General features: G+C 37.5%; 5 protein-coding genes, 3 long non-coding RNA genes, 1 other non-coding gene and 4 pseudogenes across 26 annotated transcripts; 9 read left to right on the forward strand and 4 right to left on the reverse strand.

Moving 5' to 3' along the window:
• The first annotated feature begins 58737 nt into the window (after positions 1-58737).
• Positions 58738-58947, forward strand: LOC111560730. Its single transcript, XR_002742710.2, has one exon. It is a non-coding gene; the product is annotated as a small nucleolar RNA U3 (small nucleolar RNA).
• Positions 58948-66519: 7572 nt separating this feature from the next.
• LOC101086395 lies at positions 66520-66726 on the forward strand (annotated as a pseudogene).
• Positions 66727-88704: 21978 nt separating this feature from the next.
• On the forward strand, positions 88705-209538 carry FAM135A (family with sequence similarity 135 member A). 9 transcript variants are annotated; one of them, XM_019830811.3, is made up of 24 exons: positions 88705-88843; positions 90432-90520; positions 104228-104317; positions 105746-105861; positions 108475-108554; positions 125143-125282; positions 125410-125480; positions 127163-127336; positions 131259-131385; positions 132066-132219; positions 135912-135989; positions 152578-152627; positions 157789-157944; positions 184297-184370; positions 185711-185865; positions 186083-186934; positions 187604-188441; positions 189897-190057; positions 192135-192226; positions 192734-192831; positions 194482-194633; positions 196436-196546; positions 205380-205493; positions 208121-209538. In XM_019830811.3, the coding sequence occupies exons 4-24, from the start codon at positions 105785-105787 to the stop codon at positions 208324-208326; spliced, it is 3960 nt and encodes a 1319-aa protein (XP_019686370.1). In that variant the 5' UTR covers positions 88705-88843; positions 90432-90520; positions 104228-104317; positions 105746-105784; the 3' UTR covers positions 208327-209538. The 9 variants fall into 9 exon arrangements, with proteins under 9 accessions (XP_019686370.1, XP_019686374.1, XP_011280698.2 ...); XM_019830815.3 differs by having other exon boundaries at positions 186671-186934; XM_011282396.4 differs by having other exon boundaries at positions 186083-188441.
• Positions 209539-215222: 5684 nt separating this feature from the next.
• On the forward strand, positions 215223-246467 carry SDHAF4 (succinate dehydrogenase complex assembly factor 4). The gene is made up of 3 exons (XM_006931837.4): positions 215223-215402; positions 229930-230079; positions 246305-246467. Exons 1-3 carry the CDS (start codon positions 215339-215341, stop codon positions 246412-246414), a joined length of 324 nt encoding a protein of 107 aa, XP_006931899.1. The 5' UTR covers positions 215223-215338; the 3' UTR covers positions 246415-246467.
• Positions 229972-509707, forward strand: SMAP1 (small ArfGAP 1). Of its 8 annotated transcripts, XM_045057719.1 has the most exons (16): positions 229972-230079; positions 257277-257566; positions 277786-277869; positions 279775-280060; positions 283108-283211; positions 285551-285663; positions 352942-353075; positions 377189-377274; positions 385324-385399; positions 397347-397427; positions 423929-424009; positions 477089-477179; positions 500520-500647; positions 505377-505548; positions 506383-506696; positions 508750-509707. In XM_045057719.1, exons 6-16 carry the CDS (start codon positions 285567-285569, stop codon positions 508882-508884), a joined length of 1395 nt encoding a protein of 464 aa, XP_044913654.1. In that variant the 5' UTR covers positions 229972-230079; positions 257277-257566; positions 277786-277869; positions 279775-280060; positions 283108-283211; positions 285551-285566; the 3' UTR covers positions 508885-509707. The 8 variants fall into 8 exon arrangements, with proteins under 8 accessions (XP_044913654.1, XP_044913655.1, XP_019686380.2 ...); XM_045057720.1 differs by lacking the exons at positions 229972-230079; positions 257277-257566 and adding an exon at positions 257992-258116; XM_011282395.4 differs by lacking the exons at positions 229972-230079; positions 257277-257566; positions 277786-277869; ... (1 more) ...; positions 283108-283211; positions 285551-285663 and adding an exon at positions 305720-306093.
• On the forward strand, positions 295534-299746 carry LOC123385424. Its single transcript, XR_006597892.1, has 2 exons — positions 295534-296956; positions 299276-299746. It is a non-coding gene; the product is annotated as an uncharacterized LOC123385424 (long non-coding RNA).
• Positions 337356-337690, reverse strand: LOC123385423 (annotated as a pseudogene).
• On the reverse strand, positions 505712-600949 carry B3GAT2 (beta-1,3-glucuronyltransferase 2). Its single transcript, XM_003986299.6, has 4 exons — positions 600217-600949; positions 536027-536171; positions 510363-510511; positions 505712-510277 (listed from the first exon to the last, which is right to left on the reverse strand). The coding sequence occupies exons 1-4, from the start codon at positions 600823-600825 to the stop codon at positions 510191-510193; spliced, it is 990 nt and encodes a 329-aa protein (XP_003986348.2). The 5' UTR covers positions 600826-600949; the 3' UTR covers positions 505712-510190.
• Positions 600950-665576: 64627 nt separating this feature from the next.
• Positions 665577-667550, forward strand: LOC101090359 (annotated as a pseudogene).
• Positions 667551-857680: 190130 nt separating this feature from the next.
• LOC101090866 lies at positions 857681-861427 on the forward strand (annotated as a pseudogene).
• Positions 861428-888266: 26839 nt separating this feature from the next.
• On the forward strand, positions 888267-908132 carry OGFRL1 (opioid growth factor receptor like 1). Of its 2 annotated transcripts, none has more exons than XM_023254091.2 (7): positions 888267-888831; positions 892924-893010; positions 893161-893242; positions 896516-896594; positions 896691-896757; positions 896864-897009; positions 901104-908132. In XM_023254091.2, the coding sequence occupies exons 1-7, from the start codon at positions 888592-888594 to the stop codon at positions 901762-901764; spliced, it is 1362 nt and encodes a 453-aa protein (XP_023109859.2). In that variant the 5' UTR covers positions 888267-888591; the 3' UTR covers positions 901765-908132. The 2 variants fall into 2 exon arrangements, with proteins under 2 accessions (XP_023109859.2, XP_023109860.2); XM_023254092.2 differs by having other exon boundaries at positions 893164-893242.
• A 19201-nt stretch (positions 908133-927333) lies between these two features.
• On the reverse strand, positions 927334-959283 carry LOC123385425. 2 transcript variants are annotated; one of them, XR_006597894.1, is made up of 3 exons: positions 958854-959283; positions 957650-957741; positions 927334-933330 (listed from the first exon to the last, which is right to left on the reverse strand). It is a non-coding gene; the product is annotated as an uncharacterized LOC123385425 (long non-coding RNA). The 2 variants fall into 2 exon arrangements; XR_006597893.1 differs by lacking the exon at positions 927334-933330 and having other exon boundaries at positions 944488-957741.
• A 28795-nt stretch (positions 959284-988078) lies between these two features.
• On the reverse strand, positions 988079-997332 carry LOC123385426. The gene is made up of 2 exons (XR_006597895.1): positions 995163-997332; positions 988079-991336 (listed from the first exon to the last, which is right to left on the reverse strand). It is a non-coding gene; the product is annotated as an uncharacterized LOC123385426 (long non-coding RNA).
• Between the last annotated feature and the right edge of the window lie 6934 nt (positions 997333-1004266).

A 1004266-nucleotide genomic window follows, 5' to 3' on the forward strand; every position in this document is an offset into this window, starting at 1 on the left:
AGCTAATTAGTTACCCGGTACATGCTAGCTCTCTGTACATCATGGCTGGAAATCTTGGTAAAATGTAACATCAAGCCCCCTAGTTTTTATTGCTTCTTAAACTCTGTAATTACCAGAGGTGAGCAGAATATACTTGGAAATACGCAACATATTATCCTCTATAAACAAGTTGAGAGCATGTTACAAGGAGCCTAGACCTAAAGAGAAAGGCTTTTATCAGCACCATGTCCCACATACCCACCCTCTCTCTAGAACCTGAGTGCTTCAAGAGAGAACCCTCGCCCCACCCACTTAGGATGGTCTGCTTCCGGGTGGCATCGGTGTCCAATCCAAAAACAGACTTTCAGGCTCCGATGATCCAATGATCTTAATAAGTTACAGAGTCTAGCATAAAGTAGTTTTATTTTCTTGAAGTTTCTTTAATTTTCAAATCAATTTAATTTTTTAATTGCAAAATAAATGGTGTTATTTTTAGTTTTTGTTGCTTCTTAAAAAAAATCCTTTCTTCTTCTTCCTTCCTCAGTTTGATAGAAATTTTGTTTGCCATGATGAGCTGAGAACCAAGTGTACTTGAACATCCACACCATTTGTCCCCCGTTCCTTTTCCACTCATGACCTGTTTCTCCGTTTGCATTGGGACATCCATCTCCTTACAATGTTTGGGGCTCTCCATAGGCCCCTGTCATTCTCCTTCCATCTATCACAATAATGATTCCCAAGGGTAGCCACTTTGGCTGAGTCATAGGATTATAAATGGCCCTAGCCTAGCTTCTTCTTGAAAGTTGACCAGGGCTTATTTAAATAGATCGGTTTACTAACCCCCAAAACCTCTAAACTTCTAATGGTAGGACTTCAGAAGAGAAAATGTGCAGCTGGGGACCTCCCTCAAATCACATGAAGTAAGGCAGCCCTAGATCCACAAGGAAAGGGGCATTTGCCAAAGGGACACTCTCCATCCACTTAGGTTCTTTATTTGTACTACAGATCCTCTAACATTATTTACTGTGGGAAACAAAAGAGGTAGATTTTCCTATGTAATTAAGTGTTTGAGAAATCCTTTTGTTAAGTGTTTTTAAGATCACACCACAGCTTTTGTCTCCTCCTCCTCCCACTTTGAAGAACCCTCTACAGCTAGAATAACAAGGCAAACGAAGGGGGGCTTCTAATAAAATATTTCTTAAATGAGAAGAAAATAGGCTTTCTTATAAGTGGTTTGGCTTTATTCCAGCTCGGCAGTTTTATTTAAGATGATGAAGAGCAAACAACTACTCTATTAAGAAAGAACATAAATCCAGAAAAAAAGATCTCTCTCTCTCTCTCTCTCTCTCTCTCTCTCTCTCTCTCTCTTTCTACACACACACACACACACACACACACACACACACACACACATTTAAGGATGCTTTTTTTTCCCACCTGTATTTTCTATTTTAATCATATTTCATAACGACGTGAGAGTCTCACAGAGAGAAGTACAAAGCCCACACTCTTCTGGCCTGGGTCAGGTTGCATCCTAAAATCACAGACACATAAACTTTTTCATCATTAACACTGTTCCCTCACTTTACCAAACAGTTATGTTCCTGAGAAACTATGTGGAAATTAAATCTGATCAACTATGTAAAATTGTAACTGCACTAAGACAGCTTGATATTTTTAAATGATCCACTTGTAAATAGAAGTATTTTGTACAGAATAATTATGCTTTCATCCATTTTTACTCTCTCCCTCCCTCCCCTTTACTGCTCTGTACAACAAACACACACACTAATCTTTCCCTTTCTATAAATCCAGGATTTTATTTACTTACAGTTTAAGTCAGGGAACATCATCACAAATAATCATCTTCCTTGATCATGTATTCTCTTTCATTTGTGTACCCAACTATTCAGCAAACACTTATTGAATGACTATACGTACTCAATATGCAACCACTCTTACCAAGCGCTAGGAGTTGGGGAGACAAAAAGCCTTGCCCTGAGGAAGCTCACAGTCTAATTGGGAAGTCCAATATGAAGATATCTGCAAAATAGTGAGGGAACAAGGCTGCGGTGTCACTGAGAACAAGTCAACTCAGTCCAGGAACATCAGGGAATTTTTCATAAAGGAAGTGAAATTTTAAAGGAAGACTAGAAGCCTACCAAGAAAACAAGTGGGTACAGTACATTCTGGGCAGAAGAAGTAGCAGGTACCATGACAAAAAAAAGTAGAAGAGAGTTTAAGAACCCCGAGTTTAGTTCAGGAACTCTTTCACTTGGTAAATATTTATTGGTGACTTTTCTACCATGAGCTCTGAACTGATCTCAACAAAGAGGCATAGCAAAGAAAGACCAAGTTCCTGCTCCATGAACCTTACAGCTGGTAGGGAGACAGATACTAAATACATTCACAAGAACAGACAAGATAATTTGAGTTGGAACTGTTATGAAAAATACACAAAAGTGGGCAATGTGTATTAGAGAATGGTAGGAGTAGGTGTAGAGACTGATCAGGATTGAGGGCTAAGGAAAGACTGATTCCTCTGAGAGGGCAAATTTTGACTCACACTAAATGAGAATCAAGAGGTAAGACTGATAGGGTAGACTGGAGAAGGAGAGGATGGTGGGTAGAACTACTTGGTTTTCAAGCTTGAACAACTGAGTAGATGGTGATGTCATTTTCTGAAATGATAAGTAGAAGGACCATGGGGGATGTGTTGAGTAGGGAGATCTTGAAAACCTTTGAAACAGTTTGGACTTTATTCTTGCTGTTAAGGGAGCTGGATGAAGAGTTTTATACTCTAACAATGACTTTTTAGAAGGTATGTCTTCAGAAAAATGGTTCTGGCATTGCTGAAGGATGGATTGAATGGATTTGACAAATCTACATGCATATACACAACTGAAACAAGTTTCAGAAGACACTATCTATCCATAGTGGGTGCACTCTATTTTCTGTTTTATTCTATTTCATTTTTTAGTGATGGTGACCAACTCAATAAATTGACTTCAGGACCAGCTAATGGGTTGCAGCCTATGGTTTTAAAAACATTATATTAGACTACAGTAGGCACCAGATATGTCAAAAGGTATCTTTCCTCTCGTTTCCTGGTATGGGGCCAATAGTTGGAACACCCCTAAAAATTCATAGGGTAGTAGGAAGGGTTCCTTAGTTTTAACACAACAATATTTTTTGAAAGTATTCTTTTGAAGTGAAGTTACCATAAACTTAGATTTTTTAAAGATGCCATGTGTCCCACACTCACTTTATAGATTAAAATAGTCACTTTTAAAACTAGCTTCCTAATAGTATACAGCTGTAAGCTTTCTTCTATATATCTTTTCTTTAAAAATAAAAAACTCAAGGGGCACCTGGGTGGCTCGGTTGGTAAAGCATCTGACTCTTTGTTTCAGCTCAGGTCATGACCTCAGGGTTTGTGAGTTCGAGCCCCACATCAGGCTCCATGCTGACAGTGTGGAGCCTGCTTGAGATTCTCTTTCCCTCTCTCTCTGCCCCTCCCCCCTCACTCTCTCTTTCTCTCTCTCAAAATTAAACTTAAAAAATTTTTAAAGTAATAATAAAAGAATAAAAGACTCAAATGCCTAGTGACACATAACAGTTGTGTGAGGAGGCTGCAAATTAGCCACAGCTAGAGCCTTGAAATTTATCAAAGAAATCTGGCTGAGAGGCTGATTAATAATCAGAGTTGCTAAAATGAGGACTCCCACAGTTTTGCATGGGGTGAAGTTTTACTGTAAAGAAATCTCACCACAATCAAAGCTCTATTTTTAATCTGCTTATTTTGGTTCTGTATTTGTAATTGTAGTCTAATAACATATATAGCAAGCGAATGGAGCCCCATGATGATAGCCATTTCTCTCTGAAATCACTCACAAATAAATGTGTTTTTGCCATGGACCATTAATACAAGAATGTGTTATTTAACATAAACTCCACCCTCACCTCTAATCTTCTTGGCGTATTACTTTTGCTTTCTCTAAAATATGAACATTTCCACTTCCCCAAGGAAGAGAGAAATCAGTGACCCTCCACCACACATGTGCCTCCAGCACAAGTTGATATATTTGCTGCCTTGTGGATCTTCAATTTGTAGCAGCTGATTCAAGTCCAAAGCTTCTTTCGCTTCTTCCAATAAACCTCACATACTGATCACTCGGCATGTTTTTCTACATACCGTAAACCCTCCTTTTCTAACAGGGGTTCCCAAAGTGACATCAGAATCACTTGAAGGGCCCCTTAAAAACATATCTCTGGGCTTCACCCCCCAGAACTTCTGAATCGGGAGATTTAACATGGATCTGAGAATTTATATTTCTTTTTTTTTCTTAAAGTTTCTTTATTTACTTTGAGAGAGTGAGCACAAGCGGGGGAGGGGCAGAGAGAGAGATAGAGAGAGAGAGAGAGAGAGAGAGAGAGAGAGAGAGAGAGAGAATCCCAAGCAGGCTCCACACTGTCAGCGCAGAGCCCGATGTGGGGCTCCAACTCACGAACCCTAAGATCATGACCTGAGCTGAAGTCGGACCTTAACTGACAGAGTCACCCAGGCGCCCCCGAGAATTTATATTCCTAACAAGCTCCTGAGTTGATGCTGGAGCTACTGGTCCAGTGAGAAAAGCTTCTCATGAAGGTAATGTTTTCAACTCCATTGAGCTACCCCTCCTTTTCATAACCGATAATGACTTGCAGACTGTAATTTTTTGTAGTTACTTGCAGAATAAATTTTTAAAAATAAATATCAGTTGCACCCATAAGACAGAGCTACTGGGAACTTGCATACTTACGAAAACATATTATACTCTTTACAGCGTATATATTAAGGAAATTTACTTGGCAGAACGTAGTACAGAAACCCAAGACTTTCCTTCTGCACTATTATCATTTATCAACCAAAAAATATAAAGTGTGTTCCTGAATCCATGTTACGCTTTATCAATAAAATATAGAAAGATCCTTCATTCTTAAAATCCTCTTTCTCTTTTACCAAAGAACACTTAAATAAACATTGCTTCCATGTTGCATCCTATGAAATTGTATATATATTCACTAGCTTTCACACCCTGGTAAAATATTTGTTTACACTAGGTGGCAGTGTAATCCTGCAATTTGAAACCTGAGCTAAGGCGTCAGACAAGAATTTGATTTCCAATCTTTAGGTAGATAACTTTGATTTTATGTAAATATTCCATTCTTGATTAGTTTTCCTATGTATATACTGAAGTATTGTAATTGATTCCACTTTAAGGCTGCTCTCAGAATAAATGTGCAAATACAATGCAATCTGTTCAGAAAATCTATTGAAGGAGAAAGACACTAAATGAACAATTAATTTTTTATTTTAATTCTAGCATAGTTAGCATACAGTGTTATATTAGTTTCAGGTGTACAATTTAGTGATTCAAGAGTTCCATATATTATTGAGGGGTCATAATGATAAGTGCACTCTTACTCCTCATCACCTATCTCACCCATCCCCCTGCCCACCTCTTCTCTCTAACCATCTGTTTGTTCTCCAAGAACAAACCATCTGTAACCATCTATTTGTTAAAGAGTCTGGTTTTTTTTTGTTTGTCTCTTTTTTTCCCTTTGTTCATTTGTGTTGTTTCTTAAATTCCACACATGAGAGAAACCATGTTTTGTTTTGTTTTTTCTTTCTCTGGCTTATTTCACTTAGCATTATATGCTCTAGATCCATCCTCTTTGTTGCAAATAGCAAGATTCCATTCTTTTTATGGCTGGATAATATTGTGTGTGTGTGTGTGTGTGTGTGTGTGTGTGTGTGTGTGTGTATACAACCCCCTCTTTATCTATTCATCAATCCATGGACACTTGGGCTGCTTCTATAGTTTGACTATTGTAAATAATGCTGCAGTTAACATAGGAGTCATATGTCCCTTTAAATTAGTGTTTTTGTATTCTTTGGGTAAATACCCAGTAGCGTTAAATCCTGGATCGTAGGGTTGTTCTATTTTTAATGTTTTGAGGAACCTCCATACTATCTTCCACGGTGGCTGCACCAGTTTGTACTCCCACCAACAGTGCAAGAGGGTTCCTTTTTCCCCACATCCTCGCCAAAATTTGTTGTTTTTTGAGTTTTTATTTTAGCCATTCTGACGGGTATGAAGTGATATCTCGTTGCGGTTTTGATTTGCATTTCCCTGATGATGAGTGATGTTGAGCATCTTTTCATGTGTCTGTCAGCCATCTATATGTCTTCTTTGGAAAATATCTGTGCATGTCTTCTATACATTTGTTTTCATTGGATTACTTGTGCTTTGGGTGTTGAGTTTTATGAGCTCTTTATACATTTTGGATACTAACCCTTTAACAGATATGTCACTTGTTGGGGCACGGGGCTGGCTCAGTCAGTGGAGCATGTGACTCTTGGTCTCGGGATCATGAGTTTGAGCCCCACATTGCATGTAGAAATTCCTAAAAAATAAATAAACTAAAAAGAAAAGATATGTTATTTGCAAGTATCATCTCCCATTCAGTAGGCTGTCTTTGAGTTTTTTGTTTCTTTGCTGAGCAGCAGCTTTTCATTTTGATGTCACCCCAATAGCTTACTTTTCCTTTTATTTCCCTTGCCCCAGGAGACCTGTCTAGAAAGATGTTGCTACAACCAATGCCAGAGAAATTAATTACTGTCTGCACTCTCCTCTAGGATTTTTATGGTTTGAAGTCTCACATTTAGGTCCTTAATCCATTTTGAGTTTATTTTTGTACATGGTGTAAGAAAGTGGTCCAATTTCATTCTTTTACATATAGCTGTCCAGGTTTCCCAACACAATTTGTTGAAGAGACTTTTTCCCATTGCATAGTCTTACCTTCTTTGTTGAAGATTAATTGACTATATAATCGTGGGTTGATTTCTGGGCTCTCTATTCCATTCTATTGATCTATCTGTCTAGTTTTGTGTCAGTACCATACTGTTTTGATTACTACAGCTTTGCAGTATATCTTGAAATCTAGGATTTTGATAACCTCAAGTTTTGTTATTTTTCAAGATTGCTTTGGCTAATTCAGGGTCTTTTGTGCTTCCATACAAATTTTAAGATTGTTTCTTCCAGCTTGGTATCTTGGTAGGGATTGCATTAAATATGTAAATTGCTTTGTGTAGTATAAACATTTGAATAATGTTCATTCTTCCAATCCATTAGTGTGGAATGTCTTTGTGTCATCTTCAATTTTTTTCATTGCTTTCAACATCTTTCATCATTTATATAGTTTTCAGTGTACAGGTCTCTCACCTCATGGATTAGGTTTATTCCTACGTGTCTTATTGTTTTGGGTACAATTTAATGAGAGTGATTTTTTCATTTCTCTTTCTGCTAATTCATTATTGGTGTATAGAAACACAACAGATTTCTGTACATTGCTTTTGTATCCTGCAACCTTACTGAAGTTGTGTATCCATTCTCGCAGTTTTCAGTGGAATCTTTCTGGTTTTCTATATATAGTTTTTATGTTATCTGCAAATAGTGAAAGTTTGACTTCTTCCTTGCTGATTTGGGTGCCTTTTATTTCTTTGTATTCTCTGATTGCTGTGGTTAGGAATTCCAGTACTATGTGAAATAAAAATGGTGAGGGTGGACATGATGTTAGCTGTGAGGTTTTTATATATGGCCTTTATTACATTGAGGTATGTTCCCTCTAAACATACTTTGTTGAGGGTTTTAATCATGAATGGATGTTGTACTTTGTTAAATGCTTTTTCTGCATATATTGAAATGATCATATGGTTCTTATCCTTTCTTTTATTAACGTGATATATCATGCTGACTGATTTGCAAATATCGAACCACCCTTGCATCCTGCGAATAATTCCTGCTTGATCGTGGTGAATGATTCTTTTAATGTATTGTTGGATTCAGTTTGCTAGCATTTTATTGAGAATTTTTGCATCCATGTTCATCAGGGATATTGGCCTGTAGTTCTCTTTTTTTGTGGCGTCTATCTGGTTTTGGTATCAGGTTAATGCTGGACTCCACTAATTAATTAGGAAGTTTTTCTTCCTCTTCTAGTTTTTGGAAAAGTTTGAGAAGATTAGGTATTAATTCTTCTTTAAATGTGTGGTAAAATTCACCTGTGAAGCTATTTGATCCTGGACTTCTGTTTGTTCGGGAGTTTTTTTTATTACTGATTCAATTTCATTGTTGGTAATTGGTCTGTTTAAATTTTCTATTTCTTCCCTGTTCGGTTTTGGGAGGTTATATGTTTCTAAGAATTTATCTGTTTCTTCCAGGTTGTCTAGCTGGTTGGCATATAACTTTACATAATATTCTCTTACAATCATTTGTATTTCTGTAGTGTTGGTTGTTATTTCTCCTCTTTCATTTGTGATTTTGAGCCCCTTTTTTAACTGAGTCTGACTAGAGGTTTATCAATTTTATTGATCTTTTCAGAGAAACAGCTCCTGGGTTCATTGTTCTATTCTCTGGTTTCTATATCATTGACTTCTGTTCTAATCTTTACTATTTCCTCCCTTCTTCTGGTTTTGGGTTTTGATTTTTCTTCTTTTTCACTCCTTTAGGTGTATGGTTAGTTTGTTTGAGATTTTTCTTGCTTCATGAGGTAGGCCTGTATTGTTATAAACTTTTCTCTTAGAACAGCTTTTGCTGCATCAAAAGATTTTGGACCATTGTGTTTTCCATTTTCATTTCTCTCCCTGTAATGTTTTATTTCTTCTTTGGCTTCTGGTTGACCCATTCATTGTTAGTAGCATGTTATTTAACATGCATGTATTTGTGCTCCTTCCAGTTTTTTTCTTGTAGGTGATTTCTAATTTCATAATGTTGTGGTCAGAAAAGATGCATGGTATGACTTTGATCTTTTTGAATTTGTTGAGACTTGTCTTATAGCTTAATATGTGATCTATTCTGGAGAATGTTCCATGTGCACTTGAAAAGAATGTATATTATGCTATTTTAGGATGGAATGTTCTGAATATATCTGTTAAATCTATTTGGTCCAGTGTGTCATTCAAAGCCAGTGTTTGCTTCTGGATTTTCTGTTTGGATGATCTTTCCATTGATATAAGTAAGGTGTTAAAGTCCCCTACTATTATTGTATTGTATTATTGATTAGTTCCTTTATATTTGTTATTAATTGTTTCCTGTATTTGGGTTATTTCATGTTGGGAGCATAAATATTTACAATTGTATCTTCTTGTTGGACTCCTTTATTATTATATAGTATCTTTTTTGTCTCTTGTCACAGTCTTTGTTTTAAAGTCTATCTGGTCACATGGCACCTGCGTGGCTCAGTCGGTTGAGCATCCGACTTTGACTCAGGTCATGATCTCACAGTTGACAAGTTCGAGCCCCACATCTGGCTCTGTGCTGCCAACTCAGAGCCTGGAGCCTGCTTCAGATTCTGTGTCTCCCTCTCTCCTGCCTCTTCCCCACTAATGCTCTGTCTCTCTGTCTCAAAAGTAAACATCAAAAAAAAAATTAAAGTCTGTTTTGTCTGATGTAAGTTTTGCTACCTCAGCTTCCATTTGACATCCATTTCCATGGTAAATGTTTCTCCATCCCCTTACTTTTAATCTGCATGTGTCTTTATGTCTGAAATGAGAATCTTGTCAGCAGCATATGGATGGGTCTTGTTTTTTATCCATTTCATCATCTTGTGTCTTTTGATTGGAGCATTTAGTCCATTTACACTCAAAGTAATTATTAATAGATATGTATTTATTGCTATATCTTTACAACTTTTGTGGCTGTTTTTCTAGTTCTTCTTTGATCCTTTCTTTCCTGCTCTCTTTCATGGTTTACTGGCTTTCTTTAGTGACATACTTGGGTTCCTTTCTCTTTATTTTCTGTGTATCTATTAGTAGTTTTTGATTTATGATTACTATTAGGTTTGTATACATCATCTACATTAATCAATCTATATTGTCTATATATATGCGTAAGTTTGAGGCCATTCTTTACTACACCCCCCACCACAGGTATAGGTACTTTACATCCTTTTATTTTGTTAATCCCTTAACTGATTTTTACAGATATACTTATTTTTACTGCTTTTGTGTTTCCTACTTTCCTTACCCTTACTTATGGTCTTTCTTTTCCCACTCAAAGAGTCCTTTTTACCATTTCTTGTAGGGCTTGTTTAGTGGTCATGAACTCCTTTAGCTTTTCTTTGTCTGAGAAACTCTTTATCACTCCTTCTATTCTGAATGATAGCCTTGCTAGATAAGGTATTCTTGGCTGAAGATTTTTTTTCTTTCAGCACCCTGAATATAGCATGCCACTCTCTGGCCTACAGAGTTTCTGCTTAAAAATCCACTGATAGCTCTCTTTGCTGCTGTGGGCATTGTTTGGTCCCCAGCCAGGGTGGGGTGTGCAGTTTTAATAAGGTGTGCACTAGTCTGTTTATGAAATGAGACCTACCACCACCACCTCCAGGACCAGGGCGGCCTGGGCAGATCCACAAAGTGTGCATGTGTGGGGCCTGTGATTTCAACAAAGTGTGTGTCAGGCTTCTGCAGGACCCACCACTGCCACTGCCACCACCACCACAGGACCGAGTTCCCATAAAACAGGTTGGGAGACACAGTGTTGGCGAGGTTTGTTCCAGTCTTCTGGGGGAGGGGACCTGTAGAGCTGGGACTGACGGAAACATAACTGGGAAGGGTGGATCTGCCAAAGCCCAGGAGGCGGGGCCTGGTGTAAGCAAGTTAGGTAGTGAATGTTGGCACCTCATTAGTTCCCTCAGGTGGCCATGTGTTTATACTGGGGAACTGGGAGGAAGATGGCCTGCTAGCTACTTTGTTCCTGGAGAAGTCTCTCAGTGAACTCTGCGCCTCTAGGACACGCTCTGAAATTAGTAAATAACTCTTCCTCCTGTATGTCCCAGGCATTTTTCAAACTGCTGCTTCTATGTTGTATCTCTGCAGGCTGTTTGTTATTATAACTGTTCTAACAAAACTGGACCATCTCCAAGGTTAGGAGTATGACTACTTAGGTCCGAATCAGTACCACCACTTTCTAGCTGGGAGACCCTGGAGAGGTAATTAATCTCCCTGTGACTTGGTTTAGCTCATCTGTAAATATGAATAATAAAAGTGCCCACCTTTTGGTATATTTTATAAGGATTAAACTAGAGCTTAGAATGATGTCTGTAACTCATAAAATTTAGCTACAAATTTTTTTGTTACTATAACTTGCTCTCATCTACTTAATTTTCCCATTTAACTCCACACCGCTGCAGTAAATCGTGGCTTATTTCTATCCCATTAGGAAGGATGTGGCTTATGCTAGAGGCTAAAAACCCCTAGACAGTATTCAACTACTGGAAAAAACCATCCATATGTGTGTGTATATATATATATATATATGTAAATCAGCCAAAAGCCCTCTCCTCCCTTCCATATTCACATCTTTTGTTTTTTTACTACACTTTTATGATTCTTTCTCCAAAAATACCCTTAATGAGCCCTTTAAGCTCACCTCAGCATCAAGAATACCTTCTCTCATTAAATATAACAGAGCATTATATATATGACTTCTAAAATTAAACAAAGCAATTATATATAACATAATATAATATAAAATTGGTCTTTTGTTTTAGAGGTAAAATGTAAACACTATAGAGAAGCAGAAAATATAGATATAGAAAAAAGAAGAAAAAAAATCTCAGTGAGATGACCCACTATTAACATTTTAGGATGTTTCTTTTCTATACACAGTTGTGGTCATACTCAATACAGCCTTACAACTTTCAAAAATGCACATCACTTGAGGCACTTACACATTTTCTTTCACAAAATTTAAATGCAATCATATAGCATATACAAAATAAATAGCAAAGCCCAGGTGTAAGAACTTTGCCTTGAAGTCAATATTACAGCTTTTAATTTTAACTGCTGTAACCTTAAAAGAGAAAACAACTATAGAGAAAGAAACATTTGAGTAACTGGAGGAGATTCTTGCAGCAACTTATGGCTTTTGAAAGGTGTTCTTTTTCTCACCCAAAGCCACTTGGGGCTGTAAACTCATAACCAACTGACTAACCACAAAGCAGCACAGGCATGCACAGACATTCCAGAGGCACCAAAGGGCAACCACAGAGGAGCCCTGCCTCCTGCCATTCCTGCATTTCAAATATCCCTGAAACCATTATTAACGACAGGAATAGCAATAGCAATTGACACGCGGACAGGTGATAAAGAGCCTTTGTTCTTGAAGACTGAACTTAGAGCCCTTACAAGCTGAAAGGGCTCTAACATTAGCACAGTCAGTGATTCCAGGCAGTTAGTCAGTCTAGGGTGGACCAGCAGGGATGAAGAAGCAGACAGGGAGTACCAGCTGGTGACAGAGGCTCAGAATTAGGGCTGCTGGCATTATCCCAGTCCGTCTTGGCCAAGGGTTTCCCCAGGACTTTTTCTAGAAGTGCAATATAGGAGAAAATGGAAGGAGGAATGCCTTAATGCCAGGAACTGTGCCTCATACCTAAAAGTAATCCCATTTAATCTACCCAGCTCATGATAATTGCTATGTTACAGGTGAGGTAAATGAGACTCCAAAATGCTTTGTCTTCATTCCCACTCTTCCTAGAAGCAACCTCTGTGACCAGTTTCTTATATGTATCCATGCAAAGATAACGTGTGCATACTTGAGCATGTGGTATGGTCAATAAGTGTACATTTACAGATAATACAAATGGTAACTCTGTACATACCATTTTGTAACAGGCTTGAGGCAACCTTTTCATATCTGTGCATATAGAATTCACATGACTTAATAAAACATTCTAATTTACCTTGAAGAAAAAAGCTAGGTAACTTTGTTAAGGGAAACTCCAGATCACAGGCCAAACTAACACTGGGTTTATGTGCCACCAAAGCCAATGTTCTTCCTATAGTTTGTTATTTCTGAGTACACACACACACACACACACACACACACACACAGAGAGCACAACGTGCTTAAGTACATTTTCCATTTCACTGTGCATCTAATCCTTCACAGTTATTTTCTTTTCTTCATAAACTTCCAAACTGAAGAACTTCTTCAAAAGTTGACAAAATGTGTCCATTGTGCCAGTCGCCAACTTGGTGCCCTAATTGAGGGTGCTGCATCCAAATGTTTGCCTTACTGTCGCTTTGCTAAAAGCTACAAAAAAGCAGTAGTAAAGATCTTTTCTATATTTTCCTATGGTTCTACACATATCACAATTTGTCTCATATTTTGAATTCTCCCAGGTTAGGGACCTTGATTATTTATAATCTTGCCCATATGTCCTTTATTACCACTAGTCATCATTTTGTATATTCAGCATCAAAATTTCAACCAACACCATATGAAAATCACAATGCGGGGTGCTAAGAAAACTTACAGGATCATGTAATGCCCATCTGCCTTCAAGGAAGAAGGAAACACACACACACACACACACACACACACACACACACACACACACACTGTGAAGCACACTTTAGCCAAAATAGACCCCCAAAAGAAAATAAGTAGAATCTTAAAGTGTTTTGGAGAAAGAAAGGCAAAAGTAACTGATGCTATTCAGAAGGATTCAAAAGCATCTCACAGAGGAAGTGACATTTTACCTTGACCTTGAGAAATGAATCATATTTTATAGGTAGAGAAAGGCAAAACGGGTTACAAGGCAACTGGAATAATGAGAGCAAAACCTCAGAGGCATGATAATGCATGGAGTGTATTTAATTATGTTAAAGGCATGACCTAACTTTTTGAAAATACTATTTGTGTGTCATTGTTAACCCAGAGGTCGGAAAAATTAGCATCATTTAACTGTAAAGAAGTAAATAATGAGTCGAATGATGTTTATGACTATCTTGTATTTAGCTGCCGGTCACAGTAATATTTTATCACTGAAACACAGTGATAAATCACACACAAATCAGCAATCCATTTCTATAAGAAACATAGAAATAAGAGTTTCAATTGCAGAGTGGCACCATTCTAGGAGAACCTTTTTGTTGTCTGCAAAGGATTCTCACTTTGAGGGTACTGCGAAGACATAAGGAATGCCAGGTACTCTGATGCCAGCAGCAAGAGTAACAGAGGCTAGGTGTCTGTACTAGGACACAAGTTATTTTCTACCACACAAATTACAATTCTTTTTTTTTATTATTAATGCTACTAATAGGCTACTAAAATTGCTTAAAGTCAGGTGTGGGGAAGGGTCAATGTCATAAGCAGCAATGCTTTCCTTTCCTCAGAGGAAATCTGATCAGTAAATAAAATGTATATTACTTTTAAAAACCAAAGGTCCAAGAGAATCCCGGGTACATACTAGGTGATAACTTTAGGCTGCAAGAATGAAGGCACAGAGCCAAGAATGGGAGATGTGTGGTGTGCAGGGAAAAGATTTGAAATTGAAGTTGCTCTGAACGGTGAAATGAGCTCTCAAGTGGAGCTCAGGAGGGAGAAAGGGGGAAATGTGAAGTGTAGCTGGAGCAAGTCAAATGGAAATCAGCATGCCCATGGTGTATGTCCTAAAACCTATTCAGTCAAGCAGAACAAAATAGTAAAGAAGCAATAAAAGAATAAATGACCTAGAATTATTGGCCTCACCAAGCATAACTTGCTACATAGGGTTGGTTTCGGAAGCAGATGTAGAGAAATTGCAGCCCCACAAGGCTTTCATCACTGTAGATGTTCTTTTAAGCTTTGTTATCTGACAGGACACTGTTGAAAGCCAAAAGAACGTGTAAAATGTTATTACCAGAATCACAGGAGTAACCAGTAGAAATCTGTCTCTTGGTGCAATATTGGGAAATGTCATTTGGCTACAGATTTGTACCATAATAAAGTTGTCCATAAATACACACTATAAACACAGAAGGCAAGAAATAAATAACTTCAATGTTATATCCAAAGGCTAAATGATAGACCCTTGGTGTGTTATTGTAAGCAGTTATTTAAGAGGGGGGAAGAATGCCAAGTTAGTTGACCTGCGTTGGACTATAAATAACCATAAAAAGACTTTTTAAAGAAAGCGAAAGATTATGAAAAGCCTCAGGGTTTTGCTGTGTTGCCTCCAGAGCCCCCCACATTCATTCCTGTTGCTGTGTCCAGAGTTACAATTCAACTATAATTTTAGCTGCAATTCACGCGTATCCTTCAAAAATAAATGCTTTCTGCAACCTAAGTTTTTTCAAGTATGAAATAGTGAAACTAGCTTTAATACAAAACTTTTCATGTACTATGTTTTCCAAAACATCATTCACCTTCTCTCTGCCTATCATCCTGTGTGTTCTTCCAAGGCACGCTTCCAAGCCCTTCTCAAGTAAGCCCCACCTCTTCCACAAAGCTTCCCTATTCCTCCAGCCAGACGTCCTCCATTCTGATCACTCCTGGGAAAAGCTATTTGCATGAAATGATGTTACATTCAGTTTCGTAGGCAGGAGAGTAGAGTAGAGAAAGCAGAGACCTCTAAATTCAGACAACTATAACTTGAGCCCTTGCTTGTTCCACCAGTATGTCTCCTTTTATTCATCTTCTGCCAAATGGGGACTTCCCTTAGAGGCTCACCAGGAGACTCAATGAGCTAATCCATGTGGAAAAACTTTGTAAAGTACAAAGTATTCTGCAAAGGTAATTATTTTTCAGAAATATTTAGGCAGCACCTCTTATTTGCAGGACACAGTTTTGAACACTCCATAGTAATCACCACTGAAGAAGACAGATTCCTACCTCACAAGGACCTTAAAATAAGAGACTGATGGCAAGTTAGCATTTCTGTAAGTCCACAGCAGAAACCTAATCACAGTGGGGAGAGAAGAGAGTAACATTAACAGAGGTCAGAGAGTCAAGGGATGGGAAAAGCAAAGACAGTGGTGAGAGGAGAATAGGATCTAGCAAAAAGTTTTCTCATTTACTTGTTTTAAAATAATTAAGGGGTGCCTGGGTGGGTCAGTCGGTTGAACATCTGACTCTTGATCTCAGCTCAGGTCTTGATCTCAAGGTCGTGGGTTTGAGCTCCACGTTAGGCTCGCTAGGGGTGGAGCCTACTAAAAAAAAAAAAAACAAAAACAAATGAAGTAACTTAAAAATAACAATTGTATGGTGTTTGCTTCATGCTGGGTACCATTCCAAGCATTTACCTAGATTACCTCATTTAATCACACAGCAATCATCAGTGGTAGGTGTAATGATCCCCATAGTAGTGATGAGGACACTGAAATGGAAGAAAGCTGACCACATTTGTGGGCTGAGAAAAAGGAGCCAATGCAGAGGGAGGGAGGGAGGGAGGGAGGGAGAGAGAGAGAGAGAGAGAGAGAGAGAGAGAGAGAGAGAGAAGAGGAAAGAAAAGACACTATCAGAACTCAGAATAGGAAAAGCTCAAGAATTAGGGGTGATCATTATTTTCCTATCAACATTTTTCTTGAACTCCTAACTTCTCTACAATAGGCATTATCACCTTTATAATAAAAAAGTAAACATTATAAAAATACGCTTCACTTTAATGATTTATATTGTCTAAATTATTCTTTATTTCTTCTATGTGAAAATAAGCCTTCCAGTAAGAGACTTAGCTCCCCAAGAGTGGGAATGGTGCCTTATTTTTCTTTTTTCCCCATCATCTAGCACCTGTTGTGTGTGTGTGTGTGTCTACATGTTACTTTTTTTTATTGTTTTTTTAATATATGAAATTTATTGTCAAATTAGTTTCCATACAACACCCAGTGCTCATCCCAAAAGATGCCCTCTTCAATGCCCATCACCTACCCTCCCTCCCTTCCCTCCCACCCCCCATCAACCCTCAGTTTGTTCTCAGTTTTTAAGAGTCTCTTATGCTTTGGCTCTCTCTCCCACTCTAACCTCTTTTTTTTTCCTTCCCCTCCCCCATGGGTTCCTGTTAAGTTTCTCAGGATCCACATAAGAGTGAAAACATATGGTATCTGTCTTTCTCTGTATGGCTTATTTCACTTAGCATCACACTCTCCAGTTCCATCCACATTGCTACAAAGGGCCATATTTCATTCTTTCTCATTTCTGCATGTTACTTTTAGAGGAAACAAACCCAACCAAATGCGGATCCTTGTTAATATGGCCCCCAAATTTAGCTTTTTTAAATACTAACTACCCTATATTACTGTCCTTAAGGACTTTTAGGATCTGCTTTTAATTATTTTTCCTTCCCTCTGCCTCTCTCCCATCATTTCCTACCACCACTGCTTACAGACCTTAGAAACTAGGGAAACTTCTGGGGCCAGCCAGGTGGCAGATTTGTTCTGTTGTTGGCTGTCAAGCCTCTCTCCTGTAATAAGACCTGGAGGCCCAAGTAGTAATTTGAGCATACTCTCATTTTTGTTTCCTTGTCATTTTCATTAGATGAGTTATAAATTAAATTGCAGTCTTTTACACTTAATCTTAAAGTAATGCAGCTTTCCTTCAAATTATTGATTTTTTTAGTGTTTTAAAGTTTATTTACTTAACGAGAGAGAGAGAGAGAAAGCACATATGTGCGAGTAGGGGAAGGGGAAAAGAGAGGAGAGAAGAGAAAGAGAAAGAGAGCAGGCTCCACGCTGTCAACACAGAGCCCGACATGGGGCTCAAACCCACAAACTATGAGACCATGCCCTGAGCCAAAATCAAGATTGAACATTTAACTGACTGAGCCACTCAGCCACCCCTAATTTGTTGATTTTTAAAATTGTTGTCACTGTTGTTGTTTATTGAGGGGAGGAGAAAGCAAAAATGGCTGTTTTCTCTATATTTTGATATGTATTTCTCCCCCTTCTCTCTTAGCAAACCCATCTCTGAAGTTCATGTTTCTCTTTATTCCTCTGAGAACTGTTTTCCTTACTTTCCTCACTACCTTACATTAAAAATTCAAGGAAAGAAGCCTGGATTCCCAGTTTCCATTCATGAGAATCACTTCCTCCCAAGTTTCAGTGCAAGTCCAATATGGCTTTGTCCAGGGGGAGGAAGACAGTTGTGAGAGGACAAAAGATAAGCATCTTGTTTGTCTCTGTACACAGGCCCTTGTGTGGACCTATGTTTAGCACACTCGCAAAAGGTAGGATGTTGTAAGTGCACACCTACTGTACACACGTGTGGGTGAGAGGGGTCCCAAGAGAGGAGTGAAAAGAGAACTCCTTAAAATAAAATGTAGGTTTTACTCTCAATATGATGATATTAAAGCTGTCACACAATGCCTGATATTCTGAAATGATTTGTCCTCTGAATTTTTTGATCCATAAGAGACATTATAGTTGTTAAAGAATGTAGAATTGCTTGGATCTACCCACAGAGATTTAGATTTAATTGGTCTGGGATGGGTGCCCACCTGGGCATCAGTATTTATTTTAAGTTATTTATTTATTTTGAGAGAGTGCGTGCACGTGCACGTGAGCAGGGGAGGGGCAGAGAGAGAGAGAGAGAGGGAGGGAGAGAGAATCCCAAGCCCAATGCAGGGCTCGAACCCATGAACTGTGAGATCATGACCTGAATCGATATCAAGAGTCAGACCCTTAACCAACTGCGCCACCCAGGCACCCCCAGGCATCGGTATTTCTTAAATACCTTCCTACATTTCCATCCATCCTGTACCCCCATCCCTAGTGATTCAAAAGTGTAGCCAGGTTGAAAATCACTGGTATAGAGCCAGTCCAAAATTTAAGGTTGGTGGAACGTATATGTATCCTCATTGGATCTTGGAATATATTCTAGATCTTGTTTCTTTTTAATGAAAATTAAGAATGTATCTGAGGTTAAAAGAGAGTCAAAGATTTTCAAATTATCTCTTCTTTTCCTACAAATATGCACACAAATATTAAGCTAAAATAGCACTCAAGGGCTGCTCAAGGGACTAACCAAGAAACCTGACCTAGTTATCTTTCTACCAGCTGCATGGTACATCACTAAACTTGTTAATGAGACAACAAAGTTGTTTAGGAAGAAAAATTCTCTTTACATGTTAATAAGACTCTGAGCCAAGAAAGCAAAAGAAGCATATTTTGTCAAAAGTCTCTAGGATAAGATATTGTACTTAAAAATCATAGTCAAAGAGATTATATAACTCTGGCCTTGAACACCAAGATATGGGGAGCTTTGGGATACAGAAAGCCATTATTTGCTTCAATTCCTAGTTTCCAATTATGTAACAGATATATGCTCAGGTGGTTCAAGTACAGTAAGTTAATATTTAAAATAACAAAATGGGCTTTTTTGCTATGAAAAGCTTTATTGTTTCCCTTTGGTCAGGCTTGGGAGAGGACTCCAAGGTAATTAAAAAGCAGGCAAAAGCCCTGACACCAAGGGGATGCCAGAGAGGTCTCTCAAATGCTGATGGGCTCCAGAGGTTCCTAATCATGTTTGAGGGTGAGCCTTTTAGAGAGATACTGGCCCAGCCCAGGCTGGGGGCCAGGCAACCTGTGGAAATGAGTCAGGTGGTCGCTATTTCCTTGATGAGTTCCACCGCCTCATCCGGCAAATGGTTCTCCAGGAATTCACAAAGATGGACGTCTGTGGGGGCAGAACCAAGGGCATGCAGATCCAAAAGGTCCTGGTTCAGGTTCTTCTCCAGAACCATGGCAGTTCCATGGCATCCAAGAATTTACCCCACCCATTTTGGGATGGCTCTTGCCCTTGCTGGAAGAGGGAGTGGCTGGTTTTGCATCCTCAAGAGACACTCAGCACCCTCCTGCTTCTCTGCCCACTCCAGGAAGAAGTGGCCCATGCCCTCCAAACCACAGGGTTGGTGTGGAAATAGAAGCCCAGAGAGAGGTAGGTGTGGGAGGCATGTTGGCATGCTGATGAGGTGGTTGATGGCAGCCTCCACCTTGGTGGAATAATTCTGACGAATACAGCCAATAATACTGTAATAATGGACGGTGGTTACACTTATCATGATTGAGCACTGAATAATGTATAAAATTGTTATATCAATATGTTATACAACTTAAACTAATATGACATTGTATGTTAATTATACTTCAATAAAAAAGTATGTCAAAATGTATGCCAAAAAATGAAATAACAAAACATTTCACTCTTCAATTACTAGTGAAAACTAAAACATTGCACCCCATCTTAGAGGGCATTAACTAAGAAAAATCATGCTTCAAAGTTTTAATTATGAGCCAACTGCACCAGTGGTTGCCACTCAATTCCTTGGCTTTGTTAGCAGCTACATTTCGTTCCTGGTTGGTTACGTCCTAAGGTTAGGCAACTAGATCAAGAGCCTTTCCTGAAGGTACAAGGACTTCTTTCCTGCAACAGACAGAGGGCAATGAAACACAATTCTCATGACACTCAGTTTGAGTGGCTCTTTGCTTATAAAGTCTCTAGGCTTAGGGTGATGTCGTAGACACACACACACACACACACACACACACGCACACACACACGTTGTCTTTACAAAGAATGCACATTACATCCTCACTAATACATAAACAAATATCTAGGGTGACCAACTGGTCCCAATTTGCCCAGGACTTTCCCAATTTGAGCACTAAAAGTCTGGTATCCTGGAAATCACCCACCCACCTTAGTCCCAAGCAAATTGGGATGGATGGTTACCCCAAAGACAACCAGACTCAGAATCCAGTCTGGGGCAGACTTTAAACTATCAGACTCATCCTTCAAACCAGGTGTTCTTTCCTGATACTGCTAACCAGTGCATGCCAAAGAGGGTCAGATTGATACCATAAGCCACCATGTACAAGCTACCACCATGCTTTATATATGTTATCTGGAATCCCCCCAACTATTGTGGAAGGTAGTTGTCATTGTCCTAATATTATAATATAAAGAAATTGAGGCTCTGGTGAATTAAGTGCTCTGCCCAAAACCTCACTGGCAGTAAGTGGTAGAGCTGAGATTCAGGCCTAGTTCTGTCCAACTTCAAAGTCACAGCTCAGTCTATATCATTCTCTGCCTCTTGCATTCGGAAATCTAACACCCACAAATTTTAAGAAGACCTACATAGAGGAGATTTTATAAGAAATAAAACAAAACAAAGTAATAAAATATCAAGAAAGAATGGAAATAATAAACAAAATATCAGAATCTATATGAATTCAATAAAATAGAGGGCATAAATAAGACAACCAGAAGCTAATTGATGGATTACAAATTGCCCAAAGTCAAATTCATAAGATTCTTTATAACAACCTTCCAAGTATTCAAATAAAATACTTGTTGCCTTAGGCAAAAAGAATTTTCTATTCATATGTATGAAATACTGTGTTCCTAATTATTTGTCCTCAGAGTAATAATGCCTAGTGTAAATATGATTTGTTGCCTAAATTTTTATATTTTGATTTATCCTATATGCTTACAAAGAAAAATAAGATTATGAAGCTGCTATTTAAGAACTGTCTAAAAGAGGCAAGAAATTTTGATTTATAATTTAAATCTTGACTATGCAGATTTGTTCTCAGCATATATTTAAGTTTGAGTTAAATCAGCACATATTCTTGGACCAACATAATTGCAAGGATATTCTTCAAGAAATTCATGTCTGCTACTTTTTGTTTGGCAAAAAGTATACTTGTATATTCCTAATTTCTCCCTATATATCAGTCCTATTATCTGCCCTCTTACACTGGATCTTAGGAAAAGTGCATACCAAAGGAGATTTCCTTCTAGTAGCCACATAGAAAAAAGGGAGTAGATGTCCATCACTGTTAATGAGAGTGAGTCTTGACAATGTATGACAGTAATGGTAAGGCCTTCATGTGAATTTCTCTACAGAGAAGCAGAGAGGCAGCTTTTTGAATTTTTTTTTTTTAACGTTTATTTATTTTTGAGACAGAGAGAGACAGAGCATGAACGGGGGAGGAGCAGAGAGAGAGGGAGACACAGAATCGGAAGCAGGCTCCAGGCTCTGGGCCATCAGCCCAGAGCCCGATGCGGGGCTCGAACTCACGGACCGTGAGATCGTGACCTGAGCTGAAGTCGGACACTCAACCGACTGAGCCACCCAGGCGCCCCGTGAGGCAGCTTTTTGATGCTGACCCTTAATTGACTTTTTAAAATGTGTGCTCTTACTTCACATCATCTTAGAATCAACAACCAAGCCTAAAATTGTGAGGGTCTCTAATATTGTGGTTTACCAAACACCACTGAAACCTGGAAGTTTACTGAAAGGTCTTTAGGATATCATTTCCTTCCATCTTTAGAATATCTTTTCTCAGAGAAGATCTGGTCATGGCACATTTCAGAACTTTTTATAAAAGTCTTTTTCTTTAAAAAAATTTTTTTAAACACTTATTTACTTTGAGAGAGAGAGCAAGCAGGGGTGGAGCAGAGAGAAAGGGAGAGAAAGAATCCCAAGCAGGCTCCACGCTGTCAACACAGAGCCCAGCGCAAGGCTTAATTTCACAAACCGTGAGATCATGACCTGAGCCGAGGTCAAGAGTCAGGCGGTCCACTGACTGAGCCACCCAGGTGCCCCATAAAGGTCTTTTTCTGAGGAAAACCTATATAATCTTTATGTTGCATGGCAATGGGAGACCACCAAAATGTTATATTTTATCAAAAATATTCATTTTTGGCAGCTGTTACCAACTGGCCATGATAAAGCAAAATGGATGTCATTTAGTCTCTATGGATTAGATATTCTCTAAGAAATGTGCATGACTCCCTGGTAGCAAAAATGACTTCCTTTGAACTTTATGTGTAAAATAAATGAACTCTGCCATGGACTGAATGTTTTTCAGACACAAAATTTATATTTTAAAATCTTAATCTGCAATGTGAGGGTATTTGGAGGTTGGGCCTTAGTGGTGATTAAATCCTGAAGCCACATGGGGCCCCATGGCTAGTATTAGCATCCTCATAAAAGAGGACCTTGGGAGCTCTCTTGTCTCTTCCACCATGTGAGGACACAGTGAAAAAACATTCTGTGAACTAGGAATCCAGCCCTCACCAGACACTGAATCTGCTAGCTGCTTGATCTTGGACTTCCAGAGAAATAGATTTCTGTTATTTATAAGCCACCCAGTCTATGGTAATTTGTTATAGCAACCCAAACTGACTAAGACAGACTCTTGCAACACCTTAAACTCATACTGGAGGGCATGAAGAATCAGGGCTATGAACTCTTCAACAAGCTGATGAAAAATACAGAAGAATCAAGAGTGAGTGAGAGCAAAAGTTCTTTTTATTTTAAATTATATACTGTATGACCTTAGTAAAATCTAATGCTATTGCCAGATTTTTAAAAGTTATTGTAACTGCTTCATCTATACTATCAGAAGAAAAAAATGGAAAAGAATAACCGGAAATAGAAGCAAATCAAATTTTATGATTCTAATATCTGTAAGCTGAAAATATTATATTGTACTTTTTATTTGGCTATTAAATATGTAGGTGTCTTCCTTCTTTGGCTAGATTTTGCTTCATTACTAATGGGGAAAAGATAACATGTAAATTTCACTATATTCCCAGAACTCCTGAAGAACAGATGAACACTCTGAATAGTGGTAAATACAAACTGATCCATAAAAACAGAAATACCTCTAAAATAATTAAATACTTCTTTGTACAAAAACTCAACTCAAAGGGTTAAAAGCTAAGCACTGTTTCTAAATACAAATTCAATGCAATCCAATACATATGTGTAATTATAAATTATGGGTCATGTTTCCTATTTACCTATGCTTTTTTCTTTTCTACAGGTCGTTATACATTAGCAAGACAAAATTGGGCACAAATGGACAAGTTAATTGCCAATGCCATTAGAATTCTCATATTTCTGTAATGTGAATGAAATTGCAAATTAAAACTATTAATTTGTAAATTTTTTAAAAGGTCACATTGTTACACAGGAGCCTGAATGTGAAGAGAACAGAAATAAATTTCAAGGTAGCTGTTGAGTGAGAAAGTTGGCTTTTATAGTTCCTATTTTGTTGAAACTTTTACATCTACCTTTTTTTTTTCTCCAGAAACTTAGACATTGTGTGAAGCTGTAACGGTGTGAGATGCGGAAGGTAATGGTCTGGAAAAATTCTGGATCAAGTGTTTTGGAATTCGTACCAATGGCAAAATGAGTCAAAACCAGGTTGAAAGATTCTCAAAAGCATCTTGTACCTGCTAGTAGCAAACTGTGAGTCATGTTATTTTTTTGATCCTCTGCAAGAGTACAAAACAGGAAATAATTTTAGAATCTAATAATATTTCTTTCCTGTTACTTAGACAGTTTTGACTTTATAATTAAAATTCTAATCTTTCTCAGTTGTTACACAAATATCTTCTCCATATCCTGAATATTAGTTGTGTCATGACAATCTCCTGGAAGGAGCTCATCGAACACAGGGTCACAGCAAGGCATGCCATATAATATGAATTGAATAGCAGTTCACAAAAGCCAAATCTAATGAAAAGGGAAAAACCCAAACCCAATTCAATGTAGGTGTTGGTATCCATGTGAGAATAGAGGCCACTGATGATCAAAACTAATCCATCTTTTAAAAATGACAAAATGATTTTATAGTGCTCCTGCATAAATGTATAAACACAATAAAAAATTTTAATATAGACACTATTACTAAATTCAAAAGCCAACACATAAGAATAATTAAATTATCTCTCTCCACTCTTTACAACAAAGATATTGGAAAACAGGCAGCAAGAGATACCAGAAATCTAGTCAAAAGTTTCAATGGCTCTACTCACCCCAGTACTTCCCCTAAGTAAGAACAGCATGAGGAAGCTGAAGCCCATGTTTGTTGGTACCTAGGTGACAATATTTTCTTTTATACTACTTCAGGGTTCAACTAAGAGAGATGAAAATCATTTCTAAACCATACTAACTGTTGAGAACCCTGAAGGTCTAAAATTTTACCCTAAGGCAAACTACTAAGATAGGCTACCATAGATTCATAGATGCTGACAAAAGGCCTAAGATTCCCGGGTCGGAGACAAAGGATCGTTTACTATTCATAGCTATACCCAGAGTATCAGCATTTGGGCTGGTTTGGCATTTGTGCTGAGCCCCAGTAACCACAGGGTGATGTGAAGAAGGCCAGGTGATACTGCATATGTAGTGTGGCATGATGCCAGAGAGCTTAGGAAATCCAAATCATTTATAATGGGAAGTAAGCCTGTCAGACCTTACCCTGGAGGGAAACGTATTTATTATACTGAAGAATAAACAAACTTGACCTTGCTCCAGATAGAGACACTATCTCAGTGGTCCAAGGCTGTTTACTATACCAACACCCTTGAAAAGGTAATCTGGAATAAAGACAGTCAGAGCCCTCTGCTCATGAGATGTACAGAAACTTAAGAACCTGTGGAGAATTATCTCTCAATGCTGACCGGCAGTGAAAATCTATACTAAGTTATAGCCTGTGGTTCTTTCTTTAAAATCTCCAGTTGCACTTAGTACACACAGCACCATCTTCCTCAGAAGCTCTATATGTGCCACCCTAGTCCCCAATTTTCCCATGTTTTTTCCTTTTGCTCCCCAGGGGTTTTTCCATATTGAGTCTACTCCTCTTCAGTAGAGTCTACTCCTTTTACTCAGGTACCTAGGCTTGCCTCTGACACACGTGTTTAGTTCATGCCCTCTGCCAAGATGCCCTCACTGATAACCTACCAGTAGACCTCCTCACCTAGCTTGTACTGGGACTCTGGTACTGGCCTGATAAGGAACCCTCACCCCTCAGAGAACACATCTGAGCTATGAAATTGATTATTTCTAAGGCTGGTGACTGGTGGTGACTAGATAGTCATTACAGGCAACTGGGATTAGGTTTGGTCTGCTCTAGCCTTTTTTTTCCTTTAATGAGTTTTCTAGGGAAGGAGGGGATTCATCCTGTGCATATGCAATTTTAGTTAATGCGGTTTACAATAGTCTTTCAGTCTGTAAACCCAATATGTTGCCATAGAAACAGATCTCCATCTGAAATGCATCCAATCAATTCTGAAATTGCCATTCAGAACACCTTCATAAATTGGAATGAATCCAACAGGTACCCAAAATGTCAGTGTGTAGGCAGTAAGTTACAGTTCTCCTTTTATTTAATTATTTTAAAAATAAGAAATGCAGAGAAGAACTCATCTTAGAAATACATAAAAACATAAAGATATTCATTCTAAGTAAGAACATCTCTTCTTAATTATTTTATTCTTGAAGCAGCACTAAACTAGAGCAACATATGCCATTCAGAAAAGGCAAGATATGTTTCAAGTGACTAAACAGAATGTGATGGTTCATTTAAACAGCATTATTCTTAGCAAAAACCCAACAAAACCCAAAAATCTGTACATTTATTTATTGAAAGAATTCAATTTTTAGAGTGTATCTTTTAATACTCTCTTGTCTCCTTGAAAATATTTTTGCCAATTTAATATGCCCAAATGGAATGTTATTGGGAGTTATGTAACCTGAGAAAAGGGAATCAAAATTTCCAAGTTTCAGGGACAAGTTCAGAAACTTTTCTCCTGGGGCGCCTGGGTGGCTCAGTCAGTTAAGCATCCAACTTCTGCTCAGATCATGATCTCATGGCTCTCAAGAGTTCAAGCCCTGTGTTGGGCTCTGTGCTGACAGCTCAGAGCCTGGAGCCTGCTTCAGATTCTGTGTGTCTCCCTCTCTCTCTGCCTCTCTCTCTCTCTCTCAAAAATAAATAGAAACATTTAAGAAATTTAAAAAAGAAACTTGTCGCCCATGGAATTTATGACAAGAAAAATAAAAATTAAATTAATTAGATGACCCATCAGAGAAATTAGTCTACCCCAAATGATGATTCGTTTATGCATTGGCAATAAAATTTAAGTGTTTCCCAAATCCCTTCCTGGGGTCCACATTATTTTACTAAAATTTCACCAGGGAAATATTAGTACAGAGTCTATCAGCACTGTTCAATAGAACTTTCTGCAATGATGAAAGTACTGTAATCTTCCTATCCAATATGGTAGTCACTAACTAGTGAGGACTTGAATATAGCTAATGTGACTAAAAAGCTGAACTTTTTTTTTCAAGATTTATTTATTTATTTTGAGAAGGGCAAGGAGGTCAGAGAGAGAGAGAGAGAGAGAGAGAGAGAGAGAGAATCAGCACAGAGCCCAACATGGGGTTTGATCTCACAAATCATGAGATCATGACCTAAGCTGAAATAAAGTGTCAGATGCTTAACCAACTGAGCCACCCAGAAGCTCCTAAAAAGTTGAACTTTTAAAAAATTGTTAACCAATTTAAATTTGAATTAGGACATGTGGCTAGTGGCCACCATATTGGACAACATACCTTTGTAACTTAATACTCATAGTTAATACTCAGAGTTGGAGTCAAACCGACAAGGTTCAAACTCTGGCTTCCCTACTTTTTCTCTATTACTCTTCTCTCCCCAGTCGTTGATAAGAAGATTCAATATGTTATATTACTTGTTATATAAATTTTAGCAATTATTATTATATCTCAGTTTCATAATTTACTAGCCATAAGGCCAAGTTATCTAATCTCACAGAACCTGAATAATTGCAAAATAGGGTTAATACTAGTGCTACATGGGATTGTTTGAGGATGAAATGAAATGATGCATTAAAGGGTTTAGCACATGCCTATCACATGGGAGTACTCAATACATATTAAATGCTCTGTTAAATTACTATTAAAGTAATATTTTAACATGAGAAATTTTTATAACTTGTGGGAAGTACTGGAGAAAACAGGGAGAGGTTATAACAAGCCAATTAATTAATAATTGGGTAAGCCAGTAATATTGAGCCAGCAAAATTTGTTCACCAGCAAAATTTAAGACTATAAACCCAGGGATTCCACAAAGATTCAAAAACCACATGAGATTCATCTTAACACAGTCTGTCAACTTTTCCTTTTTTTTAGTTACAGCCTCATTAGTAAATATATATATATATATTTTTTTTCTTTTTAATATGTATTCACCTTGTCTTTCTCAGTATGTATTACTCTTTCCTTGTTTGCAGCAGCTGGTCACACAGGAAAGTTAGGTAGAATAATTATATCACTGCAGGAAATCCTGTTTCAAATTATTCCAAGATGTGCAGTGCCCATCAATGACATACCCAGCTCTAAAAACAACATATTAATAGCCACAACTTTACACATCCCAAAAGATTTTTTAACGTGGTATTCAAATAAACCAATGACTCCCACATTACATATTAACTCCCTCTCTATTTATATCTTAAATGATAAAACATCTAAAACTTAAGAGTTTGAAGGAATTTTTAACACATTATTAAAATGTTTCTTCAAATGTTACAGCAAGACACGAAGTCTGGAAAAATCTGAATTGGAATGCTGCTAGCTGTGGCTTAAAACAGTTTCATTTTATAAATGGACCTGGTGTGCTCGTCTCATCATTTTTCTGGCATCTCAACAGCAGCCAAGGAAAGTTCTTGTCTGTCCAGCAGTGTCTCTTTGGTAGAGTTTAAGTAGGTCAGGGCAAGAAGCAAAAAGCTTTCCTTTCAGTGAGAAATTAGACTCAGAACTTCCTTTATATTTTAAACTACTTTCACTGTACAGTTGCCCAAAAACAAACATATAGCAGACCCCTTGTTCCCAGACGTGTGCTCACAGATCCTGAAGAGACAACACACCTTCAGTGTTGGAACTGCAGATTTCCTGGAATATTTTGGACTACGTTGACCACAGTTTGGGAAACTGCCCATGTGATATCAAAGACATGGTAATGTGTCCTTGTAGGTTACTAGTACTCCACCATGGCTGTCCAACCAACAGCCTCCACTTAATGAGCAGTTAGTTGTCATGACTAGTCCAGCCCTGTCAGAGAAGGTAGTTTGGCTTTGTGTAATTTTGAAGTACAGATTGGAGTAAGAGTAGGAAAGAAAGAAGTGGTATGAGGGTCAGAATTAGATTTAAAGATAGCAGGAAGATGACCCAAAGGTAATTTTTCTAAGACTCCCGGATTAGATTATAGCATCTAGTACTGTCTGTCAGGAGGGTAAAGATCACATTTAGAAAAATGCTTGTATTGATCTGAACTTTCAAATAGCACTGACATCCATGATAAAGGTTTTGATAGTAATATTTAAACACTTGATAGTGTTAACCCTCATACTGCAGATGGTAATTGGGGTCACCCCACCCCTTGAGTTTTAGATGAGATTGCCATGGTCTGTGTAAGTTGAAAGCCCTCCTAGGATTTTGCTGATTTGGGAGTGATTATATTCTTGAAGCCTCCTCTACTCTTGGATTCTTGCATCTGTGAATGTGCCTCTATTTCACTAGGCATCAATTTAGACAGAAAATACATACCTTTCATCAATTTCCACCATTCATGTTGTTAGTAAAACTGACTGGAGGGGCACCTGGATAGCTCAGTCAGTTGAGCATCCAACTCTTCATTTTAGCTCAGGTCATGATCCCAAGGTTGTGGGATTGAGCCCTGTATCAGGCTCTACTCTGAGCGTGGCATGGGATCCTGCTTGGGATTCTCTCTCTACCTCTGCCCCTCTTCTCCATTCACACACTCTCTCTCTCTCTAAAATAGGGGCACTCTAACTTAGGGGCACTTGGGTGGCTCGGTCGGTTAAGTGTCTGACTTCGGCTCAGGTCATGATCTCATGGCTCATGGGTTCAAGCCCTGCGTCAGGCTCTGTGCTGACAGCTCAGAGCCTGGAGCCTGCTTCAGATTCTGTGTCTCCTTCTCTATCTGCCCCTCCCCCATTCCCTCTCTCTCTCTCTCTCTCTCAAAAATAAATAAACATTAAAAAATGTTTTTAATAAAATAAAGTTTTAAAAATTGTTTAAAAAACTAGAGATTTTGGTGTCAGGGTTGGGGGGTAGGGGCACATATGAGAAAAGTTCTTTTCTCACATAATTTCACAAATAACTTTAAAAATCTATCATCACCCCTCTTGTTTTCTCAAAGTGTCTCTAGCTCCTGCCATTAGGCGATGCAAGCTGTGAGCCTGAGGTAACTCAGGGACAGCTGGAGAGGCGCCTGCTCCAGCTCAGTGGCACCAGGTGAGACTGTTTGACACCAACAAAATTCTAAGCAGTGGTCATGCTTCTTAAATCTCTGTAAAACATGAGCCTTAATTTCCTTCACCCTGGAGTAAAAGCAGATGTGGGGCCCAGACTATTTGTGACATAGAATAGAAAATGTAAGTATACCACTGTATGGGAATGATAAGAAGGAATAAAATTAAATAGCTATAAATCTAGGTAAGCCAAAAGACAAATTCTTCATCCCACACTGCCCCAGTTAATCATGGCATAATTAAGAGAAGTCACTTCCACATAGATCTAAATAGTGTTCTAGGGTGGAGTTCAAATGAAATACTCCAAGAAATAAGTACCAGCATACCAAGTATTAAGTACTACATGTTTAAGAAAGACATAAATGAGAAAAATGGCCAATACACAGAGTGGGGATGGGTACTTCATTACCAGACCACAGTCTTTATTTCACCACCAAAAAATTAAAAAGGATAGAAAAGAAAAGAAAAAAATGGAAGCCTTTCAGCTATAACTCTCACTTAAATCTAAATCCTTGATAATCAGAATAAAAATTTACCTTAAGATTTAGCTTCCCAATTAATCTTGTTGTGTGAACTATTTGATACTGGCTTGTTTCAAATTCTAAATCGCTTTTATTTCCCCCTGTTGAAGGGATTTGGAAAGAATCCCATTTAGAAAAGAAGCCATCAGGGCAGGGAAAGTAGTATTAACACACTAAAGTCACTACATATACTTAAAAGAGTCGTGTAACCTTGATTTAAGTGCTAAGCTAAATATGGTTTCTCATCATATTTCTGTACTTGTGAGCTAATGCCACAGAAAAGCAAACTGAAATGAATGAGGTTCTTTGATTAATTTTCTGGTACAAGACAGTTTAAACATCACATTGGTGATGTAATTTAAATTACAGCAGATGGAAATGGCAGAGTCCTTAAATAGATTCCTGCACACTCTTCCAGGACTCAGAAGTCTCTTATTTAAGTACCAGAGCCTATATTAATACGATTTACTTGTTGATATCTGCTACTCCTAATGAGCTGCCAGGTTAGAGGGAGTGTGACTCATATGATCCAGATGAATATTGCCACAAGAAACAACAAATATACAATTCCCATTCTGTTATTCTAGTAAGTGAAAATGGCTCTGGGTTATAACCAGGTGAAGGTCTATCTGACACCCTAACAGGAGTTCACCAAGTAAATAGTTTTAGGGATTTGATGTTATTGGTTTATTACCCATCCTGACTCTGATACTCATAATAATATCTGCTTTAGAGGCAAGCATGCTAGGACTCTTACCACTTCAGAACTAAATTAAAACACTTAACATAAACTATAGTTAGGTGTTGGTCTATAAATCCATCATATCTCTCTACTCTCACTCTGTCAAACTGGTTCATGATGACTGAAGATTGAGCCAATTCTTTTCCTACTTGAACTTCCTTGCTGCGTGAGTTTATCTCTCTGGTTCAAGCCAGAGAGGCCCTTCTGGGTCAGTCAGACTGCTATGCAATTGCTCAGTACTCCCAGCCACCAGCCTATGTACTTACTCTGAAACCGGAAAGCCATAAACAATGGAATGCTTTCCAATTTCCTTTCCCAGGAACTATTTTCTCTTTAGTTTACACCCCCCTCTTTTGTTCTTAACCATGCATCGATAGAGTTATATTCTATGATAGGCAGAATAATGGTTCCCCAAGGATTTCCACATACTAATCCCCAGAACCTGTGAATGTGTTATGTTACATGGCAAAAGAGACTGAAAATGTGATTCAGGTTATGGATCCTAAAATGGGGAGATTATCCTGGATTATGAAGGTACACCCAGTCCAGTCAGTGGAGCACCTAAAAGTAGAGAAATTTGTCCAGCTAGAGTCGTCAGAGAGATGCAGCAGAAGACAAAAGAGGCAGAGAGATGAGGCAGAAAGGAAGATCAGAGAGATTCAACATCTAAGAAGGGTTTGACCCACGATTGTTGGTTTTGAAGAGATCCACTTGACCGGAAGACATATTATAAAGAAAAGGTCAGGTGTGTCTGTAAAACCTTTTGCTAATATCTTAGGAAGTTCAAAAGGTCAGAATATTCAGTTGCAGAAAGTGCTATTTGAAGAGACTAAAGGTGTGATGCATAGATCCCTTCAGCCATATCAGCAGAAGCCCTAGAGATGAAATTATCTAAGAAAAACCTGTGTAGTGAATTCCCATGACATACATAGGAGACTCATGAAGTTCTTGAGAATATTATAACAATGGAAACACATTCAGGACTGAATGTGGCAGAGAGAGTACAAAATGATAAGAGGCTGTCAGGACCCTACAGTTCCACCAACAGAAAACAGGCTGGTAAAACTACTCATTGTAAACATGTGCTACCTTTCATGAAAGGGGAAGCATAACTCAGACGAAGGAACCAAGAGCCCAGAGGGTTTAGCTGAGAACCACAGGGGATTCTTTTCCTTGGACCTCAATATTTAATGGAGTTTGTATGTTTGGATTTCAAAATTACTTGGGACCAGTTGCTCCATTTATCTTTCCATTTTCTCTTTTTTTGAACTAGCATGTCTAGAATATAATGCCTGTCACATCATCATATGTTTGGAATAGATAATTTGTTTCTTTAGTTTCATAAGGCCAAAAATGGAGAGGAATTGTGCTCTGAGAATAATTATACCCACAATTTTACTCATACTTGATTTAGATGAATTGGGTCATTAGATCTGGGATTTTAGAGCTGATGAAATTTAGAATTTAAAATGATGCTGTAATGGATGAGATCTTTGGGGATCTTGGAATGAGATAAACATATTTTGTTTTATGAAAAGGACATGAATCTTTGAGAGCCAAAAGGTGGACTGTGGTAAGCAGAATAATGAGCTCCCAAAGATTTTGATGCCCTAATTCCCAGAACAGTGTTACTTTATATGGCAGAAGGGAAGGCACAATCACTGTGCTAATATGATTATGGTTATGGACATTAAAATAGTGATAGTATCCTGGATTATTCAGCGGGCCCAGTGTAATCACTTGAGTGTTAAAAGTGGAAGAGGAAAGCAAAAGACTTAATCCAAGAGATATTAGCAGGAAAGATGAGGCAAGTAGAGAGGTCAGAGAGACAAGTATGAGAAGGACTGGACCCACTGTTACTAGCTTTAAAGATAGAGAAAGAGGCCACAGGCCAGGGAGTGCAGCCAATGTCTAAAAACAGAGAACAATCAGGGCGTCTGGGTGGTTCAGTTGGTTAAGCATCCGACTTCAACTCAGGTCATGATCTCATGGTTCCTGCCTTCAAGCACAGAATCCACTTGGGATACTCTGTCCGCAACCTCTCCCCACCCCACCCCCACCTCTGTTTCTCTGCCCCTTTCCCTCCTCTGCTCATGTGCACATGCTCGTTCTCTCAAAAATAAAATAAACATTAAAAAAAAAGTAGAAATAGAGAACAGCTCCTAGCCAACAATCAACAAGGAAATAAGGACCTCAGTGCTATAACCACACAGAATTGAATTTTGCCAACAACCTGAATGATCCTGAAATTGGATTCTCCCTCAGAGCCTCCAAGTAAAATCCTAGGTTGGCCAACACTTGATTTCAGCCTTGTGGCACCCATAGCAGAGAAACCAACCGAGCCTATCAGACATCTGACTTACTTAAATGAGAAATATTTATGCTGTTTTAAGCTGCTGAGTTAGTGGTGGTTTGTCAGTAACAATAGGCAACTAATACATATTCCCTTACATGGTTAGATTAAGATTATTATAAGAATTTGATTCTCTCTGCATTTCTAGTAGTGTAGTAATAATGCCTCCATGCCCTCATTTTATTTATAATCAAAAGATTATTTTAAATAACCTTGTCTCTCACAGAAGGAATTTGAAAATTTTATTTTGTGCCTGTGCTTAAAGTTAGAATGTTCTCTTTTATTTTGCTGCTGCTTTTTAGAAGAATCAGTTTATAGATTTAACATCTAAAATGTCCCTCTCCAAAATTAGCCACATCACAAGATTGTAGTACTCTTATGAGTTTCTCCCTTGAGTTTTAAATGGTGAGTTTGAGTTCCAGAACTTGCTCAAAGTGGTGTGCTGAAAGAGAGTGATCAGCTAAATTGGAAAGTAGGAATTCTAGCCCTAGCTCTGATACCAAGTAGGTAGGCGGCTTCTCACAAATCAGTTTACCGCTCTGGATCTCATTTTCTTCCGCATAAGATTAAAAGGTGTGAGAAACCAGGGAGGCTTCCATGATGAGGTGCCACTTCATTGAAATCTGAAACACTGGTAGGCATTAAGAAGGCAGGTTGAGTGCAGGAAGGAGAACAGTCCAGAAGATTTAGCATATCCTGTTCTATGCTACAACATCATTCTCCTGATGAATTCAGTGGCCAAAAAACCAGAGCCCAAAATGGCCTATAAACTGGTTTAGAAGAATTCACACCACTTATGGGCAGCATCTCTGAGGAGGGTTCTGTGAAAAACAGTGAGGGTTTAGAGAAACTTTTATAGTGTAGTATTTATGGGCAGGGACTTTGTTCTCAAAATGCCCGATTCAGGTCCTGGTTCTGCCATTTATTCGCTGTGTGTTTTCTCTAGATGCCTCAGTTGCCTTATCTGTAAAATGTAAATATGTGTGCAAGCACTGCTTAGGAGATCTTGGCACATAATATGCATTATTTAAATTACCAGGCACTACACAGGTATTCATCAGTATTATTGCTATGGAATGAATTGTGTCCTACCAAAATTTAGATGCCAAAGCCCTGACTCCCAGTGTGGTAGTATTTGGATATGGGGCCTTTGGGGGTAATGAGGTTTAGAAGAGTTCATGATGGTGGTGCCATCATGATGGGATTAGTGCTTTTATAAGAAGACACACCAGGGAGCTTGCTCTCTCTGTCTGCCAGGTGAACACACAGTGAGAAGGCTGCTATCTGCAAGCCAGGAAGAAAGCTTTCATCAGAAACTAGCCATGCAGGCACCCTGATCTCAGACTTCTAGCTTCTAGAACTGTGAGAAAATAAATTATCTTATTAAAGCCACCAAATTCAGGCTGTAATGGCAGCGTGAGCAGACTAACACAATTATTAAAGAAGAATTTTAGGTTTTGTTCTGAAACTGCTATTTTATTGAACTTTTAAATGATAATACATTAATGTATCATTTATAATTTAAAATGAATAAAACCAAATCAAGGACAAAAGCCTATAATTCCTTTGTAGTGATACCTTCAGTTATCTCAGACTCCAGAATTGAACAAACAGTAGGTTGAATGAGCCATAAGTGAAAAACATCAATGGACAGTTTAATCAATATTCACTCTCAATTTGTAAGGTGTGTCATTGATCCACTTGTCAACTTTAAAGTGATGCAATTAACAAGCACCGCGGTAAAAAGATCCTTTAGGATGATATCAAAAACTCAAGACAGTACTAAAATGTGGCTTTTCTGATGACATTTAGAAATATATATAAAGTTCTGCAATTACTTCAAAGGAGTACTTTATGAAAAAGAAGTGTTCAAACATTTTTTTTTTAATTTAGAGCTTAGATATCATCTGTGAAACTGGTAATATAGTATTAGATAAAATACTTAAAGAGAAATTATAAGTTGCTAAATTAAATATCGCTTTTAAATTTTTTTTTCAACGTTTTTTATTTATTTGTGGGACAGAGAGAGACAGAGCATGAACAGGGGAGGGGCAGAGAGAGAGGGAGACACAGAATCGGAAACAGGCTCCAGGCTCCGAGCCATCAGCTCAGAGCCTGACATGGGGCTCGAACTCACAGACCGCGAGATTGTGACCTGGCTGAAGTCGGACGCTTAACCGACTGCGCCACCCAGGCGCCCCTAAATATCGTTTTTAAAAAAGACAACCATATGCCTGATATCAGAATATAACAAAATATAATTACTACTACCTTGGAACTTATAATTTAGTAGGTCAGACAGATATTAAACAATCAAATAAATTAGTGTATAATTACAAATAATAATTTGGATTTGTTTTAATTTTAATTCCAGTTAGTTAACATACGATGATATATTAGTTTCATAGTCAACATAGTGACTCAACAATTCCATACAACACCTACTGTTCATCACAGCACGTGTGTTTCTTAATACCTATCACCTATTTAACCTATCCCCCACCATCTTCCCACTAGTAACCATCTATTTGTTCTCTGTAGTTAAGAGTCTGTTTCTTGGTTTGCCTCTCTTTTTTTTCCCCTCTGCTCATTTGTTAAATTTGTTAAATTTCTTAAATTCCACATTTGGCTATTGTAGAGAATGCTTCTATAAACATTGGAGTACATGTATCCCTTTGAATTAGTATTTTTGTATTCCTTGGATAAATGCCTACTAGTGCAATTGCTAGATTATAGGGTAGTTTTATTTTTACCTTTTTGAGGGAACTCCACATTCCACATTGTTTTCCAGAGTGGCTGCACCAGTTTGCATCCCCACCAACAGTGCAAGAGGGTTCCCCTTTCTCCACATCCTCACCAACACATGTTGTTTCTTGTATTGTTGATTTTAACCATTCTGACAAGTATGAAGTGATATCTCATTGTCATTTTCATTTATATTTCCTTGATGATGAGTAATGTTGAACATCTTTTCATGTGTCTGACATTTGTATGTCTTCTTTGGAAAAAAGAATATTTTTTCCTATTCCTGTCTTCTGCCCATTTATTAATTGGATTATTCATTTTGGGGATGTTGAGTTTTATAAGTTCTTTATATATTTTGGGTACTAACCCTTTATTAGATATGTCATTTGCAAATATCTTGTCCCATTCCATTGGTTGCTTTTTAGTTTAGTTGTTTCCTTTGCTGTGCAGAACCTTTTTATTTTGATAAAGTCCTAATATTAGTTTACTTTTGCTCTTGTTTCCCTTGCCTCGGGAGACATATCTAGAAAGAAGTTTCTATGGCCAATATCAATGTCAATGCCTGTGTTCTTTTGTAGGATTTTGATAGTTTTCTGTCTCACATTTCTGTCTTTAATTCATTTTAAATTTATTTTTGTGGTTGGTGTAAGAAAGTGGTCCAGTTTCATTCTCCTGTATGCCGCCATCCAGTTTTCCCAACATCATTCATTGAAGAGACCATCTTTTTTCCCATTGGATATTCTTTCTTGTTCTGTCAAAGATCAATTGACCAGATAGTTCTGGGTTCATTTCCGTTTTTTTTATTCTGTTCCATTGATCTATGTGTCTGTTTTTGTGCCAGAACCATACTGTTTTGATCACCACAGCTTTGTAATGCAATCTGAAGTCTAGAATTGTGATGCCTCCAGCTTTGCTTTTCTTTTTCAAGGTTGCCTTTGTTTGTGTTGTGGTTCCATACAAATTTTAGAGTTGTTTGTTCTAGTTCTGTGAAAAATGCTGTTGATATTTTGATAGATATTGCATTAAATCTGTAGATTTCTTTGGGTTGTATAAACGATTTAATAATATTGGTTCTTCCAATCCATGCACGTGGAATGTCTTACCATTTCCTTGTGTCATCTTCAATTTCTTTCATCACTATTTTATAGTTTTCAGATTACAGGTCTTTCACCTCTTGGGTTAGATTTATTCCTAGGTATTTTGTTGTTTTTGGTGCAACTGTAATAAGATTGATTCCTTATGTCTCTTTTTCCCCATGAAGGGTGATATTTGCTGTGAGTTTTTTGTATATGTCCTTTATTATGTTGAGGTATGTCCCTCTAAACCTATTTTGTTGAGGGTTTTTATCATGAATAGATGTTATACTTTGTTGAATGCCTTTTCTGCATCTACTGAAATGATCATATGGTTCTTATCCTTTCTTTTGTTAATGCAGTGTATCATGTTGATTGATTTGTGAATATTGAACCACTCTTGCAACAAAGGAATAAGTCCCACTTGATAGTGGTGAATGATTCTTCTAAAGTATTGTTGGATTTTGTTGCCTAGTATTTTATTGAGAATTTTTGCATCCATCTTCATCAGGGATATTGGCCTGTAGTTCTCGTTTTTAATGGTGTCTTTATCTAGTTTTGGTATCAAGGTAATTCTGGCCTCATAGAATGACTTTTCCTTCCTTTTCTATTTTTTTGAATAGCTTAAGTATAATAGGTATTAACTCTTCTCTAAATGCTTGATAGAATTTGCCTGTGAAGCCATCTGGCCCTGTAGTTTGTTTGTTGTGACTGATTTGATTACCAATTCAATTTCTTTGCTAATTATCAGTCTGTTCAAGTTTTATATTCTTTTCCTGTTTCATTGTTGGTAGTTTATCCTTTTCTAGGAATTTATCCATCTCATACAGGTTGTCCAATTTGTTGACATGTAGTTTTTCATAATGTTCTCTTATAATTGCATTTCTGTGGTGTTGGCTTTTTATTTTTCCTTATTTATTTATTTATTTAGGTCATTTCTCTTTTCTTTTTGATAAGTATGGCTTGATATTTATCAATTTTATTAACTTTTTCAAAGAATCAGCTCTTGGTTTCACTGATCTATTATATTGGGATTTTTGTTTGTTTTAGTTTCTATATCATTTATTTCTAGTCTAATCTTTATTATTCCCTTCCTTCTGCTGGCTTTAGGCTTCATTTGTTGTTCTTTTTCTAGCTCCTTGCATGTAAGGTTAGGTTGTTTATTTGAGATATTCCTTGCCTTTTAAAAAAAAAATTGATTCGTTATTTTTTGAGGGTGGAGGGGCAGAGAGAGAGAGGGAGAGAGAGAATTCCAAGCAGGCTCCATGCTGTCAGCACAGAGCCCAACACAGGGCTTGGTCTCACAAACTATGAGATCATGACTTGAACTGAAATCAAGAATCAGACGCCTAACTGACTGAGCCACCCAGGTGCCCCGAGATTTTTCTTGCTTCTTGAGGTACACTTGTATTGCTACATACTTCCATCTTCAAACTGCTTTTGCTACATCCCAAAGATTTTGGACCATTGTGTTTTCATTTTCATTTGTTTCCATGTATTTTTCAATTTCTTCTATATCCTGGCTGACCCATTTAATGTTAGTGGCATGTTATTTAACATCCATGTGTTTGTGGTCTTTCCAAATTTTTTCTAATGGTTGACTTCTAGTTTCATAGCGTTTTGGTCAGAAAAGGTGCATGGTATGATCTCAATCCTTTTGTATTTGTTAAGACCTGTTTTATGACCTAATATGTGGTCTATTCTGGAGAATGTTCTGTGTGTATGTGAAAGAATATGTATTCTGTTGTTTTAGGATGAAATGTTCTGAGTATATCTGTTAAGTCCATCTGGTCCAGTGTGTCATTCAGAGCCATTGTTTCCTTGTTTATTTTCTCTTTAGATGATCTGTCCATTGACGTAAATAGGTTGTTAAAATCCCCTACTAATACTGTATTATTTTCAGTGAGTTCCTTTATGTTTATTATACATTTTTTATATATTTGGGTGCTCTAATTTGGATTTTATTTTGTCTATCCCCTCTAAATTTGTCCATAGTACTTTTTACTTATTGCTATTAATCTTGCTTGCTGAGACCCTAAATCAGCCTTTCCATCTAGTCTACGTAAAGAGGTATACACAATGAAGAAATTATTATATAAAGCACAGAGCACTGGCCTGAAAATCAGTTGAGTTCCAGCTCTGCCCCCAGTCAGTGAAATTGCAGAGTTCTTTGGGCTCTGTAAAATTAAGTGGTGCCATACATGTCCTGGTAGGGTCCTTCCAATTTTAAAATCATGGGATAAATATCTTTTCAATCCCAACATTATTTGGGATCCCAGCAATTTGCTATTTCATAACAAATAAAGGTTGTGTCTCCCAGCAGGGAAAATGGATTTAAAATTATTGATGTATAAACAATTCATACAAATAAGTAATAAGTAAGAAAACTTGTAAGATACAATAGTCTTGGCTTTAAGAAATATACAATAAAGAATGTTCAGTATAATCAATAATGCACAGGTTTGGTTGTGACTGGAAGGATGGTTAAGCTGTGCAATGTTGAAATCTTTTTCCCTACAGATCTTTAAAAACAAAGAAGATTTCAAATTGCAGTGGGATGGTTTAAGAAATAGTAAAGTTGAGATGACATATATAAAGCACATTCCAAACCTCTGAACATTTCTGAGACATTTTCTTCATACCTAATGTATTTTTTTCCATAAAAGAAGATTCTTTTTAATTATCCATGGACATACATTATTAATTAAACTCTATCTTTGAATCATAATTTACACTAATGTCTCCAAAAGTTAAAAATATGTATGAAAATTTGAAAACTCCACTCAAGAGGTCACTGCAAGGACATTAAAGGCACTTACTTTGTTTAGGTGTGATGTACCTTATGATTAGGGCTGAGTCACACTGCAATACTCTAGGGGAATTAAACACATTAATCTAATTATGAGAGTTTCACAGCACTCTTAGCAGAAAGACATTCACCAAATTTCAATTATTTTTAGAAGATCTATCTTTGATTTTAATTTAAAATGTGATTAAGTTCCCTTTTCTGTTACCTAAACTGAAGTAAAAGCAGTCTTTAAGTTTATTCAAAGACAAAAGAATAGCATTATTAGTGTTTGGCTCTTTCACATAGCTTACATTTAACAATAAAATGTCAGTTTTCTTTATATCTAAAGATATTATTTTCTCAAGTAAGTTTAATATTTTCTCAACTAGGTTTAATATTGGACAGTCTTGAACCCAATAAGGTGCAAACATTACACATTTTATTTTTTTCCCAATCACTGTCTTCAAATATATTTTGTCAAATCTCTTTTCCTGACCTTAACAGCATCTCAGGCAGATCCTCTAGCTTTTAGGTCACTATGAATATTTTAAAAATCTAGTCCAGTCTAGGCTAGTTTAAATTTCCAAATCTTATATTCAATTTAGTGTTTATAACCTTGCCTTCTAAAGCACTAGCCAATGCAGCCTGAAGGACATGGATGATGTCAAGTTCATGATATGCTCTTTCACTCCTTCAGAGAGGTGGGAACAGAAACATGATATGAAGAGATGGGAATGGGGTCAAGATCATTGGTGCTCATTGAATATCTATGTGCTCCTAGATATTTTGTATCCCTCGTGCATCAAATTGGGGCAATACGACCAGTTCGTAAAGTAGAACATAAAGGCAAATGAGAGATGTCTCTTCTGGTCTAGGCAGTTAAAATCAAGGATATCTTCTATATGTATACTCTTTCCCTTGGCTGTGTGGCTGAAAACAAAGGACTCAAGTCTAACACGGCAGTGTTGAACTAGATGTTGCCTGGGTCTCTGAGTTGCAACTAGGAGAAAAGTGGGCTGCCCAGCCTGCATCAGATTATGATGTAAAGGTATATACATTTCTGTTTCACTAAGCCATTGAGAATCTTTTACCACAATATAATCCACCATGCATCCTATTTAATGCAAAGATAGACTGGGAGGTGAGGCAAAATGAGTAGGCCACACTGGATCTGATCAAAGAAACAAAGGAGAAGGAGAGGATGGGTACATGAAATGACAGCAAACCCACTTGAGGTTGTTTGTACACTGGTGAGAAAGAGCCAATAAAGTAAGAAACTGGCAATGCTATGAAGACAGGAGACCATAAGTGGGTCAGTTTTCATGAAGAGAATTGAAAGACTAAGGTTAAGGACACAAGTGAAGAGACAAGTCTGGGAAGGAGTGGTTGCCCAAAGGCAAGAGAAAAGGAGAAAACAAATCAGCTGGAAAAATGATTAAAAGTTGCAGAAAATCTTATAAGAACAAAATGGACCACTTTTGCCTATCTTCTGATAGAGATGTAGTCAAAGGAATTTCTAAATGACTTGAGCTTGTATTAAGTTTCTCTCACATGCTTAAATTTATTAAGTTTTATCCCCACAGAGTTCACTTAATACCTATTCTTAAGGTATACTAAGCCTGATATCTTCTAAATCTTATGTGCTTTTAATGCATTTCTGGGCAGAGTTACTCATGCTCCTTGCACACTAGCAATATCATAAATTAGAATTGGGAATTACTGAGGTATGAGTTTACCAACCTGAACGTGATAAAAGTCCAACAGAATTAAGCACAGGTTTTACAGGAAGATAGTTTGTTTAAATTGAGCACCAAACAGAAGAAAAAGGTTATTTCATTTTTTTTAAGTTGGAAAAACATAATTTATAGAAAAGTATGATATGCTTTGTATTAAAAATACCAGAAGGGAGGAATAGAGGGAGAAAGGGAAAGGTGCCAGTGGTCAGTAGATAATTGGGCATGCAAATTTACTGTTCCCAATGAATGAGCTGATAGATTTGGAAATACTAACTTATTTTACATGTGCCAGTATCACTCTTTAAAATCAGGTGATGATTGTCATGTTTTGTCTCTTTAAGAGATCAATCTTTAAATTGTTCAAGGATTCTATTTCAAGAGCACAGAATAATTATTAGTTGGTTCTTCCGTACAACTGGTAATCAAGCCTTTTATTCTTCCTTTCCGATATCTCTTATGTCTGCCCACACTGTATCATATTTCAGCCCTTTGTCACCTTATACCAAGATCCTCTAGATCTTCAGAGTTCCCAGCCTTCCAGTCTATCCTGAATGCCTCCTAAAAGTGCTATTTTTATCATGTCATTCTCAGACTTGAAACTTCCAGTGCTTCCCCACTGTGTATAATAGAGAGGTTATTTGCCTGACATTCAGGAATGGCCTTCAAAGGGATTTTTTTGAGGGTACTGAAATTCTGTGCAAACTTTTTTATGCTGTATGTTATTTTGCTGGTAAAAATATCCAGTTTTCTCATATCCTGTGGGAAGCCCTAAAAAAGTTTGAAAATCACCAATCCATAGGTAAAAACCCAAACTCAATGACCAGCATACAAGAAGTGAGATCAAGCATGCATTTCACTAGTGGTCCCTAAGCAGATTTTCTGCTAGGTTAGTTCTTCTCATCCTATTCATTCATTTGTTCATTCACTCAACAAGAATTCCTTGAGCACTTTTATGGTCTATACATGAACTGTGGACACATAAATGAACAGAGAACACATAAATGAAAGAACAGTTTCATCCTTACAGTACTTCCGAGCTCTTATCAGAACACACCTCTCAGGCAGGTGGGGAATTAGGTCTGTGAGTAGGCCTGGGATTTCAGGAATTGAAACAAGGTATGAGAGTTAAAGGAAATGGCCCTTAGGGGTCAAGAACAAAAGGAGAATGAAAGTAATATCCAAAGAGCTCCTCTAACACATCAAATCCAAAGGGGAGTGGTAGGCAAAGAAGTGAAAGTCAAGCAGTAGCAGATGGAACAAATGAATTCAAGAAGATAAACAGAAGGGTGAGCCAGCAGAGAGACTCTGGAGTGGCCATGCATACAGTCGGATTCCTTGCCATGTAGCCTCCACATGTGCCAGTGGGAGAGGAGGACACTAAAGGGTGCCGAGAGAGTCCTAGAAGCTTTACAGTGCTGGTCACACATAGGCTGATCCTTCAAAGAGGAGCAGGATTTTGTCAGATGGACAGAGGGGAAGGTAGGACAATCCATAAAAGGGAATATTAAATGCAAAGGCCCAGAGACTTGACACATCACGTTTTGGGGAACAAAAAGTGGTTTAAAATAGAGATGTGGGGTAAATTATTTAGAGATGATGCCTAATAACCCTCCCTAAGTATATAGATACTTGGCAATCCAAAAGAAAATTAGACTTGTAATCCAGAATGTTAGAATAACCAGAGGTCACTAGACCAAGCCCCTTTATTTTACAGACCAAGAAACTCAGGTTTGGGGAGGACATTTGTCTCACCCAAGTTAACTAACAGCAAAGTCAACACTGCGTTTCTCATATGCTAGTGTAGGTTTTATTTGATGTATGCCCATAACCTGATCCAAACCATTTGGCATCCTACCAGAACTAGACATTTAGAAGAAAAACCATTTATGACTATAAAATCAGAAGGTAGGTGGGGAAATGGTAATTTTCCACTTTCGTAGTTTATAGTACTGAGCATCATTGGAGAGTCTAATAATTAAAAAGAAAAAGGTGAAAAGCATGAAAATGGTGAGGTAATCCTATCGTCTCTGTCCATTCCAGAATTAGGGCCTAGCCTTGTGCCTGGTACCTAGTCAGTGGTGTGCTGGAAAATGGTTAACAAGCAGCATTCAGGAAAGGAAGGGTGGAGACTCATTTGTAGGGTTTCCCCATTTCTGTGGTGTAAATATGTCCTTCATGGCCACTTTTAAGCTACCAATGTGATATAAATGAGATGCTAACAACTGGCACTTAGGAGTCAGTACAAGCTGGTTCAAATGTGTTACTACTAGTAGATGAGAATAAACACCTAATGAATCCATCAACAACTAACCACCACCTGTAGAACGTCCAGCCTCCTTCTGGTTTCAGTTAAAGTTGAGCCAAGCCTGTTCATTTGTGACAGACAAAATGAAATAGTTAATCTATCTATTGGTGCATTTACTAAATGAATATAGACACTAAACCCTACCTTCCTAGTACAATAGCACTAGCCTGATCCTCCCTACCTTGGTTCACTACCTTTAACTTGACCTTGCTCTTGGTGGTAGTGTTACCCATCACAGTTTCAGGAACAAGTGTGACACAAAAGCACTGTCCAGAACCATTGGAGAGATCCTTTTAGAGTACTTAAATCATCTGGATTTGATTCTGAAATTATGTTGAGATCAAGAAGATGGAAGTCATGTATAAATCAACTTCAAGTGTGACACCCAGAGATACCAAGTGACACCAAGTGATGAGAAAAGGCTATATGGAAACTTAGTGACATTCACAAGCACCTGATATAGAGGCAGAGGGTCACTCATCACTATTAATATCTCTACTGGTATTGCACCCTTAACATGGCTAAATGTGAATATTAGGCTCTGGATAAAGTACTACAGTTTGGTGTCTCTCCTAGGAGTTGAGGTATTCATTGCCCAGCCATGCTAAAGTGGGTATTTGAATGGTCCTTTAAGGAAAGGCATTCTAGGGCTAGAAAATCGTGCTGGGGCATCCTCTGCAGGATTTCACCACTTAATCAGCCTAGCTGGCACTTCTGTAACATTCATTGAGAGGGTTTCTTGTTCTCTTTCCAGCTTTTCCCTTGTACCCTCATCTCCCAAATGGACTTTGTCGGAACCAGGCCACACTGGCAGCTCTCTGCTGCCCTCTTCTGTCACCAAGTGGTAATGACTCTAGTGGCCCCATCCTTTGGACAAGAAACCAAGGTCATGCGGAATTTTCTTCAAAACCAGTTATTCTCTGTTCTTTACCTTCAAGCTTCTATATATTTCTGTGAACTGTTGACACCTATTCATGCTTTGTACGCTGGCATCAGAGACAACTACCTCTCCTGGATTCTTTCATAATTTCTCTGTTGACACGTGTGGGTCCTTTCCTGAATTTCTACTTCTTTCTTATTAACAATAGATATCTTCAAAGAGATAATTCAAGGACATCTGCTTCTTTTCCCCCACATTCACTCCTAAAAGAAAATCAGCCCCTTAAAAATCTTCGAACAGCTACAACTGAAGTTATATTTTTCTATTGCAAGACCTAACATTTCTACACTTCTATTACAAATGTAACACTGCTACATTGTTCACTTTTTCTTTTCACAATCCTTATGTATACAGATTTCTAGGATAGAGTTAATAGCTTAGCTAGATGTCTCACCCTGGCCTTCAAATGACAAGAGTATAAGATCCAGGTCTCTCAGGAACAAATTGTGTAGATCTTTCTTAAAAAATTAAAATATTACTTACCATGTGGATTTCCAGCGAACTTATGAAAATTCATCAACCCTAGAAAAATAATGGGTAATCACACCGTAAAATCAGGCAAATATGTACATAAACCAAGAGGATACAGGAAGTAAGATTATTGTCTCAGTGTGGGCATTAGCAAAGGGTTTGCTGTAACAGCTCCTGCCCAGTTCATGTAGCCATGAGTTGAGGTTTGCCAACAAGAAAAGATGGTTCTTACTTCCCAGAGGAAATTTATTTTCACTACCCTCTGCAACCCCTCTCCTGTGCAACCCTCTTAAGAATGTATAACTCTATAATTTACAGACACAGACACATGCTAATTATTCTATTTTCTAAGGAGATAGAAAAATTCAGTCTGCCAGTATCAGTTCCAAAACGGATGATCTATTGAGGATTAAGTTCTAAGCTTATATTCTCTACATTCATCCATAATAATAAGATTTTGGTTCATTTGAACATAAATGCTGCAGCTGGAGTATCTGAAAGCAGGATTTATTAAAATCTCCACCCAAGTTATTACTGAGTATGTTGTCCACATGTCTGACACGAGTTTTCCAAAAGTAAATTTATATTTACTGAGAAGGGAGGTAAAATGAGTCCACAATGTAAATGAATCACCTCATTTCTATTTTAAATAATTGTACTTTATATTACCTTTTAAACTAACATCAGGTATTTTCCATTTTTAATAAAGAAGTATCTTTCTGTCGTTGAGTAAAATCAGCTGATCCAAATCAAATATTATACTATCAAATTTAATAAAAGTAAGTCACTCTGAAGTAAGCATAGCTTATTATGAGTAATGTAGTGTACTTACTATAAAACAGCTTTTTAAATTGCTTTATTATAATGTTGTCAGTAGGTAAAGGCAGCACCAACAATGGATTTTACATATTCTAAGGAATGAGACATCAATATTCTTGATTTTTAACATGACAAACCTAATTTCATCCGTCATATAAATATCCCATGGCATAGAGAGTCATCACTCTGCACATGTGAGAAAATATATTCAATCAATTAAATCATAATGTAAAAGAATGAACATACCAACATTTAACATGTATATGTGTCAGAACTTAAGATTAAATATAGGTAATATTACTGACAAAAAAATTCTTCATTTACCTTTTGTATATACTGCAAACAGATATGCTTTTGTAGAATCTAGTCTGCCTCAATTATAAGTGGTTAGAATCTACTAATGAATTTGTATGTCTTGAATTTCCAGCCTTTATATCTCAGGCCATCAACACCAAGAATATAAAAGAATGATATAGTCATAAAGATTTTATGTAAACACATAGTTCAGTGCTTTGAATTAGAGTAAACATAAAGATTAGTCATTAATTTGCTGATGGTTCTTAACGTTTCTTGTCTATCTACCAACTTTTTTGTACATCTAAAGCTGTAGAAAACCAGTATTTCTTCAGTATGGCCACTAGATGGCAGAGACTTGGAACTGGGTCTTGGCCTAAAAGTCGTTTAAACAAAACAAAACACAAAACAAAATTGTTATGAATGGTAGGCATAGAGAAATAGAATTTATAATACTTTGGCTCAAGAAGAAAAGAATTAATAATGAGTTTTTCCTTATACCAAATTTAGGTGTCCCATATAAAGATTTTAGGACACAAGGAGTTTGCAGTTTGGCATACATGGCGGTAGGGAAGAAAATTGGTAATGAGAGACAAAAATATTTTCCCTGAAATTTATCCGTTTTTCACCATAATAAATATTACAACAGAATAGCAATAAAGGGAATCTATAGGGGTTAAAACCCGTGGTTCTCTCTCTTCACTTTGGAATGAACACAGATAAACATACGTATGCAACTACTAGGAACGTACTCTTACAGGTTAACAAATAAGTTGAAGTTTAAACTGAAGCCATCTAGTGGCATACTGAGCAATTTATTTATTTTTCAGAGATTTTTCAATGTTTGTTTATTTTTCAGAGAGCACAAGCAGGGGAGAGGCAGAGGGAGACAAAGGATCCAAAGTGGGTTCTGCGCTGTCAGCACAGAGTCCCATGCAGGGGTTCAAACTCAGGAACCGTGAGATCATGACGTGAACTGAAGTCGGAGACTTAACTGATTGAGCCATCCAGGCACCCCCACACTGAGCAATTTAGATGCCTTTGCATACAACTTCTTATTTATAAATCCCAATAGTAATTTTTACTCCAAATAACATTTTTAACACCTTTATTGAAATAAAATTCACATTCCATACAATTCAGTCACTCAAAGTGTACAATTCAGTATTTTTCAGTGTATTTACAAAGTTATACAACCATCACCACAATCTAATTTTGTAACATTCTGTCCTCTTTCAAAGAAACCCTGTACCAGTTGGCTGTCAGTACTCATCGCCTTTACTATCTACCTCACTAATCACTAATCTACTTTGTGTCTCTATGGATTTGCTTATTCTGGGTATTTCATATAGATAGAGTCACACAATATATGGTCCATTGTGACTGGCTTCATGCTCTTAGTGTAATGTTTTCAAGATTTATTCATGTTGTAGCATGTATCAGAACTTCATTCCTTTCTAAGGCTGAAAATACTCCATCATGTGGCTATAACACATTTTCTGTATCCATTTTCTTCATCAGTTGATGGACATCGAGATTGTTTCCATCTTTTAGGTATTATGAATAATGTTACTGTGAACACTGGCATACAGGTATCTATTTGAATCTCTGTTTTCAAGTTCTAGGTTATATACCTAGGAGTGGAATTACTTGGTCATATAATTCTATGTTTAACTTTTTGAGCAACTGTCAAACTATTTTCCACAGTGTCTGCATCATTCTGCATTCCCACTAGCAATGCACAAGTGTTCCACTGCCATTTTCTGGAGGTTGTTTATTTGTTTTTTATAGCCATCCTACAGTGTATGAAGTGGTATTTCTTTTTTTTTTAAGTTTATTTATTTATTTTGAGAGAGAGAGAGAGAGAGAGAGAGAGAGAGAGAGAGAAATCATGTGTGAGCAGGAGAGGGCCAGAGAGAGGGAGAGAGAGACAGAATCCCAAGCAGACTTCACCGTCAGTGCAGAGCAGGATGCAAGGCTCAAACTCACAACCGTGAGATCATGACCTGAACCAAAATCAAGAGTTGGACACTTAACCGATGGAGCCACCCACGCAACCCATGAAGTGGTATTCCATTGCGGCTTTCATTCGTTTTGTTTTTTTGTTTTCAAAAACCAATCTATCTATCTCCAACTTCATTTTGATTTTCTACATTCTACCTACGAATTATAAAATTCTCAAATTTTATAAGACATTACACTGTTAAATTCACTAAATTCTCATTTATATCTATTCATTTTGGCTCTTGATAAAAGCTACTATAAAGAAACTTGTTTAAAAGACTACCCATATTGAAATAGCATCTGACTAACTGGTCAAATTATCTGGAAAAAAATTTTTTTTCTCACAACTGCTGTTTTTCAATCTTGACCCCAATCTTTTAGTAACAATGGCAGATGACACACAAAAATGTTCCATGAATTCATTTATAAAAGTGATATACAGGGGTGCCTGGGTGGCTCAGTTGGTTAAGCGGCCAACTTCAGCTCGGGTCATGATCTCATGGTTTGTGAGTTCGAGCCTTGCATCAGGCACTGCGCTGACAGCTTGGACCCTGGAGCCTGTTTCAGATTCTGTCTCTCCCTTTCTCTCTGTTCCTCCCCCACTCATACTCTGTCTCTCTCTCAAAAATAAAGATTTTTTAAAAAGTGATATACATTGTGGTGAGGACAACAACTACAACCATTATTGCACATTGTATCAGGCATTTACATCTGATAAGCCACAGGCCTAAGGTGGCAAAGTTACTAAACTACTGAACTTGGATTCAAACCAAGATGTCTGGCTTCAAGGACAATTTTGCTGGCCTCTTTGTTGTGTCCTCTGGAGATGGGAGTATCATATTAAATTTCCCAGTGAAGATTTAATATATGTGTCTGTAGACATATAGACAGGATTTAGATTTGTGATGATAACACTGAGGAGGTCCAGGGACAATAAGACCTTGTATTTCAAAATTTGTGCCCACCCAATATCTTAATACAACTATGCATAAAACTGCAAGAAACATAACAGAATATGAAGCATGACAGTATTCATTCATTTGTTCTTTCCTTTATTCATTCATTCGTTCAAAAATATTTAGAGTGATGATCATATGTTAGATAATACCCTAGGCACTGACAATACATCAACGAACAATAAAAATTCCTGCACTTGGGGACCTTCCTTGCAGTAGATAGACACAGATAAGAAATACAGGAACCTAAAAATAAAATAAGCTCATTTTTGATGGTGAAAAAAAGCTAGAAGAGAATTCAAAAGGGTGATGAAATAAAGAGTTGTGGTGACGAGAGGCTACTTTGGCTCAGAGAGTCAAACAAAATCTCTCCGCAAGGGTGACATTTGCACTTATGCCAAAAAAAATGAGAAGGAGCCAACTATGTCACGATCTGAGGAAAGAGTGCCAGGCAGATGGAACAAACAAAGCAAGTGAGAACACATGGAGATGAGAACAAGCGTAGCTATTGCAGGAAGAGGCAGATGGCTACAGAGGTTGGGACATAGTAGATGGCAGTGAGACAGGTGGTGATAAAATCTGGGGAACAGGTAATGTCAGATCATGAAGGCTTCTTGGCCATGATAAGGAGTTTGGCATTAGTCTAATTGGGGGACTAGATGTTAGAGAATTTTAAGAAAACAAACAAACAAACAAAAAACCGTGGTCAACAAATATGGTAAAAGTGATTAGATTCAGGATGTATTTTAGAAGTAGAACCAGGATATCTTGCTGCAGTATCAGATATGGGCAACAGAAAGCAAAGAGTTACATTTATGAAATGGTCTTACATTGTAAAATATAATTTGTACTTGTATTTTTGGAAAACAGAAGAGCAAATGTAAATTTCCTAACAGGATTGAAATTAAAATAAGAGAAAAACTCTGTTTCTCATTTCTCCTCTGGAGAAAAATTAAAATTTTCCATCACTACATCAGACTGCATTCCAATAATTTTAATCACACCATGCCTCTACTGGAAATGACATGTACTTTATTGTATTTGTTGTGCTATATGCAGAGCATTTTTCTAAGAAAAAAATGAATAGACTACTTGGCCATAATCACCAAAAGGCTTCTCATTTAAATAGTTGCATGTGCTCCTAGTGGCAGACATATCTAGGGGTATCTGCCTCACAATCACAGCCTCTGTCTCTTCAAACTACCTTCACCTATAATCCCACCCAAGGAACCAACCAGACATCCATGTTTGTACCATGTCATTTCATTCCCTAACCCCAAGACACATGAGATCACACCAAGATTGCCCAGGACTGGCTAATTTATTGGCAGACGATTGATAGAACCAAGACAAAAGAGAACCCATTTGTGGTGTAAGTTCTGGAACTGAAAGAAAGCATGCAGACTCAGAATTCAGGAATCCTATAGTTTGGGTGGCTATCTTCCAACTAGAATTCCTGGCTGAGACACTCCCTTCCTCCACTTAAAATATGATGTTATTGACACATAGTTGGCTTTCACTTAACTTTTTTCAAGAATAAATCTAATGCAAGCCCTGGCTACAGGGTGGCCACTGGTGAGATATTGCTCACCAACTGATCTATCTTCTCCATTTCAGAGAAAGGATAATTCTGTCTCAGAGTATGAGTCTTCCAAAATCACTTCACTACCACGGTAACCCTCTATGTTTCTAGGAAAGTGAAGGTTAAAAATTACAGCTCCTTTTTCCAAAAACCCTTAACTGGTATTCTGTGCCACTTAAAACTTTCCTGATAGCCACCAAACCAAGAGTGAAAACTTTAAGAAAAGGCATTTTTTTCTGGCCAATTTTATTTGATGCAGCCCTAGTTTGCTAGCTGAGATTAGAATATGTTTGGTGATAAGATGCAGTGTATGAGAGTTACAAGTGTGTTATCACATTCTGCTATACCATGGGGCCAAAATAAAAAGAAAATATGTAGGGATATCACTAGAAATATGCAGGAACCTGATAAGGAAAAGGAAGTCTGCAATGTGACAAAGTCCACAGATAAATTTAATCAAGTGGAGCAAAATTCAAATAATAAATATTCTGGGCACCAAAAGACCTGAAATAGAAACAAGGACAATGTGATACATTTTTAACTGTATATTCCCACCCATACTATATTCCTGTGTATACCCTATACATATATGTATATAAATTCATAAAGAAAGGGCTGCAAGAAGGCACATCAACTGGTAATACCAGTGATTGCCTTTGGAGAGGCCATCAGGGACCAGGAGTGGTCAGAGGGAACTTGGGCTTAATCTAGAATGTCTGCTTTTTTTTTTTTTTTACAGCAAGAGTATATGCATAAATTGCTTCTGTAATTAAATGTGTTTTCTAATTATATAAGGAAAATATGAAGAAAGGCTTTAAAATGAAAAAAAGAAAAAAATAACATCATAAGAATTATGCTAATGTGAAAATAGTTGCCAAGGACAAGGTGTAATGTTGGCCAGTTTGCCACTGTGTGAATCTATGGAAATCGTGGCTAAAGACTTACGAATTCATGCTACCAAATTCTACATAAAGCTTTTTTATAAGTCCCTCTAATCAGTTTTTTCATTGAAGTGGGAAGGAATAAGATCTACTACCACTAAATGGGCACGCTGCGTCAGTTCTCAACTAAAGATGAACTGCTCTAAATTCATTCTCACCCAACCTTGATAAAATCTGAAAAGATGTCCCCATGAAAAAGCTGGAAAGAGATCCACTAAAGCAGCAGGACTACTTAAGGACCCTCACTTCAAACCCTTAATGCTTTATGCTTCTATTGAAATGAGTTAGTAGTGGACAAACAGAAAGCAATGGATGACAGGTAAGCTGTTCTAAGAATTGTTAAGAGCACAACCTAAAGTTGAAATATCAAATAATTATCCATCTTGTCATTTTTTAATCACCCTGTTCAAACCACCTTGTTATTCAACACGTAACTGAGATTTCTTACCACCAAACCAAAAATTTCCCCAATCCCTTGTCAGAATACTAATCACACTTTCAAAACATGATTTAAAAAAAGAAAAAAAAGAGAGACGATAAGGAAAGAAAATAGTGAGAAATTTACTTGCTTGGGTGCCAGATATCTCAAAGTATTCCAAAAGCATGACCTAATCTAAAGTGTTCTAGAAGCAAAAGATAAAGTCATATTTATTTTCATTAGCTTTACAAACATCTTACCTACCTCACTAAAGGTGTTTAAAAGGAAAATCTGAGAGATGAGATCATGATTTTCTGGCTAACATAAAACACCATCTGAAAAAGTACATGGGAAGTTTTCAGAATGGCTAGGAGGAGCATTAAAAAAATTTTCCCTTGGTAGTCTTTCCTTCTGTTTTTGAGGATGGAAAATGCAAATAAATAAAGGCAATTTTTTTTAAACACACACTCTCTGTCTCTCTCTCTCTCTCTCTCTCTCTTTCGGTGTGTTTTTGTGTACACCACTGAATCACAGTGAATAGGGTGATGGACTTTCAGTGGACTTCCCATTAATAACTACAGCTTTGCACACATCCGTCCATTCTCTTAGTGCCCGTAGGCCCAAACCACACATCTGCACAACAGCTGGGGGTGGCCCCAAAAGCTGTACTGCAGGCCCCAAAGCAAGTAGACATCACTAGATTCTGGGAGAATTGAACTCGTGATCCTGGCATCCACGAGGCTGTAATCAAAGGAGTTTACAACCAATAACTGCTTGGGTAAAAGTAGTTTTCAAGAATAATGATGGCATGAACAGTATTTCAGAAAATAAAAGTATATTATTGAAGACTAGAAAATAGTATAGAATAAATTTCTGATTTCAAATCATGTCCAAAATACCTTTTTGTTGTTTTTTTTAAACCTCAGGTAACTTTTGGTGAAATAACTTTGAGTGTATTTTTCAAACCTAAAAATTTGTTTTTGTGTATTTTAACAGTCTATCTTTTCAAAAAGTAATCTGTATCAAAATCCATTTAGAAGATTCTTTGAGTTATAAATTCATTACTAGGGGAACTATAATAAGCTATTGATCAGAAAAGACTGGATAAGCTAAGGTAGGAGCAAATTAGTAATAAACTAGTAAACTAACAAATTTTACGCTGATGTGGAAAAATAAAAGCAACCATGAGATTCAACACAAATTACCAGCAATATTTAGCTGCATAAACATGGCTCTCAGTAGATCCCAAGTGAATGCAGTAGCCAGAAAAACCACAAATGAGGAACTGTGATGGTTCATTTTATGTGCTTTTGTATGCTGTGGCATCCATATATTTGGTCAAGTCCCAGTCTGGATATTGCTATAAAGTTATTTTTTTAGATATTAACATTTATAGCAGAAGACTTAGAGTGAAGCAAATTATCCTCTATAATGTGGGTGGGCCTCATCCAATCATTTGAAGCCTTTAAGAGAAAACAGACTGAGGTTCATCAGAGGAAGAGGTAATTCTGCAGTCTACCTTGGAACTCAGGCTGCAGCATGAACTCTTACCTGGGTTTCTAGCCTGCTGGTCTATCCTGCAGATTTGGACTCCCCGGCCCCTACAATCATGTGATCCAATTCCTTCAAATCTTTCTCTGTCTCTTCCTCCGTTTCTGTCTCTCTGTCTCTCTCTCCATATATATATATATATATATATATATATATATATGTACATATACATATACATATATTTACACATCATATTTGTTCTGTTTCTCTAGAGAACTCTGATTAATACAGAAACCAAAAACAAATACTTTCTCTATTGCCTTAACAAGTTTTTCCTCCTGGAAAAAATAAGGGGGGAGGAACATAAAGACACATACCTATGATTACTTTTAAATAGCTGCATCTCCATGAAAAAAGTGAAGGGAAAGACTTTGGATTCATTTATTCCACAAATGCTCATGGGGCACCTACTCCATGGCAGGCCCTGCACTGCCCAGTTCTCCTGGGAAACACAGCAGAAAATGAAAGGGACAAAGCCTCAACCCTTGTGGAGTTTACCATCCAGTAGCAAGATGGAGATGACAGACAAACAAATACACAGTGGATTAAATGGTGTAAGAGCAATGAAGGAAAGGGAAATAGAGAAGAGGGTTTCTATTTTAAATGTAGTGAGCAGGGACGGCCAAGAAGCTATCAGCAGAAGAGAGAGCCGGGCTGAGGAAAGAGCAAATACAAGGTGCGAGGAGGGCAGGTACCTGGTCTATTCACAGAAGAGCGGGAAGGCCAGTGGGGCTGGAGGTGAGTCATCCAGGGAGAGAATAACGGAAGACAAAATCTTTCTCTGGGTGATATGTAAAGCTATTGGAAGGATTTGGACAAAGGAGTGACATGATCTGACATGATTTTGAACAATACTCAGCTATATGGAGGATAGATTATAGGAGGGCAAGCGTGGACTAAGGGAGACCTTTAAGATGCTATACTACAGGCAAGAAAGGATGATGACTGTAGTTATTAGGTGGTAGATATATAATCCCATCTGTACATGGAAAACAGAACTCCAAATTGGAGATGGCCCTTTTAGAAATACCAAGATTTAAAGGTTATACAGTTGGTTATGGCATAGAAGGATGATCAAGGCTTATGCATAAACCCAAGCAAGCATTCTTGGAAGTTCCTTGGCAGGGCACAGGCAGGAGAATCCATCAGAGACATCACAATTACAAGGGCTACATTTATAATCACAGATAAAAATGCTTGAGATGTTCAAGTTCCACAGCTATAGAGAAAGGCTGTGGGACCAAAAGGAACATAGTGTGCTCTGCAGTCTAAAAAAGGGAGCAATAGCTTTCCTAGTCTGTCTCTAGAATTATCCCAGATAGGCAAAACGTTGGCCATGTTTCCACATTCAGTCTGGCTTCTTGGCACATATATCCTTATAACACAGACAGATGCATCAGTCTGTCTTGGCAACAGCCTTTATGATCACCCACCTTAATCTTCTTGCACCAATTCAATGCTCAATAACAACCTGATTATAATGTAGCTTCCCATGGAGATTTTCCTATGAGAAGCAAGTTCTCATACTAGTGATTATGAAATTTAAGTTCTGATAGTTATGCTTTCAGTGTAAGTTAATAAACAGGCTCAGTGTTATATTTATGTGAATGTCATGAGTCTAACTGATATGAATCAATCTACTTGGATCTGAATGCTCAGAAAATTTAAGATTTCTGTCCTGCTAAACTGAGGAGCAGACTCCAAATCTATGATAATGATGCCCTCAGGTCTAGCATTAATAAGCCAGTCTCTGAGGTGATTTGAGTTGTCCTTTGACAAGAGAATAAGTTTCTTAGGTGAAGAATTCAGGAGGAATGTGAAAGGAATGAAATGTGCAAAACTACAGAGACAGGAAATGGAGGATTGTGTTCCCATCATCATTTAGCCTAAATGAAGCAGAGACTAAGTGTTTGAGCAATGTTGAGAGAGAAGCTTGGAAAAATTGTTTAAGGCCAAAATATCCCTTGAATGCCATAGTGGGAATTTTGGATTCTTTCCTAACACCAAGGAGAGTGGGAGCTATTTTTAATCAGAAGAGAACTATAGAGGTGTATAGATATGTTTTAGAAAAATATGGCTGATGACGGTGTGGAGGATTAGACTAAAGTAGAGAGAGACTGAATGGAATGGGGTGAGTTAGAAAGAGTCTCAGTGGAAAACTACATGGACCTGAATAAAGGCAGGGGCAATGGGGTACAGAGAAGATGAAGAACCAGCAAGACAAGACAAAATAAGCCACATGTGAATATTAATGGAGAAGCATGGATAGATTTAGCCTGGCCAAATAATTGGAAAGCAAACTTATTAACTGAGATAGGCAATGGAGATGGAAAGGCAGGCTTTGGAAGGGGTATATTGAGCTTAGTTTTAAACATGTTGATTTTGAAATGTTTATGGGTCATTCAAGTGGAGATGTCCAAAAGGCAATGGAACATAAGTCTGTAGTTTGGGAGAACCATGTGAACATAAGCTGTGACTCTGGGATTTGCCACAGACAATAAGCAAAGTTATAGAAGCCCATGAGTTAGAAGTTGGCAGTGGTGTGGATGGTTCACAAGTGAGATGTAAGAAGATTAAGAATGAAATTCCAGATGCTCACAATATATAAGGTGTTGACAGAGTAAAAGGAATCATTAAAAGATCCTTAAAAGTAATCAAAAGTATGAGGAGAGAGAAAAATGAACAATGTTATAAAAATCCAACAGAAAAACATTTAAGGATGAAGAGAGAAGTCAGCATTTCTAAACACTATAGAGTAGGTAAAAGAAAATAATGATGGAAAAGAGACCTTTCCATTTAGCAGTCAAGTCATTGGTAATCTTCATCAGAACCATTTCAGTGAGGTAATGAGTCAGAAATAAAATTGCAAAGACAGTAGGTGAACACAGCTCTTTCAAGAAGTTTCGAAGTTAAGAAAAACAAAATGGCAACTTGTGAAGGAGACATACTCATCTAGGATCTGCTTTCAATCCTCCTAACTACTCTCCCTGCTTCCGCTTGCTCTTCTCTCCAAGTCATACACTATCCTGCTGCCAGATGAATCTTCTAGAATGGCAGTTACTGAATGTGATTCTTTCCTTAAAATCTTCAATGGTTCCTCATTCTTTCTTATTCACACTTCAGCCTGACATTTGACATTTCACCAGGATTGGTCCTCCCTATACATCCCATACCCACCTCCTACTGTGCCTCAGCCAAGAAGGACTTCTCAGCTGCTCTTATGTACTAATCATTGAGCATACCCTTCCTTCTAATTGATATATTATCTGCCTTTTCTCAAGTAATCAATCTACCTGTTCTTCAGGGGTCAAGTTAATTTCCAAGTCTTTCATGAAAAACAAGGAAGAAAAGGAAGTGAGAACAATTACTAAGAAGTTTTATCTATTTTACCTTACTAGTGGGCTAGAAAGAAGGCAACGGTAAAAAGAGAAAGGGAAACAGCTTGAGAAAGTAAAAATGTCTATACCAATGTAGCGATCAATAACCATACTATTTTGAAAATAGTATCATTCTTGGCCAAGCGTTTATATACTTTTGGTAGTTACGTTCCCTGTTTACTCCCAGTTGTAATGTCTTGTTTTTACAGGACCATAACAAATACTGTATTTAAAGCTTTTTAGCCTCTTATGAATACATATATGAATAATTGCTATTTGACAGATTTGGGACCCAGATTTGGAACTCAAACACTAGAGAAAAATACCCTGGGAACTTTTCAAAATTACACATATTCCTGGAGACTCTGTTCTCATCTCACTTGGTTTACACCCCCTACCTACTGGTTTTTGAGTCCTCTCACTGATAAGTGAGGTGCTTGCCTCAGGTATGGGTTTGAGAACCACCGAAGAGTTTGTTGAGTGAGAAAAGTCAAAACTGCTACAGAATTTCAGTTTGGTTATTCCTCGTGAAACAGAAAACACAAAAAATGGAAGCAATTAGCTGGGTGACTTCAATTCCTCAGAATATAAAGAATATCCCCCAGGAAAATATTAAATGGTATCAGGAGATTTTTCCTCCTGAATAGTCACTTAAGAATTTGAAAAATATGCAAGGAGTGCCATATCAAAGTAAAAATAAATCAGCCAACAGACTGTATCCAATCTGTTGGGTGATATATTTGGCATATTTTATAATTAAATAAGCTGACTTTTAAGAGTCTAAACAACTACTTTGTTTTCTTAATAAGACTGCATGGAACTCTGTATTCCTTGTCAATCATATTGATCCTGCTGTGTCTTGTAGACAGGCGATGCTGCTTTTTCCTGCAACACTGTATTAATACCTCTTAATGATATGGATGCAATTCTATTGAGGCACTAATATTTTTATTCAGTGTATGAACACCAAATAGTCCCAAGCTGTTTTGATAACTAGTACCTTAGACTGTGTTATTGTTGTTTACTCCATGCAATGATAGTCAGTATTTACTTAGCATCTTAAATTTTAATGGCTTTATGTTTATTTTTATTAACAAAAGAAAACAGAACTCTTTGAAATAAGTATCTGATGAAAGATACTAAGGTACCAAAAGTTCAAATTCTATCCCAGGATTTTAAAATCAGACACTTGTCAAGACTATACCTTCAGGGATCATTTCTATCATTTGTTACTAGAGAAGTTTCTCTGAACGTGTAGAGTACCTGAAACTGTGAGGAGAGGGGGCAGTGTTCCTTCCTGTGAAGCTCACTCTGGGTGTTGTCTTTGCAGCTGTCCTTGGTCATTGATAATCGTTCTTCTCCTCCTTTGGGGGAGTAAGAGGGAAGAGACACTGTCTGAGTAGTTTCTGCAAAAATAAAATAAAATAAAACAAAGTAAAATTAAAAAAATAAAATAAAATAAGAAAATTGTCTCACTTGGCCCTCACTCATGGTGAGCATCAGAATCACTCAGGGAGCTTGTTAAACATACAGACTCTCACACTGGGAAATTTCCATGAGGCCTGAAAATCTGCATTTAAAATGAGAACTCAGGATGGTTCTTGAATTACAGTTTGAAAATTACTGACCCACTCCCTCACTTATACATGATGAAACTGAGCCTGAGAGGCTAAATAACTTACCCAAGGCCACATAGCTAGATAATGACAAGTGTAGAACTGAGATGGCTAACTCCCAGCTCTGTGCTCTTGCCGCCCTGTGACCCTGCCTATTTGGACTGCCCTCTCCCTGCATTCCTATAACAGGAGCTGTCATCTCTCTAGTCCTCCTATGAAAAGAAGTTCACAGACAGCAGTACCTACAGGTGCTATAGGCCAGAAGGAAGTTGTCAATGTAAAGTAATGAATTTTTGTAATGAATAGTAGAAGAAAGGCTGTTAACATAAGGGGAGTACAAACTATACAAGCACCAATGGAACATTAAGGCAAAATATCAAGAGCTTGGTGAAATAGACAAAGACTACTATGAAATGGCAAGTTTACTTATTTTACTCAATGTGACTAAAATCATCAATAAATTTTCTTTATTCAGCATTATATTTTTTATATTTGCCATCTCAATAAATGTATAATAAAAATATTTATAACTGATAATTAAGTGTAACTAAATCTGATAAGTGAATATCAGAGAGTCTATACCTTGAATTTAGCTTATCTTTCTAAATTTCAGTTTATTCTGTGAAAAGATGTACTATGCTAAACCTACCCACTATTCAGAATTATCCTGAGTACAGCAACATTACATGAATAGGGTTTCATGCTGTCCTAGCACATGGTAGATACTCAGTAAATGTTACAAAATTTTAAAAATATTGTATGGTGGAAGAATCAGAGAGATTACCATTACATACATACCAAAGTAGAATTGTTGATACTTCCCATCGCTAGAGTGCTGTAGAAATTACAAAACATGACAGATCAAAGATATAAGAAAGATTTAGGAGATTTAAGAGAACACTTATGTATAATAACAGGGATGGAACCAATGGAATACAATGTCAAACAAAAGAAGCCAGAGGCAGTAACATAAACGCTATGATTGTAAACATTAAAAACAAACAGGCATTGACTAAACTATATTTCAGGGAATGCATAGTTAGGAGGCAAAACTACAAAGCAAAGCAAGGAATTAATGAAAACACCAGGATAGTGCTTCCCTCTAAAAGGTGCAGAGGGAGTTGCCATGAGGAAAGATGCATGAGGGATTTCTAGAGTGATGGCCATGTTCTATTTTTTTGACTTAGGTGGCGTTTGCATTAGTATCCCCTTAAACATAATTATTTACTTTTGTGTTTTATGTATTTCTATGTATGTATGTTATATGTCACAATAAAAATTTTTTAAGGTTTTTAAAGAGGCAAATTTAGTAGGTAAAGCTAAAAGGAGACACTAGACATTCTTATTAGACATTTGAGTTGTCTCTCCACATGAACTACTAAAATAATAGAGTACAGCTGTGCAGCAGGTTCATGTAAATATTTATCTGTGTCCTGACCCAGAGGACTCACCCTGGAGGTGTTGTGATGTTTAACTGGAAGGCATTTGAACACAGGTTGCCAGGATCCATTCAACACTAAACATATAGCCAATCTAATTCCATATGACTTACTCATGAGTGCTGACTGTATTCAAAATCTTCATAGTCTTAAAAATAGTCATGTTTGCTTATTGCAACAATGCTTTCAGCCACAGTTTCTATGGTTCCCAACTCCACATGGAGAAATAATATATGTCCTAAAGGATAAGATGACTAATTTTCTGAGATTCACAAGGACAAAAGTTGTCATTTTGCGACTTTGGCTAAACACATCTACAGCAAAATAAATGCAGGATGTTTTCAGAAACTAAACTAAGACGTTAACCAGAACATTAGAAGATGAAAATATAGTCAATGGCCATGGTTTATCATTTCATTATTTAAATTGACTAATACTATCTGACATCTGGATAAAACTGTTTGGGATGAGATACCCATGTTTGTTTTATCATTTGTTTTAAGTTACATAATAGCTAGAAACTTGAAATAAAACCAACTCGGTCTCAGAGTTAGTGACAACTGCTTCCACGCAACTGAATTTAAATGTTTCTAATTTCCTGTGGTTTATTATTTGGAGCCAGAAAATGGACCCAACTTAATAATATGCTACTTCAAAATCAATTAACTGGATTTGCTTTAATGAAATTTGTCATACAAACAAAACAGTACAATTTATATGCACAACTTAAAGAATGATAATAAATACCCATGTGCCCACCACAAAACTTAAGAAATAGAATACAGCAAAATCCTTGTTTCCCTTTCTCCCCCATAAAAGATAAAAACTACTCTGAATTTTATGAATATCACTCCATGCTTCTCTCTGCAGTTTTTTTTTTTTTGCCACATGTATGCTGTATATACAATTATGCATACTGTTTAGCTATACATGTTTTAAGCATTATATAAATAGAATCATGTGGTAGGATGAAAACTCAATAAACTTTATTTATTCAGCATTATATTTTTTAGATTTACCATGTCAATAAATATATATGTACTTTATTTTCAATGTTTTATATTCAATTGTATGAATATATACCATAAAGTACCCATTCTTATATTCATACAGAAGGCATTTGGTTTGTTTCCAGTTTGAGTTTTTCTTTTTTTTCGTATTACAAAACAACAACAACAACAACAATGCTATAAACATTCTTAGACATGTTCTTGGTGCCCAGGTGCAAAAGTTTCTTATGAGTGACTATCTAGGAGTGGAATTCCTAGATCATAGGTATGCATATCTTTAAGTTCAGCAGATATACCAAAATGTTTTTCCAAAGTGGTTGTACAAGTTTACATTCTTGAGGGTTTGAGTTTACTTTTCATTAAATCTATTCATTTACAAACAAAGCAACAATATTAACTTTCCCTTGTAGATTCTTGTGGTTACAAGTATTAGAAGCAAACCCTAAAAGGAGAAATTAATTGGCTCACATAACCAAACTGTAAGAAGGGTAAAGGTAGAGTTAGCTTTGCATGTGATTGGAAGCAGAAATTTGGATTTCAACAGGACTCCTCTAACTCTCATTTCCACTTCTCAGTGAATATGTTATTCTCATTTCTGTCAGAACATTTCTCCACCAAGGAAGGGACATTGTTACTGATGCATGGGGACACTTGTACCCCAGTGTTTATAGCAGCACTCTCAACAATAGCCAAATTATGAAAAGACCCTAAATGTCCATCAACTGATGAATGGATAAAGAAATTGTGGTTTATATACACAATGGAGTACTACGTAGCAATGAGAAAGAATGAAATATGGCCTTTTGTAGCAACATGGATGGAACTGGAGAGTGTGATGCTAAGTGAAATAAGCCATACAGAGAAAGACAGATACCATATGGTTTCACTCTTAGGTGGATCCTGAGAAACTTAACAGAAACCCATGGGGGAGGGGAAGGAAAGGAAGGGACATTGTTTCTGTAGATCCAGATTCACTTCCTTCCAATTTCTTCTCAGCTCCAGGTTGAAAATCCTGACAAAAATCTCTGAGGATCAGCCTGAGTTACAAGCCCATACCTTAAATTAATAATCACTGTGACCAGTAGGTGATGCACTCTGATTAGGTCACATGACCATTTCTGTGTCCAGAGGATTAGGGACTTTGTTGCCAGATAAGAGGGAAGAGAAAAATGAGCAGATAACAAATATATGCACTAGTGTGGGCAAAACCAGTAAAGAACTATTATAACTGGGATTGTGGCTAAATGAAATAAACCTTCTACCTAAATCTCACATGAATAAAAATTATCCTTTTTACACCCTAGAAACCAGAAGACACAGAGAATATCACACCTGAGAACTTCGACTCTTCCACCATTAGAAGGTCAGGTAAGACACACTTCTCTTTCCACTCCCCTGTGGAGGAGCCACAGGTAGGAGATGTGAGAACAGAAGATACCTCAGAACTTGAGCATATCCTCCTTGAGACTGAACTTGACCCAAAAGGACTGTTGAGGCTATAGAGCTAGAGAAAGTTTTAAATGTCATAACATTTTTTTCTTAACAATTTTTTCTTAACAAATTTTTTCTACTAATCAGAAGTTAGAGAGGTGCTAGGGTGGCTCAGTCCATTAAGTGTCCGACTCTTGGTTTTGGCTTGGGCCATAATTTCAGAGGTCGTGGGTTCAAGCCCCCACACTGGGCTCTGTGCTGAGATTGTGAAGCCTGCTTGGGATTCTTTCTCTCCATCTCTCCCTGCCCCTCTCCAGCATGTGTGCTCTCTCTCTCTCTCTCAAAATAAATAAACTTTTTTTAAAAAGAGGCTGGAAGCTTTGGAAAGGGTCAGAATTGTTATAGACAGAAACAAATAACATATGTCCAACAATTGACCTGTGAAATAACACTGTGTGCCTTCTAAATTCCTACCTTGTTCTTCCGGCTTAGGCAGTGCCGACATAACCTCCTCTCAGCCCCTCCTGGCTGCAGGCTCCCATGTCTCCACTTGGTCCCCTCCCTGCCTCAGCTTTGGGGTCATAGAGCCTTGCCACCAGGATGCCATGTGGAGTCAGCATCCATGCCACCTGGAATGAAAAAACAGGTATATCTGATGCTGTCAGGCCCAGACAATATTCCCTCACACTTATCATTTCTGTGTACACCAGCCTGACTTTCATATCCCAATGCCTTCATTTCCCTGACTAAAGGTTTTCTGTGGCCAGCAGTGTGAACTCATACTATAGTTTACACATGCCGAGGAATTAATGCCCTTTGGAAGCAGCCCTCAACTAATGACCGTCTGGTAGACAGTAGATAGATACTTTAGCTCCTTAACCTTAGGTGTGGGATAACCTGAGGTATGAGCTCTAAATTATTCCCCAGTGTCCCCCAGCAGGATTAGACTCTGTCCACAGCAGGAACTTGTTTGATAGCACAACTGTGAGATAATAGAACAAAATGTGTACTGGCCTCTGCTCCCCAAATCCTGTCACAACACTCCCAAAACTTGTGTAATTTCCTAAGTGCTGAGAGCACTAGCAACATTTTTGTTCTAATATTTGGGCTTTGACTCCACTTCCTGAACAGAGCTCCTAAAAACCTTTGTAATTTCCTAGGTGATAGGGGTGCCTTTGTTCTAATGAGGTGACTCTGGGCTCCTGGATAGCTCCTAAATGAAGGCTGGTCACCGGAAAGAATAAGCCATGATTAGAAGCTTGGAATTTTCAGTCCCACCTCCTATTCTCTTGAGGAGAGAGAGGGACTAGAAATGGAGTTAATGATTGATCATGCCTATGTAGGGAATACCTATGTAGGGAAGCCTCCACAAAATCCCAATAGTGAGAGGTTCAGGGAGCTTCCCAGTGAGTGAACACATCTACACTGGGAGGGTAAAACACCACAACTCCCTGAAACAGAATCTCCTGTGCTCAGGACCCTCCCAGATCTCATCCTGTGCACCTCTCCCTCTTGCTGTTCATCTGTATCCTTTATCATATCCTTTAATAAACTGGCATATGTAAGCAAGTGTTTCCCTGAGCTCTGTGGGCCACTCTAGCAAATTAATTGAACCTGAGGAGGGGGTCATGGGAATCCCCAATTTGTATCCAAATCAGACAGACGTTGTGGGTAATCTGGGGATCTACGACTTGTAACTGGCATCTAAAGTAAAGTGACAGTAGTACTGTGGGACTGAACCCTTAACCTGTGGGCTCTGACACTGTCTCCAGGTAGAGAGTGTCAGAAATTAGCTAAATTGTAGGATACCCAGTTGATGCCATGGGGAATTGTTTGGTGCTTGGAAAACCTCCCACACATTTGGAGACCAGAAGTATCGTAAGTGAAGTGTTTTACATGAGTAGTAAAGAGATACACAGGAGAGGGGAGAATGGGGCTTTCCCGATAAAGGAAGAAGACTACTGAGTACTGCTCACACAACACTTTTATTGGCTTTCTTCTCTTTCGTTTAATTTCTCCAGTAACCTATTGGTGTTTCCTAGAAATACATCTCAAGTAAAGCCTCCTGTACCCAAATCCTTTCCTTGGGTCAGCCTCTGGAGGGTCACAAATTAAGTCAACAGGGAAACTAAACTTAAAAGCCTCTAAATACATGATCCCGTTGTGTTTAAGTTGATGGCGCAGATTGCCACAGGGGAGTCTGGAAGGTAAGCTTCTCTCATAATCCTAAGTAGGAGACAAAAGCAAGAGCCCATACCCCCTCACCCTTATTATTTCCCTCATGTAATTAATGCATGCAAAATTAGGACACATGTTTCACTAATCTCTTCCCTCCCGCCTCCCCTCTCTCCCCTTCTTTCCATGCTGGAAAACAGGCAATCTTTTTGATGTTCCCTATACCATATATTCCTTCTACTATCAGAAAGCAAGCTTCCTGCTTATAGATCATAAAAATTTTCACTATCATTGGCTAAGAGGTATCCTTTCTATACTACATGAGAAACCTATGTGCCAAATTATCCAGATTCAGCTCTTGGTATGTTAAAGGGGAAGATTAAGGAATTTACAAAATTCTCTCTCAACGCTTGTTATATACAATTATTTTTTTTAATTTTAGGAGCTATCACCTGTTTTTATCTTTCTTTCTTTCTGAAACATCCATTTCCCTGGTAGAAACATAGATACTGAAGAAAAAATACAGAGAAAAGAAACGAAAGTCAAATAAAGAACACAGAATTTCAGGACCTTGCCTAGGAAAAAAGGTCAATGTCAAACAAATAGTTCTCCCAAGATTCAAAGAATCTTGGAATATATATTTAGCTTATATTGTTCAAAGTTCTTAGATTTTCCCATCCGCAGTTCTTCAGTTTCCAGTGTGTTACTTCCTGTTATGATATTATTCAAAGTAGTTTATTTTTTATTGTTGTTTTTCAAAGAGAGGTAGGCTGACCAGTGGTGAGTTCCTAAAATTTGCCCTTCTAAAAAAAAAAAAAAAAGAGAGAGCCTGAAAGACTAACAAGAGATCAAAAAAGAGATGAAAAGAGAACAGAGCTGAGAAGTGTATTTATGGAGTTCAGGTCAGGGATGAATAAAAGAATAAAATGAAACTATTACAGAGGTGAACTTGTCGTTAGAATCAACAAAAGGTAAAATAGATATGGATAAAAATATAGTCAGGGACAAAGAAGACATGCTTGAGGAAATATCAAAATGAAATAGAAAAGAACAAAGACATAAAATTATAAGAAAGAAGATGGCAAATATGGACAACATACAAATAATCACTGTTCTGAAAGAGAACACATGGAATGCTAAAAAATTCAAATACATATGGGTATGCCTTGTTTCACTGAGCTTCACCTTAATATGTGCTTTGCAGATATTGCATTTTTTACAAATTAAAGGCCTCTGGCAACCCAGAGGCTGGGTCACCTTTAAAGGGCTAGGATAGAAGGGTTAGGCCTTGGCCACCATAATGCAATGTGGTTCCACATTCTGCCCAGATTGGCATCATGGCTGTGTGCTTGATCATCCCCAGCATAGCCACTGCGCATATCCAAGGCTCACTAAAGGGGACAAGGGAAAAAGCGTTGCCCATTATTCATATGAGTAGAGTTTAATGGAAAGAGGCTCATGTGTGGAGTTTATCATTACTATGTATCAAAGGGTTTGGAGAACATTGATTAAGGAAGCATTTTCCTGATTGAAGAAAAATAACTCAGTTATCTTCATCTACCCCTTCTAGAAGGTTATGCACTGAATTAATGTAGTGCATAGTAAAAACAACAAAAAAGTTAAAAAAAAAAAAAGTGTTCTGGCAACCCTGAGTTGAGCAAGTCTGTCAGTGCCATTTTCCCAACAGTATCTGCTCTCCTGCCTGCATCACATTTTGGTGATTCTCTAAATATATCAAACTTTTTCATTCTTATATTTGTTACAGTGACCCGTGATCACTAATTGCAACTTACTGAAACAGCTCAGAAGATGGTTGTCATTTTTCAGCAATAATGTATTTTTTAAGTTTATTTATTCATTTTGAGAGAGACATAAACAGCACAAGTGGGGAGGAACAGAGAGAGGGAACTCAGTGCACAGAGCCCGTCAAGGAGCTTGAACTCATGAAACCATGAGACCATGACCTAAGCCGAAACCAAGAGTTGGATGCTTAACTGACTGAGCCACCCAGGTGCCCCAACAATAAAGTATTTTTAATTAAGGTATGTGCACTGTTTGTTTAGTGCAATAATGCTATTGCACACTTAGTGGACTACAGTACAGTGTAAACACAACTTTTATGGCTTTATGTGATGGTCTGGAACTGAATGTGTAATTTCTCTGAGGTATGCCTGTAATTGAATAAATATCCCTGAAGTAAAGATTTGAATTTCTGTTTTACAAAGACTTGGCTTAGCCAATACCCCAGAAAATTTGATTAGGGTTTATTAATCAGACATATCCTAGAAAAGGGATCTGGGGTAGGGAGTTGTAGAAAGTTACACAGGCAAGAAATAAGAAGTGCATGAACCACATCAGCTAAAATAAGAAAGAAGAGAAGTAAATGAATTCAGGAGGTATTTAGGATCTTGACATGCTAGAGATCAGCATAGTATGGTTGTTAAAAGGCCAGCTCTATAATAAAACTTCCTGAGTTTAGATCCCAGCTTTATTTCTTGTATTATCCTGTGATCTCAGCAAGTTATTTTGCCTCTCTGTGCCTCAGTTTTCTGACCTTTAAAATGGAGATAATAGTAGCCACCTATAATAGGGTAACTCTGAAGATTAAATGAGAGGACACATTACAAAAATGTGAATTAGAAATTTTAAAAAAATAGAAAAAAGAGGACAGTCTTAGCAAAATGACTGGCCCATATTAAGTACTATTAATTATTATTAAATTCAATAGAGATTGGTAATTTTCTGAAGGTGGGAGAGTCAGAGAGAGAGAAGATAAAGATATGCCTAGGTTTCAAGATTAGACAATCATAGTACCATCCCAATCATCCACAAGGAGAAAACAGAAAAGATTATACAAATTTTCTTAGTTAGAAAGGATCCATTCTGAACATTTTAGTATTGAGGTGTCTTTTGGCATTTAGGTCAAGGTGTTCTGTGGATATCAAGAGCTCAGGAGAGCAGTCAGGGCTAAAGGCAGATGTTGATATCTTTAATGTGAGCTTGAAGACATGGATGTGGGTAAGATCTCCTTTCTGATGCACAAAATGAGAGAAGAAAAGTAGGAGAGCTGAACCTGTAGACTATCCTCATTATGGCAGAGCAGAGAACTGAGGTTCATGACAAGTGACCAGTGGAAAATAAAGAGGACGGGAAGGATAAACGATTGAGCAAAAGGCATGAGGACTTCGGAGAGCCTGTGGGCAGGAGCATGGATGAGCAGCCTAGCTTTCGTCAATAGGAGGATATTCTTTCTACTGTAAGAGAAAGAAAACTGTAATGATGTATGTGGAAGCAGATAAGTTTGTAGGTGGCAGTTAGTAAAGCTGAAGGGTTCCTCACCAGTGCTTTGGTTTTGTCTGTAAAGTAAGAGAAAGTCCATCTGTAGCCAAATACAGGAAGGTGGTGCAGAGCAAGGTTAAGAATAAGTGATGATAGGAGAGTGGCCAGAGATGCCCCTCCCCCTCCCTTAAGAGAAGACCACAGTGAGGACACAGCAGACACTGAATCAAAAGCATGAATTAGAGTATTGCATATTGAAAAAAAAATTCGCAGGATTTTTCCCCCTGAAGCTTTTCCAGTGTTCTGAACACAGAAACAAGATGGTTAGATAGATCCAGGATGGAGAATTTGAGATAAGATGTGGCCTGCAAAGTTTATAACATGGCTGCTTTTGCCATAAAACAAAGTAGGAAATGATTAAATTTGTTCCATTTCAAGATTCACCTGGCAGGATAGTGTTGGCTTATAGTATAGAATACCTGTACCCTGCTTCAAGAGCCTATTATCTATGGAAAGGACTTTAATCCTATAATAAAATCTCTCATAGCATACAATGAACAGTATTTCCTAGAATTTTTAAAAACTAATAAGAAGGAAGTTTGAATATGCTGAGTAACGTGCAAGCCGGTTATTGGAAAAGGAAAGCATAGTTGAAAGATTATTGTTTTAATACCCTTTCAGCTATCTGAAAGATTCCATTTTATATAACAAGTTCTATAAAGCACAAGGCTTAGTCAGAGAAACATCAGTCTCATACCTGACTTTTCATACTTAGTATAAAAGTCTGGGGAATTTTTTTATCCTCCATCCGATTATGGTTTGAAATTGTACCTCCAGAAAAACAGGCATTTTAGAATCAATTACTTCAAGCAGTTCATGTAGATAAATGCATTTTTAGTTCAATTTTAGCATTCAGTAGTTTGTAGCAAATTGTTTTGAGTGTAAATAGGCAATCCCTTCTTTGATCATTTCAAGATATAATTTATTAACTACCTCAAACTTTATTCACAAAACAGCATCATGGTGTAAGATTGTTAGGGAAGCTTGGCAACAAGTAGAATCTGTTCTTGCCTTTTTTCCAAAGGGTCAGTTGTCAATATAAAAAATATGTCGAAGAAAAGGTCAATCAATGAGGGACAAGGCAACGTATTGAAGGGTAATTAATCAAACTGAGGCAAACATAAAAAAGAGAATGCAGAATAGTGACAAGGAAAAAATTAATATAAAAATAGTAAGGTGCATGTTATGAACCAAAATTACAAGGCAAATTCTTCAGAATAAACAAACTCTAAACAATGAGTCTATGAGGAGCTGCCATAGGGCTTTAGTTTCTCAAGCACTTGCACTAACTCTGAAAAGGTAATGATAATTAGTAACCCACTTTCCCCCTTCTTTGACTTTCTATCTCAAAACAAAGCAGGTCAACGAACAAACGTTAAAAAGTTAAAGGCCATGTGAGAAAGAGCTCATGATAAGACAACAGAGGTGCTCTGTGTCTAAAGGAAGAAAAGGGAAATACAGTTCTTTTTTTTTTTTCAACGTTTTTTATTTATTTTTGGGACAGAGAGAGACAGAGCATGAACGGGGGAGGGGCAGAGAGAGAGGGAGACACAGAATCGGAAACAGGCTCCAGGCTCTGAGCCATCAATCAGCCCAGAGCCCGATGCGGGACTCGAACTCCCGGACCGTGAGATCGTGACCTGGCTGAAGTGAGACGCTTAACCGACTGCGCCACCCAGGCGCCCCAGAAATACAGTTCTTAAAATCAGATAGACTGTGAAGATAATAAAACAATTAGAACTGATAAAGAACTTTATTCCTTAACACTTTTCATTATGGTATTGTTTGTGTGGTATATGTGTGTATTATTACTTCCACTATCCTCTTTCCATAATCATCTAGGTCAGATGTGGATATAAATGATTTTCAGAAGTGTATTCTTGGTATATACCATATCACACACACACAAAAAACCAATGGCTCTCTAATAACTAGCCACATACATGGCATTTCTACCCATAATAGTAGAGTAAATAATAATAACTTTCTTTTTTTTTTAAGTTTATTTATTTATTTATTTATTTATTTTGAGAGAGATGGAGTCAGTGGGAGAGGAGCAGAAAGGGAGGGAGAGAGAGAATCCCAAGCAGGCTCCATGATGTCAACACAGAGCCCGATGTGAGGTTCGAACCCACAAAACTGTGAGATCATGACCTGAGCCAAGACCAAGAGTCAGACCCTTTAACCGAGGGAGCCACCCAAGCACCCCAATAATAGTAACAACTTTCTAACTGAACTAATGTAAAATATGACATAGATGCATTTTATATTCTACAATAACCCATTCATCTTTACTACTTAGATTTTTTTTCTAATTACCAATACTTTTGTTTTTCTGAAACCTATGCAATCAGTTCTTTGTCAATTCTTTACTAGTATCATTTGAATTTGAGAAAGTTGCATTGCAAAAAAGAATATAGTTTACAATTATATTTGAGGATGAGAGCACTAAAAATCTAATGATGCTTATGAAAACCTGGCAAATAGTTATTTGCTTTCATGACCTTATTAGATGCCTAGTAAACTAAGCTGATTCCTAAAGCTCCCTTCCTACTTATTCTCAACTTCCATTATACATGCTATTTTAATAAATTATTTAGTTTCTATTGTTCTGAGTTCTTAGAGTTTTCCACATCACAATTGTCTGGTTTCCAGTGTGTTATTTCCTGTCATGAGATTTTTTAAAGTAGTTTGTTTTTATTGTTGTTTTTCAAAAAGAGGCAGGCTGACCAAGGGTACTTAAGGATATTTCACAATGCTAGTTCTTTCCTGCATACACACACACACACACACACACACACATATACACATTCCCATACCCACAAGTAAGTACACACCCCCACATACATACACACACACACACGTACACACATGCACACACACACACCCCATATGTACACACACATACACTTCTATATACATACACTTTTCTTACAAAGAGCTGGACATCAGTCACAACTCCTCACACTGTTGAGTTACAGTGGCTTACTCTGTAGATACTGGGTAAAGAAGCAAAGAAAACAGGTAGACTTGCCCCTCAGCTTGATAGCCTCACTCCTCCTGGCACACCAGTCATCCTTCCTACAAGTTACATCCTGTCTATAGACAGACTGGCCCAACAACAAAGTTGTATCTGTTAAAGTGAAACATGCCCAAAAAGGTGTGTGTGTTGGAGCAGAGGGGCATGGGGAAGGGGAGTGAGTTGAAACAGGAAAGCGGATTCTAGAAAGAGATAATATCCAACCCATCAAAATTTTATATATACTAAGTCAGGCAAATCCTTGTGATTATTTTTATTTACATTTTGCTCTAGAAGATAGCAATATTAGCATATTCTAGAAAAGATCAACTTTAGTAAAACATCATTAAGTGAGAGACGTATAATTAAATGTTATTGATTGAGAAAAAAATTTTTTTGAGTCTATTTCATACATTTAAGTTTAATGAAGTCCCAAAAATATGCTACCTGCACACATTAAGTAAACACCAGCTGGGTAACTGGGTGGGGTTGAAAAAGAGGCACTCAATTATTTTAGATTGTTCATTCCTTATATATATTTTGTTTTATGTGTGAGAGTGTTTGTCACCCTGATTCAGAATGCAATGATTTTTAATAGTACTTGTGTCATCATTTTTTCTAAGCCTGCCGAATAATTTATTGTGGAAGAGCTAAAAAGGTGCTCTAATTTGCTAGTATTTCAAAGAATTTATTTCCTCAGGGAAAGAACTGGAAAGATTGGTTCCAAATTTAAAATATCAAATCTGGTAGTTTAGCACTCAAAAATGAGTAGTTACGTGGAGTTACCAGTGATACTTTAAAATTCATATTCTGGCTATATGTACAGGGTTTTTCTGGGCAAAATCATAGTAAGTATACCAAAGTGAGATAACAGTCTTCATTCCAAAATGTTCCCCCAAATAACTTCTGAACCATATGGTAGACATTTAAAACAGATGACTAAATTTGCTGTCATCTTTGATTATTGTCAATAATAAAACCAACAGAGAGAGCTAGACTTTAAACACTAATACCTTATAAATATGAACTTACATGAAACTATAGAAATACTCTCTCAAAATACTCTTTTTCAAAAAAAAAAAAAAAAGGCAAAACCAGAGATGAAGGGAAGAAACAAATATTGAGTAACACTAATTGCCAGCCAGACACTGGGATAGGTCTTTTACATACCTTAGATCATTTAACAGTGTAGTTAGGTAGGAAATGTTCTACAGCAGAGGTGTTTAGTTTTTTTCTAAGCTAGCGTAACTCTTGACTCACATGTTAATAATGCAAAGATTATTCATCCTTCCCTATGTTTCTCTTGCACAAGATTTTCTTTCTTTTAAAAGTTCTATTTTTTTGACTCATCATCTGCCCCAGGCTGTCTCCAAAAGATTGGTTTAATACCCTAATGAGTCATGTTCCTCTTCCCAGTCAACTGAGCAGGATATCAAAGCTTCTTTATCTGTCTGGGTGGATACAAAGTCATTAAGCATAAATATGTCCTTTGCCAATAAACTTGTGGGTTGGGTTCAGTTATTAACTTGGTGAGCCTCCACCCAGCAAACTATTCTAGGAAATAATTTGATGAGTGAGGTGTTTTATATTCATATTTCAGCAAACCAGTAATCTCCCTAAGTACTGCTGCTAAAGGCTGAATGCCCTGGAAAGTTTGCCATCCCATCCCCATTAGTGCACAACCACCGAGTTTGACAGATGAAAAGATGCGTTGTCAACAGAATCATTTTTTGTTTTCTTTTAAACGGCGTTGCCTTGCTTGTTATAAAGATCAGTAAATCTTTGTCCGTTTCAACTTTGATGAGGCTATGAGCTGTTGTAAAGCGCAGAGCTGCATCCTAACTTAGGGAGTATGGAAGTGGGAAATTGGAAGTGAGAGTCAATGATGATCAAATATGGCCCCAAACTGAGAAGTTCCTCCTCCACCTGGAAGAAAAACAGCACTGGGAGCATATACCCTTCTTTCCACTAAGAGAAGAGATTAGATTCACTGGTATGTTTTCGGTATAGCAGCCTGTGGTGTGACAATGGCAAATGATACAACTTCTGTGCCACTCCTCCCTCCAACCAGACATACACTTGATACAAAGGAGAGCCTGAAGGGGTGGAGGGTAGGTAGGTGAGGCCTTGAGGGGACATAGCAAGTTGGGCACCTCCATTTTCATGGGATCAAATACAATCAGTTCTAATCTACTTGGGAGCTGAGTACACTCTTAGTTCATAAAACACCATAAGCAATATTTCATTTCCTAAATGCAAGGACATAAAGGAAATTTAATTTTTTTAGGGAAAAACTCTCCTGAAATCAAATGAGTTAATTTTGTATTGAATTCTTACAATGCAGTTGGTGCTGAGCCAACCAAGCTCCTTACATGCTTTTTTTTTTTTTTGCTCACAAAAAGCTTACCATAAGTCCATAAAATAGCCATTATTTCATCATTTCAAAAATGAAAAACTTAAGACAATAACTTGCCCAGAAGTCCACAGCTGAGCCAAAAATTAAGCCAAAGTTTTGTTTGTTTCTTTTTAAGAGCCAGAATTACTTTTTTTAATTTTTAAAATATTTTTATTTATTTTTGAGAGAGAGACAGAGCGAGTGGGAGAGAGGCAGAGAGAGAGACACACAAAATATCTGAAGCAGGCTCCAGGCTCTGAGCTGTCAGCACAGAGCCTGATGAGAGGCTCAAACTCACAAGCTGTGAGATCATGACCTGAGCAGAAGTTGGACATTCAACCGACTGAGCCATCCAGGCGCCCCAAGAGCCAGAATTATTGACAAGTATATTATATTGCCCATATAGTAACCAAATAAAACTAATGTAACTAGCATGCAGTTATATTATAATTAGTTTATATTATGTTATAATTAGTCTTATAATTAGTTTGTATTATGCTTATAACTTGTTTTGATATAAAAATTTTACAATTTTTATTTTTAAAAATCACAAGATGATGAAGTTTTCAAAGTAAACATTGTACGACAATGAAAAATAACTCTATAAAAAATGGCTAAAATTCCTACTATAAACAGCATCAAGATTCACTTTCAAAAGCAGTGATCCCACTGAAAACCACAAAGGGGGAAAAAAAGGACAAAATAAACAGAGATTTGACACAGGTGGGTTGTAAGGGCTCAGGTATTCTTCTTTATACTTCTCTCTATATTTTTATGTATGTTTAAAATATTTTACATAGAAATATGTTCATAAAAACCAGATCATTACTTATGCAGAACTTCCTCATTCTGTATTCTGGCCATAATCCTTTCCTTGACTATTCCCCAGGTAACCTGTGCTCTGACTTTGTGTCTACATCACAGGCATAACCAAAAATAATTTAAAAAAAGAATATATATGAGGCAAAAACCTATCTTAAGTAATAAGAAAATATAAAAAGACGCTAGGGACAGATGATTTAATAAATTCTTTTGAAATCCCATGCAATATAACAACAAAAACAACAACAAAGCTTCCAAATTAATTTTACAAATTTAGTACAAACCTAATACCAACAGATGAAAAATACAAAGAGAAGGCAGGAAAGGGCATAGGGGAAGAAGGGAGACACTAAGAGAAATTTAAAAGAAAATAAATTAAGAACAATATATTTATGAATATAGATGGAGACAAATGTTAAATAAAATTATGGCAAATTTAATTAAAAAGTACATTGAAAAAATCAACCCCCACCAAAGAAATTTTACTCTCATGAAATGGAAGGAAAAGAGTACCTAATATATATAAATATACACATGCACACACACACATATACACACATGAATCTTTCTCAACCATAGAAAAGAATGAAATCTTTTCATTTGCAATGACATGGATGGAGCTAGAAAGTATTATGCTAAGCAAAATAAGTCATTCAGAGAAAGACAAATACCATATGATTTTGCTCATAGGTAGAATTTTTCTTTTTTAATGTTTATTTATTTATTTTGAGAGAGAGAGAGGGAGGGGTTGGGGCAGAGAGAGAGAGAGAGAGAGAGGCTCCCAAGCAGGCTCCATGCTTAGCATGAAGCCCGACATGGGGCTCAATCCCACAACCATGAGACCTTGACCTGAACTGAAATTGAGTTGAATGCTTAACTCAGGCACCCCTCATATGTGGAATTTAAGAAACAAAACAGATGAACATAGGGGGAAAAAAAGAGAGACAAGCCAGGAAACAAATTCTTAACTATAGAGAACAAACTGAGGGGTACTGGAGGGGAGGTGGGCAGGGGAATAGGGTAAATGGTTGATGGGTATTAAAGAGGGCACTTATTGTGATGATCACTGGGTGTTACATGTAAGTGTTGAATCACTAAATTCTACACTTAAACTAATATCACACTGTATGTTAATAAACTTGAAAAAGAAAAAAAGAGGTACCTAATAAATCTAAATAAAAACTTGAAAAAGAAAAAGAGGGGGGTAGCTAATAAATTTAACACTAATTCTTGATTTTTTTAAACATCCACAGTAAACTAGAAGTAGATGGATATTTCCCGAACATGATTTTAAAAATATTATCTGTTGTATTAGTTAAGGGAACACTAGCTGCTGCAAGAGATAAACCCTAAAATCTCTGTGGTTCAATAAAATGTTTATTTCTTATTCCTAAGATGTCCAAACACTGGCAATGTCAAAGCAGGTGAAGAAAGGTGGTTTTAGGAGGGTAGTGTGTAGATGTACTGTCCACGTGATCATTCAGAGATTTAGGCTAATGGAGCCCCTGCCAACTTCATAACATGACCTCAAAGGCCACCTTGAGAACTGACATCTAATCAGCAAACAGGGAGCAAGAGAAGATGATACATGAGATATTTGTGACATGCATTATGTCAAGAAGTGGCACCCATCACTTCCACTAGCATCCTGCTAATTAGGGCTGACTCACATGGTTGCTTCTAACTGCAAAGAAGTCTGGAATGTGATCTATTTGTCTGCCAGGAGAAGGGAGAAACAGGTTTGCATAGCTAGCCAGCCTCTGCCAAGTTTATCCTCCTGGTCATCATATAGCCTTTCACTCTTCTTCCAACACGGAGTTATGTATCTTCTTCCCAAGAGAAACAGTTCAAAAGCCCATACAGTCACTGAATCTGACCTAGAATCAATGATCTCCAAGAGATGTTCTTTCTCTATCTGGTAATGGTGTGGTCTGAGAGTCCAGCAACCTATAAACTAAAATGATAAATTACCTGCCCATTTCCCTCACACCCATATGTCACTCCATAAAAAGGGAGTCCTACTTTCCATATTCAACTCCTTTTTGTCTTTTATCCTCATCCTATTCTTGGTATTTGGAAATACTCTTGTCTAAGTAACAACCTCAATCTCTACTCGATAACAAGTTGCAGTTTTCATCTCTCACAAGCTGCCTCGAGCCACCCTATTTAAACGCTGTTTCTGATTCCATTTGCTCCACCTGCCCTTTTGCTCCTTCTGCTGCTGTTATTCCCATCCCCGATGCAGAGTTTATAAGCCTTTATAAGCCTTGCTAAGAAATCCGCACTTGACCCTAGATAGCTACCAAAGAATTTTAATCATAAGCATGATAACATAATAAAATTTGCATTTTAGGAAAATCACTCAGCAGTAGGGAGAATGGTTTGAATGGACATAAACTGAAGCAGAAGACATTCAGAGTAAGCTAGAAGAACAAAGAAGAAGAAGGAGGAGGAGGAGGGGGAAAAGGGGGAGGAGGAGGGGAAAGGGGAGAGGAAGAAGGAGGGAGAGGGGAAAGAAGAAGAAAAGAAGGAGGGCTAATTTGGGGCCTTGTTATTATCAGTGAAATAAACTACAATTTTAGAAAAATTACTGTATCTAAGAGACCTTGAACATATCAGCTCAGGAATATTAAAGCTCCTTCATTTGTCTTGTAGAAATAGAGAAAAAGATGAGCTATATAATATCTTCATTTAAAATTAAAAATCATTGGGGCGCCTGGGTGGCTCAGTTGGTTGGGTGACTGACTGTGCTCAGGTCATGATCTCACAGTTTGTGAGTTCGAGCCCTGCGTCGGGCTCTGTGCTGACAGCTCAGAGCCTGGAGCCTGTTTCAGATTCTGTGTCTCCTCCTCTCTCTACCCCTCCCCTGCTCATGCTCTGTGTCTCTCTGTCTCTCAATAATAAATAAACGTTAAAAAATTTAAAAAAATTAAATTAAAAATCATCTAACATTGAATTTTATACTCACCCTGAATGTAAGAAAGATAGACTATTAGTTTGTTTACAAAGTATTCATTAACTAATTTCAAGCAGGATTAATTTTATTACCCTATTATTTTACTGTGTCTAGCAAGTCTAAAAATAATGGATTAACTCTTTAAGGATTAACAAAAGGTAAGTGAGTTCTATTTGAATTTTTTTCTTAGAGGCCCAGAATTCTAAATTAAATATTATCTTACCATGCATTGTTAATAAATTGTTTCATTGAATAAGATAAGGTATGTGAAAGCATAAACATAAAGTACAACATTTATTGAAGTCTTCTTTGTACAAGGCACGATACCAAGGTAGAAAGAAGAGAAAAATATGTATTCTATCTTAAAGGAATGTTTATACTAACATATATACCAAAAAAGAACTCAATGTAAGATGAATATCTTCCTATGCCAGAAAAGTACATAGGAAGCATTTGTGATTGCCCTGTAAATACAATCACTTTGGCCAGAAAAAATAAATCAGATTCCAAACCGAGGATTTATAGGTAACTGAGCAGATCAAAATAGGCCCCAAATCTACCCTATCCCCTTTCTACTTAAAGAAATATCCTAAGAAAACATCAAAGCCTAATGAAAGGAATGAAAGCAGTAAGTGGAGTACAACTGACAATGTTATTGACACAGGAGAATCACGGATTTTGAAGCGTAGGACATTAGCATCTTGCTCACAGTACAGAAGTAGAAACTGAGGGCTAGGGTGGTTACATGGCTAGCCCAGATTCACACAGTTTTTCAAATCTGAAGATGTAATGTAGCAATAGTCTTTTTGTTTTACCAAATTGACAGGTAGAAGAATAGTCCTCCTGGACAAAACTCAATATTTATGCAGTAGGTATTTTCTGCATTTAGATGTAATCCAGTTCAAACCTTTTCCGGTTTATGAAAGTATCTTAAGAGAAAGGAGAGTTTCAGAAAGAATATCTTCAATATTTAATCTCTTCTACTTTCCTATCCCAATGCTGTAAGGACAATCTAAAGCAAAAATTATCTAGGAAACTGAAGACCCCCTTTATGCTAAGACACTAGAAAACCCTGTGGCATCAACATTCTTGTCTTAGTCTATTTGGGCTGTTACAAAATATACTATAGACTAGATGGCTTATAAACAACATAAATTTATTTCTCATAGTTCTAAAGGCTAGAAGTCCAAGATCAAGGTGCCAGCACATTCATTGCCTGGTGAGGACCTACATCTTCGTTCACAGATGGCACTTTTTCGCTACATCCTCCCATTGCAGAAAGAGAAAAGGAGGTTTTGGGGGCTACTTTTAAAAGGGCACCAATCCTATTCATGAGGGCAGAGCCCTCTATGATAAAACATCATAGAGTACTCATAAGGGCTGTGCCTCATATTGGGGAAAAATTAGTCATAAACTAAATTCTGCTCTTATATCCCCCGACAAAGCATAAAAGCAAAACTTGAAAGGATCAAACTGGTTTCAAATAACTTAGTTACACTCCAAGATAAGCTCAAGAATATTTACAGGAACACAAAACTATTTGAAGCTCAACAAAGTAAAATTTACAATGTTGGCAATCAAATAAAAAATTATCAGGAATTAAAACAATCAGAAAAACACAATCCATCATAAGGAGAAAAATCAATCCATTGAAATCGACCCAGAGATGATACAGATAACAAGACACAGATTATTAGGGCATTAAGCCATAACTGAATTCATATACTCAAGAAACTAGAGGAAATATTGAACATGTTAAATAAAGATATGAACAATATAAAAATTATGCCAAATAATTTTCCCTATCCTACATTAGAAAACCACAATGTGTGAAATGAAAAATACACTGGAAATGATTAACAGCAGAGTAGACATATAGAAGGAAATATTGCTGAACTTGAAGACATAGCAATAGGAACTATCCAAAATGAAACAAAGAGGGGAAAAAAACTGAAGAAAATTTTAAAAAGAACACAAATAAGCTGTGGGACTACCGTAAGACATCTAAAATATGTGTAATGATGGTTCCCTTCAGAAAGGAAAGAATGGTAGAGAAGACTATTTGAATAATGGTCAAAAGTACTCAAAAATTTGATGAAAAATGTAAATTCATAGATCCATGAACGCAACAAACCTGAAGCACAAAAAAAAAAAAAAATGAAGAAAATTACACCAAAACACGTCATGATCAAATTGCTTAAAATCAGGAATGAAGAAAGGATGGGAGCAGGGGAAGGCATATGACACAATCAGGAACACCAATAAGGATAACTGCAGATTTCTTGTTGGAAATAATGCAAGTGAGAAGACAGTATAGCAGCAACTTAAAACACTAAGAGGAAAAAAATGTCAGTCTACAATTCTATACGTATGAATAAACAAAATGAAGTGAAGACGTTTTCAGACATACAAAGCAGAAAGTATGCATCACCAGCATACCTGAATTAAAAGAAATGTTAGAAGAAGAACTAGGAATGATAACAGATGAAAATTTAGATCAACAGAAAAACTTGAAGAGCGCTAGAAATGACAACTATGTGGGTAAATACAAAAGATCTCTCTAATTATTTAAATTAAAAAATAATTGACTGTCTAAAACAAAATAATAATTCATTATAAGGTTTGTAACACATGTAGAAATACATGTAAAATGTAAAATGTATGACAATAACCCAAAGCCTGAGAGGCTTTGCAAAGTTTTTACACTACATGCAAAGTGGTATAATATCCCTTAAAAGTAAATGGTAATAACCTAAAAATGTATATGGTAACCCTTAAACTCTGAAATAGTATAATAAAGAGCAGTAGCTAATAAGCCAAAAAAAAGATAAAATGTAATCTTTTAAAAAAACTAATACAAAATAAGACAAAAAATAAGAAAAAAAGGACAAAGAACAGAAGGCACAAATAAAACACCAACAGCAAGATAGTAGATTTAAACCCAACCATGTCAGTAACTACACTAAATGCAAATGATCTAAACATTCCAATTAAAAGGCAGATTGTCAGTTTGGATTAAAAAAGCAAGGCCTATCTATATGATGCATGCCTTCAAGAAGCCCACGTTAAATATAAAGACACATATAGGTTAAAAGTAAAATGATGAAAAACGATTTACCATGATAACATGAGTTCAAAGAAAGAAAATTGGAATGTTGGTATTAATATGAGACAAAGTAGATTTCACAGCAAAAAAAAAAAAAAAAATCACCAGGATAAATGAGGGCCTTTTCATAATGATAAAGGGATAAATTTTCTTAAAAAGACGTAATGATCCTAAACATATATACACTTAATAAAAGGACTCAAAATACATGATAGTTTTTGAGTCCTTTTATTAAGTGTATATATGTTTATATATCAATACAGGATGAAATATCAAATCCATAATTATAATCAGAAATTTCAACACCCAACTCTCAATAATTGATAGAACACATAGAAATCAGTAAGGGTATAGAATACTTCAACAATACTACCAATCAACCTGACATAAGTGACATTTCTAGAATATTGCACTTAACAGCAGAGTACCTTTTGTTTTCAAATGTGCACAGAACATTTATGAAAATCACCCATATTCTGAACCATTTAAAAAATGCCAACAAATTTTAAAGGACTCAAGTAATACAAAATATATTCTCTGAGCACAAATACAATTATAAATCAATAAGGGAAATATCTCTAAAATATCCTCAAATATTTTAAAACTAAATATCATACTTTTAAATATGTCATGGGGCTCATGAAATTAGAAATTAGACAGTATTTTGAACAGAATGAAAATGAAAACAAACATGACAAGGTTTGTAGGATTTGGCTAAGGCAGTACTTAAAAAAAAATTTCAAATATACTACCAACACTTATATAGAAAAGAATAAATGCGTCAATCAACAGCCTGAGTTAAGAAATTAAAACAAGAACAACAAAACCCAAAGCAAGAAGAAGAAAGGAAATAATAAAGACCAGAGTGGAAATTAATGATGTAGAAAACAGAAGAACAATAGATAATATCAGTGAAAACAAAGCTGATTCTTGGTAAAGATTGATAAAATTGACAAACTTCAAGTCAAACTGATCAGGGAAAAAGAGAAGACAATTATAGCAGTATCAAGAACGAGAGGGGTAACATCACTAAGGTCTCTACATTTATCTAAAAAGATCATAAGGGAGTATTATAAAAAACATTATGCCAAAAAATGTGATAACTTAATGAAATGGACAAATTTTTCCTGAAAGACACAAACTATCAGAGCTCATTCAAGAAAAATAGTAACCACAATGCATTATATCTACAAAATAAATTTGTAATTAAAATTTCTTTCACAAAGAAAACCTCAAACCCAGACTGAGAGTAAAGTAAACCCGTGAGCATATATTTTCTTCAAGAAGTTTCTATAAATAGAATCACCCATAAGCTAACCATTTACTCAGCTCCCAGATCACTTTAGGTTGCATTTGTTTCTAAATACTTTGGGGGTGGTGGGGTGTGGGGAATGGTTTAGGTAGCTTTTAAAGACATAATGGAAATAATGAATGAGATTCATATTTCCAAATACAAAGCTTTCCTTTTTCTGTACCCAAGATAAATTTGGCAACTGCTACATATTTAAATAAATCTAAGGATAAATAAATTTGGTAGTTGACCATGAAAGAAATAAAGCATAATGATAACTTTAATATAGAAAAATGATTTATTATAGTCCCCCCTCCCCATCTGCTGCATTCCCATCAATATTCCCAATGTAAAAATCTAAGAAGTGGAGAGTTTTTCTGCTGAAGAGATTTTAAACATATGAGTTAATTTTGCATTCCCTGTGGAGGTCTGCAAATTGACATAGATTAGAGTTGTATATTTTGTTTATTAAGAGGGTTTAAGCACTGATTTTGGATGCTTCTTGTTATAAATTGATCTATCAATCTATCATTACTTCTCGTTACTCCTGCCAGTGACAGGGACAATCAGAAATGGGTACCTTTTTGTGTGTGTGTGTAAAAGATCTTTGTAATAATCAATTTCACAACATCCTCATGAAGCAGCTTTTTATTATGATACCTTACAGATCAGGAAGCTAGAAAAGGAAGTTATGCAAATGTATAAGGTAATTGATATTAGAAAGACATTTTGAAGTTTTGACTATGTGCTTAATCTGTGAAGTTACTGATATGGCTGTGAGGCCCTGGGCTTAAGTAAATGCAGTGAGGAGGAGGGTAACAGAAACTAGAAGGTTGGGAGAGCAATGGAGCTATGTGTGATTGGGGAAAGCGGAGCAGGGTGAGTCTAGTTTGAGATATGTTGAGTAAGAGAAGTCAGCAATATATGTGATGATGTCTGATATGTGACAAGGTCTGATATGAAGCAGAAGTTATCTGACTAGAGTTGGCTTAAAGATCAGTATTCAAGATAAGAATGCCTGAGTCATTAGAAGATTGAGATTCTTGCCCTAATATGTTTGCTATCACAGATCAAATAGTAACTAATATAAATATTATTTTTAAAGAAAACAAGGTAAGCTTCAAGAATATAAGGAGGAGAATGATTCAGAAATCGTTTCATTACTGTTACTTGATACTAGATAATTATGCTTCACAGGAATGATTCCTTGGGATGGTAGTGGGAGGAATGTCTTCTGTCTGACAGATTCTCTCTGAGTGATCCAAGCAGACACTCTGTCTGGAAATCCAGATAATCTGAGTTGCAACTCCAAAGTCCCTGCTTGACCGCTCCTTTCACACTGTATAACAAAAGCTTTTCTGCAGTATAATAGGTTATGTGGTTATCAGGTTTTTTTCTGTAATATCATTGTTAAAAACTACTGTATAAACATTTTAAAAACTATTTATAGACCCAAATATTTTTTCCTTGAATATATTCACTTCTAACTCAGAAGAATATACAATAAAAAGTCTTCTTTCCTCCATTCACCAAGCACTCCAGGCTCCAAGTTTCCCTCTCAGGAGCAACCAACATTATAAGTTAAAAAAAAAGGGGGGCACCTGGGTGGCTCACTCAGTTAAGCATTCAACTCTTGGTTTCCGCTCAGGTCATGATCTTGTGGTTTCATGGGTTGGAGCCCCACATTGGGTTCTGAGCCGGCTGTGCACCCGGCAGAGCCTGCTTGAGATTCCCTCTCCCCCTCTCTCTCTTCCCCTCCCCCACTCACACTGTCTCTGTCTCTCTCAAAAAAACTTTAAAAATAAAAAAAAAATATTTAAAAAGAGAAGAAGAAACTTTTTTTTTGATGGTTTGCTATTACATTACAGGAAGAAAAAATTGGTAATTGAGTTTTATATGGTGGTTCTTCCAGAAAGATCATGGCTATTAAGTTATGAAATAATGTTACAACATTAAGTCATGAACTAATACATTTGTCTTTCTAGTTTGTAGCTGTTCATAACCATGAAGGAAGCTCTGTAATAAAACTTTGTTTTGCCCCATTTCATATTGTTAAAATTCTATAACTTTAAAAAAAATTACCCTTGAGTACTGTTGCCACTCCCTCAAGTTGCACATGATTAAATCTATATACAGAGAAAAGACTGCCCCAAAAGGGGAGTTAGTATCTTATATTAGTTATTGTATATTGTATATTACATATATTTATATATATAATATGTTATATATATTTATATAATATATATTATATTTATATAATTATATATTAATATCTTATATTATAAATTTATATTTATATTATAAATTTATAATATATAATACTATATAATATTTATAATATATAATATTATAAATTATTTATATAATTATATATTAATATCTTATATTATAAATTTATATTTATATTATAAATTTATAATATATAATACTATATAATATTTATAATATATAATATTATAAATTATTTATATAATTATATATTAATATCTTATATTATAAATAGAATAATAAATATTCTATTTATTAGAGAATACTCAAATTCTTACCAAACATAAAAATATATATATATAAAGGAAGTTAGAATTCCCTGTATAAAATCCCCAAAAGAACCATATTCCTGGAAAAAGATGGAATAATTTTGACTATATTTTTTTAATTAAAATTTTTTAAGTTGATAGTGACCTACTGAAAGCAACAAGAATATTTTAAAGACCATAAATCCCAGGAAGGAAAAAGCAAGCTTACCTGCTTAATGAATTAATGTCTAGCAACAGACAAATACAGACATAGTTCCATGAGGCTATTTTCAAGTTAACAATATTCATTTCTTCTAATGTCTCAATCTTTACCTGAGCCGATATTGTGCAATTTTATAGGGGAGAGATAACCTGATCTTCGGTTAAAGAGAATACTCCAGTTAGAAAGGTTTACTGAAGATTCAAAGATGTTCTGTGCCAGGGGCGCCTGGGTGGCTCAGTGCTGACAACTCGGAGCCTGGAGCCTGCTTCAGATTCTGTGTCTCCTTCTCTCTCTGTCCCTTCCCTACTTGTGCTCTGTCTCTCTCTGTCTCTCAAAAAGACATAAATGTAAAAAAAAAAAAAATGTTCTGTGCCAAAGTTAAATTATATAAATCAACTATAGATGGAAAGTATTCCAAACCTTCCATTCTTTGAGTATTCATGACTTGTAAGACTCAGCTTAATGTACATTAAAAGTGACACAAAAAATGTTAATTAGCATAAATTCTGACTCAAAACCTGGGGAGATAAATGGGAAGTAAATTTAGAATCATAAGGTTTCTAAAGGACCTTAGACACTATAATCTGATTCTCTTATTATATGAGAAAACTGGGACCAAGATTACACAGTATGCTAAAGAATCTAGAACTTTAACCCAGGTAATCTGACAATTAGATCAATGCATTCTCTCATAGAGATAACATAATTTTTCTAATTGTCTTTAATAGATTATTTTATATTCTTCTATTGGTGAATAATTTCCATGAAGTCTTGTCTAAATTTCTAGATTAGTTAAGTGCTCTTCCTCTCTTGGGTTCCCAAACAACCTCTTTAGTACAGTTTATTGGCATCTGAGGAGCATGTCTGCCCATACCAGATTGTAAATTCCCTGAGCATTGGGACCGACTCGATCCTCATTGTACCCTATTAGCTAGTACAGTGCTTGACACACTCTGAATAGGTAATAAAAAATACCAGTTGAATAGACCTTTCCTTGAAATCCTTCAATGGCTCACAATGATCTGATCTTTGCCTGCTTCTCTAACCTCACATCCCCAAGTTGTAGCCATCAGATTATGCTTAGATTTAGTTCTGTGCAAAGATCAGTTTCTTATTACATAGTTCTATCTAAGCAATTTCTTTCTCTTTCTATCTCTCCACCTCCACACACATACACACGTATCCCACTTTATTAACTCCCTGGAATCATTTTCTCTTGGAAGTCTTTCCTGACTCATGACCTCTTCCAGCCTAAATTGGATTCATGCCCTTCCTCTGAGCTCCAGAGGAGCTCCTCCTTGTGCACCTATTTCTGCACTATACACATTACGTTGTAAAGTAATTATGCAAAACTCCAACCAAGTTCTCTTTTATTCACGTTGGTACCCTCCAAAATTAGTACACTGTCTGGCACATAGATGATTTAAAAATGTGATTTGAATAAAAAGAACACGTAACAGAGAAGGCATCTTAGCACAGGGTGTATTTTAGGGAGGGGATAGATGTGTAAATGCAAATAATGGAATATTTAATATATTTTTTCTAAGAGAGGAAGAACTAAAGGAATAAAAAAGCCTTTCAGTTTTGAGCCTATAAATTCAAATCACAAAGTAAACAATAAAGGCCCTTATGAGAAAGGATATTAAAATGGTATTTGGCTATTTAAAAAAAGAGATTAGGAACCAGGAAAGCAGACCATTCATGCAAATGCTAATAGACTGGTAATAATAGGATAACAGGGCACACAGAGTCATGTTAGAAATACATACTAAGATGAAGAAAAACCAGAAGATAAATTATATTCAAAACCTATCCCTCAAATGGCCTGGGCTACGGGGCATCATTACAGATGGTCCCTTACTTATGATGGCTTGACTTACCACTTACAACTTTACTATGGTGAGAAAGTGGTAAGAATTCAGTAGAAAACAAACTTCAAATTTTGAAAAAATAATTTTTTTTGGCAGAATGCAGTATACTGTCACAATACTGGGCAGTGGTAGTGAGCCAAAGCTCCCAGTCAACCATGCAATCCTGAAGATAAACCACCAATCCACTTAGAATCATTGTTTTTCAATTTCAGTACAGTATTCAAGAAATTATATGACATATTCAACATTTTAGTATAAAATAGGCTTTGTGTTACATGGTTTTGCCCAACTGCAGGCTAATGTAGGTATTCTGAGCACATTTAAGGGAGGCTAGGCTAGGCTGTGTATGCTTTGTAAGTTAGATGTATTTCATACATTTTCAACTCAGTATTTTTTAATTTTTTTTTTTTTTTTTTGAGAGAGAGAGAGAGAGGGAGAGAGAGAGAGAGAGAGCGCGCAAGTAGGGTTGGGGGAGAGAAAGGGACACACACAATCCCAAGCAGGCCCTAGGCTCTGAGCTGTCAGCACAGAGCCCAACAAGGGACTCAAACCCACAAACAGCAAGATCATGACCTGAGCCCATGACCTGAGTCGAGGTCAGATGCTTAACTGACTGAGCCACCTAGGCACCCCAATTTTTGTAAGTATTTCCAAAGAGAGAGTGCACTACCAGTGGGGTAGGGGCAGAGAGAGGGGGAGAGAATTCCGAACAGGCTCTGTGTTGTTGGAGCAGAACCTGACAGAGGGCCTCGTCAGACACCATTGAGATCATGACCTGAGCTAAGATGGAGAGTGGGATGCTTAATCAACTGAGGCACCCAGGCACCCCCAACTCACAATATTCTCAATATATGATGGGTTTATAAGGTCATAACTCTGTCATAACTCAAGGAAGATCTGTATTCCCAAATAAGTGCACAAACCCTTTTCTTTTGAATTCATTTTTATTAAAACATACCTACAAAATTTACCATTTTAACCTTTTTATAACTACAGTTCAGTGCCATTAAGTACGCTCATTGTTCTACACCCATCAACACTATTCATCCTCCAAATTCACTTTTAACACACACCACAGCCACAATTTCCTTTTTTTCATTAACTTTGCTTTAGTAACACAGCTACAAAAAAATTCGCCTGAATTACATTCAGAAACCGGGATGAGAAAGTAAATCACAAGATTATCCTTCACGGGCTAACCAAATCATAGGCTTCTTTTAATGGAATTTCAAAGCTAAAGACTTCACTTCATCGCCCCCTCTCCCCGCCTTTGTGGGCATCAGTAACCTAGCAGTAACCATAGCAGCATCCACGATCTCTCCAAAAATGCAAGAAGTCCCTAAAAGCCAGCAGTTTTGAGCCAGCGTGGATTTCCTGCAGCTTCCTTTCCTACTGCGCAAGGGGAGTAGCGCAGGGACTAGGCTCTTTATCCAGGACGGCAGCCAAAAGGTCAGGAAGAGCGAATAAAAATCAACGTGAGAAATAGAGCTGAAGTCTTAGTACTCCCTCCTTTTGCGATCCTCCTATACCCTCCTCTTCAGCATGAAACACAGACTCGCCGTGTTTCTTTAAACCCCTAGTCAGACACTTCTACGGGCGTTCGCGCATTTTATTGACGCAAAACTCCCGTTCTCGCGAGAGCTTGGGATAGCCGAATACAGTGGATAAATCCCGAAATCTGTTGGCACTGGCGCTTGAGAGGCTTGGAACGCGGGGGGAGGGGCGGGGCTAAGTGTCTGCAAGGGGCGGGGCCTAGCCTCAGAGAGGGGAGGGACCAGGGAGGAACGGGGAGGCGAGAGAAGGCCGGGGGCGGGGCCGCAGGGCCGGAGACCTGTTGATCGCAGGTAGCGCTGGCTGGCCGGGAATCCCTCGAGACTGGGGCGACTGCGCATGCTCACTGGCCGTGGTGGGCCGGTAGCCGAGCGGCGGTGACGAACCGGCTCCTCCGCTGCGGTGGTTGCGGTTGCTGCGATGGCGATGTGAGGGGGCCCGGGGCGGGATGGTGCTGACCCGGGTAGGGCCGTCTTTTTCCAGCAGGACAACGAGTTCCTCCGTCCGACAAGCAGCGGAGGAGGCCGAACCCGGCGAAAGGTAAGCAAGCCTCTGCCTCCACCGTCTCCCCGGGTTCCCTACACCCAGGACCCCTCCCTCCCTCCCTCTTTCCCACGGGCCCGGCAGGAAGCGGCCTCCTTCTCCTTGTCCCCGCTCGCCCGCTGCGGCCCCTCGTCCGGCGGCTGCCGGTCGGAGCGCAGCCCTGGGCCCGCTGAAGGTCGGTGGGGACGGCTGTGCAGAGCGCCCTCCGGGTGGCGAGGAGCCACGGCGCTCACCGGGTGCTCCCTGCCGCCCCTGCCCCTGCGGCATGTTCTTCGGCCGGCTCTTCCTGAACCTCACTCCAGTTCCCAGACCTCGCCTGCCCTTCGCCGTCTGCTCCATCCTCGCCGCTCTGTCCTCCCTTTACCCCTCTTTCGTAGTTCTGCTCTTTCATCCCCTCCTCCCACGTGCCCTTTCGCTCGGCTGGTCTCTCCGTTGAGGCAGTGTATCCTTTTGCTCCCCTCGATTGCTTCCATCTCGCTGTGCATCCCTAGTCTGGCTCTTCTTCCTGACTCTCCTTACCCTCACCGACCAAGTTTGCCTCTGTGATTTCTTCCTTGGCTCTCTTCTCATTTTTCTCCTGTCGGCACATCTTCGTTCTCTTTTGTGAGTTTACGATTGTGTGTTTGCTTTAATGTTTTGCGCTGGAGTTCCTTCGGTGCCCCACCTTACCTTCGCAGGCCCTTACTCCCATAATCTTTAGCTCTTTTTGGTACCCTGTTTCATTAGTTTCCGTCTGATGGCTCGCGTCCTCCCGTCCTTTTCCTTTATTCCTTTATTTCTGTTATCTAATCTTGGGTGTTTCTCCCTCTCTCTCTCAAACTGCTTTTGGTGTTTTGAGGTTTTGTTTTGTTTTTGTTTTTTGCTTTTTCATAGCCTCTTCAGTCTGTTTTACTTTTCATTATATCTCTGAAGAGTTGTCTCTTGTGCTTTCTACCTAAGCTAGGTATCCTCTTAGTATTCTTAATTCAGCTTCCAATTTAATAAAATCTCTTTTATCTCTTTTCTTCCCTTACTGGGAATATCATCAAAAGAGTGACAGTAGCAATAAACCTCTTATATTTACTGATTGAACCTTTAATTTCTAAGAATTACGTTTATATGTCAGAAGAAGTAAGTTGAATATAGACTTGATGAAAGTATAAAGGGTTAAGATTTGTTAAAGGCTGATCTACAAACATAAGGTTAAAATTTGGAAATTTTGTTGCCCTTCAGTAAATACAGTTGTCCAAGAGCTGACCTTAAATGAAATTTAACAAATTTTATTTTAGAGAATTCGTTAATTTGCTATTTTATATATTTACTATTGCAACTGATTGCATCATTTTCTTGAGGGTCTCTGTTCTCTTTAATAAATGCATATAATTTCTACTAATTTAAGAATAGGTGTAATGTACCTACTGAATGAAAAATATGTGAGAATAGAAGTATTAAATTTTTGAATTGGGCAAAAGACCTTTCTAACCAGTGTTGGAGCCCCCACCATTTAATTTACATAAAACCGCTCTGTTTAAATAATGGTGTAGTATTTTATTTTGAAGGCATCTGCTGAAGCAGTTACTTTCAGTGAAGTTTGCCTTTATTCTAGGGTTGAAGATCAACTGGATTATGTATTTCATTCTGGAATCTCAAAGCAGTCCACAAACAGTAAATTCTTCCTTACATTGTCTATGTCAGGTAGGACTTAAATTTTTCTGTTTCTGTTGTACAGAAGGGAGACACCAAGGCAAAAAAATGTAGTTTCCTTTTTTTTAATTTTTTTTTCAACGTTTTTTATTTATTTTTGGGACAGAGAGAGACAGAGCATGAACGGGGGAGGGGCAGAGAGAGAGGGAGGCACAGAATCAAAAACAGGCTCCAGGCTCTGAGCCATCAGCCCAGAGCCTGACGCGGGGCTCGAACTCCCGGACCGTGAGATGGTGACCTGGCTGAAGTCGGACGCTTAACCGACTGCGCCACCCAGGCGCCCCAAAAAATGTAGTTTCTTATTCAAAGTGATACTAGAAATAAAAGTGGAGGGAAATACAATTTAGGATCCAGTGTCATTAAGCCACACCTCTGTTGGAAGAACCAGCAATTACTGTGTGTGGTAAGAGGTGATGAACTCCTCAACTTTTAAGACTTTTTTAAAGTGATTTTTCCAATGCAAATAGAGATAACTCCTGCTTCTGAAGGAAGCTTTCCATCTTTCAAAGACAAATCTTTCTTATTTTTAGGTAGCAATTCATGAAAAAAGTAAATGCCTACAAATTCTTGTTGGGTTTTGTTTTTTTTTTTTTTAGTGTGTTGATTCTGTGCTCTTAGAAATTAAAAAAAAAATTATGGTGGACAACAGGCACAGGACTTGAAGTCAGAAGATCTAAACTAGGGGCATCTGGTGGCTCAGTCGGTTAAGTGCCTAACTTCGGCTCCGGTCATGATTTCACAGTTCATGAGTTCCAGCCCCAGGTCGGGCTCTGTGCTGACAGCTCAGAGCCTGGAGCGTGTTTCAGATTCAGTGTCTCCCTCTCTCTGTCTGTCCCCCAGTCGCGTGCTTGCTCGCTCTCTCTCTCTCTCTCTCTCTCTCTCTCTCTGTCTCTCTCAAAAGTAAATAAACATTAAGAAGATCTAAACTATTATGATGACTCATGACATTAATTTGTAGAAGCCATTTAACCTCTATAGGTAGGTGTTTCTACCTGTAATAAGTGGGTAAAAAAGGTGGCCACTCAGTGATCTTTCAGTGGCAAAGAAAGCCTTATTTGAAGATACTTAGGGCCACCACAGGCAAAACTTGCTATATAAATACTTTATTTCCATCTCTTTTAGACTGTGTAAGAGAATAATTGAATGCTTAAATTCCAGATCAAACTGGAACTTCAATTTTTTAATTTAATTTTAGACTTCTGTGAAAAATCTAGTAGAGTGCTGGTGAACTATATACTAGCTTATACTAATGTTCATATTACAATGAAACAGATAACTGTTGCATTCACTATATAGAATTAAAATGCCCTTTGTTAGGATTTGACACTGAAAAATGTAGGAGTTATTCATGTCACTTTGGTTACCTACATAATTTTCTGTTGTCTTATATTTTAGTTTTGTTTATTGTAGAAATACACCCTTGACAGTGGGGGTTCTTTAGGAATTAGAACGGGCAAGAATTTCCTTCACTTTGATTCTGGGTATTGAGGAAAAACTGCTTAAAAGTGAATGTTGTGGTTTGTATCTGTGTGTATTTAAGTGAATGGCTAGAGGTGGGTGCACATAGATTTGAAATGAGGAATGTGTTTTTTTTTTTTTTTATTTTTTAATGTCTTTATTTTTGAGAGAGAGAGAAAGACACACAGAGCATGATTTGGGGAGGGATAGAGAGAGAGGGAGACACAGAATCTGAAACAGGCTCCAGGCCCTGAGCTGTCAGCACAGAGCCTGATGCAGGGCTTGAACTCACGAACTGTGAGGTCATGACCTGAGCCGAAGTTGGATGCTTAACCGACCGAGCCGCCCAGGCACCTCGAGGAATGTGTTTTTTATTTTTCTTTTCCTTGAGTTGTTTGTCAAGAAGAAAGTCTGGAAATGAATAAGAATAAGCAGAATGGTGATACAAAAATAAAAGCTTAATGAACTCAATGATTTTTTTAGAAAAGTTACAAAGCACTGGTTGTTAGGTCTAGATTTTTCAGAAGGAAGAGTGAAACAGCTCCATAATGGGTTTCACCATTTTATTTTTAAAGATAAGCATTTTTTAATAAATGCATACTTAGTTATCAGTAATGTGCTAAATTTAATAAAAATTAGCCTCTTTTTTCTTAACAGGAATATAGAGGTGCCAGGCATATTATCCCAGATTATACCAGGTCTCTCCTGCTTGAATAACGCCTTCTTATTTTGATGAAATAATCCTTATGAGCTATCTCTCAACCAAAACAATATCCTGAGAAAATATAGCATATTTCCTTTTATGGGATTAAGTCTCTTTACACCATCCATAATACAGAAAGTATTTCTACATTATATTATCAATATAGAAGTCTATAATTAATAGTATTTTGGAACATTTCTGTCAAGTTTTATGAAATGTCCTTTTGCTACAGTTCTTAATATAATCAAAAATAGAAGTTTTCCTTTTTGAAATCCCCTTGAAGTTGTCTTGTGGGATGCAGCTGCTTCATTCAAGATTGTTTTTAGGTCATTGGTATCTCTGACATCTGCTGCTTGATGTCTTCAAGTTGCCAGTAAGTCATGGCCTGCAACTGGAAGTACTGCTCACTGTAAATGTCTAAACAGCAAGGTCAGGGCTTATTGACAGTCACAGTTTCAGACCTTAGAAGCCTATATTTCCTTTGCCATCACCTTTGTCTTCTGGAATTGAGGACCCCATATGTTAAAACCACCCTCATTTGTCCTCAGGCTTACTGAAAATTCATTCTTTTCCTCAGGAGGGTAAGATTAGAGTATAGGTGTCACTAGTCCTATTCTATAAAATTAGTAATTTTATTTCAAAGTATGATAATTATATAATATAATGCTTGCCAAGGGCCCCAGTTTTGTAGAAGAGTTCTGAAATAGCCCTCCAGTTAGGGGGAACCAAAGAAATGTCTTTAGGGAGTGAAATCAGTAGAAAAAATTTTTGAGTAGAGTTGTAATATTCACGTTTCCTTCTTTTTTCCCCTGGTTTTTCTCAACACCTAAGATCTTAGTGGAAGCCAACTCTTTTCCCTTTAAGGTCTGATGGCCTGTAAATGACAATATATATTTTTAAGTTTATTTATTTTGAGAGAGAGAGAGTGCAAGCACAAGCAGGGGAGGGGTAGAGAGAGAGGGAGAGAGGGAATCCCAAGCAGGCTGTACGCAGTCAGAGCAGAGCCCGACATGGGGCTCTATCTCACAAACTGCAAGATCGTACCTAAGCTGAAACCAAGAGCCGATCGCTTAACTTACTGAGCCACCTAGGCACCTCCTAAATCACAATATTTTTAAACCACGAAATTGAAACTGGTAATAAAAACCTATTTAGTTGAGTTACATTGTTTCTCTAAATGAAGTCTTATTTTAAAAATTGAGATAAGGGGCACCTTATCAGTTAAGCATCTGACTCTAGATCTCAGCACAAGTCTTGATCTCAGGGTCATGAATTCAAGTCCTGCATTTTGGGCTATGTGCTGGACATGAAGCCTACTTAAAAAAAATTAACATATTGAGATGTAAGGAATTGTTGAATCACTTTATTGTACACCTAAAGCTGATATAATACTGTATTTTAACTATACTGGAATTAAAATAAAAACCTAATAAAAAAAAGGAAAAAAAGTTGACATAAAATAAAATCATAGTATCAGCTATTTATTGAGTGAGCACCATGTACCAAGTACCATGCTTATGGCTTCATGTGTGTGTGTGTGTATAAAATCTTTTTAATTCTTACCTTTTGACCTAGAAGTTACAAATATTTCCCCATTTGAGAAAAGTAAGATTTAGTAAGTCTGGATTAGAAGCCACATCTCTCTGACATCAAAGTTACTGCTAGACTAAAGAAAGCAAGGTAGCATAGACTTTTATGAAAGCATTGTTTGTTTCTTAGAATATTTTTCAAAGAGGGGTTCCTGGGTGGCTCAGTAGGTTAAGCATCCAACTTCAGCTCAGGTCATGATCTCACCATTCATGAATTTGAGCCCTGTGTCAGGCTCTGTGCTAGGAGCCTGGAGCCTGCTTTGGATTCGGTGTCTCCCTGTCTCTCTTCCCCTCCCCCATTCACACTCTGTCTCTCTCAAAATAAATAAATATTTAAAAAAATTTTTTTAATTGTTTTTTTATAGTTATTCATTTTTGAGAGACAGAGACAGAGCACATGTGGGGGAGAAACAGAGAGGGAGGCACAGAATCTGAAGCAGGCTCCAGGCTCTGAGCTGTCAGCACAGAACCCAATGTGGGACTTGAACTCATGGACCGTGAGATCATGACCTAAGCCAAAGTCAAACACTTAACTGACTGAACCACCCAGGCGTCCCCAAAATTTTTTTTAAAAAATAATATTTTTCGAAGAGAGCATTATACTTATTTTTGTTCTGGTTCTGAGCTTTGTTGTCTGTTGAGATAACCAATATGATGAAATATTTTAAGGGATGCTGGGCAGCTCCCTGAACTAGGTAGTAGATATGGCTGTGGTTCTTTGTGAATTTCTCTTCATGTTAAAAGAGGTAACTAGTTTTTGGTCATTTGGGCTATTCTTGTTTTTTTTTAAGTAAATAATAACATACTACATTCAAAGGAATTCTGTATTAAGTTACTGGCAGATTTGTTTTATGTCATTGATGTGTCCCTGAAAAGTTTATGTGAGCTGGGTTTAATAAATTAAGTCTATTTTCTCATTGTTGATATAACGTCAGAGGTAGCTTTCATTAAGTGTCCCATAATGAGCAATAGAAGTTACTTGTCTGTTTATGTCACTCATTTAGTAAGCCAACCATGGGAATACTCTCAGAAGTTACCAACATTCTTTCAGCGTTTAAAAAAAATTCTTTGTATGGATTTTCTATCACATTAATACAGTTATCCAAAGTGAAGAATGTTTTTTTTTAATGCTTATTTATTTATTTTGATTGAGAGAGCATGTGCATGAGCTGGGGGAGGGGCAAAAAGAGAGAGAGAGAAAGAGAATCCTAGTGCCTGACATGGGGCTCAGTCTCACGAATGGTGATCATGACCTGAGCTGAAATTTAGACTCAGATACTTAACCTACTAAGCCACCCACGCACCGCCAAAGTGAACAGTATTTTGTTTTGAGAATGCTTTCTTCTTAATCTAAGTGCCAGTTCTAAGATTAGTAATCATGTATTTCTCTTTTATTAGATAATAACTGTTCAAAACCAAATTTTAAAGAAATTAGAAGATAACAGTGCCTTTACAATTTCAGATTTTGTGTTTCTAGGTGTGGGATGTGAGACATTTGAAGATTTCATAATTAGAGAAAAATGCTAATTACTTGGAAAATTAAATGTGGTTAATTTATCAAGGATTATTTTTTTCATTAATGCTGCATTCTGATTTCAGTTTTTCTTTTAGTGGGGGCATATTTATCTCATGGCTTGACAATTATTCAATCTATTTCCAAAACAGGTCAAGTGTGGACTTTACAATTATGTAAGTTTAAATTTAGGCCATGTAGTTTGGCACATTTGAAGGTTTTGTCGTTTTTCCATTATTTCTTAACTGTAATCTTGGATAAGTTGTATACACGTTTTGCTCTTTAGTTCCCTTACCTGTAAAGTGGAGTAATGATAGCTCTTTTCAGATTTTTATGAGAATTAAATGAAATCACATAGTTAAAGTTACTGGTATAATAGTAGGTACTCCAAAAAGTTCTGAATGTTTGTATTTGGTTTAAATTTGATAGTGCTGTTGGGTTTATATCTGATATCAGTAGAGAAACATACAGCTATTTCAAATATACTTTGTCTATCAAGCTGTTCTCATTATTTTCCCTTTGGAAGGTCTCCTCTTCCCCTGTCTCTAAAAGAGAAGAATTTAGTACTTTTTTCTCTTCTTAAATATTTCTGTAATTTGGGCAGTATAGCATATGGCTGACTCTCAGGAATTCATTGTGATGAGTAATCACTAGCAGCAAAAGTTTCTAGACCAGTGATCTTCCTTAATTTACATCTTCCTTAGTAGATAAGCTCATCTTCACTGTGAATCAGTTTTTGAAATGAGAGATGTTACTGATGAAAGTGTGTTGTGCATGTGAAATATTGTGAAGGCAAAAAGAGAGTTAAAAGCCATCTGAATGGTATGAACTTCAGAGTCAGGCAAGTGACAGGTGGCTTGGCCATTTTAGAGCAGGATATAATACAGTGACTTAGCATGTTTAGCCCCTGCAAGAGGGAGCTTACAAAGCTGAGAAGGGTGTCAGGGCTTCAGCCAAACAGAAAGAGAACTAAATGTAAATCAAGAAATAACATATTCAGATGTTTAGATATTTAGACTGATATTTAGACTGAACCAACCAATGTAGACTTAACCAATTTAGGTGGCCAGAATTATACCAGATGGCAGGGTTAGGGATGCACGACTAATCCAGATATCACTGGTTGATTGTTCTCAGTTTGCTGTTGTGTAGTCTGACTTGGTCAGGATTAGCTCAAAGACTGTAGGGGCCTGAGCCTATGTAGATTGGAGTTCTACAATGCTCTAGGTGAGTGGGATTTAGAAAAGGTGGCAGCTCAGCACACTCCCACACCCAAAGTACACATCTTCAGACTTTTCTCAGTTTGCTGTAGCACTTGACTGTTATAAGAGTACTTTTTTCACAAAGTTAGGAACAGCATTTTGAAGGCTTCTGAAGGTGCTCCTATTTTGAGCTTCCTGCTTATTCATTAGGAGAAGGCCCAAGAAAATGAATCCAAAGCTGACTAGCTAGTAACAAATGGATTGAGTTAACCTCCTTCTTTGTTCTCATCATATTCGTATTTAACATATTTGAATTGAACTGTACATATTAGATGCTTTCCTCTGTTGGTCCCAGATCCCAAATGTCAGTCTCAGGCCCCACATCTCTCTCAAAGTGTAAACGCCTCATCTATTTGGGCTTGAATGTGTTGTTCCTTCATTTGGTATCAGTTCCTATATGTCTGTCATATTTGGAGTTTCTTGCTATATTGAATATGAACATTTAAAGATGTGTTTATTTTTTGTACAATATGGCCCCTAAAAGCAAGGTTACTGTGTTTAGTGTTCAGCTGAAGAAACAGTGAATTTTTTCCTAAAGCTGGAAAACAAAGTGAAACGTGTTTTACTCACTGGTAAATGGTATATTGATTGTCAACGTGGAGCCTTTCTAGGGGAATTTTAAGATTAAGTTGGCCCATAATTGATTTTTGCCTTACGTTATGTCTTTAGTATCTTCTACATAAGATTAGGCATCATTATTCAGCCTGTCATCGCTGAACCCATTTGTGCCATGGCTGCTAACTTGGGGATAGAATCTAGAAGCTGGAGTTGTTGGCTCTGTAATTGATAGAAGTGATTCCTGTATTCCTTGCGTTGGCAAAGGGAGTGTCTCAGAGTTCTAATTTTTCAACTCCTTTACTCTCTTCCTTAGGAGAAAGAACATCCATCTTTAGGGCATATATTTTGGGTCTGCAGTTTGAGTCAAGGCTGTTAGTTTTTTTATTTCTGTGAGAGGATCTGGTCATCCCTTGTGGTCTCCAGTTCATCTTAAGGAACCTCTAAGCTGTGGCTCTTAGTTTCAGATATTTCCACATCCTTATAGACTTCTGATAACACTTATGAATTCAGACTGTGTTCAAAATGGTTAGTGGTTAGCTTTTGCTTTAGGATTAGTATAGATGATGTATGAGCATCTCCCACATTTTTCTAGATATCCGTATCTGGACTCCCCTTTGTGGATATTGGAGGTCTCTCAGCTGATCTGATGGGAGTGAACATCTCTATAGTCTTAGAAAATATGCATGGTTTTTATGCACCTAGTGCTATTTCTGGGGCAGTTACTACACATTCCATCAGTTAAAGAGATGGCTTGGTATTCCTAGACTAACATATTCAATAGACCTTTGTATATGTAATTTAAAACTTTCTAGTAGCTACATTTTAAAAAATAAAATAAGCTGGGAAAATTAATTTTTATAATATATTTTATTTAACCCAACATATCTAAAATATTATTTCAAGATGTGATAAATATATAAACATATTAATGAGATATTTATGTTCTTTTTCTGTACTAAGTCTTTGAAATCTAGTGTGTACTTTATGCTTAGAGCATATCTCAATTAGTGTACTACATTTTTAAAAGTTAAAATAGAACATAGTCCTATCAAAATGATAAAGTTATGTTCAGTGGAAAAATTTATACTGTGTTAGTGTTTGGATTAAAATTTAAATTACTAAAAAAAAATAAATAAAATTTAAATTACTTTAAAATTAAAAATTCAGTTCTTCGGTCACCGTAGTCACATTTTAATTGTTCAATAGCCAGGTGTGTCTAGGGGCCACTGTGTTGGACAGAGCAGCTCTAGAGGGCCAAGAACTTCTGTTGCAGGTTAACAGGTGACTTTGTTTCTTTGGAAGTAAGCTATATTTTCCTGAGGTATTATAAGGTAATTGTCAGATTGTTCTCCCTGTCAGTATAAGAGCCTTTCAGTATAAATTTCCCATTTAGTATCAGAGTCAGTTTCTGTTTGAGGTCCCCAGTGCCTTCTTTGGATTGGAGTTTGTAGTTTAGTCAGCTAAATTCTCTTAGGGACCTAGGTAATGGCCCAGGAAGGAATCCTACTTCAACAGACCTCTCAAATTATTCTGTTTAGCTACTTTGCCAGGTCCAGGAAACAGAAAGAACAATTTAGTCTCAGGTAAATCAGCTTATCCCCGTAGCTCCAAATGCTCAGATTAAAGTGACAGATTCTAAGCCAGCAAGCCGACTGTGGAGCAGAGTTCCCAGACATCATCTGGGTAAAAGGAAAGATGTTCTTTCTTCACCTTCTTTCATTCTTAAGAGAGGACAGACCAGGATTTTTCTGTTTCGTGAAAGATCCTTTTCCTGAGGAGCAGAATGCCTAAGAATCTGTGTTAGTGAGAGATTGCAAACTCTAAATGCATTTGCCCTGTAGATGAATTTGATTTGAACTACATAGGTATTGTTTGTTTGTTTTTGTTTATTTTTTAGCTGTGTGGCAACATCTGAAGTTTAGTAGATTTCATCTTTAGAAAAAAAAAATTTTCCAATTTCTCCTTGAAAACTTAGAACTGCTGACATCTCTGGGCCAGCAAGAATTGGCTATACCTATGTGGCAGTTGCTCCCTGTAATGGGAAAAGGGAAGTTTATGAGTTTATGAGAAGAGAATCACACAGATCCCCTTTGACTGTGAGAGTCCTCTGAGTTTTTCTTGACCTTCTCTTTTTGCCTGTTCTCCTTTTCCTTTAGTCCTTCTTTGAAATTTTTCTTCTACCAATACTTAAACATAAAAATAATTGTTTACTCCTTTTTTGAGGGGGAATGAAAATCAGATTTATCAGCATCACTCTGTCTATACGTGTACATGTATTATATATTTCTACTTAGAGAATAATCAATAAAAAGACATGGATTTGAGAAAAATGAGACAGTAACAATAGAACAAAAAACAGCAGAATACGAGAGGAAGAGTGAAAGAAGTTACAAACAGACCTAGAACATATGCTAGTAAAGGAATTTTATCATAAAAGTTTATTCATGCATGTCTCTTGTTTTCCTTATAACAGTGTAATAATTCCTTTCTTCAAGTTGGTTGGGTTTAAATAGAAAAATAGTTACATTTAATATTTATGGAAGAGTCCATGTTAATTTATTAAATCTTTGTTAAATATTAAATTGAGTGCCTACTGGGTGTCAGGCAGTGGGGAGACAGCTGTGAACAGAGTAGTCAGAAATCCTGCCTTTAAGGGTGTCTGGGTGGCTTAGGGACACCTGGGTAGCTCGGTCAGTAAAGCATCCAACTTTGGTTCAGGTCATGATCTCGTGGTTCATGAGTTTGGGCCCTGCATTGAGCTCTCTGCTGTCAGCGTGGAGCCAGCTTCAGATTCTCTGTCCCCTCTCTCTCTGCCTCTCCCCTAGTGGCAGGTTCTCTCTCTCTCAATCTCTCTCTCTCTCTGTCTCTGCCTTTTTCTCTCTCAAAAAAAATAAAGATTAAAAAAAAAAGAAGAAGAATTCCTGCCATTATAAAGCTTACATGTTAGTGGGGAAAAATAATAAAAACTAATAAATTAAAGCCTTTCATTTGTTAGATGGAGATAAGTTTGAGGGAAAACAAAAAAACATAAGGGAGGAAAAAGGATGTACCAGGAGAGTTACTATTTATTTTATTTTTTTTGAGAGTTACTATTTTAGATAGTGTGCCCAGGAAAGGGCTATTTGAGTTCAAGACTGGAAAGAGGTGGAAGAGTGATTCATTAAAATATTGGGAGGGAGGGGCGCCTGGGTGGCTCGGTAGGTTAAAGCGTCCGACTTCGGCTTAGGTCATGATCTCACGGTCCGTGGGTTCAAGCCCTGCGTCGGGCTCTGTGCTGACAGCTCAGAGCCTGGAGCCTGTTTCAGATTCTGTGTCTCCCTCTCTCTGTGACCCTCCCCCATTCATGCTCTGTCTCTCTCTGTCTCAAAAATAAATAAACGTTAAAAAAAATTTTTAAAAATAAATAAAATAAAATAAATAAAATAAAATAAAATAAAATAAAATAAAATAAAATAAAATAAAATATTGGGAGGGAAGAGTGTTCCAGAGAACAAATGGAAATGTCCTGGAGTAGGAATATATTTGGTGTGTTTGAGGAATAGCAAGGAAACTAGTGGGCGGAGTGGTAGGAGATAAGGTCAGAGAAGTTATAGAAGATACAGATTATATGAAGCCAACATATAGGCTGTCGTAAGGGAATTTTACTGAGTATTGTGGGAAACCACTGAAGGTTTGGAAGAGAGGAAAGAGATATAATTTAGGTTCTTTTCAAATAATATATATTATTATATAACATTAAAATATACTACAAATTATGTATAACTGTATAGTATTAAATATATATGTTATGCAGTATATAAAGGATCATCTGGCTGCTTCTTTTGCAAATAGCTTGCAGTGGGTGGCATATTAGAGTATAGGTTAGTTGTTGTTGCTGTAGCAAAGAGTTATAAGACATAAAAGGCTGAGCAGTCTAGATAGGTAGGACATCTGTGCTCTGTGAAGCTATTCAGGAGTCCAGAATCTTTCCATCTTTTTGTTTTACCATTCTTTGGGGTTTTGTCCTGATTTTCATGGTCAAAACTAGATCACTGTCAAGAAGATGCTCCCCCTTTGAAAAAGGGAAACAATTGCATCAAGAAGAATAAAATACTTAGGAATAAATTTAACCGAGGAGGTGAAAGACCTGTACTCTGAAAACTGTTAAGACATTGAAGAAAGAAATTGAAGATGACATAAATGGAAAGATATATCATGCTTATAGATTAGAAAAATTAATATTGTTAAAATGTCCATAGTACCCAAAGCAATCTACAGACTCAGTTCAATCCCTGTCAAAATACCATTGACATTTTTCACAGAACTAGAACAAATAATCCTAAAATTTGTATGCAACAACAAAAGACCTTAAATATCAAAGCAGTCTTGAGAAGAAAAAACAAAGCTGGAGGTATCGCTCCCTGATTTCAAATTATACTACAAAGCTATAGTAATCAAAACAGTATGGTACTAGCACAAAAACAGACATATAGATCTATGTAACAGAGTAGAGAGCCCAGAAATAAACCCAGCTTATAGGGTCAGTTAATCTGTGACAGGAGGCAGAAATACTATGGGGAAAAGACAATCTATTCAATAAATGGTGCTAAGAAAACTGGACAGAGACATGCAAAATAATGAAACTGGACCATTTTTTTATACCAGATTAAAAAAAAATCCAAAAGGATTAAAGACTTAAATGTAAAACCTACATCCAAAAAACTTCTAAAAGAAAACATAGGCAGTAAGCTTTTTGGCATTGAGCTTAGCAGTATTTTTTTTATATATATATGTCTCCTCAGGCAATGGCAACAACAGGAAAAATAAACAAATGAGATTATATCACACTGAGAGGCTTTTGCATAGTGAAGGATACCATCAACCAAACAAAAATGCAGCCTACTGAATGGGAAAAGATAGTTGCAAAGATGTATCTGATAAGGAGTTGATAGCCAAAATATATAAAGAACTCCTACAACTTGATAGCAATAAAACCCCCAAACAACCCAATTAAAAAATGGACAGAGGACCTGAATAGACATTTTTCCAAAGAAGACATACAGATGGCCAACAGACACATAAAAAGATGCTCAACATCACTAGTCATCAGGGAAGTGCAAATCAAAACCACAATGAGATACCACCTCACAACAGACAGAATGACTAGTATCAAAAAGATGAGAAATAACAAATATTGGTGAGGAAGTGGAGAAAAGGAAACCCTCATGCACTGTTGGTTGTAATGTAAATTGGTGCAGCCACCATAGAGGACAGTATGGATGTTTCTCAAAGTATTAAAAATAGAAATACCATACAATCCAGTAATTGATTCTACTTCTGGGTATTTATCCAAAGAAAATGAAAACACTAATGCCAAAAGATGTATGCACCCCTATATTCATTGTAGCATTATTTATAATAGTTAAGATATGGAAGGAATCTATATATCCATCAAGAGATGAATAAATAAGATGTGCTGTATTAATACAATGGAATATTACTTAACCATAAAAAAGAATGAAATCTTGCCATTTGTAGCAATATGATGGGACCTAGAAGGTGTTTTACAAAGTGAAAAAAAGGCAGACAAAGATAGATACCATGTGATTTCACTTATATGTGGTATCTAAAACAAAACAAATGAACACAACAGAAGCAGATTCATAGATACAGAGAACAAACTGGTAGTTGTCAGAGGGAATGGAGGTAGGGGAATGGGCAAAATAGGTGAGGGGAATTAAGAGGTATAAATTCCCAGTTATAAAATAAATAAATCACAGAGATGTAATGTACAACATAGGGAATTTAGCCAATAATAATGTAATAATTTATATAGTGACAGATGGTAACCAAAACTATTGAAGTGGTCATAAGGTATAAAAATAGCAAATCACTATGTTGTACACCTGAAACTAATATATTAATGTATGTTAGTTATAAATTACTAACAAATAAAATAGCAGTTATTGAAAGTGGTAAAGTCTATATGTTTATGATAAAGAAAAGAAATCTATGAAGAAGAGTGAATGTGATCTTTATTCTAATATTTTTAGTATCTAAGGTAATTTTACCAAGGGCAAGTGGTTTATTTTTTAGGCTGTAAATATTTGGGGTGTGAACAAAACTATCCATAGCATATCCAGGCATTCTTTTTTGTCAAAATGTTTAAAATAGTTCAAGTGTGTGTGTGTGTGTGTGTGTGTGTGTGTGTGTGTGTACATACGTACATATGCACACATGCACATTTCATATATTTATAATTTCAGAAATTACTCTACCCAAGGAGTTATTTTAAAATGGTAAGTTTTATATCTAAAAAATTAATAAGCTTATAATATTTTGAAGATTCATGAAGATTGTTTTTGAGCCACTGAACTAAGAAAGTATTCTTATGTATTATTGCCCTTTGAAGTATACACAGTGAATCCTTAACAAAGATATAATAGTTAATATTGATATCAGTGAAACTGTGAATGAAAAATCTCTAAAACTTATTTTTAAGCCTTATGCAAGATACAGATCTTTTAGATAAATTGAGATTGTTAAGTAATGAAACATATGTTTCCTTAAAATGGACTTCTTTATGTGTAAAATAGAACAAAATGTTTAAAATGTTATTTTCTTTCTTTCTCACAGGGGGAACAATATATTTTCAATAAGAATCAGTAACTGGAAGTACAAGTTTGGTTATTTAATAATGTTAAAATGAAGCTTTAACCAACAGAGGTAAGAATATGTTACTTTTCTATTTAAGAGATCAGAATATTTATCAAATTTCTCTGAAGAACTATTTCAAAAACTATGAAGGGTCTGAGATTTTATCCCATTTGCAAGCTAACAAGTTGGCCTGCCACAATGCCATGGATGTGAGCAGAAGACAGGAGACTACCCCTAGATCTAAGAAAAGGATGGGTTGTATTCACAGCAGTAGCAGTAGCAGTAGCTATAGTACCAGGCCACACCTGCATGTGAGTAGTTTGTATTATAGGAGAGGAACCCCAAGCTAAGGGGACCCAAATCTTTTATAATGGATAGTAAGTCTGTCTGACTTATGCCTCAGGGAGAGACTATCTCTACTAATGGAATAAACAGATTTGCTCTTTGTTCCAGTATGAGACACTATCTCTGACTTCTAAGACTGTTCGATAAACATATATCCCTGAAAAGTAGCATGGAACAGAGACAGTCAGTGTCTCCTTGCAAAACATGCAGAAACAGGAGACTGGAGAATTGTCTTTCAACACTTTCTTAACTCTGAATTGTGTTTTAAAGCATGTATTATTGATAAAGATGATTGTTACAGTACTTTTCTGAAATAGTGAAAAGATGGAAACCACTGAAATACCCAATAATAGGAGATGGTTTAAATTATAGTAAACAATTGAAAATAATATTATAAAACTATGTTTATTGACATAGGTGTTCATCAAAAAGTTAAATAAATAAACAGATTATAAAATATGCATGAGGTTTGATCCCATTTTTATAGAAATTTTACAAATGCACACACATATGAAGAATATATACCCAAGTATACATTTTAGTGGATAGAATCGTGAATGTTTTTATTTTTGCTTGTGTATATTTTTTTAAACCTCTTAAATGAATACTTCAGGCTTTTGTAATGAGGGAATTTTTTTTTTTTGAAATTTAAAAATGAATAGTAATTTAAGAACTTCATGTAACAGAAAAAAACCTTCATGAATTTTAATGGACATTAAAGAATGCTAATTCTCTTTTTGACTCTGGGGTTGCCTTTATGTGCAATGTGAATAATTAGATTGTTTACTTTTTTCTTTATTTTATCTGTAATAGATAAAGTCCAGAGTTTCTTTTAGCAGTTTGCTATATTATTTATTATCACATAGATGTCACAAAGGGAAACAAATCTTAGAAAATACATTCTGTTAGAACATACCTGAAATTATAGATTATTGTTATTTAGTACATAAATTATTAGTATATTTAGTTGATTCTGGTGCTCTTTAGTTGGGATAGACTAAGTTAGGTACACTGAACTAATTTGCTTCATTGCTTCATTTTTATTTTCTGCCTATATATCATACTCTGAAATATGTTTAAATATTAATGGTTTTCTTAAGTTGGCATTTTGTTGTGCTTCTCGTGATTTTTTTTCTGCCTTCTCTTACCAAGGTGCTGTCACCAGATTTGTCTTCTGAGTATAAATTGAAAATGACTGAAGTTCAAGCAATGGTAGAATTCTCTGTGGAGCTAAACAAGTTCTACAATGTGGATTTATTTCAGAGAGGGTGTGTATTTTAATCATGAAGATTATATATCTTGCATAGGAAAAGGTGTACAGTTTCCATTTAAATTTAATTACATACTTATATTCCAGTATATATAAGGAAAACAATGAACTGTATTCAAATAATTATTTTCTTAGAAAAATTTTATTTTAAAGTAGATGTTTGAGAGTTATTCATATGAATTTAATGATAATGCTGAATATATGTAATGTGCGTTTATGATTTTGTACTGAGCCTTGAAAGGACTTTTATGAAAATGTATAAGATCTCATTTTTGCTTGTAAAAGCTTATAGTGTATGGGAAAAATAAAATATATGCACAAAACAGCTAAGTGGAAACAAAATGATGATCTTTCAAGAAGTGTATATAGAAAGTGCTCTAGGAATCAGAACAGAAAGACATTTTTTCTGGGTTAATATGTTAGGAAAGTCATTATGGAGAGTGCGGTTCAAAGTAGGCCTAAGATAAAGTGAAAAACTCTTGGTAGGAGAGAGCAGCATGAATCAAGCCTTGGAAATAGGAATGAATATGCTATTTTAAAGAATATTTAGTAAATTAGATATTCTCTAGGAGAATTGCAGAAGAAAAGATAGTAAAGAAATGAAAGGTTATGTTTGTGAAGGGCTCTTAGTGTCTGGAGAAGAGTTGACAGTAGGGATTTGGGCAGCCATCAGTGGTTTCCAAGTAAGAATGAAATTATCACTATTATTACAATAAACACTAACATGATGAAGATTGTGATATATTAGATTGATTGTTGTAGAAGAAATAGAAGCATAAGGGACAGTTTAGAAGTGCTTGCAATAACTCAGGGAAAAAAACCTAAAGGAATGTACTAAGAGTGGTAGTAACGGAACTCTGACTAAAAGAAGTTGGGTGAGAGAGATTTTCTGTTAGTTTTTGTTGTTGTTTTGCTTTGTTTTGTTTTACTACTTTTGGCTGCTCTTGGCTTTGCCATCTTGTTGAAAAAATAAAAACAGCTGTCCTCTGCTTTACATGGTCTCTCACTTCTCAGCAGGACAGGCTGAACTTATTTTTATGGCAGAGACAGGAGTCAAAGAAGGAGAGCAGAGGATGCAGGACCCCTTGAATTGCCACTCTTGTTACTTCCACTCCATTCTGTTGACTAGGCAACTTATGAGACCAGGCCGGGAGTCTAAGCTGATAGTTCTTAGGCTAGTAAAAACTTACTTAAAAACTTTATGAGGCTTCTCTGTGACTGATACAGTTCATTCCAAGCTCTGGAACCCATACCCACAATTGTCTTTTGAGACGTGACTACTAGATGTAATCACTATTTGGGGATCAGAATTCTGTGGGATCATGCCCTTAAATTTCCTAAAAGTCCTTTTGTCAAATTGAATGTCTACTTAGACACTGTTTTAGTTTCTGTAGCAGTCTTAAGAAAGGGATTTATAGTCATATTCTTGGTATGATCTTTGTCCATGGCAGCATTTTATTTGGAAAATCTTTAAGGGGTTTTGTTTTCCAATCTAACAAGTTCTAGTCCATCTATATTCCCTCTAGGTCCTGTTTGTAAAGTGACTAGTTCTTTCTTTAGCTCATCTCTTTCTTGCAAAACCTTATGATACTTAGCAAGGAGCAACGAGTTGACATTTTCATCATTCTTCCTGGAAATTAGCCTGCTCAAGTCCTGAAGTTTCTTAGATACATTGTCCAACTTCTTCTAAGTTATTGCTGACAGTGTATTTTACAAAAGTTTCTGTGATATATTACATGGGTTACCATTTTTAAAACCTCTGTAGTTTACCCATTTTTCTTGCTTCTGTAATTGTAACTGTTACATTAGTCTCCAAATCAATGCCATATATTTGAAGTTTTCCTTATGGTACATAACTACTTCAAAGTTACCAATTTGTGTATTAATATGTATTGTGGCAATATGCAACTAATAATAAACACAAAGCTTCAAACACAAAGCTTGAATTGAAATGAAAATAAACATTTATTTTTGCTCACAAGTCTGTGGATTAGCTGAATGATTTTGATCATCTGGGCTGGCCTGGCTGACTTTGCTGGGCTCAGTTATGAGTTCACACTCAACTGGAAGGTTGGCTGGGTGCTAGCTGATACAGAATGGCCTTACTTGGGTGGACTCAGTTCTGTTTTATGATCTCTCATCCTCCAGCTTATTTTCACAGAGGAGGCAGGGTCCAAAGAGAGAATCTATGCAAGAAGACCTTTTAAGACCTAGGCTTGCAACTAGCATTCTTCATCTCTGCCAGATGGTATTGCCCAAAACAAGTTATAAGGCCAGTCCAGATTTATAAACCAAATTAAGCAGTGAAAGTCTTAGATGCCTTACTAACTCCTCTGGTTGCTATGACATTCTCTCATTTAAAGTAAGAAATGCTGTATATATTTATTTTGTTTCTCTCATTCATCTTTATATATGCTGGTTTCCCTTTGGGTTTTATTCATGCTGGTATTTGACCTGTGGATCTTGTTGTTTTTCACCAGTAATAAATATTATGGGAAACTGATATAAGTAGAACAATTTTATTGTTTAATGCATACAGATATATAGATATTGGGGCATTGCATACTTTAAAATATTTTTTGAAATCATTTTTTTGTCTATTTTTCTTCAGTTTTTACCAGATACGTGCATCTATGAAAATTCCACCAAGAGTTCCTCACAGAGTAGAAGCTAGTTTGTTACATGCAGCAGGTAAGCCAAGGAATACTTTTAACATTTAAGAAAATCTGAAGCATCATTATAATGGCTAATAATAACATTTAATAATTATTCTTATTTTGGAGGTGCCTGGGTGGCTCAGTTGGTTAAGCATCCAACTCTTGATTTTGGCTTAGGTCATGGTCTCGCAGTCTGTGGGATTGAGCACATTGGGCTCTGTGCACTGACCTGCTCAGAGCCTACCTGGGATTCTCCCTCTCTCCCTTTCTTTTTGTCCCTCCCCCACTCACACCTTGTCTGTCTCAAAATAAATAAATTTTTTAAAAAGTCTTCTTCCTTTAAAAAAATTACCATTTTTAATTACAAATATAAGATACTAAAGGGTATCATTATAATACCTTTTATAAGAAATATATTTAAGGCCTCAGTAAAACAAGCATGATTATAGGTTCCTTGTCTTTTGATTTCTTGTGAAGAACAAATGAAAGAATGTATGTGAAATTTCCATGAAAACAAACGTAAGTAGGGGTGATATCAATTACATCATGTAAGATGTAATTTTTAAAAATATACAGTGAATGTGTACATATAATTTGATATATGATTACAAAGGTGTTTTATGATAAAGTTTTATAGTATGCCTTTGAGAATATTTATTAGCTACGTTTTGGTCTGGATTAACTACAGTAAAAAACAAAACAAAACAAAAAACAAAACAAATGCCAGAAAGCAATATATAAGGTATAAGATGGATATATTACAGCAGTTCAGTAATTTACTGACATTCTGTGGAGAGACCAGCATTAAAATGTTTGAGCCCAAACTGGTGGTCCTGACATAATCAGTGGGCATTTTTTAGCTTTCCTGATACAGTATACTCTGTTTCATTCTATACATTTAGGAAATGAAATGGTTAATGAAACATTCTAGTGAGTTAACATATATGTCAAATATGAATAATGAATTTTGAAGGTATCATTAAAAATAAAATACACCTAACACTAAAGCTATGCTGACCATAATTCACTCTATTTTTTAAATTTAAGAAAATATTTTAGGAATTTGAAGTGTTTAGGATTATCTTTTTAGTATCCTATGTGTACTAAAATGCTAGATTATAAATTTTAATGAATTGTACAAAATGGAAAGTTTATTCTTTCTTTCTGAAGACTCTTCAAATGCTCAGGGAGACTTCTTGCTTATGACCAAAAATATGTACATTCTTTCTTTTAAAAAAAATCAATTTTTGTGTTGGCCTGGCATACGTATTAAAGTATATATTTATTGTCACTTGGACTTTTGTAAGTCTACTTTCTATGAAACACAGAGGTTAAAATCACTAATATTACAAGATAGATTTGGTCCTCCCTTTTTGAACTTCCTTAACCTAGTAAACTAAATGTCTTCCCTATTGTGTCATCTAAAGTTGCCAGTTGAAAAAAAGACCTTTTTATTTATTTTTTTCAGCTTTATTGAGAATTAATCAAATAGAATTTCATATATTTAAAGTATACAGTGTGATTTGTTATATGTACATTATGAAATAATTGACACAATCAAGATAATTAACACATCCATCACCTCACAGTTTACTCTTTTTTGTGTATTTGTGCGTGTGTGTGTACAGTGAAAACACAAGATCTACTCTTAGCGAATTTAAATATACAATACTTTATCATTAAAGGTAGTCGCCATGTTGTGCATTAAATAGAACTGAAAGTTTACACCATTGACCTCTCCATTTCTTTCTCTCATCCCTCAACCCCTAGCAAGTACAGTTCTGCGTCTGTTTCTAGGAAATTGACTGTTTTGTTTTGTTTCCATATGTGATTCCATGCAGTATTTATCTTTCTCTGTCTGACTTATCTCACTTAGCATAGTGCCCTCTGGGTTCATCCATAATGTTGCAAACGACAGGATTTCCATCTTTTTTATGGCTGAATAAGACCTCTCTCTCTCTCTCTCTCTCTTTCTCTTTCTCTTCCTCTTCCTCTTCCTCTTCCTCTCTCTCTCTCTCTCTCTCTCTCTCTCTCTCTCTCTCTCTCTCTCCCCCCTCTGTGTGTGTGTGTGTGTGTGTGTGTGTGTTTGTGTGTGTGTGTGTGTGATACCACATTTTCTTAATCCATTCATCCACTGACAGATACTTAGATTATTTTCATATCTTGGCTATTGTGAATAATGCTGCATTGAACATGGGTGTGCAGATTTGTCTTCAAGATACTGATTTCATTTCTTTCAAACATATACCCATGAGTGGGATGGCTGGATCATTATGGTAGCTGTAATTTTAATTTTTTGAGGAACCTCTATAAAGTTTTCTGCAGTGGCTGCACCAGTGTGCACTCCCACCAACAGTGCACAAAGGTTTCCTTTTCTCTGTGTCTTTGCTAACACTTGTTATATTTTGACATTTAGATAATAGCAATTCTAGTAGATGTGAGGTAATATCTCTTTCTGGTTTTGATTTACATTTTCCCTGATGATTAGTGATGTTGAGCAACTTTTTATATGTACCTGTTAGTCATCTGTATGTCTTCTTCAGAAAAATGTTCAGATCTTCTGCCCATTTTTTAATCAGATTGTTTTTGCTATTGAGCTATGTGAGCTCTTTTTTTGGATTTTAATCCCCTGAGATATATATGATTTTCAAATATTTTTCCACATTTTGTGGGTTCTCTTTTCATTTTGTGGATGGTTTCCTTTGCTCTGCAGAAGCTTTGTACTTTGATGTAATCCCACTTGTTTATTTTTGCCTTTGCTTTTGGGGTCAAATCCAAAGAACATTACCAAGATCAGTGTCAAGGGCTTTCTCTCTTATGCTTTCTTCTAGGGGTTTTTTGGTTTTAGGTCTTAAATGTAAGTCTTTAATACAATTGAGTTCATTTCTGTGAGTGATACAAGATAGGGGTATAGTTTCATTCTTTTCCATGTGGATATCCAGTTTTCTCAGCACCACTAGGACACTATCCTTTCCCTATTATATGTTGTTGGTACCTTATCAAAGATTAGTTGACCATGTGTGTGAGTTTATTTCTAGGCTCTGTTCTCTTCCCTTGGTCTGTGTACTTTTTTTTAAATGTCATTATCACACTGCTTTGATTACTATAGCCTCGTAATAGTAATACTATAGCCTTGCAATTAGGAAGTGTGATGCATCTAGCTTTGTTCATTTTTTCTTAAGATTGCTGTGGCTTTAAATGAATTTAGGATAGTTTTTTCCTGTGTCTGTGAAAAATGGCATGGAAATTTTGATAAAGATGTTATTGAATCTATAGATCCCTTGGGATAGTGTAGACATTTAACAGCATTAATTCTTCCAATCTAAGAACGCAGGATCTCTCTTCCTTCATTTGTGTCTTCTTCAGTTCCTTTCATCAGTGTCTTATAGTTTTCAGTGTACAGGTTTTTATCTCCTTGGTTAAATTTATTCCTAAGTATTTTATTATTTTCGATGCTATTATAAATGAATTTCTCTCCTTTTTAAATAATAGAGTGATTTTAAATTTATGAAATAAACATACTAGAAAAACTTACTTTTATTTTTTAATTGAAGTATAGTTGACACATAATATTATATTAGTTACAGGTGAGCAACACAGTGATGGGATTGCTTTCTTGATTTCTCTTTTGAATAGTTCATTGTTAGTGTATAGACAAGCAACTGATTTTTGTATGTTGATTTTATATCCTGCAACTTTAGTGAATTTATTGGTTAGTTCTAACAACTTTTTGGTGGAATCTTGATATCATGTTATCTGCACTAAGAGATAATTCTACTTCTTCCTTTCCTGTTTGGATGCATGTAATTTCTTCTTAGTGCCAAATTGCGGTGGCTGGGACTGCCAATAATAGAAGTGATAAGAGTGGGTACTCTTGTTTCTAACTTTAGAAGAAAGATTTTAACTTTTAACTGTTGGGTATGGTGTTAGCAATGGGCTTGTCCTGTATGGCCTTTATTATGTTGAGGTATATTTCGTCTATGCCTAATTTATTGAAATTTTTATCATGAAAGTATGTTGAATTTTGTCAAATGCTTTTTCTGCATCTGCTGAAACGATCATGATTTTTGTCCTTCATTCTGTTAATATGGTATATCATTTATTTGCATATGTCAAATCACCCTTGCATCCCAGGGATGAATCTCTTGGTCATAGTGTATGATCCTTTTAAAGTACTCTTGAAGGGGCACCTGGGTGGCTCAGTTGGTTAAGCTTCTGACTTCGGCTCAGGTCATGATCTTATGGTTCATAAATTTGAGTCCCATGTCGGGCTCTGTGCTGACAACTCAGAGCCTGGAGTCTGCTTCAGATTCTGTGTCTCCATCTCTCTCTGCCCCTCCCCCACTTGAGCGCTCTCTTGCGCGCTCTCTCTCTCTCTCTCTCTCTCTGTCTCTCAAAAATAAATAACACAGGTATTGAGGAGAATACCTTTTGGAATGAGCACTGGGTGTTGTATGGAAACCAATTTGACAATAAATTTCATATATTGAAATAAATAAATAAATAAATAAATAACACATTAAAAAATTTTTTTTAAATAAAATAGTCTTGAATTTGGATTGTTAGTATTTTCTTGAGGGTTTTTGCATTTGTGTTCATCAGGGTTATTGACCAGTAATTTTCTTTTCTTGTAGTGTCTTTGGTATTGCTAGCCTTTTGAAGTGAATTTGAAATGTTACTTCTTGGTCAATTATTGGAAAAATTTGAGAAGGATTGGTATTAATTCATCTTTAAATGTTTGATAGAGTTTGCCAGTGAAGACATCTGGTCCTGGGCTTTTATTTGCTGGGAGATTTCTGATTGCTGATTCAATGTTTCACATTTTGGTCTGTTCAGATTTTGTTTCTTTATGATTCAGTTTTGGTAAGGTGTATGTTTCCAGAAATTTACCCATTTCTTCTAGTTTATCTACTTTGTTGGCATATAATTGTTCATTGTAGTCTCTTACCCTTTGTATTTCTACAAAGGATAGTTATAATGTCTTCTCTTTCATTTGTAATTATTTGAGTCATCTTTTTTTCATAGTCTACCTAAAGGTTTGTTCATTTTATCTTTTCAAAAAACCAACTCTTAGTTTCATTGACCTTTTCTATTGTCTTTCTAGTCTCTATTTCATTTATTTCCACTCCAATCTTTGTTACTCCCTTCCTTCTGCTTACTTTGGGCTTAGTTTGTTCTTTTTCTAGTATCTTGAGGTAGAAGTTTAAGTTGTTTGAGATTTTTCTAGGTTATTTGTATGGCAGAAATTTACATGTAGTTAATATCATTTACAAAGTAAGGTTCTTTTGACATTTTGACAAATATTATTTCAGAAATACCCAATAGAGTACTTTCTTTTTTCTTTTTTTTATTTTTTTTAATGTTAATTTATTTTTGAGAGAGAGAGAAAGGGGGAGAGGGGCAGAGAGGGAGGGAGACACAGAATCCGAAGCAGGCTCCACCAGGCTCTGAGCTGTCAGCACAGAGCCTGACGCAGGGCTCGAACCCATGAACTGTGCAATCATGACCTGAGCCGAAGTCAGATGCTTAACTGACTGAGCCACCCAGGCGCCCCTAAGTACTTGCTTTTTAAGTGCCTTAAGTGTCTTTTCCTGGACACTGTCACTGTGATTTTGGTTTAGGTTTTTTGTTTGTTTATTTTTGGTTGGATTTTTGTTAGGTGTAAGTCCAGATTGAGTCATTGTCACTATCACCAGCTTCTGATACTAATAACTGTGTGTTATTGACTGTGAAATGTCAATTATCTGATAATTTACTAGTGTGTGGAAAGGAAGTATCTTTTAAAAATAGTTGATAGCAGACACCAGTCTTTAAAAGAGAAAGCTTGGGTTTGGAAAGCAATAGGATTTTATAATATATAATTTTAGTCTGTATGTGAAAATATTATTTATGTGTGCATTTTTTATAGCATTACACTAGAAAATTTTTAAGAGGTTACATCTTTTTTATTAAATTATAACAGCCAAAATCAAGAACATGAGAACTAGATTTTGAACATAAGAAGAAAGTGTTAATTTCTTTCATACTTTTTCAAAATAGCAAACTTTTGTCTCTCATGTCTAAAATGTAATACCTAATATAATTTTTCAAGATCGTTTTTTATCCTGGAGTGCCTTGGTGGCTCACTTGGTTAAGCAACTGACCCTTGATTTCGGCTCAGGTTGTGACCTCATGGTTGTGAAGATCAAGCCCTACGTTGGGCTCCATGCTGAATGTGGAGTCTGCGTGGGATTCTCTCTCTCTGTCTGTCTGTCTCTCTCTGCTCCTCTCCCACTTGTGCTTTCTCTGTCTCTCTCTATCAAAAAGTAAATGAATAAACACTTAAAAATATATCTTTTTTAATGTTATATCAGTATATTTTCTTTTTCTCTAGTTTAGAATATCTTTCCTGTTTATGGTACATGATCATATCTATGGATTTTTACAAATAAAATGACCTTTAACAAATTACGAGGTGTGCATCTTTCTTCATCCCAATACCATTCCCAGCATGACTATCTTTTATATGTGTGTAGTACCCCACAGGTTCTTGTTTCATCCTCTGAACACCTCTGTGATAATGTGAATCTGGTATTTCAGTTGTATTTTCTGCCATTGTACCCCAGGATAGCCTATCATGTTAATGTTTAAGTTCATATGAAAATTAGGTATAGTAGATCCAAAATAATGTTCTCATGTCCAGATGAATTTTTCCTTATCAGTGATCTGGAAGAACAAAAGAGAGGGAGAGAGAGCAAGCACAAAGAAAGCAACCAGTGTATTCTAGTCTTAGAGGTACTGATTTGGTTCTTTTTATGCCCCTTCTCTTCTAAGATGTGTTTCATTTTAAAATAGTATTTAAGAGTTCCTGGAGTTTGTATCTTTTTAATACTAGTAAATTTGTTAGGAAAAGGTATCCTTCCCAAAAGTTTCTCTAGAAATTATTCCTATGAATTTGGTCGACTTTGTTTTAATAAGTACAGATCTTTGATGTCTAGACTCATCCTTGATAACATAAACATATACAGATAGGGGTAATTTTTCTTTATCTGGTGTGTTTATTCTCTTTTTACCTCTCTTCCTTAAAAATTCACTTTTTCTTCTAAGGGCTTGGATTTTCTCTATACTTTTATTGCACACCCTATTTTTCTTGTTGGATTTGTACTATCATCTTAAGACCTTTCCTTTCCAGCACGGTATTTTACCATAATTCCTATACTTTGTGTATATTTCTGGAAAACTTTTAGAAGAAGAAAGAAAGTACTGATTTTGTCTGTGAGTTGCAGAAGGGCAAGTTAGATGTAGGAATTAGATGGTATCATACAGCTTATTGCAACACATTTAAATTATTTCCAGCATGAAATTGTGCTGACAGTGAGAGGTTTGAGTCAGGAAATAGCTGTCATCTGCAATAGCATCAGTCATAAAAGACAATGAGTATTTATAGAGCTGTTGAAAATTGATTAATAAGAAAATATTTACAGACTTCTACAACAAAGAAGTCATTCTTGATTCTAAGGAACTGTCCCCAGTTTGAAATGTTAGAGCACTATCTACTATTGTGATAAAAAGTGCAAATAACAACTCCCCGTTTCTAATAACGATAGCATTTTTTTAGAAAGAAACATACATTGTTTTATTTGCTTTTTTAATATCCACCCATCCCTTTTTTATGAAAAAAAAATAATTTTTTGCAAATAATACAAATAGTTAAAAAATCTATTAGTCTAGAAAGATTTGTAGTGAAAACATAGTTACTTCTCTAGATGCATCCACTTTTCACTATTTCTTTAGTTCTAATGGTTTCCTTTATAAAGGCTTTTTTACTTCCTGGTATGATAAATGACAACTGAAGATTACACTACTTCCTCCCTCTCTTCTCTGCTTTTTAGGAGATGCCATTATGCCCGTGTCATTCTTTGACTGTTTCTTTGACCTTGGCTGTAACTGTTAAATGATATATTGTTTAAACCTCCATTTTCGATTTTAGCAAATAAGACAAATCCTATTTTGTAATGCCTCTTTTTTCAAATTTTCTCTTTTCCTCCACCTTTCAACTTGTTAAATATATCCTTTGTTTTATGTTATCAAAGTTTCTAACATTCATATTCTGGTTTGTAACTGTAATTAAATCTTACTGTGCTTTGTCTATGGGTTTGTTCCAAATGTTGAAAACAAGTAAACAGCTTTTCATTTTTCATTTCATTTTCATGAGAGGGAGAGTACTTATAAAATTGAAACGACTATCCAACATAAAGAAAGGATCTTAAGTTTCTGGCAAGACAAGACAAATCTAGTTACCATTTTGGTATTGATCTGGGTCACCTGTTACAGAGAGGTAGCTATAGATATATCTTAGAAGCTGTAAATTCAAAGATGTGGCTCTGTTGTAGTTAATAAAGTAGTGATTTGGAATCAGAATACCAGCTTCCTTTTATGTTACCTTGCAAAACTCACTTAACCTCTGTGAGCCTCAGGTTCTCATCTGTGAAGTGTGTTACCTGCTTTACAGGGTTGTTATGTGTTTAAGTGAAAGTTCTTGGTAAACTGTAAAGGACTGTATATATGTAAAATATTATTATTTGACTTCTGGTACTATAAGAAAGAATGAGAAACAGTCACGTTTTGACTTACTGTGTATACTATTTGTGAACCATTTAATGCACAGAGCTAAAAATTATAATGAAGTTATTTTGATGATTTCCTGTGATATATATAATTGTGCAGCATAGTAAGTACATAGGATAACATCTCATGTTAATATGTAAATTACAATGTTTTTTAAATTAACAAAGCCATTTCTGGGATAAGAAGAATGAGGTAGAATGACCAAGGGCAAAAAGGGAAATCCGAGGGAAAGAAGAGATCTCACAAAAGACCCCTGAATTTATAACTTGTCAAGGAAATCTAAGTACCTACCCTTGCATTTCTATGCTTATAAAACTAACTTAATCTGCAGATAGTGTTTGAATTTGGATTTGTTCCAAATTCACTCGTAAGTGTTGTTCTGCCACTTACTAGCTTTTGGTCTTAAGCAAATTACTCTGTTTCTCTGAGACTTACCTAATCAGTGGAGGGAAATAATCCCTGTCTTACAGTGTGTTTGTGAAAATTAAATGAGAAAATTAGATACAGAGACCTGGTATAATGCTCAGTAAATATTGGTTCCCTTTGTCATGTCCTCTGTTTCTACCCTAAATTACCCCAGATGTTAAAAAACTGAAATAAGGTGGACTCTAGGATCTCAGAAACAACTTGATTGAAGGACAGTCATGAAGAAGGAGTTGCCCGTCAACCATATATGTGCCTTTTCTTCCTTAGTTTTCAAGAATTAGCCTTACTAATAACACAGGATAACTGAGTGGTATGGTTTAACCTTTCTATACCTCCTTTGGGTCTTTTCTTCCCTTATGAAACACCTACTTCTTACTAGTGTAAGGGTTCTGTGATATGTAAGAGTGTACTGCATACCTATGTTTAAACTAGTTTATCAGTGTGACATAGAAGACCGAGCACAGGCTTTGGGGCAAACAGCAGTGGCATTTGCTCCTAGATAAATTATTTAAATTATCGGAGCCTTGGTATCTCTAAAATAGATTAGTTCCTGCACTATAAAATTGCCTAAAGGATTAGTAATAATATACATAAAGCACAGTGCCTGGCACGTAAGTGCTCTGTAGATGGTAGCTAGTAGTAGTAAAATAAAACAACTACTTTCTTCTTCTTTTTTTATTGGATAAATTTGACATACAATATGTAAATTTAAGGTGTACCATGTGTTGCTTTGATACATTTGTTTATTATAATGTGATTGTTGTAATAATATTTATTGACATTATATAATTGTAGCACAATATTGTTGCCTATATTCATTATACTGTACAGTAGATATCTATGGCTTATTTACTACTCCTTACAGGTTTGTATTCTTAAATAACATCAAACTTATTTCCCCACCCCCTCATCCCCTGTTAACTACCATTTTACTCTGTTTTTTACGACTTTGAGTTTTTTAGATTCTACAAATAAGTGATAATGCATTATTTTTTTATTTTTCTGACCTATCTCACTTAGCATAATGTGCTCAGGGTTCATCCATCTTGTTGCAAATGGCAAGATAGTCTCCTTTCTAACAGCTGAATAAAATTCCATTGTGTATATATACTCCATCTTTTTTATCCATTCATTGTTTCTGTATCTTGGCTATTGTGAATAATGCTGCAGTAAACATAGGAGTGCATTTGTCTCCTTGAAATCTTTTCATTTCCTTTAGATATATACCAGAAATGAAATTGCTGGATGCTATGGCAGATCTTATTTTAATTTTTTAAGGACCCTCCATATTGTTTTCCATAGTGGTCAGGCCAATTTACATTCCCACCAGCAGTGGATAGGGTTTCCCTTTCACCACATTCTTGTTAGCACCTGTTGTCTGTTGTCTTCTTGATAATAGCCATTCCAATACATGTAAGGTGATAACTCATTGTGTTGTTGAGTAGCATTTCCCTGATGATTAGTGATGTTGAACATCTTGTCATGTACCTATTAGGCATTTTGATGTCATCTTTAGAAAAATTTCTATGTAGTTTTTCTATGAGACTGCTATTCATGAGGAGAAAGAAGGGAAATTGCATAAAACTTCAAACAATAATATGTGAGGAAGGTCTTATTACTATATATATATATTTTTTTCTCTACTTTGATAAAAATTTCACAGCTAGATAAGCATTTGGACTAATAAGAAATCAACCCTGCTTGAACAACAAAAACATTTTTCCAGTTATTTGTATTTGACCAGATTTTTTCAAAGTCATTTATTCTAGATAAAATTTTTTGCGTGTATATGTATTCCTATCTACCACCACCCAGTGCTTTTATACAGGTGATAGCAGTTAAGAACAAATTAATATCAAGAAAAAAGGAAGGTTGGGGCACCTGGGTGGCTCAGTCTGTTAAGCATACAACTCTTGATTTCAGCTCAGGTCATGATCTCACAGTTTGTGGGTTTCAGCCCTGCATCAGGCTCTGCACTGACAGTGCATAGCCTGCTTGGGATTCTGTCTCTCTCCCTCTCTCTCTCCCCCTCCCTCTCTCTCTCTATCTCAAAAATAAATAAATAAATAAATAAACAAACAAACAAACAAACGTTTTTAAAAAAAGAAAAAAGGGTGGAAATAAGGACTAGCTATCAAAGTAAGGAGGGGTTGTCCCAGTTATGTGCCTTGGCAGTGGTTAATTGGCCACTAGAAATAAAGCTTCAAATATTTTGACATGCTGGTAGATGAACCATCTGTTTCCTCCCTGTTAGTTGTCTCCTTAAGCTTTTCCCAGCTATCAACTTTTCCGGGCCTTCCTTTGAGAGCCATTGAAATATTTTGACAGTTTTGCTGAATTGTTAAGATTTTTCATGATTTGACCCTATCTTACATGTCTAACTTTATTTGCTACCATTTCCTTGTGGATTTCTCCCCATGGAACCACTTCCAGTTTCTCACATTGGAAGAGTTCTAACTTACTTCATATTTTGTGCATGTATTTTCCACTTCATTGTCTCCTTTGTCCTAGTTTAGAAATTTCCTCTGCTATGTTTCATAACACTTTTCTATAAACATCTTTTTAACATCTTATAATTTTTTGTTATTTATTTTATTATAATACAATCAAACATCAAGAATCATAAAAGGAGATTGCTTTTTTTAGAATGAGGAAGATTTGGGGTGCCTGGGTAGCTCAGTCGGTAAAGCGTCTGACTTCGGCTCAGGTCATGATCTCGTGGTCTGTGAGTTCAAGCCCCACGTCGGGCTCTGTGCTGATGGCTCAGAGCCTGGAGCCTGCTTGGGATCCTGTGTCTCCCTCTCTCTGCTCCTCCCCCGCTCATTCTCTGTCTGTCTCTCTCTCCTTCAAAAATAAATTTAAAAAATTAAAAAAATTTTTTTTTAAATGAGGAAGATTCTGGGGTGCCTAGATGACTCAGTTGGTTGAGCATCTGACTTCGGCCCCAGTCATGATCTCACGGTTTGTGGGTTCAAACCCCGCATCAGGCTCTGTGCTGACAGCATGGAGCCTGCTTTGGATTCCATGTCTCCCTCTCTGTCTGCACCTCCCCCACTCACTTTCTCTCCCTCTCAAAAATAAACAACATTAAGAAAATTTAAAAAATACAGTAAAATGAGGAAGGTTTAAATAAATAAATCTTCATTTTATGTCACTAATCCATTACTGTTAATAGTAACTGAATGAGCTCAACAATCATGAATGGAAAACTCAGTAGAGTTAGATCTTTCAATAAACTTGGCAGAGCTTATGAAACTTGAGTCCGTTTGGCATTATAGCCCTCCATTTTGCTTTCCCTAGATTGAACAGCTTCCTTCTGTCACAACCATTGTCTTTTTACCTGGCTTAAGAGATAGTGATAATTACATTGGCATTTGCTTTGGCCTCCAAAATAGGGAGTTAAGAGATTATCCCATTGTAGTCCAATTATTTGCTTGAATGTTTCTATTCAAACTAGATTGGGAACTCTGAAAACAAGGGCAGGGTTCTTATTTATGTTCATATCTCTTAGTTCCCGATACTTTAGAAGCTTAATAAATTATGGTTGAATGAATGCTCACTTGTTCACAAAATAAATAACAGATATCAGTACTAGCTGTTTAAGCAAAGGGAATATAAATGTGAAAGATAATGATAGGAATAAAATATAAAACATAAATTATCACAACTTAATGTAAGTATTCATAGGCCTCTATCACAGGTCTCTAAAAGTGTAGATCAAATGTTTGGGTTAGCAGATAACTGACAGGCAAAGTGACAATAGAGTTCTTTCAACAAGAAATTAGGGCACTAAATTAAGTTTGATGAAAGTTCAAGTATTGAATAAATACATGCTAAGCGCTTATTATGTGTAAGACATAGTGCTCACTCCTAAATTATAGCAATGAAAATGATATATGTGGTCTTGACCTCATTGATGGAAGTTATCATCTAGTAAAGATTAAAAAGCACAGAGTGTTTCACATTCCAGACAAGAAAAGAACTATACACATATGTTTGGGTCTTTTTGTTTCTAAGACTCTTCGGTAATAGCAATATAAAACACAAAAAAGGAATAGTAAAATATTTCAGTAAGTTTTTGCAGGCAGAAAACAGAAGTGAGAGCTGAACTGCTTTTTAAGGACACCTTCTCCCAGGGATTTCAGGAAGGTACAGCAGGTGAAGGGAAATAAGGGGTGGGCATGAAATCAGAGATGAATTAAAGGTCTGTAATCAGGTCAGCTGTTATAGTTGGCCACCCCAGACCCAACTGCAGTATGTCAGGAAGATTAGTGTTTACCTTAGGATAAAAACGTGGGGACTTTTCTCTAAGTAAATTGCCATGAGATATTAACATATTAATGCTTCAGAGTAAAGCACATTCTTTATTGCGTGTGTTAAAAATCTACTCTCAACAGACTTTACAGTATATAGTACAGTGTTGCTATAATTTAGGAGTGCACATTGTTGTACAGCAGAGTTCTAGAGCTTTTTAACTTTGCATGACTGAAACTCTGTACCACTGAATAGCAGTTCCTCATTTCTCCCTCCCCGCGGCCCCTAGCAATCACTATTCTACTTTCTTTGATGAGTTTGACTATTTTAGATAGCACATATAAATAGAATCATGCAGCGTTTGGCCTGTTTCACTTAGCTTAAGTTGTCATGGTCTATCCATACGTTGCTGCATATTATAGGATTTCCTTTTATTAAGGTTGAAAATATTCTGTTGTATAAATCATTTTCTTTACCCATTCACCTATTTACGGACAGGTTATTTCTACCACTTAGCTATTGTGAATCATGCGGCAGTGAATTATGGAAGTGCAGATATATCTTCAAGATCCTGTTTTCAATTCTTTGGGATAAATAGCAGATGTATAATTGCTGGATCATATAATAGTTCTATTTTTAATTTTTTGAGGAACCTTCATTCTGTTTCCAGTAGTGGCAACACCATTTTACATTCTCACCAATAGTGTACAAGTGTTCCAGTTTCTCCAGAAGTGCTGACCCTATACATAATACCACTATATGGAGTAAGAAGAATGTGAGACATGGACCTTGACTTCACGAAGTTTATATTCCTTCTCTTCAGATTCTCTCCCTTTCCATCTTCATTTGACTCTTTTTTATGGTATTGTCAAATACCATTGTCAATAGGGTCTTTCCTGAGATCCCAGATGAGGTTCACCCTCAGAAGATAACATAGCACTCTATTTCTGTCATACTCAGTACAGATGTAATTTACAGAATTGGAGGAGGGCAGGGAAAGTGGGGTTTTTTTTTCCTTTGGTTTGGTGTACTTAACTTGAAACAATGTATGTCACAGAGTAACTGTACAACACATATTTAGAATTTTTATGAAAAGTATCACATTTTTGAAGATCATATAAAACATTATTTTATTAAATAATAAAATGAATACCCAAATACTCATTCCTTCATTTAAGAAATAGAACATTGTTGGGGTGCCTGGGTAGCTCAGTCGGTTGAGTATCTGACTTCGGCTCAGGTCATGATCTCATGGTTTGTGAGTTTGAGCCCCACATCGGGCTCTGTGCTGACAGCTCAGAGCCTGGAGCCTGCTTCGCATCCTGTGTCTCCCCCTCTGTCTGCCCTCCACTGCTCATGCTTTCTCGCTCTCTCTCAAAAATAAATAAAAACATTAAGAAAGAAAAAAAGAAATAGAACATTACTACTACCATAAAAACCTCCTGTATACCCCACCTCATTTTTGTGTTAATCATTCTTTTTGCTTTCTGTATAGTTTTATCACCTGTGAATGTCATCCAAGTATATATCTGGTTGAGTTGGAGAAACTGAATAGTAAGCACAAGCCTAGTTGTGTAAGAAAGCTGTAGTATCACTACTGTTAAAAGAAGTCTCCCAGAGAAAAAGCTGAATGAAGTCTCTGGGTCATAGTACGCTTCTGTATACTAAAAAGTTTTAAGACCCCTTTTTGGGGGAAGTTAGCCGACAAGGTCAGGAGTGAATCATGTGAAATTTAGATCTCATCACAGTGCTTCTGGTAAGTTTGTAATATGATGAAGTATTAGATAACAAACACATTGAGTAGGCTGATTGGCCTCTAAACTTAACATTTAACTTTTCTTCCTCCAAGGGAATGGGTCAAAGCAGAAACCTTCTGTTCAGTGAAAAGACTGCCCTCTTATGATCTAGGCAATAGGGCAGAAACTTCCATCAGTGTGCCCTCAGATAAATTGAGCAGTGAAAAGAATCTGGTCAAGCTTTTAATCTGTTCTTAAGTTAAAAAATGATACCATGGCAGCAAGAATCTTTCATATGACAGACCTCAAAATATCTATTTGTTGAGGCACACTAATCCAATATTTATTAGCCACGTTCTAGAACTAAGGCAGAAGAAGGGCTCTTAGTACCTCACCCTAAGTCATCCCTTCACTAGGTTTGCCCTTTTCATCCTACACAGGTTCTGACCTCAGGCCACCACTCCATATGGATGCCTTCTTATTCCATTTGAACTCTGGTGTCCCACTCTAGGCTCCCTGCTGTGCAGAGATACCCACCTTGTTGAAATGTTTAGATTCCACCTTGTTGGAATGACCTGACACCAACAACCTGGACGGAGGTAGAACAAACTTGACATGTAAAGGGCATGGTCTTCCATGAGACTGATCTTACTTCAGACATAAGGTGCCACTTAAAGGGTCCACTGGCTACCCTCATTTCTGATTAGATAGCAACAAATTTGGGGTTCCCATTACACTTCAGGTGTGATAATTCACTGAAACAACGCACAGAACTCAGGAAAGCACTCTACTTATTATAGTTTTATTATAGCAAAGGGATACATATCAGAGCCAGCCAAAAGAAGAGGTGCATAGGGCAAGGTCTGAAAGGGTTCCAGATTTGTAAAGCTGCTTTGTTCTCTCTGCAAGGAGTCAGGACATATTACCCTCCCAGAAAGTTTGCATGTGACAATATGTAGAATATTGCCAATCAGGAAAGCTCACCTGATTGAATCATTGCTCAGTCTTCAGTCCCCTTCCCCTCACTGGAGGTTGAGCTTAAACCATGTGGGTCAGTCGCCAACTCTGTAGTCACGTAGTTGATCTTGTGTGGCCAGCCTCCATCCTGAGTCATCTCCTTACCATTATTTGGGCCTACCATGAATAACTCGTCACTGGGAAATTCTAAGGATTTAGAGGCCACTTACAAGGAATTGGGACAAAAGCCAAACTCTTTATTCCAAGGATTTAGAGGTTGCCACCCAGCAACCAGGACAATGGCCAATCAAATTGTTCACTATGCATCTATGGAAAACTAAATTGCTTCCTTCTGTGTGTACAGATCAATTGTTCCTTTTAAAAGAATCTACCTTGAGATTCCTCATTTACCTTCTCAGATTAAGATAAGTTGTAGAAAAATTTTATGATGGTTATAATGTACTTATTTATTCATTTTTTTACATAGAAAGTAGTAAACTTTCAGAAATGTTCTAATACTGCTATGTAAAATGGTAATGGTACTGGAGCAATACAATAAAACTTATGGTATTTTAAAGTATTAATTTATTTGTATTGTGTTTTTACTTTTTACCTGTCAGTTACATATCTTATCTGTTTTAGGTATGACTTTAGCCTTTCCAGCTTCAGTTCATGATTCTCTGATTTGCAGTAAAACATTTCAAATTCTATATAAAAATGAGGAGGTTGTTTTAAATGACGTCATGATCTTCAAAGTTAAAATGTTGTTGGATGAAAAAAAGGTAAACATCTCTTCATATATATTTAGATAAATATTTTTTATAGAGCCTCAAGGCTTATTTCTACACTTATTTCTACACTTATTTGTGTAAGTATTCAAAAATATCTTACATTGTAATTTCTCTTGAGATTGAAGAAACCCTTGAAGAAATGAATTTTCTGTTATCTTTGGATCTACACTTCACAGATGGAGATTATTCGTAAGTAGACTAATCAAACAATTAAAAATCTTTCGTTTCTCATAACTGGTATCTATTCTCCATTTTGTTAGAAATCTAGCCTGTCCCTTTCTTGTTTATTTAAACTACTTCTGTCTAGATACCATTTGTTTTCACTCATAGATGGATCTTGAGAAACTTAACAGAAGACCATGGGGGAATGCAAGGGGAAAAAAAACAGTTACAGAGAGGGAGGGAGGCAACTATAAGAGACTTTGGATACTGAGAACAAACTGAGGGTTGATGGAGGGTGGGGGGAGAGAGGAAAGTGGGTGATGAACATTGAGGAGGGCACTTGTTGGGATGAGCACTGGGTGTTATATGGAAACCAATTTGTCAATAAATTATATTAAAAAATAAAATTAAATAAACTACTTCTGTCTAACTGGAACAGTCTCATGAGAGTGGTTACACATACTCTTTTGTACCCATGTCAATTCTGTGTGCCCCAGGTAGCAAATCAGAGAAGTTGAAGAAATATGATACAATTTCCTAGACTCTAGAAACTCCACTGATAATACCACTACTATGAGACATTTAAATGTAACTGAACTCTCTTTCACTATATCACTGACCATCTTAGTGGCATGAGTGATGCCATGTTTAGGCGGGACTCTTGATATGTAGAGTGTTATCAAGACTGATGACTCTTATACTTTGCAGTTATTTCTAGTTCAGTAATTCCTAGAGCCCTTGAGGAAGTTTTAGGACTGGCTACTCTGAACTTGTTCACACATGTGGACATTCAGTCATATATGTTAGGGACACGTGCTTATATTCATTTAAAACAAGAATCAGAGATTTGTTTAGCAATTTTATCTTTTGCAGTCTTTTTTTCTCATTTCAAACATACTTGTAGAAATACTTTTTAAAAATTGTACATACATTTAGACTCTTGTGGGAAAAATGGCTAAGCAGTCACATCCTGAAAAGTCTACTTGAGATGTCCTCTTTACTGTCAGGGAGGAATAAGAATTTTTGATGTGGCCGCTACTGCTCCTCTATAATACTTGTTTATTACAAAGAATTCCTTAAGGGATTATTTTCAAACCAACTCAGAATTTTATAAATAAAGTAAAATGAAATGAGTAAGTAGTTTAACTATAGGTAGTTACAACATATGTATGGGTTAAAATACATACACACACACACACTCATTGGGAATCATTCTCATGGCATTGTTTTAATTTTTTATATGTAGAAATCCGACAGACTAAATATTTATAATAAAATATCTACCAGTTGCTTACTTTCAAGCATCACTTAATAACAAAATTTTGTATAATAAAAGTACTTTTAATTGTCTTTTGGGATTTATTATTATAGGATTTGACTTCTGTTATACTGCAACCTTATAATGAACAGTATACCCTAGGGAGTAAAATTTAGTGTAAGGTAAGAGTACTTCTTAGTCTGTCAAAAAGGATTCGTTTTATAGGAACATTAGTAAAACAACAACAACAACAACAAAAAAACCAGTCTATATCATGGACTGGTAGAAAACTAAAGGTAAGATCTGGTTATTATTACCAGATTTAACATTTCTGTCTAATGAGATGTGATGCTTCAAAAATTATTCTGAGTTTTTAAAAAGTAATTAATTAAATATATTAGCCTTTACTTTATTATGCCATACTTACATGCAAATGTGTTGCTTTTTATAGGGCAGACGACCTGAACGCCTTGCAGCTAATAAGTAGCCGAACATTGAAGCTGCACTTTAGCCTCCATAGAGGCCTTCATCATCATGTTAATGTTATGTTTGATTATTTCCACCTCTCTGTTGTGTCTGTTACAGTCCACGCATCATTGGTTGCACTGCACCAGCCACTAATAAGGTAAATTTAACCAATACCCTGGTCCTAATTAATGTAGTATCTTTTATTTTATAGTGAAAACATATACATTGATAAAGTTAATTAGGAATTTCTAAATTTATAATTATTAAGTACTTTCATTTTATACTAAAGTTATAAAATAATAATATTTAAGAGCATGGGAATATTAGATTGATAACTCTTTTAATGAAGAAGTATGAAACAATCTTTGTCAAATAAACTGATCAAGAAAACCAGTGCAGTCTGGACATGATCATACAGCATTGTTTAGTCTGTACCTGTGTTTTTGTTTTTTAAATGTTTCTTTATTTTTGAGAGAGAGAGAGAGTGTGTGGGAGGGGGGGAGAGAAAGGGAAAGAGTTGGGGAGAGAGGATGACAGCCTGATGCGTGGCTTGAACTCACCAATCATAAGATCGTGACCTGATCCAAAGTTGGATACTTAACCTGCTGAGCCACCCAGGTGCCCTTGTACCTGTGTTTTTTGTTTGTTTGTTTTTTTAACGTTTACTTATTTTTGAGACAGAGAGAGACAGAGCATGAACGGGGGAGGGTCAGAGAGAGAGGGAGACACAGAATCTGAAACAGGCTCCAGGCTCTGAGCTGTCAGCACAGAGCCTGACGCTGGGCTCGAACTCACGGACTGCGAGATCATGACCTGAGCCAAAGTCGGATGCTCAACTGACTGAGCCACCCAGGTGCCCTGTACCTGTGTTTTTATTTTATTTTATTTTATTTTATTTTATTTTATTTTATTTTATTTTATTTATTTTTTTTTCATATTTTTATTTTTGGGACAGAGAGAGACAGAGCATGAACGGGGGAGGGGCAGAGAGAGAGGGAGACACAGAATCGGAAACAGGCTCCAGGCTCCGAGCCATCAGCCCAGAGCCTGACGCGGGGCTCGAACTCACGGAGCGCGAGATCGTGACCTGGCTGAAGTCGGACGCTTAACCGACTGCGCCACCCAGGCGCCCCAGTACCTGTGTTTTTAAGCAGTGCTGTACTATATTCATTCTCTGGAAAAGTATATTCATTTTTTTCTTCTTTTTTTGGCCTCGTCTCTGGATCAGCTAATTCTTTCTTAAATCTGTTGCTATATAATAATTCTTGTTTTCCAAGTCATTAATCAATTTTATGGATCTTTACTAATAAGCTTTTAAACTGTATCATGTACCATTTTCTCCTAAAGGTACATGATATTCTGGATTATAATAAATGCATTGAGATAATTATTTATTTCTGCCCACTTCCATAGGGAGATGAATTGTTTTTCATTATGTAAGAATACATGTCAAGCTTTTCAGTTTTTTACAATAAAACATTGTCCTTTTGTGGTATGGGAAACAGATAGACACTTAAAATCAGTAACTTACATGAAAAAGACTCCAAATTGATTTGATTTCTGAACTGTCTACTTTACAATTTCTGTCACAAATCTGATCCCATCAACTGATACTTAGGATGGTGCTTCAGGAATGTGATGTTAAACTGATTTGTCAGAAAAACTAAGTAGGGGGCGGGGGCGCTTGTGTGGCTCAGTTGGTTAAGCATCTGACTCTTGGTTTCCACTCAAGTCATGATTTCATGGTTCGTGGGATTGAGCCCTGCATTAGGCTCTGTGCTGACAGCTCAGGAAGAAGTCTTTTTCCTAATGACTTGCTTTGCTTTCCTTATACCTGTAACTAGTTGTTTTATTATCTTTTTTTTTTTTTTAACTCTTAGGACTTTGAGAGCTTGTTCTCGGTTGCTATAATTTTTGTAAACAGGAAAGTGTTCCTATTATATAATTTTATTGTAAACTTTTTCAAAAAATTTTTAGATATTGATTGAATAAATTAGTATGTAATAACATGAAAGGTAAATGAAATTTCTTTGATAAGAAAGTGCTTCTTTTGAAATATGACTTTGAAATGAATAGTATACAGTATTTTTAATGAATTACATGTTAGGTTTTAATGCTAAAAGTTTAATTATAAAATATATTTCTGTAGTTTTCTGAATCTCTTGTTACTGTAATTTCAATAATCTCTAACTAAAATATTTCAGGCATTTTTTTTCTTTAGAATATTGGCTTAATTTCTCTTCTGAGAAATATACAATTTATAGAGGTTAGCTCATCTTATTGATGTTGCTTCCTAAGGCCCCAAATAAATAGAGTTAGTGATATTTACATCACTAATCCTAGTGAGTTAAATGTGTGCTTCCTCTTGCAATGCAGCAGTTTTTGCCACAGACTAGTAGGAGAAAGAGGCAGCTCATCTCCTAGAGACTGTCCAGTGTCTCCTAGAGACATTTTTGGCTCGGAATTAGAAGCCAAGAGGATTAGCTGTTGGCTCTGGTTAGTGACTGGAAAAGAAAATGAGATGCCACAACAGCTGAGGTTGCTGTTCTTTTATTTAGCTGCCGTGGGCCTTGATCTCCCCTCTGTTGTGGCTAGAACTTTGCCATGAAAGATGCAGCACCTTTTGCTGCCTTTTTCCTTTCCTGGAACTGAGAAGGGAAGCAAGGAAGGGGTAAAGAAAAGCTTTTTGCTGGTGCATGCCAGTAGAGGGGTCACGTTAAGGGTAACATTCCTCACTATGCTTTGACAAGTTTTTTCTGAGGTTTTATTAAATGGCTTTTTTCTCCTCTAAACAAAATGAAACAATATTTTACAAATATCATCTTTTTAAATGTTATTTTTATTTAAAATAATTTCTATGATCAACACAACTACAGACATTAAATCAATTACTTATAATAAGTGGGGTTAGATTTCTTTCTTTGCTTGTTTTTTACATAATCTGTTTTTAGATTTTTTTTTTTTAAGTTTATTCATTTTTGAGAGAGAGAGAGACAGAGCATGAGCAGGGGAGGGGCAGAGAGAGAGAGAGGGAGACACAAAATCCAAAACAGGCTCCAGGCTCTGAGCTGTCATCACAGAGCCCGATGTGGGGCTCAAACTCACGAACCATGAGATCATGACCTGAGCTGAAGTCCGACGCTTAACTGACTAAGCCACCTAGGTGCCCCTATGTACTGTTTTTATATGTGAACTTTTCTAAGTATTACTTCTATGACTCAATTCTGAAAAACACATTGTGGCAAATGTAAGTTACCATTGACTTGCAACTCCCTTCTTTGCTGGGATGTGGATATTTAATTTTTGCAAAGCAAATTGATTTTGCAAATGAAGACTGCTTTCTGCTTATGGCAAAATTGACTTTCATTCCTGTCTTTTCCGTTTTGCCAAACTGTCAAACAGTCCAAATGCTTTGGGCTACTTATAATTAACCAGTACTTTATCTCAAAAGTGTATATGACTTTAAACATTCAAATAGAATATGCCTTTTACTGTATAGAACTTATGGTATATTAAATGTAATGTTAATATTAACAATAGTTCATATATGATTGAGACAGTACCTTGAACTGCTTGAAGATTGTCTTAATAGAGTTCATAGGCTTATAGTAAAGAGAAAGAAAATACCTTGTTTTTGCTAAATAGAGGCAACAAATAGATTTAGTAGCTTTTCTTTTTCTATATTTAAGTGGGAAGCTATTTCTATAAGTAGAGTCCATATTTGATTAACTTTATGAACTTGGTACCAGTTCTGACAGATTAGTATTTCCAAATTAAAGCTTGATCCTCATTTGTCATTTAACTACTTGGATTCCACACTGTTTTTATTTTTAGAATCCTTTGAGACTTCCTAAAACCCAGTTATGGAGACGTTATCTCAGGCATCTAGTCTTGATTTTTTATATATTCTTTGTCTTTTCATAAATGATTTCAGTTATTAAAGGAAATTTTTCAGAATACTTTAGAAATTATAACTTTGCAAAACCCTTGCTCTTTATTTTTATAAGATTTTCTTTTGTAAGTATTCAACATTCAAATAGGCTATTAGGACAATAATAATGTAATAATTATTTCTCCAGCTTTCCTCGCCCTGTGAAGACAACTTGGCTAAATAGAAATGCACCAGCACAAAACAAAGATTCTGTGATTCCTACTCTTGAAAGTGTGGTCTTTGGTATAAACTACACAAAACAGTTATCACCAGACGTAAGAACTGAAATACTTATGCATCCTTTTTCCTCTTATTTTAAATGAAGTGTTTTTTAACTGTTGTATCTGTGAATGTGATGTTTATGTTATTAATTATTTGAATTCAGTAATTTACAGATCTAGTTGAATATGATCTTAACAAATTGGTTGGTTCCAGTTGTTTATTGTGAAAACTAACCTGATACTTAGCGATTAACCAGATTTAATGGATAAAGATTTTTGACAATGCCTTTTTTAACTTGTTACTATCACCTCTTGCTCCCTTAACAGAACTGGTAGAATCATTCCAAAGGAGCTTGTAAAGAACAGTTGCCAGAGTTGAGACTCAGCTTGCAATAGTATAAGTACAACCAATATTTCCTTAAAAGGAAAGGGACTTATACTATAGAAGCAGAGTATCTGTCCTGCAGTGCAAATGTAATTTGAATCTCCAATTTTCAAAAACCATAATTTAATCTGTTTGTTTTAAAAGCCCACTGTAATTGAAATTACTAGAGTCACATTTTATATGTTTCAATTACTTGTATGAACAGAAGCAATTCTCTAAAATATTACTGAATTTTTATGGTTTAGAATAGTTAGTAAATGTTTAGAATTTTTCCTTTATTATTCGAAGTTTTAAGTGTAGTATTTTTTGGTTACTAATACTGTATATCCCAAATCTATTCTTTGTTTAGGGTTGCAGCTTCATCATTGCAGACTCCTTCCTACATCATGCGTATCATTTCCATTATACACTTTGTGCCACTTTGCTGCTAGCCTTCAAAGGATTGCACAGCTACTTCATTACGGTAACAGAAGAGATTCCCTCTTGTCAGAAACTAGAACTGGGTATGTTAAAAGTAGCCAGACCTAATCTATAGTTGAAGTCTTCTCTTCATTCTCATTTTGCTAGTTATCAGCTTTGCCGTAGCTTTTCTTTACTAAAACTACAGTGTTTATATGCTTCACTTCTACTTCTTTCTCAATTCCATCTTTTTTGACCCTTGATATTACTTTCTGCAATTTAAAAATTCTTTTTATGCTATTGAGAAATAACTTCTTGGTTCTAAGTTTGAAATGAGTCTTTTGATAGATTTTTAAAAAATATATGTCAATATACCATTCCTATTAAAATATAACCAGAAAACATACTAGATAGCAAATGTTATAATTCTCTACAAAATCATGGGGAGATGAGCTAAATCTGTACTTCCAAATATTTAAGTCTAAGCAGATTGTAGGTGCTTGGATCATTTTTATATACATTTGGTTCTAAGTGATCTCAGATCTTACTTCTTTTAATTCAGAGAATAATAATGTTACTCAGTTTTAACATTCTGAAATTTATTTAAATCATTAAAATAATCAATCTTGGTTTTAGTCCAGCAGTAATATCTGCATGTATGTTACAGTACACAATAAAAAATGATCTTGTCTTGATTTTGCATACCATTTGTAGAATGGTATACAGAATGCTTTTGCACATATTTCACAGAAGATAAATTTTGGAGATTAGCAAAAATAGGTTTTTATTCAGACCTTTTATGTTAGCTTAATAAGCTTTTCTTTTCAAACATCAGCTAATAGTTCATCATAATAAGCACATTTTAAAATTCTCAGAATAAATTAATTTTATCATTATATACTTGAATAAATCAAGAATTACTTTCAAATTTTACTTAATCAGTTTTCTTTGTTTATTTGTTTCTCAAGGATCTCAGTCTTTTAACAGTATTGAGGCACTCTTAAAAATAGTCACTGTTATTGAAAATAATTCTTGGGTTTGAGACTAGTTAGCCTATTATTATAATTGCCTATTTGGGGATATAAAAGAATTGTAAGAACATGTAATGATTTGTATGTCACTTAAATTCAGCTGTGAGAAAATGCTGATATTGTGCCACTGCCTATCAGCAATTACTCCAGTGGATTTGATTAACAGATATCACTCAGTTGACTACTTAGAATACTTAATTCAAGGATCCCAATGTATATACAGATGTACAAACAATAGGAAAATTTATTCTTTTTTGTTCATGTATTCTTTCCCAAGACAAAAATGGTAGAAACATTTTGATTACTCTCTCTGAAATACTCTTTTTCCTTGCTATTTTGTGTATTTAGAATCCTTCTGTTTCTCTTAGGAAAATCTTGTAGGAAACCACTGCCTCAAAAGTCAACTTTTTTAAATGTTCTCTTTTGAACATGTAAGAAATGTTTGTAGAACTAATCTAGACTATCACTATCCTCAATTCATGGAACAATGATGCTCATATATTTTTTAATTTGATTTTTTTGGAACTCCAGCACATTTTCTTAGAATCACATTATAAATTTTGGTTAATGACCAAAGTACAAAATTATTAAATTACAACATTGATGAAGGACAATACCAAGTGCCTGAAAAATAGAATTCTAAAAAGAAACAGTGTGAAACTTAGAAGCCATGAATAATGGTATTTCTACAAGAAAAATCTGTTAGTAGTTTGGATGTTGAATGGTGTAGTAGAATTCATAGAGGCATTATCTTGTAGTGCTTAAGAGTGCATGTTTGGAGCCATTTCTGTCCCTTACTAGCTTTGGGACTGTATACACAAAGTGGTTTTCATTTGAAAGAGTGATTGAAGGGAACCAGATGTGCATAAGTAGGAAGGAAAAACGAGGACATCCAAAAGGCAGAGGGTGTAAAGGAGCTCTAGGAGTAAGACTTCTTAATGGTGTAGTTCCCTTGGGCTTTTATGGGCACCTACTGTGTCAGGTATTAAGCTAATTACTGAGGAAAGAATAGGGTCTCTCTTTAAAGAACCTTGACTTCTCTTCTTTTAATAAGTGATCAGTTCAACATTGGGATGGACAGGAGGAACTCACCCAGCAAGACAGGACTTCTTGGGGCTTTAATGTAGAGAGTTGTACCTGAGATGGGCATATAAATGTCTGTATAAGGAAGACATCTATCTGCATATAATTTTCAAATAGATTTAACATGTAATACTTGAGAACGAAAAAGCACGAGTCACATTTTAAGTTAGATAAAAATATTTCTAAAAGGAAGTAATATTTATTGGTAAACACATAATGATTAAAACAAGCATCTCTTCAAAGCCAAGATTTATTTCAAATATCTTACACAGTATTAGCACTTTATTACTAATTTATTAATATAATTCAGCATGATAATTCATTTATTTATCAGGTTATAAATTATCTTACGGGTAAGGGTGGCTTTTATATTATATATATTACTTTGGCCTTATACATGTAATATAGCAAAATCATAATTAAAAGAGCCCTTATATTTAATATCAGAAGTTAGGTACTAAACGCATACAAACTTTATTCCAAATTATTTGCTTAAAATATTTTATCACAAACCAACTTCTAAGGCAAACCTAGACTTTAGTCTTAAATAGTGGTAGAATAAAATTATTAGTACCTTACACATACTACCTACTCAAAATATATTTGTTGAATAATATATATGAATGAATGAATGAAATGGCACAATATAGTTTTTGTTGTTACTTATAAAGTATATAGGCATCAACACATAACTTATCATAGTTTACTAGAGATCTTTAAAATCAAGACTCATCTTCAATAAATATTTATTGGTAGCATTTGTTATTCTTAAACTTTTCATCTTTATATTTTCTATTTATTGTGAATTTTAATTTATTCTTCAATGCATCTTCTAAATATCTAAAAAAATACTATTAACTATTTAAAAAAATAATTACATATTCTGAATTATTAACATTATTTATTTTTATCCTAGCAAAATTATATTACAAGCACTAGAGAGTACTTCCATAAAGCACTGTTGACTATCATTATATTCACCAGTTTTAATAGGTGGATATAAAGTAGTTCTTAATTAAAGGGTGTTTATTGTGTTTCCTTCTACTATTTGATATTTTTCTTGAGTTTTCAAATAAGTATATATAAAAGTCTTAAACTCTACCATGCTTTGAAAAATAGATCTAAACCCTATTCCCTCTTTTAAAATAATACCTTGAATTCCTTTCTGCTTTTGCCATTTTCTTTTCTACTAGTTGAATGATGTACATTTTTTTTTTTTTTTTAAATAACGTGTAGTTAAATATGCATTTGGTGCAAGGAGCTCTTACTGGAAATGGGAGTCACAAGTTCAGGAATCTAGGCTTTGGCAAATGATGTAAACTTTCTGGGCCCTGGTATCTACACTTGTAAAAGCAGGGGTTGATCTAGCTCATTTCTCAGATCCCTGCCACCTCTAAAATTCTTAGTCTAAGAAATTAAAACATTAAAATAACATTGGATTATGAAATGTTGAGTAGTTCATACATTTAAATAGAAAAAAGAACAAAGTAATATAAACTTAAATGTACATCATTTGCAATTCTAATAAGCTAATTAACTAACTGAAAGACTCTGCTGTGGTGTTCTAATCTAACTGCACTGTCAGATCAATACTAAGTCTATTATCAGGTTGGAAAAATCTAGTAAACTTTATTGTAAAAGGAGTATTAGTAACTAGTGCTGTGTGCAATCCTTGTAACTAGCCAAGGCCAACATGCAGGTCCTTTATGAGCGCCTTCTCAGAAGAAAACAGCCACGAACCCAGAAAGACACCTGTCTAGGTATGTTTACAAATAGGTTAAGTAAATAATCCTTTTCTATTAGTATGAAATTTTGCTTTAAATTAGTGTCAAATTTCATAAATACGTATTTATTAATATAGTATGTTCCTACCACTATTATTTTAGAAATTCTAGAATCAGTTTTGTTTGTAAATAAGCTTCAGTTAATTTCTTAATTTATAATATTGACATTTTTAATTAAAACTTGAAAAGGTAAATACAAATATTTCTTTGGCTATTTTCCATCTTCTTTTTACAGTTCCTACAAAGAGCACTTTTTGGAAACCATGTTTATTGCCAGAATTTGTGTTTACTGATAATTACCTTAAATTTGTCCAAAGTCAGCTTATCTTTGGGTAGGCCCAATTATAATGAAATGTGGCTTAAAAACTGAAGCGAATTAATTTCATGCACTATTAGAAATAAAGAAGAGAAATATCTTCAGTATCTGGTTTTGCTTTCTAAGTCAATTTAGATTTATTTTTTACTGTTCTTAGCTTCAAAAGCAAAATAGTATCAAAACATTACTATCCAAATATTACATATTTTAACGGAAATAATCTGATTTCATTATTTTATTTATATGTTTCCCTGCATATTTTAGACTTTTGTTCTTGAATAGCAATAGTACTTAACTTACTGTACTTTCATAAGTATATTGAAGGTTTTTACTTGGTGTTGAATAGACCCATTACAATTACATTTTTGAAAAGTTATGAAAAACTATAGAAATAAAAAATAAAATCATAGTGCTTATTTCTTGGTTTTCAGAAATATGAACAAAATGAAATTAAGGAGCCAAAATCTTTCTCACTATTTCTCAGATGAAAATAGCTCAGAAAAAGTTAGGTCAATTTTCACTAAAACTGTTAATGGAGAAACTGATCTTATTGTCAGAAAAGAAAAAAGAAAGGTTAAAGATTTATTTGTGGTTATTATTTTAGAATATAATTTTATATTCTCATATAAAGTATAAAATTAAAGAATTCATAATACTAAATTGTGATCATTTCTGACATACTTTAGTGGATGAAAATATATTTCTTGTTTAAACTGTTATATTGCCAGCCTATCAGCTTACGTTTGAGCATGCTAAATTCGAAATAACTGTACAAAATGCTGTGTATATTAAGTTCTATATAAAGAAGGGCCCAGTTTTTGGTTAGATGGGAAAAGACCTGATTCAAACCATAATGAAGTTAAGTGATACTTTTATTGAGGTATTTTTTATCCTTAAAACCTGGTATTATATTGGCATTTTCTGAGCTATGTTATTACAGATATCAGTTGAATGAATGAATAGATGAATGGGTGGGTGGATTTAGAAAATAAATGTAAGATATATTTACCCTTTGACCTAGCATCCCCACTTTGGTTAACCTTTATCATAAAAATATGAGTACTAGTATGTAAAGATATATGTATAAACATGTTTATTATAGTATTTATCTTTATGATAAAACTCTGAAAATAAAGATAAATGCCCATTTTTCAAATGAAAAAGAGTAGAATATGAAGGAAATTTTCTTTTTTAATTTTAGTTAGTTAACACAGGACAATATTGGCTTTAGGAGTAGAATTCAGTGATTCATCACTTACATACAACACTCAGTGTTGTCACAAGTGCCCTCCTTAATACCCATCACCCATCTAGCCCATCTCTCACCAACCTCCCTCCATCAACCCTCAGTTTGTTCTCTATTATGAAGAGTCTCATGTGGTTTGTTTCCCTCTCTTTTTTTCCCTTTCCTTCTCCTGTGTTCATCTGTTTTGTTTCTTTAATTCCACATATGAGTGAAATCATATGGTATTTGTCTTTGACTTATTTTGCTTAGCATAATACATTCTAGCTCCATCCACATCATTACAAATGGCAAGATATCATTTTTTTTTATGGCTAATATTCCTGTGTGTGTATACCACACCCTCTTTATTCATTCATCAGTTGATGGACATTTGGGCTCTCTTCTTAGTTTGGCTATTGTTAATAATGCTGCTATAAACATTGGGGTACATGTACCCCTTTGAATCTGTATCTTTGTACCCTTTAGGTAAATACTTGAAATGTAATTCCTGGTTTAATTTTTTGAGGAACCTCCATACTGTTCTCCAGAGAGGCTGCAGCAGTTTGCATTCCCCCCCAACAGTGCAAGAGGGTTCACCTTTCTCCACATCTTCGCCAATACCTATTGTTTCTTGTGTTGTTAATTTTAACCATTCTGCAGGTGTGAGGTGATATCCCATTGTGGTTTTGATTTGTATTTCCCTGATGATGGGTGATATTGAGCATCTTTTCATTTGTCTATCAGCCATCTGGATGTCTTTGGAAAAAAATGTCTATTCATGTCTTCTGCCTGTTTCTTAACTGGGTTGTTTGTTTTTTGGGTGCTGAGTTTGGTAAGTTCTTCATAGAGATTGGATACTAAGCCTTTATTGGATATGTCATTTGCAAATATCTTCTGCCTGTGGAGTGGCAGTTTTCCACCATGTCACCATCTAGTTTTCCCAGCACCATTTGCTGAAGAGACTGTCTTTTTTCCATTGGATATTCTTTCTTGCTTTGTTGAAGGCATTTTAACAATGTTTGTTCTTCCAGGCAATGGGCATGGAATGCTTTTCCATTTCTTTGTGTTTTCTTCAGTTTCTTTCATGAGTGTTCTATAGTTTTCAGAGATCTTTAACCTCTTTAGTTGGGTTTATTCCTAAGTATCTTATTGGTTTTGGTGCCATTGTAAATGAGATCGATTCCTTGCTTTCATTTTCTGCTGTTTCATTATTAGTGTATAGAAATGCAACAGATTTCTACACATTTATTTTATGTCCTGCCTCTTTGCTGAATTCATATATTCTGGTAGATTTTTGGTGGAGTCTTTCGGGTGTTTTATATGTTTCGGGTTTCCTACATAGAATATCATGTCATCAGCAAATGGTGAAAGTTTGATTTCTTCCTCGCCAATTTGTATGTCCTTTATTTGTTTTTGTTGTGTGATTGCTGAGGCTAAGACTTCCAGTACTATGTTAAATACTAATGGTGAGAGTTGACATTCATGTCTTCTTCCTGACTGTAGGAGAAAGACTCAGTTTTTCCCCATTGAGGATGAGATTTGCTGTGGGTCTTTCATACATGCCCTTTATCATGTTGTAGTATGTTCATCTAAGCCTACTCTCTTGAGGGTTTTTATCAAGATTGGATGCTGTATTTCTTCAAATGCTTTTTCTGCCTCTATTGAGGGGATCATGTGGATCTTATCCTTTTTTTTTTATTAATGTGATGTATCACATTGATGGATTTGTGAATATTGAGCTAGCTGTGCAGCCCAGGAATAAATCCCACTTGATCATGGTGAATAATTCGTTTAATGTACTGTTGAATTCAATTTGCTAGTATCCTGTTGAGAATTTTTACGTCCATGTTCATAAGGGATATTGGCCTATAATTCTCCTTTTTGATGGGTTCTTTGGTTTTGGAATCAAGGTAATTCTGGCTTCATAGAATGAGTTTGAAAGTTTTCCTTCCATTTCTATTTTTGGAAAAGTTTGAGAAGAATAGGTATTAAGTCTTTTTTTAAATATCTGGTAGAATTCCCCTAGGATGCCATCTGGCCCTGACTCTTGTTTGTTGGGAGATTTTTGATTACTGATTAAATTCCTTAATGGTTATGGGTTCATTCAAATTTTCCATTTCTTCCTATTAAAGTTGTGGTAGTGTGTGAATTTCTAGGAATTTGTCCATTTCTTCCAGATTGTCCAGTTTGTTGGCATATAATTTTTCATAGTATTATACTTTTTTGTATTTCTATCATGTTGGTTGTGATCTCTTCTCTTCCATTTGTGATTTTATCTATTTGGGGACCTTCTGTTTTGTTTTTGGTAGGTCTGGCTAAGGGTTTATCAATTGTGTTTATTCTTTCAAAGAAACAGCTGTTTTGTCAATCTGTTCTGTTTTTTTTTTTTTAATTTCTATATCATTTATTTCTGATCTAATCTTTATTATTTCCCTTCTTCTGGCAAGAGGCTTTATTTGCTGTTCCTTTTATAGCTCCTTTAGCTGTAAGGTTAGGTTGTATATTTGGGACCTTTCTTGCTTCTTGAGGTAGGCCTGAATTGCAATATACTTCCCTCTTAGGACTGCCTTTGTTGCATTCCAAAGGTTTTGGCCTGTTGTGTTTTCATTTTCATTTGTTTCCATGTATTTTTTAAATTTTTTCTTTAATTTTCTGGTTAAACCATTCATTTCCTTAGTAGGTTATTCTTTAATCCTCCTTGTATTTGAGGGCTTTGCAAAATTTTTTCTTGTGGTTAACTAGAAGTGTCACAGAGTTGTGATCTGAAAATATGTATGGTATGATTTTGATCTTTTTGTACTTGTTGAGGGTTGTTTTGTGACCCAGCATGTGATCTATTCTGGAGAATGTTCCATGTGCACTCAAGAAGAATGTGTATTCTGCTACTTCCCGATGAAATGTTCTGAATATATCTGTTAAGTCCATCTGGTTCGTTGTAAAATTCAAAGCTGGTGTTTCATTGTTGACTTTCTGCTTACATGATCTTTCCATTGCTGTATGTAGGATGTTAAAATCCTCTACTATTACTGTATTTTTAACAATGGGTTTCTTTATATTTGTTATTAATTGATTTATATATTTGGATTCTTCCAAGTTGGGGGTATAATATTTACAGTTGTTAGATCTTATTGGTGAATACATCCTTAATTGTGATGTTATGCCCTTATTCATTTCTTATTACAGTCTTTGTTTTAAAATCTAGTTTGTCTGATATAAGTATGGCTACTGTGGCTTTCTTTTGACATCCATTAGTGTAATAGATGTTAGCTGCTATGTCACCTGTAGAATTGGTGTTTCTGGTGATGTTCTCTGGTCCTTTCTAGTCTTTGTTGCTTTGGGTTTTTTTTTAATTTTTTTTTTTCCTCCACTCAGAGAGTCCCCCTTAAAATTTCTTGCAGGGCTGGTTTAGTGGTCATGAACTCCTTTTGTTTTTGTTTGGGAAATTCTACATCTCTCCTTCTATTCTGAATGACAGCCTTGCTGGATAAAGAATTCTTGGCTACATATTTTTCCCTTTCAGCATGTTGAATATTTCCTGTCACTCCCTTCTGACCTGCCAAGTTTCAGTGGACCGGTCTGCTGCTAATCCTACTTGTCGAACCTTGTGGGTTAAGGTCCTATTGTCCCTAACTACTCTCAGAATTTTCTCTTTATCTTTGTATTTTGTAAGTTTCACTATGATATGTAGTGGCATTGACCTGTTTTGTTGATTTTGACAGGAGTTCTCTGTGCCTCTTGGACTTGAATGCCTGGTGTGTTTTTTTGGGTTTTTTTGTTTTGTTTTGTTTTTGTTTTGTTTGTTTGTTTTTTGCTAGATTAAGTAAGTTCTCAGCTATAATTTGTTCAAATAAACCTTCTGCCCCTTTTACCTGTTTTCTTCTGGGACTCCTATGATACAGATATTATTTCACTTAATGGAATCACTGAGTTCCCTAAGTCTACTTTCATGATCTAATAGTTTTCTTTCCCTCTTCTTTTCAGCATTGTTATTTTCCATAATTTTATCTTCTGTATCACCTTTTCTTTCCTCTTCTTCGTCATTCCTTGTTGTGACTATTTACCATCAGTTTTGCCTCTTAGTTACACCATTTTTTATTTCAGCCTGATCTGTTTTTAGGTCTTTTATCTCTGCAGCAAGAGTTTCTCTGGTGTGTTCAGTGCTTTCTTTCAAGCCAAGCTAGTAGTCTTATGACTGTTGTTCTAAATTCCTATTTAGATATTGCTTATATTCCATTATAAGATATTGCTTATATCTATTTTTAGCAAGTTCCTGACTGTGATTTCTTCTTGACCTTTCTTTTGGGGTGAATTCCTGTATCTTGTCATTTTAGCTAAGTTTCTGTCTTTTGCATGTTTTGAAAGCTTGTTATGTTTCCTGCGCCTGAGAGTAATGCTGTATTAAAAAGGGGTCATACACTGATCAGAGCCTGACACTTAAGGAAGTGTTTCTAGTGTATGCTGTGTGCACTCTGCTATTGGGTTTTGGCTGCTCTTCAAGACTGGTCAGCCCTCTGCAGAGTTCCTTGCTTGCAGTGGGGAGTGTTTGGACCTTTAACTAGGTGTGCTCTGATTTGTTTGTTAAAATAAGCCTGGAAAGAAAAGAACAAAAGAATAAAGAAGAGTGGGGGGGGAAAGAAACCTGATCCAAAAGAAAAGGAAAAGGAATGAAAAAAAACCAAACAATCAAAATATATAAGCCTTATTCCAAAGAAAAAGAAAAGAAGAAAGAGAAAGAAAATGAGAAAAGGAAATGAAAAAACAAAGGAAAAAAGCCATAAGGCTGATTCCAAAGGGAATAAAAAGAAGAAGAAAAAAAGTAAGCCTGATCCAGTTTCCACCAGAACTGCAGGTGACGCTTTGAAGTACTCTATGACATTAGCCTTGGTACATGCAGGGTGCTGCCTGTGCTGGTCTTCTGGAGGAGAGGACTGCTGGACTCACTCAGGGTCAGACCTGCCCCAGTAAATATGCAATTGCCAGGCACAGAGGGACGGGGCTTGGTGTGAGCAGGTCCCACCTCCACTGGGGTCAGTTGTGTTGCTCTCTGAAGTCCCACCATGTCAGTGGTAAGAGGGAAAATGGTGCCACCCCACTCTCTTATCCTTGGACAGGGGATCTCACACCCCAATTTGTTCAGGAAGCCCTCAAAGAATAGTGAGGGCAGTCAGCACGCCCTACGCCACAGCTCTGGTGTATGGCTAGGATTCAGAACTCAAAATCTTAAAGGACCAGGTACCACATGGACCCACTCTCCTCTTCTGGAGTAGAGCTTCTTTGTGCTATGTCTGATGTCTTTTGTGTCAGAAAAACAATCCCTTACCTGTGCAGAATCTATGGTTATCTGCCTCTGTGTGTGCGTGCTTCTGTCCGCCTTTCACGGGCACCTACAGGGTCTTTTGTCCTTGGAGAGGCAATATACTTCTTCCAAAAGTACTTCAAGAAGTGGAATGTTCTCTTCCAGTGCAACCCAGGAGATCCCATTACCACACTATCCTATCCACTCCAGGGCCAGTGCCCTCCTCCCCAGGGGCAAACACCACAGCTCCACTCTGGAGAAAGTCATACACTCCCAAAACCTCAGAGTTTGAGCTCCACAGACTATTTGCAAAAAACCTGGGACACTGAGTACCTCTCACTCCCCAGTCTATGGTCCAGAGAGGTTTTCCTCTTGTACGAATCCAACACTGCACTCTCAAACCCTTTCTCTTTCTCTCCCTTTTGTCTCTGCACAGAAAGGGTTCACTCCCCACCGTGGCACCACTGTTTTTCTCTCCCCCAATTCTCTTCCACACACCTCACACCTGCACACTGTCTCCCTCCAACTGTGGAGATCCTTCTGCCAGTCCTCATATCGATTTCCTGGGTATCCTGAGTGATCTGACTTCAGTACAGCTGTGTTTGAGGGAGGAGAAAAACCCAGGATCCCCATATTTCTGTCATTTTCTACTGACCATCAATCAAGGAAATTATAAGGCATGCACACCAAGGAATATTGTGCAGCCATTTAAAAAAAAAATTAGGGCTGCATACCAGATTTCCATGGAGTATTGCCGAGAGAAAAAAGCAAAGTGTAGAAAAGTGTGTAAAACACAATCATGTTGTTATTTAAAAAAAAAAGTGACTCCAAAACCCATATAAAGGCATACCTCGTTTTATTGTACTTTACAGATACTGCATTTCTTACAAATTGAAAATTTGTGGCAACCCTGTACTGAACGGGTTTGTTGGCACTACTTTTCCAACAGCATTTGCTCACTCCATATGTCTGTCACATTTTGGTAATTCTCACAGTCTTGAAAATTTTTACATTATTTTAATATTTGTTACAGTGATCTGTACTCAGCAATCTTTGATGTTACTATTGTAATTGTTTGGGGCACCATGAACCACACCCATGTAAGATGGTGAATTTATTAATAAATATGTGTTCTGACTGCTCCACTGACCAGCTTTTCCCTCATCTCTCTCCGTTTCCTTGAGCCTCTCTATTCCCTGAGACAAAACAATATTGAAATTAGGCCAATTAATAATAACCCTACAATGGCCTTTAAGTGTTTACGTGAAAGGAAGTGTTATACATCTCTCATTTTAAGTCAAAAGCTAAAGATGATTAAGCTTAGTGAGGAAAATACTTTGAAGGCCACAACAGGCCAAAAGCTGAACCTCTTTCTCCAACCAATTAACTGAATTGTGAATGCAAAGGAGAAGTTCTTGAAGAAAATTAAAAGTGCTACTCCATTGAACACATGATGATGAGAAAACAAAACAGCCTTATTGCTATTATGGAGAAAGCTTTAGTAGCAATTTCACTCATATGTGGTATTCAAGAAACAAAACAAAGAAGCATAGGGGACAAAAAAAAGAGAGGCAAACCAAGAAACAGATTTTTTTTTTCTTTTAATATGTAATTGGTTTGCATACAATATCCAGTGCTCATCCCACCAGGTGCCCTCCTCAGTGCCCATCATCCTCTTTTCTCTCCCCCCCTACCCCATCAATCCTGTTTGTTCTCAGTATTTAAGAGTTTCTTATGGTTTACCTCCTTCCCTCTGTGTAGCTTTTTCTTTTTTTCCCCCCTACCCCTTCCCCATGGACTTTTGTTAAGTTTCTCAGGATCCACATGAGAGTGAAAACATAGGGTATCTGCCTTTCTCTGCCTGACTTATTTCACTTAGCATAACACTCTCCAGTTCCACCCACAGTGCTACAAATGGCCAGATTTCATTCTTTCTCATTGCCAAGTAGTATTCCATTATATATATAAACCACATCTTTATCCATTTGTCAACTGATGGACAGTTAGGCTCTTTCCATAATTTGGCTATTGTTGAAAGTACGGCTATAAACATTGGGGTACAAGTGCTCCTATGCATCAGCATTCCTGTATCGTTTGGGTAAATTCCTGGCAGTGCTATTGCTGGGTCATAGGGTAGATCTATTTTTAATTTTTTGAGGAACCTCCACACTGTTTTCCAGAGTGGCTGCACCAGTTTGCATTCCCACCAACAGTGCAAGAGGGTTCCCGTTTCTCCACATCCTCTCCAGCATCTATAGTCTCCTGATTTGTTCATTTTAGCCACTCTGACTGGCATGAGGTGGTATCTGAGTGTGGTTTTGATTTGTATTTCCCTGATGAGGAGCGACGTTGAGCATCTTTTCATGTGCCTGTTGGCCATCTGGATGTCTTCTTTAGAGAAGTGTCTATTCATGTTTTCTGCCCATTTCTTCACTGGATTATTTGCTTTTTGGGTGTGGAGTTTGGTGAGTTCTTTATAGATTTTGGATACTAGCCCTTTGTCCGATATGTCATTTGCAAATACTTTTTCCCATTCCGTTGGTTGCATTTTAGTTTTGTTGATTGTTTCCTTTGCACTGCTGACCTTTTTATCTTCATGAGGTCCCAATAGTTCATTTTTGCTTTTAATTCCCTCGCCTTTGGGGATGTGTCAAGTAAGAAATTGCTGCGGCTGAGGTCAGAGAAGTTTTTTCCTGCTTTCTCCTCTAGGGTTTTGATGATTTCCTGTCTCACTTTCAGGTCCTTTATGCATTTAGAGTTTATTTTTGTGAATGGTGTAAGAAAGTGGTCTAGTTTCATCCTTCTGCACGTTGCTGTCCAGTTCTCCCAGCACCATTTGTTAAAGAGACTGTCTTTTTTCCATTGGATATTCTTTCCTGCTTTGTCAAAGTTGGTCATACTTTTGGGGGTCCAATTCTAGGGCCTCTACTCTATTCCTTTGGTCTGTGTGTCTGTTTTTATGCCAATACAATGCTGTCTTGATGATTAGAGCTTTGTAGTAGAGGCTAAAGTCTGGGATTGTGATGCCTTCTGCTTTGGTTTTCTTGTTCAATACTGCTTTGGGTATTCAGGGTCTTTTGTGGTTCCATACAAATTTTAGGATTGCTTGTTCTAGCTTCGAGAAGAATGCTGGTGCAATTTTGATTGGGATTGCCTTGAATGTGTAGATTGCTTTGGGTAGTATTGACACATTTTAACATTATTTCAGTCCATGAGCACGGAATGTTTTTCCATTTCTTTATATCTTCTTCAATTTCCTTCATAAGCTTTCTACAGTTTTCAGCATAGAGATCTTTTACATCTTTGGTTAGGTTTATTCCTAGGTATTTTATGATTCTTGGTGCAGTTGTGAATGGGATCAGTTTCTTTATTTGTCTTTCTGTTGCTTCATTATTAGTGGATAAGAATGCAACTGATTTCTGTACATTAATTTTCTGTCACGACTTTGCTAAATTCATGTATCAGTTCTAGCAGATATTTGGTGGAGTCTGTTGGGTTTTCCATGTATAATATCATGTCATCTGCAAAAAGTGAAAGCTTGACTTCATCTGTGCCAATTTTGATGCCTTTGGTTTCCTTTTGTTGTCTGATTGGTGATGCTAGAACTTCCAACACTGTGTTAAACAACAACTGTGAGAGTGGACATCCCTGTCGTGTTCCTGATCTCAGGGGGAAAGCCCTCAGTTTTTCCCCATTGAGGATGATATTAGCTGTGGACTTTTCACAAATGGCTTTTATGATGTTTAAGTATGTTCCTTCTATCCCGACTTTCTCGAGGGTTTTTATTAAGAAAGGATGCTGAGTTTTGTCAAATGCTTTTTCTGCATCGATTGACAGGATCATACGGTTCTCATCTTTTCTTTTATTAATGTAATGTATCACATTGATTTATTTGCAAATATTGAACCAGCCCTGCAGCCCAGGAATGAATGCCACTTGATCATGTGAATAATTCTTTTTATATGCTGTTGAATTCGATTTGCTAGTATGTTATTGAGCATTTTTGCATCCATATTCATCAGGGATATTGGCCTGTCGTTCTCTTTTTTTTGCTGGGTCTCTGTCAGGTTTGGGAATCAAAGTAATGCTGGCTTCATAGAATGAGTCTGGAAGTTTTCCTTCCCTTTCTACTTTTTGGAACAGCTTGAGGAGGATAGGTATTCTCTCTGCTTTAAATGTCTGGTAGAATTCTCCAGGGAACCCATCTGGTCCTGGATTCTTATTTGTTGGGAGATTTTTGGCAACTGATTCAATTTCGTTGCTGGTTATGGGTCTGTTCAAATTTTCTTTTTTTTACTGTTTGAGATTTGGAAGTGTGTGAGTGCTTAGGAATTTGTCCATTTCTCCCAGGTGGTCCAGTTTGTTGGCATATAATTTTTCATTGTATTCCCGGATAATTGCTTGTATTTCTGAGGCGTTGGTTGTTATAATTCCATTTTCATTCATGATTTTATCTATTTGGGTCATCTCCCTTTTCTTTTTGAGAAGCCTGGCTAGAGGCTTATCAATTTTGTTTGTTTTTTCAAAAAACCAACTCTTGGTTACATTGATCTGCTCTAGTTTTTTTAGATTCTATATTGTTTATTTCTGCTCTGATCTTTATTATTTCTCTTCTTCTGCTGGGTTTAGGGTGTCTTTGCTGTTCTGCTTCTATTTCCTTTAGGTGTGCTGTTAGATTTTGTATTTGGGATTTTTCTTGTTTCTTGAGATAGGCTTGGATGGCAATCTATTTTCCTCTCAGGACTGCCTTCGCTGCATCCGAAAGTGTTTGGATTGGTGTATTTTCATTTTCATTTGTTTCCATATATTTTTTAATTTCTCCTCTAAATGCCTGGTTGACCCACTCATTCTTTAGTAGGGTGTCCTTTACCTCCATGCTTTTGGAGGTTTTCCAGACTTTTTCCTGTGGTTGATTTCAAGCTTCATAGCAGTGTGGTCTGAAAGTATGCATGGTATGAGTTCAATTCTTGTATACTTATGATGGGCTGTTTTGTGACCCAGTATGTGATCTGTCTTGGAGAATGTTTCCTGTGCACTCGAGAAGAAAGTATATTCTGTTGCTTTGGGATGCAGAGTTCTAAATATATCTGTCAAGTCCATCTGATCCAACATATCATTCAGGGCCCTTGTTTCCTTATTTATTCTCTGCCTAGGTGTTCTATCCATTACTGTAAGTGGAGTATTAAAGTCCCCTGCAATTACCACATTCTTATCAATAAGGTTGCTTATGTTTGTGATTGTTTTATATATTTGGGGGCTCCCATATTTGGCGCATAGATATTTATAATTGTTAGCTCTTCCTGATGGATAGATCCTGTAATTATCATATAATGCCCTTCTTCATCTCTTGTTATAGCCTTTAATTTAAAGTCTAGTTTGTCTGATATAAGTATGGCTACTCCAGCTTTCTTTTGACTTCCAGTGGCATGATAAATAGTTCTCCATCCCCTCACTCTCAATCTGAAGGTGTCCTCAGGACTAAAATGAGTCTCTTGTAGACAGCAAATAGATGGGTCTTGTTTTTTTTATCCATTCTGATACCCTGTGTCTTTTGGTTGGTGCATTTAGTCCATTTACGTTCAGTTTTATTATAGAAAGATATGGGTTTAGAGTCATTGTGATGTCTGTAGGTTTCATGCTTGTAGTGATGTCTCTGGTACTTGGTCTCACAGGATCCCCCTTAGGATCTCTTGTAGGGCTGGTTTAGTGGTGATGAATTCCTTCAGTTTTTGTTTGTTAGGGAAGACCCTTATTTCCTTCTATTCTAAATGACGGGCTTGCTGGATAAAGGATTCCCGGCTACATATTTTTTCTGTTTATCACATTGAAGATTTCCTGCCATTCCTTTCTGGCCTGTCAAGTTTCAGTAGATAGGTCTGCTACTTCCCTTATGTGTCTCCCTTTGTATGTTAGGGCCCGTTTATCCCTAGCTACTTTCAGAATTCTCTCCTTATCCTTGTATTTTGCCAGTTTCACTATAATATGTCATGCAGGAGATCGATTCAAGTTACATATGAATGGAGTTCTCTGTGCCTCTTGGATTTCAATGCCTTTTTCCTTCCCCAGATCAGGGAAGTTCTCAGCTATGATTTGTTCAGGTACACCTTCAGCCCCTTTCTTTCTCTCTTCTTCTTCTGGAATTCCTGTGGTACGGATATTGTTCCATTTGATTGCATCACTTAGTTCTCTAAATCTCCCCTAGTACTCCTGAATTTATCTCTCTTTTTCTCAGCCTCCTCTTTTTCCATAATTTTATCTTCTAATTCACCTATTCTCTCCTCTGCCTCTTCAATGTGCACTCTGGCTGCCTCCATTTTATCTTGCACTTCAGTTATAGCATTTTTAATTCATCATGACTATTTTTCAGTCCCTTGATCTCTATAGCAATAGATTCTCTGCTGTCCTCTGCTTTTTTCAAGCCCAGTGATTAATTTTATGTCTATTATTCTAAATTCTTGTTCCGTTATATTCCTTACGTTGGTTTTGATCAATTCATTAGCTGTCGCGACTTCCTGGAGTTTCTTTTGAGAAGAATTCTTCTGTTTTGTCACTTTGGCTAGCTTTCTCTACCTTATGCATCTTAAAAGCTTGTGTGCTCTGCACCTGTGAGCACTGCTATATTAACGGCAGGCCATACACTGTCCAGGGCCTGGCCCTTCAGGAGGTGTTTTTTTCGGGGCTTGTTATTTGCTCTCTGTTGTTGTGACTTTGGTTATTTTATTACCCTGTCATAGTAATATTTCGGACCCTACACCAGGTGTGCTTTGATTTGTTCCTTGGAGTAGCCCTGCTGATGTGATTAAGCGAGTACCCCAGTCTGTGTGCCTCAGTACCTAGATCTAACACTTCTAAAAAACGATTCCCTGAGCATCTTAGCTTGAGGCCTCCCCACATTGTGCATGACAGGAAGGATCCAAGAAACAGATTCTTAACTGTAGAGAACAAACTGATAGTTATTAGAGAGGAGGTTGGTTGGGGCAGGGAATGGCTTAAATATGATGGAGATTAAGGAGTGCACTTGTTGGGATGAGCACTGGATGTTACATGTTAAGTGTTGAATCACTAAATTGTATACCTTAAACTAATATTATTCTGTACGTTAAGTGGAATTTAAATAGAAAGTTAAAGATCAATCCATCCAAACATTCCCTTCAGGCAAAGCCTAATCTCGAACAAGTCTCTACTCTTCAGTTTTATGAAGGCCAAGAGAGATGAGGAGTCTTCCAGAGGAAAGTTTGAAGCTAGCAGAGATTGGTTTATGAGGCTTAGGTAAAGAAGCTGTCTGTATAACAACAAAGTGCAAGATGACGCAGCAAACTGTTGATATAAAAGCTGCTGCAAGTTATCCAGAAGATCTAGCTAAGATAATTAATGAAGGTGGCTACATTAAACAATATATTTTCAATGTAGACAAAATAGCCTTTTATTGGAAAAAGATGCCATGTAGGACTTCCACAGCTAGGGAAGAGAAGTCAGTGCCTGGTCAAAGTTTCAAAGGATAGACCGACTCTCTTATTAGGGGCTAATATAGTTGGTGACTCTAAGTTGAAGCCAGTGTTCGTATACCATTCCATAAATTCTAGGGCATTTAAGAATTATGGTAAATCTACTCTGTCTGTGCCCCATAAATGGAACAACAAGGCCTAAATGACATCACATATGTTTTCAACATAGTTTACTGAATATTTTAAGCCTGCTGTTGAGACCTACTACTCAGAAAAAATATTCCTTTCAAAATATGACTGTTACTTGATAATGCACCTGACCCCACAAGAGCTCTGATGGAGATCAGAATGAGATTAATGTTGTTTTCATGTCTGCTACCACGGTATCCATTCTGCAGCCATGGATCAAGGAGTCATTTGGCTTTCAAGTCTTAATTTCATGTATTTCTTAAATAATAAGGCTTGAAAGCCATTTCATAAGGCTGTAGCTGCCATAGATGGTGAGTCCTCTAATGGATCTGGGCAAAGTAAATTGAAAACCTTCTGGAAATGATTCACCATCTGAGATGCCATTAAGAATATGTGTGATTTATGAGAAGAAGTCAAAATCAACCTTAAAAGCAGTTTGAAAATTTATTCCAACTCTTGTGGATGACTTTGAGGGGTTCCAGACTTTAGTGGAGGAAGTAAGTGTAGATGTGGAAAGTAAGTGCGGATCTAACAAGAGAACTAGAATTAAAAGTGGAGTCTGAAGATGTGCCTGAATTGCTGCAATCTTGTGATAAAACTTTAAAAGATGAGGAGTTGCTTCTCATAGATGAGCAGTATCTAACACAGTATCTAAATACAATTTTATTTATATATTATGTGACTCAAATATTTATGTGTTCTAATGATTTTAGTTATTAGTGGAATATTTGTTCACATCATAGGTTGTTTGTGTTTACCACATAAATGTAACTTTATTTTATCAAATTTAAATGTTTATTTTTCTTTTTATCAAATAGTATACGTTGAAGTCTATCTACCTTATGAGATAGCGAGCTGATGAATAAATTCAGGGATGTTCTAGAATGTATTCTTGCGTTTGTGTGAGAATGATCAGTTAACAAGGTTGTGGAGCAACAAGACAATGGAGTTTTGTGTGATCACAAAAACTTATAGTTCTTGTAGGAGAACTCATTTTAGTTTGATTTCTGATTAAAAATTAGGTGTATCTAAACATATTTCAGGCCTTAGTGAAATTTCTTCCTTGCAAAAAGCAGGGAACCGTTCTGTTCTATTAGTTTCTGTATTCCCTTCTAAATATTACCACTTTAAGTTAATCTGTACACCTCCTTGTAGAAGGTTGTAGCATACATTAAATAAATCAATTGTATGGACAAAATATACTTCAGTTTTAGACTGTCTTAGAGAAATCTGCATGTATTAAACTAAATTAGAAACTCAAAGATTTTTTCATTCATTACCATTATATAAACTTCTGATCCATGTATGTTTTAAGTGTTTTGGCGCTAAAGATTAATTTGACTTGAATTTTTTAGGAACAGCTTTTGTTAAAAAAACAAAAAACAAACAAGGCATGTACATACTTAAGACAAATGTTAAACTGTTTGAAATTTGCAATGTATACAGTGCAGTAAAACCTAATTATATGTTTTATCTTTTCTGTGATATAGTTGTGCAAGTTACTTTAGGTCCACAGTCAATATTTCCTTGACAGTGTTAACCTCTTATGAGAACTGGAACACTAATAATAAGAACATAGAATTTAATAGGTTTAACATTACCTACATGATTAATGTGTTTATGACAGTATATTACATTGAAATTTACTTCATTGAATATAGTGCAGATATTTCTCAACCTTCTGGTTTTTTAAAGGTAATTTACTCTTGACTCTCAAAAACCTGGGACTTGAACTGCACAGGTCCATTTAAACGAGTATCTTTTTTCAATATAGAATAGGACTAAATGTATTTTCATTTATGATTTTCTTAACATTTTTTTCTCTAGCTTATTTTTATAAAAATACAGTCTATAATACATACAACGTACAAAATATGTGTTCATCAACTGTTTATGTTATTTATAATTCTTCCTGGTCAGCAGTAGGCTATTTAGTATTTAAGTTTTAGGGGAGTCAGAAGTTAGACTGCATGGGGGGATTGATGCCCCTAACCCCTGTATTGTTCAGGGGCCAACTGTATTTAGATAATTTTAAAAATAGATTCAGATCTAATATTGAAATATTTCCTCTAATTACTCTTTACTCCTTTCAGAGGAAATGGATGTAGAAGCTCGACTTACTGAACTATGTGAAGAAGTTAAGGTACTTGGATTTTTTTAAATTAACATTATCAAGTTATTTGAGTGGATTCTGTTTCCTATTCTAAATATTTTATCCAAGAAAACTTAATGATTTATTCTTCCTCAAGTGGTTGATCATAGTAGAATAACAGCTTAGTTGATAAAAAGTTATTTGGCTTCAGCATGAAGTTAACTTATTTGTAAAATATACATTATTCTGCATATGAATGAGATAGCAAAGACAACTAATTGTCAGAAGTGTGCATTTTCTTCAATTAGTTTACTCAAAAGAAATTCTGGACAAATTTTTAAATCATCCTTAAAATTACATATATTTACAAAATGATAGTTCAGAAATGAAAATTGATTTATTTCAGCAGACCAGTTTGTCTCAGACCATTTTTCCAGTAGTTTATTCTTGAAATTAAATTAAATTGATTTTTCTTTTTCCTTTTTTTTTTTTTTTGTTTTTTTTTTTTTTTTGGCCGTGAAACTAAATGTTCTATTTTAAGTATTCTGTTTTAAGATTACTATATATTTCACTCTTGGTTAGCTACAAATCAGAGACATAAACAAAAATATATATTTGGCTTTGGAATGTATTTCTGTATGTAAATTTGAATAAGGACTAGACCACTTTGAAAAGGTATTTACCTTCTCCTTGTAAAATTATACATATGCATGATACACAAGTAATTTTGTATCCTCTTCTAGAGGTTTTCCCCACAGCTCAAATAAGAGTATTTTCTTTAAAAATCAACAATGTTGTCATAATAGTTGCTCACAAGAACATTAAACATTTAGAAGTAATCTTAATAAGATGTGTACAATTAATGTGAAAAAATCTTCAGTGTTTCACTGAGATATTTGAATAAGTAAACATGATACTTTTGAATGGAAAGAGAAACAGTCACTGAAAGATACCATTTTTTCTTAAGTTAATAATTGATACATTCATATCAAAATACCATTGGAAATGTTAAAATTTGACTCACTTTAAAGAGCACTTGGAGAAAGGTAAAAATGACTAAGAAAAACCTTAAAAAATACATTTTTGTAGAGGGACTTGCCCAAATGTATGTTAAAATGTATATAAAACTAATGGAAATAGAGAATGACTTCTCTAAAAGAATAGAAAAACAGCAGCTTCTTGGTGGGGACTCAGTTCAGCATCTGAGTCTGTTTCAGCTCAGGTTATGATCTCACTGTTTGTGAGATAGAGCCCCACGTTTGGCTCCGTACTGACCACCAACCCTGCTTGGGATTCTCTCTGTCCCTCTCTGTCTGCTCTTCCCCTACTTATATATACATGCAATACATATACTTTGTATCATATATATATACATACACATATGTATGTATTTCAAACTGTTAGCAATAATACAGACAAGAGTTGCATGAAGGATGGAATTGTAAAGGAAAATTTTTATTCTTTGCTCTATATCCATCTATGCTAGATTTTAAAAATACTGTATGTATTGATATATTACTAATAATTTTTTAGGTACACATTTAAATTTCAGTATGTAAATGGACATCATAAAATTTAAGATCAACAACATATGGTAAATTTTGACAGCAAATAGGCAAAAGATGTAATATTTGAAGAGCTCTTTCAAATCAATAAGAAAACCTATAACCATTTTTTTAGTATAGGATACTCATTTACAAAATAGGTTAATAATTGAAACATATTCAATCTCACAATCATGAAATAAACAAAATTTTAAGTATTCTCATACCTTTTTTAACCTATCAGGTTGGCTGTGATTTTCTAATAATGTAATGCTTGTTAAAATGTGATAAGATACAGATTCTTATATTTCTCATAGATCTTGGAGATCTTTTTCAGATATTAATTTGGCAGTATATATTCAAAGCCAGGGTATTACTTGTCAATCAGTACCAAATAAAAAATCAGAGATTCATATACATTGTAATTTATAATGTAAAAATATTAACCTAAGTAAATACCCAATGGTAGGAGAATGGTTAAACAAGTTATGGGACACTTACAGTCTAAAAAATGTTATACAGGGGTGCCTGGGTGGCTCAGTCAGTTAAGCATTCGACTTTGGCTCAGGTCATGATCTCACAGTTTTCGGGTTTGAGCCCTGCATCGGGCTCTGTGCTGACAGTTCAGAGCCTGGAGCCTACTTTGGATTCTGTGTCTCATTCTCTGCCCCTCCCCCACTTGTACTCTGTGTCTCTCTGTCTCTCAAAAATAAATAAATGTAAAAAAAATTTTTTTTTTAATAAAAAAGTTATACAACCTGAAAAACATGCTTTCAAAGGGCACCTGGTGGTTCAGTCAGTTAAGCATCCACTTAGGCTCAAGTCATGATCTCACAGTCCATGAGTTCAAGCCCCATGTCATTGGACTCTGTGCTGACAGGTCAGTGCCTAGAGCCTACCTGAGATTCTGTGTCTCCTTCTCTCTCTGCCCTTCCCCTGCTCACACGCTCTCTCTCTCAAAAATAAACGTTTAAAAAAATCCTCATTATTCAATGGAAATGGCATAATAGTATATATGATTCTAGAGTTTTCTCTATGTATATAACTGAAAAAAAATTGAAGACTCCACGCTAAAATGAACTTAATTTTCTTTTTTGTTCTTCACCTGTTTTCCAAGTCTAATATTTAAGTAAGCAGCATTTTGTAATCAAACAAGATCAATGACTGCTATGAAAAAGTACATATCCATAAAAGACAAGATGTTATTTGAAAAAATATTATACAAATGTAAGATCGTATTCCTACATTTATACATATAACACAATTTGTTAAAATTTTTTCTAATTTCCTTTTTAACATAAAAATATTTTATTATTATTTATATTTTGAGACATAGTGCAAAGATTTATGTAAACCAGAGGAGTAATTTATTTATGCTTGTAAGGATGCTTTCCTAATAATGAAAATACTAAAGTCCTCTAAGAACCTTGGTGCCGTGATTTCTGAAAAGGAAAATTAATAATTACAGGGTAGCTAGACAGCCTTGCTTTCAGGGGATTAAAAAAAAGTGTTGTGTACATTGTTCAACCTATGGTAAAACCAAGAGAATTATTTCTACATGTGTGGAGATTATACAAAGAATAGCATTGCTTGCCTTACACACTGCTGTTTAGTTACTGTCAAATGTTTATTCAAGTCCTCTTTTTCTAAACTCCCTTAACACTATTCTTGGAACAAGACTGCTTGTTTCAACTTATTTTAGAGTACACTTTAATCTTCTGTTTGTTCTTAAGAGAGACATGAAAAACTTGTTAGCATCATTTCTAATACGTTTATAAACTATTTCCTGGGACAAAATACATTTGTAGATTTATTATACATTGACGAATCAATATTTATTATATGTTGAGTCTCTTAGTTTCCATTCAGGAATTCTGGAATTTTTCAGCATTTTCTGAGTTTGTCCATAAATTTGGGGGACTTTTTCCTTATCTGAAGTCTGTAATTCCTTATTCATTCATTCATTTATTCATTCAATAAATGTTCATTGAGTGACTACTGTGTGTACTAGTAACCAAAGTCACAAAAGTGTATAAAACACAATCCCTTCCCTTCTTACTAATTTTGCTGAATTTTTGTTTTATGTCCTCTCTGAGCTAGGATAGAAAAGAAAAGCCTACTGAATTGCAAACTTCAAAAATAAGTAAAAATAGGGGTGCGTGGGTGGTTGGTTCAGTTAGGCCCCCAGCTCTTGATTTTGGCTCAGGTCATGATTTCATGGTTCCTAAGCTTGAGCCCCACGTTGGGCTCTGCCCTGACAGTGCACAATCTGCTTGGGATTCTCTCTCCCCCCCTCTCTCTCTGCCCCTCCTTTGCTCTCTCTCTCTTTCTCAAAATAAATAAATAAACTTAAAAAAAAAGAAGTAAAAATAAACTGAGTAAGATTAAGTGTGATAAGTAACATTTTTTTTTTTTAAGGGAGCATGAAGATATAATTAGTACTCTTTAGGATATGCTGAACTTGAACACGTTTCTTATCACATTCAAATATAGTCATCTAGTGAGTGATGGCTCTAGAGTTCAGGAGAGATGTGGTCCAGGTATAAAGATTCAGCAGTCATTAGTGTATGTGATAATTGAAACTATGAGAGTGTTTTTCAGTCTTAACCGGAATAGACTACTACCTTCTTTAGGATGGGGAAATGAAATCATCATCTATCTGTATATTTAAGGTAGATTTCCTGGTGTTACTAGCAATTGAAGACAAATTTTTCCAGCAAGATATAATCTGCCTGAACAGTGCTGCCTCAGTGAATGAAAGAAAGGCTTGGCTTCATAACAAAAATGCCTGTCCAAAAGAGAAGGAATTATTCTGATGTATAATGTAGTCTTATTTTTCTTTGCTCACAAATCCTTATTTTACTTACGCAAGAAATCCAATGGCTTGTAGAAGATTCTGCAGTTTGTGGTATAGTTCATTACTTTTAACTTTTATCATGAGTTTAGGGGAATATTTAAATAAATGGAACAATTTAATACCACTGTTAGAACCCTCATAACAGCATAGTAAAATTGGTTATCCACTTTTGTTTCCTTAGTAAACTGAGCTTCTCCTGTTAATCTTTGATGTAGATTGGAATGTGGGCCCTAGCATTTAAAATGTGCTCAATAAACAGTGGGTAAATGAATTGTTAGAAAAGAGAAAGAAGTGTTTGATGACTATAAAAGGACTACCGAGGGCAAAATAAAACTTAGAAACTTAGGATGAAGGAAAAGCAGTTAGTACTTCAGAAAGTATCTCTGTTCTTTCTGAGGAGTTACAGATTTTCTAAGTACTTCAGTTAGCAGATTGGAGGAAAAAATCTTAAGATTTCATTATCTTCTAACACTTCTATAACTTTCATCATGATTTGTACTTGTTTAAAATTGTCAAGATTTTAGTGTTTGAGTTGATCATGCTCTTTAGAATCCTATGTGTAATTTTAAACTATATTTGACATTATTTTGGTAACAAGATACCTCAGATATTGAAATATCAATTAAGTTGCTGTAGTAACTGTCAAATTTTTTTAAAAAGCCATTGTTCACTTGGTCTCTATACATATGAGCACGTGCACACACACACTTTTTAAAACTAAAAATTTGCCTTTGTATTGATGTTCCAATAACATTATATTTAGATATAGTAAGTCTCAGGAAGCAGTGAAGTTTTTTTCTTGTCATTTCAGAAAATAGAAAATCCTGATGAACTGGCAGAACTTATAAATATGAATCTTGCACAACTTTGTTCCCTTCTCATGGCTTTATGGGGTCAGTTTCTGGAAGTTATAACACTACATGAAGAACTAAGACTTTTATTAGCACAAGAGCACCATACTTTGAGGGTAAGTTAAAGAAAAGTGATGTTAGAACATTTTGATCAGTATTAATTATCTTTGAATTTCATTATGAATAAAAAACCTGATTTTTACCCTTATGTTGATAAATTAGAAAAGAGACATTTACTGTTGTGTTATTGTTTGATTTCTTAAGTTAATAATAAAACAATACAGTTAATCACATGATTTGTCTCAGTTGCAACTCTTGCCAATAAGAAAAATCATCTAAGTGTAACTAAAATAGAAAACTATATGATACAGGCTAGCCACTGGAACCCAAGAACAGGTATTAGTCAGGTCTCATTAGAAACAGAAATCAGGAATAAGAGAGCCATCTTAAACTAATCTAGACTCTTTCTCCGACTTTTCCTCCTTTTGCCTCATTTAGGAATGTGTATTATAAACTTGGAAAGTCAGGGGGTAGTAATCTAGACACACATGTTTGCTGTAGGCTTACTATGGACCTTGTGCAGAAATTTTTGTACAATTTTATTGTATAGCTTATCAAGAGGCTTTGATATATGAAACATCTGACTACTTTTCCAGTCTTATCTCTTTGTATGCTCTGTACACACATTAATTTTCCTGACCTACTTACTAGAAGGTCCTTGAAAACACCGTGTTTTCTTTTTTTCCTTTTTCTTTTCTTAATTATAAAACATATTATCAAAATTAGAAAAGTACATAAAACATGCACATTTTAACAATTAATTAAAGGCACATATCCTTTTAACTCTCACCCAGACCAAGAAATAGAAAATTGTGAATACCACAGCAGTGCCTTGTGTGTTTTTTCCAATTTCTCTTCTCTCCCTGACATTTAGAAGTAATCACCATCTTGTCTTTTCTGATAAGGAGTTCATCACTTCTTTTAGTTTTACCATCTGTGTATGCATTCTAAATAATACAAGTTGTTTCATCCTGTCATGTTATTCAGCCTATGTTATTGAATTCTATATAAATGAGATGATACAGTGTATATTCTTTTATATCTTCTTTCACTCAAGATTGTGTTTGTGAGATTAATCCATGTTTTTATCAGTAGCTATAACTGTTCATTTTCATTGGTGTGATGTATTTTATTTGCATATACCCACAGTATGTGTATCCATTCTGCTGATGGACATTTGGATTACTCCTAACTTGTAGCTATTACAAACCAAGCTACTATGAACATTCTTGTACATACTTCCTGGCGTGATAGTTTCTCTGAATTATTTACTTGTAAGGGAAATTGCTATGTCATAGGATCTGTATAACGTCAGTTATTTACAAGCAAGTGCCACACTATTTTCCAAAGTGGTGCCAGTTTCCACTGCCACCAACACTTGATGAGAGCTCTTGTTATTCCACATACACCCCACACCTCTTCATTTTTGGCAGACTTTAAATTTTGCCAGTCTGATACCATTGTAGTTTTAATTTGCATTTCTCTGATGACCTGTGAGGTTGAACACTATTTTGTATGACTATTGGCTATGTAGATTTCCTGTTTGTAAAGTACCTGTTCAAATTGTTTAATCATTTTTCTATAGGATTACCTTTCTTTTTCATCTTGATTTGGAATACTTTTCTATGTATTGGCCTTTGTTACATGTTTTGTAAATAAATCTTCTCTTGTGTCATTGTTTTTTTTCCCCATTATCTTTGTGCTGTCTTTTCATAAATTAGAGGTCTTAATTTTAGTGTAAATGGAACAGAAGAGAAAGGCCAGATATAGACGTATCCATACTTGGACATAATATATCCAGAGCAACATATAGAGAAACCTCAAGATTTCAAGAAAAGTTGAGATTTTCAATAAATGATGTTGGGACAATTAGGTATTCATGTGGAAAAAAAATACTATGTAAAATTCAGTTTAAGGTGGATTGAAGACAAATATGAAAAGCAAAGTCATAAAGATTATAAAATATAATAGAGAATTTACAGAAGAGTTACTAAAATAGTACAGAATAATCCTATATACTCTTCATCAGAATCACAAGTTACAATTTTGTCATGTTTATCATTCCTTCTTTTTATAGATAGGTTATACACACACACACACACACACACACACACACACACACACACGGATTTTTTTTTTCCTGGATCATTTGTTTTTTAGACGCATCATGTTCTTTTATCCATAAATATTTAAGGGCATATTGACTAAGAACAAAAATACTTTCTTACTTAACCATAGGACAGTGATCAACTTTATGAATTTAATATTGATACAATATTGATATCTAATGCAAAACTCATTTGATATTTTATTGTTTGTCTTAATAATGTCCTGCCTGACTTTTCCCCTTTTCCAGGATCAAACTCAGAATCACACATTGCATTCAGTTTTCATGACCATTTAAATTCTTTAGACTCATTTAATCTGGAATAGTTCCTTGTATTTTCTTTGTCTTTCATAAAGAGTATTGGCTAGTTTTGTAGACCATTGTTCAGTTTGGGTTTGTATTATGTGTATTATGTTTCCTTATGGTTAGATTCAGGTGATATAGTAATAGTGGAAATATACTATATTTTATTTCTTTGTCAATCAGTTTTGGTAAATTATGTTTTTTAAGGAGTTTGTTCTGTCTAAATTTATTAATTTATTGGCACCAAATAATTCATAGTATCCTTCAATTATTTTAACATCTTAAGTATCTGTAGTGTTTTTCTGTTTTATTTTTGCTGTCAGTTATTTGTGCCTTTATTCTTTTTTTCTTGACTGGTCCCATCAGAAGTGTCATTTTACTAGTTTTTTCAAAGAACTAACTTGATGTTAATTGTCTCGTGTGTTTTGTTTTGGGTTTTATTAGTTTTCCTTTTGACTTTAGTAGTTCCTCTTACTTTCTAAAGGTTTATTTTGCTTTTTAAAGCTTCTATAAGTAGATGTTTAGCTTATTGATTATAGCATTTCTTTTTTTCTGCTTTATACATTTAAGTTGATAAGTTTTTCCCTAAGTACTGCTTTAGTACAAGTTTTTAATATGTTCTTTTTATCCTTTGGTTCTCAGTATTTTCTAAATTTTGTGAGCAGTCTATTCTTTGATTCAGGGTTGTTTAGAAGTTTTTTTCTCATTAGTATATAAAATGGTTTATAAAAATAATAAATACATCTATTCCTTCTTTTTCTGGATATAAACATAAACAATTTACTAGTCAATGACAGGACTCCATAGGACTAGTCAATGATAGGACTTTATACACACACACTACCCCAAATGGGAAATTATGCAGCATACCAATAATAATTTGGTTGGGAAATCTTTGATTTAAAGCACTATAGGTAAACAAAACCATTTTAAAGAATACACTAGATATGTTGCCCTATATTTAGCAGTTGTTATTTTTGCCTTGCTCAGAAATCCAAGAAATTGAGTGCCTGCCCATAGTCTTCTGAAATAAGGGACCAGAGACCGTTCTTGTCCAAAAATTGCCATATTTTGTATCAAGTGACCCTGCAATTTGAATTAGAGGTTGGCACTTAGACCAAAGGTAGTCATCTACAGCGTGAACATAGAGAAGACTGGTAATTTTTGAAGGTGGCTGCTGCATTAACTCTGCTGATTTGGAGCATTTTCTATTAGAAGAATGACTGAATAAAGTATTCAGATCATTTGTCTTGAATAATTCAAACATGGGACACAAAAGAAGAGACCCAATTACTAAACAGTGGCAGAAACCAAGAGAAGGTCATAGACAAAAGTCATGAGACAATAGAAGCCATGAATAAACCATTTATTACAAGATAGGGATGAAAGTAAAAAGGATCAAAAGCAAAGCAGGGAGAGTGTCAGAGATAGAGAGGAACGTGAGAATGGAGAAATGACTAGAAAAGGAAAGAACAAACACTGGTTTCTGAACTGCTACTAGAGTGATACTAGGATATTAGTCTAGGTGTTATTTGCTAAATGGCAATGAACAGCATTTCAATTTCATAAGAACTGGCTGTTTGGCTACAGAGTCACTTCCTTGGATGTCCTTACTTTATATCCTTATAAAAATCCCACACAGCCTGAGGTTATCTGACCACATCTCCGTCTCTTGCTAACAAAAGAGCCTGTATTTCCAAGGCTGTGTTTCTTTGTTTCCAAATGTATTGATTTCCTGGTTGACTTTTTGTTGTTGATTTCTAGTTTATCTTCATTGTGGTTAGAAAAGCCTGTGATTTCAGTATTTCAGTATTCTTGGAGACTTGCTTTATACTAGGAATGTGTATTCATCAGATTGCTGGGTTAAGTGTAAAATATGCTGGGTTAAGTTTATAGATCATTTTGTTCAAATTTTTCATATTCTTCATGAATTTATGGCTGCTAGTGCTATCAACTACCAAGAAAAGTGTGGTAAAATCTCCCATTATGGTTATAAATGTGTCTTATTTGTTGTTACCAGGTAGTAAGTGGCAGAGATGGGATTCAGACCCAAGCAGTATGGTTCAATAGCCTGTGTTCCTTACCGTTTGACATACTGCCTCTCAAGATAGAGAAGGGAATTATAGCAAGGATCAGAGGCAACTTTGTAGCATAATATTTTATGAGGTTGGGGTTGTCCTGGGTAGAATAAGAACAAGAAGGTAAGCCAGTAGAGAAGCTGATGAACGCAACTTTGAAAAAAGGGAGCAAAGAAGGAAGGCCAAGATAAAATTGGGTTTATGGAAAACTAAAATGTCAAAGATAAACTGAAATTTTTCCTAGAGCTTCGTTTTTCTCACTCCATTCTAGATAATAAAAAATGGCCTATTTAACTCCTAAAAGAATCAAGGAAAAGTAATTAAGACACAGAGAGAAAGTGCCCTAATGTTACTTAACCAGGAATAATAATCCTTGCCCTGTCATGCCCTGCTCTGATGTATATCACAAAAACTGGAAATGGTGGTATATTATGTCCTTTGATTCCCATTTATGCAGTTAAATAGGAACTTTGTTCATAAAGTTTATCAGTATTCTGAGAATACATTGCTAAGCCTACAGTAACCGAAGTAGTCCAAAGGTCATTCATTGTTTGTACTGGGACAGAATTGGCTATAATAAAGTGTATAGGCTGTCTGATAATGTATTCAGAAACAGTGCAATTGAACTAAGTTACAGAAGTGAACGTATGATATGGAATCTCTTGTTGGAGTGAAAGCAAATAATGAGGCAAAGAAAGAGTTGGACTAAAAAGAGGAAATGTAATTCTATACTTGATAAGAACAATGTAATGAATTAGTTTAATGTTTGTTCTACCATGTTATGTGATATCAAGATTCAGAAAGGACAGATTTCCTGAATCTTGGAAAATTAAGTCAACCAGACTGGTAGAATTTTGTGGTTACATGCCATACACATTCACATTAAAGCATAGAGACTATTATGTATGAATGATTCCAGTACCCCATATTACATAAAAAGATGAAAGGCAGTAATATCAGCATCATGGCAGTGTAAAATGTCTTTTGTTTTTGTCCCACCCACAACAACAAAAATTTAGCATCTATCCATGAACAAAAGTGACTGTGGGAGCTGTGGGATCTAATACCATATACTAAGGAACCCTGGAGGCAGCTCACCCACCTGTGCATTGGATACTAAGCGGAAGGATTTCAGTCTTGACCCTGCAGTGGCCTGTTTACCAGCTCTTGATGCTCGTGGCTACAGTCTGGGAACCCCTGGGGAATTAGATTTAGATAGTTACCCAGGGTTGAGAGAACCTTTGCAGAAGTTCATATTTCCAGAAGAGAAGTTCCAGTATTCCATTGGCAAAAAAAAAAAAAAAAAAAGTACAAGTTTGGATGCATTAGAATTCTAGCAAGAGGAATAGCTTGTCTTTAAATATATCATCCCTCGCCCAAAATAGCACAGCTTAGGTCTAAGAGAACCCTTCTTGGCCTGTGATTTTTCATGCAGAGAAAAAGAAGAATGGATGAGTTGAGTACCCAGCTTCCCTAGCTGTGCAGGACATTGCCAAAATGGCTCCTCTCTCTCTCTCTCTCTCTCTCTCTCTCTCTCTCTCTCTCTTATCCCATCTAGAGTTCTAAATCAGGAGTTCCATGACTTGGGGGGTAAAGTGGAAAGAGACTGGGAGAGTGGCAGATGGGTCTCTCAGAAAGCATTAAAGGGACTCATACTTCTCACTACATCACAAACTCCGTTAAAAGTTTGCTCATGAGCTACTTGGACAGCCTCGGCTGTGGATCCCTCCAACTGGCCATGGGTACCTCCACCATTCCATATGCCTCACCCACACCCACCCTTCTACTCTGCATCTGGTTCCCTTTGTGCGCTGCTGAAGGCAGTGACAAAAGTAAACTTTGGCAGATCTGTAGCTGCAGGCCAGGAAGAGACCGTAAATGAGCTGTGGCATCACATTTGAGAAATAAAAGATAGGCAGTCGGCACTCAGCCTGATATGTTGCAGGAAGGAGAGAAGGAATACAATATTAAAAAGTTTGCCAAAGAGGGAGCAAGAAATATAGAGCAGGTATATCCATAGAAAATCTGAGAAAACCTCAGAATCCCTGTCAAGACTGAGGAAATATTTCTGCCCCGAAGACAGTAAATACTGGAGGAGGTGACTGCTACTTCAAATGTTAAGGTAGAAATGCAAAACTCCAAGGAACATGAAACAGGGGAAAATGACATCACCAAAGGATCATAATCCTCCAGTAACGGAACCCAAAAACAGGGAGATCAGAAATTTACCCAATAAAGAATTCAAAGTAGCCATTTTAAGGAAACTCAGCTACAAGAAAACACAGAAAGATAATTCAACAAGATTAAGAAAGCCGTGCACAAAATGAGAAGATTAACAAAGAGATAGAAATCATTAAAAAAAAAAATCAAAAGCAAATTCTGGAGCTGAAGAATTTGGTGAATGAAATGATAAATGCAATAGAGAGCATTCACGACAGAATGAGCCAAACAGAAAAAAAGAATCTGTGATAAAAGATAGGAACTTGAAATTCCAGTCAGAGGAGAGCAAAAAAAAAAAGAATGAAAAAGAGTGAAGAAAGGCTTCCTGATCTATGAGATACCAGCAAAAGTAATAATTTGTAATTATTCAAGCTCCAGAAGAAAAAGAGAGGGAGAAGGGAACAGAAAGCCTATTTGAAGAAATAATTACTGAGAGTGCTCCAAACATGGGAAGACATTTGGATATCCAAGTACATAAAGCTCATAGGTCACCACCAAACCAGCTAAATCTAGGGAGATCCCCTCCAACACACTATAATAAAACTGTCAAAAATCAAAATCAAAGAGATAATATTGAAAGTTGCAAGAAAAGAGAAGATTGTAATCTACAATCAGTGGATTTGTTAGGAAAAACAAAGACTGGAAGAAGAGAGCTACAAAACAGCCAGAAAACAACTAATGAAATGGCATTAATTAATCCTTACATATCAGTACTCTAAATGTAAATGGATTGAATTCTCCAATCAAAAGTCATAGAGTGGCTGAGTAGACAAAAAAAGAACCAACTATATGCTGCCTACGAGAGACTCACTTCAGCTTTAAGGACACACATGGACTCAAAGTGAAGCAATGGAGAAAGACATTCAATGCAAGCAGAAACCTAAGAATAAGGATAGCTATACTTGTTTTTTTAAGGTTAGTTGTACTTATATCACACAAAATAGACTTTAAGTCAAAATGATAATAAGAGACGGGCAACTAGGTGGCTCAGTCGATTGAGCATCCAACTTTGGCTCAGGTCATGATCTCCCGGTTCATGGGTTGGAGCTCCACGTCGGGCTCTGTGCTGACAGCTCAGAGCCTGGAGCCTGCTTCACATTCTGTGTCTCCCTCTTTCCCTGCCGCTGCCCTGCTCGCACTTGTCTCTGTCTCTGTCTCTCAAAAAGTGAATCAACGTTAATAATTTTTTTTAAAAAACAATGAAAATGAGATAAAGAAGGTCATTATATAATGATAAAGAGGTCAGTTCTTCAAGAAGATCTAACCATTTTAAGTATATATGCACGCAGCATTGGAGCACCTAAATATACTAAGCAGATACTAACAGATCTGAAGGGAGAAATAGAAAACAATACAGTAATAGTAGGGGACTTCATTACCCCACTTTCAACAATGGATAGATCATCCAGATAGAAAATCAATGAGGAAACATTGGGCTTGAACCATACTTCAGACCAAATGTACCTAACAAATATACATAAAATACTTGATCCAACAGCAGCAGAATACACTTTTTTCTCAGGTGTACATAGAAGATTCTTAGCAAATTTTAAAAGATTGAAATCATACCAAGTATCTTTAAATCACAACAGTGTGAAACTAGAAATCAATTAACAGAAGGAACTCTGGAAAAATCACAAATATGTGGATGTAAAACAGCACTCCTAAATAACCAATGGGCCAAAAATCTCAAATAAATAACCTAAATTTACATATCAGGGAACTAGAAAAAGAACAAACTTAAGCCCAAAGTTAGCAGAAGGAAAGAATTAACAAAGATTATAACAGAAATAAGACCAAAAAACAATAGGAAAAATCAACAAAACTAAGAACAAGTTTTGTTTGTTTGTTTGTTTGGAAAAGATAAGCTCAACACTTTTAGCTAGACTGAGAAAATAATTTATAATATAAAATGAAAGAAGATAGAGTGCAACTGATAACCACAGAAATACAAAGGATTATGAACAATTATAAACCAACAAATTGGATGAGTAAAGAGATTGAATCATTAACCAACAATTACTCATCAAAGAGAAGTCTAGGAAAAGATGGCTTCACTAGTGAATTCTACCAAATATGTAAAGGATTAAAGCTAATCTTTCTCAAATTCTTCCCAAAAAAATCAAAAAAGAACACTTCCAAACTTTTTTTACAATGCCAACATTAGCCTAATACTAAAGCCAGATAAAGAGAATACAAGAGAAGTAAACAACAATCCAATATCCTTGATGAATGTAGATGCAAAAATTCTTAACATAATATTAGCAAACTGAACTGAACAGATTAAAAGGATCATACACCATGATCACATGGGATTTATCCCTGGGATGCAAGGATGCTTCAGTACACACAAGTAAATAAATGTGATATACCACATTAATAGAATGAAAGATTAAAATTACATGATCCTCTCAATAGATGCAGAAAAAGTATGTGGCAAAATACAATATTCTTTTATGATAAAAACTCTCAACTAGATATAGAAGGAATGTACCTCAACATAATAGTAATATGACAAGCCCACAGCTAACATCATACCCAAGGGTAAAAAGTTGAAACCTTTTCCTTTACTATCATGAACAGGACAAGGGTGCACATTTTCATCACTGCTATTCAACAAAGTACTGGAAGTCCTCATTAAGCAATTAGACAATAAAAAGCAATAAAAGACATCCAAATCAGAATGGAAGAAGTAGGGGTGCTTCGGTGGCTTTGTCATTTCAGCTTCTGACTCTTGATTTTAGCTCAGGTCATGATCTCGTGGTTCGTGAGATTGAGCCCCACATCTGACTTTGCACTGACATCAATGTGGAGCCTGCTTGGGAGTCCCTCTCTCCTTCTCTCTCTCTTTCTGCCCCTCCCCCACTCACGCTCTCTCTCAAACATTTTTAAAAAAAGGAAGTAAAATTGCTTCTGGTTGCAGATGATATGATTTTATATATTAAAAAATGCTTATGACTTCATCAAAAAACTGTTGGTATTAATCAACAAATTCAGTAAAGTTTTGGGATACAAAATCAATATATAAAACTTAGTTACATTCTGTACACTAACAGTGAAATACTTGAAAAAGAAATAAAGAGAAGAGTCCCATTCACAATAGCATCAAAAATAAGAAAATACTTAGGAATAAATTTAACCAGAAGCTATAAGATCTGTTACTGAAAACTACAAGACTTTGATGAAAGAAAATGACAGAAACACAAATGGAAAGATATTCCATGTTCATTGATCAGAATTAATATGGTTAAATATCCATCTATAGTTTCAGTTCAATCCTTATCGAAATTCCAAGAGTATTTTTCACGGAAATAGAAAATCACAGTTCTAAAATTTATATGGAACCACAAAAGACCCTAAATAACCAAAGCAAGACTGTGAAAGAAGAGCAAAGCTGAAGGCTTCACATTTCCTGATTTCAGACTATATTACAAAGCTGTAATAATCAAAACAGCATGGTACTGGCATAAAAATAGGCAAATAGACAAATGGAACCAAATCAAGAGCTAGAAACAAACTTTTGCATATATGGCCAACTTATATTTGACAAAAGAGCCAGCTATACTCAATGGGGAATGGTGTCTTCAATAAGAGGTGCTGGGAAAAACGAGTAACCACATGTAGAAGAATGAAATTGGACCCCTACCTAAAACCATTCACAAAAATTAGCTCAAAATGGACTAAAGACTTCAGCCTAACACCTGAGACTATAAAACCCCTAGAGGAAAACAGGGAAAAAGCTCCCTGACATTGGTTTTGGCAGTGATATTTTGGATTTGACACCAAAAGCAAAGGCATAGGTAAATAAGTGGGACTACATCAAACTAAGAAGCTTCTACACAGCAATGGAAACCGTCAGTAAAATGAAAAGGCAACTTAGTTAATCGAGAAAATATTTGCAAGTCATGTATATGATGAGCTTAATATTTAAAATATATGAAGAACTCCCGCAACTCAATTAAAAAAGAAACTGATTAAAAAATGCACAGAGGCACTGAAGAGCCATTTATACAGACATGCAAATAACCAATGGGTACATGAAAAGATGCTGAGTGTCACTGATCATTAGGAAAGTGCAAATCAAAATCGCAATGAGTCATCACCTCATACTTGTTAGAATGGCTGTTATAAAAAGTCAAGAGATACAAGTGTTAGCAAGGATCTGATAAAAAGGGAACCCTTGTGCACTGTTGGTGTGTATGTAAATTGGTGCAGACACTATGGCAAAACAGTGTGGAAGTTTCTTAAAGTCTTAAAAATAGAACTACCATATGGACTAGCAATATCACTTCCAGGTACATATCCAACGGAAAAGAAAACAGGATCTCAAAGAGATACCTGCACTCCCATGTTTATTGCAGCATTATTCATAATAGCCAAGACATGGAAATAACCTAAGTGTCCGTAAATGGATGACTGGATAAAGAAGATGTGGTATATTTAGGTTTCCCATACTATCACTTTGCTTTTGTGAAAGACCTCCACTAGTTACCTGTTTTTGCTAACCAGAAGAAATACCAAGAAGATTGTTGGTTTTATGAAATGGTTTTATGACCATTTATGAAATTGTCATTGCTTTCTTACTTTATGCCAATTCAGCTTAAGAAAGGTTTCATAGTCGGGGGGTGCCTGGGTGGCTCAGTCGGTTAAGCATCTGACTTCACCTCAGGTCATGATCTTACGGTTTGTGAGAGTTCCAGCCCCACATCGGGCTCTGTGCTGACAGCTCAGAGCCTGGAACCTGCTTCAGATTCTGTGTCTCCCTCTTTCTCTGCCCCTCCCCCATATGTTATCATTCTCTCTCTCTCTCTCTCTCTCTCTCTCTCTCTCTCTCTCTCTCTCTCTCTCTCTTTGTCTCTGTCTCTGTCTCTCAAAAGTAAATGTTAAAAAAATTTTTTTAAAAACTCAAAGTTTTCACTGGAATCCTCTGTTTTTAGATAGTGGGAGAAACCTGTATATACAATGGAATATTATTCAATTATTAGAAAGGACATCCTTCCATTTGCAACAACACAGATGGACCTTGAGGGCATTACACTAAGAGAAACAAGTCAGGGAAAACCAAGTACTGTATGATATCACTTACATGTAGATTCTAAAAAAGCTGAACTCATAGAAACATAATAGAATGGTGATTACCAGCGGTGGAAGGGTGGTGTGAAATAGGGAGCTACTGTTCAAAGGGTGCAGACTTCCACTTATAAGATAAATAATTTCTGGGGATCTAATTTATATCATGGTGTTTTAGTTAACAGTACTGTACTGTATACCTGAAAGTTGGGAAGAGAATGGATCCTAAATGTTCTTACCACAAAAAAGATATGGTAATTATGTGACACGATGGATGTATTAGCTAAGGTGGTAATCATCTTGCAGTATATAAGTGCATCAAATCAATACCTTGTACTCCTTAAACATGTATGTTGCATGTGGTATGTCAGATATACCTGAGTCAGTATAGCTGAGAAAAAAGGTTAAAGGTATTTAATATCAAGTGAAAGATGTCTTTGTCATTTTAAACTGAGAAATGGAATTATCAAGGAAGATAACTTATAAAAAGCAAAAAAACAAATCGAAAATCAACAAATTATAATGAAGTTTCTATGTGTCAAGAACTATAAAGAATCTGAGATCTGTAAAGGACTTACAAGCACATAAGGTAACCTGTAACCTAGCATACATTTATTGATGCATAGGGGTCCCACATTTGCAGTACATGTCCCATTTTGTAATGGACATGGGCATGCATGCTATTTACTCCAAAGGGAATCTTTATCTACCAAGGCTGTGAGCAAATCTGCTCTTTGCTCCTGAGGAAGACGTATCTCTGTCTTCCTAGGCTATTCTCAATACAAACATCCTTGAAAAGATAGTCTGTAACAAGGACAGTCAATGTTTCTGCTCACAAGACTTAGAAATGTAAGAGACCCTGAAGAATTGTCTTTCAACAGTTTTTGGAGAACTTACTTTCACCAGTTTATTTCCTCAACAGTTTCACTGATCTTTATTGCTAGTGCTTCCAAAGATGCCTCTTGTGTTACAGTGCTTCCCATTATACCGTCAGAGATGCCATATTTAATGTGTATTGTAGCTTGTGCATAGAACTGTTAAGTCCAGTGTTGAGATCAACATATGCCATTTACAGGTTTGGAGAGCCATGTTGTGTGCTTTGTACTTTGTCCTAGCATTGCAGACTTGTATTCTGCCCTGAACAAGCTCTTGTTAGGGCTGCTGAAGTAAGACAGAATAACAGTTGATCTGGCATTCTTTCAGGGACAACTTGAATAAATCTTTACTTCTGTCCTACTAAATAGATACCTTGAGTTGACAGATAAAATACAGAGTACCTGATTAAATTTTAATTTAGGTAAGCAATGAATAACTTTTAGTATAACTTTTAGTATGCAGTGTTTGGGAAATACTTACACTAAAAAAATTATTTGTATTTCAATGTCCTGTTTTGTAGAATTGCCAGATATAGCAAATAAAAATGTAGGATGCCTAGTTACATCTGAATTTTGGGTAAGCAACAAATAATTTTTCAATTTAAGTATGTCTGGTGCAGCCCTATCAAATAGGATACCAAAGCGGATTTAACCTTGTTTTATATATTTTTGGATTAATGAAGTATGTCTTATGGAGGTTCAGAAAATGGGAAAGAATTCCTTGGTCAAGAAGAAAATAATTTTGAGCTTAGTAATCTTGTGTGGAAGCAGAACATGTGGTAAACATGGCTTTACTCAATATGCACTGATATTTATGATCCTAACCTAAAGCAAAGAAATCCAAGTTGATGTAATGTTTTTGCTGTTTGATTACTTAATATTCTTTGCTATTACTCATTTAAACTCTTCATTTTACGAGCCTTTCCTTAGACTGTAAATGAAAATAATTTGCTTTATAAGCCTTCGTAAAATAGTATTTCAAAGTATACAATTGTCAGAATTAGGGAAGTTTTAAGAATTTTCATTGATCTCTGTATATTTCTCTGAATTTGTTAAAGTTTATTTATTTTGGGAGAGAGGGAGAGAGCGTGCATACACATGTGAGCAAGCGTGAACAGGGGAGGATCAGAGAGAGAGAGAGGGAGAGAGAGAAGCCCAAGCAGGCTCCACTTTGGGCTCTCCACTGTAGAGCCCAAAGCAGGGCTTGATCTCAGGAACCATGAGGTCATGCATGACTTGAGCTGAAGTCAAGAGTTGGACACTTAACCAACATGAGCCACCCAGGCGCCCCTCCTGTCAATTTTAGTGTGAACCTAAAACTGCTCTAAAAAAGTAGTCTTTAAAATAATATTTTTTAAAGAAATCTTCATTGGACATCCTCATATGCAAATTTCTGTGCCCTGTTTGTCATCTATGTTTTATTCAGAGTTGTGCCCACCTTTGCTCCCATAACCCTATTTTCTTTGAGTAACATCTCTTCTACCTTGTAGTTGCATATTTAGTGATTCTCCCATAACCAATGACTAGAAGCCAAAGGATTCATCTTAAAATTGGAGAGAGAAAGAGCTATTCTTTCTTTCTGGTTAGATAGAATACATTGTTGTGCTCTTAGAAATGTAAAGTTTGGGTTGTTGTTTTTTTTTTTTTTTTTTTCTCCGTAGAATGTTCAGGACCATAATAATTTATTCATGTATTTTTACTTAACAAAGTATGTATAACAATTATTATCTTCCAGGCATGAGTTGCCTTACAAATGTTAACTAATTTAATCAAAATGCCATAAATACTTTATGATACTCATTTTACAAAAGAATTTAGAAAAATGAAATAACTTGGCCAAAGTCACACAGCTTGTACATGATAGAGAGGAGATGCAAACCCTTGCAGTAGATGCAGATCTGATATTTTTATGTTTCATCTGTTTCCCGTGCGCTTTTAAAATATCAAAAATGAGGTAAATTAAGACTTCAAACAAAATAGTCCAGACTTGTAACTTTGGAATACCATTCATTCTGATGCTGGTGTGCTATGCTATTCATATTTTAAAAATAAAAAGAAACACAGTCTCAAACATAATTTTCAGTGATCACTTTCTAATGCAAAATATGATTTTGTATTTTTTTCCCAGTTGATGTAAAGAGAAAGTGCCATTTGCATTTATTCCCTGGGATTATAAAAAATCCTGTGGAACACTAAACATACCACAGATGATATAATAGCTAGAAAATCAAAACATCATTTATTGACAGCACCACAAAAAGAGAATAGTCAAAAGCATAGGTTATACGTAATGTAATGGCTATAGGTAACTCTTGTCTGAGACGGAATTTTTGAAGAGATGGGTTTAGATTAGTTTAGTTTTCTTTTTTTACATAAAATTTACATAACCATGTCACATGTACAATTTAGTAGCATTTAATACATTCACAATATTGTACAACCATCACCTCTGCCTGATTACAATACAGTTTCAACACCCCAAAAGGAAACCCCATACCCATTAAACAGTCCCTCCGCATTTCCTCCTCCCCCCGTTCTCTAGCGAACACTAGTCTGATTTATTCATTCTGGATGTTTCATATAAAGGTAATCATGCAATATGAGACTTTTGTGTTTGGTTTCTTTCGCTTCATTCATTCATGTTGTAGCATATATCAGTCCTACATTCCCTTTGTTTTTTAATTTTATTTAAATCCAAGTTAGTTAATAGTGTAATAATGGTTTCAGGAGTAGAATTTAGTGATTCATCACTTACATAAAATACCCAGTGCTCATCCCAACAAGTGCCCTCCTTAATGTCCATCCCCCAACTAACCCATCTCCCCACCTAACACCCCTCCAGCAACCCTCAGTTTGTTCTCTGTGTTTAAGAGTCTCTTATGGTTTGCATTCCTCTCTGTTTTTCTCTTATTTTCCCTTCCCTTCCCCTATGTTCATCTGTTTTGTTTCTTAAATTCCACATATGAGTGAAATCATATGATATTTATCTTTCTCTGACTGACTTATTTCACTTAGCTTAATACCTTCCAGTTCCATCCACGTTGTTGCAAATGGCAAGATTTCCTTCTTTTTGAAAAGAGTAATATTATTTCTCCGAGTAATATTCCATTGTATATGTATACTAATCTTCGTTATTTATTCATCATTCAGTAAACATTTGGGCTCTTTTCATAATTGGGCTATTGTTGATAGTGCTGCTACCTTTGCTTTCCATGTCTGGGGCTCGGCTCTTTTAAATCTTGAGTAGGGCAAGATTTGTTATTTTTATTGTGGCCAACCTACTGGTTTGCACAGTGGTATTTCATTGTGGCTTTGATTGGCATTTCACTAATGACTAATGATACTGAGTATCTTTTTGTGTGCTTGTTGGCCATTTGTATATTTGAGAAATGTGTATTCAAAGAAGTGTGTATTCAAAGTCCTTTGCCCATTTTTTAATTGGTTGCCTTTTGTTAATTGAGTTTCAGGAGTTCTTTATATATTCTGGAAACTAGACCATTATCAGACATATTATTTTCAAATATTTTCTTCTATTCATGGATTGCCTTTTTTACTCTCTTGATAGTATCCCTTTATACACAGGGCATCAGGACAGGAAAAAAAGTCCTAAACTAATTTTTTTAATAAAAGGGTCTTATAAATTAAAGCCAATATATTCAGCAGTTATTTTCATAGTAAAATTTTTAAACAATATAACTTAACCCTTTTTTTAATTGAAAGAAAGTGTTATCGTTATGAGTCCTACCAATAAAATTTTCTTGGAATCATTCATTTATTACATACAGTTGGAGAAAATCCACATAGCAAGGGAAAAATGGGTTTTTTAATTTAAATTTCCTTAATGTATATATCTATGTTACAGTTAGATTTTCATGCCTAATATCTATGTATGTATGTCTGTGTATATATGTATGAATATATGTCTGTGTGTATGTATATATACATAACATATATAGTCCTCATAGTTCTGTGCTTATTAGCACAGAAACTTTACATTCAAGAGATCTAAATTTTATAAATACTAATACAAGCTTCTTGAATTATCATTGGTAACATATTTTTTAAAACCAGGCATAAAATATAATCTCTGCCTCTTCTGTTTAACCACTTAACTGGAGAAAAACATGAAAAGGAATTAATTTTATTATCTCTAATCAATATTGTCACATATGCTTTTAATGTAAGGTGAGGTTCCCCTCTCCCAAAGAAAGGTATCCTGTAAAAAAAGAAAGATTTACTTTCTATTTAAGCCCTTATAAACATGTTATTGAGTGCTCTCTCAACTTTATTTTGAACATAAAGTAAGAGAAAAAATTTATTGTCTTCAATATAAAAGGATATAAAGTCAGAGATTAAGGTTGTATGAAACATGGTGGCAAGTGAAAGATAGAGTTTCTTAAATGACTTTAAAGAGCATTCCAAAACAAAATGCTCAGGGAATAGATCACTAAAGTTCTTATCACTATTTAGAGACTGTTCAGAGAAGGCATGTTAGCTTAAAACACCTTAGGCCATGACAGTGTTTTAAATGATTTTACAGGCTACCTGATAAGATCAGTAAAAAAGGGAGTCAAAGATATGTACACATATTAGTCATTATTGCTGGGATTGAACTTTACCCTGGCAAGTGTTGAATATCAGTTTAAACAAACTTTGTAAAGATTTTCTAAAAACCAACACAAAATAATATTATAGTGATCACAAATTTATGAAACTATGAAACTAATGAAAAAAAATTTAGTATTACACAAATGACTTGGGATAAAATTTCCTATGAAGGCATTATTATACATTGATCCAAAAGGGGCTATATCTCAAAACACTTGGACAAAAGTGAGGATTATGATTGCGTTGAACTCAGTGTTCTTGAGAACTTAAAGGTTCTAGAGAGGTAAGAGTTATATGATCTAGGAGACTCAGCAACTCATGTTTGCCATTGATTGAAGTGACAGAGGCCAGTAGACCAACTCTCAGTGTCAGTGAAACACAATAGATTGTATAAACTACACATCCAACAGATAGATGAGGATATGAGAAGAGTAGAACATGGATTTTATTGTGACAGTCTACCACGTGTTAGAATATATGTATTACATCAAATAGTGAGGGTTTATTTTTATTTTATTGAAGTCAAGTTTAAACCAGTGAAATGCACAAATTTCAAGTGTATGATCAAATGAGTTTTGACAAATCTGTTCACCCCATGTCACTAACACACCAGTCAATATATAGGACATTTCTGTTACTTCAGGAAATTACCTTGTGCTGCTTTTCATTTTGTTCCCACATCCCATAAGCAATCCCTCTTCTGATTTCTATAACCACAGTTTAATTTTATCTACACTTAAAGACCTATAGATTCAGTAATACAATATGTACTCTTTCTGCATCTGACTTGCTTCACCCATTTTTAGATTGATTCATGCTGTGTGTATATCAGTAGTTCATTCTTTTTGTTGTTGTTGTTGCTGAGCAGTATTCAATATCTGTTGTCCTATTATTTGTTTTCATTTTTTGGCTATTATGAATAAAGAAACTAACAATTCTTTTTGTGAACGTAGGTTTTTATTTCAGTTATATAAATATATAGGAATGGAATTGTGTGATCTTAGAGTAGATTTATCTTTAACTTTATGAAAACTGCTAATCATTTTTTCCAAAACAGCCATACAGTTTTAAACTCCACCATCAATATATGAGAGTTCCAGTTGCTCATATCCTTGCATTATTTGGTATTTTCAGTCTTTGATTTTAGCCACAACAATAGGTGTGAAGTAGTATTTCAGTATGGTTTTATTTTGCATTTCTCTGATGACTAATAATAATGAGATTTTTTATTTTGAATTCAGTTTTGTATAGTGTTAAATTAGGTTGTTTTTTATTGTTTACCTATTTAGGAGTATTTATATATTCTTGTTATAAGTACATTGTCAAATATATGTATTAAAATTTTTTCTTTAGTCTGGGGCTTGTATTTTCATTTTGTTGATAGTGCATGTAGATGAAAATACTTGTTTAAACCCAGTCTCTCTCTTTTTTTTTTCTTTTGGTTTTGGTGATTTTTGTGCCCTAAGAAATTTTTGCCTATCCCAAGGTCATGAAAATACTATCCTTTGTTTGCCTCTAGGTGTATTAGAAATACATCTTTTACATTAAAGTCCATTGTCTGTCTTGAATTAACTTTTGAACGTGATTTAAGGTAGAGCTCAACATCCATTTTCTCTCTCTTTTTTTTTTTTTTTTAAGTAGGCTCCATGCCCCATGTGAGGCTTGAACTCAGAACGTCATGACTGAGAGTTGCATGCTCTACCAATTGATGCCCCAAGATCCATTTTTTTTTAGTCTATTCAGTTGTTCCAGCACCATTTAAAAAAATTTTATTCTGGAGGTGTAGTTGACATACAGTGTTATATTAGTTTCAGGTGTACAACATAGTGACTTGACAATTCTATACATTACTCACTGCTCAACATTGATCAGTGTAGTCGCCATCTGTCACCATATACTGTTATTACAATATTATTGACTACATTCCCTATGACATACTTTTCAACTCCATGTCTTAATTTATTTTATAACTGGAAGTTTGTGCCTCTTAATCCCCTTCACCTATTTAGTTCATCCCTTGAACCCCATCCTCTCTGGCCACTACCAATTCTCTGTATTGATGAGTCTGTTTATGTTTTTTTTTGTTTTGTTTTGTCTTTTAGATCCCACAGTAAGTGCAATCATATGGTATTTGTCTTTCTCTGACTTACTTCATGGCATAATACTCTCTAGGTCCATCCATGTTGTTGCAAGTGGCAAGGTTTCATTCTTTTTATGGCTAAGTAGTATTTCATTATATATATATATCCCACATCTTCTTTACTCATTTACCTGTGGATGGATGCTTTAACTGCTTCCATATCTTGGCTAATGTAAATAATGCTGCAATAAACATAGGGGTGAATATATATTTTTAAATTATTGTTTTCATTTTCTTTGGGTAAATTCCACTACCCAGTAGTGGTTATACTAATTTCCACAGTGGTTGTACCAACTTAAATTTCTACCATCAGTATACAAGGGTTATCTTTTCTTCATATCCTCTCCAATACTTGGCTTTTAGATACTAGCTATTTGGATTGGTGTGAGGTAGTAGTTCATTGTGGTTTTCATTGGCATTTCCCTAATGATTAGTGATGGTGAGTATCTTTTCATGTGTCTCTTGGCCATCTGTATATTTTCTTTGGAAAAATGTCTGTTCAGGTCCTCTGCACATTTTTAATTGCATTATTTGGGTTTTTGTGTGTTTTAAATTGTGTAGGTTCTTTGTATTTTTGGATATTAACCCTTTATTAGATATATTATTTGCAAATATCTTTTTCGATTTAATAGGTTGCCTTTTTGTTTCATTGATGGTTTCCTTCACTGTGCAAAAGTTTTTTAGTTTGATGTAGTCCCAAAAGTTTAATTTTGCTTTTGTTTCCCTTGCTTAAGGAGACATATCCATAAATGTGTTGCTAAGGCCAATGTCCCAAGAGATTACTGCCTGTATTTTTAAGAGTTTCATGGTTTCAGTTCTCACATTTAGGACTTTATTTTACCTTTGTGTTTGTTGTAAGCACATGGCCCAAATTTATCTTCTTGCATGTAGCTGTCCAGTTTTCCCAGCACCATTTATTAAAGAGAGTGTTTTTTTCCCATTGTATATTCTTGCCTCTTTTGTCATAGATTGGCAGTATAAGATTGGGTTTATTTCTGGGCTCTCTATCCTATTCTGTTGATCTGTGTGTCTATTTTTATACCAGTGCCATACAGTTTCAACTACTCTAGGTTTGTAGCATATCTTGAAATCTGGGATTGTGGTATCCGCAGTTTTGTTCTTTCTTAACATTGCTTTGGCTATTGGGGATCTGTTTTGGTTCCATACAAATTTAGGATGTTTGTTTTAGTTCTGTGGAAAAAACTGTTGCTATTTTAATAGGAATTGCATTGAATCTATCAATTGCTCTCAGTAGTATGGACATTTTAACAATATTACTTCTTCCCATCCATGAGCATGGAATAGCTTTCCATCTGTTTGTATTTTCTTCAGTTTCTTTCATCAGTTACTATAGTTTTCAGAGTACAAGTCTTTGATCTCTTGGTTAAATTTATTCCTAGGTATTTTATCCTTCTTGGCGCAATTGTACATTCTAACCTTATACCAAGAGGAACTAGAAAAAGAAATCCAGAGATAGTAAAAGTAGAAATAATAGAGTGAAAATAAATTGAGACTAAAAAGTAATAGAAAAGACCAATGAAATTGCGAGCTGGTTCTTTGAAAAAATAAAATTAATAAACCTTTAGCTAGACTCATAAAGAAAAAAGGACTCAAGTAAATAAAATCAGAAATGAAACAGGAGAAATAACAACCGATACCATAGAAATACAAAGGATTATAACAGAACTATGAAAAACTATATGCCAACAAATTGGACAACCTAAAAGAAATGGGTAAATTCTTAGAATTTTCCATAACTGAATCAAGAAGAAATAGAAAATTTGAACAGATCCATCAGTAGTAATGAAATTGAATCAGTAATTAAAAAACTCCCAACAAATAAAAGTCCAGGCTTCACAGGAATTCTACCACAAATCTAACACAGAGTTAATACCTAATTTTCTCCAACTATTCCAGAAAATAAAAGAACTTCCAGACTCCTTCTGTGAGGCCAGTATTAATCTGATACCAAAACCAAAGACACTATAAAGAAAGAAAACTAAAGGCCAGTATTCCTAAAGAACATACTTGCAAAAATCCTCAGCAAAATATTAGCAAACCAAATTTAACAATACACTAACAGTATCAGTCACTGCTGTCCCTGGGATTTATTCCAGGGATGCAAGAATGGTTCAATATTCATAAGTCAATCAGTGTGATATATCACTTTAACAAGACAGAGGATAAAAACCAAATAATCTTAACAGACATAGAAAAAGCATTTAACAAAATATAACATCCATGCATGATGAAAACTCTCAACAAAGTGGGTTAGAGAGAACATACCTTAACATAATAAAGGTGACATATTAAAAAAAAAACACAGCTAATATCATACTGAGTAGTGAAAAACTGAAAGCTTTTCCTCTATGATCAGGAACAAGACAAGGATATCAACTCTCCCCATTTTTATTAAACATCATACAGGAAGTCCTGGCCATAACTATCAGACAAGAAAAGGAAATAAAAGGCATTCAAAGTGGTAGTGAAGAAGTAAATCTGTCACTATTTGCCAATGACATAATAATATGTAAAGAAAACTCTAGGGTCCCCTCAGCGGCTCAGTCAGTTGAGCGTCCAACTTTGGCTCAGGTCGTGATCTCATGGTTTATGGGTTTGAGCCCCGCGTTGGGCTCTGTGCTGACAGCTCCGAGCCTGGAGTCTGCTTCGGATTCTGTGTCTTCCTCTCTCTGTCTCTCCCTCGCTCACACTCTGTCTCTCAGAAGTGAATAGATGTAAAAAAAAAAAAAAAAAAAAAAAAAATTTTTTTTAAAGAAAACTCTAAAGAGTTTTTCTACCAAAAACTATTATAAGTAATAAATGAATTCAGTAAAATCACAGGAGACAAAAATTAATATAGAGAAATCTATTGCATCTCCATACACTAATAGCAAAATAGCAGAAAGAGAAATTAAGAAAACAATTCCATTTACAATTCTAGCACCATTATTTGAAAAGCCCTTCTGTCTGTCTGTTTGTTTGTTTGTTTGTTTGTTTGGGGGAGAGCGCAAGCAGGGGAGGGGCAGAGAGAGGGAGACAGAGGATCTGAGGCCAGCTCTGCACTGACAGGCTGACAGCAGCCTCAATGCGAGGCTCCAACTCAGGAACCAAAAGATCATGACCTAAGCTGAAGTCAGTCACTCAACGAGCTGGTTCCCCGAAAAGACTTTCTTTTATTGAATTGCCTTAGCATCTTTGTTGAGACTCAGTTGACTGATAAGTTGAATCTATTTCTTGGCCTTCTTTTCTGTTTCATTGATCTCTTATATATCTTTATATGAATACCACCCTAACTTGATTGTCTTGTAGTTGTACATTCTCCAATTTTGTTTTTCTTCTCTTTCAGATTGTTCTCTTTCAGATCCCTTGCATTTTTATGTAAATTTAAAATCAGCTGGTAAATTTTTATTTACCTTGCTCAGATTTTGGTTTACATTGTGCTCAAGGGTTTAATACACCGGTGTTTCATGCTATTAAAAATGTCTAGAGGCGCCTGGGTGGCTCACGGTTAAGTGTCCGACTTCAACTCAGGTCATGATCTCACAGTTTGTGGGTTCGAGCCCCACATCTGGCTCTGTGCTGGAGCCTGCTTCTAATTCTGTGTCTCCCTGTCTCTCTGCCCCTCCCCCACTCACACTCCATCTCTCTCTCTCTCTGTCACTCTCTCTTTCAAAAAATAAACATTAAAAATGAATGAATGAATGAATGAATGAATACAATGAAAATGTTTGTATGTTAGATCCTCCATTAAAGGGTTCCAAATTATATTAATTTTAATTTATTTTGTCTGCTTTTTATGGGAATGTTGTAGGTTTATGTGTTATGCTTTTAAAGCAGGGCCTTTTTGTTTCAGTATCAAGCTCTCATAACTGCCTAGTATACTTATGTACATTTATGTATATTCTGTTCTCCTTTTTCCTTTGTCTCATTTGCTTTTTTCATATGCTGTGGATTGAAAAGTAAATAACTTGGGGCGCCTGGGTGGCTCAGCCAGTTAAGTGACTGACTCTTGGTTTCAGTTCAGGTCATGATATCATGGTTCATGGGTTCGAGCCCTGCATCAGGCTCTGCACTGACTGCACAGAGCCTGCTTGGGATTCATTCTCTCTCTCTCTCTCTCTCTCTCTCTCTCTCTCTCTCTCTCTCTCTCTCCCCCCCTCCCTGCCCCCCTTTACCTCTCCCCTGCTCGCTCTCTCTCAAAATAAATCAATATTTAAAAAAAAAAAAGTACATAAACCAGTTAAGTTATATCTGGTAGTGACCATAAATCAGCATTGTGCATAAAGGGATCTTTAAAGTATCCTACTATGAGTACAGTCTTAAGAATTTGGGGCACCTGGGTGGCTCAGTTGGTTGAGCATCTGACTTCAGCTCAGGTCATGATCTCACGTTTCATGGGTTTGGGCCCCGCATTGGGCTCTGTGCTGACAGCTTAGAGCCTGGAGCCTGCTTCGGATTCTGTGTCTCCCTCTCTCTCTGCCCCTCCCCACTTGTGCTCTATGTGTCTCTCAAAGGTGGATAAATGTTAAAAAAAAAAAAACAACAATTAAAGAATTTTTGTTTAGTAAACATGTGTGAGGTGACTGTTTTCTTCAAGGTAACATAGGTAATATGATCTATCTGATATTTAAATCCTGCAATCCTGCATTCAAGATTCAAATATTACCTGGATAGGCATGTATAAAATTATCATAAATATATTATTAATGTATTATAATTATGTTAATAATACATGTTATTTATTATAAGTACTATAATAAATACTATGATTTTATATGCTAGTCATTTTATACAAATGCTATTTGTAATATATTATTATACTATAATAAATTTGTTATAAATTTATGCTGTAATAAATATTACTTAGCAATTTAAGCAGCATGTTAGAGTGAACACCAATACATTAACACTTAGTTCTGTAAAACATTGATAAATACCCATTTTGAATGTTGAGAAGCTTTTTTTTTTAACATCCTAGCTGTTTGCTAAATTTTAAATAGTTGATATTGCCAACTAAGTGAATTTTTTTAAATTAGGGTACATACACAAAATTTGTGTTACAAGCATATATACCAAAGTAGTAAATATATATTACTTATCCTAGGTTTGAATTTGTAAATTTAATATTTTTCTATGTATGTCTTTTGCCCCAAATTAAGTAGTGCTGCCATCAGGTGGCAGTCATACCTTAGTTCTAGCCACACAGTACATTGAATAGGGTTATTTATTACACATTGCCATAGCACAAAGTTATGGCAGGGGAAAATTAGATAAAGAATTTTGTGTGGGTACATGGAGGGAAGGAAAGGCTTTCTCTTAATAGGGAGTCTTTGTGTAGAAGGGAAGAGATAAGTGGTTTGAAGCAAAGATCTGGAATTTCTTAAATCTTTATTTGAATCCCATATTTATCAATGAGTAGCTATGTTATCTTGGCCAAGTAATTCCCTCTTTGTCCCTGTTTCCTCACTTATTAAATGAAGACATACTCACTTCATAGGGTTTTTTATGGTTTAAATAACAGAATGAAAATGAAATGCGTAGCATGGAGCCTGGTAGGTAGAATGCTATCAAGAAATGAGTAATTATTGTCAGATCAGAGCAGATAAGGAGAGAAGGAAAACCAACCAGCCAGTTTTGTAGGCCCAGCAACAACTGCAGGAATCCAGATGGCTTCAAGCTGCATTTCTTCACATTTTACAACCCTCAGGGGAAAACATCTCTCATAGATAGACAGGCAGGCTGAACCCTTTCTTCATCTTTCCCTTAGTGTTGGAGAGAAAGAAGAGACAATTGGACAGTATCTGAAAGTAAAAACACAAACCACATTCTTCTTACAGATGCCTCACATCCATCTCTCCTTAACTCCCTCCCTGACTTCTTCCTCTAAAGACCCAGTCTCATCTACTTACGGAAGCAAGTTTAGTAAGTCAGAAATTTAGCTGGCTAAGTGTTGATGACAAGTAAAATATATCTCCATTTTACTTTATGTTGAAAACCAAAGAACCTTAAATCATATTCCCTTTTAGAAAAGAATCTTAGCTATAATATAATCTCAGGATGTATTGTAATTTGTCTCTCTTCCCTGTACCTTCCAAACAAAACATCTTTTCCATCTCTTTACTATTGCTTCATATTCCTCTGATAGCTGATAGAGCCTTTTCTTGAACAATTAGAAATGAAAGGGTCTAAATACAACAATGATGAAGGAAGTATTCAGCTAGATTCGACCAACATTTGCCAAGTACTTCTAAAACATACCAAGATAAATGTTTGGAGGTAACCAAGATCATCAAAAAAAAAAAAACAAAAAAACACACACAAAAAAGATCATCAAAACATAGTTCATACTCTAAAGAACACTACACATTGGTAGCAGAGACAATTCATGTATACTAAGTATTTTAAGGAAAAATATGATAAATGTTATAATGGCAGTTATAATAGCTTTTATTTATATACACTTACCAGACCACAAACTGCTGTCACATGTTACCTTGTTTATTCTTCACAATAACCTAAAATGTAGAACAGGGTATTAGGAGAAATTTGAAAATGAGTCATCTGAAGCTCAAAGGTGAAATGTCCTGGAGTCACAATGCCAGTAAGTTGGTCAGTTAGTTCAGCTGGCTATTGTTCAGCATATACTTGCATAATTGGCATATAGTATGGTGTAAGTGCTGGTTGATTCTTTGATTCTTTTTTCCATGTGTTGGACACTGTTCTTGGTACTGGGATCTAATGGTGAATAAGACAAACTAAATCTTTGTCTTCGAGGAGGATAGATCATGGATCCATAATGTAAACCTAAACTTCTCACTCTACATTTTATTGTTTCTCTTATTTCATGCAGTACCAAAATACGTATTTTAGCAACATTGAGGAGGGAAATTAATTCTTGTATAGGGGTGGTTATAGAAGGCCTAATGGAGGGAAGTTTCTTTTTCTACCATTGATTGACCTTGTAAATCATGCCATTTTATTCATATACCCTTTTGGATTTTTTTCAGGTACGCAGATTTTCTGAAGCGTTCTTCTGTTTTGAACATCCAAGAGAAGCAGCCATTGCATACCAGGAACTTCAGTGAGTAGCACAGACCCATAGTTTAAAGGATTATACCTCCTCTTGAGATCTCTGTCTCAAAGTTTTTCACACCAAATATATGGTATTTACAATAGAAGAAATTAGAATTTAAAGTTCAGAAATTCCCTATTTAAAGAAATTTGGTTTAATTCTATGAATAACTTTACCAAAGACCCATACCTTACATAAAGAAGCATATGCCCTATTCTCATCGCTCCCATATCAGACCTATTATAACCTTGGTAGTCCTAAACAGCTCTGGCTCCAGCCTTCCATTTTTCCATCTTATATCTTTATATTTGCAGGTAAGAATCTCTTAACATCTGTAATATATAAATTACAGATTTTCACAAGTGGTCTGACACTGCCTTTTTTTATGAAAATGATCTACAGCTAAAATATCCAGAATAGATGCCTTTCATTTTTCCTACTGAGTATGTTTAGATCTGATTTTCTTTGGCTTTAAAGAATATTTTGAGGACATTATGCTGAGTGAAGAAGTCAGACATAAAGAGTAAATATGGAACAAGCAAAAACTAAGGTGAAAAAAGTCGGAACAGTGGTTGTCTTGTTGACTTGGGCTAGGTGTTTGACTAGAAAGACATGAGAGAACTCTCAGAGTAGATGGAAATACTCTGTATTGTGTATCCCTTTGTCAAAATCATACAGCTAAGATTTGTATATTTCAAAGCGTGTGAGTTATACCTCATAAAAACTATAATAATGGAGTATGGGGGTGGGCAGTGAGTGCAGGTATATAGACAAGAAAAGCAAAATGTTAATTGCTGAAGTTGAGTGACAGGGTTTATTATACTACTCTATTTACTTTGATATGTTTGAAATTTTCCATAAGAAAAGGTTTTTAAAAAAGCATTTTGTATTAAAAATTAAACACCTTGTTTTTAATAGTTGTTAATTATATTCACAAACATATGTTAAGTATAGCAGTAACCGTGGAATACATTTTTTTCAATAGTATCATCAAGTTATTAGACATTTGAGCTTTTGACATTTCTCCTGTATGCTGTTCTCAGCAAATCAGTAAATTTGCACATCAAGCATAGATAAAATTTTGAAATAACATTTAAAAATATAGAAGAACATAATAGAAATTAAATAGTTTATCAACAAACCATAATTTTGTAAGTCCATAATTGTCAACAAACCATAATGTTCACTGTACCAGAGTTTCTATCTCTGACTACAGAGCTCTTTCATTAGGAGGTTATATCTTTAGGAAAGGGGCAGATGAGAATGGTGAGAGAAAGGGTGGTGTCTATAAAGTGGAATTGAGTATGATATTTTTTAATTACACTCTGACTTAAAGAAATATTTTTCAGTGCTCAGAGTCATCTACAGATGTGCACCGCTATCAAAAATACTTCCTTCTGCAGTTCTCTTCCACCTCTACCTATTGAATGTAGTGAACTAGATGGAGATCTCAATTCATTACCTATAATCTTTGAAGATAGGTATTTAGATTCAGTTATTGAAGGTAAGTATAATCTAAACTATCTAAGTTGTGTGTGTCATTTTCAGTATATTCTTCGTAAGATATATAATACCATTCCTTGGTGTGGGACCCTTTTTCCCCCTCTAGTTTTATTTATCTTTGAGGATATTAGAAGGTTATAGTCAGTAAACGTAGTCTTAAATCATGTGAGTTCGTACACGTTGTTTTAAATCTGAATCTTTTTTTCTTTGGATAAAAGACTTAGATGCACCCTGGATGGGAATTCAGAATCTTCAGAGATCAGAGTCCAATAGAATGGATAAATATGAGACTGAAGAAAGCTCTATAGCTGGACTTTCTAGCCCAGAGTTGAAAGTCAAACCTGCTGGTGCCTCCAGTTTTTGGTATACAGAAGGTGAAAAGCAGCTAACAAAATCTCTAAAAGGAAAGAACGAAGAATCGAATAAATCCAAGGTTAAGGTTACTAAGCTCATGAAAACAATGAAACCTGAAAACACAAAAAAATTAATAAAACAGAACTCTAAGGATTCTGTGGTTTTGGTAGGCTACAAATGCTTGAAAAGTACAGCATCAAATGATCTCTTTAAATGCTTTGAAGGCAATCCTTCACATAGTCAGAAGGAAGGTCTGGATCCCACAATATGTGGATATAATTTTGACCTAAAGACCTACATCAGACAGACAAGTCAAAAGGAAGCTAGCTTTTTGCCAACTAATACAGAGAGAACTGAACAAAAGTCTCCAGACATTGAAAATATGCAACCAGACCTGTTTGATCCTTTGAACTCTGGCAGCCTAAATCTTTGTGCAAATTTGTCCATTTCAGGTAAACTTGATATCTCCCAGGACGATAGTGAAATTACACAAGTGGAACACAATGTGACATCTAGAAGTTCATCTGACGATTGCCCTGATCATCAAACAGCCCCATCTTCAGGAGTCAGAACAATTGAAGTGAAGCCCTGTAATAAGGATCCTTTCAGTGGAGAGAAAATAACTGTTAAAATAGGACCTTGGACAGAGCTTCGACCAGATGAACTATTTGTGGATAATTTACACCTACCCAACTTTGAGTCCTTAGAATCTAATGGTAAATCTAAATCTATAGAAATAACACTTGAAAAGGAAGCTGTGCAGGATGCAAAGTGCCATTCTATTGGAGAATCATTAGCTAAGTTAAGAAGTAACCAACCTGCTTCTTCTACAAAAGAATACCATGTTGTAGTAAGTGGAGATACAATTAAGTTACCAGATATTAATGCCACATATGCCTCATCTAGATTTTCAGATTCAGGTGTTGAAAGTGAACCAAGTTCTTTTGCAACACATCCAAATCCTGAAGTATTTGAAACTGTGCAAGGGCAAGGTCCTTACAGTAACGAAAGATTATTTCCTCAAGTTTTGATGAAACCTGATTATAATGTAAAATTTTCATTAGGAAGTCATTGTACTGAGAGTACAAGTGCTTTAAGTGAAATACAGTCATCTTTGACATCCATAAACTCTCTACCTTCTGATGATGAACTGTCACCTGATGAAAATTCTAAGAAACCTGTTGTGCCTGAATGCCACCTAAGTGATAGCAAAAGTGTATTAAACGTAGGAACAGTTGACTTGCCAAAATGTGACGATAGTAAAAAGTCCAGTATTATTTTGCAACAGCAGAGTGTCATATTTTCAGGGCATTTGGACAATGAAACTATAGCAATACATTCCATAAATTCAAGCACTAAAGACCCTTTACAATTTGTTTTTTCAGATGAAGATACTTCCTGTGATGTGAAAAGTAGTTGCAGCTCCAAACCTAACTTGGACACTATGTGTAAAGACTCCCAGAGTCCTGATAAATCTAATAACTCTGCAGGGACAGCAATTACATTAAATTCAACACTGGTTTGTGTAGGTGCCCCTTGTGTCGTTTCAGGTTCCATTTCTACTAATACAGAAGTTAGAAAAGATGAAACTGTAAAAAGAAAAAATGATGATACCTTAAATCTCAAACAAATAAATTCAGAAGCCCAAACAGTTAAAAATGAAACTCACCTGGGTACAAGTGATCCTTTTTCAGCCAGTCCTGATATGGTTAAACAAGGGCTTGTGGAAAATTATTTTGGCTCTCACAGCAGTACGGATATTTCTGACACATGTGCTGTTAGCTATAGCGACTCAGTTAGCCCTCAGAAGAAAACTTCTGAAAAAGAAATTAGTAATCTTCATCAGGAACAGGGTAAAGAGGATGAGGAGGAAGAACAGGATCAGCAAATGGTTCAAAATGGGTATTATGAAGAAACAGATTATTCAGCTTTGGATGAAAAAGTAAATGCTCACTATACAAACAGAGATGCACTAGAAGAAGAAAGACTTATAAAATCTGAAAAACTAAACAGTGATTATCTAAAAGATGGTATAAATATGCCTGCTGTCTGTACTTCTGGTTGTTTGTCCTTCCCATCTGCACCACGAGAGTCTCCTTGTAGTGTTAAGTATTCTTCGAAAAGTAAATTTGATGCCATTACAAAACAGCCAAGCAGCACTTCTTACAACTTGACTTCATCAGTCTCCTGGTATGACAACTCACCAAAACCTCAAATACAAGCGTAAGTAATAGAGCACAATGGCACGTGCTACTAAATATACGTATAGAACATATATATGTATGTCTCTGATAACATATATATTTCATGTTCTCTGGTTTCTGTAATACAGAAAGTCCTTCTTTGATTAACTATCTAAAATGGAGACATGAACTCCGTATACTCTGTGACAGAAGACGTTGTTCTCCATATGATTGTCCTGCTCTATGGGCTAGACATTTTTGATACAGATTTTCCATTGGTAGTTATATGCCAGATGTATGGAATAATTGGGGTTAAAACTCTTTCTTTCATCAGTACCTCATTTCTCCCCCACTAACTTCCAGACAGCATAGATTTTATCAGTGCATCTAGCAAATAAGGGCGATGTTAGATAATGAACAAAAGGTTAATAGAAACTTCCTAAACCTACCAGACCCAGATTATCTCAGCTAAGTCCGTGGTTTCCAGACTTGAGATTTCGTGGAGCAGTAAAGTATTCAGAAAAATTTGAGGATATAAGTTTACTAACATGGCACTAGTTCTCAAAATACTCTGCTACCTTATTCCAGTTGGAATTATAATCCCTGGAGTAAAAGGTCTGGTCATGTCTACAATAGATTTTCCAAGTTCCCAGATTATTCAGATTTATATATATAATTAAGATACATAGTGCCTAAAGCTAGTGAAACAAGGGAGGTGGTATGATCTGTTAAAGAATTGTAACACTGAAGGTTATATCACCTTCTGGGTACCTCAAATTTTTCTGAGTCATTAATGAAAACAATTTATGTCTTCATCCAGTGTATCCTGCTCAGTTTAGTAGGGTTCATCAGCTTCTTCTCAGTCCAAATGATATAATGTTATTTTAACAATTAACTATTTTAGTTAATACTTTTTGATGTTTGCAGTTCCTAAGTTGATTAGATTTACCACTCATTCAAAATGAGTATATACCACTAATTATATTTAGTCACGTCCCCCTCTTGGTTCTGTTCCTTTTTATTGGTATTTTTAAAGGAAAAATATAAATAATCTAAGTGTTATAACTACCATTCTTCCTGTTAACTTGTAGAACAGCTCCTCAGTTTACATTTAAATAAAATTGAAAAGGAGCAAAGAGGATAAGCTTTGATTACAGAATAAGCATCAGATTGTCATCTTTCTGGTACTTCTCCCAGCTTTTCTACAGAATATAAAATTTGGTAGGAAGCATAACTTCACTCTTAATATTTTCTTAGTTGATTTCAAGTTTAAAGCATTCATTGTATCTTAGCAGAATATGTACTAAAAATAGCAAAGAAAATTACTCTCTGATTTCTAAATTATTTAGGCGATCCCAAATATTTTGATTATTTTAAACCCCAATATCTGCTGGGTTTCTTCTTATAGTTCCCTAAATTCAGCATGCTGTCTTTTTGGTTCTAAAAACTGAATATGATACTTAGTAAAGAGTATCTCTTATTATATTTTGTTCAGCTTCCTTCAGGCAAAAGAAGAATTGAAGCAACTTAAACTCCCTGGGTTCATGTACAGTGATATCCCTCTGTTGGCATCCTCAGTCCCTTATTTTAGCATGGAAGAAGAGGATGGTTCTGAAGATGGAGTACATCTTATTGTCTGTGTGCATGGGTTAGATGGTAGGTAATATCTATTTGATATAACCCATGGCAACTCAATATATTTTCCTAATAGATTTCATTTAGTTTTTATTTAATCTTTGAATTGGAAAATATTTTAAATTGCTTAAACTAATTGAATCTTAAATACATTCTAAGACAAATATGTTTAACTTTGCGTAGTATTAGATTAACTTTTAAATAAATTTTCCATGGAACTGTACCAACATTCTATCCATGTACCAACACTTATTTATTTTAACTTTGGATTTTTCTATCTTCTGTTGTTCGTTTTGTCAGCAGTCACCTCATGGCAGTCATTTTGTCTCCCTTTGATAGTCTTCCTAGTGCCCTTTTAGCCTGATGCTTTAAGCCTTATGAACTAGAAAAATCAATACCTAAGAATTAAAGATTCACTAACTAGGTGTAATTTAAATTCTAAATATAGTGCTACAGTTTTATGGCAGCTATTTTGGTTACTGAACAGACTTTTTCCCCTAGATTAGGAACTATGTTAGAAAATGCCAAATATTTCTAGACTAGCAGATTATTACTGTGCTATAATATTCTGTAAGAACAAATTGAGGAAAGATTTTGTAAATTATAAAAATACTAAACACAGGTCTAAGCTAGTAAATATTCACGAAATTGAAGATTTTTCTTTAAAAAAAAGCAAAACTTAACTCTCAAGAAATAAAGTATCTCCAATACTGACCTCTCCCCCCCCCCCCCCCCCCCCCCCAGCCCCCGGAATAAAATTTTCAAAGGATTATTGCCCAAGAAAGACTTCTTGGCCCAGTAGAATCTCTGGAAAATTCTTCTTTGAAATTTTTATGAAACACATTACCCCCTATTACATAAATTGTTCCAGAATAATAGGAAAAAAAAAAGGAATGCAGCTTATTTTATTCCTTGAAGTTAACCTACCCTTGTTGCTAAATCTGGAAAAGATGTCAAACCCACACCCCAAAGAGAAGCAGACCTATCTGACATAAATTTAATAATGATTTAATAACACTCTAGCAATGTTGTGGAAATAAACAGGTAAGTAAATGAGTAAAAAAAATTTTTATATGTCCCCCAAAATATCTAGTAAGTAGAATCAATACATTAAGTCACTACAACAACTAGGATTTAATTCCCAGAATGCAAAGATAAGTACATATAAGGAAATTTACTTAATAATAAAGGAAATTTATTAATAAAATATAACTACATCAGCAAATCAAGTAAGAAACTATTGATAAAATTCAATGTCCCTTCCCAGTTTTGACCACTAAGCACCAAACCTTAAGTTTTAAAAAGCATTAATCTGATTTATTAATATGATTAAGCATATATATTCTCAGCCAGTGGAAAACATATACTTTGTAGTGAAACACTAGTAGTATTCCTTGTAAAATCAGGAATAAAACAGTTATCTCTATCAATGCTTGAAATATCTAAAAGATAAAAATATTGGGAGGGTAAAGTAGAAATCCAATAATCGGGAACATCTTTACATTGCTAATTAAACCAAAGGAAGTAACCAAAAAGCCACTAATTTTTAAAAGCAATAATTATTTTTATGTTATGTATTATATCTAACAAGTATTCTATATTTATAGATATCTTTTAAGTTAGTAATTAAAATAAACTCTCTTAGATTATGTAAATGGAATTTTATTTCTACTTAACTGTTGCAATACCGCCAAAGGAAGTGAACAGATTAAATCTGAAACACATTCAAGGTTTGTTAAATGATCAACTATAATAGTGATGGAAGGAGTACTTCCGTCAGTCATTCACAGCAACCACATTCAGCAATCTCCAAAGCTAACAGTATAACAAATACACCGTCAGATAGGAAAGTGAAAGCATCAGTGTGACCAAAACTCCTAAGAAACCAGGTGTGAAAGACATTGTCTGGCTAATGGAAATCAGCTTTGAAATGAAAATTGAGGACTCTATTTCAGAGTGCTTTGTCTGTTCAAAACTGGCAGGCATCATATATTTAAAGACAGATATATATTGGTCTTCAAATATATGATGATATACTTTGTACCTTTTGCTTTATCTCATCCTTTAGACATAATTTTTCATTGTCTTCATTTTCTAGGTAACAGTGCAGATCTCCGATTAGTAAAAACTTACATTGAACTTGGACTGCCTGGGGGAAGAATTGATTTTCTTATGTCTGAGAGAAATCAGGTACAGTATTATAGCAGTGTTTCCAGTGGAAACAAAGATTTTTGTATTGCTTTCTACCTAAATATTTGCTTACTACAAAATGTCTGTTACTACTAGAAATAACTTTTCTGATTTGTATGAAATTTAACATTAATACGTATCACAAGGAAATTGAAATCACTTACAGTGTGACTTGTGAGCTCTTCACATGCACAAAATTTCTAGAATTTCACATTTCTATGCAAAAATTTTATTACTTAAACCATTGTAAATAACCTTACATTAAATGTGGATGGTGGGCTAAACAACCAACCTAATGAAGCAAGTGTTATTAAGAACACTGAATCTTTTCTTTTCCTAGAAATTTACTCTTTTGCTCATTTTAATATAATGAATATTATTCACCAGCTTCTCTAAAAAACATTGATCTTAACCATATTTTAATACCTAAATTAAAAATGTTTATATTCAGTTTTTCATGTGATTATTCATATTCAATATATAATATGTCTGTTTTCCTTTGTTTAGAATGATACTTTTGCTGATTTTGATAGCATGACTGATCGCCTTCTAGATGAAATAATACAGTATATTCAGATATATAGTCTAACAGTCTCAAAAATAAGGTAACTTTTATCATATTCTGTAATATTATACAACATTTTTATGTCTGTGAATTATAGAAAAATTACAGAATTTGTAGTAGTTTTGTTGCACTATTATGAAATATAGGAGACAATTCAGTTTATCCAATTTAAAGAGAAAAGAAAAAATTTTAAAACTTTAGGGAGAGACCATTATATGTTTCCATTTATATGAATTATCCAGAATTGGCAAACCAGAGACCAAAGTAGATTAATGATTACTTAGGGCTCGGGGAGATGGCAAATGGGGAGGTAATAGCTAAAGGGTATAGGATTTTTTTGAGGTGTTGAAAATGTTCTAAAAATCTCTTGTGGTGGTTGCACAACTCTGCTAATGCACTTAAAACTATTAAATTGTACATTTTAAATGAATGAATTTTATGTTACGTGAATTATATCTCACTCAATAAAGTAGTTACCAATAAGAAAGATTATAGAGCAATGGATATATACAAACGAAGCAACAGAAATACTTCCAAGATTTCATGACTGTACTTTGTAAGTCTGTTTTCCACAAGCAAGAGATGATGATCAGCCAATATAAGTCTCATAATTTAAGCAGATATTGTAGATAGACATGGGAGAGAGAAAAATGTTTGTTTGTTTGTTCTAGTATAGTAGGACTTAAAGAAAAAGTCAAAACTAATCATTCTGCCTCAAAAAGTTTAGTAAACCTTTTGTTTACTAAATTTAACACAGTGATCTTATATTCCTTTTATTCATTTGAAAATAATATTTTAGTTTTTTCATTCATCCACAAAAGTCTTACATCTTTTAGATTAGATTGTCAATTAAAATCAACCATTATTCAAAAGCCTTATGTGGTTAATTGAGGCTTGTTAGTTACCATCATAACTCTCACCCCACAGCTTCAGGAACTTCACCTTGGGAGGGGAGTTTATCCTGAGCTTCTCACTAGCTGTATCTATAAGCCAGTTTAAGATAGCTTTCAAACTCTCTTCTTTCCTTGCTTATTATTCCCAGGGATCAATATACCATCTATTATAAAATGATGGTAAGCAGAAAGGCTCTTTTGATTTAAACTATTCCTTAATAAAAGTGAGGTGCTTTATAAATATTAGTTATTCTTTTGGTATAATCTTAGATTTATAGTAAGATAATACACATATTTTATCTGTGCCTTGAAAGTACCCAAAGAACTCTCCCACTTTAGAGTGTAGACCAGAGAACAAATGAAAAAGTATGTAATTTCTCCTAAGTTATCCTTTATAGGTACAATTTCATTATTTTGTTTTAAATCGTGACTTAATGAGTAATAATTGCAATGTGTGGTTAAGGAGGCCCATTTATCATCCAGTCAAACTGTAGTTTACTTTTAAAATGTATTTGTTTCTAAGCACTTACAAACTATGAATATAAATTTTCTGATAAGCAATATCTTGTTTCTGCAGAATATACATTTAAATTATATAATAGGAATTTTCTACTACATTCTCACATTTTTATCTTCAAAACTTAAGTTACATAATTTCAAAGTATCAAACCATAATTTAAAACATTCTCGAAATTTCCAAATTCTTAGTATTTCACATCAGTGTATAGTGATATTAGCGTTAATATTTCTTTTTAAAATTAATACTATGGGAGAAATGTCTTTTTTTTTTCTTAAAGCTTTATTGGACATTCATTGGGCAATTTAATAATCCGTTCAGTGCTTACAAGGCCAAGGTTTAGATATTACCTCAACAAACTTCATACCTTTTTATCTCTTTCTGGACCTCATCTTGGTACACTCTACAATAGCAGTGCTCTTGTTAATACAGGTAAAAAGTTTTATTGTTCAATATAAAAAATACGGCATGGGGAGAAAATTTAAATACGGATTTAATGTTTTCTAGTGTTTATTTTAGAGCTGATATGTCACATACTTGGAATTGATGAAACAAAAGATACAGCTATTTTTCTACTTTGTCATGCACATGAAACAAGCTGATAAAAGTCATTTCAGAAAATGAATATTATATTGAGATGATATATGTCAGAAGTCACAAAAGCATTTTTAACTGTTTTTAGTTAAACTATCTAAATATTTTCAGTAAATGTTTATCTTATAAACAGGCTATTCTGTCGTTCCATTAATTGAGCAGATAAAAAGGAAACACCTGTATTTAAGGTATTATAAAGTTATAAAATATTAAATGTAGGATGTTAAATCTGACTTTGTAACAAAAAAAGGGATATTATGAAAAAATACATTATAAAATTTTTGAACAAATTAAATGAGAGTTAAGACCCCAATTTTGATTAGAATGAATATTTTCATTAAGAAAGAACTGATACTTGGGGCACGTGGGTGTCTCAGTCGGTTAAGCATCGGACTTCGGCTCAGGTTATGAGTTTGAGCCCCACATTGGGTGACCTCAAGCCCCACTTCGGGTGACCTCGAGCCCCACTTCGGGTGAGCCCTGTTTATCTCTCTTTTCTCTCTCTCCCCCTCTCTGCCCCTCCTGGGATTCTCTTTCTGCCCCTCGCTCACTTGTGCCTTCTCCCTCTCAAAAAAAAGAAAGAAAAGAAAAATCTGATACTTGGTTTGCCTTTTGTTTGGTTTGGTTCTTCCCTTGGATTTTTTAAGTAGTTTTTATAGTTTAGGCTATTGATTCCCATTGTGAGAATAAATTAGATTTCATTTGTCTCTTTGCATTGAGGCTTGAAACTCTTATTTCCATTTTCTCTTTTACTTTCATTGACAAAGAAACCATACTGTTTTCCTTGTGCTGCATTCCAAACTCTGGTATCCAGAATAGATTTGGATAGTGGTAGATTTTTATAATTTTAAAAAGAGGACATGAAAAAGATGAAATCAGTAAGTAACATAAACTAGAACCCAATGTGAATAGTATGCAGCATTTTGAATTTCTTCACTAAACTTTAGTTACAAATTTAATCAGTTAAAGAGTTTTTTTTCTCTTCTTCCCCTGTTCCCCTCTGTAATATCAGAAGTAACAAAAGTAGAAATTGATATTGCACAGTTTTGAAAACCCATTCCAGAGTGATTGGGGTTTCACTTAATTTAAGAGGAAGATGCATTTAAGTATGGGTTACTGATAAGTAACCATTGTAAAGAAATAGAATTAAATATGAAACTTCATTATAATCAGCTCTTACTAGAAAACATTAACCAATTGCTAATCCTAAGAGTTAGTCCTTATACAATTAGTCCTCCATAACTATATTTATCTCTAGACTAAAGATTCAGTGCTTAAGTATTTGGATCTACTACTGTGTTTGAAGTTTTTCCATCTCTGCTTCTTTATAATTTGAACAAATATATCTAAAGGTATAATTTTCCCAAATTTGTTCTTCTTAAACCATTATCTATTTCATTACTGAATAGGCTAGAAATAGCAAGCCCTCTGTCAACAACCATTAACTCATAGTTAAATGTATATGTTTATATTTGTTATCAGAAAAAGGAAGTATTTTGCAAATATATTTGTTATTAGCTAAGAAAATGCTAGTTTGGTAGATGTCATTTTTGAAGTGAAATGTATTTTAAAATTAATAATCTTGACATATGTTACCCTATATTTCCACTTTTACTCACATGTCATCTATAACTCTCTAGGTCTGTGGTTTATGCAGAAATGGAAAAAATCAGGTTCTCTTTTACAACTGACATGTCGAGATCATTCAGACCCCCGCCAAACTTTCTTATACAAGCTTAGTAATAAAGCAGGTAAGTATACGGTAAGAGTTTTGAAAATATTCACTTGAAAACCTATTTAAAATAAGCCTTTAGCAAATAAATTATCAACATGTCTTTCTGGTGATTAAAAAAGTATCAGTCAGGCGTGCTTGGGTGGCTCAGTCAGTTAAGTGTCTGACTTCGGCTCAGGTCATGATCTCATGGTTCATGAGTTCAAGCCCCATGTCGGGCTCTGTGCTGGCAGCTCAGAGCCTGAAGCCTGCTTCAGATTCTGTGTCTCCCTCTCTCTCTGCCCCTCTGCCACTCACACTCTGTCTCTCTCCCTTTCTCAAAAGTAAATAAATATTTAAAAAATTAAAATTAAAAAATTAAGTATCAGTCAACTGTAATTTTTTAACGTTAATTTATTTTTGAGAGAGAGAGGGAGGAGCAAAGAGAAAGGGAATCTAAAGCAGGCTCCAGGCTCTGATCTATCAGCACAGAGCCTGACGCGGGGCTCAAACTCACAAGCCATGAGATCATGACCTGAGCTGAAGTCAGACACTTAACCAACTGAGCCACCCAGGTGCCCCAGTCAACTATAATTTTTTAATAATGAAATAGACTCCTAATTAAAGCTAAGCAATTAATAACATAGTTGTTTGATTTTAATGGATTGTATTTGTGTTGTGTAAACACAGGTACTTCGAAATTATCCTTAACTTTTTGACATTTATAATTTAGTACTAATCATAAGTCAGTTTGGCAACTAGGCCTCTGCATATCCTGGCCCTCCTGCCCCCACCTCAGTCTTTAAGCCTTTTTATTAAATGCCATATATTTTTCTACCTTCCTATTCAATGGCTATAAAGCTCTTCTGGAAAATGTCGGAAACTAAACTATTAATAATTATATCCTCTATAGATTCTTACTACTGGATGAATCTTGTTACTCATCTCTTATTAACTGATTATCAAATATAGTCCCTATCTTGCGTTACATTCCAGGTTTTTACAACCTGAGGTCCTCAACTACTACTTTGCCACCCTCACTGTCTATAAATTACCTTACCTCTGACTTTACCATCTCTTCCTGTCTCACCCTCACACTCATGTCTCCCTACCATATTTTTTTCCACTGTGTCCTTTGAAATCTCCATTTGAGTGGAACAGACTCAAATGTTTATCTTCTTCAAAGAATGCTCTCTCCATTTCCTTTAGAAAATGGAGACATAAGTGAAAACTAGATACTTCCCCAGCCTACTCTCATTTCCCCACTCCATCTGGTTGTAGAGCAGATATTGGCAAAATTTTCTCTGAAGAGCCAGATAAATATTTTGGCTTTGCAGGCCATGTGATCTCCATTGCATTGTAGCACAAAAACAGACACAGACAATACATAAATGAGTGTGGCTGTGTTAAAAAAAAAAAAAAAAAAAAAAACAGTAACAACAACTTTATTTCAATTTTATTAACAACAATTTTATTTCAAATAAAAAGAAAAAGCAGCAGGCCAGATCCCACAGGCCATTCCTTGCTTACTCCTGCTACAGGAGAAGCTCAGTTTCTCATATACTGTGTACTACTGAGAGGGGAGGAAGCAGTCCTCTTGCTTTCCTTTTCAAACTGCAATGATTACTCCTCTATTGTCATAAAACTTTCCTTTGGATTTGTACCATCCAAGCTCTGCTACCTTCTAGTCATCTTCGTTTTTCTTTTTTTTTTTTTTTTTAACGTTTATTCATTTTTGAGAGCCAAAGACAGAGCGTGAGTGGGGGAGAGTCAGAGAGAGAGGGAGACACAGAATCCAAAGCAGACTCCAGGCTCTGAGCTGTTAGCACAGAGCCCGACACGGGGCTCGAACCATTTGCGAGATCATAACCTAGGCCGATGTCAGACGCTTAACCGATTGAGCCACCCAGGCACCCCTAGTCATCTTTAATATAATGATCTCCTGGTCACTCCTCACATATTCAGTGAGAACCCCAGTAAGAGTTCATTGACAAATACATAATTACACTTGGGAGAAGATATTCTTCTTGGATCTTAATATACCTAATCTTGGCATCATTTTTGGGAATTTGATTAAGTCAACCCTTTAGATGATCATCAAGCATAATAGAGGCTTTCTCAACTATAGTAACCTTCCATTCCGCTCCACTTGGAACCCTACTAATGGCTGCATTCCACTCCTGAAATTTCAATCAATTTTCCATTCTGAGACAACAGTATTCTATTCTCTTTCTCACTCATTCCCTTACTCTCATCTGCTTTTCAGACTATTTAAGATCCCTACTAAGTTTTCTTAAATTACCCTGTCCTTCATGGTTCTCTCCCTTCCTGTTCCATCCCAGACCCCATGATTTATCATTTTTATCATGCATACATTATTACCCCAGGTATTATCATCATGGCCATCTAGCAACCTGTGTTACCGTTTCTTTACCTGGCTTGTTGAGCTCTACCAAAGTGGATCATGCAGATTTGCAAGTCACTACCACGGTAGATCCATGGAGTTACCCTCTAGTTAACTCTAATAGCATCTTAACCATTCCCTAGAAGCTTTTGCAGGTTTTACCTCTTTTCATCAAACTTCTAACTACCACTGCTACCTTCACTTCAACAAATGACTTTGTTTTCCTACTTTATCTGCGAGTCAAGGCTATCAAGCAAGAATTTTCCTACTTCCTTTCTTTTTAGCTACAAACATGACCACACCTGTGCTTTCCTTATAGTTCAATAAAAGATATATATCTATGGTGCAAGAATAATTTCCCTTTCTGTTTTGGAACCCATTCCTTCTCTCTGTCTTTCAACATTCTCCTTTCAGTGACTAATTCCTTAACATATAAAGTTATTTTGTTTTCTCCCATCTTAAGTTTTAATAATAATAGATACCTCCTTTGATCACTGATTCTATTGTTCTATTTCTTTTTTTTTTAATTTGTTTTAATCTTTATTTTTAAGAGAGAGAGAGACAGAGTGCAAGCAGGGGAGGGGCAGAGAGAGAGGGAGACACAGAATCTGAAGCAGGCTTCAGGCTCTGAGCTATCAGCACAGAGCCCAAAGCAGGGCTCACACTCGTGAATGGCAAGATTATGACCTGAGCCAAAGTCAGACACCTAACCGATTGAGCCATCCAGGCACCCGTATTTCTCTTTTTTAATAAGAATTGAGCCTCATAAAAAAAGAAAACAATTACTTTCACTACTTCCTCACCTTTTATTTCACTCTTCAATCCATTATAATCTGATTTCTGTCCTCACCTCTCCATTGAAACTTGCCATATCCAAGTATCTCTTTTCTTTCTTTTAGTTGAACATGCTGTCATTTGTGACTATTGAAAATACCCTCCTTCTTGAAATACTTTCCTACCTCCCAGTCTTTATCAGCCTTTCCTGATTTTCTTCCATGTTGGCTCTTTGCTTCCGACGTAGATTCCTTTTCTCTCCTTGCCCCCTAAATATAGGTGTTCTTGGGCTCCAGCTTCTGTCATATGCTCTTCTCACTCTGTACATTCTTCTTTGACAACATCATTTCATATCCATCTTCACCATTGGTAACTCAAGTATGTATCTTTACTTTAGTCCTCTAGGCTGTATTCTAGACTTACATGTCCAGCTGCCTACTAAATAAATACATTTGCTTAGATGTCTCATGGTTGCCCCAAATGCAATATTTTTAGATACCTCATCTTTCCCCTCAGATTAACTTCTCTCAATTCTACATCTAACACAGTCTGCACAACCAAAAACCTGGAAGTTGTCTTCTAGACTCCTTCTCATTCTCCCCACACATCTGCTTAGTTACTAAGCCCTGAAACATTCAGCCTTCTTAGTAACTAATAGAGGCTTCTCTTTCTTTTCTTTGCTATTTTCTTAGTTCAACCTTCATCACTCTTGCTGAAGTTATTGCTATGGCCTCCAAACTGGTTACTCTGCCTCCTCTGTGCCCCTTTCTCCCCAGTCTTACTTCTTCTTTAGATAAAATTACCTTCTGAAAATTACATCAGGCCATATTACTCCTGTTTGAAAAATCTTTTCATGATGGCTTGTGGCTTTCAGGATGAGGTTTAAATTCCATGACTTACAGCATCAAATCCTTTATAATCTGGTTCCTGATTCTTTTACTGATTTCATATCCTGCTCTTCCCACAGATATATCCTTTGTTTTAGTCATGCCACACATATTTTATGCTACACTCACCCATGTTTTTTCTACCACCATTCCATGGTGGTAACACCATGTGTTTACTCATCTTTTTAGAACTGATTCTCTTCAGGGCGCCTGGGTGGCTCAGTCCAGTTGCGTGTTGGACTCTTGGTTTCAGCTTAGGTCATGCATGATCTCACGGTTTGTGAGTTTGAGCTCCATGTCGGACTCTGCACTAGCAGCATGGAGCCTGTTTGGGATTCTGTCTCTCTGCTCCTCCCCTGCTCATGCACACACACACTCTGCCTTTCTCAAAATAAATGGACAGACTTAAAAAAAAAAAAAACAAAAACAAATTCTCTTCATCTTCTAAAGTTAAACTCAAATACTACCTGCTATTAAAAGCTTTCTTGATGCCCTCTCTCATTTAATGCTCCTCTACTCTCAGAGTACCCACTAGATTGCCCAATATATACCTAGATTTTACACCTCCACACTGACCTCATCAATGAATTCCAGTCTTCATTTGCCCTCTAGACATCTCTACTTACATATCAAACTGAATATGTCTAAACCTGAACATATTGTTTTCTTTTGCTAACTCTTCTTTCATCATTTTAATCGTACTCTGTCTTCTAAATTACTTAGTTTTTTGAAATACCTCAAAAAACTTTGCATTTTGCAAAACTTTGACCTCACTTCTTTGCATTCTACCTCCCGAGATTGTTAAAATTGTAACTGAACTCTAATTAAACACAGAATCTGAAGCAGGCTTCAGGCTCTGAGCTGTCAGTGCAGAGTCCAACAGTAGGCTCAGACCCACAAACTGTGAGATCATGACCTGAGCTGAAGTCAGACACTTAACCGCCTGAGCCACCCAGGTACCCCCTGAGCCACAGTCTATTTAACTAACTTGGTTCTTGGCTAATAAAGTAAACCTGCCATGCAGAAGCACAATATTAGTATTAACGCATTGTTGTTGAAAAACTGTTATTAAAATTAGACTACTAACTTTTAAAATGCATTTTTAAAGTACAGTACTGTCAGACATCAGGGTGGCTCAGTCAGTTAAGCGTTCAACTCTTGATTTCAGCTCAAGTCGTGATATCACGGTCTGTGAGACTGAGCCCCATGTCAGGATCCACGCTGACAACACAGAGCCTGCTTGAGATTCTCTCTCCCCCTCTCTCTGCCCCTCCCTCACTTGCACTCCCTCTCTCCCTCTCTCTCTTAAAATAAATAAACATTGAAAAAAAAGTACAGTACTGTACTGTCATTTCCCTGTAGAAGCATGTCAGAATCTCTGCAAGGAGCTATTATTTTGAAAAATAGATGTTAATATAATGCCTATTCTTACAATATATGGTCTAGAAATAAAACAGTGCCAAGAAATAGGGTGGTCATTGGGAGTATAGAGTCTAAGGACAGGTTCATTGATTTTTTTTGTTTAATGGGAGATATTACAGTGTTTTATTAATAATAATGATTCATACAAAAGAGAAAATTGATGATACAAGAGAGGGACAAGACAGCTACTAGAGCCATGTCTTTAACTAGGAAGGAGGGAATGGCATCTCACATTCTAGTGAAAGGGCTGGCTTAAGGTGGGAACATACACAGCTCATCAGTAGAAGAGCAAAGACAGAACATGAAGTCACAGGTATGGTAGGTTAGTTTGGTTAAGATAGGAGTATGTGGAAGTTCTGTTCTGATTCTTCTATATTTTTCAGTGAAAGAGGAAGCAAGGTCATGAGGTAAGACTGAAGAGGGGATAGAAGGTGCTGGCAGTTTGAGGAAAAATAGTCATTTAGCAAAGCACACAAATGAATGTTACCTAGCAAGGCTGCCATAGGCTGTGCAATGCGCAGCCCCAAGAAGTGTCATTCTTGTGACACCTGAAGTTGCACAGTATGATAGGCCTTTATGGGGAACACGAATATATATCTTTCAGAAAAACGAAAAAGCCAGCTATGCTGTTACATAGGCTGGTTTCATGCGACTTGGGATAAATTTTAGTAAACAGCATCAACTTAGATTCAGAAAGCACAGTACCTAGAACAGCTTGGGTAGAAGTAAAGATGGTATACTACAGGACAATTTTTTTCACGGTTTGGGCTACCCCTTAAAAGAATTTTGAAGAAGTATGTACCCCTTGTATAATTTTAGGGTGACACCTAAAAAATATTTTCTATAATTTTTAAATAGTGGCAAAGGATATATTTTCTGGCATATAAGGTAGTACATACTTCCTGTAATTATATTTTCATAAAAATATAAATTCATTCAGTTGGAGTTATATATTCAGTTCATATAGTTTCTAGAACTTGTGTGCCATAAAATCTAATTGGCAGTGCTAATTCTTATTGTCATACAGTCAAGTCAAACTTATTTTTGTCAGAAAACGTATTTCATTCGTATTTTGCTTCATTCCCCCAGAGACTTTTATACCTCAGGCCATATGCCACAATAAAATCTGAAATAGATTGGAGAAATGCCTTTCTCTAATAAAGTGGGAGAAGGACAAATCATTTTTAGGAAAACCCTCATACAGAAGTTGAGATCTAGAATTCAGTTTCCTTAAAGCTATACATGCCCATCCTCACCATCTAGCGTTTTTTTTTTTAATTGAAGTATAATTAATATACAATGTGACATTGTATGTATAACTCTTGTGCATATATAACATACAGTTTCAAGTGCATGGAAAGTCTTAAATTACCCCTGAAGGTAGATGTATACCAGTTTGAAGACCTCTGCTCTAGGACACACAGGTGATTCCCAGAGTAACGCCAAGGTGTCAAATCATGCTAAAAGTAGAATTAGTTTGTCACACAAAATGTGAGAATGAAGGGAAAAAATAATTTTTGTTAATATTTTTCTCAAATATGATTTTAAATATGTGTAATTGAATTAATTCCTGTTACAGACATTTGATTATTTCATTTGTATCCCTAAGGTTTTATATATCCAGATTGCCACAGAGGGTTATCTTCTCATTGAGAAAAAGGGAGAATGACCTTATATTTGACATACAGGGTAAATACAGTCCCACCTGCCCGTTATGTGCGTCTAGAATCTCTCATTATTAGGATCATAAGTTCCAAGAGAGAAAGGAGTATCTACAAAGGTGCTCTGGATATTCTGGATCCACAGTAGTCCCCACAATTGGCCTGTCTCTAACCCTGAATTTCAGTAGGCAAAAAGTATCAAAATTTTACTCTGGAATGTTCCAGAACAAAATTATATGACCTAAACTAAGCACCCCAATCCTAATGTATTGTCATTATTGGCTTGTATCTTATTTAATAACCACATGGATTTCTTATTTTTTATTTATTAGTCTGAGCTACATAGCAAAATTAGTAATACATAGTAAAATTAGAACATTACTGGTAGTGGGGTGCCTGAGTGGCTCAATTGGTTAAGTCTCCTAAACTTCAGCTCAGGTCATGATCTCACGGTTTGTGGGTTCGCCCGCATCAGGGTCCCTGCTGTCAGTGCTGAGCCCTCTTCGGATCCTCTGTCCCCTTCTCTTTCTGCCTCTCCCCTGTTTGTGCATGTTCTCTCTCTTTCTCTTTCTCTCAAAAATAAACATTTTTTTAAAAAGGTGGGGAGCCAACTGTTGGGTAAGCCTCCGACTCTTGATTTCAGCTCAGATCATGATCTCATGGGTTTTGTGAATTCCAGCCTCTGCATCAGGCTCTGTGCTGACAGTGTGGAGCCTGCTTGGGATTCCGTCTCCCTCTGTCTCTGCCCCTCCCGTGCACCCCCCCCTTCAAAAATAAATAGATAAACACTTTTTTTTTTAAGGCTCCACTAGCAATCCAAGAGTATTTAAGAAAAAACATTACTGGTAGTAAAGTGGACAGGAACTTGGTTTTTCAGTGCTTAAATGAGTTAATTAGTTCAAAGTATCACAAGACCTAAATTCACGTAGTTTGCTGAAAAATAAAAATAGAAGAACCTGACTAAAATCCGTGGATGGGTCACAAACCTCCTATTTTTACTGAAAAATCTTAAGTATGTATTCTCTTGACATCATACTTCAATAAGGAGAAAATATTATTAATATTAGGCAAGAGTCAGATGAGAACTTAAAAATCAGCTTTAAATGATTTCATATAGGGTGTACTGTTTGTTCTTATGGAAAAGTATGATTTTGTTTCTTTAGGAAACAGCCCTAAATATTGAGGATTATCTTTTAGAAAGTAAGAAGGTCATAAAATACTTCCTTGTAGAATTCTATCCCACCCTATATAATCTCTCTCGTACCCACGCACTACCATGTCACAGTCCTTGCTCTCACTCAGCACAAACACACATTTCTCATACCAGCATGTAAACTACATAACAATGAAGGTAGGGGTTTTTTTGTAGATAATATATGGAAATTGGAGAACGAATTCATCAGATTTAAAAAGCCATAAACTTATTAGTACTACTGAGGAAATTTAAAAAATTGTGGTCACTTAATATATTAAATATAATATATTAATATAATATAATAGAATAGAATTAATTAATATAATATATTAAACACAATATATTTAATATAAAATTAAAAGTTAATTCAAATTAACTTTAATTTTTATTAAATTTATTATTTATTATTAAATTAAATTATTAAATATTAAATTTAACTTAATATATTAAATTAAAAGTTAATTTAAATTAACTTACTAATTTAAATCTGGTTACTTACTGCATTATAATTCCATATTTTTTCTTCATAGGGCTTCACTATTTCAAAAATGTTGTGCTAGTGGGATCTCTACAGGATCGCTACGTTCCTTATCACTCTGCTCGTATTGAAATGTGTAAAACAGCTTTAAAGGACAAACAGTCAGGTAACTAAGTAAATTAGAAGTATTTTATCTCCATTTGTTCCTCTGACAGTGCATCCCATTGTGATTTGTATTTGTATTTCACCAACTACAAATGAGATTAAAACTTTTTTCCTATGTTAATTGATCATATTATTCTTTGAAATGCCTGCCTATGACTTTGATTCATTATTTTACATTGAGTTATTTATCAGTTTCTCAGTAAAATCTCTATGTATTAAAAAAAAAAAAAAGAAGTATTTCAAACAGTTGTATCTACAACATGAGCTTTTTCCCAAATTTTTCTTGTAGTCCCTTTCTTTCTTCTTCCTCTCATCTCTCCCTTTATTTCCTTTTCCATCCACTGTTATTAACATCTATCCTTACTCTTTTTTTTCCTTTCTTTTCTCCTGGCATGTGGTGTTTTTGCCAATAAAACCATCATTCTTATGAAAGAGTTCTTTTATCTAATTACAAATGCTGCTTTTGCTGCCTCGAAGGTAATCTGTACTTTGATTTCCTCACAATTGTTGGGATTGGTGATTATGGTAACAATCATGCTGCGTGTTCTGCTGTATCTTGCTTTTCATCAAAGATGGCAGCAAAGACTTACCTCACTTTAATAAAGTAATAAAGATTTTATATATTCTTTTGCTAGTTTTGAATAATAAAAGAAATTTAAATCATAGCTATTTAGAGCCAGAAGGAGACTTGGGTCTTGTTGGCTCATTTTATAATTGAGGCCCAGAGATGCTAAGTGGCTGATCCAAAGTCACTGGTGATTAATTAATTACAGGCTTAGGGCAAAAACACAGGTGTCCTTCCTTCCCATATTTCCTCAGTGCCTTTTTTGGAATGAGGCTGATTTTTAAATGAACTCTTAATCCTTTGCATTTTCCACAGTTTAACAGTGAGCAGCCTGTTTAGGCAGGGACTCTCTCTTACATATATTTGTATTGGCATTGCCTGGCATGATGCCTAGCACACAATGGGTGCTCTGTTCATTTAACACATACTTTTTTAGCATTTTGTGACATCAAAATAACCTTTTTTTAATTATTATTATTAACTTCTGTTCTAGCAGGGATTTAAGGATAAATTAAGAAGAGATTTAACTTCCAGATGGGTCACAAAAACTAGAGAAATGCCCTTTGTTTTAACAGTGATCTTTGCCACTAGGGGGCAGGGGGAATCTAATAAAGACAGGTTTGGATTTCTTCCTATGTAAAAATACTTTTTAAATAGCATAGAACCAGAAATCCAGCTTGACAGTCATAATGAAAACTAAGAGAAGAGGTGAGAGAAAAAGTTTTGTATGAGTTTACGTGGTAATAATCTCTCATATATCTCTCTCTCCTTTCTCTAAATGTACTTCCATATTCTTTTCCTTTCTCATGATTCCTCAGGGATAAACTCTGCCTCTCAGAAATTTGATACTTGCCTCCCTAAAATCCACAGGTCCATGGATATATGTTTGCACTCGTCTATAGTAAGGTGGTGATACACAAGCATTAAAAACTGTTTGCCCCTCGTAAGGAACTTTGTGCTTTTATATATATATATATATATATTTATATACATATATATATATATATATACACATATATACACACACACACACACACACGTATATATACTTGTATATATACGTGTATATATACGTATATATATACATATATGTATATATACATACATATTTACATATATATATACATACATATATATACGTATATATACACATATATATACGAATATATATGTATATATATACGTGTGTATACACACACACACACACACACACACACACACACACAACCTTCATCTCTTATGCTTAGAATGAGCTCAATAAATTCATTGTAAGAATTAACCGAAGAGAGGGAGAAAGGAGCACAATTTTGGATTTAAAAGCAGGACCCAAGCATTAAATAAACCCTTGGATGAAAAAAAGAATTCTGTCTGACTTTTGAGCCAAACTCACATTGTCTTTCTGACTATAGGAAGTTGCTGTTTTTGCTCAGAATAATGTGGAAATATGTGGAATACAGTTGAATGCCACAAACACTTTTAAAGTACTTGCTGTAGGTTCAAGTTTTAAAAGTTATAAAAAGCAAAATGTCTTTTTTTTTTTTTAGTATAGTTGACACACAACGTTACATTAGTTTCATGTGAACAGTGTAGTAATTCAGCTTCTGTGTACATGATGCTTTGCTCACCACAAGTGTGGCTACCATCTGTCACCATACAATACCATTACAGTATTACTGACTATTCCCTATACTGTGTAAAAGGCAAAATGTCTTAGCATGGCTACCTTATTGTCACAATGGTTCAACAAGTCATAAGTGACTTAATGTTGAATAAAACTATTTGTTCTGTTATATTCATTGCTTTGAATTAAAGTATCAAATTGACAAGAATTTACAATAAATTTGCAATTTTTACTTGGCTAGATAAATAATGTGGTTATTTATATTTTTTATAAAATCATCTCAAAAATGATGGTCAAAGAAAAAGAAAACCTTTTAAAAGACATTTGTCTGCTTTAAATGGAAATAATAAAACTAAATTTTATAAATTACATAAAAGTTGGCATAGAATTTTTTTCAGTTACTTACATGAACTAATTTTCCTACTTTCTATTTGTTCCATAGGACAGATCTATTCAGAAATGATCCACAACTTGCTTCGCCCAGTTCTGCAAAGCAAGGACTGTAACTTGGTTCGATATAATGTCATCAATGCATTGCCCAATACAGCTGATTCACTCATTGGGAGAGCTGCACATATAGCTGTTCTTGATTCGGAAATATTTTTAGAGAAATTCTTTCTGGTTGCTGCCCTCAAATATTTCCAATAGGATAAAAACATTGTTAGAGACTTGATAATTACCTCATTCAACAATGATTCAAATAATGTATTATATTAAGCTGTAGATGCTGATAGTTCTAAGAATATTTATACCTTTTTGTATGGAAGATAATTTATATCATCCATGTTTAGAGCTTTTTAAACATCAACTTTACTTTCTAGGTAATGTGGCTGTGCAATATTTTTTTAATTTTATCTTTTTACTTTTCTATTACTTTTTCATATATTTTGCTACATAAGTATTTCAGTGAAACTTTAAGCCCATATGTATATCTGATTGTTTATTATTGGCTTTCCACAATTCTCACATCGGACACATCATATTAAAGGCCATTATCGCTAGAATAGCATGAGATTTTAAATTTTCTAGTATTGGGGTATTATTTAGTTAATTATAAATTTTACTTTTAACATTTTACTATGTTTTAACTGGAAATAAAACTATGGCTGCTAAAGTATATTTTTTGAAGAAATCAACTCTAGCCCAGTCAAACCAGGTAGTTCCTAGATGACATGTTAAAAAAGTTTTCTAGAAAAGTCATTATTACTATTGCTATTAAACATATGTCATGCCTATTAAAATATATTTTCTACTGGTGATTTCAGCATTATTTCTCATACTGACTTTTATTACTGGAACTTTTCATGTTCATGTTAGCAGCATCTAGAGATTTTTGAATGTTTGAATGCCCTCTGCATAGATTTGGTTGGAATTTTGCTAAATTTGGTAGTGTTGCTTGAACTTTCTGACGATATTTCTTTAACTTTTTTCATGGACTTTCTTGTATGTACATAGTAAGTGTTGAAATTTATGAAATACTTTTATGAATTTAGATAATTTTTAAATATTGTTAAAATTTGTTGAACTAAAAAGTAATGTAAATAAAATAACTCATGTTAAAAATGGAACAAAATAATTACATGTTTGGGGATACAGATGCAAATGTTTTTGATATATGGAGATGTTTAAGTCTTTTGACTTTACTAAAGGTGCTGAATAGCATTAAATTCACTATTTTCCTTTCCTGTTTTACTTGTGAAAATAATAATGCACTAAGGGTGGATAGAAGGTCTGTTTGCATCCACCAGTTGTGGTGGACAGAGGTTTTTGTAAGTATGTGTTGTATAATTGATGCATGTTTTATTTTTAGCATTGTGTTATTGCCTCTGATGTTAATAAATGAACAAATGACTATCTGGAGGAACAGCTAAAACACTTGCTTATTTTCAGAATACTAGAGTATATTTTTATTTAAAATTGGATAGACTATGTTAATTAATTGTATAGACCAGCATAATTATATAACTTACAGCCTTTGTATTTTTATAATTTATATCTTTTGCATATATTAAGTAGTTGAAAGGTACTTCATTGGCTCTCCATAATTCTTTACTTTGTAAAAGTGTTTGAAAATTCAGTGAATTGACTAAGCAATATATACCAAGTGCCTTATAACTGGAAAATATAAATATATGCATTAACCACCACATATTTTTGCCACACACATTTTTCATCTTGACATACTTGGCCCTGAGTTTGAAATATGCTTATTCTAAGTTTGAATAATCTTCCAGGTTTATCAAAGGACTCATTCTTACTCATAATCATTTTATTTGAAGATAAATTGCTCTTATAATCATGGTTGGTTGGTTGTTGGTTTTAAAACAACAGTTTTTTTTTTTTTTAATATGAAATTTATTGTCAAACTGGTTTCTATACAATACCCAGTGCTCATCCCAACAGGTGCCCTCCTCAATGCCCATCACCCACTTTCCCCTCCATCCCACCCCTCTTTAAAACAGTTTTAAAAGCACATCAATGATCATGGTTTAAAATCTAACAGATTTCACTTTTCATTTACCAGGGAAACTATCATATGTTATTTACCTCCAAATTCGGATTATAGGGGTGGGATGGGGTTCTGAGGGAGAGGGGAAGTGATTGTCTGAAACACTATAATTGACTTTTACAGAATGAATCTCACTGAAGTGTATACCCATAAGGATTCTTGTTGCAAACAACAAAAAGCAATTATGATTAAATTAAGCAGAAAAAGAATTTATTGGAAGAATATTAGGTAGCTCACAGAATTTCCGGAAAGGCTGGAGAATGAGCTTTGGAAAACAGATAGAAGCCAAAGGAAGCTGGATGACCAAAATTGTAGCCAAACTCTGACCTCAAAAAGAGCTGAAAGTTTGTGTATATGTCTACTGGTAGTGGTGCTTCTGAAAACAGGATTCCAAACACTCTGCTTATTTGAATCACTCCTTCCAGATTCAAAGTCTGATGGGAATGTCCAACTGACCAAGGTTAGTTTATGCCAGCACTCAGGCTGTCAGGCCTCAAAGACAGCAAGTATATCCAACCTTCTCAGCTTCTGCAGTAGAAGATGGCACCATTTCTCTCACCAAAGTCCACCAAGCATATGAAATAGGTTTGATGACTGAAAATCAAATATAGAAACATGAGAGATCAACTGTTGTCCATCTCTTTGTCTTTCTTTTTTTATTTATTTTTTTAATGTTTTATTTATTTTTGAGAGGGAGAGAGAGAGAGAGAGACAGAGCTCCAGCAAGGGAGGGGCAGAGAGGGAGAGGGAGACACATTCTGAAGCAGGCTCCAGGCTCTGAGCTGTCAGCACAGAGCCTGACGCGGTGCTCAAACTCACAGACCGCGAGATCGTGACCTAAGCCAAAGTAGGATGCTTAACTGACTGAACCACCCAGGCACCCCAATCTCTTTGTCTTTCTAACATCAACATATACCATTCTTCCCATATTTACACATTTACATATTACTAACAGTACAATTTTCCTAACATAATACTATTATCCCTCATCCACTTTCAAGTCCAGAATCTCCATGTAATGTCTATTCCTCCTCTAGTTCTGTAATGATCTTGTCTCAGTAGTATGCAGCCCATAGACAAAATTGTGACCTAACCACCACCACCCCATATACAAAAATAGTGTAAGATAGGAAAGAAAAGAGAAATTACTAAATATATAAGCACATGTGTGCACCAATGGGGAAGAAAATATAGTTAGAACAGGGCTTTGCAAGCTTCCTTGTTGAGAATTACCTGAATTACTTGTTCAAAATACAAGTTCCAGGGGCGCCTGCGTGGCTCAGTCTTTTAAGCATCCGACTTCGGCTCAGGTCATAATCTTGCATTTCCTGAATTTGAGCCCTTCATTGGGTTCTGTGCTGACAGCCTGGAGCCTGCTTCAGATTCTATCTCTCTCTCTGCCCCTCTCCTGCTCATGCTCTCTCTCTCAAAAATAAAACATTAAAAATTTAAAACAAATTCCAGAGCCCTATTACAGACAAATTGAAACAATCTCCAGGGTAGGATATGAGGAGCAGCATGTTTTGTCCCAAAGGTCTGATTTAAAAACAAAACCATACAGCTCTCAATTCTGCCACTGGCCGGCCATGAGGCTAAATTGTTACAATTTGTCACCACTGCCATTTATTCCGTTTCCTTTGTGTTCAACCAGTATCTCAGTGAATGAAATGTCTTTACCTAGTGGTTGATGCAAGGATCTGAGTCTTGAGTGGCCTTGCCTATATATGATTGCAGATCTTTGTTTAATTTTTATAATTCAACATGGGTATTGTGAGGAGGATCTTATCCAGGAGATAAGATCTCCCAAGTTCTAGTCAGACTCCTTTCCCTATTCCCTTTTCTTCCATGGTCTTCAGGGCCAATCACCCCAGTTAGCACCATGACCAATTTTTTAAGTCCTAACCTAGGGGAATGAGCTAAAAAATGACCAGTTTATAATCCCAACTTCCAATGCAGAGAATACATTCTATCCCCTTGTACCCCACTCTGTGTACAAAAATTGGTACGCCAACAGAACCTGGAATCATGGAGATGGATAGTGAGAACCATAAAGGGTCTAAGATTTTATCCTGCTTGCAGACTTGCTTGCTACAGTGAAATGGATGCCAACAGGAGACTCCTGGGTACCAAAGACTATTACAGCAAAATCATAGTCAAAGCATCAGCGTATTTGCACTAGTTCATGGAGCCCCAATTCCCACAGTGATGTAGAGGGCCAGATGACTCCTGTACACACTATGGGTTGCATCACAGGAGAAAAGTCCAGAGCCAAGGGCCAAGCAGTTCTGAGCAAGCAGCAAAGAAGCCAGTCTCTTTTCCCCAGGGGAGCAGCAGTTAAATGGTAGTAATACTCTATTAGATGCCTATATGACTAACTACGGAAATTGCTAAGTATCAGGAGATGGATGAGCCTTGCCGTTAGCATACTCAGCAATAATATGAAGGGAGGCCCAGGACCCATGGCAGATTGCCTCTCCTCACAATGGAAAGCAAAATATATGGACAGTATATTAAATATAACAAGATATTAGTCCCTCTACTACTCTTTGGATCCTGTTATTCTGTCAACAGAAGAAATACTACTGAAAACATTGTTAAGTCATTTGGAGCATATGCCAAGACCTTTAGGACAGCATCTCAAAGTATTTTCTGACCTTCTTCCAAAAGTAAGCCTTCAGTAGGGTTGTCCATTATTCTATAAGACCAGTTGGCTTCTGGTCTGATGGGGATATGTGATAAAGCTTGCTAATCCCAGAGGCATCAGTATTCTACAACTTTCATAGGAAAGTGAGTTCTTTGATTAGAAGCAATGTTGTGTGGGATGTTATATAAAGTATATGTAGTATAAGGTATTCAGTAAGTCCACAGAAGGAATGTATAAAAGAAGTATAAGTCAGAAGTATAACCAATCCAAATGCAGTATCATTGTTCCAATAGAACAAGTTGCTACCTCCTTCATCATCGTAAGATTCCATTGTAATCAAACCTGCCACCCAGGCTATATAGTGCTATATCAGGGAGACAGATTGTTCACTGCAAGTAGTGGTGCTAGCCAATCAGTCTTGGCAGGGGAAAAGACTATGTTAAAAGTATATGTATATCTCTATGCCACCATGGCTACCTGGTAGTGGGTCCAGCTGTGGTGAGAGAAGGAGGCGGATTGATGTCTACAAAATGGGTCACTATGGTAGGCAGCCTCTAAAATGGCCTTCGTTGATCACCATCTGCTGGTATTCATCCTTTGTGTAATCTCTTCCCCTTGGAGGGCTCTGGATATACTGACTCACTTCTAATGATAGACTACATCAAAAGTGATGGGATGTCATTCTGAGATGAGATCACAAAGACTGTGGTTTCCATCTTGAGCAGTTTTCTTGTTCTGTCATTCATTCTGTGGAAAACCAACTGCACATATTATGAAGTGACCTTTGCAGAAGCCCACATAGCAAGAGCTGAAGAAGGTTTCCAGTCCCAAAGCCCACAAGGCATTAAATCCTGCTAGTAAACTTGGAAGCAGATCCTCCCCTAGTTGTGCCTCCATCTGGGACTGGATCCCCAGCTAAGACCTTGACTGCAACCTCCCTTATAAGGCCTAGAGCCAGAGAGCCAGAGGTACACTGACTCCTGGATTCCTGACCCATAGAAACTGAGAATAAGTGTTTATTGTTTTAAGATATGAAATTTTGGTATATGTGATGGAGTGATAGGTAAGTAGCAGTAATCTTGTTCTGATTAAGAGACCTTCTGAAATGGGAGCCTTTTTTTTTTTTTTTTAATTGAGCAACAAGATCCAAATGTTCTTATGCTTTGGAGTGATTTTGAGAGGTCCTATTCCAAAGGACTATTCCAATACCTTTGTATTCCCAGTCCCTGCCCACTTGACTAAACCAGTGCCCATGAAGTGATGTAGATCTTTAGAGCTTTATCTCAAGCCATGTCTCCTTCCGGGAAGGCAAAGTGTACAAAATAAAGTTCTAGCCTCTTGAGAGGATCTCTCCCCCAGGCATCTCTCTCTGTCCTCCTCCACCCTGTTCCTTCAGGGCCTCTGTTAAATGGGGCTCTAAATGCCAAGGCAGTCCATTGACAGCTGAGTCAGTATATTTAGCAAAGCCATCTGTATAACAGCTTCGAATTTTTTCCTCAGTCAACTAGTCGCAAGCAACTTGTTGTTAAGCTATATATATAAACTAAGGGTCAAATGTATGTGTGGGAGCTACCTGCTAATAAAAATTGCTTGAGTTTTGTTTCCGGCCCTGATCTGTATATAATACTCTTAGTAAAAGGACTCCTTATCTAGGAGGATCAGATAACTCCCAGTTCTTGATGAGAAACTCAGATTGCATAGCCCCCTAATGTCACACTGTCAGACATTACCAGCGCCCAATAGTTAGCCAAAAAATTTTCTGAAAAATAAAAAATCTAGGGACCTGCACTGTGATTCTGTAAAGATTTCCATAAGTTACATAAAGCCTCCTGATCTGCCACATATGTTTCAAACACCACTGCAACTGTTGGAATTCAAGGGCCAATTGGCAGGGCTCCTTCCACTACAGCCTGGACCAGATGGCAAGCTTTCTCTTGCTCTGCACTTCACTCACAACTGTCATCTTTCAGGTCATCTAGTCAATGAGTCAGAAATCACGAATTAGTGCACTGAACAACTAGATGTTTAAAAAACAAAAGAGAATTGAGGGGAAAGAAAACTATTACACAGGCAAAAGAGTAAAAGGTACTTTTATCTTTGTATACTATAAAAGAGATCTTTCAAAAGACCTCTGCCTCAGATTAAGAGGAATACACGGAATTATTCCCTCATCCAACTTCAGCCATGATTTGGGATTTTAATCACCAGGAAGGTCAGGGTAGCTTGAGTCGCTCTTCGCGAAAAAGCTGACGATCTCCATCCGCCTTTTCCTGCACACAGCCCAGGATTGGAAGCACAGACTCTAGAAGAGCTCTGGAAGCCCCGCCCCGCCCGGCCACACGCACGCCCCGCCCCTCCTTACGCAGGCCCCACCCAATCTCAAGCACGCCCCGCCTCACGAGAGATCCGCCCCGCCTGTGGGTTGGGCTCCGAACTGGGCCGCTGGCTCCTTCTTCCTGCTCCTTCATCCTCTGCTGGGCCCAGAGGACGCTGCAGGAGTCGGCAACATGACTGTAACGAGGCTAGCTCGGTTGCTTGGCTACATCCCGGCCACCGCGTGGAGAGCGGCAAGTAAGGCGCCCGGCCCCGGGGCCAAGGTCGCGGGCGGGGTCGCGAAGGCCGAGCGCTGCGAGAAAAGCCTCCCTCGGGGAAGCCGCGTGTGTGTCGGGAGTCTGAAGGTGCTGGGTGTTGCAGAGCTTCTCTTCCTCGGCTCAGCCACCCACGTCTTGGTCCTGGGCAGGTCCCTTCACCGCCCGGCTCAGGGGTGGGACTAGGGCTAGAAGATCACCCCAGCCCTTCGAGAGCCTGGACACCTGCGTCCTTCCGGTCACTGCTCAGGTCTGGAAGGGCAGCAAACATTCTAGGTTGTTTACTTTGGAGCTCTCAGGGCGCACTACGCTTTGATGCTCGTGAAAAAAAAAATGGAAAAGACGGCCCTTGGGAACGAGAATCATTCATTTACTTTCATTTACTTTACATCAAAAAATGTAGCGGTTTACTGTATTAAAAAAAACTGGAAAAGTGCAGACGTCGCCCCACAGTAGCAAATTTGTATAATAAAAATTAGATGAAGTCGAATTGTTAACTACAAAGAAGTGTGTATGCTTTCAGTAAAAACTGACATTTTTAACCTATTTTTGTTGGAAGCTTTTTTCAATATTTTGAACTTAACCACAATTAGTTTAATTGAGGGCATCCTGGAGAAATTGGGTAAGTTGAAAACAGAATTACTGCTTCTCATATTAATGAACTCCAGATTTCTATGCAGTTTGTTTTCTGTATTCATTTCTCCCCAGATATATTACTTGTTAATTGTAAACATTTAAATGTTCCAGGAAAGAATAATACAGAAAGTGAAAGTCCCATTTTTATCTAGCCTTCAAGGTAACAACTGCACATTTTGTTATGTGTTCATTCACCATCCCTTTCGCACTTGTGTTAAAAACTTAAGGATGAGGTATTTGATACCCAAAACACGTATAACACGAGTAAGTTATGAAGCACAGCTTACATTTATGAACCTATTTTCCAATTTAAGAAACAGAATATTTCTGTTATTAAACAGCAACCTGTGTGCTTTTTCCTGATGCAGCCGTGTAACTTTACATGTTTTTGATCTTTATAGAAATGCCTTCTTACCATTTGTATTTTACTTGCTTTTTCCTACTAACACTGTATTTTAAGAATCATATATGTTGCTGTGTCAGGTTGTAGTTATTTTCAGTTGTGAGAATATATCGTACAGTTTTTCCATTCCTCTTCTCAGTGGACATTTGGGTAATTCTGGAAACACCAAGACTGGCTACTACACATTCTTGCATAAGTTATGGGTGCTCTCATGCAAGGAGTGGAATTCTGGAACCTATGGTATAGGCCTTTGCAGTATTACAATGTGATGCCAAGTTGTAAAGGCATTTTCTGTTCCTACTGGCAATTACGTTCCTACCAGCAGTGTATTAGAGTTCTTCTTGCTCCACATACTTGTCAATATTCGATAATCATCAGAAAATTTGATTTTTGCCTGTATAGGGTTTTGAAATGGTAGATCATTGTGATTTTGCTTTAGGCAAAATCTGGGTTTTATATCCAGTATCCTAGCTAAATTCCTTTTCTCTTTTAACTTATCCAATTAGAGAAGTTAAACATCTTTTCAAATATTTATATTAGCTTTTTTGGTGAAATCTCTTCATTTTCTTAATGGATTTTTTTTAATGTTTATTTTTGAGAGAGAGCACGAGCAGGGGAGGGGCAGAGAGAGAGGGAGACAGAAGATCTGAAGTGGGCTCTCTGCTGAAGGCAGTGAGCTCGATGCGGGGCTCAAACTCCTGAACCATGAGATCATGACTTGAGCCCAGGTCAGATGTTCAACCGACTGAGCCAACTGGCACCCCCATTTTTATCTTTCTTCTTGATATTCTTTACATATATTTGAATGCTAAACCTTTTTTGGTTATGTAAGTGGCAAACAGCCCAGTTTGGGGCTGTTTTTGTCACTCCATGGTGTCTTTTTAAAAAAAATTATGTACAGTGTAGCACAGTAAAATAATGGTTCTGCATGTACAATCACACATCTTCAAAAGAAAGTTGTCTTTTGATGAACAGATAATCATAATTATATTGTAATTTTGTCTTGATCTTTTGTTTATTGTCAGTGCTTTGTGATCTTGTTTAAGAAAGCCTTTTCTGCCCTAAAGTCAGAATTATTTTCCTATACTTTCGTCTCAAAGGACCATAGTTTTGCTTTTTATATTTAAGCCTTTATTCTACCAGGATTGATTTTTATATATGGTGTGAGGCAGGAAACCAATTTCATCTATTTTTCATGTCAATAATCAGTTGTCCCAGGTCCATATAGTAGACTTTTCCCCCACTGATACAATGCCAGCTGTCTTAAATCAAGTTCACATAAACATATATGCATGGGTTTATTTCTTGGTTTCCTTTTCAGTTGCATCGATTTGTCTTTTCCTTTGCTGATATTTATCAGCTATCTTAATAACCATACCATATCTTAATAACTATAACCATATTATAAGACTTATAATAAGTCTTAATATCTAATAGGGTAAATCCTCCCATTTGTTTTTCAGAAGTGCCTTGGCTCTTCTTACATATCTGCTTTGCATATCAAATTCTTTTAAAAAAAAAGTTCCTGTTGCGATTTGGTCGCTTCTCAATAATTTTTTAAATTATCATTTTCTGACTGCTGCTTATGTATAGATACATAGTTGAATTATTAATGCTTTTGTATCCTGCAGCCTAGCTAAATTACTTTATTAAATAATTTATTTGTAGCTATGTGGGGAGGGTATGTATGCTAGGTAGACACTTATATTATCTGCAAGTAATGAAAATCTAGTTTCTTGCTTTCTAATATTTATCTTTTTTTTCTCTTTCCTTGCTCAGATTTACAGTAACATGTTGATATCTTGTTTGTGATTGTAAAGGGAATGTGTTCATACTTTAAGTGTCATATTAGCTGTAGACGTGCCCTTTATCAGGTTAATGAAGTCGAATACTATGTCTAGAAGGGTTTTTGTTGTTGTTTATGTATTTGTCTGGTTTTTAAGACAATAAATCTTGAAATTTACTGAACTCATTTTTCTTCATCTTCTCAGTGATTATATCATTTTTCTCCTTTAAATCTGGTGAGTTGGTGAATTGTAGATTTTGCTAATGCTCTAGTATTCCTAGAAAATAATTCAAATTGATCATGATTATATATTTTTTTAAGTTTTATTTATTTATTTTTGAGAGAGAGCACAAGGGGAGAGGGGCGGGGGGGGCGGGTACCAGAGGATCCAAAGCCAGCTCTGTGCAGACATCAGAGAGTCCAATGTGGGGTTCAAACCTTAAACAACTGAGTCACCCAGGCATACCATAATGATTATATTTTTAATATGTTGGATTTGATATGTTTATATTTTGTTTAGAAATTGGCCTGTAATTTTGCTTTTTTGCAATTTCCTTTTCTGGTTTTGAAATTAAGTTATTCTAGCCTCTATTCGAGAATCAAATTCGAGAGTCTTCCACCCTTTTGCTGTCTTTGTTATATTTTGCTTAAAGAGGTTATTTATTCCTTGAGTGTTTGGTATAACTCGCTATAAAACTATCTGCTCCTTCAGGGAAGATTTTAAATTACTGATGTAATTTCTTCGGCAGTTATTGCATTGTTTATCAGGTTTTCTTTTAGTTTTGATAAGTTAAATTTTTCTAGAAAATTGTTCATTTTGTATACTTTGATTATATAGGCATAAAGTTCCCTTTTTAAAAAATTTCTGCTCTCATTATGTAATCTACTTTTTAAATTTTTTTCCTGTTTGTTTATTTTTGAGAGAGAGAAAGAGACAGCCAGCAACAGAGACAGTGTGAGCAGGGTAGGGGCAGAGAGGGAGGGAGACACAGAATCCAAAGCAGGTTCCAGGGTGTGAGCTGTCAGTACAGAGCCCAACACTGGGCTCGAACTCATGAACGGTGAGATCCGGACCTAAACCAAAGTCAGACGCTTAACTGAGTGAGCTATCTGGGCTCCCCCCATTATGGAATCTATTTTCTTCATGTTATTTATTTTGCCTTCTCTGTCTCTTTTTTTTTTTTTTTTCATATTTGCCTAACTAAATACTTTACAGTAGTTTTATCTCATCAGGGAACCAACTCTTGGTTTTGTTGATGCTCTCAGCTTTTTTTTTTTTTTTTAAGTTTATTTATTTATTTTGAGAGAGAGAGGGCACAAGCTAGAGAGGGGCAGAGAGAGGGGGAGAGTGAGAGAATCTCAAGCAGACTCCACCCTGTCAGCATAGAGCCCAATGCAGGGCTCCAGCTCACAAACTGTGAGATCATGACCTGAGCTAAAACCAGGACGCAGCCAGTGGCTTACTGACTGAGCCACCCAGACACCCAATCTCTTACTTTTTTATGTCTTTTGTTTGTGTTATCATTTTCTTCTCTAACTGTGGTTATTTTCTTTCCATTTTCTGTGTGTCTCTCTCTTTAAAACAAAACTAAACAAAACATGGAAACGGTGCATCTCCCATGGCGTAGTTGGGGCTGCAATAACAAGTTACCACAGTGTGGTTTAAACATCAGACATTTATTTCTCCCAGTTCTGGAGGCTAGGAAGATCAAGGTGCCAGGACATCTGGTCTTTGGTGAGAGCCTACTCCTGGTTTGCAGATGGCCGTCTTCTCATTGTCTCCTCACATGGCAGAGAGCAGAAGGCCACAGCAGGCTCTCATATCTCTTCTTATGAGGGCACTAATCCCATTCATGAGGGCTCCACTTCATGACCTAATTACCTCACAGAGGGGTCACCTCCTAATATCACTACATCAGGGGTTAGAATTTCAACATATGAATGAGGGTGGTGAGGGGAACTCAAACCTTCAGTCCATAAAATGGGTCTTCTTTTTTTGTTTGTTTTAGAAACATGGTGTGGTGCTTGTTACATAAACAGCATGTGGCTGGATTTTGTTTTGGAGTCTGACAAGTTTATACCTTTTTAACTGAAGAGTCCATTTATAACCATGATTATTGATATAATTGGCTCTATTTCTACCATCTTTTTTCACCTTCTGTTTGTCATACTTTGAGTTAAATATTTTCTTGTTCCATCTTTTTTCCTTCTGCTGGTTTGGGAGATATACATTGTCTTTTATTGGTTATCCTTGAAATTGAAATGCATACCTAAGGAAGTCTGAAGTTAACACCTTATCCTAAACATTACAAGGTGTAAAAATGCTTTGAATTCACTCACCCTCTACCTTTGTTGTTCACCTTTTAGGTGTGTATATGTGTGAGTTCTCATGTATATGTTGGAATGGGTTGTGGTTTTGATAATCCCACATCACAGTTGTTATGGTTTTATACAGTCAATGAATGAAACTTTTATTTTCTCTCTATTCCTATCTCACACTTCACCTTTGGGATCACTTTCTTAAAGTAAATTGCTTAGAAGTTCCTTTCATGACAGTCTTTTGTGATAAAGTTTCTTAGTGTTCTTTTTGATATATATCTTATTTTTAATCCAAAAATCTGGTTTCTTTTACTTTTTGTTTTTTAAAGGTGGTTTTAATGGGTGTATCATTTTCTCATAGCTCTATCTTCTGGCTTCTATTATGGCTATGGGGAAGTTATCTGTCCAATTTTTGTTCCTTTATTAGTAATCTTTTATCTGTCTTCTTAGATCTTCCTTTGATGTTGGGATTGTTCATTTTACTTTGTGTCTAGATGTACTTTTTTGCCCCTTTAATTTGGCATTTCTTTGTGCTTCCTACACCTGAAGATTCCTGTCTGCTTTATTTCTCATGGTCTTTCCATTATCTCTTTGTGGAATTATGATTAAACAAACATTTGTTAGACCTTCTCATTTTATCCTCCACATGTGTGAGCTTCTCTTTGGTTATTTTCATCTTTATCTCCATGCTTTTTCCTGCATAATCGCTTCAGAACTAACTTCTAGACCACAAATTCTCTTTTCAACTGTATCTGTTCTGCTATTTAGCCCTTCCTTTGAGCTTTAACTTTAAATTGTTATATTTCTTTAAATTGTTATATTTCTTAATTTCTGTGTTTTTAACATTGTAAGACTGTGGTCTTGCATAGTCTCTTACTCATTTCTCCTTTTTTTGGCTTTTTTTTTTCCTTGAACACATTAAATAGTTATTTTATATTCTGATGTCAGTGATTTCAGTATGTTGAATCTTTATGGTCTGGCCCTGTTTGTTGATTCTGCTGACTGTTGCTTGTGATGGCTTGTTTCCACACATATTTTCCTGAGATTCTCTCTGTGAGACTTACATGAGACATGGGTTGAGAGAGTATTTTTCAGAGGATTTGCTTCTGCTTTTGCCATGTGACCGGGGCACTTCAACTTTAGACTTGGGTCCACTTTATATAAGGTATTCCCCTCGGGGGGTTTTCGACCGTGCAGATAGCGTGCAATCAGGCATACATAAACATAGGTATGGTCAGCCAGTACTTTCAAAATCTCTAGAAGGCTTCTTTTACACATCCACTCAGAACCAAGGTTGAGATGGACACTTATCCTTCCTTCACAGTTCTCTTCATTAACTGGAAGTTTTTTTCTAGCTCCTTGTTCTTTAGACCAGCAGCATGAGCATCACCTGGAGATTGTTAAAATGCAGAATGCAGATGCCACTCAGACCTACTCAGAATCTGCTTTTTTAACAAAGATCCCCGGGTGTTTTATATGCACATTAAAATCTTCAGGCTCAATTACTTTTCTGAGTGCTGTGCCTCCTTGAGTCTTGGCCTCTGATAGGCTTTCTGTTTTGCTCAGGTTCAAAAGACTCCTCTCCCTGCTGTCCTGGGAGCTCTGTACCCTAAACTCTAGGTGAGAAAGGCACAGGATATATGGTGGTTTAAGTGTTTGGTTACCTCACTGGACTGCTTTGTTAGTTTCTCATTATTTACTTTCTTAAAGGTTCTTTGATTAAAAAATTTTTGTATATTTTTCAACCTTTTTAGATGTTTTATAGCTATAGGTTTTTGGCATCTCTAATTTATCAAACTGTCAGAAACAAGTTCTGAAAAGTTGTTTGTTTTAATTTTTTAACAGTAATTCAGTTTTTTTTCTGTTGCTTTTATTATTTCTTCTTTAATAATTAAAAAAAAATTTTAATATTATTTTTGAGACAGAGGGAGACAGCACGAGTGGGGGAGGGGCAGAGAGAGAGACACAGAATCTGAAACAGGCTCCAGGCTCTGAGCTGTCAGCACAGAGCCCGATGCGGGGCTCGAACCCATGAACTGTGACATCATGACCTGACCCAAAGTTGGACACTTAACTGACTGAGCCACCCAGGGGCCCCTATTATTTCTTCTTTTAGAAGGTCATCTTCGGAGCACTGGGGTGACTCAGTTGGTTAAGTGTCCAACTCTTGATTTCAGCTCAGGTCATGATCTCACAGTTGGGGAGTTTGAGCCCTGCGTTGGGCTCTGTGCTGTCAGCACAGAGCCTGCTTGGGATTCTCACTCTCCTCTCTACGCCCCTCCTCCACTTGCACCTAGTCTCTCTCTCTCTCAAAAAAAAAAAAAAAAAAAAAGTAATCTTGTTTCTTGTAATGTACTTGTAAACACAGTTCAGAGTAAGCTTTGGATAAGGCCAAATCACCCCTTGATGAAGAAGGCATGGGCTTTATGGTGGTGATTTTGTTTCTCAAAGGATAATTTTTGCTTTAAGTTTGTCAGCTATTGCCCATGTAGTTGATACAGTCAGAAGCTTGCTGATGGCCAAAATGTAATACTAACATTAATATACAGCTAACTTTTGAATAATTTGGGGGTTAGGGCCTGAACCCCTGTACCATAAAAAGTCCACATATGACTTTTGGGGTGCCTGGATGTCTCAGTTGGTTAAGTGTCTGACTCTTGATCTCAGCTCAGGTCTTGATCTCAGGGTTGCGAGTTCAAACCTCACGTTGGGCTCCATGCTGGGCGTGGAGCCTACTTAAAAAAAAAAAATCCACGTATAACTTTTGACTTCCCCAAAACTTAACTACTATTAAAGCCTACTGCTGAACGGAAGCCTTAGGATAATGTAAACAGTTGACTAACACGTATTTTGCATATTACACATATTATATATTCTTACACTAAAGCTAGAGAAGAGGTTATTAAGAAATCATAAGGAAGAGAAAATACATTTACAGTACTGCGCTGTAAAAAGTCCATGTGTATGCAGACCTGTGCAGTTCAAACTTGTTTGCTCAAGGGTCAGCTGTAATTACTGATGCTTAGTAATTACTGATGCTTACTGATTACTGTTGTTTGACAGGCAGAATCCATAGGAGTGGCTCTGGGGCTCACCTTCACCTCTTTGCTAATCCTTATCATCTGATAGACCCTTTTTTCTTGTTGTCTGCCCATCAAGCTACTCACATGTGTCTCACTGTCACCATGACTGCCAGGTTGCTGTGCATGGACTCGTTTCCAAAGCTATAAAGTCTGTGGGTGCCAAAGAGCACATGTCCCTATCTTCTCTTGTACTGTCCAGAAATGAGAGGAATTCTCCACATTCTGTCACCCTGTTGCCTGTCTGCAAAAATAGTTCTTGTTGGCCTCCCTGATCTCAGAGTCCCCTGAGAAAACTGGTTTTTTAGCTTTTCCTTGCAACTTTTTTTTCTACAGATAAAGTTCTACACTTTGCAACTCTTCTGTCTTTTCCAACAACACACCTACCTTCCTGTTCCTTACCAAAAACCCTTTTGTACGTTGACTCTTGTGTCCTAGAATTAGGCTCAAGTTATTATTACACTCAGTGTGCACACATAGAGACATATGCATTACTTAATTTCTCTGAACTAGCCTGCAAGATAAGTAGAAGTACCCCCATTCTGTAAATAGGGAAACAGATTCAGTGAGATACATACATTAACTTTGTCAGGGCCCCATTGCTAATAAGTGGTGTCGCTATCATTGGGACTCGTGTGATTCTAATGCCCTTGGTTTGCAAGTTTTTTTTTTTTTTTTTTTTTTTTTTTTAACTTCTTTGTTGTATTACTGAAGCAAGGGGCCAAGCTGCTATAATGGTTCTGCTGATGGGACAGGCAGGACACCTCTGCTTTGACAGGTAATTCGGGGATCCATGTTCTTTTCATCTCATTGCCCCACCATCTGTAGGGCAGTGCCGATGATCAGCCCCATATACAGTAGTAGAATTTTACTAGTTATTTACAACCTATGTTCTGAATGGTTGGACATATGTTCTGAATGGGCACTGTCTATACAAGTTATTAAATATTTTAAGTATCGCCTTGCTCTGGATTTTGTCCACATCTGCATGGTTGAAGCTGGGTCCCTGCCATGTCTATATTACAACCCAAGGAAATGGGAAAAGAAATCCAGGGCAGTTAGCTTGTTGCAAAATTAAGGCAACCTAAAATTTACGCATGTCATTTTCGGTCACAACCCATTGGTCACAACTTGCACACATGGATGCTTGGCTGCAGGGGAGGCTGGGAAATGTAATCTCTAAGTGAGTGGTCTGATGCTCAGCTTAATAGCAAACAAGGTGGGAGTGGGAATCCTAGAACTAAACGGAAGAAGGGAAAAGTGGCTACTTGAGACATTTAGCAGTCTCCACCACATTGACCTAATGCCACCTTTTCAGAAAATGATTTTGTTCATATTGAACAGAATTACTGCAAATTAAAGACAGTCACACCTGCCCCATCAGATAATTGTGAGGTCTAGTGACATGTCCTATTTTTAGCTTCTAGCACAGTGCCTGGCACATAGTAGGCATTTAACACATATTTATTACTTGTATTATTTACATTTAGTATATCTGTATCACTTAAGAGGAAAAAGATTTTTTTGTTTATTTATTTTGAGAGAGAGAGAGCAGGAGGGGCAGAGAGAGAGAGAGAGAGAGAGAGAGAGAGAGAGAGAGAGAGAATCTGAGCTGGCAGCGAAGAGCCCACCACAGGGCTTGATCTCACAAACCATGAGATCATGACCTGAGCTGAAACCAAGAGTCAGATGCTTTACCAACTGAACCACCCAGGTGCCCCAAGAGGAAAAATTTTTAGCTTCAGATTTTGTCTGCATTATAATTGGTAGCCAAGACTATATTTTGTGCCATTTTTATGATTTTGTATAAGTGCTTAGGAATTTCTACAGATTTGGAACATACCAAGATTAATTTTTACACTGAATATCATTTCAAGCTTTGAGTTAAGAGATTTTTTGATTTGCAAAAACAACCAAACCTAAACAAAAAGTGTTAATTTTATTGTACTGAGTTGAGCTTGAGTGCACAGGAGAAGATGGCTATTGGTATATGTTAAATACTTGCTGATTTTTAGGCTTCAAAGTGAGTTATTTGATGTACAGTAGCATAGACTTACTTAGTAACCCGATGCACAGTCTAGTCAGTCATTAGCCACAATTTAGATCTAATCTGTATTATCACTGAATTATCACAACTTACAGCCTTTCATGCTTTACAAATTTGTAACAGATTTGTAGATGGATAGATAGTTGGACATCAGATGATGGACTGAAGTTTCTATTGTGGAGGATGGCCAAACTTCCTAAATTGGGGTATTTTGATGTCAAATTCTAAAGAATCCTATATTTCAGACAAGAAGTGACTAATTAACAAAAAGCCCATGATTTGGAGTGGAAATATCTTTCAATTGAGCATTGTCCGTGTTCACCACAATTTTCAATATAATATTTTTCTAAATAGTTAATCACAATGAACCAAGATCAGATTGTTATATGAAGTATGTTAATATAATCAAAACTCAGATTTCTATATTTTCCATTTCTTAAATAAAAATAAATGCTGGGGTGCCTGGGTGGCTCAGTCGGTTGAGCGTCCGACTTCAGCTCGGGTCATGATCTTGTGGTCCATGGGTTTGGGCCCTGTGTCAGGCTCTGTGCTGACAGCTCATAGCCTGGAGCCTGCTTTGGATTCTGTGTCTCCCTCTCTCTCTCTGCCCCTCCCCCGTTCATGATCTGTCTCTCTCTGTCTCAAAAATAGATAAACATTAAAAAAAATTAAAATAAATGCTGCCTTATAAGATGTTATTACCAGTTTTTCTCTTTAGCCTTTTAGTATATGTTTAAGTATTATTATGAGAACATAAGAAAAAATGCAATATGTGCTTAGATACTGAAGTGAGAGTTTGAAGGCAAAATGATCTGTACTCTAAGTCAATAAATAAAAATTTTAAATAAATACATGTTTTCATTTTAATGTATATAGAAATTTTTATATAAATTCCAGGTTGGCTGTGGACTGAGCCACCCAAGCGCCCCTGTAATTTTTTAACTTTTTTATAATTTTGTTTATATAATTTTTAAAAATTTTTGTTAATGTTTTATTATTTACTTTTGAGAGGGAGAGGCAGAGCATGAGTGGGGGAGAGGCAGAGTTTTTCTCAGCCAATTAATATCATAAATATGAAGCATTTATATAAGTGAGCATGTAGATGGGAGAAAACTATATTAATCCTGTAGATCATTGTCATAGCTTTATTAAAACATCCAGTTATATATTTTTTTAATATTTGTGTTTTGTGGGCTCTTGGATTTGTGGGAGAATGCTAGTTTGTATTCCAGTTGGTCAAACTATAATTTCTTTACTCACTCATACAGTAGATAAATGAAGAGCCTGATGTACTATTTTGAAATTGCTAATACAGTTTGTATGTAATTTTAACTTTATCTAATCTTACAAACAAATCTTATATAAATTCCAAGTTGGCTGTGAACAGTGTATATGTATAAAAAGATACACACACACACATATATATAAATATGCGCATATGTGTGCATATATATATACACATTATACATATATATATATATATATATATATAAATACATAAAATTTTTCAAAGTAATTTCTGTGCCCAACATGGGGCTCAAACTCATGACTCCAAGGTTGCATGTTCTACTGACTGAACCAGCCAGGCTCCCCTATATATAATTTTTTTTAACTTTTTTTAATGTTTGTTTATTTTTGAGAGAGAGAGAGAGACACAGAATGTGAGCAGGGGAGGGGCAAAGAGAGGGAGACACAGAAACCAAAGCAGTCTCCAGTCTGTCAGCACAGAGACTGATGTGGGTCTCGAACTCACGAACTGTGAGATCATGACCTGAACCACTGAATCGACTGAGCCACCTAGGCACCCCTATAATTTTTTATTTTTTTTTATAATTTTGTTTATATAATTTTTAAAAATTTTTGTTAATGTTTTATTTATTTTTGAGAGAGAGGGCAGAGCATGAGTGGGGAAGGGGCAGAGAGAGAGGGAGACACAGAATCTGAAGCAGCTCCAGGCTCTGAGCTGTCAGCACAGAGCCCGGCACGGGGGTCGAATTCACGAACCGCGAGATCATGACCTGAGCCGAAGTCAGACGCTTAACTAACTGAGCCACCCAGGCGCCCATGTTTATATAACTTTTTAAAGCAGAGGGTAGGGTGATGTAGTGATAACTAGAATATGAATAAAATACATATAATGAAAGAAAATTCTAATTATATGTAATGCTACCAGGAGCTTCCAGATAATACTATGATGATAATAGATAAAATTTGTCACAGTTCTCAGTGCTATGCATGAATTGTCTTAATCTATTTAGCAACTCATGAGCTAGGTACTCTTACCTTCAATTTAGACAGGAGGAAACAGATTTAGAAAGGGTAAGTCACTTGGGGTGCCTTGGTGGTTCACTCAATTAAGTGTCAGACTTTGGCTCAGGTCACATACTCAGGGTTTGCTGAGGGTTTGTGAGTTCGAGCTCCGTATCAGGCTCTCTGCTGTTAGCGCAGAGCCTGCTTCAGATCCTCTGTCTCCCTCTCTCTCTGATCCTCCCCCGTGTACATTCTTCCTCCCTCTCTCTCTCTCTCTCTCTCTCTCTCTCTCAAAAATAAATAAACATTAAAAAAAAAGCGCAACTTTGTAAGTCGCTTGACAAAGGTCCAACAACTAGTAAGTGCTTGTATTAGTTTCCTACTGCAGCTGCAACAGATTGTCACAAACTTAGTGACTTAAAACATTTTCCAGTTCTGGAGGTGAGAAGTCTCTGTACTGAAATCAAAGTGTTAGGGCTATGTTCCTTCTGGAGGCTCTAGGGGGAGAATCTATTTCCTTCCTTTTCCACCTGCTAGAGGCTGCTACAGTTCCTGGACTCATTGCCCCTTTCCTCCATCTTCGAAGCCAGCAATATCCATCAAGGCTATTTCATACTGCTGTCTCTCTAGTTCTCTCTTCCAGTTGTCTCTTCCCCTTTTAAGGATTCTTGTGGTTACAGCAGACCCACACAGATAGTACAGGATAATCGCCCTGGTCCAAGGTCATCTGATGAGTAGCCTTAATTCAAACTGCTACCTAAATTCTCCTTTACCATGGAACCTAACTTATTCATAGATTCTGGGTATTAGGTTCTGATCTTCAGAAGCCATTATTCCACTTAACTACAGTGGTGGAACTGGAACTGGTCCCTACCTTGGTTTGCCTTGGAGCCATTCCTTTAGAAAGTTGAAAACCCAACCCTGAGGTCATTTTTTCAGGGTGGTTTAGCCTTTTGAACATTATCTTGACAAGGGTTGCATAACTTTCATAGTACTGAAAGTTGTTCAACTTTTCTCTTTATAACCTATAGTGAAAGTGATCTTACTTTTATATTGTAAATGCCTAATACATTTTTAAATGTTAATTGGCAGGAAAAGAAGACCATGATTAGGATTCAAATATATTTTAATTAGGATTAAGATATATTTATTTATTTATTTATTTTTCTTCAATATATGAAATTTATTGTCAAATTGGTTTCCATACAACACCCAGTGCTCATCCCAAAAGGTGCCCTCCTCAATACCCATCACCCACCCTCCCCTCCCTCTCACCCCCTATCAACCCTCAGTTTGTTCTCAGTTTTTAAGAGTCTCTTATGCTTTGGCTCTCTCCCTCTCTAACCTCTTTTTTTTTTTTCCTTCCCTTCCCCCATGGGTTTCTGTTAAGTTTCTCAAGATCCACATAAGAGTGAAACCATATGGTATCTGTCTTTCTCTGTATGGCTTATTTCACTTAGCATCACACTCTCCAGTTCCATCCACGTTGCTACAAAGGGCCATATTTCATTCTTTCTCATTGCCACGTAGTACTCCATTGTGTATATAAACCACAATTTCTTTATCCATTCATCAGTTGATGGACATTTAGGCTGGATTAAGATATATTTAAATCACAAGTCCCTTGTGATTTAAATAGTAAATCCTGTCATTAAACTTTGTACTATTTAGTTACTGTTAATGATCTCATTTCTGGTATTTTGGGCATTGCTTCAGACAGGAATCAGTATTTTATATTAGAAGTTTTTATGATTTTGATAATGGTTAATTTATTTCAGAGCTCTTCTTTTTAAACTGATAATATTAGTTGCCTCCAAGGAAGGGAAATGCCTGTCTGGAAGATAGAGGGAAGATTTTTAGCTATATGTCCTTTTGTACTTTTTGAACTTTGATCAAAGTGAGTGTATTAACTAAAAACAAATACATTGTTAATTTTTTAAAGTAGAATAAATAAGCAGCTCCTATTTTTTCACTGTCTCCACTCTCTAGGATCACCACTTGTGTGTTGTTCCGTGAGGAAAATGAGTTCTCAAGGAGAAAAATCCAAACCCATCAAACAGTCTCATAAGAAGCCAAAGTTACCAGAAGGTCGTTTTGATGCACCAGAAGATCCTAATTTAGAGAAAGAACCACTGACAAGTGAGTATAGGCACGTCTCACAGATATTACAGGTTTGGTTCCAGAATACTGCAATAGAGCAAATGGCAGTAAAGCAAGTCACATTATTGTTTTGATTTTCCAGTGCATATGAAAGTTATGTTTACACTCTATGGCAGTCTATAAAGTGTGCATTAGCATTGTGTCAAAAAAAAATATGTATACCTTAATTTAAAAATACTTTATTGCTGGGACATCTAGGTGGCTCCATCGTTGAGCATCTGACTTTGGCTCAGGTTGTGATCTCATGGTTCATGAGTTCAAGCACTGCATTGGGCTCTTTGCTGTCAGCACCGAGCCTGCTTGAAATCCTCTGTCCCCTCTCTCTTTATCCCTCCCCCCCCAAAATAAATAAATATTAAAAAATACTTCACTGCTAAAAAATCCTAACCATCATCTGAGTTTTTAGTAAGTTGTAATGCTTTTTCTGGTGGAGGGACTTGCCTTGATGTTTATGGCTGCTGACTAATCAGGGTGGTGGTTGCTGAAGGTGGGGGCTGTGGCAATTTCTTACAATAGGACAACAATGGAGTTTGCTGCATTGATTTATTCCTTTCATGAAAGATTTCTCTGTAGCAGAGATGCTGTTTGATAACCTACAGTAGAACTTCTTTCAAAATTGAAGTCAATCCTCTCAAGCTCTGTTACTGGTGTATCAACTATGTTTATGTAATATTCTGAATCCTTTGTTACCATTTCAACAATTTTTTTAATTTTATTTTTTAATATGAAATTTATTGTCAAATTGGTTTCCATATAACACCCAGTGCTCATCCCAACAGGTGCCCTTTTCAGTGCCCATCACCCACTTTCCCCTCCCTCCCACCCCCATCAACCTTCAGTTTATTCTCAGTTTTTAAGAGTCTCTTATGGTTTGCCTTCTTCCCTCTCTGTAACTTTTTTCTCCCCCTTCCCCTCCCCCCATGGTCTTCTGTTAAGTTTCTCAGGATCCACATAAGAGTGAAAACATATGGTATCTGTCTTTCTCTGTATGACTTATTTCACTTAGCTTAACACTCTCCAGTTCCATCCACATTGCTACAAAAAGCCATATTTCATTCTTTCTCATTGCCACGTAGTATTCCATTGTATATATACACCACAACTTCTTTATCCATTCATCAGTTGATGGACGTTTAGGCCCCTTCCATAATTTGGCTATTGTTGAAAGTGCTGCTATAAACATTGGGGTACAAGTGCCCCTATGCATCAGCATTCCTGTATCCTTTGGGTAGATTCCTAGCAGTGCTATTGCTGGCTTACAGGGTAGATCTATTTCTAATTTTTTGAGGAACCTCCATGCTGTTTTCCAGAGCAGCTGCACCAGTTTACATTCCCACCAACAGTGCAAGAGGGTTCCCGTTTCTCCACATCCTCGCCAGCATCTATAGTCTCCTGATTTGTTCATTTTAGCTACTCTGACTGGTGTGAGGTGGTATCTCAGTGTGGTTTTGATTTGTATTTCCTGATGAGGAGTGACGTTTAGCATCTTTTCATGTGCCTGTTGGCCATCTGGATGTCTTCTTTAGAGAAGAGTCTATTCATGTCTTCTGCCCATTTCGTCACTGGATTATTTGTTTTGCAGGTGTGGAGTCTGGTGAGTTCTTTATAGATTTTGGGTACTAGCCCTTTGTCTGATATGTCATTTGCAAATATCTTTTCCCATTCCATCGGTTGCCTTTTAGTTTTGTTGATTGTTTCCTTTGCAGTGCAGAAGCTTTTTATCTTGATGAGGCCCCAATAGTTCATTTTTGTTTCTAATTCCCTTGCCTTTGGAAGTGTGTTAAGTAAGAAATTGCTGTGGCTGAGGTCAGAGAGGTTTTTTCCTGCTTTCTCCTCTAGGGTTTTGATGGTTTCCTGTCTCACATTCAGGTTCTTCATCCATTTTGAGTTTATTTTTGTGAATGATGTAAAAAGAGTTTATTTTTGTGAAAGTGGTCTAGTTTCATTCTTCTGCATGTTGCTGTCCAGTTCTCCCAGCACAATTTGTTAAAGAGACTGTCTTTTTTCCATTTGATATTGTTTTCCTGCTTTGTCAAAGATTAGTTGGCTATACATTTGTGGGTCCAATTCTGGAGTCTCTACTCTATTCCATTGGTCTATGTGTCTGTTTTTTTTGCCAATACAATGCTGTCTTGATGATTACAGCTTTGTAGTAGAGACTAAAGTCTGGGATTGTGATGCCTTCCGCTTTGGTTTTCTTGTTCAATATTACTTTGGCTATTGGGGTCTTTTGTGGTTCCATACAAATTTTAGGATTGCTTGTTCTGGCTTTGAGAAGAATGCTGGTGCAATTTTGATTGGGATTGCCTTGAATGTGTAGATTACTTTGGGTAGTATTGACGTTCTAACAGTATGTATTCTTCCAGTCCATGAGCACGGAATATTTTTCCATTTCTTTCCTTGAATCTTCTTCAATTTCCTTCATAAGCTTTCTATAGCTTTCGGCACACAGATCTTTTACATCTTTGGTTAGGTTTATTCCTGGGTATTTTATGATTCATGGTGCAATTTGAATGGGATCAGTTTCTTTATTTATCTTTCTGTCGCTTCATTATTAATGTATAAGAATGCAACTGATTTCTGTACATTAATTTTCTATCGCAACTTTGCTGAATTCCTGTATCAGTTCTAGTAGACTTTTGGTGGAGTCTGTTGGGTTTTTCATATATAATATCATGTCATCTGCAAAAAATGAAAGCTTGACTTCATCTGTGCCAATTTTGATGCCTTTGATTTCCTTTTGTTGTCTGATTGCTGATGCTAGCACTTCCAACACTATGTTAAACAACAGCAGTGAGAGTGGACATCCCTGTCATGTTCCTGATCTCAGGGGGAAAGCTCTCAGTTTTTCCCCATTGAGGATGATATTAGCTGTGGGCTTTTCATAAATGGCTTTTATGATGTTTGAGTATGTTCCTTCTATCCCAACTTTCTCGAGGGTTTTTATTAAGAAAGAATGCTGAATTTTGTCAAATGCTTTTTCTTAATTGATTGACAGGATCATATGGTTCTTATCTTTTCTTTTATTGTGATGTATCACATTGATTGATTTGCAAATATTGAACCAGCCCTGCAGCCCATGAATGAATCCCACTTGATCATGGTGAATAATTCTTTTTATATACTGTTGAATTTGATTTGCTAGTATCTTGTTGAGAATTTTTGCATCCATATTCATCAGGGATATTGGCCTGTAGTTCTCTTTTTTTGCTGGGTCTTTGTTTTGGGAATCAAAGTAATGCTGGCTTCATAGAATGAGTCTGGAAGTTTTACTCCCCTTTCTACTTTTTGGAACAGCTTGAGAAGGTTAGGTATTATCTCTGTCTCTTATAGACAGCAAATAAATGTGTCTTGTTTTTTTATCCATTCTGATACCCTATGTCTTTTGGTTGGGGCATTTAGTCCATTTACATTCAGTGTTATTATTGAAAGATATGGGTTTAGAGGCATTTGTGATATCTGTAGGCTGCATGCTTGTAGTGGTGTCTCTGGTACTTTGTGGTCCTTGCAACATTTCACTCACAGAATCCCCCTGAGGATTTCTTGTAGGGCTGGTTTAGTGGTGATGAATTCCTTCAGTTTTTGTTTGTTTGAAAAACCTTTATCTCTCCTATTCTGAATGACAGACTTGCTGGATAAAGGATTCTTGGCTGCATATTTTTTCTGTTCATCACATTGAAGATTTCCTGCCATTCCTTTCTGGCCTGCCAACTTTAAGTAGATAGGTCTGCCACTAGTCTTATTGGTCTCCCTTTGTAAGTTAGAACCTGTTTATCCCAAGCTGCTTTCAGAATTTTCTCTTTATCCTTGTATTTTGCCAGTTTCACTATGATATGTCATGCAGAAGATCGATTCAAGTTACGTATGAAGGGAGTTCTCTGTGCCTCTTGGATTTCAATGCCTTTTTCCTTCCCCAGATCAGGGAAGTTCTCAGCTATGATTTGTTCAAGTACACCTTCAGCCCCTTTCTCTGTCTCTTCTTCTGGAATTCCTGTGATAGGGATATTGTTCCATTTGATTGCATCACTTAGGTCTCTAATTCTCCCCTCTTACTCCTGGATTTTTTTATCTCTCTTTTTCTCAGCTTCCTCTTTTTCCATAATTTTATCTTCCAATTCACCTAGTCTCTCCCCTGCCTCTTCAATCCATGCTATGGCTGCCTCTATTTTATTTTGCACCTCATTTATAGCATTTTTTAATTCATCATGACTATTTTTTAGTCCCTTGATCTCTATAGCAGTAGATTCTCTGCTGTCCTCTGCTTTTTTCAAGCCCAGCGATTACTTCTATGACTATTATTCTAAATTCTTGTTCCATTATATTGCTTAAGTTGGTTTTGATCAATTCATTAGCTGTCGCGACTTCCTGGCGTTTCTTTTGAGAAGAATTCCTCTATTTTGTCACTTTGGCTAGCTTTCTCTACCTTATGCGTTTAAAAGCTTGTGTGCTCTGCACCTGCAAGCACTGCTATATTAAAAGAGGGTCATACACTCCAGGGCCTGGCCCTTCTGGAGGTGTTTTTTTGGGGATTGTTACTTGCTCTCTGTTGTTGTGACTTTGGTTATTTTATTACCCTACTCGTAGTAATATTTTGTGCCCTCCACCAGATGTGCTTTGATTTGTTCCTTGGAGTAGCCCTGTAAAGGAAAAACTGATAGACAAACAGGAGATAAAAACACGCAAACACACAAACAAATAACACAAACAAATAAACAAAAACAAAAACCTAAACACTAAAAACAAAAAAACCCCAAAACACGGACTACAAGTAAAGAAGAAGGTGGAGGCAGTGCTGATGGAAGAGCACATACAAAGAGAGAAATGACAGGGGTCCGGGGGGGTGTGGGGGCGGCTGTGGGTGTGTGTGTGGAAATAAAAGTTAACTAGGCAGAGAAACTAAAAGGCTTAATCCAGAGGGAGAGAAAGGAAGATAAAGAAGGAAGCGGGAAAAACGAAACGAAGATAAAATTACCCAGACAGGGTAGATGGTATATGGCTAGATTATTCTAGAGAAAGAGAAAGGAGTGTAAAGAAGGAGGTGTAGAACATGTATCAAGACAATGGATTAAATATGCCTGTTTAGACAGACCAATAACCAGAGTAACCAGCCTAGGGGAGGGAAGAGATAAGGAGGAGAAATTGGTTGGGGGTGAGAATATATCTATATATCCAGAATTGACCTAGAGTTAATCCAGGCAATGCTGCATTGCTTGTCTCAAGTAGCTGTCTGCAGGGTCTGTGCCACTCTGGTGGATATGCAGTTACCCAGTGCAGAGGGTCGTGGTTTGGCATTATCTGGACCCACCTCCACTATGGACCCCCAGAGTGATCCCTGAGGCCCTTCCTTGGTGGTGGTGGGGGAGGGGGGAATGGTGATCTTCTAGTCTCTTCTCCACGGAGCCGGACCTGGTGGACTGTTGTTTGAGTCATCCTCACTGTGCTGCGGACGCAGATGGGGCGGTCCTTCTCGCTCCACCAACTGCCTTGACCCTGTGCTTGGCTAGAATTCAAAGTCCCGCTCTGTGCGCTCTGGTGCTGGGAAAGCGCCTCTCAGTGCCGCAATATGTGTTCCCGACTGGCTTTGTGCCATCGCACTTCAGGGAAGACTGACTTCTGTTGCAGACTTATTGCGACTGAGAGCTGCTGCTCTCGCCGCAAGCCCCTGGGGTGGCAGATGCAGGCAGGCTTTGTCTTTTCCCAGAGCACTCCAGGGAAACTGGAGCTGCCTTATCCTCCTGCAGACTGAGCCCTAGGCCCAGCCACTGTGCCCCAGGGTGGCAGATGCAGGCAGGTTCTGTCTCCAGGGAGGGAACCACTTTCTCCAGTTGCAGACTGAGCCTCTGACCTACCACCACACCCAGGCCTGGCTTCCTTCCTCCCCAGGCGCTCAAACAGGGAGCTGGCCCCAGTCTGAAGAAAGTCCCACAGTTAGAGATAAGATCCCTCTCAGTCTCAGTCCAAGGTCTTTCTCCTGTCCAGCTAGGTCCTGCACTTCCCTAGAGGCTCTTTCTCTTCCCTTTGTCTCTCCACAGAAGGGGGTCCCTCCCCAGAAGGGGGTCCCTCCCCTCTGTGCCCACATGGCCTTTTTTATTTCCCCCAGTTCGCAGTTACCCACCTATCTTTTTTCCAGCTTTCCCATTTTCTTCCTAGTAGATTCAGTCTCTTTTCCTCCCAGGCTCTGGTGTTCAAAGTCCTTTGGCTTCTATATTTCTTTGTTTGAGAGACGCGGGACATATGGATCCCCCTACTTCTCCGCCATGTTGGCCCTCTCACCATTTCAACAATCTTCACAGCATCTTCAGTAGGAGTAGATTCATCTCAAGAAACCACTTTCTTTGCTCATCCACAAGAAGCAACTCCTTACCCATTAAAGTTTTTTTTTTAAGTCTCTCTCTCTTTTTTTTCTTTTTTTTAGTGTTTATTTATTTTGAGAGAAAGAGAATACATGCATGAGCCAGGGGTGGGGGCAGAGAGAAAGGAAGAGAGAGAATTCCAAGCAGGCTCCTGAGCTGTCAACGTGGTGCTCAGTCCCACAAACCAGGAGTTCATGACCTGAGCCAAAATCAAGAGTTGATTGATTTAGAGATCAACAGTTAATGAGCTACCCAGACGCCCCATTGTCCATTAAAGTTTTATCACAAGATTGCAGCAATTCAGTCACATCTTCAGGCTCCACTTTTAGTTCTAGATTTCTTGCTATTTCTATCATCACATCTGCATTTTCCCCAATGAAGTCTTGAACCCTTTAGAATCATTTATGAGAGTTGGAATGAAATTCTTTTCAACTCCTTGTAATGTTGATATGTTGACCTTTTCCCATGAATCACATATGTTCTTAATGGCATCTAGAATGGTGAATCCTTTCCAGAAGGTTTTCAATGTAGTTTGCCCAGATCCATCAGAGCAATCACCATCTCTGGCAGCTGCAGCCTTATGAAATGTATTTCTTAAATAATATGACTTGAAAGTCAAATGACTCCTTGATCTTTGGGCTGAAGAATAGATGTTGTGTTAGGCATGAAAACAATATTAATCTCATTGTACATCTTCATCAGAGCTCTTGGGCACCAGGTGCATTGTCAGTGAGCAGTCATATTTTGAAAGGAATCTTTTTTTTTCTGAGCAGTAGGTCTCATCAGCAGGCTAAAATATTCAGTAAACCATGTTGTGAACAGATGTGCTGTCATCCAGGCTCTGTTGTTCCATTTATAGAGCATAGGAAGAATAGATTTAGCATAGTTTTTAAGTGCCGTAGGATTTGTGGAATGGTAAATGAACACTAGCTTCAGCTTAAAATCACCAGCTACATTAGCCCCCCTAACAAGAGAGTCAGCCTATTCTATGAAGCTTTGAAGGCAGGCATTGGCTTCTTTTCCCCAGCTATGAAAGTCCTTTTTCCCTAGAAGGCTGTTTTGTCCACATTGAAAATCTGTTGTTTAATGTAGCCACCTTCATTAATTATCTTAGCTAGATCTTCTGGATTGCTTGCTGCAGCTTCTATATCAGCGCTTGCCACTTTACCTTGCACTTAGATGGTATGGAGATGGCTTCTTTCCTTAAACCTCATGAACCAAGCTATGCTAGCTTTAAACTGTTCTGCAGCTTCTTTACCTATCTGTCTTTAAAGAACTGAAGAGAGTAGGCCCTTGCTCTGGAAGGCTTTATCTTAAGGGAATGTTGTGACTGGTTTGATCTTCTATCCAGACTACTATAATGTTCTCAATGAGCAATAAAGCTGTTTTGTTTTCTTATCATTTGTGTATTCACTGACGTAGCACTTTTAATTTCCTTCATGAACTTTTCCTTTGAGTGCACATTTTGGGTAACTGGTTATCACAAGAGGCCTAGCTTTTGGTCTGTCTCAGCTTTCAATGTGTACCTTCCCTGTTAAGCCTACTCATGTCTAGCTTTTGATTTAAAGTGAGAGACATGTGACTCTTCCTTTCATTTGAACACTTAGAAGCCATTGTAGGGTTATTAATTGGCCCAATTTTAGTCTTATTTTGCTCCCGGGAATAGGGAGGCCCAAAGAGGGGGAAAGACAAGGGAACAGCTGTTCATGGAGCATTCAGAGCATTCACAATGTCTATCAGTTAACTGTTTTATATGGATATGAGCCCTGATGCCCCAAAACAATTACAATAGTAATATCAAAGATCACTCATCACAGATCACAATAGCAAATATAATAATAATGACAAAATTTGAAATATTGTGAGAATTACTAAAATATGACACAGAAACACAAAGCGAGGAAATGCTGTGTGGAAAAACGGCACCAATAGACTTTGTTCACTGTAGGGATGCCACAATTTGTAAAACATGCAGTATCTCGGGCTCCTGGGTATTTCACTTGGTTAAGTGCCCAACTCTTGATTTCAGCTCAGGTCATGATCTTGTAGTTCATGGGTTTGAGTCCTGTGTCAGGCTTGTGCTGCTGACAGTGTGGAGCCTGCTTGGGATTCTCTCTGCCCCTCCCTCCCTCTCTCTCTTTCTCTCTCTCTCTCAAAATTAATAAACTTTTTTTCAAATGTAGTATGTGTGAAGCACAATAAAATGAAGTATGCCTTTATAGTAAAGCTCCTTCCTTAATTTTTGAAGTATCAAAATATTTTAGTTATTGAAGAGAAAGAATGAAAGAAATATGTTATTGTTTATAATTCTTTATTAACAATAATGAAGCATATTTCACAATGACTAAATTCCCATATTGACCATCAATATGTGTAGATTAAAAAGAAATAATTTCTAAGCCCCTGACATTGATTGATTGTGTTTGATTGTTTTATTCGTTATAAGCCATTATTCATATGACAAAGTATATGAACTGAGACCTGCTCTGATCTGAGTAACAGAAAACCACTTGAGTAGACTTAAACAAGAGGAAGTGTAGGTTGTTATTGGGCTACGAGGTACATAGGTGGGGTACTCAGGGCAGTGATGCTGCTGGACCTTGGAAAAAACAGACCTTAGGAGTAAACAGTATATGGAAACCAGGATATTCTCCCTCCTTCTCTTGTCCCCGGTCTCTTCTTTTTGTTGTTTTCTGTCATTAGACTCCCTTTTTTTAAAAAACAAAAAAAATTTTTTTAACATTTATTTATTTTTGTGACAGAGAGAGACAGAGCATGAACGGGGGAGGGTCAGAGAGAGACGGAGACACAGAATCTGAAACAGGCTCCAGGCTCTGAGCCATCAGCACAGAGCCTGACGCGGGGCTTGAACTCACGAACCGCGAGATCATGACCTGAGCCGAAGTCGGACGCTTAACCGACTGAGCCACCCAGGCGCCCCTAGACTCCCTTTTAAGTCCACTGGGCAGAAGGAACTGTTCCCAGCATCTACTCAGGTCAATAGAGCAACTAGCTGAAAATAACTAGTTGTTTAGTTATAATTCCAAAAGTATTTTATTTTATTTTTAGTAGACTCCACACCCAGCATGGGGCTTGAATTCATTACTCTGAGACCAAAAGTTGCCTGCTGTACCAACTGAGACAGCCAGATACCCCTCTAATTCAAAATTTCCTAAGAAAAGAGCTCATTGGCCAAGCTTGGATTGGGTGCCTATAGCTAAATCAAAGTGGGTGGCACTGGGGTGGGTCACAGGTGAAGGTGGTGGTTCTCACTGTAGCCATATAGTTGGAGAAAGAGAAGAGGAAGTTTGGAGAGGAAAGGGGTTTTTGAGGATGGTGGGATGATAGACTAAACATTGTTTTGTATTTAGTGTACACAAAATTCCACTCATGTTCTAAAGCTGTGTTTTTTTTTAAGTTTGTTTGTTTGTTTGTTTGTTTGTTTGTTTGTTTGTTTGTTTTGAGAAAGAGAAGGGCGAGCAAGCCGGGAAGGAACAGAGAAAAAGGGAGAGATAGAATCCCAAGCAGGCTCCATGCTATCAGCACAGAATCCATTGTGGGGCTTTGATCTCACAAATCGTGAGATCACGACCTGAGCCGAACAAGAGTGGGCTGCTTAACCAATTCATCCACCCAGGCACACCAAGCTCTGATTTTTAAAATGGTACTTTATTTTTATTCTGTACTCTTTTGTATCTTTGAATTGTGGAACATGTGCATGCATTTGCTATTCAAAAAATAACGTTGTAGACAGCATACATGCAAACATACCAGTTTGAAACTTTGGCAAGGCTGCCCTGCTTGTCTAATTTATCCAGTCTCCTGAGAGTTAACCCATCTATGCAGTGAAGCATCCTAGGTAAGAAGATAATCAACAGAGGATATAGGGACCTGTATCTGGAACTCTTCAGAATATGAAAACTTCTGTTTTTGTTCTTTCAGTTAAATATTTCAATTTATAGCATCTTTTCTAAGCCCAGTCTAATGACCAGATCAATCTGCCAAAATGATGGAGACCGTTAAAGAGTTGGTATAATCTAAAGGTAAAATTCTTTCCTGGTTTTAGCCAAGCACAAAAATCTGAGAGGAATATTTTCATTAAAGCATCATACACAAAAGCAGCAATCCCAGAAGTAAACCCCCACCTATTGCTCAGTTGGTTTTTGAGAAAGTCGCCATGTTCATTCGGTGGCAGAAAGGACAGTTTTTTCTATAAGTGGTTCTGGGAAAAGTGGATAATCACATGCAAAAGAAAAAAATTGTACCCTTACCTTATACCATATATAAAAATTAACTCTAAAAATGCCGAAAACCTAAAATTAAGAGGTAAGCCTATAAAATTCTTAGATGAAAACATTGGGGAAGATCTTCATGATACTGAATTTGACAACTGTTTAATTGCTATGACACCAAGAACATAGACGACAAACACAAAAAATAGATAAAATTGCACATTAGCAAAATTAATAAATTTTGTACATCAAAGGACATTATCAAAAAATTAAAAAGTAAAAAGATAACCTACATAATGGCAGAAATATTTGTAAATAATATAGCTGACAAAGAGAATATCCAGAGTATGTGAAAAGCTCCTACAACTCCACAAAAACAACCTAATTCAAAAATGGGCAAATGACTTGAACATACATTTCTCTAAAGAAGATATACAAATAACTAACAAGCACTTGAAATAGGGCTCAATACCACTAATTACAAATCAAAACTACAGTGAGATACCACTTCAACTGCAGTGGGTGTGTATGATGGCTACAATTTAAGGAAAACTGGAAAACAAGTGATGGCAACAATGTGGAACAACTTAGCAACTGTTCATAGCAACTTTATTCACAATAGCCGAAAGAAATGACTCAGATGTTCATCGATAGGTAAATGGGTAAACAAAATGTGGTAAGTACATATAGTGGAATACTATTCAGTCATTAAAAGGAATGGCATGTTATTTTATTTATTTTTTATTTTTTTTTAATGTTTATTTTTGAGACAGAGACAGAGCATGAACGGGGGAGGGTCAGAGAGAGAGAGAGAGACACAGAATCTGAAGCAGGCTCCAGGCTGTGAGCTGTCAGCACAGAGCCCAACACGGGGCTCGAACTCACAGACCGTGAGATCATGACCTGAGCTGAGGTCAGAAGCTTAACCGACTGAGCCACCCAGGTGCCCCAGGAATGGCATTTTAATAATGTGCTACAGGGGCGCCTGGGTGGCGCAGTCGGTTAAGCGTCCGACTTCAGCCAGGTCACGATCTCGCGGTCGGTGAGTTCGAGCCCCGCGTCAGGCTCTGGGCTGATGGCTCAGAGCCTGGAGCCTGTTTCCGATTCTGTGTCTCCCTCTCTCTCTGCCCCTCCCCCGTTCATGCTCTGTCTCTCTCTGTCCCAAAAATAAAAATAAAACGTTGAAAAAAAAATAATAATGTGCTACAATATGGATGGACCTTGAAAACATTATGCTTAGTGAAATAAGTTAGACACAGAGGGACAAATACATGATTCCACTTAAATTATGTACCTTGAGTAGGCAGATTCATAGAGACAAGGTAGAATAGAGGTTATCAAAGTCTAGAGGAAGGGAGAAAGGGAAAGTTTTTGCTTAATGGGTATAGAGTTTATATTGAGGATGATGAAAAACTTGTGGGTGTAGATAGTGTGATAGTTACCAATGAGAATATATATAGTCAGTGCCACTGAATTGTACACTTATAAGTGGTTAAAATGATAAACTATATCATAATGGGATTAATATGATAAATGTTATATATATTTCACATAGTAAAGAAAAAAGCACATTTCAAAAAGTAATCATCTGTTTGACACAGTGCCAGCTATTCATCTTAATTTTTGAGTCACTGCAATTTATGTTGAACCTACCATCTCTTAGAAGCTGGTCTGGTAAATATCACCAAACCCAGCAAATGCCTTTTAGTCCTCATTTTATATGAACTGTCTACAAGCTTCAACATTGTTAACCACTGCTGCTAGAAATCTGCCTGTCGTGGTTTTGGTTATGCTTTGCCCAGTTTCTCCTCCTATTTCTTCAACCAATTTTTCCTCACTTCTTTTTTAAGCTCTTCTACCTCTGCCCAAAAGTAGAGAGTCAGAAATCTGGGGATATCCTTCACTCCTGCTTCTCCTGTGTCCTGGATCCAATACCTTCTTAACATGTCAAACTCATTCATCCTGCCAATGAAGCCCAAATTCAAGCATCTGTGGTTTTGTTGGTCTCCTAACAAGTTTGTCTTCTTCCTTGTTTCCTTCTTTCTGGGCTTGTCTCCCTGCCTATGGTACGCATGTCATTCTAAGAAAAATATATAGGTGGTCCCTTTGCAGAGAGTAGACTTCATTAAGATAATAAAGGGGCGTGCTTGGGTGGCTCAGTCAGTTAAGTGTCCAACTTCAACTCAGGTCATGATCTCATGGTTCGTGAGTTTGAGCCTCGTGTCAGGCTCTGTGCTGACAGCTCAAAGCCTGGAACCTGCTTCAGATCCAAGTCTCCCTCTCTCTCTACCCCTCCCCCACTCACGCTCTGTCTCTCTAATAAACATTAAAAAAAATGTTAAGATAATAAAGGAAGATTGTTTGCATCTGAACACCCTGTTTGATGCAAAGATGAATAAGGAAAATGAGATACGAAAATAACTATCAACAGGACATCATGTGGTAACTGGCATAAGAGATAATGCAAAAAGTTCAGAAAAAAAGGAGAGAAAAGAGATTAACATTGAGCTTGGTTTAAAAGGCACAATAAAATCATAAGTAGTTAAGGAATGGTAGGGAGACATTTCAAAAAAGAGAAAGATGGGCACCTAGGTGGCTCATTCAGTTGAGCATCTGACTCCTTGATTTCGGCCCAGGTCATGATCCCAGAACATGGGATCAAGCCCTGTGTAGGGTTCTGCACTGAGCATGGAGCCTGCTTAAGATTCTCTCTCTCTCTCTCTCTCTCTCTCTCTCTCTCTCTCTCTCTGCCCTCTTCCCTGTTCATGTGCTCTCTCTAAAATAAAAAAAAGAAAGATGTGGTCAGAGAAAGAGAGGCCAGGGAGACACATGCAAGATACAGCCAATGTTCCTGTTTTGCTGCAGCATAGGGTGTATATAGTGGATTAATAGAATATAAAGCTAGAAAGGTAGATTTGGCTCAAGTCTGGGAGTGCCTGAAGTACCAGTTTATAGCGTATGGGCTTTATGCAGTAGACAGTGAAGAAAGCTCTCAAGTTTTTTGAATGGAGATTATTTTAATCAGCTTTACTGTAGTATAATCTGCATATAATAAAATCCCTCCATTTTAAGAAACAGTTTTATGAATCTTAACAATGTTTATAACCATATAACCAACAAAAAGTATAAAACAATTCAATCCCACAAAGAGCCCCTGGTGCCTCTTTATAATTAGTTTCATTCTCCCATCCCCCTGGCAACCATGAATCTGTTCTCTGTCACTATAATTTTGCCCTTCCTAGGATTTTATATAAATGAAATCGTACAGTACATAATCATTTGTGTCTGGCCTCTTTCACTTAATGTAATGTGGAGGAGGGATTCTGTTTTAGAAAGATTAGTTTATCCTTCTATGCAGGTTAGGCTGGAGTCATGAGAGTCAGAAAACAGAGATGAGTTAGAAAATGGTTGCATTAGTCTAGAATATGACTCCAAGCATGACTCAGGATGGAACTAATGAGAGTAAAGAATTTCAGAAAGCTATAGATTATAATGAGGGTGAAAATTGGGTTAAACAAACATGAGGGAAAAGCCTCCATAGGAGGCTGCAGTCAGAAAGAAGAAAGCTCAAGAGTGTGAGACTTGGAGAAGGAACACATTCAGGAGATAATGAAATCGAAATGGATAGCACAAGTGGATGTGAAGATCACTAGGAAAGAGGATTAAGGACCTCCATGTCCCCAGTATGTGAGGATACTAATGTGCATGTTGATATGAAGAACAATGGGGAGAGATCAAACTATGAATCAAATATTGATCCTATCCAAGAAGTTAGAAGAGTCTTTGACTTTATTACTGGACTACAGAAAAGCACTGGACAAGTAAATGGTGCAGAATTCAAAAGAGGAAAGGCTGTAAAGATTTGGTGGTAGAATGAGAGACTGGAAGTAGCAGTGAGGTGCAGGGACATCTTGACCCTTTCTTTCTTGCCTAGTGCTATGGACTGAGTTGTGTCTCCCTAAAATCCATATGTTGAATCCCTAACCCCCCAATGGGGGTGGTATTTGGAGATAGGGCCTTTAAGAGATAATTAGTTTTTTTTTTAATTTTTTTTAATGTTTATTTTTGAGAGACAGAGCATGAGCGGGGTAGGGGCAGAGAGAGAGGGAGAGACAGGCTCTGAAGCAGGCTCCAGGCTCTGAGCTGTCAGCACAGAGCCCGATGCAGGACTCGAACCCATGAGCTATGAGATCATGACCTGAGCCGAAGTCGGGCTCTCAACCAACTGAGCCACCCAGGCGCCCCTAGAGTTGGTTTTAAATGAGGTCATGAGAATTCCCTATGTCAGAATTCGTGTCCTTATAAGAAGAGACACTAGAGAGCGTGCCATCATTCTCTCCCTGCCATGTGAGGACACTGAGAAGGGGCTGTCTACAAGCCAGGAAGAGTCTTCACCAGAACCCAGCCATGCTGGCACCCTGCTTGCAGACTCCTAGCCTCGAGAGCTGTGAGAAAGTTAGTTTCTGTTGTTTAAGTCTACGGTAGTTTGTTTTGGCAACCCAAGCTGATGAAGATAGTCGGTGAGCCCCAGAAATATGGGAGATGGAAGAGTTTCCATTAGATGCTTTCAGAGGAAGTCCCAGCAAGTTCTTAGAAAATAGAATGACAGGGTAGGGAATACTTGATTCACAGTAGAGAAAGAATTTTAAAAACAGATACGTATTTGAAAATTTTCAGGGTTAATTGTCTTTTTTCCTAGACAGGGACTATGGGATTTTGGTGATGTTCATCTAGTTTTCTAAAGAGACACAGAGTAAGAATTGGGGTTCTTTCTAATAGCTGACTCCTCTTCTGTCCATCCCATATACAGAGCAGTAGTTTATGGGTTAAAAACAAGACTGCAACCAGACTGTCTGAATTCAAACTCTGTTTATCACTTGGTAGCTAGCTGTGTGATCAGGAGCACCTTTCTGAACCTCTTTGTGTCTCATGTTCCTCATCTATAAAATGGAGACAATAATTGTTCCTGTCCCATATGATTATTAGGAGGATTAAATGAGTTACTGTGAATAAAGTACTCAGAATTGGGCCAGACTCAAGATGAATAGTCCTTTATGAACACACAGTATTCAGAGTAATAGTTGTTATGTCCATGAATGGCAGTGTCAGCTAACCATTTCATGAAGCCAAAATCCTATGATGAAGAACAATAATACTCATGACTAAAATTAATTGGGCATTCTTAGGTACCCGGCAGTGAGCTGGATCCTTTACATGCATCTCTTTGTTTAATTTTCAACATAGCAAATCAGATATGGTTGTTATACCCATTTTACTGGTAAGAAAACTGAGGCAGTGAGCCAAAGTAACCTTGTTTCACAACCTTCCAAACCCTATGGATTTGTACTCTGTATTCCCTGCATTCCTTTCCCTCTCTTTTAATCCATCCATACAAATGCAGCCACTCCCCATATTGGGGCCTGAGAACACTCCAAGAATTCTAAGTAATTAATGTAGGTAATAAAGTTCGTTGGATATGACAATTGTGTCCAGAAGTGATTTCTCAACTCTGCAACTCGACCACTCTGTCTTCAGAATTGGTCTTCACACTTTTCTTGTCTCTATTGACTGTTTTTTTTTTTTTTTTTTTTTTTTTTTGTATCTTCTGTCTTTCTTTAGAATTTCCAGATGATATTAATCCCGTTACCAAAGAAAAAGGTGGACCCAGAGGCCCAGAACCTACCCGATATGGAGATTGGGAACGAAAAGGACGCTGTATTGACTTTTAAGCCATATATTATTAACTTCAGTATCTTTTTCTGAATATGTACATCTGAATTAATTTAGTTCTCATTATTTTCTCTCTGTATATCCTTTAAGTCATTTAATCTCTATAATGTGTTTAAAAACACAAATAGGGGTGCCTGGGTGGCTCAGTCAGTTAAGCTTCCAACGTCAGCTCAGGTCATGATCTCTCAGTTTGTGGGTTTGAGCCCCGCATCGGGCTCTGTGCTGACAGCTCGGAGCCTGCAGCTTGCAGCTTCAAATTCTGTGTCTCCCTCTCTCTCTGCCCCTCCCCTGCTCATACTCTGTCTCTCAAAAATAAATAAAAATGTTTTAAAAACCCACAAATAATGCCTTGAAAGGAAATATGCTGCTATAAATTAAGAAAGGGGAAATATTTCTACATTAGCACATTAATTTTAATTTAAATATATTGGAGTATATAAAAGATGATTAGAGCTGCATATTTCATCATATTGCATTTTAAATTAATCAGCTGCTTATAAAGTACAAATGTAAATAAAACAAGTTTTAGTGATTTTTATTGCTATATGCTAGGTAATAGTGCTTTTTGAATGTGAGTTAAATAACACGTTATAGTTTTATAAGGCCACAGTAACAACAGAAAGTCTAGCTCCAGAGACAGATTACTTAGGTTCAAATTTTGGCTCTGCTACTTACTAGCTGTGTGACCTGGGGTAAGTTATTCAACTTTTCCATACCTCAGTATCTTCATGTGTAAATTGGAGATAATACTGCCCTTTTTGGGCAGTTGAGAACTTTAAATGAGTAGGTACATGTACTTGGAACAGTGCATAGCACAAACCTCTCATTAAGTGTTAGCTATCTGTAAATCATAAATGTATTTTTCCAAGTCTCTAGGTTTTCTGGGGGGAAATATTTAGAAACTAAGTTTGAAATACTTTAATTGAAATTGTTTTAGGGGCGCCTGGGTGGCTCAGTCAGTTGAGCGGCCGACTTCAGCTCAGGTCATGATCTCGCGGCCCATGAGTTCGAGCCCCGCGTCAGGCTCTGTGCTGGCAGCTCAGAGCCTGGAGCCTGTTTCAGATTCTGTGTCTCCCTCTCTCTGACCCTCCCCCATTCATGCTCTGTCTCTCTCTGTCTCAAAAATAAATAAACGTTAAAAAAAAAAAAAGAAATTGTTTTATGAATATAACATTACAAAATCATTAGTAAGAAAATTAGTGATTTTTTGCACCGATGAACTGAGCAGAAATATGCACTAGTTTGTTAAAACAAAATTTAGGTACAGAGGACCAATTTGTGACAAAAGCAGGGGATGAAATGGGCCAGCTTAGTCAGTTTTGATGACTCAAAAGCTCTTGTCCTGTGGCCTTTGGATAACTGGGTCAGGAAAAGTCAAGGCCAGTTTATAGACATGGAATGGAAAGGAAGAATAGAAATTGCTGGGCTTGCCTGTGGCAACCCATGCTGGCCTCTGGCCTTACTCTGTCACAGGGATTGGGCCTTCAGCCCCCAGGCTACACTGAAATTACCTAGGAAGAAGGGGTTTGCACGGCCTGTAGAAGATAATGCAGTGGGCTGATGATTGTGTGACATGAATTATAAGTGTAGTATTATTTGAGAAGATTGTAGGAGATTTATTTACATAAATAAACTTTTTGTAATGTGTGTTCTCAGAAACAAACTAACTGGTGTGGTAATTGGGCCTAGTCATCAGTCTTTGTCAACATTTGTTCTTCTAATGGCAGTTACTATGTATGTTGCTAAGTAAGAACCACATTCCTTTAAAAACATTCTGTAATTTAGTCAACCTTCAATTAGCCCACATTAATGGAGGTTTTTATTATGTTACTCCAGAAATACTGTATCAAATTATTTTGTATTGCATATTCTTGCTTGTGTTTATGATGTGATAGAGGAAAGACAACTTTAGACACGTCAAACACTAATATAAAGGATGTTACAACCAAAGTGTTGTATTAAGATAACAGAATCCTTAACCTCTGTTAATAGTAACATGTTTCATGACAGCTGTCAAATATATAGGTAAGATTTGATGGCATGAAAACATTTATGGTCTTTATGTCCATCAAACATTAAATGGAAAAACCTGAAGTCTTCAAAAAATGATACAGCAGCAATGGATATGCATCACTCACATCTCCTATGAGAAGCAGAGTTGACTGAGAACCCCAGCTACTATCCCATGGAATCCAACACTGTGTTCCTGCTGAGGACACACTTTCCCCAGGCTGTTCTCAGCCAATGAATGAGTATGCTGGCCCACGCCCCTGGTGGGTGGCATTGACTCAAACACTCCCCATTAACCTGCCCAGTACTTTGTTCAGACCATGCTTTCTTCAGACCATCTGAGACTCTTCCTACCCAATCCTCCTTTCCTTCTCTCTCCCCTTCACAGGAGTCAGACTCTGCCTACTTTTCCCCTTTATAATTCAAAACATCTCCCCAATAAATCTCTCACATCTAATCCCATCTTATCATTTGTTTCTCAGAGAACCCAAACTAACATGGATGATTTTAAAAGAACAGCTTATAGAAGAGCAATTTATAGGCAGGATTTTTTTTCTAGTACAATCATAGTCTAATCACTTAAATTTTACATTGGAGATTTCTGGGAAATTATAGGTTGTACTTTTATATAGAAGGCACCATGGAGCCTTGTACCTATTAGGTGTTTTGGTAGAATTAAGTTATGCCCATCCTTTTTTCTTATTTTGATGTCAGTTGCTGTGACCTACTAGTCAAAATATAATATTGCCTATTATTAAACTTGAAGAACCAGGGGCACCTGGGTGGCTCAGTCAGTTAAGTGTCTGACGTTGGCTCGGGTCATGATCTCGTGGTCTGTGGGTTCCAGCCCCACATTGGGCTCTGTGCTGACAGCTCAGAGCCTGGAGCCTGCTTTGGATTCTGTGTCTCTCTCTCTGCCCCTCCCCTGCTAACACTCTTTCTCTCTCTCACAAAAATAAAATAACTTTTAAAATGTTTGGAAGCCATAAAAAAAAAAAAACAGACTGTAAACTGGGGGCTAATACTCAATTTCACAGAAAAATAAAACAAACTTTTAATAAAAAAATAAATAAAATAATTTTTTTTAAAATGAAAATAAAAAAATAAACTTGAAGAACCAGCCTAAAGCCATATTCTGCAAGTAAATAACAAATGTTCAGTAGATGGATAGAATAGTTTACAATGAGAGAACTTAGTAAAAGTAATTGTTAGTGTTGTATCAAGAATTTTAATGATAATTTCAGAACAGGACAGTAATTTTTATAAGTACAAGATAAGAATGGCAATGGAGTGTTAACCAATACGGATTGATCAATTTGGGAAGAAAAGCAAAATGAAGAATGCCCGAGTTCATTCCTTCATTCTGTTGATTGTCTCATTTAATCAGTGATTATTTGTCTACCATGTTCCAGATACTCTGCTAGGCTCTGTATATTTGGTGACGAATGAAACAGAGCCCTTGCCATCCTGGCATAAAATCTGATGGATTTGATCTGCACATGAGAACAGTTCCAAAAGACAACTGATTGAAGACAGTGCATTGCAAGTGACTGTATTTCACCCCAACAAAGCCAAAGGGAACTTCCTGTGTTTGATGAAGATACCACTTTCTGGATTTTGTTACTAGACGACTGTTTAGAGACCTAAGTTTTCACCTTTTTAACTCTAAACTGATTCTGTGAGCTATGAATCAAGTCAGATATCCATTCTGTGATCAGTTGTGCTCTGACCTTGCCAAATATCAGACATTGACGTAGACACTGACCAAGAAGATGTGGAGTGAACAGAGTGATATAATTAAAATTCCTGGACATGTAAAAATTCTTCAAGCCATTTCTGGCTCCAGAAAAGCATTTTTGGTAGGCATCCCTCTGCACAACCACTGGCACTAAAGCTGTCTCTGACTTCCCTAAGCTAGGACTGGCTGCTATGAATGAATTATAAAGATTATTGAATGATCCATACAAATGAGGGTATGTGTGAATATTAGGAAATATTTATGATTATTAGTATTCAGTGTTCTGTGTCCTCTGGGGACCGTGTTCTAAGTCTGTCTCCTTCAGAGCTTTCATTTCTAGAAATAGATAATTCTCTTCTGACCCTCCCATTGACTTTGGTCTTGGTCTAACGTATGCTGCTTTTCATCTCCCTCTCCTTAGTGGAAGCAGTACTGTGTATTCTCTCTAAACCACCTTTTCTCTTATGATCACCCAAATCTGGATGGAAAATTTAAAAGGCAGCCTTCTGGGGGTCAGTCAGTTAAGCGTCCGACTTCAGCTCACGTCATGATCTCAGAGTTCATGGGTTCGAGCCACAACTCAGGCTCTGTGCTGACAGCTCAGATCATGGAGCCCACTTCAGATTCTGTGTCTCCCTGTCTGCCACTCCCCCACTCACACTCTGTCTCTCTCTCATAAATAAATAAACATTAAAAAAATGTATAAAAGGCAGGCTTCTCTGTTATTCAAAGTTTTCAGATAACGTAAGAGAACCTACTGTGTTTCTGTGGCGGTTGAACTTGTTGTTCTTAGGGTCTTTGGAGGCCCCTAAGTTGTTTAGGACCCCAAGGAACTTTTGTTTATGTTTGTAACATATATTGATATTTACTATATTAGGAATGAAAACTGAGCAGTCCTTAAAATATTTAATTAGTTTTAAAATAACCCCACAATTGGGGCACCTGACTGGCTCAGTGGAGCATGTGACTCTTGATCTCAAAGTCATGAGTTCCAGCCCCACATGGGGTATAGAGATTACTTAAAAATAAAAAATAAATTTAAAAAAACATAATAAACTCATTACATGTTAGCATATAATAGCATTTTTTTTGGAAAAATAAAATTTTTCCAAAACCAAAAAAAATTAAGAAGGATGGTATTGTTTCCTATTTTTGTAATTCTCTTTAATGTCTAACAGTAGATGGCAGCTGTATTTTCATATCATCTTCTGCATTCAATCTGTTGGGGTATTGGTTTTTTATTTTGTTTTTTAATTTTAACATTTATTTATTATTGAGAAACAGAGAGACACAGAGCATGAGCAGGGGAGGGGTAGAGAGAGGGCAAGACACAGAATCTGAAGTAGGCTCCAGGCTCTGAGCTGTCAGCACAGAGCCCAGCCGACGCGGGGCTCAAACTCACAAACTGAGATCATGACCTGAGCCGAAAGCGGTCGCTTAACCGACTGAGCCACCCAGGTGCTCCTGGGGTATTGTTTTGATTGAGGTCTATCTAAGAAAAAAGCTGGCTTCACACAGATACATAGTTAGAAAAGGGAGGATCTCGCAGATCCCCTAAAAGGGTCTTGGGGACCCCTAGAGCCCTTGGACCACACACTTCGAAGAGCTGCTGAGCCAATTTAAGTAGAAAGAAGGTACTAAATGCAGACTCTTTGGAAGGACGAGCAGAATAGGCCGAGCCTCTAAAACCAATATCAGAACCACATAACAGCGCTGGCTGGAGAAAGGAACTGCTGTCTGAAATCCAGGTCAACTGCACATCTTGCAGGCAGCAACCTGCCACCACCACTGCTACGGACCTTGGAACCCCTGAGGCTGCTGCTGACCACACTGGCAAACCAAAGTCCCAGTAGAGTTTTTTCCCCCTCATCTAACCTATATCTGCATCACTGTCTTATGTGAGTGGACACTAAAGTCAGATGTTTACCCTAGTGGAGGATAGGACATGTACTTTTATCGAATTCTGTGTGGGTAAGGGAGGCTCCACATGGGGAACTATCAGGTGTAGAGATGATGTTCAAAAAATTTTGTACAGATGTTATTGTTGACCACTATCCTCTGAGAAAACTAGTTAGGAATCAGTTTTATTGGGGTATAGAAGTGTAAAATACTTAAAGTATAATGTAGATGTGTAAACATAAGGTTTGAGTAATCCCTAAAACATGCTGAATGGCTATTACTGTTCATTTGAAGAATGTTTCCACAAAGTTTGGTCATTTGAGCCTATTAATTTCTTTTTGTGCCACTTATATAGTCTTTGTTTAATGAAATGAACATTAGTTATGCGAAAGTTGCTTAAAATTCAGTAACAGCCCATATTCATTTAAAATACAGTCTAGGGGCACCTGAATGGCTCAGTCGGTTAAGCGTCCAGCTTCGGTTCAGGTCATGATCTCACGGTTCTTGGGTTCGAGCCCTGCGTTGGTTACAGTCCTGTGCTGTACAGCTCGAAGCCTGGAGCCTGCTTTGGATTCTGTGTCTCCCTCTCTTTCTACCCCTCCCCTGCTCACACTCGGTCTCTTTGTGTCTCTCAAAAATGAATAAACATGAAAGAAAGAAAGAAAGAGAGAAAGAAAGAAAGAAAGAGAGAGAGAGAGAGAGAGAGAGAAAGAAAGAGAAAGAAAGAAAGAAAGAAAGAAAGAAAGAAAGAAAGAAAGAAAGAGAAAGAAAGAAAGAAAGAAAGAAAGAAAGAAAGAAAGAAAGAAAGAAAGAAAGAAAAAGAAAGAAAGAGAAAGAAAGAAAATAGAGAATTTGGGGTGCGTGGGTGGCTCAGTCGGTTAAGCATCCAACTCTTGATTTCAGCTCAGGTCACAATCTCATGGTTCATGGGTTCAAACCTCACGTCGAGCTCTGTGCTGACAGTGAGGGGCCTGCTTGGGATTCTCTCTCTCTCTCCCTTTCTCTGCCCCTCCCCTCAAAATAAATAAATAAAAACTTAAAACACAGTCTAGATATATTTAGGCCCTGTATTTCTAACTTAGACGTGGAATGTGAATCTTGTCTACCTACAGCCTTGAAACTGCAAGTACTCCTAATTAGGTGTTGCCAGTACAAAGGAATCATGGACAGATTGAGAAGGGAATTTTTGTTATGCAGGTGTGAGAAGGGGATGAAAATCAAAGGAGCTTGTGGAAGCACCTTAGAATATTGGAAGCTGAAAACATACAATGGAGAAAACTAGGAGAGTGTCTGCAGGGTTGTCTGTCTTTGGACCCTTTGGAAAAATCTGAATTTATAAACTGAGATATTATCGACTGGACTGTAACCATTATCTTAAAACATTGCCTATTTCTAAGCACAGAAGATCAGTGTAGTTAAGTTGGCACCTACAACTTTACAGACAATTAAAAGTTTGGATTCTTTGGGTTTATCAGAAGAGCTCCTATTTTGTCTCTTCCCTAAGTCAATGACTCAGGTGGATCCCTTATTTTTAAAAAAGGTTATATAAGATTTTATTGTGATAGTATCCTCTCATTTTCTGCTGGTCAGAAATGTCAGAGCTTCTGAGTGGGTTGTCTCCCATCAAATCCGAACACTTGATTACATGACCCTCTGCCATTGTCCACACCCACACACTAAATGTTTCAACTGGGCAAAACAACCCTGATCTTTTTTTCTTCACAGTTTTATATAGATAGGTTAACGCTGATTAGAATGCCCCCTGCCTTTCTCTACAAACACATACCTTTTCTCTCTTCCTCTGGTCCTTTGCTGGAATGAGGCAAGGTATAAATTACATAAGTGAAATGACCTTCTCTACTTCAAAAAAAAAAAAAAAAGATTCCTGTCAGACCTTAATGTTTTTCCATGTGGTGAATCCCAACCACCTCTCATCAAGCCTGCCCCTGCAGCAGCTTCTCCTCCCTACTGTAGATGCCACTGGGGGCACACACAACACTGCCCTGCATGTATGGACTGTAGTGTTTGTGGTGACTTGGCCCTTGTCCTCCTTCCCAATCTGTGTTTTTCTGTTCTGAAGGTTCTGAGAGTAAGTTAAATTCTGCCAATTAGATGCACTTGATGAGATTTGAAAGGGCATGTGAGGCAGGGCTGTCATCCCGTCGCTAGCTTTTTAGATGGCAGGTTCAGCCACTCAGACTTCAGATTGTCCTGGAGTGCTGCTGCACTAGGCCCTAGCCTTGTAAGGTCAAGAGGCATCGCAACATCTGTGACTCCGGATTCCTGGGTCACTACTACGTTGGCGTATTGTACTGAACAGTTCCAGATAGAGACTTCTCATTCCCCACCTTCCCCACTGTGGCTGAGGTGATGGCCACCCCCTGCCATAAGCCATTTTGGCCACCTTTTTCTTAAAATTATTCCTAGAAATTCGTTCTGGAGTCTACCCACCTAGCCCTTCCACTGTCCTCACTTGAATACCTTCCCACTTAGAGTAACTAGAGAGGTTTCTGTTTCCTAAGTTGAATCCTGACTGTCAAGCTGTTTATCTGTGAATAGACCACTTATGTCCTGTTTTGTTCCTAGATTCTGTACTTCCTTTTCTCTATATATCTGAAGCTACTTGACCGCCACCCACATGGCAATCCCTACTGCAGCTGACTAATAGGAGTTCCAGAATGACAGAGAAACAGGGTAGGAATTATTAAAGAGGCAATACAAGACTATTTAGCAGAATCAAAGAATATATTACCAGACTAAAGACGCCCACCAATACTAATTCCAAGTCATAATGAAATTATAGACTACTAAGGATGGTCAAAAATCTTCCAAAGAAGAGGTGGGGCGGGGGTGGGGGGGAGTCCATAGAAAAGAACAAATGGTACCAAATTTTCCAGCAGGACACTGGAAAATAGTGAAGCAATCTGATCCAATTTTTTTGAGGGTAAAGTTTTTTCATTTAGAATTCAGTACAGAATTTCATTTAGAATTCAAATGTGAGCATAAAATATATACAATTAAGTATGAATAGACTAAAAATAGTTTCAGACAGCAAAGTCTAGGGAAAAAAAGCCTTACTCCCATATACCCCATCTTAGGAAACTGCTGGTGGATGTGTTTTAGCAAAAGATGGTATAAAAATTAAATAAAATAGATGGGATCCAGGAAGCAAGACATTCAACACAAGGGGTTCAGTAAAGGAAGATTCCAGGGCACAGCTGAGTAATAGCCCAGAGAACAACCAGCCTGGACAAGAGTAAGAGGTGGGAGGTGTGTGGAAGGAAGATATGGGAGAGAGAGGGAAGTGGAAAGATGTATTATTTAATGTGCTTGAGCGTTAGAAAACTCATTGATAAGCATTTGACAAATGTTGGAGAATTTAGGAAACATCAACAGGAACATAGGAAACTATGCAAACAAAAAAAAAATGAGATAATTTTTAAATTATCAACTCTAGGGAAAACAAAACTTTGTACAAGAAAAAATGCGTACCTGCAGTAGTACACTGCCTGTTTCAGAAGGTAGCTCAGAATGTATATGATTATTACATAATCACAACAGTTTTTAAAACATTATTTGTTGAATTTTTTCAAGTCATGACTTACCTGTAAGGAGAGGAGCAGGGAGAAGTGGGCAAAAGATGGTAGTGTTAGAGAACTCAATCTACAACTCTGTATTAAGAAGCCATTATCAAGAGGTAATGGCTAAAATCGATTACTCCAGAAATAACAGTGTATGTATATCATTTAGAAATATGGAGGTAAACACCAGGAGAACCAACTGAAAGAGCTGAAAGTGGTAGCCCCAGGAGGTGAATTGGCTAGGCAGGAACTGCTGTTTTTCATTAGAAGCTCTACTTCATTAGAAGCTCTATTTTGTAAAAGAAATGAATATATTAGTTATTATTCTAAGAATGTATATGGGTTTATTGGGAAAATTTAGAAAACAAAGTATGAAGAAGAAAACAAAATGATCTATGAAACCTCTCTATACCTGCTTAACCTTTGGTGAATTGTCTTTCAATTGTCTTAAGTATGTAGATATGTTTTTTATGTAGGCGTTATTCTAACAATTTCATAGCCAAAATTATATTTCACTATTTTAATCTTCACTCTCTTAGTCACAAGTGATATTAAACACTTCTCCCTATGTTTATCAGCCTTTTGCATTTCCTCTATTAATTGCTTTTACTTGTCTCTGGTTCATTTTCTTTTGGATATTGGTCTATTATCAATTTGTATGAGACTTTTGCTTTTCAATTCTGCTTGGTTAGGCTGAAATTTTTATTTTTATGGGGTCACTTAAAAATTTTTTTTTTGGTATAATTTGGCTTCTATGACCTTAACTTATTAATATCCCTTAACAAATTCCTTTGGCGGTTCTTGCCCATAATGAAGTTCCAAGTTCTGTGTCCTTCCTGGTCTGGCCTTTGACATCTGTTCAGGCCTGTCTTCCACAGGCCCCTTCCATTCCAGTCAAGACCTACCACTCAAAGCCTCTCAAACAGGCTTTTCAATATCTCCACACCTTGACAGATAAACATGCTTTCTGCCTGAAATGACTTTTCTTTCCTCAAAAACATCTTTTGAGTTATACCTCACCTTCTTGACTATCTTTTCTGCGTTATTTCCACATTCAACTATTACAGACATACTAACTTGTTTTAGAATTAATTTTCAATTCTGTCTCCTCCATTAGTCTGTGGGCTTCCTTACCTATCTTTGTTTAGCTTTGAACCCCAGTTGCAGTACAGTGCTAGGTATTTAATAAACAATAAATGTCGGCTCAGTGTTGAATAATTCATTATTTGTGGTAGGCAGAATTCCATAATGACCTCAAGATTCCCTCCCCGTGGTGTATGTGAACTGTATAATCCCCTCCCCTTCCAGTGCAGGTAGGACCTGTGAATATGATGAGATAGTCATTCTCTTTTTGTTTTTGTTTTGTTTTAGAACGAGAAAGAGAGAGCATGAGCCGGGGAGAGGGGCAGAGGGAGAAAGAATCTCAAGCAGGCTCCAAGCTCAGCACAGAGCCTGACACAGGGCTCAGTCCCAACCATGACCCTTGGATCATGACCTGAGCCAAAATGAAAAGTCAGACACTCAACCAACTGAGCCACTCAGGTGTCCCAAGATAGTCATTCTCTTGGTTAGTTTACATTATAGGACAAAGGTGTTGGAATAGTTGTTCTAGTGGTCGTGTTGCCTTTGTAAGACTCCACTGTAGCCAACTTGAGGAAGATTCTCCTGCTGGCTGTGAAGAAGATGCTCTGTTGTGAAAGTGCCATGAGCTAGAACCTGAAGGCAGCTTCTAGGAGCTGAGAGTGATCCCAGTTGACAGCCAGCAAGAAAACAAGGACCTGAGTTCTGCGACCATAGGCTCTGAATTCTGCCAACCACCTGAATGAGGATGGAAGAGGATTCTGAGACTCCGATAAGATCCCAGCCCCAGCAGACAACTTGATTTCAGTCCAAGAGACCCTGAGGACAGGGCCTAACTGACAGGTAGGTGCCCAGCCTAGTCCAAGGAAGCTGTAGATAAGTTTGTGCTGCTTTAAGTGACTAAATTTGTTGTAATTTCTTATGCACCAGTAGAAAACTGATAGAGCCTTCAAGCTGCTATTACCAGGGCATTGGCCTTGAATTGCAGGAGAAATGACTGAGTGGGCTTTAAGACCTTATAGTTTGGACAACCTGGATCCTTATTTTGATTGTTTGTACACAAAATCCTTCTGAAAGACCTGCCCTGCCAAACTCTCACCATTGCGTCTCTTAAGAGAAACAAAGCCCTATGACCAGCAGGCATTCTTCTCTGTGCCAACCTCCTATTGATCAACAACAAAATTTACTTACTGCTTTTGGGTTCCTTCTTGCCATGCTCTGTCTACATATAATATCATTCCTGTTATTTTGCGGTGAATCTCCCTTCCCTATGGAACCACATATGTGTGAACTACCACCTGCTGTTTTTTGTGACAACTTTTGTATGCTGCATTAAGCCCGCTTGACTGAATCCTCAGTAGCCCACAGCCTCGTCTTGTTCATGGCCCAGAAGGTAGATCTGCTTCTTTCACGGACTCCCCTCTAATAACAGTTAACCTGGCCCAGTATTCTAGATTTGGGCTGGGTGGGTCCCTCAGGTGTGATAAAATGATTAATCTAAGTCATTGAAAGAACATTTAAATACATAATGCTATTTGCTTTAATTTAGAAAATATAATGAGAAGCATTTTTATAACTTTGAATTGCTATAAAAAGTGTCCACAATTCTTTTAGGTATTGATTTATTAAATAAAAATGCACTTATGAAAGATGAAGTTAGGGCAGGCCAAGTTAATGTGCTGCTTGAGGGAAGACAGAAGGGCTGGAAGGGCTGGGAAGGGCCAAGTTGTGAGGAATTTAACCCAGTAACAGACTTGGTCTCAAAATATCTGAGACTGGGCCTGGTCTTAACATCATTTTTATAAGGATATAAGCTGAGCCACAAGGCAATTGCCCTCTGTTTTCTGTAAATGAACCAAGAACTTCAGGCTATGTAAGAGACCTCATTTACCTTTCAGAAACACCAAATTCACTTAAACTACCCATGTTATTTGTGTTTAATTTTTTAAGGAAATCTAAAAATAGTGTACTAGAAATGGGAATCTACAGGGGTGCCTGGGTGGCTCAGTCAATTAACAGATGACTCTTAATATCAGCTCAGGTCATACTGTCATGGTTCATGAGATGGAGTCCCATACAGAGCCTGCTTGGGATTCTCTCTCCCTCTCTCTGCCCCTCCCCCTGCTTAAATAAATAAACATTAAAAAAAGAAAAAAGATAGGAATCTATAAGTACAGCAAGTGCCAAAACAACGAATAAAGTTTCTTTACCATGTTCAGATGCTTTCCAAAATTTTAGAATAATTAAAATGTAAAAGGCAAAAATAGTTTTGGAAGAGAATAATGCTGACATTTTCAGATACCCTGCCAAAGCAAAGCTCCTCTTCTGGCGTGTAGCAGCCTGACTTCAGCGATCACCAGTGGGGGATTGAGCTCCTGCTGACTTCCTGCCAGGCCCCTCCACCCTCACATGCCATCCCCACTGCAGGCAACCGAGCAGGCCTTGTCACCACACCAGGGTCAAGTCACTAAAAAGATGCTTAGGCGAGAAATGTCATAGCTATTTCAGTAATTGAAATATGAAGTATTTCCTGTTTTCCCCTTCACAAGGTGAGTACTAGAGAAATTTTTCAGGACACATGCAGAACCAATTCAAGACCTACATATCATGATTTAATTTAAGCCCCCTTAGAGAACTTGCTTTTCTCCAAACTTTTTCATCCTACACTTAGTAACATTCCTACACTAGAATCACTCCCAAAAGGCTCTCTAAATACATACTTGTCACAGTTAAAGATAATAAGTGCACGTTAACATGTGTATAACTCATTAGAATGTGTTAATTACTTTTGGCATATTCATTGCCACTTGTCATTAAGCAATCTCCTGTGGAAAGATACCAGCTATCATCTTTATTATTGTGGCTTAAGCTTTTATTATGGAAATTTTAAAAATACACAAAAGTAGGAAGAATGATATAATGTGTCCCCCATGTATGTACCCATCACCCAAGTTTAACAATTATTAATATTTATCAACAGTTATTAATTTTGTTTCATTATCCCCTTATCCACACTTTTTCTCTCCTCTGAGATATTTTATGGCAAACAACTTTCGACTAGATGTGTAATATTTTGTAGAGTGAAGTTAAGCAAATTTCAGAGAATAAGTCCCTTACTGGACAGCCTGTCTAGCTGTTGGTGGGTGACATTAGCAGAGGTTGTTAGCAGGAAGGAGGTACTAACTAGTCGAGGAGTGAGGTACTGAAAGGTCAATGAGGTTTTTTAAATGGATATTTTCTGAGAAAGAAACAATTGATCTTGACTGCAAACCAAAAAAAGAAAGAAAGAAAGAAAGAAAGAAAGAAAGAAAGAAAGAAAAGAAAAGGTCTAATTTTAAGGCTTTGTTTCATCTTAAGTATAGGAATATTGTGTCTATATTTTCTTTTATTAGAAAATATTTATTTTAGACTTAAAATACTCATACTTACACTGAGTTTAAACATCCTGTTGTAGGCAGGCTGGCAACCCATTGGTTCTCACTTTCTCAGTTTCACAACCTATTCTTAAAGACCAAGGACAGTGATTTCACAAATTTTAGGAAATATATTAAAAAGTTTCACCATCTTTTACATTCAGGAAAATTATTATTATTGTTTCAGTTCTCTTTGGTTATATAGTATATTTCCATTTCTTTTCCTTTGGAGAAGTGGCAGTTAAACTCTTTGGGACTGTTAACTATTCCTTAAACAAATCTCTATTTCCAAATATTCACCATACAGTCAGTCCTTCAAGTAGTCCCTTGTCTATCTCTAAATGTAAATGCAACCCAAGTGACTAAGTCCTCCTTATACTAGCATGTTTGGGAAAGGGGGGCTATTCCAGGACATTGTGTTCCTAACTGCAGAGGTGACCTCCTTGCCACTTGGCCACTCAGTGCCTGTCTGTGGCTCATAGTCCTGCCCATACCTCCATTACCCATGCTTCCTCTCAGAGGGATGCTGATGTTGCCAGTCATGACATGACGCAGGGTGCAAGGAGAGGGCCATACTTCCCTGTACTTCTGACACAGAGGTACACGCTGTTTCTCACACCATCCTCTCAAGGTTTGAGGGGACTGAGATTGTGTTGCGGGCAGCACAAGACAGGGTACACTAACATGATAAGGTAAGCTATTATGGAAAAATCCACTGGGTTTTTTTTTTTTTGATGTTATTGGTTTCCTTCAATCCTTGTACCCTCAACAGAGAAGTATAAATTCTCTATCCCTTTCATCAATCCAGTAAGAAAAGGCCAGTCTTGTGTTTTAAGGCCCAAGTTCTTTTTACTCTCTGACTCCACAAGGGAATCTATTGTGATTCGGATTCTTTGAGGGAGGCTAAACTGGGCTGCCTCTGAAGGAAGGGGGAGGAGGGCTCAGGCTTTGGCCTAAGGAGGGAGTGTGGCCCATTTGTACCCTACCCCAAGCAGCACCCCTGCTGGAAACACCTTTGAGGGGATGGAGTGGGGATACTTGGGGACCAAATGCCAAGTGCCCCAGCCTGGAGAGCTGTATTCATTTCCTAGGGCTGCCACATCAAAGTATCACAAACTGCCTTGCCTGGCTTAAAACAGCAGGAATTTATGCTCTCACCATTGTGGAGGCCAGAAGTCTAAAAATCAAGGTGTCAGCAGAGTCATGCTCCCTCTGAAACCTGTAGAGGCGAATCCTTCCTTGCCTCTTTCTAGCTTCTGATGGAACGCGGACAGTCCATGGCATTCCTTGGTTTGCAGGCACACAACTGCAATCTCTGCTGTTGTAGTCACATGGCATTCTCATTGTGTGTCTCTGTTTTCACATGACCATCTTCTCATAAGGACAGCAGTCATATTGGAGTAGGGGCTCACCCTACTTCAGTATGACCTCATCTTAACAAATTACATCTGCAATGACCCTCTTTCCAAATAAGGTCATATTTTGAGGTATTGGTCTCAGGACCTCAACATATCTTTTTTGGGGAGAGACACAATTCAACCCATAACAAGAACCATGGTACAAGATACCTGTACCAAGCCTGCTATAGAGGAGGCAGCCACCAGCCCTTGAATAGGCCAAGCAAGCTTGAATAAAGAGTGTTTTCAGCATCGACCAACCAAAGACCAGAGGCCATCCCCACATTTTCTAAGTTGTGTAAGCATTTAGAGACTCTTACACAACCTGAAGAGGGTAAGGAAAACTCCCTCACTCCACCTCCACCATCCCAAATAATATGACTGCTTGTACTCCCTGGGAGGACAGATATACTGATTCTGCACTTGAGTGCATGGAAACATATTCAGATGATTGCACTTGACATCATGGTTCTTAATGCTCCCTGGGCCATCCCTACCTCCAGCCATTTCTCACTGGCTGCTTTTTCTCTCCTAATGCCTCACTCTTTCATTTTCTGTCCACAGTTGCTAGTGTTCTACCTTTAAATACTCTTTTAAATTTTCCATTTGAAACCTTTGTGGACCGTATACACATAAGCAAAAAAACAAAGGTCATTTCCTAGTCAAAAGGAACCATCTACTCCTAGTCGGCAGGCTTAATAATAAAACATTTTGCAGTGACAATTTCTCTTCAATACATCCTATATAAAATTTGTAAAAAGATCTTATTACCCTGGCCGACCCTATAAGCAGCAGGGAAGAGACAGAAAAACATGTTCCTCTCCTCATAGAGTCAGTCCCTAGGTGTTGAGAATATGAGAGGCTGGATTTTTTTCTTCCAGTTATATAAAAATCAAACAAATTTCTGCTCAAGTTCATTTGAGATATCACCACTCTGATTTTTCCTTAGTTTTAAAACTAGAATCTGTCTACAATTTTTTAAGTCCCATAAATAGCAACCTCCTACTCAGAGACAAAATGGAAACCTCTGTACACTGCTCTGTAATCAAAGCATCTTCACACAATTGCACATAGAAGTCCAAGAAATAAGGCAACGACAGGCAAACTATATTTATAAAAGCATTTAAATGTTATGTAAAAGCATTTTAGTTATATTTGATAATACAAGTAATTATCAATAAAATTGCCAAATCACTTTATTTATTGAATACTTTTTAAAAATTCCCCTTTAAAACAATGAAAAGATGGGGCTGTTGGAAACTGCCCTCACCTTCCCTTAATAGAATATCATTAAGACAGTTCTAACAGTCTGAATACAGGATCATTTTACAAAGAAGAATTAAATTTGTTTTTTTAAATACATATATGTAGGGCACCTGGGTGGTTCAGTCGATTGAGCTTCCAACTTTGTCTCAGTTCATGAATTCAAGCCCCACATCCAGCTCTCTGCTGTCCACACAGAGCCTGCTTCAGATCCTCTGTCTCCCTCTCTCTCTCTCTCTCTGCCCCGCTTGTGCTCTCTCTCAAAAAAAATATTTAAAATACATATATGTACATATAATTTTTCTTCATGGCTGTGCATATTTGTGATCCAATGCCTGAATATACCCACAGCCAGTCCAGGGAAAATTACTGCATTTCACTGACTTATTTACCTAAAGCTTTATTAGCCATAACCTATTAAAATGTAAAAGAGGAAAGGGGGGTGGTGGGGACCAGAGAATGCTGCCTGGATTCTATTGTTTAAAAACCGAGAGCAGTGCCTGGAGTGTACTGTTGCAGGGTAGAGCGGGAGTGGGGCAGATGCACTTGAGGAAGGGTGTTGGGATGAGGATAAGATGTTTATCTTAGAATCATGGCTTCTAGACCCTAACCACAGGTCTTAGATCTTGGAAGTACTTAGAGGTATCTAATGTTCAGCCGAGTAAACAGGTGCAGAGACTAATAAGTGACCTAGATGAGCTCACCCTCTCACTAGCTCTAGGGCCAGTACTTAGCTTTCTAGACCTCCAAGTCAGTGCTTGCAACCCTCCCTTCTACCCTCCTCCCATCCCACCCCTCCACTTCATTGCTTCCTTTAAAACTAAATTTAAAATGACTAACTTAGAAAAGGAAGTTTCCAGTTTGAATTCGTTTTGAGGTTTATATGTTAGATCACTAATGTATTTTCCTCTGTATTAAGCCATTTCAAAGTATGACGTATAATGTAGATGAAACTGATAGTCCAGTAAATATCTTTTTAACTTTAGAAACAGTTGCATTTGCAGAGATTCTCAGCAAGCCTGTTTGTCTCTTAACTGCTTCTAGAATTTAAAGGGGCACAGTCAAGAACAGCGTTATATGATTACTTGCCTAAATATGTTATCCTGGCCTCTGGCATCTGGGTAACACTATTAGTATTTCAACTCCCTCTTTGCCCCAGCAGCTATCAGCTTGAATTCATTTCCCCACACAATCCATTACCCTCTGAAAGACATTTAGCAATACATCATACTCTCACACCAAGAAATATGAGCATTGACAGTTTAATAGCCAGTTACAAATCATTTCCATAAAGTTTATGAGTTATTTCTTGGGTTTAAAAGTATTGATACAAACTAAATTACATACTGGTAATTTTTTTTTTTTTTTTTGTGAAACCATCCATTTTCCTTTATTTACTCCCAAGCAAAGCAAAACAAAGCAAAACAAAACAAAACAGCATACCTGTTACATTTTTCTTAAGTCAAACCAGGGTGTTAACAGGGTGAAGAGTCAATATACAAGGTATTCAATGAAAATTAATCGAGGCCACTCTAAAAAATATCACTTGTGCAAACCAAACCCATTTGTCATTCATATTCTTGAGAATAAGTAATGTGAAACTCAATGATCAACTATTTACCACCTGAAATTTTTATAGTGACTAGTGCAGTCATTTTGACTCCTCACTTTCATACTAAGTTTAGAATTATTCAGAACTGGCGGATGATCATGTGGTATGATAATATGGTTGGTTTTTAGAATGGCACATTCATCACCTTCCCCATAATGGCTGCTTTTCCTTGAAACTGTTCTCTCACCTGGGACAAGCCCGTCACCTGTATATAGAGAGCACCCTGATGTCTCCTGTCAACATCAAGGTGGTGATATTAAAGATGGACAAACCTCCCTCCAACTCACTCTCACAAAGGCCCTTGGCCATTGTATCGATTGTCCTTGTGAACCCGACATCATGTCTGTATCATGGGACAACACCCCTTGTACGCTGAGCCCAGGGCCTGGAGCAAAGCCAAAGCCAGACTGGGGTCCCCTTCAGCAGAGGTGTTTGGATGGTGGGAAGCTCCACACCTTCTCACAGAGCCTGTGGCTACCCTTCCACCTTTCCTGGAGCTACCACCAGCTCTAGTTAAATTGATCAGAAGTTAAAACTGGACACCGCCTATGTATTACAAATCCCAGATGTTATCCAGAGCAGAGGAGAATAATTAGGAAATTAAACAGTTTATGAACTAATTGCTTCAGAGGCTCTTGAGAAGTAGCTGTAGCTAAATAAGAACGTGGACAGTGCATGAATTCTCCATTCAGTTCCTGCAAGCCAGGAATTCAGGTTCATCAAGTCCTTTTGGAAGGTAAGATTTCTGGTCAAGGTGGAAAATCTTACTTAAGGAAATGAATAATCCCAATTATAGAAGAATCAAAGAACTTGGAATAAACCAAAGAATTACTGTCTCCAGTCCTCTTATCTCATGGATAAGAAAACTCAAGCTTAGAGCGAGTAAGTGTGGGAAACACAAGATCACATGGTCTCCTACCCTCTCATGTAAGACTAAAGTAACTCAACCAACCAAAGCAGCCTCTCTTGATTCAGCCTCCTTCATCAGGGTACCCATTGCCAAGGGCACCTGAGAGGTGGCAAATAGTTATCCACCAAGAAACTCTCTGGCCCATGTCCCAGGAATCTTTCAGAAATTGTACTGGGTTCTAGTTTACTGACTTTTTCCCTATTATGAAATAGCCCTTTCCATTTCTTTTTTATTTTTTTTTAAATAATTTATTGTCAAGTTAGCTAACATACAGTGTATACAGTGTAGTCTTGGCTTCAGGAGTAGATTCCCATGATTCATCACTTACATACAATACCCATTGCTCATCCCAACAAGTGCCCTGCTCAATTCCCATCACCCACTTTCCCTGCCTCCCCTCCTACCCACCCCCACTCCACTCCCCATCAACCCTCAGTTTGTTTTCTGTATTTAGGAGTCTCTTAGGGTTTGTCTCCCTCTCCTTAACTTATTGTTTCTTCCCTTCCCCTATGGTCTTCTGTTAGGTTTCCCAAATTCCACAGATGAGTAAAAACATATGATATCTGTCTTTCTCTGACTGACTTATTTCACTTAGCATAATACCGTCCAATTCCATCCATGTTGTTGCAAATGGCAAGATTTCATTCTTTTTCATCACTGAGGAGTATTCCATTGTATATATACATACCACATCTTCTTTATCCATTCATCAGTTGATGGACATTTGGTTTCTTTCCATAATTTGGCTATTGTTGATAGCACTGCTATAAACATTGGGGTACATGTGTCCCTAAGAATCAGCACTCCTGTACGCTTTGAATAAATTCCTAGTTGTGAGAAATAGCCATTTTCAAATGAAATATGGATATATATATTTATGTGCCAAACTATACATAGAATGGCTTACTGTTTCTGCACATAGCATTCTGCACAATGCTTTCACTGCCATTCATTAATATGTTTGGTAGGATCATATCAAATTTGAAAAGAAAATTACCAGTCTGAACCAACACCTTGATTAACTCCAAGCAGAATTAAATGTCAATTTGTGAGAGTGCTAACATTATCTTGAAAACAAAATACACTAAAATTATTATAAAAATAAAAATAGACCACTACTTTTACTTGGTTTGTACCCATTTTTGTTCTTAGAATTACAAAAATGAACACATTTGATAATTTCCCCCTAATAGGAGTATGTATATATATGCATATATAATACATTCAAACAGATAAATACACACATTTACACATATACACACATTAGGTAAAGAAAAGTTAGATTTTTTTTAATGTTTATTTTTGAGAGAGAGAGTATGAATGGGGAAGGGGCAGAGAGAGAGGGAGATACAGAATCCAAAGCTGTTTTCAGGCTTTGAGCTGTCAGCACAGAACCTGATGCAGGGCTCGAATTCAAGGACTGCAAGATCATGACCTGAGCCAAAGTTGGACACTCAACCAACTGAGCCACCCAGGCGTCCCCCAGAAAACTTAGATTCTTAAAGCTGAGCAGGGAATTACTCCTAGGAAATAGTACCCCCAACATTCCCACCCCACTCCCATGCATTGACTCCTATATCCATCAGCATACACTGGGATCTGCTGAGGTAATAAATAACCCTTGGGTTGGGGGCCCAAGGGTCTTTTTAAGATACGAACAATCACAAACATTTTTAGCCAGGATTATTATTTCTTTGATAGTATAACTGCCTCAAAAACTTAGTTGGTCCCTTCCCTCTTCCTTTGGTTGGGATAGGGACACTCAGCTGATGTGGTTCAAGTGCTCAGCAGGGTAAAGGAAACTTGGTCATTGTGGTCTGTGTGTTCAGAAGAGGTAGAGCCAAAGATCTTGCCTGAATGTTTGGAAAGCTGATTACATATGGAGGGATTGAGCAGATAAGTAAATATATTGAGGATAATAGGAGCCATGTTTCTTACTGTTAGAGAAAAGAGGTGCATATATGGTACAGGGGAAGACCAGAATAAATGCTAGAGTATCAAACTGGAATTGGAGATAGAGGTATCAGTATGAACATTTGATTTTCAAGGTAGGTGTGTAGATAGTTGATAGGTATTTGTGTACATGTTTTCTTGTGTGTATATATTCATACATATATCACTTAGCTTTTTCTGCTGAGAAGGCCTAGAAGTATTGATATTTCTGCAGAAATGAGCATATGAAACTCCCAGATTTTGGTTTCTCAATACTATTTTCAATTCAAGAAACTAGGGTTGTTAAATAAGTGACAGATAGGGCTGGAGCAAGGAAAGTACAAAATAAGCCTAGAATATCTAGTTTTGTCATAAAGTAAGTATGTGTTCAAAGAATAATAAGCAGAAGGCCATAGGAGCCAGCTTCAAAGATCTCCCACTGGTCAAATATGAAAGATTTTGAGGCTAAATGGTGATCCATTTATACTATGGCAATGTATACTACTGCCTCTAGTAATTTGGAAGGCAAATGATGTGCCTCTAGACTTGCAGTTTTAGGGGAGGGGATGAGTTAATATTTGCTGCATTTCACAAATTATTTCAAGATAGATGAGTTCAGACATAACTTTGTTAGTTTACAGGCAGGAACAAAAGGGAATAGAGAATCTAGAAATTTGGAACTTGCAGCATTGAAAGAGGCACCTGCAGCTTAACTCCAAGTAATAAAAGATGAAAACTAAGAAGTGGCTTGAGTTTGCAGCAAGGATCAAACCAAGAATATGGCTGTCAAATTCATGGTTTGCATCAATGAATGGATGAGGTACCCAGTAAGTCCTTTCAGTTGGAAAGAGAGCTCAGGGAAAACACTAGAGAATGTGTCACTCTAGAATTCTTCAGTCCTTATCAACCACATTGACCTTATTACATTCACCATCTCTCTGTTCTCTCTCACCACAACACACACACACACGCACACGCACGCACACACACACACACACACACACACCGTTACTTTTTCTGTACCCCTTGAGAAAGTAAATGGCAGACATGATGCCTGTTATCCCTAATACTTTGTTAATCTATGTGAATTCCACGGCTAACATCATACTTAATGGTGAAAGGCTGAATGCTTTCCCCCTAAGAACAGGAATAAGACAAGGATGTCTGCTCTTGCCACTTCTATTCAGCATTGCTCTGGAAGTTCCAGACAGAACAACTAAACAGGAAAAAAAAAAAAAAAAGATAAAGTAAAAAAAAAAAAAGTCATCCAAATTGGAAAGTAAGACATAAAATAATCTCTACTTGCTGATAATATGATCATGTACATAGAAAAGATGAAGGGATCTACTAAAAAGATATGAGAATTAATAAATAAGTTTGGCAAAGTTGAAGGATAAAAGATCAATATACAGAAATCAATTGTATTTTTATATATTAGCAATGAAAAAATCAAGATGACAATAAAAAACAACTTAATTTATAATATCATCAAAGAGAATGTGATACTTATGAAGAAATTTCTTAAAGGAGATGAAAACTGTATTCTGAGAACTACAAAACATTGTTGATAGAAATTAAGGAAGACCGAAATAAATGGAAAGACATTCCCTGTTTATGCATTGGAAGACTATGTTGTTAAAGTGGCAATACTCCCCAAATCGATCTATAAATTCAATACAAACTCTTCAAAACATCATCTTCCTTTTCTGAATAAATTGACAAGCTGATTCCAAAATTCCAATGGAAATGCAAGAGACCCAGACAAGCCAAAAAATTAAACAAAACAAACTTGGAGGATTCATGCTTCCCCTCCTGATTTTAAAACTGACTCAAGCTACAGGAATCAAGACTGTGGTAGTGGCATAAGAATAGACATATAGATCAAAGAAATAGCACTGAGAGTCCAAAAAAAAAACCCTTCACATGGTCAATTGATTTTTTGATAATGGTAGCAAGGCAATTCAACGGAGAAAGATAATCTTTTCAACAAATGCTGCTGGGAGAACTGGGTGTTCACATGCAAAGGAATAAAGTTGCACCTGTCCTGGGGCACCTGGGTAGCTCAGTCGGTTGAACGTTGGACTTCACCTCAGGTCCTGATCTGGCAGTTTGTGAGTTTGAGCCCTGTGTCAGGCTCTGTGCTGACAGCTCGGAGTCTGCAGCCTGCTTCAGATTCTGTGTCTCCCTCTCTCTCTTCCCCTCCCCTGCTCATGCTCTGTCTCTCTCTGTCTCTCAAAAATAAATAAATGTTAAAAAAAAAATTTTAAGTTGCGCCTGTCCCTTACACCATAAACAAAAAATTAACTAAAATTGATCATAGACCTAAATGTAAGAGCTAAAACCATAAGTCTCCTAGGAGAGAGCATAGGCATACATTTTCATGACCCAGAGTTAGGCAATGAATGTTTTCTTAGATATGATACCAAAAGCACATGTGATAAAAGAAAAAATAAACTGGTCTTCATCCAAATTAAAAATCCTTGTGTTTCCAAGGACAACACCATGAAAGTGAAAGACATCCCACAGAATGGGAGAAAATATTCACAATTCACATATCTGACAAGAGACTTATGTCTAGAATATATGAAGAACACATACTACTTAATAATAAAAGTGCAAATAGGTGCAAAGGATCTGAATCTATACAAATGATGAATGAGTATGTCAGAAGATGCTCAATGTTATTAGCCATTAAGGAAATGCACATCAAAACCACATGCAATGCTGCTTCACATACAGTCTGATAGCTATAATGAAAAAGAAAAAAGAAAAAAAGAGAAAAGACCATTGCAAGTGTCGGTGAGTATGTAGAGAAATCAGAGCCCTCATTCAGTGCTTTGGGAATAGATAGCCACTTTGAGAGAATGTTTGGCAGTTCCTCAAAATGTTGAACATAAAGGTACCGTATGACTGAGCAATTCCATTCCTAGGTACATAGCCAAGAGAAATGAAAACATGCCCACACAAAAACTTGTACATAAATAGCCATAGCAGCATTATTCATAAATTTGTTACGTTTGGGATTTCTGCTAATTAGACTAACATATGTGGTGCTTTGGTTTGCTTTAACTGATTTCCAGGTAGGTAGACTATTTCTGTATATGTTTACCACTTTTTTGGTTTGTTTTCTCATTTATGTCTTTGACCACTTTTCCATTTTATTTCTTTTGGAGGCTATTTTTCTTACTGACCTGTATGTAAAGCAAGTCTTACCAAAAACAAGTTGCATTTGACAGGAGGGGTGAGGAGGTCTGAGGTTTAGGGATCCACTGTAGAACTTGGCCCAGAGTGAATAGTGAACAATTAGGAACAAATAAAAATGTCTGCTCTCACCACTTGTATTTTACAATATAAATATTGGGAACAATGCTTCTTCTCAAAAGAGTGGGAACAACCCAAATTCCAATTTGATGAATGGATAAATTGTGGTATATGCACACAATGCAATATTATTACACAGCAATAAAAGGAATGAAATATTGATACTTGCTACAGTATGGGTGAACCCTGAAAACATTATAAACCCTACATGAAAGAAGCCGATAACATGAAAGAAGCTGATAACACAAGATCACATATTGTAGAGTTCCATTTATATGAAATGTCTAGAAAAAATGTACAGAGATAAAATGTGTATCAGTGTTTGCCTAAGGGCAGGAGGGAGAAAGGTGGATGGGGTGTGTTGTTAACACCTTGGGGCAATGAAAATGCTCTAAATTGATCATGTGATGGTTGCACAACTCTTAATATACTAAACACCGTTGAATTGCATACATTAAATGTGTAAATTGTGTGGTTGTAAATTACATCTTCATAAGCAGTTTTTTTAGTGTGCATGTATTACAGTGGAAGACTAAAAAACTGAAATTTCCAACCAATTAGGGTTTAAGATGTGGCATTTCTTTTCTGTTTTTACATTGAGGGTAGATGAAGTACTGTGTTCAGAATTACCTAGATTATTTTTTCTGTCTAAAGTTATGTTCATTTGAAATACAAATAGGTTCATTTGTTTCTGTTTATATTCAATTTTAGAGTTATACCTACATTTAATTTTATTTTTTAATAATTAAAACATTTATGTTTCCTAAATAAAAACTATACATGTTATGCTCAGACAAGCATTGATCCTTCCCTTATTCTTCCCATTTTGTTCCCACCCAAGCCCCATATATGACCAATTTCATTAGTTTCTTATTATCTTTCCTAAGGTTCTTTTTTTCTTTAAGATTTTATTATTTTTTAAAGATTTTTTTAGGTTTATTTGCCTATCTTGAGAGAGAGAGGGAGGGAGGGAGGGCCAGCGAGAAAGGGAGAGAGAATCCAAAGCAAGCTCCACCCCATCAGTGCAGAGCCCACCCTGGGGCTCGAATTCACCAACGCTGAGATCACAACCTGAGCTGAAGTCAAGAGTCAGATGCTCAACCAACTGAGCCACCCGGGTGCCCCAAAGATTTTATTTTTAAATAATCTCCACACCCAGATAAAGGGCTCAAATCCAGAATCCCAAGATGAAGAGTTGCACGCTCTACCGACTGAGCCAGCCAGGAGCCCCTAGCAGAAGATTTTTGAGAAAAACCAAGTAAAAAATGAAGCATTAAAAACTTAAAACATAACAGCATTAGGTGATATAACTAATGTAAAATGGATTGACTTGCTTATTAAAAGATAAAAATCTCAGTTTGGATTACAAAGCAAACCTAAATATAATCACCAAAAGGAGATACACATAAAAAAGTGACTCAGAGCTTTAAGGTAAAAGAATGGTGAGAGATATCTCAAATTCACACAAAAAGAAAATAGAAGCCCCACTATTAATATCAGACAAGGTTGAATTTTATAGGAAAAAGCATTTAAACTAGACAAGGAAGATCATTTTACAATAAATAAAAGGGTTCAATAGAAATGCACTATGGATTGGCCGAGGAATTTCACTTTTAGTTAAGATGTATGTGAAGGTTATGACTACAGTATTGTTTATAATAACAAAAGACAAGAATACAGCTCCCCCACACCGACAATTTCTATCATTAGGATTGGTTGAATAAATTATAGTATAGAATATTATCTAACCCTGGAAAATAGTGCATTTCTAAGGAACAGCATCAAAGATATATTGTTAAGTAAAAAAAAGCAAGATACAGAACAGTATGTACAACATGCTTTCATTTGAAGTTATATTGTGTATGCCTTGACAACTTCTGGGAGATCTATTTATTGCCTTTGGGGAGGACAATTAGGGAATTGGAGCTGTAGGTTGAGATTTAAATATATATAATATATATATAATATATATAATATATAAATATTTAAATATTCAAGTAGGGTAAGAAAATTCAAATAGTGTAAGAAGGTATGTAGGTACATCTATATATTAGAAGGTTTATACCTACATACCTTCTTACACTACTTGATTTTTCCTGTATGTATTATCTTTTTACTTAAAAAAAGAGCTAATTTTAAAAGTTTTAAGAGATGAAAATCATTTCCAGGCCCCAAATTCTATTGTATCATCATACTGCATAACACTGTTCAATAGAGAATCTCCAAGAATACAGTATAAATTGAAGTATTAACGGTAGAAAATGGTTGTTTATGTTATTTGGAACTTACATACTGCTGAATATTTTGTAAACCATGTGTTTAATTTTGTCACCAGAGGATTTTATGTCGTAGAATGTGCCATAGAATAAGTCTGGTTATTTCTTTCCACAATGAAATGAATAGTCTACAAAGTCCAGTTTCTTGAAATAAGTGGAAAAGTTTTAGGTGAATTCTACCTTCCCTAAGGTAGAGAAGGCATCATGGTAAAAAAGTACATTGCTGTTTTTTTTATTGGACTAAGGTTTGAATCCTTCTTACCACTTATTTTCTGTATGACCTTGAGTGAATCATGTTGTCTCTTGCAATCTAAGATTCCTCTTACATAAAAGGGGATCACTTCTCCGCTGATCTTATGAGGGATTGCAGGGATCCAGGAAGATAATGGATATGAGGAAATTAATCAAGCCTAAGGGATTATTAATAATTTCACTACTCAGCATACGTAGACCATGTATTGAAAACATCCTAAAAAGGGGTAGCCAGGTATTCAACTGTCAGTTTACTAGAGTTTTCTGAGAAGACAGATTAACTGAAACAGCCACAGTGTGCTGGCTCGGGACACAGGAGGCTACAGTGCTCACTGAAGTGTGAAACTGATACCATAATGAAACATGAGAGAGGAAGCTGTTGATCAGATACCTGATTTTTAGGACCATGGAGTGGTACAGAAATACTCAGGGTAAGATTTGAAGTACTTGAGTTACTGGGACCTCAGTGACTCACAGTTGCGGCGAATATACCACTACATCTTGCTTTAGGAAAATTGTTATTTCCAAGTGTGATACAAGAAGAGTAGGGAGAGATGGCCTAAATCAAAAGACAATTCTAGGGGTGCCTGGGAGGCTCAGTCGGTTGAGCATCTGACTTTGGCTCAGGTCATGATCTCAGGGTTTGTGAATTTCAGCCCTGCATCAGGCTTGTTGCTGTCAACCGGAGCCTGGGTTGGATCCTCTGGTCTCCTTTCTTTCGTCCCCTCCCCAGCTTGTGCACGCGCTCCTGCATGTGCGCTGTCACTCTCTCTCAAGAATAAATTAAAAAAACATTAAAAATTTTCAAAAGGTAACTTTAATAATTCAGATTAATGATTAGGAATGCTCTTTCCACATGTGATCCCACACAAAAGGAACAAAGGTCATTTTACTTTAATAAGGTCAAGGCTGCAGGTGGATCAGCTCTGGGCGGTTAGTGCAGGTGTCATTCAGAGGCAGGACGAGGAGCACAGTGTATGCATTCCCCTGCAATTTGCAGCTGTACACTCACACATAAACCTGTATCTCCAAAGATTAACTAAAATTCTTATGCATTAAAAAGGTATTAGTATGGCGAAAAGGTATTGCTTAATAATTCAGTGCATACATTAACCTAAGAAGGGTTTAAAAGTCATTTATTGGTATGAACAATTCACTGCCAGCCCATTTTCAACTGGCAATTTTATTACCATTTTATGTCAAAGGTTATCATTTCTCTCTTTCATATTTTCTTTTATATCTGCTTTAATATTTTTTATGGGACAGATTTAATAATAAATTGTGAGATATTTCTTAATTATGTCTTTACCTCTGAGTTTTTTCACTCTGCTGCTGCTCCTTGTCCCTGGAGCACATAACAGATTTCATCAACAACAAGAAATTAGAGGTCTTAAAATAAAAAGTACTTGTCTGATATAGGCATAGTGATACTACAACAGGAATGTATGTTAAATAGAAAGTGGGGACTGGATATTAGTAACCAATGAGCTTAAAATGCACAATAGATTGAGAGATGCTTTAAAAAAACCCAAGAGGCAAAATAGGTTTAGGTTCCATATGTGAAAATAAAGTTCTTGGAGCCCAGGAAAGTAGTAATTCTGTTTTCTGCTGATCAAACCACAGCTGAGATAAAGAGTTCAATTTGGGAAAACATAATCTAGAAGAAATATGGAGGAGGGCCACCGGAATAGAAGGAATCTGGAAATAGGCATGCGAGGAAGCACAGAAGGTATTTGGGAGGATTGGCCTGAGGAAGAGAACAAAAGAAGGACACAGGACAATGCTCTGAAAATAGACAAAGAGCTACTAAGTGAAAGAAAGTGTGAATTTATTATATTTATCCACAGAACTAGAATTCTTATGCAGAAATCAGAGGGAAGTACATTATGGGTTAAATTATTTAAAGTTATGTTTTAACAGACCTATTTAAAAATGGAATATGCTCTTAGGACATAGCTATTTCCCCACCATTCAAGTAGAAGATAAACAGGCACCAATTAGGGACACTATAGAGCAGTGCTATCCAATGGAACATTGTACAGGATTACAAATGTCCTAGATATGTCCTATCAAAACAGTAGTACTAGACCACATGGGCCAAAGAGCCCTTGAAATATGACTAGTGTGACCAAGGAACTGAATTATTTTAAGTAATTATATAACTCAAATTTAAACAGCCATATGGGCATAGTGGCTACCATATTGGAAGATACAGATATAGAGTCTAGAAGAAATTCCTGCATCAGGCTGAAATTTGGAATATACCACCTCTAAGAGTTCTAAACTTACCTCCTAATGCCTCCTCTCATCCTGCTTCCTTCCCCCCACTCCTCATACCCCACTCAAATAATACTAACTTGCTTATATTTCCTTGAATATATGGTGCTATTTCATGTTTGTGAATGGTATATTTTTATGGAATGCTCTCCTCCAACATAATCTACTTTTCCTTATTCTTCCTTACATTATCAGTTATTCTTCTTTTGTAGAATTTTCCTGATACCCCAAAACTTCTGTCCTCTGATATTGGCATGTATATCTTTTTAAGTGCATCAGACAATATTCCAATTGTATTTCTTTTTTTTTTTTTTTTTGAGATTTTATTTTTAAAATCCAACGTGGGCTCAAACTCATGACCCTGAGATCAAGAGTCACATGCTCTACCGGCTGAGCCAACCAGGTGCCCTGACTCTGAGTTTCTAAGGTTTAGGGCAATTTTGGGTCTCCAACATGTAGCATAACTGGCTTCCATTAGTAGTTCCACAGAAATGGAGGATGCGCATGCCTGATACTCCAACTGACACATGTATTTACAAAATGATACCTAAGAAATCTCCATACAACGGGAGATGTTACAACTTAAAATTTATAGCTAAGAATAAAGAAGTCAAGGTTTTAAGATAATTTGTCCAGTATAACACACAAAAAGTAGAACAAATTGGCAAATGATTGCATATTAAACTCACCTCACTGCTCCATTCCTGAATATCACTGTGTCAAGTTAAATTCAGTTACTTTGGAAGAATTTTAATTAAATCTCTTAGATTCGCAAGGGATCTCAAGATATATCCTGCCTTTTAGCAGGAGATCCAAAAAGGCTAAATAAATTTCCCAAATTTACTCAGCTAGGAAGTATCAGAGTTGGCTTTAAAACGAGTTCTCCTATTTATTAAGAATTTATATCTCTGAGATATAATACTAATTGTTATTTTAAAATTAAATATATGATCAAATTTTCCTGATTCCAAAATAATACTTGTTCTTCATAGAAACATTAGAGAGTACAGAAAAAAAAAATAGGAAAGTATGGAGACTAAAGATCATCCATAATCTCCAAATGCAAAGACTGATTCATTCATTCATTCTGTCAATGTTCACTACAAAAGACCACCAGGAACATAGCTGGAATTGAGTAAGTTGGACTTATTACTCATTGCAGTCAGGAAGAATACACATCATGGAGAATCATGGGGTCTCTCAGTAAGAGAGTGTCTCAGAGAGAAGATATTACAGGATTTGTGCCTTGGTTAAGTGATTCAGGGAAGGGTCTAAGGAATAAGAGAAGGAGTTTCCTTCTAAACTGGTTCATGTTAGAAAACAAGACAGTTCTGTGATTGGGTATGTCAAATTTTAGTTACAAGAAGGGTACACCCAAATGAGAATGAAATTTATAAAGAAGCAGTCACTTATTTTGTCCAAGAGAGAAAGCATCTGGGAGTAGAACATTGACCTTGTTTTTGTTTTGCCTGTTCTTAGACAAAATTATGAAGTGGCCTTACTTGTCTCATTTCATCATGGTTTCAGGATAAGCTTGAAATTGTTGATCTCTGAGATGGTTTATGTCTAATGGGAATATAATGTGCCCTACTGTGTCAAGGCCAGCTCTGAATGTCAGGGGCTGCCCCTTTTTGTCTTTCTTCTCTATGCATTTATTCAGTCAATAAATATTTATTGAGCACCTACTTAAAATGCAGGTAAAGAAGTTGGAATATAGTGGATAAAATATAGCCCACGTTTTCCTGGAGATTATATTCTAATGTGGGCATTTAACTAAGGAAACAAATAAGTATATAACACAAGGTCATGTAATGCTGACTGTCACAGTCAATGCTATGAAGAAACATAAAGCAAGGAGAAAATCTCGAGTGGCAGGGTTTCTGTTTTTTTTTTTAATTTTTTATTAAAAAAAATTTTTTTTAGGGGCGCCTGGGTGGCTCAATTGGTTAAGCGTCCAACTTTGGCCTAGGTCATGATCTCGCGATTTGTGAGTTCAAGCCCCGTGTTGGGCCCTGTGCTTAACCCACTGAGCCACCCAGCCACCTCAGGGGTCCTGTTTTAGATAGCGCGGGCAGAGCAGGCCACTTTTGAAGTGGTCTGATCAAAAGTCTAAACAAAGTGAGGGAATAAACCATGAGATGTCTGAGGGAAAAGAATTCCAAGTAGAAGGAATAGCAATTGAAAGTTCCTGGTGGGGAGGGGTATGTTTGCTATGTTTGAGGAGCAGCTGGGAAGCCAGTGGGGTGGTAAAGGAGTGACAATGGGGTCTCTGGGGAGGGGAAAGTTGGGGAAGGAAGTCAGATCCTGTAGGGCTTTGTAAGCAATGATGAAATATTTGGACTTTAAGTGTGATTGATCATTGGAGGATTTTGAGCAGGGAATAACATGATCTTGCCTATATTTGTAAAGGATCACTCTGGCTGTGGGAGGACAGCAGGCGAGAAGTGTGATATAAGGCAGGAGACCAACTAAAATACAACTTTATTAGTCCAGGTAAGAGATGATGCACTGTTCAATATGACAGCCACATGTTACATGTAACTACTGAGCACCTGAAATGTCCAGGGTCACCTGGGTGGCTCAGTCAGTTGAGCATTGGACTCTTGGTTTCAGTTCAGATCATGATCTCACGGTTCATGGATTTGAGCCCCAGAAATTCTCTCTCCCTCTCTCTCTCTCTCTCTGCCCCTCCCCTCACCAAATAAATAAATAAAACTTTAAAAAAATATGGCTAGTTCAGATTGGAGGTGCTATAAGTGTAAAATACACATGGGATTAGGAAGACAGCTGAAAAAACAATGTAATATCTCATAATTTTTGTTTATTACACACTGAAATAATAACATTTTGGATATATTTGGTTAGATAAAGTATATAATTAAAACTGATTTCACTTTATTCTTTTCACCCTTTTTTTAAAATAAATTTTTTTTTAATTTTTTTTTTCAACGTTTACTTATTTTTGGGACAGAGAGAGACAGAGCATGAACGGGGGAGGGGCAGAGAGAGAGGGAGACACAGAATCGGAAACAGGCTCCAGGCTCCGAGCCATCAGCCCAGAGCCTGACGCGGGGCTCGAACTCACGGACCGCGAGATTGTGACCTGGCTGAAGTCCGACGCTTAACCGACTGCGCCACCCAGGCACCCCTAAAATAAATTTTTTATGTGAACTCTACACTCAGTGTGGGGCTCAAACTCATGACCCCAAGACCAAGAGTTGCATGCTGTACCGACTGAGCCAGCCAGGTGCCCCTCTTTTTACCCTTTCTAATATAACTACTAGAAAATTCAGAATTATTCTTGTGGCTTCCACTATATTTCTATTAAATAGCACTGGTCTGGAGGTGAGGGTGAAGGTGATGTATTTCCAGGGTGATGTTGGCATTGCTTGCTGATAGATTGGAAGAGGGGTATGAGAGAAAGAAAGGAATCAAGGATGATTCTATGGCTTGAACTTGAGTATCTGGGTTAATGGAGATGCCATTTGCTGAGCTAGGGAACACTGGAGCAGAATCACGTTTGGGGGATAGGAGATTGAGAGTTCAATTTTGGATATGCTAAGTTTAGTGTGTCTATTAGGAATCCATGTGGAGGTATCTAGTTGGCAGTTCAAAGGAAAGGACAGGACTGAGGATATAAATATGGGAGACATAAGCGTTTGGATGCTATTTAGTCTTGGGACTGGATGAGATCACCTTAGAAATAAGAATGGTGGAGAAAAGAAGCAACCCAAGAACTGTGCCTAGGAGCACTAGGGGGAAAAAAAAGAATCTGTTGGGGAAAAAGTCCATGAGAGTGTAATATCTCAGAAGTCAAATTGTGGGGGGCCGGGCCCCGGTGCCAGGCTGAGACCGGGTCAAGCAATGTTCCCCGTTGACTCAAGTCAACCCAGTGGTTCCCCCTCCCATTCATGTGGGGGGCCGGGCCCTGGCACCAGGCTGAGACCGGGTCGAGCAACGTTCCCTGTTGACTCAAGCCAACCCGGTGGTTCCCCCTCCCATTCCCCCACTTTCAAGGGCATACGAAAGCCTTGTCAAGGCTGAGAGAGTTAATTCCTGAAGCCTGTGGTCTGCAGGTGTTGGCAGTAATGCTACCTCCCTTTTTCTACCCCGAGTCAGATAGAAACAAACATGGGAATTGTGTTTTGCTAGCAATCTTATCAACAAGGTCTTGTGACCCGTCTAGAAAATGCACAAGAAACACAGAACTAAATGTTTTGGTTGGCAGCGATTATGTGAAACCTGTTTATTCTTAGAATGACCTAACCCATAAGAGTCTGGTTATAAAAGACTGTGTACAGCAACAATAAAGCCATCACTTGGGCCATCAGCCCAGGGGGCCCTCCTGTTCCCAAACTTTCTCTTCTCTCTTTTTTTCTTGCATTCCCCTACCCTCAGGACCCTGACCTCGGTGTTTGTCGCGCCGGTCGCAACATCAAATGAAGAAAGTGTTTCAAGAATTTGGAAGTGATCGGTTCTATCAAATGCAGCTAAGAGATTCAATTTGTGAAGGACTCAGGATTGACCATTGGATTTTAAAATGTGGATCAGAACATTGTCAGTGCTGTGGTAGAGATGAGTCCTAATATGAATGAGTACATGAGAGATGGGAGTTGGAGAAGAAGACATAGTGATTCAAGTCCATCCTTGGGTTTTGCTGCAAAGAGGAACAAAGAAATTAGAGGTAACTGTAGGGCAATGTGGAGTCTAGTAGAGACAGGGATGGGATCTGGTAACAAGTGGAGAGGTTGCCTTAGGTAGGAACCCACACTGTACTTCCATTTCCAACAGAAGGGAAATCAAAGAACACAGCATGGAGGCAGGTGAGTTGAAAACAGTTTGGTGAGGGCATTTGGAAGTTCTCTTCTGATTGATTTAACTTTCTTAGTGAAGTAAGAAACAAGCTATCTTCTGACAAGGGCAGGGAGACTGTTGAAAGAATGAGGAAAGAAAATGTGTAAAATAGTCACCTTGAAGAGTTGGAGAGTGGATATTACTAAAGAAGATTATAGCTCTTGGGTCACTATGACTTTCCCAAACTTTCATAAAATGCAATGATTTCAGTATCCATGTGCATAATTCTTCCAATACTCTGGCCTTGCTCTGGCCTTGTTCCTTGCTCTTCTCTCTTCCAATGATCTTCTCCTCTAGCACTCTATCTTTTCCTCCACTTACTCCCATGATACCCTAGACCTTATCATTTACATGAAAGGGCCACCCTCCCATAATTTCAATTTCAAGCTCTCCACTTTCTGACCACCACTTTCCAACTTTCTAGCTTATTTCCTTTAGTACCCCAATCCCAGCAATCCTCCACTCCATCCCTACCTTTTCACTATCCTTCTTTTATCTATCCTTCACTGCCCTCCTATTCCAACTCCCTCATTTGGCTCAGGTACCTTTGTCAATCATACGCATCCCCTTGACTATTGCTTCCAGTCCCTTGCCCTGAATGTGCCTTGTCACTGCTCAGGAACAGCGCTCTAGCAATTCTCCCCACCTCCACACCCAGTTCCCTCAAATTGTCTTTCTCTTCTTTTCTTTTATTATACAATACATGCTGTGATTTCTCCCATCTTAAACAACACCATTTTTAAAATCCCACATTTTCCATTAACTACTATGCTTTCTCTCTTTCCTGTATAGAAAAAAAAAAAAAAGTTCTTAAAAGAGTTACCTCTATCACTGATTTCACATCGTTCCTTCCATTTTCTCTTAGAACCTGCCTGGCCTAACTTTACCACCACCCCACTAAAACTCTATTTTGCAAAGTCTAGTTATTTATTCTCAGTTCTTATTTTACTCTGTCAGAGATTTCATCTTCTTTCATCCTTTTCTTCACTTGGCTTCCAGGAGATCAGAGTTTTCTGATTTTTTTTTTTCTATATCACTGGCTAGCCCTTCTGAATACCAAAATGCTCAGACCTTGGACTTCTCTTTTCTATCTCCATTCACTCCATTCGTCATCTGATTCAGCCTCATGGCATTAAATGCCACACGTATGCTTATGACTCCCAGATCAATATTGTCTTTGGCCAAGATCTGTTTCTGAATTCTAAGCTTGTATATAACTGCCTACACAACATACCCACTTGAGTGTCTAACTGGCATCTCATATCTAGCATATCCCAAACTGACATTTTATCATCTCTGCTAAACTTAAACCACCCTGTCTTCTTCGTCTATGGTTAATGGCAACTCCACTTTTCCAGTTGTTCAGGCCAAAAGCCTTGAAGTGATCCTTGACTTTTCTCTGTCTTGCATCTCACAATCAATGTGTTAGAAAATGTGCCCATTTCTGGGGCGCCTGGGTGGCGCAGTCGGTTGAGCGTCCGACTTCAGCCAGGTCACGATCTCGCGGTCTGTGAGTTCGAGCCCCGCGTCGGGCTCTGGGCTGATGGCTCAGAGCCTGGAGCCTGTTTCCTATTCTGTGTCTCCCTCTCTCTCTGCCCCTCGCCCATTCATGCTCTGTCTCTCTCTGTCCCAAAAATAAATAAACGTTGAAAAAAAAAATTAAAAAAAAAAAAAAAGAAAATGTGCCCATTTCTTACCATCTTAGGCCACCCTAGGTCTCCCCTGACTGCTGCTAACTGAGTGGTTTCATATGTCGTTCACTTTTGGTCTGCAACACAGTATTTGCAAAGCTGTAAGTATGTGGAAGAGAATGGTGGATGTAAGAGGATAAGGAGAAGTTTCCTAAGCAAAAGAAAATAAAACCAGGGAAGAATAAAATGACTGCTAGCCATTTTTGAAGGACTACTGGTAGTAGTTCATCATAGCTAAAGCAAAGGATATAAGAGATAGGCCTGGAAAAATACACAGGGGCCAGATTATGAAAGGCCTTCTATTATTTACTAGGTAGTGTGGACCTTATTTTGCAGGCAATGAGGGGTCAATGAAAAGTCTTAAGTAGGAGGGAGCATAAGCTGATTTGTGTTGCAAAGATCACTATTACAGCAAAAGGGAAGAGAAGGTAGATAGGACATAGCTGGGGTAAGGGGTGGAGGGTAGACAGTCAAAAAGAAGAACTTTTGGAATAGCCTAGGAGAAAGATGACAAGGACCTGAAATAAGGTAGGTTTTGTGGAGATTGAGAAAGAGAAGACAAAGCTGAGAAAACTTAAACATATAGAATCTTTTAGATCTGGTATATGATTGAATATGGGAAATGGAGGGAATCAAAGGCCATGCCCAGTTTTCTGCCTTGAGTGTATTTGGATGGTGGTGCCATCATCTGAGAGGGGAGACCAGAGCAAAAAGTATAGAGGAAAAATGATGAATTTCTGTTGGACCAGGTGCTAGGTCCAGGGACATCTCACTGAAAACATTCAGGAAGTTGTAAGTTTTATAGGTCAGGAGCTCTGGAGAGAGGTTTGGGCAGTAGATGTGAATTTAGGAGTTATTTGAACACAGCACTTTGTTCTAGTCTGGGCATTGTGAATTGCTCAGTGATGGTACACTATGGGAGAAGAAAAATAATCTAAGGATAATATTAAGTATGTGCACAGAAAAAGAAGCCCCTGAACATTCAGAATGGTTGGAAGTAGATGAGAAACAAGAGGGGGTGGTGTCTCAGAAATTCAGGGAGAAAAAGAAAAAAAATCAGGGAGGGATTTCAAGAAGGGGAGTTATCATTAAGAAGTAAGATGAGGACTGTCTTAGTCAGTCCAGACTGCTAAAACAAAATACCACAGACTGGGCGTCTTTAACAACTGATTTTTATTTCTTACAGTTCTGGAGGCTGGGAAGTCCAAGATCAAGGTGCTGGCTGATTCAGTTCCTGATGAGGATGCTTTTACTTATTTGCTGTCTTCTTGCTGTGTTCTTATATTTGAGGTGGGTTGGGGGAGAGTGAGAGGGAGAGGGTGAATGAGTGACCTCTGGGCTCTCCTCTGCTTCTCATAAGAACACTAGTCCTATCATAGAGGACCCAACCTCATGACCTCATCTTAACCTAATTACCTCCCAAAGGCCCCACCTCTAAAAAACATCACATTGAGGGGTAGGGCTTAAACATATGAATTTGGGGGAGACACAAACATTAAGTCCATAACAAGAATTAAAGGAGTCCCTTAGAGCCAATACTATACTGTCTTAATGATTACAGTTTTGTAGTAGAGGCTAAAGTTTGGGATTGTGATGCCTCCCACTTTGGTTTTCTTTTTCAATATTACTTTGGCTATTCAGGGTCTTTTGTGGCTCCATACAAATTTTAGGATTGTTTGTTTAGCTTTGAGAAGAATGCTGGTGCAATTTTCATAGTGATTGCATTGAATATGTAGGTTGCTTTGGGTAGTATTGACATTTTAACAATATTTATTCTTCCAATCCATGAGCATGGAATGTTTTTCCATATCTTTGTGTCCTCTTCAATTTCCTTCATAAGTTTTCTATAGTTTTCAGCATACAGATCTCTTATATGTTTGGTTAGGTTTATTCCTAGGTATTTTATGATTCTTGCATGTCTGGCCTGGTGGAGGACAAATATCAGGAGGCCTGTGTGGCCGGAATGGAGCACATGTTGGGCACAGCAGCTTGTGAGGAGTTCAGAGAAGTAACAAAATTTGTACAGCAATAAAAGGAGAAATGGTGGTGGCAGAGACCAGCCTGACAACAGTAGAGATACTGACAATTGGCCAGAATCTGGACATATTTTTAAAGTACACTGATTGTTGATGGGAGTGATGTACGAGGAGTGTGTGAAGATGGGAGGTGGGAAAGAAAGAGAAGATCAGGAATGACTCCAAAGTTTTTGGCTTGAGAAACCAGAAGCATGAAGTTGCCACCAATGGACATGAGAAAAACTGCAGGAAGGGAAGGGGTGTGTTAGTGGGTATGTGGGTGGAGATCAGGGATCTGGCTTTGGACATGTCCACTTTGGGGACTCTACTAAACAATCCCACAGTGAAGCTGAGTAAACAACTGGATATGTGAGTCTGGGCACTGGGATGAAGATCTATATTTGGGAGTTTTCAGCATATAGATGGTATTTGAAGCCACAAAGCTAGCTTAAACCATCAAGGGAGTAAGTGTGGCCAGAGAAGAGAGGATGGCCAAGAACTAAGCCTTCTAATGTAAAGAAGTCAGAGAAAAAGGAGAAACCAGTTAAAGGATTCAGAAGGATAAAAACAAGGACTATCTGGTGTCCTACAGGTGAGGAAAGTACATCAAGGAAAAGCATGATTACCTGTGCCAGGTGGTGCTGCTGGATCAATAAAACGACTGGATTTACTTGTCATTTGCAATGACATGGTTGGAGCTAGAAAGTATTACGCTAAGCGAAAGAAGTCAGTCAGGGAAAGACAAATACCATATGATTTCACCCAAATGTGGAATTTAAGATATAAAACAAAAGAGCAAAGGGAAAAAGAGAGAGAGAGAGAGAGAGAGAGAGAGAGAGAGAGAGAGAGAGAGAGAGAGGAAAACCAAGGAACAGACTCTTAACTATAGAGAACAAGTTGATGGTTATAAGAGGGGAGGCAAGTGTGGGGATAGGTGAAATAGGTGATGAGGAGTAAGAGTGCACTTGTGATGGATATTGAGTAATGTATGGAATTGTTGAATCACTATGTTGTACACCTGAAACTAATATAACACTGTATGTTAACTAACTGGAATTTAAGTAAAAACTGAAAAAATTTAAAAAACATTAAGGAGTCCCTTAGAGAGGTGCCTGGGTGGCTCAGTCAATTGAGCGTCGATCCCAGGGTCATAGGATTGAGCCCCACCCACGTCAGGTGCTGCACTGAGCATGGAGCCTGCTTGGGATTTATTCTCTCTCTCTCTCTCTCTCTCTCTCTCTCCCTCTGCCCCCTATTCGTGTGCTCTCTCTCTCTCTCTAAAATAAAAAATAATTAAACTAAACTAAACTAAACTAAACTAAACCAAACTAAACTAAACTAAAAAGGAGTCCCTTAGATTTGACAGTCAAGAAGCACTTGCTGGCCTTCATCAGAACAAAAGTTGGTGAAGCTGTGAGTGTAGAAGTCTGAGAGCAGATAAAGGGAAAAGTCTGAAAGCCAAGACAATGATCTCATTCTAATTTCCCAGTAACTGACTTCAAAGGGAAGGAGAAAAAGAGGAATGTTTTTGGAGAGGGGTGCAGAACTGTTTTAACATGGAGAGATTTGAGCATGCTCAGTGAAGAGTAATTTGATACTTTTAAAATACTGCAGAGAAAGGAGATGACAAATGGAGCAAAGTCGTTCAGGGAATGGAAGAGGATTGCACCAAGAGAAAGAAGAGTTGGACAGGAAGCAAGACTTCTGCTGGGATTACAGAAGAGGAAGTAAGTTTGGGGGCAGATAAAGTAACATGCAAATGTTAGCAGGGTCAGCTTCCTGGGTGTGTGACCTGAGCAGTTGCCTAGAGCTCACTCTCAGAAGGAACCCTGTTCTTCATTTAATCTCTGCCTTGAGCACTTTGAAATTCTTAATAATGTTCTCTTTGAACTTGTATGTCATATGTGAAATTCAGTGGCACAAAGAAGCATGAGAAGATCTGCCTGGCGACCGTGTGCACACACTCAAGTTTAAGCCCACAGATGTGGGAGGCAGCAGGCAAGTCACAGGCATACCTGACACAGACCTGGAGAACTACTGAAGGGTGTCTGGGGCTGAGAACTGGGTCCAAATTCGGTGGTGATTGTGGCAGTAGCAGCAGAAGCAACTGTAGCCCAGGAAAAGAGGAGGGCATGGAGGCAGCATCCGTGCCTGCAGTAGGAAGCAGGCTTGCATCTGTCCCAGGACCCCAGCTCCACAGCATCTACACAAATATGAACTTTTTACATGAGCAGTGGGACAGGAGCTATTGGTGTGCAGGCAGCAAACTTGGTAAAATTATGTCAATTCAAAATGGAAGTTTACACATGGGCATTGCAATCATGCATGTCAGAGAGTTATTAGACTATTTCAGAGTTCAGAAATCCTGGTATTGAAAACTACTCAACACAGTCAAGCAAAGGCCTGTTAAATTGCCATTGTATAAATTTACATTTATAATTAAATTCAGACTTGACAGGAAACTGATTTGTATGAAGAGTTAAATCTTTTTAGAAAAGTTGTTTAGAACATCATGTAGCTGTACTAAAATTTATACTTCAGAATAATTTATCGGAAATTTATCTCAAATGTTGTCATAGCCTATAAAACACTCTTAAGAGCTCCAATAATAGTTGCTTCAGCAGAAAGATCCTTCTCAAAATTAAAAATTATCAAAAATTATTTTCAATCTTGCATTTGAAAAGAGCTACTGATGTTGCTTCCAGTTAATATCAATTGAAAATGAAGTTGTTAAAAGTAAAAAGTGTGCCAACCTAATAAATGAACTTGAAGAAAAGTGAGCCAGAATAGTCTTGTGATTAGGATGTCATGTTAATAAAATACTGTTATTTATTGTATTATATAAAAGTATGAAACCAAAAGTTTTTTTTTTCAATTTGAAAGTTTATGTTTTATTCATATATCACTATGGATAAAGCTTTATATTTTAGTACCCATAAGTGCACTTTTTTCTTTTTTTCTTGCTTTTTAAAATAAGGGGCCCCAGGGCACCTGGGTGTCTCAGTCTGTTACGCATCTGACTTCAGCTCAGGTCATGAGCTCACGGTTCACGAGTTCGAGCCCTGCATTGGGCTGTCTGCCATCAGTATGGAGCCCACTTTGGATCCTGTTTTCCCTTCTCTCTCTGACACTCCCTGGCTTGTGTGCTCCCTCTTTCTGTCTCAAAAGTACATAAACATTAAAAAAATAAAATAAAATAAAATAAAATAAAATAAAATAAAATAAAATAAGGGGCCCTGTTTTTCACTTGGCATTAAGCTCTGCAAAACATGTAGCTGAACCTGGGTGTAAGGATGGGATGTTGAGGAAGCCTAGGCCTGATATACTCAGTTTCTTTTTTTTTTTTTTTTTTTCCTTCTAGAAAGTTGGAGGCAAGAAAATGAAAACTGTAGGGAATAGGAAGTTGTGTTCTGAAGGTTGCCTTCAAGGAAGAGTTTTAAAGATCTAAAATGTGGGGTGCCTAGATAGCTCAGTCAGTTGAGCATTAAGCTCTTAATTTCAGCTCAGGTCATAATCTCACAGTTTGTGAGTTCAAGCTCTGCATCAGGCTCTGCGCTAACATTGTGGAGCCTGCTTGGGATTCTCTCTCTCTCCCTCACTCTTTTCCTCTCCCCCACTCTCTCTCTCTCAAAAAATAAATAAATAAATAAATAAATAAACAAACATTAAAGAATATAAAGATTTAAGATGTAATGGGGGAATCAGTAAGGGAATATAGCATATTGTCTGGGGGTTTTAAAATACTTTCAACATAATAACTTCTATAAGCTTTTGAAAATTACTACATCTATAATATGCATTTTATGACAAATCATAAAGAAAATTACGTTGGTGGATTATCCTATTTCTGCCAAAACATTTGTTAGGTTTAATATCATGTTGTGAAGAAAAGTCAAATACAGTTAGCCTAACTTGATATGAAATAAATGGTGTGCTAAGGTCTCAACTGCTGTAGATGATAGAGAATGAATGTAAAAATGTCATATAAACTGTAAAGCATTATAAGTACTATAGTTGTTAAATTTAGTTCTAGTAAATGATCTATAAAATGTGAATTTTTAAAAATGTAGTTTTGTTTATAAAAGTGTAATTTTCCATATTAGAAAACTGGCATATGGCCTCTGTGGAAAATGTGAAAACTTTGTTATATGGAGAAAAAAATTACGGGCCCTTCTTTCAAAGTCTATTACTGTTATCATTTTGATATTTTTTTTTCCAGATTTTTTTCTCAGCAATAATTAGAATCTAAGTGTGATCATATAGTTGCATGTTATATAAATTTTTCATAAAAATTGTTTTGATATTTGCATGATTGTCCATTATGTGGCTCTGTCATATGTGACTTATCCATTTACTTATTGTTGGACATTTAGGTAGTTTCCAATGTTTTTGTAATTTTATATAACTACATGAAGATTCTTCACTGAACTCCTTTCCAGTTAAAATATTTCTAAAATTAAATGAACATCTTCCATTTCTCTGCCTGTACCCCCCCCCCCTTCTTAACAAACACAAATATGTGAGTCATTGATGTATTTGAATCTTGTTACTAAGGCCATTGTGCATTAAGAAAGTATCCTGAGAAGGTGAAAAAACACTAAGCTTAACCCCGTAGGAAATTACCTTTATGAATTTATTCTCTGTTTTATGGCCACACAATAGCAATGCCTGAGAATTTCTTAGCAGGGAGGAAAGGCAAAAATTCAGATATTGTGTGATAGTTGGGTTAATCACTGCAGAAGAGAACACAGGCTGGAAACAGGATGAGGATCCCTGCCAGGTATAATTAGCTGTTTTCTATCACCTCTAAACTATTTAAATGGAAATGGGTCATTTGGAATCACATTTAGATTTTCTCCAAGATGACTATTCTAACTAGGAATATTTCACTTGTCCCTGTTCAGTTCAGTCTGTTTATTTTGTGGTCAGGAGACTTGAAGGAGTTAAAGCACTTTGCAAATGCCTTCCTGTGTTTGGGATTATTTTCCTCCCCCAACAGGATCTGGCTTATTAGAGCCTCAGATATGTCTAAAGAAAATTCTATGTTAGATGCATCACTGAAATGCTTGCTGTCTCACTAGGAGCCCACATGAAAATGGCATGGTGGAGTAAACTTATTTTTGTCTCTTCTCATGAGTTTTCCACAAAACAGCTGGCCTTTTCTAAAACGAGGTTGACAAACAATTTACGAGGTTTGAGAAGGGACTAATTAGTATTGTAGGTTGATTAGGGATCACATCTATTTTTATTTAAAAAGTCACACACAGAGAAGCATTTGTTAGGTGGCTTGCTATAAAATTACTTTTCATTAACCACAGCGTTACTGTGTGGCTATTGCATTGGAACAAAGCCCATGATTCTTGATCACTGTTTGAAATTGGGCTTATTCGTAATCGGTGTCCCTCAACTACATGATTTTACACAGCTTTACGGGTTGAAGCAAGAGGTAGCAGGAACCCTGACTTCAGTCTTAATTAATTTTCCAAGTAGAGACTAGGACTAATGTGCCTTTGCAGGCCTTTCCCATGGGGGTGAACAGAGATGACCGGTACAACACAAGAGTCCTGCATTTGAGGGAACAGTGACCAAAAGGGGCCCCTCCCCACCACCCTGTCCCATCCTGACCTCTGAAGAGGAGGCCCTTTCAATGCCAGGCCAACACTGGGCCAATCCGTACCTCACAAAACATGCATAATGAATAACACAAAAGAACGCCGAGAGATGGCCTTTTAGGGTTGAACTCTCTAACTTTAAATCTCATTACTATGCTTCTCTCACTGTCCTCCAGCTAGATTAAGTCTTCTGGTTAGTCTGAATTAACTTGGAATTCCTAAAGAATCAGGATCTCTCTTTTCTCTTTACACTTGTCAAACCTCAGACTCAGGCTACTTTTCCCTACACCACTCTCCTTTCTCTGGCTCTTTTCACCGCCCCCCCCAGGCCTCCCCCCCCCCCATGCGGTTTTGGTTTGGATGTCAGCTTCCCTGACCACACCTCGCCTCACTAGAACCCAACAAACAAACAAGCAAACAAACAGAAGACCACAAATATAATAGCAGCAATGACAAACAAATTTAGAGACTGTTGACTGTTTTCCCACAGCATTCTGCTCCTAAGCTTTAAATGATTCCTATACTTTGTTAGAATCACCTATTTACTGGGGAGTGTCTCCTCTGTTAACTGGTAGCATTCTTATTTGTTTATTTATTTATTTACTTACTTATTTAAATTCAAGTTAGTTAAAAATAAGTATAGTATTGGTTTGAGGAGTAGAACCAAGTGATTCATCACTTCCATATAACACCTAGTGCTCATCTCAACAAGTGCCCTCCTTAACGCCCATCACCCATTTTGCCCATCCCCCCACCCAACACTCTACCAGCAACCCTCAGTTTGTTCTCTGTATTTAAGAGTCTCTTATGGTTTGCCTCTCTCTCTGTCTTTATCTTATTTTCATTCCCTTCCCCTATGTTCATATGTTTTGTCTCTTAAATTCCACATATGAGTGAAATCATATGGTATTTGTCTTTCTGTGACTGACTTGTTTCGCTTAGTGTAATATACTCTAGCGCCATCCATGTTGTTGCAAATGGCAACATTTCATTAGTTTTGATTGCTGAGTAATATTCCATATATGTATACATACCACATCTTCTTTATCCATTCTTCAATCAAAGGACATTTGGGCTTTTCCCAAAATTTGGCAATTGTCGATAGCAGTACTATAAACATTGGGGTGCATGTGCCTCTTCAAATCAGCATTTTTGTATCCTTTGGATAAATACCTAGTAGTGTAATTTTTGGGTCATAGGGTAGCTCTATTTTTAATTTTTTGAGGAATGTACATACTGTTCTCCAGAGTGGCTCTACCAGTTTGCTCTCCCACCAACAGTGCAAAAGCATTACCCTTTCTCTGCATGCTTGCCAACATCTGTTTCTTCCTGAGTTGTTAATTTTAGCCATTCTGACAGGTGTGAGGTGGTATCTCATTGTGGTTTTGACTTGTATTTCCCTGTGATGAGTGATGTGAGCATCTTTTCATGTGTTTATTAGCCATCTGGATGTGTTCTTTGGAAAAGTGTCTGTTCATGTCTTTTGCCCATTTCTTCACTGGATTATTTGAGTTTTGGGTGTTGAGTTTGATAAGTTCTTTATAGATTTTGGACACTAACCCATTATCCTATATCCATTTGCAAATATCTTCTCCCATTCCATTGGTTGCCTTTTAGTTTTGTTGATTGTTTCCTTTGCTGTTCAGAAGATTTTTATCTTGATAAGGTCCCAATAGTTCATTCTGGCTTTTGTTTCCCTTGCCTCCAAAGACATGTCTAGTAAGAAGTTGCTGCAGCCAAGGTCAAAGAGGTTGTTGCCTGTGTTCTCCTGTAGGATTTTTATGGTTTCCTGTCTCACAGTTAGGTCTTTCATCCACTTTGAGTTTATTTTTGTGTATGGTGTAAGCAAGTGGTCCAGGTTCATTCTTCTGCATGTCACCCTCCATTTTTTCCATCACCATTTGCTGAAGAGACTGTCTTTTTTCCATTGGATAGTCTTTCCTGCTTTGTCAAAGATTAGTTGGCCCTACACTTATGGGTCCATTTCTGGGTTCTCTATTCTGTTCCATAGATCTATGTGTCTGTTTTTGTGCCAGTACCATACTGTCTTGATGATAACAGCTTTGTAACACAGCTTGAATCTAGAACTGTGATACCTCCAGCTTTGGTTTTCTTTTCCTACATTACTTTGGTTATTCAGGGTTTTTTCTGATTCCATACAAATTTTAGAATTGTTTTTTCTAGCTCTTTGAAGAATGGTGTTTGTTTGTTTGTTTTTGTTTTTTTGTTTTTTGTCTTTGACAGGGATTGCATTGAATGAGTAGATTGCTTTGGATAGTATAAACATTTTAACAATATTTGTTCTTCCAATCCATAAGCATGGGATGTTTTTTCATTTCTTTGTGTAGTCTTCAATTTCTTTCATAAGCTTTCTGTAGTTTTCAGCATACAGATATTTTACCATGTTTGTTAGGTTTATTCCTAGGTATCTTGTGGGTTTTGGTGCAATTGTAAATGTGATCAATTTCTTGATTTCTTCTTCTGTTGCTTCATTATTGGTGTATAGAAATTCAAGTGATTTCTGTACATTGATTCTGTATCTTGCAATTTTGCTAAATTCATGGGTCAGTTCTAGAAGTTTTTTGGTGGAGTCTCTCACATTTTCCACATAGTGTGTCATGTCCTCTGCAAAGAGTGAGAGTTTGACTTCTTCCTTGCTGATTTGGATGCCTTTTATTTCTTTTTGTTGTCTGATTGCTGAGACTAGGACTTCCATTACTATGTTGAACAATAGTGGTAAGAGTGGACATCCCTGCCGTGTTCCTGACTTTAGGAGGAAAGCTCTCAGGTTTTTCCCATTAAGGCTGATATTAGCTGTGGGTCTTTCATATATGGCTTTTATGATCTTGAGGTATGTTCTTTCTAGCCCTATCTTTCTTTTTATCAAGAAGGGATGTTGTATATTGTCAAATGTTTTTTCTGCATCTAATGAAGGGATCATGTGGTTCTTATCCTTCCTTTGTTAATGTGATGTATCATGTTGATTGATTTGCAAATATTGAACCAGCCATGCAGCCCAGGAATAAATCTGACTTGATCATGGTGAAATTATTTTTTCAGTGTATTGTTGGATTAAATTTGCTAGTATCTTCTTGAGAATTTTACATCCATGTTCTTCAGGAAAATTGGTCTGTAATTCTCTTTTATACTGGGGTCTTTGTCTGGTTTTGGAATCAGTGTAATTCTGGCTTCATAGAATGAATTTGGAAGTTTTCCTTCCATTTCTATTTTTTGGAAAATCTTCAATAGAATAGGTATTAACTCTTCCTTAAATGTTTGGCAGAATTCCTTTGGGAAGCCATCTGGCCCTGAAGATTTTTGATTACTTATTCAATTTCTTAACTGATTATGGGCCTGTTCAAGTTTTCTGTTTCTTCCTGTTTCAGTTTTGGTATTTTATATGTTTCTAGGGATTTATCCATTTCTTCCAGATTGCCCAATTTGTTGGCATATAATTGCTGATAATATTCTCTTATTATTTGTATTTCTTTGTTATTGGTTGTGATCTCTTCTCTTTCATTCCTGATTTTATTTATTTAGGTCCTTTCTTTTTTCCTTTTGCTAAATCTGATTAGGGGGTTATCAATTTCATTAATTCTTTCAAAGAACCAGCTACTGGTTTCATTGATCTGTTCTACTGTTTTTTTGGTTTTGATAGCGTTGATTTCTGCTCTAATCTTTATTATTTCCTGTCTTCTGCTGGTTTGGGCTTTATTTGCTGTTCTTTTTTCCAGCTCCTTTATTTTATTTATTTTTTTTTTTAATTTTTTTTAATGTTTATTTATTTTAAGAGAGATAAAGAGAGACTGAGTGCAAGTGAGGGAGGGGCAGAGAGAGGGGGAGACACAGAATCCAAAGCAGGCTCCAGGCTCCAAGCTGTCAGCACAGAGCCCGATGTGGGGCTTGAACTCACGAACCCATAAGATTATGACCTGAGCTGAAGTCGGATGCTCAACCGACCGAGCCACCCAGGTGCCCCTTTCCAGCTCCTTTAGATTTAAAGTTAGGATGTGTATTTGAGACATTTCTTCCTTTGTTAGGAAGGCCTGTGTTGCTATATTCTTCTCTCTTATGACCACTGTTGCTGTATCCCAAAGGTTTTAGATTGTCATATTTTCATTTTCATTGGGTTTCCATGTACTTTTTAATTTCCTCTTTAATTTCTTACTTAACTCATACATTCTTTAGTAAAGATGTTTTTTAATCTCCAAGTATTTGTGGTTTTTCCAAGTTTTTTCTTGTGGTTGATTTCAAGTTTCATTGCATTGTGGTCTGAAAATATGTATGGTACGATATCGATCTCTTTGTACTTGTTGAGGCCTGATACATGACCCAGTATGTGATCTATTCTGGAGAATGTTCCATGTGCACTGGAGAAGAATGTGTATTCTGTCGCTTTAGTATGAAATGTTCTGAGTATATCTGTTCGGCCCATCTGGTCCAGTGTGTCATTCAAAGCCATTGTTTCCTTGTTGATTTTCTGCTTAGATGACCTGTCCATTGTTGTAAGTGAGGTGTTAAAGTCCCCTACTATTATTGTATTATTATCAGGGTCTTTCTTTGTGTTTGTGATTGAGTTTTATATTTGGATTCTCTCAAGCTGGGGGCATAAATATTTACAATTCTTAGATCTTTGGTGGATAGACTGATTACTTATGATATAATACCCTTCTTCATCTCTTGTTACAGTCTTTGTTTTAAAATCTATATTGTCCGATATAAATATGGCTACTCCAGGCTTCTCTTGATGTCCATTAGATTGATAGATGGTTCTCCATCCCTTTACTTTCAATCTGGAAGTGAGTTTGAGTCTAAAATGAGTCTCTTTTAGGCACATAGAGATGGGTCTTGTTTTTATTTTTGTTTTTGTTTTTAATCCATTCTGATACCCTATATCTTTTTATTGGAGCATTTAGTCCATGATTGAAAGATATTTAGAGTGATTACTGAAAGATATGAATTTAGTTCCATTGTGCTGCCTGTAGAGTTGGTGTTTCTGGTGATGTTCTCTGATCCTTTCTAGTCTTTGTTGCTTTTGGTCTTTTTTGTTTTGTATTGTTTTCAATCTACTCAAAGAGTTCCCCTTAAAATTTCTTGCAAGTCTAGTTTAGTGGCCACTAACTCTTAGTTTTTGTTTATCTGGGAAACTCTTTATTTCCCTTTCTATTCTGAATGACAGCCTTGCTGGATAAAGAATTCTTGGCTACATATTTTTTCGATTCAGCACATTGAATATATCTTGTCGCTTCTTTCTGGCCTGCCAAATTTCCTCAGACAGATCTGCTACAAACCTGATCTATCTTCCCTTGTAGGTTAAGGATGTTTTTCCGTTGCTGCTTTCATGATTTCTTTCCTTGTCTGTCTATTTTGTGAATTTAACTATGATATGACTTGGTGATGGTTGGTTTTTGTTGAATATAATGAGAGTTCTCTGTGCTTCTTGGATTTTGATGTCTGTGTCCTTCCTCAGATTAGGAAAGTTTTCAGCTATAATTTGCTCACATAAACCTTCCACCCCTTTTTTCTCTCTTCATCTTCTGGGACTCCTTTATATGAATGTTATTCCTCTTTTATAAGTTGCTGAGTTCTCTAAGTCTTGTATCATGATCCTTTGCCTTTGTTTCCCTCCTTTTTTTCTGCTGCATTATTTTCCATAATTTTATCTTCTATCTCACTGATTTGCTGCTCTGCTTCCTCCATCCTTGCCATTATAGAGATTGCATCTCATTTATAGCATTTCTAATTTTGGCCTGACTAGATTTTAGTTCTTTTATGTCTGCAGAAAGGAATTCTCTGGTGTCTTCTATGCTTTTTTTCAACCCCAGCAGTCATACTTATCATTGTGGTTTTAATTTTTTTTTTTAACATTTATTCCTTTTTTGAGAGACAAAGAGAGACAGTGTGAGTGGAGGAAGGACAGAGAGAGGGAGATACAGAATCCATAGAAGGCTCCCAGGCTCCTAGCTGTCAGCATAGAGCCTGATGTAGGGCTTGAACTCACGAACTGTGAGATCATGACCTGAGCCCAAGTTGGATGCTTAACTAACTGAGTCACTCAGGCGCCCCTATAATCGTGGTTTTAAATTCTAGTTCAAACATCTTACTTCTGTCTATGTCAATTAAATCTCTGGCCATCATTTTGAAGATGCATATTTCTAAATGAAGCCAGCTTCTCCCAATGGAAATGGCCAGTGAGGCACTGGAGATATAGACTTGAAGCTGATGTGAGAGATCTGAAGTCCATTGGGTGTCTCCTCCTAGGGGCCTGACATGGCTGCTGAATCCCAGGGTCTTGGCAGTCTGGGTTCAGTGAACCTGCATGGGGAGGAAAATAGGCAGATAACCTGAGAGGCAAAGGACAAAAGGAAAGTGTTGCTTCAGAACCTCTAGGCCAAGGAGTTAGTGGAACTCCCAGTACAAAGTGTCAAGGCAGAGATGTGGAATCTCTGGGGAGCTGATTGAATGGAAAATGAGGCTCCAGGAGTTTTGAAGAGCATGACAGAAATTAGAACTTGGAAAAGATTCCCTGATCCAAGGGGAAAGCAGCTGTCAAGGCTGTCAAGGCTGTCAAGGCCTGTAGAGTGGCAGGCACAAGGATGGACCCTCCACAGTTCCTTGCAGTAGAAATGATAGTGAAGTTGTGAGATGCATAGCCCCTGACACAAACACATGTGCTTTAGGAGAGAACAGCAAGGGGCTGAGGACTCAACACTGCCAAAGAAGGAAAGGACCAAAGTGGAGTTTTCTTAAGGCTTAACAAGGAGAGTTTGGATGTAGTTATACAGAAGTGCCAAGAGTGATGTTTCCAGAAAGAAGGGGAGGTCCTCAGCAGAGAATGAGGAATAATGGGAACAAATGAAACCAAATTATGCTCAACTTTCCAGTGGACCTATATTATATAATGTTACCCAATTCCTTTTCTCCATCTTCTTTCTATTGAGGTATAATTTATTTACAATAAAATGCAGAGGTTTTAGGGACATAGTTCAATGAATTTTGACAACTGTATATATCTGTATAAAATCATCACCCCGGTTAAGATACCAAACATTTATATCACCCTAGAAAGTTCCCCTGTGCACCTTTTCAGTAAATCTCCACCCTACTCCCTTCCCAGACAATTATGGTCCTGTTTTCTATGATCATATATTGGTTTTGTGTCTCCTCTAGAACTTCATATAAATAGAATCATACAGTCTGTATTTTTTTGTATCAGGCTTCTTTTACTCCACATAATATTTTTAGATTTATCCAGTTTGTTTTGTAGATAGTAGTTTCTTTTAATTGCTGAGTAGTTTTCCACTATGTAAATACACAATTATTTGTCTATCCATTTTCTTGTTTATGGACAGTTGGGTTGATTCCAGGTTTTGGATATCATGAATTAAGCTGTTATGAACATTCTTAGGTGAGTTTTTTTGTGACTGTATTTTTTTTCATTTTTCCTGGAGTGGAACTGCTGGGTCATAGGAGAAGTGTATGTTTAACTTCATAGAACAAATAGTTTTGTAAAGATTATAACATTCCATATTCCCACCAGCAATAAAGTAATATTAAGTGTCAGTTGCTCTTTAATATTTGGTATTGGTATTGTTGATCTTTTTAATTTTAGTCATTCTAATGGGTGTGAAGTGGTATCTCATTGGTTTTTTTTTTACATTCCCCAATAACAAATGATAATGAGCACCTTTTTTTTATCTCATTGGTTATTTATGTATCTTCTTTTTGCCATTTTATTTTATTTTATTATTTAAAAAAATAAATGTTTTGGGGCGCCTAGGTGGCGCAGTCGGTTAAGCGTCCGACTTCAGCCAGGTCACGATCTCGCGGTCCGTGAGTTCGAGCCCCGCGTCAGGCTCTGGGCTGATGGCTCAGAGCCTGGAGCCTGTTTCCGATTCTGTGTCTCCCTCTCTCTCTGCCCCTCCCCTGTTCATGCTCTGTCTCTCTCTGTCCCAAAAATAAATAAACGTTGAAAAAAAAAATTAAAAAAAAAAAATAAATAAATGTTTTACTTTGGAGTGATTTTAGGTTTATAGAGAATTTGCAGAGGGTCTTTTGCCATTTTAAATGAGTTGTCTTTTTATCATTGATTTGTAGGAGTTCCTTATATATTCTCTAGGTCTTTTGTATTTATCATGTATTACAAATACTTTCTACAAATCTATAGTTTGCTTTTTATTTTCTTCTTAAAATATATTTTCTAAATTTTATATTTTCTCCAGGTTTTTGAGATATAATTGATATATAACATTGTGTAAGTTTAAAGTTTACAATGCTTTTTCGTATGGGTAGTGTATCTTGTGTCCTATGAAATCTCTGTCTACCCTAAGGTAGTAAAGGATAAATAATATTTTTAAATGATTTATAATAAATCTATGCTTATTTCCTTTCCCTTTTTTTCCTAAAATGATGCTACTTTTGGTTTAAAATTACTAAGATAATACACGCTGTTTTGGTAAGAAGGTCAAGAATGAGAACAGCAGAAAATTCCACATAAAAAGTGTCTCATCCCAGCAAAGTTACAAAACCTCAAAGGCCTAGAAGAAAAGGACTAAGTTCCTTTAAAGGGTAGCGAAGTTCTTTGAGAACATATCCCTTCCACTTCTATCAAATGGCACACGACTCATTATCAATAATTTTGGTGCTCTACATAAATCAGTTTTAGTTTGACTTTTTATATCTAACAAACAAAAGAGGAATGCGTTAGAAGACTTCCTGGTGGTTAAAGTATCTAAAAGGAAACTAAAGAGGCAGCTTCAGAAAGACAGCAGCTGAAGTAGCTGTGAGGATCAAGGGAGCAGGATCCAATAGATGAACAGATCTCAGTAGGGATGAACCATCTCCAACTGTTCTTGTCTTTGTGCCACTCAGTTCAAGCTCAACTTTCTAGGGGAAAGTATCTGAATGGCCTAATTTGGGCACATGCCCAGGGGACCTTGGCTAAAAGTCCCTCCTTCAAAACTGGATTCAATAGAGGAAGGAGATAGTTCCCCAGAGAAAAAATGGGGCACTGCTACTAAAGAAGGTGAATGGATTCTAGGAAGACAAAAACAATACATGCCCACAACATGCCTTAAAAAGGCAGAACATATATCTTTCAATTTGTGTTTGTGTCTTCTGCTTTAAGCAGGATGAAACTGCCTTTATTTGCTCATCTTTGAGTCTTCCCTCAAATAACTGGGCTTGGTTGAGTTAAAATATATTACTGCCAACGCCAAATTTGTGAAAGCAAAGCCCATCCCAGGTTAGTTTTGTTGTGGTGTTGTTTTAAATCTTGAAGTGCAATGTGTACTTCTGATGACTTAGAATTTTTCTTTCTAAATTGAGATGCAGAAACTCTGTGGACTCTAATATTAAGTGGGGGGAAAGGGATAACACTAAATAAAATATAACTTGGTCAAGATTGGAAGTGAGTTAGGATTGAAAGTGATACAAACAATTTTTATGCATCAGATTCCCTTTTTAAAAAATCACTTAAAAAGTTATGTTTCTTAATTTTGCTCTTAGACATTATATGTTTTTACAGACAAGTTCCTACATTCACTCTTTTTGCTCATTCATGCATTCCGCAAACATTAATTAAGGTCTTGCCGTGTGCATTAGCAGCAGAGGCTCTGGAGATCTGTGATGAGATTGTGAAAGAACCTGATTTATGAAGATACATGATAAACTATGATAGGATTGAGGGATGGGATTGGCTGTTTTGTTCACTAATTTTTATCTTTAGTACCTAGCGCAGTGCCTGAAAAATAGAAGGAACTTAAAAATATGCTGCTGAATGGAAGACTAAATGAATGGAGGGAACAGTCAACTGGTGGTGTTGGAAGTACAGAAGATAATAGGATGGTACAAGTTCAGGAAGATTTTCTTAGAGTTGTTTAACTCTGCTTCAACAAAATTCTGCTTCAACAAAACTCTTAGAAGAATGAAGGCTTGAGTTGCCAAAGCCCAAACTTGAGGACTGGCTATCCCTCTATGTTTCCATCAGGCTCTGCATTTAGTTACAGATGGAAGTTGGTTATCTTATCTCCAACAAAGACTGCAAGAGTGGGATGTGTCCTTCTGGCTCTTTGTAATCAGGCTTTTTGTGACTGGGGATGCTGGTTGCCCATATGACATTAAAATTTTTTCAGTCTCTGTACTGGGGGTAAAAATATGAGCAGAATTTGAATTTGAAAATTACTCCTTCCTACATTGAGTGGTGTGATGGTGTATGTTCTTCTATAATAGACACTCGCTCAACACTGTATATTTGAAATAACTCCCTTCTGGAGGAAGGTAGAGAAGAAGTGTGTGGAAGTTATATATCTTTGACAGAAACCACACTCTCCCTACACTGAGGAGAGTCCACTGGTACCTAAGCATTGATCACGAGTACTCCACACACCAGTTGGGCAGGGTTTTTAGGAACCACAAACCCATTAACATTCCCTGATCTAACTTTTGAAAACAAACGAAAATAAAATCTAGGTCTTTCCTGGGTTTCCTCTCTTTGCATGTTGTAAGTTGTATTTGTTTATATTTCTCCATGTTTGTGTATTCTCTTGCTTTAACATACTTGGTCTCTCTTTAACTCTCACCATTGTTGGATCTAACTTGTCCTACTCAGTTTTCCATCCCAGGGGGGTAGCATGGCTTATGAAAAGAGCAGGGCCTTAATGCCAAAAAGCAAAAAGACCTAGCCTCAAATGCCAGTTATGCTCTTTCATATCTAGGAAACTTTCAACAAAGGATTCAACATCTTTGAGCCACAGTTTCTGTGCTGTTCAGTTATATTTCCGTTTCCTCTTTCTGGGTGCATGGTAGGATTATACTTCTGGTTCCCTTAATATTAGCACATGTCATGTACTTGTCAGTGGATTGAGAATAGAAGTAGACACGTGTTATTCCTGGGGAGAAGGCTGTAAGAAACTAATCTTGTTGCCTTTCTGCTGAAACATGACAGAGATTCTATCAGTCTGATCCTTGAGTGAGGGCAACATGGAGCAGAACACCAACCCAATGGATACATAGCATGACCAAGAAATAAACTTCTATTGATTGAGGTCATTAAAATTTGGGGGTTGTTTGTTACTCAACATGAATTATCCCATCTGGCTGATGTCTCCTAATATGAGTAATGATTATAAGATTTACCTCAAAGAGAATTACCAACCCACATTAGAGGATTAAAATGCAGTGGCTTGGGGCGCCTGGGTGGCTCAGTCGTTTATGTGTCCAACTTTGGCTCAGGTTGTGATACAGCTTGGAGCCTGGAGCCTGCTTTGGATTGTGTGTCTCCCTCTCTCTGCCCCTCCTCCGCTTGTGCTTTGTCTCTCTCCCTCTCAAAAATAAACATTAAAAAAATTAAAATAAAAAAAGCAGTAGCTCTTATTACTATTACCCCCCCCTTCTGCCAGCTGTCTGTATCTACCATTCTTATCAGACATTCCACTTACACACTCATACATGGCTCACTCTTGTCCATTTCACTCCACCCCCATAATTCTCTTTCACTCTACCCATAATTGTCCTCCATTGCCCTCTGCCCACCCCCCTACCCCCCCACCCCCGCTTACCAACTCCTTCTCTTAGTCTTCTGTGGAATACCAGCTCCAATTTGGTCAAACTCTCTAAACCTGTTTCTTGTCTTTTTTTCTCCAAATGGGACAGATTTTTTAATTTAATTTTTTTAATTTTTTAATTTATTGTGTGAGAGAGAGAAATTGTGAGCAGGGGAGGGGCAGAGAAGGGGGGAAGAGAGAGAATTCCAAGCAGGCTCTGAACTGTCAGCACAGAGCCGACATGGCACTTGAACCCATGAACTGTGAGATCATGACCTGAGCCAAAACCAAGAGTCAGACGCTTAAAAGACTGAGCCATCCAGGCACCCCTGGAAACAGAATTTTAGAGTTAAAAGGGACTTCACTTCTCTAAGAATCTGTAGAAACAGACATTCAACCTCACTCTTCAGCCATCAAACATCCATAAACACCTTACCATCTGGAGTTCATTGATAGAAGTTACTTCTTCCCGAAGAGCTAGGTACTCTAGGTCACTAGGTACTCTGCCCCCCTCTTTTTTTTTTTTTTTTTTTTTTTAGCTCTTAGCATTCATTTCTTAAGGGCACCAAATTATCTTTGGCCTCAAAGGAACCTGTAGTCATTTAGCTGTTCTGACTTCACCTCTCCCACACACAGTTTGGACATTTACCTTACACTCTACAGTTAACTGTAGCCATGCTTTCTATCCCTGTACCTGTATTTTCTTCTCTCTGGCCTTTCTAACCATCCTCATCCCTCCCTCAACATTTTACTGAAACACCAGATAGTTGCAGTCCCTGGGAAGTATCACCAGCTGATTTCTCTTCTCTTGCTCCTGGGCTAAAGGAAAACAATGAACTGTACAGACCCATGACTGTGTGTTATCTAAAACTGAAATAATTGACTTTTCTGGACATTTGGCTTTAGTGCTCATGCTTACTTCTCAGAAACCTCTCCTACCATGGCCTCTGGTTCTCTTCCTGGCCACACTTTGCCTCTCTTTTCAAAGGTTCACCTTTCTCTGTCCACTCATCGTTTAGCTGGAAATCCCCAGAGTTTTGTCCTCGGGACTCTTTGTTTTTGTCTACATGTCTACATGTCTCTAGAGGAGTCTCATTTTTACCCTATGGCTTCTACGACCATTTAAATGTAGATGATTCTCAACTGACTTTCACTAGCACTAACTTCTCTCTAGAGCTTTAGAAGTAGATATGCAATGTCGTATTAGACATATGGAGGTGGATATCGCATGGACATGTCCTTAAGTAAACACCTTTCCCCCTCTAACCACAAAAGTGTACTATCCCTTCTGTCTTGGTCTGAGTTAATGGCATCACCATTTACCTGTCTCCCAACTTAGAAACCTTGGTGTTATTCTCACCTCCTTTCTCTCAACCCCCACATACAGTCAGCTGCCAAATCTTGCTGCTTCTAATTTTAAAACATCATTTGACTTTGTCTCTTCTAAACTCTATGCTACTGGCTTAAAATAGGCCTTTGGCATGTCTTCTTTGGACTTACTGCAACAGCCCTGTCTGTAATTTGTTTCCCTGATCCCTGACGGTATTTCTCCCCTCCCATATCCTCCAGCCTGCCATTATAGTTATAGAAAACAAAGCTAACCAAGTCTTTTCTCTGTGTAAAAGCTTCTTCTGGCTCCATATGCCCACAGGGTAAAGTTCAAACTAGATAGCCTGGCTGTAAATTTCTTAACCTCCTGACTCCATTCTACCTCTCCTCCTTGTTTCCTTTCCTGTCTTCATGTTCTCTGTGCACATCCTATTCTCACTGCTTCCAGCACAAAACCATGCTTTCAGAAGTCTATGTTTAAATGCATATATGTATTACATTTATGTAATATATGTGTACATATACACATACATATATGTAAGTATATTTAAATACATGTAATATATTTATATGTAAATGTATGTAATATTTATATGTAAATACATGTGATGTATATTACATATAGAAAATATATATTATATATATATATATATATTTCAAGATATTTCTTTTCTTCCTCTTCATCTGTATTCACTTGAAAAATTCCTACATGGGGCGCCTGGGTGGCACAGTCGGTTAAGCGTCCGACTTCAGCCTGGTCATGATCTCCTGGTCCAGGAGTTCGAGCCCCGCGTCAGGCTCTGGGCTGATGGCTCAGAGCCTGGAGCCTGTTTCCGATTCTGTGTCTCCCTCTCTCTCTGCCCCTCCCCCATTCATGCTCTGTCTCTCTCTGTCCCAAAAATAAATAAACGTTGAAAAAAAATTAAAAAAAAAATTCCTACATGTGTTAACATCTAGTTTAAGCATCATGTACTCTGTGAAGTCCTTCTCAGTTCTTCCAGGCTATTGGTGTTCTCTTCCTTTTGTTCCCAGAGCATTTTATATTTGCTGCAGACTTTACTGTGCAGCTTTTAATTTTTCTATTTATGTGTTTGCGTCTTACATTAGACTGTAAGCTTCTGATTGTCAGAGAACTTTACAGAAGTTGTTCAGTAAATATTGATGAATTAATGCAACATTGTTTTTCTCCCAAGGTGTTTTTGGTATCAGCGTCTTCTTTTTCATTCTTTCTATTACATATTTAATAAATAGTCAACTCAGATTTTTAATAGCCTCCAGGATGACCATCTAGACAAGCACTGTTCAGTGATGTAGCCACTAGCTACATGTGGTGATTGAGCACTTGAAATGTAGTTAGTTCAAGTTGAAGCAAACTGTAAGTGTAGGATACACATTGGATTTTGAAAACAGTAGGAAAACAAGAATGTAAAGTATCTCAGTAATAATTTTTAATTTTATTTTGACAATTACTCATATGTTGAAATGATAGTATTTTGGATATATTGGATTAAATAAAATATACCATTAAAGTAAAATTTTCCTGTTTCTTTTTTTTCTATTTTTAAATGTGGCTACTAGAAAACTTAAAAGTATATATATGTGGTGTGCATTATATTTCCATTAGACATTGCTGTGCCCCTTTAATCATGTGAATCATTTCTTGGTGATAAACCTGTGTCTGTTTTTTTTTTTTTGTTTTTGTTTTTTCCTTAATCCTTGCAGTGGTAAGCAGAATTTCCAGGGAGGAGAAAAATGGTGTCTGTTAACTGTTATTGTTGGACTAACCTTCCCCAAACATCCCTTTTTTTCATGCTACCATCCTAACTTGAAGAATCTGCAGGTTTTCTGTTGTCAGCGGCATCAAGGCCATATTGCTTTGTCTGGTTCCCCAAACAATTAATTCTGTTGCACCTCACTCACCCAGACTTCTCTCTCACTCATCTTAAGTAGTACCCTTGACCTTTAGTCTGTGTTCCAAGACCCTTGAAGTCTGTGCTTTTGTGCATGCTTCTCTTGCTCAGTATTTTCTTCCTTGGCCCCCATTTAAATCAAGCCAGACTTTAAGATATGACTTAAAAGTTCTACCTCCCACATAATGTTTTTTCTGTTTATTGGAACTGACTCTGATATCCTACTAGTTATTATTTGTCAGAGACACACAGTTTAAGTTCTAATTTGTTCAGTTACTCAGCATCTTCACTGATATCACCATTCAATTGAATTACACAAGAATTTTTGAGATCTTGTGCCAAGAACAGGGATAAGTGAGTATGAGAGTCACCTTTATGCAGGGCCTATGGTAGGAATTGGCCCTGCGGAAAACTATAGGACACAGGCCCCATCTCATTGCCTTTCTTAGCATCTGTTCCTCCATAGGCAAGAGCTACGTTTATTCTGATTGCAAAAGCTTCATATTAGAAATTGGTCATATGCCATGATATGCCAAAATAGTCAAATAGCCTCACACAGGGTTCAAATCCCATGAGTCCTGATTGGGGAGCTCCGGGTTCTAATTAAGTGTCTTCTTTCCCTAGTTTTTCACACATTAAAGAACACTGTTTATACAGCTTCTTGTTAAAGTAACATCGCCCAGTGTTTGCCTCCTTGTGAAAGGCCTTTACTTTCCTTATGAAAGGCCTTGTTTTCACGTGTTTTAGACTCTGGATCCAGACTGCTTTGGATTTGAATCTCAACTCCTCCACTGGGTAGCTCTGTAACCCGGGCAAGTTATTTAACTCTTCCATACCTCATTTTCCACATCTGTATAATGAGAATAACGTTATCACAGGGTTGTGATAAGGGTTAATGAGTTCATAGTTCTTGGCACAGAGTAACCACTCAATGTCAGCCCTTAACATATGTCACTACCAAACTATTTCTCTGGGACTGTTTTCACTATTTTATTCCACTAGTGTCTCCAATTTCTAGGATAGTGCCTGTTTCAAAACTGCAGGTGAATAAACATGGAATGAATAAATGAATGCACTCAATCACTTTTATTTATGCATTTCCAACGTTTCGCCAGCAAGCGCAAAGGCAAGAAAGCAAGTCAAAGTCACCTCTTTGTAAAGGTCTTCCTTCACTGGGTTTCACCTGAGGGCACTCTGGTACAGTGTGATCTTCAAGGTGGGGAAGCCCACAGCGGGCAGCACTAAATACCTTCCCGCAATCACCTTTGGCGAAGGGCCCAGCGCAGAGATCCCCTCCCGGCCGGTTTCCCCGGGAAGTTCGGCGCATGCGCAGCTCGCCCGGCGCCTGGGTTCCTTCCTGCGGCGCCACCCGGAAGCTTCAGCTCCGTCTCCCCCCTCCTCCTCCCCCTCCTTGTGCCTCGCCGGCTCTGGCTGTGCGTGCGGGGCTGGCCCGGCGAGGAGGCGGGACACGTCGGCGCTGCCACCCGCCGCCGCCGCTCCTCCTTCTGTTCCAGCTGCCGCTGCCGCCGCCGCTTCCTTGGCTGAGTCCGCCCGCGGTCCGGCGGCTCCAGGTGTGTTCACCCCGCCCAGCTGCCAGAGCCCGCCGCCGCCGTAGCTGCTCCGGGCTCCTCGCCCCGCTTCCGAGATGGCGACGCGCTCCTGCCGGGAGAAGGCTCAGAAGCTGAATGAGCAGCACCAGCTCATCTTGTCCAAGCTGCTGAGGGAGGAGGACAACAAGTACTGCGCCGACTGCGAGGCCAAAGGTAGCGCGGACGTCGCCGCCCCTAGTCGGGGCCTCCTGCGGCCGGTGACCTTCCCGTCGCCACGGCGCCCGGGGCCCGAGCGGACGCCGCGGCTGCGCCCGGCCGGCCCCGGCCCTGAAGGGAGGGCGGGCGCAGGCTGGAGTCGCCCCTCACCTCCGCCAGAGGCGGTGGCGAGGTCAGGCCCGTGGGCGCCGGCACTGGCCCCAGCCCCTTCTCCTCCCCGGCCCCGGGGCAGAGCCGTGCCCGCGTCGCGATGCCACCCCCCCCCCCCCTCCCAGAGGGCCGGGGCCAGAGCCGGGCCGGGAGCGCGGAACGGGGCGACGGCCCGGCCAGGGCTTAGGGTTAAAGGGTTGCCCTCCACCCACCCCAGCTCGCAGGTACATCCGTGGGTGGGGCCACCCTTAGTCTTGGTCTCCGCCTCGACCCTTCCCCCGTGACCACGTCGTGCCTCCCGGGGCTCCGAGGCTCGGTATCTCAGGTGGAGCCCTACCTGCCTGTCCACCTGACAGCTTTGTACCGGGCTTTTGCTTCTTCACGAGAAAGAGTATGGTGGTCCTTTTTTGCTGGTTTGGAGTTTTACTGAGTGAAACCATTGGGGAGGGGTCTTTAGTAGTAGTAGTAGTGATAACTGTTTTTTTAAATCTAGATATTAGCCAGAATGAAGAGGAATTTCATTACGTGAGTCCCGTGGACGGTGTGCTTATTATGTTCCTGAAGCTTTTAATAATTATATTGTGTCTGACCAGTTGCTTTGGGAGAACATGTGGACATTGGTTTGTGTGACCCATAGACGTTGAAGGTGCATTTTTTAAAGATCCAGAGGTGAAAAAAAACCCCTAATTTTAGTTTGTTCCGTTGGAGGGCTTCTGCCTCAGCTTTTGAAATAGATACACTATTTTTAGCCTATATGTTTGGGTTTGGCGATCTGATTTATATTTAATGTCTTCTAAGTAATCTCATGAGAAAAAGGTTTCAGATTTTTAAAAAGAAACCTGTCACGTGTTCAGGAAAAGATCTTGCTTATTTGTAAATTGGTTTATTTGGTGAGAAATAGGTAGTTCTCCAAAGCAGAAGTCAGACTTTGAGAATGTCATTTAAGATTTCTGTTATTTGACTTAGACTTTTCCTGAAGCTTTACTGTTCTTAATATTGTGTAAATGAGGCACGTTTCAGTGGGCTGATAATGTTTGATTAGACTAAGCCACATGGCATCAGGAAGTCACTTCACTACCATACTATCATAACAGGTACTGGATCCCTGGAAGGTCATGTGGGAATACTGTAACTGACCATGTGTTGAAGCACTTTTCATATAGTACCTTGACTCACCCAAGCTGATATTTATTCTGTGTAACTTTTCAGGTGATGAATTAAAAATGCCTGATTATTGTAGTAAAACTTGTTTACCTCATATTGATTATGTGTGTGGATTTTTGGGGAATACTCTTTTGTATTGAGGCTCAATTACTCATCACTGCACTAGTAAAACGCTGAAAAATGGGGCCTTTAAAAGGCCAGAAAAAGAAATGAGCTGCATTGTGGGTAATAAGTTACATGCTTAAAAAGAGATCCTAGTATATTTTAAAATCTATTCATTAAATATTAAATAGTAACAGTTTTAGTAAGTACCTTCATTAGGTATAGAAATAATTGAAAAATAATGTTTGTTTAAATTTTTGTCCCCCAAAAAGTACTTTATAAAATCAGATACTAATGCTTCCCAAAATAATTTATAGGTTTTTAAAAAGCCATTATTTGCCACATGGTAACATTTCCATTTCCATCTTTTGAAGTAAGGAGAGAAGAATCATGTACTTTTTTTTTTTTTTAATTTTTTTTCAACGTTTATTTTATTTTTGGGACAGAGAGAGACAGAGCATGAACGGGGGAGGGGCAGAGAGAGAGGGAGACACAGAATCGGAAACAGGCTCCAGGCTCTGAGCCATCAACCCAGAGCCCGACGCGGGGCTCGAACTCCCGGACCGCGAGATCGTGACCTGGCTGAAGTCGGACGCTTAACCGACTGCGCCACCCAGGCGCCCCGAGAATCATGTACTTTTAAAATTAGGGCAAAAATTTTATTTTAATCTGAGGAAAAGGGAGCATTAGTTTTGCTTGCTATTTGTATTGCCACTGAGGTCCATAGATATATATTGCATGAATGTTTTTATTTTGGTTTTGTTTGGTCTTCTGTTTCTGGGTTTGTTTTTGAGAAATGGAGAAGGTTGGAGAGAAGAGAATAGTATCAAGAGTTTGAGGATGCAATGTGAAGGGCATGAATTCCAGTCATGATTTAGAAAGACCATTACTCTTTCCATGTTGTTACTAAATCTTGAATGATACTAAATTGATCTCCTAAAAATTTATTTTATTTTATTTTAAATGTTTATTTATTTATGAGAGAGACAGACAGAGTGTGAGCGGGGGAGGGTCAGAGAGAGAGGGAGACACAGAATCCGAAGCAGGCTCCAGGCTCTGAGCTGTCAGCACAGAGCCCGAAGGGGAGCTTGAACTCACGAACCGTGAGATCATGACCTGAGCCAAAGTCAGACGCTTAACCGACTGAGCCACCCAGGCGCCCCAACTTATAAAAATTTTTTTAATGTTTATTCATTTTTGAGGGAGAGAGAGAGACAGAGCGAGACAGAGCGTGAGCAGTGGAGGGGCAGAGAGAGAGAGAGGGAGACACACAACTGAAAGCGGGCTGCAGGCTGTCAGCACAGAGCCTGACACGGGACTTGAACTCATGAACTGTGAGATCATGACCTGAGTGGAAGTTGGAGACTTATCCGACAGAGCCACCCAGACACCTCTTAAATTGATCTTCTGAATTATTTCACTGTTTTATCTTGATCTTCCAGGAAAAAACATCACAGTTAAGTTTAATTAGTTTAATTAGATTTGATCTCATAGTTGTATTACTTGAAAAATTTGACCTGATTGGACCACTGATAAATATATTTTGTACAAGTTTTGAGTCTTTGGTATGGTTGAACCCCATTATAGAGCTCTTTAGTAGAGTTCTTGGCTTGTTAAATGATTTTGGATTCATTATTATACATGCCAGACAACATAGTAAATGCAGATAGTGAAATTCTGGTTAAGTGTATTTTTAAAAGATATGCTAAGGGTCTTATTCTACACCTTAGCTATTATACAGAGTTCCATACTGTATGTGTATATATATGTGTGTGTGTGTGTGTATATGTGTATATATATATATATTAATGTTTTCCTCACTAATAAACTACATCAAGCTTTTCATGTATTTTGAAGCTATTTCCTAGTTAACTCAGTTTTCTTTCAAAAAATACTTCCTCCACTGCTCTTTGAGAACAAGTACCAAAGACTAAATTTAAAGTGTAGGGCTAAAGATTACCCCATTCTGTTGACTTGTAATAGTTGGCAGAGTTATATCAATTGGATTTTGACATTTTCTTATTGAGTCACCAGTGTGTGTTTCCTGAGTTGACATTATTTAAGAAGTAAGGAGGGAGAGAAGGATGGCATAGGTGCCAGTTTCCTGCTCTTGATTCTACACTTACTAGATCTGTTGAGCAACTAGAGAAAAAAAACAGGCAGATGGGGCTGGACTTCCTCTCCCTGGCCTCATTGGTGACTCTCTGGGAGTTTTAATACAGTTCTATTGGTTATTAGTTGGTGGCGATTTATGGAGCAGTGAGGATTTAGAGCCTCTTGCCAATCTAAAGTTTAGTTTTTAGTATTTAAAGTTTCATCCACGGTTAGTACTAGTTTTGATTCTGAACGTGTATCAATTGGCATGAATATGTTGCCTCTTGCCCAGTAAGTTTTGGGGTAGTAAGAAACAAGCTTTTTTGAACACTTAGAGATTGTTTTGTTTCATCTGTCTGGTATTAAGAGGTTAAGTTCCTTGCCCAGATCAAGCACTTATTTCTTCATTCCACAGATGGTGACTTGAGGGGACACTGCTAAACACTGTATTGGATTATGGAGCTAAAATATTTGTGAGACCTAAGGAGACCTAAGGAGTTTGTTCAGAGAGGACTGCATTTTTGCAAATGAGTAATTCCAAAACAGTGTACTAAGTGTTATAATAGTGGTTATAAGAGGTGCCTCCCTCTCTACTTATTTTGGGCTGCTGTCCCATCTCATGTGACTTTTGGTTGTCTTCACGGTTCCTAGAATGCTGCCTCAAGGCCCTTGCACATGCTGTTCTTTCTGCCTGTGAAGTTCTCTAACAGTTTTTTGCTTGATCAGTTTTACATATCATCCTCTTTCTGCTTAAATGTTTCTTGAAGGGAAGTGCTTCTCTCTGATTTTCTATATCAGATTAGACTTTCCTTTATACGTGTAAGACACATCCTGAATGTTTTATTACACTTAAGTACAGTTGTAATTAAACATTATTTGGGTATTTATTGGGTAATCTATATCCCTGTTGGATTATAGCTATAAGAGAGAAGAGACCTTGTTTATCTTGTTTAGGCTTGTATCCCCTGCCCTCTACACAATGGGTGACATGTGGTAGGTCTAGTGTAACTCAACAAGTATCTTTTGAATGAATGAATGTGAATGAGTACAGAGCCAAGGGCAGGCAGCAGGGTATGTGGAAATAGTTCACATATAGGCGGAGTGACCCTGTTGGAAAATATTTACAGGAGTCTTGTTTGAGCTAGGTTCAGAAGATGGAGTGGGATTTTAGCAGATGGAGAAGGAATTAAAGGAGACAGCTGCACACACAAGGTGCATAAGAGGTATTTAAAATAACATAAGAGGTTTCCATGTGGACTTTTTTGCATAAGCTTTCTTTAAGCATGGTCAGATTTGATGGTGGCGGGTCAGGAAGAACTGAAATGGTGAGAGATTCCAGGCATGTCACTTAATTATCACAGTAGTCCAAGCAAGAGTGTAAGGACCTGAACTCACTTAATGTTGGGGTATAGGGCAGGAAACAGAACAGCTGTAGCTATTTTAAGGAATAGGGTGTTTACATTGGAGAGGCTGAAGGAGCAAAAATTGGGAACCACTACTGGACTTCTGGCTTCAAGGCTACACACTATTACCACTTTTACTGTTACCACCACTGCCATGGCTTCTCACCCGTGGAGCTGGTGAGCCAGCAGATGGGGGAATAAGACTGTGGTTACTGCAACCCTTCAATGTCTTATTAGACATTTTTTCAGTTGCCCTTACTATAGGAAGATGGTCTTTGCTGAACTTGTGCCTTCCACGTGCAAATAACTGGCAGACTAATGTCCAACACTTTGCCTTCAAGGGAGTCTTCTAGCTTTCTAACCTTTTCAAAAAGTAGAAACATGAAGTGAAGGTTGTGAGACCCAGTCCAAGAGTCTACTACAGGCAGTGAGGATGGAGAACATTTTTCATTAAGTGTGTAATGTTTAAGAGTTCTTATGTAAACTTATTTTAAAGTAATTCATATTAAAAAGTAAAATTCACTTGAGAAACTGATGTTTATAATGATGTTGATGCTTATAGGATAAATTCATACAAACAAAATCTTTGATTGTAATTCACCTAAAGAGACCTGCAAATCTGAAAGTTCCCTCAAAATGCTAACCTTCAGGTTTGATTGGTCCGTTGTTGTCATAATTCTGCTGATCTTGAGATTTTCTCTGATGATTATGTGTAGAGCCTGGTGTCAGAGCCAGGATAGAAACCACTGGTCTCTCTCTGACTCATCAGAGCACAAGCAGGGGAGGAGCAGAGAGAGATGGAGACACAGAATCAGAAACAGGCTCCAGGCTCTGAGCTGTCAGCACAGAGCCTGATGCGGTCTCCAACTTGGAACTGGGAGATCATGACCTGAGCCGAAGTTGGACGTTTAACCGACTGAGCCACCCAGGTGCCCCTATCTTGGCGTTTTAAACCACAGAAACAACTTGATAGACTTGAAAGAGCACTGACCTGGATTAAGTTAGTAAAGCTAGGTTTGAGTCCAGCTTTTGCCTCTTGACTTACTTGGTGACCAGTTGTCCCTGTTCTCATTGAACCTTACTACAAAGATTTATTTCAGCTCTGATGTGATCTGTGTTCTTTTTTGAAACCTATGTTTCATATCACTTCTAAGTCAGTATTTACTATTGTTGATTTCAAAAAAATTGTTTTTTTTTAATTAATTAATAATTTAATTTTGGGTCTTACAGAACTTTGGATCTTGATCAAACCTGTATACTTTTAAAGCTTTTCACTGATGATTTAGGTCTTTCTGAGCCAATTACCTGGTATTATCTTTAATAATCTCAAGCTGTATCATATAACCCACAGGAATATTCCTCACAGATTGAGGAATCCTTTTGTTTGAAACTTTTTCCCTAATGCTTTCATGGATTAGAGTAAGATCAAAGAAACTATCACCTGTTCTAGTCATCTACTACAGCCATACTTTAGGACTGTATAGCCATACATAACCATACATTTAGTCATACATAGTACCATATGGAAATGATTTAAAAAATTTCAATAAAAAGAGCTTAGAGGCACGTGGGTAGCTCAGTTGATTGAGTGTCTGACTCTTGATTTCAGCTCCGGTCTTGATTCCAGGGTGGTGGGATTGAGCCCCACATTGGGCTCTGTGCTGTTGGAAATATGTACTAATTTCATGCTCGTGTCCATTTTGAGTGGTAAATATGAGGACTTTGAGAGTCTAAAGGGCAGAGAATTATAAGCCTTCCAGTAATTCTCCATTCTCTGTGCATCCTCCCCTTTCCCCCAATAATTTTTCTTTTTTTTTGCCTCCATTTCACAAGAGATCCAGGTGATTGCTTTTAGGAGTGATTGATGATAGACTTTCATATGTCTATCACTGATCTTTTGTAAAGAGTGCATTTCAAGGACCAATGATCAGCTAAACCCAAATCTTAAAAAGAAAATAAAGGGAATTTAAAACTTCTCTGGGAAATTATATTTAGGATAATTTTATCTTCCAATACAGGAACATTCATTAAAAATTATGGTTTAGGGGCGCCTGGGTGGCGCAGTCGGTTAAGCGTCCGACTTCAGCCAGGTCACGATCTTGCGGTCTGTGAGTTCGAGCCCCGCGTCGGGCTCTGGGCTGATGGCTCAGAGCCTGGAGCCTGTTTCCGATTCTGTGTCTCCCTCTCTCTCTGCCCCTCCCCTGTTCACGCTCTGTCTCTCTCTGTCCCAAAAATAAATAAATGTTGAAAAAAAAAATTAAAAAAAAAATATGGTTTAGTCTAGATGCTTTTTAATTGATGTATTTCTACTCTTGAAAGCTGCTTTTAATGTAGGGTGGTGATGGTGCATCGTGCCAAAAAACTGGCAGAAGTATGATTTTTGAAGTGAAATGATCATCACTAGTATATTAATTTCCTAATGCTGCTATCAAAAATTATCACAAACCTAGTGGCTTAAACAACACAAATTATCATCTTACAGTTCTGGAGGTTAGAATCCAAAATGAGTCTTCTTGAGCTAAGATCAAATGTGTTCCTTTTGAGACACTAGGGGAGAATCTGTTTCCTTATCTTTTCTAGCTTCTGGAAGTCACCTGTGATGTTTGCCTCATGGCCCCTTCTGCCATCTTCAGTGTGTCATCTTCAGATCTCTTTCTGCCTTTTTGTGTTTGCATCAATACATCTTCTCTGGCTTTTGTAAGGACCCTTATGATTACATTGGGTTTATCTGGATAATCTAGGATAATACTATCTCAGTGTCCTTAACTTAAACACACCTGCAAAGTCTGCTAGGCATTATGATAATTTATAAGGAGCAAATAAAATACAGTCTAAAGTTTGTGATATTATTAGCCAAAAGAATGCCCCATAAGTACTTTTAGCTCCAAGGAGCTGTACAACTTTTTGATTCTGTGACATTGGAATTTTTTGTTGTGAGACCTGTGGCTCACTTCCTAGGACTTGAAAATCATTGTTTGGGGGAAATCCCTGATTTTAATGGCTTCCTATTGTGCCAAAATGAGTTATTGCTCTATTAATATGCCCTTTATAAACAGAGAAGGGTTTTCTCGAGTTTATGTCTTCTCTCTTTTTTTTTTTTAATGTTTTTATTTTATTTTTGAGACAGAGAGAGACAGATTATGAACAGGGGAGGGGCAGAGAGAGAGAGGAAGACACAGAATCTGAAGCAGGCTCCAGGCTCTGAGCTGTCAGCACAGAGCCCGACGTGGGGCTCGAACTCACGGAGTGTGAGATCATGACCTGGGCCGAAGTCGGACGCCCAACCGACTGAGCCACCCAGGCGCCCCTATGTCTTCTCTTAATAATTCTTTTGTTTTTGACCTCAGGAGAGTGATCCTTTTACTGAGATTAGCTTGCTCCAATCTAGGGTTCATGATAGTAGGATATATATTTGAATAGCTAAATCAGAACAAAACTGTGGATTATTTTTAATGGCAAACAGTGGAGCATGAACTTGATCAGGAGCCTTCACCACTACACCATATCTTTGTCAAAAACCAAAACACTGCACACGGGGTAAAACAAAGCAGAAAGATGAGTTTATTATAAGGCTTTTTACCTGCAAGTCAGGAAACTCAAGGCTGTGGGAGCAGTGAGTTCGGAGTTGCTCACAGACTAAGGGATTTTTATGGGATAAATACAGAAGTTACTTGGTTGCCTAGTGGTCTTGTTTCTTATTTGGATTTGGGTAGCTTGGTTAGGAACAAGGAAGTTCATAGAAGGCCTGAACAGACTTGGTGTTTGATGATTGGCTGGTGTCCTTTACTTATTTCTGAGAGAAGAGCTGTAAGTTTCTGTAAGATTAGGTTAAGTTTCCTTTATGCATTGGTGTTGACTGTGTCCAATTTGTCCTTGACATAAGTGACTTCATTTTGGTTTGGTTCTACACCTTCTAGACTTAAGAGTATGAAATCACATCTTATATAGATAAAATTTAAAATCAGATTTGACTGGGCTTTAAAACCCCTTAATAGTTTATATGATTTTTATGTCTTCAACTGTGTATAATTATTCTTATGGAAACAGAATTTCATTACTTCAAAATAATTGGGCTTCATTAAAGAAAAGAAACAAAGGAAAGTTTCTGCATTTCAAACTGTTCTACTTAAAGTTAAATATTGTCCCTAGTGGTGAATGGCCATAGGTGAATACTCAGGTTATTTCTCCTTGACAGCATTCCTTTTTATAATTTTAATACTAAATTTGTGTAATCTTAATAAATGTTGATATATTTGTTCATAGAGCTATATATGATGACTGTTACATGATGATAATGTATATGAAGCATTTATAGAGTTTGATACATAGTAGGTAGTCAGTAAATGTTGCATTTGTATCTTAAGTCTTGTATAAGACCTATAAACATTTTTGTTTTCTTTTTTCCTCCAATTATTTTATTATTATTATTTTTTTAATGTAAGTATTTTTTTCTTTTTTCTAAGTGTTTTAGTTCTTGTTTAGTTAACATACAGTGTTATGTTAGTTTCAAGTGTACAGTGTAGTGATTCAGTAATTCTGTACTTTACTTGGTATTCACCATGATAAAGGTATTCTTTAATTCCCATCACCTATTTTCACCCTCCTGTAACCATCAGTTTGTTCTCTATAGTTAAGTGACTGTTTCTTAGTTTGTTCTTTTTCCATTTGTTTGTTTGTTTTGTTTCTTAAATTCCACATATGAGTGAAATCATATGCTGTTTTTCTTTCTCTGACTTATTTCCCTTAGCATTATAGCATGTATAGCATATATCTAGCTCCTCCAATTACTTTTTAAGAGAATTGTTCAAGGTTTCAGATGTAAGAAAACTCCTTCCTCCTCCATATTTTCCCTAAGTTTTATTATTGTGAAATTTTTCTGAATTTTGTGTTTTGTTTTTTTTTAAACTTAGAAGTTGTAATTGACTATGAGGGTTAACTTTTGGTTGTAATTATTGTAGGAAGTAAAAACAAACAAACAGCTATCCAAATATTTGATAGAGACACATTCTGTTCTTTGTAATGTGGTTTCCTTTTCTATTTGCATTAAATTGTTATTTTTTACAAGCAAAGGTTACTAGTCTCTTGTTGCAATTACTCTCTCCATATTATAAGATTACAAATGATTTTTTTCATTGTGGAAATTTTGCTCAGCTATTGTACAGAAGCAGCTTCCCTTCTATTGTTTATTTACTGAAAATTAGTTGTTACTTGGGATTTGTTTTTTAGCAGGGACAATGATTTTACTTCCGTAGATGAGACAAGGCTATCAGGTGATTGCCTTCTTTTTTGGCCTTTTATCACTTGTCCCAAATTTATGGCAATTATACTTTGACTGGTTTTAACTTAGTTGGTAAAATATGCCTGTAAACAACAGGAAACAATAGTTTTTGCCTAAAATAAATGTTTGTCTAGCTTTCAAAAAAATAGTTGAGGGGACTTCCAGTTTCTAGTCTGGCTTTAAGACTGGAAGGAGCTTCAAGTCTCCACTCCATCCTAACAAGTAAAAAGCTCAGCAAACTGCAAAATCAGCATCTCTTCTTAGATCTTAAGTGAAGTCACAGGGCAAACTGCTGTCCCCAAAGTAGGAGAGACAGGTGAATATAGAGAATCACAATTCAATTATAACTCTGTGGAAACCAGTACTGAGGTAGGAAAACTATTGACAAATTGCTGGAGGCTCACTGTGGACAAATATGAGTCAGAAACTCCAGGAGGACACAGTTACGGGTAAGGTCCCACACTTTGGTGAGTTTTACCACCAGGAGCTCAACACAGTGAATATGGGATAAAAACCTATGCTTCTGGCAGGGGAAGGAGAAAAGGAACCATCTTGAAATACACCAGAGCATTCTGTTCTTACTTAGCAAGGTCTGTCTTCTGGAGAAACTGTTTAACTAGAGCTTAACCGACTTGGGGAAGGGAAATATCTAACTCCAGCCACCTGTAGCCTTTCTCAGGAGAGAAGGGAAATGCCAGTTTCAGTCTACTCTAGCCATCCTGTCCCATGGGGGAAGGGGACAGCTGTGGTAGGGGGGCTGAGATTTGTGAAGCTCACAGTACAGACAGAGGCTCACTGAAAGAGTGAGATGTAATCATAGAACTATGGAATGCTTCCCACCACATTACTAAAACTGTCTACAGCAGTTAATTTTATCTAGCACATCATATCCAGCTGTCAAGAAAAAATTACAAGGCAGGGTGCCTGGATGGCTCAGTTGGTTGAGTGTCCGACTTTGGCCCAGGTCATGATCTCAAGGTTCATGAGTTTGAGCCCCATGTTGGGCTTTGTGCTGACAGCTCAGAGCCTGGAGCCTGCTTCAGATTCTGTGTCTCCCTCTTTGTGCCCCTCCCCAGCTTGTGCTCTGTCTCTTTATCTCTCAAAAATAAATAAAAACATGAAAAAAATAAAAAAAAATTACAAGGCGTACTAGGAGGCACAAAAAATAGTTGAGGTTCTTAAATTTCACAGTGAAATTGTTTCACATATCAGAAGTATGGTTACAGGCTACCAGGTCACCTTGTGACACCTAAATATAGTTGGAAAAACATGTAAAAATACTTTCATACATTAAATGAATGTGTAAAGCATATGTAAATGGCTAAAGTTACACTATGTTCAGTTTGAATAAACTTGTTCACATCAAATCTATTCCAACCTCTTCCAGTTCAAAAGGTTCTGAAGTTTTGTAGACGAGAGTATCAGTCCCAAATAATACTGTTACCCAGAGCTAAGGGACAGATCTGTAAACTTTTGCTGCTCAACTGAACTATAATCTTTATATTAGATCTCAAATACTCACATTCAAATTATTTTTAGAATTCACATGAAGTAAGGAGCATTGTACTCATCAGTGACATTTCATATATGTATGTGTCCCTTGAAAATAGTTTACATGGAGGTTGTAATTACTCTTTATATTAAACCTTGGCTTAATATTTCTTTACCAAATCAATGATTTGAAAAAGTTGGGAGGGGGATCCTTCTAAGTTAAAAGAAACAAGAGATACAGCTAATCACAGTCTATGGTCCTCGAGAGGATGTTTTTGGAAAAAGATATTTACAAGAAAATTTTGTGGTGAAGCACTGTTGTGGGAAATAGAACACATTATTAGATGGCATTGAAAACTTATTGTTAATTTGGTAGGTGTGATAATATTGTGGTTATGGGGAGAAAATTTACATTTTTTAGAGATTCATACTGAAAAAGTTAGAGGTGGTATCTTGATGTCTGAAATTACTTTCCTGTACCTCAACATAAAAAATGAAAATATGGCTAAAATGGCAAAATCTTAACAATTGTTGAATCTGGGCAGTGGATATGTGGGTGTTTGCCGTGCTATTCTTGTTTTCTGTTCTGTATTTGAAAATTTTTGATAATATTAAAACAAGATTTTAGTTTTTAAGAAATAAACTCAAGGTACCAAATAAGTACATAAAAAATGTTCAGCTCTCCTTGGTTGCAGGTTTTTCTTTTTTCCCATTTGGAAGGATAGCACTAATTAACCAGTCTTGACTGATAGTATGTTTCTAGATATTTATATAATTCTCTATCAAATGATATCAACATATATCAAGTATTCTGAACATGCTCAGAGTCTGCATAAACACACCAAGAGAATAAAATAAGTTAAAAAAAATCAAACTATGATTACAAAAACAGTGTGATTAAGGAATAATTACATAAACTTTTGGCTCTTCATGGTAGACCCTTAGTGATTTTAGGTTGCTGGTCAGAAAAAGGATTATCATGGAGCTGTTTTAGTGCTGTGTAGCTGTTAAAAAAGCATTTGAAAATGCAGTAGTGAATGCTCTAATTTTACTTCTCCATCATCCTGTTTTTTAAGAATATGTTAAAGAGAACTGCCACAAACCATCACAGTACACCAGAACCTCTAATGCTAATCACTATCTTGGATTTTATCCAGGGGTTACTTAAAGAAGTATTCATTTCACAGGTACTTTATGAACACCTATTATGTGTAAGGCACAACTGCTAATTGCTATATTAATTGAAGTAGTGTAAGGTATGTGAATCCTTACAAGGCTTCTGTTTAGGACTTTCCATTGTAGGACATAGAAACAGAAGTAGAATCAGGTGCTTATGAAAGCCCTAGAAGGGGTAGAAAAGTAGGCTCCATGCTGATGGAGCCTCTAGGACTGACTCCCAGATCACAGCAGAACTGACCTTCCAGGGAACCATTAACTCAGAGCCTGTCACTGAACTTTTGAGTCTAAGAAAACACCAAATTAGCTGTAGCCCAGGGATTAGAAAGCTACATCTGCCTTACAATACCGGTAAACTGGTAAGTAGGTACTGGAATGTGGGGTCTGTCATCATCTGTGTCAAAATTGCTTCACACCCACGAAGTGGGAGACTAGACATTCTATGATCTTGTCTTCCTGCAGAAAATAGCTAAAAAGGGCAGGAGAGTAGTTACCGCACTTTTGCTTTCAAATATTGCGTAAGTGCATCTAATTGATGGAAACGTTCTCAGTCAGAACTTTATAAAAGAATCTGAGAAATAGAGTTTTTTAGCTTTTCATCCTCTGAAACCAGGAAGGCACACCAGAAATAGGGTGGAATAGAGGTTGTGTGAGCAAATCAGCAATATCTACCATGGTTTCTGTCTTAGCTAGTTGCATCAGAATGAATAGAATGTATGTAGCTTGAGAAGGAAAGAACTAGAAAGTCCTCCAGCAGCCATTTATTTTTTCTTTGTCTTTGGCTCTGTCTCTGGGTCTATAACACATGATTCTTTTTGCCTGCTTCATTCTTTACTAACTGCTTTCCCTTATTCATATGCTTGCCTATACCTCATTAGTTCCTAAGTCTATATGACCTGTTATTTGGCTTCCTAGAGGCGGTTGTCTTTTTCTTTGGGTCATATACCATATTCCTGGGTGAGATGAACTGGCCCAGCCTGGGCCATGTGCCTACCTCTGATCATTGTAACATGGAGGTGATGTGGTTTGAAGTAGTGGGGTTCAGAGCTAATGGGCAAGAAAGAATTCTTGAGACATCTTTGGGAAAAGGTGGTTTTATTAAAGCATGGGGACAGGACCTATGGGCAGAAAGAGCAATACTGGGGTTGTGAGGAGTGACTAATTATACAAGATTTTCTATCCTGTGGACAGGAGGGTGATATTAGGGCTTTAGGAAATTGAGTCTATAGGTTTCTGGAGATGGCATTTTTTCTTTCAAATCATTAAGACAGTTGCAAACTGATGGAGACTCTGCCCTGCATGATCTTGATCTCTATCAGTTAACCATTTGTTTTTCCTTTTGTTCTTGGGCAGCCTGAGGAATGCCTGAGGAATGGGGGGTAGTGATTGTGGGGTGTTAGCTTGTGCTTTGCCCTCAGCTTGCCTTTTGCTCCCTCATCATTTCCCCCCTGAACAGTTTTGACCCTTAAATCTCTAAGGTTGTTGAAGGCAGAAGGTCTCATGTTCTGTGTAGCTTCTTTCTGCTGAGTAGGGGCGTAGAGATGTCCCTACTTTTGGCTTGACATTGATCATCTAGGGAGTTTATATATATGAGTTACCAAAGGCAGAGGCAGCTGAATCCATTGTGGACAGTAAGTATCTCTGTGGGTGGTAAGGATCATCGATGTGAAATCATTGTAGTGATGGAGTCTTGGCACCAAGTAGAGACATTGAAAAAGCCAACATACTAGGTAGGATTAATATGGCTATAAGGAATAAGTCCAACAGAGAGACCCCTAACAGTTGACCATAACCCCCCCTCCCCCCAAACCAGTAACTTAACCAATCATTTAAAGAGAGAGAAGGATTTTATAGAGCCTCAGTTTGGGTATTTGTATCTTTTAATAGGCCTGTGACATTTTTGTGATAATCTGGAGTATATATACATCACTCTCTTAATAATGGTATATGTACCACCTTGTGGTGCTGTTAAAACATCTAATGCCATTCTATTTTGTAGAACTGTTTCATGCATTTGAGTTTATTTTTGAGAGAGAGGGAGGGAGGGAAGGAACATGTGTGTGCATGTGAATAGGGAAGGGACAGAGGCAGAGGGAGAGAGAGAATCTTAAGCAGGCTCCATGCCCAGGTTGGAGCCCGATGCAGGGCTTGATCAAATGGCTGTGAGATCATGACCTGAGGCGAAATCAAGAGTCAGATGCTTAACCGACTGAGTGACCCAATTGCCCCTGCATTTATTTTAGTGTTTAATAATGTAATGCTGTTTTGAGAGTCATTTGAGGCCTTAATTGTGTAACAGGTGTTATTAGCCATCATATAGACTCTGTTTTGTCTATATGATGTAAGCGTCAGATAATTAATAAGAGGCACTTTTATAGAAACAAAAGAAAAATATACATTAATGGTTAGAGCAAATTATAAACCCAGTGTTTGAGTCTCGAATGCTGCCCATGAAAAGATTTTTGGGTGTCAGGCTTGAAGGATCCTCAGATGGAGTGGGAACAGGCAGCTGGAATCAGATGGGTTTTTCTGGTTTGTAATTCAAATGTATCTGGTGATCCTTTTGAAAGGCCCATTGTAAGAAGGAACTGTCAGTATAAATTGGGGAAAAAAGAATGAAAAAGTACTACCATCACTTTCCTTTGAAGAGAAATTTGAGGTCTTCCATAGGTTCACAGAACAAGAAGGGCTGTTAGTTTGCTTATTGGTTTCCTGTGAATGACTTGCAGGTTTTATTCTAGATATATGAGCCTGTGAAGAGTGTCCCTCTAATGTTATTGCAGTGGGTATACATAATATGACCTGGTAGAGGCCTTTCCTTTTGGAGTAAATCCCCTGCTGTATTAGACTTTCAATCCTTTAAATAAACCATGTCTTCAGGGTTTTTATAGGGTGGGTTGCCAGTAGCTGTCACATTAGGTATAGGGTGGATATGGTTTACATATTCATTTAGAGATTTATGAATTAACCCACCCTCAAGTTAATAATTTAATAAAGAACTGTAGTCTTTATTGATTGGTCTACAGTGAGAAAAGACATTTCATATACAGTTGTTGGGAATCCATCCCACTTTCCACTTATTCAAATAATCATATGCTGATGGGGTCTTATTATCCCCACAGAATAACAAGCAAGAAGATTGTCAGTACATGAGCTGTTTCTCTGAAGTTTACCTCAAGTTGTCCAGCATCAGTTTTTAGAGCTTCTAGGAAAAAGCAGTTTTAGTTTTTAATGACTTTAAAAGTTAAGAGAATGGAAGAAGATTGGAAACCTTAGTTGGAGAGCTATAGCCAAATACTTGAGGAAACGAGAAGAATTTAGGTTGTACTGTAGTTTATAATAAATAGTATTAAAATTTAGTATCTACAAAGATGTGTTATTGAAACATAGTTTTCCCCTATAATTACCCTCATTTCCAGAGATACCCAAATCAAGACTAATTTGTTTATAAAACAAGTCCAGTTTAATTGCTTAGATAAGCTCGGGAAGAATAGCGATTGACCATGTAGATCTTTTAAAATTTGTTTTGCTGCACCTTTTCATAAGGAATCTATATTGAACTTTAGTAGCCTATCTAGGCCAGAAGCCAAGCCAGATACTTGCCATCACACATGCCTACAGTACCTGTAGACTTGGGCAAATTTCTCTTCTTGAGGTCTCCCAAATATCCTGAGCTTCCTGCACTTGCCAGGAAGTGACATTCTTTACTCACCTGGGAACTCTGTAAGCAAGGTATTAGGCCAACATTTCCAAGGGGCTTTATGCTTTCATGTGTCATAAAGTCAGCTTCAGTTCCTTAAAGCTGTTTGGTCATATCCAAGTCTATGCATGTCTCTCAAAAATGGCATTCCAGTCAAAGCCTAGGTAAAATAACCAATGTTTCCAATGGTGTCCTGTTGCAAGGAGAACAGATTCTTCTTGAACTTCTGCAAATGACTATGATTGCCATAGAAGAAAGAATACTCACTGAGAGTTTTCTGAATTTCAGGGGGCTTAGGTAGACAGAAAAGTTAAATGCTTCAGTTTGTTTACAAATGAATACTTTATCACATTTCTGTAAATCATAGATATTTTAAGGGAAAATGTCCTTAATCCAGAAGAGCAAACATTAGAGAACCAGCAGTGTTTCAGACAAGAGTCACAGAAGTTATAATCATCTTCAGTTCATTTAATTTCATGTTAGTAATTCTTGTTCAGTTTGAACACAGCTTTTAATTAGTTCTGGAAATTATTACCCATTTCAGTTTTATGATTTTAAAAATATAAAAAACCTGTATTTGTTCAAAAAAAGACCTTTTTATGAGTTTCCTTGAAGATGAAACTTATTTTGAAATGACAAATGATAATTGATAAGGAAATTCATTTATTTCTGTGACACAGAAAATTTCAGTAATCAAAATATTAAGCGATGGTCTTACACCAGAACACATTAAAACTCAGGAATTTCATATGTATGTATGTATGTATGTATGTATCTATCTATCTATCTATTTATGTATCTATTTGTATAGTTATAGCATTTACCCAAGCAATACAACCTAGGGCTTATCATGATTTGTTTGATAGTTCTTTCCAAGTAACTTAACATACCAAATAAAAAGTCCTAATTGGTCAAAAAGATTTTATTTACAATTTAAATCTTGAGGAAATTTGTTGAAGAACCTGAGAAAGTTTAAAGCACTGCCTGAGTAGGATTATAGATCATTATCAAACTTTAAAAGTTCAAATTATTTAATCAAGTGACAATAAGAGATTCCAAAGGCAAATATGTAGGGTTATATAGTTGTTAGCAAAACTTAGCCCCTTTAATATTGAGAAGTTTAAACCTTAATAAATCAAAGACCTCATAAAAACAAAACATAGAAACTGGGTTTTTTTGTTTTTTATTTTTGGCAGATAAAGACGAAGAGAAAAAAAATCTTTGTTTACATTTTCTTATCAAGAGCAGACCAACAATCCAAGAAAAATGTCTTTTCAACCAAGAGAAAGCAAGCAGACTTTCGGTCTAATGCCAATACTTGTAAAATCCATTCATTTCAACCTTAGTCCATCCTTACCACACGTGAAATTCCTTTCCAAAGATTTCCCTTCACAAACCTTCTACAAATTTCCTTTACATTAGTTTTCATCCCAAGCCTTTTCTCTCCAAACAACCAGTCTCATTTGAGGACAAAATTATTTTCTTTTACCTTCAACAAAAATGTATTCCCGTTTCTTAGATCTTTCTTACACATACAGAGTTGCTTCCCTTATTTCCATCAGTCTTACATTTTGCAGAATTTTAAGTCTTAGAAACCTTAGTCTCCAGTGAAAACTAAGCAGTAACCAACCAGTTCTGAACTGTTATACTGTAATTCTTTAGATGGTAAATTTCTGAATCAGTTAAGCACAAAGCGTGTTTTTTCCAACTGATTTAAATATCTTTAGTTTCTCTGCAGTAAGAAGCCAAAAACACAAAACTATGTTCATTTAGTATTTTATCTTATTTAGAAAAGACCTAGATGTCCAATGAATTCAATCCAATTTATCATCTAAGCAAAACGTTAAAGTTTCAGGTTACCAAAGACTTTGATAGCTATCTTCATAATTATCCACAAAAACTTTGGGACAGACAAAATTAACCATCATTTTAAGTCATCCTTTTGCTAACAAATTGCAGCAGAGATATCACAAGCTTATTTGACATTCAGTAAACCTAGGTAGAATAAAAGTTTCAACTAGTTTAAATACCAAATTATATTCTACCTGGGTCTACTTAAAAGTCAATCCATTTTTTCCCCTTTCTTGATTTTTATCTGGAGTACTAGTGGGGAATTCTGAAGTGGGCGATGTTAAGTCCAAAAGTGTGCTCTTTGCTCCTTGACTTTGAGGGTGGGAGGAAGACCCAATGGTGCTGGAAGCACAAGGATGGTCAAGGAGCCATTTATGCAAGCTGCACCCAAGGTGGTTCAGAAACAGGAGGAGGAGGAGGGGAAGGCTGAAGGAGGTGAGGTGCTCCCATGAAGGCTGGAGGCCTATGAAAGTCCAGAGGGCAGAGAAAGGGGTTTCCCAGTCTTTCCAGGCAGATAAGCAGATGCAAGTTTTTTCCAGCAACAAATGGAATTTAGGGCAGACCATGTCAGGCCTGAGAAGACAGGGAACTTCCCTGAAACAAAAGGAGTTTCGGTAGCTGCTTGGGAATATTCCTTAAAGTCCCTGTCCCAAGGTAGACTAACCACAGTTGGCTCCAATTTTAGCTATTAGCCTCAGAAATGAATGAGGGAGAAGCCCCCCATATACCGCTAATTTAATCTGGGTCTATTCCGTGGAGCAGTGATAGTGTCCCCTTCCTTAGGGATGGCCTGTGTTTCCTGCAGCAACCTGGGTTTTATTAGGAGGAGGCCTGTTTAGACAATTGTAATCCAGTATGTCAGGATGGAGTTTATCAGCTTGGTTCTGCAAGAGTTCCTTAGGTCTGGGCCCTGATTTAGAACCCTAAAGCCCTGGACCTAGGGTACCTCTGTCTATTTGCCCTGTTTCCTGCAGGAGAGATATAATTGATAGATCCTACTGAGGCCATGCAGTGTTACAGGAGATCAGTCCTTTCTTAAATTTTGCAATCTGAATTGTTTCCAGTGGGTTAAAAGACATTCCAAGGGGGAGTCCTTAGGAACGGAAGAAGCCTAGAGAAGGTCTGTTACCAAAAATCCCCACTGACTCCCTGGTGGCGTCCCATGCAGGATATGTCAGAGGTTCCCGGTGTCACGAGCCACCGGAGGTGCCCCTTGAATAACAAATCATTATTGGTCACTGTTCTACTGTAACGGCCCTGTAGGGGGAATTACTGGTGTCCCTTCACTTCTCCATTGCATTGTAGAATACAAGTGGGTACTGGTGAATGGACCAAAATACCATGCTGTGCCGTACCATTCAGGCTGTGCCAGGAAGGCTGTGAAGAACCCATCGTTTTTAACCTATAGAAAACATTAGAAAAGTTTTACAAGGGGGAGTTACCTAATTTTATAATTTAAGTAGTTAGTAGGGGACATTCATGGAAAACAGTAAAGATAAGTAGTCTTTTACAGCTAACTTCTCTAGGAAATGGTGCCTGATTTGGCTTTAATTCAGTTGGGTACTAGTTTTGGCCATTTTCAAGTGGAGGTCTTGCAGCCAGAAGTGGCTAGACCAGGGATGTGGAAGGGATCACATTAGACCAATGAGGATGTAACCTCACACGGGAGTCTGAAGATTGCCAGTTGTTCTGGTGACTTAGGTGGCTGTCCTGTTCTCAAGACAGGAATAAGGACAGGAATAAAGAGAGGACATCAATGTTCTGGGTCTTATTTCCATTCTGGCCAGGGTACTAACTTCCAGCCAAAAAACAGACTTCCTCGTCCCTGTATAGTAGCCGTGGGCTAACAAGATTGCAGCCTGAATAATCGACATGAAATGTTCCAATAAGATGATACTCCTTGGCATGCCTGGATTGCTCAGTTGGTAAGTGGCCACTCTTGATTTTGGCTCAGCTCACGATCTCACAGGTCTTGATTTTGAACCCCACCCTGGGCTTTGCACTGACAGCACGGAGCCTGCTTGGGATTCTCTCTCTCTGCCCCTCCCCTGCTTGTGTTCTATCTTTCTGTCTGTCATAAATATATAAATAAATAAACAGTAAAAGAGAAAAAAAAAAAAAAAAAGGCCATACTCCTTGAAAAGCCCCTGAAATGAAAGTAAAGGGAGAGGAAGGGAAGTACTCACTAAGTTCGCACCGAGGCTCAGAGTCCAGATGAAAAGACTCAAAGCCTCACTTTGGGTGCCAAAATGATGTGGTTTGAAGTGTTGGGGTTTGGATCTAATGGTTAAGAAAGAATTGAGATGTCTTTGGTGCAGAAAGGTGGTTTTATTAAACAATGGCAACAACACCATGAACAGAAAGAGCTACACTGGGGTTGTGAGGAGTGACTGGTTATATAAGAATCTATCCCGTGGAGGGGAGGGTGATGTTAGGGCTCCAGGAAATTGAGTCTGTAGGTTTCTGGAGATTGCTTTTTTCTTTTAAATCATTAAGACAGTTGTAAACTGATGGAGTCTCTGGCCTGCATGATCTTGATCACTATCAGTTAACCATTTGTTTTTCCCTTTCCTTTGTTCTTGGCCATCCAGGAGTGCCTGAGGAATATCATAGATACCCACCTTGGTGGGTAGTGGTTGTAAAGTGTTAGCTTGTGCTTTGCCCTCAGTTTGCCTTTTGCTCCCTCATCAGAGGCAGGAGAGCTGCAGGAACAGCAAGTAGGAGTTCCTTTTCTGTGGCTAAGAGCAGAGAAGTTCTCTAAGAAGGAAGAGTAGTTTATATAGTTACAATATTAATGCACAATTTAGAGGAAATTTTGATTCAAAACACAGATGAAATGGTTAGTTTGGGACAGGAGAAAAAAATCAGGAAAAATACAGATCAGTTTATGTGGAAGGAGAGTAAGAGGGATCTGGAATCTAAGGGACAGTTAGGTGGTGAAGTCATTTGCTGAGAATAAGGATAGTGGGACTTTGTAGGGGGATTTAAATCTATTCTCTGCATAGAAAATTTGCTAATAGTATTAATTTTAAAATAATTTAAAAGTATTTTAAACTAATCTGTTCCCTTATTGATGGGCATTTGCTTTCTAACATGGTTATGAAGAGTCCTGTTGTCAAAACTTTGTGTACACAAAATTATTTCTTCACAATAAGATCTTCTGTGTAAAAAGTGTATGTTAGAGTATGCTGATAAAAGTGTGTTTGAGTTGTATTGCCAGGAATCTTGGGGCTAGTTTACCTTCCCACCAGTAGTGTACAAAGACTGGCTGACCCTGTGCACACAACTTGTCACTGGGTGTTCATGTTTTTGAAAAGTTTTCTTAACATGACTGCTGAAAATTTTATGACACTTTAATTTCTTAAAATTAATCATTTTAATGGGCTTATTGGTCATTTTTATTTTATGATTTGTCCCCTTCATTTTGGGAGCAGGGGTTGACTGCCTTTTCCAGATTTTTCTCTTGATCAGTCATTAGGCCACAACACAAAATTTGAGGCAACATTCATACCTGTGAGTATAGTGGTAGGCCACACCATTCACTTCTAGATTCTATAAGCAATGAATGAATCTTAAGATTCATTAAGTGATGGTGGAGTACTTTGGGAAGATTTTCAGGCCCGTATCTACGTTTTTTTTCTTTTTTCTTTTTGGTAACCATAAAATTATAGACAGTTTAGAGATAGAAGAGACCTGTCATATGCCTAGTCTGATCTCCTAGTAGAGCAATGAAACCTATCATGAGAGATTAGAGGACTTGCTCAAAACTTTGCAACAATGAAAGAACTTGGGAGTGAACCTGTTCCTGGGCAATTGCCTTCTGAATCCATAAATGAATGTGTTACTCTTCAGTTTTGTAAAAGGTAACTCTCAGCTTTTTAATTTTTTTCATTTTCTTTACATTCACAATCTATACAGTGAGAAGGGTTGTAAGTTATGCATTTTTATGCTTAACCAAACCCTATCTGTATAATAATAGGATGTTAAGAAAAAAATTTGGAAATCACAGGAACTGTTACATATTAATTATTTAGCCGTTTTTTTTAAACAGTGATTTGGCAATAAATACAAACATATTTCAAAACTTAGAATGTTGGTTGGTGTCTTCAGTGTTATCTAAAAGCAAATACTATCTTGTGAGATAAATCTGTAAATAGTGCTGAGAATAAGCTTAAAAAAGAGGGATTTTTGTAAATATTGGATATCTTTGTGCTTGAGAGGGAAATTTTGCAAATACAAAGTACTAGAATATTTGTGAAAGAGCAAACAAAATAAAGGAAAGCTGTAATATGCTTGCTCAAACTTTTGAATTTTTAAGCTCAATTTTTTAATGATGCCATATCACCTGAATAAAGTAAGAAATAGGTTTGACAAGGCTTAAACTTTAGTAGGACAGTCAGGTGAAGCATGGATTGTTCTTAAAATTAAGCTTCATTTCATTTTTCCCTTTTATTTTATACCATCCTGATGACTAGTGAATCCTTAAATTATTACCACCATTTAATTTCTTTGCCACAGTAAATTAACATTTGAAAAATGGCAGGGGAATGCTTTTTTGTTTTTGTAGTTTTTGTGGATTTTAAAGTTTTCCAGTGTCCTTGTAATAGTTTGAACTAATGTACATATTCTTTCTTCGAAAGTTTTAAGATAAAAACAGTTATATACTATATAATAACGTTTCCTCTACAGTATTCTTCCTCTAGTTGACTGTGGGTTGGCAGATTCCTTGCTCTGCTGTTATCCTTGAAAGGACATTACTTTGGTAGCTAAAAAGTATGGGCTTTGAAGGCTTAGTGCTTTGGGTTAAAATCTCAGCTCTCCCATTGCTGCCTCTGTGATTTCATTTTTTTCTTTATCTCCCTCCCTCTCCTCTCTTTCTCCCCTGTCTCCGTCTTTCCTTATAGTGGGAGTGTGGTATTTAAACTTTCTAAGCTTCAGTGTCATTATGTGTAAAATGGCCATACCTGTTGTCACAGGATTATGAGAGTTAACTGAATTTATGAAGTAACGTCTGGCCAAAATAAGGGTTGATAAATGATAAGGGTGTGATAATTATGTCAGGTCTTGTTTTTTTTTTAAAGCAGTTATAGTCATTTATTCATTTTATTACTTTGCAGGAAACATTTGTGAATTATATTTTGTTTGGTAAATAATGTAATTGAGCAGATTCTGAGCACAAGAGTACTTCATGGAAAGTTCAGGAAAAGAAGGTAGTTATCTTTATCTTTTTTAACCCTTTATGTGCTGGTCCACTAGAGTAGACATTAGAGGTATACAACAGAAGCCCAGCCCTGCCCTGCCATTTAGGAGTCTTTACTTTGAGGAGAAAGGCAGGCCATAAGCACAAATACTATAAACATAAATACATATGTAATGTGTATTTATACTATATATGTGTATATAGTCTGGATATCTGAGTGGAGGGGGTAGTGCAAACATTGAGTGTTATAGAGGTTCAGAGAAAGTAAAAATCACCAAGAGCAGGAATTGGGGAAGGCTTTTAACAAAAAAGGTAGTTCTTGAAAAGGATAAGCGTGGCTAAGTTATTCTAGGTAGGAAGAAGCTGGAAGCAGGCTTGTCCATATACTTACTTAGTGCACATGCTTTTTATGTTCCTAGAAGCAGGTATAGGTACCAGGCAGAAATGTAGGAGAGTGGATAGACAAGGGAGTGATTATTGTTTTGGGAGTCATTTGCCTGGAAATGTTTACCACAGCCATGAATGGATTAGACACAGATCAGAGGGTCAGTGACCAAGACATGGGGAGGCAGCAGTCAGAAGTGGAATCACTGAGGGAACTCAATAGTGGCCTGCAAGACTGCAAGGAAAACCAGAACAGAGAAGCTTCAGGACAAGGGGGCTTTCAGAAGTTGGTATGTAACAGGGAGAAAGGAAAAATTAATTGTAATAGGCATGTAAAGGGGCTAGAAAAGGTCTCTCTCTCTCTCTTTTTTGTTGTTTCTGGATATTTTCTTTGTTCTTAGAAAAGGGCATTTAATTTTGGTAGACATTAAAACTATTTCCGAAGCACTTTATGAAAGTGTGTGTTGTGAAACTCTTCAGGGCTTGTTTTCCACCCTTTGTACAGTAAGAGTCGAGAAAAGTGAATCTTCAGTATGTTGGCACCGTTTCTCAAGTTTTTCTAAGGAAACAGTTACCTTTTTTTTTTTTTTTTAAACATTGATGAGGGAGCAAAAGGCAAGCTGATGGCAGAGCATAAGCTAACCTCCCACTCCCGCAGGTGGGATATGTGTGACGTTCCTTAGGGACTCGTGGACGCCCAAGAACAAAGGAAAAGGAAAATCAAATGGTTAGAGATCACAATCATGCAGGACAGAGTCTCCATCACTTTGCAACTGTCTTAATGATATAAAAGAAAAAAGTAGTCTCCAGAAACCTAGACTCAATTTTCTGGAGCCCTAACATCACCTTTCCTTCCATAGGATAGAAAATCTTACATAATCAGTCACTTTTCACAACCCCAGTGCAGCTCTTTCTGCCCACGGGTCCTGTTCCCATTGTTTAATAAAACTATCTTTTTGTCCCGAAGAAGTCTCAAGAATTCTTAGCTGGTGACTCTGAACCCCACTACTTAAAAATTACATCAGCACCGTTGCCACATTTCATTGTTTGTTTTGGTTTTGGCATTTAGTTTACTTTTGAAACAAATGCTTTGTTTTTTTCATGGAATTTTGATAACTTTTATATTCTATGAAGAAAATTCTTTAGAATTTATTTTGTGGCCTAAGGAATATTGTAGTATATATGTAAATGGCCTTGAAAATGAGGCTTGACTGACATTTTGTCACGGTTATTTTGTTTTATTTGAAGGATTATAGTTAACTCTTGGATCAACTGATAAAATTGACAAAAACTTGTTTCTGGGGTGACCTCTCAGTTTCTTTTTGAAAAATATGTTTATTTTTAGCAGATTTTCTCCCTTACCTCCAAGAAGTACAATTCCTTTTGTGTAAGTTAATATACTAATGTCTTTTGATTCAGTGCTATTGGACTTTTGGAACATTTGAAATTGGTGTTGAGGTGTTTATTATGTATATCTGCCCTCTGCTGGTGAAAATGCATTATTGCTCTTAATAGCTTCAGTAATTTATTTGAATGAAGCAATACTCTATATCAACAGTGACCATAAAATTACATTTGGAAAAAAATACATTTATCATTTGAAAGGAATATTTTTTTTAGGATAGTCCTGTGTAATGAATTATTCTGCCTAAAAGGCCAGTAATGTCGTGGGTGAGAAATGCATACCCACTACACTAATGATTATTTTTACATCGTTTGTGTTTGTATTCTTTTTTGAAATTTTTTGAAAGTTCTAGACCTATTCTGTCTAATGTGGTAGCCAATAGCCATATTTGGCTATTTAACTGAGGTTACATTTTCAGTTCCTTATTCCCACTAGCCACATTCAAGGCTTAATAGCCACCTGTGGCTCGTAGCTACCATGTTGGACAGTGCAGATTAAAGAATGTTTCCATATCACAGTTCAATCAACAGTGTATTCTAATGTTTAAAATTTAAATAACAAGGATTATTATTTTAATGAAGTAGTTCTTACAGTTGCAATGAATTTCTTTCTTTGCCATGTACCTTTGGATGTGTAATGATAGTGATACTGGTTTTGATTTGCATTTCCCTCATAGCTAATGCTTTCAAACATCTTCTCACATGCTTGTTTTGCCATCTGTATGTTCTCTTCAGTGAAATAAATCTATGTTTTTTATTTCTAATAGAGTTTTTCTTTTTTTTTTTTACTGTTGAGTTTTTTTATACACTTAAGACTTTTTTTTTTTTTTTTAACGTTTATTTATTTTTGAGACAGAGACAGAGCATGAACGGGGGAGGGTCAGAGAGAGGGAGACACAGAATCTGAAACAGGCTCCAGGCTGTCAGCACAGAGCCCGACACGGGGCTCAAACCCACAGACCGCGAAATCATGACCTGAGCCGAAGTTGGCCGCTTAACCGACTGAGCCACCCAGGCGCCCCAAGACTTTTTTTTTTTAAGTTTATTTATTTTGAGAGAGATAGAGATAGCGCGAGCGGGGGAAGAGCAGAGAGGGAGGGAGAATCCCACACAGGCTTCAAGCTGGCAGCACAGAGCTGTACAGGGGGCTTGAACTCAGGAAACCCCAAAATGATGACTTGAGCTGAAACCCAAGAGTGGGATGCTTAACCTACTGAACCACCCACATGCCCTTCCTCCCCCATTGTCAAGATACTATTGAGTTTTGAAAGTTCTTTATATATTTTAGATACTACTTTATTGTTAGATATGCATATATTTTCTTATATTCTGTAGCATGTGTTTACATCCTTTTCACATGGTCTGTTACAGTTTTGATAAGGTCCAGTTTATTAATTTTCCCTTTTATGGATTATGTTTTATGGCAAGTCTGAGTACTGTTAACCCAAATTCTGAAGCTTTCCTCCTATGCTCTTTCCTAAAAATTTTACGATTTTATATTTATGGCCATGATTCATTTTGAGTTGTTTTTGTATATGATTCAAGTTATGAATCAAAATTAATTTTTTTGCAGATGGGTTTTCAGCTGTTCCAGCACCATTTCTTGAAAAGATTATCTTTGAATCTCCTTTGCACCTTTCTCAAAAAACCGTATGTCTCTGGGAGTAATTCTGGATTTTGTTATGCTCCATTGATTTGTTTACTTTTATGCTAATATTACAATATCCATGTTACTGTAACTTTATAATAAGTCTTGAAGTCAGATAGTGTAAGTCTCTAACTTTGTTATTCTTTTTCAAAGTTGTTGTTGCTATTCTAGGTTCCCTGAATTAACATATGAATTTTAAAATCAGTTTGTCAGTTTCTACAAAGTAATCATCTGGGCTTTTAATTGGAATTGCTTTGAATATGTAAATTCATTTGGGAGAAAATTGACATCTCTAACAGTATAGAGGCTTTCAGTCCATGAGCATATATATCTCTCCATTTATTTAGATTTTATTTCTTTCAGCAATATTTTGAAAATTTCAGGATACAGGTCTTTTCTCAGATTTATTTATTTATTTTTAGAAATTAAAAATTTTTTACTGTTTATTTAGTTTTTAGACAAAGAGACAGAGTGCCAGTGGTGGAGGAGCAGAGAGAGAGACAGAGACACAGAATCTGAAGCTGTCCACACAGAACACAACACAGGGCTCAAACTCACTAGCTGTGATATCATGACCTGAGCTGAAGTTGGACGCTTAACTAAGCCACCCAGGTGCCCCTTGTCAGATTTATTTTTAAGTAGTTTTTATTTTTAAATGTTATTGTAAATGGATTTTTTAACATTTCAATTTTTGATTATTGTTGGAATATAGAAATACAGTAGGTTTTTGCATTTTTATCTTGTATTCTGCAACCTTGCTAACCTCATGTATTTGTTTTAGTAACTTTAAAAAAAAATAGATTCAGATCTCCTACCTAGCTGATTTGTTATCCTCAAATAAAGACAATTTTTACTTCCTCTCCAATTTGGATGCCTTTACTTTTCTTTTTCCTACCTTATTTCACTAGCTAGAATTTTTAGTAAAGTAGGAGTGGTGACAGTGGACTGACTTCCTTGTCTTGTTCATGATGTTAAAGGAGAAAGCATGCGCACTTTCGCCCTTAAATATGTGTTGACCAAAGGTTTTTCACAGATTTTCTTTTGTGGAATTGAGGAAGTTCCCCTCTATTTTTAGTTGTCAAGACTTTTGAATATCAGAAAGGGATGTTGAATATTATCAATACTTTATCTGCATATATTGAGATCATAGTTTTTTTGTTGTTCTTTAGTATAGGGAATTACGTTTGATTTTGATTGAATGTTAAACTAACCTGCATTCCTGGGACAAACCACACTTGGTCATGATGTATTATCTTTTTCATATATTCCTGGATTTGGTTTGTTAAAACTTTATTAAGAATTTTTGCAAATATCTGTGAAGGGTATTGATCTTTAAGTTTCATTTCTTATGATGTCCTTGTCTGGTTTTGGTATCAGGGTTATGTTGGCCTCATAGAATGGATTGGGAATTACCTCCTACCATTTTATCCCCCCCCCCCCCCCCCCCCCCCCGCCCAGTTTCCTGAAGACTTGTGTAGAATTTGTATCATTCCTTAATTGTTTGGTAGATTTCCCTAGTGAAACCATCTGGGCCTAGAAGTTTTGCTGGAAGGTTTTTAACTATAGATTCAATTTCTTTAATAGATACTGGGTTATTCAGGTCTTTTCTTGTGGAAGGAGCTCATTTGTGTCTTTCAAAGAATTGGTGAATTTCTTAGCATAAAGTTGTTCATAATATTTACTTGTTATCTTTCTAATATCTGTAGAATCTGTAGTGATGCCACTTCTCTTATTCCTGTTATTGGTCATTTGTGTTTTGTCTCTTTTTCCTAATCATTTGGGTTAAAAGATTTATCAATTTTAATAATATTCTCAAGGAATCAACTTGTATTTTCATTGACCTTGGTTTCCTTGTTTTTTGTTTCATTGATTGCTGTTGTCTTTAAGTCACCTTTGCTTTTGAAAGGTATTTTAGCAGGTAAACAGTTCTCAGTGGACAATATTTTACTTTCAGTACTTTTAAGATATTGTTTCACTGTCTTCTAGCTAACATTATTTCTGATGAGAAAATTGTCATCATTGTATTTGTTCCTTTGTACAATATGCATTTCTTTCCCCCAGTTGCTTTTAAGATGTTTCTATTCATTTGTAGTTTTAAGCATTTGTTTTAATGTACCTTGGGTGATTTTCATGTTTATTGTCTTTATTTAGGTTTTTTTTGAGATTTATGGTTTTCAAATAATTTGGAAACATTTTTGCAACAAATTAAAAGAAAATTAAAACATTTGATTATAATTTTTCATGCTATAAAATATGTCATGTTTCAAAGATCATCTAATTCTGTTTTCTCTTGTTGAACACATGTTAATTATAGCTTTCTATTCTCAAAGTGATAAAGAATTTGGTTTAATATTTGCATTTTTTCTTTATGCTAAACATGCAACCAAGAATAATATATACCACAGTGTTATTTGTTAAAAATCTTAATATATCAATGTTTTATTGTTTTATTACTGATATCAAAGATAATGGGATTCCTGGGTGGCTCAGTTGGTTAAGCATCTGACTCGATTTCAGTTCAGGTTGTGATCTCAGGATCATGAGTTCAAGCCCTGCATTGGGCTCTGTGCTGGGTGTGGAGCCTACTTAAAAAAAACCAAAGAAATAGGGCGCCTGGGTGGCTCAGTCGGTTAAGCATCTGACTTTGGCTCAGATCATGATCTCACAGTTCGTGGGTTCAAGCCCCTTGTTGGGCTCTGTGCTGACATCTCAGAGCCTGGAGCCTGCTTCCGATTCTGTGTTTCCCACTTTCTCTGCATGCCCCCCCCCCCCCCCCCCGCTCTCACTCTCTTTCTCAAAAATAAATAAACATTACAAAATTAAAAAAAGACAAAAGAAACCAAATCACCTCCCCCCACAAAGATATTAAATGGGCTTATTTAGCCATCTTTATTATTTGTGAACTTGAAAGAAAGTAATTGAACTCTGTAGCTAATTCAGAATATCATTTTAGCCAATAGTTTCTGCCTTCACCATATCAAAGGCTTTTTAAAAGTAACAGTTCTGTATAGAGTCACTAGTTATTTAAATTATTTTTTCCACATTAAGCTGAAAATTGGTATTAATTGAGCCAGCATCTAAAGAAAGTGAAGAAGAAACAAGTTACTTTTCTTTTTTCTTCTTTCAAGTTTATTTATTTATTTTTGAGAGAAAGCACACATGCAGGGAAGGGACAGAGAGAGGGGGAGAGAGAGAATCCCAAACAGGCTCTGCACTATCAGTGTAGAACCCAAGGTGGGGCTCCAACTCACAAACTGTGAGATCATGACTTGAGTGGAAACCAAGAGTCGGATGCTTACCTGACTGAGTCACCCAGACGCCCCACAAGTTACTTATTTTTTTAATTATTTATTTATTTATTTTGAGAGGGAGAGAGAGAGTGTGCAAGGAGGTGAGAAACAGAGGGAGAGAGACACAATCCCAAACGGCCTCAGCACTGTCAGTGCAGAGCCTGACTCCTGGCTTGAACTCAGTATCCGTGAGATCATGACCTGAGCTGAAATCGAGTAGGATGCTTAACTGACTGAGCCACATGGGTTCCCCCAAATAACTTTTTTTTTTTTTATTTAAAAAAAAATTTTTTTTTTCAACGTTTATTTATTTTTGGGACAGAGAGAGACAGAGCATGAACGGGGGAGGGGCAGAGAGAGAGGGAGACACAGAATCGGAAACAGGCTCCAGGCTCTGAGCCATCAGCCCAGAGCCCGACGCGGGGCTCGAACTCACAGACCGCGAGATCGTGACCTGGCTGAAGTCGGACGCTTAGCCGACTGCGCCACCCAGGCGCCCCCAAATAACTTTTTGTACAAAAAGTAGTTTTGTGTAGTTAGCAATAAGCACAAACTCTGAATAAGTTGAGTATTGATTATGTTTTTTCTTAAGCTGTGATTTCATTCATTTCACTGGGCTGTTCAAAACTGTTTAGCGGCTCTTCTTGCTAATAGTATAAAATCAAATTTAGAAGTCAAGTCTCTCTGCAATGTCTTCAGGCTGTATTTTCACTTATGCTGTCCTCCCTTGTTTTCTGTTAGGTACTGTTGATCAAAGATACTGTGAGTTCCCACCTCTACATGTGTGCTTGGTTTTTGTTGTCAGGGCCTTTGCACTTACACAAAGAAAACTTTGCTGTTTTCTTTCTAACTTGCTCCTTGCTTTAGGAATTTGTTATTTACTTATCTATCTATGTATGTGTTTGTTAATTAATTATAACTTATTTAACAATTTGGGAGGTTCACAGCCATCAGCAGTTCCAGTAAAATTTCAGTTGGGAATTTTGGAATCTCCATGGAGTTGTCAGTGTAGTGAACCTTGTAGGTAAAATACATGCATACTTTTGATAGCACATGTGAAAGAATCTGTCTAAAATTGTCTTAATTACTTTTGTTCTCTGCAAACCGAGCTGGGTCACTCAACATGGCTTTACTGTTTCAGATGTTAGTGCATGCTCTCTTTTGACAATAAATTCATGACCACCTGAAGATACCAATTTGACACTCATGGCATCCGTCAGGCCTTCACAGCCACCATAGGTTTTCTCTTCTCCATCCATTATGTTCTTATGAAATTCTACTTTACTTCCACAGGAACCTGGTGAGGCGGGGATGCACAGTCTGTTGCCCGCTTTCGCCTATAGAAAGTGCCTAGGGCTCTGTTTAAATGCCACTTTATCAGTGTTGTCTTCCCTGACCACTGTACTTAAAATAGTATCCATTCTTTTTTTTAAGCACTTCTTATCCTCCTTACCCACTTAATTTTTTTCCTCCATAGACTTTATCTTAAAATCTGACATCTTATACATTTTATAACTTGTTTCTCTGTCTTGCTCCACTGGGATATATAGTTCTTGAAGGAAGAGACTAAATCTGCTTTAGTTCCCAGCTCGATCCCTAGCATCTAGAAAGTTCTTGGCACATAGTAAGCATTCAGCACGTATTTGATGGCAGTAACTCCGTGAATGAGTGAATGAACAATTAACCTTCTGAGTCTTTTCTGCTCATCCAAATCTCATCTATGTTTCCAGGCCCATTTCCAAGTTACACTTCATTCATGAAACTGTCTTTGAATGAAGCTGCCTCCCAACTACTTCAGCTCATCATGATATTTTCCTCCTTTAAACTCATGGCATTTTCATATCACTGTAAGAATTTTCTGATAGATATAGTTGCACATGATTGGAGTAGTCTCTAAAATTGGGACAATTTTATTACTTGAAATGTTTACAGAGTGACAGACTGGCCTTGTTGGTGGGGGGGACAGGAATTCATATATATAGTTCTCTTTGTGCTAAGTGCTTGTTTAATTTTGAGGGACCCTAAGAGATAGATGAATTCACCCTATTTTGTAGTTATGGAAACTGAAATTTAGAGACGTCATATGTTTTGTCTATAGTTCCATAGTCATAAATGTCTGATAGGTGTTTCAAAACCAGGTCTTTTTTTGTAAAAGAGCTTTTATGCTGCCTCATTGAGTAACTTCTTCATGAACTCAAGGCCTATTATAATTGTGTGAAGTTTGGTATTTTTATTATTGAATGAAGGCCTGAATGGCATAGAATTACAGCATTTGGTTAGGAAGAGAAAATGTTTGAATAATTGTATAATTAGAAACAGAGAAGGGAACCAAAAGGGAAACACAGGCACCAAACTTTATCATTCTGTTCATATCTTGGCTTGGTGATTGGTCAAGAATTTGACAACAAAGTTGGTTGATCTTATTTTGATTTAAAACTCATTTATTGCTATGGCTTATTCTTCGATTTTTGTTTTTAGATGATCTAAGTGATCTTACTTAAAAATTAAAATGAAAAATCTATTAAGCCAAAATCTAGAGGGTAATAACTACCATGTATAATTGGGAGGTATGTTAATTAAAGTTAATACTTATCAAGAACTTATCTGTGTCAGATACTGTTATTTTGTGTACATTACCTCATTTAATGTTTTCTGTGACCATTGTCAAATATCTGTTTTCTGCACCATTTCACGAATAAAGAAGCTAAAAGCTTAGGAAGTGTGTCCCAGCCCACAGTGAAATGGTAGAGTCAGCAGTGGCCTCAAACTTTTTGTCTCTGAGACACATTGAGGAAAAAACATTTTGCATGGTGCCTCAATATATATATACATACATACAACTGAAAGAAATGTTTCTTGAATAACATTTATTCTTACTATAGTATTGCACATTCTGTTTTGTTATGTTTACTTCAGAATAGCTGTAACATATATATGGTCATTATCTGCAGTCTGAAAATCTCTGCTATGTTCACTTCTTGACTGTACAATAGTAACCCACTTTTGGTTTCTTTACTTGCTTGTATCCTCTTTATTATAACTACCAACTTATATTTTGATAGCAGAAACAAAAAAAATTAAGTCTTGTAGTGAAAAAAGGTTACTTCCCCCCACTTAGGCTTTTCTTTTTTTTTTTTTTTTTTTAAGAATTTTGAACTTTCTTTTTTTTTTCCTTTTTCATTCTTTTTTTTTTTTTATTTTATACATGAAATTTATTGTCAAATTGGTTTCCATACAACACCCAGTGCTCATAGGCTTTTCATTTTAAGCTAAAACTGATGAACTAATTTCTTGTTTTTATTGGAGATCGTGTTTATTGATATTGCATTTTTTGAACTTGCCTTTTCTCACGGTTTCACGTGGACCAGATATATACCATAGTAAACTGTTTCTGAAAGAAACTTTTATCTAGCTGCACAGAGGGTGATTTGGTAAACTACTATAGGATCTGTGTAAAATAGAGATTAAAGTGGGTTCATATTATTGTTTAGATTGTACTGTCATTCCATTTATTTTCTGGACACTTGAAATATTCACATATTTTAAAAAAATTATGTAACCCTACTTGTATTTAATAAATGCTTTTGTATTAATGAACAAATGGAAATAAATTAAATCTTTCTCATACTGCCATATGGTACCCCCATTAATCAGAATTAAGATACCTATCCACGATTTTCTGAATTATTTTATGTGATGAGTATTTCTAGAATTTTGGCATGAATGTGTATCTAATAATAATGGGACCTAGAATTCAGGAATGAAAGAAAAAAATAGAATAATTGAGTTGCTAATAAATAGGCCTCGGGTATATTAAATAAACCAATGTTTAATATAGTTTCTAGAATTTAACATTGGGAATTAGAATAATATTAGAATAAAATATAGGATTAAGAATTATTGGGGAGGAAACATTTTCTTTACCCTTCAGAATTCTTCTGGCTGGTCTAAGGATTAAATTGACATGAGAGATAGATTAACAGGAGAAAATAAAATTTAATTCATATGTGTGGAAGCCATTGAGAGTATGGTCTTATTTTCTTCTTACTTTTGCCTTGACCAGAAGAAAATAAAACTTATTTTTTAAAAAAAAATTTTTTTTTTTCAACGTTTATTTATTTTTGGGACACAGAGAGACAGAGCATGAATGGGGGAGGGGCAGAGAGAGAGGGAGACACAGAATCGGAAACAGGCTCAAGGCTCTGAGCCATCAGCCCAGAGCCCGATGCGGGGCTCGAACTCACCGACCTCGAGATCGTGACCTGGCTGAATTCGGACGCTTAACCGACTGCGCCACCCAGGCGCCCCAAAACACTTATTTTTAAAAGTGAATTATTTTGGCATTTAAAAAGACTCGAAAACAGACATTTAAAACTTAGTATTAAAAATGCATAAATCTAACACATTTTCAAGTGGTACTTTTAAATTTGTTTCTAGTTACACTGTTTAATAGAACTATGGCATTTTTTTCTTTAATATATTGGGGAGACATATTTGGGTATTAATTCTCATTTTTCTTAGGTATTTTTACCTAAAGGTCTTTTTTTTTTCTTTGTTTTTAGAGAGTGCACACGTGCATGCACGTGTGCGTGCACATGCACACAAGTTGGGGAGGGGCAGAAGAAGAGGGAGAGAGAGAATTTAAACAGGTTCCATGCCCAGCATGGAGCCTGATGTAGGGTTCCATCTCACCACTGACCATGAAATCATGACTTGAGCCAAAATCAAGAGTCAGACAATTAACTGACTGGAGCCACCCAGGTGCTCCTACCTAAAGGTCTTAGAAGACTATAAATGCATGAGGATTCCAGAAAAAATATGTTAAATTTTAAGTTTAATGTATTATTTTTGTGCTGTTGATTGGGAAATAAAAAGTTATATGACTTGCTGATTTTTCTCAGAGCAGATTTTGTTAAATGACAAAAACAGAATATTTTATTAATTGTTCCCTTCTCCACACAAGCTGTGTTTCCTGTATTTTTATTTTTTCTTGGTCATTGGTACTAGGGTAAATATATATAAAGTTTTCTCCCATTTCAACTTAAAGACTTTCTTTGTTCAGTAGTCATTAGGCATATCATTATATACAGCCCTACTTCAGTCTTAACTTGTAAGGAAATTCTTGAGTATAAGTTGATTCCCTTTGCCGCATTTACTTTTTGCCCACAAGCCTAGACTAATCTTGTATTTCTGATAACCATGATCCATTTTTCTAGTGGCATTTTTCTCACAAGGCTCAGAATTAGAAAATTTCCTTTTTGTCTTGGCTGTGGAATATATGTGAAAATCTCTTTTTGAGATTTGCAAAAAATTATACTGCTAGAAACTTTAGAAAGAAACGGACAAATTAACAAAACAAGACAATAAAATCCAAAATGTAATAATTCTTCTTAAGTGGTTAGGAGAAATCTTAAAAAAAATTTCAGTATTACTAGAAGTTGGGCTAGGGAAGTAGGTGAAGCTGACTATGAAGGGCCTTGTTAAGTGATGCTTAGGGGAGTTAAACTTTATCTGATGGTTTGTAAGTCTGAAAAGCAGTGTTTATATCCAGGAGGTTATTTCAGAGGACAATGTAGTAGTCTAGGACTCTAGATGATGAGATCTTGAACTGGGGCAGAGGCCCAGCTGGAATGAGATTAGTCATGGATTTGAAAAAAATTAAAAAAATAAAATGATTAGGGTGTTTGCTTGATGGAATGGTTATGGATGATGCAAGAAAGAGGAGTTAAGAATGACTTCTTTATTTCTCCCCTTAAATCATTAGCTGGGTAGTGTTATTACCAGCTGAGTTGGAGGAATCAGGAAGAGCTGTGTGAAAAGGAGGGTAAGAAGGAAGAGTTAAGTGGAGAGGTGAATTTCATCTTGGGCATGTTTAATTGGTGATGGTGTGGTGTCCAGATTGGTTATTAAGAATTTGATGCTTAGCGGGGTGCCTGGGTGGCTTAGTTGGTTGAACACCTGACAATGTCAGCTCAGGTGATGATCTCACAGTTCGTGAGTTCAGTTTGTGAGTTCGAGCCATGCATCAGTCTCTGTGCTGACAGCTTGGAGCCTGTCTGCCTCTCTCTGCTCCTCCCCCACTCACGCTCCATGTCTCCCTCTCAAAAATGAATAAGCATTAAAAAAAAAAAATTAAAAGAATGTGATGTTTAGAGAAGAGATATGCCACATTTTCTCAATTATAAAAAATACTTTCTTGTATTTCTGATATTGAGAAGTCCCATAATCTATGTACCTTTAATGTGTTATTTCTCCTTAAAAATTATTATTTTATATCATATATAATCAGTGGAATGGGAAGTGCAGATTTTGGCCTTTTAATAATAGTAGGTGATATTAACAGGAAAAGTGTGGGATACAGGGAAAAGGCCATACTAGTCTTACAAAAATGATTTGTAAGTACAGAGTGCTTTCATGTGGATTTTGTCATTTGAGGTTCATAGTGGTCATTTGATTATGGAAGATGGTGGTATTTTCACTTTCAGATCAAGAACCTGACGTTTGAAGAAGTGTAAATACAGAGATAATTTTTTCTTAATTATTTTTATTGTTGTCTATGGAATGATAATTTATTATTCATTTCTACAAATGAAAGCATATAATAAGATGAAGGAAACTATTCATGCAGTACTCTCCCTCACCCTTTTTCCACTCTTCAAATGTTAACATTTTACCACATTTGTTTTCTTTTTCCTGTATGTATACTTTAATTTTTTTCCTGGACTCTTTGAGATATGCTCCTGTATTCCTAAATACATCAGTGTTTATCTTCTAAAAACAAGGACTTTCTTACATAATGACAGTACAGTTACCAAAATGGGAAATTACCTTGATACTATTATCTGATGTATAGATATTACTCTGATTTCACCAGTTGTCCCAATAATGCGAGGAATAACTTTTTGATTTGTCAGATTCAACAAATACGAATGAAAAGAGTGTTAGGAAAATAAGCAAGCTTTTAGATTGATGTTAGAGCATTTGTAAACAGTCTGCTTTCCTAAGATAATTAATGGACATAAGTCTTTGAGTATAGTTCCCTCCTCTGTATCCTGCAGTTAGACTTTGAAGTTTGGAGAGATTAGGGGGTAGACTACTTTTTGTTTTTGCCTTACAACCTCTTCCCATGCCTGATGGAATAGTAGCCCATGCTCCAAACTTTCTTTGGAGGAATCTTAGCAGTATTTTTCTTATTTAGCTTTATCTATTTCTCTCTTGTCTTTGTTTCATACTTACTAAGCATGTGCTGGGCACTGAATTAAAGTGCTGGAAGTCTGTAGATGTAGTGATTATGATGGTTTATTCTCAAATAGTTTGAGCAACAGCCATTTACAAATATTTCATAGTAAATGTTTTATTACTATATTTGATGTAGGGGTGTAAAAGTAGCCCTTCATAGACCCTAAAAAACAACACCTCATTGGTAATTCTTAAAAAAATTTTTTTTTAAATGTTTACTTATTTTTGAGGGGCACCTGAGTAGCTCAGTCAGTTAAGCAACCAACTCTTGATTTCAGCTCAGGTCAGGTCATGATCCCACAGTTAATGGGTTCCAGCACCGCATCGGTCTCTGTGCTGGCAGTGCAGAGCCTGCTTGGAATTCTCTCTTTTCTTCTTTCTCTTGCCTCTCCCCTGTTCTTCCATGCTCTCTTAAATAAACTAAATAAATAAATAAGAATAAATGTTTATTTATTTTTGAGAGAGAGACAGAGTGTGAGCAGGGGAGGGGCAGAGAGAGGGAGACACAGAATCTGAAACAAGCTCCAGGCTCTGAGCTGTCAGCACAGAGCCCAACGCGACTTGAACTCATGAACGGTGAGATCATGACCTGAGTCAAAGTGGGAAACTTAACATACTGAGCCACCCAGAAACCCTTCATTGGTAATTCTTAAACATGTCTTAAACATTTCTTAAGGTATGCCTAAACGTGAGGAAGGCATATCCACTTCCTCAGGTCCTTTGTGTTTATTGTTCCTATTGCCTTAATTCCTCTTGCCCAGATAGCTGCATGGTGTGTTCCCCTACTTTCTTCAGATCTGTGGTGAAATACAAATTTTCCTGACCAAATAACAATTACCTTTCCCTTCCTTCTTTCCATTTTTCCTTTATTTTTCTCCATAATACTCACTGCCATTGACATACTGTTACTTTTACATGTTTGTGTACAGCTTTCTGTTAGAATATAAGCTCCATGAGGGCAGGAGTTTATCGGTTTTATCACTGAATCTCCAGAGTCTTAAACAGTAGTGCCTTGAAATAGTAAGCATTCAGTAAATATTTGTTGGTTAAATACATGTGCTGCTATTCTGACTGTAACAGACTTAAGGAAAAAAAAACATTTCTGAGGGAATTAAATGTTATAACTTTAATGCTTTTTCTGAATAGAGAGGTTTTAAAATTCCTTTGTTCTAGAACTTTTCTTTTAAAGGTTTATATTCTATTCGGTTATTGGTTTGGTTGTACATAAGGTTCTTAGCAAATAAGATACTGAAGAGAAACAACTGTAGTGTGTTAAAAGCTGATTTTTTTTTTAATAAAACAAAAATATTCTTTTCTTACCATTTAATGTCAGTTTTGTTTCAGACGAATTGTAGAAGAAATTAATTACCTCTGTTGTTGCAGGTGATCTTTGCACTTACAGGGCTTTTTTGTTTGAGGTTGTTTTTTGTTTTGTTTCCGTTTTTGTTTTTGTTTTTGTTTTGTTTTTAAGATAGGAAATTTCTGTGAGCTCAGTTTTTAGTAATCATAATCGCTTGGCCTCTATCAATGCTTCATATTCCAGCCTCCAGGAAGTGATTGATTAAAACAGCATGATCCTTCTAATCAGCATTGTAGTGATTCTTTGAAGCTTGTAAAGCCACTTAGGAACTGTGATTATCAAATGTCATCCCTACATGTCATCTTTAACAGTACTGATGCTACTTTATAGGAAAACATGAATTTGAGGTAGGTTAACCATAGGTGACTAGGTCATACCAAAATATGTTACTTTCAGATTTTAATAAAAGGAATATTTTAAAGAACATTTTATTTCCTTCTTAGTAAAACATTGTATGTTAAATAGTTAATATTTAAAAAAAATTATTCTGTTGAGTGTATTTGCTGAAAGAAATGGTTTGACACTTGTTGAAATACTACTTATGGAACTTCTCTTTAAACTTTTTGGTTTTATGCTGAAACCTTTTTAATAGCACCTGCATCCATGACTTCTTGCCTGACATTTCTGTGTTTCTGCCAGGGCTCTATATCCTGAGATCATCAACTAGTATATTCTCAACTTCAACTTCTACTTCTACTACTGGCTGCCATTCTTTTTTTCTGGTAAAGTAAGGGAAAAGCAATAAAAATAATGTGTGATGTTCATGTCTACATTTAAAGAAATGTACACAGGATTTTTAAAAAAATTTTTTTAATGTTTATTTTTGAGAGAGAGAGACAGAGAGAGACAGAGAGATACAGAGCACAGGTGGCAGACGGGCAGAGAGGGAGACACAGAAACCAGAACCAAAGCAGTCTTCAGGTTTTGAGCTGTCAGCACAGAGCCTGTCGTGGGGTTCGAACTCATGAACTGTGAGATCATTACCTGAGCCAAAATCAGACATCCAACCGACTGAGTCATGCAGGCACCCCTACACAGGTTTTTTTTTTTTTTTTTTAAAACAGCCTTATTGTGATATGATTTGCATACTATAAAGTTCACTTATTTTAAGTGTCTAATTCAGTGATTTTTTTAATGTTTTAGCAGAGTTTTGCAACTATCACCATAATAAAATTTTAGAACATACCGTTATTCCCAAAAGACCCCTCTTCATGCTTATTTGTGGTGATTCCCCTCCCTGCAACATACATGTACAGGTTCTTTTGCAAGGTTGTAGTTCACCTGTTTACAAGGTAGAAAACATGTTTTCATGGGTTGTTGCTTGGTTTTCTTTCTGATCAGCAAGACCTAGCTGACCATGAACAATGAAAGGCTAATCAGAACTTTCGGGTAAAGAACAAAAGGCCTTGTGATAGCAAAAGAGAGAGCTTCTTCCTTGTTTCATCTTTGATTGTGGACAATATTTTGATGCAGGCTATTCTCTTTAGTATCTTTTTTCTTTTATTTTTTAAAGTTTTATTTATTTATTTTGAGAGAGAGAGAGAGAGCAAGCAAGCAGGGGAGGGGTAAAGAGAGGGAGAGAGAATCCCACGATGTGGTGCTGAAACTCAGGAACCATGAGATCATGACCTGAGCCGAAGTCAAGAATCAGGTGCTTAACCCTCTGAGCCACGTCACCCTGGAGCCTCTCCTTTTTTTTTTTTTTTTTTCCAGTTTATTTATTTATTTTGAGAGAGAGATACAGAGAGTGAGAGAGTGGGGGAGGAGAAGAGAGAGGGAGAGACAGAATCCCAAGCAGGCTCTGCCTTGTCAGGGCAGAGCCCAGCACGGGCGGGGCTCAAACTCAAAAACTATGAGATCCTGACCTGAGCTAAGATCAAGAGTCAGACTCTTAACCAACTGAGCCACCCAGGCATCCCATCTTTAGGATCCTTTTTTTTTTATTATTAAAAAAAAATTTTTTTTAATGTTTTACTTATTTTTGACAGAGAGACAGAGCATGAGCAGGGGAGGGGAGGGTCAGAGAGAGAGGGAGACACAGAATCTGAAGCAGGCTCCAGGCTCTGAGCTGTCAGCACAGAGGCCAATGCAGGGCTCAAACTCACAGACCGCGAGATCATGACCTGAGCCAAAGTCGGACGCTCAACTGACTGAGCCACCCAGGTGCCCCTAGGATCCTTTTATTGTGTGTCCCTTTCCCTAGGCATCCACTACTGTGATAGTGTGTTATGAAAATACTCTTTACAGCTCAGTTGATTTTTGCCCTCCCTCTCCCCTGTCTTCCCCCTTGATCAAAATTCTCTATCCTTTGCAATTTCCTTCTTCAACAGATCAAACCAAACCCAGTTCTACTGCCTGTAATCTTGGGGATCATGGGGAAAGAAATAAAGTTAATTATAATAATGTGGGAAGCATTGATACTTCTGGAGAGTTGAAAAGATTATTTGCATCTTTAGTCTATATTATTGGCCTCCACAGTAAGTGAGTTGGCATTTCAAAAAGTTGACACAATGAAGTAAAAGCAGTCTGCCAGTGTAAAGGAATTTTGTTTGGAAGGTTGGAAATATCATAGTAGGAGATGGAGAGTTTCCATAGTTGCACATTGAGATATGTCCGTGGCATCGTCTTGGCTCTTTCTCCCCCCTTTCTAGCATTTAAAACCCTAAATTTCTTACTTCTGAAAATGGTGTGGTAATATTTCCTACCTCACATTTATTAGGATTTCGTCAGACAGTATATTTGGAAATATGGTGAACGATGTCTTGAATATTCAGTATGGTGGTGGTTTCCTCTAAAAGAACCTAGCAATTTTGGCAGCAGTAACTCAGGTGGCTCAAGGCCTTAGCTATCATTTGTAAGCTAGAGGCTGCCTACATTTTTATACCAGATGTTGTGCTGCATCCAGAAATCAATAAAATGATCCTTTTCTTAAAGAGATCACGGTTTCTCAGAAAAGATAGCTAAAACAATTAACTGCAAAACATTGTGATAAATGTTAAAAAAATTTTGGGGGGGAATTGGAGAAGGCTTTATAGAAGAACCAGTCTTAGAAAGAAATTACATTTAGCAGTTAATGTTGTACTCTCCGTTCCTTATCTTGTTTTATTTTCTATTTATATAAAGAAAATTCAAAGTAGTTTTTCTGTTTGCTAGTCTATCATGGTAATCAGAAACTTAAGAGAAGTTCCTTCTCAGATGAGAATGCAGTTTCATCTTATTTCTCAAATGGTACAAAAGCTACAAGACAAGTTTATTCAGTATATTCACTGATGATGGATATGAGTTAAGGTGCTAATATTAGTGAGGCCAAATAACATCTTCTGTTTACTGGAGCTTTTAGTGTGATTGTGGTTATGAGATGAGTAATATTAGTTTAGTTGATGCTAGCTTATTTGTGTTGCTTTTAGTGAGATAGTGATATGGATAACTCAAAATAACCCAATATTTGAATTTTAAATAAACTTTTGATTTTTTTCTCAGCAGATTTGATTGCTAGTATGTTCAAATAAATTTTCACAATTTGAGTCATATACTCAGTAAGAGTAGTGAAAACAGATAAAGAAATATGCTGAATGCTTGAGTTAAAGCCTTGTCAAGAATATTCTAAAATCTTGCTATTCTAAATGTGCTTTGTGTATGGCAACATGGGCATCACTGGTTGTTTCTTAGGAATGCAGGATGTCAGATGCCATTCCAGGGCTACAGAATTAGATTCTGCATTTTCATAATATCCCTAGCTTTGTGTATGCACATTAGAGTCTGAGAGATACTGATCTAGAACTGACTTTGCCTTTCCTTAGCTTAGTTTGAGATACAGCTGCTACAATAATTAAACCTTCCAGGTAATTACCTATTTTTATTTCTCTATTTATCTTAGATTTTTGTGTAAACTTCAGAACAAATAGCTGGAAGTATTGTAAGTGATGGAGAATGGGGAGGCAACTCTAGCTAGAACAGTCATGAGAGTCCTCTGTAAGCAGGTAGTGTGTGAATTGAGGCCTGTACAACAAAGTGGGCCAGACATGTGAAGACCCAAGGAAGAAACATTTGGGCAGAAGCAGCAACAAATGCGCAAGCATGAAGGCCAGACAGGGCATGTATAAATAGTATGTGAGTGGGAGTGCTATGGTGAACTTGAAAGTGCTATTAGAAGCCTTCTTCAGAGTCAGGGTATACCACTGAGCCTGCCATATAAGGCCTCCTGCTATCATCTCCTGAAGCTGTCCCCAAATACTTTTAATACTCTAGCCTCCAAACATACCAAAGTCTTCTATCATACCTCACCTTTGTTAACCTTTGCCAAGAATGTGTCTTGGTATATTCTGTGCCTACTGCCTACTAGTCAGCGTTTAAATTTTTAGATCAGGCTTTGTCACCTATGTGAGACCTGCATGCCTTCCAGCAGACTTTGTCTCCTTAGTTGGAGACATTGCCCCTTATGTATATCGCCTTATGCTAAAATTGATACTCCATGTTATAATTAAGATTTATCCATGTTGATACATGCAGGTTATTCATTTTCAAATTGTATGGTGAGATAATCATACTAGTGAACATATAAGTTATTTCCAGTTATTTAGAAACCATGCTGCTATAAATTTTTTGGTACAAGCTTCTTAAATATACATGTATTAGTTTCTTTGTGTGTTTTTCAGACATATTCAGCCATGACCCAGAGAAACATTTTACAGCATGACTTGATTTATGTGTGTACGTGTGTCTGTATACACATATATGTAATCGATTTTTTAAAAAAGTTGAACAAAACTATATTTACCCTTTGTGTGATGAACTTAAATCTTTCTTCCTTCTCTTCTAAAAATAAGTACTTATTGACATTAATGAGTTGTGACGTGCCATATAAAATAGCTGCTGTAGGGTATGTTATATGTGAGTGTGTATGTGTACTAAATATGCCATATTACATATATAGCTTGGTAAACCTATGTGTATGTGTATCTAAGCATGTGTGAATAGATTGCCTTGTAGAAGGGTTTATTCATCTAGAACTTTTACTGGATTTCACCAAATTGTTTTTTAAGGGTTATACCTATTTATACTTGGCTTGTCCTCCTCACTCTGGGAACTTAGCTTTTTACCTTTGTGTCTATGGTCTTACAATAGCATTTACTTGGCAGAGTTGGTAAGTACTCATTGAATAGTTTGGTGAATGAAAATTAGGATTTCATACCAGTACTTGAATGACTGCCATGCTGAACAGTTATTATTTTATCAATTTTAGGTAAATTTTACAAGTCCAGTGTTATAGAGTGAATAACCCAATTGTAATTTTGGTTAGGCTTTTAAAAGTCTATTTTTGGTAGTCCCTGGGTGGCTCAGTCAGTTAAGCTTCTGACTTCAGCTCAAGTCATGATCTCACAGCTCAGAGTTCGAACCCCACGTTGGGCTCTGTGCTGATAGCTCAGAGCCTGGAGCCTGCTTTGGTTTCTGTGTCTCTCTCTTTTTCTGCCCCTCCCCCACCCACTGTTGCTCTCTCTCTCTCTCTCTCAAAAATTAATAAACATTAAAAAATTTTTAAAAAGTCTATTTTTGAAGGTCCCTGACTATATTAGTTAAAATCTGATAACTGTATTCCAAAGAAAGATGCATTGACAAAATTGCATTATTATTTCAATTGGTAAAAAATGATTGGGGCTAACATTTCCAGTAAGTGATAGCCATTTATTTTTTCCTTGCAGGAATCAATAAAATGGTTTTTTATAGTTGTATGAAGCTGTATAAAACCTGAACATCAGTTAACATTTAATTATATCTCGCTTTTTGTTCAATAGTAAATGGCCATTTTTTTCTATTACTGCTAGCATGATTCTTGTACAGTGCTTTTATACATTTGATCCCTTTGTCATCTTTGGTTATTGTAGAATGCACCACTCTGTTTGGTGCTACAACTTTTTACCTGTATGGACAGTTACTATCACATTGTGCAATTGATGCTTTCTAATTCATTCAGTCATAACATTTGCTGCATCAAAAAAAATTGTGCTATAGAGAAAAGTCTCCATTTGTATTTGGCTGTGAGTCTAACATATTCTGAGGGGAATCATTCTATTTTAAGAACAAAAATGAACGAAGCCACACTTGGAGAGTGTTGAAAATCTTTTCCCATCAGCTCTGGACTCACTGCAGTTTTGGGAGTTGTCTTTTTCTAGAGGAGGAAAGTATTGCATTTTGATTTTCAAAGTTTCTTAGTATGACAATAACTTGCACTTCAGTAGTGCTTTAAAACTTTCAAAGCATTTTCCATACAAGACTCACCTAAGAATGAGGCAGCCAATGTTGACTATACTTAACATATGAGAACCTTGTTGAGAACCTTGTTACTAGTCCAGGAAAGTTTATGCAGTTCACTGGTGGCAGAGTAGGTTGAATACGGGTCTTTGGTTTCTAATTCATTTCGATGCTGTTAGCCATTAAACATTTAAATAGAATATATCCTAGATGTTTCTCAGGTTGTAGGTATCATTTCTGAAATTTAAAAGCAGGATATTTTGGCATAAATTGTACATGCGTAAACTACCTCTTAAGGAATTTTCGAGAGGAATGTGTGTAGTTTTACTGCATTGTAATTACTGAGTTTGGTGTTATTTTGTAGATTTAACTCTCACCTTTAGATAAAAAGTATGCACTTAAAACAGAAGTGTAATGTTTTAAAAAGCTTGGTTTTTATTGATACCTCTTACTGTATATAGTTTTTTCATAATCAAGTGATTTATAAAAATCAATTAAGTATATGTTTCTGAATAGTTGACATAATTGCCAGATACTACTTTTATTTTTCCATTTTTACTTTAATTATATAAGCAATATATGAAAATAATCATAAGTATATTTAAAATTATTGAGAAAATACATTCAAAGATATAAAGAATAGTATAGCTAGGGCTTTGTATTCTTGTATCCTTAATGTAAATTTCTGTACAATTTTTTTCAGAATTTTTTAACCATGATCCAAAGAACTAATATTTCTTAACATACCTTAGTACATATATAACCTTTCTTAAATCAGGGTTATATTTGGGATTTATCCATTTTATAGACTTCTTGAGGCAGATGTTATTGTCCCTCATTCTTTCTAACAGTTGATTAAAAAGTTTTCCCAATGTGTTGAATGTAAAATGGGGGTTGTTGTAGTTTTAAAGGGCATTTTCCCTAACTGCTAGTGAGATCATGCATATTTTTATATGTTTATTGTCCATATATTTCTTCTTATGTGAATTACCCATTCATATCTTTTTGTATGTTTTTCTTTTATGTTGGTTGTCTATTTCTTACTAATTTCGACATTTCATTGAAAACTCCTTAATTTATATTTGTCGGCAGCCTTTTTTTTTTTTAGTGTGTGTGTGTGTGTGTGTGTGTGTGTGTGTGTGTGAGAGAGAGAGAGAGAGAGAGAGAGAGAGAGAGAGAGAGAACAAGCTGGGAGGGCCAGAGAGAGAGAGTAAAAACAAGCTGGGAGGGCCAGAGAGAGAGGGGGGCAAAGGATCTGAAGCAGGCTCTGTGCTGACAGCAGAGAGCCTAGTGTGGGCTTGAACTCACAAACTGTGAGATCATGACCCGAGCAATACTTTACACACTTAATAAAGAACTTACTTTATACTGTGGGACATTACTGGTCCTGGTTTAACTATGCTAGTGAAAACACTATTCACATAAATTAGTTTTAAATTCTTAGGTTTGGGAAAGTTTCTAGAAAAGCAAAGTTAGTAAACTCATTAAGGTTCTTGAAGGTTGATTTATAACCTTGCTGCCAGTGCCATTGTAAACTTTGAGCATGTAGAATTTTGTAAGGCTCCATTGTAATTGTATAAAAATCAGAGTGTCTCACTTAAATGCTGTCATAATATTTATTTTAGTTTTTAATATTTATCTTTGTTTTTTCTCCTTAATTAGGTCCTCGATGGGCTTCCTGGAATATTGGTGTGTTTATTTGCATCAGATGTGCTGGAATCCATAGAAATCTTGGGGTTCATATATCCAGGGTCAAGTCAGTCAACTTAGACCAATGGACACCAGAACAGATACAGGTAAACATTTCCTTCCTGAGAGATTATTTAAAATATTTAAAATGAGGGGTGCCTGAGTGACTCAGTTGGTTAAGTGTCAGACTTCGGCTCAGGTCATGATCTCCAGGTTCTGTGCTGACAGCTCAGAGCCTGGAGCCTGCTTCAGATTCTGTGTCTCCCTCTCTCTCTGCCCCTCCTCTGCTTGCACTGTCTCTCTCTCTCAAAAATAAATAAGCATTAAAATTTTTTAAAAAAAATATTTAAAATGAATTTAAAATCTTTAATCCTTCTTATATCCAAGGATTAACATTGCAAAGTAGTATGCGCCACATATACAATTTGGATGTTACTTGAATTGTCCACTCACAAATGTTTATTTCTTTTTGGGTATGTAGTGAACTCAGTTTTTAGTCTATTCTTACCTAAAATGTTGATTTTGAAGTCTTTAAAAAATGAATTCCTTTTCTTTGTGTTGATGAAATTAGCTGGTATAATTCCATACTCTGTTTTGTTATTCTGTCAGTAGAGGGAGCCTGGGTAAAGATAAAGAATAAACCACCTCTTGCCTAAGAACTGACTTGAAAGATTTCCCTTCTGTACAGAAATGTTCTTGATTTTCAAACAGGGCCCAATAGTTGGAAGATAGCCCAGTTAGCAAATGTTCTAATGACTGATTTGGATTGTTTTGAGTGGTTTAGCATTGTTAGAGATAAATCTGTAATTTGAAGGGCTTGCCATTTTTATAGTGTGACAGTCTTAAATTCTCAAAATCTTTCTAATACTTAAGGATAACTGTTAAAATAAAAATATTTATTTCTACTGGTTTTAATTTGTAATTCACAGTGAATTTATACTACTTTTTCTTATACCCTTTTTGAACTAGCCAAATATACAAATATATATTGTTGAACTTCAGTGATACTCCTACATGCCTCCAATCAGAAAACACCAAAAAGAACACAAAAATTGGCACGGATAGGGTGAGGTAAGGGTGAAAGAATAGAATACAATACTGAGGGGAGTAGATCATATAAAAAAATAAAGATTTGGTTAAAAAAAGTAAAACTTTTGTACTAAAGACCTGTTTATGCCAAAGTATATTCTAGATAGAACCAAGATTTAAATATTTAAAAGAAATTAAATCTTAGAAGTATTTGGAAAAAATAACAGATCTTTAGGCTGTAAAGTCAAACAATTCATTTAGTTCACTCTTAAGGTTTTGAGGTTTTTGCTGGCTAGGGCATAAAGGAAATATGACACTTTATGTATTTTCATGATCCTTGAGGAGAAAAATTATTTGTTCTATCAAGGAAGCATAGCTTTTTGAACATTGCATATAAGGCACTGTTCTTGATAGCATCTCTATAGTAACTTTGGTAACAGATTTCAAATGTTTTTTCTTAAGTTGTCTTCAAGAAAATGTGAAGTGTAGCTTGAAAATGCAACTTGGTGTTTGTATTGGTTTATGGAGGTACAAAACATTCAAGACCCAAGGTATATTGCCTTTTAATGGTTCATTTCACACTAAGGATAAAACATGAAATCCATGGACAATTCAGTTCTCCAGAAATAATATTTGTCTCAAGTAAGCTGCTAAAAGGGGTTGAATGGCAGTTTATTTGAGGTAGACAGCTGTTCTTTTCCTGTAGCTTAGAGCAGAACTTCCCAGTCAGAGGGCTACAGTTCACTCATTTTCTGTGGAATAAGTTACCGTTAACAACAGCAAGATACTGAATTATTAAAAATGGAAGGCTTTTGAAAACAATTATTAAGTAATACACAATTTTTGAAATTGTATTTGGACACAATTTGAATGGTTTTCAACTGTCAGTTTCTTGAAATAAGAATTATTCTTTTGGAATGCAAGACTTTCGTGGAGTATCACCAGAGAATGCTCTGTATGACTTCATATACCACACTGCTCCTCTTAAAGATCAGATCTTCTGTGATAAGAAATAAGGTTAGGATGCGCTCAATTAAAAATTAAATAAGTAGACAATGAAGTTTTAGTTTTAAAAAAAAGTATGGAGAAAAAAGTATAGAGAAGGTTAATCACACAGACAAATGAGCATGACATCTAATATTCTTGTGGTGGGCCTTGTAAGTACTTGTTCTTTAAAAATCATTCTGGGACTGCTGTTCTATAAAAATCCCCCAAGGTTCCATTCTGCAGAGCACAACCTTTATCTTAACCTAGAAAATTTTAAGGCAACTGATTCTAAAAAGGCAGTAGAACAAAGTGATTTAGAAAGTTGTCTCTAGATAGTTAGGTTGCCACAGTTAGACCTGGATGAGCTTGACAGGATACTTCACCTCAGGGTGCCTCAGTTTCTTCATTTATGAAATGGAATAGTGAGAGTATCTACTTCTGTAGGTTGTTGTGAGGATCAAATAAGTTAATATGAGGAAAACATTTAGAACAGCACTTGATACATTTTAAATACTCGATGTTAGCTTATCAGTTATTAGTAGTATTCATTCATTTGTTCATTAGGTAAAACCCTCAGTACTGCTGCCTTGAATATCTTTCTGATCCACGCAACATAGCTTCTTAGTAAATCCACTGTGATGAATTGGTTGTTAAATGTACTACTGAGTAAATAAATAAATTGACTCGTGTGGTATTATTGAGTATAAATTACTTTTTTGAGAATATTTGTGAAGTATAATTAATTCATTTTTAGTAATATTGCATGTTAAGGCATTTTGAGATGATTAGGTGATCATATTGGTTGTCTGTTGAGGTTGCTCCTATTCAAATATAAGTTTATCCTTTTGCCTGTAATGGTAGGTATGTTCCATTTAATCCACTTCTATTTATACCTATGCATTTTATTTTTTTACTTAAAAAATTGAAGTATAATTATAGAGACAATAATTTACAGATATAAGTGAGTTTTATGTGTCTTGGCAAATGTCTATACTGTGTCACCAACACCCCAATGAAGATATACAGAGCATTTCCATTATCCTAGAGAATTTACTTGTGCCAATTTAGGGGCAACTACTACATTGACGTCTGTACCTTTAGGTTGCTACACGCTGAGATTTTTATCTTTTGGATAAGGAAGAGTGAAGATCACAGTGTGTTTTAGTGTTCCTTATTCATATGACATTTTATAAGAATTTCTTTGATTTAAAAAAGAAACAAAACTTGGGAGATTATTATTTGTAGAGAGAATTACTCTACTGCATATAGTTCTACCCTGTGTCTTCCCTTACCACCCCCCTGCCCCGCCAACATTTCATGAAAATTATGCTTCTAGTTTTCAAAGATGGTACTTAGTTTTGGGTAGTTATATATATTTTTAGATCTTTAATAGTAAATGTGGAAACATGATTTAATCTCTGAGCCCAGTCAGACTATAAGTAAAAATGTTCTTTTTTGTATCTCTGTAAAATGTAACTACGTAATAAGTTTTGCTTCAAAGCTTCTTATCAACTGATATTATACGTATACCATATTTATGTCAGTTTTTTATATACATGTTGTGACTGTGTGAACCAAGTTTTAGGACATCTATCATATATCATAGCTGTGTTAAAATAGCTATATGCTTATTTTTGAAAGAAAATAATTTATCTACCAAAACTTATTTTGATTTTTATTAGCATGGAAATAGAGTTACTCACCTTACATTTTAATCAAAATTCTTTTTTGAAATGCGGTTCATGGTCAGATTAAATGTCTTTAATTTTGAGTTTATTTTCAGGCACTTTTCAAATTTTTGGAAAGGACTATGCACTTTTATAAATACCTTTTTTAAAAAAAAATTTTTAATGTTTATTTATTTTTGACAGAGAGAGAGAGAGACAGAACATGAGCAGGGGAGGGGCAGAGAGAGAGGGAGACACAGAATCCGAAGCAGGCTGTAGGCTCTGAGCTGTCAGCACAGAGCCCGACGCAGGGCTCGAACTCACAGACTATGAAATCATGACCTGAGCTGAAGTCGGATGCTCAACCAACTGAGCCACCCAGACACCCTTACAGCCTTTACTCTTTATTATGTACTGGTTAACCCCAAGTATTACCATTTTCCTACATTATTTAAATTTTTTAATTATTCATTTTTCAGTGCCTTATTGAAGGAGTTAAGAATACCTTATTTTTATTACAGAGGAACATTACTTGTGCTCTTGTTTCTTAGCTTACTTTGTGCAGAGTCTTGTAAATGGTACTAATGAAACATCTTAGTGAGATTTTGTCCCTATTGCAAAGTATACTCCATATATTTGGTATTTATCGTGATAACATTTGGACCACTTTTAATACTTTATCTGTAAATCTTTTAGTAATATTCTCTCTCAGGTTGTTTACTACTGACTAGTGTCATTTACTGGTATGGTACTTAGTATTTTCTTGGGAACACCAAGGCCACACAACTGAAATTTATCGTTTATAAAGTATATCATGGGGAACTTGACATTTGAAATTGCCAGTCTCCATAGATACATGATTTATCCTTAGTGAACTTGCCTTCGACATTTGTAGGCATTTTTACCCCATCTTAATATCTTTACCATTTTTACTTTAGCTTTGACTATATTTCGGCTGGAAGGAAAGGTCTTTATTTTTTAAATGTTTTATTTATTTTTGAGAGAGAGAGAGAGAGAGAGCGAGCAATTGCAGAATGTGAGGGGGGAAGGGCAGAGAGAGAGGGAAACACAGAATCTGTAGCAGGCTCCAGGCTCCGTGCTGTCAGCACAGAGCCTGACCCGGGGCTCGAACCCATGGACAGTGAGATCGTGACTTGGGCTGAAGTGGGAGGCTTAACCGATTAAGCCACTCACGGGCCCTGAAGGAAAGGTCTTTAAATCCAACTGTTTTCACATCGTTGTTTCCGATTGTAACAAAAGAATAGAAGCTTTCTTTCCTCTCATTCCATCCAACCCTAGTGTTTTTGCTTTGACTTGCAGCTTTTTGTTTTCTTGTTTTAGGGACAGAATAGTAGGGGGTTGGCTGCTAGTTTCTGCCTTTATTTTCATTTGCAGCTTTCCTTCCTGCTTTTCCACCTAAGAATTATACTTATTTGGAGGCATATTTAAATTCTTTCTTTTTCTTTGAAATGTATTACTCACACCCTTCTGCCATAAAAAAGTCTTCCTAAAATACCATCTTCCCCTCAACACACAGCTCTTGGCTTGTTCAGCCACTGAACATTTATTAAGTACTCACAGTGTGCCAGGCACTGTATTCTAGTGACTAGCTCTAATCTTCCTTTAGCAGTTGAATTTCTCAAGCAAGATCTTTACCCACTATTTCATTTCTTTACCTTACTTCTACTTCTTTTAACTCATTTCTAGTCCCATCATTCTGCTAAGTATGTACTCCTAGAGAATACTAGTTTACCCCTAATGGCCAAATCCAACTCTCCTCCCTACTCCTTGGTCTTCCTGCTTCACTTGATACTACCCCCTGCCTTCTTGAACCTTTTTCTTTGTAAAAGAAGTTGAAGTTCCTATTCTACATCTTTTATTTGGTTTATTTAGTCTCCTTTTTTTTTTTTTTATGTTGTTGTTGTTGTTGTTGTTGTTGTTGTTTTTTTTCTTACTATTTCTTTTTCTGTTTTTTTTCCCCCTTTTGGACATTTTCTACAGTTTTGTCTTTAGCCCTATTGTTCTTTAGTCTTTCTCCATAGGATAACCCATTTACTCTCACGGATTCACCTGTTATTTTTTTATGTAGATGGTTCTCCCCTGTCTTTCCAGTTAGTGACTTCTATAGTGAATGTCAGTTATTTTTTACATTGCCTGTTAGAGACCTTTGGTATTCATGGATTTATCATTCTTAAGAAGCCTTGGATATCTTTGATATGAAGTGATTGGTAACTTTCCCAGGCATCCATTTTAATTGTATTAATTGTATGTTCTATGAGGCTGGAGTTGGCCAATTCAGTTGATTCCATAGCACTGGAATTTCACATGGCTTTACATATCTGTTCATCTTTGTGTATTAAGTAATTCTTGTGACATAATTAACAATTTTGTTGCTTTATGAAAAATGCTTTGCTATGAAACAAAGGAAGCTGGCTATTAATGCGATGATAGAAATGAAGAGAAATGAATAGATATGACCAGGCATTTTTTTTTTTTGTCAGATAACATTATGTGTTTGAGTAGAATAAAGAACAGAATATCAAAATTAACTGTTGCTCTATAGCAGTATCAATAAAACCTCTATATGTTTCATATGGAAACAGGAAAAAAAGATTTATGAAATTGTTTCGGTGTTTCAATGTAGGAAATTTTGGCTACAGTCATAGTTATCAATGGGTAGCATTTATAAATGTTAAGATTGGAAGATGCCTACGAATCAGCAGCTTGACACATTTAAAATTTAAATAATAATCTGGTTGTTCAGACTGGTTTCTTACTGTCATTATTCTGATTAATCTTAAAAGCTTGTGGTGTCCTTTGGTTCTTCTCTCTTTTGTGTGCCTCTATGTTCCATCAGTTCTTAATTCTTTTGTTGCTTCTGTTGCTTTCCATTCTCATTTCTCCTGCAATGTCCACAGCTCTAGCTTATTCCTGATCTTCCTATTCACTGTCACCTCCCCATCACTTTTACCTACCACATTCAGAATAATCTTTCTGGAACATTGCTTTGGTCATTTGACTTCTCTTCTGAGAGATTTGTATTGGTTCTCCTCTGAGAATCATAAAAGTTTTATTTTCCTTAAATTGGTAATCATATACTTCTGCCATCTGGCTTCATTGTGTGTCTGTGACCTTACTCCAGATGCTCGACAGCAGATCTCTTTGGCTGTGTAGAGACAGCTGTTCCAGTTGAATTCTTCTGGTGGTGTGTATGTTTGTTTTTTGTTTTGGTTCTGCTGTTGTTGGAAATGTTTTTTGCATATTCCTTTTTTCAAACCAAATCTCCATTCTTTAAAACCCAATAAATCCCTACTGTAATAAAGCTTCTACTAAATATGACTTGTGCCTAATTATCTACTACCATATATTGTTATTTACCTTTGTGCATGTCTGTTGGGTTAATTGTAACCTTCCAGTAGTTAGAAACTGTATCGTATGTGTATTTGTAGTCCTTGTGATGGCCTCCAGAATGCTGGGAACACAGTATGTGCTTAATTTTTGTAATGGCACACTGAGAACAATCTTTGGTTTGATATAATTCTGTGAGATAATGTTTGCTATAGTTAGCACTGAATGGGGTAAATGGAGAAAATGAAAAAAAAATCAAGCATATGCTCTCAATTTGTCCTATATTATTTATACAGTCTCTCTCTTTTTTTTTTTTCATTACCTCTGTCCTTTTCTTCCCATGTTCCTATATACTTTTAAATTCTCCACATACAGTAGCTGTAGGGAGTATAACTTAAGCTAGTGTGTGGAAGTTCCAAGGTAATATATGCAGGTACTTGAAAGGCAGTACTTTCTAGTATTTCAGGCCATCCAAAACTGAAACTGATTGCCTTGAAAAGTAATGATTTTGCCATTACTGGAATGGTTTGTGCAGAGGCTGGGCAACCACTTGGAAATCTGTAGCTGGGATTCAAGCACTGAATGGGCAAATGAGAAATAATTTAGATGACGCTGAAGTCTCTTCCATTCTTGATCTTGAGATTCTTTGATTGTATGTTCAGTCTCTTTGGTTACCACAGAAATTGAAATAACACTTTAATTATTTGCGTTTGAATAAGAATGGTATATTACAGTTAGAGATGTGATTCAACTTTTTCCTAAAAGTCAAATTCTACCTTCGAGGATAAAAATTCCTGCACTCTGGGATAAATCATAAGAAGGTGGAATGATTCTCAGATTAAGTCAGAAAGAAAAGTTCCAGAAGTGTTTTGAACAAACAGTTTTGTTCTTTATGCTTTCATAAGGAAAAAAATCACTAGCTAAATGGATATAGATTTCTATTTTAACCTTGTTATTCTTAGAAATACCTGCTATCAGGTAACTTGGTAGCTTTTAGTTTAATTTAGTAATAGATGTGTGATAGTATTGACCTGCTTGTCTTAATTAATTAATTAATATTTTATTTTTTAATCTTTATTTTTTTTACATTGTAATATCATTTATTTTTTTTCAATATGAAATTTATTGTCAAATTGGTTTCCATACAACACCCAGTGCTCAGCCCAAAAGGTGCCCTCCTCAATACCCATCACCCGCTCTCTCCTACCTCCCACCCCCCATCAACCCTCAGTTTGTTTCAGTTTTTAAGAGTCTCTTAGGCTTTGGCTCTCTCCCTAACTTCTTTTTTTTTTTTCCTTCCCCTCGCCATAGACTTCTGTTAAGTTTCTCAGGATCCACATAAGAGTGAAAACATATGGTATCTGTCTTTCTCTGTATGACTTATTTCACTTACCATAACACTCTCCAGTTCCATCCACGTTGCTAAAAAGGGCCATATTTCATTCTTTCTCATTGCCACATAGTATTCCATTGTGTATATAAACCACAATTTTTTTTTAATATATGAAATTTATTGTCAAATTGGTTTCCATACAACACCCAGTGCTCATCCCAAAAGATGCCGTCTTCAATGTCCCTCACCTACCCTTCCCTCCCTCCCACCTCCCCCCCCCCCCCCACCCCCTGGTCAACCCTCAGTTTGTTCTCAGTTTTTTTAAGAGTATCTTATGCTTTGGCTCTCTCCCACTCTAACCTAATTTTTTTTTTTTTCCTTCCCCTCCCCCATGGGTTTCTGTTAAGTTTCTAAGGATCCACATAAGAGTGAAAACATGGTATCTGTCTTTCTCTGTATGGCTTATTTCACTTACCATACCACTCTCCAGTTTCATCCACGTTGCTACAAAGGGCCATGTTTCATTCCTTCTCATTGCCACGTAGTACTCCATTGTGTATATAAACCACAATTTCTTTATCCATTCATCAGTTGATGGACATATAGGCTTTTTCCACAATTTGGCTATTGTTGAGAGTGCTGCTATAAACATTGGGGTACAAGTGCCCCTATGCATCAGTACTCCTGTATCCCTTGGGTAAATTCCTAGCAGTGCTATTGCTGTGTCATAGGGTAGGTCTACTTTTAATTTTTTAAGGAACCTCCACACTGTTTTCCAGAGCGGCTGCACCAGTTTGCATTCCCACCAACAGTGCAAGAAGGTTCCCGTTTCTCCACATCCTCTCCAACATCTATAGTCTCCTGATTTGTTCATTTTGGCCACTCTGACTGGTGTGAGGTGATATCTGAGTGTGGTTTTGATTTGTATTTCCCTGATGAGGAGCGACATTGAGCATCTTTTCATGTGCCTGTTGGCCATCTGGCTGTCTTCTTTAGAGAAGTGTCTATTCATGTTTTCTGCCCATTTCTTCCCTGGATTACTTGTGTTTTGGGTGTGGAGTTTGGTGAGCTCTTTATAGATTTTGGATACTAGCCCTTTGTCTGATACGTCATTTGCAAATATCTTTTCCCATTCCGTCGGTTGCCCTTTAGTTTTGTTGGTTGTTTCCTTTGCTGTGCAGAAGGTTTTTATCTTCATGAGGTCCCAATAGTTCATTTTTTGCTTTTAATTCCCTTGCCTTTGGGGATGTGTCAAGTAAGAAATTGCTGCGGCTGAGGTCAGAGAGGTTTTTTCCTGCTTTCTCCTCTAGGGTTTTGATGGTTTCCTGTCTCACATTCAGGTCCTTTATCCATTTTGATATCCATTTTGTTTTTGTGAATGGTGTAAGAAAGTGGTCTAGTTTCATTCTTCTGCATGTTGCTGTCCAGTTCTCCCAGCAGCATTTGTTAAAGAGGCTGTCTTTTTTCCATTGGATACTCTTTCCTGCTTTGTCAAAGATTAGTTGGCCATACTTTTGTGGGTCTGGTTCTGGGGTTTCTATTCTATTCCATTAGTCTATGTGTCTGTTTTTGTGCCAATACCATGCTGTCTTGATGATTACAGCTTTGTAGTAGATGCTAAAGTCTGGGATTGTGATGCCTCCTGCTTTGGTCTTCTTCAAAATTACTTGGCTATTCGGGGCCTTTTGTGGTTCCATAAGAATTTTAGGATTGCTTGATCTAGCTTCGAGAAGAATGCTGGTGCAATTTTGATTGGGATTGCATTGAATGTGTAGATAGCTTTAAGTAGTATTGACATTTTAACAATATTTATTCTTCCAACCCATGAGCACAGAATGTTTTTCCATTTCTTTTTTTTATTTTAAAGTATTCTTTTTTTTTTTCAACGTTTATTTATTTTTGGGACAGAGAGAGACACAGCATGAATGGGGGAGGGGCAGAGAGAGAGGGAGACACAGAGTCGGAAACAGGCTCCAGGCTCTGAGCCATCAGCCCAGAGCCTGACGCGGGGCTGGAACTCACGGACCGCGAGATCGTGACCTGGCTGAAGTCGGACGCTTAACCGACTGCGCCACCCAGGCGCCCCATGTTTTTCCATTTCTTTATATCTTCTTCAATTTCCTTCATAAGCTTTCTATAGTTTTCATCATACAGATCTTTTACATCTTTGGTTAGGTTTATTCCTAGGTATTTTATGCTTCTTGGTGCAATTGTGAATGGAATCAGTTTTCTTTATTTGTCTTTCTGTTGCTTCATTGTTAGTGTATAAGAATGCAACTGATTTCTGTACATTGATTTTGTATCGTGCAACTTTGCTGAATTCATGTATCAGTTCTAGCAGACTTTTGGTGGAGTCTATTGGATTTTCCATGTATAATATCATGTCATATTTTATTTATTTTTGATAGAGGGAGACAGAGCACAAGTTGGGGAGGGGCAGAGAAGGAAGGAGACACAGAATCTGAAGCAGGCTCCAGGCTCTGAGCTGTCAGCACAGAGCCCCATGCAGGGCTCGAACTCACAACCTGGGAGATCATGACCTGATGAAGTGACTGAGCCACCCAGGCACCCTTGCTTGTGTTAATTTAAACTTTTGATCTTTCTTAGAAAAAAATTGTCCTTAGTAAGTTAAAATTATAGATTTTCCGTAATACTCATCAGTAAGCTGTATTGTGTTCTGTGGCCTCAGGTTGAATTCCTAATCAGTCTAAATACAGTGAGAATAGGTGAAAGAGAATTGGTAGGTATTTAAATATTTCTCTGTATGTAAAAAAGTAATTAAAATTACAGGTACTTCCTTTGTTTTGTTTTTTAAATTTATTTGTTTTGAGAGACATAATGAGCAGGGGAGGGGCAGAAGGAGAGGGAGAGAGAGAATCCCAAGCAGGCTCTGCACTTGATATGGAAAAATTATAAGATGGCCGACAGGACTGATGGGGGAATTCCAGTCCCCACCCAAAGACTCTCCTTCTTGGTTCTTTTCCTGCCCCTGCTTGCCTCGGGCACCAAAATGTGCCACTAATGCAGGAAGTAACAGACTATATATTAATTGCCCGCCATGCTTATGCTCTGGGCTCAGACCTCTGGAGAGTGATCTCCTCTCAGCCGGCCCCTGTGAAATAAACCTCCTGCCTTCCAAGATCAACGAGTGCCTTGGTTCTTCCGCGGGGTGATCCAGAGTAGGTTCCGTTAACACTCTGACAACACAAGTCCAACTTGAGGCTTGATTTCACCAACTGAACCTTGAGATCATAACCTGAGCTGAAATCAAGAGACGGATGCTTAACCAACTGAGCTACTAAGGCACACATAAAATTATAGGCACTTGTTATATTGGTCATATTGTGCTCATGTTCAACAGTAAAATTGGGATGTAAAGGATTATAAAGAGTAGGGGATGAAAGTGGCCAAATAGATTGAAGAAGTTTTCTCCTTTTTGACCCTCTGACACAGTATATTTCATTTAATGTTATGATACGTTTTATACTTTAAAAGCATGTTTGTGTAATAAGATTGCAGTTGATAGAAGTACAGCATTCCTGTGAGGTATCTCTGCCATCTTTAAAAAAGAAAACTGGAGCTAGAATATTGATAGGCAATTGAATATTGATAGGCAGCAAATTCAACTTGAATTGTGCAGTTGTGCAGGTTTGTTTTAATTTATAACACCATTTTTAAGTCATTAAAGGAAGGTGAGATAAGTTACTATGTTTTCCATGGGAATTCTGCAGAGGAGCAAGATGCATTACATAAAATACAATATTATTAATTTTACCTGTTTTTATTTTTGTTAATGAGACTAAATGAAAATTTAAAAGGATAAGACTTACTTGCTCAGATTATCTTTTTGTTGCACAGCGGTGGTATACATGTAAGATAGTTGTTATGCATTGGTGTGTAGCCACTGCAGCCTTCCTGTGCTTAATGTTTGCGTGGTATGTCTTCTTTTGTGCTTTTATGTTTAACTGATCTATATTGTTAAATATAAATAGGTTTCCTTTAGACAAGAAATGCCCTGGGGTATGCTCTTCCAGTATGCAGTTTCACCTTTTTTTTTTTTTTTTTTATTTCAATGACTTAAAAAAAATTTTTTTTTAACATTTATTTACTTTTGAGAGACAGAACACAATTGGGGGAGGGGCAGAGAGAGAATGAGACACAGAATCTGAAGCAGGCTGTAGGCTCTGAGCTGTCAGCACAGAGCCAGAAGAGGGGCTCAAACTCACAAACCATGAGATCATGACCTGAACCGAAGTTGGACACTTAACCCACTGAGCCACCCAGGGGCCCCTTACAGTGACTTTTTAAAATTAGTTTTTCAGTGTTCTGTCTCCTTGTTTGAGTATTTTTCTTCAGTGACTCTCTTACACGTATGTTGGATCAGGGTGCCTAGGTGGCTCAGTCGGTTGAGCGTCCGACTTTGGCTCCGGTCATGATCTCCAGGTTCTGTGCTGACAGCTCAGAGCCTGGAGCCTGCTTCAGATTCTGTCTCTCTTTCTCTCTGCCCCTCCCCCCACTCGTGGTCTGTCTGTCTCTCTCTCTCTCAAAAAATAAATAAAACATTTAAAAAAAAAGTTAACATGTGTGTCAGATCTTGATTGCTTAACTCCAGTATTCATCACTTTCTCTTGGATTCTTCTCATTACTTTTTTTTTTTTTTTATTAAACTTTTTTTCCTTTTTCCTCTCTAGTTTTTATCGGCCATTATTTGTTGTGTTTATTTGTTCTCATGTTCCATTTATTTCATATTCATTTCTGAAATATTTTCCTTTTATTTCTAATTCCTGTTTTTATTTTAATTCTGATATTTTGAATTTCTGATTTAGTTCTTTCATAACTTCACATGTCTTTTAACTCATTTTACATGTTCTTTCATATCCTGCATGTTTTTTGGCTTGTTTTGTGTTAGTAGGTGTACAGTGTTGATCTGTTTTCTGAGTGTATTTGTTCTAGTGTAGATTCGTTGTAGAGATGTTATTCTGCTTCTTATTCTCTTTTTCTTCTGATAACTGTATGAGATTTGACCTTGATTCTTTTCTGTTGATCATTTTTATGTAGTATTGGCTTTCTTTACTTTTAAAAGGAATTGAATTTTTTTTTTAATGTTTTTATTTTTGAGACAGAGCATGAGCACAGGAGGGGCAGAGAGAGAGGGAGACACAGAATCTGAAGCAGGCTTCAGGCTCTGACCTGTCAGCACAGAGCCCAATGTGGGGCTCGAACTCACGGACTGTGAGATCATGACCTGAGCTGAAGTTGGACGCTTAACCGACTGAGCCACTCAGGCGCTCCACTTTTAAAAGGAATTGAGATTCAAGATAGCTTTTCTAACTGCACAGACCTCTCTTCATTGGTTTTTGTGTAATGTTTAAAAATAAGGCTACTTGTTTTCTGAGATTTTTTTTTTTGCTCTGTTCCCTTTTCCCACTTTTATCTCAAGCTTTTCTTCTTTTATTTCCATTTTTTTAGTCCATTTCAATTTTGAATCCTTTCCCAGGACTTTCTCCTCAGGGTGGGGCTCTCTTCTAGAAGGGAAATTTGGTGGTTATGTCATGAGAATTCATAGGGGCTAGATTGTTTCCCCCCATTTCAAGCTTATTGTAGACCTTTTGCACATATTTGCTATTGGATTGGGTAAAACTCCTTTACAGTTTCATGTGCATTCTTCAGACTGGTTCACTGTAATTTCCAGTTTGTATGTCTTCACTGTTTTAGTGTTCTGTTTCCAGATCCACTCAGCTCCCCATTAGTGGCAGACATCTTGCAGGGCAGTGGTTGTTAGTGCCTTGTCTCTACCAGATAGTGTTATCGGGTTTGTGGTGATACTCTATCACCAGGTTTTGTTGTAAATATTTTCCATGGGTTTTTGGTTTTTCTGTCTAGTTATTCTTTTTTTGTTGTTTGTTTTTGGTGAGAAGCTTCTGGGAGCTTTAAAACTGTGAGAATTACAGAATTCCTATGACAAGCAATATTTTATAGAATAAAATTCCAGGTTAATAAAGCTAATTTGAAGAGCTCCATGATTTCACTACATCTGGCCTGCTATGTATTAGAACATTATTTAATCTCTCCACGTTTTGACCCATGGCCTCATGTGCATTCTTTTAAAGTTGATTGAGATTCACTTGTATTGATTCCCTGCCAGGATCATGAAATGTGTCCTCAAAGAAGAGCCGAGCAAGGGGGCAGCTTACAGTGTTCGGTTTATGTGTTGCCTGTATGTGCAAAGTGAGATGAAGAAAGAAATGTGATACTGTCTGCAACAAAATTTAATCTGTGAAGTTTAATAAGAGGTTTGCATTTTTAAACAATACATTTGAGAAAAAGTCACATGTATTCTGAATTTGTGCAAGATTATGCCCTGTATTTTCCTCTTGATTTTTAAATTGATTTTGAGGTTTTAAGGTTAAAAAGTCAGTAGTAGTTTTAGAATTATCTTCCTAGTAACTGTCTGTAGTTCTTTGGGTCGAAGCAGTGAACAAGATATTACTTAGATATTAGACATTACTAAGATATTACTTAGTGCAAGTCTTCATCAATTCAACTCTGTTCATTTTACAGTGCCTAGTCTAGATAGAACAGAGAGTAGAACTAAAGGAATACTAAACTATTTGAAGAAAAAGGCTTGTATCTCCATATAGAGTGCTATATTTGGTAGGAAATTGTTATGTGGCAGTGAATGAATATCTGTATGAATAGATCATTTTAAAACATTGTTATTATTCATTGCATATAATATTTTAGAGGTGTAGTCACTGCTCTTCCTTGCTTTGTGTGACTATAATAATGATAGAAGATGGCAGACATAAGTCAGGCTGGGACTCTGTAGACCTGGGTTCTAGTTTTGGCTTTGTTAACTAAATGGTGGGTAATCTTTAGAAAATCACTTAGTAGTGACTCCTTTCTCTTTAAAAAAAAAAAAAATCATCAGTATCCAGTGCTATGCTAAGTTCTAAACATATTTTAAGGATGTCTCATTGCTATTTTTATAGTGACCTTTATTTGTTTATGAATTTCTGGAAGCATATTACAGAGTACACAGGGTCTCCTGGGCAGAAAGATGGAGAAAGCATGTTGTATTTGAGAAAGTGAAGTAGTTTCCTGTGACCAGAGTATTGGGTACTGTTATATATGTCATAGGAGATGAAGGCAAAAGTTTCAGTGGGGAGTTAGTTGGTTTGGTCTTGATCTTATCACTGATAGGGGGAAGGGATAGGGATACATCAGGGAATTCTTAAAATATAAATTGAAGAGTGATGTTTAATGGTATGTTCCATTTAAGAACCTACATCTGATGGACTTGTTCCTGCAATGGCCAAGGCAGTGAGTGACTAGATCTTGAACTAAATTGGTGGTAATGGGGGAGGGAGGGGAAGGCTGTAACAAATAAAAAAGAGTTAGAGTCACTAAGGCTTCTGACAGAAGAGGGGAGAGTCCAGGATGATTCTTGAGCTGGGCCTTAAGTACCTAGGATGAAAGTAGTGGTTTATTCCTAGACTTCAAATGGTATGGATTTCATAGTAAGTACAGATTACTAAAGACTGTGATGTAAAGCTTTTCCAACTTTGTTATAATGGTGTTTAATTTTATTGCTTTAAAAAATACATTCTCTGAATTTGTAAGAACTAGCAAATGAAAATTGGTACTCTAATTCCACATCATCATTTAAAATTTTCAATTTTTAAATATGTGTGGTTTACTTACTTTGTACCTAGAAACAACAATTAAAACAGAAAGAGAACAATTCCCCTAAAACACAATTTTATGAAACCTGGAGGAATGGACTCTGTATTAAATATTTACAAAGAGTTCCTGAGACCAAAAATGGTGGCCCTTCTTTTCCAGCAGCTGGAATCCAAAAGATCTTGAAACCAGTCCTGAAAAGCTTGCTCCTATGCAAGAAATCCTGGTGGCTTTTGAGAGGAAGATAGAGAACTATTCTGGAAAATTTCAAGTGGTAGTAGAGGTGAGTCACTGACATGAAGAATTTATCCAGGGACTACAAATACTCATTTCCTCTTTTTTTATTAACGTTAAAAATATATATATACATTCAGATAAGGCAGTTTGAAAATCTTAGTCTTTGTGTTCTGAAAACTTTAATGAATAGAATATAGAACAAGTAGTATTCCCTTGCTCACATAAAATTATATATATGTTGAAATTTTAAGAAGCAAAAGCAGATACATTCAATGATTTAATCTTTAGCAACAGTTCTGTTTCTTTAAGAAGATGATACTGAGAAAAGGTATCATAAGTAAATCATAACCAAATCACAAGTATATTTATACTTAGAGCGTAGGATATACTTGCATGGGATTCTTAAAAATGTATTAATTTCATTTGGTTCATAACCTCTTTGATCACTAGAACACTTTGTTTTCCTAGTAGGAGTGGATGCTCTCATTCATGCTGCTTGGATACCCTAGCTAAGCTTCTCTGAATAATATTTTATTTAGAAACAATGCAGGATTAATGTAGCCCCCTTCAAATTATTCATTGTTTTGGGGAATGAGAATTATATGGACATGGCACAAACTTCAAAGGGTACAAAGTGTGTAAAAGTAGTTTTCCTCTCGTTTCTATTCCTCAGTCATCCAGTTTTCCTCTGTAGGAACAACCGTATTTATTAGTTTGTTGTGTAGTTTTCCTGAAGTATTTTATGCATCTATATAAACATCTAGGTAGTACACATTTTTAGCTGTTTTCATATCTTACACAATAACCTTTAATCTTGTAGGTGAGACTCTTCCCCACCCCTCAGAAAATTCAGAAGAGTTTTAATTTATATCGCTTTACCTTTCTTCCTCTAGATTTGGTGTAGACATGTAGCACCTTTCCATTACACACTAACTTGTAAGATTGTATTGATTATTTTAATATTTTGCATTTTTGCCACTGGGATTTTAGAAGATCCAGTTGACACATTGTAACCTTATCATTTGAAATAGAGCAATTAGCAATCTTAGTCCTTTGTTTTGTAGCTGCTGTTCTTTTCTCCACTTATTCCATTTTTTTTAAAGTAGCCAGTAAACTCCAAAAGGCCAGTCAGTACACACATAAATATTTATGAAAACTATGCAGGGAGCTTCCTGTATTAATACATTAGTGTGAATTCTAGCTTAACTATAAATGGCTTTTGACCTGGTAATTCTTAGTATCTGAGGGAGAAAGTGCAGGAAACATAGGGACAGATAGGAGGTAGGTTGAGAAAAGAGAAAGAATGCACAAGGTGAAAGAGAGGGGATGTTCAAAGAGCTATAGTTCTTAAACACAGCCAGTGAACCTGGACTTGACTGTTTTTGGCTTTAGGTGAGCTAACAACAGATAGAAGTCATACCCTGAAGTAGTTGTATCACTTAGTTGGATTCCAGAGTGCTCTGCTTTCCAATATTTTGGAAGACTGAAGAAAGGAAAAAAATTAGCAACTTTTATTCTTAGGAGAATGAATCATTAACTTGGAATTTTAGGTGGCCTGTCATTTATCTTGCCGTTTACTATTATTTCCTGATATTGATAAAGATGTGGAGGCACATTTTGTTTGTCTGTTCCTGTTACTTCTTACCTTCACACTTATTTATAATTTATTGTCAAGGTAGCTAAGATATAATTTATTGTCAAGGTAGCTAAGATACAATGTGTACAGTGTGCTCTTGGGTTTCAGTGATAGATTCTCATGATTCATCCCTTACAAGCAACACCCAGTGCTCATCCCAACAAGTGCCCTCCTCAGTGCCTATCACCCGTTTTCCCCTCTCCCCCACTTCTCCTCATCAACTGTCAGTTTGTTCTCTGTATTTAAGAGTCTCTTATGGTTTGTCTCCCTCTCTGTTTGAAACTATTTTTTCTCCTTCCCTTCCCCCATGATCTTCTGTTAAGTTTCTCAAGTTCCATGTATGAATGAAAACGTATGATATCTGTCTTTCTCTAACTTATGTCACTGAGTGTAATACCCTCCATTTCGATCCACCTTGTTGCAAATGGCAAGAGTTTATTCTTTCTTATTGCCAAGTGTGTGTGTGTATGTGTATACACACCACATCTTCTTTATTCATTCATCAGTTGATGGACATTTGGGCTCTTTCCATAATTTGGCTGTTGTTGATAGCGCTGCTATAAACATTGGGGTACATGTGCCCCTATGAATCAGCACCCTTGTATCCTTTGGATAAATTCCTATTGGTGCTATTGCCGGGTCATAGGGTAGGTCTATTTTTAATTTTTTGAGGAACCTCCACACTGTATCTAGAGTGGCTGCATCTGTTGTTTCCTGAGTTGTTAATTTTAGCCACTCTGATGGTGTGAGGTGGTATCTCAATGTGGTTCTGATTTGTAAGAAATAGTGATTTTTTTTTAAAAAACGTTTTTACAGTAGTGTTACATAAAAATAAAATTTCCTAGTACATTTGTTTGCCTACTCCTTGACTCTGCTTATTGTCCTTATATCTATTCCTGCTTGTTATATTTGTTAACTTTTCCAGTTATTTTTATTTTTTATCAAAGTACAGTTGACATATAGTGTTACATTAATTTCAGGGGTATAGCATAGTGATTTGACAGCTCTGTAAGTTATGCAGTGCTCACTGCAAACGGAGATACCATGTGTTACAAGTTTACTTTTTGTATGTTTTGTTTACTAAATTATACAAATCCCATAAGTAAATGCCAATTTAAACTTTAAATTGACAACCTCAGTTTACTTCAGTCTCTGTAAAACATAAAAAAACTTAGAACTCTTTTGGAATATAGATTTTTATTGTTTTTAGTGCAAAAACTAGGATTGGGTGAAATGTTTTCTACTTAGAAAGTTTCAGAAATAGAAAATTTTATCTATGTTAGATTGTGAAGAAGTATGTTAGCCTGTAGATGTTTTTCAGCATTCCAGTTCAAACAGTAATTTTTGAAATTGAATCTCAGATAACTTGTGAGTCTTTGGGTAGGTGGTGTTCTTTGTATTGGCTTATATGGAGAAACTGAAAACAAAGATTATAGATTGGCAAAGACAAAATACTTTTAATAGTAGGTTTTGAGTTTTATTTATTTTAGGGGGGGAGGGACAGAGAGAGAGGGAAAGAGAATCGCAACCAGGCTCTGCACTGTAAGTGCGGAGCCCGATGCGGGGTTTGAACTCATGAACTGTTAAGATCATGACCTGAGCTGAAATCAGGAGTTGGACACTTAACCAACTGAGCCACCCAGGAGCCCCTGAGATTCTTAAGTGGGATTTATTATACTATTTTCAGGTGAAACCTTCCTTTGCAATGATAATGGTAGTGATTTTGAATGAAGATTATTTAAGCAAAAAGTACAATATAAAATTCATCTTTCTAGAAACATACGGTGTATAAAATGAGGACATATTGAATTTCAAATGAATAGTAAATAACGTTAATTTTTAAATATATACTATCTAAATGGCGTTTATCATAACTGTGAAAAACACATTTAACTTACTCTTCAATATATATATTTTTGAAAGTAATAATGCATATTGACTTTTTGTTTAATATATTCTTATAATCATTTCTTTGTCAAGAATTTCAGTATATTTTCTGCCCCCTTGATATTTGACTTTTTTAAAAATCAATATTGAGGCAAAAATAGTTTATTAAGTAAATACCTACTTAAAAATATTTTTAAGGCACCTGAGTGGCTCAGTTGTTAAGCATCTGACATCAGCTCAGGTCATGATCTCACAGTTCATGGGTTCGAGTCCCATGTGAGCATCAGGTGAGCAGAGCCCCGCTTCTGCTGAGCTTGAGCCCTGCTTTGGATAAAACTTGAGCCCCGGGTAAGCTTCACTTCTCTCTGTCTCTGTTTCTGTCTCTGTCCTCCCTTTCCCCCCTCTCTCTCTCTCCCCCCTTTCCTCCCTCTCTCTCTCTCTCTCTCTCTCTCTCTCTCTCTCTCCCTTCTCCCCCCCTTCTCTCCCTCTCCTTCTCTCCCTCTCTCTTTCCCTCCCTTCCTCCCTCCCTCCCTCCCTCTTTCTCTCTCCCTCTCTCTGCCCCTTGCTCACTTGCTCCCTCTCTCTCTCTCTCTCTCTCTCTCTCAAAAAACTTTTTTAACCAAACTTGTAGAAAATTTGATTTAAATAATTAAGAGTCCTCTTCTTCCATTTTTCATGTTTGAAATGTGCAAGAGAGAGAGAAGGAATGACAGAATTACATGCTTTCTGTAAAGCCAAAGAATTTTCAAATTTGGTAAATTTAAAAATTTTTAATGGTCTATTTGGCATCCTTACAAGTATTCCTCCTTTTGGAGAAGTGAAAGTACATTTGGAAGTTTAAGTTTTTCAGGATGGTGTATAGTATTAGATCTGGCTTGATTGGAAACTACATGGTAGAAGTTAAGGTAGCTAGTTCATTAACCATAACTTAATTCTCATTGTAGTTAAATAATAAAATATTATTATTATTATTTATTATTTTTTTAAAGAAGTGTATGCCCTTTATCATCCCTCCTTTCCCCTTTTTTGCAACCAATCCACTCATTTCAGCTCTGGGATACTGAATCATAAATTGCCAAAGAATAAGCAACTAAAATTTTGCTTTCTACCAGTACATTTTGCTAAAGCTTTTTGGTTGAGAGAACCCAAAAGAAAAGCAGTAATGGGGCGCCTGGGTGGCGCAGTCGGTTAAGCATCCGACTTCAGCCAGGTCACGATCTCGCGGTCCGGGAGTTTGAGCCCCGCATCAGGCTCTGGGGCTGATGGCTCAGAGCCTGGAGCCTGTTTCTGATTCTGTGTCTCCCTCTCTCTCTGTGCCTCCCCCGTTCATGCTCTGTCTCTCTCTGTCCCAAAAATAAATAAACGTTGAAAAAAAAATTTTAAAAAAAAGCAGTAATATTTTAATAACAGGAATGATGTCTTAATAATGGAGGCAATACCTAAAGTATTTTTCTATCTTGTGGTGAAATTTCCTGGACACTTATTTCAGTTAGCTGGTGCCTGGTGGTAAGGATTTTCAGCCTTGTAACTGATTCATTGTATTACTCAGTAGAGAAATCATATAACCTCTTTGTGCCTCAGTTTCTTTATCTGTAAAATGAAAACTGAGCTCTAAAGCAAAGAGCTTGGTGTTTGTAAGTCTTGCAGGATGTAGTCCCCAGTTCCATTGGATATAGCCTGAGATATCAAAACTACTACTGATGGCTGATGTTTCTATCAGGAGTTGAATACTCGTGGCGACTAATAATCTTGGGTCTGTTACTTAACGTCTTGCCACTTCTGTTTCCTTTCCTGCCAAAGTAGGGTAATAATGTCTAAATCAGGGTTTTTGGAAATTTAAAATGGCGTATATATGTATATATATATGCAATTTCTATAATATGTATACAATTTATAATATATATAATTTATGTATAAAAATAAAGTATTGAGGCTAAAGCTCGTTATTGTAGTTCTTAGGCTATTTTCATTATTTTCTTCTGATTACTAGACACAGTTTGCTCTTTAGGACCAATAGAATAAATTTTCATAAGTCCTCTATATGGCCCTTAAATGTAGTGTTTTGAAACTGCAGACAGCTAGTTTGTACCATATTCGTATCAACTCCCCCAATGCCAGCTCCTGTTGTTTTTTCCCCTTGCTTTAACCATCTCCAAATTGCTTAACCTTTTCATTTTCACTGATCCTTTTGTTGCTGACCTTTCTTTCTCACTACTCTGTTCTACTTTTTAGAAACCTAGAAACTATCTGAGCCACTAATATCTTCTTACAAAATGATCTTTCTACATCTGTGATGTCATTGAATCCTTGTTTCTTCTAATCCCAACTAACATATACACCGCATGCACCTGTACCCTTTCACACTTTTGGCCGTGGTCTTCTATAGAAATGGCTCATTATTTCACATTACTTGTCCCTTTCAGATTTTTATATCTTGTTTTTTCTCACCTGCGTCCCTAGAACAACATTAAATAATTTGGTGTAATATACATATATGCCTTGTTCCTAATTACTTTTTATTTTGTCAAAATTTTAATAACCTATATTAAATAAAGAGAATATTTTATATAAAATGTGTACAATCATATTCACTGAAAGTAAGATATTTCTATAAAAAGCATCTCTATTTTATGGACTAATAAGAAAAAAACTATAATTTACAAGACACCATCAGTTTTAAGATGTATTTCATTTCATTAATGTTGAAATATGAAGAAAAATGTAACAGGATCAATGAGATACGACATATATAGTAGATACTGTTTTTAATCTTACTAAATTTTTTGTTAGAATTTCCATGTGTTCTTGTTTGCTTGATGGAAACTTTTAAATTTTCTTACTTTCATAGTTTCTGTGAGTTACTTTTTGCTTTATTGCAGATATTGTGAAAAGTATGAGACAATTTTTCTTGCTTTAGTTCTTCCTAAATGTTTAATGCCTTTATGATTACATAACTTGGATCACCTTTACTTAATAAATTCCCACCATGACACAAAGATGAAACATCATTTGAATACTTGAGAGGGCAAACATTTTTTCTTTCAAGAAGAGAGAGCTATACGAAAAGTTTCTAAGCTTTTCTCCCCCCACACAAATTTACATGTTAGCTCTCCTCATATTCATGCTAGTATATGTCATGATGTAATAGAGCCTCTGACCTTGTACTGTCAGTTCACTTTACACAGTTTTCCCCCTTACCTTATATACCTTTGTTTTTATTTTGTGTTAGCTATATAAAAAAAACTCATTTCTTTTTCAGTTTTTCTATCCATTATATTTCCCAGCCCCCTATTAATTACTTCACTTTCTTATGATCTCTCTTATTATCTTGTTTACTCTGAGAGAGTATGTTGAGGTGGGTGGGATAGGTATCCAGAAATGAGTGTATATTAGTATTTTGCATACCTTACAACTCAGTTGGGATAAAAAAAGTCACTGTATTTTTTTATTTGAAGGAAGATGGTTCTGTGTCCACTTGAGGGCTACAACTCAAGGTCGATGTCTGGAAATCTGTTAGACCTCGGCTGTCTTCTTGGAGATGTGGAGTGTGTCTAGGAGATCAGAAGGAAAAAGAAGGGATTATACAAACTGATCTTTCTACCAATTAAAACATTTTAAGGAACCCAAGCTCTATGTAAATGATGTAAAATAGTAATAGAATAATATTTTGTTTGTAAATGTTTAGTTTCTAATGTAATAGAATGTCCAGGAAGTATTGTTTGGCTAATCCTTACTCACAGAGGATACTGAAACTTAGTTAAACTGGTTGAAGTGATTGTCAGATTATTTTATGCCTCCTGAGTAGTTCTTATTTTTGGGGCTTGTAGATTTTAGGGAGACTTTGGGCCATCACGTGCAGGTTTTTTGTAGGGAGGGGATCCATAGCTTTCAGCAGAATCTTAAAGAGGTTAACCCCAAGGAAATAAACCCTCTTTAGAGTTTTAGGTTAGCACTATTTCTTTTTTATCTACTCTCCATTGTGATTCTGATTGTAAATCATGAAAACTCAGGAGTATTTTGAAACTCAAAACAAAGAAAATTTGGTCTTGAGCTGTTACCGTTGGAATTGGCAGTGTTGTTCAAGTGGTGTATTTAAAACAATAATAAAACTGCCCATGAACTACCAGGAAATTACTTTTAGGAAGATGGTATTATTTTCACAGAAAAAGACATTAGAAAACTATGGGTCCACATAAGTTGAGTAAATGTGAGGAATTAAACATATACTTTGAACTTTAGTAATTTCATAGTTGTGATTTAAATTATTTTCCTTAGAAAATATATCCTGCAAATAATAAATGTTACCTGGTATTTGTTTGTATATATGTGTGTAGGTATGTATATGTATGTGTATATGGGAATTACTTTTTTTATATGAGTAATGAAAATACTTGATTTTTCTTTTTATTTTAGTGCATGCAAGATATGGGAAATACTAAAGCAAGACTACTCTATGAAGCCAATCTTCCAGAGAATTTTCGAAGACCACAGACAGATCAGTATCCTTTAAACTTTATTTATTGTGGGTTTAAAAAAAAATTAACTCATTTTTATACTTCATATTTTAACTGTATTTAGAAAGTTGTGAACTTTACCATGATGTTATTTATTTATTTATTTATTTATTTATTTATTTATTTATTTATTTAAAATATTTTGTTATGTATTTTGAAAGAGAGAAAGAGTGTGCACGCATGAGTTGGGGAGAAGGCAGAGAGGGAGAGAATCCCAAGCAGGCTCTGTACTGTCAGATCTTGGAGATCAGAGAGACCATGTAGAATAATACTAGTATAGCCTTGAAATGAGCAATGATGAAGTTATAAATTAGTGCATTAAGAATGGACAAGAAGGAATTGGGAAGATTGCAAAGAAATTGGGAAAGCAGGAGCAATTGGATTAGATTAAAACTGGCTCTGTTTCTGAAGAAGATACTGGGATGACCCCAGATATTAAAGCTTGCCTGAGGTTCTATGGTGAAGTAAAACATATTCCCAGACAGAAAGTATTCAGTACCAGATGAAGGTTGAAGAGTCAGAAAGGAAAGGTGATAAGCCATGCTTCATGGCTTTGGACAGGTTGAGGTGTCTGTTGGACATATACATGGAGATCCCCATTTAGCTGGAAACATGGGTCTGGACCTTAGAAGAAAGCAGGAAATTCAGTGCAGATTATAGAGTAATTTAGCATGTAGGTAATACAAAAGTGTTGAGTGAAGTTGTGTTTACCCGGGACAGTGGTCCTGTATTCTTTTTTGTGTGTTTTATTAAAAATCTTGGGAATGCTGTTTTCTTTCTCCTCTGAAAAATGGAGGCCTAGGGCAGAACCTTGGAATAGAACATGGCAGAAGGAAATAGAGTAGAGCAAAGAAGTAATTCCTGGGTTTTTACCAGTTGCTTGCTAGTTGTATTTATTTCTCTTCTCTTTGGTTCTCACCCCACAGGCTGAGTTGACGCTCAAATGGAAGAATTTTCTTTCTGTGGAAGTTTGTTTGTGTGTGTGTTGGGGTCAGTTTGGTTTGAGTTGTTTTTTTTGGACTTCTCTTGAAGATTACAGGGTAAATTCTTGAAGTTCTTGAAGTTTTTGGTAGTATCCTTCATTTGGTATCTTGTGGGTGAAAGTGGCTTCCAAGTTATTTAATATATCATCATGATTCTGTATTTTCAAAGAAGTCTTGAAGGTATTTCAGAAAGGACTGGATGTAGTTTTTTGGTATTCTCTTACATTGAACGGTTTTTTGTTTTTTTTTTTTTAGTTTATTTATTTTGAGAGTGAGAGAGAGGAGGGTAGGGGCAGAAAGAGAGGAGAGAGATGTGCAGAACCCAGTGTGGGGCTCATTCTCACGAACTGTGAGATCGTGACCTGAACCAAAATCAAGAGTTGGATGCCAGCTCCTGAGCCACCCAGGCACACCTCACATTGAAATGTTCTATCCACTGTTTCATATATGTTGGTAGCAATACTATTTCTTCTCAAATAATTACCATCAATTTTATGATGAACCTTATAGAAATAAAGGATTAATGAGGTAGTGAGTTATTAATTCTGTTATTATTTTTGCTGATATATTTTTAAATGTTTGGTACTTACCTAAAAATTTCAGGAGAGATAAGATTTTTACAGTGAATTGATTGGTGTTTGGTATCATTACATCCTCGACCTTTGACACACTGAAGATACAATGTTGTGAACAGCAGCTGATGTAGCTTTACTGCTTAAAATAGGTTAGCGGTGTGGTAGGCACTAGCTTGGCATTTTATGTACATTATCTTTTTTTTAATTCTGAAAATAACTCAGTGAACAAGAGCATAGTATTTTCCCTTTTGAGGGTGTGGAAAGGTAGGATGTTCAAAGAGTTATTAAGAAATTTCTCAAAGCTTCCAGACTTTTCCTCCTGTAGACGGTACTTGAATATTTTTAAATGATGATAGTCTGAGTAAAATCAGTGTTGCCACTTTTGAGTCTTGATGGCCTTCAACAATAGATAGGCTTATGGTTTGGGACTCTTTGCAGCTAGATCATAAGATTTAGATATAGATTTTAGCTTCTAAGTAGCTGGTGTGATTCATTTCGAGCTTTTGTATTATGTATATTTTTGCTAACGTGTGCTCAAGCATGCTTATATGATTTTTCAAACTAAATTTACTTCTAAAGCATTTAAAAATTATGGTCATATTTATATGAGGTGTTGACTTACTGTTCACAAAAAGATAATCTAATGGTTGTCAGAAACTACTTAAAGAGGGATTTTGTTGAAACAGATTTGATGACACAAAGATGACCACTGCGAGTTTAAGATGACATGCCCTGGGCCATGAGACCAGTCCCTATATCCAGTATAATACTGTGGCCTTAAAATTGTTTTTACCTTAAATATTATAGCAACATCACTTTATTCCCTTTTTTAAATTATGAAACATTGTGATTTTATTAGGGAAACTAGTAACAAAACTAGTCCCTGTTCTTTATTTCACAAATCATTCTAAATTTCATTGTTCTTAGAAAAGCCTAAAATTGCTGCATTTTTATTGATTTAAACATTGTTGCCTTACCCCTAGAGGCAAATGGAACCAAACTGAGTAAAACTCACATAACATGGGCCTTACTGAATTCTTAACAAGATTTGTCACTTTTTAAAAGCTTTACAATTTACAAAGTTATGCAAAAGCTGCTGTGAAAGTACAATTTCTCATGTGGGATGTGGTTAATTATAGGCTGCATGTACCAGTGCATGACAAATGATAAAGCTTTACATTAAGCTTTTCATTATTAGGATATTTCATCTTATCTAAAAACTTTAATTACTTCAGTTCCATGAGGTCTATTGTGCACCAAAGCTAATCAGCAGTTCTTCCCCTTTGAGCATTTCAAGATTTTACTGCTGTCAGTGGGAATGTGTCTGGAATTGGAAGATTTTGTTCTTTGGAGTAAATATTAATTTAATTGTCTTTTAAAATGGTATCTTTAAGAAAAGGAAAACAATCTCCAATTACAAATAAATACATGTTAAAATACAAAGTAATGTTAAACTTCTGTGGGGCTTGTATAGTATCATTTGTTAGTTTCGAGGACAGGAGCAATTAAGGGTGCTGTACTGAATGTTTTGTAACTATAGGCATGGGGAAGACTCTGGGGTATTTGTTTTTGTTTGTTTATTAAATCCGAAATCAACCACTTAAACTTGAATTGTTAATATATTCCTTTCCCTGATTTCCTGAAAATATTGCTGTTCTATTTCTAATTTTTTTGGTTATATTATTGATCTGTCAGTATAACTAAATCCTTATGTCTCAAATGACACGTAGAGAATAGAAAATGAAGATGACTATTGATTGTTCTCCAAATTCATTTGTCCTTTTATTGTTTCTCAGTTCATCTATTTAAACTTGATGACGTGCAAATCATCTTAGCCCTGAATGTGGTAGTTGTTGTTCATTTCTTCCCTCAACTGTGATAATAAGAGCTAAAAATTAAATAACACTCACTATGTGCCATACACTGTGCTTAGTTCTCTATACACACTAGCTTGTTTAATTCTTATAATAATCCTGTGAGATGAGACTTTAGTGTTATCTCCAGTTTAAAGGTGAGGAAACTGAGATACAAAGTTATATAACAACAAAACCTAACTTCATTTATTGAATTCTTACTGTCTTTTAGGTACTGCAGAATGCTTTATATATATTATTCCCATAACTCTCAACAACTTTGTGAGTTGAGTATTACTATCTGGTTTTTTTTGTTTGTTTGTTTGTTTGTTTTTGTTTTTGTTTTTTTTTTTTTTTATTATACCTGGGTATGGGTTCAGCAGATTAGCTGACTTCAAGGTAACAATAACAAGTGCCTGCTGGTACCAGAAATGAGGGTGTATGTTGGAGACCATCTTCTTTGAGCCTTAGTACTAGAGTCCACATATAAGGCAAAACTATTGTCAAAATGTCCACTGAAAATTCCTTAAGATGTCTGTAATGATAATTTGTAGACACAGAGACTCTCTATAACTCCAGCTTGTTTTGCCCTCATGGGCAAAATTGGGATACAATTCAGGAATCAGTAACTGCAGGCTTAGGAGCCAACTCCTCTTTCTGTAAGTAAAGTTTTATTATCATGCCCATTAATCTATGTATCTTCAAGGCTGCTTTGGAGCTACAAAGGCAGAGTTGAATAATTGCAGCATAGACCAACTATCCTTCAAAGCCTAAAATGTTTACTGTCTGGCCCTCTAAGAAAAATTTTGCTGATCCTGGGAATAAATCATTGTTTCTTTAGGTGAATTAACAATGAAGAATTGGCATACATTTGGGACCTTGTACAAATATACATAAAGACCATATGATATGTTCTTTAAGAGGTACATAGGAATGGATAGCAACTGAGGACATAAAAATCATGTTTCTTTTTTTTTTTTTTTTTTTTTTTTTTTTTATTTTTGGGACAGAGAGAGACAGAGCATGAATGGGGGAGGGGCAGAGAGAGAGGGAGACACAGAATCGGAAACAGGCTCCAGGCTCCGAGCCATCAGCCCAGAGCCTGACGTGGGGCTCGAACTCACGGACCGCGAGATCGTGACCTGGCTGAAGTCGGACGCTTAACCGACTGCGCCACCCAGGCGCCCCTAAAAATCATGTTTCTTAAATCACGGTCCTTTCTCAGATGACTCCCAAGGAAGTTGAAAAATGCACTTTGTGGTGGGCTTTGATTGGTTTTTGAAAAGTAATATTTAAGGGGTGCCTGGGTGGCTCATTTGGTTGAGTATCCAACTTCAGGTCAGGTCATGATCTAGTGGTTTATGGGTTCGAGCCCTGCGTTGGGCTCTGTGCTGACAGCTCAGAGTCTGGAACTTGCTTCAGATTCCATGTCTCCATCTCTCTGCCCCTCCCCTGCTCATACTCTGTCTGTCTCTCTCTCAAAAATAAATAAATGTTAAAAAAAGTAATATTTAATAACAGGAAGACCCAAGTGAGTTCTTCTGCTCTAGTGATTACTTTAACTTAATTAATTTAATCTTAATATCCTTGGAAAACAACTCAACTTTCATCTCAGAATTTTAGGAATTGCTTACTTTTTAGATAATTTGTAAGAAGGTTTCTTATAAGCAGAACCAGATTCACCTAAATTTGCATTATTTATATAAAATATATTAAATATAAATTAAGATTTCACTTATATCTGTTATTTCTGCAAATTCACAGCAACATGTGTTTTCACTAGATGTATTGTTTTTCACTCCAAAAAATTGTAAACTTAAAATATTTGTCTTTTTCAAATTTAGTATTTATAAAACCATCATAGTTTTCAGTATTTTAGTTTTACTGTTGGTTAAACTATTTTATAAGCTCTGTTTCTAACCTTAATGAGTTTTCTCTCTAATAGTAATTTTTAAAAAAAAAATTTTTTTTTTTTAACGTTTATTTATTTTTGAGACAGAGAGAGACAGAGCATGAACAGGGGAGGGGCAGAGAGAGAGGGAGACACAGAATCTGAAACAGGCTCCAGGCTCTGAGCTGTCAGCACAGAGCCTGACGCGGGGCTCGAACTCATGGACTGTGAGATCGTGACCTGAGCTGAAGTCAGACGCTTAACCGACCAAGCCACCCAGGCGCCCCTCTAATAGTAATTTTTAAAATCATAAACAGTGATCTTTGTCACTGACATTTCATAGATAAGAGTGCTAAATCTTTTCAAGCTTTAAGGTGTAGTATACTCTAAACAATATCTAAAATGAGTGTTGTTTCTGTCTTTAAGAAGGAAAAATATTAGTATTATCCTCCTCTCTGATATTTAAATATAAACATTTTAATATAAGAATTTAGATTTCTAAAAATTTTCTGTAGTTAAAAGAATAGCTGTATATATATACTGTATTATATGCTATATAATACATATTTAACTGTAAATATAATTGCTGCTAAAATATTTATACAAATTTATAAATATATATATGAATAATAAATATATTCCATATCATCTGAAATGAAAATGACCTCAGTCTAAGTGAAGTCTATTTTCTCTTTTTGTGGAGGTAAGTAGTTGTCTCTAACAGTGAAAATTGCTCAGTATATCCATGTTCATACACCTAATCCAAAGGGCCAGATTTTTGATTGTTTCATTTTTTCCTGTTAGATAAACAGAAAAATGTAATATTGAACTTGTATTTACAGTCATGAGCTAACTTAACATTTAGCTGATTTACATGTGAAATAGTTGGAGTAAAATAACATTGCATTTTGTGAAAATCTTGGCATATTGGCTGCTAAAATTTTCACATAGCTAAATAAGCAGCCCCATCACATCTTTTACTTAAAAGGGTCTCCTAGGCTACTTTGAAAATACCATCAGGGCACCTGGGTGACTCAGTCGGCTGAGCGTCCTCGGCTCAGGTCATGATCTCGCAGTTCGTGAGTTTGAGCCCCACATCGGGCTCTGTGCTCTCAGCTCAGAGCCTGGAGCCTGTTTTGGATTCTGTGTCTCCCTCTCTCTCTGCTGCTCCCCTGCTCACGCTCTGTCTCTCCTTCTCTCTCAAAAATAAGTAAACATAAAAAAAGTTTAAAAGAAAATACCATCCAAATTTGACAGTCTCTAGATTTTAAAAGTATTTATTAGCATTAGCACAAACTAACTGAATGGTTCACAGATGAACTGGTGATGATCAGGAACATTCTGAAAGGTAAATGCCAGATATTCCTGGTTTTGAATCACAGCTCTCTCTTGTACTATAAGAATCCCAGAGAACTTTTTAAACTTTCTATGCCACACTTGTAGTTGTGGAATGGCACCTACCTTATAGGTTGCGAAGAGGAGAAGCGGAGATAAAGATCACATAAAGTGCCCTTCACAAACTATCTTTAAAAATGGCTTTCAGTCATTCAGTTTACTTAATAAATTAAATGTTTAGATTTCCTGTCTTGCCTTCCCTGGCCCTCTTTGAGTGCTTTCATAATGCCTCAACTTTTTAATATCCACTGTATATTGGTCTGTCATCTATTATCTGTTGCCTCAACTGGCGTTTATTAACTTCAAATAAGGAGTTATTGACTGAAAAGGTATTGTTTTACTGCTTCAGGTAACTTATCTTTTGAACAGAAGGATGTCTTACTGGGGATCTACAGAGAGATTGTATTTCAGTGTAATTCATTTCCTTTGTAATTCTGTGTATTTTATTTTATACAATTAAAAGCACCGTCCCAGAAAGAGTTCGCAGGCTTTGCCTGACGACCATAGGGGTTCGTGGTACTAAAAAGGTTATGAATCTCTGTCTGATGGAAGAATTCCCATTTTAGTGAAATTCAGTAAAGCAGTGATTGAGAGGTAAGAGAAGTCATCAATATCAGATAACTCAAAACTCTCAAATCCCACTAGAAGTGTATCACTCTGTCTATGTATAAGGCTAGTCCAGCCAACTTCAGAAAATTAAATAGTACTAACTTTGGTTGTAGTTTCTTGACTTCCCCATTCCTCAGCTTTGAAAGAAAAAAAAATGGCCCCCATTCTTCTAATATACAGGGAATCCTCTATAATGCAACTAGGAGAAGCCTGTGGGAAAGAACAGAAGTATTGAAATCACAGTTGTTTAGTTTTTCCCAGTTGCTAATTACTCATCTGTGATGCAGAAATAATGTACACACGACTGGCTTATGGAAGGATTAAAGGAAACAAAGTAGGGACAATACATAGCACAGTGTCTGGTATGTTATGGGCACCACATGGCTATTAGTTTCCTTATACTGAGAGTTTAAAATGAACTTTAATTGAGTTTGGTTGAAGGTGGAGGTTTGGGGAGTGTGGTGGTATTGAGAAATGTAGTTACTTTTTTCCTTAGAATTGGGTTGGGTGGTTTTGTTGAATGGAGAAAACTTCCTGAAAGGGATAGACTTTGGTTGGCAGAAAGAAAAGTAGGTTACAGAGTTTAGTTGCAGAAACAGTGTGAGAGGAAGGCATGGACTGGGGAGGAGGAAAATTGAATTTAGTGTGTAGGCTTTGTGGAAAGGAATGAATAAGGGGATTGTACGTGCCACTGAACTCATGCTTTTCCTTAAGTTATCTGTTTTCAGAGCAGTGGAATTTTTCATCAGAGATAAATATGAAAAGAAGAAATACTATGATAAAAATGCAATAGCTATTACAAATGTAAGTAAAATCTTCATCTCTATTACCAATTGATGTTTGTTGAATGGATCTCAAACTTTTTAACATACAATGCAGCTTAATTTTTTTTATTGTAAAAATATACTTACAGACTTTTAAAAATTTGAATATTGGAATTTTTTGTCACATGTTTATGAACTCTCACAAAGCAGAACTCTTGATTCAGAAAAGAACACATTCTAAGTGAAAGTCTAGTAACTGTTAAATGTCATTTATTAAGTTAATTTACGAAATTTTTAAAAAGATAAGATCACTAACTGAAAAAGAGGGGAGAGAAAATCATTTCACTCAATTCTGGAAATAAATGAAAAAGAAACAAGGCACTTTATCCTCCCTTTACGGCTTTAGTGAATGTGTCCAGACATATGTATATTAAGACATGGCATTTTAATTGATTACTATCAAGTATTTTGATACCTAATAGTTGAGACCTTACTGTAATGATCAAAGTATTGTATCATTGTTTCTTTTTAGTTTTTTTCTGATTAATTTTTCTCATTCCAGTTAATTACAGTTTAAGGCTAATTGTCTTTATTGTTATAGACATTTTTTGGCCTTTAATTCCTAGATTAATAAGCAAGCTATAAAAGATTAATCTTGTGGTTAAGTCATCTATGTATCAAACAATTTGGAGACAATAATTTCATTTTGTATACAAACTGGGTTTTTCTTTTCAGTCCATACAGAGAAGCAATATACTAAAAAATTAATCAAATACTAACAAAATAAGGATATTTTGATCATGAAAAAGTCTTGTTAAAAATGTTTAAAATATCATTAATGTGTATTTTGAAACAAAGACACCCTTGTGTAAGAGTTTGGGTTGCATTGAATACAGGAGAAGAAGTCTTTTGAAAGAATGGTAAAAAATTGACAGTATTGAGAATGATATTTATAATGTCCATAAAACAGTCTAATTGTAGCACTATGGGGGAAGGAAAATGGGCTAAGTTTAAAACATAAGTAATATATGTTCATATGAAATTTTAAGAAATCATTTTAGTTTATTTTATAAAACATGGCTTTACATTAAATACCCTTTTAAAAAAACTAAACATTTTTGTTCTTTTTTATTATATCTATATTGATAGTATTTTTTTATCTTGACAACAGTTTGGAAAAGAGTTTTATGTAGTAGTGTATAGGAAAACAGTTTTATCTTTGGATGATAGCTGTTGCTGTGGAACTCTGCCCCCCCTCCCCCAAGTGTGATAATGGTATTATGTTCAGTTAAGAGGATTTCTTCATTCATTAACAGATATGTACTGGGATAAAATATTTAGGAATTGAGTGCCAGGATATCTATAATTCTTTTTTTTTAATATATACTTTTTAATGTTTATTTTTGAAAGAGAGAGACATCGTGAACGGGGAGGGGCAGAAAGAGAGAGAGGGGGAGACATAGAATCTGAAACAGGCTCCAGGCTCTGAGCTGTCAGCACAGAGCCTGATGCGGGGCTCGAATTCTGAACAGCAAGATCATAACCTGAGTCGAAGTTCGATGCTTAACCGAATGAGCCACCCAGGTGCCCCTCTGTAATTCTTTTTTAAAAGTTTGTTAAAATTTCCTGCACCTGAGAACACTATTGTATTAAAAAGGGGTCATACACAGTCCAAAGCTTGGCACTTCAGGTGTATGCTGTATGCCCTCTTCTGTTGTGTTTTGGCTGCTCTTTCCCACTGGTCAGTCCTCTGCAGAACTCCTTGCCTGCAGTGAGGGGGTGTTTGGACATTTAACTAAGTGTGCTTTGATTTGTTTGTTGAAGTAACCCTGGATAAAAAAAGGAGTGGGGAAGCCTGATCCCAAAAAAAGAAAAAAGGAAAAGGGAACAACAAAAAAACCCAAATACATAGAGAATCAAAAAACTAAGTCTGATTCCAAGTAAAGAGAAAAAAATAGAAAAAAAAAAAAAAAAAAGCAGAAGAGAAAAAAGAAAAGAATGCAAAAGCCTGATTCCAAAAGAGAGCGAGCGAGAGAGAAGGAAATGAAACAAAGTAAACAAATGAGGAACTATGCGCCTGATTTCAAACAAAAAAGGGAGGAAAACAACAACAAAAGGAGTTGTCTGTGGGTGCTTGAGGTTGCTGGCTGTGCTGGACTGGAGAAGAGGCCGGCTGCATTGGCTACGAGTCATCTCGCCCTAATCAATAAGCAGTTGCCAGGCACAGAGGGCGGGGTTTGGTGTAAGTGGGTCCTGCCTCCACTGGGGGCTGCTGTGTTGTTTTCTGAAGTCCCACTGTGTTGGTGTTGAGGGGAAAGTGGTGCCACCCCAATGTCTCATGCTGAGACCAGGGGTTTCAACCCCCACTGTTCAGGCAGCCTTCACAGAATAGAGAGGGAAGTCAGCTTGCCCTGTGTCAAAACTCTTGTGCGGTTTTTTTCTTTGGCATGCGGCTGGGATTCAAATCCCAAAGTATTAAAGGACCCCCAGCATGGTGTGGATCTGTTCCCCTCTTCTGGAATAGAGCCTCTCTGCCCTGTTGATGAAAGGCCTTTGGCTGGCACCTACAGGGTCTTTTGTCTTGGGGAGGTAATAAACTCTCTTCCATAAGTAGTCCAGGAAGGGGACTATTCTCTCCCAGTGCATCCCGGAGATCGGAAATCACTACACTATGCTATTCACTCTGGGGCCAGCTCCCTCCTCCCCAGGAAGACAAACCACAGCTTCTCTCCAGAGAAAGTCATGGACTTGGCAAAACATCAGAGTTTCAGCTCCAAAGGCTATTTGCAAAAAAGAACTTGGATCCTATTTCTCGCTCTCCATCCAGTCCATGGTCCAGAGAGGTTTTCCTCTTCTGCTATCTCGAAGCCACACTATCTCCTATCTCAACCCCTGTCTCTTTCTCTCCCTTTTGTCTCTTCATGGAAAGTGTTCTCTCCCCTCTGTGGCACTGCTGTCTTTCTCTCCCCCAATTCACATCTACACATCTTATACCTGCCAAGCTGTCTCTCTCAAACTGTGGAGACCCTTCGGCCACTCTGCAGACCAATTTCCTGGATGTTCCAAGTAATTTGACCTCAATACAGCTGTGTTTGAGGGACAAGTAAAGCCCAGGATCCTCCTACTTTTCCACCATCTTAACTTCTCTCTCTCTTAACTCATTTTTTAAATGGTTCATTGAAACCTGGCAGCTGAGTGTATGTGTGCCTTTCTGTGGAGAGAGAGAACAAGCATGACATAATGTTAACATTTGATAAATATTGGCAAAGTTTATAGAGATATTCATTCCCTATTTTTTTATATTTTTTGTGGGCTTCAGAATGAAAAATTTAAGGTGAAGGATTGTGTATTCTTGAGTTTATATTATTCATGTAGTGAAAATATAGAAAAATTTACAAAATTCACATTCAACCCAAGGGTTGAATCTATTCATTTATATGCAAAATGATAATTTTTTAAAAGTTTATATTCTAGTAGGTTTAAAATATTCCTGTTTCACAGTGATCAATCTGTAAGTAACTAATCTTATATGTCACTAAGAATTACATTACATATTTATATCCATTGTCTTTAGGTAATGGATTAAACATTCATTCAAATAGTTTCTTATCACTTGTGGTCACAGTCTCCTAGTATACTAAACCAAAAGAGCATGTACCTTTGCTTTTAGAGAGAGTTAATTTCATAGTGAGTATGAGATTAGGTAAAAAAAACACAAGACAAAGTATAAGTATCTTATATCTAAGGTACTTGAGCATTAGTGCATTTAAGGAATATCTAAGGAAGGACAGTTTGAATACTAACTGTGCTAGTTATACTCTTATAAAGAGATGTCATGAGTGACTATGAAGCTTGATATGACTGTTACCCTGATATTAAGTGGCTCCAAATTGCTTTACCTTTACAGCTTTTGTGTCTGATTTTTATAGTTTTTGGTTTTCTCTTGTTTTAACTGGTATTTTTTAGTGTTGCTGTTATTATTTTCTTATTTTAAACAAGAGTAAGGGCCTGAAGATTGATGCTAGTTCTCTGTGTAAGGCAGTCATTTAATTTCTTAACCCTTTTTTTTAAAAAAAATTATTTTTTAATTAAAAAAATATTTTTTAAATATTCATTTTTTGAGATAGAGCAAGCTGGGGAGGGGCACAGAGAGAAGGAGAGAGAAATCCCAAGGAGGCTCCTCCCTGCTAGCGCATAGCCAGATGTGGAGCTTGAACTCAGACCGTGAGATCATGACCTGAGCTGAAACAGAGTCGGATGTTTAACCAACTTAAGCCACCCAAGCACACCATTTCTTAACTCTTAAAAAAATAAACTGATACATTTCTTGCCCTTCTGAAACATAAATATTTTAGAGCATTGTGGCAAAATACAGTACAATAAACTATAGGAAAACAGTGCCAAAGGGTTTTGTCATTTTTCTATGATACTGCCCCCTCTGCCTGCCAGGCTATTTAATGAGTCTGTGAACTAAGCCCCATAGGAATCCATCATGTAGAGTATGAGAAGCTAAGATGGTACTTCCTTCATACCCAGAGATTTATTTGTAGTCTTAAAAACTGGCTTCAGCTAGCTGTTAATAAATATGGCATCTGGTCATATATACATGGTGCTTCTGAGAAAGCAGGAAGGGATATAGGTGCTGCTTTGTGGAGGGAGCTTATGGTATAGGGTATATGGTTTGAGTGCTGTGTGGTACCATAAGTGTGAATTAAGGAAGGAAGGTTAAAGGGAAAATGCAAAGTTTAGATAAGACAAAAACAAAGGAAAATATGTCCCAAGTAGAAATTTTTTGGTACTACAGTCAGTATTGTTTTGTAGCCTTAAAGAGAAAAAAATATATTTTATTTTACTTTATTTTGTACCTTTTTTTATTTAAAAAAATTTTTTAATGTTTATTTATTTTTGAGAGAGAGAGACAGACTGTGAGCAGGGGCAGAGCAGAGAGAGAGGGAGATGCAGAATTCAAAGCAGGCTCCAGGCTCTGAGCTGTCCGTACAGAGCCTGACACGGGACTCGAACTCACGAACTGTGAGATCATGACCTGAGCTGAAGTCATATGCTTAACTGACTGAGCCACCCAGGTGCCCTATTTTTAAAGTAACTGCATGGTGCTGGGCACCAGTGTGGGTGGGCATAGCATAGCAACCCTCACTCATATCGACCCTCAGTACTTCCCTTCCTCACTCCTGAGATCTGTGCTAGCCTCATTTTGAAACTAGTTATAGAATTCAGAGATTGGCTATTGAAGTTCCCTTGGATTGTTTCTTCCTTTATTTGTTCATTTCATCATTCAACAAACAAGCATTGAATGTATACTATCTGCAAGGCACTGAGATTGAAATGACAATCTTTGTATAATGCTAGCTTACTCTCAAATATTATCCATATGTAATGTACCCGTACAATGAGCTATATTCTAAAGCACAAAGTAGTATCTGTTATAATAGAAGAATAAAAGTGCTATGGGAACACAAAACTTAGGTAGCATTAGTTAATTTTCACTGGGAGAATTTTTAAAGGAGGTATGTTTGAAATTATCCTGCACAGAAAAGTAGGATTTCAGCAAAGAGAAAATGGGCTGAGTGTTAATGCAGAAAGGACATCTCAGGTTGAAGGGACATTTTATCTCATCTGTGCCAAAGTAAGAAAAGGAGGAAAGTGAGTTCAGGTATATTATTTGGTATTTGGGTTTGGTGAGTAGTCCATGAAACTGTCTTGTCTAGTGAGTGTAAAAGGGGACTATACAGCATGGGTAGATGACGAGAAAATAAATGTATGAGGAAATAACTCTTGAAAGGCAAATAGTGATTGTATGGAAGATTTGAGTGCCAGACTTCTGTTTTTGAGTAAGACATGGTTATTATTTTTCTCTTGTTACTTAACAGATTTCTAGAAATTTAGTGACTTCAAACAGTACAGATTTGTTTTCATACAGTTTTCTATTGGCTTAGAGTCTGGGCATGGGTTAGCTCAATTCTCAGCTCAGGATGTCACCAAGCTGAAATTAAAGAGTTGGCCAGGGTTGTGGTCTTGTTTGAGGCTCATTGTCTTCCAAGCCCACGATTGTTGTCAGAATTCATTTCTTTGTGGTTGTATGACTAAGGTCCTATGTTCTTGCTGTCAGATGGGGACCACTCTCTGTTCCTGGGAGCCATCCTCTGATTCTTAACAGTTAACCCCATATTATGCATAGCAGCTTATTTCTTCAAGACCATTGAAGAATTTCTCTCACACTTCAATTCTCCTATTTTAGGAAGGGCCCTGCCCTGTTTTAGTGGCTCACCTGATCAGGCTAGGCACACCCAGAATAGTCTCCCCTTTGATTAATCCATCATTAACTATTGGGATCTTAATTACCTCTGCAAATTTCTAACCTTTGTTATGTAACATTCTAGTCAAAAGAGTCCATCATAATCACAGTCCTGCCCATACTTAAGGGAAGAGCATTATATAAGGTATGTATACCAGGGGGTAGGAGTTGGGGTGTCCATCCTAGAATTCTTACCACAGTAGTACACAATGAATCTGACCTCCATGCTTGTTACTTAATTGATTGAGTGTTAGGAGAATTTGAAAAACTTTGAGTAAAGAAATCTGTTCTTTCTTCCTCTCCCCTTCTCCTCCCTAACCAGTAGTGAATCACAACTGGAAGCACAGTGATTGAGTTGCTAGAAGATCTAGCAGGTCTTGAGTAGATGGGGCTGAACTCTGCCATATTAATTGCTCTTTTTCATCAGCTTTTCTCTCTCCCTCCTGCCTTCTCCCTCACTCTCTTCCCCTCCCTTTTCCACCCTCCCTCTCACTCCCCCACATATATTTTTATATTCACATTATTTATTTGCCATCATAATGATCAGAAACAAAAAGAAAGTCTAGTAGAGCAGTAAAATGTGTAGATAACTGTAGCTATTTAATACTGACTGCTTGACTTCCTTGGTTTTGTCTTGGAGAATAGTTAATAATCTTTGGGAGTTGGTGACTTTAAGATGAGCACTTGCTTGTTGTCGTTTCAGTTTATCTTACATATTGCTCGCCTCCTTTACCACTTCTTATCTCTCAGAAGCAATCTCTTGAACTCAATTTGAATTTGAATTTGTAGCACACAAAGATTTTAATTCTCCTGTCTGAATTTCACATGAAGTTACTTTTGTAATCAATTGCCATATAATTGAATATTATATAAGAGTTTAAAAACAAAAGTTCACTTGTTTTGTTATGTATGTGTATGTATATAAAGACTAATAGTTAATACAACAGAAATAAAATTAAATTCATTATTTCAACTTAGAAATTATTATAGAAGTAATGTTTCTCTATTACTATAAAAGTGAGTTAGCACTAGTAATTTTTTAAGCTCTGTTTGTAATTGATGATATATAGTTATTTAAGATACATGAGTAATTTCAAGGCTGTGAGTTGCAATGAATTTTAGATGTTTTCTATTAGGGATGAGAAACTTAGGTGAATAATTAGGTAGTGAATTAGTATTAGTATAAAATAGCAGTTTCAAGTTGGCTTTCTTTGTTAATTCTTTTCATTATAATTTTAGTTTCCTCATCTGTGGAATAGAAACGATCATGGTCTCTGTATTTCATAGTACTGCAAGAGTTAAATACGATAAGGCATGCTGCATTTTTAAAAGGATACCTGGCACACATACTTAGGGTGCTTAATAAATATAACTTATTGTAATGATTATATTGGAGGAAGGTGACAGGAAGTTGGAAGTGACAAATGACTTGAAGCAGGTAGATAATTAAGAAATTTGAATACTCAAACTTAACTATAAGACTTTAGATCACTGGCACAATTTTGACTTAGAGTTCTTTGATTAATCCCTCCATGCTTTAGTCCGCCCTTTAATTATGGTCTGCCAGTGACTTGATGTGGCAATTAAAGGACTTGTATTTTGAAAGTTTTCCAAAATCGACATTTCAAGTTAGTGTATTTCAAGTTAGTATATTAAAATTTTCAAGTTAGTATATTATGCAAAGATTTTCAAGTTAGTATATTAAAATTTAGGCTGCTTCTACATATTTGGTGGCTATCATTACTTAGTTAAGTTTTATCAAAATCTCTTAAGTGGCCTATTGATGAGTTTAATTGATGTTGTCTTTTGTATGATTTATTTATTGGTTCAATAAGTGTATTTTCAGGTTTTGTGTCAATTATATGGACATTGGGAATCATACTTTTAAGATGATTTCTGGACTCCTGAAACACCTGAGCTTTGCAGTATATTGAGAGCTCATGAGATAGCCATTTGAGAATTGTTATGATAAAATCTCCACTTGGAAAATATATCCAAGAGTTTCCAACGTGAGTTTGAAATAGTGTATTGCTAGTGATTAAGCCATAGGGCATTTCCCAGTGGTCTTATGCTTTTCAGTATTTTGGAACACTGGATTTTATTTTATTTTGTTGAAAGAGGTGGTAAGTGTAAAAAAATGGATCAAGAAAATAATGTGATCTTTTCTTGAAAAGATAAACATTTTGCCTTATGGCCTTCAAATATCATATTGGCATTTTTATAATACTTCATACCTTTCCAAATGTATTTGCTCACCTTATTCTGACAGGTGGGAGTTGGAAACCTGTTTTGCCTGATCAGTTTTTCTTTTGTAGGAGGTGAGTTTATGCAGTTGTATTGCTTTAGGAGTTTCTTCACATACAGTTTACTTTGGTGGTGGCCTAGAAAGAACCTCTGGGCTTAAGAATAATTAAAAGAAAGACTCTAACTCATTTATTCCTGAAGGATATTTTTCCTAGGTTCCCACTGTGTATTCTCTCATGGATGGAGGGATTGAACAGGAGAAGGGTAAGGAATAGAGGGACATTCAGTCATAACAACTGAATTTACTGACACTGCCAATTTCCAGCGAAATTTTCTAAGGTCCAAGTCTTGTTCATTCTCTCTATAAAAATACCACAATCCAGTGAAATGGTGCTAATGTGTAGTTAAAAAATAAATTCTGAATTTGACAGTAAATGTAGATAACTTAATATGAGATTTCAGAATAGTATGTTAGCAAGCAGCAAACTTACAAAGGACAACAATAACTGCTGATATCGAGCCTCTTTTTGGTTCATCCTCTGAGATGCTCCCTTTCTCTTTTTTTGGTTTCCTTTAACATTCAGAAATATTTATATAATGTAATGTGTAGGAACTATATAAAGCTTCTAATTAAGGATATTGAGTGATCCGATTTGCATTTGAGAATGTCATAGTTTGGAGAAGAGTAAGACTTGGGACAAGGAGGCCAGTTAGGACTAATCTAGGTGACAGATGATGGTACTTTCCTATTAGGGTGCTCAGTGATGATGGCAAGAAGTAGTTTTAAGAGATTTAGAACACTCGAGAATATCTAGTTTTCTTTGCCTCTGTATTTTCCCCCCCTGCCACTCCCCCACCTTTTTTTTGCTCTCCCTCATCTATCTCTATGTTCTTTGGTGTCTCTTGCTTCTGATTGTCAATATTTGACCTCTGTTTCCCCATTCCTTGCTCATATAATGTATTTTAATATGAAGAGAAAAGAAAAGATAAAAAAAAAAAAAAAGAGAGAGAGAGCCAAACCATAAGAGACCCTTAAAAACTGAGAATAAACTGAGGATTGATGGGGGGGTGGGAAGGAGGGGAAGATGGGTGATTGGGCATTGAGGAGGGCACCTGTTGGGATGAGCACTGGGTGTTGTATGGAAACCAATTTGACAATAAATTTCATTAAAAAAATTTTAAAAAAGTGAACTTTATTGAAGATAAAATTTATGTGTAGTAAAAGACAGATAATTTAAGATAGAGTTCATTGACTTTTGAAATATATATAACTTTCTGTAACCACCATAGAGGGCATATGTAATCTTTCCTTTCTAAAAGGTTCCTTACTGCCTCTTATTTCCCACCCCTGGCCCAGGTAACCATTGATCTACTTTTTTTCACTTTACATTATATTTGTCTTTGCTGGAGTTTCATATGAATGGTATCATATGTATGTACTCTTTGGTGTGTGATGTCTTTCTTTTGGTATATTTCTGAAATTCATCCCTGTTTTTGTGAGTACTATTAGACCATTCTTTTTTTTATTGGCAAATAATAATTCATTTTATGGGTATACCACAGTTTGTTTGTTTACCTGTTAATTTGTCCATTGATTTTTCAAGTGTCTTTCCTACTGAAAAACTCTCTCTGTTTCTTTCTAGCTGAAACATAGTATTAAAGCTTTTTTAGGAGGGAGCATTAAAATGCTTTCTTAAGTTACTGCTATTTATTTTAATGTTTTATTTTTGAGAGAGAGATTGAGAGAGAGAGAGAGAGAGTGCAAGCGGGGTAGGGGCAGAGAGAGAAGGAGACACAGAATCTGAAGCAGGCTCCAGGCTCCAAGCTGTCAGCAGAGAGCCCAATGCAGGGCTCAAGTTCAGGAACTGTGAAATTGTGACCTAAGCAGAAGTCGGGCACTTAGCCGACTGAGCCACCCAAGTGCCCCTAATTACTGTTATGTATTAAATAGTTTTATATTCCTACTTCTGAGTTTTAAAAGTGGCCAAATCAGTCAGAAGGAGAACAAACACTTTTATAATGAATTACCTTGAATTAGTAACCCTTGACATGCTAAATATATACCTATTTCTCTTTTATATTTTTGTATTTAGCTATTACAGGAGTTTGGGGGCAAAGAGGTCTTTATGGTACAGGCTATCATCTTAAGTGCATTTGTGTGCTTTTTTATCTGTTATTTTCTACATAAAGTGGCAATTAAAGATATCTAGCAAGTAAATGTCCAATAGGATAAAGTAGCTTTGAAGCCAGGGTTTAAGGTGCCTTTTATCTTTTAAAATCTTTTCTTCTGTGTGTAATTTCCATTAGTAGTTACTAAATGGTTAGTTTGCACAATTACAACAGAGCCAACAAGCAGTGTTCAAGGAAAAAAAAACCCTAAAGTTTATGGTCTTGGGTTGTGATTCAAGAATTACAACCGTAACTAACTTAATAACAAGCAAATTGAATGAGGACTTATCTCCCAATGTTATTTTGACATTATGTAATAACCTTTCTGTAATAGCACCTTTTATTTTAAACAGTTCCTTAGAGGCACTGTTGATATGATAGGGCAATATATACAGATGTCAGTTTTATGGCTCCAGAGATCTACTATGCATTTGGTAAACATATTTCAGTTATATTTTGGCAGTAAAGAGAGCAGGAAGATAATGCTTCCATTAAAGTGATCAACTATGCATGTAGAAATTGGGTAGGAAGATGTGTGAAAAGGCTTTCAGATGAAATGCATTTTCATATATAAATTGCCTCTGCTGCATATATAACTGTCTCATAATGCTTTAGGGTAATTCAGCAAATACAGCACTGGAAATGGTGTTTGTACATACTGATCTTAAAGAAGGAAGTGTATAAATTGCTTTATGATAAGTCCTGCTGCTGCTTAGCTGTTATATTGCATTAACCCACTCTTTTATCCCAGACTTTTTTCTTTTCTTAAACAGCTGATTAAAACTAATTAACTTACTATTTCAGCACTGTTTTACTTTCCATTCTTAAAATAGTTATTACAAGTAAAAGCAGAAGTTCATTTGTGTTTTTCTGCTACGTGAAACAATGTGTCTTCATCCTCAGAGCATTAGTATTTCAAAAGTAATGTTGAGTAAAAGTTTACTATCTGAGAAGCTTAATTATTTTTCAGATACTTATGGTATGATCATACCTGAGTACATATTAAATTTTGTATCATAGCGAACTCTGTTTTAAATCACACATTTTTCTGTAATAAATACTTACATTTTTAGAAACTTCACATGGGAATTTTAAAAAAAAGCAAAAATATTCTCTTCTTGATGCATTATTTCTCTTGGTTAACATACTTCTAAGTGCTTTTATATCTCAGAAATAGGTGGGTTTTGTTTTTTCCTGTGCCTGTCAGTTCTATTACCTTCTTTTCATTTTGTTCTTCTGACTTTTCATCTGCATTCCACAGATTTCCTCCTCTGATGCTCCTCTTCAGCCTTTGGTGTCCTCTCCTTCTCTACAATCTGCTGTTGAGAAAAACAAATTGGAGGTATGGTAGTGTTCTAGCCAGCTGCATTATGTAGTGTTCAGTGGTAAATATGCTTTCTTTTGCTGTGTGTCTTAATTTGGGAGTGGTGTAATAGTTGTTTATATTTTGAGTGGTCTCCAGTATTAAATATATTAAATATAACAATTTCTAGAATATTTTCCTATGCCACCAGTAGGATTAAAGAAGTTTGATCCATTTCATTTCAAAATGACAGATTTATTGGTACTATAAATATAGCTCAACATTTAAGAAGCAATTTTTTTGTTGTTGTTTGCATTACTACTTTATACTTCTAGGATTTTTTTTATAGTTGCTGTTGAATTCTTTGATCTATTAAAAAAGTCTTTCATTGAAAATGTTTTCTTTAGAAGATTCTATTGTTTTAAGCATTTGAAGAAAGTGTCAAGTTTCTTTTTTTAAGCAATAGTAGCCATCATTCAGATACAGTAATGTAGATAATATAGAGTTATGACTATGGAATCATCAGTGATAATCGTTAGAATGTGTTTGTGGTAGGCATGGTTAGAGTGAATGGTAGTGATTCCTAATGAGGAAAACATAACTTTACAGAAGTTTCTTATGCAGTATAATTTTTGTGCTGTGATTGACATTCACTCACTATGCTCTTTAATACAGGAGGCATACTTTTGAAATATCTTTAATTCTTAATAAACATTAGCTATAAGGATTAGGATGCATTCTAAGTAGAGAAAGCATCTTGTGAAAAAAGCCCTGTGGGCAGAGTGGGTTGTTTAGAGATTTGTAAGTAGATGGCATAGCTAGAACATGCATAGGATAGGGAGAGAAGTGAGAGAGCAGCTCACTTCTGAGCCTTCTGAATGATTTTGGTCTTCACTCTGAAGGCCCTGATACTACAATGATGAACTTTAAGGGTGGAAAAGGTAACAGGATCTGATTTTCTTGTCTTCACATTGTTCCTCATATCTGTGGAGAATAAATTATGTGTTGATGGGTGTGGAAAAAGCTTGAGAACTTGCTTTAATCCATGAATAAAATGATGGGAGCATGTGCTAAAATGGAGGGAAAGAGAATAAAAAGGCGAGTGTAGTTTTAAGAGATTTTGAGAAGATGGAATCCATGGGATTTAGTAATGAATAGATTGTGACGGTACTTTGGGAAGCCTTGATGGCTTCCAGTTTCTGGCTTGAGTATCTCAGTACATGATGTTTCTATCCGGGGAGAAAGGGATACAAGCTGAGGGTGAGGAACAGGTTTGTGGAGAACAGAGGCAAGGGGATGAATTAGAAGTTGGATATGACTGTGGGACATCCAGGTATCTAGTAGGTAGTTGAATATATAGGTCTATAGCCCAGAGGAAAGATCTAGGCTGGGGGAAGGGGGAATAGATAGAGAGGGATTGAAAGGAGGATTAAGATTATAAAGCAGCCCAGGGAGAGTGTGTTGAGTGATAAGAGGAAAGTTCTGAGAATAGAAAGCTGGGTACACTTCAACGTAAGAGTTAGCAAAGGGAATTCACAAGGAGTCTGTAGGGGACAGTTTTAGAGCATGAAGTACATGGTTGGAGTGTTGTAGGTACTTACTAGGTCAGCACACAGACCCAGGAAAGAAGCACTCTAGGAGTATGGATGTTACCATGAGAAAGTGGAAGAATGTCAGAGGCAAATTTTGCCTTTTCAAAATTTGCTCTGAAACTATGCTTTCATGTAAGAAAAAGAGTGGGAATCCTGAATATACCTTTGTACTGTGGTTCCTACCTGCAAGTCTTAGAAAGCAGTGGACATTGGTGTTTCAAGATGGTGGCATAGGAAGACCTGGAACTCCCCTTTTCCCACGACACAACAAATCTACAACTACACATAGAACAATTTTCTCCAAAAAAGACTAAAACTAGCTGAACAGCTCCTTCACAACAAAGGACAAAAAGGCCGCATTGAGATAGGTAGGTGAGGCAGAGACATGGAGCCACCCCTGGTGCTGTGATCCACAGGTGAAAGGGATCTCACAAATATGAAGAACATCCCTGAGGAGTGAGGAGTGAGTCCTATATCAGACACCCCAACCCTTAGGACCTGCACTGGGGAGATGAGTCCACAAAACATCTGGCTTTGGAAACCAACAGGTCTTATGTCCAGGATACCCAGAAAACTGTAGGAAAGTATGACTCTACTCCTAAAGGGCATATGAACAGTGACTCACTTGTCCTAGGACCCAGTGCAAAAGGAGCAAGTTGAAAAAGAAGCTCCTAGACCATATGTGAAAGAGATTTATTGCCTAATTTTAAAGTGTCTGTTAGAAGGACAGGGGTCAGTTGGATCTCTCTTTGAAGACAGGTACTAGGCAGAACCATTTTTGTACTACCTCTGCCTTGCCAGTGCTGCTCGCCCTGCTCTTCTACACCCCCACAGTCCCACCCTACCAAATTGGATGGGTTGGTTCTTCCTGGGCTGGTGCTGTCCTGTGACCCTGCTAAAGCCAAGAAACGCATGCATTTCACACAGGGGACACCCCTTGAATGCCTGGCTCTGGTGGCCAGTGGGCCTTGCATTTTTGATCCTTACGGAACTGAAACAAATTGGAGGCACAATTTGTGGCAGGCTATTCCCCCCCCCCCCCCCCCCGCCATACATAGGGCACTACACAAACAGCTGACTGAAACATACTCTCAGTCTTCCTATGACCACTCCTTCAATACTAGGAGAGGTCACTATTTTTCCTAATAGAAACAAACAGAGAATTAGGCAAATAAGGAAATGGGAATATGCTCCAAAAAAAGAATATGGTAACATTTTAGGGGGAAAAAATCTTAATGGCGATAAGTAATTTACCTGATAAAGAATTCAAAGTAATAGTCATAAAGATGTTCATTGATATTGGGAGAATAATGGATGAAGGCAGAGAATTTCAACAAAGAGATAGAAAATATTAGAAAATACCAAATGGAAGTCACAGAGCTGAGCCAAGGAATTAAGATGACAGAATAGTAGGGGGACCCAGTGCTTGCTTTGTCCCTCGAATGCTAGATAAATATCAAATCAATCTGAACACCCGGGAAACCGATCTGAGGAATCACAAAACAAACTGCACAACTAGAGGGAGAGAAGAGTTCATATCATGGAAGGTAGTAGGTGTAGAGACTTGATGTCGTGGAGAAAAGAATTGCCAGTACTGTGGAGGTGAGGGAGCCCTGATCGGGGAAAAAGGGGAGAGAGAGCAAGAGTGCAAGCAGGGTTCAGGGCATTGCACAAGAAAAACACTTCCCCAAAACTATTGACAGGGAAAATGAGAAGGGCTGATTACTGCAAGTTTTTACAAGCAGAAGAGCTCAAACTCTGAAGTTTTAGAAATCCGGGCCATCACTGGGGTGGACCCTGACAGATGTACAGGGGCTCCTGTGTAGAAGGAGGGCAGAAGCCCAAGAGCAGGCAGTGTGGTCTGAGGATCCCCTGGGTCGCTCTGGGAGAGGATAGTTCCCCTCTTGGAGTGCACTTGGGAAAGGTGGCACTGCCTATCAGGGGACAAAATAGCCGGTGGGTGCCATTGATCTGCTCCATTTATTAGCATAGAACAGAGGCACCTGCTGAGGGCAGCTAACCTGGATGCTGACTTTTTCTGTGCTATACGATGAATTCCAAGCCCCTGCACGTTGTTGGGACTGCCCTTTTGGGACAAACTGGCAACAGCCACAGGGTGATAAGACCCTCCCCCAGATGATGCATGGGTCTGTGCCATCCCAGGTTACTAAAATCTGGAGTTTTGAAACTCAGCTCATGTACCAGAGATAAAACACAGGAGCACTGCACCACTGGGTGGGCAGATGGCTAGAGTGAAAGCAGGAATCTGAGGGATGCCTGGGACACACAAGGGGAGATTGTTCACTCATCTGTGAAGGCTTCCTAAACAGCAGCGGCGTAAACTTCCCTCTCTGGGGACAAGAGAGTTGGCTGACACCATTTTTACCCCTGCCCATGAGCACAGATGGATTTCAGTGAGCAGGACAGCACCCATAGTGGAGGCTTGAGCCGCTTACACCAAACCTTGTCCCCCTGAGCTGTGTAGGTGCTTTTTTAACCTGGGCAAGTATGCCTGAGACTCAGCAGCAGGCCTCTCCCCCAGAAGACTAGCATAACTGCCTTCCTCTGCCCCCCCCCCCCCACTGCACACACCCAGTCTACTGACCATGGAGTGCTGCAAAGCTTTAGCTCTAGGCAAAATAGAACCTAGCCTCTTTTAACAAGCAGACCAAAACACACCTACTTAAAAATCACCACACACACACACACAGTGGACAAGGTCCAAACACTCCCCATTGTAAGCAAGGAGAAACTCTGCAGAGGACTGACCCAAAGGAAAGAATAGCCAAAACACAATAGCACGGTGTACACAGCATACACCAGAACAACTTCCTGAAGCACCAGGCCCTGGACAGTATATGACCTCTTCTTAACATAGCCATTACTCTCAGGAACAGGAAGCATAACAGGCTTTCCTAAAACACAGAAGACAGAGACCTGGAAAAAATGTCATGATGGAGGAATTCATCCCAAAAGAAAGAACAAGAAGAACAAGATCATGGCCAGGGATCTAATCAAAATAGATATAAGTAATATGCCTAAACTAGAATTTAAAACAACAATCATAAGGATAGTAGCTGGGCCAGAGGAAAGCATAAAAGACAGAGATAAAAGACTTATAAACTAGTCTGGCCGAAATAAAAAAAAAATGCTATAGCCAAGAAACAGAGGAATCAAAGAGTTATATAGAAGATAAAAATATGGAAAATAAATGAAGATGAAAAGAAGGAAGGAAAAATATTGTATAACATTCATATCATAGGAGTCCCAGAAGAAGAAGAGAGGGGAAAAAAGAGAAAGTGTATTTGAGGAAATAATAGCTGAAATTTTCCCTAATCTGGGGAAGGAAACAGACTTCCAAATCCAGGAGGCACAGACAACTCCCATAAAAATCAATAAAAGGAGACTAATACCAAGAAATATCGTAGTAAAATTTACAAAATACAGAGATAAGGAAAGAATTCTGAAAGCAGTAAAGGGAAAGCAATCCCTAAACTACAAGGGAAGACAAATAAGGTTAGCAGCAGATCTCTTCATAGAAACTTGGCAGGCCAGAAGGAAGTGGCATGACATATTCAGCATACTGAATGGGAAAAATATGCAGCCAAAAAGACTTTATCCAGCAAGGCTGTCATTCAGAATAAAGGAGAGATAAAGAATTTTCCGGACAAACAAAAACTGAAGGAGTTTGTGAGCACTAAACCAGCACTGTAAGAAATACTAAAGGGGACTCTTTGAGTGGGAAAGTCCAAAAGCAACAAAGACTAGGAAAGAACACAGAAAATATCCAGAAACACTGACTTTACATGTACTACAATGACACTGAATTCATATGTATCAGTAGTCAATCTGAATGTAAATGGACTAAATGCTCCAATCAAAAGACATAAGAATGGATAAAAAAATAAGACCCATCTATATGCTGCCTATAGGAGATTCATTTTAGACCCAAAGACACCTCCAGATTGAAAGTGAGGGGATGGACAATCATTTATCATGCTAATAGACCTCAAAAGAAAGCCGGATTAGACATACATATAGAAGACAAACTAGAATTTAAACCAAAGACTGTAATAAGATGAAGAAAGGTACTATATCATAATAAAGGGATCTATCCAACAAGAATTAAGTCTAATTACAACTAATCTAATTGTAGATATTTATGCCCCCAACTTGGAAGCACCCAAATATATGTCATTTAATAACAAACATAAACTCACTGATAATAATACAATAATAGTAGGACACTTTATCACCTCACAAAAATGGACAAATCATCTAAGCAAAAAATCAACAAGGAAACAATGCCTTTAAATGACACACTGGATCAGATGGCCTCAATAGATATATCAAGAACATTACATAGCAGCAGGATACACATTCTTCTTGAGTGCGCATTCACCAGAGTAGATCACATACTGGGTTACAAATCAGACCTCAACAAGGACAAAAAGACTGAGATCATACCATGCGTATTTTCAGAACACAATACTATCAAACATGAAGACACCCACAAGAAAACATTTGGAAAAACCACAAATACATGGAGGTTAAAGAATATTCTACTAAAGAATGAATGTGTTAACCATGAAATTAAAGAAGAAAATTTTAAAAGTACATGGAAACAAATGAAAATGAAAACATAAGAGTCCAAAACCTTTGAGATGAAGTAAAAGCAGTCATAAGAGAGAAGTACATGGCAGCACAAGTTTTTATGTCAAAAAACAAGAAAAGTCTCAAATACACAATCTAACCTTACACCTTTAAAAGAGCTAGAAAAAGAAAAACAAGTAAAGCCTAAAGCCAGCAGAAGAAAGGAAATAATGTAGATTAGAGCAGAAATAAATGTTGTAGAAACAACAAAACAGTAGAACAGATCAACAAAACTAGGAGCTGGTTTTTTGAAAAAAAATTAATAAAATTCAAAAAGAAAAGAGAAAGGACCCCAAAAAATAAAATCACAAATGAAAGAGAGCTCACAACCAACACCACAGAAATACAAACAATATTAAGAGAATATTATAAAAAATGATATGCCAACAAATTGGGCAATCTGGATGAAATGGATAAATTCCTAGAAACATAAAAACTGTCAATACTGAAACAGGAAGAAATAGAAAATTTGAACAGACTCATACCCAGCAAAGAAATGGAATCTGTGATCAAAAATCTCCCAGCAAACAAAAGTCCAGGGCCAGATGGCTTCCCAGGGGAATTCTCCCAAACATTTAAAGAAGAGTTAATACCTATTCTTCTCAAATTGTTCCAAAAAATTAAAATGGAAGGAAAACTTCCAAACTCATTCTACAAGGCCAGCATTACCTTGATTCCAAAACCAGACAAAGACCCCAGTAAAAAGGAAAATTACAGGTCAATTTCCCTGATGCATGGTGCAGAAATTCTCAACAAGCTACTAGGAAAATCGAATCCAGTAGTACATTAAAAGAATTATTCACCACAACCAAGTGTGATTTATTCCTGGTCTGCAAGAATGGTTCAGTATTCACAAATCAGTCAGTATGGTACACCACATTAGTTAAAAAAAAAAAAAGAATAAGAACCATATGATCCTCTCGATAGATACAGAAAAAGCATTTGACAAAATACAGCATCCATTCTTGATAAAAACTCTCGGGGCGCCTGGGTGGCGCAGTCGGTTAAGCGTCCGACTTCAGCCAGGTCATGGTCTCGCGGTCCGTGAGTTCGAGCCCCGCGTCGGGCTCTGGGCGGATGGCTCGGAGCCCGGAGCCTGTTTCTGATTCTGTGTCTCCCTCTCTCTCTGCCCCTCCCTCGTTCATGCTCTGTCTCTGTCCCAAAAATAAATAAAAACGTTGAAAAAAAAAACTCTCAACAAAGTAGGGATAGAGGAAACATACCTCAATATCATAAAGGCTGTATACAAAAGACCCACAGCTAATATCATTCTCAATGGGGAAAAACTGAGAACTTTTCCTCTGTGGTCAGGAACAAGACAGGGATTTCCACTGTCACCATTGTCATTTAACATGGTATTGGAAGTGCTAGCCGCAGCAGTTAGACAACAGAAAGAAAGAAAATCCATCCACATCGGCAAGGAAGAAGTCAAACTTTCACTATTCACAGATGACATGATACTCTATGTAAAAATTCTGAAAGACCACCAAAAAGTTGCTAGAACTAATACATGAAGTCTGCAAAGACACAAGGATACAAAATCAACATACAGAAATTGGTTGCATTTCTATATACCAATAATGAAGCAGTAGAAAGAGAAATCAAGGAATCAGTCCCATTTACAGTTGCACCAAAAACCATAAGATACCTAACAATAAACCTAATCAAAGAAGTAAAAAGATCTGTACTCTGAAAACTGTAGAACACTTATGAATGAAATTGAAGAAGACACGAAGAAATGGAAAAACATTCCATGCTCATGGATTAGAAGAACAAACATTGTTAAAATGTCTGTACTACCCAAAGCAATCTGCACATTTAATGCAATCCCTATCAAAATACCACCAACATTTTTCACAGAGATGGAACACACAATCCTAAAATTTGTATGGGACTACAGGAGACCCCAAGTAGACAAAATCAATCTTGAAAAGAAAAGCAGAGCTTGAGGCATTACAATTCTGACTTCAAGCTATATTACAAAGCTATAGTCATCAAGACAGTATGGACTGGCACAAAAAATAGACACATAGATCAGTGGAGTAGAATAGAAAACCCAGAAATGGACCCACAACTATCTGGCCAACTCATTTTCAACAAAGCAGGAAAGAATATCCAGTGGAAAAAAGACAGTTTGTTCAACAAAGGGTGTTGGGAAAACTGGACAGTGACATGCAGAAAAATGAAACTGGACCACTTTCTTACACCATTCACAAAAATAAACTCAAAATGGATGAAAGACCTACATGTGAGACAGGAAACCATCAAACTCCCAGAAGAAAACACAGGCAGCAACCTCTTTGACCTCAGCTGCAGCAGTTTCTTAATAGACATGTTGCTGAAGGCAAGGGAAACAAAAGCAAACATGAACTCTTGGCGTTTTATCAAGATAAAAAGCTTCACACAACGAAGGAAACAGTCAATTAAAAGGTAGCCTACAGAATGGGAGAAGATATTTGCAAATGACCTATCTGATAAAGGGTTAGTATTCAAAATGTATGAAGAACTTACCAAACTCAACACCAAAGAAACAGACAATCCAGTTAAGAAATGGGCAGAAGACACGAGTCAACTTTTTTCCAAAGATACCCAGGAAGGTGTTGTTAACAACACAGGAAGCAACAGATGTTGTCAAGGATTCAGAGAAAGGGGAACCATCTTGCATTGTTGGTGGGAATGCAAACTGGTGCAGCCCCTTTGGAAAACATTATGAAGGTTCCTCAGAAAGTTAAAAATAGAATTGTCATACAACCCAGCAATTGCAGTAGTAGGTATTTACCCAAAGGATACAAAAATACAGATTTGAAGGAGCGCGTGCACCCTGATGTTTATAGCAACATACCAACAATAACCTAATTATGGACAGAGCCCAAATGTCCATCAACTGTTGAATGGATAAAGAAGGTATCTTGTGTATACACACACACACACACACACACACACACACACTGGAATATTACTCAGCCATCAAAATGAATAAAATCTTGCCATTTGCAATGATGTAAATGGAGCTAGAATGTATTATGCTAAGTGAAACAAGTCTGTCAGAGAAAGACAAATACCATATGATTCCAGTCATATGTAGAATGTAAGAAACAAGACAGATGAACATAGGGGAAAGAGGGGAAAAAAAGAGAGCGAGGCAAACCATAAGAGACTCTTAATGGTTTATAGAGAACATACTTAAGGTTGATAGAAGGGAAGTCAGGGAATGGGCTAGATGGGTGATGGGTATTAAGGAATATAGTTGTTGTGATGAGCACTGCATGTTATATATAAGTGATGAAATAATAAATTCTACTCCCTAAGCCAATTACACTGTATGTTAACTAACTAGAATTTTAATTAAAACTTGAAGTAAGTAGGAAAAAAGGAAGTCACAAAGCTGAAGAGTACAATAACTTAACTAAGAAATATACTAGAGGGAATCAACAACAGAATAGGGTAAAGCAGAAGAATGGATCAAGGATCAGTGACCTGGCAGACAAGACAGTGGAACTTGGCCAAAAGCAGCAAAAAGAAATGTTTTTTTAAATGAAAATAACTTAAAGGTCTTATGGGACAACATCAGTTACCCTCACCACCGAATAACAGTCACATTTTGAAGGTCACAGAAAGAGGAGAGCTAAAGGGACAGAAAACTTATTTGGAGAAATAATGGCTGAAAACCTTCCTAAACTTGGGAGGAAAACTACCCATAAAGATTCAGGAAGCCCAGGGAGTTCCAAGTAAAAGTCTAAGCCCAAGAGATCTCTGGCAACACATAGGAATTAAAATGTTAAATTACACTGTTAAATTAAACTGTTAAAACCTAAAGATAGACTCATGGGAAGATGGTGGAGTAGGAAGATCCTGAGCTCATCTCCCATGGAAACACGAAGGCTGGATCTACATACAAAGCAACTCTCTGAGAATGACCTGAATACTAGCATAATGGCTATTATACAACTAAAGATATCTGTAAAAGACTTGTCAAAAGAGTAAGAAAGACAGGGACATAGTTAGATTGGAAAACAAACTCCCCCCCGCCCTCAGTGCAGTAATGCAGAAGTTGGGGGGGATATCAAGGTACCAGGGTTCCCACTGATATGTGAGGGGGGAGGGAGGGGTTAAGCCCCATATTGGGCATCCTTTGCCCCAGGGATCAGCACCAGGAAGTTGAATCCCTATAATATCTAGCTTTTCAAATCAGTGGGGCTTAACTGTGAGGGCTAGAGGGCTATGGAGAATGGAGACTCTGTTTTTAAAGGGCCTGTGAACAGTTTCACTTACTTGGAGACCCAGCATAGAGACAGCAGTTTGAAAAGTGCCTGGAACATACATGAAGGAGATTGACTAATTTTAGCGCCTGTGCCAGAGGGGCAGGGATCTGTAGGAAATTTCTCCAGCCAGAGAAGCACTGGAGGGCACCATTTTCTTGCTTTCCTTTAGCTGTCAGATACTTATTCTGACACTCTCCATCACCCTTGCTAGCAAACACTCATTTCACCTTCAGGTTCCCCTGTAGCCTGACATATATATCCCTGCAGGCATCCTTCCAGTGGTTACCATCCTACCACATCTTGGCAGGCAGCCTCACTCAGGACCAGTGCCCCACTAGAAGCACCTTCAACCCTCCCACTCCCACCCAGGGGGAAGCCTTGGCTGGGATTGACACTACTCCATAGTGACTCATGCCCCATAGAATAGGGGACAGCCCTGCCCACCAGCATGGCTGCAACAGTTGTTGCTAGGCTTTACAGCAGCCACCCTGGGGATTAACTGCACCTACCAGCATGCCTGCAGCAACCACAGCCAGGCCTCTTAGCCAACCAGGCTGGAGGCTGACTCTACCCCTCCACTGTGCCCATAGCAGTAACAGCCAGGCATTACAGCCAGTCCCACCCACCAGTGTGCTCCTAGCATTCATGACCCAGGCACAACAGGGGGGGTACATGCAGCCACACAGAGGATACCCCTGAACCACCTGGTTCTAGTGGCTGGGAAGCTTGTGTTTCTGGGCCCCAAAAGATACTTTCTACATAAGGCCACTACCTTCAAGACAGAAATGTAGCTGACCTTACTAATACATAAAAACAGACACAGAGAATCAGACAAATTGAACAGAGGAATATGTTCTGAATGAAAGAATAAGACAAAACCTCAAAAAGAGCTAAACAAAAAGGAGTTAAGCAATCTGCCTAATGGAGTTCAAAGTAATAGTCATAAAGATGATCACTAAACTGGAAAGAAAAATGCATGAACTCACTGAGAAATTTCATTAAAAAGATAGAACTACAAAAAAGATTTAGAACTGAAGAATACTGTACTGGGGAATCAGCAGCAGATTAGAGGATGCAGAACAGATCAGTAAGCTGCAGGACAGGGTAGTGGAAATCATTCAAGCTGAATGGCAAGAAGAAAAAAGAATTTAAAATATGAGGATACATGGGGGTGTCTGGGTGGCTCAATGAGTTAAGCATCTGGCTTTGCCTCAGGTCATGATCTCACAGTTTATGAGTTCAAGCCCCACATTGGGCTCTCTGCTGTCAGCACAGAGCCTGCTTCAGATCCACTGTCTCCCTCTCTCTCTGCTCCTCTCCTGCACTCATGTATGCGTTATCTCTCAAAACTAAATAAACATTAAAAAAAAAAACAAAAACACCCAGGATAAGTGAAGGAGCCTCTAGGACAACATCAAGCATACTAAATTCAAAGGAGAAGAGAGAGAAGAGGCAGAAAACTTATTTGAAGAAATAATAGCTGAAAACTTACCAAATCTGGGGAAGCAAACAGACATCCAGGTCCATGGAACACAGCCCCAAGGAAGATGAACCTGAAGAGGTTCACACCAAAACACATAGTAATTAAAATGGCAAATGCTAAAGGTAGGAACTTCAAACCAGCAAGAGAAAAGCAGTTAGTTATATACAACAGAATACCCATAAGACTGTCAACTAATTTCTCAGCAGAAAGTTTGTAGACCAGAAGGGAGTGACATGATATATTCAAGCATGAAAGAAAACAACTTACAGCTAACAATACTCTACCCAGCTAGGTTATTACTCAGAATTGAAGGAAACCCTAAAGAGTTTCCCAGATAAACAAAGGTTAAAGGAGTTTACCACCACTAAATCAGCCTTATGAGAAATGTTAAAGGGAACTCCTTAAGTGGAAGGAAAAGGCCATAACTAGAAGAAAATTAAGAAAACATTTCACAGGTAAAACAAACATAGTAAAAAGTAGTGAGTTAATCACTTATAAAGCAAGTATAGAGATTAAAACAGAAAAGGATTATAATCAGTTATATTTATAAAAATTAGCCAAGGGATACACAAAATAAAAAGATATAAAACATGACATCATATTTGTAAAATGTGTAGGTGGCAGAAAAATTTAGTGCTTTTAGAATGTGTTCACATGTAAGTGACTATCCATGTAATATAGACGGCTATATATGTAAGATTGTTATATATGAACTCATTGGTAACCAGAAATCAAAAACTAATACTGACAAAATAGAAAAGAATCCAAGTATAACACTAAAAAATGCCTTCAAACCACAAGTAGAGATAGCAAGAGGAGAAGAAGAAAGGAACAGAGAATTGCAAAAACAACCAGGAAGCAGTTAACAAAATGGGAATAAGAATATGCCTATTAATAATAAATGTAAATGTAAGTGGACTAAATGTTGCAATCAAAAGTCCCATTCAAGGTGGCTGAATGGATGAAAAATCAAGATCTGTCTATATGCAACCTACAAGAGATTCATTTTAGATATAGGGATACATAGTGAAAGGATGGAAAAAGATGTTTCGTACAAATGGAAACCAAAAGAAAGCAGAGAGGGCTATACTCAGACAAAACAGACTTTAAAACAGAATGAAAAAAGACAAGGGCATTAAATAATGGTAAATGGAACAGTGTAGCAGGAAGTTACAATATTTGTAAATATTTATGCATGCAACATAGGAGCACCTAAGTATATAAAACAAATATTAACAGACCTAAAAGTAGAGATTGACAGCAATACAATAATAGTAGTGGACTTTAATACCTTACTTATATCATTACATGGATCATCCAGAAAAAAAGTCCATAAGGAAGCATTGTCCTTAAACAGCACATTAGACCAGATATATTTATTAGATAAACACAGAACATTCCATCCCAAAGTAGCAGAATACACATTCTTCTGAAGAGCATGTGGAACATATTTCAGTATAGATCATATTACAGACCATGAAAAAGTCTCAGTTTAAGAAGATTGAAGTAATACCAAGCATTTTTTGTACCACAATGGTATGAAACTAGAAATAAATCACAAAATGAAAATTGAGAAAAGCACAAATATATGGAGATTAGACAACACACTACTGAACAGCCAGTGAATCTGTGAGGAAATCAAAAGATAAATTAAAAAATACCTTGAGAGAAATGAAAATGAAGCATAGCAAAATCTGTGGGATTCAGGAAAAGCTGTTCTTTTTTTTTTTTTTTTTAAATGAAATTTATTGTCAAATTGGTTTCCATACAACACCCAGTGCTCATCCCTGGAAAAGCAGTTCTAAGAGGGAAGTTCATAGTGATACAAGCCTACCTTAAGAAGTAAGAAAAATCCCAAATAAACAATCTAACTTTATACCCAAAGGAACTAGATAAAGGGGAACAAATGAAGCTCAGAGTTGGTAGAAGGAATGAAATAATAAAGATTGGACTGCAAAAAAGAAAATATAGACTAAAAGGAAAAGGAAAAGATCAATGAAACTAAGAACTGGTTATTTCAAAAAATAAATGAAATTGATAATCCTTTAGCCAGACTCATCAAGGAAGAAAAAAAGAGAAATAAATAAAATCAGAAATGAAAGAAGGGAAGTAACAACTGATACCAAAGATAATACAAAAGATTATAAGAGACTGCTATGAACAATTCTGTTCCAACAGATTGGACATCCTGAAAGAAATGGATAAAATTCCTAGAAATATAGAATCTATTAGGAATGAATCATGAAGAAATAGAAAATCCAAATAGACCATTTAGTAACAAGGAGTTTGAATCCATAATCAAAAACCTCCCAACCAACAAAATTCCAGGACGAGTTGTACCTCAAACTCTTCCAAAAAAATTGAAGAGTGGAGAATGTTTCCCGGTTAATTTCATGCGGCCAGTATTACCCTAATACCAAAACCAGAGAAGCATACCACAAAAAAAAAAAAAAAAAAAAAGAAAATTACAGGCCAATACCCTGATGAACACATATGAAAAAAAAAAAAAAAACTTCAACAAAATGTTAGCAAACCTAATTCAACAAAGCATTAAAAAGATCATACACCATGATCAAATGGCATTTATTGAAGGGCTATAAGGATGGTTCAACATCCTCAAATCAGTCAATATGATCTACCATGTGTAACAAATTAAGGATAAAAATCATGACCATCTCAACAGATGCAGAAAAAGGATTTAACAAATTTCAAAATCCATTTATGATAAAAACTCTCAACAAAGCAAGTATGGAGGGAATGTACCTCAACATAATAAAGGCCATGTATGACAAACCAAAAGGTAACATCATACTCAACAATGAGAAGCTAAGAGTTTTTTCTCTAATATCAGGAAGAAGACAAGAGTGCCCACTCTCACCACTTCTACTCAGCATAGTATTAGTTAGGTAGTTAGGCAAGAAAAAGATATAAAAGGCATCCAAATTAGAAAGAAGTAAAGTTGTCATTATTTGTGGATAAAATTTTATATATAGAAAACCCTAAAGATTCCACCAAAAAGCTGTCAGAACTAAGAAACAACTTCAGTAAACTTGCAGGATGCAAAATCAGTATACAAAAATTTGTTGTTTTTGTGCACTAACAAAAAGAAATTAAGAAACCAATCTCATTTACAATTGCATCAAAAATGATAAAATACCTGGGAATAAATTTAACTGAGGCAGTGGAAGACCTTTACATTGGAAAGTACGAGATACTGATGAAAGAAACAGAAGAAGACACAAGTAAATGGAAAGGATTATATGTTCATAGATTGAAAGAATTGGTATTGTTTAAATGTCTGTATTATCCAAAGCAATTTACAGGTTTCAGTGCAATCCTTATCAAAATCGCAGTCACATTTTTCATAGAAATAGAATGAACATTTCTGAAATTCAGTTTTTTTCCTTAATATATGAAGTTTATTGTCAAATTGGTTTCCATACAACACCCAGTGCTCATCCCAAAAGATGCCCTCTTCAATACCCATCACCCACCCTCACTTCCCTCCCACCCCCCATCAACCCTCAGTTTGTTCTCAGTTTTTAAGAGTCTCTTATGCTTTGGCTTTCTCCCACTCTAACCTCCTTTTTTTTTTTTTTCCTTCCCCTCCCCCATGGGTTTCTCAGGATTCACATAAGAGTGAAATATATGGTATCTGTCTTTCTCTGTGTGGCTTATTACACTTAGCATCACACTCTCCAGGTCCATCCACATTGCTACAAAGGGCCATATTTCATTCTTTCTCATTGCCATGTAGTACTCCATTGTGTATATAAACCACAATTTCTTTATCCATTCATCAGTTGATGGACATTTAGGCTCTTTCCATAATTTGGCTTTTGTTGAGAGTGCTGCTATAAATATTGGGGTACAAGTGCCCCTATGCATCAGTACTCCTGTATTCCTTGGGTAAATTCCTAGCAGTGCTACTGCTGGGTCATAGGGTAGGTCTACTTTTAATTTTTTGAGGAACCTCTACACTGTTTTCCAGAGCGGCTGCACCAGTTTGCATTCCCACCAACAGTGCAAGAGGGTTCCCGTTTCTCCACATCCTCTCCAACATCTATAGTCTCCTGATTTGTTCATTTTAGCCACTCTGACTGGTGTGGGGTGATATCTGAGTGTGGTTTTGATTTGTATTTCCCTGATGAGGAGCGACATTGAGCATCTTTTCATGTGCCTGTTGGCCATCTGGCTGTCTTCTTTAGAGAAGTGTCTATTCATGTTTTCTGCCCATTTCTTCACTGGGTTATTTGTTTTTTGGGTGTGGAGTTTGGTGAGCTCTTTATAGATTTTGGATACTAGCCCTTTGTCTGATATGTCATTTGCAAATATCTTTTCCCATTCCGTTGGTTGCTTTTTAGTTTTGTGGATTGTTTCCTTTGCTGTGCAGAAGGTTTTTATCTACATGAGGTCCCAATAGTTCATTTTTTGCTTTTAATTCCCTTGCCTTTGGGGATGGGTCAAGTAAGAAATTGCTGCGGCTGAGGTGAGAGAGGTCTTTTCCTGCTTTCTCCTCTAGGGTTTTGATGGTCCTGTCTCACATTCAGGTCGTTTATCCATTTTGAGTTTGTTTTTGTGAATGGTGTAAGAAAGTGGTCTAGTTTCATTCTTCTGCATGTTGCCATTCAGTTCTCCCAGCATCATTTGTTAAAGAGGCTGTCTTTTTTCCATTGGATATTCTTTCCTGCTTTGTCAAAGATTAGTTGACCATACTTGTGTGGGTCTAGTTCTGGGGTTTCTATTCTATTCCATTGGTCTATGTGTCTGTTTTTGTGCCAATACCATGCTGTCTTGATGATGATTACAGCTTTGTAGTAGAGGCTAAAGTCTGGGATTGTGATGCCTCCTGCTTTAGTCTTCTTCAAAATTACTTTGGCTATTCGGGGCCTTTTGTGGTTCCATAAGAATTTTAGGATTGCTTGATCTAGCTTCGAGAAGAATGATGGTGCAATTTTGATTAGGATTGCATTGAATGTGTAGCTAGCTTTGGGTAGTATTGACATTTTAACAATATTTATTCTTCCAACCCATGAGCACAGAATGTTTTTCCATTTCTTTATATCTTCTTCAATTTCCTTCATAAGTATTCTATAGTTTTCAGCATACAGATATTTTACATGTTTGGTTAGGTTTATTCCTAGGTATTTTATGCTTCTTGGTGCAGTTGTGAATGGGATCAGTTTCTTTATTTGTCTTTCTGTTGCTTCATTATTATTCATTATTATTCCGTTATTCATTATTCATTATTATTCTGTTGCTTCATTATTATAAGAATGCAGCTGATTTCTATACATTGATTTTGTATCCTGCAACTTTGCTGAATTCATGTATCAGTTCTAACAGACTTTTGGTGAAGTCTATCGGATTTTCCACGTATAATATGTCATCTGCAAAAAGTGAAAGCTTAACTTCGTCTTTGCCAATTTTGATGGCTTTGATTTCCTTTTGTTGTCTGAATGCTGATGCCAGAACTTCCAAGACTATGTTAAACAACAGCGGTGAGAGTGGACATCCCTGTCGTGTTCCTGATCTCTGGGAAAGAGCCCTCAGTTTTTCCCCATTGAGGATGATAGTAGCTGTGGGCTTTTCATAAATGGCTTTTATGATGCTTAAGTATGTTCCTTCTATCCCGACTTTCTCGAGGGTTTTTATTAAGAAAGAATGCTGAATTTTGTCAAATGCTTTTTCTGCATCGATTGACAGGATCATATGGTTCTTTTCTTTTCTTTTATTAATGTGATGTATCACATTGATTGATTTGCGAATGTTGAACCAGCCCTGCATCCCAGGAATGAATCCCACTTGATCATGGTGAATAATTCTTTTTATATGCTGTTGAATTCGACTTGCTAGTATGTTATTGATAATTTTTGCATCCATATTCATCAGGGATATTGGCCTCTGGTTCTCTTTTTTTACTGGGTCTCTGTCTGGTTTAGGAATCAAAGTAATACTGGCTTCATAGAATGAGTCTGGAAGTTTTCCTTCCCTTTCTATTTTTTGGAACAGCTTGAGAAGGATGGGTATTATCTCTGCTTTAAACGTCTGGTAGAACTCCCCTGGGAACCCATCTGGTCCTGATTCTTATTTGTTGGGAGATTTTTGATAACTGATTCAATTTCTTCACTGGTTATGGGTCTATTCAAGCTTTCTATTTCCTCCTGTTTGAGTTTTGGAAGTGTGTGGGTGTTTAGGAATTTGTCCATTTCTTCCAGGTTGTCCAGTTTGTTGGCATATAATTTTTCATAGTATTCCCTGATAATTGCTTGTATTTCTGAGGGATTGGCTGTAATAATTCCATTTTCATTCATGATTTTATCTATTTGGGTCATCTTCCTTTTCTTTTTGAGAAGCATGGCTAGAGATTTATCAATTTTGTGTATTTTTACAAAAAAAAACCTCTTGGTTTCATTGATCTGCTCTATAGTTTTTTTAGATTCTATATTGTTTATTTCTGCTCTGATCTTTATTATTTCTCTTCTGCTGGGTTTGGGGTGTCTTTGCTGTTCTGCTTCTATTTCCTTTAGGTGTGCTGTTAGATTTTGTATTTGGGATTTTTCATGTTTCTTGAGATAGGCCTGGATGCAATGTATTTTCCTCTCAGGACTGCCTTCGCTGCATCCCAAAGCATTTGGATTGTTGTATTTTCATTTTCGTTTGTTTCCATATATTTTTTAATTTCTTCTCTAATTGCCTGGTTGACCCATTCATTCTTTAGTAGGGTGTTCTTTAACCTCCAGTGCTTTTGGAAGTTTTCCAGACTTTTTCCTGTGGTTGATTTCAAGCTTCATAGCATTGTGGTCTGAAAGTATGCATGGTATGATCTCAATTCTTGTATACTTATGAAGGGCTGTTTTGTGACCCAGTATATGATCTGTCTTGGAGAATGTTTCCTGTGCACTCGAGAAGAAAGTATATTCTGTTGCTTTGGGATGCAGAGTTCTAAATATATCTGTCAAGTCCATCTGATCCAATATGTCATTCAGGGCCCTTGTTTCTTTATTGACCGTGTGTCTAGATGATCTATCCATTGTTGTAAGTGGAGTATTAAAGTCCCCTGAAGTTACCACATTCTTATCAATAAGGTTGCTTATGTTTGTGAGTAATTGTTTTCTATATTTGGGGGCTCCCGTATTTGGCGCATAGACATTTATAATTGTTAGCTCTTCCTGATGGATAGACCCTGTAATTATGTTATAATGCCCTTCTTCATCTCTTGTTACAGCCTTTAGTTTAAAGTCTAGTTTGTCTGATATAAGTATGGCTACTCCAGCTTTCTTTTGACTTCCAGTAGCATGATGGATAGTTCTCCATCCCCTCACTTTCAATCTGAAGGTGTCCTCAGGTCTAAAATGAGTCTCTTGTAGACAGCAAATAGATGGGTCTTGTTTTTTTATCCATTCTGATACCCTGTGTCTTTTGGTTGGCGCATTTAGTCCGTTTACATTCAGTGTTATTATAGAAAGATAGGGGTTTAGAGTCATTGTGATGTCTGTAGGTTTCATGCTTGTAGTGATGTCTCTGGTACTTGGTCTCACAGGATCCCCCTTAGGATCTCTTGTATGGCTGGTTTAGTGGTGATGAATTCCCTCAGTTTTTGTTTGTTTGGGAAGACCTTTATCTCTCCTTCTATTCTGGATGACAGTTTTGCTGGATAAAGGATTCTTGGCTGCATATTTTTTCTGTTCAGCACATTGAAGATTTCCTGCCATTCCTTTCTGGCCTGCCAAGTTTCAGTAGAGAGATCCATCACGAGTCTTATTGGTCTCCCTTTATACGTTAGAGCATGTTCATCCCTAGCTGCTTTCAGAATTTTCTCTTTATCCTTGTATTTTGCCAGTTTCACTATGATATGTCATGCAGAAGATCGATTCAAGTTACGTCTGAAGGGAGTTCTCTGTGCCTCTTGGATTTCAATGCCTTTTTCCTTCCCCAGATCAGGGAAGTTCTCAGCTATGATTTCTTCTAGTACACCTTCAGCACCTTTCCCTCTCTCTTCCTCCTCTGGAATACCAATTATGCATAGATTATTTCTGTTTAGTGCATCACTTCGTTCTCTAATTTTCCCCTCATACTCATGGATTTTTTTATCTCTCTTTTTTTTTCTCAGCTTCCTCATTTTCCATAATTTTATCTTCTAGTTCACCTATTCTCTCCTCTGCCTCTTCAATCTGAGTTGTGGTCACCTCCATTTTATTTTGCAGCTTATTTATAGCATTTTTTAGCTCCTCCTGGCTGTTTCTTTGTCCCTTGATCTCTGTAGCAATAGATTCTCTGCTGTCCTTTATACTGTTTTAAAGCCTAGCAATTAATTTTATGACTATTATTTTAAATTCACTTTCTCTTATAGTGTTTAAATAGTTTCTGGTCAGTTCGTTAGCTGTCACTACTTCCTGGAGTTTCTTTTGAGGAGAATTCTTCCATTTCATCATTTTGGATAGTCCCTGGAGTGGTGTGGAACTGCAGGGCACTTCCCCTGTGCTGTCTTGAATAACTTGCGTTAGTGGGCAGGGCCACAGTTGGACCTGATGTCTGCCCCCAGCCCACTGCTGGGGCCACAGTCAGACTGGTGTGTACCTTCTCTTCCCCTCTCCTCTCTCCCTTAGTGCGGGATTCACTGTGAGGTGGTGTGGCCCCTGCCTGGGCTACTTGCACACTGCCAGGCTTGTGGTGCTGGGGATCTGGCATATTAGCTGGGGTGGATCGGCAGGGTGTACAGGGGCGGGAGGGGCAGGCTCAGCTCCCTTTTCCTTCGGAGATCCGCTTGGGGAGGGGCCCTGTGGCACCGGGAGGGAGGCAGACCTGTCGGAAGGATGGATCCACAGAAGCACAGTGTTGGGTGTTTGTGCACTGCCAGCAAGTTCCCTGACAGGAACTGGTTCCCTTTGGGATTTTGGCTGGGGATGGGCGAGGGAGATGGCACTGGCGAACGCCTTTGTTCCCCGCCTAGCTGAGCTGTGTCATCCGAGGTTCAACAACTCTCCCTCCCGTTGTCCTGTGGTCCTCCTGCTCTCCGAGCAGAGCTGTTAACTTAAAAACTTCCAGATGGTAAGTCCCGCTTGTTGTCAAAACACATTCCGTCTGGCCCCTCTGCTTTTGCAAGGCAGACTTGGGGGCTCTGCTTTGCCAGCAGGCTGCCCCTCTGCCCCAGCTCCCTCCCTCCAGTCCGTGGGGCGCGCACCGCCTCTCTGCCCTTCCTACCCTCCTCCATGGGCCTCTTGTCTACACTTGGCTCCGGAGAATCCGTTCTGCTAGTCTTCTGGTGGTTTTCTAGGTTATTTAGGCAGGTGTGGGTGGAATCTAAGTGATCAGCAGGACGCGGTGAGCCCAGAGCCCTCCTACGCCACCACCTTCTCCGAATATTTCTGAAATTTGTATGGAACCACAAAAAATCCTGAGTAGTCAAAGGAATCTTGAGAAACAGGAACAAAGCTGAAGGCTTCACATTTCAAACTATATTACAAAGGTATGACCATCAAAACAGTATGATATTGGCATAAAAGCAGATACCTAGATTGCTGCAACGGAATAGACAGCACAGAAATAAACCTGCATATATATGGTCAATTAATTTATCCCCAAGGAGGCAAGAATATCATTGGAGAAAGCACAATGCCTTCAATAAATGGTTTGGAAAAACTGGACCAGTATCTTATTCTGTATACAAAAATTAATTCAGTATGGATTAAAGACTTGAATGCAAGATTTGAAATCATAAAACTAGAAGGAAACATAGGCAGTTAAGTTCCCTGAGATCAGTCTTAGTGATGGTTTTTGGTTTTTTTTTTTTTTTTTTTTTTTTTGCATCTTACTTCAAAAGGTAGGGCAACAAATCAAAAATAAAGGGTACTACATATAACTAAGAAGGTGTTGAACAAGAAAGGAAACTGTCAGTGAAAGGAAAAGGCAGCCTATTGGATGTGAGAAGATATTTGGAAACCATTTATGTAATAAGGGGTTAATATTCAAAGTATGTAAGGAACTCACACAATTCAATAACAAGAAAAAAATCCCATAAAAATGTACATTTTTCCAAAGAAAACATACACATGACCCACTAGCACATGAAAAGATGTCCAGCATCCCTAATCATCAGGGAACTGCAAATCAAAACCACAGTGAGATAGCATTGTTAGAATGGCTATTATCAAAAAGGCAAAAAATTTACAAATGTTAGGGCATAGAGAAAAAGGATCTATTATGCCCTGTTAGTAAGAATGTAAATTTGTGTAGCCATTCTGGAAAATAGTGTGTTGGTTCCTCAAAAAACTAAAAATAAAACTGTTGTATAATCTAGCAATTCTACTTCTGGATATCTGAAGAAACTGAAAACACTAATTTGAAAAGATATGATTATTGCAGTATTATTCACAATAACCAAGATACGGAAACAACCAAAGTGTCCATCTGTGGATGAATGGTTAAAGAAGATGTTGTTAAGGGGTGCCTGAGTGGATCAGTTGGTTGAGTGTCCCAATTCTTGATTTTGGCTCCGGTCCTGATCCCAGGATTTTAGTATTGAGCCCTGTGTTGGGCTCCACACTGAGTGTGGAGCCTGCTTAAGATTCTCTCTCTCTCTGCTCTTTCCCTGATCCGCATGTGCTCTTCAAAAAAAGAAAAAAAAAAAGAAAAATTTGGTTTATATATATGTAACAGACACAATTCAGGCATATGAAAAATGAAATCTTGCCATTTGTGACAACATGGATGAATCTTTATGGTATTATGCTAAGTAAAATAAGTCAGGCAGAGTAAGACGAATACCATATAATTTCATCTATATGTGAAATCTAAAAAGCAAAAGAAAGAACAAAAACAAAACTTATAGATGGAAAGAGTATATTGGTGGTTGCCAGAGTTGGGGTTGGGGGGGCATTGGAGAAGATCAAGAGATATAAACTTTCAGTTATAAAGTAAGTAATTTATGGGTAGCAATGTATAGAATGGTAACTAGAGCAACAGTACTATATTTCATTTATGTAACTTTATATGGTGACAGGAGGAAACTAGACTTCTAGTAATGATCAATTCACAGTGCATGTAAATATTGAATCATTATGTTGTACACCAGAAATTAATGTTATTTGTAAATTATACCTCAAATTTAAAAAAAGGCATTGGTCTAATTCCGTAGTTTCCAAAGTCTAATGTCAATAGCATTAGATATTAGAGAGAACCCCAGGGCAGTTTATTTATGCCTATTTGTGCTTTTTTTGTTATACTTTCAACATTTCTTTTATGTGTGTTTTATAATGTGCATAATATAGTGCTATATATACTTTGTAAATAAATATATACATATGGTAGAGTTTATATGCTTGCAACTTTTTAAGGTAGGAGTACATAATAAAAGTTTTTGAAGACCGTATCTTTGATTAAATCACTCAAGTGTCATTTGAGTATAATGAACCCACTGTGTGCTTATCTTTACCTTCTAGGAACTGAACATTTATTTCAGTTATTTTTACACAGAAAGTCTGTTTCACTGTATCATTTGTACATATAGCAACCAAGTTTCAGGAACTATTTTATAATACCAAACACTGCGGTACTTTGTTCTTGCTGAGAAAATAGTTTAAAACAAATTAGGTTCTCACAGTACTCTTTGATCTTTTAGCAGCTTTTGATTCTAGAGATGGGAGTCATTTGTGGATCAAACTATATGATCTGAATTTAGAGCCCATGTTTTTGTTTTTGTTTTTTTTTTAATTATTTTTTTCAACGTTTTTTATTTATTTTTGGAACAGAGAGAGACAGAGCATGAACGGGGGAGGGGCAGAGAGAGAGGGAAACACAGAATCGGAAACAGGCTCCAGGCTCCGAGCCATCAGCCCAGAGCCTGACGCGGGGCTCGAACTCCCGGACTGCGAGATCGTGACCTGGCTGAAGTCGGACGCTTAACCGACTGCGCCACCCAGGCGCCCCTAGAGCCCATGTTTTTAATGTTGCTTCAAAGCTTGTGTCATAATACCCCTGCTGGAATCAGATTGGATAACAGCCATATTTTAGCAGCTGAAATTCCAGGGTAAAAGAGAATTGAATTGTGCTCTCTCTTTATTAAACATAGGTAAATAATCTAATTCAGTTTTGGTGATTTTGTATGTGCTTACCAGTCATAGTGATTAGAAAGACAAGCTGCTTCTCCACTCTTTTGATTGTGCCTTCCTTGAGAAATTAACTATCTTGTGAATTTATAGAATAATTCATTCCCAACATATTAGTGACAATCACTAATTGCTTTCTTCACCAAACATTTCATAATAGATAAAGGATTTTTGCATATTTCATTTATTCTTCACTTATTAACGGGAATAAGGTTACTCACATCATAGAATTGTTGGAAGGATTAAATTGAGTAAAAACACTGTCTCACACATAGTAAGGGTTCAGGAAATATTAACCATTGTTCTATGGAAGAATAGTACTAAGTACCAGTGCTCCACTGGATTGCAATGAATAGTGCCTTGAGAGTTGGGGTCTTCCCTAGGTCCTCCTGCTGATGAGCTGTGTGGCTTTATCCCTTTCCTAATTTTTGTTCTTCATTTGTAAAATGATTATAATGACATTCTTTTCAGACACTTATTGATTAAATTAAATTAGAAAATAAGGTGCTTATCACAGTGTCTGGCCCATAGGAACTTTTATTAAACCCTTATGTTATAGCCTAGGAATTGCCAGTATTTTCTCAATTACAAATAGTAAAAATTCTGCTGTTGAGAGAGGTGGTTCAAATACCATTTTAAAGGCACAGGTACAAACAGGCCCATAGGCATTTTGACTAAATGTGCTTATGTGCTTCTTACTCTGCCTTTCTTGAGGTTCATCAGTGTATCTTTAACCATTTACTGAAAGAAAACTAAGATACTAACTAACACTCATTTGTTGTGAATCAGTTACAGTTTCTAGATATCTCTTCCCTTTAAATGCCTTATGAACGATCATTGTTTGATCTTTATTTTATTTTATTTTTTTAAAATTTTTTTTCAACGTTTTTTATTTATTTTTGGGACAGAGAGAGACAGAGCATGAACGGGGGAGGGCCAGAGAGAGAGGGAGACACAGAATCGGAAACAGGCTCCAGGCTCTGAGCCATCAGCCCAGAGCCCGACGCGGGGCTCGAACTCCCGGACCGCGAGATCGTGACCTGGCTGAAGTCGGACGCTTAACCGACTGCGCCACCCAGGCGCCCCTGATCTTTATTTTAAAGTTTATTTATTTATTTTGAGAGAGTGCTCGAGAGTTGGGGAGGGGCAGAGAGAGAGGGAGAGAGGGAATCCCAAGCAGGCTGTGTACTGTCAGCACAGAGCCAGACTTGGGGCTCAAACCCATGAACTGTGAGATCATGCCATGAGTCAAAATCAAGAGTCAGACTCTTGACTGACCCAGGCACCCCGAATCACTGTTTATTCTTTTATCTCATTTTCCTTTTTTGGCGAGTTTGGGGCCCTTAAGTTTTAATATTATATCCTGTTTTATCCTTCTTGGAAATGCAGATTGTGTACATCATAGTAGCATTACATTTTACCTAGACTGGATTGGGTTAAATACACTAACTGGTCAGTTTGCTCTGTTATCAGGGATATCCTTAACATTTTTTTAAATGAGAAAATTATTATTGTATTTGTCTTTTTAAAAATCACATTATGTAATGGACTAAACATATTTTGTCATAATTTTATTTATTTTTAATGTTTATTTTATTTTTGAGAGAGAGAGAGAGAGAGACAGAGCGTGAGCAGACAAAGGGCAGGGAGAGAGGGAGACACGGAATCTGAAGCAGGCTTCAGGCTCTGAGTGGTCAGCACAGAGCCTGACTTGGAGCTTGAACTCACTGACTGTGAGGTCTTGACCTGAGCTGAAGTTGGACCCTTAACCAACTGAGCCACCCAAGCGCTCCTGTTTTGTGATAGTTTAAATAGGTGCCTGGGTAGCTCAGTTGGTTAAGCGTCTGACTTCAGCTCAGGTTATGATCTCACAGTTTGTGGATTTGAGCCTCACATCGGGCTCTATGCTGACAGCTCAGAGCCTGGAGCCTGCTTCAGATTCCGTGTCTCCCTCTCTCTCTGCCCCTTCTCTGCTTGCGCTCAGTCTCTCTTTCTCTCATAAAGAAAGATTTAAAAAATTTTTTTTAAATTATTTTTTCCCTTTTTGCCTCACGTTTACATGTTGTAATGTCTTCATCTGTGTGAAGATCTGTGATCTTGCTCAAAGTTCAACATTATGGTTGGTATTAGGAAGCCTAATCTCTAAGATGGAGTGAGAATTTATTGAAAAAAAGTCTCATTTGTTTAAAACAAACTGAAATTTCGAAGAAGTTCTAAATACTTTCACCTCTGTCTTAAATTTCTTAAAACATGTTGTATTATCAACATGTAATCTCAATGAGAGTATGTAGTTGCTGTGTTTACTTTTATATTTCAGTATCACTGGATATTGTCATTTTTGAATCCTTCCTTAAATAATTACTGAAACGAATAAAATAAAAATGTGTTAACAGCTGACATTTCCTTAAAAGTGAACTTATCAAAACTTTGGTCTATGTTTTAGAAAGAAAAGGAAAAAAAAAAGGAAGAGAAAAAGAAAGAAAAGGAACCAGAAAAGCCTGCAAAACCTCTTACAACTGAAAAGGTAAAATTCCTTTAAAAAAAAACCTATTAAGATAACCATCCTATTTTTGTATTCTTATGTGAATGTCTTTGGGATATTTACAGTATGTGAATTATCATTCTGTCAGTAAGTATGTTTTGAATGAATATGTGTGCTAAGCATGTCCTTCTAGATTGTCCTATATAAGTTTTAGTTATATATGTACGAGTATAGATCATGTGAGGTCCTCAAGGTCATTCTCTATTAATGACATAAAGAATGGTGTTTTTAGTTTTCATGCACAGACTTCAGTGAAAGTTTAGAGAATGAAGAGTTCATACCTGAAGGGGCCTTCAGAAAAGACTCCATTCATAGGGGTAAGCATTTGAGGTAGATTTTGAATTGTAGGTAGAATTAAAGTGGAAGGCAAGAATATATCATTTGGAGAGAACACCTGAGGACAAGCATAGAAAATGAAAATAGACAAAATATATTTAGAAAAAATGTAGTGGAGTTTGAAGAAAGATGATGTTTATGTAAAGAAAGTAGTGAAAAATAAGACCAGTATGGTAGGTTGAGCTCAAATTGTAGAAGACTTTAAAGTCTAGGTTGATTATTTCTTAGAGGAAAGGCTGTGGGCATCATTTCCAAGTTTGTAAAGCGGAGATAAACCTAATTCAGAACGGTTCTTTTGGAACATTATTTTGGCAGCCGTGTACAAGATAGATGTGACTAGGCAAGCTAGAGGTAAAGAGAACATTAGCTTTTTATTATTACTTTTTTTTTTTTTTTTTTTTTTTGGAGAGAGAACATGCATGCTTGCGTGCATGCAAGTAGTGGAGGAACAGAGGGAGAGAGAATCTTAAGCAGGCTTCGTGCCCATTGCGGAGCCCAACTTGGGGGTTGATCTCATGATCTAAGCTGATACCAAGAATTGGATGCTTAACTGACTTAGCTGACTTAACTGACTTAGCTGATACCAAGAATTGGATGCTTAACATCCAGGCACCCCAGAACATTAGCTTTTTTTTTTTTTTTTAATTTTTTAAATCTTTTTTATTTTAGAGAAAGAGAGAATGTGAGCAGGGAAGGAACAGAGAGAGAGGGAGACACAGAATCCCAAGCAGGGTCCAGTCTCTGAGCTGTCAGCATAGAGTCTGACATGGGACTCAAACTCACGAACTGTGAGTTCATGACCTGAGCCGAAGTCTGAAGCTTAACTGACAGAGCCACCCAGGTGCCCCCAGAGCATTATCTTTTTAAAAGGCATTGGTTACATAATTATGGTAGCTTGACTTTGAATGTGTTTGATCATGAAAATATGGAAGCATGGTAAAGGAGTTGTCAGTAAAGGGAACATCCTTGATAGTAGTTGAAATTTTAAAAATTGACCTAATGCATGCATAAATTACATATATAAGATGCATGCATTTAAAGCATACAATGCAGATATATACTGGTTCTTTCTCTGCTATTTATTTATTTATTTATTTATTTATAATTTTATTTATTTTTGAGAGAGAGTGTTTGTGTATGAGGGAGAGAGAGAATCACAAGCAGGCTCCGCGCTGTCAGCATGGAACCAAATGTGATGCTCAAACCCGTGGACCTCAAGATTATGACCTGAACCAAAATCAAAGAGTTGGTTGCTTAACTGACTAAGCCACCCAGGCGCCCCTCATTTATTAAAGCAATCTCTACCTTCAAAGAGTTGCAAACATGACTTTAGCACTTAAAATGTACCAAGTATCCCAAGACTCTTCAGTCCTTCATATAGCAAACTCTTCACTATCTAACCCCTTCCCAGAGGTCTCCATTCTTTATACCAGTTAAGACTTGTCCATTGTTGCCTAAACATACTTTCCATTTCTGTTCACTAAGTTTCTCTGCCAAGAATGTCCTTTCCTTTCCCCACCTTTTACCTAAAGTTTACTCATTCTACCTTTTCCATGAAGCTCCTCCAAATATCTCAACTAGACAGCATTTTTTCCTTCCTCAAAATACTGGCAACATTGTCATACATTTGATTTTATTACTTCCTATTTATATTATTGTTTAATCGTATTTTCAGATAACTTTTCTTATCTAGCACAGATGCATAGATGTTTCTTGAGATTATGCAATCTTCAGGTGGGGACCAAGTCTTATGTTTCTTTGTTTTTTAACAGTTCTTGTGTGTAGTAGATATTTAGGATAAATATATGTACATTGATTCATTGATGTTTTTCATCTTTTAGTGTCTTGATTGCAAGGTCATGCAGAACAGCTAATAAACTGCAGCTTATTACTAAAATTAATTTATTAAATACTAAGATTGTAAGAACTTTGCTAAATGGAATTCTTTGCAATATTTATTTGGAATACTTTTCAGTTAAAGTTAATTTTTTTAATATCACTTTGTTTTAATGATAGTTTAATAAATTAAAATCTTACCTTTCATCAAATTAAGTTTAGATGTTAAATATTACATTTTTTTGAAAGTTGTAATTAAGTTGGTAATTATAACTTGGTTACTTAAGTAGCTTTAATTCTCCTCTGGTAACTTTCTCTATAGCATGCATCAGTAAGCCCTAAGTGAAATGTCTTACAATTTCCTGTTTCATTAGAAAGGAATTTTAAAGTCACTAGTAGATGTTATCTTTTGTTTCCAGAAATTGGAAATATCAAAATAGTTTTTGTGATACTTGACAAGATATATCTACTTTTAAAATATCATATATTTATTTTCTCTCTTAAAAAAAAAACCTTACCATTGAAATATAGTGAGCATTTTGATGTAGTAAACTTACATGTTTCATAGGCTTGTTTGTAAATATTTGCCTTCTATTGCTTCCTGTGAAAAACGGTCACAGCAGTTACCTAAGAACTGAGTCTGTGGGTTGGGAGCTTGAGAAGAGCAGTTCAGAGTGTGTGAACAGTGAGAATCTAGGGTGATTCCTATATTATTTCCTTTTGATACTTAGGTTTTATTAAACTCAGTTCACACATCTTCTGTTATTCTTACTCAACCTACATTAGGACTTCTGCTATTGATGGGAGCCTTGCTGAAAGAATAATCACGTAGAGGGAAACACTTTAGTTCCTATCAAAATTTTGCAGTTAAGATAATGCAGAGTGTATAGGAAGGAAGATATATTTTGTTTTTTAATGTTTATTTTTTTGAGTGAGTGCAAACAGGGGAGGACACAGGAAGAAAAGGGGACAGAGTATCTGAAGCGGGCTCTGTGCTGACAGCAGAGAGCCCGATGTGGATCATAAACTCATGAATTGTGAGATCATAACCTGAGCTGAAGCTGGGCGCTGAATCAACTGAGCCACCCAGGTGCCCCAAGGGAGATACATTTAGAAGTGTTACTATTTGGAAGGGTGTCTGAGTGCTCAGTCAGTTAAGCCTCTGACTCTTGGTTTCAGCTCAGGTCATGATCTCACAGTTCATGAGTTTGAGCCCCATGGCAAACTTGGGGTTTGCCTCCTCTGCTCCTGTGCTCTCTGTCTCTCTCTTTTTCTGTCTCTCTCAAAATAAATAAATGAAACTTAAAAAAAAAGAAACCAGTGTAACAGTGAGGGAACTGAAAGGAAAATAGTACAAATAAAGAAGCTTTATAGCATCTAAGCATTTTCATATGTATATTTTCATATGTAATATGCATTTTTCTTTATATTCTCTGTGAACTGATATTTTAAGCAGGCATATATAATCTGCAGAGGAGAAATTAGTAGTAATATTGATGAAAGTAATAGCAATAGTAGAATAAAATTATCAATATAAAGTAATAGTTGGCTTTATTAACTATCTCCTATATTCCAGGAACTTACAGGTGTACAATTTATGTGTACAGTGTGTGTGTAAAGTGACCACCCATGTATTCATGGTGTAAATCAGGAAGTAGGTCATGGCCAGCACCCCAGAAACTGCCCCACTCAATACCATTCCCAATAAAAAAAAAACTTCCCTTCTCCACAGAAGTGGTAATTTCTTTGCATTTTAGAAATAGTTTTTTACCTTCTCTGCATGTATTTCTAAATAGTGTGGTTTTTTATTTTTTAAACATATGAATGAAGTGATATCACAAATATTCTTTTGTATTTTCCTTTTTTTAGTTAGCATTTTATTTATAAGGGTCAGTCATATTGTATTTAGTTACAGTTTGTTCAGTTAATTGTTTTAGTATTTATATATATATTTATATATATAAGTGTTTATATATTATTTATATATATAAAGTATTTATATAAAGTATATAAAGTATATATACTTATACTTTATATATAAATACTTTATAAAGTATATAAAGTATTTATATATATAATATATATAAATACTAAAACAACTGAACTGAATAAATATATATATTCCTTGTTTTATTTATCCATTCCACTGTTGATAAATATTTGGATTATATCCAGGCTTTAGCTGTTACAAATAGTGCTGCTGTGAACACTTTTGTACTTGGATCCAAGCATGCATTTCTTTAGGATATTCTTAGGAATACAATTGTTGGGTCGTGACCTATCTTGAACTTTTCTATAGGATTAAATGGTTTTTCAAATTGTATACCAAATGTTTTCTGGTCTTGCCACACTTTTTTTTTTTTTTTGAAATTTTATTTATTATTGAGAGACAGAGACAGAGTATGAGGTTGGGAGGGGCAGAGAGGGAGACACAGAATCTGAAGCAGGCTCCAGGCTCTGAGCTATCAGCACAGAACCCAGCGTGGGGCTCGAGCCCACAAACTCTGAGATCATGACCTGAGCTGAAGCTGGACGGTTAACCGACTGAGCCACCCAGGTGCCCAGCACATTGTTTACAATGTGTGGTGTTTTCAGAGATTTTACAGTTTGCAGTCTGGTGAGAATGTAATCATCTCCCATTGTATTTTTAATGTCAGTTTCCTTCATTACTAATTAGGTCAAGTGCCTTTTTCATATGTTAATTACCTTGTTTGGATTTCCTCTTTTGTTGGGAGCTCTGGTTCAGATCTTTTGCCTATTTTTCAGTTGGATTGCTTACTTTTTTCTCATTCATTTGTACCAGTCTGTGTGTATGTATCACATGTAGAGGATACTCATCTTTTTCCAGTTATATGTTTGTAAATATCTTATCTTTGTAACTTTACGGTGGCTGGTTGTATTGCTCTTTTTGTTTCCAGTATTTGAATCAGTGCTAGAGAGCATCCTTGTCTTATTTCTGACATCAAAGGGAAAGCTTTTCACCTGTGTGTTAACTTTATTTCTCACAAAAAACTAGTTATTGTTGGTGGTCCCATTTTATAAATGGAAGAGCCGAGACTCAGAATAGGATTTGCTTAATGTTACCTAGTTTATTTGGAGAATTATTGAGTCTCATTTGGAAAAAGGATTTTACTTCTTTTTTTAAGGCAGCACATATTAAACTTCATTTCCTATCTCTTCCTGTGTTTAAAAGAATGAGGCTTGGTAGTTATTTATTCTAGAATACTTTTTCTAAATGCAGTTGACAAGTTATTAACGTTATTAATATGATCTTGACACATAACAGTGGTAATAAATAAATGGTTACTTAAAAATAAGTTAATTTGGGGGTTAAAAGGAATCTTTGTACTCTAGTCCAATCCCTTATTTTATAAAGAAATAAACTAAGTCCTAGGAGGACCCAAGTCACCAAGAAGTAATTTAATCAGTGTGAACAGTTGTTGACAGCTCAGAGATTTGAATGAGGTCTTCTGACTTTAGTCCCAAGCCATGTGTGTGTTTTCTAATTTGACATATATGTCTTCAGGTTCCTTTCTTGTTGTAATTTTTAGTTATGTACGTCTTACATTGTTTACAATGAACTGTCCAGGGGTCCCTAAAAAAGAACTGTGTGTTTGTATATAACCTCATCTCATGTTATCCTGACTAGTGAATTAATAACTTTTATTGATTTGTCAGTTCTAGTAGGGACTTCTTTAAATAAACTTGTTTTCTCTTTCTCTTTCTCTTTCTCTTTCTCTTTCTCTTTCTCTTTCTCTTTCTATTTCATTCTATTTCTTTTGTTTAAATTGTATTTTGTACTTATTTAAATCTCACTGAGGTTTACACTTTTTGTGGTGTGAGTATCCATTACTAACAGGGTCAGCTGAAGCCAGGTTTGCTTTCTTTTCTAAGAGTAGAAAGGTAAAACCTAAAAATTTAATGAATCAGGTGATTAATATGGTAGATGCTTTTGACATTTAAATAAGATATCATTTGTGGTTTAGATATTCTGCTAGAAAAATGTGTATCAATTTGACTCTTTCTAAAATAATTATCATACATTTGACATTTCTTTTTCTTTTAAAATGTTTATTTTGCGAAAGCGAGCGAGCAAGAGTGGGGGAGTGGCAGAGAGAGAGAGAGAGAGAAAGAAAGAGAATCCCGAGCAGGCTCCACACTGCTAGCACAGAGCCTGACGTAGGGCATAATCTGACGACTGGAAACTCAGGACCTGAGTTGGATGCTTAACCACCTGAGCCATCCAGGCACCCCACATCCGACATAGCTAATTCATTTAGCTTAAATTTATCTACTAGGCTCTCTTCCAAGTAGCAAATATGTTCATGTAGATGAGAAGTAGTCTTACAGTATAGAAATGTATATGGGTTCTCCTTCAGTTTAAATAATCAGATCTTAATTTCTTTTTTGCAAGGTTCTAAGTTTTATAGTTTCTCTTTTTTAAAAGATTTTCATGACAAAATACGGAAAATGGACAAATAGTCAATTCCGTGGTGGTGGTGGTGGTGGTGTGGTGGTGGTGGTGGTGGGGTTAACCCCTTTTAACTTAACTGCTAGTATGCTTCTGGTTTTATTGCTAATTATTACACCCATCATATGGGTTATTATGGGTCAGATTCTGAAACTTCTGAATTGAATGGTAAAAAATCTTTAATGTAGAATGAGCAAACTTTTCTGTAAAAAACCAGATAGTAAATATTTTAGGCTGTGGACTCTAAGCTATCTTTCACAACTACTCAATTCTTTCTTTGTAACACAAAAGCAGTAAATGAGTACTTACAGAAATACTCAGCTGAATTTGTTAGAACCTTCCCTCTCTGCCTCACCAACAACTGAGAATTAGTTGCAGTAGAAGAAGCAGAGTCAGGAAGAGAGCCAGATTCAAGTCCTTGGTCTATGGTTAGCTGTCTCCTTGGCAAAGTTAGTTAAGTACAGAAACTCCTGTTCTTTACTTATTAATGACAGGGTTTCCTAAATGATCTCTAGAGGTATTCTTGGTAATAATAGCTTTAAATTTAGAATTATTCCATCTACGGAACACAGGACAGATTCCTAAAATCATTTGAAAATACCCTTAAAGATGTTTTTCAGTATTCTGCAGGGCTGGTCTTCAGTCAATGAGTTCTCCGTATTATTTCAGACTAGTTTTTCACCTACCATAGTTCTGATCTCTTAATCAGTTGTTTTACTGTTAAAACACAAAATCTAGGGGTCCCTGGGTGGCTCTGTCAGTTAAGCATCTGACTCCTGCTCGGGTCATAATCTCGCAGTTCGTGAGTTTGAGCCTTGCGTCGGGCTCTGTGCTGTCAGCAACCTGGAGCCTGCTTCAGATTTTGTCTCCCTCTCTCTCTCTGCCCCTCCCCTGCTCACACTCTGTCTTTCTGTCTCTCTCAAAAATAAATAAACATTAAAAATAACCCCACAAAATATACTTCAGGAGGAAAGGTAGTTATTCCTAATGCAAGTTACTTTTGTATTTATATAGAATGTACATATCACATATGTACATAAAATTTGGAAAAAATGGTTTACTTTAAGGTATTTAGGTATTATTTGTTTGAATATTTATCTAAGTGTTAATTGCACCATTGTTTTTCTTAAGTTCTTTTTTCAATTCCAGTTAGTTAACATATAGTGTAATATTAGTTTCAGGGGTACAATAGACAAATGCCAGATGATTGCACCATTGTTTTTATATACAGTGGATATATTAACAATAATTCAGATAGTTTTTTCAAAGAGAAGATATTAATATTTTCATGGATTTTCTTTAAGTTCCTCTCTGAGGTCATTATAAGGAGAGTTAGGACACAATTATATACCTATCTTGGAATATTTTTATGTTTTTATGAACTTCAAATTCTCTTAATGTTCAGTTTTATTTCTTTTTTTTTTTTTTTTAGTTTAAATCTTAGTTAACATATAGTGCAATAATGGTTTGAGTAGAATTCAGTGATTCATCACATACAATACCCAGTGCTCATCACAAGTGCCCTCCTTAATATCTATCACCCATCTAACTCATCTCTTATCCACCTTGCTCCATCAATATTCAGTTTGTTCTCTATCGTTGAGAGTCTCTTGTGGTTTGTTTCATGTATTTTGTTTCTTAAATTTCACATATGAGTGAAATCATATGGTATTTGCCTTTCTCTGTTTTCGCTTAGCGTAATATATTTTAGCTCCATGCACATCATTGCAAATGACAAGATTTCATTCTTTCTGGTGGCTGAGTAATATTCCATTGTATAATGTATGAGCTCTTCTTTATCCATTCATCAGTCAGTGGACATTTCAGCACTTTCCATAGTTTGGCTATTGTTGGGTGTTTTGCTGTAAACACTGACGTGCATGTAACTCCGAATCTGTATTTTTTTTATCCTTTGGGTAAATACCTAATAGTGCAGTTGCTGGATCACAGGGTAGTTCTATTTTTAGTTTCTTGAGGAGCCTCCATACTGTTTTCTACAGTGGCTGTGTTCCAGTTTGTATTCCCACCGACAATGCAAGGGAGTTCCTCTTTATCCACATCCTTGCCAACACCTGCTGTTTCTTGTTTTGTTTAATTTTAGACTTTCTGACTGGTGTGAGGTAGTATCTCATCCTAGTTTTGATTTGTATTTCCCTGATGATAAGGGATGTTGAGCATCTTTTCAAGTGTCTGTTAGACAGCTGGATGTCTTCTCTAGAAAAGGGACTGTTCATATCTGCTGCCCATCTATTTACTAAGTTACTTGTTTTTTTGTGGTTGAGTTTAATAAGTTCTTCATAGGTTTTAGATATATATTAACCCTTTATCAGAAATGTCATTTGCAAATACCTTCTCCCATTCTGTAGGCTGTCTTTTAGTTTTGTTGATTGTTTCCTTCCCTGTGCAGAGCTTTTGATCTTGATGAAATCCCAGTAGTTTCTGTTTGCTTTTGTATCCCTTGCCTTTAGCAACATGTCTAGTAAGAAGTTGCACTGCCTGAGGCCAGAGAGGTTTTTGCCTGTGTTCTCCTCTAGGATTTTGATGGTGTCCTGTCTCACATTTAGGTCTTTCATTCATTTTGAATTTATTTTTGTGTATGGTGTAAGAAAATGGTCCCGTTTCATTCTTCTGCATGTCTCTGTCCAGTTTTCCCAACACCCTTTGTTGAACAGACTGTCTTTTTTCCATTGGATATTCTTTCTTGCTTTGTCAAAGATTAGTTGACTGTATAGTTGTGGGTCCATTTCTGGGTTCTCTATTCTGTTCTATTGATCTCTGTGTCTGTTTTTGTGCCAGTACCATACTGTCTTGATCTCTACAGCTTTGTAATATAGCTTGAAATCCAGAATCACGATGCCTCCAGTGTTTTCATTTTCAGGATTGCTTTGGCTATTCAGTGTCTTTTGTGGTTCCATACAAATTTTAGGATTGTTTTTTCTAGCTCTGCGAAAAATGCTGGTGGTATTTTGATAGGGATTGCATTAAATGTGTAGATTGCTTTGGGTAGCATAGACATTTTAACAATGTTCTTCCAGTCCTTGACCATGGAATGTTTTTCCATTTCTTTGTGTCCTCTTTAATTTCTTACATCATTGTTTTATAGTTTTCAGAGTATGGATCTTTTATCTGTTTAGTTTTATTCCTAGGTGTCTTACTGTTTTTGGTGCAGTTTAAATGGGATCGATTACTTTATTTCTTTTTCTGCTCTTTGTTATTGGTGTATAGAAATGCAACACATTTCTGCACATTGATTTTATATCCTGTGACTTTTCTGAATTCATGTATTAGTTCTAGCAATTTTTTGGCAGAGTCTTTCAGGTTTTCTACATAGAGTGTCATGTCATCTGCAAATAGTGAAAGTTTGACTTCTTCCTTGACAATTTGGATGGCTTTTATTTCTTTTTGTTTGATTGCTGAGGCTAAGACTTCCACTTCTGTGTTAAATAGTAATGGTGAGAGTGGACACCCTTGTGTTGTTCCTGACCATGTGGGAAAGGCTCTCAGTTTTTCCCCATTGAGAATGATATTAGTTGTGGGTCTTTCATATATGGCCTTTATGATGCTGAGGTATGTTCCATGTATCCCTACTTTGTTGAGAATTTTTATCCAGAATGGATGCTGTATTTTGTAATATGCTTTTCCTGCATCTATTGAGGGGATCATATGGTTCTTATCCTTTCTTTATTAATGTGGTGTATCACACTGATTGATTTGTGAATATAGAACCAGATCCACAGCCCAGAAATAAATCTCACTTGATCATGATGAATAATTCTTTTGAGGTACTGCTGGGTTTGATTTGCTAGTATCTTGTTGAGAAATTTTGCATCCATGTTCATCAGGAATGTTGGTCTGTAATTCTCCTTTTTAGCGGGGTCTTTGGTTTTGAAATCAAGGTATGCTGGTTTTGTAGAATGAGTTTGGAAGTTTTCTTCTATTTCTGTTTTGGAACAGTTTGAGAAGAATAGGCATTAAGTCTTCTTTAAATGTCTAGTAGAATTACCCTGGAAATCATCTGGCCCAGGACTCTTGATTTTTGGGAGATATTTGATTACTGATTAATTTTTTTTGCTGGTTATGGGTCCTTTATTAAAATTACTTTATTTTTATTTTATGTATTAATTTATCTAATTTTTATTGGAGAGTACAAGTTGGGGAGAAGGGAAGAGGGAGTGGGCAGAGAGAATTAGAGTGAGTCTTAAGGAGGCTCCACATGGGGCTTATTCCTATGACCCTGGAATCATGACCTGAGCTGAAATCAGGAGTCAGACACTCAACCCACTGACCCACTCAGGCACCACTATTTCTTTATTAAGTACAGTATTACCTATTCAGTAGAAAAAAAAATATGCAAACAAGCAAAACATTTAAATAATATGTAATTTCTCATAGACCCTCTATCTAAGGATGACTGTTGTAAACAACTTGTGTGATAATTTTTTTTTAACGTTCATTTATTTTTGAGAGAGAGAGCAAGAGCAAGCAGGGGAGGGGCAGAGAGAGGGGGGGACAGAGTATGGGAAGCGTGCTCACTGCTGACAGCAGAGAGCCTCACATGAGGCTTGAACTCATGAACCCCGAGATCATGACCTGAGCCGAAGTCAGACATTTAACTGACTGAGCCATCCTGGCACCCCCAATTTGTGTTACAGTTTTCTATGCTTGTGTGCATATTACTTACTGGTATATCCCTTGGTGGGGTACTTTAGTTTAAAAGAGATTATTGGCAATTGCATGTGGTCCCCAAAATATGTGTTATAATTTTTTTTAATGTCTTTTTATTTTTTTATTCTTTTAATTTACATCCAAGTTAGTATATAGTGCAACAATGATTTCAGGAGTAAATTCCTTAATGCCCCTTACCCATTTAGCCCATCCCCCCTCCCACAACTCCTCCAGTAACCCTCTGTTTGTTCTCCAGAACTCACGAACTGTGAGATCATGACCTGAGCCGAAGTTGACGCTTAACCAACTGAGCCACCCACGTGCCCCTTGAGTTTATTTTTGTGTATGGTGTAAGAAAGTGGTTCAGGTTCATTTTTCTGCATGTTGCTGTCCAGTTTCCCCAGCACCACTTGCTGAAGAGACTGTATTTATTCCATTGGATATTCTTTCCCGCTTTGTCAAAGATCACTCACGTTTGTGAGTCCATTTCTGGGTTCTCTATTCTGTTCCATTGATCTGAGTGTCTGCCAGTACCATACTGTCTTGATGATTACAACTTTTTAATACAGCTTAAAGTCTGGGATTGTGATGCCTCCTGCCTTGGTTTTCTTTTTCAAGATTGCTTTGGCTGTTCGGGGTCTTTTCTGGTTCCATACATATTTTAGGATTGTTTGTTCTAGCTCTGTGAAGAATGCTGGTGTTATTTTGATAGGGATTGCATTGAATGTGTAGATTGCTTTGGGTAGTATTGACATTTTAACAGTATTTGTTCTTCCTATCCAGGAGCGTGGAATCTTTTTCCATTTTTTTGTGTCTTCTTCAATTTCCTTCATAAACTTTCTATAGTTTTCAGCATATAGATTTTTCACCTCTTTGGTTAGGTTTATTCCTAAATATTTTATGTTTTTTGGTGCAATTGTAAATGGGATCGATTCCTTGATTTCTATTTCTGTCGCTTCATTGTTGGTGTATAGGAATGCAACCGATTTCTGTGCATTGATTTTATATCCTGCAACTTTGCTGAATTCATGGATCAGTTCTAGTAGGTTTTTGGTGGAATCCTTTGGGTTTTCCATATAAAGTATCATGTCATCTGTGAAGAGTGAAAGTTTGACCTCCACATGGCCAGTTTGGATGCCTTTTATTTCTTTGTGTTGTCTGATTGCTGAGGCTAAGACATCCGATACTGTGTTGCATAACAGTGGTGAGAGTGGACATCCCTGTCATGTTCCTGACTTTAGGGGGAAATCTCTCAGTTTTTCCCCATTGAGATGATATTAGCATTGGGTCTTTCATATATGACTTTAAATGATCTTGAGGTATGATCCTTCTATCCCTACTTTCTTGAGGGTTTTTATAAAGAAAGGATGTTGTATTTTTTCAAATGCTTTCTCTGCATCTATTGAGAGGATCATGTGGTTCTTGTCCTTTCTTTTATTGATGTGATGAATCACATTGATTGTTTTGTGGATATTGAACCAGGCTTGCATCCCAGGCATACATCCCACTTGGTCGTGTTGAATAATTTTTTTAATGTATTGATGAATCTGATTGGCTAATACCTTGTTGAGGATTTTTGCATCCATGTTCATCAGGGAAATTGGTCTATAGTTCTCCTTTTTAGTGGGGACTCTGTCTGGTTTTGGAATCAAGGTAATGCTGGCTTCATAGAAAGAGTTTGGAAGTTTTCCTTCCATTTCTATTTTTTGCAACAGCTTCAAGAGAATAGATGTTAACACTTCCTTAAATGGTAGAATTCCCCTGGAAAGCCATCTGGCCTTGGGCTCTTGTTTTTTGGGAGATTCTTGATTACTGATTTAATTTCTTTACTGATTATGGGTCTGTTCAAATTTTCTGTTTCTTCCTGTTTCAGTTTTGGTAGTTTATATGTTTCTAGGAATTTGTCCATTTCTTCCAGATTGCCCATTTATTGGCATATAATTGTTCATAATATTCTCTTATTATTTTTATTCCTGTTGTGTTGGTTGTGATCTCTCCTCTTTATTTGTGATTTTATTGGATCCTTTCCTTTTTCTTTTTGATCAAACTGGCTAGTGGTATATCAATTTTGTTAATTCTTTCAAAGAACCAACTCTTGGTTTCATTGATCTGTTCTGCTGGGTTTTTTGGGGTTTTTTTGTTTGTTTGTTTGTTTTGGTTTTGGTTTTGATAGCATTGATTTCTGCTCTAATCTTATTATTTTCTGTCTGCTGTTTTGGGGTTTTGTTTTGTTTTCTCCAGCTCTTTAAGGTGTAAGGTTAGGTTGTGTATCTGAGATCTTTCTTCCTTCTTTAGGAAGGCCTGGATTGCTATATACTTTCCTCTTATGACTGCCTTTGCTGTGTTCCAGAGGTTTTGGGCTGTGGTGTTATCATTTTCATTGGCTTCCATGCACTTTTTAATTTCCTCTTTAACTTCTTGGTCCAGTGTGTCATTCAAAATCATTGTTTCCTTGTTTATTTTCTGATTAGATGATCTGTCCATTGCTGCAAGGGGGGTGTTGAAGTCCCCTACTATTATGGTATTACTACCAATGAATTGATTTATGTTTGTTATCAACTGATTTATGTATTTGGGTGTTGCCACATTTGGAGCATAAATATTTACAATTGTTAAGTCTTCTTGGTGGATAGACCCCTTGATTATGATATAATGCCCTTCTTCATCTCTTGTTAGTCTTTATTTTGAAGTCTAGATTGTCTGATATAAGTATGGCTACTCTGGCTTTCTTTTGTTGACCCTTAGCATGATAGATGGTTCTCCATCCCCTTTCTTTCAATCTGAAGGTGTCTCTAGGTCTAAAGTGGGTCTCTTGTAAACAGCATATAGATGGATCTTGTTTTCTTATCCATTCTGCTACCCTGTGTCTTTTGATTGGAGCTTTTAGTCCATTGACAGAGTACTGAAAGACATGAATTTATTGCCATTATGTTGCTTGTAGAGTTGGAGTTGCTGGTGGTATTTCTGGTCCTTTCTAGTCTGTGTTGCTTTTGGTATGTATGTATGTATGTATGTATGTATGTATGTATGTATTTTCTTCCTTTTCTTTCTTTCATTCTCTTTCTTTCTTTTTCTTTCCCTTCTTCCTTCCTTCCTTCCTTCCTTCCTTCCTTCCTTCCTTCCTTCCTTCCTCCTTCCTTCCTTCCTTCCTTCCTTCCTTCCTTCCTTCCTTCTTCCTTTCCTTTCCTTTCCTTTCCTTTCCTTTCCTTTCCTTTCCTTTCCTTTCCTTTCCTTTCCTTTCCTTTCCTTTCCTTTCCTTTCCTTTCCTTTCCTTTCCTTTTCTTTTCTTTTCTTTCTTTCTTTCTTTCTTTCTTTCTTTCTTTCTTTCTTTCTTTCTTTCTTTCTTTCTTTCTTTCTTTCTTTCTTTCTTTCTTTCTTTCCCCTCCCTTCCCCTCCCCTCTCCTTTCCTCTTTTCTCCCCTCAGAGAGTCCCCCTTAAAATTTCTTGCAGGGCTGGTTTAGTGGTCACAAATTCCTTTACTTTTTGTTTGTCTGGGAAACTTTTAATCTCTCCTATTTTGAATGACAGCCTTGCTGGATAAAGAATTCTTGGCTGCATATTTTTCTGTTTCAGCAGATTGAATATATCCTGCCACCTCTTTCTGGCCTGCCAAATTTCTGTGGGTAGATCTGCTGCAAACCTGGTCTGACTTCCCTTATAGGTTAAGGACTTTTTTTCCTTTGCTGCTTTCATGATTCTTTCTTGCCTGAGTATTTTGTGAATTTGACTATGATATGCCTTGTTGATGGTTGGTTTTTGTTGAATCTACTGGGAGTCCTTTGTGCTTCCTGGATTTTGATGTCTGTGTCTTTCCCCAGTTTAGGAAAGTTTTCTGCTATGATTTACTCACATAGCCTTTCTACCCCTTTTTTTCTCTCTTCCTCTTCTGGGACCCCAATGATTCTGATGTTCCTTTTTAATGAGTCACTGATTTCTCTAATTCTTCAATCATGCTCTTTTACTTTGTCTCCCTTATTTTTTTCTGCTTCATTATTCTCCATAAGTTTGCCCTTTGTATCGCTCATTCGCTGCTCTGCCTCATCTTTCCTTGCTGCTGTGGCATCCATTAGAGATTGCAGCTCAGTTATAGCGTTTTTTATTTCATCCTGACTAGTTTTTACTTCTTTTATCTCTGCAGAAAGGGATTCTAATCTGTTTTCGACCCCAGCTAGTATTCTCATTATCATCATTCTAAATTCTTGTTTAGACATCTTCCTTATAGCTTGTTGGTTAAGTCCCTGGTTATCATTTCTCCCTGCTCTTTCTTTTGGGGTGAATTCCTTCGTTTTGTCATTTTGAAGGAAGAAAAGGAATTAATGAGGTAACAAAAATTTTTTTAATTAAAATTAAAAAGTCATAAACAGCATACACACAAAAAAAATCAAATAAAAGATTTATTAGAGAAAAAGGGGGGGAGGAAAATGTTTGAAAATTTGAAAAAATGAATACAATGAAATAGAATAAAATGAAATGATGGAAGTAAAATAGAATTTGAAAAATTTACAAAAATGTATAGTAGCCCGCATCGGGCTCTGGGCTGATGGCTCAGAGCCTGGAGCCTGTTTCCGATTCTGTGTCTCCCTCTCTCTCTGCCCCTCCCCCGTTCATGCTCTGTCTCTCTCTGTCCCAAAAATAAATAAACGTTGAAAAAAAAAATTAAAAAAAAAAACTTATAGTAGAAAAAAATTAAATTTTTTAAATAAAAATTGAAAGTAAAAATGAACTTTTTCTCTTTCTGTATTCAAGAAAAAGAAATGAGGGGCGCCTGGGTGGCTCAGTCGGTTAAGCGGCCGACTTCAGCTTGGGTCATGATCTCGCGGTCTGTGAGTTCGAGCCCCGCGTCGGGCTCTGTGCAGACAGCTCAGAGCCTGGAGCCTGTTTCAGATTCTGTGTCTCCCTCTCTCTGACCCTGCCCCGTTCATGCTCTGTCTCTCTCTGTCTCAAAAATAAATAAACGTTAAAAAAAAATTAAAAAGAAAAAGAAATGAAAAAGAACAAAAAAAGAAAATTGAATAGATGGACCAGCGAACAGACTGAAATACGATTGAAATTACATCGTTTTCCCCTAGAAGTCAAACTATGAAGCATTTGTAGTCCATAAACTAAGCAGGCATAAAGACTTGTGGTGTTCCTGCTAGGTTGGCCCAGTTGGGTGGGGCTTAGTGCAGCATCTCTGTTCTCCATTAGATGGCGCCACTTAGCTTACTGGGGTGAATTGTTGTGGTGCTTGTAGGTGTATATGTACCTGTGCAGGAGGGGTGAAAATGGCATTACCCAGCTACCTAGTCTCTAGTATTGCAACTCTGTTCTCCCCAGTCTGTAATCGCACACCTGTCCTTTGTCTCCGGCTTCCATCCACTCCCTGCTTTTATACTGTCTGTGACCAAGCCGTCAAGTTGCCAGGCAGCACCTCCCTCCTGAGTTTTATCCCAGATGCGGCTGTTTTTCCCGACCCCTTATGTCTGAGAGACTGCTACTTTGACCTGTTCTGCCCCTGTGGGAGGGTCTCACCGAGCAATGGCCGGGTGCTGGCAGCACCCAGGAACGTTCGTGGGACCATGCTGCTCCCTATGCCCAGAGACTGAGGCTGGGTGCCAGCCCACCCCAGAAAAAGTTCATGTGATCTTGTAGCAGCTGCGTTTCAGGGATTATGGAAAATCACAACACTCATCTGTCACCAGACTTCACCCTTAACGACCTTGTCCCAGCACCAGTGAATTTGGTTATTCTCTTGGGTCCCCTGGAGCCTTTGCCCATGGGGGTGCCACACAGCCTCTACTAAATGTCCCCCACCCGCCCCAGCAGGGAACCACCTTTCACTGTGTGGCCTGAGGACCCCTGGACTTCACTCAGCTCCTGGTATTTTGTCCTTCTCACCAGAGCACCGCCAGGTATGGAGCTGTGGAGTTTCAGACTCTGCGCTCCCCCGGTTTATAGAGTCTTAATGGAATGTAAACCCTCTCCTTTCTCCTTTCTCCCTTTTTAGTTCAGGCCCTGTGGCTGTTTCCACTTTTCCACTTTGTCTCCAGCTGCTTTTGGGGAGAGGTGCTTTTCCCATATTTCCCCTCCATCTCCGTCCTCTCTCTGCCTGCAAAAGCAGCTCCCTGCCCTCTGTGGCTTCTCTCTTCCCAAGTTCACCTCTCTGCACTGTGTACCTGCTGAATTCTGTAGTTCAGGTTGTGCAGATTGTTGTGTTAATCCTCAGATCAGCTTTCTAGGTGTGCAGGATGGTTTAGTGTTGGTCTGGCTGTATGTCTTGGATACGAGACACACAAAAAACTTCCATGCTCTTCCACCATCTTGGCTCCTCCTACCTATAATTTTTTTAATATCAGACTTAAAAAATATTTCTTGTGCAGATATTTGCCACTGGTTTCTTGAAAATCATGAAAGAAAAGTCTGTTCACACTGTTTGTCAATGTAGAATTAAAAAATCTCAGGAAGGAAAGTTCTCTAGAGAAGCAGTAATATGGGAAAGAGAAGGCTCCTGCTTTTGGTAATACTATCATTAAAAAGTTTATCTCAAGATATGAGAAGTATTTGACTCTTAAGAAGATGATACAGATGAATAGTTATTTTTTAAATTAGTTGGTAAAGGAACAAACCAGCAAAGTTGCTTCTTTGGACCACATCTTTTGTGTTAATAAAACTTAAAAATACATTTTTACTTGCTCAATAGAAGTGATTTAATCTTCCAATATATGCAAAAACTACAAGTGCAAATCTGTTTTACTTGAAATTTCAATACAGCTATGTAAAAGTAAGCAACAGTTGTAAATCAAATAAATTGTTTTAGTAAAACATTAAAGCTAAATTAAGTGGCTCATTGCCAGATGCTATATTGATAGGTTATGTTTTTAGCAATCTAACAGAGGCATTTACACAGCCACCAAGCTCTCAAATGTAATTTAGGCTAAATAAACCTTTAATGTGATACATGAGTGCATTTGAGAATAAGATATTTCCAATAATTAATGCTTTTATGGAAATCATGGATACATATGGTGTAGGTGAATAAGCATAGCAGATGTCTCACAAGGCATTATTATGAGTGGGTTTGGAAGATTCCCTTTATTTTCCACAGATCATTTTATTCCCTGCTTAAAGCTCAACATTAAAGAGTAGTTTGATGGTAATATTTTGTTTGTAGATTTAAAAAACAGTAATAGGTGCAGTATCACTATACATTAGGCTTAGGAAGCATTACAGTGCAGTTTCTACTGTAAGTTTTATTAAAGTATAGATTGCTAGTTGCTATTGACAACTTCCTATATTTCTTTAGCTATTAAGTACCTTTTTAAAAATTAATATTTTTTCATTGAAAAAGAAAAGATCACGGTGCTGTGCCTAAGTAAAAAGAAATCATATTTTCTGTGTAATAAATTTATAGTTACTATTCTTTAACCAAGAGACAGGGTAGATAAAAAACTTACTGGATTTTTAATAGCCTCTCCCTTCTTCTTCCCCATAGTATCCATACCATATATATTTTTAATAAGTTAAAAAACATGCATAAGGATAAAGAAGAAAATAATATCACCACACATCTGACTACTTAGAAAAAATTATCACTAATGTTTTGATGTTTATCCTTCCTGTTTCCCTTGGAATATATGTGTATCTACATAACATCATACTGTACATATTATTTTGTAATCTACTCTGTTCCTCTTTCATTTAACAGTGTCTTGTTAAATCTTGAATATCCTTTTTTCTTGACAAATACATTTTTTTAATCTTTAATAACATTTCATTGAACGGATACATCATAATTCCTTTGAGTACAGTAAGATTCTTTTAAAACTGTATCTCTTGGGTGCCTGAGTGGCTCAGTCGATATAGCGTCTGACTTCAGCTTAGGTCATGATCTCACAGTTCGTGGGTTCGAGCCCTGCGTCGGGCTCTGTGCTGACAGCTCAGAGCCTGGAGCCTGTTTCGGATTCTGTGTCTCCCTCTCTTTCTCTGCCCCTCCCCTGCTCATACTCTGTCTGTCTCTCTCAAAAATAAATAAACATTAAAAATATATATATTAAAAAAAATGTATCTCTTGAGTTGGGGCACCTGGGTGGCACAGTCTGTTAAGCATCTGACTTCAGCTCAGGTCATGATCTCATGGTTTGTGAGTTCAAGCCCCGTGTCAGGTTCTGTACTGACAGCTCGGAACCTGGAGCCCACCTTGGATTCTGTGTCTCCCTTTCTGTCTCCTCTTCCCCTGCCCATTGCTGTCTCTCTCCTTCAAAAATAAATATTAGAAAAGAATGTATCTCTATAGTAATGGAAATATGTATATATAATCAATGTACAACTATGTGATAACTTCTTAAGATCAATTTTTAAAACTGGAATTGCTAAATCAAGGAATATGGACTTGTAAAAAGTCTTTTGAAAAATATTAACAAACCCCTTGAAAACAAAGATGAAAGAATCTAGTCTTGGTTAGAAGACTTTAATTTGATTCTCATTTCTGCGATTTTCTAAATATCTGAACATTCTGAGCTCAGTTTCCTCAAAAATGTATCCATTAATTCAATGGACAGTTTATTTTATTTTATTAAAATTTTTTTTAATGTTTTTATTTATTTTTGAGAGACAGAGGCAAGACATGAACAGGGGAGGGACATAGAGAAACAGAGAGAGACAGAGAGACAGAATCCGAAGCAGGCTCGAGGCTCTGAGCTGTCAGCACAGAGCCTGATGTGGGGCTTGAACCCACAAGCTATGAAATCATTTCCTGAGCCAAAGTGGGACACTTAACCGACTGAGCCACCAGGCGTTCCAATTTACTGTGTGATTTTTAGTACCTACCACATACCAAACACTGTTTTAGGAACTGGAGATAAAGTGGTAAGTGGATGTCCTGTGTCTTATAGAATTGTCCTAACAATCCAGAATGTCTTTAGACATTGCTGGATGTCCCCTGAGGACAAATTGCTCCTCCTTTCAGAATCACTAATTCACATTCTGGATCCATGAAACTGGGTCTTGATGCCATTTGTCATCTTCTGGAATATTACTTTTGTAGTAGTTGTAATTATTTGTCTAGTACAAGATCTAAACTTGTAATGCCCTGGATATACTAGTGCATACTTTCTGTGGTATACTTTTTTTTTTTCAATTAAAAAATAATTGTATAAGTATATATTTCTTACTTAACTTGAAGATCATTTCTTTACATTCATTTTTTTTCTTCTTTACCTTATTTGTTTTTAAACATTCTTAGATTGCAAGCTTTTTTTTTTTTAATTTTTTTAATGTTTATTTATTTATGAGAGAGAGACAGAGCACAAGCAGGGGAGGGCAAAGGGAGAGGGAGACACAGAATCTGAAGTAGGCTCCAGGCTCCAAGCTGTCAGCACAGAGTCCACAGAGTCCAGTGTAGGGCTTGAACTCACAAACCATGAGATCTACCTGAGCCGAAGTTGGACGCTCAACCGACTGAGCCACCCAGGTCCCCCTTCTTTGCCTTATTTATTCCTTAATTCATCTGGCATTTGACTTAAAGCAGTATAGTCTGACTAGAAAGTAAAAAATATGCAATGATGAAGGGACAAGGTATTTCTCCACTCACATGGGAGGCATTCATGTACTAATTTTTAAAGGGTATCCACTTATAATATAGTAAAGGAACCCCTGGCGTTGGGGTTTCCAGCTTTCCCTGTTTTGTGGCCTGTCAAAAGATGGCTGTTCTATATTCACATCTCTTTTAGAGTTCATTCCTGCCTTGGTTTATGGCCTTCTCCTACCAGCCTGGCTCCCATTACTATTATTACTACTACTATTATTATATTTAATATTATTAGCTTGGATCTAGAGAAATAGATACTTTTTTCTGGTAGCAATGGTAAACATTCTTGAGGTATTACTCCAAAAATATCCTGAGTGGTTTTTATTTGTAGTTTACGAAAACAAGTCTCATCATTTCATAGTTCCTACATGGTATGAACATCTTTAGGATCTGATGAGGACATTGGTAACAGTGAATATTAATAACCTTATAGAGATGACTATGCAGTCTTTGTTTATTCCCTCTGTACCCAGTACTCTCCAGACCTTTCATCATTTGAAACTCTACGTTTTAGCGTGATAGGCTGTACAGCTTTGATCAAATATCATTAGAACCTTGAGGTGTGCACTGTATTTTATATCCTGTTTCTTCATTTCACCTGAATTCCTGTTCTCTGGGTGTGCCATCTGACTTCTTAATCCCACCCACAGTCAGCCCCTCTCTCTTGTAAAGCATGCCAGCCAAGTGGCAGTTCTGTTCTGGCTACTGTGATATTCTATGTGATTTATGTGTAAGGTTGATAAAAATAATCTTACAAGGGATTTGGGGTGACAGTTTGGTTACTTTCAAGTATATTAAATGCTATCACTATTTTGCATCCAGATGTGTGTGTGTGTGTGTGTGTGTGTGTGTGTGTGTGTGCGCGCGCACGCGCGTGCGCAAGTGCGCGCGTGTGGTGAGGGGTGGAGGGAGGGAGAGATTTAGAAAGTTATCTTGAAAAATTTCTGGGAGGAACTATTTGGATTGAAGGTAGCAACTATCACTAGCATCCCTGCAGTGTATAGTCACACTGAAGGGTTGGAAGAAATATAAAAATGATGAAAGCTGAGTTTACCGTCAAGAATTTTAAAATTGAGAAAGAGCAAGTGATTGAAAGCGGAATGATATGAAAAATAACATTAGCAAAAGGTTGATACAGTGCAACAGGAGAGGTGTTGAATTACAGAAGTGAGAGGTAACATGTTGGGATTAGTAGGAAAGTCTTCATGGCAGTGTTTACATTTGACATGCGCTTTGGAAGATTCTTAAGAAAGAAGAGGAAAGGGTAATAAGCAGAGGGAATAGCATGAAAAAATTACAAATTGTAAGGCATATTTTGGCAATAATAAATAATCCGGTTTAAGTAGAGCGTAGGACAGTAATGAAGTATAAGACAAAGATAATATTGAGAAAACCTTAAGTTTCTTGATAAACAGTGGATCGCTTTTGATTTTGAATTGGAAAGTATATTGATTTGAGCAATTATTTAATAAGATGATATCCTGGCTGCAGAATGTAAGATGTACTGAAGGAAGGAACAGCAAATCTGATCTGCATTTTGATACAAACTAGCAAACCAAGGAAAAAACTTTTGACCTGTAGGAGATAATTAGAAATCTGAACACTATAAGGTATTTAGTGAATAATAGAGAATGACTCTTGTTTTTTAGTACAGGTGATGGCATTTGATTGTTTTTTTTAAAAGACTACCTTTTAGAGATATATAATCAGGTTAATCTACTTTTATAAAGAAAACACTCCACATTCAAACCTCAATAATCTCTGGCTATTTCTCCTCTTGAGATGTTAGCCCATTTACCTTAGTAACGATTTCCCGGAACTTATTAGGGGCTGCAAAATGGTGATATCCTAATTCTGTTATTTCTTTTTCATTTAGTAGTTGAAATACTTCTACTGGTTTTGGTTACCTGGTAGTATAATTCATACAGGAAAGGAAGCTTCACTCTTTCCCTTAATCTAACAGTTTTCAAAATAATGAGTTGATTCATTAGTATCCTTCAGTTGTGCACAATTGAACAATTATGTATTCATTAATTAAACATATAGGGTGTGGTCTATCCATTGATGTTATTATCCTTTGATGAGAAGCCTTCAAGTTGGCTCTTGAACTTTTTTTGTGTGTGATGCTACTGTAAGTAGTATGATATTTGGTATGATAATTGTTTTAAGCTCATCGTGTACATTGCCTACCCCAGACCTGTAATCAACAGTTTTACTAGGGAGTCCTGGTTCCCTTTAGTGGAAAGGGTATTTAATTACCACACTGTAGGTCCTAGAGGTGTTCATTGTCAGTGTGTGTGTGTGTGTGTGTGTGTGTACATACAGTTTCTCAAATTTAAATTGTTTACTCTCTCCACTTATCATTTTATAGAAAAAAAGTTGTGACTAGTGATAGCAAATGAAGAATAGATTATGGATTTGAATTCAGAACTCCATAGTTTACTGTTTTCTTAGTTTAAAAAAAAAATGGGGGGGCGCCTGGGTGGCGCAGTCGGTTAAGCGTCCGACTTCAGCCAGGTCACGAGCTCGCGGTCCGGGAGTTCGAGCCCCGCGTCGGGCTCTGGGCTGATGGCTCAGAGCCTGGAGCCTGTTTCCAATTCTGTGTCTCCCTCTCTCTCTGCCCCTCCCCCGTTCATGCTCTGTCTCTCTCTGTCCCCAAAATAAATAAACGTTGAAAAAAAAAATTTAAAAAAAAAAAAAAAAAAAAAAAAAAAAAAATGGGTCCCCAAACTGAATAGCCAACACTGACTTTGTTAGATTTGTGACCTGTTGCTTAAGAACCATAGGCAGCAGGTATTTATTTCCATTAACATTTCTCCATTATTTTCACTTTCCTCCCTTTGTAAATCCTATTTTTAAATATGCTAGTACATTAAAAATTGATAGGGTATACCCAAATCTTTTTATAATGAAAGCCTATTGCTGTGGTTTTCATTTTATGATGTTTTGCCACATACAAACATATTTGCAAACAAAACAGTATACAAGAAGGTGTTACAATAGAGATTTCTTTTAGGAATTGGCATCCAGGGGATATTCTTGGCTTTTGGGGTAAGATGTTGAGGTAGAGGTTTGTTTATCAGACCTGCTTTCTCCAGTTTTCTCTTTCTTCCTGGCTTCCTAACCCTCATTCTTTAAGAGGAAGAAGAAAAGCTGGGCTGGAGGATACTAGATCTGTGGTAGTGGAAGTGTGTCCCCAAAGAATGTTGGCATTCTTCAAACTGTGTTGGAATATTTACTACTGAAGTCTAAATATGTGATAGTCTTTTATTTTCCAGTTTGTGGAAGAACCATGCTAATAACATTTTCCACTTAACAAATTTTTCTACCATGTTATTTTTTAAAATAGTTTTATTGAGATATAATTTACATATTATTAAATTCTTCTATTCATATGTATAATTAAGTGGTATTTACTATATTATTAGAGTTGCACAGCCATAACCATTGTCCAGTTTTAGAACACCTTCATCACCCCCAAACACCCCTTAGCTATTAGCGGTCATCTATGGCAACCACTAATCTTTCTGTCTCTGTGGATTTCTATTATGGATATTTTATATAAATGATATAACATGTGGTATTTTGTGTCTGGCTTCTTTCATTAGCATCTTGTTTTTAATGTCATAGCATGTGACCGTAGCTTATTTTCTTGCAGTGTATTTTGTTGCAATTATGGAGCAAAGAAGTGGTTGTTCTCTCATCAACAAAATTATGAGCTGTCAGAGGTATAAAAAATACCATGTTTTATTTATTTTGTTTTGTTTTGTTTTTATTTTTAATATGCAATTTATTGTCATATGGGTTTCCATACAACACCCAGTGCTCATCCCAACAGGTGCTCTGCTCAATACCCATCACCCACCCTCCCCTCCCTCCCACCCCCCATCCACCCTCAGTTTATTCTCAGTTTTTAAGAGTCTCTTATGGTTTGGCTCCCTCCCTCTCTAACCTCTTTTTTTTTCCCCCCTTCTCCTCCCCCATAGTCTTCTGTTAAGTTTCCCAGGATCCACATAAGAGTGAACACATATGGTATCTGTCTTTCTCTGTATGACTTATTTCACTTAACACTCTCCAGTGCCATCCACGTTGCTACAAAAGGCCATATTTCATTCTTTCTCATTGCCACACAGTATTCCATTGTGTATATAAACCACAATTTCTTTATCCATTCATCAGCTGATGGACACTTAGGCTCTTTCCATAATGTGGCTATTGTTGAAAGTGCTGCTATAAACATTGGGGTACAAGTGCTCCTATGCCTCAGCACTCCTGTATCCCATGGGTAAATTCCTAGCAGTGCTATTGCTGGCTCATAGGGTAGATCTGTTTTTAAATTTTTTGAGGAACCTCCACACTGTTTTCCAGAGCGGCTGCACCAGTTTGCATTCCCACCAACAGTGCAAGAGGGTTCCCGTTTCTCCACATCCTCTCCAGCATCTATAGTCTCCTGATTTGTTCATTTTAGCCACTCTGACTGGCATGAGGTGATATCTGAGTGTGGTTTTGATTTGTATTTCCCTGATGAGGAGCGACATTGAGCATCTTTTCATGTGCCTGTTGGCCATCTGGCTGTCTTCTTTAGAGAAGTGTCTATTCATGTTTTCTGCCCATTTCTTCACTGGATTACTTGTTTTTTGGGTGTGGAGTTTGGTGAGCTCTTTATAGATTTTGGATACTAGCCCTTTGTCTGGTATGTCATTTGCAAATATCTTTTCCCATTCTGTCAGTTGCCGTTTAGTTTTGTTGATTGTTCCCTTTGCAGTGCAGAAGCTTTTTATCTTGATGAGGTCCCAGTAGTTCATGTTTGCTTTTAATTCCCTTGCCTTTGGAGATGTGTCAAGTAAGAAATTGCTGCGGCTGAGGTCAGAGAGGTTTTTTTCCTGCTTTCTCCTCTAGGGTTTTGATGGTTTCCTGTCTCACATTCAGGTCGTTTATCCATTTTGAGTTTATTTTTGTGAATGGTGTAAGAAAGTGGTCTAGTTTCATTCTTCTGCATGTTGCTGTCCATTTCTCCCAGCACCATTTGTTAAAGAGGCTGTCTTTTTTTCCATTGGATATTCCTTCCTGCTTTGTCAAAGATTAGTTGGCCATACTTTTGTGGGTCCAATTCTGGAGTCTCTATTCCATCAGCCTGTGTGTCTGTTTTTGTGCCAAAAAATGCCATGTTTTAATGATGCAAGAGGAGCAAGAACCAGAAGTAGCCATTTATTAGGGAGCCATTTGAAATCTGGAATCAGTATTTACAAGACCCATAAGTTCCATGTCCATAGATGTTTGATTCAAAGAATATTGCCCATTTAAGGTCTGTATACTGTCAAAACCAGAATCATGTGGACTGTGTTTCAATTCATACTGAAATTTTTAATGTAGCTTTCTATTCTCTTTATATGTCTCTAAAGAAAGCATAAAATGACTTGAAAATATAAAAAAATTAAAAGGGTTGCTTAGAGCCAGATGGTAAATGATGGGAACTGTTTATCCTGAAAAACTGATAATTAAATTGATTGTTAAATGGACGTATCTGTGATTCAATCTTTATTGAAACAGAATATATTGAAGCCTATCAGAATAATAGTAATATTTCTAAGATTTTGAAATAGGGCACCACATAATTATTTTTTAAAACTGAATTTTGCTAATAAGAAAGGAACATTCTGCTGAGTTGGCATTAGTATGCCTCTACTTAAGATCATTTTAGAAAGACTTGTCTTAGCTCCTGGTTTCAGGCATCGGGCTGGTTGTAGAAACCCCTGTTGTTTTGTATTCCCTACCCATAGGGCTTTGTGTGGGGCAGTGACCTCAGTTTGTCTCTCTGCTTTGCCTTTACATTTGATTTCTGTTCCATGAAAAGATGTTCACCTCAGTCCTGAGCCTGACTAATCTGTGGGTTTTCTCACATAATACTTTTTCATGTGTTTGAAGCTGAAGAGATGTGATTAAGGATGAAATTTTGGAGCCATGTTAGCTACAGAATGTTATAAGTGAAAACATAAAAAACTAAGAATGTCTTCCTTTGATTAAGTAAATGTGATATACTAAGATATACACCAAATTTTCATTTACCATAGACAAGCAGTATCTATTGGATATATCAATAGGAAGAAAAAAAAGTATATATCAACAGAGATATTGTTTATAAATTTTCATATCCTGTTTCTATACAGTAAAATGTAAGGAAATAGTCATAATTGATGTTATGAGAACTATAAAGAGGAAGAAGGGAGAAAAAACGATTTGATTTGATTATGATAGGTATGGTATGTCTTGGTACAGAGACTAGAGAAAGATTGTGAAACTTTATGTATTATTCAAAGTAATTTTGAGCCAGTGAGAGAACTTCTATCTAGGACAGTAGTGTGTGTGTGTGTGTGTGTGTGTGTGTGTGTGTGTGTGTGTGTGTGTGTTCACCCTTTCAGATATATATTCCTTTCACATATATATATATATACATATATTTTCCCCATTTAATTTTACAGAGTTAGTTTACTTTTTTATAAATAGGTATTATTTAGAAGCCTGTTTTCACCACTATAGCAGAATTCTTAAGCAGTTAAATCACTAGGCTCTTCTTTTTATTTAAAAAAAGTTTTTTTTAATATTTATTTTTGAAAGAGAGAGACAGAGCTGAGTGGGGGAGGGGCAGAGAGAGGGAGACACAGAATCCAAAGCAGGCTCCAGGCTCCGAGCTGTTAGCAACAGAGCCCACCGCAGGGCTTGAACTCACACACCCAGAGATCATGACCTGAGCCAAAGTCAGATGCTTAATCGACTGAGCCACCCAGGCTCCCCTAGACTCTCATTCTTTTTAATAGGCTAAACTATCACACTTAAGAGAGCTAATCAATACAACCAGAAACTGTGGTTCAGTGGAGTAATCAATAGCTGCTGAAGTTGGTCTTTGTAGATTCTAAAGTTTGACTTCTTCCTCTCAGTAAAACTGGTGTTAGAAAATGTCACTCCAGGTAGCACTTGAAGTTGCTGTTGGGATTTTTTTTTTTTTCATTTGTTTTCAAGGCGTCCAATTTTTTATTTTATTTATTTATTTTTTTAAAGTTTGTTTTTTTTACAGAGATAGAGTGAGCGAGCATGAGTGGGGGAGGGGCAGAGAGAGGGAGACAGAATCTGAAGCAGGCTCCAGGCTCTGAGCTGTCAGCACAGAGCCCGATGTGGGTCTCGAACTCATGGACCGAGATCATGACCTGAACCGAAGTCAGACATTCAACTGACTGAGCCACCCAGGCGCCCCTCAAGGTGTCCTATTTTTTAAAGAGAAATTTAAGAGAATTTTTCAAAACTTTTGTTGTTATGTTATTATGTTCTTATGTATCTGAAAGGGATATTTTGTAACTTCATAGAGATTTTATTTTAGAAGTTAAATTAGTTTTTAAGTTTCCTAACCCTTTTATAACCTTTGAAATATAACATGTAGATCTTAAATTTATAGCTTAAAAGTTTATACACTTGTGTAACCAGTGCACAGATCACTATGCAAAACATTACTAATACTTTTGTACTCTCTAATCATCACTTTCCCAAAGTTAATCACTATTCAGATTTCTGAATATAGGTAAGTTTTGTCTCCTTTTCTGTTTCATGTAAATAATCATACAGCATCTTTCTGTGTCTGGTTTCTTTTGATTATGATTGTGTCTGTGAGTTTCATCCATGATACTGTATGTTCTTTTCTTACTGCTAAGTATTAATTGTCTACATTTACCATACTTAATTTTTCCATTCTGCTGATGGTTGACATGGGTAGTTTTTGGTTTAGGACTTTGATAAATAAAGCTGCTGTGAACATTCTTGTACATGCCTTTGGTAAACATATATGTAAAGCTTATTGGGTGTATACCTGAGAGTGGAAATGCTGGATCATAGGGTATGTATATGTCTAGTTTTAAAAGTTTTCCAAAGTTATTGTATCAATTTATATTATCTTCAACATCGTGTAGCAGTTACAATTGCTTTGCATTCTTCACAAAATTTGGTATTGTCATTTAAAAAGAATCTGATGGATAAACTAGTATTTTTATTATTGGTGGTAATTAAGTATATATAATGCCCTGGCAGTTGAGAGGTTATCTTTAAATTAGTAAATAATTTAACTAGCTTGAGACAGTTGTGACTACTACATGTCTACGACTACATTTGCTCTCTTCTTACTGTTTTACCTAGTTGAAAAAAGAAAGAATTGAGGCATGAAAATAAGAATCACTGTCTTACAGAAAGCAATAACAAGATGGTAGTGACCTTATTTTGTTAGTTAAAAACTGTAGACGAAAATGCCCTCAAGCCTAAAAGAAAAAGGAACCAGCTGAAGTTATAATAGCTTTTTAATACTTACTCATTATTAAAGTAACTGTGATGATAAGGAGTGTATAACTTGTTGCAGAAAACCATATTTTAGGTTCTATTACAGGCTTATAGTAAATTGGCAACATTTTTTTTTCTTTCATGGAATTTCTAAAATGTTTGTGCAGTCATTTAAAGCTTTATTGCAAGTGAGGCAATAAAAGGGGAAGAAATCCAATTACTTTATGTGCAAAGCTTTCATTTCCTATTTAATGAAAGAAAGAAAGACTTCTGTTCAGTAAGCATGTGAGCTTTACAGTCCCTCACAGTAAATTAGAAATTTCCTTAAATAGATGATAAGAAAAATATTTCCTAAGTAAATGCTTTGATGAAAGGTAGTTTCACTAAGTTAAAGACTTTACTTAAGAATGTCGGAGCCAAGGTGAAAAGGGTCAGCAATTAGATTTGATTGGTCATGAAATTAATAAAAATAGGAAGTGCTTACTTGATAATTAACTATTACAGGCACTGTTTTAAGCTCTTTATATATATATATATATATATATATATATATATATATATATATATATATTATTTCATAGGCTTCACTACAACTCCATAAGATTGATACTATTACTGTCCTCATTTAGTGATGAGAATCTGAGAGACTTAGTAATTTATTTATGGTCACACAGCTATTAAGTAGCCAAGCCAGTATTTGAATCTGGACATTCTGCCTTCAGAATATGTACTCTTACTCAGTATGCCTTAATCAATATATACTCCTAATCAATATGTACCCTTAACCAATATGGTCTCTCAGTATATTAGTATTATAGCCAAAAGTGAAGCTAGAAAGAAGGGAGAAAGTCCAGGGGTTAAGTAATTTCCTACTAAGTGGCAAGCACTGTGTTGGGCATTTATGTGGGCTAATTAATTCTCACAGTAGCCCTAGGTAGCTTTAACATAGTTATCACACAAAACAGAAACATAAGATTTAGAGAGTGAAATTTACCCATGGGCCCATATCTCATAATTGGTAGAACAGATCTTTCTAAAATAGAGACCACTGATAGGAATTCATTATTTTCACATGAATGTCTGCTGTGGATTAATTTAAACAGCTGCTAATATCTATTGGGAAGTAGCAAGCTGTTTATATCTTTAGCACAAAATATTTAACATGAGTGTTCTTGAAGTGAGTCAACACACCATCTACGCTAAATAATGGCAGCATGGTATACTAAAAAGAAGATGGCCTTTGGAGTCAGAAGGACCTTAGTGTTTATGATTAAAAGTTTAGTTTTAAAATGGCAATTCAAAGTCATAATTTTTTTTGAGAGAGAGGGGGTGTAAGTGAGTGAGGGGCAGAGAGAGAGGAGGAGAGAGAGAATCCCACGAGGGGCAGAGAGAGAGAGAGAGAGGAGTGGGGCTCACCTGAAGCAGGGCTTGTGCTCATCTGAAGCAGAGCTTGGGCTCACCCGACTCAGGGCTCAAGCTCACAGGATGCGGGGCTTGAACTCACGAACCATGAGATTATGACCTGAGCCAAAGTCTGATGCTTACCTGACTGAGCCACCCAGGTGACCCAAGGTCATAATTTATAAGCATTTTTGGATGGGCCACTCATCTACCTATTCCTGAAGATATACCCAGATTATTCAACAAATGTATTGAGTGCCTGATATGTGACAGAAACAGTAATAGGCTCTTGGTATATAGCATTGAACAAATGCTAGACATAAATCCCTGCCCTTTGGAACTTATAGTCCAGTCATGTTTATGTAGTTGTGATTTGCTCTTGGAAAATTGTGATCTTTTTGATACTGTCTCCTTGCTCTCCATCTGGTAACCTGATAGGTTAGGGCCTGTCTGCCTGATAAATTTCATTTCTGAGAGCCTCTAGGAACACAGGCATTGGTTCCCATTTGCACTAGCTTTCTCCAGGACCATCAATCTTCTTTATCTTTGCGTGGGTGTTCTAGGTTGAATATGCATTTAGTGACCATCTTTTATGGGGGTGCAAATTGGGGGTGCAAAGGTGACATCAGGAAAAAATATGTATACTCTGGGAGTTTATAGTTTGGGAGAAAGACAAGGGGCAGAGAGAGAAGAGAGAACCCTTAGTGTCCTACATGTGGTTCCTCCCCAAGCCCTCCCTTTGTTCTTTTCCTCCATAGAAACTAGTCAGAACCTACAAGCAGGAGTATAAGGCTTCATTGTGTTAAGTTCCTTAACTTCACTCATTCCCTTTTCTAGACCCATGGCGATCCCTCAAGTATTCATTGAAGGGATAAAAGAAAGAAGATGTATTTCCAGATATATGTATATTTTGTTTTCTGGTTCACCTGGTTTTAGTTGATCTTTCAATGATGTTTTCATATCTTCCCTCTTTTCTGATGTTTTGACATGCACACTAGTATGTAGGAAGTTCTTATTGAAAAATTTTCACTATCCAGTCATTGCAGTTGAGTCATCATATGTGAAGATCTCAAATAGATGATGTTGGAAAACTGGTTTAATTATATTCAGAGCCACTATCAAATGAGAATTTGATAGAGGTGAGCTGGTTAACAATCAAAGAGGAGAAAATTGCTAAAGATGTGCCTCAAAATAGAATTATTCAAAAAGTCCTCCTGACTTCACAACTTCCACAGTCTCATTCTACTCACTTCCTTGTGACCTCCCTACTTTTCCCTTAGGAAGAGGTACTCTTGTACCTAAATCAAGTACTGATTCAATCCAATTATTGTCTCATTCCGTGCCCTCCATTGAGCAAAAATAACTGCTGACTGGTCTCACTTTCAGTTCCTGGCTACAAATCTCAAAAGGGCATTGAATGTTGCCTTGCAGTCCAATTACCCTTTCCTTTTTTCTAGTATGTTTGCTCTGTGGTTTTCCAGAGTTTTTTCATGCTTTCTCTTCTCTTTATAAACATAATACACAGTCCTTTTCAGTAACGTTTTTGTTTCATGTTTGATCAGGAAAATAGCAGTCCCTCATTTTCTCACCACTGAAACAGTTAGCTTGCATCTGTGCCCTGCCTTTTCTGAAGTGAACAGGTCCTACCCCTCTAAGAGATCAACTATTCCAACTGGGGTCTAGATATTTTACTACAACTTCATTTTTATGTACCCCCCCTCCCTACTTCCTTGGTGTTTTCCTTTTTTACTGTATCTTATTATCTCCATTATTATGGCCTCTATCACTGTTTTTGAAAGGGTCATTTCTGGTATTTGTTTACATTTTCTTACTCAAGGTTTTCTTCTCATTGCATTCTACTCCAGTTTTTGTTTGTTCTCTCTCCTGATACTCCCCCAGTTAAGCTCACCAGTTACCTTCACGTTATCACATCCAGTGGATTTTTCTCTTATCTTTCTTCTTATTAGTTTTCTGTACAGATGGCCATTCCCTATTTCTTGAAGCATTTTCTTGTCTTAATTTCATGAACCCCATTCCCTTGAGTTTATTCTCATTTCACTGCCTGTTCCTACTAAGTGTCTTCTATTGGCTTCATCTCCTTTGCTAGACCCCGAAATGTAAGTCCCAAGTTTTGTACTGGGCTCCCTTCATTTGTACTTTCTTTGCCTAAATGCCCTCAATCAGTCCCATGATGTTAATGATCAAGAATACACTGATGTTCTCCAAATCCAAATCTAAGCTTGACCCAGCCTCAGAACTCTAGACTTGTATATTCAGCAGCCTTCCTATCATCCCTGCATATAGATGCCTTAGACTGATGATGTCCAAAACAGATTTCGTTTATTAAAAAAATTTTTTTGGTGTTTATTTATTTATTTTGAGACAGAGAGCAAGCAGGGCAGGGGCAGAGAGAGAATCCCAAGCAGACTCTGCGCTGTCAGCACAGAGCCCAATGTGGGGCTCAATCTCCTAGCTGTAAGATCATGACCAGAGCTAATATCAGGAGTCTGATGCTCAACCCCCTGAGTCACCCAACGACCCCCAAAATAGAATTCTTGATCCACTATCTGCTCCCTCCCCATCTCAAGAAACCACATCACTAGTCAGCTCACTGAGTTGCTTTAAGGCAAAAATCTGCATTGACTTGGTTTCTTCTTTCCCTTATCACCTCCGACACATCACTTCCAGCAGTAAATCCTAATAACTATACCTCTCCCCATCTTCCCTGTTACTATCCTACATCAAGCCACAATTATCTTTCCTCTGCAATAGTGTCCTAAATATTTTCTCTTTTTCTCTGATTTGTTTTTTTAGAGGTTAAATCAGTCATGTTACTTCATTGCTTCACATCTTCCAATGACTTCCTGTTGCACTTAGAGGGACATTGAGCTCCATAGACCTTGTTCTACAGTCATACAGTAAAGTCTGATGCCCCTGCCTGTGTGTCTAGATTTACCTCTTTATACTCTCTCCCTTATTACTTTGCTCTAGCCATCTCTTTTTGTATGTGTTTCCGGAACAAATCAGACTTATTGTGACCTGAAGACCTTTGCACTATTTGTGCTGCCTACAGTGCTTTTCCCCCATCTTCTCAAGGGTGCCTTCCTTGTTCTTGTCTTTAATAGCGCCAGAGAGAGGCCCACCCTGCACAACTGATTTAAAGTAGCCCCCAGTTGTTCTTCATTACAACACCCTATTTTAAGTTACCCAGTGGCACTTAACACTTCCGTTTTATTTGAGATTATGTATTTTATTGTATATTTCTCCCCTGTACACCCCCCCAACCCCTGACTTCCCCAAAATGCCAAGTGTAGAATGTCAGAACCTGCAACATTGCTGAGCATTTAGAGGCTTAATTATTGAATAAATGACTGTCAGTGGAGTAAGCAGTCCATGTAGAAAATGATGATTGGCAAAAATGATCCTCTTTATGATTGTGCTGTTAGGAAAGTTGAACGTGAAGACTGACAAAATTTAGGGGAGTAAAAACTGAAGGGTAATTGCTACATAAGACCAAATTCTTGGCTGTTTACTTTGCTTGTAATGCATACAGCTCTATCAGGTCACTTTACTCTATGGAGTGAGTATTGAATGAATACAGGCCAGAGGTGATGAATCATCCTTAAGAGGTTTAAAACAAGTAATACAACCACTGAGCCTGTAGTAGGATGTATAAACAGCTTAGTATTCAGGGTATTTTTTTCCCCTCCAGCTGGTACTTTTAATAACCTATTTTAAGGAAGTTTTTTAAAAATAAGGAAAGAACAGGGGCACCTGGTGGCTCAGTCAGTTGAGCATCTGACTCTTGATTTTGGCTCAGGTCACAACCCCAGGGTTGTGGGATTGAGCCCCATGTTGGGCTCCACATTGAGTGAAGAACCTGCTTAAGATTCTCTCTCTCTCCTTCTGCCTCTCTCCCCTGCTTGCATGCTCTTTCTCTAAAATAAAAAAAAAAATTAGGAGCATCCGGGTGGCTCAGTCGGTTAAGTGTCCAGCTTCGGCTCAGGTCATGATCTCACAGTTGGTGAGTTTAAGCCTGGCGTTGGGCTCTGTGCTGACAACTCAGAGCCTGGAGCATGCTTCAGATTCTGTGTCTCTCTCTGTCTCTGCCCCTCCCCTGCCCCTGCTCACACACACTGTCTCTCAAAACTAAATAAACATTAAAAAAAAATTTAATTTTAAATAAAAATTTTTTAATTTTAAAAATCAAAATATAGAAGGTATTTTTATTTTTTAAAATTTTTTTTTAACATTTATTTATTTTTGAGACGGGGAGAGACAGCATGAACGGGGGAGGGTCAGAGAGAGAGAGAGAGGGAGACACAGAATCTGAAACAGGCTCCAGGCTCTGAGCTGTCAGCACAGAGCCTGACGCGGGGCTCGAACTCAGGGACCGCGAGATTATGACCTGAGCCGAAGTCGGATGCCCAACCGACTGAGCCACCCAGGCGCCCCTAGAAGGTATTTTTAAAGTCAACATCTATTGCTTTTATAGCAAAAGTTCCTGGTGGATGAATTATTAATAAATCTTTGTAATTCTAAGAGCATTAGTTAATAGAGTGCTGATAGCTAAACTGATTAATACTTTCATGATATATCTTAGAATATCTGTATGGGCCTTGCCATTTAGAAAGATATTTCTCTGCACTAAAGATTCTGGTGCAGTAGCTGATAGGCTGTATGAAAATGTATACACTTGCCCTTGGTGAGGCCCAATAGCACCCATACTCATACAGGCAGTTATATAGAGAGGAGTTATTTAGGGCTCACTTCAGACATTGTTTATAGTCTCTTAATGTTTTAGAGCTGGTAAGGACATAAGCAATCTAATCCAACCACCTTATTCTTCAGATGAAGAAATGGGGACAGAGTGTGATTATACAGTGTGTAAGTGATGGCAGGAATCAAATCCCATAGCTCCTGTCCTGAATCTTTGCCAGTGATAATGTTAGCAGTGGGAGTGTCTGCATTGTGTGAATGGATGCTTCAGTCTTCGGATTCCCCATGAGAAGATTTACATGGGGATCTGTGCTCTAATAAGACAGCCAGAAGGAAAGTAGCAAATACAAAGCAGTTTATAAAAGCAAAAGTACACTCTCGAGGTGGGGGAGTGGGTAGGTTCCAAGAGGAAGGACAAGCCCCTGGTTGTTTTCGGATTGGATATTATTGGGTCTTTCTGCACTGTGAGGAGCTGTGACATACAGTAGGGTGGTCTCTAATGGAGGCTGCTTCCAATCTTTTGGGGAACTCCTCCCACAGGTTGGGATGGGGAGTTTTGACCCTACAAGCTTCCTACCAAAACCTCCTGGTAGCCTTTTTCTTTTGGGGAGAAGGTAGGGGGTGGGGGTGGGGGCTGTACCTGCATTGCAAATGTATTATAGTGACTGTAGGGATTACCTTGGGCAGAGTGGAAGAGGAGAGCACAAACTAGGCACCTGTGGCTCTTGATCTGTTAGCTCCAGGTCTTGGAAGCCACAATGTCAAGATGTTGTGCCCTGGGGCTTTTACCATCCCTGCCTCCAGCTCATGTCTCTGTCATTTCCCTGATGGACTTGGACTTTGCCTTCTTTCCATTGCTCATTCTGCCTAACAATAACTTCTTTTTAATAGTTGTCTTTAATCAATAATAATGCACCTGGAACAAGCAGTAAGTATGCATATCCAGTGATGGGTGCAGTCAGTTGGCTATTTGTGATTACCCAAATCCTGCAGGAAATACTTTGCAGCTTTCATTTTTGTCTTTGACTTTAGAAATTAATAATTTTTCATATAAGTAGTCTGTTCTTTAGTTGTTGGTAAAATATCTGATAAGTTGTGTAATACATTCAGTTGTCTTGAAAATTTTTCATTGTGCTCCTCCCTCTCTGGTATCACTAAGCTGAGGGCCCATATTTCTCTGGCAGAACCAGAAGATATAAGCTTGGAGTTACATACCTTTTCTTTAGTTTAAAAAGAAGCCATAAAGCTGGAAGTAAAGTATTGGAAGATAGCACTGTATTATTCTGAAATAGCTACAACTAAGTGCCAGAGAGAGAATTTCTGTTCAAAAGAGAGAGACCAGGTTGGGTTGGAAACTAATGCAGGGGAGAGGGAGGAAGGAGATAGGTAATTAATAGTAGTAGTGTTTGTAGCGGGGGTGCTAGTTAGTAGTCGTAACTATAGTAGCAGTACAGCATGTTAATTCACTGTGCTTTTTCTGAAAGCGCACAATCTCCAAACCTGTATATGTTAACATGACTCTTAGATTGATTATTATTAGCTAATAACAGTCAAAAAGAAAAACATGGATTAACTACATGTGAACTCCTGAATGCAAGTTGTTGTTGTGGTTGTGTTGGTTGTAGTAACACCAAATTACATCTTTGGATGGAATTCCTACCAAATTACTAGAATAATTAAAACACGAGTTTAGACGTATTAAGTATCAAATAATGTTACCTTGCTCATAACTGTATAAAATGGCATTGTGAAATAAAGTAGCTATAAAGTATTTGTTCTGCAAACTGAGGATTGATGGGGGGTGGGAGGGAGGGAAGGGTGGGTGATGGGTATTGAGGAGGGCACCTTTTGGGATGAGCACTGGGTGTTGTATGGAAACCAATTTGACAATAAATTTCATATTTAAAAAAATAAAAAAATTAAAAGTTCATATAAAAAAATAAAGTGTTCTTTTACTAAGAATGATTTCATTTATTAGATATTTTACTTTATGAAAACCAAGAACTTTAAATAAGCATCCTCTGTGTTTGAGAATTGAGTGAGTGTGTTTTCACTGTAGACTTATTGCACCATATTAATGCAAACAGTGAAAGAATGAAATTCTCTATGAGGTTTCTTGTGATCTAGTAATAAGTTGCTGTGATTTCTAGAGTTCACAGCTGGCTATGAAGAAAACCTTGAAACAGTATAAGGTGTCTGATCAAGCAGGCTGACAATGCATAGTAGCACTCAAATATGTTTGGCAATGCTGTGTTCTACACTTGATCTTAGTCAAAAGGCTGAGAAACAATGGCAATGCTGTGTTCTGATCATAGAACCTGATAAGATGGTATGTAGAGCCTTCAGCTTCTGAGATAATAGGAAGGAAGGAGAGACAGAAGAATTAAATTGTAATAGTAACATTAAAACTTCAAATGTTTATATTTTTTTTATTTTTACAGTTTGCAAAGCACTTTTGTAGTTTTTATCTTATTTTACCTTCACCTTTCATCCTTCTATGTTTTTTCTTTCTTTATGTAGTTTTGAGTTTCTGACCTATATCATTTCCTTTCACTCTACAGAACTTCTTTTGACATTTCTGGAAAGGCAGGTGTATTGGTAACAAATTCCCTCCATTCTTGTTTGTCTTAGAGTCTTTATGTCTCCTTTTCTTTGGAAGGGTAGTTTTGTAGGCTGCAGAATTCTAGGTTTGTGAGTTTTTTTCCTTTCAACATTATTCTGATCTTTTGTTGTTTGCATGGTTTCTACAAAGAAATTGGGTGTAATTCTTATTTTGTTCTTCAGTAGGTAAATTTCTGCCCCCCCCCTCCCCCAGCTGGCTTCTTTCAGAATTTTTTGTTTCTCTTTGATTTCTGTAGTTTGGAAATTGTATGATAGGTGGAGGGTTTTTTGTTGTTTGTTAGCATTTATCCTACTTAGTTCTCTGACCTTCCAGGATCTGTGGTTTGGTGTTCAACATTAATTTGAGTAAATTCTCAATGATTATGGCTTCAGACATTTTTTTCTGTTCCTTTTTCTCTTTCTTCCCCTTCTGATATTCCAAACATATCTTACACCTTTTATATTTGTCCCACTGGGATATTGTTTCCTTTTTCTTTTTCAGTCTTTTTCTCTTTGTTTTTCCACTTTGGAAATGTCTATTGACATATCCTTGAGCTCAGAGATTCTTTCGTAAGCCATGTCCAATCTACTAATGAGTCCATCAGAGGCATTCTTCATTTATATTACAGTGGTTTTGATCTATAGCATTGATTCTTTGTTGGAATTTCCTGTTCTCTGCTTACATTACCCATCTGTTCTTGCGTGTTGTCTACTTTTTCTGTTAGAGCCCTTAGCATATTAATCATAGTTGTTTTAAATTCAGTCTGATAATTTCAACATCTCTGCTGTATCTGAGTCTGGTTCTGATGCTTGGTCTGTCTTTTCAAACTCTTCTGTGCCTTTTTGTATGCTTTGTAATTTTTTTGTTGAAAGATGAGGATAATGTACACATGGGGTGAAAGGAACTTTGGCAAAAAGGGCTTTAGTAATGTGGTGGTGAAGTGTGCAAAGAAGGGAAGCATTCGGTAGTCCTGTGATTAGGTCTTGTCTTTTAGTGAGCCTGTGTCCCTAGGCAATGAACTTTCCAAATGCCCATTTCCCTCTACTTCAGATGGAACAGGATGGCAGGTAGGGGCTGAATTTGAGTATTTCCCTATCTCCCGGCCAAGCTATGTTCTAATAAAACTACAATTGGTTGAGGTCTCCATTTCCCCACCCTGTGACAAAACCAAAGGGAGTTTTTCTCCAGTCTTCACTAAGAGAATCTTGGTAGTGCTTTTGTTGTTGTTATTGTTGTTTAATTTTTTTAATGTTTATTTATTTTTGAGAGAGAGACAGAGTGTAAGCAGGGGAGGGGCAGAGAGCAAGAGGGAAACACAGAATGTGAAGCAGGTTCCACGCTCTGAGCTGTCAGCACAGAGCCCCATGCGGGGCTCAAGTTCGTGAACTGTGAGATTGTAACCTGACCCGAAGTCGGACACTTAACCTACTGAGCCACCCAGGTGTCCCTTGGTAGTGCTTTTGAACCTAAAACTCACAAAAATGTGAGGGCCCCCATATAACTGGATCCCTCTGCAGTTTTTGACTCTCAGATTGTGAGTCTTTAGCACTTGGTCAATTACATAGGATTCAGGTTTTTCTACCCTGAATAGTGCTGGGTTTCTGCTCCAGTAAATTGAAATTCTCTGCATTCTCTTGTCTGTCTCTCCAGTTTTGGGAGCTGCTGTTTGCCTTGTGATATCACTTCTCTGATGTAATCTAAAAAATTGTTAATTTTTCAGTTTCAGCTTTTTATTTGTTAGGGTCAAATAGTGACACTCAGGCTGCTTATTTGTCAGATCAGAAATTTCCTGAAACTGTTGTTTTATTTACCTTAATTATTATTTTAGCAGTCATAAGGTGAATTTAATGGTTGTTATTATTATTATTTTACAAATCAAAAACTGAGGCTCAGAGACAGGGCCAGCTGTATAACTTGCAGGACCTTGTTAAAAAAGAAAAAAAGAAAAAAGTACCATTAAATGTACTAAATAAAATACAAGGCTTTTTTTCTTCCACATTCTCTCAACTTGTCAGCATGTCTTTTATTTGTTAAATAACAACTCATGTTAAATAACATGAGTTCAACATGAGTTCGAGCCCCACGTCGGGGATGTAATTTACCTTAAAAAATAATTAATAAAATAGTGTTGCTCTAAGTAAATAAAAATTAAAAATTTACATCATTAACATGAATTTTATCATTCATCTTTATATTGTAATGCACATTTTTACTGCATTCATAAGAGCATTTTCTTCATATGTGGAATCATCAAATTTCCACACTTTGTATTTCTTAGCTTGTGCATACATGTGTATTTTGTTCTTACCAGAATAATGAGAACACTGAACAAAACTATACTGTTTTTATTTTACTTCTCAATAAAGCACATATTCCATGAACATTCTCTATTTTTATTTTTTAATTTTTATTTATTTTTATTTTTTTTTTAAATGTTTATCTTTGAAAGAGAGAGACAGAGTGCAAGTGGGGAGGGGCAGAGAGAGAGGGAGACACAGAATCCGAAGCAGGCTCCACACACTGAGCTATCAGCACAGAGCCTGACATGGGGCTGGAACTCACGAACTGCAAGATCATGACCTGAGCTGAAGTCTGACGCTCAACCGACTGAGCCACCCAAGTGCTCTGAACATTCTCTATTTTTAATTAATTGATAAATGAGGAAAGAGTGAAGGAAGAATACTATCCATTGTTCTGCCCTTCTCTTTACTTCTTTGTCATCATTTTCACTATAAATGGTTGGTTGGTACAGGGAAGTGACATAAGTAAGAAAGACTAGGAGATTTTGGTCTTTATTATTTCTTTCTTTTTTTTTTAAGTTTATTTGTTTTGATAGAGAGAAAGTGGGGGTGGGGGGGCACAGGCAGATAGAGGGAGAGAGAAAGAATCCCAAGCAGGCTCTGTGCTGCCAGTGTGGAGCCTGATGTGGGGTTCAAACGCACAAACCATGGGATACATGACCTGAGCTGAAACCAAGGGTCAGATATTTAACCAACTGAGCCACCCAGGCACCTCCCCCCCCCCCCCCCCCCCCCGCCCCGGTCTTTCTTATTTCTTAGAATATGTTGCTGCCTTCTGCTTTCTAAGTTCTTGTTGAAACAGAAAGCATGGCTTCTTAGGGCTGGCGATACCCTGCTGACCCGGTTGTAGACCTAATATGCTTATGTTAGGAAATCTGTGCTCATGGAACATCATGACCACTATATGAAAATGGGCAGCAAGGGCACATATTGCACATATCTGCTGTGCTTATGCTTATGTTTCATTGTCTCATTGGATTTACAAAATCAAGTTAAAGATAAAATGAAGAAGTTCAAGGTGCAATAGCTATTAAACCCTTTGTGGGGCTCTGTGGGACTGCACATGTTACACCCATGAAGCCAACCCTGTTCAGAGATAATGTGACTTGTTCAAAGTCACACAGCTGGGAAGTGTCCAAGCTAGGTTTAAACTTAGATGTTTGGCCAGTGTTCTTCTTTCCTTTTTCTGTATTCGTTGTTGTTGTTATGATTATTTTATTATTATTTTTATTTATTTATTTATTTATTTATCTATCTATCTATCTATCTATCTATTTTACAAATTCTTATTTTGAGGGCTGACTTTCAGTGGGTTGCTACAAGGGAGCTTCTCAGCTACATATAAAACCCTGGCCTAGAAGCAGGTTGTCTGTGAATGGTTTAGCACCAGGTTCCTCACGAATGTGTGTTGTGTGATGGGCAAGGGGGTGGCCTCTTTCCAACTGTACCCCAATTTTTTCTTTCAGTTATAGTTTGCTAATAAGTAGTAGTTTTAAGAACCTACCCTTTATTCCTTCTCTGTAAACCTCCAGATTGTGTAAGGCAAAAATAACAATAGTAAGATGAATGTTGAAGACATAGATACAGATACAGCCTGCTCCTTCTGTTGGGTTAACCGACTGTTTTTCCAGCCCTGCTAATTCATTACTGAGAGGCTGACTGGACATTTGCATGCAGTCCACAGTCTTATAGAACTTTGATAGTTCATTCTGTCCTCAAGGAATTTACCACTGCTAGAAGGAGAGGAACCCCTTTACACCTGAGTCCAGCAGTACTGTAGCTAATTCCTGTCTCCAGACAAAGGCTCTAAGTATAATTGTGATGAGTATTTCAAACTAGATACCTCTAAGAGTGAAACCAGGCACTGTTAACAGTTAAATTGGAATAACTGACATTAACTGCAGTTGTCCTGAGCAAACTGAAACATATAATCACCCATCTCATAATGCATTATTCAGACACATGCTGAGCTGAGCCTAAGCATGACATTCCTGTGAGATTCTAGAAGACTTCCTTTATTTCTTTTTAACACCATCATTGTGCTAATCCACATTGAACCACATTGTTAAACCAGTTATGTTTGAGTCTTTTTGCTTGTCTAGAATATAAGCCTCTGAAGATTAGGAACCAAGTCTTACTCATCTTTGTATCATCAGTGCTTTACAGATCCTGGCACATAACTGTAAAAGCTACCACCATAATCACCATCAGCTGCCATTTATAAAGCACATATTATGTGTCCCCCACTATGACAGGGACTCTGTCTATATTACTTAATCCTCACAAAAATCCTTCAAAATAACTATCATTTTGCCAATGTAGGCATTCAATCTTTGTGTTTAAATAATAGGAAATCTTGCAGACCTAATGTATAAAGCACTATAGCTCATTTTTGGAGAAACTGTACAAACTAAGATAGGAACTAGAAGATTAGAGATAGGCAAATGTCCAGGTTCTTAGAAGGAAAATGTGTGTGGATTATGAATGCTTACTTATGTCATTGAGCTTGACATGAATTTTATTCAAAATTCAATGGGATTTTATTTATTTTGAGAAAGAGAGGGGGGGAAGAGGGCGGGGCAGAGAGAGGAGACAGAGAATCCCAAGCTGGCTCTGCCCTGTCAGCCCAGAGCCCAGTGTGGGGTTTGGACCCATGAACTATGAGACCATAACCTGAGCCGAAATCAAGAGGACACTCAACTGACTGAGCCACCCAGGCACCCTCAAATGGAATTGTTTTTTAATGCCTTCCTTCTTTTTTCAGAGTGTTAACATCACTTACTGGGTGCTTACATGGGTTCCCAAAGAATAGCTTATTGTTTGAGATTCTTAGATATCTTTCTGGGAATGATACAGACAGGTTGTACATAGATTGTGAGCTGGATGGACAGCTTTACCAGAGAAATCGAGTTAATAGAATTGATGTCAGTGTCAAGGGAGTTAGCTGCATTCTTCAGGGCTCAGTCCTGGACTTTGTTCTTTTCAGCATTTTTATTAACTGAGCACATCAATGTAATGTTGTTCAAATTTTCAAATAACCAAGCGACAAAGATTAGTTAAGACACTGCTTGACAGAACAATTCCTCAGATAATCTTAAACGCAAAAATTCCAACAAGTTGGACAAAAGTATAATTCTGAAATAAGTGCATCCAGACCTCAACTGCCCTAAATATAATAGCACAGAGGAAAATATCAGGGAATTTTAGATGTATGAGGGCTTGGTGTGAATTCGTGGTCTGCTGTGGCTGCCGAGAGGGTCCAGGCTGCACTTAAAGTCATGTCTCACTTGTTTTCTGCATGACTGTGTCATGGAAAATAGAGATAAATAAGTAGATGTTATAAGCTACTTGAAGAGGAAACTTTCTGATATAGCATTGTCTGAATATGGAGTATGCTGTATTACTGTATCCAGTGATTCCCTGATACTGGAAAACTTTCTTACAGAGACTGGCCATGTAAGATAAATGTTACAGTGGTGTTTTAGACATCACATAATGAACTGACCAAATGTCTTTTAAGTCCCCATCCTATTCTGAAATTTATATAAATCTTTGGTATTTCTCCAGCTCAGTCAGATATTGTTTGGGATCGTAATGTCCCTAGACTATATAGAGAGCCATTTACCAGAAGATGTCCATATGATTCGGGAAGTAAAATGTACATGACAGTTCTAAATTGAACCCCAAAAATACAACTTAAGAAAGAGTATTAAATTCAGAAACAGAATATACTAAGTATTGATAAGTTTAATGTGAAAAAAATTTATAAGTATATTATAAAGAATGATAAGAAAAAAGGAAACTTTAACAAGATTTTGAGTAAGGACAACAAAATGAGACACTGGAAATAAACAGATTATGTACAAGATTATTTCCTGCACAAAAGAATTTTAAACAGATTGTATATAATTTGGTTGTGATAGCATGCACATATAAACACATATGTAGTAATTATTACAATATCTCCTAGGAATTAAGACTGAGTGATTTTTATTAATGTATTGATTTTAGACAATTGAATGACTACTGAGTAAACAACAAAGATGATTCAATCTTTGCATTTTTTGCCAACTTTATAGTAGAATATATGATGATGTACAACCCAGTAGCTTTCAAGTAACTTGTCATTCATACATTTTTACTAGAAATTTAGTAAAAGTGAAATTCTACTATAAAGATTTCAACAGGCACCCAGATGAGAGTACTATTCTGAGAATTGTATGTTATTGAGTAACTTGTTAGAAAATCTATCTCAGATTTCAAGTTGTAATGAGGGAGTAGATTAATGTTAATCCTCCTGTCAGCACCAAAAGCATTGTCTTGGCTCTTGACACTTAGGCAGTAAAGACTTAGAGATTGGTGCCCTAAGTGAAAGTAGAGAGCAGTTTCATTAAAGCACAGTATGCTCTCTAAGGGAAAGCATGCAGGTTCTGTGAGGTGGAACCGGCCCCTTGGTTGTTTTGGGGTTGGATATGTATTAAGTTTTTCTGGACTGGGAGGACCTGTGACTTATAGTGGGGTGGTGCTGAGTGCTCCTTAATTGACAGCTAAGATTATATAACCACTTTCTTACTACACATGCCCATTCTCATAATGTATCTAAAAAGCCCATAAGGGGGGAGTCTTAACCACAAAACACATGTATGTAAATGGATTTATCACTAGCTAAAGGTCAAGCTGGGGACACGTTTTTCCTGAACTATGCATGTACTTTCTTAGGGACAGTTTTTCTAGGCTGTTATATCCTATTCTGTGGGGAACATGACCTGGTTTTCTTGACCATAAAGGCGTTTCTCGGGGGGTTTCTTCTGCTCATTATCTGGCTTCTACCGAACACTCCTAAAACAATGCTCTGATCGTGGCATAGCCAACACACCCCTATGCTTACAATGGTAGTGATCAAATTTTCTTTCTCAGTACATTTCATATGCATAACACATTTCCCTAGGAGTAATTGCTTTGGCTACCGTCTTTGAAAATTGGTGGCCTATCTAATTACTAGAGCTAGTTGGTTGTTCGGTTGTTCGGGTTCTTCCACACTGTAGCTCTAGTTTATTTTTTCAAATTTATCTTTTATTGTTTCTGTACACTTAGACCTGTAAGTTAGTCTGGTATGTCCACTGTCTTTCTTGCTCTCCCATACTCAGTTTTCTTCACATGGTGCCTTTAAAACTAATTCCTACCTATTGGACTCCTTCCCATCTTTCCTACAGACTTCAGAGTAAATACTACTTCCTTTTTAAAGTGCTAATCATCCCATGACCACCATCATGAGCATAAGACGCATCTTACACCTTTCATATGCTCTTTATACTCTACCTTGTGTTGAAGTTATTTGTGTACTTGCCTTGTCCCTTCTATTAGATTGTGGTTCCTTTCTTTGTAGCTTCTCTTTGTGTCATTGGGAAAATAGTATCCGTGTACAATAAGCGTTGGGTAATTTTGAATCTAATTTGTGATACATAGAAATTATTAAGGAAAAGGCATCATGGTATGGGGGAAGGAGCCCTATCACGATTTTAGCCCCTGCCACTCTGGTGACTATGGAGTCTTTGGACAAATCATATCACTTTAATATCCTTAACTTTAAAATGAGAGAGTTGAACATACTATATTTTATGTCCCTTCTGCTTGTATGATTTTATAAATGTAAAGGGAAACTGATTATAGATAAACTAGTTAAGGCGTAATTTGAGTTGTAGTTAGTTTTAAAGAAAAGTTTTTAATTACTTATAGAACCTAGAAAATTGTATAGCTTCCGTATTCTTATAATATCTATTTATGCTATTATCTACATTAATTGATAAATTATTGGTCACTAAAGCATAGTAAATCACTTTCTAGGAGCTCAGCTGTTATTTCTGTTATTTAAAAAGGTGGTAAGTGTAGGAGTTGGAAATTAAGTCTTTTTTTAATGCATTTATAACCTGTGGAGTAGTGTTATAAGTTATTAAAAAATAGGCTGGTGAAGCTTCTGCTAATAAAGGTTTTGATCATTTGAATGAGACATCTACTTAATATGAGTCTAAGGAACTTATAAAATTTCTTTATCTAAGTAGATCAGTATTCTTGCTTGTTAGAAAATTTTGTTTAATAAATTTTAAGTTGCCTAATTTTATTCATTGACAGTTGACTGCATTTCTCACTTATTAAAAGGCAAATTCCATATGTGATGTTTTTAGTAGCAGGAGAATTTACAGTGGATTGATTCTGTACATACTGATTGATATGTCTAAGGTAAATGTGAAATAATCAAAGCAGTGACAGTTACATGAAGGAAAAGGGGGTTGGCAAGGTCTTGATTTACTATTATCACCCTTTATTATATCCTTGCCCCCAAATCCTAACAAGATAATAGCATTATTATTCTTTTTTTTTAAATGCTTATTTGCTTTGAAAAAGAAAAAAAGAGAATCCCAAGCAGGCTTTGTGCTATCAGTGCAGAGTCTGAGGCAGGACTCGATCTCATGAGCCTAGAAATAATGACCTGAGCCAAAATCAAAAGTTGGATGCTTTAACTACCTGAGCTACCCAGGTGCCCCAATAGCATTTTTATTCTTAAATCTTCTAAAATTTGGCTTCAGGAAATTACATGCTTTATATGATAGCTACATTTCAAATATTTTAATAATGTCATCTTGTTATTCTTTGCAAAGTACAACAGAATTGGTTTGCTGTAGAACAAAAGGACAAATTAATAATTTGTGTATTAATATTTTTGTTTAAGATTTATTATCTTTGTTACCTGAAAATACTTGATAAATAGTACTTAGTGTTAAATGTAAGTTTAGTATAAATAGTGTTATAATGTAAAGCTGGTAGAAATCAGATACATTCTTAAAGATTTTTTTCATTTTAGAACAGATTGTCAGGAAGGCATAATCATTTATACACCTGTTTGTTAACCAAAATGTTTAACTGGAATACATTTTGGGAATCCACTTATAGTTCTTCTCTAACATTAGTCTGGTGAGATAGATATACATATGTATGTATATACATATAAATTCTTTTATATAAAGAGAGTGAAAAATAGGTTTTGCTGTAGAAACTAAGTAGACTTCAGAGTGGCAATGAAGTTGGTGTTTTTAGGATAAACACAGGGTGCTTTTGCTTCTTTCTTGATAAATCCTGGCTATCTAAAAGCCATCACATTGCCTTGTTAATGTGGATGTTGTAATGAGGGAGAAGGAAAAAACTATTCCTAACTTCCTATCTTACTTCTTGAGATTTGTTCTTGATAATTTTAAATGTTTCATTTTTGAAATGCTAGATTATGCTTTATGGTGAAGAAAGGAGATTTATTATTTTGACACTCTCTTCCTAGTTCAGTGTCTGAGGCCTTCCGTAATCTTCCTCTAAAGTCAAAAACTGAGTGTCTTGTCAGCTTTTAGAATGTGTGTCAAGGAGCCGTAGCAGTGGACATGATATTAAATCATGGCTATAAGTAGGGCCTCCTTGAAATAGGCTTTGCCTCTCAATTTATTGGTGATGTTATTGGGCTTAAATATACATTATCATGGAATAAAATGCAAGACCTAGGTAGGTATTTTTAGTTTGTGTTTTTTAAAAGATTGAGTCTTTTAGAGGACTGTATAATTTAGAGGATTTTTTAGAGGTTTTTTTTTAAACCCTTTTAATAGCACTATATAAGCAAAAATGTTTTTGTCCTTCAAGTCTGTATTTCTTAGATATTATAATTCATCCAAGGAAAATGAATATTTTATTTCTATCATTTTACACAAAGATCTATAAACATAATTATAAGTATAAATGAGAATTAATTTTCAGTTATTTTCAGAAAGTCACTCAGAGACATTGAATATAAAATTATTATCTTTTATGGATATGTAGCTCTGAAAGATTAAATACTATCCTGGCTGTGGGTGCCTGGGTGGCTCAGTTGGTTAAGCATCTGACTTTGGCTCAGCTCGTGATCTCACAGTTTGTGAATTCAAGCCCCACGTCAAGCTCTGTGCTGACAGCTCAGAGCCTGGAGCCTACTTCTGATTCTGTGGCTCCCTACCTCTCTCCTTCTCCCCTGTCCGTGCTCTGTCTCTCTCTCAAAAATAAACAAACATTAAAAAAAAATTAAATATTATCCTGGCTATAATTTCAAGATTTCTTTTTTTTTTTAATTTTTTTTTTTTTAACATTTATTTATTTTTGAAACAGAGACAGAGCATGAACGGGGGAGGGTCAGAGAGAGGGAGACACAGAATCTGAAACAGGCTCCAGGCTCTGAGCTGTCAGCACAGAGCCCGACGCGGGGCTCGAACTCACGGACCACGAGATCATGACCTGAGCCGAAGTCGGCTGCTTAACCGACTGAGCCACCCAGGCGCCCCGCAAGATTTCTTATCTATGGATATTGATACTTTGGTGTACCCTTGAATTTTCTCTTAATAGGTTTCAAAATTTTAAAAATTAGGTTAATTTCTTTTTTGTTGCTGTTGTTTATTTATTTGAGAGTGAGAGAGAAAGAGAGAGCACAGCAGGGAAGGGCAGAGAGAGGAAGAGAATCCCAAGCAGGCTCCTTGCCATCCGTGTGGAGCCTGATGTGGGGCTTGAACCCATGAACCATGAGATCATGACCTGAGCCAAAGTTAGATGCTTAACCAACTGAACCACCCAGGCACCCCCCACCTTTTTTTAAGTTTAGAAATGAGGTTAATTTCTTAAGTTTACATTTATGAACAGAGTATCATCTGCATTCAATCTTTGTAGGTCTCACTAATCTATATAAGGCAGTACTTGGATTACTATGAAGATATAAAAGAGTGATCTCAAATTATCTCTGCCACATATCAGTGTTTCATGATACTGCTTCAGCATAATTTTAAGATGAAGAAATACCAGATAGTTTTTTTTAATTAAAAAAAATTTTTTTTTAATGTTTATTTTTGACACAGAGAGAGACAGATCATGATTTGGGTAGGGGCAGAGAGAGAGGGAGACACAGAATTGAAAGCAGGCTCCAGGCTCCAAGCTGTCAGCACAGAGCCCAACACGGGGCTCGAACTCATGGACCGCGAGATCATGACCTGAGCAGAAGTTGGATGCTCAACCAACTGAGCCACTCAGGCACCCCTAATTTTTTTTTTTTTAACATTTATTTATTTTTTGAGAGACAGAGACAGAGCGTGGGCAGGGGAGGGGCAGAGAGAGAGAGGGAGATACAGAATCCAAAGCAGGCTCCAGGCTCTGAGCTGTCAGCACAGAGCCCAGTGCAAGGCTCAAACTCACAAACCATGAGATTATGACCTGAGTCAAAGTTGGACGGTTAACTGACTGAGCCACCCAGGTGCCCTATACAAGATAGTTTTTAAAGTGATCGACCCTTTTGCCTTTTTAACTTGTGGGACAACCTATGAGATGCCAACTGTAAGAGTTGTTGAAATCCATCTGGAGTAACCACTTCTATTTGGAGTAGTTGGTAAGGTTTAGGGCGTAGACATTCCTTACTCAGATAGGTTGACCCGCTGTAGGAGCAAAGGAGCAGACGATATTTAGAGCAGTGTTTCTCAGTTCGTGATTCTGGTAAGAAATACGTGTTACATTATGGTCTGGGCTGCGTGTGTTCACATGTGTGCACAAATGTACAAAATAATTCATGAATACTTTACTGTGTACAGTGCGCTCTTGTTTCCTGTTTCACCTTTTTAAATGCCAAAAAACCCTTCTAGTTGTTATCCATAAATTTGGTGTCAAAACCCAATAGTGGGCCATGTCTGCAGTTTAATAATCTGTATTTAGGATATGCCCCTTATTCTTACCTTTATGTTTCTCTTTACCCTGCACAACTCTACACATATTCAGTATTATATAGTTTTCTGTGGAGATGGGTCGATAAACACCCGTTTAAATTATGATGCAATTGCAATCAAAAGACGAAAATTCTTGGGACACATATAGATGTGTGACATCTGGAAGGAAAAGATATTTTCCAAACTTTTTTCAGTAGTTCTGAGGATGGGAGTCAGGATTACCAGAGGATCTCTTTTTTGTTTGATTTGGCTTTTCCCTGCTTTCTAAACAATGAGTAATTGCATACTCAGCAATTTTTGTTATTTTTTAAAAAACTTTTTAAAAAACATTTGTTTATTTTTGAGAGAGAGTAAGAAGCAGGGGAGGGGCAGAGAGAGAGGGAGACAGAGGATCTGAAGTGGGCTCTGCCCTGCAGCCAAGAGCCAAATGTGGGGCTTGAACTCACAAAACTGTGAGATCATGACCTGAGCTGAAGTCAGATGCTTAACCTACTGAACTACCCAGGCACCCCATACTCAGCAATATTTTAAAAGGTAGTTCTAATTTGGTGGGAAAATAACTCGTAAACCAAAAAAGAAGTCCTTTTGGCCTGAAAAAAAATGCCACATTATTAGAATGTAGAAAGTAAATAGGAAGGAATCCCTCACAGGTTTATTCCATGCTTCTTTGCAGGGAAGAAGTTTCAGGGAAATATATCAAAGAAACAATTGTAAATTGAGGGACAAAAAATAAGCTTTAGTTACTACTCTTTCCCTATTTGGCATGTAATATCTGAACCTCAATTAATCTGCAAAGTGAATGAGTTTGGCTAGATTATTTAAGTTTATTTTCAACTTTAAGGCTTTCTGATTTTCAGTTAAATCAGGAATTAGATTTTTATGTACCTGCTAAGCATAAGACATGTATATCTCAACATCTAGAGTATTCCAGGCAGAGGGGTATGAGTGAAGATCAATGAAGACCTACATGAGGAAGCTGCTAGAACCTACTCAGGAGTATTTGAGGTTTGAGTGCTTTCTGGCCACTTAATCCTCAGGTTTTCTTGAAGTGTTGAGTGCTTATACATTCAATGCAAGTTGTCCAGGAAGAAAAAAAGGGAAGGAAGGAAGTTCTAGCAGTTTAAGTATTTAGTTGGAAGGAGTTGTCTCCTTGGTTACTATAAACTATGCTTTCTTTCAAATTACTTTGCTATATACAAGGTAAGTCTTACCAATATTGGAAGGGAAAAATAAAAAAGAATGTGAAATGGATTATGTTAAACCTCTGAGAATTATGTATTATTACAGGCTGATAATTCTGTGTTTGAGAAGCTTATTAAAGCATTGATACTTGGGATGGTAGGTTACTTAAGTATATAATATAATAAATAATTCTGAAGAGACAGTAGTGACTAAAAACAAGTTAAGTGTAGATATATGTTCTTAGAAATTATATATCTGTCTAGCTAACAAAAATGCACTCATGGAACAAGTTATGAATTCTTTAGGTAGTTGCAGAAGAAATTATTTTATGGGGATAGTTTGAGAAATAAATGTGAGTGAATGAATAAATGTTTTACTTTCTTGGTTTAAGAGAGGTAGGCTATATATTTAATGGAATATTATTCAGCCAAAAAATAGAATGAAATCTTGCCATTTGTGATAATTTGGATGAACCTTGAGGGCATTATGCTATGTGTAATATATAAGTCAGAGAAAAACACCTGTCATGTAATCTCACTTATATGTAGAATCTAAAAAAAAAAAAAAAAAAACAAACAAACAAGATCCTGGATCAGATCTTGGAACAGATCATGTAACAGATGGGTAGTTGCCAGAGGCAGGGGTGGGGGTGGAAGGTGGACAGAATGCGTGAAGAGGGTTAAAAGGTACAAACTTCCACTTATAAAATAAATAATTCCTATGGGTGTAATGTACAGAATGGTAACTATAGTTAATAATACTGTATTATTTATTTGAAAGTCGCCAAGAGAGTGGGTCTTAAAAGTTTTCATCTTAAGAAAGAAAATTCTGTAACTGTATATGGTGTTGGATGTTAACTACATTTACTATGGTGATCATTTCATAATGTATACAAATATGGAATCATTTTATGTTGTGCACCTGAAACTAATATAATGTTATATGCCAATTATATCTACATTTTAAAAAAGTGGAAAAAGAGGCTTTTGAGTTGAGAATGTAGTAGATATATGTCTGTCCTACACAACATTTCTGTGTAAATGAGAAAGATAAAGTTTAGAATGTGTAACTGACTTCGGCTTCTGAGAACTGGAAGAACATTACATTTAAAATGTAGCTGATAGTGTAGAGTCAGGAGAAAATATATCAGGTAGTATTTCATCAGGCTTTTCTTGGTACAGAGGTGTCTCACATGTCGGCACTGTGAAGGAGGGGAATAACAGTGTGCTCGTGAAGATTCTGAGGCCTGTCCAGCATCTGCTAATAGAGTGCATTAACAGTAGCTAGCAAATGATAGGAAACGCAATTCTTTTTCAAAAAGGTGTAATTTGGGGGCACCTGGGTGGCTCAGTTAAGCATCCGACTTTGGCTCAGGTCATGATCTCGCAGTCCGTGAGTTCAAACCCCATGTGGGACTCTGTGCTGACAGCTCTGAGCCTGGAGCCTGCTTTGAATTCTGTGTCTCCGTGCCTCTCTCTCTCTCTCTCTCGCTCTCTCGCTCTCTCGCTCTCTCGCTCTCTCTCTCTGTCTCTCTCGCTCTCCCTCTCTCTCTCTCTGCCCCGCTCGCGCTTTGTGTGTATCTCTCTCTCTCAAAAATGAACATTAAAAAAATTGTTTTTAAAGTGTAATTTCATACAAAGGATTTGAACGATTAAGAATAATTACATTAAGATTGAAAGTGTATATTTACTATTTGGGATCCTAATATGTAAGGTTTGTCATTTCAGGCTCAGTGATCATGCTTACTTTTTTTATGCAATAAGAAATTTTCTGAGCTTCATTATTCTGTGCTTCATATACTTCATTACACAATATCAAAAATATGCATGATTAATTGGGGCTTAAAAGGCTTGTTCAACTTATTTAAGAAAAATTCGTAAATCTGATTATTTGTTTTAAAGCTGCAGAAGAAAGAAGATCAGCAGTTGGAGCCTAAAAAAAGTACCAGCCCTAAAAAAACTGCAGAGCCCACTGTTGATCTTTTAGGACTTGGTAAGTAGTAAAAGATACAAACCACCTTAAGAGTTACAAAATAGTTGAGGTCTTTACTTGAAATGAATATAATAGCTTTATCATTAGTGTGCCAAAATATACCTGTTAACTGAATTTGAAAATGGTATGATCAGTGTATTCAGTTCCCACAAAAAGGGAAGTCTTTAATAAGAGCTAGTATCTGTCAGCACTGTCTCGGCTGAAATACAAGTAATGAGTTCCTTGGGGAAGGAAGAGATATCAAAGAAATCTTCAAAGGCTTAGTACACTGACATTTCAACATTTAAAATAAAGAGTAAAGATTCTTTTTCTCCTCTCTCCCTCTCACCCCCACTTCTCTTTATTTAGTTTTGTTGGGGGATTCCCTTAGCATAATAATTATGGGGTAGCCTTATTATAATATATGCGGGTTTAAAATAAAATCTAATTTTGGTTAACTGAAGTGATGCTCTTTATACCTAGATCTAGTGGGTACATTCGTTTCATATATTTGATGACAATAAGAAGTGCTCATTTTAATTGAATGTCGTATTTATTCTTATGACTGACAGATACATGTTGTCTGCCTGGTAAGCAAACAGGCTTCCCTTCAAGGAATGCTAACATTGTACTTATCTACAAATACTGTCAGCTCTTTTGATATCTTTCTTCTCTTCCTACGAAAATAGCTTTAAATAAATGGTTATTTTTAGTAATATCTGAGCCTTCAGCAGTAATTAATGTAAAAGATTTTTTTTTTAGTTTGGAGAAAGATTAACAACAAAAAAAGAAGGATACTTAGTTGAACTTCATTCACTACTTTTCTAAAACTTGAGCTTTGTTCTTAGTAAATTGTTTTCTCTTTTAAAAATTACAATTGAATGTTTTATTCATTTCTTAGGAAACTGGTATAGTGTGCAAATAAATATATCCCAATAGGTAAAAATTTTCTGTGATGGTGAAAGTAAGTAGTATGTATAACTGTAATTTTGAAAATAGGGCTTCAGTCCAGGGGCTCTGAAATAATTATGTTGAATTCTAGTCTGTATAATTTATGTATTTTATTTTCTTTTCTGTAAATGAGAGAAAAGAAAAAAAGACTTAATACCAAGGTAAGAAAATATCTGACTGAAGCTATATGCATCTTTGTCTTCATTGTAGCATTTCCTTTCCAGTCTAAGTGTCTGGTTTATAACTTAGAAATGTAAAATATAAGCTAGACCCGACCCTTATCCTACAGATTCATTCATTGATTGACCAAATATTTATTAAGTGTCTCCTGTGTTTCCAGGCACCATTGTAGGCACTAGGGAGGTAGCTATGAAAGAAAACTGATGAAAGTACTAGACCTTTTGGAGCATTCATTCTGTTTGGGGAAACAGGGAATAACAGTTAAGTAAAGTATATTATGGGTCTTCTGTGGTAAGTTGTATAGATAAAGCAACAATGAGCAGTTGTAATTCTAAATAGGGTGGCCAGGGCGTGGAGGGTGCTGAGTCTTACTGGAGCAAAGACCTGAAGGAGTTGTGGATGTCTGGATGTGTGGGGCAGGAACATTCCAGCAGGAGAGAAGAGCATGTGCAGAGGCTCTGCAGTAGTGGCTTACTTATCATGTGCAGGGACCAGCAAGGGTGACTGTATAGCCAGAGTGGAATAGTGACAGGGGAGAGGAATGTGTGGGGTAGGTTGTAACAAGACTGTGGCTTTTACTCCGAGTGTCCTGGAAATATATTGGAGACATTTCAGCAAAAATGTACATACATTGACCTAAGATTTTAAGAATTATTGTAACTACCATGTTAAGAATAAATTAAAAAAAAAAAAAAAAGAATACATTGTAGCAGGGCAAGGCTGGAAGCAGGGAAACCAGTAAGAAACTGTTAGAATAATACACGTGAGAGATGACACTGGCTTAGAGTAGGTGGTGGCATCGGAAGTTAAAATGTTATGGAACCAGGCTGGTACGCTGGCGGAAAAACCAAGCAGGACTTGGAGATCTTGGTGGATCGGAGATTTATTTAACACCGGCGGGCTCAGAGGAGACTGTTTCTCCAAAGATCTGAGCGCCGAATGCAAGTGGGGAGGGTAATTTTTAGTAGTCAGCTTCCATATCTGTGGGGGTTTTCACACACACAGCAAACAAAGGAAAAAGAATCCTGAGGAGGGCTCTCTAAGCTAGAGACCAGAGCTTGTTTTAGCTTCAACCGCCATTTTTGGTGCAGTATTTATTCACTTCTCCAACATTCCCCCCTTTGATGCCTTTAAAAAAAAAAAAAAAAAAAAAAACTTTTAGCAGGCATCACCTTTTAGTTTTACAGGTTGGTACCCTTGGAAGGCTAAGATACATGCAGTAGTTTGGTGAGCAACAGTGTTTTTAATAAAACATACCATGGCATTTAGTATACAGGGGCCAATGGATGGGAGGGGCCCCACCAGGGTAGGAAGCCAGAATGCCCAATCTGTGAGATCCCATCCTTTCTATTGATTGATACTTTCCTGTTGTGTACGTTGAATTCTTTCCTTCAGTTCCTTAACCTTAGTTGTAACTATTTCCTTCTTTTTCTGAAGTGAGAAGGTCGAGGGCTTGCCTATTTTGGAGGGTCACTGCCACCAGAGAGTTTATTTGGTTTTGTAAGGTTACCAGAGAATCTGCCACCTGTTCCATGTCTTCATTTAGCTCTTGAGATAGTCTGTGGAATAGTCCTATGAATGAACCTATGCCCCCTATTCCGGTTCCTATTCCTGTCGCAATTCCTGCTCCTATCAGAATGGGTAGCAGAACTGCCCGTTTAGCCCAGGATTTGGGGCTAAAGGCTATTAGGAGCTGATCTTCAGTGTATACGGATATCTATGGGGTTAGGAAGATGGAATAACATATCTGAGTCCAGTTGGCCTCTAAGCATCGGTAGGCCGAGTTAGAACACAGATAGAATACCCCAGGGGTTGAACATAGGGTTGTATTCCTCGTTAAGGTTATATTTCTTTCGCATAGAGAGGTACCATTCATACCTTCAAGGACTGTACAGATTAGATTGTTGGCATTTGTGAGATGTATCTCAGTGGCCAGAGGTCCAGTTAAGACAGAGGTGTTGGTTTTGAGATTTTCGGGAGCTTCCCTGGTCAAAGGGATCGGAGTGGCTAAGTAAGCCCTCCGGCTGAGGGGCAAGCACATCCAGCAGGTTTGGGTGTGATTATCTATTTTCTGGAGGACTTGGAGAGTAGTGTTGGCCCAATGCTGGAGTGGGGAATTGGTAAGCATTTGATTGAGGGCTGACAGGTTCAAACCCTGGTAGGCTGCCAGGGGAGTGGTCACCCTTATGGCTTGTATTACCCTATCCTGGGTATCCTTTATAACTTTTTGAAAGGCCCTGTCTTGCACCCCCTCCCCTGTTCGAGATCCCCCACTGAGGAAGGTAAGTGTAGCAAGCTGGCTTCCCTCTCTGGAGGCCCTTGTTGTGATATGGGTTCCTGACACTTTGGGTTATCTCTACAGTCCAATACTTAGTCCATGGGGCACTTGGTAACTGACAGAGAGTGGGTGTTTTTCCTTTGTAGCAATCTTTGTGGAGGGAGGTGAAGGTGCTGAATGCCCTTGACCCCCTTATTGTCATATAACAATCCTGGGGGCAAAAGTGGATAAGTGGCAGTTGTGAGGTTGAGAGAGGTTATCATAATATACAGGCAATACTTAATAATCCTCCCATCCAGAGGAGGTATGTGAGATCCAGCATTCATCTTTTGTCCCATGTCCAGCTTGTTGGTACAGTCTCTATCAGCCCAACAGTAAGAAGCAAGATCAGGGCTATGACACCAGTGAGGGGCAAGGGCTGGCAGAGTTGCATCCAAACACCTGGGAATCCACATGTTGAGTCCTCAAGCTTCTGTGTGCACAGGCCACCCAGCTTCCGGGGTGTGGCTGGAGCAGGGCTGGAGATCTCAGGGATCAGTGTCTTTTTGAGGGTCAGTTTAAGCGGGTTGACTGGATCTGGATCACTTTGCCAGGTTGAGGGTTCTTCTGAGTTGCCCTCCTCAGCTCTGGAGCAATGAACCCATGGGGTGATACCTGAAACTGAATCCTCTATTTGGTTGTATGTCTGTAAAGTCCACCTCCAAGTCTTCAAAAGGGGCGGGTTTCTGGTAGCTGTCAGATCAGGTTTAGGGAAGATAGGGTTTGCATATTTAGAGGTCTATCCTGTTTTCCAGTTGTTTAAATAATTATATGTTCATGGGGTCTTATTATTATCCCCATAGAATAACAAGCACAGAAGATTGCCTATACATGAAATACTGTGACAATTTTCTGAAGTTTACCTCAAGTTGTCTAGGCAAACAACAAACATTTAAAGGCAATCATAACTAGAATTTAACATCCATAATGGTGCATTGTTGAAACAGAGTTTTTTGCTCTAAAAATCCCCCCTCTCCAGAGATAGCCAAATTGAGACCAATGCATTTGTAGAACAAATCCAGTCTTAACAAATCTGGCCTAATTATTTACATAAGCTCAGCAAGAATAGCGATTGATCATGAGGATCTTTTAAAGTTTGCTTTGCTGGAACCTTTCATAAGGAATCTTGGGTTGAACTTTTAGTAGCCTCTCCAGGCCAGAAGCCCAGCCAAATATTTGCCATCACACAGGCCTACAATACCTATAGAATTGGGCAAATTCCTCTTCATGAGGTCCCCAAGATATCCTGAGGTTCCTGCACCTGCCAGGAAGTAACCTTCTTTACTCACCTGGTGAGGCTGCTGGGAACTCTGTAAGCAAGGTACCAGGCCAACCTTCCCAAGGGGCTTTATGGCTCCATGTTTCATAAAGCCAACCTTAGTTCCTTAAAGCTGTCTGGTCATATCTGAGTCTATGAATGCCACTCTCAAATATGACATTCCAGTCAAAGCCTTGGTAAAATAACCAGTATTTCCAATGGTGACCTGTTACAAGACGAACAGATTCTTACTGAATTTATGCAAACGATTGTAATTGCCACGAAAGAAAGAATACTCACTGAGTTTTTGAATTTCAGAGGAGTTATATACAGAGAAAATTTGTAAACTGAAGCATTTACAAATGAATACTTTATGACATTTCTGTATATCATAGATATCTCAAGAGAGAGTTTTCTTAATCTGGAAGAGCAAACGTTAGAGAACCAGCAATATTTTCAACAAGAATCACAAAACTATAATCTTCCTCAGTTCATTTAATCCCATGTTCCTATTTCTTGTTCAATTTGAATGCAGCTTTTGAGTTCTGGAAATTCTTACCCATTTTAGTATTATTCTTAGAGATGTCGAATACCCGTATTTGTCCCCAAAGTCCTTTTGACAAATCTCCTTGAAGAAGAAACACGTTTTGTGAGAGAATAAGAACAATTATAAATGACAAAATCTCAGAAATAGACATTGTTAAAGATCTGATGAGAGTTCACTATGATGCAATTGACAAATTTGGTTATTTCTGTGACACATAACACTTCAGGTAATCAGAATATTAAGTGATTACCTTATACCAAAACATTAAAACTTTAGGAATTGCATATATATTTGGACAGTTACAGCATTTACCTGTGCAATACAACCTAAGGTTTACCATTATACGACAGTGCTTTTCCAAGGAACTTATTAGCATCCCAAAGAAAAGGGTCTAATTGGTCAAAAAGACTTCATTTACCATTTAAATCCTGGAAGCTTGTTAAAAGCTTAGGAAGTTATAAGTACATCCTAAAAAGGATTACAGATCATTAAAAATCTTAAAACTGTATTTATTCAACCAAGGTGGCAATAAATGATCCTAAAGGTGAATGTATAGCATTATATAGTTGTTAGGAAAACCTAGCTCCTTTAACATTGAGAAGCTTTAACTAAGTAATCAAAGACCTGATAAAGATGAAACCTAAAACTTTGGTTTTCCTGGAAGACAAACCTTTGTTTGCATCGTCTTATCAAGAGCAGATCAACAGTCCAACAAAACATTGTCATTTGAGCAGGGAGAAAAGCAGAATTTCAACCTTATATCAGTGTATTTTTAAAATTCCATTTATCTCAACCTTCTACAACTTTCTTTTGCTTTCATATTTTGTCCCAAAGCCATTTCTTTTCAAATAACCAGTCTCATTTAAGACAAAATTACTTTCTTTTACCCTCAACAAAACTGTACTTCCATTCTTTATATCTTTCTTATATACCTCCTATTTCCCTACATACAGAGTTGCTTTCTTTATTTTCATCAGTCTTAAGTACATTTAGTAGAATTTTAACTCTTAGGAAACCTTAGTCTCCAATTGAGGACTTAGTAACCAATTGAGAGGTATTTACATCAGAATTTTTTTAGATGGTAAATTTGTGAACCAATTAAATACAAAGCATGTTTTCCAGTAGGTCCGAATAGCCTTGATTTCTCAGCAATAAGATGTTAAAAACACATATCTATATGCAATATTCAAAGCTTTAGCATCCCATCCTATTTGGAAAGTTTCAGGTTCCAAGCACCTTCAAAGTTATCTTAACAATTACCCATGAAAACTTTGAGACAGACAAAATTAATTATCATTAACAAATTGCAACATAGATAACATGAGATTGTTTGACTTTTGCTGATAAGTTTAAAGACAGGTGCAATAAACTTAAAAGTTTAAACATTGAATATGTTTCACCTGCGTCCGCTTAAAAGTCAATCAGTTTTTCCCCATTGTCAGTTTTCATTTGGGGCACCAGTGGAGATATCTGAAATGGTGGTCCAAGGGGTAGTGCACTTTGCTTCTTTGACTTGGAGGGTGGGAGGAGGAACCAGTGGTGCCTGAGACACTGAGGATGGTATAGGACCACACCCACATTGGTCCAGAAGCATGAGGGGATGGTGGGCGGGGGGTGGGAGGCAGAAGCAGCAACTGCTTGGGAACATTCCTTAAAGTCCCTGTCCCGAGGTACACTAACCACCGTTGGCTCCAATTAGGGCTGTTAACCTGGGAAATGAAGGAGAATCCCTCACATCTGTTATGCAGAGGAACAGGGAGGGAGAGTCAGTGTCCCTTTTAGTCTGATTCTATCTTGGCCAAACCAATAAGGTCCCCTTCTCGAGGTTCCTCCTGATTTCGGCTGGGTTTATGGGACTTTCCCTGGTTGGGACACTTATTCTTTTTGATGTCCTTTCCCCTTGCAGTAGGTTCATTGAACCCTTGCTAAGGAGGCGCTGGGCCTACCCCTTTGCTTCTGGGTATATTTATGGCCTTCTCACCCCCCCTACTCTGATCCCCCTGAGAGCCTCTTGATAACAGCGGATGTGGACTGGCATCTGGAGAGTGCCTGCGCCTGGCCGAGGGCGCAATCTGGCCTTCAGTCCTTGTGGGGGAGAGTTCTCTGGCCTGGAAAGGGAAGAGAAATGCGCGGCTGTGGTGGCAGCAACCTGGCAGTGGTGGAGATCCAACCAGGGGAGGAGTTTCAACCAAGGGAGGAAGGGGGAAGGGAGCCTGATGAGTCATGAAGAGGGGAACATTAGCGGAGCGGTGGGTTGCTTCTTTGGCTCCCTGGGTGAGTCTCCGGATAAAGCTCCTAAAACCTTTGCCTGGTTCTCCTTGCTCCATCCTGACCCCATAATGCTCCCGTGAGGCAGAGTCACAAAGACAGAGGGACAGGGCACCCCCTCCAATGAGGAGACCAGCCAGATGCCTGCCTGGCCATGTCCCGAAGGAACCCAGGTGACGCTCAGCCCCATAGGTCCCAGCCCTGCAACCCATGATCAGAAACCACTCTGATATTGCCATAGACCGAGTGCCATCCATGATGGAATAGCAGACAGGCCCACTCAGACTCTGTGGGCCCCTGGGGTCCCCAAGGGCACCTGCCTGTGGAGCCACAGAATCGAACTCTGCAGGCAAGCTAGACTGAGTTGCACATTCACATACACACCAGAGGTTATTATATTCCCTCCCATAGAATTCCTACCTGGGAGACTTATGAAGCCTCGGGGAGTGATCAGGTCCCCCTTCCACATTTGTGAGTGGGCCTCACTAGATTGGGCTCCAGCCTTACTGGTTCCAACGCAGGGTCCAGGTCCTCACCTGCCAAGTCTCCTCGAGTCCAGTGGGAATGGTGGAGCGGGCCGGCCGGAGGCAACCGAGAAGAAGACTGCTGAAATTCAGACAGGGCATGTACTCTTCCTTGCCATCCCTCATTCCCTCACTGCCTTGCCATTCTCCCAAACCGGTGGCAGCTGTGGGCCAGCACGGTTGGGTTTCCTGGTCAGGGAACCAAATTTGTTACGGAACCAGGCTGGTATGCCGGCAGAAAAACCAAACGGCACTCAGAGATCTTGGTGGATCGGAGATTTATTTAACACCAGAGAGCTTAGAGGAGACCGTTTCTCGAAAGATCTAAGCACCGAATGCAAGCAGGGAAGGGTAATTTATAGTTGTCAGTTTCCGTATCTGTGGGGGTTTTCATGCGCACAGCGAACAAAGGAAAAAGAATCCTGAGGAGGGGTCTCTAAGCTAGAGACCAGAGCTTGTTTTAGCCTCAACTGCCATTTTTGGTGCACTACTTTATTCACTTCTCCAAAAAGTAGTAATCAGGTTCTGGATATATTTTGAAGATGGAGCCAATATGATTTGCTGAAATTATAGGATGTTTACCTTTTGGAATGAACCTGTAGGACAGGAAAATCTGCTGATTCAGGACAAGAAAAATTGCTACAGCAATGTCTTGAATAGCCATTGGGATCTAGTGGACAAATGGGGTGACTGGCCTTAAATACTCAACTATGGCTGCAGTACTGTTGTATAGTAAATAACCTCCAGAGCTCAGCAGTGTACATCAGTACGATTTTTCTTCCTCTCCAGGTCTGTGCGTCAACTAGGGCATCTCTGCTAGAACTTCATTTGATGTGTTTCCCATCTTCCTGGTGACTGCTGGGGACTGCTTACCAACTCTTGCACTGCACATATCGTGTCTCCATTTTTCAAGATCCTATAAGTGTTTCCCCGTCCTCTGCCACCCAATCTCAAAGCCAGTACCACAGATTTTGGGGTTTGGTGATGGCAGCACCCCTCTTCTGGTATCACTTTCTGTGATAGCCGCCCTTGCCACACAGCAAACAACTCCAAAATCTCCTTAGTTTCTATCAGTTAACATTTATTTCTCTCACTCATGGTCTGTGAGTTTCCTGAGACAGCTCTGTTTTCGACAGTGGAGAGCTTCAGTAAATGGTGTCTTTAGGGGAGAGCCAAGGTTCATTTAGGCCAGGAAAGTGAAGGGAATGTTTGAAGAAGAAGTTAAGGATATATATGTAGGGGATTTTGCTGGTGACTGACAGTTTTAGATCATATACTGGAAGAGTTCCAAAGGTGGCAGCGATAGGAGATAAGGTCAGAAAGAGGGATATTTTGCTGATGGATTTCTTTTGTAGCAGAAAATGACGGGTGTCCTACTCAGAATACAAACACCTCTTCAGTCTTGCTGGTTTATCAACTTCTTAAGTTCTTTTTAAAAATACTTTCTGACTTTTTTTTTTAAAGCTTTGTTATGCATGACATTTGATGAGTTTGTGAAACTCTAGGAGACCACAGAGAATCAAAGGTCTCTTCTAGCTCAAAACAGTGATTCTAAATCAGGATTGATTATTGGTATCTACTTTGGGCAGCAGACTATTTTTCTGCTGCCCAAGGTAAGCATGCCACTCTCCCCTCATGGGACTCTGGTTTTCCCTTGTTTATTGAAACATGGTGGGGAGTAGAAGCAGGTGTCTTGAAGTATAATTTATGGTCATGGAGACATGACAGTATATGCTCATGTGAATGAGACTGGAACAGGCATTAACTTGAAGCACTTGCAGAAAATACACAGAAAACCCTCACATAGTTTAGTTACACACCCACAGAGGGTCCATGAATCCTAAAGTTTATTGTTTGTATTCAGGATCACTTTTAATCTCATAATAGGGTAATCATTAAGATCATTTTTTAGTAATTTGATCTTCCTTTTGAATGACACTTTGGTGAGTCCATGTTCTTCTTTTCAACTTACTGACTCAAGCTAAACCTATTTTCTTCAGCTCACCTTTCCTGATCTACTCTCCGTCCCAAGGTCAAACATAAAATGCTCTCTATCTGCTTTATAGCAAGGGTTAGCGAAATTTTTATGAAAAGGGCCACATATTTTGGCTTTGTAAGCTACATGGTCTCCACAACCACTTTGTAATATGTAAGTAGCTATAAGCACATATATAAGCAATTGAGCATGACTGTGTTCAGAAATATTTTAAAATAGGCAGTGGGCTGTAGTTTGCTGATCTCTGCCTTATATTCTTGATTGTACCTCTAAGAACTGCTTCATATTTAGGTATTCTAGTTTGAAGCCTGTACAAATATGATTTATTCAGTGTTTTACTCTCTAATACCAGAAGGGGGTCAGATACTTGGTTATCACTTACCTACTAGTCTTGGAAATTACCTAATGTCTTAATTAAGGTTCCTTTTCACTAAGGGCCAGACTGAAAATCCCTGAATGCTCTAGACTCGAAGCAGACTGCAGTCTCAGAAACATCTTGACTTGAATGTGTACCCCTATGTTAGAATTTAAATCAGTTTCTAGAGCATGTGGGGGTGGTGTTCTTCACAGTCTCTACCTGTGTAGTTATTCTAGGACTGGGAATTACGCAGTTATGCTAGTCTCCATTTTTTAATTTTTTTTATTTTTTAAATTTATTTCTGTGTGTGTGTGTGTGGTTTAGATATGGTGTGTGTGTGTGTGTGTGTGTGTGTGTGTGTGTGTGTGTGTGGATTGCTGCTTAGTTTTTACATGATAGAAACGGACAGTCTGCTTAGCAGTTGGTTAGGATAATCCCCCCAGACTAATACTTCCATCCAGTAGCGCTTTTTGCTTTTTTCTTTTTTTTGTAGAAAACCCCATCTGAGAATAGAATCCTCAAGGTTGAGCAAATGCTCTAAGCATAATGCTTGAGAAGAATCATAAATTGCTGGTGTTAAACGTGACCTTACAGGTTTCAGTTCAGTCTGCCACCAGAGGTAGAAAGCCCTCCTGCAGGGTTTCTATCTTGTGGTCGTCCATGCACTGCATGTGCCCTGCAGCGTAGCTGGCCCCCCTTGCCAGGAGGCTTTGAACATCAGGCCTGTCAGGCACAGAGGGGTATGTGTGGCTGGGGTGGGCCATGGAAGGTATCTGAGAGAATCGGGTCCTCAGTGCTCTAAAAGGCATCATGCAAAGAATCAGTATGATCTTGGTCATGCAAATCTAGCCCAGGGTATATTTAAATATTTTTAAATATATTTAAATAAAATTATGCTTACTCATTTTAATCTGGGGAAATTTCTGCCTAAACATTTCATAGTTTTATTTTAAATAATTTTAAATTCCAAAGTGTATAGAGGAATAGATACAGGTTCCCTCAATTTTTCTTAATTGGAAAGGAAATACACAGCTTTGGGCAAGTTTTAAAGTTTTCTCACTCATGCTTGTGTTTCAGGAAATACACGCTTTAACTTATTTTCACAATGGCCAAGTGTAAATGAGTTGACAGTGCTAGTTAGATGTAGTTATGAATACATAACCTCCTTCCTTCCTTCCTTCCTTCCTTCCTTCCTTCCTTCCTTCCTTCCTTCCTTTATTGAGAGAGAGAGAGAGAGAGAGAGAGAGAGAGAGAGAGAGAGAGAGAGAGAGAATGGGGAGGGGCAGAGAGAGAGGGAGAGAGAGAGAATCCCAAGCAGGCTCTGCACTGTCGGTGTGGAGCCTGACACAGGGCTTGGACCCACAAACCATGAGATCATGACCTGAGCCAAAACCAAGAGTCAGACGCTCAACCAACTGAGCCATCCAGGCAGCTCCCCCTACTTAATTTTCTAGTAACATATACATTCAAATTTTATATGATGAGTGAGATGAATATATTACTCTTGTTTTCTAAGTTTTTTGCTTCTAAAAGCCTTTCTTGGAAAGAAACTAACTAAAGGATAAACCCCCCACAAAAGCACTCTACTTACTTGTCAAGTAGAAAATTCCTACAGGGAAATTTCTCTTCTTCAAAGTTCATATGCTGTGAAATAAAACAAATTTGGAAATGTGCTGACTAAATGCCAGACATAGCAGCTGTGGCCCTGGAAAACCACAGTGTCCTGTGAACTGTGCATTGACCAGATCAGGAGGATGTTTTTCCAGAGAGAAGGGCAGAAGGAAGGAATATTCTAGCATAAGTACCCTAAATAATTTTGTGGTCTGTTAGGTTTTTTAGATATGGTTTTAAACCTAATGAAAACATGTATTGCTTCTTCTCAGAAGAGTATGTTCAGGGAACTATTGTAAACTGTTATATTACCCTTTCAAAAGGAAGGAATTGTTTTATTTTTGTGTAACCATACTTCTGGAGGAAACAAAATGCAGGTAGATGAATATATTGCTGTAAGAAGACTGGTATTAAGCAGATCCTTGCAAGTGGTCCTGAGTCCATGCTGGGGAGAAGTGAAAGATAAATCACCTAAGGCTGGTGAGCTATCATTTCCATTTTATAGGTGAAGAAATTGAGGCACAGAGAGGTTAAGTTGCCTAAAGTCACATAGCTAGTAGGTTACAGAGCCAGGCCCATGTTCTTAACTATTACACTGCGTTGAGCTGTGACACAGAATAAAACTCAAAGACTACCAGGTGACCTTGTGCCACACAAAACAGATATTGGATCCTTATCATATTGATAGCTGGTGGCATTGTGTCAGAAGAAGAGCACTGGATTTAGAGGCAGTAACCTGCAGTTTGTGTGGGCTCTGGTGTTTTCATCTAGGAAATGGAAATAAGAACCTCTGTGGTTGATGGATGGAATCTAAATGAAGAAATAAATGTGAAGCATGTAGCACAGTAACTTGTATGCAGGGCTGTGCTGAGACTAGCCTGAATACCAGGTCAGGGGAGATGAGTAAGAGGTAGCTCAGGCCTTTGAAGGGGATGTGCAGAGGAGGGACTCAAATTATACTATGTAACTAGGACTCCTTCAGACTGTTGTCACACAGCATGGTCTTTGACTGAGAGAAGATTTGCAGCCCCTGAAAAGCACTAAGGAGGGGCCCCTGGGTGGCTCAGTTGGTTAGGTGTCCAACTTCAGCTTACGTCATGATCTCATGGTCTGTGGGTTTGAGTCCCACGTCGGGCTCTGTGATGACAGCTCAGAGCCTGGAGCCTGCTTCGGATTCTGTGTCTCCCTCTCTCTCTGCCCCTCCCCTGCTCATGCCCTGTCTCTCTTTGTCTCAAAAATAAATAAAAACATTAAAAAAAATTAAAAAATAAAAGCACTAAGGAAATTGGGTGGCCTCGAAGAAATCTAGTCTGTCACCATGTTTTAAGCATTTAGAAAGAAATTTGTCTTATACAATTTGTTGGGTTTTTTTAATTTTATTTTTGAGAGAGAGAACATGTGCAGGGGAGGGGCAGAGACAGAGGGAGACAGAGAATCAATCCCAAGCAGGTTCCACATTGCCAGCACAGAACCCGATATGGGGCTCAAACCCACGAACCATGTGATCAGGACCTGAGCCCATATCAGGAGTCAGATGCTTAACTGACTGACTGACTGAACCATCCAGGTGCCCCTACAATTTGGTTTTAAATTTACTTACATGCATGCATACATATACATGTGTATATATATATATATATATATATATATATATATATATATATACATATATATATATATACATACACACACATAAATACATATACATATATATACATACATACATATGTAAAACAGACAACAAATAGAGCAAGAGAGTTAAGATCATCTTTTAAGGCCACTTCAATCATTTTAGTAAAGTAGTCTAAATACCACCTTTTTAGCAGTAAGAAAATTAACTAAAAAATAAAAATAAATAGCTCCACTTAACTCTCAGGCACATTTTTTTTTTAAGACATTTGAAAACAATTTGAAGCTTGACAATTTTAATATGCTTTCAATGGACATTTGTGACTTGAATTTCACAAAGTAACGCACATGGGAGTTTATTTCATTTCATAAAGCAATTCTTGTGTTTTAATACAAAGGAATTCCAAATAACACTTTTATTAAGGAAAGAGCTTTAAATGGTTTCTTGTGTAGAAAATAAAAAAGGTTCTTTGAGTAACATGAAAATTTATAAAGCTTTAAGAAGGAATTTTGCCATTAAGAAGACCATTACTGCATCTTATGGAAGCAGCTTTCTTTAATCAGTGCTATTTCCACTTTAAATTCATTCCTTCCTAGGATGACGCCTCAGTAGTTACTGATGAAGAATTAGACTTGGCAGTTTTCATTGTAGCAAGGGTGTACTCAAGGCTGAATATTCATGCTCAGTCAAAAATGGTAATGAAAAACCTAACATCCGTTTACTTATTATATTCTTATCTGCCTTAAACTAGATTAGTAATACATAAAATCTCATGTTGCTCTTTGACATTTTTTATTATTTGTGCAAATAGATTATGACCAGCTAATACATCTGACATTCAAGTAAAGGATGAATTTAATTAATATTTACTGAGCGCCAGCAGAGTTCATGGAACTCTAGTAAATACCAGAAAATGCAGCTTCTCTGTGTGTATAGTAATACAAGTTGGGGATGAGGTTGCAGTCTGGAAACTGGAAGATAGAGAATTACTGCTGAGGGAAGAGTGGGATTATGTAAGAGAATTGGTTGTGAGAATTCAGTTTGAAATCTGGAATAATGCTAAAATTCCCGATTTAAATTTTACTTTCCTGAATTCAGAGGTTAATTTCTTGCTGCTGCTGCTTGTCAGGAGGAGGAGCAAATGAGTTGTTTCAGTTTTGGGTTTTGTTGTTGTTGTTGTTTGTCCTGTGGAGATTTATTTCAAGTAAGATCCGGTGTGTTATGGAGGTCATCTTTGGAGCACCTGCCAGGTGCTATGACAGCACACTTGGAACAGATCTGTGGTTGAGAGTAAGATGTGCTTCCTGCTCACTAGGCAGTGGGTGGAGGAGACTGGCCTGTGTGTGGGTAGTTGTGTGTGGTGCTGTGTGGCAGTGATGCACTGGCCTCTGGACAGTGTGACTCTGGAGGACATATATCTGCTTTGGAGATAGAATTCCAACCTCACTGTCATTGGTGAACTGGAGAGAGGAAGCCCCTGGGATTGGGCTTTGTGTTAAGCATCAAATTAAGGAGGTGGCTCTACTGTGTCTTCCTGGTGAGATGACAGGAGGGAGTGGACAAGGGGTCTGGACTGTGAACATGGTAACAGGGTGCAGTAATGAGGTCTTGTAGCATACTGGGATTGCCTGTCAACCTAAGTATATTCAGATGCCTTTAAAAACTAAAAATATTGAGGTATTTGGGAAGGCTGCCCCTTTTGTAGCCCCTGGATTTGGGTGGAAAAGTCAGTAGGCCTGGCTGACCAGATGTGGGTGACAGGTCTACAATGGAAGTAGTGTTGGGTCGTAAGGACTCAGGAGTCATTAGTTGCCTCAGAAAAGAAGCTCGTGTCGAGTACAGTGAGTGGACCTGGTAGTAGTGAAGCCAGCCCTGCCCTGCAGGCACTTTTATTAGTGATGTAGGGCAACTTCTGTTTTAACGCTAGATGGGGAAAGGGCACCTATTTCTGCTTAGGGGCTCCAGAAAAAACTTCTCAAACTGGTTATGGCAGTTGAGTTTTCTAGGTACACCACCAGAATTCTGTTGAAATCCTAGGCCTAATGTGTACAAAAATCTCTTAAGGTGATATGATTAAACTGAGATACTTTATAAAAAGCATTGATCAAAGTACCTGGCATAAAAATATTAGTTTTAAAAATGTGTCATTAAATGTAAAGTGTTATATTCTTATTTCCTTTAGTTTATAAATTATCATTCAGAGGTACTGGGAATGAGCCAAAAAGAAGACACTAAATATTGTCTTACTTTTTTTTTTTTTTTTAAACCTTTACTCATTTGGATTATTGGTGTTAGATGAGTTCTGGTATAGCCACAGTTAATAGAATCAGCAGTCTCATTTCACCATATTGAGGATTTCTAGATGACAGAGACTGGCCTTCATGACTTTGTCATATTTGAAATGTTACCTTTTTTTGAAGCATCTATCAGTGTCATGATGCAAAGCAGGCCAGTAAATGCATGCTGGGCATGCCTTATGTTCATGTGAGATGTAGCACTGATTTTAACAACTTTTTTTTTTTTTTTTAGCTCAAAACATTTTAACATTTTCTTGTAAATTTATGGTACGTGTGCATTTTAAAAGTCATCTACAAACTCAGTTTTCAGATAAAACACTGGTTTTAAACTTTTAAGTTAACGTTGAAAAAAAAATAGTTACCCACAAGCAGCTAACTGTGGGCTTGATCCCTTCCTTGCCTTCGAGATTGAAATTCCTTCTTCATTTTACTGCATTGTCCTAATTTCTTCAGTTTGCTCATTGCCTTTTCAAGGGGTCCTTTGTGCTTCATTATCGTTTTTTATGATGTTGTCCCCAGCTAAATTTCTTCCCATTTGCCTTAGGCTTTTCTTGTACTCTGGATCTCCCATTATTTTTATTGTCCACCAACGACTGTTTCTGCATACTGATTAAAGGGGGCTTCTCCCTCCTCCTGCTGCCGGCTGCTCCCACCACCATTCCTAGCTGAGCAAGGAACACAACACTCACTCTGAGGTGCATGTCTGTGGTGAATTCTGATTAGTTTGCACAGACATCCACTTCTCTTCCGCTTTTGTGGCCTCTGAGCTTTTATTCAGTCAGCAAAGACTGTGCTGTTAGTGGACCCTTGATCAAAAGGATTCATTGAACTCACTGTGATACGTGAATACTTTGTTGAACCAGGCTGACTGTACCCCACACTTGCTTCTCTCAGCCTACTTTGCTCATTGATGACCACAACCACCTGTATCCTTGCCTGTAAATTGAGAAGATACTGCGCTTGGTAGGACAGAGGAGTGGGGAGATGAAGAGGAACTGTGCATGTGGTGCTGAATGGTTTTTGAACCTTTTATGTCACTGCTTTTCTTAGTGCACATAATTATAAACTATATAAAAGTTGGCTTTTAACTTTCAGAATTTTAAGTGACCTGTTTATAATTAGGTACAGTTGTAATTCCATGACTTTTGATGAAATGTGGTTTCATCACTAGAAAAGAGAACTCACTAGCCTAGGGGTCAGAAGACTGTTGTAGTGGAGATTTTGCTGCTTAACCAGGGAAGTGACATTGAACAAGTCTTCTTTTTTTTTTTTTTTCAACGTTTATTTATTTTTGGGACAGAGAGAGACAGAGCATGAACGGGGGAGGGGCAGAGAGAGAGGGAGACACAGAATCGGAAACAGGCTCCAGGCTCTGAGCCATCAGCCCAGAGCCCGATGCGGGGCTCGAACTCACGGACCGCGAGATCGTGACCTGGCTGAAGTCGGACGCTCAACCAACTGCGCCACCCAGGCGCCCCTGAACAAGTCGTTAAAGGTGTGTGTGCCCTGGTTTCTGTAACTGGAGATAATGGAAGGAGATGCCTTCCCTGTCTCTCACAGAGACAAAAATGGTAACATGTATAAACATTCTTCTAAAACGTCCAGGAAGGGGCGCCTGGGTGGCTCAATCAGTCAAGCCTCCAACTTTGGCTCAGATCATGATCATTGTGAGTTCCAGCCCCCGCATTCAGCTCTGCTCTCAGAGTGGAGACTGCTTTGGATTTTCTGTCTCCCTCTTTCTCTGCCCCTCCCCCATGAACGAGCAAGCACATGCACAGAGTACCACCAGCCCCGTCCCCCGCCTCAAAAATAAACATTAAAAAAAAAAAGTCTAGGAAATGTGATATTTCTAATGATGGTAATATGACAGATAGTCTTTAACTGTCCTTTTTAAAATTTTTTAAATTATTTATTTATTTTTGAGAAACAGACAAAGCGTGAGCGGGGGAGGGGCAGACAGAGAAGGAGATACAGAATCTGAAGCAGGCTCCAGGCTCTGAGTAAGCCATCAGCACAGAGCCTGATGTGGGGCTGGAACCCACAAACTGTGAGATCGTGACCTGAGCCGAAGTCGGACGCTCAACCAGCTGAGCCACCCAGGTGCCCCTTTAACTCTCCTTTTTAAATACTGAAAAGCAAAAATACAGCCGTTATAATGAAACAGTCCTTTTTAAAGAATGCTGTTAGGGGTGCCTGGATGGCTGTTTGTTGGGCGTCCGACTTCCACTCAGGTCATGATCTCAGGTTTCTGGGTTTGAGCCCCTCATCAGGCTCTTTGCTGATGGCTTAGAGTCTGGAGACTGCTTCAGATTCTGTGTCTCCCTTTCTCTCTGCCCCAACCCTGCTCACGTTCTCTCTCTCTCAAAAATAAAATAAACATTAAAAAAAAATTTTAAAGAATACGTTTAGCAAGCTAAACACAGTATAGTAAGTCAGATTAGCAAACGTTGAAATCCACTGGGAAAACCCTTTGGGAACTTGTATTTACTGATTGTGCAAGGCTGAGAAGTTTTTGTTTAGGCTAAGGATTTTTCAACAATTCTGTGAATGCTTGGCTTTTGTAGTAACAGCAACAACAAAAACTGATGGGGTAAAACCTCTGATATTAGGGGATTATATGAGAAGAAGACTGGGGTAGAGAGAAAAGAAGACAGTTGTGTTGTAGATGTGAAGGCAGAGAAGAGTCACTGTGTCTGTCACAAGGCTGGATAGGAAACCTTGGTCAGACCTGGGAGAGAAAGTTCCTTATCTTAGGTTTTTGGAGTTAATACACGTATCTTCTTTATTCACTTGGAAAATGGCAACCTTTCCATAAAGATCACATTCCTAAGCAGATGCTTCCTCTTGTCTCATTCTAAAGGATTCCAAAGTTCCTTGAACTTCTGTTATGAGTTGACTTTCATGGCAGCTCCACTATGGTAGGTGGTTACAAAGAGAGCCTGACTTTGTTGTTGGTGTAGAATGCCTTTCTGAGACTTCAAAAGGTCAGATTTTAAATATACATATATATTTTTAATGGAATGAGAAAATGAAGCTCTTTATAGTGTGGTAGTAGAACATGAAGTCATGTTACCTTGCAGTGAAGAAAATGAGCTATGTAGGCTTTATATTAAGGACAGTAGGTATTTACTGCTTCTGTAATGATGAAAGTCTGGAAACTACCTAAATGCCCAGTAGTGCAGGATTGAATAAGTAAGTTATCTTAAGTTCATGCAATATGGAATGCAGTCCATTCTCACCCACACATACACCATTTGATCTAAAGAAAACGACGTTGATATATATACGATGTTTTAAACATATGTTTAGAAGCATAGAAAATGTAGGGACTTTTTTTATTGTGATAAAAATACACAACATAATTTACCATATTAGCCAGTTTTACACATACAGTTTAGTGGCATTAAGTACATTTATTCACATTATTTTGCAGCCATTACCATCATCCATGGTAGTGAACTTTTGGTTTATTCATTTTTGCATTATTTGCATCTTTTACAAGAATGTATTGATCTTATTATAAAAATTGACTTAGATTATAACCCAAGGCTTTGCACTAGCTCTGTGACCATGGACAAGTTTAATGTTTTTACCATTTGCAAATGAGGATAATTAATAGTACCTCTCATAGCATCATTATAAAGACTAAAGAAGTGTACGTATATGTTGATGTATTTGTATTTTTTTAGGGTGACATGAAATAAGCACTATACTGAGTGTTGGCTGTTATTTTTGTTGGTTACATATGTGATCCTAAGGGTGTGAAGGGTAAAACGAGACTTCAAAACCACATAACGTGCCACATGTTGTTTTATAATTTAGACTCTGAATAGGGTTTAGACTTGAAAGTATAAATAAAGTAATATTCTTAAAAACAGACATACATTTCTGAAAGATGTACAGTTTATAAAAGTAATGAATACAGGAGCGCCTGGGTGGCTCAGTTGGTTGAGCGTCCAACTTCGGCTTAGGTCATGATCTCATGGTTCGAGAGTTTGAGCCCCGCGTCTGTCTCTGTACTGACAGCTCTGAGCCTGGAGCCTGTTTAGGATTCTGTCTCCCTCTTTCTGCCCCTCTCCCACTCGTGCTCTCTCTCTCTCTGTCTCAAAAGTAAATAAACGTTAAGAAAAAAAAAAAGTAATGAATACAGATCATTTGCCTGCAATTGGTGAACCTCTCGGTTCTCATACAGTGTATGCTGGCACAGTGGAGTTCTGTAAACGAGGTTGACATGTCCTGTGGTAAAAGTCGAGTCAGGATATTTTCTCACCAAAAAATAAAAGATAGTGCTTTCTCAAGTTTAAGGTATTTTTTTTCATAAATTTGTCCTAATTGTTAGTGATTGCTATTACTTGAAAAAGCAAAAACTTTTAACTGAAAAACTGGAAATACATATTTATACTCAGGCTTTTGCTTTTTTACCTTTGTTCCTCTTGATTGTAGTTTGTTCTAAAGGACATATGCTTCTGTCTGTGAATTTAAACTGCATATATATATAGTTATAGTTATAGTTATAGTTATAGTTATAGTTATATGGTTTTATTTCCTGCTAATAAAATGCTTCCTTGTTCATGATACAATTAAATATGTCTGTTTGATGGGGTTGTGTCCCTGTCCCCAGCTCTGCAGCTCATGGATGATGGTACCACTGGCTCACATGTCCTTGTTGAGTTTCTTAACTGAGATGTTGTAGATACCACAAAGATGATGTTCCTTTAATTGTGTTTTTAATGTAGAATACCTTGTCCTTTTAAAATATTTTGTTTCTGGTTCATATTTACATGATGTAAATGGAATGTGGAATGGACTGGAAAACATGAAATAGCTCTTTAAAGATGCCTGACTTCAAAATGAATGTTGTCATTTGTGGTTAGAAATGAAAACAAAAAACTTTCATGAGTCGTATTTGAATTCTTTTAGGTCATAGTTGTATCTTAGCTTAAAATTCTGTATATTATAAATTAGTATTATCTGTGCATTGTTTTATTGCTTCCCCTTTAAATTGTCCATGGTGCTTAATAGAGATAGAACATACAACACACACAAACACAAACACATATATATAGAGAGAGAGTAAACCTATATTTTTTTTGGTTCTGATAATATATCAGTGAAAGTGATTTAAAAATATTTGCAGTTGATCTCTTACAAGCTAATCTTATGTGAGTTTTACAGTCTTTTAGAAATTAAGTAGTAAAAAATATTTCATTGACCCATTTATTCATTGAAATTAGTAATATGTGACTTACTGAGGCTTAAACTGGGAAATAAAATATAACAGTTTCTATAGTTATATTTTAAAAAAGAAAAGAAACCTGGGAGTTTCTGTGGTTTGTGGTAGAAATACCTAGTATGTGGAAGACCTTCCATTAGATTTGCCAAATATTGGAAACCTGCTCTGTGCAAGACATCTCACTCAACCTTAAAGAAATTTTGAAAGGTGACTAATTTGCCTTTGAGGCAAAGAGAGATCAAAAAGATTGTAAATTATTAAAATAGAAGCTTGATTAGGACATGAGTCTCAAGATGATAAGGTTTTTGGGGGTGACAGTGGGGTTAATGGGGTCCAGACCGATGGCCAAGAAAGAATTCTTAAAGATGCTGTTGGTGCAAAACGGTGATTTTATTAAAGCATGGGGACAGGAGCGTGGGCAGGAAGAGCTGCCCTGGGATGATGAGGAGACATTGGTTATATACTTAGGAGTTGGGGGAGGTAAAGTCAAGGGGAAGTTTCCAGTGAGATTTTCATATGCTAAAGAAGACTTCCAGGATATTGGAGGCCTAGCTATTATCAAGCTAAGGTTGTTTTCCCTGTGGCAAAGCATTAGCATTAAGACAGTGGGGAGTTCTGGAGAAACATTTTACTCTGCCTGCCTCAAGTATTTGTCAATGGACTGCAAGTTACAAGGAAATTTAGTTCTGCCATTTCCTTCTGTCTTTGTTTCCCACATCACTGTGGAGGGATGATGTTGGGGCTCCAGGAAACAGAGTCTATAGGTTTCTGGAGATTAGGCTATTGATAAGATTGCCTTTTTCCTATAGTTTACTAAGATATTCATGAATAGATGGAGACTCAGGTCTTGTAGGACTATGATCTCTATCAGTTAACCATTTGTTTTTCCCCTTTCCTTTGTTCTCAGGCAGCCAAGAGGAATATCACACATATCCCAACTGTGTGTGTGTGGGGGGGGGGGGGGCAGGGTTGTGGCCTGTCAGCGTGCCTCATGCTCCCTCATCACAAGAGATTGGAGTGGGGACACTCTTAAGTGTTAACTTGGTTGTGGCCACAGGAAAGTGTGTGAGGTGTCCCAATCCCTGGACTGCGCTCACAAACTCTCTACTCCAACCCACTCCAAGTCTCACCTTTTATATTTTGTAAATTCTGCACTAATGTAAAAAGGAGAGACAAACTTTGAAAAAAGTTTTTTGAATGGTAGGTTAAGTGAGAAGCTGATATAGGATATTGTCACTCTGTCGGAGTTCCCTTCCGGGTACAGCAGCTCAGTGGCTTGGTACTGCCATCACTGAACGTGGCCATGCTTGAGTATACAGTGAGTTTATTTCAAAGTTTTATGGATACTTCCTACAGAATCAGTTTACACAGTGTATGTTTTTCCTTTCTATGTAGTTTTTTCCCTTATTGTAACTTTTTTTAACGCTTATTTTTGAGAGAGAGAGAGAGAGAGAGTGTGTGTGTGTGTGTGTGTGTGTGTGTGTGTGTGTGTGAGCGGGGGAGGGGCAGAGAGAAAGGGAGACAGAATCCAAAGCAGGTTTCAGGCTCTGAGCTGTCAGCACAGAGCCCAATGTGGGTCTCAAACCAAGAACCACGAGGTCATGACGTTAGCCGAAGTTAGACTCTTAACCAACTGAGCCGCCCAGGTGCACCGCCCCCCCCCCCCATTGTAACTTAAGAATTCAACGTTACAAACATTTTAAATCATCAGAATTTATTTCCAGCATAGGTAAACATGATATGAAGTGATGTCGTCTGTCACACACACATGCAGGCATTCTTACTTATAAGAACATGGTATGAAATGCCAGTTTAGTCAGTTATCTCAAAAGTAGTGTCTGTCTCATAAGGTTATGGGGATTAAATGAATTAATGTATGTACTCAGAGCAGTGCCTGGCATATAAAGAGCATCAGGATGCAGAATAACGTGAATAGTGTAATACCATTTGTTAAAACAGGGTTTGGATATATTGTACCTAGAAACTGGTGAGTAAAGGATATTTTTGAGAGAATAAACAAAACTAGAAATAGTTTCTTTGGGAAAGGAGAGAACCTGGGGGGGTAAAAGGGGGACATAAATCTTGTCAACCTTTTAACTGTTTTTAACCATATATTAATTTAAAAAATAATGTCATGTTTTAAGTAATTTAAGAGCATCTACTTTGGGATGAGAATCTGTGTTCTTTTCAGATGGCCCTGCCGAGGCACCAGTGACCAATGGGAACACAACCACAGTGCCATCCCTGAATGATGATCTGGACATCTTTGGACCAATGATTTCTAATCCCTTACCTGCAACGGTCATACCCACAGCTCAGGTATGTAGTAAGAACATGGTTTTACATCATCACTGCTTATTTCCTTTTTGAAAAGCCTCAAAAGTTCAATTTTGAAAGAATTGTCTCTGAGCAGTCTCTGATTTGAAAGCTTACTGTTCTTTAGGCCAGGGGTTGACAAACTAAGCCTGCAGCTTGATTTTGCAAACAAAGTTTTATTGGAACACAGCCATTCCATTTATTTACATATTGCCTGTGGGTGCTTTTACATCACAAAAGCATATTAAATAGTTGCAACACTCTTTGACCCAAAAGGCGTAAATATTCACTGTTTGAAGTGTGCTGACTCTGGCTTTAGGCAAACAGTGGTGTTTAGAGTGAATAAGTGGGAAAATTAAGACTATTTCAACCTTGCCAGAGATTAACTCGGTAACTTCAGAGGTTTTAAAGTTAACCATAGGTGTATAAATATTGATTATATAAGCTAGTAGTTCTATTTTTATGCTCTATTGAGCCATCCTCAAGATAGTTTATTTCTGGTTGCAGAAAAATCAAGAATAAGAAATTGTAGCAAATTAAGTACTCCTATTCTTTCTTATGAAGATAGTTAAGTTAGCCTTAAAATTGTTTTATTATTGAAGTATAGTGGACATACAATGTTTCTACTTTTAAATTTTTTTAAAAATTATTTAGGGCAATATTAATGATCAGGATTTTTTTTCACATTGATGATAAAGAAATTTTGAATTCTGTTCCTGACGTTACATTTTGCCTTTATTCCTTTTTTTAAAATTGTAAGTTGTTTAATACTTTAAATATATTTTCAGCTTTATTGAGGTATAATTGACAAATAAGATGGTAAATATTTAAAGTGTATATTTCACTTCCACCATCAAGTTAATTAACACACCCATCACCTCACATATTTACTTTTTTTGGTGAGAACTTTAGTTTTTTTCTTTACAAGTTTCAGTTACACAATACAGTATAATCAACTGTAGTCATATTAGATGTCCTCAGACCTTACTTGTTTTATAACTGAAAATTTGTATCAACCTCTATTTTTTGTCCACTCCCAAGCTCTGGTAACCACCATCTATGAATTCAACTTTTCTTTTTAATTCCACATACAAGTGATCCCATCAAGTATTTATCTTTTTTGAAGGTGAATATATTAACTTTTAGGAATATAGGTTACTCTTAAGCATACAACTTTAAAATTCTATTTTAAATTTATACTTTATAAATGAACAACAGTATGTTTTGGTACAGCATAATTTTTGAGGTAAAATATTTCTTTTTCTCTAGAAAAACTGAGCCAAATGAAAATTGTTTGGGTGGAAAGTTTTAATAAGAACTTATGTCTTATTAAGAAGACTAATTGCTTATACTTTTACTATGCATTTTTTTGTTATGATAGTCGTAATTACCACTAGAATTGAGCAAATAAATGTCTTAGAAATTAGCTTATCAAAATTGCAGCATTAATGTTTATTTTCAGAAAAGATAGCTTTGTTTTTTGGCTTTGTTCCTTCTCCCCTACCCCAAAACATAAATGAGGGACTGTTACTACTATTGTTTCAATTAACATTAATTACCTTGTGAATTTGTGCAGGCATGGGTATGCATGTGATAATAAAAATTGTCTAATGCTAATGTTTTGGCTTCAGAAAGAAGCATTAGGTTATTTGACAATCTGAGCACGAAAAGCAGTTTCTTTTGGTCTAGCATTCTAGTGAGGCTGTTTTATCTGCTAAACTTCTTTGGATTCCATTGGAGTATGTGAGTTGCTTTGCAACCACGCAGAGAATTAGACCCTACATCTGAGGCTTCAGTGTACTTCATGTGTTCTTTTCGGTATCAAAGCAAGTGGAACAATGCAGACTTCATTTAACTCTTAAGTAGCACCATGACCACAATACGGGGTGCGGCTTCTACCTTTATGAGGGATTGGTTGGTCTGGCCTTCATGCTTTGTGCATTCTGCATCAGCCACTAAGAGTTACAGAGTTGATTTTTTAAATCCCATCTGATTCTTTTTTTAGAACATTGATTTTGGACCAAAACTGTGCCAGTTGTGTTGAGCCCTATAAAATATTGGGTGAGCAGAGTTATCTTTCATTGAATTACATGCAAAGATTAAAACCCAGACATGTTTTCAAAATGTCTTTGAAAATGGGGAGGGGGAAAGGCAGGTTAAATTACACATTTTATACATATACTCTAGCTATGTAACTTACTAATTTTGGTGAGTTTCTATTATGTAAAATTTGACAGAAATAGGAATTACTCTGAACCCTATACTCTTTCAGTCCTGATTTTACTCATAGTAAAAATTATATTAAAAGATTTTCCACTCATGTGAAGACGAGAGAGATTTACCTGTTTGGCTGTGTAGTCTTCTGAAGGAGGTTGGAAATACTCATCTGACCAGAATGCACATGTATATTGGGGGTTCCCAGGTAATCATTCCAGAGTCCTCAAAGGTGACTTACAGAAGCCATCCCTTTCCTTCTATCTCTAATACACATAAACCAACAGTACCTAGACCTGTACAGGTGCTGCCTTGACCTTGGATCAGCCTTAGGATCCCAACAGCCAGAGAGAACCTTTGGTTTAGGGATTCTGCAGCCTCTCAAAGTGTAAATTGACAGACAAAAGTTGTTCTCCTTTAATCCTGGAGTTACACTGCTGTCAAATAGAGCACCAAAAAATAAAAAATGGACATAGGAGTGATTACTAGTCATGCTATGTGGTTTGGCTGTTTTTAGACTATGACCACGTTGAGGTAGATGTTCCATTTTACGTACCTTCATCAGAAGAAATACACGTTTAGAGCATGTGGATATTAGGCTGCTCTACTATGAGACTGTGGTTTTATTTTCTGTGGTTTTAGTCGCTTACAGTTTGGAAGCAGATGATCTTTCTTCTGATATATCACCAGGTGATCAGTAGTAGCTTAACACTTGGCACGGTGCCTCACTTGTCATTTACCTCACTTCATCTCATCACGTAGGCATTTATCATCTCACATCATAAGAAGAGTACAGCATATTTTGAGAGACCACATTCACATAACTTTTATTATAGTATATTAATTGTTCTACTTTATGCTCTCTGTGCCTAATTTATAAATCAAACTTTGTCATAGGTGTGGATGTATAGGAAAAAAAAACCATACGTTTCGGTACTATCCATGGTTTCAGGCATCCCCAGGGTACTTGGAATGTATCTTGGAAAGTGTATGGGGGTGTGGTGAGGGGGACTACTATAATAGGTTTCCCAGCCATTGTGGATTTTCCTGTAGTTTCATCTCTTCCACAGGGAATAGACCTCAGGATTTTGAGCAGGTTCTTAGACTGAACAGAAACTAAACATTATGAAAAGATTACTTAGTGAGATGGTTGCTTCATTACCTAACAACTTAAATATTGTGTGCTTAATTCTGCCATTGTGCAGAGCACTTCTAGTGGTCATCAAGCAACTCTGTAAGGTTAGAAGTCCTATCTACAAGTTTACAGACGAGAGTGGAGATTAAGTGACAGTCTCAGGGCACAGTGTAGCAAGCAGTGGGACCAGAGTTCTAGTCCTGGCCGGCTGGCTCCAGTGCACTTGCTCTTAGTCTCTGAGAGTTTCTGCTGCATCGCTGGTAGTTAGGTAATATTTTATTCCAGTGCATTCCCATATTTGGTATTCCACTATGTCCAAGTCCTTACACATTTCAGACTTTCTGCAAAATGCAGTGACTTTTCTATCTCAAAATGCTTGCTTAATTTGTCATAATAGATTCAACTATTGTTCTCCTTAAATTTGTGAATACAATGCTTGGATGGTAATTTATTGCTATTTTTTTTAGCCAAGATGTTAAATGTTTGATTTTTTAAAAAACTAAGGCAAATTTGTTTACAGGATCTTTAACTTCTACCTACTACTCACCTTATTCTGTAGTTTGAGAAGACCCTTACCCAGTTTCTACCATTCTTCTTAGAATTCTTTGAAAGTCTTCATATCTAAAACAATTTCATGTAAACAAATGTGAATGTGATTGAATAAATGGCTGCAGAGATCATTAAAGTGAAGTTATTAGCTGTGATTGTATAATCTGTGTGCAGATATAGGTTAAGTGAACATTTTTCTTTTGTGTTAAATCTGAATGTTTATTTCTTTTTTCCAAAAGTGGAATGAAGATATGGTTGAGAGTATAGGTGAAGTTTTGCTGTACTTCATTTCTGGATAGACTAGAAACATTCTACTATGAGGTTAAAACTGATCTAGATTAGGTTTACAAAAATATGATGCAGCTTTTGAAAAACAAAGGCTTTTCTTTTTTTTTCAAAGACAAAATCAGCCTTTGCAAGACCCTCTTGCAGTCTGCTGTAGTTCTTTATTCTAAGGGATACCAGTTCCTTGAAATAGTTGAAGTGGATCCCCAGCATCTCCCACGAATGGTGGTCCTCACACAGCAGCCACATACTATTGTTGAACCCACTGTGGTCAGGATGTGATGGGCAAAAATGCAGTGTCAGTTTAGCAGGTAAACACAGTTTATTATGAAAGAGCTTTGATCTAGTTCTCTCACATTAACAGATTTAAAATAGGAAACATTGTACCTTCATCCTAGATGTTGGTTTTGTGTGGGTTTGTGAATGATCCTGATGTCACCATATTACCTTCTACAGTTGTGTAATTTCTAATTCATTTAGATTTTAAGGAAGGGATGAACTATGTGTTAGTATGCAGAATTTGACAGCTTGTTTTGGTATTTGTCTCAGGGGACGCCCTCTATACCTGCGGCTGCCACTCTGTCTACAGTAATATCTGGGGATCTGGATCTCTTCACTGAGCAAGCTACAAAGTCAGAAGAGGTAGCAAAGAAACAACTCTCCAAAGATTCCATCTTATCTCTGTATGGCACAGGAACCATTCAGCAGCAGAGTACCCCTGGTAATTCATTTTCACATCTGCTTTCAGTGAATTGCAGTAACATTACTAGAAGTATACCCTTTGTATAATATTATTTCTTCCTATTTTTCCATGTACCAGGTGCTTCTTTGCAATTTGTGCAACTACAAAACTGGTATGAAGCATTAGAATTAAAAAGCATACACAGGATTCACAAAACTTTATTTAGAAGTAACACGCTGTTCACATATCACTTAATACTGTTTCACAAGCTTACAGGACATGGATTATTTTTGAAGAATTATTTTGATTTGCATGAAGTTTACAACTTTGTGTACAGTATGGTATTTTCTCTGTAAGTAAACAATAAGCAATCTGAATTATCACATGGATTCCAAAACTGAGTTTTTAATAATTATAATGAAAGACTAGCACAGTAAGATCTATTGTTTACATAGTTTGAATCTGTCAAATGCACTCCTTCTAAAATAATGAGCTGGAATTCTAGGACACTTGCTTCCATTAAAGCCAGACACCATCAGCTCTCAGTTGTGTATCTGATAGTGGGAGACAAGCCGTGCAAGTCAGCACAAACAGCACATAATCTCATGCTGTGGAGTTTATATGACTATTGCATAAGATATATCTAGCCTAAATTTGCTCAGGTTTGTAACTGATTTGTGTGCATTTTGGAAGTAACCAGCTCTGAGGTTGTGAGTCGGTCTGAGCAGTAGGAGCAGATTGGAATTAAAATTTTTGCTCTGGGTTCTTCAGAAAGATGGTGATCCTTTTTCTGTGATCATAGAGGTGAGTGCAACTGTATACAGTAGCCCTGCTTTCTTCATTCATTTTCTTTTCATGGTTCTTAAAATGCAGGTGTGTTTATGGGACCCACAAATATACCATTTACCTCACAAGCACCGACTGCATTTCAAGGTTTTCCACCAATGGGCGTGCCTGTGCCTGCACCTGCAGCTCCTGGCCTTCTAGGAAATGTGATGGGACAGAGTACAAGCATGATGGTGGGCATGCCCATGCCCAATGGGTTTATGGGAAACGCACAAACTGGTGTGATGCCACTTCCCCCAAATGTGGTTGGCCCCCACGGAGGAATGGTGGGACAGATGGGCGCGCCCCAGAGTAAGTTTGGCCTGCCGCAAGCTCAGCAGCCCCAGTGGAACCTCTCACAGGTAGGGGGTCATTTACTCTCCAGCGTCTCCAAAATCAGAGAAATGGGATTCATTTTCTGAATGGTTTATTTAAAAATAACAACATGGCAGAAAAATCTGAGTAAGGATAATGTATCAGATGGGACTTGTCTATAGGTATCATGAAGTTACATCAAACAGACAAGTGAGCTGTCACTGACCCTGTATTTAGAGTATTCTGTAAAGCAGTGTTAAGCATTTTTTCATTTCAGATTATAATACTGGTGAACATCCTGTTTGTAACAGCTGGAAATTATCTTGGGCATCTTGAGAGACTTCCTCTCTGCTACCTGTGAAATTAGCACCAAGCTTCAACCCAGCTCCCTGGTGGGCATTTTTATAGTCCACTTAGACCTGCCTATGTTCACTACTAAGTTGGGGGCAGGGAGTGGTTTCCAGTCTCAAAGCACTATTTTGTAAGGGATCTAGGCTGTTCTTCATGTCATATGCCTACTGCCCCTGCTTTATAAAATACAGTTGAGTTTCCTTTTTACTTATGGACAAGTCCATATCTGTCTCAGACATCCCCTTACATTATAAAATCCTATTTCTACTTGTAAAACTTTTTTCAAATCAGTCTATTTTAGCGCTCCACTCTGACTTTTCTGCATAGACAAAGATCCTTAGATTTAGCTTCATGCTCCAGCCTCTCCCTTACAGTTCCTATTTGGTGTTCTTCTAGCACTGGGGGGAATCTTGGTTTCTGTTCAGCTGTTTTACCTTGAGAGCATTCAGAGAATAGGCTATACTGATAGTTAACATTACTAAAAATCACTGTACATCCTGTGAATGCTTTTACTATCACATTTTAAAGATTTTTTTAAGTACTCTCCACACCCAGCATGGGGTTTGAACTTAAACCCCGAGATCAAGAGTCACATGCTGTACCAACTGTGCCAGCCAGGAGCCCCTACTGTCATTGTGACATTGGTGTCCACCTTCTGGGAACCTTAAGTACCAAATGTCAGTAACAGCTTTTGGGTAGCCAAAATACTGAAGTACACTCAGCTCAAAGTTAAGGTGCTAGATGAGCCAGTAAGGAGTTAACGTTGGCCTTTACTTTCAGGCGTGCTGAGGGGTGCTGCTGTTTTCCAGCACCCCTCAGTGGAATCTGTTGGCCAACGAGGTGGTTTACAACCTTTAGTTGGTATGAAGACGTGGACACTATGCCTCATCAGCAATGTGGTGAACATTAGTGTCTTTGCAAGACCACTAAAGAACTTTATTAAGAATACATTCCAACACTGAGCACAGATTTTTGAATCCACTCTGTACTTTGTGATAAATCTTGCCTTTCCTTTCCTTATCATCAGTCTTAGAAGAAGAGAAGTACCATAGTGAAAGGGTTAGGATGCTTATATACATATATGATTCCAGTCTGGAAGAAAAACACAGGTCGTCTTATACCTTATATAATGAAAATTAATTTTAGATGTTTAGTGGTTAAGCAAAAGAAAATGTATGCTTTACAGCCTTTTTTTAATACTTAGGAAGTATTTAGAACCATTTAATATTTTAATGAAGACAGAATAATACCTGTCATAAACAGTATATAGTTTTGGAGTATTTGACTTTCTAAAATTTGCTCAGTCCTTATAGTTAAAGCACAACATCCTGATATAGTTGAAAGTTAGAATAGTGGACTCAAATACAAATTCAAAGATTGCTTTGGTGTTTTTTCAGTTGTGGTTAATCTTTGGGGGACAAGAAATGGAGTCTTGAAAATGAATAAATAGGATTGAGATCACTTTATGGACAATGCTAAAAAAAAAAGTGGAAGGAAAGAACAAGAAGGAAACAAAATAGCTATTTGCTTTCTCTAGGGAAATAATTGTTTGGTAGTCTACTTATACCCCTGTGCTTTGACTAATTTTCATATTGATGAAAAATACTTCTATAATTGCTATTAAACTTCATTATCTCTTTGACTAAATTAACCTCAAAGGCAGCTTCTAATAAATGTCTAACTGTGGCTCAAGAAACAAGAATTAAAAGTGAAGTAAACGTCCTAAAATAAGCCTTTTATGTTTCACAGATGAATCAGCAAATGGCCGGCATGAGTATCAGCAGTACAAACCCCGCAGTGGGTTTTGGCCAGCCCCCCAGCACAACAGCGGGCTGGTCTGGAAGCTCATCGGGTCAGACTCTCAGCACACAGCTGTGGAAATGAAAACTGCACTGCAAGTTTCATCCAGAACTACCACCTGACATTCCTTGCTAAAACGCATCTAGTTCCCCTGTTTATTCATGTACATATTTTTTTTTCTTTTTCCCCATTTGTTCATATTAAGAATTATCTGACTGACCGTGTTGGTCTGTACAGATTAAATTTGATGTGAAAAGCAGGTTGAGAAACGATTTTATGTCAAGGGCAGCTTTGCTCATTTCCCATGATTTCGTAAACCACATTATTTGAGAAGCTGCTCAGTCAACTTGCATAATCAGTTTTACTCTCGATAAAAGTATAGCTCTAATGTTTGCATATAAGGGAAGTAGTTATCATGTTAGTAATACCTCTAACAGTATAAACCCCACCCCCAAATTAGCCAGTAATCCTGTAGGAAGGTACTGTATGATCAAATGTTTAATCATATAAATAGAATGTAAATGTGTCACTGAGCACTGTTTTCTAGTGTATCAAAGTTCTTTTATTTCATCATTCACTTCACTGTGCTGTTGTTATGATGTGCTTAACAGGGAACGTGGCTAGTGAAAGGAAGATAAACCTGGATGTTACTACAAAACTTAGTTTAACGAATGTTTAAAGAACTCAAATTTTATCTGCCTCTCTTGTAATTTGGATCTCTTCTTATGTACATAGTGCTAATAACATGAAGACCTTTCTCTGCACTATATGCAAACAGGGTAACTAAACAAAGCCACTTTCAATCCTTGAAGGTATATCCAGGTTTATGACAGTAATTGTGTTTACATTTTATGGTGCCTAGTATTGACAAAATGTTATATCCCTATATTAAACAGATAAATCCATAGACCTTTTTATTTTTGTGGGTTTTATTTCCTACAATGTATACTGCCACCAACCATATGAAAATTACTTAATATTGCAAAGTGAGGAATTGGGAACATTTAGTCAACAAAATACCTGTCCTTTGTTTCTGAAACCAGTTCCACCAATTATAAGGCCAAATGGGAAAAAAAAAAAAAAGTACACAAGATACTCACAGTGTATCCCGCAGTGTCACTAGCTGTACTGTACAAAGAACTTCCAGTTTCGTTGTAGGGAAAACATGCAGAACAAATGAAGACAAAAAACACACACTTTATAACCATCCAGTCAGCCGTGTTAACTGGCAAGCTCTGCTTAAACAGATGTCCATCAGATGACAGTAAAGGCTGCTGTACTGAAGTAAAGTGAACAATACCTGAATGTTTGGCAGCCTGACCTCCAAACGTCCTCTCCCATGTCCACCAGCCAGGCAAACTGCACCAGTTGCTGCTTCAGTTTCTTCAATTTACACCTCAATTTTCACCGTGTCCAGGTGGTACTTTGGCTCGTTGGCTAGATTAACCTTCTCTGTCCGAGTGTGCCACACGAGAACCTAGAGGGGAAGGAAATCTTTTGGGTAGCCATGCTTCTTAACGCTGACACTCAACAAGGTCAAGCAGCACAAGTGAAATGAATACCTTGGTGCAGTTATTTGCTTTTGGTTCCAGCTCTTCAACTGTTGTTATCTGTTTTAGAAAATCAGATTCTTGCATCCCTGGCTGGGATCCACGACGCTTAAATACGGCTTTTGGATTGGACAAGATGACTTGAAGACTGACAGCAAATCCTTTGTGAAAAGTGAGAAAAAAAAAAAAAGACTTTAAAATAAAATAATTGGCGTACTTCTCTTTTTTCTGTAAAATTTTGGACACATCAGAAATTCTTCTTCATGCCAAGTATGTGCCAGGTCTTGGCTCTCAGAGTTGAATAGTAGGAGCATTACGTGTAGAAAGCAACCGGGGCACTGTGGTACGTTCAGTGCCACGACAGAGGTGTACGCACAGGGGCGGGGGGGTGGGGGGGGGACAAGAGCCACTGTAAAATACAAAGTCTAGGCTGTTGACAAGAAGCTGCTCGTTCATAGAGGTCATCACAGCCCGGCCTTCGACACTCTGGGAATTGAGAACTAAACGGAAACATAGCTGCAGAGCATACAGACTTACCCTAACTGTCCTCGGGGTGTAAGCCTGCCTGGGTATCCTGCCTGTTCTTTAACACCTTTATGTGTGCTCTCCTCAGAACCAGCACTGCTGCGATTTACTTTTGAGTTTAGAAGACTGAGGAGTACAAGTCAGTTAGCTAGAATATGAAAAATCTGTAATCATTTGGTTTAAATTTCTAATTTGGTTCAATCCGACAAGGGTGGGGTGGGGTGGGGGGGGAGGTTTGGAAGTCAGTACAGGAGGTGTCCAGCCATTTGATAAATTTGGTTTTGGGGTTTAATTTTTTGAGGGAAACATTACTCTCAATTGCCTTCAATGGTTTGGTCGTGAAAAATCATTACTATTGAATCTGGTTTAGGAAACCCTATGTTAAAGGCTTAGTCATTAAGCACACTGCAAGCTTTCTCAGCAAGCAACTGCTGTTAACCTTTGTGGTTGTTTTGAAAGTCTGAGGTCCTGGACCTCTGCTCTTTATGACTAAGCTAACAATGAAGTTAGATACCCTCCCAGAGTCAAAGCTGCGAGGCCCGATCTCCAGGAACGTTCCTTAGCAACTTTTCGCCCTTTTCTACATTAACTGAATTGATTTATGCTTCTTTTTGCAAAAGCATAGTTAGCAAAGTAAGTTCCAAATGATACTAGGCAGTAAGTAATTGGGGAGTTGTGAGAAAACCACAACCAGTATTCTCATCACTCCACATGCCAGACTGGGCCACTTCCATGTTCTAGACCCTGCCCTCTTCACAGGAAAGTCTCCCACTAAGCTAGCTCCCCACAAACACAACTTAGCTCAGCACCTGCTGAGTGAGGCAGAACAAGTAAAACAATCATGAAGCATTAGCCTGAGGACTGGCCCAGTATCTCCCACCAATCCTGGAGGGTGGCGGCACATTCTAGCAGAAAGAACACTGAATTTAGAGTTAACAAGCCTTTTGATTTTGCCTAGATCCTTGTACTTTGGACACTGGCCAAGTCACTGAAACTTTCTTGATCGTAAAGCTTTCCCATTTCCTCATCTGCCAAGAGGGGTGTGACACCTTGTCAGCTCAGTGTGTCATGTAAAATTAGCAAATGGAAAGACCCCACTAACTGCACAGCACTGTTCATGAGGTACTATGGTATGTACATAAAAATACCATTAGAAACATGAAGGGCAGGTGGCACTGGCTACCATCTATGGCCAGAGAACAGGGTTTACAGGGAAAGGGCCTGTGAAAGTGGTGGCAGAACCAGGCCACTAGCATTTCACACCACTTGGCTAAGGAGCCTGAAGCCTTCCCCAGACAGCCAAAACAGCCACAGACCTCTTCAGCAAAAAGCCAGAGGTTCAGATTCACACATAAAAAGTAACCGTTCTAACTGGTGATTTTTGTGCTCTAGGAGGCCTTGCCTTTTTTTTTTTTTTTTTTCCATGTACTTAAAAATAAGTTTCATACTTTTTCTACAGTTGAGGGTCTGCCCTTCTCCATCGCTGAAGCTCCTGGTATATTTTTCACATGGCTTCAAGGTACTAATTGTATTTCCCCTTTCTTATAATTAAAAAAAAAGAGAATCCGGGGCACCTGGGTGGCTCAGTTGGTTGAGCGTCCGATTTCAGCTCAGGTCATGGTCTTGCAGTTCGTGAGTTCGAGCCCCGCGTCAGGCTCTGTGCTGACAGCTCAGAGCCTGGAGCCTGCTTCGGATTCTGTATCTCTCTCTCTCTCCCCCTCCCCTGCTCATTCTCTGCCTCTCTCCATCTCTCAAAAATAAATAAATGTTAAAAAATTAAAAAAAAAAATAGGATCCAAACCATACAGAAGTCGTTCTGAAAATGTGAAGCCAGTTTGATTTCCTTCGTTTTCCCAGAAGTCATTTTTTTCTTTAAAAAAAAAAATTTTTTTTTAATGTTTATTTTTGAGAGAGACAGAGACAGAATGCGAGTGGGTTAGGGGCAGAGAGAGAGGGAGACGCAGAATCAGAGGCAGGCTTCAGGCTCTGAGCTGTCAGCACAGAGCCCCACACGGGGCTCGGACTCACGAGCCGTGAGATCATGACCTGAGCCAGTCGGATGCTCAACCGACTGAACCATCCAGGCGCCCCTTCCCTGAAGTCTTTAACACATTCATCATGGTGACCACTCAGAGATTCAGATTAAGTGTAGTTTCTTGCTTTCCTTGGCTCGGGAATACCTTCTAGCTCTTAGAGTTACACAGCACAATCTACCAACTTAAGCAAAGCTGCCAGCCAGCTGTGAAGCTAGACACTGTTTTGCTGTGGGGCCCTTTCCTGGCTTCACTGGAGAACAGGGTGCACCTGGCAGGCCAGCACCCTGGAGAGAGATTTTCCCCGGGTGGCTCATGGCAGCAGCAAAGTGATTTTCTATGATCTAATACAAAACGGGGAGGGAGGCAATTCAGAGGCTTTTCAATCTCCTACTTTGCCCATATGCCCCTGCTGGGTGAGCTCTTTAAAGGAAGCTGGTCACAGCCAGCCCCAGGGACTACACACTACCCAGGCCCACACCCTGGATTGCCTTTCAGGGAATCATGACATGCTATGAAGCTGGGGAGTTAAGAGAGTTCTCCCTATGAGAGCAGGACAAGGAGTTTTTAAGCTCCTCAAACCACTGCTTCCAACCCAAGATGGAGATCTTGGGTTTTCTTAATTTCCAAGTATTTATGCCTCAAGTATTTTATGTGCCCTTCCTTTTTTCTAGTGAAATTAATTTAGCTTTAAAGATGTTTGCAGTAGTTTTTGAGATACTGGGAGCCTTACAAAAAAACATGGGACTAGGATTCTCTGTCCTGGTCAGCTGTATAAAAAATAAAATGCAAATGAAAACTGGCAATTCACTGTGAATGGCTTGTTCAAGTGAAGTAGAGATAGGGTCCCTAATGTAAGTATGTATGTATCCCCTATGTATGTACGTGTGTGCGTGTGTATATGTGAATGTGTGTGTAATAAATGTGTTAGACATACATAAATGTAATCTAACAAATACTTATTTTTTCTAATACCTAGCAACATAAAATTCAAAATGCCTGAGCTACAAAAATTACCATGTGTACAAAGCAGGAAAATACAACTCCAAATATACCCTATATGTTCAAAAAGGGGAAAGATTGAGCATGCTAAGGAGAGTTATGGAAGATACAAAAAAAAAAAAAAAACCCAATGTGATCTCACTGTTGTGAAAAATATACTGGCTGAGATTAGCAGCTGATAAATCATTGCAGAATAAAAGACTAGTAAACTTGAAGAATGAACAATAGAAACTACCAAAAGGACACACAGAAAGGAAAATATCAAGACAGACATCAAGACAGACACACACACACACACACACACACACACACACACACCCCAAAGAAACCGAATGAAAGGTTTGGAAAGAGGGATGGAAAAAAAAAATGAAAAAACTGAAAACTTACTAAATTTGGAAATCAGTAAGGATATGTAACACTTGACCTGACATAAGATGCACCACCAAACAATACAGAATCCACAATCTTCAAGTACACATGGGACATTATCAAGATAGGCCACATAGTCTGGGCCAGAAATCAAATCTCAATAAAGATGAAAGAATTCAAATTGTACAAAGTGTTTCTCTGACCACAACAGAATTAAAATAGAAATAACATGAAGCTATCTGGAAAATCTCCAAATATGTGGATACCAAACAATGTAATTCGAAATAGATTATGGATCTAAGAAACCAAAAGGGAAATGAAAAAGTGGTTAAATGAATGAAAACAGTGGGATGCATCTAAAACAGCACTTAGATGGAAAATTAATTTTTTAACAGCTATAAACAAATTTATTAGATAGGAAGAGTAAGTTCCTATACCTTTTTATACTTAAAAAAAAAGGAGCAAATAAAACCCAAAATGAATAGAAAAATGTACTAATAAACCTATGAGCTAAAATCAATGAAATAGAAAATAGAGAAGATCAGTGAAATAAAAAGCATGTCCTTTGAGAAAAGAAGTCAAGAAAATTGATAAATATCTACCCATACCTATCAGAGGGGGAAAATAAGTCATAAGTTACCAATACTGGGAATATTGGTATGTATTCTACAAATAGAAAATGATAATAAAGGAGTATTAGAAAAAAACATTATGGCAGAAAATTTGACAACTTACATAAAAATGGACAAATTCCTTGAAAGAAACAGCTATCAAAGTTCAGTCATGAAGAAATAATCTATGTAGCCCCATATCAATAAAGAAATTAAATTCATAGTTCAAAATTGCCCACACCATCCCCCCCCCCAACCCAAACCAAAATAAAACTGAGAAAACAAACTAACAAAAAACCTCCAGGCCCAAATAGTTTCACTGATGGTATCTACCAAATGTTTAAGGAAGAAGTATTAACTATTTGTATAGAAAATAAAAAAGGAAGGAACATTTCAAATCCTCTCAAGCCAGCCTTTCCCTAATACCAAAACCAAACAAGTATTAGGTAAAAAATAAAAAAGATTACAAGACAAAGTAAGATAAGAAAACTACAGGTCTAACAACCTTCATGAACACAGAAAAATTCTTAAAAGTTTTAGCCATTTGAATCCAACTATAAATCATGACCAAGTGAGATTTATTCCAAGACTGCAATGTTGCTTTAACATTTCAAAATCAATCCGTGTAATTCACCAACTTAAGATGTTATAAAAAAGAAAAATCTATTGTAATAAATGTAGAAAACGCACTTGACAAAATCCAACATCAAGATTTTTAAAAAGCCACTCAGCAAACTAATAAAAGTGAACTTCCTCAACTTGGTAAAGGACATCTACAAAAAATCTATTGCCGATATTATATATACTTCATGGTGAAAGACCCCTGAAGATTGCAATGAGGCAAGGTTGTCGCTGTCAACTTTTACTCAACAGTGTACTGGAGGTCCTAGCCATTGCAATAAGGAAAAAACAAACCAAAACCAGACAAACTGGAAAAAGAAAAAGCAAGTCCAGAAAATCTCTTCCTCTTTCAGCCATAAACACATCAGTAATGCTTATCAGTTCCTTCTGTTGTGTATCAACTTCCTCTTACCTCCACATACTTGTCCCACTGGCATATTCTTTTCTAATTACACATAATCTAATCTTAAAAGCAAGGGTGTTACAAACCAAACTTATTTCGAATTCTCACAGGAGGGATTTTGGCAACATTACAGTTCAGCCACAATAAAGATACTAATGGCCTTTTTTCCTCCTGACGGTCAGCTCTGGCTAGTGATACTGGAATACTGTGCTCTTGACACACTTCTACTACTGGCAACAGGTCTGGTAATTTCAAAAGTTGGTCTCTACTCACTTGAAATAAAAAGAGACTATCAATTTCCAAATTAAAATGTATACACAGACAGTTGTCTCAGAAATTGCTGAAGAAAGATGTGCAATGTGGCACCTCCTTCTAATTCTCCCTGAGGCGACCCCCTCTCCTTTCATATCTCTTCTTAGCAGAGCACATCCAGTCTTTTGCAGAGTGTGTGTGTCAATCTTCCGCACCCACTCACCCCCTTTAATGAGATATAATTCATACATGCCAAAATTTGCTCTTAAAGGATATGTGTGATTAAATGGCTTTTAGTATATTCATAACTCTGGGCACTTTTTTTTAGTTTACTTACTGGTTTTGAGGGCAGACGAGGTAGGGGCAGAGAGAGAGGGGGAGAGAGAATCCCAAGCAGGCTCCGTGCCATCAGCACAGAGCCTGACAAAGGGCTCAAACTTACCAACCGAGAGATCACGACCTGAGCCAAAACCAAGAGCCACACGCATAACTGACCAAGCCACACAGGCACCCCTGGGCACTTTTTTTTTTTTTTTAAACTATCTTTCTCTATTGAATGGCCTTGGCACCCTTGGCAAAAATCAACTGACCACAATGTGAGGGCTTATTTACGGTCAATTCTCTTCTATTGATTCATATGCTTACCTTTATGCCAGTGCCACACTATTACTGTACCTTTATATACTCAGTTTTCAAATCAGGAAGCATAAATCTTCCAACTTTGCTGTTTTACAAAATTGTTTTGGCTATTTGGAGTTCCTTGCTTTCCCATGTTAATTTTAGGATGACCTTGTCAATTTCTGAAAAAAGGGCAGCCAAAATCTTGATAGGAATTACCCCAAATCTACAGATTAATTTGGGGAATATTGCACCACTGGAGTAATATTATATCTTCTAATCCATAACACTGTCTCCTAATCCAGGAACATAAAATGTCTGTGTACTTATTTAGTTCAATTTTTCTAAATGTTTTACAGTTTCCAGTATACAATTCTCATACTTTTTTTTTATTACTAAGTATTTTATTATTTCTGACACTGTTGTGAATAAAACTGTTTACTGGTTTCCTTTTTCAGATTGTTCATTGCCAGTGTATAAAGGGGGCATCTGGGTGCCTCATTTGGGAAAGGTCTGACTCCTGATTTCGGTTCAGGTCAGTATCTCGTGGTTAGTAACATTGAGCCCCACATTGGGCTGTGTGCTGACAGCATGGAACATGCTTGGGATTCTCTCTCTCCCTCTCTCTGCCCCCCTACCACTGCTCCTGTGCTCTCTCTCTCTCTAATAAGTAAAACTTAAAAAAATGCATTTCATTTTCATATGTTGATCTTATATCCTGCAACCTTGCTGAATTTATTTACTAGCACTGATAGCTGTGTATGTATTCTTGAGGATTTTGTACATAAAAGATCATGCTATTGATTATTTAAGATATTTTACTTCTTCCTTTCCAACCCAGATGACTTTTATTACTTTTTCTCAATAATTACCCTAGCTACCACCTGTATTACAATGGTGAGTACAACTGTCAAGAGGGATCACCTTTGTCATGATCTTTATGGGAAAAGCTTTCAGTCTTCAGCTGTTTAAAACATTAGCTTTTTCATAGATGCCCTACATCAAATAAAAGATGTTCTTTCCCATTCCTCACTTACTGATCTGTCTAGTGTTTTTATCATGAAATGACATTGAATTTTGTCAGGTGCTTCTTCTGCATCTATTGATTTGATCAGGTGGTTTTTGTGGTTTGTTCTACTGATCATGGTACATTGACTGACTTTTGTATATGAACTAACCTTACACTCCAGTGATAAATCTCACCTGGTTATGGTGTATAGTTCTTTTTATATGTTGCTGGATTAACTCCACCAGTATTTTGTTTAGGATTTTTGCATCTACATTCATAAGGGATATTGGTAAGTTTTTTGCTTTGTGATGTCCAGTTTTGGGATCAGGGTAACAATGGTCTAATAGAATGACTTCAAATATGTTCCCTTCTTACTATTTTTTGGAAATGTTTGTGAATGATCAGTCTTAATTATTTTTTAAATGCTTGTTAGAATTCACCAGTAAATCTGGAACTGGGCTTTTCTCTATATAGGTTTCATTGATTACTAATTCAATCTATTTCTTACAGGTCTATTCAGATTTTCTATTTCCTTTTGAATCAGTTGTTTTTTTGTTTTTTTGTTTATTTATTTATTTTGAGAGAGAGTGCATGTGTGTGTGGGAAGAGGGGCAGAGAGAGAGGAGAGAGAGAATCCGAAGCAGGCTCAGCACTGTTAGTACAGAGCCTGATGCGGGGCCCAATCCCATGAACCATGAGATCACAACCTAAGCCGAAGTCAAGAGTAGAATGCTTAACCAACTGAGCCACCCAGATGGCTTTTCAAAGCCCCTATGGAATGAAATATTATCTAAGATTTTTCTTTCTAATTTTTTGATTAGCTTATTGTTTGCCATAACTATTACCATTGCCTCAGGAATCTGCAATGACAATCAACATTTTGTTTTTACTTTTGTTTTTATTTAGTTTTTGTTTGAGGTTTTTGTTTTCCTATTTTTTATTTTTTAAAAATGCTCCCAGGAAAAGGCTGTTTGTACTGGGTGAGATCTGAGTGAAGTCAGATAAAGACAAGCTTGGAGAATGGGATTTTCTAAAGACCTGTTAGGTCAAATAATGGAAATTCTCTTAGAATGAAGCTTTGAATAAGTTCCAACCCTGTTCTTCCCTCCCAGTGACTGCTAGGATAAGTAGCTGTTGATTTTCAGCCTGACTCCAAGGCCACCGTGGAACTAGGGAGAAAGGGACAGGAATAGGGCAAGGTGACACAATGTAATACTGTTATTACCAACATTTAACCATTTTTCTTGAACAAATACTCCTCAGAGTGATGCACACTTTGGGTTAACTTCCACAGTTGTGAGAAAGTTGATTTTGATAATCACTGTTTTTATAGAAGATAATATTCAGAGGTCCTTACTCTGTCATTACCAATGATGTTCCTGCCTTTCTCTTTTTCAAACTCCCAATCCCACTGTGACCATTTCAGGAGAATAAGTTAGGAAGCAGCAGCCACAGTAATGTAGGGCATGAAGGTTAAAAATGGAAAACTGCTGAGGAATCAAAAAATGCCTTGAGACAAATGAGAATGGAAATACAACATACCAGAACTTATGAGATACAGCAAAAGCAGTTCTAAGGGGAAGGTTCTTAGTGATAAATGCCTACACAAAAAACAAAGATCTCAAAAAACCTTTTTTCCTTAAAGAACTAGAAAAAGAAAAAAAAAATCACCAAAAGTTAGAAGAAGTAAGTAATTAGCAAAGATCAGAGCAGAAAGAAATGAAATAGAGACTAAAAAGTTAATAGAAATGATAAATGAAACTAAGAGCTGGCTCTTTGAAAAGATAAACAAAACTGACAAACCTTCATCTGGAATCACCAAGAAAGAGTGGGCTCAAATAAAATTATAAATAAAAGAGAAGGCTGTGGCTCAGTCAGTTATGTCTGACTGTGGCTCAGGTCATGATCTTACATTTTGTGAGTTCAAGCCCTGCACTGGACTCTGTTCTGACAGCTCAGAGCCTGGAGCCTGCTTCAGATTCTGTGTCTTCCTCTCTCTCTGCCCCTCCCCCACCCACACTCTGTCTCTCTCAAAAATTCAACATGTTAAAAAATTTATTTTTAATAAAAGGCATTAGTATTAACAAGACAGAAATGGAAAGGATAAGAAACTACTATGAACAAATACAGACTAACAAATTGGACAACCTAGAAAAAATGGATATTCTCCAGAAACATACAACCTACCAAGAATCATAAAGAAATAGAAAATCTGAATAGACCAATGACTAGTAAGGAGACTGGATCAGTAATCAAAAAACTCTCAACCAAATAGAAGACCAGATGGCTTCAATGATGAATTTTACCAAACATTCAAATGCTTCCAAACATTTTATGAGGCCAGCAATACCTTAATTCCATAACCTGACAAGGTTACCACAAGAAAATTATAGGTATCTTTGATGAACATAGATGCAAAAATCCTCAACAAAATGTTAGCTAACTGAATTCAATAATAAAAAAGAATCAAGTGATCAAATGGGATTTACTCCAGGGACGCAAGGATGATTCAATATCTGCAAATCTATCAGCGTGATCTACCAGACTAACAAAATGAAGGATGAAAATTATATGATCATCTCAATAGACACAGAAAAAGCATTTGACAAAATTCAATATCCTCTTGTGATAAAAACTCTCAACAAAGTGCATACAGATGAAATGTACCCCAACATAATAAAGGCCAGATAGGACAAGCCCACAGCTGACATCATACTTAATAGTGAAGAGCTGGAAGTTTTCTCCCTAAGGTTAGGAACAAGACAAGGATGCCCACTCTCACCATTTTTATTCAATATAGTACCGGAAGTTCTAGCCACAGTGATCAGACAAGAAATAAAAGTCATTCAAATTGGAAAAGAAGAAGTAAAACTACCATTATTTGCAGATGACATGATACCAAATATAGAAAAATGTTAAGACTCCACCAAAAACTGTTAGAATAAGTGAGTTCAGTAAATCGCAGGACACAAAATCAATATACAAAAATTTTCTCATTTCTATACACTAGTAATGAACTATCAGAGAACTTAAGAAAACAATCTCATTTACAATTGCATCAGAAAGAATAAAATGCCTGGGAGAAATTTAACCAAGGAGGTAAAAGACTGACATGATGATACAAACTGAAAACACAAATAAATGGGAAATTATTCCATACTAGGGATTGGAAGAATATTGTCAAAAATCTCCAAACTACCCAAAGCAATCCAGAATCAATGCAATCCCTATCAAAATTCCGGTGACATTTTTCACAGAAAAGAAACAACTCTAAAATTTGTGTGGAACCACAAAAGACCCTGAATAGGGGGTGCCTGGGTGGGTCAGTCAGTTAAGCAGCCGACTTCGGCTCAGGTCATGATCTCGTGTTCCGTGAGTTCGAGCCCCGCATCGGGCTCTGTGCTGACAGCTCAGAGCCTGGAACCTGTTTCAGATTCTGTGTCTCCCTCTCTTTGACCCTCCCCCATTCATGCTCTGTCTCTCTCTGTCTCAAAAATAAATAAACGTTAAAAAAAATTAAAAAAAAAAAAGACGCTGAATAGGCAAAGCAACTTTGAGAAAGAAGAGTAAAGCTGGAGGCATCATGTTCTGTGATTTCAAACCACATTACAAACCTGTAGTAATCAAAACAATAAGGTATTCGCATGAAACAGATACATAGATAAATGGAACAGAATAAATAGCCCAGAAACAAACCCATGCATTTAGGGTCAGTTAATTTAAGACAAAGGAACCAAGAATATATACAATGAGGAAAGCACAGACTCTTAAATAAATGGTCTTGGGAAAACTGGACAGCCAGATGCAAAAGAATGATACTCAACCACTATCTTACACCATACACAAAAATCCACTCCAAATGGATTAAAGACTTGAATATAAGATCTGAATCCATAAAACTCCTAGACAAAAATATATGTTGTAAGCTCCTTGACAGCAATCTTGGTGATGACTTTTTGGATCTAATGCCAAAAGTAAAGGCAACAAAAGCAAAAATAAACAAGTGGGACTATATCGAAATAAAAGGCTTCAGCCCAGTAGAGGAAACCATCAGCATGATAAAAAGGTGACCTACCCAAATGGGAGAAAATATTTGCAAATCACGTATGTACAGGGGCAAATGTCCCAAAATATATAAAGAACTCATATAACTCAACAGCAAAAACCAACAACAATCTGATTAAAAAATGAGCAGAGGACCTGAATACACATTTTTCTAAAGAAGATAAACAACAGCCAACAGACACATGAAAAGATATTCAACATCACTCATCATCAGGGAAATACAAATCAAAACCACAATGAGATATCACCTATGTTAGAATGGCTCATATCAAAAAGACAAGTAATGACAAGTTTTGGCAAGAACATGGAGAAAAGGGGACCCATGCACACTGTTGGCAGGAGTGTAAATTGGTACAGCCACTATGAAAAACAACATGGAAGCTCCTCAAAAAATTAAAAATACCATATGATCCAGCAATACCATTTCTGGGTATTTAAAAAGAAAATGAGGGGCGCCTGGGTGGCTCAGTCGGTTAAGCGTCCGACTTCGGCTCAGGTCATGATCTTGCGGTCCGTGAGTTCGAGCCCCGCGTCGGGCTCTGTGCTGACTGCTCAGAGCCTGGAGCCTGTTTCATATCCTGTGTCTCCCTCTCTCTCTGACCCTCCCCTGTTCAAGCTCTGTCTCTCTCTGTCTCAAAATAAATGTTTAAAAAAAAATTTTTTTTAAAGAAAATGAAAAACTAACTCAAAAAGATGTATGTACCCCCCCACTGTGTTCATTGTAGTATTATGTACAACAGCCAAGGCATGGAGGAAACCTAAATGTCCACTGATGGATAAATGGATAAGAAGATGAGTTACATATATACACAACATAATATTATTTGGCCATAAAAAAGAAAGAAATCTTGCCTTTTGCGACAACATGGATGAATCTTTTTTAATTTTTTTTTAATGTTTGTTTATTTTTGAGAGAGACAGAGACAGAATGTGAGTGGATTAGGGGCAGAGTGAGAGGGAGACACAGAATCCAAAGCAGGCTCCAGGCTCCGAGCCATCAGCACAGAGCCCAACGTGGGGCTCAAACTCACGAGCTGTGAGATCATGACCTGAGCAGAAGTCGGACACTCAACCAACTGAGCCACCCAGGCGCCCCAACGTGGATGAATCTTGAATGCACTAGGCTAAATGCAGTAAGTCAGAGAAAGACAAATGCCAAACGATTTCACTTATATGCAAAATCTAAAAAAGAAAATCAAACTCACAGATACAGGGAACAGACTGATGCTTGCCAGAAGTAGGGGGGTGGAGGGTGGTCAAAAGTACTAACTCTCAGTTACAAAATAAATAATTCCTGGGCGTGTAAAGTATAGCCTGATGACTACAGTTAATACTATATTTTATATTTGAAAGTTAAGAGAGTTCTCATCGCAAGAAAAGCATTTTTAACTATATGTGGTGATGGATGTTAACTAGAGTTCCTGTCGTGATCATTTTGCAATATATAAAATATCAAATCATGTTGTACACCTAAAACTAGTGTGCTATATGACAAGTATGTATCAATTTAAAAAACGGAAAACTGCTACTGAGTGATTTTTCATAATCTTGTACCTTCTAGCCTTGGCATCTGTGAACTATCCAACTGAAAAACAGATGTGTTAATAGTAGTGTTTGAGGAATCATTTTCATTACACTTAAATTACTTAAATCAGATATAGAAAGCAGAAAATAGGGCTGTATAAAAGGAATGTTGTCTTTCCTCCTTGACTATCATCTCTAAATTGCCACTATATCATGTCAGTCTTTAAGCAGAGATTTTCAAGGTCCTAAGACTGAATACTCAAGTGATATGTGTGCTTCCAAGGGGCAGACAGAGCTACAACTTTCCACATTTACTTCCAATTATACCTTACAATGATTTTCTTCTAGTGCAGGAAAGGAACGAAAAAGCATGGCCTGGCTGTAAATGGATCTGTTAATCTGCTTCAGAATACTGACTGACACTTTATGTTTGCTTCAGGGTAAACCCCTCCCCGCTTTTTGTTGTTGTTGTTGTTTAATGTTTAAAACTCCTCAAAAGCCAGTCACTGTTCTTGTGGAAAAAAAATAAAACACTCTTCATTTCTAAGCCGTATTCTTTACTTAATCTATAAACAATTCATTTAAATCTTTACTCTGAAAACAAACCATCACAGAAACCTAAATCTTCTAAGGAAACCGTCAGGATGCTGAATCAGGATGAAAAGAGTGAAAGATAAGTTAACAAGGCTTAATTAACTGGACACTAAAAATATCCACGATGGAGATTTTCGTAAGCTGGTGGCAGAGAAGTATGGCACGCCTCATACTGAGGTTCAGAAGATAAAGTGGTTCTATTGGCTCAACAGCCAAAAAGACTGTGATGGGAAGTGAAGTGCTGTATGTACTGAGAATGGCAGACTCGGAAGGGTTGACAATGTCTAAGTAAGAATCATGGTCTCATGCTTTATTCCAGCTATGACGTCTTCCGCTTCCCATTATTCATGAGCACTACTGCATGTGTCACTAAGTCACGCTACAACCCAGGAAATACAGCAAAACTGGAGAAGGGATCTGTGTTCCTATTTCTGAAACCCCAGCACTTACAAGTAAATCATTTTTTAAAACGTTTATTTATTGGGGCACCTGGGTGGCTTAGTTGGTTAAGCATTGACTTTGGCTCAGGCCATGATCTCACACTTGGTGAGATTGAGCCCTGCGTTGGGCTCTGTGCTGACAGCTTGGAGCCTGGAGCTGGCTTTGGATTCTGTGTGTGTGTCTCTCTCTCTGCCCCTCCCCTGCTCAAAATTTTTTTAAATAAAAAAATAAAAATAAAAAGTGTATTTATTTATTTAGAGAGAGAGAGAAAGTGCAAGGGTGGGAGGGGCAGAGAGAGAGAGAGAATCCCAAGCAGGCTTCCACACTGTCAGTGCAGTGCCCTACGTGGGGCTCAGACCCAACGAACCGTAAGATCATGACCTGAGCTGAAACCAAGAGTCAGACGCTTAACTGACTGAGCCACCCAGGCATCCCTGCAAGTAAATCATGTTTAAAGTAACAGAAAATAACAAGTTGGCAAGGCCATGGAGAAACTGGAATTCTTGTGCACTGCTGATGGGAATGTAAAATGATGCAACCGTTGTGGAAAGTATAGTGGTTCCTCAAAAAAAAAAAAAAAAAGTCAAACCTACAATTATCTTATGGTCCAGCAATTCCACTTCTAGGCGTATACTCAAAAGAATTCAAAGCAGTGACTTCATTTGCGCAGTTATTTGTGCACTCACGTTCATAGCATTATGCATATGATCCAAGAGGTAGAAGCTCAAATGTCCATCAAAGGGTGAATGGATAAAAAAAAACGTGGTCTCTATATACAATGAAATAGTAGGCAGCTTTAAATTCAGCTTTAAATTGAAATTCTGACACATTCTATCATGTGGATGAACCATAAAGACATCATCCTAAGGGAAATAAAAAGGACTAATGTTACATAACTCCACTTACATAAGCTACCTGGAATAGTCCAATACATAGTGATAGAAAGTAGATGGTTGTTACCAGGAACTGGGCAGGGGTCAGGGGTGAGCAGGGAGTTAGTGTTCGATGGGTACAAAGTTGTAACTGTGATGATGAAAAAGTGATGGAGCTGGATAGTGGTGATCGCTGCGCAACAGTGTGAATGTACCACTAAATACCACTAAATACCACTGTATACTTAAAAATAGTTAAAATGGTAAATTTCATGTTATGTACATTCTACCACAATAAAAAAAAAAACAGATTAAACTTACATTCCAAGTGAAAACAGGCAGTCTTTTATATTGGTGGTGATGCTTTTCAGTTGTTATAATTGTATTGTTTTTCAAGTTTATTTTGAGACAGAGACAGCACGAATGGGGGAAGGGCAGGAAGCAAGGGTGAGAGAGAGAATTCTGAGAAGGCTTTGTACTGCCAGTGCAGAGCCCGATGCAGAGCTCAAACTCACGAAGCCCTGAGATCACGACCTGACCCAAAACCAAGAGTCAACTAAGCCACCCATGTGCCCTCAGCTGTTATAATTTTAAAATCTCCTTCCCTATGTTCAAATTCTCTTCTTGCTTGACCAATAGAAGTGCTTTCTATGGAAATAATTTTACTGAACATTCTCACACTTTTTCAGTATGGGGCTAGCCCACATCCAACCTCCAGACTAGATCAATGGGTGGCATAGCAGGGGCCATGGCTACTAAAAGACTATTGTGAGTTACAGGAAGAAACAGGAAAGTAGCTTCTGACCACCCACACCAGCTGTTCTTACTTCTAGCTGCACTTTATAATCACTTCAGACTTAAAAAAAAGTCACACAAGGTGCCACACCCACAGATTATGGTTTCATTGGTCAGGGACAAAGCCCATGTATGGACATCTTCTCAAAGCTCCCCAGGGAATTCTGATGTGTAGCCAGGTTGAGACCTACTGAATTAGTCATTCCTTAGAAAGCTCTCTGGAGTACAGTTCAACAACCCCTTTTTAAAAATCTCACCATTAAGAAATAATGGGAATTAGGGCTCAGAGGAATAAGAAGCTGTTCCACTTTTACTTTTGATAATCCTTAAACTAGAAAAAAAGACAAGTTAAAATTCATGAATTCAGCAAACATTTATTCAAGCTACTGCTGTCAGGATGGTGCCCCACCTGCAGGTGCTGGCAGAAGAGAGGAACCCTGTCCCAGCAGAGCTCATGGCCAGCAGGGGAAGCCAGGACAGGCAGGACACTGACAGGAGCACCACCTTGAGGACAATTGCATAAAGGGAACATGTGGGAACAGCATCTATGCTGGATGGAAAAGTGGGAAAAACGTCCCAGAGAAAGCTATCCCTCTATCATTAATGAGTCTGGAGAGGTGACTAGAAATTAGCGAGGCAATCCTTGGAAGATAAAGTGACATTCCCTCTTCTGGAGGCAGTGTGTGCCACTCTCGATTATGCCAGGCCCGTGAGCATGTGGCAATGCCTGGTTGACCCTGGGGGTTGGCTGTGGTCAAGGGATCTGAAATGAGGGGGACTGAAGTGCAGCGCGTCTGGGTTGGGTTATATGGCTGCTCAAGGGGCCCGGGAAGAGAGCCAGTTAAGGCCAGTTTCTCGTCACTGGAGAGACGTGTATGCTACTCACAGCAACCAACCACGTGCCAAGGAAAGCTGGCATGCGTGTCAGCCCCCAGGTTAGCCATGCAGAGCAACAATCCTTAATGCTTATTTATAGTAATAAACTGTCTGCCTCTTAACAAGTTCCAAATGAAAATTCTATCTATAGGTGTTCTCTCTCCCACCAGCTCTTAGGAAAGTCAAGGTGGTGAAAAAGGGCATTTCTCCTTCCTTGTGACCTGATTAGAAAGTGTGAGAATCATTCTCTGAAATCCTCCCCATGTGCCATCAGTAATTATGACATGATTTTTCATCTGGGAAATTATGAAAATGAGCATATATCTACTTCTCAACCTTTTTAAAGAAGTTTGTTTGTTTTGAGACAGTGAGCGAGCATGAGCAGGGGGGCAGGGGGCGGCAGAGAGAGAGGATCCCAAGCAGGCTCCGCACTCTTAGTACAAAGCCTGACATGCGGCTGGATCTCAAGAACCATGAGGTTGTGACCTGAGCCGAGATCAAGAGTCAGAAGCTTAACCGACTGAGCCACCCAGGTGACCCCCTTCTCAAAACTTTCTAATGATGTTTTGTTTTGTTTTTTTTTCTCTTATTGATCAGTTTCTTTTTGGAATATTTCATCTAAATCAAGGGCCAGTGTTTATCTCCACATGCCATCGTGCACACTGAGTTAGTTCACTGAATGATAATGAGCACAGGTCCACCAGCCAAGAAAGAAATGAAACCCGTCATGAGCCCAAAGCAAAGAGTTTGCATGTTCTTAAGTATTACCTTCAAGAATGATCTGAAATAGCTATATGCAGTGAAAATTCAAACTTTCACAGAACAGCAGGAACTTCTGCAGTTACCTGTTCTCATCTCAACTTCACCATAACCCAGAAGGCTGGTGGTCTGATCCCTAATCTATAGGTGGGGAAACTGAGCTAGTACAGCCTGCTGTGTGCAGTGGAGCCTGGGCAGCAGCGACGCCCCTCCCCCACAGCTGCCTGCAGAGATCTAGCCACTACGCTATTCAGCCACACATAGCACTGAGTTGAGTCCCCTGGACAAACGCATGAGCCATCTGAACTCTGATGACACAGGAACACATAGACCAATCTTGCTTCCTGATGAAGAGACGGATCATTCAAGTGTCTACAGTGTTGTACCAAGTGCTTTGCATTGAATATCCTATTCTGTGAGGAAGTCCATTCTGCTGTTCTGCAGCTGAAGACAACAGAGGCTCAGAGAACAAGAAGTGGGTCACTGGGCTGTAAGCGGGTGAAATGGAATTCAAAGCCAAGTGGGAGCGCCTTCTCCAGAGACGCACTAACCTGAGTTTGATCACTGTGCAACTTTGGATGTGTTACTTAGTACGTCCAGGCCTCAATTTCCTTATATTTAGAGGAGGATAATGATACAAGCACATCCCTTGCAGAACTGAGTGAAGGTTAAATAAGAATGCACACAGGGTGCCGAAGAATGCCTGATGCCTGGTAAATGCTCAGTAAACAATAATCATGAAGTCTTCTGGGTTTCTCAGATACAAGGGAAGCTTCTGATTTTCAAAATTCTTAGTTCTGAATGAAAACTTTACTTACTGAAATTCTGCAGGACACCACTCCACTTCCCCCAAGCCCCACTAGAACCTGGCCGCCCCAACATCAGGTACCCTAGAGAAAGACCCTGCTTATGAGCACACAGATGCACAGGTGCTCCTTACCCACACACCCACCTTAACCCAACACAGACATAGTACATGGGCACAGAACCGAACATGTTGTTGGGGCCATTAAAAGTCTCTAGAATGCACCTCGTTCTGGAAATAGCTAAGAAATGGGCAACAGGCGACCTTTTACCCTCACACTTTACCACCATCCCTGTAGTGTTGTAGGTTCTCAGGACAGAATGACAGTGCCCCTGCAGCTGCAATTCTGTCCCAGAGAGCCCTCACACCACTCTAGTGACAGTCACACTGCAACAACCTAAGGACAAGGTCCCAAGTCCCCAAATCCTGCACTGAAAGGCGCCGTATTGTCATCTACTGAGAACACTAACTTTATCTCCCTTATACAAAACTGTCACGCACTGAAAACAGCACACTTAATTTACAAATGGCTTCAAAGTGGCAACAAGGTTATTACCTCCCTTTTCTTGCAGTATTTATATTTATGAAGCTAAGTCAAATGTTGCCGATTTTGGCTATGCTCATTCGGCTTTGATGATGATTACCTGATCCCAACTAGGCTGAAGTTTACCACTACATTATCTACCAAGAAAGGGTTTGCCAAGTGAATTGAACCAGGCAAAATTCCTTGTCAACAAACATCAAGAGAAAGAAAGCCCTGTACAACTGTTACTTCCCAAGAGCCCAACTCCAACCCTCTGTAAGGACAGCACATATGCAATGAATCCAGGGCCTGAAAACTTGGCAAAGAATAGGATTTTCTTTTTCCCTAATGCGCAGATTCCTATTTTTATTATTATTTTCCTAGTTTTTAAAACTGGTATTCTGGTTAACAGAATGTTCTAATTACCTGAAATCACCATATATCTCTGCATATATGTTACAACTCAAAGCAAATTACAAATTACACCACTTAAAATCAAAATTAAATTTAATATATCCATTATCACCATACCATACAACAGTGTTAAAAATACCTAAAATTCTGCTAATTCATGGGCAGAATCTGAAATGGCTTGTTAAAATTTCATAAATATCTGGGGCACCTGGGTGGCTCAGTCGGTTAAGCATCTGACTTCAGCTCAGGTCATGATCTCATGGTTCATGAGTTTGAGCCCCACAATGGGCTCTGTGCTGAAAGTTCAGAGCCTGGAGCCTGCTTCGGATTCTGTGTCTCTCTCTATCTCTGGCCCTCCCCTGCTCGCACTCTGTCTCTCTCAAAAATCAATAAACATTAAAAAAAATTCATAAATAGCTAATATCTATTTATAAGGCCTTCTGTCACTCCCCAAACCCCTCCCTCAGACCCCATACCCTCACCTGGATGGCCACCCCACCATTCATTCATTCTGCACCTGCCATCACATGGTTCTCAAGTCACACTCCCAATCCCATCAGCCCCTAACTCAAAAATTTCACAAATCCTCCAACATCCACAGAAATGAAGACAAATTTCTATTTCAGCAATCGATCCTCACAATCTGACCTGTTTGCCTCTCCCCTAAGAGCTACACACACCCAGGGGCTTGCTGTCCCCTAAACTTGCCCTGACCCGGGTGAGGCCTGCCTCGAAGACCCCTCTCAAGGGCTACGTCCTCCATGACCCTTGCCCAAAGTGCCCTCAATGGCAGTTCTCCTGTCTCTTAAAATGTAAACCTAAAACATTCCATTCACACCTCATTTTTGTATGTCATGATACAGTAAGTTACATATGTATCATACTTATTCTCTCTGCTGATACAAAACTACTTGGGGGCAGGGGCCGTGTATCCCTTACAGGCTCCACACAGTCCCACATTCAATCAGTGTTTGCAGAGTTCAGTCCATGGTGCTCCTCCCGCACCATTAATATTTGGCAGACGGCCAGCTCCAATAACCAGCCCCTCCACCTTCCTAGGTCTTGGTTTCCTTACTTACCTCACCTCCTTATTAGGAATTAGAGGTGATTCTGCCATGGTGAACTTGTCTATCTAAAGGTCCCAATCCCAACCATCCCCCCAACTTCCTCTCTTTTGGGAATTCAACACAGCTCTTTTCTCTCACAATTTCAACTTCTCTTCTTACATTAAAGGGAAACATAAAAGCAGTTCTCCTACCCCTTGAAACTGCTACCATCTCTCTTCCCTTCTCAATCCTGCCATATTTCTCAAAAGAGTTGTTTCTGGCCCTCTTCGTGGTGCTTACCACCCCTCCCCCGTACCCACCATTCACCCTACTTCCCCTACAGGTCTCTTCTAAATCATGGATCAGATTTTCATTTTAAGAATGGCCCTTTACATCTCTAGAGACCTAGAAACTACTATATACTAGAAATGGTGATAAACCACAAAGGGACGGAGAAGCTGTCAACAGAAAAAGTATAAACACAGTGGACCACATACAACCTCAATCCTTAGAATCAGAACTTGTCAAAACTCACACCACCTAGAGCCAGACCTCAGAAAGCCTCCCACCCATCCTGTTCCTTACACAGATCTGCTTGCAGGCCTCCCAGCTACTTCTTTCTATGACATCCTCTGTGATCACTCTCCTGACCAAGTGCAACCTCCTTAATCCTTTCAGGGACTGAACTTCCTCCTCCTCTTTGCTCTACTGGACGTCTAACTTTCCTCAGGCATTTCTGCCAAACCTTTACTCCTCTTGAATTCAGGCCACCTATTCTCCCATATATCCCCTGTTCCAGGGAACAGCCTACAAGGTCCTAATTGCTACCAACCATCTCCATGACACCATCTATGTGCTTCTGGCTCTCACATTCTCACAATCACCAAGCACCCTCCTCTTTCACATCCATGACACAAGGCATCCAACAATCAAATTCAGGACTCATCCACCTCTTCCCACTGGTGACTGCTGCCACTGGTCCACCTCCCCACCCTCAGGATGGGCCCTGCTCCCTTCCCTGGCCTCCACCCCCCTACAGCCACTTTAAATGACTGCTCCCTGGGATGTCACCCGTGGGTGCTCATCTAATCCAGAACTTCAACACACCCATGTCCACAGGACTCCAGGCTAGGAAACTGACAGTCCTCCTAGACTTCTCATCCCTCTCTGTAATGCACATGGGAGAAGCTATTGTATCACTTCACAATCACATCTCGTTTTTAGGAGGCATGAAATCATCCACAGAGGAAACTGTAAGTGACCCTGAGACACCACCTAATGTACCCTTTGCTTTTGTAGATGAAAACATTAGGAAAACAGAGATGTGGTACACACTCTTCTTTATGCTATGAAAGTTACCCTTTTTGAGCTTGTGGGATGATAGGAAAAAAAAATCGATCTGGTCTTTGTGCCTAGTTCTCATCGTGCAGCTTATAAAAGCCTTAGCGTTTCCTGAGTGTTGGGAGTGACTTTGTTATGCTAATGAGGTGGCTGCTGTGGGTCCCTGGACAGCTCCGGAGTGGGGGCTGGTTACTGGAGAAACCCAATACACAATCAGAAGGTTGGAAAGTTGGGCCACACTGCCGACCTCTGGGGACAGAAGCTAGAGACGGAGTTCAATTGTGTGGCGGCCACTGATCCAATCAATCATGTCTACATAATGAAACTCCAACTAAATACTCTGAACACACAGGTTCAGTGGAGCTTCCCAAGCTGTGCACACATTCATGTGCTGGGAGGGGGGGGATATATCCTGATTCCACAAGGAAAAGGCACAGAAACTCTACGTTCTCTGCCAGACTTCACCCCATGCGTCTCTTCATGTGGCTGGTCCTAGTTTGTATCTTCTGTAATAAGACTGTGGTAGAAGTAGAGCACGATCCTGAATTCTAGGAGCCCTTCTAGTAAATTGGCAAACCTGAGAGAAAAACAAATTTATAGTCAGTCAGGAGTGCAGTTGTCCTGGGGACCCCCAGAGTGTTGCTGGTTAAGTAAGGGCAACTGTGTGGGGTCGGAGCAAACTCTGGGTGGTGAGTGGTGAAGCTGAACAACAGCGCACATGGCTGGATTTTTACCGGAATAGAGTCCCCACTGCATGCCAGGCACTCAACTGGGAACGGAATATACTGTCATCGAAGGAGCACAGTGCCCGCCTGCCACCTCTCAGAGTTAAGCACGAAGTGCATGCACACGTTGAGAATTCAAAACAAATCCCAGCCTTAAGTTCTGAATTCGAACAAGTCTACACCTCCTGGCAAGGCTCGAGATGGCTTTAAGCTCAGTTCTTTCAGGCAATGGCTCTTATTGACACGTCCCTGGAAGTGGCCAATGTCGGTCTGTCACTTGAAAGTAACTCCCTGACTTCAAAAAAAGAGCTAAAACCTCTGTGTGGGCTGCCTCGCCTTTCGTGTAAGAACCAGCCCGTGGTCAGATGCCCGAGGTGCAGGAGCTGAGCCCGAGGCTCAGACAAGCAGACATATTCTAGGTTTCACAGGCTTGGCAGAGCAACGTGGCCGCTAACCCACTGCAGAAGCCCACCTGCGTGCGGCTTCCAGGGCAAGGACTGCCTCCGACATGCTGTTCCACCTTGTGGGTGGCTCTTTAACTTTTTTGTTTTTTGTTTTTCAGTAGCAATCATTACCAAGTTTTTTTTTTTTTTTTTTTTAACTATTCCCCAGGGCAATAGAAATAATCTTTACTTCTCTATTAACATCATACATGTAATTCCAAAACAACGTTTCCTCATCTGGGAGCAAAAATAGCAACTATGAAGTCCAAAACGGCAAAATAAAGACAGACACCAAATCTGTCTCCCTGAATGACATGAAAACGTACAGTTCCGATGTCTGATACTCAACTAAACTTCTCGTGGTGGGCAATGCTGTGACTTCCCAGAAGTATAGGCAGGACAGACCCTGAGGGGCTTCTACAAATGTGCTCACCCCTCAAAGCAAGACAGTTGGGGAAATGTTCCCTGTTGGTTAAGTTTCAATTCTTAATCAGTTTGTGAAAATCCAGGAGGGACCCAGGCTCCAGCGCTGTCCTTTCTCTCAGCCACCACAGACCATTTTCTACAGGACTTCGCTGACCTTCTAGAGCGCAGCAGGAAACTGGGCTTCCCGCTTCTCTCTCCTTCTAGACTGTGAGCGCTTACAACTCAGAAATGAAGTGGGAAGTACCATTTGTACATGAAGGTCCAAAAGGTCTTTTCCCTCTTCCCACAGAGAGTACATGAATCTTAAGTGAAATGCAAACGAAGCTGTGAATTTTCAAGTTTTAAAATGAGAACTCCCTCCAAATCAGAATTATTATACTATCAACTAAATCACACTCCCTTAAGGCTTCCAAAAATACTAATAATTTACTGAAAACTAATTTGCAAAGCAAGTTCACGTATGAAGAAAATTTAGTGTGGCAAAAGTTGTTTTCTTCGAGACAGAAATCTCATTCCTGTTTTGAAACAAGGATAATTAGGAAACATGCAAATCATTCATATTTTATGATACTTCTTATATGATGCTTTGAAAATATACTGAAATGCTTAGAAAAAGCCAAACATCAGTCATGTCATGGAGCAAAGTCTCCCAGAGCAGTGAAAAGGTATCAAATAGTTTGTCACAGGCCAGGCCTAATGTATAAATCCCATGCGCCTTTCTTGAATTTTAAATATATCTATTTGGATCCAAATTCTGAGGGGAATCAATGCAGATGTTCAGTGGGTCTACTGGATACTTGTTCATCTATGTAAAGTTCTTATAACAAAATCCAGGAAGACTTACCCAAGTTGCCCTCACCTTGAAGTTACCATGCAGGGTTATAGGCAGAGATCTTGTGTGTTAGGGGACAGGTCTGCCCAGCCTGTGGTGAAGCAAGGCTCTGGGAAAAGTAAGGACCAAACACCTGTCAGCAGGCTGCTTTAGCAGCCATGAACCCTCACTTAGAATCCAGGGGCCCAGGCTTCTCTCTGAGCTCTTTGATGGAAGCCAGGAGAAGGAAGAGTACATTAACGAAGACCTCAGCGGTCATTCATGCTACATCTCATTCCACACGCAGGGAAACTAAGTCCCAGGGAAGCAAAAGACTTTGAGCAGAAAACTTAGAGAACACTAGGCAAAGTTACACTTCTTATCAGCAAGAGACCAGATTCTCAGAAGACACATTATGGTCAGCCTTCTCTTTTCAGAGCCACGAACTCACACTTGCCTGAGGAAAGGCCTCTTTTGGGAATTCTCAGGACCTTCTAAATATGGCTGACCTACTCTCCATCTGTCTTCAGGAAAATGCTTTGGCTGAGAGGCCAGCTCAGCTCCCAGGCTGCAAGAACTGAAGACCAAAGGGCAAGGCCAGGGCTGGAGAGGGGAGCCCGGGACAGGGTGACGAGGGAAGGGTAAGAACTCCAAGCTGTCCTTGGGGTCTGAGACCATGGCACACATTTACACAAAACTGGCCCTCAGGAAATGTTTGTTAAATGCGGAGTAAAAATATCCTAGTTTGTCACCTCCCGTGACAAAGCTGCCACCGTGCCATGCGCAAGAACTTTCCCCAATAACTCTTACTCCTGGTATCCTTCATGATCTTGCTCCCTCAATTTTATAGTGTCGTCAGAATAAAAATGATGAGTCCAGTTCAGAACACAGCCCTCATCCCATCGGCATTGTGAGCGTGGAGATCTCGACTGCAGTTGGGAAATACACACAAAAGACCGGCTAAGCACAGGGTGACAGACAGACAGAGCTGTGTTCCAGAGCTGAAGATTGATGGGATTAATTTTGAAGCTTTTCTGCCTCCATCTTCTAGGTTAGATGTCAGTGATGAATCTTGCCTCTACGCCTCATGTTTTAAACTGCATCCTTCCAGTTACCAGAGGCATCATTTTATATAACCCACAGAAATTGAGTCACTTTATGATAACGTAGCACTTTAGGACTTGTCGACTACTACAGGTCTTAATTCAGTTGGCCGGTCAGAGAATAAAAACTTTAAAACACAGTATGCTCAGTTAATAAGTGTTTGAAAAGCCAGCAATCCAATTTTATGTTCCAGCTATTAAATGTATCAGTAACTACCAAATTTATCAATAAGCATGACAAGGATTAGCTTGTGAATTTCACATCACTGTTACATTTATCAATAAGCACATGAGGTACTGACACTAACTGGCCTTAGTTAGCACTGAAAGGTACAGGTAGTGGCCCAGCCTAGGTCTCACCACTGACCTGACACCCAGCCCAGCACAGGCACAAACATTTGTTGGACAAAGGGACAGCTGCACAAACAGCTGACAAAAATGGAACAGAATGAGCATTTTCCAATTGCCCACAAAACCCATTTCTGCTTCAATTAATCAAAACACCTGTCTTGAAAGTTTACTCAGATAGTTCATCTGCTGAATAGAATACGATCTAGGGTTTTAACCGAAGTGGTCTTTCAAAGCTTCCTTCCTCCAGGACACGGTTATAAACAGCGGCACCGGCAAGAATGATCAGGGAGGAGCAAGCGTCACCATCCACACTCCTCACCTGCCATGTCGATGGCAAAAGGCCTGTCTGCTCTCCAGCCGGTGTACCAACCAACGACTTTGCCGTTTTCCACCAACGGACGTTCATAGCGTCGCCCACCAACCAGGCCCACTGGCCAGACAGAGACCTTGCGTGTAGTTCGCATCTATAAGAAGGGGAAAGAGATGTGGTTTAAGTTTCCTTAGGGAAAATAACTCGAAGGGAGGAAAGAAATGTGAGCCACGCAGGAGAATAGGGGTGGGGAGGCAGAGACTGGAGACTTTCAAAAGTTGAAGGTTTCCGGACAGAACCCTGCTGCTGACAGACTGCTGCCCAGTTTGCTGCTGCTGAGCTGCTTGGCACCATCAGCCGTCCTCGGTCACAAACTCAGCTGGCGGCTCAAGGCTTAAGAGAAACGAAGTAGGTGTCAATATCTGAACGGCACTTTTTTGAAGCTAAGCTATACCATCAAAAGTATTTTCTATTGGTTTCAAGGTTGGATCTGAATACCTTGCGTCTTCCGAACTGAGGGTGACTTCCCTTTAGGAAACTCAGTAGCAGCAAAAATTTCACTCAGAGAAGCCAGAGGAGTTGCCTTCCTATGAATTTTTTATTGTTATCAACACAGAAATCTTGGCTGGGGGCATTAACAATGGCATCCAGGGGCGCCTGGGTGGCTCAGTTGCTTGAGCGTCTGACTTGGGCTCAGGTCATGATCTCACAGTTTGTGGGTTCGAGCCTCGCATCGGGCTCTGTGCTGACAGCTCGAAGCCTGGAGCCTGCTTCGGATTCTGTCTCCCTCTCTTTCGGCCCCTCCCCCACTCTGATGCCCCATCTCTCTCTCAAAAGTAAATAAACATTTAAAAAAGTAATAATGGGGGCGCCTGGGTGGCTCAGTCGGTTAAGCGTCCGACTTCGGCTCAGGTCATGATTTCACGGTCCGTGAGTTCGAGCCCCGCGTCAGGCTCTGTGCTGACAGCTCAGAGCCTGGAGCCTGCTTCAGATTCTGTCTCCCTCTCTCTCTGACCCTCCCCCATTCATGCTCTGTCTATCTCAAAAATAAATAAACATTAAAAAATAAATTTAAAAAAAAAGTAATAATGGCATTCAGATACAGAACAGATACCAGGCATTCTCCAGAGTGACGAAAAGAAAAACATACCCTACATCCTGCCTTTCCAGGGAAACTGGGTCCAGCTAGAAAGGAGCACACCTCACGCATGCAGCTGGAGAGGCTGGCCCTCTTCCCACACACCCTGTTGTATCTGGTGAAGTTTTCATCAGACCGTGTTCAACTCAAACTTATTTACTGGATTTCTGTAAGGGCAAAGACATGTTCGCAACAATGCTTCCTGGCACTGGGCAGGCAGCGTTTTTGGGCAAACCACGGCCACCGCCAGAGGACGTGTTGAACAAGCCATAAGCAGCCCACATGACACCTCTGTGCAAACTAGAAGGTTCCCATTTTCTGAGCACACACACGTGCAGGGGCTGGCAGCTTGGCCATTAAAATCCAGGCTGGTTTCAGCTCACTCACCCTCTCAGCTGGGGGTGTCCTGGGGCGTGACGCACACAGCTGCCTTTGGAGGGCCTATTGTCATTACAAGTTCAACACCAAAGCTTTACCTTATATTTACTATACAACTGGGCCATGATCAGTTAGCCAATGGTTAAAATAATGATTACCAATCAAGGATTTTTTTTTTTATGAAAGGAAAATTATATACTTGGGAAATATTTTCAAGTACAATTCAAGTGAAAGTCATAGTAACCAGAAGCTCCCATTTGCCAGGAATTCCAATTTTATTTATTAATCTCTCACCTCACTCCAAAAAAAAAAAAATTTAAGAGTGTGAAACATTCCAGGTAATAAAAATCTCACTGCATCAGTCGTCCACAAATCTGGAATTAGTTTTACAGTCTATTACTTTCTCAATAAATTAATCACCACTGCCTTGTGCTCATACTAACTTATATGAGGATTTTTAAAAAGTTCTACTGAAGTAGAACTGACTGCAGGAAAGAGTGAATAGTTCTGAGATTACTAAGACTGCTTATAAGGCCAGCCCTCGGCTGGCATCTGGGAACTTGGCTTTTGAAACAGTCCTTATGCTGATAAAGTTGTTTTGTCTGCCTCGGCACCGTACACCTGTTTTCCTTTGGGGACCCTGAAACACTTGGGAGGGCAAGAGGTGCCTATGTGACCAGCCCCCATTAAAACCCCTAAACGTTACATGGGTTTCCCAGGGCATTAACATTGCACACCTGTGGTTATAGTTTTGCTGCCAGAGGGAAGATGCGCTTGCGGCATCCCTCATGGGAGGGAGAGAACGTAGGAAGTCTGCACATGGATTCCTCCAGGCCCTTCTTCCTGGTGTCTTTCTCCCTCATTGATCTGGCCACATATCCATACCGCATCACTGTAATAACTCTAAGCCACAAGTACAACTATATGCTGGATGCTATGAGTCCTAGTAAATCACCAGACATGGGGGTGGTCTTGGGGGACCCCTGAGAGATGTATTTTTTTTTAAATGTTTGTTTATTGTTGAGAGACAGAGAAACAGAGTGAGCAGGGGAGGGGCATAGAGATATACACACAGAATTTGAAGCAGGCTCCAGGCTCTGAGCTGTCAGCACAGAGCCCGTCGTGAGGCTGGAACCCAGGAACTGCGAGATTGTGACCCTAGCCAAAGTCAGACGTTTAACCAACTGAGCCACCCAGGCGCCCCTAACATGTATTTTTACAGTGTAAAACTTGATACATTTTGATACATGTATATAGCCATGAAACCATCACCGCAATGAAGATATCCATTATCCTGCAGAGTTCCCTTGGGCTCATTTTTAAATCCATCCCTATCATTACTCTCCACATCCCCAGTGCCCCTATCTGTGCATTCCCCACACCACTGGTCTCCTGTCACTATGCATTAGTTTGCATCTCGCAGAGTTATGTATGAATGGAATCATATAGCATATACTTTTTAAAAAATAATCTTTAGGGGCACCTGGGTGGCTGAGTTGGTTAAGCGTCCGACTCCGGCTCAGGTCAGGATCTCACAGTTTGTGAGTTCGAGCCCCCCATTGGGCTCTGTACTGACAGCTCAGAGCCTGGAGGGAGCCTGCTTTAGATTTTGTGTCTCATTCTCTCTCTGCCCCTCCCCCACTTGTACTGTCCCTCAAAAATTAAAAAAAAAATGTAAAAAAAATTTTTAAAAATCTTTAAAAAATGTTTATTCACTTTTGAGAACATGTGAGTGGGGGAGGGGCAAAGAGAGGGGGAGAGAGGATCTAAATCGGGCTCTGCGCTTACAGCAATGAGCCCCATGTGGGGCTTGAATTCACACATGAACTGTGAGATCCTGACCTGAACCAAAGTCGGCCACCCAGGTGTCCCCAGCATATATTCTTTTTATTTAGCTTCTTTCACTCTGCGAAACTATATAAAAATTCATCCATGCTATAATGTGTTTCAATAGTTAACTCCTTTATATTACTGAAGTACTTTGTTGTATGGATGTGCCACAGTTTTTGTTTTGTTTTGTTTTTTCCATTTGCCTGTGGATGGACAGTTGGGTTGTTTCAAACTTCTGGCTATACAGACAAAGCTGCTATGAACATCTGTGTATAAGTCTATATGCACTTCATTTTTTTTTCTAAATATTTTTGAGAGAGAGAGAACGTGCACACACGCATGAGCAGGGGAGGGGCAGAGAGAGAGGAAGACACAGAATCCGAAGCAGGCTCCAGGCTCCGAGCTGTCAGCACAGAGCCTGACATGGGACTTGAACTAACAACCTGCGAGATCATTACCTGAGCTGAAGTCAAACACAACCAACTGAGCCACCCAGGTGCCCCCATTTTTTGTTTTTGATAGATACCTGAGTGGAATGGCTGGATCACATGGTACATGTACATTTAACTTTTTAAGAAACTGCCAACTTATTTTCCAAAGTGGTTGTGCCATTTTTCATTCTAATTAGCCATGTGAGAGTCCCCATTACTGCACATGCTCAGCTCAACAACATTTGGTGTGGTCGATGTTTCACTTTAGCCATTTTAACAGGTATGAGTAGTATTTCATTGTGCTTCTAATTTGCATTTTTCTAGTGACCAATTATGTTGACTATCTTTTCATGTGCTTGTCATCCATAATCTCTTTGAAGAAATATTTATGCAAACCTTTTGACTATTTTTAAAATTATTTCCTTACTATTGAGTTTTGAGAGTTATTTATATATTCTGCATACAAAACCCTTCACAGATACATGATTTACAAATATTTTATCCCAGTCCGTGGCTTATCATAATGTTCCCTCATAATAATGTGTTTTGAAAAACAGAACTTTTAATGTTGATGAAGTCCAATTCATCAATTTGTTCACAGATCATGCTTTTGATGTTGTATCTAAAATATCTTTGCCTAACTCAAGCTCATAAGAGTTTTCTCCTCCTCTCTCCAAGTATTAGAGTTGTAGGTTTTACATTTAGGTTATGATTTTGAGTTGATTTGTGTGTATGATGTGACAGACAGACTGAGGTGATTTTCCTTCTCCTCCTTGCGGATGGATATCCAACTGTTCCAATTGTAACATGCACATGGGTATGTGACTGTCCTGGAACAACTCCATGGTCTTTGGACCTTTGTCAAAAGTCAGTTGCCATATACGGGTGGGCTTATTTACGGACCTACTCCTCTGACCCACTGGTCTGCTTGGGTGATCCTGATGCTAATATACTGTCCTGATTTACTATGGCTTTATAATAACTCCGGTAATCAAGTAGCATTAGCTCTCTTTGTTCTTCTTCCAAGTTTTGACTGTTCTAACTCCTTTTCCTTTCCATAGGAGTTTCACAGGCACATTGTTCATTTCGGCAAAATGTGATTGGGGTTGCATTAAATCTATAGCTCAATTTGGTGAGAACGAACAGCTTAACAGAATGGAGTCTTCTAACACATGAACATAATACAGCTCTTCATTTACTTAGATCTTTTTCATGTAAAAATTAAAAAAAAATTGTATTTATTTATTTTGAGAGAGTGAGCACATGTGAGCCAGCAGGGGAGGGGCAGAGAGAGGAGACAGAGAATCCCAAGAAGGCTTTGTGCTGTCAGTGCAGGGCCTGATGCCAGGGCTCAAACTCACAAACTGTAAGATTGTGACCTTAGCTGAAATCAAGAGTCAGATGCTTAACCGACTGAGCCACCCAGGCGCTCCAGATCTTTAATCTTTCTCAGCAATGTTTTCACGATTTAATTTTTGAATCAATAGCAACATTTAATGCTTTTGTGTCCTAGGTCTTCTCCATATGGGGAAAAAAATCCAGAAAATTTACTAAAATCTTCACAGAAATATAGCCCTCTCCCCAACTCACTCCACCTTCAAATTCCTGTTCCCTTACACACTGCAAAAAATATAAACATTTCTATTTTTTGTTTTATATATCAAACATGCCAAATATACAAAGAAATCAAATTAAATGTAACCTGTGTTTTTCTTCAATTGATACAATGGCTCTCTATTTATTGTAAAGGCACTAAAAATAGTAGTGTTCGTTTTTGATATTTCCTTAAAGTGTTTATGATTTTTCAGCCCCTAAACTGCTCTTGCCCAGAGCAGTAAATTTTCAAATATGCTAAACATTGGTAAAAAGACCCCATCTCAGACTTGTGTGTCTTCTTGAAAATGGATAGGTTGAGGGGTCCCTGGATGGCTCAGTTGGTTAAGCATCCAACTTCAGCTCAGGTCATGATCTCACAGTTTGTGAGTTTAAGCCCAGCGTTGGGCTCTGTGCTGACAGCTCAGAGCCTGGAGCCTGCTTCTGATTCTGTGTTTCTCTCTCTCTCTGCCCACCCCCACTTGTACTCTTTCAGAAATAAATGTTTAAAAATTTAAAAAAAAGAAAAGAAAATGCATAGGTTATGCTCTGCATACATCAGATGCCAAAAAATTCTTAAGTGTGTAAGCACTTAACTGAAATGTGGGCCACGTGTAATGAGTTAAGCAGTGTGTGCCTGAGCAGGGCAAGGGACAAAGCTCACAATCAGGAGAGGAGGAGAGACAATAAAAGAGAAGTCAAAACTGTTTTTAAAATAGGAAGAGGGTGCCTGGGTGGCTCAGTTAGTTAAGTGTCTGATTCTCAATATCAGCTCAGGTCATGATCCCAGGGTTGTGAGATCAAGTCCCCCCATCAGGCTCTGCACTGAGTGTGGAGCCCGCTTGGGATTCTCTCTCTCCCTCTGCTCCTCTCCCCTTCTCTCTCTCTCAAATAAAAATAAAATAGGAAGACAGAAATCACCATTAAAGAGAATACTCCTCTCCCCTTCTCTCTCTCTCAAATAAAAATAAAATAGGAAGACAGAAATCACCATTAAAGAGAATACTCCTCTCCCCTTCTCTCTCTCTCAAATAAAAATAAAATAGGAAGACAGAAATCACCATTAAAGAGAATACTCCTCTCCCTTTCTCTCTCTCTCAAATAAAAATAAAATAGGAAGACAGAAATCACCATTAAAGAGAATAAACCATAACTGTGAGACCACCAGTAAGGGGATTAAACATGACCCCAGCGCATTTTATGGCAGGCTTTTCACTTCCGCTGGGCCATGGAAGACATGTAGGATTTGGCCCATAGACTGAGGAATAGCCTCAGGTTCCAAGTAATGAGATGAACAGAAGCAAAACTTCACATTTCTGTGCCAGTTTCTTGCTAGAAAATGAAGGTTTACCTTAGCACATTCCAAGCTAACACTTACCTCTGTTTGATTTTTTTTTTTTTTTTTAAGAGAACGGGGTGTTAAAAGGTGAAAGAGTGACTATTTGAATGCAGGTGAAAAGGCAGGATTATATTGCCAAGTATGCTAAATTAAAAAAAAAAGTTTTGTCATTTGAGTATAATACTTTGGAAAGATCCAGATGCCCTTGCCACGTGTGCACTGTTCTGAGAGTCAACATGAAATGCTTCATCAGACACGCAGCCCCCCGGCACACCACCACTGTGCTACATAGAGTGTGCCAGACATTTCAAAGGAAAATAGCACAGCTATTTACAGAACTTCCTCATTTCACCCCTGGGATCTATCCTTTGTTCCGTGTCCTTTTCACTCAATCTATGCTCTTGAAGGATTCCTTGGCAGCCACCTTCTTTTCTGAGGGGTGGGGGGAAATGTAACAATGACTATTAAAAGCAAAAGCACTTTTTTAAGAAAATTTTTTAATATTTATTTATTTGTGAGTGACACAGAGACAGAGACAGACTGAGAGGCACAGAGCATGAGCAGGGGGAGGGGCAGAGAGAGAGAGGGAGACACAGAATCTGAGGCAGGTTCAGGCTCTGAACTCTCAGCACAGAGCCCGACATGGGGCTCAAACTCACTAACTGCACAGAGCCTGATGCGGGGCTTGAACTCAAAAACTACAAGATCATGATCTGAGCCTAAGTCAGACACCCAACCGACTGAGCTACCCAGGCGCCCCAAAAGCACTTTTGTAGAACTAAAATATTCTCAGCGTTTAAAAGCTTTGTTACTTCCTTAACACAAAATAGTGGTTACATAACAGACACATCTTCAAGTGCCTGGTATGAGCTCCAACCTAAAACAGAGGACTACAGCATTAAGATATTAAGATATCAATTAGATATTAAGATAAAGAAAAAGCAATTCATATATTTATAACCGTTGCATTATGACAAATAGGTCTGGTCCCCAAAGCATTCTCTTCCTATTTATTCAATACCAAAGTCATAATCTGTCATTTATTCCTCCCACTATGACCCCAATTAAACAGGACTTACAGAGCAATGTTAACCAGCCAAAATTATGGGCAGAGTAATTTCCATAGACCCAATGGCTACAAAGGACACAAAAGACACATCTGGCGCATCTTTACACTCTTCCAGGCTAAATGCCATTTAAACTATCCCAGGGCAGCTGGTGCTTGTTTACCTTTATCTTCTCCAGAAAAGGAGGGAGGCAGGTAAATATAGCCCACGCCTGTGTCTGGTGACCCTCACCAACAATCTGCTGTTGGTTTTTAGCCAACTATTTTTTCTGCAGCTTTAAGCTGCATCCTTTTGGTCCCACCTTTGGGGTATGGCTGACAGTCAGCTACAGGGACTGGAACACTTCAGAAGATCACACGTAGGTGATCATCCAAATGCCCTCAGAGTAAAACAGAAAAGTTAAACAAATGCCTTTAGCTTCCTTTAAGACATACCACTGAGGTGAAATCTTGTTTTATTTTGTCCAAAGGGAAGTGAATAAAGTTCTTGATCTTCTTAAATTTAAAACACTATAGGCAACCTCAAGGAGTAGAATTACAATAAAGAACATTACATGCTGTATCCTGCTTTTTTAACTAACAATTTCAATGAGAGAGAAAAACACGCGGAATTGTGGCAGGATCCAATGAACTAAAGACACAAAGGAAAGAGCAGAAAAAATGTAAGGAAAAAATACAGAAATAATGACCTGGAGCCAAGGTCACTGTCCATAAACATCTGACATTTTCCAACAGAGAAACTACATTATATAATCCAAAATACCCATAAATTTCCTTTGTAACAACTTCGAAAATTAATGTCCTATCTGTATTTTCTCTTTCTTGCATCTGCCCCTGATGACTTCAGCAATCATTTCCCACCTAACTGATACTTGGCTCGATGCTATTCATTCCACAGTATCCCTCACATAACTTTATATTGCCTTGGATCTTTTTTTGCCTATTTTGATTTCTGAAAACCCCTATTTCCACAGCATGAACTTTTGAGGTGCATAAGCTAATTACTTAATGTATATGAGAATTCTAGAAAGCATAAGTAAGTGTTCCTAATGTTACATTATAAACCCATCTCGTATGTCACTGGGTTAAAGAACAAATCTAACATTTCTTTCATACTTGCTGTATTTTTTCACTAAACACCTATCACATAATGTATGTCCAGTGCTGTGCTAGGCCCTGAGCAAGGATTACAAGGTCCTTGCCTACCAAGCCAACATTCCAGAAGAGAAAAGTCAATGATACATTGAATTGCAAAATTAGTTACTTAATTTCTATGCTGATGAAGGCTGTAAGGGAAGTGTACAGTGTGACAGGAGCAGGCTGCAGACGATCTGACATGATCTGGGAGCTGCTATAGTTTCTTTGAGGACATCAGCATGAGCTAAGCCTAAAGCCTGAAGCATTAACCACAGTGGAAAGGAATACCAAAAATGTTCCAAGCAGAAGGGAATTCGGGTACATGGGCCCCTGAGAAGAAAGTTCCACTGCATTCCTTAATTTAAAAAAAAAAAAAAAGGTAGGGGTGCCTGGGTGGCTGAGTCGGTTAAGCATCCGACCTCAGATCAGGTCATGATCTCACAGCTCGTGGGTTCAAGCCCTGCGTCAGGCTCTGTGCTGACAGCTCAGAGCCTGGAGCCTCCTTCAGATTCTGTGTCTCCCTCTTTCTCTGTCCCTCTGCTGCTTGTGCCCGATCTCTAAAATAAACATCAAAAAAAATTTTTTTAATGAATAAAAAGATCTTTTGGGGATGGTGGATGAAAGGAGTCAAATTTCTCACCGTTGGAGAAAGAATTTACAGCCAAGCAGAAGAGAAGGCTAGAATGATCCACCTGGTTATGGATTAGAGCTGGGGACATCAATATGAACTCATGTTTAATTGAACATTGAGATGGTTATACAGATACAGATATATGTATACACACGGGTTAGTACCAGACACACATTTTCTTGCTTTATCAACTGACAGGGCCCAGAAACAATGACACTCCAGTAACAATGAGCCCACCTGGTGCCCAGGTCTTGGCTTCTAATATTATACTTTAATAAAAGGAACCAGAGGTACTTGGAGAAGTAGCTGATTCTAGGTCTGGGGAAGAAAATATTCAAGACATATCCCATGGTATCTTTAGAGCCAAAAAGTAAGGAAGTTCCCCCAAACAAAAATAAATAAAAAGCTGTACACTGATGGGTACATGTAAAAGGCACAGTCAACTGAAAATGTTCTAATTGGTCAAAGCTGAAAACAATGTGAGCAACAAAATTAAGGAATAATGGATTACACCCTAAAGTGTAAATACTAAATACTAATATCACCTGAATTATGCAAATAATTGAATTAATAAGTTAATGGGCAATAGATAAATCTCCCATTCAGAAGCATTCCAAAAATTTTATGTCAATAACCCTCCCAGGAGATGGAACAAAATTCCCCATTCCTGTATGTGCTGCACACAGGAACTTCCTCCCAAAAGAACAGCCTGGAAGAATGGTTGGAGTGGGGAACATGCTTTACAATAAAGAGGTCTGATGAAACCTACCTCAGCTGAATGATCAAGGTTAACAACAACACTGACAAATTATGGATATTTATGATATACTGAATGAGACTTTACATGTGTGGTCTTTTCTAATACCATTCTCCAATAAAAGGAAACAGGGTTCCTTGGAGAAATGGCTGATTCTAGGAGTGGGGCAGAACATACACAAGGTGATCCTGAGCATCTGGGAGCACCAGAACATAAGGAAGTGTTCAAAAACAAACAAAAACTTCAAGCAAACCCACATTGATGGAGGTATGTCAAAAGGACATAGCCAACTGAAAAAGCTCCCAATGGCCAGAACCAAAACACCTTGTGTTATAACATAATGTTGATTCTCTGTACCCTTGACTTCATGTTATCAAAGTAGCACTTTCCCCCTGTGGTCTTCTTCCCCAAACCCCATAACTCCACAATCTAATCATGGAAAAAAAATCAGTCAAATGCCAATAGAGGAGCATGCTATAATACACCTAGCCAGTGCTCCTCAAAACTGTCAAGATCATCAATAACAAGGAAAATCTGAGCAACTGTCATAATCAAGAAGAACCTAGAAAGACAGGACAACTAAATGTAATGTGGTATCTAGGATGGGACCCTAAAACAGAAAGAGGCCACTAGACAAAAATCAAGGACATTTAAATAAAGAATATACTTTAGTTAATACTGTTTCATTAGTTGTAATACTTGTACTATATTAATGTAAAATGTTAATAAAAGAGGAAACTGGGTATCTAGTATAGGGGAACTTTCTAGTATCTCCTCAGTTTTTCTATAAATCAAAAACAGTTCTGTTTTTTTTTTGGAGAAAGAAGGAAGATGAGGGAGTGGGAGCATTCTGAGCTCACCATCTCCCAGGGACAAGCCAAGGCAACAACTACATATACCACAGCTCACTCTGAAAATGACCTGAAGACTGAGAGAACAGACCTTCCACACCTTAAGTCATGAGAAGGCCACACTGAATAGCAGAGGAGGAGCAGAGATGCAGCTGAGAACCAACCCACCAGCATGGCTACCCACGAGCAGGAGGGAGCAGCGAAGGGATTGAGCCCCACGCCAGGGATGCCTGGCCCTGAGGACCTGCACTGGGAAGATAAGTCATCATACAGTCTGGCTTTAAAATTCAGCAGGGTTCAGACTGCCTGGGTGGCTCAGTTAAGTGTCTGACTTTGGCTTAAATCATGATCTCATGGTTCATGAATTCAAGCCCTGCTGACAGCTCAGAGCCTGGAGACTGCTTCAGATTCTGTGTCTTCCTCTCTCTACCCTTCCCCTGCTCACGCTGTCTCTTTCTCTCACTCTCTCAAAAATAAATAAACATTGAAAAAATTTTAAAAATCAGTAGGGCTGAACTCGCAGAGAGACAGAAGAGCTAAAGGAAACCAAGTCTCTGCTTTAAAGAGCCAGCAGACTATATCACCCAAGAAGGGTCCGAGCACAGAAGTAGAAGTTTGAGAAGCACCTGGGTTACGCATGAAGGAGATTTACTGACTAATTTTAGTATCTGTGTCACACAGGTGGGGATCTGCAGGAACTTTCTTCAGCCCAAATAACCCAGTGCTTGTGGGAGCCAGTCCTGACATTACCTGCCATGCTAGCACCATTTGCCCTGCCCTGGCACTCCCCTTCAGACACGCCTCACCCAATCTGCCTACCCAGGCAGGCACCCCTCAAAGCGGCTCCCACCCCACCACACCCAGCAAGCACCCTCAGATAGGACCGGTGTTTTCCCAAAGCAACTACTGCCCAGAATGGGGAATAGCTAACCCCACTCAACAGCATACACACAGTACTTGCAACTGGGCCTCTCAGCAAGCTGTGCTGAAGGAAAGTAGTGCCCACCAGTGCACCCACAGCAGTTGTGGCTGATCACTACAGACAGCAAAGGCTGAGGGCTCTGCCACCCACCAGTGCACCTCCAGATGCTGCAGCAGGACTGCAGGGGACATGTAGGGGATAGGCAGTACCCACCAGTACACCTGCAACAGTCACAGCTCAGACACACCAGAAGGTGCAAGCAGCCCACACAAGGGACACCACTGCAGCATCTGGTTCTGGTAACCAGGGGTACTGCTCTACAAGGCACCATAGGATGCCTTCTACATGAGGCTACCACTTTCAAGACCAGGAATTTAGCTAACCTACGTAATACACGCAAACAAACACAGAGAGTCAGACAAAATGAGGAGACAAAGAATATGTTCCAAATCAAAGATGAAGACAAACCACAAAAAAAGCTAAGCTAAATGAAGAAAAGCAATCTACCTGATAAGAGTTCAAATAATAGTCATAAGCATACTAGACTTGAAAGGAAAATGGATGAAATCAGTGAGAATTTCAAAAAAGAGAAAAATTTTTTTTTATTTTTTATTAATTCTTTTAAGTTTTATTTTCTATTTTTAAAAATTCACATCCAAATTAGTTAGCATATAGTGAAACAATGATTTGGGGAGTAGATTCCTTAATGCCCCTTACCCATTTAGCCCATCCCCCTTCTCACAACCCCTCCAGTAACCCTCAGTTTGTTCTCCATACTTATGAGTCTCTTCTGTTTTGTCCCCTCTCTGTTTTTATATCATTTTTGTTTCCCTTCCTTATGTTCATCTGTTTTGTCTCTTAAAGTCCTCATATGAGTGAAGTCATATGATTTTGGTCTTTCTCTGACTAATTTCACTTAGCATAATACCCTCCAGTTCCATCCATGTAGTTGCAAATGGCAAGATTTCATTCTTTTTGATTGCCAAGTAATACTCCATTGTGTGTATATACATGTATATACATACACACACACACCACATTTTCTTTTTTTTTTTTTTATGTTGACATTTTCTCCTGTTTTTTTTTTTCTTTTTTTTTTTTTTCAACGTTTATTTATTTTTGGGACAGAGAGAGACAGAGCATGAACGGGGGAGGGGCAGAGAGAGGGGGAGCACAGAATCGGAAACAGGCTCCAGGCTCTGAGCCATCAGCCCAGAGCCTGACGCGGGGCTCGAACTCACGGACCGTGAGATCGTGACCTGGCTGAAGTCGGATGCTTAACCGACTGCGCCACCCAGGCGCCCCCACACCACATTTTCTTTATCCATTCATCCATCGATGGATATTTGGGCTCTTTCCATACTTTGGCTATTGTTGATAGTGCTGCTATAAACATGGGGTGCATGTGTCCCTTTGAAACAAAACACCTGTATCCCATGGATACATGCCTAGTAGTGCAATTGCTGGGTCATAGGGTAGTTCTATTTTTAGTTTTTTGAGGAGCCTCCATACTGTTTTCCAGAGTGGCTGCACCAGCTTGCATTCCCACCAACAATGCAAAAGAGATCCTCTTTTTCTGCATCCTTGCCAACATCTGTTGTTGCCTGAGTTAATGTTAGCCATTCTGACAGGTGTGAGGTGGTATCTCATTGTGGTTTTGATTTGTATTTCCCTGATGATGAGTGATGTTGAGCATTTTTTCATGTGTCCATTGACCGTCTGGATGTCTTCTTTGGAGAAGTGTCTATTCATGTCTTTTGCCCATTTCTTCACTGGATTATTTGTTTTGTGGGTGTTGAGTTGGATAAGTTCTTTACAGATTTTGGATACTAACTCTTTATTTGATATGTCATTTGCAAATACCCCCTCCCATTCTGTCGGTTGCCTTTTAGTTTTGTTGAATGTTTCCTTCGCTGTGCAGATGCTTTTTATTTTGATGAGGTCCCAATAATTCATTTTTGCTTTTGTTTCCCTTGCCTCCAGAGCCGTGTTGAGTAAGAAGTTGCTGTGAGCAAGATCAAAGAGGTTTTTGCCTACTTTCTCCTAGAGGATTTTGATGGCTTCCTGTCTTACATTGAGGTTTTTCATCCATTTTGAGTTTATTTTTGTGTATGGTGTAAGAAAGTGGCCCAGGTTCATTCTTCTGCATGTCGCTGTCCCACTTTTCCCAGCACCACTTGCTGAAGAGACTGTCTTTATTCCATTGGATATTCTTTCCTGCTTTGTCAAAGATTAGTTGGTCATACGTTTGTGGGTCCATTTCTGGGTTCTCTATTCTGTCCCATTGATCTGAGTGTCTGTTCTTGTGCCAGTACCACATTGTCTTGATGATTACAGCTTTGTAGTATAGCGTGAAATCTGGGATTGTGATGCCTCCTGCTTTGGTTTTCTTTTTCAAGATTGCTTTGGCTATTCGGGGTCTTTTCTGGTCCCATACAAATTTTAGGATTATTTGTTCTAGCTCTGTGAAGAATGCTGGTGTTACTTTGATAGGGATTGCATTGGATATGTAGATTGCTTTGGGTAGTATAGACATTTTAACAATATTTGTTCTTCCTATCCAGGAGCATGGAATCTTTTTCCATTTTGTTTGTGTCTTCTTCAATTTCTTTCATCAGCTTTCTATGGTTTTCAGTGTATAGATTTTTCACCTCTTTGCTTAGATTTATTCCTAGGTATTTTATGGTTTTTTGTGCAACTGTAAATGGGATCAATTCCTTGATTTCTTTGTCACTTCATTGTTGGTGTATAGGAATGCAACTGATTTCTGTAAATTGATTTATATCCTGCAACTTTGAATTCATGAATCAATTCTAGCAGTTTTTTGGTGGAATATTTTGGGTTTTCCATATAGATAATCATGTCATCTGCAAAGAGTGAAAGTTTGACCACCCCCCCCCCCCACCGGCCACTTTGGATGCCTTTTATTTCTTTGTGTTGTCTGATTGCTGAGGCTAAGACTTCCAATACTATGGTGAATAACCGTGGCGAGAGTGGACATCCCTGTCTTGTTCCTGACTTTAGGGGAAAGCTCTCAGTTTTTCCCCATTGAGGATGATATTAACATTGGGTCGTTCATATATGGCTTTTATGATCTCGAGGTATGATGCTTCTATCCCTACTTTCTTGAGGGTTTTTGTCAAGAAAGGATGCTGTATTTTGTCAAACGCTTTCTCTGCATCTATTGAGAGGATCATATGGTTCTTGTCCTTTCTTTTATTTATGTGATGAATCACGTTAATTGTTTTGTGGATATTGAACAAGCCCTGCATCCCAGGTATAAATCCCACTTGGCTGTGTGAATAATTTTTTTAAAGTACTGTTGGGTCCGGTTGGCTAATATCTTGTTGAGGATTTTTGTATCCATGTTCATCAGGGAAATTGGTCTATAGTTCTACTTTTAGCATGGTCTCTGCCTGGTTTTGGAATCAAGGTAATGCTGGCTTCATAGAAAGAGTTTGGAATTTTTCCTTCCATTTCTATTTTTTGGAACAATTTTAAGAGAATAGGTATTAACTCTTCCTTAAATGTTTGGTAGAATACCCCTGGAAAGCCATCTGGCCCTGGACTCCTGTTTTTTGGCAGATTTTTGATTACTAATTAGATTTCCTTAGAGAAAAAATATTTTTCAAAAGTCAGAGTTTAAGAATACATTTACTGAAATAAAAAATACACTAGAGGGAATAAACTTCGGGATTAGAGAGTGAAGAAAAACGGATCAGTAATCTGGAAGATAGGGTAGTGAAAAGCAACAAAGCTAAAGAGGAAAAAAATTTTTTTTTCAAATGAGGATGGGTCAAGGGACATCTAGGACAGTATCAAACATAATAACATTTGCATTCATATGAAGAAAAGGACAGAATTTGGAAGAAATTTGTTTGAAGAAATAATAACTAAAAACTTCCTAATCTGAGGAAGGAAATAGACATCCAGGTCCAAGAAGCACAGAGAGCCAGCCCCAAACAAGATGAACCCAAGGAGGTCCACACCAAAACACATAATAACTAAAACAGGAAAAAGTAATGATAAAGAGAGATTCTAAAAAGTAGCAAGAGAAAAGCAAACAGTTACATATAAGGGAAAGCCCATAAGACTATCAGCTGATTTTTCAGCAGAAACTTTGCAGGTCAGAAGAGAGTGGCAGGATATATTCAAAGTGCTGAAGAGAAAAAAACCAACACCTAAGAATATTCTATATCTTGCAAGGTTATCATTAAGAACTGAAGGAGAGATGGTTTCCCAAACAAAAGTTTAAAAACTTCATCACCACTGAACTGGCCTTACAAGAAATGTTAAAGGGACGTCTTGAAATGAGAAAGAAAAGACTGTAACTAAAAGAAAATTACAAAAGGAAGAAAATTGCTATAGAGAACAAACTGAGGGTTACCAGAGGGGAAGTTGTGAGGGAGGATGGGTGAAATAGGTGATGGGGATTAAGTAGTGCACTTGTCATGATGAGCACTGGGGGTTGTGAAATTATTGAATTACTGTATTATACATGTGAAACTAATATAACACTGTTAACTCAAATTAATATAAAAACTTTTTAAAAAGAAAGAAAATTAACTGGTAAAAGCAAACACACAGAAGGTCACTTATAAAACTACTATTAAAGTTAAAACATGAAAGTACTATCAATTATATCTACAAAAAAATTGCCAATGGCTACACTTACAAAAAGACAAAATATGGCATCCCATACACAAAATGAGGAGAGAAGAATGAACATGTAAAACTTTTAAGAATGTGTTCAAAAAGTTATATACAAACCTCATGGTAACCAAAAATCAAAACCTTATAAAAGACACATAAAAATAAAGAAAAAGAATTCAGGTTTAACACTAAAAAAGTCATCAATCACAAGGAAAGAGAACAGGAGAAGAAGAAAGGAAAAGAGAATTACCAAAAGAAAAAAAAGACGAGTAAAAAATGGGGTACCTGGGTGGCTCAGTTGGTTAAGCATCTGACACTTGATATCAGCTCAGGTCATGATCTCATGGTTCATAGGATCAGGCTCTGGACTGACAGTGTGAAACCTGCTTGGGATCCTCTCTCTCCCCCTCTCTCTGCCCCCTCCCCTGCTCATGCTGTCTGCCTGTCTGTCTGTCTCTATCTCTCTCTCAAAACAAACATTTCAAAAAGAAATGAAAAGAAAAACGAAAACAAAACGGCAATAAATACATATCTATCAATATTTACTATAAAGTAAACAGACTAAATGCCACAATCAAAAGATGGGTGACTGAATGGATAACAAAACAGGACGTCTCTCTACATGCTGCCTACAAGTGACTCACTTTAAATCTAAACATACATACAGACTGAAAGCAAAAAAAAAAAAAAAAAAAAAAAAAAAGGAAAAAGACCATCCATGTAAATGGAAACAAAAATAATAATAATCTGAGGTAGCAATGCTTTATCAAATGTACTTTAAAACAAAGCTGTAACACTCTCAACAATAGCCAAATTATGGAAAGAGCCTAAATGTCCAACAACTGATGACTGGATAAAGAAATTGTGGTTTATATACACAATGGAGTACTACGTGGCAATGAGAAAGAATGAAATATGGCCCTTTGTAGCAACGTGGATGGAACTGGAGAGTGTGATGCTAAGTGAAATAAGCCAAACAGAGAAAGAGAGATACCATATGTTCTCACTCTTACGTCGATCCTGAGAAACTTAACAGAAACCCATGGGGGAGGGGAAGGAAAAAAAAAGAGGTTAGAGTGGGAGACAGCCAAAGCATAACAGACTCTTAAAAACTGAGAACTGAGGGTTGATGGGGGTTGGGAGGGAGGTGAGGGTGGGTGATGGGTATTGAGGAGGGCACCTTTTGGGATGAGCACTGGGTATTGTATGGAAACCAATTTGACAATAAATTTCATTATTGAAAATAAAATAATAAAATAAAATAAAATAAAATAAAATAAAATAAAATAAAATAAAATAAAATAAAATAAAATAAAACAAAGCTGTAACAAGAGAAAAAGGGCAGTATGTAATGATAAAAGGACCAACCCAACAAGAAGACACGTTCATAAATATCTATACATCCAATATAGAAGCACATCAAAATATTAAGCAAATGTTAACAGATTTAGAAGGAATTGGTAGTCATACAGTAATAGTAGGAGGCTTTAACACCAAACCTGTATCAATGGATAGATCGCCCAGGCAGAAAATAAGTAAGGTGGCTTTGAATAACATATTAGACCAGATGGACTTAACAGATATATACAGAACATCCCATCCAAATTTTTTCTTGGGATTATTTCAAGTTTCATAGTGTTGTGGTCTGAAAATATGCGTGGTATGATCTTGATCTTTTTGTACCTGTTGAGAGCTGACTAGTATGTGATCTATCCTGGAGAATTTTCCACATGCACTTGAGAAAAATGTGTATTCTGCTGCTTTAAGATGAAATGTTCTGAATATATTTGTTAAATTAATCTGTTCCAGTGTATCATTCAAAGCCACTGTTTCCTTTTTGATTTTCTGCTTAGATGATCTGTCCATTGCTGTAAGTGAGGTATTAAAGTCTCCTACTATTATGGTATTATCAATGAATTGATTTATGTTTGTGATCAACTGATTTATATATTTGGGTTCTTTCAAATTGGGGGCATAAATATTTATAATTCTTAGATCTTCTTGATGGATAAACCCCTTAGTTATTCCCTTCTTTATCTCTTGTTACAGTCTTTGTTTTAAAAAACAGAGAGGGAGGCAACCCATAAGAGACTCTTAACTACAGAGAACAAACTGAAGGTTGCTAGAGGGGAGGTGGGGGGAGGGAAGGGCTAAATGGGTGATGGGCATTAAGGAAGGCACGTGTTGCAATGAGCACTAGGTGTTATATGTAAGCAATGAATCACTGGGTTGTACTCCTGAAACCAATACTACACTATATGTTACCTAACTTGAACTTAAATAATGTTTAAAAAGAAAAAAAGAAAAATTCAACATCTGAAAAAGTTTTTCAAAAAAACATTCTATCCAAGAGCTCACCGAACTCCACACCCGAAAAGCAAATAATCCAGTGAAGAAATGGGCAGAAAGCATGAATAGACACTTCTCTAAAGAAGACATCCAGATGGCCAACAGGCACATGAAAAGATGCTCAACATCGCTCCTCATCAGGGAAATACAAATCAAAACCACACTCAGATATCACCTCACGCCAGTCTGAGTGGCCAAAATGAACAAATCAGGAGACTATAGATGCTGGAGAGGATGTGGAGAAATGGGAACCCTCTTGCACTGTTGGTGGGAATGCAAACTGGTGCAGCCGCTCTGGAAAACAGTGTGGAGGTTCCTCAAAAAATTAAAAGTAGACCTACCCTATGAACCAGCAGTAGCACTGCTAGGAATTTACCCAAGGGATACAGGAGTACTGAAGCATAGGGGCACTTGTACCCCAATGTTTATAGCAGCACTCCCAACAATAGCTAAATTATGGAAAGAGCCTAAATGTCCATCAACTGATGAATGGATAAAGAAATTGTGGTTTATATACACAATGGAGTACTACGTGGTAATGAGAAAGAATGAAATATGGGCTTTTGTAGCAACATGGATGGAACGGGAGAGTGTTATGCTAAGTGAAATAAGTCATACAGAGAAGGACAGTTTCCATATGTTTTCACTCCCATGTGGATCCTGAGAAACTTAACAGAAGACCGTGGGGGAGGGGAAGAAAAAAAAGTGGTTAGAGAGGGAGGGAGCCAAAGCATAAGAGACTCCTAAAAACTGAGAACTGAGGATTTATGGGGGGTGGGAGGGAGGGGGTGGGTGGGTGGGTGATGGGTATTGAGGGCATCTGTTGGGATGAGCACTGGGTATTGTATGGAAACCAATTTGACAATAAATTTCATAATAAAAATAAAAAGAAAGAAAAAAAAACATTCTATCCAAAAAGAGCAGAATATACATTCTTATTAAGTGCACATGTAACATTCTTCAGGATAGACCACACGTTAGGCCACAAAACAAGTCTCAATAAATTTAAGAAGACTGAAATTACATTATGCATCTCTTCCAACCACAATGGTATAAAATCAGAAATTAATTATAATAAAAGAACTAGAAGAAACATAAATGGGGAGGCTAAATAACATGATACTAAACAACCAATGGCTCAACAAAGAAATCATAGAGAAACATAAAATACCTGGGACAAGTGGAAATGGAAACACATAACTTCTAAATCTTTGGGACATAGCAAAAGCAGTTCTAAGAGAAAATTTACAGCAATGCAGGCCTATGTTAAAAAAAAAAAAACCAAAATCTTAAATAAGCAATCTAAACTTACCACTAAAAGGAGCTCGAAAAAGAACAGAGCCAAGTTGGTAGAAGGAAAGAAATAATAAAGATCAGAGAAGAAATAAATGGGGATTAAAAAAATAGAAAAGATCAGTGAAAGGTCCCAGTCGGTTAAGCGTCCGACTTTGGCTTAGGTCACCATATCATGGTTCATGAGTTTGAGCTCCACATCGGGCTCTGTGCTGACAGCTCAGAGTCTGGAGCCTGCGTCGGATTCTGTGTCTCCCTCTCTCTCTCTGCCCTATTCCATTCACGCTCTGCCTCTCCTCCCTCTCTCAAAAATAAATAAACATTTAAAAAAAAGATCAATGAAACTAAGAGGTAGGTCTTTGAAAACATAAAATTGATAAACCTTTAGTCAGACTCAGGGGAAAAAAAGACTCAAATGAAATCACAAATGAAAGAAAATAAACATATTCCAAATACACGAAAGAAATACAAGGAATTATGAGATTACTACAAAAATTGTATGCTAACAAATTAAACAACCTAGAAGTAACGGATAAATTTCTAGACAAACACAATAATCTATGATAATCCATAATCAGGGAGAAATAGAAAATCTGAACAGACCAATTACTAGTAACAAAATTGAATCAATAAACTCCCAATAAACACAAGTCCAAGACCCAATGGCTTCACAAGTGAATGCAACCAAAGACTGAAGATGACTTAATAACTATCCTTCTTAATTATTCCAGAAAATAGAAGAGGAAAGAATGCTTCCAAATTCATTCTATGAGATCAGCATTACCCAGATACAAAAACCAGAAAAAGATACTACAAAAAAAGAAAATTACAGACCAGTATCTCTGATAAACTTAGATGGAAAAATCATCAACAAAATGTTAACTAACCAAATACATTCAAAATGGGAGGCCTAGGTGGCTCCGACGGTTAAGCATCTGACTTCGGCTCAGGTCATGATCTGCCAGTTCATGAGTTCAAGCCCTGCATCGGGCTCTGTGCTGACAGCTCAGAGCCTGGAGCCTGTTTCAGATTCTTGTCTTCCTCTCTCTCTCTCTCTCTCTCTCTCTCTCTCTCTCTCTCTCTCTGTCCCTCCCCCACTTGCACTCTGCTCTCTCTCTCAAAAAAAATAAACATTTAAAAAGTACATTAAAAGTATCATTCATCACAATCAAGTAAGATTTATTGGAGGATGCAAAGAGGTGTCAATATATGCAGACTGGTAAACATGATACACCACATTAACGAAAAATCATACAGATGCAGAAAAACCATTTGACAAAACTCAGCATCTCTTCATGACAAAAACTGTCAACAAAGTGGGTATAGAAGAAACATACTTCAACATCATAAAGACCACACCTTACAAACCCACAGCTCACATCAGACTCAAGGGTGAAAAGGTGAAAGCTTTTCCTCTAAGATTAGGAACAAGGTAAGAATTCCCATCTCCACTTTATTCAATATAGTGCTGAAGTCCTGACCACAGCAATCAGATGAAATAAAAGGAATCTGAACTGGTAAGAATAAGTAAAACCATCACTATTTGTGGATAACATGATACTATATATAGAAAATCCTGAAGACCTCATTAAAAAAAAACTGTTAGAATGAATAAATGAATTCCTTAAAGTTTCAGGATACAAAAATCAATAAATGGAAATCTGTTGCATTTCTATACAGCAATAACAAAGTAGCAGTAAAAGAAATTAACAAAACCATACCATTCACAATTACATCAACAAGAATAAAATACCTAGGAATAAACTTAACCAAAGAGGTAAAAGACCATACTCTGAAAACTATGATTTTGTTGAAAGAAATAAAAGATGACATAAACAAATGGAAAGATGTACCATGTTCATGGACTGGAAGAATTGTTAAAATGTCCATATGACCCAAAGCAAACTACAGATTCGATGAGATCCCCATCAAGACAACAATAGTAGGGGTGCCTGGGTGGCTCAGTTGGTTAAGCACCAACTTCAGGTCATGGTCTTGTGGTTCATGGGTTCGAGTCCTGCATTGGGCTCTGTGCTGACAGCTCAGATCCTGGAGTCTGCTTTGGATGCTGTGTCTCCCTTTCTCTCTCTGCCCCTCCCCCACTTACGCTCTGTCTCTCTCTGGCTCTCAAAAATAAATGAATGTTAAAAAATGTTTTAAAAAATAGTATTTTTCACAGAACTAGAAAAATTAATCCTAGAATCTGTATGGAACCACAAAAAACCCCAAACAGTCAAAGCAATCTTAAGAAAGAACAAAGTTGGAGGTATCATAAGCCCAGATTTCAAACTATGCTACAAAATTACAGTAATCAAAACAGTATGGTACTAGCAAAAACAAAAAAAAACAAAAAACAAAAAAAAACGAGCCAACCAAACAAACAAAACAGACACACTGATCAATGCAATACAATAAAGGGCCCAGAAATAAACTCATATTTATACTGTCAATCTATGACGAAGCAAGAATATAGAATGGGGAAAAGACAGTCTCTTCAACAGATGGTGCTGGGAAAACTGGAGAGTTACATGGAAAGGAATAAAAGTAGACCAATTTTTTACACCATAAATAAAAATAGTCAATATGGATTAAAGACCTAAATGTGAGACTTGAAAACATAAAACTGCTAAAAGAAAAAGCAGGTGGTAATCTAGTGGACATCACCCTTGTAACATTTTTCTGGCTATGTCTACCCAAGTGAGGAAATCAAAAACAAATATAAACAGTGGGGACTATATCAAACTAAAAAGCTTTTGCACAGTGAAGGAAACCATAGACAAGATGAAAAGGCAACTAGTGAATGGGAGAATATATTTGCAAATGATATATCCAATAGGGGGTTAATATCTAAGATATATAAAGAACTCCTACAATACCAAAAATAAACTGAACAATCTCATTTAAAAATGAGCAGAGGATCTGAATTGATATTTTTCTAAAGTCAACACAGATGGGAGACACATGAAAAGACGCTCAACATCACTAATCATCAGGGAAATGCAAATCAAAACCACAATGAGATATCACCTCACACTCATCGGAAGGGCTAGTATCAAAAAGACAAGAAATAAGTTTTGGTGAGGATATGGAGAAAAGGAACCCTTGTGCATCGTCAGTGGGAATGTAAACTGGTGCAGCCACTGTGGAAAATAGCACAGATGTTCCTCAAAAAACTAAAAATAGAAGTACCACACAATCCAGTAATTCCACTTCTATATTTACTTGAAAAAAATTAAAAAGACTAATTAGGAAAGATATATATACACCTCTATATTTACTGCAGCATTAATTCCAATAGTCAAGATATGGAAGCAACTTAAGTGTCCATCAAGACATGAATTAAGAAGATGTGGTATATATACACAATAAATATCACCCAATGGGAAAAAATAAATCTTGTCATTTCTTGCCATCCAATATGGAAGGACCTATCAGGTGATATCTAAGTGTAGTAAGTCAAATAAAGACAAATACTTTAGGATTTCACTTATATGTATACTCTAAGAACCACTCAACCAAATAAAAAACACAGACTCATAAATACAGAGAAAAAAATGGTAGGTTCTAGAGGGCAAGGGAGTAGGGAGATGGGTGATATAGGTGAAGGGGATTAAGATACAAACTTCCAGTTATAAAGTAAATAAGTCACAGAAATGAAAAATACAGCATAGGGAATATAGCCAATAATACTGTATCAACACTGAACTGTAACAGATGGAACTACACTTATCATGGTGAGCATTTTATGTTTAAAGTTTTTGAATCACTATGCTGAACACCTGAAACTGATCTGTCAACTATAGTTCAATTAAAATTAAAAATAAACAAAACTGATCTAAGAACAAAGTCTATTTAAAAAAATGTTTTTCAAAAGTTTTTAAGGTAATCGTTTCCTTTCCATACACCCCTGTCAGATATGGTACAGACTTACTCTGTAGCCTGGGATCAATTTTTCTCTCATTTTTTTTGTACTCTTATTTATTGTGCAGACCAGGGGAGCATGTGGCCAAATGTGGTCCTGCAGGAAAATTTGGTTTGGCTTGCACAGAGATTTTGTGTTTTAAACTGAGACATGTTCAAATCCAAATATTTCTGGCCTCTCTAAAAATTTGGCAAACTGGGCTAGAATTACATATGCCAACAGTGGCACCAAGGGGCTATGTCCCTTCAGCAGTGCCAGCCCTCCCTGGTTGTCCATAGTCCCTGCCCCCCACCATGCCATCACCTCCTCAATGCTGAGTGTCTCAGGGTCAATCACCATTATTACCAGTTGATTCTGTCACAGGAGATATTCTTATCTCGAAAGTGGGAAACAAAAACATGCCAAATGGGCCATACCTTTTAAGAAATAGGGAGGCAACACTGTTGTATGGAAATAAGAAATGTTTCTATATATTTAATATGTAAAGTATGTATATAAAAGACACCATTAGAAATATAGGTACCACAAGAAATACATGAAACAGGAACATAATTAAAAACCTTAATATATGAAAGCAAATCAGGTTGTAGTTTCAGCTCTTTAAGCTTTAATACAAATTAAGTAACTGCTTTCACATGGCCAGCTTAAGTATACTACGTGCTTGAAAGCATATGAATTCATGAATCGGTATGCACTGTCTGGGAGTAGCTAGCTTGGGCTCTGCTTATTACAAAGCTACAATAGTCATTGGGTGCCTGGGTAGTTCAGTCAGTTAACCATCTGACTCTTGATTTTGGCTCAGGTCCTGATTTCACAGTTTTGTTGAGTTCAGCCCCATGTCAGACTCTGTGCTGGCAGCATGGAGCCTACTTGGGGTTCTCTCTCTTTCTCTCTGCCCCACCCCCACTCACACTGTCTCTCTCTCAAAAAATGTAAATAAACATTAAAAAAAATAAAGCTACACTAATCAAGACAATGTGATATTAGTGCAAAGACAGACATGGAGATAAATGAAAGAGATCAGAGTTCAGAAGGAGTTCTTACCACACATGGCTAGCTTTTTTTTTTTTTTTTTTTTTTACTTAGATGTCAAGGCAATTCAATGGAGGCGATGACACTTTTTTTTTTTTTTAATTTTTTTTTCAATGTTTATTTATTTTTGGGACAGAGAGAGACAGAGCATGAACGGGGGAGGGGCAGAGAGAGAGGGAGACACAGAATCGGAAACAGGCTCCAGGCTCCGAGCCATCAGCCCAGAGCCTGACGCGGGGCTCGAACTCACGGACCGCGAGATCGTGACCTGGCTGAAGTCGGACACCCAACCGACTGCGCCACCCAGGCGCCCCTTAAACACATAATGCTTGAGGAATTGGGTATCTATGCTGAAAGAAAGAAAAGAAAAAAGAAAAGAAAAAAGAAAATTAAAAAGAAAAGAAAAAAGGAGGAAGGAAGACAAGAAAGCAAAGCAAGCAAGCAGGAGGGAGTGAAGAACTTCAATCCCCATGTCTCACAAATTCATAAAAATTAACTCAGGGGCACCTGGGTGGCTCAGTGGGTTAAGCATCGGACTTCAGCTTAGGTCATGATCTCGCAGTTCATGAGTTCAAGCTCTGCATCAGGCTCTGTGCTGACAGCTCAGGGCCTGGAGCCTGCTTCGGATTCCGTGTCTCCGTCTCCCTCTCTCCCTGCCCCTCCCCCACTCACACTCAGTCTCTCTCAAAAATAAACATTAAAAATTTTTTTTAAATTAACTCAAAAATTGAAACATAAACCTATATACAAAATCTAAATTTATACAACTTGTAGAACAAAATACAAGAGAAAAATCTTTGAAGTCTTAAGGTAGGCAAAGATTCCTCAGGTAATACCTACAAATATGAGCTTTAAGTTCAGTTTCTCAATTGTTTAAGTCAAAATTAAAATTGTCTATTCTTTCAAAAGATAATGTTAATTTTTTTTAAAGCAAGTCACAGACTGGAAGAAAATATCCCAGTACATACACCTGACAAAAAAACTTAGATTCAGAATATACAGAATTCTTACAGCTCAATAAAAAAGCCCAAAGGATGAATAGCATTAACCACTATTAATATTAAATGATTAAAAAATGGGTCAAAAGATTTGAACAGACATTTCATCAAAGAAAAATGAATGACCAATTAGCACATGAAAAGATGTTCTATATCAGTCATTAAAAATAAAATCAGCAAATTAAAGCCAGCAATTAAAGTCACAATAAGATTTTTAAAAAATCACAATAAGATACCATTATACACCCACTAGGATAGCTAAAATTAAAAGCTGACAATACCAAGTGATGATAAAGATGTACAGTAACTGGGCTTCTTATACATTCCTGGTGGGAGGATAAAATGGTATGACCATTTTGGAAACCAATTTGGCAGTTTCTTACAAAGTTAAAAAATATACTTATCATATGACCCTGCAATTGCATATGACCCTGCACCCAGGGTGCCTGGGTGGCTCAGTTGGTTAAGCCTCTGATTCTTGATTTTAGCTCAAATCATGATCTCAAAGTTCATGAGTTTGAGCCCCACATTGGGTTCTCTGTCAGCCCGGAGCCCACTTCAGATCCTCTGCCCCCCTCCCTCTCTTCCCTCTCTTCCAAAAAGAGCGCATGTGTGCGCTCTCTCTCAAAATAAACTTAAAAAAAAATCCTGCACCTGAATGTTCACAGTAGCTTCATTCATAACAGCAATAAGCTTGAAACAGCCCATACATCAACTTGTAAACAGATAAACAATTTGTGATATATCCATTCCATACATTACTACTCAGCAACAAAAAGTAATGAACTAGGTCAGTTAAGCATCCAACTCTCTGCTCTAGTTTGCTGAGAACTATGACTATGTGAAAAGTTCCAATTCCTTCATTTGTTTCTTAATTTCTCCATATGAAAACTAGCTACTGATCTCCCATTATTCTTGGGGAGAACAGTTGTGGTGGTGGGGGAAGGTTGTTAAAGTTCTGGGATTTTTTTTAAGTTTATATATTAATTTTGAGAGAGAGTAGGTGAGCAGGGAGGGGCAGAGAGAGAGGGACATAGAGAATCCCAAGTAGGCTCTGCACCATCAGCACGGAGCCCAATATGGGGCTCAGTCTCACAAACCAAGATCATAACCTTAACCGAAACACACACACACACACACACACACACATACACACACACACACACACACACACACACACACACACAAAATTATTCTTTTAAGACAAGTTTTGAGAAAAACACATATTCCCATTTCTTTCCCAGGCAATAAGATGTAACCTCTATTTTCACAGAAGTGGGAAATAATAAAATACTCTTTGCTTTATTACTCTTCAACCCTGTCATCTTGTCTCCTTTTCCATTTAAGATCCTTCTACCTCAAGGTTTCTTTCCTAGTATTTAATTAATATCTAACATTACTTCAAAAAAAAGAATTTAAAGCTATTTATAGAGATACACACATAAAAGAAAATTAAAGAGGTGAATGATAATCAATAGCTTTCCTATATACCAGCGAATATCATGGAAACTGGCATTATCACACCAAGAGCAAATATGGAAATGTTAGGCATAAATTTACTGAGAATAATTCAGGAACCATATGAAGAACATTAAAAAAACTTTATTAGGGAACAGAAATGATGTGAATGAGTGCAGAGAATGACCGTGGCAGGTAATGTTGGCTGCCTACTCAAAATCTACTCTCTTCTTCCTTGATGGCTGAGCTTCAGTTTGGTTCAGATGGTGACCAGCTGACATGACTGCAAAGATGGTGACCTTCTCCCATGCCAGGGATATATTCTCACTTGTCAGCAGTTAGTTTGAGTACTGGAAGTTCTGGTCATCAGAGGACCTGTGCTTAGCTGCTTCTGGGAGAGGTTCCCTCACTCCTAAGGGCCTCCTAAGTTTCCTTTTCACCTCAGCACATAGCCATGTTTAGATGTGATGGTGGGAAATGTAGCAGTCACTTTGCAACCAGGAGAAGGACAGCCTGAAGACGAAACTGACACCGTGGAGGCATCTGGGTGGCTGTCAGTTGAACGTCCAACTCTCAATTTTGGCTCAGATCATGATCCCAGGGTAATGGGATTGAGTCCCGTGTCAGGCTCTGTGCTGAGAGTAGAGCCTGCTTGGGTTTCTCTCTCTCCCTCTCTCTCTCTCCCTCTGCCCCCCTTCTCTCTCTCCCTCCCTCCCTCTCTCTCTCAAAAAACAAAACAAAACAAAACAAAACAAAAAAAACCCTGATATTCTGAGGATGGCAGCGAGGACCTAGATGGGAAAGATTCTGGACCCTTGATGACATCGCAGAGTTGCTAAGTCAGACAACCCTGAAACCTACTTTATATCTGGACTTCCTGATATGAGAATGTGGCTCCCTGTTCACTACAGCCTGTCCTCTTCCTAGGCTCACTGGAAGAATCCATGTCTCAGTATTCCTTACAGTTAGGATGGAGTCATATGGCAGATTTTGGACTGTGGAACACACACAGAACTCATGTAAGTCAGATCCAAGTCTGGTCCTTAGAAACAACCTGTGTGGATGAATTCTACCAGACATTTAAAGAAGAGTTAATACCTGTTCTCCTCAAACTATTCCAAAAAAATAGAGGAAGGAAGAAAGATATGAGGCCAGCATTACCATGATATCAAAATTGGACAAGTCAATTAAAAAAAAAAAGAAAACTACAAACATTCCTGATGAACATAGATGCAAAATCCACCAAAAAATATTGGCAAATGGTATTCAACAATACATAATTCACCACAATACAGTGAGATTTATACCAAGGATGGAAGGATTATTCAATACTCACAAAATCAACATATTCACATTAACACAATGAAGGATAAAATTTATATGATCATCTCAATAGAAGTAGAAACACTATTTGACAAAATTCAGCATCTGTTCATGATAAACACTCTCAACAAAGTGGGTTTAGAGGGAACATATGTTCAACATACTAAAGGCCATACGTGAAAAACCCAATACTAACATCATACTCAATGGTGAAAACTAAAAGGTTTTCCTCTAAGATTAGGAACAAGACAAAGATGTTCATTCTTACCACTGCTATTCAACATAGAACTGGAAGCTGTAACTACAGCAATCAGGAAAAAATGCATTGAAAATAGTAAAGAAGGCACTGAAAATAAAAAAAAGGCACCTGGATGGCTCAGTCCGTTAAGTATCCAGACTCTTTGTTTTGGCTCAGGTCATGATCTCATAGTTTGTGAGTTCAAGCCCTGCATTGGGCTCCACACTGACAGTGCAGAGCCTGCTTGGAATTCTCTCTCTTCCTCTCTCTCTATGCCTCCCCTGCTCATGCGCAAGAAAGAAAAAGAGGGAAAGAGAGAGAGAGAGAAAGAGAGAGTGTTTGCAGACGACATGATAGTATGTATAAACAACTCTAAAGACTCTACCAAAAAACCATCAGAATAAATAAATTCAGTAAAGTTACAGGATATAAAATTAATACACAGAAATCTGTTGCACTTCTATACATTAATAATGAAGAAGCAGAAAGAGAAATTAAAAAAACATTTCCACTTAAAATTGCACCAAAAATAGTAAAATAACTAGAAATAAATGTAACCAAGGAGATAAAAGACCTATACTATGAAAACTATAAAACGTCAATGAAAGATATTGAAAAGGACACAAAGAGAAAGATATTCCATGCTTATGGACTGGAAGAATATTGTTGAAATATTTGTACTAACCATAGTAACCTGCAGATTCAATGCAATCCTTATCAAGATTACCAATAGTATTTTTCACAGAACTAGAACAAACAGCACTAAAATTTGTATGGGACCACAAAAAACCATGAATAGCCAAAATAATCTTAGAAAGACCAAAGTTGTTGCTATCACAATCCCATATTTCAAACTATACTACAAAGCTTTAGTATTCAAAACAGTGTGGTAATGGCACAAAAACACACACATAAATCAATGGAACAGAGTGCACACCCTAGAAACAAACCTATACGTATCTATGTGGTCAATTAATCTATGACAAAGGAGGCAAGAATATACAATGTGGAAAAGACAGTCTCTGCAACAAATGATGTTGGGAAAACTGGACAGCTACATGCAAAATAATGAAACTAAACCACTTTCTTAACACTGTATGCAAAAAAAAATTCAAAACGGATTACAGATTTAAATGTGAAACTTGAAACCATAAAACTGCTAAAAGAAAACATAAGCAGTAATCTCTTTGACATCATCCTTAGCAACATTTGTCTAAATAGGCCTTTTTAGGCAAGGAAAACAAAAGCAAAAATAAACTATTGGGACTACACCAAAATAAAAAGCTTCTGATCAGCAAGGAAACCATCAACAAAACAAAAAGGCAACCTAGCGAATGGGAGAAGATATTTGCAAATGATATATCCAGTAAGGGGATGATACCCAAAGTATATAAAGAACTCATACAATTCAACACCAAAAAAACCCAAACAATCCAATTAAAAAATGGTCAAAGGACCTGAATATTTTTCCAAAGACATACAGATGGGAAACAGACACATGAAAAAATGCTCAATATCACTAATCACTGGGGAGATGCAAATCAAAATCACAATGACATACCACTTCATATTTGTCAGAATGGCTAGTATCAAAAAGACAAAAATAACAAATGTTGGTGAGGATATGGAGAAAAGGGAGCCCTTATGCAGTGTTGGTAGGAATGTAAATTAGTACAACCACGTGGAAAACAGTATGAAGGTTACTCAAAAACTTAAAAATAGAGATACCATATATAATCCAGTAATTCCATTATTGGGTATTCCAAAGAAAATGAAAAGACTAATTTGAAAAGATAATATGCAGCCTTATGTGTACTGCAGTTTGATTTCCAAAAGCCAAGATGCGGAAGCAATCCAAGTATCCATCAATAGATGAGTGGATAAAAATGTGGTATATACATACAATGGATTATTACTTGGTAAGATTTCATTCTTTCTTATGGCCATTTGTGGCAACATGGATGGACCTAGAAGGTACAGCGTTACGTGAAATAAGTCAGACTGGGAAAGACAAATGTCATATGATTTCACTTATATGTGAAATCTAGAAAATAAAAAGCAGAACAGATCCATAAATACAGAAAAGTAATGGTTTCAATAGAGGAAGGGTGTGGGGAGATGGGCAAGATTCATGAAGGGGAGTGGGAGATACAGGCTTCCAATTATGTAATGAATAGACCATGGGGATAGAAGAACAGCATAGGGAATACAGTCAATGGTATTGTAACAGCATTGTAAGGTGACAGATGGTAAACACATTTGTGATGAGCATAGAAAAATGTGCAGACTTATCAACCACTATGTTGTACACCTGAAACTAAAGTAACATTGTGTGTCTACCATATTTCAGTAAAAATAAAAATTAAAAAAAAAAGGAGCTGGAAACTGTATTGCCTTAGTATGTAACAACTCTTAAAAACAGGCAATCGACTAGCCCTTTTCCCTTACTAAAGTGACTTAAAAGAAGCTATGTGTTCTTTCCCAAATGTACAAGACTGATCTAAGTAGCAGGAGACCAACCAATTTCTAAGGAGAAAACCACAGAAAAGGTTTTCTGTGTTCATTTCATTTCATGATAACATCTTATATTTAGAATATGTTCTGAAGAGCAGGGGACTTTTGCCTTTTAAATATATTTTAACATTCTTTCTTAAAAAAAAAAAGAAGCCACGTGTTACAGTTAGTGTAATGACAAGATGAAAGAACTGAGATGTCAAAATCACCAGCTCTGTCCAGAAGAGTCACCAACCCCCAGCAAACTTTGTAGAGCCAATCAACAAGCTTCTACTCTATCATACGTAACAGATGTTGGGCTCTGCCTGCTGCAGCAGCCAGTATTATTCTGCTAGTAAAGTGAGATTATATGCTTATTGCTTAAGCCAATTTTTTACTGTTTAGGTTGGGGTTTTGTAACTTGTACCTGAAAGCTTCCTGTTTGTTACACATGCCATGTTCTTGGACCAGACGTCTCAAAAGTATGCAGGAATCTTCATATTCATGCCTAAAGTAAAGATCCCTGACAATAGCTTTCTTAGCCATAACTATTATAGGCTGTCAGTTTGGTTCAGTGTTATAAAATCTTTAACTGCATAATCAGGGAGAAGTATGGTATGGATTTAAGAAGATAAATCTAAGGCATCTAACGAACACATGTGCCTGAATGAAGGAGGGTCAGGAGCATCAGGGACATATTCCCCAGGGAGTAAGTCCTAGGAGCTGGATACTGGTCACATATGTGCAAGATTCACATTTACAGGGACCTAATTCACAAGAAAGTGGGAACTTTCCACTTTGGCAGTCTTTGACTCAATAGTCCCTTTGAGCAGCAGAACTGGACTTTTAATTTTTTCGTCAGTTGATAATGCATTAGAGTGCTATGGTGACTGAAGTAACCTCATGGCAAATTCTATGAGCATTTATGAGAGTTCCAATTTGAAAAAATAAAGTTTCATAGTAAGAAGTAATAGATAAGAAATGTACACAACAATAAACATAGATCTTTAAATCATGGTACAACATGGAGAAATAAAAAAAAAATATACTTCACAATGTCATTTATATACACTAAAGTACTGCACACAAAACGCTCCACATTTCACATGAATACACACAAATGAAACAACCCACAGCATATGTGTTAGAATAGATGCCTGATTATAAGAGTAAAAGAAATAAACAGAACAAGGAAGAAAACTTGCAATGATGGCAACAGCAGGTTAGGACTGGTAAGTATGATTAACTCTATCTCTGTACCTGAAATCTAAGAGAAAGAAAAATACATTTTCAGGATTTCCTGGTGGAAAATATACTCAGAATGTGACAAATGAATAAAAGACGAACAGGGAGAGAAATGTCTAAAATTACAGAAAGAATTAAACACTCCCATAAAATAATAAAAGAAAATTTGATAGAGCTTTTCCTAAGAGTAGTAAGTAGACTCTATAGCCTCGGTAAAAGGTTTACAAAGTTATCATGACCAAACTTTAATCAAAAATAAAGATTTGGGTGCCTCACTGGCTCGGTAGAGCATGCGACTCTTTATCTCAGGGTCATGAGTTCCAGCCCCATGATGGGTATACGTATTACTTAAAAATAAAATTCACCTCCCCCCAAATAAACATATAAGTGAACCTTGAAAAAAAACCTTACTAAGAAAGCCCAGTTCTTTCTCTCTTTCTCATACCCACACGCAAGCACATGGATGCACACATGTGCGCACACACACACAATGTGGAGGCTGTTTACTCAGTACAAGACATAGCATGGTTTATTTAAATAAAGTTTGTTTACACATTAAGCTCTTAACTTGGGAGAACGGTATCAAAGCAAAATGGACAAAGAAACAAGAACCAACTATACAGTACTTACAACAAAGTTTAAATATGAGAAAAGAGATAGGATAAAAGTAGAAGAATACAAAAAGGTATATCCTGCAACCAGTAAGCATGTGAAAGTTACTGCAGGTATATTAATAACAAAGTAGTTTTCAAGATAAACAGATTATCAGAGATAATGAGGAACATTTCAAAATGATAAAAGGGTCTATTCATCAAATACAAAAATCTAAAGGTGTATGCACCAAATAACCTAGCTTCAAAATACATGAAGCCAAAAATAGGTAAATCTAAAAGGAGAAAGGAAATTTGGGGACAATGGCCAAGTAGGAGGATCCTGAGCTCACCTCCTCCCACCAACACAAGATAACAGTTATAATTATGCAACTTACCCAACTCAAAGACTGGCAGAATGGACCTTCCACAATCAACAAGAGAGGAGGCCACAGGGGAAAGGGTAGGAGGAGTGAAAACACAGTTTGGAATTAAATCTCTGGCAGGACTAACCACAAATGAGAGGGACATCATAAGCACGGAGAAGCAAAAGGAACAGACTCCACACCAGGAATCGTTGGCACTAGGGAACTGCACTGGGAAGATGAATCCCCATAACATCTGGCTCTGAAAACCAGTGGGGCTTAACTTAAGGAGCTAGAAAAGTCAGCAGGCTTAACTCTAGGAAAGCCAGAGGGTAACATGAAACTGAGTTCCTGCCTCTAAAAAGCCAACAAAATATAAAACTTGGCCCAACACATAACACAGAAACTGCAGTTTGAAATGTACCTGGGGTATATGTGAAGGAGATTTATTGACTCATCTTAGAAAATGTACTAGAGAAGCAGGGATCTTTAAAAGATTTCTTTGCAGGGGTGGGGAGTGGGGTGGGGGAGTGATGGCAGGGGCCATTTCTCTTCCCCTTCCTCCAGCCTAGATAGCCTGACACTTGCAGGAGGCAGGACTGACTCCATCTATCTTGCTACCTCCTCATGCCCCATCTATGTTCCCTACAGACTGCCCCATCCAACCTACCTTCCTGAGCAGGCACCTCTTCAAAGCTGATCCTACCTACCATACCCAGCAAAGACCAGTATCACTCTGAAGTCATTCCTGCCTTGAGGAGTGGAAGAGATAACCCCACACAGTAGCATGCCCACAGCTTCAGTAGCCCAGCCTCTTAGCTGATAGCACGGGGAGCAAACCATGCCCTTCAGTGCATCTACACCTGTGGCAGAGAAGCTAACTGCAAACAGCTAGGCTGATAGCCACCCCCACCCACAAATGAGAACCTCTCAGTTGACCAAGCAGGGAACAGGCTCTGTCCTTTGGTGTACCCACAACTACACTGGAGAGGCTGACTGCAGACAGCTAGTCTGACTATTGGCCCCATTTACCAACAAGCCTATGGTGGCCTCAGGCCTCATGACAGCTTGGGGAACAAACCATGACCAATGTGCCCACAGCAGGCAAAGCAGGTCACTGAAGCCTGCTGGGCTAAAGGCAATGGCAGCTCATCCACAACAGAAGGGAGCACACAGCCCACACAAGGACCATCAACAGAGTTCCTATTTCTGGTAACCAGGGGCAATTGAGCTACAGGTACCACAAAACCTCTCCTACTCAAGACCACTCCTCTAAAGACTAGGGAATCTAACTAACCTACATGATACATAGAAACAAACACAGAGAATTAGACAAAATGAGCAGACAGAAAAATATGTCCCAAATGGAAAAAAATAAAAATAAAAAAACAAGACAAAAATCAGAGTAAAAGAGGTAAACTAAACTAAGATAAGCAAAGTACCTGGTAAAGAATTGAAACCAATGGTCATTAAGATACTCGCTGAATTTGAGAAAAGTGGATGAGCTCAGTAAGAATGTCAACAAAGAAAATATTTTTTAAAAAAATGAACCGTCAGAAGAACTGAAAAATTCATTAATGAAATGAAAAGGAATCATTTAGATGCCTTAGATTTAGGGGATGCAAAACGGATCAGCATTCTGAAAGTCAGGATAATGGAAATCAACCAAACAGCAAAAAGAGTAACAAAAATGAGACAATGTTAAAGGAACTCAGCAATATCATCAAATGTAATAAAATTTGCATCATAGGGATCCCAGAAAGAGGAGAGAGAGAGAAGGGGGCAGAAAACTAATCTGAAGAAATAATAGTAGGAAATGTCCCTAACCTGGGTAAAGAGTCCCTAACAAGATAAATCCCCAAAGGCCCACATTAAGATGAATCATTGAAATGATAAAAAGTAATGATGGAAAATTATAAAAACAGCAAGAGAAAACTGTTATATACAAGGGAAGCCACATAAGGCTATTGCTGATTTTTCTGTAGAAACTTTGCAGGCCAGAAAGAAGTGACTAGATATATTCAAAGTGCTGAAGGAAAAAACTTACACCAAGAATAAGATACCCAGCAAGGCTTTTATTCAGAATAGGAGAGAGAAAGACAAACCAAAGTTAAGGGAGTTCATTACTGCTAACTAGCCTTACGAGAAATGTTAAAGGGAACTCTACGAGAGGAAATAAAGACTATAACTTGAAGAAAATTATGAAAGGGAAAAATTTACAGGTAAAAGCAAACAAATAGTAAAAGTAGTAAATTAATCACTCATGAAAACAGTAGAGATTAAAACACAAAAGGAGTAAAATCAATTATATCTACAAAAATTAGTCAAGGGATACATAAAATTGAAAATGTAAAATATGACATTATATACATAAAATGTGGGGGGGTTAAAAATTTAGTGCTTTTGGAATGTGTTCAAACTTAAATGACTATCAATGTAATACACACTGCTATACAATAAGATGTCATATAAGAACCCAATGGTAACCACAAAATCAAAAACCTATAATAGATACACAAAAAAATAAAGAGAAGAAGAATCCAAGCATAACACTAAAAAAAACAGTCATCAAATGATATGGAAATAGAGCAGGAGAAGAAAGGATCAGACAAGAATTACAGAAATATCCAAACAATAGTTAACAAAATGGCAATAAATACATACCTATCAATAATTAGTTTAAATATAAATGAACTAAATGCTCCAAAGAACAAAGGAGGACTAAAAAAAATTTTTTTTAAACCAAAACCAAAAAAATTGATTTATATGCTGCCTACAAGAAACTCATTTCAGACCTACAGACACATACAAACTGAAAGTGAAGGGACAGAAAAACATATACCATGCAAATAGAAATGAATAAAAAGCCAATACAGGGGCGCCTGGGTGGCGCAGTCGGTTAAGCGTCCGACTTCAGCCAGGTCACGATCTCGCGGTCCGTGAGTTCGAGGCCCGCGTCGGGCTCTGGGCTGATGGCTCAGAGCCTGGAGCCTGTTTCCGATTCTGTCTCCCTCTCTCTCTGCCCCTCCCCCGTTCATGCTCTGTCTCTCTCTGTCCCAAAAATAAATAAACGTTGAAAAAAAAAATTAAAAAAAAAAAAGCCAATACATATATTGGACAAAATAGCCTTTAAAACAAAGACTATATATAGCAAGAGAAAAAAGAAAGGCACTACATAATGATAAAGGTATCAGTCCAATAGGAAGATATAACAATCATAACTATCCATGCACCCAATTTAAGAGCACCTAAACATATAAAGCAAATATAAACAAACATAAAGAAAGAAACTGACAGTAATACAATAATAGTAAGTGGCCTGAACACCCTACTTACATTAATGGATAGATCACCCAGACAGAAAAATAGGGAAATGAGTTTGAGTAACACACCAGACCAGATGGACTTATCAGATACATACAGAACATTCTACCCCCAAAAAAGCAGAATGCACATTCTTTTCAAGTGTACATGTAACATTCTCTAGGATAGATCACGTTAGGCCACAAAAAATGTCTAAATAATTTAAAAAGACTTAAATCACATCGTGCATTATTCCAATTGCAACAGTATGAAACCAGAAATGGATTTTAAGAAAAAATACTTGGAAAAAGCACAAACACATGGAGGCTAAACAGCATGCTACTAAACAATGACTAAGTCAACCACAAAATCAAAGAGGAGATCAAAAGACACACAGAGACAAATAAAAACACAATGGTATAGGGGGACCTGGTGGCTCAGTAACATAAGCACCCAACTCTTAATTTCGGATCAGGTCATGATCTCATGGTTTGTGAGTTCAACCCCCATGTTAGGCTCTGTGCTGACAGTGTAGAGCCCACTTGGGATTCTCTCTCTTCCTCTCTCTTTGCCCCTCCCCTGCTCTCACACACTTGCACTGTCTCTCCCACTCCCAAAAACAAACAAACAAACAAACCCATGCACACAATGGTCCAAAATCTTGTAGACATAACAAGGCAGTTCTAACAGGGAAATTTATAGTAATACAGTCCTACCTCAAGAAACAAAATCTCAAACAACCTAACCTTACACCTAAAAAACCTAGACAAAAAAATACTAAAAGCCCAAAGTCAGTAGAAGGAAGGAAATAATAAAAATTAGAGCAGGAAAAAATGAAATAGAAAAAAAATCAGTGAAGCCAAAAGCTGGTTATTTGAAAAGATAAAATTGATAAAACTGTAGCTAGATATCACTAAAAAAGAGAGATAACTCATATAAAAACAAAATAAGATATACCAACACCACAGAAACACAAAGGATAAGAGATTATGAAAAGTTATATGCCAACAAATTGGACAACCTAGAAGAAATGGATAAATTTCTTAAAACACACAATCTCTGAAAACTGAATCAGGAAGAAACAGACTGATTACTAGTAATGAAATTGAACTGGTACTCAAAAACTTCCAACAAACAAAAGCTGAAGACTAGATAGATTCGCAGGTGAATTCTATCAAACATTTAAAGAAAAATTAATATCAGGATGCCTGGGTGGCTAAGTCAGTTGAGTGTCTACCTTTAGCTCAGGTCATGATCTCACGGTTCATGGGTTCAAGCCCCACAGTAGGCTCGCTGCTGTAAGTGCAGAACCCACTTAGAATCTTCTCTCTTTGCCCCTCCCCAGCTTGTGCTCTCTCAAATATAAGTATTTTAAAAATTAAAGGAAGAAAATACCTATTCTTCTCAAACTATTCCAAAAAAAACAGGAAGGAAAACCCAAATTCATTCTATAAGACCAACAATACCCTGGTAACAAAACCAGACAAAGACACTACACAAAAAAGAAAACTACAGACCAATATCCCTAATAAACATAGATGCAAAAATCCTCAACAATATTATTAGCAATCCAAATTCAACAATGTCATTTTTTTAGAGAGACAGAATGCACATGCATGAGGGAGGGACAGAGTGAGAGGCAGAGAGAATATCCAGACAGGCTCTGAGCCATCAGCACAGAACCCAGTGTGGGGCCTTGATCCCACAAACCATGAGATCCTGACCTAAGCCAAAACCAAGAGTCAGATGCTCAACCTACTGAGTCACCCAGGTGTCCCCAAATTCAACAATATGTTAAAAACAATCATTCACCACAATCAAGTGGAATTTACTCCAGGAACCCAAGGGTGGTTCACTATTCACAAATCAATCAATCACTGTTATATATCGCATTAACAAGAGTAAGGATAAAAACCATATGATCTTATCAATAGATGCAGAAAATGCATTTGAAAAAATTCAACATCCCCTCATGATCAACACTCTCAACAAGATGGGTCTAAAGGGAATATACCTCAACAAAATAAAGGCCATATATAACAAATTCACAGGAAACATCATACTCCATGAGGAAAAACAAAGTTTTTTCTCTAGGGACAGGAATAAGACAAGGATATCCACTTTTATTCAACATAGTACTGAAAATCCTAGCTGCAGCATTTAAACCAGAAAAAGAAATAAAAGGCATCCAAATTGATAAGGAAGAAATAAAACTGTCACTATTTGCATATGACATGATACCATCTAGAGAAACATCCTAAAGATGCCACCAAAAAATCTGTTAGAACTGGGGCACGTGGGTGGCTCAGTTGGTTAAGTGTCTGCCTCTTGATTTCAGCTCAGGTCATGATCTCACAGCTTCATGGGTTTGTGCCCCATATTGGACTCAGCACACTGACCACATGGAGCCTGCTTGGGATTCTCCCTCTCCTCTCTGCCCCTTCCCTGCTCATGCTCTCTCTCTCAAAATAAATAAGTAAACTTAAAAAAAAAAACTATTAGAACTAGTAAATGATTCAGTAAAGTTTCAGGATAGAAGTTTCAGGATACAAAATTAAGACAGAAATCTACTGCATTTTTATACATTTATAATGAAAAAGAAAGAAGAAATGGTCCTATCAAAAATAATAAAATACTAGGAATATATTAAATCATGAGGTGAAAAACTTATGCCCTGAAAACTGTAAGACATACAAAAAAATTAGTATCATTAAAAAATTAGTATCATTTAAATGTTCATACTACCCAAAACAATGTACACATTTAATGCAATCCCTATCAAAATACCCAACAGCATTTTTCACAGAACTACAATAATCCTAAAATTTGTATGGAACTACAAAAGACCCCCAAACAGCCAAAGCAATCTCAACAAAAGAGAACAAAACTGGAGGTATCACAATGCCAAATTCAAACTATACTACAAAGAAATAAACAAAACAATACGGCACTGACACAAAACAGATACAAATATCAACAGAACTTAATAGAGCCCCCATTAATCTACAACAAAGGAGGCAAGAATATACAGTGTCAGAAAAAAGAGTCTCTTCAATAAACGGTGCTGGGGAAAACTGGACACCAACATACAAAAGAATGAAACTAGACTTCTTTCTTACACCATACACAAAAATAAACCCAAAATGGATTAAATACCTAAAAACAAGTCCTGAAACCATAAAACATCTAGAAGAAAACATAGGCAGAATCTCTTAGGCATCACCCTTAGCAACATTTGTTTAGACAGACCTCATTAGGCAAAGGAACCAGAAGCAAAAATAAACTATTGGGACTACTCCAAAATATAATGCTTTTGCAAAGTAAAGGAAACCATCAACAAAACAAAAAGGCAACCTAGTGGATGGGAGAAAATATTTGCAAGTGATATATCTAATAAGTGGTTAATATCCAAAATATATATATAAAAAAAGTCAAACAAACAACACCAAAAATAAACCAAACAGTCCAATTAAAATATGGGCAGAGGACCTGAAGAGATATTTTTCCAAAGAAGACCCATAGATGGCAATCAGACACATGAAATGATGTTCAATCATCAGCTAATCATCAGGGAAATGCAAATCAAAACCACAATGAGATATTACCTTACACTATTCAGAATAGTTAATATTAAGGGTTGGCAAGGATGTGGAGAAAAAAGAACCCATGTGCACTTTGGTGGGAATGTAAGTTGGTGCAGCCACTGTGGAAAACAGAATGGAGGCTCCTCAAAAAATTAAAAATAGAAATACCATATGATCCAGTAATCCCACTACTAGGTATTTACCCAAAGAAAGCAGGTATATATTTGAAAGGATATAGGCACTCCTATATTTATTGCAGCATTATTTATAACAGTGAAGGTATGGAAGCAATCCAAGTGTCCATTGATAGATAAATGGCTAAAGAAGAGGTGACAGGTATATGTATCCAGTGGAGTACTGGCCACAAAAACGAATGAGATCTTGCTATTTTTGACAACATGGATGGACCTAGAGGATAACGGGCTAAGTGAGATAAGACAAAGACCAATACCATATGATTTCACATATACGTGGAATCTAAAAAACAAAATATCAAAGAAAGCAGACTATTAAATACAGAGAATGAACTAGTGGTTGCCAGAGTGGGGGTGGTGAGAAGATGGGTGAAAATAGATAAAGAGGATTAAGAGGTATGAACTCTCATTTATAAAATAAATAAGTCACAAAGATGAAAATTACAACATAACATAGTTAATAACATCTTAATGTTTGGAAACAGATGAGGTCTACACTTACACTGGTGAGCACTGAGTAATGTACAGAATTGTTAATCACCATCTTGTACACCTGAAACTAATGTAACAGTGTGTCAACTATACTCAAATTTTTAAAAAGAGTTTTATACCTGACACTGATATAATACTGTATGTTAATTGTACTTTGATTAAAGAAAGAAATAATTCAAAGTCATAATCAGGAATTTTAACATAGCACTCTTTGTATTGATAGAGCACACTAAATATCATAAGAGATCGAAAGAACTTCAGCCACACTCAGGTGACATATAGAGAACTCTATACCCAACAACTTTAGAATAAACATCCTTTTTAGGTACACATGGAACAAGCCCCCAAACGACAGAATGCTAGAATATAAAACAAATCCCAATAACTCTCAACTGGGTAAAACTACATTGTGTTTTCAAGCCACTAAAAATTAATCTAGATATCAGAACCAAAGATTAAAAAAAACTCTAAGAACTTAGAAACTAAACAATTGGTAACATTATAGAAAAATATGAAAAAATAAATCAATAGAAGTTTGAAATTATTTTGAAGGGAACAATATGAAAATACAACATCAAATCTGTGAGATGCAATTCAGAGATTTCTCAGATTGAATTATATAGCTTCAAGCATATTTTAGAAAGATAAAAAATTAAAAATCTAAGTTTTTCTCTCAATGAACTAAAAAAAAGAGAAAATGAAATACAAAAGAAAATAAAAGAGCCAAACAAAACAATAGATTAGAAACTGACAATACAGAAAAAAACAAGTGAAAAGTTAGATCTATGAACCCAACTCTCAGCATTCAAAACTCAATTCTACCACTAACTAGTTCTGTGGTCTCAGGAAAGTTTGTAAGGTTCTGTAAACCTGTTTCTGCACACATAAATGTGCACAACAACATAGTAGCATCTCAGAGGGTGTTCTGAAGATTAAAGGAGTTAAAACATTTAAAGCACTTATGATTCTGGTATATTACTAAGTGCTGTATTAGAGTCCACTGTCAATGATATCACTTGTTGTTCAGGGGCAAAGATGTTCCAACCTTGGCATAGATATTGGGACCTGTCAGTAGGAAAACTCTTCTTTGATGTTTAAGAAGACATCTATTTTTCCAAGAAAAACTGTACTATGTAAATTCTACAAACCCAGGCCTGGAATAAGGGGAGCCCTTCCTTTTGTGTTTCAGACATTAGAAGTTTAGCCTCTGATGCATGTTTGAGGTCAGCCTGGATATAAATGTGAATAAGAAACAAGTCATTTAAAATCATGCCTAGAAATGTCGCACCAGATTGTTCTATGGAACACAACTCAGAAAACCCTGAATTATTTCATTTGTGTGTGTCCTTGTGAAACGCATAACATTCTGTGAATGGTATTTTAAGTATACATAAATGGTATTGCAGAACAGATTTTTCCCCATTTTTCTATGACCTATCATATTTTTAAGATCTTTTTATGTAGCTCTGTGTACCTAGTTTCCCTCAGTTCCATTAGTAGTATATAAGTAGCATTTTTTTCAGAGCTAAGACAGAAACCAAAACTAATTTATTACCTAACAGGTAGCATCAAAAGAATAAAATTAAGAATAAGCTTAACCAAGTAAGCAAAATATTTGTACAATGAATACTACAAAACATTGCTGAAAGGAATTAAAAACATAAATAAATGGAATGACATCCCATGTCCAGACTGAAATACAATATTGTCAAAATGCCAAATACTACCGCCCAAAATTTGCAGATTTAATGCAACCCCTATAAAAATCCCAACAATTTTTTTTTTTGCAGAAATAGAAAAATCCTTCCTAAAATTAATTTGGAATCTCAAGGGACCCCAAGTAGCCCAAACAATCTTGAAAGAGAATAAAGTTGAAAGGCTGATTAAAACATTTCCTACAGAACAATAGCAATCAAACTAGTGGTATTGGCATACAGATATAGACTAATGGAAAAGAGAGTCCAGAAATAAACCCTCACATGTATAGTCAATTCATTTTTGACAAAAGTGCCAAGATCATTCAATGAGGGAAGGACAGTCTTTTCCACAAATGGTGTTGGGAAAAACTATATACTCACACGCAGAATTAAGTTGAACCCCTACCTAACACTATGTACAAAAATTAACCCAAAACAGATTAACATTAATTATCTAAATATTAGAGCTAAAATTATGCAACTACTAGAAGAAAACATAGGGGAAAAGCTTTATGACAATAAATTTGGTGACAACTTATTGGCTAGGACACAGGCAACAAAAGAAAAAATATAATAAACTTTGTCAAAATTTAAAACTTTAGGGCAAAGGACACAAAATAAAAAGGCAACACTAAGAATGGGAGAACATATTTGAAAATCACATATCTGATATAGGATTAACATACATAATTTATCAAGAACTCCTAAAACTCAACAAAACCCACAAATCAACTGAATTAAAAATGGGCAAAGAACTTGAATAGACAGTTCTCCAAAAAATATACACAAATGGTGAACAAGCACATGAAAAGATGGTCAACATCACTAATCATTAGGAAAACACAAATCAAAACCACAATGAGATACCACTTCACGCCCATTGGATGGCTATTATAAAAACAAAAGAAAAAAACAGAAAATAACAGGTATTAACTAGGATTTAGAGTAATTCAAACCTGCATTTCCTCTGTTGGTGGGAATGTAAAATGGTGCTGCTGTTATCTAAAACAGTATATAAGTTCCTCAAAAAATTAAACATGGACTTGTCATATGATCCAGCAGTTCCATTTTTGTCTATATATATATATAAAAGGATTGAAAGCAGAAACGAACAAATATCCATACAACAACGTTCCAAGAAGCACTCACAATCGCCAACCCCCACACACAAAAAAAGACATGAAATTTTGATACAATGTACAATGTGGATGAACCTTGACCATTTTATGCTAAGTGAAATAAGCGAGACACAAAAGGACAAATTTTGTATGATTTTTACCTTATATAAGGTATCTAGAATAGTTCAATTCATAGGGAAAGTAGATTATAGTTTACCAGGGAGGGAGAAAAGGGGACTTATTATTTAATGGGCACAGAGTTTCAGTCTGGAATGACACAGACTGTCATTCTGGAATGTCACAGAATGTCCGGAGATGGACAGAGGCGATGGTTGCTTATAAAGCAAATGTACCTAATGCCACTGAACAGTACACTTAAAAATAGTTAAAACTGTAAATTTGTATGTATATTCAATTTTTGCTTCTTTCCCATTTCCCTTCACATTTAGGGATAAGAGATAACAAGAAACCAAGAATAGGCATTTACTTTTAAATGTCACTGGATTTACAAGAGCCAACCAAATGAACACCTAGATTTGAAACTACAGGACAATCAACTGATTTTCAGAGGAAACCCAGGATTGCTATAAAAACCTTATTATCACCCCCAGAAACCACAAGCACCAACCACCCAACTTCTTAACAGTTGTTTATGTTTTTATTTTTTTAATGTTTATTTTTGAGAGAGACACAGACACAGAGCACAAGTAGGGGAGGACAGAGAGAGAGGGAGACACAGAATCTGAGGTAGGCTCCAGGCCCTGAGCTATCCCCAGAGCCCAATGCAGAACTTGAACTCATGAACCCTGAAATGACCTGAGCCGAAGTCTATGTTTAACCAACTGAGCCACGCAGGCACCCCACATTTCTGTTGTTCAAATCCTCAAACAGAGAAATCAACCCGAGGCCTGACAGACTCCACAACTAAAGGGAGAGAAAAGGCCACATCAAAAAAAGTACGAAGTGCAGAGCTGGGTACTTTAGGGGAGAAAGGTATCCCAGGTGCTACAGAGGGAAGGGAGCCATGGTCATAGAAAAGGGTGAGAGGGAGAGGAGCACACAGGGTAACACACAAGGAGATGTTTCCCCAAAGCCACTGGCTAAGAGGGGCTAAATTTCATGAGTTCTTGCAATCAGTGGGTCTTAAAGCCTGGAGATTTAGAAGTCAATGGGCTTGCTGAGATAGCCCTCATTAAGCAAATAACCTGGGAGCACATGGTATAGAAACAGCCATTTGAAGAATTCCTGGGGCACTGAGTGGAAAGATTATTTGCTCTTCTCAGACCATGTCCCTGAGAGGCAGATTCAGAGACCCCTCTCTGGGAACAAAGGAGTTGGCTGGTGCCATTTCCTTCCTCTGCCCCTCAGCACACAGAGCCACCTGCAGGAAGCAGCACAGAGCAGACACTGGCTGCCTAACTTGCTTACACTAAGCCTGACCCCCCTGTGCTCAGGTAGGAAAGACCTTCTCAGTCATGTTTTCTTCAGTCATAGCACGGTAGGGTGGGGAGGGCTTCCCGCAGAAGACCAGCACAAACCCCTGCCCACACTATGTCTCCCAACCAGAGAGTTCTGCATGGCCTCAGTCCTTGTGGAAGTCATGTCACTTCTCATTTCACAAGCACACCAGAGCATGCCTACTTAAAACTCACCACAGAAAAAAAAAAAATTTTTTTAAAGGCAGGGGGCACCTGGGTGGCTCAGTTGGTTAAGCATCTGACTCTTGGTTTAGGCTTGGGTCATGATCTCACGGTTTCGCGAGTTCAAGTCCCACATTGGGCTCCAAGCTGACAGTGTGGAGCTGCTTGGGATTCTCTGTCTCCCTCTCTCTGGCCCTCCCCCATTTGCACAATCTCTGTCTTTCTCAAAATAAATAAATAAATTTAAAAAAAAACTCACCACATTCAGGCCAGGGACCAAACACTGCCCACAGCAGGCAAGGAGAGCCTCTGCAGAAGACTGGCCTGAAGGATAGGTAGAGTAGCCAAAACACAACAACAGAGTGCATGCAGCACACACCAGAGACATTTCTTCAAGCACCAGGCCCTGGGTACTACATGACCTCTTCTTGATAAGGCCATTACTTTCAGGAGCAAGAGACATAGCTGGCTTTCTAACACACAGAAAAAGGCAGAGACCTGGACAAAATTCCAACAGAATAATTTATCCCAAATGAAAGAACAAGATAAGCCACAGCCAGAGTTCTAAGAGAAACAGATACAAGTAACATGTCCAATGGAGAATGTAAAGAAACAATCATAAGGATACTCACTGGACTTGAAAAAAGAATAGAAAGTATCAGTAAGACCATTACCACAGAGATAAAAGAGGTAAAAAAGAATCAGAGATGAAGAATGCAGTGAATGATACTGGAAACAGACTTGATGAAATGAACAGCAGAGTGGGAGTATCAGAGGAATGAGTTAGTGACCTAGAAGACACAACATAAAAGAATGAAGCTGAACAAAAGAGAGAAAGAATTATGCAACATGAGAATAGACTTAGGGAATTCAGTGACTTCATCAAGCATAATAGTTTTCATATTATAGGAGTCACAGAAGAAGGAGAGACAGGGGGCAGAAAATTTACTTCAAGAAATAATAGCATAAAACTTACCTAATCTGGGAAGGAAACAGACATTCAGATCCAGGAGGCACAGAGAAGTCCCACCAAAAATCAAGGAAAGCAGGCCAACACCAAGACATATTGCAATTAAATTTGCAAAACATAGCGATAAAAAAATCTTATAAAGCAGCAAGAGAAAAGAAATCCTTAACTTACAAGGGAAAACCCCTAAGTTTTTCTCAAGAGAAAAACTGGCAGGAGATTTCTCAAGAGAAACTTGGCAAGCCAGAAGGGAGTGGCATGATACATTCAAAGTGCTGACTGGGAAAAATCTGCAGGCAAGAATATTCTATCCAGCAAGGTTATCATTCAGAATAAAGGGAGAGATAAAGAGTTCCCCAGAAAAATAATAAAGAAGTTCATGACCACTAAACCAGGCCCCCCCCCAAAAAAACATTAAAGATAACTTTTTTGAGTACAAAGGAGACCAAAAGTGACAAAGACAAGAAAGGATCAGACAAAATCTCCAGAAACAACAAAACAATAAAATGGCAATAAATACATATCCATCAATACTCTAATTATAAATGGACTAAATACTCCAATCAAAAGACACAGGGTGTCAGAATGGATTAATAAAAAAAAAAACAAGATCCATCTACATGCTGCCTTTAAGAGACTCATTTTAAACCTAAAGACACTTGCAGATTGAAATCTAGGGGGTGGAGAAATATTTATCATGCAAATGGATGTCAAAAGAAAGCTGAAGTAACAATTCTCATATTGGACAAACTAGACTTTAAAATAAAGACACAAAAGCACTACATAATCATAGACAACCCAACAAGATCCAACTGTAAATATTTATGCACCCAACATGAAGGCACCCAAATATACAAATCAATAACAAACATAAAGCAACTAATTGATAATAACACAATAATAGTAGTGGACTTTAACACCCCACTTAAATCAATGGGCATCTAAACAGAAAATCAACAAGGCAAAAGGAAACAATGGCTTTGAATGACACACTGGACCAGAAGGACTTAACAGATCTATTCAGAACATCCAACCTAAAACAGCAGAAAACATATCCTTTTGAAGTGTACATGAAACATTCTCCAGAATAGATCATATATTAGATCACAAAATAGGCCTCAACAAATACAAAGAGTGAAATCATATCATGCACCATTTCTTACAATGCTATGAAAATACAAGTTAACCACAAGAAAAAAAATTGGAAAGACCACAAATACATGGAGGCTAAACAACAGGCTACTAAACAATGAATGAGTCAACCAGAAAATCAAAGAAGAAATAAAAAAATACATGGAAACAAATGAAAATGCAAACACAGTGATCCAAAACCTTTGGGATACAGAAAAAGTTGTCTTCAAAGGGAAGTGGATAGCAATCTGGTCCTACCTCAGGAAGCAAAAATCTCAAACAACTTAACCTTCCATTTAAAGGAACTAGAAAAATAACTACAAACAAAGCCCAAAGCCAGCAGAAGGAAGGAAATAATAAAGATTAGAGCAGAAATAAATGATATAGAAACAAAAAAAACCCAATAGAACAGATGAATGAAACCAGTAGCTGGTTCTTTCAAAAAATTAATAAAGTGATAAACCCCTAGCCAGACTTATTGAAAAGAGAAAGAACACAAATAAATAAAACCACAAATAAAAAAGGAGAGATTACAAACACATAAGAGAATATCATCAAAAGCTATATGTCAACAAATTGGCAATCTGGAAGAAACGGATAAATTCTAAGAAACATATAAACCACCAAAAGTGAAAAAGGAAGAGATAGAAAACTTGAACAGACTGACAACCAGCAAAGAAATTGTATCAGTAACCAAAAAACTCCCAAAAAACAAGTCCAGAGCCAGATGGATTCACAGGCAAATTCTACCAAGCATTTAAAGAAGAGTTAATACCTATTCTTCTCAAATTATTCCAAAAAATAAAAAAAGTAAAACTTCCAAATCCATTATATGAGGCCAGCATTACCTTGATACCAAAACCAGATGAAAACTCCACTTAAAAAAGAAAACTACAGGCCAATATCCCTGATGAACATGGAAGCAAAAATGCTCATTAAAATACTAGCAAACCAAATCCAACAATAAAAAAAAAATATTCACCACAATCAACTGGGATTTATTCCTGTGTTGCAAGGGTGGTTCAATATTTGCAAATCAATCAATGTTATATATCACATTAATAAAGAATAAGAACCATATAATCATTTCAACAGTTGAAGGAGAAGCATTTGACAAAGTAAAACATCCATTCATAATAAAAAGCCTCAATAAAGTAGGTTAGAGAGAACATACTTCAACATAATAAAGGCCACATATGAAAAACCTACAGCTAATATTATCCCCAGTGGGGAAAAAAAGCTTTTCCTCTACAGTCAGGAAGAAGACAGTGATGTCCAATCTCACCACTGTTATTAACATATTAATAAAGTTCTAGCCATGCAATCAGACAACAATAATAAAAAGTATCCAAATCAGCAAGGAAGATGTCAAACTTTCACTATTTGCAGATGACATGATACTCTATACAGAAAACCCAAAAGACTCCACCCCAAAACTGCTAGAACTGATAAACAAATTCAGTAAAGTAGCAGGATACAAAATTCACGTACAGAAATCTTGCATTTCTATACACCAATATTGAAGCAGCAGAAAGAGAAATTAAGAAATCAATCTCATTTACAATTGCACCAAAATAATAAGATACCTAGGAATAAACCTAACTAAAGAGGTGAAAGATCTATATTCTGAAAACTATAAAACAATGATAAAAGTAATTGAAGATGACAAAAAGAAATGGAAAGACCTTTCATGCTCATGGATTGGAATATTGTTAAAATGTCTGTACCACCCAAAGCAATCTACACATTTAATGCAATCCATATCAAAACACCATCAGCATTTTTCACAGAGCCAGAACAAACAATCCTAAAATCTGTATGGAGCCACAAAAGACTCCAAAGAGCAAAGCAATCTTCAAAAAAAAGCAGCAAAGCTGGAGGAATAACAATTCTGGACTTCAAGTTATATCACAAAGTATAGTGTCAAGACAGTATGGTACTGGCACAGAAACAGACACATAGATCAATGGAACAAGATAGAAAACCCAGAAATGAACCCACAACTATATGGTCAATTAACCTTTGACAAAGCAGAAAAGAATATCCAATGGGGAAGAGTCTCTTCAACAACATTGGGAAAACTGGACAGCAACATGCACAAGAATGAAACTGGATCACTTTATTACACCAACACAGAAATAAATTCAAAGCGGATTAAAGACCAAAGTGTGATAGAGGAAACCATGAAAATCCAAGAAAAGAACACAGGCAGTAACCTCTTTGACAATGGCCATAGCAACTTCTAGGTATGTCTCCTGAGGCAAGGGAAACAAAAGCAAAAAGAAGCTATTGGGACTACATCAAAATAAAAACCTTTTGCATAATGAAGGAAACAATCAACAAAGTAAAAGGCAACCTTTGGAATGGGAGACAATATTTGCAAATAATAGATCTGACAAAGGGTTAGTATCCAAAACATGTAAAGAACTTACAAAACTCAACACCCAAAAAACAAATAATCCAATTAAAAATGGGCAGAAGAATAGTTACTTTTCCAAAGATGACATACTGATGGCCAACAGACACATGAAAAGATGCTCTACATCACTTATCATCAGGAAATTCAAATCAAAACCACAATGATATATCACTTCACACCTGTCAGAATGGCTAAAATGAACACAAGAAATAAGAGGTGTTGGCGAGGATGTGGAGAAAGGGGAACACTCTTGCACCGTCAGTGGGAATGCAAACTGGTCTAGCAACTCTGGAAAACAGTATGGAGGTTCCTCAAAAAATTAAAAATAGATCTACCTATATACTCAGCAATGGCACTGAGTATTTACCCAAAAAATACAAAAATACTAATTCAAAGGGATACATGCACCCCAATGTTTACAGCAGCATTATCGACAATAACCAAATTATGGAAAGAGCCCAAATGTCCATTGACTGATGAATGGATAAATAAGATGTGGTATATATAAACGATGGAATATTAGCCATAAAACAATGAAATCTTGCCATTTGCAATGACATGGATGGAGCTATCTGGTATTATGCTAAGTGAAATACGTCAGAGAAAGACAAATATATGATTTCACGTATATGTGGAATTTATGAAGCAAATAAATGAATAAAAGGGAAAAAATGAGAGTCAAACCAAGAAACAGACTCTTAACTATAGAGATGGGAACTGGGTTGGGGGGGAGAGGGAGGTCACTGGGTTCAACAGGTGAAGGGGATTAAGGAATGCACTTGCTGTGATGAGCACCAGGTGATGTATGAAATTGCTGAATCACTATATTGCACATCTGAAACTAATATTACACTATATGTTAACTAACTGGAATTTAAATAAAAACTTTTTAAAAATCCTTAAATAAAGAGGAAAACAATACCATAAAGTTAAAAATCACAGAGCCTGTGTTTTTAGTGTGCCTAGCAGGAAAGAAAGGTAATAGGCCAACAGTTAAATATAACCATTCAAGAAAAATGAAAACAATTAATAGGACATGAGCCCCAAACACCAGCTCCGATGACTGTGTGTAATAGAACTTTCTGCAAAGCAAGGCTGCAGCACCCCCACCCCCACCCCAGAAAAAGACTCTCTAGAGAGGTCTCTAGCACTTGCACCAGTGTGAACAGATGTAGCTGAGGAACTTTTCGAAGTTACAAAAATATCCCCAAACTGTCACTTGACCTTCAAAAATGACACTGGCATTTCAATCTTGCAATGCCAAGTTTATTTAGATGATAAACAACACATACACACATAGACCATACTTAAATTCTCATTCCCATTGGACAGCAGCATCTTGAGGCCACCAAGGCTGTCACAATTGGTACAGCCATGGTGGCTTGGGGTTTGTGACATTTTACCTTCTGGAGCCTTTCCACAGCTCCTGGGGCCATCAACTTCTGATAGAAGCAGATGTCCACATGAATAGGGAATTTGCCCTATTTGCCCACTTTACAGGTAGATCAATTCATTTAAATCTCACAACAACTATATACATCTGTATCAGACTCTGTAAGGAAGCTGAATACTAGGGTTTTCCTCATTTGTAAAATAGTCATCATAGTTGCCACCTCATAGATACCATTGAAAATTAAACAGCAGTGCACACATCCAAATGTCTAGGGTAGGGCCTATGGCACAGCAAACAATCAGAAAACATTAGTCAAGTTCCCCTGAGGTCATGAGGGATGAGGGCTTTGGGCTCACCCAGCCCTGGACTCCACATTCTCCACTTCCTAACTTAGGGTTCTTTTTTTACCAAAACTTCACTTTTCAGACTGGGGGGTGCATGGTCCCTGAATATATATAAAGACTCTCCATGGAATATCTGAGCAGATAGCTTTAAGGGAATAAATTCCCAGGCCCTCAACATTCCCACCTGCTTCCCTACACCTGAATTCTTGGGTAGAGGGGCAGGTTTCTTCCTTCTGCTTTTCTCCCACTTCACAGAAAAGGGCCAACATCTACCCATCCTGAATCATATTAAATGTACTGTCCCAAAATGGTCAAACCTCTAGGGCACTGAACAAAGGTAATTAGAAATATTGTCTTTATTGAGAAAGTTAAAGTGTCTAAAGAATGGGTAATAAATCCCTTTGAAAGACAAGAGATTTCTAATTATTTGCTTTCAACAAAATTGAAAGAGACCTAAAGTCATCAATAGATCATCATATATATATATATATTGCTATATATATATATATATATATATATATATATATATTGCTGTTACAAAGGAAATTGCCCTTTCCTTTGTAACAGACCATCTCTTTGATTCCATCATATGGTTTTTGGCTCCGAGCTTGAGAGTTCAAAAACTGAAGAACACCACTACAGGAAAAAATGCTTTCCATCTTATTTACTTCTTTACGTAAACAAGGTTGACCTAATGAGAACATAATTATGCTAAACTCCATCTCTTTCTAGCAATCAGTAATATTCATCACTGAACAGTTATCAACAACATAATGCCCCATCCATATCATTAAGAAACCAATTTCCAATAAACATAGCTTTTATGTTTATGAGTTAATTATCCAAATTGGCAACATTTATGGTTTTGTTATTACAACAATTTTATAAAAATGATATGTACTCACATGCATGACATTTATATTGTTTTGATTACTTGTTTACTGTTACTAATTGTAGTGTTGACTCAGTCTTAAGGAATTTTTAAGACTGAGGGTTATAACCATAGGAATTGTTTTTTAAATTTAAATCCCAGGAGCGCCTGGGTGGCTCAGTCGGTTGAGCATAGGAGTTCAGCTTGCGTCATCATCTCTCAGGCAGTTTGTGAGTCTGGGCCCTGCACCTGGCTCACTGCTGTCAGCACAGAGCCTGCTTTGGATCCGCTGTCCCTCTCTCTCTGCCCCTCACCCACTTACATGTGTGTGCTCTCTCTCTCTCAAAAAAAAAACAAACATTAAAAAAAATTTAAATTCCATCTATAATCATTTTTGTTACTGCAGATATGTGTGACTAGAGGCTCAAAAAAGGACTTTGAACCTCAAAATGTTATGCTAAGATAAATTCTAACAGAGAACAGAAACAGAAAAAGGAAAAAAATAAAATTTCCAGATGTTATTGAAAAGTATGTTTTTGATTAAGTAATTTTTCTAATGCTTCTTTTTTGAGAGAGAGAAAGAGCATGAGCGGGGGAAAGATAGAGAGGCAGACACAGAATCTGAAGCAGGCTGCACGTTCTGAACTGTCAGCACAGAGCCCGACATGGGGCTTGAACCCACAAGCTGTGAGATCATGATCTGAGCCGAAGTCAGATGCTTAACTGACTGAGCCACCCAGGTGCCCCAAAAAGTATATTTATCAAACAATGTTGAATATAAAACTGTTAGAGTATTTATAATATCCATTGTATGTATTAGTTTTCATGAACAAATGTATTTATAATTCACTAAAACTCACATGCTCTGCAACCACTTGAAGTGATTTTAAAAAATTAGACATCAATTTGAAAATATCCTTGAGAGTGTGTAATTTTACTAAACCCTTTTAGGAATTGTATGTACAGAAAATGGTGAGGAGCACTGCACCAGACCCCTGGGTGTGACCAGGATTCTTGTAAGAGACCGACCCGGAGGGTGCACGGTCTGTGAAGAAAGAACACGGACAGTCCTCACTGCACTCACAGGCAAGGAGGCAATCAGGGGATCCTGTGGTTTAACACATATACATACACATACACACACCGCTGCAACTGCTACATTCCCCAGCCTGGCAGAAAATAAGCTTCAAAATGTTTTTATTTATGAAAATGTAAGAAATGTTTGAAAAAAAGAAACAAGCTCAGTTGAATTACCAGTTGAAGGCCAGCTCAGTGTCCCCAGTTAAGGCTGGTGAGGGCTGGGCACACAAGGTGATGCTGTCAAAGGGATCCCCTCTGCCTTCTGCAATAGGTGTTGGAAAGAGGAATTCTCCTAACCTTCCCACCCCCAGCAAACGACCTTAAAAATCAAGCTACTGCTTCTAATCGTGTGCTTTAAAAATAGATTCATTGCATTCCTCCCTTTAAATTGCCCTTTCCTTTGTAAAAGACCATCTCTTTGATTCCATCATTCATGCCAGAAATAATCTGTCCTGCAATATGCTCTGGGCCCAAGCCAGGTACCAGGACTGAAAGTACACAAAAATCACACCCAGGACCTGCCCTGAGCTACATGTAGGCCAACTTCCTAGCTTTCATACACACATTAATCAGCCTCAGACCTCCTAACCCACAGGAGAACAGCCTTCCACCTCCCCTCAAACTAAAATACCCTTTAGATGCTTTTTACTCTCTCACATCCTCCTAGGACTCTTTGTAGACAAGCCCTATTTAACTCTTGTCCCTCTAACCACTGTTGTAACACCCAGTAGTGTAATTAAGACACCCAATTTACGCAGTTCCACTTGGGCACAGACTAATTTGGGAAAGTCAAACACCTGTACGTCCTCTTCCCCTCCAGGCCTCCAGAAACACGGTCCAGATCTCAGCAACAGTATTAAGAGGCATCTAACCAACAAAACAGTGTAGCAGCTATGTGATATACCCCTCAACTGGGGCAGTCACCCACAGAGGAGAGAACAAGGGAAAAAGAACTAACGTTTACAACTTGCCGATAGGTCAGTACTTACAGCACTCACAGGAGGCAGACAGCTCTTGCCAAAACCATGCAAGCACTGAGTGGCAAAGCTGGATTTGAACACGGGGCTGTTTAACTCCCAAGTTTATACCTGAGCTCCCCACCAGCCTCCAGCCTTTCTTAAGTGTGAAGAGGTCTAACACTTAACTGGTTCACACGTACCTTGACACACCTCCTGCCCTTTCAAGGGGCAATGCCAGGAATGCTTTGCTATATACACAAATATTCATGGACCTGATCTCTCTCTCCTTTTTAGCAGGAAAGCTCTTAGAATCAGCATAGGGGCCACATTTATCTTTGAGTTACTACTTAAAAGGCTCAATATAATCCTGGACACACAATACAGACTTCAAGAGTGTTATCTGACAACATGTTCAGAGATCCTTTCTAGGAACAGATCTCTTCTGTGAGGGTTCCTCAGCGTCTAAGCTTCCTATAATTCATTCATTTATTCAACAAATGTTTAATAAGCATTTACTACATGGTAGGCTCTGCTCTGAACACTAAAGATACAACAGTAAACAAAGGAAAATTGCTACCTTTATGGAGTTTAGATTCTAGTGGAAGAAACGGTCAACCGAAAAACACACACTACATTATATAATGTGAGGTTAGGCGCTATATAAAGAATCCACAACAGTCTACAGTACCACTGCCTTGGTACAACTAGATGTACAGATACTTATAGTTTTTCTACTAGTTTACTCCCTTGCCCTTAACAAAGATCTGTTTAAAAAGTTAAAGGTCAAAGATTTGCCTGATGGGTGATCTGAAAACTGGACAGGAAAGAACTAAAACATGCTCCATACACTGCTTTGCACACACTTTTCAAAGCCACGGATTTACATTAAAAGAAGAACAAACCAAAAACTGAAGACTTCTTTTCTTTGTAAGACAGGCTTGGGGAGGATGGTAACTCTTCTCCTAGAACTAAGTCTCTCACTTGATATGCGGGAGATGGGGACGTGGCTGCCAACTCCTCCAGCTCGTCCCTTGCAGTCAAGGACATCTTTCTGTTCTCTGCATATTCACACACCCTCTTTGCTCAGGTTCTTAACCATGGCTCCCTCCACCTGGAGACCTCTTCCACATGCCCTGTCACCCACTAGGCCCCATCGATCGTCCTACAGGTCTCAGCTCAGATGTCACTTCCTCCACAGTCAGTCACACCACCTACTTTCCATTAGCCGTCTCTGTTTTACACTCCCAGGCACCTGCATTTCTCTCAACATGCACAGATCTTAGTGGGTGCATTCAGTCCAGAAACTTGATCTGTGAGGGCTGGGATGCACGCTCTCTGTTCACAGCTGTATTACTCCCTGCCTTAACAAAGCACAGTGCCTAGCACATAGGTGTTCAATTCACATTTGTTAAGTGGACACAGTAGACGTTCAGTTAATGTTTGTTAAGTGGAGGAGAGGGAGTTCTAAGTATATTCAAGTCTCTTCTGAATGCGGTAATGTTTAAGCTCAAGTAGGTAGAAGGAAACTTGCAGAGTGCTATACCATTACTGCTAATACGCAATTATCTTAGATACAGAGATCTCTGTTAATGAAGAACGTTCGGCATATAGCACACTCAGCTTTCATGAGAGAGATGAAGATACAACTTACAAATACCTTTCAGACTGAGGGAACAAGTCTTAGTTTCTACCTGTAGTAGTAATAGTAACATACATTACTATTTAAAGTTCTCCTTCCATTGCTAGAGGAGATTGATTGGGTGGCTGGGTGGGGGGTGGGGAGACTACTGAGTTTCAAATTCTTTTGAGGAAAAGACCACATAATCTGACTTGTGGGAGAGAATATGATCACGCCCCTCAACACAGACATCTCCAAGGTTTTCCTAACATGCAAAGAGTCAACCAATGATTTATTCATTTTGTTTTTAATCCAGGGAAATTCCTAATCCCAGAAAAAAAATCAGACAAGAAAATTAAGCCTTCTAGGGGTGCCTGGGTGGCTCAGTCAGGTAAGTATCCAACTCTTGATTCCAGCTCAGATCATGATCTCAGAGTTCATGGGATCCAGCCCTGTGTCGGGCTCTGTGCTAACAGTGCAAAGACTGCTTGGGATTCTCTCTCTGCCCCTCCCCCACTTATGTTCTCTTTCTCTCTCAAAATAAATAAATAAACATTTTTTTAAAAAGAAAATTAAGCCTTCTATCAACAAGGAGCAGTTTGGTGAACCTGACAGTGTGGGCCATCAATAGCCAGTGTCACCAGCACATTGGCTGAAGGTTCTACAAGTAAGTTTTTGTGCTCCAGGGAGGAGCTACCTCAGCCTCCGTGGGAGAGCAGCCAGCAAGTAGTTGTCTCCCAAATGAGCTTCAGCTCAAATGGACTCAGGCCCTCAGCTTCTCCCATGTGAAACAAGTCAGTACTGTCCCTAATCCCCATTCCATCCCCAAATTATTCTTCCGTTCAATTCTGCCTGTCCGGAAAAGATATACACTCAGTAGCTATAGTAGCTGATCTATACGTATCAAGTGAGAGGAAAATATTAATTTTAATGTTTTATCTTCTTGCAGAAGCAATCAATTCTTTCTTGTTCATAAGAATACATTTGTTAAAACGCACACATATTATATAATACATATATATATATACACATACATACACATACATACAATAGTTCATATACTAAGCAGTTTCCACCTGATTTGAAAAAAACAATTTAAAAATCAAATGGTCTGTAGGGCACCTGAGTGGCTCAGTCAGTTAAGTGTCTGACTTCAGCTCAGGTCATGATCTCTAAGTTCCTGAGTTCAAGTCCTGAGTCTAGCTCTGTGCTGACCGCTCAGAGCCTAGAACCTGCTTCAGATTCTGGGTCTCCCTCTCTCTCTGCTCCTCCCCTGCTCATGCTCTCTCTCTCTCTCAAAAATAAATAAACATTAAAAAAATTTAATAAAAAACAAAAATCAAATGGTCTATAAATGAGACAGTGTGAAATAAAAATTTCTTAAGATCAAATGATATTAGAGAAAAAAGATCAAAAGGGAAAATTATAAGGTGATATGGCCAAGAAGACAGACCTGAGTTTAAGTGTGGCAGGAGACAGCAACAATATTAGAAAACTCCTGTTCATCAAATGCTTTACTTACCACAATGACAGATTTCCATCTGACTGTACATGTTATAGGAGATGAGCTTTAGAACAGTCAAAAGTGCAGGCTCTAGAACCAGGGTACTTGGGTTCAAAATCCTGTCTCTGAAGAGCTGCATGACCTTTTCAAGTTACTTCCAGATACTTCTACTCAACTATGAAATAGGAATACCCATTATACCAGAGCAAATGACTACATTAGATTCATGCTGCACTTTTAAAAATCTCTGTGGTCTCCAAAGTACTATACTCAGATCTAAATATCAGCAGAAGGATGAAAAAAGAAAATAGGAACAGAATACTACCACCTCAGGGGCTGTTGTGAGGAACAAATTTGAGTTAAAACACATACAACTGTAAGGGTGGTTCCTGGCCCATAGTTAAGTGCTCAATTGATGTCAACTATATTTTGCTTGTATCCATGGTAAAGAGTATGTTAACATTTAAAGTGTGCACAAGAACTATAAGGCATGAACAACGGATTATCTTAGCCTATTTCTGTGAATTGAAAATCTGTTCTAAACCTACCTACCTACCTACCTACCTATCTGTGGACTGGTATAACAATTTTATTTGTGTTTTGGGGGGAGGACTTGAGATCCGTGCAAAACTTATACTTTAACAGCATTGCAAATCAAGTATACAATGTGTTAACTGTACAGACTGAGCAAATATTTCATCAGAGTTCAAAACGTTTGAATAGATGTATCTGAACATTATTGAATTCTGTACCAAAAAAAAAAAAAGCACTACTTGAATACCACCTGGAATAGTTAATGAACAAGACCATTGACTTTAGTTCTTCTATTTTGCTTTTCTAGCATGCCTTAAAAGCAATTACTATTCCATTACTGTTCACACAAGAGAAAATTTACCAGCTTGTAATTTAGGGGCAAGTGGAGTAGACAGAAGAAAATGGAGTCACCCACTATGGTATCCAAGAAGTAGGAGACAACAGTCTAAATGTTTAAAAGACACATACTCATTGCACCAAACAATAACCCAGACATGTCTTCATGTCTATTCATAAGAAAGATAATCAGTGAAAAGTAGGTTGGAGGACAAAGAAGGATGGAAAAAGACAATAGGAAGAGGCAGAAGAGAGAATGTCTTTTAAACCCAAATTGCTATTTCTGGTCCATTAAAATATCAAAATCCAAATGAGAACTGGTCTTCATAGAAAACTCAAAATTTAACCATAATTCAAGTACTGTAAACCCAGGGAGAATACAGAAAAATCTTTAGATTTAACATTGACAGCCTAAGAAAATTGGCTGTAGTTTTATACACACAGTTTTAGAAAATTCTCACGTTTCATCAGACTTACAACATGATTACTAATATGCTTTTAGATGGGGAGAAATGAAACAGAAAGGGAGCCTTTCAGGAAAAACAGTCATTTTATTGCTACATCTAAGAGATTCTTCTAGGTTTTTTCACTTGGAAAAGATAATTACTCTACACTAAGTAACTGTATCAAAGGTAAAAGTAAAAAGTAGATCTTTCGTCTCCTTTCAGGAAACACAGGCAGAATTTACTATTTGGGAGGGAAGTGCCAAACGTTGTAAATTTGAGTATCTTTTGCATTGTGGCTCCAATAAGCCGCATATAAAGACGGGAGTATATTGAGGCTTCAGAAAAGGAACAAGACAGAAAATTAAACCTCAACTCCTCTACCTGATCAACACACAAATAGCTTAATAGCACCCAACAGAAAAATCGAAACAAAGGGCCACTTTAGTTCACTGCTTGCCAGAAATGCATCTTCAAGGTGCCTTCTCATTAAAGGAGTCCTTTCACATGCCCCTTAAATGTCTCACAGTCGGCCTGTCTTCTAGTCTTCCCTCATTAAATTTAAAGTTAAAAGTTTTAAAGTTTTTTCTCATGCTTGGAAAGTGCCGTTTTTTAACCTTTCGATTCAATTGATTTCCAAAGGTGAAAGCAACTTCACCCGAAAGCATCAGCTTGAGACTCAGGAAAGACTGGTAGGTTTTCAAGTAAAGAACAGAGAAATCTGATCAATAGTGTTATTGAAAATATGACTAGAGGGGCGCCTGGGTAGCTCAGTCTGTTAAGCATCTGACTTCAGCTCAGATCATGATCTCACGGTTTGTGGGTTCAAGCCCCGCATCGGGCTCTGTGCTGACAGCCCAGAGCCTGGAACCTGCTTCAGATTCTGTGTCTGTGTCTCTCTCTCTGCTCCAATCCCTGCTCACACACACACTCTCTCTTTCAAAAATAAATAAACATAAAAAAAAAAATGACTGGATACAGAGTTACATTTATCTGCAGACTTTTCTTAAGGTAGCTTAAATCCTTCACAAATAAGCTTTTCCGGAGGGTTAGATGGAGAAAGGTGTTCAGGCAGGCAGGATTACCTGTAATCTGTAGTGTAAAACCCCATCAATGCCACAGGATGTGCGGGGGAGTAGCTGCTGAGATACTGGAAACCTGGAAAAAAAAAACCCTTTCCATCTCCTCCAATGGACAGTCCAGTTTCTGGGGCTACTGCTCACACTGAGTTTCATTTGCAAATGGATTTGGATGTTAATGTAGCATTGTGTAATGCAAATATTTCTTTCCTGGCAGCACAGCTCAGTTGAGAGGGGAGGCTGAAAATTAGTTAGCTGTATGGAAGAAGAAAGCAGTACTCCAGCTACCAGGGAGAAATAATTGAACACAGATTGCCTGTTGCGCCTGTAATTTAATTTGGAGACCTTTCATCTTTTAGTTTCCTTCATTTGCAGCCAATGCTTAGTGAGCTAATTTGTACCTGGTTCATTCTCCCCCTTTTATCTTATCTACATTAACACCAACCATGGAAATTAGAAGCACTATGAATAAAAGATGAAGCCTGACTTGGGACATTCTCTCCCTAAGTACCGTGAATTACTTAAAAACGAATTTGTGTGTATGCACAATATAAAGGACTGAGATACGTATGCCTCACCTCTACAGCATCCTTTATCAGTATCCTCCCTTCCCCCAAGGAGCTGCAGTTTTTAGATGTTTAATCTAGTCCTACCTTTTCTCCACAAGAGCAATGTCTAGGCTATAATCCACATGGAATCAGTGATCCTAGAACTGGTAGAAGGTAGACCATTCCATTAATGTATGAAACAAAGGAAGCATAAATCCCACTAATCTGAATTTTTAGAGAGTTCACTATTGCTTACCTTGCAAGCAAAAGAATGTGTTGCAAAAAAGGAAAACTGAATGTATCAACATATATGCATGGTGAACAGAGGTCTACTCTGTCCAAAAACACTGTGTGTGGGGGAGGATGAGAGATGGTGGAGAAAGGGACTAGTCTTGAAATTATTGCCTGGGAGTGGTCCCTGGGAGCTACTGCATCTAAATTCAAGTGTATCATGTGTATGACGTTTTTTAAACATCCCTTCTGTCGTATATTTTGTATACTTGGCACCTGTCCATAAAAGAGTTGCACATACTCTTAAGTTAAAATGTTTGATTTTTTTCGTTACTTCCAACTGTACAAAATTTTAGCGTCTTGTAAAGTTTTTCATGTTTTTCCCTTTATAGTATCCTCTGGGCCAATACTATTTTTTTCTCCTCACCCTCTCCTTTTTATGTTCTCTTTTTCCAATGGACCAATGAAAAAATGTACTGGATTTTTTCCAGTAGCAAGAAGCAACAGATTCTTCTCTTGTTGCTTAATACCCCCCACCAAGCCTTTCTTTCTCTTTGGGAAGTATCAAAGAAAAACTTTGATACTTTGTTCTGAATTGTTTCAATGCCTGTAGTGCCAATTCTTCTGCCCATCTAACACCTTATACCAATGGGCTAGAACCTGGAGATAAACAGAAAATCACTCCTCCTTCACAGTCCATCTCCCTAAAAGGTTGATTAATAATGATGTGCATTACTTTACTTACACAAGACTACACATATTTACAGGTAAGGCAACTTCCAAGTTGTAGGAGGTTAAAAAAAAAAAGACACAGAAAAAGACATTGGAGTTCAAAATTATGGTATATTTAATGTAAAGGTATTTGCTTCAGAATACAAACCACTCTATCTTTTGGGAAAAGAGTAAGCAGGATCAAAATAAAAGCCCAACTTGGGTCACCTGACAGGCTCAGTAGGTTAAGTGTCAGACTCTTGGTTTCAGTTTAAATCCTGATCTGATAGAGATCAGGTAGAGAGATCGAGCCCCCCAGGCGGGCTCTGGGCCTACAGCATGGCAGAGTCTGCTTGGGATTTTCTCTCTCTCTCTCTCTCTCTCTCTCTCTCTCTCTCTCTGCCCCTTCCTCACTTGTGTGCAAGTTCTCCCTCTTTTTCAAAATAAACATTAAAAAAAAAAAAACAAAGCCCACCTTAAAAAATCAGATTATATCTTTAATCTTGGTTATAATAAAGACTACACCCTACAATGTCAAACCTATTTCTTCTGAAGAAACATGAAAAGAAAGCCCTACATTGGGAAAAGATGAAGAAGATGGAAAGCAATCACTGGTCCCTTTATTCATGAAGGAGAGGATGAATAGAAATGAAGGTGGCAACTGCCCTTAAAAAATGGTTTAAAAAAAAAACCCATATAGGCAGAAAAATTAAACTGAAAGAGTACAAAGCAACCCTGTCCTGAGGTTAAAAGAAAGCCAAACAGACGTTAGGATGAAGATGTGGGGCATTTATGTTTAGGAGACATGCAGATTGTCCCATTTACTTAGAGGGGTGGGTGTGATGGAGTCTAACCAGCAGGAGGTCAAGGAATTTTGGGTAAAGGAAAGCAACAGTCCCATGAAGAGTCAAAGAGCACAGGTTTGTTTGTTTTTTCCAGGTATATTTGTGTACAAGGAAGAAAAGTGAAAACCATGCAATCTGGGCTCTTTACCACAACACCCATAGATTGCAAAATACCAGCCTCAAGAAATAACACCTGTCCTAATCCCCTGCTGGCTCTGCGCACCTGAGGCCTTCCAAAGGAAAAGAGAGCATTCTCAGCAGCAGGGGACCAGTGACACCCAGGACATCACAGAGAGGACCAGGATAAAATGGGCAGGTACAAGAGTGGCCTGGCTAACTCGCCGAAGAGAGGCCTTAGAGAAAGGTCGAGAAAAAGAATTGGGCTGTCCACCTGATGCTTCGGGCTGCAAAAAGACATAACCACAAGGCAAAAACAGTCTCAACCCATTTACCAGAGAGTTTCCTTGAACAAGGGTAAATCTTCAGAATAGGAAAGGGCTTTTGTGGGGTGCAGTAAGAGATAGAGGTTGGACCCACACACACAGCCCGAAGAAGCCACTGTGTTCACTAACAACTATTTCTGTGCCAAAGGACCAGAAGAGAGAAATTTGCCTCTGGGCTGGTTTTTTAGTCACCATCTCCACCTTCCTCCCCATATGGTTCTAGACTCAGAATCACACCTGTGTGCGCTGAAAGGCCTTGGGAGTACACCAAGCCTGCCTCCCCACCGAGCTGGGTGCCTCCCCCACCCCCACCAATGTGGGCTCCATCCTCAAGCCAGTCAGAGTCTTGATCCTGGAAATACCCCCGCGCCTCACCTGTGCTACTCCCTGGGCTCAATCTCGGGACCAGGTGGACTGCAAAGCGCCTGGCCACACTCCCTCCCTTGGGCCACTGTGGTCCTCTCCTCCATACTCTACCAACGGCCCCCCCCCCCCCACGCTAGTGTAAAGAAGCCAGGGCCATTGGAGGTTGCAGGAGGCCCGGAAACGCGCTCCACCTGTAGTCCCGAAAGGGGCCCTGAGAAGTGAGAACTCACAAGTGCAGCTGCAGCCGGGCCGGCCGAGGCCCCCTCCGGCCCTATCCCCCCAACCCCGCCCCCAAGCTGAGGCGGGCCGGCCGCTACCTCCTGGAACAGCTCCAGACTGTAGGTGTTGTCGTCGTCGGCGAAAAAGAGCACGCCGGGCTGCGCGCGCTGGTGCTGGTGCCTCTGGCGCAACCAGGCGAGACCCGCGTTGCGCTGCTCCGTGGCGCGCGGCAGTCCCGGCCTCTTGTAGCGCCGCGGAGTGGGCACGTGCAGGTGCGTGCTGGGCAGCCCGGCCCGCGCCAGGAAGCGGCTCACCAGCTCGCTGCGCGCCGCCGCGTCCTCCACCAGGATCCAGTGCAGCTGCGCCACCTGGCGGAAAGTGTTGGCCAGGCGGGTCAGCTCGGCTTTCTGCACCGGGCGGCTGTAGGTGGGCGTGATGGCATAGATGGTGGGCAGAGGCGGCTCGGGCCGCGGCTGTGGCTGTGGCCGCGACTCGTTGCGCTTCACCCAGCGGCGCCCGGGGCCGCTGTCGGGACCAACCCTGCGGAGCGGCAGTCGGGCGCCCCCGCGGCCCATCACGTAGGGAGAAAAGTAGGGGCGCGGGGTGAGCGGGGGCGCTGGCCTGCGCGTGTCCACGTCGAGCATGATGATGACGATTAGGATCCAAGGCAGGAGGATGAAGAAGCGGCTGAACAGAACGGACTTCATAGTGCGCTCTTCCCCGGCCTCTCGGACGCCCCGGAGAGGGACGAGTTGGAAGACCCCAGCGCGCAGTTTGGACGGCGGCGGCGCCCGCACTCAGGAAGCCGCGGTGGGCGCGTTCTCCATGGGGTCCGAGGACGCTGCGGGGGGCCGGGAGCCGCGGGGCTCAGCTCCCCCGGCGTGGGGTATCCGCGCGGGTGCCGAGGAGCTTGGGCTACAGGGAGTGCAGGTGGGCGGGCGCTGTCCCCCCAATCCCGGTGAGTCAGCCGGCGGGAAGCGGGACTCTGTCCAGCAGCGCGCTGCTGGCCGCGGAGTTGCGCCCAGCGCCAGGCAAGCGGTGATCCCCAGCTGCTCTTTCCGAAGAGTGCGAGCTGGGAACCGGCCCCAGGGGCTCCTCGCCACTCCCGTCCCGCGGCGCTGCGGGCAAAGGGACTCCAGCCGTGGGCTCGCAGTGCGCTCTCTGGGGGCACCTCTGAGGGCGGGAGGCGAGCACTGAGGGCTTCGTCACATCCCAGCCGGGTCGGCGAGGACCGCGAGCGGACGCCGGTGATGTTATTCCCCCCGCTCTGTTTGGCGCGCCGCAGCGGAAGCCTGCACTCCCGTCCTTCTCTCTTCTCAGAACCTCTCCCGGCTCCGGCAGCAAGATCCCAAAGCAAGGAGAGAAAGAAAAAGCGAGGGGGCGGGGGCGCTGCAGACTCCAGCGTCCTCCCAGTCCTCCTGTGGGAAGACAGCAGCGCTGCTACTGGCGGAGAGGGGCTGCGAGGGGGAGGTCGCGAGGGGGGCCCCCGGCTCTCCGCGGGGTCTGCCGCTGACGGCCCCCAGAGCCAGCTCTGGAGGCGGCCGCTGCACCGCCGGAGGAGCGGGAGGAGGGTCCCGCCGGGCTGCACGACCTCCCGGAAGGGAAGATGCTCGTTGCTCGCCTCCCGTCTCCGCGCGCTCTTCGCTTTCTGAAATACTGCAAGGTTTTCAGAGATCAGCTAGAAAACCCCACTCACGTGCGGAACACTCGGGAGACCTGGGGTGGGGAGTTGAGGGGGGAAAGGCGGGGAGGGTAAAGGATCCCTTCTCTCTGGTCCCCAGCTGCGGGGCTGCTGTGCTGGCGTGTGTCCCCAACAGCGGCAGCGAAAAGCGCTTTCGCTGAAAGGCAGAAATCGATAGAAGCCCCGGGGAGACGGAGGGGTGCCACACGTAGGTGTTCGGCATGTGAGATGGTCCACAAGAAAGAATCAATCCGAACGGTTGCTTCCTGACTGCGGGGAGATCATGGGGGGTGGGGGGATTTCTAAAACTCCAGCTGAGTACGTTTAACTTATTTTTCCTTCAGTAATTTGGAGTCCCATTTCCTCACAGTTCGCTGTCATCAGAATTATTCCGTTTGACCCTCCCGACGATCCTTTTAAAGAGGCCTGGAAAGTAGAATCACCTTCATTTTATGGATGAGAAGCTGAGGCTCAGAGTTTAAAGTGATTTATCCGAGGTCAGTGGCAAGTGGCCAAGTGGAAATAGAACGTGGGTCCCCCGAGTCTAGCCAGGGGCTTCCTCGCTGCGCGGCCTGAAGAAATCACTTTGGACACAGCCCGACCGGGAGGGGCTGGCCCTCCGAGATGTAAACACGGTGCGATCGAAATCAAACAGAGCGTACGAAGACATACAGAACCATGGCAGTGTCTGGAAAACCACGAGTAAGCAATTGGCGCTTAGTTAGGACTTTTTCTATCTAGTGGACCTACTAGCTGTCTGCAATGTACCGGGAAGAAAGAAGAGGGGCCACGCTTCATAGTCAAGTCCCAGGGAGATGCTTGCAAAATCAGCAGGAAAGCCTTTCCCCCCGCCAGCCCATGATAAATAATTTCTGAGCCCATCTTCTCTCGGTTGTTTGTCTTGCTCAGTCTGGTTCACAAATCCCTCCAATTGTGCATTCGGTGTGAGGGCGCGCTGTAGAGCTCGGGAGCTGATACCCCATCCTACTCCACCCCCTTCAGCCTTTTTGAGATTCCTGTTTCTTAGTCCTACCCTTGCTGCTCCGACTGTCATCAGGCGTTGGCGCGTCCGTGAGTTTCCCTAACTTCCTGCTCAGAGTCTGAAACCTGAGGTTGTTAGAGAGTTTGCTTGCACTCCTGGTACCCCCACCGCGAGGGCTAGCCTTCAGTTCTGATCCCCCCTTTCAGCTACAACTCATGCTGTAAACTCGGCAGAATAGTGCGTCCTAACACAGGGAACAATGAATCCATTACATCCCTTCCCTTATTCTCTGCTACCCTAATGGGACTCTGGATATAACACAGCCTCCGGAATATGTGTCCTGATCTGGCCTAGGGTGGCACAGCCTGAAATCAGTGTCGGTATCCTGGGGCAGTGAGGTGGGGGGGGGGGGACTCAGCAAAGGCTTTTCTTAAATACTGGCAAGCAGCACACACACCGGACCACCATTGCAGAGATTACTGAAGTCTCGTTCATTCTGTTGGAATTTTTAATACAGTAATTAAAGGCAAGAGAAATGCCTTGTGTGTTACCAGGATGGAAGCTCCAGTGGTTACTGAATTGTACTAAAAAAGCTTCACTAATTTCCTTTGCTTGGGAATTCTCAGTTATCCTTACTATACCATAAAACCCATTTCCTAACTGCTTCTCCAGCAACCAGGGCTATTCACAGATGAGACACTTTTAAAATCAGACAAATTTTGGAATATGATATTTTAACTGGTGCTCAGCATTCACAGGTGTCATACAACACAACACTTTAGCACATTCACATCAAGGAGGTCACTTCATCTTTTCTATTGTCTTTAGTCAGCATTTGGATCCAGGTTTACCTCATCCAGTCATCTGTTGGGAGCATCATTGTTCTCATAGTCAGGCAGACCAGGCTGTGGTTTGATTCCCAGCTGAGCCACTTGAGCAACTTTAGAAATTCAGTGAGGGGCGCCTGGATGGCTCAGTCGGTTGAGCATCCAACTTCAGCTCAGGTCATGATTTCATGGTCTGTGAGTTGGAGCCCTGCATCGGGCTCTGTGCTGACAGCTCAGAGCCTGGAGCCTGTTTCCGATTCTGTGTCTCCCCCTCTCTGCCCCTTCCCTGCCATGCTCTGTCTCCCAAAAATGAATAAACGTTAAAAAAAAAAAAAAAGAAAGAAAGTCAGTGAGCCTCTCAAAGCCTCAGTTTCCTCCTCTGGAAAATGGAGTTAATAAAACACTCCACGGGAACTTGTAAGGATTAAATAGGATAAATAAGATACAGTATTTGGCAGAGGAGCTGGCATTATGCAGGCAATGAATGGTATTTAAATGCAGGTAACACTTGCTCAAAAGATGATCTTAACCCAGGAGATCTTGCAGAATCATCACACAGGAATAAAAATGAGGTCTGTTCTGAACAGGACTGACAGTGCCTCCAACAGGGCTCCCACCTATGGGGAAGGTGTCGACGTGTGTCTAGCCTTACTCAGTTGGAGTAGGGAGGGGAATAAAATCGATTTACCCCAAATACAAGGTACAGCTTATCATGCAATAAGGATGACATGATTCCCAGTAATATTTATTTCAAATGACTGAATATGCCATATTGTTTTACATTTAGTGGCTCAAAACTGTGGACTCACATCTTCTAGGATGAAAGATAAAGATACAGAACTACTAAGAATGTCCATTTGAAGCATAAAACCAGGGTAAAACAGTTTTAAGTACAAAAATGTATCATGCTGTTAAAATATTTAGAGAGTTTATCAGGCACTGGAATGGAAACAACTCCTTTTAGTGGAAGCTTGAAGAAAATGCCATTTTTATGAAGCATAATCACTGGGTAGCTCTAGCACTTTTCCACATAGTCTACAATATTTTTATATAAAACAATTTAAACTTGATCTGTGGCTGATAATGAAGGTTAGTGGAAGTCACTAGAGTAATTAAAATAATTACCTAACTTCAGAGCTTCTGTACATCCTCTCAGTGTTTATTTTCATTTAATCTCTCTAATTATTTGTGTAACAAAGTGAGCATTGCTTCATCTGTACTAATGAAGCCTTAGATTGCTGGCATCAGCCACAGCATTTCATCAGCATTCAGTTGTTGTTCTCAGATAAACAAAGGTAAAAAAAAATCCCATCTGGGGAGTTAACAAAAACATCCCATCTGGGGAGTTAACAAAAACATATCGTATAATCACTAAACATTTACATTTTGCCTTGATGAGTAATATGCAACTGTAACTTCTGTAGCAAAAAGCTTGCAGCACGATTAGCGCACTGTATAGAACTGATCCCATTTGACATTTGAGCCTGGAGTTCTGCTAGTGTGACTAAATCAACCTTCCAATGAGCATCTGGGGATATCTCGAATATTCTTAGTCAAGTAAGAAAGGGATCAAGATCTATACACAATTCTATACACAAAATCTATACACAATTAAGTATTTTTAAATATCTATATGATAATATGGGTGTGCAAATCAGACTATAAAGAGAATCAGAACTAACTCATGTGCAAGTAATAATGTAGTGTGAGGGTATTGATAATCAATACCCACATGAATGTGAACATAGGTTTCTGTTAAAATACCAGACAGTTATGTGAAAAGAGTGACATCAAAATAAATAATTCTAATAGCCCCAAATTCCAGGGATACATGACAATTTCATTGATAACTGTCATAAAAATGACATCCAAACCACAAATTAAATGGCTCATTTGGTTTATTTTCTTGCATCTGGATCCTCTACAAATATCATGTTTGGCTTAGAATAGTTCTAAGTTATAATGCTTCCTTAAAATTTTAGACTTTTTCAGATAGTATATACGAAATGTGATATTAGAAGTAATTTGTTCAGTAAAATCCCATTTGTATATGATGGGTTGGGATCAAGGTTACTAAGTAAAAGTGGTTTTCTAGAAAAGTAGAAGTTGGCAATTTATCCTAACAATTTCATTGAAAAATAATTCTATTCAGTTTGAATAATAGCTGAAATAGCTGAGTGTTCTTCCTTTTCCCTTTATTAATGAGTTAGGGTACACAAAACCCAATAAAACATGTATAAAGGCATACTAGCATCTTTTATATCTTTCCCCTCACTATCTTAAAAATTGGCATTTACATTAAAATGATAATTCGTTAGCAATAGAATTTTACTGTAAAACTACACAATCTACCTTTCATAGTTGTTACAAGAATCAAAGGAGATAATGTGGATGAAAGTATTTTAAACACTATGGTTTATGCATGTAAGATAGAGGAGATTGGCCATGAGCTGATAATTGAAGCTAGGAAATTACATATGGGGTTCCTTATATTATTGGGCCTATTTTTACGTTTCAGAATTTCCATTATAGAAAGTCAAAATACATAGAATAGATTATTATATATTACAGTTTGTTTACTGGGATTATACTGATGCTACAGTCCAGAAGCTGAGTTGGTAGATTGCCATAACCCATTCAGTCAGTCTCTTAGCCCTGAAAATAGGTCAGTTCAGTTAAACAGTTATGTCCTATTTCAGGGGTCAATGGTGTATGTGGAAGTAGGGGGGGCATCTAAATTAGGCCTTATATGGTATGAGTAGCAGGCATTTAATGAGGGGCCTTTCCATAGAAACAAGAGAAAAACAAAGGCTAATGACTAAAACAAACTATCAACTCAGGTTTTGAGTCCAGAAGGCAGTCAGTCAAGAAGATTTTTAGATGCAACTTTAGATGGTGGAGTGAGGACAAACAGTGGCAATCCCCTGAATATTTGTTGTTGCTGTTTGAATGTCTCTGGTGATGGCATCACATGTTATGGTGAACTTTCTGAGTGACCTACAGAGCAGCGGGCATGAAAGTTTTCCATACACGATCTGTTGTGGTGCTTTTTTGAAATTTATATCAAGTCATTCAGTTTCAACATGCCAGGCTTCAAAAAAAAGGGAAATTTTAGTTTTTAGTGATGTCAAGTCAGGAGAGTGGAAAAAAACTAGGAACAAGTATTGACAAAAAGCACAGCAAGAGCCAGTTTACAAAGAGGAAAAAAAAAAAAACCTAAGTCAACTAATATGGCAATGTTCAACAACCCACAAGAGTACGTTGTAGTTTATTTTAAAACAGAATTTCCTGCCTAAAATTACCCCCATTTTTATTAAAGATAATTGAAGAAGACTAATTTGTAAAACAGGTTTACTCCCATTAAGTTTGGCTTGATCATTTACACAAGTGCAACAAGAATAGTGAATTATCGTATAGACTCTTTTTAAGTCTGCTTTGCTGGAACTGTAATTAAAAATCTCAGTGAATATTTAAAAGCCTATGGATGTTAATAAGCCAAATCAGGAACTTGCCACCAGACTTTGCCTGCAATACCTATAGATTTGGGTAAATTCCTCTCTTTTGGAGGTCCCCAATATATCTTAATTTTCCTGAAGTGCCAGGAAGTGACCTTCCTACTCACTTGTAAGCACGACACCAGGCTGGGATCTCAAGGGACTTTTTAGCACTGGCTCCATAAAGCGAACTTTAGTTCCCTAAATCTGTCTGGCGCTATCTAATTCTATGCATGCCATCCTCAAATATGACATCCCAGCCAAAACCTTGGTAATATAACCATATTTCCAATTATGTCCTGTTATGAGAACAGATTATTATTGAACTTAGGCAAACTAAATTGTCATGAAAAGAACACATAATAAGCATTTCCAAATTCTGAGAGGATCAGGAAGAGAGAAAAGGGAAATGTTTCAGTTCTATTTATAAAATTGCTTTAAGTTACAGTTTAAGAGAAAAGGGAAAATGAAAGAAAAAATTTTTAAGTTTATTTTTTTGGGGGAATGGGTGGGGAGAGGCAGAGAGAGAGAGAGAGAGAGAGAGAGAGAGAGAGAGAATCCCAAGCAGGCTTTGTGCTGTCAACACAGAGCCCAGCACAGGACTCAATCCCATGAACTGTGAGATCATGACCTGAACCAAAATCAAGGGTCAGACGCTTGACTGACTGAGCCACTCAGGTGCCCCAAGAAAATGAAAATTTTAAATCTGGCAAACAAAGTATTAAAAAAGTCATATTTTAACAAAAATTAATTATAAAAATATAATGTTTGTTTAGCCCCATGTTTATGCTTGATCTTGGGTTAGCAGTTCTATGAATCAGTCACTCTATTAGATTTCTAGAAATTCTTTTTTTTTTTAAGTTTATTTATTTAAGCAATCTGTATACCCAGCATGGGGCTCAAACTCATGACCCTAAGATCAAGAGCCATATGCTGACTGAGCCAGCCAGGCATCCCAGATTTCCGGAAATTCTTATCTAGTTCAGTGGTTTGATTTTAAAGTCACCAGAAACCTGTATTCCAGGGTACTTGTCCAAGTCTTTTCCATGAATCTCTTTGAAGCAATTTTGATTGCATTTGATTGTAAAAGCTTTCAGAGACGCATCAGAGTGAAAAATAACTATGGGTGAGTGATGAAAGACTCCAAAATAGCCACGGTTAAAGATCTGGTGGGAGTTCATTATGATGTAATTTACAAGGAAACTTGGTTATTTCTGTGGCATTTAACATTTTAAGATAGTAATTGGAATTATAATTGTTTATATGGATAACAGGGACATCGACAAATTTTTAGGAATTGTATACAATCTTTGAAATACTTTTATTCGTAGCATATACTCATCCAAATATAACCTAAAGATGATTAAACAGTAATTTTATTTGACAATGTTTCCCATGTATTTTAACATATCAAGTAAGCCTAATTAGTTTCACATTTCTCTTTTTATAAGGGTAGAGAACAAATGTTTTGAATTTTTCCAGGGATCTTGTAAGAAATCCCAAAGTTAGTTTGAAGGCAAAAACACTTTATTCAGAATTTGATTTGGGGAAATTTGTCAAAAATGTTAAAAAGTTTGAACACTTGGGGCGCCTGGGTGGCGCAGTCGGTTAAGTGTCCGACTTCAGCCAGGTCACGATCTCGTGGTCCGTGAGTTCAAGCCCCGCATCAGGCTCTGGGCTGATGGCTCGGAGCCTGGAGCCTGTTTCCAATTCTGTGTCTCCCCCTCTCTCTGCCCCTCCCCCGTTCATGCTCTGTCTCTCTCTGTCCCAAAAATAAATAAACGTTGAAAAAAAAATTTAAAAAAAAGTTTGAACACTTGATTAAGCAGATGATAGATCTCTGTGAAAACTATCCAGTTATCAACCTAACCGAAGTGACAATAAAAGATTTTAAAGGCAAATACAGTTGGTAATATCCTTAAGAAAAAAAACCACAGCGTTTTAAATATTAAGAAGACTCAGTAATCAAAGATCTGATAAAGCTAACATGAAGCACAGGAAGTTCTTTTGATAAGACACACAATCTTTGTCCTAGGCAGATTACTCAGGTAAAAGGAAAACCTTTTATAATCTCTTAAATTAGGAGACCAATAGTCTAAGAAACTTTGTCATTTTAACAGAGAGAGAAGACTAAACACTGGTTTTGTATCAGTATATTATGGAACTTGTTTTTTATTTTTAATATATTTTTTCAAGTTTATTTATTTTGAGAGAGAGAGAGAAAGCGCAAGTTGGGGAGGGGCAAACAGAGAGAATCCTAAGCAGCCTCCTCCATGTCAGTGCAGAGCCAGATGCAGGGATGGAACCCATGAGCCATGAAATCATGACCTGAGCTGAAGAGGGATGCTCAGCTGACTGAGCCACCTTGGCACCCCTATTGAGCTCATTTTAAACATGTAATAAACAGCGGTGCCTGGGTGGCTCAGTCGGTGAAGCAACTTCGGCTCAGGTCATGATTTCACAGTCTGTGAGTTCGAGCCCTGCCTTGGGCTCTGTGTTGACAGCTCAGAGCCTGGAGCCTGCTTGGGATTCTGTGTCTCCCCCTTTCTCTGCCCCACGCCCCTCATGCTCTGTCTGTCTGTCTCTCTCAAAAATAAACATTAAAATTTTTTTCTAATTTTTTTTAACATTTATTCATTTTTTGAGAGTGAGAAAGAGCATGAGCAGTGGAGGGGCAGAGAGAGAGGGAGACACAGAGTCAGAAGCTGGCTCCAGGCTCTGAGCTGTCAGCACAGAACCCGACACGGGGCTAGAGCTCACCGACTGAGATCATAACCTGAGCTGAAGTCGGATGCTTAACTGACTGAGCCACCCAGGTGCCCTGTAAAAAAAAATTTGAAATGTATAAATAAATCCACTTAATCTTAGTCAGGTTTGACTTTGTAACATATAAATTTTTTCCCCCATAAACCTTCTGCAACTTTCCATAATCATTTACGTACTGTCCTACTTTTTCCATTTCTCAGATGAGTCATTTCTTTTTTATTTATTTATTTTTTAATGTATTTTTTTTTGAAATTTATTGTCACATTGGTTTCCATACAACACCCAGTGCTCACCCCAAAAGGTGCCCTCCTCAATACCCATCACCCACCCTCCCCTCCCTCCCACCCCCCATCAACCCTCAGTTTGTTCTCAGTTTTTAAGAGTCTCTTATGCTTTGGCTCTCTCCCACTCTAACCTCTTTTCTTTTTCAAGTCATTTCATTTTAGGACAAAATTAGTCTCTTTTTCCCTTAACAAAAACATGTCTTTCATACATGTTTTCTCTTTTAATAAAAAATACATCTTACTTCCCTTGAAAACTTTGCATACAGAATTGTCTCTTTTCACTCTTAAGGTTGCTAGTAGTTTCATTTACATATATAGATTGTCATATACTAGCATTCTGTAGCAAACTAGCAAATTTTATGAGTATACCATTTCACAATTTATAGGTACCTATTTTTTTCATGATACTATTTTCCAGTGTGACAAAAAAGGACATATTTATTAGAAGACTCAAATATCTTTGTCTTTGTAAAACTTAAGGAGTCAAAAATAGATAAACTTATGTTTAGCAATTAATGTTTTAATATTTTATCTTATTTGGGGGGCACCTGGGTGTCACAGTTGGTTAAGCATCCAACTTCGGCTCAGGTCATGATCTCATAGTTCACAAGTTCAAGCCCCCACTCTGGCTCTGTGCTGACAGTTCAGAGCCTGGAGCCAGCTTCGGATTCTGTGTCTCCCTCTCTCTCTGCCCCTTCCCCACTCATGCTCTGTCTCCAAAATAAATAAACATTAAAGAAAAATTAAAAAAAATATATTTTATCTTATTTGGAAAGGATCTAGATATTCAATGAATATCTGTCATTTAACTTAACTTACTATAACTTAAAGGTTTTAACATACCAAAAGATTTTAGAAACTGTTTTTATGCAGACATATTTTACAAAACATAATCATTATTGAAAAAGTTCATTTATAAACTTTTATCCCACTTACATCCATTTAAATCACTTATTTTCCATTTCACTCAATTATTCACCTTAATTATACTTGAATTAGTCATCAAAGTTTCCTGAGACACTAAACAAAGCTATCCATCATCTTAAGTTATTTTTATTGCAGACAAATCAAGCAAATATTTTTTTAAAAAATCACAGAACCAAAGAACCTAAAAGTTAAAACACGTGGTTTTCTCCAGTTTTTTTTCCTGTCATGCTTAACATACCTTAAGCAACTTATTTTTTTACTGTATGTTTTGTTCTTAGGTTGAACGTACACCTTTGTAATCTTAAACATCTAGTAGAGATAACATAACCTTAGTTGACTAGTAAGCTCAGGTAGAAGAATTTGTATGCCCGTACTCTATTTAATGTTGATATTTCTGAAGATATGCCTATTTTTGTTAAACCAACAAACTTAAACTAGCTTTTCTTTACTGAAGATTATCCCAGATCATGTGGACTTGAAAAATATTGGAGTTAGCTTCTATATTTCTGAGAGTTTTATGAATACTTAATTTATAAATACTTAATTTATAAATAAATGCTTATTTTAGATTAATATAGTAATCATTTTTCTTAAGCCAATTAAATACACCTCTTTTACAAATTAACTTTGCCAATATCATCTGGACGTAGAAAAAAAGATGACATGTACATAACATATATAGACATAAACATACAGACAGATGCAATAGAAAGCCTATAGTTTTAATTTTAAATTTTAACCATGAGTTAGGTATAAACACAGAAACATACAATTTACTAATTTATATTAGAGGCAATTCTCATTTTTGCCTTATTAATTTTTTTTCTTTCAATCTGATCTTTTCATAGGTAACAATAAGACTTGTTTAGGATTAAGAGATCTCTAAAAAATTCTTTTAGATATAAAGGTCCAAATCTTCCAAGGCATATCTATTTCAATATGACTACAAACCAGTAAGCCATTTTATGGCTTAAAACCACTAGGCCTTTTAACGGATTAATGGTGATCTCAAAACGCATCCCCAAAGAGATTACAAAAGATGGGCCCTTCACAAGATCCAGAGTCACTCCCAAAGACAGCCAAAGAAAGAAAGACTTAAACAACACCCTCTGAGAACCAGTAACTGTTGGTAAAATGCTAGTCACAAATGGTGTGCAATCCACATTACTGTTCCACTAAATTCTCAGGGTCCCCAATCTGACAATTGCCTGCCTGTAGCCATAGGCCCAAAGTGTATGCCCTGGCAGAGGGAAAGCCAAGCCAAGCTCTCAGTACACAAGATGAGACAAAGAGGAAAGCAATACCTGTCCCTGGTAGGGAACAGGTAGGGTAGGATACTTGCCTGTTATTATTGATAACAATTGTTATTATTGATAGGGATTGATAACCAATGGGTAACCAAAACCAAATTCACAAGAGTCACAATCCAAAGAACTGTTTTGTTTTTTTTAAACAAATATTTTTCTCCTGTCAATCTGAACCCGGAAAAGAAGGGACAAGGAGAAATTTTTACCTTCTCTCTTGACTAGAACTACAGAGATCTGGGAAAGTTGACTATAGTAAGAATTCTTCTCTGACTTTTGTAGTTACTCCCAGGACCCCATCCACAGACTGTGGAGAGAGTATTAGTGGGGCATCTCAGCCTCTTACAATCACATCCTATTGTCCGGAAACTGTAGAGAAGGCAAAACTTAGGGTCTCTGGCAGGCTCTGAGAATTCAAGACATAAAACTGATTAACAGGAAAAGCATACCAACTTATTTAATATGTTTTATGTGACACAGGCACCCTCATCAGGGAATGAAGACCCTAGAGAAGTGACAAAACCTATGCTTTTATACTAGGTTGAACACAGAGGCATTGTGGAAAAGGCTAACGGAAGATAAGACTTATTTTAACAAGGTCTGTTTGTATAGAATTTCCTCAGCCTCAAATCTTTGTCTTTGGTGATAAGAATGTTTCTTTTCTCTTGGTATGGTGAGGACGTCTTTCACGTGGGAGTTCTATCTCCTGTTTCCAGGAAGGAAAGGGAAGCCTCAGAGGGCCCTTCTTGTACCTGTTGTCTTTCAAGTGCCTTTATCTCAAAATAATTCTTATGCCAAACTGATACATTTTTCAGTGGCATATTCCACCATCCTTCAGGTTTCTATAACAAAAAACAAAGACTGCGTATCTTAAATAGTAAACATTCATTTGTCATAGTTCTGGTGACTTGTAAATTCAAGATCAAGGTGCTAACAGATTTGGTGTCTGGTGAGAGCCCTCATCTGAGTTGTTGACTGCTGACTTTTCATGGTGTCCTCACAAGGCAGAAAGGATGAGAGAGCTCTTTGAGGTCCCTTTTGTAAGGGTACTAATCCCATTCTAGAGAACTCCACTCTCCTGAACTGATCACCTCCCAAAGACTCCATTTCCAAATTACCACCACATTGGAGGTTAGGATTTTATCATTTGAATTTTAGGAGGACACAGACATTTAGTCCATTGCATAGTGTTAAAGAAGTGTTACTGTATCCTCTTAAATAAAAATGTATCTCCTATCTCAAGATAGATCAATCTAGTCCCTGTAGGTAAACACACATCATATGAGCACCCTACCTCCAAAATATAAGAAATCCAATAGAACATTGTCAATGTTTTAGGTGCCACTTCTAAATGTGGTAGTCCATTGGCTTGAATTAGTTTTTTATTTTTGTAACAAATTAATTTATGAGCCTACAGTTGGACAACTGAAGTGCCTACATTTATTAGTTGCTGTTTTTTGAGTTTCAAACTAAGTAGGGTGTGGCTTGGGCATGTATTCAGTGTTCCAAGTGGAGTATGAATCCCTCAAACAAAGTGAACAGGGCGTTTGTTCCCTCATTCCTTTGCCCATCAGTTTATTGCTTCAGCCTAAGAATTTACCCACACAGATTTAGTAAAAAAAGGAACTCATTAAGAAGGCTTGATTCTGAAACAGAAATAGCATAAGGGCTGGAAAAATTGAGTCCATTATTTTACAAGAAAAGTGTTTGGAATTCTATCCAAATAAAATGCAATTAAGCCAGCAAAATCATCATTCTCAAACTGTGGTATAATTGCTTAGACTCACACTTCAACTAACTAAAAACAAAAGCCTTCGAATTCCAACTGAAGTCCATGTCCTAATATAATCTCCAAGCCAACTAGGTGTCAAGGCCATCACAGTTGAGGTGCTGTCACTCTCTAGGGTCTGGAAGCACTTGGTCATTTAGAAGGTGGTAGTAAGAAGGCAAAGAAACCCAAGTGTGGGAACGCTGTCTGCCAGGCACAGTTACCTGAGACCCAGGTCAACTCTGTCAAGAGGCTGGCAACACAACCCTCCCCCACTTGGGGAAAAAGAGCTGTCCCAGAATGAGGAGACCTGGGCGAGTCCATATCCTAGATACCCACCCACAGTTTACCTATCTAAATGTATTCCTCACTTGGCAGTTGAGTAGGATCCCAATACTTGCCTCCTGCCATCACTCCTAAAACTAAGAGATGCTGTACAAGAGCTAACATGAACCAAGTTTCCGTTCAATGCACTAAAAATACTTTAATGCAACAACCTTGCAAAGCAGGTACAGAGAATGAGAAATTTTTCTCAGGTCATACAGCCAGTCAGTATAAGAGACTGAATTTGAATTTAGTTGTTGTTGTTTTAATTTCAAAGCCAACATTCTTTCCACTATGGCTGTTTTCCACAAATGTAAAAACTGAATGGATAATAGGAGATGTAGAAGTTATTTCAGAACCTGAAGTCCTTGTGATTACATGAGCTGATATATGTAAAACCCTTAGAACAATAACATAGTAAGTATTCACTAAGCATTGGCTGGCACTATTATGATGATGGTAATGTAGGGTGCACTTTTGGCCTCTGAACATGAAATGAATCATGACAGTTAGAATAGGACTGATTTGCACACATTTTTAAAAATAAGCAATCAAGTGGTCATTGTTATGCAAAAACACAAACTGGTAGAAGAAAGAGGCCAGGGTTTGAGGTCAGAAGATCAGGGTCCCAGTTTGGGCCCCTCCCATTTTGCCACTCATAATAGTAAGAACTACCTGGTAGGGAGTGGGTGGGTGGGGGGGGTTCCTGAGGATTAACTGCTACAGTGTGTGTGAAATCCTAATTGTAATTGGCACAAGGCTATGAAAATGCTAGTCAGTATTTAGAGAAAGTAATCTCTTTTGGGCCTAAGGATTTATTGATACCCTGTGTTTCCTCTTTGTTGCTGCCAGCATCAGATTCCTGGTAATTGGAGAGACAAAGGGGTATTTGCCAGACGAACTATAACTGATGTAATACGGCATACAACTGTAGGTTCAAAGAACTAGTTTTCTTTCTCCTCCCTTTTAACAAGGGCACTTGACGACAGGAGAAAAATATCTCCAATAAAATAAATTTTATTTCATTTATTAATTTTTAATGTTTATTTATTTTTGAGAGAGAGAGAGAGAGAGAGAGAGAGAGAGAGACAGAGTGTGAGCAGGGGAGGGGCAGAGAGAGAGGGAGACACAGAATCCCAAAGCAGGTTCCACATTCTGAGTCATCAGCACAGAACCTGACATGGGGCTTGAACTCATGAACCATGAGATGGTGACCTGAACCAAAATGGGACACTTCACCAACTGTGTCACCCGGGTGCCCCTCCAATAAAATAAATTTTAAAAAATTTGTTCAGTGTATTGTTTGTTGATGTGGAGTTCTTCAAACAGTGCCTGCATTTGTTAAGTGCTATGTGTATTAGCTAGTATTATTGTTCTTTTTACTTATAGTCAATTTCTATGACTACAGACTGAATGTTTGTGTCCCCCTCCAAATTTATATGTTGAAGCCCAATCCCCAATATGATAATATTTGGAGGTGGGGCCTTAGGGATGTAATTAGATTTGAATGAGGTGATGGAGATGGAGCCCCCATGATGAGATTCGTGCCCTTACGAGGGAATGAAGAGCAAAGAACACTCTTTTCAACATGTGAGCTACAGTAAGTCAGCACCAGAAACTGGCCATGCTGACACCTTGATCTTGGCTCTCCAACCTCCACGACAGTGAGAAATACATTTCTGTTGTTGGTAAGCCACTTAGTTTCTGGTATTTTGTTAAAGCAGCCTGATTGGACAAGGCAAACAATACCAGCGCTCTGCCTGCATCACAGGGTTGATACGGAGGTCATACTTGTTAATGTTATGCAAACATTATTAAAAATAATAATGAAGTAAGTAATAATCTTACATTTCTGACACAAGTAATAAAACCTATGCCTTCTTTAAAGTTTTGAACAGCTATAGACAGATAGGTAAGTTATATACAAGAGAAGGAGGAATGGCAGAGGGAAAGTTGGGGTGGGGAAAGAGAGAAGACTGGAGCAGGCACTGAAACTGCCCAGGCTGGTAGGGGAGCTCTCTGCAGTCCACACATGGCTATTGAGCACCTGAAATGCGGCTAGTTAGAACTGAGATACACTGTAAGTGTAAACTGCATGCAAGACTTCAACGTCTTAGTACAAAAGAAAGAATTTAAATTAGCTCATTAATTTGTAGGGGCGCCTGGGTGGCTCAGTCGGTTAAGTATCCGACTTCGGCTCAGGTCATGATCTTGTGGTTCACGAGTTCGAGCCCCGCATCGGGCTCTGTCCTGACAGCTCGGAGCCTGGAGCCTGCTTCCGATTCTGTGTCTCCCTCTCTCTCTGACCCTCTCCCCATTCATGCTCTGTCTCTCTCTGTCTCAAAAATAAATAAACGTTAATTTGTATATTGACGATGGGTTGAAATGATATTTTGGATGTGCTGGGGTAAATGTATTATTATTCATTTTATCCCTTCTTTTCTATTTTTTAATCTACTAATTTAAAATTCATATGTGGCTTGCATCATGTTGCTGTTGGATAGCACTGTGCTCCAGAAAAGGAGGAAGTGGATAGGACACATGAACGAATGTAGAGGGGAGAGAATGCAGTCAATCATGGAATTAAATAGGTCCACAGAATGTTTGCAGAGAACCAAGTGTTGAGGATTTATCATAGTGCTTCACTTTGTACCCCCAGTACAGGCACAAAATAGGAATGCTACCATGGTATTTGCCCAGCCTGCTTGGAGCCAGATGCAATGCAATCAAAACTTTAGATCTGGCCCACAAGTCAGCACTTCCTAATAATTCCTAAAATTAGGAACTGTTCCTATGCTCTCCTCTTGTTAGCTGCCCCCGCCACCCTTGAGAAAGACACTGTGAACCAAACTATACCTACTCCAAATAGTTTTGAATAAGGCCCCTGTATGATTGGTTTCCTGTCCCCACAACCTAGCACAGAGATGGCACGTTATTATGCTTACTATGTCCCTTTCATAGGTGCTTCACAAATGCCTGTAGAATGAATGACTATTTTAGAAACATTCAGATGAGTTCAACCACTATATAGATGCATCCTATAACTATTAAAATTATAGAAGCTTACTGTCTAAACATTCCATAAACGAGCCAAGTTCACAGGCACACAGCAGACCAACTGCTGCTGCTTTGATTTCTGCACAAAAGTAGAGTTCTGGTTACTAAAGAGGACATAACCACCTCGACAGAGACCCCCTTCCCCTCTCTAAAAAAAAAGAGCCAGCCTCTGCTATTAGGCTTAAAGGTGAAATTTTGTCAGTGTTAAGGCCAGGGACCCAACAAAGGCCTAACTCTTGCCTACCTTTGTGATTCCCAAGGGAACAATACACAAGAAGCAACATGCGAACACACATGTGTTAATACCTGGGCCACCACTGATACTGCCAAGTTGAGTTCTAATGCACAGCTAGGTTGAAATTTTTGAAAAGGACCCCCTTCCCCCTTCCACGTAAACCTAGGGACCTTTAGCATAGGCATATTTGAAGGACATGGCAGGAAGGAGACATAAACCTGCATCGTCCAAGAAAAATCTAGTCCCTTATCCACCAGCTGCATGCACCAAGTGAGAGTGGGGATGGTTTGCCTACCCAGCAGGGCTGCTCCTCAGGGCTGGATTTCCCTGTGGAGGCAGGAAGCTGAAGGAGGAGAGAGCGGACGGCAGAGACTAATTGTGCCCTTGGGGTGCAGGGCCTGCCCATTAATAATCCGTAGTCCCAGCATGTTCCTGTCTCAGGCCAGCCAGATGCACAACTGCTCCCCCAGAGCGGGCTGAGCTAAGACAGGAGGCCGAGAGGTGCAGCTGTGCCTGAGATGGCTGACATGTTTCCTTCCCGGGTGGGCGAGGAGGCAAAGTGAGGCTGAAAGGGATGTTGTCAGCCTTCCCCAAGGCTCTGACAGAAAGGGTCCGGATCAAGCCTGGGCATCGAGAGGCCAGATACCCACAACCAGCTCCAATGAAGACTTCATTAAGATCCCATATTACTTAATCGCTTCTCTCAACTGTTTTTTTTTTCCTGTTTTTTTTTTTTATTTTTGTCTGTCCCTCTTCCCCGTCCCTGCTTCTTTTTAGTTGTTTCATTACAAAAATACTCTTACACACATCAGAATTTGCCAGCTTAATGATGCCATTGTTTTAGCAATAGATTTTTATTGCTAATATAAAACGTTTATTTAGTAATTATTATGTACCACTGTGCTAAGCACTTTAAACGTGTTATGCCATCCAATCCTCACAGCAATACTACTCCAGCTGGATGCTGGAGCACAGCACAGCACAGGCCTGGCTACATTCAGGACAAGTGTTTTGTTTTCTTTTAAGTTTTTTAATCTTTCTTTCTTCCTTTTCTTTTTTCTTAGAATATATTTGTATTTATTTTATTTATTTATTTGTTTTTTTTATGTAATTTATTGTCAAATTGGTTTCCATACAACACCCAGTGCTCATCCCAACAAATGCCCTCCTCAATGGCCATCACCCACTTTCCCCAATGTTTATTTCTGAGAGAGAGAGAGACAGAGTGGGAGCAGGGGAGAAGCAGAGAGACAGGGAGACACAGAATCCGAAGCAGGATCTAGGCTCCGAGGTGTCAGCACAGGGCCTGATGTGGGGTCTGAACCCACAGACTGTGAGATCATGACCTGAGCTGAAGTCAGACACTTAACCAACTGAGCCACTCAGGTGCCCCTAGAGTTATTTTCTAAGGATGAATCCATGAAAAAGTAAATGAAAAAATAAATTCTCAAATAACCATCTAAGTTGTGAAGTTAAGAAAGAAAAACCAAGGGAATAAAAAATATATATTTTTTAATGTTTATTTTTGAAGGAAAGAGAGAGCGTGATTGGGGGAGGGGCAGAGAGAGAGGGAGACACAGAATCCGAAGCAGGCTCCAGGCTCTGAGCTGTCAGCACAGAGCTCAATGCAGGGCTCGAACCCACAGACCACGAGATCATGACCCCAGCTGAAGTTGGACGCTCAACTGACTGAGCTTAGGTTTATAAGCTCTTGCTGTGGTGTGTCATTGAATTTGCCCGAATGTTTTCCAGGTCAGGCTTCCTGCTTCCATCTTGCCTTTTATTTACTTTTTGCTCCTTTTCTGTTTTCTCTCCTTCTTTTTGTTCTTGTTTTATTTCTCAGATGAATTTACCCCCTCCCTTTATTATCTTATTTAAAAATTTCCCTACTCTCTTAACACTTTTCTAAAACAGTAGCTGTTAACTGTCAATGATATAAATACAGATGTGGTGACTGTGGTAAGGCCATAAACCATCCTCTTCTTCCCCTGTTCTGGCAGTGCCCCTCCCATCCCCTCAATGGCAATGATTCTCAAACTTGAGCATGCGTCGGAACCACCTGGCTGAAGGAGCGTTTGCTAAAATAAGGGTGGCTGAGCTGCACCTCCAGAGTTCCTGATTCAGCAGGTCTGTGCGGAGCCTGGGACTTGGCATTTCTAACTAGTTCCCATGGGATGCTGATGCTGCTAGTTCAGTGACCACAGTTCAGGAGGCACTGCTCTTTGGAGTTCTAACCATGTTCAGAGTAGGTTCTCCCAAACTCCTTCACTGGTTCTTAGGAGACTTGCAGGTTTAAATCTCTGTCTGAGTGGGTTTTTGTTCTTAGGGAACTGTGACATTCCCTGACAATCAACTGTCATTTTAAAACCCCTGGTATCTGGTACACAAAGTCATTGAAGTTTGGGCAAATTGTGTCAATAATGTCATGAGCCAGAATGCAAAGTCCCATGAGCAGGAAAGAAGTCACTTACAGATATAGACAGATATGGAGGAGAGCCAGTTCAGGTACTCTCGGGTGTTCCTGATTCTGAGCATTATTTTGACAGTGGCCTGACTCCACATTGGTTACTTCCTTTAATGGCAGAGCCATAATAGATGGTCTCGATATGTGGTTCCCTAGTTTCTTCTCCTCATGAAGGTCCAAGAGAAATTGGCTTGAGTGAGTGTTAAATCTGAATAACTAGCTCAGTTCTGGCTATGCTGGTTATTTTTCTGAACTAATTAGGATCTAGACTGGGTCTCCCCAAAACTTCTCAGAAGACTAGGGTATAAAGCAAAGGCAAGGCAGGAAGGGCATTAGGATTCTGGGAGACATGACATTGGGATTCTCCATCTCTTTGGAAGTCTACCGAAGGAGGTGAGAGCACCTGAAGTCCCATCAAGATTAGACCAAGTCTTCAGTTCAGGTACTTTTTCCTACCAGTAGTTATGTGGATCCTCTTACAAGATCCTCCCTATGATGGGCTTTCTCTAATTGGCTTCTGTTTAACTTGGTTATTTAAACCTCCCACCCAGCCTCAGAAAGTCCCATCAGTCCTCACTAAGGAACTGTTCTTCAGCTCACTTGTGCCCATTGTCCTCCTCCTATTTTATTTTCCCCATAATCCTTGATAATCTTTGTTGTTTGCCTGGCACACCCCACCACCAGTGATGTGGTTCCAGAAGGCTACAGGATTTTCTGTTGTTGCAACAACAGAAAGAGCTCAGTGCACAAAACTGCCCTTACTTCCTATACCAATTGCATATTTGGAGATCCAAGGCCATCCTTAGGTTCAACAATTCACTAGAATAACTAAAAGAACTCACTGAAAGCTGCTATTCTCACAGTTCTGGTTTATTAGATCTAAAGGATACAGATTAAATTCTGCCAAGAGAAGAAGCTCATAGGTAGAATCTGGAACATTCCAAAGGTTGAGCTTCCAGTTGTCCTCTCATGGAATCGTGGACAATGTTACTTTCCTGGCATTGATTTGTGATAATACACATGGAGTATTGCCAACCAGGAGAGCTCACCCAAGCCTTTGTGTTAGACCCTTTATAGGGGCTCTATGGTAAACCTGGCTAGTCACCCACAAGGCTGACCTCAATCTCCAGCCGCTTGGGGTGTTGAGCTGACACCCTTGACTGAAAGCCCCCATCCTATATCACATTGTTGCTATGGCTCAAAGCCCCCAGGTAAACAAAGACACTTCCATCAGGCAGGGCATTCCAAGGGTTTTGAGACTACCTCTCAGGGTCCAACGGCAAAGGCCAGACATCTCCTTCAACATGGTTAAATCCACTTACCAAGACCAAATCTGTGTCATGGTGTCACTGAAGGCAACAGTGTTTGGGGTGGCAAGTCACATAGCTGGCATCCCATCCCATCTCATCCCATTCCATCCCATCTCATCCCAATTTCCTTAAGATGAAACAAAACTTACCCTAGTTTAGGATATGAACTTAACTGGTAACGTAGAGTAACTGTACTTCAGGTAACTTCATGAATCAGAAGTTCTACTGAGAGAAAGGATTTTTATGAAAGATAGCCAGATGGAATTCATACATACCATAAAGCAAGCTAGGTCACCTCTGGAGGCATTGCCTGGACCAAGGTCTCATATAGGCATCCTTCTATCTCAGCCACATGAGTGTACACATTATAAAATATATGCTATCTTATGGAGAGAGACTGTGTTATTAACTGTTAGGATCTGTGTGACTAGACATTGCCAGCTACTTGGAACAAGTAAATACTCTTATGTACTATATAAAATAGAAAATGAATTCAACATCATGTCACTGGTTACTACAACCTGATCATTTGGGAAGATGCATCGCAGATTGAGTCTGACTAATTAGAACACCAGGGAATTCAACCAATCAGAACACCACAAAGCCCTGATTACTCCTTGGTCATCACACAGATGCCAGCTCTCAAAATTCAGTAACTAAAGAATAGTGGTAATTAACACTACACAGCAATACAGGTCAACTAAAAAGGAGAATTGCCTGAGGTTATGACAAATATGGGGTGCGGGGGAGATTATATGTATCCCCAAATATCTCTATTTGGAGAGAACATGTCAAGGGCAAAATATACTGGCAAGGTTTACAAAAAGACCAAAGAAAACAAAAAACAAACAACAAAAAACCCAAAACAAAACCCAACCCAAATTTGAAAGATTATGAATTTCTCATATAAGAAGACTCAAAGACTCATTAACACTTAAAAATATTTTTAGGGGTGTCTGGGTGGCTCAGTCAAGTTAAGCGTCTGACTTCAGCTCAGGTCGTGATCACATGGCTTGTGAGTTTGAGCCCCACATAAGGCTCTCTGCTGTCAGTGCAGAGCTAGCTTCGGATCCTCTGCCTCCCTCTCTCTTTGCCCCTCCCCTGAGCTTTCTCTCTAAAATAAATAAACATTAAAAAATAAATAAATAAAATATTTTTAAGTAAGGACATGATTAGGGTCAATTTTCAAACTGCAGTGAAGAGTAGGAAGTAAAATTCTCTATTGTTCTACTTTCATCCTACCACCCCCTGCCCCTGAGGCTCCACCCCTGTGTACTAAGCTTACTAGTGTCTTTGAGGGCCAGCTGAGAGTACATCTTCTACCCACCACAACTTGTCTTTGCAGCAGTTTTGGCCAAAACTGAGAGCTGTAAACGTGAACTGCATTTACTCTCCCTTCCTGTATTTGCTTTTGCCACCCTTCCCTTTGCTTGGATGCAATCAGTCTACCCAGAGAGTTATTATAAGGTGAGACTCAGGGAGCCATGCCCATGTTTGCTGTACAGATACTGTTGAAAACCTCATTCATTTCTTTACAGTGTTTTCTCAGTGAAGACCTATAAGAGAAATTTGTCTGTAGTTTCTCAGAACTGGGAATGGTTCAGTTTCTCCTGATTTGTTTTCATCTAAAGGATTATTATAATTGCTATGACTACAAGCAATTACAATTACCTTAAATAATTAATTTAATAAATTAATTACCTTAAAACCTAGTGGTGTAAGATGATAGTTTATTATGCACATGAATCCTGTTGGCCAGGAACTCCAACATGGCAAGGTGAGGTGTCTTGTCTCTGCTCCACAGTGTCTGGGGTCTTAGCAGGAAGACTCAAAGGCCGAGAGTTAGAATCTTCTGTAGGCTCATTCCCTCATATGTCTGATGCTGGCTTTAGCTAAAATCTTCACAGGGGCTGTTGGTAGACTTACATATGGCTTCCTCATGTGGCCTGGGGGCTCCTCACATATGGTGGCTATGTTCCAACTGTGATCATCCCCAAAGAGAGAGAGCTAGGTAGAAACTGTGTCATCTTTTATGCCTAGCCATGGACATCACATAGCATCACTTCTATTCCTTTATACTTGTTGAAGCAGCCACAAAGTCATTCCCCAGGTTCAAGGGGAAGGGAAGTAGAGCCTACCTCTTGAAAGGGAGCAGTAAGTTTCCAGAGAAACACAAGGAATGGAAATACTGTTATGTCCATTTTTGGAAAATATGATTGGCTACAGAACCCTCTGATACATGGTCTACTCTATATACTAATGACTTAGAAATCCTACAGGAGAATTTGCAGCCACTTCAATGAGGTTCCATGACTTCATGCTGGGCGTTGTGTGCATTAACCTCACTCTGGCTTCATAATTGTTTTCCTCTTATTTTCCTTTTGCTTCATTCTCCTCCTCAACTTTTATTTTATCTTACGTCTTTTATGTACCTTCTTGAATCACTGCAAATAATCTTGGGGGAAAACTAAGATATAAGTGAACTAAAATGGACCTCCAGCAAAAGAAATTATTTCTAAGTATCAAATTAATTTCAACAGGAAGAATAAGAACATGACGTACAGGATTCAAATACCAACAAATACTCTCTGTTATTCAAATTTCAACCTTAATTTACATTGACTTAGAATGGAAACCCAGAAGAGTAATTGATTTTTTTCAAGTCAATTTTTTTTTTTATCTCTACAATGGAATAGCTTTGATTCATCAACTGGAAAAGTATGTTAAATAAGTGAATTCAATTCACAATTTTCTGCAGTTTGGAAATACGAATCTTGAATACTTCTGCAATACTTATTTCATCTACTTAAAAAGTTTTGTGTTGCACTACTTAAAAATAATATACTTTTTCTGAAAAGGTAGGCTAAGAATTCATTAAGATTCTTGGCATAACTTTTTACAAAGAAGATAATACTATTTAATTTTTCAATGAAGCAATTATGTAGTCTTCCTATCTTTTCCACTAAAGATGAGATATTGTATAATTTCTCCCATGGCATAATTAACATTTTATTTGACACATCTATATTAGGGATTCCTTATCTATGAAGAGCAATGAGTTTTATTAAATATGTCATCTACCATATCAGATTTGTTATAATCAAGTTTCATTTTGCTTCATTTCTCACTGCACTACTTCTGGGCTGCAAAACCAATTTACTCCCTGTATATAAATTGGTTATTTCATGACAAGGTAGCTACTATAACTATTAAGTGCAAAACCTACCATAGCACAGACTGCAATTGCCAATTTAGCTACACCTAGATTAGGAAGCTAAGATGTGATTATACTGTAAAAAGGATTAATTTAACAGCTTTGTGATTATTTCTCATGGACATCCGTCAGCGTAACTAGGGGTTCGCAGCAACAGAATTCTGCAAATTGGAGGAGTTAATGTTCTTAAAAACCACGAAGATTTATATGTGAAACACTGAGTCTTTTGTGACTTTATTGTTAGAATTAGAATTAATTACTTAAGGTTTCACTGATCTTTTGGGGGTAAGTTGGAGGACAATTGAATAGGTTAGTTAGAAAAGCAATCACATGACTAATAATCATCATAACGTATCAAGTCACTGTTCCCTTTACACACCTTTCAATTTCCTGCTTTGTTAACTTTGTTTCTGCTGCATTGAAGTGCCCTCCTCCAGCTCCACCCTGTACCCTCTTGCTGGGGTTCTATCCACAGTTCAGTGCTTAGATTCCTTACCAAAAATTGCAGGGTCTGGGTCTTTTACACTTCCTCCCACGTAGATTCTCTCCTTCATTCTGTGCTTTGGAGATTGTGCTCATTAGTGTGTCCTTGCATTTTATATGTATCTGTCATTTTCCCACAGCCCCCTCCTAGCTTCCCCTCTTCAGTAAGTTCCTTGTGGGAAGTACTGTGTCTTGTGCATTTTTGTCTCTCCACAGCACTCAGGCCAGGGCTCTGCACTAGAAGGTGGTCAAAATTGTTAATTGAATTATAAATGAAGGTTTGTGTGCCCACAAAGTTGACATAAATGTTTGTAACCCCAAACCATTATGAGATGATTGCTATTACAGTCTGTAAGCCCACTGTCTTGCTAAAGGTATGCATGTGTGTGGCATATGTCTGAGACAGCATTTGGGCTGCATTCTGAGGCTCTTTAAAAAATTTTTTTTAATGTTTATTTATTTTTTGAGAGAGAGAGAGAGACAGACAGACAGACCGAGACAGAGTGTGAGCAGGGGAGGGGCAGAGACAGAGGGAGACACAGAATCCAAAGCAGGCTCCAGGCTCTGAGCTGTCAGCCCAGAGCCTGACGCGGGGCTCGAACTCACAGGCTGCCAGATCATGACCTGAGCCGAAGCCTGCCATCCAACTGAGTGAGCCACCCAGGTGGCCCAAAGTCCTGAGGCGCTTAACACTCACATTTGTTTGCTCTCCTTAAATGCTCTCATTCAGTCAACAGCAGTGGTTTTAGAGAATGGATAGAGACTGTTGTCTGAACAGTGCACTTCTGCCTTTAGTGACTTCCATCCTCTCCTCCTGTCTCTGACTTATTTGACTACAAGCTTTGCCTCCTCCTTGTAGACGCCACTTTGAAGCCAACAGGCTTGAGCAATGGAATGTGGAAAGGGCCCTCAGTGAGCACCTAGCTGAATATAAACAGGCCAACAGGTGACCCACTGCAGAATATCCATAGGTTCTAACTGTCCAATGGGCTACTTACAACTAGGCACAGTTACCAAAAAAGGAAAGATTTTCTGTCACCATACCTCCTCATCTTCCTGCTTGGAAAACAACCCCACCCACCACCTCATTGCAGACAGCCTCTCCTCTGCTGTCCTGCCTGCCGGTGGTGTAATATCCTTTGTTCTGCCTCAGGTGATTTCTTTCACCACCTGTGCCACTGGCTTGCACCCGATCTTGGTCTCACATTTAGGGGCCCCCATCCAATTGAGAGACACCCCGTTTAGACACCACACCCTTCTGCCTTGCACCATTTAGGTTCATAGTGGGATTTCAGACTGCCTGCCAGGATCTAACCTATTGCTTTCTTAGGAAGTCCCTGCTCAGTCTTCAGAGCCCCTGACCCTTCTTACCAAGGGAAGGAATCTCAATTTTGATGATATTCAAAGTGATATTAATGGAACTCATAAATTTTGGAATTAATGATATTAATATCTCAATATTATGATTTCGAAGTAAAAATTAATAAAGATTTTTTCCAGACATGGACCTTATTATTATTAAAAATTTTTTTAATGTTTATTTTTATTTTTGAGAGAGAAAGAGATGGAGTGAGCAGTGGGGGAAACACAGAATCTGAAGCAGGCTTCAAGCTCTGAGCCGTCAGCACAGAGCCTGATGTGGGGCTCGAACTCACAAACGGTGAGATTGTGACCTAAGCTGAAGTCGGACGCTTAACCGACTAAGCCACCCAATGGGCCCCATTATTATTATTTTTACTCTGCATTAGTTCAGTTTCTAGTGGTTAGGGTTTTACTCTTGAGGCTCTTTTTAGACTGTATGGAAAACAGACAATATAATCTTCTACAGTAAGAGTGTTTTACAGTGACAAGAGTAAAGGTAAATGGTACCCAGTGGGCAAAGTAATGTGTTCATGTCTCTTTCCTTTGCACTCTTATTTGCTAAGACTAGGTCTTTGTGGATTGGAACAGACCGGCTTCTGGAGACGAGAGCGCCAGCCCAAACCAACACTCTGCTTCTGGCATTTTATGATCTATAAAGATTATTGGAAAATTTGTTGGCCTGTTTAATTTTCCTGTTGGAATCTCAGAGGCTGGTTTGTAGCTAATGTTAATGGACATTACTACCTTGAGCACAACAGCTCTATTTGGTTTTCTGTGAAATAAAACATTATGCGACAAATGGTTGGCTGTTAAAGACTTAAAGACAAAAGTATAGTTTACATTAGCAAATGTGAAGGGTTTTATGGCCTATTTTCTGTGCTTACCTCATTCTTGGTACCGGCATAAACTTTCTACTTTATTATATCTATGTTTCTGTTTTTTTAGAACCTATTTTGAATTTATTTGATTTGGTTGTATTCCTTGAATTTTATAAGCAATCAGATCTTTTCTGGGTATAAGGTAGGTTGTACACAAATTTTAGAAAGCAAAAACAGAATAGTTTTTCACATTTAAGAACCATATGAAAATATTTCCAAGAAGGAATAAATATATGATAAAACTTTAATTAATCCTAATTTCATAAAGAGGCAATTCTGGCCAAGCGAATGTATGGTTAGGTCAGAGCTAATCAGAAAATGGCTGTGTTTCAACTATTGTTAAGAATCTTCCCGAAATGATCTTGCTGCCGTTTTAGTCTAGTGAGTGGAATGTACTGAACATAATTGATTTTTTCTTAGGTGACTAAGGATCTCACAATGGCCCAGGGATAGTGTTGTGAACATTAATTTGGATTAGACCATAATTGGAGACATATAAGATTTAAGAGAGGGGCTGAATTTACACTGACCCCAGGACAAATTGTAAGTCGCTTAAAAAAAAAAAAAAACAACAGAAAACTAAATCTCTTTTCTCAGTTCGGTTGTCAGTCACTCATTTCTTTTTTCTGACAGTGACTGATAGCAAACAAAATCCCCCTAACCACTCCCTCACAAAAGAACACAAATATTTAATTAGACTTGATATTGAGGTCACTTTATCTGAGTAATTTAATGAATAATTTTGATTGAGACCTTAGTATTTACAGCTTTGGTGCTGTGGCACTACAATTAGGGATGAGATCACTGCTTCCTAAAATGGAATGAAAAACTTGGAATGACTCTCTCAAACTCAATTTGTCTTTGAAAATTCAGTAAAATATTGATTGGGAATTCTTAAATTAAGAAAATTACGTATTTCTGGTAGAAACAATAAAGTTGTGTGAAAGATTAAAAAAAAAAGTAATCTCCTTTGCTGAAGTACAGGATAATTAGAGCCTAGTGAGAATTTTTAGCCTCGAATAAAAAAAGAAATTTTAACTGAATTACTGGTTGGAGGTAGAAAAGTCATGCCTCACCTATGTGATAGTTGGACATTTAGCATTCTCAATGATTCCCCATATAGGTACACACACATTCAAAATAAAATAAGGAAGGCCTCTTTTAGTGAGGAACTTCTATAGGATGGGATTGGAACCTACCTCAAGGTATACTTTGTATTATGTAAAACTTGGTTTAATAAGCTTGCTTGGTTTCTCTGGCGATCTTCAGTACTTTCTAGGTTTCAGAAGGCAGGGAGTTAGATGCCATGAGGGGACAGAGACAGAATGAGAGATGGGTAGAGATGAAAGGGTCTGTTGTGTCGAGAATGTGATCTCACGAGTGTGCGCATGTGTCAGAGGGTGTGCTGTTGGAAGGTTTGACTGGGAAGTCAGCATATTGATAAATGGCAACCATTGTGGCAGAGAAAGGAGCAGAATCTTCAAAGATCTAGTTAGCTAGGAAGATTTACTCACACACTTCGTCAGCACATGTTTTGTAATTTTTTGTGGGTTGCCCAGTTAGGTGGGGTCACAAGAGGAGACAGAGGAGAGACTCAGGAAAACAGTTTATTGCATGCACAGGTTCTAGAAGCAGGAGGCGCAGCATATGTAGGGCCACGTGGGAAAGCCCTCAGGCTGGTCAGCAGGCAGGTGACAGGAGAGGGGAACACTGAAGCCATCACCTTTATTGGAGTTTCCTCAGGAAAGATAAGTCATGGCAAGAACAACAGTTTAGGATTGTCTAGTTTGACTAATTTTGGTGGGCTTTGGGCTGGGAGGATGATCTGGTGCCTGGCCCTGGGATGATTAAGGCAGAGGAATATTGCCTCCTGGGGTATTTGGGCCTGGGGTATTGCCTCCTGGGGTATCTTGGTGAATTGCAAGTCAATGGCATGTTCCCAGTTGGGCCCTTTGCTGTCTCTAAGAATTGGCAAACCCTGGGAAGGGCAATAACTCCATAGCCAGAAAGTTCTTTAAGTTGTCAAAATATCAGAATATACAGAAAATTAAAAGTATTTACAATATAGCTCTGTCATCACTGAGAATCAATATGTAATATGCTGAAACCCAAGTCTATAATGATAGCATGACATTTCAAGCAGAGGTTAAATGCCCATACTCCTTTTCATAACTCAGACAAGTGAAAGACATTTTAGGCAGATCTTTTTCCAAGGTGAGTGTTCCTGTATGTGCCTGTGTGTGCTTAAGTGTTATCATCTCAGGTATAATCTTTGTTTTCCTGAACTGTATTTATCTAAATATAACGTTCTTTTTTAAAAGTTTATTTATTTTGAGAGAGAGAGAGCACGAGTGGATGAGGGGCAGAGAGAGAGAGAGGGAGAGAGAGAATCTCAAGCAGGCTCCACAATGTCAGTGCAGAGCCCTACCCAGGGCTCCATCCCCCAAACCGTGAGATCATGCGTGACCTGAGCCGAAATCAAGAGCTGGACACTTAAGGGACTGAGCCACACATTATTTTCTTTAAAAAAATTTTTTTAATGTTTACTTTTGAGGGAGAGACAGAGACAGAGCGTGAGCAGAGGAGGGGCAGAGAAAGAGAGAGACACAGAATCTGAAACAGGCTCCAAGCTCTGAGCTGTCAGCACAGAGCCCGATGTGGGACTCGAACTCACGAGCTGTGAGATCATGACCTGAGCTGAAGTCGGCCGCTTAACCAACTAAGCTACCCAAGCGCCCCATACGTTCGTAATGATAATAAATTTATGGGATAGATGTATTTTCCAAGATAAATGGTATATATGTTGTAGGAGTATTATTTTTTCCTGCATTTATGAAAAATATAAGTATACTACACTTTAGGTAAGTTCTCTGAAAAAGAAAGTTTACTACTGTTTTAATGTTCAAGGGAGAAGAAAATACGCATGAAAAAATATGCCTTAACATTCTATAAATTCTACATACCTCTGAGTATGCCTGTGTTTGTGACAAATCATATCCAACCATGCCCCCAATTTTTTTTTCACAGCTTCTCTCCAGAGGCATTAGGATGTTTACGTTGTGCATAGATAGTAAACTGAGTAAGCAAGCACTAAAAAAAAAAAAAAAAAAAAAAAAAAAAAGCACCGAGTGATGCCTGGCATAATTTAATCTTTTATTTTAAACATTTGTCTTGATTTTAAAAATTGACATCTTCTCTGGAGAATGTTTTTTTTCACTCATTTCCAGGTGTGTCATTTGAAAGGCCTTCATGGGGGTTAATAACAGACAAGAGCTGGGCTGGTGAGTAATGCGTATTTAATCAGAACGCACTCTTTGTTCCCCCAATCCTTCTGCCTTTGTTCAAGTTCTCTGTTCTGCCTGATAAACACTGTGTGCCCTACTTCCTTCTATAAAAGCTACTACTCTACGAAATCTGTTTGATATTTTCCTTTTATATAATGAAACATTGATCATGACAACGGGGAAAAAAAACCTTCTCCCTTTTTCTTCAACCATTGGAAAAACCTAATTGGATAAATGTATTGTGGCAACTCAGAAGGCAGAGAAGTAGTAAGGTTAGCAGAGTCTGCTCATATTTACGGTATGTTTTTGACAGCTGCATTTTTTTTTAATGACAAACATCATTTAGATTGCTAAGAATTGCTCTGGGTTTTCCTGTTAGCTAATTCAGATGAAAGGATATAAATAACATCATATAAGCTATATGAGATAAATAGAAACCAAGAACATATTGCTATGAAAAGAAATGAAATTGAACTATATATACACCAAATTCCCCATAAATATGACATCTCTGAAATATAAGTATGATTATAAATTTAATTCATTTCAAAAATATCTAGTATCTGAACTTACACCTTCAAAATGAACTTTGTCACCTTCAGAACTGTGGCAGCGTGGTCAAAATACTACTGGCTTTTAAGTCTAAATGAGTTATTTAGGCCTTTATTCTGGTATCAGCACTGACTACCAAGCCATGGTACCTACCCGGGTCTCAGTTTCCATAATTATTATTAAAAAAAATTTAGTGTTTATGTATTTTTGAGAGAGAGAGAGAGACAGAGCATGAGCAGTGGAGGGGCAGAGAGAGAGGGAGACACAGAATCAGAACAGGCCCAGGCTCCAAGCTGTCAGCACAGAGCCTGACATGGGGCTCAAACCCACAAACTGTGGGATCATGACCTGAGCTGAAGTTGGACATTCAACCGAATGAGCCACCTAGGTGCCCCAGCTTCCTGAATTTTTAGTGGTGGTGATTATGCCTACTTCTCAGGGGCACTTGAGGCTTAAATGAGAGTGCACTAATCTGTGCTGTCTGGTACTCAACAAGTATTCCTCTCCCATTTAAGAATAAAATGGCTCAAGGGACACCTGGGTGGCTTAGTCAGTTGAGCGTCCGACTTCAGCTGAGGTCATCATCTCACAGTCCATGGGTTCCAGCCCCACGTCTGCCTCTGTGCTGACAGCTTGGAGCCTGGAGCCTGCTTGGGATTCTGTGTCTCGCTCTCTCTCTGCCCCTCCCCTGCTCACATTCTATAACTCTCTGTCTCAAAAATAAATAAACATTAAAAAAAATGGCTCAAAACACAAGAGCAAGAAAGAGGAGGAGAGACTCTTGCTGTGTCTCCAGAGGCTATACTGCATCTATTTCGGCTAGCCACATTCGAACGCATAGCACCTGCTGAGCGTATTCCTTGTGAATAAAGGTGGATTTGAATTTTGGATGCTTTTTAGAGTAACCAAAACCAATTCTTGTGAATATAGTGAATGATCAAGTTTGGGTAAATATTTTTTGGTAACATAACAGACACAGGCACACAGGCATGTGCGCGTGCTCGCGCGCGTGCACACACACACACACACACACACACACGAGAGCACATGCAAGCACACACTCCATTATATGCATTGCCTGACTATGATGAGACAGACTTTGTGTGTCTTGCAATTTCTAAAGACACTACCAACAATGTTTTGAGCTTCAGCAGCGCCGCCTGTCCTCCCCATGATGGCCTCAACTAGTGGTACAACAAGCCAATTGACTTGGCAGTGGCTTCTGGAGAGCAATTTTGCAATGGTTAAATGGAAACAAGAATACCTTCCTGGCCTACCTCACCTTAGAAGTTTAAATGGGGGTCACAAGAACTAGTAAATGAGTAAAATATAAAGTGCTACGAAATTTGTAAGTGGTGGGCTGGAAAGGACTTTAGAAGTCTAAGCTCTCCATTTTTTTTTTTAATTTTTTTTTTAACGTTTATCTATTTTTGAGACAGAGAGAAACAGAGCATGAACGGGGGAGGGGCAGAGAGAGAGGGAGACACAGAACTGGAAGCAGGCTCCAGGCTCTGAGCCATCAGCCCAGAGCCTGACGCGGGGCTCGAACTTATGGACTGTGAGATCGTGACCTGAGCTGAAGTTGGACGCTTAACCAACTGAGCCACCCAGGCGCCCCAAAGCTCTCCATTTTAGACATAGAAAGTGACACCGAGGAAAGCATCAGGAACACCAGCGACAAGTGGCAGGAATTACCTGGACTCACTACATTGAAGAATGGGAACACAGCCTTTACATTTCCACTTTTCCAGCTGGCAGTGGCCACAGGCCATCAAGAGTCAGTGATTATGAGTCTTCCTGGTTCATACAGAGATGTTCTACAAAGTTGCTGTCATTAAACTCACTTATAAAAACGGAATGGCCCTCATTTTAAAGAAGAAGGCCATAATAAAAAAAATGTTGCCATTGTTTTCTTACCTTCAGTGTCTCCATGTAATTAGGATTTTTTTTAATAGTTTTCAGTAAATGTTTTTCTCCCAGCTTTATTGAGGTATAATTGGAATACAAAAAACTGCACATAATTAACATATATAATTTGGTGAGTTTGAACATATGTATACTTTCATGTTACCATCACCATAATCAAGGTAATAAACATATCCATCACCTCCAGAAGTTTTCTTGTGTCTCCCCCCTTTTATTTTTGTGGTAAGAACACTTCACATGAGACCCTGTTAACACATATTTTAAGTGTACAATGTCTATTGTTCTCTATACTATAGTTGTCATGCTCTTTGATTCATATCTTCAGCCCATCCCTGAAGTGTTTCTTTGTGTTTTTGTTATACTGCTCTAACTATATTTGTACCCTGGTGGAATGTACGCATTGTTGTTACCATCTCTTGAGAGAACACATTTTCTTACACAGACTTCCTGGATTTGGACTAGTTGGATTTTCTGCTAAGTTACATCTTTAAATTCACTTCACATTTTTGTTTTGGCTGCCCTTTCCCATGAGGGCTTCTGTTTATATCACATTTCTTTTCTCTGACATGGAAATCAGCAAACACGTCTGCTGCGGACAAAGGTAAAGCATCACAATAATGAAGAAGCTTACATAAAAGGAAAATTGATGAATGCAGCAGCATGTGTTTGTGATTAAATCAAAGGCAGACTCAAGGCTGCCTAGCAATCCAACCCGATTAACTGTTTTCCAAATCTTGATATTGTACAAAGTAATTGACAATGACAGGGACAAGGGAAAATCAGATGGAAAATTGGGTATATCAGTGGCAGATGGTTAACAAGACAAATTGCCCAGTGTCTTCCAGGGTTTCCATATTTCTAGAAATAATTGTTTCTATAACCAAACTTATTTTCACAGACAATAAAATAGTTTTCTGTATACAGAGGGTGGAAAAATATTAAGTTGTTAGTAAGAGGTAATCAACCAATCTTTATCACCTGTGAAGATAAAGGTCAGTTTTCTGTTACTCTGTACAATTAGACCTTCTAAAGTCATTGCCCCAAACTCACAGATTATTCTGCAATTGTATTAAGTCCTTATTGTTTTCAGTAATAATGAGGCTGTAGTTAATAAAAATAATAATAGATTATAAGAGCTAGTATTTATCAGGTGCTAATTATTGTAACAGGCATTATTTCATATTTGTTAAAATTTTTAATTCTCACAAGTGCATTCAGTAGAAATTATCATCTCCATTTTTTTTTTAATGTTTTTTTATTTTATTTTTGAGACAGAGAGAGACAGAGCATGAACAGGGGAGGGGAAGAGAGAGGGAGACACAGAATCTGAACCAGGCTCCAGGCTATGAGCTGTCAGCACAGAGCCCGACACGGGGCTCGAACTCACGGGCTGTGAGATCATGACCTGAGCCGAAGTCAGAAGCTTAACCGACCAAGCCACCCAGGCGCCCCATCTCCATTTTATATATGAAAAAAAACTGAGGCTTAGGGTTGTTGAGTGCTTTGCACATAGGTAGTGTGTGTTGGTGCTTAGACATACCTCAAATCCTCTGCTATTTCCACTCTGCTATGACCCCACTTTATTGTTGCTGACCCTCCATAGGTTTGTGAGGAGATAGGACAGCATGCAACAATTTTTGGAATTTATTTCTAACATCATGCCAGTATAGTCAGGTAATTAACTTAGCAATATAAAGCCAGTGAATTCCATTATTAAGACAGAGGCCGGAAAAAGACTATGGGATTTAGACTCAAATGACTTGGTCCTGCCATTGATCAGCCACGAAACTTTAGCCAAATCACTTCATTCCACCGAACCTCAGTTTTTGTGACCTTTATAAGTAATGTGTTATCAAAGGGTTTTGTGATGATTAAATGAAGTAATATGAACCAAGAGTTTTTGCAAATTTTTAAAAACTTTATACAAATGTGAGGTATTAGTATTAAGGAGAAAGAAGACTGTTTAGTCTGTCAGAACAAATCATCAATAAGATTGGGAGGCTAGGTGAGGTTTCTAGCTGACACCAAATGAAATAACTGAACTTTCTTTGTAAACTCTTGTTCTCAGTCCCATAACATTGATGTATGGTTGTTCTTTTTCACACCTTTAGAAATTTCTTCAGTGTCACTTGTCAAGTCCAGTAACCATTCCCTAAGGGAAAGGGCACCAAGGGAGTTATGTTCATGGCTGCCCAAACCAACAGGGAGGAGCTGGGCAGGCACTGAGACATCACACAAAGAGCTGAGATGGAGGGAGCAGTAGACTGGGACTGCACAGGTGGCTGGAGGAGGGCCCTGGAGAGACATTTGGAATCAAGGCTTGACCAACATGGCCATGTCACTCACTGACAGGATGCTTGGGCACAGCCCTGTAAGTAACAGAAACAGAGATGTGCTTCTAGAGTCGGGGAACATGAAATCAGAGGGGACACTGCAAAAGTACCTAGCAGAGCCAACCAAATGTAAGGATGTCCAGGTGCCCAGAATGGACCACATCTTGGTCAAATAAGACAGACTAGACAACAGCTTGGTCAAACAATAGCTTTTGTTGTTGTTGTTTACAGAAATATATTCATATCCTCATCTGCTTTAATCACTTTCAAAGACACTACTTTGGGGGACAAAGAGTAGAAAATTAAGGTGGTAGGATCAAAGTCTATATGGATGATAATTTTTATGAATCCTAAGACAACTAAGACATAAAGCAGAAAATAGGCACAGATTTATTGTTACTATGGACACAAACCAAACATTTGCATGGCTCATCCCTTAACTAAGGCCTTTTGCTACCAGTGAGATGTGCCAGACTGGTCATACTTACAGTCCTTCACCTTCCTAAGCATAGCTTAGTGGCAGCAGCTGACAAACCAGGGGCCAAAAAGTCCACAATAAGTGTGATCTACAATGAACTCTTAATAATTTTACCTTCTTTCCTTTCTCTCTCTCTCTCTCTCTCTCTACACACACACACACACACACACACACACACACACACACACCCATTCCCTCCAGTTCATTGCTCATGTGCCAGAGAGACAGGTTGTATCAGAAGCAGGGGGCTCATCCTGGCTCATAACTTTTTCTGGGCCACCTCTTGCCTGCCCTTCAGGCATTCAATTCCCTTCTCAGGTGCATCGTTAATCTTTTGCTTTTGTTTCCTCATTCCTGTTCTCTCCCTGAGGTGAAAACATCCCAGCAAATTTGCATATTTGGCTGTCCTCTGGAGGTCTTGGACAGGCTTTAATGACTGTGTTGGAACCATTTTCTTTCCTCTCACTGATCCCATAGATGGAGATGGGGTGGGCGGAGGATTTCACTACTGCCCCCTGAAAGGGAGTAACCAAATCGATAGCCCTGTCGCAGTTTCCATCTGTCAAGGTGACATGCCAACTGGCTAATGTTGAATTATTGATACTCCTCCCCAAAGCGAGTTAACCAAACAATTCAAAATCAGTGAAAAGGGGGCGGTCAATTGCAAATGAGGTTAACTCCATTTTGTCATGTGGACTGGAAGCTGATGGCTGCCTCCAAGCCAAATCTGCTTGATTTATGTTATCGCTGAAGAGAGGTTCTCAGTGCCACAAAGGGAAAGAACACAACAGAACAACAAAATTAGCCTTTTCACCAAGGAGGATTCAGATGACTCTCCAAATGAGCCACATTGACTAGTTAACCTCCTCTCCCCTCCCCAGCAAAATGTGGGTAGCAAAAAACAGAGGGAGTGTTCTTTCATAGTTAAAAGAAATGCCAAGATTTCCTTGACTAACTGAGATCCTTCCATGAATTTGACCTTCAGTCCTAAGGAAAAGGTGATTACTGGAAATACAAAGGTTCACCTCTAACTAAATTCCTACTAATTTTCTACTGGGTATTAAGTTACTAGAGCAATTAATGAACCTGAGATACGACAACCCGTTGATTTTACTGAGCAGTGTCATGGGAGATCACAATACATTCTCTTATGTATTCACTGCCATAAATTATATTATTTAAGGAGCACATTAATTATTATGCACTGAGTAAACAGCTGCTTTATTTTATACACAGAGGTGCCAGGAGGTACTTGTCCTGAAAACGTGTATGCCCAGGCTGCCAGAGGTAATAAATAAATGGGCATGTTGCATATTTCCGTTCATTTGGATGGACCTTTTATTCAAGTGCCTGCCAAGACACATGCATAGACCAGAATGTTTAAAGGATTAACTTTCATAAATTTTAAGCATTCCACAGCATTTCACCCGTCCATATTTTTCACTTTCTCCAAGCCCAGTGAACTGTTACAAATATGGCTTTGCAGCACCATCTAGTGGACAGAAAGGGGGGGTAGTGCACAGATAACTAGCTATAAATTTGAAAGTCAAATTTCAGGTATGGCCCAACCCTCTTGTTCCTTGCGGAGAATCCCAGTCAATCCTGAGCTGAGTGAAACAGGAGTAGGATGGCAAGAACTTTGGCTGCAGTGTGGCTATAGGGAAGGGCGGGACTGTTGCCACCAACCAAAGCAGTGCATCAATCTGTGCATTTTGGTCAGTGGAGAAATCAGTTATTAACCAACAAAGAACCATCGATTTCCCAGCACAGTCCCAGCGAGAAAACAGTGTAACAGAGTATAGCTGTTACTATGAACAACCAGTGTGTTGGGAAGTTACCCACCAGCAACTCTGCCCTGGCTTCAGTATGCAGATCATTAAAAGATGGGAGATCCGAAACCCTCCAGAGTGAGGGCTGAAGGAGACTGAAGAATTTTAAATGAAACACAAAACTAATTTGCATTTTGTAGTTCAAAATGGGGCTAGATATTATTAATTCTCTTTACATAAAAAGAATGTGAAAACTACATATTTATGGTATGTGGGTTCTTCTGCTTAACTGAAAATGAAATTATTAGGACCAAGAAAAAAAAATCAATAACCAACAAATATTTATCAAGTGCCTGCTTAGTACCAGGCACTCCTCTAGGGGGAATAAACATTAAAATCCCTGCCCTTTATATTAGTATTTAATACCCTGTGTCATGTGATATAGACACAGGGTGCTGCCACAACTGGAACCAAAGTTTCTCTCACCTTGTATAAATACACTTCAGAGTTATATTAAAATACCATTATGGTAAGAAATATGTTTCTTAAAAGAGAAACAATAACCAAACACATTCAGTTTAGCTGTTACATTTTCCTCCTATGTTGGTCTATGATGCGATTATCCTTACTAAGAACAGTAAATGTTCGGGCCTTCAACAAAGTTTTCTCATGGCAATTATCCTTTATAGCCAGCCTGGAAGCAATTTCAGATGAATAACTACAAAGTTGTCAGGTCCTTGGACAAAGTACAGGCTCCTAAAAGCTTGCCCCATGGGGTACACTGTCAAAGAGAGAGATTTGGTATTGGGGTCTGCCTAGTTTTTTCCAGAAGAGAGATTTCACACCGTGTTCTCTGGGGACAAGAACAGTTGTCCAACCAATCAGCCTTGGAAAGAGTTGACATCTATGGAGAATCTGGTAATTTAGGGAAGGCTGAAAAGTGGTGAGAAGAAACATTATGGATAGGACTTAAAAAGCCAGGTATGCGATTTGCCGAAGTGGTCGATAGACTTCTATGTTCCAGACAATGAGAAAATAAGGATGAGTTAGATAATTTCCCTGCATGTGAGGCACTTCTTGTCGAGCAACAGGGAGAAAGAACAGTGTAGTGTGAGGAGTGCCAGTGGTATGAACATGGGGCCTTACAGCAGTTCTCAGACTTGAACGTCTATCAGTCCCTGACGGCCTATTAAGCAGCAGATTGCTGTACTCCATGGCCAGAGGTTCTACTTCAGTAGGTCTGTGGTGGATTCTGAGGATTTGCATTTCTTTTCTTTTTTTTTCTTTACTGAATGTTACACTTTCTTTTGTTTTTTTGTTTTATTTTTATTTTTCATTTTATGGTTTATTTTTTAAAATTTACATCCAAGTTAGTTAGCATATAGTGCAACAATGATTTCAGGAGTAGATTCCTTAGTGCCCCCTATGCATTTAGCCCATCCTCCCTCCCACAACCCCTCCAGTAACCCTCAGTCTGTTCTCCATATTTATAAGTCTCTTCTGTTTTGCCCCCATCCCTGTTTTTATATTATTTTTGTTTCCATTCCCTTATATTCATCTGTTTTGTCTCTTAAAGTCCTCATATGAGTGAAGTCATGATTTTTGTCTTTCTCTGACTAATTTCACTTAGCATAATACCCTCCAGTTCCATCCACGCAGTTGCAAATGGCAAGATTTCACTCTTTTTGATTGCCAAGTAATACTCCATTGTATATGTATATATCGCATCTTCCTTATCCATTCATCCATTGATGGGCATTTGGGCTCTTTCCAAACTTCGGCTATTGTTGATAGTGCTGCTATAAACATGGGGGTGTATGTGTCCCTTCGAACCAGCACATCTGTATCCTGTGGATAAATGTCTAGTAGTGCAATTGCTGGGTCATAGGGTAGTTCTATTTTTAGTTTTTTGAGGAAGCTCCATACTGTTTTCCAGAGTGGCTGCACCAGCTTGCATTCCAACCAACAATGCAAAAGAGATTCTGAGGATTTGCATTTCTACCAAGTTTCTGGTGCTGTTTGGGAACCACTATTTTAGAGGTGGTGAATGAACTAGGGAAGGCTTCACGGAGAAGGTGACATCTCTGCTGGGACTTGTAATAAATGTTAGGAGTTTGACAGACAGAGAGGGGTATGAACATTTTAGGCAGAGACTGCTGTGAAAAGGCGGCACATCTGAAGGTTGGTAAGCCCTTCAGGGTCATCAGAGCACTGACTGGGGAAGGGGAAGAGGCCCAAGTAGCAGACTGGGGCAGTTCTGAAGGGCTCTGGGTGCTACGTTCAGAGTCTGAACCTTGTCCCATAAGCAACATGGAGCTGTCAGAAGTTTTTCAAGACAGTGAGATAATCAGCTTATTTCCTAGGAAGGAAATTTGTCTACCCTTTGAAGACAGGAAAAGCAATTAGGAAGCTGCTTCGATGGTCCAGGCGATAGACCTGGTGAAGTAAGGGCCTTCACTAAGGCTATGGAAGCAGGAATGAAAAGATGGGCGAAAATGAGAAAGAGATTTAGGAGGCAGAATCAATTGTTAATTAGGGACAGTACTGGATGTAAAACGTAAAAGAGGAGCTGAGAATGGGTCTGTAAGGTAATGCTGGGGTGCCTGAGTGGGAAGTCTTGGTAGAAGTGGAGATACTATAAGATAAAGAGCAATTTTTGAAGGAAAATGGCTAATTCAGTTTTGGAAAGATTAAATTTGAAATATTGCCAAAAAAGAAAAAAAGAAGAAAGAAAAAAAAAAGAAAAATGAATGAGACTATGGAGGTAGTACCTGTGTTAAAGTGAATGAAACTAGTGGTTTGGTGATGGGGTTGAAGTTAATCTTTGTTAAAGGAAGACTTTTTCAGGGACAATTTTAGTCTTAAGAATTATTATTTAATTTAATTAAAGCTACAGATTCAAAAAATCAATGGCTTAGGCTCAGGAGGTGTTATGTTTGAGACTCTGTTCCACCCCTTACTAACTCTGGGACCTTGGACCAGTGACTTAGCCTTGTACACATCAACTCATTTAATCTTCGCCATAACCTGTAAAGGGGCCACTATTATCCCCAGCTGGGCTTAGTTTCCACATTTCTAGACTAGGAATATGAACAGGGGCTTGTGAGGAATAATTGAGTTTATGTGTGAACATCACCTAGAAAAGGCTTTGCTCACACAAGACCTTGTATCACTTAGTCCTTAAGCCTTTAGGCATAACTCATAAATCTTAGCTTTCTGTTTATAAATCTAGAAAAATTTGACAATCATTTATAAAGTAACATTTACAGCTAAAAGTTGGCCACCAGTGAGGATGTGTGTGTGTGGTAGTTTTCTGCACACCGACCAAACCATTCTCAGACACCAGTTGGGTGTCCTGCAATTCATCTCAATGCTGACACCATCTAATAGGAGATAGCATCAGATCCCACACGTTAAGGGCTCAGCCCCACAAGAATGCTCCCCCAAGCCCTTTCAGATGCCAGATGGAAGTAATTACCTGTGCTTCTGACTGATCTGCTATGGAGGTCCCAATGACCCCCTCCTTGGGTTTGATTAATTTGCTGGAGCAGCTCACAGAACTCAGAGGAACACTTTACTTACTAGATCACTGGTTTGTTGAAAAAGGGTATAACCCAGGAACAGCCAGATGAAGAGATGCATAGGTTAAGGCACAGGCAAAGGGTTGCGAGCTTCTATGCCCTCTCCTGGTGCACCACTCTCCTGGCACCTCCAAGTGTTCACCAACCTGGAAGCTCTCCACACCTAGTACTTCTGGGCTTCATTCTAGTCACAATTAATTGAAATCACCAGCCTCTGGTGATTGAACTCACTCTCCCCTTTGCCTTTCCACGGAAGTCATTGAGGGTGAGACTGAAAATTCCAACTCTCTAATCACTTGGTTGGTTCCATGTGACCAGTCATCTTCTTAAGACACCTAGGAGCATTTCAAAAGTCACCTCACTCACGTAATAAAAGACACCTTTGAGGTTCTCCTCACTTAAGAAATTCCAAAGTTTTGGGGCGCCTGGGTGACTTGGTCGGTTGAGCATCTGACTTTGGCTCGACCTTGGCTCGGGTATGATCTCGCGGCTTGTGAGTTCCAGCCCTGCGTCGGGCTCTGTGCTGACAGCTCAGAGCCTGGAACCTGCCTCTGATTCTGTCTCCCTCTCTCTCTGCTCCTCCCCTGTTCACTCTCTCACTCTCTCAAAAATGAATAAACAGTAAAAAAATAAATAAATAAAAAAAAGAAATTCCAAAGGTTTTAGGAGCTCTGTGCCAGAACCCAGGACCAAGAACAAATATATATTTCTTACTGGAAACCACAATATCACAACTTAATTTGTCCTATACACTTTAAATTGCATTTATAAATTCAGTTCTCCTTATTTTAAGAAATTCAGTTGTCTATAAACATATGATATCAAGTACCTAAGTAATTCTCATAAATCTAAAAATATTTTATTTAAAAAAATATTTATTTTTGAGAGAGACAGAGAGAGCACAAGCTGGGCAGGGGCAGAGGGAGAAAGACAGAAACACGGAATCCGAAGCAGGCTCCAGACTCTGAGCTGTCAGCACAGAACCTGAAGCAGGGCTCAAACCCACAAACCGTGAGATCATGACCTGAGCTGAAGTCGGAAGCTCAACCGACTCAGCCACCCAGACTCTCCTAAAACTTCAAACTTACAATTATGGGATCTTAAGGAGTGATACAGCAATGGGAATGATAAATGTGGTCTAATTTGAGCACAGACAATAAAAAGGTGCATTATCTGTAGAGAATTTAAAAACAATAATAAAACCAATTAAATGTTTATTAGTTTGCTTTTTATTATTGCTGTGTACTGACATGCCAACAATATCTGTGATAAAACAGTCCTCTGTGCCGGGAGGACCACTCCTATTATCCGTGCCCCATGGTAGATCTATCCTGATCTTAAGTTTTATTGAATATTCCAACACTACTTAAAATCTTAGGGAAATTCTCATTTATTTTTCAAATAAAAACATCAATTTTAAGTTGTCCCTAGGCTTATCTGTTAATTACTCTAATATATCATTAAACGTTATAAATAAAGTACCAAATATTCACTAATTTTTTCCCTAAACATAGCTCAAAATATTAATAGTATATGTTTGATTTATATCATCACTTTACACATTTAATTATAAATTTTCCCAGGGTTTTATAATGTAGACTCAATAGTGAAACACTTGTCATAGAAACAGAACAGTGTAGCAGGTTAAGAATACACATTTTTGGGGTAGACTGCCCTGGTTTTCAAGCGTGGCTGTGCCAGTGGCCAACTGTGACCTTGGGCTAATTATATATCTCTCTGTGCCTCAGTTTCCTCAGGTATCACATGGGGTATTGAAAGTAAGTAGCTATCTCATAAGGTCACTAATTATTATATTAAACTATTTAGTATATGCGAAAAATTGATTGACTATATAAGCTTGGATCTATTTCTGAATTCTTTATTTCATTTTATTAATTTATCCATTTTTGAGATCAATACCACACTCTCTGGATTATGCTAGCTTTATGTTAATTCTTAAATCAGGTAGTACAAGTTGTGCAATGTTATTTTTCAAAGTGATTTTGGCTGTTCTTCACTTGTGAAGGTATCTGGGCCTAAGTTTTCTTGGTGGGTAGGTTTTTAATTTTAAATTCAATTTCTTCAACAGTTATAGGGACAGTCATGTTTTTGAAAATTCCTTATTGTGTTAATTTTGGTAATTTGGGTCTTTCAGGGAATTTTCCCATTTATAAATTGTCAAATGTATTGTTATAAAATCGTTTATAATAGTTCCTTATGATTCTTTTAAAACATTCTAAAGTATTTCCTAAACTATAGTTAGGCTCCTGCTTTCATTTTGGGTGTTGGTATTGGTAATTTGTATTTTCTTTCTTTTTTCTTGATTGACCTTGTGAGGGATTTATTCATTTTGTTAACCTTTTAAAAGAACCACATTTCTGTTTTGTTGATTTTCCCTATTAATTGTCTATTTTTGGTTTCACTGGTGTCTTCATGTCTGCTTTATCTTTATTATCTCTCTCCTATTTACTTTTGGTTTAATATTTAGCTTTTCTTTTTCTAGTGTTTAAGGAGGAGGCTGAGATCACTGATCTTTAGGCATGTTGTGTTTCAAATATAAGCAAATTAAGCTATAAATTGCCCTCTAAGCACTGTTTTAGCTGCATTCCACTGTTGTGTTTTAATTTTCATTCAGTTCAAATTATTTTCTTATTGATCTTGTGATTTCTTTGATCTATGGGTCATTTAACAGTGCATCCGATTTCCAATTAGTTTTATTCCTGTGGGCTCCTGACTTGTCCCCTCTGGGCAGTCTTCCTGGGTCCCTCAGCCCATTCGCTTGCAGTTCTTTTGCATTTATTTAAGAAATGGAGGACAGGGCTGATGCTTTAAGAATAATTATTAAGCTGATTATGCAATTCAGATGATATATTTTTGATTGAAAAATTGCCATGTCCTCAACACTGTGACCTTCTTTATCCATAGCTTCTGGGACTAGCTTCACAACTAGAGACAGAGAAGATGTCCTGGTACCTTTATTGTAAATGTTGCCATATATAGGGCTGAAGGCACTTGTATCATGTTCTAGAAAAGGATTTCTATGCTTTATATTGCTGACATACTATTTCCAGCTTTTTTTTTTTTTGATATGGTGACACATAATCTAATATTTTAAGGGACTTAGGCTTTCCTTCCTCCAAGGGGAAGAAATTCTGATATGGGTTAAGACAAGAGGAGTCCCCAGGAACCACCGTGACTGGTCCCACTAGAGGAATGAGCTTCTGTGGTAGTGCCCAGTTGTGGGTCTGGGGAAAGTGGCTGGAAAATAAGCTACTCAGCCTGCCAGTCATCTAGGCCTTTTGATAAAGTCCAGGAGAGTTATCTAAATAGAGTGCAGAACACAGACAGGACAGTGAAGTTCTGGAGGACTTGCCTAAGGGATTTTGCTATAAATATCCCTCAGGATTTTATTGGCTAAAAGCAATGGATGGCTGAAAAGGAGCATGTGGGTTGTCATCATCTCTACCTCCAACATGATTTTTAACAGTTTAACAAACAGTTTAACAAACAACTGGAATAACAGCTTATAAAATAGTAATAGTTATTAAGTACTTTCTGTGCACAGTCACTGTGCTAGGACTTTCTTAACTTACCTTATTCATATCTTACCTTATTTAAGCTAAATACTATTGTTATTATCTCCTTGACATTTGAGGAATTAAGTGATTTGCCTCAGGTCATATGCAAGGACATTTTCTTCAGACATGTTTGCACCCAATACAACTTGTCAAAAAGGGAGAGACTTTCCTCCCCATCTTGGGCATCTGGTCACTATCTATAATAGAGCCAACTTTGTTTCTGGGGGCAAGTGGAAGTCAAATATATTTTAAAAGTTCTCACTAGAACAGGCATCACAATGATTGAAACATTTTCTTCCAATAGTGTGGTCTCTTTACACAGAAAAACAAATGATGCAGAAAAACTCAAGACATTCTCGACAAGCACATTGACAATGGGAGCAAGCATACTTCCAAATCCCATTTGTTTCTCCACTGCATACTAATCCAAGAATTTATCAATTTGAATTTATTCCCTGAAGAATAATTCCAGACTTAAGAATTCATTCTTAAACCTTTAGGGGAAAATTTCATATCCTGCATTAATAATCATATGAATTCAGTAGCAATGTCACCAAGAGCCCTCAGAAGATCACTCTGTTCTCTCACATAGAGACAGGTTGATGATGAACTGATAAATAGAACCTTGAGAAATCAAAATTTACAACATAATACTTGTCAGTCAGACATATTTTCAATATGATGGCTCTAATAATGTACCTCCTAAGCATTAATTATAATATTAAATAGACAAGCAAAATATTGGCAAAAGATAGCCATCTATGCTTATCCACAGTTTCTCCTTTAAGTTAAAAAAATGTTTTAATGTTTGTTTGTTTATTTATGTATTTATTTTATTTATTTTTGAGAGAGAAACAGAGTGTGAGTAAGGGAGGAGCAGAGAGAGCTGGAGCCACAGAATCCTAAGTATGTTCCAGGCTCTGAGCTGGCAGCACAGAACCTGACATGGGGTTCGAACTCACAAACCGCAAGATCATGACCTGAGCTGAAGTCTGTTGCTCAACCGACTGAGCCACCCAGGCACCCCAATCTTTATTTATGCGACAAAGAAAGAGAGGGAGAGAAAGAGAGAGAGAGAGAGAGAGAGAGAGAGAGAGAGAGAGAGAGAGAGAGAAAACGTGAATGGGGGAGGGGCAGAGAGAGAGGGAGACACAGAATCCGAAGCAGGCTCCAGGCTCTGAGCTGTCAGCACAGAGCCTGACCTGGGGTTCAAACGCACAAGCTGTGAGATCATGACCTGAGCTGAAGTCAGATGTTTAACTGACTGAGCCACCCAGGCACCCCAGAGTTTCTCCTTTAATAGCAAACTCCTGGATACAGGGTTAACTTTATGGCTACGGGACCTGTGTGGTCACATAGGGCCCAGACTCAGAAGGGCCCTGTACCTGCTTTAAAGCTCTTCTGTCTTCATCATGAAATTCTTAATAATTTTATCTCCAAACTCAGATGGGACAACGGAGCATGCAGGTAGGCAGAGATGTGTACAGTATAATATGCACGTCTACCATTCCTTGATGCTTATCTGCATGCAGCATTTGTGATGCTCCATGAGCACAGAATTCCAGTGGACCCACTGCACATGCGAGTTCAGGAGACTCAAAGGAATAGGTAAATGTATTATGCATATGACTTAGTGGGAATGCTGACGGCCCCAAGAGGTCACATTTTCCATTTGAACTAGAACTTGCTTCAAGCGTAGAAAGAAGGCAGTGGTATTCTAAAATACATGAATGACCAAGGGACCCAGCCATATCCTTTTTCACTCATGTCACTTCCCTTTTCACTTACAGAGAAATTAATGACAGAGGAAGGGGAAAGATAGGGCAACCCATAGTTCCTTTCCTTAATCATCAATAAGTTGAAAGTAGAGATTGTTGGTAGAATGTGTGAGTATTAAGAAGTGAAATAAAACAGTTGAGTTAATTTTGTGCAGCATTTTACTGTTTGTAAGAACAAAATACTTATGTATGTATGAACCACAAAAGATGAATTGTGTAATTTCACTAATTCTGCGTATGAGTTAAATGCTTTTATATTTGCATTTAAACTGCCATCACACAATCTAAAGATGAATAGTAAAATGTATGCTAATAATTTAAAATTTTAATTTTTCTTCACTTAGAATGATATTACATAGTAAATCCATAATAGGTCAAGAGAGAGACTGCAGAAGGAAAAAGCTTTATGTTTTAGTACCTTTAATGGCACACTGAACAAGGGACCCTACGTTTTCATTTTGCACCAGGCCCCTCAGATTACATAACAAGCCCTGCCTGAATTAATTATGTCTCTGCAACCTGCTAGCAATGGCCAATTTCCTGCTTCTTTACTTTTCCATTCCAGCTGGCCAGTCTGGGTTTTCTCCACTGCCTTTCCCTGCTATCTATCTCCAAGGTGGAGACTTGCCCATGCCTGATCCTGGAATCATATGAAAGCTTCCTGATTAAGACAAAGTATTGGCTCAATACTGCTAGAAAAGAGACAACAGTCCCAAAATGGAGTTGCTTGTGCTAATCTCTGTGTCAAAAATACTGAGACTTAATACCTAACTTAATTAAAGTTTCAGCCTCCCCCAGGAAGGGAATCTTAAACTAGTCAATCTTGAATTACCTGGTCAGTATTCGTGAGGTAATCTGCCTGGTAGACCTCTGCCATCCCCTCAAGAAAGGTGACCTTGACACAAACAATTAGCATTCAGCTAGTATAACTTCCTTGTCCCACCCTCTTCTGCCTATTAAAGTCTTTCATTTTGTACAGCTCTTCAGAGCTCCTTTCTATTTGCTAGATGGGAGGCTGCCTGATTAATGAATCATCGAATAAAGCTGGTAATATATTTAAAATTTACTCAGTTGATTTTTTTTTAACAGTATAAAGAACTTGAATGATGCTGGTGCCTAGAGCCAGACCATATGGCTTCTGCCTTCCACTCCCATGGAGTATGAATTCCTTATCCTTGCAGCTTCCCCCAGTTGTAGACTTGCTGCTCACACTGACATTTGCTATTTAGGTCTTCTCATCGTTGCCTTACCGCTTGGCTCTGACCTTGAGAAGCAGTGTATATTCCTACTCTACTGATCTGCTGATTCCAGATTCCCTAGTCCACCATAAGCAATGATGGCTTCAAACTTTTAAAAATTACTTTACTTTTGAATACGTCACACATATACATGGCACAAAATTCAAAAGATACAAAAGAGTAGACGATGAAAAGTAAAACCCTCTAAACTTTGCCTCTGACTTACTTGTAATAATCCCTGAAGTCAGTTATTCATATCAGTTTTTCTGTATGTATTTCCAGGGATATTCTGTGTGTATGTGTGTGTGTGTGTGTGTGTGTGTACAAACATATATGTATATAAATATTTGATACACAAATACATATATAGTCATGTTTTTAAAAACACAAGTGGAACATAATATACTTTTTTTAAAAACTTAAGAATATAGGGACGCCTGTATAGGGGCTCAGTTGGTTGAGCATTGGACTCTTGGTTTCAGTTCAGAGCATGATCTCATAGTTTTGTGAGTTTGAGCCCCATATCAGACTCTGCACTGATGGCATGCAGCCTGCTTGAGATTCTCCCTTTCTCTCTGTCCCTCCCCACCTCCTCTCTCTCTCTCTCTCTCTCTCTCAAAAAAACAAAACAAAACAAAACAAAACAAAACAAAACAAAACCAAAAACAAAACAAAGATTTTCTCTCCCTCTGTCCCTGTCCCCCTACTCATGCTCTTTCTCTCTAAAAAAAAAGAAAAACAAAAACGTATCTTGGAGATTCTTCCATATCAGTACATATTGGGCTCAATTATTCTTTTTAAGGGCTGCATAGTAGTTCATGTAGTCTAAAAGACATTGAAATTGTTTTTAATATTTTGATATTTCAAACAGTGCTGAAATAATTTTCTTTCTTGCACATAATTTCACACATTCGTGATTATTTATTAGATGTGGCATTGCAGGATCTAAGAGAGTAGAATATTTCCATTTAGAAATATAGTAACAAATTGCTGTCCATTTGGGTTGTGGCCGTTTACAGCCCCACCAGCAAGTATGCAAGCTTGTTACTCCATGCCTTCATGAACGTAGTGGATCTTTGAACTTACTGCCCTTTGCCACTCCGACAGGGGAAAATAGTATCTTTAGCATCTTTACCTATGAGTGGAGGTGCAGGATTATGAGTGCAGATATATTTGAATCCACTGGGTAATGTCAATGTATGGGGCCGACTTCTATAACTTGCCAAAAGTTTGTATTGTTAGACCTCTAACTTATTCCAACAGATGAAGGGGAAATAATGTTTCATTGTGGTTTTAATTTGCATTTCCCTAATTATTAATAAGGTTGAAATTTTTTTGCATGTGTTCCTGGGCCATTCCTGGTTCTTCACTGATGAAATGTCAGGTAGTATCTTTTGCCAGTTTCTATTGGGTTGTCTTTTTTTTTTTTTTGCACTGATTTTTTTAAAATCCTCTGATATTAGTCCTTTGTGAATTATATGTGTTGCAAAAATTGTTCCTAATTTTCTCGTTTGCTTTTCTACTCTCCTTAAGACATCTTTCCATCAACAGAAGTTCCTAATTTTAAATTTGTTTAATACATCAATCCTGAATTTTATGATTTATGTCTTTTATACTTATTTACAAAATCTTCCCCTGCTTTAATGTAATATAAAAATAGAAAATTCTTACACTTTCTAAAAGTTTTACAGTTCTGCCTTTTGTATTGAAGTCTTTAATCTGCTCGGAATTCAATTTTTTATAGTGAGAGGTAGGAATTCCATTTTATATTTACAATATGGGTAACTAATTGGCCCATTACCTTTTATTGTGCAATTTATTGAATAGTCTCCTTTTCCCACTGGTCTGTAATTCTCTTGCTATCATGAATCAAGTTTTCATATATGTGTGGTTCTGCTATGAGCTCTCTGTTCTCTCTTATTGGCCACCTTGTCCATGCCTGTCCCAACCAGCACTCTCCTAATTACTATTGTTTCATGACAAGTCTTCATATCTCATTGGACCATATCCTCCACCATATTCTTTTAGTGTTTTGCTCTTCCATATAAATTTGAGAGTCCATAAAATCCTGTTAGGATTTTCAATGTAATTGCAGTTAACCTATAAGTCACCTGGGAAGAGCTGGCATCTTTAAAATTTTGGGTCTTCTTATACAAATTAAATATATATATTTTCTTAAAGGTTTAAAATAAAATCTTACACCTTTTTTCATGATGAACTTTCCTTAGATGCTTTATATTTTGTTGCTATTGAAAATGGTATCTTTAAAAAACATTTCTAACTAAATGTGGCTGGTGAATAGAAAAGCAACCGGCTTCTTAATATGGGTTTAGTACCTAGTAAGATTGCTATGTTATTGTATGTTTTCTCTGCAGAGAATTATCATTTGCAAATAATGACAGATTTGTTTCTTCCTTTCTAGTCCTAAATGTTGAATAGAAGTGGTGATAGGTGTATTATCATCTTATCATTGATCCTAAAGAGAATGTTTTCAACATTCCAGGATAAAATTTATGTGCTATTTTTTGGGGGAGGTATGTACTATTTAATTTTTTTGATGTTTATTTATGTTTGAGAGAGAAAGAGAGAGAGACAGAGTGTGAGCAGGGGAGAGGCACAGAGAGGGAGACACAGAATCCTAAGCAGGCTCCAGGCTCTGAGCTGTCAGCACAGAGCCTGATGTGGGGCTCAAACCCACGAACTGCGAGATCATGACCTGAGCTGGACAGACGCTCAACCAACTGAGCCACACAGGGGCCCCTGGCGGTATATACTCTTAATGGTATTCCAGAAATTCTCTTTATCCCTAGTTTACCAAGGAATTTATATTTAATCTTTAGTTTTTATCATTATGAGAAATGATAAATTTACTATATTTCCAAAAAATTACTGTATTTCTAAATTCTTCTCCATTCTTTCCTCTTTTGCCACCACCCTTTTTGTTGATGATATAGGTTTAGTTTGCATTTACTTATAATACATTTACACCTGTTCTTATTGATTTACTATCTTTGATGGATATTTTTATTCACATCTATAAAAGATGAGGAATTGTCTGTACTACATTATCTCTCATTATTCATTTCTCTTTTCCTCCCAAGTTGCCTTAGCTATATCATGGTAATATTGTCCATATTAATAGTGTTTAGATTCTGTTCTTCAACCATAATCCCTAGATGTGTTTTAGTTTTATTCCTATAGTTACATTTAGAGTTTATTGTCTGTCTTTGTAGTTTTGTCATCTTTTGTTGGGCTACAATGTGTCCTCTAATAATTTCTTCAGCAGGTACTCATAGCAGCTATATTTCCTGAGATTTTTTTTCCCCTGGAAAATAGTTTGTTGAGTATAAATTCTTGGGTCATATGTTATTTCTTTAGTATTTTGGGGGCTTTTGGAAAATTATACCGTTTTCTAGGATCTCAGACCAAACTATTTCTTTCCTTTAATAGATGAATTAAAGGTTTTGCCTTGATGTCCAAATAATTCTTTAATTATCTTTGAAGTCCAGAAACATTACCAAGATATGACACAGGATTGACAGTTTTGTGTCACTTTTTGTGTTTTTTTTGGTGGAACATGGCATGCACTTTTACATGCAGTTTCAAATTTGGCTTTCATTTTGAAAAAGTGTTCTTGAATTAGATCTTTAAGGATTTTTCCTGTTTTGTTATTTCAGTTGAAAAAAAATACACTTTTGGCTGGGCAGGAGAGAACTATGTTAGATCTCCTTTTTCTGTCTTTTATATTTATTATTTTGTTTGTAATTACTTTTTATTCTTCATTTCCATGTATTTGCTTCTATTTCTCAACCCTGTTCTCGATTACCTTTTTGGTAGATTTAGCAATGTTTGTTATCTTTTGGGCTGCTCTCAGCGTGGCCTCATTTTTGTAATGATTTTATTTTGCTCATCTTTTTCGAATGCTGCCACTCCTTTTATTGTCTCACCATGCTTTATCTCAGTTCTTGTATCTCTGCTTGAGCTCCCACTTTACAACAACAATTCCTTCCTGATAAATTTATGAATCCATGCTGATATACTTGCTCACAATTCCATCTGTCTCATGGCAACACTTTCATAATTCCATGTTTCAGGAATTCTCATGTTATAGAATTATACGTATGAATTGCCTTGGTCTGGATTTCTCTTCTTCATTGATATTGGCAGCTGCAAGGCTCCTCTTCACGCAGTATCTCTTCTTCATCTTGTCTCCCTGACCCATTACTTCCTATATTTGTAGCCTATCTATATGATTCTTTCCTCATTCCTACTCTCCCGAATTTTCCTTTGTGCCAACTCAGGTCTGTGTAAGCTCCTGTCACCCTCCCATACACACCCTTCCCTGTTATTCCATGTAAGAGGTGGTTGACTTTGCCCCTCAAATGGTGCTACTCACCTTATGGAATTGTGCATTCTCCTTTGGTTTGAGCTCTGCAGCCATGGGCATTCAATCTTAGCATCTTTCAGTGCCCGTCTTGACCTTCACCACATCTGACTGCTCTTCCTTTAGTACTATAGTTTGGGGTGGTATACACCTTTTAGTTTCACTGAATATAAAATTTGCATTTCTATGTCTCAGACTCCTTATTACTTTAAGAAAAGAAAGTAAAAATATTACCTTGACTCAGCCATTTAAAAACTGTGCTATGGGCTTCTTACTTTGTTATTGGAATGGTCTAATCCTGGGCCTATCTTCTGCTCTGCTCTACTTCCCAGGCTTGTCTCCATTCTTCTGGTTCAGGAAAAATTGCACTCCCAGCCTCCTGACACCTGGGTTGCCATCACTGACTGCTGGATGGGCCTATGAATAATGCCTTTGGGTATTTATCAATAATGATGAATAAGACTTTGCCATTTAAAAGAAGAGAAAATGTGTCAGTACCTTTAGTCACTCTTGAGAAACCTAATTAGATACTGAAATAGTCTTATGGGATCTGAAAGATCTGTATCTTTATATCTAGCAGTAGAAGAACTTACAGCTTTCTCCTTGAGAAATGCCCAGTTTTCAGCTCCTAGCTCACGTCATCCAGAGGCTCACACTCCAGTGATTTCCTGCACTCAAGGTGTCACATCCTACCTCCACAACTCATAATGGAATCTCTAGTAATTTTCTTTTGTGAATGCATATCGATGAGTCCCTAAAGTAGGACTAATACAATCAAGACCAGATTTTTATGACTCTTGTATGCAACCACAGTCTAAATTAAGAAGAGAGAGAGAGAGAGAGAGAGAGAGAGAGAGAAGAGTTGCACAGTTGTAGCTGTCAGCTCAGTGCTGTGGGAAGAAAGTTGGCCAGGCTGATAAGGGACTAGTCCATGCATTTTTTCTGTGGCTTCGTTGTCTATGTGTTTTAGAGGAAATAGGGAAGGAAGGTGCACAGGATACTTTTCTCAGGCTGATGAGTGATATCATGTACTGATGAGCTCAGTCTCTGGGGTCAAGCCCTGGCATCGCCGCCTACTGAAAGCGTGCTTTTGACCAGTTCTTCGTTTCTCTGTGCCTTGTTTTTTTCTTCCCTTTTTAATTTTTTTTAATTTTTAATATTTATTTATTTTGGGGAGAGCACAAGTGGGGGAGGGACAGAGAGAGGGAGACAGATCGAAGCGGGCTCCATGTTGACAGGCTGACAGCAGCAAGCCTGATGTAGGGCTCGAACCCACGAACCGTGAGATCATGACCTGAGCTGACATCGGACACTCAACCAACTGAGCCGCCCAGGTGCCCCTGCTTTTGTCCTCTCTATAAAGGGGATAAAGATGACGATAATACCATGTCTTAAGTTTTTGTTTTTGAGGAGTAAAGCCAATAATGTACATAAAGTGTCTGGCAGGTAATTCTTAGTAAATACATATTGTTGATGTTATGATAAAGCTTAATCTTATCTTTTTAATGAAATATTAATAAGAAGGGTCCAATTCTTAATACTGAGACTCAAGAGGAGGATGTATGGGTGAGAGGAACTTGCAAGTGCTGTCACACAGCTGTAAGCAGATCTGATCTCACAGATTTGCAGTGTTTCAGTTGGCTGGCCTTTCTCTGCCAGCCAGTGAAGGCTCTGAGAGCCACACCACCAACAATCAAAAACAACTGCACCTGCATTTGCTCTACCTCTTGTCATTTATGTAGCACTTTTGTACATAGTTTTCTCTTTGCCCTTTCCAACAACTTTGTGACAAGGTCCTTGTCATTCCCATTTTACAAATGAGACCTATGTGACTCATCCCAGGTTGTGCTACTGGTAGGAAGTGGAAGCTATTCTCAGCCTAAGTCTTTCCCTTTCTTCTGTGCTCACTCTACTAAGGTGGCTGTTCAGTTGTTTGGAAATTGACTACAATAGCTTCTAAAACATACTCTCCAAAGTGCTTCTCAAACTTCAGGGTTGGTGCGAGTGGTCTTTAAAAAAAGAAAACTTTGTGGTTTGATGTAGACCCCTTTGTTCATTTTTGCTTTTGTTGCCCTTGCCTGAAGAGAGAGATCCATAAATATGTTGCTAAGACTGATCAGAGCGCTTACTATGTTTACTTCTTGTAGTTTTATGGTTTCCAGTCTCACATTTAAGTTTTTAATCCATTTTGAGTTAAATTTTGTGTATGGTGTAAGAAAATGATCTACGTTCATTCTTTTGCATGTAGCTGTCCAGTTTTCCCAACACCATTTATTGAAGAGTCTGTCTTTTCCCAGTTGCATATTCTTGCCTCCTTTGTCAAAGATTACTAAAACTAGTATAATATTTTGTCAGCTACACTTCAATAAAAAATAGGGATTCTTAGAGCCCACCACTAGAGAGTTTGAGGTTTGGGAGAGGGCTGGGAATTCTGCCATCTCAGTGGACCCAGATGTCCATCAGCATATTCTAGTATCCCAGTCTGACCTTCACTACATTTGGCTGCCCTTCCCCTAAGACTGTAGTTTGGGGTTATGCACACCTCTTCATTTCATTAAACACAGAGTCAGGTGATTCTGTTCACAGGTAGCCTAGGAAACTACACTTTCCAGGGACCAAGGATAAGTAAAACAGGATCATTGCCTTCATGGAGTTCACAAACAAGTGTGAGAAATGGACAAGTAAACAATCCAATGTCACAGTGTAATGAGACTGTTAAATTCATCTGGAGAATACTCCCATTTTGATCCTGCCCCTTCTATGTTTTTGCTTGTGTGTAGTTATATACACATATTGCCATATTTGTCATTAGCACAATCTGGGAGAATCTTCTCGAATTCTGTGCTTATGAAGGTCTCACACTAGGCTGCTCTATTTTATGACCCAATTTGTGCTTTAAATTGCATAAAATTTTTATAAACTTAACATAGACCTATATGTGTTTACATGTGAAAATCTTTTTCTCCCTTGTGTATGCACAACATTTTTTATTAGCTACTATGAATAATATGAACTAGTTCCTCATAGTCATCTTGGATGATACCATTTGTTTGATCAGTGATATTACTTATCAAGTGCTTTTGTTTATCTGTATTACTTAATTCTCATAATGATTTGGTGAGGTAGATACAAGAATTATTATCTCTGTTTTACAGAGTGTTGGCTTTATCATTATTGCCCTGCTGGTCAGTGGCAGAGCTGGAAGCAAACCTCAACCTCTGACTCCTAATGCATGGCTCTATTCATGGCACGGCAGAGCAAAACAAATCAGCAAGCTTTGAGTGAAGCTGCAGAGACTGGAAAATGCTTAACCTGGACAGGATTTCTGTAACATAACCATAGGGATCCAGTAATCTTCACTTAGCAGTACTGATCAATGACCTGTTCTGCCCAGTCCTTAAGACTGTGTTTGAATATTGATGGTGGTAAGCAAAGCACATTACAGGACAGAGAGCAGCAAATGCACCAGGCCCATTAAGTATGAGTAAAATGACCACTTTTAAAAGCAGTTTATGTGCCTCACAGGGAAAACACACACATGGATAAAAGGAAACCAAAAACCAACAACTTAGTACCTTAGAAACCCATCAAGAAAACTTACCTGAAGCAAGGATTATCGCCTCTATCAGAGAGAGGCTAGATGTCAGTGTCTGTTTTATCATTTTCTTCTCTTAGCCATTTTGACCTTCCCTTCGTAACATAGTTAATAATTATATGTGTGCTTTGGAAAGTAAGCCAATTCTTTCCTTGCTCCATATGATCATTTTTATTTGGAATCTTTGATGTACATAAAATACTAGAGATAGTTAAAAACAAGTTTGTATGGATTGGTTAGCAACACCCAGTTATTAATGGATAGACTCATTAGGGAAATTAAAGATATAGTCCCAGAATAAATGGCGTCCAAAGCTGGCAAGAAGCCCTGTTTGAATATTCATATTACCACCCAAACAGCTGGAGATAGAGAGTGCATGATTCACTGGCTTTAGTGGTGGCTTCATAGTGAATAAAGTAGTTTTATGAAAATCAATAGAGTGACTAAAATTACCAAGTGCATTACTTCAAAGATATTAAGCATCATAAATCAAACATGTCAGCTGAAGAATAATGATGATGTTATATACGAACAAGAAAGCATGCTAACAGCTGAGGAAGTGGTCAGAATCTTATCCTAGGGTTTCTGAGGAAAACTAGTTGCTTTTTGTTTGTTCATTTGCATCCCTCTTAAGGCAGTTTGTTACAGTCTTACAAAACAAAATATACAATTTTGTAATCACTGACAGACAGTTGGAAGGGAGAAAAAATCCAACCATGCTGAAAGATTTGGCTGGAATTGTCTCCCCTCAATGAACAGAGATTGGCCTGGCTGGGAGTGCATTTGTCAACACCATGTACTCTCAGGCAGCACGATAGAGCTGAGGATGTTCCATAACTGCTAAGTAGCAAAGTGCCTGACATGCTAATTAATTTGAGACTTGGAATGCCAGGGTTGGAGGGTCTGCAGAAAACATTTAGTGTGACCATTCCCGTGATGCTCTCAACTCTTCTACAACCCCAATTCCTGCATGTTTGGGCCCATGAATCCCTCTCCAGCAAGGCAGTCCATTCCGATCTGAGGAAAGCAGCCATTCCATTCATGACTGGAAGGAAGTTCTGAAACAGTTCAGTTCCATTGTAGCCACATAGCATCATCTCAAGTAGTGAAGACTGCCTTCATGTAGGCAGCTCCTGAATCTTCCCTTCTCCACAGTAAACACCATTAGTTTCTCCAGCTGTTCCTCTGCTTTCATGCTTTCCAACCCTTCACTTTTCTGTTTGGGCTTTGCCAGACACATTCTGGTATTCATGTCCTTTTTGAAGGGTGGTGCCCAAACATGAAATATGGTCAGTCTGACCACTACGGAGTACAGTTGAACTAATTCCTTCCTCACTCTTGGTATTTCATTTTGTGTGAATAGTGAACAACTTTGGCTTCTAAACCCTACAGATGATTCATACTGATGAAATTATACCAATTTATTCATCCAATATTTATTGAGCACTCATTATGTGTCAAGCACTGTGCTAGGTGCTGGGAATTCATACATCTGCCTGCAAGGCCTGTAGAGCATAATAGGACAGATTACTATAAATATGGTTAATGAGATAATGGTGTGAAAAAGGCTATGGCAGGGAAAAGAGTAGGGCTTTAGTTAGACAAAGAGGGGTACCTAAACCAGCCTGGGGTGGTAGTGGTGATGGTGACTGTGAGACTAGAGAGGAACAGGGGGTTAGGTGGGGCTTCTGGGAAGCCTGGAGCTGGGCCTGGCTTCTGATGAATGATGGGAGTAGGCAGGGGGCCGGGGGGGAGGGCAGAATGGCATTCCAGGCAAGGAGATTAGCAAGTGCCAAGACTCAGAAGTGAAAGAGAAAAATAAATATCTGTACAGGACTCCAAGTATTTAAATGTTAATGGTGGGGAGTGCTGAGAGATGAAAGAAGAGGCTTGAAAGGAATAAAACATACTCCTGCCAAGGGGTTTGGATTTTATTCTGAGCATAATGAGAAAGCCTCTAGGGGAGCAGAAATGGAAAACTCCCAGACTCCTGTGTTACTGGAGCAGAGATAAGACTCAGAGCACAGACATTGGGCCTGGGTGACATGGCTTCCTGTGGAGTTTCCTCAGACAGCTTTATATGGTAATATAAATTGTTTTAGGTGCTGACCTCATAGGACATATGAAAGGCAGTGAGTCCATAGTTCTTTGGTCCTCTAGCCCTGTGGTCTTTTCCTTCTACATGAGCTGCTGAGACCATAACGCTGGTATGCCTTTATGAGGTAAAAGGAAGTAAGTAGGAACCATGTTTGCCCATATGTAATGGACATTATCTGTATCTTTTGTACTGCTTGTGGGAATAAATCAAAGTAACAATAACTTCAAACTCAATCCAAGCTTTCATTCTTGCCCATTTATAACTCTGGACTTTACTGTATAGTATGGCCTAATCCAAAAGGGAAATGACAGATCTGGTTTCCTGGATTGGAGACTGTAAATTTATAGCGACATCTAGCCCTGAGAGTGTGTGATATTGTTCAGCAAAAATCAATGGCCCAGATTGGGATGACAAGAAGGTAGATGCTTTTCTGGATAGCAGAGAAGGACCAGGGAGGCAAAGATGTTGAGAATATTGATGAACATAGTAGGCTGAAAAAAAAGCATCCTACAAAACATATTCACCTCCTAACCCCCCAAATCTGTACATATTATGTTATATGGCAAAAATGTGGGTAAGTGTCTTGAAATGAGATGTTTATCTTAGATTATCCAGGTGGGCCCTGGTGTCATCACATGTATCTTTATAAGAGAGGGGCAGAGGAAACTTTGATATGAAAGCAGGAGAGAAGGCAGTATGAAGATGAAGGCAGAGATTGGAGTTATACAGCTACAAGTCAAGGAAGGCCTGGAGCACCAGAAACAAGGAGAGAAGCACTGAGCAGATGCTCTTCCAGAGCCTCTGGAGGGAGTGTGGCACCTTGATTTCAGATTTCTGCCTCCGAAACTGTGAGATAATAAATTTCTCTTCTTCTAAGACTCCAAGTTTGTAGTATTTGTTATAGCAACCACAGGAAACTAATACAATGAGAGGGTAGCTGAAGCAGGGACATGGAGCCTCAGTTAGACACAGAAGATGGCAGAGGTAAGGAGATATTGCTATACTAGGAAGAATTGGAGGTCTTTATGAGGTGCTGGGAATACAGGAGCAAGACAGAGAGAAATTTGGATGGAGAGGTGGTTGTAGTCAGGAAGAATTTAAATTTAAGAGATGGAATTGAGGAGATGAAGGAAGTGAAAGACTAGGGTTGTGACTGGGTTATCCACATGAACATTGCAATCTCCCAAGGTGATGACAGGTCTTGTGCAAAGAGGAAGACTGAATCAGATGCCAGAGTCCACAAGGAATCAAGAAGAAGTGAAGGGAGATAACAGGTGAAGGGTGGGAAGATGCAGAGGGTTCAAGGTGATAGAGCCAGAAGGCAGGTGCCCTAATGGAATCTGTTTGGAATTTTATTCAAGATAGATAAATCATGGTCTTGGAGAGATACTGGAGCAAAGAAAATGCCCACCCTGTTTTTTGAGTCCAAGGTACATGAGGTGTTGGAAAGTGAGCAGTTGTACTAGAGGGATCTCCTGGAGCAGGGAGTCTGTGTCCTCTGGAGAAATCTAGGAGATCCAGGACATAAAGAGAACATTCATGAAGTGACTGATGATGGATGGGTATTTGTTAACATGTAATGTGATATATCAATTGACTCAACATATATCAGCACTTGAAAACTACGACCAAGTCAGGATATGCCTGATGATGCAGTAATAAAGATGCAACATTTCAGAAATTTGCACATGTGCTCAGGTGATACACATGCTTCAGTATATCCCTGTATTAGCCAGCTCTAGGCCTGCTGGGGAATGATGAATGAGCTCCTTCAGTAAGTTTAGTAATGGGCTCATTTTAGTTAGCTTGTGAATATCAAATTTTAGGAAACTTCAATAACTAATTTAGCAAGTTACTCTAAGTAACGTTTTGCAGAATATTAAAAGGAAGGTCTATGGAATTGCTTGTCATTTATTTGTCTCTGAGCATCAAAGAAATGACCTGCAATTTGGGAAGACTTTAAAGACTCTCAGGAGGTCTTTTGTAATTCACAGTAATTCTCCAGACTGAATATGCTTAAATTAATTTGCACTCTTTTGCTTGGTCACTTAACCTGTTACAAGTCACAAAATTGTATTTATGCCTATTCCTCATTTCTCTGTCTTGTCCACAAATATGTCATGAGAGACTTTATTAAAGATTCCTCAGACACCATCAGCTTGAGCTAATGTGCTACTATATTAATAATATCTAATATTAAGCGCTTTAGATAACTGTCATTTAATTCTCTGGACATCCTTATTAGGGAGGTATTTTAGTATCACTGTGTCATGGATGGGGATAGTGTGAAGCTGAGGGGGGAGATAAGTAACATGCAGAAGGTCAGCTAGCAAACAGAAGAGCAGGGATTCAGTCCTAGGCAGGGCTTCAGAAACCTTGTCCTTCCTCATTTTGCTGAGGAGCTTTACACTTCCTGAAGGGTACGAATGGGAATGTGTGTCTTCAGATAAAAAAGTGCTCTGTTCTTCCGTTAAGCCCAAAGGCATTCTACTGGAGACCCAGGTACTACAGCGTTGATTGCTGCCTGCAGCCTGGCCCACAGCTGAGTAGCTCCTCAGGCTGTGTTGGTCCCTGAAGTCTCTAAAAGTGCCTCTCTTCTCCCTGAGTGTGATTCGCATCCTGAGCCCTGAGTGCTCCAGGCCCAGGTGCCAGGACTGACACTTCCATTTGGGAAAACTAGTGGGTCTCCCACCAGCTGAGAGAGTGGGACTTTCTTCTTGTTGCCATCTTGGTTCTGGGGCTGGGAAAAGTCACACGGTCTCTTCTTCTGCAGAGGGAGCTGTTTTTATGCTCCTGTTCTCTAGGGCTGAGTCTTCTCTCTTCTTGTCTTCTACTTATTCCACTTCTACCAGTGTCCCCCTCCCTGTTCCTATCTTTCTCAGGCTCTTTCTTTTTCTTTGTTTATTCACTACCCTTCTCCTAATCTAGATTCATCCCACCCTTCTCCAGGACTCTTCTTACCCAGAGGCAAGATTTGACTATATATTCTTTCCTTATCAATCTAGTAACCCAATCTGCAAAAGAAATATGATCAGCCAGTCAATAATTGTTCTTATTCTGAATCCATACCAGTTCCTAGTGATCCAAGCTTCCTTTTCTAAGCCTTCCCAAACCATCTTTTTGGGAACTAATCCTAGAGTCTATCTGCAGTTTATAGGATTAATATCTGTAGATATTAATCTATATAACCCATATGAATATAGTATATAAATCTACTTATAATATATGTAAAAATAAAGATTATATAAATCTATAAATAAAATAGAAATATATAAACCTATAGAATTTCTAGTTTTGAAAAATATTAGAACAGTATTTGCCTATTGTCAGAGCTCCAGCCTAGGCAGTGGATCAGGGACCTTGTCTGCAAGTTCTTTCCATGTTCCGGGATGTTACTCACCAAGGCCTGAGACTTAAACCCATCTAGACCAGACAGAAGCTCTCTGAAAATCTCTCTGTCTCAAGCTTCCAATCCCTCTTACAACATTTATTCTATCCTTGTTGGGTCTGAAGATCATTCTCATGGACGGAGAAGCCTAAAGTAGACTGAGTGTTGAGGGCTGACATTTGGTCATCCAGCAGTACTGCATGGTGCATTCCAAAGAGATAATTTGCATTTAACCCCTGGAGGCTATCTAAATTAACCCTTTTCATTTATAGCTGAGGTAACTGATAATAACCAGAAATAAAATCCAGGTTTCTTGACCCCCAGTTTATACACTTTTTTTTTTAAATTAGATTTTACTAACAGGTTCTCACATTTTCTAAACAGATCAAACAGATTAGATACATTTGAGACTCTAGATCTTTAAAAAAATTTTTTTTAATGTTTATTTAGTTTTGAGAGAGAGAGAGAGAGCTGGGGAGGGGCAGAGAAAGAGGGAGACACAGAATCCGAAGCAGGCTCAAGGCTCTGAGCTGTCAGCACAGAACCCGACAAGGGGCTCTAACTCATCAGCTACAAGATCATGAGCTGAGCTGAAGTTAGTCGCTTAATCAACTGAGCCTCCCAGGCACCCCAAGACTCTAGATCTTTAAGGCATATTCTAGTTATTTCTCATTAAAAGAACTTTTCATACCAAATCTATCTCATGGTATGTAGAAATATAAATGCAACATTCAAAGATTGAGGAAAATAGTAAAGATAGCGTGTTAGCATAGATTTTGGCATAATTGGGGCCCTAGCTCTATCAGGAGACAATGGTCCCATTCTTTGAACTTATGAAGTAAATTGATAGGATAACTGTTGAAAAATCCATTCTTTAAAATTCAGCTTGAAATACAAACATAGCTAAATACAGATATAACAATTTGTTATTTTATTCTAAAATCATATACCTTAAAAAATGTGATCTTCCGTAAAACGCTTCTATCAGCAAATGGGAGAGGTAAAGACTTTCTCAGTGGATGTGCCCTGGGATTGATGTAAAACATGGACAAGTAACAAATGATAGGGGTACTGATTTCCCAACACAGACATTTTCTTGTTGTCTTTCACAAGAGGAGCATTCAGGTTCATCTGAGGCTGATCCTTGTAGTGGGCCTAGAGGCATGTTCAGGAAGATGAAATCATGTTGGATAATGTACATACAAGGCTATGACTGAAGAACCAGGAGAGAAAGGCTCTCCTCACCACTCATGGGTTCAAATCTACCTTTTTCTTTGAAATCTATGAGTAAACATTCCATTATGGTTAAATTTTCTTCTTTAATATTTACTGGCTCTTCAAATAATGGAAGAAAATAATAGGCTAGATGAAGAAATAAGCGGTGATTACTGTGGCAGGTAGAATATCTGTGAGGTATGTTCTCCATTGCTGAGATGGAGGGGCACCGTACAGCAAGGACATGAGAGTAGCCTGTAGGAGGTGAGAGTGTTCCTTGGTGGATAGCCAATAAGACTGGGAACCTCAGTCCTACAACTACAGGGAAATTAATTCTGCCAATGACCTGAGGGAGCTTGTAAGAAACCATTTCCTAGTTGGGATTCTAGATGAAGACATATCTAGCTGAGACCTTGATTTGAGCCTTATGAGACCCCGACCAGAGGACCCAACTAAAATGTGCCAGACTACTGACCCCTGGAAATGATGAGAAAATAAACCTGTGTTGTTGTAAGCTGCTAAGTTTGTAACTTGTTACACAGCAATAGAAAATAAATTCAAGGGGCACCTGGGTGGCTCAGTCGGTTAAGTGTCCGACTCCGGCTCAGGTCATGATCTCGCGGTCTGTGAGTTTGAGCCCTGCGTTGGGCTCTGTGCTGACAGTTCAGAGCCTGGAGCCTGTTTCAGATTCTGTGTCTCCCTCTCTCTCTGACCCTCCCCTGTTCATGCTGTCTCTGTCTCAAAAATAAATAAATGTTAAAATAAAAAAATTAAAAAAAAAATAAATTCAAGTGTGTTCTAGGATTTTTCCTAAAATTATTTGGATTTTACATAGTTGCATTTAATATTACTCTGAACCCACCAGGTGGATGAGGCATCCTTAAAACATCTGTTACAGTAGAAAGCCAACTTGGGATTTAAATCCCAATTTGGGATTTAAATTTGGTGTGGAAAACCTAAAAAAGCTTTAGCTGTTACTATTGGACCAGCATAGTGATTATGCGCATGAACATTGGAATCTGAATCCACCACTCTGCTACTTAAGGGACATTGGTTAAATTACTTAAGCTTTTTTTTCGAAATTGAAAGACAAATATTTCTCTTGTATACTTGATGTGCAGTTTAGTGAAATGCTGTGTTTTAGCAGTGTCCAGCACGGAGCAAATATTTAATGAATAGTCACTATTATTATTATTCTAATCAAAAAAGGAAAGGCTGTGAGGGTGGTAAAGGGCCATGACAGCAAGAAAGAGAAAAAAAGCAAAGCATGTACAGGGAAAAATGCATTTATATGTAAGCTTTTCCTGCAGGTCACCAGCTATCACAAGTACTCAGCAGCCAGATTTTATTCACGTGGAAACCTTCAGAGAGCCTGGAGATAGAGTGAGTGCCATTTTTTTTTCCCACAGTGAAATAGATTGCATCCCTAGGTTATGTGTCAGTCACCTAAGGCCTATTCAGATTCTGTTCCCGTTTTGAATTTAATGCTCTGCCTATCTCCCTGAACCCGAGGCCACTCAAAAGTGAAGCTGAAACTACAGATGATCAAAAAGTGGCGTATACAGATAAAAGGGAAGTCACAAGATATGTCTTTCAAACCTGACTCCATTGGCGGTCTCTGTTTGCCAGGGCTGAGGAGAATGAATGGCTCCATTTTGCAAGGCTTTGGACATCGTCTCTAACAATGAAAGCATGTCTATTTATAAGAGACTTAAAAAATGCAAAAAAGAGAGAAGAAAGAAAAACTTGCTACCTCTCTATCCTTTTTTCCCTAAATTTAATGGGCTTAACGCATTCTATTTTTCCATACATTGGAACAGGAAGCAACATGGAAAGTTAAATCTGTTAACATTTAATGTCCGTAAATTTTAAGATATAATGGAATTATAAAATGGAAGACATTTGAATGAGATTTAGTGAATTTAGTGGTAAATTTCCAAATAGAATGTGAAAGTGTTTTTTTTTTTAATTTTTGCAAACTTTCTAAGATGTCAAATTAATCTTTTCTGGCCTTCAAAGCCCTTCATTTTGTTTCAACAGTAGGTACACTATGGGTGTTATCTATAGGGATATTAAATGTTTGTCTTCTCTAACAACAACAAACATAGGAAAGAAAAATACAACTTTAAATTTTTAATATAACACAAAGTATTTATTACTTAGTGTCTGTCTTTATATAATAAAAAAGTTAAGAATTGAGTAACCCTCAAGGACTAGCTCTTTTCTTATTCTTTTTGTACCTTCCCCACAGCCTTATCTAGGTCCAGTAAGTTTTCAAGGAAGGAATGAATTGTTTCAGACTCTAGTCCCTAAGAAGTAGTCTGGTCTGATGGAAAAAGAACTGGATTGAGATCCAAAGCCCAGCTGCCACCAAAGCGTGGCCTTGGCAAAGTCACTTTCCCTCTGGGCTGTAGTTTCCTTGTGTGAAAAACAAGATGGTTGATCTGTTCCCTTTCAGCTCTGACATATGGGAATTTAATGAAGCAAAGAAAATTCCCTGAAGTAGGACAATAGTGCTTTTTATGAATATGTAAGAGATTAAACAGCTACACAATGAGGCAGATTTTTGGAGTATGTACATGTGTAGAAGGATGCTTTTAGGCTGACTCTCAATCTTTTTGACAAAATCTGCTTCAGAGATGTTGAAGAGGTATTGAAAATGCCCCATTTAAAATGTCTTTTCTTCTTCTTGAAAAGGTTATGTGTTATCTACTGGCAATCATTTTAGAAGGTATTACTTACATGGAACATATATTTGTGGGAGTATATGTGTGTGTGTGCGTGTGTGTCATCACACCCTTGTGTTGTTATAATTACAACCAAAGGAATCATCACCATCACACTCCTGTGACAACTCACAGAGCTTTAACATTTTTTGTGTTTTATGTCTGAAAAGGAGGGATGTGGAAAAGTGGAAACGACTCATTTCCGGCTGCTTTTGTCCTCAGGTATAAAGCATAACAAGTTTCAAGAGCAAAGGAGGAATGTAAAGGGTAAGAATAAAAGGAATCGCTCTTTGAAAACTAATGGCAAGTGATAAAAATAAGTTACTAAAAGACAGAGCACCTTTTGATACAGAGCAAGCTTTGATTCTGACAGTGCTGGCTCTTGCTGGAACAAGCACAGAGAAATGAGAGCCTTGGCTATTTCAACCCTTAGACACCTACCCCAGAAAATCCTGCTGGAACCAATTACCAAGCATTTTATAGATTCCTGCCATAAGCTCTGCCAAAGATGCCATCTGCTCAGACCCACCTAGCACTGACCTGTTGGTTTCCTAACCTGCACGTGTACTGGTAGGATGCAGCTGCCTAATACAGCCTGCCTGCCTCCAACCCATGCCCGGAGTTAGTCTTACAACGAGATGGCTTAGATAGCTAATGGGTTAGACAGACAGCAGTGCATCCTGAAAATGAGGTCATACAAGCCGCCAGCCTTCCAGTCTCTCTTGGGTAATGAGCCGCTGGGAAATGCATTGAATGGGACCACCTTTAAGAAGACACAGAGAAATACATCATCTATTTACCACCAGGCTTATACCTGACCATGGAGAAAGCTTTCAAAATGAAAAATTATAAAACATAATGCTGTGAAACAGAACTGTAATTCTCTTGTTAGTTGGAATCAGGTCACTGGAAAGAGAGCACAAGTTGCTTCTTAGACAAATGGCTTGAATGTAAAAGGGAGTGAGAATCTGGGATGTTCCAACTCATACCTTTTCCCACATACCCTGGTTCTTTTAGAGCTTTTTGTTTGCTGAGAAAGATGGGAATGACTCCTCTGAGACATTTGGAAGCAAGGAAGGGTGATAAAAAGCACTTTGGGGTGGAAACAGGAGACTTGGGTGGGCCTGTTGGTGTACTTATTACTAGTGCTTTCACTTGGAGCTAGTTTCTTAGCTTTGATGCTTCTCAGCACCCTGATCTGTAAAACAAAGGTGAGAATACCTTTCCTGTCCACCTCATGGTGTTTTGAAAATTGAAGACAGAATGTCTATAAAGATCTAAACACTCTTCCTTACAACACACACTGAATGTTATTAGTACTGCAAAGTCATTTGTGTGTTATCATACTTGTATTGCTCTGTGAAAGATTCTTAAAATATCCAGACTCAAAGATCAGCACACAGAGACTGTGTTGACATTAATAAAAGCTCAGGTCAAACAAAAATCATTTCCTTGCCTTAATCCAAACTTCCAGCTCTCTTTTCTAGTTATTGTGGCACAAGGCAACATGAGCAGCAATTTCCTGAAGTGCCCTGTTCTAGGCGGTGCTGGAAGTCCTGCATGGGAACCAGCATAAGTGTGGGAAGTTTTTGGAGACGGTGGAGTTGCAGATCATCTTGAAGAACTATGACCCATGGAAGGACCAACACTTCTTGGGCACCATCAGGCTTGAGTCCACACCCCACCTCAAGGTCTCTGTATGTGTTTGGGGAAACCAGCAGCACTGTGATGAGGCCAAGGCTGTGGATATTCCCCACATGGACATTGAGCTGCTGAAGAAACTCAAGAATAAAAAATTAGTCAAGAAGCTGGCCAAGAAGTATGATGCCTTTCCGGCTTCAGAATCTCTGATCAGGCAGATCCCATGAATCCTGTATCCTGGCCTGAATAAGTCTGGCAATTTCCCTTCCTTGCTGACCTACGTGGTGGCCAGAGTTGATGAAGTGAAGCCCATGATCTAATTCCAGATGAAGAAGGTGCTGTGTCTGGCAGTGGCTGTTGGCCACCTATGAAGATGGCAGATGATGAGCTTGTGTATAATACCTACTTGGCTGTCAATTTCCTGGTATCATTGCTCAGGAAGAATCGGCATAATGTCTTGGCTTTATACATCAAGAGCACCATGGGCAAGCCCTGGCACCTGTACTAACGCACAGCTTAATAAACCCTTGTGCTAACATTAAAAACAATAACAATTGTCACTTACAGTGTTCATATTATGCTTACTTAAAAAACTTTTTCAGTCTCAGATCACTTTTTTTTTAGAAAACAACAACAACAATGACAACAACACCCACCACCACCAAACTTCCAGGTGGCTGGGATTCATGCACCCTTGAGTCCCTGTATGGGATAGGAACTGTATTCCGTGTGCTCACGGGTCATTTAAAGCTTCTGCTTCAAAGCACTTTCAACAATAGTCAAATTATGGAAAGAGCCTAAATGTCCATCAACTGATGAATGGATAAAGAAATTGTGGTTTATATACACAATGGAGTACTACGTGGCAATGAGAAAGAATGAAATATGGCCTTTTGTAGCAACGTGGATGGAACTGGTGAGTGTTATGCTAAGTGAAATAAGTAATACAGAGAAAGACAGATACCATATGTTTTCACTCTTATGTGGATCCTGAGAAACTTAACAGAAACCCATGGGGGAGGGGAAGGGGAAAAAAAAGTTAGAGAGGGAGGGAGGCAAACCATAAGAGACTCTTAAAAACTGAGAACAAACTGAGGGTTGATGGGGGTGGGAGGGAGGGGAAAGTGGGTGATGGGCATTGAGGAGGGCACCTGTTGGGATGAGCACTGGGTGTTGTATGGAAACCAATTTGATAATAAATTTCATATTAAAAAAATAAAGTTTCTGCTTCATATGTCCATATTTTGGACATTGACTTTGGAGATTTAGCTGGCAGTTGTCTTCAACCTCAGCCAGTAAGTTAATAGGAAAATACTCCAGGCTTTTTAGGATTTCTTAGGGTTGTAATAATTGTCCCCTATCCATGACTTCTGGTATCACGAACACATTTTTATTTTCAAAATTACCCACGCAGCTTAATTTGGAGTGTCACACAAACATGCATTTTAGATAGACATTTATGGAGAGAGTAGTATGAAATATGTAGTATTAACAGTAGTATGAAATATGACTATCTTAACTCATTTTTGAGTCATGAAACATTTGCAAAATGCTTAGATCCCTAAAAAATAAATTGACGTGTCCTATATAACTGATTCAAGTACTAAGTGTAGAAATTCTGACTTGGAACATTGTGTAAAATAAAAGTCTCAGCCACGTTTATAAAACATTAAGACTTGGGGGATAGAAAACAAAACTACAGGGTGCCTGGGTAGCTCAGTTGGTTAAGCATCCAATTCTTGATTTCAACTTAGGTCATGATCTCATGGTTCATGACTTCAAGCTCCACATCGGGCTCTGCACTGACAGTGAGGAGCCTGCTTGGGATTCTCTCTCTCCTTCTCTTTGCCCTGATGGTCTCTCTCTCTTTCTCTCTGTCACTCAAAATAAATAAACTTAAAAAAATTTAAAAAGAGAAAGCAGTACTATAATTGTTTCAGAGGAAACTCACCATCTTTGAAGATAATTCTTTGAAACTAGAATTTAAATTTTCACACTAATAATTGAAAACAAGTCTATCCTATGAAAATAGAAAATAAGTATATGTAATTCCAAAGCCACAGGCTTGAAAATACATGCTAGGAAAAAAAGTTGTTTCTGTTTTATTACAGATTCTTAGGTTGGGTGTAATCAACATTTGTTTTATTGACACTTTTGCAATTTAATTGCCGCTATAGTCACTCTCCAAAGACTAAGCAATTGGCCCTCTGTATTATTAAAATAGCTAATCTACATCCCAGCTTTGTCATCCTTTCTTGCCAATATGCTTAATAACATTTCTCCCTAAAGGAGCATTTGCATACTTGTGGTATGTAAAATACGAGAATTGGCACATAGAGCTATAATTGAGGAAAAATATTACTTTGCCCCCCGTCTTTGGAAGGGCCCCATTTGAGTGTAACTTGTATTATTCTCTAGAATTATCCCCAATCACCCTCTGTGCCATCTGGAAAGCAGGAACTCCTGCTTTCCAATATGTGCACTGATGAATGTAGGTTCTTGGAAATTATCAGAGTCTCAGATAATTAAAGGGAGTCTTCTCTCTGCCCCTTTGCTCATCTAAAAAGTAGAGCTTAGTTGTAATTTCTAGGACCCAAGGGGCTCCTTACAGCACTCACAGGCACATGCTACTAACCCCTATGTCCTACCAATGATGGGACAAAGTAGTCCCCTGGGTATAAAATGAGAAATCAGAGTTATGAGAGAATTCTGATCTTCTTTTAGGTTTTGAGCAATTAGGCCATCTACACATTTAAGGAGGCAAGAGATCTCAATTTATAACTGCAGAACTGGAGGGAAGCTTAAAGATTAAAGTCTAACTCCTTATATTAAACAAAGTAACTGAGGCTCCAAGACATTAGATGGCCTGCTCAAGGCCACAGAGAGGACATCTAGTGTTAGTGGCTTTTTTTTTTCCAGGTAATTATTTATATTTCCTATCTTGGAGACTTCACTGACAAGTTTCCATAAAGGAGGAAAAACATTCTATTATAAACCCATCAAAGCCAACCAACCAACCAACCAACCAACTAACCAACCAACCAACCAACCAACTAACCAACCAACCAACTAACCAACCAACTAACCAACCAACCAACCAACCAACTAACCTGCCTAGAGTTCCTTGTTTCTATGTGTGTGGGAACATAATATACGTGCCTCCATAGTCTCAGAGTGGCCATGTGGAGAAAGAAGGGGCTATACCTAAGAATTTGTGTGTGTATCATTAGCACTGTATGGAGTATTGAATTTCCTCAGGAGTATTCATTATTCCTTGAGAATCAATTGTTGGGAAAATGAATAAAGTTTTACGCCATAAGAAGGCCAACGGGATTAAAACAAGCTCTGGTCTCTAGCTTGGAGAACCCTCTTGCAGGTTCTTCTTGCCCTGTTTGCCACACGTGCGAAAACCTGCCACAGATATGGAAACTGACAACTGTAAATTACCCTTCCCCCCTTCATTCGGAGTTCAGATCTTCGGAGAAGCAGTCTCCTCTGAGTCCACCAGTGTTAAATAAATCTCTGATCCACCGAGATCTCTGAGTGCTGCTTGGTTTTTCTGCCAGCGTTCCAGCCTGGTTCTGTAACATATTTGTTCCCTGACTGGGAAACTCAACCATGCTGGCCCAATGTTGCCACCGGTTTGGGAGAATGGCAAGGGGGTGATGGAACAAGGAATCGCGAGGGAGAAGGCGCGCCCTGGCTGAATTTCGGCAGTCTCCAGTTCAGTCGCCTCAGGCCAGCCCCTCTCCAGCATTCCTGCTGGACTTGAGGAGACCTGGCAGGTGAGGACCTGGACCCGACATTGGAACCTGTAAGGCTGGGGCCCAATCTAGTCAGGCCCACTCAAGAGTGGAAGGGGGACCTGATCACTCCCCAGAGGCCTCGGTAGTCTCACAGGTAGGAATTCTGTGGGAGGGAATGTAATAACCTCTGGTGTGTATGTGAGTGTGAATGTGAAATTTGGTCTAGCTTGCCTGCTGAGTTCGATTCTGTGGCTCCACAGGCAGGCACCCTTAAGGTCCCCAAAAGCCCATGGAGTCTGAGTGGGCCTGTCTGCGATTCTGTGGTGAATGGCACACAGTCCATGGTGGCATCAGAATAGTTTCCAATAATAAGTCACAAAGCTGAGACCACGACGGCTAAGCATCACCTAAGTTCCTTAGGGACACAGCCAGATGGGCATCTTACTGGTTGCCTCATTACAGGGGGCACCCCTATCCCTCTGTCTGTCTTTGCAACTCCACCTCATAGGAACATTATGGGGTCGAGACAGAGCAAAGAAGGGTTTTTTGGGAGACTGTGGAATTAAGATAACCCCTGGCTTGTTAAGGACCTTATGTGAGTTAGAATGGCCCACTTTTGGTGTAGGAGGGCCCTCTGAGGGAACCTTGGATGTCCCAATTGTCCACTGCATCTGGCATGTTGTCTCCAGAGACCCAGGTCACCTTGATCAATTTCCATACATCAACTCCTGGCTTGAAATTGCCCCAAATCCTCCACCTTGGGTGCGATTCATCTATAGCAAGCAGAGTCAGGCAAAGGTTTTAGCTACCTTATCCGGAGACTCACCCAGGGAACCAAAGAAGCAACCCACTGCTCCCCTAGTGTTTACAGGAGACCCAGAGGAAGATCCCATCTTTCTGCCACCTTCTGACTCACCAGGCTCCCTCCCCTCTGCCCCTGAGCTTGAAACTCCTCCCCTGTCTGTCTCTCCTCTGACCCCGGATGCCGCCCATCTCTCCTCCCCTCCCGGACCCAGAGGACCCAGAGAAACCTCCTCGACAAGGACCAGTGACCATATTGCGCCCTTGGCCAGGCACAGGCACTCTCCAGATGCTGGTCCACAACCACTGTACAAAGAGGCTCTCCTCTGGGGATCAGAGCAGGGGCTGAGAAGCCCATGAATATGCCCAGCAGCAAGGGGATTCCCCCAGGGATTATTATGAGAGGCAATGCAAGGCTTACACCCTGTTTGCTCCAGAGGCACAAGAGAGCCATGACTAAAGGACAAGGAAGGTCTAGCCACCAAAGAGGGGGAGGCCCAGAACCTCCTTAGCAAGGGGTCAGTGAGACTACTGCAAGGAGAAAGGACATTAAAAGAATAAATGTCCCAACCAGGGAAAGTCCCAGAAACCCAGCCGATATCAGTAGGAATCTCGAGAAAGGGACCTTATTGGTCTGGCCGAGATAGAATCAGACTGAAGGGGACACTGAGTTGCTCCCTCTTCCTCTGCCTAATAGATGTGAGGGATTCTCCCTCATTTCCCAAGTTAACAGCTATAATTGGAGCCAACTGTAGTTAGTCTACCTCGGGATGGGGACTTTAAGGAATGTTCCCAAGCAGTTGCTGCCACTCCATTTGTTTTGGGGAAATTCTGAGTCTTCACTGGCCTGATGTGGACTCCATATTTCCACTTTGGTGGAAAAAACATGGCGTCTGCTCCTCTGAGTTAAGGTTTTGAATTAGGTTTTCCTTTTCTGCCTTCTACTGGCACCTTGCCTCTTCTGCCTTCCCCTCCCTCTGCTGTTTCTGCACCAACTTGGGTGTGGTCTATATAATTGGTTCCTATACCCTCCTCAGTGCCTCAGGCACTATTGGCTCCTCCTCCCATCCTCAAGGTCAAGGAGTAAAGTGCACCCTCTTGGACATCTAGGTCTTTTCCAAATAGAATGAATTGCTAAAGCTTTGATTACTGAACATAGGTTTGTGTTTTTAACTTCTTATTGCAGAGAAATTAAGGCTATTTGGACCTATTGGAAAACACGCTTTGTACTGTAATTGGTTCATGAATTTACCATCTAAAAAAATTCTGGTGTAAACACCTCTCAGTTGGTTACTAAGTCCTCAATTGGAGACTAAGGTTTCCTAACAGTTAAAATTCTGCTAAGTGTACTTAAGACTGGTGGAAATAAGGAAAGCAACCCTGTACGTAGGAAGGTAGGAGGTATATAGAGAGATATAAGGAATGGAAATACATTTTTGTTGAGGGTAGAAGAAAGTAATTTTGTCCTAAATGAGGCTGGTTATTTGGAGAGAAATGGCTTTGGGACAAAGTTTGAAGGCAAACTTTGGGACAAAGTTTGAAGGCAAACTTTGGGACAAAGTTTGAAGGTTGTGGAAGGTTCATGAAGGGAAATCTTTGGAAAAGAATTTTATGTGTGCTCAGGAAGGACTAAGGTTGAGATGAATGGAATTTTAAAAGTACACTGGTATAAGGTTGAAATTCTGCTCTTCTCTCTCTCAAATGACAAAAGTTTTCTTGGACTGTTGATCTGCTCTTGATAAGACGATGCAAACAAAGGTTTGTCTTCCAGGAAAACCAAAGTTTTAGGTTTCATCTTTATCAGGTCTTTGATTACTTGGTTAAAGCTTCTCAATGTTAAAGGAGCTAGGTTTTCGTAACAACTATATAATGCTATACATTCACCTTTAGGATCATTTATTGCCACCTTGGTTGAATAAATACAGTTTTAAGATTTTTAATGATCGGTAATCCTTTTTAGGATGTACTTATAACTTCCTAAGCTTTTAACAAGCTTCCAGGATTTAAATGGTAAATGAAGTCTTTGTGACCAATTAGACCCTTTTATTTGGGATGCTAAGTTCCTTGGAAACGCACTGTCATACAATGGTAAACCTTAGGTTGTATTGCATAGGTAAATGCTGTAACTATCCAAATATATATGCAATTCCTAAGGTTTTAATATTTTGGTATAAGGTAATCACTTAATATTCTGATTACCTGAAGTGTTATGTGTCACAGAAATAACCAAATTTCTTTGTCAATTGCATCATAGTGAACTCTCATCAGATCTTTAACAATGTCTATTTCTGAGATTTTGTCATTTATAATTGTTCTTATTCTCTCACAAAACGTGTGTCTTCTTCAAGGAGATTTGTCAAAAGGACTTTGGGGACAAATACGGGTATTCGACATCTCTAAGATTAATACTAAAATGGGTAAGAATTTCCAGAACTCAAAAGCTGCATTCAAATTGAACAAGAAATAGGAACATGGGATTAAATGAACTGAGGAAGATTATAGTTTTGTGATTCTTGCTGAGAATATTGCTGGTTTTCTAACGTTTGCTCTTCCAGATTAAGAAAACTCTCTCTTGAGATATCTATGATATACAGAAATGTCATAAAGTATTCATTTGTAAATGCTTCAGTTTACAAATTTTCTCTGTATATAACTCCTCTGAAATTCAAAAACTCAGTGAGTATTCTTTCTTTCGTGGCAATTACAATCGTTTGCATAAATTCAATAAGAATCTGTTCGTCTTGTAACAGGTCACCATTGGAAATACTGGTTATTTTACCAAGGCTTTGACTGGAATGTCATATTTGAGAGTGGCATTCATAGACTCAGATATGACCAGACAGCTTTAAGGAACTAAGGTTGGCTTTATGAAACATGGAGCCATAAAGCCCCTTGGGAAGGTTGGCCTGGTACCTTGCTTACAGAGTTCCCAGCAGCCTCACCAGGTGAGTAAAGAAGGTTACTTCCTGGCAGGTGCAGGAACCTCAGGATATCTTGGGGACCTCATGAAGAGGAATTTGCCCAATTCTATAGGTATTGTAGGCCTGTGTGATGGCAAATATTTGGCTGGGCTTCTGGCCTGGAGAGGCTACTAAAAGTTCAACCCAAGATTCCTTATGAAAGGTTCCAGCAAAGCAAACTTTAAAAGATCCTCATGATCAATCGCTATTCTTGCTGAGCTTATGTAAATAATTAGGCCAGATTTGTTAAGACTGGATTTGTTCTACAAATGCATTGGTCTCAATTTGGCTATCTCTGGAGAGGGGGGATTTTTAGAGCAAAAAACTCTGTTTCAACAATGCACCATTATGGATGTTAAATTCTAGTTATGATTGCCTTTAAATGTTTGTTGTTTGCCTAAACTAGACAACTTGAGGTAAACTTCAGAAAATTGTCACAGTATTTCATGTATAGGCCATCTTCTGTGCTTGTTATTCTGTGGGGATAATAACAAGACCCCATGAACATATAATTATTTAAACAACTGGAAAATAGGATAGACCTCTAAATATGCAAACCGTATCTTCCCTAAACTTGATCTGACAGCTACCAGAAACCCGCCCCTTTCGAAGACTTGGAGGTGGACTTTACAGACATACAACCAAATAGAGGATTCAGTTTCAGTATCACCCCATGGGTCCATTGCTCCAGAGCTGAGGAGGGCAACTCAGAAGAACCCTCAACCTGGCAAAGTGATCCAAATCCAGTCAACCCACTTAAACTGACCCTCAAAAAGACACTGGTTCCTGAGATCTCCAGCCCTGCTCCAGCCACACTCCGGAAGCTGGGTGGCCTGTGCATGGCAGAAGCTTGAGGACTCAACATGTGGATTCCCAGGGGTTTGGATGCAACTCTGCCAGCCCTTGCCCCTCACTGGTGTCATGGCCCTGATCTTGCTTCTTGCTGTTAGGCTGATAGAGACTGCACCATAAAGCTGGACATGGAATGGATGGCAGACTCCCTGGTAACCTGACAAAGCCAAATAAACTCCCTGGTAGCAGTGTTCCTCCAAAATAGGCAAGCCCTTGACCTCCTCACTTCAGAAAATGGAGGGACTTGTATCTTTCTGGGGGAGGAATGTTGCTATTTCCTCCCTGACAATCAGGAATCGTCAGGACTAAGGTTAAGGAACTCAAGGAAGGAATTCAACATAGACAACAGGAAAATATCAATTAATGGAGAGGATGGGATCTCACAGACTGGGCATTCTGGCTCCCTGCCCTGGCAGGGCTCCTCCTTTCCATAATTTTACTTGAGACCATCGGCCCCTGTATACTAAATACCCTGGTACGTTTTATTGAAAACACTGTTGCTCGGCAAACTGCAGCACATATCTTAGCCCTCCCTCTGAGGGTAACAACCCCTAGAGCTAAAAAGTGATGCCTAATAAAATATCTTTAAAAAGGCATCAAAGGGGGAATGTTGGGAGAATGAATAAAGTTTTACACCATAAGAAAGCTGATGAGACTAAAACAAGCTCTGGTCTCTAGCTTGGAGATCCCTCTTCTGGGTTCCTCTTGCCCTGTTTGCCATGTGTGCAAAAACCCGCCACAGATATGGAAGCTGGCAACTATAAATTACCCTTCCCCCCTCATTCGGAGGTCAGATCTTTGGAGAAATGGTCTCCTCTGAGCCCACTGGTGTTAAATAAATCTCTGATCCACCAAGATCTCTGAGTGTTGCTTGGTTTTTCCGCCAGCGTTCCAGCCTGGTTCCATAACACAATGAACAACATGTAGGTATAGATAGCCAGTGGAGTAAGTTTTTCATATGATTTTGAGATCCTGTTTTGCAACTTCTACTTACAGCTTTCATTCATGTATGTGTATTCCTAACATTGCTATAAAATTTTGCATTTCTACAGCTCAACAGGGTCTTATGTTAAAACTTATTATAACTAGGAATATAGAATTTTTAACAGAATAGTACTTACAGTAACTACAATAATAGTTGAATAAAATCAGTAAAAAATTTGAATCTGCACATTTTGAAGGTCAAAGTAACAGTTGGTGTTTAAGTCACCTATAATGCCACTGTCATAATGCTACTATTTGTCATTTTTGCACGTTTTGGGTTGTACCCAAAAACAAAATGAAACAAACCAAATTGTGTTTCTTCTGGGTATATTCTTTTCTGCCCATCCCTTGTACTTCAAATGATCACAAAATAACCGATCTGCTTTTCTTAGGCACTAGTTTTTTAAAGACATGTTAGTATCCCATAGAGGCACTATAGTGACAAAAACAATTTACCTCCCTTTTACATCAGTCTTCTTACATGAATTGTGCAACATTTTGTAAATGAGTTTAAATACTGGTACTTACTTTCCAAGTGCATCTGGTACCCCTAAGCTGGCATCAGCCTATTTGTTCCGTAGCCTTAAGTTTCCCTAACTTTAAAGGTAAGACCAATAATAAATTTGGAAGATAGCTATGCTCACCACTATACCACCAACACAAGACCAATAATAAATTTGAATAATAAAATGTCATTGAGGAACCCAGACTGATGAACAAGTAACTAATTAATTTCTAGCTTAAAATCATGCCCCTACCGTGAACAAATTGTGAATAAACAAACTGCATATGTACCTTGGCTTTCAAAAATCAGCTTTGATGAGTTGTTTTTTGGGAAAGCTATAATACTCTGACCATCTCTCAAACATTGCCTTTTTGGATTAAGGCTACATACATGTGAAGTGTCTAAAGTTAGAAAGCCTTGAAATAGAGGTTTTTATAATGCACTACATATACAAGGGCCAAAAGCCACCTTAGCAAAATCATTCTGGTAAAAATAACTACCATAAACACTTTTTCTAATACCATTGCTTAGGCATTTTCATTATGGAAGTGTCTTGACTGATGCATAATTATAAATACTTCATTACTATTGTAAAGAAACCATAGAGAGAAGGAAGATGCTTCTCTTTCTCTCTTTCTTTTTGTGTATAATTTTTTTCTATCACACAAGCCTATATGGATTGAATAATTTAATCTGATATATTCTTGTTTCAGAGTGATTAATTTATGGAGAAATCAATAAATCCAAAATAGTCTGTCTTGAACAGCTGTCTGAGCATATGGAGGAATATGAGAGAACACTCTGCTGGTGGTTGAGGGGCTGAAGGGAAGAGGAACAGGAAAGAGACATAGTACCACTCTGGAAGGAATTTATATCTTGTTAATTCTTGTAGGAATTCTGGGACTCTCACTGCTACCCTCCGTTTCCCCCAAACAAACAATGCTTTAAACCCTCTTTCCTCTCTTCTTGAATTGCTATATTTACTACGATAAAGGTATTTTTTTACACCGTAGGTGTAAAAGCACATCACAATTTAATTTAAAGCTATGTAAGAGATAATTATTTAAGACTTAGAAGGCTTTGAATGCTGATTGCTCCATTATCTTTGAAGTTTCTTTGTCTTAGTTTAAAGAGGAAATGTTGATTCATGGATTCAGGCTGTAGAGATGTCAATGCTGGGGGGTGAGGTGATGATATGCATAATGTGTTATTGTACATTTCCAGTTTCCTGATGAAATTGACTGTGATATGGTTGAAATTCTTAGGGTGCTTAGAATCATTTAATTCAGTCAGTTCACAAGATGAAAACAAAAGTTGCTGCTGGGTGGGGAGGAAGTGAAGGTGAGTGATAAACCACACTTAGGGTCAAGAATCATGATGGAAGAAGGGCATGTGGGTGGCTCAGTTGGTTGAGTATCTGACTCTTGATTTCAGCTCACGTCATGATCTTATAGTTTGTGGGTTTCAGCCCCACGTCAGGCTATGCACTGACAATGTGGAATCCGCTTGGGATTCTCTCTCTCTCCCTCTCTCTCTGCCCCTCCCCCACCCACTGTCATGTGCTCTTTCTCAAAATAAATAAATAAACTTAAAAAAAAAAGGAATCATGATAGAAGATAAATTCACTTGTGAGGTTTGGGTTGATCTACACTTCTTGAAAATATTGACCACTAGCTATCAGAAAGTATAATAGTGAATCCTTTTCTCCCACTTTGGATCACAGTCTTTCTTATGACACTATATTGGGATAAATGGAACTTGAAAGGACTGAACTTCTATGTCTGGCTTATTGTATATTTATTACATCTAAAATAATTGGTGAAATGTGCTACCATTCTTCAACTGAAAGGCTCTAAATATTTTATATATTCTACATGTGAAATGGAAGGACCCACATGAATTCTCAGAAAACAAATCCTGGAACATTTCCAAAAAGTGATAATAACAACATTATGTGATCATTATAGTCATTTGTAAATATAAGTATGATAAATGCAACAGCTGATTGAATGAACTTAGGACTGTTGCATTTTAGTAATGAGGGAAATTGTTCATTGCAGCAGTTGGAATAATGTAAGCTCTGCTTGGCTGTGACCTGTTAATTGATCAGAAAATCTAAGCAGAGTAAATCTAAATAATATCTTCCTACACAGTAATTTAAAAACCACTTACTTGTTTCCCATACTGTCTCTGATTATTGATTTCAATATATAACAGGATGTGAGACCATTTAAATGACTTTCCATTAGGTACCATTAGCTGCATATAAGGTGCTAGGGTTCATCCAGAGACATTATTCTCTGGAGAGTATCTTGATGCCATAGCTGCTAGAGTGCACTTCCAAATGACATTCAGCCTTTTTTGCAACTTCTGTTTGTAACTTTATTCATATGAATGCATCATTATTCATTGTATTATTACAGCAATTTTGATATACTAGTTTGGCTGGACCTTTATTATAATTTGCATGTGATATATAACTTACAGAACATTGTAACAGTAAATATGGTACACATTAAAACTAGTGGAAAGTATGAGTCAGAATTTTGTGTGATTTGAAAGGCCCGAGAAAAAACGGCCCCCCATTTTGTTTTCATAGTCAGTCAGTAAGCTATATCAATCCTCAACCTGAACATTAGCACCTACAGTGCTAACAATTGCAGACACTGCTGAGAACAAAGACTATGAACGTGCACTCACCAATGAGAATGGGCAGGTGAAGTGTCTTCTAATTGAGCAACTAGATTCTTTTAGTCCCTCTGGGTCCAAAATGCGAAGTTGTCCTCAGTTTTGTGTCCTGAGGCAAGTGGATGGAAAGATGATGGATTAGTCATTATTCTGAATCATCTCTATTCTTGTACTTCTACTCTCCATTTAAAACATGAGCAGTGATGACTTCTCTAGTTTGGAGAAAGTAATATTGCTTGAGGATAATTATGTGTTTTTACTTTAAATAGGATATCATGACCCCATATCGCATTGTTTTTTTTTACAGCAGTAAGTGAACACATGCTTCCATCACTGTGAAAACAGAGAGGGTGTATAGATAGATACCTTAATTAGAATCATATATTCCTTTAGTATTGAGTTTCTTTTGTTCTGTTCATGCCAACTCTTGGCTCTGGGTTGGCCTAAATCCTGTTGTGCACAGGAAGTGCTTCCTGTGGCTTCTGAAATGCAGGCTTTGTCTGGTGCTCTACATGTACTATGATTTAATCCTCACAGCAATCTTATGAGGTATGTGTCATTGTGATCTTGTCAATATTGTAAATGAAAATTGATACATCAATTTAGGTCGCTCATCTTTTCATATTAAGAGCAATTTGTCTTTCTTTTTTTTTTTGTGAATTGTCTGCTCAGGTTCTTTCCTTTTTTCTTCTGGATTGAGGTTTTTCTTTTCAGTTTGTGGGAGTTCTTAATATGTTAAGAAGATTAGTTTTGTATGTTATGTTTGTGGCAAATATTTTCTCAATTTATTTATCTCTTGAGTTGGCTTCTTACTTTCTTTTGCTATGCAGATGTGCTTTTTGGGGGGGACTATGCAATAAAATATATCAATCTTTTATTGTATGGCACCAGGGGCTTCCTTTAATGTAAAGTTAAGACATATGAAAAGACACCTGTGCAGAAGATGAATAAAAGTCATAGATTTTAACCTGCTCCAATGTGCATTATATTTTCCCCAGAGAAATTGATTTCTGCACAGTGTGTGACTTGAAACTGCCAAGAAGGGTAATGCCCTCGGTCTTGGCTACAAAGTAGGATTTAAGCCTGTAGAGTTATAAAGCCAAAAGATATTTATCATGGATTTTTGGAAGGTGCTCCTCCCCTCCCTGGGAGCCATTCTGCATTATGGCTAAGCTTTCAGCCAAATGTTCATTTTGGGGAGCAAAAGATGTAGGAGAACAAAAATAGGCAGTTTAAAGAGGAATCTGCCAGCAGAAATTGAACCTTATTTTCTTTAACAAAAACCTTTGTTGAAAAACCAAGATTCCTCTCCAGATAATAGTAATGATAACTATAAAAAGTGCTTTGCATACACTTAAAATGTAATCTTCATAACAACTTGATGAAGTAGATAACATTAGAATCTTTACTCTGCAGATAATATGAGACTTAGAAATATTCAGTAAACTTACCCAAGTTTACTCAGCTAGTAGTGAGAGACAAAGTTGAGAGTCTGACACAAATTTCATCTGATTTCAAAGAATAGGATCTTAAATACAGTCCTCTTTGGTCATAGAGAAGCTAGCTTAATTTTTCAAGGCCAAGTTGCCTTTAACCAGGTAATTTAGCTTTGAGGGAAAAGCATGACTATTTCTTTAAATACCAGTGACACCAAAATTCTCCAAGATTTGTTTCTTCATTAATCTTCAAATAGTAATAAAAAAAGGTGCTATTTGGGAATGCCAGCTGGCGCAGCCGCTCTGGAAGACAGTATGGAGTTTCTTCAAAAAACTAAAAATAGAACTACCCTACGACCCAGCAATTGCACTACTAGGCATTTATCCACAGGATACAGCTGTGCTGGTTCGAAGGGACACATGCACCCCCATGTTTATAGCAGCACTATCAACAATAGCTAAAGTATGGAAAGAGCCCAGATGTCCTTCGATGGATGAATGGATGAAGAAGATGTGGTATATATATATACAATGGAGTATTACTTGGCAATTAAAAAGAATGAATTCTTGCCATTTGCAACTACGTGGATGGAACTGGAGGGTATTATGCTAAGTGAAATTAGTCAGTTAGAGAAAGACAAAAATCCTATTACTTCACTCATATGAGGACTTTAAGAGACAAAACAGATGAACATAAGGGAAGGGAAACAAAAAGAATATAAAAACAGGGAGGCGGACAAAACAGAAGAGACTCATAAATATGTAGAACAAACAGGGTTACTGGAGGGGTTGTGGGAGGGGGGATGGGCTAAATGGGTAAGGGGCAGTAAGGAATCTACTCCTGAAATCATTGTTGTACTATATGCTAACTAATTTGGATGTAAATTTTAAAAAATTAAAAAAAAAAAGAAAAAAATTTTTAAAAAAGGTGCTATGGCAACATCATATTCAAGTTTGGGTTACTGTGAGCTGTGGGGAAAGCTACTGTTTTATTCATCTTTATGTTCCTAACATCTAGTGCAGTGCCTGGCATATATAGTCAATGATGCCTGCTGAATGAATGTGTGAATTAATACATTCTCTCCTCATTATCCTCTTACTTTTTTTTGTTTCTTTCATATCCTCCTACTTACATAATTGATTTGGTTTTTAATTTATTTTTTGACTAGCTAATACATTTACATGGTTCAAAATTTGAAAGACACAGGAAGAGTATGCAGTAGCTCCTTTGCTCCCCACAGCTATGTTCCATCTACCCAGCTCCCCCCTCCATAGGCAATCATATTATTGGTTTCTTATGTATTTATGCATAAATTTCAAGCATATTTAAGCGAAAATCAATATATATCCCTTTAACACAGTTTGATTCTTTTTAAAAAATGTTGTTTATTTATTTATTAGAGAGAGAAAGAGTGAGCAGGGGAGGGGCAGAGAGATCAAGAGACAGAGAATCGCAAGCAGGCTTTGTGCTGTCAACACTGAGCCCAGATGCAGGGCTTGATCCCACAAACCATGTGATCATGACCTGAGAGCCAAAATCAAGAGTCCGATGCTTAACTGACTGAGCCACTGAAGTGCCCCACACCATCTGATTTTTTTTTTTAATTTTTTAAGTTTATTTATTTATTTTGAGAGAGAGAGAGCATGAGCAGGGGAGGGGCAGAGAGAGAGGGAAAGAAAGAGAATCCCAAACAGGCTCCACACTGTCAGAGCCCAATGTGGGGCTTGAACTCATGATCTGCGAGATCACGACCTGAGCCAAAACCAAGAGCCAGAGGCTTAACCCACCAAGCCACCCAGATGCCTCCACACTCTGATTCTTAAAAACACATATATTATAAAATATGTAAAGGCCTTTAAAAAATTTGAATCGTGTTTGAAAAGTAGAAAGAGAAAAAAAGATCTAATATCTAGATAATCCATTAGAAACATTTTGGAGTATTTTTTCCATCTATGGAATTGTTAGCTACCTTTAGTTACTCTGTTTCATGCTGCTTATTCCTAACTTTAAGTCTAACCCCTTGTTAACTAGGAATGGCTAAACAGCACATTCTGGTAAGGTTTTGGCTGGATTGCTTCCGACTCTGGCTGCTGCTGTAGAGGGGGCATCTTATGGTCACACGTAGGAGGTCACTATAAAATGGTGACTTCTAGGGACTGAAGGTTCTTGTTTTCTGACACAAACCACAGCAGGATAAGGACATGGAAGACACAGTTAAGTATTTTGCTGCAGGCACCTTGAGGGGGACTTTTGCAGAATTTATTCATATTTGCAGAGATTAAATCTGGAAGGATGAACAGAGATTTGAACAGTTGTATGCAGAGACTGAGAACACTGTATGGTTAGCCTGTCAGCTCTAATAAATGACAATTCTGAGTCTATGTGGAGGGGCATGTGTCAGTGGGGATATAAGCTGGTATGAAATGGAGAGATGATAAGTGGTGAACTTTGCACAATGACAGAAACTGAGCATACTGACCCAAATTGAATCTTTAGTTTTTTTGTTTGTTTGTTTGTTTTTAAACTAAGGGTTACTTCAAGCTAGGGGTTTTATTAGTGCTCTAATTGGAGGGACTGGTAATTTGCACTCTACCCCCTGTATAAATATGTTGGGATAGTAGATGTGCACAGTGTGCGTGTGTGTGTGTGTGTGTGTGTGCGTGTGTGTGTGTGTAAGCCCACACATCCAGAATTTTAGTACATTTGACATTTTCTATGGGTTCAACAAATTATCAACCCATCCCTTATTTTTGTTTGGTTTGTTGTTTTTAAGATCAGGATTAAAAATATATTCATGTGTGGTTCAGAAATGTGTCTGGATCATGGGAATTTAAACACAATTGTGATTAACATGAGCCCAGCACGGACAGACCGGGTAAGCTGCAGTCCTTATAAATTGGTGTCTGAAGACAGTAGTGTTCTCTGGAAATGCCACAAACCGCACAGGCATTCTCCAAGGTTCTGTCTGGTAAAGCCTCTCTCTTGACTTTCAGCTTCAGTGAATTGAGACTAATATGTTCAGCGAAAAGAGCTAAGACATTCTTACTGTAAGTCAGAGTGTAGAAAATACCTCTGCAGTACATTCACAACATGAATGTTATAAAGTAGTTTCGTCCAGTCCCCCTAACCATTGCCCCAGCTCCTCTCAGTGCACTGCGGTGGTTGACTTATTCCTTTGTCTGCCACGTTAACCTATTAGCCATGTGGTGAAGGCTGGGACCCCAGGGCCTTAAAAAGTGTCTGGCACATAGTACATGTTCACGAAATATTTGTTGAGTAAATATTGAATACATTTGCATTTTCTAAAAACGAAATAGGACAGAGAAGATGAAGTATAAACATTGCTCTAGTGACCTCACATAAATGATAATCTTTCTAGTACTCCCCTCACCACTCTTCACTATCTGTCCTTTGATCTTTTAAAATGAGATCCTTCCGGGGCTTCTGGTTTACTGTCTTGACTTACTTCAACCTGTTCTAATAATCTTTGGTAGATTAATATTTCTAAGGAACAGATGTAATCACATTACTATCCTGCATAAAAAGGTTTCCTTCATCATGCCAGTCAGAGCCTCTGCAATATATCCCCCACTGTTTCTGCTTTCCTGCTCTCTGCAAAACTCGGATCCTGTGGTCCAGTTAGGCTGGGCTATCTCCCCATTTTCCAGGCAAGTATCACACCTTCCTGCATGCATACCTGTCGCTTCCTTCACTGTGCCTAGCGAAGTCCCATAGTGTCTGCCACATGAAATCCATCAACCCATTTGTGATGTCTTTCATCATCACTACCTCCTCCCCACCGCATGTGATCTCTTCCTCCTCTGCCTTATGTTGCAGCTTCTTATACCCTTACCTAGGTCTCCTCATTCTTGAATTACTGGAATCTAAGGACTGAGATTTGCTTATCTTTCCATCGTCTACAACAGTGTTTTCCAAATTCCTAGAGATAAGAATAAATGTGGGGCTCTTGTTATCTGGAAATTCTGATTCAGTAAGTTTGGATTGGGCTTCAATGACTTAAAAAAAAGTGTTATGGATGATTCTTAATATCAGATAAGTTTGGGAAACTTCTCTAGAGCCCTGAGCAGAGCGCCTTTCACATATGAGTGCTCAGTAAATATCTGTTAAGTAAATTCAACTCCCCGTGTAAGAGGAGTAGGCAGTCCCATATATATAAGAAAACATTATCAGGTTTATACTTGACTTTGAACGCTCAGTAATATTTCAGGAGTAGTTTAATGAGACCCTTAAGGAAGATGATAATTTGAATGTGGGAACAATAATTAAATTTTGGACAAACATCGTTTTTTCTGTGTTGCATATGGGCACAATCATACACAACTGAGTAGGTACAAAGCATCTTATTTAAAATTTCATTCAGAAATGTTCAAATAAAGTTGCTTATTTCCTTGTAAGATTAATAGCAACAATGGAAATAATTAAACTGCTCATTTTCTAAAGGGAATCTTGGGCTCTCATTTATTAGCCCATGGTATACCTAATCACTCCACCTCCTTAAAATATGTAGCTTAAGAAGCAGAGGCAATTTACCACCCAGAATATCACTTCATGGTATGTGGGGAAAGAATTGAAGACAGGTTTAGAAAGAAGACACCCTGAACACATTGCCATTTAATTTTGATATATTAGGTTTTCCTCTTCCTTCTTTTGTACATCCACTTGACCTTTTTTTCCCTGTTAGATATCTTTTCCTTATAGCAGGAGTCTGCACACTGTCTTCTGTTGTTGTGTGCTTTGATTTCTACTTGCCCCTACCAACTGCCCAACCTTCTCCCTATAATTGACATTATTGTGAGAGGGACTCTGATAGGTCCATCTAATCTCCATTTTCTTGTTTTGTTGATCTAGGAAGAACTTTCATACCAGTCTTCTTTCTAGGTGATTGGGAGACTTACAGACTATTTGCCCTTTCCTTAGCATTTTTGTGGCCCAAACATCTTCGTGAAGGCACCAAGTCATATGGTTTAGAATGTAGCCCTACATATGTGTGCAATTACCAAGGGCCATTGTCCTTAAGAAGAGCCATTTGGTGGTGGCGGTTGGGGGGGGGGGGGACAATTAGAAGGCATGGAGGTGGGGAGAACTCTGAGGCTTGGTTATTCTGGGATGATGATCAACTATATTTCATTCCTTCTTAGTTATAAATAATAATTTAAAGGGCATTTTCTTGGCAAATACATTTCTCTATTATTGTAGTATATATACACATATAAATTTTTTCCTAAAGACACATACATCCTTAAAGTACTTATAATCATTATCTAAAAATGATGTTAAGTAAGTAATAATATTACCAACCCCATGGGTACCTAGACATAAGTAGGGCAGACATCCATGAAATGTTCTGGATTTTACTGTTGCCTTTCTCTTCCTTATCCCTTCCTGACCTTTCCCTATGACTTGCAGGACCCTCTCACATTAATGTTTGCAAATTCAAGGGAGAAGAATTAGTGGAGTGTCAACAAGTGCATTTGAGCTAAATGCTTCAAAGACAGGAGACAGCGACAGTTATGTGACAGGGAGGGGAGAAGCGTGGAGCTAATGTTGTTTGACAACAGCAGCTGGACCATGCTGCGGAAGGGATCGTGTCTACCGCCAGCCACCATCTTCTGCAAATCAGTTTGTATCTGGTCCAAACCCAATTCTGCAGACATTGTGAGGCCCATGGTTTTGGCTTAGTTCTTTTAATTCTCTCTAGGCCTCTTCCCTTCTCTAGGGTCCACACGTGCTGCCTTAGTCTTGGCCACACTAGCTTGGGTGCAAAGCCCAGTCCTGTTTCAGTTATTTGTTTTTTAAAATTCTCTGATTTCAAACATTGCACAGATTTTAGTAACTCTCCTGAGAAAGAGAGAATTTAGTTTGCAAGGAGGGGTTTAATTAGGGAGGGTTCAGCCTCCTACCATCTCCTTGGTTCTCCCTTTCCCCCCTCCTCTTTGGTGAAACTGGAAAAAAAACTTTTTTCTTCCCCATCACACATGTTCTTTGCACATTCCAGCTCCCTTAAGGGGTATGTCAATATGTCTTCCTGTGAGCTAGGGATGGTTTTACCTTAGAACTGGGATTTGAAATTAGCTTCAACCTTCAGGGATTAGTCAAAGTATTCCCTTCCTCCTAAGGCATTCTAAATTGATATTAAATGATGTTATGAGCAAATGTTTAAGAAGGATGAGGCAGCAGCACAGGGGATGAGACCCTGTAAAAGGATATTGAAGTTAGAGTAAAATGAGCAATGAAAAATGTTAAGAATCAGTGACTCAAACTATTCAATAAAATATATAGATATAAAGGAGATTGATATTAAGGATATAGGGAGGAAGGGGTGTGTTTTTCATTTTATTAGTCTCTTAGCTAATTCCACAGACCAACTTTGCTCCTTCTCATCTTCTCAGTCTTCTCCGAACCTATCCTCTCAGCAACTTCTTAAAACTGGGAGGCTATTTGCCTAGGCAACAATCTAAATTTGAGAAATCAAATAATTTTCTATATTGTAATATAGGTAAAGTTTTAATATTTTTAAGATGATAGCGGAGTAACTATGAACTTTGAAATGGTGCACAATTCAGGCATTAAAGAAGATTTGTTCTAGAAATATAAGTTGAACAGAACCGGTAACAGATGGCTCAGCATCAGTGGAAGGTATTAAATGCATCTTTAATTGGTATTAAATACCTCCCTCTCCTGCAGGGAGCAGAGGAGAAAAGAGATTCACAAACACTGAAATGACTTGATTGTCTGAGCACAGCCATGTGCCTTTTCGTTGATCAAGATGGCATATGTTTTTCTCATCATTAAATGCCCACCAAATCGTGCTGAAGCCTGAAAGAAGCTTATAAACCCAAACCAGGGAATGTGTAGGAATTACAGGTGGGTGGAGAAACCAACTTGGTCTTCTGGTCCTCGCACTGTCACAGATGGTGTGACCTTTGGTAAAACGGTGAGCCGGTCTCTGATACTCTAGGCTTTTCATCTACAAGTTGGTAAAATCCCTGCTTATCCCTCTCAGGGGGCCAGTGAGCACTGGGAGTGGTCAAATACTATGGGCTCTTTAGTTTACAAAACTTTTCTCTTAAAATATGGCCATCATGGATAATCAAACTTCTGAAAAGCTGTTATATAAAAGGCAAATTCAGTAGCCCAAGCAGCTAAACTCCGTGTTGCTTCAAGTTAATGTAAAATGATATTTTAGTCATAGATGTTCAAAATGACTTTATGGTCACATATTTGAGATCAAACAGAAACGTTTTAGAAATAAAATGAGCTAGATTTTCAGAGGCTGGTGAATGTTACAACTTTTCTCTTTATTTTTTAATTATTTCCTTACTCAACTTTTCCTTTTCAGTATTTTTTCCCTGGCTGCCGGCCCTCAAGATCTCCTTTTTAGCTTTTTATTTTTTACTTTATTTTTTATTTAAATTCAAGTTAGTTAGCATACAGTGTAGTATTGGTTTCAGGAGTAGAATTCAGTGATTCATCACTTACATATGATACCCGGTGCTCATCACAAGTGCCCTCCTTAATGCCCATCACCCATTTAGCCCATCCCCCTGCCCATCTCCCCTTTAGCAACCCCCAGTTTATTCTCTGTATTTAAGAGTCTCTTATGGTTTGCCTCCCTCTCTGGTTTTCTCTTATTTTTCCTTCCTTCCCCTATGTTCATCTGTTGTGTTTCTTAAATGCCACATATGAGTGAAATCATATGATATTTGTCTTTCTCTGACTTATTTCATTTAGCACGTTACACTCTAGTTCCATCCACATTGTTGCAAATGGCAATTCTTTTGGATTGCTGAGTAATATTTTGGATTCTTTTGGATTGCTGAGTAATATTCCATTGTATGTATATATCATATCTTCTTTATTCACTCATCAGTCACTCTGGAGAATAGTATGGAGTTTCCCTAAAAAAATAAAAAATAAAACTACCCTACTACCCAGCAATTACACTACTAGGTATTTATCCAAAGGATAGAAAAATGCTGATTTGAAGGGGCAAGTGTACCCCAATGTTTATAGCAGAGCTATCAACAATAGCCAAATTATGGGAAGAGTCCTTTTTTACCTTTTTAAAAGAAGTGGGAGCAATTGACAATGGGGGCTATAGATCAAATGGTTAGAAAGGAACTAGGATTGTTTCTTCTTGCCTTGGTAAAATCACAATCTCAGATAAAATATATTGAGTCACTGTAATAATTACAGTGTTTTTTTAAAAATCTAGTCCTCTGATTATCCAAATAAAACCAGAAAAAAATCTCATAGATGTTTTTAGGTAAGAAATTCTCAGCAGAGACATTTCATTTAAGTATAATTAACAATAATTGGTAGAAAAGTAAATGGTAAGAATGATTAATTTATTCTCATTGTATTTCAGTTTTTCTAAGACGGTTACTGAGCAAGAACTGTGCAATTTGCTTTTATTAAAAAAGAATGGACATAATCTACCTTTTGTCATTTAAAGCTGTGCTTGATAGTGTATCTGGAAATGAACAGTATGTCACTGACCAGATGCTGGCAGCAAAATAGCATTTCTACAAGTCTGCAAATATTAAACCACAGACTAGAAAATGATCTTGAAATTCTAGGGTTATTATTTCTCATAAAAATTATGAAAAGGAATTACATTAGCATCTTATTTAAATGCAAACCAAAGAGTTTAGTAACACCTGCCAAGACACAGGATTACAAAGGGAAGCATTTTCACTTACGGGCTTATTATTTTGTTCTGTAGACCCAATCTTGGGTGGCTCTTCAACACTATTCATTCAGAGACATTCTTTCAAAAAATCAAGCAAAACTGGAGGTACATAGGATAGTCTATAAGAACTGCTCAGAAACATTTAAATAATATCACTTTATTAGGTCCCACCGGAAGATAATGAAATGTTTTCACCAAAATAGAAACACTTGGGCTCTGACCCAAGTTTGGTCCTTCATTATATCATGCTTTTTAATGAGGGTAATACATGTTCTCAGAGCCCTTCAGTTCCTATATAAGTATACACAAAGAATAAACTGTCAAATTATGGAGCAGCAGATGATGCAGAGTATAAAAATATCTGAACACCATCATTAAGCAAAAGATGCTATATATTTAAGTGAATATACCATGTATTTATTAGGTGTATTATGTTTAGCTTCCAGTTCTTAAAGAGCTGGCTGGGCTTTAAGTAGGGCTTAATATAGTAACAGTTAGACATGGAACTTAGGACATTTGGGGGCCATTATTATTTTTTTGATGACGATTTTCACTGAAGTTTAAAATACATATGCTTAAATATAAGCAAGATTCCTCATGAACTAAATACACCAGGAGCATACTATCTCGTATGGAAGATAATAATTTTACATGCCACACTATTTCCTATGACTTCAAGAAATACTAGGAAAATTCTTGGCTATTTCCTCAACTCATTTGTAAGGAACAAGTGTATCCTAGTTAGGTGGGGTCCCACCTGATACAATAGCTATTTAAAATTTGTGTTTCTATGATAGTTGATTGAGAAGATACAGGTTAAGTGTGCTTTATGTTTAAGGGTGAAATTTTCAGAATCATTGACAGTGGATAATAATAGAATACAAAAGCTTGAAGAAGGTTTAGGTATTATCTAGGGCAACACTCCTCTCCCCTCTTTCACACTTTATTACACATTTTTTTTTTCCAGATGAGCACACTGACACTCCCAGGGATTAAAGGGATTAAGTGATTTTCTCAAGATTACAGAGGTTGTCAGAAGTAGCGCTGAAACTACTACCAAGGTCTTCTCATTTTGAGGCCAAGCCCTTTCCTTACGACTCTCTGTTCCAGTAATGCAGCTCACAGCATACACAGGAGCACTTCTCGGCAGGGTTTTTGCACGAATCGCACGTGCTCATTTATGCTATTCCCCAGAGCGTGCAAAGCCATTTCCAGAGATGTTGCATTTCCTTTTTTCATGGAGTGTAGTTCAGATATTAGAAGTCATGTGGGATCATCATAGGAATTACTCGGCTGCGTGGTCCTCTAGCGCTTTACTTTTCTTCCCTCCTTAAGTAGTGCTTCTCAAACTCTCTGGTTATTATTATTGTTGTTAATTTTTAAATTGCCAATGTTCTTGTCACATTTGTAAGCTCTTTGACATTTGAACTTGTTTATATCCTTTTTAAGGAGACAAGATCACCAATCATGCACTTGGCTATGCAGCAACTTCAACTTGCTATAAAAGTGTCTGAATGTTTGCCCTCAACTTCTGCACTTAACAAGTGGGGGAAAGCAACAAATAGTTTGCAAACCAGCCCTGGCCCGGGACCACACTTTGAGTACCACCGGTCTAAGAGATGCACCTGTAAATAAGGTATCCCCAAATAATACAGCAGGGACTCCAGCATTCTCTATTGCACCAAGTTCCTCCCCACCCTCACTCTGCGTGTAGCAGATAGCATTAATTTCTCCCTGAAAAAGCAGGAGCTATCCCAAACCCCAGACTATCTTTCTAGAGAACTAAATAAACTTCTAAATATCCTCTCTTGGCTTTTAAGAGGAGGTGTCCTTTCTCAAATCTAATTTGATAGAGTGATTAAGAACATTTTCTCTGGAGCCAGCCTGCCAAGATTTAGGCATGTTTTTTTCTCTACAAGCTGTACAATTTTCAGCTGTGAGATCTTGTACTTGCATTTCTTTATCTGTAAAGGACTTAAAATAGCATCCAGTGGTAAGTAGTTAATAAGTGTTGGCTATTATAATATCCAAAACTAACCCTGCTCTCTGAGCTCTGGATCTGCTTCCTTCCCTTCCCTCAGGGACCTGATGCCATCAATAACAGCCTTTTTCCCTGGTAACTTCAGTCTGCCATGCCTGTGATCTTGTATTCCTTGCATTCACTTTTAATGCCTTCCCCATCCTTTTATAAAAAGGATTTTCTTTTAGAAAAGAAAATCCAAACTTAGTCTTTTACTTCCTTACTTCTCATTCAATATTTTTTGTCTCTCATTCATTTAAAAAATTCAGTGTGTTAGGGAGATACAGTGTGTTGTAAGAGAACTTGTTGGTAACTAAAGTAGATTTAGAGGGAAAGGAAAACTTCCTGGAGGAGGTGACATCTAAATGAAGGATAAGTGGGAGTAAGCTATGCTAAGGAGTAGAAAGAATATTCTAGGTTGATGAAACACTATGGAGTCTTTGAAGAACTAAAAGACAATTCAGTATGGATGAGACATAGAGGAGACTGTGAGTGGAGAGAGATGGGGCTGGAAAGGCAAGTAGGGGCCTGTATGACAAATTATGACAAGAATTGCACTTGAAATTGAGGACACTGGGGAGGCAGATACTGGGAGTGCTATTACAGATGCTTATTTTAAAATAAGATCACTCTGATTCATGAAGGAAAGTTCATAGAAAGTTTTAAGGCCAGTGAAATGATCAGATTTTCCTTTTAGAAATATCCCCAGATTAGAAGGAGCAGAGGAGGATATAAAAGTATAGAGAACCAGGGAGGCATTGATGGTTTTAAGGGAAAGTGTCAAGATAATATTTGTGTGACTGTGGTTCAGTGCTTCAGAAGAAGATCCCTATTTTAGAAACAGAGAAAAAGGGTCAGGAATTGAGGAGACAGTGGAGACTTGGGATCAAGGTGAGATCGTAGTTAGCCACATGGACTGCCATGTCCTCTGAGCATGGCATTGGCTGGTGCTATAGTCAGCCACTGAAACTGGATGCTTGCTTCAAGAGCCTGATTTTGCAATATGTCAGGAGCTCCCAGCTTTGCTATTCAGTGCAGCACAGGAGAAGCCAGATACTTACAGGGTGTGGGACCTCAGATGACCCCTCTGGGATGGGGATGGGGGATAGTGCCTGAGAAATTCTCAACAGCCTCACTAATCAGAGGAATATGCACCATTAATATCTTCAGCTCCACTCTGAAGGTTACTGGGACATCCTGACTTCTTGTGAAGACGAAGATGTGTGAATGATCCACTATGTGAAGAACACTGATAACTTTTTAGAGTGATTAAACATCCAACTTCTTGTCATTGAAGATGAGTGTCAGAGCTACAAATATGCTTTGGAACTCAAGGAGCTAAGGAGTGAGTAGGAGAAGTAGAATCTATGGATGCAGTTGAAAGAGTGAGGTTGATTTGGGAATTGGAGGAAGTCAAAATAAACTAAGATAAGAGACAGGCAATTTTGAAAAGTTTGGGTAGAAGCTGAAAAGCTGAACCAGGAGGAAAAGCAAGACTGGAAGGAACATGAGGAATTTAAATTATAACAGCTAGAAGTGGGCTGTGGAGGAAGAAAATCAACTATATTAGGCACAGATCTAGTTGGACATGCTCGAGAAAACCAACCTCTTTGATGAGATGCTTGGCATCTGGTCTGATGGTCTCTTGGGCATCAGCAGTAGATTCAGGCTTCTCCTCCCCAGTGATGTAGTTAGCTGGAATGAGATTAACATGCTTGGAGGCAGACAACTTTGTTGTTCAGGACTTGTTCAATAAAACGGGATTCAAATTTCAGAGATATTGACTTGTTCCATATAGACATCGCTCTTATTTGGAGTTTTTGACACGGAACTGCCTTGAACCATTCTAGAGACTCAAAATTTTTCTTGGACACACATTTGACTGTATGATTGAGACTGTCCTGGCAGTCCTCAGTGGCACAAAGCAGTGGTTGAGAAAGGTGAGCTTGGTCATTGTTTGCCCTATACAACTGATGAGGACAGAGACATGACTGGTACCCAAAGAAGAAGAGATGAGTCCTGTCTCAAAAGAATGCTGTTGAAGCCATTTGTTGTTTCTCATCGCTTCTTATATCTCTGATCTTTCATTGGGAGCATTTTTATTGTGCCTGAAGAACAACTCTTAGTATTTTATTTGCTGATGACAAATTTTCTGGTTTCATTTGTCTGAAAACATGTTAATTTTACATTCATTTGTGAAAGATATTTTTACAGCATATAGAATTATAGGCTCACAGCTATTTTCTCTTAGCACTTAAATACATCATTTTATGTTCTTCTGGCATCTATTGCCAGTTCTTATATTAAGAACTGAACTGTCAGGCTAATTGTGGCTTTTTAAAAGATAATCAGTCTTTTGTCTTTGGCTGCTTTTAGGATTTTTTCTTTGTCTTTGGCAATTTTATTATGATGTGTTGAAACAAAAACCTTTTTCTATTTTTCCTGTTTCAGATTTATAATTCTTCTTGAGTTTTTGGCTTGGTGTTTTTAGTCAGTTTTAGAAAATTCTCTTTACCACCTCTTCAAATACTGTTTTTAACTCACTGTCTTCTCTCCTAATAGGACCCATTTACAAATCCCCACTGTGTCTTTTATGTTTCTTCCCTCTCCTGTAATTTTTCATCCTTCTTGAGTTTTTATAGTTTATTTTGGATAATTTCTTCTTACTTATTTTCCAGTTCATTAATTCCTTTTTCAACTGTGCTCAATCTTCTACCAAACCCATTCACTGAATTCTTCATTTTGGTTTTGTATTTTGAAGGCTAGAATGCTCATTTCTTTTTCTTTTTGTATAGTTTCCAGAACTCCACAAAAATTCCCAGTTTTATCTTTCATCTCTTTCAATATAAAAACCTTAGTTATTTTTAAAAATTTAATTGTTGAGAGAGAGAGAGAGAGAGGGAGAGAGAGAGAATATGTGAGCAGGAGAGGGGCAGAGAGAGGGAGAGAGAGAGAATCTCAAGCAGGTTCTGCATTGTCAGCACAGAGCCTGATGCTGGGCTCAAACTCACAAACTGTGAGATCATGACCTGAGCCAAAAATCAAGAGCTGGACAATTAAATGACTGTGCCACCCAGGCACCCCTTAAACCTTAGCTATTTTAGGGGCACCTGGGTGGCTCAGTCGGTTAAGCGGCCGACTTCTGTTCAGGTCATGATCTCATGGTTTGTGAGTTTGAGACTGGCATCTGGCCTGTGCTGACAGCTCAGAGTCTGGAGCCTGATATGGATTCTGTGTCTCCCTTTCACTTTCTGCCCCTCCCCACCTTGTACTCTCTCTCTCTCAAAAAGAAAGAAAGAAAGAAAACAACCTCAGTTATTTTAAAGTCTATGTCTGATAACAAAAATATTTGATTGGAGCCTCTGTGGGTGCAAATATTCCCCCCGCTTTTTTTCTTGCAGATTCCAATCATGTTGTGTTATTTCCTTGTGTACCATATTATTTAAAAAAAATTATTGAAGTATAATACTCAAGCAGAAAAGTGTATACATATATGTGCAGCATGTTAAATTTCTACAAACTAAATACATCTATGTAACTTAAATGTAGATTAAGAGTCATATCATTACCGGGGCACCTGGGTGGCGCAGTCGGTTAAGCATCGGACTTCAGCCAGGTCACGATCTCGCGGTCCGGGAGTTCGAGCCCCGCGTCGGGCTCTGGGCTGATGGCTCAGAGCCTGGAGCCTGTTTCCGATTCTGTGTCTCCCTCTCTCTCTCTGCCCCTTGCCCATTCATGCTCTGTCTCTCTCTGTCCCCCCCCCCCAAAAAAAAATCATATCATTACCAACATCCAGAAACCCTCTTTGAACTTTTCTAGAAATGATTTCTTCCTTCTCTCTTTCTCCGTCCACCCAAGAATAACTACTATTCTGTTGTCTCATGGCACAGATGAGTTTTTCCTGATTTTTGTACTGTATCTGAATGAAATGATGAAGTATATATTTTTTGTGGGTTTTGCTTTTCTTTTCATTTATGTTTGTGAGCTTCATCAGTTTTATTGCCTATAGTAGCTGCCACTTATCCATTTCCACTGTTGTTTAGTATTCTATTGTGTGATTATGTCATAATTTATTTAGCATTCAATTGTTTATAGTTTTCAATTTGGGTCTTTAACAAGGAGTGTGGCTAAGAATATTCATATATATATCTATATATAGAGAGAATATTCATCTATCTATCTATCTATCTATCTCTATCTATATAGATATCTATCTATAGATATAGATATCTATCTATATCTATCTATATATCTATATCTATCTATAGATATCTATCTATCTATCTATATCTATCTATCTATAGATATCTATATAGATAGAGAGAGATAGATATCTAGATAGATAGATAGATAGATATCTCTATCTATATAGATATCTATCTATAGATATCTATCTATATAGATAGATAGAGATAGATAGATAGATGAATATTCTCTCTCTCTCTCTCTATATATATATGAATATTCTTAGCCACATAGATATCTATATAGATAGAGATAGATAGATATCTCTATCTATATAGATAGATATCTATATAGATAGAGATAGATAGATATCTCTATCTATATAGATAGATATCTATATAGAGATAGATAGATATCTCTATCTATATAGATAGATATCTATATAGAGATAGATAGATATCTCTATCTATATAGATAGATATCTATATAGAGATAGATAGATATCTCTATCTATATAGATAGATATCTATATAGATAGAGATAGATAGATAGATAGATATAGATAGATAGATAGATAGATAGATGAATATATGTACTACATAGTTACTTTGATTGCTAGGTCCTGTATTAGCAAAATCATTAAAAATTTGACACTTAGGATGTTATAAGTGTCATTCTCCAGAGAAAATTTGCATTTGCTTCCTCCTAGAAAAACCTTAATCTAAGAATTGGAATGATGCTAGGCTGAGGTGCTGTTCCTGTAAGGGCCTGTCCATAACTGGGTCAGTCTGGTATTTAGAGTGCTTGGCCTTTGGGTCCTAATTCAAAGTTAGCCCCCCACACCTGATCCCACAGAACTCGCCTTTCTAAAACTCTTTCTCTTTTTTTGCTTTTTATTCTTTGACTGGCTCATTTCTGGTTGCCTACTACTTCTCTGGTTACCATGTCTCAGCTTTCTCTTTCAATGCCTTCCCTTAAATATTTTTTTTCCTTAAAATCTCAATCACATGTGTTTTCTGTGGGTGAGCCATGTTCATGACTTCAACTGCCATCAATATGGTCATGCCTTCAACATCCTTTCTCCTAAACTCCAGAGCAGTACTTTCTCCTGCTTCTTGTACATTTCCAGTAGGTGTCCTATGGAGTTTCAAACTCAATGTGTCCAAAACAGAACTCATTATTTCTGTCAACTCTTCTAATTACAGACTCCATTTCAGGAAATGGTCCCACTATCTTCTTAACTGTCCAAATCAGGGAGTCATCTTAAACTCTTCTTTCTTTCTCATTTCCCTTGTTCCATCAGTCTCCAGTTCTATAGCTTTTGGCTTTAAATCCACATGAAACTTTATGTTTGAGCTCAAATACTATGTGTTTGGCCATGAGATTCACAAAAACAACAAAACAAATAAGAAGATACTTGGGACGTATTCAGACTGCAAGGATGGGAGTTTGTGAGAGTTTTTGTAGGCATGGGATTGCTCACACTATACTGTACCTCTCAGAATGCTGCTCTTTAGTATCTAGTCAAAGGACCAGACACTTTCCTTATCCTCCTGCCCACATACTCTATTAAAATACATACCCATCTCCTAGGCATACATTATTCTTATTGTCTACCCCATTCGAGTCACCAACTCAATGAAAAGTATATTTTAAAGCCTGAAAATAACAATTTATACATAACTTGTAGATCTACGTGCAGAAGGTAGCCTGTGTGTTGATAAATTCTTCCTATATTTCTCTCTTCTTTTCCTAAATTCTTTTTTTAATTGAGGTATAGTTGACGCATAATGTTATATTAGTTTCAGGTGTACAACATAGTCATCTGACGATTCTATACATTAAGCTATGCTCACTATAGTTACCATTTGCCACCATACAAAGTTACTATAATATAATCGACTATATTCCCCATGCTGTACTTTTCACCCTCATAGTTTATTTATTTTATAACTGGAATTTTGTATCTCTCTCTTTATCCCCTTCACCTATTTAGTCCATCCTCCTATAACCCCTTCCCCTCTGGCAACCCCAGGATGCTCTCTGTATTTATGATTCTGTTTTTATTGATGCGTGTTTGTTTCAGTTATTTTTTTTTTAGATTCCACATATAAGTGAAATCATAGATATTTGTCTTTCTCTGACTTATTTCACTTACATAATATCCTCTGAGTGAATCCATGTTGCCACAAATGACAAGATCCCATTCTATTTTATGGCTGAGTAATATTCCCATATATATATACCTCTTCTTTATCCATCCATCTATCAGTGGCCACTTAAGTTGCTTCCATATCTTAGCTATTGTTAGTAATGCTGAAGTAGATATAGGGGGGCAAGTATTATTTTGAAATAGCATTTTCATTTTCTTTGAATAAATACCCAGTAGAGGAAGCACTGGAGTATATGCTATTTCTATTTTTAGTTTTTTGAGAAACCTCTATACTGTTTTCCATAGTGGCTCTACCAATTTACATCCCCACCAACAATATACCAATGTTCCTCTTTCTCCACATCCTTGCCAATATTTGTTATTTCTTCTATTTTTCATATTAGCCATTCTGACAGGTATAAGGTAATATCTCATTATGGTTAAAGTAATTGACTTTAATTTCCCTGATAATTAGTGATGTTCAGCATCTTTTCATGTACCTGTTGACCATCTGTATGTAATTTTTGGAAAATATCTTTTCAGGTCCTCTGCCCATTTTTTAATTAGATTGTTTGTTCTTCAGGTATTAAGTTATATAAGTTCTTCATATATTTTGGACATTAACATCTTATCAGGTGTATGATTTGCAAATATGTTGCAGTATAGTGAGGTTGCCCTTTTGTTTTGCTGATGGTTTCTTTCACTGTGCAAAAGCTTTCTTTTTTTTGGTGTAAGCTTACTTTTGCTTTTTGTCTCCCTTGCCTGAGAGACATATCCATTAATATGTTGCTAAGGCTGATGTCCAAGAGATTATTAGCTCTGTTTTGTTTAAGGTATTTTATGGCTTCAGGTCTCATATTTAGGTTTTAAATCCATTTTGAGTTTATTTTTGTGTATGACGTAAGAAAGTGGTCCAGTTTAATTCTTTTGCATATAGCTGTCTGGGTGTCCCAATACCATTTATTGAAGAGACTGTTTTCCCCATTGTTTTTGCCTCCTTTGTTGTAGATTAATTGACCATATAAGTGTGGGTTTATATCTAGGCTCTCCTGTTCCATGGATCTATGTTCTATTTTTGTGCCAATACCATACTGCTTTGATTACTATAGATTCGTAGTATATCTTAAAATCTGAGATTGTGATACCTCCAGTTTTGTTTTTCTTTCTCAAGAGTGCTTTGACTACTTGGGATCTTTTGTGGTTCCATACAAATTTTAGGATTATTTGTTATAGTTCTGTGAAAAATATTGTTGGTATTTTGATAGGGTTTGCATTGAATCCATACACAGCTTTAGGTAGTATGCTTTGGGTAATATCCAATTTTGACAATATTAATTCTTCTAATCCATGATTGTGGTATATCTTTCCATTTGCTTGTGTCATCTTAAATTTCTTTCATCATTGTCTTATAGTTTTTTAGACTACAGATCTTTCGTCTCCTTGGTTTAATTTATTCTTAGTATTTTATTATTTTTGTTGTAATTGTAAATGGGATTATTTTCTTAGTTTCTCTTTCTCGTACTTTGTTATTAGCCTATAGAAATGCAACAGATTTCTGTATATTAATTTTTTATCCTGCAACTTCACTGAATTCATTTATTAGTTCCAATAGTTTTTGGTGGAGTCTTTAGGATTTTCTATATATAGTATCATGTCATACGTAAATAGTGACAGTTTTATTTTTTCATTATCAATTTGGATGCATTTTATTTCCTTTTCTTGTCAGACTGTTGCAGCTAGGACTTCCAGAACTATGTTGAGTAAAAGTGGTGAGAGTGGACATCCTTATCTTCTTCTTGATCTTAGAGGAAGAGCTCTGAGTTTTTCACCATTGGGTATGATGTGAGCTGTGTGTTTGTCATAAACGGACTTTCTTATGTTGAGGTATGTTCCCTTTAAACTCAATTTGTTAAGGGTTTTATAATGGAAATATTTTGAATTTTGTCAAATGATTTTTGTGCATGTAATGGGATGATAATATGGTTTTTAACCCTCATTTTGTTAATATGATCTATCAAGTTTATTGATTTGCTGATATTGAACCACCCTTGCATCCCTGGAATACATCCCTCTTAATGGTAATGAGTGATTTTTATAATGTGTTGTTGAATGCCATTTACCAATATTATGTTGAGGATTTTTGAATCTATGTTCATTAGATATTGGCCATTATTATTATTATTATTATTATTATTATTATTATTATTATTTTGTCTTTATCTGGTTTTGGCAATCAGGGTAATGCTGGCCTTATAGAATGAATTTGGAAGGCTTCCTTCCTCTTCTATTTTTTGGAATAGTTTGAGGAGAATAGGTATTAATTCTTTAAATGTTTTGTAGCATTCACCTGTGAAACCATCTGGTCCTGGATGTTTATTTGTTGGGAGTTTTTGATTACTGATTCAATTTTGCTACTAGTAATCAGTCTGTTCAGACTTTCTATTTCTTTTTCATTCAATTTTGGAAGGTTATATGTTTCTAGGAATTTATCCATTTTAGGATGTCCAATTTGTAGGCATGTAATTTTTTGCAGTAGTCTCTTATAATCCTCTGTATTTGTGTGGTGTTGTTACTCCTCCTCTTTTATTTCTGATTTTATTTTTCTGAGTCCTCTTTTTTTCTTGATGAGTTTGGCTAAAGGCTCATCAATTTTATTATCTTTTCAAAGAACCAGCTGTTGGTTTGCTCTTTCCTATTGCTTTTTTTTTAAGTCTATTTTTAATGTATTTCTGCCCTGGTATTTATCAATTCTTTCCTTTTACTAACTCTGGGCTTTGCTTGTTCTTCTAGTTTCTTTAGGTGTATGGTTAGATTGCTAATTTGAGATTTTTCTTGTTTCTGGAAGTAGACCTATATTACTATAAAATTGCCTCTTAGAATTGCTTTCACCGACTCCCATAGATTTTGGACCATTGTGTTTTCATTTTTGTTAGGTTCATGTATTTTATGATTTTCTCTTTGATTTATTCATTGACCCATTGGTTTATTTAGTACCATGTTGTTTAGCCTCTATGCGTTTGTGTCTTTTTTCAGTTTCTGTTTTGTTTAGTTCTTTTTCTGAGGTTTTGTGTTGTTCTTTTGTTTTGAGCATATTCCTCTTTGTTTGAATTTCTGTGTTTGTGACTATAAATTTGGCAAAATAGCTACTTCCCCTAAATTTGAAGGAGTGGCCTTGTGTAGGGATATCCCCTGTGTAGACTACGTGAGCCTGGCAACTTTGGCTGTCTTTCTGGGGCTATAGCAGGCATGGGTTGGATTTTGGGGCACTTTGAACTTGGCCACCCTTGTGGGATGGCTGGAGCAAAACTGGGCACAGGCTGTGGGGTATCCCAGGGCTCTCCATGCATAGAGTGCCATGGTAGGACAGCTGAAGCTGAAATGAGTGCAACTAGGGGATCCTAGGGTATTTTGTGCAAGGGGTTCCTTGGTGGGACAGTTGGAGCTGAAGTGGGAAAAGGCCAGGAGATCCGTGGGTGCTCCATGCAGGGGGTACCCTGGTGAGTCATCTGGAGCTGACGTGGGTGAGATCCTAGTGTGTCCTGGAATGCTTTGTGGAATGTGTCTATGTGGCCTTGGTGAGATGACTGAACCTGCAGCTGTCCAGGGCAGTCTTGCTGTGTGTTGTACTGGGGCTGCCTAAGTGGGAAGGCTGGGGCTGGTGTGGACTCTGGCCAGGGGGTTACTGGGGCAGCTAGCCTGTTAGGGCATCCTGACGCTCCTCCTGTCTGCACTATCAAGGTGGAGAAGGAACACATGACTCTTTGACCCAGGAGAGAATTTCAGCAGCGGCTCTACCATTTGGCAGAGTTGTAGGGCTGGTTTTTTATATTCTATTTGCTCTTTTAAACCAAGGGCTGTGACCCAGGGCATCAAGACCTCGTGTAGGATAGGGGCTAGAGCTCACCCAGGTGGTAGGCCAGCTAGGGAGCCCAGACCCTGCTCCCATCTGTGCTGTGAAGGTGGATGGGGAATATAAACAGTGGTGCTGGCCAGCCCCTCTGATCCGGAGTTCCAGTAGGAAGCCAGCCATTTGGTGGAGGGCTAGTTCCTTTATATTCTAGTTGTCCTTTTAAACTGTGGCTTTTTTTTTCTGTATCGCAGGGCAGACAAATCAGTTCCTGGTCCCTCAGTACCATCTCTCCCCACAATTCACAGTATAGGGGGTGGGGGTTCTCATCATTACTATGTTTCTATCTTCCTGCCATTCTCTGCGTGGTCCCTCTAGGCTTTGTTGTGCAGAAGCTGTTCAGTTAGCTCTCAGTTCTTCTTCAGTAGGAATTGCTTTCTATATGGGTGTGGATTTGCTGTGTTCATGGAAGAGGTAAGTTCAGGATCTTCCTACGTTGCAATCTTGGACCCTTTCCCTATAGTAAACAGATATTTCTAAATTCTTATGTTGTTTATACCACAGCATTTATCATAAATTATGTTGTTTTTGTTGCTTGTATTTTTAAATGCATTGATTTTGTCTCCACAACTTGAGTTAGCTTTCTGAGGGTGACAGAGGTAAGGCCAGTGTTTTCCAGTCCTTTGTATTTCTTGGTGCCTGGCATGGGCCTGGACTGTATTGGGAGCCTGGTAACCATTTGCTATTTGACAGAATTAGTCAATTTATGAAAAATAGAAATCACTCAAAACCAGTAGGATTTTGACTCTGATTCATAAAAGAAGAAAAAACTTGTTCATATAGAAAACTTGTCTTCTCTGCCTCTCTAAATAAGTACCAATGAATATGTCTTGACCTCTTAGGAAAGATAAGTATTATACACAATTCATGGTCCTTAAGAACTTGTAAATGGGGATAGAGGACAGTTACACATCAAAATAATTACTGACGTAAAATCAGTGGCTTCTAATATACTCGCATTTGTATAAGATGACTTACAGCTTCCAATTCCTTTCATATATCAACAAGAAAATGATTATATCCGGGGTGATATCATCACATAAGCCTGTAGTGACATGGTTGCCTTTAAAAGATTCTTTTTAAGGTTCACACACAAGAAAAGACATATTATTGATTACCTTAATGTAAGTAAGAAATCAGATATCCACTGAAAATGGCTTCTTTAAAGAGATTCCTATGGAGGAATAACAGGTCATGTGGAATTTGTGTTAGGCTCATGGGCAGCATGGTACCAAGGTAAGAAACCTGGATAAGGAATCAGAGCTCCGGGGCCATCTCTCACTTCTACCAATTGCTGTTATGATCTTGAAGAAATCATTTAATATCTCTGCATCTTAGTTTTCTTATCTGTAGAACAAGACTATTAATACCATCCCTGGCAAATTTTTAATCTTATTCATCTAATATAACACATATAAAACAATTTTATAATTAGCTAAGTACCGTACCACTGCAAAGGAGTCCTTACTGGGAGACTAAATCAGTAGCAGGGATGTGTTTATGAGGAAGAACGCTGCAGCCAAGTGGTCTGGGTGTTAACCCCAACTCTCCCACTTCACAGCTGTATGGACTCAGCAACCTTCTCATTTTCTCATCTGTGAAACAGGATTATAATGATAGCATCTACCTCACACAATTGTGGAGATTAAAGAAAATAACACATAAAAATTACTAGCACTGCCTCATACATAGTAAGATACACATTGCCATTAGCTATTATTATTGCTAATTATTTAACACATGATGAAAAAATAACAGGTTGTTTGAGATGTTATCGATATGCTGAGAAACACCTGGTTGAAGAATGAAATAACGCATTAAACAATCATTTTCTATTCTATAGGTTACATTTTTAGGGATATTGGCAAGGTCCCTGTCCTCCTGGACTGATGTATAAATAGGATGGGGAGAGAAAATGAATAAACAAAGAAATAAATACATTAGGAAATGACTAAGATGATGGATTCAGAAGGTGCTATAAACGTAATGAACAGTGTGTCAAAGCCTCTATAGTTGTGTGGTCAGGGAGGGCTACTTGGAGGAGGGGATGTTCATGCCAATGTCTGAAGGATGAGAAAGAACCTATCATAGGGAGAGCGTGTGAAGAGAATGCTGAGACAAAATCCTAAGGAGGGTAGGGGCTTGAAGACTTGGGGATGGAAAGGGGTGGACCGGCTGGAACATAGTGTGGATGGGAGAAAGTATTCAATAAAGTTGGAAAGAGGGGTTAGTTCATATGCAGCCGTTTAGGTCATGACAAAGGGTTGGATTTTATTCCATGAGCATCAAGAAAACTTTGAAGCAGTTTGTTTAGGATGGGGATCAAGGAAAGCAATATAGAATATTTAATTATATATGCCAAAGGCCTTTCCAGATAAGTGTAAGTAATAAACAATTAATCTACAATAAATTATTTTGCTCAATTAGCAGATTTGAGTGGATTTAGACCAGTTTTCAAAATAAATCTAACTATTTGCCATTAGGACCTTAATTAAACACAGTATTTAACATCAGTACTCTAGATTTAGATGACTTTTTGCTTTGGGGAATCAATGCATTTTAAATCCATATTATTGGTTTAGGTGGAAACCACCACATTGTTTATGCCATCCTAGGACATTTAATCTCACTGCAGTGTGCCCTGCAGGGAAGATTAGTAACTTCTTATTTTTTAGACTTAAAAGGGAGGGGTTGCTCTTGGTTGTGAATAACAGAAAAATAGACAAATAGAACCTTAAACACATATTGGCTTATTTGTTATTATATTTTGTTTGCTTCATGCAACAAGTCCACAGTAGGTGGTGGTTCAGAGGCTCAAGTTATATCAGAGTCCACTTCTTTGCAATTCCTTGATTTCCTCCCTTATGGTCCCTAGATAGTTGCTGCTGCTTCTAGCAACACATTTAGACCCCAGGCCAGAAGAAAGGGGTGAGAGAAAAGGGTGGTGCTTGTATCAGGAAATCAGACTCTCTTAGACATGCACAGAAGTCTACTTGTACCTCTTTCGCTTGAACTTTTTCATGGGGTTACCTTTATTAGAGTAGGTGAAGTTTTAGTTTTTAGCAGCTATGGTAGAGAAAGAAAAGGAAATGAGGTTGAAATGGGTTTGAGTGAGCCAACCTATGTTATTTTTCACAGCAGGGTTATCTCAGAACTTTAGTTCCCCCTAGCAGTAACAAGATCTATAGCACATAGTGAACTGCGGCAAACTCCTGGCATGAAAAATTACAGTTGGAAATGGTTATCTTGGGAGATAGTTAAATAAATTTTCCAGCTGACTATGAAATTTGAAAGTGAAGGTAAACATCTGCATCAGGTAGTAAATAAAATTTTAGGATTGACTAACTTCCATAATTGATCCCAGATTTCAGTGATTAGAGTCTCACACACAGCCATCCATTTAAATGATCTTTGTACTTGAAAGGGTGAGATAGTTGGCTTCACTTAGCTATATAATAAAGCATCCTGATGTAGAAATGCAATTGCTTCTGAGTGAGTTGGGCTCTTTGGCTGAACCCTGGCTTGTGTATTTTCATGTAACTTTAGGGTATTGTCCCTGTGATTTATTCTTGGATGGAAAAGAGGATGCAGACTCCAGATTTTATAGTATCTGGAAATACCTTTAAAAGGGAAAGGAAAAGCAGTTAGGTGGCTAGAACTATAACAATTATAAATCCTAGGTGATGTACTTATAGAACAATGAAAGTGATTTGGCAGGAAGCTAATAAATTTAATCAATTTTTAAAAATCAAAAACAAACAAAAAAACAAACAAACAAAAAAAACAAAACCCACCCTAATCACTGATTAGTCAGTGTGTGCAGTGGAAAGCGTGAAATGAGATGTTAGCCCGACCTCCACCACTTGCTTCCTGTGTTCTCTCGTCAAGTTTCCTTAACCGTAAAGCAAGGAAGGCAAGGATAACAAAAGGTATTGTACTGGACAGTTGACATTTGGCTACACAGCAGCCAAATACCCCTTAAATTCGAAGGGATTCCCCAAATAGGTGGGTGGCCTGGGGAAAATACTTCTTCCACAAAAGGGAAAATATTTCCTCTTTTCATCTTGTAGAAGCCAGAACCCCAGGCAGCAAATAGATTTTGTTGAAAATCATCATGAATTGCTTCCTAAGAGCACAGCCAATTCTTGAGAGAGAGGCCCAAAGACCAGTTAGACAATAGTTTTGAAAGGGGTTGAGGTATAGTCTAGAATCCAGGTGGGCCAGTGTCCAGGGACCAGGGGCAGCTGCTACATAGGCGGTTTGGATGGTAGAGCCTTGACCGTGTCTTCCCCTGCTTGGTTCCTGTTTGTTTCTGGTTCCCTGGGCTTCAGGTAGAGTCTTCCCAAATTTCTACTTGCCATCTGAGTTTCTTTCTTTCATTATTTTTATTAATATATAATTTCATGTAACACATAACATTATATGTTTCAGGTGTACAGCCTACTGATTTGCTATGTGTATACATTGCAAAATAACCACCACAGTAAGTCTAGTTAACATCTATCACTACAGTTACGAAAATTTTTGTGACTGTGATGAGAACTTTTTTTCACTTACCATTTTTTATTATATTTTATTTTCAATCCCAGTGTAGTTAACCTACAGTGTTATATTAGTTTCCTGTACAATACACTGATTGCAACAGTTCCGTGTACTACTCAGTGCTCATCAAGATTAGAGTAGTCTTCATTTCCTTCCCCCATTTCACTCATACTCCCACATACCTCCCCTCTGGTAACTATCTGCTCTCTATAGTGAAGAGTCTGTTTTATGATTCATCTCTCTTTTTTTCTTTTGCTTATTTATTTTCTTAAATTCCCCATATGAGTGAGATCATATGGCGTTTGGCGTTTGTCTTTCTCTTACTGGTTTATTTCATTTACCATAATACTCTCTAGATCCATCCATGTTGTTGCTAGGGGCAAGATTTTGTCCTTTTTATGGTTAATAATATTCCTGTGTGTGTGTGTGTGTGTGTGTGTGTGTATAGTACCTCTTCTTTATCCATTTGTTTATTGATGGGCATTTGAGTGGCTTCAATAGTTTGGCTCTTGTAAACAATGCTGCAATAAACATAGGGATGCATGAATCCCTTCAAATTACTGTTTTCATGTTCTTTGGGGAAATACCCTGTAGTGTGATTCCTGGATCATAGAGTAGTTCTGTTTTTAATTTTTTGAAAAGATCCATACTGTTTTCCACAGTGGCTGCACTAGTTTACATTCCCACCAACAGTGCAAGGGGGTTCCTTTTTTCCCCCACATCCTTGCCAACACTTTTTATTTTTTGAGTCTTTGATTTTAGCCATTCTGACATGTGTGAGGTGGTATCTCACTGTGGTTTTGATTTACATTTCCCTGATGATGAGTGATGTTGAGCAGCTTTTTTTAGGAGAACTTTTAAGATCTACTCTCTTGGAAACTTTCAAATATACAGTCCAGTATTATTAACTATGGTCATCATGCTATACTAGAGTGAGAGTCTGATATTTGTAACAGGAAACTCTAATTAGCACTAGTGGGGGCAGTGGTGTAAGGGGTATGGTGCATGTCACTCAGACCCTCTGTCAAGGAAGGCCTGTGTCCTGCTTTCTGCTTGTGCTGCAGAGAGATGCTCAGCAGCAGGGAGTTGCTTGTGTTGGAAGGTTGCCAAATCCCTACTTCATTGTGTGCTATGCACCATTCATACATCCTTAAGTGTTTAAAAATCCATCCCTTTGGGATGTTCATTTTTACAAACATTTAAAATGCTGCTTGGGAATCTTTAGTCACTTCATTAAAAGACTCCTTCGGGGTGTGCCTCAGTTGGCTGGGTTAACTAGTGGCAACAAATAGTGACACTTTAGAATGCTTTTAACTACCAGGAAGTTCATCTTTGCTGCGTGTAAAGCTGTTATCTCTTCAGGCAATAGACTAGTACTGTTCTTGAAAGTATCAAATATGAAATTATGTCTCCTTCCAGATTAGCCATAGCTAGAGAAAATACATCCTATTTATTTTTACTGAATTTGAATAAAGAACTAATCTTGGTACAGTTTTGGTAGTCAATACCTATTTGGTGATTCATTTAATCTCAAAATTATGGGGAAGGGAAAAGTAGCATATATTGAACTCCTATAATATATCAGGCACTGTGCTGGGCACTTAAAAATGTTTTTATTTATTTATTCTGAAAGAGAGAGAGAGAGAAATGAGTGGGGGAGGGTTGAGAGAGAGGAAGAGAGAGAATCCCAAGCAGGTTCCACACTGTCAGCACAGAGCCTGAAGCAGGGCTCGACCCCATGGCCATGAGATCATGACATGAGCTGAAATCAAGAGTCAGACGCTTAACCAAATGAGTGACCCAGGCGGCCCCTCCTGTCCCCACGCTCTCCTGGCACTTTCATATATTCTTCACTATATAATGTTCCCTTGAACATTATATAGCATTATCTTCACTTTATAGACAATTATCTGAGATTCAGTTTGTTTAAAACATAAAATTAGCTTATGGGTTGCCTGCGTGGCTCAGTTGGTTAAGCATCTGACTTTGGCTCAAGTCATGATCTCACAGTTTATAAGTTCCAACTCCGCGTCAGGCTCTATGCTGACAGTGTGGAGCCTGCTTGGAATTCTCTCTCTGTGTCCCTCCCCTGCTTGCTCTCTCTCTCAAAATAAATAAACATTAAAAAAAATTAGCTCGAGATCCCCCAGCTAAGAAATAATGGCAAAGGGATGTCACGTTTGTCTGATTCTAAGACCCATGTCTTCTCATTCACATGATCATTGAATATTCAGTTGCTACCTAGCTTGTAACAGAGATATAGTTAAATAATGAACAAGTAAGCATCTCTTCTCCCAAAGAACTCATTGACTGGAAGGCAAAGACAGACTCAACAACCAACAATATATATACATTACAGTGTGAGTGATCCATGCTGGAAGCAAATAGAGGGACAGGGGAGGGGTTTAGCTGAAATGGTGGACAAGGAGGGCTAATGAGTGAAGTCTGTGCTATGTTTAGGAGGAAGATTATGTTAGGGGTCAGCCAGGTACAGCAGGGAGAGAGATGGATCTATCCATCCATCCATCCATCCATCCATCCATCCATCCATCCATCTAATCTATCGTTATGGACCGAGTATTTGTGTTCCCTCCAAACTCATATGTTAACGCCCTAACTCCAACTGTGGCTATATTTGGAGATATGTCCTCTAAGGAGGTGATGAGGTCAAATGAATTCATAACAGTAGAGCCCTGATCTGATAGAATTATCAGAGGCATAGCTGGAGTGGACTACATTGGATCATGTAATTAAAAAGTCTTATTTTCCAGATGAAGAGACTAAGTCCCATAGCTATTAAACAGTTTGTTTAATGTTGCTCAGTAATTAATGACTGAGACACACCAGAAGCCATGTTTCCCTAACTCAACCCCATACTTTCTGGGTCACAGTGGAGTAGACCTAGAAAGAGGGTTTGACGTCCCCATCCAGGCCACATCTCCTTCCACTCTAAAATGCACTTTTCCCTCTCTGCATAACAGAAATAGAATAGATTCATTTCTACAAAGCTTAATGGAAAATGATATTCTTTTTGCTGGAGATATTTATGGTGGAGATCTATATCTATATCTATATGATTTCTGAATATTAAATCAGTATTTTTAAGTAAGAGATACTTGTTATTTTTTTTACTCCTTCCATCAGTTTTTTTGAAAATGTAATTTTTACTGTAGGCAGTTTTTTTTTTCAAAAGATATTACTAACATCTTATTTTTCTTAGAGTCATAGATTTTAACAGCAGGGTCTACACTTAGATCATTTTAATTATTCATTTGCATTGCATGTGACGTGCTGCTTTATGTCAAACCAGTACTTTCAGAAACTGTTTACTTGATGTCTCTTATTTCATGTGCTATTTCCTGATTATGAAGAGAAGAAGGAAAATAAATTACATTTGTTGTAAAATCTGCTGAACTGACCAAAGGCAATTTCAGATCTATAAACCTTTAGTCATAGCCTCTTAACAATGCAAAAGATTAGTTTGGGGGAAGATGAAACATTTGAAGGTTAAGGAAACCCCCGTTCTCGGGGGGGTGGTGGTGCTCTTCCCCTGCCCAACTTGTGTGGTGTGCTTATTTGTCAATTTGGTTGACTTCAGTGTGTGCCAACAAGTCACATTCTTCTGGCAATCAGTAGCTAATATGTAACATGAAGAGGTATCATTAAGCTTTACTAATTTTGTAAGGATCATTTAAATAAATAGACATCAAGTAACTAAAAGCCAGTAAAGAAGATGGTAGTTTAAGAAGGAAGAGATCCATCAAGTATGGACCAGAGAGAAAAGATTTGAGTTCCAAAGTGAGATGTATTAAGGGATACAGAATTTTCCTGGCCCCTGCAGGCCCTTTGGTTATAGCTGATCAAATCTGTCAAAGCAGAGGGAGAGAGAGGGGGGGAAGCTGAAAAGGATGACTAAAAAGGAAAAATGAAGTGAGCAAATTAGCCTCTCTTGGCTGTTCACACTGGGTGTCCCCTTGCCAACTGTGTCCATATCCTGTACCTCATCATACCTACCAGACCCCTAAGTGATTGTTTAGCGTCTGTCTTTCCCTGACTGTGTTCAAATCTCTGCCCCTCACTAGCATGTAATTTTGGACAAGAGACTTAACACTGGTTTGCCTCCGCAGTCTCCCTACCTGTAATGGGGGGATAATGAGAGACTTACCTCATAGGGCTAGTGTTTGTAGAAACTTAGAACACCACCTGGCTCAGGGTTAGCCCAGCAAGGATAAGGATTGCTTCTGTCTTGTTTCTCACTTTATTTCTAATGTTTTAGCACCAGGCTTGGCTCATTGTAAGGCCTTGATAGTTGTTTTCCACCATCTGGCCCTAGCCCCAGCAGCCCTCTAAAACCTCCAGTCTCAACTATCTCCTATGTACATCTCAGGAGCTGGTCATCTCAGTTTTCTTCTGTGGAACCTGTCTTCAACTCAGGGCCTTTGAAGTGGATGGTGTTCTTTGGTTGAAGTGGGCCTCAGAGGTGGGCTGGATTCTCTCCAGATACCTCCCCTGGGGGCCTCTCCTGGTCAGAGGAAGGTGGTGGCTCATGCCCACCTTGTCCAGAGAGGGCCATTTTTCTAAGAAACTGGGAGCTTCTATCTACCTCATGAATATACTTCTGTACGAAGTACTTTTTCTAATTGAAAAACATTTTTTTAAAAATTTAAATGACATAGTAGTAAGTCAAATTGCATAGCAGTAATTATGATGAAAGGAAAGTTTCTTGCTCATTTGTCCTGCTCCACATTCCAATTTATAGAAGTAACCATGTTTTAAACGATTTTCTGTTTTAGTCATTCCCTATAACAGCACATTAAGTATATATCTCTCTTGATTTTCCGTTTTTGACTTTAGGCAATATTTTCTGATTCCTCTCTGCTTCCTATCACCTTACTCCAGTGTTTTGTAGGTTTATTTTTTAAATGCTCTTCTGTCTTCTGAATAACGTTCCTGTCAGAGTCCTTTCTTTCTGATGGTTTACCGTGGTCTTTCTTTTATGTTAATGCTGATGTCAGGTGATTCTCACTTCTGGTGTGTCACACGTGCTTCCTGACAGTGGGGGAGATCTCTGGCAGGTAGGGCATCACTCTGGGCACACTGTGTCCTCAGATTTTGAGGGAGTAGAGTGTACCCACCGATAGACTGGTTGAAAACTTCAGGCTGTCCAAATGCCACAAAGAAGACAGCATTCCTTTGACCCCAAAGCACTCACGCCTGAAGCCTTAAGATTATCCAGGAGGTTAATTCAACTTCTTTGGAAAGGAGCCCTCTATTTTGCCTAAAGGGTAAAATGCTCTCACCGCATTTTAGTGCTGGAGTGGGAATGAAGACTGAGGGTCAGGCTGGGAAATCTGGAGTGCACAGCAGTTCCTACAGCAACTTTTAATGAACCCCTCCTCCCACCCCACCCCTATCTCTCACTCTTGTTATGCACCAGTAGAAAACTCATACACGTTCCAAGATTTACTTGTGGTCCAGAATCCAATGTAAAGAATTGAGAGTGATGGGATGAATAGCTGAGATGCAAAATAAGTTTAGGCTAGTTTAGTGTATTATTACTAGATAGGACCCTAACAACAATCTGTGAAATATGAGATTTGCAGGTATAGGCCAAGGAATAAGTTAACTTGAATATGTTGAAAAGCGGAAAGTTTCAAATCATTATAAATGGAAGCTTAAAGATACAAGCATGATGAGTTATCACACTGAGGCTTAAGTTAAAAAATTAGATTGGGATCAACAGAATATTACATAGCCATTACTGACAAGCATCACCTTCAACTCTGGAGCTATAAGAAACACAGAGCCCACTTAGTCAGACCCTTTACTGTACAAAGAGAAAGATGAGACATAAAAAGGTTAGTGACGCCAACCTTTAAGCCACTTCTTAATCCCACTAAGCCCATTAGACTGTAAATGTAGACAGCCTGGAATCATTTTACAACCTCTCTGCTCCAGCCTTCCTTGTTACACATTTGATTCATTTCCAAGGACGAAAGTGTAAATGTGCTTTCAGGATGTTGACTGTTCAATAATTTATTGAGGCTGTAAACACATTTCAGCACATTTAGGAAACAGATTTTCCTTATTTTTTTCTCTAGCATAGTCTCTAAACAATTTCTGGTCAATTAAAACCTCTTGTGACCAATGGTATTATCATTTCCATCTTTTATAATTTTCAGAAAGATCTATCCAAAAAGGAATTTATCACCATGCATTCATATCTAAGAATTACCTTTCTACTATTTTTGTCCATGTTGCAAATTTTGCCAAAACCATTTCCTTTTGTCAGCCAGAGCTCTAATATCATTTCTCTTATAAAATATTATGTCATCCATCATTATTAATGTCACCTATCTCCTCTTTGTCATGTTTATGTCTTTCTTGTATACACAGCTCTTTGATATTTTGAATCCTCCCTGTTACCATTTCCTTATTTTAACTATCTCTCTGTAATACCAAGGATATAACACATTTTTGTTTTTCTTTGAGAGAGATATCTCATAGGAATCAATCTTAACATATTTTTCTAGCAATGGTTAGTATAATAGGAATTTCATTTGGGAGTTTACTTTTTTCCTCTTAACTCAGTTTGACTTTTCTTTTTAGTCTTCCTTTCCCATTTGCCTACAGATATATTCCTGATATCTAGGTTCTATTTTTCTATATTTCTCACTTTTACATCATTTATATAAATAAAGTCCATAAAATTATTTCCTAGGCTAATCACAGGATTTCAAGATTGGAGGAATGATAGAGGTTATCCAGTTCACTGGAAACTTGCATTTCCTTGATATATCTACCAAATGTTTATTCCAACTATGTTTGAACAATCACCATCTCCCAAGTTGGTTTCCTACATGCACAGCTTGATTTTAGAAAAATTTTCCTTACATTGGGTCAAATCTGTATTATACCAAGTTATCTCCTTTCTTTGCCCCCTCAGTAAGTATCCTTTCCTCTATATTTAACATATCTGACAAATAATGATACTGTTTGCAAATCTTTTTCTTTTGGCTCTTGTAAAGGGCTCCTTTACTATTTCAAAAATTCACCTACTACTTCTCCCTCTTTCAATGAACATGGTTTTTAATTTGCATCATTAAACTGTAAACTATGTAATATTTCTTAAAAATTAGAAAGGTTATAAAACCAAAATCATATAAACATATCCATTCAAGTCATATTTCTTGAAAGAAGTGATTATATGGCAAGAATGAATTAAAGTTTGTTATGGGAAGACAGTCTCATATAAACTGCATGATTTTCCCCGCCAGACACTGTATTAGTGTTTTGTTGCTCTCACAATAAATTAGCACAGAGTTGCCTGGGTGACTCACTTGGTTGAGCATCTGACTTTGGTTTATGGGTTTGAGCCCTGCATCAGGCTCCACACTGTCAGCATGGAGCCTGCTTGGGATTCTCCCTTTCTGCTCCTCCCTCCTTGCTCACTTGCTCTCTCTCTCTCTCTCTCTCTCTCTCTCTCTCAAAATAACAGATAAACTTAAGAAAAATAAATTAGCACAAACTTAGAAGCTTAACACAAATTCATTAACTTACAGTTCTGTAGTCAGAAATCTGCTATGGGTCTTACTAGGCTAAAATCAAGATATCAGCAGGGATGTGTTCCTTTTTGTAGGCTGTGGGTAAGATCTGAATCCTTGACTTTTCAGCTTGTAGATGCTGCCTCTAAATTTCTTCTAGAATTTTTGTGGTTTCATGTCTTATATTCTGAGTTAATTTTTGTGTATGGTGTAAGGTAGTGGTCCAGTTTCATTCTTTTGCATGTAGCTATCTAGTTTTCCCAGTATCATTTATTGAGGAGACTTGTCCTTTCTCCATCGTATATTCTTGCCTCCTCTGACAGAGATTAATTAATGTGCGTGTGTGGGTTTATTTCTGAGATATTTTCTTCCATTGATCTATGTGTCTATTTTTATTCCAATACCATACTGTTTTGATTATTATCAATTTGTGGTATAGTTTGAAATCAGGGAGTGTCATATCTCCAGCTTTGTTTTTTTCTCAATATTGTTTTGACTCTTCAGGGTCTTATGTGGTTCCATATAAATTTTACAACTATTTGTTCTAGTTCTGTGAAAAATGCCATTGGAATTTTGATAAGGAGTGCATTGAATCTGTAGATTGTTTTGGGTAGTATGAATATTTAAACAATTCTGATCCATGAGCATAGAATATCTTTCAATTTATTTATGTCATCTTCAATTCCTTTCCTCAATGTCTTATAGTTTACAAAGTACAGGTCTTTCACCTTCTTGGTTAAATTTATTCCTAGGAATTTTATTCTTGTTGATATAATTATAAATGGAATTAAAAAAATTTCTCTTTCTGATACCTCATTATTAGTCTATAGAAATGCAATGGATTTCTGTATGTTAATTTTGTATCCTGTGACTTTACTGAATTCATTTATTAGTTTTAATAGTTTTCTTTGGTGCAGTCTTTAGGGTTTTCTATGTATAGTATCATGTCATCTGCAAATAGTGAAAGTTTTACTTCTTTCTTACCAATTTGGATGCATTTTATTTCTTTTACTTGCCTAAATGTCATGGCTAAGACTTGCGATACTATATTGAATAAAAGTGGTGAGAGTGGACATCCTTGTCTTGTTTCTGGTCTTAAAGGAAAAGCTTTTAGTTTTTAGAGATTAGCTGTGAGTTTGTCATATATGGCCTTTATTATGTTGAGGTATGTCACCTCTATATTCACTTTGTTGATAGTTTTAATCACAAATAGATGTTATGTTTTGTCAAATACTTTTCTCATATCTATGGTGAAGATATGATTTTTGTCTTTTATTTTGGTAATGCGGTATATTATATTGAGTGATTTGTAATCATATTGACTATTTTTGCATTCCTGAAATAAATTCCACTTGAACATGATGTATATTTCTTCTAATCTATTGCTGAATATGGTTTGCTAATATTATGTTGAGGATTTTTCCATCTATGTTCAATAGGTATATTGGCCTTTTCTTGATAATATTGGTAATTGGTAATTACCAATTTGATATTGGTTTTTTTTTTCTTTCTTTCCTTTATTTTTTTTTTGTGGTGCTCTTATTTTGCTTTGGTGTAAAGGTAACACTGGCCTAGTAAAAAGAGTTTAGAAGCATTAACCTCCTCTTCAAGTTTTTGAAAGAGTTTGAGAAGGATAAGTATTAAATCTTTGAATATTTGTAGAATTCACCAGTGAAACTTGGTGATCTTGAACTTTTTTTTTTTTAATTTTTTTTTCAACGTTCATTTATTTTTGGGACAGAGAGACACAGAGCATGAACGGGGGAGGAGCAGAGAGAGAGGGAGACACAGAATCGGAAACAGGCTCCAGGCTCTGAGCCATCAGCCCAGAGCCCGACGCGGGGCTCGAACTCACGAACCGCGAGATCGTGACCTGGCTGAAGTCGGACGCTTAACCCACTGCGCCACCCAGGCGCCCCGAACTTTTGTTTTTTTGTTTGATAACTGATTCTGTCTTCTTACTAGTAATCAGTCTATTCAGATTTTCTATTTCTTCATGATTAAGTATTGGAAAATTGTTAGCCTCTAGAAATTTATCCATTTCTTCTAAGTTACTTAATTAGTTGGTGTATAATTGTTCATAGTAGTCTCTTATGATCTTTTGTATTTCTGTGGTATCAGATGCTACTTCTCTTTCATTTCTGATTTTATTTATTTGGGCCTTTTTTCTTATGTTCTTAGTGAATGTGGCTACAAGTTTTCAGTTTTATTTATCTTTTCAAAGAACCAGCTCATAGCTTCATTGAGGTTTTTTTTCTATTATATGCTTAGTCTTTATTTCTGCTCTTATCTTTATTATTTCCTTCATTCTACTAACTTTGGTCTCCATTTGTTATTATTTTTCTAGTTTCTTTAGGTGTAAAGTTGAATTGTTTATTTGGTGTTTCTCTTGCTTGTTGAAGCAGGCCTGTACTGTTATGAAGTTCCCTCTTAGAACTACTTTTGGTGCATCTCATAGATTTTGCTATGTTGTATTTCTGTTTTAATTTGTCTCTAGGTACTTTTTGACTTCTCCTTCCATTTCTTCTATGACCCAGTAGTTGTTCAGTAACATGTTGTTTAATCTCCACATATTTGTAGTTTTTCCTGTTTTTTTTTTTTTGTGATTCATTTCCTGTTACATACCATTGTGATAAGATGAAATGCTCAATTTTAATTTTTGTACATGTATTGAATTTTATTTTATGGCCTCACATGTGATCTATCTTGGAAAATGTTCCATGTGTACTAGGGAAGAATATGCATTCTGCTTTTGGATGGAATGTTCTGTATATGTCTGTTAGTTCACCTGGCCTTATGTGTCATTAAAGGCTATGTTTCCTTGTTTGCTTTCTGTCTGGATGATCTATCATCAATGTAAGTAAGGTGTTAAATTCCCTACTATTTTTGTATTGTTACCAATATCTCTCTTTATATTTATTAATATTTGCTTTATGTATATTGATGCTCCTATGTTGGGTAAATATTTATAAATGTTATATCTTCTTGCTGGATTGACCTCTTTATCATTATGTAATGACCTTTTAATCTTTTATTACATCTTTTTTAAAGGTTTATCTTGTCTGAGTATAGCTACACCAGCTCTCTTTTCATTTCTATTTTCATGAAATTTCTTCTTCTATTTATTTTCAGTCTGTATGTGCCCTCCCTTTTTTTTTTTAAGTTAATTTCTTTTCAGAGCTGGGGGAGGAGCGGAGAGAGAGAGAGAGAGAGAGAGAGAGAGAGAGAGAGAGAGAGAGAATCCCAAGCACTGAAGTGCAGAGCCCAATGCAGGGCTTGGTCCCACAAACTGTAAGATCATGACCTGAGCCCAAATCAAGAGTTAGATTCTCAGCAGACTGAGCCATCCAGGTGCCCCTGTGTGTTCTTATTCTAAAGCAAGTCTCTTGTAGGCAGTATAAAGATGTGTCTTGGGTTTTTTTTTAATCCATTCAGCCATTCTATGTCTTTTGATTGTAGAATTTATTTCATTTACATTTAAAATAATTGTTGATAAGTATATACTTATCACCACCCTATTAATTGTTTTCTGGCTGTTTTTGTAGTTCCTCTCTGTTCCTTTCTTCTTCTTTAGCTTTCTTCCCCTATGGTTTGATAACTTTGTGTGGTGTATGTCTAGATTCCTTTCTCTTTTTCTTTTGTGTACTTACTGTAAGTTTTTGCTTGTGGTTACCCTGAGGTTCACATATACTGTCCTATGTATATAGCAGCCTACTTTAAATTAATAGTTTTAAGTTTAAGTTTGAACACATTCTAAAACTACAGTTTTACCTACAAGTTTTGTGTTGTTGATGTCACATTTTACATCTTTTTATTTTATGTATCTCTTAATTATTCTAGTTTTAGTTCATTTTGCTACTTTTGTCTTTTAACCTTTATACTAGCTTTATAAGGGGTTAATCCACACCTTTTACTATATATTTACCTTTTCCAATGAGATTTTTACTTTCATATGTTTCCTTATCATTAATTACTGCCATTTATTTTCACCTTCAAAGAGTTCCTTTAACATTTCTTGTTAAGCCTGTTTAGTAATGATGAACTTCTTTAACTTTTGGTTGTCTGAAAAACTCTTTATCTCTCCTTCAATTCTTTTTTTTTTAATGTTCATTTATTTATTTTGAGAGAGACAGAAAGCATGAATGGAGAAGGGACAGAGGGAGAGGGAGAAAGAATGCCAATCAGGCTCCACACTACCAGTGCAGAACCCAATGGGGGGCTTGAACTTATGACCATGAGATCACAACTTAAGCTGAAATCAAGAGTTGGATGCTTAACTGACTAAGCCACCCAGGTGCTCCTCTCCTGCAATTCTGAATGATAATCTTGCCAGCTAGAGTAATGGTTGGAAGTATTTTCCTTTTACCACTTTGAATATGTAACTGGCTTCCTAAGTTTCGGCTGAAGAACTCTGATAGCCTTATGGAGTTTCCTTTGTAACTCACAATTTGTTTTTTCTCTTGATTTTCTCTTTAACTTTTGACATTTTAATTGTAATGGGTCTTGATGTGGATCTCTTTGGGTTCATCTTATTCCTGAACTTAGATGTCTATCTTCTTCTCCAGCTTAGGGAAGTTTTCAGCTATTATTTTTTCAAATAAGATTCTGCTCCTTTCTTTCTCTTCTTGTTTTGGAACTCCTACAATATGAATGTTACTCTGCTTGATGTTGTCCTATAGGTCCCTTAAATAATCATTTTAAAAAATTCTTTAAAAAATTCTTTTCTTTTTGCTGCTCTGTCTGGGTGGATGCTATTGCTTTGTCTTCCAGCTTGCTGATCTGTTCTTCTACTTCATACTGTTTGCTGTTGAACCTCTAGTGTATTTTTCAGTTGTTGTAATATTCATCAGTTCTGTAACTTTTGTTTGGTACTTTCTTATATTTTCTGTCACTTTATTGAAGTCTGCACTGTGTTCATCCATTCTTTTCCTGAGTCCAGCGAGCATCTTAATTCCTTATTTTCTTTTTCTTTATCCTTTACCCTTTGTGCTCACTGCCCTGGGCTTGCACTTACCAAATTGTTAGAAATTTAATCCTTACCTTCTGCTCTGAATTCTTTATCAGATAGATTACTTTTCTCTGTTATCATTAAGGTCTTTTTCTGAGGTTTTGTCTTGGTCTTTTGTTTGGACATGTTTCTCTGTTTCCTCATTTTGCTTGACTCTCTGTGTTTGTTTTTATATATCAGGTGAAACAGCTACCTTTCTTAGTCTTGAAGGTTAGTCTTGGAGTCTTATGTAGGTGATGAACCTTCTTATTCAACTTTGTTGTAGCTCTTGGTTGTCTTGGAACCTTTGTGATTATCTAAACTTCCTGATTTATTCTTGATATGTCTTTGTTGTTGAGGGTGTGCCAAGACCTGTCAGTGATCCAAGGGGAGGAATCTCATTTAGCATGTAGTTTCAGGCTGATTGGAAGCCAGACCCTCAGACAGCAGCTTTTAAAATATGCAAATATATACAGTTCTGTGAGCCTGCAACTGTAATCTCTGTTATCCTCCAGACCAGATCTGGAGGTGCCCATGGGTGACAGTTACAAAAATTGGGGCTCCAGATGAGTTTGGAGGTTCCTTTCTGGGAAGTCTCATTGAACTATAGGCCAAAGGAGTCCACAGAATGGTGTCTCCCTCCTTATATTCACTGGAGCACTTCCTTAGCCTTTAGATGAATGGGAAATCTGAAGCCTGTGCCTAAGCCTGATGCTCCAGACTAAGTTAATAGGCTTCTTTTCACAGGAAAATTGGAGTTGTGTTTCAGTGTGCTCTTTGTGCAGTGTTCTGGGGGAGGGGTGGCCTGTGAAGAACTGTCATTTTGATTGTTAAGTTCCAGGGAGCCCAGAATGCCAGCCTCCTTGGCCACCAGGGCCAGGCAATCAAAGGGCATCCCCTGTGTGGATTGTCCCCACCTGTTGGTTTACCCACACAGCTGGATAGTGTAAGAGGTGGGGCATGCTCATGGCTTGACAAAGGTAAAGGGAAAATGTTTTGACTGTGTAAAGCCACAGCTGCAGTAGGAATGCAGTGGGAGAGTGCCTTGTCTGTGTGCACATGCCAGCTTTAAGCTGGGAATAGGAAAATGTAACTACCACTGGTACTCATCAACTGCCTATACTCACTGACTTTACTAGGTAGTGGGAGAATGCTGCAACCATTTGTGCCCACCTGCCCCAGCTAAGGAGCAGGGGAGTGCTGTAACTACCTGTGCTCTCCTGCTTCAACAAGGCAGTGGACCACCACTGCTGGCCCTGGCCTGTCTTAGCAATGTGGCAAAAAGGTGCTGCCACTGAGTTTGTTCACCTGTAATAGCAGGGTAGGTGCAGAGTACAAAAATGGTGTTCACCAGTGCCTATCTCTGGGGAGAGTTTCAGTTGTCCCTTGCCTCTCCAGCAGATGCTTTTATATTAGCAAATGAATTTCTTTTACATATAGTTTAGGTGCTGTTCAAATGATGTTTTTTTTTTTCTTTCCTTTCGTTTTCTTTTCTTTTCTCTTTTCTTTGGGTCTCAGTGTGAGTGAGATTGTATGCAAGCCCTTTAAAGGGGGAATCTCAGTTTCCTATAGCCCTTTGGGTCCCTTGGATGTTAGTGTTGTTGGTTTTCTAAGCCATTCTAAGTCATTTTGGGGGCTCATCTGTCTGGTGAAGATCCCAGGGATCAGGGTTCCTCATGTGGGGCAACAACCCCTTGCTTCTCTGATAGTAGCACTATACTACTGGTATAGGCTGGTGAGCCTCTCCCTGTTGTGTGTTGTATGTGGGGGTGCAGTTTGGTGAGACTAAAAAAATGTGATGTGGTCTTTTATCACTTGTTGTGGAGAAGCAGTTCATCTAGTTTTCATGTATTTTTCAGAGGAAAATGATCCATAGTAGCTATAGATTTGGTATGTCTGTGGGAGGAGGTGAGTTCAGGACCTTCCTACACTACCATCTTGCAGATAAACATCTTTTTAATTCTCTGAACCAGTAGCTACAGAGTACTTACTGTTTAAAAGGTATTATGTTAAATATTATGAAAGATGCTAAGAGAAATGAAAATTGTGTTGTATAAACCATCTCTACCAGACAGAAATCTTGCATGTCTTCTGTAATAATACCTCTTCCTTCTTTCCTGCACTCGGTGGCCATACACTTTTGGACTTAGATGAAATGTCACATTACAGGCAGTGGTCCTGGCAGTCACTGAGGGGTGCATAGGATCTGAGCAATCACTGAAGAGTTGATTGATGCAACTCCAAAGTTCAGGGCAGCTAGCCTCCAGTGGGATAAACCTTGCTCACACACAAAAAAAGGGAGATTGTGGGTTGACTAATTATCTCCCCTTCCTTTTTCTGGGATTTGGATGATTCTTAGGGTCAGTTCCTCCTCACAACTTTCTGGGGAAGTTCTGCATGCTGAGTGAACTTGAGCCTGCGGAGTAACCTCTATATTTCTCCGTAACTAGTTGTGAAGCAACAGTCAGTGCAGTACAAAGTGCAACACTTTGTATCATATTATCCTTTCTTTTCCTTTATCCTTTACCCTTTGCACTCACTGCCCTGGGCTTGCACTTCCCAAATTGCTAAAAACCTAATCCTTACCTTCTGCTCTGTTTTCTAGAAGACAAGGGCTAAGGCACTATCTAATTAGGCTTTCTCCAAATGTCAGGAAATTAGAGAGACAAATGTTCCCAAACTCATGAAGCTTTTTCTATTAAATAAAAGCGTTAAAATAATGGTAAGAGTCTTAAACATAAACTATAAACATAAACTACAGATAAACAAAGAAACACACTGAGGGAAAGTTTCAAAAGAAACACCATAAAACTGCTTTACTTTTTACAGGGTTTGCTCTTTTGCTGAACTTCATTAGTTATCAGTCACTACTTAACCTTGACTTTTTGTGAAGGACGAATCCTTTATAATACCTCCTCTTATTAAAAAAAAAAAAAAAAAAAAAGAAAGGACAAAAAACACCCTCACTTCTGCAGGCAGCATTCTTCTTTTGAAATTCTTATTTTTCTAAACAATGAAAAAAGCCTGAATTTAGAGCTCACTCTAAATCCTCAGATTTGAGTTCTGGCTTTTTGACTTCCTGGCTATAAAAAATGTAGGAATTGCCTTCTGCAAGGTGAGGAAACCTAGACTCAGGGAGAATGAAACAGTGTAAGATAACACCAAAATTTGGACTTTTTGCCTAGTATCAAATAAACAGCTTTTATAAGATTTTCCTTACAAAGCCTGTCCCCGTGTCTATGTCACCCACATATGCTTCCTTTTACTGGTTGGTTATCAGCTCACATTCAGCATCTCTCTTGTCTCCCTAACCAGGGTGTAGGGGTTTGTGGGCAGGTTCTCTCTTGGTGTTTTTGATTTTCCCACATGGCCCAGCAGGGTGTCTTTTATAGAATAGGGACTTGACAATGGTCAACTCATTATTGGAGATAACTGGCAATGATCACTTATGTAGTAAATACCGAATGTTAACTGAGAAATTTTATTTTGTCTTGTTTTTAAGTCAACTCCACACCCAACATGGGGCTTGAACTCATGACCCTGAGATCAAGAGTCACTTGCTCTACTCACTGAGCCAGCCAGGTCCCCCTAATGAGATATTTTTAATATCCTTTCTGTATCTAGACATTGACCAGTGGGTGAAATCAAGAATATAATGATATTCTCTGTACCCTGACTTTGACATTTTTCTATTCAGTTATTAAAGTCCTCTGGACATGACCAAAAGGGGGAGCATAGGATATAACTCCATGCCCAGAAGAACATTCAGGTGTTCAGATGCATGTTCAGATGTACCTGTACCCAGTGGTAAGTGAAAACAGAAGAGCTACATGGTTTGCATGATGGATGGTAGACGTTCTTCTTCCTGGTTATGTTACACAAACACTTCTAGAAGACTTATTCCTTTAGCTTTACAAAAGTTGGCCCAATAGCCTGAACTGAATATGTTTTTTCTATTTTTATTTCTCAAAAGTAGCAATTTAAATTGTATTATTCGTTGGTGATATTTACTTTGGTTAAAGCGTGCATCTTAAAGCAGACAATTTTCTTTTAGTCAAAGGGAGATTGATAGATAGTTTTAAAAATAGATCAGCCTATTGTACATGTCAAGCTATAAAAATAGAAGCCAGGTCTATGCTTGACAGATTCCAAAGATAGTCTTTAGTATGATTAGCTAATACTCACAGTACTGCAGGTCTCTTTAATATTAATGAACCACTAATGTCAATGTGAGAAAGTCTGCAAAGAGCATGGAAGTTTTTAATATAATTACCTAGGCAGGCTGCAGTAAGATTTACATTTGGGATTTTGCAGTAATTAGAGAAATACTCATGAATAAGCATATGCTAAAATACATCCATTTTACAGAATACAGTGTTGTGTGTATGCTACAAGAAGAAAGATAGATGGCTGTTACAAATCAAGAGTTGTTACTTTCCCTGAACTTGCGTCTTGGTCAATACATTAAAAACATATCTATCTATACAACAAGGCATCCAATATCTTCTGTATATCAAGTGCCCAGATGTGTTGAAATTCTTTGCTCTCTGCACTGCATCCTTGGATGTCCCTTTAAACCATGTGGCAGAATAAGTTATTCATATTACAATGTGTATTCACTTCTGATGAAGACTCAGGAAGACTGTAGTTTACTTGGGTTTGATGGTCTCTTCATTTCTCTGTTACTCCCTTTCTTATATATCACGGTTGTTTGCAGGTCTACATCAGAAGTTGCTTGAAGACAGTCTCTTCCTTCATTTTGAGGAAGCCTAAACTTTGAGTTTTGGCTAGGAGTCCCTGAGGAGGGAGGGGATGGGCAAGCCACAAGCCTAGGTCAGATACCTTCTTAATAACTATACTGTATGCAGCATCACAACATCATTCTTTATTATCATGTCATATTTGCTTATCTCTCTTCCCACTGGACTATATAAATGTTTAGTTGTTGAATAAATGAATGAATATTAATATGGCTCTTCCTTCAAGAATTTTTAGTTTCTAGAACTTTTTAAATTATCTTTGTTATGACATGGAAAAGGAAAATTATATGAGCTCCTCTCCAATGTTTAGAAGTGGTAGATAGGTATACTGAGAACTTCCAAGAAAAGAGAAATAGTATTCATCTAAAAATATTTACATAGTAGCACTGTTAGTGTTCCTACAATAAATGAAATCCAAAAATTCAGTTGAGAAATTATTTTGGCTCATGTGCAGCCAGGTCTGAATTTACAACTATTTCTAAAATTTTAGTTACTTTTTTCATGACTATAAATATAGTATTTGTTAATTTTAAGAAAGTTATAATATATGGGAAAGTATTAAAAATGACCATAGTGTCACCATGAGATAATTATGCTTATTTTCTGTTCTTTTAAGGTTTTTTCAGTGTTATGTGTGAGTATACGTGTGTATACACACATATATTTTTACAAAAATACAGTTTTACTTCATATATTTCTTTCAGACCTAGTTTCTATTCTTAATTTACTGTGGTCATCTTTCCTTGTGAATGGGTAAGTTTATTTGTACATAATAGTTATAATGTTTAAATATTATTCCTTTATATGGATGTATAATAATATATTTAATATTGTAAATGTATTTATGAATTTATATATTTATTTGCATATTTGTAAAATTATTATCTTAAATAATTATAAAGAATATATAAATAATTGAAATAATTCAAAAAATAAAATAATAAAATTATCTTAAAATAGTTTTTTTTTAATGTAGAGTTGTGGTCTTTTGGTCATAAGGATACATGTCCTAAGTTTTGATGTATAGTGCCAAAAGTTTGTGTAGAAAAACTGTGCCAGTGTATACTCACTCCCAAATGGCATGCATAAGCTTACCCATTTCCTCACCTAATTAGTCTTACCTGAGGTAATTATTCTTTTGCATCGTTTTCAAATTGTTAAGTGAAAAATGGCACTTCTCAGTTTAATTTGCATTTATTTGCTTACTAGTGAGGTTGAACTTCTTTGGTCACGTTTTTTTTGGTCATATGTAGGCTAAATTTTTGGTTTAACCACAGAGTTGGTTAACTTCTGACCAATGTTGGTTAAAGAAACAGAACTTTGCCAGTCTCCCTGTACCTCTCCTAGTTGAAGCCTTCACTCCCATCATAACTTTTATAATAACTAGTACCTTGCTGTTTTTGTAGTTGTGCCACTTTCTCTGGACATTCCTGAGCAACAGAGGCTTGTTTGTTTGTATTTGAACAGTATATGAACAAAATACAGTGGCACATTTTCTTCTATGGCTAGCTTGTTATGCTTAGCATTGTGTGTGTTGGTTCACTGGTAGAACCACCTATGAAAGTGGTTCTTGGTTGTAAGGATTCTCTACCAGCTTAGCAAAAACTTACCTGGAACTGCACTGCCGTTGTGACTCTTCCTACCCAAATCTTCCTTCACCCTTTCCTTTCATACAGTCAAACCTGCATTGTAATCTGAAGGCTCTCCCAACTTGTATTGATTTCCTTGGGCTGCTGTAACAAATTACCACAAAATTGGTGGACTAAAACAACAGAAATTTACTTTTTGTAGTTCTGGAGGCCAGAAATATGAAATCAAGATTTATATTTCTACCCAGATTTGGAAATAGAACCTCCATGATTCCAGTGGGCCTCTTCCTGAGGAGAAACTTAAGAGGGGTGGGTTAGGTGTCTTAAGGATACGTTAAGGCCCTGATACTGTAGTTGGCTTCAAGGCCACATCTGGTACTCATCCTCCCCTCCTCCTCTAACCATTCTAAATTTCCATCATCTGCAGCTGCCACCTCAACAGGTCTTGGTGGCTTACCTTTGGAAGGTGAGATTCAGACCTTCATTTCTCTTCTCTTCTCTTCTCTTCTCTTCTCTTCTCTTCTCTTCTCTTCTCTTCTCTTCTCTTCTCTTCCCTTCCCTTCCCTTCCCTTCCCTTCCCTTCCCTTCCCTTCCCTTCCCTTCCCTTTCCTTTCCTTCTGAGAGAGAGAGAGAGAGAGAGAGAGAGAGAGAGAGACAGAATGAATGGGGGGAGGGGCAGAGAGAGAGAGAGAGAGAGAGAGAGAGAGAGAGAGAGAGAGAGAATCTTAAGCATGCTCCACACTCAACTCAGAGCTTAATATGGAGCTTGATCCCAAAACCCTGGGATCACGACCTGAGCCAAAATCTAGAGTCAGACGCTGAACTGACTGAGCCACCCAAGCACCCCAAATCTTCATTCTTAAGGGTCCTTGGTAATCACACCCTTCTCAGACGGGTTGTTGCACATGTGCACTCTGTACAATGGAACAAGGGAGAATTAGCTTTTGATTCTCAAACCCATGTATTCTTCCTGTGGACACAGGAGTACCATATTGAGGTCTCTGATTTAATGTATATGCTGCATTATGGAAGATGGCACCCCATATGTCAGCATTGTCTCTGAGCTGGTACTTCGGGCTTGCTCTTAGAAAGTCATTCTTTCACTATCTTTGCTTCTGGAAGGTCTGGCATGTGATATAACCACTGGTCCTGGGCATATGCTTCTGTTCCCCTGTGAAGAAGGTAAGGGAGTGTGGTAGTCTCCATTTACCCCTCTGTCCAGATCCATTTTCTGTTCTGCCATGCCTTGCTCCATATCCCAGGAGGTTTACCCTTTGAGATGGTATCACCAGGCTGGATTCAGGCAATGGAGATACGGTGGGTGAAGAGAAGTATGAAATTGAAGGGAAAGTGGAGAAAAACAGTTAGGACATTTTTTTTTTCTGCCAGACTTTCCTGCTTTGGTATAATTATGCCTGACTGTGTCCCTTTATGTGCTTCCGTAGCTCCTTCTCTCATCGGAATCCACAGTCTCAGTATTTCCTAGGAGGGGTAACAGCTCCTCTCAACTTTCTTTAAGCTTGCCTCAAGTTGGATATTATGTTGTGTGGATTCCAAGCCTGTGGACCAGGTATCGTGTAAGCCTCCAAATCGTGGTGCTTGCTGTGGTTCCGAGGACAGAAAAGGCAAAATCATACATGGAATAGGTATTTATCACTGTGAAGGTGAACCACTGGCATTTCCAGGATGGAAGGGGTCCAAACTTGTTACAAGTGGCCAGTTGGGGTCTTTGAGAGATAAACCATATTGGGGATTCAAACTGGCTTCTGTTGGGCTGGTGGGCATTCAGAAGCAGCAAGAACTAGTTTGGCTTTGGTAAGTGGAAATCTGTGCTTCTGGGTCTATGTGCTTCTTGCACTCCATTCATGTACCCATCATAGCCAGGGTGGCCAATGATGAAAACTGTCTAATGGCAACTGGTTGGGTCATTTTGTCCTCTTGGTTATTTACTGCCTCTTCTGTGGTGGGTGCTTTCTGGTAGCATTACCATGTGACACAAAAATCTCCATACTTCGTGTCCAGTGCCATATGGCAACCCTCATGCCTCTCCCCCAGGCCTCCTTGCCTGACGAATGTATTAAATATGGTTCTTTGGGATGAGCAAATATAACAAAGAAAATTCCAGTTTTATACAAAGTTGAATAGCTCTAGAGACTATTAAAAATGTAATAATGTAGGTTGGTAAGTTTAATTAAAGTTGTGATTACGTAAAAGTTAGAAACATCATATTTTTTATTGTTAGAAAACACTGCGAGCCTTCTGTCAATGGAAGAATGATTCTGAGAGAGAGAAGGAGGCCGAGAACTGTTTCCTGGTGGTTACCAGGCCTGAGTCCTCATTCTAGCTAGACACTGCCAACACAGACACAGGGATGAACAAGACAAAACCAGGGTACAAAGCCATATAGGTGTATGAAGCTAAAGAGGATATGACCTGAATTTGAGGCAAAGAACTCTCAGTAGTAGCTGACAAACGAAAGCAAGACGGATTAGCCCAGTATTTTAAACCTCTATCTTCCCACCAGCTAGAATAGGAGCCTTCTGGGCCTTTGGAGTAAGAAAGCTTCTGGTTTGAGGAATATGCCATAAGGGACCCTGCTAAGGGCCTTATGAAAAGGCACAGTTGGAGCAAACAGCCTGCTGACAGTTGAGATTTGAATTTCAAATGCAGGAACTTCTGAAAGAAAAACAGTCTTAGTGCAACATAAATTGCTTCCAAACACTCAAAGACACAGCAGAAAGGGCAACAGAAAACCACATGAGGCAAAACAATTTTGATAAACTTATGGAATCTGCTCTCTTTTTTTTGCATCCCTCAGTGCCCCACCTCCTTCTGGCCCCAAGTAACCAAAGAAGCAGTAAAATTAATTGAAACTGTGCAGGAAGTTCCAAGAAACTCTGAGGAAGCAGGTATATTTGAAAACTAGATTCTATGACTGAATCAACAGTCTCTAGGGGAAATATCCCCTAGAGAGAGAGAAATTCGTGATGGAGTGTGAAGTCAGGCAGTCAATCAGTATATATTTAACTTGTAAAGATGGAAGATATTGTCCTGTTAACCAGCTTCTAAGCTCTTCCTAAAGGCTCAATAAGGTGCATGTATAGCAGTTAATCACCACAGGTGTTGTCATCAAGCAGTCTGCAATAGATTTCGGACACCTCAACTGAAAGAACCTTCACTTCATGCCCTGAAAAAACCCATTGGAGTATCTACCACGGTGTGGCTGGGGCATGAGAAGTGCCAAATGTGTATGTGTCACACACTCAGAAACCACCAGAAGGTTAATTCTTTTCATAGAAAGGAAAATACAATTTTGTGAGCCACATCTGAGGAACTGAATAAAATGAGTTGGAGGGTGGGTTTTAGAATAAATTTGAAATGCGCAGGGAGATCACTGTTTTACTATGCCTGTTTTCTTTGCATTTATATATCCCTACTGGTGACCCAGTCAAAGAGCAAATGTTGGATTCCTACATTTCAGGCTGCAGACATATTATTCTACCAGTGGGAAATAAGATTCTCACAGCCCTATTACAGGAAGCCAAATTGCTTCATCCCCAGAAGCCAGAGGATTTCACTAGCTAGCAGTGGGGAGCCCATACAAAGCTGTAATTTGCAATCTGAATCTAATTTCAAACCTCATCTAAAAAATGAAAATTAATATGTTGAAGAAACTCCATGTATTACTTAGCTAGCTTCCCCCCCAAATTCCTTAGAATTTATGGGTAGTCGATTTTTTTGAAGAAAATTAGTTGGGGTTTAATCACTGTTTCTCAGATTCTTTGATTTTGAGTATACTAACTATGGCAAATATGGGTGAAGCTTCACTGTCCATATTAAGAAACAATTCATCACATTATCGAAAGAAATGAGTACCTTTCAAATTTTGCCAGCTTAAGAAAAAATTTTGCCTATTAATAAAAGTGAAAAATATATGTGAATTCAGCCTTAAAATAGACTGGTAGGAAGTGCTGCACCAAAGTGAGAGTGAATATAGGGGCTGTCACTCCCATAGATGGAGAGAACGACGTGCATGAGAAAGGTCACACAGATTCAAGCTTTGGCTCTGCTCACCCGCACCAACCCCTTTCTAAAACTGAATTAATGAGCTGGCTACTGTCTCCAGCTTTCTGTCCATAACAAGTTCACAGTGGAACAAAGGAAAAGAGCAAGGGAATTTCACAACTGAGAAATGTCCTCCCATAACTTGAAAGGTGCTCTGTAGGCAAGACACGATAAGGATATTATTAGACACATCTCCCTTCAGTGGGGGAGCTCGGAAATGAAGGTATAGGGTTAACCTCAAAAAGAAAATGACAAACAATACCAAAATCTTTTCAATTTCTCCATTTCCTATTGGCTGTCTGGAGTTCTTAACAAATGATGAGAATCGGCCAAGTTGTGTTTTTCCTTCCTTTACTTCTTCCCAGCCTCTGCCAAACATAAAAGCTGAGAAATGATCACAAGTTGGACAGAAGGCAAGGAATTGAGTCTGAATAATTTACCAGCTGTTATTCAGTTCTGGATAAGTAGAGCCTGAAGGACACATACATGGTAGAGGTCTTGTGGGGCCTGAAGCTTACGTAATTGCGGAGGGTGGGGGAAGAGCATGTTTTATGAAAAAGAAGACCCATTTATGAAATCAATAATAGGTACAAAAGTGTACAATTGTTCAGAATGAGAAATCACAAGGAATTATAAATTTTTAAAACTTGAGAAATAGTTCCACATCTAGGATGTGTTATTTCTTGTTTCAATTACTGAGCCAGATTTTTTCTATCCACACCATCACTGGAGAGGCTATTATCAGGACCAGGTACAAAATCTGTGAGGTACAGTGCAAAATGAAATTCCATGGATGCTTGGTCAAAAATTAAGAATTGCAAGATGGAGACGGCAAAGCATTAAACCAACCACTGGGCTCAACTGAGTGTGCAGTCCTATGTGACTAACACATCATATGTCCATAAAGCAGGCCCTATGAGAACTGCAAAATACAGGGAAGAAAACAAATAATGCAGTATTTTTATTAATTATGGACTGCTTCTGTGATAGGTTTTTCCTACATTTTTTTGGCTGTATATACTTTGATTGACACTTCATGTGATCACTATTTTGTGGTATCTTTTTCAAGGGGGTAGACTTAAAAGATAATTCTGTCTTTCTTTTAGAATATTTGATTGAAATTTGTCTTTTTTTAAGTTGATTTATTTTGAAAGACAGAGCGAGTGTGGGATTGGCAGAGAGAGAGGGAGAGAGAGAGAGAATTCTAAGCAGGCCCCACACTGTCAGCACGGACCCCCATGGAGGGCTTGAACCCAGGAATTTGTCTTTTTTTAATTGTAAGCTTAGAAAAATTTCTTTCAGCATCATAACTCATTATTGTTCATGTTTTTAGGATTGTTGTCAATTTTGGGAAAACTATTGTTAAGTTTCTTTCTCGCAGGAGCTGTGAGATTTATTTTGCACAGATAGACTTTGTGCCACCTGCATGCTTCTGGTGCCAGGCTCTCTAGAACATGTTCACTTTACAGTATAACCCCTGGGGGAGTTGGCAAAATGAGTTGAAGTCATTCCTTCATTAGAACTGCTAGCAATAACATTAAAGTGATATCTCAAGCGAATTGAGTCCCAAATTCAAGTTCCTTTTGGCTTATTCCAAAGACACAGATGGCCCCAACACCAACAGACAGGAGGAAAAATGTGACTTAGTTTGGGGATGGGTGAAAGTCAAGGTGGAAAGAGATAGTGCCCATAGCTGATTATCATTAAAATATCTCGCTTTTGCAAATTTTATAATAATGTGTGACATGGAAAGGGCCCATGCGAGCTTAACTCTCATTAGTCTCTTAGTAAATCTACTTCTGATGGTAAAACGCAACACACTGGCATCTGGCAATCTACCCAGATAGAGTAAAATATGATGCCAGCCACAAAGCAGAGCTATAGAGCTGGCTATAATATAAGCTGGACAAATGGTGGTCATTATCTTTGTTAGAAGACAGGTGACTTTTACATTCCACATGGCAAGGGCTCCTGGCTAGACTTCCATGGTTTTTTTAGGTGCATGTTACCATTTAGATATTGAAACAGACAGCAATGGCCTGATGGGCAGTGATACTGTAGAGTAAGATGGATGAAAAGAGCTTACTCACAATTATTTGAAGTAAATGGCCACTTCTGAACAGATCATTTGGCATTTACTCCTAGAAATGTGCTTGCAGATTTATTACAAAAAGTGTTTCCCAGAAAACTAAAGTTCTATTCTGAAAAGAAATATTTTACTCATTTCTCTAAAGGACTGGAAATATAAAAACCAAGGATTGCACCTTGGAAAAAGACTTAATTTGGCAATGCCCCTTCATGTCATTTAGATATCAGGTACCAAGCCTTTCTTAGAGCTTAATAGCGGATGTGCTTCTCAAACATTGGCTTTATAATCCAGGTTTGAGAGAGAAACAAGACAATAGGCTATAGACAAAGAAAAGAGACTGTAATGATAGGCTGATGTTGAAAGTGTCTGTAGAGTCAACTTTCAATTCTTTGTACCAGAGAAAGGAGCAGTAACATGGACAACTGAACATGGAGTAATCTGCTCAGCTGGTCAGGGGTGTTGCCTCCCTCTCTGGGGCAAATTCCACGGTCTCCCTTTCACCCTTATCCTTTTTGATCTCCTAGTACCTCTGAGACTGATGAACTCTTCTTGAACGCCTCTCTTTCTTTGACTTTGCCTCCTCCACACTCACCTTAACTCCTCTGATAGTCAATTTTCTGTTCCCTCCACCTTCTGTTCTCTGTGTTCTCACCATGCTCTTTTACTCTCTCTCAACCTTATGGATACTTTCTGTGGATTCTTTCATTCTAGCCTTCATTCCTTCCTCTTCTAGTCTCACCTGATGGACCCAGTGGCTTTTATAGCTTCAGCATGCCCAAGATCATCCTTCTCTTTCTGTCTCCCCAGTCTTCCTGGTTACTCTTGTCACTGCCTTGGGTCATTTCTACTCTTCCAACTTCTATTCCTAAAATCTCCTTCTAAGCTGTCCTTTTCCTCTCCATCTCCAATAGCATTATTTTAGGTTAGAACCTCATCATTGCTTCACTGATTAAAATAATCTCCTAATTATTCTTTGTTTCAACCCCTATCCTTTTAATCTATTTATCTCAATAGGGTAAGATTAAATTATTATGATCTTCTAAGCATTTCCTCTAATTACAATTAGAATATTACTCTCTACTCTCAAACACCTTCCATAGCTCCCCACTGACATCCTTCGTAAAGTACAAAATTCCTTGGTACAACATTTGGGATTTTCCCTAATTTGACTTTCATACATCTTTCCAGCATTATTTCATACAACTCTTTCTCATTCATCCTTTGCTTTAGTAGAGGAGGAATAAAAGGAAAATGTACAACACAGAGTCTCTATGTGGATAAATGAGAGCTGACCAAACTTTGTATTTTCCTCAAAGCACCAACAAATGTTTTGATGAGAGATTTAATGAGAAAGGACATGTAGCTAGGTTAATGGCTAAGGAAATGAACAGAGGGACTGGGCCAGTAATGAGCACAGATGCTCCTAAATGGAACAAGCTGGATACATAGGCTGGCCTCACCCAATGGAATGGGTAAAGCCCTTGGAAAAAGCAACTCTTCAGTTAGTGAGGCAGGTTTTGCAAATGTCCCTCAGCACTGCTCTTGGAACACCAAAATCTCATAAAAATTATTATTGGCAGACTGACAATTTCTACCTTTCTTCCAGAAAGCCAGGGAAATGCTCCAGAATACCTAACCTGACATGCTTTCCCTAGATCTATTATCTCTTTCTTTGCACTGATATTTTATGTCATCTTTTGTGAAAAGCTAATTTTAAGGCAGTTTTCTCCACATCACTTTTTCTCAGAAGAAGGTCTGATTATTTGGGGACATAAAAGGAAGTGAGGAAAATGCATTAGGCAAAACTAAGGCTAAGATATTAGAAAAAAGTGGCACTGTGATAAGACAGAGACAAAAATCACCTTGTTTACATGTTTTTATTAACGTCTTGGAAGAGATGTGACAAGACAATATATATTCTTGTTCTTAAATACCCAAATCCTATTTTGCTTTACCTGACCTATTTATACCAATTACACATTTGTAATAAAGCTTACTTCTAAGAAACTTATGTTGAGATCATATTCTATCCTTTCACCCATTACATACACAAACATAAGATCACACATATTCACAACATATGTGAAGAAATAAGATGAAGTCAGCATTTAAAGCTCATTCAAAATGATTTTTTTCTACATTTAAGTTTTTTTTTTTATTTTAATGGCAGTGTAGTTAACACATAGTGTTATATCAGTTTCAGGTATATATTTTTAATTCACAATGAATCCTCTTCGTTTAATCATATTGGCTTTGAATAAAATGAAAAGTGAAAACAATGGATACATGTAAGAAATGAAGTACCAAGAGTTTTAACTTTAGGAGAGGGTATTTTGGTGTAGTTTGTGTTTTAATTGAATAGAAGAAATTTTATCACTCTGAAAAGCCATGTATATACCATCAAAATTAAAATACGCAAACTTCCAGGTATAAGATAAATAACTCATAGGGATATAATGTACAGCATAGGCACTATGATTAATAATATTGTAACAACTTTGTATAAAGACATATGGTAACTAGATCTATTGGGGTGATAATTTTGTAATGTATAAAAGTATTAAATCACTATGTTATATACCTGAAATATAATATTATATGTCAATTATAGTTTAATAAAAAAAAGGAGAAAAAACAAAAAATTAAAGTATGTGGTGATTAATTGAATTAAAATAAAGGTCATTAAAAATTTCACAGATTTAGGGGCACCTGGGTGGCTCAGTCGGTTAAGCTTCTGACTTCGGCCTAGGTCACGATCTCTCCGTTCCCAAGTTCGAGTCTGGCGTGGGGCTCTATCCTGACAGCTCAGAGTCTGAAGCCTGCTTCAGATTCTGTGTCTCCCTGTCTCTTTGCCCCTCCCACACTCTGACTCTGTCTCTCTCTCTCTCAGAAATAAATAAACATTAAAAAAATTAAAATTTCACGGATTTAATCATTTAGACATCTTAAAATTATTTTCAAAATTAATTATTTCCAAAAGTAAGAACACTAAAGTAATGCATAATTATGTAGCCTTTTTAACCAAAGAAAATTAGTTTACTAACATTAATTAAGTCTCTTACTGCCATTAGAAGTAAATTAAGAATATTATTAAATTGGTTTTTACAAATGGCTAAATTGAGACAGACAGATATTAAGTGAATTTCCCAGGATTATAGTCAAGTCAGTGGAAATTGGAACCTGTGGATTTTAATTTATATTTGTATGGTTGTAATGATTATTAAAGTGTGCTCTCCTACACATGCCAGTTAATGATATTGGTTATAAAAAGAAAATATATAAGATCTCTCACTCTTTTGAGAATCATGTTTCTTCTGATTAACTTTTACAAAATGTTAAGAACAAAATTAATACATTTCTCATGCAAAGTAATAAAAATATTTCAAAAATCATTTGGGTACATAAAATAAAATTAGCTTTGTGATAAGAATAGAAAACACTGATTCATATAAAAACAGGTGAAATTTAAGATAAACATCAAGGAAAACCATGACCCATTTCCTTTTGATTCCCCCAGTCCCTGCGTATTATCAGCTCATGCTTTGCATCTTGGCTTCTAATTCTTTTATAATTTCTGATCACTTAGGGATCCCCTTTTTGTCTTTCTACTTAAGCAATGCTTTGGGATATTATTATTTTTAAGAGACTTTTTTTAAGAGCAGTGTTAAGTTTACAACAAAATTGAAGGGGCGCCTGGGTGGCGCAGTCGGTTAAGCGTCCGACTTCAGCCAGGTCACGATCTCGCGGTCCGGGAGTTCGAGCCCTGCATCGGGCTCTGGGCTGATGGCTCAGAGCCTGGAGCCTGTTTCCGATTCTGTGTCTCCCTCTCTCTCTGCCCCTCCCCCGTTCATGCTCTGTCTCTCTCTGTCCCAATAATAAATAAACGTTGAAAAAAAAATTGAAAATGAGGTACTGGGATTTCTCATATACTCCTCTGCCCCCAGACATGCACGGCCTCCCCCATTATCATTATCACTCACCAGAACCAAACATTTCCTTGTAAGGATAAAACTACATTGACACATTGTAACCACTCAAAGTCCTTAGTTTACCTTAGGGCTCACTCTTGGTGTTGTATACTCTAAGGGCTTGGGCAAATGTATAATGACATATATCCATCAATATTATATCATACAGAGTAGTTACACTAAAAATTATCTGTGGTCTGCCTATTCATCTCTCCCTCCATCCCCATCTCCCCACTACTGACAACCACTGATCTGTTGTCTTCATAGTTTTGCCTTTTCCAGAATGTCATATAGTTGGAATGATACAGTATGGTTTGGTTTCTTTTACCTAGAAATATGCATTTAAGTTTCCTCTTTTTCATAGCTTGATAGCTTATTGCTTTTTAGCACTGAATAATACCCCATTGTTAGAGTGTAACAGTTTATTCATTCACCTACTAAAGGACATGTTTTGGTTGTTTCCAAGTTTTGACAATTATGAATAAAGCTGCTACAAACATACTTGCGCATGTTTTTGTGTGGACATTAGTTTTTGACTCCTTTGGGTAAATACCAAAGAATGTGATTGCTAGATTATATGCTAAGGGTGTGCTTATTTTTGTCAGAAACCATCAAACTGTTTTCCAAAGGGCTGTATCATTTTTCCAAAGTTGCTGTACATTACCACCAGCAATGTATGAGACTGTCTGTTGCTCTACATTCTCTCCAGCACTCGGTGTTGTCAATGTTCCAGATTTTGGCCAGTCTAACAGGTGAGTAGTGGTATCTCATTGTTATTTAAATTTTTACTTCCCTCAAAACTTACGATGTGGAGCATCTTTTTATATGCTTATTTGCCATCTGTGTATCTCCTTTAGTGAGGTTTCTGTTAAGGTCTTTGGCCCATTTTTCAATTAAGTTGTTTGTTTCTTTATTTCTTTATTTATTTTTATTATATGAAATTTATTGTCAAACTAGTTTCCATACAACACCCAGTGCTCATCCCAAAAGATGCCCTCTTCAATGCCCATCACCTACCTACCCCTCCCTCCCACCCCCCATCAACCCTCAGTTTGTTCTCAGTTTTTAAGAGTCTCTTATGCTTTGGCTTTCTCTCCCACTCTAACCTCTTTTTTTTCCTTTTTTTTTCCCTTCCCCTCCCCCATGGGTTTCTGTTAAGTTTCTCAGGATCCACATAAGAGTTGTTTGTTTTCTTATTGTTGTGTTTTTTTCTAAATTTTGGAGAACAGTCCTTTATCAGATGTGTCTTTGGCAAATATTTTCTCCCATTCTGCAGCTTATCTTTTTATCCTCTTGACAGTATCTTTTGAAGAGCAGAATTTTCTAATGTTAATGAAATCCAGTTTATCAACTGTTTCTTTCATGGCTTTGATGTTGTACATAAAACAGTATCACCATACCCAAGGTCATCCAGACTTTCTCCTCTGTTTTCTTCTAAGAATTTTATAGTTTTGCATTGTACATTTAGGTCTATGGTCTATTTGGATTATTTTTGTGAAGGGTGTAAAGTCTGTGTCTAGAATTGGTTTGTTTGTTTGTTTGTTTGTTTGTTTGTTTGTTTGAATTTGGATATCCAATTTTTCCAGCACCATTTGTTGAAGAGATTCTCTCAGCTCCATTGTACTGCCTTTGCTCCTATGTCAAAGATCAGCTGATTCTCTTTATGGGGTCTATGTCTTGGCTCTCTATTCTGTTCCATTGCTCTATTTGTTTAGTCTTTCACCAATACCATACCACCTTGATTACTGTAGCTTTATGGTAAGTCTTAAAGTCAGGAAGTGACAGTCTTCCAACTTTGTTCTTCAATATTGTATTGGCTATCTTGTGCCTTTTGCATCTCCTATAAACTTTAGAATCTGCTTGTGATTATCCAGAACACAAATTGCTGGGATTTCAACTGGGATTGCATTGATAATATAGATCAAATTAGGAAGAACAGACATCTTGACAATATTGAGACTTTGTATTCTTAAACATGGGATATATTTTCATTTATTTAGCTCTTTGATTTCATTCACTGATACTGATTTTTATCCAGAATTTTAGGGTATGCATTCACACAGTCTGCCATATTGCCAGAGGTTTCCTAATTTTTCTATATTTCTTGACTTCTGACGTTGTAAAGGAGAAATAAGCTCTACTCCCTTTCCTTGGTATTCAGAGATGGAGACAGATAATATCTGTCTTAGCCAGAAGGTCAGTCAGTACTCTCAGAGCTTATTTCTAGAAGGTGAGAAGATGTGGGCGTTGGCAGACTCTGAAACAAAATAGGAGAGAGGAAGTGGACTAGAGGAGCAGGGAACCAGGAAGGTGTTGACATTCCCTCAAGGAGAAGCCATTTAGACCATAGAAGCAAAGCAATACTTCTCTGAATACACCTGAAGCTACACACTGACACCCCATGTTGCTTAGTAATCAACCCAAGGTATAAGACAAGGGAAGGTAGTTAAGTACATCTTATCTTAGATTTGTAAAATATTTAAACTTTCAAATCCACACATTCAGGTCACAAATGTAGAAAATTTCAGGGTGAATTTACCTTATGTATTTTACAAGTTAAGTTTATCTTTAAACTTCTAAATAGTGTTGAGCAGAATTAGAAAGCTTTTGGATATCTGAACACTTTTACTTTGGCATACAGATCTACAACAAAAATGATGCCATCCTTTTGTCAATGATGGCTGACATTAATAATGCTCTTTCTGCAATATGTAAATCTATGCTATTTTTGAATTATGTCTCTCTTCTTAATGTGCTTTGTCAAAACCACAATTATTTATCATAATAGTTTATCATACAAAACAAGAGGTGTTTTTACAACATCCACTTTCCTTGTTCTCTTTAGCCCTGTTTTATGATGTGATAAGAATTTAACAATATTTAAACTTGTTATGGTTTTGGAGAAGTCTCAAGGATGAGATCTATACCATGATGCTTTACTTAAAGGCCCAATTTTGCATAGAGGTCAAGAGAGCACCAAGATTTTTAAAATACTTTTCTGGGGCGCCTGGGTGGCGCAGTCGGTTAAGTGTCCGACTTCAGCCAGGTCACGATCTCGCGGTCCGGGAGTTCGAGCCCCGCGTCAGGCTCTGGGCTGATGGCTCAGAGCCTGGAGCCTGTTTCCCATTCTGTGTCTCCCTCTCTCTCTGCCCCTCCCCATTCATGCTCTGTCTCTCTCTGTCCCAAAAATAAACGTTGAAAAAAAAATTCATTTAAAATACTTTTCTTTCTTTACTTTCTTTATATATTTAATATAACATTAAATCAATTAAATCCAATCCACCAGGCTATCAGACCATTAAAAGCCACCATTAAAGCCACTAGGACTTTATTTGCATTCCTCAGTACTATTTCCCTGGAAACTCAGAAGACACACAGTCTTTGTTCATCCTCTCACTTCAGATCATGTCCATCTGGGTACCCATTTTCATAACACCCTGGACCTTTGCCTCTTGGCACTTAAGCATAGTTGCAATGATATGCTTATGAAACTAATGTCTAACTGTACATCTAGACTAAGAGATCCACTACGGCAGAGACAGTGGTCTGTTTTGCCTTCAGTTGTGTCTCTAGCATCTAATCTGGTGCCATGCTCTTAGTAGATATTTTTTGAACGAATATATATATATATATATTTTTTAATTTTTTTTTCAACGTTTATTTATTTTGGGGACAGAGAGAGACAGAGCATGAACAGGGGAGGGGCAAAGAGAGGGAGACACAGAATCGGAAGCAGGCTCCAGGCTCTGAGCCATCAGCCCAGAGCCTGACGCGGGGCTCGAACTCACGGACTGCGAGATCGTGACCCGGCTGAAGTCGGACGCTTAACCGACTACGCCACCCAGGCGCCCCACGAATATATTTTTTGAATGAATATATTATGTAATTATGGACTGGGTGTACTATACCATGCAATAATTCTTATAATGGAAAAAAAAAAACTTCTGATAATCTTCAGGACTGGCACAAATAGAAGAAGTGCAGTAAGTTTCAAGATAAAAAGTTATTGACTATCACACAAACTTTGTAGATGATTTGAGATCCCTTCTGGGAACCAATTTGGCAAGGGAAATGATTGTCTACTGTTTATTTCTTCTTATGTATTAATTCTATTCTATGTTGTGTCTTTATTTTCTTTCCTCTGTCTTCTAAAATCTATTATTTGATTTTCTATAAAGATAACTATGCAATGAGTTCATGCAAATACCATTTTAAATTACTAAATTTTTGGTGAACAAATATAGAAACAGAAACTCCAGGGGAAATCTATTATACATTCTTTTTTGATCTGTGTATGGGACTTTTTATTCTTTTAACACCTAAAACACTACAGGGACTATTTGTAATTGTGTTTAACAATTCTACCTCTGCACAATAATTTTCTTTAAGAGACATTTACAGTTTCTCCCTATCAACAAATTGTGACATTTAGTTGACAGAAGTCTGTTTGATGAAACATAGCTTAATTTAGTACCTATCCCTAGTATTTATGTTTGAACCTTGGATTTATTGTGGCATTGGGGTCCCCTTATCACTATCAATAAGAACCTGTACAGTTTTATTTTAAAATGTTTTCTTAAGGACTGAGAACAACTGAGGGTTGATGGGCATGGAGGAGGGCACTTGTTGGGATGAGCACTGGGTATTGTATGGAAACCAATTTGACAATAAGTCATATTTAAAAAAATAATAAACTAAAATGTTTTCAAAGGAGTTTCAAAATCTGGATACATTTAAAGAGAAATATGGGATCTTTAATGAAAGAAACATACTGTTTATAACATGCTGGGCAGATGAAAACGACATCCATTTCAACTGATAAAAATATACCATGGAAGGGGTTTTGGTCCAAGGATTTAACAAAGATGATCATATATGAGGAAAATGAAACAAAAATGACTGGAAACAACAAAAAAATATTTTGAAAGCTGATACTTCTACTTCCTCGAGACAATCAACTTCACTCCCCTCTGATTCTCAAAAATATCACACTATAAGGAAAGATGCAAGGAAGTTAATTTGCTCAAAGTTAAATTTCAAAAAATTATTTATGCCTGTTACATGGGTGGAGCACAATATATATTTCTTGAACGAAATGATTTTATTAAGGGAATGAAGTTACCCCTGGTTGCTACTTTTTTCCATGTTTCCGACAACACTAATCAAATCACTTCAGTGGGGCTAGGGTTGAGGACTTTTATTCTGAAGGCCTTTGTAGTTGTCAGTCCTTTCAACAGATGGGACTAGATCATCAGCTGGAGTTACTACAGGCTGTCCTTCTTAGGTACTTTCTCTTGTGGTTCATCACTTTGAGAGTTTACTTGGTCTGGTTTGAAGAGATCTGAAGTTTGCATAAACCCAAAAGTTACCCTAATTTCATTGTTAAAGTTGAACAGGATAGAGAATGGTCTCTGTGGCCTGGATGAAGAAATGAGGGATTACTATTTGGATTTCTGTGGGGCTGGCTAAGCCCCAAATCTCAAATCTTTGGGTGCAAAGCCGCCTTAGTCTCAGAGGTAAGTTTGCTCCAGGGCTCCCTGTAGGTCGGGAAATAGCAGGGGAGTTTCAGGTGTGACAACTGTGGGTTAAAGGGGGTATTTCTTAGGTCAAAGAATTCTTTTTAAGGCAATTGTCTAACTTCTCTTTATAAAAGGAAGGAAAACTAGAGAATTACACACATCTCATAAAGATTGGCTGATGATAATTTCATATATTTTGGAAGTGCTTTTATCTGATAAGAGTTCAAGAGGCAAGATGTCTAATTGCAAGATTTTTTGTTGTTATTAATGATTAATATGTTGATTAATAAAAGAATTTTTAAAATGGACTTTAAAAGGAAAACATGCTTCTACTGTAGTATTTTAAAAAGAGACCCTTGGCTTTGCAAATGATCTGAAGAGTAGCAAAAATAATATTATTCTGAAAAAGAATGGATTTTATACAAAAGAAGAATTACTTGGGAAAGAATAGCAGCACAGAACTTCCATGTTACACCCACAAGACCCCTCTGCTTCATGCAAACAGCTGGACTTTCTTTCATTGGTGGATCTTGGACTAGAGAAGTATTTATTATGCAATTAATTAAGGAGGACAAGGTTTCTAAAAGTTTTACTGAGGTGTCTTAAATTTCATTAATTTAGGCAAACATTTATTGAATGCTCATCATGTGCTAGCAATTTGTTAGCTGCTGAGGACTCAAGACAAACATGATATTGTCTGTGCTGGAAAGCAGTAATCCATTGACTTAAAAGCTCATAAAAAGAATATGTGATGCCTGGTGCATACTTACATGGTGTAAATTGAAACTTTTTTTTTTCTACAGTGAGCATTAAATTTTAAATTCTAAAAAAGAAATCAATACTACCTTACAAAAAATAATATTTCTCCTCTATAGAAAAAACATAACAGGAAGTATAACAGCTCTAGAAATCTTGGGTGACAGAGATCTAGAAACTCCAGAACCCGAAGTTGGGAGTGAACAGCTCTGTGTGACAGTGGTGTTTTCAAGTAGAGTTGGAGTTGCCAACATTGGTTCTGGCTCTCTCCTTGTCCCAGGAGTTCATGCAGAAGCTAATACCTGATGTTTCAGGGTAGAAATATAGATTGGCTTCCAAAAAAGGAAGAACTTGCATTTGATGACATCCTCTCATAATTTGCCATTCTAGACCCTTGGATTAGGAAGAGTGTTGGGTGTTGTGAAGCTGCAGTGTACTGGGGAACCAAATGAGTGTGGGAGAAGTCAGCTGTCAGATATATTTGGCAGTAAGTATTGTTAATTTGGTTTTCACAGATACTCTATTACCCTGTATACCTTGCAAATTTAGATAAATCAAAGCAGTGAAATAATATTTTTTGTTAAATGAAACCTTTAAAATACCTTTATCACAGACCAAAAAGGTTAAAATTCATACTGGGCTTCTAATTTAAGAGTAGAAAGAAGGGTTTTTAGGAAGTGGGGGTAACTAGGTAGTAAGATTGTCTTATAAAATGAAAATCAAATTACCATAGTGTGAGTTCCTAAACATTCAGGATGTCCTGGGGAGGTTTGATAATGAATTATTATGTCCTAACTGATATTATGTAATGAGGAAACATTATATAAAAATTTAAAATATCAAATAGAGGTTTCAAAGTATCTTAAATGATTTTTTAGTTGCAAAATGAATTTCTGAATCTAGATAAGTCAGAATAGCACAAGTTTGTGGTTTTAAGAAGCCCCTAAAAGAGGTATGATCTCGGCAATATTGTACCCTTAGTAAATATAACTAACACACTGAAGAATGAGAACAGTCCTAAATGAGATATTTCCCCCTCAGATATAGTATAATCAGATTCTCACTTGTGTGTGTCATTGCTTGTGCCAGCCCACTACACAGCCCACAGTGGATTTTTAGGAAAGGAAGTTATTATTAAATGAAAACATTTGCTGTCTCTATACTTATGATTTTTATTTAGTCTCTTGGGAAAGTATAATTTATTTCTAGATCTTATAATATGCTTATCTACTAATCTATCTATGCTCAGCCCCCTTCAATTCTTTTAATCATTTGGTTTGGAGGTGCATTGTTGACACAAAGGCAGATGGTTTATCCCAACTGCTCTTTCTTCCCTACAACTAAATAATAAAAGAAAATTAACAGTGCCTGGTATGTGAGGTTATTTGAAAACCAAAAAAGCCCTGTTATTTCTGTGACTCATGTGAATCAAACACCTAGTTTGATGGATGGGAATCTCAGTCCCTTGTTCTTGGTGACTCAGGGACCACTCTGGGATTTTAGAGCTGGAGGAAATCATAAATATCATACAGACTAGTGGTTCCCCAAACTGGCTCTGTTTTAGAGTCACCAGAGGAGCTTGTTAAAAACTCATGCCAGGACTTACTCTAGATCTAGCAAAGTAGAGTCCCAAGGCTTTGGAGTGGCAATTTCCCTTGGTGATTCTGGTTTGGGGATCAGTGGTCTGGTCTTACATCTCTACTTCACAGAAGTCTAGAGAGACTGTGGGTTGTGTGTCATGAATAAAATACATTTAATTGAATTAAATGACTTGTCCAAGGATTTGGTGGTAACAGAACAGGGACCAGAATGCATGTGTGCTTGATTCCAGTTTTCTTTTTACATCGCCCACCATTGCTATGGCCAACATCATTAGAGAGCACATAATTTGTATCATTTGTGAATGAAAATGTGCCCAGAAGTGCACACGCACAGATAGGTATACACATCCAAGACCTTTTGCGATTTCTAACTGCCTTTGATACACCTTTCTCCAATTCTTTCCCTCAACATTTTAATCACCTTACAGAGTTCTCTCAACTCCATCTTCTCTTTGGCTATTTAACTCAATTTCCTCTTAGTGCATTCAAAGGCCATTCATATGTTTTCCCTCTTTCTCTACCAAGATTTTTTGGTACTTTACCAGTAAAGTAGGACTGGTAATTATGTTATTTCACTACCTTCTATTCTGCTCCTGTCTTCCAGTCTGGTGACTAGGCATTTAGGTTTAGGTCCCCTGTATTTATTTTTCAAGTAGTTTACCTTTTCCCTTATTATTTCCAAGGCTTTATATGTTTTCATTGGCCTTTGAGATATTTCTTACACTTCATTTTGTAGTTCACTAGTTTGGTTCTCCATAGGGATCTTCTTGTCTTTCAATTCAACTACTGAATGTTTTAGTCCTTAAATATCTGTGTCTCTATAATAATTATATATCTAGCAAATATACTTATTAGAAGGAATTGGTTCATGTGATTATGGAGGCTGAGAAGTCCAAGATCTGCAGTTGGCAAGATGGAGAACAAGGACAGCTGATGGTATAGTTCCAGCCTGAATCTGAAGGCCTGATCACCAGGAGAGCCAATGTGTAAGTTCCAGGGAGAGTCTGAAGACAGGAAAAGACTGATGTCCCAGCTTGAAGGTAGTAAGGCAGAGAGAGAATTCTTCCTTCCTTACTCAGTCTTTCATTCTATTCGGCCTTCACAGCACTGGATGAGGCCCACTCACACTAAGGAAGGCAATGTGCTTTACTCAGTCCACTGCTTCAAATATTAATTGCCTTCAGAAACACCCTCACAGAAACATCCAGGAATAATGTCTAACCGAATATCTAGGTACTCCATGACCAGTCAGATGATGAATACAATTATCCTTACAAGTACCATCAACTTGACACCAATTTGCATCTTCTTAACCTATGCTCAATCTCCAAATAAAGACAACAACAAGGCCATAATTCTGCCTAACACATTACAACTATACAGACTAGAAACACACTAGCCACTTTTAAGAAGAGGCTACTCCCTAACCTTCCCTGTCACTTTACTAAGGTTGAAAATAGAGAATACTGGGGCGCCTGGGTGGCGCAGTCGGTTAAGCGTCCGACTTCAGCCAGGTCACGATCTCGCGGTCTGTGAGTTCGAGCCCCGCATCAGGCTCTGGGCTGATGGCTCGGAGCCTGGAGCCTGTTTCCGATTCTGTGTCTCCCTCTCTCTCTGCCCCTCCCCTGTTCATGCTCTGTCTCTCTCTGTCCCAAAAAAAATAAATAAACGTTGAAAAAAAAAAAATTAAAAAAAAAAAAAAAAAAAGAAAATAGAGAATACTTACAACTGTTCTTTAAGCATAGAATTTTATTCTTTCACCACAGTGTAGTGCCAGTAATAGACATGTTATTACTGTTTGCAGCAAACATAGTGACCAGTGATTATATACTATATATATATATATGTGTGTATGTGTATATATATATATATATATATATATATGTATATATATATATATATATTATATAATACCTATTTAATGGTATTTTTCTAACACAAAGATCTTTGTCCTCGTGTCTTAGACCTCATTCCTGTGCTTTCTGTATTATTTCTACCTATGTTAGTGAAGTTTATCACAAAGCTGCATTGAACACATTCTTACTAAAAGGTATTCCTGAAAGACAAATATCATATGATTTCACATTTATGTGGCATCTAAAAAGCAAAACAAACAAACAAAACAAAACAGAGACAGACTCATAGATTCAGAGAACACACTAGTGATTGTCAAAGCGGGGGGGGGGGGGGTGTGGGAAGGTGGCCAAAATAGCTGAAGGGGATTAAGATGTACAAACTTCCAGATAAAAAAATAAATAAATCACAGGTATATAAAATACAGCATAGGGAATCAAGTAAATAATATTATAATAATGTTGTATGATGACAGATGGTGGCTAGACCTATTGTGGTGATCATTTCGTAACATATAAAAATATTGAATCACTATCTTATACACCTGAATATAATATAATATTGTAGGTCAATTATACATCAATAAAAGAAGACATTCCTGTATAGAAATCAGTTTGACAAGATTATAAGGTACTGCTTAATAATCATAGAGTCCTCATTAAAAAGTCATCTTTGACATGTCCCAATATAAAACAAAGCCATTATATCTGACATAAACTCAACTTTTTGCCTTATCACCCAATTAGCATATTCTTGGATTTAATTTGGGATTTCCAGGCAGGAACTGGGGAAATGTTGGTGGCAGTTGTATATTCAAAGCTTCCCAAATTATCCTTTAAAATATAAAAGAATGAAGTCAAGCTGCTGCTAGAAATATTTATATAACACTACTCATTTTTGAAATTAAAATAAATGTCTCTTCTATAATATGGACCTTAGTTATGGATTTTTATAGCTATTTGACATCACTTTAATTTACAAAATAAACTATGTTTCCCTGTATTTGGATTTGTGTTTTCAGACTGTTGTAGTCAGGGAGCCCCTAGAGCAGAGTCTGAGAAAAAGCCTTGTTTAGGTAGTTAATGTGGGAAGTGAGCTTGGAAGTGAAATGGAAAAGCCCTGAGTCAGCACTGCTGTTGGTGGCTAAGGCTTGATGCCACCCAGTCCTTTTGGCAGCATGCAGGACACTTATCAGTATTTCCACCTGCGGAAAGGATGGGAGAAGCATTTGTTCATCCCAGCCCCCCACTGGTTGAGGCTTGCCCATGGGGCATTAAATCCCCTGCGGGTTCCTCATGAGCATGTGTGGGGCTGAGTGGGCCCCGTTAGAACCAGACACGGGGTGCATGCTGGAGAAGAGGTACTGGTTAGGTGGAAGTGGGCAGAGTCCCTGAGGAAATGTCCTCATGATTGTGGCTGCACTCAGAGGAGGCTGAGGAGGCTATGGGGCCAGATTCCAGAGTGTCCAACATGGGCTACCAGTATGTAGTTGAGAAAAAAATCCAGATCAAACAGCACAAAAATTATTCATAAGGAAAACAATCCTATCTGGAGACTGAACACTTTCCCTGACTGCTCATATCTGTATTTCTATACATAGTATAAAGACAACTTATCAGAGTTGGAGAGATCATTGAGTCACTTAATTAAATATAATAAATCTGATGTTTTAACATTGGGTAGGGTGATTAATTCTGTATTCCCACATCTAGCCTCACTTGGAACACACCCCTGGGGCACTTTACTCTTACATTTATAAATTATGAACTCAATGAACCTAATATTTTGCTGATAATGGTTGTATAATACATTAAGGCTTGCTTGCTTTAAACAGACATTCTATTTAATAGCAATTAGGATGGGGGAAAATGTCCTTTGTTATGGTCCATCTTTATTTTCAGACTTCCTTATAGTTTAGCTTAGTAAGTATAGGGTCATTAATACAATATGAATGCAAATCTGTCACAAATTTGAACAAAACAATTATAAAGATGCAAAAAGGAATGAAAGCTGGACTGAAAAGATATGGTAAGTGAGGAAAATGAGCATTTTTCAAGATACACAGAAACGGTGGATTTAGAGAAGAGGGTACAGAAAGAAACCCTTGCATTGACACATCAGGAAGGTTATTCTGTGGTTATTCGGACTTTTCTGCCATTCAAAGCGCTCAATGGCTTCCTGTCTTTTTGAAGAACAAGATCAAAGTGAGTCATCCAAGGACCTCCACAAGCCAACCCCAGTCTATCTTTTCAAACCTGTTTCCCAGAGCTCACTTGCAGGAATGGTCTACTCCAACCCTACCTAATCTGAGCACTTTACAAATACTAGCTCGTTGAATCTGCACACATGTCTATGAGGTACTGTAAACACCTGCCCCAGATCATCAGCTAGGGAGTGGTGGAGCCAGGATTCAAACCCAGCCTGGCTCCTCAGCCTGTGCTCTTCACCATCACGTCTCTGGCTGCCCAACTGCCCTCCAAACTCGCCTTGATATTACTTTACTGCAGCTTTGCTCTCTCTGATGGAAATGTGCTCTTTTCTTCTTTCTACCCTTGAAATCCAACTCATCCTGTAAGGCTGAAACCAAGTTCTGCTGTCTTTCACAGAGCCTCCCATGGCTACACGGGTCCCAGTCATCTCATCTTTGGATTTACAGCATTCTTTTAATTGGCGGAATTCATTTGGCACCTGTCGCCTACTGTCTTCACTGAAAATTCTCTGCGTGTGTATGAACATTTTTCCCTAATTCAGGCATTCCCTCATTGGAGATAGGCTAGAACCTTATTTTCCTCTTAAAAAGAAGTAGCTTCACTTTGTGGTAGACTTGAATATCATGAGAGTAGGACCCCAGATGGACATAGGCATGGTTACTTTTTGGGTTACCTTATAGCACCTACTACTACTTATGCTTTGTGTATAGTTAGTGCTCGAAATTCGTTGATTTGAATTAAAGTTGAGAACTGTGATGATTTGAACTGTCATAGTTTCACTTCTATTATTAAAATGAAAGTTTAGTATATATTCCATATTCAAAATAAATGCAGATTGGCAATTTTAATACTATATATGACAGGTAATTTTTTTCTTAATTTTTTTTAACGTTTTATTTTTATTTTTGAGACAAAGAGAGACAGAGCATGAACAGGGGAGGGGCAGAGAGAGAGGGAGACACAGAATCCGAAACAGGCTCCAGGCTCTGAGCAGTCAGCACAGAGCCCAACGCGGGCTCGAACTCACGGACCGCGAGATCGTGACCTGAGCTGAAGTCAGAGGCTTAACCGACTGAGCCACCCAGGCGCCCCAATACAACAGGTAATTTTAAAAGTGCTCAGCACTGAAATGTGGCACTACAAAGGTTTGCCTCTTCTTTTACATGTAGAAATTGCACTTTCACAGTAAACTTCCAGTGGCCACCCTAACAGTATTAATTACAAATATGAGGGCATAAATATAAATTAAACACACACATACATTCTCATACACAGACTTCCAGTGTTTTTCAGAGGGGGAAAATAGAGAGAGTCGAAATAGACAAAGATGGCATCTTTTGCTCATTTCCTGCCTCACACACTTGGTCCAAAAGCCAAAAATGTGTATGTGTGTCTAAAGCCTGGCATGTTGGTAGGTCTAGTTTGCTTCTCTTTGCTCTTGAAATCGGCAATTCCCAGGGTGAGGAAAGGCAGGTGACCGTGGGAAGTTGGCAGTGGATTTGGGAGGACAGTTTTCTCACACCGAATTGACACTCTGAGTAGCCCCTTCCCATCTTTATAAAGCTGAAATGTATTTATTGCATCCCATCTGTTGAACATAACAATGGAATTAATAGCTATCGGTTCTTCTCTGCATGGGAGAGACCACAGCATGTGTTCCATATCCTTTGTTTCTCACTCACAGTCCCTTTCTCCTTCACTAGAGAGCCCTTTGGGTGGAGGGAAGCCTGCTGAGGCACCTCAGTTAGGCTCAACCAATCCACAGACCCTGTGTGACAGCGAGTCAGCTATCATTTTGCTAGGAAATGGCTCTTTCTAGGGTAGTATCCAGACTCCACAAGTAAATATGTGGTAAAGGTTCTTTTCTTTAACCGTTGTTTGATTATATCCCTGTTACTCTATCTCTGTTAGTAATTTCTCTCAAATTATATCACCTTAGATAAAATAAACACCCCTGAACACAGGGTCTGAGCTTATCAATTTTTCCCACATGTCCTTGGTGGGAAAGGCTCTCATAGAGAGAAAACAGCCTTGCAGATGTGTAGGGTGGAACATGTAATTCCCAACAATGAATTTCAAGACTACTACTAATTGAATAAGAAAATTTATTTACTAACTTTCCACATACTTGATAACTTGCAGGAAATTAAATTATCTTGAAAGTTTAAAAAAATTATTTTGGGCAGTATAATTTTTTGTTTGTTTGTTTTTGGTCAAGATTGTTGACCTTAGGAAGGAGTGCTCCTCAGCTATTCTAACTAAGAGGATGTGACAAGAAACACGTTTTCTACTTGCCACCAGGAATGTGTGTTTGTGGTGGGGTGGGGTGGTGAGGGTGTGAACTTATTTAATCATTTCCCTTGATTAGTTAAAATTATAATTATTTTGTATAAAATTTAACTTTACATAAAGAAATTTTCCTGGTAGCAACAGGCATACCTATTAAAAAATGAAGGGGGTGCCTGGTTGGCTCAGTCTGTTGTGTCTGACTCTTGGTTTCAGCTCAGGTCATGATCTCATGGTTCTTGAGATTGAGCCCTGCACTGGGCTCTGCACTGGCAGCACAGAGCCTTCTTGGGATTCTCTCTCTCCCTCTCTCTCTGCCCTCCCCTGCTTTCTCTCTCTCTCTCTCTCTCTCCTCTCTCTCTCTCTCTCTCTCTCTCTCAAAATAAATAAATGCACTTTTTTTTTTAAAGGAAGACTAATCCTATCATTCAGGCTTCTCAAACTATTTACTATTGATGTGAATCACCTGGGATCTTGTTTCAGGGCAGATCTGGAGTCAGTGGGTCCAGTAAGGAGCCTGTGATTGTGCATTTCTAACAAGCTCCAGGAGAGGCTACTGCTGCTGGCTCTGTCTCTGTACCTTGAGAAATAAGAAGCTACCCTCAAGGCAGCCTAAGTCTTTACTTTTTAAAACACTTCATTGTTGCGGCAGCATTAATACTTTTGTTTCTTTTAGCCCATCTAGGATGGGCTTTGCATGGGCAATAACAGTCTATCTTCCTAGGGTTAGTGTGAGAATTCAATGATACAAGCCCTTGCTACTCCAAGCATGATCTGTAAGCCAGTAGCAGCAGCAGAGTCACCTGGGAACTTATTAGAATTGCAGAAACTCAGGCCCTGGATTGACTGACTCATCTGCATTTTAATAAGATGCTGAGGTGGCTGTGTGCACATTAAAGTTTGAGAAGCAACGGGGCGCCTGGGTGGCGCAGTCGGTTAAGCGTCCGACTTCAGCTCAGGTCACCATCTCGCGGTCCGTGAGTTCGAGCCCCGCGTTGGGCTCTGGGCTGATGGCTCAAAGCCTGGAGCCTGCTTCCGATTCTGTGTCTCCCTCTCTCTGCCCCTCCCCCGTTCATGCTCTGTCTCTCTCTGTCCCAAAAATAAATAAACGTTGAAAAAAAAAAGTTTGAGAAGCATGGATGTAATCTGGATGGAGTAATCGGTGCATAGTAAGTGCTCAATGGATGTTGGCCATAACCCCTTGAGTTCTTAAAACCATATGTGTTACTTATATTTTTCTTCCCATTTAACAGGTGAGGAGACTCAAACACAGTGAGTAACAGGGCTAGGATTGAAACCTAGATCTTTTGATTCCAAAGCCTGTGTCATTAATATTACAAACCTTTTCTCAAAAGGAAAGTGAATTTCTTGAGTAGTAAAGCCCTTGGTGCCTCTCACCTCTCCTTCAACTCTCCTTTATCCTTCAGTGCTCAGGTACCTCACTGTTGAAAGTCCAATGTGCTTTTCCCCAATCAGAGTACCACCTGTTCCTTGTCCCGCATAGTTATATTCCAATAAGGTTCAAATGAAGGTTATGTGCTATGTTAATCTTCCCAGAGGCATTTACTTCAATCAGGGTTTTCTGAATGTAATCTTTTTGCTCAAGAAAAGTACTTCTGTGGGGAAGAAGTATAGATTTTGTAGGATTGGTGTGTGTGTGCGTGTGTGTGTGTGTGTGTGTGTGTGTGTGTGTGTGTGGTGACAATGGCTGTGGACTGTGGAGATCTCTCCTGGCATCCCTTAATCCCAGCTCTTGGTAGACACCTGCTCCACTCATGTGTAAGACTTGGGTGAGACTCACAGAAGTCCAGATTTTGGAGAGATGTTTCTATTAGGAAAAATCAAATCACAAATGAAAGTGGGAGGGCAAAGAGAAGAAAGGTAATAAGAATATCTGGACTGCGGCTCTGAGGTTCAACCAGCAAAGTCCAGAACGTGGAAGGAACATGATTTGGGGGCCAGAGGTGTAGGTGAACAGTTGTATCACAAAGACCACTTGTCTTACCCTGATTATGCCACTTTTAAATTTAAGTTGGATTTTTGTTTCTGATTTTGCTTTCAAGTTCTTAGCAACAGTCTAATAGGCTGTAGGTTTAGCTATGTGTCTTAATCTTAATTGCTTTATATGTAAACTTGAGGTGCTTTTCAACTTGCTCCTATTTCTCACCTTGTGGACACATATGGATTTAATTTATTTTTTGCATATTTGCTAATAGGAATCGATTGAGCTTGCTTATTCTCTTTAGGTCTGTTTTGACTTGCTAGCTTCATTTAAAATTGGGGCTTTTAGGGGCGCCTGGGTGGCGCAGTCGGTTAAGCGTCCGACTTCAGCCAGGTCACGATCTCGCGGTCCGGGAGTTCGAGCCCCGCGTCGGGCTCTGGGCTGATGGCTCAGAGCCTGGAGCCTGTTTCCGATGCTGTGTCTCCCTCTCTCTCTGCCCCTCCCCCGTTCATGCTCTGTCTCTCTCTGTCCCAAAAATAAACGTTGAAAAAAAAAATAAAATAAAATTGGGGCTTTTATTTAAAATTTTTGTTTATGCTATAGTTTTGTCTCTTGGGTCAAGACCACTCCCCAGATAATGAATTCAGAACTCTGGAGCAAAGCAGGTAGGTGTCCAGTTGCTTTTCATTCTTTTTCCCATTTTTATTTATATTTTGATTTGTGTATGTAGGGTTTCCAAGTGTATCATGGTGTTGGGGATAGCATAATTTTGGGAAGAAGGTAATATTTTGCAGGTATGCTTGGATAGGTGTGAGGCATGAAAAATAATTTTCTTGCCCCATTCTAGATCAATTTGGAAAGTCATTTATTCAGGACTAAAATGTAATAGCAGAGAAAGCCTGCCATCAGTAAATATGACAGACTCAGGCAAATCTGGTATTCTGGTTCCAAGGATTTTTTTTTTGTGATTTTCTACACCATCATAATGAAGAAATAGAACTAGTTCTTTTTCGGTGTGCCCTTGAATTCTGAATTAAAGAACTCAGAGGTTGATATTTCTTCTCCTGACATCTCTCCTGCTTCAGCTCCCATAGGTACCTGTTCTCTTATAAACGTATACATGTACTTGTATGTACACATGCACTGCTTTATCGTTAATAAAAGTTATTTTATAGACACTTTGAATTTGGATGTCTATGGCAATTACTCTAATTACATAGCACATTGCACCCATCACATGATGAAATGTGAAAAGTAATGGTCTGTCATGTGGCATCAATATTACACGGTATACACTTACACTGTGTGTGTCTGTGTTTATTTGTGGCGGGCTGAATCTCAATTTGTAAACTCAGGTGGGCAAGAAATGTAACTTTATGTTTGGATTTTGAGGTTTCGGTCTGCTGGGAGTGGGCAGAAAAGTCCTTATGTTAGCTTTTCATGGAGTTACATCTCCCCTGTACAATGTTCCCGGTGTTGCTCCATAATTCCAAGATCCTACATAGTTTTAAGATGTTGAGACGGTAGACAGGGAATGGTTGCCGGTGCCCATATTTCCACTGAAGTCCTGGTGTCCTTGTCCTCTTCAGATCCCACTTTCTGCTATTTGGTGTTATTCTTTGGTCATGGAAACCCTTCCCTGGCCTGTCTATGGTCCTGTCTTCCTAGACATACAGCACAGCTGATATCTCTGCATTCTGGCCATCTCTTTTTGTTCTTGGGAATCATGCTCCTTTTTTGTCCTTCCAACCTTGAGGAATCTTCTCCTAGTGTTAGAGAAATCCATATTTTTTCATGTTTATACCCATTCAATCCCCTCCTCTTAGACCTTTGGGAATGAAAGCTGCATTTACGCTGGAGAGGCCATTCATGCCCTTCCCTAAGGAACTTAGCATGACCTGAATGGGAGGGGAAGGGAATTGGTGACAAAGGGGCAGACACAGAGAGCTATCTCGAATAGAGGCGGTATCCTCTATTCCTTTGAGTACACCTCAAAGTATCATTTATTTATGTATGGGATTTTTTAATGTATATTTCATTTTGTAAGAACTATTCCAGAACACTGTGCTGATAGCCTTTTCTTCAAGCTGCAGAGTGTGCAAGCAGTGAGGAACCAACAAGTGTTCATCCACTCCCTGTCACTTATTAAATAGCCCATTTGGTAGAAGAGATACAAATTGTAAGCTATGCAGTGAAATTACCTTTCTCTGATAAGTTTCTAAGGACAATTAATTTTAGGTGCCTGGCAAGTATACTGTGCAAAGAAGTGGATTGTTAAGTGGTTATGTAGGGCCAAGTTTTTTTTTCCTTCTAATAAAGCACTGAAAATCTTACCTTTTAAATATACTCCTTGGTTAATGTAAATTATATCTGCAGCATGACAAATATTTTCCAAAAACAAAGAATTTTCATGGAGGGAAATTAAATCAGAAGTAAATGGATGGGTGTGAAATCCTTTCATTGCTATAATAATAAGATAATTTATGTAATACCTCAAGCATCCAAATCTTTTAATGGCTTTTTTGAAATATAAAAGGCTGAAGAAAATCAGTTATGCCTGTTGCCTCCTTCACTGAGTGTTTATTTGAAAAACTCCTTGTTCAGTTAATGTTCTCTTGAAAAATAATAGAAGCTCTGTATGGAATGGAGAGACAAATTGTTTAGTGGTTTTCTTAGTGGTTTTCTCCTCAGAAGTTTCCGTAATAGTTATGGGGGAAATGTTTTCTCAGTGATAAAGTTAACCCTCTTTTTCATCCAGTATTCTGATAATAGCTTATGATGTTATATCATACCTCAAATTTTTAGCACTACTTCAAAACAGATGCTCAAACTTTCATCAGATTTGATTTTTTTTTCTTTTAGATTGACCACTTCCCGGACACACATCACCTCACTGCTGGATAGTCATGGTAGCCTTATAGAGCAGACCTTCTCAAACAATCTGTGGTGAAGGGCAAGTTTCTAAATCTGAACTCTCTAGTCTTATACTAATTTCCTTACAGAATAGAAACAAGGAGCTGGAAGACTGGCACTGATGTGTGGACCACACCTGGGGGGTTTCTGGGGTCCTGTTCTAGAGTCTACTATCTCTGCCCATTCGCCATGCCATCCTGGTTATATTCCTAAAATATGCTGAAATGAAATCCCTACTCATCATCCCATAGCTCAAAATTCTGCAACTTCTGACAACATTCAGCCTGTGTCCCAGCCACAGGCTGTGGTTCTCTCCTTTGCTCTCTCAACCTCTCTGTGGTTCTCTTCCTTTGCTAGAAAGTCGTTCCTCAGCACACAGCTAGAAAGCAACCTCTGTTCGCTACACTTGGCTGCATTATATCCAGATTGCTTATAACATACTGAACCACAAATACTGCTCTCTGCTTCATTTTTTTCAAATGGATTGCATATGGATTAATGAGTAACTAATGAATTTGGTGGGCAAGAAACATGGAATGTTTTCAGTCAAGGGATGGGGGGGCAGGGAGCAAGCCGCCATATATACAACAGACAGGGGTGGTGGTGTAAGGGGGATAGTAGGGACAAGGATTCTTAACCTTGGGGTCTTTAGGACTGCATACATGATAGTCCTAGGGGAGAGTTTAGCCCTGATTTGAAGAGGTGTGTGTGTGTGTGTGTGTGTGTGTGTGTGTGTGTGTGTGTGTGCGCGTGTGCGCGCGCACGCACAGAGAGGAGGAGATTTATGGAGAATTATATGGAGATCATACAACTTGTGCATAGTTTTAATTGATTTTTTATTGAGAAAATTGTTGATTCACATCTGGATGTAAGCAATAATACAGAGAGAGATCCCATATACCCTTTATGCAGCTTCTCTCCTTGGGCAGATGCTACAGAGCTATACTCCAGTATCACAACCAGGATATTGGCATTGATTCAAACCACTAATCTTCTGCAGATTTCCCTAGTTTAATGTGTACTCATTTTTGTGTATGTGTCTATGTAAGTTTATCTAATGTGTAGGTTTGTGTGCCCACAGCCACAGGGAAAATACAGAACAGTTCCATCAGCACAAGGACTGCCTCATTGCCCTTTTGGAGCTCCCTCGCTCCGTTCCTCCAGCTTTACCCTGGCAGCCATTCATCTGTCTGCCATTCCTAAATTTTGTCATTTCAGAAATGTCACATAGGGGCGCCTGGGTGATTCAGTCGGTTGAGCATCCGACTTGGGTTCAGGTTATGATCTCAAGGTTCATGAGTCTGAGCCCTGTGTCGGACTCTGTGCTGACAGCTCAGAGACTGGAGCCTGCTTTGGATTCCATGTCTCCCTCTCTCTCTCTGCCCCTCCCCCACTCACACTCTGTCTCTCTCTGTCTCTCAAAAATAAATAAACATTAAATAATTTTTAAAAATAAAAAAAATGTCACATAAATGGAAGCATATATCATGCAACTTTTCAGGATTGGCTTTTTTTCACTTAGCGTAAGTCTCTGGAGGTTTATACCAGTTGTATACGTCAATACTTCCTTTTTATTGCTAAGTAGTATTCCGTGGTATGATTGCATCAGTTTGTTTAACCATTCACCTACTGAAGGACATCTGGGCTGATTCCAGTTTTTGGCTATTACAAATAGAGTTGCTATGAGCATTCATGTCCAGGTCCTTGTGTGAACATAAGTTTTATTTCCCTGGGATAAATGCCCAAGAGCGCAACTTCTGGGTCATTTGGTAGCTGCACGTATTGTTTAACCTTTTAAACTCATTATTTAAAATAGTTTTCCTACTCCACATTTTTGTATTATGACACAAAGTGCAGTTTCTTGATCAGTTACAGCTCTGCTATTAATCCCTGAATAAAATCGTCTTTCCTTAGTCTTTTTGCCTTGTTTAAAATCATCTTAAAACTCATATCTGATTTTATACTTACATCACATCTATAAGCTCAGTAACATTTTACAGGAAACTGAGACACAGAGACATTAAGTAACTTGGGTCATACAGAGAATTAATAGCATGGTCTGAAACAAATCCCAAGACCCCTAAAGTAGAATTTTTTTAACTATATGTGGTGACACATTAATGGGTCATGAAATCAACTCAGCCAGTCACAACCAGAATGTTTTTATAAAGAAACAGACTAGTCTAGAATACAAAATATCATAGTGCATTGCACATAGTGGTAATATGTATTGTGCAACTTTTTGCATATATATGTATGCATAAATTGGATGATGGTTTAAAATGCTTTCCTTACAGCTTAGTTCTTTCCATTAAAATGCCTATATAATTACTCTGTATTTTCCCTGTGCCTAACAAGGACATACAAAAATCCAATTAGTCTAGAGGTTTAAGTAATAATTATTAGTTAATATTGATGTGAAGGAAGGTTTGAAAGGAAATTGTCTCTTATCTATAGGAATTTGTCAAAATGTTTTTGTCACTTTATGGAACTTTATTTTCTTCATCACTTAAGGCAAAACTCATATACAAACCCTTCCAGATTCTAGAAAAAAAGGGAGCACTACCCAACTCATTTAATAAAATCAGCTTAATTTTGATAACAAAACCTTTCAAAAGCAGTACAAGAAGTTAGAAGGGAGAGGACTTCCCCAAGTCCCCACATTTAGAAACAGTTGGAGCCATGATCCAACTCCAAATTTTCTGATGCCTAATAATATGCTTTCCCTGAGATCTTACCCTGATCCTCTGTAGGGTATTTTCAAAGTAGCATATGGTGGTTAGGTCGATTTTGTTATGAGCAGTCTGCATATGCCAGGGCTTTTGTACAGAGATTATATAAGCTGTTAGGAGGACCAGGAAAGAAAGACTGAGTGTCTGCAAATATTGGAAGGGCTGTTATGTAGGAAAGGGAGAAAACGTTTCTATCTTACAAGGCAAGGCAGAATTAGGATTAGAGTTTGGCATTTAGAATGAGGGAAACTTGTTCATCCCAAGGAAAATATTTCTAGGTAAGCTTCCCAGAAATAAAATAATTGCCTAACATGGTCTTGAACTATGCCAATAAAGAAGTACTCATTAACCCCCTAGAAAGCTATCTATCCTAGCTGCTGGAGACAAATTCTTCAATTGGACCAAATATTTGTTAAGATCTTTTTCCAAATCCAAGTTCCTAAGAATCTACTGTTAAATGAATTTCTCCCCTGTTAGTCATTTATCTCTGCAAATTCTACCCACACACCATATTTCCTTGCAATCTGTTTAAAATTAAAGAAATGATTTTGAATTGAAAACTTAACTACCATGATTTTATCTCAAGTAGACATAATTTATCAAAAACCGAGCTTAAGGAATATGCATTTTTTTTCTCCTGGTTTTTTGAATTGGGTCATAAATCAATTAACTCATATTATGGAGCGGAATAGAATGGGTTGAAATATGAAATTCAGTGTTATCAATGTGAAATAGAGACTTGTCTGATCATAACCCTCAAGAAGTAGGTAGGGGCAGATATTACTCACTTGGAAATTCTGACAGAGAGAGGAAAAGTGATTTGCTAGGCCATGGAGCTAATAAGTGATCACACAGCTATTATACAGTCACACAGCTAAAGAGTCCTGCACTTGTTAATGCTCTTTGGTGACTCCATGAATAAATATGAAACTTTCCATGGGATAAAATGCATGAAGATAAATTTCTGACTTCTAACAAGAGCATTTTCAAAGGGTTATAAGTCCAATTGTGAGTTATTATTTACACAGTAAAACTCATTATTTCCTACTTTGCTTACTAATATGTTATTTAAAAAAAAGCAGAAGATGCTGTCTCCTTCTGTGGGGCTTCTTTTCCTCAGGAACTAAAGGAAGCTTCCTTTATAGATAGACAATTATATTCTGAAAGCAAAACATTCTAAATAATAAGATTTTACCTTTTGATCTTACATTTCAAACCTTCTACCATAGATATTGATTCGGGTCAAGTACCGTCAGGAAAAAATGTGAGTATAATTAAGATGCTAAAGTAATTAAATCCCTCTCTTTTTACACTGTAGTGTCAACCAGGCAACACTTATATTTCCTGTGCTCTCACATGGTTTCCACTATACCTTATTGTGTTTGAGACCCAGGTCCTGTCCACTGCACCAGAGAAGAATGGACGTTGGTTCCAACGTCTGGCAGATGTTGTTCATAACATCTCTGGGCCTATAGTAATGAAAAGAGGTTTGGTTAGTTTCTGATGTAGAAAATTCTAGAGGTTTGGTTTGAACTGACAAGGCATGGAGGTGCAGAAATTGATAATGTGGGAGTGACTTCTGTACCTAAGCGAACCATCTAAAAGAGAATAGGCTGGCCAGGTTATTTACAGTGAGAACTATATTTTGTGCCTTTGGATGGACTTATTCTGCTGCTTGCTGAATGGCCCCTAGGACATTTTTTTTTTAATTTTTTTTTCAATGTTTATTTATTTTTGGGGGGACAGAGAGAGACAGAGCATGAATGGGGGAGGGGCAAAGAGAGAGGGAGACACAGAATCGGAAACAGGCTCCAGGCTCTGAGCTATCAGCCCAGAGCCTGACGCGGGGCTCGAACTCACGAACCGCGAGATCGTGACCTGGCTGAAGTCGGACGCTTAACCGACTGCGCCACCCAGGCGCCCCATAGGACACTTTTTAAATGTGCACAAATGAAGAAGAAGATGGCAAGGAGGAGGGCCCAACCTGAACATCAAGCCTCTGCTAGTACTGCTGTGTGAGCCTGCCTCTCTAATAAACTAACTACTGCTGGTGTTATTTCAGGTCTGGGCCACTGCAGATTGCTTGCAACCCTACAGAGCATGGGGAGAATTTTCAAAAGTTGTTCTTTGGGGCTTAAGTCTGTGAGAGGTTTAAGAAATCCCGCATGTTGGGGCACCTGGGTAGCTCAGTTGGTTAAGCCTTGGACTCTTGATTTTAGCTCAGGTCATGATCTCATGGTTCATGGGATCGAGCCCCACAGGGGGCTTTGTGCTGACAATGCAAAGCCTGCTTGGGATTTTCTCTTTCCCTCTCTCTCTCTTCCCTTCTCCCGCTCAATCAATCCCTCTCTCCAAACAAACAAACAAACAAACAAACAAACAAACAAACAAACAAACAAACATTAAAAAAATCCCACATGTTGCCAGCAACTCCAAGAAGCTACTAGGACAGACTCTGAGTGGCATAGTGTAATGAGAATTGAGTTCAAGAAATCATTGCTGAGGGCTTTGCTCTTACGTGTGCACCAAGTGTTTATATTAGAACTATAAGGAGAAGAGTACATTCTACTTGTTAGGGTGAAGGGGTAGCTTAGCTCTTCTGCTCTTCTTGCACCTCCAGACAAAGCTCTAGTAGCAATTTCTGGGTCTTACTTTTCAGTGGAGGAATTTTGTGATTAAAGAAGGAGCAAAAGTAGATGCTTATATTAAATTCTTTGTCTTTACCTAGAAATTTTATATAATTTTTAAAAGTTCCATTTAATTTTTAAACATTCTTGATTTTGTCATCTCTATTTTATTCTATTGAATTATTTTTTAAAAATTACAATTAAAAATTATAGATGCACATATAGTTGTAAGAAAGAATACAGGGAGACCCCCAGTTTTCTCCAACAATAACATCTTGCAGAATTATAGTATAATATCACAATAGGATATTGACATTGATACTGTCAAAATATACAACGTTTCCTTCACCACAAAGATCACTCATGTTGCCCTTTTACTAGCCATACCTACTTCCTTACCACCTCATCTCCTCCTTGGCTCCTGGAAAACACTACTCTGTTCTTGATTTCTGTAATTTTGTCACTTTCAAGAAGTTTACATAAATGGAATCATATGTTATGCAACCTTTGGGATTGGCTTTTTCACTCTTTAATTCTCTGAGAATTCACCCAGGTTGTTGCATGTTTCAGCAGTTTATTTGTTTTTATTGCTGATAGTATTCCATGATATGGATGTACCACAGTTTGTTTACCCATTCACCTGTGGAAAGACATCTGGATTTACTCTAGGTTTTGGCTATCATGAGCAAATCTGCTATGAGCATTTGTGGCAACTTTTGTATAAGGACAAGTTGTTTCTTCTATTTTTTTTTGTCAGTTTTGCTATACGTTTGGCAGTTTTATCTTTCCAAGCTCTTTGATACATTTATTGTTTTCAATTTCACAGATTTCCATTTTACCTTGTTTTTCTTTTCTTCTATTTGCATTGGGTTTGTTTTGCTTTCCTTTTTTCCCAGTTTCTTGAGGTGGGAGTTTAAAGGATTGCTTTGAGATCTTTGTTCCTTTTAGTATCTTCCGTTAGTGCTGTAACTATCCTTTTTAGCACTCCTTTACCTTTGTCACATATATTTTGATATATTATATTTTCATTTTCATTCAATATAATTTAAAAATATTCCTTTAAGACTTCCTCCTTTACCCATGATTATTTTTTTTAATGCTTATTTATTTGAGAGAGAGAGAGAGAGAGAGAGAGAGAGAGAGAGAGAGAGACTATGAGATGGTGAGGGGCAGAGAGCGAGGGAGACAGGGAATCCCAACCAGGCTCTGCACAGTCAGCGCAGAGCCCAACACAGAGCTTGAACTCACAAACTGTGAGATCATGACCCGAGCCAAAATCAAGAGTTGGATGCTTAACCGACTGAGCCACAAAGGGGACCCATTAACCAAGGATTATTAAGAAATATGTTGGTTACTTTCCAAGTGCTTGGAGATTTTCTTACTATCTGTTTGTTATTGATTTCTAAATTCATTCCATTGTGGTTGGAAGACACACTCTATATTATTTCAATCATTTTAAATTTGTTGGGGGTTTTTATGGCCCTAGGGTATGGTTCATATTATACATATATGGTCTATATTAACCTATGTTCTATGAGCACTTGAAAATATGTATTCTGCTCTTGTTGGGTGTAGTGTTCTATATATGTTGATTAGATTGCATTGGACGATAAGTTCAGTTCTATATCCTTGCTGATTTCTGTCTAATTGTTCTATTAATTGTTGTGAGGGAGAATTGAAGTCTTCTACTACAAGTATGAGTTATCTATTTCTCCTTTAGTTCTATCAGTTTTTGCTTTACTATTTTCTCATTTTTTTGTTTGGTGCATACACTTTTTTATTACTTTATTTATGTATTTATTAAAGTGTAGTTGAAACACAATGTGACATTAGTTTCAGGCATACAATATGCTGATTTGACAACTCTATACATTATACTATGTTCACCATCTGTCACAATATAATGCTATTACAATACCATTGACTATATTCTCTATGCTGTATGTTTCATCCTCATGACTTATGCATTCTATAACTGGAAGTCTGTACCTCCCACTTCCTTTCACTCCCTTTTGCCCATTCCCCCATTCTTCTACCCTCTGTCAACTACTAGTTTTTCTATGAATTATGGGTCTGTTTCTACTTTTTTGTTTGTTGTTTGGTTTTGTAGATTCCACATATAAGTGGAGTCATATGTTATTTGTCTTTTTCTGACTTATTTTACTTAGCATAATACCTTCTAGGTCCATCCATGTTGTTGCAAATGGCAAGATCTCATTCTTTTTTATGGTTGAGTAATTTTCCATTGTATATATACCACACCTTCTTTATCCATTCACCTATCAATGGACACTGAGGTTGCTTCTACATAATAGGAGGTCAGCATTAAATCAAAGACATGACAGAAAAAGAAACTACAGGCCATTATCCCTACTGAACATAGATGCAAAAATCCTCAACAAAATATTATCAAACCTACATTCAACAATACATTAAAAGGATCATTTACCATAGTCAACTGGGATTTACTCCAGGGATGCAAGGATGGTTCAATGTCTGCAAATCAATGTGATACAACACAATTAACACAAAAGATAAAATCATCTCAATAGATGCCGAAAAACTATTTGATCAAAATCAACATCCATTCATGACAAAAACTTTCAACAAAGTGGGTTTAGATGGGATATACCTCAACATAATAAAGGCCATATATTACAAACCCACAGGTAATATCATCCTCAGTGGGGAAAAAAAAAACAAGAGTTTTTTTTGCTAAGATCAGGAAAAAGACAAGGATGTCCACTATTACCACTTTTATTCAGGATAGTATTGGAGGTTTTAGCTATAGCAATCAGACAAGAAAAAGAAGTAAAAGGCATCCAAATTGGTAGGGAAGAAGCAAAACTGTCACTATTTGCAGATGACATCATACTATAAATAGAAAACCCTAAAGACTCCACGAAAAAACTATTAGAACTAATAAGTGAATTCAATAAAGTTGTAGGATACAAGACAAATATACAAAAATTTGTTACATTTCTAAACACTAATAATGAAGTAACTGAAAGATAAATTAAGAAAACAATTCCATTTACAATTGCATCAAAAAGATTAAAATACACAGAAATAAATTTAGCTAAGAAGTGAAACACTTGTACTCTGAACACTATAAGACACTGATGAAAAAAAACTGAAGATAACACAAATAGAAAGATATACCATGCTCATGGCCTGGAAGAATTAATGTTGTTAAAATGTCCATACTATCCAAAGCAATCTACAGATTCAATGCAATCCCTATCAAAATTCTAATGGCACTTTTCAGAGAACTAGAAAAAATAATCCTAAAATTTGTATGGAACCAAATAAGACCCCAAAAAGCCAAAGAAATCTTGAGAAAAAACAAAGTTGGAGGTATCACAACCCCAGATTTCAAAATATACTACAGCGTTAAAATAATCAAGACACTATGGTACTGGCACAAACACACACACACACACACACACACACACACACACACAAATCAAGAGAATGGAATAGAGAGTCCAGACATAAACTCATTAAATTATGTAGGCCATTTACATTTATAGTAATTATTATAGTTAAATAATTTTTACCATTGATATATGAACATTTAAGACTTTTCATGGCTTCCTAGTGGATTGAATTCTTTTATCATTATATTATGTTCCTCTCGATCTCTAATAAATTTCTTTACTCTGATGTCTACTTTATCTAATACTAATAAAACTACTTCTGTTTTCCTTGATTAATGTTTATATAAAATACACCCCCCAGCTTTCTCTAGTTTCAACCCACCTATATTTATATTTGAAGTTTCATGTAGATAGCACATAACTGAGTCATGTTTTTAAATACACTCTGCCAATTTCTCTTTTAATTGATGAATTTAGACAATTTATATTTTATTTAATTATTGTTATGTTAGGGTTTATCATTTTAATATTTTGTTTTCTGTTTCTTTAATTTCTCTGCTTTACTCCTCCTTCCTGTTGGTTATAAAAACATAATTTAAAATTCCATTTTGATTTATCAGCAGTGTTTTTGTTTCTACTGATACCACAGGTTGGGGAGTTGTTATTGGCTAGCTGAGACAAAAGTTCTGGAGCCTGACCTAGCCTTCTCTGCCACTATCCTGGTAGGGGTGTTTCAATGTCTCATAACGTCAGTAGAAATGTTGAAGTCTAGGCTCCACCCTTGGTTGTTGCTGGCATGGTGGGAGTGATGCCACAGTTTCCCTGTTGTGTTTGGCAGGAATAGTGCAGTTATTATCTAATGGTTTTCTGTCTGGCTAGACTTCCTCTTTACTGGCCTTTTGCTGGAGAGAGCAGGCTTCTGTAGGAGCTTACCCCCCTCCCACTCCTGCCCCATACTCATCAGCATCTCTGGGTGCTAGATTCGTTAACTCTAAAACTGGGATATATAAAGCTAAAAGAAAATTCAGGAGGCTTACCACCACATTAATCCTTGGTTCCTGAGGTTCCTAGACAGTTTGCCTTCTCTCTACATTTCATGGTCTTATGTTTATTTTATACAATGACCAAAGCTATAGTTGTAATTAGAAGAAGGAATAGGGAAAAGTATGTCTATACCATCTTCCTGGATGTCCATACTTTTATATTTTTGACAATATACTATTACATAATGATTTTATAATTTTATCTTACATTGTATTTGAAATTCTTGGAGGGCAAAATCTCTTTTTCCCCTTGGTGACTTTCACTCATTGCCATTTGTTTCCTTATGTTGGGTGATCCTGATTTGAGCTGAGACTAGGACTTACAGTGAAGATGTTTATCTCCTTAGAGAATTTTCTTTTCCTTCTACTAGATGCCAAAATATGCTACCTGGGATGATTTTAATATTCACTCAGTCTGTATTTTAATTTGGTTTAATTTAGCCTCAGGTTCACCTCTTCCTCATTGCCTCTGTCTCAGGCTTAGTCTCCTGATTGCAGTACCAATACAGGCATCTTTCCTTCATTTTTTTCTTAAAGATTTTTGGAGGGGAACCGGGGTGGCTCAGTTGGCTGGGTGTCCAACTTTGGCTCAGGTCATGATCTCACGGTTTGTGGGTTTGAGCCCTATGTCAGGCTCTGTGCTGACAGCAGGGAGCCTGCTTGGGATTCTCTGTCTCCCTTTCTGTCCCTCCCCTGCTCTCACCCTCTCTCTCTCTCTCTCAAAAATAAACATTAAAAAAACATTAAAAAAAAAGATTTTTTAATGTTTATTTTTGAGAGAGAGAGAGAGAGAGAGAGAGAGAGAGAGAGAGAGAGAGAGAGAGAGAGAAAGTGCACATATGAGTGGAGGGAGTCAGAGAGAGAGTACCTGGGTGGCTCAGTCAGTTAGGCATCTGACTTTGGCTCTGGTCATGATCTCACGGTTAGTGGGTTCAAGCCCCATGTCAGACTCTGTGCTGACAGCTCAGAGCCTGGACCCTGCTTTGGATTCTGTGTCTCCCTCTCTCTCTACCCTTCCCTACTTGTGCTCTGTCTCTGTCTCTCTCAAAAATAAACAAACATTAAAAAAAAAAAGAGTTAGAAGCTAAACTGACCAAGCCATCTGGGTCCCAGCATCTTTCCTTCTAAAGTTTGTTTTATATACAAACATATAAAACCTGCCTTCTTTCTTCCCATGTATCTAAGTGTGTGTGTATACGTGCTCAGGTTTTAGTTCATGGGTTATTTTTAGAGGTCGGGAACCATCTTGCAGAGTTTTCTTACTTTCTTTGAGCCTAGAAAGTCAATAAAATTATATTTTATGAAATTCAGCTCTTTTGTAGAAAAAGAGTTGTACTGCCAGAATCTGAAGCTATATTTCTTACCTTTTTCAGACAAACCAACCAACCCCCACTCACGCTTATTCTCAAAAGGCCATTGAGAACATCTCACAATATTAGAGCTGCTTTTCCAAACCATATTCTGTGGAGATTTAATATCGTGTGACATAAGTGGTAATAGATTCTCTTCGAAAAAAGTTTAAACATTTCATGGTAAAAATTTTGGATAAATCATGTATACTGTGTCTTCTGCTCTTAGGAATACACAGTGCATATTATCATGTTAAAGCTTCTGAGAATTTGTGCAATAAATAGAACTTTAATATTGTGATTAACCCTTTATTCCCCAAATTACATGAATGTGGAATCTCACATCTTAATTAATAATTAATTGGGACTGTTTATTCACATCCCACAGAACACTACAGTTTTGTGAAACAGCTTGGTTAGTGCCGACTTAGAGTCTCTGCTTGGAAGCAGTACATTGAGAATGAGGAGATATGGGTGCTTAGTCCTGGCTTTGTTGAGCTGCAGGACATTGGGTGAGTGTATAACCTGCTTGAACCCATTTCTTTCTTTAAAAAGAGGTTGAAGGAAATGGTTTCTAGAGTGTTTTCGAGCTCTATCATTATTTTTGCTCAATCAACGCCTCCTCTATGGTGTAAGGATGAGAGCTATGGAATAGTACTAGAAGTGTGTGCTCCCAGCGCATGCGTAGCTGGGTCAGTTAAGCGGCTGACTATTGATTTCAGCTCAGGTCACGATCTTACTGTTCATGAGTTGTAGCCTGGCATTTGGCTCTGGGCTCGCAGTGTAGAGCCTGCTTCAGATCCTGTCTCCCTCTCTCTGCCCCTCCCCCACTCGTACTAGCTCCCTCTCCCTCTCAAAAATAAACATTAAAAAAAAAAAGTGCGCACTCGATGCTTTCCAAGCTTACTATGTTGCTCACCTTCCCTGCACTCTGCTCTCATGCTTTACACTACAAAAGACCTGCCTTTATCAGAATTTCTTTCTACCACCCACACATGCCCCCCCCCCCGCCCCCGCCACCTTGTGCCTGAGTTGAATACTCCTCTTCAGAGCTAGTTTTCATTTTTTTCAATCGCTATCACAACCAGCTAGACCAATGATGTGAGTGCAATGGGAAGCACCCACATATGATTGTACCTTGCCTGCCTATGTTCATAAGATAGACAGACTGACCTTGAGCAACAGGAATTCATTCAGTCTCTGCCCTACTTTCCTAGATTTATTGTCTTAAAGTGAGAAGAACACTCACTGAATCTGGAGGCAGAAGGCTGGGTTTGAGGGTCAATTGAATGATTTTGGGTCCCCATTTTAGCCTGAGATTCTCAGTTGGTTTCCTAAAGCATCTGTAAAGCACTAGTGATGCTAATTGTTGCATCTATAATACAGAGCTCGTGTGGATCCTGGGTGATAATAAACCAGGAACTGGGCTGTATACTACAAAAACTGCAAAGGGAAGGTGTTATGAAAGGCGAATGATGAGTTTTGTGATTGAGGTTACTTGCAATTTACAGAATAGTAGGTTGAAACAATAACTAGAGATGCACATGCTGAGGCTATTTATGAAAAAAAATTCAGGAGATAATGAAGTTTGAAAATTCAATTCTAGACTTTCTCTCTGCCTTTCCTCTCCTGTTGTGTTTTTATGTAAGAAGGAAAAGGCATAGGAAACTAATTAAAAAAAACAGTCATGGGGCTTTCCAGGTAAATAAAGATTAAAGAAAAAATGCAGCCAATTTAGGTGAAGACATATTCAAATGCCAAAGTTTATTTTTAGTCAAAAATCCCCTTATCCTTATTCAACTCATAAAAATGAGAACCGATAACCTAGAAGTGAAAGTTTATGTATCCTTCTATTTTGTCTCAGAAGTCATTCAGTTCTAATTCCTTTGTGAATTCATATAATCCTTTGCCAATGAATTAATGAATAACATTCTTCTAAGTGGTTTCCTTTGAGAATGAATTTTTGTGTGTATAGCTTATTAAATCCTTTTTAATATCTATGATTTTACCATATTAATAAAAGCATCAAACTTATGCCCTTGAGATGTAGAAGAAAAGTTGTAAGATTATCATTTCAATATTCAATAACCTTTCTTGCAAAAGCACCATGCTATGATATTCTTTCCTATAAAACCGGTAAGCGATACAAATCTACTTTATCAGGCTGGCTTGGTGGGCAAATATACCTTTGTCACTGCTGTCTGACATTCTCTCCATTTTAAGAAACAGGACTACAGAAAAATGAAGGGAACCTACTCTAAAAGGAATGAGTTACAGCTTGGAACATTTCATGTTGATATGATTTGGATGCCGGATTAAAAGTTTGGATAGACCCTGCACTGTGTGATGTGGCTCAGCATCACTGAAGTACAGGACATAAACTATCAAGAAAAAGACGGCCATGTCCTCTCCCCATCCCATGGCCCATTTCCCTTCTGGGCTCCCTGGTATGTAGGATTAATATTTTACATTCTTTGAGGATGGAACTTCAGGACCAAATGCTTGACGTGAAAGTCATGCTAGAGGATACTAAGAAACACCTTCTCTCTGACTCAACTGTCCCATTTTCTCTCATTGCCTGCCTAATTCCCACTTAACCTTCTGGGTTTTGGCTTACATGCCACCTATAAAGGAAAGCAATTCTAGACCCTGTAATTCTAGACCCTGTAAAAGGGGAGTCAGGTCCCCTTTTCTGTGCTCCAAGGCACCATGCAGAAAACTTATGCAAGGTTATTCAATTTCTCTTAAATTAACCTTTTTATTTTCCCCTCAATTCCCGCTCAAGCACAATCAGCACTGCCCAGAACTTTCTATAGTGATGGAAATGTTCTAATCTATGCTATCCAGTGTGGTAACAGCCACTACTCACATGTGGCTATTAAGCACTCAAAATATGGCAAATGTAACTCAGAAACTGGTTTTAATTTTATTTCATTTTAACGATATTTATTCAAATTATTTAAACTTAGATTATAAAGTAGATATCAATTATAAATACTTTATTCAAATTATTTATTATAATTGAAATTTAAATAGCCACATGGTGGCTTTTGGCTATCATATTGGACAGCATTGAAATAGACTGTAAGCCTCTTGATGGCTGGGATTCCAACTCATTTGCCTTTGTATTTACAGCACTGGAGGACGGAATCCCAACACTTTCTATGCACTCAAGAAGTACCTGCTGACAATTAAATGAATGTCAGCATTCTATACTTATTTCACTATCACATTTTGTTTGATAGCTGAGACCCAGAAACCTGATATGGCTTTATCACTTAACATTTATGTCAAGGTGACCTAATTTCTCTGTGCCTCAGTTTCCTTATCTTTAAAATGAGGTATCAATAGTATATACCTCATAGGGTTGCAATGAGCATTAAATGAATTTATCACTTAGTAGTGTTGAGTACCCCAGATGGCAGATAGTAAGTTCTACTACGTAGTAGCTATCATTATATTGATTTTGCAGTGTTGTCTTTTATTAATATAAGGAATGGGATAAAGAAACAAGAAGAAAATGAGGCAAAAAACCACTACCTTAGTAGCATGTATTGAATTTTGTGCAAGATCATTTAAACTAAACACTTTAGGGATATTTATGCATATATTATTTTATTTGAGATTCTTAACCATCAAAAGGGCTAAACAGAGGGAAGCAAACCACAAGAGACTTAACTATAGACAACAAGCTGAGGGTTGCTGGAGGGATGTGGGTGGGGGATGGGCTAAATTGGCGATGGGCATTAAGGAGTACACTTGTGATGAGCACTGGGTGTTATATGCAAGTGATGAATCACTAAATTCTACTCCTGAAACCAATATTACACCATATATTAACTAACCAGAATTTATCCAAAAAAACTTTTTTTTAACGTTTATGTATTGTTGAGAGAGAGAGAGAGAGAGAGAGAGAGAGAGAGAGAGAGAACACAAGTGGGGGAGGGGCAGAGAGAGAGGGATACACAGGATCTGAAGCAGGCTCCAGGCTCTGAGCTGTCAGCACAGAGCCTGAAGCGGGGCTCAAACTCACAAACCCGTGAGATCATGACGTGATCCAAAGTCAGATGCTTAACCAAATGAGCCACCCAGGTCCCCAACTAACTAGAATTTAAATAAAAATGTGAAACATGAAATAAAAAGGGGCTACCATTCTGATGTGCTTCATATGGGATTAACTACAGTGCCTTATTGAGACAGCACAATAAACAATGGCAATAAAATGGAGTAACTTTAGAATACGGATGAAGTGACAAGTTTTAAGACAACAACCTTACTATCATTTATAATATAAATTCAATGCAATTTTGACAAAATGTATCTTATAAAGAATGCCAGTAAGGATGCTGACAAGAAGGACTTTATCTAAGAGCAGTCTTCCATTGATGTCACTCTGAGCCAGCATGGTTGACAACCAGGCTGGGTCTCTCTGCAATGACAAATCACTCTTTTCTCTCCTAGTTTGACATCTTTTTCAATACATAGTTGATGAGTAAAATTTAAAAATGTCTTAATCCTGAAAATGATTTTCTTCTTTATATTCAGATTGTTATTCTGATTTATTGATATGTCTATTTTTACTTGGGAAGGAGAATCAAATGGTGGCTCTTGGCTATGGAAACTCAGACCATGCCCTCCCCATGTGGGGGGAATCTTCAGGCATTACTGTCCACTTTTTAGGATAATAAAACTAAATCTCTGGGTGCCTGGGTAGCTTAGTCGGTTGAGCAGCTGACTCTTGATTTCAGCTCAGGTCATGATCCCAGGATCATGGGATCAAGCCCTGTGTGGGGCTTCACACAGAGCATGGAGCCTACTTGAGATTCTCCCTCTCTCTCTCTCCCTCTCTGCCTCTCTCCCCAGCTCCCACTCTCTCTCTCTCTCTCTCATAAACAAATAAACAAATAAATAAAGCTAAATCTCAGAGAGATGCTATTTGCTCCAAGCCACATGGTTCATAGTAAATAATAGAAATGGAAGTAGAGCCTGGGTTTTGTGACTTCTAGTTCCACCAGTTTCCAATGAGTTTTGAGTTTAGAAGACACAGGAAGAAAAGAAAGAAGGAATAGAAGGAATACCCAGGGGTGTCTGGGTGGCTCAGTCAGTTAAGAGTTTGACTTTTGGTGTCAGCTCAGGTCATGATCTCATGGTTCATGAGTTCGAGCCTCATATGAGGACCCTGCTTGGGATTCTCTCTCTCCCTCTCTCTGCCCCTCCCCTGCTCGTGCCCTTTCTCTCGCTTTCTCAAAATAAATAAATAAAACTTAAAAAAAAAAGAAGGAATACCCATAACCAAGTGCTATTGATTTCTCTGGAATTTAGCCTTTTACTAATCCTAATGACATTCTTGGTGTAAGCAACTGATCCTCTCCTTGGGAGAATACACATAAAAATATTTTTGCTAACAATTTTGGGTAACAATAGTCTCTGAAATTCACTGATGGACCCTTATTTAAAAATTCTTAGTGTGGAGGGGTGCCTGGGTGGCTCAGTCGGTTAAGCGTCCGACTTCAGCTCAGGTCACGATCTCGCGGTCCGTGACTTCGAGCCCCGCGTCGGGCTCTGGGCTGATGGCTCAGAGCCTGGAGCCTGCTTCCGATTCTGTGTCTCCCTCTCTCTCTGCCCCTCCTCCGTTCATGCTCTGTCTCTCTCTGCCTCAAAAATAAATAAAACGTTAAAAAAAATTCTTAGTGTAGAAAGAATCTAATTTCATTTTAAGGCATTATAAATAATGCCTCAGAATCTCTGCACACATAGTCATTGCTCTTCTGAAACACCTGCTGGAAAAGGGCATACCCTCATAGGATGAGGATAGATTCTGAACAGCTCGTATCATTCTCCGTTATTGAAAACAGTATGTGTATATTGTGTATCTTCTTCTACTTTCATATTTGATGTGATCATGACAAGCTATGAAGTTAGAATATAATGCCTTTTTTTTCTTTAATAAGGAAGCATTATTGCATGTTCCTCCCTACCAATAACCTTCAAATTTAGGTAATGTTACCAATTTTACTACCAAGGTATGTATTTCAGAGGTATTTGCTTCCCAGGAAGTAATATACTGTATTCTTATTCCAAGAAGTAAAGGTGGAAGATGTATTAGCAATTTGGTGCTTTCAAGTTTATAAAATTGTACTAGAATAAAAGCAAGACAAGAAAATATTTGAGATGCTTTTAATAAAGCTGATATTTTAATAATTTAAATAAGTTGCTAAAAGGAATAGAGAAATTGTGTTAGGTAACGAGAGATCATTTTAAACACGGATATTAATGTTAAACATGCAATCCACTAACTGCAAGTTGCTGGTGGGAACAGTATAAAAATTTAAAGAGATATAATGAAGGTTTTATGTCTGGTTTAAGACCTCATTTTTATTTCTCATTGGGAAAATGTGAAACCAGTTCTTAGAACAGTAATTTTAAATCGTGTAACTTAAGAATGAAATAGACTTAAGGAAACAAGGTAAAGAAACGTGTCTTCAATATTTCTTTAGAAAATACAGTAAGCCATGTATTTATTTTATATCCTCCAAAATATATAGAAAATAGCTTCAGGACAATTTGGATAAAATGTATTTTATCTGTTATTGGAGTTACTTTTTATTCATTTTAAAGGTACTATTGGAGTCTTCTGAAGAATTTCATTTTCACTAATAAACTCAGACTATCTCCTTGAAGCACAAGCTATTTTCATGCTAAGAGGGAAGGAGTGAACATTCATGTATTTTCTCACACAACATTCCTATGGTAATATAATGCAACAACAGTGTTGCCCATCGTTAGAAAAAAAAATCTATAACCAGGATTGTCCATTATTTCTAAGGAAGGCCATACTCTGTCTACCCCTGATCATGGTCTCCCTTTTATAGGCTGATTTTATCCTCAGCAAACAATTCTAAGAGTACTCATGAAACAGATGGACTTACATGTGAAAATACCTGGTAGGGATTTAATTGTAATGATTTTTTTCCTGCAAAAGAATAAGGGGAAAACTATATCTCTTTACACCAGTTTTTCTCAGAGCCTGATACATTCAGTACAATTATTAGCTCAGTTCAACACCTGTTTGTTGAGCACTTTTTATATAGCAGGCCCTGTTCTGGGGAAACCAAGATGAATATGACCCAGCATCTGCCTTCAGAAACCTCACTGGAAAAGGACAAGAACTGATTCATAAGGATATGATTTTGATACAATGCAGCTGATGCTTTGAGAGATGTGTGCAAAGAGTATGCCAAACATGAGAAGACACTAAGCACAGCCTGGAGAGATAGGAATGCTTAGTCAGTCAAAGAAAAGGATGCAGTGTGGTGTGTGACGATGTTCCCAGAACATGTGCCTGCATGAGCAAAAAGCAAGGGGCTAGAAGCAGCACAGTGCATTTGAGAATTACTGGGATAAGAAGCTATGTGGCTGAAGAGACAAATGGGGTCCATGTTGCATTCCAAGGAAGACCTCATACACCATGCTAACTAACAAGCCTGGACTTTAACCTATATCCTTATCTGTTTATAAGAAACAAACATGTAGGAGAAGTCTGGGGAAGAATGAGAGCTTTGGAGGTCATGAACATGTAGGTAGAAACTGTAAAATGAATGTGGCCACTCAAGGAGTGTCTGTAAAAGAGTAGACTGGAGAGAGAATCCTGGAGAACCCCAACAAGTAAAAGAGTCCTTAAAAAAGGATAAAAAAATGGAATAGGAGGACAACAGGATACCATCATGTCATAGAAGCTGTGAGGAGCACCAGAAAAGTCCAGTCAGATTCAACCAGAAATTGCATGTCACCATTAGGAGAGAGAGAGTAAAACACTGATGGATTAGTGGGAACAAGAGCCAGATTGTAGTCAGTTGAGAAGAAAGTGGGAATTAAGTGTAGTCAACTCACATGAAATTTGGACAAGTATAAATGGACCAAGTGGCTTCAGAGAGTTTATTTTGTTTCCTCTGCAGGAGAGCCCCAAGTATATTTAAAGGCTGATGGTGGGTGTTTGTGGAAGTGAAGAAGGAATATCACTAGGGTCATGAGCGTATAAATTTACAAGGGGCTGGGATAAAGATTCTATTCTGATGAATAGTCTTTCAATGAGAAAAGGGACAAGTCTTTCCCTGAGATTGAATACAAGAATGCAGGAGATATTGGGACAACTTTAAAAACATTTAAGTAAAAAAATTTTTTGAGCAGATAATACTATCCTATGGTTCAAAATTTGAAAGTTATACAATGAAAAATGTTCTCCGCCTTCCTGCTTTTCATTCATTACCTTCTTAGAAAACACTTTAGTGAACACCTGCAGTATGCAGGTACTGTTTCCTATGCTGGAGACTCAACAGTAAACAAAACAGAGAAGTTCCTGCTGACATGGTGCTTCTATGTGTGTGTGTGTGTGTGTGTGTGTGTGTGTGTGTGTGTGTGTGTGAGAGAGAGAGAGAGAGAGAGAGAGAAGAAGAAGGAGGAGGAGGAGGAGACTGATAATAAAGAAATAAAACAAAAAGGAATATAATATAATATAATATAATATAATATAATATAATATAATATTAGTATGATCTAATATAATATAATGTATCAAAGTTCTCTAATGAAAATAAAGCAGGTAATAATTATGGGGAGGTAGGCAAATTTTGTATTTATGCAGCGTGATCCAGGAAAGCTCTCTGAGAAATGGGTTGGAGTAGAGTACTGAATGTGGTACAGAATGTGCTGAGTGGTTATCTTATGGAAGAGTGTCCCAGGTAGTGGGGGCAGGAAGTAGAAAGGCCCTGATCAGGAACATGGTGGCATGTTTGAGGAACTATGGGAGGAGTCTAAGTGGAGCTAAGGAAAGAAGTGGGAGAGACAAGTATTGGTTCTTTAGAGGTAAAAGGAGGTCTACAGCTTTGTAGACTTCAGATTTTATCCTGAGTGGTTTGCTTCAAAATGCAGTTATGAAGTAAATGCAAGACATGAAAAGATCTTATTAAAATGCAGCACTGGGTGTTGTATGTAAGCGATGAATCAAGGGAACCTATCCCTGAAACCAAGAACACACTATGTACTCTGTATGTTAGCTAACTCGAAAATAAATTCTATTTTTAAAAATATAGATTCTGATTTAGTAGGTATCAGGTGGAGCTTGAGATTCTGTATTTCCAACAAGCTCCCAGGCAATGTGGTTATTGCTGGTCTGTAGACCACACTTGGAGGTAATGGTCTAGAATCAATAATGAGGACACTTATTCTACCCCAGACCCTATGGACTTAGGGGTGTAGGAGAACAAACAGCTACTGCTTGTGAGGTGGGAATACAAAACGGGGTGGCAGGTTTCAGTCAGAGTAAGAAGTTGCAGGAACATTCTATGAAGAGACTAAAGATATATGCAATTTGGTAATATATTGCTGAGTTCTTGAGGTCACAGTGTAAGTATTCGGGGTAAGTGTGTGAGACTGGATCGATGAAGGGATGTACAGAATTTATGAAAAAGGTAGACAAATAATGAGGATGGCCTGGCACTTTGAACTGCTCCTGGTGATGGAGATAAACACAGATGTGAGGAGGGATGGATTTACTCCTGATGTTCTCTAAGGGGAAAATGTACCACAAGTTCTAATTTTAGTCTTCTTCATAAGATTATAAATTTATAATGCCTTTATAAGAGGCAGTCTGGGGGTCTCCCCTCCTTTTAATGGCAGGATCCAGTCCTGGGATGACGTGGCATTAACTGGAGCAGACACAGCTTGGAGGGTCCTATTTACATTCCTCCATGGCCATCTGGTTTCTCCCCTCAAAGCAACCAATATTACTAGTCTCCTGTGTACCCTTTCAGACCTATTTTATATAGATAAAAAAGTCAATAGGAATATAAAATATTTCAATAACACAATTAACAAGCTTGATCTAATGGACATAGAAAGAATATTACACTTAACAGCTGTGGAATACACATTTCACTCCTTTCAAGGACTCATGAAACATTTACGCAGATTGATCCATACTGGTCCATGAAGCAAGTCTCAATAAATTTCAAAGGATTGTTATCATAGAGACTGTACTTTCTGACCATATTACAATTATGTTAGAATTTAATAACAAAGAGAAAAAGTCTTGAGGAAATCTAAAATATCTTTTCTATCACTAAAACTTTAGCTATTATTGTTAAAAACAAAAAGAAAAGTCTATATGTTTGAAATTTAAGCAACATAGTTCTAAATAACTTATGATCAATATAGATCATAACAAATCGGGAAATATTTAGAACCAAATGACTTGGAAATTCTTTTATTAAAACTTATTGGATGCAGTTAAGGCAGTGCTCAGAGGAAAGTTTTTAGCCTTAAGTACTTCTATTAGAGAAGAAAAATAAAAATAAATTAATCATCTATATTCAAAAGTTAAGGGAAAAAACCCCAAAGCAACAAAATTAACCAAGAGAAAGTAGAAAGAATAATAAGGAGTATGAATTTAGTGACATATAATACCAACATGTAATAGAGAGGCCCAGCAAAGGCAAAAGGTGATTATTTGAAGAGTACATTTGAGAAATCTAGGTGAATTTAATAAAAAAGGAGAAGACAAACATTAGGAAAAAAAGGACATATCTATAGAGCTACAGAACAAAATGATAATAGGAGGATATCATAAGTAGCATCGTTTATAACAGACTTGGACATATTCCTAGAAAAATATAATTGACCAAGGAAGAAATAATGGAGTTGCTTATGCTATGCCCCATGCCACCAAACTGAGACTTAACTACAGTTTTGGCTTTTCCAGAAATGGAATCTTAAACCAGTCAATCAGAAATCACCTGATCAACACTAGTTAAGTAATCTTCCTAATAACCCCTGCCACCCTCTAAAGGAAATTAACTTTGCAATAACCAACCTGGTTTTTTTTTTCCAGTATGACTTTATTGTCATTTAAAAGACTTTCATTTTGGGATGCCTGGCTGGGTTAGTCAGAAGAGTGTGTGGCTCTTGATCTTGGGGTCATTAGTTTGAGCCTCATGTTGGATGTAGAGATTACTAATAAAATCTTTTTAAAAAGTCTTTCATATTGTACAGCTCTTTGGGGCTCTTTTGCTAGACTGGATGCTGCCTCATTTGAATTGTTTTTTGTTCAAACACAAACACTTAATATTTTTAAAAATGTTTTTAATGTTTATTTATTTTTTAGAGAAAGAGACACAGAGAGCAAGCAGGGGAGTAGCAGAGAGAGGAGACACAGAATCTGAAGTAGGCTCCAGGCTCCAACCTGTCAGCACAGAGCCCGATGTGGGGCTCAAACTCACGAACTGCGAAATCATGATCTAGCCAAAGTCAGACACTTAACCAACTGAGCCACTCAGGTGTCCCACACATAAGATTTTTAATATCCCTGTTTATCTTGTAACATATTCTTATATCCAATAAATTAATTACTTTCTAGTTAAGTCTTCCTACCCAAAATGTATAGGCACAGATTGTTTTTCCAATATATTCTAGCAGATACTCAAAGAACAAGTAATTGCTTTCTTACACAAACTATTCCAGAATATAGAGAAAGAACACTTGACAAATCACTGTAGGAATTTGGTTGTCATGATCTTGATATCAAACCTAACGAGGACAGTTTGGGAAAGGAAAATCTAACTTGTGAACTTAGAAGAAAAAATCTTGAGCAAATATTCACAACATGAGTGTATAAATAGGTATAGTGTATAAATAGGTAGATAAGGAAGGAGGGGAATGTGTCTTAGAAAGAAGAAGAAAAAGAAGACAAGAGAAAGATGTCAAAAGCACAGGATCAGGAAAGTTAGTGGGTTGATACTAAAAATAAGCTTCACTTCCTTTATAATTTTGACACTTCTTGCTCTAACATTACAAAGTGTTTGAAGGAAATACCTCAAACTTTTAAATTTGTTTATTCACACATTTATTAAGCCCCTTCTGTGTACAAGTTATACTGAACTAGGAAATTACAGGGTATGCTCTGAGGGTTCTGTGAGGAACGCAGTGGCATCTCCCCAAATTCCTCTATAAAACACACAGGAGAACTAGGATTTAAAAAATGGGCCGCAGACAATCATTGCAAAACTAGGCAACAGTATTTCCCCAAACCCCAAATTATGAGCATGTAATGACAAATCACCAACAGTTACAAGACCTCCTGGGTATTAGCACCTTCCAAGAGAAGGCAGAAAGAAGCAATGAGATGTCTGACAAACCTGATGACTTCCAATAAGCAAACACACACATTTACCTGAAAAACTCAGACAGCCAAGCTGGGAATAGCAACTGGAACTGAGGGGGATTTTCATGATCCAAAAGTGTCTGTGATGAGGCATGGTCTGTGATAAAGACTGAAGGAGCCTGAATAGACCGAGCGGTGTTCATTCTCAAAGCTACCAAACAAAGGTCCCTCCTGGACAAAGCTGGGCGATAGTCCAAACAGAAAAAACTGCTGAGACGAGAATCTAAATTGAACAGGTCATGGACAATAGAGACCATAGAAATATAAAGTCCAGATCAAAGTGTTAAGGGAGAATAGAAACAGAGATCTTAGAATTTAAGTGTTCATGTTGTTGAATACTTTACAAAACAACCAGGAGAGGGTGGCCTAGACACGTTAAATTGGAAAAATTATCTAAGCCAAGCCTCCTTTATAAAAGTTCAGAAAATCTAATTCTATGTCAAAATGAGCAACAGAAAAGGATAGAGTTCAAATTACATTTAAGTGTATTACAGGATTAAAAGAGAGAATAAAGAATAGACTCTATAGGTAATGAAGGAATATGGGATAAATGTTCTTGCAAAAATAAAAACTTAATATTTCAAAATGAGGTAAAAGAAGATACAAGAGGCGCCTGGGTGGCTCAGTCGATTAAGCATCTGACTTCAACTCAAATCATGATCTTGCGGTTCGTGGGTTCGGGGCCTCAGGTCGGGCTCTGTGCTGACAGCTCAGAGCTTAAAGCCTGCTTTGGATTTTGTCTCCCTCTCTGTCTCTCTACCCCTCCCCTGCTTGTTCTCTCTCTCTCTCAGAAATAAATAAACTTAGAAAAAACTTAAAAAAAAGATATAAGATATGAGAGATGAATCAGAATGAAGAAAACTCAGTAATAAGGTGGTAAAACTCAAGAAAGAATAAGACAAAAAAGAAAACATCATTTCAGAAATCGACTAACTACAAGTATAACAAAAGAACAAATATACGCAATAGGTAATATCTCACAATAAAGAGAGGATAAAAAGAAGGAAAAAACTGAAGATCAAAAAGAAATGAAGATGCCAGGGGCTGGGGTTGGGGCTGGGAGTGCATGGTACACTGGGTATTTAGTGCTTGATGGATACAGGGTTTCATTTTTGTAAGATGAAAAGAGTTCTGGAGGAGGATGCTAGTGATGGTTACACAGCAACGTGAATGTACTTAATGCCACTTAGGCTTAAAAATGGTTAAGATGGTAAATTTTATATTATGTGTATTTTATCACAATAAAAAAACTGAAAGGAAAAGAAAAAAGTTAAAGAAATGAGTATCAGCAAGCATGTGATTTATTCAAAAGACAGAGAGGACCCTGTGTGTGTGTGTGCATGTGTGTGTATCTGAGAATACCAACTCAGAACAAATATCTGAGCAACAGACCTAGTGATTTAAGAGGGCAAGAAAAGTAGATTATCAGCTTTTCAATAGCAGTGCCTTACCCTGAAGAAAACAGAGTAACATATTGGAGACGTTGAGGGAAATAAACTGTGACCCAAGGATTTTGTATACAATTAAACTGACTTCAGTATGAAGGCAGCAAATTGCCATCAACATGCAGAAACTTGGGGAATGTTGTTTTCGTGAGCTTTTCCTGGGGGGTACGCTGGAGCTTCAGACAATCCAAGTAACTTGAGAGACATTGCCATAGAACTTGATAGTGAGCATTAAGTATTTATTTGTATGGAGAACAAGCAAAGGGCAAAACGAATAGAATGTAGTACGTAATGGCTCTTTGCTCTGACAATATAGATATGGTAATATTCTAAAAAATGAGAGAATGGGAATAGCACATGTAAAACATTTAAAATAGTTTTTCAGTAATTATAGTGGTAATAGTTTTGGTATTGTAATTCTGAGAATGTTTTGAGACATGGAAAAAACATTCATTTGTCCCCATTGTCTTTGAGATCTAGGATTCTTGTGGACAAAAGGAGACTTGGATGAAACAAGAGGGGTTTTTTTGTTTTTTTGTTTGTTCGTTTGTTTTTTAACCACAAATACTGATCTAATTGGATGAAAGAAGAGTTTAATATGGAATTTAAATTGGAAGGATAAGTAGGAAAACATGAGGGGCTTTATCTTTAAATAATAAATATACATATTTACATTTATAGTTTTATACATTACATAATTATGTTTGTCATATAAGTAACTATATATTATACATTTAATTAAATAGAATTATTATGAGTATAATGGACCAATCTAGGAAAGAGATATATATTCTCTAGGAAAGAATAATAGATATAATGATATCTAAGTTGCCAAGTTCCCTCCTTATTCATTTAGTCCTAGGGGTAGTAGCTGCTTCCTGAAGTTGCTACCTTTGTACACTTAAGAGTTCTCATTTACACCTTTTAGTAGTTAACCATCTTTACCTAGTTAACAATTCTTTAAACTAAATTTTACCAGCCCCAATGACTAGTATGTTTTCTGTCTGCTGATTGGACACTGGCTGATGCAGGCAGTGTTTGTACCCGAGACTACAGAACAGAATCACACATTTAGATGCACTGTGGTGAACTGCTGGAGGTTTGTGAGGAAGCCAACGATGCTCTTAAAACATTGTGTCAGAAAGTTAAATGTGGCTGACTCTTTGGAAGAGGGAAAGCCAGGAGGTAAGATATGCCAGTAAAAGGTAAAAAGAGTGACTCAGGGTGTTGGCAGAGAAGATAAAAAGGAGGGGAGAGAGAGCTAAGAAAATCTAAGGGAAGAACGGGATTTAGGACTGCTTAGAGAGAAAAGTGAAGGACATGCTGAAAATTTTAAACTGTAGGATTTCAATGTGTCGAAATGATCATTTTAGGCCAAGGATATTGATAAGGACACCGGGAAATGGATCTTGTTGGGAGAAAGGTGATGTTTGGGTCTGAGACATTTTAGGTTTTAAGTGATAATGAGATATGGGGGTGAAAATGTCTGGAAGTTGAGTATAAAGGTCTGAAACTCTGGGAGACATCATCATCAGAGCTCTAAACTAAGATTAATTATTCACTTACTGCTCAGAGGCACATTCAGTCTCTAATATCTGGGTGTTGGTATTCAGAACCGACTCAGCACATTCATGGTCTCAGCCTCTGGGACCACACAGTCAAGTGGGATGCCTCCATTAACTTACTCCAACATCCTCCCTGTGGAGCTGACACTGAGGACCTGAGGGCCTCTCAAATGTAAGCAATAAGGTTAGAAGTTGAATTCGGGCATTCTGAAGTACTTCTGTTTTACCATACCAGGCTGCCTGTCTAGACACATTAGGCACTTAATGCCCTCCTTCCTCTTCCCACTAACTGAAGTGAAATCTCAGCTCCTTACTGAGATGATTTCTGCAACAGGTGAGGTGGTTTGCTCGCCATGGAAATTTGAATGTTAGCAGACATCAAAGCCTTCCTCTAAACGGTGATGCTACCATGGTGGAATTTTGAATGCCAGTCAAGTCCTGATAGGCCTGAAGCTGTACTACACCAGAGAGTATCAGCTTCCTCCAAGGTCTGAGCACCGCTCTGCCTGTGTACTGGGCATTCTCTTGGACTCAAACCAAATGAAAGAGAATTAGTCAAGTGGAGAGATGCCTGAGTACATCAGAATACATTTCAACTCCCCTTTCACTCATGAAAAGCTAAAATTTTGCTGACAAGGAAACAAGAGACCCTGGTGTGTTTGTGATTATCTAGCCAGCTGTTTTCTTATTTTATCAGATATTGAAAATGTAATGAAAAGGAATAGAAAATATATTTGTGTCTTGGAGGTAGAGAGACCAAATATTGTTTCTTTGGCTGCTTACGGGCACAGATATTTCAATGAGGCAGCCTGATTTAAATCTTGACCCTACTGCCTACTAGTTTGTGACCTTGGGAAAGTAATCTAACCTTTCCGTGCCATAGTCTTCTCACCAATGAAATGTGGATACTTCTTATGACTGTTCTTAATATATCTAAAGTGCTTACAACAATGTCTGGCCCCTAGTAAACAGTATGTAAGTATTAATACTATTAATACTTATTGTATTAATAGTAATAATAAATGTAATAATAAAGCTTATTATATCCCACATACCTGACTCATTTGGTTATTTCCAATTTGCCCGTCTGAGCCCCTGGGCTAGTGCCTGCATAGATGATGGTCCTAGTCTCAAGGAATTTCACTTTAGTTGGAAAGGCAAGAGTTATGGCTTTGAAGAGATAACACACAGTGAGCATAAGTAAAAATGCCAATTGCATAATTGAGTCCATGCTTGCTGGGAGAGTGGGGGATGGATGGGTTCTAATGCTGGAAAAGACCCAGGACTATGTCTGTTAGAAAGCAGGTATGCATGTGGAGGGGACAGATATGGAGTGTAGAGAGAAAGTGAGCAGTAAGGAGGCTGCTCTGGACCAAACTTTTATGCACCAGGAGCATTGTGATAAAGAAAAGAGGAGGTCAGTGAAGCAAGTGGGACCTGTGTGAGAAAGGGAAGGAAAGAGACACTTGTGACAGACATTAGCCAAGAAGGCCAGTCCCTAAATCTTTCTTGATATAAGGCTGTGCATTTAGGAAGAATAACTGCGTTCTCAGGCCCAGGTAGCAGGTGGAATAATGGTACCACTTACCAAAATAGAAACACCATGAGGCAGGAGCTGGCTTTGAGAGGACAACACATTTACAGCTTCCCAGATGTGTTTGTTGGGAGGACTGGACGAGACACTACATGCAAATCACTTAGCACAGTGCCTGGCACAGAGTAAGTGCTCAATATATGGCAGCTAATATCATCTATGCACTCTGGAGGTTGAACTGCCGTAATTTAAGTGTAATGCTAAGACATGCCGGCCATGAATATACGTAGAAATGTGCATATTTTCTCACTCTTGTTTGTACACTTGGGTTCTTTTTCCTGAAAGAAACAAAATACATTCTTATAGCTGCAAGATTTAACTTAAACTCTCACCATGATTTTAGCTAGGATTAGAAAAATGGTTAAAAAAAGACGGTAAGTGAGGACTTCCAAGAGGCCTAAGGGAAGGAAATTAGTCAACATTCTGTCACTTTTCCCTCTGATTACAAGTCTCCCTTAGAGCCATTTTTTCCCCACATAGAATAAAGGAAAAGGAAAATCTTGACAGCCTTTGGTTCAGAAACAGTTGATGATATTGTTAGAAGAAGTACGTTTCATTATGCGCTATGAAACTTGCTGAGTGTGCTAATGGCATTTGTAGAGTCATGTGGGGAGAGGCCTGAGGAGTCCTGGTTGCATTAGAATTCAGTGTATACAGTGCAATGAGTTTAATTTGTGAAAAATAAATTTAATAATTTGTTGCCTTATGTCTTCTTTCTAGGAAGACAACGCAGTCCTTTGCATTTTACTTAGAAAAGCATTTACTTAAAAGCTGCATGAGTGCTGAAAGCAAGCATTGAGACTCCAGCTTCATACCTCTGATGACAAAATTACAAACTATGGTGGGGAGGACGAGGTGTAAAGGAGCAGGAAATTAGTGCTATTTGTTTTAGGATGTTTTCATTGAGATCTGGTACCCCTTTTTTAAAAAGTGTGTGTTTGTCTTCTTTCACTGTCAAAGCAAACTGAAATTCTAGGCTCAAAGAACACTAGAGCCGAGAGGTGGCTTGGCAACCCCCATTTTACAGATGGGGACATTGAGGGGGTTATGTGTTCCAGGCCATAGCAGAGCCCAGAATCCTGACCAGAACCTGGACCATGATGCCTGCTTGCCTGCTGCCTCCCTGCTGCCTGCCTTCCTTCCCCACCTCGCTGATGTCACAGAATGCTCATTACTGGTAACCAGGAGGGGATTCTTTAAAGCATTAAAAGGCTTCAGAATTGGAGGGGCTTTTGAGAGCACCAGCCTCAACTCTGTAAACTCTGGAGCTAGCTCAATGTCGAGGATAAAAGTAAGATAAGGAGGGCCTGGACCTAGCTTCCCTGACTGAATTCTGGGCCATTTGTATTTCTTTAAACCACTCCAGACCACTGAACTGATGATTCAGAGATTTCCTGTCAAAGTAACCACAACAGAGCTCATCCTTCTTAAGACTGGTGTACTTCATGCTTCTACTTCTTCTGCTATTCTGGGCCTAGAGATCTCCTCAGCAGACTAGAGGGATAGGTGGGGCAAATGATCTATAGTCTCTTCTAGCCCTAACATGGCATTTTGGTGACTCTGGATACAGTCCATGGCTGAATTCCCTAGACTCCTTTGATAAACCTTTTGCGGCATCTAGATGAATTGTTTCTCTTTCAAACAACTCATGATATTTCCTGCCTCTGCACCTTTGCAAAGTCGTTTCCTTTATTCTTGCCTTATCCTAATGGACTTGATTATGCTCCCTCTGGAATGTGGGTGCCAAAGAAGGAAAGACCTGTCCTGTTTGCTGCAGTAGGTCCTTGTCTTGGAACAGTGCCTGGCACATAGCAGATAATAGTGAATCCAAAATATTATAGGTGCTGCTTGGTTCCCATCTTTTGAAGCCTTTTTAAAGCAGAATTAGGAGTCCTTGATCCTCACCTGTGGGATCAATCCTATCTTAGACTCTTTGCTTGGTTGTGACCCAAACGCAAGAGTTGTCAGGACTTTTGCCGGGAAAAGATACAAGTTGGCATAAAATTAATTTTGCTGCTACTTGGGCTCTGTCCTTGGGTTTTATCTCTGGACATTGGTGTCTCACTTTTTTACTGGCCTTCAGAGCACATCTGACTCTGATGATGAATCTAGCACCCTTCCCCACTATGTGGAGGTGTGTTGAATCTTATTATTTTTGTGCTTGAAAGGCCATGCCATCCTTCCATATATCAAGTTCTGCTTGCCAGGCTGACCTTCCTTTTCCTTCTGGCAGCTGCAACTGACTCTGTCCTCACAGTGCCTACCCAATCCCGGAGGTAGATGACTCTTGGTCTCTATCCTTCCCTATCTTGCATTGTTAAGTCAGGTACTTCATGATCCATGTCATGTTCTATGTGGGAGTCACTCTCTTGGTACCTGGCACATCAGTGTCTGTTAAGATGTTTGCCTTGTCCTGCCCATGAGCCGGGACTCTCTCCCTAAACTCTAGGCTGCTGACATGTGTCCTAAAGGGCACTGACTGCTTAATTTATTGGTGTTGCCGCCTTAAGATTCCTCTCTTGGTGCTGTGTCTCCTGTGGAGTCACCCTGCTACCTGCAGTTGGGTTGGCAAAGCCAACCACTGGCCTAGATGGCCTCTGGGGTGTTTTATCATCGACTCCAGTCAGCAGAGTTCACTGACTACACTGGTCTTTCTGCCTGAGATGAGTCCATGTCTCAATCAAGTTCATGTTCAGAGAAGAGTGGTGGTTTCCTCATCTAGGTTAAGAGCTAGCATTCTGGTGTGAGTGCCTAGACACCAGGTGTGTGGCTTAGGCAAGTTACTCAGCTCTAAGCCTCAATTTTTTCACCTGAAAGGTGGGGGAGGAATGCAGGCAATAACACTATTTTGTCTTGTATGGTCATGATGAAGACTAAATTAGAAGTAAGTGTAACCAGAAAGTGTTGTAGCCCATTGGGCTCCCCTGCTGCCTCAGCCCTCTGAACTACTCTATCCTATGAGCCCCCATAATACTTATTCTCTATACTCTCATTTTGTATTTAAAGATACTATATTGTAACTGTAATTTTCATTTTTAGGTCCATGTCTTACATTTCCAGCTATAGCATCAGTTCTTTTAGGTAAAAATCTGTGCCTGGCACCACCTTGTATCTCCCAAGCCTAGCCCAATGCCCTGCATATACCAGATACATGGTAAACGCTTATTTTTATTCCTAGTATGGATAATCATCTCATTTATTCTAAAAATCGAACATTACTGCCCCACAAACTCTGATGAATTTGCTCAGCCCAGAGTTCATTTCCCCTGTTGATGGTGCACTGGCAAGGATGAATGCCAAGGCAGACAAAAACAATTATTAACCATCCTAGGGATTATGTAGGTGGCAGGTGTCCTGGAATGATGTTCCTTAAATGATGTTCTTAGACTTATTTGCAGTAGTGGTTAGAAATAACAATGGTCATACTAAAAATCTGCTTTCCAATTAGCTCAGGAAAAAGAGATGGCATTTGGGACTCAGCCAGTAGGAAACTAAAAGACTAAAAGACCACAGTATTTCAGAATCCTGCTTCACTTGTAATGGCGGCTCCTTTCCTCACTAGATAGTTTCGGATTTGGCCATTTAATTGATTGGTAAATTTCCTGACACCATGTACTTTGACTTTAATTACCAGTAACGGAGTGAAAGGTGGCACAAGTATCATTAGTAAGTTCAAGGTCACATCATCTTTCTTAGAGAGAAGAATTTAACACCATTAATAACTTAAAATTTGGGAGCAGGTTTTTTTTTTAATTTTTTTTAACATTTATTTATTTTTGAGACAGAGAGAGACAGAGCATGAATGGGGGGAGGGCCAGAGAGAGAGGGAGACACAGAATCTGAAGCAGACTCCAGGCTCTGAGCTGTCGGCACAGAGCCTGATGCGGGGCTCGAACTCACGGACCGTGAGATCGTGACCTGAGCGAAGTCGGACGCTCAACCGACTGAGCCACCCAGGCGCCCCTGGGAGCAGCTTTTTGAAAAAAAAATTATTTGGGTTCTGAGTTGAAAAGCAAAGGCATTTGTGCTCAGACACTGTAACATATCTACAGTGACAGGATTCAAGGAGAGGGGTGAATCACACAAGTGAAATTATTGTGGGATATTCCAGCATTTGGATTGGAGGCTACAGGGAGAGGCTGTGAATGAGGATCTGAACTTGGAGGAACAACACCTGGGTTCCAATTCTTCACCTTTCTCAACTGCAAAGGTGGCATTGTCTCTTTCTTCTATAAAATGGGGGAACACCTGTTTTCCTGTCCTGCTTTCTCAGAAGGTTGTAAAGATCATATGTGGTAATATTTGTGAAAGATCCTCATGGGTTTAAAGATGCTGAGTAAGCATAAGTCAAACAAAATGGCTACAGACCCAGACCTGGTAGTCCTGGACCTGGTGGTCTTCCCAGTGCCTGGTATGGAGCCTGGACAGAGCAGGCAGTAGGGTGCCATGCTGGTGAGTGCTATCATTTCACTGGAGACAGAGACTGGCTGAGCTGAAGGAGGGCAGGAAATTCTTATGAGGTAAACTTTTCTTTTCCTTTAGATTGAATTTGAAAATTCTGACCTAGAGATCTAGAGGCTTTTGTTCCAGATCATGAGGAAAGGGTCCAGAAGGAAACACAGTCAGGTACAAGACTTCTATCTGAGTAACTCTCCTTAAGAGAAGAAATCTCTAGATGCACTAAGAAACAAATACTTGCTTTTCTGCAGGTAAGTCTTCTTTTGGAAGGAGAGAACTGAGAAAAATGGACTTAAAATTACAAAGGGAATACTGTTCAGCAAAGAGGGGAGAGGGTGGTTTTTCTCAAGGAAAGAAAAATGTCACAGTAGAGAGAGAAAGGGAAGAGTTTTATGTGTGTTCCAGGGTTGGAGGTAACATAGCCCATTACCAGCAGAGGCCTGGGTAGACTTCTGGATATTTTTAAGAAAAAGAAAGGTAATTACCTTTCTGAGATGACTTAAGGGCATTTCTCTTCAAGGCCTCTTCAATTTCTTTGCTGAGTCTATAAACTTTGTGAGGGAAAACAGAAATGTATGTCCACTTCAAGAATAATGTGACAAGTTATCTTTTACAGTAAACTCTTGCTTTTTAGAAATTTTTATTTTTTAGTGCTGAGAATTCTAAGAAACAAAGAATAATATTAAAATTTGAAAGTAATAGGTTATGAAAATACTTCAGTAACTAATTTGTTTAACTGTTATATAGTTTCCCATTAGGTTAGTTGTCTTAAGTGTTAGCTTCTAGGAATGTAGCTCCCAAACGCTATCTCTAAAGAGGGTGGAAATGATGAAAAGCCAAAAGCCAAATATCTCTGAGACACACATAATTTCAAACTTGAAGCAATCCATTGTCCAAATCACAGGGCCTTAGAAGGAAATTGCCAACATCAGACTGTCCACATTTCTCCAAGAGAAAGCAATAGAGTTCAAAAGAGACATATAAATAACTGACCCACACAATAGCCTCAGAGAGTTTCAAAGAGGCTTCCTTAGAGACAGATGCTTATAACATTTTTTCAGAATAATTCAACTTTCGTAGCATTAGTAACATTAGCCTTTAAGAAGTACTTCCCAACTACTAAACTTTGGGGGAAAGAACCCACTTATCCACCGGCAAGAAACAGCTCACACTAGAATGATCCATTAATCCCTGAACTAGGTCTATAAATTAAATGGCTTATAGAGAAAAGAATTAAAGCATTTACAATCTTTGTCAAAAACTCAAAATAACTCCTGTTATTTCTCTGTTTCAAATAAAGATTCATAGGCAGATACAAACAGTAATGATTTTTAAATTAAAAAGTTTTATGAGATTTTCAAGTAGACGAATAAAGCCAGAGGGTCAGACTTTTCCTCTGAATAAAAAAAAAAAGTAGAGTGGAAAGGAGAATATAAAAGCTAAGCAGGAGGGAAGAAAAATATTTTGAGGCATGCCCACTAAAAAATATTTACAGAGTATAGTAAAACTATTTAATCTCAACTTTTTATTACTGAGAATGGTTCCCTAAGAAAATTAAATAGCATAAAGAAGATTCCAGGTAGGATCCAGAACTTAATTATGAGACTAAGTCATGCTTGTCATTAACAGCATAGTTTGCAAACCAAAAATGTCTCACCTGATGAGAATGTGTTTATAACAGAAAGGTTGGGAACAATCCTACTTAACAATGCTTTGGTAAATCATCAGTTGGAGTTAAATGTTTTTAATAATAATTATAATCTTTTAGTGAGAAACATAAGAGAAAAATTTAAATTGATTCTCCCTCTCAATGTATATATGAAAAAATGGGGTTTCTTTATAATAGGATGTTTGGCAGGGGATTACAACTAGTTGGCTAAAAGGGTCTAGGATCATGTTTTAAAATTTCCTGTTCAGGCTTCTTTTCTCTATCATAATGCTTAACTGAAGACAGTCATAGAATCATAGAATTTAACCCAGTTTGGGAAGAGGCCTGAAAATTTGTGTTTTTGGTATCCTTTTCACTAAAGTATAACATATATACTGAAAAGTGCACAAGTCTTAAGTATACAATAAACACATCCACTCCAGCAGAGAAATGAAGCATTACCCAAACTGCAGGAAACCTCCTGCACCCCTTGATGTCAGAGCCCACACTGGACAACCCAGATATTCTATATCCAGCTGAGGAATGAGCAAACTGAGATCCACATTGGATAAATGATTTTATTAGCCCAAAAGTAAATTACTAATGAGAACATGAAACAAGTTCTTATGCTGCTGACTTCAGTGCTTTTCCACTAAGTTAATTCCATCTAATTTAACAATCTGAAGCTAACACAGTGTAAAACTGCAGTAAGAGTGCCACGAACATTTGTTGAATGAATTAATGAAATCATTCCTGAAGTTCCTCCTGTTTCATACATTGTTTCTGTGTCCTTGGTGTGTTTTTCTTGGTCTCTCACTCACAGTGCAAGGTCTCATCATATCTTGTTGATGATCCTGGGCTGAGTATTTCTGAATGAGATGCTAGGAAGTGGTATGTGTGGGTGCTGTTGCCCTTTATAGGACTTTTCTCTAGGAAGGTTGAATGTGAGTCCATTTCATTGGGTGAACTCCTATGTCCATATTTGAAGAACTTGACTCTGGGGTGATTTTATCTTGATAGAAAGGAATCCATCAAAAGCCCAGAAAATGAAAACTTCTAGTGTTTCAGAAGCAGTTGTGACAGAGGGAGTTGGGTGACCAACTCCTCATGCAGAGTTTCATTAAATCCTATTTTCATTTCTACATCTCATTTCCATTGCCTTCTAGGGGTGACCAAAAGTTGATCTATTTTTTATCGTCACCTTGCAATAACAATTCTAACTAATAGGAGTAATTAGATACTTTTCAATCTTCAAAAATTAAGTTGGTCTGGTTCTAAACAATTGTGGTTGCTATTTTTTCAACTTTATTGTGACTTATAATAAAAGTCCCCTACATTAAGTGTACATTTGATGAATATTGGTAATTAAAAGTCTGATGAATTTGGGGAATTGTATTCAAGATAAAGTAGTGTTCCATCACTCTAAAAAATTCTCGTGTCCCTTCACAAGTGATACTCTGATCCAACTTGCAGTCCCAGACAACTGCTGATCTGCTTTCTCTCATTGTGCTTTCTACCTTTTCTAAGAATTGTATATAATGAAATCAAATAATATGTACTCTTTTGTGTTTGTTTTCTTTCACTTAAGATGTTTTTGAGATTTGTTCATCTTGTTGTATATATTAATATTCCTTTTTTCATGCTGAGCAGTATTCCATTATATGGATATATCACACTTTGTTTATTCATTCCATGTTAGGTTGTTCTGGTTTTGGGCAATTGTGGGATAATGCTGCTGTGAACATTTGGTATGTTTTCATGTAGACACACATTTTCATTTCTTTTGGATAAACGTCTAAAAGTAGGATCAATGGATCACATATTTAACTTTATAAGATATGTTATACTGATCCAAGGTGGTGGTACCATTTTGCTTTCCACCAGCAATGTTGGAGAGTTGTCATTGTACTACATCATCATCAACACTTGCTACTGTTAGAATTTTTAATTTAGGCTGTTATAGTGGTGTGCGGTGTTATCATGGTTTAATTTGAGTTTTATCTCATCATGGTTTTAATCTGATGGCTTGTGATGTTGAGAATCTTTTCATGTACTTATTTGCACTTATCTTCTTTTGGAAAGTGTCTATTCAAATCATTTTTGTCTATTAATGGGTTGTTTGCCTTCTTATTATTGAGTTGAAGGTCTTTTTTATATTTAGATAAAGCCTTTGTCAAATGTATTTTGGGAATATTTTTCCTAATCTAAATTTGCCTTTTTTGTTTCCCTCAACTGTGTCTAAGAATAAAAGTTTTAATTTTGATAAAATACATTTTGTCAGTTTTTTTCTTTTACAGGTCATGTTTATAGTGTTCTATTTAAAAAATCTTTGATGTGGGTCACAATTTTTTTGCTTGTTTGTTTTCTTCTAGATGCTTTATGGTTTTACTTATGTTTAGGTCTATGATCAATTTTGAGTTAATTTTCATGTATGATGTAATATACAGATTGAGGCTAAGTTTTTATACAGATATCCAGTTGTTCCAGCACAAGTTAAAGGCTACTTTTCCCCCATGGAATTACCTTGTCTTAGGAAAGGAATTGGCATATTATAGAAATAGAAAGGAGGTCAGTACAGCCTGAATGTAGTGAGAGAGGAGGAGAATGTTATGCAGCAATGTTGGAGAGAAAAATAGGGGCCAAACTTTGTAAGATCTTCTAGGTATTGCTAAGAAATTTGGATTTCATTCTGAGAGTAATATAATTGCTTCAAGCATTTTAAACATGGGCACTGGATGATCTGATTTATATTTTAAAAAGATAATTCTTCACTTATCTGAACCAATTCAGTGAAACCATGCTGATGAAGGTCACTGCTGACCATGCAGTAGTAAGCTAAATTTGAGGGAGTTTAATTATTTATTCAGTGGGGCAAAATTTGACCCCATAGTTAAGCAGCTCTTAAATTTCCAACCATACATTTGCCTTTTCCCCTCTCTTTGCAGGAGTCTGTTCAAAACCAGAGCTAATGCATTTTTTGAATGCTAGTTTATATACTGTTACTGCCAGAAATTTTTGCCAGGGATACTGAAAATGCTACCTGGTGCTTTATGTCCTTTTGGCTGCTCTTCCTTTTGCTATTTCCTTATTGTCAAGGTAAACACTGTGCTAATACCAATAGAAAAAAAGCTTAGTAAGACTTTTTAGTTATTAGAGATTGCATACCCCTTGGTGATTACTACTAGCTTAATTTAAACTATGTGAAATTAACTAAACATGAGGAATCTAGGATAGCATTGTCATAATAAAATTTATAATGCATTGTGATCATCCATTATACTTGAGGATGATTGAATTAGCTTAAATATAAAGAAATATTTCGATCCAGAAAAGTTTTGTTCTTAGAGAAGGTTATAAGAGAAATTGTAGAGATCCTAATCACAGAATTGGTTTATTTTGGCAAAATTTTGTTGAAGGACAGTTAACTGGTTATGTTATATCTAGATTATCTTTTCTATTTAATTCCAAAAGGCTTTTAAAAAATATTTTTAATTTATTTTATTTTTAAGGGGATTTATTTATTCATTTTTAATTTATTTTTAAAAATTTACATGCAAGTTAGTTAGAATATAGTGAACTAATAATTTCAGGAGTAGAATCCAGTGATTCATCCCTTACACATAACACCGGTGCTCATCCCAACAGTGTCTTCATTAATGCGCCTTGCCCATTTAGGCCATGCCCTCTACCACAACCGCTCTAGCAACCCTCTGTTCTCTATATTTAAGAGTCTCTGAGGTTTTGTCTCCCTTCCTGTTTTTATATTATTTTTGCTTCCCTTCCCTTATGTTCATCTGTTTTGTGTCTTAATCCACATGAGTGAAGTAATATATTTGTCTTTCTCTAATTTTGCTTAGCATAATTCACTCTAGTTCTATCCACGTTGTTGCAAATAACAAGATTTCATTCTTTTTGATTGTGTACTCCAATCACAATTTGATACTCCATTTTGTATGTGTGTGTGTGTGTGTGCATGACACGCACACACATACACACACACACACGCACACACTACTTCATCTGTATCCATTCACCCATCGATGGACATTTGGGCTCTTTCCATATTTTGGCTATTGTTGATAGTGCTGCTATAAATATTGGGGTGCATATGCCCCTTTGAAACAGCACACCTATATCCTTTGGATAAATACCTAGTAGTGCAATTGCTGGGTCATAGGGTGGTTCTATTTTTAATTTTTTGAGAAACCTCCATACTGTTTTCCAGAGTGTTGCACCAGTTTGCATTTCCACCAGCAGTGCAAAAGGGTTCCTCTTTCTCAACATCCTTGCCAACATCTGTTGTTACCTGAGTTGTTAATATTAGCCATTCTGACTTGTGTGAGATGGTATCTCATTGTGGTTTTGATTTGTATTTCCCTGATGATGAGTGATTTGGGGCATTTTTTCATGTGTCTGTTAGCCATCTGGATGTCTTCTTTGGAGAAGTGTCTATTCATGTCTTCTGCCCATTTCTTAACTGGATTATCTGGGTTTTTGGATGAGTTTGATAAGTTCTTCATAGATTTTGGATACTAACCCTTCTTATCTCATGTCATTTGCAAATATTTTCTCCCATTCTGTTGGTCGCCTTTTTGTTTTGCTGATTGTTTCCTTCTCTGTGCAGAAGCTTTTTATCTTGCTGAGGTCCCAATAGTTCATTTTTGCTTTTGTTTCCCTTGCCTCCAGAGATCTTTTGAGTAAGAAGTTGCTGTGGCTGAGGTCACAGAGGTTTTTTCCTGCTTTCTCCTTGACGATTTTGATAGCTTCCTGTCTTAGATTTAGGTCATTCATTCATTTTCAGTTTATTTTTGTGTATGATGTAAGAAAGTGGTCCAGGTTCAATCTTCTGCATGTTGCTATACAGTTTTTCCAACACTATTTGCTGAAGAGACTATCTTTATTGTATATTCTTTCCTGCTTTGTCAAATATTAGTTGGCCATACGTTTGTGGGTCCATTCCTGGGTTCTCTATTCTATTCCATTGATCTAAGTGTCTGTTTTTGTGCCAGTTCCATACTGTCCTGATGATTATAGCTTTGTAATACATCCTGAAGTCCGGAATTGTGATGCCTCTAGGTTTGGTTTTCTTTTTCAGGATTGCTTTGGCTATTTGGGGTCTTTTCTGTTTCCATACAAGTTTTAGAATTGTTTTTTCTAGCTCTGTGAAGAATGATGGTGTTATTTTGATAGGTATTGCATTGAATATGTAGATTGCTTTGGGTAGTATCGACATTTTAACAATATTTGTTCTTCCAATTCATGAGCATGGAATATTTTTCCTTTATTGTGTGTGTGTGTGTCTTCTTCAATTTCTTTCACAAGCTTTCAATAGTTTTCAGCACTTACAGCAATGAACAGAACATCTAAGCAGAAAATCAAAGGAAACAATAGTTTTGCATGACACAGTGGACTGGATAGACTTAACAGATATATTCAGAACATTTCATCCTAAAGCAGAGGAATACACATTCTTCTCAAGTGCACATGGAACATTATCAAGAATAGATCACATACTGGGAAACAAGTCAGCCTCAACAAGTACAAAAAGATTGAGATCATACCGTGCATATTTTCAGACCACAATTCTATGAAACTCAAAATCAATGACAAGAAAAAATTTGGAAAGACAACAAATACTTGGAGATTAAAGAACATCCTATTAAGGAATTAATGGGTTAACCAAGAAGTTAAAGAGGAAATAAAAATGTACATGGAAGCCAATGAAAATGATAACACCACAGCCCAAAACCTCTGGATGCAGCAAAGGTGGTCAAAAGAGGGAAGTATATAGCAATCATAAATAGGATCCTAAAGAAACAATCCTAAAGAAGGAATAAAAGCCTTAGATACACAACCTAAACTTACACCTTAAAGAACTAGAAAAAGAACAGAAAATAAAACCCCAAACCAGAAGAAGATGAGAAATAATAAAGATTAGAGCAGAAATCAATGCTATTGAAACCAACCAACCAACCAAACTAACAAACAAAAACAAAACAAAACAAAAAACCCCCAGTAGAACAGATCAATGAAACCAGGAGCTGTTTTTTTTTTGAAAGAATTAACAAAATTGATAACCCTCTAGCCAGTTTGATCAAAAAGAAAAAGGAAAGAATCCAAATAAATAAAACCAAGAATGAAGGAGAGATCACAACCAACACAGCAGAAATACAAACAATAATAAGAGAATATTACGAGCAATTACATGCCAATAAATTGGGCAATCTGGAAGATATGGAAAATTTTCTAGAAACATATAAACTAAAAAACTGAAACAGGAAGAAATAGAAAATTTTAACAGACCCATAACCAGTAAAGAAATTAAATTAGTAATTAAAAATCTCCCAAAAGCAAGAGTCCAGGGCCGGATGGCTTTCCAGGGGAATTCTATCTCACATTTCAAGAAGATTTAACACCTATTCTTTTGAAGCTATTCCAAAAAATAGAAATGGAAGGAAAACTTCCAAACTCATCTATGAGGCCAGCATTACCTTGATTCCAAAACCAGACAAAGACCCCACTAAAAAAAGGGAATTACAGACCAATTTCCCTGATGAACATGAATGCAAAAATTCTCAACAAGATACTAGCCAACTGGATCCAACAATACATTAAAAGAATTATTCACCATGATCAAGTGGGATTTATACCTGGGATTCAGGGCTGGTTTAATATCTGCAAATCAATCAATGTGATATATCACATTGATAAAAGAAAGGACAAAAACCACATGATCCTCTCAATAAATGCAGAGAAAGTATTAACAAAATAGAGCATACTTTCATGGTAAAAACCCTCAGGAAAGTAGGGATAGAAGGATCATACCTCAAGATCATAAAAGCCATATATGAAAGACCCACTGCTAATATCATCTGCAATGGGGAAAAACTAAAAGCTTTCTCCCTAAGGTCAGGAACACGACAGGGATGTCCACTCTTGCCACTGTTTTTCAACATAGTATTGGAAGTCCTAGCCTCAACAACCAGACAAGACAAGGAAATAAAAGGCATCCAAATTGGCAAGGAGGAAGTCAAACATTCACTCTTCACAGACAACACAATACTTTATATGGAAAACCCAAAAGATTCCACCAAAAAACTGCTAGAACTGTCCATGAATTCAGCAAAGTCACAGGATATAAAATCAATGCACAGAAATCAGTTGCATTTCTATACACCAATAATGAAGCAACAGAAAGAGAAATCAAGGAATCTATCCCATTTATAATTGCACCAAAAACGATAAAACACCAAAAGGATTTTTATTTAAAATATATATTTGTGCTTAAACTAGTTTTAATATATGCTTTAACTTTCAGAACACTAAATATATTAAAGTTAAGAGATAAAAAATGAAGGTTAAATCAAGTTGAATAAATAGGTTACTGTTGTTTTCTCTTCTAATGAGTTCCATATGATTAATATCAGCTATTTGGCTGAGCAGTTCTACAGATAAGTTTCAAATTTGCATCAGAACTATATAATTTGTCTAATATTGTAAGAATGTTGGTTAGGAAGACAGACACTTTATTAAGTAAAATATTGGTATTAGTCTTGATAATCTTGATGTTCCTTAAATTTGATTTCTTGATATTACCTCCACATTAACCAAATTTCATTTTAAAGATTATTTTAGGTGTTTAAATATTGAATTCAGCTTTTGAAGTTTTAACATTTACTGAAATAGCCTTGCTAGAATGGAGTTAGCAAACTTTTTAAAATTATTATTATTTTTTAATTTGAGCATAGTTGATATAAAATGTTACATTGGTTTTAGGTGTATAAAATAGTGATTCAACTTATCTATACATCATGCAATGCTCACCACAGTGTACCTACCATCTCTCACCATATGATGCTATTATGGTATCATTGATTATATTCCCGATTCCCTATGCTGTGCTCTTTTATTCTGGAGTTGGGAAAATTTTTAATTTTAAGAGATGTAGAGAAGCTTCCACTTCTGTTAGATTAGATATTATATAAATTCTCCCACTAATAGCATGTAGAAATTATAAGATGAATATCTTCAAAACAAGGAGAAAATTGAAACTAGAGTGATAAGCTAGAACTAATGTCCTGCTTTTCCTGGACTGTCTGTAATACAAGAAATGGATGCCAGGGTTTTGACAACTTCATGAAGGAAAAGGAGATAAGACCTTTTGTCTAACAAGATGTGCAAATAACTAACACTCATGCATAAAGGTAGGACGCTCGAAGGTCTAGACTTTCAGTGAATGAAGTAGGAAAAAAAATCATATCTTGGTGAAATCAGTCAAAAGGAAGCTTTAAAAATCTTAGTCCTTGGCTTCATGTAGGGAAAAATTATTGCCTCAAAATTAATAACCAGCCTATCTGAACATGAGCTCAGGGTTTGAAATCATAAAACTGCACAGTTCAAGAAAAACCATGCTAACAATTTAATTTATAGTACTTCAGGTGGGTAGTGTACCAGATTGGTAGAGCACCTACCAGAAGTAAATACATATTTATTTGGTGAAAGTCATTCCCAAATTGTTTCCATTAAATTAAGCTCAACCAAATAAAAACACACACACAAGAAAACAAACTACAGTAAGCAGAGTCATCAAAAACAGCCAACAATGAATTAGATAGACTTGACCTAGGATCTGACACAGGATCTAGAATGTTGAAATTATTTAATGCAGAATATAAAATAAATATGATTAAAATGTTTCCATACATAAAAAAAGAATATTGTCGGGGTGGCTGAATGGCTCAGTTGGTTAAACATCTGATTCTTGATTTCAGCTCAGGTCATGATCTCATGATTCTTGAGTTTGAGCCCCACAGTGTGCTGTTAGCACAGAGTCTGCTTGAGATATTCTGTCTCCCTCTCTCTCTCTGCCCCTCCCAGACTCACTGTCTCTCAAAAATAAGTAAATATTTAAAAAAAAGAAAGTTGTATATATGAATAAGGACTAAGACTGAGCATATTTTAGGAATTACATAACTTTGGAAAGGAACTAAATAGAATTTATAGAACTAAGATATATTTATTTAATTTAAAATTCCATGGATGGGCTAAACATCAAAGCAGACACAGCAAAAGAGTAATTAATAAACTGGAGAACAGATCTGAAGAATTATGCAGAATTTAACACAGAGAGAATAAATAAATATGGAGGACAGGTTACGAGATATGGAGGATAGAATGAAAACGTCTAACACATGCCAAATGGGAGTTCCAGAGTACTGAAAAAGAGAAAGTTTATTTTGAAATGTTAATATTTTTTTATAATGAGAATTTTCCACAATTCTCATTATAAAGACACAGATTCTCAGATTTAGGAAAACAACAAATCCCAAGCAGAACAATACAAAACTAATATTAACCCAGTCACACTGTAGTCACACTGTAGTCAAAGTGAGATCATCAATGACAAGATAAAAAGTAACTTGTTAAAATAGGCAGGAACCTATCTTCACATAAAAGTTAGATTGATGTCACAGCAGCAACAATGGAAGCCAGAGATTACAAACATATCTTCAATGTGATGAAAGAAAATAGAAGTTTATCTAAAATTAGAAACTTAAACTTTAAAAACATTTTTTTTCTATTTAACTTTATTTTTTTTTAATTTACATCCAAATTAGTTAGTATACAGTGAAGCAATGATTTCAGTAGATTCCTTAATGCCCCTAACCCATTTAGCTCATCCCCCCTCCCACAGCCCCTCCAGCAACCCTCACTTTGTTCTCCATACTTATGAGTCTTTTTTGTTTTGTCCCCCTCCCTGTTTTTATATTATTTTTGTTTCCCTTCTCTTATGTTCATCTGTTTTCTCTCTTAAAGTCCTCATATGAGTGAAGTCATATGATTTTTTCTTTCTCTGACTAATTTCACTTAGCATAATATCCTCCAGTTCCATCCACATAGTTGCAAATGGCAAGATTTCATTCTTTTGATTGCTGCGTAATACTCCATTGTGTGTGTGTGTGTGTGTGTGTGTGTGTGTGTGTGTGTGTGCGTGTGTGTATCACATTTTCTTTATCCATTCATCCATTGATAGACATTTGGGTTCTTTCCATACTTTGGCTATTATTGATAGTGCTGCTATAAACATGGGGGTGCATGTGTCCCTTCGAAACAGCACACCTGTATTCCTTGGATAAATGCCTAGTAGTGCAATTGCTGGGTCGTAGGGTAGTTCTATTTTTAGTTTTTTAAGGAACCTCCATACTGTTTTCCAGAGTGGCTGCACCAGCTTGCATTCCCACCAACAATGCAAAAGAAATGCTCTTTCTCTGCATCCTCACAAACATCTGTTGTTGCCTGAGTTGTTAATGTTATCCATTCTGACAGGTGTAAGGTGGTATCTCCTTGTGGTTTTGATTTGTATTTCCCTGATGATGAGTGATGTGGAGCATTTTTTCATGCGTCAGTTGGCCATCTGTATGTCTTCTTTGGAGAAGTGTCTTTAAGACTGAGGATTCAAAAAAGACATTTTCAGGCAGGAGTTGACCACCAACAGACTTCACTAAAGGAATTTCAAAAGCATGTACTCAGGACAGAAGAATCCAAAAGAATCCAAAGCAGGTTCCAGGCTCTGAGCTGTCTACACAGAGCCCGATGTGGGGCTTGAACTCACGAATGGTGAGATCATGACCTGAACCGAAGTTGGACACTCAACTGATGGAGCCAACCAGGTGCCCTTTAAGCTGAAAAGGGAGTTATAATGTATTGAATTGTTTTTCTCCCCAAAAAGATATGTTGGAGTCCTTATCCACAGTACCTCATAATGTCACTTTATTTGGAGATAGGATCTTTACAGAGGTGATCAAATTTAAATGAGGTCATTAGAATGGCTCTAATCCAATATGACTGATGCCCTTACAAAGAAGAGAAAGCACATAGTATTACAGATAGCACATAGAAGGAAAACCATGTGAAATTGGAGGCAGTGATCATAGGATGTTTCTACAAGCCAAAGAATGTGAAAGACTGCCAGTAAACCACTAGAAGCACGAAAGACAAACAACAGATTCTTCTGCACAGGCCTCTGAAGGAACCAACCCCACAGGCCCCCTGATCTTGGACTTCTAGTCTCTAGAACTGTGAGACAATATACTCTGGTTGTTTAGGTCACCCAGTTTGTGGTTATTATAGCAGCCGCAGCAAATGAATACAGAAATTGTTTAGAATAAAATTTGCAATGTAACGAAAGTTCTAACAACTTTATATATTTGTAAAGATAAAATTATATATTTTAAGCAAACTATGTATGTTAAAATTTTTCTGGTAAGTCATTAAAAATTAAAATATTTATCTTTTACGTCAGTAGAGAATAAATAAAATAAAAAATAAATTACCATTGGATATATGGCTGATTCCACATCTGGGACAAGAAATGTTCAAGATAATCTTGGAACATTTTAATACCAGAGAGCAAGAAAACCCTCAAAGACTATTACTAACAGACTCACAAACTAGTCTGATTAGGCTGCATTGGCCACAAAACAAAAATTTATACACCAATAAAGATAGCCACAATGGATTAAAACTTATTAAATATATTTAAATCTAGAAGTTCAAAACGATACTAATTATTTATGATTTATAAATAAATAAATAAATAAATAAATAAATAAATAAATAAATCATTAGTTACTTTTGGAGCGTTCTAAAGAATGATCTATTTTGGAAATTAAAATATATCAAAAAATAATCTTAGGATCTACTGGGAAAATGATGGAGTAGGAGGATTCTAGTCTCACCTCATCCCATGAATACACCTAGATATCACCTACCTCAGTGTAACAACCCAGAAAATGACTCAAAGACAGGCACAACAGACTTTCCATGGCAAAACATAGAGAAGAGGCCACATTGAAGAGGCTAGGAAGAGCAGAGACATGGTTGGGAATCAAAGTGACCTATGGGAGGGAAGACAGGTGCAGAGGGCAGAAATAAATGAAATAGAAACTAAAACCAAAAACAAACAGCAACAACAAAACAATAGAACAGATCAATGAAACCAGGATACTTTTTAAAATTTATTTTGAGAGAGAGAGAAAACACGAGTGGGGAAGGGGCAGAGAGAGAGAGGGAGAAAGAGAGAATCCCAAGCAGGCTCCATGCTGCCAGTGCAGAGCCTGATGTGGGGCTTGATCCCATGAACTCTGAGATCATGACCAGGGCTGAAATTAACAATAAGACATTTAACTCACTGAGCCACCCAGGCACCCTGAAACCAGGATTCTTTAAAAACATCAACAAAACTGATAAACTTTTAGCCAGATGCATCAAAATTTTTTTAAAAAGGAGATGACTCAAAATCAGAAATGAAAGAGGAGAAATAGCAACTGACACCACAGAAATACAAAAGATTTTAAGAAAATATTATGGAAAATTATATGCCAACAAACTGGACAACCTAGAATAAATGGATAAATTACTGGAAACTATAACCTACCAAAACTGAATCAGGAAGAAATAGAAAATTCAAAGATTGCTTACCAGCAATAAAATTGAATCAGTAACAAAAAAATCTTCAAATACACAAACAAAAGTCCAGAACAAGAAGGATTTACAGGTGAATTCTACCAAGCATTTATAGAAGAGTTAATACTTAATCTTATCAAACTATTTCAAAAACCAGAAGAGGAAGGAAACCTCCAAATTCATTCTATGAGGCCAGTGTTACCCTGCTTCCAAAAGCAGATAAAGAAACTACAAAAAAAAAAAAAAACTATATAAGATGTATCTGATGAACATCGATACAAAAATCCTCAACAAAACAACAGCAAACCAAATCCAACAATACATTAAAAAAAATTCACCATGATCAAATGGGATTTATTCCCAGGATGCAAGAGTGGTTTAATATTTGCAAAGCAATCAATGTGATACATCACATCAATAAGAGAAAGGATAAAAATCATATGATCATTTCAATAGATGCAGAAAAAGCACTTGACAAAGTACAATATCCATGATGATAAAAACCCCTCACAAAGTAGGTTTAGAGGGAACATATCTCAACATAATAAAGGCCATATCAACAAACCCACAGCTAACATTATACTTAATGGAGAAAAACTGAAAGCTTTTCCTACAAGATCAGAAGCAAGACAAGGACGTCCACCCTCACCACTGTTTTCCAACATAGTACTGGAAGTCCTAGCGACAGCAATCAGACAACAAAAATAAATAAAAGGCATCCAAATAGGTAAGAAAAGAGTAAAACACTATTTGCAGATGACGAGTTACTGTATATAGAAAACCCTACAGGCTTGACCAAAAAACTTCTAGAACTGTACATGAATTCAGTAGAGTTATAGGGTACAAAATCAATGTATAGCAATCTGATTAATTTCTATACACTAATAATGAAGCAGCAGAAAGAGAAATTAAGAAAAACAATCACATTTACAATTGTACCAAAATAATAAAACATCTCAATAATCTTAAGAGGTGAAAGACCTGTACTCTGATAACTTAAAACACGATGAAGGAATTTCAAGGCAACACCAATAAATGGAAAGTTATTCCATGCTCATGGGTTGGAAAGAAAAATACTGTTAAAATGTCTATACTATCCAAAGAAATCTAGAGATTTAATACAATCCCTATCAAAATACCAACAGCGCTTTTCACAGAATTAGAAAAACCAACCCTAATATTTGTATGAAACTGCAAAAGACCTTGGATAGCCAAAGCAATCTTGAAAAAGAAAAACAAAACTGGAGGTATCACAATTCCAGATTTTAAGTTATATTTCAGAACAGTAGTAATCAAAACAGTATGGTACTGGCATAAAAATAGATACATAGATCAATGGAACAGAACAGAAACCCCCAAAATAATCCCACAATTATATGTTTGATTAATCTTCAACAAAGGAGGTAAGAATATGCAATGGGAAAAAGACAATCCCTTCAACAAATGGTCCTGGGAAAACAAGACAGCTACATGCAAAAGAATGAAGGTGAACCACCTTCTTACAGCATACACAAAAATACACTCAAAATGGATTAAAGACCTAAATGTGAGACCTGAAACCACAAAGATCCAGGCAGTAATTTATCTGACATCAGCCACAGCAACATTTTTCTATGTATGTCTTCTGAGGCAAAGAAAATAAAGCCAAAAACAAATTATTGGGACTACATCAGAATAAAGTTTCTGCACAATGAATAAAACCAAAAAAACTAAAAGGCAAGCTACTGAATGGAAGAGGATATTTGCAAATGACAATTATGATAAAGGGTTAGTACCCAAAATATAGAAAGAAATGATACAACTCAATACCCAAAACCCAAATAATCCAATTAAAAAATGGGCAGAAGCCATGAACAGACATTTCTCCAAAGACGACACACAGATGGCCAAAAGACACAAGAAAAGATGCTCATCAGTCATCATCAGGGAAATACAAATCAGAACTACAATGTGATATCACCCCACTCCTGTCATAATGGTTAAAATAAAAATCCCAAGAAACAACAAGTGTTGGTGAGGATGTGGAGAAAAAGAAACTCTTGCATTGCTGGTGGGAATGCAAACTGATGCAGCCACTGTGGGAAACAGTAGGAAGTTTTTCAAAAAACTAAAAGTAGAATTACTATATGATCTAGCAATTCTACTATTGGGTATTTACCCAAAAAACATGAAAACACTAATTTGAAATGAAATATGCACCCCCTATGCTTACTGCAGCATTATTTAAAACAGCCAAATTATGGAAGCAACCCAAGTGTCCATAAATAGATGAATGAATAAAGAAGATGTGATATATACACATGTATACACACACAAAATAGAATATTATACAGCTGAAAAAAAGAATGAAATCTTACCATTTGAAATAAAACGGATGGATATAGAGGGTATAATGGTAAGTGAAATAAGCCATCTAGAAAGACAAATACCATATGATCTCACTCATATGTGGATTTAAGAAACAAAAAAACATAGGACACCTGAGTGGCTCAGTTGGTTCATCATCTGACTCTTGATTTCAGCTCAGGTCATGATTTCACAGTTCATGGGATCAAACCTCATTTCGGGCTCCATGCTGCTAGCTTGTAGTTTGCTTGGGATTCTCTCTCTCCCTCTCTCTCTCTGCCCCTCCCCTGCCGGTGCACTTTCTCTCTCTAAATAAATAAATAAACGATTAAAAAAACCAATCTTTTAAAAAAATGTTTATTTATTCCTGAGAGAGAGAGAGAAATAGAGAGATATAAAACATGAGCAGGGGAGGGGCAGAGCGAGAGGGACACAGAATCTGAAGCAGGCTCCAGGCTCTGAGGTGTCAGCACAGAGCCCGATGCCGGGCTCGAACTTGAGCTGTCAGCACAGAGCCCGATGCCGGGCTCGAACTCGAGCTGTGAGATCGTGACCTGAGCTGAAGTCCGTGCTTAACCAAGTGAGCCACCCAGGTGCCGCAATAAACATTTTTTTTTAAAAGAAACAAAACAAATGAGCAAAGGAAAAGAGACAAAGCAAAAGCCGACTCTTAACTATAGAGAATAAACTGATGGTTACCAGAGAGGAGGTGGGTAGTGGGGGAATGGGTGAAATAGCTGAAGGGCATTAAAAGTACACTTCTGGTGATGAGCACTGAGTAATACAGAGAATTCAAGAATATACACTCTCAGGTATATATTGTACAACTGAAAATAATATAATACTGTATGTTAATTATACTGGAATTAAAAATAATTAATCCTAGATTTCCCAAAAGATATTTTGAGTCCTCATTCTATGCAACTATATGTCTTGAGAGTTTCTCTTTATAGACCTATTCCAGAAAAGAAATGTAGAATTTTCAAAAAAATTTCAAATATCACCATTTTAAGCACTCCTGATGAATTAATAGATTTAGGTGATAATCACCAATTATCAGACAAGACCACAAAAAAGAGAGAAATAAAATATTATATATGTCCTAGTGGAATTACAAGATACCATCTATGAGATCGAGTTAAAAAAAATCTAACCTAAAATTGATCGAGGTCTGGTCTAGTTAATAATTTTTAGGAAATACAAGGAGAGAAAAATGTGTTTAATACCACCGTATGAATACAATTAACAAAGTCAGACTATAGGAAACCATAGGACAGATGACCCAGCACATTCAACACATTAAAATGAAATGAAATAAAATGAGATGAAAAAATTAAGTTAAATAGATGGAGGGAAAACATACAGATTAGAAGAGACTTAGAAGACATGGTAATCAAGAGGTATAGACGTTATTTAAATATTTAATTTTTTTTAAGTAAAAAAGGTATAAAATCATCAGAAATAGGAACATTGAGTGAACAGTTTACAATACTTAATATTCACTTTAAAATTTTAAAGATGCAATAATGATGTTCTGGGTATGTCAAAAGAAGAGCACTTTAAAATAATCTGTGATGGTGGTGGTGGATGTGGTGCTGTTTGGGGGGAATGAATAAAATTCTAGAGAATAATTGGCCATGCACTGGTAATTATCAAAGCTGGGTTATTGGTATATTAGGTTATTTATTCTTTCTAGTTTTATAAATGTTTGAAAATTCTGTGACACAAAAGTTAAACACAAAAATAACCCCTACTTCACAGGGTGATAAAGAATTATTCTATTTACTAGCACAGGTGTTCTCATGTAATTAATATCCAGTTTTTTAAAAGTGTCAATCAATTATAAATAAGACAGAAAAAAAGAGAATTGTAGCAAATTTACGGGAAACAAGAAGCACAAAATAAGAAAATTTCAAATTCACTAATAGTTAAAAGCCAGTGTTAAAGTTTATATGGAAGAGTAGGAGTGCAAGAGCATAAAGACAACTTGAAAAGGAAAATAAATATATTTGTTTAGATAACAAAACGGTGGAACAGAAGAGAGAGAGGAAACATTCCCATGCATCTTAAAGATGATAAATGTCATTGTAGATTGGCAAGAAAATGATGGACAATTCCATAAAGGATGGAGTATTTAGGGAATTAATTTGGAACAATAAAATAAAATCAGATTCCAGATCCCTATTTCATATAAAAAATAAACTCCAAGTGGATTAGATACCTGAAAGGAATAATAACATATGATATGATAGGATAGAATATTATACTGTAAATTCTGGGTAGTAAAGGATTTTTTAAAGAAGACCAAAAAAGCCCAAAACCAAAAAGGAGAAAGACTGATTAGATTTGACAATTGTATCTATTACCAAAATGAAAAAGGATTATATATATATATATATATATATAATGAAAAAGGATTATACTTACATACTACTGATAACTGAATCAATAACATGGCTAACTCCATCAATTAAAAAAGACCAATTATGTGTAAGTAAAATTGGCAAAAGAGTTGAACTAGCAACTCCTAGAAGACAAAACCTCAAAAATAGTTCAGCAAATTCAACATAAAACAATGAGATGCCATTCACACATGTGAGAGTAACAAAAATCTCAATTCCAAGTGTCATTGAGGAGGCTGAGTAACACTGACCAGCAAATCTACTTCTAGGCATTTACCTATAGAAGAGAGGATATACAGAAACTCTACCACATTTACAGAAGGGCCACATACAAGAACATTCATAGCATCATTGTTTATGTGAACAAAATACTGAAAACAAATGTCCACCATAAGCAAAACTGATGAAGAACAATTGTGTATAATTACGTGATAGATTACTATCAAGCAATCAAAATTAATTACTATCACAAATATCAACATGAATGAATCTCATAATGTTGAGGAAAGAAATGAAATCACAGACTAAATATACATCATGGCAATATTTATATAAAGTTTAAGCACTTCCATAAATATATGTAACAAAATTATAAAGAAATGTATTGGAATGTCAAATGTAAAATTCAGGGGGCGCCTGGGTGGCTCAGTCAGTTAAGCGTCTGACTTCAGCTCAGGTCATGATCTCGCAGTCTGTGAGTTCAAGCCCGGCGTCAGGTCCTGTGCTGACAGCTCGGAGCCTCGAGCCTGCTTCAGATTCTGTGTCTCCCTCTCTCTCTGCCCCTCTCCCACTCATGCTCTGTCTCTCCCACTCTCAAAAATGAGTAAATGTTTAAAAAAAATAATAAAAAAAAACCCAAATGTAAAATTCAGAATAGTAGTTATGGGTTGGAGAGATGTGGGTATGTTCATAACAAGCAATAAATGGGTTGGCAGTATTTTGTTTCTTAATCTGAGTGGTGGGTGCATGGGTATTTATTATAGTACATTTACAGATTATAAATTTTATTATTAAAATTAAAGTTAGTAAGATTAATAATCTATTAATAATAAATTATTAGTAAAACAGAAAATATGAATATATTCATTGAATTTCTTAAAAGTGCTAGGCACTTCTTGACACTGGAAGGGAGTATCATGTTGAACGAGAGAGACAAAGTTTTTAGCTTTATAGACCTTAAAATCTACCTGGGAAGATAAATACTAAACAAATAGTTACCACTCTAGATGACTTGCCATTCTCAAACATATGGTTTTTTAGGAATTTCTGCTTTCTCTTTACCTTGCCTGCTCTTTTCTTGACCCATTTCTTACCATGTAGGTTTCCACAATCACAAAGCTTTCCCTAATATCTCCCTGCAGTATTGATCCTGCCTTCCTCTCTTAGATCACTGTGCTCTCTTTTTTAACCTCTGTATTGCAATTATGGGTTTACTTTTCTGTTCCTGCCAGTAGTTTGTGAACTCTTTAAAAGTGGGAACCATTTTCTACCTAACCACCACCCTGATACATGATAAATGTTGAAAAACTGTTTACATGTGAAAAGTAAAGTACTAAGGCAATTATGTAGATAGTACAAGATTAAAATGAAAGCAGTAAACTAAATCCTTTGCCTCAAAAATTAAAATCCTGTTGGGCAAAAATTTATTTTAACATGGCAGATATAAACACAATAATACCACTAGACCACTAAAGGTTTTTAAAATTGTATAAAAAATTATTTTATCCTATTCACTTTTCAGTGTTTTCTTTATCAAAATGGTGACTTTTCCTTGTGCATGAAACTTCTTTTATATGCCATCAAAATAAGTAGGTTATTCAACAGAGAAATTTTGGTGAAAACATTCCCATTCAAGGACAGTTTTTTCTATATTTGATTCATGCAAAATTTTATTATTGACCAATTTCCAGGAAAATACTTGTCTTTTATAAGTATATCCATAATAAAAAACACTAGTATTTTTTTAAGCTAGTGTTTTCCTTGAGTTGATATATAAGGACTTCTCTGAGTTGCTTTATATGTATAAATATTGATATCTTGTAGCAATTTTTGTTATAAATTTGATTACTACCTTTGATAGTATGCTACCGCAGTGTAATATAAATTTTTTTTTGTCAAACTACTCCCAAGGATTAAGTCTTAGTAAATAAAATTTTCAGAAAATCTATTAAGCACTTATTATCAGAGTCCTTGTGATTCAAAGGATACCAATATGTTATTTTTTTATGTTTGCTTGCATGTGATAGCAGCTTGAAACTGAGATAACAGCTTTGGAATTACATGCATTTTGGTCAGAACATATTAGAAAAGATACATTCTCTGCTGCCTTATGACTAAAATCTTTTTCAAGATTTCCTACACCAAATAATCTCCAATCACATACAAATTTAAGAAGAGAGTGAATCAAATACCTTAAAAGCATAAAAACACAGGTGAATTTAATTTTCCATTATCCCCATTAACTAGAATCTGGCTTTTGCCCTAAGACTTACTCTCACAAAGACATATCCTATTTCTATTACCAGGGCCTCGTTGGCTTTTATTAGAGCACCTCATCAACACAGAGAGAAAGATAGTAATTTGGTACTGTAATTCAAAAGATTTTTTCTAAGACTTCTTTGAGATAATATCAGAAAGTCCCCTTGATATCTACCTTAAAAGAAAATTGGATCTTAAATTTAACTCTATAGAAACACATCTTTTGAAGTATCACAAATAAAGCAGGTTTCCTGCCTGGGGACACTTGCCTCTTGCTCTAGAGTATTGCACTTATGATACTATGGAAAATGGAACATCGCTACATTTATTTGTCTCAAAATTTGCCCTAAGAAGGGTGCCCACTATCTCCAGTATTATTTCATGTTGAATTGGGAGTGTTGGACAATGCATCCAGACATAACAAAAGAAGTAGAGGCACAAGAATTAGGAAAAATAAAGAAATAAAACTATCTGTATTTGCAATTTATGAGATAGTATTCTTGGAAAACCTGAGAGAATCAAAAATAAAATTAACACACACATAAATTCTGTGAAGTAACAGGATGCAATTTTAACCTACAAAAATCAATAACCATTTAGAAGACATAATGGAAAAAAACCTCCATTTATAACAACAAAAAATGTAAAACACTTAGGCATAAACTTAAAAAGAAATGTGCAAAATCCATGTGAGGAAAACTTTAAAATATACCTGCAAAGCACAGTAGAAGATTTTAATAAATCGAAAGACATTCTTCATTTTTGAATAGAATGAATAAACATAAGAGTTAATTCTCCCTAGGTTATTATGTAAATTAAATGTGTTTGCTAGAGGAGCATTGGTGGGGGGGTGGGCTAAATGGGCGATGGGCATTAAGGAGGGCACTTACTGGGATGAGCACTGGGTGTTATATGTAAGTGATGAATCACTAAATTCTACTCCTGAAATCATCATTACATTATATGTTAACTCGTATTTAAATAAAATTTAAAATTAAAAAAAGTTTTTTTCTAGTTTTTTTTTAATGTGATCCAATAAACATCCAACAAATTTTATTTCTAAAGCTAGAGAATTTCATTCTAAAGTTTACACTTAAAAATATACAAGAGAAGCTAGGAAAATTCTGAAAAAGCAGAATAATTAGTTTTACCAATTATAAACATATACATATTTGTATAATTAAAATAGAGGGTACCATTGCAGAAAAGATAAGTAAAAAAATAACATAGCAATTTTAGAAATAGACCCAAATACATATAAAAATTCAACATATGGAGACTTCCTGAGGAGATGGTGGAGTAAGAGGACCTACAATCACCTCATCCCATTGAAACAACTAGGTAACACTCACATCAGTTTAAGTAACCTAGAAAACTACCTGAAGACTGGGAGAACAAACCCTACAACTAAATTCAGGGAAGGGGCCACACTGAAGAAGGTAAAAAGGGTGGAGATGCAGTGGTGAGCTATACCCTGTGGATCTGGCCATTGGAGGGGAGGAGCTGATGGTGCAGAGAAGATCAAGAAACAGTATCACACATAGGAGCCTGCATGGGGAAGATGAAACCCTAGAGTATTAGGCTTTGAAAATTAGAAGAGATGAATTTCATGGGTTCTTACAAAAAGGGGGACTTAGGGGCACCTGGGTGGCTCAGTCAGTTAAGCCTCTGACTTCTGTCAGGTCATGATCTCACAGTTGGTGGGTTTGAGCCCCGCATCAGGCTCTGTGCTGACAGCTCAGAGCCTGAAGCCTGCTTTGGATTCTGTGCCTTCCTCTCTCTCTACCCCTCCCCTTCTTGTGCTCGCTCTCTCTCTCTCTCTCTCTCTCTCTCAAAAATAGACAAACATTAAAAAAAAACATTTAAAAAGTGGGACTTAAAGCCTGGAACTTTATTATTTTTTAAAAAAAATTTTTTGATGTTTATTTATTTTTAAGAGAGAGAGAGACAGACACGAGCAGGAGAGGGACAGAGAGAGAGGAAGACACAGAATCTGAAGCAGGCTCCAGGCTCTGAGCTGTCAGCAGAGAGCCCTACGCAGGGCTCAAACTCACAAACTATAAGATCATGTCCTGAGCCAAAACTGGACACTTAACCAACTGAACCACCCAGGTGCCCCAAAGCCTGGAACTTTAAAAATCAGTGGCTTGGCTCTGGGAGAGCCCAGAGAGTGACAGGAAATTTAGTCCCTGCACTTAAAAATATAGCATGACAAACAGCTCATGGAGATATAGTGTAGAAGGGGTAGTTTGAAAAATGCCTGGGGCATATGAGAGGGATAGTTACTTACTAAACCCAGAGTCCACTGAAGGAGTTCTCGAGGAAAAAGGAAGTAGCAGGCACCATTCCCCTCCCCTGCCTCCCCGCTGCAGGAACCAGTCCAACACCAGATTTCAGTATCTAACTGACTTATACCATGCTTCTCCCCCTGCAGTTTGGTGGATCTACACCTTCCAGCCAGGCCTGCCTCAGCTCTGGCACTGCAGGTGTCCCCATTCTCCCCCTCATCTCCCCCCAACCCCACCAATCCAAGACCAGTGCAAACCTACCCATACTGTATCATATGACTGGGTGTTTTGCAAGGCTTTGGTCCCAGCAGCTGTAGCTGGTCACCTCATGGGGAGGACAGTGCACCTTGTTAAAACTGCATCCCTCATCATGCACTCTGCACAGTGGCCCCCAACCATGATATTGGCAGCAGCTGTGTATCCCCTGTGGAATAGGAAAAGAGCTACCATCCCAGACTATGAGTCTGGAGTTCTCTCTTGTCCAGCAATAGAGTGCATGCAGAATTGAATACAAGAGAGGCTAATGTCCAGGAGGAGACAAGGGCCCTGAACAGGGGTTCTGTCTCCATATTTATTGAGCTCACAAGATATTACACACATGAACGTGGAAAAAACAATCAGACAGTAATCATTAACTTGCATGTGTAAAAAGCAAAGGGTCTGGGGGGGCAAGTGGAGTTTGTGATCAAGGTACATTGGCACCAGATGTAAAGCAACTTCCTGCAGGTGATATAATAAGTTTCTCGTGATTCCATTTCAATATCTTGCTAACTAGCCTCAGACACTTTGACCCTGTGGTGGCGGTTTTCCTCCTTAAGTTTTTTCCTAACTCATTTATGTAAGTAGAACCTATTTCCCCACAAGCCACCTTGCTAAAAGTGCTTGCTAAAAGCCCCACTCACCACTTCAGGAGCAAGAGACATAGATGACTTTCTTAAGACACAGAAATACACACAAAGTTAGGCAAATGAGGGGGCAGCAGAATATGAGAGAATATGAGAGAACAGGACAAAAATCACAGCAAGAGACATAAATGAAACAGAGGTAATATGTCTGATAGAGAATTTAAAGTAATGATCATAAATATACTCACTGAACTTGAGCAAAGAATGGAGGACATTAATGAGATCCTTAACACAGAGATAACCAATCAGAGAGGAAGAACACAATAACAAATTAAAAACACACTAGATGGAATAAATGGCAGGATAGAAGGAGCAGAAGAATCAATCAGTGACCTAGAGGAGAGAGTAATGGAAAGTAATCAAGCTGAGCAGGTGACAGAAAAAATATGCAAAATTAGAATACACTTAGGGAAATCAGCAACTCCAGCAAGCATTAACAACATTTGCATTATAGGGATCCCAGAGGAAGAAGAGAAAGAAAAGGGGGAAGGAAATTTGTTTTAAGAAATAATAGCTGAAAACTTACTGAGAATCTGGGGAAAGAGAAATTCAGATCCAGGAGGCACAGAGATTACACAAAAAAATCAACCCAAGAAGGTCCATGCCAAAACACATAGTAATTAAAATGGCAAAAAGCAGTGATAAAGAATTCAAAAAGCAGCAAGAGAAAAGAAAAGTTACATACAAGGGAAACCCCATAAGGCTATCAGCAGATTTTTCAACAGAAACTTTATAGACCAGAAGGGGGTGGCATGATATAGTCAAAGTACTAAAAGGAAAAAATCTGCAGCCAAGAATACTCTATTCAGCAAAACTATCAAGGGGATACAGAGTTTCCCAGACAAACAAAAGTTAAAGGAATCCATGACTACTAAACCAGCTCTACAAGAAATGTTAAAGGGAATTCTGTGAGTGGAAAGAAAAGACCATAAATAAAAGAAAAGTAGGAAGCACAAAAGAAGTAAAAATAAATATACCCATAAAATTCAGTCAAGGGACTCACAAAATAAAAAGATGTAAAGTGTAACACAAAATACCTAAAATGTGGGGAGAAAAGGAGTAAAGAATGGGTTAAAACTTTGGTGACCATCAACTTAAGATAGAATGGTATGTAAAGAAGATGTTACATACAAACATAATTGTAACCACAAATTAAAACTAGTGATAGTAATGCCAAAAAAAATAAAGAAAAACCAAAGTATATCACTAAAGAAAGCCAACTTATTGGTGAGAGAAGAGAATAAGGGAAGAAAGGATCAGAGAAGATCCACAAAGACAAACACAAAATAAATAAAAAAATGGTAATAAATATATACTTTGGATATAAATGGACTAAATGCACCAATGTAAAGAATACGGTGATATAATGGAGTAATCAGACAAGACCCATCTTATACTTCCTATTAGAGACTTGCTTCAGACCTAAAGACACCTGCAGATTGAAAGTGAGGGGATGGATGGGGTGCCAGGTGGTTCAGTTGGTTAAGCATTCTATTTTGGCTCAGGTCATGATTGCGGTTTGTGAATTCTGGCTCTGCATCAGGCTATGTGTTGACACAGCTTGGAGCCTGAAGCCTGTTTGGGTTCTGTGTCTCCCTCTCTCTCTGTCCGTCCCTGCTCACACTCTGTCTCTCTCTCTGTCTCTGTCTCTCAAAAATAAATAAATACTAATTTTTTTTTAAGTAAGGGAATGGAGAAACATTTATCATGCAAATGGATGTCAAAAGAAAGCCAGGGCTGCTTTACCTACATCAGACAAAATTAACTTTAAAACAAAGACAATGAAAAGAGACAAAGAAGGACATTATATAATCATTAAGGAACAATTGACCAAGAAGACATAAATTGTAAATATTTATATCCCCAAAATGAGAGCACCAAAATACATAAAATAGTCAATAATAAGTAGGAAATCATTCACAGTAATAAAATAATAGTAGGGGAAATGAACACCCCACTTACATCAGTAGACAGATGGTCTAAACAGAAATCAATAAGGAAACAGTGGCTTTGAATGACACACTGGACCAGATGGATCTGGCAGATACATTCAGAACATTCCAACCTAAAGTAGCAGAACACACATTCTTTTCAAGTGCACACAAAACATTCTCCACAAGAGATCACATATTAGGTCACAAAACAAGTCTCAACGATTTCAAAAAGATCAAATTTATACCATGAATCTTTTCTGATCACAACTCAATGAAACTAGAAATCAAACACAAGAAAAAATCTAGAAGGAGCACAAATACATGGAGGTTAAATATCATTCAGAATACAAGGAGAAGTAGATGCATGAGTCAATCAAGAAATCAAAGAGGAAATAAAAAATACATGGAGACAAATGAAAATGAAAACACAATTGTCCAAAATCTTTGGGATGTAGTAAAGTGGTTCTAAGAAGGAAGTTCTTAGCAATACAGGTCTACTTTCAAGAAGCAGAAAAATCTGAAACAACATAACTTTATAGCTAATGAAGTTAGAAAAAGAACAAACAAAACTCAAAACCAGTAGAAGGAAGGAAACAATAAAGATTAGAACAGAAATAATAATTAATAATAACGAAAACAACAACAAAACAGATCAGGAAACCAGGAGCTGATTCTTTGAAAAGATCAAAAAAATTGATAAACCTTTAGCCAGATGCGTCAAAAATTTTTGAAAATGAGAGGATTCAAATAAACAAAATCAGAAATGTAAGAGGAGAAATAATAACTAAATCCAGAAAAATACCAAGGACTGTAAGAAAATATTATGGAAAATTATATGCCAACAAACTGGACAACCTAGAAGAAATGGGTAAATTATCAGAAACATACAACCTAAAAAAATGGATCAGGAAGAAATAGAAAATTTGAACAGACTGATTACCGTCAATGAAACTGAATCAGTAATTTAAAACTCACAAGAAACAAAAGTACAGGACAAGGATTTACAGGTGAATTCTACCAAACATTTAAAGAAGAGTTAATCCTTATTTCCCTCAATCTTCTCCAAAAACTAGAAGAGGAAGAAAAACTTCCAAATTTATTCTATGTGGCCAGTATTACTCTGATTCCAAAATCAGATAAAGAAATAGCAAGCCAAATCCAACAATACACTAAAAAAAAAATCATTCACCATAATCAGGTGGGATTTATTCCCAGGATGCAAAGGTGGTTCAATATTTGCAAATCAATCAGTGTGACACATCACATCAATAAGAGAGACGATAAAAACCATATGATCATTTCAACAGATGCAGAGAAAGCACCTGACAAAGTATAACATCCATTCATGATAAAAACCCTCACCAATATAGGTTTAGAGGGAACATATCTCAACATAATAAAGGCCATATGAAAAACCCACAATTAATATCATACTTAATGGTAAAAAACTGAGAGCTTTTCCCATAAGGTCAGGAATAAGACAAAGATGTCTACGCTCTCTACTGTTATCCAACATAGTACTGGAAGTCCTAGCCACAGCAATCAGACAACAAAAAGAAATAAAAGGTATCCAAATTACTAAGGAAGATGTAAAACTTTCACTGTCTGCAGATGACAAGTTACTATATATAGAAAACTTGAAGGATTTTTACCAAAAAACTACTAGAACTGACAAATAAATTCCGTAAGGTTGCAGGATACCAAATGAATGTACAGAAATCCACTGCATTTTTAGACAGTAATAATGAAGAAGCAGAAAGAGAAATTAAGAAAACAATCAAATTTATAATTGAACCAAAAATATTCCAATACCTAAGAAAAAACCTAACCAAAGTGGTGAAAGACCTGTACTCTTAAAACCATAAAACACTGATGAAAGAAATTGAAGATAACATCAAGAAATGAAAGACATTCCATGCTCATAGATTAGAAGAATATTGTTAAAATGTCTATACTACCTAAAGTAACCTACAAGTTTAATGAAATTCCTATCAAAATACCACCAGCAGTTTTCACAGAATTAGAACAGCCAATCCTAAAATTTGTATGAAACCACAGGAGACTCTGACTAACCAAAGCAATCTTGAAAAACAAAAACAAAACTGGAGGTATCACAATTCCAGATTTCAAGTTATACAACAAAGTGGTAATAATCAAAATAGTATGGTACTGGCACAAAATACCCACATAGATCAAAGGAACAGAATAGAAACCACAGAAATAAGCCCATAATTATATGTTTGATGAATTTTCAATAAAGGAGGCAAGAATTTGCAATGGGAAAAAGAGTGTCTTCAACAAACGGTGTTGGGAAAATTAGACAACTACATGCAAAAGAATGAAACTGGAACACTTTCTTACACATATGCAAAAATAAACTCAAAATGGATTAATGATCTAAATATGAGATCTGAAACCATAAAAATCTTAGAAGATAGTATGGGCAGTGACTTATCTGACACCAGTCATATCAACATATTTCTAAATACGAATCCTAAGGCAAGGGAAACAAAAACAAAGTATTGGGACTATATCAGAGTAAAAAGCTTATGCACAAAAAAGGAAACAACACCAAAACTAAAGACAACCTACTGACTGGGAGAAGATATTTGCAAATGACATATATGATAAAGGATTAGTATCTAAAATATGTAACAAACTTATACAATTTTTCATGCCCATTTTGGGGGGTATTGAGTTTTGTAAGTTCTTTATCCACTTTGGAGAACAGACACATGAAAAGATGCTCAACATCACTGATCATCAGGGAAATACAAATCAAACTACAATGAGATATATTTCATACCTGTTAGCATGGCTAAAATCAACAACACAAGAAACAAGCAGCGTTGGCAAGTATGTGGAGAAAGGGGAACACTCTTTCACTGTTGATGGGAATGGAAACTGGTGCAGCCACTTTGAAAAACAGTATGGAGTTCCCTCAAAAAACTAAAAATAGAACTACCCTATGATCCAGCACCACCCAAAGAATACAAAGCATTCATTCAAAGGGATACATGCACCCTGCTGCTTACAGCATCATTATCTATAATAACCAACCTATGGAAACAGCCCAAATGTCCATCGATTGATGAATGGATAAAGAAGATGTGGTACATATATACAATGGAATATTAGTTAGCCATGAAAAAGAATGAAATCTTTCCCCTTGCAATGACATGGATGGAGCTAGAGAGGATTATGTTGAGTGAAATAAATCAGAGAAAGACAAATAGCATATGATTTGACTCATATATGGAATTTAAAAAACAAAACAAGTAACCAAAGGAAAAAAAAAAGAGAGAGGCAAACCAAGGAACAGACTCTTCACTATAGAAAATAAACTGATGGCTACCAGAGGGGAGGAGGGTAGGGGTATGGGTTAAATAAGTGATGGAGTTTAAGAAGCGCACTTTCTGTGATGAGCAATGGGTATTTATATGGAAGTAGTGAATCACTGTACTGTACACCTGAAACTAATATTACACACTGTATGTTAAGTAGAATTTAAATAAAAACTAAAGAAAAAAAGAACTTCTGCAACTTTAACACTAAATCCCCCCCCCTCACTTCCCCACAAATAATCCAATCAAAAATAGGCAGAAGTAGGGGCGCCTGGGTGGCGCAGTCGGTTAAGCGTCCGACTTCAGCCAGGTCACGATCTCGCGGTCCAGGAGTTCGAGCCCCGCGTCGGGCTCTGGGCTGATGGCTCAGAGCCTGGAGCCTGTTTCCGATTCTGTGTCTCCCTCTCTCTCTGCCCCTCCCCCGTTCATGCTCTGCCTCTCTCTGTCCCAAAAATAAATAAACACTGAAAAAAAAATTAAAAAAAAATAGGCAGAAGACACAGACATTTGTCCAAAGACATCCAGATGGCCAACAGACACATGAAAAGATGCTCAACATCACTCATCATCACGGAAATGCAAATCAAAACCACAAAATGTGGTATCATCTCACACTGTCAGAATAGCTATAATCAAAAATCCAAGAAACAGGTGTTGGTAAGGATATGAAGAAGTAGGAACCCTCGTGCCTTGGTGGCAAGGCAAACTGGTGTAGCCACTGTGCAAGACAGTATGGAGGTTTTAAAAAATTAAAATTAGAACTACCCTAGGATCCAACAATCATACTATTGGGTATTTACTCAAAGAATACAAACACACTAATTCAAAGGGATTCATGCATTCCTATGTTTATTGAACTATTATTTACAATAGCCAAATTATGGAAGCAACAACCTAAGTGTCCACTGATAGATGAATGGATAAAGATGTGGTTTATATATATATATATGATGGAATATTATTCAAGCAAAAAAAATGAAATCTTGCTATTTGAAACAACATGGATGGATCTAGAAAGTATAATGCTAAGCAAAATAAGTCAGTAATAAAAGACAAATACAAATACCATGATTTGACTCATGTATGGAACTTAAACAAAACAAATGAACAAAGGAAAAATAATAAAGACAAACGTAAAAACAGACTCTTAACTATAGAGAACAGATGGTTAGTAGAGAGGATGTAAGTTGATAAATGAATAGGTGAAGGGGATTGAGCACACTTATCTTGAAGAGCACTAAGTAATATTTGGAATTCTTGAATCACGATATTTTACACCTGAAACAAATATAACACTGTATGTTAACTATACTGGAATAGTAATAAAAAAATTTTTAAAGAAGAAAAAAATTCAACATATAATGAAGATGGCATCTCAAATCACTAGAAAACATGTAGCCTTTTTCATGAATAACTTAACAACTGATGATTATCATACTTCACATCACATACCAGAATAAACTCCAAGTAAGGCAGAGTGCTACTGTAAACTACGAAGCCATACAACTAGAAAAGAATAGGTGAAGGTTTTAAATAATGGCCGGGTGAGTTTTGACTCAAATCCAGATACAATAAAAGTTTGATACATTCAATTACATTAAGAAATACTTTTAAATTACCAAAACCACCATAAAGAAAGGCAAATAACAAATGGCAGACAAGGAGAAAATATTTGCTACCTTATTGTAGATAAAGGGATAATCTCTCTAATACATAAAATTTTCTTAAAATAGATTTAAAAAAACCCTACAACCTAATACAAAATAAGCAAAAATATAAGCAATTGGTTCATGGAAAAAAAATATATACAGAGGCCCTCAAATATATAAAAAGTTCAATAAGTTCTCTAAGAAAAATGCAAATTGAAACTACATTGAAATACTATTTATTAGAACAAGACTTTAAAATCTCAGTAACATATTTTGTATACAAGACTACAAGAAACAAGTTCCCAAATATTGCTGATGAGAATTCAAAATGATACAGCCTCTTTGGAAGGGATTTGGTATTATCTAGCAAAATTACTTGACACAGCAGCAATTCTCACATGTAGGAATTTAACCTGAAGATACACTTTTACAAATGTAAGGGAAAAAATATGCACAATGTTATTCACTGAAGCATTATTTGCAATAACAAACTATTGGAAACATCCCAAATGCCCAACCACAGGAAAGTACTGGAATAAATTATGGTGCACTCACACCAGGAACACTATTTACTGTAAAAACAAAAGATTAAGGAAAAATTCTATGATTTGGTATGAAATGATTTTCAGGCTACATTGCAATTTGGAAAAAAAACAAACCCAAGTATATACAGTATACTGTCTTTTGTATAAGAAAGATAAATGAGGCTATATACATACATTCTTATATTAATATAGATGTGTGTATTGTAAAACAAATACAGGAAGGATCAGCCAAAAATTAATACAAAATTTTACCCATAGAAGGTAGGTGGGAATGCAGTGGAAGAACGTGAGCCTCCTCGGAATATATAAACTTTTGAATAATGCAAGTGCTTTGCATATTCAAAATAAAATAAAATTTAAAAGAATTTTAAAAAGATAAATCGAAATGGATACAAATAGAAACACATGAACCTAACTGCATATCAAATTGGCGATATAATCATATGGAAAAAAGAAATTCATTCAAGTAAATTTTAAACATATTACCTTGACTATATATCATAAATGGGGTTTTCTTGAAGTAAAGAAAAACTGCAAAGAAATCCTGAATGTTGTTTTGTTATTGATAATGGTATCAGTTTAGTAATACTATACATATTTTGTGTATATTGTAGAAAAGGGAAAATTAATGAATATATTGATGTGGTTGGGATCCAATATTTTCACTGTGAAAGAAAAAAGATACTAATTTGAAATGGGTTTAAGCGTTTAGATTTGAATTGTAGCTGTCAGTGTGGACTCCTGACTTAAACATATACATATATTTCTTAGTTCTGTCCACTAAATGGGTTTAAAGAACGACCTCCCATTTTCCAACAACACACCTTAGCATTCCAATTTCAGCTTCTAAATACATTCCCCACTAAAAGAAATCAAGAGGACTTCCTGCAGAAATACCTGATTGTGAGAAGGGATTAAGAAAGTGTAAGGTAAGTCTGGGACATTTTTCATCAGAATCATGGGGACTTACTAAAAGGACCTAAAGCTGTCTTAATAGAATCCCACTTGTCATGCCTGGGACAAATAGAGAACTGAAAAGAATAGCGTAGGTAATGGATTAGAACACAGCTAACCAAAGAAAAACCCATGAATCCATAGTAATACCCATAAAAAGGCAGAAGGGTATGAAAGGCAATTCTTTACAAAAGAATGTCAGCTAATTAGTGTAGAAATAATAATAGAATTAGAAATTTTCCATTTGTAAAGCATCAATATAATAATTCATTCAGGCAAAAATCATGAATGGATGGAAAAACTATTGAGTGAAGATTTCTCGGGCATGAAATATTAACATAGACCTTCCAACTTATTATCTCACAGATGACATAGTAATTTTAAAATGTAAGAGATTTCTTTACAATGTAGACATCTGGGGAACACCACCATAACCAAATGACCAACATTAGCATTATCAATAATGGTACAAACTAACATTTTATATTTCCTGATGTGAAGCAGTGGGAAATATATCTAAGTAGTATCCTTGCAAAAATGTTTAACATGAATTATATCATAAAAAAAACAAATTGAAATTTGGGACACTTATAGAAGACAATTGGCCCAAGTTTTTCTTTTTTTTTTTTTTAAAGTCAATGTCATAAAAGGCAAAAAAAGAAAACAACAACAACAAAAAAGGTTAAAGAGAATATCCTAGTCTAAAGGAAGCTGAGTAGAAATGAAAACTACTGAACAAGTGATTCTTGATTAGGTCTTCGAAAAATAAAATAGGTATAAGAGACATTTTAGAATAAGGTAAGAAATGCAAATATAGATTTCAATTTTGATGGTATTACTGTATCAGTGTAAATTTCCTTATGAGTGATAATCTTGCGGTATTGTGGTTAGGAAGAGACTATGGAAAGGAAGGGAAGTATCTGTTTGTAGGTGATACATGCTAAAGCACTCAGAGCTGAAGTGTCATGAAGTCTGCAACTTATTCTCAAATGGTTCCAGGTGGCTGTAGGGGAAGAAATAAATAGCAAAAAAAGGAAATGGTAAACATGGCAAAATGTTAATAATTGGTAAATGTAAGTAAAGAATATATGTTTATTGTATTATGCTTTTAACGTTTTTTGTTTGCCTTTTTTAAATAAAAAATTGAAGTAATAAATAAAACAGCAAAAATGATTCTTTTTCTGAGTATGTTTCTACTCTATTGAGAATCCTAAGACAATTTTACATCATTTGCATTCAAGTGGTAAACATTCAAGCATAGCAACATTCCCTTAGAGAATGCAATCAGATTGGCCACATTCCAAATTACAGGAGTGGAATTTACATTTTCATTTTTCTGCTTCCATTTCTCAGTCCTTCACCTCTTCCTTCACAGAAATACTTCATTCTTAAATGCCCCATTCTAGCTAAGGAGGAAAACTGTGTAATGGGATTTTCTAAAGTCACAGAACCTTCCTTTCTTGTCATGCCTCCTAAAAGGTTTTACATTTTTAAGGAGACTATAGAAAAAATAATAAATGATTCTTACATTGGAAAACTATTCTGAGTGGGGCTAGCTCTTCTGTGTCTTAAAACAAAATACTCACATTTGAAGACTTATTGTAAGGCAAGCATTGATGTAAGTATTCTTGTATCTGACTTATTTTTTACCCCAGGTGCAACTAAAGGTGGCTAGATTAGTAATTTTCACTTCAGAAAATCATGAACTACTCCCTGGCAATTTATGGTCTTTAGATAGCTTGCTTCTTTAACTTAATTTTTTAGGGTTTTTCCTTCAATGCTCTCATTACTTCTCCAAATGGCAAAATATATGACTTGACGTGTCAAAACTTATACAAGCTTTATAACTAACCACTGACCAAGGCCAAATTTGTTGGGGGTGGAGGGGTGGGGGGGAAGTGAGCCATCGTTTTGTAATTAGAGACCACTGATCTGACCAGTAAGATGAAATACCAGGAGAGAGACCACACTGCAATTTTTTTCCTTTACCAGTTTTTCTGAAACTCAGTTCTGTTCATCTTCTTGTGAGGAATTAGACATTCAAAGCATTATTACCGTAGGGTAATGATTTCTATTCTGTTAAAGCTGACAGCTTCCATTTCTGTAAAATAACATTCCAAAGCATATGGAAAATGGAAAGAAAGTCTCTCTTATTCTCCCTTGTAATATTTATCTTTTTGTTCATGATGGTACCTAACTAAAATTAGAATGTCCATCAAGGCTGGTAGAGCTGTGTGGTCACCAAACAGACACTGGTTTTCTAGGGCCTGAAACTGATATGATTTTTATGACCCATTTTAAGAAAAATCATAAAAAGTTAAATAGTCAAGTACAAATATGAATGTTATGAATGTTATGAATATTTAGAATGAGAAAGAAGTGATATTTAAGAATAACTTTTAGGGGCACCTGAGTGGCTCCATTGGTTAAGCGACTGACTTTGGTTCAGGTCATGATCTTGCAGTTCACGAGTCTGAGCCCCACATCAGGCTCTAAGCTGACGTGGAACCTGCTTCTGATTGTCCTCTCTCTCTCTCTCTCTCTCTCTGCCCCTCCCCCATTTGTGTGTGCACTCTCTCTCTCAAAAATAAATAAAAACATTAAAAAAAACTTTTAAAAAGCTAATACCACAAACAGAAAAATCCTGAAAAAATATATTTTTTATTAATCAACTGCCCAATGCATATTTTCATTTTTGACTCTAATCTCTTCATCACCTTTTACATGAAATGTCAATTTTGTGATAATTTTTAATAAAGGAAATGAGAAGATAGTTTAGTTTTTCACTAAACACTGCTGATTAAAATTTATAGAATTCAAGTTTTCAAAAATATTTCTCCTTCCATAATTTGTTATTGGTAATACCATGAAATTTTAGAATTGTTGTCAAATTTGGAAAAATCTCTACCAAGTTTTTTTCATATATGAATGATAGGATTTCAGATCATTATTAAGTACACTTTCAATAGGAGGCAACTGATTACTCAAGGAATCTTCCATGGACTAACTCATTTTTCCATATAGTTCAAACTTCATTTCTCCTTCAGTACCCTCCTAGTTCTAGGACTAGGAATTGTGGGCACCTTTGTGTAACATGCTGAGTAGAGTGGGCGCAGGAAAGGGTAGTTTTTCTGGGAACAAATTTTATGCAGAGTAGCTAGCAGTGATTTGACAATGCATGGAATTAACTGTGAATCACTGAAGTGTATTCCCCTGATCTCAACACCACATAGCTGCTCTAGGTCCTCCTGGCAGAAGGGATAGTGTGAGGGTGCAGCTGCTGTAGAAAATAATAGTCTTAACCGATTGCAATAAAATTATCTTACTTTTGCAAATTTTTCTAAAGCATATAACCCTGTGCACATATTACTTGGGATTAATCTTCATTAGTTTCATGGTAAATCCATCTCTGGCCATTACTACAATACAAACAAAGCTGCCCTTTTCTAAGTCTTTAGTAGAATCTGTTGAAAAGCCAATACAGGGATCATGCTTTGTTGCCCTCTCCATCCATCCCATGCCATGCACATCTAAGTAAGATCAAGGAGAAAAAATATTTTTACTCTTTGGTTAGTGCATCTTTATATTTAAATTTGCTCACATGCAGAGGTAGGGATGAATGAAATTAGAAAGCTTTTTAAGGTACATAGTGGTTATATGGCTTAACAGAACATTGTTCAGAAACTTTTAATTATAGAATCAGTTAGGTATCCAATAATTGTACAGAAAAATATTTCAAAGAACATTTTCAAAAGTAATAAAGGTTTAGGATTTAACTGAAAACTTACTAGGTGGAAGGGACTATTTATGATCTCAAAGGAAATGGAAGAGATTAAATATGATGTCCACAAAGGCAAAAGTATATTAGCATAACACTAAAAAAATCCAACAGAAATATTTGTAAAAAAATAAATAAGGGTAAGTACCATTCTGTGCATTCTCCCTCCTCCTAGGGAATTAGTTATTTAGGTAGGGCAGAAAATTTGGTGGGATATTTCCTTTATGAAGGAGATAGCAGGTGGCTGTCTGTTGAAGTGTGAAAAACAAGTAGAATCATTTGGATGTAATTAAAAAAAATTAATCAAATGACAAAAAATACAAGCAGAAAATAATTTTCCTCTTCTCTTGGAAATTTCTCTATGCAAAAATTTAGGAAGATATTGGAATTAGAGGAGACAGTAAACTATGAATCTAAGAAATTATAATTGCTAACAAGAAAAAGAGAAAAATTATTTGGTAATTTAGACAATCAAAAGATTTTTATCTTTCAAAATACATTCAATATAGTTTTCTTCTATTCTTATGGTTTTAAAAATCATTTATACACAAGTCTTCCAAGGAACAACACATGCAATATCGCAATATTTTCTAATTACAGCCCAAAGAAACTAACAAAGATCTTTTTTTTTTTAACCTGAGCCCAGTAGAGTCTGATAAAAAAGCTTTTTCTTTTCAAAATTTAATTTAAATTCTAGTTACTTAGCATACCGTGCAATATTGGTCTCAGGAGTAGAATTCAGTGATTCATCACTTACATACAACACCCAGTGCTCATCACAAGTGCCCTTAATATTCATCACTCATTTAACCCATCCCCCTACTAACATCAGTTTGTTCTCTATCTTGAGAGTCTCTCATGGTTTGTTTCCCTCTCTCTTATTTCTCCCCTCCCATATGTTTGTCTGTTTTGTTTCTTTAATTCCATATGAGTGAAATCATATGGTATTTGTCTTTCTTTAATTTATTTCTCTTATTTTCCATTTTCCATTTTATTTTCCATTTTATTTCCATTTCCATTTTCCTTTATTTCCACACTTGCTACATTCACATCCTTGCAAATGGCAATATTTCATTCTTTTTGATGGCTGAGGAATATTCCATTGTGTATACACACCACTTCTTTGTTCCTTCATCAGCTGAAAGACAGTTGGGCTCTCTCCAAATTTTGGCTATTGTTGATATTGCTGCTATAAACATCGGGGGTGCATGTGTTCCTGTGAATCTGTATTTTTGTAACATTTGGGCAAATAGTGCACCTAGTAGTGCAACTGCTAGATCATAGGGTGGTTATACTTTTAACTTTCTGAGGAAACCTCATATTGTTCTCCGGAGTGGCTGCAACACTTTGCATTCCCACCAACTGTACAAGAGGTTCCCGGTTCTCCGCATCCCAGCAAATACCTCTTGTTTCTTGTGTTGTTAATTTTAGCCATTCTGACAGGCATGAGGTGGAAGCTCATCATGGTTTGATTTGTATTTCCCTGATGATTAGTGATGTTGAGCATCTTTTCACGTCTCTGTTAGCATGTGAATGTCTTCTTTGGAAAAGTGTTTATTCATTTTTTCTACCCATTTCTTCACTGCATTATTTGTGGGGTTTTTGGATGTTGAGTTTGATAAGTTCTTCACAGATTTTGGATACTAACCCTTTATCAGATACGTCATTTGCAAATATCTTCTCCATTCTGAATGTTGCCTTTTAGTTTTGTTGATTGTTTCCTTCACTGTGCTTTTTTTTTCCGTAAGTGTTTTATGGTTTTCAGAGTACAGATCTTCTACCTCCTTGGTTGGGTTTATTCCTAGGTATCTAATTGTTTTTGGTGCAGTTGTAAGTGGAATCAATTCCTTGATTTCTCTTTCTGTTGCTACATTATTGGTGTTTAGAAATGCAACAGATTTCTGTAAGTTGATTTTATATCCTGAGACTTTGCTGAATTCATTTATTAGTTCTAGCAGTTCTTTGGTGGAGTCTTTTGGATTTTCTACATAGAGTACCATGTTGTCTTCAAATAGTGAAAGTTTGACTTCTTTCTTGCTGATGTGGATGCCTTTCATTTCTTTTTGTTGTCTGATTGCTGATTGCCTATGTTACATAGCAATGGCGACAGTGGACATCGTTGTCTTGTTCCTGACTATAGGGGAAAGACTCTCAGTTTTTCTTCATTGGGAATGACATTATCTGTCATTAGTAGTAGTAGTAGATATGGCCTTTATGATGTTGAGGTATGCTCTATCTATCCTTACTTTGTTTGGGGTTCTTTTTGATTTTTTCAATGAAGGGGGTGTTTGTTGTGTGAGAGAGCTTTCATACAATAGACTGAGAATCTGAAAACTTATGTTTTATTTCTACTTCTGTCACAAACTAGTTCCTCTGTTGTAGGAAAATAACTTAAATTGAGCCTCAGTTTTTTTCACCTGTGTAATGAAGATTGGAATATATAATAACTAAGATTTCTTTAAGTTCCAACATTCTATGAGTCAATGTGTGTCTGATGCAATATTCTTTTACTCAGGTGAATGGATCAAACAGAATTTAGTCTACTGAAAAATGAATAAAAATCAATTAATAATAAACATAATAAAATAATAAATGATAAAATAAATAAATATCCATGATATTAATGAAACTAGTTTGTGAGTACTAATAACCCTATGATCATATTGGGCTTTTGCCTAATGCTGCCATAGCCTATTTGCTGACAAATCCCAGATTCACATAATCAGTATAGACCTATTTGCACTCCAACTTGTGTAAGGAACTGACTACATAACTATTCCTTGTATATTTCTCATATATTCAAATTTAGGACATATAAAGTCAAATTCTGGACTCTGCCTCTACCCCTCTTAACTTGGAAATAACACATTCCATTCTACTTCTATGACCTACCTGATCCCAGTAGCTTGAATGGGAACTACAGCATCTGCCCTGACTCCTCCTCTGCATACCACTACCATTCAAGCCTGTGAGTCCTTCCCAAAAGAGGAAGAGAGAGAGAAAGGGGCTGAAGGTGTACTTGAACAAATCATAGCTGAGAACTTCCCTGATCTGGGGAAGGAAAAAGGCATTGAAATCCAAGAGACACAGAGAACTCCCTTCAGACATAACTTGAATTGATCTTCTGCACAACATATCATAGTGAAACTGGCAAAATACAAGGATAAAGACAAAATTCTGAAAAGCAGCTAGGGATAAACAGGCTCTAACTTACAAAGGGAGACCAATAAGACTAGTGGCAGACCTATCTACTGAAACTTGGCAGGCCAGAAAGGAATGGCAGGAAATCTTCAATGTGATGAACAGAAAAAATATGCAGTTGAGAATCCTTTATCCAGCAAGTCTGTCATTTAGAATGGAAGGAAAGATAAAGGTCTCCCCAAACAAACAAAAAAACCTGAAGGAATTCATCACCACTAAACTATCCCTACAAAAGATCCTAATGGGGATTCTGTGAGTGAAATGTTGCAAGGACTACAAAGCACCAGAAACATCACTACAAGCATGAAACCTACAGACATCACAATGACTCTAAACCCATATCTTTCAATAATAACACTGAAGGCAAATGGACTAAATGCTCCAAGCAAAAGACACAGGGTATCAGAATGGATAAAAAAACAAGACCCATCTATTTGCTGTCTACAAGAGACTCATTTCAGACCTGAGGACACCTTCAGATCGAAAGTGAGAGGATGGAGAACTATCTACCATGCTACTGGAAGTCAGAGGAAAGCTGGAGTAGCTATACTCATATCAGACAAACTAGACTTTAAATTAAAGGCTGTAACAAGAGATGAAGAAGGGCATTATATAATAATTACAGGGTCTATCCATCAGGAAGAGCTAATAATTATAAATGTCTATGTGCCAAATACGGGAGCCCCAAAATATATAAAACAATTCATCACAAACATAAGCAACCTTATTGATAAGAATGTGGTAATTGCAGGGGAATTTAATACTCCACTTACAACAATGGATAGATCATCTAGACACAGGATCAATAAAGAAACAAGGGCCTTGAATGATACATTGGATCAGGTGGGCTTGACAGATATATTTAGAACTCTGCATCCCAAAGCAACAGAATATACTTTCTTCTCGAGTGCACATGGAACATTCTCCAAGATAGATCACATACTGGGTCACAAAACAGCTCTTCATAAGTATACAAGAATTGAGATCATACCATGCACACTTTCAGACCACAATGCTATGAAGCTTGAAATCAACCACAGGAAAAAGTCTGGAAAACCTCCAAAAGCATGGAGGTTAAAGAACACCCTACTAAAGAATGAATAGGTCAACCAGGCAATTAGAGAAGAAATTAAAAATTATATGGAAACAAATGAAAATGAAAATACAACAATCCAAAAGCTTTGGGATGCAGTGAAGGCAGTCCTGAGAGGAAAATACATTGCCATCCAGGCCTATCTCAAGAAACAAGAAAAATCCCAAATACAAATTCTAACAGTACACCTAAAGGAAATAGAAGCAGAACAGCAAAGGCACCACAAACCCAGCAGGAGAAGAGAAATAATAAAGATCAGAGCAGAAATAAACAATATACCATCTAAAAAAACTGTAGAGCAGATCAATGAAACCAAGAGTTGGTTTTTTGAAAACATAAACAAAATTGATAAACCTCTAGCCAGGCTCCTCAAAAAGAAAAGGGAGATGACCCAAATAGGTAAAATCATGAATGAAAATGGAATTATTACAACCAATCCCTCAGAAATACAAAAAAATTATCGGGAAATACTATAAAAAATTATATGCCAACAAACTGGACAACCCGGAAGAAATGGACAAATTCCTAAGCACCCACACACTTCCAAACTCAAACAGGAAGCAATAGAAAACCTTAACACACCAATAGCCAGCAAAGAAATTGAATCAGTTCTCAAATATCTCCAAACAAATAAGAGTCCAGGACCAGATGGCTTCCCTGGGGAATTCTACCAGACATTTAAAGCAGAGATAATACCTATCCTTCTCAAGCTTTTCCAAAAAGTAGAAAGGGAAGGGAAACTTTCAGACTCATTCTATGAAGCCAGCATTACTTTGATTCCTAAACCAGACAGAGACCCAGCAAAAAAAGAGAACTACAGGCCAATATCCCTGATGAATATGGATGCAAAAATTCTCAATAAGATACTAGCAAATCAAATTCAACAGCATATAGAAAGAATTATTCACCATGATCAAGTGGGATTCATTCCTGGGCTGCAGGGCTGGTTCAACATTCACAAATCAATGTGATATATCACATTAATGAAAGAAAAGAACCACATGATCCTGTCAATCAATGCAGAAAAAGCATTTGACAAAATTCAGCATCCTTTCTTAACAAAAACCCTCCGGAAAGTCGGGATAGAAGGAACATACTTAAACATCATAAAAGCCATTTATGAAAAGCCCACAGCTAATACCATCCTCAATGGGGAAAAACTGAGCTTTTTCCCTGAGATCAGGAACACGACAGGGATGTCCACTCTCACCGCTGTTGTTTAACATAGTGTTGGAAGTGCTAGCATCAGCAATCAGACAACAAAAGGAAATCAAAGGCATCAAAATTGGCAAAAATGAAGTCAAGCTTTCACTTTTTGCAGATGATATGATATTATACATGGAAAACCTGATAGACTCCACGAAAAGTCTACTAGAATGGATACATGAATTTGGCAAAGTTGCAGGATACATAATCAATGTACAGAAATCGGTTGCATTCTTATACACTAATAATGAAGCAACAGAAAGAGAAATAAAGAAACTGATCCCATGCACAATTGCACCACGAAGCATAATATACCTAGGAATAAACCTAACCAAAGATGTACAAAATCAGTATGCTGAAAACTATAGAAAGCTTATGAAGGAAGTTGAAGAAGATATAAATAAATGGAAAAACATTCCATGCTCATGGGTTGGAAGAATAAATATTGTCAAAATGTCAATACTACCCAAAGCTATCTACACAGTCAATGCAATCCCAATCAAAATTGCACCAGCATTCTTCTCGAAGCTAGATCAAGCAATCCTAAAATTCTTATGGAACCACAAAAGGCCCCGAATAGCCAAAGTAATTTTGAAGAAGAAGACCAAAGCAGGGGGCATCACAATCCCAGACTTTAGCCTCTACTACAAAGCTCTAATCATCAAGACAGCATGGTATTGGCACAAAAACAGATACATAGACCAATAGAGTAGAACAAAGACTCCAGAATGGGACACACAAAAGTATGGCCAACTAATCTTTGACAAAGCAGGAAAGAATATCCAATGGAAGAAAGACAGTCTCTTTAACAAATGGTGCTGGGAGAACTGGACAGCAACATGCAGAAGAATGAAACTAGACCATTTTCTTACACCATTCACAAAAATAAACTCAAAATGGATGAAGGACCTGAATGTGAGACAGGAAACCATCAAAACCCTAGAGGAGAAAGCAGGAAAAAACCTCTCTGACCTCAGCCGCAGCAATTTCTTACTTGACACATCCCCAAAGGCAAGGGAATTAAAAGCAAACATGAACTATTGGGACTTCATGAAGATAAAAGCTTCTGCACTGCAAAGGAAACAATCAACAAAACTAAAAGGCAACTGACAGAATGGGAAAAGATATTTGCAAATGACATATTGGACAAAGGGCTAGTACCCAAAATCTATAAAGAGCTCACCAAACTCCACACCCGCAAAACAAATAATGCAGTGAAGAAATGGGCAGAAAACATGAATAGACACTTCTCTAAAGGAGACATCCAGATGGCCAACAGGCACATGAAAAGATGCTCAAAGTCGCTCCTCATCTGGAAAATACAAATCAAAACCACACTCAGATACCACCTCATGCCAGTCAGAGTGGCTAAAATGAACAAATCAGGAGACTACAGATGCTGGCAAGGATGTGGAGAAACAGGAACCCTCTTGCACTGTTGGTGGGAATGCAAACTAGTGCAGCCGCTCTGGAAAACACTGTGTAAGTTCCTCAAAAAATTAAAAATAGATCTACCCTATGAGCCAGCAATAGCACTGCTAGGAATTTACCCAAGGGATACAGGAGTGCTGATGCATAGGGGCACTTGTACCCCAATGTTTATAGCAGTACTTTCAACAATAGCCAAAGTTCAACAAGAGCCTAAATGTCCATCAACTGATGAATGGATAAAGAAATTGTGGTTTATATACACAATGGAGTACTACGTGGCAATGAAAAGGATGAAATACGGCCTTTGTAGCAACGTGGATGGAACTGGAGAGTGTTATGCTAAGTGAAATAAGTCATACAGAGAAAGAGATACCAAATGTTTTCATTCTTACGTGGATCCTGAGAAACTTAACAGAAGACCATGGTGGAGGGGAAGGAAAAAAAAATTTAGAGAGGGAGGGAGCCAAAGCATAAGGGACTCTTAAAACCTGAGAACAAACGGAGGGTTGATGGGGGGGGGGGGAGGGAAGGAAAGGTGTGCGATTGGTATTGAGGAGGGCATCTGTTGGGATGAGCACTGGGTGTTGTATGGAAACCAATTTGACAATAAATTTCATATTAAAAACAAAACAAAACTGTTTATTGACATCCTGCCATGGTAAATGAGGATTTAGCTCAGTTTAGCTCTTCCCTAAACTCTCCCCTCTCCCTCCTGCCATCATAATTATTTCACTACTCTTCTTCATTCCTCTTTGGATCACATTTGTGCCCCTCAAAATATGCATTTTCCTTTTATTTCTGTCCAGTAGTAACAGACAATCTATCTTGACTCCTTACCTTGTAAAGTGAGGTCTTCAATTCCTTACTCTTAGAAGCATCACTTTTACTTTGACATTAACAATACCAAAAAAAAAAAATGCCTTCTGAGCTATAACCACAGTTAAGTTTCCCATGCTTTGCTTTTTCTTAGGTCTTAAAAGTTGAAAAATCAATAAGCATTCCTTTGCATTACCATAACTATGTAAATATAGTTCATTGCTGAACCAAGCAGTGATTACATGATAGCATGTACTTTTCATGTACAGTGTCCCTCTTAAGCAAATTTCTAATTGCTTTCTATTTTTTATTTAGTCAATCCTCAGGTTTGTTCTGCATTTCAAGGATACTATCAAGTCTATGGAACATACCCCACTGCACATACCTTTTATCTTTTTTACTGCATACTTATTTCTGGACCTCACTTTGAGAATTATTTTGCCACACATTAGTAATGTTAGGTCTTCTCTTCATTACTGTCCCAGGTTAGATTCATTGTTTCCAATATCCTAGGTCTTGTTCATTCTTAGTTTCTTGTTTTCTCTGACCCATCTTAAGGAATCTCGTAAAGATGGATGCATACGAGAGAAATTTTCTGAGTTCTTGGATATTTGAAAACACTTTTATTCTATCATCATACTTGATTAATAATTTGGCTAGGTAAGGCTTTTAAGTTCAACATCAGCTTTCATCAGAATTTTTAAGGCAATTCTGCCTGCATTCTAGCAGTCTGTACTGTTACTTTTCCTTTCTGAAAACTTCTAGGATCTTCTCCCTGAACTTGGTGTGGTAAAATCTCTCAATATTATGTTTAGAAATGGATGTTTATTGCACTCATGCTGTACATTTCCTGGCTTCTCTCAATCTGAAAACCTATATCCACCATAAACTGTGGTATGTTCCTTTCTATTATTTCTTTGATGTTTTTCTCCTCTCAAATTTCTTTGTTTTCAATAGTCACATACTAATTTTCTAACTGTACCTTCTTGCTATTTCATTGTTCCTTTTTCATAGATGCTATTCTTGCTATATGCATGTAACATCTTCCAACATATTAGTATAATAACTAGAATATTTAAAAGTTCTTTTCCATTCCTTAATTTATCTTTCTTTCTCTTGGGGTATCTTACCAGGTTTATCTTAGTCTTATTCTTTAAATATTTTCCCTCAAGTGTCGTGTAATTCATAGCTATTCATTGTTTTAGAATAATGGAAAAGAGAACTAGAAGTTAAATGTAAGTGGCTTCCTTAAAAAGTGAGTGAGTAGTGATCTTGCCCTTAAGTTGAAGAATCCTAAAATGAGAAGATAGGTTTTATCCAAAAGTGTCAACATTTCTACTTTAGGTTTTCCAAACTATTAAATTTCTTTAGAAAAGAAATGTTTAGTTTTTATTTTCTTGGTGTGGGAATGCTAAAAGTAGGTGAGCAATATGGGGTGACTACTTTTTCTTTACATATTTTTTTAAAGTAAGTCTTTATTTTCAAGTGTTTATTTATTTATGCAGAGAGAGAGAGTGAGTGCAGGGGAGGGGCAGAGAGAGAGAGGGAGAGAGAATCCCAAGCAGGCTCTGCACTGTCAGTGTGGAGCCCTACGTGGGGTTAAATTTCACGACCATGAGATCATGACCTGAGCCAAAATCAAGAGTTAGATGCTTAACCTACTGAGCCATCCAGGCGCCCCATACATATTTAATTAATTCTTTTAATTTTTTCTTAATCAGCCCTAGGTCTCTATCCCACCCCTGTCATACCTGGCTTCTTCATGGCCAGAGCTCTTTCTACACTTCCACCCTTCTATCTGCTTTTTGGACTCCAGAAACTTGCTGAACTATTTTGTCAAACACTGTCCCTTTCCTTGTCCCCCTGGATCTTACTTGTACTATCATTTTAATCTAGTCTTGGGAGAAAGAGTTGATCAACATATGTTCTCTGTCTGTTGTCTTGAACCACTATCAGGATCTACATTCTGTTTTTCATAAAAAGTAACTTAGTTTTGCTTGACATTAAGACACTAAAGTTAATCATTTAAAAGCTTTATGGCATTTATATTGTGCTTTGTAACCTTAGTTCTGTTTTCTTTGTTCTATGTTTAAATGGATTTAATGTCTATCACCATTTTTTTTATTAGTTTTTCATTCCTAAGTTCTAAATTTTGATCCCCTCTTGTATGGATTTTATTTCAAAGGTTTATTAAAAAAAATACTTCTAGGTGTTATATTCCCTAAGTTCTTTCACACTAGAGCAGACAATGTGTCTATTACCTTTCAACCTAAAGAAGCACTTAACTGATTATAGAAAACATAGGTCACACTTTGTTGTAATGCTGTGACATTACTGTCTTCTGGTATTCAACATGGCAGAAGTCACCATATGCCATGGTGTCTCTATTCATTTGATTGGCTAGATTCCATTCTTGAGTCATTTGTTTGCCCCTCAAGAAAGTGAATGCATGCTATTATTTTTTTCCTTTCACATTCAAGAATATCTGTTTGTAGCCTTCATAGCTGAATGGAATATTAACTGGATGCAATATTTTTGGATCACATTTCTTTTCCTTTACAGTTTAGTAGACAGTGCTCCATTGTCCTCTCTCCTGGAGTGTTGCTCTGGAGAAGATTAAAGCCAGTCTCCTTTTGTTCTAGATTATAGCAATTTGTTTCTAGATGCCTAAAGAAATTTTTCCTTATCCTCTAAATTCAATAATAACAGGAATATGATTTAGAATGGATAGTGTTCAATATTTTTGTCCTGGAATAGTATATAAACTTCTGAGTCGCAGAGCCTCTTATTCCTACAGTTCAGGATTATCTTTCTATTTGTTATTGAAACAGGTTTTCTGATTCATTTTTTTGAGTTCTTTAACTCAGGGACACTTACCATCCTTGTGTAATGTCATCTTTTTCACTCTTCCATAGCTATTATCTTCTATTTCCATTAATCTTTTTATCTTTTTCCTTTGATTTTACTTGCTTACCTCAAGCCTTTTCTTTGTGTAAGTAATTTATTTTTCAGCCCTGTCCATTCAATTTCTTTCCATATGTAATTTGTTTATTAGTTTTGTAATGGCATTATTTTACTTTCAATTTGTGTCATTTTTTTCAATTTTATTTCATTCTGTGTTATTATCTTACATTTAAGTTCTTATTTTATTTATGTTCTTAATATGCTTTTCTATGGTATGAAACACTGGTGAGACATTTTCCTGTGTTTTTTAGACTCTGGTTGCTATAGAATTTCTTTTGTTATTTTTTGTTCTGTTTGCATAGTTCTTATGTCATTATATTTTTGTGTTGTTTATATTTCCAATGAATCCTGTATGTAGACTTTGTTTTTGCTCTGGTATCATCTGGTAAATTCTCCGGAAGTCTATCTGATATTCTCTGAGTCTTTCCCTACAAAATATGGTTTGAGAGCTGGTTATTGAATTATTCTTACTTCTCAGTGGCCTGAGGATTTTGGTGTGTGTATTTTGGAAGATGGGTAGGAATTGGGAGACAGCTGAGCTGGGACTGGGTATAGCCTATTTGTTCAATTATTCTATACTTTTACTATTTGATTCATGGTTTTTGTTGAAGTGTTCACATCTACTACCCTTCTGGATTTGTCAATTTTACTTTGTAATCCTGTCAGTTTGCTATGCCTAATGGAATGTTATATTATTAGGTGCCAAATTGTTTTATTGTCTTGGGAATTATTCTCTATTTTTTTGTAATTCAACTTACTATGAAATCTATTTAGCTTTTGAAAAGTTTATATTCAAATTTTCTTTTTGGTTTGGTGTTAGGTATACCTTTTATAACCACATGTATCTGAATTTATATCATCGTTACTCCATCTGATAATCATACTGAGAATAAACTGAGAGTTGATGGGGGAAGTGGGTGATGGGCATTGAGGAGGGCACCTGTTGGGACAAGCACTGGGTGTTGTACGGAAACCAATTTGACAATAAATTTCATACCAAAAAAAATAAAAAATAAAAATAAATGATAATTTCTTTTAATGGGTGAGCTTTATTTATCACATTCACTTTGATATCTTATGCATTTGGGCTTATTTCTACCACCTCCTTTTGTATTTTCTGCTTACCATTCATTTTCCTTGTTTTTTTTTTCCTGCTATCCTATCTTTTGTTGGATTGATAAAGTGTTCTAAATTTTTCTTGTTCTTCCTTTTTTCTCTCTTCTTTTTCCTCCTCCAAATCCTCCTATTTGTCCTCCTTTTGATTCATCTAGTTTGGAAGGTATTAAGATTGTTTCTATTTATAAATTGGTTATCTAGGGTTTACCTTTTAAATTTTATGTAGAGCAACATACAGAAATGAGCACATGCATAACAGTACACCTCAATGAATTTTCACAAAGTAAATATACATGTGTAATAAGCCAGATCAGGAAGTAGAACACTACCAGTACCCCAAGACCCCTATAATGTCCCATCCCAATTTTCTCTTCTTCCCTTCCTAAGTTTAACTACTACTCTGTCTTCCTTACCATAGATTAGGTTTGTCTGTTTTGAACTTTATGTATATGGAATAATAAAATATAACCTCTTTGTGTATGACTCCTACTGCTCAATGCTATGTTGTTGGACCCATCTATGCTGTTGGATGTAATGGTGACTCATTTGCTTTAATGTTGTAGACTACCCCATTGTATGAATACACCACAATTTATCATCCATTATACTGTTGCTGGCCATTTAGATTGTTTCTAGTGTTTGGCAATGATAATTAATGCAATTTTAAATATTCTTGCTCCTGTCTTTCAGTCATCATTAGGTTGGGTATGTTTGTAGTAGTGAAATCTGAGATTGTTAGGTTATAGGCTACACATTCATTCAGCTTTAATAGTTACTACCAGTCTTCTGAAGTGGTTGTACCAATTTATATTTCCATTTATAGTGCATGAAATTTCTTGTTGATCCATATCCTCACCAATATGTAATATTACTAATTTCTTTAGATTCTTATGAGTGTGTAGTTATAGTTATACAATTTTTCAATTCCCTGATGACTACTGATGTTACATACTTTATATGCTTGTCATCCATTTATTCTCTTTCATGAGTTATTTGTTCAGTGTTCAAGTTTTTGCCCACATTTTAATGGACTTTCTATTTTTATAATGCTTCACAGGAATATTTTACATATTTTGGATAATAATCTTTGTCAGATAAAATATAAAAGTATTTTCTTTAGTTTGTAGTTTTCTCTTTTATTCTTTTGCTGGGGTCTTTAGATAAACAGAAGTTCTTAATTTTGTCTCATTTATCAACACTTTTCTTTAGAAAGTTTTTTCTATCCTGAAGGCATGAAGATATTCTCTGTTTTCAGTGTGATGGGTTTTTGTTTTGTTTTGGTTTTTTTGGTTACCAAATGATCCTTTATTGAAATAGTTTCCTTTATAGGTTTTAACTAGCTGGGCATTTCACTACACCACTACTGATGTCATCTATGATATCACAAGGGTGGCAACCATCACATTGCAGCCCACAGATTGGGCAATTCCCAGGATTTCTTTAATGGTTCCAGAGAGTTCTCTGGCTAGAGATTGGTGCCACATCTATTGACAACCCCATCAAAAGTGGTATTTCCACTGTGTTTAGCATTTTTACACTTCTTTCAGCCTCTTGGCAGTTCCTTGAGGGCTTTGATAATCAGGGCAGAAGCATAAGGCACCATTTCAATCCAGAAATGTTTGTTCTGAATGGTCACTTTCACTGTAATCCTCAGACCCTTCCAATCACCTGATGTCTTAGCAATACCATCACCAACTTTCTTTGTAGACAGGGCCAGGGAAGATGGCGCTCCCTATGAGTACACCTCTAGTATATGACTTTGATCTCATTGGGGTCAAACTTAGGAAGCATGGTGGAGGCACCTGGTGTCAGATGAACCTCCTGAAGAAAGCTGTACCTTCGCCTCCCCCTAGCTGAAAGCCTAGAGTCTATGTGATATTTTATTATTACCATTCACATGGACATATATATCCCACTTTCCCCAGAATTGAGTTTTGTATCTTATGTGAAGTAGGATATCAAGAATATCCTATGGATATGGATATTCCATATGGTCAATATGGATAACCAATTGACCCAACATCATTATTTAAAAAAACATTTTTCTGGGGCGCCTGGGTGGCGCAGTCGGTTAAGCGTCCGACTTCAGCCAGGTCACGATCTCGCGGTCCATGGGTTCGAGCCCCGCGTCAGGCTCTGGGCTGATGGCTCAGAGCCTGGAGCCTGTTTCCGATTCTGTGTCTCCCTCTCTCTCTGCCCCTCCCCCGTTCATGCTCTGTCTCTCTCTGTCCCAAAAATAAATAAACGTTGAAAAAAAAAATTAAAAAAAAAACCATTTTTCTCATTACTTTTTATACTTTATAAGAAAACAAATGGTCTCGCAGGTGTCTATTCTCTTCCGGGTGTCTATTTGTCTAATCTTGTGCTAGTACCCAACTGTCTTAACTACTGTAGCTTTGCAATACACCGTGATAACCCTTAGAGCAAAGTTCTCCAATTTTGCTATTCTTCAAAATTGATTTGTCTTGTCTTAGTCCTTTACATTTCTATATATAGATAAATTAGATAATATTTTTTAATTTCCACAAAAATACTTTAACATTCATAGCATACAAGCTATAAATTAAGCATAGATAAAATTAATTAATTATAATTAAATTATAACATAGGCATTAACTCCTCGACATTGGCCTTTGAAATGAGTTTTTGGATTTGACTCCAGAAGCAAAGGCAACAAAAGAAAAAATAAACAAGGAGGACTATAGCAAACTAAAAAGCTTCTGCACAGCAAAGGAAATCATCAACAAAATGAAAAGCTAATGTACTGACTGAGACAAAATATGAACAAGCCATATATATGAGAAAATATGTGCAAGTCAAAATATCCAAAATATTTAAAGCACTCATGCAACTCTGAGCAGAGAATTTGAAAAGACATTTTTTTTCCAAAAAGACATGTAGATGGCCAACAGACACATGAACAGATGCTCAATATCACTAATCATTAGGGAAATGCAAATCAAAACCACAATGAGATATTATTTCACATCTGTTAGAAAAGCTAGTATGAAAAAGACAAGAAAAGCGGCACCCCGGTGGCTCAGTCGGTTAAGTGTCCAACTTCCGTTCAGGTCATGATCTCATATTCGTGAGTTCGGGCCCCATGACTGGCTTTGTGCTGACAGCTCAGAGCCTAAAGGCTGCTTCGGATTCTGTGTCTCCCTCTCTCTCTGCCCCTCCTCTACTTCCGATCTCTCTGTCTCTCAAAAATGAATAAACATTCAAAAAATTAAAAAGACAAGAATTAAGAAGTGTTGGTGAGGATAAGGAGAAAAGGAAACCCTTATGCCCTGCTGATGGGAATGTAAATTGGTATAGCCACTGTGAAAAACAGTACGGGGATTCTTCAAAAAATTACTAAAACTACCATATGATCCCGCAATTCTACTTCTAGGTATACCTGAAGGAAACAAAAACACTAATTTGAGAAGATATATGTACCCTCGTGTTCACTGCAATAGTATTTATAACAGCCAAGATATGGGAAAAACCTCTATGTCCTTTGATGGGTGAATGGATAAATAAGATGTAGTATATGTATACAATGGAATGCCATTCAGCCATATATAAAGAATGAAACCTTACCACTTGTGACATCATGGATGGACCTGAGAGCACTAATGCTAAGTGAAATAAGTCAGACAGAAAGACAAATATCATGTGGTCTCACTTATATGTGGAATTTAAAGACAAAACAACTGTGGGACACTTGGGTGGTTCAGCTGGTTGAGTGTCTGACTCTTGATTTCGGCTCAGGTCATGATCTCACAGTTGTGAGATCAAGCCCCATCTTGGGGCTCATACCCCATGATCATGAGATCATGCTCAGAATGGAGCCTCCTTAAGATTCTCTCTCTCCCTCTCTCTCTGCCCCTCCCCACTCTAAATAAATAAAATAAAGTAAAATAAAATAAAATAAAATAAAATAAAATAAAATAAAATAAAATAAAATAAATAAAATAAAATAAAAATCAGCCAAGGAAACTAACAAAGACCAAGCTCACAAATACAAAGAACAGATTGGCTGTTGTGGGGCCCAGGGGTTAAAATGGGTGAAGGGGGTCAAAAGGTACAAACTTCCATATATAAAATGAATGAGTCATGAGGATATAATGTACAGAATGGTGACTAGAGTTAATAATACTGTATTGCATATTTGAAAGTGACTGAGAGGAAAATCTTAAGTCTTCATTATAAAACAAAAAATTAAAAGTTATAACTATGTATGATAAAGGATGTTAATGAGATTTATTGTGGTGATCAGTCATTATGTATACAAATATTGAATCATTATATTGTACACCTGAAACTAATACAATGTTATATGCCAAGTATACCTCAAAAAAAAAGAGTAGAGGAAGGAGTTAAGATGGTGGAATAGTAGGGGGACCCTATGCTTGCCTCAACCCTGAGACACAGATAAATATCAAATCATTCTGAACACCCAAGAAATTGATGTCCAATTTCTTGGACTGAGAGATCAAATTGTACAACTAGAAGGAGAGAAAAGGCCACATCATGGAAGGTAGAAGGTGTGGAGATGTGATTTGGGGGAGAAAAGAATTATGGGTGCTGTAGAGGGGAGGGAGCCCTGATTATGGACGGGGGTGGGGAGAGAGAGGGAGAGAGAGAGAGAGAGAGAGAGAGAGAGAGAGAGAGAGAGAGAGAGACCGAGCAAACAACACACAGGGGATCACACAATAAAAACACTTCTCCAAAACCATTGACAGGAAAAATGAGAAGGGCTGATTATTGTGAATTTTTACAACCACTGGGGCTCAAAGACTGAAGTTTTAGAAGTCTGCACCATGGCCAGTGTGGAGCCCAGTGGGTGAAGTGGTGCTCCTGTGGAGAAGGAAGGTGGAGGCCCAGGAGTGGAAGGTGTAATCTGAGGATCTGCTGGGATGCACTGGGAGAGAAGGTTCTCCCTTCTTGGAGTGCATCTGGGAGAGATGGCACTGTATCTCAGGGGACAAAAGAGTCAGCAAATGCTATTGTGCTACCCAGTTTCTTAGCATAGGGGCAGAGACACCTGCTGAGGGCAGCTAACCTGGACACCAGCTTTTTGCTGCACTTTACTCTAAACTCAAGCTCCTACATGTTGGTGTGACTGCCCTTCTGGACAAACTGGCACCAGCCCCAGCACAGCAAGACCCTCCCCAGAGAGTTAGTGTGGGTCTGTGCCATGCCAGGTCCCTGAAGTTCAGAGTTTTGAAACTTAGCTTGTGTGCCTGAGATAAAACACAGGTTCACTGTGCTGCTGGGTGGGTGGATGGCCCAGATACAGACAGGCTGAAGGCAGAGAACTGAGGGATACCTGGAATATATGAGAAAGGGGTGATTGTTTGTTCTTCTGTGAGGGCTTCCTGAACAGTGGAAGCATAAACTCCCCTCTCTGAGTTGAGAGAGTTGGCTAATGCCATTTTTCTCCCCCACCTACCAGCACTGACAGACTTCAGTGAGCATCACAGTACCCACAGTGGAGGCTGGAGCCACCTACACTAAGTCCCACCCACCTGTGCTCTGCAAGTGCTTCTTTACATGGGCAAATATGCCTGAAAACCAGAGCAGCGGGCCCTTCCACAGAAGACCAGCACAAATGGCCTTGCACACACAAGTCTACTGACCACAGAGTGCTGCAAAGCTTCTGCTCCAGTAGAAATAGAGTTGGGGCTTTTTTAACAAGCAGACAGAGCACAACTAGTTAAAACTCACCGCATGCTGAATAAGGTCCAAACACTCCCCACTGCAGGAAAGTCCTCTACTGAGGACTGACTTGAGGGAAGGAGCAGCCAAAACATAGAATCAGAGCACACACAGCATACACCAGAAATGCTTCCTAAAGTGCCAGGACCTGGACAATATATGACCTTTTCTTCGGAAAGCCATTACTCTTAGGAGAAGGAAATATAACAGGCTTTCCTAACACAGAGAAGAAGATAGAGAGCTAGACAAAATGCCAAGATGGAGGAATTCATCCCAAAAGAAAGAACAATAAAAGATCATGGCCAGGGATCTAATTGAACCAGATATAAATAATATCCCTGATCCAGAATTTAAAACAATAATCATAAAGATACTAGCTGGGCTTTAGGAAGGCACAGTAGACTCCAAGGAACCCCTTACTACAGAGATAAAAGACCTAAAAACTAGTCAAGCCAAAATAAAAAATTCTATAACTGAGATGTGAAACCACCTGGATGTAATGACCACAAGAATGGAAGAAACAGGGGAATGAATGCATGATACAGAAGATAAAATTATGGAAAATATTGAAGCTGAAAGGAAGAGGGAAAGAAAAATATTGGATCATAAATGTAGACTTATGGAACTGAGTAACTCCATAAAGCATAATAACATTTGTATTATAGGAGTCCCAGAAGAAGCAAAGAGGGAAGAGGGGGCAGAAGATTTATTTGAGCAAATTAGAGCTGAAAACTCCCCAATCTGGGGAAGGAAACAGACATTCAAATCCAGGAGGCACATGTAACTCCTATCAAAATCAACAAAAGCAGGATAACATCATGACATATTGTAGTAAAACTTGCAAAACACAGACATAAGGAAAAAATCCTGAAAACAGTAAGGGAAAAGGAATCTCTAACTTACAAGGGAAGACAAATAATGTTAGCAGCAGACCTATCCACAGAAACTTGGCAGGCCAGAAGGGAGTGGCATGATAAATTCAACATCTTAATGGGAAAAATATGCAGCCAAGAATACATTATCCAGCAAGGTTGGATAGAAAATTTGAACAGACCCATAACCAGTAAAGAAATTGAATCAGTAATCAAAAAATCTCCCCCCCAAAAAACAAAAGTCCAGGGCCAGATGGCTTCCCAAGGAAATTCTACCAAACATTTAAAGAAGAGTTAACACCTATTCTTCTCAAACTGTTCCAAAAAATAGAAATGGAAGGAAAACTTCCAAACTCATTCTATAAGGCCAGCATTACCTTGATTCCAAAACCAGACAAAGACCCTACTAAAAAAGAGAATTACAGGCTAATATGTCTTGTGAACATGAATGTAAAAATTTTCAACAAAATACTAGCAAATTGCATCCAACAGTATATTAAAAGAATCATTCACCATGATCAAGTGGGATTTATTCCTGGGCAGCAAGGGTAGTTCAATATTTGCAAATTAATCAACGTGATACACTGCATTAATAAAAATACTTTCTCAATGGCTTTTTTGCATCTACTGGGAGGATCATATTGTTCTTATCCTTTATTTTATTAATGCATTGTATCACATTGATTGATTCTTGATAAAAACCCTCAATAAAGTAGGGATAGAGGGAACATACCTCAACATCATATACAAAAGACCCACAGGTAATATCATCATCAATGGGGAAAAACTGAGAGCTTTTCCTCTATGGTCAGGAACAAGACAGGGATGTCCACTGTCACATTGTTAACAAAGTACTGGAAGTGGTAGCCTCAGCAATCAGACAATAAAACAAAATAAAAGGCATTCAAATCAGCAAAGAACAAGTCAAACTTTCACTATTTGCAGATAACCCAAAAGATTCCACCAAAGAATTGCTTGAACTGATACAAATTCAGCAGTCACAGGGTACAAAATCAATGTGCAGAAATCTTTTGCATTTCTATACATCAATAATGAAGCAACAGAAAGAGAAATCAAGGAATCAATCCCATTCACAACTATGCCAAAAACAATTCTGAAAACTATAAAAAAAAACTTATGAAAAAAACCTGAAGAGAACACAAAAAAATGGCAAAACATTCCATGCTCATGGATTGGAAGAACAAACACTGTTAAAATGTCTATACTACCCAAAACAATCTACACATTTAATGCAATCCCTATAAAAATACCACCAGCATTTTTCACAGAGCTAGAACAAACAATCCTAAAATTTGTATAGAACCACAAAAGACTCCAAATAGCTAAAGCAATCCTGAAAAAGAAACACCAAGCTGGAGGCATCACAGTTCCAGATTTCAAGCTATATTAAAAAGCTGTAGTTACCAAGACTGTGTGGTACTGACGCAAAAACAGACACATAGATAATGGAACAGAATAGAAAACCCAAAAATGGGCCCACAAACGTATGGCTAAGTAATCTTCGACAAAGCAGGAAAGAATATCCAATGGGAAAAAGACTGTATCTTCAACGGATGGTGCTGGGAGAATTGGACAGCAACATGCAGAAGAATGAAACTGGACCACTTTCTTACACCACACACAAAAAATAAATTCAAAATGGATGAAAGACCTAAATGTGAGATAGGAAACCATCAAAATCCTAGAAGGAAACACAGGCAGCAACATCTTTGATCTCGGCTGCAACAACTTCTTACTAGATACTTCTCCTGAGGAAAGAGAAACAAAAGCAAAAGTGAACTATTGGGACTTCATCAAGATAAAAAGCTTCTGCACAGTGAAGGAACCAATCAACAAAACTAAAAGGCAACATTCAGAATGGGAGAAGATATTTGCAAATGACATGTCTGATGAAGGATTAGTATCCGAAATCTATGAAGAATTTATCAAACTCAACATCGAAAAAACCCACAAATCATCCAGTGAAGAAATGGGCAGAAGACATGAATAGATACTTTTCCAAAGAAGACATCCAGATACTAACAGACACATGAAAACATTCTCAACATCACTCATCATGAAGAAAATAGAAATCAAAATCACAATGAGATACCATCTCACACTGTCCAAATGGCTAGAATTAACAAGGAGGCAATAGATGTTGGTGAGGATATAGAGAAAGGGGAATTCTCTTACACCGTTGGTGGGAATGCAAACTGGTGCAGCCACTCCGGAAAACACTAAGGAGATTCCTCAAAAAGTTAAAAATAAAAATACCCTGTGACCCAGCAATTGTACTATTAGGTACTTACACAAAGAACACACAAATACTGTTTCAAAGGGGCACATGCACCCCAATGTTTATATCAGCACTATAAACAGTAGCTAAATTATGGAAACAGCCCAAATGTCCATTAGCTAATGAATGGATAAAGAAGTTGTGGTATATACACACAATGGATTATTATTCGGCCATCAAAAAGAATGAAATCTTGCCATTTGTAATGACATGGATGGAGCTAAATAAGTCAGTCAGAGAAAGACAATTACCATATAATTTCACTCATATGTAGAATGTAAGAAACAAAACAGATGAATGTAGGAGAAAAAAAGATGGTGACAAACCATAAGGGGGACTTATAACTATAGAGAACAAACTGAGTGTTGCTAGAGGGGAGGTGGCGGGGGATGGGCTAAATGGGTGATGGGTATTGAGGAGGGCACTTGTGATGAGCACTGGGTGATACATATATATAAATGATCAATCATTAAATTCTACTCCCAAAACTAATATTACACTATATGTTAACTAACTAGAATTTAAAAACTTGAAACATCAAAAAACACACAAAAAATGGTATGACTCATAAATAAAACTGCTAAAATTTTTTTAAAAAGAAAAAAGAGTAGATACAATTTAGACCCTGAAACCATGCCAATAAACTTTGCACTCTTAAAAGTTAGGTAAGTTATAATTTATTTCTAAAAATATCTGAAGTTAACTAGTATTTAAAAAATTTTTTTTATAATTACTTATTTTTGAGAGAGCACAAGTGGGGGAGGAGCAGAGAGAGAACGAGACATAGGATCTGAAGCAGGCTCCAGGCTTTGAGCTGTCAGCACAGAGACCGATGTGGGGCTCAAATCCACAAACCGTGAGATCATGACCTGAGCCGAAATCAGACACTTAACCTACTGAGCCACCCAGGCGCCCCTGAAGTTATCTAGTATTTTCATCCACTTCTCAAACCCAAGAATCTAACTACACATCAAGTATGGGTTGATATCTATTTTCCAACACCTTGGGTTTTTTTGTCACCAAGGTATCTGACTATAGTATTCTAAATTGAAAGTGCCCTCATTACATTGAAATTATCTCTCTATTGTTTAACGGCATCTATTGTTGCTGGATAGAAATCTGCTTGGTTTAATGTTTAATTACCATTTTTACCATTACTGGTAAAATCTGTCTTTTCTCCCAGTACCTGACACAAGTGTCTCATAATTCTTGATTTTTCCTAGTTTAACTATGATGGGTCTAAGTGTGAATATGTTTTCAATAATCCTTCTTGGTTCTTAGAGTTCACTTTCAATTTGAGGATGCATGTCTTTATTCAATTTTCAAAAATTCTTAATTTTTTTCTCTTTCTTACTTTTTTGTGATTCTATTATTTCCTTTTGGAAGTCTTATTTGCCTTTTAGTCTACCCTATATATTTCTTAAAATATATTTTTTTGTCTAAATTAGGGCGCATTTGAGAGTTAAAAGGAATGCTGCTGATAATTACATCATTTAACATTTTTTTCAGATTTTATTCCTTATGCTGTGATCTTGGTGAATCCTCAGTAATACTTTCCAATTTATTATTTTCCCTTTTATTGTTCCAAAGTTTACCAAATGCTTAGAATTTTTATTTCAAGCAATAGATTTTTAATTTCCAATGTCTAGTCCTTCTACTTTTAACTTATCTGACTTGTTTCATTCTGGTTTTTTACTGTCCTTATATAATTTTTTACATTATATATATATATATAATTGTTATATATATATATATATATATATGTAATATATATATATATATATATATATAATTTTAATCCTTAAGCATTCGAAGCATGTGTTTTCTAAAGCTTTGGCTGGATAGTTTCATAAAATTTCACCTGGAATGAAATTTTGTTACAATTGTTGATTTTTGGCTAGGTCACATTCATAGCATTAGAATTCTCCTTGTTTTGAAATTTTGTTTTGCAGCCTCATTTTGAATGAGATATCCATCCCTCTTTCTTCTTTTTCCTCACACTTCTCTGTCCAGTGGTTTTGGAGCTTTGTTCTCTCAACTTCCTGAACCTCAGCTTTAGCCCAGATACTGTACACAATTGCAGAACACCTGCCTGTGGTCTCAGTAGGGACAGGACATCAGGCATCTGGCCATGGGCATTTGGCCCAGTTCCTTAGGTGCATGGAGTGTTTGGTCCTCCTGCTTTTGAAGCAGTCTACAGTCATCACCCCAGGTAGTGGGGGGCTGCATACTTCCAACCTCCGTTCACCAGAAGGAGCCTCACCTTGCTCCTGTTTTCAAACCTGGCTCCAGTCTTCGGATTTCCATGGAACACCTTCAGTTTGCCTTCACTGAACTGCCAGCGGCCACTGCCTGCTTCAGGACTAGAGCCCAGCATGCCTGTGACCTCGGATCTACCCGGCTCTGCGTTTTTCTTCTATTTCTGTACACAGCAATGCTTAACAGGTTTTGAACCTGTGTTTTAGGTGTTTCCTTTTATATCTTTATATACTTTTGCTATGTATTGGATCCAGGGGGTACATTAAAGCAGGAACTAACTGTTCTATTGTGACCAGAGTAGATATAATTTTAAAATAAAGAAGTACATTGTATTTTTCTTAAGCTAAAACAGGTGATGGTAAAATATCCAGATTTACCAAATTTGGAGGACATTCAGAGGTATGTGTTCTTTGTGTCTCTGAAACATTTTTATAAATGTGCAAAAATGGTAGTACTAAATGGGATGAACAGAACCTTTTGTCCATTGGATTGTTTAAAATATTTTTTGCCAAACTGCAGTTATTTCTTTCCTAAATTATATCATATGGAAATCCTTTCTATTAGCAGAAGCACTTTCTGGTACTATAGGACATTGTGACTTGTCTATTTTGAAATGAGGCCTATATTACTCAGAAAGACAAAAGATTAAATTTTCCATGGAAAATAATTATGGACTCTGCAGAAAAAAAAAAAAAAGAAGGACAGAGGAAAAAGCACATTCACTCCAGTGTTTTGAATAGTGCCTGGCCCTTAGTAAATACTTGTGGAAAAAATGAAAGGATCTGAGACTCACACCATCGCTGGTTAGCACTATGGAGTCAAGGGATTCGGGTAGGGAACACAGCGTGGATAGGACAGAGATGAGCACAGCATCAGGGCTCACAGATCTAAGGTAATGGATCAGGTAAAAGGGAGAGGTGAAGTGAAGCACAAAGTTAGTATAATTGTCAGGGTGTTTGTTGTTTTATAACCTGGTTGTAAAAAACAGTGATTTTTTTATTTTGACATTTTTATGTGGTTGTGAGTTTTCTGAGTCACATCAAAACCATTATGTCAACTCAGCCATGTCTAAATGTCCTGCTTCCCATTTTGAGCCTATTTTCCTGAGCTCTACTCGTCACTCAGAGATGAGGAGACAGGCCACAGTGTGAGGTTATATATAGATATCCTCCATACTGCGAAGGGAACACATTTAGAGGGAAGAAGTACATGAGTCATCCCCGGCTGCAGTCTCCGGACTGTGGAACCTAAATAGAAGGTCCATTCAAGGCTATACTGGAATGAATAGCAGTTTCTAGCAACACAGCTTTACCAATCTTTATCTCAGCCAAGCCCCTATAGGACAAACAAGAGAATAGGTTGGATCTTAAGGAATCAGCCAGGAGTGACTATGGTTGAGTCACGGTAGCCTCAGCTCCCACTCTGCTACCATCTTAGCCCCTGTGCACAACAGCAGTGGGGTTTCGGCTTCTGAACTGCTTATGTGGGAAACAGGTAAGGACCTCTCTTGGAATTACTTACTCCCAAGGCCCATTCCCAAGAGAAGAACTCTTCAATAACTACTGACTCAACTACTTTATCATATTAAAGGAAACTACAGTGTGTGAAAATATTTTAATGCACAGGTCTCATTTAGCAGTACAAAGTTTTCTCCCCATCATTGTATATTCTAAGTGACAACATACTCCACAGCTGAACACAAATATGTTCCGTTTAATTCTTCCCAGGTTGACACTTGCTCTCAACTTATTAGCCAAAGACTGATGATGATAGTCAAGAGAACTTTGAGCAATCTCCTGAATAGGTGGAGAAACCAGTTCCAGCAGGTTAAAATGACTCCTACTTCTTAGACTGGTTTCTAGGGACTCAGAATCTATATAAACACTGTGAGGAAGTTGGACCAAGACTAAATCAATCAGAATTAAAGACTGTACAAGAAAGACGGGGAGGGGAGTTACACCATAAATTCTCATGTCTCTTGGCTTTATCACCACAGTATTTCAAAAGGGTCATAGTTGCGGGGCACCTGGATGTCTCAGTCGGTTGAGTGACTTCGGCTCAGGTCATGATCTCATGGTTCATGGGTTTGAGCCCCATGTCGGCTCTGTGCTGACAGCTCAGAGCCTGGAGCCTGCTTTGGATTCTGTGTCTTCCTCTCTCTCTGCCCCTCTCCATCCCCCTCTTTCTCAAAAATAAAAATGAAACCTTAAAAAAATTTTTTTTAAAAGGGGTCACAGTTGCTTCTTTAATTTGTGTCATTGAAAAGGATCAGCCAGGGCAATGGTTTATTCATCCCTGTGATTCATATATTATCTCAACAGGGAGGCAAAGCATTTATGTTTGTTTAGTGCTTTGTGCATGGGATTTTCCTTCCACTATCTCAGCTTTCCCTCACATTTTCCCACACAGCTTATCATTTTACATATAAGGAAATTACAGATGGGAGGTACATAACTTGGCCAAGGCCATCAGCTTTAAGTATGAGAGCTAGTACTGAAACTCAGGAAGGCCATATAGTATAATGGGTAAGAGGGTGGAATGTTGAACCCAGCTTTCCATTTAGTCACTTCTGTCTGGCTTTTGTCAAGCTACTCAACCTACCTGTGCCTCAGTTAACTCAGTTTTAAGTTGGAAATAATAATCATACCTCCTCCTGAAGTTGTTATAAGTTAAGAATTTATAGCATAGTTTGACACGTAGTCATTTTTGCTTATAATTGGTGGGAGTATAAATGGGTATTTCCTCTTTGGGAAGGCAATTTGGTATTTGCTTAAATGGGAAGTCTAATACATAATCATTATTATGGTTGTTAAAATTGAAATATGATTGAGAAATATATGAAAAAACTTATCCTCCAGATATACTCACACACATGCATAAAAGTATTTATACAGGATGTTCATTTTGGCACCATTAGTAATAGCAAAAATTGGGAAAACAGAAACGTTAATTAGGAACAGATTATATTAAGATACGCAAAATGTACTATATGACCTCCAAGGTATATTGCTAACTGAAAGAAAAGGTGGCATATTATTTGCACAATTCTGCCATTTGGATTTGAGTGTGTGTAATACAATATCAATACTTATATGTACATTAAGTATATCTTGAATTATATACAAGAAACTCTTTACCATTGGTAGGCTTTGGAAAAAGAGGTTGAAGAGTTAATTTTTTATGCAATTTTTTAAATACAATGGAACTAATTTTTAAAAATACTACAGTATTGCATTACTAAACAAATGAGAATTATTAGTTACTCATGTGCAGTTGGATTGACTTAATCCCCCAATCTTGGTAGGCAAGACCCTTTTAGTGAAATGTAGGGGCTTGTAAGAACCAGACTGTCCACGTAAAGCAGCTATAATCAATTCTGAGATCCAGAGGATGCCTCTGAGTATCAAAGAAAGACTGGAGCTCACTATACTTTTGTCAGCACAATTAGGATTTAAAATAAACATCTAGCATCTGTATTTCTTTCATATCTTATGACTCTCCTATCTAAATTCTACTATTTCTTCTGCCTCATCTCTGTATTAGTCGGCTCAGACTGCTATAACAAAATATCATGACTGGATGGCTTAAACAGCAGGAATTTATTTCTCACAGTTCTGGAGACTAGCAAGTCCAAGATTGAGGAGCTGGCTGATTTAGTTTCCTGAATTCTCTGGTGAGGGCCTTTTTTCTGTCTTGCAGATGGCTGCCTTCTCACTGTTTCACATGGGGTGGGATTAGAGGAAGCTCTCTCACATCTCTTCTTCTAAGGGCACTAATCACATCAAGCGGCCACACACCCTTGTGACCTCATCTAACCTTGATTACTCACCAAGAGTCACATCTCCAAATACCATCATATTAGGAGTTAGAGCTTCAATATGTGAATTTTGTGGGGACACAATTCAGTCTATAGCACTTTTACTTGAGCTAAAATATTAAGCTTATTAAGTTTTATAGTAGGATACTGTCTTATCAGCTTATTGTTTTCTAAAATTTATGGAATTTCCTTAATCAGCCATACGGAATGCCTGTAATCCAGGTCAATTGCCTAGAGCACATACTCTTAAACAATATGTACTTAAATGGTGCATACTGAAACTCTGGTAGAGAAGTGGGTAAGACAGATTGTCTCGGGTTATGCATCTATTCACTACTGTATATACTCCAAATTCTCCTAATGTCTTTTCCTTAAAAAGGTCTTCCCTGACACTAGATGGAAAGAAGAGGACATCCTCCACCCCTTTAACTCTTGATAGGTCTAAGAAGAAAACACTGCTATCACAATTTGTAACTATTTTATTTTTGTATCTTTTTTACTTTATTTTATGACTCCTGTACAAACTGTAAGCTCCATGAAGGCCGGGACTATGCCTATTTTGTTCACAAGTGTGTCCCCAAGCCAGCACAAACACTCGCTAAATATGAACCAATGTTCTTGGATCAAGTTAGATCATAAGAAGGCTACATTTTCAGACAGTGACATGTCATTGCTTTTGTAGAACTGTCTCTCAGTTGTTGGCCATGGATTTTTATCTTGGGTTACTTTCAAAACTAACCACGTAAATTTAGCTATTCATTGTGAAACCAATATTGATGTTGTTTTTGATATTCTATTCCTGCTATTGTCACACAGGAGACAGGTTTCTCCCAGGAAACTTTTATCCCCCAAACATTTATAGGTGATTATTTTACATTATAAATTATAAAACACTCATTAAATATAATTAAGTTTCCATCCTTATCATGGCTAGGAGAAAACGCCAGGTTTTATGCTCAAACATAGCCACCCTGTGGACTCTTATTGTAGGCTTCCCTCTCCCACTTTAGGTACTGTTTTATGAGTCTTATTGTAAATAACTCCTCCTTTGAATAATTCATCTCAAATGAAATAAAATGTAAGTACACTACATTGATGAAAGTAAGTTATATTATATTGGTTTTATTTGTGTTATCATTTTCCCATTTTACTAGGTTTCTGCTGCTAAGATTTGGGTCCATGACATATTTTGGTTTCTGGCTCAATACTATCAGCATCTGGTATCCCTTTGTCCTTACTCTTTTCTCTATTTTCTCCTGTTCCCTCCCACCAAAATGCTGTTACCAAAGACATCTTTCTTTCCCATTATGCCACTGTGGCTGCCACCTCCTCTATCATGAACTGTCCCATAAGATCCTACAGTGTACCATGTGCACTTGCTTCCTTGGGGTGTGCCTGCTCTTCTTTGTCCTATTTCTAGAGTTCTCTTGGTTTCATCTTCTCTACAATACCTCTAAGGCTCCCGTAACACAAACTGTTACCCATAGAAAATCCACGTCATTTATTTCTTCTATAATAACCCTTGAAATCCATTTACTGATAAAAATAATTTTAAACCTTAGGAATAATACTCATCTATCACTATCCAGATTTTCTATATTCATAGATTAGATTATAATTATAGTGCTTTATTTCATTAGTTCTATTGATAAATAGTCCTATGTAATTGTAAATCAAGAACTAGAAGTAGTCCCTTAACCATCTCTTATCCAAACCAAAACTATATATTATTTGATATGTAGTATATATATACTATATAGCACAAAGACACATGCATATACACTTTCCTCAAAATCCTCTCAGAATGACATAAAATAATAAATTTACCAAAAGACAAAATGATGAGAGGGAATTAGAAAACTGGGAAAACATACTGTTAATCTGGCAACTGATTAACTACTTTTCTGTTAAGTATAAGGTAAGAATTCAAGTCTGAGAAGAACTAAGTTTGAATCTTTCACATTAAGCTTCCTCATGTGTACAGGTAGTAAAATGAATTATAATTGAGCATAGTGTTCCAAATTCATTACTTAGAACATAACATAGCAGGTACTAAATTGAATTGAAGAATGAAACTAAAGAAGATATCATAGGAAGATAAACTAGAATCTTGTAAAATTAAAGACCCTGTTTTTCATATAAATTGTTTAGTTGAAGTTGCTTAACTAGGAGTGTGGAAGAAAATGGCAAAGTGTCTTTACTTTAGACATGGTTGTATTCACTAACATGCTTCAACCTGGTAATAAATCAGTCTGGGAACCTTTTACATGAAGGGATGTCAGTATAAATTAGCTTTTACATTTTATCATAAGTAGTATCATCATAAAATATTTAATCAAGACACTAAAGCTGTCAAAGTAGGTAGATAATTTGAGACCTGGTATGTTAAAAAAAAAATCCAATTCTTTAATGTCGGGATTTTTCCTAGTTATATAAATTTTGATCTGTGACTTTACCAGAACTTGCCACAGTAACAACAATTACAAATTATAACTATAACAAATGTTTGGCAATCAGAGATGCTAATTAAATACTTTGGTTAGAAACTAACAAGAACAGACTGAATTTAAGGAAAATAAACACCAAAATGCTTTGTCCTATTTTGTTCTGCAATAACAACAAAATATTCTTACTATATAGATGGTTTTTTCTATTCTTTCTTTTTTATTTAGGTTATCTTTCCATATATTTTTCAATTGTTTCATGGATTTGGATAATAATAATAATAATAATAATAATAAAAATAATAATAATAATGGTAATTTGACTTTACCTACAAGATCAACATGGATCTTTTCCACACTCTTCTTAGGCAGGGAGAGAGGAAACAGATAAAGAAATTGAAACCTAGAAAGGTCAATGGGTGTCCCTTCTGCCCTGGCTTCATATATTCAAAAGGCAACAAGTGCTCATCTTTTGGCTGCTTGTCAGCCATCTTGCTTGCCTCTTTCTAGTGGAGGATCCTTGTTTTCCTTTTCACTGGCTCTTTGACTCACAGCCTGCACCAGTTAACTGTTTCCTGCCTGGGGCTCTTCTTGCCTTCTTCTATGACTGTTTCAGCTCTGCATTTCTGAGTATGATCTTCGACTTTAATATTTGTTCTTTGCCTCCATACAACCACAGAGGCCCTGAAAGCCACTTCCTGCCATCTGCCCAAGTTCCTTGAGCCTGTGTCAGCCAGGTCAGCTCTCCAACCATGAAAGGAAGATCAGATTTCCTGCCATGGAGCAATGAAATCTGGATGATAATGCCATTGAAAGCACTTTTGGAAAATGCCATTAAAATTGTTGAAAATGACAGCCATCACAAATTCTTGACTATTTTCAGTCATTACCAGCCTGACTACATTGATCAAACAAACATATTGTGAAGGTAGATACGTGAATTCCTCTTACTTTTTAAAACTGAAGTGGGGCGCCTGGGTGGCGCAATCGGTTAAGCGTCCGACTTCAGCCAGGTCACGATCTCGCGGTTCGGGAGTTCGAGCCCCGCGTCGGGCTCTGGGCTGATGATGGCTCAGAGCCTGGAGCCTGTTTCCGATTCTGTGTCTCCCTCTCTCTCTGCCCCTCCCCCGTTCATGCTCTGTCTCTCTCTGTCCCAAAAATAAATAAACGTTGAAAAAAAAAAAAATAAAAAAATAAAAAAATAAAAAAATAAAACTGAAGTAATAAATTCCCCAGGTATAGACTTCAAACATCTGTTGACTTAATTAGAGAAGAAATGCTTCATGGATGAATTCTTTTCTTAAACTTGGTTGTCTTTTCAACAGATGATACGGCTAAAACAATAGGTATGGAGCAGGTGTGGGGTAGTCTAAGTCCTAGCTCGCGTTTGGCAAAATTCTGACTACAGAGTGAAGTCATTAAAGATGTTGTCAGTGAGATTGATGATGTTACACATTTTGAACCGGTCCTTGACAAATTATATAAAATGCACACTTCTTCTCCAAAGACACATCATGAAATGTAGCAAATTGTAACACATAATACACCCTTTTTTCAGGGGCAAGGATTTTATTAGTTAACTGAGGCACATTCAGATTGAGTGAAGACAGGTTCTGAAATAATTCTACTAAAATATGTCATTGTAAATGGTTCAGAGTCAAATGGAAAGAGAAGCATGAATGATTTAAAAGGGGGTGTTTAGCACACAATCCTCCTCCAGAGTATGATTCCCCTTCCATGTTGGAGTGGGGAAGGGAGGCCTTGCAGAAACAGGTCCCAAGGGTTGTGAGATCATGGATAATAAACCTGCCTCCAGGGTGCCTGCCAGTCCATGTGTTGATCTGAGTTTCTTAAGCAGGAGTGATATGCCTTGTCATGTGAAGAAATCAGAGGCATATCTTCCCAGATGGATTGGGTCACATTTTACCTCCTCTGCCTCCAACAGTTGGTGACTTAAAATATTATTTTGTATTAAAAGAGAAAGAGAGGAGCGCCGGGTTGGCTCAGTTAAGCATCCAATTTCAGCTCAGGTTATGATCTTATGGTTCGTGAGTTCAAGTCCTGCATCCGGCTCTGTGCTGACAGTTCAGAGCCTGGAGCCTGCTTTGGATTCTGTGTCTCCCTCTATCTCTGCCTCTCTCCCACTCACACTCTGTCTCTCTCTCTCTCTCTCTCTCGCTCTCTCAAAAATAAATAAACATTAAAAAATTTTAAAAGAGAAACAGATATATGATATATAATTTTAAGTTTCCATGTACTTTTATTTTTATTTTATTTTTTTTTAATTTTTTTTTCAACGTTTATTTATTTTTGGGACAGAGAGAGACAGAGCATGAACGGGGGAGGGGCAGAGAGAGAGGGAGACACAGAATCTGAAACAGGCTCCAGGCCCTGAGCCATCAGCCCAGAGCCTGACGCGGGGCTCAAACTCACGGAGTGCAAGATCGTGACCTGGCTGAAGTCGGACGCTTAACCGACTGCGCCACCCAGGCGCCCCTCCATGTACTTTTAAAATAAAGAATAATAGGGGCGCCTGGGTGGCTCAGTCGGTTCAGTGTCTGACTTTGGCTCGGGTCATGATCTCATGGTTCGAGGGTTCAAGAGTTCAAGTCCCGCATCAGGCTCTGTGCTGACAGCTCAGAGCCTGGACCCTGCTTTGGATTCTGTGTCTCCTTCTCTCTATGCCCCTCCCCTGCTCATACTCTGTCTCTCAAAAATAAATAAACATTAAAAAAAATTTTAATTAAAAAACTAAAGAATAATATTCAAAGAAATCTTGTGCTTGCATTGATTGACCATCTCTTCAACTAACGGGATGCATTTACCTTTGATTTAAGGATACCTATACAGACATGCTGAAAAAGAATGGAAAGATATTAAAAAAAAAACTGTGTATCTACATATGGAGTCAGAATGGACAGGTAAAGAACAACCTTAGGAAGACTGGAGCAACTCTAGAAACCAAGGCTGAAATCCACGCAAGTCTGAATAAATAAGCTAGTTCTCTTCCTTATTTCCTACCTGCCTCTTTTCCATAGAACTAAAGCAGAAAGTCATTGAGTCTCAGGATTCAGAGAGACTTTTTAGAGCCATTGAATCCAATCTTATTACATAAACATTCCACAAGAGTCTTAAGAAGTGGTTTTCAAGTGTCTTCTGGAATACTTTCAAAGACAAAGAACTCATTACTATTTAAGGAAGCTCTTTCTACCTTCCAGGAAAGGGAATTATTTAGAAATACAGGGTCCATTGAACACTGGTTTCTAAAGTCAGATAGCAAGAAGGAAAATGGGCCTAAGAAATCTATTTATCCTGCCTTCTCATTCAGTGCTTTATTCACAAAACTTTAGTAGAAATACTTGATTATAAATTGGTCTAAAGGAAACTGACTTGGCAGCTGTAAGGGAGGTCCTAATTCAAGCCAGAGAGAAAAGAACAGATGACATCATAGGAAGTTATGAAATCTAATTCAGCAGAGAAACAGTCAGAGTATTGACCACAACCTCAGACAACTCACTCCACTAGTGGCTCATAGGGCTTTTTTACTGAAGAATATTTCCTCCTTTGTTCCTCATTTTCCTCTCCTGGGTTCAAGAGTTTGCAGGTGTCCCAGATACACACCATTACCTTGTTGGTGGTGGGGGGTAATATTTTGAAGTTATTGTCCTATTTTTGAATCAACAAAATTAAAGAATCTACACTAAATCACAAGCAATTCTGGCATTCTACAGAAAATTCTACAAAAAAACAAAAATTACAGTGATTCTATAATTACCCTCAATTCTAGAGAGTAAACTGCATGTCACTTTCAAGTAAAAAAAAAAAAAAGGAACTTAGGACATCATTTTGAAGTGATAAAAGCATTGCACTTATAATTAAGCCATGGATTCTTCTCTCTTATCAAGCACAGAACTTCTTATAAACATTTTATTTGTATTTTATACATTTGTTTCATAATATCCACCACTCTAGGATATCATCACCAGTCCCTTTTAATGCCATATTAACTGGAAGTCTATACAAAGATAGGATATGTATGAAAGCCAACCAAATTTGGGGATCTACAGACTGACATTTAGCTCCTACTCACCACCAACTAACATGAAGGCTTATAGAGGAATGTGCCTGGGCCACGAATATGCATAGAATTCTCCATCAAATCTCTTCCTATTAGTGACACCATGAGGAAAATCATCCTATTCAAACAATAGCAGAAGAAATTCTAGTGATCCAAACCTTTTTAAAGCATGACTAGACATCCTAGGATAAGGAGACATGTGAGGAATACCACCAGCATTAAAGAGAACAAGCAAGGCCAACATACAAAACACTGACTTGAGGAATTAATAATAATCTGAGGTATAAACTATCTTGAATTTACGTATACTGAGTTCTCCATTCTAACAGCCTTAAGAGGTAGATAGTGTATTACCTCATTTTATGGAAGAAGAAATTAAGGTACGGTGCAGCCACAGGCCTGGCTACACATGCAGGGAACAGTCTGTTCCTTCTATGAAGTGTCCCCTGTGCGAACCCCTAGGCCCACCTGGCTAGAGTGGCTCCAGCATGTCTAAGAGAAAAGAATTCAGAATGGAATTCAATCATCTCAGCTTCGAAACGGAAAGCTGAAAGCTACTGGGAATGAGAAAGCTAAGATAATGCTTAAAGCAGAAAATTTTTTTAAATCAAATTATTAGCAGAAAAAGATAGTCTTTTCTACAACCAAAAAAAAGAGACTATTATTGAGCACATTGTAGTGGAAGAATTGGAATATGAATTATTGGCAGGAAACTAGGAAGAGCAAAAATCTAGCAACAATTGGCCAAAATGCATAATAATGTAAAGAGACTCCAGCATTAGTGAAAAGAAGTGAAAATTACACGTAATTTTATTGAAAGCTCAGAGAAATAATGCAAACCATTGAAAATGCAATGAACACTCTTAAATAAGAGCAGAGGTTGATATATGAAGAGCTTATTAAAGAAGAAAAAACAACCAATGACTTGAGTGCCATATCCAGAAAAACTGACACACAGGCTTTGGATCACTCAGAAACACAGAGTTTTCACAGCCACGTCCAGAAAAGTTCCTGTAGACAAAGTACCATCACATGCTTTCAAGAGAAGTGCAGATTCTGAAAAATTCTTTCAGCAAACCGGAGGATGACATGGGCACTGGACAATTATGATTACCAGAACTTTGTAAAAGTGAGAAACAAACATAAACAGAAGCCAACATTAAAGGGAGAAGTTCCTTTTTTTTAAAATTTTTTAAATGTTTTTATTTGCAAGAGAGAGAGAGAGAGAGAGATAGCACATGAGCAGGGGAGGGGGAGAGAGAGAAAGAGAGAGAGACAGAGAGAGAGAGAGAGAGAGAGAGAGAGACAGAGAGAGAGAGAATCTGAAGCAGTCTCCAGGCTCTGAGCTATCAGCACAGAGCCTGATGCGGGGCTTGAACTCATGAGATATGAGATCATGACCTGAGCTGAGGTCGGACGCTTAATTGACTGAGCCACCCAGACTCCCCTGGGAGAAGTTCTTAGAACACTACCCTGGAAGAACATAGTATGAAGTGTAACAGCAGAAGAAAATTATAGAAAAATTCTGTTTCTAGAAGAAAGAGAAATAAAGTCTGTTAAGAACTGTAAAACTAAGCGGTGCCTGGGTAGCTCAGTTGGTTAAGCATCCGATTCTTGATTTCAGCTCAGGTCATGATCTCATGATTTGTGGGCTCCAGCCCCATGTCAGGCTTTGGGCTTACAGCACAGAGCCTGCTTGGCATTCTCTCTCTCCCTCTCTCTCTACCCCTCCCCGGCTCACTCTCTCTGTCTCTCAAAATAAATAAACTTAAAAAAAAAAAAGAACTGGAAAACAAACTGGAAAAGTGCAAAAAGGTAGGGAGTTTCCAAGTTAAAGACAGATGATATACTTCTGCTTGTTCGTGATAAACAAGAAGATGATGAAAGTAAAAAGAGGAACAAAGAAGAAACAAATTTCCAGTTGAAGCTTGCAAAAAACAGGAACAGGAAAGTATATAAATGTCAATGAAATACATTTTTCATGTTTAAAAGAAGTTAAGAGAATGAGAAAAATGTAGCAGAAAGAGCATGGATGCTTATTTAAACTAAAGTTACTAGTAGAAAGTTACACCCAGGAGAAGAAAAAATAGGAAGACTTTTGAGGCTTGAAAAGGAGATATGGGCAAAGGCAGAAAAAAGGAAAACTGCTGCCAGGTTTCAAGAAAGAGATTTACGTAAACTTGAATAAAAATTTCTAGATAGGCAGGGTGCCTGGGTAACTCAGTCAGTTGAGTGTTCCACTCTTGATTTAGGTTCAGTTCATGATCTCAGGGTTGTAGGATCGAGCCCCATGTCAGCCTCTGCACTGAGTGTGAAGCCTGCTTTGGATTCTCTCTCCCTCGGTCCCTCTCCCCACTCACGCGTGCTCGCTCTCTCTCTCTCTCTCTCTCTCTCTCTCTCTCTCTCTCTCTCAAATACGAGAAAGAAAGAAAGAGAAAGAAAGAAAAGAAGAAAGGAAGAAAGGAAGAAAGGAACAAAGGAAGAAAGGAAGAAAGGAAGAGAAAGAAAGAAAGATCTAGATAGGCAAAGGAAGAGGAGAGGGCAGAAAACCAAGAAGACTGGAAAAATTAATAGTGAAAACATGCTAGTAGATATCCCTCTAGGCTTTACAAACTTATCAAAGTTTGGAAAGAATGGACCAGATATATAGGACCAAGTTCTGGGACACTTCTGCCTATTCCCCACTGGGCACAGGATACTGTGAGAAAGGAATAAACAAAGACCCAGAAAGAGCTCCTAAGTGTTAAAAATGCGAATAAGTTCTGGCACAAAAACAGACACTCAGATCAATGGAACGAAATAGAGAACCAAGAACTGGACCCACAAATATATGGCCAACTTATCTTTGACAAAGCAGGAAAGAATATCCAATGGAATAAAGACAGTCTCTTCAGCAAGTGGTGCTGGGAAAACTGGACAATGACATGAAGAAAAATGAACCTCGACCACTTTCTTACACCATACACAAAAATAAACTCAAAATGGATGAAAGACCTCAGTGTAAGACAGGAAGCCATCAAAATCCTCGAGAAGAGAGCAGGCAAAAACCCCTTTGATCTTGGCTGCAGCAACTTCTTACTCAACACGTCTTCGGAGGCAAGGGAAACAAAAGCAAAAAATGAACAATTGGGACCTCATCAAAATAAAAAATCTTCTGTACGAGTGAAGGAAACAATCAGCAAAACTAAAAGGCAACTGGCAGAATGGGACAAGATATTTGCAAACGATATAACAGCTAAAGGGTTAGTATCCAAAATCTATAAAGAACTTATCAAACTCAACACCCAAAAACAAGTAATCCAGTGAAGAAATGGGCAAAAGACATGAATAGACACTTCTCCAAAGAAGACGTCCAGATGGCCAACCGACACATGAAAAAATGCTCAACATCACTCATCATCAGGGAAATACAAATCAAAACCACAATGAGGTATGACCTCACACCTGTCAGAATGGCTGACATTAACAACTCAGGCAACAACAGATGTTGGCCAGGATGCGGAGAAAGAGGATCTCTTTTGCATTGTTGGTGGCAATGCAAGCTGGTGCAGCCACTCTGGAACACACTATGGACGTGCCTTAAAAAAATAAAAATAGAACTACCCTACAACCCAGCAATTGCACTACTAGGCATTTATCCAAGGGACACAGGTGTGCTGTTTCAAAGGGGCACATGCACCCCAATGTTTATAGCAGTACTATCCACAACAGCCAAAGTATGGAAAGAGCCCAAATGCCCATCAATGGATGAATGGATAAAGAAGATGTGGTATATATATACAATGGAGTATTACTCAGCAATCAAAAATAATGAAATCTTGCCATTTGCAACAGCGTGGATGGCACTGGAGGGTATGATGCTAAGCGAAATTAGCCAGAGAAAGACAAGTATCATATGACTTCACTCATATGAGGACTTTAAGATACAAAACAGATGAACGTAAGGGAAGGGAAGCAAAAATAATATAAAAACATGGAGGGGGACAACATAAGAGACTCTTAAATATGGAGAACAAACACAGGGTTACTAGAGGGGTTGTGGGAGGGAAGGTGGGCTAAATGGGTAAGGGGCACTAAGGAATCTACTCCTAAAATCATTGTTGCACGATATGCTAACTTGGATGTAAATTAAAATAAATAAATAAATAAATAATAAATAAATAAATAAATAACATCAGATAAGAAGACATACAACAGAAAATAAACATAACAATCTCGTGCACGTAAAAAAAATGCGAATAAGTTCAATAAAACAATATAAGGACCAGAAAACTATTTCCCAGAGCTACCAAGATAGTGAGTAGTTTCAGGGGATTCCGTTTACGCATTCAGTCATCGGCGGTGACTGAATCCAGCAGTTACTAGAGCCGTTCCCATGGTTAGGGAGTCAGGTTGCTACTGCTGCAAAGGGCCTGCAGTGACAGCTCCCTCTGGTCCCTGAGGTCACCTAAGAACACAACCTGACAGCACCTTGCCTGCTCCCCTGCAGCACCTTTTGCCTCCTACTCTGGGGATTCCTTGTTGTTGCTGAGGAACTCCTTGACACCAACAACTATACAACCTGCAATTATTGAGGGGTTACCCCACGGAACAGTCCTTGACCAAAAGGAGAGGGGACTGGGCAAACACTCTTTCCCTTCAGAGGGACTGTGTGGAGATGCATGCCTTTCAGTTTCTTTTCTGAAGCTATGCTGTGGGACCTAGGACCCAGCACTCGGCTTTCATGAAGCTGTGGCCTTCTCGGTAATACTTTTTCCTCTCTTGCCTCACACCTGTTGCTCTCACTCCTGGTTCTCTGGTGCTGCACTCCCAGTAGTAAGATTTTACCTCAGGTGCTGTCTTCTAGAAAATCCAGTCCAACACAACATAGTCTTCGAGAAGGGCAGAATCGGTCCTGAGATGTTACAGCCATGACCACTCTTCCCAGAAGAAGCTGCATCTCGTGGGATCTCGGGAGTTCTTCTGAGGTAGGCTGGGGAGTCCTGGGATGAGAAACACCTGAGTGCTGGGTGCCAGAGGCACCTGAGCTCCTCTGTAAGGCATCTGGCTCAAGCCACCTATCAGCCAAACCCCAGTGCTCCGGGAAGCATTGGCTCCCCCTGCCCCTTCAGAGTCACAGTGCAGTGGGCCTTGCCCCAGGGGCCTGGCCATTTGTGGGGAATGGGCTCTTGCCCAAAGGTGGTGCAGGAGCCAACCACTGAGGCCAGACGTATGGCAGCAACTATACATATGTGGGCTGCAAATCCATAGATTTCCAGGAAGGCTCACCATGTACCCAGACAAGGAATGAAAAAAGACCATTTCTTAGACATATCAGCATGACATTTCAAAGCAATAAATAAACAAAAGATTATAAAAGCTTCAATGGAAAAAAAAATAATACATCATTTACAAAGGAACAAGAGTCAATCTGGCATAGCACCCCTAGAGGCTAGAAACAGGGGAGAAATGCCTTCAAAGATTACAATCAGCCAAACTCCCAGCCAGGGTGAAAGCGAAACAAAACAAAGAAACAATTCAGATGTGCAAAGAATTAGATAATTTACGCCATACACATCTTTTTAAAAGAAGTTACCCAAGAATGTATTCCAGGAAAACAGGTATATTCAAGAAAAAGGAAGACAGACTGAGAGGACAGTGATTTCAAGTTGGAGGGGCAAAAAAGAGTTCTAGGATAACAGATAAGCGGACTGCTAAAAACAAAACCAGCCAGACTGGAATAGGAGAACGGAAGTCTGGGGGGAAAAGGGAGCCACACGGGCTGGTATGATGTAAAGTCTGAAAATGTGAAGAAGCTGGTCAAGGCAAATGCCACAAGAAATCAAGAAAGCAATTTGAAATTCTAGGCAAAATACCTAAGAAAGTCATGACCTAAAAATGAAGGAGATTATGATGTTACATAATTTTAAGTAATTGGGGAGTATAAGAAAAATTAATCCATTTGACCTTGATGCTTGGAATTGTCCAGCAATGGCATACGGGTCAGGAAATCAGGGAAGGAAGTGTAATTCCAGCCCACTATTTGGCAACATTGTAATTTCCTTCCCAGTAGGGGATGTTTACAGAGTAGCAATAATAGAATGCTATTTGTTGGTTTCCATGTTTTAGCATGAATGTATATATAAAGCAAGAGAGGTTTGGTTACAGTGGAACGGATAAAATGTAATGATAAACTCTGAGTGTAGTTGATAGAAGACAGGAGGTAGAAGGAAGAGGGATGGTAGGAGTGTTCATATTCTTATCTCACAGAATGGGGAAATAAGAAATACTCTTGAAGGTGTATGGAAAATTCAGCCGCAAGAGTCAGATGACTTTGGCATTAGAGTGCAATGAAAAGTGAAGAGCAAAACCTAGGACAGAATCCTAAAGAATATCAAAAGTTAAAAAGGGGCTCCTGGGTGGCTCAGTCAGTTAAGTGTCTGACTTCGGCTTAGGTCATGATCTCACAATTCGTGAGCTCGAGTCTAGCATTGGGCTGTCTGCTGTCAGCACAAAGCCTGCTTCAATCCTCTGTCCTCCTCTCTCTCATCCACCCACCCCTCAAAAATAAATAAACATTAAAAAAAAACACAGGTAGCACAGTAAGGACACTGTGAAGGCACAAAAAGGGAAGCAGAAGAGCAAAGGAAGAAGGTGAAGGAAAGGAAGCTTTGGGGAGAGGAGGAACTCAACTGTAACAAATGCTGCTGAGGTCCAGCAAGATAAGGACTGGGTGTGTCCTTTGGATTTGGCCGCAGGGTGAAGAATAATGGGAGCTGTAGCCGGGAAACAGCGTGTTGACTAAGAAAGTGAGGCACAGGTGCAGCAGGTTTGGGTGATGCTGAAGTTTGGGAGTGAAGGAAAGTAAAAGGGTAGCAATCAGTGACACTGGATCATAGGACCATTTTGGAGTTGTCAGATATAGAGGGAGATGGACACTTTCAAATGCCGATAGGAAGATGGCGGTGGAGAGGGAGGGGTGAAGCCGGAAGGATGTGGGCTGATGGACTCCAGAGACCAGAGAACAAAGTCCACAGGAAAGGGCACTTCCTCCTTTGCAGCAGGAGGATGGAGGGATCGGCTGATGTAATTACAGTGAGATGTGCAGCAGCAGGAATTTGGGGAAGTTCCTGTCTGACAGCTTCTGATTCCTCTATGAAGGAAGAGGCCTGCCCAGGTCTGCTGAAAGAGAACAAACAAGCAGATTAGGGCTTGCTTTATTGCGTGACTTTTTCTTCAGCACTCAGCAGTCTAGGGTGAGGCAAGGCAGGTGGAGAGCTGAGTCCATTCAAGAATGGGGTTTTGCCAGGTGGGTGTAAGAGGCAAATAGATACTTTCTGGGAGCACAAATGGGGGAAGGCAGGGGCAGGCCAATTAGCAAAAGACTAATTGTCAAAAGCTAATTCTGCAAATAGTGAAAAGAACTTCAATTATGTACTGAAATAAACTTTTTTTTAAATGGAAAGCAGGAAACAAGAGGGCTATAAGATGCAATTTGAATAATGAGTCTAACACAAATGATGTTTACATTTAGGACTTATTAACCTAACTGGGGCTGGAGGAAAGCTCTGAGTGCTTTCAGGGGCAATGGAAAAATTCCAGAATGTAGGGTTTCTCTGCTACTTAAGCTCAGTCTTAGCAGACAATCGAGAAGCATCCCAGAGAGATAGGCCCAGCCCACCTCGTGTTTAGGTGCCAGTTAGGGCAGGAAACATCTGATTGTAAATTTCTATGGAACTGTTCCACTGTGATGGGAAAGATGCATGCAAATGTGGACCATTCTGGAAAAGGGCTTGATATTCCTGAAGGCAGCCAACTGGGCATTGTGTTTCCCTGGCCTCAGCTCTGCTCAGCTTTTCTGGAATGGCATTTTGGCAGCTCAAGTCCCTTCCTTCATCAGGCATCTGTGGGACTTCAGTGATGGTACTGGCTCAGGAAGAGAGCCCTGCCAGGTGATGGGGAAATCCAGTCCAATGGCACAATCTTTTTGCAATGACTGAAAGAGCTGCTTTTGACTCAGGTCCGCTCAGAAGGTCTAGCAGTCGGGATTCTGTGGCGTGAAGACAAAGAGCTCCCCATATTAGGGTATGTTGGGAGATACGAGGCATTTCTGAAGGAGACTGAGATGCGAAGTGTTTGGGCACTGTTGCTATATACCCCATAAAATAGACCTGACCAAGGTCTATTATTAGAGACTAGTTTCAGCCTCTTCTCTTTGCTGCTGTTGCCTGCAAGCTCAGAAGCATCACTTAGCAATACACTGACACATGCTTTTTGTGCCAGAGGAGGCTGAGAGGAGAAGGAAAGTGGGGACTGTGTCTGAGTGACCCTGGCTGACAGAAATCCCAGGGGAGAGTATGTGACAGCTTTAGCTTTGTGCTTCATACTGGAATGATTGCTTGGTTTGGACTGCATCATCACTCCTTTGCACTCTCAAGGACATACAGAGATGCACATTCCTTTGTTCATTTATTTATTTGAACATTTGTTTAGGATTTTTATGTGCCATGCACTGTGCTAGAAATCAGAGATGGAAATCCTAATGAAAACAACATCCTTATTCATGAGGGTTCAGGGTCTGTTTCCTTCTTTTTCCTCTGAAATCCCCACAGCACATTACTTGGGTCTCCTTTGAGACTTTCATTTCCCCTCACTTTGAGCAATAGTTATTTATTTAAATGTCATCCCCTTTTATACTTCTGGCTAGATTTTGCAAAATGGCTGTGGTGCATCTATTTGACCTGCAGATTTGTTTTTTTTTTCCTTTTACCTCACATAGAACTTAAAAAAAACCCTAGAATTAGTTACCAGCTATAAAATTTAGAAGAATTCACCTAAAAATGTGGATTTATAAGTTCTCTTAAAATATCAGAAGATCTGTAGCCCTGGGTACAGTTTCCCACATCCGAAACTGGGTCGTAGCTGCACTTTAATGAGCCTGCACTTTCCAGGACACCCAGTCACTTTGCCTACTTGTAGTGCCTTTTTTGCCTCTGGAAATCTTGAGACTAGTTAGGAAAATATGATGGTAGACTAAGTGTGAGTCAGTAAGAACTTGGATCTGCTCCAAGTGGTGGCTGGGGAAAAAACAAGGAAAGAACACAAGAAAGAAAATGTAAAGGAAGAATGTTCAAGATTTAGTGACCAATGCAGTACGGCTTGAGGAGTTTTGACCCAGAGTGGTCAGCAGAGTGATGATGTTTATGATAAGCATGGTTGGTGGCCAGATGCTTTTTACCAGATGGTGCATGTATCCTGCAGCTGCTTTGAGAGTTGGCTGGTAATGACTTGTAGTTGCCCCCTCCCCCAGAAAATTGCCATCTACTGAAGGAATGAGAACACAAACACTGAGAGGTTACACATCGCACTCTCTGGGGGAAAGAGCACACAGTCGGTGATTCATTGACAAGGATGTACAAAAGACAATCCTTCTTGCTTCATGGTGGAATCAGCTCAGTGGTACAATTTATGCTTCACAGTTCCCCACAGATCAGGCTGAAGCTGGATTCCAGTTGGGACCACTGCCTTATTTAGTTTCCTTCTCCTCCATAGGTCACTTGCTTGGCTCCTTTTATCCTGAGAGTGCTCTCTCAATAAATCATGAACACAAGAATCTCAGTGAATCTTGTATTCTTGGGAACGCAGGCTTAGATAGTGTTCATAACAGAATTATGTAGTTTAAAACCTGGGAAATGGCTGATGGTGGGGAGATAAGGTCTAGGAGCTCCTCCCTGTAGGGATTCTTTTATAATCATGGTTTTATCTCTAGCTCCCAGCACAAGGCCTGGCAAATACATTGTGCAGCAAATTTTATTTTGTTTGTCAAATGGATTTGATTTGGAGTCTATTGAGTTCGAAGGAGCAGCAGGACATTCAGTGTGAGATATGGTACACGGGCACAGGAAAAGGATTGTGGCAGCATATTTTAGACTTTCACAGGGAAAGAAACAATTCAAGAAAGAGGCAGTAATTAGTGTCAAGTCCAAATAAAGTCTTGAGTCTTTTCAACGTAAAGCAGCCAATATTTGTCTTTATTTCAATTAGGTACATAACTCCAATTACTCTAAATCAATGATTACAGTCCTTTAGTAATGTTTGGGCAAAATTCCAATTAGTGAGTTTTGCTCCCTACTAGTAAGTAGGTCCAGTGGAAAAGATTAACATTTGATTGGGGGAGTACTTGTGGATTTTGTTTATTTCTTCTGTATTCTATTGCCAAACAATTGAGCGAGCCACCTGAGATTCTTTTAGGACAAGGGAGTGTGCAAAATAAATAAAATAATCAAGTGTTTGTTGTACTTACCCTTAAGAGATTTATGCCTGTCTCTCTTCACTACATCGATTATGTTTTTTAAAAATAGAAATTAAAGAAAAACAGATAAGAGCATTCAGATATCCCAAAGATGACACTATTTATCTTTTCAAATACAAGTCTCCAGTAACCCAAGAAGAGTGGTTTTGAATGCTTTACATCTTGGTTGTCTAATTTCATCCCATAAACTGTAATTATAGCTCTTTATAACATGCTAAATAATTCCTCCCCTACTGGATGTTTATACCTTTCAAATATTTATAGATTGTCATCACTCCTTAGTCATCTCTTTGCAAAGTTGCACATATTTTGTTCCTATAATGTTTTTCATAAATCAATTTCCTCAATACTAAGCTGCTTTTCTTAGTTCTCCATTCAATTTGTCTCCATCTTTTTAATATAGTGCTAATCAAAGTTAAATGAGATATTTTGGGCTCAATTTATCCTAAGGCTGTTTGAGAGGGTTTCAAATTTCCTCACCTGGATTAGAGTTCCTCATTTATATATAGCTCAGAATAGTGCTGACTTTATCGGTGTTTTTATCATTTTACTTTGAAGAGTCATAACTAATTTCCCATGTAATGGCACTCAAAAATCTTTGTGCCATTACTGTTTCTTCACTGATCATTGAATATGCAGGAATTAAATGAGTTCAGAATAAATTTCTATAATTTGCTTCTTATGATGCAATATTGAATCACAGTTCCAGCTTCTTAATATCCATAAACTATTATTATTTCTCATTGTCCTTCCAAATCAGTAATATCTGGAAACTTAAAAAAATATTCCTTTCATTCTAGATTGTTAAGAAAGATATTAAATTCTTCCTTGCAACTGCATTTTTAGTCTTTCAACATAATGATTTCTTTTCAACCAATGTTTCAGTTGCCCTGGCTGTGTCATTATTATGATAATTTATTAAGACAATTCCCTTTGCTAATTATATCTTAAGCATATCCTCCTGCTGATGGGATACTATACATACACCCTGAGTGTAACAGATGTATAAAAATAATATGAAATGCTCAATATTATCTTCTTCAAGTAACATCATTCCTCAACAACCATTTCCTATATTTATATATTTCAAGTTTTAAAACATTTTCACTTCCCTTTTTCAGGTTAAAAGCCTCATGAGTGACCTGGGTCACTCAGTCAGTTAAGCCTCTGACTTCGGCTCAGGTCATGATCTCCCAGTTCATGGGTTTGAGCCCAGCGTCCAGCTCTGTGCTGACAGCTCAGAGCCTGGAGCCTGCTTTGGATTCTGTGTCTCCCTTGCTCTCTGCCCCTCCCCCACTCATGTTCTGTCTCTGTCTCTCTCTCTCTCTCTCTCAAAATAATAAATAAGCATTTAAAAGTTAAAAAAAAGCCTCATGGGGCACCTGGATGTGTCAGTTGGTTAAGCATCCAACTCTTGGTTTTGGCTCAGGTCATGATCTCATGGTTTGTGAGTTCAAAGCCCCACATCGGGTTCTGCACTGACAGCTTGGAGTCTGGTTGGGATTTTCCATCTCCCTCTCTCTCTGCCCCTCCCCTGCTCACTCGTGCTCTCTCAAAAATAAATAAATAAACATTAAAAAAAAAAAATAAAAGCCTCATATGAGTTCCTAGTGCCACATGGGTAATAACGTGGGTGTGGCCCCTGAAGGGCCCACTCACTCTGACCCCACTCCACCTCCCTGTTCTCAGCTCTTTTCACTCAGCCTCCAGAGCCCTATGCTCCACCACACACAATGGATTTCTTTGAAGACTTTAGAAGGATCTCCACAGAATTCATTCTTCCCTCTCCCAGTACTTATTACCTTAATTTGTACCTCTATAACAGCCTTTGTTTCACTCAAAGCTTTACTGTTATTTGTTTGTATACATTGTTGTCTCCCACACATCATTCTGTGAGTTTTATTTTTCCCTGCCTAGTGCCTCATAGAAGAAGTACTGAAAAATTGTTGAATAATGGCGACTCCAGATTTTCTACCTAGGGTTTTGGGTCATAGTCTAGTTGGGGGGGGGGGGATGTTGGAAACTAGAAGACCTGTCCTGAAGCTGTGTTGGTAGAGCAAACACATGGCATTTACTTAGATTGCTTATTTGGAAATGACTCTGGATGACTCGATAGAGGTCATAGGGGGTTACAAACCTCTGTGCACCCCTTGATGTTGGAAACAATCAGGGAGGAAGGAAATGAGGACAGTAAGGCTCAGAATGGTGAAAGGACTTGCAGAAGTCACCCTGTGATAGACTGGATTAAAAATCATGGGCTTGGGTTTTCACTCTTGCTTGTGTTCCCATGATTCATTATTCTGTTTTACTTGGGTGTTTCTCTTAATGCCTAATTCCTGACTCATAATGACATCTGACAGAACAGATGACATTTTTCTACCCTCATGTAATCTGTTTGGAAGATAGAATCACCTTGTACCATCCTGACCCCATATTAATCAGTGTCTAGTCAGGAAAACAGAAACCACTCTAGGTTCTTCAAACAGAGAGGCTTTATACAAGGCATTGGTTTCAATGGTGTAGGAAAACCTGAGGGAGCAAAAGGCAGAAGGTGGGGTAACCAAGAGTTAGTGATTGTAAGAAGTCACCACCAGCCCTGGCTGGAGGAACACAAGGAAAGACACAGTGTTGCCAGACCCAGGATGATTCTCACAGTGGGCGTTGCTGGAGGACAGAAGCCACACCACTGGCAAATCCATTGTCATTGCTGCTGCAGCTGCTGAAGGCCATGGAGGGCACAGCCAGCTGGCTTCATGGCTGCTTTTGTGCTGCTTTCACTGTGAACAGTGCCATCAGCCCCAGTCCACAAGGCCAAAAGGCCATTGAAGCCTGAGACCATCCACTGCTGTCAAAAACAGAATTTGTTTAGAAAAATAAAAATAAAATTTCCCTTTTCCTTCAGCTTTCCGATCTTCTGCTAGTGCCTCTTTTTGGAAGAAGTGATCCAGAAGTCATCTGGCTAAGAAATCAGGGAAATTTAATTTTCAGTGTTTCAGGCCTAGAATGTGAGAAGATAGAAAAGAAACTAACAAAGATGGGGAAATGAATGTCACACACCCCTAATTCCACCAAATCTTTGGCATAAGTCCAATCTTCTACTCTCCCACACATGAAATAATAGCAGCTTAAATTTAAATATTAATGCAACAAACTTTATAACCTGGTAAAAGTAGTTTTGGCATGTACAAAATTTCCAGTTATTTCTTTAGATCAGTGTTTTCTACAATGTATTCTACAGAATACATCCTGAAGAAAGATCTATTGGTCCCATGAGTTTGAGAAACTCTGCACTTTATACTCACCCTTGGAATTGCATACTTCATTTAGTACACGACGGTCTCTGAGAAATGTATCAGTCTTAATCGAATTTGACATTTTTGACTTTGTAATTGCTATGCATTAGTGGCAAAAATTGTCACAGTCTCTGCCACCTGGAGTTTAGGAGAGAGATGCAGGGAATAAAGTAAGCAGAGAAATCGTGTGTGTATGTGTGCGTGTGTGCGTGCGCATGTATATGTAATTTAGGTCAGGGTTATGAACGAAACAAATAGGATGCAGTAATAGAAAATAATACAAAGGGTGATAGACCGAATTAGCTGGTATGTTTGGTGCAGATGCAGAGGAAGTGACATTCTGGCTGAGACCTTAAAGAGCAGGTAAAGAGCAGGTGGAATCAGTCATAATGCAGAGTATGCCACCACAGGGCCACTAAATAGCCTATGGATCATCCCCGTCAGCAAATTTCTCTGGAACCCTAGTAAAATCTGTTCAGAAATTGAGAATAAGCATTCGAAACATTTATAGTAATTTGATAGACCACCTTTATGTCTGTTAAATCTAAAAATAAAACATATCTCTTTAAACATTTTTTCTAGTTAATTTTTATGCTATTTTAGAAAGTATAATTCCGTGATAGATTGAAGAAAAGATCTGATCCTTTACTGCAGATAATTTGAGAAACGCTGTGGCAGAAGTAAACTTCGGTTACAAAATCTCTAAAGAAGGAAGTGATGGCTGAGTTTGAGCAACTGACAAGAGGCTCATGTCTGGAAGTGTAGTTGTGTGTAGAGCTTTGAGGACAGAAAAAAAAAATAAAGTGACTTGATTTTAAGTGCAGTGGGAAGCTACTGAAGAATTTTTAAAAATTTAAACAGATGTGTGATACGATTTAGATTTTTAAAAATTCTAACTGCTTTATGAAGAACCAGCTAAAATTAAATGAAGAGTGTAAAACACGCTGACCAGCCTGGAAGCTTTCAGAAGTTTTGGGAGCAATGATAATGGCTTAGACTGTGGCTGTGATAGACAGGCAGGGGCTAACTGGGGGAGAATTGGAAGAGAGCTGACACATGACTGAGGATTTGGAGACAAGTGGGGAGACAGGTCTGGGAAAGGGGGAACAGGAAGATGCCAGATTTTCTCTGAGGAGAAGATAAGGCTACATGTATATACATTCAGGGATCAGCAGCATTTAGTTTTCATAGCATAAGGACTAGGTAATATTGAAGAGAATGCAAAGGAAGAGTGGAGGGCTCAGGACAAACCCTAAAGAGTATCTTGGCCCTTGAAGGCTTTGAGGAGTCCAGCTTGAGCAGAACTAATTGCCTCAAGGGCATGTTGATTCTTAGACATTCAGATTTGTGTCTAGATATCACCAACATTAAATCCCATTTGGTAAATTTACTGAGCACCTGTGTTATTTAGAAGCTGATGGAGGTGTTGAAAAAGGTAAAAGACAAACAAGACTCTTAAGAGTTTGCTATCTGGAAGGACATCTAGGATAGCTACACAAATGTAAGACTTATACTGTAAGTACTGTAAGAGAATTATAAATGGAAATGGGAATCTGCAAAGGGAAAACTGGAAAGCTTCATGGAGGAGGTGGCATTGACCTGGTTTAAAGGAGATGCATGAATTTGAATCAACAAGAAAAAGATAATATGTGTATATACATATACATGTATGTATAATATATAATATTAGCCCCATGCATATACACACATTTATATTTATTTCCACATCTTTTTGGTACACAAATAGTGTGTGTGTGTGTGTGTGTGTGTGTGTTTATATATATATATATATATATATATATATATATATATATATAACTATATATATAGTTTTTAGAGTATTTACATATACACTATATATAGTTACTAGTATAGTGTATATGTAAATACTCTAAAAACTATATATACCAAAAGCTACATGTATAGTATACAGTACACACACACACACACACACACACACACACACACACACACAAACCTATGAGTTCATAGCTCCATTCTAATTTCAATTCAATACTACAGGGTTTAATCTTTCTCTGACAGAACCTTGGCTCTCAGAGTTTACCATGTATTTCTTTTTTGTTGTTGTTCAATCTTAGAATACACTGGTAGTTTCAGAATTGCTAGCTCATATCTCTGTAAGAAACACATTCACTAACTAGAATATAGTATACTTTTATGATAATTTTTGTCTTTACTCTTAATAGTATTTGATCAAAACATTGCTTTCTAAAGTTTCTTAGGTTAGTTCTTTTCTTCTCCACCTGTGTTAGTGTGGTAATGTTATTCATAGGTTAGGTTAGTAATGTTTGTTAGAGCTTGTATTCCATTTTGGGATACCCCCACATCCTATTATATTTTTTTTCACTTTACATTGAGTAAAACTAACTCATTTGGGGGTATAATTCTTCGGGTTTTGACAAATGCTTAAACCCACATATTCACCACCAGACATGATACAGAGTACTTTTATTACCACCTAAGTTCCTTTACATTGCCCTTTTGTAGGTAATCCCTCTTCCAATTCCTGGCAATCTTTTTTCTGTCTCTATTTTAGCCTTTTTCAGAAAGTTATATAAAGAGAATCATATAAAACTGGCCTTTTGGGTCTGGTTGCTTCCACTTGGCAAAATATACTTAAAGTCCATGATTTTGTTGGATGTATCAACAGTTCGTTCCTTTTTATCACTGAATAGTATTCCACTGTGTGGATGTGCCATGCTTTGTCATCTCTTCACTGATTAAAAAATATTTGGGTTATTTCCAGTGGGGTGATTATGAATAGAGCTATGGGAATCATTCATGTATAGGCTTTTGTGTGAACACAAGTTTTCAATTCTCTAGGGTAAATACCTAGGAGATTTAAATCTTTTTCCCCCTCTGTGTTTCAACTTTAAGTCATGTCTAGTGACCAATTCTCAAGTTCACTGTTTGTTAAGTCTACTGAGGGCCAGTGAAGGCATTCTTCACTTCCGTTACAGTAATTTTCATTCCTTCCATTTCAATTTGATTCTTTCTTACAGCTTCTACCTCTTTGCTGAAATTACTCAGCCAATATTGTATGTTGTCCCCCATCTCCACTAGAGCTTTATCATAATACTCATAGTTGTTTAAAATTCCCTGTCAGGTAGTTCTGACGTCTGTCATATCTGAGTCTGGTTCTGTCAATTCCCTTATTTTTTGACAGCGTGTTGTTTTTTCTCACCTTTTCATATGCCTCATAATCTTTTGTCGAAAGCCAGACACCTTGTTCAGGTAGCGATGAGGCAAATAGATTTTTATGCCTGGAAATGCATATACCTGTCCTTCTGCTAGACTTTTAGCATGTGAATTTGAGTTAGGAGTTGGAATGAGTTTGACATTACCTTCCTCAGCTGCAGTGCTTACTCTCAATGTACCACAGGAATCAAATTCCTTTATTGACTCCTTGTGTGTCAGCAGGGGGATGGTTTGCTTGTAATCCCCCCCCCCCCGCCCCAGCGTTTGCTCCACCCTTAGAGTTAGGTCTTCCCTTTGTGCTGTGCCTCAGAGAAGGTCTGTCTCCACTCTCTTGGCCATTTTCCAGCAACATCCATTGTCACTTGTTACTCTGCTTGTGAGCCTGGTGGTGAGGGTGGGTGAGGAAATTCTCTGTTATTATTAAGACTTAGTCTTAGGTAGGCACTGTGTCTGTAGGGTGTGGTCCTCTGTCCGCCTGTTCTTCTCTTCACTGTGTTATGGATCCAAGAGATATATTCTAGAGACTCACCTACGGTTAGGATGACTACCTCCTCCCAGTGTGCCAGGGACTTACCCAGTTTTTAGCGATGAAAGCCCAATGTCCATCCTAGGCAAACTGGAACTAGAAGTAGAAGGTTATTTCCTGTTCCTTTCCCCAGGGAATGGGTTCTCACCTGTGTCCTATAGATGACAGTGTTTGTTATCATCCTCCTTAATAGAGTAAGGCTTTTGTTCCATAAGCAGCATAAAGGAGAAAGGTCCTACTTGGGGTTTCTTATCCCCATAGCACATACTGCTATTTAGCTTTTCAGTCCTCCAAGGTCAGGGATGCATTCCTAGTGTGCTCTAGGTGGGATTCATGGAGAAGAGTCTGCAAGAGAGTGTAAACTTCTCCAACAAGCTCTGCTTGGGCTCTACTGGTTCATGAACTATCCTGGCTGAGTTCTTCCACAACCAGTCTGATTATGTCTGTCTCAGGTAAGCAAGTGGCCATGTCTAGTCTCCCCTGCAAATGTCTGTCTCTCCTTATATTTGGGGCTTATTGGTTATCCTGTGACCTCAGTTCTCTGATAGGTTCAAAAAAACTGATGAACTTGCAGTGAGTTTGACAGGGTTTTTTTTGTCATGAATGACAAACAAATGACATATTTTTATGCTATGCCCCTGAGCCAAATCTTTCATTTTTAACATTTTTAGTAACTAAAAGAATATCAACTGTATACACATAGCGCACACACACACACACACACACACACACACACACACACACACACGCTCTATACAGTCAGCTCATAGCTGCCCTAGGTTGGCAAGTATACTCATACTGGGCCTGTTGGATGTCCAGCTTAGAGCAGACAGGTTTGGTTACAGATTCAATGGGCTATCCTGAAAATGTGTCATTTCCATATCTCTTTTGCATGCAACTCAGGAATATTATGAAAGTTTCTTTAGCACCTAGAATGTCAGCCACCAAACTGACATTCTATCTCCCTGCATATCAGGCCTTCTATTTTCTTCACAAATTGGATTTGTATCATTTACTTAGCTTTATTTTTGCTGTAGTAGATTAATTAAAATGTATTAAATAAAGACATATTGAATGTCTTACAGAGAATAAGGCATATTAGAGACATAAAGAGTATGTTGAGTTTTTATGGAAAATCCCAGTATCTTGTCTACTTAGAGCTCAAAGGTGTTTTGTAAATTGATATTTTGTGATTTTCAACTTTATACAAGTCTCTGTGTTGGGAAAATCCGTATAAACAGATTCATAGAAAGCCTTCTGCTAACTGTATCACCTGGCATTTCTCCATAATGGCATATTCTCAAATATGTACAGGTTATCTTTATAATCTTTATCCTCCCTGAATGTTTAACACAGCATTTTAAACCAACTAATAAGATGGTCTTTATACCTACAATTGACTTTTTAATTTATATTAACCACTGCCATAATTGCTGTTTTATTACCTAGTACTATGCACATTGTTTCTGTCTCATAATTATTATCTTTAACCCATAAGTATTACAAATATCATGTGTTTCATTTTGCAGCTACTCAAAAAAATGTTTGTTGAACATTTGCCACTCTTTTGCATTCTTTATCCCTTATCAAAGACACTCAAATTATTTACAAAGAATATATTCTTTAAAAAGGGGACTATATCATTTGTTACTACTGTAAGTATAATTTTTATTAAATACATTTATTAGCATTAGTTTCCTGGCTGTTTTTAATAACAAAATAGTATAAGAAACCTAAATGACAATAGAGATGGTTCTGGAACTATATATAGCCACATAATTCAAGTTTTTATTATTTTTTATCACTATTAAAATTTTGTTAAGTTAACAAACCATAAAAATAACTTATTTTTGCTATATAATTCTATATGTTTTAACGTGTGTGGATTCAGGTAACCACTAACACAATCAGTATGCAGAATGGGTCCATCACCACTATAATTTCCCTAGTACTATCTCTGTTTATCCATAACTCCCTTTGCCCCAATCCCTGCAATCACTCATCTGTTCTTCCTCCTCACAGTTCTGTACTTTTGCCTTGGATATACTGCATCTTGCTTATTCATTTACCTATCGATAAACATTTAGATTGTTTCCAGGTTTTGGTGATTATAAATGAAATTGCTATAATTATTCATGTACAGGTTTTTTTCTGTGAACACAGTTTTTGTTTCTCTAGGTTAAATGGGATTGCTGGGTCATATGGTATGAATATTTATAACTTTGTAAGAAACTGCCAACCTGCTTCAGATTGTATCATTTTGGATTCTATGAGCAGTATATGAGAGTTCCAGTTGCTCTGCATCCTCATCAGCACTTTGGTATTATCAGTGGTTTGTTTATTTATTTTTGCCATTCTTGTAAGTAGGTAGTGGTATCTTATCATATATTTAATTTGCATTAACCATAAATGGGTAATGATATGAGACATCTATTTATGTACATATCTGCCATTTGTCCATCTATATATTTTCTCTGGTGAAGCATCTATTCAATATTTTGCCCATTTGAAAAATTGTGTTGTTTGTTTTCTTATTGTTGGATTTGGAGAGTTCTTTATATATTCTGGATATGAGTCTTTTTTTTTCTTTTTGGATACGTAATTCGCTAATATTTTTCCCAATCTGTAAATTGTCTTTTTGTTCTTTTAGTAGTATCATTCGTAGAGCAGAAGTTTTAAATTTGGATAAAAACCAATTTATGATTTTTTAAAAGTTTTATGGATTATGCTTTTGGTTTCACATCTAAGAATTATTTGCCTAACCCAAGGTGTCCATAAGAAGACAGATCTACTGAGAGTAGGCATTCATAAGCTTGAGTGAGAGAAAACAACCAGCAAAGCTGACCTCTCATCTTATCAAGATGGGGGCACACTACAGGTGTTGAGCAGAGAATGAAAGGATATTTTCAATGGACTTTTATGGATGATTGGCCTGGTAAAGGTATACTACATGAACTGAAAGAAGGAGAGGGGGTAGAATCATAAAGAAAAACTGGAGACTACTGAAGTAATCTAGGTGTGCAGTGTTAAGGACTTAAACTAGATTGTGACACTAGTCCATGGAAATAGGAAGGAACATATGGATGGGACAACCATTTTATTTATTTCTTTTTTCTTTTTTTACCATTTTATTTAATTTATTTTTTAAATTTACATCCAAGTTAGTTAGCATATAATGCAACAATGATTTCAGGAATAGATTCCTTAGTGCCCCTTACCCATTTAGCCCATCCCCCCTCCCACAACCCCTCCAGCAACCCTCTGTTTGTTCTCCATATTTAAGAGTCTCTTATGTTTTGTCCCCCTCCCTGTTTTTATATTATTTTTGCTTCCCTTCCCTTATGTTCATCTGTTTTGTATCTTAAAGTCCTCATATGAGTGAATTCATATGATACTTGCCTTTCTTTGACTAATTTTGCTTAGCATAATACATCCTAGTTCCATCCATGTAGTTGCAAATGGCAAGATTTCATTCTTTTTGTTTGCTGAGTAATACTCCATTGTGTATATATATATATATATATATATGTACATATATGTACATATATGTGTATATATACATATACACATATATATGTATATATGTGTATATATATGTATATATATGTATATATGTGTATATATATATACACACACACATATATGTATATATGTGTGTGTGTGTGTGTGTGTATATATATATATATATATATATATATATATATACATTCATCCATTGATGGACATTTGGGTTCTTTCCATACTTTGGCTATTGTTGATAGTACTGCTATAAACATTGGGGTGCATGTGACCCTTTGAAACAGCATACTTGTATCCCTTGGATAAATACCTAGTGGTGCAATTGCTGGGTCATAGGGTAGTTCTATTTTCATTTTTTTTTTTTGAGGCACCTCCATACTGTTTTCCAGAGTGGCTGCACCAACTTGCATTGCCACCAACAATACAAAAGAGATCCTCTTTCTCCACATCCTCGCCAACATCTGTTGTTGCCTGAGTTGTTAATGTTAGCCATTCTGACAGGTGTGAAGTGGTATCTCATTGTGGTTTTGATTTGTATTTGGGACAAGCATTTTAAAGAAAAAAAATTAACTCCATATATAAGATCTACCAAAATGAGAAGTAAACAGAAAAAATTAATCAAGTGTGATTCTAAGATTTATAACTTGGGTGATTAAAAGAACAGCAGAGGGGCGCCTGGGTGGCGCAGTCGGTTAAGCGTCCGACTTCAGCCAGGTCACGATCTCGCGGTCCGTGAGTTCGAGCCAGTGAGTTTGAGCCCCGCGTCAGGCTCTGGGCTGATGGCTCGGAGCCTGGAGCCTGCTTACGATTCTGTGTCTCCCTCTCTCTCTGCCCCTCCCCCGTTCATGCTCTGTCTCTCTCTGTCCCAAAAATAAATAAAAACGTTGAAAAAAAATTAAAAAAAAAATAAAAGAACAGCAGGGAAGTTAGTAAGGCCACTGGTTGTAGAAAAAAAAAATCATGAGTGTAGATTAGGATATCTTAAAGAGGCTTTATGTATCCCTGCACCTAGAACAGCACCTAATACTCAACACATGTTATTCTTCAAATAAATGACCTGGAGGCTTTGAGATGACAGGAAGGAAATGAGAAGAGAACTAAGGAAATATCTGGAGGTAATGTGAGGAGAACCAGGGCAGTGTGGAATCTTGAAAGTGGTTGAGCAAAGGGTTTAAAGATGGAATATGTCACCCAAGTGGTAAATACAGTGAGCAGGATGACACATTACAGAGATCATGAAGCTTATGCAATAACTTCTAGAAGTTCCAGTAAAGTGGTGGGAAATGGAATGTAGTTCTGGAGGGGGTGAATAATGAGAGACTGGAAACATATAGATCACTTGTCATTTGTAGAAGTTTGGCAATGAATGGAAGTTTAAAAAAAAACAAAGAGTAGCCATGGAAACATCTGGTCAAGTTTACTTTTTTTTTTTTTTAAGCTAGGGAAGTTGTGTGTGTGTGTGTGTGTGTGTGTGTGTGTGTGTGTGTGTGTGTGTGTAAAGGTAGAGCCAGTGGCAAAGGAGAAGTTAACAACGTTGGAAAAAGAATGGTAAGTATTAAAGAAAGGTCCCTTGGGACTTGGCTGGAAGGAGATTACAAAATTCTATTTCCTACCTCAATCGTCACTCTTGCCTTCATCCTCTGGATTTGTAACCAAACTGCACAACTGTTAGAGCATTTATATTTTTCTGAAAAACTACTGAACTACTCTGGGCACAACTAACTTATTAAGTGGTGCTATTCTGGGTCAGTTCTTCTGTTGAATCAATCCAGTTTTGCTGCTTCTCACCTTCAAACATTTCATGTGATAATCTCAATCATCAATTAATATTTATTGAGAAACTCTCTCTGTACTGAGCATTATACACATTGCAGACTGATTGGTTTCTACTATGAATTCTTAGGAATGGCACAGTTATTAAAGCAGAACCTTGAAAATGCCTTTTGGGGAATTATTCCATATAGATTTACACAGCTGTAAAATGCATGCCCAGAAATCTATTACACTCTGAGTTTTTTGTTCCTTTTATTTTACAAAATATAAAAGAAGAAATTAAAGAGAAAAAATTCCATTTAAATGGATTACTAGATGCAGTATTATATGAAGAGAAGGGTTGGTCAAGAGCAATGATTCATGCAATTACTTTGGAAGGAAGAATGACGAGATGATTTAATAATTATTTTTCAATTAAAAATATGTTTATTTTCTTATACTTGGCAGTTGTGACTCATGTGCCTTGGATCAGACTGGGCTTTGTGACCTCCCAATGATTTTTGAATGATTGTATCTATGACATAGACACAATTAAAAGTTTGTCTCATTGACACTTAAAGAAATGCTCATTTTTGTTGCACTTTTGAAACTCAAAACAAAAATCACTCCTTTCTGTGTTCATAACAGTAAAGATAGCTACAGATATCATATCATTAAAATTAATGAATGAATGTGTTGTAGTTAAGTCTATGAACTGCTAAGAGGTACCAATGACAAGTAAACTGGTGACTTATCTTTGTATTAACACTCTGTTCATTAACAAATGTTTTATGAAAGTAGTAGGTATCAGTTTAAATGAACATACAGCTACCAGGTTAGGCTTGTTTGTTCATTCATCTAAGTATTTATTACAAACCATTTAAAAGTGCATATAATGTATGACCTCTTACAGAAAGCTCCAAGGAAGAAAAATATCAACCACCTTGCAGTTTGCTAATTTATACTTCTAACCAACGAAGTATTTTAAAGAACTTGGGAATAGTTTTCCTCTGAGACCTAAATCTTGATTCAGCATTAAATGGACTTCGATTGAATAGGCAATTACCAAAAAGAGAAAGAGTGGCTCCAAGATTTTCAAGGGAGCCTGTCCCTGATCAAGGTACTCACATACATGAAGATGATGGATAATCAGCCTGTCAGTACTTAAACACTGAAATACTCCCAGCCAGTTATTATATACTCATGGTCCCAATACCCCCAGTGCTCCTCCCCTCTCCCAGCCACCTTAAACTCCCCCAAACCCAGCAGTTGGCAGAGCAGGGGGCCCCCTCCACCCTCCTGCTGGAATTCCACTTGGCTGGAGCCCACATTATATGAGCTCTTAGAGATTTGGAATATCCTCTCTGAATAAGCCACTCATAAATAGTGTGATCACTGATGAGTCCTCAGAAAAATAGAGTCTAAGAGGCACAATGTGCCTAACAGAACAGTGCCTGAGCTGCAGAACACAGTTCCACTCCCCATCATAGTCCGGCTTTGAGACCCTAAGATCTTTAAACATTTGAATTCTACAGTGTCTCTTAGTTTGATTTCATGCCCACTGTCTTAGTCAGTTTGAGCTGCTATAACAAAAATACCATAGACTGGGTGCCTTAAACAATAAACATTTATTTCTCACAGTTCTGGAGGCTGAGAAATCAAAGATCAGCATGCTGAAAAATTTGATATCTGGTGAGAGCCTGCATCCCAGTCCATAGACAGTCACCTTCTCACCGTGTCTTCACATAATGGAGGGAGTGAGAGAGCTCTTGAGGGCGTCTCTTTTATGTGGGCACTAATCCCACTCATGAAAGTTTCTCCCTCATGACCTAATCACCTCCCAAAGTCTTCAACTCCTAATATTATCACCCTAAGGGCTAGGATTTCAACATACGAATTTTGGGGGACATTCATGAAGTCTGATGAGCATTCACTCATATACACTATGGATTGTCAGTTACAGTTTTCATCATGAATTAAGAAAAGGTATTCTAGATTTATGGACTAGTCTTTTGAAGAGCTCTGTTAATATCAGCAAACATCCTCAAGTCAGATCAACGCAAAACAATGACAAGCTAGAGATCCTGAGCTTGTGTGGCTGAGGGCAGCCTCTCTGCCTTGCTGACCTCACCATGGCTAATGCCACCCAGTGCATTCTCATGGGAAGAGCCAACACTTCCAGTGATCCTGTTCTGCTCACCATTGAAGAAGCAGAAGTGAGAAGAATGGCAATGAAACCAGTAGAGCTGATGGGACCAGGGGGTCGGCACAGGTGAGAAGGAGAACCAAGCTCTTGACCTGTCTCCCTCCTTCTCTCTACTACTAACATCCTGGAAAAAACAAATATGTTCTACACTAGCAGCCTCTACTTCCTCTTTCTGTTCTAATTCTTTATTTATTTTCACCATTTTACAGAAACTGCTCCCACCAAGGTCACAATACAGCAAACTTGATTACCTACTTTTAGTTTTCTTCCAATGTGTTATCTCCTCAGCTTTGGTATTAACCTTGAGAGCAGGCATGTGTCTTGTTCACCGTATTTTCACCAGTGTCTATCACAAATCACAGTGACTGGTTCCCAGGAAGCACTAAGTACATTTTTACTGAAAGAATGAATAACTCTATAACTCTCCTTATTAACAAAGGAACAAAAACCATTCTCTTCTTTTTGTGTTCTCATAGCATTTGTCATAAGATCTTGTATTGTCATTTATATTTACTCATCTATGTTCCCACAGAATTGATCCCACAACTGTGACTTGTACGACCTTGTATCCAGCCTAGCACAGGGCCTGCCATATAATAGATGCTTAGTAAAAGTTTGTGGAATAAATAAAGTTGGTGACTAGCATTGATTCAGTTACTCTAATAATTTATAATAAATCACTCCAAGATGGAGTGGCTTAAAACAATAATTACTTATTTTCTCTTAAGGTTTCTGTTTTGCCAGGAATTCAGGAAGAGCTAGGTTGGATAGTTCTCATCTTTGGAGGGGAGAGTGCTTTCAGGTGGCTGTGGTCAGGTGTCAGCTGGAGCTGTAGGAATCTGAAGGCCTGGCTGGGGCTGGAGGATCCACTTCCAAGGTGCCTCACGCATTTGTCTGGCAAGTTTGTGCTCCCTCTTGACAGTTCTGTTCCCCACTTTGTGGGCCTCTCCACCGGTCTGCTTAAAAATCTGTAAGACAAGGCAACTGGCTTCCCTCAAGCAAGTGAGGACACAGAGGTGGAAGTTGCATGAGTTTTTATGACCTAGGCTCAGAAGTCATGTGTTAGCAAGTTCACCATACTGGTCATACAGGGCCAGCCCTCATTCAGTGTGGGAGGGGACTTTTCATGGCCATGAATATCAGGACGTGAGGATTACTAGGGCTGTCTTGGAAACCAGGTAGAATAGATGCTCAGCCATTAGAAAACAAAATTTCAAACCGAGACAGAGCCTCTGTGTAGGCACTCTTCTAAAGGTAGTTGTGAGCTAGGAAGCTGGGAAGAAACCACTGTTGCCGAACAGGATGGTGCCTCTCTTTGAAGTGATGGCCACCTGGATGGATTGTAAGTCTCCTTGCCACACACACCCATGCCTCAGTTTTTTTCCTGATGGAGTTGCCGACAGTCTATGGGGAAATATTCTTTAACTCCATCCCCTAATCCCCAAGATAGCAAGCCCATCTCACAGAAGGCAGGACCAGTGTCTGGGGTTGGTTAAGGCTTAAGCAGCCTACACTTGTCTTTGGGCAGGAGCGTGACTTGGTTTCTTTGATATATTGAGGCTGCTATCAAGTCCTGGAATAAAGTGCCAAATGCTTGCCTTTGGGTCTCTCAGCATCCCAGGGCTCAGTGACAGCATGTCTGCTGGTTCTGATATGTCCTTGTTGGGGCACCTGTGCTCTGAGTAGCCTGGAGGAGATCCATTCCTACAACCTGCCTCTGGGAATCATTTCATAAGATTGAAAGTAACTGTAGAAGAGAAGGGCAGGAACTCAGAGAAAGCCTGGAGGAACCCACGAGAGCCACATATTCCTTGGCTATAGATTTAATAACAAGCACCCTTCTGAGCTGAGGGAAAGTCTAGAATGTGTTTACATACCCTTTTCATATTCAGTTACTATAATACTTCAAATGATCAGATAAATTTAAGGGGCTAAGAACACAAATTATATAAAATAATAGCATATTTAATAGTAATTAGAAAAAGGGGATTTGGGAATACATAACTATTTATATTCATGGAAAATAAACAATAACTTTGGAGGTGATAATATTTCTTCTTACTTTTCCTTTTTTGATTGAGGTCAAATTCCTGCATTACATGGTGTTTATACTAATTTTCTCTTAAAAATTTAAATGTTTTGTTTTAATTAAATGTGGCTAAGAAAGATGTTTTCAGTGTCTTATTTCAGTATAGCATCTTAAATTGAATACGAACCCGGGGCGCCTGGGTGGCGCAGTCGGTTAAGCGTCCGACTTCAGCCAGGTCACGATCTCGCAGTCCGTGAGTTCGAGCCCTGCGTCGGGCTCTGGGCTGATGGCTCAGAGCCTGGAGCCTGTTTCCGATTCTGTGTCTCCCTCTCTCTCTGCCCCTCACCCGTTCATGCTCTGTCTCTCTCTGTTCCAAAAAAATTAAAAAAAAAATTAAAAAAAATTGAATACGAACCCTCAAATATGCATCTAAATGCTGCTGAATTTCCAAATAAAGACTCCAAACAAATGTTATTATTGAACAAATGTTATTCCTTTTTCAATTTAAACAAGGCTCTATTTTTAGTCTACAGGCTGAATTTATTTGCTTAGTTATGCAAATGATGGTTTATTATCAAATTCTTGTATTAATTTCAACTTATTTCCACTGGTATCTTATTATATGCTAATCAAATACTCATAAATTCTATGAACTTTTCCCTTTCTTTATTAATAAGTTTAGAGTGATTAGTACAAAGGACTCTAAACTGAAAATACTCAGTATTGGATATGAATTTAGGGCTGGCCTTTGAAGTGTAAACTATTTCTTAGGAATAAATTAGTCCTTTAAAAATGTTAACTTCTCTTAGCAAACCAGCATATCGCATGGACTGTAGAATGTTCCTTTTTTCACATTTAAATATGTCTGAAATAGGATGCATCTTAGAGTTGATTGCTTCTTAGATTCCATGAAATACAATACATTATTGCTTCAGGATATTAGCCAATACTCCAATGGTCTGAAAAAGGTTGTGGAAAACACCTAATGTATGTAACCAGGATGGTCCAACTACTCAAGTCTTTTGAGGATGTCAGTTATTTACTCACTACACTTTTACTTTGCTACAAAATAATAAAAACAACAAAAACTCCTATCAAAAATAGTGGAAATAGAGTTGCTTTTGATAAAAGAGAGTAATTTTTTTTATAACACTACTTTTTTTCTCCATAGGTCTTATGTTCCTGGGAACTACTGAGAAGTTAATTCCTGAGGTTGGATAAAATGGCCTTTGATCTACTCTTTCCTTTTATTTGAAAGGCTCTTGGAGGAAATTATATAACAATAAACCTTCTTAACATCCTTAAAACACAATTCACTATAAAAAAACAATTTGCTATAAAAAACAATTTAAGATATGTCACATGTGTCTTGTGTTCTATTTTAAAAAGTTTAGTTCCTAAAGGACCAGTTCCTCCTAACAATGGCCTCACCCTTCAAGGACATAGCTGGAACCATGACAAGGTTGAAAAATAGTTACATTGGAGCATGGCTATAGTATCTGTACAGCTTGGGTAGGTTCTAGATACAGGGAGTTAGAAGTTATACTTTATAATAAGACATTGTCATAGTAGTTTCTCTTTGTCCCATATATATTTATACTCTGGTTAAATTCAATACTCTGTAGATATATTAAATAGTGATTAGAGCTAACATGTACTGATAGATTAGTATCTACCTGGCACTGGCTAAGTGTTGAATGTTTTACATGAAGCATAGACATACTTCTTTAGTGTCAATGCAGGAGTGTTAAATACTCTCAAAAGTTGGGGTGATGAAAAAGTTTAGGTTTTCAGGTAGGGTAATTACTATGTATACAACCAAGACATGCAATTACTATGTATACAACCACTGTGCTTTCTGGCTGTTGAGACAGATGTCCAGAATTTTCTTAAATACATAGATTGGACACAACATGATCAATTATTGCTCTAAATTTTAAAAATTATTACTTAAGGTTTTGGAATACCTCATGTAAACTTATGTTCTTTAGAAAATATAATGCATAGCTCAGCACAAAATCTATAGCCCTAAAAAAATTGATATATTTGCCAAAAAGTGGTGGAAAAGGTAAGGATTTAATTGTAGTAGTTATATATACAAACACGTATAGGTTTGTGCAGACACTATGCCATCATCTACTGCTGTATAACAAATTACTGCAAAATTCAGTGACTTAACACATCAGTCACTTTATTATATTTCACTATTTTGTTGAAGGTTAGGAATTGGAGCAGGGGTCTGCTGAGGAACAAAGTTTGTTTTGTTCCACACAGCATCAATGGAGGTCACTGAGAGGTATTCAGTTGGTGGAGGGTCTGGTCAGGAAGATCCAATAAAAGCTAGCAGGCTTCAGCAGGGGATGCTGGAAGGCAGGGTTCAGCTGGGACTAGTGGCTTGAAGACATACACAGCGGTCTTTCCAGCATGGCAGTCTCATAATAAACTTCGTATATGGCGGCTCAGGCCTACCAGAGAATATGTTCCAAGAAAACTGAGTAGAAGATGCAAGTCTCATTGTGGCTTAACCTTGAAAATTCACGATAGTCTATTTTTGAAAATCCTCCATATTCTAATTTCCAAAGCAATCCACTGAGGTCAGCCCCCATTTAAGGGGTAAGGAATTAGACTCTATCTCTTGATGGAAGGAAAGCAAAGAATATGAGGCCAACTTTAATCTACATAAAACTAGACCAACTGATTAGGCACCTGGGCACAGCAATTATCCCTAGACTCCCTCTGTCTGGAATGCTTATGGCTGGATGGACAGCGTTTACTTCTGCAATGTGGTCTGGTTCTCTGCCAATGGAAGATGCATCCAAATCCCCAGATATGAGCAGTTGGATTCATGTGTTCTACTGCTGCTCCATTTTTTCTTCACTGAGCCATTATGATCAAAAAAAGTCTTTGTGTAAGTTTTTTTTTTTTTAAGTGTCTCTTATTTATTAGTTTTAGAGCTTTTCCCAGTCATGGACTACAGAAAATGAGAGCTTTAAGGGACCCCAGAAATAAAATCTGGTCCTACTTTTGAGAGAGAGAGATACAGAGCATGAGTGGGGGAGGGGCAGAGAGAGAGACACAGAATCCCAAGCAGGCTTCAGGCTCTGAGCTGTCAGCACAGAGCCTGATGTGGGGCTTGAACTCATGGACTGCGAGATCGTGACCTGAGCTGAAGTCAGATGCTTAACTGACTGAGCCACCCGGGTGTCCCAAATCTGGTCCTATTTTATAGTTGAGGTTTAGGTTTAAAGTTAGGTTTAAAGTAGGTCACAGTTTGTGACCTGTCCAAGGTCAGAAACTGATTAGGGACAGAGCCACAGCTGGGATCTCCTGCAGCATGCTTGAAGGGAGGCAAACCTGATTTACCTATAGAATGGGTACTCTGTTCACCTGATTGTTTCCCCTAGAAATAGACCATTGGCTTTGATTCAGTCTCCCATTTTATCATGAAATATTTAAAAAGAAACTACTTACTTTAAGTGCACCAATTTATAAGACATAATCTTATATATCTAACCTATTTTCTCAGTTCCTATTCAATAAATGTTTACCAAGTACCTGCCAAGTTGTGGTATATATACACAGTTGTGGTATATATACACAGACATGACTGCTTTCAAGAGGTTGTCTTTCCAGTTAGAAGGCCATAACACAAAGTTTACACTAGCCACTTTGCTGTGGGATATTGAATTTCATCATGCTATTTTATCTTTAAGTATTTCTAGAACATGTTTTCCCTCCTCCTTTCATTTACAGAACAGACCAAGAGGCCTACCATTCTGAGTTTTTATTCTACTCAGAGTGTAGATTTGGAGTGGGTAATAGTAATAACAATCCACAGATCAATGAAGAAGTTTAGCTATTATTGCTCCTTTTGTTTCAAGAGATGTTTGCTCATTAGATGAGGTGACAGATAGCTTTGACTTTATCTAGCCCTTGGGGTCTCTAGGTGGCTGCCCTAAATACCTGCAGTCGTGGTAGCTGGGATTTTCTGTTGATGTGTGGTGCCCCATCACCATTAGCTTTTGTCTTCTTCTGCTGTGGCTAATTCATCTTTTTCCCGGACCACCCAGGAGAGGGGGAGGAGGTGTGGACAGGACTGGCCTCCAGACTGTGATAACTGTCTTCGATAACACGTCCACCCCAGCCGTGGCTCCCCGAGCTGGGCGGGACCACTCTTCCCGCTCAGCTGGGAGGAGCCCCAAGCTGGTTGCCCTGCCCGGGTAGGGGTGGAGAGGAGCGGGTGAACAGCAGCAGATCCCGATCCTTCCCTGGAGACGTCAAAGGCCCCGCGAAGGCAGGCCTTCCGGGGAGGTGGGGGGAAGGGGAAAGTGAGGTGTGTCCCCGGGGCTGAGGCTGTCAGCGCTCAGGCCAGGTGGGGGTGGGGAGAGTGGAGGCACTACGCTCCCCAGGGATCCGGGCCGGCACCGGTTCCCGCGGGTGGGGAGAGGAAGGAACCAGATGGGCGGGTTCAAGCGTCGGCGGCGGCGGTCCCGGGGCCGCCGGCTCCTCCCCGCGAGTGTGCCTGTCTGCCGCTCGCCGCGCTGAGGCAGTGCGGTGGCGGGCGGGCCGAGGCTGCCGCCCAGCGCCCTGGCCGCGGCCATGCCCGGGCCCTAGCGCGCCTGCCGCAGCCCGCGCCCCGCGCCCCGTCCCGCGCTCCGCAGCCCGCCAGCCCCGCGCCCGCCGCCGCCTCTTCAATGGGCAACCTGCTCGGCGGGGTCAGCTTCCGCGAGCCCACCACCGTGGAGGACTGCGACTCCACCTGGCAGACGGACTCGGAGCCCGAGCCCGAGGAGCCCGGGCCGGGCGGCGGCGGCGGCGGCGAGGGCCCGGGGCAGGAGCCCGAGCAGCCTGCGCAGCCCCCGGAGCGAGCGGGCGGGCGGCCCCGCGCCAGCCCCGCGCCGGACGGAGACGCCGAGGCGGCGGGCGCCGAGCAGGTACGCGGCCCCGCGGTGGCCTCGGGCCGGGCCGGGCCGGGGCGCCCCTGCCCCGGGAGGAAGGACGTCGCCGGGGGCCGGAGCAAACGCCGAGCGACCCCTGCACCCGGAGGGCAGGGGCGCCGGCGGCTGCCGGTCCTTTGCGGCCAGACCCCTCCGCGCCGGCCGCCGTCCCGCAGCCCCGCGGACCTGGGGGCCTGCGGTGCCGGAGCCTTTCGCTGCCGGCCTGGGGCCTGACCGCGGGCACTGCGAGAAAGTCCCTGAGGGCAGAACCCAACTTGAATGGGTGTTTTCTTTGCCTCTGCGGCGCAGCTGGGTGCTGCGAAGGTGGGGTGGGAGGAACCTGTCTAAAAATAGAGGATTGTGAAAACGGTCTAGTGCGTGTCATTGGGAAAAATTACCCAGAATAAGGTGGGACTGCAAGTGAGGAGCAGCGAGCACCCTCCCCTACCGTGGGGTTTACAGCCATTCAGAGTAGGGTAGGAGACCCCCATCCGAAGTTAAAACGCCCTAAGTAAGGCCTTTCAACTGAGGAGTTCAGGGCACTCTGCAGAACTCTTGTATCACCCAGAGACTTGTTGATCCAACTGTCCTTAAATCATTTGGCTAATACAGTTTGGAGGAGAGGTTTGTAAATAGTTAAATATTCCCTATTAACCTCTGACGGACTGAAAATAATTCAGAAAACTTTAGAAAGGGGGAACTGTGTAGCCAGCCCTCTGGAGAAGTGCACATCCTGGAGGTATGTTAAGGTTTGTGGTTCTGCATTAGGCCCTCCTCTTTATAGCTAGGGGGAAATGAGAGTGAAAAAAAAAAAAAAAAATGGAGCCCAAAGTCAAATATGACCACTGGTTGCTTGACTGGAGTAGAGGAGTCACCACCTAAATATTACAGCCAAGGCTGCCTCCTTCATCTGGATGATCATCTCTGTTTAGGTGAGGAGGAGACAAAGTCTTAGTGCAGGCTCTATGCTAAACACGTTGTTTTAGTCACCTGCGATTTCGGGGGTTGGGTGGGAGTTGCTGTTTTTAATCCCCATTTTAGACAAACCTGAGGCTTAGAGAGTAGAAGCTTGCCCAAGAATACTCAGGGAGAGAATGATGCAAACCCAAGTATGTCTGTGACCAATGTACAACCTTTAACCTGTCAATATTGTGCGGATCCCCTTGCCCCTTGTGCTCTGGATTGCTGATGGGTCATTTTGAATTGCAAATTCAACCCTCAAAAAGTATTAGGGGCTAGGTTCCAGTTTTTCTCTTTCTCTTGTCTCCCAATTAAGTAACCTTCTCAAAGAAGTCTGGGCTATCAAAAAATTCCAGCCCAGATTCAATCCAGCTAACCAGGTCCCTCTGTATAAAACAGTTTCATAATTAATGTTTCAGCTAATTGTGACCCCAGAAAATGGTAGACCACAGCAGCGCTCCCTTTTCCCCTTTAGTGATTTATTTTTGTTAGTGTCACCATTTAACTTCTTTTAAAAATCTCCTTTTTATTTTTGCTTTTGTTCCCTCTCCCTATAGTCATTTGCAAGGACTACTGGACCTACCTTTAGAATATATCCCAGTCTGACTACTTCTTACCTCCTAGGAATACCTGCTGTATTCCTAGTTCAAGTGAATATTTAACAAATGATGGCACCAATAAGTAAGATGAGTAAGTCTAGCGAAAAAGCATCATCAGAGGTTAAATTAAGAATTCCCCTGAATTTTATATCCTCTTGGACGTCTAAGTGGAGTTCTTAACTATATCGATGAATGGAGCCTTAGTCCAGAACTGCAGTCATCAGTCTGTTGGTGGTGTGGAAAGTCAGGGGAGATATGTGGTCATTAAGGAGTGATGAGGAATAAGGACTAAACCCTGGGCACTCCTCAATTTGGAACCTATGCAGAAGAGGAGGAGCTAAAGAGAAGGCTGACAAGGGACAACCAATGAGATAGGAAGAAACCAGGAGAGGTGTGACATCTGACAGTGTTGCAGGAAGGAGGGAAATATTTCACAGGCCCAGTGCTGCTGGGAGGTTGCCTGAGTTGAGCACTGAGAAATGGTTTGGTAAAATGGAGATTAGTAAGTGACATTGAAAGAGCCATTTTGATGGAATGCTGAGGATGAAAACCTGATTGGGGTGTGTCATGGGAGAAGAGGAGGAGATAGGGGTTATGCACAATTGTTTGGTGATATTTTATCAAAACAGGAAGCAGAGCTATGGCTCTGTATTTGAAGGGAGATTTGGGTCAAGGAAGATTGTATATGTTTAAGCTTAGAAATTGTACACATATGTCTGCTGAAGGGAATGATCCAGAAGAGTGAGAAATTTTGATGATGTAGGGAATAGGAACAATATATTAAGGAACAAAATCCTTGACTGGGCAGGTGAGAGGGGAAAGGGTAGAGATTCCAAAAGGAGCAGAAGCTGGAGGAACAAAGACAGATGCTTGCAGGTTGGTACATTTAGAGGTTGGAGGATGCAGTCATTCTCATAATAATCTGGAGAAATAGGTAGGGCATGAGTCATTATCTTTGTTTCACAGATAATAAAACTAAGATTCAGTTAAGTGGTTTGCTTAAGGCCTCACAAATGAGTAACAGAATTAAGACAGCCCAAGTCTTGGGCTGTTGACATTATACCCAGGTTTCTATAATGCTCTTTCACTTTTAGTGGAGCTGGAATGGATTCATGCCTAGTTAGTTGGACTTGCATCCCAGAGCCTGGAATTCCACATCCTGTGCTGTCACTGAGCTCGAGGGCCTTGTTGAACTTCTCTAAGGCTGGGTTACCTTGTTTCTAAGAGGGAAACACTAATATCTGCCATCCAGGTGTGTTGTAAAAATCAAATGAAATAATACACATGTAAGTGCTTTGTAAATGGGAAAAGTGCTTTCTGTACAAATGTAAGATGATGATTCATATGGTTGTAGCTCAAGCTAAATAGATTCAGAAACTTGCTAGGCAGAGCTATTTTGAACGTGTGGCAAGGACCAGAATTTAAGCTTTTCCTTGCTTATGTAACATGACAGAGTAGCTAATGTTAAACATCAGAGGATTTGGTGTTAAAGTAAGTATCTCTATACTTGTAGTAATAGTGAGAATCACACCACTTGAAAAATGTGTGAAAATTGCTTGGAGGATGCTAATCTGTCAATACAGATGGGGGTGGGGGATGATGAGAAAGGGATTTGGGAGGTGAAGCTCTTAATGAATATTCAGACCTAAACATTGTCTTCTGTTTCATTATTGTTATCTGTCTTATTGTCCTGGATGACATGGGACACAAAGCACTTTCTTAATGCATTATAACAATACATATAGTTAGAGAATTTAAATCCATTATATTGACCTGTATCTTAAACTTTTAAAATCATTATGGTGGTGAGAATTTTTATAAGTTAAATAGTATGGATGAACTACCACACATAAGTTACTACAATCCGAAGTTCATTCCATTTGAGAGCTTTTACTGCTTTGTGTATATATATTATAAATTTGCTGATTTATGTCACATAGTGTTATCACTGGATTAACAGATTATTCATGCCTTTGTATACTTGTTATGGTGCAATAGAGGATGGAGTTTAGAAAGCTATTTAGGTTGTTTTAAAAATCCCCTTTCCCTTTCATGAGTATTATTTGCCTTTAAGTTCAGCTAAATGTTGCAAATCAATGATAATTTTCTTTGTAGAATTTATTTTCTTAACAGTTTTTTAATATTATGTATTCAAAAATAATTTTGGTCATAGAATCACTTGTGTAACCTCTGGTAAGGTAAATGTCTTAAATTCATTTTGAGTTCTATTTCTAATGAGTATTAATCTAGAACATTTGGCCTCCATAGGCTTTTGGTGAATAGTATCGTTTTTTATTCAGTAAAACATTTTAGGACAAATGTTATTGGGTTCAAATCGGGCAAATAGAATGCCAACAAATGTTGCTAGTAGGCATCATTAAAAGCAAATGTATAATATTGTCATTATTCTGAACAGCTCGACACTTTTCAGGCTTTCCTTATGGATGTTCATTATTTTAGGTGTTCTAGAAATTTCTCAGTGAAATTATTGCGCTTCAACATGTAAATGGAATTTTACTTTTCATTTTAGGGTGGTGATTCCACTGAAGCAGCTGCCAAACCAAAGAGAAGCTTTTATGCTGCGAGGGATTTGTACAAATACCGACATCAGTACCCAGTAAGAGTATAGAATGTTTTTTCTACAGTGTAAAATATTTCCCTTCCGTTTTTGTTATTTTGTGGTGCTAGTGAGCAAACATGCAAGAAGGGTCCTTGTGCCTTTTTTATATGTCCATATGCTGGAGATTGATGTATTTTTTTCCTTTAGCAGAACTTCAAAGATATCCGATATCAAAATGACTTGAGCAATCTTCGTTTTTATAAGAATAAAATTCCTTTTAAGCCAGATGGTGAGTAATCTGCTACCTTGGTAAAAAGCAAATGTTACATAATAACATACACCTAGTTATTCTTTGTTTATTCTGTGGTCAGTACATTCTTAATGCATTTGTTCATTGGTTGGATTTACTTTGCTATGTAGTCTAAGGTGTCCCCAAATCCCTAGACCCTAGACTTGTGAACTTCCACTTGGCAAATTCTAGAGGAATAACTGTGGATTAGCAATACTTTCCCACCATTTGTTCACAGGGGCTATTGTCTTAAAGGTAGTGGGGGCCACTTTTGTGAGAGGGAAAGAGATGAAATTTATAGAATCATAAAATACTAGATTATTAAGAAACCTTAGAGGAGATCAGATTAATCTTCCTTATTTTATTTTATTTTATTTTATTTTATTTTATTTTATTTATTTTATTTTTTTAATCTTCCTTATTTTAAAGATGAGGTCACTGGGTCTTAAAGCTTGAATGACTGACTTGTCTGGTCACTCGATTATAGGGTTGGGTCTAGGATCCACAGTTCGGTATTTTTTTTACTATGCCATAGCCCCAAATTATTTAGAACATAATTGAAAAGTAATATTTGTATTAGAATGATCTTTCCTGTTGATTTTTAGATTCAGGGGTCAGGGGGTCCTGGCAGTCTCAGTTCACTGTTCCAATATCCTGGGAAGGGAACTACAGAGACACTACATCTCCATTCAACCCTGCCAAATAAACTGCCTCCTCCTTCACAATTCTACAATTACCCTTGTAAGATCTTTTCTAAGATTCTCCCCCTATAGGGAGAGGATGCATCCACTATGGTAATATGCATATTTCACCAAAGTACCATGCTGTGGTTCATGATGGACATCCTAATTTTATCCAGGTCAAACCAGCAAAGTTGGCTTTTCTCCTTGCCCTTATCTCTGTGAAGTGACCAGATGGCCCTGGCTTCTGCTCTTTGCTCTTAGTGGAATCTGAGCCAAATCCGCAGCCAAGTGAGTCAGGGAATGAGGGTCATAGATTGCAAAGCTTTCCAAGTAGCCGGACTGTGTATTCTTTGGTGAACAAACTGGAGGAAGGCTGTCTGAAGGGTGGATGGCATGTTGGGAGGAGGAATTCCCTGTACTGTGCACTGAGAGATGCACCAGTTAGGAGTTAGGACTTAAGAACATTGCTCCATTGGCCAAATCCACTGGTCTTTAATTAATTTAATGTTAATTAAAGCGTCCCAAAAGTTTGCTCAGACTTGGGAGGAAACCTCTGGATAAAAGTGTTCTGTTGTATTTACTAATGATAAAAACACACTGTTTTATTTACTAATTGAAATAATATTAATTAAATTATTAGGGTTTTTTAGGACCTGGGGCAAGAAAACCTTCAGAAGAAATGCAATGATTGTTAATTTGACTCTGATTTGAATTTAATAAAATTCACCTAAAGTAATGCCTTCAAATATTAAAAACATTGAACATGAGAGTACTTAACTGAATTATTTTTGTATTTCTAGTAGTGAATTTATTTTTGAGGTAGTAATTTAAAGTAATAAATTCAAACACTGTTATTAATTTTTTGTAATTTTTATCACAAAACTTATTTTGAAATCATGTAAGGTTGGTGGGAGTCAGGAGTTTATCTAAGGTCGCATAAAATGTGTTCTAGTTTATTATATAAATTACACCAACTCACACCATTTCCTATTGTGTGGGTGTATCCATGCACATACACATACACTTGCCAATAAGCGTAAGCCTACAGTGATGTATTTTACTTGTGTAAGTAGGTGGAGGGGTAGTTGGAAGGGAGATTATGGAGGTAAATAGTTTTAAATTGCTGATAAAGCCAATAGCATGATTCAAAAACAACTTTTTACTCAGCCTTCCAAGAGTAGGCCTCAACTATAAACTGGTGATCTCTGGAGGAAACAAGAATGAGATGAGTTATATTTAGAGAAATATTTTGTGTTTTTTTTTTTTTCCTTAAAATTGATTAACTGGCCACATAGTCAATTGTGAGGACATAGACAGAATTTGAGAAGCAGGAGGATTTTGTTATACAGTTGACCCTTGAGCAGTATAGGGGTTATGGGTGCCAACCCCTGTGCCGTCAAATATCCGTGTGTAACTTTTGACTCCCCAAAATTTAACTGCTGATAGCCTACTGTTGACTTTAAGCCTTACCAATAGCATAAACACTTGATTAATGCATATTTTGTTATGTGATATGCATTATATACTGTATTCTTACAATACAGTTCAAACCCATGTTGTTCAGGGTCAACTGTAATAAGTTCTTATGAGGAAACAATAAAATGTGGTGAAGAGGACTTACTTTTTGGAAACAGAAAGACCTGTGTTCTATTCCTACATTTACTCTTTTGTTAGTGTGTGACTTTGAACGATTCACATAATGTCCTCATTAGTAAAATGGGGATAATAGTACTGGTTTGGGAGAGTTCTGTGAAGAGTAAGCTGGATGATGTATACTGTATGTAACTTGGGTCCTTTTTCTTCCATTTTTCCTTCTTCCCTTCTCTTTTCTCTCACCTTTCTTTTATTCCTTTTTTTTTTTTTCCTGGCCTACATTCCTTTTTTTTTTTTTTTTTTTTTGCCTACATTCCATTTTGATCCCATCTTGTATTTAAAGAACTATATGACCATCTAGGGCAGGGGTTGGCAAACTTTTTCTGTACAAGGCCAGGTAGTAAATATTTTCAGGTTTGTGGGCCATTAGTCTTTATTGCAACTACTCAACTCTACTATTGTAGTGTAAAATATATAAATGTGAATGTGCATGGCTGTGTTCCAATAAAACTTTATTAAACAGATGGCAGACTGTACTTTGTCAGCCTCTGCTTTAGAGTAACACTAATAGACTTTCTGTGATTTGTGGTGCCACTGATTTTTTAAAAATTAGGCTTATTACATAACTGAGCATATGGCATAAGGTATTTTTCTTTTGAAAGCATTATTTTTGTGGGGGTCCTTGGTGGCTCAGTCAGTTAAGCATCTGACTCTGGATTTTGGCTCAGGTCATGATCTCACAGTTCCTGGGATGCCCCACATTGAGCTCTGTGCTGACAGAGCAAAGCCTGCTTGGGATTCTCTCTCTCCCTCTTTCTGTCCCTCCCCCACTTGCACTGTCTTTCTGAAAATAAATAAATAAACATTTTTTAAAAACAATATTTTCACATGCTATAATTACATTTCAGAGGTTTTAATATAAAGATTGATTAAATATTAAAATGTCATCAACAGTGTCTTAAATGTCTGGCTCATTTTCTAAATGTTTACTGTCTAGGTGTTTACATTGAAGAAGTTCTAAATAAGTGGAAAGGAGATTATGAAAAGCTGGAGCACAACCACACTTACATTCAATGGTCAGTTACATTTATGTGTCTTGAACCATGTCCTATTTAATCGTGTATGTTTTTCAGATAGCATTAATATAATAATATTATTTTTCTAAAAAATAGGCTTTTCCCCCTGAGAGAACAAGGCTTGAATTTTTATGCTAAAGAATTAACTACATATGAAATTGAGGTAATGCAAGCTCATTTCATTTTATATGCGATGACCAAATAATATTGCTATTTTATTGTCCTGGTAACTATTGAATCATTTCAGCTGACTTTTTTCTCCCCCTTAGGAATTCAAAAAAACGAAAGAAGCAATTAAAAGATTCCTCCTGGCTTATAAGATGATGTTAGAATTTTTTGGAATAAAACTGGTTGATAAAACTGGAAATGTTGCTCGTGCTGTTAACTGGCAGGAAAGATTTCAGCATCTGAATGAGTAAGTAAAGCCCCAGCGGCACACCAGGGGCCAGCATGTTATCTTTTCTTGGTTAGAATTCTCCGTGGAACATAGGAACAGCTAACTAGTAGATGGACCCAGGAATCTGAATTCAAAAGCTAGTCTGAAATGCATTTTATTCCTTGTCCCATCTAAAGCACAACAAAATAGCTATAAGAAAGAGTGAAATTCCAGGTAGAAATAAGGCCATTCTGCTTCACAGCTGTTTCTTCCTGAAACCTCTCTACTGCCCAAAGCCAAGTGTGGCCTCTCTCCCTCTTTATAGCATGTATCTTGGCATTTGTACTTATTTTGTGTATGCATTTTTCCAGCTCCCCTCGGCTAGGCTGTGAGCTTCTTGTGGCACAGTCTGTTCCTCAAGCATGGTACCTTCTTAGACTAAATCTATAAATGAAGCCCATGACATAAAATATCATTTTATAAGAAGGAAATGGGCTTGTACGTTTCTAAAAAAGGGGGAAAATTAGAATCGTCATTATTTAAGTAGAAACAAAAGCCCATTTTTGCTTAATAAATCCTAAAATCTGTGAAGAGAATTTTAACATAGTTTATTTGGAATTGATTTGCTGGTTTTTTTTTTTTTTTTTTTTTTGCCTGGATATTTATAACTTTCATTAATACTTATACCCAGAGTTTATTTTTCTTAGTATTTTCTTTGTATGCAAACTGAATTTCTTTCATTTTAATTATAGGGTGGCTTATGAATGCTGGACCATAAAACCAGCAGCTTTAAAGCATTTTTTTTAAGCACATTATAATTAGCCGAACTGGGCAAGTACTAAGAGGAAAAAAAAAAAAAAGCTAACCTAAGAAATTTTTCTTTGCTGAAAACAGTTTTGAGCATCAATTAACTGAATTTTTTGGTGTTTTTCTAGAACTTTCATCTTGCTTTGCTAAAATGAGTATAAGTATTAATGTTTAAGCTTTCTTTTTACTTTATTAGTTACAATCAACACTATTAAAATGGTAGCTTGTACTAAAACACTGAAGATATGGGCGTAAAGCTTTATGATCCTGACTAGAAGACCCATTAACTCATAACTCAAGTTAAATTTGATATATATAGGGCACTTATAGCAGAAGTATATTATGCCTCTGCCTAAGCAATGCCGGTCGCTGTCTTTGCACAGAATTTCTAAGCACTTAATGTCCCACTGTCAATGAAAGCTGTATGCAAATAGCCTATTGACATGTAGGATGGTAAACTTTTATTTTAGAGAATCTCCATCCCCAACTTGTTACTTTTGGTTGGAATAGAAATCTTGTTTAGTAACTGTTTGTTGAGTGAATAAACACTGAAGAAAATAACATTTGCCAGCTTAAATCCTCCTTGGGGTTTTATTTTCAGATCCTCTAACTGACAGTTGGAAACAGAACCCTTCTGAAGGTTTTAATTAAAATGATCTCCTGGCTTTGGTCAGGGGAAAGGAGCCTGAATTAACTGTCATATTCCCTTTGCCTCATTCAGATCCTTTTCTTTCTGCCACCCACTGTCTCTCGTTTTTCTTTCCCTGGGTGTTGCACAGAGCTTTTATTTGTGTTTTAATCTGTATGACATCTTGAGTTTTTTAGAGTAGGCAGGAAACTCAATATATTTATAGTAGCCCAGCGGACCAAAAAAAAACTGAATGAAAGTGAAATGAAATAATGTTCAGTGAACAAGTGACCATGACTAAAAGAAGTGAAATATTTTTGAACATGAGAATACAAACATATAGACCAACCACTAAGCTGTATTTCCAGTTTTATTTGTAATCATCTTAGATTACTGAGCCATATTTTAGACCCTGGAATTGCTTCTAACTTTTATCTCCTGTCTCCTGGTTCTTGCGTTTTGTGTATTCTCTCTTCACCTACCTAGTCTTCCTGACTTTTTCAGGGCAATTTACTGCCCTTCTGTTGGGAAGCCCAGCTTCTCCCTTTTATCTGCTTTGCAACCCCAGAGGCTGCTTACAATATTGGGTGGGTTTCAGCTGGTGTCCTCTCTTCCTTTTTGTCTTCATTTGCGAAATTTATTTCAAATCATACTGACACACTCAATTTCTTTCTTGTACAATTTTGTTCCATAGTTCTGATTTTCATTCTCTTGAACTCAGTGTAAATATTGGGTTGTTGTGTACATATTTTATGTAATGTAAATATTTTAAATTGAAGAGTGCATAGATACAGATAAATGTGTACAGAAATTTTATCTTGGTCATTCGTCTTCGACTGGATGTTTGCAATTGAGCTGGTTGCAAACATAGACAATTTTGTTGGATCATATAACTCATCTTTGGGATTTTTTAGAAAAATGTTCCCTCGCTTTGCCATGTATCTCTTTTTCATAGATTTATGAAGCAGATGTTGCTTAAGGTTTTGGAGAGTATATACCCCATACTAACCTAACACTAAGTCATCTCTGCTATTAATGGCAGATTGTCTTAACCTCATTCAAATTTGTGTTGTCTCAGAAGACTCTTAACTTCTCCACTATTAAAAAATATAGATTCATGAGGCTGAAATATATCTCTGCTGTGTTTTACCTTTTGGCCTCAAAGAGTTGAATATTAAGATAATACTTTTGTAGGAAACATCCAGAAGAATGGGGATGATAAAAACTGCCAGACTTGTCTTTTTCAGTGTTTATCTATCCTGACTCATTAAGAATTTTGTTTTGTCCAGACAAACTTTATTATTAAAATGTAAGGCTATAGAACCACCCCCCTTTTGTCCCTCAAGTAATTTAACATCCTTCTTCACCCTTCCCAAATAATTAGCTAGTTATTTATAAGCGAAATGCTGTAAGTACTTCTGGAAACCAAAGCAGGTATATGCATTGCTTGTATAAAGTTCAATGTCTGATGTATAAAACAGATTTTAGGAAGTTAGAAATAAGTGGTTGTTATGGTTGCGTGTCAATATTGGGTAAATAAATACCTGAGCTGCTGATGGCACATGATTAATATGTGTAGCTGAAGATTCTTTTAGGATGTGGCCAGGTATTTGTAAATGAGGCAACTATTGGCCCAGTGATGTAGTGTAGGTATATTATGAATTGTGATAGATAAGCTTGAAAAGCATTCATCTGATAACGGCCTTAGTTTGAGGACAGAGAAGAAGTTTGTGCGATTTGGGGAAAAAGGCATCTTGGGAGTCTATGCCATTAGAAGCAAAATTTAAAATTCTCCGGGAAAAAGAAGGAGAGAGAAGGCATGGATGGAAGACAATTAGGTAATTAAGTGGGGATAGGTACATATATGATGGTCCTTAGTACCGTCCTTAGTACCAGATTTAAATAATAGCAATAATATTGATTTTAAATAGTATCTAACATTTTTTAAGTTCTACATGCCCTGAACATGTCTCAACTCATTTTATTCTTCTAAAAGTCCATTGAAATGTTGGCCATTTCCCCTACTTTACAGGTGAGCATATTGAATCAGAAGAAGATACCATAATTTCTTATAGCTGTATGTGGCAGAGCCATGGTATAAACTCCAGGTCTGACTTCAGAGCCCATGCTGTTAACTGTGTTCTGCTAAATAAGTCAGTTTTGCAGCCTTTGTCAGAATTGTTCCAGTAAAGTAGAGTGGATTTTGTTGCTTACCTTATGACTTGGCCAGTGTGGTGGATTTTGCTGACACTCTAAATCATACCTTCAGCTGATAGCTGATGTTGCATTCATGTTTGGGACTAGTTACCTGTGGTGGGCACGGTACAGCAGGCGTCGTTGCAAATAAATGCTCTAGTAGATCACATCCTCAGTGTATTTAACATTAAACAACAATTCAACATGAGTGGGAATAAATTTTAGACCTAAATATCTCTCAAATATGAAGAACTGAAGAAACAGGAGGAATTTATATTTCACATTTGAATTTCACATAGATTGGCATTACACTGAGGTATAAGAGTTTAATAACTTCTAATTTATCCTTCTTATGGTGTCTAATATGACTTTCACTAAAATTGTAATGCATATTTCCATGGCTTACAGTTCCATTAAAAATGATTTTTCTAATACTTTTTATTCCCCTACTTTCCCTCACCTGATTTCCCCGCTACATTTTTTGTTCAATCCTCTCTTCCAGGTCCCAGCACAACTATTTACGAATCACTCGTATTCTCAAAAGCCTTGGTGAGCTTGGATATGAAAGTTTTAAATCTCCTCTTGTAAAATTTATTCTTCATGAAGCTCTTGTAGAAAACACTATTCCCAATATTAAACAGAGTGCTCTGGAGTATTTTGTTTATACAATTAGAGACAGGAGAGAGAGGAGAAAGCTCCTACGGTTTGCCCAGAAACATTACACGCCTTCAGAGAATTTTATCTGGGGACCGCCGAGGAAAGAACAGTCAGAGGGAAGCAAAGCCCAGAAAATGCCTGCCCCTCCCACCTCTGGTCATATCAGTCAAACTTCTATGCACAAAAAATCCAAGGACTCTAAAAATTCCTCCTCAGCTATTCATTTGAATAGCAAAACAGCTGAAGAAAAAAAAGCGGCACCTGGAGGGGCTGGAGAAGAGGCAGACAGGCCTAGCACAGAGCCCAGCAGTGAAGCCACCAAGTCAAAGACAGAGGACGGTAATGCTGAAAATTCAAATTCTCAACTGGAAAAAGCAGTCAGCCATCCTACAGAGAGGAAGGAAATTGCAGTTCCTCCTGAAAAAGATGAAGAAGGTGAAAACCACAACAAAGACTGTGAAAATCCTGGAAATACAGGCTCCCCTGATGATGTACCATTACAGTGAATTATCAGAAAACCCGCAAACATGTATAGGTAAGGGAGGAAAAACTGTACAATATATCCTGAAGAACAGAGGTCATTTCAAATTTTAGCTATCTGTTTGTAATTTCTGTTGTAAACAGTTTGTTGTTGGTTTTTTATTTTGAATGATAATGAATTTAATATTTAGTAAGAAGTTTTAAGCAAGACCCAATAAATGAACGTATTCTCTAACACTTTTAGGATGTGAGTTTCCAAGTTCTGTACATAATAATTGCTTTTAAATTATTTTCAGTGTATGTGGAAATAATCATGTAGTATTTGATATAGCAAATAAATTCTTTTGGGAGATTACGGTCTACATGAAGAAAATCAAGAGGATAAATTTCATTATTTTGCCACATAATTGCCCAATTTATGGATTCATAAAGCTGGGAAAACAAAGTTAGTCGATTCAAACGCATTCAGAAAGTAATTTGGAATCTTTATTACAACACCTCAAGATGTTTCTTTTTAAATTCTGGTGTGTGAAATGGATATTCTTAGGAAGCCATAATCACCCAGCCCATTTCTTGGGCTTCCCACTGTCCTTTCCTCTTTTCCTGTCTCGGCACTTGCCTTCATTTGCCATCTTTGTAGGCCAGCATGTGCATTTCTAGGGTACATTCCAGTGATCCCCTGTACTGAAATTGAAATCAAACAGAGGGGCACTTTTAACTGTATGATATCAAGAATTTGCTTTTTTAAAATAATAAAAATGTTTTTCTATGGTAAATGCTTAAAAACAAATTTTGATGCAAAAGTCCAAGAAAAGGATTTTGCTTTTATGGCTGTTCCATATAAATTCGGTGCTTGTTTCTGAATGCAAATGACTAAAGAATTCAAAAATAAGGAAAGAAAATACACATTTTTAAATAGCATGCTTCTTACACTGGTAACAAGGCAGTGGTCCCTAAAACCTTGACTATCTCAGTGTTCTGTGGGCTGTGAAATTAACAATATTGCTTAGTCCAGTGTATCTTTAAAAAAGAAAACAATTTGATGTATCTCTAAGTAGTCAAACCTTGAAATTCAGAAGATTTAAAATTCTGTATTCTCAGTTTTAGCAAGCACTTACTGCGTTAATATTGGTTAAGAGTACGTAGTTTTACTTTCTGTAATATTATTACTAATGTTACACATCAGAAAATAATCACTGTGGTGAGAACTTCAAAGCATACATACAAATATAGTTAAAGCAATTAATAGAAAAAAATTCACTTTCATTTAGAGAAGAATTGGCAATTGTGTGTCTCTTGGGCTTTTAGATTCACTTTAACCCCCAGAGAATTTTTACTGTGTCCTATTTGTTAGTCACATCATATCATCCTCTGTTAACCTTTACAGTCGGGGGATTTCCAGCAGAGGATTTCTAGAAAATATACCAATTGTATGCCTTTAGAAGTATGATCTTATTGCTTTGAAGTTTACATGCAGCATCATAGTTGCTCAAACTTGAGTTTTTAATATATTATTAACCAAGTTGTATATCATATTCCAGTTATAAAGCATCTTCTCATTTCTGGTTCCCAGAGTATTTTTTTTTCCCAATTTTTGCTTTCTACTTTCTACAAAAGCAGAAACAATTCTGCTTTTGCATTTCAATTTCTTTTTTGTATGGGCCCTGTAATGTGCTGCTTATAGCAATGTCCCCATAGAGCTCAAAAAACAGTTTTACAGGGTAAGATGAGAGTAGTCGTTACATTGAACTGAACTGTAGGAACATGATTAATTCAAAATATCTTAGCAATTTTGAATACATGAAGAAGGGTTCAGACTGCTTTCTAAGTGCAAAATATTTAAAATTTGTGACTAGATATTAAAATATTAATAAAAAGTGGACAGAGACTAAAATAAATGGATATAATCTGAATTGCTTAGAAACTGTAGTGTATCAGAGCCCTTAACAAATAAAACACTTCATTCAACAATTTAACTTTTAGAATATTATTCCTAATTAGGGGTTTGATTAGATTGCAACAGTTAATTTGAGAATATTTAGTCTCAAGGGAAAAACTGCCTGGCCTACATTTATAAACAGTGGCCTTTTCCCAGAATGTTGTTTTTAAAATCCATATTCATATGTAACAGTATGATTCCTACATTTAATCTGCAAATAATTTATGAGAGAATTCGTCAGTGGGGAACAAATAAGAGGATGTCATTCCTTTTGCAGATAAAAATTATGTCTATAATTTTTTTCTATAAAGAATACTTTGTAAAATTAATAGTTTTTTAAATAATATCTATAGATACGTATTTATGTGGGTCTTAGATATGAAACAGCCTTCTGGGTTTGTCTCTAATGTTTTGTATTTTTAAAAACTACCATATGCTTGCAGAAATTTACTGAGAAGCTGTTTTAAAAATGCAGCGAAGCATGGCCAAATAGCTAGAAACATTATTGAATCTTTGCAAATATATAGACTTTATTGTTGTACCTTGGACTGTGAGGATATAAACATTGGCTATTGATAAAATATTTACTTGCATTTCATGGCAGATGTTATATCGCTTGGTTAGTCTCGTACATTTCTAATATTTTGTGCTTTCATATCTCTAAGGAGATAATATATGTGAAAGTATTTTGAAATACTGTAAAGTGATATATAATTACAAGATATATTTCTGTACAGCAGAGAAAAAGTTTATAACATTAAGAATATTGTACCATTATACAGTTTCATGCTCAATCTCATAAGAAACTCAAAAGAATCATGATAGAAGAGAAAATGTGTCTGCTTTTTCTAAATCAGGTCTAGTTCTCAGTTCAAAAATTATTTTGCATAGTTTTGTTTTGAATTTTGATTTTGACACTACATTTTTCAGCTTCGAGGATAAAATAAAATATGCAACTCAGGAGTTACTAGAGAAGTTCTAAGATTTTTTTTGCTAAGTATTAACAATGTAAACATGAAAATGTCATTTCATATCTATCATAGTCATTTTGTTTCATATTTTATATAAAATTACCTACAATGCTTTTAGTTTTTATGCTTTAATCTGAGTGAAGATATTATCTGGTGAAAAAGGAAAAACAGTGCAATGTTACATTTGTTACTCTTTAAAAAGCCATTTTTGTAGGTAAACTCCCATATCAAGTGGTCAAAAACTGGTTGAGCTGATAGGGAATATTTGGTTCATTGTATGAAGTTAAATTTCCCAAGTTTGTAATAGAGTTATGATTGGATTTATACTCTTGAGTAAATGGGCCTTTTTTTTTTTTTTTGTCTTTCTATAATTGAGGCTCCTCTAAAAGCTTTATTTTCTAACCTGAGAAGAGAAGGACATTCTTGATCTTACTTGATTATAGCTTCATCTATGGGTCTTTCATGCCTATTTGTGCTGAGTGGGGATCCTTTGTTATAGGAATGGTTTTGAAGATTTCTAATTTGTCTCCTGCTTAGAAAACTCCTCTTTGTTTTTTGGGCTATATGTGTTAAATAGAAGGTAGGCTGGAGTTAGACATGCTAGGATCATTTCAAATGTAGGTGAGGTTATAGAGAACGATGATGGAGTCAGTGTAGGATCTAGAAATTAGGAGTTACATATACTGACTTCTTTCAGCTTTGAATTCTGTAGTGTTTATTACATGAACAGATTTGTGTGGGTAATTTCTAGGGTGACAGTGAGTACTACCCTGCCTCCATCCCTGTTCTAGTTATCCAGCCCACCCAGCAGATTGTGTTCAGGGACAGACTGTGGTTTTAGAAATCCCTTATTATTGAAGTTAATAATAATATAGTTATAAATATGAATGCCTGGAGGTGTCCAGATGTGCCTTAACTAATGTAGATGGTTTTCATTCAGAAGTTTAAATTTTTACTCCATTGTAAAATCTTGCCATGAGGAACTTTCCAAACCATGAATATCAGTTATTTTAATGAACTTTCTTTGGTGCTTTTTCATTTTGGAGAAATTTCCCTTTGTGACAATAGTATTAGTTCATAAGGAGGTGTATTTGCCACAGTGTTCGACAGTGTGTTATGTTTGACAAAATGTATTTACAGTAATGTTAACAACATTGTTACATTTACTTACGCTTTTGTTTGATTTTGCTACATGCTATGAATTTCATTTTAAACATTTCTCAGTTACTACAAGTAATATTTGTCTGTATTTTACTTCTTGTTCTTAGCTGCAGATGGATGTAGAAAATGGAATTCTATTAGAGAATTATTTAGAAGTTTAATTCCAGTAGATGGTTGGAGGAATCTGAAATTACTTTTCTTATTAAAAACATTTAAAAAGCACTGTTTTTGCTTTTTTTCCTAGATTAGAATGTTATTTGTCATCTTTTTTTCTTGATCTGTTGAGAATTATTGTTTTAGTTATTTGTGGGAAATAGCTTCTTAATGTTTCTTTCTTGAATTAAAGTTTTCATGTTAGAGAATACAATTAAGTGCTTTATTTTATGGCTCATACTGTGCCAGGAAGTAGAGTGCAGAATGGGGAGTAAGAATCAGGTGAGCATCTTGGTAAAGTGGAGCCAACACTGGGTTCCAGTCTCTCCAAAGTCATGACAGATCCTCAGAGCCTCCTCTGGTTCAGAAGAGTGTTGAGCTTTCTGATCCCCAGCTTCTGAAGAGGGTGGGTTTCCTTAGATTCTATACATAATTTTAATATGTTACCAATTTTCACAAAATATCTGTTATAATTTGCTACCATTTTGTAGTTAGGAAATTGTGAGCAATTGGACACTTGCTATGTAAATTGAATCTTTAGAACTATTTTGGGAAACATTGAAATACCATTTCCGCCCACCCTTCCTCCTAGTTCTTCAATCAAAGTTCTTTTAAGTTGTTCTTTCATAGATATATATTTAAAAGTTTTTATAAGATGACTCAGTGTACATTAAAAATGAAGTGAAAGTGAAAAGACGTTGATAATTTGTTAGGCTAAAAGACTCTTTTTAAACAAAAAATCCAAAACCTCATAAAAATATATTTAAGCTATGAAATTTATCATATTCTCGTTTTTAATTTATGGCAGAGTTTGTAAAACAGTTTATGTCAATCAGAGAGATTAGTTATATAATAATCTTGGTTCTAAGAAATGTTTAAGTCCTGTAGTCTTTGGTCAGATGAGCATTATTGTTTTTGGTGCTAATAGAAAATTTAGTTTCATGTGGAGAAAAGGAAAATACAAATGAAACAAAAGATTAGAGACAATAACAGAAACCTACAACAGAAATAAAGAATAACCAATTCTAGGTTTGTACAAATGACACAATTATTGGAAGCAGACGAGGAAAGATCCATGAAAGCTTTATGGTAGGGATGTGATTTTGGAATTAGCTCTGTTTTTTTGTGCATAGGCGATCAAGGGATTGGCGGGCAAACAGAATCCCATTAATACTCCCATTTCAACCATGACTTCTTTCTACTCTACAGTAAACTGAAACCTTTCAGTAGACTGATAGAAGTAGGCAAATGATCAGATACCAAGTTTAATTTTTTTTTTTGCCAGTGTGTATCAATAGTTGGTGGTTTTACTAACAAATTAAATTGGGGGAGTGGCTAAGTTAAGACTCAGTAATGTGGTTGTCTACACATGAAGTAACTATCGCCCATACGAGAGTTGACAGCGTATTAATTGTCATTAATACAATCAAGGCATTACAATCAAGAGAAATAACTGAGAGCAAAGTGTTAGCTTCTCCCTTAATAAGCATTTTTCCTTTTTATTAAAAGACCATTTACTTGTTTCTTATTTTATTATTTTATTAAAAGACTTACTTTATTAAAAGACCATTTCCTTATTTCTTAAGATATTGGCCTTTTGTTAGTATTACCTAAGAAGATAGATGGCCAACTGGGTCCAGGCACTATCTCACTTTGGAAACTATTGTGTCCTTTGTTTTTTCAGTCTTTCAAGAAAATGGGTATGATTCTTCAAAAGATGTGTGTTTTATTTCGCACATAAGCTCTGACTCTCCAGCAGCTGCTGGGTCTTCTCTGTGCCCTGTGTTCTACTGCAGTATGAATTACAGAATGCTGTGCATGTCTGTTAGTACCAATACCATGTGTATGTGGTAGGAGTTGTAACCAGTTTCTGGATCTGTATGGTACTATGAAACACTTGTTTTATAATTCTGTAATTGTATGGCAGTGTTATGCCAAAAATGTATAAAGAACAATAGTTTCCGTTGCTTACTGCTGTATTTTAAAATATTGTTTCTGAAATAATATATTTAGAGTTCCTTTAGAGTAATTATTTTTAAAAAACTATTGCCAAATATACATCCTGTAAAATGAATAAAAGCCACTTCATCTTGGTTAACATTTTAGCATTATGTTAGAGTACATTATATTGGTTTTGCATGATTAAAATATTTTTAAGTAGCTGGGAAAATGACTTGCTGTTTTTCTATGGTTAGACATATATTTTTATGATTATCAATGAGATCACCATTATTTCCTTTTATTTTGTAAAATAAATATTTTATTTTGAAGGGTGAAATCTTATTTACATATGAAGTTACTTTTGTTGCAAGATTTTGGAGGGCAGGTCACTTGTATGTGTAAATATTGGATATTTGTTTTATCTTTTTTGCTTTTCTCTAATGCAAAGTTCTAAAAGTATATTTAACACAGATAAATGAAAATAACTCATGGAGATGACATTTTTTGACTTCATAGGGCTAGTCTTTTTAATAAGAATATAGTTGACACACAAAGTTACGTTAGTTTCAGGTACAACATAGTGATTCAGTTTCTCTATACATCCTGCTATGCTCTATGCTCACCACAAGTGTAGCTGCCAGCTGGCACCATACAACACTTATATCATTGTATCAAGTCAAATTTTCCATTACAAAAAATGCAGTTGTGAGGTGAAAGTAAAGAGTTGTCCAGATAACTGGACAGTGTGGATGAGGAAGAAGATGAGCTTGGATAGGCTCAAGCTCTTGGATGAGCTAGATAGGCAGCAAAAGAGAGGACGAAAGAACTAAGAATAGACTGTGGTAAGAGTCAGAACGCAATGACATTGTGCATAATTGAGAAACTTAGAGGAAGAAAACAGCAGCCACAGTGGTGAGTGAGCATGATTTTAACTGCACCCTTTGGGATGAATTGTTTAGTAGGGAGGAATGTGCACAAGCAGTTATTGTCGTGAGGGAGGAATGGATGCATTCTGGTGATAGAGAAGTCTTCTTTCCCCCCAGAGGTTTAATGTCTGTAGGCAAGGCAAAATCCTAGGAGGTTGGAGATTCTCAGTATAGTGAGAAATTCAAGATTGGGTCTGCATGTCTTTATGAACATAGAATTTAATATGGGAGAGAATTTGGAAAAAAAGATTTGTGGCGTGTTCCTTATTTTAAGCCTCAAGTGATGTAAAGCAGGCAAGCTGGTGTTCCAGGGAGGGAAGGAAATCCCAGCCTGGATAAAAGTAACGATGGGCAGTTTGGTTTCCTGTAGGTGATTGTATGCTTCGTTGATTGTGACTAAGAGGCTGAACTACACAGGGAACATATAAGGATTATCCTGCCCTTGGGATTATCCCCGAGAAAATGTTGGATTAATTGGAAGAGCATTTTAAAATAGGTTACTAAAGACAGAGATTAAGAGCCAGCATGGATTTAACTATACAGAAAGACAGGGTTTATTAATTAATTTTGCTATAATAGTTAGCATGCTACTACTTTTATAACCATAGCGTATATTTAACACTACCAATGAATATATAAATATTTTCCTTTCAAATGGTGTATAACATATTTTCGTTGTGATTAAAATAGCCTGTTTTATCAACTCTCAGCTTTGGAAAAGGAAGATTTTAGAGGAACAAGAATAAACAAAGAAGTGGTAGATGAGGCGAACCAAATGAGATCTGACAGGTTACCTTAGAATGCGGAATTTGTCTGAGACCTTAGAAAGGATGATTTGACTGTTGTCAGAAAGAGAAGTTCAAGAAAAAGCCTGAAGGACTAAAAAGTAAGGGCAAAGAGGCGTTTTGTTTAATGGAGTAGAGCTGGTTTTCAGGCCAGAGACTTGGATCCACATGGCAAAGTCATCAATTACCATTGGCTGTGTGGCTTTGGACCAGTCATGTAAATTCTCAGGGTATTTAGTCTCTCATTGATAATATCTATTTTGTGAGTTTCTTGAAAGGATTAAAGTGTAAGTTAACCACCAGGGACATATTCGAGATACTCCTTTATGGTGGCTGCTATTATTCTAGAAGAAAATGAGATGTTTGATCATGACATACATTGTGTAGCATTTATCTCAATGGAAATCTAATGTGTTTACCAGGTTTATAGATAAAGCTGAAGATTGACTTACAATTTTAGGGTACTCTTTTTACCATAGCTCCCAGCTATGGAATTGATGATTTTATGTTACATATACTGATATTGACAGGATAGAAAATTCCCCTCACTGTGAATATAATGAATGTGCAAAAGAGCCCTTTATTACGTCCTTAATATTTGTTTTTGAATTAGTTTACCTTTTTTGCCAAGAAAGAGCTGGAGTATGAGGCAGAGCTGAAGCCTTTTGATCAGGATCAGAAGATGATCTAGTTTATGTTAGGACACTATCAGTACTGATTTTTATTAACAGCATGAAATTTTAATTCCAAACCCTCCAAGTAGATATTCACTTCATATCTTAGTGGAAGGCCTCTTAATAGTTAACATTAAAGAGGTGTATGTAGTTAATTCTACGAACTTGTGGCCTAATTGTTATTGTTTACTTAAAATCAGAACTAGGAGGATGAATAATCTTGTGCTAAATAAGTACTCATCTTTCAAAATTCTAAGTTATAGGCATCTTCATACTGTGAAATTTAAATGGGGTCACCATAGGTCTTAGGCCATTGTCTTGTTCAACCATTTATCCTTTCAGAATGCCACATACATGCTATAAATGTGATATGAAATAAATCCTCATGATGTAAATAGAAGTTGAACAGTTTCATTTTCCCTAGCATTCATTTTGATGAATTTCCCCTCATTTTGTCTGTTTCAATGTACAGTTATGGGAAGGGGAATTACGGACTTTTATAGTTAGTAGTGAGCGTGGATCCTAATCTTACATAGATACAGAAGAAGTGACATGACTTTCCTCCCTCAAATGCTACAGATGCAAGAGCTTGAGATAGAACCTAAGCCCCCCCGGCTCTCTGTTCAGTGTGTTTGAGGCCATGAGTGGCCCCTTTTAACTCTTGAGCACGCTTTGCTAATTAGAATGGATTCAGAAGCATCAGCCCAGACAGTGGGCTGACCTATGATACAATATTAATCCAGGACTGGAGTCCTCTCCATGGAAGAGTTTTACTCACTGCTGAGAGTATTTGCCACCGGCCATTGATCAAGTTTAACAGGTTCTGAAGCAGGTTCAAACATTTCCATGTGGGAAAGAAACCCACTGGGGCTCTGAAAATGGACTTTGAGTACATTTATCTCTGACCATGTGCCTCTCTGGACACAGTAGCTCATTTAGATTTCATCTCTGGGGGTAACATGGAGCTGGCTGTACTGCTGCCCCCTGGACATTTCTAATCTCACTGAATGACATCTTTATCTCCAAACTGGAGACCAGGGAACTACCTCTGAATTTTCATCTGTCAGCACATCCAGTTTGACAACAAATTCTGTTAATTCTATTTCTCAAAGTTGTCTCCCTCATTTACATCTCCATTGTCCCCATAAGCCTTTATCTGTTGCAAAAGACTCCCTAATCTTCCCTCTGCCTTCAGAAGGAACGCAATCTTTCCAAGATGCCACAGTGTACCTTTGTATCTTGGGTGCCTATTATAGGGCCCAGCACATAATAAACACTCAATAAGCCATTATTGAATTTAAAAAAATGTTTAGCAGTTATATCTTGAAACAAGATGTGTAAGGGTAGGGACAGCTATTTTTTGATCCATTTCTGAAATATAAAGTTTCCTCAAGACAAGTAGCCTTCAAAATGAATTAATATTTTTTATTTTAGAGAGAGCTCAAGCAGGGTAGAGGGGCAGAAAGAGAGAGAGAGAGAATCTTAAGCAGTCCCTACCCTTAGCACGGAGCCTCATGCCAGTCTTCATCTCGTGACCGTGAGATAATGACCTGAGCCAAAATCAAGAATCAGACGCTCAACCAACTGAGCCACCCAGGCACCCCAAATGGATTACTTTTACGACAAGTACAAAGATTCACATTGAAACATTTCATAAGAATTTAACGTTTTGACAAACCTAGATCATAGTTTCTTCCTGGTTTCTTGGGTCACTTAGTAACAAATGCCATTAATTGGTTGTAAGCTGATTTAACTGAAGTTTCAAATTTGAGGTTAAATAAAACAAAAAAAGTACATAGTTCTACCTTTCCTAATGGTTTGAAATTTTAGGCAAGATGAAGTAGTTTAAAAATCACATTTATTGGATCAACAAAGTCCCTGTTTCCATCCTGGCTTAGAGTTATACGAATAGAAATAAACAAGCATGAGCATGAGATGAAGTCTCTCTATATGAAAAGCACCTGGAGCATTGGTAGAATAAAAACAATTCCCTTGGCAGTTCACAGCATAGCTGACTTTTTTTTCCCTCTGGTTTTACACTTTAGACCAAAATTCAGTTTGACAGTAAAGGCCGCACTTTAAGAAATGGCTTTTTCCCTCAATGTTTGATTTTCTGATTATATCCCTTCTCTTATGTGAGCTTTTCTTTTTCCTACATGTTGACCACCAAATTGAAATGAAAAACTCCATTATCTTAAGGTTTCATTAAATAGAAACCTTATGGAAGTTTTCATGAATGGAAGTAAATGGTCATCCAAATTCTTTTAAACTTCATGAGCATTCTTTATAAGCAATCCTAAGAAAGGCTTGATTGAGTGTGTTATATACTCAGAAAAACTTGAGCTAAACTTGACTTTGTGAAAAGGGTGACTCTTCATTTGTTCTTTTTTTTTAGCTTATTGTAATGAACTCAAATTATAAAAGTATAATTAAGTCACAAAATCACTCACCTGAAACTCAGATATGTAAAGAAAAGCTATTTTGTAATAGCTTATCTGATCTTCTTCACAAGTCACACCCTGATGATTGGTAGGGACATCTTTAACTTGCCAGTGGTACTATTCCTATAATTTCCTGTTTATATTTCTCCTTCTAGTTAAACACCCGGAGTATTCAAAATTTGAATAAGGACCAGAATGGCCCTGTTTCTTTCGGTAAATTATTAGCCATTTAGATTTTATACGCTCCTCTCATTCCTTGCCCAATATGGCATCTGGAGGCATTGAGGAGGTGTATTAAATATACGGCAGCAGAGAACAGGTGGAAGAGATTCCCGGAGTGTCGTCTGGATGGTCTCTGGAAACCATAAAGTGGCTGGGCCAGCTTGTTTCTGGTAACTGCTAAAGTTCAGCTGGTCTCAGATGGCTATCTGGACTTCAACCTGATGGTGCTCATGATGGAACTGATAACTTTCAGTCTTGAAATTCCTACAAAGAGAAGCCAAGTGGATCCTCCTCTGGCCATCTCAATTCCACTGCTCCATGCCAGGGTGGAAGTGGCTGCCAGAAAAGGTTTACCCAGAAGCTGCCACCCACATAAGTCACCTGGGAGAGTGTGACACCAGGAATCCCTGGTGCCTTCTGGCTTCCTTATACGTCTATGGACATTTTTACAGACTCTAATATGAATTGATTAAAGAGAAGGTTATTTATGCAGAAAGCAAAAGAGAAAAGAAAATTATCCCTATAATAATAAACAAAGAGTACTTTCTTCTTTAAGTAGAATCTAGAGTTGGAACAGACTAGAAAGTAGGAAGTCCAACATTTACTTCTACTAATAAACAGGTTTAAAGGGTTCCCTTGGAATCTGTGACAATCTCCTGTTCAGTTTAGATCTAACCTAGGTCTTCCAGCCCCAGTCCTGTGCTCTCTCCATGAGGCAAGTTTGCAGATTTCTATGTAGTTTCCTGAATAGATGCCGGCTGAAAGATCTTCTGTTAAACTATATGCTAAAGTCTACCTTGTTTTCATTCTTTGGTTCCAATTAGTTAAATAACTATTTCAGCTTGGAGACATCTGTGTGACAGAGTTTTGGTTTTGCGATTTGAACCCCATCTCCTCAGCTCGGCCATGTGGCCTTGGGAAAGGCTCCTAACCCTTTATGAGGTCCAGTTTCTTTGTCTGTAAAGTGGGAACAGTAACACTCTATTGGAGATGTCTGAAAGTTATAGAATTGAAATGTTCATTCCTAACACAGAGTAGTTAATATACTATTATTGTTGTTGCTATTTCTCAAATACTTGTGGTTTCTGAGTGTTTCTTTCAAAGCCCAAAATTTAAAAGAGAGGAGGAAGGAGGTGAGGAAGAAAGGAATGAATGAAAAGACACAGAGCCAGAGACAGATCTTTATATAATTTTAGATCACTCTTTGATTTTTCTTTAGTTTGTTTTCCGATTACATAATAACACCTAATCCTTATTTGTCTACTTTGATGGTTATGAGAAAAAATTGATATCACAAATGGAAGAAACACGGCCTACACTGTTATTCTGATATTTATGATATAATTATTTCGGAATCTTGAATAATCTACTTTTTAAATTAAGGAAAATCTATAAAATACCCATCAGGGAACTTGGCAAGAGAAATAATATAATATTTAATGGGGTTCTGAAAGTTAGTTTCCTCTTTATCATCACTATTTTTGTGTGGAAAGCAAAAAGATCAGTGAGGTACTTAGATTTCCCAAAAGCGTTTTCAAGAGAATTTTGTCCATCTAGATAAAACTCTGCTAAGCATTTCCCTCCACTATGAATCTTCAGGTCTCATACAACTACTCTGTAATTGCACAAATGCTGATTCAAACTAAAGTATGGGAATTCTGCTAAAGAAAATACCCAGCCCTGGGAAAAACAATTCAAAGTGCCCATTACTGTGATAAATCAGGTAGTTTTTGAGGGATAACTATACATAGATCTATAGACTTGGTAATCTACAAAACATCTGCTTTCAACTTTAAACACCTAATTATCTTAGTAAGTAGCTTCCTTATGGACCCCAGGGAGACCTGTATATGTATTTATTGACATTCCTTCAAGTTGGGGCTCAGTGAGGTTTATGAAGAGATTTTTTTTTTCTAATATGGCAAGGAATTATCTTACATATGGAAATGTTTCCAACTGGGAATTACTCTTCCCCCATTACCACTCCTCCTTTACTACCATTAATTTGAAGAAATTGTTATTCTGGGAATTAAATTAATAACACAAATAAGTAATGGGTGAGATTGCATTCTGTAGTAGTCAACTTTTAAGACAGGCTGTCTAAAATAGGAATAAATTTAACAAAACATGTGCAGATCTGTACATTGAAAATTATAAAAGATTGGGGCGCCTGGGTGGCGCAGTCGGTTAAGCGTCGGACTTCAGCCAGGTCACGATCTCGCGGTCCGTGAGTTCGAGCCCCGCGTCAGGCTCTGGGCTGATGGCTCAGAGCCTGGAGCCTGTTTCCGATTCTGTGTCTGCCTCTCTCTCTGCCCCTCCCCCGTTCATGCTCTGTCTCTCTCTGTCCCAAAGATAAGTAAACGTTGAAAAAAAAAATTAAAAAAAAAAAGAAAATTATAAAAGATTGTTAAAGACAAGAAAAAGGAAAGGTACTATATTCTTGTACTAGAAAACTCATATTGTGAAAATGTCTGTTCTGCCTAAATTGATCTATAGATTCAATGCAAGCTCAAGAGAAGTCCCAGGACTTCTTTGTAGAAATTGGCAAACGGACACTAATAGTTATATGGAAATGTAAGAGACCTAGAGTTGCCATAATAATTCTCAAAAAGGAAAATAGTGGCACATAGGTGGTTCAGTTGGTTGAGCCTCTGACTCTTGATTTCAGTTCAAGTCATGATCTCACTGGTACTCCTGAGGGTTGAGCCTGCTTGGGGTTCTCTCTCTCTCTCTCTCTCTCTCTCTCTCTCTCTCTCTCTCTCTTCCCCTCTATCCCACTCACACATTTTCTCTCTCTAAAATAAAAAAAAAATGAAAAGAAAAATAAATTCAAAGGACTTTTTTTTAAAATTTCAAACCTTACCTAAGAGCTACATAATCAAGATAGTGTGGCCTTGGTGTAAGGATAAACAATAAAAAGATGAAATGAAATAAACAGTTCTGAAATAGATCAACATACATACAGTCCACTGATTTGTGACAAAGGTGACAAAGTAACTAGATGAGGAAAAGGTTATACTGGATAGTGCTGGGACACCTGGATATTTAAACAGGAAAAAAAAATGAGCCTTGACTCCTACTTACACTACACAAAAACATGCCCAACGTGTATCATTGAAGTCAAGTAAAATCTAAATATATAAAACGTCTAGAAGAAAACATAGCTATTTTTCAAAATTTTAGGGTAGGCAAAGATTTTGTGAATAGAACATAACTGTATCCATAAAAATTTATAAATTGGGTTTATTAAGGTTAAAAAATTCTGCTCTTCCAAAGATACCGCTGAGAAACTGAAAAGGCAAGCCACAGATCAGAAGAAAGTGTCTGCAATACATATATCTGAAAAAGGATTTACATCCAGAATACATAAGGAATTCTTACAACTCAAAGATAGGACAAATGACAATTAAAAAGTGGGAAAAAGATTTAACAGAATCTTCCCAGAAATATACATGTGCAATGGCCAGTGAGGACATGAAAATAAGGACATGGAAATATTAATCATTAGGGAAGTATAAAGTAAAGCCACAATAAGACACTATTACAAACCTTCTAGAATGTTAACATTTAAAAAGATTGACAATGTCAAGTGTTGGAAAGAATGTGGAGCAACTAGAACTTTCATACACTGGTATTGGGAATGTAAAATTCTGTAATTATGTTGGAAAACAGTTTGTCAGTTTCTTATAAAATTAAACATATATTTTCATATGACTCAGGCTTAGGCATTACACTCAAGAGAAATGAAAACCTATGTCCACAAAAACACTGGTACACTAATATTCATAAAAACTTTGTTCATAATAGTCCCAACCTGGAAACAACCCAAATGCCTATTTACAGATGAATGGATAAAAATTTGTGAAATATTCATGCAACTTATCCAGTAATAAAAAACTACTTACATGCAACAACATTGATGAATCTAAAAAACATCCTGAGCAAAAAAGGCAGACTCCAAAAAATATGCATGAATGTCTATGCTCTAAGACTGTATATATATGAAGTTCTAGAAGAAGTAAAACTAATCCTTAGTGATAGAAGTAAGATCTGCAGTTTCCTGAGAAGGAGTTGGTGTTGATTGCAGAGTTATGGGTGAATCTGGGGGGAGGGTGCTGAGAGAATTATTCTAGATTTCCAGTCAAAATCAGGAAAAGTAGAGCCAAAAGGTCCATCTAACTTGGAGTAAGTGTGAAGAATCTAGGAGGATAGTAATTCTCTCTTTATGCTTTTATACTCTTCGTAAGAGGAACCAGTTCCTACACCCTTCCCAGAGTTTCAGGTTTATTGCCTTTCTTAGCTTACAAAATAGTTCAAAGTCTTCATAAACATCAAATTAGCAGTTGAAATTCGAATGCACTTCTGCTCAGTTATTTTTCTGTCATTTCAGTTTCAAGTATTCTTTGTTCTGTCAGCTTAAGTGTGATATCTCCTGCTTCATCATATTTTGATTGTGGCATCTCTAATATTAGCAACCGGATCGTGTTCAAAACAGGGAAAATAATTCCTTGAATTCGATCCTTATTGGAAATCTCTTCCACATTTGTCTTGTCCTAGCTTTCTAACTAGGTTCTAACTAGTCTCCCTACCCCCAATCCATTCTACAAATCACCATGTGAATAATTCTTCTAAAGCCTTTCCTTGGTTAAATCACCTACCTTCTGACAACCCTTCCTTTTGCTTACTAAATAACATCAGACTTAGTAGGTTTTCCAGTCTGGATCCTTACTATCTTAACGAATTAGTATCCCACTATTCTCCTGTGAACAACACATGTTCTAGCTAACATTGACCACCAGTCATTCCTTGAATACTTTCTTTCTTACCTTTACCCTTAGCTTGTGCCTTCCTTCTACTTGGGATGCTTCTCCCTTCAACTTTGCCTTTCTAGCTTTCACCAGTCTTGGAAACCACTTTGCATGATCTCTCTTTACCATCACTCACAACTGATAGGATTCCACCTACTTAAGGATTTTTCCCTTCTTCTTGCACTTGCTCCTGTATTTGATTATAAACTCATAGAAAGCTGGGGGTCAGTCTCTGACATCTCTGTTTCTCCCATAGCGGTGGTCTTGCATCTAGTAGGAAAAATACACAAATTGAATGAATATGAAGAATGAATCATGCAAGTTCATGTGGTTGAAAAGCAGAGGAGTGAGAACCAGAACTTCTGTCTCCTTATTCCTCACTCTATTACTTCTTACATCACTAGTGTTGGGAAAATTTCCCATAGGACTTTGAATTGCCTCCAGGAGAAGGATGAAGAGAGCACATTGTTCTAGACATTTAAAATTGAATCCAAGAAGATAGTAAAATTTGCTGCAGGGAATCATCCTCGCAGAAATATTAGCTTAGATGCCTTTTCTATTTCTAATCTTCTATGGTAGAAGAGCAAATGGCCTGTAAAGTCACCTATGGAAATTGTGACTATTCATTAAGTCTTTTTATATGTACTTTTTCTTTTTAAATGGAGCTTGATTGGAGGCTTATAGCATATATTGTATGTGGTCAACACTTTATCAATGGGTCTCAAACTTGTTTGTGTTAGGGGAACACTTTCACAGAACAGAATTTTGGATGGTCCTTTTTTCCTTTATTATTATTATTTTTCTTGAAGTATAATTAACCTACGGTGTTAGTTTCAAGTGTACAATAGAGTGAATTGTATACAATTCTATACATTTCTCAGTGCTCATCAAATTAAGTGTACTCTTAATCTCCTTTGTTTCACCCATCCTTCTATTCACCTCCTCTCAAGCAACCACCAGTTTATTCTCTGTGTATTCTTCAACACAGAGGACAAACTGGTTTTTTTGTTTGTCTCTTTTTTGTTGTTCATTTGTTTTGTTTCTTAAATTCCACATATGACTGAAATCATATGGTATTTGGGTGGCACTTGTTGAAGGCATTGGCTTGCACCTGCGTTTGTCATGGCACACTTAGCAGGCCACCCTTTAACACCATGATGCTGTTTGAGAGGAATCATATGCTATCTTGACTAGCTTACTTATGTCATTGCATGTTCCAAGGAAAGTAGAAGTTTTCTTTGGTTTGGCTTGACAGTCACTATAGCTCTTATATCTTGCACCAAATTACACATCAACGTTCTGATAAGCAATACTAGAATGTATATTGGCTTGGTTGTAGCAAAAACACATTTCTGTGTGTATAAAAATGTGATCATTTGCCTTTGATATGACACACATGTGGATATGTGCTTCTTACATGATCCAAGTTGAGGCGGTTGGACAAAACAACTGTCCATGTGGTAGAGGCTGTTGGCTATCCTCCAAAATTCATTCTCTTTGTTTTGTTGGGATAAAATTGTAGCTGGGCACATGGTTTTTCAGCCAGAGACTTTTTCCTTGGCCTCCTTACCACTCCATGAGGAGCTGTGACTGAGTCCTTGCAATAGAATGTGAGAGGAATGACATGTGTTGATTCAGGTATGTGCTCTTCTTTCACAAGTTAGAACTTAAATGTGCCCATGGTCCAGCTCCCACCATGCAGCAAGGTCAATACCTAGAGTGGACAAAGGTTTTCTGTTAAGGGCCATAGAGTAACTTTTTGTTAAAAATTTCAGTAAATTTCAGTAAAATTTTCGGTTTTGTGATTATACAGTCTTTGCCTTATGGTACAAAAGCATCCAAAGATGACACATAAACAAATGGTCATGGCTGTTTCCAATAAAATGTTATTTATAAAAATAGATGAAAGGTTGATTAGGCTCACAGGCCTGCAATTTTTTAACTCCTGCCCTGTGGTCAAGAAACTATGGAGACAAAGAGGTATCTAAATGACTCAATGGAGCTGCTCACCAGACCAGACCACTCACCCCAGGACTATTTATGAGGGAGAAATACACTTTATTTTCTTTAAGCTGCTGTGTTCTTGGGCCCCTTTGTTCAACAGTTTGGCTTTCCCTCCTAACCAGAACACATGAGCAGGTGTTGTTGATCTTCCTCAGGGTCAATTTCCCATTTGAAAGCAGGAAACTTTAGTTGGGCACTAGCAATTTCAGATTGATTCCTCACTATGTCTTACTTCCTCTCTCAAGAAGGCTTTAAGTTATTCCCTCCTCTCTATCCATTTTGTTAAGGAAGAAAGATTAGTTGTCCCAAGAACCATCTGTCTATTTGGCCTATGGTCTTATACTTTCTTGAAACCAACACAGGTATTCCAGGGTCTTCTCTGACATCTGCCAAGCTTCCTGGGGAGCAGAGTCGTACCTAGATATAATATGTGAAGGAGGATTTTTGATCCTTCCTCTAATCAATGGTCTCTTTCCTCTGTTTAGATGTCTCTTCTGTATCTATACCTAGTCTTGGAGCACTGCTTTTGCCTAGCTGTATATTCAAGTAACAGTTCATAAAACTTCATATGTCTTTCCCCCCCATTGTTTTGTTCTGCTTTTTCCAATTGCAAAATCACATGACATTTAGAGAAAATTTGGAAAATATAAAGTTAAACTATACACACTACAGCTCCCACACATAATCATGGCTAACAATTCTGGTGCATTTTCGATTCCTTTTTGGCTTGTCTTTAAGAATAATTTAAGAAAACTCTTCAAAATCCAATGGTATAGGGTGTAGTAATTAAAGCCAGTGGAAACTGGTGATAACAGCCAGCATGGCCAGTTATTTCTGCCTGAGGATCAGGGAGAGTTCGGTGGAAGGGGTAATATTTCAGTTAGGTCTTAGAGTACTAATAGCATTTTGAAGAAGAGTGAATAAGGGAAAAAAATCTTATGATAAAAGAAAACCATAGAGGCATTAAAGTATACATGTATATGAATAATTTAATGGCTGACTGTGGTCCTGAAGAATCCATTAAAATTTTGTGCACCAGTTTCCTTGTTTATGCATTGAGATAGTCATATTTGCCTTTTTTATCATTTTAGAAAATGGAATATGTTAAGATAATCCCTTTTCAAGTACTTTGAACTCTTCAAAGGAAAGACACCTAAAACTCTACAGCATAAATGAGGTATCAGATTTTTGCCACTCTTACTATCTATTTTGATTTCATTCACTATAATAAAGTGAAATAATTCTCCTAGTCATTTCTATGAAAAATTTACAAGAAAAAAGTATATTTTAAATAAATATTTATTTTGTCATCTAGAATTGTATTTATCAGCAAAAGCTTATAGAAAATCATACTTATTTTAGATTAAATGAGAAAAACATTAGCTTATTTTTTCTTACGTGTTTTTAATGTCTCTATGATAGTAATATTTCACAATAACTTATAAAGTTAATTTTTAATTTTAATCATTATTAATTTGGTTGTCTAAAAATTAGCCTATGTGTTATTCAAGAACCACTCTTTAGTGTCATGAAAAATCATTACTGTGTGTTCAAAAATAAACATTTCAATTGCAGACATTTGCAAATAGTTCAGAGTATGTGTTAATATGACATCTATTACATTTCAGATATTTCTGCTTCTCAGGTTAAAAAAAAAGGCAATCTAAAAAGCAATAGAACAAAGAGAAAATATTGACAAGTAATCTGCTTAAAAACCCACATGAATACTTGGAAATGTCAGATCTTTACTCGTTATAATCTTGAATTCCCCATGTTTTATATGATAAGCATTCTAGCCTCTTGTTAGTTAGGTACCATGTCATATAAAATTGTACGGGATTACATTTATATTAAAGATTGTATTTTAATGTTCTCATCTACTTATTTAAACAAGAATAATTTCACTGTCATTCTGCAAATTAGATTTTATAGTTTTACTAATCAAAAGTAGGTTTATTTTTTAAAGAAACTGTAATTCAGGTATGGCAGGTATAGAAAATAAACTCAAGTGTATGAGAAACATCCCAGTTCTTATTGCCTTTACATGAAATTAGACAGACCATTTCCAACATTAACAGACTTCCAGGAAATCCAGTCTGAAATCAGTGTTGGGGTCCCTGATTCTCTTAGGATCATGGCATTTGGGAGGTTAACATAGTGTGGGATCAGGAAAAGGGCCTCTACTTGCTGGGCTATCATGGCCCCAGCTGAAATATCAAAGCTACAATCTGTGCTTCCTTGAAGTTTCATGGCTCTCTGTTCAAGTGTGAGGACAGGGCTGGCCACACGGGGCGGGGAGGGGGGGGGTGGTGGGTCTCTCCGACCTAGGCACACCAAGGAGCCATCTTTTTGAGGTCTTGCTACATTTTTGTGGGGACACTGTGCACAGTGATGCACTCTGTGCCCTGAACAAAGGGCTAAATTGAGGGGAAAAAGGGAGTTTGAACCAGGCTGAACCCTGCTCACCAGGCTCTATGCCCTGGTATGGGGCTGATTCCTTTTACTCTGGACAAAGGCATCATTTGTTCGTAAGCTGTATTCCTTTTGGCCTACATCTACCCACAGGGGGCACATCTCCCAGTTGGCACAAAGGTTTCGTATGTGGAGGAGCTGTGGCACTTTCCTTCTGGCATTGCCATGGAGCGCAGCACAAGTTGCTGCCCTGTGCACAGCCTCAGATCACTTGTCCTCTTCCTGCTACATGAGAAGAAATCTAATCTCTTCCCTCAGCATGGCTGTTTCTCAAACATGGCTGTTTCTTCTCCTGGTCTCTTCCAGGACTTGCAGCACAATCTCTTTTGAGGATTCAGGATTTTGCAAATGAGTGAAAAGACTGTGAGTACAGGTGGCTTGGCTCTCTGCCTGGCCAGGATAGCCATGGAAAGGAATTATCAGGGCCTCATGACTCACTTGCAACAGGAGACAGGTGACAACTAAGAATCCAGGACACACCCTAATACTCCAAATCACCCAGCACGCAAATATTAAGGGGAAATATTAAGTTATAATGCTTATGAATTGCCACTCCTCCCACCTCTAAGGAGGAAGGACCAGTTCTCTGGTTAGACCATCTGACGTGGACTTGAGAAGTACTGTCCAGGACGAGGAACTGGGTGGGGAGAGCCCAGAAGTCAACACAAAGGATAAAAGAAAGGAAAGGGGCTTATAAGGCAGAGAGGAACCGTAGCAGAGAGGAGAACAGAAAGGGGAGTCCTGAGGAAGAAGTGGGGCAGTTGACATGTCAGTGGGATATTAGAGAGAGTTGTCTTAGAGGATCCTTAGGAACTCCTACTGTGTACTGTGTATTGTAATTCTTCCACCACTTTCTCCTCAAGAGACTAAGTGAAGATCTCATTGCTTCTCCAGGCTTTTGGGGGAGAAGGGAGATTTGTTATTTTTTAGGTCATGTCACTGTGCTGAGATTGTCCTCCAGGCAGCCTCATATAGTTGGCACATGCTTATTCTGCATCATTACCAGGGAGTGTGCTGTACTCTGCAGCCACAGAAAAAAAAAAAAAAAGACAGGAAGACAGGATCAAAGATAAGGATTAAGTCAAAGATGAACTGATATACCCCTATGAGAATGGCTAAAATTGAAAAAAAAAAAAAAAAAAAGGAAAATGCCAAGTGTTAGGATATGGAAGAACCAGAATGTTCCTGAATTTATACGAGCTTGTAAATTGGTATAACAATTTGGGAAAACCATTCAGCAGAATATATATATATATACACATATATATATATGTGTATATATATATATATATATATATATATATATATATACACACACACACACCCTATGACCTAGCAATTAAACTCTTAGTGGATGCCTAATAGAAGCACATATACATATGTGTCAAAAGACAAATACTATTAATTACAGCCTCAAACTGCCCATGAAATTTACATTGTAATTTATAAGCAAATTGTAGTCTATTTAAGAATGGAATTCTATAGGGGTGCCTGTCTGGCTCAGTCAGTTGAGCATCTGACTCTTGATTTTGACTCAGGTCATTACCTTGGGGTTCATGGGATTGATCCTTACATTGAACTCTGTGCTGACAGTGCAAAGCCTGCTTGGGATTCTCTCTCTCCCCTCCACCTCTGCTCATATGCATGCTCTGTCTCTCAAAATAAATAAATAAACATAAGAAAAGAATGGAATTCTATATAGGTCATTTACAACTATACATGGCAATAGACATGATTCTCACAAACGGAATGTTGAATGGTAGAAGTCAAATATAGTAGAGTTCCTACTCTACGATTCTATACATACAGAGGGCAAATATAGGCAAAACAACACCAGTAGATTATAAGACAGGATGGCGGTTACAATTATGGAAGTGCTGGTGATAGGAAGGAAGTACAAAGGAAGCTTCTGGAATGTTGATAATGTTCTCTTTTTTTTTAAATCTGGGAACTGTTTATATTGAAGTGTTCAATTTGTGAAAATACAGCAAGCAGTATAGTTATTATGTGCACACTTTTAGGTATGGTTCTCATACTTCGATAAAAAGTGAAACCCCCCAAAATGGGTTTAAATATTGGCACACTTTACATACTGTTTTTTTTTTATAAGACTGTAGTTCCCTCATAAAAATATTGAGTAGGAACAGAACTGAATAATGAATCATTTTGTATCTATCAAATCCTGACACAAAGAACCAAAAAGTATCATTAGTTTAGGAACTTGGGAAACGAAATGATCATTTCTTAAAGATAATCAACATCAGGCATTGTCTGACATTTTTGTTTCTCCTACAGTAATGCCAAGATGAAAGCAAAGATTAAATGGGATCATATTATACATGACAAGTGCAGTGTGTTCATACAGTGGAATCAATAAGTGAAGTTATCTTTATTTCTAGTGGCTGTAACTATGTGGTCCAAGCCAAGAGGCACAGAATTATCAAGACAGTATGTCTTTATAGCCTGACTGCTGTTGCTCATCTGTACCTGAGGGCTTGGACTGGATGCTAGTCCTGGTGTGTCTTGGGGCCCCTGTGTGGTTTGTGGAAATGAGTTGCTTTTAAGGAATCTAGATGAGCAACTAATGTTGCTCAACATTTATTGTTTGCTTTGTGCCTGGCACTGTTCAAGCAGAGCTGATTAGACAGAGGGGAGAAGTTGTACAAATTGCTTGAGGCAGTGGTCTGGAAGGAGGCTTGGGGTGTGCAGAATATTGTGTATCATTGCAAAATTTAGATGAAGTTTTTGTTTTGTTTTGTTTTTTGTTTTGTTTTGTTGGGTTTTTTTAGTCGGATGACCCTGTTGGTGGGGTTTTCTTTTTTTTCTTGTTGTTTTGTTCATTTTTGGTTCTCAACCTTTGAAGTAGGTAGTATTTCACATAGGACAAAACAAAGTCGCAGAAGATTAAGTAATTTGCTCAATGTCATACATTCATTAAGGGGCTGAGCCAGGATCTGAACCCCAAGAGTCTGATTCCAGAATATAAAATGTTAATAATCCCACTATGCTGAGTACTTGTTACTTGTTCATGCTTATGTCAGCGACTCCAAACAGGGACAGAGCAGGATGGGCCAGCCACAGTGCAAAGGTAGGAGGCTTCAGATGTTAGAGATTAATCCAGACACCAAATGACATCTAGATCAAGGAGTCTTGGAAATCTCTGGTAAATGTTTTGCTACAAGGTTTCAAACGTAATTCAAGCTTATTTACAAGTCTAAAATAGTTTGTATACAAAAAAGAAAAGGCTCCATCCTAATCACCTAGCTGGATATATATTAATACCAAGTAGTCATTTAAGCTATTCTGTCTTATTTGAAGTTTTTAATCAATATTCCGAGATAATATACTTCAGTTGCCATAAAATTCCTTTTTGCATTTTTTAGTAATTTAAAGTATTCTTCTCCCCGTCAACCAACATTTAAAATACATTTCTTTCATATTAGTGGGATTTTATGTGCCTGTTAAATACCATGTGGAAATAATCAAGTCCCATTATGAACCCAATGCCAATTCAACACCAGTTTCAAAGCAGTTTACTTAGTGTCAGCAGCTATGCACTTTTTAACTTGCAGTTTAACTTTTAAAAACCCTTTGTTTTAGTTTTGAGTCCACTTATTTGATGTAAGTTAATTACTTTGGCAGGATCTGGACCATGTTGGAATTACAGCAGGTGGCCGGCTGAGGATGGCATGGGTGGTGTCTGGTGGGGGAGGCTTATTGTTTCCTGCCAGATGACTAGCTTTCTCTTTTTCCTTCAGGGACTTTCCTGGGCTTCTTCAGATCACTCAGGCTTGAGTTGAAGAGTTATTTCAGTTACTTAGAGAACTAATGCAGATTTCCCACTAGCCTCATTCTCGTGTAAAGTCTTAGCCAGGGAATTTGGTTCCTGGACCACATGTATAGCAATTAAGTCATTTGAGGAAATGATAGAGCAAAGAGGAATAAAGAGTGATAGTGTGAGGTCTACTAAGGAAGGGGTGGTTAAATCTGAGAAGGTAGCATTTAAAAAGAACCCAAATGGTAAAAAGGGATGAGCCATGTAGAGACCTGGAGAAAGAACACTCCAGCAGAGGGAAGAACAGGCACCAAGATCCTGGGGCAGGATTGGACTTGATGTATTTGAAGAACAGAAAGAGCTGTGTATGTGCTAGAGTTCAATGATGTGAATTGGGGATGAGGATTAGCAGAGGAGATAGAAACACAGGCAAGAGGAAGGCCACGAGAACTTGTAGGTGATGGTAATTAGCATCGTTCTTACTCTAAGTGCAATGGAAAGCCTTTGGAGAGTTTAAGTGGGGAGTGACATGATGCAAATTGTGCTATAAAGGATCACTGGTTGTGGTGTAGATAATGGATTATATGGGGAGAAGAATGGAACAATTAGGAGATTATTTGTATACTTCAGGTAGGAGACGATGGTGGCTTTGATTTTATTAGTGGAGGTAGGTGACAAGACAAAGGATGCAGGATACATTTGAGGGAGAGCTGATAGGATTTGTGATGCACAGGATGGAGGAGACGAGGGAAAGTTATGAAAGAGCGAAGTCAAGAATGAGCAGTTAGGTGAGTAATGTAATATCTACCAGAATGAGAAAGATCTTATTTATTTCTTGCAATGGCCCTGTGAGATGGTTCTATTATTTCATCTATCCTATATGATCCTTATATCTATCCTTATATCTATCCTATATCTTTCTATATGTCACCTACATCTATCTTATATTGTTCCTATATCTATTACAACAGACAGGAAAATCAAACCTCAGGGCTATGGGGTAATTTGGCCCTGAACATTCAATTAGAAAGTAGTGAGCAGGGATTTGAGCCCATTCTGTCTGAATTCAGAGTTCATACCCTAGTCACCACTCTAAGATTACCTTTTAGTTACCAGCCAACGACTATCATTGTCAACATTTTTTTTCAGACTTAAGATGAATTCTCATATTTTAAAACAGATATGAGACATATAATTTTATTTCATTTTTTTAACGCTTATTCATTTATTTTGAGAGAGAGAAAGAATGTGAGTGGGGAGGGGCAGAAAGAGAGAATCCCAAGCAGGCTCTGCACTGTCAGTGTGGTGGGACTTGAACTCACAAACTCTGAGATGGTGACCTGAGCTGAAATCAAGAGTTGAACGCCTAACCAACTAAGCTACCCAGGCACCCCTGCAGCATATAATTTTTATAAATTATCTTTCCCATCAACTATTATAATATTAAAGTATTATGAAGTATGTTTCATAACTTCATCTTCCATATAAACCGTCATCCTTCAAATGTTTTCTTTCAAAAGAATAAGACTTTGAACATCAATGTGTGGGGAAGAAACAGGTAAGCGGCCTAAGAAAATTTCCTCAAGGAGAGAAAAAAGAAGGAATAAATGTTTTATTTCTCTAATTAAATAATTATTTCCCTAAGATTTTCACTCAGATGTATGTGTGTGTGTATATATATATATATATATATATGAAAAATTTATACTTTTACAAAAAATCTCTTTGTACATTATTTGTGAACTGTTTTAAGAATTATTTAGCTTAGTATTATTCTTCAGAATTAACTTCAAATTTCAAAAAAAAAAAGTCTTTAGGTCTCAGCTTTGAGGTGTAGAGCAGTTCACTTATCTCTTAGTGTCCAGTGGAATCATAATATGTACTCTGCCTCACTGTTTTATTCTGGATCCTGTGGTTTCAAGTAATGGACACTCAGTCAAGCTAGTTTGAGGGATAACACTAACATGAATAATAGTAATCTTAGACTGGCTTTTCTAGAAAGTAGAGACTGAAGCAAGTCAGAATTTTAAAACCCGAAGTTGTTTCAGGAAAGGCAAAGCCAGGGAAACCAGAGGGGAAGAAGGGAAACTGCAAAGAAAGATGAATCATGGGGTGTGACGCATTACCACCTTGGCTTCTGCTTCGTGGGAGCTGTGACGAGACACAGCAGGTCTTCTAGGGACTTCTCCAGACAGGTCTTATGGAGAAACTGTGCTTTAGAGCAGCCCAAGAATGTGGAAAGGAGGGGGTTATCTGCCTGACTCCCTCTCATCCCTTTCCCATTGATCAGTGTACTCCTGGGGGTGTCTGATTCCTTCCCACTTACAGTTTGCATCGTGAGGCACCTTCAGTGACTGCTCAGGAAGTTTGGCAGAGACGCCTGGGGTGTTCAGCAGAGGGACCTTGCACTCCCAGCAATGTGGGCTGTCTGGGAGGTGGGAGGTAGGGAGAGTTTGAAGAGGTATCTAAGATTTGTGTCTGATATATCTGAAGGGCAGTAGGGCTGAGCATTATGCTTGGATTATCTTACTGAAACTTCATCAAAACCCATGAGGTAGTCGTTTTATGCCTTAATTTACAGAGAAGGAAAATTTAAATAATAAGGGCTGGAACTGGGCTTTCACGTAGGAAATCAGACCCTAGAGCTCACATGTTCACCTCTGTACTTCATTTTTGAAACTCATCCAGAGGGTCTTATTAAAGTGATGAAATTCCTCAGAAATATACAGTGGACTCTCCTGGAAAATATGTTGGGGATTGGAAGCGAGGCCAGCCCAGATGTTTCAGAGTCATGTACCTTCATGGAATATCTGCTTCTTCCTATGATTCCTGTCCTTTTTCTTACTCTGTGAGCCAACCAGCTTTACTCTCTCTTACCTTTGACTAATGAATAATAACAGCCTCCACTCACTTTCTGTCTCTTGTCTGGCCTCTCTATTCTAACTCATGGTATTCTAACTCAGACTCTACCCTTGTGTACACTGTGCCCGTGTCCTGGTTTGCTCTTTCTACATTTCTCAGGGAAGCATTGGCCTAACATCGTTTTTAGAGTGTGTTGGAAAATAATCCTATTAAGTGCTTAATAAAAGTGAATTCCTTAGAAACTATGGATACATCACAAGAACCCTGTTTGGGATGGGACCTAAGTATGTACATAAGGTCTCATAAACAGGTTCTGAAGGACGGCCATGTATGTGCCATCCCTGGAACGTTCTCTTTCTTTTCTGCCTTTGTATAACATGGCCTGAAATTCAAGGCCCTTGAAAAGAGGGTCTGACTGGCTGAGTGTAAGTGATATACCATCCCTTAGCTACACCAGGCAATTTTCACGAGGAAATTACTTGAAGGAGCCTCCAGTGATGCCTGGATTCAGTTTCCCAACAGGATTGCACATAATAAAGGAGATAATTACCTAGGAGGATATTAGGATGCTATAAGAAAATAAGGGGATGCGTGTTGGGTAGACAAAGTAGGGCAAATGTTTCCCATGCCCAGTCCATCTTTTCTCTTACCATGGCACACCACTCACCATTCATTGGCCAGTCTATGAGTGGGCTATTCTATAAAATTGTGGCCAGCCTTAATGCATTTCAAAGTAAAATATAAATGACTTTCCAATTATCTATTTTGAATTTTTTATGCCATCACTTTCTTCTGTTCGTACATCCTAGATCTAATCATGGAAAATGACTATATTATAACCATTTATCAGACAAGACTCTGGCATCATATTCTTTATTTACAAATACTTCTTCAGCATAGATCTTTAATTTACTACTGTGTCGGGTGCTATGGGAGATAGAGAGGCACTGGATAAGATGTGATGATTGCTTTTTGGGTGCTTAGAATTGAATATAGGAAATGTAATACAAAATAAATAATATAAAATAAAATAATAGAATATAAAAGAGTGCATAATCAAAGATTGAAATGTGCATCTATCTATCTGGCGGTAGCATGGTTGAGGGCATAACTGGTGTTAATGTAAGAGGAACTAGGTGTAATGTGCAATTTAAATCTTGGAAGAATCTGTTTGATCCATGAAAGAGATTTGTGGTGTGGCAACCAAATGATCTTTGTCCAGGCTATGTTCATCTAAATTATAATTTTTTACTATTCATTTGTTCCAAAAGATGGGACAGCAATTGATTTAGACACTGTCTCTCTTCTTCTGTGCATAGTACAAAGATTTCGACCCAGGGTTATTCCCTTTGGCCACAGCCCTGCTATGCAGCTTTGCAGGGAGGGGCTGCTGTTCTGCCATTTGTAAATGGCACAGGGTTGACTGGCCTGTCGACAGCTATCTTTCCACTGCTAATGTCATGAAACGCCTCTGGCAGCATAAATAACTTTATTACTAAGCTGTAAAGTAGAGCAAGTTATTAATATTGTATGAATTGCATTCTATTCCATTTTTTTTTCTCTAATGGGGAGAGATCTCACCATAGTCTGGAAAATATATCCCCGAAACTGCTGAGTAGCTTGTATTGAAGGAAATTAATTAGGAAGCCCCATTGCTACTGGAAATTTTGATTGGAAGCTGGTTTTAATAAGTTCAGGTTTACTTCTAAGATGCTCATTTTCTTTAGGAATTCCATGATTAAGGCAGCCTCACTCTCAGTGGTAACTACAAGGAATTGGATTTTACTGTGTAGTGTAAACAGATCTGCGATCGATGAGATGACATTCTGAGCATTATCAAGAGGCTTGTGAACTGCTTTGTTGTGAGAGGTAATTGACACTGAAAGCTTTTGAAAATTGAGGTTTACAGGAGCAGGCCCAAGTCAATGATGTTTTGTTTCATCTTAGGTATTTGAATAAGACATTAGTTGGCGGGTACTAATACCACTTTACGAAGCTCAGGCTTAGGCAAGACATTAACCTCCTCTACAACAGCAGAAGTTAAGTTAGAAAGGATAAAAATAAAATTCCCTCCAGATCAGTGCAATTACTCTTTGAGGAACAGAGGAAGAAAGGGGTCTACAGATATCACAGACTGAGCTTTGTTTGATGGAGGCTTATTTATTTCCCTCAAGCCATTAATAACCACACGTTAAATTTTCTCCTTTCTTGATGTAAGTTGATTTAAAAACAGAACCCTCTGAAAAAACTCAGGATTCTAGTCCTGAATTTTCTACCAGCTCACATGATTTTCAGCATTTTTTTTTTGTCTCCAGTGACAGAAAACACTCATATTATTGATCTGCAAAATATTGATCTCCCCAGGAGGGTTCCTGGGTGTGTGCAATTCCTGGATCACTGCCAGGGAACAGACTGACACCCTTCTCTCCCACTATCCACATGTCACTATTTTATTAGTAGTAACAAAGTACTGTGACACACTTCCAACTGATTGTGACCTACCAAGTCTCTCGACACCTGGCTGAGATCTGCTGTACTCACAGTTTGGCTGACCATGAGTGAATTGCTTAATTCCTCTGTGCTTTATTTTCCTTGCAAGTAGGCCTCTTCCCGCTCTAAAATTTTGCCAGCACTCTCATATAACAGTAACTAAGCCAAATGAGGCCTCTTTGTATATTTAAATCATGCTAACATAAGAAATTGCCCTACTTATTGGAAGTGAGAGTTCTTCCAACACCATATTCTAAATTTGACAATGGCATGGGGATATGATTGGGCATAGTTATACTCACTGGTGTTCAACAGGGTTATGGCTACTCCCTTAAAAATATCCTTTCTTTAATGTCCATGTTGGATCTATTAACCATTAATGCATAATGAATCCAACTATACTATGATGTAAATGTTAGTGTGGTATAAGCATAAAATATATTTGCAATTCATTCCAGCCATTAGGGCACTAGCCTGTGAGTTCCATGAGAGCCTGGCCTCCGGTCTGGTTTATTCCTATCCTCACAGTCTAGCACAGAGGAGATGTCCATAATAATATTTGTTGAGTCAACTAACAACTTCCACAACAATGACCACATATAAAGTAGTGGTGTCTTTTATTTTTTGTATTATCAGACTCTTTTTGTCCACATGTGACTGAAACCCAACTTGCATGAACTTAAGCAAAAATAAAAGATGTTTTAGTGTTGCTTTTCCTAAAATGGAAAGTGGATGCCTGCCTGTCCTAAGAAGTACTCAGACACCCAAATCAAAGGCTTTCTGTCTCCTTCTGTCATCCTTGATTTGTTCCAGCTTCCTCTATGCGGTGACTCATGGCCACAGGTAGCACCTCAGTTCACATTTCAGTTTTACCATCAGAGAGGAAACACCTTCTTTCAGTTTGTCTGGCTCCAGTTTTTTTACCCAATATTCATTGCAAAGGTGAGGGGCAGGGCAGAGTTCAGGAAAAGGTCTTTTATCATGGATTTGTTAGTTCCTGTTTATTTATTTATTTTACATGTTTGTTTATATTTGACAGAAAGACAGATCGTGAGCAGGGGAGGGGCAGAGAGAGGGGGAGGCACAGAATCCAAACTAGGCTCAGGCTCTGAGCTATCAGTACTGGGCCTGACGCAAAGCTAGAACTCACGAACTGTGAGATCATGACCTGAGCTAAAGCCAGACACTCAAACAACTGAGCCACCCAGGCACCCCAGTTAGTTCCTGTTTAAAAGTAGATTAAAGAAGGGAAAGCTTTAAAAGGATATTTCTTAAACATTTTTATTTTAACAAATTAGTTTGCCAATCTTTTGATGTAAAACCAAAACTTTTTTTTTTTTTTTAATTTAACTCTGGGAATATTGTTTGGAGCTCTATCTTGCTCTTCTTGAAAAAAAAAACAGATCTTCATGCAGCTTTTCAACTGTGATTTTTTTAAAATGGAGCAAAGACTTGAAGATATGTGCAATCAAGCTGAATGTATAATCCTCCTAAATATTTAAGATCCCCCCCAGTTGTGTATATGGTATTTGCCATAATTTATTTGATAATTGTGTGTGTGTGTAATTGTTCTCCATTTTTCCAAAAACTTTCAAGACACATTTCACAAAAAGAAAACTTTCATCTTTGCTGTACTCATTTTTTTGTTTAATATCTAATGAAATTGCATACTTATAATAAATAAAAAGAAATTAAAATAATTAATGAATCAAAGTAAATAAAAGTGGCATACAGTTGTGGCAATAAATGCAAGTGACTCTTGATTAGCATACAACTCCAAAGGGACAACTGAGGTATGCAGACATTCTGAGAGATGCCAACCAGCCGGTGTTTAGTGGGCCCTCTGGACCAGCTGGCCTTGTTAGGAGGGGAAAGAAGAACATCTGTTGCTGTGGTGATTTGCGTTTAAGAAAGGTAATAATATCTCTGCCTTTGAATCTTCACTGTGCACAGAGGACAGACATGCACCTGTAAAAACATATAACGTAGAATGTGATGGACCTAATGAACATGTGTACCAAGAGAGCAGAGAGGAGGGAATCACTATTTCTGCTTGGAACTGCTTCTTTAAGAATAGCAAAGGGGAGAAAGGACATGGCAAGTTCCAAGGCAGTGATGTGTGAAAGAACCACTCAGAGCTTGTGACCATGTTTAACTACTGAGAGTCTCAGATTATTCAAACTGAAGAAATGCCAAAACAAATTTATGCAAATTGTGGTAATTTTAAATGTTTACCTTTAATCAATTAAAACCATTAACACACATAAAAAGTGCTGTTCAAAAGAAATCACAGGATTTATTTTAAAAAGCCATCCAAGCAGTTGAGGCCTAGATGGGACATATTAAAAATCGTACGATAAACATTTGATGAATATCCTGTCAGTGTATTTATGTGGCTGTATGTGTAATATCATCTGGAGAATAATGCAAAAGCCTAACTTTGAAGTGGTTATAAATGTTCCACCATAGCCAAATGGCTCTCCTCCATGCATGCCTACTTGCTCATATATATCTGGAGCATGGCATATTAAGGTGATTGCAAACTGAAAATGGTTGTGAATGGATGTGATGTTCAGTATGTTTTAAAGAGCCACATTAACCAAGCAATAATGGAAGATAAGAAATTATTAAGGTCCTTGAAGCTATGCTAAAAAAAATTGGGATAAAGGTAACAGAGAACACAACAGTTCCCCTCTCTGAAAAAAAGCTATTGGCAGTCACAAGCCAATATTGTATTTTCCCATTTTTTTATATCATTTCCGTATAATACTGTGATGCTCTCCTAGAAGTATTGAATTATTGTGTACCCATCAGACTGGATAACAAATACTGAAAAATACCGTTAGTTCAGTAACTTGGGATGTGGAATGATTTGGCTTTAAAGATAAAATTTTGGCTTCGGTTGAATATGAAAAATGTTCCAGAAATACTCAGCACTGCAGCTTTGCACAAATTCTGATCTAGATAAAGTATCCCAGGCTCTCACAGTTTCTGCTGTTCTTCTACATGCTTCCAGCATCATCATTCACTCTGACATAATCTACAAGGGATTTGGCCAGCAATGTCTCTCCCTATGGTGCTGTATCTTTACCCTAGCAGGTATGGCTCATGGTGATGGATGTCATAAACACACACAGACAGCATGAACATAAAAAGGTTGTGGGGGTCTCAAAGAAAAGAGTAGGCAGAGTGATGCTATTTGTCAAAGAATGTGATGACCAAGTCTATTTTCTCATAGTTGTTAATAACTCCACACTTTTTAAAGAAAAAGGGAGTCTACTTTTGGAAACATTATCAGGGAGGATACCTTTAAATTGAAGGAAGTATATTTGACAGTAAGTCATGGATGGATTTCTAAGAGTGACGAATACTACTATAATGAGCACCCGTAAACTAGAAGAAATCATGAGGTAGTTGACAGCTTTTCAAGCATTAAAAACTATCCTTTTAGCCCTGAGTCATAGAGTTTGATTCTTTCAGGCTTGGCCAGGCACTGACAGGGCTAACATGTTGACTCGCAACACGATTGACTGAATGGATAAAGGAAGATTTAAAAATATACTTGATATTTCTAGGAGTCATGCAAATGTAAAATTGTTTGAAATTTTGATTTTTTACTTATCTTGAAGTTTATTTTCCATATGGAATTAAAAGATCTAGTTTAAATGATTAGATTATAATGTTATAATTCAATTATTGATCAATAACATGACAGAATTTTAAAAGCCAGTGCAAAATGGTATATGGGGTAGAGGTAATGAAATGTGAAGGTCATACTTTTGGATTTTTGCATTAATGATCAGACTCAGATGTCTGAATGGGCCCTGAGGTGATCATTTGTTTGGCCTTGTTTAAGAGATGCAATTGTGAGCTGAAGTTTCTGTGTCTTGTCTCCATTTACAACTTGTCCCATTTGGAACTTAAGAGCTTCTGGCTCTGCCTATATATATATATATATATAGAGAGAGAGAGAGAGAGAGACCACATGTGCATGCAAGGGAGAGGCAGAGAGAGGCAGTGAGAGAGAGAGAGAGAGAGAGAGAGAGAGAGAGAGAATCCCAAGCAGGCTCCATGCTGTCAGCCAGATGCAGGCTGGAACCCACGAACTGTTGAGATCATAACCTACTCTGAAATCAAGAGTCAGATGCTTAATGAACTGAGACACCCAGGTGCCCCACAAAGGGCAATATTTTTTTACTGATTTACAATAAGAAGAAATTTATTATATATCAGTATATATAAATATAAATGTATAATATAAACATAGTATTTCTAGAAACATCTCTAGATATTACACAAATATTAGTTATGTATATTATGAATCTATATAAGTTATATAAATGTACATATGAAAAAAAAGCCTCGCAAAACAAACTTTATTCTTCCTACTAGTAATGCTTTTTGGCCACTTTTAGGGACCAATGTGATATGTAGGGTTCTCAGATCAGTGCGTCAGCACCATCCTGGCCCAGTCTCATACAATTCCACAAAAGAAATGCTGTGCAAGCCAGCAAGAGTAATTCTACTCCAACGCATGAGGCCAAGCTTACTGTCCTATAATCTATTCTATTATTTCACAATTTACAAAATGCCTTATGACCCTCTAGATTGACCATTCCCATTTTTTTTTTTTTTTGCCTTTCTAGCTCTCCATTTGTGTTCTGAGAAAATTTGATCAGCTCAGTTTGAATCAAATGTCTGTGCCTTCATTATTTAGCTGTAGACAAAAAGAATAGGATGTAGTCCTGGTATGATTAATTTCTATCCCAAACTTTCTGCATTAAAGGGGCTAATTCCAGCAGGTGGGTATTCTCTGAAGCAAGCAGTCACCCTAGGTATCATGTATTTAAGACATGAATATGCCTGGGATTTTGGACCCCACTTCTAAACTTCTTAACGGCTCTAGTCCAGGAGACATTGACCAGTAGGAATTGTTACCTGATTTTACTGGAGGAGAATCCAAGAAATAAAGGATGAGTGATTTACTCGGAGTTCCATGGAGACTCCATGGAAGAGACAAGGCTAGATCCATGTCTTTTTTTTTTTTAATTTTTTTAATGTTGATTTATTTTTGACAGAGAGAAAGAGGGAGGGAGGGAGACAGCACAAGCGGGGGAGGGGCAGAGAGAGAGGGAGACACAGAATCTGAAACAGGCTCCAGGCTCTGAGCTGTCAGCACAGAGCCCAACATAGGGCTTGAACCCACAGACCGTGAGATCATGAGTTGAGCTAAAGTCGGACACTTAACTGACTGAGCCACCCAGGCACCCCTAGCTCCATGTCTTCTTACTCATAGTCTATTGCACTATATTTCTTTCAACACAGTGGACTTAGAAACCTTACAGGTATTAAAACTGCTTTGTTCATATCATTTCTTCAAAAAAGCCAAAAAAAAAAAAAAAACCCAAACAATTTTTGTTAGGATGATGCTCTTCAAAAGGTATGTTCCTTGCTATATATCTTATGCAATATTATAATGACTCATTTGATCTTTGCTCTGGTATTCATATAAGTTTAGCAGTCTATAATTTCCTGTGACACTCCCTTTTCCTTTTTATTAGATAAGGAAAACATTTCCCTTCTTTCATCTTTTGTGTACATGTTTTGTGTATCCTTTATAATTACTCAGAAAGATTGAATAGTGGTTCTGTAGTGACAGCAGTAAACCAATTTGTGATCCTTCAAAAAGATTCAGTGCAAGTAAAATTATTACTCTGTGTTAACAAAGTAACATATGACACCTAATACATTTTACTCTGATCTTCATGTCCATAACTCTGGCTTTTCCAGAATTATGTCTATGAGAGTATATTTTAAAATGTGCAACAGACATTGGTCAAACTGAAAGCAACGATTTTTATGCTTTTCCTTTAAAAAAAAACAATTTAGAACCAATGGTGTTATGCCGATGGGCATTCTGGGGAGCATTAAGGGCTACTGGTTGAGGACACTGGCAGCCCCAAGCTGAGAATTCAAAACCCTTTCTGGGTCTCAGTCAGGATCCTGGTGTAAAGATTTTTTAGTAAATATACGATACCCAGACAAGAGGCCACACTTGGTCTAAATCATTATGATGACTATATTAGACTTGCTGACTACCCCATTAAATCTCTACAATGAAGAATAACGCTTTAAAAGTGGGTGTGTGTGTGTATTTCAAAACAGATGTTTAATTCACAATGTAGATGACTACTTTTTTTAAAAAAAGAAAAGGTTCCAGTAGAGGAAGAAATATAAGTAATGAACTCAGCTAGAGGTCAGGAAGGAATTCAGCTGGAGGTAATAAATCTGTTTTGTCAGAAGTTACTATCAGATTGTCACATCACAGGAAAATCTCTGGTTTCTCTTCAAAAGTCTGAGCATGGTTTTTAATTCTTCTCTGATGTTTATTCCCACTACCTGGCTCTTCACGGAGAGGGGTTCAAAGGGTTCAATATTTTCTAAAACTTACTGGATTTAATTCTCCTCTTCCCCTCGGTGACTAAAAAGATTGCAACCTATACATCCATTGCCCTTCCCCGCCCCCACAAAATCTCTGATCCTGGTTTTCCAAGAATGAACTTTAGTTGCTTCCTAAAATTATCATTCAATACTACCAGGAATTGAGAAATCCAGAGTACTGAGTGAGAACTTTTCTGCCAAGGCAAGGGCCAAATACATCCAAAGAACATTTAAGGGCAGAGGGAGAGTGATCTGTATCCACCCCTTCTGAAGCCTTTTGCTGCTCATGGGTCTACCCTTCCTTCAGGGGAATTTGTTCTCCCCTTGAAGGACTTGCTTATCCCAGCCTACCAGTGGATGGTAGGGCTGTTCTGTTCACCTGCTAGTTCTCCCTGCAGAAGCTGTCTTTGTCATATTTAAAATGAGCCTAGAGGGGCGCCTGGGTGGCTCAATCAGTTAAGCAACTGACTTCGGCTCGGGTCATGATCTCACGGTTCGTGGGTTCAAGCCCCGCATCGGGCTCTGTGCTGACAGCCTGGAGCCTGCTTCGGATTCTGTGTCTCCCTCTCTCTTGGCCCCTCCCCCACTTGTGCTCCGTTTCTCTCTCTCTAAAAAAAAAAAATAAATAAAATGTAAAAAAAAAAAATTTTTTTTAAATGAGCCTAGAGATAAGATAGGCCTGCACCGGGATAAGTTCAGAGTGCCTGGCTGAGGTTGGTAGTAGCAGAGCATGGAGTTCTGGGAGTGTCCAGACAAATTATTTATCCTGATTTATAGTAAGCATTCCACTGGATTCAGGGGTAAAGTGATTACTTTATGAGAATAGTTTCCTGCAGAGAACAGCCATGAGGGGCTGGTTTTTCAGTGACACATATTAGATGATTCCCCAGGGTGGGGCAGGAATATCTCTCTGAGGAAGTCATTACTTCCAGGTTGAGCTATCAACAAACCATTCCCTGTCTTTGGTCTAATTAAACTATACACATTTTGGGGGTGGGGTATAAAACAGAGCTGCTGACATGTCAGCATTTATGCTGCTGACACAAATGTTCTGCGTATAGTTGATGTGAATGGTGCTGACATAAACCTTCTCCTTGAGAACAGCTGCTAGAGGTCCTTTTTTCACTATCTTCCAGCAGATTAACTACAAGCATTGTCTGGGCTAAGAGTCGAAGCATCTACTACTGATTTTCTCTCCTCTAATAGGACAAACCAACCTATCGATTTTTCAATTACTTATTTCTTTTATGCCAATAACTACCTAAATTAGAGCATGGCTTCTTTTCAAGTTCGGTATTAGAAGAGCACAGTACTGATTACCTTTGCACTAGAGTCTTAGTTTGCAGGGCTTTAAAGATGACATTTAGTTTAAGGCTAGAAAATAGAGGCATGATTATTGTTGTTGCATTAAATAAGTTACACTGTAATACAGATTTCATGTTAATACGACTTTTGAACGATTGACTTAACTGACAGTTGCCACTGGTGAGAATTTTGTAGAGCAATGTGAGGAAAGCTGCAGATCTTCTTCAGGGAGAATTGCGCACCCCCTCAACATCATACACACAAATTTAAAGGGTTTAAGAACTCCTAAAGTCACCTATGAAGCAGAGGTCAAGAGCCTCCTTCACTGACATGATCAGAGATGACATTTGCCACCTACATTCAGGTGTACATTATCCCCAATAAGGATTTTATTTTTATTTTTTTTAGTGTTTATTTATTTATTTATTATTTTTTTAGATAGAGAGCGAGCAGGGGAGGGGAAGAGAGAGAGAGAGACCGAATCCCAAGCAAGCTACACACTCAGCACAGAGCCTGATGTAGGGCTTGAAATCACAAACTGCAAGATCATGACCTGAGCTGAAACCAAGAGTCCAATGTTTAACCGACTAAGCCACCAAGGAACCGCCCCCTCCCCCTCATAAGGCTTTTAAGAGATCACATCTTCCCCCCTTGTATCTTTCTGTAATATTAATACTCAAGAATTTTGTGAATTAGCAGGATCTATTGGGTCTTGGAGGTGTATTAGTTCAAGTCCTCCAAAAAGCTAGTGTCAAGGCAGGATTAGATGTGCAAAAGATTCACTGGGAGGAAATGCCAGCAACGGATAAAAAAGGAGGGAGCAGTAGCTGGTAGGTGACCCGCTCAGCCTGGAAGCTGATCTGACACCTGTGAAAAGCAGAAGGATTCGATAGGAAGAGTCTCAGACCACAGTGCTATTCTAAAAAGTGTCCCGAAGGCCAACTGAAAGTCCTTGAGCAAAGGCTGCACATTAGAAGAGTTCCCCATAAGGCAGGATGGCCTGCAGCTCGTGACTCTGCCTGCCCCAGCTCTGCCTGGGAGAAGCTGAGGGTGGGAGGAACATTGTTCCAGGCATGAATGCTGTGGCAGATTCGGAGATGTGGCCCCTGGAGGCTGCCCGGCAAACGTTCCCTGTTTAGGGACTCTGGAAAGGGTATCTGAGCAGTGGTCTTTGTGGCCACTACACGGGGATAAGAGGGTCTTTGTAGGTACAGAAAACACAAGTTCTTTTTTTCTCCCACCTCATTACATTTTGAAAGCTGCTACTCTTTGGCCAGTGTGACTCTACCAGCCAAAGTGGTAATAGAATATAGTACACAGGCACAGGTAATAGAATATAGTAAAATTGTGTCTTAGTTTCTTGCCTCCGTACAATACTGTAGCCACTCTTATTGTTCAGTAAGGGGCTGCGGAGGTGTGAACATTGTCCACAGATGTTAAATACATCAGCTTTTTACCAAAACCTTTACCTTTTGTCCTGGGGCACTCAAAACAACAAGATTCCTGTTTAACAGGAAAGGGCATATAATTAAAAATTGTTGTTTAAGGTGTGCTGTTTCAAAGGGGCACATGCACCCCCATGTTTATAGCAGCACTATCAACAATAGCCAAAGTATGGAAAGAGCCCAGATGTCCATCGACAGATGAATGGATAAAGAAGATGTGGTATATATATACAATGGAGTATTACTCAGAAATCAAAAAGAATGAAATCTTGCCATTTGCAACTATGTGGTTGGACTAGAGGGTATTATGCTAAGTGAAATTAGTCAGTCAGAGAAAGACAAACATCATATGACTCACTCATATGAGGAATTTAATATATAAAACAGATGAACATAAGGGAAGGGAAGCAAAAATAATATAAAAACAGGGAGAGGGACAAAAGATAAGAGACTCTTAAATACAGAGAACAAACAGAAGGTTGCTGGAGGGGTTGTTGATGGGGGGATAGGCTAAATCGGTAAGGGGCATTAGAGGGAGGGAACTTGTTGGGATGAGCACTGGGTGTTATACGTAGGGGATGAATCACTGGAATCTACTCCTGAAATCATAGTATGAAATGCTAACTTGAATGTAGATTAAAAAATAAATAAGTGAAAAAAAATTGTGGTTTAGGTATAGAGCCCGCAATACTCATCAAAGTCTGACAGAAGTCATGCTAATATCCAGTGTCTCTGTTTGGATTAAGTCCAAAGCTTGGTGTCCAGTTTGTTTTTGTTTTTTTTTACCTCTGTCCCCCCCACCAGCTATATGGCCTATGGGCCTCTTTCACTTTTACAAAAGACACATGGAGGATTCTCTTCCCTAAACTATAGAGCAGAGAGGGGCTACTCTCCTGTGGGCTGTGTTCTCCAGGGGAGTGAGCTGCACTAGAAGTGGGCTGGATGGGAGAGGAGGGTAAGGAGTCAGGGACAGGCTGAGGAATGCCAAAGCGAGCTCCTCGCTCCTCTGAGGTAGGAAAGTGAAATGCTCCCAGGACTTGGGAGTTTTTGATAAATCAAAAAAAATTACTATGCCATGCCAGACCCTGTACCAGGTGCTCAGGACATATAAGTGAACAAAATAAAAAAAAAATCCCTGCCCTTTTGTAGCATAAATTCTAGCAGGGAGACACTGATATGTATGTGAACAAAATGCATAATTCAGTTATATCTAAACACATATACTCCTGTAAGCACGGCTTTTCTTAAAACTGCTTTTCATCAGCAATTGCCTCATCTGCTATTCCCAGAAGGAGAAATCTCTTCCCGCTGTTTTCTTTGTCCCTTTTAGATTCTTTCATCTTGGCTTCCTGTTTCTCCCCCAGGGAAGGGAATACTTCCTTTGCAGAAATTCATCAAGTATAACTTCCAGAAAGTCACTGACAGAGTAAAATGACCCTGCCTGTATTATTTAGTTAATATTTTTTGATCTCTGACAAGTTGGCTTTTTCAGTAGATCTTAATACATTTCCCAAAACCAGTTCAGAAAATAGATTTCAAACATAATTGGCTAAAACCAAACTAAAACACACAGGTTTTCAGTTCTAAAATCGATGGCATTAACCTACTGGACAGGCATGGTACTGGATAAAGACAGCCACAAGTCTCACTGATTATGATCCGAAATCCACAGATCTCCTCAGTAATAAATAGGGAAAGAGACAATAAAAAGTACTCAGCTGTGAGGAAGCCAGACATTTTGATTCTCCCTGTGCTACATTAAATAATACGGCCTGCAATCTAGAGAGATAGGAGGAGAAAGCCAAGTGAGAAATAATGACTTCAAGTGTATAGGACTCACAGTTAAACCCTGACCCTATTTCAGGGCCCAGCCCTAGATCAATTGATAATACACAATTTCAGCTGGATTTAATGGAAGACTTTCTTTCTTTTTTCTTTTTCTCTTTCTTGCTTTCTTTTTTTCCTTGAGGAAGGGACTATTTAAGGTCCTAAAGGTCTTCTGGGTTCATCTTTAGGGAAAAACCAAAACTGAGTTGATTCTTATTTAAAATTAAATGATACACTTTAAAAGACAGTATCAATGAATCCTCAAACTGCTTCTCAACCTCAGCTCCAGGCCTATACATAGATTCTATTTCTAACCTCTTAAATTAAAAAAGCAAAAATTATCTTAGTAGCTATGGGCAGTCGACACTTTAATGAAACTTGATTAAAGCCAACATTCAACTAAAAGACAATGTAGGTCACAACCTGAAATAATTTACAGAATGTATGGAAACATCCTTCATCCCTCTTATGAACATTTTCAAGAACAGGTCACACACAGGGGCGCCTGGGTGGCGCAGTTGGTTAAGCGTCCGACTTCAGCCAGGTCACGATCTCGCGGTCCGTGAGTTCGAGCCCCGAGTCAGGCTCTGGGCTGATGGCTCGGAGCCTGGAGCCTGTTTCCGATTCTGTGTCTCCCTCGGAGCCTGGAGCCTGTTTCCGATTCTGTGTCTCCCTCTCTCTCTGCCCCTCCCCTGTTCATGCTCTGTCTCTCTCTGTCCCAAAAATAAATAAAAAACGTTGAAAAAAAATTTTTTTTAAAAAAGAACAGGTCACACTGTCTTTACTCCCTTTCCTCACTGGCTCCAGCTCTGTTCTGCTGTTTGGTGAGATGCTCCCCTTTACAGTGACAGAGGCTCCACCCGTCCATCTCTGGCTCATCTTCAATACTCTCTGTACCTTTGGCCTCACCTTCTTTTAAAATTGCTCTTTTCTTGGCTCCTGTGACCATCTGTTTTCTTGGATCATTTCATTTGGCCTTTTGCAGATTTCTTCACTGCCTCCATTCTTTTCCTCTTTTCTTAAATAGAGGCGGAATCCCCAAATCCAGGCATTGGTCCTCTCCTCTTCAATACCATCCATACCATAACCTCCACAGCTGTGCTTTAAGCCCCAAACTTTTCTTAAAGCATCAGCTCTGAATTGGAATATACAACTACCTGCTGAGCATCTTAAAATGGATGTTCCTCTGCATATCACGTTCTGAAACAGTAATTCATTTTCTGTCCCCTTCTTATTCTCCCTATGTTTTCAATATCATCTCTTTTTGTTCTTTCCGTCTCTTGGGCCAGAAAACTTGGTCAGAATCATCTTCGAATCCTTCTCTCTCATTCTCTACATTTAATCACTTGGCTACTTGAATCTATTTTTTTCATAATTATGAATTTCCATTCCCAATGCCATTTTTCATAATTAGGCTTATAAGAGGCTGTCTGGATTACTATAATAGCCTTTTAACTGGAATTCCTTTTTCTCTCTCCCTTTCTTTAAGAAATACTGATCAATTCTGTGTCATGTGCCGACATCGTGCTGGAAGCTTGGGAAACAAAAGGAATTAGACCAGGCTCCTTCTTTGAAGAGCTCACAATGCAGTGGAAAAGAAAGATGTGAAAGATACTCACTCCCATAAATCATTGCACACAGGGATGGTGTGTAGGTGGCCCAGAGAAAGGGGTGATTTTTTTTTCAGGAAGTGGGCAGAGGACCTTAACAAGGGCTTAACACAGAAGGTGGCTTTGGGGCTGAGATTTGTGGGATAGGATTTCATCAGATGGAGAGTCATGAAGAGGGCATTCTCGGCCAAGGTAACAATGTGCACAAACTCACAGACACAACAAGGTGTGCGGTTTGTTTAGCAGTCTGATGTCACTGAATGCAGACTAAGTGGGAGCAGGAGACTGGACAGTGAATTGGGCTGGACTGTGAAGTGCCTTGAATGAGGTGTGTGGGTTTTGTTGTATAGAGACTTTGGAACCATTGCTTTCACTTCCCACATCTAACTAAATACTGAATTCTGAATACAGTCAATACACTGATGGTTGAATCTAATCTATTTTCTCCAATGCCACTGACTCTGTTTTGTTTCTGCCCCGATTCTTGGGGGCTTTTGGCCAAATTCCCCTTTATAAGAATGAGAACATTTCTGTATCCAATCCTCAACATTTAATTAATTATATTTTCCTTTTCTTATAGAAAACAAGTGGGATTTGGCAATATATGGCAATAGCAGGATCTGTGTGCAAATTCCTTAGAAGACAATCTACACACACACACACACACACACACACTTTTTCATTAAAATATGGTTGTCTGAGAAATGTCCCCATCCAGAAATTTTGATTGCTTATTGTTTTTGGCTACTACAGAATGGAGAGATAGTTCCTCATTGGTCTGGCCTCAAATAACATTATGAGTAGCCCATGATTTCTGCCAGCCACTTCTGCCCTAAGGGATATAATGAAAAGGGACAGAGCACCTGCCACTGCCCCTGATGTGAATGGGAAGCAAAGCCCTCCAGGTCTGCCTTTTTAGGAGGAGTATGCCATACCTCCTTGGTGGATCCTAGGCTGCTTGGACTGTTGCAGTACTCCATCTAGGGTATTCCACAAGGCCGCTAGTATCTACTTGTCCTGAGTAGAAAATAAATGGAACTGGAGAACAAATCTTTGTCCAGTTTCAAAATGTCCCTTGGTGTTTGAAAACTTCTGTCCCATTTTTTATTATACAGAATCAAAGTAGGCCTATCTTAGAAAATGGAACATCCCTAAATCCCTAATTTTGGAAAGATTTTTAAACAGGCTTTCACTATGCCTCACCCAGTTTGTTGTGCTACAAACTAACGATCTCCTTGCTTCCTGTCTTTCTTCTTCTGTTTATTTTACATTTTATTCTCTGATTTTGCTATTTAAAATGCATACCTTCCACTTGTGTGTTTAAACTTTCTAGTATGCCTCTTGTTACTTATGGGATAAAGTTCCAAATTGCTTGTCGTGTCATACCTTACTCTGCAACCTCATCACCCCTCTTGACTCAACACCACCATATGCAATTTCTAGGAATAACCCCCAATGTATGTAAGAACTATATAATGTGTGCCTCTATCAGAGATTCTTGCTGCAGTTAGGAATTTGTTAGGCTAAACAACCCACTAGGAAGTCTATAGATTGATTTCTGAAGGCCCCTGAACCTCTTGAAATGAATCTTACTCATTTTGAGTAAGAAATATATTAGAGCTTTTTTCAGGGGGATAAGCTCCATATCTTCTGTAAGATTTTCAAGTGGGCCTTTAAAATCTCATGGTTAAGAACCACAGTAAATGTATTGAGGGCTTGGGCACTAGATAATAAAATCTTATAGAATAATATACAGAGTAAGAATGGATGTCAGTCAATGTTTCAGTCAGTTCATCAAGTCCAGAACCTCATAAAATGTAAAAACTGAGGCCCAGGGAATTACAATAACTTGTCTGGCATTATTTACACATCGAATAACACCATTTAGATTTCATTGTGTGTTATCTTCTCTATTGTTTGTTATTTCATATATTAATATTACCTTTTCAACCACAATAAAGTAGAAGCTACTTGAAAGCAAGAGCCTTTCCTTGAGGTGCTGCTGCTGCTGCTAAAGATAATTTTTGAGGAAACTGACTAAAAACATGACTAATGGCACAGGCTAATTATTAGTAAGCATCAAACCAAGATATAAGACATATACAGTGTTCATATCGCTACTTCTTAATAGTTAGAGAACTCCATCTTCTCAAAAATCCTGGATTATGAAAATTTACTTATTTAAATATAATACACTCAATAGATCAGGCAATTTCCAAATAAGCGTGAGATTTTTTTAAATGAAGTGTTCTTGAAATGATGGATCCACATATTTGCAGATCTGAGAACACTTGTTTTTCATGTTACCCAGTGGATTTATGGAATGATTAAAGAAAGAAACTGCCATTTACCTGAGATATCTTTTATTAAGCTATGGGAAGCAGAGGAACTTGCTTCACATTTTTGTTTAACCTTTGCCAGATATTTCAAATCCTCTCATCGTTTTACTGATTTATAAAAGGGCTTAGGAATGGTTTTATTTTGTTAGAGAGCTAAAGTGCCCTCTCCTGTTTCTTTTCTGTCACTACAGTCAAATATCAGTTAAGATACTTGATTTAATAGAAAAGTTGTCCTTATAGAAATAAAAGCAATAAATTCATTCTGATAAAACTAAATTAAAACTATGGATTCTAATTATAACAAAGGAAATTATCATTAAGTAAACATTTACACATTTTGTAATTTGATCTGCAAATAAAATCCCAAATATTTGTCTTAATCATGTTTTTGTCACTTATGTTTTATATTAAAAATGCAAATTCTTGTTTATAAAGAACACTTTCAACTTTTGACATTTATGTAGCCTAAATTTTTTACTATGTTGACTAATATCTTTTTTAAAAAGATGAATCAAATAAATATGTTTCCAATTTAAATGTTCAGAAGCACAAAATCATTAAGGAGGGCCAATCATGATTTTATTCATGTAATTATCTAAGTTTACCACTGAGAAAAGAATCTCCATCTTGTTAAGATGTTGTGTGATTAATATTCTGAATAACCTAAAAATACAACTTTTGAAGCTTATTGCAAACTTAAATTTTGACTAATAATTATGCATACTAGTTCCCTTCACTACAAGATCTCAAGTTAGGTCAGATTCATTTCAACTGCTATTACTAACAGCATCATTAAAAAAATAAAGAAATTTTATCTCCAAGTCTTAATATTTCAGTTATCTACATGCTTAGGGGCTTAGAATCTGTAGAGACCATTCTTTTAGGAGTTCATAAATCTAATCACTGCAGAAAATTTCTCTCTTTCTCACTCTCTTTTTTATAGGACCGACTATTCCATCACTTCCATGGTTATTAAAATTTTCTAGCTGTTGGTAACTATTCAGTTCTTGCACAAAGACACAAATCCTGGCTGCTGGCCTTTTGGCATCTGCTAATATTTTCATAGACCTCAACTGAACTTTCAGTCTGTTCATCGAATTTCAGAGGCTGACAATAGAAACCACTTCTATTTGTCTTTTAACCCTGCACTTCTAATCCTTTCCATAATCCACTTGAAAGTACTGTATTAGCCAGTTTACGGATAGAGAGAGAAAAGAAGAAAATCTATTGTCTCTCTGTAATGTTTGAGTTTCCCTTCCCTTTTCATCCAGAGAAAAGCAAATTAAGCAAACAATCAAACTGGGGGCAATATGGTGCATATAACTAAGATTAATATTGGATGAGCCTTAGACTTATAACACAGTCATTTGAACCTCTCCTGTGCGCCAAAATTAGTCAGCAGAAGCAGCTGTAAAAAGCAGATAACGAAAAAAAGGGGAAATGGCTTAGCAGTGAGGAGCAGAAGCAAGCAAGGCCTGCAAAAGAATAGTGAACTCACACTTAACAAACTACAGAACTAGAAATTTGCCATAACACACAGGTTCTTCTTGGGTTCGTCAGTTAGGCACTCCCACCTTTTCTGAAGCCCTGGGAAGAATAGTTTTCTGTTTCCCTTCCTCACCCTCACGGATTCTTACTCCAAGGGAAGAGGCATGGCCTGCCTGTTTGGTGACTGTTCTGCTCCTGCTTCTGAAAGGTCACCAGGTCTGGATCAGAGCTCAGACCATCTCAAGGTAGATGGAAGGCCGGTCTCTGCATCAGCAGTTCTAGGTGAGAGGGCCTCCTTTGCCTAGTGGCCCTTCCTCAGGTAGGTTAGCCCCCGGGCGAGGGAACCCTATTATGGACATACTGACATAAGCTGTAGTCTCCAAGTGAATGCTACTGGTAATAAAAATGTTAGGTGGACACGTGGAAAATGATAAAGGTCTCATTTATTATGATGCAGTTGGTCTCTGCCATATTTTCCCCTGTGTTCTGAGAACAGTTGTATTGTCAGCCAGTGAGCCTGTAGGGTAGGTAGTCTTAGCCGAGTTTTATAGCATGTCCACACTGCAAATCCTCTCAGCCAATGAGGTTTGTTGTCTGTTTGTTTTTATTTTTAACACACTATACTGAACGCATGGCTTCTGCCATGTGTGTCATTTAATTAGTTGTGCCCAATTTTTCTGACATTTGTGTTTTGGCAAACCTTTTAGACTTATAATGTCATACAACTTATGGAAGTAGAAAGGTGGAACCAGTTGCAAATAAGAGAAGCTTATCATGATGCAAATTAAAAATGAGTTTTATATGGCCTTTAAGGGAATGTTGCAGGAACACAGGATAAAAATAAGTGACAATTTGGAATTGGTGGAAGTTCTTTAAAGACCTGAGGAACATAATAAACTTTATGGCAGTCAAGAAAGATTGACTAAGAGTCATGTCAACAGTAGATAGCAGAACATGTGTACAGATTCATAGGATTTGAAGAGGAGAACAAGTGCTGGATGCCAGAGGCAGCCTATCTTTTTAGGAATTAAGCTACCCTGTTCCAGTCCTAGAATCAGCCATTTCTCCTAGAAGCCTTGGTTTCTTTTAGTGGGACCGAGGTCTGGGTGCTAGGTTTGCTTGTTGCTACTCTGGCCTTTGCTCTTTGGCCCTTTACAGTGAAGAGAACTAGGATGCATATGCACATGTATGTATATACCGGCATACCAGTATACAGACACCCATACATATACACATGTGGATGTACATATATGTGCACATAAGCTTCATATAAATATTTTCTAAAATCATGAGTTTACACCAATACCTCCGGTTCTAATACACTCCCAATGAGTTATTTCTTGTCTTCCAAGAACATCAAGCCATTTAATCATTTGTTCGATCCTTTATTTAGTACATCTAAAATAGTTTCAGAATTGCTTTTCCCATGACATTAGAATAAACAACGTACTAAGAAGAGTTTGGGATTTATTTGTAGTCTCACTCCCCATGTACCCCAAGACAAGGGTATATGGTCAAATACTGTGTTCCTCTCCCTCCTTCCCTGTCTCCCTTCCTTAAGTGTGGCTATAGTATACATGTGAAATACAAGTAGGCTCGTGTGTTTCAGTTTGCTTTCAGTTTTAACAGTTTCTTTGTATTCTTGACTTAATTTAATTTTTTGAATATGTAGAATATTAATATGATTTTGAAAGTCAAACAATACAAAAGGGTATAATCTGAGATGCTTCACTGCTTCTTGTATTCCTTCTACACAGTTTCTGCAACCCCTTGTAGACAACCAATTACATTGTCTTCAGGTTTGTGCTTCTTGTGTTCCTTTTTGTAATGATAAGCCATTGTGTGAATTTGAAAGTTTCCCCCTTATTTTTACACAAAAATTAGCTCACTAGATACTTTTTTATGTATTTTTCTTTTTTCACTAGTAATATCTTCTGGAAATCATTCCATACCAGCACATAGATCTCCTCCTAATTGTATTTCACAGTTGCATAGTACTCCATTGTGTTGTGTTTCATAGTTGCATAGTACTCCATTGTGTGTACATACCATCATTTATTCAACCAATCTCCTCTGCTTGACAATGACAAATACTACTCTGTGAATAACTTTGTGCATTTGTGTTTTTCATATTGTTGGAGGTAGATGTTCAGGAAATATTCATAGAGGGAATTCTGTGTTGTGAACTGGTTTTGTTGCATAGAGTTGGTTAGATGGTATCAAATTCCCCTTCTTAGCGGTCACACTATTTTTCATGTTGATCAGCAATATACGGCAGTGCCTATTTTTCCACCACCTCATCAACAGAGTATATTGTCAAGCTTTTGAATTTTGTCAATCTGACTGGTGAAAATAGATTTCTACTGGATTTTTTCCTCAATTAAAAAAATTCTTAATCAATTAGGCATTTAACCCTTTATCTGTGACATGCTGTGAATATTTTTTCCCAGTTTGTCAGATGTCTTTGACTTTGTTAATGTTTTTGCCATGCAAAACATTTTATTAGTTTTAACTAGTAAATAGTCAAATTTACTAACGTCCTCTTTTACTGTATCTGGGACTTTAGATCATAGCTAGAAAGCCTTTCCTTATACACACACTTTAGAAGAATTCACTTACGTTTTCTTTTGGTACTTGTATACTTTTATTTTTATATTTATATCTCTGATCCCTTTGGAGTTTATTCTTGGGTGTGATGAAAATGATCTGCTTTTACCTTCTTCCAAGTGGCTATCCAGTCATCCCTATGCTATATGTTAAACAGAGCATCTTTGCTCCAGTGATTTGAGATACCTCTTTTATCATAAACTAGATTTGTATATGTAATTGGATCACTTTCTGGAAGTTTTATTCTTTTTGATTGGTCTGATGGCTTCTTCTTGTGCCGATACCATACCGTTTAATAACTGTAGCACATTTTTATAGCTGGTTGCAGTTCTTTCTCTTGTCCCCCAACCCCCACTGCCACCCGCCACCCTACAGATCTTCCTATTCAGTAATTTCCTAGCCATCTTTGTGTTTTTTATTTTTCATTTTTATTTTTTAATAAAACTAAAATTTTAATCAACATAAAGGTCACTTTCACTATATTATTATTAATGAATCATACTTAACTTGGATTATGGGAAATGCTTTTGTAAATGGAAGAATGATAGCCATTTTATTCCTTCTCTTTATGAGTTGAGTATATAAGAAAATTATTTCAGTTTAATACAGCCTTGAAAAGAAGTTAATTTTATTGCCTGGTTCCTAGTATCTTCTCATTCTTCTTTTCATCTCTCATCAAAAATCCATCCCACCAAGGGGGAAAGAAAACCATGCCATCATCGTGTTCTGGTAGCTTCTTCTGGACTTTACAGTTGAAAACAATCTTTTATCTCATCACTCTTTGAATGAGTAGAATCCTCTATTGTATGTATTTATGGTTCCAAAACTAACTCAAGACAATTGTAGTCCACTGTTTCTGCCTTGGGATTATTTCTATACTGACATGCCCCCTAAAAGAAACCAGAGAAGATTAAACCAGCCCTATTTTATCGTGGTAAAGCATGCTACTTTAAATTAGAGTAAGTAAAACTATGATCAATTTTCACCTGCTTCGAGTCTGTGATTCAAGAAATCATATCTGTTGACCCCAGTGTTCCATGAAGATCTATTATGCCTTAAAAATTCAGATCCTATTTTTAAAAAAGGCAGAGAAAAGGGGCGCCTGGATGGCCCAGTCAGTTAAGTGTTTAACTCTTGATTTCAACTCAGGTCATGATTTCATGGTGGTGAGATTGAACCCTGTGTCAGGCTCAGTGCTGGGCATGGAGCCACTTAAGATTCTCTTTCTCCCTCTGCCCCTCCCCCAATGCATGCACGCAAGCTTTCTCTGTCTAAGAAAAAAAAAATTTGGATCCTATAGAATTTATGTTTATCATCATAGTACATTTTCTTTTGTTTCTGGCATAAATTAGCATTTAAAAAATTATATTCCCCATAAAGTTCCTTCAAAAAGAGAACGATTCTCTCATTAATTGTGGAAGATATTTTGTAATCTCAAACTCACACCACATATTTTAGTTGATCAACAGAATTTTACACTCTATTGACACAGTCCAAGGCTTTAAAAAAAAAGCATTCAAAAAATAAAAGTAAAAGAAAATAATGAGAATGCAGCTTAAAAAATGTATCACACCAAATTAGACACTAAATTCTATGTGTCTATGAAAAGCCAATGGACCATTTCATGAAGGCTTAACTTTTCAATCAGAAGAGATTGCCCTCAATGCTAAAGAAATTTCATTTTAGAAAGCTTTGTGATTATTCTTGCTGTTGAAACTTTTAAGCATTTTATCAGTCAGTTTAATGTCTTTTGTGAATTTTCATTTGATATATTTTCCCATTTTTTCTATTAAAGTCTTTGTTTAATTATTTAAGAGTGTCTCACATATTATGTCTATTAATCCTCTCACTGTCATAAGTTTTGCATATATTTCCTCCCAACTATTATGTGTTTCCATATTTGGTTTGGCATATTTTGATACATAAGGTTTTAATTATCTTTATTTATATCAGTCCTTTGTATTGTGGATTTTGAAAATTCCTGTAATGCTTAGAAGATTTTCTCTCATCTTCAGATTATTTAAATATTCACCTATTTGACCTAAAAAATGTTTAACTTTTTAATCCAGCTACAATTTATTTTGCTGTACAGTATGAGGTGAAGATCTAACTCTTTTTCTGTTAACCAGTTGTCCTAGCACTAATTAAAGAATAATTTATTCTTTATCTATTCATTTATAGTGATCTTTATCATAGACATAATTTTGTATGTAGGCTTTCTTTTTCTGTTTCAGTGATGTATTTGTCTATTCCAGAGACAGTACTATCCATTTTAATTATTGTAGCTTTGAAAATTTTTCAATATCCTGGCAAAGCAAGTCTCTCTCAATATACTCTTTAAAATTTTTCTTGACTATTCTCACGTTTTAAAAATAGATGAACTTCCATGTAACTTAACAATTCTTTTTTTATCCAGAACACACCACATTTATTCATGTTCACTGGAAGACTTTGTTGTTTTCTTCATTTCAATCTTTGTATGTTTCTATAGGTGATATGTTGGGTTCTCTTGGCTGGCTCTCTGCTCTGATTTCATAAAGTTGAAATCATGGTGTCCTTGAGTCTGCTTCTTTTTTGGAGGCTCTGAGGATGAATTAGCTTTCAAGATCTTTCATTTTGTTAACAGAATTTAGTTGCATGTGGTTGTGCAAATGATGTTTTCGTCTTCTTGCTGGCTATAGGCTGGTGGTTGTTCTCAGCTTCTAAGCTCTGCCTCCATTCCTTGGCCAACAACCCCCTTTCTCTGTCTTCAAGGGCAGCAATGCCTAGTCAACCATTCTCATGTTTTGAATCTCTCACACTACCCCTCTACCTCACTTCTCCTTTGCTCCATCTCTCCACACCTCTCTGACCCTGTGTGTTTATTTTGCATATGAATTTTAAGGCCAACTTATCTAGCTCTATAAAAAAGCCCATTGGAATTTTTATTGGGATCAGATTACATTTGAAAATTAACTTAGAATTGACATCTTGATGATGTTGAGATTTGCTAATAAAGAATAAGAGATGTCAGGCTCCTGGGTGGCTCAGTCAGTTGAGTGTACGACTTTTGCTCAGGTCATGATCTTGCGTTCGTGGGTTCAAACCCCGCATTGGGCTCTGTGCTGACAGCTCAGAGCCTGGAGCCTGCTTCTGATTCTGTGTCTCTTTCTTTTTCTGCCCTTCCCCAGCTTGTGCTCTGTCTCTCAAAAAATAAAATAAAACATAAAAAAAAGAGATGTCTTTCCAGTCTTTTAAGCCTGTTTCTGTGTCTTACAGAAGTACTTTAATGGATTTTTTCATATAGATTTTGAGCATTTCTTGTGAAATTTGTTCCTATTTTATATTTCTTGTTGCCATTGTAAATGGTTTTGTGCATTCATTATATTTTCTAGCTGGTTACTATTTGTGTATATGAATGCTACTGATTTTTACCTGTTAGGTTTATATCATGCTCTCTTATTATTTTATTGTTTGAATTCATTTTATCTTTGATTCTCTAGGATTTTCCATGTATAGTATCATGTAATCTGCAAACAGAGGTAGATTTATTTATTACTCCTGTACCTCTGGTTGTTTTCTCCCATCTGATTGTATTGACTATTACCTTCAGACAATGCTAGATACCAGTGGAGTGGGCTTGCTAGCTTTGTTACTGACCTCAGTGGGAATCCCTCTAATGTTTCCCTGTTAAGTAAGGAAATAGCCATTCCTTACTATTTTCCTGATAGTTTTTATGAGGAATGAATACTTAATTTTGCTAAAGTCATTCTTCAACACATATAAAGAAATTCATATCATTTTTACCCATAGACATTACAATGGTAAATTAATTTGTCATCTAATATTAAGCATTTTTACATTTAGTATAAACCTTATTTGATTCTTGTGTATTAATTTTTTAATGTGTTGTTAGAGTCAGTTCAGTAGTACTTTATTTAAAAATTTTTATATCAGTCTCATAAATTATATTGATCTACAGGTTTTTGTACTATGTTTATCAGGTTTAGATACCCATGTTATATGTGGCTTCATAAAAAGAAGTCAAAAGTCATTCTTGACTTCTTATTGTCTGAGACAATTTATGTATCATTAGGATTGTCTGGTCTCTAAAGGTTTGATAGAATTCTCCTGTATGATCATCTGGGCTTGATGCTATCATGTGGGGTAGCTAGAAATTTGTTCCCAATTTTGTGAAAACTGGTCTAAATTTTCTACATTTACTGGGATCAGTTTTGGTACACTATATTTGCTTAAAAATTTATCCATTTCCTCTAGGCTTTTGAGTTGATTTGCATAAGGGCAAATGACTTAAAATTTTTTCTTTTGGATCATAATTATCCCCAAGTTATAATTACTCATTTTGTATATTTGTGATTTCTCCTTCTTTTCTTGATTAAATTAGCTAGTGGTTTGTCTATTTTTGTTTATTTTTCTAATGAACCAGGATTTTTATTAATTTGACCTACTGTTTTTCCATTCTCTATTTCATTAATTTCTGATTTTAACTCAAATAATCCCATCTTCTAATTTCATTTGATTTACTTATTTTGTTCCTTGTTCAGTGTTTTGAGTTGGGAATTTAATTATTTTTATTCTTTCATTTTTATTGATCTTGGTATATAGGGTTACAAATAATTTACATTGCTTTAAGTACATTCCATAATTTCTGGTATATAGTGTTTTTATTATTGCTATTTTTTCAGAAATACATTAATTTTGTTTTATTCCCATTTCACCCAAGAATTACTTCATGAAAAATCTTTAATTTCCAAGTGAGATGTCTTTCATTTTTTGTTTAGTTTTATTTTCCAGTTTTAATGCATTGTGGTCAAATCAGTTTTAGTATTTCATGTTATGGAAACTATCAAAGTTTTCTTTGTGTCCTAGAACAGTGTGGTTTACAAATATGGCCTGGAGGTCTGTGGTCTGTACCTTTTCTTGTAAATTTCTTAAAAAACATAAATGGAGAACTTAATAGAGTATTTTAAAGCCTATGCAGAGTGTAACAATCATGAAGTTAGGAAACACTTTCACCTCAAACTTTTTTCCAGTGACAGCTTCTTTCTCCCATTTTAGAGGAAACCACTCTACTGACACTTATAACAATTAGTTTCTTTTCTTTAGTTTTACCACCTAAATATAAATTTCTAAACAATATGGTTTCATGTTGTCCATTTTTTACCTTATGAAAATAGAATAAGTTTTTAAAATAAAACTTATTTTGAGATAATTGAAGAGTAACATGAAATTGTGAAAGATAACACAAAGAGATCCCATTAATTCTTTCTGCAGTTTTCCTTACTGGTAGCATCTTGGAAACCTATAGCACAATTATTACAATCATAATATTGACATTGATACAATCAACAAATCTTACCCAGAAAGACCTTCAATTTTCTCCTTTTCTTTCCCTCCATCACCTCTTATCCAAGGAGTACAATCTCTTTTCTCTCTCTACAATCCTCCCTAAGAACCACTGCCTCTCTGAGGGTGCTACTTTAAGCCTTGACCACTTTCAAGCCCCTTCCCTGTAGCCAGGTCTGTGAATTACCAAATCCCAATGTGTGTTTGATAATTTATTGTAGGTCTCACTTCCCCTATTGGCCCCTCACCCCACCTCTCTATGCATACAGGTTCACTGAGATGGTTTGCAGGTATTGGGAGCTTTGTCAGATTTTTTTTTCTCATAAGTGACTTGAAAGTTGCAGTGTTTTCTGTTCCCTAACAATGTTTAAGTCATAGATCCTGTGTAGTTTTATTTGTTCTTCTTGTTGATTGTAAGGTTATTTTGGGAATGTCATGAGGAGATTTGGAATCAAGTCACTGCTATTGTTCTTCAACCTCATTTAATCTCTCTAACAGTTCTGTGAGTACTATCACCTCTCTGTCCGTTGAATAGGAGGAAACTGAGGCCCAGAGAAGTGATACCTAAGAAATTGGTTAAGTGGTACACCTGGGAATTGTTGATACACATTTAATAAACTCTCAGGGTTGAAGATTTTGTAACATTTCTGTTGCTTAGATCATTGCTATAACACACACACCCATTGTGGCTACTGAAATTTCTGCTTGAGTATCTCCAGCAATAATGAACCCATTGCCTCCAAATATTTGGATTCTGTAAAATGGCTAAAAAGTTTTTTCTTGTGGTGTGTTGAATTCTACTTCTGTGTGTCTTTAACTTTGGTTAAGGTTATGCCTTGAGGTCAACAAGGTTCAAATCTAAACCCCTATTTTAATTCTGGTGCTTTATTGTTGGAAGTCAGAAATCCTTCCTACTCTTCAACAAAACATCTTTGAATCTCCTTTACCAAATGGCCACATTGTTTTAGACATGTCCTACTTTACTTATATCTCTATAGAAATAAACACAGAACTACTTGGAAAGTCTGACCAACATAAAATAGGACAATGCGTTCTCCTCTTCTGGACATATCATATATTAATAAAATGTCATTGTATATATAGTGATTTGTTTTGTTTTGTTTTACCATCATGCCACTCTGTGAGTTGCAAAAGTAGTGGTTAGGACAAGCCTCGAGTCTTTTTCCACATTTGCTGATGACAAGCCACAGGTCCCTACGAGGTCCTTGTACAGGTAGCTGTCTAATCCCCAAGGCTGGACTTCTACATTTGTACCAATTCATTTTCATTATATCCAGCCTTGCCCATCCTTTTGGCTTACTGGGCTTACTGAGATTTTACTGGAGCCTTGATTCAAGTACCGTAAGACTCTGTCCTCTTGCTTTCTTTAAAAACATTAATCGTAAGTCCAACAATATTTTTATCTTAGTGAACTTAAAGATGTGGTGTAGGGCAGGACTGAAACAGAGTCTTGATGCCATTCAAATCTTCCCCCTAAATTGATGACTCTTAAAGTGGTATGTTTTAAGGTATGTAACAAGTTATGGGTAGACTATAAGCCATATTCTTTATCTGTTAAACAGTAATACACACCTACCCTAAAATGTAGCTGAACATTTGATGATCTTGTAAAACTCAGGATTCTTAGTTTTGATTTCAGATAAATGGGTCAAGTAATTTCTTTCAGTAGACTTTTTTTCAGAAAGTCTTCATTCCCTGTCTTTCTACCCCCTAACCTAGTATGGTTAATCAAAGAATAAAATTTACACGTTATTTTTTATAATAGTTACCATTGTTTCATTTTGGTATCACCAGTGTAGGTAACATCACACACTTTCTATTAGCTCTTTATAAGCATGTATTGGCACTTTTCTTTTACCTTAGTGTTTTTTCCTCCTTGTTACACTGGATGACATTCCATTGGACAACTGGTTGCCTATCTGCTCCTTACATAGATTGTGACCTGATAGACTGAACAGGGAGGAATCATCACATAAGATGAGCATAAAAAGATTATTTCTAATTAAGATAGCAATGAAAATATGTTTTGCTGAAGTATAATTAAAATACAGTGTTATATTAGCTTCAGGTGTACAGTATGATGATTCAATAATTCTATACATTTCTGAGTGCTCATCAAGGTAAGTGTACTCTTAGTCCCCTTTATTTATTTCACCCATTCCTCCCTCCTACCTCCCCTCTGGCAACCACCAGTTTGTTCCATGTATTTAAGAGTCTGTTTTTTTTTTTTTTTTTTTTTTTGTATTTTTGTATGTTTTGTTTCTTAAATTCCACACATGAGTGAAATAATATGGTATTTATCTTTTTCTGATTGACTTCTTTCACTTAATATTATACTCTCTAGGAACATCCATGTTGTTGCAAATGGCAACATTTCATTCCTTTTTTGTAACTGAGTAATATTCCATTGTATATATATCTCACATCTCTTTTATCCATTCATCTATGGATGAACACTTGGGTTGTTTAAATATCTTGGCTATTGTAAACAATGCTGTGATAAACAAAGGGGTGCAGACATCTTTTTGAATTAGTGTTTTCATTGTCTTTAGGTATAAATACTCAGTAGTGGAATTACCGAATCATATAGTAATTCTATTTTTAATTCTTTGAGGAATCTCCATACTGTTTTCCACAGTGGTTGTTGTATCAATTTGCATTCCCACCAACGGTGCATGAAGAGGTTCCTTTTTCTCCACATCCTCACCAATATTTGTCATTCCTTGTGTTTTTGATTTTAGCCATTCTGACAAGTGTAAGATAAGATCTCATTGTGGCTTTAATTTACATTTCCTTGATGATTAGTGATGTTGAGCATCTTTTCATGTGTCTATCAGCCATCTGCATGTCTTCTTTGGAAAATGTCTATTCAGCAATGAATACATCTTATAGGAATTTATCTTCTGTAAAATTCTCCTACATAATGCACACCCATATAAGCTTAATACAGTGAATGACCATGTTGTTCTGCATGGAAGTTCAAGGATTTTTAAATGAAAGTTGGCCACATCTGTATTTATATCAAATCCCAACTCCCAGAATGAAACAACCAAAAAGCTCACCATAATTAAGCAAGTCTTAGACCAAATCCAGGGCCTACTTGAAGAGTCACACTGCACAGCAGTGTCATTATAGTCTTTATTTGCCAGTTGCTATTATCAACAGAAAATGCTGATGCTGTTCATCAAGAAAGTCTTCATCCTTTAAGATACCTTAAAAATTTAACACATATGTAGATTAAACAAAAAATGATTGAAAATGGTATCCCAAAACAAATTTGTATACTAATCATTGTTTACAATGATCTCAAACATTGTTTGAGATATCCCAGAGTTTGAGTGTTCTAATTAACAAATGAGATATGACTTTTATTTATGTACTTACTTTTTATTTTAGAGGGAGAGACAGAGTGTGAAAGTGGAGGAGAGAGTGAGAGAGAGAAAGAGAGAGACAATCTTAAGCAGGCTCCATGCTCAGTGCAGAGCCCAAAACGGGGCTTGATCCCACGACTGTGGGATCATGACCTGAGTCAAAATCAAAATTCAGCTGCTCAACCAACGGAGCCACCCAGGTGCCCCGAGAAATAACTTTTAAAATGTTCATCAGTTTAAAAAAATAATACTTTATAGAATGTTTTTGAAATGACACAATTATAATGAGCAGACTAGTGACTGTCAGGAATTAGAGATGGTGGAGAGAAGAGGGGGTGAGTAAGACCACAAAGAGTGAGATCTTTGTGATGATGTAATAGTCTCTATTTTAATTGCAGTGGTGCTTACATGAATCTATACATCTAATAAAGTGGCACAGAACTACACACATACATTGTTTTCTAGTTTTGATAAGGCACTATAACTTTGAAGGATGTAACTATTGGGGGGAAACTGGATGTACATAGGATCACTCCATACTATTTTTGCAACTTCCTAAAAACCTACACTTATTTCAAAATAGGAAATTAGAAAACAACTATACAACCTACCACAATCAGCTAGATCATTTTACAAGTTAGCTCAGTATCATTTAACAACTATTTGCCAAGGTTAAACATACACATAGTGATTGCCTCTGATCATTTCTGTAATGAAGCAAGATTATAAACAAATAAACTTAAAATGTTTCCAAAAAAAAAAAAACTATTGAATGAAGGGCTAGGGATTTGGGGACTAAATGAATAAAGTAACCTTACAAAGTTAAAGTAACCTAACAGTCATTTTTTGGCAAGTAATAATGAAAACCTCAAGTCTTTAAAAAGGTAACTCTGCTAGTTTAAGGGATGAAACTTCCTTGTCTTTTTCATCTTGTAGGAACACCTATTGCCCCGTTAGTCATTCAAAAACTTACACAATGGGTCCTAGGATCTTGTGTTTACTTAGGTTTCAGGAGGGTAATCCTCAGGAAAGAACTTCAGAACCTCTCATGTTCATTGTCATGGTAGTCAGTGCTACACAGCTAAATTGTTTAGTGTACTTGGCTGGTGGATTTGGAAATTCCCATAACTGAATTTAAACATGAGAACCTGGAAAATTTGGTGATTGCATATACAGAGAGAGCAAAGTATACATGGATGATGGAGTGACTTTACAGAGTCATAGTGTCTGAGGGACAATTAAACTTAAAAAAGGTGAAATCATATACCAACTTACACCATGAATACTATAAGAACAGTCAGAAATTAAGTAACACTCAGGACAAATTAGCATTCTTTAGCTAACATTATTGTTAATAGTCTGTTGGCACAGTATGAATCTCAGAATTAAGGAAGGTAGAAAAGAGGCCATGAGCTCATGATATTTTAAGTTGCAGACCAAATGCATGGACCAGAGAATGACAGGAACTCTTCTTCCACATACTATTAATCTTGGATTAATCATAGACATCAAGATTGTACTTCTTAAGTGCTTTCATTACTATTATAAAACTAAAAGGCAAACCAAGAAACTAAGCTTAGTTTTCTGCAGGTCATGGAATACCAAGAGACATAATAAATGAAAAAAAAATGACCTATTGGGTCAGAGAGACCTGGATTTGAGACATATATCTGGCACCAACAGGCTATAGGAGTTTGAGCAAGTCATTATGCAAACTATTAAGTTTAGGATAAATTATATTATGGCTACAAACAACCTCCTTCTCTATCCTCAACCTGAATCTCAAGAGCTTGCCAGGACAAAAATTTCCTTTGTATGTCCAATGCTGGTCCAGCAGAGGGCCACTGTTGAGCATAGTCACTCAAGGATTCAGGTGACAAAAGCTCCATTTTGACAAGGGTTTCACTAACACATGGGGAAAGGAACATAGCAAATTGTATACAAATATGTTCACATTTCACTGACCAAAGCAGGTCACGCCTAAACTAAGAAGATATGGAGAAGTGCAAGCTTCTTAATATGCCAGAAGAGGAGGAGAACTGAAATATTTGTCAACAACCCCACATTTTCTTAACTCCTTCAACCTCATTTTCCTCCCCTGAGAAAAAATGAGACAGTAATACTTAACATAGTAGAAGGTACTTGTGCATATCACGAAATGTGCAGGAGCAGATCTCGGGCGCCATGCTGCCTAGGTTGGAATCTCAGTCCTAAGGGTTGTTAGCACAACTTGGGCACTTTTCTTCATTTCTCTCACTTCAGATTCCTCATTTGAAAAATAATATTCATGCCTATTATTTAATTGTGAAAATTAAATCAGTTAATATGAGCAAAAGGTTTAAAACAGTGCCTGGTGCATAATAAGGACACTAGGTATTTACTTTTGTCCCCTAACATGGCTTCTGGAACACAGAGAATCTTTACTGAGGATTGGTGGTTATCATGATGATGATTATCACCAGAACTGAAGCCACGCTTGCTGTTGCGCAGCACTGTCTTATTCATACTTGTGCATACAAAAAGAAAAGTCAATAAAAATCTAATCAGAATCTACTGAGTGCACTGGATTGGATTCTGTAGAACCTAAAAAAGGTTCACTGAAGCATAAGACTTTGCAGCACGTGCAGCAGGTGAGTCCCCACAAAACTAGAAGCTTCTTGAAGGTGGGAATATCTAATTGCTGCCCACTGTTGTGCAGTGCCATCGCTGCACTAGCTTATGCTAGAGCCGAATGAGTATTTGTGGAGTGGGATGAGATGGAAGTGGCCCAGCATAACTGCAGTGACTGCACAGTACAAACAATGTGTAATCAGAGCACACAGGAAGTAAGGTGGAGACTTGGCCTCTTCAGCAAACTCACATGACTAGGCTAGCAGCACTAAAACCAGTTTATTTTAAAATTTAAAGGTGGTTTTAAAGACATGTTGCCCCCCCCCCTTTTTTTTGGGATTTACTAAACCTAGGTGTTGAAAGCATCTAGAAATTCAAAGCTTTCCAAGTGACTGAATTACACAGTGAAGTCCTGGAGGCTGGCAGATTCTCAAGTAATGGGCATTACCAAACCGCAGAAATAACTTACCCTGAGACTTGGAGGTTAAAATAGGATGCATTTTTCTCTTTGAGTCAAAAAAGAAGCACGTTAAGGCCATACTTGGTGTTTTGGTGACAAAGATTTTGATGAACTCAACATTACAGAATGTTTGGCAGTCACTCTAAGATCATAGGGTATTTTTCTGGTCAGTCTGGAGGCAATTTTTATGCTTTAATTATGATTATTTTTAAGATCATCCAGATCATCATATTTCTCTCTTTCAGACATGCAGGCTCCTAGGTAGTATACTACAGAGGTGTGTTAAACTGGAGGCTCTAAAGTGTATCATTCAAAAAGAAAATTCAAAAGTGAACTATCTGTAAGAATTTGTGAATTTATTTTCGGGGAAAGGGAACTACTTTACTGAAGCCAACATTATTATTTTTTGTTGTTTGGGACTATCCCAAGCCTTATATGTGTCATTTCCAAGTTATTGTGACAACCCAAAGTGCCTACAACCATTTCCAAACACCCTTGTGGGGCTGCACTGTTCCCAGATGAGAATCATTAAATGGAGCTTGTTGGTACATGTGACTTGATATGTGAAGGAGTCAAGGTTTTTTAGTTTTGGCTGAATATAAAAGCATCCTTAAACTGGTGTTTGAAGTTGAAGTCATTTCTTAAAAACTAAATTTTAAAAGACAATTTTAACAACCACAAAACATTCTTTTGTTGAAAGAAAAGACACAAATTAATCACAATAACCATTCTCAACCCGAAAAGTAAGAATGCTAAATTTACTATTTGTTTACATTTTTGACTCTGAGTGGTAGAGGGCTTATGTTTCTAACCCAATCCTGTATTACTTGGCTATGGAAATTCTTTAAGGCATTGCAGAGTCCAGCTGGCTATGTCTCCTTCAGTTCTTGAGTGGCTGCTGACACCTCTGTAACCCTGTGCAAGTCAGTTAACTTTTTGATTCCTTGTCCTTCCCTGAAACATGTATCTGAAGTGGTGTAGCAACATGGCAAGAGCGGAATGAATGCTTCTCAACATTAGCCATTTCACTCTGATCTTTCAGTAATTTGGTGACTAGACTGAGTTGGTACGGTAAGATTTAAAAAAAAATTTTTTTTAATGTTTGTTTATTTTTGAGAAAGAGAGAGAGCAAGCAGGGGAGGGGCAGAGACAGAGGGGGACACAGAATCCAAAGCAGGCTCCAGGCTCTGAGCTGTCAGCACAGAGTGCGATGTAGGGTTCAAACTCATGGATGGTGAGGTCATGACCTGAGCCGAAGTTGGATGCTTAACCACCCAAGCCATCCTGGCGCCCAGTACAGTGAGATTTTTGAGAAGAATGGTGTTCTGTGAAATAGGACAGTATCTTAAAGAAAATAGGATGTTTGTTTAAAAGTCAATTTGCTGTGTGAACTTATGGATGGTTGAACAGTTCGTGCCAGTTTCAGAGGATGTTCCTCAAGCGGTATGCTGTTACTGTGTTTTGAGAGAAAGATTCTCTGGGAGGAAGAATTTCTCTTAGTGACTGCTTGACTAAGAGTTCTACCTGTCTAATTCAAGATCAGATGATAAAGCCTTAATTTTAAAAATTTAGTTAAAAAACTTATTAAAGTATAATACATAATCAGAATATTGCAAAGATAAATTTCAGTTTGAAGACATTTCATGAAGTGACACACTTGTGTAACCAGTACTTAGACCAAGAATCAACATATTACCAGCATCCCAGAAGTCCTGTCCTTCATGCCCAACTACAGTCACTGGTTTCCCACCCTGCAAGGTAACCATATTCGGCCTTCTACCATCATATATATAGATCAGATTTGCCTGTGTTTGAAATTAATATAAATAGAAAAATAAAGTATACCCTTTTTTGTGTCTGGCTTATTTCATTCAGTTTTATGTTTTGAAACTCAGTGATAATTTCATGTGAATTGTACATTGTTCATTCTCAGTGCTGTGTGGTATTTGGTTGTATGAATGTATAATTTATAAATCCTACTGTCAGTGGGTATCCGTGTAGTTCCCAGTTGGGCTATTACAAATTATACTGCTATGAGCATTCCTAGGTCATTTCTTTTGGAGAGCATTCTACAGATTTCTGTGGGATAGAAGACAAGAGCTGGGACATATAATATGGATATATCTAGCTTTAGTAGATACCACCAGTCTTCTAAGTGGTTGGGTCCCAACGAATGCTTCCATCTGTAGTGTTTATCCACATCCTTGCCAACACTTTTTTCTTTTTAATTTTATCCATATTAGTAGTGTCTTGGCACTGAGCTGTGATCTCAATGTGCATTTACTTGATAACTAATGAGGCTGAGCAACTTTTTATGTTAATTTCTCATTTGCATATCCTCTTTTTGTTCAAGTCTTAGCCCATTTTTTCTGGTAGGTTGTCTGTCCTATTAATTTGTAGGAATTCTTTATATATTCTGGGTGGATACAAGTTGTTTGGTATTTTTGTTGCAAATATATTCTCTATACATTATATTTTCATTTTCTTTTCTTTAAAAAATTTTTTAAGGTTTATTTTTATTTTAGAGAAAGACAGAGCTGGAGCAGGGGAGGGGCAGAGAGAGACACAGAATCTGAAGCAGGCTCCAGGCTCTGAGTTGTCAGCATAGAGCCTGACATGGGGCTCGAACTCATGAACTGTGGGATCTTGACCTGAGCCGAAGTTGGATACTTAACCGACTGAGCCACCCAGGTGTCCCTATCTTTTCACTTTCTTGATGATTTTTGATGAATAGAAATTCTTGATATTATTTTTTTCTTTCCACTAGTGTTGTCTTGTGAGCTTTTAAAGGAATTTTGCCCACTCCAAGGTCATAAAGATGTTTTTTCCCCTAGAAGCTTAATTGTCTTATCTTTCATATTGAGATCTACAATCCATCTGGAAATGATTTTTATGCATGGTGTGAGGTAGAGGCTAAAAATTCATATTTTTCAATAAGGGTATTAAGTTAACCCAATAATGCTTATTAAAAAAGACCATCTTCTCCCTAATGTAATCTATATCATTTTCTCATTATGGTGTCTCTCTGCTGTTTGTCCATCCATTGTCTGTGTTTGTTGCTACACAAATATCACACTACTTTAGTTACTATGACTTTATGATAGATCTTGATTTGTGGTAGGGTAATTTCTCCATCTTTTCTGCAGGACTACCTTGGCTATCCTTTTGCCATTTAAATTATAAGTTTTAGAATTTCTCAATTTCCAAACACACACACACACACACACACACACACACACACACACACACACATGCTCAGATTTTGTTTGGGACTATATTGAATGTATTTGATCAAAAGAACTAGCCACTTTATCATTTGAGTCTTGTTCTCCATGACCATAGTATATCATTCCATTTTATTCAAGTCTTCTTTAATTTCTCTCAATAATTTTTAATTTCCAGTGTAGAAGTCTGACATGTCTTTTGTTAGATTTATCCTTGGGGGTATTTGATAGTTTTTGTTGCTACTATAAATGGTATTTTTAAAATTTCATTTTTGTTTGTTGCTAATTTAAGGAATAAAATTGAAGTTTGGATATTATCCACATAACTTTTCAATGACAGAGTTAACAAAAAGAACACCCAAGAACCACTGTTGTGATTGATAACTTGCTCTCAGCAGTTTAAAATGGAGAAATGAACTATATTTAGATCCAGAGAAATCTAAGCAAGAGAATTTTATAGAAATAGATCATCACTTGGCCTAAAAATATTTATATTATAAAGACTTACTAATTTAAACAAATGAGGACAAGAAGACTATGAATTCATAATCTAATACAGTATATATTAGACTTATTTCTGTTGAGTTTTTATGACACAGGATTGCAAAGAATGGTCAGTTGAAGCTTAGGTTTTTTCAAATATAAATGGAAGTTTACATTTAAAATAGTTTACTCTTTTAAAGTATTTATAGTATTTGCTTAGCAAATAATAAATATACATATACAGTGTAAAGATAAATCATCCTTATCAGTATCTGGAGAACTATATATTTGACAAAGTTAGGTCTAAGTTGATAAAATAGAACATATACCATACATACAATATACCATAATTTGAATATATAATATATTGTATATATTTGAATACATGCATATACATATTTATATATTCAAATTATCATTGTATACAGGACAAGTGAATTTTATTAACTTGGACCTTACTCTGTTTATACATATATACATACACACATATGTAAAAACACATACATTTAACCCTTGTATTACATAACTGCTTAGCAATATCTTCTCAGTAAATGTCTATAAATAACAATGACCTCTCAAGCATGTCTATTAATACTACTTACCTATGTCATAAAACTGGCTAGTTAGTAACAATGAGAACATATTTGGAAGAATAATGCTAAATATAAAGGTTAAAAACATTAAATAGATTTATAACTAGAGGTTTTTCATAGACAATGACATACATTTTCAGAATATTTAAATTCATTTAGTTTTTAAAGAATGGAAAAGACAATAATACCATTGAATAAAATTGGATATTTTAGATACATAAAATAAAGAAGATGTTTGTATCCTGACATGTTATATATTTATTTATAGGTTCATGAGAGTAGGGATGTTGTTTCTGTTCACTGCTATATCCCTAATGTACATTTATGACTAAGAGAAAAAATCAAATTACATCTGGAATATCTAAATGTTTCCACTTCTCATTTAAACAGAATAACTAACACGCTATGAAAAAGTATCTAGGTCATTCCTTTCCTACTCTGAGTGGCTTTTACATTTACCCATATGATCTGCACCTCCTAGCATAAAGTAAAATTTCCAACATCCACAATAATGATTTCTTTGAGAAGACTGTAGAGCATTGTTCCAATGAGGTCCTCCTCAAGCCTGCAGGCAAAATCTAAAAAGGTTAATGACTCACCCAAGCTGGAGTTGCTCAGCAAGCATTTCAACAGTGTCTGCCTCAGCTGCAAGGCCAGCTTGTTCAAATACTTCCTCGAAATCACATGCTAAGGTAATTATATTTATACACATTTTTTTTTGTTACATGTACATAAAACAATTGCTCCTATTGTCTTAGATTCTGCAAATCGGCAAGGAGGTGAAATTAAAAGTTTCTATAATACTTTTAAAGCAGTCGAGTGTCTTTCGGTTTAAATGACTGGCATTTGTTGACACATCAAGACAATATATTTAAATAATTGTGGCCAGGTTCATTTTGTATCCAAAACAAACATTGAGTTAATTTTTTAACCTTTTTAAGTGCTTGCTGTAATAGAATATACCTTATTATTTAAATATGCTCTATAAAAAGAAGACCCATTTAATATGGATTAGCAAAAAACAACAGATTCGGGGTAAGTCACATTCAGTAAATCTTTAAATTATTTACATAGAAGAAAAAATGAAGAGTTATGGTTTTTCTGGTTAAGGCTTGACGTAAGAGTTAGTTGTGTAAATTTTTCTTTTTTCTTTTTAAATTTCTTTTTTTCAACGTTTATTTATTTTTGGGACAGAGAGAGACAGAGCATGAACAGGGGAGGGGCAGAGAGAGAGGGAGACACAGAATCGGAAACAGGCTCCAGGCTCTGAGCCATCAACCCAGAGTGCGATGCGGGGCTCGAACTCACAGACCGTGAGATCGTGACCTGGCTGAAGTCGGACGCTTAACCGACTGTGCCACCCAGGCGCCCCGTGTAAATTTTTCTTAACATTCTCCTGCATCCTACCTTGCATCTCTCCCCCCACCCCAGTCCTACCTTTCCCCAAGATGTGTAACTATATGCTGGCTTTAAACAGCAGGGCTCACACATGAAAACATGCACAACGTCACTCCTCATCAGGGAACTACAAATCAGAACCACACTCAGATATCACCTCACGCCAGTCAGCATGGCTAAAATGAACAAATCAGGAGACTGTAGATGCTGGAGAGGATGTGGAGAAACGGGAACCGTCTTGCACTGTTGGTGGGAATGCAAACTGGTGCAGCCACTCTGAAAAACAGTGTGGAAGTTCCTCAAAAAATTAAAAATAGGTCTACCCTATGACCCAGCAATAGCACTGCTAGGAATTTACCCAAGGGATACAGGAGTGCTGATGCATAGGGGCACTTGTACCCCAATGTTTATAACAGCACTTTCAACAAGCCAAATTATGGAAAGAGCCTAAATGTCCATCAGCTGATGAATGGATAAAGAGATGTGCTTTATACATATGATGGAATACTACTTAGCAATGAAAGAATGAATTCTGGTCATTTGTAGTAACGGGGATGCAACTGGAGAGTGTTATGCTAAGTGAAATAAGTCAGGCAGAGAAAGACAGATACCATATGTTTTCACTCATATGTGGATCCTGAGAAACTTAACAGAAGACCAGGGGGGAGAGGAAGGGGGAAAAAAAGTTACAGAGAGGGAAGGAGGCAAACCATAAGAGACTCTTAAAAACTGAGAACTGAGGGTTGATGGGGTGTGGGAGGGAGGGGGGTGATGGGCATTGAGGAGGGCACCTGTTGGGATGAGCACTGGGTGTTGTATGGAAACCAATTTGACAATAAATGATATATTAAAAAAAATAAATAAATAAACAGCAGACGTCATTCATACTGTTCATCATTACCGCTCTAAGCCTGGGTCTCCAGGTTGTATCTGATCCTTGATAAGATAACAAGTCCCAGGACACCAGAAGTCCTGCTTTAAAATAAGCTATGCTCAGCATAGAAATGCTATTCAGGTTAATGGAGAATTGTTCAGCTTAATGTGCAGGCATTTAATGTATTGTTGCTTTCACAGACCAGGCTACAACAACTCACAAAATATAGCCTCAGCCTCTTCCAAGTTACCAGAACTTTCATCTCTTGGGTCGTTGGTAAATTTTTTTTTCCCCAACAGCGTTAGACAGATCAAGGAGAACTGGTCGTACAAATTATTGTATATTTGTTAGTATGACTCAGTCAATTTACTTTTTTTCCTTCTGGAGTTGACCTCATAAATAAATACTGGATAGGATTAATTACAAGACACATATAAAAATACTCCAAATCCGTTTCTCTTTAGTTGATTTCCAAGGCAGAGAGAGTAAACAGCCTTCTCCCAGCTTTCTTACTTTCCACAGCTGAGAGTGTAGGATGTTTACAGTATCTGTCGCTCAGGGTGGGGTTGGCGGTCAGCAGCACAAGCCTCAGGAAACCCAGCATCATTTCAAGATACCATAATGTGTTACAGGAAAAGATCAGAAAAGTATACTTGGAAGTAAATTATGGCTCTTTTAGGACTGGGGCTGGAAAGGTGGGTGGGAGGCCACATGACACTACTTTCTCACTGCCTGCTGAGTTTTTGTCTTCTTGCTCTGCACATCCTAGGAGTTTCCTGGGGTCTACGGTTTTGGCCTTGCACACTCATGGATTGTGTTATTTTTGGATTTTCAATATTCCATGATTTCCCAAAATGGTCTCAAGTGATTTACCCATCCCTTAAATGGCGCCCCTTTCCTTTCTGTATGTGGGAAGATGTGAAATCCAGCCTCTCACTCTCTGAGCTATACAACTTTGTTCAGGCTCACTCCTGCATGTAACTGAGAACAATGGCTGAACTGTGCTTGCAGACAAGAAGACCATCCATCAGTGTAATTACTGAAAGTTATTTTAATTACGGGTTACGTAGTCATAAGTTCAATCAAATGGGAAAATGTAAATATGCTAGGACACAAGTTATAGGCATAAAATGGCATATTGTAAATTGCCAACAAAATGCTGAAATAAAAAAAAATCTAATATTTGGAAGTAAATCTGTAATTAGAGGCATATACATAAACAGAGTTAGTCAATATCTAAAGTTCTCTTCTAAAAATGATTTATTCAACTGGTGCTTGGACCTCATTTGTTATATTGATCTATGATGCACTAAACACTTGGTGAAAAAGAAAACCATCAATACTATATATCACAAAACAACCTTCCACATCACATTGTAAACCAAAGTGGCACCTAATTTCAAACTATTAGTGAGCATTGTTCATTTATCAAACATTTGTTAGTGCCTGTCATTTATCAACCATGTTTTAAATTCTGAGTGATGGGAAATGAATGGTATCATCCTTGCCCTGGAGAAAAACATGGCCTAATATTCCATACAGACACATAACCATTGTTATAAGAGTGACAAGTGCTGTGGTGGGTCAGAATGACACTACTGAATTGGCTGAAACCTAAGCCAAGTCTTGAAGATTGAATAAGGTTGGCTAGGTTGAGATGGTGCTAATATGGGTTTGGAAGGGGTGGGCAGGAAAGGGGATAGTGTAGTTTTAAATGTACCAGAAAAAACAGTTACAAAGTTGGAGAAAGAAAGACAAAGATGATGTATGCTGATACCTTCAAGAATTAAGGTTTTTTAAGGGGAGGCTAGGGGGTAGATCAGAGTGGGAAATGATGGGGGTCCTTATATGCCACACTAAGAAATGTGGGCATTATCTCCAGACCATAGAGGCCAGTGAAAGATTATAAGCAGGCAAGTGGCATGACCATGCCTGTACTTTAATGTAAGGCTGCAGATAAGGAAAATAAGGTTTAATTGCATAGAGGAGAGGATGAGAGTCTTAAATTAGGGAAGTAGTAGTAAGGACCCACAGAAAATAAATATGGGAAATTAGAAAAAGAACAGAACTCAGTGAATGACTGCTTGAGGAGATGGAGAAGTCTGGGTAATTCCCAAGTCTGGTTTGGGTGACAAGGCCTTTCACACAGGAGGGAATGGATATGAAGAGGGGTGGTAAAGGAAAGAGCTCAGAAGAATACCAATGATACCTTGAGTGGATCTGGGCTGGGAATTTCATAAGTTCACATTTAAGGAATATTTAATTCTGTTATAACTGAAGGGATGAAGACATTTTGAAGGACTGAATCATATAAGCCTGTTCTTTTTTCTCCTGCTTCTGCACCTCCACTTACCCTCCAGGTGGCGAATGCTCACACAGTCTTCAAACCCCAAATCCGGTCTTCTCTCTTCTGAAGCCTCCTCTGGCCACTGCCAGCCCTAATATGAGTGCCTTTCCACCTGCCTGGGGAGGAACTGTTTATTCTTCCTTTTGACCATCAGGGTACTCTGAATATTCCTCCATCACAGCACTTGAGCTTTACTGCAATTATTTGCTTGCCTATCTCTCTATAAAACACCATGTTTCATTTCACTTCATTTCATTTAATTGAAATATTTTTACAGCATGTTTTTTTGGCACCATAGGAGGTTCCCAGTAAATGTGTGCTGAATGAATGAGTAAATGTATGATGCCATGTGCCGCCTGGCAATTTGTTAACAATTTGAAGATGATTATTTGGGTTTTAAATAAATAACGAGTACTTAACCAGTTCCTGAAAATTTATTTTTAAACTCCCAAATAATTCACGGTTAGGCTCCATTACTTTTCCAAGGAACTTATAACCTAAGAAGATAAATTACTGCATCACAAGCAATCTTTTCTTAAATGACAGCAAAACCTTTTGGAAAGTTAACTTTTCATGATGGAAGTTTCATTTATTTTAATTTTTTTTGTGATGGATTCCAAATGAAGAAAAATCAGGGTACAAACAGTGCAGAGGAGAAGTGCATGTAAACAGTTTATAAATGGACAAGAAAGAAAGGAAATGACCCTAATAGTTGGTTCTGACTATTGAATAATCATTTAAGAGTTTACAATGTTCTAACTGGGAAGAACCACACCCTAACTAAATACAGTCATTAAAACAATTTTAGCTACATAAAATGATTATTTTAACCACTCAAAGACAAATCAGAGAAGTTCCTGTCGTAACAAGAAATCTACTCTTTTCGAGTAGGGCTTCTGATTTAACAGGCATTTTAGTCACACAGAACCGATCTCTGATAAACTAGTAATTTGGTCCCTTTGAGCGCTAAATGAAAAGATAAATTTATTTCAAGTGTATATTATATCTGATTACATTTGGTACATTTTGTATTAAAAATCTTTTAATCTATTATCTGATTTAAAATAAAATCTGCAATAGTACCCATCAGCTTTCAGGATACACAGTAGCCTTCTCCAAATCTCACTTTTAGGTCAAAATGTAGGAGCTCCATAGTACCATGGATGACTGACTGGAGAAAAATCATTATTACTATTTTCAATGCTTAATGTATCTTGTGTACTCAGGATTTTCAACTCTTCATGTCTTGCCCTATCATTGCCCTATTAATTCTTAGTCAAGCTCCAGATATCCTATCATTGTTGCATTTTAAGCTGTTGCAAATTCCCTGGTGAGGATGCCTGCTTGCATCTTATTCTACCTGCCTATCTCCATAAGCTACTTTGCCACCTGCTCTCTTCTCTAGTCTGGGCCATATACTTGCCATTTCACCTTCCATTCTCCTTTCATTTTGCCCATTCTGAGATGAAAATTTAACAGGAAGCCATCACCTCTCTCCTTCAGTTGAAAACTAAATCCAAACCTCCCACAATGTGACCAACATACTCTCAATGAATAATGGACTATACAGAAATTTCCAGGAAACAACTATCAGACAATCATAATTAAAATGTTGTGATATGCACTCTATTTTCAGCTTCTTTTACTTATAGTAACTCTACTCTAACTTATTCTAGTTTGTATTTATCAGAGATCCTAAAGGAAAACTGCAAGTGTAGACTACTTTTTTACCATGTTACAATACATGGATAATTAATAATATTTTGACTTTAAAATAGATATAGGTGCAGAGTATCTTCATAAAATTAAGACATTTTATGAGTTGGGAGATTTATCCAATGCAAAAATTCCATGGTTTTGTTTTCAAATCATTTGCTCTAGAAAGTCCATTCCTTCTTTAATTAACCTTCTCATGTTTATCCTGGAGAAAAAGCTCTTCTCCCTGCTCCCCAAAGTCCTATCCCTTAAATCTGTGCCTGAAGTGTTTCTGTCTCAAGCTGTCACTATAGCTTAAATCTAAAATCTAATAAATTCTATAGTTGTGAGGGAATAGCCAATAGTTTGTGTCATCTTTGTGTAGAATGCTATAAGTAGATTCAAAGAGAGTTAGGAGACCTGTCAGTGTGATGTAACCTATTCAATTATGCTTTCCTTAAAAATTTTTGAGTTCTTAATTCCTTTAACTTTTTTACCCTTTACACTTACTATTTCATTTAAGCTATTGTACCCAGATAAGAAAATGTGGGTGAATTAATAATTTTACCTGCCTATCAGTATAGTTTCCTGTTAAGTATGCAAATTTTCAATGAAAGTGGTAGAAAAACTGGGCCCAAAAACATTTTTTAAAGGCAATTTTTGGAGTCTTCTTCCCATATATTCTGCGAGCAAGGTTTTACTTACAGAAACCACTTGCTATCCTGATAACTTCAGCTGCAATAAATAATCGTGGGTCCTGTGTTTAAAAGTCTTCCAATTTTGGCTCCAGCCATAGTAATGGGAGTGTCATACTGTAGCAGAAGAGAAGTTATTCTGGCAGTGTTTCCACTGGAACGTTCATTAGAAAACTCAAATGGTGGTCCTGCCAATATTTAAGTTGAATCTTAAATATTTACTACAGACATCTGAAGTAACTTTAGAAATAACTGCCAGTGCTGTAGAGTATCAAAATGTTATAATACTTAGTGGCACAACTTCATATTTTGATGAGGCTAATCTCTTCACTGAAGAGGTCTTACCAGCATAAAGTTTCTTTGGCCAAATTCTTTTATGTACCAAACACACAACCCATCCCTGCATTTAATACAAAGGATGTATTAAATGGGGGGCATGTTTCTGGAAAGCTACACACCAAAATGACAGCAGTAGTGACCTATGGGGAAAGGAAGAAGGAACTAGGGCTGGTTATCGAAAAAAATTTCAACTTTATTGGCAATAAACTGTTTATTTTTTAAAAAGAGAATGTACTCACTATCTAAATAATATATATTATACACATTATATAAAATTATATCTATATACGCAGATTTAATTTTTAAATTAAAATGAAGATTCTGTCTCACAAAATTAGAAATAGGGTTCAAGTGGAGTTCTCACCTCTCTACAGATTTAACCAAATTGGTACTCTGTGACTTTGGGTACTCTCTAAAACTCTCTCTGAGCCTCAGGTTTTCCATCTATAAAATGATAAAATAATACAGATGTATCTCATGGGGTATGCCAAGTTCACTCTCAATAAATATATATCTGTATAAATACTTCATAACATGCTATTAGTCTTAATAGTTCCAATTTTAACATGTAACAATGTCTTTATTCTTTCTGCCTTAGTTTTCTCCTGTTCAAGGTCACAGATCTCTTTTATTCTTTTTTTGCCCAAGGTGGGAAATGTAAGGGATACTGGCTGCTCTTGTCAGTAGTGCTTCTGGCTCAAGTATCCCTGCCACAGAAAAGAATATAGGGCCAGGAAGAGAGAGTCCTCTTAAGGCACATCCTAGCTGATGAAATGATTACTTAAAGAAAGTTCCCAGACAAAACAGATGAACTCAGAAAATATTCTAAAAAACAGTACCACCAGGTGTCACTGTAACCTAAAGCAATGTTGGTTCTCTACTCAGTTGGAAAGAAATGTACATTACAAACAAACAAGTACTATCTTACAAGGCTTTCCATGTCAGTAGTTTATATTTTTCATAGTTATTAAACTATAGTTATTAAATTAAACTAAATTAAAATGGATCGCCCTAAGCCTTCATTTTTAGAAAATTACAATTAATGACAATGCACGTTAAATGACTTAAAATACAATAAATAGATCTTTGGAGGTCAAAGATTTCATATTTTCAGTTTTACCTTTTGGGAAGCAAATCTGAAGTCCATGATAACAATCATGTATGGTTTGACTAAGATTTTATCAGAGAACAAGTGAGTCTGGTTGATTGCCTAGCACTTTTCTTGTTCTTTACTGGATATTTGGGACACTTTTTAAAGTAATAAAAAACAACAGTTGGAAATTCTCAAAATTAATATTATAATTATGAATTATAAGATTTATTTTAGATACATAATTTATTTTAATAACTACCCAGGGATTTTAATATTACTTTTATAATTCTCATCTCTTAATTTCTTGAAGACACATGAGTGCTTAAAGCAAAATGCATAACACTGTATTTTGGGTTTTAAAAAATATATACGTAATATATGTGGCAACAGCACAAAGGATTGAGGGGAGCTAAATGAAACTGTAGAGTTATAGGTTATATATATATATATGTATATATATGTGTGTATATATATACATATATGTATGTATATACATATATGTATACATACATACCTACATATGTATATAATCTCCAAAGTTAATTCAATAATTTTAAGTCGATTTTAATAAAGAAGCATATTATAATCTTTATAGTAACCAAAGAAATATGGCTATAAATGCCAACATAATTAAAACGACATACTAGAAAATATTTGTTTAACATGAAAGAGAGCAGGAAAGAAACAATAAATACATGACACAAATAGAAAACAAAGAGCAAAGGGGCAGACCCAAATTCAACTATATCACTATTTACATTAAATGTAAATGTACTAAATACTCTAATCAAAAGGTACATATTATTGGGTCAAGCTGTATAAAAAAGCCAGACTCAACTATATGCCATCTGTAAGAGATACACTTTAAATATAAAAACACAAAACAGCTTGAAAGTAAAAGGTTGGGAAGATATACAGTATGCATAAGTAAGTTTCATTGGCTACAACAAGAACAGATAAAATAGACTTCAAGAAGTATTATGTGAGGGAAAGACATTTCATATTGATAAAAGAATCAATACAGCAGGGATTTATAACAATAAGTATATGTATATCTAATAATAGAACTCAAAAATACATGAAGCAAAAAACTATCTAACTTCAAAGAAGAAATAGACAATTATTATTATAGTTGATGACTTAAATAATGCTTCTTTCGGTAATAGGTAGAACACATAGACAGAAAATCAGTGATGATAGAGTTGTACAAAACTACGAAACAAACCAGTTTGATTGATATTTATAGAGCACTCCACCCAACAACAGCAGAACACATATTCTTTTCAAGTACATACAGAACATTAATCAAAATAGACTATGTGTTGAACCATAAAACAAATCTCAATACAGTGAAAAGGAATGCATTTATACAGAATATGTTCCCTTACTAAAAATAAAAAAAAGATATCTGTAAAATCCCCAAATATTTGGACATTAAACAATATTTGTGTAAATAAGCCATGAGTCATTAGAGAAATTACAAGGGGAATAAGAAAGTATCTTGAACTGAATGAAAATGAAAATATAATATCAAAATTGTGAGAAGCGGTTAAGATATGTTTAGAGGGAAATGTATACGCTTATATTAGAAATGCTTATATTAGAAAAGAAGAACATTCATTTCTTTTAAATGGACTTCCAAATTTAGTAACTCCAGTTCTCTTATATACTGCTAGATGAAGATGTTGAAGGAGTCATTGGCCAGTTTTCAAATATATTATGGTTGGTATGTATTTCACATTACTTTTGTGAAGAACGGAGGAAGATAAGAATCAAAGAATTATTTACTATGTGTCTATTGGGCAACAAATGGTGCACTTAAATGAACAGTTTTTTTCCCCTTCTTCTGAGATTCAGTGAGGTTATCCAGAGTCACAGAGCTCGTAAGTGATGGAGAAGTTCAGATTTGGCTCTGCCTGACTTTACAGCTCACACTCCTACTATTCAGCAGGATGCCTGAGTTCTTGATTACTGTTTGTCCTGTGGTCCACTATGGCTCCTATATTTCCTTTTGCATAGACTTTAATTTGTTCAGCTTATTACCCATTGTTACAGTTTGTCTCTTATTAAATGAAGTCTGTTACAATTTATTTATATCAACTTATGAAAGAGCAACAGTCTCTATTATTGTCACTGTGTTGTCTTTTAGGTTATAAAGTCATAATGGGCAACCCTTATGTTTATTACATTATACTACCTGGTGCACAATCCTCCCTGTTGATAGGCAGAAGCATTACATGCACTTCATGATGATGAGAGCATGCTTTCATCACTTAGATTTGCTTTAGGAAACACATCTAGTACAGCATGTTTGAGGGTCTAATGCCATCAATTACTGTTAATGTTGAATGCTATTAATTTCCCAAATAGAAAAAGAAAATGCATTTATTAAAATTAATTCCAGGGGTGCCTGGGTGGCTCACTCAATTAAGCGTCTGACTCTTGATCTCGGCTCAGGTCATGATACTGTGGTTTGTGAGATAGAGCCCCTTGTTGGGCTCTGTGTTGGCATCGTGGAGCCTGCTTGGGATTCTCTCCCCAGCCCTCCCTCTTTCTCTGCCCCTCCCTCTCCCTCTCTCTCTCAAAATAAATAAATAAACTTTAAAAAGTTAATTCCTCTGAATTATCTGAATAAGCCACATAACAGTTTTGGGTTATCATGTTTGATTAGACGTTAATAGTAATAGCTAACACTTTTGAGTGCTTTTCACATTCCAAGCCACATGCCAAATGCAAATTAACATAGTGTTGTAAATAAACCCACACAGATGAGGAAACTGAGGTTTAAACTTGCTCAAAATCACACAAAAGTTAAGATCTAAACTCAGATTTACTTCTCTTAGCATCTACGTAAACACGCACATCCTAAGCAGAGGAAGTATGAAAGAACAGAAGTATACTCTGGTTCTAAAAGCTTTATGTCTATAAAAGTACAAGAGGATCAGATGTATCTGGATACTTTATAGTCTCTTATAACTTCATGTGGTACTATATAAAATATCAAGTTAATTCTCTGGGGAATCATGCAATGTCTTTATTATTCCTTGCCTATCAATGTTTCAGTATGCAATAATGAAGGCAAGAAATGCCTGCTTCCACATATCAGTACATAACTACCAAAAGAATAAGTACAAATAATAAAATAGAAATCACTAAAATTTTTTGTAACTAAGAAATTCAAGTAAATGAATTTTTGGAGTTAGCATGTTGCAACTACCAAATTAGCAACATTTAAACATATACACAGCACAGGCGTGGCCCCCAGCAAATCTGTTATATTCATGTGTAGTGAAAAAAATCTGTTTTGGACTTGGTGAAATTGCCTAATTTAGTCTCCCATAAAAAATAAAGTGATAGAAAAAACTAAAGTGATAGAATCAAAAACTATATGGAAATAAAAATCTATATTTTGATATATATTTTGAGTTGATGAAACTATATTTTTATCAAAATGAAAACAATTTTAACAGTACAGTAATTTGGTACAATGTGGTATAGAAACATGATATAGTCATTTAAGTGATTAATATATTTAAGTATAATATTTTTTAAAGGCATAATCTACTTTCAATATACCACATGATTGCATCTGCACAAAATGGGAGACACCATAAATTAATAGGCAAAAACTAAAATATTTAGGTATGAATAAGAATATCATAATCATTTTTATCTGGGAACTTTTTGGTTAATATTTCCTCAGTGTTTCAACAATTTTTTAAGAAAACAAAGAAGGACATAAGAGCACCTAGCCTCACAATGATGAAATTAAGATAAATGATGTAATACTCTTTTTAGGTCATTCAAATAAAAGATGTTTGCTCACCACACAGTAATTGACTGTGGTTTTAAAATAGTAGCAAAAATATAAAAAGTTCTCAGGTGGCTGATTATATTCAATGAAACTTGAATAGGTGACTCCATATATTTTAAGAAAACTTTTGAAAATGATTTCTTTTCAGTAGCACCGAGGGTGGTAACCTTGTGCAGTTTTTTGCTGCTATTGTATATTGACATGACAGAATGTCTTCTTTTGATACAAAACAGAACCCAGTAGAATCAAGCAAAGAAGAAAATGTGCTTAATTTTTAAAAGCAAATAGTAGTAAAATATTTTGTGACTTTGTTCCAATGGTACTTAATCTCTATGTCTAATTGCGTTTATACACATAGATTAATCACAGATCTTCATTTTTTCCATTATATTAAAATTGAAAGTATGTTTCAGATGAAAAAAATAAACTATGATAAAAAGTCTTATGAAAGTGATGGGATGTAATGTATAACACGGGGAATATAACCAGTAGTATTGTAATAACTTTGCATGGTAATAGTAACTAGGCCTGTCATGATGATCATTTCATAATGCATAAAAATATAGCACTATCTTGTATCCCTAAAATTAACACAATATTGTATGTCAGTTGTAATTCAGTAAAAAAAAGGTCTTACGATAAAAGAATACGTTATCTTGTTACCTTTGCGAAATCAAAACTTTTGGCCCAGTTCACTGTCTCCTCCCCCCAAGAAAATCTCTGAGGAAAAAATGAAACTCTATCATCTGAAAATTCACTTGAGAACTGTACATAACCTTTCCAACTCATCTAAAGACTGGAGAGTTTGCAAGGGAAGCAAGAAAAAGTTCAGATGCCTAAAAAAAATCTGAGTGGTTCCAAATCTAGTTGCTTAACCACCAGCGCCCGAGTGTCTCTAGGGAAGCAAGAGACATCTGCGGGTTTGGAAGCAGCATACTTTATAAACATGAAAGATGTGTTTCCCCACTCTCTCACCTCTCTATCCAAGGGGAGGAAAATACCGCAACACAAATTAAAGGTCAAAGAATGAAAAGTTAGTTACCTTAGAATTAGACAAAAGAAATGAAAAGTGAAATTGAATTGGCCATTTCTTTTTCATAAATATTCCATGTTAAGAGCTGTTGGAGAAAAACTGGAGCGCTTGATATGTAAACTTCAGATTAATTATAATTGATATTCTGGCCTTATTCATTCTGATAAGACATTGACATATGATAAGCAGTCGCTTGTGATAAATAAAGTTTAATGCACTGCCCTTTATGCTTACTATGGTTTTCCTATAAAGACAAGTCAATAAATATTTATAAAATTAATTTATCTCTATTTTGAGACATTTTATAGGGTCATATGAATAAACAGAGTCAGCAGGTCTGAGTTTGGATGTTGGTTCCATTTACCACTTGTGTGACCTTGGAAAAGCTCTTAACTTCAATATACTAAGTTTTAAAACAGATAATGATAACAGCACCTCCCTTATTAAGATGAACCTCAATGTTCTTAATTGTCAAAATTAAAAAAAGGTTTTTTTAAATGTTTATTTATTTGGGGGGGGGTGCACAGCACGAGTTGGGGAGGGGTAGAGAGACAGGAGAGAGAGACTCCCAGGCAGGCAGGCTCCATGTTGTCAGCACAGAGCCCAATGTGGGGTTCGGACTCACAGAACTGTGAGATCATGGCCTGAGCCGAGATCAAGAGTAGGATACCTAACCGACTGAGCCACCCAGGTGCCCCTTAATTGTCAAAATTTAATAGGAGTTTTTCCTTTAAAAATTTTAAGGGTTTACTATGTACCAGGCACTGTTCTAGACTATAGGGATATAGCAGTGAGTCCCTGATCTCAGGGTATCCGTGAAGAGCCAAAGTCAGTTAAGAAATTAACAAAGTCAGTTAAGAAATTAACATATAATCTGACGGATGTGATAAATGCTTCAAGGGAAGTATAGCTGGTTAAGTGATCAGTTGGAAGGGAGTGCTATTTAAATGAGGCGGGGGTCAGGTAAGGCCTTTCTTACTGAAACTAAAAGAAGCAAGACTAAATGAAGCAAGGGAGTGAGTCGTGTTTATATCTGGTGTCACATATTTGCCCAATTTCATTTAGGTAAGTTTCCACATCTGAGGGTTACATCCATTTGTGCCAGAAGCTACTATATAGAGAAACAAGGATTTTTCATGAAAGGGAAGTAGAGACTAGCAGGACATATACAAAGTAAGAGGAAAAGAAAACATTTCTTTCCCTTCTGTCTTACACGTAACTTCTGGGTTTGAGCACAAACACCCTGGCCTATGGGATCTCTTAAGGGTTGAAGGGAAGCTGGACACATAGGCTCCTAAAAGGAGTGGGCTCCAAAGGAAGAATGAACATTGCTTTCATGCAGTCTTTTCTAGTGGGGCTACTAAACTTAGACTCAGGAATAAGTTGCACTGGCAAATGGGAAAAGGAATGGAGCTAGGGTAAGGGGTCTTGGGCCGTTTATCTTATGTTTCTCCACCTATGGTCCTTTTGAGATCCTAGCATGGGGTATGATTAACTTTGAAGTCTGTGTAAGAGTCAGCCCAGGTGTAGCACACACCTAAACAAAGAAGGACTTTCAGGAAATGATTAACACAAGGCCTTTGGAGAAACAGTGGGAGAGATGGATGTTGCGAAAGTAATTCTCTGAAAACTCTCTGAAGAACATTAGATTTAGGCAATGTAGTAAAAAATTGATTCATTGTTCTGCTAGGTCTTTTTTCCCTCTGTGGCAAAAGAATCGAAATTCTTACATGGCAGTTCTAAGTTCAAAAGACATTTACTTCAGATGACAGTGGCATTTTTATAGCATGTTAACCAGTGTGTGTGAAAGTTATCCGTAGTATGCACTTGAATTACTAGAGTGAAGTCTATTAACACCAAATGCTTTAGAAAACAAGCTGCTCCAAATTTCAATTTCTTTGGGTTTATTTGTTTCATAGTGCAACCAGTTTCCCAATCTCTCCAGACCTTGGCACCATATTTTATGTTATAATTTCAGTAACTTGAAAAACTTCCACTTCTGCACATGCTACTTCCCAGCTTTGGTCTGTCTACTACTTAAAACAGCTGCTTTACACTCAAGCCCCACCCGTCAGCTTCTTTGAGAGCAGCCAGGCAATAATGGACATTTCTGGGGAGGGCAGAGACAATGTCTGACTTGTTCAGCTGTATCCTAAACTCTTAGCACAAGAGTACAGTTCAGAATAACTGCTTAATATATGTTTATTAAATGAATACACCAATGTCTGAAATCCTCTGGGATCCAAAATTATCTTTTATCTTTTCTGAGAAGGACCCGGGAGAGAAGGCAGGCAGGTATTATTAGTACAATAGGGGTGTTGATTTTTATTTCTTCCCTTTTTGATAGGATTACTGAACAGGCAGACAGAGAAAATATTTGGGCAAAGTGTATTTGACCAAGTCTTTCATGTACTTATGGAGAAATTAATCTGGATCCTAATAAAATCAGGAAGATTCACTGCTCAACAACTGTACCCCAAAGGAACCGAGGACTGCAAGAGATCAACCTGGAGGAGAGCCCTGAGAGCCAGGATTATGGACATTTTGTATGCAACAATTTTAATCTTTATCAGTATCTTTAGTTAAACTAGAGAATGAAGGCTTTCCCAATCAGACATAAATTCTGTTGGATCAGAATCCAAAAGGACTTTGACAGGTTAGTGCAACAGGTTGAATCTAACTTAACAATTAGGTAACATTTCTAAGATATTTCTTATGCAGTGAAGGTGACATAACTGCTGCTCTTGGGTTGTCTTATGGATAAATGTAAATACCTATTTAAATTCAGGAATTGAGCCAAACAAGTACCAACTGGGGCAAAAGAGCAATTCATGCAAAAAAAGGAATGAGTTTTAATCGACATTAAGCCCAACCTGGATAATACTGATGATTGCTCCCTAAAAAGCTAATGTGATTTTGTCGACATTAAGAGAACTGTGCTATCTTTAGAAATTATCCAAGTATTTATGGAGCTTCCATTTGCATTGTTCTAGGTGCTACGTGGGATAGAGGAGTATCAGGCATGGAATCCTTGCTACTCAGAAGATTAGCAGTCAGAAAACAATGTAAGATATGTGATTTGGCAGACTAATTATCAAGGAAATGACCCCTCAAAACTCTTAAACACCCAAAACCGAAACTGAAAACAAACAAACAAACAAAACCCAGAGGCTTGAATGCACTCAACAGGCATACATGATCCACTAACTGATATTTATAGCCATGGCCCAAAGTCTTCAAGAAACTGCTATAAATAAGGTCCATTACTCTCTTTATAGAGACCGATGCTAATACATCTTAGAAATTGTCTTTGTTTGGTTGTTTTAGTTTTAAATGGGAAATAATTCACTTATCTAGAAATTATGCGGATCAGTTCATTCTTGAATAGGGTCAAATAAATCAGATACTACTGTACACAGTGAAGCACTGAAGTATACAGGTCAGACTGTAATGCTTGAGAAGAGAGGGAAATAAATATGAGAAGTCACAGAAATGTAACATTCCACTCCAAACTCTACTGAGCCAAGCCAGATCTGTGGACTCTTGGCACTTTGAGGTCATGGCACAACCAAAGACTCTTGAGTGCTGACAGGAGGACAGGGGGTTACAACAGCTGCTTCTAGATAAGCCAAATATATAATTTATCAAAATAGCCCAAAGTTGCATACAACATCATGTTCCCCTTATAGTGACAGTGATGGTGCCCCAAACCAATGGCACATTTCCTTCTCAGGTGGGATTTCCAATGCATAATAATACTCTCCCATCCTTTGTGCCTATATTTGGATTTTGAATTTAAGTCTGGAAAAAGTGACACCAACAAGTGGATACATGTCTCTCTAAATTTATGGCCTCTAATCTCAGCTGACCCTCAGTGAAGCACAGAATAGATTCCTCTGTCGACTTTTCTATGCTCACAGCAGCTTCTTCAAACCTGCTCCTCCTCCCTATTTTCATCCCTCTCAGGCATGACTTACCTCACTCCCTACTTCATCTGGTTCATTCTGTCATAAAGTACATTACTGTGTCCCAGCTCAAGTCTGTTCTATGTCCACTCATCTTTTCTCATTTACAGGAAAGACGCCTCTCCTGTTCAAGGCTAAAATTCTTTCATCTTTGTGAAGCTGCTGATACTCTCGACTTCTCCCTCCTTGAATTCTCTACTCCCTCTATGCCTATGGCCTCATTTTCCTCCTCCTCTCCTGGCTCTTTTCCTGGCATCTTTTGCTGCTCATCTTTAAATGTCATATTCCTCAGCTATGTCCATGGTCTTCCTCTCACACTTACTCAGGCAGCATGATCCACCAGTTGCTCTTCCTAAGTAGGCTCTGCTCTCCACACCTCCACCCTTTGTAAGTGCTCTTTACCTTTCTGGTGTATCTGCTCAACTCATCCACTCACCTAGGGTCTGCTTGTCCTTCAATATGTTCAAAAAGTTTTGTGAACTGTTTCCTGATTCTCACACTAAGTTAAATAGACCTTCTCTGTACACCCCTCCTCTTAAAACTCTCAACACGACTTCCACCACAGGTTCTCTCACGCAATCAATAATTCTCATGTTTTTATCTCCTTTTAAGTCACCAACTCCTTGAAATGAAGCTGCATTGTTCTTTGCCATATCTTTGTGTGAAGGGCTCAGTAAACACCTATCAAATGAATGGATGAATTCATTTCAGGAGATCAGGAGATAATGAAATATTGTCTGAATGACCAATTGATGGAGTTGCCATTTGACAGGGATGTGGACCAAGTAACTTAATGTCCCTAATAAGAGGAAGGGTTTGTGATGCTCTGATGATCTTGTGCCAAATATATCTGCTTAAAATTACTTTAAATAAAGACTAGATATTAACAAAGTCTAAATCAACTGTACAATAAATTAAAATGTGCATTAGTGATTACTTTGCCTTCCTTTTTTTTTTTTTTTTTTTTTTTTTGGTAGCAGACACTGAAACACTTTTGAATAACTATTGCTCTGTATTATGGTGACACGGGTTACTGGCTAATGAAGACCTACACCATTTTTTTTATCCTAGATTGTAAACCTAGTGCATCTTAGAGGAAAGAGGTCTATCTTTATTCCTCAGCAGATGGCCTCTTTCGACTGTAACTGCTAACTAACCATTTGACCCTATCTGATAGGCGCCCTAGACCTAGAAAACGTGCCTTCAGCCTTTGAAGTCCTCACATGGTTGGAAGCAAACAGGGGATGATGACAAGAGCATCGTTTCCTCTACTCTGTGCAACTTTTTATTTTTAACATAAAGCTATTTGGGTTTAAGACTTTAAAAATACTTTTGAGTGTGCAAAAGAAAATAACTTCATAGTTTCTAGCATGGTGGGAGACATTAAAAGAGCTCTGGTAGCTGAATAAAATCACAGTTTTAAACCTTCCTGAGAGACTGTTATTTCCTCACTAATTCCCCTTAAGCAAAATATTTAAGATCAGTATGAAGAGACTACAGCTTTTTATTCTGAGGATTACCTTTCATGGAAATTATAAAATGGAAAAATAATTATTCCACAAAGTTCAATAAAAGAGCCAAATCCTCTCAACAAATCCACAGATACCATTACCCTTAAATACCCTCCACTTATCAGGGGGGAGAAAAAGAAAACTTCCTTAGATCTATTCAAATATAAAAACATTCTTTACTACATTGAATTTTATAAAATCCCATTGTTAAATACTTCCTCTCAAACTCTTGCCAAATGGGAGGATTACTGCTGAAACAGACAAGGAATATGTGACCTCCTCTCCCTCCCCTGATGAACATCAGGGTTACACTTTGGCACACATACAGATCTATTTTCTACAAAGGATGCAGCTTTTCAGAGATGTGAAGGATCTGGAATGAGAACACTGGCCCTCATCAACCCACTTCCTCTATTGGAAGGGAGTCTCCCAAATAGTCCTCTAAAGGAAACACTGGAATGAAGTCACCCATGTTTAGTAAAGTAACAGTAGCCTGATGATGTGACTGTCTCAAAAGTGATACAAGGCACAGTGGTTAGACTGAAAGTTCACTGGGACTTTTAATAATGAAATTTTAGATAAATATTTGCACAGATGCACACACATATTTATTTGTTCTGCTTCAACGGGACTCTTCCAAGTGCAAGTTTCAAAATATAAACAGTGGGAAACTGCTGCAGTAATGACTAGCAAAATACAGCAATTATTTGCAAGAGCTGAAAACTATTCATCTAATAAAAAGTAGGAAGCTGTGTGGGAGAAAAAGGAGTGAAATTCTCTAGCAAGTGAGGACAGTTGGAATTTAATAATTCACTTTGGCAATCATATTTGTTTAGTCAGCAGGCCAATGTTCTTACTGTGCTGTACAATGCCAGGGACAGTCTTCATCTTAAACACCCACCATGTTAAGAGAGCGACTATTTCTAGCCAAGCCACATAAATACTATCACTGTAGCATTCCTAGAGTATAAACCTTTTATTACACATCTCTAGGCAGATCTGTAAAGCCCAGAAAGGACTCTCATTAGTTCAGAGATTAATTTGGCAGAGATGGCATCAGATTATTTGAAAACATGTTATTAAGCAATATTTCAGAAGTGGCAGTTATGCTCCAGTAACAGAATATATGCTAGGCTCCAGACTGTATTTTTAACATCTCCTTAGTAATATAAACAGAGACCAAGGCATGAAAAGCTCTCATGGCTTTCTCTTTTCATTAATCAATGTTTTTCCTCTTCAAAAATATTTTTGTCACTTTTAATTGAAATAAATTTCCTCTTCAATAAAAGTGAAGACATGCACAAGAGCTTATAAGAGAATGTACATATTGCTGTGGTGTTAGGAGCAGATGGACATAATTGATGATCAGATTAATGCAATTAGATTAATGACACCTATTATGCAAACAGCTCAAATGAGTAAATAACAAACGGCTGACCACCTATGGAATGGTCTTATAAGAGTCAGGAAGGCAAAGAAATGGAAAGTATATGTAGCTGCCATATGTCTGCATGCATCTATTCATATGCATCTTTGTTTCCTATGCTCATTCACTGGTTCTCCTTTGCTCAACTCTTAGGTATCATTTAATTGGTTAAATTAATATTTCACCAGGATTAACTTTTAACTAGTTATTTATGCTAACCCAGAAGCCATAGACTAGGTTTTTCATGCAGTAGATGGTCAAATACCGCCTAGCAAATAATTTTTTCCAGTGGTAAATATATGGTACAATAATACCATATATTTTGGAAAGAAATATATATATTCCATATATTGTGGAAAGAAATCCAAACATCTTTCAATGGAGAAGGAGAAAGATTTAGGTGTTTGGAAAAAAGGGGCATTTGTGAAGAAGCAATGGAGTTTTGTAAATCCTGCACAGTGAGAGAAACTTGTACAGTTAGCCACAATCTGGAACAACCAGTCCCACTACCACAGCAGGGCGAAGACCCCCACTGAGCACAGTCCAGGAGAGGTCAGCAGGCTGCATATCAGAGACCCAGAGTGGAGCCCAGTGGCATGAGAATGAGGAATGACTTCCTGGTGGCACATGGGGAGGTGACATTATTTTTTGAGTGCATAAGAGGAAAGTGAGCATTTCAGAGAAACAGTTGAGGAAGACTAGATGTGAAAGTCTAAATTTAGAGCAATAATAGTCTGGGGGATTGGAAAATCTTCAAACATATACTAAAAGACCTGACCAGGAAGCTCCACTTCTGACAAGTGTGGAACAAAGAAACATCATGAAGGAAGAGAAGAAGCAAGTCACAGTCAAATCCCTCAGCCAGAGCTATCTATGCAGTTGGTTAAGTGCCCTACTTGGAAGATCGAAAGTTAGTGTCTGTGTATAATTTGATGGATAAGAATTTTGCTTTAAAAATCTTTTTTAGACAATTGTGAATAGTTCCCTTCTAGCATTCCTCACAGTCCTTATTGAAGAGGGCAGCTGTGATATAGAAAAATAACATCCTATTATGACTACCTTTGCTAAAATAGCCTCTCTTTCTGCAGGCTTATCTGACCCAGACCTCAGAATCTCCTGGACTAAGAACAACTCAGGCCATTGTGATTTAGAAGTATCCTGGTGCTAGAGAAGACACCAAGATGGCCAGGAGACAATGGCAGCATTAGAAGGCCCTAGTTGAACAGAATATATAATTTCATTTAACAGCTGCGGAAGCTCATTAACTACGCTGGCATGAATGATTCTTTACAACTACAAAAAGAAAGAAAAACAGCAGCCTATTTACAGATGCAGGGAGAGCCATCCCTTGTTTTCTAGCTTTCAAGGGAAACAAAACATTTCTGCATAATAACTTTATCCTATAATTCAACACGATTTAAAAGTGTAGCTTGCCATAAGCTTAAAGAGATATTTTTGTGCCACATATTCAAAACTTCCACAATATTCCAGCAGTTTCTGACTGCATGGCTTCCTGGTTCCCCATGACCTGCGAAGGGGGCCAATCAGGCAGCAATCTGGCCAGCCCAGGCACCTTCCTGGCATGCACGCTCCCTGCGCTCAAACATCGCTCTCCCTTGTACTTCCTCACGTCCTCAACTTGAGGAAAGTATACCTCAAATGCTTTCCACAATCCATCATCACTTCTTATTTTTTATTTTAGGTTCTCTGCCACTTACTAAATGACCCTGAGCAAATCACTTTGTCTGTGCTTTAGTTTTTTTATCTATAAAATTATGATAGCACCCGCCTTCATGGGGCTTTTGTGAGGACTAAACTGTGAGTTAATACAAAGCATCTAGAACAATGCCTGGCAATAGCACACCCTCAATAAATGTCAGCCAGTACTTCGCTATTATTACCACTACTTAGGACACGATGCACCGCTATTACTAATGTCACGTGTATTTCACCAACTCCACCTAAGTAAAAATTGCTTGAGGGGAGAGTAGAGGTGCATATTAGTACCCTTTCATGCCCTCCTCCTTCTTCCTCCCCTGCTCCTACCTCAGATACATACACAAACAGGAGGAATGTTGCTGATACTTTCTTGGGCTCAGCTGAAGGTTCACGATGGCATGGCATTGTCTTTATCCCATTTGGACAAACTCCCTCATGGCTGTTTTTCCTCCTAAGAGTAAGTGGTAAGGTATGCTCTGGGATGGGTCCCTATTTTTCTCTTTCATCATCTCAGACACTCTCTGTTACTCAAGAGCTCTCATAAATAGAACTGCTTGATATGAGTGCTCTAGGCTAAAGGAATGTGAAATAAATGATTCCCCAGTGTAGCCTGGTTCATTTGTATTCCATACTGGGGCCGAAGATGATGCTCTACTTGGTGACATTATTGTTTGTTTTTTTCTTTTAGCATGTATTTCCTGTGAGATCTTTTCAGTAAGGGGCAGCTAATCTCAGGTAGAATTTACATAATCTTGGGTTTCTGGTCCACATGACATTATCTCATCCCACTCTTATTAGCAATCACAGGAATCAAGTCCTTTTCAACTTTGTATCCTTAAGCCCCTAACATTCATGATTATTTATACAAATAAGTATTCAATATTTATTGAAGCAAGCAGTTATATTAGCCACATTCTGATAGGGTCGGTCATGATTGAGGTCCTATCATTTAGTTAAACTGAATCCAAAATTCAGAGAACTTTTCACAGTAACAAGTACTAATCTGATGCTTATCAGTAAAATTCAAACTCATCAAGATGGCCTACAAGGCCCTACAATGTCTGTCCTTTATTTACTTCTCTGACCTTATCTTACTCACTCCAAACCAGAATACTTTATAATTTTTGCCTGATCCAACTTCTGTTCCTTTGCACTTACTGTTTGTTCCCTCTGCTTGAAATACATCTCCCCTCAGAATCTCACAAGATGAACTGCTTCTTATGATTCCTATCTCAGGACAAAGAAGGAGCCCATGGCCTGAAGAGAAAGGAATGACTTCCCCTGAAGAAATGACATGAAGTATGATACCTAAAGTAGGAGTGTGCATGCACATATGTGTGTGTGGCTGTATGTGTTTTGGGGTACACGTGAGGAAAAAAAGAGTATTCAATCTATGCAGAGGCAAGAGCTGAGGCAAAGGCTTGGAATGCAAAGGAATAGAGCAAGGTTGTTTGCAGAACTCCGATGTGGCTTCAGCTTTAAAAGCTGGGGACAGCAGAAGATGGGGCATGAGCCGAATCATAAAGACCTCCTTCAGAAGAGGATCCAAAAGAGGGGCAGTACAGCATTTATGCACAGTAGCCCTTACGTAATACCTTAATTTAAGATACAGATTAATCGCTCTTCATAAGAAAAAAATCCTTCTGTTTTCATGGGTATTCTCCTATTCTTCCCTAACTTAAAAATAATTAGTAGTGTTAAGTGTGAGTCAACCCTAGGAGTTTTATACTTTTTCAGGAAAAGTGAGCTACCTCATCCAAGATTCAGGGCATGGACTGCTCATCGGCCTCCTGGGAGCTTGTTTTCTAACCCTTAACATAACCATAACTTTTCCTACTACTAGTCCTGGTGTTAACTCAGGTGAGAAACTGAAAGCGATTTTAAACCTTGTTTTAATTAGCTATTAGCATATCATATACACTCACACACACTGAATTTGTAACAACCACCTGAATGGATTCTTCTCTATACAATATATATATATATATATATACATATATATATATATATATATATACACACACACATACACACACATACATATATATAGTAAATTGCTATTATGTTAATTTAATAGATTTAATAGATTAGATTAAATTGATTAGCCTTACATTTTTAGAATTTCTAATAATTCATGATGATTCATTTTAACTACTCAGAGATTTAGGAATAAGTTTCAAGAAATCAAGAGAATCAGCCCCAAAACTATAGGAAGATTAGATGATTGGTTCAAGATACAGCTGAACATTATTCTTCCCATGAACAGTGTGCAAATTTCCTAATTTCTTATTCAATGCTTGACTGTCAGAACTTATTTTAAGCAAAATACATATTTACTTGGGTAAGAGAGTAGAATGAAAATTAGAAAAAGAAAACTATATATCTTATATGGCCATGAAAGCTACTGAAAGCATATGAAAAAGAATAAATGTTTCAAAATTAGATTTTCCAGATGGGCATTCCATAGTTGAAAGATTGTAATTCCAAAAATAATTTTAATCTAACATAACAAAGAGTAAGAAATTGAGCAAAATAATTTCCTTAATAGGCACTTGGAAAGATGTATTATGTATAAAACATCAATCCTCTAAGCTGAATATTTGAATTTATAACTTTTACCAATTCTCGCACTCATTTCAACATACTTAACACTCAGTGCAAATAAATCATTTAAGCAGGACAATAGTTTCTATTCATTAACATCACACATCCTGCAAATAAATGTATTTCTACTGTGGGAATCTTGACTGCAAGTACTACTCTTTTATGGCATGAGACATTTATTTACATACATTTTCCTTCACTGGTATGTATCATCAACATTTATTCTTTGCAAGAGTTTAACTCCTTAGCTGAAAAACACCAAATCCAAAATTCAGAAATGTAGTTCAGTCTCTGCAAAGAAGCATATTGAGAATAACAAGCTTATGACACATTACCACATTGCATAACATTTTATATTTTCCAACACTCTTTCCAGTAAGGTACCTCATCTGTGAGATCTCATGGTGTCATTTTTTAAATGAGAGCTGTGGAGAGATTCTGATTTTGCTCAGTTGTTAAGGTACCTGAAGGAGTTCATTCATTAATTTCTCTAACCATGCAGGGCACTGAAGCCTTTGGGGACAGTAAGTTCACATTTAGTGTTTACGCTGAATGAATCCCCATTCTACTTTGTTTTAATTTGCATTAAAAAGCCTCTACTCTCAAAGTACTGCATCATTAAGTTTATATAATAATTAGATATACAAATTAGGAAAGGCAGATTAAGTATCACTTGGCAACATTAACTTGCCCACCACCTTCCCCACACTGAAGATTTAAGAAGTGTGTATTAGTGAGAGATACTTGTTCGTGCGTAACAACTGAAGAAGCCTGTTAAGAATACTTAATTCACTGACTACTATTTCTAATAATAAGCACATTCAGAGGATGAGATTTTTTTCTTCATTTTATTTACTGGATTTTTGCCATTAAGAAGAGTAAAAATGAAGGGGAAAAACAATAATCATAAAAAACCCAATCTCGTAAATGATTTAATAGCTTGGTCAGTGCACACAAACAACTACAGCATATACTATCAACCATATTTTCTATAACTAGAGTATTTATTCTGACATAGTACCATATGAAGAAAGTTTTCTCCATTACTGTAGTGAGACTGCTAAAACAGTTCACTAAGAACCATCTTTAAGAATTCAGTAAGTCATTTTAAATATTAAGAAAAATAACTTCCAGTTGCACTCTGATACAGAAAAACAACTGGTATCTTTACATTATAATTTTTAAGCCACCACAAATGACACCACTCAAGAAAGATATTTCCGCTCCACACCCCAACCATAATATTTAGCTACAGTTTTAAAGAAAACAAGGCAATTGTGATAGCATGTGTTTGGGCAAGGATATGTTTCACAGGTATAGCTACTAAGACTATATTCTTATGTAGCTTCCTTTGCCCTCATTGTCCTCACCCCTGGTTTTAGTTATTCTTTAACAGAGGAAAGATTTTACACATGTGTAATATTATGGGTAGCATCACTACAAAATGGAGTCCAGGTTCAAATTAGAGTTTTATGGTCAGGGAAAATTAGTATCATTTAAATGAGTCACCAGTGCCACTTTTGGACCTCTTACACTTCCTATAGAAATCTCCCTTTTAATGATGTACCCATTTTTATTTTCGCAAATCACAAACAAAAATTAAACATGCAATAGTTATGATGATTACTCAGTGTGGTGCTATTTTTTGTTTTACATTATAAACTTTACAGCAACAGTCATGTTATATTTATCTAGCACACATTTTAACAATGTTTTATTCTCAGTAACCGACCTATGGTGGCCCATTTCAAGAGTTTTATGTCCTAATCATACATGATATGTTACTATGCTGATATGAACATAAAATTTTAAAAATTTTTATAAAGAAGGAAAACCACATGAAAGCAATTAGCAACAGTTTCTAATTTATGCTAAATATTAATTTATCCTACTTAAGTGCAAATAACTGTCTATGTAGTTGTAGATATCTAACACTGTAAATTTTTAAAGTTGGATATTTTTGTGAAATAAAAAAATTGCATCCAGATCTTATTCCAAATATAAACAGGATACTTTTGAATTATTTTAAAATAGCATTTTAGATTTTTCCTAGTGAAATATGGGGCCTGAGACATAAAATATTACAGATATTAATTTCAAAACTATCCAGCATATTTTCTGGAGATTTATATTTCTTTAAGAGTATTTGAGAAAGTTGTGATTTTTACAAACTAAAATATTCTAACATGTAATCACTTAAATGAGGCAAATAACTAAATAGGTGGGAAATGGAAAATTTAGAGGGCAATGAGGCAAGGTCAGGGATATGAAATAACATAGGAGGAGAATCTAAAGAAAGTGAAGGTCAAAGAACTAGGAAAAGTTTACTCATTTCTCCAAACCTATCATAATTTACCTAGGAAATGTGGTTAAGTTCCCCGGGACACAGCTGAGTTACCTGCTCTCAGTGTTTTAAGCTTACCTATTAAAAAACCAGCCACATTCTTAATTCCAGACCTCAGGGCCTAGCAGATGGAAAGCCTTCATCCCTCCCAGTGACAGCCTACTAACCTCTCATGGCCCAGCATGACTAATTGAGGTTTTCACTTGATGGCTTTATGTATGAGAGAAATTTAAAGGCACTTCTATACATGCTCCTTCCATCTCAGCTAATGAGAATGTTCAACTGTAGCCTGGACAAAATTTAAATAGTGGTCACACTGTTTCAGTATCACCTCTTACTGACATCATCAGTGAGTATTACATAGGAAACAATAACTATAAATTCTACATTAATGACAACAATGCATGTTTAGAAAATACAGTGTTTTAGAGGACAAAGGATGCCATTTTCATCTCCTTTTATGTATCTCATTTCTACTATTTAAGTGTCTCATATTTTAAAAAATCTGCCATAAGACATAGATTTACAAAAAATACAAGGTGTTGGATCCTTCACAGAGGTCCATAACAGGATTCTTTCAAAAGTATTAGGATGCCTTCATACAGTTAGGGTAGCATTTGATGCATGTATCACTTCTAAGAGATATGTGCTATTACATAAAACAAAGTAGATTTTTCAAAGATTGGTTTATCTTAGGTACTTTTTTAAACTGAAAACTACTTTATTACTTAAAGACTGAACCTATGAGGAAATAAGTTTAATTAATAATGTGAAAGTGAATTAACTCTGGGCTTTGCTTTTTTCTGTTTTCAAATAATTTAGGTTTCATTCATAGAAATGTTTGTGAATGGCTCTAAAAAACACGTATTTTGAAATTACATCTAAACAGCAGGACAAATCACTGTTTAGAGTGATTTGTGAACTATTGCCCTAGTACACTTTTTTTTTTAGAGCAGAAATACTATAAAACATTTCCTCACTTCTCTCAGGAATACTTTGTCTCTTTTCTTTTCTTTCCCTTTCTTTTTTGATATTGCAAATTCAATACACAGAGCACCTCTCCTCCTGCCCCGCTGAAGTCCTCTGAAGATGCAAAGAGATAGTTTAAAAGTCATTTAATTCATACCATTTTCACCCAAGCTCTGTAAAAATGAATCAAAAAGAAAGCAAGGTATTCAGTTTTAGTTAACAAGATAATTGCTCCTTGAAGTCTGAGGCAGTAGGCAGCTGCAAACATCCGACTGAAAGCCCATCTGTGGCTTCACAGCTTCCAGTCGAGGATGTTTACAGTCGCTCACTGTCAAGAGGGATATACCTTCTTTCTGTTTTGTTAACCTGCATACTGGTTCCTAGCAGGTGTTTCTAAGATGCACAAGAAGTAATTGTGTATGTTACTCAACTCTCATTCCAATGCAGAAATATTCTAGAAAATGTCTCAATATTAAAACAAAAAGCTTCATGTCTGTTAATCATCTACCAAGTTCCTGTAGGATTTTGTGACAGACTAAGAAAATATATGCAAATTGCTTTCATCCATTATTGTTAGCTAAGAAATAAACAAGGCAGAATTACTTAATAGGGCTCCAATTCGTATTATGCAATTTAAAATCCCTCTTTGAGTGAAAATGACCAAACAGAGAAATTAAATTGTGTTAACAACATAAAGTACACATTAACATTAAATACTACACTTAAGTGAACTTAGACTCTCAGTGAAAATATAAAAGGTCTATTTCAAACATTATAAATTCTGATTAAAAAAAAGAGACTTACGTGCTTTTATATACCACTCTTGCTCTGAAATCTGCTCCCAGAGACAACTTGTATAGTCAGCTGGTTTTTGAAAGAGTATGCAACAATCAGAAGAAAAGCAGAAAGTAATAATGAGGTCTATAACAGGCATAGATCAGTTTGTGGATCAAAGTTTCCCACTGGAAAAACACAGAACCTATCACTCGCAACAGAGTGACGCACATTAACTCCAAATTTGAATGTTTTGAATTCCACTCCCATTCTCTTATGAAAATAAATGAGGAAAACTGAAGGTTAAACTCTATCGGTCACTACTCTCCTGAAGGAATTCGAAACGCTTCCTAGTCTAGTGAAAGATTAAGTTAATACAGAACAGTGGGTGTGCCTTTCCCTGAGATTTTTTAGAAGAAGTTACCATAAGATTCTCAGGTTGCAAAAGTGTTAGTAGTTTGGGACACCAAACCCAAAACCAAAACAAAATCCACACAAACAGTGTCATGTTTACTGAAACTAACAAATGTGAAGAGCTCCATAAATTACTTTCTCAAAGCAAAGGGTAACTCTATCCCATTAAGGTTAAGAAAGTTAATCTTTGAGGCAGCAGGTGAAAACAAGCTGAATTATGTTGAGCCCTTTTTCTTTATTAACTAAGGACTTTGAACTATTAAAACTTCCTAGGGAACCACGTTTTCTCAATGGGTCAAGTCACATAGGGGAACAAAGCAAACTTTATCAGTGCTGTGCAATTCTACATTCCTGAAATTCTTAGTACTTGGCATTCACATATACCATCGCTGACTGGAGCTCTAGTCAGTTCACCAAACTCAGCTATAGCTACCAACCTTGTGAACTTCTCACCAAGACACTCACTTCTTTTAAGTCAGTCACAAATACTAACCGTACTCTGGCACCATACTCTGTACTCTGTAATTAAAACAGATAAATACCAAGTCTTTACACCCTGTGAAGACATTGTATAACAGTAACTGTGTACCAAAAGAAAATATTTTTACTTCATAAATTTTTCTCAAAGTGACAGAGCCCGTACTTCTCTTGGAATTTTACCACTTTTAAATAATTTTAACCTACAAACTAAAAATGGTGACTAGTACATATTAGGCAAATAACCTCAAATAACAATTCAATGAACATGTTAAACAGATATTAAACCTTAGCACAACTTTGAAAATCCAGCCTTTTGCTCAGAACTCTTATGAATAAATACAAAAAATCCTCCAGAGCATGGAAGACAATAAAATTTCAGTTACAAGTGTACATAAATGGAAGGGTATTTAACAAGCATCAACACAGTATATTTCACTGCCTGTATACATAGACTTCCTTTTTAGCAAGACACTAGCTAGATGAAATCTACATGGAAGGTAAAGTGGATTTATTCCAACAAGATACTGAACAATTTTGCCAAGTTTAAGTGAGATCCAATGTTAAACTCTTTGCTTGTTTTCTGGTAATTGAACAGTATTGGTTCCATTAGAACAGCAATTTTCAAAATGAGAAGCTGGCAATGGAATTATCAGGATAGCTTCTTCTAACACCACATACCTGCACTACCTCTTGCCCCATCCGTTTTGCAATTGTTATTCAGAAGGGGAAGGTCTGAGTGTGTGTATTTTGCAAAAGCTATCAAATGATTTTGCCGTATTTTCTTGGCAGAGAACTACTAACCTAGAAAGATGTAACTAAATAAATTTGCTTGAGACAAAAAACTCTTGTCACTATTTGAGAAATAATACCAGTAAATCCAATTAAAAAGTCATGAATTAAACACAAATATGGCAGAATAAGACTCAATTGTGTCCAATACATGAGATCCTACATACTATCTTTTATAACACTGGAAATGTTCACAGAAAACAACTTAGTTCAAAACGACAGGAATGCTGGATGCTCTAGCCCCAGTAGATAAGGTTCCTAAGAGTCTCCACACCCAAAAGTGCAATTCTGCATGTCTATATCCTAGTCAGTTTTTATAGTGTTCCTCATATTAGTTTTAACTCTTTGAAGGATTAAGTCCTCCTGGTGGTGGATAGTTTAGGACTGGTCCCAGTTAAAAGTTTAAAATTTTTTCTTCCCTATGACCCAGCAATTGCACTACAAGGTATTTATTCAAAGGATACAAAAATGCTGATTTGGAGGGGCACATGCACTCCAATGTTTATAGCAGCACTATGGACAATCGCCAAAGTATGGAAAGAGCCCAAATGTCCATCAACTGACAAATAAAGAAGATGTGGTACATACACACAATGGAATATTACTCAGCTATCAAAAAGAATAAATCTTGCCATTTGCAACAACGTGGGTGGAATTAGTGTATTATGTATGCTAAACGAAATTAGAGAAAGACAAATATGATTTCACTCATGTGGAATTTAAGGAACAAAACAGATGAATGTAGGGGAAGGGAAGTAAAAATGAGAGAAAAACAGAGAGGTGGACTAACCATAAGAGACACTTACATATAAAGAACAAACTGTGGGTTGATGGCAGGGCGTTGGGTGGGGGATGGGCTAAATGGGGAATGGGCATTAAGGAGTGCATTTGGGTGTTATATGCACTGGGTGTTATATGTAAGCACAGGGTGTTATATGTAAGTGACGAATCACTAAGTTTCAGTCCTGAAACCATTACTACACAGTATGTTAACTAACTTGGATTTGAATTAAAAAAATAAATTTTTTTTCTTAGCTACCCTAAACCATTCAGTCTTGAGCCCTCTTATTGATTCTATAATCACACATTTTCCTAAGCTGTGGACAACTTAGAACAGCTTAAAATATTATAGCCACTCAAGCTCCATTACCTCCTTCTGCTAATACACACAATTCTCTGGATTTTAACATATCAGAGTTTTTAAATTAAATGGCCTACATTTGAATGGTGAGGTTTTAGGCACTTATCAGCAGGTGGTGGGAGTATCACTGCTTTACTGGTCAACTTATTTATATATACTAGGACTCTCCCTTGGCCATGGAAATGCAAAGGGACATATAGGTGAGGCTTTTCCCTCTGGTTCCACGTATCTCCTCTGTGTCCATCTAACCTCCACCTGCTCTAGCCTCTGAAGGTTTACAGCGGCACCCAAGGAATGGGTGCTTCATGCCACCATAGGGCCTGGAGTCCAGGTTGTGCTCTGCATCCTTCCACGTACCATCTCTCTGGAGGCCAAAGTCCCAGGCAACTGTGTCAACAGTATTGGAATTTGGCCTCTATCCTTTCCTTCAGAAAACCCACCTACAGACAAAAAACACAAGTAGTTTCTGTTTCCTTTCATAGAAAGCATACATAGAAGTGATCTGAAATGGAAGTAAAATAAATGTACAACTTTTGTACAAAATTGTCCCTTCGAAATTCATCTTCACTTTCTTCTATTTATACTTAGTAGTCCACACTGTTGTTAGCCTCATTCAGTCTTCTAATTATTATATATATATATATTTTTTTTTAATTTTAGAGAGAGAAAGAGTGCATGAGTCAGGGAGAGGGGCAGAGGGAGAGAGAGAGAATCCCAAGCATACTCCACCCTCAGAGCAGAGACCGATGTGGGGCTTGATTGCACAACCCCAGGATCAAGACCTGAGTCAAAAGAAGAGTGGGATGCTTACCTGACTGAGCCACCCAAGCACCCTAAATCTCATTTTATTTCTTGCTAATGACAATGATGTTGAACTTTTCCTTGCTTTTTTTGGTAATTAATAGAAATATAGACCTACCCACTCATTGCCTGTTGAAAATGGATGGAGGCTGTAGGAATTTACTGGGAACATTTTTCCATGGATTGTGCATACATGCAAGATTGAGAAACTCAAATTCTAGGAAGAAAAGCAGTATCTTGGATAGTATAGGGCTTACAGTTACAAAGAATAAAATCTCTTCTACTCTAGATATTAATGTAAGTATTTTTGGTTCAATTAACAATCTCTAATAAAATGGTAGTGAGAAATAGAGAATTAAGCTTAATAAACTGTATGTACCAAGTTTATAGCCTTAACTTTAATACATCATTTTTGTTGTATGCCAAGCAATGTTTATGCATGATCTCATTTTATCCCTGCCATGGTATGATGAAACATTTACTATCATCATCACACAGATGGGAACACTAGGATTGGAGAGCTGGAATCATACACTCACTTTCCTATTCTGATATTTTGCCTATTGTAAGCTCTTCTAAATCATTTGTGCAGTTGGGGAAGGTGTTAGTTTGAATAAATATGAGACAGTGAAAATTCAATAAAAATTGTGTTTGCACTGTAAATTGGGCATAAAAATTAATGAAAAAAATACTTTAAGAGTAGAAACAAATATCTAGATCTTTCGGTGATAAAACAATTCATTCACTCATTCACCAACATGTATTTATTCATTTGCCAAAATCTCCTTTAAAATAATACTGATTTACAGTTTAGGCCAGGGTTCTCCAGTCAGGAACTCTTCCAGTTTATCAGTTTTTTTGGTTATTATTACCTTACTCTTCCATCTGCCCCAGCCTCTCTCCTACTCTGGCTGGCTTTCTCACTAGGGAGGGGGATTCCAGAGGGTCAGGGCGTCCTAGCCTTCAGGCTAATAAGGGACTTTCCATCCAACTCCTCCCATCCCCTCTCCTTCCCTTCCCTCAGGCATATCACTGGCAGCAGTTCCTAGGCTGCATCCCTCTGACAACCTGCTGGCTCAGCTTTTCCCCACTTGAGGTTTCCATTAGACTCTTCACAAAGAGCAACTCTCAGGGTGCCTGGGTGGCTCAGTCAGTCAAGTGATTAAGGCGTCAGACTTTGCTTCAGGTCATGATCTCAGCGTTTGTGGGTTTGAGCCCCACATCAAGCTGTCTTCTGTCAGTGCAGAGCCCACTTTGGGTCCTCTCTCTCCCTCTCTCTCGGCCCCTCCCCCATGTTCTCTCTCTCAAAAATAAATAACCTTAAAAAAAAAAAGGCAACTCTCACCTAGGAATACTTTCCTAGTCCTGTTGAAACATAAAATCATATTTCTAAAGGGCCATTAAGGTGAATTTAAGATAAATTTCATTGTAATAATCACATGGCAGAATTCAGAAGTTCTTGTTTTTCTTAAAGCTATAAGATTAAATTCCCTCCAATAGTAAAAATTCAGCATGATTAATACTTTACCTTCAGAGTAATGAGAAATGATTTCAGAAGAACACAATTCTCTAAAGGAAACTGTATTCAAAAAATATTTCTGTTTGGGGCACCTGGGCAGCTCAGTAGGTTAAGTATCCAACTTCGGCTCAGGTCATGATCTCATGGTTCGTGGGTTTGAGCCCTGTGTTGAGCCCTGTGCTGACAGCTCAGAGCCTGGAGCCTGCTTTGGATGCTGTATTTCCCTCTTTCTCTGCCCCTCCCCTGCTCACCCTCTCTTTATCTCTCTCAAAAATAATTATTAAAAATATATGTTTATACATTTCACAATTTCAAAAAATCCATTTCTAATGTAGGTCAAACTACACATAGTTGACATTTCAATTTTAAGTAAATAAAATTATTTTGATGCTCTTAAAGAAAGATTTGAAAGTAATCTGCTACTTGGTTCATTATTTTTTTCAAATACCTTTAGAAAGTATTTCTTAGTAGTAGCCCAGGTTAGAGACTTTATTAATCATTTTGTATAAAATAACATCAGTAATTGCCATAGAATAGCCAGATTATTGACACACATAGAAACCGACTCTTTCTAAAATTACATAATCATTAAAACATGTTTACAAAGCTATACAATGATACAGAACATTATCTACCCCATCAGGTAAAAGAAAAGCCAACAAAAAAACCGTATGTATGACATAAATATTACCATGGTAAAATGCAGAATATACATGTGACTTTTTTCTTTCTACTTTTGTGTATTTCTTTTTTTTTTTTTTTTAAAGTAAGTTCCATGCCCAGCAGGGAGCCCAATGAACTCATGACCTGCACTGAGGTCAAGAGTCTGACATTTAACTAACTGAACAACCCAGATGCCCCCTACTTTTCTGTATTTTAAAAGTTTTCTTGAATGTGAATACTTTAATACAAATATTCAGAAGAAATTGATCCATTTCAGACATAAGAATTACAGCCGACCCTTCAACAACACAGGTGTGAGCAGCACAAGTTCACTTACATATGATTGTTTTAGGTAAATACAGCACAGTATTGTAAATGTATTTTCTCTTCCTTATGATTTTCATAGTAACTTTTTTCTCTAGCTTAGTGTACTGTAATAAAACAGTATATAATACATATATAAAATATGTGTTAATTGCTTGTTTGTATTATCAGTAAGACTTCTGGTCAACCAGTAGGCTATTAGTAAAGTTTTAGGGAGTCATAAATTATACATGGAGTTTTGACTGTGCTGGGGGTCGGCATCCCTAACACAAGGGTGAAATGTAGTAGCTTTCTTATCTCAAGAGTAATGTAGACAGTGCCATACATTTCTTAAGAACAGTTCTCTATGCAGGTCATCCTTTGAAGGGAGAGAAGATTGCATGAGCCTCTTCCCTGAAGGCCTTGATTCTGTCTCAATCACTATTGTGTCTACTGGAGCAGCCCATAATGTGTCTTTCACATAGTAGGTACTCAATATATACTGGCTGAATTTTTAAAACGTTGATAAGGAGATTCTTAAAATATACCTTATTTTAAATTATCCAGCATCTTTCTTTTGCAAAATTTAATTTTTTTTAATGTTTATTTATTTTTGAGACAGAGAGAGACACAGCATGAGCAGGGAAGGGGCAGAGAGAGAGGGAGACACAGAATGTGAAGCAGTCTCCAGGCTCTGAGCTGTCAGCACAGAGCCCAATGCGGGGCTTGAACTCACGAACCGTGAGATCATGACCTGAGCCAAAGTCGGACGCTTAACCGACTGAGCCACCCAGGCTCCCTTTTGCAAAATTTATAAGTTCATAGCTCTTTAAAAATTTTTCCTCTTTAAAAGTGATAAAATAGATGAAAGTTAATAATTGGTTCAAGTTTAAAGCCAAAGCTATAACACAAAAGATGTGAGAACTGTCTTGAGACCAGCTGAAGCTTCTGCCAAGGTGAGAAGATGGGAGTCTTGGGCCCTTTTGATGGAGACTGGCAAGGATAGATCTCTGAGCCAATTTTCTCTGTGAATGGAAACTATGATACCTATACCTTATAGAGTTCTTCTGAGGAGTGACATACATATGATAAAGTACCATACACATGTTAGTTATTTTTCCTTATTATTACCGTCTGATTCTGAACATGTTAAGGGAGATTAATCAGAACAGTGTTTACTAATGGAAATAAACTACTAATGTCATTTGGAATTTTATTTTTTTTTAAATTATTTTTAACGTTTATTTATTTTTGAGACAGAGAGAGACAGAGCATGAACAGGGGAGGGGCAGAGAGAGAGGGAGACACAGAATCTGAAACAGCTCCAGGCTCTGAGCGGTCAGCACAGAGCCTGACGCGGGGCTCGAACTCACAGACCGTGAGATCATGCCCCGAGCCAAAGTCGGACGCTTAACCAACTGAGCCACCCAGGCGCCCCTGTCATTTGGAATTTTAAACAGCTATATGATCTCATTTGACATCACTGAATATCAATTTCCTCAAGTGTAATAAAAGAGTTAATCAGATTTGCTCTAAAATCCTTCCAGCTATAAAATCCTATGACTCTAATTCCTTCATTCATTGCTTGAATTTATGAGGTAGGGGTAGGAGCTGAAGTAGGAGAGGGTTGGAAGGATTTTTTGAAATTAAACATATACAAATCATAGAAAAGTCTTCCTTTACCTAGTGTGATTTTTCTTAATACAAAGAAGCACCAATTACCCTGACTTCATTCACCATCACTTCCCACACCCACGCATTTTTAAAAATAGCCGGACTACAAAATAGTTTGAGAGTATATATTTACAGGCACAGTAGTTAGTAGATGACTTATGAAATTTTCTATAGAAGAACTTAATTGTCTCCAATACTGTCTGGCATGAGATTTGGGTTATAAATAGCAAAAGAAAAGAGGCTCATATACCTTATACCTGAGGTGACATCGCATACAGAAAACAGGGACAAAAAAAGTCTTATTCAGAGTTCAACCTTGAAATCAGGTTACAAGACCTCCACACCACTCCATGTAGAAACGGGAAACTTAATTTGAAATAGCTCACTGCATCTCAAAATCAAAGACACTTTCAGCAGAGTTTACTGCAAGTTAATGATTGACTTACACTGTTGGGGCTATCAGCAGTTTAGTTGTTCACATAAGGATTTTCTAGATTTCCAACAAAATAACTAAACTCATAAGCTAAAATCATACTTCTATTCAAAATACAGTTATTGAAAAACTCATGTTATAATTTCATCCTATTACATTAGCCTAATTAATATGTACTCACAGCAGATTTGTGCTAAATTTGAACCACTAGGGATGGGTGATGAGGGAAATACAGTATAAGTGGCCCTAATTTCATTTGTAGATTTTAGCATTAAGAATGGAAGTAAAAAAGCTTAGGTCAACCAAACAGGACAGCCACAGAAGCAACAGTGAGGAGCCACCAACTTCTGTTTTGCTCCTCTTGCATTTGGGGAGGAGAATCTGAGAAGGCATGGGATGATTTCCATTCGCTTCTAAATGCCCAGGTTCTGTTTCTGTCTAATTGTAAGAAAATTTAATATGGTAGTAATCTAGAATGTACAAATGGGAAACTTTTGATGAACAGTGGAGCGAAGTAAAAATTTCCATGGTTACAGGAAAGGGTAAAATGAAAATGAACAAACGAGAAAGAAAAGTTCCTTTTCTCCCTTTCTGTTCTAGAAGGGTAATTTATTAGTGATTCTTCAAATATCTGAACAATGTTATTGTCATGCAGTGACAGAAAAAAAATCTTTCGTTTTCTTTGCTTTACTAATGGAGATCTAATCAAACCTGTGAAGACTGGGGCCCTCTACCTGAGAAACAACCATTTAAAAATAAATTAATTTCTTCAAATCAAAACTTTTATCATTTAGATTAGTTCAATAATTTTTAAACTGGGTTTTTTTCATAAATGCTGCTAAATAATGTACCTTTCTACAGAGACTAGGATAGAGAGAGACTTCAGGGAATTATAAAATGAATTTTCAGCAAGTTTA

This window comes from Felis catus, chromosome B2 (assembly GCF_018350175.1).
Source record: "Felis catus isolate Fca126 chromosome B2, F.catus_Fca126_mat1.0, whole genome shotgun sequence".
NCBI classification, from domain to species: Eukaryota; Metazoa; Chordata; class Mammalia; order Carnivora; family Felidae; genus Felis; species Felis catus.

Excerpts from the sequence above, each read along its gene's own strand:
- OGFRL1 (XM_023254091.2), top strand. The coding sequence starts at position 888,592 with ATGGGCAACCTGCTCGGCGGGGTCAGCTTCCGCGAGCCCACCACCGTG. Across the intron at positions 888,832-892,923 it reads AGGCGGCGGGCGCCGAGCAG|GGTGGTGATTCCACTGAAGC; the intron begins GTACGCGGCCCC and ends TTTTCATTTTAG. Across the intron at positions 893,243-896,515 it reads AATTCCTTTTAAGCCAGATG|GTGTTTACATTGAAGAAGTT; the intron begins GTGAGTAATCTG and ends TTTACTGTCTAG.
- FAM135A (XM_011282396.4), top strand. The coding sequence starts at position 105,785 with ATGACTGAAGTTCAAGCAATGGTAGAATTCTCTGTGGAGCTAAACAAG. Across the intron at positions 108,555-125,142 it reads TAGTTTGTTACATGCAGCAG|GTATGACTTTAGCCTTTCCA; the intron begins GTAAGCCAAGGA and ends TATCTGTTTTAG. Across the intron at positions 192,832-194,481 it reads CTAACAGTCTCAAAAATAAG|CTTTATTGGACATTCATTGG; the intron begins GTAACTTTTATC and ends TTTTTCTTAAAG.
- SDHAF4 (XM_006931837.4), top strand. The coding sequence starts at position 215,339 with ATGACTGTAACGAGGCTAGCTCGGTTGCTTGGCTACATCCCGGCCACC. Across the intron at positions 215,403-229,929 it reads CACCGCGTGGAGAGCGGCAA|GATCACCACTTGTGTGTTGT; the intron begins GTAAGGCGCCCG and ends TCCACTCTCTAG. Across the intron at positions 230,080-246,304 it reads AGAGAAAGAACCACTGACAA|AATTTCCAGATGATATTAAT; the intron begins GTGAGTATAGGC and ends GTCTTTCTTTAG.
- B3GAT2 (XM_003986299.6), bottom strand. The coding sequence starts at position 600,825 with ATGAAGTCCGTTCTGTTCAGCCGCTTCTTCATCCTCCTGCCTTGGATC. Across the intron at positions 536,172-600,216 it reads GTCTGGAGCTGTTCCAGGAG|ATGCGAACTACACGCAAGGT; the intron begins GTAGCGGCCGGC and ends CCCTTCTTATAG. Across the intron at positions 510,512-536,026 it reads TTTTGCCATCGACATGGCAG|GATTTGCTGTCAGTCTTCAA; the intron begins GTGAGGAGTGTG and ends CTTTTCACAAAG.
- SMAP1 (XM_011282395.4), top strand. The coding sequence starts at position 305,976 with ATGGCGACGCGCTCCTGCCGGGAGAAGGCTCAGAAGCTGAATGAGCAG. Across the intron at positions 500,648-505,376 it reads CGGTCATACCCACAGCTCAG|GGGACGCCCTCTATACCTGC; the intron begins GTATGTAGTAAG and ends TATTTGTCTCAG. Across the intron at positions 506,697-508,749 it reads CCCAGTGGAACCTCTCACAG|ATGAATCAGCAAATGGCCGG; the intron begins GTAGGGGGTCAT and ends TATGTTTCACAG.